Source organism: Rhinolophus hipposideros (genome assembly GCF_964194185.1).
Source record: "Rhinolophus hipposideros genome assembly, chromosome: 18".
NCBI classification, from domain to species: Eukaryota; Metazoa; Chordata; class Mammalia; order Chiroptera; family Rhinolophidae; genus Rhinolophus; species Rhinolophus hipposideros.
Window position 1 is genome coordinate 28,457,352 of NC_138064.1, and position 1,153,433 is coordinate 29,610,784.

At 38.2% G+C, this 1,153,433-nt stretch overlaps 9 protein-coding genes and 3 pseudogenes across 50 annotated transcripts; 5 read left to right on the forward strand and 7 right to left on the reverse strand.

Annotated features, from left to right (window-relative positions):
- Positions 1 to 92,287: 92,287 nt before the first annotated feature.
- On the forward strand, positions 92,288 to 225,867 carry ICA1 (islet cell autoantigen 1). 19 transcript variants are annotated; one of them, XM_081079927.1, is made up of 16 exons: positions 92,481 to 92,735; positions 110,446 to 110,488; positions 113,334 to 113,499; positions 116,959 to 117,031; positions 122,519 to 122,642; positions 126,532 to 126,730; positions 183,804 to 183,929; positions 184,943 to 185,041; positions 198,028 to 198,125; positions 200,063 to 200,115; positions 203,502 to 203,564; positions 203,677 to 203,709; positions 212,763 to 213,032; positions 222,782 to 222,847; positions 223,408 to 223,571; positions 225,019 to 225,359. In XM_081079927.1, exons 2-15 carry the CDS (start codon positions 110,472 to 110,474, stop codon positions 223,539 to 223,541), a joined length of 1,521 nt encoding a protein of 506 aa, XP_080936053.1. In that variant the 5' UTR covers positions 92,481 to 92,735; positions 110,446 to 110,471; the 3' UTR covers positions 223,542 to 223,571; positions 225,019 to 225,359. The 19 variants fall into 19 exon arrangements, with proteins under 19 accessions (XP_080936061.1, XP_080936060.1, XP_080936054.1 ...); XM_081079940.1 differs by having other exon boundaries at positions 203,677 to 203,706; positions 225,019 to 225,286; XM_081079941.1 differs by having other exon boundaries at positions 92,559 to 92,735; positions 113,337 to 113,499.
- LOC308510541 (cleavage and polyadenylation specificity factor subunit 5-like) lies at positions 191,178 to 191,752 on the forward strand (annotated as a pseudogene). Its single transcript has one exon. The product of its transcript is annotated as a cleavage and polyadenylation specificity factor subunit 5-like (transcript).
- Positions 225,868 to 243,634: 17,767 nt separating the features above from the next.
- GLCCI1 (glucocorticoid induced 1) lies at positions 243,635 to 400,997 on the reverse strand. Of its 8 annotated transcripts, none has more exons than XM_081079959.1 (9): positions 400,925 to 400,966; positions 391,586 to 391,654; positions 308,546 to 308,697; positions 288,910 to 288,996; positions 271,248 to 271,364; positions 266,328 to 266,480; positions 261,645 to 261,855; positions 247,763 to 247,883; positions 243,635 to 246,580 (listed from the first exon to the last, which is right to left on the reverse strand). In XM_081079959.1, exons 3-9 carry the CDS (start codon positions 308,564 to 308,566, stop codon positions 246,229 to 246,231), a joined length of 1,062 nt encoding a protein of 353 aa, XP_080936085.1. In that variant the 5' UTR covers positions 308,567 to 308,697; positions 391,586 to 391,654; positions 400,925 to 400,966; the 3' UTR covers positions 243,635 to 246,228. The 8 variants fall into 8 exon arrangements, with proteins under 8 accessions (XP_080936085.1, XP_080936087.1, XP_080936081.1 ...); XM_081079961.1 differs by lacking the exon at positions 400,925 to 400,966 and adding an exon at positions 393,221 to 393,342 and having other exon boundaries at positions 271,248 to 271,361; XM_081079955.1 differs by lacking the exons at positions 391,586 to 391,654; positions 400,925 to 400,966 and adding exons at positions 278,391 to 278,528; positions 338,277 to 338,853 and having other exon boundaries at positions 271,248 to 271,361.
- Positions 400,998 to 416,022: 15,025 nt separating this feature from the next.
- UMAD1 (UBAP1-MVB12-associated (UMA) domain containing 1) lies at positions 416,023 to 608,355 on the reverse strand. 2 transcript variants are annotated; one of them, XM_081079963.1, is made up of 5 exons: positions 608,125 to 608,253; positions 594,149 to 594,206; positions 586,808 to 586,904; positions 477,806 to 477,879; positions 416,023 to 417,986 (listed from the first exon to the last, which is right to left on the reverse strand). In XM_081079963.1, exons 3-5 carry the CDS (start codon positions 586,887 to 586,889, stop codon positions 417,729 to 417,731), a joined length of 414 nt encoding a protein of 137 aa, XP_080936089.1. In that variant the 5' UTR covers positions 586,890 to 586,904; positions 594,149 to 594,206; positions 608,125 to 608,253; the 3' UTR covers positions 416,023 to 417,728. The 2 variants fall into 2 exon arrangements, with proteins under 2 accessions (XP_080936089.1, XP_080936088.1); XM_081079962.1 differs by lacking the exon at positions 594,149 to 594,206 and having other exon boundaries at positions 608,125 to 608,355.
- MIOS (meiosis regulator for oocyte development) lies at positions 598,765 to 664,635 on the reverse strand. 6 transcript variants are annotated; one of them, XM_081079951.1, is made up of 13 exons: positions 664,431 to 664,618; positions 663,355 to 663,506; positions 662,403 to 662,485; positions 657,873 to 659,211; positions 657,464 to 657,562; positions 650,364 to 650,618; positions 648,089 to 648,258; positions 645,627 to 645,692; positions 644,610 to 644,768; positions 639,526 to 639,678; positions 638,058 to 638,262; positions 633,626 to 633,755; positions 630,528 to 632,806 (listed from the first exon to the last, which is right to left on the reverse strand). In XM_081079951.1, the coding sequence occupies exons 4-13, from the start codon at positions 659,161 to 659,163 to the stop codon at positions 632,710 to 632,712; spliced, it is 2,625 nt and encodes an 874-aa protein (XP_080936077.1). In that variant the 5' UTR covers positions 659,164 to 659,211; positions 662,403 to 662,485; positions 663,355 to 663,506; positions 664,431 to 664,618; the 3' UTR covers positions 630,528 to 632,709. The 6 variants fall into 6 exon arrangements, 5 of the variants coding, with proteins under 5 accessions (XP_080936077.1, XP_080936076.1, XP_080936075.1 ...); XM_081079950.1 differs by lacking the exon at positions 662,403 to 662,485 and having other exon boundaries at positions 664,431 to 664,622; XR_013995365.1 differs by lacking the exons at positions 630,528 to 632,806; positions 633,626 to 633,755; positions 662,403 to 662,485; positions 663,355 to 663,506 and adding exons at positions 598,765 to 599,247; positions 622,759 to 622,935 and having other exon boundaries at positions 664,431 to 664,635.
- On the forward strand, positions 607,545 to 628,262 carry RPA3 (replication protein A3). The gene is made up of 7 exons (XM_081079964.1): positions 607,545 to 608,120; positions 608,508 to 608,628; positions 609,772 to 609,846; positions 610,579 to 610,687; positions 611,240 to 612,272; positions 622,062 to 622,130; positions 627,070 to 628,262. Exons 2-5 carry the CDS (start codon positions 608,530 to 608,532, stop codon positions 611,320 to 611,322), a joined length of 366 nt encoding a protein of 121 aa, XP_080936090.1. The 5' UTR covers positions 607,545 to 608,120; positions 608,508 to 608,529; the 3' UTR covers positions 611,323 to 612,272; positions 622,062 to 622,130; positions 627,070 to 628,262.
- A 20,546-nt stretch (positions 664,636 to 685,181) lies between the features above and the next one.
- Positions 685,182 to 823,298, forward strand: COL28A1 (collagen type XXVIII alpha 1 chain; the record flags this gene model as incomplete). Its single annotated transcript, XM_081079633.1, has 34 exons — positions 685,182 to 685,305; positions 686,211 to 686,767; positions 692,725 to 692,745; positions 694,330 to 694,386; positions 696,037 to 696,090; positions 698,071 to 698,112; positions 701,871 to 701,897; positions 706,076 to 706,120; positions 708,873 to 708,917; positions 709,357 to 709,410; positions 722,801 to 722,869; positions 723,997 to 724,065; positions 729,405 to 729,473; positions 732,087 to 732,155; positions 735,935 to 736,003; positions 741,551 to 741,619; positions 742,677 to 742,745; positions 747,432 to 747,503; positions 748,261 to 748,329; positions 750,819 to 750,890; positions 753,352 to 753,420; positions 754,046 to 754,114; positions 757,605 to 757,673; positions 757,861 to 757,929; positions 769,659 to 769,727; positions 771,747 to 771,815; positions 798,982 to 799,050; positions 799,614 to 799,694; positions 799,784 to 799,819; positions 806,932 to 806,968; positions 808,589 to 809,143; positions 810,713 to 810,870; positions 821,331 to 821,532; positions 823,014 to 823,298. The coding sequence occupies 34 exons, from the start codon at positions 685,182 to 685,184 to the stop codon at positions 823,184 to 823,186; spliced, it is 3,447 nt and encodes a 1,148-aa protein (XP_080935759.1). The 3' UTR covers positions 823,187 to 823,298.
- Positions 823,299 to 901,187: 77,889 nt separating this feature from the next.
- Positions 901,188 to 931,738, reverse strand: C1GALT1 (core 1 synthase, glycoprotein-N-acetylgalactosamine 3-beta-galactosyltransferase 1). 4 transcript variants are annotated; one of them, XM_081080012.1, is made up of 5 exons: positions 931,426 to 931,729; positions 929,135 to 929,250; positions 912,075 to 912,314; positions 907,912 to 908,579; positions 901,188 to 906,340 (listed from the first exon to the last, which is right to left on the reverse strand). In XM_081080012.1, the coding sequence occupies exons 3-5, from the start codon at positions 912,295 to 912,297 to the stop codon at positions 906,125 to 906,127; spliced, it is 1,107 nt and encodes a 368-aa protein (XP_080936138.1). In that variant the 5' UTR covers positions 912,298 to 912,314; positions 929,135 to 929,250; positions 931,426 to 931,729; the 3' UTR covers positions 901,188 to 906,124. The 4 variants fall into 4 exon arrangements, with proteins under 4 accessions (XP_080936138.1, XP_080936139.1, XP_080936137.1 ...); XM_081080013.1 differs by having other exon boundaries at positions 929,055 to 929,250; positions 931,426 to 931,650; XM_081080011.1 differs by lacking the exon at positions 929,135 to 929,250 and having other exon boundaries at positions 931,426 to 931,738.
- A 9,446-nt stretch (positions 931,739 to 941,184) lies between these two features.
- LOC308510362 (ubiquitin-conjugating enzyme E2 D2-like) lies at positions 941,185 to 941,622 on the reverse strand (annotated as a pseudogene). Its single transcript has one exon. The product of its transcript is annotated as a ubiquitin-conjugating enzyme E2 D2-like (transcript).
- Positions 941,623 to 1,030,233: 88,611 nt separating this feature from the next.
- Positions 1,030,234 to 1,030,762, reverse strand: LOC308510420 (cyclic AMP-dependent transcription factor ATF-1-like; annotated as a pseudogene). The gene has a single exon. The product of its transcript is annotated as a cyclic AMP-dependent transcription factor ATF-1-like (transcript).
- An 18,911-nt stretch (positions 1,030,763 to 1,049,673) lies between these two features.
- ASNS (asparagine synthetase (glutamine-hydrolyzing)) lies at positions 1,049,674 to 1,068,145 on the forward strand. Of its 2 annotated transcripts, none has more exons than XM_081079628.1 (12): positions 1,049,674 to 1,049,771; positions 1,053,099 to 1,053,370; positions 1,056,628 to 1,056,865; positions 1,061,188 to 1,061,373; positions 1,061,616 to 1,061,717; positions 1,062,492 to 1,062,619; positions 1,063,697 to 1,063,823; positions 1,065,160 to 1,065,266; positions 1,065,752 to 1,065,852; positions 1,066,956 to 1,067,037; positions 1,067,122 to 1,067,277; positions 1,067,788 to 1,068,145. In XM_081079628.1, exons 2-12 carry the CDS (start codon positions 1,053,122 to 1,053,124, stop codon positions 1,067,995 to 1,067,997), a joined length of 1,686 nt encoding a protein of 561 aa, XP_080935754.1. In that variant the 5' UTR covers positions 1,049,674 to 1,049,771; positions 1,053,099 to 1,053,121; the 3' UTR covers positions 1,067,998 to 1,068,145. The 2 variants fall into 2 exon arrangements, with proteins under 2 accessions (XP_080935754.1, XP_080935755.1); XM_081079629.1 differs by lacking the exon at positions 1,049,674 to 1,049,771 and adding an exon at positions 1,049,849 to 1,050,155.
- A 56,917-nt stretch (positions 1,068,146 to 1,125,062) lies between these two features.
- On the reverse strand, positions 1,125,063 to 1,133,487 carry TAC1 (tachykinin precursor 1). 4 transcript variants are annotated; one of them, XM_081079362.1, is made up of 7 exons: positions 1,133,223 to 1,133,487; positions 1,132,664 to 1,132,795; positions 1,131,504 to 1,131,600; positions 1,130,980 to 1,131,024; positions 1,130,463 to 1,130,486; positions 1,128,847 to 1,128,900; positions 1,125,063 to 1,125,674 (listed from the first exon to the last, which is right to left on the reverse strand). In XM_081079362.1, the coding sequence occupies exons 1-7, from the start codon at positions 1,133,349 to 1,133,351 to the stop codon at positions 1,125,625 to 1,125,627; spliced, it is 531 nt and encodes a 176-aa protein (XP_080935488.1). In that variant the 5' UTR covers positions 1,133,352 to 1,133,487; the 3' UTR covers positions 1,125,063 to 1,125,624. The 4 variants fall into 4 exon arrangements, with proteins under 4 accessions (XP_080935488.1, XP_080935490.1, XP_080935489.1 ...); XM_081079364.1 differs by lacking the exon at positions 1,128,847 to 1,128,900; XM_081079363.1 differs by lacking the exon at positions 1,130,980 to 1,131,024 and having other exon boundaries at positions 1,125,486 to 1,125,674.
- Positions 1,133,488 to 1,153,433: the final 19,946 nt, after the last annotated feature.

The following is a 1,153,433-nucleotide window of genomic DNA, read 5'->3' on the forward strand; positions in this document are numbered from 1 at the left end:
AAGTTTAAAGACCACTAAATGCTCAGGCAGCCTGAAAATTTTTGATTTTGTTGTTGTTGTTGTTATTGGAGCTTCTTTCTATTGAACTAACCTGTTTTCCTGACAATATCCACCAGACAAGAGAATGTTACACAGTTATGTAATAAAATATTTATTATCTCCCAATAAAATATTTCATATCTGCTTAGAAGAGAAGCAAAGTATAAGACATGTCATAATGTAATTAACTAGACATCTCGGGAAAGAAAATAAAAGAAGAAGAAAGTGATAACTGAACTCTATTCTGGGATGGATTTTGCCTAATATCAGCAATAGTTATATCAGAACGACTGAAGAATCTGCTTTTCACAATTATTTTTACAGTATATTGACAGTCTAGTTGAGTTGGAGAGAAATTGTGTATGTTGTATGTTTCATATCATAGGCTATTGCTTCAAGGATCACAACTGTATCGCACTTTAGTATCACAAAATGTTTTCACATACATTACTTAATGTATACAACATTTAATGTATTTAATGGAATAAATATTCACTTTTAATAATATCTTTGTCTGCATTAACATTTTAGCTCAGCATCAAAGCGGTAGGATAGTCCTTAGTTAATAACCAGCTTCCCTCCCTACTCCACCCCGCCAAAAAACCCAGATTTGTAGCAATTTCAGACTTCCATATGGGATTACTCCCACCACAGTTGATTCAAAGCCATCACTGCATCACTGAACAGGGAGTTAGGAAGAAATGTGCAGAATATCATTCCAACTTAGCATTCAAGCTTCCTGTTAATGGACTAGGAACCTAGTATACGTCCCTAAAAAGCAGACTTAACAATTCTCTTTAGTTCGGTAGATTTAACTGAACTAGCCTTTGAGGAAACATCAAGGTGGTACTATGAAGCCAAAACCAGCTTTCGCAGGAGTTACAGCATGTGGTTGTATCATGCTCTGCCCAGTTGCCTTAGGATCCTTTTGCTGTTTCTGAGGCCTCTTCTAGCCGCAGTGCACCTTAACCTCCAATGGATAACACTCATTACTTACTCTTCAATGAAAGATGGCCCTCAAGGATCAGCTTGCTTCGCCCCCACGGGGTGCTTATCTAAATGACTCATGGAGTGCGGGATCAAGAAAGCCCAGCTCCCTTGCCTTGTGTCTTTCCCTGTGGGGTAGACTGAAGCCAGTCTTCTCTGGGACTCCACATGAAATCACACCCTTGGTTCCTTCATTCCTTTGTGTTTGTCCAGGGAAGATTTCTTTAGCAAATCACTCACACCTAATCCTCACCTCAGGGTCTGCTTCTGGGCGCCCAACCGAAGACAGGTACCGGGATGACCACATCAGTTCTTTGCCTTTAATTTGCTCTTGGTTCAACCTCACCCCCTGATGCTTTAACAAAACTACTTTCCAGCAATCAGTGCATGTTTATCTAGAATTTCTGATCAATTATGAGAACTCAATGTATTTATAACACAGAATATTTAGTGGACATTTAGGAGATGAGTAGGCTATCAAATTCTGGAAAATGTGCATGTTAAACTGTTTAACTAAAATGACAAAAATGTGAGGCTTTGTTACACATATTTTCTGAAGATTCTGGCTCCAGGCTGCCCCAACATAGTATAGGTCTATAAAGCCGTACCACCACTTCGTTGTTACACCCAGTCATATGGGCAGCATTTTGGAAGATGCCCAGTGAGAAAGCTATGTGATAATATCGAGACCCTGTTAATAACATAAGCTGACTAAACCTCTCCTTGCTGGGGGGAAAAAAAATTCTCTCTGCTCTCAGTGGAAAAGATTTAATTTGTCTTCTGAAACACATCTTGCAACTAAGTGTAAAGGTCTGTCATGCTTGTAAAGATGATGCCAAGTGAACAATCTGTGACAAGAAAACTCTACAATTTACCCAAAACAAAGCAAGGGAAGGCGGGGCTCTTGGTTCCTGGAGACGTTCTTTGGCTCCACACACACACACACAAAATCAGAATCCAGAGGAATGCTTTTGTTTCCTAAAATATAATGAAAGAAAAACCCTAATACCAGGAAATTTTAGAGAGAAGTTCTCTGTAATCAGCAGTAAGAATTCCTCTCGATGTATGAGACACATGCCTGTTGGCATTGGTACCTGACTGAGGTGAAATGGGTAAAATCGTGTCTTTCTCTATGTAAATCTTAAAACTTAAACAAGGTGAAATGCACACTACTTGATTGGAAAATGGGAAGATACAAAAAGACCCCGGTAGAGCCTTATCATGTCATCTGAAAGAGAGAAAATTAAATTCTCATAGAGCTTCCAGAGAATACTTACAAATGCAGTCAGAAAGTAAAGTAGATACTGGCAACAAGCACAAAAATAGGAACAAACTGGAAGTGTTACAGAACTTTATATAATCTGTGTCCACATATGAACTATTACTTCAATTATTTTTAAAAAATGCAGTCCAAATGTACATCCTCAGGCACCTTGCACGTTGTTGTCTAAAGATAGCATATAATGGATTAAATCTTGAAAAATTCATTTTTATTTTACCGATGTTATCACACCACCTAATTATGCAATTTTCCAGTTTAAGGAAGGAAAAATATTTCAAAAGAATACAGATTTTTTTAAAGCACCACAGACTGGAAACAGGTTAGCAGATTAAGGAATAAAAATTGTTCGAAAAATGTTAATATTATGCTAACTCTGTACACAATGGTGACGAGAAAAAGCATTGCAGAAGGCTGCCAAGGTCATAAAAATTAATTACAGACTTGATGTACCTAAGCCATTATCTTTCTCGACACAGACATGACCGAGATTGTTATGGAGTGTTCAAACCCATTGCTCACAGAGAGACAAGTCCAGGGAAAAAATATCTGCATGTCACACAAATATTGTGGTTACATGGCTTTTTTACTGTTGGGGAAACCCAGCTTTAGTGAATTCAGTGCCATTAAGGGAGGACGTATGTTTCTACATCTAGTGAGAAAAAAAGAGCGAGAGAGAGATGAAACATTTGAAGAGAAGAAAGTGTAGTCATATAACAAGACCATTTGGCTTCAGAAGCAGTACCCCTATATCTAAAACAAACTAGATTATTTCTTCTCCAGTGCAAAGCCTTAAAGGAGCCTTATGACTGTTCCTTCCAAGCCCATTGTGTCTTTATCACCTTCCCCACAGAGGTGTACTGGTGGCAATTTAACTGCAATCGCTTTTAGTTCCCATTCATGGGTTAGTATTGCCCCTGACCTTCACCTTTCAAATCCCACTTCATATTTACCGAAGTTCTCTGCTGTGGGTATGTGGATTAGTGATAAGTAGGGAGGGGTGGAAGGAAAAACTGCAAGTAGCAAAGCCTAGTTGAAATGGCCTCATAGAGACATAAGCTGTGACAGACGACTGAGTTCAGAGCTTCTCCCAACCCTGTATTCCTCTGTGCTTCACAATGGCGCCCTCAGTGAGCCTCCATCCAACGCCAGACAGACAGGAGATGAATGCGGAAAACAATGAGCAGCAGCGTTAGTTTTGAACTGTGGGTGACAAGTTGCTGACAAGCTTTGCTTGACACAAGGCTGGCAAAAGACAAACGAGGAAACTGATAATGAGACATTGTTTGCACACATGAATGGGCGCCCAGTGAAGACACATGAAGGAAAGGTCACTAGGCTGAATGCATGACTGACAGAGCCCAAGAAGGTAAAATTCACTCGCCCTGAAAGGCATGCGACCGTGGCCAGCAGCGGCAGAGGGCTGGGAAAGTGGAGATGCCCTCCCTGCACAGCCTGGCTACCCCAACAGCTGCAGCAGAGGCAGAGCTCAGTATGCCCCAGTCAGTGGCCACAGGCCAGCAGCTGCCCAGGGGACATGGGGTCACAGCCCTGACCCTGCAGGCTTCTGGGGTCCTGTCTAAGGACTCAGCTCTGCTCCTTGGTGTTATTTAACTTTACTGAGAGCCCACAGTGGGTGGAGATTAGCGTTCTGATAATCCTCAGTATTGAGAATTACACAGCCGCTGAGGCTTCCTGACAGGAACTGAGGGGCGTGGATGAGCTCCCGACTCCCAGGAAAGCTTGACGGGCCACACAGTTTCAAGGCACTTGGTAAAAGCAAGAGGAAACTCACTGAGGAGGAAAACTGAAATGACTCACCGGTCTGTTTGAGGTTAACTCAGATTATGAAAGGAAGAGCACCTGAGCTCTGAGGCCCTCCTTGAGGGCAGCTAGCTGAGAAACACATCCAAATGGAAGTGTTTCCAGTCCAATGCTCAAACATCAGTGGGCCTTCAGAAGAGAAGACGGTGCATTGTCTACTCCGTGTCATACTGTCTGTCCATGAGCTTCCACTTGGTTAAGTGGGTCACTTTGCATCTAGCAGGGAGTGTCGTGTCAAACAGGTCTCCCAACCTCCTCTTTGATAGACGTCAAAGCCAGCATGATTATCAACAGCCTGACAGCTCTATTATGACAAAGGAAACAATTCTTGACTGGTGCAAAGAACTGGAAACAGCTCAGTTTGTAAAATATGTATTTCAAATGACATTCTAGAAACAAAAACTATTTTTTTAAACACACTATGAGACCATTAGACATGAGTATATGGGAAACGAAGGCTGTGCTTTTAAAAGTCCTTGACAAGTTCTCTTCTTCTAATGCACTCTGAGTCAACTCCATAAAGTTGGCATTAGTTCTTTCAAATACCATTGCTCTAATGAAGGCTTCTATTGAAGACCTGCGTGGCTTGTTAAGAACTGTCACCAAAAAATATCATCTCGTGATCTTTGATATTTTCTACAGTAAAAGAGCAATTAGAATGAAACTCTGCTTTGAGTTGAGCTTGAACCAATCCAATTAGTTCATAAATTAATAGCTCTTTGTGTTTTAACAGTAGGTGATGTTGTTTAATTAGTCTGTTTATTGCTCCCAGTCTTAGTTCAGAATTTCACGTTCTGATGAGTTAGAGTTTTAAATGAGTAGAGGAACATTCATCTAGAAAAGTGTTGGTGCTCAAACCTCTGTTAGAACACTGTGGTGACATTAAGATTCCTGGGTGTAACAAAATTACAATTCTCTATCTCCTGAATTTATATTAACAGTATTTCTGGCAGGAGTCACATATAAGCTCTATGGTACTCCAGGCCTACACAGAGGTTTTTGTGGTTTCTCTCCACTTCTTTATTTTTTTTCTTCTTTTCCTTTCTTTTTTTCTTTCTTCCTTCTTCCTTCCTTTCTTCCTTTCTTCTCCCTTTCTTCCTTCTTTTCTCCCTCTCTTCCTTTGCCAGGACAATATAATTTTTTTTTATTAGTTAGCATCAAACCAAGTAAATTCATGTAGATCTTACATTCCAAAGGACAGAAAGAGTGGAGTGGAGTAGTAGTTGTCCCTTTGAATGAACTAGCAGCCCTCCTGTTCTCCATCATCGTGAGGCCTGTGCTATCTACTTCCTTTAAGTGCCTGGTCCGTGTAAGTGGGCACTCACATTTGCCCCTGCTTATCCACATACAGGGCCATGCAGTGTTTGTCTGACTTTAAGGCTGTAGCTTTCTTAATGTTTCCACATCTTTGCAGTAGAAGTTCTATAACTGGGTTCTGCAATAACCTTTTCCCCTTTTCTCACCAAGCACACTGGGAATATTATCAGTTTGCCAAATCTTAGGATATAAACGGAATTGAGACCGAGTTCACCAAATATTGAGATATAAAAGGAATTAAGACCAACATCAGCCAGTGCTCTAGTGCCAATAAACATAATAATGTCTAAACATTGTCTATGATTTGGCCTAAAGATTGAAGCATAGAAGGTGTTATTGAAAGGAAAAGGAGGAAAAGGTAACATCCAGGAAAGATGGGGATAAAAAGGAGTGAGTGAGAAGGCAAAACAAAGGAGAAGCAAACATGAGGAAAGACACTCTGGTAGAGACACCCACAGTGCCACCCACAACTCCCACAGGGGCTGCTCAGTGATACCAGTTATCTACCCAGGATTAAAGCACCACACTAGAATAAAAGTGGATAGGGAGGAGGAAGAGGAAGTGAGAGTTAGGATTTTACCCACTAGGCAACAATATTATGGAATCACTTGGAAAATGAGCAGAGATATTCCAATTCCAAATCCATTAAGGAAAAATAGTTCTGCTGAAATGTGCGCATTTTTCTCAAGGTTTCGTCGGTTTGGGTGCTTAAGGCCATCTAAAGTCAGTAATGGACTCTAATCACATCATCTTCTACACCAATCACTCTGGTGACAGAAAAAAGCCAGTTTCATTATTTCAGCTTATCCCCAATATTTAATAATAGGAGACATTTTGAGGGCACTAACAGTACTTGTCAGGAACTCCTTTTACATAAGGCTAAAAACATGCCAGGAGTGACACTTGAAATTGATCATCCTTTTAGCCATTCTGTCAGGCTTCGGAAAATTAATGAGTGGGCTGCAGAAGGGAAGTGGCTTACCAGAACAACGCACAGATTTGCTGATCCTGACTTGCTGAAATTCTGCTTAGCTGATGCAGAGCTAAACACTTCACTTCTCCACAGTGTTTACATTCTACCCAAATCTTCCCTTGGGTTTCCTCCATTCAATGTTGCTCCCTCCTCAGGCAAGTACAAAAGAAAGCAGCAAAAGACACTGTTTTCAGCTGACAGAATGACACAACAGGCACTTTTCAGACTTAAACTACAAAATCTCTTTATAAAAACCAAGATTCTGAATGCTGAGTGACATTTATTCAACAATATTAATTAGGTGAATATGATGTCCAGATCACTACTTGAGATGCAATAAGAAACTTACCGTGGTGAAGAAATATCTTGATCAGGAAGGTGATTCTCCCCGGGCAAGTTTAGCTTCTGCGTTCTGTAGGAATGCATTTCTACCATGTCTCCAAACATGAGAAACGTAACTGCCGGAGCTGAGGAACGATACGATATTCTCTGTCCCTAAAATACTATAATATACCGAGTTAAAAGAAAACATAAAAGAATTCAAAAAGTTTAAAGATAACAAGTTCCCATCATTAATAAGGCATTCTCCAAGTTATGACAATTGAATAATAAACATCCTTCCCCTACAAACCTTAGTACCCGGGTAAGCCGCGATAGTCGCAGAGCTGTTTCGGACAACACTGCCGCCTACTGGGCTTTTGAGGAAACTATCAGATCCCATATTTAGCAAGTCTTTTTCTCTTCTTGGGATCTGTTATGAGGGAATTTGAGCATGTGTTACAATTCCACGTTTTTCTATTTCAACGCTCATTGTTTAAGTTTACAAAAATCTATTTTTTCATAAATTCTCTTTAATTCCCTTCCTCTTTTCTGTTTTGAATTCTTACCAAATTCATATAGAGAAAATTTCACTTGCTTTCTCCTGCTTTCTTTACACCCTTTTCTCTCTATTGCTTTCATAAGTCAAAACACTTGATAAGAGAGCAGCAACTGGATAGATGCAATAGAATCACTTTTGCCAACTTCTAGAGTACTTAACAGTGTTTCAAAGTTATCTTCTGAATGAACTTACTAAACTTGTCTTCTAAGATTTCTTTCTTCTCTACCTCAACTACCAAAGTCAAAAAAAGGGATTTAATAAAACTAACATCACAGTTAAAATCATAGGATTTTATGTTAAACTCCTTGGACTTGAATTTCAGCTCTACAACATACTAGCAATGCAAACTTGATAAATTACTGAAACTTCTTTGTGCCTCAGTTTCCTCCTCTGTAAAATCAGCAAAATCATAGTACTTACCTTACAGGAATACTGTGAAAAGTCAATTAACTAATACTTGTCAAAGACTTAACATAGGGCCAGCATACATAAAACTCTAATATTTTATTTTATTAGCAATATTGCAATATTATTTTCTGATACTACTTTGCTTTAAATTTTTTTATTGGGGAATACTGGGGAACAGGGTGTTTTTTCAGGACCCATCAGCTCCGAGTTGTTTTCCTTCAGTCTAGTTGTGGAGGGAAGAGCTCAGCTCCAAGTCCAATCACCGTTTTCAATCTTTAGTTGCAGGGAGCACAGCCCATCATCCCATGTGAGAATTGAACCAGCAACCTTGTTGTTAAGAGCTCGAGCTCTAACCAACTGAGCCATCCGGCCGCTCTCTGATACTACTTTTTAAATTTAAATATTTGTGCCTGACCCATGCTTTGGCTTAAATTTGTGGTTTGGCCTGGAGCCATAAGTACCACATATAACATTGCTCCAATTAGAAAATCTGTCTAGATTTTTTTTTAATACTCAAACATTTAGAAAGCATCTTAGTTATAAATTAATAATTATCTGTTCACATTAACTTCACAGAAACCAAGGAACCATTGAGTAGGGGAGTGAGCAAGATCTGGCTACAGATGAGATTAGAAAAGAATAATTTCCTGAAGTATTTTGTTTGGGTTTTTGTTAGAATTAGAAATATTGAGAAACAGAGAATAGTGATGAAAATAGCATGTGCAAAATCTTAGAGGAACGAGCAAGTTGAAAGCCGCCAATAAATATTTCGATAATAAATATGTCGATAAATATTTGTTAAAAAAAAAAACAACAACCAAAAAAAAAAAAAACGGCAATTGAGTTTATTTTAATGGCTCCTGGTATAAACTCCTTTTCTTACATTGTAAAACAAAAAACTTTTGTCTTCAAACCCAAACTGCAATCTAGATCCACAATGGAAAATGGAATGTATTGTCAACATTTTTTTTCCCAGCACAGTATTTAAAGTGGACAAAACTTGAACACATTAAAAGAGACTTGCCTTCCATTTCCCATAACTCTCTAAACTGAGCAAGAGCTGATGCAGGAGATCTGAGCAGTGGGGGCGGGTAGCAATGGTGTATGCATTCATGGCAGCCATCAGAATTAGATGTCTAATTTATGGGCGCATAGCACAGAAAAGGAAAAAAATGTAAGTACTGTAGCTGCTGCTGATTACTGACTATTCATTAAATACATATTTGGCTTGTGCCAATGCAATCCCAATGTTCTCTGTGAAGAAAAAGTCCATCCTGCAGTTTTCCTACAAATTATGCAGCTCTCTGTTTATTCTTCTTCAAAAACCCATGCCCCACTTCATAATAAAGAGCTGTTTAAAGGTTCTTACAGCCTAGGGATTATAGCTAAAATACTGGAATCACACAATTAAAGGGAAGCAAAAACTAAATTAAGCCTCCAAAAAGGGACACTGCCCAAGTAAGTGCTTCCCTTGTGCCCGAGGGAAACTCATTCTGACAAGCGGGGCTAAAACGTGTTCTGGTAATTGCTGCTTCCGCAGCACTGCTGAGTAATTGCTTTGCAACTTTGCCCTCCTGGCACACGCATAGAGTTATCATGATGTGATCTCAAAATGATACCTAGACCCAAAGAGCAATGTTTTATAAATCCTGTAGTCAAGAAGCATGGGAAAGATTACCAAGAGAACTAATTCAGTTTTCAATCTAGCAGTATCTTAGGCTTTCATCCAGAAAGGAAAGAAATGTATCCAGAATACCGGCATGGCTTACACCTTATCTTTTCTCTCTAGACAGCGGTCCACACAGCCAAGCACATCCAGAAGCTTTGGCTTCTCGGTGTCTATCCCCAGCCCAAGAAACAGAGAACATAAGAAATGTCCAGCTGGATCAGACAAATGGCTAAGATCATCAGGTCACCGGTGGAAGGAGATGTTCATCCTCCTTGACATCAATCTCAAAAGAGGAAAGATTGACTTTGAAACACCTCTATATTTCTTTTATTTAATAAAGCTAGTATGCAGATAAAACTGCTCCTTTGCCCCTAAATCCTTCTTGCCTTTTCAGCTACACCCACCTCTTGAAGTTCCAAAAATGTATAAAGACTGCTATAATGCTAAATGTCTCCTTTGTTTGCCTTAGAACAACCTCTTTACTGATGGCTGGCACAGTGGTAAGCAAACAGAAGATATTTGGGGGAAAATACCTATCAACTGAAACTGGCTGCACTGGAAACATGCAGGGTGTGCCCCTAAGTGTAATTGTGCCACCTGATTGGTTCATCTTGACTGAGTGTTTCACAATGCCAATGTGAATGTTTTGTCTCGAAGGGGAAACAGCACATGAGATCTGGGTCTTTTGCTTTATAAATATTGAATTCCAAAAGAGACAAGACAAGATTTTCAGTGATTCCATTGGCTTAAGGGTATAGTTGGGGCTACTAACTCTCTTCATTGATAAAGCTGACCGGATTCCTTACCACTTGGCATACAGTCATCTGGGGGGAAAAAATAGGCGGATCTTGCTTCAGTCTATTTTAACCTCATTTTCTTAGGAAAAGAAAGTTGGTCATTGTCTTTTCTCTGTTTCCTTGATTATCTGTAGCCATCCAGCCCTCCATATGTCCCACTGCACATTATTTTAATAATTATCTCCCTACTTATCTCTGCACATTATCTCCTTACTTTTAATGACCAATCAAGTAATATTTAAACTCAGAAAAGAGATTTGGGATAGGTCATTTGTAACTGTGAAGCTCTGGGAGATTGCTTTAGAGACAAGTTCTAGGACCAACATGGGAAAATCACCAGGAATCCCAAACTAAATTATTTCTATTCCCAATCCAAGGCAAGTGTCACCAACTGAACTTTGAACTGCATGTATATGAGCCCATGTCTTGCAAATGGAATTGAAACTTCAGTTCGTATGGGATTTGCTCATTGGTTAGATTAATTTTTTTAAGGTTTAAAGAAATCTATGTCACAACAGTTTTCACGCTATGAGAGTGTCTACTAAGCAAACCAACTGCTCTCTAAGTTATACTTCAGTTTAGACAAAAAAAAAAAAACTCATCTTGCTACAATCATGCATTGATGACGCTGATTTTTTTCACCCTTCCTGAAATATCTCATCCCATTCAATAGTTGAACAATATAATATCTGCTCCTCCTGGCTCAGAAATATAGACAACATTTGAGATTAATGTTCATTTTCCCTCTGCTACTGTCACAGCTTATCACTCCTATTTGATGGTAGGTAGAGCCACTACTTTGACTTATTGTGTTACTTATGTGACAAAAGCTAACCCACCAAGGTCAGTGGTTGAGTGTCATCCATCATGTTGCCAATACATCTGCCATGATTGATGGTGATGATGCACTTCAGGGTCCCTGATTTCTGTTACTGTCATCGTTTTGCCTCTCAGCCACGCCAGGCCTGGAGCTTCCAAGTACTTGCCATCTCATCTCATAACGGTCCTCTAACTACAATGCTTTGATAATTGGCTTGCTTTCACGGAGCAGTGGGAGACCAAGTCTAGCATTCTTGCTGATGGAGGAAGTATGCTGAAATGTATATGGCCCAGGACGAGGACCCAAACTGAGTTGTAATCCTTTCCTTGAGTGTAAACATGGATGATTTTTACCCAAATCCATAGCCCTAATATATAAACACACATACCAAACATGAACGCCTGGGTGATATGAATAAGCCCATTAAAGTAACTTGGAATTTTTAGTGAAGTTAGCAAATAGATCATTTGAATTGTATAGCTTAAAAATGAAAAAGGAGTAATCTTGTTTTTGTAGATAACATGCAATCTCAGAGACATGATTAAAATCCTAATCCTAGGTCAATAAACACAACACTCTTGATTTCCAAGCTTTTCCTCCCGGCAAACCTGACAACTCCAACACAGGCAGAAGCACAGAAGTCAATTATTGGGAAAATGCAACTGGACTGTGTGTACACTTTCTCTTCATCGTCCTCTCCTTTTAATCAATAGCACACTGAGTCTTTTGAATTAGGTTTACAAAGCTTTTTTGTTCTCACCTGTCGCTAAGAAAAATCATTCATGGCATCCTGGATCTGAACTAGCGAGACTGCATGAATCAAAAAGGTAAAAAACGTTCCCTCCCCAGGGAGGCTGCCAGCTGTCTCATTGATTCAGTGCTGCTCTCGGCTGATTTGGAAGCTTCTCTGGCACCCGTTCCAGAGAGCGCCATATAATAAGGTACCACGATGCAAACGGTTACCAGGGAGAAACGGAACATCTGGTCTGGAACAAAGGCAAGTCCATCGCTAAGAAGCAGCCTTGCCATCCGCGTCCAAGCGTGAATGTGCTGGGACTTGTCACCTGAAAGAGGGGTCCCTGGAGCGAAGTGAGGATAAAATAGAAACCACAAGGAAAAAGAAGCCCTGTGAGAGAAATAACATTATTTTCTCATCATTTATGTTGACACGTAAAAGGTAGTATCACTCAGATACTCTTCCTCTTTTTAGAAAGGAGTAGGAGCTCTATTTTTAAATGCAATCAACAATGATAAAATTGAAATTTTAAAAAGGAGAAATCAGTCTATTTGTATCTTTATTCTCTCTCTCTCTCTCTCTCTCTCTCTCTCTCTCTCTCTCTCTCTCTCTCGCTCGTCCAAAAGCTTCGCTTGTCATCCTGCTGTTATAAGCAGAGCTAATGATTGGGCTGTGTCCTGTAGAAGTATTTGAATTGCCAAGGACCTATTTCTGTGGACAGTGAACCTGAGCACAGTGAGGGAAAGCAGCATGCATGATGCCCTCCATGTGCCACTTACCAAGCTGTGCATATACACTGGGCACTTTAAAGTCTTAGGCTATCCAGGTCGCTTTAGATGCTATTGTTTTTGCTGCTTTAAGTACTAAACAACGCCTTCAGAAAGAAAAAAAAAAAGAATTTGATTTCCAACTACTTTAAAAATCCAGATTTAAAAAAAGAAAAAGGCTTAGCCTGTTGACAAAACCCCTGTCAGAATGAGAGTCATTATACTCTACATACAGTCTGTGTACTTCATTCCTTTCCAAAGCCATCTGTCTGAATTTAATTCACTGATAATTTTATCAGTCTCCCCATGCTTTGCCTGAAACCTCTCCATTGCATTTTTCATTCTTCACAGATGTTAACTCTTTGAACGACAGGATCAACGCATTTAGAATTTTGATGAAGGGTCCCCTCTCTGAAGGACCTCTCGCACATGCAGTGGCCCTTTCCACTGCCCTGTGGCACGAGCAGAAGTTGCGCTTCTCCTGGGCAAAGCCAGTCTAGATGCAAAATTGCATTCAGGACATTGCTAAAGAAGCTACGTGCAGTGGTGCCATCCGAGGCACACTCAACACCTATCGTTTTAAGATGCCTTTTTGGAAACTGAAAATCAGAATACATTTTTATTAGAGATCATTCCAACCTTCCTTCCTACATAATTGATGCATATAACATTATCTTTAAGAAAATGCAAATTGTCAATGGACACGATAGACACATGGAAAAAGTAACTGTTTGGATGAATTATTTCTTTTTTTTAAAAAAAGACCATTTAAATGCACTTTTAGGTTGTGCATAGGTAGTTTATCTCAAGCATAACAAATCATTTTGAGAATAGTCTGTTATTAGTTTCCAGATTAATTCAGGGAGAAGCTCTTTGTATAGTTGACATCAAATCTTGCTTTTTATGTTTCTCCTTCAGCATTTGTAAGCATCTTCCTGGAACAAGGTATGATGCTGGGCACTATGGGAGATGGACATGAAAGTTCCCAAGACACCCACTTTCCAGGAGCTTGGGACCTAGTCGGGAAGGTGGGACACAAAGCAGACCGTGACTAGTACAAAGTGCTAAACAAACACAAGCAAGAGACGGATTTATTGAACCAGAAATATCAGAGCAGAGTTCACAGAAGAGATCAATTTTTACTTGGGCTCTGGATATTGGGTAGGATTTTGAGGAGCACAGATGAGAAGGAGAAGGTATCCAGGTACAAGGCACTTCATTTGTAGGAGTACAGATGTGGGATACCACGGAACAAGGGAACACAAAGCGCGCCAATCTGGCTGAATTGGAGGGCATGTGAGGGAAGAAACTGGAGACAAGTTAGAGATGGGAGGTAAAGACATAATGTAGAGACAAAAAGGTGCCATTGGTGCTAAAGAGCAAGAATAAGACATGACGTGACCTGCACTATCAAAAGATAATGGCAGTCTCTGTAGGATGAATTAGAAAGGAAGACATTAAAGGGAAAATTTGGATATGTTGTCATAAGGAGGGCAAAGGAAGTCCTGGATGAGGGCAGGTGCAGTTGGAATGAAATTCAGAAAGTTTGTGCAAATAATCCAACCAAACAGATGGGAGAGATGTACTCAGATGAAAAGAAAGACTCTGGTGCGCTAAGGAAAGCAACCTAACTAAAGTGCTTTGCAGATCTACCGCTTTCTAACTTAACAGTTGGTCTCCCAGGTGTCACCGCAATTTTCCAAAGGATTCTACGCCGCCCTTTTTGAAAGTGTCTTCCTCATACTTGTGACTATTTTTTTCTTGTCAAGGGGCTGCATCCTTCCTGGAAGTAGAGCAATTCCAGCTCAATAGGTGAAGTGTACAGAGCAAGCTTTTATTCCATCTCCCTGTTTCAAAAATCCATTTACTACATTATCCTTGGATAGAGGATATATCAGACATTAAACTAATAAGAACAGATACTGCACTTGATCTTAGCCTAAAGGCCAAGAAGCAACTGAGATTATTTTTTGACTATTAATTTAGCACTGATGTTATTTTCAGGGCAGTTAGAAAGTTCCTGACATTCATTTGTGTTTACAGACCCAGAACTTTCACTGGAAGACATCATTCTGAAAACCTAATACATCGATAAAGTAAAGGCCAAGAAAACAAGGTGTTTACTCCACAGTGGCCCAGGTCTACGCACATGACAGGAAGGGATGATGGAAGACAATGTGTACTGCCTTAATGAAAATAATGTAGATACCACCCAAAGATTAAAACGTCAAAAATTAAGAATAAAAATGTATTGCTTACAATTGGGGATGCTGATAATTATTATTGCCCCTATGAGGGGCAATGTGATTTGTCATGAACTAAAGATCCAAATCTTCTCAGGACACGATTTGTGTTAACTTTCACTAGCTTAGAGAACTATCTATTGCACTAAACTAGGTCCCCAGCCTAGAAAAACTGCTTTTAGAGCAAAGTGTATAAATGCTTCCAACAGGCAATTTAGGGGACAATTTGGCTTAATGTGGTGTGGTGGGGAGTAGCTGGCTGGTCATCCAACCCATTCTCTTCTTTCCTGAGTACATAGCCAGACTGAGTTCCCCAGTGTCACTGTAATTAGTGCTGGAGTTCTGTAACTGACTTCTGCCCAACTGGATGTGGTCACAAGGGATATTCTCCACTTACCAGCCTGAGAAGCTTCCAGCTTGATCCTCCACACTCTCATTTTTATCTTCTGATGAAGTAGAGGGACAGAGAACTCCAAGGCCCCAGGGGGAAATGGGGCCACTAAAAGGAAGGATTGTGTGAGGCAGACATTTCTATCAACCCAGCTGGAAAGCAAAGCGCTGTGACTGAGAAGCACACTTTATAAACTGTTATTGTATTCAGCCACTGAGATATGCAAGTTGTTTGTTACAGCAATTAGCCTGCCCTAACTGATACCTTTGAGGCTTTAAAGTCACAGAACTTTGTTTCGGCTCTGTCTCTTCACTAGTAAAAACTTGAGCAAGTTACTTAACCTCTTGGAGCCTCAGTTTCCTTAGAAATTAAACAAGGAAGTTTTTCATTAAAAAAAAAGAAAAGAAAAGAAATTAAACAAGGAAAATAGGGCTGGTGTGGGCATCAAGTAAAATAAAGTGTATGTAAATCTGTTGGCATAGTGCCTGCCAATAGAAAGCATACAACAGAAGGTAGCTATTATTATCATTGGGAAAGAGAAGGTATCATCTGTATGGTCTTATTAGCCAGCACTAAAATTTCCATGGAGAACGGGATAAGAAGGTAATCTAGAAGAAATGTTCCTCTTTAGTATTTTCTAGAAAAGGAAACTGCATTTTTATCTTCACCTATTATCAAATAATTGCTTCTGGCTAAAAGGATATTTTGTTTCTCTCAAAGAATGCTACAGAAACCTAGAGAGTTGAGATTCAAGTTCTAGTACTGGGATATATGCCTCTAGCCATGATAGAATGACTGGTACAGGAATTATATTCCTATGACAAACTATAAAACTGCACAAAATATATGAGGCAATTGTTCTCTGGCATTGTTTAACAAACTGTACGGGACTGTAATCCTTGACAGAAGGAAAACATAGGAGGTGAACTTCATGTTGACCCACATTTCTATCTAGGGCCCTTTCTGAAGTGAAGTACAGAAAGTGGCAGTCTCATTAGACAGAATTTGGAATTTAGGGTTGCTTAGGAGGCTAGAATTTATACAAAAAATTACTTGAGATGGGAGAGATGTAAAAAATGGAGTCCCCAGAACTCTTCATAGAGGTGCCCCTGAGGACCTTGGCCAAGCACTGGACTGAACCTGTTCAGGGTAAGACTCAAAGAGGCCAACCAGAGAATGGTTGCTGGCAATTGATCTCTAAATGAAGATACCAGAGGGTGTAAAGTGCTGGAAGGCTTTGGAGTTCTAGCCAGTCAGAATTAAATAAAGAGAATTCAATTTGTATTTTGGGCATTTAGTTAGGACCCCAGAAAGGATACACATTAAAAATAAAGATTATGCCCTAAAATAAGGGACATGCTCTAGGACTATGTGGGGGGAGCAGGGGGAGGACTGAAATAGACCCTTTCTAACAACATCTAAAACATTTACAGTAGGGTTTCTCAACCTCAGCATTACTGAAATATCAGATTCGATAATTATTTGTTGTGGGTGCCTTTCTTGTAAATTGTGGTATGTTTAGCAGCATTCCTAGCCTGTACTCAGTATATGCCATCATCACCCTCAAGCTGTGACAGCCAAAAATATCTCCATACATTGTCAAATGAAGTGGGGGAGCTAAATTCCGCTTGACTGAGAATCACCACTCTACAAAATCTAAGTGATCAGCATGGATTAACTGGCATCCAGAAAAAAACTCATCATTTTTTAAAGAAAACATCATAATCCATAAATCATTATCTTGTCCACAATAACCAGTATAAATTTTTTTAAATGCTATACATGCAAATAAGCAAAAAAGTATGACCCAAATTCAAAATAAAAATAAAAATAGCCAATAACAGTAGTCCCCCAGATTGATGCAGGTGTTGAAATTATCAGAGAAGTACTCTTTAAAAATTATTATAAACATGTTTGAAGATATAAAGGAAACAATGGATAGAGTGACTGAATAGATGAACATATGCCATATGTTCAAAATATGAATTAGGGACAAGAAATAGGTTTTTAAAGGGAGATTCTCTGAAGCAAGAAATCTGGAGCAATCAAGCTTTAAGATATGAGAACTATCATGACGGGGATAAAAACCACACTGATTAGGAATAACATGAGATTAGATATTTCAAAAGAAAAGAATAGTACACTTAAAGAAGTGACAATAGAAATTATCAAAAATGAAAAACAAAAAGAGAAAAGAATTTACAAAAATGAACAGAGGTCAGTGAACAGTGGACCAACTTCAAGTTGCCTAATCTTTATGTAATTAAAGACGTTAAAGGAGAGGAAAGAAAGGGAGAGACCCAAAAAATGCTAAACTGATGAACACTATAAAGTAGTTCAACAAATCCCCAAACAAGAAATATAATTTGAACTGCCAAGATACATCATAAGCAAATTGGTCAAAACCAGTGATAAAGAGAAAATCTTAAGAGCAGCCAGAGGAGAGGGGATGGGAGTAGGGAAATGGAGGACATTTTACATTAAAATGGAAGGAAGGAAAGAAGGAAGAAGGGAAAAGAGGGAGGAAGGAAGGAAGGAAGGAAAGAAGGGAGGAAGGAAGATGATAACAGATTTCTCATCCAAAGCAAAACAAGCAAGAAGACAATGGAACATCTTTAAAATAATGAAAGAAAAATACAATCTGTCGACCTAAAATTCTCTACCTAGCAAAAATATTTTGCAAAAAATGAAGGCAAAATAGAGGTGAGACATGCAAAAGCTGAAAGAATTTATCACCAAAAGATGCACACTACAAAGTATGTTAAAGGAAATCCCTCGGGCAGAATAAAAATGGAAATATGCATCTATACAAGCGAACATAGAGTAGTAGAAAATGTACCTACATGGATAAATAGATAAGATTTTAGTACTTTTTAGATCATTTTAAAGTAGAATTTACTATTTAAAGAAAACTAATAGCAATATATTATGGAGCTTACAACATATGTATAAATAAAATATGACAAAAATAGTCCAAAGGCTAAAAGGAGAAAAATGGAAGTATGATTATTAGTACATTATGTGGGAAATTATAGAATATTGATTCTGACTATAATACTATAATACTCGTAAGTTAAGAATGTAAGTCAGGTGGTCGCTGAGGACCCTGGTCAACAACAAGTAGAGAAAAGAAAAAAAAGTTAAGAGTCTCCTCCATGTATCAGTCACAGATGGCTGTCTGATAACTGGTACTAAGGTCCTGTAACTACTTGGCTAAGAACCAGTTTAATTTAAATGTTAAGTAGGGCCATGGAGAAAAAGCAAGAGGAACTCATTGCTTCACCTCTGAAAAGATGCATCAAGAAAGTCTTCAGATCTGAAGAGTATTTACCGGCTTAAAAGGATTCCCACTCACTCCACTCATAATTAATAATGACAACCATCATCAATTATTGAGTACAGTTTCTGTCAGGCCCTGAACCAAGCACTCGACATATATTATCTAACTTAATGTTTATAACTCCATAAACAAAATGTCATATACACATCACCATTATATGACTAAGAAAGCTAAAGTCCAGGGATGTCTACTGACTTGTCCAGATTCACACATTCAAGTGAGAGAGACAAATTTGTAACAAGTCAGGTCTGATTACTAAATCCAGGTTCTCTTAAATGTTTGACTCTACAGCCTCCCTTAAGCTTACTGTGGTAATGAGGAAATCTGATATTGATGAACAGCATTCACCCAAAAAGGTATATGATATTAGGCTCTCACATATCTTAATTATTTATAACCCAATTAATTTCAGTCTGAGAATTTGGGAGGCACCAACAGCAATTTACAATGCAAACAGTTCTCCACCCCTTCTCTCTCTCTCTCTCTCTCTCTCTCTCTCTCTCTCTCTCTCCCCGTCCCTCCCTCCCCCCCCACACACACCACAACACATTTTAAAGTCAATGTAGTGAATGGAAAGAACACAGGCTTCAAAGTCAGTTAAATTTGGTTCAGATTTGGCTCCACTACTTACAAGCTGCATGACCTTCAAGAATATTTAACTCTCTGTTTTTTGACCTATGAAATGATAATAACAGCATCTACCGTGTAGAGCTTCTTGAGGTTTAACTTAGAGAGTATCCATGAAATGTCCCAGCACAGAGACCAGTAAATGTTTCCCATCTTCTTTTCTCCTCCCAAATCTCCCAAGCGTTTAAAATGAAAGACTCTCACCTACAAAGAAATGTCCTGCTAATTAGGCATTGCCATTTGATGCATAGACCATTTTGAATAGCACAGGTCCTGCTTTAGTATCCAAATATCTAAGGGTTGTGTCTGCCTGGTCTCTACATGTAGGCTCAGTAACCTACCACCAGATGGCAGAAAATGGGTGATGAATCAGATGCACAAGGGCATCTTGATTGGGAAGAAGATAAGCATTCCAGAGAAAGTAAATGCGTAGTACAGACCCTTTCTACAGATGGATACAAAACATATAGACGATTCCGACTATTTATGAGAAGGTAATGCTGGAGATCTCTTCTAACTCTTAAGATTCATATTCTGGCATTTCCCAGGAGAGCTCTGGTCCAGGTTAGATTCACAATCACACAGATCTGATTCCCAGCAGCAGGACGAAGTTAGTGTGGATCTAAATTAAACTGATTATAATTTAAGTATCATAATGAAGAACGGCAGAAACAATAATCAGCCGATACAGATGTAAATAATATCATATATATGTAAGTGGTAAGTAAATAATATTTTTAAGTCGGGTGGAGAAGAAGAAGCTCTTCTTTACAGAAGAATTCTAAGTAATAAACAAAGAAGGATTGATAGAATTAGAAAATCACCATAGAAACCACATAACAAACCATCATAGTAATAACTGATTCAGGTATGAATCAATAATAGATGTCAAAACATGGGTGAAAAATGGCTGAAGAATGGGATATTCACACAATCTAAAAGTATCACTCTACTGATTAATTTCAGAGGAAAATTTGTGTCTGAGAGTGAGGAAATCTGATGAATCCCACCTTAATTAAATGATCAAACTTAACTGCACCAATTATAGGACAAAATGACCTAGTGTGTGTCTTAATTAGATGTACTGAGAAAGGCACACTACATCTCACTGTATTCCTGAAAAGAAAAAAAAGTTGTTTAACTTGAATCATACAAAAAATCTCAATTAAAGGGCAAGTTATGAAACAACTAACCTCGACTCTTCAAATATGCCCAAAAAGAGGCAGGAAACTGTCCTAAAGACCCTAACTAAGTATGATTAGTGAGTTCAGTTCTTGATCCTTGACTAAATCCTGGATTTTTAAATTTGGGGGGGGGGGGAATAACTTTTAAAGCTATAAAAGACATTATTGTGACAATTGCGAAATTTTTGACTACGAACAGTATATTAGTTTATACTGTTATGTTATGTTAGGTGTCTTGAGTATGATAATAACGTCTGGTTATGTCAAAGAATGTCCATTTCTTAGAAGACACAGGCTGAAGGGGTAAGTCTCATGAAACCTACAACTTTCAAATTGTTCAGGGAAAGAAAACAGTGTATGTGTAAATATACATATATATATACATATATAATTTCAAATAACAGCGTCAAAGTCTACAGTCTAGGCCTTTATTCCTTTGAATTGACTTTGCAGTTGGAGCCAGAGAAGTGGCTATAAGTAGCCCTATAAACTTCGTGGCTCTGAGCTCTGGCAGCACGCTCATTTGTAAGGACACATATGGGCTCCACACAACAGCAGCATGTATCTTTATCTGAATTTATTCTGCATCTGAAATGAAAGTGGGTCATCACATCATATCTGAGAAAGGTCAAGCTTCAGAGCTTCTCTCAGCACCCAAGCTGTTTTTCCATATATCAGTACACTTTACAGGGCTCCACCAAGTCTATTTTGAGATTTTTTTTTTTTAATTGGGAAGTTGGTATGGTGTCTGTGATCCATTGAAATGTATTTGCCAAAGGACAGACTCCAGTCTGATGCCTTCCCACTCCCAACGTCTCCTGTGCCTGACCCTCAACCATGTTAAATCTGGGACATATACAGGAATCTATTAGATGTTGAAAGAAACAACATGGGCCAGGAATTCGTTCCAGCATGGACTTCGCTGAAGGATTTCCTCTGCTGTGTCTGAATGGTCTTTAGGTTCTTCCTTTTTCTTTTTCTTTTCTTTTCCTTGTTTTTAAATTATTTTATTTTTATTTTTTAACTTTATATATTATTGGTATTTCAGTGAGGATTTGTTCAACACTATGCTATTTGTATAAGTGTTACTTATATCTTTTACTACTATGTAAACCTGAATCCAAAAAAAAACAGGAATTTCCAGTGTTTTAGGGTGTCTTAAACAAATTGCCTAATCTCAGCATTTCTGCTGTCTCATCTCTAACAGCAATAATTAAATATCTCAGTGACTTGAGTGAGGAATGCACATGGTAATTTCCTGCTTGAGCAGGAAGGAATTCCTAGAGAGTAAGAACCTTCTTCATTCATCTCGGTGTCTCAGCACCAAGGACTTTAAATACACATTTGATTGAAGGCTATACCTGAATATAAGTAGATGCCTTAACACAGACAGTTCCCTGCTCCTATATAGTCTAGCGGAGAACATTTTGACTAATAGGTTCTAGAGATACATGCTACTACAATTGATGTGTGGAGGTCCATTTTCTTACATCTGTTTGTGTTGCTGGTCTTATACTGAACAGCAACAGTTCTTAGATAAAAGAAAATGCTGATTTGAGTTTAGAATACACTGCATTGCTGTCTCATTAGATTGTTAAGATGAACAGAACGATAAAAATATTATTCAAATATGTTTATATGTTGGGACAGAAGTCCACAAACTTTTTCTGTAAAAGACTGGATAATAAATAGCTAGACTTAGTGGACCATGTGGTCTTTGTCACAACTACTGAATGCTGTAATTGTAATGGGAAAGCAATCATGGACAATACATCAATGAATGAACATGACTGTGCTTTATAGACACTGAAATTTGAATTTCCTATAATTTTCAGGTGTCTCAAAATATTCTTTCTTTGAGTTTTGTTTCAAGCACTTAAAAATATTTCTGTGAGCTAAGATTATGTCAAAAAAGGAATTTTGTGTCTCCTTGTGTGAAGATATTACATGACTTCATCAAACATTCTTACATCAACCTAAAATTTAACTTTTGAAAGCATAAGTTAAATGGATAATTGAATTGAAATTCATATTTTAAAAAGAGTGAAAACAATCATAAGTATTTCTTATAAAGCAATCCTTTTTCAGAAATTTACGAATTTGTTTTTCATTATTTTATAACAATAAAAATTTCTAAAACTACAGGTGAACTATAAAAATTATTTTCACTATAAGTGATTTAAAGTGATTAAATTAGGCATGCCTCAATAGGTCTTAATGGCTTATGGGTACCAATTAGCATATTTACTCATTCATTTTATACAATGATACCGCCATACTAATAATGTTACAGCTTCCATACATTTCTTTTTGAGAAATAAATATGTATTTTTTCTTTGACATGTAGTCATTTCAATTAAGTGTATGCCAACAGCAGAGAGAACTCTACAGACCCAGTAAAGAAACTAACATGTATAAAGAACTATTATAAAGAAAAAGGGGGCATCTTAGATCATTGTTCACCCCCTCTTACAGATTTGCTTAAGTCTTCAAGGCTTTATGCTTGAAAACCTATGTCAATATTTTTTACATGGTACTGCAAGGGGCAGAGAGAATGAGAGTTACCCATTTAACAAATATTGACTGAGTTCCTGTTATAAGCCAAGGACTTCTCTGGCATTAGCAAAGCGATGGTCAACCAGTCAGGCAAGTTTCCTATTCTCATAGAGTTTATATTTGAGTAGGGAAAGACAGACAAATAGAAAAAAAAAAGTTAGATAATGATGAGTGCAATGCAAAGAATTTTAATAGGCTAATGTGACAGATAATAAATACCAGAAGCCTAGTTAAACCAGCTGATCAGAAAAAGGACTCTTAGAGGAGGTAATACTGAAGTGGAGATTTAATCTATAAGAAGAAACTTTTACATTAAGAGCAAAGAGCAGAGGGATGTGAATTCCAAGCTAAGGAAACAACTAGTGCAAAGGCCTAAGGTAAGTATGAATTGGTCTATGTCAGAAACCTAAAGAATACCCATATGGTTAAAGCATATTGAGTGAAAGTGAGGTAAGATGAATTCACATGGGTAGGCACCAGCAGATCAGGTAGGGATTTGTTAAGCCAGGATAAGAAGTTTGGATATTATTGAAAAAGCAAGACTATAAGGAGAGAAACCAATGAAGAAGGTATGAACAGTAGTCCAGGTCAGAGATGATGGTGGTTCTGACCAGGGAGCTGGAGAAAAAAGGAGGTGGACAAGGTCAGTTGGTCCTGTTTGGAAGATAAAGGCAACAAGGTAGGTCTGCTAAAGGGTTAGAGGTGGGAAGCAAGGTGAAGAGGAACCAAGGATGACTCCTCAAATTTTGGTGTTAGCAACTGAATGAATAAGGTTACCACGTGCTGAGAAAGCAAGACTAAGTGGAAGCAGGTTTCAGATGGGGCCAGATCAATAGTTCTCTTTTGGTCGTATTAAGTTTGAGATACTGTATTAGTTTTCCAATCCTACTGTAACAAATTATCACAAACTAGTTGGTTTAAAACAACGGAAATTTATCCTCTCACGGTTCTGGACTCCAGAAGTTCAAAATCAAAGTGTGGACAGGGTAATACATTCTAGATTCATTCCAATCCTACATCTATGGAAAACTGAAAAGACCTCTTTGATTAGGAGAGACAAAGCATGATAATCAAGAGCAGAATTTTTTCTACAGGTAGGTAGCCTGGATTTAATTCCTGATGCTGCTTATTATTAGCTGTCAGACTTTGGACAAATTATTGGACCTCTGCATGCCTCCATTTTTCTATCAGTAAAATGAGGCTACAAGACAATTCTGACACCTTAATGTTAGGTGAACTTCACAGATTAAGGGCTCAGAGCTCCACAAGTCTTCTCTCACTTCAAACACTAGCTATAAGCTCAGGTGTCCCCAAGCCACCTACATTTCTGACCGACTGGTTCCCACGACCATGTGTGATAACTTTCTAATACAACTTACAGAACTCAGGAAGCTGTTATACTATACAGTTTTATTATAGCAAAAGAATACAACTCAGAACCAGTGAAGAGAGACATAGAGGGCATGGTTTGGGAAGGTCCCAGATGCAAAACCTCCATGTCTGCTCCCTGTGGAGTCAGGACGCATTACCCAGCTCACCCAAGCTTCAGTGCCCAGAGTTCTCCATAGTGTTTCCTTATATAGGCTTCATTGGCTGAATCTTTGGCCACACGACTGAACTCAATCTCCAGCCCTGCTCCCTTCCCAGGAGTTTGAGCTGATATTGCATGGCTCAGAGATGCAATCCTCTAATCATCAGACTGGTCTCTCTGGCCTAGTCAGCCCCCTTTCTGAAACTATCTAGGGACCAGGATTTGGAGGCTCCCTCACAAGAACCAGAAAGAAAGGCCAGCCAAACTCTTCGTTGCACAACAAGGCCTAATGACAAAATCTACCTCAAAGGGTTGTTTGAAGGATTAAGACACCAAATAAATGTAAAGTACTTAAAACACTACCTGGCACTATAGAAACACTAGCTACTATTAAGTCACTAAACATTAGATTTTTCTAAATAGATTCAATACGTATGATTAAATCCCATACTCCTGCTACATTTTCTTCCCTAAGAGACATAATCCACCTGGTCGTCTCCAAATATAATAGACCCCACAGGAAATTCTTACAAACGCTTAACTATATGTACTTTTCATTAATCTTTTCAAGATTAGTGACAAGTTTCTAATATCACACCATGTGTACCAAACAGAGTATGGTTCTTATATAAAGCCTAAAAAATGTTGAATGCCACGCAGAATCACTAGCAATCAATGCTCCTAATTAAAACCTCCAGCTACAATGTAACATAACCAATTTATATCGTCCATTTTTTATTTTTCTGTTTTCAGCAAATATTATTTAGTGCCAGGTACTATTCTAGGTGCTGAGTCTACAGCAGTAAACCAAACAAAGTTATTGCCTTCATCGAGCTTATATGAGTAGGAATATTCGTACAATAATCACATTTTTAAATATAGATATATATACCTATAATATACATTTAATCTGTATTTACTATATATAATATGTATTATTATATACATTAATATATAAGAAATATAATGAAAAATAAAGTGAGTGAGGGATGGAGAGTGATCTATACTTAATTGGGTTCTGTATTTAAATGGGTGCTCAGAGAAGTTTTCTCTGAGGAGGTAATATTTAAGAATCTGGAATGATATGGCTCATATGTCTCCTGACCTGCTTTCTGCTCTGTTTATGCACTGGCTGCTCTGCTCCTCTGGTTTCTATACACACAATCTTTCTTCCTCACCTTGTCTCTAGACTAAACAAGTTGGACCTGTTTGTAGCTGCCCATTTTCTTCCAATGTCAAGGTCAGTTTGAAATTCAGTGATGTTCTACACCTAGTCATTTTGAGTCAGCATCAAATTTAATAAAATTATAATACCTATATTGATGTTTCAAGGATTTTAGTCAGAGAGAGTGGTTAAGAGGGTGATTTTGTGGAAAAGACACAGGAGTCAACTTCCAGACAGTAATTGTTCCCTTGAGAAAGCAAAACCAAGTAATTTTTATTTCTTTTTTTATATTCTGCAACTGCAGATTTCAGTTAATATTAAATTACTTATCAGAGAGGGTTTGGAATATGGTTGTCTTTATATTTCATTTGACTTAACGTCATTTCTCTGTGGTAAAGTCTCTTTGCTATAAAAGCTCTTTTTATAGATAATTGAGCCTGAGAGTGGAATCTAGGCATCTGAAGGAAATATAGCTGATTCTCTTTCCAGGGGAAAATAATTCTGGCCTCCGTCCTGAAACCAGCGAAGTATGAGGCAAATGACAGTCCTTGATTTCGATCAAAGATCCAAGACTATTCCGTGACAGTTGGGGGCAGATCACCAAGAGAAAGGCTGCTTCATCTACTCCACTGTCTATTCAAGGCACACAGCACTCAGATAATAAGTGATAGGTCACTGAAGCCATTAACAAGGAGAAAATGCATTGATAACTTAGTTTCTCTGCACAAAAATTCAGCAGAAATATGCATCAAATCCAAACTGTGAAAGAAAAATGCATAGATCAGAAAAAGAAAGGAAGAAATGAAGGGAGGGAGGGAAGGAGGGAAGAAAAGAAAAAGGGAGAGAGGGAAGAAAAGAAAGAACAAAAGAAAGAGAGAAAAAGAATGATCAGCAAAAAAGGATCTCCTCATTGCACTCTCAGAAAATAGCCCTGGAAACAGCTAAACTCCTTAGTTAAAATCACGGAAGGGGTTATGTTCAGCTTTATGACTGGATAGCAGGGTTGTACATTACAGACCATTACAAACACAATCATATGAACAAAGCAGCAGATATATACAATCAAACCGTCTATTGAGGCATGGAGCCACAGAGCAGAAGCAATCACCATGGAAAGCAGTGCAGTGACAACACAATTTTAAACCCATTTGATAGGCAAACTATATCAGTTGAAATTTCTCAGGATGAATGAGTTTAAAACTCGTTATCTGTAGAGCAGCCTATCCACGATACCACTTTATTTATTCAGATGGAGATTGGAGAATAGGGGTAAACATTACAGCTCCAGCCTCAACATGTTTTGTAGATAAATACTGCACAGTATTTGTTCTCTGTGCCTTTGCATAAGGTTCTTTTCCACTGTCGGAGGAAAAAGTGGGGGCGATGGTGGGAACAGTAAAAGGGATATCTGTAAGAGACACTACGCATGCAACTGTGAAATGGCAAGATGTATTTATGATGCAAGCCATAACAACACTGGAAGGCATTCTGTCATTTAATGTTCCCACTTGAGAGTTTTAAATAGCTGGGAAGTGCTCTAACCTCTATCAGATAGTAAAATTCATTATGTCTAAAGGTATCAGTTAGCCAGAACACACAGCCAGCAGGGTAACTTCACAAAATGCAAGTCATAAAATACGTATTTGTTTTATGGTTGAATTTTCACATTTTCCCTTGTATCCACTGGGAACCCTAGTTAGTTTCAGCTGAATGAAGTAAAGTGTCTAAAATGGAACAAAAGGACAAATGTTTCTGTGAAAGTACAATAAAGTAATTCTTGAAGGAATTGTGGTTGGAGAAGGTTAGAAACATCCTCTATGGAGAGGGTGAGAACTGGAAGACAAAATTTAAAACACTCAATGTAAAATTTCATCACAACTCTTATGAGTGGTCTGCAGATATTTGTTTTTCATTTATTGAAAGGCACGGATGGATTCTCACTAGGCTCTGTCTTGATAAATGTCTTAATTCTTCTGCTGAAGGTTGAACCCTCTATCTTATGTCCATTTCTTTGCTTACTAATGAAAAATTTGCTATTTTAGGTGAAAAATATAATACAGTGATCATAAAGATCTCTTTGGTGAGTTCATTGATTTGGGGTAAAATACTATATTTGGGATTTCTTGGCATGAACAGCATATATATTTGTGGAATGTGCTGCATGCACTGAGTGTTATGGTGCTGGAGTCAGGTATGGGATATTGGTGTGGGATTTGGGGCATGTCACTTAACCTAAACTTGGTTTTTGTTTTATTTTATTTCCACCTATAAAATGAGGAATTTAGGTTAGATCATCTGAGTCCCATTCCAATGTTCTATGACTTGAGACTTTATTAAAGACCTTACAATGGTATATCATTTTTTTAGAATAAGAGTTCTCAGCTATTATGAACTACTCTTTATCAAGCACATGCATTATCACTTTTAATCCTCACAACAATCCTACAAGGTAACTATTATTTTAACATTTAAATTATTTTTTAGGTAAGGACATAAGCAAGCCTAACAAGATTAAATGAAATTCTCAGTTATGAAGTGAAGAGGTCTAGCAAATCCAGGTCTATCTGATGGCAAAGACAGGTTCTTAATCCAGCAGGCCATATTACCATCTGTAGGGAATGTGATCAATCCCACGGCCTCATTTTACACTTGCAACTGGTACCTAAACAAGGTCAAGTAACTTTCCCAAGGTCACAGAGCCAAAAGCATCAGAGCCAGAAACTGACCCAGGTTTGTTTTCCCCCAAGTCAGTATATGTTACCTTATACCACTCTGCCTGTTTTCTGAAGCCACAAAACAACATATTAATAATCAGGAGGTTAGTATTCCCTATGATTCTAATTATCAGATTTAATAAACATATACTCAAATAATTAGAGAGATCCTAACTGAAGTCTAGGGTAGATGAAATTTTCCAAAAGAGCAAGAGAAAATAAAACAGACCTGATTAGAACTGAAGATTAAATTAAATTAAAAGACCTTTTATGCCATCGGCTTCTCTTTCTATCAATTTGTAACCAAAATGGTATCTAAATTCCCATTATTCCTTGTTTCTGGGAATGGTCTAGATCCAAAAATATTCCAAGTCTAAGGTCTTTGAAGAACCTTCCTAGTTTGCAGTGATCTTATACTAAAAAGCATGAGCCATAAAAAAGCGATTTAACTGGACCACCTCAATTTCCTGCAGAAATCTCATCATTCGTAGCCAAGATGAGTATCTTTTGTAATGGTGAACAATGTAATGTGTAAAACTTTAGTCAATTTTGAGCTGTCATAAAAAAATCACCAGTTCCTTTGCACAAAAGGAAAATGTACATATATTTTGCCCCATCAAAGATGACTTGAAAAGTTCTCTTCCAATTTGCTTTGAGGAAAAAAATAGCCTTTAAGTTGAGATTAAGCAGGGAAAACTTCCTATAAAAGGGAATATTTTTCAAAAACTTGCAAGTGACTGCAAAGCCAGTTAACACAGAAAACCTTGTCACCTTAAGTATGCCATTTGTTATCACACATGCCGGAATACATCTATTCATCTTCTTTTAATTGCTTAGCTGTGCTAGAAATACAAAGCAACTCACTGATGCAGAGACTGTGAAAGAATATTTTGTCATGGAAACTGAAAACATTTCAAAGCAGGAGCTCTTCTCTGGTAAAATGAAACCTTCTAGCTGTTTGCTGGGCATTGTATTCAGCTGATAAGTGTCTAGTATAAGAGGCCTTCTCTCAGTGGCTTTTGCATATGTCATCTTGTGCTTGCAGACGGCTTAAAAAAATTCCTACAATTTTCCAAGCAGAGTTTAGGAGAAGAGTAGGTTGCTGTTACTTCCTCCTTTTTTGAAAAATAACAAGTGAGACTATCCCTGAGTCAGCAGGGTACTTGAGTAGCACTGTGAGTATTGTTTATTGAACACCTACTATATGTTTTATGATCCAGGTGCTTTAACTACATTATTTCACTGAATCTTTCCACAACTCTGTAAAATCCATTTATAGATTATCCCAATTCACTAATGACAAAAACTGGCAGTTTAATTGTTAATGAGTAACAAAACCAAAAAAAGTCAAAGCCAGCCCCCAAACCCAGGATATTTCCTCTATACCACACTGGCAGAGCTTGCTCCTTGGCAAACACTGCCCCTTCATCTAAAATATGAAGTGGTTTTCTTTTTCAAACTCTTTCCATTTGTCAGTGTTCTACAAAGAATTAAGGAAAAATTATAATCTAGGTCTTCCAAAAGGGATCACTGAACTCTAGGGATTCAAGATTATTCCACAGTGGAATCTGGACACAGAAAGTGTAAGGAATTCAATTTCTTGATCTGACCCTCACCTTCCTCATACAGTAAATATATTCTTTCCTACAATTGATCAGCAGGAGAATACACCCACAGTTCTATCTACGGGGTTTCCCTGTCGCCACGCTTACTCTTTTCCCATTTTTCAAAAGGAAAACACACCTCTCACTCATACCATACCTCCTTATGGTGTATTGTTTCAGGGGATAATTTGAGATACTACTCTCCAAAAAGTATTCTCTCAAGGAGACACCCTAAGTTCTCCATCCTATGAAATACACACAGAGACAGAATTCTTCTCATTAAGCAATGAACGTTCAATAATGTTTTAATGTTTTGCAATAATAACATTCCAAAATTTAATATGCTTACTTTGGTTTTATAAATTATTAGTTAATAAAAATGTTATAACTCAATAAAGAAAAACATTCTAAATCACAGAGCCTTACAAAATTAGAAAAAAATTTTCCAATTTATAAACATATTTTGGTAGCAGGGAAATAAGGTAGAATGATCAATAAAAAAAGTCAAATATATGTATTTCATTGGGATAAATTTCTTTGGGAGAAGTGAGAAAAAAAGAACAATGTAAAATGACTGACTCTTAAAGAAGAATCTGTTCTTGTAATTTTAAATGGACGGTGGATATCAAATTACTTGGGTATTAGCTTCTACTGGATACATTTTTAAAAGACTAGTGTAACAGTTTTATTTTTAAAAGAACATAGTTTTAAGGCCATTTCAGGTCCTCACAAAAATGCCATGTTAATTTGCTATTCTTGACAGAGAATGAGAGCAGGAACTAGGACACATGAAGATGAGCACGAAAGGCCAATATTCAGACTATAATGAATGCAAATAGGTTCTTATAATTTCCTCTTCTCCAATCCCATTCTATTCATTTCATGAAAAATGCCTTCATATTATACTGTTACCTCTGACTGTTAATATCTTTGTCATGTGGGATAATTTAAGCTTTTTAATGATTTAGTTATTTAACTTTCTTGATAATCTCTATACTTTGATCAACCCTTCCACTTCACCTCTTCTCCTCTAGTTACAAGAACTGAGGATGGGAATTGTCAGCAAATCAAGTTACAGAGTGTTGGAAAGGTTATTATGCCAGGAACTGCTATTATCTTTCTGACGAAAATTATTAACAAGCACAGAAAAGGGTGCAACTGAAATTCATTAATAACCTACCACTCAGAAAGAGAAGATACCAAGGTACAGATTTTAGAAACACAGAAATGGTTGATATTCAAAGAAATGCCATAATTCATGTTCAGAATTGGTTTTTCTAGCCATTTTTCTGAGTTGTCAATAAATGAAATGGCTACTTAATTCAGCAATGATTGGGATAATACTCATATGATGCCAATTAACTAAGAAATTAAAAGATGCTTTATCATTCACCACCATTAAAAAATACTTGCCTGAGCTCTCAACATAGACAACCCATTATACCTTGGAATTCAGTTCAATAAAGGTACATCTCAGCCCTGGGAGATTTTTGTGATAACATGTTCTCACCTGTATACTTTTCCCAAAGCATGGGCAGAAACACACATACACACATACACACACACACACACACACACACACACACACATTGCAGTGAGATGACATGATCTCTTATGGTAACACATTTCACATTCTGACATGTGTATATACATTTAGACTTTATGGAATGATATTACTAGTTGAGAAAATGGTTTCAAATATACAAATTAGCATTTATGGTAAAATAAGGGTTCATGTTCTAAACTGAAAAAATCATTTTTGCCAAAATGTATTAAGTGCTATCTACCATGCAGTGTATATCTACATGTCATGTCAACTAGGTACCATGACAACTTTGATACAGATACTTTGATAAGTTTCATTTTAAGCACAAAAAAACTAGGGCTTAAAGGGTTCATTAAATTGCCTAAGGCCATTGGGCAAATAAGGCACAGAGTCCCAACTCAAACCCAGGACTGGAAGTCCTGATTTAAACCTGTTCTGTCCACCATAATGGCCACAGCACTTGAACTGTAGGCAGTAGAAAGGGAATCGTGCTATATATAAGTAAAATATACACCTTGAAAAAGATTTCAAAGACTTAGAATGTAAGAAGTATGTAAGATAGCTCAAGAGTAATTTTTAAATTCATCACATGTTGAAATGACAATAGTCTGTATATATTGGATTAACTAAAAAATATTATTAATTTTCACCTTTTTAAAAATATTTCACGTGGCCACTAAAAAATGTTTAATCATGTACGTGATTTGCAATATATTTCTACTGAACAGTGTTATGTATGGATCTATGTGTGTGTATGTGTTTTTTAGTCTAAATGGATATTGAAGTATAAAAGTCTATAAAATATTAGTCTATATCAGTATGTTTGGGCTATTGCAACAATACCATAGACTGAGTGGCTTAAACAACAGAAATGTATTTCCTAACAGTTCTGGATGCTGGATATCCAAGATGAAGGTACAAACATGATTGCTGGTGAGCTTTCTGCTTGGCTGGCAAATGGCCTCCTTCTTGCTGTGTCCACACACGGCAGACAGAGAGAGAGCTCTAGTGTCTCTCCATCTTCTTAGAAGGGCACCAGCTCTACTGGGTTAGGGCTCTACTACCTTTATTCCCTCCAAAGGTCCCATCTTCAAATACCATCACATTGAGGTTAGGACTTCAACATATGAAGTTGAACATATGAATGTTGGGGAGGAGGTGTCACAAATATTTAGTCTGTAACTAGAGGTTCGCTGGGTAATTGAATTCCAGGTTATTTTTTATTTACTCAGCTATATGTTTCTGATAATTTTATACAGTGTATTTCTTTTTCAGTCAGAAAGCATACACGTTTTTCTATTTTGCAAAACAAAATGTTATAATAGTATTGTAACTGGAAGCAACAGAATGAGTCTCCTAGCACTTCCTCATGTCATAATTTTATGATAAAAATAAAAGTGTTTGTCAACATTAGGCATTTATTTCTTAAATAGTATTCTATTGTGTCAATGAACATGTTCGTGATTTGTCACTTCTGAGTGGTCAGTTGTCACCGATATATAGGAGATTCTGGCAGGAACAGACCACCCAGGGTAGCAGCTAGTGCTCAGAAGTTCTCCCCCTGTCTCCTGGGAGACCCTGGGATTTCTGACCACGATTCTGGTGGCTCTGGAAGCATAAAGACATAGGAAGGATAGCTAAAGGTGTAGCATGCTGAGGATTCCAAGTAGGAAGCTCAATGCCAATGCATGGGCAGACATAGAAACTGACCTTGCTTATCCTTCATTTACTTGAAACATTTATCTCTTTGGATATAAATAAGGGATATTCAAAATATACAAAGAGATACCCATGTGTGTATACTACAATAGTATATTATTATTTATATGAAACCTGATGAAATTTTTAGGCTCATTTAACCAGCTGTCAAACGACCAGAAAAGCAGCCAGGAGCTACAGACCAAGGTATTTTAGGCTAATGAGATGTTAAATGGGAGAGAGGATTAGTTACAAGCATTTGAGTCTCAACAGATTTCACACCTCCCTCTCTACCCCCATTCCATTAGCCGTATCTGCTAGCTATTGAATAATAAAGTTTAAATTCTCTTGGACTATTATTACGGCTGCAGTAGCAATCTTTTAACATAGTGCTTGCTCATTCGACTCTTATTATAACTTCCAGTGAAATAAAATATCACAAAGTCATTCAAATTCACAGATTAAAGATATACCTGTAGTGACAATGTAAAGTATAGGATGAAATTCATTATCCTGATAAACTGATGAATACGGACAGTTGCTGTGAATAATTTGAGATAAAGAAACGTTTTTCTCTCAATGGTGAGATATTTTTGGCCTCGCTTATCCACGTAATTGCCTCAGCTCTCCATTTCATTTTGCCCATGTCAATACAAGGAAGTCTCCGTGCTTGATTTTGAAAGCTTCACTATTTCATGTCACGTTAGCAAGAGAGACGCACATAGCAAATCCTGGATGGGTTCCTGTGACAAATGACTTCTATGGTTTGCACGTGTCTGTTCAATGACAGCTGCTAGGAAGAAACATCACCTCCCAGCTGCACAACTTGATCCTTCTCTCCCTTGTGAATTAGGAGGAATTGAATGTTTGTCTTCAAAGTGGCACTTTGCACTCCTCTCATTGAATATCACAATTGTGCCCGGATGAACGGAAACAACAAACCCCGTCACTGGCAACTGATGGGAGAAAAAATAGTCCTCTCATTACAGAAATAATAAGCAAGATGTTCCCCTGAAGCCTGTCTTCTTAATTCTCCTTATTGTATTTTATTAAACGATGCAGTTTGAAATTAAGGCTCTGGCAACCTTCGCGCATACTCTGCTTAAACAAGCAAAACAGAAACACAGTTCAAAGAGCAAGCATAAGCCCCTCCCCAAAGCCATCTTGGTTTTTATTATGAAACTTCAATTTATCAGCAAAACTCTAAAGAAAATATTTATAGCAGAAGTGTAAGCCTACATTTTGAAGCTGCTTTGAGGCGGGGCTAACGGAACATGAGAAAACTTGGTTAGATTGTGTCACTTACCAACCAATCAAGAACTAGTCATTTAAGCTTCCTCCTTCACTCAGTCCACCTTTGGTTCACTTGTTCGCTCATTCAACAACATTTATTTAAGATCCTCACTGTGCCAAGGAGTGTGGCAGATGCCTCTGTTTTCATATCATTAAATGAATAATACTAATTATACCAGCCATGCCTACCACTCAAGGTTGCTGAAAGCACTACTACAAACCATAAAACAAATAAAAAACATCTGTGTCTGTTTTCTGGCAATAAACCACCAGAAGAAAGTGCAACAGTCATTTAGTTACCTACGCACGAAAATTAAATACGATTACAAATTAGAGGAGATTTTCTTTTATATGTCCATTAGCACCAGCTTTCTGCTAATTTTCATTCTTGTAAATCTGATAAAATACCTTCCTCTCCCTTTTCTTACCCATTGCTCTTCTCGATGGAGAGAAACCAATGACTCAGGCACTATAAACATTCTTAATCACATTGAATAAACATAAAAATAAATATGACTAAACAATAATGCTGACATGTACCCCAAGTTTGCTAAGCAAAATGTCACCTTGAACTTCCTTTTCTGCTTTCCTCATAATTTATACCCCTCTGATCTGATGGTAGCTCATAGCCATGGCCTAAAGTGAAATATGACAGAACCCTGTAGATTTTGCATGAAGAATAAATAAAACTTCATTGTGTTCAACAACTAGGTTGAGATGGGGATACTTGTTTCCACAGCATATTACAGCCTATCCTAACAAACTCAGAAATTGTACCAGTGATAAGAAGCCATAATAAAGAAACCTAAAATGTGTAGCAATGGCTTAGCAATTCAATAGAGGGTCTTGAGGAACTCAACGTTGGAGGCTGGAAAAACGGCAATCCATTGTATGCTGTGGAAAAGCATCTGGTAAAATTATTTCCTGTGGCAATTTGGGAGGAAGACCATATGCTTCTGAGCCCACTGATTTAGGGGAAAAATACTGAAAGCAAATGTTGGCTATGTTTAACAAAATAATACAATAATCAACAAAAGAATGAAATAAGCTCAAAAAATCCTACCGAGTTTGCAAACATAAATGAAAGGGATGGGAATAGTTCGGAAATTTAGAGACTCGAGAAAATGAAAAAGTGACTACTTCTAGAACCCAAACAGTAAAACTTGGGATCTCAAAAGACCTGCAACAAAATCACAGGGACATTTTCCCATTGGATGAAATGATTCAGGACAAGGATCAGATTAAGTGTGTGCTTTTATCACCTATTATTCAGACATCTTCAGGTACTTACTATAATGTTGACAGAGAAATGCATTGATATGCAAAGCAATGACCAAAACAGATTTTAGAACTCTATCTAGCAAAGAACTTTAGGTGTGATTACTAGAACATTGATATTATTGGCAGCAAATACATCAGAAGCCTACTATGTTTGTGAAGGAACTGCACTGACAAAAAAATCATGAGTCTGAACTAAAAAAGAACATTGGCATGTAAGACTTGAAAGTCTTGGGTCCCTAGGGTTCCATGAGAAAGAAGGTCGCTGAGAAAACTGTGCAGCTCCCAAGGAGACCATGTTCCCCAATACACACTTCAGTGATGTCTGAAGAGAATAATGGAAAAGAAAGGATCTCTCAGAGGGCACAGCTTGCAGCCATGGAGTACAATGGATGAAAAAACTCCTCTCAAGGCTCAGAATGAAGTTCTAATCCAGAAATTTCCTTTTCTACTTCTCACCACCCCCAGAGGAGCCTTCACCATGTTTTTCCAGTGGTATTTCATCATTGCTGTTACCCCAATTTTCCCATTTCCAAATGGGAATGTGTACCAAGGTTATCATGCCCCTTTCTACCAACATATATCCAGCGGAGGGGAAGAAGTTCATATAATTGTCCTTTCAGTTCATAGGTCACCCAACCAAGAAGAGCTTCATACAGACCTGGCAGAGAGGCCCATGTATCCTGTAGAGCTTGATTGGATTGGATTGTGGGATGTCTCCCCTGAGGCTCGGTTGATATGACCTGTGTGTGTGAAGAAGGGAGAAATTAGAAATTTAATGAGCAGAAAGGTAGACAGTGGAGAGAGTATAAGTACTTATCTACTATTCATATGTTTTTGTACATTTCCATGCACCTATCTACATGGTATCATGCAACCAGATCTTGTCAGTGGAAGGTGAGCAAAAGAGATATGTAGCTTCCCACCTAAGTCTCTTGTTATTTTCCTTCCCTGGTCTTGTGACCTGGGCAGCTACATGATCCAAATTGCGTAGCCATAAGATGGGGAAGGAGTATAGTGATTATAATTAATAATACTATATTATATATTTGAAAGTTACGAGGAGAGTACATCTTAAGTGTTCTCACTACAAAAATGAAATGGTAATTATATGATATAGTGAAGGTGTTAGCTAACACTGGTAGTAATCATTTTCCAAAATATATGTATGTCAAGTTAACATGTTGTCTACCTTAAATTTACACAATGTCAATTGCATCTCAATAAAGATGGAAGGAAAAAAAAGATGGAGGAGGGCATCAGACTCTACATGAGGCAGAAATACATATTATTTGTATGGAGTCACTAGGATTCAGGGGTTTATTTATTATCATAGCATAGCCTAAATATATTATGAGATATAACCCCATCCTCATTCTCCCCACAAAATTTTTAGCGGGGTTTATGCTGATGACTAAAGTTTTTGGTATAAATGAATGGAGAAAGATGAGTTTGAAGGGATTCCATCAGGTTCTGGGTTAAAGTGAACTGAAAATATTAAGACATTACGTGCAAAGTCAGATGCACTGCAATGAGAAACAGCTAATATATAAGCTATACTTAAGTAACAACCCCTTAATTCCCAAGGCTCCTCTCTCTGGATACAGGAAGCCGATGTCAAAACAATTGCAATGGGATATCCCAACTTCATCCCAAGCCAGGATTTCAACACAACTGAGTATGTTTCATCTAATGGTGTGGCGAACTTACGGAAGTATATGTCCTGAGAGTACCAAGGTGCTTTCTAGGAAAGAATTCCTCCTTAGGAAGGAAGAGCCAGGCATGACAAGGTTCACCCCACCAGCAAAGCCTTAATCATTGGAGGGGAGAAGTGTTCTTGCACAACATGGCATCCTCACTCATTTCTTTCCCTGGCCCTGTCTCTAAGCCCTAGGAATACAAAGCGCTGTAAATAAAATCTACATTTTATTTAACTGAAACTTCTTTGAGACATTTGGTGTCTTCTAGACATTTGATAACCACATAACAGAGAATAACACAAAATGAGTGCAAGGCATTTCTGGAACATTGCCAGTCTCCCCTCAACAAAGCTTTGACACCTTGAGGCACTTGAAGCCAGAGAACCAGGTAGTAATGGGTGCCATGAATGCAGCATCAACATGCCAAGTTTGAATGGCAGAATCCAGCAGAAAGGGTGGTAGGATCCACTGGACGCTATTTGGCTGATCACCAGACTTTTCATGATCACTTATGAAACACTACTTAAGGACCCCCAAAAATAGTGAGAGCCAGAGAGAGAGAGAGAGAACTTTACCAGGAACTTAATTCTTGGGTGAATGAGAGGAGGGTAGAACCAGGGATGTCTCATGTATCAGTTAGCTTTTATTGTATAAAAACACCCCAAAACTTATTGGCATAATACAAAAATCACTTATTTCTCACAAGTCTGGAATAGGTGGAATAGACAGTTCTGGTGACTTGGGCTGGGCTTGGTTTATTTCCCCTGAGCTCACTCATGGGTCTATGATCAGCTAACAGGTCAGCTGGGGATTTGTGGAACTAGGTGGCCTTCGCTGAAATGACTCAGCTTTCTGTCACATGTTTCTCACAGCCCTCCAGTGAATTAACCCAGACTTGTCCGCATAGTGGAGGCAGAGATCCGAGAGAGAGACAGAGAGAGAGAGAGACTTCTTCAGGTTGAGGCTTAGATCTAGAACACCATCAATTCCACCCATTATGTAGGCGAAAGCAAATCACAAAGCCAGGTCAAATATGACCAAGTAGGACCCGAAATTACTACTGATTCAGCTCAGAGTTCTTTCTACCACACGACAGTATCCTCTCTTCCCAGGACATTTAGGATACAACAAAATTTGGTTTTGTTCTCCATTTTTTCACGCACATTTGCTATGAAGCAATCATCTAGAAATTCACCAAGAGTTACCCACAAAGACTGTTGGTCTCCCAGCTGTGGTAACCTCACTGAGGCCCAGTCCTGCTCTGCTGGGATTTGCCTTCTGTGCAGGAGCATACTGCCAAGCCCTCTCCCAGAATGAATTTCCATAATCCTAATTATCTATGCTGTCACATAACTGTTCCTCCCTCCAGAACCACCCTGCCCTAGAGGGTCCTAGCATTTGCCCAACAATGTGCATATTTGTCTCAGTAGTTCATGCTCTTGAGAGAACGGTCCTCACAAACAGTTCCTTCTAACCTTTATTTTGCAATTTTCCATTCCTATTTTGCATAAGTAGCTACCATTCTGCCTTCTTCAACTGTAGTTTTTTCTCTAGAATCTATATTACAAGCCAGAACACTGAAAGTGCAGCACTTATTCCCACCACAAAAGACTATCAACCCAATTTAACTGACAAGTTAAACAAAGCTTTTCCTTCTGTTTTTAACTTGAATGAGAGGGGTAGAGAAAGAAGGTATAGCTTTCTGGCAACATCATCTCGAGCCCTGTTAGAGCTTGAGGATAGGGCGGTGGGTCAAGAACATCAGGTGCCATCACACTCTTTTTTTTTTTTTTTAATTTATTGGGGTGACAATTGTTATTGAAATTACATAATTTCAGGTGTACAATTCTGTATTACATCATCTATAAATCCCATTGTGTGTTCACCACCCAGAGTCAGTTCTCCTTCCATCACCATATATATTTGATCCCCCTTACCCTCACCTCCAACACCCTACGCCTTACCCTCTGGTGACCACTAAACTATTGTCTGTGTCTATGAGTTTTTGTTTCTCATTTGTTTGTCTTCTTCTTTTGTTGTTTTTGGTTTATATACCACATATCAGTGAAATCATAGGGTTCTCTGCTTTTTCTGTCTGACTTATTTCGCTTAGCATTATACTCTCAAGATCCATCCATGCCATCACACTCTTGGTTGGGGGCAGGCACATGCTGAAATGACTGTTACGGAAGAGGCCTGAACACAACAATAGGAAGGAAAGCTTCAGATTATCAGTCATTTTTATGATTCATCTCCGTTTTTATGGGCATCCCAGCATACTTCACCTCATTAGCCATTATAGAGATTTTAATTCTTGAGTTAATCCTGGGCTCATTCATCAGAATGAATATTAATATCTTTCTAATGTAATTTTTAATTAAATCTAGCATCACCATTATAACACCCCAAAGATCCAAATAGAGTTTGAAAGAGAAGACACACTATCACAGTAAGAATCAGAAAATTCTGCTCACATTCTTTTCAAAAGGCTGATCACCTATGAAATAATGAAAATAAATTGTGAGATAATGTAGGACAGATCTAATTAAGATAATGAGCTATGATTATGCACATGATTTTCCAGGGTTAAAGATCTTAACAAAAGGCAATATAGGGATATATTTTAAATACGCTCTTTGGTCCTCAGGGCCCTGGTTAGAGATTGGATCTGGGAAAAGGCTGAATACAGGCGCTGCAACAAGAAGTCGTGGGAGCATCTTTTCCGAGGACCTATGTCCATTAAACACATTTAAATAATGTTACTCATTCTTTCCTTTTAACACTCATATTCATTCTATTAACTTTCCTTCCTCTCTCCTCTCAGGATACAATATGATAGAGTAGAAAAACTATTATGGATTTGTAGGCAGAGAAATCTGGTTCTCCCACTTAGCAAGTTATCCAACTCTCAAAGCCTCAGGTTTTTCATCTGTTAAATGGACTGACAGATATGGTCATACCTACTTTAAATCAAAAGCACTTAGGACATAAGTGTTAGGCTCCTTCAGTTGTACTCCAATTGTTGGAGATTGTTAGCAGTAGAGCAAACAAGACCCTCTAGGGAACAACTTCCAAAGCGTTGTAATTGGGCTTTCCCACCTTCCAGTCTGGACTTGCTCCTCCTGAAAGTTGGCATTTCTTCACCCTAACCTTCTAATTTGGGTGGCATCATGCACCCCCAGCTGCCCAATTGCCACCAGCCAGTAATTGCAGATTCCCCCATATCCCTAAACTAGTTCCTCCCATTTCCTTCCAACCTAAGATCAGCTCAGCTAATTATCAATTACTCTATTTAACATAAGATTGAGAGGGACTGGCAGCCTGTTAAACTTCCAAGGGGCATTTTTTTTCTTTTAAAATTCACATTCATTGCAGTGCTAGTGGAGGTGGTTAGCACTGGCCACTGAGTGGAAAGGGGGCAAGCTGCTCATTCTCCTCAAGTTCAGATAGAGGAGATGAATGCCTTCCACAAAAGTACTTTGCCAGCTGACCTGGACAAATATCCCTCTACTTTTAAGGTCAATATCAAGCCATGCCTCTGTCTACCTGTCCTCTACACCATCGCTTATTAACTGAAATATCACCTAGCAAGTCCAAAACTCAACTAATTACCTCCCTTCCCAAACCTGTATTTCCCGTCCTAGTGAAATAAACTGCCATAACTCCAGTTTATTTCTACCTTCACACCCTTCTGTACCACAACTCTGTCCTGGTTCAAACCCTGTCAATGGCTTCTCAATCAACCTCCTTTCCTCCAATCAGCTCCCAACAGGGCAGAGAGAATGGTCTTACTAAACAGCAGATGGAAGCATCTCATCCATGTGCCCTGCCGGCATATAGGACAAAATCTGACTCCTGAGTCTGTCATCCTCAGTCTGCATTTTCCAGCCCTCCCACCAGTCATCCCCAGTATACTTTGCTCTGATATGTTCATCACTTCCAGGGCTGCACACATGCCTGTCAGAATGCCTTCTCTTCCCTCGCTGCCTGGGAACTCCTGCTTGTCCTTAAGTATTTAGTTCAAGGGCACTTCTTTCTGTGTGTCCCTTATGCTTTCCTTACCTACCCCCACTTACACTACTACCTCCCTATCCCACATGTCTCTATTTTGTACAAATCTCTTTTGTAGTGAGTGCCCAGTATGACGTGTTTACAATTATTTGCTAGCCTATTTGGCTTCCCAACTAGTCCTGGAAACTTTGAAGACAAGGTTCCATGAAGACAACTCTGATTTGGTCATGCCTATATCCCTAATGGCTGTGGCATAGCACTCCCTATAGCCTCTTTCTTCCATCTTCTAGTTGTACGTAGTAAGACATCACTCAAACAAGCTTGTGGGATTTTGCAGTGATGGAAGAAAGCCTGTTTGGGTGTCCAAATTTTACTTTGCTCAAAACTGGCCAATACACAGTTGGAAGATAGTGTGACTAATAAAAATACCAGTTCGTTGTCTAAGTGTCTGAAGTCATGGTTTATAATCCTAAAAGGCACTGGTATTTATGTGTGTTTCCCTGTTTTCCTTACTTAGTGCCTGAGTATAAAATTCTTGTCTTCCTCCCTCAACTCTCTCTCCAAATGGAGCTGTTTTAATTGTTATAGAAGTTATAGATTATATGGGCGGTAAACCTTAAGAACCTAGCTTCATTTAAAAAGCATGCTACGTCAATGTATTGCATCAAGGTATCTCAATATAGCATGACAGTAATGCCCGCCATATTTTGACATTGCAGAGTATTATTCCAAAGAAATTCAAAATTGGAATTTTTTTTTTTACCACCACTTTGTGCCTTCTCCACATCTCTCTAAAGTTTGATTCTCAAGGTGCAGTGTCAATGCTTTTTATTGTTTTCATTGCCATTTAAGGCACTTAAATCTGAAAGTCATGTCTCTCTTCCTTCCACTGACATTAGTTTAGTCTTCCCTGTTGAAAACCGTTATTTGGGAATACTCTGCAAGTAGTAACAGCAAACAAAAAGTACATCCACGATTTTTCAATTTATGTTGAACTATCAGGCCAATAGCATAAAATGTGACTGTTTGCTATTTTTTAAGTCCACAATATTTGTAAACCCTTTTAAACCAACCAGAAATATAAATGTATTCTGTTTTCCTCTGACCTCCCTTATTATTTATGTGTATTTCACCACCATATAAACTAGAGGGGCTTTTCTTAAGCAATAGTGCAGTGTACAAGATCAATTTCATTCAAGATTTTATGCATTTAATTAAATTAATTTTGTGCAGGAAGGGGAGGCAATACTTTCATCAGTACGTTCATCAGTGATTTGTTTGTCTAAGCCTTTTGGGATTGTTGCTGTTGTTCCTTGCTCCGTTTTATGCTTGATTGTTTGATTTTATTAAAATTGCTCTTATAGCCTGAAAGGATTTTTCAGGATGTATTACTTTATATTGCATTGGTAACTATTGATTAAAGATTCATTTCCAATATTTGGGTGTAAATGGTAGGTTCTCATCAAGAATCCTAATAGGATAGACAGTTTTTAGCTTGGCTCTCACTTGAAAAATATTAGCAATGGCAGTTTATCCAGATACTTCTGTTGTGTGAGATTAGTTGTAACCTACGCCAGACTGTTTCTAACTTACAGCAGGTATGTTTTAGTGAAAATATTTATTTTCCTTAAAATGCTGCCTCAAATAACACGGCAAATGTTTCCATAACAGCGAATTAAGAATGTACGAAGTCCCAGACTCTCAGAGAGCAAAGGAAGAGAAAATGCTGACCCCCCAGTGCTCAAGTGTCCCTGAATCAACTAAAGCTGGATGGCTGTTGGAGCTAGAGACTCCCAGAAGCCTTCAATCATTTTCATGTGAAAATTTAAATTGATTGCTGATCCTTCAGCTCTATAAGCAGTGAAGGATGGATTTTATCTTTTGTGTGTGTGTGTAGAAAATTTTTGAAAAGAGGTAATACTTCCAAATGAAATAGTATTTTTCAAATAGGTTAAAAATGGAAGGAACAACATTTTAAGAAGGCTCAGTAATGGTGCACATCCAGATTCAGCCTCTGCTAGGGCAGGCTACTTTGCTCAAGGTTTTGTATCAGTTTTCAGATGGAATTTCATTTGAATGCATATTATACAGGGAAAACCCAACCCAGAATTACTATAGTTAAAATCCATTATAATAAATACCATTTCAAGTAAGGTCTCTATAGAACAGAGCTATTTCTGCATGCCAACTATTTGTAGATCTGACTTAGCAAATGCTCTACAACAAATAAGCCTACTCAACAAATGATACCCCTGGTTCCTGTACGTATAAAAGGCCTTCTCTATCATGACTATACCAACTAGTCTGAACTATCCGATTCAGAACTCAATGTTACTTCTTGGAACTGATTCCCATGTGACATTACAGTCCCAGGAATTAAAAATAAAAATGGACAGTTGAGAAAGCAGCAGCTTTGGGCAAACTCCAATCACTATGTTTAGCACAGAAAAGAAGGAAGTTTCCATGTGCACCCAGGAATATTCTTTACACCTGTCCCCAGTATACAGAGTTACAGAGTTTTGTTTTAGTCCATCATCATTGTAATCCCAGAGCAGAGCTAAAGCCAGCAGGTCATTCTGACATGGCTCTGTCAGCCCCCTTCACCCATGACTCATTCTTCTGCTCCCAAACAGACATCAGAATTTAGTCCTCAGGCTCAGCACCCTTTCTCTCCCAAGAGTGCCTTGGAAAAATATAAAATGAAGCTGTGCCTTTGATAAGAGCAGAGTTGATAATCAATACCAAACTAAAAACAAATTAGGAAATACTAGATGAAATAGTTTTAAAGCACTAAAAACAAATTAGGAAATACTAGATGAGATAGTTTTAAAGCAGTTTGTTAAATGCAGAGTTAACAAGAGAGTGAGAAATAACCGGGCTAAAGGGGCGGGAGCACAGAGGGGTGGGCTGCTTTTTCCTGTTAACGTTCGTCTGCGTGGAAGGGGTACCAGAGATGCTGAGCTGCACAATTACAGCGAACCCCACAATTAGAGTGGCTGGGGAGACAAGAGTTAAAAAGAGTCCAAGGCCCATCAACGTTGGGGAGCTTGTTACACCACCCTCTGCTATAGGGTGGGACCTCAAAAGGCCCCACCCTTGGAAGAAAGGAAATCTCAAAGAAATAAAGCTGCCATTATTCACAGACAATACAATTGAGAATTTAGAGAATTCCAAAGTATGTACAAATAAGTTATTAGAATTAATAAGTGAATTTAGAAAAGTCACTGGACATAAAACCAAAATCATTTCTAATTCTCGATACCAGTGTCAAACCACTAGAAAATGAAGTTTTTGAAATAGCATCATCTACAATAGCATCTACAAGCCAAATACTTAGAGATAAACATAATTTAAAAATATATAAGACTTCTACACAAAAACTGATAAAATATTATCAAAATAAATTAAAGATCTAAATAAATAAAGGGATGTACCATATCAGTTCTCCCCAAATTAAACTATATTTTCTACGTAATCACAATTAAACTTCCAAGTCTATGTATATGTGTGTGTGCACATATGCTGACCACATGACATTCAAGTTTTTATAAAATTCAACAGACCCAGAATAGCCAAGACAAGCATAAAGAAGATAAAGTTGAAGGATTCACTCTACCGATTATCAAGGCTTATTATAAAGCTATAGGAATTAAGTGTGTTACTGATACAATAATAGAAAAACAGATCAAGGGAGGGGTAAAGAGACTAGGAAAAAATTCATGTATATGGTCACTTGATTTATGACAAAAGTGCCACTGTAGGTCAGTGGAAAAGGGTCACATTTTAGTATTGAGTCAATTGCATATACATATGAAAAAACAATGAAACTTCACCCTTAGTTCATAGCAAAACAAAAAAAAATGCATTTCAGGTGTATTGTAGATCTAAATGTAAAAGGTGAAACAATCAAAAATCCCCAAAATAACATAGGAAAACAACTTTGTGAACTCGAGCTGGCAAAGTTATATTTAACATAAAAACCAACCATAAAGGGAAAATTGATACATTGGACTTCAATAAAATTAATCATATCTGTTTATCAAGACACCACTAGAGTAAAAAAGCAAGTAACATAAGAAAATATATCTGTAACACCAATAACAAAGGGCCAGAGTCCAAAATGAATAAGGAATGCCTACAAGTCAATGTTCATGCCAGATGAATGGGCAAAAGACTTGAATGGACACTTCACAAAAGAGAATATCCAAATGGCCAACAGACATGTGCAAAGATACTCAACTTTTTAATGTAAGTTAAAACCACAATAGGGTATCACTACACATTCACCAGAATGAGTAAAATTTAAAAGACTGACAATACCTAGTGTTTGCATAGATTAGAACAACCATAAATCTCACTACCACTGCTTGTAGTCATGTAATTTGGTACAAACACTTCTGAAAGCTCCTTGGCGTTATCTATCAAAGTTACACATATGCATGAGACCCAGAAAAAACACCCCTAAGCGATGAAAATGAAGAACCTGTTGCTACATTCAAAAACACGGATGAATATCAAAAATATATTGTTGAAGCAAAACCAAATAAAAAAGAAAACATATTGCATGCTTGTTTATATAAAATTTAAAAACATGCAAAACTAATCCATAGAGATAGAAGTCAAATTAGGGAATACCTCTGGGAAAGAAGAGAGAGGAGATCATAATGGGAAGGGCACGAGAACGGCTTCTGGGACATGGGTAATGTTCTATTTCTTGATGCAAGTAGTAGTAACCAGGGGATGTTTTTATGATAATTCATTCAGGTGCATACTTGTGTTTTGGTCACTTTTCTGTTTGGATGTCATACTTCACTAAAAATATTTATTTATAACAACTCTTTAAGTATGATTGAAAATAGCAACAAAAATATCAAGTACTTAAGGGATACAACTGATTAAGAGTACATACCATGTGATTCGACTTATATAAAGCTTAAAAGTAGGTTAAATAAAAAAATAATTGAGCCTTATAGTATTTAGAAATGCATTCTTCACAGATAAAACTATAAAGCAAAAGAGGGCAAGGAGGTCCTAACTCCAAAAATCAGGTTAAGGGTCACCTCCGGAGCAGGGAAAAGTTTTTGATAAGAGGCATGCTGTGACACCTGAGGAGCAGACAACGTTCTATTTTTTTTACCTGGGAAGTTTTTACATAAATATTGTTTTATGCTTTAGGCTCTTTCCTGTATGTGCTATTGCACAATTTAAAAGAAAAGGTTACAGAGGCAAAGAAGAAAAACAGAGAGGGGAAAAAAAATCTCAGCATCCTGTATCATCCAGTTTATTTCCCTTTCTTCTTCTCCAATGTTTAGTGTTGTTTCTTGTTATTTACTTTTTATAACACCATGTTTCCACACACACAAAAAAAAATTGAGGATGTTCATACGCATTGTCTTAAGCCCTACCTAGAATAAAACAACTTGAGGACAGGCGCCATATTGTCATCTTCCTCGGTATATTCTAGTTTCTGCACCATAGTCAACACAAAGTAGCCACTCAGCACTGGAACAGCAAAAGATCTGGAGAGACTTGCTTTACAGGTCAACCAGAAAGAATCTCTTCCCCGTTAAAGCTGAAACTCTCTTTTGTCTGTCTTACCCTTCCCATATAAAAAATTATAATACACACCACAAAGAAACCGATAATTTATTAATCATAACCAAAAAAATAAATAAATTCAGGCTCTCCACGGAAAAAAATTCAGAAAAAGTGGAAGAAGATGAGCTTCCCCTTATTGTATTCCATCATTTCCTTTCACTTTCTAGGTTATTCAAGAAAACATAGGCATCAACCCTAATTCCTTTTTACGTTGCAGAGAGTAATAAAAATGTGTAGTTCTGTATTTTTGTGTAGCTTTGGCATTCCCCAAGGTAAAAGACAGCATTGTCTATGAAATGTTTCTGAGATTCTAATAAAAAGTGTTGTGAGCATCTAAGAATTAATCCAACAAAGACTCAGATTATGTTAAAATGAAGATAATGAGGTTTGGGATAAAGAGCTGGATGATCTCTGGTTCAAACTCCAGCTACATTTCTTTGTAGCTTTCTCACATTAGCCAATGTACCCTCTCTAAGCCTTAGTTTCCTCAAATTATAAAACAGGGATGATATTAACCCTCCAGCTAGGTTGCTATGGATAGAAATAAGATCATACATACAAAATGACTTGGTAGGTAGAAGGTTCTAAACAAATGTCATTTTCTTTCCACTGCATTTATTGGAGATTATGGTAGAGTCAACCCCCAGTTTGTACCTTCATTCTTTCTTCATGACACAGGCTGACAGACTTGGTAAATCAACTAATGGTACAAGTGAAAGAAAGAAGCCATCTTGAATTCAGCCAAGATGAAATTAAGGAACTGCCAAGTAAGGGCACTGAAAATTCAGTACAGATACCAGAAGAACACAAAATCACAAAGAGTAGGGAACTTATTTAACATAAATAACAAATGATAGTAATGCATACAATTGTTTGTAAAGATTCATTTGAAAGTCACATCCTTGAAATATATCACAATCGTTTTTATATCCCCAAGTGTGGTGATACTCTGAATTTCTAATTCTGTTTTAGTTGTCAGTTAATTAACTATTCAGTCTCAGGAAGATGTTTGAACCAGTTAAATGCCTGCAACCTTATTAATTTATGTAAATCCAACAACCTCATTATTTCAAGATTTAAGTCAGCATCTTCTTGCAATTCAGCAGTTAGAAAAAGTGACAAAAATTAGTGGATTCACCTGGCTATGTTTAAATATTCTATGTTAATCAAGAAAGTCAACATTAGGAATCGTTCTTGTCTCTTTCATGATGTTCCTTCTAGATTTATCAGGGAAACAAATGACAAAAGAAACCTACCTCATTCCCAGACAATTTACAGTTTTTCCTAAACCAGATTTGACATCCTCTCTCAGTCTGGTTCCACCTTGCCTACTGGGTAATATTTGTTCTGGCCGGTGCCACTAGAACCCAAACATCCCTCCTTTGCTTGTGTGGTTTGGTCACCTAGAATGCTCTGCTTTTTACCTCGCTCACCTTTGAAGGACAGCTCACCTGCACTGTCTGTCCCCTCCAAGAAAGCTTCCCTCTATACCAGGTCCTCAATGATGCCCCTCTTTGGAATTCCTACCATGTGTATAATCACACAGCATCTTGAATTGCTCCCTATCATGCGTTTGTCCTATCTCCCTAACTATATTGTAAATTCCTGCAAGACAAGGATCAAGCTTCCCCTTAGCCTGTTTTTCCCACAGCTTTTAACACAGTTCTCAGCACCTAATAGGCTTGTTGAGTGCAGATGGCACTGCAGGCACAAGAAGAATGTCGGCATTAAACAGCCTCCTGTAAAAACGAAATGCTAAACACATCTTAAATCACCATGTGACTCAGCCACAGAAAATCAAAATGGGAGAAGGAAGAGAAGGAAGCAAACACAAACCCCCCAGCGAAGCCCCTCAAGTGTTCTTTGCACAAGTTCTGCTTTCATTTTCACGAACTGTCTATTGTTGATCTTTTCATCTTTCCTTGTCTGGGAGATAAAAAAGAACATTGTTGTTCACTCTGGTGGCCCCAGAAGACTAACTTACATGGGCCTCATCAGCAGGCTGCCTTACCCACTGGCTTCCAAAAAGTATTTATTCCTCTACCTCTTGCCCTGAGGGCTCCCCACAGGCTGGCTGCACCCTTCTACCGAAGGTCTCAGCAACCCTCTTTTCTTTGTCTCACTGTCTATGTCCTGGTAAGCCCGTGCCCTCACCTTAGACCTAGGGGTGCTAATACCTTCCTACCTGGTCCTCTACCATGTTATACCTATGGTTCCCCTACACCCTGCCACACATCTGCAAAACTCTCTGCAAATTACCCAATTTGAAACCGACTGTTTCCTGTCGGGACCTTGTCTGATACAGATGTTTTACTGTATAATTATTATAAATTTAACCTTTATAACACTTATGGCATGTTTCCTCATTTCTTTAAGTAAATGAGAGCATGTATTATAACATGTCCTTCTCTTAATAAGTCAGGGTCATCAGCAAGACTCTCAGAGATGGTCCAATGGTTTATCAGCTCTTAACCATCCACACTGCTTTATAGACATTACGTCATTTAATCTGCCCATCTCTTCAAGAACAAAAACAAAAGCACCACTATGAGATGAGTCTGATAAGCCCATTTTATAGAGCCAAGGGAGCATAGCTGTTAGGTAATAGAACTAGGAATGTGAACCGGAGTGTCTCCCTACAAAAACCTTAGCTAGTACTTAAAATCAGTCCCCAACCACACTATACTGTCTTAAAGGGCTAATGAGTTGTGTTGATTGATTCTTACACTCAGTAGTTTCTGAGCTGCAATGTTGACTTACATGCCTCCTTTAAATAATTAAAAATGAACCTACAGCACCGATACATACAAATCTGACAGCTCCAGCCCTAGCAGTGCATCTGCCTGTAACCGTCAGCCTTGACTGTTGCAACACTGGTGCAACACGAGATGCACCCCTAATGGAATTGTATGTGAAAATAAGAGCCACAATTTCTTGCACAAGGGCCTAAGAGCTTTTGGAACACAGAATTTGTGTAAGCCACTTTTCATTACTTGGCAGCTCTATTTTAGATAGCATTGTACTATATTGCAATGTGTGATGCAATCATGTTGTTGGAGCCCCAGCCACCTGCAGAAGACACAGGTAGAAATGCCAGTTCACAGTGTCCCGGCTAAGTCCAGCCTTCGAGTAATCCCAATCCAGGTACCGAACATGTGAGGGAAGAAGCCTCATGTGATTCCAGTCCCCAGCCAGTCAACCATCTTAGCCATTCATTTCTTCCCAGCTGGGGTCTCAGGCATTAGGGCGTATAAACCAGTCATCCCTGTTGTGGATGTGCAGGCTCCTAACAGCAGAATTCATGTCTGTAAAAATATGGTTTTAGCCTGATACCACTAAGGTTTTAGATGATTTATTACACATCCATAGACAATGGACACATTCACCGTTAGAAATAAAAGAGGAATTAAGATGCTATGGTTTGAATTATGGGAAACGAGAAATAATCAAATTGCCCCAACCCAGCAACATGCAAGAGAGCACGAGATAACAGAATTCATCACTGCTACAATGTAGGGCAAGAGACAGACAAGAAAAGTGCAGATCTCTGCAGAGAACACAGCTATTAATAACCCATTAAAGGCCTGATGAATCATCTAAATATCCAATCAAAACAGTGTTTCCTCCTCTTCCAAAGTAAGGAGGGGATGAGAGAAGGGAAGCTTTTTCTACCATGTTTCCCCGAAAAATAAGACCTAGCCAGACAATCAGCTCTAATGCATGTTTTGGAGGAAAAATTAATATAAGACCTGGTATTATATTAATATTATATTATATTATATATTATATTATATATTATATATTACCAATCTTATATTATAGTAAAATAAGACCTGGTCTTACAGTAATTTTTGCTCCAAAAGTTGCATTAGAGCTGATTGTCCGGCTAGGTCTTATTTTGGGGGAAACACGGAAGAATGAAGAGCTGAGTAAAGAGCTTCTACTCCACCCTGAGGGCCAGTAACAGTTCTAAGGTAAAATTTTATATGTTGGACCCCATTTTCCTATTTGTTACTAACATTAAAATGAAAGTTTCCTTCTCAAGCTAGTGCTGTCCAAATCCTGCCTCCTATGTATGAGGCATGGGTGAGTTAGGTGACAGCCTTCGGTTAGATATGCTCCCTGGATCTGAGTCAGAAGGAAAGTGCATTCCCAAGGCAGTTCCAATGGACATCACTGGGATGGACAGGCAGGTTCCTAGGGCAAAGCAGTCAAGAACATAGTCCAGGAAGAAAAGATCATTGGTCCAGTGAATAAGGTGAGGGTGAAATGAGAAAATTATAATCAGGTAAATGGATAGGAATGATGAACAGAACAAGACAAAACGTAACATGTGTTGTCACCCTTTTAATGTGGCACATGGTGCTTGATATTTGGCAGGCAAAATCTGTAAAAAGTGATAACTGGGGTCAAATCTCCTGCTTGTTCTGCTTTGTGAAGAAACCATCAACAGAGCTCCATGTAGACATCAGAGGTGATTTCAGAGTTGGTGATATCCGACGCAAAAAAAAACATAGATGAGTTGATTTCTAGGCCGAGGGACAGCAAGAGCAAAGGGCCTAAGGCAGGAGATGCTGCTCGTGTTCAAAGAACAGCAAGCATGCCAGTGGGGTTGGAGCAGAGAGAAGAGTAAGAAGAAATGAACATAAAGAGAAAATAAACACCAGATAATGCAGGGCCTTGACAACTACTATAAACTCGAGCTTTTACTCTGGATGGCCATTGGAGCTTTTAGAGGAGATAAATGAAATGATCTAACTTTTTTTTTTCTTTTTTTTTTTTTTTTAGCAGGATGACTCTGGAAACTGTATTAAGAATAAAACTGACAGGGGTCAAGTTAAAACAGTGTATCCAATCTGGAGGCTACTGCATTATTCTGCCCTAGACATACTGATATCTTGGCCCGAGTAGCGGAAGTAGCAAAAATGGTTGGATTCTACCTATTTTGAAAGTAAAACTATCAGAATTTGCTGACAGAGTAGAAGTAAAATGTTCCCCTTCCTTGCATTATTTTTCTTCATAGCACTTGTCACTTTCTAACATACTACATATTTCATTCTCAATGTTTTTATTGTCCCTCCCACCCAAAGGAGAGGTCCATAAAGGTATGGAAATGTTTTTGTTCATTTTGTTCACAGCTATACTTCCAATGCCTGGTATAGAGTAGGCAGCCAATAGTTAACTGAATTAATTCATCTGAAGAATTTTAATTACTCAGTTAAGATATTTTACTAGTCATGTTCTCTTCCTATTGTAGACTTTATTTATATTTGATCTCATTATTCCACCACGAGTCACTTACCACAGTACATCCACTTTAAATTGATCTACATTGTTTAGAAAGTGCCACCTAAATTACTTCTACAGCTTGGTAGCCGTCCTGATAACTGGTATAAACAAACAGCTGCTGATGTGCTAGACATGGAATTAGGTCATTGCTGAGTTCTAATCGACTTGATTTAATTAGTGTGGATGTCAGTGAGGCATGTTTGCAAGGGCAGATGGTGTAACGACTACTCTTGTGTTGAGGTAATGTGTCTGTTTTCTATTTTGAGCGTATGATCTATTGAGGAAGCTGCTTTGATACCGCCATTTTGATGCCAAGATAGTATGATGAGACCAATCTGAATGTACCACTTCGAAGCAGGAACATTGTAACACTACCTAAAAACAAACCATCAGATTCCCACGTTTCATTTTCTATCAAGTGATGAGCTTCATTCTGTTTCTGAGATTCAAGACTGAGATTGAAGACACGGCTGGCCACGGATGAGTTGAGGGATGGACTGACGTTAAGTTCCACCTTTAAAGACTCAAGTTTGCCACATATGTATACCTCAGAAGGCAACATCAATGATTCTCAATAGAATTTCTCTCATTCTTTGAATATTGACATACTCGTATATCTTGACTGATCTGCAACTGAATAATCATTTGCTTTCATTTAAAGGTATTTAGTTGTTTACCGATCGCAGTTTGTTCTATGTTGCATGTGAGAGGACAATGGACCTCTTTGCTTTTCTGCAATGCTTTTTGTTAGGCCAGCCTTGGGTTAGGTTTCTATCAGACACCCTCCACCCACCCATGAGGGAGGGGAGGAAAGGTATCAGGGCAGAGCCTATTTCTGATTCTGTTTCAGACGTACAGGAAATCCTCAGCTGGATTTCTAGTGGTTTAGGGCTCTCAATTATACCTGGAACTGTGTAAAGGCTCCTTTGTAAAAGACTTGAAGAGCTGGCATTTAACTATCAGGGGTAAAGAGCAGGGCACTTACTGTTTCTCCAACCAGGCCTGGTCTGTGGGTGGCTGCCCTCCAAGGCACAGGTGGACACAATGAGTCACAGCCACAGGCAACCTTTCCGAATCTTTACTGAAGGGGTAATAATTACCAAGCCAGCCACACTGGGATGCCTGTTTATTGGAAGGTGTGGTGGGAGGTTGGAAGGAAGGGAATCAGGGATTCAGGCGTTGTGGACACTGGTCTAGATATCTTACTCCCTCATTTCACACAAGGGGCCATTCCTTTCTTTTGATGTGGAGTGTGGGAAAAGGGTGGACCATGTGTAACAGAAAGAAGGAAGACCTGATTTGTCCTCAGTTCTTGCAAGGACATCACCTTCTTTCACCAATCCAACCTCTTCTGCTTCACTTCTTGCTTCTATCTCCCCTTAACCCTGCCCCCCCCCAGTATTTTTGCCTACCACCCCCACAATTTGTCCTCCTCTTCCAAGTTCCAGGTTTTTAACCACCCCCTACAGAAATAATTAGGTCCCCATCAATCTCTTTGAGCAAGTACCAGCCTGGAGAACAGAACGCAAATGGCTTTTCTCCTCTGCACTTAGTGTTGCTCAAGAAAAGGGAGGAGTGGGATCTCCTCAGGGTCCTGCTGGCTTTGGCCGCCCCTCCTTCCCCTTCTCCTCTCCACTCCCAGGGGGAGCGTGAAATGGTTGGGGCTGGTAGAGAATTCTCCCTTCAGTGTGTAAAAGCGACACAACTAATCCCCAATAGGATTACTTTTCTTCCAAAGTTCTCTACTCTATGAGAGTAATTCGTATCTCCCCAAGTAATTAGTCTTTGACTTTATTTTGCAGATACATTTCCCACATCTGCCCTATATGATATCACAGTGTTTCCTATATGTATTTTAGAATACAGAAAATCCCTTCTTACATAGTAACTCTCACATATAAGGTGGTTAACTTATACTCGACCTCACAAAATTCATTTATAATGCTTCTGTGAGTGCATGTGAACAAAATCAGTACTTTGTATTAGGAGTCTCAGCACAGTCCAGCTGGGTCCTCGCTGCAAAGCTGTAATCAAGGTATTAGCTGAGATATGTTCCTTCTTTTTTTTTTTTTTTTTTTGGTCACGTCCCCTAAAATCCCAGCTGATATATATGTGTAAATAAGAAAAAAAAATTAAGTTAGCATGTTGTATGTTTCCTCTATAATCACATTATAACAAATTGGACTTGTTATAAAATGGATCTTTTAATTTTTATAGCAAATGGATTGTTTAGTAAATGAATACTTGTTATTACATAGCAATTTGTCTCACTAAAAATGTAACTAAAACTAGGAATTCAACAATACCTTCCTGGTACCATAAACAAATGGCAAACATAAGAATTACAAAACTTAGCCAGTATGCAGCAATCTCAATGAGAGTGTTTTTTTAAAGATGTCCACTGATAGCACAGAAGTCAGAAAAACAATGCCTTCTTGAGAAGCATAGGTTATTTTACATATTGTTATACCATCAAGGTCTTTACTATTACCAATTTCATTCCTCATCAGTCAAAACAGAATGAGGTATGTTTCATTAAAACAAGATGTTTCCTTCTGTTTGTTGGATAATTGTCATAACACTGTAATTTCTTTTTGTTGATGTTGATTATTTTGTTCTTTAGATTCCACATATAAGTGAGAGCACATGGTATTTGTCTCTGACTTATTTCATTTAGCACAGTACCCTCTAGGTCCATTCATATTGTTGCAATTGGTAAGATTTCTTTTTTTCATTTTTTTCTTTTATGGCCAAGTAATACTCCATTTTAGTCCACTCCTTCTTTATCCGATCATCTATTGATGGGTACTTAGGTTGCTTCCATATCTTGGCTATTGTAAACAGCACTGCAGTGAACATAGGGGTGCATATATTTTTTCGAATTAGTGTTTTGTATTTCTTCAGATAAATACCCAGAAATAGAATTGCTGCATCATAAGGTAGTTCTATTTTTAATTTTTTGAGGACCCTCCAAACTGTTTTCCATAGTGGCTTCATCAATTTTCAATTCCACCAAGAGTACACGAGGGCTCCCTTTTCTCCACATCCTTATCAACACTTGTTATTGGTTGATTTACTGATTTATTGATGATAGCCATCCTGACAGGTATGAGGTGGTATCTCATTGTGGTTTTAATTTGCATTTCTCTGATGATTAGTGATGCTGAACACCTTTTCATATATCTACTGGCCATCTGTATGTCCTCTTTGAAGAAATGTCTATTCAGGTCCTGCCCATTTTTTAATTGGATTGCTTTTTTTTTTTTTTTTGGTGTTGAGTGGTTCTTTATAATTTTGGATATTAACCCCTTATCAGATATATCATTGGTGAATATCTTCTCCCATTCAGTAGGCTGTCTTTTCATTTTGTTGATGGTTTCCTTTGCTGTGCAAAACCTTTTTAGTTTGATGCAGTTGCACTGGTTTATTTTTTCTTTTGTTTCCCTTGCCTGAGGAGATAAATCAGAAAAACATTACTAAGAGCAATGTCAAAGAGTTCACTGCCTATATTTTCTTCTAAAAGTTTTATGGTTTTGAATCTTACATTTCAGTCTTTAATCCACTTTGAGTTTTTTCTTAGATGTGGTGTAATAAGGTGGTCTAGTTTCATTTTTTTTGCATGTATCTTTCCAGTGTTTCCAACACCTTTTTTTTAATAGACTGTCTTTACCCCACTGTATGTTCTTGCCTCCTCTGTCATAGATTAAACGACCATATAGGCATGGGTTGGCCCATGTTCCTTTCTGAAGCTCAGGGTTCTCTTCCAAGCTCATTACGTTGTTGGCAGAATTTAGTTCCTTGTGATTGTGGAACTTTGTATTCCGTGTCAGGTAGTCCTCTCCAAAACGAAGGTCACATCAGAGACGCTTGCTTCCTCAAGTCCAATAGGAGAGTCTATCACCTCAGAGAGGGCTCAGTCCTCTTTGAAGGTCTTTAATCTGATTAAGTCTGGCCCATGCAGAGTAATCTCTTTTTGCTGCATAATATGATAATGAGAGTGACATTCCACCACCTCTGGTATATTCTACTGGTTAAAAGCAAGTCACGTGTACTACTCACAGTGAAAAGGAAGGTATTACACAAAGGCATGGACACAAAGAAGTTGAAAACCTTTTTGGGTCACCTTAGGCTCTGTCTACCACATTGTTTAAGATTTATTTAAATTAACTACTGTATTGTTGTGAGTATAAATATAATCTGTTTTTATTAAAAAATCCAACCATTACAACAATAAATAAAATAAAACTCAAAGTTTCTAGCAACTGGTTAGAGGTCAGAGATAGAACAGAGATTTTGCATTCTGTCGAGCTTATCAAAATGTTCTATATTCTATTTCAAATTGTATACTGTTCTAGGTAAATGGTTAACAATGACCAGTTCAATGGATTCAGTAGAGGAAATGTTTCTAACTCAGTATGTCACTCTTTAAAAAAAAAAAAAAATGCTGGAAAACATATACAAACCAGGCTTGGAAGAACTAAGGACTCATTTACATGCAACCAGGAGGCATAGTTATTCTGGGTTAGATCAGGGGAAAGGGGAGTATGTTTATATGATCTCCTTACTGTTCTCAATGAGTGAAGCCTTTGCGAATGCTCTAGGCAGCTCCTGGTTCATGTTGCTTTAGGGCCACTTCTGACAGATGCCTCTCCATCGGGACCAACAAAGTGTATCCTTAGAACCAAAGCAAAACCCTAGAAGATTATAGGCACTGAATTTTTTTCCAAAAAGATAGGATTCACAGCCTTCAAGTATGTACATGATGCTCCTATTGCTGTGCCAGCACTGCCCTCTAGATTTTGATGTGGAGAAATTATGGGTATCTCATTTATTTTAATTAATCTCATCACTATTATGGACAAAGCCTTGTCCAGTCAGGATGAATGCCTCCCTCCTTCATATTCCTTTACAATTTTGTCTATAACACTGCAGTGAGTCATCACTACACTCCATTCTTACCGAAATGATCAAATGTTCCAGGAATCAGAATATACATTCCTCAAAGTATGTTAGTCTATAAGTATTAAGGGAACACACCCATCCTTATCTTTCTTTCTTTATCTTCTTCAACTATTCCAAAGAATTCAAATTGCATCTATCAGGGAAGACCAGAGATAGCATTTTAACATAATGTTTTAATAAAAGTTGTATTAACAGAAAAAAAACCCACAAAAAACTACACTGCAGACCTATTCAAATAACTCAGGGCACTGAAAATACAAAAAAAAAGAAAAAAAGAAAAAAAAAGGCCTAAAACATGCAACTATGAGAGGTCAAAACAATCCCTTGTACTATAATCATATAAATTTGGAATTTCCTTAATCCCAAGTAAGTGCTTAAGTGCTTATAGTTAATTTAAGAAAATTACATTACATCATAGATGTTATACATTAGCCAAGAAGAATGAAATGGCAATAATTCCACCATATAGTGAACTGCACTTATAAGACTGTTTACAGTTTATTCAACAAATGTTTACAGAGCATCTACTAGATGCCAGGCACTGTTGTACATTCTAGGGATACAAAGGTAAACCAGACAGACAGAGTGCTTGACATCCTGGAGACATCTTGGGATTGTGGGAGACAGGAGATAAGTAAATCAATCAATCTATACGGTAACTGCAGGTTATGGAAAATCTTGAGGAAAAACAGTAGAGATACAGCGATAGGGTATGACTGGGGGAGAGGTGGAGGAGAAGTAAGGGACAAGGTGGCCAGGGAAGGCTTCTCAAAAGAGATGTTTTAACAGAGACCTGAATTGGTGAGGAGAGAATTAAACAAAGATCTGGAGGGAAAACGTTCTAAGCTTTGGTAAAAGCAGGTTTTAAGACGAGAAGGTTGGAAGACAGGCCAATGTGGCTGAATAGTGAGCAAAGAGAAGAGTCATAAGCAGTCAGTTTGAAGAGAGAGGCAGAAAACAAGATAACGTAGTAGAGCCTTAGAGACTCACAAGAAGGAGCATGGAGTTTAAGTGTAATGAGAAGCAATGGGAATTTTAGTTATATTTGAAAAGTTCAAACATAGTGCTGACTATGTACTTGGACTAAATAATGTCCTCTAAGTGCTTTACAGATATGAACCATTTAATCATTTAACAAACCTATAAGATAGATGGAATTACCATCCCTATTGTACAGATAAGGAATCTGAGGCCCAGAGAGATTTCATAACATCATCACAGATTCTTGGATATAGCAGAGACAGGATAGTAACTAGGATGGACTAATTGATTTATTTTTAAAACTCACTCTGGTTTTGATGTGGAGGACAGAATGTAGGAGGGCAGGAATAGTCCAGATCAGTGATGATGAGGGCTTAGTCTCAGGGATGACAGTGAAAGAGGTGAGAATGGTTGATGTCTTACTCCATTCAGATTGCTATAACAAAGTACCAGTGCTTTTGCTTCTACAAAACGAATCTTCTAATAGCAGAGAGGTTATCTATAAAACAGGAAATCAGAATTATGGAACCCATAGACCAAGAAGAAATTTTCTTAACCCTTTAGAAGATTAGATTTAAAATTTAACCCCAGAAGATTAGAGAAAATCTGAGATCCACAGCAGAGAGAAAAAAAAAATTGTGTTACCCACATATTCTATCCAGATGTTTGAAAAAGACACACAGCAATCTCACTTCATGGTTACTTATTCACTGCCCTATCTCTGCATTGCTATCCCAGTAGTATCTACTACAGGCAGGCCCGGAGCTAGCTGTCTACGTAACAAAGGCAAATAGAAATTTTTAAAAATATCTATAATAAATGATTAAAATTGAGGAAAATGCTACAAAAACAACAAACAAGGTGCTGAAATGGAGAATGGTAGGAGAACCTACTTAAATAGGAAGGTCAGGAAAGGCCTTTTGCAGAACAGGACATTTTAAATGAAGGACAGAGAAAAGAATATTCCAGGCAGAGGGGGAAACGTACACAAAAGTCTTTGGACAGGAGAGAATTTAGAAAGACCAGCATAGATAGATAGATAGATAGATAGATAGATAGATAGATAGATAGATAAAAATACCAGTGCTGATGGGGCTGCATGAGTGAGGTTAGAATGGTAAACAGGGCTTGAAGGTCAGAGTAAAAGATAGGACTTTATTATATGTACAGGAGGAGTCCCTTAGAGGATTTTAAGCAGAAAGATGGCATCATCATATTCACTCAGGCAGTCAAGTTAACAATTATATTTGAACATTTACCATGTGACAGGCACTATTAGGTACTGACACATGCATGCCCTAGAATTTGGGGAAAGATAACAGGACATCTTCTATGTCACTATTGTGTGCTCCAGGATTCATCTTCCCCTTAGACTACCTAGGAAAATATGAATGAGGGAGCAGTTCTTTGAAAATACAACAGTAAATCTATCAAATTTACTTTGACTCATAAATGCTTAAGAAAACAACCCAGTTTGGTTCATCACCCTAGTAGCTGCTGAATTAATGCTTGCTGACTCAATGTACAAATGAATAACTGATAAGGCCAACTGCAGCTCTAAACAATAAAGACTATAAATGATTCCAGCATAAAATGGTTAAGAGTTTCTAGAGTAAATATTTTCCTACAGTCATTTATAAATAATTCAGATTTCTGTTTGAACCATCTGTCAGTGTTTCTGTAGAAACTAAACTAAATATATACCTGCTTATGACTCAACTTCCTTGTCTCATAAGCCACAGCGGATAAGGATACGTTCTCTCTTGTTATATCCACTTTGTCTACAAACATCCCAGAAACTATAGACAGTAATTGAGGAAAGAGGAGCTGACAAGGAGCAATTGCGTGGGGAGAAGGGGGGTCTCTCCCTTTCCAAGGTTTGGGTGTGTTGTAAAGACTCCAGACTAGGAAGCCTGAAGACCCCAGTTAGGTTCCTCATTTTGTCCCTTACTCAAGTTTCAGGGAAATTGTTTTAAATGCCCTGAGACTCACGTTTCTCATCCTAGGGGGAGAAAAAACAGCAATAAACAAATTAATGAAGATGATCATTGTAGATAACGTTAAACTGCGATGAAAAGATCAAATAGAGCAGTATGGCAGAGACTGGGAGAGGTGGAATTCTGAGTCAGCAATGTAATCTGGAGAAGGACTACGCTGGAGGTGCTCGTCCAGTAGACGGAGTATCAAGTGTCTATACATCACGAGTTATTAAATGACTAGTAAATGTGGGGGAAACAGTTAGCATGCCATAAAAGTGTGCCTTCTCATTCATTCCTTCCTTCATGGATAGAAACAGAGAGTTGTCTGAAAGGAGGAGAACTGAGACTCGGCAGGCTGGGGTGAGGACCTCACTGCCAGGAAGGGCAAACCAGGAAATAATGGCAACCAAAATGAAAATTGCGACTCACCCTGCCGCTGTCCATATTCACAGCAGGGAGCCCACATCCAGGCCAGTGTGCTGTCTGTTCCAGGTTCCCAACCAGAGGCTTCGGTCGTTTACGGGTCCCTGCTGATCCTGCACCGAGGTTGACACAAGAGTCGCAGTTAAATGAGATAATAAACAAGGTACTGAGTTTCCAAGGGTAAGCCTTATGAAAACAAAACTAGACAACAGGCCCAAAATGGAGTGGCTCGTGCTAAGCCCCACATCCCCAAACCAAGACTTGACCGTGTTGGCTTTCCCCAAAGGGCACCTGGAAACTCGTCCATCAGGAATGGCCTGATCAGCACTAACGAGGTAATAATCTGCCTGACAAGCCCCTGCTACCTTCCAAACGAGAGAAGTCTTGCAATAACCAGCCCGCTTTGTCCTTGCTCCTTGTCAACTCGTATAACTTCCTTCTTCCTGCTTCTTTCAGCCCAAACGTCTTTCATGTTATACAGCTACTCAGAGCTCCTTTCTCTCCCTGCTAGACTGGATGCTGCCCAATGTAAATCAATGTTCGCTCAAATAAATTCCTAGTCTCGGCCTTTGCAACTTTATGTGAGCGCTTCCTTCCCTGGACTGGGTACGGACACCCGCGGGAGTCTGACGGGTCCGACCTGGAAACCAGACCGGCCAACCTGGAAACTGAACTGGGTCCCCGGTTCAACAGGTTCCGACTGAGAAACCGGCCTGGGTCCAGGGATGCAATGGTTCCGACTGAGAAACCAGACCTGTTCGGGTGCAGCCCGAGTCCAACTTGGAAACTGAACTGGATCTGGAGTTAAGCTGGATCCGACTTCAGCTGGACCAATGGGAGGCCTCCGGTGAAAAAAACATTTGTTTTAAGGCCGAATAAGCAGGTTAGCCTTACGAAAGATAATCTTGAATTACAGCAGCCACAGTAGAGAAGTTTTAACCTAGGTAAGCTTACAAGGTGCCCTAGAGAAAAAAGAGGTCTCGGCTACGCACTAGAAAAAGTAGAGGGAAAAATATTTTTACTCTTCCACAGTTTCTGGTGACTAGGATCAGGGCCACTGGCACACCCCAGTCACTCCAGAGCCTGCAGATGGGATCCTGGGAAAACAGGAAGAAGCCTGCAAAGGGTGAGAATCCTTCTCTACATCAGCTTTCCCAGATCTGTATCTGTGGTGGCTGGTCCAGAAAGGAAGATAACATTTCGCATTGTCTCTTCCTTTCCACATTCAGATTGGCAGGCAAAAATATATACACCTGTAAGACTTAGATCTTTGAATTGTGACCCCTCAATTTGCTTTTGGGTACCCGTTGGTTGTTGATTCTTTCTCTCCCAGGGACCCCTATTGCCTTCTTGTTTGTCTTGTTTTGTGTCCTGGCAGTGTGACTTGGCAACCATCCAGTTAGAGGCCTCCAAATTATGGCCGAACAGAAATGTGGCTTGCACCCCATTTGCAGCTAGATATGGCTGGACAAAAATGTGGGCTGCATGCCATTTGCAGCCAGGGTCCTACTGACTGTTAGCAGCTCTTAGGGGAATTGTTTGTCTTTCCTTTGGTTATCTTTGGGAGTGGCTCTGGATCTTAGCAGAGTAGTATCTTTTGCACCGTCTTTGGGAACACCTTTTGCCCCCAAGAAGTTGTTTAATACTGCCAGGAATATTCACTGTTTGTTCTGGCTGAAACCTGACAATCTATTCAAATTGATTTTTGCTCAAATAAACTCTTAAAAGTTTTAATATGTGTCAGTTTATCTTTTAACAACCTGCAGTAATACAAGCAATTGCATGGCAATAGCAATCTGCTTCAGAGAATTAGTTCCAGAACCAGAGGAAGTTGGAGCTTTTTTTTAAACACTATTGTATTTAAAAGAAAAAAGTTATTAAATCGTCATTCACCGAAAAACATGTTCATTCACCTACTTAACATGGTTTGTTTTTTTTTTAACTCGTAAAAACAGTAAATTACAGAGACCAAATCTGAACAACAAAACTTCCAACTGGCTCTTGGAACATTATCAAATGGAAAAGGCAGCCATTGAAAAAAAAGAAGAAGCCTTACCAAGCCGGAGGAAAACTTGAAGGGATCTAAAGCCGTCATTAGCATATACAGCCACCAGATGTCGCCATTGGTTTAAGCAAATATGCTGTTGGCTAAGTCAAAATTTTAGGTTTTAGACGTATGGCATCTCACCTGGACAGTTGATGAAACCAAGGCTCCAGTTAATTCCTACCTATTTACAGAGATATTAGTATTCAGGCTAGACTCTTCAAACTTCCTTTCTAGTGCTTTCTCTGTTTCATGTATTTTCCTTAAAAAAGTAAAAAAAAGAAAAAAAATGAAACCAGCTCAATGAAGCCTTTTAGGTTAGTAAACTATAACTAAGAATTATAGTTGTCTGTATAACAGGGATCAGATCCGGGTAACAGTGTTTCCTCATTTTTTCGCTTTTTAAAATGCTGCACTCTTCGGTATTGCCAGTTGAAATAGATCTTCACAAAGGGAAAGGAAGTAGTGAAGAACTTGCCAAGCCAAGTCCAATTAAAATGTATTATTTTTAGGCAGATAATATCTGAAATTTACAAATGATTTTTTACTATATGGGTGTACCCAGGATTACTTTATTCCTTACTTTCTCTATTTTTTAATAAGTATAAAGAAGATTAAATGTTGTTATATTTTGTTGTTAGTCATCGAGCTTCTCTCTATAGACTAGCAAGTAGTCTTCCATTTGCACAAATCCAAGGAGACTCCTGGGTCCTCACCCTCATTTCAATATTCCAACAAGCAATGCTTTTACATTCCTTTCTCATACTGCCCGTTCTCACCACTTTTACTGCCTTCTCAGGGTGAAAACATATAATAAATTTATATTTCCTAAAGATATTGCAAAGATATCTTGGAAGTTCCCTCACTACATAGAAACAATTGCTATGCTTTCTCCCACTACAAATGGAAATTTCCAACCAAGAAGCAATACACGACAAAGGCAAGGACTAAAGGGAAAACCAAAATGTGTGCAATCGAGATTTGAAGGAAGAAAATTCCAAGTAGAAATTTACTCCTGCCTTATTCTTATTAAATCACATGATTTTGGCATTATGTTTTTTATAGCTCCACGATTTTGCTTTTCTATTTGGCAAACAGAATTATGCTCACTATTCAAACAAAATGACAGGGAATTGTGTGAGCTGAACAAAAATGCATAGTTGATTTTTTTAAGTCCAAAAAATAATAGTCGATGAATTTGAATAAAGTTTGCTGCTAAAAACAGGACATTAAAAATAATTTAAATATATTCAGTGCAGTCATTCATTCCAGTTTCATGCACGTTAAGTAGCTTTTTATCTCTAAGGTGCCATTAATAGAACTCTCAGACATTCAAAATACTAGCATACTATCATTAACACATTTCTGGTCAATGAGTTGAGTAATGCAGAACTTATGAAAATACGTATGGCCATTCTCTTTCAAATGAGCTGCATATTACATCCATTAACATAACTATATTGATCTAATTTTGTTATTTTCAGTAGAGTGCAGTTTGGAAATATAAAATTGACAAATGGGAGCCAGATGAGAAGAGAGGGCTTACACAATAGGTCATAAATTATAAAAACTCAATAAGTAACATCCTAGATAATTGCCATAATGTGGAACTGTAAGTAGTATGCATTTAGTTTTCTTTTTTAAGGAAAGGAAATCTCACACGTTTTAACCATTTTATTTCAGCCAGACTAAATCTGTTAATATTAAGTAATTTGATCTCCTTTTCAGAAGAAGTTTGAATTCACCTAAGTATCTAGATTATTTATCACATGAATTGTGGGAGGGTCGATCAAAGCCTACATCTAGATACTTGGATCATATCCCCCAGAGTTTCTACTTTAATTAACTTGGGCTTTAGCCTGATCATCAGATATTTCTTTTAAAAAGGTGATTCTAGAGTGCAGGCAAGGTTGAGAATCACTGCACCAAACCTCACATCTTACACAAATGGATATTAATACATTACTACTTTGTTATTTTCACTGTTACTTATAAACGGGTTTAGTTCCAAGTTAGTTTAAAATGTTTTGGGGAAAATCTGTTAAATTACTGCAAAAGATGATTGCAAACTAAACATTCTTTATAGCCAAAAGAAGAAAAATATATAGTAGATGCACTTTCATTTCTGCATTAATCAATGGATCCATTACAAAATTTCGAAAAGCCAATTCTTTGGAACTTCCAAAGAATGTTATTGGTGTTATCAAAAAAGTTAAACAAACAAACAAAAGAAATCCAATATGAAATAATTTGCGGTTAAATACACTTTTCTACAGGATTCCTTAGAATCTATAACACAGTAATAGTTTACAGATCTTCAAGAAGTACAGAATTCCCTGTGTGGCATACAGTAAATGTTGAATGATTGAAGGAACCATGGGCCTACTGTTTCATGGAACACACACTGGGAAATGCAACCCAAGGATGAACTTTTAAGACAATAATAATTAAGACCTAGAACCAAAAAATGTTACTCAAGAGATTTTACTCTTCATGTTTAACATATCACTTGCTACTTAATATTCTCTCTTGGATGTATCATTACATTGCCTTCAGATATTTAGAAATGTATTACCAGAGGCCAAACAATGATTAAGATTACAAACTCAGGGCAAAATTCCTTAGGTTCACAACCAGCATTTTTTACTTAATATCTCTGTGCTTCAGTTTCTTCACCTATAAAATGGAAAAATGTAGCATGCCTACCTCATGGTGTGTTGTTCTTGTAAACTTAGGTCGTTGACATTCTATTACAATGATAATAAAAAGAGTGGCATTTGAAAGTGAGGTATCAAATTTTCATATAAAGAACTTTGGGCATTTCATCATTTCTTATAATGCAGGTCATGTGGTGGTAAAGTCCTTTAGCTTTTTGTCTAAGAAAGCCTTTATTTCTCCTTCATATCTAAAAGATATACGTGGCTGGTGTTTTCTCTCTCTCAGTATATTTTACATGTCATTCCACTCTCTCCTAGTCTGTGAGATTTCTACTAAGACATCTAATCATAATCTAATGGGGTTTTCTTTGTAGGTTGCTATCTTTCTTTTCTCCTCACTGCCTTGAGAATTCTTTCTTTATCATTAACTTTTGATAGCTTTAACATAATGTGTCTTAAAAGAAATGTCACAGGATGTAATATACAGCATAGGGAATGTAGTAAATAATACTGTGATAACTTTGTATGGTGACAGATGGTTACTAGACTTATGGGAATCACTTCTTTTGGTATAGAAATGTTGACTAATTATGTATACCTGAAATTAATACAATATTGTATGTTAACTATACTTTAACAATAAAAAAAAAGAATTTGTTTCTTGCAAAAAAAATTCTTTTCAGAGAAACTTTCTGAAAATCCATCCCATAACTTCTGAACCCTCTGACCCACTTTGCAAATATGAAAGCATTGAGAGAGGAAGAAGTACTTGTGAAAAGAGCACTCTTAAAAGAGCTGTTGCCATGTTTATAGTCTCCACCACCCCCACTCTATTGAGAGGGACTCAGATAGGTCCACCTGGCCATCCTGAATGGTACATTACTAAACTTTGGGTACCGCAGGCCTGCCATCTTCCTTCTGCCCAGGAAATCTAGAAGACCAAGATGGTTGAATAATTGCTACAGGGGCAGATATATCTGCATCCCAGAGTTTTTCATGGTATAGGACACTAGACTGTTTCTTGTGGACCAGAGGTGAGCAGCAGGTAAGAGGGGCCCTCATGGTTCTGGCCCTGTGGGGGTCCTAGAGAGTAGCAGCAAAAAACTGAAGGTGAGGCCAGTTTCCTAGGATCCAAACAGGAAGAGCAAGTGGCCACTTGAAATACAAATGGCTCTGCCAGCCAATAACAAGGGAATAGCCGGAGGGAGGTCCCCAATGCCTGGAATCACAAAGACACCACAAGTGCCCTATGAGGAATAAAATCAGCTTTAAACCAAAAGACCCAAGATAGGTAAATAGAGAAAGGATAATGAGGGTGTCTGTCCAGGGCAAACTTGCAGGGGAAGTAGGCCCACTCTGAGCCAAGGGAGGTTTTCCTGTTAAATCAAGGTCAGAACTTAGTATGTTGCATCCCAAAATCTAATTACTGAATTGAGTTTGGTTTATGATGCTAATTGACGGTAGAATGATATGTTACTTAAGCAAAAACAGAAAAGTCATGGGTTCTGGGGAAATATTTATCCAGGGGCACTCAATGATTACTGAATAAATATTAAAGGGGCAAGAAAGATGAAAATAAAGATGATTTGCTGTTATACCTGAGTCCTGTACCAAATACATATTTATGTCTTTATCCACATATCTACATCTATATCTATTTGACCTTTAACAAATAAGTAGCCAGATATTTTTCCAGAAAAACAGGTTTATTTTGGAAAAACAAAGAATTGGGACAGGCGGGTCTAATGGCAAACCGTGCACAAGTTCAGAGAAACAAAGATGAAGAACACTCTTTTATAGACTTGGGAGAGGCTGTTGTAAGCAAAGAGTCCACTGGAGGAAACTGGAAGTTCATAGCATAGTGACTTTTCATTGGCTGAATTATGTCAATCCCCCATTAGATGAGTTGTTACTGGGCAAAGAGGAATTTTTTTCTTCCTCCTGCTGAGGTAGTAAAGTAGTATCATTTCCTGTCAGAGATACAAGATATGTCTCTACCTGTTTGGGTCAGTAGTGTGTATTGAGTGATCTTGTGTGAGAGTTCTCTCTTCTCGCCTCCCAACTCCATTTTAAATGATGTTTCTGTTTATTAATGTTCATATATGTATTTGGCAAAATGTTTCATAAATTCCCATGAATCGAGGGATGATAATACCCTCAATTTTACATCGATGCTCTTCAAAGTGTGATCCATGAGTTAGCAGCATCAACATCATCCGGGAGTGTTTTAGAAATGCAGAATCTCAAGCCTCACCACAGACACGCTGAATCAGAAACTGCATTTAAACAAGATCCCCAAGGGATTCATGTACATATTAAAGTTAGAGAAGTATTGTCTTATACCACCCAGCCATCCATAAGAAAGTCTTTTGTGAGATTTTAATAACTACTAATCCTGTAGTAACCAGTCCATTGAAGTCCATGATAAAGGACTCATAAGAACAACAAGTATGTTATAGCACTTTGGGATTTTCAAAGCTCATTTTATATCTCTGTTGTGCTCTGAAGTTCATTGGTTAACTTTTAATCTGGTTTAGGTATTTCACTTGTTATCTGATGCACTTAGTGCACAGGAAACTGGTTAGACAAGTGACAAGCAAACCTGTCTCTAACACCTGGTATTCATCGGCCACCTTCCAATACCAGGGGAAGATTAGATAGTTCAGCATCTGTTATTGGGTAATATGTGCTCATTAGCTTATCTTTGCAATATGGCTGCAGAGCTTCTAGATTCTGTGGATAATAAGTGAGAGACAGCCTTCCAGATTATTGTAGCCTCAGGAAAATTTCCTTAGGTGGCCTTATCAGCAGAAATGGATACTTTGGATCTCCACTCTGTTCCAGCAGCCTCTCTTGCTAACTGAGAAGCCCCTGGCTGCAAATCAAGAGGCAAATTACGATACGAGCTTCAGTGGGTGAATTCAAGGATAGAACCTGCAAACAGATTTTACTTTGGAGAGCCAAATAAAGTGCAACATGGTACCAGAGAGCCACGCTAGACCCATGCCAGATGTGAGCAGCATGGGCTCATGTTATTTGAAGGGCACCAAATCGATATGTATTGAATGAAAAAATAAATCATATACAAGTAAGTGAATTGCTCTGTAATTCATATCTTTTAGGCTAGTGTGTATTCCTAAATCCCTATAGTTCCCTGATGAATGAAATCTTTATGCATTTTGTTTCATTGCTTCTCATGCTTACACCCACCTTATAGCTGTGGAGATTTTATTGTGTTTCAGCGGTATATTGAAATCTAGACAAGGCCGTCATCGACAGATCACTAGCTATAGTGCCAAGTTTAAAGTGGGGTTCTACTACTTCTAAGCTGTATAATCTTGGATAGTTACCTAGCTTTTGGAGCCACTGTATACTCCCTTGTAAAACAAGACTAGTGATGCTTCATCTAGAAGGTTATTATGAGATTGAAAGAAGACAATATCTGTGGAAGTTTGTAGCATAGTGTGGGTAAGTCTTCAATAAATCACTGTATGTTTTTCATGACCTCACCCCCCCCACCCGATGTATTGTTGTAACTCTGCTTAAGCCTTATCCCTGTTCTTACTAGATTCAATCTCTAAGAATAGTTTCAATTGTCCATTTCTATCAATTATTTTTAGAGGCAGAACACAGCATTAGTTTTAGTTTTCTACTTTCGTTCCAATTTTTAGTATATGTGCTGCCGAAGCAGGCATTATTTTTCTACTTTCAAGTTCATTTGTCCATTCATTCATACATTCATTCTAGTAATGATTTATTGAGCACTTAGCAAACATCATATTTAATCCCAATATGTCCAACTAGAAATAAGCCTCATAAAGAGCAAATTCTATAGTGGGTCCTACAGTCAAAATGTTTGCTCTTTATTTGCTCTGCATCCAAGCCCACCTGCATGGAAGATCATCCATTCATAATGCCGATGGAAATGGATCAATAGCAAACATCCCGGGACCAGACATGTGAGTAATATTATACATCAGGTCATATGTATGAGGAATGACAAGTTTGCAAACTCAACCTAGAAAAAGTGCTACATACCTCATTGCTGAATATCACTACAGTCACCTTTGAAGTACTCCCCTTGGGAAGCTATGCACTGACGCCAGGGCCTAGTCCACCCTTCAAAGCAATTTTGGAACTCTTTTTCTGGAATGACCATCAGAGCTGTCATCGTATTACCCTTGATGTCCTGAATGTCATCCAAATGTCTTCCTTTCAATATTTTCTTTAACTTCAGGTAAAGAAAAAAGTCATTGGGGACCAGATCAGGTAAGTAGGGAGGGTGTTCCTATACAGTTATTTGCTTAATGGCTAAAAACTTTTTCACAGACAGTGCTATGTGAGCTGCTGTATTGTCGTGATGCAAGAGCCATCACGAAAAGTTCAGGTCGTCTAATTTTTTCATGCAGCCTTTTCAGCACTTCCAAATAGTAAACTGGTGAACGGTTTGTCCAGTTGGTACAAATTCATAACGAATAATCCCTCTGATATCAAAAAAGGTTAGCAGCATCGTTGCAACTAGTTCACGAACTTAATTGTCAGCCTTCATATATCCAATATTTCTCATTTCTTTATTTCCCAGGGGGAAAAAAGTTCAAATATTAGACTACCTGATTCAGAATAGGACACCTATCAAAGTTTTTAAACTTCATTTGGTGAGAAGTGGCTTTTCCTAACTACACTTTGAATTATCCAATATGTTGAGCTATAAATGCCATGATTCTTCCTGAGTAAGTCCACTAAGCATTGCTTTGGTAACCACACACGGGATATTTTATTTAATCCTGTTCAATGATGAGTTGCTTGTATTAGGTACTTTTATGTTCACAAGCATTTCAAATTCTACCAAACCAAAGCCACATGGATCAAACTAAGAAAACTAATCCCAACAGTCTGTAGGGAGCTGGATGGAACATTACTTTAGGTATTGGATTAGAAACAAAAATGATCTAGCCTCGGTTGCAAGTGACTTTATAAGCTGTATCTTCTGGGGAGGCATAAAACTGACTTCAGGGAAAAAAAAAGATTTAACCTATAAATTTTATAGATGCTTTCAACAATAAAGGTAGGAAATGCAAGTGAAAAAAAATCTCCGAAAGAAGGTCCACTTCCAAAGGTGAAATATTAAGTCCTGGGAACATCAGTGACCACAAAGATGTATAAACCTAGTTTAGACAACAGTTGTAGACTGAGGAAAAGATGGAATTTCCTATTAAAAGAGGGATTGGCAAGAGAGCCCACCAAGCAGAAAGATGATGAGACCCTCAGGCTGGTAGAAGCAGAGCCTGGGCTTCTTTTGGATTGTGCCACGTCTCTGGGTTGTGGGAGATAAATGTGCTGAAACACAGAATATCAGAGGTTTAAAAAACGCTCAGAATTGTATTTCATCCTATTGAGCTGGCAATAGGGTTAGTTTCCACAGAGCACTGCAAACCTTCAATCTAGCATAAATAAGGCTATGTCCTTGCTCACGATTCAGATGAGTCATCTTGTGTCCCCAGTATTCTGCTAGCTCAGAGTAGGTGCTCTGTAAGTATTTGTTCAATGAAGGAGATAGAACTGAACTAGAATTTTGTTTAGATGTTCCTGTGTCTCAAGATTTTGGAATTAATTGTGACCTTTTATTATGTGTGTACTCCTCTAATAGAAATTAAACTAACAGAATAGACGTCATAAAAAAGGCCCAATAAAAGTTAATAACAGTTTTTCCCATTATTAAAAACAGAAAATCCAACATATAAATGATTAAAATGATTTTTAAATAGCATTTATATTTAACTTCTCTTTGAAATAATAAAATGAAAGCTAACTGTGAGGCCGAGGTGCCACTCATCTCTCCCTTTATCCATTATTTCGTATTCAGAGTAAACATATCGGTGCAGACAGGAAATAAAGTACAGCTTGATAAATTCCACAAAGTATCTAATACTATACGATGCAATTCTTAAGAAAGCTAAATTGAAGAATATAGCTTAGGCCAGAAGACTTAAATAATTTTCTTGTTTCCTCCACACTAAACTGCTATCTGTTTTATTTCTCACATCAGAGGATGAATTAATACCTTGAGAGAAGAGACCAATACAAACCCTTCTGCAAGTAACAGGGCAAAGGAAGTACCAGGATCTAACAAAGAACACGTTGTCCCCCTGCCTGATGCAAAGCTGTCTTTTCCCTGTCTGGCTTGTGTGCCAGCAGCCTAAGTCAGATGGCCACCTGAGTAAAGAGAATGCAGAGAGAACATGGCTGGGCTACTGCCCACGTGGGAAAAAGGCTCTGGCTCTCTTAACATACCAGAGCATGGGTTATGAAGATAGAAGACAGAGAAGAAACTGACCCTGCCCAGTAGGAAAAATGTGGCTCAATTAACAAGAGAGTCTAACCAATCAGATTAGCCCATTGTCTCTTATGGACTGAAGATTAAGTGTATAGTTAGATGTGAAAAAGCTCTCTCCCCAGTATCTCCCTTCGTGGAAAAAAACAAAAACACTACAACCCCCTTCCCTATTGGTTGAGACTGCCATATGAGAGGGACAGAGATTAACTTTCCCTTCATGTTGTGTCAGAAGTAATTACCAAGGTTCTGTTTAGACGTTCTAGTGAGGGTGTTCTGAATTCATGGAATAAGGTCAGTAAAATTGAAGCAGGGGAAGGGGAGAAAAGCGAAAATAACAAGTCCTTAGGGAAGGGCAAAAACCAAGTTAGCTGTGATAAGCTAAACTCTGTCAACTGGACAAAATAATTCTCCAGGTCGTTCATCAAAAGGTTTATTTGAGAAAAGAAAACGAAAACCACCATAGCAGTGTGAAGACACACACCTCTGGCCAGAGCTCCAGCCGATCGCCCACATGCAAAAAGAAAAGTGACCTCTTCCCAAGATGGCCCCCTATATGAATCTTTCTCCGGGAAGTTGGAAACATAAAGTTTTAACAGGAAGTCAGGACTAGAGAGTAAAAGGGAGCCCAGCTCTATGGTTAGTCATCTTAAGATGCTATTTCACTTTTATCAACTCTCTCTCTCTCTCTCTCTCTCTCTCTCTCTCTCTCTCTCTCTCTCTCTCTCTCTCTCTCACACACACACACACACACACACACACACACACACACCTTTCCTTATTTTCTTGCTTATTATCTCCATTCTTCTTTTACCTACCCTCCACCCCCTAACCCCCACCCCCCCACCCCACCTCAGTTAGCTTCCCCTACTGAGTGACAGATACTTCTATTAACACCAACTTGCAGTAGTCTAAATGGAGACTTTAATTTTCAAGGACATTTGACCTTTCAGGTCCAGCATCCACCATTAATTGACAACTTTGTGACATTTTGTTCATACCTTATCTTCTCAGTTCATCTGCAGGCAATTAGAGAGGTTATCTTGCTCCTGCACATCCTAACCTCGCAGCAGTACCTATAATGAGGCTTTTTCGTATATGAGTATAAAATGGTTCTGAGACCAATTCAGACATATGTGTATAGTGAGGGTGTTCCCACCCAGAGAGTGTTCCCGCCCACACCACCAAGCACTATCTACCCAAAGGTAACACCAAATTCCACAGGTGAACAGCTCAGTTCTACAAGACTCCCCCCACCCCCCCTTCAATTCAGACACCAGTTGCAAGTTCAGGTTGTTACCTGTGCTTCTGACCAGAATGGCTATAAACCAGAAATTCCCACAAACCTCTCTTTGGGTTTGATTAATTTACTAGAATGACTCACAGAGCTCAGAAAAACATTTCACTTACTAGATTACTGGTTTATTATAAAAGAACTCAGGAACTGCCAAATGAAAGAGATACATAGGGGAAGTCGCATGGCGCTTCCATGCCCATTCCAGGAGTGCCACTCTCTCCAAATTTCCACTTGTTCACCAGACAGAAAGCTCTTTGAAATCTGTCATTTTCATGGAGGCTTTGTTAGGTACATGGACACAATTGATCCAACTGCCAGCTCCTTTCCCCTTCCTGGATTATTGGGGTGGGGGTAGGACTGAGAGTCGCCTCATTAACATAACAAAAGACACTCTTAGGGGTCTCTTCACTTAGGAAATTTCAATGGTTTTAGGAGTTCTGCAGAAAAGAAACAAAGACCAAATATATATTTCTTATTCTAAATCACAAGTCATAAATGCTGGCCAAACCTGGATCCAAGCAGGCAAAATGTGAGCACTGAGGACAGCACAGGTCAAAGTCAAGAATTCCTCTCACAGCTAGCTGTTCCAGGATGCTCAGTGGATTTAGTTGCTCTATACTGTACCTTCTGTTCTATCAAAGCTGTCTGAACAGAGCTGGCTGATAACAACGGCTTCCAATTAATTAAATCATATGAGCCAAGTGTCCATTTTAAATTTATTACTTTATCTCATAAAGTAATCTATAAAAATCTAAAAAAACAAAACTTTATTTGGAAAAGGTCAATACTTAGTGAATGGAATGATTTAACATGATTGCCAAGAATTTTTCAAGTGTCTAGTATTTTTTAAGCTAGGTAAAATTATTGATTTGACCAAATTAGTGCATGATATGTGGTATTAAGTTATGGCTCACATACAGTTGTGTTTAACGTGCCATTTTAAATAAAATTATTGTCAATAAAGGTCATCAAGTTTTCTGTAATTTTTTATAGATCTCAATGAAATTTTATACATGCACAAAGACCATATGAATAGATGATTTCACCAGGTAGCTTTAAAATTATCAAAACCACTAGTGTACAAGTATTTAGTAGTCATGTCTCTTAGGTCTATAAACATACTACAGTTCAATTAACTGTGCAAGAAAATATGGTTGCAATCAGCGTAAAAGTGTTAATTTTAAGCATACTTTTTGTGAGCAGCATTAGAAATATAATCCAAGAAAATTGCAATTGGAAAGAAATAATTACAAATAAACATAACTTATTTTAGTGTCTAACCCATGATAGGTACTCAATAAATGTCTGGCTGAATGAACAAACAGAAAACAGATAACACAGATATGGGACATATATTAGTATATATATAAAGAACTACAAAATAACTAACTTTACATAGAAGAGATAGAAGAATGTGTTTTTACATTCAAGGAATCTAAAAAGATGATAAAATAAATAATGTTCAAGTAGCCTCTGGAAAGGTAGGGTAAAACTCATTTATATCAATGTATGAATTTTATATTCTCCATTATTGATTTGACTAATAGGAAATATTAAAACCCAAGAATAATTACAGATTTAATGTATTGAGGAAGGAGGAAATTTTAATTGAATTTTGCAAGCAATAAATCTCATTTAAGTATGAATGCCCCTTCAGAAAGGAATTAATAATAAAAATGCTAGTATAAGTTAAAAAATAAAGAACATTAAGAAATTAAAAATAAAAAGACAAAATTAATTTATAAAGATAAATTATTCCAACACAATAAATACCAATAATGCAATAGCAGAGAAACATAACAGGAAGTCAGGAAGGAATTAGTTTCACAGTAATAGATTTACAGAAAGAGAAATGTCTGAAAGAACCATTAGGAAATTTCCTGGCATAATGTGGGTTAACAGCTGAAAGTGACATTCATTTTATAGAAAATACACACAGCATAGTATGGCCAATGCATACGAAAGGTTTATTTAGAGTTGACATTGGTTTTTGTTGAATTCCTTAAGGAGAACGAAATCTAAATAAAGAATTTCAACTTAAGATTTAAAAATTGTGCTTACAGTAATTAGTAGGTAAAAGATGAAAGTCAAAGAAAAAACATCACTTACTTAAAAAATATGTATCTCTCTATTAAAGTGCTTCATGTTGTTCCAAGTCATTTAAAACAGTCTATCAGATGGCACAGCATCAACAAAGATCAAAGAAGGATATGATCTTCCTCAGTAAATCCCTTTTCTTTTTGATAAGGGAGAGAAAAAGTAAACATCATAAAGCTTTTCCAAGCTAACTAAAACACTTAACTTTAAAAATTGAAGAGGGGATCATTTTCTATGAGGCAAAGTATTCAAAAGGTCAGGAATTTTTAAAGAAATATTAATTTATCCATGTCACCATGAGTGTAATTGCTAATTTACTTCTACAGCCAATACCATTTTTCATTAGTGAAATAGTAAACACCTTCCTCCTCCCTGGCAGGTGCCAACTTTTCTAACACACTTGATCTGTTCTCTACAATGAAAACCCAAAATTGCCTGGAAAGGAACAGAGTGACACCTTATCTTCACCCACAAGAGTGGCTCTAAACATGATGACAATCATGCCAGACAAAAAAAAAAAAAGATGTAATTTCCTATTTACAGTCAAACATCGTTTACAAATACTTTGAAGTAACTAGTCCTTTAAACCTTCAAGGTTAAAGTGTTTCTGGTTAATTGCCAAAGAAGCAGGGAAGTGAAATGCATGGTTTCCTTTTGGTTCTATTTTATTTTTAATAATGTTGGGCTAAATATCTATCCAGAACAGTAGCAAATCACACCAGTTGCAGGAGCTGAGCTATCTCTGCATTTTTTGGATAGTAAGAGGAATGAGAGTCTGTGGTTATATTCTCCCAGCCTCTGACTTTCTCAGTCTTCTGGATTATTCAATATTTAATAAATAAATGGCTGAGGAAGGGAAGGGACAGAAGGATAGGTGGAAGAAGGGAAGGAAGAAGAAAAGAATTTTTGTAATTTACAAGTGCTTGAACTATTTCAAAAATCACCGAGCAAAACAAACCAACCAAAGGTTATGTGAATTTTTTGGGACACAGTAGGCCAGCAGTCTCCCACCTGAAAAATAAGAGGACTTCCATCTATTTTTTCTTGCGGACTAGAATGTCTCATATATAACGAAGACTTTTATAGTACAAGCAGTTAAAATGTGAATTGTCTGAGTCGTTATGACTGAAGTTTAATTTCACTTACCTGTAGCAATGCTTCTCAAATGTGATCAATGACTGGCCGTATCATGCTTTGCCTGGCAGAGAGCTGCTTTGCACCTGTCATTCCAGAGTAATTATTAGTAGCAACTCATTTCGCTCTCAGAAGTGTCCTGGCTTAAAAAATAATTGATATGGTAATGCAACCAATGATTAAATGTCTTTGAAAATCCTGGTTCTTATTAAAAGTAGAGCTACTTGGGACCATGACCCTAATAAATTAGGACCTCAGAAGAGCAGGCCCAGGAATATGCATTTTAACAAGCACTCCCTAGGTCATTGTTAGGATTACTAAAGTTTGAGAACCACTGCATCATATATAATAGAAGAAATAAATTTCAATGAGGAGAAAGGTAGAAAGGCCAGCAAATGAAAATAAACAGGAAGAGGGACTTTATTAAATAATACACCTAAAGCCACTAATTATGTAATTTTGCTTACTTGGTAAGTTTCTTTATGTCCGCTATCCACTACCACCAGAACATCCATCTTTGTCCCTGTGGCAGTGAGATTAGCTCTGTATTGACATTTGCTGTGACCCTCTGCTTGCCGTTATTCCAGGGGGTCTATGTACCTTCACTTCCTGTTCATCTGACCCAGTTCTCTCACTAAACAGGCTACACTAGGCTACCTAGTGAACTGGTCATTACAGATTGCTTGCTGTTTTTCAGCACTTCCCATGCCATCTCCTCTAGAGATCCAAATTTTAACTTCAGAAAAAGAAATATAATTATTCCAATAATTAATGCTGAGTTTTTCCACCAAAGAATTAAGGGAAGAGGGAGCGCAGTATAACCCCATGAAGGAAGAGGTTAGCTTGAAAGTCTTCTTTTCTTTTTTGTATCTTTCTTCTTCATAAATACTTGATGGTTTTTAGTTAAAATTGAGCGACTCCATCCAGGATCACCGTATACAGGTATGTCCTGCTTTTTGAAAGTGTGAGTTATGCGCGTACTTGGCTTTTACGAGAAACCTACATTTGTACCTGTTTTCACTAACTGAAAGAAATCCCAAGAGAATTTCTGCTTTTACCGAAAAAAAAAAAAAAAAGTGAAAAGCAAACATAGCCTTCCGTGTTTTGCAGCGTACTGTTACAGAGGCAGCATGCACCCAGAGCAGGTGAAGCGGCACCACCAAGCTCCTTCCCCAGGAACGACACTCAACATCCCAGCACCAAGGCCTGGTAGCTTTGAACTGTGTGAGCATCTGTGCTTTATCTCGATTTATTCTGTACATCCCTTAGCAAGGTGTGTCCTAAGCTATCAAAAAACCAAAAACTGGATGTCATTAAGCATTTCAATCCTAGTGAACAAAATAAAGACATTGTGTGCATGCCTCGAATTTTGGGTCTTGGAATGCTCACAAATGATTACACATAAATTAATGGTAACTGCTTCTTTACTATATGTCCTTTCAGCTTATGAAAGGTTTCATAGGAACTCTCTATTTCTGGTTAATGGGGAAAACTACAGGTAGGCTTTAATTTCTCTATTTGTTAACGAATGGTCTTTGGTTGCAAGACAAAAATGGAAGATTATGGGAAAGATTCGAGAGCATTTTATGAACTCTAAAGAAGGAGTGAAGAGCAATGAAAAGGACAAGAAGTGTGCGGTCTCCAGGGCTTGAAGGAGTTTACAGATCTCTCTCTAGAATTTGCCACTAATGTGATTTGGATCAAATGGCTTCCCACCTCTCTGTCTAACCATTCCAAATGTTAACCATTGGGATACAGAACATAGATGGGTAGTGACTTCCAGACAAGTATCTGTGGCCAGGTAGAATCAGATAGCACAGATGTGATCTCCTGGGGTCTGTGTGCAAAGGAATAATCTCTCTGAGAAAGGTAAATCACAGTTGACCACACAGCTACCCCAAAGCCATCTGCTACAGTGCACCCTCTGGTGCCCAGAACACACACACACACACACACACACACACACACACTCACACACGCACTCACACACATCTCCCCCACTCCCCGCCATATCCAAAAGAAACACTTATAACACATGATCCAACTGATCCTCACACAACTGCAATGGGAGACAATCAAAGTCATTTCCAGCCACAGAGGTGAGATATTGGCCTTCAAATCCAGGACCTCTGGGTAATAGCCATTCCTCTTCAGTTCCGTCACAATCCCACCTCAGCATTCTACAGCCCATTGACTACATGGTAAATTCAACCTTTACGTAGATAACATTACATACCGCTGGAAGAAAGAAAGAGGAAAGAAAAATTTTAATTATTATAAGTCTCCTTTAAAAAGAAAACATAAGAATAAATAGCATACTTCTCAGGGAAATATCAGTACAAGCAACAGCCCTCTGTTCTTCCGGCATTCACAAGACTGCTGCTGACACATAAGATAGATCCCTTCTCTGTTTGTTCCAAGTTCTCCTGCCTTTCAGCCAACACCACAGCTTGCCAAGGATCTTTGCCCTGATGGCACAAAGAATCCAACAAGTCCAGGAGGCAGTCTCAGCTATCAATTCAATAAAGCCTACTTTAATTTTAACCCTTGGATGAAGCATTCCTCCACTGAATACTGAATTCCTTAGGCTAAAAGAGTTAAATAATTTTAAAGAGGTACAGCAAAAATTCTGAAAGGGAAAGAATAGATGTAATTGTAAGAGGTGCTTCACCCCTAGGTCCTAGGTTGCCTTCCATTCTGGCTGTGAAAACCATTTCAAGTGTATTGGTCACTGGTTCCACTCACAGTCTATGTCCTACAACACAGCACACCAATATCACAAGGTGCTACGTCTTAGATAGTGTTGTGGCTAATTTTTCAATAGGTCATTTCAGTGAAGCCCAGCTGCATCAGGATGATTGGATCTTTTACACAGTAAGGCCAGGCAGTTAGTAGCCTATTGCTTTGCTTGTGTTGCAACACAGTGAGGTCATCAGTCAGATGCTATGTATGGAATCCTGTGATGCTTTAGAGGCATGTAAACAGAGAAAGCAAATCCAAATCCACAAACACTATTCCAGTGATGATAAGTCGATACTCCTCCATGATGAAGGATGATAAGCCGATACTCCTCCGTGATGAACTCAAAATAATTGATCTGCCACAGGGCTGTAGACCAGGTCCCCTGTAAGTACATTACTAGTCACTGTTGCTAACAGTATATGAATCGTCTTGATGAAAGGAAAGTTATGTTGTTGAGTTCAAGCATTCTGTCCATCATAGCTGCTATGGTCATGAACCAACAGACTAGCTGGAGAAGAAGGATGACTGACCCCCATGGAAGGAATCATTTTGTTCTCCTGGTTATTAAGAACCTCTTCCGCAACAATGGCCTTTTAGTGAGCCATTATTGAACAGATATGTGGAGCTAGAATGTGGACATATTCTCACATTCTGGGCCCATTCTGAATGGTCCATCTGCCTTCCCCTAAAACTTCCTTGTCATCAATTCTCCAGTCTTGGTCCTTCCAAGTCCTTGACCTTCTAGTCAGACGAGGACTAAAAATTACCCAGTATATACTTGTTTAGCCTTAACCATGTCTGAAATATTGCCACTATCCCACGCTCCTCGCCCCACGATATACACCATTGCCCAGGTCACTCTGGTCCTTCCTTCAGAGACATCTCTGAGCTCCCCACAATCCAGCAATGAAAGAGTTCAAGTCTAGCACAATAGTTTCAGTGCTATATTCCAATTGCCTTACTTGGTACAGATTAGAATAGCACCTCTGTGCCAAATAATAGTTCAAGAATGGGCACAGATCCTGACCTGAAGTAAAGTCGACAATCAAGTGTTTCCTTCCAGACAAAGTGGACAATAAAATTTAGGCTCCCAATGTAACTAACTCTTGTAAGCATTTTCCTTCTCACCTGTAGTTCAGGGCCACCCCGAAGAGCAGCAGCACTTCCTCTCATCTGCCTCGTGCCAGCATGTCATGAAGAGCCATCTGTACAGCAGGTTGCAGTGATTCTATCCCTGGTCCCCTAGTCATGGAAAACTCCCCATGAGACGTAAGAAACAAAGAGTAATGTAGAAGTACAACAACTGCCTGTTCACACAAGCTACCTGTGTCTTCGGGCTTCTCCTAGGCTCAGCCTCATAGGTTTCTCTTCCTTCTCAATCCACTTGATGTTAACTGAGAATTACTGTTGAGAATGCCTGGCTTCGTGGCTAAGTGTCTGAGACCACACCATTTCATGTGGGGCATCAAGGTAATGTCGCCATCTTATGCCAGATGGTTGAGTGATTCAGTCTCTCCATGAGCCTAGCAACAAGCCAGGAGTCATTTCTCAAAATAAAGGGTCATCTGCCAAAGGGGCCTTTGCATTTTCCTAAACACAAAGGGTCTCCTCTGTGATAGTATTGGGGCTTGTCATGGGCTCCATATAGCTTTCCGATGGGCCACAAACCATTCCAGCAGCACTGGGTCTGCTGGCTCCCAAGGGTTAGGGCAGAGCTGCTCACCCTGCAGCATAGGCCCGCTGGGGAGTCCTCTCTCACTTTGGGCTCCACTCCAAACTGGCAGCTTTTGGGTCGTCAGCCAGAAAAAAAGTCAGCGCATATGATACCCAAAGTGGCAATACTATGTCTAAAATCCAGAGGGCCCCAACTCACTCTGCCTGGTGAATTCTCTTTTAAAACTTTGTGAATGAATGTTTCATTACCTCATATAAATTACAAACTCAATATTTAACTTCAAAGTGCTAAAGTTTCAAAATGCTGCTCTATTATATTAATCAAATTTGGTGATTATTTTTTCCCACTTCATTTCATTTATTCGTTCCTTCTTTATTTAAACTTAATTTGATTACAAAAGAAATTGAAAATGCCCTGTTATGCCACATTATTGCTTTTTCCTAATAAAACAGTAGCAAGAAGTTGCAGAGTAAGATTCTTATAAAATTCAAGTAAGTTAGTCACTTAGCCACATTTGGTTTCTGTTACGAATCTATATGCAGAAATCTGCCCATCTGAAAGAACTATTTAAGGACAATTCAAAAGCTCTTGTGCTAGATAAGCAGAATACATCTTGCTGTGCCTAAGTAGGAAATCCTTCTTTGCTATGCTTTTTCTTTGGAAGCTGTCATAGATAAGACTTTTAAATGTAAATGTCTATGAGAATTTTTTAACAAATCATTCTTTTGTCTACTCCCTTTAATAAAATCAGAAGTAAATTAACACCAACGTTCCTATGAGCCTTTTATAGCAACTTTAACCCAAGTTGAATTTGAGTGTACCCAAAATTAACTTCTACAAATATTTATTGGTCATCTTCAAGGGTCAGGCTCGAAGTGAGGCCATAGAGAAGTGGGACCTAGTCATAGGATATAAATAAGTAGAAAGAAAATTACAATCTAGTTTGACAGGTTCTAAGACAGGACTAACAAGTGGGTGCTGTGGTATTGGGGGTCAGGGAAGACTTTCCAAAGGCCTAAAATGAGATGTAGGAGTCACACAGATCAAGATCCTAGTACATGAAGGAAAGAATATTTGGGGCAGAGCAAAACTTATGTGCAAAGGCCCAGAAACCACAAACAACATAGCAAGTCTGGGTGCTGGGGGTAGCTCAGTAAGGCTGGCTCTTAGAATTAGGGTGGTGCTGGTGATGGGGGTAGCAGAACCATAGGGAGGATAATGGAAATCTATGAGCATATATGGTAGACACAGTTCTGTGCCTACACTACAGCCCCACTTTCCTCTCTCACTAACAGAACCTCAGAAAATTGGCACAGATCCATTGATTTAAGGACAGCTAGGGAATGAATCATGGTAATTTCACTTCATAATCATGAGTCTAGGGTTGGGCATGTGACCCAGTTCTGGCCAATGAGACCTAAGGAGAAGTCAGCTAAAGCTTCCAGGCTGAAAACAGACTCTCCCAAGTCAAAGGTGTTGCCCTCTTCTTCCCTGGCTGGGATGTTCATGTAAGTGTCTGGAGCTGCTGCAGCCATCTTATGATCATGGAAAAGACCCAAAGAATTGCAAAGAGCTAACTAAGGCATTATCACATTATCATCTAGTTGAGGACAGGGGTACAGCCAAGAGTTAGGGAAAACTTGAAGCTGGGCTTCTAATACCACCAGCAGATTGTCCCCTCTCTCTCATCTCTGCTTCTCTCCATGGGTTGGCTACATTCTTTCTCACTGTTGACTGGGTTCCTGCACACGGTAAAAAAAAAACCATGGCCATTGATAGCTCTTGAGCTTCTCTTTTAGCTTCCACTCTCCAGGAAGGAAATGGTCCTTCTAATATTAAATTTAAGAATCTCATTTCCACGAATAAAGTAGTTCTGGGTGACTAGAACAGCAGAGAACCACTGCACAGGGGATCAATGGAAGATTTTAAGCAAAAAGAGAGAAATAATTAAATTTGTGCTTTAGAAAGATCTCCATAGCCTCAGGCTAGAGAATGGACTGGGAGGGTAGTTCCAGGAGGAGGGGTAATTGCCATAATGTATGTAAGAAGGAATAGTGCTTAAACAAAGGTAGAGATGGTGCAGATAATATTATAGCTCTTATTCAATCAGCACTAATCTAGCCATGTGGTTAGTGCTCAAATCACAAGAAAAAGGCCAACTTGTCTGTGGGCGCAGGGGGTGGAGAAGTGGACAGAGCTGTATAATGCATATAATGGCAGTTTTAAGCAAAGGTTTTGGGAAAAGATTAATCAATTTCCCCACTTTTGTCAAAATCAAACTTTTTAAAAAGTCTAGTTTAAGATTCTACTGGTTTCAAGTGCTGCTGAGGCTAATGCTTATTCAATACTAATTTAACACAAAAATTGATTAACAGTTCACAAGTTTCTTTAAGACGTAAAATACTGAATATGATAATGCAATGATCCAGTCTTATCCTGTGTTCTTACCAACCCAACATATTTTAGTATAAAATCATTCACTGCATGTTTTACAGAAACAACACAGTTTATCTGAAATCAAGGGTCTTGATATGTTAAAATGCTAGTAAATGAAAGTAAACAGTTGGAAATAAAAGCATAGTCATGAAACTAAAGATGGACCAAATACAATTATGCATAACAGTAAAAATAATTAACCAAAGTGAATTATCAAATGTGCTATTGATGCAATTTAAAGATTAATTGAGGGATTTAATTATTGATATGATTTCAGATTTCAGATCTTTTTCCTTTGGTGTCTAGATGGATGTTTCTTCAAGAGTGGACCACAAACCAACAAACCAGGGCAAAAAGACAATAAATGGGAAAAGATCTGCTTGAGGCAGGAAAGGAAGACATGGAAAGAAAAGGAAAGGTATGTCCTCAACATAAACCCAGTTAGTACTTCACAGTATCTTCTCTGACCCAGGCTCCATGCTGAGATTGGCAACGAAAGTCCATAGGCCTTACTGCCTCAACTTATTCAGCAATTGGAGGAGGTCACTGAGAAAATGTGACCGCTGGTAGACCCTGGAGCAATTGTAGCCTCCTTACCCCTTCCCCTGTCCCTGGAACATACGTTCCGTCTACCTTTCCCACAGTGGGAGCCATTTCAAGGGAACACAGTTTCTTATAGAGTTTTGTGTCTGGATCATGTAAGCACTCCCTTAGTACTCACTCCCTTACCAAAGCTACACTGTCCTCTTGGATACATAGATGCAATGGTTCTCAAAATTTCGTGTGCTAAATTTCGTGCGCTACATTTTGTGTGCTAAAATTTCGTGTGTTCTCAAAGTTTCGATAACCTAGGGAGATTATCCTAAAAGGCACCATCCTGAGTCCCAACACAAAGCTTAATCTACTAGGTCTGGGAGGAGGTGTACATTGTTAATGAGCCTCTCAGGTGCTACTCACACTGAAGTTTGAGAACTTCCAGAGATTCCAGACCAGCAGAGGAACCTGCAAATTATAAAATACTATATGTATACTGTAAAAAAAAAAAAAGGGCAAGTATTACCAAAGAGTATAAGTGAAAATGCAAATTCCCCCACTTCCACCCTTAGCCAAAAAAGATCACTCCCTAGAGATAAACTCTGTTATCATTTTAGTAAGTATCATTAGAAACGTATACTTTGTTATATATAAAATATTTACTTAAATGGAATAATTTCACACAGTGTTGTGCAAGCTTCTGTTGTCACTTAAAAACATTTTTCTTTTACCTCATTTTTTCACAGTTGTTGGTATTCCCGTATGTAAATATGCCATGCTTGGGTTAACGAATCTTTCCTTTAGATGGACAATTTACTGTTTTCAAAGTTTTAATGTTATAAACAGTGTTGTGATGCTCATCTTCACATATTCACTTTTGTACATTATTTCTGCAGGAAAATATCCTAAAAGTGGAAAGGCAGGGTCATAGTAGGTATGCACCATTAGCATATTGTAGGCATTGCCAAATTGCCCTACATAAATGTGCATAAAATTTTTGTTTCTAACCTAAGTGATCATTGATGGATGAATGGATAAAGAAGTTATGGCACACACACACACACACACACACACGCACACACACACACACACAAATATTACTCAGCTATAAGAAATCCTATCATTTGTGACAACAACAAGGTTGGACCTTGAAGTCATTTTGCTAAGTGAAATAAGTCAGAGAAAGACAAATACAGTATGATCTCATTCATATGTGGAATCTGAAAAAGAAAAAAAAAAAAAGGCAGAAAAACCAAAACACCAAACTCATAGAAAAAGAGATCAAATTACCACAGGTGGAGGTGGGCGGAGGAGAATTGGAAGAAGGTGGTAAAAGGTACAGACTTTCAGTTATAAGAAAAATACGTACTAGAGATGCAATGTACATTATGACTATAGCTAACACTGCTGTAGGAAAGTTTTTAAGAGTGCAGACCCTAGGAGTTCTCATCACAAGAAGAAAATGTTTTTTTCCTTTTTGTTTTATCTATATGACATGAGGGATGTTAATTAAACCTGTTGTGGTAATCATTTCACAGTGTATGTAAATCAAACCACCTTTGTAAACCTTAAATTTATACGGTGATATATGTATTTGTTTCTAAATAAAACTAAAAAACTTTTGTTTCAGTCCTCCGTTTATGAGTGTGTGACAGTATCCATTTCCCATAGCCTCATTAACCCTGAGCATTGTCTTTCTTGTTTGCTAATACAATAAATGAAAATGTTTTAAGTTGAAAATTTTTTTATTGAAATATAGTAATTTAAAATTTTTACTTTCTTTTATGAATTCCCTGTCGCTGACCATTGCCCACACTTCAGCTGCAGTGTTCATGAGGACCCTTCTTCAATATCAAAAAATCCCTAGACTGTCCTGTACAAAATAGTAGTAGTACATAAAACATATACTGATCAAGAAACTACATACTGCAAAGTTACCATCAATTCATTACTGGAGGGACTTCTGATTAAGATGAAATACCAGGAATCAGATGTATGATCCCATCTGAAATAACTAAAACAGACAAAATTCCACTCAAAATATTGGATATTTAGAAAAAATATTTATTCTTGCTTCCTCCCACCCAAGCCCTTGGGAACTGATTTTTTATTTTATTTTACTTCTCTCTCTAGTTTTGCCTTTTCCAGAATGTCATACAGCTGGAATCACACGTTATGTGTGTGGTCTTTTCAGACTGGCTTCTTTCATTTAGCAATATGCTTTTAAGGTTTCCATGTCTTTTCATGGCTTGATAACAAACTTCTTTTTAACACTGATTAATATTTCACCGTGTGGATGTACCTCAATTTGTTTATTTATTCATTTATTGAAGGGCATCTTGTTTGCTCCCAATTTGGGGCACTTGTGGATAAAGCTTCTATAAACATTCGTGTGCAGTTTTTGTGTGGACATGTTTTCAACTCACTTGAGTAAATACCAAGTGCAATTGCAGGACTGCATGGTAAGAACATTTTTAGTTTTTATAAGAAACTGCCAGAATGTCTTCCAAAGTGGCTGTATCATTTTGCATTCCCATCAGCAATAAATGAGAATTTCTTTTGCTCCACATCCTCACTAGTATTTGGTGTTTTCAATGTTTTGGAAGTTAGCCATTCAACTAGATGTGCAATGATAGCTCATTGTTTTAATTTGCAATTCCTTAATGATGTATGATATTGCACATATTTTTAGATGCTTATGTGCCATCTGTATATCATCTCTGATGAGGTGTCTGTTCAGAATTTTTGCCCATTTATTAATTGGATTGTTCATTTTCTGATTGTTGAGTTTTAAGATTTCTTTCTATAGTTTAGGTAACAGTCCTTTATCAGATACATTTTTTGAAAAAATCTTTTCTTTCAGTCTGTGGCTTGTATTATTCTCTTAACAGTGCCGTTTGCAGAACAGAAGTTTTGATTTTTCATAAAGTCCAATGTACCCATTTTTTCTTCTTTCATGGATTTGTGCCTTTGGTGCTGTATCCAAGAAATGATCACCAAACCCAAGGTTATTTAAATTTTCTCTTATATTATCTTTTAAGTTTTATGGTTTTGTGTTTTATATTTAGGTCGATGATCCATTTGGAGTTAATTTTTGTGAAAGGTGTAAGGTCTGTATCTAGATGCATTTTTTGGGCATGTAGATGTCCAGTTGTTCCAGCACCACTTGTTGAAAAGATTACCTTTTCTCCGTTGGACTGCGTTTATGTTTTTGTCAAAGATCAGATGACTATATTTGTGAGTTTCTATTTCTGGGTTCTCTATTCTGTTCCATTGACCTATTTGTCCATTGTTTTGCCAGTGCCCCACTGTCTTGATTACTGTAGCTTTACAATAAGTCTTGAAGTTAGAGAGTGTCAGTTCTTTCATCTGTTCATCTCCTTCAATACTGCATTGGCTATTCTTGTTAAGGATGAAATCTTTCACAGTTTGATTAAAACTATAAACTATAGCTCCAAGAAGCTCAACAAACCCAAAAATATAAGACAAAAACAACACCAAAGACATCATAGTCAAACTTCTTTAAACTAATGATAAGGAAAAAAACCCTTAAAAAGCTACCAAACTGGGGGGTGGAGGGCGAGAAACAGAAGATCAAAGATAAGAATGATGGATGGTTTTGCATCTGAAACAATGTAAGGCAGAAGCAACACTGTAACAACATCTTTAAAGTGATTTAAAAAAAAAGTCAACCTAGAGTTCTTTACCAGAGAAAAAATGTTACAAAAACAACGTAAACCAGACTTACTTTTTCAAATGCACAAAGCTAAAATATTCATCACCAACATATCTGCATTTCAAGAAATTCAGTGATGAATTTTAAATAAATTTTGTTTTATAATCACATCTATGTAGTTCAAAAATTGTAGTCATTATTTGTCAACCAGGTTTTTGTCTGCAGACATTACCTGTTAGGGATTCAAATTCCACGATCCTTTGTATTATTAACATCAAAGACCATCATGGTCTTTGTTTTAAAACATAAACTTCACGAGAAAAGAAGATCTAATTTTATATCAAGGGGCATATGGATTAATTAGGATAAAGTCTGGGCTACGATAATGTCAAAACTACAGCGGCTTAAACAATATTGAACTTTATTCCTTCTCATAAAACCATCCATGCAGGAGGACCAGGGCTGAAAGGCAGATCAAGTGGTCAGGGATCCAGGCTCCCTGGCATCCCCAAAGCATTGCCCTTACCTGCATGGCCAGAGGTAATCCAATCAGTGGAAAGGGAAAAGGCAAAGGTGAGACTGTGTTTCTTTCAAGAGGATGACCCAAATGTTACATGCATGTCTTCTAGTCACATCCTATTGGCCTATCCCACTGGTCACATGGCCACACCTTGCAGCAAAGGAAGCTAGAAAAGATAGTCTTTAGCTGGGCAACAATGTGCTCAGCTGAAATTTATGTTACTATAAAAAATGGCAAATAAATACTGGTAAATGTTTAATAATCTCTGCCAAAGCAAGTTAGTGATGGACTTAAAAGTAGAAAAGGAAAAGTATATCAGATTGGGAAGTTAGAATATATGGGTTATTATAGTTCAAACTTAGCCTCTTATCCCACGATTAAATCAAATGTTTGGCCAATGCTTCACCTGAATTACCTTTACGATGTGCATATGAGTTCTTACTGACTCTTCTAAACTGTACCTCTGCAGAGAGAGACAGAGAGAAAGAGGTATCAAAGACCTAGAGAGTTCCACCCTAATCTTTCAGTTGAGTCCTGTTCTTTACTGGCCAGTGACCTATGTCTGCCAAGACCAGGGCACAACTGTGAACTCTAGGCTAAGGTTTGCCCAAACCCCAGCACAGTTCCTAGTCAGATCAGGATTATACTAGATGGCACACGACAGAGAGAATTCTCCACCTATCTTGCATAGGTGTCCCTTTTTGATGCTATCACCAGGATTTTTCCTGCATAAGCTTCAGTGGGTGACCCTGGGGGTGGAGGGGTGGGGAGCTGCATTATTTATGCAGAAATCTAAGCTGCTGTGGTAATGAAAATAATCACCTTTCTCCTCAGTGTAAAATAAGCCTCCTCTCTTCATTGTAGCCTAAATTTTGAAGGGAAAGGAAGTTAATTTAATTAACACAAGTCAATGCTATTAATTAAACATTTGTTCTATTTTCACATGGGCACACAAACCTTAAAGCTATAACTAATTCTGCTGACAGTGTAACAGGAGTTTGTTTTGCTCTGCATAACTGATCCCAAGAATTAAACCAAAATTGGTCAAGGTACTTAATCCATGTTCTTGAATACATCTCATTCCTCTTTAAGTATTATACAATTAAGGGAATAAATGACTTTATTTTTGCCAGTCAAATTTAACTGAATCTTTCTTTACATTTTTATGATTAATAAAAATCAGACAATACATTTCATAATAATTTTTAAAACATCACTTTTTCAGTTTATTTTTATAGATTATCTAATTTTATTATCCAGGCAACTGAAGGAAAAGTGAATTTTTTTCTTATTAATGAGCTGGGCTTTGATGAGAGCTCTTATTAAACACATTGACCATAATAATAGCTTAAGTTCTATCTTAGCATCCTTACTCCCATGGTGCCATTTACCAGAGGAAGAAGGGCATTCTGCCCACTTGCTCATGTTGGCTGGGAACATAAGGAGCATTCATACCATTAAAAATATATACTAAAAATATATATCAACAGTCCATTAAATGAATTGTATTAATGTAGATGAATAGCATTTACATATAATTTTTTTTCCTCTCCAGCCCTAAACAATCAGTAATCTACTTTCTGTCTCTATAGAATTCCCTATCCTAAACTTTCATATGAATGGAATCATGTATTACATGGATTTTTGTGGCTGGCTTCTTTCACTTAGCACAATGTTTTTGAGGTTTATCAGGTATCAGTATTTCATCCTTTTCATGACTCAATAATATTCTATTATATGGATATCCTACATTTTGTTTATTTATTCAACTACTGAAGGACAGTTGCATGGTTTCCACATTTTGATTATTCTTCATAATGCTGCTATAGACATACACGTGCAAATTTTTGTGTGGACGTAGGTTTTCATTTCTCTTGAGTATATACCTAGGAGTGGAATCCTGGGTCGTATGGTAACTGTATGGTTAATTGTTTGAGGAACTGCCACACTGTTTTCCCAAGTGGCTGAATCATTTTACATTCCCATGAGCAATGTATAAATGTTCCTATTTCTTCACATCCTTGCCTGGATTTACCTTTGAGCAATATTATTTTGCTACGAATGGTGGAATGGAAGGTGAGGAGGGCAGCACCCTGATACCAGTAGAGGCCATACAAGCTCTGGACTGCCTACTTTGCAATTTCTTTAATGTGAGATTAAATAAATTTTTATCTCATTTAATCCTCTGCTATTCTGGGTCTCTGTTAATGGCAGCCTAACAGAATTCCTAATTCATGTGGTCCTATTAGCACATCTTGAATCTGGGTAGCCATCCCCCCCACCCCCCAAAAAAAATCATTGCATTGAATATGTAAGGATTTTTCCTTCTATGGAAAAGTTTCTTTGTCATTCTGTTCCACTCTAGAAACTGCACATTATTTCCTTCTGCATTTCACATTCCATCATTCAATAGCCATTCTCTTCTTAGAAATTGTTTTAGTTCTCACTAACACCTTGTGGGTGCTCTGCAAGATTAAAACAACAACTTGATACCCAGAAACAAATAGAAGTGTTGGAAATGGAGCAAATTTTTAAATGGGAAGGAAAGCACTCATTGTGGCTTATATAAAATGAGCATGAACTTCTTATTTTATTCCTCAAATGTTATCCTAAATTTTAGGACAACATTAATAATGATGAAAAGTCACTTCAAGCTTTATCTTAAACTCTCTGCGAGCCTGGGGAATTTCAATTCCATGTTAACCAGAGAGTGCTTGTGTCAGATATCTGTTCACTTTTAGACATTGTTTTGGAAGCCATTTTTAGCCTCCATGATGGGTTGTTAGACTCATAGCTCAGGTTTTCACCTTGGCCTTTGGAAAAATAAAAGGAAACTTGAGTCATTAGTTACATAAATCAGCTTTTTCACTTACTTCCTCCAGTGCTTGTGTTCCAGTTATCTGCATTTTGAGGGGATACTGTGAACACACAAACCACCTGCCTGTCTACTGGTTCTCGTGTAACAAATGTAAATATCTGCCACAAAGCAAGTCTTTAATAAATAGGGTTTCTAATACATTTTCATTTAACTAGTAAATCACCACTGGTGGAAAGGAGAACATAAAGTCAGGAAATTTTGTGATCTGTTTCTCTCTGTCTGCTTTAATTAACTGATTGATGATACATTGAGCCAACATTTATTGAGCACCTACTATGTTAGTAATAGTACTTCATTCTGTTAAAAATAATCTCTTTTTCTTTCAAATTTCTAATAGGGTTTACACATAAGTTAATGATTCTTGGAATCACATATTTTAAAACAAAATATCTTACTTGTCCTTCTCTTGCAAGGGAGACTTTTTTTCTTATTTTAAGGGTTTCATTTTTCCCCCTGAATTTTCCCCTCTAACAAACAGGAAAATCATTTAGCTTTTGTTGTTAACAGGTCAGTCTGAATGCCTTGTATAAAAGCCAAATGCAGGAGCAATGTTTTTCTCTCTGAAAATCTCCTCTCAGCTTTTCAACAATTTGCTATTTTGTAGACCATATTCATTATCTGTTTACTCATAAGCTTGCATTAAGGACTTGATGTTTGCTCAGCACTGTACTTTGTGCGGTACTGGGACAGGCTCAAACCTATCTATGACAAACAGAATCCCCAAAGACAGTATCCAAAGAATAATGTCAACTTTAAAGGTTATATACATTTCTGGAGCTGTACTATATTATTACCTTTCTATTTAAATGATGACATCTTCTCCTATATATTTTTCTCTATCCATTTTAGCCAGGAACCTTTGTATCTTGAGATTAAGCTAAATGTCTTGGTTAGACAACCCCTGGATTCAAATTCTTGTTCAATATCCTATTAGCTGAATGCCTTAATGGCACTCTGGGCAGTGTTTTCATCTGTAAAATGGGAATAAAAATTTCATCTACAGTACTGGGTTGCTGTAAGGATTAACTGTAGAGTATACAGCATATGCCAGGCACACAGCAAGAAGCCCATTCATGTCAGCTGTGGATTTCAGGTGGGTTTGCCTCTTTAGTCAATAACCGTATTTTATTCCATCCTGTTAAATTTCTATCAGTGACTATTCAATGAACTTTTAAATAACTATGTAACATAACTGGGGATGGAATGACAGCACATAGGGATTGCCTTTTGGCACAGATAATTTTTTGGGAAGCACCTATTCCTACCCTTTTTCTTCCCGTGATCACTGCAGGCCACTCTAAAAAACAGGGTTTGGTTCTTTCCTCATGACAAAGGATAAGAGAAGACGAAACTACTGTGTCAATAACTTAAGTATAAAAAAGACATATAACGATATGGGAATTTAAAAATTATATACACATACCATTTAAGGCCAAACCTCACTTCCAGGTACAGGCCTCTGTAACTTTTCTCGACACTGAAGTCATGAAGCCGTATGGCCCTAAAGCCACAGAAATCCATAGTGAAAACAAGCCGCACGCACTACGCGCGGCACAGAGGGAACCCTGGGGCTCCGCCACGGCTCCCACCTGTCCACCAGGTCATTGTGACGCAAATGCTGCAGACACGTGGAACACCTGCGAGGGAGCAGGGGCGGGGTCATCCCGGGCGGCAGGTCTGGGCGGGAGATACCCCAGGAGATGGGGGTGGACGAGAGACCCCAGAGGGTACGGAGAGGGAGACTCACTCCCCCCATCCTGGGCCCGCCTCGAACAAGGTGAGGCCGTAGCTCCCTCATTCGTCGAGATCCTGGGGTTCTGCGGGGAGCGTTCGCCCTCCCGGGCGTCTCGGAAGGCGAGAGCAAGGGAGGGGGCGGCGGCGCCCCAATCGCTGGCGCCCGCCCCCCCTGGCCGCTGCGCTGCGCTGCGGCGCGCTCGGGCTCCGGGGGCAGCTATTCCGGCTGGCGGCCGCCGCTGCAGGAAGGACCGGGTCCTGCGCTTCCCCCGCCCCCTTCCCTCGCCTTCTGCTGACGCTGACGTCGGATGAAGGAGCCGGAGGGACGCTCCGACCGCGGCCGGGAGGCTCCTGGGGGCCGGGGCTCCGAGGTACCTGCCCTGCGGGGCCGGGGCGGGGGCACGCCGGGCGGGCTGCAGGCTGCAGCGGGAGAAGCCCGGCAGCCGGGGCGGACGGGGGCCCCGGCCCGGGACTGCCAATTCTGCCTTCCGCAGGCGGCGGGTGACAGGCGGGTCGCCTCCTCCCGCCTGCCACTGATCCCCAGGCGGAAACCGCTACAGCCCCTTCCCCTCCCCCGCCGGCTCGCTGGGGCCTGGGAAGGTCTGGAGGATGCGCGCTCCTGAGAGCGTACGTCAGCCCCGGGGGAGCGGGAGGGACGCGTTCCCGGCGCCGGCCCCATCCCTTGCCCCAGCTCCGGCAGCACCCCCCCCCCCACGCCAGCCCACCCCACCCGCTCTGTGCCTCGCCTCCCACCGGCTCTGGATTCGGGACCTTGAGATCTTGGCGTCCAGGGCTGACTTGGTGACAAGTTCACCTGCCGCGGCGCCTGGTGTTTGCATTTTCTTTTAATTGCATTGCCCATCTTTAGCGGAGGTGGGGCAAGGAGCAGATGGGTATACCTCTTTATAATCACTAGTGCCCGGAGACCTGAGCTTGGTCCCCAGTGGGCGAGGTGTTCGCTAGCCTCGGACCCGACTCGAGCAAGAGTCCCTAAGCAGGCCAGGCCCCTGCAAACCCCGGCGCGCCCGTTTCCTATGGGCGCTGCTGACTCCGCCTTTCCTGACCTGGGGCTATTGCAGCTCCTGCTTCCTCTAGAACCGAACGTATCCTGTTATTATGTATGCCTTTGCCCGTCGCGACTTCCCATTAACCTTTCCCACTATCTTTTTACTTGGAGTGCCCCCTAGGCCCCTCAGCTTCTCTTTGGGGGGTCTTAAAAGTACTGTGCTCTTTTCTTTTCCTGGTGGAAAGGCATTAACTGCCTGGTTGGGGAGAGGTATAATTTAAAAAGGGAATCAGGTTCTCTTCTGTTTAGATAGCATTAAAAATCACGAGAAAATCAACTGCCTTAGTAAGTGAGATCTGGTAGCTTTATAAAAATGATCAGGGCCAGGAACATATATCACACACTCTGGTTTGAGAATGATCTTGAATAAAAGAAGAAATGCACATAAGGCATTGGCCATTAAGGTCCCATAAATTATGACTCATTGCAAACATGTTCGTGTTTAAACATTTCAGTAAAGTCTGTCCAGAAAAATCTCAAATTGGTTTCTGTCGACTTTTAGTTTAGATTTTCTAAGATCTGAACTGTTCCTGGGGGTTGGGAAGTGAAATAAGAAATGCTTATTCGTTGAAATTAATGCTCCAGACTCGGTTTCTTACCTTCTATTTAAAACCCACACATTCTAAACATACTTTTAAGTGGATTTTCAGACTAGTTTTGTTTTAGAAACATTTTGTGTAGAGAATACTATAGGGGCAAAAATCAGTTTATAATCCTTAATAGTTCAAATGTCACTGTTTGGTTTTGGATGGCCATGGTATATATTTAATTGCAGGAGACAGGGCTTTCTATCTTTTTGCGTTACATAGGTAAAGAGTTGTACTGTTTATGTTAAAAATAAAAGATCTTTAGAAAACAAGTTAAGCTATTGAGTACAATTTATAATAGCAGAGAGACCTGAGGTTATAAAACTGACTGTGGATTCTTCACCCATAGGTCATCAAATGCTGAATACGCTGGATGGTACCTGCCTGGGCAGTTAATTTTATAGCTGCCTTTCTCCCTTTGGTACACTTGAGTATCTAGCTGACTGTTTTCACTGAGCATCTTTATTGCTATGCCTTTTTCTCCATGTCAACCCTCTGAAAAATACAGAAAATTTTATTACTCAAAAGAAAACCTTAAATATTGCTGCATTTTCAAGGCATTTGATTAAACAATACATTTTTTTCAGGTGCAGACAATTTTATCAGAGGCAGGGAGGTGTGGCAACTGTGAAATGACATGGCAGGGTAAACTTGTGTTGATATGAACTTTAAGGTTACAGAAACCTCATACAGGAAAAGGTGGGGAAGTTAATAGGCCACATGGATCAGGAAGAAGTTTTCCTCTTTATTAGTTGAGCCTGATAGCAGGAAACCTGAGGATAGGTGGCAACATTTAAGATCATTGCACTGGTCACTTGTGTCCTTCTCACTCCATCTACATTGTCAGAGTTATGGGAATCATGCACAAGCTTGTTATCTGCATGTTTTTGTCCATCAGGCAACATAGGTCACTAATTAATTATCTATATTCCCATCCTAATTAATTATCTATATTCCCACCCAGAATCTGCCTCAGCAGAGCCTTAAATTCAAAGACTGATACAGGAGAAACTTTTTCCCTCATTTTTACCCCAAGCTGTCCCATGTTATACCACAATCATATTGAGCACCATGGAAGATATGTGGAGGGCACACAAGCTTTGGATTCCAATGGAGCAGGATTGAAACTCAGAGATACAGCCCGTAACTAGCCACATGACCTTGGGCAGTTGCTTAAGCTCTCTACATTATTTCCATGTCTATAGAGGAGAAATATCCACCTTGTGGGGTTGTGGTAGGATTAGAGATAATACATGTTGACCTTTAACCAGATGTTTTTCCAGGAAAATGAGTTGACTCAGGAAGAACGAAGAATTGCAATTTAGGATATATGGTCTAATGGTGAACCACACACAAGTGCAGAGAAACAAAGGAGGGGAACGCTCTTTTATAGACTTAGGAGCTCTTGTAAACAGAAAGTCCATTAGAGGAAACTGACAGTTTGTATAATGTCCTCATTGGCTGAGTTATGGCAGTGTCCCATTAGCTGAGCTAATCTTTTCTTCCTCCTGCTGAGGTAGTAAAGTGATATCACTTCCTGTCAGAGATGTAGGGTAGGTCTCTTCTATTGGAGTCAGTAGTGTGTGCTGAGTGACATTCTTTCTAGTTGTCGATTCCATTTTAAATTATATTTCTATTCACTAATTTTCACCTATATAGAAAATACTTTGCACAGTAAATAGGACTCAAGTAGTAGCCGTCATTATTCTTTCACATGCTAATGTGCAACCTTTATCTGAAAAGGATGCTACTCTTTTTCCCTGGTGATAGGGAAGGTGTCCCAATTTGGTTTTGAGTAGGTCAAGTGATTTTGTACCAATACTGATAGCTTGGGCTTTTGGGAATACTTCCTGAGGTTGGAGAATGCAGTCTGTGGTCCAGAGACGAAGCAAAGCTAATTTGTTCTAACAGGGATGGATCTTCCAAACCTCTGCCATGCAGATGTGATCCATAGACCAGCAACACTGGCTTCCCCTGGGATCTTGTTCCACTTACAGAATCTCAACCTGCCTTCACCCACCAGGCCCACTGAATCTGAGTCATTCGAATCTACATTTTAACAAGATCTCCAAGTGATCCACGTGTACATTAAAGTTTGAGAAGCATTGTTCTAACCCAGTATTTATCAAACTTTTCTGTCCACTAGAATCATTTGGGGGCTTGTTAAATGTGGATTCCCAGCCTGGTTTCTCCCATCTCCTGTTAACACCTCTGGTGGCTCTGACATCTGCTCTTCGAGAAACACTGCATCAAACTTTTTCCAGCATAGTGCTCTAAGATGGGCCTATGCCCTCTTCCTTAACAAAGCTGCACATTCAACCCCCTTTGAGATCCGAAAAGTAGGTATTATAATCCCTATCTATGTGATCAAATTCAGACTATAGGCTTGTGATGCCCTGGATAATGCATATGGTCGAACGGCCTTGACCGTCTGTAAGTCCAAGATGACCATTCTTTCACTACACTAGATGCTAAATATATGCTGTGTGTGTGTGTGTGTGTGTGTGTGTGTGTGTGTGTGTGTGTAATTTCAAATATTAATGAATCTCTTCAGGGCAGGGATGACTGTACATAATACGGCATTTTATACATGCTTTTAAAACAAAATCTTCCTTCCATATGACTGTCAACCAGTTACTTAAGAGAACTGATTTTGAATTTCATCCATAACATGAGAATGATATCTGCTTGTCAGTGTTGTCAGGATAAGCATAATGTTCATGAAACATGCATCTCAGTGACAGAGAAGTGACCGCTCCTCAACTAATGGTAACTACTTGTCCCAATGTAACCCTAGTGAGAGAGAACGAGTTCATGGAAAGCTGAGAAAGTGGCATTGCTCATGATGAGAAGACTGTCCTGCTAACTCAGGTGACATCATTCACCAGGCCTTTGACCAACTCAGAGAAGTGGGGTCACTACTCAGTACTGAGCAAGCATAGGTTGTGTCTGTGCCATGTGCCACGCCCTGAGCTAGTACTGGGAATCCCAAGACAAGACCCAGACCCTACCTGCTCTGGGGGAGCCTAGAGCCTAGTAAGAGAGACAGAGGAGTCAGCTGACAATTACATTTCAGCAAAAATAGGGAGGCACCCCACCCCACCCAGGTGGGAGAGAGAGCAGAGAAAACCTGAGAAGATTCATGGAGCAGGTGGCCCTTGAGCTTTATCTTAAAGGTTCAGTAGGAATTTGGCAGAGTTGGGAATGGAAAAAGTCCCCCCCCCCAAAGTATCCAGGAGTACAAAGAGAGAGAATACGGGTGGGAGAATACAGGGAAAGAATACTGGTAAATATTCTTATGTCTGGACCCCAATGTCCATGTGTATCCCTTATTAGCTGAGAGACCTTGGGCAAGTTTGATCATCTGTGAATTGGGAAGATTAAATACATGATTTCAGTTATGTGGTGGATAGTCGTGGTGCTGGAAAATAGGGGACTGATATTAAAAGTCATTAAAACTAGAGAAAACTCAAGAGGTCTATTTTATAATACATTTAACAGAAAATACATGAAGTTAAGAGAGGATGACTGAAAAAAAACAACTGAATGCAATATAGTACTGTGTGGAGAGAAACAGAAGGTCTATGTGTTTAGTGATGGGCCACTGATTATATAGATAATGGTGTACCCCGAGAGTCTAGATTTGAAAGTGGAAAGATCCTCTCATTCTAGGTCTGAGAGTTTTTGTACAAGGAGTGACTAGAAAGTATTGCAGCCGCTTTCCCAGAGCAAACATTAAAATCTCTTCCATTACTAACCATCATCATAACTTCTCACACCCTCTTCTCTTTTCCCAGAATAGGGCATGTACAGCGGTGTTTGAAACCTAATGGTACTTAGGGGAAATCTAGCCTTCTCTGTAAGTTTCTGGGGTAGTACATCCTAAGCCAGAGACCAAGGAGCTAGTTGTGATAAATGCTCCCCCTCTCCTTATTTATAGGAACCCTGATAGCCACCAGGAGTCCATCAGCAGGTTTTGCCGTGCACGAGCACCATAGTGGTAATGGATTTGGGACTAATGCCGGGTCTGAGCCTGATTAGGAGACTGGTTTCATAGAAACAGAGCCTATTATCTAATCTCTCATCCAGATGTAGAGAGGAGTGTTTCAAAACGGGAGCTCAAAAGTCGAAAGCCAACCTGAATTTATTAGTTGTTGACTTGCAGCAAACTACTTCACATTTCTAAGCTTTTTTTTCTCACAGGCAAAAGGAGGTGGTGTCCCCTTTATGGTAGTGGTGTGGAGATGAGATAACGGGGTTAAGAGCTTCATACATGTGAAGTGGTCAGTAAATGGCAGCACACAGTTATTGCCCTTTGTCCAGCATATCATTTACTGAAGGCCAACTGTGTTTCAGGTACTGTGCTTGGTATGAGGAGGCAAACATGAAACAGTTAGATCCCTGCCCTCAAGGGACTTGCAGTCTCGTGCAGGAAATGAGATGTAATTAGCTCATTGCAGGAGAGTAATGAGAGTGCAAGGAACTACCAGCATGGGACAGTTAATTCTTCAGTGGGGAGGACAGGAGTGGGAGGCCCCTGAGGGGTGGCCAGGTGCATGTTGGGTTGGGCAGGCTTCACCGAGGAGGTGACATTTGAGGAGACTCTTGAAGTAAGGTGTAAGTTGGCCAGTTGGATAAAGAAGGGGAGGGCATTTCAAGTGGAAGGAAACTGCAAAGCCTTGAAGAGGCATAGTGTATTTGAGGAAAGCTCTAGCATTCTAAAAGGACCAGAAGGAATAGTTCTGTGTGAGGTATAATAAAACATTTGGGAAAGGGGGCCAGAATATGAAAGGGCTTGGGTTTCGTGCTAAGAAGTTTGGAATTTTCTCTGGTAGGAGGGTGGTATGATTAGATTTTCATATTATAGTAATAGTTCAAACTGTGGTGTAAAAGATGGGAGTGGGCAGATACCATAGGAGTGTTGCTTCTGAAGACCTTGACTAAGTCCTGGCTGTGAATATAGAAAGGAAAAGATGTAGTTAAGAGCTAAGTTTAGATGTACTATGTTTAAGTGCCTCTGGGACATCCAAGTGAAGATACAGTAGGGAGATAAAAATTTGAACACCCCTTCAGACCACCAGGTCCACATTTCCATCTCTGTACTGTATGTAATCTCCGGAGAGGTATTTCATTTTGGAAATCATTGACATGCAGGTGTTGTTGAAGCCACAGAAGTGGATTCAATCACTTATTGAGCAAGTAAAGTGTAATAGAAGACAACCAAAGTTGGAACCTTCTCAATCACTCATATTTGAGAGGTGGACACAGGGAAAGGAAGAGGAGCTAACAAAGAACATTGGAAAAATACAAAAGTATAGAGAGTGTCTCTGGAGAAATCAAGGAAGGGGAGGGAACTCAGTCAAAAGTCAAATGAAATGAGGACTTGAGTTGGGCTCATACTGGGAAACTTTATCTGGTGTTGTGGAGAGAGGAAACAGACTGTGTAGGCTTAGAACTCCGTAAGGAGAAGGAAAGAGATGATAACTGGAGTAATGAAGAGGATGAAGAATATGGGTTGAGGACAGAAAGGGAGGTTGATTAACTGGAAAGAGGGGATAATAGATGGACTAAAGTGGGAAGGTGTAAGGGGGTGAGACCTATCCCTTCTGGAGAGAAAGTAAACAGCAGCGGTTATAGTCTTGGTGCTAGCAAGTTCCAAAGAAGTGAGCAGTGGTACAGGAGGAGTGGAAGCCATGAGAGGAGGAGCCCAGGGCCATCCAAGGGCCATGGTTCCCCACAGTGCATGAGGAGGGAGACTGGTCATCGTCACCCTGTGGAGTTTTCTTTCACCTGCTGTTCCTTGAAGGCCAGGAGTTGAGTGTCCTTGTAGCTAATGCTTTTTCCTTGGTGTTGCCATAGGCAGCATGGGTGTCCTTGTGAAACAAATAAAGTGCATTGGTACCAAACCACTCCGCCCTTTCTGCTTCTGGCTTCTCTCCTCTCTCCTGACCTGGAGTTCTGTGCCTTTGGGCTACTTCCTGCTTATTCTACCTGCCCTGCCAGGTATATGTCCAAAGACCCTGTCTTTCCTGATCCCCATCAAAAGAACCAGTCTTGTGGCTTATTCACTCCAAGCATTGCTGCTATTTAATCCCGTAAGGTTCTTAGAAAGTAGAGAGAACCTGGAAAAGGGATGTTATATTAGTTCTCAAGTAGTACCAACTAGATGACCCAGCATAGGCAGGGTGGCTCTGTCGGTTGGTACATGACAACCTTATTTTAAGGTCCTCTTTTTGATTCTCCCTTCCCTTCCTGGATTGCCTTCATCCCATGTTCTTAAACCAGCCCAAACTCAAATATGTTCTAGTGGCCACAACTTTATCAAGACAGTCCTTGAATACGTGCCATTTCCAGAAAAAGGAGCTGTGGTGGTTTGTTTACAGGACCTGTGCACAGTATAGACATTTTATAAACCACATATTGGTGTCTGTGTGTTTCAGTAATTTAAGACTAATAAAAAAGGTTTACTCCGTGCCTTGGGGAATTTTCTCCCATCCTGGGCCTCAGTTCCCTTCTCTATGAAAAGAGATTGATTGGATTAAATGATCTATAAATTCCCCTAGCTCTGAGTGATCCTGTAGAGACATAAGAAATTACTTGATCATCTCTTTAAGATGCTTTATTATGAATTTAACATTAAAGAAAAAGAATCTTGTAAATATTGGTGTCTCCCTAATTATTCTGATTGCTGACATTATGCTAATGTATTATTTCGTAGAGTTGTGGTTGCTATATTCTTTTTCTTCTGTTTTACCTGTAATAATATTAACCATTCATTTATTTCTATATATTTGTATATAAATTATATGTACTGCATTACATTTATAAATATATGTACACATTTTATATTTATAGGTATGTATATATGTGTACATATATACAGAGATTGTTATCTTTTCACTTTTAATGGTCTTATAGTTCATCCGCTTCTCACTCACATGAATCTGATTTGAAACAAATAGTACATTTTGTATGTAGAGTTGCACCTTTCTAAAACAACCTATGAATATATGGAGTGCAACCATTTTCTAAAGGATTATATATGTTTACACACACACATATAGTCTTTGTATACATACATATATGTATACATTTGAGATTTGATTTTTATAACATTTCTGACAATAATTATCAGGGATTCTGGGGAGAATTAACTGTTAAAGGTATTTGCATCTGTACAGAATACTCATGACCTAAGTTATGGAATTAATTTTTAGCTCTTTGCTGATTTGCTTAATGCCATAGGCCAAGGCTGTCCAATTAAAAAAAATGACAGCCACCTGTGTAATTTAAAATGTTCTAGTATGCACATTTAAAAAACTTAAAAGAAACAGGTGAAATTAGATAATACATTTAATCCAATAAATTCAAAATATTATTTCAAAATAAAATACGTATATAATATATAAATAAGTATAAAATATAATTAAATATAAAATACAATATGTAAATAAAATACAAAATACAATGATATAAAATTTAAATATATACAAATGCATCAACAGAAAATACATGTAATGTTTATCAACATAAATAAATATAAATGAGATATTTTACCTTTTTGGGAGGGTACTAAGTTTTCAAAATCTAGTGTATGTATGTTTTACATTTAAAGCATATCTGAATTCAGACTAGCCATATTTTAAGGGCTCAGTATCTGCATGTGGTTAGTAGCTGCTGTATTGCACAACACAATCTTAGATGATCAAGTTAATTTATCTCAGACTATTCTTTCGTAAAAAAAAAAAAAATTAACGTTGGTATCATTCTTTAGCATAATGTTTATAAGAGCCTTCCATATTTTATAATTGGATAATCGGTTCCCAAATATAAAATGCAGTTTTGAGATATAAATTAAGGAAAACATTTGGTCTGTGCTGGTAGTTGAAGGATGTGATATTTCTTTACAGAAGGTGATTGAGACCTTTGTCTGACTAGGGTGTTCATTCGTTAGTCACCTTTTGAGATTATTAAGCTTTTACAGAAAAAGCCACCAAAAGGACTAGAGATTAAACTCCGTATGCTAAAACCTAAATGACATTTGAAATTTACATAAACCAACCTAAATAAAGTCAAAGGTGAATATAATTTATTAAAACAGGTTATTTAAATTAACCTTGTCTTTAGCAAAAACAACCTGTGTGTTCTTTTTCTGTTTCCAGTCTTCTAATCCATTTTCATATCATTTACTCTTATAGTTCTTGGAGGTTTGTTGTTTTCACATGCCAACGTCTTTGTTATTGTTGCCATGATTTTTGTTGTAGCACAAAATTCACTCTTGAGCATCTTGTGTCAGTAAGGCTTTAAGTAAGAGAAAGACTGGCGCGACCTAGATCATGCCCCTTGTGAGCAATTTGAGTTGGATGCTTTATTTTGTTTTTAGTTTGCTTTTTGTGGATGTAATATTTTAACCAATACAAATGTTAAGGATAAAAGTCTTTCTGAGAATATCTTGGAATTTCTTTTTAGTTTCCTAGAATATGATATGCTATATTTGGTATTTGCGAAATACCTCTTAGAATAGAGGAATCAACTGCAGAGAGCACCAGTGCAATTAGTGTTTCAATCCCAGCATTCCTTCTTGTGAATTTGATTTTTAACCTGATTTTGGACAAGTTTTCTCTATTTTTAGAACTCCAATGCCCACATCTTTAAAATAGATGTGTACGTTCTCTCTAAACTTTCTCTTATATATAAATGTCTCTAAAAGTAATTAAAATTAGCTTTATGGTTTTTGTGACTGAGCGCATCCTAGATGTGACCGAGCCTACAGATAAGCAAAGTGAGGCCAAATAAGTGAAGTGACTGGAGGAAGCAGAAGATTGTGGCATGGTAATGGGCTTACAGGTGTTTATTTTATATTGAGCAGCATGTTGGGAGACAAGTTATATTGTCATTAAAAAAATTTACTTTAGGAATCTGATTTTAATAGGTTTAGAGAGTCATTAAGTTTAATTAATGCCCGAGCTCTTTCAAAATGTGAATGAAATGATCATTTAAAACTGTCCTAAGACCCCAATTCATTAACAGAAAATTCAAATTTTAATTGTGACTTACTGTAGGGTTTAAATAAACACTTACCCATTTTCTAGCTGCTTTGAATAAGGTTAGAATTCTGTTTTCCTCTTGTAAGGTGTGCTGACTCACAAAATTAAAGCATGACTCACAAAATTAAAGCATCAACATGTTTCGCTTTTACTTGTGAATTTATGAAATGTCAAAAATCATTTGCAGAAGACACAAAACTCAATTAGAAACAGAATCCATTATGGAATACTCAAATAATCCTAACCTTAACAAAATCTGTGCTGAGAGAGAGTAGTAAAAAGACCCATAAAAGCTAGTCAAATTACATTACTTTAATTAATGTTTAGCTTTTGAAATAATGAAAGATAATTCAACTTCCCACTCTCCATAGGGATCTCTTTTTTTCAGCTGTGTGAACAGGATCTGATGAATCAAGATTTTAAAAATAATAATAAATATAGTTAATTATGCCTGGAGGACTGTTTCAATTTTTTCCCGTTTATGCTGAAACCGTTTTAATACTTAAATACTTACCCTTCATGGGAAATTATAAAAATCATTACTGACATAAGAGAAAGTCACTAGAGATAAACCTCTGGGAAAAAAGATTAAAAATACTTTGAGCAAAAGTGGTGCACAAACATTTTTTAACTCAGTACCTAAAATCTCTGACACATTTGTATTTCTTCCTTTCGGTAGGTGAGCCATCCGGAGCCAGCATCGAAACCATGGCTCTGGAGCTAAATGGCTTTGTTCTCTCAGGCCTGTTAGAGACCTCTCTTGATCACAGGTCCCCATTTTAAAAGGCAAGGGCTTCATTTGATTGTGTCTCAACTTCCTCTGGGCCCTAAATTATATGACTTACATTAGTTCTGAGACTGCACCAGAGAAATAAACACAAAGACAAAACCAAATATTGAAACTGGTAATATTTCTAGATGAAGTGAATCTCTGAAATAGCGGGAATATGGAACTCGCAGAAAATTCTATAAATTAGTATCGTGCAATTGGAAGCTAAATCTAAGAGACAGGCCACAGGCTTCCAACAACATTTGTTATGGATAGTCAAAGACGACCTCTCTAGACAGGGCATAGAAGGTGCTCACTAAATGTGAATAAACACCATTGAGTGTCTGCTGCAGTGGCTGCAGAATATACAGTAGCACCTCGGTTTTCGAACGCCTCTGTTGACGAACATTTCGGTGTACAAATGCCGTAAATGCTTTGGTTTTCGAACATGCCTCGAAGTTGAACATGTCACACGGCTTCTGCTGAGTGCAAGATCCTGAGGCCTAGCTGTCGGCTGTTTTCCAACGTTTCAGAACTTGAACGGTCTTCAGGAATGGATTATGTTCGAAAACCAAGGTTCCACTGTATCTAATGCTGAAAGTGACCAAAGGTGGCCTCAGAGATTGACCCCTGTGTCTCCCCTATCACATCATCTTTAAGTTATAGGAATGCACAGCTGCTTAGAATTGGTTGCGTGCACACACCGTGCAGTTAGTTCTACTGCATGTTCTTTGCTTTCTCTCTGCCTGGAATAATACCACGGCCACCACTGCGCCGCACCCCACAGACATACACACAAACTCTTAACCTTCGCATGGCCAGCTACTACTGATTCTTAGGAGCTCAGCCCAAAGGCCATGCAGAAAGCCAGCCCTGTGCCCTCTCCTCTCTGTTCCTCTAGCCCTGCCTGGGCGCCTTCCTCTGTCATGGCACACGTTCCACATCACAGACAACACTTAGCATTCCTTGACTTCCGATTCTCCTTTTCAATTGTACACAAATAGCCCCCAAAGTCTGGGACATGTAGTGATATGCTTAATTTTAATAAATTATTCTGTGTTTCATCAGTTTAAGAAACCATTGCTCATAAGATCTTTTACCATTTTATGTTCCATGAAGAAAGAAAAATGACTGCCAAACAGTTGACAACGTATCAGTGGTAGGACTCATCCCGGCTTCAGGGATGTTGGAATGTGAACAAATTTGTGTCGCATTCAGTTGACATGTGGTGCCATGAAGTTGGTGTTTGGGAATGAATGATTTTACTATGGGATGATTCAAACTTATCATTTTGCACTCACATCACTGTAAGACTGTTCTGTTCTCTTAAAAAGTGAGCTTCATAGGGAGGAAAAAATGGCCCACTTCCCAAAGAAGGCTAAATGCCGGTGTGCACAACAGAACTGGAGAGCTCTAAAACAGTGACAATTTTAAGTTAGAAAATAGAAATTTTGAATAAATTAGAGAGGAAAATGACAGATTTTGGCAGTGGCTCAGATCTGCAGTTCAAGAGAATTTACCATATGTTCAGTACAGATACAGGAAAAAAGGATTCTGCTCTTGGTTTCAGCTAGTACTCCAACTAACAGAAAAACTGCTCGCTGATGGAAGGGAAAAATCTGCTGCTAAAGTTGGGAAGGTGATAAATTTGAGACATGAAATTGTGCAAGAAATAGGACACACTTAAACGTGATTCAAGAGGAAGCTCATTGAAATATTTTTGTGGGTTGAGAGTGGTGGTATGATGAACTGTAACTACTAATCTCCCCTTTAACTGAGTAAGGGTGGGCTCAAGAATTTTGAACTCTTTGCACGATCTAAATTAATCGGAAGTGCTGTCAGCTAACTCAGTAAGCTCATAGAAAAGGGTTCTGGGCTAGAACAAATGTTCAATGCTGCCGAAGGCAGCCTATACGGAAGGAATATACTTTCTCATGTTCTGCCTCCAAGCAGAAGAATCCAGTATCAGGGTTTAAGGAGCCGAAGACAGAATGACTTCTCTTCCTGGTAGCAATGCATCAAATTTTGTTTAAACCGGGCTTGCTTTAGCATTCTGTGAACCTCACATTGTTGGAAAATATATTTGGGGGTATTTAGAAAAATCTTTTGCTTATGTATCAGCCGTCTGGTGTGTTCAAAATGACTTTTCAATGGCTATAGGAAATAAAAACAAGTGGAACAATTGTAGCCTGTCTACATGGGTGGATAAAATTGCAGACTCAACACAGCAAGCATGTAAGAAAAGCATAGCGGGAAAATGAGCATAATTATTGCACAGAACCCAGGGGGGTACAAAATCTGAACAAAAGTATCCCTGCTCCCTGTTCTCCCAGTTCTCCCCATAGGGCAGGATGGTCTCTCAGCCACATGTGGCTGAGAACAGATGTGGTTTTAATGGCCTTGGAGCAGGAGGTGAGCATATTGCAACCCTATCAAGGTGCAGCCTAGAAAAGGCTAAGAGGATTAGGCTGGTAGTCTTAATGTCACCGAAGCAGAGGTGCTAACCTCTGCAGCAGCCCCACCTATGAGCAGGGAGACATCTTTCCGCCTTATTTCTTGTCTTAGACATGGAGTATGCTCCTCACTAACTCACGCCCACCCACTCTCAGGATTGTTACATCAAAATTAGGAACTTGATTTTTATTGATCTGTTCACTTCTGTACCCCTACTTCTTTGAGTAGGTCTTAATTATTACTGGCGCATCTGTTTTGTCTTCCTTGGGGAGACAGTTTAGTGAAACACAAACATTCATGTGGTCAAGTTTTGTTGAACTTAACAACGTTGGTGCTTTTGTTTTTTTCTTATCATGGCACTCACAGTCTATAAGCAACCCAATACTTGTTCTTCTTGGCTTGTCTCCCAAGGTAAGGCCGCCACAAACAGAACTTTAGGAAGTTGTCTCTGTACCATTAAAATGCTTGAGGTATGATACCATTCATTTGGGGCTTCTTTCATAAGTACCTTATAGCAGAAGTGGAGAAATAATTTCCTTTACAGAATCGTGAATTGAAATATTAGTTAATCATAGACTTGATTGTATTTTACATAGGAAATGATATTCTTACAGCAGAACTTACAAATTTGGGGATGCATGAAGTACTTTTTATATGTCCCTTGCAAAGTCAAGAGTCTCCGGGGTCTGGAAATTATGTTTACATGTCTGTCTTTCTTGCTCAACTCGTACTGTGCAATCCTGTAGCCACGAACCGCACGTGGCCACTGAGCACGTAATGTGCCTCATCTCAGCTGCTATGTGCTGTAAGTGTCAAGTATACACCTGGTTTCAGACTTGGTACAAAAACACAAATGCAAACTATATCGTTAGTAATTTTTTATTGATTACCCGTTGAAATAACATTTTAGATATATTGGGTTAATAAAATATATGATTTAAAACATGTTTAGTTTCTTTTTACTCTTTTAAACATGGCTATTATACCATTGAAAATTACATAGGTAGCTCATAGTATATCCGTTGGACAGCGTTGATCTAGACTGTAAGTTCCTTGTGGCTAAGGATAGTGTGTGGCACATAGTAATTAGATGCTTAATGTGCATTTGCTAAACCACACTGTGTAATTGAAAGGAATGAATGGATGAGGATTGTAACGAGTTTTTAAAGTGTTGATTTTGACACTGTGGGTTTACGAAGTGACAGAGCAAGATGAGATGGATTTGTCAGGAAATCTTAAAATGTTTATTAACTGTCCCTGGTGTGCGGGGCTAGAACATACCTTAAAGGAAATGTAAGCCCTGGCTGCAGCTGCCTTCTCATGAGGCGTTCAGATATGCCTTACAGAGATGACCTGATTTTGCCACCCATGATCCCTTTATCAGATACTATAATTCAGCAGTTTATTCAAGAAAGATGCGTTTCTAGGAAGAGTTTTTCCTGTGTGTTATTTAGCTGCGGTGCTTGGACTTTAATGTGCTTAAGAATCACTTGCAAAGCCTGTTACAAATGCAGATTCCCAGACACACTTCCTGAGATTCTAGTTCATTCAGCAGGTAAGAGATGGGGCCCAAGAATCTGCATGTGAACAGCCCAGAAGACTGCAGTGCACCTGGCCTGTAAACAGTTCCTTGAAAAACACTGCCACATGGCATCATTACTTGGGAGTAGCCTGGAAGTCCAGGGAGAAGGGACAGTTTGCTCGGTGATATTATCTGTTACACTACCAAGAACTTAAATTGTTAAATCTTTCAATAAGCAACAATTAATTTTAAAAGTTGTAGCAAATGAAATAATCAACAGTGAGAAGGCAACTTAATGGGAGACAGTATTTGCAAACCAGCTATCAGATAAAGGGTCGATATCCAGAATATCGAGAACTCCTACAATGCAATAACAAAAAAAATTAACCAATTGAAAAATAGGCAAGGACTTGAATAGATATTTCTCCAAAGAAGACATACATATGGCCAATAAGCATATGAAAAAATGCTCAACTTCACTAATGACCAAGGAAATACAAGTCAAAACCATAATGAGATATCACCTGTACCCATTAGGATGGCTGCTGTCAAAACAAACAAACAAACAAACAAAATTGCAAGTGTTGACAAAGATGTGGAGAAATTGGAACCTTTGAAGGCACTGTTGGTGGGCTTGTAAAATGGTGCAGTTGCTGTGGTAAAAGTATGGTGGTTCCTCAAAAAATTAAGACTAGAACTACCATATGATCTAGCAGTCGCACTTCTGGGTATGCATCCAAAAAAATTTAAAACAGGGTATGGAAGAGATATCTGCACCCCCATGTTCATTGCAGCGGTATTCACAATAGCCAATGTGGAAGCAATCTAAGTGTCAATCAATGGATGAATGGATAAAGAAATTGTGCTCTATCCATACAATGGAATATTATTCAGCCTTAAAAAAGGAAGGAAAACCTGTCGTATGTTACAACATGGATGAGCCTTGAGGACATTGTGCTAAGTAAAATAAGCCAATCATAAAAAGACAAATATTACATGATTCCACTTACATGGAGCCTCTAGGATAGTCAAGCTCATAGAAACAGAAAGTAGAGTGGTGATTGCCAGGGGATGGGGGAGAAGGAAACGAGCAGTTGTTTAGTGGGTGTAAAGTTTCAGTCACACAAGATGAAAAAGTTCTGGAGATCTGTTGTACAACAATATGCATATAGTTAACAATACTGTATACTTAAAAATTGTTAAGAGAATAAATTTGTTATTTTTTTAATGCAATAAAAATTTAATCTGAAAATACTATCCTAATAGTTACTGGTGAAATTGAACTCAAGGCAAGAGTATAAAAACTTCATTTCCTTGAACAATATCTTTTCATGAGAAATAGCGTTGGAAGCTTTGAGATAAATGTGTACTTTCTGTGAAGCTGCGTGGATGCGTCATGGCCTCCACACAGTTTACTGAGTAGAGGGCAAAGCTTACTCATCATGAATGTCATTCCCAAAGCAACTTGTCCAAAAACCTGGATGCCCTCCAGGAGGAAGAGGAATGCTGATCACGGGATGCTGTCATTCCAGCAGCATTAGGACACTCTAAGAAAATGTCCTCCTTCCTCTTACCTGAAGCTGGAATTTCAACACCTCAGTTTAGTTCCCTCGAAACATTTAAAAAAAAATCTTGGAAACTCTAATTATTTTAGGGGTACTAGTTACCAGGACCCTTTCTGAGGCAGAGGGAGAACAATTGCATTGATGTTGGAGTAGTCAGAGCATTCATCCACTGAGCACTCATTCTGGCAGTCAGCAGTCTGTGTCTGGCCAGAGGCCGTCCCTTTAGGTAGTGAGCTCACCGTTCTTTCCTCAACTGGTAGGTAAGTGTGGCTGGCTTGGTTGACCAGCTTCCAGGAGTGGAGCAAATGAAGTGAGGGGCAAAGGTATCAAGTGACTCCCATATTTACTAATGAGATGAAAATACAATGTTAGGCTGGTAAAAACTGAGTCACATTTTCCTCCTTTGTACCCTTCTTGGTATCTCATTCTAGCCTAGCAACACTTTTTTGTGTGCATGTTTTCTTTTTTACGGTGGGCTATATTGTGTTTTAGAAATACTGATTATGAAATGTTTCAAATCGGTAAAGAGACATACAGATGCAATATACTCACCCCATAGCTTAACAAAGAGAACACTAGGGGTACAGTTAAGTCCGCGTATACCCCTCTTAAATAATCCCCTCCCCCCCACCCACTGCAGTGGTAACTGCTCTCTGGAATTTAGTGTTCATCATTGCTAAGGAATTCTTTATACCTTCACTCTATAATGTTTCTGTACTTCAATAGTACATAATATTGCTTTGCATGTTATGGTCTCATATTTTAGGTTGTCTTCCATATACTTCCTTTTTCATTCAATCTGCTTTTTTACTTCTTAAATTTCATTTGAGATATTTCTTCCAGTGCTACTTAAACTATTTTTGACACCAGTGCACAGTGTTATTGTGTAATAGTGTTTGGCCCCTAAAATACACAACTAGAAATGGCTTAGGATGAAATTTTTACATGTCAAGTTAACACATAATTGTAATATAGTGTGTAACTGTTAAACATATTTGTTTTATTTCAGGTTATAATATAACTTATCCTCTCATGCTTTTTCCCTGCCCCTTCTCCCCAAATCATCAACAGTAGAAAAAGAAGAAGACGACGAAAACATGTCAGGACACAAATGGTAAGTAATTTGTACTCTTTTGTGAATTGCAAGAGGCTAATAAAAGAGGAAAACACGTAGTATATGCTCAATAAATGTCTTTATACCTTAGAAAATAGAAAAATCAAGAGTCACTTTAGCAATAAATAGCCTTTTGATCCCTATCCAATGTTGAATATAGTCAAGTTCAATATCTCTATTATGTATAGTCAAGTTCAATATCTCTATTATGTTGAATAATATAGAAACCAAGTAACCAAACATATTGTTAAGTTCTTATCTACTGAGTATTTTATAAGAAATTTATTTGCATACAGCTTTTCTCTTGAGAATCTAATGTTGGCTTTTCATCACCATTTCTTCAAACATAATGAATTGATACATTTTTTTATCACTAGCTTATTTACAACTTCTAATATTAGGGTTATAAAGGAGTTTTCTGTGGAGAAGCTATAAAACAATGAATGAGCACAACTCAGACTCATTAATTTATAGTCATGACTTCAACCTTCATGGACACTCAGGAGCCAATCATTGTTGGAATTAAATGATGATGAATAAAATAGATGTGGTAATCATATGGCAATATTAGTGCTGACATTGATGTGCCCATAACACATCTAAGCAGCGCGGTTAGCGTCTCATAAATTCCAGTGTTTCTGAACCTTTTTGAACCCTTGACCTACCAGGCAAATAGATCTTTGTCATGTTTTACCTCCTTTAATTTGTATCATGAAAAGATGGGGTGCATATTTTCATTTTTCAAATGCACAATTAATTATAACAAACAATATACTTTTTAATCCCTCCTCTCTCAGTAGAGAAGCAATCAGTCCAATTCCTCTGTAATATCGAATGTCAAACTTCAAAAGAACTTTTGCATCTCTTAACATGGAATGAGTTTTAAAAGGTAGTTATTAAAAGGCTAAGGGATGTAGTTTCCCTGAGTATCCCCATTGGACAGCTTTCTAAGAGTGGTCAGACTGTTTTTTTAATTGTTCCATCTTGCCTCATTAAGGCGAGGGGAGGGTTCCATCATATAGTGGCAGCAAACTTGGGGAAATAAATAGTCACGCATGTAAGAGAGACTGGAGAGCCCCAAGAAGTGTGCCCTTCCTCAAAGTCTTTCTCCTCCTTACTCTGCCATTTCATTGCTTGCTGCTGAAATGCAAGGGCTACAGAAACCATTGAAATGAACATTGGACTGGGATCCAGGCCTGAATTTTAATCCTGTATGGTTTTAGACAAGATTGTTAACTTTTTAAAACCTAAGATTCCTCATATGTTAAATGACAGGCTGATTACTGGATCACTAAAGTCCCTTTTGTTTTTTTCAAAATGGAATTTTTGTTCTGTTAATCCATCACGGTTGACCTAAAAAGATACAATACAAAGAAGTAAACCCAATTCCCCATTCTTGAAAATTCCATTCCCCTGAAATAACCACAGTTTTGGTGGACATATCCTTCCAGTCTTTTAATGCACATGCTCTCCAGAGAGATTATCTTTTACATTAAAGTTTTATATATTTTCATCTTATTTTCTCTGATGTAAGCTCATTATAAAACTTTTAACTATTAATAGTACAAAAACCGTGAAAATCCCCCAAATCCTTCTTCTCTCTCTAAAGATAACCATGGCTAAGGAAGTCATCTGAAACCCCTTATAACTTGTGAAAGAATAAATCTGTGAATTGAAAATTGTTATCTGGAAGGAGAGTATAAATCATGAAGTTTTGAGCTACAGGTATTTTCGTATAGTAGTATAAAGCTAGTCATGTTTTAGAACATAGGCCTGGCATATTTTGAGTGGCAATAGCCTGGGGTGAAAGATGATGTACCTGTCTGTATGGGAGAGACAGTGGGGTCCTATGTGGGCCCTATGGGGGCAGAAGAGGGGGTAGGCAACACCGGGAGAGTGGAGTGCCAACAGCAAACTTTCTGTCAATAATTGAGGCACTCTGGTCACTTTTACAGAATTCCACTTAATTCTCAATCTTTTTTCTACTTTCTTTTTGCGCACTTTTTGATCTGCTCTTCGCTATGCTCTTCCTGAAGAATGGCTTCCTACCTGTATTTTAAACATTTATGTTTAAGAATTTAAAGTTTTAATATCAGAAATCTGTAACAGATTTTCGTAATTTTTATTTTTTTTAGTTTTATTTGACTGTGGTAAGACTACTTCACATGAAATCTACCCTCCTAACAAATTTTTAAGTGTACAACACAGTATGTACAACACAATTAACTATAGGCACAATGTTGTACAGCAGGTCTCTAGAATTTATAAATCTTGCATAATTGAAATTTTATGACCATTGATCAACAATTGTCCATTTCCCCCTCACCCCATCCAGCCCCCGGTAACCACCAGTCTACTCTCTGATTCCATGAGTTTGACTATTTTAGGTACCTCTGTGACAGATTTTAAGTATGCTATTTTTTAGCCTCTTATCGCTACTTTTCTGCCACCACTTCAGTATTGGCTGTAACGCTCTAATGACGATAACATGAGGTCCGGCTTTATCTCTGACTCACTGGGGTGCCTGAGCCAGTCACCCTGCCTGGCGTGGCCTCGCTTTCTCTCCTTCTAAAAGGGGTGTGTCCTACCTGTTGACATCTAATTCTCTTCAAGGTTTAGTTTCTCAATTTCCTGAAAAAGTTGTTTTATTTCCTCACTAACTTTTAAGATTTTGGAGTCAGAGTTGATTAGCTTTTTGGCAGAATCACCATGAGAGAAAGTATTTGTATGTTTATTAATGTTGTAAATGTATATAATATAATGTGTAGATCAGTTTGTTCACACTGCAATATCTTAGTCATCATGACAGTCATGCATAAAATAGCTCTTTACATTTTGTTTTCAGCAGTTATCCCTGGGACTTACAGGATCGATATGCTCAGGATAAGTCGGTCGTAAATAAGATGCAGCAGAAGTACTGGGAGACAAAGCAGGCCTTTATTAAGGCCACGGGGAAGAAGGAAGACGAACACGTCGTGGCCTCCGATGCAGATCTGGACGCCAAGCTAGAGGTGAGCCTTCGCGGCGTAGTCACCTCGCTGGGATTGTGGTCCCAGAGTGGACTCACCTGGGCTAGCCTACGTGTGCTTTAGGTTCGAAAACAGATTGCAGATAACTAGTTCCGGAGGAAAATCAAAGATCAGATCAGTTCAATCCCAGCCTGTTTTTGAAAGGCCTACAAATTCTCATGTAACCACCTGTATGCCTCAGCTGATTTGTTTTTCAAGCACTCAGTTGAAATGCATAGCCTGTGGTAAATTCTCAGTAAATGTTTGTTGAAAAATATTAATGTAATTAAAGAACCACCACTAGGGTCAGGCACATGTTTGCATGTAAAAAAAGGAAAAGGAATGATAATAGAAGATCCTGGAAAGTAGAGTCTAGTAAGCTTGGTGTTGAACCCTGGAAAATCTAAAATGAATAAATTAAGCAGATATTTAGTTACACTAGTGAATAGAACAGTAAGTTGACTTCATATCTGGCTGAAGCGCAAACACTAATATAACTGGTAGAATGTCAACTAACTCCCTGTCTTGCTGGACATTCTCCAATAGCTGAGATTATAACTGAGAAAGCACACTGATGACTTCTGTGAATGACAGGGCACTGACAGGAATAATATGTTACATGACCTTATAAGAATTCAAAATGATCCCCCGATTTAATATCTATGCTAAAATTAATGAGCTGAACATTTCATGGGACTGAAACAGAAAGCTCAGGATTTCAAAAAGCTTTCCAAGAAGGATGGCCAGGATGGTGGAAACCGTGGTTATACTGGAACAGAGAGGTTTAATGGGAGATGGGGTAGTTGTCGATCGTATAGGAAGGGCCATCATGAGGAAGAGGGATAATTCATTCTGTGCATCTGAGCGTAGAACGAGACCCAGGGCCACAGTTTATAGTTCTCATCTCTCATGGAATTATCTCAAATGTTCATTTGTTTGCCTGTCCTTTCTCCACTCGGAGATCACATTCCCTGTGAGCCTTTTTCACCATCGTGCCCTCCGCCAGTCACACAGTACACACTCAGGTAGTATTGCTGAACAAGTGTACACGTTCATGTAGTAAATATTAGTTCCCAACCCTTTCCCTTGTCATTGGAATTGTTCAGATAGAAGCTGAGTTTGACAGGGATTTTCTAATGGACTTGGCTGCCCCGGGAAAAGGAGAACCGTGAGGTATCTACTCTGAGTTAGTATTCTAAATACACTCACAATGATTATAAGTCACATATACTTCTCACATCTTATAGTTTTACTTTTTCGGAACACCCTCGTAAATACAAGCGTTGCTCAAAAAGGACTTGAATGTGTTAGTTATTAGTCCATTAAACATAATACAGTAATTTTATATTTATATTTAGATTCTGGCTGCAGCATTTTGACGGAACCAACTATATTTAATCAAAATAGTTGCTATTCTAAGCAGGTCGTGTCGAAAGTACTTAGCGGTGACTAATTTTACACATGATAGAGGTTTCTGTTGCAGAAATGTTAATACTGATGTTGATGTTTATAGAGAGAGTGGGTTCCATCAATAAAATATATGAAAAGGCTGTGCAAGCCCTTTTGATGTGTTCTCACACTGCCCTCCACAGAGGGCAAGACTCTAAAACAAGAACTTGTATTCTGCTGGCACAGAATGTTGCGTGCCAAGCTACAATAATGGCCAGATTCTATTATAATCTGTTGGGATGCTAATGTATAAATATTACACTAAGTTTAAGTATTTGTCAAAATTGCTTGTTAATAAATTCATCTTCTCAAAACTAGTTCTTCCTCCCCCAGAGACACCTCTTCTCTTTTGGATTCCAGCCCTAGGGGTGGTAGCCGCTTCTTTCAGTAATTATCTGATTTACCTCAGCAACCTGGCTTCCAACATCTGTGTAATAAATCTCCTATCTTCAAAAAAATAAAAAAATAAAACAAACAAACAAACAAACAAAAAACAGCTCTTAAGTACAAGAACAGGCAAAAGTAACCTATGATAACAGAAGTCTTTTAGTGGGTGCCATAGCTGAGGAGACTGACTATATGGTGGAAATTTTCTTATTTTGGGTCTGGTTACAAGAGTGTATACAGTTGTCACACTAACACCACTGAACACTCCAGAGGTGTGCATTTTATTGCATTTAATTTATACCGTAATTTTTTAAAAAAGTAAACAGTAACAACAAAACAGCTCCTGAACATACCTTTTGAATTTCCTTGCTTCCACCTTTGAGAATTACTGTGCGCTGGCGGCCTACAACCCAGAATACTGATATGAAGGATTTGTTAAGGAACAGAATCATACTGCTGATTTTGTTTTGTTTTGTGGTAAAGGGTTTTTGTTTTGTTTTCTTTTCTAAGTGGGTAAAGGATGCAGTATAATGACAGGAGATTTAGTAAAATTTATATTCTTCATGTCCACGTTTTATCATATTAAACATTCCTGGGCATAGTTTTTAATCTTTTAAGTATGTATGTATGCATCCATTTTTATTTGATAATTGGGTCATATTTAATATGAAGGAGATCATTGGTTTTGAATCAAACAGTGGACATGCTTTATCATACCAGGACATAATTATTACATCACCGTGGCTGGTAAAGTAGGAGAGGGGTAAGGAAAGGATTGCCTTGCCTCATTGGGTGGATCTTCAGAGGCAGAATTTTGTCTTCCAGGTTTTCTAATTGATACCAGCCCTAGCCTCTGAGTATGTGGAAAAAGTGTCAAGTATCTGTTCTATCTTCCCTTGAATTGTCTCGGTTTCTGAAGCAAAGACAAGGACCACCATGAGTTAAAAGCTAGTTAGATTCTCCTCAGTATATCCCACCTGCTTTTTCCTTAAGTTCCTCTGTTACAGCCATAGGACGCATTAGGCTTTTTCTCTGTATATTTCGTGACATCATTGGGAAGATAAGGGGTGATGGGCTGCTAGGTAAACTCCATTTTACAGATGTCTTCTAAACAGACATAGCATTCACATGATTGATTTTTGTTTGCTGTTCATAGAGTTGTTGAAGTAAGCCATAAAATACATCAGGATCACAAAATAAGCTAATGTCATGTTTTAAATATTATGCTTAATTGACAGATTCTCCATTAAAAAAAAACACAGCAAGTGGTAAAAGAAATAAATTAGATTATGAATGAATATGGAGTCTCTGGTTTACCAAGTCCTCTAAATGGGCCCTTCACTTAGGATTTCTGTTTTTCGGTTATTTCAATTGTCTGGAGAAAATCGTTGTTTGGCAGATCTTAATTTAAATCTCAGAGATGATGAATTTCAATAAATACAGAACAGTAGAAGCATATTTAAAGGCTTTGTCACAGTTTCTGTGCATACCACATAACACCAAGCACACTTAGGCAGGTGATGTTGGTCATGGGCTAATCAAACACTATGGTTATGTTCAATGTCTTTATGTTTTATTTCACCGCTGTCTCTTTCATTTAGCAATTTGTTTGTATTTTTATTACAGCTCTTTCACTCAATCCAGAGAACCTGTTTGGACTTGTCTAAAGCAATTGTGCTCTATCAAAAGAGAATATGTTGTAAGTATGCCATAAGTATAAATATTGATCAGATAGATAGGAAGAAATAGGATATTTTGCCTTATGATATGATTGCATGTGTTTAGGAAGTAAGACAAGGAAACTACTAGTTAAAAGTATCTGTCTTTGCTCTTTACATGGTGGATGGAGAGTCTTTAATAATTTTATCAGAAATCCTTTACAGGAGTTTTCTGTTTATCTTTCAATGCAAGTACCATTGTAGAAGAATTTTGTATTGAGTTTCCCATGGATAAGTACATGCCATTTATTTTCCTAACTATGAAAAATTTTCTGTTTTCTATCTTGGGATTTTTAAATTTGGGTGTTTTTTTTTTATTTGATTGTCCTGGCTCTCTTATATCCAATTTTGTTCCTTTTAAAATGATCATATGGAGACAGAAGGCACACACAGTTAATTCATTGACTATATGTTGTTGACAACACTCCTTCATCAACATTTTTATGTTGGATATTGGGTTATTAGGGAACAAGGTTTTCCTCTGGTCATCCTGTCACAAAGTCATTACTAACAAAGTTATCTCTGAAATGCTGAATATGAAGTTGTATGTTAGTATGTTTTTAAATTTTCATTTGTAGGCGAGCTAGTAGTACAGTTTATATATTTCTGAGACTAAAATACAGCAAGTTTTTCTGTTTCTGGCTGCTGCCAAACATCTTTCCAAAAATCACAAATTAACAGTTGATAATTTTCCTTCATTCCTAATCTTTTATTAAGACTATTTTTGGGGAACTACAAAATCCTAGGACTTAGAGGCAGAATTTTATAAATTATCTATGCTACTATTTTCTAAGTGTTTGAGCTAAGACTTCTCCTGGGCTGTGACTCCGTCGTCTTGAGCTATGAGGAAAGGAACATACATGACACACACACCCCTGTCATTTCTCTGTCCCAAATCCTGTCAGTGTCAAATGCTGGTCCATTTTGTCACCTAAGTAGCTTTCAAATTCTCCTTCCTCTCCCTATCTTCACTGCCACTACATTAGTTCAGGTCACCACCATCACTCCCTTGATTTGCTGTGTCAGTTTCCTCACTGATCTCCCTGCCTCCGCTAATGCCTCCTCCAGTCCGTTGTCTCCACTGAGAGACAGCAATCAGGTCACTTTCCCAGAGCTCCCAGTGGTCAAACTGGGACAGTTTGAGCAGCATAATAAGTTATCATAGTATTGGATTATAACCCATAAAGTTAAACAAATATCCATAAAGTCTACATAGAAATAAACAAACCGAGAAGAAGAGACAACTCTTCCTGAGACAATAACCCCAATGAATAAATACAGAAAGAATAGACAGAACTGCAAAATCACCATGAGGCAAACACCACAGTAGGAACTGTGGCAGGTAAGAGTCACTGAAAGATGTTACAATTTGTGAATGGAAGTTTAAGGAGAAACTGGTTATCTGCATAGTCTCGTGTTTCCCTCCTTCCCAAATGTTTAATAATTACAAAGGAAAAAACAAATCACAGTTTTACGGTAGAGAACCCTGGAAAACAGCATCTGAAAAAGCGATAGAGGTGAACATCACCAGGGTAATGTGTGTTGATATGTAGCCCTGGTGCCAGGCACTAAGAGGGGTGCTTCCCCTCTGTTTCCCTCTCCCAAATATGTAACCCCAGTCAAAGCATGAGAAATCAGACGGAGATACATTGACGGACATTCTAAAAATACCTGGCCAGTACTCTTAAAAGGTGTCAAGTTCACGAACGACAAGAGAGACTGAGGAACTGTCACAGATGGAAGCAAACTCAGGAGACTTGATAACTGAATGCAATATGGGGTCATGGATTGGATCCTGGAACGTAAAAAGGGCATTAATGGGAAAACCGGTAAAATTCAAATAAGGTGGTGGTTTAGTTAAGAGTATTGTACTAATGTTAATTGCCTAGTTGTGATAATTGTGCCATCGTGACGAAAGGTGCTAACGTTAGGGGAAGCTGATGAAGGGTAAGCAGCAATTCTGTAGTCCATTTACAGTGTTTCTATAAGCCTAAAGTTATTTCAAAATTAAAAGTTTTTAAAAATGTACATTGGCTCATACTGCTTCTCTGCTGAATAGCCTCCGATAGCACTTACAACAAGATCTAAACTCCTATTCCTTGGCTTATAAGTTTCCTACGTGTTCAGGCCCAGCTCACCCCTCCAGCCACTTTGCCCTCACCCAGTGGGACCCGAGGCCTTTTGCAACTCACTGTTTCCTCTATCTCTAGTGTCCCTGCTCTAATCATCTCACACGCGTCCTATTTGGGAGACCACCTCAGGGACACTGTGGATGCCTGATCATGGCATTGTACACCAGAAGCTAAACATTAATGAATGCCAACTATAATTTTATATATATAATGTGATGGCTCGGTGCGAGGTCGGAGGGGTAGTGGATGGGGGGCGGGGGGGTTCACAGTGTGAGGGATATAAATGATGAACGTCTAAGTAGTACCTTGTCTTGTACACCTGAAACTAATAAATTAAAAAACAAAACAAACAAACAAAAAACTAGAATGTCCCTTCTTGTCCTTCAGAGGTGACAGATTCACAGTCACCTGTTATAGTCACCTGAGATGCCTTGCCTAACCACCAGCCCAAAACAGCTACTAATCTGTCTTATCCCCCCCTCTCTGGTTTTTTGGCGGGGCGGGGTGAGTTTGTGATGATGTATTTTTTTTAATTTTCGATCTCCTGCAGTTTGAACGTAAGCTTCATTTGAACAGGACCTTGTGTGTCTGATTCATCTCTATATTCCCAGTTGGCAAGGGCAGTGCCTTGTACATATTGCTGAGTGAATTAATGCTGCCAAGCTAAGAGGTTTATAGTTCTTCAGTTGCCTTTTTAGGGCACATCTGAAAATCTAATCAGCCACTAATATGAATAGGTTTTTATTTGTCTCTGAATTTCTAAGCCCCAGGTAAGTGAACACTTCTAAGTGAAAACTTTTGATTTACCTGTTACCTTAGAAGAATGTTAAATGTCTATAAATTAATTTCAGTAGTTGAATTTTAAAATTGCCATTAAGGGATGAGCATCTCTTCTCGGAAAATGATGGTCAGCACTAAGTAATCCAACCTGGAGCCTGATGGGGCTCAAACTGTTTCCATCACCCTCTGAGCAGCACTGCCAATTAATCAGAGTCTATATCTTAAAATGAAACCTGTTTACCACCCCAAGTTTAATCCTTAAGTGCATCATGTAACCAAAAATGATTTTTCAAATGCTTCAACCTACTTAGGTTTATTTAGGAAAGGGCGCAATTTCACTCTTTCCTACCATGTAATCATTCAGGTTCCATGAATTGGTTTCCTCCTAGCCTTAAGCTAACTGTGTTCATTTGTATGTGACTCGAGGCTTCAAGGTAAAAAGAAAAAAAAAGGTGACTGTCACCTCATGCTGTTATGAACCAAAATGTGAAATTGCTCTCCATAGGGAAACATTCATTGTGGAACTGAGTGAATCCCATATGAACGGAGAAGAGAAGGAATGAACGGTATTACAAAACAACAAAACTTCTTATAATTATAGGAATTTTTTTAAAGCTACATAAAACCATGGCATAAATACCAGATAAGCATTTAAAGTGAAATAAAGGCAAAACGATAGTTAATTCAATTTCACAAGCATTTACCTGGGGAATCCATAGTTTGCATGAGGTCCCTGTCCTGAGAAAGATTACAGTCTCATGAGAAATAGACCCAGGCCCACCCATAAACACTGTAATACGAGGTGCTGAGAGGGGGTTGCTGTGGTGGAGAAATGGGGATCATCTACTTCACAGAGGAAGTAGCTTTTGAGCTGAACTTGGACCAATGAACTTAATTTTGAGAGACAGAAGAGGAAGGAAGGTAATCAGTCATTTATCTCTCAGGAAGAATGGATTCTAAAAGCCTTTTCTCCTCTGGAATGTGTAGAATGAACCACAGTCACAAATGAATAAGGAATGAGTGGAGAGTTTAACCTTCACCCTTGGATTAGTGGTTCCTGGCTAACGTTCTACAACTATTATTGGAGAGGTTGTGTCAGGAATCGGGTGCATTCTCAAAGAAGTCTGGACGGTTTGTGAAAACAGAGAGGAATCTTTTTTTTTTTTTAATTAAATTTACTGGGGTGACAATTGTTAGTAAATTTACATGGATTTCAGGTGTACAATTCTGTATTACATCATCTATAAATCCCATTGTGTGTTCACCACCCAGAGTCAATTCTCTTTCCATCACCATATATTTGATCCCCCTTACCCTCATCACCCACCCCCCACCCCCTTACCCTCTGGTAACCACTAAATTATTGTCTGCAGACAGGAATCTTAGTAGCATTTAAAAAGCATTCTTAGAGACAAATGATGTATAAATGCATCAATACAGAAATGTGCAGTAAGAGTGGTATTCGAAGTATGTCCATAGTAAAAAATAGTAAAATAGTAATTCTGTGTTTCGAGAAAAAAACATTCTAGGAAGCTCAGTGTCACTCCTTGCTCAGCTGTTGGTGGATGTATATTTGGGACCAGTGGCTGCATAACAGCTCACTGTTCATTGGGTGGATGCACTGGGGTTGATAAAATCAGTCTCCAATATAGGGAAAGATAGTGTTTTGCCAATATATATAATGATGCATGATTATCTTTGTATATACATCTTTATGCCAATTTTACTTCTTTAGGGTGTAATTATAGAAGTGCAATGTCAAAAGAGACACGATTCTGTGATTTCTTATATTTACTGCCAAATCAATCTTAGAAAGCTTGTACTAGTCGCTCTCCACCAATAGTACCATCTGAGGTGGTCTTTAAAAATAAGGACCAATATATACCAATGCTGAATCATTATGTTGCATACCTGAAACTCATATAATGTATGTCAGTTATACACCAATTTAAAAAAAAAAGCCTAGATTAGGCATAACCAATTCAGATATGGTTACAGCTCTGCATTTTAAAAACCCAAGTCATCAACCTGATTACCCACCCACTCTCATCCCCCCAGCCCCACCTCCAACCAAAAACTTAATATCATGGATAAGGTATTTGATCTGCTTTACAATCAAGTAGAATGTAACTCAGAAAGCAAAGATCAAAAGTCAGCAAGAGAGAATAACAGGAGGAAACTGGCCCTACATTATAGGTAGCCACAAAAGATTCCCACAGTCATACCCGACAAACTCAACGTTTTTATTTCAGTTCGAAGCAGCACATTATCGACTCACTTTTCAGTACAGAGGTCATTTTCTGGTTCTGATTACAGGGCACCAAACACATTGACAGATGTACTGAAGTGAATTTGATCTCTCGTTTTGTAAATGGAAGAACAGCATGAAAGTTAAATGGAGGGGGTGGGGAGCTTACCTTGTAGCCTGTCACTTGGATTTAGTTTCATCTGGTCTTTGACTTTAGAAGAGAGAGGACCTTGTGATTTGTCCCTCTCCTTCTCTCTGTAATAAAAATGCTCATTGTTCATGGCTCTTTTTGGTCTTTTCTTCACCAGTTTTGTCTCAAGAAGAAAACGAACTGGGAAAATTTCTCCGATCCCAAGGCTTCCAAGATAAAACCAGAGCAGGAAAAATGATGCAAGCGACAGGGAAAGCCCTCTGCTTTTCTTCCCAGCAAAGGTGTGTGGCCTTCCTTGCGGCTCTATTTGGGGGATCCACTGAAAATCTGGGACCCACTCACTCATTAATTGCCCAGTGTTCTTTAAAAGTCTCTTGCCTGAGACTAAGGAACTACTCTGTTCTCAATTCTTCGTCTGTTTGTGTTTACTCTCTGATTAAGACAACAGGTATGATTTTCCCCTTCCCTATTAAAAATTAAATTTTTTTTCCATATTTCTTTTGGTCGATAGGGGGCGCTTTACACAGTCACTGAGTGCTGTGTTAGGCATCTCGCTGACCTTCAGCATCGCTCATAGCAATCAGTCTCGTCCCCTTCCAGCAGCTGATTAAAGCAGGAACCTAATGAAACCAGGTGGAAGCGTTCCTTCTCTGCTCTCGGTGGACCAATTAACTTTAGAGAGGTGATGTTCAAGATGCCCTGAACCATTCTGCTCAGACCCTGGATAGCCATGTCAGCAGGCTCACCTGGGAATGTGTTAGAAATGCAAAATCTAGGCCCCAACCCCAAAACTGCTGAATCCCAGCCTGCATTTTAACGAGCCTTCCAGTTGATTGCAATGCACATTCAAGTTTGAGAAGCTCTGGTGCAGAGAAAATTGTGATAGGTCAGTGACTTCTTTTTTTAACACTAGGATGACTCATTTTTATGGTCAATGTAGAATAAGCAGGAGCCCCTGAATATAGTTGCACTTTGTGTCTGAGAAATTGACACTTCTCTCCTCCTCCTTCCCCAGGGACTATCAAGCTTTCAAAAATGTCACTCACTAATACAAGGCAGGATTATACCTAAATAAGGTTTATTGGTGGTTTCCAAAAATATTCATGCTACAAAAATTTTGCTGAGATTGTCCAATATGTTTTTCTGTTAATTTCTTCTTACTGCTTTCTCTTTATGGATCAAGAGCAGGCCATCGGCCTGTGACACAAGTATTCTTATGAAACTCAAGAAAAGTGGAGTAGAAAAGAGACTAACCGTGTCAGTGTTTCAGTGGTCCCACTCTTGGGCATTTTGGTTCTTCCTGATGGCATTTGGACCCTTACCTTGTGAGCAATGCCAACTTTCCTAGTTGAATGAAACCATTTCTAATAGTTTTCTACCCCAGTTTTCCAAGAAAAGTATTTCTTTATAATCTTGAATTGCACCTTTTAATATTATTTATAACTGTTTTTCCTTATAAAAGTAATACACACTCATTCTAGAAAAATTTAAAAACAGATATGCCAAAAGGAGAAAATTAAAAAAAAAAAAAACTAAAATTTTACAAATAGAGATGACCCACTTTTAACCCCTGGGTACTTTCTATGCAAATACACTTTCCCCAGCCTCATAAGGATAATTGAGTCTTGAAAAATTTTTCATAAATTCTCATATGTTAAACATATAATTATCACTTTTTTCAGTGGGAAAAAATATCTTAGACCTGTATGTGAAAATTAACATCCATTTATGGGAAACAAAGCCAAATCCCTGGACACAGTCACTACAAGAGTTATCATTACTGTTTGCATGATTATTTTATACTACTAATATGCCTATCCAAGTGATACCCTTTCACACTTGTTTAACAAATTATCTCACAAAGGATGTATATGATACCTTAAGTTTATAAAAATCTAATCTTTGGATACAGGCAAAAAACAGTAAAATAAATCAACAAATACAATGCAAATGATATTTGAAAGTATCACTGTATAAACTAGCAAACTGCCCTATATCCATAATTTAATGCAACTTGGACAACTTTACAGTTTGAAATGTGGCCTCCTATAAAATGGCTCTGGTTTCATGGCACTCAGCTGCTCACCAAGCACATGAAATCCAGACCAGTCCTTCTAAATCTGAAGAAAGTAGGAAGATTACATAAAACTCTCAGACCTTGAATGGACATATTGGGATATGCCAGAATATATTTTAACATAAACAGCATCATACCATACAATTTTTGTGTAGTATCGCATACTGATTATTTAGCAAATTGTTTTTCCTGATCAAATAGCACTAACACCGTTTTATGTCCACATATGCATTTTTTCTTAAACATCCATAACATAGTATTCCATTATCGGGCGTGCCATGATACATTTAACCTAAGCCCTTCTGTCCACCTCTTGGGTTACTTCCACCTTTTCCTACCAAAGAACAGATGTCTTTGGAGTAGACTTGTAGTCATTTTATTAATTATTCTTATTGGGTAGACTTTCATGAATGAAAACATGAAGCAGTCTTTCACTGAAGCTTGATGGTTCTGGTTATTGAATTTTTCCTTGGTCTAGACTCTGTCCCTGGTACCACAAGTAAAGAGATTGTCACCTGAGTTTGTACGAAGCAAGTTATGGGGGGGAGGGGGGAATAAGGTGATTTTTGTATGCCTTTTTCTTTTCTTCAGTATCTTAATATCATCACGTTATTACATCTTCAAAGGTTTCTGTCCAACTTTACAGCAGTCAAGAAATAGAGAATGTTTTATTAAAAAAAAACTCAGCCAGTTTAGGAAAAGTGGCGAAGTCCAAAAGAAGAGAAAAAGGTGTCCAGAAATGAACAGGTTTCTTAGGGGGACAGCTGAGGACTGTTTCTCCCTTTAAATAGAACTCTTCAGTTTTATAAACCTTCACACCAGCATTAGTTTTACTGACTGATTTGCTAGTCAACTGCTCATTCAATTTGATGAACAGTGAGTATTAAATTTAATCCAGTGGTGATAAAGCACAGGCTTACTTTATGGCACATCAATATGTCTTTGAAAGCAACCTGCAACACCTAGGTAGGATGATGTCAGCAAGCGTTTTTTAGAGAACTGCTGAATAGTTAAAAACAGTGCTTTGTAGACAAAAAAGGAAAACTAAAGAAAATAGTAAAAGGGATATTTTTCTTAAACAATTTATCGCTATATCTATCATCTATCATCAAGGCATTTTGCAGATGTTGATGGAAAGAGCTGCTTTCGCTAACATTATTGTTCCCTTCACCTAGAATAGTTTGCATTTAAATTGAAATGTAAATAGTCTTTTTTTTTCATCTTTTCCCGTAACTTCACGGAAAGGACTGTATTATAAGAGTGTAATTCATCTAACATTGCTCGTTTGGGGTAAGAAGGTGGAAGAAGCAATATTCCACCCTCCTCCCTCACCCATAGATATTGTATCCAAAGTTTGATGTGTTTCAAACATTATATTTTGCTGAATAAATGATGGTATGTCATGGCCAATATTATAATTATTTTATACCCACATTGTTATATATGTTCACTTCTGTTGTAGTATCCTTAAGTTTTGGTGTTTTAAGTAAGGATCAAATCACATAACCTGAGAATACCTAACATAGTAAATCCTCAGTACATGCACATCTCCCCCTTCCTGGACCATTTACAAATGCTTCAGTTTGTGCTTCGTTCTCTGACTATGGGAGCAAGCAGCAGATGCCCAATCCTTTGGAGACGAATCCACAATGGCCTAGCCAGGGAGACCATAGTCTTACACGTGTCCAGCCCTCCTCCAAGGGCCAGGCTTATGAGGAGCAGAAGGCAGGGAGTGGCCAAGAGTAGACCTGGGGAATAGTGATGCTTTGACCTTCCTCCTTTAACACAGCATTGGTTCTAGCTTCAAAGGAGTACTCTTTGCCCAGGCACGAGACCACCTCCAATAATACGGCGGAAATACTTTCCAATAGTACAGTTAAGTAACAGTAACCTAAGGAATTCGTAACTGGGTAATCATCTCTGGTTGACTCATCCGTTCACATACATTTCAGTTATAATCCAGCAGACATTTCTGCAGCATCGTCTGTTCCAGGCACCGCACTACACTCATGAGTTTAAGATTGGTAAACTGTCAAGGCTTCACATTGCTGGCCCTCTTAGTTTCAAGATTGTGGCTTTATCCTCTGATCTAGGTTGGCCTTGCGAAATCCTCTGTGTCGATTTCACCAAGAAGTGGAGACTTTTCGACATCGGGCCATCTCGGACACTTGGCTGACGGTGAACCGCATGGAGCAGTGCCGCACTGAGTACAGAGGGGCTTTATTATGGATGAAGGACGTGTCACAGGAGCTTGATCCAGACCTCTACAAGCAAATGGAGAAGTTCAGGAAGGTAGGAGATTTTATGAGGGTTACCAAAATGGTACCTGCTGGAAGGGAATGAGGTGTGATTTGAATCCCGCTAGTGAAGAAGACATAACTCAGAAGCACCAAGGATGCGATTAATCACGGCTGGTGTCTTTTTATGTGACAGAATACCAATTAATGTGATATATAATTCTCTAAGGATAAGAGCAAAGAGACAGCTGGAAATTGCTGGAACTTAGTAACTGGTTCTAATTGAAGTCAGATTTTCATGCAACGTGCACTTTTTGGGAGGTTGTCATTTTAAATGCTCTTTCATGCATAACTAAAAATCAAGATAAAAATTAGATAAAATGAAACTGGAAGGTGAGAAACTGGAAGGTGAGAAACTGGAAGGTGAGAACTATTTGGGAAATCTTTAAATTACTAATGGATATTAGAATTAATAGAATAATAATGTTCCTTTGTTTTGTGAAGTTGTTCAGAAGCAGTGGGAATTAAATACTGTGGCATTGACTCCATTTTGTAATAGGCCTCTTCAGAAATTTGTCTGAGGCAAATATATAGCTGAGAAGATGGGGATGCTCCTAAATTTCTCTGAAATAACTGGCGAGCAGCAGAAGAACAATGTTCCCTTGGTTTTGAAAATTATCTTGTGTCAGTTTAGCGGTTTAGAGATGTTGTCATACAAGGATACATCTTACCACTAGGTGGCAGTGATACACTGAGTATTTATGAAAATGCAGCGAGATTTTGTATACATACGATCTTGGTAGTTCTTTGTTTGGTCGACTTGGATGTATTTCAGGGTGTGAAAGAAAAAAAATCAAGCAAATGTTAGGCTTGACATAATACTGTATCGACTGTCTTATTACTCATTTAAAGTGATCCATTGATATACTACCTACAATTCCTAGATTTCTTTTTAAGTACATCCTTATGGAGCTGTGCATGGGAAGACCCAATGGTACGCAGGAAGTTAGCTATGTAGGATGTGTTGGATGTGTGGGATGAGGGATGTGGGAAAGGGAGAAAAGGAAGGACCTTTTATTGCTTAAAAATAGGGTCACTGACTCTTGACCTAGATATTACATTGATACAAATTCTTTTAAAAGTCAAGTTGTATTCTGGTTTGTAATTTAGAATTCCTCTCTATGAAAGCAGTCAGAGTCCATTTTATTTCTGATCATGGATGACCTTAATGTGCTAGCAGCATCTAACTTCTCGGTACGGCAGGGTCCTGATCTCATGGAAAATCAGAACTGAAAAGTCCCTGAAAGATGAGCTAGTAAATAGTGGAACTCACTCATTCTATCAAAGAGAAAATCAAGGGCCCAAAATAGTAAATACAACTTTTCAAGGTTTGAAGCTAGATGTTGGCAAGCCCAGGCTTTCCTGACTTTCTTATCAGGCCAGTAATTTGGTTTATCTTTGACACTTTATTTGGGAGTTGGAGGAGGAAAGGAGAGGTTAAAAAAAGAAAAAGGGAGGAAAACAATTATTGGCAGTGTGTAGTGCCAGTTACTTTATATCTGCTACATCCTTTAAGCCTCATAATAACCAACACAGATTTCATTTTATAGGTAAAGAAAATGATACCTATTTTAGGTGACTAACCCAAGCTCAGACAGGGAATCCTAGCATAATTTTTATCCTATGCATAATTTTTTTTCCTAAGAGGAAAAAAAGGAAATTGAAAAGGTCATTTTCACAGTAGTGCCTCTCCTGTGATTTAGTCATTCAACAAACATTATTTATTGAGCACCTTCTATGTGCCAGATAATAAAAGTAAACATATGATGATTCTGGAAGGCAGGAGAATTTCACGTGGAATTGTGTTTATTTGGTTTTGTTTTGGAGAATGGTTACTAGCTGTGTAAGGGTGAAATAAAAACCAAGCCCTTCGTCATTTGGTTTGAATGTTGAAATATTACCCACTCTTTAGTGTCATCAATTTGTTGATTTTGGAAAATATGGTTTAAAAAATTCTTTGCCATGCAGAAGTAGCTGAAGTGATGCCTTACTCCACAGTCCCATGTGTGCTGGATTTAATTTAATTGCAAAATATGGTGTACTTAGAATTTAGGGAAATAATTGTTTTTAAAACGTCAAATGCAAGTATATATTTGATGAGGTTGGATTCTCCATGAAGTCAGGGACTAGACTGGTTCTCTCTACTGCCACAACCCCAGGGCCAACCCAGCACCTGTCCCCAACTTAGCACTCATATTGATGGCCAGATGCCAGTCACCGAGTTTGAAGTGCCAGAAGCATGTTTTCTCAACCTTCTAGAACATTCCCACTACATGCAACTGACCTTATGATGTTTTGGAAATTGACATACGTGATTTTGCAGGTGAGAAGTAGTATTATTAATTTGTGGCTTGCTGCCTTCTTTGGAATGAATTTAAATTGTAGAGTCAGCCGTTGGCTTGGAGTTCATAACTTGAAATTTAACTTTGAGCAAGCTTTAGTGTTTTGTTCCAGTTAGGATTCCATTTTAAACAGTTCTCCATGGACCTCTCAGGAAAGTGTTACTGAAACACATTTCTGAGCCCCTCTGGGTGTGCAGTCCAGCTGCACGGGTCTCCCCAGAGTCACTGTGGGATGGGGAATTTCAGTCTCCTCACAGTCTCCTCCTGCCACCGTGACATTTCAACTGATGAATCCCGAACTAAAGCAGTATCTTGCTGTCAATTCCGTTGTCTGAGTTCACACTTTCTGAGGAGACAAAACTCTAATTCATTCCTTACAAATGTGCTCCCCCGATTGCAGTCTTCAGTATGCATTAATTCACTTATTCCCTCACCCAACCAATTATATTGAAGCCCCCACTGCGTGCCGAGCCATGGGTGGAAGCATGCAGTAGTGAATAAACAGACATAATCACTATCTTCCTGTTGCATGTAGTCACTAGCGGATAGAGCAAGTAAGCACGATGCGGTATGATAAACCATTGTCTGAGGTGGCACGTGCTACCACACCTAGGAGGGGCTGCCCAGAGGAAGTGGCATCTAAACCAGATTCGAAGGATGAGGGGAAGGAGCTGGGTGGAGGAAGTAGGGACAGCAGAGCAGGGTTCCAGATTGAGGAAGCCGCTTAGACACAGGCCTTTGGGTGAAGGCAACAGGGCACTTCTACGGACCTACGAGGTCCTTACAGCCAGAGCACAGAAGGCACAGTGGGTGGGAATGGCGGTGCCCAGACCCTGGGGGCTGGAAAGGGAAGCAGAGCTGAACCAGAAGGGACACCTCCCAGAGAGCTGAGGGGTATGGGAGAGTGTTGAGAATGGGAGGGACATGATTCAATTTGGATTCTCACTAGCTCACTCAGATTTTAATATGGAGAAGGGATTGGAAGGACCCAAGCCCTGAGTCTGGGAGAGCAGCTAGTAGGAGGCTTCTGTGTGAACCCAGACAGGACATGAGTTGGCCGTGGAATGAGGAGGGTGATAAACCAGAGAAATGTACTGTGCTGACCTATCCCAGACTCTGTAATAGTACCACTTAAATCACAGAGCTCTTCCTTCATTTTAGAAATGAACAGAGTAAGTATAAAATAAATAAACACATACATACATACATAAATAGCAAGATCAAGTGTACTTTCACCTCTAGCTAAGATTTTTTTCATAGTGTTTTCCAAATGCTAATAAACTTTTCAAATAACCCTCAGTGAGCATGACCAAAATGATGGATGAAAACCTTAAAATTTAAACAAAGCAAATAATCTGTTTCCATCCTGGCACCCTTTGAAGCATATAGGCCAGATGACAGCTCTCAGCAGTCACATTAATAAGCATTTATTAAGTGCCTATATTTGGGCGTGGAAATATAAAGAGGTGGAAAAGCTTGATCCCAACCCTCAAGAAGGACCCTGCTAGTCATCTGTTCCTTGTCAAAATTACCGTGATAAACAAGACACCTGGAGAGTGTGGCCATATGTAGCTATTCTCCTACAGACCAGATAATAGGGAATGGTGGATGAATTTAAATGGACAGAGCTGGGCAGTTATGTGCAGTGGGAAGCCCCCTCCTGACAGTGTGATTCACCCCCGGAGAGAAGACTACACCATCAAGTATTTTATGAGCAGTTACAACGTGTGATATATGTGCTATTTGATGGCAGAGTGAGAGGGTGTAATTTAAAAATAGAAGTCAGCTTCTTGTAGCAGATTACATCAGCTTAAGTTGTGAGCTCACAGAAGAGCTTTTGCAGCCTGATGCCCTTGAGAGAGTCCTCCTGTGGTCAATTAAGTGTCTTGTTTTTCTTGAAAGTCAGAAATGGAATGGAGGGTAATTATTCTAAATGGAATAAAAGCTGTGTGAGGTGTAAGAAAATAGTTCTGAATCCTCTGAAGAGATAATATGGAAATGTATATGCGAGCATGTGTATGAGCTGGAGTCCTTATAGATGGGAAGTGGCATTTTAATGAGGGCCCTTTATTAAATGGCTTAATGAAATCCTGCAGCATTTGTCTAGTGTTTCATCACTGTAATTCAAAAAGGTCCCTACAAGGTAGGAAATGTGAATGATACACACTGGTATTTTCAGGCTCAGATCTATTTAAATAGTGTCAGATTTTGGAGAGCTGTTAATTCAATTCACTAAAGTCATATTATTAAAGAGTATGTTACTACCAGAAGGTTTATTAACAACTGGTGGTGGCTTAATAGGTGGCGCTTTATTTGAGCCATCAGTCAGTGATGTCCTTGTGTCCTAACTGAAGGTTTGGGTCTGTAGATCTTGGTCAAGGACTAGTAAACAGCAATATTGACATGAGAGGGTTTTTTTTTCCTGTGGACAAAGACTTGGGTTAATTAATTTGACAGCATCATTAATTACTGCTGAAATCATTGGTCTTTGTCAGAGGTCGGGCTCTTTTAGCAATTGAGGGCAGGTCCCATGAGAGCTGGAGACGCCAAGTAATAATGCAGGAGTATCACCACTCAGCCATTTCCCCGTTCTGTGACAAAAGCCTTTCCTTTTTGCCTGGGCCTTCCAGCTTTTTTTGTTTAAACTGGTGTTCTGCTTTGGTTCAATGCCAAGGGCAGGGCTGAGACCCCTCCACGCATTGTGTTGAGTGAATGTGGATAATTTCAGGTTTGGGTCCGTACAGTGGACCAACACTATCTGTTTAAGCAGTACCTTGGCTGTCAGGGCTTAATTTATACATAAAAGGGGATACGGTCTTGACCCGTTTTCTGGCTTGTCTCCTCCAGTTCTAAAATTCTAGACATTGGATTAAGTTCTTTGATGAGGTGAAAGTTCCTTTTGTAAAGCTAACACACTATTGTATGTGTTTCATAACCCTCCATTTTCGTTTGTTGGGTTTTGGTGTGTGCTTGTCGTTTGTTTTGTTTTGGTTGTTTAACTAGGGCGCCTGCGTTTTGTGGTGCCCAAGAAGATTGGATCTAGCTGCTAAACCCCACCCTTGGGTTGCTGTGTCTTTGTAATAGCTAAATGCCATAGGAAAAACAGGCCATTTTCACATGGCACAACTGGAAAGGGAACAAATAATTACACCCTTGCTTTCATTTCTGAATTTCATGAGAGGCTGTTGAGCTTCGTGTGTCTTCATTGATTTCCCCTGCTGAACTAGGTGAATAGCAAAAACTAATTTCAGGATTAAGCCAAAACCATTTGGAATAGCGTGCATGACAGAGGTTAACTCGCAGAACTGACGGCTGGCTGGCTGCTGCTCCTGGTTGGAAAGAGAGAAGAGGAAAGCGCATGACCTGAGTTAGGATGGCTCTGCATTCTGTTCCCAGCTCTGCCTGCAGCAGCCATGACAGCTTGGATGGGTCTACAAGTGTATGGCAATGTTCTCATCCACTAAAGGGACGTAGGTACTAGGTGATCGCCAAGCTGTCTTCCAGCTGTAGCATTGTTATTACTCTTCCTCTAAATCATTAAGCTCTAACAGTATTAAGCTCCGCTCTATAGAGAAGTGGAGACTGGAGCAGGGCTAATATGTCCTTTTGTCAGTGTAGTGTTTTACTCCCACATCAAATAAGTTATGGTCTTGCTGGGTCAGCCTGGTCTTGCGGCTGCTGCACTAATATTAGACTTTGGAAAAGAACGTTTCACTCATAATTCTTGGATAGAGAAGACTTCAGTGTCTACAAACTGATAATATTTATCTCTTATTTAGATATTAATACTTCGGCAGAAGTCAGAAACCTGTCACCCATGTGTGAGCCACCAGTGTTTGTAAATAAAGTTTTTTTTTTATTGGAACACAACCATACCCATTCATTTACTTATGTCTGTGTCTGCTCTCGTGATACCACGGCAGAATTGAGTAGTTATGACAAGAGACTGTTGTGGTCCACAAGCCAAAAAATATTTGCTTTTTGTCCCTTTACAGAAAAGAGTTTGCTAGCCCCTGATTTATAGGCATCTCTAGTACATGTTGAGGTTAAGAAGTTTGGGGAATTTAAACATTTTTAATTATGGGAAAACAAACAAAATAATATTTACCATCTTAACCATTTTTAAGTGTCCAGTTCAGTAGCAAGTATATTCACGTTGTTTGCATCTTGCACTACTGAAACTATAATACACATTAAACAACCACACCCCGTTACCCCTTCTCCTTCCAGCTGCTAGTAACCACCACTCTACTTTCTGTTTTTATGAATTTGACTACTTTAGATACTTCATATCAGTGGAATCATGCAGTATTTGTCTTTTTGTGACTAGATTATTTCACTTTGCATAATTCCTTCAAGTTTCATCCATGTTGTAGCACGTGGCAGGATTTCCTTCCTTTTTAAGGCTAAGTAGTATTCCATCGTGTGTGTACACATACACACACACACAAACACATACACCACATTTTATTTATCCATTTATTCATTAGTAGACACATTTGGGTTGCTTCCACCTCTTGGCGCTTATAAATGGTGTTTCTACGACCATGGTGTGCAAATAACTCTTGAAGACCCTCTGTTGAACCCCAAATACAAAATAATCAAACATAATATGCATCTTATAAATGTTTGTATTACTGAATGAAATTTAATCCTGCCATTGAATAAAAATGAGACTCGGGCTTTGCAAGCAAGGAGTCATTTGATTTTATTATATACTAATTCATAATTTATATTATCCAATTTCTGTAAGAATAGTAAACATTAGTACAGTTTTTAAAAATAAACATATAATATTGTAAAAGCTAATGTGTCAGCTTAAATAGATTTTTTTCTTTCCTGGGGTGGATAGAGAAGACCACTTCTCTCTTGAGAGAAATACCAAATGTTTGCATGTAGCATTTCTCTAATTGTTTGAGGGAAAGCTTGCTTAATTCTCAAGTTTCAGAGTGGATTCTGGACAATAGTGAGTTGTCAAAGTATGAACTGATCCGGCCCAAGATAGTTTTCCTTTTGCCAGATTGTCTTGCTTTTCTTCGGAAGACTTCTGTGTACTGGATGTCATAGGCAAGCCGGGTGTCTAGAATTTCATGGGTGATAATGCACAAAATTTACTGGGTTTACTGAGTAGAACCATCAGGTTCCAGATTAAAGTGCTGCCATTCAGTGAGCCCATCTCATAACAAGGGCTCCTCAGTGCCCCAGCAGCTAGAATCTGGTGGATAGATTCATTATTTCCATGTTTCATAATGTTGAGCTTTTGGCTGCAGGGTCAGAGGGATGGCTGGTGCCCAGGTCACCATCCTCCCCCCCTCCCCAACAGCCACAGACTGTTCCATCTGCCTCTGTCTGCTTTTGGTAGCTGTGGAAGAAGGTGTCATCTTAGATTATGGTTAAATGGAAAATCACTGTGTTCAAGTACTATGATTTACTAGTTACTGTCTTTCTAGTTTTGTCTCCAAGTTGATCATATCCGTATAACCCTCTAGATTACCCTCTTCCTTTTGGTTAACAGCTCAAATACTCCCTTTTCCAGCTAGCCCTCTTATTCTCTCACGACAAATTAGTTGTAATTTTTACTGTCTTCTAGAATATAGTATAAAAGGAGACAGGTGCACCCTGGTGGATTAGCCTAGCACTCTCGTTTTTAAATGTTTATACTTTAGGGATCCATTTCACTATTCTATTATTCTTGTTTTCTTAAAACCGGTTTTACCATTTTAAAAATGGTTTACTTAGATACACAAAATAGAATGTGGATTTTATTTAATTTCAAACAGGAGCAATATATCTACCATTTCCTGATGCCAATAGCTTTATAGGACGGTAAGTTACTTTTATTACAGTCAGAAAGAATTTCCTTCAAATACATTCTTCTTTGTAACCAGACTTTTCAGTGGCAGAAACAAATAATGATTTCATGGTTGTCGAAATCGTCACTTTTACATCAGACTGTATTTATAAATTGGCTATGGAGAGTTAATATTTCAGAAAGAAAACTCTAAATCACAATTGCTTTAGGAAAAAAAACCTGTGTTCTGTGTTCATTTGTCATCAACAGGAATGTTGAAAGGTTTGAATAGCATTTTTAAAAATTGATTGATTTATTTTTGTGAACCCCCAACAAAGCATTCCTAACAAGATTTATCCAAGCAGTACTGGCCCTGTAATGGAGTCAGAGACTAGCATTGGCTTTACAGGTTTCCTGTCTCCCAGTGAAACTCAGAATTGCCTTGTATCTCAAGTCCTAAGTCTATCCGTACTTTAGTGTTTGAACTATCAAAAGAATAACGAGTCGATAGAAAACTGTTATTTTCCATTCACAGTTCTGAGATTAAAAAAAAAAAGACATTTGTTGATTCCTTGGTGTCCAGAGAACTGATATAATCCTAATCTGAGCGGGGAATGAGCCAGTGGAGGCCCTCATGCCACCCAGTTTATGACCTGGTCCTTGGTGGTTTTGTTCACTAAAGCATGCACGATTCTCTGTCAATTTCAAATCACTTCTTTCAAAGAGAGACTTCCCTTTGCCTCCTTTAGGTTTTTGGGAAAACCTTAAAACCTTCAATAGAAAGCAGCTTTAATTATGTGTGCTACCATTCTAGCATAAAGTTTTCAGGACAACTCCAGGTATACTACAATTATCCCAAGTGAAAAAATTATGTTTCGTAATACAGCAATTATCCCACACTAAATCATTATCCCCCCTGAGATAAATGAAACTCATATACAGGAGCCTTAAAATATTAAACTGGACAATTTTACATGAACTTAGGAAACCCTAAAAAGAAGCAGGTCCTTGAAAGGCCATTAGTATAACTTTGAAATGAAATTCCCACATGCATTAATCAGGCTTCTGTTGTTCTCATCAAATGAAATAATGATTTTAGGGCTTGGTAACACTTCACAGTTGATTGGCTCTTTCTATCCAACTACCCATCTATCTGTCCATCCATCTATTTAAATTCACTCCCCAGCTGTGATTCTGAGACAACCATTGTCATTTAGATGCTGATTCCTTACTGTGGTTCTTCTGGTGACTGCTGACACTGGAATAAGTGATACTTCTCAAGATAGATTAATTATATAAACAAATTGAAGGGTTTTTTTTTTCTTGCTTTGTTCTTTAAATAGTTTTTTTTTTCCTCCCCCTGAGCTTTTAGAGGTGAGATTCTAAATTCTTACAAGCAAAAACCATTCATGGGTATTTATTCATGTTCTGAGAGAGGTCCAGGCAAAGAGACTTAGAAAATACCCACATACAGCGAGGAAGAACCATATGAAAAGCCCATAGATTACTGCATGGGATATAAATGAAGATATTTCGGATAGACAGGGAAGTTGAAAAGAAGCAAGTAGAGTAAAATATAATACATTTAGGATCTTGTTCTCTTTCCATTTTTTCATTCTTAATTTAGGGGGGGAAAGATAGAGGAGAACCTGGCAATAGTTAATGGACATGGCAGGGGGGTGCCATGAAAGGAGATAAAATAAGCAGAAATGAGAATGAGGTTGGAGTTTTACTGTATGCTTTCTCGTACCTTTTAAATTGTGTGCCATGTGCATGTATTATCCTTAAAATAATGTGTGTGTGTGTATGAGGATTAATGAGATTAGAATGAGAATAGATAAAATTTGGTAGAAGAAAAGGGATAATGGCAGAAAACTCTTAAGTTGACAAAAATAGGGAAGTTTTTAAATTTTTATTTTATTTTTTAATAAAAAGGGAAGAGAGAACACAGGCTTTAGAGGCAAAGATGGGAAGCTAAGTTCTAAAGGTGATGTCATGGGACAGAGAGGCAGAGGAGGTTGGAGGCTGAAGTCATTTTCAAAAGCAATCAGCAGGGAGAGCCATGTGAGGGGTTGAAGTCATTGAGGGGAAAAAAGGATAAAAAATAATGCCTGAGGAAAACCCACCAAAGAAGGGAAAAGGAGGAAAATTAAAAGCCTTCACTGTTCTGAGAGAACGGGAATCAACAGACTTGTGTTTTCCTGAAGGGGGAAAAAGATGAGAAAGTAAGAGGATAACTTTTCCCATTTTCTTCAATTGTGTCCTAGAAGGAACATGACTATGTTTTGCACCAGTGAGAATGTAGAGAAAGTCCTTTCCCCAAAAAGAATGAAAGAGGCGAGGGCAGTGATTTCAGAGGGAACAGACTCCCCGTTTTCCACCCCACACTAGGGCCTTTGAGTTGGGCTGCAGCACTCTATGGGCCAACATTTGATCTTTTAACTTGGAGGTTTTCTGCTGGTTTTACTGACTAGTTCTGTGTTCATCATCCATCTCTAGTTCTCATCCATGCTATTTGACAGACTCAGTCAAACTCTTTCCCTGCAGTGTCTCTCTCAACCCTTTTCTCTCAATCTAGCAATTTCATCAGTTCCCAAGTTACATCTTTCAGATTTTACAAACTAAACCAAGAATTTTTAATGCTCCTCTGAGCCCTACTTTTGGTCATTAAAATTTGACAAGAAATAATATCAGTTGTCATGAATCAAACTATGTCCCTTTGGCTTCTTAGTATTTAGTTAGTATGACTTTATTTTTACTGCTCTCAAAAGGGCCTCCGCGTGCTCAAGTTTAAAAAGGACATTGAAATGCACGCAGATTCTAAACCGCATATCTTTTTGTGCACACATTATGGATTGGGCTCCCACTAACGAGTACTCATGTCAAAATAAGTCACGACATAGTTGCTCCCAGGGTTTCTAGAGACTGCCCAGAGTACTCAGGTTTCACTGGAATTTTATCATAGTCACCACAAATCAAGCATTTTAGAATAAAAAGGCTAAAGCATCCTTCATTTGAAAGCTTTCCATATCGTCCTCATCCAGGCTGTGTAGGCGATGCTTCCTCACCCTCCCTCCCTCCCCGAGCTCTGCCAGGAAAAGCCAGTGATTTGTAAATTGAAGCTATGTCAGCTAAAGTTTTTATTGGTACTCATTATCCATCCCTCCGTCTGCTTTTAATTTTAATTCTCTGCTGAAAGAACAAGCTTTGCCTTTAAAAAAAAATTTTTTTTGCACGTCTTCCACTTTAAAATAAAATAAAAAAGCAACAGCTAAAAGTAGTGATGTGACAATGGTTAGGTTTCCTAAGTTAAGCTCCCTCTTCCCTATCCTTAGTGTATTTTAGGTTTGCGGCAAAACCTCTTGTATTCTGTATTAACCTACTTGCCCCTCTTCTCTCCTTGGCATGTCCCCACTTTCCCCACCATTCTGCAGTTTTCACTAATAAATTGTATAAGTAAAGTAGACATGAAGAAACTGATGTTAGGAAAGAAGGTTTTGAAAATAAAATGATTTGGTCAACTTTTTCACTTATTCTTCAATCGAGAAAATAAGAACAATATTTTAAGAATAGCATATTTATACAAACATGAGTTCTATAAAAGTCAAAGTACTGCTCTTTGTAAAAATATACATTTTTCTTCATACGAAAACAGCAGATGTTTAAGCTCCACAATGAACTATGTATTATAGGTTCACTTATGCAAGATATTTAACATGTTTGATTTTTTTTCCCCAAGTTAAATACGAGGTCAGACAATTAAGTTTACGAACTCATCTTAGAAAAAGTGCTACATACCGCATTGCTGAATATCACTACGGTCACCTTCGAAGTACTCCCCTTGGGAAGCTATGTACTGATGCCAGCGTCTTCAAAGCAATTTTGGAACTTTTTTTTCTGGTATGGCCATCAGAGCTGTCATCATATTATCCTTCATATCCTGACTGTCATCAAAATGTCTTCCTTGCAATATTTCCTTTATCTTCAGGTAAAGAAAGAAGTTACTGGGAGCCAGATCAGGTGAATAGGGAGGGTGTTCCATATAGTTATTTGTTTCCTGGCTAAAAACTCCCTCACAGACAGTGCCATGTGAGCTGGTGCATTGTCGTGATGCAAGAGCCATGGATTGTCGGCAAAAAGTTCAGGTCGTCTCACTTTTTCACGCAGCCTTTTCAACACTTCCAAATAGTAAACTTGGTTAACTGTTTGTCCAATTGGTACAAATTCATAATGAATAATCCCTCTGATATCAAAAAAAGGTTAGCAACATCGTTGCAACAAGTTTGCGAACTTAATTGTCAGACCTTGTATGTACATAATGCAGACTATTTCTTATTAAATATTTGTAAAATGCTCTTCAGTTTACAACACTGTTTCATATTCGTTCCTTCATTAAGGCCACACAATAGTTCATTGGTGGCATGAATGCTGTGTCCCCTTTCACAGCTGTGACCCCTGAGGTGCCATGAGTCTGACTGACTTGCCCTTAGCCACATATATGAGCCAGGATTCGAACCAGTCTCCTGATGCCAATGTCAATGCTATTCCCACTACCTCTGCCCCTAGTTTCTCCTAATCCAATACATGGATCCCTGTGTAGTGCTACGTCGCTGGGAGAAAATGTTTCTATGGTGAGGAGACCCAGCTACGCATTCAAGTTGAAGCCACATCTTCCAGCACATTCTGTATCCTCTGTACTCATTTTCTCTGACTGCAAGGGCTCATTTGTCTATCCCCCTTAAAGAATATTTGGAATTTGTTTTTTTCCCTTCTCACCAAGCCAGCCCATCACTCTGTGTGTCCTCTGATCATCTAGTCACATTTCTATAGTCAGCATTTAGCATGTCTGAAGTTCCACCTTGTCCTAAGTGCCCTTTTGAGGTGAAATGGCTGGTCTGTGGGCCCACATGGGGTTCTTGGGGTCAGGTGCCTCAATCCTGCAGCAGTATACTTCAAGTTCTGGGCCCCAGGCCTAAATGGATGGTAAAAGGCTCATGAATGGAAAGTAGATGGCACAGAGGCCAGCACCCTGGCCAAGGATCTCGTGCATGTTGACTGGTAGGTTTAAAGCCAGAACATACACTATTGAAGGGTTTTTACCTGTAAGAGAAAAGAGGCTCTACAGTAAGTAGGCATGGAAAGATGGCAGGCTACCTGCAGCATTTCCTTTAATGAAGGACATCTTCCTGTATACCCAGCTAACTCTGAGTTAGGGTCTCTGGCCTCAGTTGAGTAGAAGAATCCTCTGAGAAGCCAATTGGGCATGGAGAATCCTGGGTCCCACCTAAGGATCCTGATTCCTGAGGTATGGGGTGGGGACCAGGAGTCTGATTTGTAATGAGCTGCCAGCTGATTTTCTTGTTGGGGTCCATAGAACACACCTTGAGACTTATTTTCTCAGCATGGAATAGCTGATGCTCGCCATGATAAGTGAGCCATCAGAGAAGGTGATGTTGTTATATTTAACAAGATAGACATGCAAGAAGGCAGGTATCTATTAAATGAAGATTGATTTTTTTAAGTGATGGGTTTTTTTTTTTTAAATAGAATAAACTTGAATTATACAGAAAAGTCACTCAAACGAAACCACTTGATTCTCAGGAATCCTTCTAAATGAAGCATTACTGTGCTTTTGGTACTCACCACAGATGTTTGCTTAAGCCCTAGAGTCCAGGGACTTGTGTACTCAGACATACCTACTGTGCTTTTCCACAATCATTATTAACCCTGCTATTTACATCTTTTCTTTGTTTTAAACTAAACCCTCCTCAGTGTTCTCCCAGTTGACTCAGAAAACTGAAAGAGCTAGTATGGAGCCTCAGGTTGGTTAATATCTCGAATTGATTACTCAAGATCATGCCGCTTTGTGGGCATACCACAAACAATTTTGAGAATTAATTTATGCATGTTAAACACGGAATTTTCCAGGAGGATTCTGGCAGTGTTACTGACCCTGTATGCATGTTAAAAAATGCCTGCAGTATTACAAAGAAATCCTTCCCTCTGCATCGTTCCCTGTTCTTGTGGTTTGTTGACTGCCTGAAGCTGGTCCATCCTCTCAGGACTAGAGCAGCCTAAGACAGAGAAGGTCACCACCAGGTCGTACAACACTGCCGTCGTGTCACTCAGTGGTTTGTTACAGCTAACGTTACTCGTAAGAAATAATGTCCTGGCTTTGAGTTACTTTCTGTAGTGAGTACCAGAATGCTGAGAAAGAGGGAATGGGATGAAACTAGTAATTCTTAAATGGCATTTCTATGCCATAGGAATGTATCAGAGGCTGTGAAATCGTAAATGAAGAATGTCAGGAATATAGTACTTTGTCATTTCTGGACAGTTGTTCGGCCATTCTTAAATGGGACGAAAAAACTTTGAAATTGAATGTATTAGTAGAAATAATAACAAAATAATTATTGAAAGTTTAGCAGGGGCCAGCGACTGTTCTAAGCATTTGACATGCATAGGCTCATTTGAAATTCTCCAGAGGGTAGATACCACCACGATCCAGTCTTCACAGATGAGGATTTGAAGTAACCTTCACAGTGTCACACAGAAAGCGGCAGGACCAGGTGGAAAGGGGTTGTAAATTTGCTTAGGTTACCTCTATATACAAATCTTATTTTCAGGGCCCGAAGTGGTTTTCTTACTAGGGTACACGGTGAGGACTCCTAGACTTGTCAGTTAAATGAGGTGAAATAGCCTCCCTTGTTTCAGTATAAATGTGAGTCTGTTTATAATTCTGCTTCCTATTAGCACTGCTTGAAGTAGTCTTTTTGCAGATTCTCTTTCAGAATTCCACCCCGCTTTTCCTCCCCTGGAGGACATTGGGCTGACTGTGTCCTGCAGGTGGGCAGGGGAGATGGCATCCTTGAAGCCACCCTCTACCCCAGGCTCCTTGCTTATCTTTGCTGCAACATGGCCAGTCTGGGCGGGCAGATCGCATCCTTGAAGCCCGTGACAGGGCGAACAGCTGGTGTCGTTCCTCAGCTCTAGCAATGTTCTAGGAGCCTCAGCACCTTCCCTGGATGAATCACCCTAATGGCAACTCAGACTACCTTGGGCTCCAGTTTGGCTCCCCGACCCAGGACCACTCCCTGGCAAGCTCTTAGCCAGTGCCCTTAGCCACCTTCCCCTTCCTTCTGTAGGTTATTGAGATCCTGTGGATTGCTTCCTCTCCACACCCCAAGAGCCCAGGGAGATACTAGGGAACTAAATCGGGCCCTTTGTCAATGGCACTTCTTTATTTTGATGCAGCGGGTCCTATTTGGAACAGAGACAGGCCTTACAAACTCCCAGGTACGTAGGGGGCACACCACACTCTGCCTTTCGGTGTTCCCTCAATGCTTTCTTGTTCAGGGAACTGAGCACATACAAAATGAGTAGTGTTACCGTGTGAGCAGCCCATTTCTCCTCCTGTGCCCTCGACACTTGGCTTCCTAGGCAGCTAGTTCTCTATTGGGGAGCTGTGTCAGGTAGACACTGAAGGTACAGAGGAGGAATGAGGGGTCCCTGACCTCTATAGACTTCCAGGCAGTCTGGAAGAGAAGCACACACATACATGATAACTCTATGCAGTGAACCACACCCAAAGTCCTGGAAATAGAGAAGAAATTATTCAGCTAGTCACTATTCTGTTTCTGCGAAATTTTCTTTCTCACTCTCTCTATTTCAATAACTGGTGCCAAGCTGACAAATAGGGCGTCTCTTCGAAATCTTCATCAGATCGTCCCTGCATCATCCTCCTCACATTCTTTATGTTACTTAATCAACCCTCACAACTTCAGTTCCACGTTCTCAGTGTTGGCCACTAAATCTCTCTCTTCAAGCCCAATTTCTCGCTTAATATACACAAGATGGGTACTAGACGTATCGGGGTGGTCTCTTTGTAAGTTATATACATGTCTAATCCCTGTGGTGTACACTTAAAACTAATGTAATATTGTATATCAACTGTAATTGAAAACTAAATTTAAAAATATTTACAAAAAAAGGTATTTGAGAACCTCTAGGCAACACTAACGTGTCCTCACAGTCCACATTCCAGTGTCCACACAACGTGGCATAACACTGCCCTCTCTCCATTTCCAGTCTCCTCCCCAGACAAGCAAGCCTCTTTTCTTTACAACTTAGCTGGCTTACTTAATGGCCTTACTAATGTCCTAGGACCGAAACTCAAAACCCAACTCGTTCCTTACCTTCGTCTCCTTTATCCAATCAGCCATACCCTGCTGAGACTTCTTTAAAATACGCCTTGCACTGGTCCCTTCTCCTGCTTCTCATTGCAGCCACTCCAGTCGTGGATTTTCATCACCTGGGTCTTTAATGTCAGACCTCCTTTTAAACAGATGTGACTCCCTCTCTTTCCCTTTCTCACTTGCCCCTTTCATGCCCCTTGCCTTCTCTTCTCTTCTCTTCTCTTCTCTTCTCTTCTCTTCTCTTCTCTTCTCTTCTCCTCTCCTCTCCTCTCCTCTCCTCTCCTCTCCTCTCCTCTCCTCTCCTCTCCTCTCCTCTCTTCTCCTCTCCTCTCCTCTCCTCTGTTCCCCTCCCCTCCCCTCCATCCCCCCTCCCCTCCTCTCCCTCCCCTCCCTACCTCTCTCTCTCTTTCACACACACACACACACACACACACACACACACACACACACACACACAACCTAAGTCCCTAAGTCATACCTTCTCTAAACAGCTTTTTCGTCATGCTGCATCTCTGTTCAAGGACCTTCTGCTTATCTATAAACCTTTTAACTCTCCGTGTTCTCCGTGACTCTGCCCATTTGCACATCCAAGCAGGCCCACACTCCCTTGTGGTAAAACTGAAGTTCTTCAGATTCTGTAATCTGACCAGGCTGCAGCACTACTTGGTGATAAAGACCCTGAAAAAATTAACTGCTCATGTGGGAAGAGTCCTAAAGGGGATGAAAACCAACCACTTTTCTGTAGATTTTAATGCAGGAAGACTTAGACTTGTTTGGATGTTTCAGATATGGGAGCCAGGGGATGACCTCATTGTGTCCCCTTTAGATCTGAGTGTGTCCCTGTCCACATGATAGCTGCATTTCCTAGTGAAGAGGTCTGGAAAGCCTTTGCATTTCGTCCAAGCAGGTAAGCACTCTATCTAGCTGCATGGTTTCTGCTTAGTGATGAAACGTGCCTGCTTCCTCCAGATTGGAGCCTATGCTTTGTGACTATGGTTGGGACCCTGTATTGGTATTTTTCTGCCTCTGCTTCAGTCAGAAATTTTGTTGCTTTTTCGTTCATTCCATCAAGCAGTCCTATTTGCCTGTTTGTGCATTAGTTGAGAATCTCTTGTCATCAAGACAGTAATTCTTGTTTCCCAAAGCACTTTACAAACTTGTTGGTCCTCTTTATCTTTGTGTGAGTCAGGCCCACCTTGTCCTTTTCATATCTTACATTATTCCCTCTCTAAAGGTAGAGATTTTCCTTAAAACACTGATCAGAATTCTGGTTACTACCCCCAGCCCCAAGTCTGCTAGAACGAGGCTCCCAGAGGGACAGACTGACCCTTCTATGAAGAATAGTAGCTAAAATATTAATGGGTATGTTGATCAAGGAAGGAATCAGGTTTTTTTAAAGGAGATGTTTTAAGATTCATCCCAGCATGAGTGCCTAGATGTTTCCCTTCTCTGTGAAAATATTTGTGTTTTTATCCATTTTGCTTTGATTTTGGAGCAAAAAGTTACATTTGCAAAGAGAGCACTCACTTCAAAGATGAATTGACTGACCATTATGTCAGCAGAAACTCAAGGCTTACTTTCCATTTTTTGATCTTCCTTCAGTGGCTAATCATTGAATGTGCCTGTTGTGTTGGATGCTATAGAAAATAGAACAGAGGTGTAAAATAGCCCCCTTCCCAGTTTCATAGTTTAGTTAGGGAGGTAAGCCCTACACTCATAAGAGAGAGAGTATATGGTTGGTTAGTTGGTGTTCAGATGAGTGGTCAGATCCATGTATGGCATTTCGCTGGATTCCTATTCCCCTAGAACCTCATGAGGGGACATGAAGTTCCATCTAAATTAGGAGATCTTGCCACTTTGTTCTAAACTAAATGTATTTCTATTAAAATTTATAAGCCAGATGAGGAAAGGTTGTCTAATAAATAAGTACTCACACTCAGGCTATTCCATTTTGTTCATCTTCCCTTTTATAAGTTGTGGCTCATGTGCTGTGAGAGAGACATTGTAGAGGAAGGCAGAGACTCCCAGAGATTGACTGACATGTGGTCACATTGGAGAGCCTGCTAGAATTGGGCATAGACTCACTTCCCTGGCTGACTCTAGATCTAGTGCCCCTTTTAGCCTGAGCTTGACTTGGTAGAGAGCAAGTTGTGAGACTGGTCATATTTTTTGGCTGAGAGATAGCAGGAAATAAGCTTGAAGGTATTGCTGGAGACTAAGGCTCTGCTTATTTTTAGGTAAGGTTAACAAGAAAAAACAAGCATTATAGTGACTACCTCATATGGGAAACCTAGAGGTACTGCCCTGTTTTGGAGATGTATGGTGACAGAGAGAGAGAGAGAGAGAGAGAGAGAGAGAGAGAGAGAGAGAGAGAGAATGAGAACACACAAGTGTGAGAGCACATACACAACACATGCATACTCAGAACCAGCAGTGTCCCTGCTTCCAGCATTTTTCCTTCCTATCTTACACGATTAAGTTTGGGGCATAGAACAAGAATTCATTGTTTGTATTACATGTAAGAGAAAAGCTTGAGATAGACCCAGGTAGAATTGTTTATTTTTGTTTGGAGCTCTAAGAAAAGATCCAGGGGAGATAGTCACATTTAGGAATTGTTGGTATCTATAATGATATACATGGGAAAATATGGGATCCCTTAAGAGAGGATTTGGAATACAAAGAGAAAAGGAGACTGGAATTTCAGCATTTAAGAGTCAGATAGAGGAGAAGCCAAAGAAGTAAAGAAAAAGCAAGACTATTTGGTCTTATGGCAACCCCACCATGAAAGCATTTCAAAGGAAGAATCTGTCAGCTCTGAATGCCCCTCCCCACTGTTGTGTCAAATATGATGAAGAATGAAAAGTGCTCCTGGATTTAGCATCAGATAAGTGTGTTTTATAGAATTATTGAGTAAGGTGCATGTGTAGAAGAGGAACTATGGAATGAGGAACTATGGGGAAAAGGAGATATGGCTATGGGGACAACTCTTTTTGAGACTCTAGGACAGGAAGTAGAGTGTTGAGGGAGGGCAGAAACCAGAGTGTTTTTTTTGATAGGAGACACTAAAGTGTATTTTTAGATGGGGAAATGGGAAAGAGGTAGAATACAAAGGTAAAGAGAAAAGAATATGTTGGTGCTGGTGGGTCTTCACCTAGAAGACTAGAAGGATTGGAATACAGACTTCACACAAAGGGAGTAGTCTTTGGTAGGAAGAGGAAAAAAGGAAAAGGAAAAGAAAAAGGAAGGAAGGAAGGAAGGAAGGAAGGAAGGAAGGAAGGAAGGAAGGAAAGAAGGAAGGAAAAAGGGAAGGAAGGGAGGACAGGAAGGAGCAAATGGTGGAAAGATTGTGGATCTGATAGTGCAAAAATTAAGGAGTTCCCATATGATGGCTCCAGTTCTCCTTGAAGTATTAGGAATAGACAGCTCCTGAGAATAAACACAAAAAATAAGAGTTAGGTTTAAGAAGACAGGAGAAGGCGTGACATATTTGACTAAAGAAACATCTAGTGGCATGAGTGCCTGGTTGAGGGTAGTCACCAGGGCCACCATTTACAGTTGTGCAGGTTGTGTATTGCATACGGTTGCCATACCTAAGAGGGGCATTGTGTACTTCATAAACATTATAGGTTTGTTTATTTGTTATGACAAGTTTCTGGCAGATGGCAGTCAAGTATCTTGTTCTGGCAAAATCAAGATTATTAGCACAGCTTTCTGACAAAGAAGTAAATATGCTGCGGAAGTAACATCTTGTTGTAATTCACATGCAAGCACCATACGGGCTACTTGTGTTGGTACTCATGCCGTTACAGGGCAATACCACTGTACCCCAGTGGGTGACTTTTCTTCAGTAGCATTCAAGCTGCTGCAGGCGCAGATAGGAGAAGGTGGGGAACTGGGTCCATCCACAGTTGGAGTTTTCCCAGGCAATTGTGACGTGAGTAGAAATAAGAAATCTTGATGAGAGTCGAAATAAGAAATCTTGATTAGAGTCGCCAAACAGTGGTTAAGATGATGCCCACACAATACAAGCGAGATAAGGAGGAATGTGAGGACAGCGGTCAATGGGTCTGACGCATCAGTGAGAATGAAGCCCTGGTTATTAAACTGGGGATGCCTAAGAAAGGGAATCCCAAGGATAGTGAGCCATGATCAAAGAGTACGGTGTTTAATTGGTGATTTGGGAGGTAGGGAGTTTCTGGTGAAGTCAAGGTCGGTGTGGGGGGAGGGGAGAGGGCTGATGTACGTAGCATTTGCTCAGTAGTGTAAAAAAGATACCTTATATTTTTTCCTTTAACTGCCAATGTGCTCAAATTCTGACCTGCAAAAGAAGTCATGTCCCACAAACTAAAAAACCTGATTATCTAAATTTTATGCATTTGAACTCTAAAATATGAAAATAAAAGTTAAATAGAAACCATGATCAACAGTTTTAAAATAGTTTTATGGACATATGCTCTCTTAGATGTTGCTCAGCTATTTCTCAGAAATTTTTAAGAGGATTTAATTATTTTACTCATTAATGATCTGAAAAATAGTTCAGCTCTGTTATTTTGACATATTGGTAAAATGTGTTTCAAAAATAAGTAATTTGTAAAGTGTGTGTGTGTGTGTGTGTGTGTGTGTGTGAGAGAGAGAGAGAGAGAGAGAGATGCTTAAGGATAAAAAAAAGGTAGTGTTGAGAGTCAAACTATTTTTGAAAATAGGATAGCATACAATGGAACTAAATATGATAAAATATTAATTATCATTAACCCAGAAAGATTAAAAAAAAGAAAAGAAACCCTTAGAGTTAGTAAAGTATTTGAATAAAGGCCACTTTAAAAATAAAGTTGTGGCTTAGGCTTAGGTATTTAAGATACTTTTAAGCTGAAGTCGGGGAAATGACTACAAATATTATCTTGTATTCAAGAGGGATCAGAGCAATAACTTCCAATATGTTTTATGACTGTGTCTGGGCTACAGGAATATCTTGTTTCTCCCTAATAGTCATGTTCACTTGAGTGGATATTTGGATGCTGTTCCAGTTACTATGGCTGAGTAAATTACTCCAAAACTTATGTAGAATAAAAACAGCCATTTATCATGCTCACAGATTCTGTGGGTCAGGAATTCAGACAGGGCACAGAAATGACCCTTGTGCCTTCCAAGGCACAGGACAATACAGCTTTGGACTGGCTGTTTTTCTCAGGATGCTTGCCCTTGTCACCCAGCCAGCAACCAGCATAAACCCCTAGACACATGGGCAGTTTGGGCTTCCGCACAGCATGGTAGCGTCCCCAGACTAAGAACAAGTTGGAAGCCTCACTGCCTTTTGCCTTAGGAGTCACACAGCGCCATCCCTGCATGCCATTCATGAAGGCAGTTAGTTATGAAGTCGCTCCCATATGGGACTGGAGCTATTACTGTGGTCATTTTTGCAAAACGCACTCTGCCACATGTACCTATCTGTTCCCTTAAGTGTTACGCAAAGATATCTGAGGTCCAGTGGCGCACTCATTTAAAATATATATCATTTCCTGGATTTGTGATCACAAATACTCTGAAAAATGAAAGAGACCCAGGTCCAAACAGTATTCACCCTCTGAGAACACCTAACAGACAGTTACCGCTCCTGGCTCCCCCAAACCTTCGTAACCCTCCTCAGCTTAGTCCTCCATCCTCACTCTCAACTCATGGCCCTGCCCCTACTTCAGTGAGAAATCTGTAGTCATCAGATAGCTCCCTTCACGGTACCACCTACTCTTTTTCCATGTCCTTCCCATCAAAACTCTCAAAAAACATAGTCTCCCTGTATTCACCTTCTTAAAATTCAGCCCTGCCACTCTCCTGAAATGTCTATGGCTTCCCAAAGTCCAAATCCTATCACATTTTTTTTCAGGCCTTATCTTAAGGAACCTCCTCTCTACCGTCTTTTACAATGTTGACCACTCCCTCCTGCTTCAAACTCTATGACCTTGACTCTGAAATCCTCTACCCCCATCTTTTCATTGATGCCTGCTCATTTGCCCACCGTATTCATGTTGGTGTTTCCCAGGACCCCTGCCTCGGCTAACTATTCCTCTTAACCTTCATGCTTTTCTTGAATGATCTATTCATGCAGCTCATTGAACTACAGTTGACTCCAAAATCTTTATCTCTAGTCCAGCCCTCTCCTTCAAACACATCCTAATATACCCAACTGCTTTCTGAATATCTCTGCTTTTATGAGAGATGGGCCAGAGCCGTAAATCCAGGGCATCTAAAACTGATGTCATGTCCCTGTCTCAGTATATCACCGCATCACCACATTCATAACAGCTCATTTCTTTATTCTCACTGAGGCCCAAAACCTAAGAAATACCTGGATTCCTTACTTTCTCATACCTACTACATCTAACAGATCACCTGATGTATAAATTCTGCATTCTAAATATTTCCCAGACCTGTGTCTCCTGTAAGCCTACCATCTCGGCTCTCCTTCAGGCCTTGTATCTCTTGCCTGGACTATCAGCCAGCCCTACCATGCCCCCCTGCTGCAAGTCTGCCTCTGTACAACCCAGTGTGATCAAAATGAAACCAAAACCCAACCATATCACATCTCTGCTCAGTGGCTGTGGAGGCCACAGGATTGAGTTCAAGTTCCTTAACATCCCACAGAGCCCTCTATGGTTTTGCTCTTGTCCAAATTTAGGGCATTACCTCATACCACTGCCAGCCTCCTGTTTTATGCTGCAAAAACTTCAAGCTGCTTAGTTTCCTCCAAGCAATGAGCTGTTTCTTATACTCATTCATTCCTTTGCTTGTATTGTCTACTCTGCCAAGAGACAGGTTGAGGACAATAGCACTCCAGCAGGTAGGTGGTTGATACTGCCTCAGCGTTGAAAAGAATAGAAGTACGCAAGGGCAGGGCTGTGGGTTACTTAGCACAGTGTGCACAGGGCAGAATGGGTGGGTGTTTGTGACAACGGGTGACATTTATCAAACCGCATTTTCTGCCATAGGCCATGAGCTTGCATTCTGCTTCCCTGTTTTGGTCTTTGGTATACCACAATCAGTATTGTTTGTCACATGCACAACTTACAAAACCTTGACTCTTCAAAAGAAAATTCATAGAAACATGCCATCCCAGAATACATGTAATACTCTTCTTATAAAGTTACCTCTTATAGCAGCCATGTTTGGATTTCCAACATCCATTCTACCCCAAGTGGTTAATGTAAAACAGTAGTTCTCCAAGTGTGGCCCCAAGCAGCTGCACCAGCATTACCTAGGAACTTGTTAGAAGTTCAAGTTCTTGAGCCGCAGACCTATTGAAGCAGAAATTCGGAGGGTGGGGCCCAGCAAGCTGTGTGGATTAAGGTCCTCCAGGTGATTCCGATGTATGTACAAGTTTGAGAACCACTGGTCTAAACCTGTCTTGATAATTCCATTCTCTTTGCCACTAACTGGCTTTGGCATATACAGGTCACCCAATTCTGGCTTGTGAGAGGTGAGAGGAAGTGGGTAGGTCCGTAGGGAGCCTTCTGGGCAATGTATCCTTGCTTCTGAGAAAAATATTCAGAAAAAGATCACTCCTGTACTTATCTGGATATTATCATGTCTGGGTGTGACTCCTGGAACTGCCACAGCCTTCTTGGGACCATGTAGGGTGCCAGCTGATGGCAAAGTCAGCATGTTGTGACTGGTAAAACAGGACATTGAAAAGAGCTTCAGTCCTTTAGCACTTCACAGAGCGATTGAATTAGCCAACTTTGGAGACTGTCCTACTTCTAGAGTGTGATTTACTACGTTTCCTAACTATTTAGTTCTGTTTGAATCAGTTCTCTGATTATTGTTTAAAAAATAATTGATGCATATACTTATTCTGTATATATACATGCATTTCTTGACACCGAAAATCTCTTCCTTTGTTTTTATAGAGGGTACTAGATGGTGATTTCAATTACTGACCGTGTTGGTGAGGTTCTTTGAAACCAAGCGAAACCCAGATGACCCATTCACTTCTAGAATGTGGTTGTCACACTTTAGCAATCAAATAGTGATGCACCAAGCCCTTTCCCTATTTTTCCTGGAGGTTCAGGACTTTCCCAGGAGTCCCTGCCCAAGCGTTCTTATGAATCCCATAGGAATGCCGTGTTCCTCAGTTCTGCAGTGGCTGTCACTTGTATCCTCAGTCAGCTGTCAGCTTGCATCACATATGTGCCAGGTCACTTTCTGTAGGTCATCCCTTGTCATCCTGTAACTGAGGAGAATTATAATGCAGATGTGTGACTCTTCATAGAATTTATCAGCCAAGTACTTTCAGAGTTCAATTCTGGAGGATGCCTCTCTCTTCCACACCCAGCAGGTCCACTTGTCACAAGAGACAGCTTCGCTCTCCCACTTGGGAGTGCCATTGGCCCATTCTTCCCTCCCACTGAGGTTCTCAGAGAAAACTGCAGTCTTACTTGTCTAAAGGGAAACCCTGTGTGAGAAGCAGTCTACCCTCTGGGAAGATTAGCATTTACTTGATAATGCAGAGCTCTCTGGCATCTCCTTCCCTCTCACTTTTGCCCCCTTGACAGAATACGTTCTTGGCTTTGCCTCTGTATAATCAAAGACCGATTAAAGTGCTTTTCCCGAAAACAAAGGAGCAATTTCTCCTCAAAGATGAATTCAGCCCTCACTTTGAAGGTGGTTTCTCTGCTTTTTGTTATCAAAGTTTTCAGAAACATGGCGTTGAGTTTTTCCGAATAGAGTACTTTCTACAAGGATCAAGTGCTCTCTGAGGAGTGATCGTCAGCATGGGGGTAAGGATTGTAAGGAGGACCTTGGAAAGAAAGCAGCTATTACAGCCACCTTTCAGGAAAAACATCACAACTAGACCTCGAAAAACTAGACCCAGAGTGTCCCTCCGGGTTTGCAAACTGGCTTAAGTTAGAGAGAGAACTCACTCACGGGTTCCTACTTGAATGCACAGCCCCTCTCTGGGTCTGGGTCTTATTTAGTTCCCAACTACTAATTGTCTGTTTCTTCCCATATTCCCCTGTTCAAATTTCCAGGAGAGAGAATTTGATTGGGCTAGTTCATCAGTGTCTTTTGTGTTTGAGCAGAGCTTTGTATACTGGATGACCTCACAGGTCATTGACCCAGATGAAATGACTCCCGTGGGTCAGGTGACAACCCCAGGCCTAATCAGCTGTGTTGATGGAATGGAGGTGGGGGTTAGGGACAGGGTCACAGGGTAAATCACAAAGCCACTCCTCCTCAGGGAATAGGCTAAGGTTGCTCCTTTAGCAGAGATTGTGGGTGGGGCAGTTTCCCTTAGAAGGAGCCTGGCCAGGGCAATTATTTCAGTGTCACCAAGTAGTACAATGCAGTCCTTTCTACAGGGAACACAAGGGAAGGCTGACTTTTAATTAATGATTGACATCTACATTTTGACCTCATCAAGTTGTCCTTTCCAGGCCTCAGTTTCTTCGTCTGTAATATCAGACAATTCGTCTTAGTGATTTCTTAGGACCTTCTATTCAGGGCAGACCCAGGGTTTACAACCCAGGCTTGTACAATATTTGGAACTCTCTTTAGGGGAAAAAGGTACAAAATTAGATGCAAGTTCTTAGAAGGGTCCTGAAACTCAAGCTTTCTGAGTTCCATAAAATCCTTTGCTTCTGTCCTTAAATTCTGTGGATGCTTTTTGGTCATTGTTCTGAATTTTGCATACCTCTTGTGGTCACAGGGTGAGGCTTTTTTGATGAACCACAAACACACACGCACAGGCTGGTCTTTCACTTCGTTCCCAAAGAACAGTGTATTCACCAGCTGTCCCTTAAGTAGACCATAGATGATTTCGAAGTTTGAGAAGGTAAAACATTTGGCCAACGGACATTGCACAAATTTGAAATGTATTGTTACAATGTAGAAATTAATTAGCATGATTGTCACAGAAATCCCTTCATTTTCTAACTATGCATTTTTCTGGGTACATCCCTGTGTCAAAGATGGTGACATTTTATTTCAGCTGATGTATCTTCTGGCTCTTGATGTGTTGTTGCTTATATTTGTTTAATTTACATTTACTGTTACCACTATATCTGCCTGTTCACACACCTGCATCTATAGCTCGATTCATGGTCTTATTTTCAGGGAAACACAGTAACAGTGAGCAGTACTCGAAAAGGGGGCTAAAAAAAAAAGAAAAAAGAAAAAAGGATTGTGAATGTATATTTGCTGGGCTTGGGTTTCACACAAGCAACCAAAAAGGAAAAGTCTTAAAAGGAAGTATGACACTATTAAAAAGCTGAGTTTGACTGACCCATTAGTGTATTGTCTGATTTGAAGCTTTGTAAAGTGGCGGCAAGAACAATTGGTTTTCTTTCATTGACATTTCCCACAAACTGTTCAATGACATATCTGTTAAACTAACTAAAGCGTCCCTCCTCCAAATAAGACAAAATGATACTTCCTAGTATAAAGTCAATTGACTTTAGTAGCAAAAAGCCAAGAGGAGAAAAACCAGAGAAGCAGGCTTATGAGTTAAACATTTCATATCAGTTCTTTAAAGAACACAGCATTTTATTTCTGGGCTGATAACGTGGAGACCAGGCTTGCTCAAGAAAGCTGAACAGTGGCACTAATGCCTTTTTTAACTTGAGGTTACTTTTTCCCACCATCTGATGAGAACACAGTTGGTGATCCATTGTTTAGCACAACTTAAACCCATATTTAATACTGCAATAGACTGTAAAGGAATGTTTTTTCAGAACCTCACGTAGCCCAAAACTGGATTGGAATACCCTTGCCACCATCATCCGGGTGGACACAGCTCTCTAGCTTTTCCGTGTGAATTGCCAGTCTGATGAACTGACTGTGGGCTTCAGCTACAAATCTCCACAATGTTGGTTCATTCTCAGTCTGAATAGGAAGACTCCATTGTTTTTGCTCTTCTTCTTTTTCTTTTCTTTCTTTTTTTTTTCTTGTGGTTGGCAAATGGTAGACATATAATTTTTTAAAGAATTTGAAACATAGTTTTTATTATCTTTACCATTTCTATTTTTGTATACTCTTCCCACAGGTATACACATGCCCATATGCAGGTTCACACAAAACTGAATCAAAAGGACAGACAGTTCCCACATACTCCTCCCTCTACCACACGCCTCCCCCACCATCAGTAATCCCATATCAGTGTGGTACATTTGTTATAATTGACACATTAACAACCAAAGTCTATAGTTTACATTAGGGTTTACTCTTTGTGTTAAAATTCTATGGGTTTTAACAAATGTATAATGTCATGTACCCACCTTTACAGTATCACACAGAATAGTGTCACTAAACTTTAAAAAAAAAAAAGAGAGAACTAATAAAATACAATAGAGAAATAAAGCATAATATGTAACATAATTCCCATACTAATTATGACCGAAAGTATGACAGAGTTGAGATCAAATGTATCAGTCTTATCCATAAATGTAAATGGGCCTTACTCACCTATTTTAAAAAAAGATTTCAATTGGACTTACCAAGCAAGAATCAACTATGCGCTGTATCCAAAATAAAATTGTTTCTAAATAAAATATTAGAGAATGGAATCTGATACCACATGAAGAAAATAATACATCATGACCAAGTGGGATTTATCCCAGGAATGCAAAGATGACTCAATGTGAGGAAATTCATATGATTATCATCATAGATTTTGAAAAGCTTTTACAGTATTCAATAGTCATTCCTGATTAAAATCACTCAAGGCAAAGGAATTGTTGGATATTTTCTGAAAACATATAAATATGTGATCAAATATAAACATGCCTTAGTCTTAAAGCCAGCTTCGTGGGGAAACACTACCAATATTTCCAGTAAGATTAGAAGCAACACAAGATTATCGACTGTTTCACTATCATTCACCATTGTACTAGAGGTTTTAGCCAGTGCAAGTAGACAAGATAAACCAATCAGAGACATAAGAATTGGAAAAGAAGTAAAACTGTCTCTATTTACAGATGATATGATTATGAACCTAGAAAGCCCTAGAGTCTCAATGGTAAAACCAAATCAAAATAATGATTTCAGAAAAGTAACAGGCTACAAAAATAATATACAAAGGTAGAGAAAACTCTATTTATAATAGCAATAGAGAAGATAAAATACTTAAGAATAAATTTAACATGAAATGTGTATAATCCTTATAAGGAGAACCGTAAAACATCCGTGAAAAATAAAAGTAGACCTGACCAAACAGAGGATATACCTTTTTCTTTTTGGATAGGAATGCTCCCATAACAAGGATGATGGTTATCCTCGAGTTAATTTATAACTTAAAACAACCCAATACAAATACCCAGGTGATAGTAAATTTCATATGGGAAAAATAAACATGTAAGAATAGCCAGGAAAATGCTAAAAGGGAGAAACTAGCCCACGGGACATGTTTACTAAAGTTTCTTTTAAAACAATGTGGTACCGGCTCATGAATGAGGAGACAGACCAGTGGAGTTCAATAGGAAATGAGAAAACAGAAAAACAAACCCAAGTACTTATGGGACTTCAGCATTATGATAAAGATAGTATCTCAAATCACTGGTGCAAAAACGAATTTCTTAGCAAATGGTACTGGGACCACTGAATAGCCCTTTGGCAAAGATAAAATTAGGTTCTTATCTCACACCATGGCGAAGAATAAACGCTGAGTAAATTAAGGATCTAAATGTAAAAAATGAAACTGTAGCAGTACTGGAAGAAGGTAAATTTGTCTTTAACGTGGGTGTACATAAAGAATTTCTAATTATATGTCAAAACCCAGATGCAATTAAAGAAATTATTGATAAATTTGTTTAAATGAAAATAAAAACTCCTATCCAGTAAAACAACATAAACAAAATCCAATGATAAGTGACAAACTGAGGGAAAATATTTGCAACATCTATTACATATATTGCAGATAAAGGGGTAATATCCCTAATGTATGAAGAGCTTTTTTAAATTGAGAGAGTAAGGTAAAAAAAAAAAATCTCATTTTTTTGATTTGACAGAAAGATATAAACTTTCTGTCAAAAAGTTTCTGTCTTTAATGTATGAAAAAGCATTCAACCTCACTCATGATAAAAGAAATGCAAATTAAAACTATGTTAAAATACCTTTTTTTCTTTTTTACCTATTTCACTAGCAAAATATAAAAGTATAACACGTGTTCCTTAGACAAGGCTGTAAGGAAACTGAAACTCTCATAGATAGCTGGTAAGGGTGCAAATTCGTGCAACCCTAGTGGAAGGGAACTAAGCAGTCTCTAACAGAATTACTTACATGTTTACCATTTGACGCAGCAATCCCACTTCTAGGAATTTACCTTGAAGGTACATTCCCAAATATCCACACGTACATACACATGAGATTTTCTGGTGCAGCATTGCATTGTTTATAATTGCAAAGTATTGGAAACAAGCCGAATGCCCATCCAGAGGAGAGTAGTTGAATAAATTACCCCCATGGTACCCAATGGAGTACTATGCAGCTGGGAAAGAGAATGGGGAGAACTCTGTGATAGGAAGTGGTTTCCAGGACATATAAAATAAAGAAAAGCTAAACGCAAAACGTATGTTACCTTCTGTATAACAAAGGAGAAATGAGAAAATATACATTTACCCGCTCGTTTGAGGAAAAAGCAGAAACAGGAATGAAAAAAAAAAGACTGATAAGATTAGTTACCTACAGGATATGGGTGGCCATGGGGTGAAAGGGAGATGGCATGTGGGCGAAGGATAACAGTTTTCTCAATATACCAGTTTGTACAGACCTGCCTTTTGGAATTATGTTAATATTTCACATATCAAAAATTCTCACAGATTTTCTGAAAGTCTGATTTTATGTTTGACTTCATGGTTTGAACGTTAGTACATTCCTTTATAATACTATTCAAATAAAGAAATTAAGCATTCAGTATATGATGAAATGGCACTGAAACAAGGTGACAGCAGTAGAAGGTTATATTATTTTACATATCACGTTGTATGGATATTGTAACCACTGTGATAATAGTTACAAAAATGTACCAGTGTGAGTCTTGTCAAATCTAGTGAAACCTGGTCTGTGTCTTTCAGATGTAGTATTCTAAGGCTGGATGGTATCAGTTACATTATGTACCAAGTTGGTGATTTTAGTCACTCTGGTATTAATTGGGGGGTAGGGTAGGGCAGATGGGCAGCTTTAATCCTATTAAATTATTGGAGCTTATTATTATTGGAGCTTACTGGAGTCAGACAATGGTCCCTCGCATCTGGCGACTGCTCTGTGGCTCCGGAATAAACAACTCCAGTGTCCATTTAGTCATCATCAAACTGGAGTCATGTCCCTGAGGAATGCCAAGGCAGTAAAATTTTAGAAGCTAAATGTTTAACTTTCCAGCGTGTTTGTGCAAGGTTCACAGAAGCAAACTTCCTTGTTCACTCAACACGGAGCCCAGAAACATGGAGAGATCACACACGTAACTGTGAACTTTGCACTGTTGGATTTATCAAGTTCGCAAACCAAAAATAGATTCTGTCGTTGATCCCCAAACCTACATTCCCATGATAAACTGATGGTGGGTAAAACTTTGTAAATGTTAGATTTAAGTCCTGCTCTGCCCTTCTGGGTATGATTGAGTCTCCTAGGCTCTCCTGAGCCTAGGAGAAGAAACACATTGCCTGTGTAGGATTTTCTAAGACACCTGAAGAAAAGTACTAAATTCCAGTTCTGTTAGGTTTTAGAATCCTCCAGGGGGCACCAGAACATTCCAGTGTAGTTGACCATATTTCATTAAGTCCAGAATGGCTCGCTGTATTGCTTTATTAGAAATGATTTGCCTACTGAAACTTTTTTAGTTCCATTAACACTATTCTTTTTCCGTACCTTTTTTTTTTTTTGTACATTTGCGTTTACAACATTTGGGAGTGTATGGAATGTTTCTGCTCCTGCGGAGGCAGAGGAAGGGAAGAGATCATCTCTTGGATGAGCCCTTAGAAACTGGAGCCATGTCTCCTCAGGGTAAATATGAAAACTTTCAGCCCACTCCGACAGTAAGGATTTCCCAAATGTTCCTAATCTGGCTGGGGCCAAAAAAAAAAATAATCTTGAAGAAACTGAGAATTCATTCACTTTCTTAACTTAATGCTGTGTATAAACCACCCTGTTATTATCATTATTAATAATAAACACAGTGAATTTCAGACAGGCACTTCATGGTGGAGCTTTATATGAATTTTATGCAGAAGTAAGGGGTTGCCAGGCTACTGCATAATATTACTCAGTTCTGGTCCAGGAGCACAGAATTCCAACTGGCCTCCTGAGCCTGTCCCTCCAATTAGTGGCTACTTCATTACGAATAAAGAACCCTCATTACTGTGGGCCTTCAAGTGAAATAGGATCCCCTACCTCTTGAAATCCGCCTTTCTAAGTACAGACAGTTCCCAACTTACAAACAATCCACTTAAGAACCACCAAGGCATTCAGAGGCTGCCTAGCCTCCTGCAGCTGCTGCCTGGGCCCCCTGCCCAGCCCCCCTGCCCAGCCCCCAGTCCACACTCCTGGCCTGCTCAAGGGAGCTCTGCCGTCCCCCCTGCAGAGCCAGCTGCCCACCTGCCCCCCAGACTGCAGGCTCAGAGCTGCGGGTTCAGTGAGACCTCAGAACTACCGCTGGTTTTACAGTCTCGAGCTCAGCTATGGGGTAAATAGGCTTTTGTGGCCTGGCCTGGGAACCGAACCACCATTTAAAAAAAAAAAAAGAAGAAAAAACCTGTCTCCATGGGAAAATGTATTCTGCTTTCCCAATAGCCAGCCAACAAACATTAGGATGACTGTGGGAGCTGTCTCTGTGCTCCTAGCAGGGCAAGCTGGAGAAAGGGTGGCTGGCTTCCCAACCTATGTCTGTTCTGGCTTCCCAGTCCCACTCTAGCACTAACCCCTGCGTGGGGCCTTAGCAAGCCTTTTAACCTCTCTGAGTCTCACAGCATCTGTAAAACAATAGGATTGAACTAAGTGGGTTATATAAGCCTCTTTCTAGTATAATGATTTCAGTTGATCAAAGCTCTACCCTCATTTCCTCCTTTTCTTTCCTTTCTTTCTCCTCCCTCCCTCTTTCCCTTCTCCCTTCTTTCCTTCCTTCCTTCCTTCCTTCCTTCCTTCCTTCCTTCCTTCCTTCCTTCCTTCCTTCCTTCCTTCCTTCCTTCCTTCCCTCCTTCCTTTCTTCTTTCCTTCTTGCTTTCACAGATGTTTTACTCAGGGCACCTGCTTTCTGCCATGCTCTGAGCTAAGTGTTGGGGGTATAATCAAATAATAGCTAGCCCAGCTCTCCAGGGGCTCAGTGTTAGTGGGGAGATAAATATCTAAGCAGATGCTTGTAACGTAAGTGCTGTCATTGAGATGAGCACTGGGTGTTATAAAGTTCAGGAGGGAGGCATCTAAAACAGACGAAGACTTCCTCAAGGAGAGGATGCCTCCCTGGTTCGCTCTTGCCTTGGTTTCTGTTTCAATTCTCTCCTCTCCTTGGTTATCAAGACTGGCTTACTAGGAAGCAGGGCGTCTGCATCTGGTGTTCTGACCGTTGGGCTAGTCCCTTGGCCCCCCTAAGGGAATTTCACCCCCTTCCTTGCATCACTGAGGGATGGAATGCTCCTGATAAAACCATAGACTTGCTTGCCTCCAGTGCTGGCCTGAATGCCACCTTCTTCCCTGCCTCAGTGAGCCACATCCTGAAGCTTTCCCTTCCTTTCCTCCAGGCCTTCCCTGCCTTGGCACCTCTTGGATTGCTCGCACCGGTGATATTCCCAGATTTTAAAAAATTTTTTACCCCCAAAATGATTCTAAAGGCCCAGCTATCTTCTTGTATTTATAATCCCTGAACTTCTTTTACCAAAAATCCCTGCCAGGCTCCTACCCTTATCCCACCCTCACTATTAAAAATAGTAACAATAAAGGTGATATGAAAAGGTCATCTATTTAGAAGGTGATATAGTACCTCAGGTTTGCATCTTGACTCAGTGACTTGGTGTCTGACATTTCATAATTATGTCATTATGTAGGGTCCTGAGCAAGGAAGTGACTATGGTAGGTAGTTTCGGGGGAAGATTACTCTGTTGGCTCTGTGTGAGCTGCTGCAAGCATGGAAAGGAGAGAACAAGTGAGAGATTTCCAGAGTAGAAGTGATGAGACTTAGACACCAAATAAATGTGTCATTATGTGTTGTGAAATTCTGACAGTGTTTTGTTTTTTTGGTTTTTGTTTTTTTTGTTTTTTTTGAGATTCTAATTTCATGTAATTTTTTAGTACATACATTTTTTAATTAAATTTATTGGGGTGACAATTGTTAGTAAATTTACATAGATTTCAGGTGTACAATTCTGTATTACATCATCTATAAATCCCATTGCGAGTTCACCACCCAGAGTCAGTTCTCCTTCCATCACCATATATTTGATCCCCTTTACCCTCATGACCCACCCCCCACCCTCTTACCCTCTGGTAACCACTAAATTATTGTCTGTGTCTATGAGTTTTTCTTTCTCATTTGTTTGTCTTGTTCTTTTGTTGTTTTTGGTTTATATACCACATATCAGTGAAATCATAGGGTTCTCTGCTTTTTCTCTGACAGTGTTTTTTACACTCTTCGATGTGAATACTTATTCCTGAAAAGTATTATAAGAATGAATGATGCTATGTATTTTGCATCTATGAAAACAGTTTTGACAATTATAACTGGAAATAATGCCTCAAAATCTTTTCTTTTCATATAAATAACAAAATACCCCAGGACAAGTTTAGGTTAATAAACCTGTTTTATTTTCCATCCCCAATTCCATCAAGTTCCATTCGATGTCTTTGTAAGAAACCACTTGACACCATGGTGAATTCAGACTCTGCAACCACTCTCCTAGGTTCAGTTGGGGGCTCCACTCTATAGAGCCGTATAATCTTGGGGAGGTCTGTCAACTTCTCTGTGCTTCAGTGTCTTCATCTAAAAAAGGGGCATAATATTAATCACATTAACTTCATAAGAGTCTTAGGAGCATTAAATCCTAAGCATTAAATATTTGTAAAGTACTTAGAACAGAGTCTGGTCCATATAAAGTACAACACAAGCACTTGTTATTGCCCAGTTTTAAGTGTTCATTTAGTAAAATAAATACAAATAAAATAAAGAGCCTATATGGTATATCAAGATATAGAATGGCTTATCTTTTGAGAGATGGAGAGAGCCGTACTGAAATAAGAACGCAAGTCTAACTACTTGTTATATTTCCTCACATCAGTGGCACATTGGGACCCAGTCGTATGTTGTATGTAACAGAGCCCATCACACTGAACAACCTATGTCTGAAAGGGAATTCGTGACATTTTCCCCCTGCCCGGTCTTTTCTCTTGACCTCCTCGTGTTTGTTGACGTAGCTTGAAATATTAGCTTCAGGTTCAACTTCTCCCTCTCCTTGTCTGACACATTTGATTTCAAAATCTCATCAGTTCTGGAAATCTCGCTCTCCTCCATTTCCTCCTCTCCATTCTTGTGGCAGCCGACACATTGCTGCCAACATCCTCTTCCCAAGGGCCCGCTCAGTGTGGTCACATCCCTGCCCAGGACCTTCAGTCGCTCCCCATGGCTTAAAAAACATAGCCCTCTGCCTGTCATTAGCGACCCTTCGATGCACAAATCCCGCTCACTCTCCATCCCTATTTCCAGTACTCATAGTCCCTATAGCCTGTTTTTGGGAGTGACCACATGCATAGCCTCCTCTAACTCTGTCGCCCTGACTAACTATTAATGATGCTCCTTTTCTCTTGCAAAGTGCCCCTGTTTAGACAATCAATTATATGGTCACCCATCTGTTATCCCATTAGCCAAACTATGTGTCCCATAGTTCCCTATCTCCTCCCATGTTCCTTTTATCTGGCATGTGCTTCCCTTAATCTGTGCTCATCCAAAAGATTCCTCTTTTTTAAAGAACTCAACTCATATGTTGCTTCCTCCGTTCTTTTGACCTCCCACGGCATTTTTTACACCACTCTTTTGCCACCTCACTCTTTCTACTTTCTGCCATGATTATTTGTATGCTAGGATCGCTCCTCTTCCAGACTGAGGCCCTTGAAGAGAGAAGCCCTGTCTGATTAACACGATGTTTTCTGCAGCATTGAACACAGGGTCTTCCATGCCTAGAAATCACAGACATCAGTGACTGCGGGCCTACTGTGCACCGAGCATTTGGTGCAAGATGTATGTACGCTATAGAGCTCACCTGGGTGTATTTCCACATTTAATCCTAACAACACTCCTGAAAGGCACACTGTGTCTGCTTCGTCATTTGGAACTTAAGGCTTGGATGAAATGATTTGAACTGGATCACAGTGAAGGTAGGTCTTAAGTGCACATGTTTGAACACAAATTTCTCTGACTTCAAAGAGCATGCAGGAGGCTGGTTCTTAAACTTGAGCTTGCAACGCAGTCATCCAGAGGACTGGTTAAAACATACCACTGAGCCCCATCCTACTTCCGGACTCAGTAGGCCTGGGGTGGGTCCCAAGAATCACATTTCTCATAAGCTCCCAGGAGAGGCTGATGTGGAGATCCACTGCATAAGCATAGTCATTCATCAGTGACTAAATGGATGGATGATGGATTATTTCATTTAAAATTCCATAAGTCTGCTCTGTACTTTATACATTAGGCCATTCATATGTTCAGTTATAATTCGTAAAAGATCAGGGCTAAAACTGAGTTTTACTTTAAATACCTGTTGTAACTGTCTCAGAGAATTGCTTAAATTTGAATTTGAGCTCTTTTTTTTCTATTTTTCTTAATCAAAGAAGGCTAGAACTCTCTTAATTTATCTCTTTTCCTTTTCATTTTCTTTCATATCTTAAAAATATTTAGCTCAAAATAATGTTTACGATGTTTCACAGAGCTCTTGCTTTTCCAAGGTAACTTCATCTACTCTGTTCTCCCGGCTATATAATTAACACACAGTAGGTATTTAATCCACAATATGTTGTTAGATTTTTGTTTCAAGTGTGAATTATTTCTCCAAACCTAACTATATTGGGAAGGGATTGTTTGTCGGCAGCCTGGGAAGAGAGAAAGCTATCTCGTGACTTTCACATTGTGATATATTTATTCCCCAAGGAGCGTGATTAAAGCACATTTCCCTTTTTCTCTATTTCATCCCTTAGCAAAACGAGCCATAATATGAACCCAGCTATCATTTCAAAGTAAAGCATGGAACCCTTTCGCCGTTGAGCATGATGCCTCCTTGTTGATAAAAAGTGCATCTGGTTTATATTCCCTATACTTTCTGTAACTGCCGTGACTATCTTATAACTACCAATTTGTATTTCTTAATCCCTTCACCAGCTGTATTTTAATTTAAAAAATCGTAAAATTTTTTGAACAGAAGGCAGTGTGCTCACCCTTTCTCTAGTCCTCCTGGAGCCTGGAAAGCACCAGGCCTTGAAGTGTGTCTGTAACTTAAGGCCCCACATTACTCTGCAAAAACAGGATGGGATGTGCACAATCCACAGGAAAACGAAGCACTGCCCCATGTTTCTGAACACGGTCCTGTGCGACTGGATGGCACGTTTACCTGCTCAGAATGCCCAGTCATTGTGACCTTGCCGTCGAAGTTAAAAGCCCATGGATTCTGCACGTAAAAGACGCAAATTAACCAGTTCTTTTTATTTTATCAGTGACATAAACATCTTCACAGAAACTAAGAAGTAGCTTTCTGTGATATTTAGTGGTAATATCCCATATATAGGAAACTACATTTATGTCAATCCTATCCTGTTTGGTTCCGTTCTTAGGATACTTTTTAAATATTACTTTGTGTTTTCTGTTATTCGTGTCCATGTCTCATCTTCCCGGCAGTTTAAAATTTCTTTGAGAGTGGGGGCCATGGCTATTCATTGCTTTTAAATGTTTCTATCTCTTTTTACCCTCACAACCACCCTTACCGACAGGCATAATTGACCTGCTTTGTGCTAAACACAGAGCTTTGTACATAACTCCTAATGATAGCATTAAACATTACAGTTTTAAAGAAAGCTTCTGATACACATTCTCTCTTATTTATCTCGTGCTTATTTTCTAGATCTAATGGCAGAAACTCAGAAATGTTAAATAACTTGCTCAGTGTCACTGAGCTAGGGAGGTTCTGATCCATGCACAGGACTCAGGCTTTCTAACCTCAAATTAGATGCCCTTTCCACTCCATCACACTGCCAGGGGTTTTACTAACAACTATTTGTTGACTGAATACATGAAACTGTACCAAAACTACCCTCCTCTGCAACCCCCCCACAACACACACACATCAGTATATGCCTGTCTCTTATGTGTGTTTGTGCTGTTCAAACTGAAGGATAGAACCACAGATGTAGGTGGGGTTTAGAATAGTATTTAAGAGAACACAGATTTGGGGAAGAGAGTGTTCAGAATGATGTTTAACCGTCAAGATATAACCTTCACTTTCTTGGGTAAAATCTTTTATGTAGAAATACAAAGGACTTAGAATAATCAAGGTGATCTTTAAAAAAAAAGGACAAAGCCAGAATAGTATACAAAAATCAAAATTTTAAAAAGACACAGCATTTTCAAAAATAGTATAAATCCTGACTGTTAGATCTGCTGGCTCTTCCAAAAGAATGGTCTTCTTTCTAGGCAATCTTTTAATTCATTTTTATTACTTTATGTTTTGTCAACAATAAAAATTAGGACGAAATATGGCACCCATAAGACAACTGCGAGGATTCCAGGGATAATGGGCCTCCCTTTAATTGATTCCACTTTGGAACAGCCCAATGGCTCGTGTCTAATGACTCAAGGAAAAAAAGAAAAGAATCCCAGTCTTCTACTCTGGCCAAGTTTTCATAGCAAACTTTCAAGTATTTATTGAGCAATTACTATATACCTGGCAGTATGCAAGGCTCTGGAAATAAAATTAGGAAATAGGTCGTCTCTGCCCCTGCCTTCGTAGAATTCATAGTGCAGTAGAGCAGACAGCCATTAATCGAGCAATCAAAATGCAGAGTCTAGTAACAAAATAGAGGATGTAAAGGATCTCATTGGGGGACATAGCGGGGCACCCAGTTCCGTCCAGTGAGTCAGAATAGGCTTCTCTGAGATTCTACTATTTAAGCTGAAGACTGTGAGTGCATAAGTACCAGGTGTGCAATGTGTAAAAGCCCAGAAGGGGGTGAAAGAGGGAATGGCATAAAGAAATGAAAGGAATTTGACTGGAGCATTGAGTTTTTCTAACATAAGTTGTGTAAATAGCTAGTGGTAACTTGAATTAATGTAATAGAGAAGTAGGTTCCAAGAACATTGCTCCAGTAATAATATATGCTCAGGTATGTTCAATTCTTAGAAAGCAAGAAGACTGTAACATTTTAACACTCAGATAATTTTCTAATAGTTTTCACTATATTTTTGTTATATATTTATTTTTCACTTAGGTTGTGTCCTTTTTACCTCTTAAGCAAGGTGATGGGAATGCTAGTAATTCTTATTGCATTTCTTATTTAAGCACTGGCTTATTTTCTTAGCCACATTTAAAACTGAAAATGACAAATACCTAAGTATGCATCTAACCAAAGACATGTAAGACTTGTACACTACAAATTCTAAAACTACAAAACATTGCTTAGAAAAATTCAAGCAGACTTAAGTAAAGGGAGGGACATACCATGTTTATGGATTAGAAGACTGCATTTCCAAACTGATCTATAGATTAAATGCAACACCAATCACAATCCCAATAGGAAATTCACCGGATGATAATAAACTTATGTAGAAATACAATAGAATAGAATAGCCAAGATAATCTTAAAACAACAAGAACAAAGCCGGAATGCTTACATTTCTAGCTATTAAGACTTATTTTAAAGCTGCAGTAATTAAGACAGTGTGGTGTTGACCCACAAATAATCAACAAGTGGAACGGACTAGATAGTTCATTAAAAAAAATACACACATACAAAAGGTCACCTGATTTATGTCCAAAGCATTACTGCAGTTCATTGGAGGAAATAACGATCTTTTTAATAACTGATGCTGGGTCAGTTGGATATCCAAATGGAAAACAATGAACCTGACCCCTACTTTATATCGTACACAAAAATTAATGAGAACTGGATCATAGACTCAAAGTCCAAAGGTAAAAGAATAAATCTTTTAGAACAAAACACAGGAGAATATCTGAATGACCCTGGGATAGGCAAAGAGTTCTTAAACAAGACACAAAAAGCACTGACCATAAAGAAAATAATAAATTGCACCTTATCAAAATTCAGATAGTCTGTTCATTGAAAGACAGCATTGAGAAAAACTAAAGTACAGACTAGAATATATTTACAACACATGTATCCAACAAGTAACTTGTATCCAAAGCATCTAAAGAAGTTCCACAAATCAAAAAGAAAAATATTGACCACCTCGTTAAAAATGGGCAAAACAGCTGAACAGGCACTTGACAAAAGGAGATACCAAAATTGCCAATATTAATATGCCAAAATACTAATATTATTACCTATCAGGAAAATGGTAATTAGCACCCACCAAATGGCTGCAATTAAACAAACTGACAATCAGAAATGTTATTACTGTACATTGCTGGCGGGAGCATAAACTGATAGAGTTACATTGGAAAACTGGCATCATCTACAAAAAACATAATATACCCCTGGGCCTCTACCCAAGGAAAATGAGCGCTCATATGAAATACTTGCTCAAAATGCTCAAAGCAGTGATACTCATAGTGGCCCAAAGTGAAAACAAACCAAATGTCTGTCAACAGTAGTTGGATAAATTCATTGTGGTATTGTTCATTCAACAGGATACTATACAACAATGAAAAGGAAGCAACTCTTACTACGTTGCAATAATATGGCTCAATCTCATGAGCATGATATTTAAAGAAACCCAATATCACAGAGTATGTAGTATATGATTTCAATCACATGAAGTTCAAAATCCGGCAAGTGTAATCCATGGGGATAGAGGTCAGAATACTCAGAATATTGGTTCTGTTTTTGAGGAGCTACTGACTAGAGTGGACCACAAAGTCTATGGGAGGACGGCAAATATTCTATGTATTGATCTGGGTGGTTGTTATGTGGATGAATATATATATATATATATATATATATATATATATATATATATATATATATATATTTAACATTTATGAAGCTAACTTTAATTTAATGAAAGCTGTACCTCAATTAAACAGTAAAAAGAAACTGAAAATAAGTAGTTCAAAGAAAGCAAGGCAGGAATAGAGGCATAGAGCGTATATGGAAGAAAGCACAATCTAAAATGATTTTTAGTGACACAATTATTTAGAAGCACTTCAAAAGAAAAGGACCATTGTAATAAGAGGCATCTTTTGTATAGAAGTCCAACTTTCTAGTTTCTTTAGCATTTCAAGCACATATCTTCCAGCCCTAAATATCAAGAGATCTCTTCTATAGAAAAATATAACAAATGACTTTCTCCTTTTTCAAGGAAAGTGTAATTAGCATTTGGAAGCTAGCTTGGGGAACTTGAGCTAAGAGCATCAGAAGTTCACCAGAGAGTCATCTAGCATTTCTCAATTCTAGTAATAAAAGAAAACACCAAAGAATTTTCCAGCAGTTCCATTGTTTCACTATTTTCAGATTCACCCCACTGCACTTTGCCTACCTCTCATAGTTTCTGTACAACATTTCTTTAAAAATTCAGTGGCATAAAAATGAAATTTTGAAGACTTTAGTAAGCACCTTATTATTGCTAAAGCAATATTACTGATGATGTTCTTGTTGCTCACCAAAGTAGTAATGGAAATAAATCTTTGGATGGGTGACAATTGTCTAGGACTCTGTTAGACATTCACCTACTTCCAACATGATATCTAGTATCTTGTCATTTCATTAGCCTCTTCTTAAAGCCATCCCTGTATTAGGTAGAATAGTCGAAGTGAGGGTATGAAAATTCCATAATTACAGTGCTTAAACCAATAGAAGTTTGTTTTGTTTCTTTGTTTTTGCTGACCACATAGTCCTGCGCAGGCATCCACATTGATGGAATGGCTCTAAAAGAAGTCCTTTAGAAACCCAGGTTGACAACAGCTTTGAAATCCTAAAATATGCCTCCCAGTGTTCCCTAGATGTGTTCCCTAGATGTGGACATCGCATTCATCCCCAAAGGAGACAGAACACGTAGAAGCGTGTGTAGACAGGCTTTATAGGCCATGCCTGGAAATGTTCCATGCTACATGTGCTCACACTCCACGGCAGAAAACTTTGTCTCGTGGCCACACCTATTTTCAGGGGAGTCTGGAAAATACAGAAGGGTCAGTGGGTTTAATGGACAGCTAGCAGCCTCAGTCACAAGAGCACCTGCTTGAAATATTCTCAGGCCTATCGTGACAAAGGGAATCATCACTGACACAGAACTGTAAGGGACCGGGTGTGTACAAAGAACTCAAACCCAAGTTTTCCAAAACAGCTGGTCTAGAGCAGATCGGAATGAGGTGATTCCCAGCAGGAAGGAGCAGAGAGATGCTACAGAAATATATGGAATTTCACTGCAGAAAGTGTCTTAAAATATTTAGACTAATGGGAAATTGAAGGAGCTGGACCAGTTTTCTTCTTCTTGGCATACAATTACTGTGGCAGTAATCATCTGGAAAAAAAAAACAAAACACCACACCAAGTGACAGTATGTCAGTCATCAGACTGTAAGTAGAGGCTGCAGACCCAAAGCACGTGATGGGGGATATTCCTGTGTACCAGGTTAAAAATTAGTTATTTGACTAGCATTTTTAGCTCCTACTTCTAGTACTGGGGTAACAAAATGAAGGTAGGTGTCCTGCTCTAAGCAACCTGGAGAATATACAAGAAGACAAACCGTTAAAATGACCCCAGCCATGCAGTGTGACAAGTGCCTTGTGAGATAATAGAGGTGTGTCCTAAGGTGCTGCCGGGGCCCAAAGGGGGAGCACACAGCAGACGTGGGGATTGAGGTGCTTCTTCAAAGAGATGCCACAAGCTGAACTCTGATGGGCCAATGAAGGAGAAAACGTATGACATGTGAAAAGGAAGAGGATGACCCTTCTTTATGAGTTGCGAGATTGCCCTGGGAGAAGAGAATGAGTTGGAAGATTCGCTGAAGGAAAGCCTGAGAGAGAGGGAAAGAAGCCAAATGTGAAACGTAGAGTGGTGGGCCAGGGCCAGACCATGACGAGTGTGCATGCAGGTTACAGAGCCTGGATTTCACTTCCATGTTCTGGGGAACCAGTGAGGGTGTTGTTCATGCATCCGTCTTTTTGGATACTCCCTGACGCCCAGAACCACCACACCTGGGGGTTCAAGGGCAGCAATGTGGGTCCATAACGGGAAAGGCCTGATCCCTGTTTCCCTTCACTCTATTCAGGACCCACTGCAGAGTGAATAAACCCAACACCCCGGACAAGATCATTTTCAGTACATCAGTTCACCTGTTAATTTATGAGTTGATTTGTTCGTGACTGATGGTGTCTTATGCTGAATGACCATTAATAAGCCTCATAAAAATACACTGTAATATAAAGTACAAGCAGGTTTAGCTTGTACAAGAGACACAAGCAAATTCACCAGCCTTTCACATGGCACACAGACATGAATACATGGTCAAAAACAGTCGTGAAAAAAGGCATAATGACACATTTTAGAAACCACAATAAAGTACAAGAAATACCAAGGGGGTAGAATGACAGTACTGTGGCCTTTCACTGTCTCCTGAAATGTGTGCTTCTCAGATTAGAGAGACATGGGTGAAGCTGGTGCCCTGGGCTCAGTCTTGTGACCCAAGTTAATATTTCCACTAATGACCTAAAAGAGGAAGTGAACCCAGTCTGTTCAATTTTCTGATGACAGAATTGCTTTATGTTAAAAACAGAAAAAATAATTTACCAGCTGAGCAAACATTAAGAATGCTGGGGCAGCATGATAACTAGCTAAAGTAATCTGAAATATATCTACATATGATAAACTACATGGTTGTGAATAATTTTGACTCTATTTATTTCAACTTGCCAACGACTTGAAAATAGACCTTTTACTCTTTGATCCTCCATGAATAGACGTATTATTGCATAGTGAGTAATGGTTTATAGTTTAAAGCAAGAAGCTAGAATCACAAACTTAGCATCTCAGAATATGTTTATGTAATGAGTTGACAAGGTGACAAGGGAAAAAGAGTAGCAGACGAAGTGCTGCCACCTCCATTTTGAGAAATACGCAGTTACTCTTACTCGTTTAAAATTTGCTACAATTGGGAAAACAAAGAGATTTAGTGAAGTGTGGACTTTCCACATCCTGCCCCTCCCCTGTCAGTCAAATTAGCTTGGGCAGGTACCTAATGGTTCTGAAAGGCGGTTTCCTTCTCTGTGAAATAGAAACAAAAGTATGGTGTAGGAGTGTTGTGAGAATCAAATGAGCTTATGTGCCTGGGCGTGTCGTACTTAATCGGTAAATGGAGGTGGTAGTGGTGAGGAGAGGGACCGTGTGTGGGGAAAGTCAGAGAGCACATTGTGTGCTCTCAGAGGGCAGTATTACACAGCCAGAAAGTAAGGCCCAATTGTTCACTCATTCTGGTATCATCTCTTTATTCATTCAGTGTTTTTGAATACCTGCTACCTGGAGGCATGGAGCCTTGACCTCATAAAATTGAGTAGTTAGCTTCCACACTCACGCAGCTTATTATCCTGGGAGTAGCTGGGCATAACACGTGGGAGCAGGTTGCACTGAACCATAGTTTTGTGTCAGAAGGGTGTTTGCAAAGTGCATGGACTGCAGAGAGGACGAAGTTGCTAACTCCGCTGAGGAGCATTATAGGAAAAGGTTCTCAGAGGAGAAAACCTTTGAGTAGAAACTTAAAAGGTGAGAGTTACCATGTGGATAGCAGGGAGAAGGCTTTCCAGGCAGAGGAAATGTGCAAAAGCATGGAGGTGGGTTTGGCATGGTGTGGCTGGAGAATAGCAGCTCAGTACGCCCAGAGCATATGGTGCCTGGGAGGTGATGTAGGAGACATGTGGGAGACAGAGTGGCCTGATAAAGGCAGGCAGGCTTGCAGGCAGGGAGGGTATGGGTGTGGAGTTTGTATTTCATACAAGAGGTGACAATATGCAACCTAGGCCAGGTCCTGGCCTTTCTACTTATTGGCTGTTTGGTTTTAGGCAAATCATTTTGCACCTCAGTTTTCCCTTCTATAAAAATGTAACAGTTGTAAAACATTGCCCCCCCCCCCTTAAATGTTCACTCCTTGTCCCTCTCCTCACCCAACTTGGAAGACATGATTAGGCAGAATAAACAAAGGAGAGTTAAACATCACTTCTCTGGAAACTCATAAAGGGAGGGGACTGGGATATGGGCCCCCTGTCTCCTGAATCATCATTGAGATAACTATGTGGTTAAGGTATTCATCCAGTACAATATTTTATACATTACACAAATCGGTGTGCTCTGGTCTCCTAGACGACGTGTGCAGTCATGATCAGACTGGGCTTTTGTCATACACCTGGGCTTTTGAAGAGCAGATTAGGGAAGACATTTGTATTGTTTTCATTAGTATCTGAAAACGAGCATCTGAATGAAGGTTGCGTGCCATGTTCATATAAATGGGTCGAGATTATGTCAGCTACATGTGTGCCTTGTCCTGAATACACAGTCCAATTGATTCAACACCCTGATCTTGAATGCAGTTTTCATTCATGTAAAAGGAATGCTAGCTGAAAGATTCGATTCCATCTATAAATTCAGCAGTAATAGAGCTGAAAACCCTTAAAATTCTTACTGTTCATTTATTATTGCTGAATTATTAAAGTTCAAAGTGCATTTGGGGAGGAAATGCAGTAAAAGTACAACCATATCTTCCTTGTTTTGGGAAAAATACTAATTATTAACCATCGTAGCTCCAGTATTAAACACGTACATATTTCTTCCCTATTTTTTCTCTCTTTGTGCTACATTTGTTTGTTTCACTTCAAATCCCCTCTTCCTCAGATCAGTCTAGCCCTCTCCCTCCTTCAGTTAATTTGAAAGTCAGCTTGGCCAACCCATTCCATCCCCATCCCAAGTTTGCCTACAACACCCCACACCTTCCTTTTACCCCTGCCCCAGCTGTTTCATTAAGGTGCTGAGCTTGGCAAGCCCAAGAATTAATCCGTTCCATTTGTCTTCCAAACTGTGGAAGTGCTTTCTCCAATTCCACATTTAACCACCTTGTCCCTTCACTTCCTTGTATCAATGGAGCACGCATTTCTCTCTGGCCGTTTTCTAAGCTCTCTAACTCTCATTATTCAGTATCTGTCTCTCAGTATTTAGATGGAATTCTCTGAAGTGTGATGCTAGAATGACGCTGCTGAGAGTGGAAGTGTTTGTTTCCTGCACTATAGAGTGTAAGTTAGCTCTCTCTCTTTTTTTGTCTTGCCATTTTAGGGGAAAATCCCAAATGACAAGTGCAGGAGTGCGGTAGGGATATGCAAACTTTACATGCACACTTAAATATCATTTAATTCCAATGGACTAGATTCATTATAACAAAAGCATGAAGGGAAAAATGTCTATATAAATGAGTTTTCTATACAAATATTACTAAAACTATTCATATTGTCGTATGTTGATTTTCAAAATATAGAGCTTTTTTAGTCACCCATTGAGATAGAGTGAGAACACCATCATGTCCATTTGTTCATAAACTTACATTTTAATAAGGTATGTAAAACAGATTGGAAAAGAAACATAGAGCTAAAGAGAATGACCACAGTTCCTTGAACAAACCAAGAACACTGTAGCCTCAGGGCCTTTGCACTAACCATTCTTTCTGCTCAGAGTGCTCTTCCCCCTGATATCTGCAAGGTTTGCTTCCTTACTTCCTCCAGGTTTCTGCTCCAAGATCACCTTCTCAGGAAGCTTTTACCAGGCTATTCCATTTAAAACACAATCCTCCACCACTCCTTGCTAACCCTGCTCTGCTTTATTTTCACCATCTAACAAACCATATATTTCCTTTTGTTGTGTATTATCCAGTTTCACCCATCAGGAAACCATCATGTAACCATCATGAAGACAGAGACTTGGCTTTATTCCCTGCTATTTACCTAAAGCTGTAGGTATTCAATAATATTTCTTAGGAGGAAAAAAAGGATGTGAGAAGTAAGAATGGTGCCAGGATAGCTAAAAGTTGGAATGACTTGAGGTTTATGAAACCTTCTAACAACAAAACTGTTGTGAGTTTGACGCCAGATGGGAACAGATGGTCTAATATATTATGTATCCCTTCTTCATTAATAAATTTTAGTGGTTCAATAATGAGTAAATTTCCCTCATCAACTACCAGGTTATCCTGAAGTACAGTGCAGTTTGATAGCAAAGACAGGATAAATGTTTGGTTCTTTGTCAAAATATTGAGTTGGCTCACTGACATGTTCTGCAGGTGCCCAGGGAGGTGTTTTGGTGTTCAGTTCATTGTAATTTGTTTCTTGTTTTTAAGTATCAGAGTAAACTCATAGATTCGAATATATTTGATGTGTTTTTGTTATTGCCAGTATTACTTTAGTGATACTCAAATCGTCTCACCTTTGACTAGTGAGAGCTAGTCTGACTGACATCTAAATCCTTTGGATATGAGCCTGGTAGTGGTCTTTCTTGCTTTCTTGTGCAACAAAATATTTCACGATCATCTTATATTATTTCCTGCCCTAGCCCTGGAATCAGCCGTTTTGACAAGAAATCCTGGTTCCTTTAAGAGAGACATGGTAATTAGAGGCCATGATTTGGGTCCTGGGGGTGCTCACTGGTTCTGATTTAGCCATTATTTTAGACCTTTACTGTGGACAGAGCTAGAAAATATATTTTTGGATAATTTAATAATGAAAGCAAAGAAAGCAGAACTACTAAGTTCCCATTGTACTTTCATCTCCATTGAGGGCAATGGTATTAAAACTGGAAGGGATAGAAAGAAACCCTTAAGGAACACTTAAATCTCACTCAATCTTTGAAAGGGGTTAATGCGTATCAGTTATATTTAAATATACTTAGCCACTAAACTTAGATGAATTATGTCCCAGAAAGAACTCATGTATCCAAGCACAGAAATACTGCCAGTAAACTTTGAGAAATCAGAGATGCCAGAAATAACATAAACAAATACTGTCCTATTTTAGAAGAAATGTTTTTAAAACTCAAAAATTTTAAATAGTAAATTACACTTTGATTTGTAATCAAATCTAGAACTGATTATAGGTGGTTTGTAAGGAGTTTAGAAAAAATTGGGATTATTCTGAAACAGAATGGAATCATTTTAACATCAGACTAACCTCATTTCCTCTTATTGATAATATTTCGTAAGTTGCATATTGTTCTTCGTAGAAAAATATGGAGAAAATTGAGTTAGGTATTGGATTTTTAAAAAGGAGCAAGACTGAATTGGGTCTAGTCTTAGGCTCACTTGAAAAGTAAAGACACAGACAGGTTAAGAGTAGAAGGTTTGATTAATATATAGCATGAAAATCATAATCAAAAGATATCCAAAGCAGCTCTAATAGACAAAATAAACTTTAGAACAAGGACTATTGCCAGATGTAAATATCATTTTGACTAAATATGGTTACTTGAGGAATGGAGGTCAACTTAAAATCAGTCATTGTGATTTGCTATGTGAGTAGACCAAAAAGAAACCATATGATCATCTCAGTGGTTCCAGAAAAAACACTTGATAAAATGCAATATCCACTCCTGATAAAAATTCTTAGCAAACTAGGAGTAGAAGAGAACATCTTCAATCCGATAATGAGCATGTATGGAAAAAGTACAGCTAACATCATACTTAATGATGAAAAACTCAACATTTGCCCCCTATGATCAGGAACAAGACAAGTAAGTTTCTTCACGCCAACTTTTAGTCAGCATTATCCTAGCTATTGCAATAAGGTAAGAAAAGTAAATAAAGACCTACAAATTGGAAATAAAGAAGTAAAGCTGCCTGTATTCTCAGAAAACATGATATATATATAGATATCTCTCTACATAGATATATAGAGAAAATCCTAAGGAATCCAAAAGAAGCTTTTAAACCTAATAATTAAATTTATATAAGGTCATGAGATACAAGATCAGGTTATAAAAATTAATCACATTTCTAGTAATGAACGATTAGAACTTGAAATATATAAAATTACAAGTACGATAGCATCAAAAATATGAAAAACTTTGCAATAAATTTAGTAAAATATATGCAGACCTATGCACTAATATCTACAAAACAAAAATGCTAAGAGCATTTTAAAGACCCAATAAATGGAAAAGATATGCCACGTTCACTGGTCTGACGATACTGTTAAGATGTCAATTCCCAGTAAATCTGTGGCTTCAGTGCAATCTTGATCAACATCCTGAGAACTTTTTGAAAACATTGACAATATGGCCCTAAGGTATACGTATAAATCTGAAGAACCTGGAAATAACCAAAACAATTTCAAAAAAGAAAAAAAATACAGGACTTATGCTACTCGACTTAAAGATTTATTATAAAGCTACAGTAATCAAGACAGTGTGGTACTGGTATAAGGATAGACATACAGGTCAAAATAGTAGAACAGAAAGCCCAATAGACCCACACATAAAATGTATTGTTGATTTTTGCCAAAAGTGCCAAAGAAACACAATGGGAATTGGATAGTTTTCAACAAATGTTGCTGGAACAATTGGATAACCTCATGTGAAGAAAACAAAATGAACCTACACCCCTACCTCACACCATATATAAAAATTAACTTGAAATGGATCATTCAATGGATCAGGCCTAAATGCAATAACTAAAAACAAAATTTCTAGAAGAAAAAGCACACGAAAAAAATCTTTGTGACCTTGGGTTGGGGAGAGTTTGGGTAAGGCACGAAACCCAGAAACTATAAAAGAAAAACTTGGTAAATTGGATGTCATCAAAATTAAAAGTTTTTTCTCTTCAAAAGGCACTATTACAAAAATGAAAGGCAAGTTTAATACTTGAAGAAAATGTTTTCAAACTTACATTTGATAATGAATTTATATTCAGAATATACACATGTTCTGAACTGTTATAACACAGTAATAAAAAAGAAAAACCTGATTTTTAAAAATAGGCAAAAGATTTTGATAAGTACATTGCTAAAGGTATATGTGGCAAATAAGACATGAAAAGAATTTCAACATCTTTAGTCATTAGAGAAATGCAAGTTAAAATCGTAATAACTAACTACACATACACTAGAATGGCTAGAATTTAAAAGACTAAAATTACCAAGTGTTAATGAGGATATGGAACAAATGGAACTTGGATTCATTGTTGGTGAGAATGTAAAAATGATATAGTTACTTTGGAAAACAGTTTGGCAATTTCTTACAAAATTAAACACACAGTTACTGTACAATCCAACTATCCTACTCCTAGATATTTGTGCAAGAGAAATGGAAAACATGTCCACACAAAGACTTGTGCTCAAATGTTTATAGCAGCTTTATTTAAAATAGCCCAAATTGGAAACAGCCCAAATGAATACACAAATTGAACTGTATCCATACAATTAAATATTACTCAGAAATAAGAAAGAACATACTGCTAGTACGTGCAACAATATTAGTCTCAAATGGATTATGCTGAATAAAAGGATCCAGTCACAAAACGACTATACTACATTGTATTATTCCATCAATATGAAACTCTAGAAAAGACTAATCTATAGTGACAGAAAGTAGATTAGTGGTTGGCAGGGGCTGGGACTTGAGGAAAGGAATTGACTGCAATGAGAACTTTTCAAAGTGATAGAAATGTGAAAGATCATGATTCTGGTGTAGCTACATGATTGTATACATTTGTCCAAGAACTTACGAATTGTACATCTATAATTGAATTGCACCCCATGAATAAAGCTGATTAAAAGTGGTGGTGATGATGATGGGGGTGGGTTTGGGAGGGGGCCTCAGCTTCCTACACGGAACGAAGCAGATACTATCTCTGCATATATTTCCTCCTGAAAATGGGGACTCCACTGACCACAGTGCACCTGAGGGAATTTCATGGGCTGATTTCTTTCTACTTTGTTGAGGGGCCTCAGCTAACGAGCTTTAGCACGATTTCTGATACTAGAAGCTCTGTTTAGACTACGTGTCTTGGCGTCTCCCTACGTTTACATCTAAAATGGTAAAGCCGACATTGTTGACCAGGGTTCCCCAAGATGGCAGCTGCACTTTCTGTGCATGTCTCAGAACACTGTGAGTTACACGGTTTGTGGTAGATCAGTGGCCCTGCGTCCCATGGTTTAGTGTAGAGAGAACCAAATACACGTGAGTTTGAATCTAATTTTTATGTGTGAACTAAATATCTAGGTCTTGATTTCGTCTTCTGTAGAACAGAGATTTCTCCTCTAAATTGTTTTGGGCATCTAATAGGTAGTATGTGATAAATGGAAAGGGTTCTCTGTTCAAAGAAATTTTAGAAAAACTGGAATCATCAAAGTTTAAAAGGCACCATTATCGTAGAACTTCGTAGAGCCTTTCCTATGAATTTTCAAGAAGGCAGAAGTAAGCAGCCTGTATGAATACTCTCTGGGTGCTATATAACAGAATCTCCTCTTGAATTCATTGAGGCAAAGGAAGGAGTTAATTAGAATTCCCATGTAACCATAGGAAGGGCAACGGGATCCAGGAATTTGAGTGCTACCAGGGCCCTCTCTTTGGCTCTCTTCTATACTTTTCTCTCTGTGTCACACTCTCTCCACCTAATTTTCTTCACACCACAGGAAACTCAAACTCCAGGACTTCCTGCCCCTGGTGCTTTAGCCACTAGTAACGGATTGAGACTTACTGTCTCCTGGTCCAAGTTCAAAATTTCTAAGGAAGGACTCTGATTCGTCCAGCTTGAACCAAGTGCCTTTCCTTAATCCACCAACCATGGTGCCTTAGATGATTGACTCAACTTGGGTTAAGATGCCCATCCCTGGGCCAGTCAGTGGGAGTGGAGGAGTGGACTATAAAAGAACATACCAGCCCTCATTTAAATCACATTATTAGAATAAAGAGAAGGAACATTTTTCAAGATGAGGTAAGGATTTTGTTGAGGGAAGATCAAATGAATAGGTAATTCCTAAGTCTACACTTCACTGCCCACACACGTTCATGATGCACACACTCAAACATACAGTACTTAAACATACAGTACTTCTGTACATAGTACAATGTCAGACTTGCTCCTGCCATCAGTGGATCAGTATATGACAGATCGAGTACAGTAAAGTGACTCAGCAAGGTGTTTGATTGTCTGGCCCTCGAGAGGTCTTGGTTCATTGGCCTCAGAAAAAAATATCTTGTAATGAAGCCAAAGACCTAACCTTCTGTTTCCAAGTGACTTCAGATAGGCTAGACTTTCTCTTGTGGCACCCTAGTAAGCCCAAAGAAGTAATTGGTGTATTCTCTGGTCTTAAAATTATTCCCTGGATGCAGGATGCTGCCTCAGAGGAAAATAGAAACTAGGGGTGAATAAATCACCCCTTGAGAGATGATAGGGAAAGAAAGGAAGAATTCTGATGTGGTCTCAGGTGTCCATGAGAAGTTGATAGGAGTGGAATCATCAGTGGAAAAGGCAAGTTAGACCATGATACTGGGTTTGGGTGGTGAGAGACATAGAAGTCAGAGTACTTTTTTCATATATAGCATCACTACCCAAGTCTACAGCTACCGTCATCTCTCCCCTTGACTCTCGATCTATCCTCCCCTACTACTGTCATCTCCCTCCTCCAATCCATCCCCACACCACAGTGAGTGATCTTTTCAAATTGAAAATAAGATCGTATCTCTTCCATGCCTTAAGGCAGGGGTGTTCAAACTTTTTTCAACGTTTTTCACCAAGGACCATATGCAGTAAAATACACAAACAGCCAGGCCACTCACTCGAGGTGAAATACGTATTGCCTCACCTGGTTTATTTAAGTAAACTAAATATATTTTTGGAATTTGCTGCAGGCCAATTAACAATGGATTGTGGGCCGCAGTTGGCCCACGGGCTGCAGTTTGGACACCTTTGCCTTAAGGCCTCCAATTTTTTCCCACTGCTTCTAGGATTAAAAACAAAAATTCTGAGCATGCCTATAAGGTTTCTGATCCAGAATGTTCCCCAACTCACCTCTCTTATCTCATACCATCCTTCTGCTTTCTCTCAGCAACCGACCTACCCTGACCTGCCTTCTTGCCCTCCACCCCAGGGCCTTTGCACATGCTCCTCTCTCTGCTAGAGTACTCTCTCTCCTTGCCCAGTTAATCATGCTCAGGCCTTCAGAACAGAGGTTATGTACCACTTCTTTGGAGAACATTCTCTCAGTCAGATTCGTTGGCAACTCATTATTTTGGGACTGTGTGGCTTTCCCTCTGAGCACCTCACTCAGTTTGTAGTTTATGCCCTCACTGATGTGAAAATATCCACTGGATTTTCAGCTTCACGAGGACAGAGACCACTTCCATGTTACTCCTACCGGCATGTAGAAGATACTAAGTAAATATTTGCTGGATGAATGGTTGGAGGGAAGGAGACAGAGACATTTCCTGGAAGAAAATGTAAAAGTAAAAGTCGGATTGTAGTTTTGCTTTAATTTGTTTTTAAAGGAAAGAAAACACTGATAAAAAATGCAAAACTACTCTCAAATTATTTGGTTGCAGCGTAATACGAAGACCTTTCCCACTGAATGGGGAAGCCAGATAGCTTTGGCTTCACCATACGTAGTTCAAGTTGGGGCTACGAGGTAGAATTTCAGATTAGGAAGAATTAGTACAGAGAAGTGCCCTATAGTTTTGGCAGTCAAGACATTGCTCCTTTCTTTGGTAAATGGAATTTCTGCAGCTTGAGGAAGGCAGGATCCTAAAGAGGGTGGCGATCATGTCTTAGAGTTTGGAGAATAAGAGGAGAATGGTGGGGCAACAGAAATAAAATTAAGAAATAAACAAAGGGTACATTTATTTGACTGAAGACTTTTTAGAGGACCTTGAAAAACACAGGAGCTCCTCAAGATGTTTATGTAATTGAATCTAATTTATCTAGGATTGAAAGGAATAATAATCAAAAAATATTTTTCACTTAAGTACATCTGGAGGCACGTGAAATTGGACTCCTCATGGTGGCCTGTGCCTGACTGTGTCCTTGGTGTTTTGTCTTCAGGCTGCAGGCTGGAAAGGCATTTCAGAGAGCAGACATGGGGCACAAAATATTAAATTAACTTCACCATATTCGAAAGGACCAACAGTGTAACATCCTCCTTGTTTGGCAGCGAAACGGCTCAACATTTGGGAACTCAGCAGTGCATTAAGTATTTTAATAATCATTGTTGACACACAAAGCATATGGCCTTTCAGAACTCAGTGGATCAAGTGGTAAAGTCTTCTAGGTTTCTAAAATTACTTTACAAAATTTAAATGACATTAAATTAGGGCACAGTTCAAAGTATAGACATTAATGAACTTTGTGCTATAAGCAAGTGAAATAAGTTTTCTCCTAGGATAAAAGAATATCTATGAGTGACTGACAATGTAAAGGCAAAATTCAACATCCATGAAAAAATATTAACTTGCATTTAATGAGAAAATCTAGAGCCTCCCCATAAGCAGGCCAGTCTGTGGATACCTTGTATGTTCTCTGCACTCCTAGTCACGCTTTAAGACCCACCTCAGATATACCTCCTCGGAAGCCTTCATTGTCCACTTACGCCATTTATATCAATTATCTATGGCCACAAATATGCTGTGAAATAAGCAACTGTAACACTCAATGGCTTAAAACAATTCATTACTCACAAGTCTGTGGGTTAACAGGGCAATTCTGGTCTCTGGTGGGCTCACTCATGAGTATGTGGTCAGCTGTGGGGAGGGGCGGCGCTCTGCTGATCAAAGCTAGCCTCCGTTTCATGTCTGGGGGTCAGCTGGCTGAAGGCTGACCTGTTGGGACAGCTGGGCTCTCCTCCTCACGTCTCTTGCACCCACGAGCCTCTCCCGTCCCTCCACCTCGCCAGCCCAGACAAGATCTCAGGTTGGCCTGGCATATTCTCATGGCCATCTCAAAGAAGCAAGAGAGACAGGGGAGGCATGCTAGCCTTCTTTTGTTCCCTAGACTTCCAAGTTCATCATAGTTGTTAGCATCCCATTGGCCAAAGCAAGTCACATGCAAAGCCTAGAGCTGGAGTGAGAAGAGCCTACAAAGTTACAGGGCAAAAGGTGGGGATATTGGGAGGTCAGTAGTTGGGGCTTTAATACCATCCACCTACATCCCTGTGCACCCCCAGTACCAGTAGTAATATTCCCTTGTCTGTGCTACCTCTGTTCTTCATTCTTAGCTCTCTTGTACTTTTCTTTTTCCCATTGTATTATAATATAGTTGTCAATTTGTCTGTCTTCTCTAAAAAATGTAGAGGGTCCTTACGCCTATGTACTTCCATTCAAGTATTTGTTGACTGACAGCTATGTGTCTTATTCCTTTACAGACACCCCAGTGCCTAGCGTGGGTCCTGATACATAAGAGGCGCTCACTAAGTAGGTGTTGAATGAATGTGTACACAAAAGCTCACATCCATGTTAATCTCCTTCCCGTCCAGAAGTAAAAGAGTGAGGACAGATGCCTCTCAGAACGCAGCTGAGGAGGTCTTCCTGGCCCATGTAACCGGTGAACCAGTGGGGGACCTGCAGTGATGATGTCAGCTGCTTAAACATCTTTCCCCCCACACTCTCCCTCTTCTCCCCTCGGGAACTCAACTCGGGTTTTCTTTTCTTTCTTCTTATTCCTCTCAAAGGAAGGCAGGAAATCACTGACGCTTAACTCATTCTAAACTCTTTTTTATAGTCAGTGCTCCCAAGTTCTTAGGAGTGGGAATGAATGGACTCCAGGGTCTATATAAGCTCAGGGGGTGGTCAGTTTAAGAAGAGCTGGGTGGCTTCTATTCTCTGGCGGTCCCTGCTCTAAGAATATAGAGGAAATCTCAGGAAATGTTTTATACTACTATAGACACAAGACCCTATCCACGTAGGGTATTAATTCTGTCAATGCAGTGTCAAATGAATTTACTGTCTCATAATTTTTCAATTCCATAGACTCTATAGGGAAAACTTGTGTTTCCGGGTAGAATCATAATTTTGAGCTTCTTGATTTTCAGCAAATAGTGTAAGTTGCTTGGGAGGCAGAATAGCATGGCTTTGGAGTCAGGCAGGTGAATCTAGAATGCCAGCCCTGCCTGTTAGTTACTTTTTTGGAGGAAGCGTCTTACCGTCAGCAGTCAGAGGGGGTAATTACAGAGGCTAAGAGACAATGTCGCTGTTAGATGGTGAGTGAATTGTATTAATTGTTCAATTGTATCAACTGTATTGATTGTGAATTATATCTGTTAAATTGTTAAACACGATAACAGTTGTGTATCAATTGTTACTATGATTATATTATGCCCTATAATTGTATAAGCTGTGAATAAAAATTAGTATTATTAGTGGTAATAATTAATGTATTTTATATCAAATAATCTTCATGTTTATCTTTATTAGAAAATAAAATCATCACGTCTAAAACTATTTTAAAAGTTGTACTTTATAATGGTACTCAGGTAATTTACCTTTGGAAGTGGCCTGGAAGTTTTCTTCATTCAGTCACAAACTTTGTACCAGGTCATTCAGCACCTGCTTTGTACCAGGTCTCCAGATGCTGATCATATAATGGTAATCAAGGTAGACATTGCCTTTGCCCCCTAGTATCTATCCTGTGAGTCTTATATTAAGGTTTGCTCCAAAAGATGCATTAGGGGTTATGTTCAGGGGATGTCATCCTGAAAAATCTTGCTAGAGCTTATTTTCTGGTTAGGTTTTATTTTCGGGGAAACACGGTATCCCTATTCCTAACTCACAGTTACCTACCTAACAACTGTATGAATTCTCTGAGATAAACTAATATCTGGCTAGCTTTCCCTGGTTAAAATATGATATCTTGATACTTCAGATTGGACGAAGGGGACATTTTTACTTTAGCATTTTTAATGTAGCTGTATTAAATTTTAAAACCTTCTATTTTATTATCAAATAATGTGTAGAGTAAACACTTCTGAAACTTTTCCTGACTTCTCTCTGTCCCTGAATTACTACGTGGCTCAGGGATGGATGGTGGATTGCCTGTGTATATACTCAATAATAAAAAGTTGAGTTGATTAGTGGAGATAGTATTTTAGGCTGCGTCACAGTTCCCTTTTGTGGTATCCTAGATTGGATCTTGGAACAGAAAAGAGGACCAAAGTTGGTAAAATCCAACACCAGTTGTTGAGTTAATAGGATTGTATCAGCGTTAATTTCTTATTTTTAACAAACGTACCATGTTATGTAAGGTGTTAACCTGAGGGAAAGCGCACTTCAAAGAGCCATAGGAAAACAAAGCGACAAAGGTTGTTCCCTTGCCACCTGCGCGTTTCTAGACTTCTCACTGTGGTTAGTTTGTGAAAGCCTTAAGAGGATAGGAATTCTAACATTCGACTGAGAAAAATGTAACCAGGATGGTAAGTCCGCTATAAAATCATGATATGCAGTACTGTCTTCTAGGTCCTTTGGAGGTAAAGAATGGATGTTGTAAGATCTCGCTTACCTGAAATTTCCAAAGGTGTTTTCTTAGATGAAAGAGATAAGCCCACTATTGGTCATTTCTCACTGGCCAATTTTAACTGAAGCGTTTGAGTGGTTCAGAGATTCCTTTTACTTTCATAGGTACAAACACAAGTACGTCTTGCCAAAAAAAGCTTTGACAAATTGAAGATGGACGTGTGTCAAAAAGTGGATCTTCTTGGAGCAAGCAGATGCAATCTCTTGTCTCATATGCTTGCAACATACCAGGTAACAAAGTGATATTAGTTACAATGAACTAAGAGCTTTAGGTAACAGAAAACTGGTGTTTGAGCTAAAAATACAGTTTGAGCATTCTGAAGTTCTGAACGCCATGCTCCTAATTTACTTCCCATGTTTCTCCTGTCTAGCAGACTACATTTTAATAAAACCAAAGATTAACTATTCCCTGTATATACACTGTAATTTCCTACTTCCCTGCATTTGCTTAGGGGTGCTTTCTGCCCGAGTGCCTTGGCCCTCCATCTGTACCTTTCCAAATTCCACTCTGTTTAATGTACCAGACTCTGTCACGTCTTTCAGAAAGACTCTTCTGAACTCACTCAGCATTGTTGTCTGTACTTCTCATGACACAGACACTTTCTCATCAGATTGTCATGATTTAGTGAACTTGGTTTTGTCTCAAATGATCGTGTTTTTGTCTCCTGCTAAACTCTGGTTAGCACTTGTATCCATCAACAGTACCGTTAAGCACCAACCAAGTGTGGGAGGCCAAACTCTACTCTATTGTAGGGAATATAAAAGTTAACACCAGATTCCCTGTCCTCAAAGAACTTAAAGTTTAGGAAGAAAGTCAGAGACAGTAAAGCCTGGCTACATTTTCTATACTTCAAGGAGAGAACAGTGAAATAAATTCTACAAAATCCAATGAGGGTTTGAAGGAGAAATTAAGTCAGTTGAGGGATCGCAAAAGTATATTGTTAATGATTAGCCCTGGGTTTTGGAGGATGGATCTGGAACGAGTACAAAGAGAGTGGAGAGAACGTCCCAGGTGGTGGAGCATGTAAGCCAGGGGAGGCAGTGTCTGGGGAAACAGGAAGGCCTTCAGTTTGGCTGACGTACGGAGTATAAATAGGGGCAATAATGGGAAATGGGAAACGAGCCTGCAGAGATGAGCTGGAATCGTGTTTTGGAGGACCTTGAAAGCCACAGACACTTCTCTGGGGCCCAGGACTATAACTGGACTTTCAAAACATTAATAGCTTTACTGTCTTTCTTTATAGACCACTTTGCTTCATTTTTGGGAGAAAACGTCTCACACGATGGCAGCCATCCATGAGAGCTTCAGAGGTTATCAACCATATGAATTCACTACATTAAAGGTATGAAAGCTAGAAAGGCCATTAGAAAATCTTATGAAAAGTAGTTTTGTTTATATCACAAACAGCATTAAGCATCATTATTGCAGCAAGCATCATTATTCTAATAGGCTCCAAATGTCAAAGAGAAAACTATGCCACCCGGTAGAATCTTTTTTTACTGCATTAATATTCAATATAATGATAAGCCGCAACAATCCAAATACAAAGGTTGAACCTTGGGGTTACTGGGAGATAATTGTGGTGAACTCCAGCCTAATGATGGGTCCTGCTCCTTTATAATACTTGTTTGACATTGCTAAAGAGAAGATTGTACAAGTCTAATGCACTTTGTTACTTTTTTATTAAATTCAAATATGCTCACTTGAGAAGGTATTTTTCTCTCTCTTACTTCTGACAAATACTATTTTATTCTGTGAGTATGATCCAATATATAATTGGACTTTTTTCCATAAGACAACAGAAATATTCTTTAACTGAAAAAGCAACATTAAAGTCAATGATTTCTCAACTGAAAAGGGACACATGAAAAATGCCTGATTCTCAGTATTGCAACAGAATATGGAATTATACTTTTCCTCTAATGGTTGCTAAGGGTGAGTGCATGTCAAGATCAGGAAGTGATTTGGGTTCCAAAAGGATTTTAAGAATGGTGAGAGAGAACGGTGGGTTGCCGGGTCGTATCTTTGAGAGGAAAAGACCAGGAAAGAACTAGTTAAATGTTCATCTGGAAGTTACCTTCTTTCTGATTTTTCAGGCAGTTTATATCTCATCACCTTGCTTGGCAAACATTAAAAGCTTTCTTGTGTGTGTGTTTGCCATTAAACACCTCTTTGATTTTGAGATGTTTGTAATGTCACTACACCTACAAAACTACTAAGACAGAAACCCTTTAAGACCCTGGCCCTTTAAATGAAAGTCCCAAAGAGGAACCCCAACACAGTCCACTCACCTTGTGATACACCTGACCTAACTCCAGACAGGACACCTGGCCCTGGGGTTTGTTCTTCATAATCCCTCCGTCAGCTGGCCACATGCTCACTGACGTGCTGCATGAATGCATTCTGAATGTGCCCTTTTTTGGTCTGTTAAAGGGACTGTATCGGGGAGGGGTGACCTTTCATGCCTTATATATCCTCCTTTGTCCAGCCAACTGTTGTGCACACCCTGAACCAGAGCCTCGCTCAGCGCATCGGCAATGCGACCGTTGTGTGTAAAGACTGCATTCCTTCCCTGTGATTTACTGCTGCTTTCAGCACCTTAGGAAGCACCTCTCCGGACCAAGGCAGACTGATTAAAATTAGTACAACTCACCCTATTCACATTTCTTACACAAGCCTGAGCAGAATCCCATGGATTATTTTTTCATAAGGCAAAGGGTTTGAGGGCATGAATGTGCATCAGATTTTATTTTATAACAAATACGACTTCAAAGGCTGTCTTTGGAAAGACAACTGTACATAACACAAATCAGCCAGGTGGAAGACGAAATGACGTCTACCCCAAGTACAATTTAAAAGAAGCTCAGGTTTGGGTTAATTGCATATAAATAAAGCACAATATGAAGTTGAAGTTGTGCCACAAGAATGGGAGAATGCTTATGTGTGTCCCTGACCTCCTGGGCTGAGGAAAATATGGTTCCTTAATGTTTGCCATGATATTTATCCTGCAGAGAGGATCAAGCTGGTTATGTTAGTGGATTTCTGGGCAGAGAATTTAGTAAAAGTTTGATGGAAGTGGTTCAGGACATAATTACAAACATTTTGGACAGATGATTCTCCATTTTCTTTTATACCCCCAGAGTCTTCCTTAAATGATGGTGTACGTAATATTTATGGTTTAATTGTAATACAAACTCTGTAGGAGTAATACAACTGTTAAGGTGTAATGTGATTATGGTAATGTCAAGAATGATGCATCCAGAAATCAACCATATAAACTATGCTTTTATTACCTCTCTTGAATACTATTCCTCTAGGCTTTCAATTATGACATTATATTTGAATCTCAAGCTAGTAGCTAATTATTTTCCTTATATGGACTCAAACCTATATAAAAGAATCCTGTTACTACACAGCCCATCATTGCATAGATAGAGGCACATTGCCTATCATCTTGTATGCCATGAAACATGAAAATGACAACCATTACTACCTTATGTAATACCATCAAGCATGAGGATGTTACCTGACTTAGCAACCCTCTTGTACTAATATATTTTTTTCAATACATACTTTCTAGTTAGAAGATTTTTGATTTGATCAAGTTATCTTTTAATATATATAATTTTCTTCTGAATGGCACTGTCTATTGATAATGGAGCCTTTGAAATTTAAATAGATATTTTCACGATTTATTTGTTGCCTGGATTTACCTAAGCAAATAGCCCCTTAAATGCCTTTTGGGACTCTGGCTGGAAAGAAAACATTTTTTTTTTGGAGAGGTTTGCCAAGCTCTGTTAATGAAAAGCAACCCATTTGTTTTCTTTGCTGCAGGGTGTATTCTGAGTGTGTTGGTAATTGTGCCATTGCAGCTGTATTTCCTGACTGTTAGTTTTATGCTTGATGAAGGATGATAATTAATGTGTTAAACACTCGGTGCATCCTGTTTGGAGGGAAGAGTCTTTTGCTGCAGAATTACAGGGATGTAACTCATGCCCCAGAAGCTCAAGTTTTATTTCTAATGAATGAACCTTTCTCTAGAAAATATATATAGTTCTTTTTCAAAATAATTTTATTGTAAAAGTGAAGTGAGTCTCCACCTCTTACAACTTAAAAAATATCCAAGTCACTATTTTGACATTTTGTGAATATTTTGTGGTAGTGTTTTATGTGACAACAGCTTTTTACGCAGGCCTGATATGACTCTATTGATTCTACTTTTAGTGATATAGTCCTTCATCATTTCAATTTGTGATAGATTTTTGTAGAACTTCAACTTTATGGAAAATTTGGCATTGAAATTTAATATTACAAAATTTTCTAATCTAATCATTGTAACAGCTCACATTTAAAGTAGACAGGCTGTGTTTTCAGTGGTTTCCAATAAAAGAAGCAATGCCATAATCTCATATTTTCAAGCAATATGTATTGATTCCTTAAAATGCTGCTAAGCATATGTAATTCGCATGAGTTAGCATTAATGTGTTAATTTTATACTGATTCCAAATCATCTGGAAATATCTTTCAAATGGTAGAAATTATCAAGTCCTGGGGAAAGGAATGGAATTTTACTAGCCTGTCTTGAAAGCCCTGTCACTTTTTTAGAGAAAGTAATTTAGACTAAGAGTTTAAAGTACTTTTTAAAAAATTAAATGAATGCTGTCTGTAAGAAAGCAGTACTCGTCTTAAATTACTGACTGTCAGATGTGGTCATGTTTGCTTCATCCTTCCAGGATGTCATTTACTTACATATTTCCCCACAGATCCAGAACAGGCAGCAGGAAAAACATAAAAATAAAAATAAAAGAAGCCCTCAAAAGTCAAGTGGCTTTACCCTGAAAAATCTAAAATTCTGTTTGTATCAATGGCCTTTTCGTCCCTATCTGGCTTGCTATCATGTGGGTCGTTAGATGTCTGTACAGAGAATTGAGCGTTGGGCCTTTTGAAGAAGTGGACACACTCATTCGGAACTGGTAGAGAAGAAGGCATGTTCTTCTGTATTTGTATTTTTAAAGAGATCAGAGTGGCTATACTTCATGACAATAGCTGGTGGCAAAGTGTATTCCTATGACGTGCTCATCCAAGGTTTTTGGAAGGGAAGCCAAAAAACAGGATAAAGCATAAAATGGAAGAGTACAAGCTCGGGAGCCAGCCAGAGCTGGCTTTAAATCCACTTTTGCCCCTCCAGTTGTGTGCTGCTGGTGTGGCAATGGTGGTAGTGGTGGCAGGAAGGGTGGCAGCTTGATGGTGGCACCAGTAGCTCCATGGTGGGGTCCAGAAAATAGCCATTGGCTGTATCCACACAGAAGGCTTTGCTGAGGTTGCCAGGTTGCCCAGCCTAGCTTATTTTCTTTTTTTAAAATTAGTTTCAGGTGTGTACAAAACACCATAATGATTAGACATTTATACCCCTCACAAAGTGATAACCACCCCAAGTCTACTACCCATCTGACACCGTACATAGCTGTTACAATACCATTGACCATATTCCCTACGCTTTACATCCTGTGAATGAATATATACATATATATGTATATATTTAATTATAGTTATTCAGTGTCTATATTTAATTATAAACATTCAATATTACTCTACTTCAGCTTCAGGTGTACAACGCAGGGGTCAGGCATTTACACAATCTATGAAGTACTCCCCCTGATAAGTCCAGCACCCATCTGGCACTCTACATGATTTTACAACATTATTGATTATATTCCCCATACTACGTTTCACATCCCTGTGGCTATTTTGTGACTACCACTTTGTACTTTCTAATCCCTTCACCTTCGCCCCCACCCCCCAACTCCCCTCTGATCTAGCAACCATCAGTTTTTTTTTCCTCCATGAAGTTTCCTACTCACCGTTTTCACCCTGGATGATTTGCTTCGCAGTGAGTTTCACAGGCAAGGCTGTAAATGGCAGTGGGGTAGGAGGTCTCTCAGACCTGAGCCAGGTAACCTAACCCACTCCCTCCTGATTCCCACAGATGCTCTGGCAGCTCCATTGCCAACCCTGTCCTTCCTCAGCCCTGCAGGCCAGTCTGGGCTCATGTAATCCCCGCAGGGACATGAGAGTGCAGAGTAGGCCTGCAAGCAGGAAAGGAAGGAGACCCTCCTACCCTACCCCTGCAGCAGGGCTAATTCTAAAAATGCAGTTTGGCTTTGCAATGGGCGCTTAGTCTGTGCCAGATTTCTAACTCTAAGGAAACCTGAATTTGAAAACCTAACTCTGAGCATGTTCAAAAATAACCATTGAAACAGATGTGCCAATGTTCCCTCCTCTCTCTCCTGGGGTCTGAGGCGTAGCACTGTTATATGGAACATCATTCTGGAGACCAAAATGCTTGTAGCTTTCACAATTCAAAAAACATCTTTTTCTAAATTGTGTTTTTCTCAAATACGTATGCCTAACAGCCTTCTTCCACCCACCTCCACATTTCTCAGTTAATCACTTGAACAGTTACCGACAAGCCACATGGCTCCGTAGTTACTTGCTTTGAAAATAAAGCCATAATAGTTTTTATGAAAATTGGGTAAATATCTCTGCAATGCTATTTTAGTTGCCAGTCCCAACATGGCAATTACTCATGGCGCACATCCAGAAGATCCTTTAAGGCTTTCAAGTTTTTTCTCAGTGTCATTACTTTACATAGCACTTAGCAGAACAATTTTTTTTTTCCCCCGAGCTGCTCCAGGCCAGATCATTGCCAACAGCCAACTGGGACATATCCAAATTGCTGGGAAAGGAGGGGGTGGGTAGAGGGGCTAACCAGAGGTGGACAAGCCAGAGTGTGACTGGTCATCAGTTCATTTCTTGTGATGACTGGTATTTGTGCTTCTGGGCAGCCAGCCGGTAGCTCAGGCCCTTCTCACAACAGTGAGTTTGTCTCCACCCCCAACCTCCTCCTATTCCCTAACGCTTCATTGAGGGGAAAGGAAAACATTATCCTTCTGTGGGTCGTTACTCTATAGCCCGGGTACGCTGCTAAGGGTGAGGTGTGGTAATGTCTAGGAGAGTTTGTCATGTTCTGTGTGACTCTAATGTACGCAGTTTGGGTATTATAATTAATAACACTGTTAGGATCAGCACTGACATTTAGAAAGGGAAGTGCATACATTTCAGTTAATCCTCAAAATGACATTGGGAAGGTGGGCATACTTGTTCTTGTTTCCAGGTTTCAGTGAGGAAACTGAAGCTCAGAAAGTTCTAGTAATGTGCCAGAGGACCCATGCTCAGTATGTGGTAGGTCTGGGAACAGACATGCTCATGCCTTGTCTACTCTGTCATGTGGCATTTCTTCCATGTGGCACTTCTGGCCGTGAGGCAGGAGAGCAGGAGAAAGCAGAAGTGCCACCTTTAAAAGGTACAGCTGTAAACTTTCAATTAAAAATAACACTTGGAGCCTCTTGTGCTCTCATGGTAATGGCAGATGGTGGCGCTGAATGGGACGCAGATAACCGCCACGCAAGCTCGCCAGCATGTCCGTGGTGCCACCCAGTTGCTTGCACACTGGTTGGTCCCGAAGTCGGGATGAGGGAGGCGGTCAACCAGTTCGGCAACAAATACATCCAGCAGACCAAGCCCCTCACCTTGAAGCTCACCATTACCTGTACCCTCTTACCCATTATGCTTTTGGCACAAAAGAGCCCCTCTATGAGGACATCTCTGTTGCAGTCAGATTTCAGTGCATGAAAGAGGAATTGCCTAGTGGTGAACTTAACCCAGATGAAGTTGAAGGACTAAAACACTTAATGACAGAGATACTAGGTCATCAAGATGGAGTCCTGCAAGACGGGTCATTGATGACTGCATTGGTAGCTGGAGAGAACAGGTTTTGAACCTCCTCAGTATCCCTATATTCCTGCACATATTAGAAGGAAAATAAGAAGTTGTTTTTGGTTCAACTTCAAGAGAAAGCCTTGTTTGCAGTCCCTAAAAATTACAAGCTGGTAGCTGCACCACTGTTTAATTGTGTGACAATGCACCAGGATACAGACCCATCATTTCTAGTCTCCCTCAGCTTTTGAGCGGCTTCAATTTAATCTACAACTGAATTCCTGCACAGTGGAGAAGTTAAGAAAAGCCGTCCCTGTGAGCACAGCTCTACACAGTGTAGAATAAACATGGTAGAAAAGGTTTTTTTCATTTTATCTCTTTCCCAATCCCTAAATTACCACCTGCTTTCTGTTGTTTGAATAACAAAGTTAATATGAAGAACTAGATAGGGGTGTAAACACGTGATGATGTTTAGTTTGCTTTTGTTTCTACACATTCGTTTTTGTACTACATTAAAGAAAGTGGACTTCTTTCCACTTGTATTATTATTATTTTTTAAATTTCACGTTAAACTTATAAAATGCTTTAAAAAAATAACACTTTGAAGTCTTTGTTTCTAGATGAAAAGATGCTTTTATATGTCCGTCCCTCAGACACCTGGGAACCTGTGATCCTTCCTTTAGAATTTGGAATGAAGTCCTCACAATTCCCTGGACACCTCATGTGAAGGGGACTTCAGTAAATGTCCGTGGCTTGGCTATACAATACTGTTTCTTAACTAGTTGAAGTATTTTAAAGAATTTGAATACCAATTCAAATATTGCTTCTACTTGTTAGTGGCTGAATGGCCTTAAGCAAGTTACTTCACCTGTCCAGGTCAGGAAATCAGGACTACAGTGTTTACCTGGGTTTTGTGAGACGGGTAAAACATGCCGTGCGGTACCTAACACAAGATGAGCCCTTAAGACATCCATAGATTTTTCAAAGTTGTTGATATGAATGCGTATTTTGAGTGCTTACCATGCAGTCCGTGATGTGCAGAAGCATTATCTCAGCTAATTGTCACAATGCCCCAAGAAAGGTATACTTCTCATTAGCTCCATTGTTCTGACATGTAAACAGAGGCCGCAAGGTGTGAAGAGGGACCGTCGTTTCCCCTGTTACAGCACTATGTGATCAATTTCCAAAGTGATACCTTCCCAATACCTATTTTCTCTTATTTTAAAGAATAAGATTGTATATCTTATTTATGATTGCGTTTAGTGTTTTCTAATTTTACTCTTTTTTGCTCTATCGTACAATTCAAAAGTACCTTCTGGTCCTAGAGTAATAGTGTTCCTTGTATAGTGCCTTTGTAAATTCATAACTGCATGTACTTCATGTCCATGGATTTCATAGCTCATACACATCATCATGTCCTCTGCTTTTTATTCCTCATGTGCTACCAATTATACAAACACACACAAACACACACCCAACTGAATCCAGCATCTTCCAAGCATGCCTCACTATTTGGAGCACTTTCATTTCCTTTTGTAGACTGTATTTGGCTCCTTCATATACATACAGTGTAATTAATGGGGAGTAGCATAAGAAAATTAAATGTCATAAAGATTAGAGAAAATGTTATCCAACTGTCAAAGTTAAACATTAAATTGAGGTCATGTATTAGGGCTGGCTTGTGGCCTTTTGTCTGTGAAATTTGTTTTGTGGAGTAGTTTTACTTTCATTCAGATGAATGTTGCTCTTGCTTTTTATTTTCCTAATATAGGAAGTAGTAACTCCCATTATTGTATTAAGCTGTTTCCTTTCTAAGACACTTCTGCAAGCTCCGTCTGTGTGTTTCCTCTGTCACGCTGATCTTATATATTGTGTGCGCTTCCTGAAACCGTTTAAGCATTGATGGAAACTATTAGCGTGTCACTGCAGCCTTAACAGAGAAAGGTTAACTTAGTCTAAAAACATTCTTTCCTCCACAGAGAACTTTGCAGTTTTATAGGATGCTATATTGCTGTTAATAGTGATTTTCACGACCCATTTTAATGGCAGACCTAGTGGGTTTAGGGTTTAAAAACAGAATGCTTTGACATTTCATTTCTGGACATGCGTTTGAATGTGGCTTTCATCAGACAGTGATTCAAAATAGTTCCAGCTGATGGCTGCCTCTCTGTACAGTCAGCCAAATCTCTTAGATTCATTTTGCCTGAGCAGGTGTTTCTGTCACACAGAAAATGCTGTCACCTCTGACTTACACAATGCTACAGGGTTAAGTGTTTTCAGCTGAGTTGTGGACTTTAATCTAAAGAATTCACCTCCACCCTAAGGCCCCAGTGGGGCCTTTTAATCAAACCTTGGGGAGAGCTGTGGTCCAGTCACATCCAGGAACTAATTTTAAGGGAGGAAAGGGACATGATTTGTCCTCCATGATGTTTCAGAGTTCTTTCTAAGCCTCTGTATCTCTTCAATGTGTACCATCTTTATAAGAAACAAGTTCCATATGTGTTGTGGTATTTTTCCCTGCCGTATAGAGGAGTACTTAGTTAGCTTAGTTTGATCTAAAACACATCCTTACTTTAAGAAATGCCTGGGGAGGGAGATGAGGGTAAAGGGGATCAAATATATGGTGATGGAAGGAGAACTGACTCTGGGTGGTGAACACACAATGGGATTTATAGATGATGTAATACAGAATTGTACACCTGAAATTATATAATTTCAATAACAATTGTCACCCCAATAAATAAATTAAAAAAGAAAAAAAAAAATGCCTCTTGAAAATGTTTTAAAATTGACTGTGGTGATGGTTGCACAGCTCTGTGACTATACGAACAACCATTGAGTGGTGCACTTAAATGGGTGAATTCTATGGTAGGTGAGTTGTATCTCAGTAAAGCTGATACACACACACGAATCCCCTTGGTTCAAAATTCTAATATTTAATAAACAAGCCCATGTGCTCAGTATTATTTTTGCTCGTGGTTTCATAAACCTTTTCTTATTATTTTTTTGAGTCTTTGAATTTTCTAGCTAGAGAGCTGTCACGTTTGCAGTTTAACCTTATGTACAGTAATTTATCAACCAGCAAGTACCTATTTAGCATCTCTTTTGAGTGGCAACAGCCAACTTATTAAAGGGACATCGGTAATAGTAGGAAGAGAGGGGCACATATTAATAATAAATTAAAGTAGCAATTGGAACTGCAGCCACTCTGTTGCTGAAGCACAATAGTGACTGGACTGTGATTGTGGTGACAGGGCGCCAACAATTGAGTCCCTGCTAATGGCCTAACAGGGGTAGGGGGTGAAAAGAAGGAAGGAGTGGTTTACATTACAAAGGGATTGTCTGAGAGCTGTTCAAGTGTGGTTATGAGGGGAGGTCAGGCTGGAGACAGAAGGAATGATAACCAAGGAGCTGTCAAGGCCATCTCAGGGGCTTAAGCAAGCGCTGTGGCCGAGAGACACGGCCGGCTGAGAGCAGACGTGTCCTGGCCCTGCCTAGTGCTGATTGATTAAAAGGAAATGCAAGGAGAAGATAATGGAGCAAACCAGGAGGCCTGGACAAGGGTCACAGAATCGAAAAGTGAGTCTCAGCCATGGAACCTTGGCTGAAAATACTCCTGGCTTCCCTTTGGCCAGCATTGGACCACTCTTTGGGGGAGTAAACCTGCTTGACGGGGTGTGTGTGTGTGTGTGTGTGTGTGTGTGTGTGTGTGTGAATAAAGTGCTGTGATTGGCAGATCTATTGAAAAGAGTCAGTCCCTGACATCTGTTGCACTCCTCCTTATAGTTGCACACTTCCAAAATATACACACGCACACACATGTTCCCAGCTTTCACCAGATGCTTTGGGGGTGTATGATTTAAAAAGAAAAAGAACATGTAGACTACAGTCCATATTCCAATTGCCTCATTTGTTCCATACTGTTGTTTATAGCATTTTCCCCTCCACCAAGGATCATGGATTCCATTGAGTTAGCGTGTATTACAGACAGAAAGAGCAAAAGAATATCATGAAACTAATGAGGCAAAATGTTCAACGTTGATGAATGTGGGTAAAGGAGTGTTCTGCCTGTGTGACCCTTGCTGACTTCTCTATCCCAGTCTCATAAGTCTTGTCCACTTGCCCACTGTCCTACAGCCCCCGTGACATTCTTTGTGTTCCTCAGACAGGCCAAGCTAGTCCTACCTTGAGGCCTTTGCACTCAGGGCCTCCCCTATTCCCTGAGCTACATACACATGGCTAGCTCCTACATTTCATTTAGCTCTCAGTTCAAATGTCAATTCCAAGAGAGGACATTCCTGTTAACTGAAGCAATGACCTAACCACTTTCTATCCCCCTATTTTAATGTTTTCTGCCTAGACCCCTCACTAGCTGATAATTTTGCCAATCATGTTCACCAGTGTATATCCTCAGCACCCACAAACCAGCGCCTAGCACTTGTAGGTGCACAAAAATTAGTTGTTGACTGAATGTACTAGACATATAAATGTCTAGAAATAGGGAGTCATTAGAAAGATGGCAATGTCTTATGATGTGCTTTGTTCAAGAAAAGGCTTCAGATCTCCAATCAGGGGACACGTATTCCATGAGAAAACCTTGGCCCTACGTTAGAATAATGGTGAATAAATACACATGTATGTATTTTAATTTAATATTAAACATTTAAGGTATATAATTGTTTTTTACATTCTCCACCCTAATAAAGAGTGTTTTTGATTATAAAATACCTACACAAATTATATTGGTTAAGAGGACATCTATTGTTTATAAAATATATACGTGTATTTATTTATATATATACATACACAGTGACTCCAAGTATGTAAGTGGTATTAATATGACCAAAAAAAAGGAAACATATGAAAATAATAACCCATTATTTGGGAGAAATGAAATTATGAGTAATTTTTCTTCTAAAAAATTTCCAAGCATTCTACATATGGTTCTACTATTTTTATAATTAAAAAAAATATTTTTAAGAGACAAAACACAATACAGGATAGATATAATCAAATATTAAAACTGTAAATGCAGTTTGAAGATGGAAGGACTTTCTTGAATTTGGCGTGCTTATTGCATATAGCTTTGTGGAAAATGGTGGTAATTGACCTGAGTTTTGCGAAGATCAATAGACTTTTGAGGGTGAGCAGATAGGTAGGGAGAGCTTTTTTCATCAAGAAGCAGAATGAACAAAGATAGGAAAGGAGCAAGTATGGTGGCACATAGGAGACTGAGGATACAGGCCTCACTGAATGAAAAGCTCACATTTGGGGCTTAGTGGGATGTGATCTGGGAGAGTAAGATAGAACCACATTTTAGAAGATCTTTAAAACTGGGCAGAGAGGTTTAGACTAGAAGTGAAAAGAAATAAGGAACTACCTACTATAGGTTCTCGAAAAAAAGGGCAACATGATGGCCTGGGTGTTTTAGGAAAATTATTCTGTGCAAGGAGTGAAACAGAGCTGGCAGCTAGGAGGGGTGATACCAGGGTCTATTCTGTCTGGTATCCATGGCAGACACCAAAGGTGGTCACAGCTGTGCTCTGCTGAGACTCGGCCCGCAGACCATCTTCATCCAGCCCTCCAGTCAGTCACCACTAATCAGTCGGAGCTGGCATATGACTTCATTGCCTTCTTCTGTGTGTGCTGCCATACTAGAGCAGTGGAAAATAGGAAGAATGAAGGCAAGAGAAGAGCTGTGAAGGCCCAAAGGATGGACTTTAATAGTTCTGAGAACAGAAGCGGGATAAATACCTTGAAATATTTCTTTTGTATTTGTAGGTTTGCCTTTTAATTAGAGCCTGAAATAGAGATCTTTTTGTATCACTTCATTATTCAGTTGTGATAGAAATGTTTGTTGCTTTTTCGGGCTTTGTCAGTGGTACACAGTTTCTAGGCACTTGCTTTCTAAAAACTTTTTGCTTAAATATTTAATAAACCTCAAGAACAGTAACCCCAAGTAATTATGTGCCATTAAAAGATCCCCCCCACTTAATCTACAAAGATTTAGATGTACCTGTTCTGTCCACTTGTGGGAGTTTACTTGTTGAAATATGTTAAGCCCCTGTTTGTTTTTGTTTGTTTTTAAGATTTTTGTCTTCTCTTGTTTTTTAAAAGCTGTTTTTAGATTGTGAAATAGTAAGCAGAATGAAAAATAAAATGACATTCTCTCATCTTTGGGGGAGAAAAATCTTCTACTCTGTCAGTGTGTGGGCTGCAAACAGGACAGAATGTTTATCTTAGCTGCATGTTAAAGATGGAAAATAAAGTTAGCAATAGCCAAAAGGCCTTCTTTTGAATAACTTATCGCAAAAGGGAAAACATAAATCTAGTGGCAAAACAACTCTCCTTTCTAGGCTAGTATTTCTTGGATGGGTCTGAGAACATATAAAATTCCATTTCTGTCCATTTGATTGGTTCACATTAACCTTCCCAAACCTCTCATGCAAGGTTTGGTTGTTGGGACCAGTGGCAGTTGCATTTTTTAATTGATGATCTTCCTTTTTCTTTTGTTCTTTTTTTCCTTTTTATTATCTATGGCTCGTGATCAAGAGCTTACAAGACCCTATGAAAAAACTGGTTGAGAAGGAAGAAAAGAAAAAGATCACCCAGCAAGAGAGTGCAGAGGCTGCAGCAGAGGGGCCGAGCCAGTAAGTCACAGGCTTCTTCTCTTGGCAAAATCTTTCTTCCCCCAGGTAAGGGCAGTGCGGTGCTCGCTGGCCACGTCTGCCGAGGCCTCAGACCCACGGTGGTTGCTCTCCTCCCTCACATCTCAGAGTAGATGTATTAAAATTGAGACCAAACACGCCCAGCACATGTCCCTACTAGACTAGGACCCACCCCAGTAAGAGACCCATTTCTGGGGCACTCAAAAGGGACCCACGTGTAGAAGTCAAGTGGGGCAGGAAAGGGCAGTGTCCTCAGTGCCACCGGCGTCTCTGTCTTGTGGCTTCAGCCCCAGCTTTCCGCTGGTTTTCTGGACCCTATCTGGTCTTTTTTGTTACCATCCCTTACAAGATCCTGTCCTAGATAGGAAATCCCCCAGCTTTTCTCTCAAAGAAGGAAATAACCTATGAAATTGCCTCATCACTCATATGATACTTAGGTGTTCTCATACAAAAGTGTTGGGCCTTGACATTTTGTTTCCTACTCTTCAGAGCTTCTGTTTTCTCCTTTGTGAAGCAGAGAGCAGCTGTGAGTACAGGAAGTGACTGCTCCATCTTCGTTTCTTACCTCTTTACAAAGAAGGCACTGCCAGTCGTTTTAAATACTTAGAGAAATTGTCAACCTATATGGTGCATGGCTCCTAATCGGCATACAGCAAGGAGAAAGTTTGAATGTGAATCTATGTGTTTTTCTTCTGAGATGTCATAGCCTGCAGGAATGGCATTAATCTTGAACAGGCTGACCTAGGAAACCAAAATAGATCACCTTACCATTTGCTGTACTTCTTCCACAGAAAAAAATTTAAATGGCAGTCTTATGGCAAAGCAGCCTTATATTTTTACTGTTTCTAAATAAAGTTTCTGTACTTCTTTGTCCCACAGAAATATTTGCTACCAATACCAGCCCTTATTTTGTTTAAAACAAATGCTAGAAAATGTCTTGAGTGCAGAACGAAGACAAGTTTACACTGTAGGAAGACTGTAGAATGTGATCTCAGTGTAGCACAGTTGACTATATTGGGGGAACCAGTTTAGCATATTCATGGTAATGCTAACCATCATTTAGTGAGCACCTACTATGTACTAGGCACAATGCTAAGTGCTTTATTTATGTTATCCAAACTCATTCTAGTGGTAACCTTTCAGGTAATCAGTGTTGCATTTCCCTACTGTGTGAATGATGGAAGTGAGACTCAGGTTATGGGACTGCCCACCGTCCCTGGTGTAGGAAGAGGCAGAGCCTGGAATGATTCCTGGCACCTTCTTTTCATCATATATGTTACTACAATCACAATAAAGCATTAGCCTTTACTCAGAAGACAACCACACAAGATTGTCTTGATTAATTTTAACTAATTTTAGATTTCTCCTTTCTCTTAGTACTTCATTTTTAAAAACTCAAAAAGTGTAACCCAGTAACGATGTAAAAAGGCAATAAAAATGTAACAAGGAGGGAGGCACCCACTGGGTCTCAGGGTATTGATGTATCTCTGCTGTGATCTTACCCATGTATAGTAAGGGTTGAGTAGGTGACAGTTGTCTGGGTTTGAGCGTGATCCTGCTTTCTACCTTTCCTATAACGCCAGGAATCAGAATAAAGACCTGCTTGCCCATTGGTTTTTTAACTATGTTTTTAAAAGTGATAACTGTATCTATCTTAGTTATATCTAACTGCCCACCTAGATATTTACAAAATATGTGCCATACGATGAAACCAAAGTCAAATGTTAAGACACTGCTAACCAGCCTTGGGATAGGAGAAAGCCAGTAAATGTGTTTCTTTTTCAAAAAAGTATATAGCCTGTAAACGACTGTACGTTCACCATGTGTGCGTGTGTGTATGCAGTAATAGATATCGTACAGAAAATCTGACTGTATCATAAATACATTTTTAGAATTAAACTTTTTTTCTTAATTTTAAGGTTGATTTCATTAGAGGAAGAACACCAGCATATGGAATCCTCTAGTTTTAAGAGTAAGTTTTGGTTTTTATTTACAATTGCTTCTGAAATACTACTGCTCAACAGCCAATTCATTGTCTTTTTTGGCAAACTCCTCCTGAGCCTTTCTTCTTTTCCAACTGAGAAAATGCTGTATTAATTTGCTTCCTATAGTGTCGGTTTTAAATTTTCGTAGATCAATAATGTCAAACCTATAGTGTTATTGAGAGAAATTGTGTATTTTGAACTAGGAAGTAGCATTGCTAGTCACCGCAGCAGCAGCCGGTCAGAAGCTCCATAACTGAGACTTGGCAGACAGCTATTAGTTCTTTTATAACAGATGATAACATTTCTGCTATTACCATTACTAGTTCTAAGTGCCATTTGGGCTGTACAGATAGTTTTAATGAGATTACATGGTTACATCGAGGGAGTTTAGTTTTCATTGTGTTGTGGGGTGGGTATTGGTCTTTGTCGGGAACAGATGGGGAGAGCTCAGACACGGCTCTTCCAAGTGATTCCTAGGCCCGTTCTGTCATGAGTGACACCGGGTCCCTCTGGTATACCACCTCTCATGTGGCCAGAAAAGGGAACAGAGCATTAGTAGATGATGCCATGTGCTGTAAATGGCTTGTCAGCTATCCCTGTCTCCTGCCATTCCTGCCAGTTCTTTCATTGTTTCTTCTTCTCATTGAGGAGTAGAGAGAATGGTAAATTGAGGATAGAACTAAGGTGTTCTGTAATGCTGAGCCTTTCACTGGAACTTGAAATCCTTGGAGATGCAGGGGAAAGTTTTACAGGTGATATGAAGAGAACTAAAATCACTCCAACCCTCTGTTCAGCCTGGCCTTTCTAGGGGACGTATCCGCCTCTGCCATTTGCTCCAGCAGGCAGTCTTTACAGGAGATAGGAGGAGGCAGAATAGACCCTGGAACTTCCATCCTTTTCCTCCACCCTCTATCTTTCTTCTGTTTTTGTTCCTATTTTTTCAACCATTTTGCTTCACCTGTTTCATTCTTCTCTTACTTACTGCTTCATTTGTTTTTCCCCCATCCACCTTTCAACAGAAAAAAAAAAAAAACTCACTTTTTTGCCTCTCTAGCAACGTTAACCATTCATGTTTTTACGTCTTCACGTACGTACTTGTTCTTTTGTTCACCAGAAGTTTATTGAGCGCTCTCTCTGTGGTGGGCACAGCACTGGGCTCTGGGCTCTGGGCATACACCATCCCTTGCGGGAGTCGAACTGGCAACCTTGTGGTTGAGAGGATGCGCTCCAACCACCTGAGCCATCTGGGAGCTCATCAGACATACTCAGACCCATTCTAAGATGGGACTTGCAATCAAAAGAGTAATCTAGGAATTACGCAAATCATTGGGCAACTCCATCTTCGGTGAGCGCTGCAAGGTCTATGGGCACACTTGATAAGGATATCTCACCTGTCTGAAGGATCAGGAAACTAGCTAAGTCATGGGCTGTTGCAAGACCTGTCAAAACAAAAGAAACAACCTGGGAAAAGATTACAAGCAAGGAAGGACCAGGAGATGGTCCAAAGAACAGTGTTCTGGAGCATGAGGGAGAGAGCAAATGGCTGAAGAAGGAAGAGGCAGGCTGGGCGGATCTTGTTGGCCCTGTAAGAGCTCTCCAACTGTGCTGATTCACACCTTCCAGCCTCAGTTTCCCTCGGGTACCAACAGCATGAGTCATGTTGTGGGAATCTAGGTAATCCAATAGAAAAGTTTTACTTCCTTAGGAAAATGTAAACTCCAGTTCATTATATTTGCGTCTATATAAATCATATATTCCGGCAATATGTGATGATACAGGGGTAGCACATTTTCTTTGTGCACTATGTCCATTTGCTTTTGATGTTTGCATAATATTTGAGACTGTAAATGTTGATCATCTTGTTTTATATATACACAGAATGGAACCCATTAAAATGAAGTGTCATCTTTTATTCTGTGACCTGCAGAAAGTCTAATGTACATATGAGCAAACCAAGTTTCTTTTTTTTTTTTTATTGGGGAAGGGGAACAGGACTTTATTGGGGAACAGTGTGTACTTCCAGGACTTTTTTCCAAGTCAAGTTGTTGTCCTTTCAATCATAGTTGTGGAGGGTGCCATTCAGCTTCAAGTTGTTGTCCTTTCGGTCTTAGTCGTGGAGGGCACAGCTCAGCTCCAGGTCCAGTTGCCGTTTTCTAGTTGCAGGGGGCACAGCCCACCATCTCTTGCAGGAGTCGAACCGGCAACCTTGTGGTTGAGAGGATGCGCTCCAACTACCTGAGCCATCTGGGAGCTCAGCGGCAGCTCAGCTCAAGGTGCCGTGTTCAATCTTAGTTGCAGGGGGCGGAGCCCACCATCCCTTGTGGGACCCGAGGAATTGAACTGGCAACCTTGTGGTTGAGAGCCTACTGGCCCATGTGGGAATCAAACTGGCAGCTTTTGGAGTTAGGAGCATGGAGCTCTAACTGCCTGAGCCACCGGGCTGGCCCCAGCAAACCAAGTTTTAAGGCTGTACTATTGTGTATGTGTGTGTGTATATTTACACATACACACAGGTGCAAGCTTTATTGTTTAAAGCAGTTTTTGATTCCCAGCAAAATTGGGCAGAAGATACAGATTTCCCATATACCTCCTGCCCACTCTGCACAGCCTCCCCCATTATCTACATCGCCAACCAGAGGGGTGCATTTGTTACAAGTGATGAACCAACATTGACACATCTTATCACCCAAATTCCGTAGTTTACATTAGAGTTCACTCTTGGTGTTGTACAGTCTATGGGTTTTGACAAGTACATAATGACACGTATCCACAATTGCAGGATCATACAGGATAGATTTACTGTTCTAAAAATAATCCCTGTGACTTCACTTATTCATCTCTCTTGCCCACCACACCCCTGGAAACCACCAATCTTTTTATTGTCTCCATAGTTTTGCTTTTTCCAGAAGGTTGTATAGTTGGAATCATGTAGTGTGTAAGCTTTTCAGATTGGCTTCTTTCACTCAGTAGTCTGCCCTTTTATTTTAGCCAGGTCCATATAGCTAAAGTTCATTAGCACTGTCAAGTAATAGTCAATTACTTAAGTCACTCATTTGTCCCTGGAAGGAGAATTGTTAGATCAGTATCATATATAATATATACATATATAATATATTATTTATTTATTTATTTATTTATTTATTTATTCATTTATTTTTAACAAACAAAGCAAAGACTCAGGGCTGGTAACTCAGCACTCATTGAGAGCCAACAGCTGGCGTAAAACGTAGTCTGAGGACTTCTGCTTTTGCATGAATGAGTTTGTGGATGCCATTTCTTCCTGAAGCTTGTGTTTTTCTCACACTGTAATAGTACGTATAAATATGCACACCATTCTGAACTGGTGATAACCTATTGTACATTATATTTACAGCTGAAGAAGGAAAACGTGTTTTATCAGCCTTAGACAAAAGCTCTACACATCATGCATGCTCAGGTAATCTAGATGAAAGAAAACGACTCAATTTTAATAATTTGACTCAAACTCCTTACAAAATACAACTAACTCATAGTTTTGTTTTCTTTTCCCTCCTCTACTGGACTGATAGATGAACTATTAAACATGAAACCTGAGGAAGGTGGTAAGATTTATGCATTTCTTTGAGATTATAATTTGTTTAATTTTTTAATACTTTTTTTTTTTCAGGCAGGAAAATGTAATGATTATCTTTTGAATAGCTTTGTATTCCCAAGCAAATTTTTTTAGGTGACTGTCATTTGTCCTTATAAATGACTTTAAATATGCTCAAGCACAAGTTAGTATGCATTCCTCTGTCATCCTTAGTATATTAATTTCACAGTGTTCAAATTACTAAAGTTACGATGTCAAAAGTTGTGTATTACAGTAGGAAAAACATGGCTTTCAGAATCAGACAGGCCTGGATTTGAATACTGGGTCCACCATAAATGATCTGTATGGCCTTATTTGCTTTATACTTGAACTTTCTCAGCCTCGGTTCTCATTTGTGAAATGGAACCAATAACAACAATCTTGTTGGGCTATTGTCCAGATTGGAGATCATGTATGTAAATGGTCTTTCATGGTCTCTGACATAGGGATACTCTTCAAATGGTAAGCAGTGGAGATAGTACGACCAGAATTGTTGTTCTGGTGGTAGTTAAATGCAGAAGGAGAGTTTGCTGGCTAGGCCCCACACCCAAGTTCACCAGACCTAAAAATAATTTACTGAATAACCCTCCAAATGAGAATTCAGAACAATGGATATGTTTAAGACATGCATCGTCTTAATTAATCCCAAGAAAGTGAGTGTGTTCAACCTGGTCATAACCTTTGCTCTCCATCCTCCCAAGGGCTTACTTCTAATGATTTACCGGGAGTCCAAAATATCCCTGAGATTCTGAGCTGAACTCTAGAGTCCCCTTTTTCCTGGGTGGCAGGCACGTACTCTGCCCTGGAGACCAGGTTTCTTACAGGACTAAAAATGAGCCAAGGTCATCCTATCAGCTCCAGTTAACAAGAGCCAATGACTTTCTTGACTCATTCTGTGCTTGATTTTGCTTTAATTCCCAGAGTATGAGAAAAAGAAAATCTAGAAATCAAAGGGCATTGGTTGAAGTTTTTTTCAAAAACGAAAAGGCAGCAGATCTCTGGCATTAAGTTTCTAGGGCTTAGGAATATAAACTTGAGGGCAGAAACCTGTTTTCCTTATTAATTTCTCGTTCTATGCAGCACACCGTGTACTATTTCATGAATGTCCATGTGTATTTTATCAGGATGACTGCTTATTTATGGATACTAAAATCACACCAGGTTATAAAAAGTAACAAGCAAGTAGTTAATGAAGACTGCCATTTTTATAAAGACTGCCATTTTTCTCTATTTTCATAAAGAACTTGTCCTCCTTGGTGTAAGGATAGAGTGTTTTGATGGAATAAAGCGGGGTTTTTTTTGTTTTTTGTTTTACAAATTATTTTTGGAAAGGGAAATATTTCGGATTTACATAGTTGAGATTAAAGGCTATAATATAATAAGCACTAGCTACCCATAACCCAGTTTTAGCAAATCTTAACATTCAACTAATGTATTTATAATCATACATGCTTCAACTTATTTGATAGGAAGATTGTTATTTGTTCTATGCCCAACCTCCTATGTATGCAGTTTGCTCTTTGATTTTTTTATCTCCTATTTAATTTGATTTTTTTTGAATAGGTGGTATATTCACATTGGTACAAAACAACAAAATGATGAAATGTAAACAGTAAAAAAATCTCACATTCACGTTCCTGCCCCTCACTCTCCTCTCTATTCCAACCCCCACGCCGGATACCCCCGGCAGTGTATTCTTCTAACATTATTTTTACATAGACACAAGCAAATATGAGTCTATATTCTCTTGTTTCCCCCTTCTTACAAGAAAAGCTTTTTGATTTTGGATTTTGACTTTTTTTAACTTAGTAATAATGGTGTGTACAACACTAACCCAGTAACCATGCATTTCTTCGCAGAATTAAATCAGAAACGCTCCTTCTTGAGATACATGCTTACTTTCATAAGCTTCCCCCAAAGCATGTGCTGAGAAACATTGGAATGAGATTGATATCTTCCTACTTATTTTAAACAACTTTTGCCTCATTGGTTTATAGTTACAGTCTCTGTTTCATAGAATAGCAAATCATATCCTTTTTTTGAGCTCTGAATTTAACTCTAAAGAGAGAGATGAATGTGCTGTTTCCCCAAATGTGTATTTTTTTTCTCCAGCAGAAAAATTGATTTAAAAATTTTCTCAGTTAAATGCAATGTCACATAATTTCTCCTTTCTCTTTATCACTGCCAACCCACAAAGCCCTTCTTTAGGCACAGCCATGCTATCCCACTATCTACCTCTCCTCAGTTGGCAATCCCCAGGGTAACATCAGCTTAAAAATTAACATGGCCACGAGTATAAAAAAAGTATTCTCTCAGTGCACAGAGAATTTGGGATGACTGACGAAAAGAATACCAGTTAATTAGTTGACTTCAAAATATATGCCCTTCAGAAAACTGCCAGAAGGCCCAAATCCTGAATTAAAACACGGATTATAATATGCAAGACATTAAACAATCAAAAAATAAAACGAGCTTAATCCAGGGATGGCTGACTTTATGAGCTCTAGCACCCTGCTGCTTGGGGGCGGGTTCACTCCCAGTGGTAATTCTGTCAGACAAGTCACGGCTAAGCTGTGGACTCATGGCAACAGCAAGGAAATAATTTGCAAGGAGCTATTGCCCAGAAAATCACTCTGATTCAGTGTCATAATGAAATGTGTTTTCTCCTATTAAATAGATAATGTAAAGGAAAACCAATATTTGGCCAGGTTATAAAAATGTTTTAAGTGAAAAAGGAACTGAGTGACATTTTGAGATACTTGAAAGCGGCTCTGAAATCACCTTGTGACCACATGTAACAATCCCAACCTCAGTTCACGAGTTACAACATGTAGAAAGAAGTCTTTGTGTTCCTGTACGTTGGACCAAAAAAAATAACCATTAGATAACTGAACAGAGAAGGGTGCGTTAAGCAAGAGAGAGTTAGATGAATTCAGCTCACCTAAATCTCATCACATGGCCTTACCGAAAAGATCCCTGTCTAGGACAAGACTAAATGAACCAATTTTTGAAAAACGTAATTGTCCATATTAACACTTTAAATGTTTGTCTTCTGCTATGTCCTAGGTTACTACTTCCAGACTTGAGATTCTAAATTCTGGCCAAACATCAGAATGACTGAGAAGCTCACTCAGTAGCTCCTAGGGGTCTGGATAGTCCATAACAAGAATACACATTTCTGTCCCTGCACCCAGGTTTCCCCGAGTCACTCAGAACCTTCTCCTGCAGTTCTCCATATATCGCTGACTGGAAATCTGATTGCTTTCTCATGTGCAGTATGACAAATACTAAGCTCCTTAACTTTTCTCATAAACTTTCCCTTCTCCCTGTCTCCCCCAGCGTCCTCAGGTGAACTGCTGTAAAATGATAGTGCACTTTTAAAACCAAATACTGTTCTTATGCTCACCATGTAGTCAGTAATGTTCTATGTAGAGTTACCCGTGCCCCAGGAGTCCCGTGTTTCAGTAAGATTGCTTGCTTGTTAAGCTCTAATGCTAAAATGGAGGAGCGGGCTGGCTGGTCACCCAAAAGTATTAACTGAGTGCCTGTACAGGGTCTAGTACTGTTAGATTTTTGGGGGGAAAAGGGTTGTTTTTTCCTTTTTGTTTGGTGTGTGTGTATGTTTCCAAGAGAGTGGGTAGGAGTGGATTTCCCACCCCCATCTGTTCTTATTATTATCTATGTCTTTTTCACCAGAAGGGAGTTTTTAAAAGCAGTATTCTTGAATTCCAAACAAGTATGTACAAGTTGTTACCAGAGCCTTTTATAATGAAGAATATTTTTCTCGTTAGACATTTTTGTGAGGTGATTTCCTACCCATCTTTTCCCCCCATAGTGTCTTTTGGGTAATGTGAGGATAGTGTTGGTGTTTGGGGTTTTTTGTGTGTGGCAAGTGTGTGGCCTTGACAGTTAGTCATAATGATGAGAGTGGGGACCAGGGAGAAAACCAGAGAAACAGAGTCTTCCTGTTTCGCACATAGATGAAGGTAACTTATGTGACATTTATCTTTTTGTTTTCCTGTGCTCTCGTTTTTGGTCTGTGTAGTTATGTTTCCATCTTCTGTGTTCTTCATTTATGCTGAGGTCACGAAACAGTATGATTTCAAAAAAATATTACCTGAGCAGGCTGCCATCAGTTTCCCACGTTCGTTTTCTCTCACTCACACTCTGTCTAAACTTGAGAGAATTTCCTCTGTATGTCAATTTTCACCCATTGGAAACTCACTGGGTCAGAATCAGTGGGAGCTCATTGGTTCAGGATCAGTTTTCTTAAGGAATGTTTTCCCAGGAGCACAGGGTTTTTATGTTTGAATGCTTGGGCAGTGCAGGGCAAACATGCTGAGTGGTTTGACCATCTCGGCCATTCTGCTGAGCTTTGCCTGGCTACCAGTAGGTCATCTGACCTTCAAAATTACAAAAGCTTCAATATTAGTTTATATATAAGATCCTTAATAGGTTCTGAAGTGAAAGCAGTGTGCTGCACTGAGAAAACATCTTAACCTGTGAGCCAGGGGTTCCCAGACAGATAATTTGTAACTAATAAATTATCTGACCTTGGGCAAGTGTCTTTTTTCTCATCTGTAAAATGAGTTAGAGGAGACAATCTCTAAGATCCCTTTCAGTGGGGTATAATCCTTTTCTTTGGGCATCATAATGGGATAAAACACAGGCTTCCAGACAGGAAGGCAGGAAAGCCTCTTTGAGAAAAGGCAAGCAGAGGAGTGTTGCCGAATATAGGCCTCCCTGAAAGCAGTGTTGGTGAAAGGTTTGCACCAGAGCTTGACCGTGGAGGTCCTATTACCACTATACAGGGTGTTACTTTACTCAGTAGTCAGAGGGAGCCATTCAACGTTCTTGAGTAAGGGAGTAATAATTTCACAGCTGAACTGATCAAAGGTATACAGAGGGAGGAGGCCTTTTATGGCTCACCAGTGGGCAAACCCCGAAGGGACCCTGGGTCAGGAATTTCTTATCAGAATTCAAAAATAACTTGGAATTGGAGATGGAAATTTGAGACTCTCCCCAAGTGAGATTGGAACCATGAGAATTAATAAGATCATCTATAAAGAACTAAGGAAGGGAGCTATGATAGCTTAGGAGGAAACCTTAAGGGCAACCAGAGTAGGAAGAGGCAGCAGAGAAAGGATTGTCAAGAAGCTACGAGGACATCCAAGAGAGCTGCTTTGTGAGGACTCCCAGGAGATCACAGCATTTCCAGAGTGGGCAACAGTTCAAAGTGCTACAGAAGTTGAGGCCTGAGAAAAGGGGACTGGAATTGGCCATCAGGATCTCACGGGTTACCTTCAAAAGGCCACTTCAATGTATGGTGGTGGCAGGAACTTGATTACAGGCAGACAAAAAGAGAGTGGTGGCAAAGGAGAGCTTGTGGCTGTGGAAGGAAGAAGAAACCAGGGCAGTATCATGAAGGGAGGTGCTGGGGGAGACGGCAATATCAAGTGAAGATTGACTGTTGCTGGGATGAGCACACCTCTTCTGAGGTCAGAGAGAAGCAGCCTTGGAGAATGAAAGACTACCGACGCTGGAGCTCAGTAGTGGTGGGAGCAGAGCAGGAAGGAGAGGGAGAGCATAGAGAGGGCTAATCTTAGCAAGGAAGAGAGAACACATAAAGGATCATAGAGTTGGAGGCTGAGAGGTGAGAATTTGAGTACGTCATGTCTGTTTGCCTTTATTTTTGCAGTAACATCTGTGTTTGGGTTATGTGATGTGAAAACAAATGTGGAGAGCTAAGAGCTTTCAAGTGCATGAAGGGGACTTCGAGTAGTATCTGTGGGTTTGGCACCTAAGTGCTCCACAAACTTTATTCATCCTTTAAGACTAAGGCACAATAGGAAGCCATAACTCAGGAGCAATATTTGCTCATCTAATGGGTAGAAGCTCTGAACCCAGTTCTGTAGCTCTTCCTAGGGCTTCTCTCAAAGAGCTTCTCACAGGTCTGTGTGTCCTCATTTTCTCACAGTTGAGTTGAATTATTTCCAATGAAAAGGATAGCATGATTTTTTCAGAGCCAACTGACTAGTGTTATTTTTCAAGTCTCGACTTGTCTGGTTACAGACCTAAACCTGTCCTTCTCTGCTTGTAATTAAGTTTTCTTACAAGTGATGTATAGTAATCTCAAGCATCTTAATTATCAGGGCAATCATTGGGAGGTTTCCCTGTTTTCTGGTTCAAGTCAGTGCCAGTTTCATTCCTTCAGCTAAGTAATAAGTTCTCTTAGAAGAGAAAATGTCCACTGTGCAACCTGCTTTAACTGTTCAATAACCAGGGCACTAAAAGGCCAAATTCGGTGGTGGTAAACCTCAGACTCTCTTTAGAGCTAGCTCTAGACAATATCATCCTCACCATGGGCTCCTTTTCTCATTTCTAACCCTAAGTATGAGCTTCATGGGATACAATATTCATCAGGAATCTTTTGGTTGGACATACTAGAACCCTTCTCTAAGCAGCTTAGCTTAAAAATGAAAAAGAAAAGTCAAGAATGTATTGGATGTTGGGCCATGTAACTGGGGACACTCAGTGGTGTATTGGCTTCAAACAAGGTTAGATCCAGGGCCTTAGATAGTCAGGATTCTCTCTCTAACTTTTGATGCTGTTTCTCTTTATGTTTTCTCCTTCATCCTTGGGGGCCTCACAGCTGCATCTTTAGAACTTGGAACCCCAAAGAAAGAGAGAACCTCTTCCCTCCATCTTCCATACAACATACTCAGGGAAGCCTCTGGCATGTTGCCCCCTGCCCCTCCGGCCCCAGTTGGTCACCATGGCCTGAGAAATGACGGACTCTGGCCAGCTCTGGTCACATGTCTACCTGGGATGAGGGAAGATGAGGCATCTTAAATGGTGTCTCACTAGGATCACATGGAGAAGGTGTTTCCCCAAAGGGAAAACTGAAGAAGAGGAGGGAAGGGATACTAAGATAGCAAACCCCACAGAAGTCCACTCTAAATATCATCCATCACACGAAATTTACACAGTAAAAACATAGAGCTTTTCCAGTCTATGATTATTTTTGGAAGGCTCAAAATGTATTACTTGCTGTCGCTAATGGTAGTCATGGTCTTCCCTGGATTGACATGTAAATGAAAGCAGTGACACGTCCCCCTGAGCAGAGGGCTGTAAAGTGACTTCAGGAGGAGCAGCCCTGGTTGCCAAGGTTTATTTAAAGTCATCCATTCCTGTAGGGTCTACACATGTGATTTGAATGGGTTCCAATAATACAGGTTTGATTCAGCAGTCATCTGGTTTCAGTCAGGCCTGAAAGTAAACGGTGAGAAAGTATTTGGGCACTTCGGTCCCAACTGAAAGTAGGAAGTACAGATATTTGTGAAGTTAATATTTGTGAAAAGGATGATGCCAAGAGAGGCTGAGAGCGGGAGGGCAGATGCCCAGATGCAGATGGATGGACACACCCTGTCACAGCTCGGTTCCTTCCTCTATTCACAGAGAGGGGCTGTCTCCCCTTACCTGCCCTGCCTTGCCCTCCATGCCCCGGTGGAGGTGGTTCTTGCACTACCCTATTGCTCCAGAACTGTCTTGGAAACCTGTTTAATAAAATGCCATTTCCCCCTTCTCCTCACCACCACACCTGCAGGCTACATTCTGTGATAACACAAACAATAAGATTGCTTAAATTAGAAGTTGTCCTGGTAAAGTGATATTTTGCCACTATTTTTAAAACACAGTGATATGAGAGTGACTGGACTCCTCCCCTCTCGATTTGTAGCCACTCTGCTCAGCACATCAAAAATCCCCTCAATCTATAGATCTTTATAGAAACGGGTTGAAAATAGAGCTAACAGAGTAAAGCTAACAGAGATTGCTTTATTTAAAAAGAAAAAAGTCTTCACTTACTATCGCATGTATTGGAGGAAATCCTGTTAATCTCACTAAATATGACAGTATCAGAATTGCACAACAATGCCAGACCATCATCCCTTGGTTTTCAAAATACATAGAAAATTCAATGAAAGGGCTTGTTCCAGGATTTCTGATAGTAATGCCCCAATTCTACTTGTATTCACTATGCAGTATTTTGTCAATGTTTATGTTGTAAGAATGGCTTCTCTTCCTTAAAGTCTTCCTTCTGTGACGGCAGTGAGGTTTAAGGTAGTGTTTTTGTTTGTTTCTTTGTTTTTTTGTTTGTTTTTTGGTCTTCCTGACAATACTTCAAGGCAAGCATTATTAATATTATAATGTTATACATTGAAAACACAGAGGCCCAGAGAGGGTAGGAGTCTTGCTGAAGTCATACAGCAAGAAAAGCATAGTCCAGGGGCTGCCTCTCTGGTGTGGTGCTCATTCCAACCCTAGAACTGTTTCTCTGGTCTATGCAGCTCATCCTCTAGGTGGCTCCATGATTTGCCCTATCTTCTTGTCATGGCCTCCCTCAGGGAAACCAGACCCACCTTTTCCTTGCTTTATGCAGCTGGGTTGCAGCAAAGGAGAAAAGAAGCCAAGTTGCCTTTCTTGGTCATGTTCGGATTTCCCGACATCCTCTGTTCCTCTCTCCTTCCCTGGGCCAGTCAGGACATGGCAAGGGTCCTCTCCCCATCCTCCATGGCAGAGAAGGCTGCCTATGTGTTGGCTACGGATTTAGGGCTTTTGTGCGGGGGAAGTCAGGAAGCTATATCAACAAGGAACTAAGATCTCCAACATGCTTTCAATCCTAGCTTTGTTTCATACCTGAGAAAAGTTTTGGTGATAAATTTGCTCTTATATTAAGGAAAAACCAAAACCCTAGAATTTTTGTGAAAACTATTTCCGTGCAAGTCTAATGATGTTCAGAAACTGGACTTGCTTTGAAGTTAGGGTGATGAAGGAGAATGGGACTAGAAATATAATCCTGAAATTTCTTAAAAGAAGCTATAATGGAATTAATTGAGATGTTGATTAAGTTTTTCTTAAATCTAGCCATTGCCTAGTCTGTCCCACCTCAGTCTCCATTGCATGTATTCCCAAGAGCCCTGGGCCTTGGTGGTAATAAACTTTGTGTTCTATTACTTTGATCAGCTTGCCTGGGTTCAATGGCAGGGACCCCGGAACCCGAAGGTGCTGACAAAGATGACCTGCTCTTATTGAATGAAATCTTCAATGCTTCTTCCCTGGAAGAGAGCGATTTCAGCAAAGAGTGGGCTGCTGTGTTTGGAGACAGTCGACTGAAGGAACCAGCTCCCACTGTGGCCCCAGAAGAGCCAGACCCCAAGCTCCAGACAGGCTCAGGATTCCTTCCTTCGCAGCTTTTAGACCAAAATATGAAAGACTTACAGGCCTCACTATACGGTATGTGCTATGGGAATTGAAACGGGGTTTTATTGTTTGTTCATTCTTTGTGGGAGTTTGTGTGTGTGTGTGCGTGCGTGTGTGTGTTTTAATCAAAAGGCCTATTTCTTCCTCTTTGTCTTTTTTTTAATGTTTTCTGATTTTTATTTTATATCTAGTGTCTTTTTTTGGTGATTTTTTTATTTTGTAATTTTCTTTTATATTCGGTGACTTTTTAGCTGAAATCTTAGAATCACATTCTAGCTTTAAGATATAGTGGTAGGTTAAAATCTATTCCTTCTCCTAATTTTCTTCCTGTGTTAATATTTTCTGTTAAAAGGTGAGAGGAATCGTTCTTGATATTTTCATCATACTTGGATTTTAGACTTTTTCATGGCATTCTTCAATCATAGCCCTGTTGGGTTGGCCATCCCCGCCTGGCCATCGTCCTAGCTGAGTTCTCCTGTATTATCTCCCGAGGCAAAGTTCTCCACATCCCCATAGACATGCCCTCTTTCCGAGTGTCCCCTGACATTGCACTGGGTTCTTAACTCTCGTTACACTAAATTTTATCTTGCTCTCACTCCGTACTAGCCCAGCCCTACCTTGAGTGTGCCCTCAGCTCAGCTGTTCCTCTCTGCCTGAAACACACAGCCAAACAGTTAGTGCCATGCACCCCCCCACCACAGCAGAAATAGAGTTTCCACACTGATTACAAGGGATTGGTAACATTGGGAAGTGTTCAAGGCTCGCCCACACCCCACATGCTGGTTGAGAGTTGCCGGCATGGGGAGCACATTGATTTCGAGTATAAAAACTAAGACTCAGGTTGAAATTTAAATTTTTAAGTTTGAGTTTCTAAACAAACAGACCTTGGGAAGGAAACCATTTTCTAGTATTTCAACACTTCCTTTCCCCTCCTTTCATATTGCTTGAATTGTCAGACAATATTACGAAATTCTCAAATTGTTTTGGTTTTTCCATGAATTTAGGCTATGTACGTAGTAAACAACTTGTTTATCTGGTACTTAAAGTTAAGAACAAACAGTAGAGCTGGAATGATTAAGTAATTATGGGTTATTAAGAAAACCTTAGGTCATTGGAGGTGAGATCATGGACCCAGCAGGACTTGGTGGGCAAGACAAAAAAGTCTTCCCTCTTTTTTATAAAACACATGATTCCTTTTATCTGCCTTTGTGAGTCCTGTTTTATAGCCATCTCGGTTATTTTCAGAAATGGAGTTAGAGATAGGAGGGACAAATGAAGTAATCCAAAAATACTTTTCTGCTCTGAGTTGCACCATCTCTTTACTGGCGCTCCAGATAAGCAATGCTAGCAATGACTTGAATCAGCCTCGCCCACCTGCGGTGGAGGTGCTAACAAGCTATGGGCATCCACAACTCAGGTCTCTCCAGCTGTGCTGTAGAATGAATCCCACTCGGCCCCCAGTTTTGGAGACACCAGGGCCCCTGCTGCCAACAGGAAATGGTGGTGGCAGTGCTCCCACTTAGCTGGGGTGGCTGAGTGTCACTCACTTGTGAGTGTCCCACGCTGACAGCAGAGAAGTCAGAGCCCAATGCACTCTTCCTGAGTACAGGCAGAATGAGAAAATCTCAACTCAAGGCCCATGGCAGGGCCCTTGGCAGGGTCCCCAAAACTATGCCTGAGAGCTATGACAAGAACAGTGGCCCAGGGCTTTGCACTTTGGCCTTGCTCCAAGTCCAAGGGGCACAAAACCACACTTGGGTCTAAGCGGGGAGGTGTTCTGATAATGAGAGAGAAACGCAAGCTCTACTATGGAAAGAGAAAGAGGTCCTCATAAGGGAGGCCATTTATTTCTCAGACAAACAAACTCTGCCTTGCGGTTGCTACCTTCTGGCACTTTGGCAAGTTTCACGTTCATTCAACAAATATTTATTGGGTCTTTCTGAGTGCCACACACTGGTGATTCATCTGAGAACAAAACAGACAAGGCTTCTGCCTTCCTGGAACTCACATTCTAATGGAGAGAAGACAATGAACATAATAAAGAAGACAGTCACAGAGCAGGATCAATGTTATGGAGAAAAGAAAAAGTAGAGCCAGGAGATAGGGAGTGTTGGAGGCCTGCAGGACCGGCTGCAAAACAAAATAGGATTCTTATTGAGAGGATGAGATCTGAGCCAAGACTTGCAGGAGGTGAGAGAATTAGCCGTGCAGAGATCTGGGCAGAGGGAACCACCATGCCAACGCCAAAGGGAAGGACATGCCTGACTTTGGCTGAGGGTCTGAAGAAAGAGCACTGTGGTTGGAGCTAATGAAGCAAGGGGAGTGGCACTCAGAGAGGAGACAGAAGCTGGGCGACACAGGGTCTCCTAACTTGGGAACCATCACAGCATCTTGGGCCAAGGATGGACATGATCTGATTTAACATTTACAAGGATCATCTGGCTGCTTAAAGTTTCCTTTTCCTCTGCTAGGTTCTATCAAATCAATGTTAAAGGAGTTATTTTGTAACCTCTGAGTTACCCTGTTTCCTTTGCATGCCCACAGCTACAAATTGAATGTCTATAAAACTCAAAATGACAGAAAAAAGGTAGAACCTAAGTGTTTGAAAGAGGAAGTCCATTTAGCTTCCACCACACGTAGGAGCGCCCAGCAGAGGCTTCTGCAGTTCCACCTCTGATGTTCCGTCTGATGGGGGAACCTTCAGAATATGTGGTACAAATAAAGAACAGGTTCCCTGTGTCAATGATGGATCCCATAATGCACTTTAACCACACGCTATGCTTTTGTCAGGAGTCCGCTCACCCCCTCCCCAAAGGGAGGAAAAGATGAATATTGGCTCTCAATTCTTTTTCACTGCATCGATGGTCTAAAAAATACCTGTCTATATACATGAATTGCAAAAGCATCTAAATAACTGTTAAAATTCTGATGCCTCGTATTGAAACTGCTTCCCCTGATTATCCAGACCATTTCAAAAACCAAATTAAATAACCCACTAAAATAACTAAGTAGTCAAACTAAACATGGAGTAGAAAGACTTATTGGCATGTTGACTCAGTGAAACAATGAAACGGTAGGGCGTGAAGAGCTGGGTTGTGTTCTGCACACCCCACCTTCTCACTCATTCTGCAACCATTGGTCAGGACTCCCAAATTCTCTGGGCCTTTGCCTTCTCATCTGTAAAATGAGGTATTCATACAACTCAGTAATGTGTGAGGAGAGACCCAAGTTATACAAAAGTGTGCACTCCACCTTTCCACAGCAGGTTTTATCTTTTATCTGTGGGTTAACCCCAACTTCAAAGATGCTGAGGTCTAAAATTGTGTGATTCTGTGACTTTGCCATGAGTAGCTGGTAAATCAATAATTACTAGTACTCTATATGGCACACACTATGAGCCCAGCACTGTCCCATGTGCTTTTTATGTGTGTTAACTTAATCCTCACAACACCCTTTCCAGGCAGGTACTATCATCATCTCCATTTTATAGCCCAGGAAACTGAGTTACAGCACTGCTGAGTAATCTGCCTGAGATCATACATGTATCGGGTAGGAGACAAGCCATGTTTAGAACCAGAGCCTGCGATGCTGGAATCTGTGCCTTTAGCCTCTCAGTACCACGTCTCTGATGGTACTCAGTAACATGATTCCCCAGCATGTTCCTTCAGGCCTCTCTCTGGATGCTCCCAAAGGAGCAGGACTGGTAATAATTAGCCAGATTATTATGGAGGAAGAATATGGCTATGGGGAAACAGGGTCCCTGTCAACCCCAAGAGTTAGGGGATGTTCCAGAGTAGACTATTTGAAGTTGAGATTGTCTACAAAATCTTCGCTGTACTAGAGGTCGTCCACATGTTCGCCCATGTGCACTCACACTCATTCTCGCCAGTGTCCGGTGGTCCAGGTGGTGCTGTGTCCTCAAGGTCAGTGTCAAGAAGACTGAGGTAGAATGTTCCTACCGCCACAGGAACCTCACGACTCTCCCACACGCTTTGCCCCTCTCTCCCCCTCCCTCTGTCTCCTCCACCTCTTCAGTATTCCCCCTCTTCACCTTCCCGTTCTCCTCTGCCTCTCTCTCTCTCTTCTTTGGTGTCTCCCCTCATTCTGCTCCCCAGTGCTCTGGTGGAATAGAAAGGAAAGAGAATTTAGTAAGAGAGACTTTATATCCAACCTCCCCACCCCCCTTCAAGCTCTAGGAGAGCAAAACAAAGCAACTTATATTCAGGATCAAGTTGTGCTGAAAACTTGGAGGAGTTCATTTGAGCTGGGATTTCTAAGTTTCTGAAGGTACTAGCATGATAGGGGCTGGGGTTTCCTGTGTCATACAGTGATGAGAGAACTGTAGCTTCCTGAGGCCTCTGAAAGTGAGTAGGAAGAGAGCCAGCCAGAGAGGCTGCCTGAGGTAGAGACAAGGCCTGGTTGATAGGCCCCCATTCGACATTCCTCTCTATTCTCCACCAACATCCAAAATGTAATTTAGAAATAGACACTGATACTGAAATGTTGCCATCTGTCCACAATAAATGCACTGTGGTAGGAGGGAAGCCAGATTTTGAACCAGAGCCCTTAGAATTCTGCAGACTGAAGTAAGGAGTCTTCTTCCAGACTCACAAACATACAGCCCTGTGTTCCTTCCAGATATTCTTTTATTTTCCCCAATTCTGATGTGCTGTTTCCTTCTGGCTGGGTTTTCATTTAAGACTAATGAAATGTCAACCTTTGGTTTATCTCACGTTCACCTTTCTTCTATCAGAGCTCACCTCTCGCTGTTCCTAGCTTAGCCTGACTGCAGGGAACTGATAATTCTGGGACTCCAATGGAATAATGTGAAGGAAAAAAAGACTGTGGGGTGTACTGAAACATAGTCTGAAGGTCGAGTAAGCACTCTGGCATAAGCCAATGGGATCGTTTATTCCATCCAAGAGCCGTGCTTTCTAGGCCTGCTGAGGAGCAGCTGCAGGTCTTGGCTCTCTGCAGGACATAAGTGACTCCATCAGTCCATGCACGCAGCTGTGATGGCCATCTATCCAACCCTCATTTTATAGATGAGGAAATCCAGAATTCCCACGGTGTTGCAGTTTATCCACTCTTTGCGTAAGGTCTGAACTCCTCGGCTTGGCTCACAAGGTCCTTTAGGACCTAGCCCCTGTCTCATCATTGCCCAAACCTCTCACACCTTTACTTGACGTAAACACATTGTTCTGCTGGAGAACCATGTATTATGTCAGTAAACTGGGCTCCTGCCATATCAAATTTCAGTGAGCCCAGTTCTCCCCACCACTGGACCTTGACACATGCTCTCCCCTCCCCACAAAGCATGCTACCCACCTACACACCCATGATGCTTGCTCAGAAGATGGTTAACTTCTCATCCTTCAGATTCTCAGCTTCAATGTCATTCCATCCAGGGGGCCGCCTTTGATTCCCCTCCCCCTTTTGCCCCAGAAGTCAGTTTTAGGTGTTGTTTCTGCTCTCCAGTCCCTTCATACCCAGTCCTTAATCATTCCTCTTCGCTCACCTCATTTCCAATTTATTTAATTTTCTGTCTCTTGCTTTAGGTTGTCATGGGAAGGGCCCATATTTGTGTTGCTTAAACCATCATATTTTCAGAACATAGCTGAGTACCTAGAATACAGTTGATGTTTAAAAAAAGACTGGGTGGATGGATGGATTTAATCTTTTAATCACTAGATTAAAAGAAAACTATCCTTAAGTGTGAACCTGAGGATGGCCCTGATGACTGCTGAACTGTACAAAACTCCAGATTCAGTGTAGGTCAGTTAAGGACCTGGTCTCTGTTCCCTGGACTCCCTGCTTTCCCCTAGTACAAGATCCCATTTTCTCCATACAAGCTAACGAGGCAGGAATTTTTATCCACCCTTTGCAGGTATGGAAACCAGTGCTCAGAGCATGGAAGTGTGGACAGTAGCCTGGTGCTCATCATGGCTGTGGTGTTACCACTTTCCCCTTCACGGCCAACCCCACCCCAAAGCTCCCCGGGCTGTGATCATCAGCCCAACCTGAGCTTGTTCTCCTAGCTAGTGAAATTACATTCACGGTGAGGTGCTACTCTGCATGGTGTTATTTTGGCTTCACTTGCTGCTCTAGCTGGCCAGTGTTATTCCTGGCTGATTTTCCCTTTCCCTTATATAAGTAAAGGGGGCAGGATTGCTCCAATAAAATTTTATGTGTGTTTCCTACAAATGGGTAGCACAGTTGACATATCAAAGGAACTGAGAGCTAAGATAGTTGCTTTGTTCACAGAGCTCTCAGCGCTCTGTTGCGGCCACTCTTCACCACCTCTCTCCTGACACAATTACTCTAAGATGGGGAGAAGTCTTTCTAGCCACTTCCATGTTAAAAACGCCTCAACCACCTAACACCAAGTAGAGAACAGTTGACGGCAATTACAGGAATATTAGCAACACTAAGTTCTCTTTAAATAGAATGTTTTCCTGACAGAAGCTAAGACGTTTGAAATCTGGCTTGGCATTCCATGCATAATTACCCTCACAGCACCCTTCCCTTCAATAATTCCCAAAATGATGTGAGCGAGGGTGAAATTGCAGCTGAGCTTAAGATTTGCTCTTTTAAAAAAATTTAAATATATAACTGGTGTCACAGCCATACCATTTTCTCCCTTCATGCACGTGTAGACGGATTGTTAGAATGATGCTTACTAGCTGTTTCGAGGAGAAAATGTGACTCGGCAAAGCAGCCGTTGTTTCTGCTTCACACCATGGGACAAGGGACGAGTGACACCCTGTGTCTTTGTGAAAATTCTGAGGTATACTGTCGTCTCATCGTCTTAGTCCCCAAAGAGGGGATGTCTTTAGGCTCATCCTCCTTCATGTCCTCTGCTGCAGAGATGCCCCGAAATTCGTAGTTTCTAGCTGTTGCTTGTACGGTTCGTGAGTGTTTAGGTGAACGATATTCAAAAATCCGTAGTTACAAAGGAATCCAATTAGAAGACATTTATTTTCTTTATGAATAAATCTGCCATTATAATCCTTTAAATGATCGGCTTGAAACTATGATTTGTATTTCTGGTACTCCTAAAATATGACTTAATATGCAGACATTTTATTTATGTGTAACTTTTCAGGAACATGCCCATTACATAAAGCGAGGGGAGCTCCATTTTGACATATAGATTTATTTCTGCCTCCTTTAGGAATGTGTTCCATTTTATACTTTGAAAAATACAGTGCTTTGAACCTACCTCTTTCCATGTTCTCTGTAGCCATTTGAAAAAATGACTCTGGTGCATATTTTTGAAATGGGAAGAATTATCTTGTTGAGTTCCCACTGTATCAAATAGCATACAGAAATCAGGGAGGGGTTGACTTCCATACCTCTCACCTGGCTTTTCTCTGAGTCATTGGAGTTTGTTTCTAGAAGTGTGGGCCTCCCTGAACTCAGTCAGAGAGCTTGACAGGATCGAAGGGCTTAAAGCTGCAGGACCTGGGGAGGTGAGGTCTTGAAGCGGACCCCTCTGTTTTCTAGGAGAACCTCTCTCCGTGTTCTGCTCTGGCCTCGACCAAGATGTCCCTGATTCTGATGGAGATGGTGACTCTGGCAGCCTCCTTAGAGACTATCTATGGCAGTGCTTCCCAAACTCACACTTGTTTAACAATAACTGAGGGTTTGTTAAAACAGTTTCCCAGGTTCCACCCCCAGGGATTCTGACTCAGTAGGTCAGGGTGGGCCCTGTGAACTTGCATTTCTAACCAGCTCATAGCGGAAGCCCCGGCTTTTGGTGTGGGCACCACACTTTGACAACCACCACTCTAAGAGATGGAGGTCAGGCTGCAGGGGTTGGTGGAAAGATTGCATGGACTCTGCCTAGTGCAGGTGGGTCTTTCTACTTGGTGTCAGGGGGACGATTGTAGGGAAAGGGGTAAAATGTACCCAGTGAGACTCTACCTCATTCAGCTTTATTTGGCACACAGTGGAACTGCAGTTTTAACTTTCCACATTTACCACTGTTTTATATGATTTGGGTTTAGAAGGAAAATGTTCTTGGGCCAATTTTCTAGGAACCAGGGAGGTTATGTGACTCCTGGATTACACCAAATAGTGTTCACGGCTTTATTAAACTATAATGTACATACCATAAAGTTCACCCATTGTAAGGTAACAGTTCAAAGATTTCTGGTAAATTAATATTGTGCAACCATCACCAGAGACCACGTGCATCATCCCAGAAAGTTTCCTCCACATCTGGTGCTTTTGATTGTTTATGAGGTATGTTAATTACATGTTCAAGTACCTTTCCCGTGAATAACAATACGTTTTAAAATCCCCTATATGTTCTCATTGTGTTAGAGCCCATAAGTAGGTCACAAGCCACCTGTTTCACTTGTCGTTCGTTAGTCTTCATAGAGAAGTGTGTATGCCTCTTCCTAAAGTGAAATAATTCAGCCAGTGAGTATTATAGCATCTACTGTGCTAAGCATTGCCTTGCCATCCCTTAAAATAATGCTTCGCTAGTGTACGTCTCATGGTTTAAAAGAGTTCTTCAATGGTTTATCTTAATTCAACATCCAGCATGTGCCAGGGACTGCAGTCAAGGATGTAAACATAAATAATCCCTGCCTTCGAGGGGCTCACAACTCTAGGAGACGAGACCGAAATGCAAACTAATCAAAAGAGTATGATTCTATAATTAAGTCCCTTATTGTGAATCTTAGAATGGCAGCATAAGCGACCAGCATTAAATCCTATCAGTTTTGTGACATATACTGAGTGGCTTTCTTGCCCTAGAAATTTGTTTCACTGCCCCAGCTGAACTCAGCCATGCAAACATGATGTCTCCTGAGAGCCGTATCAGAAACAAGACCTTTTCTGTAGAAAACACGGAGACCAGAGCATCCCAGTAAAGGGATACAGTTTTAACCATGATGGATCCAATAGTGACACATGGTTTGATGGCCTACGCTTCACAGTGAGCATGAACAATGGACCTAACCCACAAAAACATAACTGCACTGCCTGAGGAATTCTGGAGGACATTAAAGAAACAATTCCTTGTCTTACTAAGAAGACAGGACTTTCACACAAAGAATTAAAACAGACATGCAAAGAAGCACATGGTAACATTCCAGGAGGCCGAATGCCTCTTAATCATTTCGGGCAGGCAGAGCATAGGGGGCATTACAGACTGTTGGGCTATACAAGCTAAATGCCATTGTGAGGGTGTGGCATCACGTAAGAGGGGCTTTCCTTCTCTTCAGATATTTGGACTGGGCTGCCATTTATTTATCTGTGTGAACTAAGCTTCCCGATTTAAATTAGCCATATAGAAAATAAGTGAATTGGTTCACAGTGGAAGCAGAGAAGACCTGCAGTTTGCTGGTTTTAGTGCTACATTTAACAGTGTTGCCTTTTTTCAGCATTTCCCATTTGTGACAGAAAAACAAGGCATTTCCTTGGAACGTTATTGATACGCTTTGGAGTGATCATACAATGATCTTACTTGAGAAGAAAAAGTGGCATAAAGCTAAAAGCAAAACTGCTTTAACCTCAACAATTTCTCATTTTCTTTTCAAAAGCCAATTTTTTCCCTAGTTTTCCATACTTTTGGGCATGATTATATATACTGACTCTCCTCTAAAGCGTAGTCCAGCTATGAGGAACCTAGAGAAGAAAGGTCTTGTCACACAACCTTTCCCCTTTCTTGGGTGGCCACCATGGTGAAGAAACTTGTCTGTGCCCAGGAGCTGGTGGGGCCATGGGACTGCTTTTTCTTAGATCTAACGATCTCTGGTTTTGAACATTAGGCCCTCCTACTCCATGGCCAGCACCAAAGGCAAACAGTGCAAACGCCAGCAGCCCTACAGTGAAAGGTAATATGGTGTCTCATCCTCCTGAAATGACAGTTGCCTTCCTTTCCACTGGCCTAACACAATTTTCTGCCTTTCCTTACTAATTTCCATTTGAGTGCCTGCTACCAGGGTGGAGAGTTTTACATGATCCTAGGAATTACATTCTGACTTTTTTTTCTGGCTTAATATCCTAATTTGTAATTCCCTTTTTCCAATCTATTTGTCTCCATGTGACTGGGTGCTCCCCAAGACTGGGTGGAAACGACCAGGTAGGAAAGGCCACTGCGGTTTGCTATCTTCAGCTGAAAATACCATTGCCCGCACTAAACGAGATAGTTAATTAGTGCTCCTCGGGAAGAGCCAGATTGCTTAGTTGTCAAAAGAGGGCCTTTCAAACTCCTGAGATCTGTTCTGAGACAAGCCCATGAGGACAACATCTGCTCAACTCGATATCTTGTCTGTATGTGCCGCTCTCTCGCTCTCCTTTGGTCATCACCCACTTTCCCTGGGTTGACCACAGGAAATGAAAGGAAATGTCTATCCTGTTATCATCAAAAAGTATTCCCATTTTGTTCTTTTAGGCGTTCTGCAAATGGTTGCACCTGATTTTCCTTCCAACTGTGGGAGCCTGGGGAATGTGAGGGTTGCCCCAGAGCACAGGCACCTGGTTCCCCCACCCCGGCAGAGTCATCCCCACTCTCAGAGGGCCTTCTAAGACCTTCACAGAGGTTAAGAGGAAGGGGAAGTAAGTGCGTAGTCTGTTTTCCCTGGAGATATCTTGATATTCTCTATCAAGAAATGACCACTCCTCCTGAATCAGCCTTGGCCCTACAATTTCATTGAGTGACCTCCTACATGACTAAAGAAAGTCACTCCCTTTTTGCTCCCATCCCCAGCCCCAACCAAACTGTTTTGAGATCTCTCAAGTCTCGGTTTATCGTCCCTAAATAAACCAATTGCTTTGAGGGCTTATTGCTCTTGGAATTCAATTAGTGTTGCACAAATATAACTTGCATATTAGCAACTAGCCTCGCTTACAGGTGTATTATCTCTATAATAAATGCACTGATTATTTCACTATAAAGTAATAATATTTATGAGAGATTTAGAAACAAAAAACAGAAATCAGAAGTATAACATGATCAGCATGTCTTAACGTTTAGGTGCCATTTTAATGAAAAGATCAAAGGCCCAGCTTAAGTTGGTAGAATCCCATCAATACTCTCCCATCCCTCTAATATAACCACTTTTAGCAACTGGTCCTGACAATGGTTTTTGAGACTCTTTTTAGCCAGATGGCTAGCACATTCCTAGCTGCTCTTAGCTAGAAGGATAACCTGTCAAAGAGACATTTTCTTCATGCTCTTGATACTCCCACCTGTTGGAGAAGGAAAAAAAGCACGGGTCATCCAAGCCAACGAACTTAAGATTCTCATGTGGAATGATTTATATAAAGAAGAGCCCCCAACTTATGTAGAAATCACTTACATCAGGCACTCTTTTGAAAATGTTCTCCTCATCTGGAAAATAATTTGGCTCTATAATTGTGGCATTCAGGAAGTTAGGGCAGGTGGTTCCATAAAAGAGCAGCTGAAGGCCGTACTCCTGGTGAGGCGGAAGGGGTGTGGGGACACCCCTGGTGGGAGAAGGGGAGGCATGTCAAAGGCCTCCTTCCCCTGCCTGACGGAAGAGGGCAGTGACCCTGAGAGGAGAGGAGCAGCCTGGGTGTAGGCGCCGACCCCCTTCGGGCCTGGAGCTTTATAGCCTGAGCAGAGTGGCCACGGTATCTCCCTTGACCCAGTGGATTTAAAAAAGAGTCCTCCAGTGGACACTGGAATACACCCTGCTTCCTCAGCCATGCAGTCTGATTTCTGAAATAGCTACGGTATCTCCTGCTTGTGGTGAAGCAGCAGGGGCTGAGGTGAAAGGCAGCTTTGCTGGCTATGGCCGCCTGCGGGGGTGGGGCTTAACCCAAGATCTCTGTCTCCCCTGAGCTTTAGGCCATGGTTTAGAAATGTTACTCAGCCAACCAACAGGACACGGAATTCCCTGAATTGTTTTAGAGACAGAGCGGGATGGGATTTGTCTGAGCATCCTCCCGTTTCAAGATAAGCCTGGACCCACCTGCAGGCAGCATGGCGGAGGTGGGTGTTGGAAGGTATGTGTCCTGATGTTTCCTCTTTTCTCCCCAGAGCCTACTAAGGCCACCTCGGACCTGACTGCCTGGTTCAGCCTCTTTGCTGACCTCGACCCATTATCAAATCCTGATGCTGTTGGGAAAACCGATAAAGAACACGAATTGCTCAATGCATGAGTCTGCAGCCTCGGGAAGCCCACCTGCCACTCCTCAGTAACACACCTGGGGGCTTGCAGATGTATGACGTGATCAGTATGCTGTTTTAATATTTACGTGCCATTTTAATAAAACACAAGGGTCGAAGGCCCTGTTTATATTGGTATAATTATTTGCTCTTATTTGGTATAAAGGGTTTTAATGTATTCTCTATGTGGACCTAACAATAAAAACTTGTCTAACAGTGGTGTCCAGGCTGGCCACTCTCCTGCCAATATCTGCATCATGGCTGCTGATATGTAACTGGGCTGCTGTGAGATCCAAGTTCAAATCATAAACCTACTTTGTGTTAGGTTTAAGGAATGGGTCCTACAACCTCAGAGGCAGTGGGAGGCTGACAAAACTGAAATGCTTCCTCTGGTAGCCCCTGCCTCTCCCCTTAGAGGGGGCTACAGGGAGACTCCCTCTTCCTGCCAAGCTACCTTCTAGCTCTAGGCAAAGCTCTGACCAGCCAAAGACACTGTCCCCCAGCCCTTGCCCGATGGTCACATGTTCTCTCTCAGGCAGAGGAGCTGGGCTGGTCTCCGCTACATAAACCTTTCTATGGAAAGTAGCCATATCTGCAGATACTGGGTCTCCTTTTGTCCTCTCCATGGCTGGAATTCAAAAGCATGTATTTCTGGAGCCCCCTGTGACATTCACTTTTTTTAAAAAAATTAAACAGAAAAGATATTTGACACGCAAAGTCAAGTTAATGGATGAGTCTGTTGTGGGGACTCAGTGGGGAGTGCTATGGGGGTGCTGAGAGGGACAGAGGAGGAGGAGGAGTCCCACCTACATGACGCTGCTGAAATGACCTCATATATCCTGCAGGTACAGCCGCTGGATGACCTGGACTTGTGTTGGCTCCAGCAGGGGTGGGAGCAGTAGGTTTGCATGTGAGAACATAAGCAGTTCAGACACTCCACAGTGTTAGAGACCCCAGAGCTGGCACCTCTCCCCTCCCTGGTCACCAGTGACATGCTAAGTGACAGGCCACAGAAGCCCTTGTACTGCCCTTTCAGTGAACCTGTGGCCCTGAGTCAGGGTGGAATAGATGATTAGCCAGGAAATGGTTCTATGTCCTTAGCTGGGCCAGGAAGATTGCTGCTGCTCTCTCGTGGCCTCAGTCCCCAGCTCTGAAAGGGTCTCCTGAGGCCACCCCAACAAACCCACAAGAACGTTGGGCTTTCCCAGCTGCCTGTGTTGCGTCCTCATGGAGGGGTCCAGCCCCAGCAGTAACCACTGTCCTCTACAAGACAGCGTGGCGGAAGGCATGCTCCTCATCTGTGTGGGAAGAGGCCTGTGGGTGAAATGGGGTTGGAGACTTGCGTGCTACATGGCTTGTGTAGCTTTGCTTACTTCCTCACCGTGAGAGACCGGCCATGGCATCTCCTTTATTAGAACCTCATTGAGCAGTTCCTCAGCCTGGCATTTGCACAGTCTTTGGGGAGATCAAGATACTGCCTCAGGGCCCCCTGTGTATCCCCCTCACACAGGAGGGTTTGCTGTGCCTGTAAACCCCCCTCTGGTCTCTGGGCCTGTGCATTTGCTGCCCACTTCACCCAGGATGTCCTGTTCCCCCACCACCCCCATTTATTGTCAGCCACCCTCACAGCCCTACCCACTCTCTAAGAGCCTCCTCAGACCCCACAGGGTCTTCTCCAAATGTAGCCCGTGGCTTTCCTCTAATGACTGCATCTCTCCCTGACAATTTCCTTCCTGCCCTTCCCCTGGCTCCTGAGGAGCACATGCACACGCTCTGCCCGGCAGTCCTAAGGCCCGTGCTGTATGCGTCTCCTACCACTAAGTGTTGCAGCCCCAGATAAAAGGGTCTCTATTTCCCCCACTCTTCTCTGACTCCCCAGTCATCAGCACTCTGGAGTCACAGTCATGCAGGGTGTCATGCGGGGTCTCTGCTCCCGCTCCCCACATAAGAACACAGGACATGGTGAGGCTCAAAAGGAACACCCACGGAGCCATAGATAGGGGAGTCACACCACTATAGTCTCACTGCTGGCTGGGTTGGAGACACAGGAGGTAGTAGCCTCACAATTTGCAGCCTGCCGTCCGCTTCTCTGCCAACGAACCTCACTTGCTAGCTATAGTCCACCGTGCTAACTGCAATCCGCTCTTGCTAGCTCAACCACCATCTTCTTGCTAGCCCCCATTTTTTCTGCTAGCATAGCCACGGCAGTTATATTAGTGGCCAATGGCTCACTGGTTACGGCTGACGGCCAACTAGCCACAGCTGATGGCCATCCAATCACAGTTGATGGCCATTTACTACCTGAGCCAGCACCTTTCCACCAGAGGCCGAGAGCCTGGAAACTGCCCTCCTGGCTCTGTCCCCACAGTCACCTTGCAAGCACTGGATTAATGATTGTTGAATGGAGCTGCTCTGTGTGGAATGCAGATTAAGGACTCATAGTTTCATCCTGGATCACAGTTTGTTTGCAGCCTCAGAGAGGAGATGAATCAGGAGGGGCTGACTCCAGGCTGGAGACCCAGGGAGCTCAGTCGGGGGGGGGGGGTGTAAGGGGGTGTAGGGTACTTCCATGTTGAATGGATCACTTAATACTAACAGGCTGCATTTTAAAGTTGGCCTGTGAATGAAGGGGAGAGGAGAATGGTGGTAGTTGGACAGGCTTTGCAACAAGTGAAAGGAAAGAATTGCACATGGAGGCATTTTCTCCCTGAATTTTCTTTACATTTTTGTTAAAAAAAAAAAAAAATTCAAATGCTTTACCCATCTGCAATCCACTTGGCCAGGCTCTTGGTCTCTCTTGATAGGCGTGTTTTGATCCAGGCTCACACAAAGCCTCCTCGGCTCCTCGGCCACCTCTCCACTTTAAGGAGAAGCAGCTGCTGCCTGCTTCTCTTTTAAGCAGCCTGTGTGCCGGCTAGGCCAGGGAGCTACCCTGGGGCACCTCCCCAGACTCTGTGGACGGGCTGTCTCTGGCATGAAGAAGACAAAGATGTCCCACCCTTTTCATGCCAAGTCTCGCTTCTCCCTCATTTTCATCTCATGTCATGAGACCCATCTGAACCACTATTGTACTGGAACCCTCAGGGAAATTCAGAGAGCACCTGCTCCCTGAAAACTTTCCTGCCATTTTAGGTGGTCTCCAAGTCGCCCTCTCTTTCTTCCCCTATCCCAGCAGATATATAAAAAATATTCAAATTTGAGGGAGGGAGCCAGAAACATTTTTATTTCCTCCCTTCTTACTTTCCCCCCCAGCTGGCATGGGCTTTGATGCACGTTATGGATTCATTGCCTTCAAAGTGTAATTTTAGAAATGTCAAGTTGATTTTGAGTTCTGGGAGAGTGCGAAAAGCATCCGTCAGCTTCAGAATTAGAAATATACCAACTTAGAAAGAACCAGCACTTTTTGACAGAGGTTTATGCCCAAGCAAACGTGATTGCTCAGAGTTGGCAGCCCAGGGTACCCTGAGTTGCCAGTCGGTATGTAAGTGGGGCTCACCCATTATGCTATGGCCAGTCTTCCCTTTGGGTGTGGGGGCAGGCCTGAGACCCCTGAGGTGCAAGAGAGGCTGCCTAACCATCTGGGTCAAGGTGGCATCTGCCAGACCTCTCCTGCCTTCTGCCCAGGCTTCAGCTGCAGGAGCCAGCTAACTGAACTCCATGCTTTCGCAGAGACCCCTCCCCAAGGACTGACCCTGGCAGTGGCTTGCGGCTAACTATTAGCACTACTGATTTTGCCAGTGTACCAGAGTTGCAGCTGTCTTTGTGATTAACTAGTGTCCTCCAGACAGGCCACGGCAGTTAATCCTTTGCTTTGATTTAAACCGTCTCCCCAGGCCACTGACTGGCACCACTCACAGTGCAGTAATGTAGGTCTTTTTAGCTTTTCTGAAAAATAGATTTCAGCTTGGAGCCAAGCTGAAATGATTGGCAATGGCGGCCAAGAATTCTGCATTGAGAAGGATTCTGAAAAATGAATGTTCATGATGGGTATGGGGCAGGGAGAGGTGGGAATAGTGCTACGTATTTCCCAACGCTGCATTAGACCTTGTCTTTCATGGGGCTTATAGAGTTTCCCCCCATCTTCTTTCTTTTTATTCTCCTTCTCCTTCCTTTTTCTTCTTGTTCTTCTCTTCCTCTTTGTCATCATCATCATCAAGATTATCTAGGATTGTGGAATCCCGCCAGGGGAGCATGATGTCTGAGAAAAATAGAAAGGTCAAGAACCCATCATTACTGAAGCCTAATTCACATCAAACTCATTTCAACAACAAAAAAGGGGGGCTTGTATTTAGTTGCTCAGATAACAAAAGTGTACACTTCAGGCAGAGCTGGGTCGAGGGGCTCAGGTGATATTCAAATCAATTGTCCCCTCTTCAGCTCCCAGTGCTGAATCCCTCTGCGGTGCTTTATTCTGACATACTTCTCATAAAGAGGCACAAAGGCCACCAGCGTCTCCAGCCGAAGTTTTGGAATTGAGCAGTCAACCCCTGGGATCAGAGTGAGTAGGGATGGAAAATCGGCTGTTTCTCCAGCTTTGCATGTGCCTATCCCTGAAACTTGACCCTCAGGAACAAAGAACGGAGAAACGAGAAAACTGGGGTGCTGTTACTAGAGGAAGAGGGAATGGATTCTGGGCAGGAAAATGCAATAGCGATCCCCTGGAACGACTCTGAGGAGACACTTGTATAGTTTTTCCAGAGGGGTATGGAGTGCAGTGGGTTAGAGACGTGGAGTGTTTTCCAGAAACCCCACTATAGGGGCCCATTTTGAGGCCACCTCCAGACACTGGGGCTGGAAGTTTTGGGTGTCCTCAGTGGGCCATCAAGGACACCTAGATTGCAGCTCTCCTATAACTGACTTCAAGGAATTCAGAAAGGGTCATAGAGCTCTTTGCATCCAATCTGCTCATATCCAGATGAGGAAACCAACGAACCCAAGGAAGGAAAACGAAACAAAACAAAAACAAAAAGATACAGGAGAAAACAAAACCCAAACTATAAGTTAGTGGAAAACCAGGACTAGAATTCCCGTTCTCTGACTCTAAGGCAAGGCTTCTTTTACTTTAAGTTTTGCTAAAAACTGAAAGACGAAGAAAAGAATTCAAAGACATGCAATACTCCTTCAAGAACCAATCCCTCTTTTCTCTCCTCCCAACACCTTTTCTTTTTTTTTTTTAAGCTAATTATTAAATGTACCCTTTGGGGATAGAATTTAGGACAGTAATATAGGGCAGTTGTTAAGAGTTTGGGTTCTGAAGTTGAACAAATCTGTGGTCAGGCCGAGGGCCCACCAGCTTTGAGTCATAAACCCTCCGTGAGCTTCCGTTTTCTCATCCATATAATAGGGATAGCAGCATTCCTTGCCTCATGGAGCTATTACAAGGACTGAGTGACTTAATATTGTGCCTGCACACTGCAGCACACAAGTATGGGGGCTAGTGTCACAGAAAGTCCCTTATTTGATAAGTGCTACTGAGGTAGGAGTGGGAGGCTTCTCCCTCCCCACAACCTTCCATAAAACTCTTCAAGCCCCATCTTCTGCCCCCATCATTTATTAACTCATTCCTAAACATCATGGGAATGGAGGAAGGTAGGAGGATGGAACTAGAAAATCTTATGAATAAGCTGCCCCTGATTTTTCCATAAAGTTGGGCAAAATTCCATGCAGAGATGAGAAATGAAGTGGATTCTCTGCCAGACAAAGGGACACGCTTGAAATGTGCCAATCTTAAAGGTTTTTTTTTTTTTTTTTTTTTTTTTTTAAGACTAACCACTAACTAGAACATGGATCAAAAGAAACAGGGATGCAGAGCAATTGGCACTCTTGCATGTTGCTGATGGGAAAGCAAAGTGGAACAGTCACTTTGGAAAACAATTTGGCAGTTTCACAGGAAGTTAAACAGACACGTACCGTACAGCCCAGCAATCCTACGCCTAAGAATTCACCCTAGAGAAGAAAAAATCACATTCACATAAAAACTTGTATTTGTAGCAATTTTATTCATGTCTCCCCAAACTGGAAACAATCCAAATATCCTTCACCTAGTGAATGGATAAACAAACTGTGGTACAGACATGCAATGGAACCTTATTTCTCAGTGAACATGAACAAACTATTCATGCAACGTGATTAGTCGTGTCGATATCATGTACCCCAACAGGATGCAATACAGGGAACTTCACCTCTGTAGTATTCTTTGCCAAATTCATAACCCAGCCTAGTCATAAGGAAAATAGCAAACCAACTCAAATTGAGGGACATTCTACAAAATACCTGACCAGTACGCGTCAAGAGTGTGAAAGTCAAGAAAAACAAGAAAAGACTAAGAAGTCACCACAGATGGGGAGGAATTAAAGAGCCATGAAAACTTAGTGCTATGTGGGATCTGGAACTGGATCCTGGAACAGAAAAAGAACGGTAGTAAAAAAAATGGATGAAATCCAAATAAAGTTTAATTTATTTAACAGTATTGTGTCACTGTTAATGTCATTTTGACAACTGTCCTATGGTTACATACGACGGTAACATTAGGGAAAGCTGGGTAAGGAACTTTGTACTATCTTTGCAACTTTTCTGTCAATCTAAAAGTATTCCAAAGTAAAAAGGTTTTTTTATTTTAAAGGCTACATGCTGTGTGGTTCCACTTGTGTGCCATTTTGGAAAATGCAAACCTATAAGGACAGGTATCACATGAGCGATTGCCAGGGGCTAAGGTTGCGGGAGGGGTTGACTCCAACGGACACAAGAAAATTTTGGGGGGTGTTGGAACTTTCCTATAAATTGATTGTGTTTGTGGTCATACTACTGTATGCATTTGTCAAAATCCATAGAACCATACACAAAAAAGGATGAATTTTACTGTATGAGGTCTGACAATTGATTTTGCGAATTCATCCTAGAAAAAGTGCTACATACCTCATTGCTGGTATCACTATGGTCACCTCCGAAGTACTCCCCTTGTGAAGCTATGCACTGATGCCAGCACCTAGTCCACCCTTCAAAGCAATTTTGGAACTCTTTTTCTGGAATGACCATCAGAGCTGTCATCGTATTACCTTTGATGTCCTGAATGTCATCAAAATGTCTTCCTTTCAAAATTTCCTTTATCTTCAGGTAAAGAAAGAAGTCACTGGGGGCCAGGTCAGGTGAGTAGGGAGGGTGTTCCAATACCGTTATTTGTCTACTGGCTACAAACTCCCTCACAGACAGTGCCATGTGAGCTGGTGCATTGTCGTGATGCAAGAGCCATGAATTGGTGACAAGTTCGGGTCGTCTTAACTTTTTCACGCAGCCTTTTCAGCACTTCCAAATAGTAAACTTGGGTAACTGTTTGTCCAGTGGGTACAAATTCATAATGAATAATCTGTCTGATATCAAAAAACGTTAGCAAGATGGTTGCAACGAGTTCGCAAACTTAACTGTCAGATCTCATATGTAAATGAGGCCTCAATAAGTATGGCTTTAAAGAAAAGGAAGAAGAAAAATTGGATGCTGGATCCTCCATCAAGGGATTCCATACTACAGGGAAGGAGAGACCCCGAGACATCAGCAGACGCAGAGAGACTCAGGCTGAGTTGCAGATTCATGCGTCTGATCGACTCGAAGCTCCAAAGAAGACAACGGCATTCACAGGGATGTTTTCCCGATGTCGACCAGCACCCACCTGTGGTGAAGTCAGGATAGGCCAGATTATGCTTCAGCAACAACCACCACCAAATCTCAGTGGCTTATAACAAGGAAGATTTCCCCCGTTCTCACCTATGCTCTATTTCCAATGTGGGTCAGAGAGGCTCGAGCCCTCAAGCCCTCGACTCGTGCTAATGCAGCTTATACCGGATCACATGACACACGAGCTCCTCAGTCACTGCAGCAAGGAGAGGTGGAGCTGGGGCATCACACATCGACGGCGCCATACATTATCCAAGGAATGGCACTCAACCCATTGGCCAGAAATGGTCACGTGTCTCACTGCCAGGTACTGGGTGATGGAACCGGGTGGACGGAATCCTTCATGAGAGCTGCTATGTCCATCTTAAGAAGGCTGTTGGTCTTTAAAGTTGACTTTGAAAACCTTATAATAAAATCTAGTTCCTTCAAAGGAAAGAAGAAAATATGTATGCATTATAGGAGGGGGGTTTTGTGGGTTGTTTTCCTTTTAGTAAACAAAGGTCTTATAATACTGCCAGGTCTGTCTTCTTCCTCCTCATGGGAGGAAAAATCCCACATGAATGTGCTGACATAGACCAACACGCAAACTGCCTGTCACACCCATGCCCGCCTTCGACGCAGTCCTGGCTCCCATTCTTCTAGGAGAGACATGGTGTTAGGCTGGGAAGTCATGCTGTGGGCCACATAATCTCCTGTTCTCAGCTGACCAGCTCAGGAAGTTCATGCCCTCCTGGCAAACTAACGTTCTGCCCAGAAAGGAGTCAAGCGTTTATCAGCTTTTCCCTCCTTTGATTCTGAACTGGTGATGATATGAAACAACGTGTCAATGATAAAAGAGCAGACATCAAAATGGAAAGAAACAATGCACAGTTATCATAAAGCTATGCGAGCCTTAAGTAATGACAAAGGCTGAGCAAGCAGAAGCAGAGAGCTGTGGACTGGACGCGGTACAGGACGGAAGATGCTGGTGGTGGCCAGACCATGGGGACAGCCGCGTTGCTCTGTCAGCATGAGTGTCGTTTCTCGCCTGCTGCTCGTTGAAACTTTGATTCCTTGTACCTCTTTGTACTTTCCTCTGAAAATAGTATTTTGGGGCTTTAATACAAAAGAAATACCTATGCCCTCCCTTCTGATCATTAATGGGTAGGAAACTGACCTGTTTCAATGTGCCCACATGCTTGCTCCAGAGTTCTCAAGCATTTGGCCACACTCATCGAACCAGTGTCTTCCTGGAGAGCACGATTAACCTCAATCGATTTCTGGGGCCCTGCAGACTCTCTATCAAATCTCTTCCTGCAGTACCCCCTACTCCCCATCCCGTCCCCCAGCTCCTGTTGCCTGACATGCTTGTAGCACTTCTACTGCTAGGATTCGGCCCCTGAGACCTCACTCATGTGGGACAATTGCTGGCCTTGGCATTAGGGTCGCCAACTTCTTCGTGGCTTGCGCTAGCAGAGAGCTGACTGGAAGTGCTTAGGAAACCTCTGAAACCCAACCGAGGCCTGCACCCGGGTCTCATCTGCCAACCAGGGAGGTGGTAACTGATTTTAGAAAGGCCGCATCAGTAGAGGCTGGGTTAGATGTCAGCTCTGGACTTCCTTCTTTAGCCATTTCCTTCTTCAGCCACTTCCTTTATTGATTTTGGTCCGAGATGTGTCCTCACTAGTATTTCTGGCCCCGAACTTCAGGGCCTCGAGGTCTGTTGCTCTTACAGGTCTGTTGCAAACAGAAGGCATTCTCAGGGCTGACAGATCAACACACTTGCTTCCGTTCTCTGCTAGCCGTTCACTGCTATTTCCAATGGCTCGGTTATCTACTCTTTCTGCTCTGTAATAAACTTGATTCTGGTCTAGGGATTTATGGACCTCTGAGCTTCAAGAGTTCTGTACGTCTGCTGATATGCAGGTATTTGTGTGGAAATGTACCTCGGTGGATTTGTTTTCTTTTTCTTCCTGAGGAAAGGATCTAGAGCTTCCATCAATTCTCAAAAGGTCAATGAGCAATAAAAGTCAGAAATGTTCGTGCGGATCATAGGTTTCATACTGATGCAGAGACACCAATGAGACTAGAACTTCCTATGAGCACTGGAAGCCTGCTTCCTCCATGGGTAAGAAAGCGGGAGCTTCCTCTGGCCACCTTTCCCTGTAGCGAATTCACAGCCATTCAGTATGTACTGTTTCCTCTCTCCTTGCCCTGAATGGCTGAGTTGGCCATGCAAGAGCCTCAGCAGTCAAATTGAGGGGTATTTTTATCCTGCCAATAGGAGCTGCCATCCTGGGTGAGCTGTGACTTTGGCTCCAGCTGGAAAGGAAGAAGCTAGCAGGGAGAGAACAAATCTGATGACACACTACCTGAGCTCTTGCTACCTGCAGTCTGCCACCCATCTGTTACCTGCCCTCAGAACCAGCCCTGGGGGACTCCTTGCTTCTGTGTGTTGGGCTTCAATGGTAAGCCTGTGGTGAGAAAAGCTCAGGGCCAAGTAGGCTGGGTTTTCTGACCTATAAAGCAAGTCCTTGGTTAAAGACAAAGCACCTAGAAAAGACAGGAGTGGGCCCAGGCTGAAGCCTGAAGCGTCCAGGTCTTCTGGCTTTGTTTTCCGGGTGTGGGAGTGTGAGGAGAGCCAGAGAGCAGGGTAGACAGGGAGGTGTGTTGGAGGACAAGTTCGGAGACTCTCACTTGGGCCCCTCACATGGGTACCCCGGCTAGTGGGGGCCTGCCTGGCCCACCTACAGAGAACAAGGAAAGGTGCAAATGACGGGCAGTGGATGTCAGGGGGAGGAGGTAGGACCAGGGACTGACCTTGAGGACCTCAGAAGCAGAGTGTGGGGACAGAGCCCCAGAGAGCAGTTTACAGGCTCTTGGCCTCACATAGAAAGGTGCTGGCTCGGTTATTAGATGGCCATCACCTGTAATCAGATGGCCACCCACTGTGGCTGGATGGCCATCAGCTGTCACCGGTTAATCATTAGCCACTAATATAACTGTTGTGGCTACACTAGGGTGTGGGTTGGTTGGCAGAGAAACGGCCCGTGAATTGCAGATCGTGTTGATCCTACTTCCTGTTTTCCACCCATCGCCAGCGAGATGGGGGTACAGGAAGACCCCTCGTTGGGGTACTGGAGGATGTTTGCTTTTGTGTCTTAACCAGCCCCCAGCAAGAATATAGTGGTGTGACTCCCCTGTCTATGGCTCTGTTATTGTTCCTTTTCAGCCTCACCATATCCTGCGTTACTGTGTGCGGGGAGTGGGACCAGAGACCCTGCATGACACAGATTTTAGGCTCATGTAACCATGTTTGACATGCTTCAAGCTGTACTCCCTTCCTTTTCTCTGACTCTTCACGGACTATGGAAATCAAACCAGCTGTTACCATGGGGTACTCTCTGCCAGGCCCTATCTATGTGCACATTGGCCCCTTTCATCCTCTTAACTACCAAATAGGATTTTGGGGGGATAGGTGTGAGCTTTTTTTAAGTTGAGTTATAATTCACATACCGTAAAACTCACCCCTGTATAGTGTATGAGCCAGTGGTTTTTGGTATATTCACAAGGTTATACAACCATTACCATTATCTAGGGCCAGGACATATATAACCCTCAAAAAAACTCTGTACCCATGAGCAGTGACTCCCCATTCCACCCTACCCCAGACCCTCACAACCCCTAATCTACTTTCTGTCTTTACAAATTTGCCTATAATGGGCAGTTCATTAGGGTGGAATCATATAATATGTGCTCCTTTGTGATGGTCTTCTTTCACTTATAATATTTTTAAGACTTATTCATGTTGTGGCATATATCAGTACATTTTATTGCAGAATAACACTCAGTTGTAAGGATATGACAGGTTTTATTTATCCAGTCTTCAATTGATGGACATTGAATGGTCTCCACTTTTTGGCTCTTCTGAATAATGCTGCTATGTACATTTGTGTACAAGTTTTTGTGTGGGCATATGTTCCTATTGTCTTAGGTTTCTACCTAGGTATGAAATTGCTAGTCATATGGTAACTCTATGCTTAACCTTTTGAGGAACTTCCAGACTGTTTTCCAAAGTGGTTACTCCATTTTACATTGCTACCAGTAGTATATGAGAGTTCAATTTCTTCACGTCCTCACCAATACTTGCAATTATTTGTCTTTTTTGATTAAGGCCCTTCTAGTGGGTGTGAAATTGTATTTCATTGTGGTTTTAATTTGCATTTGCCTAATGGAAGTAGGTATTTGGTATGCACTGAATTGTGTCTCTCCAAAGATTCATACATTGAAGCCCTAACCTCCAATGTGACTGTATTTGGAAATAAGTCCTTGGGAGGTAATTAAGATACAAAGAGGTCCTAAGGGTGGCGCCCTGATTCAATAGAATTAGTGTCATAGAAGAGACACCATGGTGCCGAGGACAAGCATGTGAGGACAAAGCAGCCATCTGCAAGCCAGAAAGAAAGTCTTTACTAGAAATCGAACTCTGCAGGTCCTTGATTTGGGACTTGGGCGCTTCTAGAACCATCAGAAATAAATTTTGGTTAAGTCACCCAGCCTGTGGTATTTTGTTATGGCAGCCCGAGCTAAGACTTATCACTATTTCACACATAAAGATGTCCAGGCGCACAGGCCCTCACTCACTCCTGTCCAGTGCCAAACCTGAAGCATTTCCCTTATGCCACTGTCTCTGGGTTCCAGAATGTGAGAGGGACATGGTTCTACCACGTGTGGCCTGCAAGCTGACCACAATCACCCATGGCAAGGTGCTGAGACTCAGTTTGGTGAGTAAGGGACGGCAACTTGCCAGGAAGGAGAAATAAGCAAACATCTGAGTCCCCAAGCTGCCCCATCAGCTTATGGCAGCTATAGAGTCAAAGACTCATAGGAGGAGCCAAGTTCTCCCACAACCAGTGATGCTCAAGCCAAGGAATCTTCCGTAGCTCGTCTAGTGCCTTGAAGCCCAGTCTTCTCCAATGCAAAGCTGGTCAATGTCCATCTCGCCCGCACTCACTTCAGACAACCTGGATGAAACAGCCCTCCGTGAGGAATGCACTGGGAAATAGGAATCACCTTCCAGAAGAATCTCTTGGCCATTTTTAGGCTTCTACAGTTTGTTTGGGACAGGAGGTTCTTTTCAATTTTCTAGATGAGGCAGTTCAAGAGGCGTAAATGACAGATTTCTTGGCTCTCCGGTGCCCATGTCATAAATCCATCTCAACTGAGTGGAGGGCTGATGGTGTGGGCCACACAAGACAGGGAATGCTCTGTCTTCTGAATAAAACCCCAGCCCGCCCCAAGTGCACCCCCAACTCCATTCCAGGCTTAAATAATTGAATACTGTTTACCTTAGCGTATGAGGGTGTTGGGACCATTTTTTCAGGGAAAGAGGAAAAGGCCTAAAACTGTATGTCATGCTTATGTTCTCTCACTGAGATAAAGTTCTTTCTGTGAAGCCTTCTCTCAAGCCACCTTGATTTTAAGAGATCTGCTGCTCATTTCCACTGAAACTGAATCCTTTACTATCATTTCCTTCCATTCCTCTCTGATCCCCCTCATTGATATATAGAAATTAACATATATTTTCTCCCAAATTATAAGGTTAGCAGGTGCTGCTAGAAAAAACTTAGAAAAACAAATGCAAATGTTAAAGACACATTATCCATACCCTAAATATAACCACTATTAGTTTTTGTACATTTTATATATATATATATATGTGTGTGTGTGTATGTATGTATATATATATTTTTTTTTAAACAAAACCAAGGGATCACTGTTGTGACCTGCTTTTTGCCACTTGGTATAAGAGCTGACACATTCTTGTTCAGAAAGGATGTATCAATTTATTCTTCTAATAGTAAATATGAGAGTGACCATACCTTGGCCACCTCCTTAGCACTGAATATTATCCTTTTTTTTTAATCTTTACCATTTTAAAGGCAACAAATTACTTTCATTTGCATTGTTTTGATGACTAATGATATTAAACATTTATTTTCCTATTGATCAGTTTCTTTGAATTTCACTTTGTCTTTATATTAGAGATCTGTAATGCAGTCAGTTCAGTCATATCCACTTTGTGCTGCAAACTGTATGGATGGATGGGTGGAAGGTTAAGAAGATGGTGCAAACAGAGGGAAGGGGACTGCCAACAACTCTGCAGAATGAAGGTCATAGTGTTTCCTTGTCTTCTTTTAGAAAACATTACAAAAGGAATAGAAGGTTTGACAATTAAGGTCGTGAACTTGCTACAACAATGTTGCTAAGCTTTTTTTGATATCAGAGGGATTATTCATTATGAATTTGTACCAACTGGACAGTTAAGCAGGTTTACTATTTGGAAGTGCTGAAAAAGCTGTGTGAAAACGTTCGATGACCTGAACTTTTTGCCAACAATTCATGGCTCTTGCATCACGACAATGCACCAGCTCACATGGCACTGTCTGTGAGGAAATTTTTAGCCAGTAAACAAATAACTGTATTGGAACACCCTCCCTACTCACCTGATCTGGCCTCCAATGACTTCTTTCTTTACCCAAAGATAAAGGAAATATTGAAAGGAAGACATTTTGATGACATTCAGGACATCAAAGGTAATACGATGACAGCTCTGATGGCCATTCCAGAAAAAAAGAGTTCCAAAATTGCTTTGAAGGGTGGACTAGGTACTGGCATCAGTGCATAACTTTCCAAGGGGAGTACTTCGAAGGTGACCATAGTGATATTCAGCAATGAGGTATGTAGCACTTTTCCTAGGATGAATTTGTGAACTTAATTGTCCGACCTTCATACATGCTCATTGATTTAAAAAAATCAAGTATTTCAAAAAGGCATATAGCTATTGTGAAGGAAGGCTTGCCTCAGCACTTCCCTCTTCTCACCCACAGACCCTGTCCCCCAGTTGTAACCATCTTGAGCCTCCTTCCCCTACCTCTTCCCCCGCACCCCCCGCAGGACCTGCTGCAATGGTCACAGATATAGGGGAGTGATCAGGAGAAGGGGTCAGGGATTCAAAGAGGAATAGGTTCTGCATACAAAGCTCCAGGGGTGGTCATTAGGAAGGGAAGCAGGAGAGACCACACCAAGTGTTTGTCTGTAATCAAACGGGCAGATGAATGAAGAATGAGTTAAGATTACCCTGTTTGCCTTGATTTCAGTCCATATGAAAAATGGCAGGCTGTTTGTTGAAGCACATGAGCAGTGTCCTTTGTTAACTTCTGTCCCTTGAGTATAACCCTTTTCCTTTACAAAGTGGAATAGAAAACCTGAGAAAAGGTTTGACTTTCCAACATGAACCCTTCTCCCCATTTGGCAAGTCCTTGTGGAGCCCTACATCCACCTTTTATCCAGCTAGCTTCCAGACAGTGGTTTGAAATAACATCCATTGCCTGCAGGGTCATACCCAATTCTGGCTAAAGGAATGTCATCAAAGTCACACTTAAAACTGATGCCAAGACTTGAGTAGAATTTGTAGTGTGAAAGGGAACCCATTCCTTGTTATCAGAAAATCTTTTGGAGGAAAAATGACCTTATTGTTCAAATTCTTAGTGTTAAGAAAATGGCTGTTTTGAATGAGGGGGGCATCACCAAACTGATCTGGAACCTTTGAAAAATTTATTTTTCATCTCCTCTTTGAAAGATGCAAAATCCTATGGAATGGAATAGGCCCTTTTAGAACCAATGGGTCACCAGCCTCCTGTCAGCTAAAGGGGAGAAAAACAAAGACATTCAAGGTGGAAACATTTTTCATTTTCCTGAGATTCTGCTTTTCTTTCTTTCCCCATTTAAAAAACTCATCACTTGTTCCATCCCTTCTTGCATCTTTTTCCACAGGGAATCCTTTTCTGCAAGGATTTAATTCCCACCTCCCCCACGGTCACAGTGTCTTGGGTAAGATGGTTTAGTGTCAGTCAACTTTTAGGCACACACAGTAGACTTAATATCATGTGAATTGTTCGAATAAGAAACTTTTGCACGAGAAAGCTTTGTCTTGGATCTAGTCCAAAAGGGCTTTTCTCAAGAAATGTGTCTACTCTAACAAGGCAAGCCTCATTTTATGGTCCCAGAGTACAGAAGGATATAACAAGGCTCTAGGTGATGATGGTGGCAGTAATGGGTACACGTATGTCTGTATGCATGTGTGTGTGGGGTGGGGTTGGCATAGAGGGCAACTTCTGTATCCTATTAGTTCTCTAACCCTATGTAACAAAGTACCCCAAAACTTAGCACCTTAAAATAACAAACACTGATTACCTCACATAGTTTCTGGGGGTCAGAGATCCAGAGGTAGTTTAGCTGGGTTTGGCTGGAGGTCTCTCAAGAGGTTGCAGTCACCTCACCTCTCAATGGGGGCTGGAGGACCTATTTCCAAACTCACTCATATGGTTGCTGGCAGGCGGCGTCAGTTCCTTGCCAGCTGGTGGCCAGAGGACTCCACTATTTGCCACGTGTGTCTATCGTCTTCCTAAGTACCTTCATAATATAGCTTCCCCCATAGCAAGTGACCCAAGAAAGTGCACACCCCAAGACAGAAGACTCTTTTTATGACCTCATCTTGTGACAACCCATCACTTCTGTGATATTCTGTTCATAAAAAAGGTCCAGCCCACACTTCAGGGGAGAATGAATAAGGTCTGCCTCTTGAAAGGAGGAGGATCCAAGAATTTGTAGACATATTTTAAAAACAACCTCATGCAAGATGCAAGTTACTTATATCTAGTTTGCTCTTTGCTCTACAACAGAGGTCAGCAAACGTTTTCTGTCAAGGACCAGTCAGTAAACATTTTAAGCACTGTGGACCAGACTGTTGTAACTAACTCTGCCATCTTACTGCAACTAGCCACAGGCAACACAGCTGATCTTGACCTACAGGGAGGTTAGGAGCGTCAATCCCCTGCAGTCAAGTATTCGCTTGTAACTTCCCCTGAAACTTAACCATTACATAAGTGAATGAGTGTGCCTTTGTTGCAGTAAAATTTTATTTACAAAAATAGGCATGGGGTGGATTTGAGCCATGTGCAGTAGTTGGTTGACACCTGGTCTATAGCTGGAGGGGTACTGAAAGTCTAGCATACTTAGTTTTGTTTCCTTGCCATCAGAATCCTATTTCAAAAGAAATTCATTTACCTGGCGTGGCTGTCTGATCTCCACCAACAGAAAACTTCAGGACACAGAATTCCAGTCTTTGTCTTATGGGGAATAGGAGTGTAAAAAGGAGGGCTGATTTGGTACAACAGGGGACAACGATAGGGTCTTCTTTCCATCTAATCACTGAAGTTGAGATGAGACAACATGTCTGAAAGGAGATGCTCTTTCTTTTATTTATTTTTTATTTTATTTTAATTTTTTTTAATGTATTAGTTTCAGGTGTACAAGACAAGGTAATACTTAGACGTTCATCATTTATATCCCTCACACTGTGAACCCCCTTCCCCCCATCCACTATCCCTCCGACCTCACACTGAGCCATCACATTATATATATAAAATTATAGTTGGCATTCATTAATGTTTAGCTTCTGGTGTACAATGCCATGATCAGGCATCCACAGTATCCCTGAGGTGGTCAAGGAGACGCTCTTTCGATAGCTGGAACTGTGGGGCTAGACTGCAGCATTCAGATTGAGTCCACATGAGTTAAGGGGCCCACCTTCATACAGCTCCTGCAGCTCCAAAGACCCCTGAGTTCACCAAAGGAGTGTGTCCAGTGGAAAAAAGACTGAGCACCAAAGAAGGGGTAGAAGGTAGAAGTTGGTCATAGAGAACAGTAGGGGCATGGGGGCTGGGGGGTAACGGAACTTCAGGGGTCTTGCACGGAGGGGTGGAGCATGGCAATAAGCCCTCATTTTGCAGTATTCATACATAAACTTCAAGTGACTTTCTAGCTAGTGTTAAGGTTAAACATATGTAAGTTCTTAGACTTAACATGCTCCTCCTTGTTCCTTAGGTTTGATATTGCAAATACTGATATACTGACTTGCCTCTCAGGGATGTTAATACATTAAGGTTATTATGTGATTCAGTCAACCAGAGATGGGGCTGAGAATTCCACTTTTCTTTCACAGTCACTTGGAGTGGAACTTGTAACTTGTGTAAGATAGTTTCCTGCCTAAATTATGTAGTATCATCAAGAAGATGGTCAACAGATCTCACCATTGAAAAGTTGTATTTTACTTTTTTTCAGTCCAAAACAGATACTGAATAGTCATTTTTAAGTTCGATTTAAGGTCAAATCTTATCAATCTCTCTGATGAGAAGTGCTTCGGAAGTGAATACTCTGCTGGTAAATTATTTCTCCAAGTGGTTTGTTTTCGCTTTCAGGACACTATGTGGCCTATCATGACCCTGTTTGGATAGCTGGGCATAACATCAACACTGCTTTGTCCTATAAAGCTTTTCTCCCTCTTACCCTGAATATAAACATAAATAAAAAGGGTATAAATTAATTTTTTAATTAATTAATTTTTTTTGCTGTAGCTTTCATTGCAAGAAATATGCATCTTCCTCTGAGGTGATTTCACCACACAAACTTATTTCTACAAATAATTCTTAGGTATAAAAAAATGACGTTTTCTCTTTTTAAGGTGCTCATATTTGGGAGCAGTACAAAGACCTGGGAACTTTAGACATCTAGCTTCTTACCTCGTGATGGAAAGTGTGTAAATTAAATGTCAAGAGGAAACCAAGCTGTGGAAATCTGATCCCATCAGACTCCCTACCGCCCCCGAGATGCAGGTCAGGAGCTCACTGAGCACTGAATACTGCCATTACCTGGAGCTGCATTCATTTCTGTCAGGTAAGAGGCTAACCATCCGGTCTTTCCAAAAACATGTCAACTATTCCAGTTTTACTAATAACTTTATTTAAATAAGACACAGGAACTTCTATACTGAAAAAAATACAAAACGAAAGCCACACATTTCCTTGTGTAAAAGCCATATTGTATGCTGTCTCAAATACTGTTCAGCGCAGTGGCTAGAATGAAACAGTACCACTATATACAAAATTTAAACAATTTCTGACAAATTTCTACAGCTGGATGTAGGATACATTTGAGCTCAACAACTTCTGGGAAATTTACATGGCAAAGCATAAGCTTTTAACACATTTGGTTCAAATTTTAATATATTCTACGAACAAATGTACAACACAATTAATATTCAGCTTCTCATGAGAAAATAAAAGCACATGTCACCATAAATATTGTACATCAGAATTCATCACCAAAAAAGCATATTCGGTCCATCTTTCAGAAATTGATATTGATACTATTGCATCTTATTTGGACAAAAGCAGAGCATAAAGATCAACACATCATGTAATGCTAAATCAGGTATCAGAAGTTAATGGAGCTCATATTTATCTTACAGAATAATTTTCTTCCTTTAACCATAACCTACAAAATATAGTATTTTCATCAAGGCCTGAGATTATTAGGGTTAAAGGTGTCTGCTGCTGAAGAGATTGTTTTAAAAGGATCCCCTGTGAAAATGGCAAAAGTAAACTGAGTCTTTTTCCATGACAGTCTCCTACTATATAACACTGACTAATTAAAAGGAGCCAGAATGCACCTTCAGGAGAGAATATTACTGCACACTTTGGTGGGAAGATAATTGGGATCATGACAAAATAATACATAGAATACACACACACACACACACTCACACAAACATATACACATATATATATGCCATTTCTTAAAAAAAAAAAAAAATCAATGGTGTTGCTTTCATCTTTATCACTTCTTCCTTCTTCAACCTCCTTAGAAAATAAAAAAAAAAAATCCAGGAATTACTGAAGGGAACTGAAACGTTCCTGTAGCTGTCGGCACCTCGTTCCCCTAATTCTTAAGAAAATTGTGCCATATACTTTAGGTGCAGATGGAAACAACTCTTGTTTTATTGAATCTGAAAACAATGGAATAAAATACAAAAAATTCCCTTTGCTTTTGGATACTCTCTTTGTGCTGTAGAAAACAATGTCTGAAAGTCAGGTTCCTCCCCTGACGAATCAGGAGTATTTAGGACTCTCTTCACACGCTGCCGATACATTAGGTCAAGTCCGCAAGTTCAAGGCTATTGACTTGGGTGTATGCTCTACTCTGCACATCCAAAACATTAACAGCACTATTCATAGTATTACGAGAGGCTTCAATGAGACAGCTTCAAACTACTGCTTCTGTAAGTCACCAAATAACCTGCCTACTTATGTTGCATTGATTCTGAGACCCACATATTCTCTCTCTACGTGAATGCAACTCGTGCACCTAAACTGCTTGAGGAAAGCAATAACCAAAAGTGTATCATTTTCCAATCTGCAAGTGAAAGAATTTCCAACAGAGAAACTAAACATTAATATGCCTTTAGAGAAAACAGTAGCATTTCATGACCTTGATGGCCAACAGTAACACAAAAATCTCAATCATCCCCTTTGAAACTTCACTTGTTCTGAATTTAAACCTAAACATTCTTGTCTTTAAATTCCCTCACAAACATCACACACAATGTGGAATGTTTATGTACAGTCTAGTACTGGACACTTTATTTGTGACATGGAACAGTCATTAACTGAGCAACACCAGAACTTGTTAAAAAAAAAAAGCCATGTTGACACATGTTGAAATGGTGAATATAGCAGTTGTTTTACTTGTAACCACATGACAACAGCGATGTCAGACACCACAGATTTGCTGGTTCTTCTCATGTTCCCCCATGTCCAGGATTATCATTCTCCTAGGGTTGAATGCACTTCTTATTCTAAGAATGTGGAATGTGATGAGGAAAGGGAAATGCGTAAAATAAGGAAAGGCAAAAAGAGTGATGTTCCCTCTTTAGCTTTTTAGCTGTGAAATATTTAATATCCCGATATGATATACATTCCAAGTTACCTGAGTTTAGACTTCACCTGAAGTACCTGAAGCGAGGCCATAGGGTGGGCACTGTGCAACTGTTGTGGCCATTCATTCTATTTTATTTTTTTTTTGCATTGTATGTAGTACGGAAGTTAGAAACAAACACCTGGATCAATTGTAAACATAATCCTGAAGTACAGTATTTTCCATAGGACAAAACACAGCAAGACATTTTCTATTGAGACAGGCAATTTTGATAATAGAGCTTATTTTACTGAAGAATTTGGAACAAAACACAGGACACGGGACGACTCTTGTCAAACATACTATGAAATGCATAGTCTCCACTTAAAATGCTGAATGACACACATACATACTTTGCAAGCATTGTTGCCTTTCACAAAACCTGCTGACTAGGAGTTCCGTCCCTGCCAAGATCAGCTAAGAGATACGTTATGATGCTGATAAGGAGTTTGTTGTCGGTGGTGGTGTTTGGAAAGTCTGTCACTCCATGCACATGGATGTCTGAGGGCTAGTCCCTGACCCACGGGACGCAGGGGAGAGGCCAGCTCCCCCTCGGCCTCAGATGATCACATAGTTCTGAGCAGAGATGTGTTCTTCACTCTGCAGTTCCTGCAGGAGTGGCGGCGGCGCCGGTTGGGACGGCTGCTGGACAGAAGCCTCCGTGGCGCCAGCCGTGCTGGTGTCATCAGAAAGCGACGTGAAGGAAACCCGGGACGAGAGCTGCTCAACGGTCAGGGTGGCCAGGGCTGAGCTCTGGCCCGAGTTAGGAGCATTCTTGAGCATCAGGTCGGAGGCAGGTAAGAGAGGGCCTAGGAGTTTTACAGGACAGAAAGCTGATCCGGTTGGGATGAAATTAACCTTGTTTTTGTCAGGACATGAAAAGAGAGGGGCTGAGACAGGCTGACGAGACCTAAAACCATGAAACAAAAGGAGGTTTACAATCACTAAAAAAGGTAAGCACTTTCTGAATTAAGTGGAGTTCTCTAAAAACAGCTAAAATGTGAATGGCAGGGAATGAATTCAGTGTACACAGAGGGATAAACATCTTCCATAGCACAAGTCAGCTGGCAGACTACTGATGTACACAGCACTGAAGTGAGATTTCAGATGAAAGGATTTCTAAAAAGGCTGGGCACGGTTTTTTTGAGGTCGTTAGTTTGCTTTCCATCATTTGGGAATGTGGAAACACCTCTTACATTATAGCTGAAGATTATGCAAGGTTAGAATGACCTTTTGCGTGAAGAAAAAGTATATTGGGAGAGGGATTACCCCATCATATATTTGGTTTTGAGCATTTCCTCCTTTTTCTGCATCTCTATATATACTTCTAACACAGACCAGGAAAAAAAAAAGTTTCAGTTGTTTCTGGAAGAGCCAGTCAGCCCAGCAGAGCAGGGCCCACAAGCTCTTCCTCTCCTCCCGCTCCCAGGTGCTAAGCCATCAGCTTCTGCAGGATGGGCTCTGTCCCCAGCTAGGCTGCAAGAGGACGGCGGCCTCCAAGAGGCACCTGTCCTGCAGCAAACGGATGGGTGAGCCCAGGAGCCACAAGGTCTTTTTTTTTGGTGCTATTCCGCCAAGTATCTACAGCACGATCCTCTTTTTTTAAACTTTCTAATTTATACATACTGAAATTTCAAAAAGAAAAAGAAAAAATCTGTGAACAGAAAGTCTAAATTCAATGAATACACACGCTAGATGTGTCTACAGGGAAGGAGACTGGTTTCCCTCTGGCTGTGGAGTCGCTGTCCTTGGGCCAGCTACACGTGGACATTAACTCTGCTGCTACCTGTCGTGGTGTTAGCCATCTGTACCAATCGGGCCTTGGAAGGGAAATGTCTTCATGACTAAAAATAGATCTTTTAGCTAGTAAGGATGAATTTCCAAGGTTCTTTTGTATTAGCTCACATTTTTCCAGTATACAGACTCCAGTTCTCCTTTCATAAGATCTCTTTTGCCCTATTCAATTCTCTTTTCAGAATTTTGAAACACATTATCAGCTGGATGGAGTAGTTGATTCATCTGTAATCAACTGGTCTCGGTATAAAGCTTTACAGCTTTGCAGATCCCAGCTGATAGAAAAGACATTACTTACGCCATTTCCTCAAAGACCTTCACTCGCTCACATCCCTCTGGGGGCTCCCGTTTGAACATGTAGCTGTTGTTTGGTTTGGGAGATGAAGCATACTTGGGTAACGGTGAGCTACTCCCACTGTCTGTAAATTTAAAGCAGTTATATTAACTAGTGATTGAAAGCTCTTTTAAATTAAATTTGATTTCCAAACAAGCAGCCTTTTGCACAATTTATCCACTATTGCCCCTCTGCTTCCACCACAGAGCTTCCTTTATTGCAAAGTTATTTCTAACACCCTTGTGTAGTACATTTCTTGTAAATAAAAGCTTCTGTGCAACAGTAATCTGCCACACTACAGAACATGAAAGGACAGTATTTTTTGGTCCAGAAAACTGCATTTTGAATGAAGTAGAGCTGTAATGCTGAAAACAAATACATTATTATGTATTTCAAAAATGTAAATGAATGGTGTAATATGTATAAATTATGCAAAAAAATATAAGAAATTTTAACATAGCGTTCTCTATGTGATTCTCACTGTCCAATGTAATTGAAAATTTCACTATGTGGAATAATCTTCAATACAAAATTTCTCAGAAATGTTACTTTTACCAAACATCATGAATAGCGTGTATATAGGGAAAAAGGTTTATAACATATAATGTCTTTTTTTTCAGCCCACTATGAAAAAGGCAATTTGCTCAGAATTTTGCAAATTTTGAAAATGCCTGTATAAAAGGACTTTTTCAACATAATTTGTATTGTTTGCTACTGAAAGCATGAGAAATCTAAAAGCATTTCTACCTAACATGTTTTCTTCATATTTTTGACACACAAAAAAAAGGTCTATTCATGAAAAGCCACAAAACTTATATGCAATTTCTCCCTTTCCTACCTGGCAAATTTGGTGGAAATTTGAATTTGGTAGAAATTCAAATCCACCAAAATGTGTCATTATCTCTGTAAGATGCCAAGCTGTAAAGTCAGTAACATAGCTATATAAATACAATAGTCCTATTTAAACAAATTCTGACTTAATGTAAACCAATCCCCACTGCTAAAATACTAAGCACATGATCTTTTTAAAAATAATTGTTTTATTTTTCAATTATAGTTGACATACAATATTATATTAGTTTCAGGTGTACCACATAGTGATTAGACATTTATATAACTTATGAAGTGCATGATCTATTGAAATGTATCATTTTCATACATATTTTGAAAGATGACATTTGTGCCATAATTATTAAGTTGGTACAGAAGTAACTGGTTTAAAGGGTTAAAAATAATTGCAAACACGACAATTACTTTTGCACCCTCCTAATACATTTGTCACAATTTTGATAAGCTGTTTTAGATTAGGATACAGAACATAGTCTGAGACTCAGAATGTGAGTAATAGGGATTTTTTTTTTTAATCACTATTAACAAAGTATAGTGCATGTTTAGAAAGCAGACCCTTGAGGCACACTTATAGTGTATTTGGTGAATGATTCAAAGAGCTTCTATGTTAGTCTTGGGAACGCAGATGTGTGCTTCTATTTGAATATGGTTATATCTCTGGCTGGGAAATCACAGCCTGCAAAATAACAAGGCTACACTATTGAGAAACCTAGAAAACCACAGTTTCCCCACCGTTACTGTTTATGCGTGTCCCTATAGGTTATACATACTCTCTTGGAAAGAATTAAGTGTTAGAATTAAGTTTGGTTTCTTCACATACCACTCAGATTTGAGGACTCTCTTAGGGTCAACACTTACACTGTATTGCTGAGACAAATTTGAGACATTTTCTCTCTTACGTAGATGTAAAGCTTCATTAACCTGACTGGAGTCTGCATTTGCTGCTCTCTAATTGAGCTACGCTAGACCAAGAACACTGTTCCACAATCAAAAACTGGTGAGAATGAAGCCTGGAACTTGGTGTAATACCAAAAATACGGCTTGACCTTGCTTTGATATCCAAATAGCAACAAGCCATGCAGAGGAAATATATGAGGAAGCAGATACGGCATGTGATGCCTCCATGGAGATTACTGCTGGTCACGCACAGCCGCACGGTGTGCAAAAGAGGCCTAACACCGGGGGCTCGAAGCTTTTCACGAGCTTTTTCTGCCATCAGCTGGGGCGTGACCATGTCAGTAATCAAGGATCCACCCTATTATCATGTGGTCACAGTTACAATCTTCTGTGTTCTATTTCTTACTACATCATGAAGCTTACCCAGGAGTCCTCTCCTAACTTTATTGATGATTTCAAGAGACTTACCCCGAATTGAAAGTTAGATGTGAGATGGATCATACACAAAGCTGATTATTTTCCTATTAACAATCTACAATGAATTAAATGTCTTTCCTTTCTGAAATCTTTCTAATTTCTAAAAATTTTCTACAACACACACACATATAAATATATGCATTTAATGAGTGGTGGTCTGGAAAAACAAAGCTTGAAAGAAAAAAATTGGAACCATCAACAGATTTGTTCAATCTGGAGTTTTTTCCTCAGGTAAGTACGTAAGCTGAGAGTGCAAAGAGAAACAGAATGGAGATACCTCGCCTGTGGTTTCAGCTCTGTTACTAGTTGTAAAAACCTTTCAACTGCCTCTCTGAGTTTCTACATAACTCAAGGAATTACCACTTCTAACTCTAAAATTCTGTGATTTCTTTTAATGGTTCTAACATACAAAAAGGGAACACTGTAGCTTTTCTTTTTTATCCTTTACAAAATGGCACTTAAAAACAACCCACATACCTACATGAACAACCTATTTTACCCCTTACAGACTTGGATTTCTAACATTCATTTAGAACTCTTTGTTGAATTTAACAACCACATTTCAGTAACAGAACATTGTAAATGTGAGGTGAGCACGCCTGCTCAGGAGATTCAAGATGAAAAGTCTCATGGTAATCTTAATTCAATCCCTTCTGTTCACAAGTATGATAAACTTTCTCGTTCATTCTGTTATCCCACAGTAGGAAATAACTAGACATGTAGTTGAGATTAAGTGAAATGTTACTTTATGTTCTTATAAAATCATAGCCAATGTCAATGCCAAAATTAAATGCAACGAAAATGATTATTTATATAGCTGTCTGTATTCATAATGGTCTCATCTATATTTATAAAACAGAATCCCCCAACTCTGAAAATCAAGAGTATGGAAACATTTTATTGGCTATTTTATTATAACAGATCATACTTATGCATGTGTACCATATTTACCATCAAAATACAAGTAGTTTGTAAAATATATTTAAACACATGATAATGAATGAAAGCTTGGAAAAATCAGAGATATTACTAAAGTTTGGAATTCCACGTAGAAAAAATATTCATTAAACTACATGTACTTTTAGAGTTTAAGTTTTCTGAATTTCCCTTTATAAATGGCTTTCATTATTTCTGATATGTTAAGTTGTATGACTCATAATTCCAGTATAAAAATATCATATATATTAAGTTGGTTTATTTACGTGGACAGATATGTAAAACCTTTGCCATGGTTCTATTCTAGTCCTAAGTCTTTAGACGTGCTTTTTCTCCTACTACCAGATAACCAAATCAAGTGAAATTAATTCCAAAACAAGTAATATAATTACAGAGAAGTGGTTCTTAACTCTGGTTTCACATTATAGTCATCAGAAGATGTTTAAAAAATACCAATGTCCAGACCTCATCCCTAAGAGATTCTGATTTTCGTCTGGGGCGCTGCCCAGTCATGTGCTCCCTTTTTCTGGTAAAGCTTTCAAATGTTTCCGAAGTACAGACAAATTTGAGAGCCAAACATGAAAAGGTGAAAGCACTGGTTTGGAGTCAGACCACCTGACTTCTACTTCTACCTAGGCCTGACTGCAGGACATAGGAAAACGACGATCCCTTTGTTTCCTGATCTGTAAAATGGGAATAACTATTGATATCCTAGCTATGAAAAATGTGTGTAAAAGGATTAGTCTGAAACACAGAAAGGTCTCCACACATATCACTATAATAGCAGACACATCATTCCTAATTTGCAAATTAAAAAAGGCAGACCATTCAGAAATTAAATGCCTATTCTACTCTCTCTTGGCAGAAGAGAATAACAGAAATGTAATTTCTAATAGATCTGCACACTCTAACTTTAGTCAAATACATAAAGGGAAGATTTTGTGTCTGGTGGGAAAGCAGAGCAATATTTGGAGTACCAGATTCTCCTGTTCATGACTGCTAGCATGAACTCTGCCAGTTCACGATGGCACCCTTCAGCATATAGAGGTCATACTGAAAGGAAAACCAGTGCCTAAGGCATGCAGATTCTATAGATTCCTCTACAAAGAAAATATTTTTTATAACAAGTGCACCAATCACCAGTAGAATGTAATTCTTATTCTATCTCTCACAGATAGACTAACAGGCTGGGAAACTGAGCACAGGGTTTAACCAACACTCCAACGCTATACTCAGTGACATAGAAGGGCATAATTAATAGTTATCCAATAGAGTTAGACTAGAAATATGATTGACTAAATAGGATCTAAACAGAATTACTAGTCTGCTATTGAAGTTACTTCTTTTACTTCAGGAAATAAAATTATCAGCTGTAGTGTGGTCTGATGGCCTAATGACATCAAGAGACACACAGAATACAACTGTACAGCATTTCTTGGCAACAAACTTTTGGAACAGTTGGCATCACCAATTGATTGAAAAGCCTGCATTTTTAATGAACTCTAAGACCAGATTGTAAACAGGTAAAGAGAACATTAGGCTTTTAAAAACAGTCTCTAAGGTTTCCCTGAAATTTCCAAGTCAATCAAGACATTAGCTATAGCTAAGATCTCCCTTAAACCAGCACTCAACAAAGGGTAAGGAGGATAAAAAAAATAATATCACAACCTTTGCTACTTATATTTTTGAACTTCGTTTCAAGTAATACTGCAATTTGAATAATTGGGACTTAACTTAGATTCCAAATGTTAGGCCCATTAATTAAATATTTGTTGTATGTGGGAGGTGTTTTGTATTTTAATCACTTGTCATTTTATAAGTATTCACACTGAATTTACATCAATTTATAAATTCAGCAAACAAATGACAGTTCTTCCATTGTTTCTGTGTACTCACCGTAAGTACAATGCTTTTCCCACAAACATAATCCTGATATGCAAAAGAACACTGCTTATTCCTGTCTCCACATCTGGTGGACTTGTTGGTGCCTTAAGAACTCAGAGTCTGACTCTCTGACATGGCAGGTGAAAATGAAAGCAAATCAGTTTACTGAAGATTGTCCTCCAACCAATTTATAGACTGAAATCATGACTCTTATAAATATAAATCGCAATGGTAAAAACCAAGCTGAAAACAAATTCCATATTATACAGAATCTTTCACATCTTGAAAGCAATGTAAATAAGGATTGCAGGAAAATCGTCCTGATACAATCTTATTTTTTTTATGTTCTTGAACTTTTTAAATGGAAACATTTCCAGGGACATCCGTTTTCAAAAACCGTTTGAAAAACACTCTTCATATTAAAATGCTCCTAAAGCGTCCTACAGGGGGGAAGAAAAATGAACACTTCTAATAAAAGTTTCACTGTAATTTTAAACGCTCATTTAGATACTTATGGAGTGCCTAACTATATGCAAAATAGAAGGCAAAGCAAAATGTTATAACTGCCTTGTATTAGGTAAAACTTGGTATTTCTTCCCCTCCCCCCCCCAATTCTTGCTAAAAGGAAATGGTATTATAACATCTTCAGGGAGAAAGTAACACGGAACTCTAAGCTTATCATTCCAGTTGCCTAAAAGCCCGTTGCTTCTCTGATATGCACTGCCTTCCTTATTAATGGCGGTTACCTCCCACATCTCCCAAGCTAGAACTTTCTTAGAACTTTGCCTTCATCCTCTTCTCCCTTTTCCTCCCTCACCTTGTACATTTAATCAGCCCTCACGTGCTGCTGCGTCTTCTTCCATTCTCCTCCTCCAGTTCCTCAGCCCTGTGCTACCCTTTCGCATCCTTGCCCCACCCCTGGTGTTTTCCCAACTGAGGTGCACAACACAATCTGCTGACACGCAGGAAGAAAATATTAGAACATTAATACACATGTACTTTCTATCTTTAAAAATAAGGAAGGAAGCTTTACTGGCACATATTTAGTTTGTGGACTGAATTACACACATATATAATTTAGAAATATATGAATTTATATTAAGGGTACAGATTAAAATCTGCTGAAAAAGGTGTGTAATAAAACAAGTTTGGAGACTACAGGACTAGACTCCTGAAACAGCACTTTATCTTGTCCTCCTGCTGTCTTCCTCCATGTCTGCAGTTTCACCTGAGTTATGGTCCTTAAAGATAAAGCTGCTCATGTCCTTTAGCTGACAAAAGACCTTTGCTTGGCTCTTCATTTCTCATAGCAAGGTCTACGAGGCCCTTTATAAAATAGTGGCCTTTCTACCTCTCTACTTTCACTGCTTTCTACTCCCCACCATTCACACCTATGGTCCAGCTACACAATTTCTTACTGTTCGCTACACTCCAGGCCCTTTCACTGCTGAATGCCGGAATAAAGGCTGTTCCTCCTGCAAAGGCAGCAAGTAGTCTGAAGTTCCTCCAGAAGATCCTTGTTGGCGTCTGGACTGCACAAAACTTAGGGAAGTTACTTCATTTCTTTAAGCCTCAGATACCCCATTCTTAAAATAATGACCATGTCCCTAACTCATAGGATTGTGGTAATATTACAGGAGATAACAAAGATAAAATTACCTGAGCGCACTTAGTCGTCATAACAACCCTATGAGGCAGGTACTATCATTATCCCTAATTTACAGGTGAGCAAAATTGAGCTACAAGACGTTGAGTAACGTGCCCAAGGACACATAATTAGTAAGTGGCAGAGCAGGGATTCAACTTGGCTGCACTAGAGTCAGAGTTCATTACCGTTATGCTATGTGCCTAAGTTTTGACCTATTTCAACTCTAGTGTCCTCATTAGCTATCTGAGGAGGTGACTAGATGATCAAGTTATTCCCAGTCTAACATTCCATGCTTCTAACTAAAGTCTTACAGCTCAGGTAACAGCTGCATTGGGTCTGCCTTCTGTTAGACTCACAGAGACACAGTGTAAGGGGGGCATCAGTATTTCTTCTTACAGGAACACAAAAGATAATGGGGGAAAAAATTCAACAGATCTCCTTTTCTTCTAGCCTGATTGATAACGCTATTTTCTCCCTAGTTATGATTAGAGTAGATGGTGAGACGGGTTTTAGCAAAGTTACTTCCTTTCCCCTAATTTCAACAGGAAACTTGAACTCCATGGCTTCTTTGAAAGGCCTATCACTAAGCATAATCTTAGCTTGGCTACTCTTGTATCGTCTCTTTTTTTGGTGGTGATGGGGGAAGAGAGAGAGATTATTACACTCTTCTTGAACATTCAAAAACCTAACATATAATTTAACAACTTAAAGAAAAAGACACTAATATTTTCAACACAGCTATAAAAATATATCTTAAAAAAATATGCATACCATGAAGAAAGGTTTTAAAGGATTACTCAAAAAATCTCCACTAAGCACCACTCCATGCTAGGTACTACTCTATTTGTTAAGGATACAGCAACAAGTAAGACACTGTTACCTACTCTTGCTGAAGCTTCCATTCTGGTAAATAGATACTAAGAGATGAAGTGAAAGTTATATTTACGCATGTTAAAAAATTTTGGTTTGCTTCTATTCTAGTCTCTGGGTTGTTAACTGCTAGGACTGAGTTGTATACTTAATTCGTTTTAAATTATGAATAGTAACTCATCCAGACAGCCTAGCACAGCATCTACTATTAGTACAATTGTGAAAATTTTCCGAAAGAGAGGAAGCAAGGCATTTACTGGGTGTTTCTTCTGAGCTGTCAAAATAGGAATACATGTAATTTTAGATGTGATAAACAGAAAAAATGACCTTAGAGACATAATTCTAGAACAGATTAGTTTTTTTCAAACAGCAGCTAACATTGATTGATTGAGTGGGGTGACATTGGTGAATAAAATTATATAGGTTTCAAGTGTGCATTTCAATAATACATCATCTGTATGTTGCACTGTGTGTTCACCACCCACAGTCGGTTCTTCCACCACCATATATTTGATCCCCTTTACCCTCTTCTACCTCCACTTCTCCCCTCTCCCCTCTGATAACCACCATATTGTTGTCTGTGTCTATGAGTTTGTTTCTTCTTTCATTGCTTTAGAACAGATTAGTTTTAACCTGTGGGATAACTCCTTTGTTGGAACTATGTATGTATCTCAATACTCTGTGTAATTCTACCCCCAAGAGGTTCTTTTAGGATGATAACTAGCCTAGAACCATATAGGGAGAATCATTTCATAGAGAAACAGATTTAGGCTCGAAGGCAGTGATTTGGTATGGTGGTTAAAAGAAGTATATCCGACATACCTATTTTCACAATATAAACCACAAAAAAGTGCTACAACATCTTAGCTGATTAGGCCACCTGGAAGATAGAGGGTTAAAGTATGGTAAGGACAAAGGTCAAAAACTAAGAAATAGAGTTCTACAGATAAATGCTAATAGAGTTAAATTGTAGAAAAGAAATAAGATGTCAAAAAGAGTCTCTTTCAAAAGTCTGCCTAGGGTCAGCTCTAGACCCCGAAAAAGATAATACATTTTTTTCTTTCCTGCAACTAAGGGCTGCTTAGTCCCAACACTCAAAGTTTAGAAATATTAATATTTATGAGCTAAATCACAGTATGAGTTAAATAGACTTTTATGCATTAGCCTTGGGAAACTCCATCCACATAACATACATTGTTCCTGTGAGAAAATATAGTTTAAGTTCCAAGTAACCAACTTATGGATTCTTGGAATACAACTCTCAGTAGTTGGCCTGAGTAGAATGGTTGAGTTGACTTCATGATTAGAATAATCAATGTTTCCACTCTGTCTTGCAAAATTGCAGAATTTTATAACAAGGGCCTATGTGAACCGTGCCAAAGATCAACTGTAAGTAGCAGACTGAAGTCTAGAATCTGTGGCTTGCCCAGCACCAGTTTGGCTACCATCGAGGAACGCTGGCAGAGCTGCTAAAAAGAACTAATATTTTGACGCTGCCATCTGTGTTATATAAGTGACTATTTTTCTCCGTTCCATTTTGGGCATAATAATGTCAAAGAATTTAGGCAAACTCTTAGGGTATATGCTGAGAATGTCAAGATGAGAGCTCTCGTTCTAGGTCCCCGAATTCTCCACAGAGAACATAACGTAGGATCGGTGGCTATTTCCAGGTTAGTTAACCTGGCAACTTTACACGTGACCAGAATGGACGCCATCAGTCTTTTGGTCACTGGAAAAAACGGGCGAAAAACCCCACAAAAAACCAAAACCTGAAAACAGTCTCTTAACGGCTGGACCTTTCTCAATAGAGTGTTTTTGTCCTAGCATTGCAACTGAAATAACCAAAGGAAAAAACCAATAGGCTAATCAACTAAAAGTCTTTGAGAGGCCTCAAATTACACGTGATTCAAGGAGAAGAATGGATGCTAGAAATAGTCAGCAGTAATGTGAGCAATGTCAGGAAAAGAATAAATGTTTAAAAGATGAGTGCTAGAAGAATAATCAGCTCAGTAGCAAGTCTCTCATTGGAGTATCCACTCACAATGGCCCTCTCCCCTCCTGCGCATGTCTATTGTGCACCTAATGTGTCTGAACTAGCTATTCTACCACAGAACAAACTTCTCTACGGCAACTGCAGAATATGGAGGTGCTGCTCCAAATCGATCCCAGTTGACTGCAAAATCACAGCATCAACTCTGTTGTCATAGTTAATGACACAAATCTGTTATAAATCTATAACTTCTATTTTTTTTCAAACCGGTTATAAATCTATGACTTCTACTATTTTCTTTCCTGGAAATTCAAAGAAACAAAAGATCAATTTATGCTTTATTGTGGAAAAATGAAAGTTATAAGATAGGATTAGAATCTTTAAAAACAACAACAAAAAAAACCAACCAGAATTCAGACAGTACATAGAAAAGCAATGAGTCAGAGACTATATTCTATAGCTTGAATGATATAATACATGTAAGTTTCAGAAACTATAAAACTGACAGCTTCCTCTTTTGTACCTTTAGTATTCAGAACATACTTGTGTAATAGTGTATTATTTATTTACATTACTATTACTCCCGATTAGACTAAAAATTCCTTATAAACAGATAGCACATCTTATCCATTTCTATTTCTCGACTTTCGAGTAGAGTACCTGACATAAAGTAACGTTAAACAAATGTTTCCTGAATAAACTGCAAGTATTAATTCAGCAGAAATACATAAACCACAACTCCTAATCCTAAAATACATATATATGTGTGTATATACCTGTATACATATGTAAAAGAGATAGATGTTTCTTTAATTTTCTCTTCACAAAGATGGTAGTTGATTTGTTTGAGAAATTTGAAACTTCAAATTTTAATAGGTCACACATTTTTCCAGGGAACAGTAACATCAACTTGATCTTTAGCACAAAGTAATGTTTCAAAGCTAAATATGGAAGATCTGTTAAAAAATTCAAGTCATGAGGTCTGAAACCTGAAACTGAGGAAGTCTTGTAGAAAACAGAGAAAAATGTCTTAAATGATTCTGAGATTTCCATAATTTATAAAGACATTTTTTAAAAAAAATTACTATTAGTCACACCTAACATCATATGTCGAGTGTTTACTAAATACCAAGGGTTGTGCTAAGCACTTTGCTACCGTATCTCATTTAACCCCAATAATTCTACAAGGTAGATATTATCACCACTTTTATTAAGAAATATATTTTTTAACTATTAGGGAAAGACTGCTGGCCTTATAGATGATCTGAACCAATGTTCTCATTTTATATTAAAAAAACAACAACACAAAAAACTAAGAGGAACAGAAGAAAGAAAAGAAGATGTTCGTGTTAAGCAGCTGGTGTTAACCAGGTGGACGTCTAGTATTGGAAGAATAAAAGAGCGTAGAGGAAAATATACAAAAACATGAAAGAATTCAGATTATTACACTGTCTCAAAAAGATAGCTGCACTGCTATGTTTATTGCAGCATTAGTCACAACAGTCAAGACATGGAAACTACCTAAGTGTCCACTGACAGAGGCATGGATAAAGATCATGTGGTGTACACATACAACAAAATATTATTCAGCCATGAAAAAAGAAGGAAACCATACCACTTGCAGCAACATGGATGAACCTTGAGGGAATTAGGCTAAGTAAAATAAGTCAGACAGAGAAAATATACTCGCTTACATGTGGAATCTTAGTAGGATAGTGGTTGCCAGGGGCTGAGGAAATGGGCAGATGTTGGTCGAAGGGTACAAACGTTCAGTTATAAGATAAGTTCTGGGGAATCTAAGGTACAGCGAGGTGACTATAGTTAACAATACTGTGTTGTATACTTGAAAGTTGCTAGGAGAGGAGAGCTTTTGTGTTCTCACCATGACAACAACAAAATGGTAATTACGAGAGGTGAGGTAATCAACCTTGTGGTAAACATTTCACAATTGATACATGTAGCAAATCACCGCAGTGTACATGTTAAAATTACACAATGTTTTACATCAATTAAATCTCAATAAAACTAGAACAAAATTCAGATCATTAGATAATTGACAGAAATCAGACAAGAGAGGGAAGTTAGGACTAAATTATAGAGAACAAGTAAATAGTTTGCATTTTTCCTGAAGGCACTGGGAAGCTGACACGTAATTAAAATGATGATTATTTTTACAGCAGCAGCTACCATTGACTGAATCCTTAGAAATTAATGCAAGTTTTATGCACAAAACTTCACAGGACTCAAATCCATTCTTGTGTGTCAAAGCCAGCGAAGCTCTTAAATCCATGGTTGAGTGTTTTCTGCAAAAGACCTTGCAGGAGAGTGACATGAATAAACTTTCTCATAATACAATGGATTGTAAATCTTCAGGAAAAGAGATATTGAAGAGCATATATGGTTTTAAACTTAGACTCTAAGTGAGTACCTCTTCTGAACTGCAGAAACCACATGTTCATTTGCCTCGTGGAATACAGGCAGTTAGAAGCCCCGAAGACAACCTCATACCCAGTTAACCAAAAGAGAACTCATCTATCATCTTCTTAATACATTTCCTTCTTGGTTCAGCGTCTTTCAATTATCTACAGCATTAAACTCAGAAAGTAGAAAACAAAACTCCAGAATTAATTGCCTCGTCCTAACTATCACTGTTATTTTTACTTTCCATTTTAACCCAACTACAAGTGCTAATAAAGCAGCAAAAGTGGTCAACCTGAAACGCACTTTTCCTTTCTACTGGTATAACAAAGAAAGGGTTTTGGAGTGAATCAGACAGACCCGTTTTGCCGTCAAGTTACGATTAATACTTCAATTTACCTTCAAAACAAATATTACTACTACCAACAAGATGTTTTCTTGTTTTCTTGTGAAACGTCCACAATAAAACTGTTGTCTGGGAATGATTAAAGGTATTTGCTCCGGGAGGATGCCTCAGTGAAGTGAAGGTTCCCTAGGCTGACCTTCCACAAAATGAAGACTTCTCACTTACGCTGAGAGGCAAAGAGATGCCTAAGGGACTATAGTGCCTTCCATCCAACCTTGATGGAGTAAGGGAGTTCACAAGGCTTTCAATAATGAAAGGGGAGAACTGGCGAGATCCACCCACAGAAATAAGAGCCAAAGACAAAAGGAGCTTCCATTTAACGTGTTGGCAGCGAGTTAGGCACAATGATGAATGGAAGAAGCCAGACACAGAAGAGTCCACACTGTACCATTCCATTTCTACGAAACCCAGTTAACAGCGAAAACCTAGATTATGGTGACAGAAGTCGGAACAGTGGTTACTTGCGGGTAGAGAGGGGACGACGGATGCTGTCTGGGACGGGGGCCAAGGGAGCTTACTGGGTTCTAAAAATGTTTTGTATCTTGATCGAGGCAGTAGTGTCACGAGAGCACATATACGAAAAAATTCATTGGGCTGAGCACTTTACCTGTAAAAATACCTCAAAATAAAATAAATTAAGGGGTGAAAGTAGGACAAGGGGGTGAAAGTAGGACAAGGACCATGAAAATTCTGTAATTTTCTATAAACTTTAATTTGTTTTTATTTATTTATTTGCCTACGATGTATTTCTCTATGGCGTGAAGCAGTTAATGTGTTCTAAGCTCAGCATTTCTTTGAAAGTAGCTAGGAAGGTGGAAGCTGGGCAGTCGTTGCTGCCTTCTGCGTCTAGGTCTGAGGTGGCCAGAAACTGAAAGAAGAGAGTGAGCGCTGGTAGACGAGTACCTGACACCGGGTGAAGAGAACATCGGGAAACAGTTTGGGCTGAGAAGCAACAAAAACTCCCAGAGGTTCTGCCCTCTTATGGGAATTACTTAATAATTCATGTATATACCATAATATAATCCCTCATGTCCTATAGGTACTTATTAAACTGTATCTACTTGGTTAAAAATATACTCATTCTTCTAACAGAATTTTTAGAAATTATTTTCTCCCAAATCAATCTGCGTATGAAATCTAACTTGAGGACGAGAAATATTAACTGTACCATAATCATTATTAGCTTTGGGTAATTCCAAGGAAAAACCTGTGTGTTATACAGTGTGAAGCTGTACATGAGCTCTTAGAACCATGCGCTGTGCTTCTCTGACACATTTTATGGAAGATGTTTGTAAGAGTCACAAAGAAGGGGGTAAGTGAAACCAATGAATAAATAAACCTAGATTAACCAAGCCTTTCCAATCCCACCATTCAACAAAAGAAAAAAAAAAGATGCAATGGTCTAAGACAAAGAAAGCATAATGAGCAAGGCCCTACAAGAAACCCTCTAAGTGGATGGCTTCATTCTTACCTTTATCACGATCATAGAGTAGGTCTTCTGTTGAGCAAGGGCTACCATCCTGGGATTCCGGGGGACAAAAGGGAGACACACAGGGTGAATGGCTGCTGCAGCTACTGCTGCGCTCCTGGACAGAGGGAGTCTGTGTGTCGATGCTGCGAGTGCTGCTGCTCCGGTAGTGAGCGGGGAGGGGGGCTCTCCGGCCGTCCGGTATATCCAAAGGCTGTAAGACCACCAACCATCAGACAGGTGAATGACACTGCATACTCTTGGCTCACATAGAAAACACATGGCATTTCCTTTGATTTCATAGTCTACTACTATCGTCACCATAATGGATTCTTCAGACAATAAAGATATCCATCTTATGTCTGAAAGTAATTTCTGCATGTTACCTTTATGGAAGGAAAGATTTCTTTCAAATCCCAAAGTAGTTAGGTTTCAAAATACTAAGGATAAATTGTCGTAAAAATTCCATAGCTGCCCATATTTGTAGGTTAGCACTTCCCATAATACTCCTCAAGGACAAGGGCATCTTTTAAAGGGTTTCTTGTATTCCTAATTCCAAGCACTGTGTCTGGCACATAACAGATATTCAATAAACATCCACTGAATGAATTCATCGAACTGCTCAAGAAATCACTTTGCCTTACTAATGAGAAAAGTGAAATCTCATATGCACAGGTATGAAACTTTCTGTTTGCTCATTCTTTCTTATTTTAATTTTGGAGGCCAGGAACCCCAAAGAGGCTTATTCTATCAGTACTCAATGAAGGATATTAACATAACTTAGAACAATTCTACTAACTTGAAATCCAACTGAAAAGAACTACTCATACTTTTGCTTACCATGTTTCCCCAAAAATAAGACCTAGCTGAACCATCAGATCTTATGCATCTTTTGGAGCAAAAATTAGTATAAGACCCGGTCTTTACTATAATATAGGACTGGGTATAGTAAATATAATATAATATAATATAATATAATATAATATAATATAATATAATATAATATAATAAAAATAATAGTGGGTCTAATAGAATACAATACAATTTAATACCGGGTCTTATGTAACTAATATAAGACTGGGTCTTATATTCTAGTAAAATACGGCTGGATCTTATATTAATTTTTGCTCTAAAAGATGCATTAGAGCTGATGGTCCAGCTAGGTCTTATTTTTGGGGAAACACAGTAGTTCCAATGCATTGTTCTGAGTGGCAAAAAGAAGAAACAGAAACTATAATCACAGAATCATATATTTTGGACCTGATAAAACATTAGTCAAATGTCTTCACAAATAAGGAACATATAGTTTAGACATGGTGACATGGCTAATTAAATGGCATCAAAGCTTCTGCCTCAGTATAAACTCTTTCTACTCTGCTTCTGCTGTAAAGACAAATCTTACTCCATTTTCCTCATCTATGTGCTAAAAAAGTACAGTGAACAAATAAAATTCTATATATTTAAAATACTTTTGTTATTAAATAGACAAGATTGCAATGCTAGAAAAAAGAACCAATATACTCTTAATTTATTTACAAGTTATTTTCTCTAGTTACTGCTCCTACTCAGCTTTGTCATTTGAAAGCTTTTAGAAACACTCAGAGAAAAATAAAGATAAAATTAGGCAAGATTCAAAGTATATCTTTTTTTTCTATAATGAACAACTTAAATGACTTAACTAAAATAAAAAACTTCATTTAGCTACAAATAAAAAACTTCATTTAGCTATGCAATGCTGCTAAACCAAAACTACACTATCTTTACAACCTGACAATGAATTACTACTCTATTGTAAAGAGAATATATTGTATAAGTATGGTCAAATGCTAAGAAAATGTTCCTTTATTATTTGCATTTTTTCTTTTATTTAACTAAATTTAGATTTTAATTACAACTCTGTACTAAATCTTAGAATGAACAAATAAATAATTCGCATAGTTTTTTATAGACAAGGCTGTATGATGCTTAAGGTAAGATATGTAAGGTTCTGAGGACAACTCATAAAGAAAGATCATTTTGGAAAGTATATTTGACGGCTTCATGACAGTTATTTCTTAAAACTTAGATATTTAAATCAATAAAATGTTACTTTAATAAAAGTGTCGATATTGGTAATCAGGAAAAGAATAATGTATCAATTTGTAGCTGAAAACATTTAAGAATTAGAGTCATCCTTCATTCCTGTCCTGTTTGATAAACACAATCTTTCTGTATTCACATTTCTTAATCTGTAACTGAGAATATATATTAGTTTCCTTAACCAACTTTTGATCTGTTGGTGAGGGGGGTGTTTAGAATGAGAATAACAAAACAGATTTTAGAAATCTACATGTTTAAATAAAACAACAATGGGTTAAATATAAAGGCTTAGAACATTGATATATTTAAAGGACAATTTCCTTTTTTTAGCTACTGGCAGATTCCTTAATGGTGATATTTTGATTTATTAAAACTCTAAGGCATACATAATCATATATCTAAAAATTCTAAACATTATTATTTTAGTTCTAATTGTGTAGGTTACCCCAGGATAATTTTAAAATGGCTACTATGCAATTAGAATATGACTTATTTAAAAGCAAAACTGTTGTTAAGTTTTATATTCTAGTATAGCTTTGCTTTCAAGTCCTAAAGGAATCAGCAAATATGTTACTGATTTTCTCATCCTCAAAAGTTAGACTACTTTCTCTTTCTTACATTACTGTTCTTAAATATTACTTATGTAAATAAGGAAACATTTTAACGGTTAACTGCTAAGAGATGGCATAATTTCCAAAGGGTTCCCTTATGGCATAATAAATATAAAATAAAAATTTAACATGCAATGTCTAAGGAGAGTAAAATTGCACAACCATTGGGAGGGTAATTTTAGTAATATTTATCAAAATTTAAAGTGTACAAATGCTTTGACCCAGCGATTTCACTGCCAGGAAATTGTTTGCAAAAGTACACAATGTTTTCTAAAGTACTTCTTGTGATAACAAAAGTGAAAACAATCTTTTACAATTCAATAATAAAAAGACAAATGCCCACCAACAGAGGATTTCTAAATCATGGTACATTCATATGATGAATCACTATATATTAGCACACACACACACAACCATATACTTAGCGGATAGGATATGCAGGAAACTATAAATAATGCTCATATATACTGAGCAATACTGAGAGTAGAAAAAATTTTTATTTTTTTATTTTATAAATATAAAATTAAACTGTTTGGATTTTGAGATTTTTTTAAACTCTAAATCGGTTATAAAACCTATACATTATTAGATAATGTGTATATTAGATACATTTGACAAATTAAATTTCAGTTCCAAAAAAAAAAAACACAACAGTCAGAGATAATTAAGCCAAAGGGTACTTGATGGTTTCTTTTATTCAGAATACCTTTAAAATATGGTCAAATATAGTTCACATGTAGTAGTGTCCAGATTTCTTTTCTGGGACATAGGTATTTATAAAGTCTTTCTGATTAATTCAAAATGGATTAAAGACCTAAACATAAGAGAAAGCTAAAATTATAAAACTCTTAGAAGAAAACAAAATAATAAATCATTGTGACCTTAGATTAGGCAACGGTTTCTTAGACATGGCACCATGTCTAAAAAGAGCAACAACAAAAAGAAATCAGACTTTATCAAAACTAAACATGTTGTGCTTCAAAGAATATCAAAAAAGTGAAAAGTGAAAAGACAACCGAAAGAATGGGAGATATTTTCAAGTAATATGTCTAATAACAGATTTTATCTAGAAAATAAAGAATTTCACAATTTAATAATAAAAAGACAACCCAATTTTAAATTGGGGCAAAGGATCTAAATACACAAATGGCCAACAGCACGAAAGATGCTTAATATCATTAGCCATCAGGAAATGCCTATCAACACCATGAAGAGATACCACTAGGATGGCTATAATAAGAGACAGATAATTTTCAGTGTTGGTGAAGATGGAGAAATTGGAACGGCTGGTAGGAATATAAAACAGTGCAGTGCAGTCACTTTGGAAAACAGTCAGGCAGTTTCTCAAAAGGTTAAACAGTTACCATTCCAGCAATTCCACTCCTAGGTATGTACCCAAGAGAGATGAAAACATGGTCACACAAAAACTCATATTTAAATTTCATAGCAGCATTATTCACAATAGTCAAAAAGTAGAAACAATACTAAATGTTCATTAATGGATAACTGGATAAATAAGACCCATGCACAACTGAATATTATTTGGCAATAAATAGGAATGAAGTGCTTATACATGTTAAAACATAGGTGAAACTTAAAAAAATATTATGTTAAGTGAATAAAGCCAGTTACAAAAGGCCACATACTGCAAGATTCCATTTATATGAAATGTCTGGAATAGGCAAATCCATAACAGAGAAGGCACATTAGTAGTTGCCCAGGGCTGGGGCCGCTGGAGGGAAACGAGGGATGACGGCTAAAGGGTACACAGTTTCTTTTTGGGGTGATGAAAATGCTGTAAAATCAATGTTGGTGATGGCTACTCAACTCTGTGAATATACTAAAAGCCACTGACTGAATTGTACACTTCCCATGGGTAAACTGTATGGTATGTGAATTATATCTAATAAAGCTGTTACCGAAGAATAAAAAGGACTTTTGAGACAGTTCACAATAGTAAAGGAAAAAAGGATTCAAACATCCCATGTAACCTTACCTTGGACACTTCCTCCTTCCCATTATTTTCTTTAATGAATACCTTTTCTAGCTCAGGACTTATTCCTTCTACATTGCAGGGCACACGTGAAACAGATGATTTTGGCACTGATACAGTTGTCAGTGGCATGGGGACCGATCTGGATCCAGCAGACTACAAAACAGAAGATGAGGGGGTACCAAATTAGTTGTCATCAAAGAAATCAAAGCTAAAGTGCATGGTAAACCTGAAAACAGAAACTCAATGAGCAGAGTTATCTGGACATTTCAAATCCAACATAAATTCAGATACACATACTGAAATTTAGGTTCTACAGTAAGGAAGTAAGGTAAAAATCAGAGTCAAAACAACCCTTTATGGAAGTGTATGGGAATAATTGTATAACGTGTACACTTTTTGCAGTAGAATGGCAGACAGAATCTTCTGTCCTGGGTAACTTTTTTCCCTTTTCTATTTTTACTGAAAAAGCATAGCTGAAATCATACAAGTTAAGTGTGCTTATTAACTTACTGAGGCTTGCTTGACTCTGCTGTACAGCTCTGTGTGTGTGTGTGTTTCCTGCACTGTGAAAATTCCCTTCAAGAATCTTTCACTTCCGTTTTGTCAATCACTTAAGAAAACCTTTTGGATTACTACCGTTTCCCCAAAAATAAGACCTAGACAATCAGCTCTAATGTGCCTTTTGGAGCAAAAATTAATATAAGATCTGGTATTATATTATATTGCATTATATTACTATTATATCATATCATATCATATCACACTATAGTATTATATTACATAAGACCGGGTCTTATATTATAGTAAAAAAATATATGAGGGTCTTACATTAATTTTTGTTCCAAAAGACGCATTAGAGCTGATTGTCCGGCTAGGTCTTATTTTTGGGGAAACACGGTAAGTAATGTGGCAACAATACCAAGTTCAACAACACTCACTTAACTTTTAGGTTGTTTTCAAAAGTTCTTTGAAAGAGTTCGTAAAATTAACCACCCCTTATAGCTGTCGTGAGGGTACCAAAAAGTACAAGACAAAACTTTTGATAGGCAAGGAGCTTATACAACAAAAAGGAAAGAATAAAAATAAAGATGAACAAGGTACAGATAAAAGCAATGTATGATCTCTAATTCTGAATGATTCCCGTTGACCTGTACGGTTCACAATGAGATGGACTGCTAACCACTGATTGACAAGTGAATCACACTCCCACACTTGGCGCTGTGCTCCTGCCATCTGTGGACTGCTGCCCACTAATTGTCTCCTATTGATGCACGAGCTTTATTCCTATTGAAGTTTTAAGTCTGTCACACATTTGCTGTTTATTTTAGTAGTGCCTATCTTTCTTTCAGTACTTTGATGGTTTTTCATGTTTAAATACTTCACCCATCATGATTTGTTTTTATGTATGGTGTTAGGTAGTATTTTTTTTTCCCCATGCAGTAATCAAACTGCCCCAACATTTCTTTACGGATTCTGTATTTGATTTCCTTGAGCTGTTAGCTGATAATCCCTATACAGAGATCCACGTTAGTTGCTATAATTTTATAGTATATTTTAGTATCTTGTAGGGAAAGCCTTTTCAAATGTTTTTTTATTAACTGGCATTACTTTTCCATATGACCCTTGAAAACAATTTTTCAAGTAATAAAACAATTTCTTTAAAATTTCCACTGGAACTCAATTTGTACATTAATTCTGGGAGAATTACTATTTAAAAAATAGCAAGCCTTCCCATGCATGAATGTGTTAAGACTTCCCATTTATTTAAAAAAAAACACAAAATATAAACTTCCCATTTATGTCTGTATTTTACATTTCAAATCCTTAGTAAAGTCTGATAGTTTGCATATTTCTTTTAAGTTTAATTCTAGGCTTTTTATAGTTTTTCCTTATTTATACTAACATGTTATTGCCAGTTATAACATAATAAAGAAATATGTATTTGGCTTCTGCCCTGACACAAAGTTCCTAAAATTCTTGTAATTTTCTGAGTGACAGGGGTGCTAGTAGCATCTTTTGTTCCAATATTTGGTTTTTGACCACGGATCTTGACACAGAGCTCCTAAATCCCTTAGAAGCAAGAGTCTTTTAGTCTAATGAGGAAACTCTTGGTGGGTTCCTCGATAGCTTCAGAATGGGGGTTAGTCACCAGAAAGACCAAGCCATGATTAGAAGCTTGAAACTTTCACCTTTACCCGCCCATCCTTTGGGGAGGGGAGGGAGAGATGCTGGACATTCAGCTATCAGTGGGTCATGCCTATGTGATAAAGCCTCCATAAACATCCCTAAACTGTGGATTCGGAGAGCTTCTGGGTGGTGAACACATATCTATATCCACGGGCCACAAGAGTGGCGAACCCCAACTCCATGGGGACAGAAGCTCCTGTACTCGGGAGCCTTCCAGACCTCACCCTATGTTCCTGTTCACTTGGCTGTTCATCTGTATCTTTTATTATATCCTAACAAATGTGTTTCCTTCAGTTCTGTGAGCCATTACAGCAAATTGCTGAACCTGAGGAAGGGGTTGTGGGAGTCCCTTATTTACTAGCAGTTGGTCAGAAGTACGGATGACAACCTGGGACTTGCAACTGACATCTGCCGGCGGCAGCAGTCTTGTGGGGCTAAGCCCTTAACCCGGGGGGTCTGTGTTAACTCCAGGTAGTTAGTGTTAGAACTGAATTGTAGGACACACTCAGTTGGTGTCTGGAGAGTTGAAGAATTGGCTGGTATGGAAAAAACCCCACCCATTCGGTGTCAGAAGTGTTGTAAGTAGGGGGTGCAGTAGTCCACTAGTATAAGAGAAAATACTGATTTTTATATGTTTATATTTTACGCAATCACCTCATTAAGTTCTCAGTTTTTTCTTTTTATTATGAAAAATTATAATCATAAACATAATTAACCAGAATAACAAAATGAACCCTAAGGTGCACATCATCCAGCTTCAAAAGTTATCATTTGCCAATCTTATTTTATCTAAACATCCTTTTTTCCCCCCTGCTCTTGGAGTATTTTTAAAGCACATTCTAGACCTTACATTTCACCTACAAATAGTTCAGTATGTATAGCAAAAGATAATTATTTTTATACATAACCATAGGCCAAAAAATTCAGTCTAAATTGGAAACTAGTGTATAAGTCTTTTTTGTTGAGTCAACAAATCAATAGAGCTACAACAAATGCATCACAGAAAAGATGCTTGAAATAAACAAAGTAATAATATATTAATTCTATCAGATTAAGAAGAAAAAGGAAGGCATATATGAATTTTCACTTGAAATGTCTGAGGCTTGCTTGCAAACTGCATGTTTGCTCTAGAGCTCTGATGAAGTATAAATGGCGTACAATAAAATCCTCCCATTTTAAGTATGCAGTTCACTGAGCTTTGCAAATATATTAATATATAATCCTCCAATTACGAGTATAATCACATTTTAGAACCTTCTAGCATCCCCCAAATTCCTTAGGGCCTCCCTATCGTCAATTCCTACCTCTAATATTTTCTGCCTCTATAATTTTGCCTCCCCAGAATTTAAAATAACGAATCATACAGTATGTAGCCTTTTGCTTCTTGGTTCTTTCGCTTACCATGATGCTTTTTTGAGATTCAACGAAGTAAGTACCAGCAGCTCCTTCCTTTTTACTGCTAAATAGTATTACATTATATGGATGTATGAAATGTTGTTTATCTAGTCACTAGTTGATGAATATTGTTTCCATTTTTGACTCTTATGAATAATGCCTTCGTGAACATTGATGTACAAGTCTTTGTGTGGACATATGTTTTTATTTCTCACGGACAGATACCAAAGAGTGGAATGGCTAGGCTGTACGGCCAGTGTATGCTTAACTTTTTAAGAAAATGCCCAACTGTTCTCCAAAGTGGCTGCACCACTTTATGTTCCCACCAGCAATATGGGCTGTTCTTGTCCTTCCACATCCTTGCCTACACTTGGTATTGTTGGTATCGTCCACTTTCACTCTCCTATCATTAGTTTTAACAATTTAGTTCATTCACTTTGATTTTCTAAATATACATCATCATATACAAATAGTGATAACAATTACTTCTTTTTCTCACTCTGCTGTCTAGAGCCTCTATACTACTCGCAAATAATATCAATAATTACAGACACCTATGACTTGTTGTCACAACATAAATGCTTCCAGTATTTTATTGGTAGACTCTCACTACATTTGCAGTTAGTCACATTAGAAGGTGTCCTATTTTTAAATAAGCTCTTAATCACATATGAATACTGAGTTTGTATCAAGCATTATTAAGCATCTATTTTGATCTTGTGACGCAATGAACTAACCTAATACATTTCCTAATGTTGAATCATCCTTACATTTGTGAAACAACCAATAATTGGACTTTGATACACTACTTGGGTTTCATCTGCTATACTACTATATTTGATTTGCTAAAATGTACACCAATATTTATAAGTTTATTTGGTCTAGACGAGCCCTTACAAAATTTTGTTCCATGGCATATATTAGTACATGTTCCTGGGGGGGGGGGGAGGAAACAAAACTGTAATCCTCAATTTCTTCACATGTAAAATAGGGGCAAAATATATCAAGAGATACAAAGATAGATGGGTTAAGGTACTATTAGGAAGAGTAAATGAGATAATGCCCATAGTTGCTTAGTAGGTGAATGAGCTAGGATTTCATGCCAGGCCAGTATCAATTATCTTTGAGACCATGATACTCTGTTGTATCTGTTATTAAAAAAGATTATTCATATGGCTAAAAAAAACCCACTTCTTACACAACTTAACAAACAGTAGTAATTTAGTAGAGCTAGGGATTTACATCATTATTTTTTTTAAATCCTAAAATAATGGATTCTCCCTTTATAATGAACCCTTTAAAAGGAATTACTCAAATCTGGACCGGAAGTTAGCCTACCTGAGTGTGACTGATTGCTATGTGGTTGCCGTGGAGAGGTGACTGCCGATCCTTCTCCTTACTGTGCCGACTACTCTGTTTACTACGTTGTAGTTGCTGCCTCAGTTTGGCAATCTGCTTTGGAGAGAGGGGAAGAGAGATGCAAGAAAAGAACAAAAGTGATTACCAATTTTTAAGTCCTTATTTCTTTAATTTTTAGATATTCATGAATTTTTTTCCTCAAAGGTTTCAAGAAGAGATATTTCACAACAGTGATTTATTCTCCCAAGTTCTTACGATTAAGACCACTGAAAACAAAAAATAAATATATGCTACAAATGCTTCACTTGTACAATTTAAATAATGCTGTTGGTAAATACGTACAATAAATTTCCCCAGATTATTTCTGATTTAACCTTTGTAATACCAGAAACATCTGCCGCTTTACTTTTTGTAAGGTGAAAAACTAGTATTTCACACGGCTATCAATTAAAGTCAAACCCAATCTCGTAATATAATTTCTAAGTTCCCATCTTATATACACAAAATCAATCTAGTTTACCAATTACTAAACACTTTAAAATTGTAAATCCCATGGTAGTGAAGAAAATCAAAACATTTCGTCTTATGAGTACTTAATATCTTCCTATATTACTCTTCAGTCATACAACTTTTATTTTCCAGTTTTATCAAGGTATGATTGACAAATATTCTGTAAGTTTAAGGTGTACAATGTGTTTATTTGCTGTAGTTATATATTGCAGAATGATACCACCATAACATCAGCTAACACCTCCACCCTGTCACATAACTACCATTTCTTTTTTGTGGTGAGAACATGTGAGATTTACTCTTAGCAGCTTTCAAGTATGTAACACAGTATTATTAACCATAATCAAAATGCTGTACATTAGACCCCCAGAACTTATACATCTTATAACTGGAAGTGTGTACCCTTTGACCAACCCCCATTTCCTCCACCCTCCAGCCCGTGGCAATCACACTCTACTCTCTATTTCTGTAAGTTCAGCTTTTTTTAGGTCCCACATACAATTGAGATCATACAGTATCTGTCTTTCCCTGTCTGACTTATTTCACTCAGCATAATGCTCTCAAGGTTCATCCATGTTGCCGCAAACGGCATGATTTCCGTTTTTCTCATGGCTGAGTAGTATTCCATTGTGTATATGTACCACATATTCTTTATCCATTTATCCACTGACAGACACATGGCTATAGTCACACAACTTTTAAAAACAAATAAAACTTAGGATTTAATTTCCTAAATGGAACGGTAATACTCCCAGGCCTAAGAGAAAAGTCATTTACTATATTATGGCTTGAAATTCACGAAAGTACTAATATATTTCAGGTGACATATAATCTGCTTCAAGTGCGCTAGACCAGGAGTAAAATATTCCTGAGCATTTTAAAGGGAATCGTTTGCAATTTGGGGGAAGTTATTTAATACTGGTATTATTTTCCTTGTGGAAAAGATGACATCAATGAACAGTTATTCCTCGAACAACTATAGTGAGCCCAGTTTTATGTTAATTATAGGCAAAGTGTAAATACAAAGTAAAGTCTATAAAATCCATTGATTTCCTAAAAGAGATAAAGCAAAATATAACGTAGTTTAATATTAGCTTCTTACGTTGGACATCCACAGCAACAAAAAGCAAAAAATAAATAGTTGTTATTAAAGCCTATCAAGGCTCAAGGAAGAAAGTGGAAAGGTTGCTGGGAAAACTTATTTTTACCTGCGGCAAATAGAAGAGAAACATGGAAGGAAAACAAGCACCTAAACAAAGGAATAACTATATCCTTTCTTTTACATTCCTTTAGTTTTTTAAAGGTCTTTGTAGCTGATGGACCTCTCATACAACATCCTTGCAAAGATATACAAATAAGCTTATTATTATTTCTGTTCCCTGTGCTCTGTTGTAGTGACATAACTTTCTTCTAGAGAACATTAACGTTCATGAGAAAAGGGATCAAAATTAGTAAGGTAATTATTATAAATCAAGATACAGTATTCTCTATGATAAAAATAATAGAATTTCAAGTTGTACAGTCACTTAATTAGGAGGTATAAAATTTACTGTTTTCTGAGTATTAATGATGTTTAGTGGTGTTTCAAAACTGACAAGAGCTTGCAGAGAAGAGCTCATAACACTCAGAGATTCATTAAGGCAATTTATACTTTTTCGTTTTAAAAATATCTTTAAAAATCAAGGTCTTTGAACTATTGAAATAAGCCAGAACATTTTTTATTCTAAACAGCTTCAACGAACCTCTGAAAACAAAAGGCATCCTTCATGGCACACACCTTAATACCAATTTAAACTACGCAGCTTTATGGCTTCCACACAATACTGTTCCTCTTTGGAATATAACATAGTTATGCTCTTGTTTACAATGCAGTAGAGATTAGGGTAAAAGTGAAGCTCATCTTCCTAAATATATATGCTCAGATCATTGTAAGTTTTAGTCAAGAACTATGTAAAACGAAAGCAAGACACCATAAATCCTCCTTTGCTTCAAATACAGGAGGTTCCTGTGTTACTTGTAACACATTCAGAAGAGGGACAGACCCACCTACATAACAACTGCACAGGCTCTTGCCTTCCACAACTTTCACTTAGAGTTTCCCTTCTCTTTTCCCTTCACTGCTCAAGACCCCATAGCCATCCAAGGCCACCTGTTCTCCCTAACGTTGGCACCAGTGGAGAGCAGACACAAAGGGGTCCTCAGGGAGGAAGGCGCAGAAGGAAACTGTAACCTCCCCCCCCCCCCGCCTTCCCCTCCCCCCCACACACTCCCATCTCATCCAGAGCCCTGATTCTCTGCCTAAGATAGCATCTCTACAGCCCACATTCCACTACATCACACAGAAGCTCTTAGTCCTCACCTTGTGGGCCTACCCACCCTGGTTACTATGAAGACATGACTACACAACCTTCCTTTACAAAAGGAACACTGAATTACACTGACTGGATTTTTAAAACTAAACTCTAGATGAATCTTACTTTGTATTTCTAAATATTCATTACCTACTCTGTGACCTTAAGAAAAAAAATTAAGAATGGACCTTAAGCGTATTATGCTAAGTAAAGTAAGTCAGACAAAGACACTGTATGATCTCACTTATGCGTGGAATCTTAAAAAAAAAACAACCTCATAGAAACAGAGAGCTGATTGGTACCATTGCCACAGGTGGAGTGGGGGTCAGGAAATGGATGAAGGTGGTCAAAGGGTTCAAACTTTCTGTTATAAGATAAGTAAGTTCTGGGGATGTAATTGTGTACAGCCTGGTAACTATCGTTAACAATACTGTATTGTATATTTAAAAGTTGCTAAGAGAATAGATCTTAAATGTTCTCACTAGACACAAAAAATGTGTAACTATGTAAGGTGATGGATGTGTTAACTAACCTTTTGGTTGTAATAATATTGCAATATATACCGATGTCAAATCATTAATTACATTGTATACCTTAAACTTACACAATGTTATATATAAATTATATTTTAATAAAGCTTAAAGAAAATTAAGAAAGGAGAGAGAAGCCTTCTTTAAACATAAAGGGGGCCCCAAGCACATGAGTTGCCCAGTTTTAAAAAGTTAAGGAATAGTGATCCTGGGCCACAAAGGAGAAATAATAATTATAGACAGAATTAGTATTAATTCTCACAAATGAATAACTAAGTCATTTGTGAAATTAGATAAACAAAAATCAAGGACTGGATCCACTTACAATCTGAGAACTAGGGACACATTTTATTGTAAGTTTTTCGAAACCTGATAATATATTCTTGTTTGCTATTTTTGTCCTGTTAGTTTCCTCCACTATTGTGAACATTTAAAAAACAAAATAAAACTCTTATCCTCAAAAAACTAGTTGAGTACTTTTGCCTCAGGTATTGAAAGAGGGGGAAATGTTTTTCAAAATTAATTCTATTCTACAGTAGGCCAGGAAAATGAGAAACTTTAACCTAAAAGGACTAAGTGGTAGCGGTGGGCAGGGAAGCAGGATCCCGGGGCTTTTGAAAGAAAAGAAAAAAAATGAAAAGAGAGCTCAAAACCAGGAAAAAGGAACTTTGCCACTTGTTTTTATATGAATTACCTCATTCATTTCTGAGTAAAAACAGAGGAGATAGGTATTATTATTATCCCCATCTTACAGGTAAGGAAACTGAGAGATAGAAAGGCTAAAAAACTGGCTAAAAGTTGCAGAGTGACCTCACAAGCATGGCGGCTGAGTGAATAGCACTTCATTTATTAGGGTCCCTCCAGGGCTCTGCCCTTGCAGTCACACAAGTAGAACAACTATGATTCAACAAAGGATTCCCTGCTCAATGCATAAAAGTCACACAGTGAAATGACAAAACAAATACTGAAACTTAGGAAGTGAGATTCCAGAGTCAGCTATCTTAACCACGACTCCATGTTGCCTGAAGAATCAAGTTAATGACCCACAAGGAGTTCAAGAAACGGGAATGAAAATTTTGACAACCAAGAGAAAAACAACACCCAATTACTACAGGTATTAACCAGACAGATTTTTTTCTGAAAATATAGTTTGAGAAGTCATGCGTCTCCAGCTGTTCTTTACTTTTATATGAAAAAAGGGAATACGTGACAAGCTTTAGTGCTTATAAAGATCAAGTGTCTCAAAAGAAATTTTTTGCAGTCTACAGATGAATTTTAAGTATCAGACCCCTTGACAGTGTTCAAAGGAATTTGAAAGGCAACATTACCTAATCTAATACTAAAAATAAAAATTTAAAACTCCTTTTTGCCTTTCCATAAATACGACTAATCAGTGTTATTTTCCTGTTTGTCTTTAAAGTGCCAACAGGCAAACCCTAATGAACCCCAATTACTTATTCATTTAGCCTCAAGATAATCAAATGAACAAACATAGGTACATGTATGCATGAACGTGCATCTATGAAGAGCACACACATGTGCACGCACATACACACACACAGGGAGAGGTCACCTGCACGCACACCAGCCCTTACACACGCACAGACAGATATGCTTGCCCACACACAGACTCACAGAAACTTGCCACTGCAGGAACAGACAGACAGAAATACTCCTACACACAGGTTCATCCCCACAGATACAGCTAGCTTTGGGACAAGTGCTATATATACAAAACAACTTATAGTATATAGTGTATTTACAACTACCAATAAGGCATGCTAGTCAGTAGAGGCATGTTAATGGTACCAGACTAACATTTAAAAAACAGTTCACGAACCCCTGTGGTAACACAGATGTATTATATCTCTTTTACAGACCAGCAAACACTCTCAAAAATAAAGTACCTTTCCTAATGTAACACCGCTAATAAATGGAAGACCCAGTCCTTTAATCCGTAACCTCTAATTCGTAACCTCTATTACCTACCAACACTGTTGAAATTAATACTAGGTTAATGTTCAACTGCAAGTAACTACCAGTCACTAGTGTGTATTGGCTCATAATCTCAACCACTTTGCAAGTAACTTCCTTACTTAATGCTGGAGATATTGCAAGATGTGAAACTGAAATAAAGATGAACAAAAATTTGATGAAGCAATTAACTGACTACACAGTAACCTGATAAGTTTCCATTTTTTCGATAAGCAATTTGTATGACTTTAAGAATTGTGCCTATTGGATACAATTTAAATGTTGAAAAATTACAAAACATCTCTATGACTCAATTTAATATGGATTGAGACAGAGACTTTATTAGATAAACATAGGTATTTTTAAAAGGTTTATCACATAATTCCTTTTATTTCAAGGGGATAATCAAAATTATCCAGCCTGTTGTCTTTTAGGTCCAGAGAAAATATTGAAATTATTTTCTTCTACTACAACATGATAAAGATTTTTTTTTTAATACCCGAAACTAACAGAATATTTGGGAAAATGATACACTCTTATTGATACACTCTATGGTTTTACTCTTAGTAAAACCATAAGGAAATGTTTATTTTTCTTATATAAAAAAAGTAAGACCACATCAATAATATTTATTAATCATCATTTGATCAGAAGTGAGAAACATCCCTAATCATTTCACTTACTGTTCCCAATGGTTCCCTCTAAGAAAAGCTATCTTACTAATGAGAGGAGGGCATATTCGTGAGATAAAAAGCAACTCATGATTTTTCCTTATTTCCACTGAAGGACTTAAGAAAGTAAACCCACTTTTTTCATTTATCTTTATCTAAATCAGAATAGAAAAAAAATCAAAACAACAATACAATAGTATTATTTATAGTAATAGTAATAGAATGTCACCCTCTGGGATAAAGAGGTTTGCTTACTGCTTACTATAAAAACAGTGGATTCCCCAAGCTCTGGGTTTCTCTCCTGTAATGTGCTCTACTGTGTGTGCAGGCATCCATTTGGGCCCTCCCCATCACTTTCATGGGACCTGGGATTCAGGAGAACCAATGCAAACTTGATTGTTTTGATACTTGCTGTGCTGTGAATAATAAAGTCCACTGTCTCTAAACTAGGAGTCTCATACCTCTGTCAGCATCCATGAAACAGTAAAAGACAAACTTCTTAGGCAGTAACCAGGAAAAAAATCAAATCTGAGAGGGTGTATTTCCTTCTTTAACTCAAATGAAGAAAGAGGAGTTTTAATGGAACAGCTTGGAAAGATCGATGTATGTTCCTCACAGATAAGGGAACATGAGGAACTGATTTCTGACTCTCACTCCAGATACTGAAAATGTTGAGCTAGGCTGAATGTTAATAAGATTTACTCTTACATCAGAATCAGACTTAAGCTCCTAGACGTTAACCAGACCAAAAAATGTGTGAGAGTTTCCCTGGAACCATTTGGGAAATTTGAGTACAAGAGTCATTGTGGAGGGTTGTCTTAGGTCTTATGTAAGAGGACTATCTAGAACAGGAAATGGAGCTCAACAGCTGAAAAATTCTATTTCTAGAATTCTAGAAGCTAACGAGACTGTACGGGACTCACTAACCCAGAAAGATAGAACTGTAGGTCAGAGATGCGCCATAAGGGATTGCCAAAGAACCCATGAAATTACAAAAGACAGTTGTACAAATCTGTCAAGTCCAGGGAATGTAGAAAGCATTATAGAATAGTACCAGTCAAGTAGGAACATTTCTTTTCCCCTTACCTTTCCCTCTCTCCCCCATGCTCCAGCTCCAGAGGGGTCAGAAACGGTAGCTATGGAGTTAGGAAGGAGGTGAGCAAGAAACAGAAAAGGAGCTTCCAGGATCCCTTCACCCATGAAGTCACCCAGCTGTAGCAGGCCCTAGTTGGGAGAAGAAGAGTAGCTATAACCATGAAAGAAGTTAGAGCTTTGACTATTATAAGAGACTGGAAAGCATGCTCACTTGAAAGGACCCAAGAGTGTAAGAGTGATCCGATTCTGGTTTTGTACCACGGGCAGGAAATGAACTCTCACTGAATAGGACAGTGAGAAGTAACAGAAAGTCCTTTAGAGATCATCCCTTAAAGTCTTAGTTGCTTCTCCTAATATGTAATTAAGTTCTTTAAGAAGTAGATTATCTACTATTCCTTTTGAAATTCTAGATGCTTACACAGTATTGAGCATACAGTCTTATTCATTTGATGTTATTCCATTAATAAACGCATGCCACTAAGGGCTAATGATGTATATTAAAACAATGTCTTAAAATTTTACCTTTCTTCTCTTTTACCTCTACTAAATACCATGTTTTCCCAAGAATAAGACCTAGCCTGACAATCAGCTCTAAGGCGTCTTTTGGAGCAAAAAGTAATATAAGACCCGGTCTTATTTTACTATAATTTAAGACTGTGACATAATATAACATAACATAACATAATAAATACCGGGTCTTATATTACTTTTTGCTCCAAAAGACGCATTAGAGCTGATGGTCGGGCTAGGTCTTATTTTTGGGGAAACATAGTGTGTAGAAATCAAGCACCATAAAAAGTAGTAAGTATTAATTAAATCTTTATGATTTACTTAGCAGACATCCTAATCTCTAGTTATGCTGTATAAATTAATTTTAAATTAATTAGATATGTGATATAAACAGTGAATCACATATCTAACCAATGGAAAAGTACACTTGTACATTTGTGTAGTTTGTAAAATCTAAATAAAGGTTGGGTCAACAACTCCTCAGTACACGCAATTCAAAGGAAGAAAATTAATCTTTTCATAAAGGAAAATGATGTCTCACTTGAATTCATTTCCTTAACATGGACACAAACCACAACCTCACTATAAACTGGTATCAATTACAGTGTCTGATAAATGTATCGATAACCTGATTGCCTTTTTTTTGTAGGTAATTTGCTTTTTTTCCTAATTGCAAGGAAGTGTGTGTGTGTGTGTCCTTGATCTACAATTCCATTACACTATACCTAAAGGTCAGAATATTTTTCTTTGTCCTGTTTTTCCTCCTGGGACCTGGAGGAAACATACAGATACACATTGCTCACCAAATCTAGCTAATTTTCAACCTTAAACAAATTTCTCTTCTTTGATGCTTATTATTGTTACATTCTGGAACTCCTAAGTCGATCCATTTTCCATGTTTCTTAACTTCTTCATGTTTAAACTTCTTTATCATTTTGTTCTATATTTTACCTGATTTGTTCATCCATGACCATCATCCTTTCAATTTTCAGTTGTATCTTTTGATTCACTAATGCTCTCTTCTGCTGTGTCAATTTAATCCACTAAAGAGTTTTTCATTTCACAACTTTTGTTATTTACAAGATTTGAAAATAGACCTTTATCATTCCACCTGTTCTTATTTACTCCTATTCTCATTGGAAGTTACTATTTCATTTGGAATTCTTAAACATTTTTATGTTTAAGTTCTTTTTTGGGACTGTGTTCTTATCCTTCTTTCCTCAGATGTGAATGGTCCTATTTAATGTATCAGTTGTCTCTCATGGCAACAGATTCCTTATATTCCCAGAAATACCTGTTTGCAAGCTCACTTTATGTGGAAGTTTTATCTTTTATGAGCTCTTCTCTGGAGTTGCACAGCTTCTGAGCAGGTCTTGAATTAGGAAGACTGAGGCTCTGGTCCCCACCTGGGTAGAGCTCTAGTCCGGGTGACACACGCGCGCGCGCACATACACAAACAACATATGGTTGCTATGTATTTCCATTTTTGCACAGCTGCTCTCTGGCCCACAGGAAAACACCACCAGTGTCACATGGAATTAATCTCCGCCCTAGTTTTACTGCCTAGAAACATGGTCCTAGTTCCTTGCTTTACACAGAGTCCAGTTCCAACTGCAAACGCGCACTTGCAAGATGCGTTTGGTGCTCTTAAAATGTGTAGCAATCTATATACTCTCTTAAATTTGGCTTGAAAATTTTCCCATTAGCCCCAGGGAACATGAGCGAGCCAGGTTTCCATGAGCCAGACAGCACTGCCATCCAGTCACCACAGAGGATTCCCTTTCTTTTGCGGCCCGCAGCGGTTTTCCTTGCCTTAAGGTAGCTAGAACATATTTACATATTTCTTTTAAAACTTTCACATTGCATCCTTATAAACTTGGAGCAAAGTGGAGGCAGATTATACAGGTGCTTTCTCTGACATCTTAATCAGAAATCGTGATGCAAATTATCTCAGGGGGAGAGTCTGTATGTGACTCGGGAAGAATGGATGTGATGCAGTTGAATTTGATCCTATGACAAGAATTCAGGTCAAGTTATTTTTTAAAAACACTGGATTTTAGTAGTATACAACGTTTTAAAATGTTACTGTTTCAATAATAGTTTTCACTTTTCATTATTTTCTCAAATTCCAGTTCTGTTTTCTATTATAAATATTCTCTTTTTACTTTTAGTCTTCACCCATGTACTCTTATAATTTTTCCAGCCACAGTTATATATCATATAGAATTTAATATCTTCATGTCATATCACAGAAATCCCAACAGTCTTTTACATCTATTCCTTTGTTTCATCTTTACTAAGGTATAATTTACATTCCCTTAACTTCATCCATTGTAAGGGTAAAATTCACTAAGTTTTAATCACTTTGTAGAGTTGTATAACAATGCAATGCAGTTTTAGAACTTTTTTCATCACACCCCAAATTTGCTTTGACTCTATTTGTGGCCAGTCACCACTCCCGCAGCCCCACTCCCAGCCACATGCAACCACTGGAAGGGCTTTTTTCACCTCTATAAACTTGCCTTTTCTGGCATTTCAATGTAAATGGAAACATATAATATGTAGTCTTATTCATCTGGCTTCTTTCACTTAGAGATTGGCAAACTACAATCTGCAGGCCAAATCTAGCTTGCCACCTGTTTTTGTAAATAAAATTTATTGGAACATAATCACGCCCTTTCCATATTGTCTGTGTCTGCTTTCACACTACAACAGCAGAGCTGAGTAGCTGCAGCAGAGAGAATATGGTCCACAAAGCCTAAAATATCTCCCATCTGGCCTTTCCCAGAAAAAATTTGCTGACCTTTAACTTAGGGAAATGATTTTGAGATTCATTCACATTGTAGCATGTATCAGTATATTATATTCAGTATATCATGTCTTTTTATTGCTGAATAGTATGCCATTGCATGAATATACCGCATTTTGTTTATCCATTTACCTATTGGTTGGTATTTTCTACTCTTTAGTTGTTCTGGATAACTCTGCTATAGACAATAATGTACGTGTCTCAGTGAAGACATGTATTTTCATTTTTCTTATACAGATTCCTAGGAACGGAATTGCTGGATTACATGCTAAGTTTTTGATTAATTGTTACAGAAACTGAGAAACTTTTCCAAAGTGGCTGTACCATTTTATATGCCCAACGACAATTGAGGGTTCCAGATTCTCTTTATTCTCGCCAACATTTGGCATTACCTGTCTTTTAAATTATAGTTGTAGTTGGTGTGTAGTTGTATCTCATAAATTAAATTTGTATTTCTCTAATGACTAATGCTGAACAACTTTTGCCATCCATACATCTTTGGAGAAATACTTCTATTCAAATGTCTTACCCATTTTTTAAGTGGGTTGTCTTATAGACTTGTATGAATGAGTTCCATATATATTCTGTGTATAAGCTCTATATTTCTATCAGATATATGATTTGCTAACGTTTCTTCCAGTCTGAGGCTTGTCTTTGCATTCTCTTAGTAGTGTCTTTTGAACTGTAAATGTTCATTTTAATAAAGTTCAACTTTTTTTTTCTTTTATGGCCTTGCTCTTGGAGTTGTATCTAAGAATGTATTGCCTAATCCAAGATCTTCCAGAAGTTTTATAATTTTAGAGCTTATATTTAGGACTATGATCCATTTTGAGTTAATTTTTTTCTATGGTGAGAGTCAAGGACTGAAGTTTTTCCTTACATATGGGTATACAATTATCCCAGCACCACTTGTTGGAAACACTGTCCTTTTCAATTGAATTATGTTGGCACCTTTGTTGAAAATCAATTGACCATAAATATAAGGGTTTATTCCTGGCTTTATAATTTGATCCGTTTATCTATATGTCTTCCTTTATGCTAACACTTTGCAAACTTCATTAATGTACATTTATAAGAAGTATTAAAATTATGTAATATAAGTCCTAATTTTTTCCTGGTTTTCGAAATTATTTTGGCCATTTTAGGTCCTTTGTATTTCCTCATAAATTTTAGAATTACCTCGTCAATTTCTACCAAAACCAAAAAATCTGGGATTTTAGTACAGATTACTGTGAATTAATACTGAGTGTTACAGTCCATGTACAAAGTCAGTCTTTCCATTTATTTAAATCTTTAATTTGTCCAGCAATGTTTTGTTGTTTTCAGTGTACAAGTCTTGCACTATTTTGTTCAACTTATCCCTAAATATTGTAATCTTTTTTGATACAACTATAATAAACTGTTTCCTTATTTTTGGGATTGCTCATATCTAGTACCTAGGCAAACACTTGATTTCTGTATATTGATCTTGTATCCTGCAACCTTACTGAACTTATTAGTTCTAGTAATGTATCTGTATATTCCCTAGAAGTTACTACATATAGCACCATGCTACCTGTGAACAAAGGCAGTTTTACCACGTCTTTTACAATCTGGGTATTTCATTTATTTTTCTTGCCCGATTGCACTGACTAGAGAGACCTCTTGGACGATACTGAACAGAAGTAATAACACGGTGACAGGGGACAAGTACTGTCTTGTGTCTGATCTTAGGAGGAAAGCCTTCCAGCTTTCACTATTGAATACGTTATTTGTAGGTTCTTCATAAATGCCCTTTTATCAAGCAGGTAATGTTCTTTTTTTTATTTCTGGTTTGTTGATTTATTTTTTTCCATGAATTGATATTGGAGTTTGGAACACACTTTCTCTGCCTCTATTGAGATGATTATATGATTTTGTTCTTTATTTTATTACTATAGCTTATTACATTAATTGAATTTCAGATCTTAAACCAACTTTGCATTCCTGGGACAAATCCCACTTGCTCATGGTGTTCAATCCTTTTAATATGTTGCTGAGTTTGGTTTGCTAACATTTTGTTAAGAGCTTTGCATCTATATTCAAGAAAGATTATAGATCAATATCTGCAATTTTATTTTCTTGAGATGTCTTTCCTTGACTTTGAAATCAGGTAACTATGACCTAATAAAATAAATTGGAACTATTCCATTCTATTTTCTGAAAGAGTTTGTGAAATATTAACATTATTTCTTCTTTGAATATTTGATTAGAATTCACCAAATATGATATGGGGATTTTCTTTTTGGAAAGATTTTTAATTGCTCATTCAATTTCTTCACTTGTTACAAGTAGATTTCTATTTTCTATTTGTTCTTAAATCAGTCTAGGTAATTTGTTTCTTTCTACTAATTTGTCTTTCTAAAAATATATCATCCATTTCATCTTAGTTTCTAAATTGATGACATAAAGTTGATCAAAATATTTCTATATAATACTTTTAAGTTCTGTAAGGTTGGTATTGATGTCACCCCTTCCACTGCTGATTTTGGTAATCTGTGTCTTCTTTTTAACTTGGTCAGTCTAGCTAAAGGTTTGTCAGCTTTGTTGATCTTTTCATAGTACCAAGTTTTAGTTTAATTGATTTTCCTCTCATAGTTTTGTTTCATTGGTTTCTGCTATATTTTTATTGTCTCTTTCCTCTGCTTCTTTTTGGTCTGGTTTGCTCTTCTTTTTCTCGTTTTTTAAAATGGAAGCTTGGGTACTAATCTGAGAATTTTGTTTTTCTTATATACACATTTAAAGGTATAAATTTTCCTTGAAGTACTGTCTTAGCTGCACACATAAATTCTAAGTTGTCTTTCTGTTTGTATTCATTTAAATATTTTAGAATTTCCCTTGTTATTAGAAAAGCATTGTTTAATTGACAAATACTTACAGTTTTCTAAGATTTCTTTCTGTTCCAGAACTCCAGCCTTTTGTAGTCTACTAAGACTTGTTACATGGTCTATCCTAGAGAATGTTTCACACATGTTTAAATAGAATGTGTATTCTGTAATCACTGGGTAAAGTTTTCTATATATGTCAGTTAGGTGAAGTTGATTGATAACGTTTTTGAAGTCTTCTGTCTCCTTTCTGATTTTCTGTCTAATTAGTTGTTCTATCAAGTATTGAGAATGGAGTTTTAATATTGTAGAAATTATATTTCTCCTTTTACAGTTTTGCTTCATGCATTTTGGAGTTGTTATTAAACGTATACACAATTTATGATAGTTTTACCCTTCAGATGTATCGACCTTTTTATCATGATGAAAAATGCTTCTATTTGTCTTAAGTGGTATTTCTTGTCAAAGTCTAGTTTGTCTGATAAGCTTTCTTATGATAACTGTTTACATTGTGCATCTTTTCCCATCTTTTTATTTGCGTCTTTCAATCTAAGGTGTGTTTCTTAGACAGCGTGTAGCTGATAGTGTTTCTTTTTTAACCAGTTTGACAATCTCTGCCTTTTGAGTAAAACATTCAGTCCATTCACATTTAATATAATTATTTATATGATTGGATTTACTTCTGCTGTTTTGCTCTTCAGTTTCTATTTGTGTCATCTTTTTTTTATTCTTGTTCTTCCTTTACCACTTTCTTTTGTGATATTTTTTAGTGTGCCATTTTAATCCACTCTGATATTTTTACTTTCTATTTTGTTAGTTATTTTCTCAGCAACTGCTATACGGACTATAATATACCTCTTAATTTATCACAATCTACTTCAAAATAATACTTAATTCCACTAACATAAAAACTATGTTCTTCCCTTTGCCCCTCTTTTGTGTTGTCTTATGTATATTTCACATATATATGTTATAAACCTATGATAAATAGTGTTATATTGTTTTATGTGATCTTATGTGTTTTAAATATGTGGAAAAATGAAAAAATATATTAATGGATTCTTTCATATTTACCCGTAGACTTACAATATCTAAAATTCCTCAATTCTTCCTATGGATTTGAAATAGGATCTGGAGATTTCCTTCAATATTTCTTATAAGACAGTCTAGTAGCAGGGAATTCTCTCAATCTTTGTTTACCTGGGAATACTTCATTTCACCTTTATTTTAGAAGACTAGTTTTTCTGGATATAGAATATTTGGTTGACAGTTTTTCTTTCTTTTAGCACTTTGAATATGTCCTGATTTATGGTCTCCACTGTTTCTGATAAAAAGTCAGCCTTTAAAAGTATTATTGGTTCCCTATGTGAAATGAGTGTTTTGTGAGGTTTTTTTTCCAACTTTCTAAATTTTCTCTTTTCCTTTGGCTCTCAGCAGTTTAACTATAATGTGTCCATGTGTGGCTCTTTTTATGTTTTCCTGCTTGGGGTTTGTTGAGCTTCCTGAATCTATAGATTTTTTCCCCCCATCAAATATGGAAAGTTTTCCACCATGATTTCTTCAAATAGTTTTTAACTCCTGTCTTTTCTATCCTGTGTCTCCCACTTCATGTATGTGTATGTACTTAATGTTTTCCCACAGGTCTGTGAGGGTCTTTTGGTTTGTCTTCAATCTTTTTTTCTCTGGCATCAGGGTGTATAAATTCTACTGACATATAATCAAATTCACTGATTCTTCTGCCATTTCAAATCTCCCATTAAGCCATCTAGTGAATTTTTAACTTTAGTTACTACACTTTTTAGAGTTTTTGTTTGTACCTTTTCTTATAATAACTCTCTTTGTGAAAATTCTTTATTCATTGAATCACTGTCATTCTACTTTCCTTTAATGCCTTTGACATGGTTTTCTTTATGTCTCTGAACATATTTATAATAGCTGTTTTGATATTTTTGTCTGCTAAATCCAATATATGGGGACACAGGTAGTTTCTATTCACTGCTTTTTTTTTCTTAAGTATGGGTCATACTTTCTTGTTTCTTTGTATATCTCTAACTTAGTTGAATGTTGGACATTTTAGATAATATATTTTAGCAACTCTACAATCTTATTTTCTCTGAGGGTGGCTGTTGCCTTATCTGTTTGTGTTTTAATAACTCGATGGACTAAAAGCCTGCTTTTGACATAATGTGTGGCCACTGATGTCTCTACTCCATTATTTTACCCCTCATTTTTCTTTTTAAGGCTGATATTTTTAAGGCCTTTTAAAAATTGTCTCCAGTTTTCATCTTAGTGTTCAGCCAGAGACTGATCAGAGATTTTACTCAAACATCTCAATCCAGTAAGGCTTCCACTCCCAGGATGATATTTGTGTATAGAATAAGGAATGCATTCAAAGTCTAAACTTTTTACAAGTTGGCCCCAGCTTTTATTATCTCTACTCTATATATATTCTTAGGCTCAACTGACCAGTGAGACATGGGTGGCCTGGGCCCACTTCATTCTTGCTGGGCATATGCCTCCAGTCAACCTGGGATATACGGTGAATTTATCAAGCCCCCATGACTGTCTTGCCTCCTAGTACTCTATAAAATCTCGCTCCTCCATGAGTCTATTGCTTGCCACAAACTGGACCACAGCCTGACACTAGTGGCACCACTGGCCCTCCTTGTTCTTTTGCAACTTAAGGTCACTATTTTAATCAAAATATCCAAGTGCTCTCTCATCAGCAGGGACAGCAAAGCTCCTGCTTTTCAAGGCCTGCCTCATCCTGGTTGAAATGCCACACCAATAAAGCTGGGGATGAGGAAGAAGGGAAGAAGAATAGCACCAGATAAGAACAATACAAATGTGTGTTATTCTACCCTGGGTACAGCTTTCATGAATGAAGCTTCTCAATTTGGTTGATTTCCAGAGTACTGAATTAGTTGTTTTATCCAGCTTTATGATTGCTTTGGGAGAAAGCAATCAAATCTCTCACTCATTTATGTCAGCCATTCCTTTTTTAATAGTGCATATCAAGTATTGCTATAGTCCAAAGTTCAACTATGCCAAATCTTGGTTACAACTTTGAGACTGTATTTACCTCTGAGATAAAATTACAAGTTTACTTTTTTTTGTTATTCACATTTTATGCATAGATATGTAGCTACTTTAGACTAAGTATTTTCAACTCAGCTTCCTTTCTCTTTTTTTGCTACTGGGAAAAACTGATTTTGTGCCTATGTGTTTATGTGTAGGGTAAAAAGAAGTTGAGGATTGCTCTACATCAACATTATAAAGAAGCTACTAAAAATATAATACAGTCACGGGTAAAATCATGCCAATAGACTAGACCTACTTAGTCTAGATACCACAATATATGCAAGATACTGATAACCCATAGTATATGAAAATGATACTGAAAGGAAACTGTGGCATATGAAAAGTGTTTGAAAGAAATGTCAATGTTTGCGCTGGAGAAAAATACCATATGGTGAGCCTCTCACATATTTAAAGTAAACTTATACAATAACACAGAGGGCAGAGTCAAAATTAAGAGGTATAATTCTGAGTTCAAGATCCAAAGTAAACTATTTAACAACTTAAGCTAACACAACTGAACCGGTTTGGTTCTTGTGCAAAATGATGAGCTTCCCTGACTGAGAATGATAGTAACAGAGCAGATGACCATCTTTTTAAGGCGTGTTTACATAGGAGATGAACTAGATGACCTTTCAACTCTAAGTTTCTATTGAAACAAATAGAAAAGATCATAGATAGATAGATACAGGAAAAATAATCTAAAATATACATAAAGATGATCATAATTTGGACTACTCATAACAAATAAGGGAGTAAGTCATAAAAACTATTTCTAAAAGATACAGGTTCCACTGTCCCATGGGATCTCAAAGAGCACCAACATGCTGGCTTTCACAACAAAGCTATGTATTAGAAGCAGCAAACACTTCCCTACCATTGTACAAAGCCATGATCTACAGTTCTGGTTGCTAAAACTCAAAAACAAAAAAGCTGAAGTGGGAACAAAATATAATGAGAACGAAGAAGATCTAGAGATGATTACATAAAATCGGAACTCATTCTGGAAAGGCTAAAGCTGAGAGGATGCAGAGCAAATATTTATAAAGCTGAGAGGATGCAGAGCAAATATTTATAAAGAACATGAAGGGCACAGATAAGGTAAACTCAGACTTGTTGACTAAAATGTGGAAGGCAACCCTTAAACTCTGAAACAGGTAAAGTCAGTACAAATAAAGGAAGTACTATAATACTCAGGAAGTACTATAATACTGTAAGATAATTTGCTAGGACCAAAATAGGTTGCAGACTGAAAACAGAAATAACTTACCTCTTTCAGTTGATCAGCACTCCCCCATGATGCAGAACGTTGATGTGACCTCTTTTCTGCTCCCTCTTCTGCCCAGCAGCTAGGTGTCTTTAAAAACAAAACAAAACAAAAAAGAAGGAATTTTTTGTCTTTACTCCTTATTCTCACAGCAACTCAAAATCTTAGCGTGTACCAGTGAAAGGGCTGTACTAAATACTAAAATCCTTTAAACACTAAGATTTTCATGACTTTGTGAAATACTTAAAGCATTCTGTCCTATTCTGAATTAGACATGATCAATTTAAGATGTCTCTAAGTAATGTTACTCAAAACATTTTATTTTTCACATCAACATTCATAAAATACTCAAATGTAATAAAAACGCTACATCCCAAACAGTAAGACCATTTAGTAGCTGTATTAAAAAAAAAAAGAAAAAAACCAATATTAAAGTATCATTCTTACTACACGAGAGGACACTCAGTGTAATGTAAATTAGGAAAAGTAAAAACCACAAGTTAAAGACAAATGGTAATGATTATCACAATAAATATATATGGTTTTACAAATTATTTTTATTACATACTGAAAAAAATCATCGCTTAAATTGAGGCTGCACCTGTGACTCTACGTTATATATAACTTCTTATGAAGAAGCCAACAGTTCTACTGTATACAATTCAAAATGCTTGTGGACAACTTTTAAAATAATTACCACCTCTTAAAAGTAATGAAATTCGAAAATGAAACCAATGATTAAATACTAATGGAATAAAATTACACATAAACTGCTTAAACAGTTCAAATACTAAAGTGAAGCTGTTTAGGCATAATTGAGAGAGTAAAATATTTTATTCTACAGGCAAGTGCAAGGATAAGAGGTATCAATATATTAAATAATCTGCTTTCAAAGAACTACTTAGTTATAAAAATTTCCTAAATTGAGTCTTGGATAAGACAAACGACTCTGAAATAATTTAGCCCCCCAAGTAATCATATCTTTAATAATCATTTTTTCTAAAATTATTCAATCATAAGTTTATTTTAGTCAAACTTTTATTTTGAGAATTTATATACCTTAATACTGTCACCTTTCTACCAAGTGGAAACATTACCTTTGTCAACAAATGATTGAGAATCACAATGTTTAAAACTCAAAGTGCATTCACAGAAAATGAGTCAAATTTCTGGCATGTGCCACACTTATAACCCTAATTATTTTTACTTTGTACAGCTCTAACATTTTCAAAGGATATTTACATAAACCGTATCTCCATATAGAGATAAATCAATAGCCACAAAAAGTTTGCAACTGTCTTACTACAGCTTAGCATTGCAATGGCAAATGGAACTAAATCTGAGGTCTTTTATCTTGACAGAATCTCTCTTTGCTTCATATTACCTTTCCTTTCTTAAAACTGAATGTGAAAACCTATTTATTTCAGAATGTAGTATTATACGGAAGAAATAAAAACCAACTACAAAAGAATATTTATGTTCCTGGAAGCTGGCTACTAAAATAAGTTTTTTAAAAGTGTAAAACCACCGGTGGAGTACTCTCAATGATGTGACTGTAGACTTATATGCATATAAATTGTCTAAGTGTATTCATGAAACCCAACTTTTCTAAAAAATACTCCCCAAAGAGTAATGTCTTAATAATCACATCAATTTAAACTACATAGTATGAAAAATGCTCTAGTCTACAAATATGTTCTATAGACTGCACTGTCCAATATAACAACTACTAGCCACAACCAATAATTTAAATTTAAATTAATGAAAATTGAATAAAACTAAAAATTCAGTGCATTAGTTGCACTAGCACATTTCAAATGCTCAATAACCACATGTGCCTCGTGGCTACTGGCTGCCTTATAGGAGAGCACAGACATGGAACATTACTCCCATTGTAGAAAGTTCTATTGAGAGCAGTATTCTACACATTTAAGCACTTGTTTTTAACAAGTTATTTTAGTCAAAGTAAAATGAAAAGATGGCTACTTGGTTTATGAAATCTATTCAAAGTTCATGCTTGTGAGGTCACAGAAATGAAATAATCTGTACCCAATTTGTTAAATCTGACTATTTGAGAACTATTTCATCATTTAAATTAGGAAAACAACACAAAATAGCAAAAATTCTTTCCTTTCATATCAGCAAGCAATTGTTTCCAGCTAGTCTCTTATTCTGTCCATTAATCTAGAGTAGAATTTTTGTGAACTATGCTACTTATAACATTGCTCATAGATGTTAGTAAAAATATATGACAAAAGGGTTCCATGGTAAAATAAATTTGGGAAATAATGTACATTATACCTCCTCGACTCAATTTACAATGCAATTAGCATTTCAGAAGCTAAAACAAACAAACATACAGACACACACACTTTTTTAAAAACCTCCTTCACTTTCTTTCTCTTACTTATATGACCCCAGAACACTTATTTTTAAAGTACGCTTATTAACATCCTCCAGACAGCTTGGAAAGAAATATAATCCTCAATAATTTGTATTGCATATAATAGTTGCTCTCCAGTCACCATACCTTAGGGGATTTTTCTTTTCTAGCTGCCTCCACTTAGACTACCAAGGAAGAGAAAATGAACACTTGGGCAATGCAGAACCAATGCCTATCTCTAAGACTGTTGACAGAATGGTGGTTGGCTAGAAAAATTCTCTCTTTGTGAAAAGGTTACTTATAGGTGGAAGAGACCAGTGTTTATTCTCAGCTCTCAGAATCATCCAAACTGCAGCCCATGAAGCTATCTCTCTCTCGAACCCCCAGGTTCATCCTCCCGCCACTGGTTTCCTTTGTGAGGACTGCTTCTTCTCTGAGTGAAATACACAGAAAATAGTACTATTGCACGGGACTGCACACGGGACTGCACACTTGTTTTTAAGACTATTTGTTAAGAGCAGTTTTAGGTTAACAGTTTTAGGTTCACAGACATTTTCCACGTACCCCTTGTTCTCCAACATACACAACCATCTTCCCCGGAGTGGTACATTTCTTACAAGTGATGAACCTATAGTGACATGTGGTTATCACCCAAAGTCCATAGTTTACATTCTGGTTCACTCCTGGTGTTGTACATTCTATGGGTGTGGGCAAATGTACAATGACACGTATCCATCATTATAATATCGTACAGAGTATTATCACTGCCCTAAAAATCCTCTGTGTTCCACCTATTCATTCCTCACCATCCTCCAACCCCTGGCAACCACTGATCCTTTTTACCATCTCCATAGTTTTCCCTTTTCCAGAATGTCGTAGAGCTGGAATCATACAGTAGGTAGCCTTTTCAGAGTGGTTTCCTTCACTGAGTAATACACGTTAAAGGTTCCTCCATGTCTTTTCATGGCTTGATGGCGCATTATTTTTAGTGCTGAATAAGACTTGTCTGGACGGACCACTTTATTCATCCATTCCACTACTGAAGGACATCTTGGTTGATCCCAAATCTTGGCAATGATGAATAAAGCTGCTATTAACATCCATGAGAGGTTTTCTGTGTTAACATATACTTTCAAATCCTTTGGGTAAATACCGAGGAACATGAACTCTAGATCATATGTTAAGAGTATGTTTAGTTTTGTAGAAAACTGCCAAACTGTCTTCCAAAGCAGCGGTACCATTTCACATTCCCACGAGCAATGAATGAGGGTCCCTGCTGCTCTACATCCTGGTCAGTATTTGGAGTTGACAGTATTCTGAATGTTGGCATTTTAATACGCATGTAGTGGCATCTCATTATTTTTTTTTAATTTGTATTTCCCTAATGACATATAATGTAGAACATCTTTTCATATGCTTGTTTGCCATATTCTTTGGTGAGGTATCTATTAAGATCTTTGGTCCATTTTAAAAATCAGGTTGTTTTGTTTTCTTATTGAGTTTTAACAGTTCTTTGTATATTCTGGGTAACAGTCCTTTATCAGATGTGAATATGGGTACTTATGTTACATATTTATTCATAAACCAGCAAAAATAAATATACTTTCCTGTTTTATCAATTTCAAAACAGATCAAACTAACTCCTAGCAAGAAAATATTTGTTTTCAATATGGAAGAGCCTAACATCACTTCCAAAAACCCCACAAAAACAAAATAATAACTTCACAATATTCTCTTATACTTATTTAAAACGTATTTAAATCTTAAATACAAGTTTAAAATTTATTTTTGTAAGGTTTATCCTTTCCCTTGAAATTTACCTGTAGTTTATGATCTCTTATGAAAATGATTATTGACTGCTAATTATTTTACAGTACTTAGATGATCTCTAGTATTAAAGTATTAATAAACCTGGCAACAAATGAAATGGAATTATTTGAAAATCAATGATACTTAAGCTAATTAATTAATTATAACTATAATTGATTTTAAGTTTTAAAATAATGAGAAAGTCTTCATTACTTATGAATACATATTTTAGAAATTTTGTTGTGTTTTGACTAATGAAAATTTTATAACTTTTTCAAACTTTTAACTTAGACCATTTTGAAAAGTGTATCCCAATGAAGCTTTTAAAAGGAGCACAAAAAGATTATGATTCTAATATTATTATCCTTTGTTTTTCTGGTAACTGTATATAAATATAGTCTTAAAACCAGACATAAATATAAATAGCTGTTTCACTTGTAAACAAAGAGTGTAGAAAAGGAAGAGTTCAGCTGAAAAAAGCCATTAGGAATTCAGTGATAGCAGCATTTGCGTACAAATTTTTTATTCCTATTATAAACCTAGTTATGTGCTCATTGTATTAGACCAGTTTCAATATGTGGTCCCTGGATAGCATCATTGGCCTCATCTGTGAACATGTTACAAATGCAAATTCTCAGGCTCAATCCCAGAATTACTAAATTTGGAATTTTTCAGACTAAAGTCCAGCAACCGGTAATTTAACAAGCTATCCAGATGATTCCGATGCAAACTAAAGTTTGAAAATCACTGTTAGATTAAGGAAATAAAAACGAGGAAGAAATAGATTCTGCACTCAAGATTCCATGCTGACCATATACCCACTCATTTTTCTTGTAGGCTAATATCATTAACAAGTAGAATATCAATTTGCATATATTTACATCTTTAGAAATTAACATAAGCTAATGTAAATATTGTTTGGAGCCATGTAGAAAATTATAGGTATAGAAAGTTTTCTTTACTGAGGAACATTAAACACTAGCCCTTAGCAAGGACTAACATGCCTGGGAATTTAAGTAAAATGTACAAAATCCATGTCTATTGAGCCCTCAGTATGTTCAACACACAACTGAATGGCAGTCTGTGAAGTAACGATTTGTGATTTTCTAGATTATTAACCAGGGAACTTATTCAGAAGCTATATTTCCCAAGGTGAGGGGGAGGGAGGGTCTTGGTGGTAAATCTCTGGACTGCAAATTTTTGAAAACAGGAGTAACACAGAAATCAACTATTGCATCTGTGCTTGACACAGTAAAATGAAATAATCTGCCCTACTGTGAGAAATGCTAATTTGAGAAAAAGTAATCATAAATGTACCAACAACCTTAAGAATATTCATAGTAATTATATTTTCAGGAATTAACCTGAGATGTACACCAAGAGAAGCACTGGAAACAAATTAAAGGTCTATCAATACAGTAATGAAAAATTGTGGCACATTCTTATAACACACACACACAAATATCACAACACATGGACTATAATCCCACTTTAGTAAGTAAATACATTTTAAGAAAAGACTATAAAGAGATATTTCAAAATATAAATAATGGTGGGTATTCTAGATAATTCTATAGTAAATCCATAGTATTCTTTTTCAGCTGAATTTAAAAAAAAATCAGGAAAATAAAAGACTTAATCATGTTTAGGAATATTTAATGGCATGGGAAAATAGTATAACCTACTAAATTAAAAAGGTTATAAAACACTACCTATACTATCATCTGAATTCTATTTTTAAAATATTTTTTAATTTATCTTTTAAATTTAAATAATCAAAATATTAAAGGATATGCATGAAAATGTTAGAAATGGCTATGTCTGGATGTTAGGAATATAAGCAACTAACTTTTTACAGTGACTACTGTTTTCAAAATTAGAAAATGGTTTTAAAAAGAAACAAGACCTCTATGCTATAGAATTGGTAAGTGTGGATGAACATCTATTCTGAAAAAGCCCAACAGAATTACAAACATCCTAACTTCAAATAGAAACGTCAGATCTACTATGTTCATGTAGATCACATGTTAGGATGTTAGTACACAAGACAGAAAATATTCTTCACTAGACAGGGTTTCCCTTTGACTCGAAGGTTGGGGTTTTCTCACAATTATAAGTGCCTATATGTAGATTATCAACTACTGGCTATGGGATAGAGACGTTAGAAAAGCCAAAACACTTAAGTGTTGAAAATAACTGAAAACTGAAGGTCACTGAAATGTCAAACACCCAGAAATATTAGTGGAAAGTTATTGATGAGAATATTGACAGGAAGTTATAATTCGGTTTCGATATGCCTTTCACGGTGCATTTTAATATGGGAAGGAAAAATATCTATAAAAATGTTTTTACGGAAAGGTTAACCATAGAGCTACCATATAATTCAGCAATTCTTAGAGAAATGAAAACACGACCACTCAAAAATTTGAGCACAAATGTTCACAGCAGTCCATCAACTCATGAATGTGTAAATAAATTATAGTATGTTCATATCCTGTAATATTAATTGGCAATAAAATTAATTGGAATAAAGTACTGATACAAGCCACAACATGAATGAACCTTAAAAATACTGTATTAAGTGAAAGAAGCTAAATACAAAAAGTCATATATTCTATGAGCCCATTATGTGAAATGTTCAGAATATGTAAATCTATAGAGACAAAAAGTAGATTAGTGGGTACCTACAGCTGAGGACAAGTGAATTGGGGCAAAACAGTGAGTGACTGCTAATGGACACAGTGGTTTCTTTTTGAAGTTATGAAGTTAGAATTGATTATGGCAATGATGGTACAACTCTGTGAATATATTAAGAACCACTGAATTGTACACTTTAAATAGGTGGAGTGCATGGTATATAAATTAAATCTCAATAAAACTTAAGAAAATTATTTAAGTCAAAGAGGCAATTATAAATCAACCTCATTTTTCAATTTTAAAAAATGCCATATATTCTTGAACCTGGAAGTTCCAGGCATTATTTGTATTTTCTCAAAAATAATTATTTTCTTTTTATATGCTTTTCTTGCCAAGTTTCAAATCAAATAGAAGCACTAGTTGATTAATATGACAGAAAAGGCTAAGTGGCACTGTACATTAATAATCAATCCAATCAGGTTTCTCAAGTCATCATGAGAACGTTTAACAAAGGAACTGAAGATGACACATAAAATAAACTGTACCTTAGAAACATTATTCTCTGAATTCTTACAGAAACAGTTACTAGACTTCTGATAAATAATCAGTTTCTGCTTTAACCAAAAGAAGATGGTTATATGAGGAATTAAAGTATTATATACACAGTATTTCAATTTATTATTTGGTATATGCACTTAACAATATCCATTCTAACAAGTACTATTACTACTATTGAAGATCAATTTAAAATCAAATGAGACCTACTTTTCAGTTTTTAGAGAGTATTAAAATGTATTTATTCTTTGGTGTTACAATTTTTTAAATTACAATTTGCATTGGTTGCTGTTTCAAAAAATGTACTCCACATGTAAAAGAATTAGAGCAATTTTACTGTTTTAGGGGAAGGAGGAGTAGTAGAAGAGGGTGAAATATATGGTGACAAAAGGAGAATTGACTTTGGGTGGTGAAATACACAATGCAATATATAGCTGAAACCTATATAATTTTATTAACCAATGTCACTTTAATAAATTTAATTAAAAAAGTAACATTCCCAAATACGCGAATAATACATTTAACAATCACATTGGAGGGTAGCTGCCTCTAAATTAGTAAGAGATAAATTATTCATTGTTTCTTGATAGCTTTTAATGCTTTTCAAAATCTCTCGTACCTGACAATCAGAAACACAGGTGACTACTAGATAGATAACTGCCAAAACTATTTCCACGCCATTCAGAAATCCTAAAAACTAATAGTGCTCAACCGTTGGTAAGAATATCATCAACAGAACACCTAAGTAATGAGGAAGGAAGTAGGCATTTCCATAACAATGTAAGTCCACTTTCCCATACTTGGACGTATAAATCTGAAGTATCATTTCTTACTTACAAGATTGCACAATAGACCCCGACAGCTACTTCTGACAGTGACCTACCAGGAAGTGTTTTATTGAGTTTCAGAGCCCTATCATGCCCTGGAGTTATTTGTATCACTTTCCTACTAATCCAGAGTTAATGTTCATAATTGTGTAATCAATTGTTGATACTAGTAATAATGCCTTTTTCTGCCTACTTAATACAATATTATACTTAAACCTGACGACAACAAAATATCATAGATTCTAATACAAAGGCAGCTAACATTTCTTACACTTACTACGTCCTAGATACTGTGCGAGAAGATTAGCATGGATTATTTTATGTCATCTTCGTTGCAGTGGGTATTAGTGTTATCTTCCCAAAGCTGTGAGAATTCCAACAGCACAGAGAACTCTTCTTACTTAGTTTTTACTAGTTTCCTACCAATATGATATATTCTATTTCAATTATTCATTTATACAAAATATAATTAACTTGAAAGGCATATGGCTTTCTCAGACTATACCCTTAACTATAATTTAATGCTTAAGTTCTTAAAGCTTATAAAGTCTAACAAATGTCTTTCTAAGTAAATGCTAGCTGTCTATTACTTTCACAGGATTTTTGACAGAAAACAGATGGGTTGTAAGATATAACAGGTTGAGAACCAATGTACCAGACAACAAAAGTCAAGAAAAGAAGACTAAGAGCATTATTTCAATTAAATACAACATCATCTATTTCACAATTTTCCCTAGATCTAGCATAGGGGTAATGGTATGGGAAGAGACAAAGGAAAAACAGGTTAATTTTGTTACCTGTTTAATGCTTCTCAGAATGGAGAAAAACTGAGTATATGGGTAAAAAAGGTACGGGAAAGGCTCTTTGCTCTATACCTTTTGCTTTTGAATCAAATGAATACATATTTCAAAATTAGTAAGTAGAATTTTGAATTTCTGGTAAGTTTAGAGATAGTATTTAAATGTGATAAATAAAATGGTAAACACTTTAATCATGTATTTAAATTTTTCATCAATACAGCTGACTATATTCCTCTGGCAGCCAAAAATACTACTGGCTAAACTAGGAAGGTGACTACTTCGTGTGGACTGTTCAACTCTAGAATTATACAATCCGCTATCTTTTAACTAGCTAGTGGCTGAAAGAAAAAGTAAAGGTGACCCTGTACAGGAAGGAATCTTTTATACATTCACTCAACAACCAGTTAAGAACCAGCTCCATAAAAACAACTTAGATCCCTGCAATGCAATCTAAGAGACCAAGATGGCTAAATCATTAGACTTGCTTCCATTTCAAGAAAAGCCTCCTCCCCCCACCAAATTGTTTAGCTACCACTGCTTCTTAAACTTCAACAGCAAGCTCTTCCACGCGGGTGCAGGAAACCCAAACAGCTGTATCAAGTATGATTTTGGTCAGGAAATGAGTTTCTGATCACAGCGGTAAAACTGAAAGTTCTCCTTTATATCTATCACTATTTAAGGTGCATCATCTACTCCTTTGATTAAAGTCCTCCCCAAACAAGTTCCTTTCATGAAGGGAGGAAAAGGATAGAGTATTTTAAATAGAATTAAAATAGCAAGGAATTTATATACTTTTAGTTCAGAGTTGTTGACTTTGTCTAATGGTGATTAAAGCCAAATGCTAAGGAATGATTCTAGATCTGATTCTTAAAAATAAATAAAAATAGATTTCTAGAGAGCTATATTGGCATAAAGGCAGGATCATAAAACTCCGCCCATTCAAAAGTAAGAAAAATAAATTCAGAGGTGGTTTTATGGACATTTTGGCATGTTTAAATGTTTTATACTTTAAATTTTAAAAATTAATTTAAAACAATAAAATACCAAAGCAAAACACCATGTGGAGAAAGGAAAGAAAAAGCATGCAGAATTTCATTTAAGATCTAACCATCTCATCTATCACCTCTCAAATAAAAGAGGTAAATGAGAAAAGTACTAAAACCTTTCTCTGATACCAACTTTAGAAGGAAGACAAATGGGGAAAGTAGACAGGTAGTCAAAGTGGAAGGAGTCATATACAGCAAAAACAACTCTCACCTCAATTATCCATCAGACATTTAAAAAAAATTTTTCAGGCTCACCATATCATATTTTTCCTAACAGGGAGGAAATATGGCAGATGACTCCCAAAATAAATAAATAAATAAATGGCTCAAAGCAAATTATTTTCAGCAATAAGCAAGAATTACCAGAATGGAATGACAAAAACAAACTAAGAAATAAAAACCACGGGAAAGAGGGGTGGAGGGAAAAATGGAGGAAGAAATTTTCCTTTGGAGCTCCTCTTTCCAGCTGTTAATCAACAATATCGACCAATATCCAAACATTCATCTATCTTTTCCCCTCTCTGCTAGTAAATGTAAATAATAACAGCAATTACTTACTGACAATAAGTGTCAGTCACTACTCTTAGCATTTCAAATGCATTAACTCAATTTAACCCTTACAACAACCCTATGAGGTATAATAATAACTCATTAACAAATCAGGAAACTGAGGCACAGAAGTAAAGTAATTTGCCTAAATTACAAAGCTAGAAAATGCTGGAGCCAAGATTCAAAACCAAGCAGTCAGATTCCAGAACCACAGCTCTGACCAATGAAAAGAAAACAGAGTTTACAATATTATATCATGAAAAGGTTAAATTCAGGGAAAAAACACTAATCAAGATAAGGAATATTCTGTAATAATAAATAATACCAACCATATGGAAGATATAATGGACATACATCTTTAAATATCTATAATATTATCAAGATACATAAGGCAATGACCACTGAAAACAGGTATCAGCAGGAATTTTAACTCAACAACTGCCAGTTCATGACAGAACAAAAAGACATAAAAAAGGGGGTGGGAGGACTTTTTGGAAAGTGAAAGATATAATTAATAAGGTTAAATAAACATATAATGAATTCTATATCAGAAAGAAAAGACTGTACCTCATTTTCAAACACAGAATATTAAGAAAAAAAATGAATTATCTGTTAGGCCACAAAGAAAATATCAAGACGTTTCCAAAGACCTATAATTCCATACTCTAATTATAATGAAAGTAGAAATTAAATTTTTACTAGGAAAAGAAACTTTAACCACTTAGAAATTCAAAACAAAACAAAGACCTCCGATATGCTAAACAGAATATAAAAAATAAGGTTGCATATCTTGAAAATGTAAATAATGGAAACATTATACACTAGCCAAAGCTGAGCTCAGAGGATAAGTCTTGGCATAATAAAGCATTTATATTACTAAACAAGAAGTATCACAAATACAAAAATTGAGCATTCATCCCCAAAACCTAGAAAACAGGAACAGGAAAGTACAGGAAAGTAGAAGAAAAGCAACGGTAGAGCAAAGTCCGAAAGCAATGAACTGGTAAAAAACAAAAACACAGGAAAATAAATTCAACACCTTAAAAAAATTAAAAACTATATAACCTAATAAATTTAATCACTCAAAATGCAAATATGCAATATTAAAAAATGAGAACAAAACTGAAGCTATATAAGAAATTAAGAAAATTACACAAGAGTGCTTTGTGAAACTCTATGCAAATAATACACTTGAAAATCTGGATGAAATGGATTATATTTTAGCAAAACAAATGAAAAAATTGAACTAAATAAACAGAAACGAAGACGCTAAGAGCCATGGAAAAAAATGGGATTTACCAAAGAGCTGCAACCCCCAAACCTAATAGTCAAGTCAGCTTCATAAGCAAAATTCTTTCAGACCCAAGTAACAGATAATTGAGATATTTACACCATGCTGAAGCACAAAGGAAGGAAATCTTGCAAAATCATTTTATGAAGCAAGTCTAACACTAATCTAAGGACTACATTATAGAAAAGGAAAAAAGAACTTCAGATCTCATTTCTGAATATTGAAACATATTTAATACATGTTAAACACTTTATTTTATTAATTCTTTTTTATTTCATATTAAAGAGAACTCCATAAACTAATAGGGTTTATTCCATAAATATAATCATAACCGATTAAGTAATCTATTTAAGCAATTCACCATATTATAGGTTATGAGTCAAAACAACATATTCATTTCAATGATGAAATGGCATTTTGCATATGAAGAATCACTCCTGATTTTAAGAAAAACAATTACTAAAATAAGCATGTGTTTGTCAGAGTGAATGCACCAGCTTTTTTAAAGTTGACGTAAAATTGACATATTTTATATTAATTTCAGGTATACAAAATAATGATTTGATATTACAGATACGGTGCAATGATCACCACAGTAAGTCTAGTTACTATCCATCACCACATACAGTTGCGGGATTTTTTTTCTTGTCATGAAAACTTAAGCTTTATTCAGTAACTTTCAAATATGCAATACAGTATTAACTAGTCACCACGCTGTACATTACATATCCCTTAGACTTAAATATTTTATAACTGGAAGTTTGTACCTTTTGACATCCTTCACTCATTTCACCTGCCACTTACCCCCCATTTGTGGCAACCACCAACATGTTTTCTATTATCTAGGAACTTGGGTTTTTTGTTTTATTTTGCTTTTAGATTACACACATAAGTGAGATCATATGCTATTTCTTTCTCTATCTGAATTATTTCACCTATGCTGTCGCAAATGGCAAGATTTTATTCTTTTTATGGATGAATAACATTCCATTGTGAGATCTATCTTATCTTATCTTATCTACCTATCGGAGGTGCCAAAAAATGTATACAAGTGGACACTCTGGTCAACGTTACTCAAGCAGTAGTTCGCCATAATCAGAAGTGTCCGGATGCTGATGGTAACCACTTTGAGCACCTCTTCTAATTGCAGAAGTCAAACGTGACTTGTATTCATCTTTTGTTATTGGCATATATTGAGTATTACAATTTTAATAGTTTTCCTTTCTTAAAATGTGTACCCATTTTTTTGGCACCTCGTTTGTGTGTGTCTATGACATTTTCTATTTTATTCACCCATTCATCTGTCAATGGACACTTAGGTTATTTTCATATCTTGGCTATTGTAAATAATGCTGCAATGAACATGAGGGTGCATATATCTTTTGAGTTAGTGTTCTCATTTTCTTCAGATAAATACCTAGAAGTGAAATTACTGGATCATATGGTAGTTCTTTTTAAATTTTTTGAGGAAACTCTATACTGTTTTCCATAGTGGCTACAGCAATTTACATACCTACCAGCAATGTATGAGGGTTCCTTTTTCTCCATATCCTCACCAACACTTATTATATGTGCTGCCGAAGTGAGCACGTCACCAACACTTACTGTTTTTCTGATAAGAGCCATTCAAACAGGAATAAGGTACTATCGCACTGATTTTGATTTGAATTTCACTGATGATTAGTTACTTTGCGCACTTTTTCATGTGCCTGTTGGCCGTCTATCTGTACGTCTTTGGAAAATGTCTTTTCAGATCCTCTGCCCATTTTTTAAATTGGATTGTTTCTTTTTTTTGCTATTGAGTTGTATGAGTTGTTTATATATTTTGGATCCCTTATCAGCTATGATTTTTAGATATTTTCTCCCGTTCAGTAAGGTTTCCTTTTCATTTTGTTGATGGTTTCCTGTGTTGTGCAGAAGCTTTTTAGTTTGACATAATTATACTTGTTTATTTTTGCTGCCTTGTTTTTGCTGTTAAATCCAAAAAGTAGCCAAGACTGATGTTAAGGAGCTTATCGCCTATGTTTTCTTCTAGGAGTTTTACAGTTTCAGGTCTTATGTTCAAGTTTTAATCTATTTGGAGTTCATTTTTATGTATAATGTAAGATAGTGATCCAGTTTCATTCTTTTACATGTGGCTGTCCACTTTTCCCAGCACCATTTATTGAAGAGACTGTCCGTTCCCTATTGTATATTCTTGGATCCTTGTCATAAATTAATTGACCACACAGGCATAGGTTTATTTCTGGGCTCTGTTTCATTGATCTATGTGTCGGTTTTTATGCCAATACCCTATTGTTTTGATTACTGTAGCTTCATAACATTGTTTGAAATTAGGGTGCTTTATGCCTCCAGTTTTGCTGTTCTTTGTCAAGACTGTTTTGGCTATTCAAAGTCTTAAGTGGTTCCATAAAATTTTAGAATTGTTTGTTCTATTTCTGTGAAAAATTATGTTGGAATTTTGAAAGGGATTGCATTGAATCTGTGGATTGCTTTGGGTAGTATGGACATTCTGAACAATATTAATTCTTCCAATCCATGAGCATGAAATATCTTTCCACTTATTTGTATCTTCAGTTTCTTTCATCAATGTCTTACCGTTTTTATTGTACATGTCTTTCACTTCCTTGGTTAAATTTATTCCTAGGTATTTTATTCTTTTTGACACATTGTAAATAGGATTGTTTACTTAATTTCTCTTTCTGACAGTTCATTATTAGTGTATAGAAGCACAACAAATTTCTGTATATTGATTTAGTATCCTACAAATTTATTGAATTCATTTACTAGCTGTAACAGTTTTTTGGTGGAGTCTTTAGGGTTTTCTATCAATGTCACCTGTAAATAGTGACAGTTTTACCTCTTCCTTTCCAACCGGGAAGTCTTTTATTTCTTTTTCTTGCTTAACTGCTCTAAGACTTCCAATACTATGTTGAATAAAAGTGGCAAGAGTAGACATCCTTGTCTTGTTCCTGATTAGAGGAAAAGCGTTCAGCTTTTCACCATTGAGTGCGTTAGCTGTAGGCTTGTAATACATGGTGTTTATTAGGTTGAGGTATGTCCTCTCTATACCCACTTTCTTGAGAGTTTTTATCATAGATGTTGAATTTTGTCAAATGCTTTTTCTGCATCTATAAAAATAATCATATGATTTCTATCCTTCATTTTGTTCATGTGTTGTATTATGTTGATGTATTTGCAGATGTGGAACCATCCTTGCATCTCTGGAATAAATCCTATTTGATCATGGTGTACGATCCGTTTAATAATGTACTGCTGAATTTGGTTTGCTAATATTTTATGGAGGATTTTTGCATCTATGTGCATGACAGATATTGGTCTGTAATTTTCTTCTATTGTGATGTTCTTGTCTGGTTTTGGTGCACCAGCTCTTTAAAGCTTCTTCCCATAGCTAATGTCAAGGCCACACTTAACTTCAAATGGGCAGAAGAGTATAATCCTACCATGTACTAAGGAGAGTGTGAATATTTGTTAACAACCCTAATCACTACTATACATGGGAAAGCAGACAAAATGCCTTTGATTATTGCTCTATACTATTAGGTTGGTGCAAAAGTAATTGTGGTTTTTGCATTTTTAACCTTTTAAGCTGCAATTACTTTTGCACCAACCTAATATTTTTATTGTTTGACCACTTTACGAAAAGTATATGTCACTTTCTTATTTAAAAACTGCTTCACACATAGAATTTTAAATTTGTACAGAGATGAAGTTTTAGACTTCAGACTACAGGGAGAAAACTAAGGGAGCACTACTGTCTGATTACAGTAACCTTAACTGCAAGTTGAATTTTAAAAGTTGGTAACAAATTTTTGTTTAAAAAAGGTTGTACCTGCAAGGTTAATATAATAAAGTAACATTAAATTCCACAAATTGGTTTTAGTTTTTCTTTCTATTAAGCTACACAGATTATTCCAATAAGCTGGTAGCAACTCATTTCTTCACTGGCCTTAAAAATGTGAAGATTTTTCTTTTTGTCCTCAGAATAAATGTGTGAATGTGCAAACCAGATATTACTAACTTCAATTTATAGAAAAGGAAACTGAAGTTTGGGCCACACAGCAGTTAATTCAGTGGGCCATGACTTTTCCCCCCATTTTATTTAAAAAAAAATCAAACACATAGAACAGTTGAAAAACATGCTCAGTGAGTATTCATAAAGCCAGCAATTTAGAGTCTATATTTAACATTTTGGTACATTTGCTTTATCATATATTTATCCATCTATCCATCAATTGAGCTTATATTTGATTCATTTCAAAGTTAGTTGCAGATAGCAGGCTTCACCCCTAAACATCCTATTCGAGTTCAATATTTGTTTATGTTCTTATTTTTAAAGTTAAGTTATATACTAAAATGCACAAGTGTATACTTAGGTAAGTTCTGATAAATGCATTCCCCCATGTAACCAAAACCTCTATCAAGATATACAACACTTTCATCATCCCAAAAAGTTCCCTCACACTGGGCCTTGATTTGAACACAAGATCTCTCTCCAAAGTCCACAGTCTTTTTCATAACACTGTGTTTACTTCTTTTCAAAAGGCCCACAGTGTAAGTATACTAAACATTAAGAATTGTATTTCTAACCTTCAATAATTAAGGTAGTTGAAATATGGAAAAATAACAGGAAGAAAATGCTAGAGATGCCCTCCAACAAAACCAGAGAGCCTTAGTATTTAGTACATGAACCGAGCTGAGTGTACCACCTTCCTTCTAATACCACTTGTTTCCCCAAAAATAAGACCTAGCTGGACCATCAGCTCTAATGTGTCTTTTGGAGCAAAATTTAACATAAGACCCAGTCTTATTTAAATATAAGACCAGGTATAATATAATATAATATACCAGTCTTATATTAATTTTTGCTCCAAAAGACACATTAGAGCTGATGGTCTGGCTATGTCTTATTTTGGGGGAAACACAGTTAACTCCCACTAAATAAATAAAAACTTCCACTTCCCTCTCCAAGAGTTCAAGAATTAATCCACGAGGAATGAATGTGATAGTACAAACCATCTCATATGTTCATCTCTTATATCGTTAATTAAACTTATAGTTAAGGGCAAAATCATTTCTTATGCTTGTGAGGCAAGCACTAGGTTAAGTGCTGTACGCGTTAGTGGTTACTATAATAGGAGAGGCAGTAGGGAACTGGAGAAAAAGAAAAAGCTTCGTAATCTATCAAATCTGGGTTCAAATCTCTTCATATGTATTAGCTGCATAACCATGTATAAATTACTCAACTTCTCTAGGCCTCAATTAGTCCCGTTAAATGAGGCTAATGTTTGCCCTGCCTTTCAATGTCAGGTTTCTCGAACGATCTACATGCAGACCCAGACAAGAGAAGCCACTACCCTGGATCTCAAGGTTTGGGGGGGGGAATAGCTCTGGCCCTCCTCTAGCTATGCCCCACCCCACAGGGTGAAGAGATCTTGGGGCCAAAGAGACATCCACACCATGAACCCACGCCTCTGCCGAGACTATGCTCTGGGTAATCCAGACTAAGGAACTCCTTGCGCAAACAGCAGCACATCTGTCCCAAGGTCTGCAAGGACCTCGTCCGGGGGTCTGACTTCCTGAGGGAGAATGAATGGAATGTGAACGAGTGGACTGGGGGTTCAAACATATGTGTAAAACTACCCCTCACAGTACAGAATGGAGTGCGGGGTAAGAAGAGATATGGGTTTAGGCTCAGAGGTGGGGTGGGCTCGGCCCATGCAGACCCATTCTGGCACGTAACTCTGAAGAATTCAGGAATTCTTAGCTCAAACCTGAGTTCCAAGATTCATATAAAAATTTATTTGTCAGATTAAGAGAATAAAAATGTATTTTATGCAATTAGTTTGTTAATTTATACATGTATGGTGAGTCTTCATTCATATTTGCTTCAGATACTGTAAATGTTACAAATGAACCTGTCTATATCTACCACTAATAACCTCACAGGTGTATTGCCATATTCAATTTCAAATGTTACCACATTTAGTCATATAACATTATCATAAGTTAGGTTATATTAACTCCATCTACAGACAAAGCAACAGGCATGTTTAAACCTACCCAGCACCCTATCTCCATCTCACTCTTCTTAACTACGGGATACCTGAGTTTCCTCCTGTGCCATGTGATCGGAACTATACTCTCCAAGGCAACGTGCCCTAATCCCGACAGCCAGTACTGTTCTCCGTGACGGCTCTTTAGCACCTGATACTGTGAACAATTTTTCCTTTCTTACAACAGTGTTTCTGTTGGCGTCTAAGGCTGGACTCTTTCCATTCTCTTAGCTTTTGCTCTTTCTCTGGCACCTCTTCTTTCTCACAGTTGTTGTGAACAATGAATAATGTTCCTGGCTGGTGTCAGCATCAAACATATTCAATAAAACGTAGGTTCTTTTATTTAATCTAAAAAGAATAACTAACATTTTTAATCACCATACCAGTTACTCTACGAGGTGATACATGCACGCATACTACTCCATTTATCCTAACAGCACCATAAAATTGGAGCTCAGATTGGTTGACAAATTAACCTGTGTTAGAAACCTGGCTCCAACACTTTCTAGCTTTATGACACTGAGTAAGTCACTTAACCTCCCTGAGTTTCTGCTTCCCCATCTGTACAATCTTACAATGTTCTCGTGAGACTTAAAGGAAACGCAGGATAGAAAACACACAGCATATGGTACATAGCTGGTATAATGTTAATGCTCTCATCTTATTGCCCGCCCCCAGGTTGAGTCCATTACTTTTCTCTCATTTCCTTGTGAGCATTTCCAAAAACTAAGTCCTCAGTCCCTTAACCTTCTTTCTTTATACTCTACACCTCCACACTTATGACACTTGTGAACCCAACTCCTCCGCAAAGATGGTTTTGAATTATCTGTGTCCATTTCTAAATGTCCAGGCCCACATCTCTAAATTCTGCTAGTTATTTCAACTTGAGAATCCCACTGCCTACCATATCAAACGAGTCCTTTTCCTCACAAATCAAAGAATGGAAAGCAAAAGACGAGGGGTGGAATAAAATATTACAAAGGGGGAATTGAAAGGATGGATGATAAAGAAGCTAATTTCATGGTTTCAAGCTTGTCTGAGAAAATTAGAAATATTGAGAAGATTCTCAGAGATCATGTTTGAAAATTTCCACCCTTTTTCTTTTCCCTCATTCTTCAGACAAGAAACTCTAATCTTTCTGTTTTCCTAAACTACAAAGCCCAAAATGTTCTCATTCTTTTGAACTTCCCCACATTTAAATGCTCCATTCTTTAAACAGGAAAAAACAAACAAACAAAAAAACAAACAAATCCAAAAACACCTTTAACATAAATTTCCTTAGTCAGGTGTTAATACTTTATACATTATTTCCAAGACTGTGAAAACTTTTCTTCAAAAACTATTATAGTTTCTAATACAGTTACTTGTCATTGTACTGATGTCCCTTAAGGGAGCAACTCTTAAAACTATAACGTAAGTCTCCCAAACCGTGTAATATAGATTTATATGCTATTTACTAAATACTAAATAATTTTAACACTTTAAAACCCCAGATGATAAAAAGCAATTAGTTTAACGTTTATTAAAAGAAATCGCTTTCTTCTTTGGTTGAATATGTTATATTTCAAATTGGGGAATATCTGATTAAAAATTACATTGTCTTTACTGCGATCAAAGCAAAAGAATCAGAGGGGAATAAAAAGGATTTTGATTTGCTAATTTTACCTGAGTAGCTTTATCTTTCATGCATGAAGGGTAATGAAGATGAGGATCCCGTGGCCACTGTCCTGTGAGATAAGGTCCTGTTATCGTATCCAAAGAAGAGGTTCGCCTTATTGTACTAGAGGTTCGAACTTGCTGAGATTTTGACCTGTCCACTATAAAAAGGGAAACAAAAAAAATTTAGATTAATCACTAATGAATAAAGTAAAATTCAAAGTTATTTAAACTTCACAGTTTGTGGAATGTCACCCTATCCATTTTCTCTACAATATTTTTACTCTAAGAGTCCTCTTCTAGGATCTGATGAAATTTATATAGACCTCTGCAAAGGAAAACTCATTCACACATTAAATCTCGCATGTACTTCTGGGGCTGTCACAGATCCGATGAAGCCCATCCAGTTAAGAGACCTATTCTGAAATTGACTTATCGTTTCCACTGCCATTACTTTATAAGACTCCATCAAATCTCATCTGGCCTGCCACTTTCCTAACTGCTATTTCTGCATACACCTCAACTAAATCTTACAGTGCCACCTCCTTCCACTGCTAAAACACATTCCCATGGTTATTGTCTTTAACTCAAAGACTGTATTTTTCACAGTTTGGCTCCCAGGTACCTCAACCTCAATGCTTAATGTCTTGCTACTCCTCCATAAACCCACGCTAAGTGCCACACAAACCAATTGCAGTTCACCAAACGTAAAACACTCCCTTCTCTGCCTCCATATATTCTACTGTTTCCTGAGCCTAGAACTCTCTCCTTCCCTGTTGACTTGACAAACTCTTATTTAAGATATATGAACCCTCCTCTGCTTGCACGGCACCCTAACTTTATGTCTCTCCCCCACCAGAGCATAAGTTTAGTTGTTACAAACTGAAAAGGAGTCAATGCTCAGTACTTAATGAATTTATTCACAGCTACATAAAAATAATGTGAATAATGAAACATATTTTATTTCAACTTCCTCATTTATGGAGAAAGAATTTGAAGCCCAGAGGGATAAAACCGAATTATCAATGAAACAGAACTGCTAACAGGTAACAGAGGTAAAAAGAAACAAAGATCTTCAGACATTCTACACAGTTCAGTCAAAACACTATAACGATCTATTTCTCTCCATAGGTACCTCAGTTGAAAATTAAAATGATCATACTGAACTAAACTATAGAGGATTTTTCATATATACATCCCAAATAATTTACTACAAATGTGCATTCAATAATAAAATCCAGTGGATTACAAGCTCATAGTCTTATTCATTTATAGCTCATATCAAACAAAATTGCCTTGCACATTACAGGGTCAAGAAACATTTGTTATTGGATGCCATCCTTTAATAATCTTCCTAAAACCAGAATAGTTTCCTTTAAATCAAAAAACAAAAGTGAATGTAGTATACACTCTTGATGTTATATTTTTTATGTATCTTACAACTGCAGTTTGACTTCTTCATTGACCCAAAAGTGTTAGAAAAGATCTGAAAATCACCAAATTCCCTCCCTACCTTTATTGCATAGCTCTAACTTTATTTCACCATAGGCAGAAAATCTAGAATGACCTATTTCTACTCTTTGGAATTACCTGCTATTTTCCTTGTGACCAAAAATGTGGTAAACTTTTATAAGCATTTCATGAATCATGGAGAAGATATATTTTCTGTTTTCAGAACACATAGTTTTTTGTCTTGTACATTAATTGAAATGAAAATACAGAATATAGGGATAATATAATTATCAGCTTGATCTGTCACAGATTAAAGAAGTACTCTAAAATACCTAAACTACTATTGAGATCTAACAATTTCCTTTTTCTCTTGCAATTTTTCTCATTTATATTTTAGTTCTGTATAATTGAGTACATATTAATCCATGACATCATTATTATGGCTAATGCTTCACCATTATAATCTGTTCCATTTATTACTTTTAAACTCTGTCACACTGAATATTATAATCCCCTTTGTCTTTCTTTCTAGTATAATTTTCCTGGTATGTATGCCTATTCTTTCATTTTCAATTTTTTTGTAATCATTTTGTTTATGTGTGTCTCTTGTACACAGTATATACTTGGGCTTTTTGAAAAAAAACTGTAGTAATCATTCCTATAAAAGGTAAGTTTATTCCACTTATGTTTATAGTTATAACAAATCTGATGTAACTTGTCATATTTTTCTTTCTATTGTAATTCTTCCTTGCTACTTGTTTTCTATGTTTTACTGTTTGTTTCTTCTTACCTCCTCCCTCTAACATAGGTAAACTGGAAAACATGTGGAGTGTTTTTAGTTCTACTATTAGAAACTGTTTCTATTAATTATTTTTTTAAAAATTTTCTGGTTATAAAGGAATATCCACAAGTTTTAGCAACTTTGGGAAACAGACAACACGTCTCTCAAAATCTGATTTATAACAATTTGTGTAAAAAATTTTTAAGTTACCTTACAATCCCTCCACCACGAAAAAATAAGACAAAAAGAGATTATCCCTTGAAAAAGAACCAACACTAAACTTAAAAAGGCCTATACAAAGGTCAGCTATAACCAGAAAACAAAAAGCCATCACATGTGAAAAACTTGTGCCTAAAAACTTAAACTGCTCCAAACTATTTAAAAAGTTGTACGAAGTCTACTTATAGTTATTAAAACTCCTTCTAACTTGGTAAATAAACAACAAAGACCATTTTTATATTTTATAGTGAGTTAAGTCTATGAAGAAGCTATAAATGAGCCCCTTGATCTGTACAATATTCTAATTTATATCTACTAACTTTAATTATATTTTTAATCACTGGACCGTTGCCTATCACTTTCGAAAGATCACATGCTATCCACATAGTGTCCACCTCTGTCATTAGCTACTTTGTCAGAACTGTGGTCTCCAAGTTATTTTGACTAAATATTCCTATTAGTAAATACGCGAGCAGGCAGCAACATGTGTAGTTACTTATTTATAAATGACATATGTATCATATTACTAATATGTTATAAAAATGATAAAACAGACAAAATAGAAATTTAGTATGAAATAAAAAAATTAAAAAATATGTGAGTATGAAAATTATTAGAAGTCATGATGTTTTCTTCCTATATCTCAATGGGTGGTCTTACTTCAATATTAAGACCACTGGAATAAGGGACTTGAAACTGGGTACTAATTCAATCTATAGATTGGCTAGTTAGTTTGGTCTAATTCTATGATATAACCCTACTGCACATTGTTGTTAAGAATGTGTAGCACCACACATTACCAACACACACACACACAAAGTCTGCCTTAAAAATACTTTAAAGGTTACATTTGAAACATATACTTTAAAAGAAAGATTCTCACCATACCAGGTGAGATTCCTCATACCAGGAAAATTTTAAAGATATGGAGTTGTTCATAATCTAATATATACATGGTCACAGGATGTGGAGCGCAGCATAGGGAATAGAGTCAGTGGAACTGTAACAGCCATCTATGATGTCAAAGGGGTAGTAGATTGGGGTAGGAGATTATCACTTCGTGAGGGGTGAAATGTCTATTACATTGTTTTGTACACCTGAAACTAATTTTTTAAAAAAGATACGGAGTTATTAGTAATTTCCATGTAAATTATTTGAAGGGTAAAAATTCAGAGTAAGTTTAAAAATTGTCAAGACTAGCACTCTTCCAAGATATGATTAGCCATAATAATGCCAATATCAAATATCCCGAGGGCCTTAAACTTATCAAGTCATCATAAACAGTGTAATTCTATTTCAACAAGATGACTTGTTCTTATCCAAACTATCATAGCAATGGGTTAGTTTTTAACTGCCTCCACGTCTAAGGCTTGATTCTCCCCAATTTTTATTTATTTAATTTGTGGTATTATCTCCTACCAATTCTGGTTTTACAATTTAGTGCAATGAGGAAAAATCAATTGTATTGCATTATTTATATATTTAACACAATAAATTTTCTAATTTCATGATTATAGTTGTGATTAGAAAATGTATTTAGTTTTCAAAACTCATAGACGCAGACAATAGTTTAGTTGTTACCAGAGGGTAAGGGAGTGGGGGGAGGGCGATGAGGGTAAGGGGGATCAAACATACGGTGATGGAAGGAGAACTGACTCTGGGTGGTGAACACACAATGGGATTTATAGATGATTTCATACAGAATTGTACACCTGAAATTATGTAATTTCATTAACAATTGTCACCCCAATAAATAATTTTTTTAAAAAATTAGAAAAAAAAGAATATGTATTTAGTTTTGAACTGAGTGATCACAGTATTTCTCTACTAATTATTAAGAAATAACCTCAACTCAAGTACACCAAACGAGAAGACACCTTTTCAACTAGAAACATATATTAATATAGTCAAACAATCTTTGAATTAATTTACAACAGCTTGAATAAATAAAATAGCTAAAATAAATATTTAATTCTATATGTAAATATGAAAAAAATCAACACAATACTCTGTCGTTTCTTAAGCTAAATGTGCATCAAGAAGTAGTGAAACCAGGTCAGCATTTATTACTAAATAAAACTTGCTGAATGTCTACTACCTGCAAAGCACTGTTCCATGTACCCAAGGGAATTACAAAATATAGTAAGTTTCAGACTCTCCTCAAGGAGTTACCATTCTGGTTGGGGGAGATGTGATATGTATAATCAAACTATAATACGAAGCAGTGTATGCATGGCACATGGACTCCAATGAAGGATAGGAAGGAGCACAAGGCAAAAATACAAGAGGCAGCAGACAGCAAAAATGATGTTCTCTAACTACACCAAGGGAAATGTTCAAGGAGTAAGAGTCTTGTCATACCACTTTGCAGTCCTATTGCTAACATCTCTTACTTATTTATGTGAGGGTAAAATACAGAATAACTAAATTCAGCAATAAAGTAGAAGTTTAAAAAAAAATCACATGTATTTCCAGTACTATCTTCATTTTAGGACCAGAGAATGACTGTTTATAGCAGCAATACGTAAAAAGTCTTCCTCATTACGTTCATCTATAGGCTGTACTTTCCCTCCCGCCTTCCCCTCCCAGAATAGAAAGCCACATGGCAGCAGCAGTTGTAGTCCTGGGGCTCCTCTGGGTACCTACTGAGGACTGGACCAAATAATTCTTGCTCTCTAACAGCCAACTGGAAATTCAACTTTAGACTAATAATAATAAAACAAGTTAAAAACAAGAAGCTATATTAGGTAACTCTGAATCTGAATATCAAACCAGGCATTGCTCTGAACAGGCAAAAAATGCTTAATACCTAACTGCCAGAGCAATGTAATATGTTAAATTAATTTGTTCCCAACAGCAATTTTACTTGAGTAGCAATGATTAAAGATTGACTAGTTAGTGAGTTCGGAAATCTGATGTCTCAAGCTAATCTGCAGTGGAAAATTAAAGTGAAGTGGAATTTCTGCAATTAATAAAAAACGTTATTGAATATTAGAAACTTGAAGAACTTTAGCTACAGACTAATACAAAACAAGCCACCACACCTTCCCAACTAACCTTACCTACTGGTAAAGAGGATGTAGTACTTTTGAGTGCCATAATGTATTCTTATAGAACGTATACCAAAACACATAATAAAAAAAAAGTGCTCACATTCTTTTTTGGACTGTAACACACTCCAATCTTTTCATCCTACATTAATAAGGATGAAATAGGCTAATTTACTCCACATAAGCTAATGAAAAATGTCAGTTCTCTGTGTTTAGCTTTCAGTGATTATTAGCCAAGGCTTTCCATTAACAGTGATTACATACGGAAGGCACATCTAAACGTAAAGCATTTAAATAATTTATTTAAACCTTTTGAAAAAGAGCTATTATTTCAACTATCTATCGGTAAGGACTATAACTCCATGAAACTTGGCCGTTACAACACCACCACCAAGAATGAACTGCTTCTTACTTTATTAAAAATCCATCACTGATTATGACTGTAAAGAATCCTCAAGCCACACAATTCAGCAAAATGCTCAAGATAACTAGTACTAATACCAATTATTCCAGTTCTTCACTATGCAGAACTCGTAACTAATTTTTATATAAAAATAGCACATTAACAATGTTAGCAAATAGTATCAGAATACACATATATAACGACATTTTGTCTTGAATTTAACCTCCTGAAGTGTGTAAAACCTTTTTATTTTTCAACAGTTAACAGAGCAAAATCATGTCTGCCACATGATTTTGTGCGTCCAAAATGAAAACAGCTATTAAGTCCCATAATGTATACGTGTGTGTATGCCTTAAATTGCTTAGTACTAATTAGAAGAAGGTTAAAGAATGTTTAAAAAAAATTGGCAGTATGTTTTAGCCACTACAATGTCAACATCTGGGCAAGTCTGAGAAATTGCAGAAACAGCTTTCATATTTCACCGAGAAATTAGATCTTGGGAGATCCTAGAACATAAAGGCACAAAGTCCTCAGGCAACTAACTTATAGGTGGACTAAAAATGGATCTCAGGGGATCCTGAGATGTGCTTTTCTGCATACGGGTCACCAGGCAGCTTGTTAAAAACGCAAGTTAATGGGCCAAACTCCCAGAGATTTTAATTAAGCAGATAGAGGGTAGAACCAGGTATCAACCAAGCCAGACTGATTCAGATGTGTCATCAGGTTTGGGAACCACTGACGTCCAAAAGCAACGTTTTTCAAAGTGTGAGATATTTGTTGAATATGCTCTTTTCTGGGCTCAATGTCTCATCAACAATGTGAGACTCCCTGGTAGTGGGACCAAGAAAAGCGAATTTTTAATAAGCATCTCAGGTTACTGTAATGCAACTAAAAGCCTAAGAACCTATGTCTGAAGGACTGGAACTAGATCCTTTAGAATTATAGGTGCTCAAAAATAAAATCCTTTTTGACAAGAACCTACTCCATTTAGCGGCACTGAAAGTTTGACTATACACCCAAGAAAATATCCTGCTGCAAAGTCAACCCATGCTTTGGAATCTGCAACTAGCAGCTCAACTTCTAAAATCTAATAAATTTAAACATTAGTCATCTCTTTCAAAAGGTCACTTTCTAAACTGAGTGCCAGCCAGGACAATAAGAACCCTTATTAGAAATCTAAATACAATAAGAAATCTCAATACAGAGCACTCTAGGCAGAAGGCTTAGGAACAGGACAAAGATGAGATCAAGTTCAACATAGCTTCTTCTGGAAAGAGAGCCTCCCACCCCGGGTATTTTGCATACAAATAAAAGTTCACTACAATAAAATTTACTTCCTGAAAAATCTATTAAGCCGGTTCATTTATAAAATGAAAGTGCCAGAGCAAAGTTAAATCAGACATATAAGCAAAGGGAAATTTAGATTTTAATAATTAATTTGGTTAAAGAATTTAAGCCGGCGTCTGAAAATATTATATTATAGCTAGTTTATTAAACCTTATCAGACAGAAAATCAATGAGTTTTTTATTAAGTCTAACTTAATTCATTAATTATAATTGCAACCTTCATCATCAAAATCAAAATCACAAATTCATTGAGCAGAGACTGAAGACATTAAGTTGCTTTTCTTTAATTTCAAAATATCCTGAAATGACACAATTTATAATCTATTGGAGATCACTAGCCATAAATAGCAGGTAGGAAATTTTCCTGCTATTGGATCACTGAGGTTAAGCATAAATTTGCTAAAAGTTCTACTTTGTTAATAGAAATTTGCTTCAGTATTTCTGTAATGAGAGCTACTTCCTTGAAAGCTATAATTTTAAATATATATCACTGACAAAGACTTTCTCCTTGGCCAAACTTTAGTCAGGCTCCTCTTAAGTCTTCTCAACTAGGCCCTAACTCTTGAGTTTTCGTGTTCATCTCTGCATTGTCCAATTTTAGCAAGAATCTCTCTAAGTCAGTTTAACCAGAATTCCCCTCCCTCAATATCTGATCACCCTTCATGTCTGACCAGGCTCCTCATCCCCGATCCCCCATGTGATTGATGTCCCATCATCCTGGCCTGCCTTCAGCAACAATCCTGTTAGGTCTGTTTAGCTAAAACCCCCACTTACCCCCAAGTTTCTTTCCTCTTGGTAATTTTCCATCCACTTCTCTGCTCCGGGGCTATAAATTCCTACCTTTCCATGTTGTATTTAGAATTTGAGCCCAAGCTCTCTCCCCCACTGCAAAACCCCACTGTAATGGTTCCTACACTTACCACAATAGACCTCCAGAATAAAGTCTGCCTGGCCATCCTTAACAAATTTCATTAATTTTTGCTGTAACATCACTACCAACATTTTGAATAATTTTCTCCTTACCTTACCGTTAGAGAGAATAATTTTCAATAAAAATTACAAACAAAAAAAAAGAAACTTTAAGAACTGTACAACGAAGAATAAAAAATTGTAGAAAGGAGACAGGTATACCTCTCTAGCCAGTCTAATGTACATTAATATTGATCATCTAGAAGTATTACTATATTCAGCTTTCCAAAATTAGTATAGTTCAGGCACTTCACCATTGGCCTTTATGGGTCTTGCTTCCTTGATATATGAGAAGATGAAAAGTTAGCCAAAATACATGGGGCCACATAAAATAAAATCATCAAAATCAAATGAACTTCAGATAAGAGATAGAAAAGACACTAGATATGAATGAATACACTATCTGAAATAAAACTAAATGGCAAAAACTGAAGCCATCTCTGTGTAAGTAGATTGTGAAATACTTATCAACTAAATGTGGAATCCTGCCAAAGAAGCAATCTAGAAAACATGCACAAATGACCATATGGCTGCCCTACAGAAATCTGGAAAGGAACCAATCAAGAAGCTGACAAGAGAAACAAACACACTTCTGACCAAATGAGGCCTGACATAGCTTGTAACCTGAGGTCTGTTAAGAAAAACAATAAAAAAAATGTAGTCAAACAGCCATGTAGGAATGATTCTCTAGGTTACAGCTCTCTCAATTAAATTTGTGTCACATGGCACATACATTGAAATAAGACATTGGGAGGAAGGCCTTCAACCTATTTTCAAATAAAACCCAAGACAGTGTATTTTTGTATCAAGGTTGTAAAGAAAACGTCACTAAGGTGGCCATGAAGCCTGGTGACAAGCACTTTATGAATGCACCACAAATTAAGATGGAGCTCTGGCATTTGGAATGCATCACAAAAGAAATATATATATATATATATATATATATATATATATATATATATATATACAGCAGATGAGATGCTAAAAATTTTTAAGTTCATTTTTTTTCTGGTGGCAAAATGGTAGTCCTTTAAGGAACCCTGGCAAAATCATAACTAGTAGAAGGTTCCATAAGCTTTATAAACTTCCAAAGAATTCAATTAATAGAGATTCTAAACATCTAAAATTCATTAGGACTAATGGGCTCAATGTTACAGAAATAACCACCAAGTATTAACAACTATAAAACCAAAATAAACCAAAATAAGACGACCAAAAACCTAACAGTTCAAAACAAGCTAAAAATCTTTTTTAAATGATAGAAGCAATGAAAAGCATCAGAATTAGAAAACCTCAGAAATGGTATGTTTGAGGGCAAGGAAGGTATGAAAAGTGACCTAACTCAGGAAACACACAGAAATAAAAGAAAAAGTTATTTCAGAAATGAAGACTAAATTACAAGAAACACAATGGGTAATGCCTTAACAAATTTTAGAATTAATAAAAATGAGACAAAAAGATTTCAAAATAAAACAATTGGTATGTAACATAACATAAGCAAGACAGTCCAATATACGTTTAATAGGAGTCAATGAAGATCAAAGCAATAACCGCCCCCCCCCAATTGCTAAAAACTATAATAAAACTCTCCTAAAATAAAACTTGAGACTACATATTCAAAGTACATACATATACTGGGGGAAATGATCCAGAACAGCCTACATCAAACACATTTTAATAAAGCCAAAGTGACCCTCAAGTATAAGAGCCACAGACAAATATTATATCTGAGTTCTTGCTACATAAAGTATGCAGGATTCAAGGAATATTGTTCCTATAAGTCTTTCCTGAAGAATCTGCCAGGGCGTAAAGCTTCATACAACCAACAGTTTGGAAAGGAATTAGCATAAGGACTGCCAGGAGGTGTGAGCCATGCAGGTAGTAACTTGGAAAGGAGAAGGCGGCAGCAGAATGCTCAGCATCTCTAGGGCAAGTCGTCTATCACCACAGGAAAGAAATGACCAGAGGAGAATCAGAAATTCACAATGATCCTCTCAGCACATTTGAATTTAAGACTATGCATTTCCAGAATCTCTGATAACCAAGTGGGTTATTAAATTCCTTCTAGAAACAAATATGTATATTTATTGAAAAATTTTAAATATTTTCAAAATTTTGATTGTGTTGACACTGAAAAAAATTAATACTAACCTTAGAGGGGAATGCTTTCTTCCCAGATAACCAAGTAATGAATCAGCTCCTGCCTGCCTATTCTGGAGCAACTCACTGAAATGCAGCATGCACAATCACTCCATCAACAGTGTTTTTGCCCATCCCCTTCCTCCAAGCAGGCAATCAGAGAGTAAAGTTTCAAAGTGCATCCTATTTGGAAACCTGCAGCAAGAATCAGGAAGGGATCAAGGGAGAGGAACTCCTTTAATGGGGAAAGGTGCAGTTTACCATGGGAAATGGTAGGACCATGGACTGCAGGGCTTGAAGAGAGAGTTATGTCAACAGGAGACATGGGGAAAAAAGCCTTGAAGAGGACCTTCACCTTTCAAGGGGCTAAATCTAAAAGGGCCTCCCTTTTGAAGGGACAAAAATACCATGCTCTTTCCACATCATCTGATCATCTACGAGACATGTCGATAAAGAACAAAGAGTCCTAAAATAAATTTCAAGGCCAAGAAAGAGTTGATTATGACTATTAACATTACGGAATAAAAGTCTTACCGCTACCTCAAAAGGACAATAAAATTATATCATGTAACACGAGATTTCTAATCTGTATGATGGCTATAGTTCCTCTGAACAAGAACCTGAAAAAAATTACCAGCTTTCTTATCTCTATTTGAATAAATAATAACTTAATATGACACAGAAAGCACAACGGTCTCCTGGACAAGTAATTATCTCTTCTCATGATATCTATGCTGAAAATTTGTAGAATTCTAAGTCCAAATATGTTTTAACAACATACAACTGATAAACAAAAGTAAGGTTTCAAACACTTAAGCTGAAGCTATAAACACTCTGCTTAGGTAATAATAACGGTAGATTAGCTCATATAGCATAATAATAGGGTTAATTTCATGGTTAAATGTAGAAGAGATTAAGGGGAAAGGTCTACGAAAAGAGTAACTGCTTAACCTCAACAAGATTTGACTGCCAATCAAGCTAATTTACTGACAGTAGGCAAAGAACAGAAATCTATCTTGAAATGTCTGGATACCCCAGATTGGCTTAATGCAAAAGAATCTAGTAAATTAAATCTAGCCTACAAGCTGTATTTTTCCCCACACTGTGTCCTTAAATACAGAAATGAACATGTTGTTCAATGGGAAATATACAGCTAACTACACATCTCTAGAATAAACCCAGAATCAAAAGGCTCAACAGAGTAAGGCCGCAAAAATAAGGAAGCATAGATGTTTATTCTAGCATTTACTTTCATAAATATTGACACCAAAGAATCAAATATGTAGCTGTGAAGCAGAAGTTTGTCCAAAAATAAATGCTTCATTAAAGTCGGAAATGGCCAAAACCTGCAGGAAATATCCTGAAGGAAACTGTCTTTTATAAAAGACACCTTTGTAGAGGCCACAGAGTAAAACAGAACATGGTAAAAACCAGTTCTGTGTTTGCATACACAGGACACCTTCCACCTCAACAATTCTACAAATATTGTGCATAAGAGGATGCCAGGAAATGTTGCCAAGGACTGAAAGCAATTTAAGAAAAAAACAAAACTACTAGTGGCATGACTAAATACAGGGGCAAACTGTCATAAAATATTTTAGAGTAGCATCACACTTTATTCCTCTAGAACATCCATAGAACTGGCCATTATAATCTTAGTCAAATATAGTCTATTGATATTATTCGTTGAACTGTACTTTAGTCAAAAGGGCACTGCCCAGAAACTACAAATGGACGAAAGTCACAAAGTTCCAGAGTTTACTGTTATTAGCATCCAAGTTATTTTTTTTCTTTATATGATAAAAGTGAACAAATATCGGATACAGCTTGACTCCTTAACAATACCTAGAATAAGCTGGAGCATTTGGAAGAAAAAAACTGAATGGCACTTCCAGATGTATTGGAAAGATTCAATGTAGGAGGAAAACAAAACCAAACTAAGCTATTTTTTCACTCAAAAAAATAGGCAAATTGGATTTTCCTCTCTTTCTCTCTCTCTTCATCTCTGATTAGAATTTTTTGAACCCTTTCTATGTAGTGTTGAGATAGGACAAGTACTGAATAATATAGCTTCAAACATAAAGCAGTAATTTTTCATGGTGATGTCAAATCACTGATCTCTTTCTCTCTCTCTCTCTCTCTGTCTCCCCACCTACGGTAAGACCCCCTTATCTTCAGGGGATACTTTTCAAGACGTTCAAGACCCCCCTGGATGCCTAAAACGGCAGATAGTACTGAACCCTATATGTATTGTTTTCCTATACATGCATACCTATGATAAACTTTAGTTTATAAATTAGACACAGTAAGAGATTGATAACTAATACAACAGATAATATGCTGTAATAGTTACATAAATGTGGTATATTTCAAATTATCTTATTGTACTGTACTCACCTTTCTTCTTATGATGGTATGAGATGATAAAATGCCAAACCTATTCCTGAATCTATGTAACCATCCTTACTTGTAATAAATGGCTTGGTGTTCCTTGTTTCAGGGGATTCGTTGCTGAAGTCCTCGTATAGGCTCAATACTTTCTGGCAAAACACACTGCCTTCAATAAGAACAAGTTTGCTGTTCATGTCTTCCACCCACAAATGAGTGCCTTTCCCGTCTTAACTAAGCACTTACCAACCACGGTGGCTGTGGCTGTGAACTTTTAGTTTGAGGTGCGACTAGTCCAGATTTCTTTCTTTCTTCAGAGTTTTCACAGACAGAAGAGTCATTCTTACCATAGATCTTATCAATCTCGGCATACTATTTTTTTTCTTTCCTTTTTAAGTCAGAACCTTTTCCACCTTTTCTTTTAAATGAAGCACTTTACAGCTAGCTTTACTTTGGCATGTCCGAATTGCCAGCATCACTGTTCTTGCGCTTTGGGGGCTATTATTAAGTAAAATAAGGGTTCCTTGAACACAAGCACTGAGATACTGTGAGGCTATCTGATAACCAAGATGGCTAGGCTACGAAGTGACTAACGGGCAGAGTGCATGTACAGTGTGGATATGCTCAACAAAGGGATGATTCACGTCCCAGGCAGGACGGAATGGGACAGCGCGAGATTTCATCACGCTACTCAGAACGACATCTGACTGAAAACTTATGAATTGTTTATTTCTGGAATTTTCCATTTAACAGTTTCGGACCAGTTGATTGTGGGTAATTGAAACTGTGGAACGTGAAACCACGGATAAGGGGGAACTACTGTGTATTTTAACTATTATACTTTCACTTAAATGCAATAGAAAGGAAAAGCCTAATACTACTATTCACTAACCTGTTTCACGATTAAATGATTAATCTAAGGCTTATCTACCAGAAGGTGGGCTCCTTCCGAAAATTAAGGTGTTTGTCTTTTGGTTCGTTTCTCTAACACCTAGCACAACTACTCAAGAAACATTTGTTGAACTTATGGGTATCATTTATCTATCCTTTCCTTAGTCTTTATGAAATAAACTAGAAATCACCTGGCATGTATTCTGGACCTCCTTTACCAAAGGACACTTTGGAAGAGCCTCAATCAGAATAGCACTATATAGTAGCAGTACTTCAGTTTTTTAACGCCTCCATTGATGAACACTTCGGTTTATGAACGTTGTAAACCCAGAAGTAAATGCTTCAGTTTTCGAACATGCCTTGGAAGTCAAACATGTCACGCAGCTTCCGCTGAGTGCAAGATCCTGAGGCCTAGCTGTTGGCTGTTTTCGAGCGCTTCAGAACCCGAATGGTCTTCCAGAATGGATTACGGTCGAAAACCAAGGTACCACTGTTATTTTCTTTTTATATTCTTTACATGAGGCCCGTCTAAAATCACTGTGAATAAAGTGCAAAACAGTGACAAAAATACAGTGGTACCTCGGTTTTCGAATGTCATCGTTGACGCACATTTCGGTTTACGAACGCTGCAAATTTTATGGATCTCTGGTATCATTAGATGGTAAAATTCATGCTAAATTTGCAATTCTAAGAGTTGATTTTAAAGGTCTGGAATGGATTAATCCATTTTGCATTACTTTCAATGGGGAAACCGTGCCTTGGTTTTTGAACGTTTCAGAACTCGAACGGTCTTCTGGAACGGATTATGTTCAAAAACCATGGTAACACTGTAACTTGAACTCAGGTCCTACTGCCATCCTATTTTCCACATTTATATAAAAAGCCATGCTTTCTATTCTCAGATATTTCATAAACAGGTAATTAGGATAGGTTTATATAACAGAACTCTTCATGTAGTGCATATCCAAGAAACATAACATGTTTATGTAAAATAATAAGACCATTTAACAAATGTACTAAATTTCTTGTCTTGCCAGACATTCTGGGATACCATGGACTATTTTCGCAAGGCCACCATTGCTTAAAACAGCTCTGAACTTTTTTGAAACGATCCTTTAAAAATTTAATCGGAGTAAGTTACATAGCATCTTTAGTTAGAATCGCAAACCATACAAAAATAAATAATCCCACCAAGAACACACAAACTTGACGTTGACAGAATCACTGACAACAGAGAACCCCACTTGCCAGTGTGATGGATCAGATGAAGTCAGAATGGGACTCCCAAGGTAAACTTCAAAGCAGCTCCGGGAGTAGCAACTGGTGGAACTTTTTTTTTTCTCTTAAACTCTGAGCTACAGTCAAGTTGATAATGCTAGCAGCTACGATTTTTAAAAATTAGTGCCTTATCACAGTAAAAGCCCAATGCGCATCTTCATGGTTGACAGATGGCCTTCATGATCATTCAGACAGATTCAGACTTCCTTTACCTGATGACTCCACCTTTCCCCCAGAGCCTTGGGTGTAGTCCTCTGCTAGAATCCCTGCATGTAGCTGGCAGATGAGGGAAGAGAAAGAATACGGAGGATGAAACTAGTGCTTTTTTTATTGAACAAGGGTGGCAGTGTTGTATATCATTTAGCCTTACCTAATTGCACGGAGGGGTAAGAAATGTAGTCTAGATGTGGAATCAAGCGGGAGAGAAAACAGGATTTGGTGAATACATAGAAGTCTCTACTATAGAAGAGCTTAATTTCATTTGTTGTTTGTCTGAATTACCCTTGGAGATAGTTTGACCCAAATTTTAGAGTAAGTCTCACTGAATTATTATCATAAACTGTCACCACAAATAGGAAAATCTAACTTAATCTAATATAAGGCAATTACTTTACCTGACAAGGAACAGTAAAAGTGTGGAGCTATAAAAGGCTAATAGAATTTTCCATAAAAAGTGAGTTTAGTTCGCAAAAAACACAAGGTACACAATGGAGGAGGCTTAGATAAGTCTTTTATATCAAGCTAAGGATTCTGAACTTCAGAAATCATTTTCTTTTCTTTTAGAAAGACTGTGCTTATAGCAGTGCAATAGCTAAATTAAAGATGGGGGACTAATGGCAGTGGAAACCACTTAAGAGGTGGTAGTTCCAAGAGTCCAAGCAACAGTAATAATCATGCCATGAAGGGGATGAAGAGAAGCCACCAGACTCGGGAGTTAATTCTGAAGCTATGGGACAAGATATGGGGATCAGTACGATGAGGAAATGAGGGAGGAGGAAAAGTCACTGATTATACTGACAGGATATAAGAACCTACCCACTGATGCTCCTTAACCAAGGTTGTACTCCATAGTGCCAATAAACAAATAAAATAAACCATTCAGCTCCACTTCTGTACCAACTCTCTGCGTTTAATTTAAACTAGAATCATTCCATACTTTTACCTTGGTAACTATATTTCTAATCTTACCTTGTTACATATGAGTAATTAAAACACATGACCCAAATTTTGATTTATATAGGGTAAAATTTATTAATAAAAATTATTGGTTTTTTTATCTGTAGCTTAGAAAAATATACTAGGCCATTTTTTTCAAAGCCTGTTAATTTAGGGAATATGATATATTCTACTCTGTAAAACATAAGCTGAATACACTTTAAAACTTTTTATACAGATGGTAACCAAATCAGCAAGAAGGTAAAGAGCATAAGCAAAACATCCAAAGACAGTTATAATACTTTAAAATATTTGGATCTGTAAACTTGCAGAATGTAAGGAACATGCCTGTTTTAATCTGCATACAGAGGTACCACCTATAAGAATACCCACTCCAGTCAGTAGAAATGCAGTAACAAAACTTTTCAATGCTTTTTTTTTCAACTTTGAATTTAAATACCAACATAATCTCCTGCTCAAAAATCACAAAGCTAACTCCAGCAGAGAAAATTATCATACATTTGTTAGGAAAATTGAACTGCAGATAACTGGCCTGTCGTTCTAAACTATGTTAGATGATTCAGAAAAGGAAATTTATATTTAAATTGATTAATTTGTTTCTCCAAACCCACCCAACAAACTTTTTTTTACCAAATAACCCTGACGTAAACTGATCAAAGAATTAACGATTTAATACGTGCCTCCAAGAAGGAAACATAATTGTAGTATTATAAATAGTAAATTTCCCCATAATCACAAAGATGTTCAGAATTCTATCTAGTTAGATGTCTATTAGTTTTATCTTACATGAGATAAGCAGAATCTCTAAGTCGATACTATTAGCATATTAAAATTATTTAAAGTACTATGAAAAAGATGACCACGAATCTCTGTATGGAGAAAGCATCGGGAGTCAGCGACTGCTGAGAAAGAAATGTGAACTTTAGGGCCTTGTAAACACATGTATGTACACACACGCATCTCCCCTCTACACACACACTCACGATGTGTAGATCTTAGGAATAAACAGGTTACTTGGTCAATTAATTTCTTGGTCCTTAAGTATATACACAAACTATAATTGGCTCACAGGAATATGCAATTAGAAAGAAAATCATAACCCACAGCCCTAATCGTATTTCTAGTCTAATTGCACTTAATCTTCCTTTGTCCTTCGGATGTTAATAACAGAAGGTTTTATGAAAGTTTTTCATGACGGAAGAAATACTTCCTCATGAAGCTGGTTAGAAATAGTTTGCTAGGAAATTATAACTGAAATAATAACTTTTTTTGTAAGGACATAATATTCCAAAAGAACCTTGGAATATTTATCTAATTTAAAAGCATATCTTTCCACAGATAAATGTAAGATATAAAATCTTAATATATAAGAGTTATTTTCCTTTTAAGGGTTATTTTAACACTAAATTTCTTAGACTCTTTAAACTAAGACTAGAAAGGGAATGTAAATGATCTATTCATGTTCATTTGTAAAAACGTATGGTATTAATTCTGCTAGATGTCAGTAAAACATTTTATGCAGCAATAAGAAATTACACTATTCAGTAATGTATTTTTACAACCTCAAATGAACCTCAACCTTGTGTAACTGACTTCCTAAAAAGTTTGTGTAAATAACACTTTGGTAAATTGAATAATTTTACTTGCACATAAGTTAAACATTCTCTAAAACAAATAACCACACCAAAATCTGCTCTACAGTTTTAATTTTTTACATCATAACAAAGCACAAATTAATATGTAATTTACATTCTCCTTTCTTGGAGCTTAGAATAACCATGATCTTTATAACAGACTATTAAAAACATTTCGATTTTTAATTGAAAAAGCCCACCAAGTTTGAGCATGGTGGTTTAAGTTTCTCTGAATAGTATAAGAGCTCCCAAAGCTCATTCCATGGAGCCTCACTAGATCAAATTAATTTAGCAGAACTCTAAATATAACTTAGAAAGTCACTCTGTAGAAATGTTATCTTCCATCTCAAAATGTGGACCATCCTGACATCACCCATTTTTGTCCCACCTATTTCTACCAGAAAGAGCACCCAACTCCTATTTTATATGAAGGCCTAAATAGGTACTTTTCCAAGCTTACATATCACCAGTGAATGATAAGCCCCAGATGAAGATAAAAGTCATCAATTACCTAAACCATTAGGCATTTTAGAAAACAGGCAATACAAGTATAACCTATTAATTTTCATCTTTGTCAGATGTTTATAGGATTGCATGACATAATAATTACTGTTCAGTGATTTGAACCCAGCTTTTATACACATATACCTAAAATAGAAATCTCTATGTAAATCCTTTATTAGCATTTCACAATTATTTACTGCAGGGTCTTCTAAGCACCAGTCAACATCCTGGATGCTGGAATGCTAAAAATGACAAGATGCTACCTGATGAAGTAGACACGTCCACACAAATTATCTTGAATACAGTTACAGAAACATTAAAATGAGTTTAGATGAAAAATCTTAACTAAACTGTTAAAGGCCCTAGAATTGCTGTATTAACTATGGAAACAATACAGTGACTCTAATCAAAGATTCAACTACTGTACTATATATTTACTTTCTTTTATATTTTGAGGCACTTAATTCAATAATGAAATATTTTTAAATGAAAATATTAACAATTTATGTCATTACATTTCCTATGCCTTCCTGTTTTCCTAAAATTCCTATATGCAATTTTAGTTGGCTTATTATATGGTTATATTCAGCAGCTATAAGCTTTTCATTGTTCCATAGGCAAGCTAAAAAAAAAAAAAAATCAACTCAGAAACTATGCTTTACCTAACATCTGCTATACCCTGAGATTAAGTGTAACATTTAGTCCATTTAAAGGAGTATCTGTATAAAGACATTATTTTTGACCACCTGGCTTAGTACAAAGTAGAATAGGGCAACTATCATAAGGATTAACACAACTGAATAGCAATAACTAAATGCTATAATGCTAATTCAAGGTAAAAACTACAAATAGATAAAAATTGAAAAAAAAAAGTAAGTTCTAAGTATAATAAAAACAAATAAGTCATTGTACATTCAACCAAGATATCAAGTAAAGGGTAATACAACATATGAAGAGTTTATTTTTCCATTCTAGCTCAGTAATAGCAGATACTGAGTCAAAGCCAAGCCCTACTCATTTCTCTAGCCATACAGAGCACCACTGTCCAGGTTATTACTACATAACATTGTTACTACATACTCCATTTCTACACAAGAAACCACATCCAACAATAAAGTTCAGAATTCTGAAAGGATGTGTGTGTGTGTAGGGAGAGCCAATGACATCATCCTAAGCCAAACGATAGCAGCATATTATATCATGTCCAGGCAGCAATACAGCTTAGACTAGATATATAAGCCACAGGATGAAGCTCTCCTAAGCTTCTAATGAAGGAAAAACACATATAAACAGAACATTTGGTATTCAACAAGTATACCAAAAAGCTCAACCTAACTTAGAAGGTAAGCACAGGAAAACAGTAATTCATATATGAAGTCCAAAGCTCAGAGAAAATAGTGGGTCGAATTCTTGGCAGACTTCAAATGAACTGACCTTGTTGAGAAATATGAGTGTGAGCACACCAATTGCTCCTGGAATATGTATGCTGTAAGGGTCAAACAGAGTTCTTCAGACACAGTAGGGTTCCAATAAATGTTTATTGTGTGAATGAAGGAAAAAATCCATTAGTTTTACTCACCAACATATTGCCAACAACCAGTATATTTGAAACATTTCTTTAATGAACAGTTATCACTAAAATTACACTAAAGCTACACTAATCTTTAGCCATATATTAACCAAAAAGACAAAGAGTAAACAAATGCAATTGACTAAACCAGGTATTTTATGATAATGGGTCATTGCGGTATGTAAAGAATGAATAGGATTCTAAATTAAGTTTTGTAAAGCTATCTGATCAAAATACTACAGAATATTGTAGCTTTTTTCAAAAACCTTACTTATTTCTGAGTACTTACAGTAAGCACAAGTGACACTGAAAAAAAATGCCAAAGCACCCTGGGAGAAATTATTAAAATGGAGATCAAAGTATCTTTTCTGTATCACATCAGCAAACCTGGAAAAAGTACAACAGCCCAAGCCGGTATAAACTGAGAAGACAGTGTACCTTGTTGCTTTGCTATAAGAGTTATATATAAAAAGATACTATGTTGAATGTGCTAAAATATCAAAGTAAAGAATCAATTCTAAAAGTAAAGAATCCATGTTAGGGTTGAATGGAGCCTTATGATGCTTTATTACAAGTGTAAAGCTTACATCGTCAAATATGAGAATACAAAAGACCTTAACTCTACCCAGGTTTTGAGAGTTCATGCGAAAGGAAGTTTTGTGAAATTAAATCTAAATTCTGTCTTAACAAAGTGGTAGGTCCTTTAAAGACCAAGGGAAAGGCCTACTAATGGCATAATAAGGTTCTGAAGTGCTGCGACATTCTTATATGCATACCTGAGGCCTGACTCGCTGGGAACACTTGCAGCTATTTTAAGTTCTGTGGACCCTAGAGTCTAGTCTCATTTAGCTTTCTTTTCACTCAACCCCCCCAAAGCTATTTTTGGCCTTTCCATGACTTAACTGTATAAGCAATGGGATAACCCATTGTGCATGCTTCCCTATCCCATAATTAATTGGGTTCCAAAAGCAACTTTCAGCTAACTTGAAGTCAGGGCTTAGAGAGTTAAATGGGCCCTCTGTGCATGCTTCCTGACCTTGGGCAAATTACTTAACTTCTCAAGATGTCATTTCCTCATCTGTGAAGAGAGGTTATGAAAGTATTCTACATTGGGTTCCAGTTAAGACTAGAGGCTGATATATAAGCTCAATAAATGGTAACTAACTTTATTAAAAATCATTTAGTCTATACAATGCTATAGTAATCAGAACAGACACACAGAACAATGGAACAGATGAGAGAGTCCAAAAATAAATCCACATGTGAATGTTCAAATAATTTTTGACAAGGGTGTCAAGAATACATAATGAGAAAAGGACAGTCTCTTCAATAAATGGTGTTGGGAAAACTGGATATTTAGATGCAAAAGAATGAAACTGGACTCATATTTTATGTCATACACATAATTAACTCAGAATGGATTAAAGAATTTAATATAAGATCTGAAAAAGTAAAACTCCTAGAAGAATATATAGGGAAAAAGCTCCTTGACAACCGGTCTTGGCAGTGACATTTTGGATGACACCAAAAGTACAAGCAACAAAAGCAAAAATAAACAAGTGGATTACATCAAGCTGAAAAGCACTGCACAGCAAAGGAAACAATCAACAAAATGAAAAGGCAACCTATGGAATGGGAGAAAATATCGGCAAACCGTACATCTGATAAAGGATTTATGTACAAAAAAAAAAAGAAAGAAAAAAAAACTCACTCATACAACTCAATAGCAAAGTAACTTGATTAACAGTGGGCAAAAGATCTGAATAGACATTTTCCCAAAAAAAGGTATATAAATGGCTAACATGTATATGAAAAGGTGCTCAGAATCACTAATCATTAAATGCAAATTAAAACCACGAGATAGCACTTCACACCTGTTGGATGGCTGTTATCAACAAGATAAGACATAAGTGCTGGTGAGGATGTGGAGAAAAGGTAACCCTGTACACAGCTGTTAGGAATGTAAATTGGTGGGTATGGAAAACAGTATGAAGGTTCCTCAGAAACTTAAAAATGGAACTGCCATACAATCCAGCAATTTCATTTCTGAGTATATACCCAAAGGAAATGAAATCATTATCTTCACGAGACAAATGCATCCCCAAGTTCACTGTAACATTATCCAGAACAGTTAAGATATGGAATTAATCTAAGTGTCCGTTGATGGAAGAATGGATAAAGAAAATGTGGTATAAATATACAATGAAATATTATACAGCCTTTAAAAAGGAAATCCTGCCATTGGCAACAACATAGATGAACTTAGAAGACACTGTGCTAAGTGCAACAAGCCAGACACAGAAAAACAAATGACCTCACGTACATGTAGAATCTAAAAAAGTTAAATTCATAGGAGACAGTAGTATGGTGGTTGCCAGGGGCTGGGAGGTCAGGGAAATGGGGAAATGTTAGTCAAAGAGTACAAACTTTCAGTTAAGAGTAAGTGCTGGGGGTCTAATGTACAGCAAAGTGACTACAGTTAATACTACTATACTGTATAGTAACCATGTGAAGTGACTGATGTGTTTATTAGCTTGCCTGTGGTAATCATTTCACAATTTGTACATATATCAAATTATCATGTTGTACACCTTAAATATATACGATTTTTATTTGTCAATTATACCTCAGTAAAGCTAGGGGAGAAATGTAAAAAAAAAAAGAATTATCTAGTGTAATGAACTTAGTTTTCCTTTCATGCAGAATTTTCTTCATAACCAACCAAAATCTTCAAAAATACCATCTCACTCATTTTAAAGGTAGAGAAAATAAGATGCAAAGGGTTAGTGACTTGATGTAAGTCAATTGTTAAAACTGGAAATAGAACCACGTCTTTTGATTCCAATTCTAATATTTTCCAATGGATTTTTTTTGTTTCTAAGAGTCTTTTATGAAACCATTTGTGAAAGAATCTCTTCAATCTTTAACTTGATAATTCAGAGGAAAGACAGGTTATTTTATCAAGGAATAAAGTAACCACACATTACTTCATTCCACCTTCATCAGAAAAAAAAATCCAAAATCAAATGTATAGAATCAATTATAGGGCAACTCCAGTTGTCAGTCAATGCTCATTCAGTCTTATATTCAACACTATCTACAGTAATCACTTTATTAGGTATTAATTTATTTATTTGGTATTATTTATTAGGTATTAATAAAGCTAACTAAGCCACAAAGAGTTCATTTATGTCTTGTTCTGCTTAAGAAAATGATTGTATAATAATTTCAGAAACTTTCATCAAATAATTGTTTTAATAATGTAAAAGTTAAAATTAGCTATATGGACTATTCAGAAAGGTTCTCCCTATTGGCTAAATAAGGAGCTACTGGCTAAATAAGGGGCTATTACTGTCAATAATTGATAGGTATTTGATCTTTAGAAACACTTGGCAGCAAGTTGTAGCAGTTTTTGCCTTCCTGTTATAAAGTACATTCAGATGTTTAGTGGATTTAACTCTAATAACTAAGACAATTTTGGGCACTAATCTTGCCATGAAATGATGAGTTTCACTCGTTTCATTCATCCCTATTTCTGGAGAGCCATCATTAAGATGTACCATGGTGGCGTGTTATTAAGTTACAAACATACAGAGTTCAAACCCACACATTCAGTGATAACTGTTAGCTCCAGAGAGAGCAGAGTTAACCTAGCACCAGTTGCTGGGACAATCACTTGAGACCAGAGTTTCTGCTTAGTGATTCCTGAATTATTCATCAGTTTACCAAGTGTAACCATCTTTTAATATTTACGGAGAAATGTACTTCTGCTCACTATAGTATGATTCAAGGACAGCACAGATTCTAGAAGTAAGGAGGGCCAGGCACAATCAAGTTTACATTCTTGAGCCCTCAGGAACAAGGATTTCTCTTTCATGTTCTCTCTTGCTCTCTCTCTCTCTCTCACACACTCATTCTTTCACGTAAGAAACAAATGGAGAAATAGGACTAATCCATTCATATTCTATTTCAGTTACATTCAGCATCCTAGGTCTTACATTTTTAGACATTCTGAAAATGTCAAAGCATATCCCAGCATGGTGCAACAGTGCCGTGGAAACAACAGAAAACTTATTCCTTAACAATGTTTGTAGCTCAGAAATCATGGCTGGTCACCAACATCAGTCTTTTCAAATTAGGAGCTACAGGACAGTCTTGTGGAATGAACAATGGATCTTGAAATCAGAAGATTCGCATTTCAAGTCCACTTTCCTGATGAGTGAAAGTATACACTGCCTTGTATATAGTAAGCGCTCAAATGTTTTCTTTCCACCTACAACTAGAGACAACACAGTACAGGGGAAGTTTCTGAGGTATTCCGGAACTTGCCTCCCAGTATTTGACTCAATTACATTCACCTGAAGTAAACAACACTGCTTATAGGTACTTGTCATGTTTATTTCTACTAAAATGAAATGCTAGAAAAGTATTTTCCCAAAATTTGTTTACAGTGTAAGTAAAATCCTTATTTTCTTCAGAATTACTACTAATCCATTATAATTTGTTTTAGAGAAACACAAATCTTATTCTTCTAGAATCAGCGGGATGATGGGTGGAATCATGATCAGTTCCAGGGGTCCAGATAAGGGGTAGAAGGAAAGAAAAGCTTCTGGCTCTCTCCGTTCCTTAGACTTTCTATATCAGTAAATGAGTAGTGTTCTCTCTTTCCTCCACTTTTGGCAAACCCAGTTTGAGACCACCATCAAGTTCAACCTCTTGTTAAAATAAACAGTATGTAGGACAGAAACAGCATGAGTGACTTGGTTTCTGTGACACTTCCTAAGACAACAAAATTATATATTGAAGACAAAAGACAACAGCGCCAGGCACAGACCCAGGACAGGTGCTGTGGGGAAGCCCATCTTGGTGGTGTCTGGGAATTTTAAGCTCTGGAGAAAAGGCTGAACTAAAATTAAGAATAACAAAGTCATTCGCATATACTCCTTAGCAGATTATTAACTACATTTGAAAGTTTTGATAGAACAGGCTTCAAATTTTTTTATTTAAGATTTAAGAAAAACCTTCTCCTATTAGCCATTGGTGGATATTGCCAGTTGGTTCCATTGTTATTCATTGCCATGGAGACCAATTATTCCTTTGTTTTCAAATTCACATTTAATCTGCATTATCACAAATGCACATTTAATCTGCATTATCACGTAAAATAAAAATCACAAGGATGCTATTACCCGTCAACATTTCCCCAATGTATAAATCTTAATTTGCATTAAATCCTTGAAGAAATGCACACTGCAGTAAATGAAAGGTCCTTCAGGACTGTAAAAAATGAAATAATTTTTAGTTCAATATACACACACAAAACTTTACTTACAGTTAGGTGCTTTTATACCTCTGAGATATATAATATTCAATATGTTTAAAGTTATTTGAGAGGAATGTAATCTTTGAACATAAAGCAGTAGTTTAAGAATATCTTCTATAAATTCACTTATCTATTTTGCTATTCACCCTCTGATCTAGAAATTTTATGCGTCATAATTGGTGGGAAAATTAGATACATAAATAATGAATGTTGTTGATACTTAGTGTAGTTCTCAAAAGGGAAAAATCTGAAAACCTTTCCCAAAAATCAGTATTTGAAACCTGTCACTTTATGAGGTAAAAAAGCCAAAACTTGAACTATTTTCACTCTAGTATAGGAAAGCTTTGAAACAAGTTTCTCTAAGTACTCTAAGAAATTTTAAAAGGTAGGGACAAGAGGAGGACCTTAATTTGCAAGAATATCCACCTGAGGAGTAACTTCATAGGAAAAGAATGTCTGAGTTTCTTTTTAAAGGAACAGAAAAAAGTAATTAAAATGTTGGCATTCCACAAACTGAGTACAGCATACAATGACTCAAAAAGGGGAATTTAATGAAGAGATAAAAAACTGAAAGCAAATTAATTGATTAAAACACACAGACACACACACACACACACACTGCATGCAGTCATTCAATATTATATGCTGGCTGGCTTTGTATTTCCTTTTAAAATATAACCATAACTCCTTAACGCATAAAACAATAAGACTCTCAAGATACTCATGAAAAATTCTAATCAAATTTCACTCTACAGTTAGTAATATGTTAAGAGTGTCAGGCCTACATAAATCTGTTATGTTAAATGAGGAATCAGTGCATGCCACAATATTTTTCATAGCAAGAGCTGTATAAATTACAAGCTCTTCCGTGTTTTTAGCCAGATTTGGTACACATAAAAATAAGCAGTACTCTCTAACCAAAGTACTCTAATACAACTGTTTTTACATCTTTAGAATTTATAATTCATTCTAATGTTCAATCTTTATGAAAAACCACGAGAGAATTTGCAATTGCTGCTTACTCTCGTGCACAGTAAAAACTGTATTTATTCTGTTTTTAAATCTATTGGTTTTGCTGTATGAGGTTTCAAAAAGAAGCAACTTTATATTTTCTTTTGGTTGTCACTCGTGATTTTAGCTTAAAGAGATTAATTTTAACACTAACATTCTGCTATATCCTCATTTGAGTTATTCTATTTATCTCAAAGGTAGACTTTATGTATTACCATTACAAAAAAATAACTATTTGCATAATACTTTATGATTTTACATCTATTACAACACATCACAGGGAGCCTGAGGGGGCATTCAGCAGCTTGTCATTCACCACTTCAAGACCCTTCAGAACCAAACAAGGGGGAGGGTGACATTTTGCTAATAGCAGAAGTAAAGAAATGAATATAAATAACAAACCTTGAAGTTTTAGAAATACAAAAGAAATGTTTGAAATACAAACAAAAACATGATCTATATGCTTAAACAAGATACTTTCAATTTGTAAAACTCCACATCCTCTCTATATTCTCTCTCTATAAGCAAGGTGTTTGGAGATTTATGTATCTCTGTGATGATACCCATTTAAATTATCTAAAACTGTGCTACAAAATTAAAGGAAATTACCATTTTCTTGCTGGATTTTATAAATTAATATATTAAGCGTTAATATATTAAATTTGATTGCATGCATTTAAAGAATTCAGCTTTTCCTCAGCCTTCTGAGTAACATTTCTTTATTACTCTCAGCTTTAACCCTACAAATATGCATGTTAATGTTTAAAAGGGAGATAACAATGATTAACATGTTTAGAAATTATGTTGTTTCATAATTTCTTCTTGGCAAAACAATTCCAAAGAAAATTGCTGAAAACTTCTATGTTTTCTTCCACAACCACCAGTCCAGTTAAAAAATACTGAAAGCTCCGTTATGTCACCTCTAGTCTAACTGTTCACAGCACTTAAAGCTTTTTGTAAACAATATGCCTCTATCCTAAATACACATCCCTTCAGCCACCATCTACTTAACATTTTTAAATCTAGTTTCATACGCAGGGTAACACCATCTTAAATACAGACACACACACACACACACACACACACACACAGAGGAGTGTGCAGAAAAGGAAGGAGGTGGAGAGCAAGAAATGGAGCACGTTGTTGTTTTTCATTCATGCAGTATAGTGATGTCAGTGTCTGCAGCAGCAGACGCAGAGGCAGGAGCCTTGACCTGAGGAGACTAAAATCCACTGAAGTCAGAACCTTGCAGAATTCAAAAGAAACCGACGGGATAATCATTTGAAAAACTGTTCAACTGTTTATAGCATGGATTTTAAATGGCTAAATAAACAGAATAGAATAGTTGCACAGTTTTAATTTGGATAGGTCTCTAGCAAGGCGGGATGTGGAGAAGTAACATAAAGGTAATGGAATCAGGGAACTGGGGTCAGAAAAATCTACATTCAAAATCACTTCAATGTAAGGAACTGACAAAACCACCTGGTGTTAAAAACTGCAAAAAGATCTGTTCCATTCCCAGAAGCTCTCTGATGATGCAAATCTGTCCACAGCACAACCAGGCTCAGAAAAGTGTTTTCATCATGATTGCATTAAAATTGCATTAAACTAGAATGTGCCATACTACAACAAAGAGGGTAGTTTAAGCCCAATCACAAATTTCATTAAAACTACTTGATGATGGACCATGTAATTCCTAAGCAATTAAGGCTTTTGAAGGATGTAGAAAAACAAGTTGTACTACGATCTGTTGTAAGATGTTAGTGTTTATCAACAAAAGAGGAGGAGGTACTAGATGGCCATTATATGTAGCAATTGCCAAAACTACTCTTACTCTGCCTACAAAACCCTCTGTACATTATTTGTCAGCAATGCTTATTTTATGGCTCTTCTATTAGTGTCTAAAAGAAAATCCCCAAACTCAATCTATGCACTGCTGACGCCAAACAACTCAAAAATGCGTAACTGCTGCCTTCTTTTCCTTGTTACCTCTCATTTCATATAGCCCTAGAAAATGTGCAAGGGAGTTGCATATGGCATTAATCTGATAGAAAATGGTGGCCTTTTCTATAAAATACAGCCAAAGATGTGTGCTCAGTGGTGGTCATTATTAGGGCGATCACGTTGTTTTCATTCATTCATTCAGGATTTGCTGGAGGATGTCAGTTTCTGCAGCAGCTGGCTTGACCTGGGGGAGGAGTGGGGGAGCAAATTCCTCCTGGCGCATACAGATTACAGGAGGTATTTCTTGGTGCCCATGTACACATTCCGCTGCACTACATCCTACCTTGCCTCACTATCCAGTGGTCTGAACACAAGTGCCTTAGCAACATGCTAATTACCGGTCAGAAATATCAAAACAAAAACACCCAAACTGCAATCTATCGTAATACAACCATTCGACCATTTTCTCCCAGTCTGAGACCTACATCAAGAAAACTCCGTTAAAAAAATTCCACATACCATGTACACATTGTACAGAGCTCCACAGTGTTTCCCTTCCAAGCAGAGATTTTTCCACTCAGTCTGATCTGTTCTCTCCACAACGCAGCAGCGGTGGCGGCGGCAGCAGCAGCATCTGGTAGCTCTAGCCCGGTATCTGACAATATTAGCTACTCCACTCTCCCTTATGAGCTTTAAGTCCCTGTTTTGGCTAATCTTCCTTTTCTCCCCGAGGGACTCAACTACATCACGCATTGTGTCCCTAGACATAAACAAAACCAAACCCAAACAGAAAACATTAAGGGAAGCGGACAGCATCCACCAGCTCACCATTACCTTTGACACCTAACAAAAAAGAAACTCGAGATCCTTTCACAGCTCAACTGAACTGTTAAGTGTACTTAAAAATGGAAGGGAAAAGAGAGCACACTTCACAACTAGGTCTTTCAAATGTACCACGAAAATCTCGAGTTGGGCATAAACTTTCCAGTGCAGCACTGCTCCGATTCATATATAAGTAGAGACAAGGAGGGTAATCGAAAAAAACAAAAAGGCAAAAACACGCCACACTTGAATCGCACATCCAAAACTGTCCCCGCTACACACGCAGCAAATATCCTTACATCATAACTAATGCCACCACCCCTCCAAAAAAAGAAAGAAAGAAAAAAACACAGAAGTATCCCGGTCGTCAGACATTAGGAACTTTGGAGGAAAGCACAAAGAGGCTGTAGAGATTACATCCACCACCTTATGGGTTGCCGGAGAGTTTGTGAGTGTGTGCGTGTGTGTGTGTGTTGTAAAGTGTTTCGCCCGGCTACTCCTTCCCCCGCTAAAAAAAAAAAAAAAAAAAAAAAAAAAGCAAAAAAAAAAAAAAGCAAACGCACGAGTGAGCGAATGAGCTCTTAAACTGGAAAACCTTTCCACGCAGGTGAGTGATGGAAGATAAAAATCTGAGGGATTGGCAGGAGGGTCGAATAAAAGTTGTTTTGCAGTTCGCTTTTCCAAGCCCCGCAGCGACCGCAGGAGGGTGAGATTCCCAAAGCCACTTTCACACCTTCGATAATGCACTAGCAAAGAGAAGCCCGGAGAGGCTGCAGTTTCCGCGGAGGGCACCGTCGGGGAGACGCAGCCCGGGAGGACGGAAGGGTTGGGCTCGCTACCTCTGCACACCGGCGAGCCGGGGCTCCTTCTCTCAGGTGAGTTGCTCCTCCGGTGGCTCTCGGGGGACCGTCTCGGGCGGCCCTTGGCCCGCGGCGTCTGCTCGGTGGGGGCCCCGGCCGGCGGTGGCGTCGGGCTGGGCGGGCTGGGGCCGCGGGCCGCGCCGGGCCCCGGGAGGCTGCCCAGCGAGGCGGCGGCGGCGGCGGCGGGCGGGCGCGTGGGACTGTGCTGGCTGCCCCGCAGGAGCTGGTAGGGCACCGTGGCGCGGATGGGCTGCAGCAGCCGGCCGGCTCCCGCAGCCGGGGCGCAGCCCACGCCGCCCGCACCGCTCCCACTCCCAGCAGCGGGGGCGGCGGGCGGGGAGCCCGCGGCGCTGCGCCGCATCCTCTGCGGCGGGGGATGAGGGGTCTGCGAGGAACTGGAGGAGGCGGCAGTGGACATGGTGGCTCCGCGGGCCCTGGACGACGCCGGCCGACACGGAGGCGCGGAGCGAGAGGCGCGCGAGCGTGTGGGAGCCGGCGCGACTGTGCGTGCGAGTGTGTAAGGGGGAGGGGCGGGGGGACTGGGGAGGGGGAGGAGTCTCCCGGCCCCCCCTTCCAGCGCGCACCCCCGCCGCTTTGGCGAAGGGGGAGGGGAAGGCTGCGAAAACAAACGTCCAACGGCCCCAACAGCCCGGCCGGGCTTGGTGTGGCGGTCACGGCTGGGACCGCGAGGAGCCTGGAGCCGCCGCCGCCCCGGGCATCGCGCTGACAGGGAGAGGGACACCCGTCCGGATCACGGAGCCCCGGGGGCCGCTCGCTGCCAGGCGTGGCTGCACGAGCGGGAGAGCCCGGCAGCTGCAGGGAGGGCCGGGGACTCCAGCTGGACCGGGTAGGGAGTGAGGGCCTTCAAGTAGCCGGTTCTCCGCGGAGCCCGCGCCACTGCGATCGCCGCCGCCGCCGCCTCTGCCCGCTCCTCACTCCAAATGGCAACTAATCCGCCGCCAGCACCCCGCCCTCGGCACCGCCTCCCGGTACTCGGGACCCGGCAGCTGCCGCAATGAACGTTCCCATTGGCTCCGCCGCTCTCCACAAGAATTCTAGTGGTTGGCTCCGGAATAGGAGTGACAGCAGTCCCTACCAATGAAAGTCGTGAGTCCGACTTTGGAGGCGGTGCGTGAGGGGTGGAAGAGTGATGAGGGGGCTGAGCGCGCAGGGAGGAACGTGAGAGTTGACAGCCTTTGAGGTGAGAGCGTGACTTTGATTGGGCTGCCCTAGGAAAGTGGGTCCCTGTGTGTCTGCGCGTGCCCCGACACCCACAGACACGCGCACGACCCGGTAAGCAGGTTGAGAGGGCTCCACCCTCCCGGGTCGACTGTCCAACTTGAGACAGAGGACACTTAAGGCAAACTTTACTTTGCAAGTACACCTGTTCTGGTGGGATATTTTGGAGTTGGAACCAGAAAAATCCATCCCTTCCCCTCTAATTTTAGTAATTGCTTTTTCATGGCAAATAGACTAATTGATCAGAGGGACTTCAGGCCATCAGAAGTAATGACTGGAAGCTGGATTAAACGATGGGCTGATACTTTCACAGCCTATCCTAACATTCATAGTTATGCAATGAAATGAGATAATCAAATCTTATGTTCCAAGACAATAACTCTGAATTGCAGGGGTCAACAAGGGATTGTACATCATTACACCATCAGTTAGATATATTAATGGACGGCACCCTGTTGCCTTTCCCCAAAGCACATGGCCTCTTGGGAGAAATAATACCAGATTTAATAATGCCAATCCACTGTGATAACTGTAGTTTTTATTCTGCAATGAAACTGAAGAGATACAAAGGTTTTGGATGACTTTCAAACACCTAAGCTTATCCTACAGCAAACCAAGGTTTTAAACCTTAAATTGAGCAGGAACAATTAATTTAAGGGTCTACATTCGTACCCTCTATTTATTTCCTGGAGATAAAAAAAAAAGAGAGAAGTGAGAAGTCACATTAGTCTACTCTTGTGTCTGCCCACACTGGCAAGCTTCCTGTGAATTTCAGGCACTATATGTAGGGGTCAGTCTCAGTTGGAGGAGCCATCCCTCTCTGCTTCCTTGAACCCTCAGACCAGAAAGCATACTAGGTTCTGTAAAAAGTGGATGAAACCCAATATAAATATTAGAATTGCACCCAATATTTCACCCTATCAAGACTAGCAATTGTTCATAACTTTATAATATACTAGAATAAGTGGCATCCATTGAACATTCACATGTACCAGTCACTGTTCTAAGAACTTGTATGTGTTAACTCATTCACTTCTATAATCCACAAGTAGATGCTGTTATTAGCTGCTGCACTCTGTTCTCAGCTGAGGCACAAAAAACCTCAATGTCTTGCCTGAGATTACTCAGTAAGTGGGGAGTTAAGAATCTAACCCAGGTGGACTAACTTGAGTTTGTGAGTAAGCCCTCTGCTCTAGCACAGTGCAGCTTAAAGCTGTGGAGTACATGTTTGTAGAGTATTTACAATGGTCCACAAATCTCATCTGTGAGATAAGGTCCCTTTAGTTGAAAAGAAATTTTACAAGTGAAGATAGTCCACTGTGTGTGTGTATTGCTTTCCAGAATAATATATTTTAATTGCAAGTAGAGGAAAGACTTGACTCAAGTTTGGTATAATTGACCCATTGTGTTACTTTTTCTATCTAAAATTAAAGATTCCTCATTAATTAGGAAATTGCATTCTTTCATAAAGGAAAAGAATGATAAATGTCTTGCTTCTTTCCAATGACTTTTCCAGCATATCATTAACCAAAAAAAAAAAAAAATGACACATTAAAATGTGTAAAAGGTAAAAAAATGCTGGTAAATTTCTAAGTTGTTGATTTGATTACAGCATGGTTTCATTATAGAAATGTCATTTCTGGCGACTCCTAAATATAAGTACGGAACAACCTCAACACATTATATTACAATAATTCTAAATTTATACCAAGCCACAGTCATAATGATCAATACTTGATCTGGATTTAAAACAACATACCTGCCCATACTTTAAAGGCTGTTTGTGTTTGTTCAAATCTACCATAACCAGCTTGAATCAGACACCTAAAGCGAATCTAAAGGACCCACACTGAGAACTAGTATGGTCATAAAATACTATTTGTGGTTACTGATATGTCATCCTGACCTATTTGGGTGTTTAATCACCTACTCTTTGCTAAAGAAACCTTGGTGGTCTCTTAAACTTTTGTTCTCATGAAATAAGTACTGATCTTTATGTGTAAGGAATTCAGTCTCCAAACAAATCAAAGGTGAGCTGCTGTAAACTAAACCCAGAGTCTGCTTTCAAATGTCCATTTGTGAAATTCGTAGTATTTTATTCTTATTAAGGATGGGGGTGGGTCCCAAGGGGCTACATAATAAAAGCTTTAGGAAAACGTTCTCCTCAGTAAATTGGAACCTCCTTAGAAGGAGGTATGGATTGCTGGGCTAGAAGAGCATTGTTACACTACTATGCCAGCGATGGGGTAGATAGCCCCAGTGCAGATGATCTCTTTTTGTTGAATACAAGTGTAACAATCTCTGGAAATTCTACATGGGACTTAATGTTGGTAATGCCCTCTTCACTATGGTGTCCTGACTAGAAGACCACATTGAAAGCACAATGTGGTGGCACAGGAAATACCTTTGTTCTCAGGAGCCCTATCTCGTCTGCCTGTGGGACAAGAATCCACCACGAGCTAATCTGAGGTAGAATTATATGGACTGCTTAGTTCACATATGATAATGGACTATATTTTAGATTTAAATGAAAACTTGGAATAATCACTGGCTACATATGATTAATATGCAGCCCCATGTGGAGAGAGGATGAGATAAGGAGCTGTCGGAACTACAGAGCTACTAACACCTCTTTCTAGTTTCATCCAGGTTTGCCAGGCTGTTCTTCCAAAGCCCATCCCCATCTATGAGGCAGTCCAGGCCGTCAGGATTAGCAATGAGGTCATGGCTGCGAGAGAACACTAACCAGATCTGCACTGATGTTCATCTTAAGCTGATTAAGCTCTCATGTAGGTGGATTCTTTATAGCAACAACAAAAAAAGCCTTGCCTGAATTTTTGTCCCTGGCAGATGCTTACAGCGAAACTCCTTACTGCTTGTGACAGCCTACGTGCGCCTTTGCACTAGGTGTTCCCTCTGCCTGAAAAGTTCTTGCCCCAGATATCCACATGGCTTTCTCCCTCGTTTCCATCAGGGCTTTACTCAGATGTCACCACCGTCCCGATGACAGCTTCTCTGCAAACCATTTTTAAAACTGTAAGCACCCCCTAGGAGGTCCCAACTCTCTAGCCTAATTTTTTTCAAGAGCTCCTATCACCATGCAACCTATTATATTTTGTTCTGTCTGTCTAGACTATAAGAACCATGAAAGCAAGACTTTTTATCTGTTTTATAACTGCTCAATTTCCACAACAAAGCACAGGACGTGGTAGACATTATTTGTTCAGTGTTGCTGAAAAAAGTAGCAAATCCTAACCAGTGCTTGTCCCAGGAACTAAACCTGTGCCTTTTGTCGGACAAAAAAATAGTAGGATATTAACAGGCGCATCTCTGGTGCAAAGGCATAGCCACAGAGTAGGAAAATGTTCCATTTTTTTCTGTAAACCATACAGATATCTGACTTGGGAGTTGGCCTTCAAAAAGAAGGCATATTTTATGTTATGGTCCTTATATAGGCAAAGTGAAAAATGTTAGTTCTTGGAGGCTCATCAGAGGTTGAAAATGGAAAATGAAATCGGTAATGGAGAAAAGACAGTTGAAATTTGCAGAAAAAAAAACAACAGACTGAAATTGACAGCGAAAGACAGTTGAGAAGGATCAGTTAGCAAGTCCGTCACATCTGCTGATTTGTAGTTACTAGCTCTATCTTACTGTTAGGAACAGCTATTCTCAAGAGGCCTGTGTAAAGGAACTGAAAAAAAAAGTATATTTAATTAAGTGGAAAAGAACATTTCATGTAAATAATAAAGTGTTTTGCTTTATCTCCCCCCCAGCTTTATTGAGTTCTAATTGACATACAAGATTGTGTAAGTTTAAGGCATACAAGGTAATGGTTTGATATAGGAATATAGCGCGAAACGATTAACACAATAAGGTTAGTTAACACATCTATCACCTCACATAGTTAAAATTTCTTTTTGTGGTGAGAACTTTTAAAACCTATTCTCCTAGCAACTTTCAAATATACAAGGCAGTATTGTTAACTATAGTCACCATGCTGTACACTACCCCCAGAACTTCTTCATCACTGGAAGTTTGTACCTTTTGCTCACCTTCACCCATTTCCCCCACTCCCCATCCTCCTGTCCCTGGCAACCACCAATCTTGTCTCTGTTTCTGTGAGTTTGGGTTTTTTTTAGATCCCCATGTAAGATCATATGGTATTTGTCTTTATCTGATTTATTTCACTTAGCGTAATGTCCTCAAGATCCATGTTATCACAAATGGCAGGATTTCCTTTTTATGACTGAAAAATATTCCATTGTATATATTTAGCACATTTTCTTTATCCATTTATCCATAGATAGACATTTACTAGGTTGTTTCCATGCTTGGCTATTGTAAATAATGCTGCACTGAACATGGGAGTACAGATGACTCTTGAAGACACTGATTTCGTTTCCTTCGGATATATACCAGAAATGGAGTTGTTGGATCATATGGTAGTTATCTTTTTAATTTTTTGAGGAACTTTCATATTGTTTTCCATAGCGGCTGTACCAATTCACATAGCCACCAACAGTATACAAGGGTCACCTTTTCTCCACATTCTCACCAGCTCATTCTATCTTGTCTTTTTGATAACAGCCATTCTAACAAGTGTGACATGCTATCTCATTGTGGTTTTGATTTGCATTTCCCTGATGATTAGTGATGCTCAACACCTTTTCATGTGCCATTTGGATGTCTTTTTTTGGGGGGGGAAATGTCTATTCAGATCTTTTGCCAATTTTTTAATTGGTTTGGTGTTTTTGTTTTGTTTTGCTACTGAGTTGTATGAGTTCTTTATATAGTTTGGGTATTAACCCTTTATCAGATATGTGATTTGCAAATATTTCTCTCATTCTGTGGACTGCCTTTTTGTTGATCATTTCTCTTGCAGAAGGCTTTTTAGTTTGGTATAACGCCACTGGTTTATTTTTGCTTTCATTGCTTGTACACACAAAATCCTTGCTAAGATCAATGTCAAGGAGTTTGTCCCTATACTTTGTTTCTAAAAGAAGTTCAGAGGAATCAATAGAAATAGGATATTTTATTTTTAACTGGTAAATATTAAAAGAGTAAGTATGCAATTGTTTCCACAAGGATAGAAAACAGTGAAGAAGACCGTCAGTTTTTTTCAGCTTTCATCTCTACAGCAATTCCTGTTGCCAATTATGATGCAAGGGGCACGTCCCCTAGGCTGATACATAAGTAGACTTTTGTCATTTAACTAAAAGACTATATTGTACAAAGCCAGCACATTTAGAGGCTAAAGCCTTGAGTACCAAAGTACTGCAATCCACGTTGTGATATTCCATCTGTTTTAGTTTCAAACATAGTGTCAACAATACATGAGAGCAATAGTAGTCCTATGAAAAGAGTATGCTTAATTATCAAAGCATTATTTTTTTTTAAATGAGAGTTTAGAGTGATTAAAATGTGTTGTGGATTAAGTTCCTCCTGTGTGGCTGAATTTTACTTTTTTCCATGAGTGTATTAACGGACTATTGTTAAGATGCAATCAATTCATCAGCAGTACTTGACTAGAAAAGTTCCTTTTTATTATTTTAAACTTTTTGTAGCGCACAATTTTCAGTGTTCTACTCAGCATCTTATTGAAAAGGTCCATATTGATACAGCTAATAAGCCTATATGAAAGTTTATTAGCAACAATACTAACATCAGGCATTAGTAATTAATCCTCATCAAGTTACTTATTAAATGTCTTCAAAGTGTCAGGCACGTTGGTATACTCTGTAGGGAATATCTGTTCTCCATCTTTTGTACATTGTAGTCTATCAGAGGCAAAAAGATATGCCTACCAAAAAAGGTAAAAATCATGTTTAAACATATGTCTTCCATAGGAGAAATGCAAATAAAGTAATATGGAAGTGATGGGAGGGAAAGATAACTTTTGAGGAAAGACTTCAGAAAGAATAGAATGAAGAAGCCTTGTTCTTAGGAATACACACGATATGTTAGGAGATGATTGAACAGTCTGTCATGACTAATGGTTAATGGAACGTAAGTCTTGGTCTGTTGATGACAGGTGGTGGAGGTTGCCACTCCACGACCTGTCATCGTGAGCCTTAATAAAGACTCACACTTTATTACGTATGCAGTGAGAAGCTGTTGAAGATTCTTGAGTGGGTGAGGAGAACATGAGTGGAGCTGTGTTTTATGAAGATTCATGCAAGGATAGTTTGCAACGTGAATTGGAGACTGCAAACTGGAAGACGACTTATCAGACTTTGAGAATCGTCCACGTGAGTTTAGGTAATGAGAGTTAGAGGAATGACAGAGGACATGGAGAGGAGGAATAGATGCAAATGATGCTACTTCTCAGCTGATGGACCTTGAAAGTAGGAGGTCAGGCAACTCGGAAGCTTCAGGTTTGGCCGCATGAGAGGATAGTGGTGGCTTTAGCAGGAATTGGGCAGCCAAGAGAAGGAGTAGGTTTGGGGAGAAAATAATGAGTTCAGCTATGAATAAAACAACCAGAGGATATTTAAGTGGAGGCAGATTTTTTTCCCTTTGTTTTGCTGCGATATAATTGACGTAAGGCATGGTATATGTTTAAAGTATATAGCATAAAGATTTAACTGACATTGCGAAGTGATTACCACAGTAAGTTTAGTTAACATACCTCATCTCATATAGATACAAGAAAAAAAGAGAAAAAACATGTTTTGGAGACAGTTTTAAAATGATAGTGAAGTTGAAAAGACCAGAGATATGGATTTGGGGTTATTCATGTATATATGGTATTTGAAGCCATGGGCAAAAATGAAGTTGACAAAGGAGAAAAGCATAGAAATAAAGGAAAAGAGGATCAAGGACAAAATTTTGAGAAATTATACATTAGTAGATGAGGGAAGAGTTAAAAAATGAACTAGAGACAAAGGCTGAAGGGAAGCACTCCTTAATAGAGTTTGGCATCTCAGAAGATAAGTTTGGTAGATGCCTTGTGGGGTACCTGGCAGCTCATGTTCCCTTCTCTAAGAACTCATCCTCCCCACATACAGAGGGCTTGGGCCTGACAGCTATTTGTACAAAATGACCTTGTTCCTCTGATCATGGTTGGTTTGACCTGAGTTTGACAACTGACCAAAGCTGGACCAATCAAATTTCTCCTCTGGGAATTTGGAATTAAGCAATATTTTTTTTTATTAAGAGCTTGAACTGAGTAAACACAGACACTTGTGCATGGGGTGGCCATCTTCTGTCACAGGCACAGAGAAACACAGGAAACCTGCCTTCTGGGAGAAAAGAATGAAGTGACTTGCAGAAAATAGAAACGAGACCAGGTGATGAGAGAGAGAGAGAGAGGCCAAGAGTAGTTCATTTTCCCATGATGACTATTTTATATCTTATCCTTTTTCTTCAATCCTCTAAGACCATCCCCATGCCTGCCTACATCTGTTACAACTTCAGTATATTCCTGCGATCAATTCTACAAATCTTTTGGCATTTGAACTCATTTCTCCTTTCTTTCTGTTACAATTGATACATTTTCTCCTCTCCTATTAAAAACCATTTCCTCTACTTGTGATTTAAATTTCTTCCTCTCTTACCTTCTCAGGGACTTCATTTCTTCCATTATTCCCTCCCTCTGTTCATCATCCCTCCCTCTGTTCAATTCTTTGATTATTGAATTATTCCCGATATGTATGAACATATTCCATCCCGACACTTAAAAACAAAAAAGCAAAACAAAGGTTCTTATGCTGTCCATTTCTATCTATGCTTCTAATTCTCTGATCCCTTCACAGCCACACTTCTTGATCGAGTGGTCTACAAGTTAACTCCGACTTCCAATTCAATGTACTCTAATCTGGCTTCCACCCACCATGCCACTGAAAACTGCTCATCAATGTTATCAACAGCCTCCACATTGCCAGACCCAAATGGATATTCCTTGGACCTCGTCCTAACCCAACTTTTAGTAGTCTTCATCATAGCTGGTCAGGTTCAACTTCTTGAAAAAAAAAAAATCTCTTCTATTGGCGTCTAGGACACTGCATTGTCTGGTCTGTCTCCTGCTTTTCTAACCACTGCTGTTCAGGGTTCTTCAGGGATTTTTCTCTTCTAGTATATAAAATGCTGGCAAGTACCAAATCAGTCTCTCCAGTCCAGACATTTCCTCCAAATTCTGTATTGAGATATCCAGTTGCCTGTTGGACTTGGCAAATCTTCATGAATATCTGAAATTAAGGTTTCTGAAACAGGTCGAAACTCTTGATTTCTACGTTACTGCTTTTCCCTCCATCAAAAAGAAATTCTATATTTTTTCCCACTTCAGTAAATGATGTCACCATCCACCCAGTTTTTCTAAACAAGACAACCTGAGAAATACCTCGATTTCTCATTCTCCTTCCGTCTTCAACACCAACCCATCAGCTAGTCTTATAATTTGCTCCTCGTAAATAGAAGTCTAATCCATCCACGTCTCTCCCCCTCTGCTGCTGCTTCATTAATCCAAACCACCATCCTCTCTTAACCTGAGCTACTCCTATAGCTGGCAACTGGTCTTCCAGCTTCTTCTCTTGCCTTCCTTAATCTATTTTCTGCCTGTCAGTCAAGGTAAATCTGGAACTATATTGGACCAAGTTATGTCCTGCTTAAATCAGTTCAACATCTTCCAATTTCTTTGCAACGAAATCCAAATTCCTTAAAATAGGTTAACAGGCCTGGCCTGCTCTGGCTTCCGCCTCCTTCTCTACCTAATCTTGCCATGTGCTCCTCCCTCAGCCTTTAAGTTCTGGCCACAGTGGCCTCCCCACTTGCCCCGAGAGGCCTCTGCATAGCCTTTATGCAAGCGTATCCTTCCACATCCCCATTCCTCAGTTTCTCTGAGTGGTTTCGTCACATTCTTCAGGTTTCAGCTTAAATATCATGTCTTCAGAGTATCCTTTCTGAGTCCTCACCCATTACTAATAACCTATAATTATTGTTAAGCCAGTTTGTTTCATCGGTAGTGTTGATTACAAGTTGTAAATATGCGTTTGTTTACATGCTTGTTTAAGCCTTCCCCACTAGATTGTAAAGTCTCCAAGGGCAGGGACCTTGTTTCTTCTGTTCACTGCTTGATCCCTTAACACCTGACCAGTGCCTAGAATATAACAGGTGCTCAATAATTATTTGTTAAAACTTGATTGGTTACTGATAGTCCTAATTCCTGATTCCAGTCCTTCTGCAGCCCTATTACATTTTCTTTTCTTTTTTTTCAATCAAAATTTATTGGGGTGACAATGGATAGTACAATTATGTAAGTTTCAAGTGTACAATTCTGTAATACATCATCTATATATCACATTGTATGTTCACCACCCAGAGTCAGTTTTCCTTTTGTGGGGACAAAACCCCCCAAAAAAACAGTTTCCAGGCTCTCGGCCTCACAATAGAAAGGTGCTGGCTCGGGTAGTAAATGGCCATCAACTGTGATCAGATGCCAGCAGCTGTGGCTAGTTGGCCGTCAGCTGTAACCCGTAGGCCATTGGCCACTAATATAACGGCTGTGGCTACGCTAGCAGGAATGGAATGGGGGCTAGCAAGAAGATGGTGGCTGGCAAGTGCGGACTGCTGTTAGGCAGATTATGTAGATCCTGCTTCCTGTGTCTCCAGCCCAGCCGCCAGCGAGAATATATTGGTTTGACTCCCCTACTTATGGCTCCGTGGGTGTTCCTTTTTGGCCTTACCGTGTCCTGCGTTCTTGGGCGGGGAGCGGGAGCTGAGACCCTGCACGACAAATGGCGCAGCGAGCAGGGTCCCCTGCGCGACACCTTTCATCACCATATATTTGACCGCTTTTACCCTCTTCTACTATCCCTCTTTCCCCCTTACCCTCTGGTAACCACTGAATATATTGCATTTTCTGTGGGAGAGTTCCCTGTAGTTTTATCTGAAATCCCCTGTGTTGTTTCAGTTTCATTTATAGGTTTTTGTTCTTATAATTAAATGATTGATAAAGTTTTGAAAGGATGAGGTGATCAGCAATTTCCGAATGCTGTAAGGGCTAAACAAAACTCATTGGATCTCATCACTGATACTCTTTAAGGCAATGATGTCTGTTAGATGTGGCACAATGGAAGCCAGATTATAGCTCTGTTGATGAGAAGAGTGAGAAGGTAGGTGCAATGAATGTAGAATACTCTTTGTGAAATCTGACAGTGAAAATCAGGCATGAAGTTAAATGAGATCTTGGCTTTGAGCAGAGTCCAAGAAAGTGTATGTTGGTTTGGTTTGAAAAGAATAGGGGAGAAACATCTATTTATAATGCCTTTAAGCCAAAGGAGAAAAAGCTGAAGAAGCAAGGTTTGAATGAGGAGGAGGATTAATAGATTTAGCTATCAGGAGGCAGTAGAGGATTTGATTGACAGCACAAGTTTGAAAAAAAAGGGACAGTGTTTTCCACTCCATTACAGGAAGGAGGGAAGATAAGAGAGTGAAGGTAAAGACAAATTTTATGTACAGCAAAGGGAGGTTAAGTGTAGCCACTTCAGGAGGTAGCAAAATTATCTACAGCCGGTTGCCAAGGGGAGGGACAGAATCTCTTGAAAAACTTTTTCAAACCACAACTGCAGCTCTTTATTCCATCCCCTCCCTGCCCAAGACTACAGCTGCTGGCCACTGCCACTACTATAGAGAGACACTGCTGCTGAAGGCTGCAGTGGTTGATGGGAGTGCACCTTATTTCTTAGGTGGGACGGAACAGAAAAAAACCTTCAGCCACTGAGGAGAGGGTGGGCAGATGGGAATATGGGGGCTTGCAGAGATCTGATATCATGAGGCATCTGACAGAGATACAGAATCTTGTTTTCTAAACATGGAGATCATTGGGCATACTTGGAGCCCTCGCTAAAAAATACAGATTTCAGCCCCCTTCCTGGAGAGCCTAATTCGGCAAGTCTGACCAGGGAAAGGATAGGATTCTATATTTTTTAACAAGGTTCCTCAGTGATCTTTATAATCAGGCAAATTTGGAAAACAATGAATTAAAAAGTGAATAGAAGTTAACCAAATTCAATTGCGCGCCCAAAATAGGTCCTCAGTTTTCAGCCAAACACAAAGAAATATTGATAATTAACATCAATTCATAGAAATTACCTAAAGAGAACAGTTTTTAAAGAATTGGTATCTAATTCTATGGTTCCAAATAATCTACAGTGATATTTAAAATATTAGTTTATAGGTACTTTATTATTGAGGAAAAGGTAAATGGAACCAACTGGCTAACAGATATTATTTATAAGATGAACAGTCAGATATTTTAAAGCCTGTTCTGTTTCTAGTTTGCTTAGCTCCCTGATTAATAAACTAAACATAAAATCTAAGAATGTAACTTGATCTAATCCATTCCTAACATTCTTAAAGAACATCTTTAGCACTCTAGCAATAGAGTCACTGAGAGTAGATTCAGTTTCAAATATTTTCCCCAATTTCTCCGAAAGAGTGATTTGTATTTATATACAATAGTTGGGCTCCAGACCCCTTTCTGGGACCACAGGGCCCCACTAATTTGTACCAGTTTTCCTCTCCTCTAGTTGGCCCTGACCATCAGGTATAAATTAGCGTTAAATCAATATTAGCTGATACTTCCCCAGGTGTGGGAAGTGCAGAAACCTGATCACATGAGCAAACACGGCCCTTCCTGGCTACATTTAAAATAAGATGGTTATTATTATACTGTATGGGGAAAGGTTTTTAACCCAATCTCATGCCACCTTAATTTGCATTAACTTGATATACTGATATCAGCGTCAGAATCCATTTTTAGTTATTACAGTTTCCATACCACCCTTCATATGTTCTCCATTTTTTCAGAGAGACTTCTCCTGCGCTTCCTATTTCTTCTCACCTCCAGCCATGCCATATGCCTCACATCGTTTTTCATTTCTAGGCCTATTTGCTTACAGGTTAAGTGGACGAGCCAAAGGGGACCTGGTTTACATACCTGCTTTCATTGCTCACCTTGGGCGGAGCAGTGTCCTAAATAAACGTCAGTTTTGCCACAGCACCATTACTCAACAAGGTGTTTATACAACTGCCACTTAATAACATAAAAATAATTAAGGCACTTAAACTTATTATTGAGCTAAGAAGCTTTAGTTGCCCACTTTCTTTACTCAAGGGCCAATCTCACTTCACTTGTTTTTTAAAATAAAAACCTCTTAAAGAGTTTTCTTTAAAGAAAATCTGAAAGTTTCAGGCAGGGCCTAAGTACTTTAAGTGAGGTTTAAGCTACATTTACCTTTGAAAGGATTGGTTCCTTTGTTAATTATCAATGACAAGGAATCTTGTCATTTCTCTCAACACTGCCAAGTCATAGCTACTCGAGGTGTAGCTATACATTTAACACACTCATAAATATTGAAAACATATGTTAAGTATTGAGCCATAGATGAAAACAGAAACAAATGTTCAAAATTCCAATGAAATGGTGTGGCTTTACAGGATTTTTTCCCTTCTATATCCTGAGTTTTATAGAAATTGCATAGTATGTTTAAAACACTTTCTGTATGTTATAAGCTTTATGCAGCAATTCTGTGAAGTGGTTAAAACCCATATACCACTTCCATTTTACAGATGGAGCGACTGTGGCCTGCAGCATTGCCTGGGGTCACTGTTATCACATGAGAGATTCAAAACTGGAAATGAGATCTCCTGACTTGAGGCCCAGTGTGTTTCCTTCACTGCAAAAAATGCCTTTGTAGCAAGAGTGTCAGGGATATGATCACTCGGTAGTAGAGAAACATGGATCTTTTCCATCCTTCGTCTCTGAAGGACTTAAGAGCTAACGCTGCATGTGAGAGAGGCCACTTCCTGCCTGAGAGATTGATTACCTATGTTCAGGGCAACCTGATGACGCACCCTGATAGGAGAAGGGCCTGTCTAAAGGTCCTAATTTGCTTTAAACATCCAGAGTTCCTGATAGAAAGACAGGGTGTGGTAATTATATATCTTGCTTTTGGCTTATCTTCTCCATATCCTCACCCTCACAGATGTCTTTCAAACATTGGTAATTACAGCTTTCAGAGCCAAGCCTACAAACCCAAAAGCCACACAGATGACATACTAAAATCTACTCAAACATGTAAGCCTGAAGGAAATTTCAGTGCTACTGGACGCCCATGAAAAGAAAACTGCTTACAAAAGAGGTAGCCTTTATTTCTGTGTCACTGCTATACTCTCCTACATAGGCATGCAACTGTCTTGTTGATCTGTGGGGGCGCATATTAACTCATTTGCCTCTAAATTGAATCAGTGACTTAAAAATAGACGACAGTACGCGTGTGGATGACAAGACCATATGATTAAAACCAAATCCAGCAGTCTGACATTGGAAAACGGATCCAACTTAATGAAACCAACTTCAAACAATGAAGGAACTGCTCCTAAGCAAGAATAAGAATCAGTATCAATAAGTACAAGACAGAAAAGCAGTTGTCTTTATCATGATGGCCTATACATGGAACCCTAGTTAACAACATAATAATTTCTTAAGAATTCAGCAAGTTCTTGCTATAGTGGCAGCAACATAACAACATATCACGTATGATGGAATTTCCCACCACATGTATCACTGGCCAGACCGATGGTAATACAGCCTGTCTAATTTGGGGTCCCATAATTTAGGAGGGTCTGAAATGTTGAAGGAATTATCAAAGTAGACACTAGAAACAGTCAAATGAATTATATCGTTTTATTTGGTTTGGAGAAGCAGTTCGGAGGGCTAAGTAATGGTCTTCAGGTATATTTAGGGCCCTAAATATTGGTGTGTGCATATTTTTTTTCATGGAACGCAAGGGAAAGAATGCAAGGGAATGTTATGGATTTGAGAAAGACGGGATAAATAGAAAGATCTAGCGTATGGTCAGCCCCTGTGCTGTGCTGGGTACTCTATGTACATTATCTCATGGAATCTTCACAGAAACCCTGCAATGAATCCTGAGAATGCGAGAGAGTAATATGTCAAAGGTCAGAGTCCTTTATCTGGTATTTGGTCCTAGGGTCCTTTTGCCTCACGAGTCCTGTGCTCCTGACACCAAGTCTCTGTACTACTATTATACATTGGGTGGGGTTATGAAATCCTCTTCCGGCATTCGATATCTGGGATAGTGATATAGTATTCTTATCTAGAAATAGGAAAAATAGCTAAAGTCCTCTGAGATCACCTTCAGCAGTAATTTTAGATTAAAATTCAGATCAATAGAGATTTACTGCAAGGCTTTTATGGAGCACATTATTATTTTTTAATCATGAAAGATCTGAGATTTATGGCATGGGTAAGACTTTAGGTTTTTATATTTAAATACCTACTTAATTGTCTACCTACTTAAATGTCCAACAATAAGGAATTGGTCCAATAATTAGAGTACAACCACACGATGGAATTCATTGTTATGGTTAAAATTAGCCATAGGTGCAAGGAGACATATCTGAAAACATATTGCTAAGAGTGGTATCAAAGAGTATATGGAAGAATTTCAATTCTGTAAGAAAATGTTTTGATATGTTACCAAATGAATAAAAAAAAATCAGAAAAAACAAACCATGCTATAAGGTATATTTCCAACTGAATTTAAATACACATTTACATATGCATTGATAAAAACAACTGGGAGAATATATATACCAGATATTAATGGTAGTCCCCTGTGGGAACTGGACTAATGGGTGACTTTCATTTTCATCTCTGGGCTTCTCTAAAACAAACAGGTCTTACATATATTACTAGAAAAAATACTTTACACACAACAGGCATGTATACATACACACTATACAATTTCCTGCAAAAGTTTTAAAATTTAGAAATGGAATAACAGTGTATTATGATTATCCTATACAGTTATGTACAGGACAAGGGAAATTTATTAAATAGCATTGAGCCCATTGGTGAGAGCAAACTGTTAGTATACCCATCAATGAAAATAAAATTGGCCCTTCATGTAATTTCTTAGTATGCTAAAATTATTACGTATTACTATCAGAGTTCTTTCAGCCCCCCGCCTAAACCTTCTACTCATAAGGCACACAGAAAACACCCAGCTAAACGTATGGCACCGTCTGTGTAAAACAGAGACAATAATCACAGCTAGTTCATAGAGTTTTCAAAAGATTTAAATAAAATAATACTTCTAAAGCTCCTCGAGCAGTGCCTAGCACAGTTAACATTTTTTTCTTGAGTGCTCACTATCTTGGTAGTTCTGTCCTTACCAATATGCTAAAGAACAGAGTAATTGTACCGAGGAAGATGGTTATTGATCAGAGAAGTTTGTATCAGCCACCTGGCACAGATGTTTCATTTTAAATAGCCGTACAATTAAGTTAGGTGGTGTCCAAAGGAACCTCGGGCACACCGTAATTGTGTAGTACATTTCATGCACCACATTTACCAAGTTTTAATGAGTAATGAAAACAGGAAATGAATCCATGATATAATTCAATTTTTCTTTAATCATTTTGTTTATATTTCCAAAATGATCGAAATCTAAAAAGAATGAGTACTTTACAAGTAAAGTGTTCTTTGCCTGCATCTATTTTTTAAATTGTGATTAACAACAGCTTTCAACTTAGGTATGTCCTTTACTATGTAATACAAACAAAAGCACATCTAAAATTCTTTGAAAATACCATCATCCATGTAGAGACTGTTTAGTTCAGGCTGCTATAACAAAAGATACCCTAGACCGCATGGCTTACACAACGAACATTTATCTCTCCCAGTTCTGGAGGTTGGGAAGTCCAAGATTAAGGTGCTGGCAGATTTCATGTCTGGTGAAAATCTGATCCCTGGTTCATAGATGGCTGTCTTCTCAATGTGTTCTCACATAGCAAAAAGGGTGAAAGAGCTCTCTGAGGTCCCTTTTAAAAGGGCCCTATGCCCATCCATGAGATTTCCAGCTTCATGACTTAATCAGCTTCCAATGACCCCTACTTCCTAATACCATCACATTGGGAGTTAGGATTTCAACAAGTGAGTTTTTTGGGGAACACATTCAGTCTATAACAGAGACATACACTTGTTTAGACGTTATTTTAATCATCTTCGTTAGGTAAAATTGGAATGGTTGAATGTCCCACATTTTTTAAGAGAAATCATTTTAGTAGGGGTCACATTTCTAAATGTGGTATCTAAATGAAGATACCTTAACCTAATGATTTAAAAGAATGTGACTTGGGTCTATCATCCCATTTCAAAATCAATAATAAAAACCTCAGTTACCTCCTAAGTAAAAGATGCTACAATTATAACTGGTAAGAAAATGGTTCAGAAATATGAATGGGATTTTAAAGGTTATACTTAGACTTGTCTCCCACTCCAATTGAGACCTGAAGTATTTATTTCAGGGAATAAAAAAAATCTAGATAACTTAGTGGCAAAGGTTTTTGTTATTTGGAGAATAAGGATGTCTTGCCAAATGCAGCTGTTTCCAAAGTGCAATTAAGGACTATACCTCACATATCAGCCCTGCCCCTTCCTATCTCAGCCCTCATTCTCTGACCATCTTCTCGGAAGTCCTTTGTATGATTCCCGCAGGGACCATTGCTAATTAATACCTTCTGGGGTCCACCTTCCTCACAGCTATTGAGGCTTTTCTTTTTTTTGCTTTTTCAGGAAAAAGTTTGTCCTAGGTGATATATGTCAACCCTTGTCTAGCCTCATAACTTGTTTTCTAGATAACAGGTTTATTTTTGGCCCCAGGAGGCAGGATAGCTGGAGGTAGGGGGAGGATTGTGGAGGGAACTCAAAATACCATCACCCTTCAGTACATAGCTGGGTAAACTAATTCTCCCAAAGACTACAAGTTTCGGTATTTCCTTGTATATGTTCAGTGGGATTTTTAAAACTTCACCATTTCATATTTTAAACATTTTTATGGTTTGTTCTGTTTCTGTCATGTGCTTTGAAGATCATTAATTTTAAAGCAAGAAAATGAGAATACAGGTAAAATTCAAAGGGGGAAGGATGGGAGCCTATGAAAAGTTCCTTACTCTCTCCCACTTAGAGCAAATTTATATTTGACTGAATAATGGTTCTACATGTATATTCCAGGCAGCAAATTACTCTTGTGGATAAACAGGGAATGTCTTTTTCTCTCCCCAAGAGGAAACTCCATGACTCTAGATTTGGATACTAGACAGCAGCTGCCAATATGGAGCAGAATAGTTTAAAAAAATGATGGAAAAGAATTTTTAAAATTTTAAAATAAAAAGAAATTTTAATTTACATTAAAATTTAAATTATTTTTTAAATTAAAAATATTTTAAATTAAAAAAAAGATGATGGACATATTTACTTTCTATCAGTGGATTTAGAAAAGAATAGATACCTCAGGCAAATGAAAGAATGTATTTGGGTTTGTAAAATTAAAAGCAAGCTATACTTTGTGTTGGACAAACTTTCCTAGACAGGAAAGAACCCACCTTAATGCTGAGGGACAAATCAATTAAGTGGCCTAAATTTCACTTTTCTTCAACTGTAAAATGTGGTGATTAAACTGGTCCAGCAGAAGATATAATAAGCATAGATTGGAATAAATCTGCATTTTCCAAGCCTGATGAATTTTAAAAATGAAATTAAGTGACTAACTGGTATCTTGAAAATGGAAGGATAGAATCGAGTCGTGCCTCTTGAAGTAAAGAGTAGTCAAACTAAAAATCCTGTTGTCTCTCTGAGGACAAATTATAAAGAGAGACAGAGATTCGAGATGACCTGGATGGCCACAGCCCCCATTGTGAGACTATGAAGGAAGGAATGAAAAAGGAATATTCTCTATATAAACATAAATGTTAAAATCTGAACATTTTACTTTGATTTCAATCCAAAAATAAGTAAATGAATTAAATGTCAAAGATGTGTATTCTGATTTGAACTTCTCTGTATATATAAACCCAATGTGTACTGGGTGCTAAAAATCTATTCATGGTATGTGACTGAATATTCTCTATGCAATGTGTAGGTGTTAAATCAACACAGTAGTTCATTTATTATAAGATACTTTTTCACATTTTAACATCTGTGAAATGAGGATAAATTTGGAATTAATGGCATGTCATAGTTTAATTGGCAGCATCTTTTTTCTTAGCACCACTTGAAATGACACAACTTACACAGATGATGTCTTAGATTTCTGAAGTGTAGTATTCAATACAGTTTAAAAACCAAAACTCTCTCTAGAATCCTAAGGACCTCAAAGATGTTTTCGTATTTGTGAGTTATTTAACAGTAAGCTGGAAAATGCTAAAGAAATGCTCCTGAGAAGGTCTGGTTTTGGAAGAATAAAATGACATGTATGGTCAGGAGGAGGTTGGTGGGCAAAGAAAATGAGCCTCATGACAACATCAGTGCTTTAGATCTGGCATCAGCTAGATCTCTCCTGCCTCTTTCCCGAATCTTCCAGAGCTAGGTCTAGTGAGTTTCAGTCCTTTCCCATTGTATATGATCACCAATAAAGCTGGGATCCACAGGAAAGATTTTGTACCCTAATACTGAGCAGAATAGTTGGTGTAATGTATTTTCTAGGTATTGTATTTATCCAGGGTTTGACTGTAAAGGGTATTTTATACTTTTAAAAGATTTAGAACCTTGTAAGACTCGTATAAAGTAAATGTCTTTTAAAAAACTTAAAGCACTTTTGTCACCTGTTTAGATCTGCTCCGAAAAGCATCAGTTTTGCATAAGGGCTTCAGAGATCTTAAAGTAATAAAGTAGCAAAGAAGTCAGTATTAGTGAAGATTAAAACCAATAATTCACTATTTTAAAGAAGTGAATATATATATACACATCATATAGAGATCTATAGATAAGGCTGTGGAAGGGTGTGTCAAAAGTGGCTACTTCTGAATGAAAACAGTCAGTTTGTTTTTCTCAATCTGTATTTTTAAACTTTGGCACAGTAAACATGTATTGCATTTTCCGTAATTAAAAAACAAGCAGTAAGGGCTTTTCTTTTTTATAATTAAACAGCAGGGACTAGAAAGTGTTGCTGGAATCTTCAAGGATGCATTTACTTAATGATTTTTTCCCAAAAGTTACAAGCACCATCCAGTCCAGCCCCAAAGTCCAATTTGAAGTCATACAAGAGACAGTGAGGGTCCCACAAGCTGATGTAGAAGGGAAAATTCTTGCCTCCTACTATAACCACATTTGTGCCAAATTAAAAATATTGATAAATACTATTTGAGCATAAGCGATGCAATACTACATGTCCTCTTTTGCTTAGCTATTAGCACAATTTTAGTATGTGCTAAAATTTAGCATGCCTTCTTTACCACATATATCTCTGGTTTTTGTATTACTCAGGAAAAGTAAGTATTATTCAAGTTCTTTGTTTCCTCAAATCATGTTATTAACATTTATTGACATATAGCTCTTTCCTTTTTTAAAAAAAATCTTAGGTGTGTATCATTTTATCAGCTTTGCAGGAAAAATGGATACTCTTAGGATCTGAATTGGTATTTGAGGAGATAAGCTCCCTTTTAGCTCATGCATAATAACATTACATTATTGTCTAGAAAGAGATAGCAGGCTATGTCTGTTCTAAGTTTTAATATATTCTTCCTGTCATCGAATAACAAGTGAATTATCCCACTGATAAACCATAGAACTCATATCAAGCTGTGAATGATGTCTAGTTACTCTATCCTTCCAACTAAGAGCAGAGAAAAACATTATGTGATCGTTAGCATTTTGGTGACTTTTGGAAGTTTTATGCAGTTAGCACTTCACATGTTGCTCAGAGAGCATTCTTTCCAGTGATTTCTGAGGGAGAACAAAAGCGAATGGAAAGGAGAACTGACTGAATATTTGTGAAATTGGGCAATGAACTTCTCTAAGCCTCCGTTTCCTCCCTGGTAAAAGAAAGAAGATAATTTCTTCCTCACATGGTGGTTGTGACTATGAAAAAGGATGATGTAGTAAGATGAAAACTGTGTGTTAAACACTGTGGTGGTTATTATTGTTGCCTAAATATGAGCATTGAGCACATTAGGAAAGACCTCATTAAACTGGGCGCTTTAGCACTCAGGGTAGCCATTAACCGGAGAGGCAGAGAGAGGACAGGCTGAGCCCTGCTGACCTTGGCATTACAAAACCAACCTCAGAATTTCCTGGTTTTCGGTGGCATTCCTCCTCATTCGAAGTGAAGGGTCCATTCTGCCTCTCTCCTAGCAAAGGAACTCTCCCTAGCAAAGGTGTCTGATGTTACCACTTCAGTACCAGTAAGTGTGGGAGTATTAATGGAAAAGAGGAGGTTAGCATTCTCTTGAGAGAGTTCAGGGAAGCTTTTCCACCTGGGAATTGAGATGGGCAGTGAACTATGATTTAAACAGCTAATGGGAGTTAACTAAATACACCACAAGGAGTGCTGGCCCGTGAAACGTGGATCAGCTCTTTCTGTCTCTACATATACACCTAAGTCCTGTCAGCACCGTAATTCCACACCCAAAGTGAGGAAGTTAAAGATAACGGACTAGATGACTCCTATATCCTGGGGACAGAAAGATGCCTGGTGGCTGAAGAGATCCGCTCTGTTCTCTGTAAGCAGAGATTCTAGTACTACCATCATCTTCTTACTTTGCTTCGACAGGGACAAAGGGGATTTTCTTGAGCAGCGTGAGTGACAAAGAAATGAGACAAATTATTGAGAAACTGATGGGCGTTCATTGAAGAGCAACAAATATGATGTATAATCCTGAAGGGACTGCTTTCAGAGGGCAGATGAAAGAGACAAGTCCCTCCAGCAGGACCACTGGCTCTAACAGGGACTGGCTCATTGGCCACAAGTACGTGAACGGTATAAAGAGCAGGGACAGAGAGAAATTATTTAGTGTGGTCCAAGGGGACAGCAGCAGGAGTGATAGAAATGAAAAGTCAAAACAAAGATGATTTAGGTGGCAGAGCCAATGTCAGGCCCTAATGGAGATATCTGCTATAGATGGTGCCGTCCCATCCCCCCAGGACGGGTGGAAGCCTCCATCACTTGTCCCATTTACAATTGGAAAAGGCACGGAAAAGTAGATCAGCATATTGGAGAGGGAAAAAAAAACCACCACATGCCCTCAGAGAATCAGTGGAATGACTTAATAGGTCTTTTCCATCTCAAATTACTGCAATGTGGCTTGTGCGCATGGAGACCTGAGTTGCAAGAATAATTTTCCATCATCTGGGCTTCCTTTCTCTTACTACAGGGCCTCGGTGAAGAAATGATAATAGGTAATGGAGAGCATTTTCTGCATTATAAATGGAAGTCTACATTCATCATGAGTGTAATGATGCTTTAGTGTGAAAGCAGAACTGACTAGGTTGTTTTGTATTGAGATGTCAGTGTAAATAAATACATATACATATGGATTGAGAACCAAAACAACGTACACATACTGACTGAGACCCAAGACAAAGGGAAAGCAGCTTTGCCACATTTGGATGGTGGCTGCATACATGAAAGTTTAAGTAGTTTATTCTCTAATCTAAGAAAATAAATGTCCAAACACTTCTAACTCTTTTTTAAAAAACAAGAAAAAATTATTTGGCCTTCAAAAACTACTCAGAAACATTTGCTGTGTAGGAACTTGAGGACCCACGTCTCAAATGTGTTTATGCTGTATTTCTGTCCACAGCTGCAGTTGTTTTAGCAACTGACATATTCTGAAACTCTTGGTGTCCCAGAAGGGCACATATGGGCATGAGGCAGTGCCAACCTGACGTAGCTAGTGCAACTGTAAGGAGTGGGCACAACCTAGTCAGATGGAAACTGGGGCAGACAGAAAAGGGCCAGTGTTACTGTGAGCGCTAGAAGGAGCACAGCTGTGAGCATAACCACCCCTCTCGGCCAGAGGATGTCACACAAACAGGGACAAAAATGGTCAGAGGGTATGAGGAGCAAAAGACAGTGAGAAAGACGGTACAAGAATCTAGGAGCGGGGAGAAACCCACAGATGTCAGTTCTTCACAGGTGGAGGATATCACAGTTCCTGATAAAAATATTGTATGTGGTTGGGTATAAGCCAGATTTGGCGTTCTGGAACACTGGTGTTCGCTACACTTTCAGGGTTTGACTTACACCCGACAGATATAGGTCAACCCTCATCCTGCTGCTCTCAGCAGCTGTAGCCAATGGGAGACAGAGCTGCCCAGCACGCCAGTTTAAGCTGCTGCTAATAGATGGAAATCAACCTAACCCCATTTCCTGCCTCTCTGCTATCCTCACTTGTCTATTCATGGCCAATTTAGGCACAGGCTGAGCTGCTGGCTGCTCTAACTGCTGGGAGACTGATGGGGTAGAATCTGTTGCTGTCATATTCCCTTCTAATCTAGGTGAGAGATCTGTTTTTAAGCCTTTAAAAGGAGAATTGTGTAAACAACAGTCCACCTTCATTAGCCAAAGGGCTATCCTAAATTCACAGAGAAGTTTTACTGATCCTTCACTTCAGTGAAACTTCAGAGATGTTTTTAGAAAGAGGGAAATCCACATCAGAGGCCTGTTTCAGAAAGGATACAGCAGCAGTTGAATGATTTTGTCCAAGGTTATTCAGAGATGTAATGGTAGAGGCAGAAAGAGAATTCAGGGAGTGGTCTAAGAATCAAATGGGGGAAATTCTCAAATTAAATCTAGAGAAAGAACTTCATCACATAAAACTCATTGAATTAAGATTCACACATTGGACTAAGTCTCTGTTAGAAATTCCAGTTCAGTACCACACATTCTTTTATCCTAGGTGTTCAGACTCTTAACTTAAAAGTGAGTTCAGATGTTTTCCTGGGCTCATATATTTTTTTAAAATGTCCAAGCTATTCTCCTTAGTGACGGTGACATTACAAGCTAACTGTGGTCATGTGGCCTCAACTGTCTACTCACCAGGGCCAACAGGCAAGGGCCGTTGGAGTTGAATTAGAACAAGCTTTATGCTAAATGGTCTGTTGTAACTACATGTGTTATGCAGGATTTTATGCCTTGTCTTTTTCTTCCCCCTGGATTTCAGACCAGCCAGGCTAAACTAAAACTCTAGAAGCAAAGAATTCCATAACTCAGAATCTTTGATTCAAATAGTTGCTATTTTCTTTTTGTCACTTTAAGAGAGCACATGAATCCCTTGAACTACCTTTCTCATTACTTAAATTTCCAGAGAATATTCTGGAAAGTTGTCCATGTTCTGAAGTAACAGGTTACTTCATGTTCTTCATATTGAGACACATGAAATTAGGCTTGTTAAATCATATTTGGAAAATATTTAAAAGAAAATAAAAAGTACCAATAAATTTAGCAGCCAGTGATAACCACATGAACATTTTTGAGTGCTTCCTTCTTATTTCCACACCTACATATACTTTCCAAAATTTGTCATGTTTTGAAGGTTTTTCATATATTGCCAAATTGCCCTTCAAAAAGTTAAATCGATTTATAATCCATTTTTCAATGAACGTAAATATAGTTCTTTTAAAAAGGCAAACTTTAAATTTAAGAGTTGAACAATGAGGCCTTGCTGCTGCCTTTTTTCTTGTATCTTCCTCACTCCTAAGGTTGACCATTTCTCCCCTACAGTGGTGGCCAATGTTAGTGGACGTTGTATTTGACTCCTCAGCAACAGTGTGGTTTCTGGAACTGACCCCAGCGCTAGGAATGGGCCCTGGTTAACATAAACCAAGCATGGTAATCAAATCTCTCCTGCGAGTGCACGGTTCATAATCAGAACATGCATTCCTCTGACAGCAGATTTGATCCAGCTTGCTCCTAAATTGACTCAAGGCTGAAGAGGAGGACTTGTATTTCATTGCTAGGAAAGAGACTCCATTTGTCTTCTGATGGATGTGAACAAGGAACCTTGTTGCCACCAGTAGTTGCCAGGGACCATCTGATGATCCTGAGACAAGTCATCTTATCCTTCTGGTTATAGGGATAATATACTTCCTTATTGTTTAGGGTAGTCTGATTTGGAGTTTTGATTTTTAGTGAAAAGTTGTCATAACCCTGTCTGTCCTGTGGGACTTTTGGTTTTGTTTTGATTTTGTTGATTCTTGTTTACCCATTTAGAGCCACTCTCCACCCTTCTCTATTCTTCCATGTCCAGAGAGACAGAGCTATATGGAATACACCAAGATTCCATGTATTCCCAGCACCTGGCTCCCATGTCCTATTGCTTCTAGTTGGGTTTAGCCAATGGGAGATACAGGCAGAAGACTGAAGGAAGAAAGTAAAGGCTATTTATTTCATATTATCTACATCCTACATTCTCTCTTCTTTCCACCCTACCTCATTCAGGTTCTCCTCCTTTGCCTCCTCCTTCTTCGACCTTTCTTCCTCCTACCTCTTTCTCTTGTCTTTCTTTCATCCAGTAATCATGTCTTCCTCCTTGCTTCTTTAGGCCTCAGGCAGTAATAGCTCCCTTACATACTGTACCAATGCCCACTCTTTCTTTGCCCAAACCCTTTGTAAATGATCTCTTAACTAAAATCTCCTTAATTACCCATTTTGAGTATGCCACCTATTTCTTTCAGGGACCCTGACTAATACTGATAAGACATAGCTGGGCTAAAGTTAAATTGAGTCATCTGAGTAGAGGTGGTAATTGGAGCCATGGGTATGAACATAAATACCTTGGGAGACAGTGTAGAGAAGGAAGGGGCCCTAAGGAACTCAAACATATAACAGGCTCCAGAGAATGAATATTCTGCAAAGGAATTGGAGTAGTGGCCAACACAGCAGGAGAAAAATCAAGGCAGTGTGTGTCTTAGGAAGCCCACGGAAGCAAAGGGAAGGAAAAGAGTTTGTAGTCAAGACTATCACTTGGTCCTGCAAAGTCCTTGGATTTAGTGACTTATACTATCCTGTATCTGTTCCATATTTTGCGTTCCCTTCTTTTTAATTATTTAAATGTTTTACATTCATTTATTTAGAATATTTTAGATACATACAGTTAAATTTATTTTAGAATACAGTTTAAGGTGACAAATTAACTACACTTCCCTGGTCATTATTTTAACATCATGTATTAAACAGTTCATCACTTTCTCTGTTACCATTATTTCCTTCATCACACACTGTTTTTAAAAGTAGAAAGATATGTTTGAGCACTTTCTAGTAGATGTTTAACAGCTCCCTGTTTGGCTGTATCGTAGTGGTTCAATGATGGTTGCTATATCATACATTTCAGTACCCATTAGAACAAGTCTAACCTTTTAATTCATAATTTTCAGAATTCTATCATCAATTGCCCCATTTATTCTTCCAGAGGACCTTTAGAACCATTTATCACTTTAAGAAAAACTTCATCAGGATTTTGTTTGGGATTATTTTAATCCTGTAAATTACATTGGAAAGAATTTAAATCTTTACTATAGTTAATCATTTTAGCCAGAAACTTACGTAATACTTTTCTTTGCTATCTGTGCTTTTCTGTCCAGCGTCAGAAACCCTTCCCTTCCTTTAATTGAAAAGGGCATTATCTTACATCATCTTCAAAAAGTTTTAAAGCTCTACGTAAGACTCTACCTGAATCTTTCATTGACCTAGAATTGATTCTTGGCACGTGGTGTGAGGTAAGGGTTCAGATTAATTTTTTTCTATGTGAATCACCAGTTGTCTTCAGCATCATGTTTTAAAGCCCATACTTTCTCAACTGATTTTCACTGTCATCTCTGATACACTTGAGAATCAACTTGCCAAGTCCGGTATCCATTCCTTAATGTCCTCAAAATAAACACCTTGTTGGGATTTTAAGTGTAATTAAATAAGTCTATGGATCAATTTGAAAAGGAGTGACCACTTTATAATAGTGAATTTTCCTACTCATGAAAATACATAGTATTTTTCCGTTTACTTAAGTATCCTTTCACATCTTTCAATAATTTTACAATTTTCTGTATACAAGTTTTACTCATATTTTGGTAAATTTATTCTTAGGTATTTAATATTTTTGATAGTACTATAAATAATACGTTTTTTATTACATACTTTAATTGTTTGTTGCTGGTATATAGAAATGTATTTTTAAAGTACTGACCTTGTCAAAGTAGCGATTTTACTAAGAAATCTTAATTCTAATTCATATATAGATTCTTTTGTATTTTCTATGTAAAAAAAATTATCTCCTGCAAATAATGATTCCCTAGTTTCTGCCTCTCTGATCATTATAAATTATATGCCCATTTTGTACCACCTGATATTTCCAGTACCTGACTAACGTGGGTGATTGTCAGTTGCTTGTTACTTTTGTTGGGTCTCAATCATGGTGCCTTTCTTTTTTTTCAACTGTGGATTCATATTTATATGGGAATTCTTTGATGCCTAGATTGAAGGACATTCATTTAAAAAGGATTTGCATTTGTTTCTGCCAGGTGTCCATGGGTGCTACTGAAGGAGGGCCACTTTAATTTCTCAGCTTGGAGTTTTTCTGGAGCACCCAGGTAGTGCCACTCAGGCAGAAAACCTCCCACATGAGGCCTGGCTTAGACTTAGAAACTCTCAGGGAAGATTTTTCTTCCCTTTTACCCAGTGCCATATTTTAATATAAGCAAATTTCCTTGTTGTCTGCTATGGAGCAATTTTATTTCTAGTATATACCCTTTTGAGCTTAATGTGACATGCTGTCTTTGGGCTGGCCCTGGGCTTGTCACTTGTCTTCCACATCTCACAAGGCTCTGAACACTGGAACTCAAGAGTCCCTGATTTGTCAAAAATCCTCAGTGCAATAACCAGCAACAGTGTCTGGGGCAACTCACTAGGGAATTCATTTTAGCCAGACGTTATCACCAGTTCATTGAAGCATTTAAAAATATATTTCTCTATTTTATTCATCATTTTTATTTATTGTCAGAGGGAAGGTTGTTAAGGGTATCTAGTTTGCCAGGGTCTTCCGTCCACGCCACTTCAGCTATGAGCTCTTATACCCTACATCTTTTCATTTCCAATATCTGTTTCACCTCCTAAATCTCAATTTCAAATATCTTTTCTGTGGCCATCATCTCCCATCTTTTGAGTGCCTCTAATTTATAGGTCCCACTTTAACAATTCTTCAACCCTATTAGGATTCCCAGTCCAATCACACCCAGATGTTCACTGTCCATTTCCTCAGATTCATCCTCATCTAGATTAGAGTCTATGCGGGGTCCTGTGTTACAAAATACAATGTAAATAGTGCTGTCCGGAGTCATGCCATGCTACGGTACTGATTTTGTGTTTCATCATCATAATCACTTCCTTACACACAGACTCCATGTTGCTTTCCCCTTCTAATATCTGATCTGGCAACCATTTTTGATTAAACCCACATCTATCTGCCTACCAGGTACCTGGTTCTGGAGGAAAACAAGCAACTATGCTGCTTGGTTTCCTTCTAAATTTATGTGGCTTCAGTATGCTGAGCAATCCTATTACTGTATATTTGTCTAGTCACCTCACTCTTCCACCCTTCAAAGGAACTTCTCTCTGCAAACCCTCAGCCTGTCCTGAGCTCACCCAGCCCTTCTCTTCTTATTTCATTGAGACAATGGAATCTAACACCAGAGAGCTTCCTCATCTGCTCACTACCAAATCCACCAAACTCCATCCGTTTGTAATGTATTCTCAGCTTTCCCTCGTTACTACAGATGAGCTATCCATGTTCATATTTATGGCCATCCTGTCTACTTGTTGTAGGATCGGCCCCCTTTTCTCCCTTTTACCCATCACTATCAATGATTCTCTGTCATTCTGTTTCTCCACCTGTTCTAAGAATGGGCACATGCTGTCAGGGTTTTTTTCTTAGCACAAAAAAGGAGACTACTTCTGAGAAGATACAGTTGAGATACTTTTCTATATTCCTCCCACTAAGTAAAACTAAAACCCTTGGACATTGCATCTGAAAGAAAATATAAGAAGACTGAAAGGTGAAGAGAGGAAGGCAGACCAGCTAGGGACTTGGGGACCTAAGGAAAGACAAGTATCTAGGTTCCTTTGTTATTCGTTTCTTTGTTTGCCTTATATATCCTAGACTTGGAGCTGAAGAAGCTAGCAACCCGCAAACACCAACAGGCATAGACAAAAAAGCCCCAACAAAAGCCTGGTCTGTTTAGCCAAAGAACCAAGAAAGGGTCGGCTTAGCAAAACAGAAAACTTTTCAGAATCATATAAACTGCTCTACTCTAGCCAAAAACCACAGAAAAAAATGTGGCCCAATTCCCACCCATGTAGCAAAGTCGTAATGGGAAACCTAGACTTCACTCATCTGCTAGGCTGTACCAAGGCTCCCAACACACCTGCGAAGATGGCCTCAGAGAAGGATAAGTAGGAATCTGGGATTTTCATCCCCACCAGTTAGGAATGACACAGATGGGTGGGACCACAGGAGGAGCCTGGACTTCCGCTGCCACCTGGCAGTAACAAGGCCCCTCTTCCCCTCCCAGATAGGGCTCTGTTGTCAGGGAAGGCCTAGCAGAGCTTCAGGGCTTTCACCATACCCAGCAGTAATGAGGCCACATGTGGAGCAATAATGAGGACGTAGGCCCCTCCCAGCCAGGAAGGTATCTGTGGAGGCCTCGTGGGGAGCCAGAACCCTACTTCCGCCCAGCAGCATGTGCCTGTCTGGTCACTGTTGTAACACCAACACCGGGAATATTGCTTGCTGTATGGTAGGGGCTAATTGCATGATCTTGCTGAAATCACTCATACCTTCTGCATCTCATTTTGTTCCTCTGTAAAATGAGAATGAAAATAATGGAACCTACCACCTATGGGCTGTTGTGAGGATTACAGGAGTTGACACATGTAAAGCTTCCAGAATAGTGCCAGACACAGGAGGTGGCAGCCATTGCTGCCGCAGCTGGTGTTGTCATTATTCATACCTTACCAATGCCTCTTAAACATAGCTTGAGCTGTATCTCATGAGTTTTGGTTGGTAGCGTGCTCGTGATTCTTATTGTCTAAATATTCTGTAATTGCAATCTTATTTCCCCTTTTATACCCAAGAGATATATAGAAGAGCATTTTTAAATTTCCAAGTGGATGGGAAATTTCTGTTTAAATGTTTGTTCCTAATTTGTAGGTTTATTGTGCTGTGGTCAGAGAAGATGTCTGTGCACTTTGTGCTTTCGGAGATTTATTGATGTTTTCTTTGTAGTCTAGTACATGGTCTATTTTTTAAAAATAATTTCTTCAATTAAAATAATTTTCCCCCTTTTACTCATTGTGAAGGCTTTTATGCTAGGGATACATCTTATAAACACACTTTCCAACACCCCAAACTAGACAGTTAAATGAAATAAAAGCTTCAATCATGTTGAGTTAAAACGTTTTATTCCCATTCAATTTGCAGTAAGCACAGATTGCAAAGTTCCCCAGAGGGAAAGAAATGGGAGCGGGTACACTCAGCCTTCAGGTGTGATTTGTTAGTTGTTCTTCTGCGGCCTCTTTTCTCCCTCTAACTTTCTTCTTGTAAAGAATGTCTTTAATTCTAATTAGAGCAGATTGCGATTTCCCGCAGTGGCCACGGCAATATTTCTGACCCCACATGCTGTCCCAAGACCTTGCCACTTCCTATCAAGAGGTGAAGTTTATTCTCTTACCTTTGAACTGAAGTAGAACTTTAAGATTACCTCAACAAAAAAAGAATGGGAGGGAAGTCATGTTGTGTGACTTCCAAGATGGGTCCTAAATGGCAATATGGCCTCTGTCGGGCTCTGTCTTGTGATGCGCACCCTTGAAAGCCAGTCAACATGTTGTGAGGAAGCTTAGTTTACATGGAGAGGCTAGTTGTTGGAGTTGTGGCCCACTGCCCTAGTTGAGGTCCCAGTAATAGCCACCATCAATCAGCAGACATGTGAGTGAGGGAGTAAGTCTTCAGATCCCAGCTCCAAGCCATCCCCACAGTGTCCTGTCTGCACCTGTGACCAAGAGACTCAATGAGCATCACAAATGCTTGTTTTACATCATTGAGTTTTGTGGTAATTTCTTATTCAGCAACCAGATTACTAAGGATGGAGTGACCCCAACTAATCAGAAAATTCCATATACTGTAGAAGGAGGGCGTTATAATGAGAAATAGATTATATTTCTATTATAACCTGGGAGAACATAGGGTGTAGGATGGATTAGCTCATAACTGGCCTTGGGTCCTTGAACAAATCATGCAAGCTTTCTGAGTCTTACTATTTGGACCTTTCTGGCCCTTTCGAGTTCTACGTGAATTAATGTCTCAATATAGAGAATTTAGTATTATAAAAGGTTTCATGTTGGAAATATTCTCTCTTGAGATATTGCATATCTATATTTCATCAAAGATATTCTTGATGTTACAGTTAACTCTCACAGGGCAATCTTATTCCCTCATTTCTAAACTAGTAGAAATAATTTTCCGAAGTACTGACAATAGAGACTAGGATCATTTTTCTTCGATCTAACTTTAGCATGACATACATCAGAAAGCCGGCTAGGCATTTGCTGCAGAACAGAGGGCTCCCCAGTCTCAGTTATTAGTAATACATTAACCACTGCTCTCATTTCCAACTTTTATATTGTTCAGTGATCTCTGCCTACTGTTTGGCAGTGTTTTTTGTGAGTTACCAGGTGACAGGCCGCCAGAATATGCTTACCGAGATTTTACTGTCTCTGTCTAGATTCAACAACTTGAGAATGTTATGTACGCCTTGCAGAGCTAAATTGGAGAGATTATAAGGCTGGTTTCTCATCAGTTGTAATTCTCTGCAAGTTGCATTGTTGAGAGGAGTCATCTAATTCCACATACTACATTCCAAGAGAAGTTCAAGCAAGTGTGTAATATGTGCTTTCCAACAATACTCCACGGTCCCTAGAGTGTGATGGCTTGGGACAGCTGTCCGCAGTCAGTATCAGGGGACCCAGCTACACGGGCAGCTTGTCAGGGACTCAAGGAGTACTGGCTGGGGCCCCGTACGGTGCTTGTGCCACCCTCACAGAGACACACTCTTAGCTTTCCTCCTTGGACTTGCCGCAATCACTGACTATTCCCTTGGTATCCTAACACTCCCACACAGAGAACCAAGTTAGTAGGTTTCTCTCTGATGTGAATTGTATGCTCCCTGAGAGGCAGTTGCTGCCTACATCCGTTTATGATAGTTATATTTTGTTATTGTAATGATGTGATTTTTATTAAACATTACATAAACAGATGAAATTTCAAGACAAAGAGAAGAGCTGTTTCTATGAAAACAAGTTGAAAGCTTCATAAAGTGTGAGTGATATAGCTGCAAAAGAGTGTGGGGAAAAATATCTAGAAAAATTCTGCACTCAGTTCACTTCCCATTTTTCTATGTTTTCACTCTCCTTTAAAGACATCCATACTTTAAATCTCAGTTAATATGTTAAGGTGTGTTTTATTCAAGAGTGATGCCCTGTGTGCAAAGAAAAGAAAAGGCCTTGCTTGTCCTTGTGTCAAAAGATTGATCAATTCTTATATACTTATTTGTTGTCAGTTAAACAAGTTTGTGGAAACTATTTTTTGATTTGTTGCTTTAACCTACTTTTTAACACACCAACTCCTGGTCCTCCTCCTGAGGGATGAGTTGGCTTGGACGGGACATAAATTCAGTTCATCTCTGTTTCATCACAACAAATAAAGAACTGTCGAGACTGCCCTTTCCTACTGCCAAACTACAAACTGCCACTTTGTGACTTTGTTTTCACATCGAGGATATTCTCTAACTTTAGCCAGATCTCCCCAACCCATTCCTCCTCATTTCCTAGGCTAATTCTAGGGGGATATGATTTATTCCAGGCTCCACACACCTCACTGGGATGGTTCCATATAAGTTCATTGACCCAGGGCACCTCTGCTATCTCCCCAAATCTAAAAAAGACCCTCTATCCCTTGCCCCTGTGAATGTCAAGTACAGCACCTAGTTGCTTTTCTTTCTTAGCGAATACTTACTGGGTACCCACCATGTGTCAGGCTCAGTACCATGTACTAGGTATGTAGTAATGAGTAAAATGTATTTATTTATGTGGTCAACAACATAATATATATAGCAGGTATAATATTACAGCAGGTCCTGGAATACCATCGTTTCATTTTGTATTGTTTTGTTATAATGTTGATGAGATAACGTAGGCACTTAACTCTTGTTTATATCAATTAGCTTATGGGTAAAATTGGTTTCGTTATACATAAAGTAGCAGAAATTATCTACGACGTGAAGTGAGGACTTTCTGTATTATCCACAGAAGAGAAATAGCTAAGCCTTTTAGTGTTTTTTGTTGATCAATTGGTCAACTGACTAGGGAGAGTTTTCATAGCCCCTTTGACTTGGGAAATTTTGTTATGTATTCATGTATGCATTTACTTATGTATGTATTTATTTGGGATTAAATTTATTTGGGATTTATGTGGAAATTAAATGGGCTAGGGCATATAATACTTTAGTTTAATGCAGGAACCAGCAAACTTTTTCTGTACGAGGTCAGAGGGAGATATTTTTGGTTTCATGGGCCCTAGGGTTTCTGTTGTAACTACTAAACTGAGGAAGCTGTTGTAGCACAAGAACAGTCATAGATAATACATAAATGAATGGAAGTGGCTGTTTTCTAATACAACGTTATTTACAAAAACTGGTAAGAGCCCTAGTTTGTTGACACCTGGACTCTATCAAAATACCTTACTTCCTATCACCCCGACTAGCCACTAAACTTGCTCAAGTTTCTTCCCTAAAAGAAAATCACAAGTCCCACATCACTGCTAACAGTTGCCTTGTACTCACCACCTCTACTTCTCCATCCCTCATGTATCTTCAGTGCTAGACCGTCTGACCTCTGTGGTCACCACCCACTGAAGTTGCCCTTATCGAGGTCACCAACAATCTCCATGTTGCTAAATGCTTTAGAGACTCCAGTCCTCTTTTTCTTACTCAACCTCTTCAGTTTTCAACACAACCAACCACTCACTCGTTCCTCCTTCATCTGGAAACACTCTCCACTCTTAGCTTCTGAAACCTCACACAGTTGGTTTTCCTCCTTCTCAGTCACTCCTTCTGAGACACTCCTTCTCAGTCACCGAAGACACTCCTTCTCAGTCACCGAAGGCTCCTCTCCTCTTCACCAGCCGTAAATGCTGGAGTTTCTCAGGGTTCCATCCTGAGTCGTTCTGCTTCTCATCCTACTCTCTCCTTAGGGGACCTCAGCATTTACGACGTCAGCTTTCAATGACGTCCTTAGGCTGAAAACTCCCCAGTGTATTTCTTCAGCCCAAATCTTTCTCCCAGTTCCTTCTTCACATACCCTATTGCTCACTTGACATTTCAAGTGTCTCAGGTGTCTTAAACATAACGTGCTGAATAAATATGCTTGAATACATAAATGAGTTTACTGGTTGTCCAAGCAGAGCCTCATCTCTAACTCCTCCCTTTTGCTCACCTCATGTATTACCCAAATCTTCTCTTTCCTAATCGCCTCCTGGATCTTTCCCTGGCTCTCCATACTTAATTCCCAGGCTGGTACAGCTGCATCTGTTGCTAAAATATTGAAATACTTCCACACTGATTGTAAAGAGGCTGCTGGCTAACATCCCCATCATTCTGGCCCCATCTCTGGGATCCAGCTGTCCCATCTGGCCTGGCCCAGCAGAGGCCCACAGACCCTGCTCACTGCTGGGGCTAGCATCCATTTAATATTGCCACTGCCTAATAGCACCATTACTAAGATATCCCAGCACGAGGAAATTGTCTCTCATCCAGGTTACTGGAAAAGCCATCCGACTGATCTCCCTGCCTCCTGCCTCATTGATCTCTATTTCCCATAGCCATCAGAATGATTAGCCCTCAAGAATGCAAGTCAATCACATCTCTTCCCTGCTTAAAACCTTAAAACATGGATAATCGTCAAGATAAAACCCCAGCTCGCTAGTGAGTTCACCAGGCTCTTCACGATCTGACCCTTTCTCATTCTTCAAATCTCACCTCTTCAGAGATGTCACCCCTGATTCCATCTAAAGTAGGTTCTTCCTGTTATCGTCTCCTAGCACCTTTTTTTCTTTATTGATCACGATTTGACATGATTATGTTGATTATGTTTTTATGCTTCCCTTATCATAAGCTCCCTGAGGGCAAATGCCATGTCTGTCTAGTGCACTGAGATCCCTGGCCCCTGAATATCTGATAATTGAAAAAACCTGGGACCCTGTCTAACTTCATCTTTTGCCACTTTCCCTTGCAATCTATAGATGTGTGAAGTCATCATTTATTTGATAATTATCTGATAATGAACTATTCTCAGTTCCTTAAACATTCCACATAAACTACTCTTCTTTGGCTGGAGTACTTTTGTCTATACTCTCATGTCCTTTCACCTGGCGAATTCCTGCTTAGCTTGATACTGTAACTTAGATGTCTAGTTCCTTTTCTGTTTTCCTCACTGGATGGTAAGCCCTGTGAAGGCAGGACTGTGTTTGTCGTTTTTCATAGTTGCATCTAAAGTACCATGCTCAGGGTCTGGTTTGGTACCTCATATTTAGAAACCAATTCAGTACTAAAGCAGACACCCCAAAGTCCAAAGAGGGAGCTGGTGAATTTATATCCATTTGGGTGGCAAGATGCAAAAAGGTGGTTTGTTTTGTTTTGTTTCCCCCTTAATGTTGTGCTTCTGTGATATGCAGTGATTTCACCTGCAGCTCTTGTTTGGCTAGAAACTGGCTCATAGTGGAAAGTACAAAATGTAGATTACTAAAACAAACAAACAAACAAAAAAACTATAGTGAGATTGGGCTTTGTAATGTCCTAAGAGGACATAAGAAGATAACAATTTCCCATCCTTGAGATATGTGTGTATATATGTATATATATACACACACACATATATATATACATATATATACACACATATGTGTGTATACACACACACACACACACACACACACGTATATTCATCCTGAATTCATGTAATTCAGTTAAAAAAAAAAAACCTCCTTCCTCTACTCATTAATGGAGCTTTTATGGTTTCATTCTGCTGGGCACATAAATATGTTATAATATAAACAAGCCAATGGTGTAATGAATCATTGCAGTCTTATTGTGCATATGTTTTTACTGTAAATCTCGGGGGAAAAGCTATTCATGTTCTACATTTTTAAACTATGCTAATGTGATTAGTCATTATGATCCCACTCTTCATGATGGATATAAGATGTTTAAACCTCTGTTAGTACTTGTGGGGGGCCTGATTAGTGCTTGAGACCCAATCAAGAAGCTGTTGATGAAGTTCAAGTAACACATTAAAAAGTTATATATGACAGAGGAGTTGATTGTGGCTTATATAAGATTGTAGAAACTAATAAGTGTATATTATATTAATGTACATTTTTTTTATTCTTCCATGAAAACTTTAGCTTCTACCGTAACATGTGAATGTATTTTGCCAGGATATATCCAGGCTGCTGTTTTTGCATTGAAAGTGTGGGAAAAGACAGAGTATACCGCTATTATTGTTAAATGGAAAAACTCAAACTCACACACGTCCACATCCGTAAACAGGTGTTTTCAAAGCCCAGACTTCAAAATAATTTACCCATTCTTGTATTTTAATGTCATAATCAAGCAAAATGAAAAACAGGGGAGACACATTTTGGTTGATTATTATTATCCTGCCAAATCAGATTGTTGCTGTTACTGCCTGATATAAATACCAAGCTCGGGGAGAAATGGGGAGCAGGGAGAAAAATATGCATGTGTGTGAATAGAGTGAAAGGATGGTTTTATAATTTTAAAGGCATCTAACAAATTGAAGACTTGCTTAACAATCTCAAAGTAAAAGTCAGTGGAAATAGGTGTAGTATAATACAGCTACATTCTGTTTTTCAGAAAACTTTTTTAGAAGTAGAATCCCCTTTTAGAAGGAATCTTATGAAGAATCATAATATATAAAACAGAATATATAAAATAGATAAGAATATTTTTAGTACACATTTCAAATTCATCATATTTATTCAAGGACAAAAACAAGGCTGTTTTGATGGACACCAAAATTAAAATTAAAATTCAGGGCTTAGATGACAATTATCACCTTACGTCAGTCTCAGGAGCCAATTTATCTTTGTGACTTCTTATTGGTTGCATAGTATCCTGATTTCCTTATCTCTTACAAAGATAAGCTGTTGGAAATTGTTAAAAAATAAAAAATACACACACACACACACACACACACACACACACACACACATAGGGTTCCAAAAAAATGTATACACATTTTAAGAAAGGAAAAAACTGTATTAAAATTGTAATACTCAATATATACCGATAAGAAAAGATGAATGAATACGTTACGTTTGACTTCTGCAATTACAAGAGGTGCTCAAAGTGGTTACCATCAGCGTAATTTTAATACAGTTTTTTCCTTTCTTAAAATGTGTATATATTTTTTGGCACCCTCTGTGTGTGTGTGTGTGTGTGTGTGTGTGTGTGTGTGTGTGTGTAGTTTTTAAACAAGTTACCTGGTATTCTCAGGATACCACTCTAAGTAATGAGAGGGAACTTCATTTGTTCTGAGGTCTGCACCAAGACAGTGAACTTAGTGAGACAAGTAAGCATGTCGTTGGTGACTTCTATTGCAATAACAGTTGGTATGTCACACACTTGAATGTGCCTGTCTTTTAAAATATTGTTTTGTGAAAATTCAGTAAAATGCCAATGGAATGCTTTCTGTTTTTTGAGTCTCATCAAGAACATAGTAGGGTAGGGCAGAGGGAGGATATATTTCTGGCTGATTCTCTGTGAATTGCAGTCACCTCCACTATACAAGGATTTTAAGAACAGATTTGAAATCCCACCCTTGACCCTCCACCTCACCCTGCTATAGGCATAAATGGTGCATTCCTTTCACAGTACTCTCTACCTCAATTAATGGCATCACCATCATAAGAATCGAGGTCCCCTTAAACTTTTCCCTTGTCCTCACCCCTAATATCTGCTAGCTCTATTCATACCATCTCTGAAATATCCATGGAATCCATCCTCTTATCTCCATTCTCTGGCCATTACAATGACCTCCTGACTGCCACCTGCAGACTTGACTTTCCTAACCATTATAGCCAAAGTTTCCGTTCTGAGATACGTATTAGATCAAGTCATTTCCCTGTTTTAAAGCTAGCAATGCTCTATTTCACTTACATGGTTAAGGCCAAACCCCTCAGCACAGTACAGAAAGCCCTTCCTCGTCTGACTCCACCAACCTCCAACCTCATCTGCTGGCTTCCTCCAGCTCACCCACCCTGAACTCATCGCACTGTCTGCACCTTATTCTTTGCATCTATTTTCTTTGTGCCTAGAGAACTCTTACTCATCCTTCGAGAGCCAATTCAAACATTACCCCCTTTGCAAAGCATTTCTTGACTACCCCCTTTCCAGGCAAAGCAAGTTGTAACTCTTCAGCGTCCTTTGTACTATGTATCTTTGTTGCATTTGCTCCATTTTGTTGTTTTGTTTTTACTGGGATCATCTGCTTGAATGTCTCTTTTTTTCTCCAAAATACTGTGAACTCTTAATGAGCACAGATTGCATCTCATCCTTCTTTTTATCCCAAGTACCTACCATCATACTTGATATGTGACGAAACATGGGAAACCCTCTGCATATTTTTGAACTTTTTATTACAGTCTTTCATGGGGTGTTATTCTTATAGTGACACACTAGCAGAAACCACAATGGCATCCTATAGACTCCCTGTTACAATGACAGCACACAGCTGAATTGTCATTTTCTTTTCTCCTTCAGGCTCTCTATACCACTGCACGTAAGTCCTCTATCTCCTTCCACATACATTAATATGTTTTTTTTAAAGATTTTTTTATTGGGGAAGGAGAAGAGGACTTTATTGGGGAGCAGTGTGTATTTTTTTCCAAATCAAGTTGTTGTCCTTTCAATCTTAGTTGTGGAGGGTGCTGTTCAGCTTCAAGTTGTCCTTTCAGTCTTAGTTGTGGAGGGCGCAGCTCAGCTCCGGGTCCATTTGCCGTTGCTCGTTGCAGGGGTCACTGCCCATCATCCCTTGTGGGACTCGGAATCGAACTGGCAACCTTGTGGTTGAGAGCCCACTGGCCCATGTGGGAATCGAACCGGCAGCCTTCGGAGTTAGGAGCACAGAGCTCTAACAGCCTGAGCCACCGGGCCGGCCCCTGCATTATGTTTTAGAATTGAATTGCAAAACATCTCTTCTCTGTACAGTGTTTTCTTTCCCAAGTGTATTTATCCCATTCCCTCACAGGTTACATACCTCCCTGGTGTTTGGAATCTCAAACAGCACGGATTTCTCCGCCTGGTTTTAGAAGGTCAGACTTTTAAGAAAGTGCTTGCTTATGCTGCCCCAAGCACCCTTGGTAGAGACTCCCTTTCATTTTGTCTTCCCATTGCATTTTATCCTCCTTCCCAAGAGAGCACATATGCAAGTGATCAGTGATTTGCAAATCTTAGTCCTCTGCCCCCATATTCCTTGAACACCAAAGATGCTGAAGTGAAGCTGGCATCTTAATTGTTTTTGTGTATTCACATATATGTGCTAGACCTATTAGGTCCTTTTCCTTATTCCTTTTTCTAATTCAATAAAACTCCATCCCATGGTATTATTAGTTCTTGCAAACTCAGCCTGATCATTTGGATATTTTCCAGGCTTTATCATCTTTTATTTGCTTCATGATTTTACTTGAGGAGAATTTAATAACATTTACTAGGACGATTATTCTTTCTCATCCACTCAACTGTTCCCACCCCTTTTCAAGGCATAACATTTCCTATTTCCAATCCTCCCCGGGATTGAAAAAAAATAGCTTGGCCATGGTTCACTAAGAATTGTAATTTAATCCTTTGGAATAACAGGCTTTTCATCTGTGCTCCCTGCAATGATCCGATGATCTGCCACACAATCAGTGCCTTAGAAAAGAACAATGCTACTCAAAAGGAAAGAAAGTACTGGCAACATGGTAAAGAATACGAGGCCTTTTATAAAATTTGTAAATATACATTAACCTTGAGAATAAATGGCATCAAAATATGAATTATTGCTACGCTACTTTTCAAAAGAAGAATCAGGACATTTTGGCAGCAAATGCAAATGAACCCTCGTTGAGTGTCTGTGCTTTTGATCCGGACTGTGTAAACACAGGCTCATAACTAGGTAGTTTTGTGTTTATATTGGTGGAGTCTCTAAAGTTATGCTTACAGATCCAGGAACAATGCGACATTCAAAGAAGAGCTAAAACAACCTTAATTCTCACCTCCCGTGACCCTTGACCTCAGAAATGTTTGTCCAATTTGTTTGGTGTCTGTATTTTATGGAGCAAGTTATTGTCAAAACTGTACAGATACAGTCCTGGATGTCTACAATATTCCACAGACGAGTATGTGTGTTTAAATAGGATTGGTCTGTTATGAAATGTCCTCCTTTTGAGACAATCATAGGCCATCAGCAATCTGCATAGTAATTTATCACCTTGTTTTCAGTCATTCTCACTGTTAGCCAACCATGTAGTCCACAGCCTTAACATCACAAGAGAGTTCCCTGGGATTAGGAAGGTGTTTTAAGATTCATTAGCATCACCATTATTATTACAAATCATGCCATTTATTTGCAGCAACAATCTGCTGAAGAAAGCAAGTTGGCACAATCTCAAATGGATAAGAAACCAGTCCCATGAATAAAAGGAACATGGGGCTGAGCTCCAAGCAAAGACTGGTGAGGGAAGATGGCTGGTGGCTCTTAGGAAAGGGTATGAGAGTTATGTATTTTCATATACAGAATGCAGTCTGCTTGAAGGACAATACTTTGCAAAAAATCCTTTTATTTCTCCCAATGGCCTGATCAATAGAAAGTAAAGGGGGTTGACCAGAAGCTATATTTAAGAAGGAAGAATTTGGACAAACGGCCCATGTTTATGGCACAAAATTCTTCTTTTCTACAAAGCCCATTGGGACTAGAGGCTGTCTGAACTTGAAGATGGTGTTTCAGTTCACTTGTCTCTTACAACACAGGTTACTTATCTAACATCCTGAGAAGTGCCCCACCCAGTTAGCTGAGTTTAGCCAACACAATACTGTCTAACATAAAAGGATGTTTTATTTCCTTCTTATCTAATTATTATTGCAAGCAATTTAAGGCTCTACTATGCCTTATTCGGAGTACAAAGGATACCAATTATAATACTTTTTTCTTTCTATAAAATGTAAACATTAAAAGTTCAGTGACCCTAAATGTGATTATAAAATTTGACTTAGAAACTAAGTTAAACGGAAGAGCAGAGAAGGATTTTTCTTTTTTTGTCTTTCATAGTGTTTGCTCAAGCTTTGAACAAAGCTTAAGAATAAAAGGAGTCATGTGAAGAAAATGTGTGTTCCTCTTTGTATTTTTATTTAATGATTTTGCAAATTTTGAATAGAGCAATAATTCATATTGATGAAAGTTTATATTTATTGAGAGACAATAAGTTCAAATTTATCTTATATTTGATGGTGAGTGAAATCTGAATTATTAATGAAATTCTTAGTTTGCATGAAAATCACATATTTTTTTCTTTTATGAGATGTGACATAATTTTTGACACTTTAAAAGAGCGACAGGATAAACTATTATTATTGGGGTCTGGTTTGCACATAGGTCTTTTATATATCCTTAGGACTTCTGGTTACAGCAACACTGGATTAAGGCTAAAGACACTGTATATTTTAATAAGCCCAAATTTTCTATAATGTATAAAGGTTCATAGTCCATTAATTCTACCCTAGTTAGCATCTATGCACATAAATGTAACTGAGGAAGAAAGAAAACTTTTTTCCACCTGAGTATTTCAGTTTGGTGTTCTTGGTGTGAGATGAGTATATTTTATAGAAAATGGCTGCAGAAGAAAAGAATAATGCTTGAGAAGACAGAGAGTCCAAGAATTCTTAAGTATCTAGGAAGATTTTAAAAGTAAATATATATATTTAAAAAAGGAATTTGGTGGGATTTTTTTCAGAAAGCAAAGTGAGCCAATATATTTCATTTCATTACTCGTGGTTTGGGAAAAAAATTTTTTTTCTACAAACCTACCCTAGCTAAAAACTCCTTCCCACAGTGACTGGTGCCATTTGTGAGGTTGCTACAGGCAGGAAGAAGACTTTTTCAGAAGACTGAAAAAAAAAAAAAAGTACAAATACTGTGGTTTTTCACTGTCTTTCTGAAAAACTAATTTTTTCAGACCTTGGACCTTGCGGGTAATTTACATGGACGATTATGAGAGCTCTCATGGAATGACTGTGCACCTGCGTTTGGCGGAACAGAAAGAAAAACTCTCTTGTTGAGTAATGTACCATATGAAAATAGGGGAGGTCAAAGGAGTACAACAGCTGACATGCAAAGAATAGTTTACAGGTTCTTAGGGGGCACTAGTCTGGAGGCATTCAGAACCTCCACCATCCTGGCAAAAGTGCACTGTACCACTTGGGTAAACTTAACTTGAGTATAAATGAAAATGGCTTTTGGAGAAACAGATAAATATTGTGGCCAGTGTCCAAAACTGATTGGCATTGATAACTGGGCATCCAGCAGAGTGGGAAGAGCCACTCATAAATTTGTTAATTAGGATCCTCTCTACATTCTTACCATCAACTGAAAACATATGTTTAATCTATACTCTCTTAACTTATTTAAATCCTTATTGCTAGGAAAAGGTAGCCTACTCGAATTTCATAAAGACATGTCGGTGGCACTCTTCGTATGTGTCCAGGGCAGGATGGGTAAATCTTGAGTCAACATTTATATTAAGTGACAGTCATGCTTAAAGGCTCAGCCCTTACTTGAATGAAGAAGTAATTATTCATCACAGAGGGACTGCTAACAGGACCTTAGAGTTGTCTACGGAAAGAGCCCTGGACCAGTTGCAGCTTCAACTTGCTCATCTGTTAAATGGAGATAATAACACTTGCCCTGTCCACATAAACATCCGAGTCATAATAGGTGAAAGCACTTTGTAACTTGTAAGATGACATATGAATTGCAAGGGATTATTATTCATTAATGAATTCATTAATAATAATAATTCTTAATTTATAGATATTAGAGAAGTCCCAAGTCCCCAAAGAGATTAATGCGATTGTAATTATGTGACCCTTATATTTATTTTGATAAATAATCGCATGCATTTCTTGTTTAGACGAGAAAACTAAATGTCCTTTTCGGTCCACCCTTCTGCCTTTACTCAAGTCTGCTTTTTCTGTGTTTACAAAACTCACTGATCTCAGCCAAGACATCACAGGGAAGTCCTGCTCTTGATTAAAATGGGCTATTTTGGCACTTAGCTCCTAACTCTAATCACCAAAGACAAGACAAAACAAAACCATGCAATATCCCATTCCTGGCAACCCCAGAACCCTAAGCTGCCCTATCATTCTTGGTCCACTGATCAAACAGCTACCATGTTAGGCGAAAATTATACAGGCCACTGCCTTCTATGTGAGCTTTACAATAACACATTCATAATATACTAGAAACATCATAAACATAATATTCAATTGTGCTCACAGAGCACAATTTATTGTTGCAGCTTTTATTTTTCTCCTTCTAGAAATTTCACAATTGGGCATCTGGTCACTAAATTCCTGGAAGCCCATGATCATGCAAGTCAGCTTTGAAATGTAGAGGTGTGTACATAAGTCCTAGAATGGAACTTTCTTGAATCAAATTTTACATACTTATTATTTGATGACTAATTTTTCTTGCATTCTCCCCCCCCCCATGCTTTGTCATTTCCTTGAAAAGGGAGAAGGCCTAGTAACTGAATGTATGTTTTGTAAAGAACTTTTACCTTTTTTTTTTACAATAAACCTGAGTTATAATAATGACCACGCGCAATGCTGTCTTTCTCCATCTCTCTAAAAGTGGCCTCTAGACTTGGTCCATGGCCCCTACTTCTTGTGGCCTTCAAGTAACTGGGCTTTCTCACTTTGTAAGCTTAAAGTCTGGCTCGGTCACTCTGGGGCCATTTTTTTCGTTTGTAAAATAAGTGCCCTTGAGTCAAGGATCTCCCATAGCTCTGAAACAGCCATAGCTTGTCAAGCAACACCTTCAAAGATGATCCAGTTTATTCAGTGCATGAGCCTGATAAACACACTCGTAAAACTTGGGGCCTACTCGCCACTTCTATTATGAAACAACTTCCTATCTCCTTTATTAACTGAGTTTTCATTTCTATTGCGGCAACTGGCCACCATCTAACAACAACAAAATGCCACGACTAAAACGTTTTTGCAAAAGACCGTTCGATTCCATCTTACTGGAACCATTTGTCTACTCCATGAGAAAAAAAAATTGTGGAGTATTTCACGCTGAACAGTTACATTTTGATGACAAACATTTACTGTGATGATCCCTGGGAAGCAGTGCCAATTATTGGCTAACCACTTTAGCTGGCTAATAGCTAAGCTAAGCTCTGTCATTAACTGGCCAAGTGGCTGAGGATAAACTTCAGTTTCCTTATCTGTAAAGTGGGAATTGGGGCACTGATCTAGTGCTTGTAAAGCACTTGTAATCACTCCGAATCTCAGAGGGCAAATGACCACCGGGGACCATCTGAGACTTTGGGCCCATTAGGGGTACCGTTTAGTACTGTAGCAATGATTTACTCCCGTTGCCCCAGTGGCCCCAAAGAGTTAATGCACTTTCTGTATACCTCCTGCCTTCTCTGTGTGAATCAACTAATCTATCAGATGGTGCTTTTGACAAGTCAATTTGCTTGACACGCGTGGGCATTTTACTCCTACAGTACTTCCCTCGTCTTGGCTCATAAAAGAACCAGAGCCAAACCCCAACAGGCATCTACATAGCCATCTACATCACAGAGGACTTTGGGATGAGGTACGAAACACAGAGCTGTTAACTGCTGTAACCTCCCTGTGTCACTCTTGGTTTCTGATCTTTAGAAGAACAATGCCGAATGATGGTATTAGAGTTATTTGAAAGTCTTGAGTGTAACATTTTTATTATTAATAATAGCTATAGGGTGTGAAAATCTATCTGCTCACTTATCCTTCTTTCCTTCCATCTGGACCCAGAGGAAGAGGGACTTTTAAGAAGGCGAGTCCTACTTACGTTCTGGAGCCCTTCTGGTCTGCTCCAGTAGTGTTCTGATCAAAAGATCCTAGTCTCTCCTGCATCATGAACCAACCTTTTTTTTTTCTCTCTCCTATTATTTTTCTTTCCAACTGTGTGAAAAGCTCTAAGCTTAAATAAGTCATACCCTCCTTGGACTTCATTCCCTTCTTTGGCTCTCTCTCCCTTTCTTTCCTAGTTAATAAGAGGCCATATTTATTGTTCTCGCCTTGTCATTCACTCTATAACCCAGTGTAGCCTTCTCTGAATGTGGTCATCATTGATTGAATCCTAGATCCTCTGGGTTTCCAAGAACTGATCAAATGTTTGAGATCTACAGAAAAGTCAACGGTGCTCGCTTCGGCAGCACATATACAGGAAAATCAACTGGTTTAAATACAAAAATTAAAACTAATTTTAATTAGTACTAATTTCAAAGGGGAAAAAAACTGTAATTTCCTAATTTTTTTAAGAGATAAATTTAATGTGGAATTTGGTACATTTTATGTTTGCTATAATATGTGATGGGATCTCCAAAAATCAATGTGTTCAGGGTCTAGGAGAGTTTCAGATAACCCTATTCAGAAATATCCTAATTGCCAAATCCAGTGACCATTTTTAGTTCTGATTAAAAATGAGACAATATTTGATAATGTTGACTATATCCTCTTTTCTCCACCCTTAGTTTCTGTGATATCAGCATCTCCTAGTTTTTGACTGATCTCTTTGATCTCTTCTGTTCAGTTTCCTTCGGGTTCCTCTTCGGATTCATCTTGGTTGTCGTCTCACTTTATATACTTTCTTTGGCAATCTCTCTACACCCAGGTTCCTATGCTCACTTATACACTGAACTCCATCACAATCCATGCTGGCACTTCAATTTTTACTGCTGTCATCTTTTGACCTTGAAAGTCTGCTTCTCACATTCCTATCTGAGTATATGGTACCCTATCCATTCAACAACTCAATCCAGAAATCTAGGAGACATCTTACATTTTCCTTTCTCTCATATCTTATATCCAGTCAATCAGCAATTAACTCAATTCCTATTCTCTTGAGTGTGTCTACTTTTCTCCATCTTTTAAAAACACAATTCAGGTTTTGTTACTCCCTTAATCCCTTCAGTGGTTCCCACTATCTTGAGACAAAGACAAAAATCTCAGCATAGTTTATAACACCCCCCATGAGCTGGCTTCTGCCCACTTCTCCAGCCTCAATTCCAGCCACTCTTCTCTCCTTGCTCCTCTCAGTACATAAGCTATAGCCAGACTGGTGTTCTTCTTACTTCACTCTCACAGCGGACTCTGCCCTTTTCACAGAGTGTCCCTCATCGTAGAACATCTTTCCACCCATTCTTCCCCTAGACAGGCCTTCCTTGACTCTCCAGCTTGTGCTGGCTGCCCCATGCTCACCACCATCCACCACCATCATATTCTCATTGCACTCTGGGCCTCACCTTCCGTAGCTCTCCAACATACTTCACGTTCTTTGTTCAACGTCTCTTTTCCCCAGTAAGTGTGCCTAATATTTATTGAGTACTTCCTATGTGCAAGGCAGTTTTATCTACGTTATCTCATTTGAATCATCCTAACAAGTATGCGGTAGGTTCTAGTATTACTCTAGTGTTACACCTATAAGGAAACTGAAGCACTGAGAAACTGAAGACCACATAGCTATTGAAGGGTAAGTTAAAACTGGCACCCAGGCAGTCTGCACCCAGAGCCCACACATCTCCATGGTTAATTCTGCTTCAGTGAAGCAGTAAACTCCACACGGGCAGGGCCATGGCTTATAGTTCCAGAGCCTAACACAGGGCTGATGCATGGTAGGGGCCCACAAGGAGTTACTGAAATAAGGAATACCATCTGAATTCCTACTGTGATATATGGGGTCCTCCATAATCTTACCCTGACCCACCTCTCCAGCCTTTTCTTCCCCTAGGCCTGCCCCCTCCCCCATGCCCTGTCTTCTAGCCCTGTAAATGGTTCCCTGCATAGGCCGTAGTGGTTCACACCTGTGCCTTCTGTATGTTCACTAACTCACTCACTTATTCATTCACTTGCAGAATACCTACTGAAGGCCAAGCATAGAGAAAAGTTCTATGATAGATGTTGGCGTTAGGAACACAAAGGACAGATCTCTAAATAAGACTAATGAGTCAAGAAAATCTCCCAAGGAGGTAACATTAAAATAGAGTTCATTTCCCTGGGATGTGTGTATCTGCATGGCAAGCCCCTACCGATCTTTCAGGGCTCTGCTCACATGTGTCTTCAGTGCTCTCTCCATGGTAGAGCTGGCAGAGATACTGTACTGTTTGTCTTTAGATGCTGGCCTCCCCCATCAGACAGTGAGGTGCTCTTATTCTCTTTATGAATCAAGCTCAGCACAGTGGGTTCTTGGCCTAGAGGAGATACTGATGAGTGAACAATAAATGATGGTCATTGCTTGTAGCCCTACTATGTGTCAACCCTGTGTTAGGCTCTAGAGCTACAAGTTACGGCCCTGCCCGTGTGGGATTTATGGCTTCACTGAAGCAGAATTAATCATGGAGATATGTGGGCTCTGTATGCAGACTGCCTGGGTGCCAGTTTTATTTCACCTTCCAAATCCTGTTGTATTCATTGTACAGCTCTGTGCACTTATCTGAAACCATACAACGTGGGTTCATTTGCAGAAGAGACACATTTTCCTGAATGTACAAATAAGAGATTGGGGGACCAATGACACCTAACACCATTGTATCATGATGTTTTAGACACAGATATATGAAGGACATAAAAACACTTATGTAAACACACTCTCACACTCACCCACATAGTTTAGTCACGTTGGTGAATCTAATAACTTGAGACAATAAGAACTCACACGGTCAGTCACCAGCTCTGAAAACTCTGGATACTGTGAAGCACATTACATGAAACAACATTAGTGTATTTTCTGTAAGACAAGATGATCCTTATGCTCCTCTCATTAATGAAAAAGGACTTTTTCATGATTAGAACCAGGCCCCCAATGTTAGGCTGCTCTTATGTTTCGTACACGTGTGAAAAAATAACGCCATTTATTCATTTTGGACGAACATCAAAGCACACTTCTGTCACACTGTTCTTTTTGGGTTTGTCATATGGAGGGCTCTTTGAAAATTGTAATGAGATGCAAACTTACTGCAATATCCCCTTCTCTACTTATACATGAAGGATGGCTGTGCCTTTTGGGGACCAAGGCTCTTTTGGGAACCCCTGAGGACAGTGCCTGGTGCTCTCCAGTTCTGTGTCGGCACGTGTAACCCTGAGCTACCTCTTTCTCTCTCGTGGGATTATTTTTCTCAACTGTCAAATGAGCAGGTTGGACTAGAGAGAGAGGTCAGCAGACTTTTTTGGTAAAGGGTGACATGGTAAATATTTCGGCTTTGGATCACATGGCATGTTGCCACCACCTAACTTTGTCATTGTAGTGTGAAAGCTGCCCTAGAAATACGCACTAACAAACAGGCATGCCTGTTTCCCAGTAATATTTTACTTACACAAAAACAGGCAGGAGGCCAGCTTTGGCCAGTGGGTCATTGTTGCAGATGTCTGGACTAGATGAAGTCCAGGATCCCTTTTAGCTCTTTTCTGCCATCATATTCAGTTTATTTTATTTTTTGTTTTTATTTTATTTTATTTTTTGCTCTTTTGGCTCCAGGCTCCCTCCCATCATATTCAGTTTTAATCACACTCTGTGAGAGTTCAGAATCGGGAGACAGCTGGGAGAAAAAGAGGAGCACACTCTAAAGAATCATTGGCTAGATGAGATTACTGTATTTGACTTATCTTTTCACTTGGAATCTTTTTAACTTTGTAGCATAATGCCCCTATTACATTGAGCAATTAGAGCGCCGTCACAAAGTAAAATGTAAAAACCATTATTCCTTGAAAAGAGAAAAGGCTTGTGGTATGAAATGATGCAGGCAAGGAGTGTGGGTGATAATTTACTCATATAATCATTTCTATTTCAGTTCTATGGCAAGTATTTCTGGAGATGCCTCACATGGCAATATCTTTAATATGTGCACACTATAATAAACCTTTTTATCTTCTGATAGAAATATCCATAGTCTTTTCACTGTTGGCAGTTTTAACTTTACTTATTGTCTGTGGAATGATTTGAATTAGAGAATGACGATTATAAAGGAAAAAAACCTTTCTCCTTTTAGGGTTTAAAACAAAACATGCATATTCCTCCTGTTACTTGTATGTCACGGTTAAGTTCTCGTCAGTGAACACTTCTATCTCCTTCTTTTCTCCCTGGCAGAGGGGGTTAGAGAATTACTGGTGAGTAGTACTTCTGTGGTGTACAGATGAGTGATTGTCAAAGTGTGGTCTCTGGACCAGCAGCATCAGAATAGCATCCTCGCCTGGGAACTTGTTAGAAACACGCTACCCCAGACCTACTGTACGAGAAACTGGCAGTCAGGCCCAGAATTCCAGGTTTTAACAAGTCCTCCTGGTGATTCTGATGCCTGATAAAGTTTGAGAAGCACTGGTATACAGCACGTCCGAGAATAACATCATTTCATGCAATGCTATTTCAGTATAACCGTGATAAGATGCCGCAGGAGCTGCATTAGTCTGTGGTAAAATTGGCTTCGTTTTGTCATTTCACTTAAAGTCACAGAACCTATCCCTGACGTTCAGTGAGGACGTACCTGTTGACGATTACTTTTTAGAAACACAGTTAAAGGGAAGAACTGACCCCACTCAAAGAGCATAATGACCCTTGAGTTTGCACATTCAGAAGGTGCAGAAAAAAGGCAATAAGGCTCCAGTTATATATTACAAGAAGAAGGAACTAGAAAACTAAAGGTTCCATTTACAGCTGCAGCTAAGCTTATAGACATCACCAGTTTCCAGTCTCCAAGGCATTCATTCAGCAACCCTCACCATGACTGATGGGTGGGACTGTGCTAGGTGAGGGGGAACGGAAATGAAGATAGTAGTTTCCCTCTTTGCAAAGAGTTCACCATCTTGGAGTAAAGAAAAAGAAAAGAAAGGACTCCCTTGAGCATTTATGAATACCTAATAATCGTTGAAGGGAGGAATTGGACGGCAGGAGAGATAGTAGAGACAGGATAAAGAGAACAAAGATAAAAGAGGAGAAATAAGGTAAAGAGAGTAAGCATTGAATGATGTTATTAGTAGTATAAGGATATCTAGCATTCTGTCCTTTTAATCCCTCCAGTTCCCCAGTGGCAAGTTCTTTGACTTGGAGATTTAGATCCCTGACAGGTCTTTATTCCCTCACGGCTCCACTGAGCAGAATCACAGAACCACAGCCAAGAACCTTTCCTTCCCTTGTGACTGTTACAGTTGACAAAAAGCAAAAGTTAACACAGAGACATAAACCATTAAGCTATGGTATGGGTCGAATCAACAGATTCTTCTACTCACGTGACTTGCTCTTTTTTCTAGTTCTGTGGCATAGTATTAATCTTAGAGCCTAATCTTAAAATCATCTTTGGGTCCACAAGGAAAGTGTTATAGATAAAACCACGTTATTAAAAACTACCACCAAATCAACCATCATAGTGCTTTTCAAGTCTGGGTGATTTCTGGAAGTCACCTTGTCAAACAGACTCAAGTATTTTAAAGAATGATTTTATAGTTTTAGTGAAATAATTATGTATGGTTATTATTGTTTTAAAAAAATTCAAGCAATACAGAACAGTTCAAAGAAAGAAGTAATTCCCCAAAGTACTGATTATTAACATTTGGTGAATGAATGTATAAATACAAATAAAGGAGAGATAATGGATCCTATGGTACATGCTATTTTTTAAAAGAAAGTTTTTGTTTTGGAATAATTTTAGGTTTATGGAGACATTGCAAAGAGTACAGAGTATTCTCGTATAACCCTCACCCAGTTTCCTTTACTGTTAACATCTTACATTATTACCACGCTACATTTAACACAACTACAAAACCAACACTGGTACATGACTATTAACTAAATTCAAGACTTTGTTTGAATTTCACCAGTTTTGCCAATAATGTCCTCTTTGTGTTCCAAGATTCACCTTGCATTTAACTGTCAGGTATTGTATTAGTCAAGATTCTCCAGAGAAGCAGAACCAATGGAGATTATCTGTCTGTCTATCTATCTATCTATCTATCTATCTATCTATCTATCTATCTATCTATCTATCTATCAATTGGCTCACATGATTTGGGAGACTAAGAAGTCCAAGATTTGCAGCCAGCAATCTAGAGACCCAGGTGAGCCGATGTATATAGTTCCACTCTGAAAGCCAACAGGCTGGAGACCCAAGAAGAACTGATGTTTCGGTTCAAGGCCAAAGAATGGAAAAAAAATAATGTCTAGCTCAAAGCAGTCAGGCAATAGGAGTTCCTCCTGATGTAGCCTTTTTGTCTTATTCATGTCTTCAATTGATTGAATGAGGCCCACCCACATTGGGGAGGGTAATCTGCTTTACTCAGTCTACACATTCAAATGTTAATTTCAGACACACACACACACACACACACACACACACAGAGAATGTTTAACCCAAAGTCTGGGTACCCCACAGCCTAGTCAAGTTGACATACAAAATTAACCATCACAGATATACATACTATTTTAAATTTAATATAATATCCAACTTGCCAGATCATTTCATAAGTGACAACTTTCACGTAAAATGTTCACAGTAAGCAGACAGCTCTCTAAATGCCGCTACAGTTCAGTTGGATACTATCCGTGAGTCAATTATGTTTGAACCCAGATCTTTAAAATCACATAGCTTAAATTTTATGAAAACAGATAAAATACCAATGAAAAAAGAATGAATTGTTTCCATAAAGACTAGGCTGAGTGCATTAGGAAGATGGATAGATGTAACGTAATTCAAAATTTGCTTTCAACTTACACATGAGGGTGACAATAAAATACTGGGAGGTGGGGGGTGGGGATCTAGAAGGATTCTGATCTCAGATTCTTTCCCAAATGTCTTTCAGTTCTTGTTTCATTTTAAAGAAATTGAAACCGGAAATCCTAGAGAGCTCATTATTGGTGTAATTAATGCAAAGAAGATAGCCAGGGGGAATTCCAATCAGGGGACCACTCTCAAAGAAAAGTTCTTGGCCTCAAATCAAAAGATTGGCAAATGACTCTTTATATGGTTTATGTTAAAATATGCAGCTGGGGAAGATGAAAAAGTTCTGCAGATGGAAAGTGGTGATAGTTGCATAACAATGTGCATATATTAATGTCACAGAACTGTATACTTTAAAATGGTTAAACTGGTAAACTTTGTTATCTATATTTTATCACAATAAAAAATAAAATTATGTATATTTTTTCAGATTCCTTGTTTTAACAAGTACTTTTTGTTAACAGAAATGTTGCATTAGATAAGCAGGCTTATTCTGTATTAAATTTATTTTTATTTTAATTTGATAGAAGGGACACCAACATGAAATTAAATGTATTTCAAGTAAAATGATGCCTTTGTACTTTTAAATCAAGAGATGTTAATTCTCTAGCATTGCTCTAAATTTAAGAGAAAAAGTACTATGAAAAACCTGAAGTCAGAGCAGTGTTTGTCAGTCCAAGTCAGTGCCAAGTCCTTAGGAAGACGTGTTTAGAAATTCTTGGACGCATTTTTGGTGGTAACAATAACTGAGATATCCTGGCATTTAGTGCCTGGGCTCCAGGGATGCCAAACATCTTATAATGCACAGGACTTTCCAAATATCAAAGACATGCCCACCCCAAATGTCACTAGTTTCCCCAGTGACAAACACTGAGGTAGAGTCAATATCTTTTTAAAATTATGTTTCAGCTTTGCATAGGATCTATTGAATTCCTTAGGAAATTTGAGAAAACAGACACCATTTCACTCTCTTCCACCTCTCTCCTTCTAACCCCATTTTTTGTTAGTTACATTATTCTTTACAATGCTTGGGACTGTAACATTAATAATCTGTTCTGAAACCATAATTAACACCGTTGTTTACTCTTGGTTCTCTTAAATGATTTGGTACTCACCACAAGACCTTTTCGTGCTGCGGCTTCTCCACTTCAACACTCTTAGCTTTAATTCATCTCCTTGGTTGCCTAGATTTCATCATACAATAGTTTTTAATTAGTTTGTTTTTTATTCAAAGAAAAGCCCATGGATTTTTATTTATGTTCTTTCATGTTTGCTATTTATCCTGGGAGATAATGTGACTGGGATTAACATTTTCATGTCATGCATTCTTTTCCTCAGAACTCTGTAGATATTGCTGCACTGTCTTTGGTTTTGAGGGTGATGTGGGGAAGTCTGGAATATCTGTTTTGTCCTTTATAAGGGACTTACTATGTGCTGGTATACCTACATTATTATCATTTTAAAGGCATCTTTAAAATTATCTGTTTAATGTAACATTTGATACATTTAAAAGGTTAAATAGAAAATATGTAAACTATAAATAATAAAATAAAAACTCGTAAGTAATCACTCAACTCAAGAAATAAAAGAATTACCAATAACATGGCATCTAGTTAACACTTTCCTTCCCTCTTCCATTTCCATCTCTCCCCCCTGAGGGAGCAAGTCTCCTGCATGTTAATCCTTCCTTTGCAATATTCCAAATAGTTTTATCATGTATGTATATATCCATAAATACTATATTACTTCTTTTTGCTTGTTTTTTTGTTATGTAAAAATGATATCATACTATATACAGCAGTACACCCTTATCCACGGTTTCTTTTTCTGAGGTTTCAATTACCCACAATCAACTGCAGCCTGAAATATTAAATGGAAAATTCCAGAATTCAACAATTCCTAAGTCTTAAAATGCGTGCTCTTTTGAGTAGCATGATGAAATCCCACACCGTGTTGCTCCATCCCATCAGGACGTGAATCATCACTTTGTTCAGTGTATTTGTGCTGTATACCATTAGATATTTAGTAGCCATATGGGTTCTAGATCAGTTACCAGATACATATAGGTGCTTAGTTCATTTTCACGCTTCTTTCTTTCCTCTCTCTCTTCCCCCCCCTCTATATATATATACACTTGTGTATATATATATATATATATATATATATATATATATATATATAAAACTTTTAGTACATTCATATAACTTTTATTACAGTATTTTGTTGTAATTATTGTATTTTTTATTATTAGTTATTGTTAACTCTTACACTGTCTAATTTATAAATTAAACTTTATCATAGGTATGCATGTATAGAAAAAACACAGTATATATCGGGGTTTGGTATTATTCATGATTTCAAGCATCCACTGTGGGTCTTGGAATGTATCCCTGGCAGATAAGGAGGAGGATACGTGTTTTGTTTTTTTTCATTCAACGTAAGATTTTTAAAGATTCATCCCTGTTGTTTTGTGTTACTATAGAGCACTTATTTTTAATAGCTTTATTGACATATAATTTATATACCATAAGCGTCACCCATTGAAAGTATGTACATAGTTCAATAGCTTTTAGTATATTTACAAAGTTGTGCTATCATCACCATCTTCTAATTTTAGAGTATTCTCACCACCCTGTAAAGAAACCTTGTAGCCATTTGCAGCCACTCCCCAGCTCCTCCTCTGATCTAACTCTCTGCCAAAATTACACTGCCTTAATTATTACAGTTTTATAAAAAAAAAGTCTTCATACCTGGGACAAATTGTCATACTCCATTCTTTAGGAGTCTCAGTTTTTCTTAGCCCTTTGTTCTTCCATACCAATTTTCAACTTAACTTTCCAATTCCATGAAAAATCCTGCTGGGATTTTAAATCTCTAGGTCAACTCAAGAGAACATATATCTTTACAATATTAAATATTGCTATCCATAAACATTGTACATCTTATTTATTTAGTTCTCTAATGACTTTCAATTGTTTCATTATTTTCTCTGTAAAAATCTTGTAAACCTTTTGTTAGATTTATTCCTAGATACCTTATGCTTTTGTTGCAATTATAAACTGTACCTTTTTTATATTACATTTTTAAAATGTTTATGAACATTGTTTAGAAAGGCAATTGATTTTTGTAGATTGGTCTTAGAGCCAGCCACTTTACTAAACTCTCTTATTATTACTTATAAGTTGTTTTTAGATTGTTTGTGGTTTTCTATATATTTAATCATAGTATCTGCAACTAATGAGGGGTTTGTTCCTTTCTAATCTTTATGCCTTTACTTGCTATTCTTAACTTATTGTCTGGCTAGAGCCACCAGCTTTGTTGGGGATCAAAATGTGATAGTGGCAAACTTGTCCTGTTTCTGATTTCAAATGGGATGCTTCTAACTTTTCATCAAGATTGGTATCTAGGGAGGCTTTGGTAGATACTTGCATTCGTGTAAAGAAAATTCTATCTTACTCAAACTTTACTAAGACTGTTTAAATTGAATCAATGGTTAACTTTATCCAATGCTTTTCCTGTTTCTATTGAGATTATATATAGGTTTTCTGTTTTATTCTATTATGGTGGATCACAATTCTAGATTTTCTAATGTTAAACTACTCCAGCATTCTTGGGATAAACCCAATTAGGTCATGGTAAATAACTTTTTTGTTTAACCCCACTGGATTTGGTATTTTGTAATATTTTGTTTAGGTTCTTGAGTGATATTTGGTGATTTTTTTTTGAGGTTCTTGAGTGAGATTGACCTGTAATTCCTATTCTCAAGTTGTACACGTCTCTTTATGGTGTCCAGGTTATGCAGAATGATTTAGGGAGTATTCATTATTTTTCTTCTATTTGCTGCATAATTCCATAAAAAAATATAAAAATTAACTGTTGTGTGTTTAGTAATTTCACCTATAACGTTACATGGGCCTCGTCTTTCCTGGTAGGAAGAAGATTTTAAGCTATTGATTCAATTGCTTTAATAGTTTTAAGACAATTCAAGTTTTGTAATTCTTAAGTCAGTCTTGATAAGTTAAATTTTTCTAAGAATTATTTCATTTTATCTAGGTTTTTAAATTCATTGGCATGAAACTGTTCATCGTATTTTCTTTTTATTCTGAGCTGTATCTCTATTTACATTTCCTTTTTAGTTCTTATATTGTGTGCACTTTCTTTTTGTATTCAATCAGTCTTGCCAAAGGACTGTCTATTTTATTAGTCTTTTCAAAAAGCTTTTATCTTTATTGTCTTTCTGTTGTACTTTTGTTTCCATTTTCATGGAATTCTGCTCTTATTTTCATTGTTTGTTCCCATTTATTTTCTTGTTCTTTTCTAACTACTTAACATGGGCGCTTAGTTCATTTTCAGAGTTCTTTCTTTTCTAATATAAGCATTATGGCTGAGAGGTTTCCCTCAAAAATATTCGGGTTTTTTTTTTTATGTTTTATTTTCATTACAATTTAGATTCAAGTATCTAAAAACTTCACTATAATTTCATAATTGGTAAAGGAATGATTATTTCCAAAGATGTGAAAACTTTAAAAATATCTTTTTGCTATTGACTTGTATATTAATTCAATTGTCAATGAAGAATACTGTTTCCTAAGGAATAAACTTTAGGTTCAAAGTTCCTTTAGTGAGTGTCTATTGATGATAAACTCTGTTTTGTTTAACTATAAACGTCTGTATTTCACTTTAAAGTTTGATAGTTAATACTTATTTCCTTTCAATACTGAATGCATTAATTCATTGCCTTCTGTTTTCTGTTATTACTGTTGAGCAGTCTGTAGTCTATAAACTGATCATTGCTTTGTGATGTCTTTCTGGCTGTCTTAAAAACGTGTCTTTGTTGCTCTACAGAGTCACTACTCTGTGATATTTAGGCATTGATTTTATTTATCCTGCTTAGGAATATTGTGCTTTGTGAAATTGTGGTAGCTTTCAGCATTTCTGGAAATTTCTCGGCTATTATCACTCCTTGATTTTGTTTTTTCTCTCTCCTTCTGTGGCTCTGATTTGACATTATTAGACCTTCTCATTTTATCCTCAATATTTTAAATCATTCTTCTATTTTCCAGTCGTTTTTCTTTCTGGATTGTATTTTCGTTAATTTATTCATTTCTATCTTCAAGTTCATTAATTCTCTTTCAGATGTGACTAATGTGCTTTTTAACACGTTTTTTTTCCTTTCAACATTTACATATTTTATATTTAGATATTCCATTTAGTTATTCTTCAGAACTGCCTGGTCATTCCTAAGAGCTTTCTGTTGCTTGCTCATTCTTTTGATTCTGTATTTTATTTCTTAAATACTTCATAAGCAGCTGCTCTGTATCAGTTCAAATATAGATGGCTTACCTCCTTGTGTGCTTGATGGTCTTTGTGCACTAATATTTGCCTGATGATAAATTGTGGGAATCTGACGGGATATATGGTAGGATACTTTCCTATGGAAATTTGGGGTGTTTTGGCGAGGAGCTGGGGAGACTACCAACCTGGGGCCACATTAGCTCTCCACAAGAGTCCGGGCTTAATGCAGAATCTCAGGTTCAGTTCCCCTTCCTTGCTGTTGACCCTAGGTTCAGTATCCATTGAATTTACATTATTGGCATTTTCCTGATTATAACACCATTTCTCTCCTTTGCTTCTTGCTCATCACATTTATCTGTTCACTGCTCCAAGCTCCAGTGTTGACTCAGCTTGTTCCTTTTTATTTGGGGAGTGGGAGAGAGGAGGCTAGAACTTGGAAATTATTTTGCCCACCTCCAGGGAGTCCAGCAACAACCCCAAATGTTTTATATGGGATCTGATTGGTTTCCAGCAGAGTGTCTTGTCTGGCACTGCTACTGGAAGTGGAAGTTCTATTCTTAATCTGTGAAGTTCAATAAATAAAACACACATGCTGAAATTTCTGTCTCAGTTTTCCTAGCAGAAGATTCCCTATTATGATTTAAAGAGTCAAGTATCTACAATTATTTTTGTATTTTCAATGTACAAATAAGGAAACTGGGGCCTAAAAGTCTAAGCGACTTACCTAATTTGTGATAAAGGGGGGGGACTAGAAAACATGTTTTATGTCTAATTCAGTAGTCTTTTCAATAAATCCTACTACTCTTTGGGCCTGATTTTAAGACATGTGATATTAAATTCTATCTGTAATTATTTGTATTACAACAAGGTTTATAAAGTTACTTTTATATCTGTGCATACCAAAATCTAGATACACATATCCCTGTATAGTCATATATATATATATATATATATATATATATATATATATATATACACACACATACATATATATATACATATATATACACATACATAAATAACTCCAAACCTATACAGAAACTATGATAACTACAATTTAATGCATAGACAGGCATGACTATAAGCAAGATGCTTACGGAGCACTAAAGGAAACTACAAAGTCCTAATCTGCTCTTTCTCTAACAAGCATGGCCTTTAAAATCAAAATAATTGTACACATAGGACATTTGGTTTTACTTATGCACAAAAGCAAATAATTTCTGGTAAAGATTATAATGATTTGAATTAGCTATGTTAATCCATATTATACAACCATGTTTCCCCGAAAATATGACCCAGCCAGACAATCAGCTCTAATGCGTCTTTTGGAGCAAAAATTAATATATGACCTAGTCTTATTTTACTATAATATAAGACTGGGTCTTTATAATATAATACAGTATAGTATAATATAATATAATAATACCAGATCTTATTTTACTATACTATAAGATATAATATAACATAACATAACATAACAATATAATGCCAGGTCTTATATTAATTTTTGCTCCAAAAGACGCATTAGAGCTGATTGTCCGGCTACATCTTATTTTCGGGAAAACAGGGTATGTCTCAGATAGTCTTTTAAATAATCTCTCCTGTGCGTTAACTCATAGCTCAAAATGATAAATTACACGAATCCACCAATGAAGAGAAAAAGTGGGATTCGTTGTGGGCAGTGCTCTTCAACAATCCTCAGGAAGCCTGTCAACATAAACAGTCACTAGCATAGCACAAAATTAATAATACAGTTCAGGGAGAGCAAGGGGAGAAACTAGACGCAATCTGTGAAGGAGTCATTTCAATTTAGGGAAGCCTGCTATCAGGGAACCTGAGAGAAAGGATTAGCAACACACCCTCTGATATACCAGCATTCCAACAAAGTTATGAATAGCGGCTGGAAGTGACCTTGAGATTTCTTAAATCCGGTCTGATAGTTTCTGTTTTATTCATTTTGTTTAGAAGAAGTATTTTTAAAGTTAAAATAATTGAGTTAATGTCCTAAACTTCTTTTTAGATATTTTGAAGGTCAGGGTGGAGAGAGGTTTCTTCAAGTTCTTTATAAATGCCTTGGCCGTATAAATCATTATATATCCCTTTTTAAAAGTTTTCATATATTTTTCCCCCAAGGGCATTTTAGTGTCTTTAATTTTTATTTCCATGTTACCACTGCAAGAGAAGATAATGTACTTATAAGCTTTTTTTTTTTCCCTCCTTTGACTTTCTCTCCCATTCAGGTTTTGATTCTCCTCCCTTCCCCCAAACCTCTGGCATATAGCTCCACTTGTCAGAAGTAGGTGTTGTTTTAGTCAAATGTGACACTAGTTTGAATATGGTTATGCTGAGATGTTTTCTTTTCGGGGGACTGCAAACCTTTAAAAAATCCATATTGCTAAGATTGTTCACAGCATGGTCCACATCTGCTACTATTCTTGAAAAACACTAACAGATGAAGACATTTGTGAATTTCATGGGTGAGCATTGAGGTATGGAGCTTGGAGTGGCAGAGCCTGTATCACCCCTAAAATAGTAAGAGACACTAAGATAAGCCCATTTGGAGGGAAGGGGACACAGAAGAAAAAGATTTCAACAAGCCAAGTCTGTAGCAGGCATCCCCTGAGTTAATTTCTAACTTTTCAGTAAATGATCATTCATTGGATTGCTCAGGACCTTTGTTTCTTCTCTTGAACTTCCACCTTTTATGTAATAACATGGAACATTATCGAAGATGAATTTAAATTATTTCTATTATACCTATTTTCAAATATGCTATAAAGTTGAAGAGTGAAATTCTTGATACGTTTCATTGCCCTGAAATTTCCCTCAGAGCCGTCCCTAGGGGACGGGTCTCTGTGTCGGGGTATAAATGGGTATTCCATCATATCTGCTGTCCCTAGAGGGCTGCACAATGAGATACCGTCAACTCAAACATCCTTTGCACTCGAAGTTGCCTTGTATTACTCTTTTTATTTTTCAATAGCAACGACAGTTTCACTTGTTACGGAAATCGGCCAGTTCTGAGTGACTTAACAATGGGAGAAGTTGGTGTCTAAATAACACAATGGATTGTTTCTAATTGCTTGAAGAGATATCCCTCTTGAGTCTCCTGCCACAAGAGTCAGAAGTTAGGGCAGCGAGAGAGGTGTGTTCCACCTGGAGCCCAGGGCACCCAGCAGGTGACAGGTGGCATTGTCTCAGGAGATCCAGTTTACTCATTATTTTGGTGTTTGTGACAGTGAGCATCTTCCAAGTGAAAATTAATGTCCCTTTTGGATTACTTACGCTATTATTTTTAATGCTGTAGTTTTCCACATCATCCTTGGTCACATTTTTTTTTTTTTCTGGAATGACTGAGAAAAAGAAATTATGTGTTTGTTTCTAGTAATGGCACATAAAAATAGATTTTGAGAGAGGTTGATGTCCCATGATTTCCTTGTAAACATTCTCAATGATGATCTTTCTTTAAAGGGAAAGGAAAATGTGTTTAGTGTCATATATTATTTTATGTCATAAAATAATGAAAGTTGTTTCATTGGGAGGAGGGGTGAAGCTCTCTTCAAAACATCCATAGGCGGATAAATTCTGTCTAATAAATTGCAAACAAAACCTCAAGTTTGCTAATCCAGAATAAGCTTCAGAATATTAAGATCGTTCTGGACCTGCCTGAATCCTGCCTGTCACCCCCACTCTGGTATATTAGTGAATGGCAGGGACAAAAGGCCTTTCTTAATCTATCCAGCTGCTGCCACTCCTGCCAGAACGTCTCTCGGCTGTGCCTACAGTGTAAGAGGCAAGCCAGAGGAGCATTAGATCAACCGCAGTTTCTGCTTTCTCTTCTTCCTGCTCCCCTGTCCCATCAAAACCTGCAATTCTGAGTGGCTGGTGGAGCTTCTGATGCCCATGCAGGTCCCCCTCTGCCAACTGTGCACATGGGCAGCCTCTGGAGAGGAGCACATTCCAAGCTGCCAAACATTCAGTGTCACTTCCTCCGCACGAAACTTTTCGTTGACTTTCCAAGCAGGCAACATTTGGGGGAATTTTTCTGTTACTTCCTTAGGAAGGGCTTACTAAGTAGGTTTTTTTCATGTCCTTGCAAAGTTGAATCAATTGTTAAATAACTTTGGTAGATAAAACGCACTACAAACACAGCAATAAAGGGTGAGAAAATCTTTATTTCTAGTTCAATACTATTAATGTTGTGTATGATTGAGGTTTTTTTTTTGGTTTTTTGTTTGTTTGTTTTTAAAAGGTTCTGAGGAAAGAGATTCATCTTTCAAATGTGGCAGACTGGAACTAGAGTAGATACCGAGAAGTTGTAGGGATTGGAGAAGTGACAGTTAAATTCCTTTTGATTAGGTTTAGTGGTTATCACCGTTTTTTTGGACTTTGTCTGTATGTTTTAGATTAAATGAAATAGTAGCAACTTAGGAAAGCAAATGAATCTATCTACTTGGCAAATAAGCTTCTTCCCTCTTTTAACCTGAGAATTAGCAGGGAAAGATCATTTTTACGAGAGAGAGATTAAGGCTGTCTAGAAATAGCCACAAAGAGCTGCAGATGGACATGCCCTAGAAGGCTCTATATATTGAAGTTTGGGATCTACTGAAGCCCAGGGAAATATGGAGTTTGGAATACAGTGACTGAGAGTAGCTAAATGTTAGTGAGGACTTTAACTGTACCTAGATACATGGATTTCTTTAATCCTAGCTCTACATGTGACTTTTTAAAATGTGTGTTTAAAATGTGGATTATAAGTTTATTTTATTATGTGACTTTTAATGAAATAGAATGTTCCTTTATATTTGTACTTATACGCTACAGTAGAGTTCTGCTTTATAGGAGAAAATAATAATTGCCCTTGGCTCAGTGATACCATGCCTATAGAAAGCCCTAGCCAGACAGATATGACCCACACACTGGCATCCACCAGGCAAAAGTCACACTGCATAGTGTATCAAATGAGATAAGACATGGGAATAAAATAAACACGTTAAGGAGCATTTACTGTTACATTAACTAAGACACATTTCCTGAGCATCTCTATTCATTCTACTGGATCCCAAAGGACAGTAGCAGAGATGTGAGAATTCCTTACCAAATCCAAGAAACCAAAAGGGATGGATAAAGAATGTCACCCCAGGTCTAAAGAAACTTACCTCAATCCCATGGAATTTCAATTTGGGGCTGTATATTTTTCTTCAATGTAAATCATCTGCAATCCTCCCTTGCCTGAGAATGAAGGGGATAAGATAGAAAGAAAAAAGAAAATGAACCAGAAATTCCAAAGTAAAAGAGACACTTGAACACAATCATGCAAAAAGCCAGGAATCCAAAAATTAATGTTTTCCTGTAAAGAATGGAGAATGACTAGTTGGGCTTTTAATGAATACTGGAGTATGCAAAAGGGGCTACAAGAGGACTTATTGTTGTAGGGAGCACGTGGGCCTAACATTTCATGACTTTTGTGCTTCCAACTTTATAGTCAGATGATTCCATTCCTGCAGTTAAAAAATAATAATAATAAAGCTAATACTACAGGGGGTGGGAGAAGAGGTCCATTAGGTCGATTTGAAGGAAAATGGTGTTCCAGAAGAGATGAATATGATATACAGTAACATTTCTGAGATAATGGCTAAAAGTAGTAAGAGTTGCAAGTCAAACAGGACTCGCAACAATTTCAAGCCAGAATGCTGGGAGGATTTGTACCAGCCACATGTAAGCAAGAAGGAATTCTTGAAGAAAGCTGGTACAGTGTCAGAGAAGACAAAATGCGGTGCTTAGCTATGAATATTTTGTAAGGTTATCCTGTGACTCTTCATGTACAGGAATTACTAGCAGTTCTCTAGGCCAAAATTTAGTCTAGAATAGGTGACTTTCTAGCAAATACAGCCATTGTTAGTGGTTATTACAGTGATTTTAAACTACTATGGTCAGTATTAAAGTGCTTTATTCCGTGGCCATTTGCTTTGCAGCCAGATGAATCCATAAATATAAAACACAGCGATGGATTATTTTCTTGTATCTTCTTAGTGCTACTATCTCACAGATATTTTAACAGCTTGGAAAAAGTGTCAAAAATGTAGGATTCAGAAAGAATTACGTATCCCCTCTCTCTCAACCCCCATCTACAGCTTTAGTAGCTCAAAGAAGAAATCCTAGCTAAATCGTACTTTTCAGTAAGAGATATTAAAAATAGAAACAACAGTTACTTTCAGAAGCCCTCTAATTTTCATCTCTACCTGATCCATTATAAAAGCAAGTATTCTCTGAACACTTTATAATCCAGAATCAATAGACAACTGAATTGTGTGCCTAGGGGTACAGCTAATTCTTCATCCAGACCACCTACTCCAGGTACCCAGGCAACAATGGGTACCCACTTTCCTAAGGCCATCAGCCAGCATTACATTGTTAAGCTGCCTTTCAAATGGATATATTTTGGAGAATAACATAACAAATAAGCAGTTGTTACTTTCTGAGTGGTTACTGTGTGTCAAGCACTAAGCAAAGGGTTTTAAAGAAATAAGAAAGATCCTATGGTCAGTGTATCAAATATAAACTCTGTGTGGATAGGAACCATACCTTATTCCGCCTTGCATGGAATAGATATATAATAAATGAATGAATTGATTTGATCTCCACAAACAGTTTCACGAGGAGAGAAAGGCAGATACCATCTTCCTAAAGGAGTACATTGATAAATGGATGTTAAGTGATTTGCCAAAAGTGGTGGGCAGCATCCTCTCTAGGGAGGAATATCAGGGAGACTGGCCAGTGCTGCCTGTCTCCTGGATGGACCTTGGGCGTCTTGGCTTTGTGCTTGGCAAGAACCAGGGCTTGGTTCCTTTTGTGTATAGTCAATCCTGTCCTACTCTCCTGAGCCAACCATAGATTGAAGAGTAACCTTTTTTATCATTTTGAGTTGAATCAGTTCATTCTCATATTACTAGCTATTTTTTTTCTTCAAAAATTAGCCTTACGAAATACTATTTACAAATACTGTTGCCAGTAGTCGCTACATATTGGCAACTTACTTTGCGCTAGGCTCTCTGCTAAGCCTTTGACATGTAATATCTCCTTTCATTGTTATCTCAGTACTATGAAGTAAACATTGTACCCATTTCAAAGAAAAGTAAATGGAGGCTCAGTGAGATTATATAATTTGCCCAAAGTTAAGGAATTAAACCTAGATATATTGAATTGTATGGCTTTTAAACTTGTTTGCTTCCCTCTATTTACTTATTATTCCATGATGTAAGCAATCAGCTGATGATCCAAAGACATTTGAATACTGTGAGTGTATTTCCAGACACTTCTATTTCTTAAAGAAAGCATTAGAGAGATGCCTCTGAATAAGGAAGACATGAACGAATTTCAACAAGTAAATTGAAAGGCATATACCAATGAAACTAATGAGATGGAAAAAAGAGACAAATGTAAAAATATATTCACGAACAGAGAGACAGGAGAGTGTATTACGTGGGATGACTAGTGACGGGAACAATAGCTGATGAAAACACTCAAGAGGACCCCTAAAATCCACTCACCATTCATATTCTAGAGATCTGTCATGTCATTTTAGGTAATAGGATTTCCCACCTTTTCTGAAATATACGCCTTGCTCCACCTGGTTCCTTGGGCTACAACAGTGTTTCTCAACTTTTTTTTATTTTTATTGCTTCCTCAAAGAGAAAAATAAATACTACCTTACAGAGAAATTAAATACCGAGATCAGAACTGTTGGGTAGTGCTGAGTTCTGGAGGGCCACAGACTATTTAATATCTAAGACATTTTTGCTGTCCCAAGAAGCAATTTGCCCTGTTGAGAATGTCTGGGTTCTAGCTATGTGATCCCTGCTCCTCCATCACATTCCAGCTATTACTTTTCAACTGAAAAGGGCAATAGATAAGGAACACGTGCTCAGGAAAGACGTGGGTAGTCAGCATAGCATCTCCTGTGTGTCTCATTGACTCGTTCTATGGCAAGTTAGCTCAGTTGCTCCATAGCCCATGTTAACTACAAGGCCATTCGTTCAACTGCATAAACCAGTCAGAATAAACCAGGCTGAGAGGAAAGGCTCTAAAGTCAGATGTCCTGGGTTCCAAATTCAGCTCCACCCCTTTCAGCAATGACTTTGGCCAATCATCTAACCCAGTGATTCTCAACTGGGGGTGATTTTGCCACTCCCCCCCCCAAACATTTGACAGTGACCAGAGACATTTTTGAGTGTCACAACTAGGAAGTGGGAGACATTTGGCATCTAATGGGTACGAGCCAGGGATGCTCTAAATATCCTCAAGACACAGGACAGCCCCTTGCAAGAAAGGATTATCCAGTCCAAAATATCAACTGCCAGGTGGAGAAACTCTGATTTAACCTTTCTCTTCCTCATTTTTGTCATTGTGCCAGATCGTGTTCATTCTGTTCACAGACACTTCCAGCCCCTCCGCTTGCTGCCTCCGCTCTAGAGGCTGGAAAAGCTAACTACTCATGTCATCTGCCGCCCTTGCCTTGCAGCTAGAGATCCCCGAGGCACTGTTCTGCCCAGCGATCTAGCTGGAAATGTATTAGGGATGTGAGGAAAGCTTTTGTTTTTTCCTAATACAAGAAAAACATCAGGCTGATGTCATCCCCTTCTTCTCTTCTTCCCACCTTGAATGTGGAATATGTAGGGTTGCACCAGCCATCTTGCTATCATTAGGGAAAGGCAAGAGAGTCAAAGAGAAGATGGCTTAGATATTGCCGACGCTATGAACCAATGCCCTACCACTCTCCTAGACTTCTCGTTGTTAGAATGGATAACTCCTACTTGTTTAAACATTCCTCATATACGCACATTTCAAATTAAGTTAATAGGGTTTCCTCCCTGTTTTTTTTTATTGCGGTAAACTATATATAACATAAAATTTGCCATTTTAACCATTTTTAAGCATACAATTCAGTGGCATCAATTATATTCACAATGCTGTGCAACCCTTACCACTATTTCCACAATGTTTCCTCACCCCAAACAAACACTGTAGTCATTAAGCACTAATAGCTATCCCTTCTCCCTCCACCACACCCCTCAAAGACCCTGGTAACTTCTACTCTACTTGCTGTCTCTATAATTGCCTATTATAGGTATTTCACACAAGTGGACTAATAGAATATTTGCTTTTTTGGGTCTGGCTTATTTCACTGATAATGTTTTCGAGGTTCATGGATATATTAGCATGTATCAGAACTGCATTCCGTTTTGTTGTTTCCATTGTATATTCCTCTGTTTGTTGACCTATTCGCCTGTTGATGGACAGTTGAGTTGTTTCCACCTTTTGGCAATAAGAGGGTTTTCAAAGGTAAAATGAAATAATATAATTAAGTCACATAGGACAGTGTTTGGTACGTACGAAGAACTCAGCAAATGTAAAACTATCACTGCTATCGCTAAGTACCATCCCATCACATTCACCCTATCAACTGGCTTTTGTTCCAAGGAGGAATGCAGTCACATGTGGGTACCCCGGCATAACACTATGGTTGGGACCTACTAAACTATTCAAATCCAACAATGCTCGCTTGGGTCCATGAGCATCTGCAAGCGTGATGGACAACACCCCACTTTCATTTGTGCATCCATCCTTCATTGCAGCCACTAGAATTGATTATGTCCCGCCTACGGGAGAAATACTATGCTTCAAACCTAAGCCTCAGTGACACACGATTAAATTGTTGAAAATAACAAAGAAGAAATGGGGGTGCTTACTAAGTGTTTCTGGGGATGATGAAATAGTTGTATAATCAAATGAGAAATTTCTCTAGGACTGGGCTGTGTGATTTCTCCAAAGGGGTAGGAGGACTCAGCTGGATGAGGACTTCATAAGGGAGGTGCTTTCGGAAGGCTGATTCCTAAATAGTGTTGACTTGAATCCTTTGCACCTAACGTTCCATTCACAAAGGTACAAAACCAAAGCTCCCTATCGTGACTCACAGCGGCTGCCAGGAAGAGTGCCGTGTTGTAAGTGAGAAAAATAAACTTCTGCCTCCAAGGAACAGGGTAAGGTAGGCAGAGAGGAGAGGTAAACGGTCTGCCCACAGAGGAGCCCAGCAGGCCAACTTTTTGGCTGGTGGGAGACACGTTTTTGGTAGAGGATCTGGTGCAGGGAGGGTGCATGTACTGAAGAACACATGGAAACGGAGCAGGAGAGAAGGAAGAGGGAAGGCTGACAGTGGTGATAGCAAATCTTACTTTAGCACCGAAGATCTTGTAGCTGAGTGTGGAGGGTGGATCATTTCAGATCGACAGCGGGAATAATGTTTGGAAGTCGGGTATTCAAGGAACATCCACTGTGTGCAGTGTATTTAGGTCATAAAATAATTATCAGCTTGCCCTGATGGATCTTAGAGAGTCACGATTCACTACACAATTTCTTCAGAAAACCAGTGGAAGAAACTATCGGAACATCAGAAGGTTGTCGGGGGTGCTGAGATGGTAGGCGAACTCCTGGCTCAGAGAACGTTGGGGAGGGCACTAGAAACAACTGCACTGGGCAGGGGGTGGAGTGTGTACAGGCAGAACGGAAGACTGAAAGAAAGAGAAATACCATCCATGGAGGAATTACACGGCCCTAGAAAGACGGTGGGGACGAAGTACATAATAAAGAAGTTGGCCTGATCGGGCCCCCCATGGGAAATCAAGTTCAACAGTGAGAGTGCTGCCAGAAAGGGAGTAAGTAGCTTATTATTTCCAGGCTAGTCACAAGAGAATATGGCTTCATTTCTAGATTCTCATTTTGTTCCACTCCTCCCACCCCTGCCCATGCTTTTCATCTCTTGTTGTGTTTCATATCACACACTCTAGGCAAGGTGAATATATGTTCATTTTTCAAAAACCATATATTATCTCCCAACAAATTTCATGGAGTTCCTCGGAATAACCGCCACGTGCCCTCCCACTCACCTGTTACATGATTTCCATTGGAACTGGCTCACTTACCTGGCATTTCATAATGATCAAACCTGTCTTTGGTAGTCAACCTGAGATCGTTACTGCTGCCTGCTATTTTTCATTCTGGAATAAGAAGTGGAAAGGATAGAGCCCTTTTGTGTTTTATATTTTGTCAAAGGCCAGGTACATTCCTGGCACTTTGTATTTGATGCGCCTAACAAAGCAGGCCCAGGTTGAAGGACTTGGCCTCTGCTCTCCTCCAGCACAACGAAGGAGCCAGCCCAGGGGTCTCCCACCTGCAGGGCGGTGATAGATGAGAAAATGACAATGACACTGTGGCACAGTCTACATGAAAAGAGAATCCGTGCCTCCAGTGCATCTCCTCGAATGCTAGAAAAGCCTGAATGAAAATAACCTACACCCAGGAGACCAACTGCTCTGCTTAATGAGGGTGCTATTCCTACAATCACTCTCTGATAGGTGCATATGGCCAAGTGTAGAGACTTAGAGTCACTTACAATTACTAGGGTGGTAAACCTAAGATGAGCAGAGCGAGTTTCAGCAGATAGTCTTTCGATTAGGGAAAAAAACTCAAAAAACGATTGACCCTTGATACTCATTTAACACAGTGTTTTACTCAAGAAGAGGAAGGTAATAAAGCTTAAGAACATCTTTTTGAGTTGAGTTCTGGAGGCTCTTTTTGCTGAACACCTTGTCTAATGAAAGGTTTTATTACTTCTTGATGTTACAAAGCATTTGCAAGTTGTTATTCTGGCAACAGAAATGTAGAATTTTGTTAACCAATAAAAGGATTTTTTTTTCTTTTTTTAAAAATAGACTGAATATTTTAAGAGATTGGGTACTATTGTTTCCTCATTTGTCGAAACTGTAGTATATCTACATTTTTGCATGTGGGGGAAGATAGTACCCATGAAAATGGGGAACTTTAGAGGGGGCACTAATTCATGTGGTGACCATACTGGTTAGAAATCCGATTGACTAATATTGTACACAATCATAATCCGTTACAGAAATTAAAAAGTTGAATTCATGCAGCAAACTGGCAACTACATGAATGGACCAATTAAAGAATATTTTAGGACCTGCTTTGATTGCATGAAAAAAAATCAACGTGATGGTCTTCTTTCCTCAAATAATTATTTTTCCCCTCAAAAGTAAAATGAGCTTATCCTTCAAAAATGTGGCTCACTACCAAAAGAGTTAATATTTCCAAACCTTTCAGTAAGGTTAGGTTACATAAAAACAAAATGCCACATCCCATTAAAACATCAGGCATTCCATTTTTATGGTATATGTTTAAATCTATACAAATCCACGATATAAAAAGAGCCATGTAATTTAATTAGCATTAATCAATGTTGATTTAATAGAAGGCAGAAGACAGTTCCCTCTATGTCCACATTAAGGAAAACAAAAAATAAAACTCAAGTTAATACTAGATAGATTCATAATCACTTATGCCCCAAAACTTAATCTAAAGACTTAACACTGTCTACAAGGTTATAATAAATACAAAATATTGTTTATGAGTACTGGTACAGGTAACCAAACAAAAGGTACACTGCTGCTTTCAAAAATTTTAAGACACTAGATTATTTAGGCTACAAGATGTTTGGGAGCATTTAGGAAAGGTAGCATATTCTAGTATGAACATCTAAAAGGTTCCCTCAAGATTACCAACACAGACTCAAGGGCAAACTCCAAAGTAGAAGGGACAAGAACCCTCATACATTTCCTTGAATCCATGATGACTCAGTCATTTGCCCATTCAACGCACTTTTACTGAGCCCACACCCTGTGTCAAGCATCATGTTAAACATGCCGGTGTGTGTTAGGATCCATTCAGGTAAACAAACAATTATAATACTGTGGGTCCAGAGAAAGAGGAGAGCACAGGATACTCAGAACAGGGAAGGACATCCAGTCAGCCTAAGAGGAATAAGGAAGGCTTCCCAAAGGAGGCAATACCTGAAGGAAGCCTCGAGAAAGAATTCAGCCTCAGATTGGGTCACTTGAGATGGCTGGAATGAACGCAGCTTCTGTAGTGCACTTAATACTTTTAAAAACGATCTCTTCTTCCATTATGTGCGGTTTGCAAGGATAGGTTCATTTTTTAGCCCCTTTTGTGAGCTCCATTCTGCTTTTTTTCTGGTGTTTCATGTAAGCTGACTACTGATGACTCATGAGAATAGTATGAATGCACTGTTGCTGCACACGTAACGTGTGGTTTTGCACCGAAGGTATTCAGATGTGCGAGTGGTAAAGGTTCACGACAAGTCCTGTGTGTACTAGTCAAACTGCCTTTCGTGAATCTCACCGGTGGGTTTACATCTGCAGAGCATTGAAGGCTGGGCTGACTTTAGAGAGAATTGAAATAGCTTCACATTGTAAATGTCAGAGTCACTATATTCCCTAAAACAACCAGAAAAAGCAAACAAACCAAAAAGGGAAGAAAGTAAAAGAAGGGAATGCCAGTGCATTCCAGGCCCAAAGATCAGAATGTAAAAATGCTGCAAGAAGGTGTGGCATGTTCCGTAGTGCCGGGCATGACTCAATAGGGCGAGAACACAGAGGACGTGACTAGAAATATCATGAGGTGAAGCTAGAGAGCAGGTGGGGGCCCCTATCTGTCTTCAGTTCTCTAGAAGATAGCAGAGAGCTATGAAAGGAGTCAGTGTTTTTCTTTAACAAGGTCTTCTGGCTGTAGCGTAGAGGATGGATGGGAGGGTGGCTAACCTGTAGACAGGACGATCAGGAGAAATGATAACGGCCTGGACTGAAGAAGGGGCAGCAGGTATGGAGAAGAGAGTCCACATTTAAGACAAGCCTTTAAATAAAGCATTAACCGAAGTTTATCATCAGTTGAGTATGGAGGTGAGTAAAGGAAGAATGGATAAACTCCTAGATTTCCTGCGTGGGTAATCCAGGGCTTCAAAGGATATGGGCAGGACTTGAAACATGGAGGAGATGGTGGCTGTTGGCAGTACACCAGCAAAAGAGGCACTATTTTCTCCTTATTATCAAGCACCGGCTGACTGAGGGATGCTTAGTGAACCAGGTCAGATTATGTCTTTGTCCCTTGGGGTGCAGGAATGGTAACAAGTATGCTATTTCCCATCAGGACCATATTTCCAGGAGTGAAGGAGGAATTCCCCAAAGAAAAGGGGAACGAAGGAGGGGGGATGAGAAAGAGTGAGAAGCAAATACAAACAACAGCTACCATGATCTATTAGAGAAGCTAAGCATAAGAGTCCGGAGAGATGTCTGACAGTGAATTATGGATATGGCCCTTGAGAGAGTTCTGGGCTAGAGAGAGATTTGGGCATCAACAGTGGCAGATAGGCATGGATGTGATTGTTCAGGGAGAAGACAGAAAGGGAAGAGAGCCAAAGGCTCTCTTCCAACATTTTAGGAGTAGAATAAGGAAAAGAAGTCCCCAATAGTCTGAGATGGAATGAAAACCAGAAAAGCAGTGTCACAGCAATCAAAGATTTCAGGAGGGTGGAAATAATCAACAGTGGTAACTGCCACAAAGAAATCGAGATAAGGCATTTGGCAAGTTGGAGGTGGCTCCCGTGTGAACCAGTTCAGTGTAGGTTCTAACCAGGGATGATTTTCCCTGTAGAGAAATCAGATCACAGAAGGTGGAGGAGTGTATCTCCAATTTAAAAAGTGGAGATACAAATATAGACCACTCTCTCAAGAAGCTTGACTCTTAAAAGAAGGAAAAAGCTTATAGTTGGAGTTGGAGGGGAAAGCTCTAAACATGTTTATATGACCAGGGGAGAGACTTGGTTGAGTAGGAAATGGAAGACAGAGTTACTAGAAGAGTACTAGTAGAAAGGTGGCACTACTGCTCCTAGAAAAACAATGTCTTTTTCTAAAATAAAGTCCTTTAAAATACCCAACTGTGCTTGAAAGAAAGCATAAGAAAAAGGAAAACATTTTTCAAGGACAGGCCAAATAGAATTAATAAATTCGGGGACAGGACTATATGCAAACAGAACCAAGAACACACAAGGGAACCTTGGCAGCTTGATAAAACCTCAAACAAGTTAATCCACAGCACCAAAATATACTGTATTGGCTAGAATCCGTTCTCGCTCATCATGGGGACATACGTAGTCATTATGGGCAAAGGAAAACACAACCTGAAAAACATAGAGAATACCCAAAACAGACCCAAGGCACAATTTGTAGAGGCTTGGTAAGCTAAGCATTATTTTCAGCCGCGTAAACACAGCACAGTAATCTGGGGAACTTACTGGGGCCCGAAAAACTACCAACATTTTGAAATTCTATTCCTTTGCTTTTGGAGTCCCATTTATAATTTAATAATTTATTTCATTGCTCATTCACTCATTCAACAGATCTTGATTGAGGATTTATTATGTGCTAAGCAGAAGTCTGATAGAACACCGAGAGCGTAGACTCTTAAGGGAAACTGGTGGTGGCTGTGAAAAAGCATATTTGATGTACCTTTTGCCTTTGTTATAAAATATACAAAGTAAAACCTGTCAAAAATCTTCTTGGCTGGAGGAATATATAGAGCACACAGTGAAAAAAAGCATTGTCAGGCACACAGGCTTTAAGAGGTGGAGAAATATTGGCCTAATTAGTCAAGCATTTCTCCTTAGGAGAGATTCAGTAAGAAGATGAAATCTGAAGAGTCCTTCCTCTGCCATTAAATTCAATTTCTAATTTCAGGCTATGAGGTAGGTAAAACAAGGAAGAAGTATACATTTAACTATGGAGGTATAGACATATATATTTTTTTAAAATGCTACTGACTTTTGTCTCCTTCTAGTTTGTACCAGTGTTAATCTCATCTCTTAATCATTTTCCTTTCTACAGCCACCCATATCTTCAGGGTTAGGAACGTCAAATACCTATCTGAGGTAGAAACTTCCCGATTTGCCTCACAAACAGGAGCTAAGTCTCCTGCAAGGGGAAGAGGAGAGCTTAGTGTTAACCGGTTCAAGTTGTGTTAGCTGATGGTTAATGCTGGCGTCGTGTGAGACAGAAAACTAGACAGTCTGTTCCATGCTCAGAAATACATATTGCTAAACACAGATTCTCGTGAAGTTCTAAAACAAGGATGAGGGAATGGGGAGAGATCGTATAGGGAGAAGATGAAAATTTACGCTTTATCTCAGACCAACTGCCTGTGTGCTTTGCGGCATCCATTTCTTTCTTTTTGGTCCTGAGAAGGCCTGTTCAAATGACTAAGCTAACAATACCACACGCAGATGTTCGAGTATAGTATACCATACCCTGTAGGTATAAAAACTTGGCTTTGTTTTGCTCTTGGTCATGAACAAAAGCTTCTTTTTGTTGGCCTCCCAAACGCTCCTTGCCATTATGTAGAAATACATTAATTTTGAAACAAAATAAATTATGCACTTTTTCAAAAAACAAAAGAGAAACCATACACATAAACACACATATGCACAATGAAACTGACGTTACCCTGTTCCTTCCTCCATGTGTCTCAGAGTTATAGCCAACACCTGTGGCCACACAGGGGGCAGACTTGGCAGCTGCAGCCCCCAGATGTCAGACACTGGATTGTGCGTCCCTGGCAGCAGTCCTAAGTGGGACGTCGTCTCCTTAACTGACCTCTGAAATGGCCTATTGTCTGACTCCCTCTCTAGCCTGAGTTGTAACTAACAAGCTGTCTGTAGGCTGGTTCAGAGTTAGTGTACTGATGGGTTGTTCTGGATGCAATTATCCTTTGCCTTACCTCTGATTGTAAGGAATTTATTCCCTTCGTAGGGGTGAAAATTGGGACTGGAAAAATTCTTGACAAAAAACGATATTCAGGTTACTTCCAAGGACAAAATAAGATGCTTTTCGCTTCTCCCTCCCCCACACCCCCAGCTGAAATTGGATGCGATCAGCTTCATGTTTTAACACACAGTTGAGTTTCAGTTATTCAAAAGTATGAAGAAGAGTTCCTTGGGCACTTCCCCCCTCTGAAAGAAGACTGAGTTTCCTTATTGCTGCTTCTTAAAACTGTTTCTCAGAGGCTGAAAATGAAACATTTCTTTCTTTAGAAACTTAAGGAGCTACAACTTTGTTTTTGCTATTACTAAAAAAAGTCTTGTCTATTGTAGAGAAGAGCTCTTTGTATCATGAGTTGTCTTGGTTCTTTAAAGAGGGAAATGATCACACTATAACCTTGCCTGTATACCTCTTGCTGATGAATATTACATGTAAGGGGCAATCGTTATGGGAATGAGGTAGGGAAAAGCCAAGCATATAAGAGGGCCCCACGTAGCATGCAACACACACAGCCCTAAAGGAAAGGTCTACTGTGCATACAATTGTCCTCATGGCAAGTTAAGGAGACATATAGCTGCTATTTACAGGAAGATACATTTGGAGGAAATTATAGAATATAGTATCATGTCCAACATCAAATGGTATTCATCCTGTAAAATGTTTTACATTTTCTTCATTAACTTTTATAAAAAATGTAAATATGTCTCTTGTTTGGTCACCATTGATTTTAGATTTGGAGTCCCAGTATAATTTAGTAAATGACAGTAATTAAGTTGGGGAGAAGAGTCATATGACTCCTATAGAAGAATTCCAAATCATTTATATAGCTACTTACCTTTCAAGGAGGTACAGCTTAATTCCCGACTCTTTGAATGTGGGCTTTGTGATTTAATTCCAAAGAAGAGAGTATACAAAAGGGGTGGGGGAGAGTTACTTTACAGTGGACAAACCAGGTGGGCACTTTCTCGACCAGGTGATAAAGGTTAATATCAGCAGTAATGTCAGATTAAGAGCATGTACCCTTGATGTGATGTAATCTCATCGAAGGGCACTTCACCCTTGTATTCTTACTTTCAAAACTCATAACCATAGTTATCCATGTGTAAACATCAGATAAACCCCGGTTGAGGGACATCTACAAAATATCCGACCATCCTCTAGCTCCAAAACTGTTATGGTCACCAAAAACAAAAATAGTCTGAGGAAATGTCACAGCCTGAAGGACCCTAAGGGGACATGATGTCTAAATACAATGTGTTATACTGAAGAGGATGCTGGAAGAGAAAAAAGACATGAGGGGAAGGAAAAGGTGAAATCTGGATGGAGCGTGGACTTTAGTTAATAGTTAGTCCCAACGCTGGTTCCTTAGTTGTAGCACAGAGGGGAAACTGGGTGAGAGGTATACAGGAACTCTGCACTACTTTGTAACTTTTCTATAAATCTAAAACTACTCTAAAATTATTTATTTAAATAATTGTTTATTTATTTAAATTAAAAAAGATGATTCACATATTGCTAGACTGTGGCAGAGTTCCTCTGTATCAATCAATAACATATCTTTCTTTCTCTCTTTCACCCACACCCATCCACCAAACCATATGGCATAGAGTCACTTCCCTGACACATAAGAATACTTTATCTTTCAGGCCACTGTAGTATGAATGGAGTCAGACCTATTCTGAGAGCTTTGGATTTCCCAATAATACTTGGGTCATGGTCTTAGTAACAAAACACAAATGCTCAAAAGACAGTGTCCACAAACCCATAATTCTCAAATTGAAGTACACTTCAATTTCATGTGAATGTTATCAATGACATGATTAATAAGACAATGTCTTAATTTCTGAAGATAACATACTCTTTGCTAGATTACAGAGGGCAGCATACATTTATTGATCAATTGTTATCATGAGAGGTAAGGGGGTAAGGTCTGATGTACCACTGTGTTAGAACAAGGATGAGATTATTTCTTTGAGAATCTATATCTGTCCTTTCCAATGATAAGAAATCAGGTCTCTCAGACTTTTAGAAGATTTTTCTTTCCTACTGTTTTCAATTTATCATTTTACTCTGAGAAAGGGAAAAAAAATGTTAGTGTCAATGAATGTTTACTTTAAAAAAAATGATTGTGGGGTTTTTAGATTTGTTAACAAGAAATGTGCTTTTGTTAACATTTAATAATTATAATTTTAAAAGTTCAGTTAATCAAAATTTAATTAACCAGAATAATAAATTGGTCAGAATTGCCTCTCTAATTCTGTTTTTAGGAAAGGATGCAAATACCATTCTAAAAAGCTGAAGGAAAAAAAAAATACATGCAACTTCCTGCATATATTTTAGGGATAAAAATAAGATTCAGTAAAATCATTTGTACATTCTATACCTATAGTACTTTATAATACTATATTATATATAACATATATTAAGGAAATGTATATATAACTTATATTAAGGAAATATTCACATATTATATTATATGAATATAATATATTAATACATTGTTACATATATAACTTATATTAAGGAAAAAACCATGATGCTCACTAATAGGGATAAAAAATGTTCCCTATGGAATTGTTAACTAAGGAATTGCAGAAGAGTCAAGCAACATGTTTTAGGAATATTTTTCACAGTGAGGCACTTAATATGGAAAAAAATAATGGGGCAGGAGGGATCTACAATAAATGCGGGTAGCTATTTTTTATATTACCCTTTAAGCAATTCAGTTAATATGTATTTTGCATTTCATTAGACTATTGTATGTGTGTGGTTAGTAATGAGAATTACAACGGTTCCCTTTCCCAGAACACCTCTGATGTGTCAAACTTTATACTGCTAGGCATTTGACACACTCCACCTAAAACCTAACATAGGCCTGCAAGGTGCATACAATTACTATTTAACAAGCGAGGAAACTAAGGGCACCAGCAGTTAGGGGACTGACTCAAAGTCCCACAGCTTGTAAGTGAGGTGGCCATGACACACTCGTCTGTCTGCCTCAAATACCTGAACCCTTTCCTCCAAGAGCATTCAGCTTTGTGACAATTTATATCATCATTATTAACACTATTAAACATTTATATATCATTAATTAGGTAACTTAAGTCATTTAACCGTTCTAGGCTTCAAGTTTCCCTTGGGTAAAATGGAGTTAGCTAGTTGATTTCTAATGTTTCTTCCAGTTTTAAAATGGTAACATTGATTTACATAGAGAATAAGAAAATGAAAATGGCCATGTTCACTATACTTTTGTTAAAAATAGGTTATTAACACTGGTGCTTACTAAATTTTGTGATAGGCTCTATAGAGACATGTTCATGTACTTTCTCCCAAATCTCTCCAGTCCTATTAAGCCAGAGCTAGTGAGCAATCTTACCATTGCCAAGGTTATTTCTTAAAACATACATATAAGAAATTTCATACTTTTCTCTGCACTACGCAAACTATTTACTTAAACATTTGCCTCCCAAAGAATCAATAACTTGCATTCAGACATGAATAATGCAAAGAAAACCATTTTTCTGGATCTGAAATTAATCAAAATGTCAGTTTATTTTAATTTACATTTATTTAAATATAACAATTTTTGTAGGCAAATGAAAATACATATAAGCATATTTATCACATGGTAGACATAAATATAAATGAAATGTATAACTATTTAAGACAAAATTTAACATATATTAGATAAATCGATGACATGCTTACCTTTAGGTTTAAGGTACGTTAACATGGATCTTGAAAAGGATGTGCTTTCACAAAAACTGCTATAAAATGTTCACATTTGTGTCAGTAATAAGTCATATTTGCTAGACTGATGTTTTATGAAAACTGTAGAGATCTAATTTAATCATTCACCTCATATGGTAACATTATTTGTAAATGAAGCATGTTTTTGTTAATAGAAATGTTCCTTTATCTTTTAAATAATGTAGCATTTTTTTCAATACCATGTCACATTTATTAAACAAACATGCATAACACATTAAAACTTGAATAATTCATGTACCCTTATGCACAGCGTTTAGTTTTGCTATAGCACTCTTTCTTTGTGAAACATATACTTAAAATTTGGCACAGTTAATAAATCGTATTGCTACTATTCAGAACAAATGTAATTTCAATTTTACATGGCACAGAAAATACTCACAATTTACCTCTTCCCTTTGCAGTTTATTGACCAATGGCAGTTCTTTTCTGTTTTAGTTGGAATAAATACTGGATATTCAAGAACTAAAAGTCATATCTAGGTATTCTGCCTACACTCTGATTAGAAATTAGTTGATTTCAGTTTTTCTAGCAATAGAACATTTCCATCTGTATTGTGGCCCACAAATTTCTAAATAACGGTATTATCAGCAATAATATGTGTCATCATGAGATGCTTTTCTTCAGGAGGCAGAGAGGTTGAAAGGAAATGTGGATCTCTGCATACACTGGGAACATATGTGGGAAGGAGAGCAAACGCCAACTGAGGCAGGAGTGGGGAAGTTCTTTGGAAAGCTCATGAGCAAGCTCACGCTGAAGTAGCAGCAAGGCAGAGAACAAAGGCAGGGACGCAGGATCCCTCCAGGGGGGAAGGACTGCCGTAGGTGTAGGGAAACTGAAATGTGTCACTCAGAGAAACACCATCCAGAGCAGTGGTACAGCAAACTTATGTCAGCAAACTCCCACTACTTCTTAGGAAGAGTTTTCAATTTCCACCTCAATGTCTAAATCAAGAGTGAAGAAATTAAGCTCACCGGCAACAATTTCTTATCTGAATTCATTCATACGCACTTTGGAAGAAGAAAGAGAATTACATTAATTCAAGCTTCCTCCAAACCAGAGAAGAGAATTCCTACTCGGGCTGAGGGCAGACTTCAGACTTGGCAGTAACTAAGAAAAATGCCCCAGTTCTTTTTCACAGTGCTTCGGAGATTAAATTAGAGGTGTTATATTCTGAGAGTCCAGTTGAAGGAATCTCCTCCTTTCCTAAAACCCTGATTGCCTAATTTTTATATTTATTATGTGAGGCAAAGGAAGTATAACTTAAGTTCAATTTTTATACAAACATACTTAATTCTAGAAAAAATAGAGCGATGCACATAATGTTAGTTTCTTTGCTTTATGATCCTTGCTCTCCCAAGGGCCTCCAAACCGTGACATGGCAAAGAACACCAAACAGGTTAAAGAAAACAGGCAAACTTTTGTTTTAAAGCTATGACGGTGCAAACAAACATACAAATTACGAATCACAGAGTACTGAATTTTCAAGACTGAAATCATACCAGAACCGCGATAAGTTTTCGCTGACATCATAGGAGAGTAAATGGTCAGGAAGGTCACTGACGGTACCCTGCACGGCCAGCACATGTGGCGCCAAGGTGAAAGGCACGTCGCTCAGAAGCTCGGCCATTAATGAGCTGTTTTCCAGAGTCTGGCCTGCCTTATTTTCCGCCTCGGAGCCTGCTACAGTCACACTGGATGCGTTTCCTTGGCCAGTCTAAAAATACATATATATTTAAATCATTTAGACCTTATGGACTTGGAGGTTTAGTAATGATAAATGGGACACGGATATATCAAAATGATTGGGAATATTTTATATCCTCCCCCATTTCTCAGATTAGAAGGCAGCTATTTGCTTTACTTAAGAAATACATCGAAAGCTCTACTAGGCTTTCCTATGAGTCCTAAACCCGACCCTCTCTCAGGCCCCCTGAAGTACAGACTGGCATTCTGGCTATTTCCCTAGCCCAGATAGTGTCTACAAAATCTGCCTTGGCTTTTCCCAATCTGATGTGTCTTTTCAGGTTCTACAGAATTACCAGATTCCCTGTGAAATCTTGTATCAACAGTCCGAAGGGACTTTGCCCATGTCAGAATGATTATAGGGCAAATCGCCTAGTGTATAATTTGGCATTTCCTTCGTGTCCTTGCTAGTTGCTGTTTCATATGCACTCATCATGTCCCCAACTAGACTTCAGCATCCTTGAGGACAAGCAGTGTATTTGACCTTTCTTTAGATTCTCCGCCTTGCCTACTTCACTGCCTTACCCCAATAGATATTTAAGAATTTACCTCGACTGTGTACCATGAGTATAGACTGATTGCCTGACTTTCACTGGAACTAACGTGTTACGTAAGTTATTCCAATAAGGATTGATATGTCTTATTCAATTTCTTTAAAGTTGGTATACCATGCATACAGTCGTTTACCAAAAGATGTGTGCTAGGTGTTCATAGCAGCACTCTATGCAAACCCCAAAGTGTCTCCAACCTAACTAAAATCAATTCAGGCAAAAATTTGCTCCCCTATCCCACCTGGTGTCGTACAGAAAAACCTTCAGAGTCTTTACAGAGGCCTAGGGGCCTGTCCGAACTCATCTCCAGCTGGTGTGCCCGGCTCCCTCCTCTCAGCCCCGCCGCCTCCTTGCAGGCGCTCATGCGCAGCAGCCCACTGTCCTTTCCTGCTGCCCAGGACGCTCTCCTCCCACACACACACTGGGCTTTCCCTCATCCCCTTCCAAGTGTTGGCCCAGTTTACTTAAACAGTGTCCTGCCTACCTCCCCGCCTCCACTCCAGCACCCCCTCGCACTCTCCTGCTTTTTCCCTCTTCAGAGTCATCAGCACCTTGTTATACATTATAGAATTTATTCTGATTATCTTCCCTTAGAAGCTTAAGGAGTTTTTGTCTCTCGTGTTCACTGCTGTATCCCAAATGCCCAGATCAGGGCCTGGTGCTCAATAAATATTTGCTGACTAGATGAAAGCAGACAGGATTTTTGCCTGTACAGGGTGTACATTATAATGCTTATAAATCTCTAACTCTACAGGCGAATGATATTTTGTGTAAAAAATAACAATTTTAAAAAACTTTTTATGAAAGTGTAAAATACACAGAGGAAAGGGTACATCGTAAGTTCACAGCTTGCTAAATTTTAACCAACTTAAACCCCTATAAGCAACTGGCACCCAGACCAAGGCACAGAAATGACCCGCTCCCCCAGGAGCCCCGATGGGGCTCTCTTTAAGTCACAACTCCATGTCCCCATCTCCCATCACCATCCAGATTTCTGACTGTATAGGTTGGTTTTACCTATTTTTGTATTTTATGTGAAAGTAATCATCCGGTAGGAACGCTTTTGTTTCTGGCTTCTTCCATGCAACATTGTATGTAGATTTATCCACATTGGTACATGTGGGATAAAAACAACACATCATTGCAAAGGAGATATAATCAGACTGTCTTGAAAGGATCACTTTGCTTGCTGTGTTGGCAGTAGGCATGGGGAGTGCAGTGGCCAGGGAAGGAAGCAGGAAGACCAGCTGGGAACGAGATGATTGTGACGTGGATTAGGGTTGTGATGGTAAATGTGAGAGGAAACAGTTGGATTTTGGATAGATTAGGGTAAGGCCAACAGGATATGCTAACAGAATGGATGTGGGGTACAAGAGCAAGAATGGACTCAGGATGAAGCCCAAGGTTTTGACCTGAGTGAAAAGCATGTCAGGGGAGCAGGGTTAAACAGGACTATTGAGTTTGGGTTTGGACGTTCCAGGTACCTAACAGACACCCAAGTGGGGCTGTTGGTAGGCAGAGGGATATAATTTGAGTTGGAGCTGGTGAGATCTGGTTGGGAAACTCTGACTGGTGTGTGTTTCAAAAGAGGATGAGAGGGAAGACAGTGAAGACAAATTTGAAAACAGGCTATTTTTCTAGACATGATGCCAGAAATGGAAAGAGATGTGGGCCAATAGCTGGAAAGAGATGTGGGGTCAAGTGAAGTGTCTCTTCATTTTATTTTCTGTTTTGTAAGTAGGCTGAAATAACGGCAGCTCATATGCTAACGAGAAGCTCACAAGAAAGGAAACATCTTGGAGAGTGTGGAGAGGAGAAGCTGCTCTCTTCCCAGGTATCACCCAACACGTAAAACAGAGACCTTCAAGAAATATTTCATTAGTGCATGACTTCAAATTAGCAAAGTTCCCAAACACATCCCTATCAAGAATGGTCTGATAACTTTATGTGAAAATAAAACACCAGAGTACTTTCTTAGGACTGCAAATAGAACGAAAGGAATGATACCCTGTTATGACAAAGCTTATTCGAAAGATCCAACATGCAGAGGACAGAACCTGCCTCCTGAAACCTAACTGGGACTTCAATGCTAGTGTCTGTGGGTCAGCCGAGAGCTCACGTAGCAATGATGCCACAACTTCAGCCTCTGTAAAGAGCTTCACCACGTGCTGGTTTCTTCAAGATTAAGTATGCGCCAAGGGTTTTGGTCGTGCTGGAGCAGTGGGGCCGGCCGGGCGTTTAAGAGCATAGATTCTAGAGCCACACAGCTTGGATGCAAATCCAAGGTCTCCTGCTTATTAATAAGAAAATGGCCTCGGACAAGTTACTTAGTTTCCTGTGCCTCAGTTTCCTTAGCTGTATAATGAGATCAATGATAGTACCTATTTCATAGGATTATATGCGGATCCAATAATGTTCGTAAGTTAAAGTGAATAAATAAAATTTTTAGAAACATCAGCTCCCATTTGACTTTAGATAAAGCCTAGGCTCCATCCATCTCTTTTGCTTTTGACATTCACTGGTGGTTCGAGTAATCTTCCCTTCCCCTCTCTGGTTCCATCTTGCCTTCTCTTTTAATCTCAGGTGCAAATGTTCCCTAGATCTGTTAGTCGCGTCGTATACTTGAACTTTCTTCTTTTTCTTCCTTGTGTACAGAATGTTCTCCAGGTTAATTAGCCAAATCAATTCCCTTCTTAAAGAACAGCATTCTTGAAATCTCACCTCCACTAAAGCACTTTGCTGTCTAAACACAAAACTTCCAGGGTTTCCCTCTCCAGCAGCAATATTTATTTCTTTGTTCATGGTTTTATGAATCCTTATCCCTTTTCCAAGTCATTCTATCTGCCAGAATGTAATTCCTTGAGGACAAGGCTATGTCAATCTATATTTAAAACAATAAATGAATCGAGATGTGGTTTCTTTTTCAAGTTCTGATAAAACTGCCACATGACCAGAAGGGGGTTACTTCACCCACCTGGGCTTCATTCTCTCTTCTGTAAAATGACTGGTGAGGGACAAAAAATGACGATGATGATGATGACAGTAACGGGCATATGTTGAACACTTATTTTGTGCTCGAGTCCATCTAGGTATCTGAAATGTATTCGCTCACTGAAGTCTTAAAACAGCTCTGTGGGCTGTGTACTAGTATTAGTCCCATGTTAAAAACAAGAGGGGACTAAGGCACAGAAAGGTGAAGGAAGTTGTTCCAGGTGACACAGTGTGTCTGTGGTAAAACTGAGAATCAAACCTAGTGACGTCTGATGCTCTAATACATGCTAAAATCCTGCACACGTCAGACGTGCTTTGGCTAGACTGGCTGACTGAATGAACAAAGCTGTGAAAATGTAGGGGACAGTGTTAGATAACATGGCAGTTACTAACACAGCATATCTGGGCTTACCTGAGAAGGAAACGAGGACTCTACTACCTTTTACTGTTAGGAAGAAAAGACTAAGAACTCATTCAGGTACCAAACCTCAGACTGGAATAAGGTAGAAAAGCAATTGTAATTTAAAGGGATATGTATCCCTGGCAATGAGTCTACCAGAAGTCTGGGAGGGGAAACCCCATGGACAGGGAAACTCATCTCATCATGTGAGATGACCACTATTGCAACAGAGAGAATAGGAAGGTACCTGGGAACACACGACAGTATTCTTTCTACCTCTGTATATGTTTGACAACGTTCCGTAATAAAAAGTTTCCCCAAATTATATGAACCTGAAAAATACCATGGACCAAGTGTTCCACCAAATGCCTCCTAAAAGGATCTGAGTTTCAGTGGTGCTCTGTGTGCTACTCCAGCATGTACCTCCTAACAGTTGGCTAGAGTGCAGTGTTACAGTCTCCAAGGAGGCGGCCTGCCCCTCTGGCAGCAGGGTGAGCGCCATGATGCAGCTGCTGTTGGCAAGCTGGAAGCCGGGAGAGGAGAAATTATACGGCAAACAAGAATACGTCCCACAAAAAATGTGAGTCAAAATTCAAGGACCCCACACCTACTAAACCGGATCACTAAGTCTCCAGTTTGGCAGCCAGGGGAAGGAGAGGTGGGGGCTGAGGGCTGAAACAGGTGCATGGGTTGCCCTGCAAAAAGCAACCGCCGCTCTTAGACACAGTCTTCCAGTTTTTTTCATCTGCATAATAATATGGGTCTTTAAAGGGAAGAATAACTATGTTAACCACAATAGAGCAAGGAGAAAAGAATCAATTAACCTTATGGTTAATAGCCAAATTTTAAAAAATTACTTCAAATATTACATTTGTAGAACATTTGTTTTTTAAAACTATTTTTTTTTTCAATTACAGTGGATGTACAAAATTACATGTTTCAAGTGCACAACACAGTGATTAGACATTCATATAACTTACAAAGCGATCACCCGGATAAATCTAGTACCCACCTGACACCACACATAGTTATTGCCATATTATTGACTATATTCCTTATGCTGTACTTTCTCTCTCCATGACTATTTTGAGTTTTTGTTTTGTTTTGCTATTTATAACCATACATTTTCAGTTTTTTTGTTTTCCCTCCTATGTACATTTTTACGAAAACATAGCTAACACACAATATTATATTCGTTTCAGGACTACACCATAGTTATTCAACATTTACACACCTAAAGAAGTGATCACCATGATAAGTCCAGCAACCTTCTGACACTGTCCCACGCTGTCACAATATTGTTGACTGTATTCTCTATGCTGTAAATTACAGCCCCGTGACTTGTTTTATACCTGGAAATTTGAACCTCTTATTTCCCTCCACTTTAAAAGTTTTTCAATTACAGCTGTCATTCAATATTATTTTATATTAATTTCACGTGTACAGCATAGTGGTTGGACATTTGTATAATTTAAGAAGTGATCCCCCTGCCCAGTCTAGCACCCACCTGGCACTACACATAGTTATTACTGTATTACTGACTATATTATTTATGCTTTACTTTACATCCCCATGACTATTTTGTAACTACCGATTTGTACTTCTTAATGCCTTCACCTTTTTCACCCTGCCCACCAACCCACTTCTATCACCCGGATAAATCTAGTACCCATCTGACACCATATATAGATGTTACAATATTATTGACTATATTCCTTATGCTATATCCTACATCCCCATGGCTACTGTATAACAACCAATTTGTACTTCTTAAACCCTTCCCCTTTTTCACCCACTTCTAAACCCCCTCCCATCTGGCAACCATCAAAATGTTCCCTGTATCTATGAATTTGTTTCTATTTTGTTTGTTCGTTTATTTTGTTCTTTAGATCCCACATATAAGTGAAATACTATGACATTTATCTTTCTCTGCCTGACACATTCCACTTAGCACCATACCCTCCAGGTCCATCTATACCGCCGCCAATGTCAATAACCCATTCCCTTCCCTGACAGAGGAATATTTCATTGTATATATGGACCTCCTATTCTTTATCCATTCATCCACTGATGGACACCCGGACTGCTTCCACTTCTTGGCTACTGTAAACAAGGCTGCAATGAACATATGGACGCACACATATCCTGGACATAGCATTTGCGTTTCTTCGGATAAATACCAGGAAGTGGGATTACTGGGTCCTTCTTGTCTCTTGTTATAGCCTTTGTTTTAAAGTCTATTTTGTCTGGTATAAGTATTGCTACCCCAGCTTTTTTGTTTGTTTGTTTCCATTTTCATGAAATATCTGTTTGCCTTACTTTCAGTCTGTGTGTGTGTCTTTTGATCTGAAGTGAGTCTCTTGCAGGCGGCATATGTAAGGGTCTTGTTTTCCTATCCATTCAGCCACCCTCTCTTGATTGGAGCATTTAATCCATTTACATGGAAAGTAACTGCTGATAAATATGTAGTTACTGCCATTTTGTTATTCATATTTTTGATCTTTCTTCTTTTCTTTTTTTTGGTCTTAAAGATTCCTTGTAATTCTGGTTCAGTGTTGGTGAAATCCTTTAGCTTTTTCTTATTTGGGAAGTTCTTTATTTGTGCTTCGATTCTAAATGATAGCTTTCCTGGGGAGAATAATCTTGGTTGTACGTCCTTGCTTTTCATCACTTTGAACATTCCCTGCCAATCCCTTCTGGCCTGCAAAGTTTCTGTTAAGAAATCAGCTGACAGTCTTATGGGAGCTCTCTTGTAGGTAACTAATCACTTTTTTCTTGCTGTTTTTAAGATTCTTTGTCTTTAAGCTTTGGCATTTTTATTATGATGTGTCTTGGTGTAGGCCAATTTGGGTTCACCTTGTTTAAGACACTTGTGCTTCGTGGGCTTGTTTGCCTATTTCCTTCATCAGGTTAGGGAAGTTTTCAGTCATTATTTCATCAAATAGGTTTCCAGTTCCTTGCTCCTTCTGGTACCCCTGTGATGCGAATGTTAGTATGCTTATTTTGTCCCAGAGGCCCCTTAAACTATCCTCATTTTTTTGGATTCTTTTTTCTTTTTGATGTTCTGTTTTGGTGTTTTCTGCCTTATCTTCTAAACCGCTGATTTGATCTTCTGCTTCATCTAATATACTGTTGGTTCCCTTTCACCTATTCATTTCAGTTACTGTATTATTTATTTATGACTGGTTCTTTTTTTATGTTTTCTATCACCATTTTTATGTTTCCTATCTCGTTGTTCTCTATGAGATCACTGGGCATCCTTATAACCAGTGTTTTGAACTCTGTGTCTGGTAGATTGTTTGTCTCCATTTTGTTTAATTCTTTTTCTGGAGCTTTGTTTTATTTTTTTGTTTGGACATGTTTCTTTGTGTCCCTATTTTGGCTGCCTCCCTGTGTTTGTTTGTATGTATTAGATATGGCTCCTATGTCTCCTGCTCTTAGTAGAGTAGCCTTATGTAGTGGGTGTTCTATGGGGCTTAGGGGCACAGTCTCCCTGGTCACCTAAGCTAGGTTCTCCAAGTGTGTCCCTTGTGTGGGTTGTGTGTACCCTCCTGTTGTAGTTGAGCCTTGGTTGCTATTTGAACGTCCTTAGGCTGATTGGTTGTGAGGACTGGCCATGACTACAGTGGAGGAGCTGTTGTGTAGGGGCTGACCATACAGAGCAAAATTCACTTTAGCAGGACCCAGTATGCCCTTTGGGTGTGTCATCCCCAGAGGCGGCTGGGTGATGCTCTGGCTGGGTTGGAAACTGGACACCAGGTGTGCCAGCCGTGGGGCCTTCTGGGATGGGCCCCATTGCAGGCCAAATTCAGCCGCAGCCTGTTTCCTGCCTGGAGCCACCTGGCATGAGCTATAAAGCAATGCACAGATGGCTACCACTCATGCTGGGCTTGGAGGTGTCTCGAGAGGCCAAGCTGTGAACCAAGGCTGGCTGTCACTAGTGCTGGGCTTATGGGACACACTGAAGCCAGATGCTGCTTGTTTGGGTTTTGTGAACCTTTGAGAGATTTTTAGGAAAGTCTGCAGTGTGAGCCAAGCAAGCCATTTATATGGAAAAGTGACTGGAAATGATTTGGGTGGGCCCACAAGTTGGGTGGGGCGGGATCTCAGGGAATCACAGCGAATGAACAGTGTTAGCCAGGTTGATGGAGACTCAGATATGGTGGCCTCCTGCATCTACATGCAGGGAGTGGGGAGGACTCAGAGACAATGGCTTCCTCCAGGTCTTCTGTCCAGGAGAAAGCTGCACTCTCTAGTCCTCGCCTTGAAGCCAGACCATTCAGATCCTCCCCATATGTCCCTGGTGCCTTTTGAGCTGCTGCTCCAGCACTGGAGCTCACAGCCAGTGAGTCTGTATATAAGCCCACGTACAGCCATTTAAGAGGGTTATCTGGGACTCTAGCTGCCCTTGTTGCAATCAGCCACGATCACTGCTGGTTTTCACAGCCAGAAGTTATGGCGACTTCTCTTCCTGGCACTGGAACCCTGGGCTGGGAAGACTGGTGTGAGGCTGGGACCCCTTGTTCCTCTGGGGGAGGAAGGCACCTCTGCAGCTGAGATATCCCTCCTGGTTACATGTGAGTGTAGGACCAGCCTGTTCTGTGTCTCTGCTTCTCCTACCAGTCTTGAGGTGGCTTCTTCTGTGTGTCCGTATTTGTAGGGCTTTAGTTCAGCAAGACTTTAAGCGATTCTCATTAATGCTTTTTCTGTAGTTTAGTTTCAATTTTGATATGGTTGTGAGAGGAGGTGAGCACAGCATTTACCTACTCCACCATCTTGACCAGTTCTCCAAAACATATTCTTTATTTTTGTGATTAATCCTGTTCACAGAAGTTCTGCTATGATAATATTCCTGAGTATAAATTCCCTGATATAATCTAGCTTTAATACTTCTTTTTCAAATGAGCGTTTTCCCTTATGTGGTTTAAGTATGAGTATACCATGTCATAGTGTCTAATTTTTTTTTTTTTAATCTTAGGGAGAAAACAAATTTCCCTATCAAGATCATTACAACAAAGTTTACAGTTAATTAGCTGTTTCCATGTTTGTATAAAAAGTATTTCTTGTTCATCAGTTAACCTGTTAAAAGTGGAATGAGCAAGTTTATCTTGTGTTCCTCACATTGTGTTATCTGTGTTTCAAATAATTCCAAAAGGTTTCTAAGCATTATTCCTCCCTTTCTTGCAGAGGGGCTGTAAAGACTCATGAGGCTCAATCTGTAAAATCTTTTCAGAACTTAGGGAAAAACATACTCCAAGAATACCAGGTAGAGCATACTTTTTAGTAAAGCCTCCGAAAAACCAAGTCACTCCCCTGGAGCAGAAGGCTAGTGGCACCCTCGTGAACCTCACTCCTAGGTGTTTGAAAGCAGGAAATGCAGGTTTAAGGACAACTACTTTTTTTTTTTCTGGCAAAAAAGCCCCAATAACCACCCTGAAATCTAGGAAGGGGTGCCAACTTTGACAACCCACTAACAATTTGGAGATTTCATCTACTTGGCCATACCCGCCTAACGGATGCATATTTTATTAATATGAACATCACCCATATTTGGCATCTTTTATAACATCCTGCTTTTTTTCTGCAACCCGTGCCTCAGAAAAGGAGAGATAAAATAGTATCCTATAAAAGCAAAATATTGAAGCATTCACATTTAGAAACCAACCTTAAGCAAAACAGTTACAGAACCTATTAAAAGAACATGAAACCAGGTATAAAACACCCACCTAACATATTCCATTTACATGCAAAGAAGGGAGCTATAGCAAGCATATTTCTAGAAAACGAGTTATAGTAAGAAGAAGTAATAGCAAGCTCTGGCTGTCTATGCTGTTAAATTCTAATGTCTATAAATAAAAGACATGTTTCTTTGAACAATAGCCTGAATAGGCAACACTGTCACTTTATCTCCCCAGATAACTATCCATTCTATTCTGGCTTCAGCTGGTATCTGCTTGCATTACATCAGCTTCTTGATGGGAGTGGGGTGGGGGGTAAATCTGAATCCGAAGCATCAGGGCACAAGAGAAGGTGATACAAGCAATGGCATAATTAAGGCAGTACTCAAGCTTCTTATTTTTTCTAAAAAGCTGGTTGCTAATAAATGTTTGGCTAGCTGCTAAAAGCCAGAGGATTGGTCTCTTACACCTATGTAAGTTCTGAGCAATAGTCTCTTCTTTCACTTGGGAGAAATTATGTTGAAAAGATAGAGACTGTTTCTGATTTTTCTGCAAATCCCTACTACCCAGAACAGGAGTACCTGCATGTGACAAGTGGCACTGAATCTGGTCCACTCGTTTCTCAGATACTTTAGGCACCCAGACCTGATTTGTAAATTGCGGGATTAGACCAAAGACACAAAGAGCCCAGAACACTTTACCATTGAGGGGGAGAAAGTTGAATTGACTGAAAACCTGTGTGTACCATGTGACCTGGGCTTCTAATTCCAGAATGCTATATATTTGAGTAGCAAACTAAGAGGCTAGATTAGAAAGAGATTTTCTTTATTCTCATTCCTTTCTGATTTCTGACATCATTTCAGGTTCAATTTTGGCTCATAATTTTTTCCCAGCAGTTTGTTCTCTTTCCTCTTCTTTCTTTTTTCCTCAGTAGTTCCACCTCCTTGTGCTGCCTGCTTCTCCCATCTTTCTTAAAAAAGAAAGAGTGAGAGAGAGGGAGAGGGAGAGAGGGAGAGAGGGAGAGAGGGAGAGAGGGAGAAAGGGAGAGAGAGACAGAGGGAGAGAGGGAGAGAGGGAGAGAGGGGGAGAGAAAGAGAGAGAGAGAGAGAGAGAGAGAGAGAGAGAGAGAGAGAGAGAGAGAGAGAGAGAGAGAAAGAAAGAAAAAACTCTCCTGACTTCCTCTTTTCAGAACTCCAGCTGAATATATACAAGTGAAGAAGGGGAAGGAAGCCGGCTGTCACTTGCTTCTGTAATCTGTTCCATGAATTCTTGGAAAAGTGGCTTGACTGCAGCCGGAAAATCTGTGCAAGCCAACTCAAGTGGGGGAGCAGTGGAAAGAGGAAAGAAGCATTTAAGGAAAGGAACCAGCAAGAAACAGTGTGTTCAATGCAGGATCCTGTTTATACTGGTTTTGAAAATATAAAAGGCTGTTCCAGTGATTTAAAAAAGATTTTTTTTAAAACTTAGTTTATAGGAATTCGTATCTTTAACCTTAAACTGACCAGAAATCTCCTGTTTTCCCAGTAGGCCTCCCCACCTCATTCTCCACAGGACGCATTTCACCCTTTCTCTTCTCTAGCCCTACAGGACACCTTCCTCCTCACTGTCAGCAGGTGGGCCAGACTCCTACTTAACAGAGAAAACAGGAACCACTGCGTGAGGTTCTCCTCTACCTTCTCCACCCCCAAACATGTATCTGCATTTGTACCCATGTGTGCTTTGGGCAAGCTGCCCTCCTCCTACCCACAGCTCACCCTCTCCCCTGGAGCTCCACACCCATCCGGTCCCCATTCTTCAAGGACATCGCTGCATCAGTTAGAAGGCTTCTCCTAATTGCTGATCTTTCATATAATCAATTCACCATTCACAGAAAATTCTCCTTAAGTCTGTATCACTCATGCAACTTGGAGCTCCCACATTATCTTTGCACTTTTCTTCACAACCAGGCTGACACCACTGTTGACAGTTGCTTTCTGCTCCACTCTTCACCCCTGCAATGTGCCTTCTGTCTCTGTCCCTCTGACACTGTCCTTCTCCAAGGTTACTAACAATCACTCTTTTGCTAAACTCAGAAGAGGCTTTGAAGTGCTCATCTTACATGACCTCTTCGTGGCACTGAAGACTGGTGACTCTGGGTTTTTATTTCTTGGCTTCTGTGCCACCTCTTCGTTTTGCTTTCTGTCTGTCTATTCATTTGCCTATTTCTGACTTGATGGTCTTCTCCAGGGCCTCGTTTCTGTTCCTTTATTCTTCTTAGTCTCAACGCACTTCCCTGGATGAGCTTATCCATATCCATGCTGCCTAGTGGCTTACTCCTCCACTCCCCAAATGTAAGTAAGTATACAGATACATGCACGTGCACACGTGCGCGCGCACACACACACACACACACACACACACACACACAATCTCTTACCCAGGTTTCTATCTAGAGCTCCTAACCCATATGTTCAACTCCCATTATAGACTTTTTTTTTTTTTTTTGGATATTCCAGGGAATCTTAAACTCAACATGTTCTAAACCTGGCTCTCATCTCCTTCCCAACTGTACCCTCAAGTTAATGTTCTTTTAATATTTTCTGTGTCAGTGAAAGGTATCAACATGGTTGCCCAACACACAGACCTGAATTATCCTTGATTTCTCTCTCCCTGTCTCTTCCTCCATCCACTCCATCCAGTAAATAACCAAGTCCTACTGTGCTGTTTTTAATGTCTCCCCGAATTTCATGTTTCTTTGCAGGTCCGCCATCACTCTCTTCTTGCAGGCCATTGTGGTCTCCTGCCTTGGATGTCGCAAGAGTTTCCCACATGTGGCCTTCCTCCCTACACTATGTGTCCCTATCACAGTGTCCCGATCACCAGGGGTACCTGAAACACAGGCTTTTCCTTTCTTAAAACTCCTCAATGCCTTCAGAGAAAAGAATAATCTCCTTATAAGAAAAGAATAATCTCCTACATAAGGTGTGTGTGATCTGGCCTTGCTTACCCTTCCAGTTTCTTTTATTAAACTCTTTACACCATCTTTATCAAGGTATTGGCTATTATCTAAACATGCCAGGCTCTGTCTTCAGCTCTGAGCCTTGGCTTATTCAATTACCTTGGCCTAAATTAAGACACCGTTCTCTCTTCTTCTACTCCTTTCATCTTGCCTATTTCAACTTGCCCTTCAAGGTGCACGTCAACCTTCTTTTAGAAATATTTACCCAAGTAACTCCTCAAACCTGGGCCCAGTGCCTGTCTCTGTGTTCCCATACAGCCTATATCATATATCGCCTCTCTTACAGTATGTCATATAGCACCTCTCTAACAGTTCATGTCGTATATTAGCTCTCTAACAGTACATGTCATATATCACCTCTCGTAACAGTACATGTCATATATCACGTCTCTAGCAGTACATGTCATATATCACCTCTCTAGCAGTATATGTCATATATCACCTCTCTAACAGTACATGTCATATATCACCTCTCTAACAGTACATGTCATATATCACCTCTCTAACAGTATGTGTTATGTATCACCTCTCTAATAGTATACATCATACTGGAATAGAATTCTTTGTCACTCTCATGAAACTGTGGGCAGCTGAAAGTCAGGAACAATAGCTTTTCTCTCCATTTCCCTAGCAATCAGAGCACTGCCAGACTCATAATAGGTGATCAATACATGTTTATTGAATGACTAAAAAAATTAAATTTCTTCATAAACTTTGTATTCACATTTATTCAGAGTAAGCTAAATTATTATGTTGATTCTGGATTTCTGGATTTGTTTGTTTTTCCCCTGATGAGATTTTACCAACTGTTGTTTTACATTATCACCAACATGGTGAACCATGGATGGTATTAAATACAGACAGAACTGAAACTAGTTTGAGACCCCAGCTATACCCATTTCCTGAAGAATGAGATGGTTTGTTCTTGACTTGCCAAATGAATAGCCTCACAAACATGTCTCCCAAAGGAAGTTCAGTGAGGTCCTGCTACAAGGTAGATGAAATTGTTTGGGAAATACTTTTACCACAGACCCAATTTCACTGAGAGAGGGAAAGAACTTTATGTACTCCAAATTCCCCTTGAAAACTGTCTTGGTCCATTCCAGCTGTTATTTTTAAAAACCGTAGACTGGGTTGCTTATAAACAACAGAAATTTATTTCTCACAGTTCTGGAGACTGGGAAGTTCAAGATCAAGGAATCAGCAGATTCAGTGTCTGGTGAGGGGCCACTTCTTGGTTCCTAGACTGCTTCTGGCTATGACATCACCTGGGAGAAGGGGCCAGGCATCTTTTATACGGGTACTAATCCCATCTATGAAGGCTCTACCCTCATGACCTAATCACCTCCGAAAGACCCCTCCTCCAAATACCCCCATACTGGAGATTAATTTCAACATAAGAATGGGGGGAGGGCACGTTCAGTCTGTAGCATCAGCCTGCCATACACAGCTCTTCTCTCCCAGGAACCAGTGTTTCTCCACAACTCTGCAGTACAGTCTGAAGGAGCTGCAGGGGAGCCTGCATTTGGGGGCAGGGAGATGGGGGTAGGGCCAGCAACAGGATGGTGAACTAGGTAAGCCTTGTAAGGCTCAGAGATGAGAGCTGTGAAAAGGAGAGTAGGAGAGGGGATGGGTAAGTAAATCCCATTGATTTTCTGTTCACCTCTCTTAAAGAGGGAAAAAAAAAAAAAAAGCCTTCCTTTCTTCTCCGGTTTCCATAAAGAGGGATTTTTCTCTAAGCATGTTGGCCTCCGGCTCCAGCCCCTATTCCTCCCAAGAGCTCCCAAGAGTGAGTTGCCTGGTTGGTGGATGACAGCCATAGGTCCGTGTTTCTAGATGAGGGAAGCTAAGCCATCCAAGATCCTGAGGCCCGGGCAGTCTCTTTCTCCTCTTCTCTCTACGTGGACTATGGGAGACAAGTAAACACAACGTCTGCTGTGCTGACTGAAACTTTCCACACAGGTCTAGACATGGGTTACCGAGAGCATGGAAGTCCATTTTAGCTGCGTCCTCCAACCTAGGTTGCCTCAGTCCAAAGGGGGCCATCCTGTTTATCTGTTTGCTGCCTTTTTCTTCTTATTTCTCTATAGGCTCAGGTTGCAGGTGAGGAAGGAGTGCTCTTTATTAGGACATTAAGACCACCACCAATTGCTACTTCCCAAAGCAACTCCATTTATACCTGAACAGAGAGGCATATTAACCACACCAAACAACAAAGTCACACAGACGTCAGAAGATCTGAAAGTTAAACACACAACAAAACTAACAGTTTTCAAAAGTTATAATGCTGTATCATGCTCTATAAAACTGATGAGTATGATTTTTATTACTTTCATCATTCAGTTAAATCTGTGGGAGCAGCAAGGTTCTAATCTGAATCTTGGGGAAATGACAACTAACATTTGTTTAGTGCTTTACACAGTTTTCGAAGTAGTTTCACATACGTTATTTCATTTGAGCCTCACAACCCACAAAATTTGATAGGGAAGCTATTGTTTCTCCTCTTATCTTCTGAGGCTCAAAGCTTCGTGATTATCTAAGGTCACACCACTACTAACTGGCAGAAACTTATATCCTGGGTCTTATTTACAATCCAGTGCTCCCTTTCTGATGTAAAGGCCATCATCGAGGGAAATCATTTTAAAGCTTGCTTCCCCCCCACCCCCAAGGGCTCATAGTTAGCAATTTCTCTATGGACAAGGGTTATCCAGGGTAGAGGATGAAGGTCCAAAAATAAAGACTGCTCCGCTATAGAAACTGAGTTTAAAGTAACGGTTCAACTAAGCATGTTATTACTAGGTTAAATCTACCACGCAGGATACAATATGTAATAGCTTAGAAAACTGTAGCATCTGATCACAGTCAAGGTTACACAATTGCTTAAGCTTTTGTGTGTGAATTCTTCAAGCTTATTATGTACACCACAGGTTTGATGAATTTGATATCCCTTATCAGTCACACTAGATTCTACTTCCCATTTATTTAGCTTTATTTATGTAGCTTTATTTAAAATATTCAACTTCTTCAAAATGCAATGCAACAAGATCGTATTTTTTTCCAGATAATTTCAAAGGAAAACAATGAAAAATGATCTTGCACATCTCCTCAGTACACTGAATATTAATTTCACTCAAATGATTAATTTTGATTTTGTAAAACAATAAATTACTTCAACTGTCTGCATGTGTAATAAGAAAGAAAATGAAATACTTTCTATTTTTAAAGCTGGAAAGAAAATATAAATATTTATATTATACTCATTTATTTTTATATAATTTGATAGACATCACTTCTGTGATATTGATTGAATGCAAATAAAGAGCATAGGATACTAGTAGGAAATACAGAAATAAAGTAAATCTAAAAATATTAAGTGGTAGCTACATGTTGGGTTTTTTTTTGGTGTGTGCTTTGATGGAATGAACATTTGACAAATTCATAACCTAAGTATAACACGTAATTTTAATGATATTTAATATATCATAAAAATAAAAATAATTATTTCATGTTAAGGTTGTTATTGAAGACAGAAAGCTAAAATGTTTTTGTTGCTCTTACTCTATATTGAAAAGTTTATTTTTTCACTGTTTCCACCATTATTCAAAAACATAAATATATAATTTTTAGTATGTACTTAGAATTGTCATGTCCATATCCAGAATTGAAAGATTATTCAGTAGGATCTCATATTCACCCTGCATATAAATATCTTTCTAATCTGAGGAAACAAATAATTCTTTAAGAAACAGGAAAAGACTGAATTTAAAAAAGCCTTATTTTCTTTGCAATTTGAATTTAATGTATGGAATAGTCCACACACTTGGAAATACTAATGATGGTGAATACACAACTGTATATTTTCATATACAAAGTGAAAGAAAATGCATCATAGTAAATTAAGAAGGGAAGCTAGTTAAATTCCACTCAGAGAGCATATGAGTAATAGTATTATCCACTTGCAGCACCTAACCTGGAACTCCACTAGAAAAGCAGCGTTTGGTAAACTGAAGAGATGAGCAGAAAGCTGTGTCCCTTGCCACTGGCTTTCATTTGCAAAAAAGTTGTATTTCAAAATAGAAGATGGGGTTGGAAAAGTAAATACAGCTGTGTTTTCTCCACCCCGGAGTGAGAATGAATGGCAGAAGGCTGCGTCCCTTCTGGGTGCACACTCAGAGCTCAAAGGACAGTGCTATTAATTCACTTAATGGCTAACTCGGGATAATTTTATTTTTATTGTGGTAAAATATATACAACATGAAATTTCAGAGGCATTAAGAACATTCACAATGTGTAACTATCACCACTATCCATCACTAGAACTTTTGCATCATCCAAAACAGAAACTCTGTACCCAATGAACAACTCTCCATTCCTTCTTCACCCCAGCCCCTGGTTATCTCTATCGATTACACTTTCTATCAATTTGCGTATTCTAGGTACCTCATATGAATGGAATTATACAATGTTTATGCTTTTAGTGTCTGGCTTATTTCAATAGTATAATGTTTGCAAGGATCATATATGTTGTATCATGTATCAGAACTTCATTCCTTTTTAAGACTGAATATTCTATTGTATGTATATACCATATTTTGTTTATCCATTCATCTGATGATAGACATTTGGGTTGTTTCTACCTTTTGGCTATTGTAGGATCATATTTTTAAGCTAGAGTAAAATCAACCAAGTGGAAAATCTAGGAAATAATTCTAAAAGAGCTGTCAAGATTCAATGAGTACAGGAATAAAGAATATTTAAGTATGTGGAGGAAAGTTAGCAAGAGCCTGAAGTGAGGGAAAGAAACCATGGTTCCTGCTTATTTTGAATTGTAATTTTTTTAGGTGTAATAAATTTGTACACTTTCGTACAAATTTTCGTACAAATTTTTGCTTGGCTTTAAAAAATCATAATTAAAATAGGCCTTGCCAACTTAATATTTTATGAATTAAAATCTGAGTATAACTGATGCTATTTCAATCCTATTTGAAATGGCTCCATAATCTATAAGACCTTCCACAAACACTATAATTATTTTATTTGTAATTATAAGTGTACAAGAGGTCGTTATTTGCTCTTGTGGAAAGTCTACCCAACAAAATGGAGAGTGAATAATGCTAAGAAATGACTAAAAATGAAAAGCCACAATCATGTCCAAAAAAAATAATGAGAGGAAAAATTTAAATTCACATACCTTAATACATTTTAAAAATTTAATAAAACAATTTTAAATCTCTCAACAGATTATGTAAGTGACCTTGGAATTTCTCAACAAAACAAAACACAACATAGTGTGTTTGAAAAATGTTTTTAGATCAATAACAGAAAAGTTGATTAATGTATAATCGATTCTTAGGGTCATCCTTTTTCAAAATTTCTAAGTTTTTAGGGAGAAAGAAGGTAATTATCAGAATATATATTGTTAGTTGCACATCAAGATGAAAATTAATCTGTAAGATTAATTAGTAGAAAGAATACTAGATCCAAGTCCCAATGATCCCTGCCTCTACCTAAACCATATAACCTTAAACAAATCATTTAACTTTTCTGTTTCAATTAACTCCTCTGAAATATGAGATAAATTGGACCAGATGAATCATTTCTAAAGTGCCATGATCCCACGTAGATTTAGACCCCATATCTTCTGCACTAGTAAACATTCTTAAGGGAATACCACTGAAATCAATATAAATGATAGCAATTAAAAGAAAGTAGCAACTGATGGGTATACATCTTGAGAAGAAACTCATAACTCAAAAGGATAGTCCCAAGGTTTGAAAAGGATTCCTATCATGGAAGAATACCTAACTTCTCACTACTCTTGAGTCCACAATAGAGATGAAATCCTATATATTTGCAATAACTAAATGTAGGAAAATTATAATAGTAGTATTACAATCAGAATAACAAATTAAATTAAACATATTAAAATTATCTTGAATGTCAGTGCTTGAAAAATGCAAATTTAGTTGTAGGAGCTGAACATTGGTAGAAAATATCAAAGATATTCAGAGCACTTTTAAAACTGCTGGTCTAGCTTTGTTGTGTGATTATTTTCATTAGAAATATCTCTAGGAAATTTGGAGAGTTGTGTTCTTAGACATTTTTTTGTTTCATCCCATAAACAGTAAAGTGACAGAGGAAAATTTTCCTGAGGTTAGTGGCAAAATCTGGTAAAGAGGAGGGGATTAAGAAAAATGTTTATGTGTACGAAAGAAAGCTGTTGTTCACTGGCGGGGTTGTGACTGATTATCGGAAGTGAAAGTCTCAGCATAATCCATCTCCTAACTGACAGAAAGGGAAGATGGGATGTGATGGGGAAAAGCCTCACATAGTTCCTTTTTGGCCACCAGGTGACTTCACACTGGGTCCCCTTGGGTTTCATGATGGACAAACCAGGGAACAGGGAGGCCTCATGAAAGTTGGGAGGAAGCAGGTAGCTCTCTAGGACCAACTGTTTGCATGGTGGTTCTTGATAGTCTGAGCTCTAGTTTTCAAAGGTCTGGTATTTCAACAGTTTCTAGGCAATGGATTTTCAGAGCCTAGTACAAATTTTCCTTTGGTCTTCTGGAAATAAGTGCTATGGCTTCAACAGCCAAAGTGGCTTAAAAACGAACACCTATAATTTCCAAAAGTGTTCTTAAATGTATAGCAGCTACACTCAAGAGTCCCACGGAGCTTGTTTTTCCTCCCATGCCTTCTTTGCAGGCTAGTTAATATCAGGAAGTCTCTCTGAATAAACTAGGTAATTTATGGTCCACTCCTGAGGGTGGAAATAAGGGTTTACATTTTGAGCCCTGATGTATACTAATAAGTAAATTACATTAGTTATTACTGATTCTAATTTCATTAACTTCATTTTGAGTCAGTCTTAAGGTTCTAATAGAGTGGACTTATTTCTACTACCACAGATATCAGTTCACATTTAATGATCATTTATTTGCCAGTCACTGTTCTAAGCTCTTTACCTATGTTATCTCATTTAATTTTTCCTTTATAATGTAGGTACTATTTTCATCTCCATTTAACAGGTGGGAAATGCTGAGATACAGAGAATTCAGTCTAACTCTGAAATTGCTTTCTTAGTCACTATTCTATGCTGCCTCCCAAATCCAACACAGTCCAGGGGAACTTAACTCCAAGCCTTTTTAAATGCAGGGCAGTTGTTTCAAAGACTGACAAGCATCTTCTCCTTCAGAAAGGATTGTAGAATACTTTCCTAATGATCATACTTTTTCTCTCAAAACAAATCAAGTAAACAAAAACACATGGAATGTGGAGGATACCAAGTTTTTTGAAAAAATAGAAAAAAAAACATTGGGTGTTGTATTATGTGTCATTTTTATATCCAGCTGGATATGCTAATTCTATGTGGATCTTAGAAACCCTGAAATTACAGACTGTTTAGACTATTTTAATCCCTAAAACACTGCTGTGATGCCTGAATAATGTAGTATTTTTAAAGTAACCTTTTTACCTTAACCAAATATATTCTAGTTAAATTTAACTAGAATTTATTCAATGAAGATGACTCTAAGACAAGCCCTCTGTGGCCAATTGTCCAGTGACACAGGGACTGGATGCATTCAACAGCCCATATTCTGCAGTCCATGGCACTTGGTAAGCAAGGACAAAAAGGTGTTAGGTGGCTGGGACCTGGGCTGCAATCTGTTCTTAGGAAAAAGAGAAGATACCTTGCCTTTTACAGGCTCAAGCACATGATCTCGGCCCATTTAACATGATTCTTGAACCAACTATGCTAAGAGATTATATCACAGGCAAGAAAAGAGTATGAGAACATTTCCGGGACTCAATATAGTTGCAAACTTCTGGGTGGACCCTTAAAATGTGAAAGAAAAGGGGAAGTACATCATCACTATTTATGCCCAAAGTAGCACAAATAAAAATAGTGCTTTCATGCTCAAAGGGTACAGTTGCTTTAAAAAAGACCCATGAGTGTATTTTACTTCCTATTTGTTTAATTGCTTTGAACTAAAACCTAAACAAAAATTGATTAAAGTGAGGTAGTTCAAAATGGAACTTTCATGGTGAATGCTTAAAAAGATAAAAATATCTGTATCCTCAACTAGAAAAAGTAAAGCAAATCACAAGTTTGAAAACAATTTTAAAATTCTGAGTATATAATCACTGAGAGGAAAACACAAAAATATTTTCACTTGCACAAAAATTTACCCAGTTGATGCTATTCCTTCAGTGTCTTTCTTATAACCCCAAAAGTTAGTTTGTTTTTGAAAAAGAGACCTGTATGGACAATATATGTAAACTATATAATTTTTCATAGCATGAGGTTTATACTGTCCCCTAGTATGGTTTATGCGAGTGTAAGAAAAGTCAACTTTTATAATCACGCGATGGAATAAAAACTATGACATCAATAGAATAAAACCACATGATCATCTCAATGGACTCAGAAAAAAAAAGAAAAAGTCTAATACCCTTTCATGATAAAAAGACTGAACAAATCAGGAATTGAGCGAAATTTCCTCAACTTGATAAAGAAGATATACAGGAAACCTAAGCTAACATCATACTTAATGGTGAAAGACTAGATGCTTCCCCCCTAAGATTAGGAACAAGAAAAGAATGCCTGCTCTTGCCACTTCTGTTTAACATGTTTTTAGAGGCTTTAGCCAGGGCAATTATGCAATCAATCAATCAACAATAAATAACAGATAGATAGACAGAGATAGGTAGTAGTATCCAGATTGGAAAGGAAGAAGTAAAACTTTCTCTATGCATAGATGACATGGTACTGTATACAGAAAAATCTAAGAAATCCACTAAAATAAGAACTAACAAATTCAGGAAGGTTGCAGGATACAAGATTAATATACAAGTTGTATATCTATACTCTTGTAATAAACAATTCAAAAATGAAATTAAAACAATTCCACTTACAATAGCATCAAAAAGAATAAAATATTTAGGAATAAATTTAATACAAGAAGTATAAAACTTACACTCTGAAAACTACAAAACATTGTTGAAATTAAAGAAAATCTAAATAAATGGAAAAACATCCCACGTTCATGAGTCACAAGACAATAGTGTGGCAATACTCTTATCTATAAAAAAAATTAATGCAATGCATATCAAAATCCCCAACTATGTGATCTTGGAAAAGTTACCTTATGTTTCTGCACCTTGGTTACTTAATTCTCATATGCTTCAGTTTCCTTATCTGTAATTGGGAATAACTGAACCTATTTAGTAGGATGTTGTGATGAATGAATGAATGAGAACACTGGTAAAGCTCCTTAATGCAGCTTCTGGAATGCAGTAAGTACTCAGTAAATGTTATTATTTCCTTGATGACTATAATGAAGTTTGAAAATGTCAGTTAAGCCTGCCACATTCAGTACTATCCTACATTTCTGCATAAGGAACATGCTTCATTCTAAGAAATGCAAGTAATATAAAATGTAATCATAACTTAAATAATAGGTAGACTTAGTATCATTATTAAGAATTTAAGCATACAGAGTTTTTTAAAGAATAAGGAAGTTATTTTATTTCCTTAGAAATTCAGAAAGTAGTTTAAATAAAGCTGGCAGTAAAATATGACTGGATTGCCACAGTATATATATAGCTGCTTTAAAAAATTTTCCAAATACTGATAATTGACCTAATAATTCTAAAAGAAGACTTGACTTTCTAGTTGTCTTTTCCATTAAGTTTTTTTTTTTATTAGTTTCAGGTGCACAAGACAAAGTAATACTTAGACGTTTATCATTTATATCCCTCACACTGTGTGAACCCCCCTCCCCCATCCACTATTCCTCTGACATCGCACAGAGCCATTACATTTCCACTGTCTCTATTCCTAATGCTGTACTCCGCTTCTTGTAAGTATATACATACATACATATATATATATATATATATATATATATATATATATATATATACACATATATATGTAAAATTATAGTTGGCATTCATTATTGTTCAGCTTCAGGTGGACAGTGCAGTGATCAGGCATCTACATCATCCCTGAGGTGGTCTCCCAAATGGGACAAGTGTCCATTGGATACCCTACAAAATCTTTACAACATTATTGATTACATTCCCCAAATTAATTTTCAAAACCCCGTGACCATCTTGTGGTTACCGACTTTTCTAATCCCCTCACCTTCCCTCTTATCCCCCCCCCGCCCATCTAGCAACCCTCAGTTTTTCCTCTATATCTCCAAAACTGTTTCTGATTAGTTCATTCACTTATTCTTTTCTTTTCCATTAAGTTTGATGACTAAATAATAAAAGAGCCAATTATAATTGGCTTCCAAACCCAAGTGATATGGATCAAGGCAGCATTCCAGTCACGATTTCACAAATTTCTCTTTCCCTTTCTTTAACAATACTCAGAGAAATAACTTCTTCTAACAAGCATTTCAGTAACAGTGAGTTTTATTGAACATATCCTCTATTGTCTTTTTTGAGACTACCAGAAGTGTCATCTGACTCTACCTTTCTTAGTAGAAGTACAATATTTGTTACTGAATATAATTTTAACCAAACTGTGAACATTTTGGACACCAGACCAACTGTTGATGTAGGAACTAGAGACTTCCTGCAGTGAAACCACACATTTGTGTAACTTCAACTCAATTACAAAATTCACTGGAATGCATTAAAAACTGCTAAAATGAGGTGTGTTTTTTTTCAAATACAGTTGACATTCAATATTTTATATTAGTTTCAGGTGTACACCATAAGGATTCAATGTTTGTATATATTGCAAAATGATCACCACAATAGGTCTAGTTAACATCCATTATCACACATAGTTATAAAATTTCTTTTTCTTGCAAAGGGAACTTTTAAGATCTACTCTCTTAGCAACTTTTGAATGTATAATACAGTGTTATTAATTATAGTGCCCACAGTCACCAATATGCCCATCACATCCCCGGAACTTATTTACTTTATAATGGGAAGTTTGTACCTTTTGACCACCTTCACCCATTTCTCTTACCCCTTCTCCCCTCACCTCTTGCACCACTGGACAGTTCTCTGTATCCACAACTTTGGTATTTTTGTTTTTTCTTTTTAGATTCCACGTATAAGTGAGTTCATATGGTATTTTTCTTTCTCTGTTTGACTTATTTCACTTGGCATAATGTCTTCAAGATCCATCCATGTTGCCACCAATGACATGATGTCATTCATTTTAACTCCATATATACATGCATATATATATATATATATATATATATATATATATATATATATATATATGCTTTCATGTCTTGGCTATTGTAAATAATGCTGCAATGAACACAGGGCTGCATGTATCTTTTTGAATTTTGAATTAGTGTTTTGGGTTTCTTTAAATACCCAGAAATGGAATTGCTGGATCATATGGTAGTTCTATTTTTACATTTTCGGGGAAACACCATACTGTTTTCCATAGTGGCTATACCAATTGACATTCCCACCAACAGTGCACAAGGGTTCCCTTTTCTCCTCACCTACACTTGTCCTCTCTTGTCTTTTTGATAATAGCTATTCTATTAATAACAGATGTCAGGTAATGTCTGATTGTGGTTTTGATTTGCATTTCACTGATGATTAGTGATGTTGAACACCTTTTCATGTACCTGTTGCCCATCCATCTGTATGTCTTCTTTGGAAAAATGTCAATTCAGGTCTTCTGCCTGTTTTTTAATTGGATTGTTTGATTTTTTGCTGTTGAGTTTTGAGTTCTTTATACATTTTGGATATTAACCCCTATCAGACATATGGTTTGCAAATATTTTCTCCCACTCCACAGAAAATTTTTAGTTTGATGTAGTCCCATATGTTTATTTTTGCTTTTGTTACCTTTACTTTTGGTGTCAAATCAAAAAATTGCCAAGACCGATATCGTGGAGCTTACCGCCTATGTTTTCTTACAGGAGTTTTATGGTTTCAGGTCTTATGTCCAAATCTTTAATCCATTTGGAGTTAATTTTTGTGTATGGTATAAGATAGTGGTCCAGTTTCATTCTTGAACATATGACTGTCCAGTTTTCCCAACACCATTTATTAAACAGACTGTCCTTTCACCATTGCTTATTCTTGACTCCTTTGTCATAAATAAATTGGTCATATACGTATGGGTTTATTTCTGGGCTCTCTATGCTGTTCCATTGATCTATGTGTCTGTTTTTATGTCAATACCATACTGTTTTGATTGCCACAGCTTTGTAGTATACTTTGAAATCAGGGAGCATGATGCTTCCAGCTTTGTTGTTCTTTGTCAAGATTGTTTTGGCTATTCCAGGTCTTTTGTAGTTCCATACATACTTTAGGATTGTTGTCTATTTCTGTGAAAAATATTATTGGAATTTTGATAGGGGTTGCATTGAATCTATAGATTTCTTTGGGTATAATGGACATTTTAACAATGTCAACTCTTCCAATCAATGAGCATGGTATATCTTTCCATTTATTTGTGTCTTCTTCAATTTTTTTCATCAATCAATGTCTTATAGTTTTCAGTGTATAAATCTTTCACTTCTTTGGTTTAATTTATTCCTAGGTATTTTATTCTTTCTGATATACTTGGGAAAAAAAATACTACTATTTGGATGAGCTTTTTAACATAGTCTGATCTCATTACCTTTATTACATAAATGTGGTATTTTATGGATATTGTATTTATAATGAGACAATCTCCAGCTATATGTGTTGTAAAGATTGTGCTATCTCTCAGATAATAATTAAGAATTTTTATGTCTATGTGGAAAATAAAATGTCCTAATAACCAGGTTTGACCAAGAAGATTTCTGGGAAAGAGAGAGGAGACTGAAAATATCTTAAAGATAATAACAAATACTCGCTCTTGTTATCTTTCCTTTGTACTAAGATAAAATTGATACCGTGATATACTATGGAATATTATGCCATCCAAATATGCTTTACATATGTGTCATTCAAATCCATACAACCACCCTACAGATGAGAAGCAATATCATCCCTAATTCACAGATGGAAAAGTGAGGCCCAGAGACATTAAATAACTGGTGCAAGGTCATCATGGTTAGTACAACATAGTGCATCACTCAGGCTTTACTACTATACTAAGATGTTATGTGACTTACAGCCAGGCACTTCATATTTCTGAATTCTATTTGGTTTTCTTATCTCTGAAATGAAAGGCTGTATGAAAGGATCAGTCCTGTTAAATAGACATTAATGAGAACCACGTATATAATTTAAAATTTTCCATTAGCCACCATAAGAAAAAGGAAACAGCTGGAATTAAATTTTAGCAATATATTTTATTTAATCCAATATACTTAAAATGTTAGTTCAAAAAATAAAAAATTATTGAGATATTTTAGGTTCCTTTTTTTCCATACTAAGTCTATGAAATCTATTGCATATTTTACACTTACAGCACAATTCCAACCAGCCATATCAAGTGCTCAGTTGCCTGACTACCATATTGAATAATGAATCTCCAGAAGTCTCTTCTCCAATAATTTATATAAAATGTTTTAGGAGTATTCCTTATTAAATGGAAGACACACCAGCAGAAATTAGGCTTAATAAAAGGAGATGTCCGCACAGTGAGGTTTAATAGCAGCACTAAGAAGGCCCTTGACTACAGAAGCCTGAAAAATCTATCTCTGACATGACATTCCTTTGTAGAAAACAGAAACAACCAATGTTTTTCAATGACTTCAAATGTAAATTGTAGAAATATAACAAATTGGCAAGTTAAGCTCTTAGTGCACACTGAAAATCTTTTTTGGAAGCATATGGGCTATTAATAGTAAATTAAAGGGTCCTTAACTCTTGATATGAATGAGTTTGAATTTATCCTATTATATTACTTGGATCACTAGCATGTTACATGACTTTGGGGAGTAAGAATGAGAAATCTGTGGAAGGTAAATACCTAAGAAAATATTTACCTACTTATGATTCAGCCTTGTATTCGTATAGTCTAACTTTAAAGGGAACTTATAGTCTGAACTGAAAAATGGAAAAAGGATTAAAAATCCAGATAATCACATGCTAGATGAAGTCACTCCAACAGAAGGGCTGTCATTTTTGACCTGAACATAAATTAATGACAGCTGTGACAGAATGAGGTCAGGAAAGGAATTAACACTGGGAGGTCACTAAGGTATAATGCACCTGGGTTCCTCTAAGAAGAGGTATTAACAAAACACATTAAAAGTTATTAACAGAAGCATTGTTAAGCAAGTCACTTTACAATAACCACGTCCTAAATAACAGACGAAATTCAAATCTTGAGCTGTACCATGAGCGGAGAAATACTAAGATTTTGGCATGGAGTTTATTGAAGGCAAACATCTGGACTATGTGTAATTTGTGCCCTCTTAGCAACCAGTTCCCACTTTGAGATTCAGATGAAGGTTTTGCATAATCCTTCCTGCAGGTGGGAAGGCCATGCCAGCCTCTCATAAAGAGGAAAAAAAGAGAGAGAACCAGAGTGGTCACCAAAGCAACCTCAGCCATGCATTTTTATTCAGTCAGGTGGATATGAATTTAGGATAAGTATTTCATGAATTACATGAAAGCGTTCATTTCTTCCCACGGCAACCAGGAAAGGACCAATTTGTCATAAACCAAGAATTATTATCTCACTCAGTTTACTCTTATGAGCAAACCTCAATTTTAAACTTACAAATTTTTATGTGTTTGTGTGAGGGAGAGACACCCTGCTAGTTTTTGAGGTTGGGCGCAGGAAAGGTTTTGGAGGGTTATGGAATTGCCATTCCTGGGCCTGTGGGCATGTTAGCTGTTCAAGTAATGTCAATTAAGGAAACTGTGGAAGTGGGATTGTTAACCTAGGTCAGTCTGTCTCCAAAGCCAGACCTTTTTTCCTAGATGGAAAGAATTTTATCTGAGAATCATGAGGTGGTAAGGAATCCCCATTGCAGAAAATACAGAAACTGTTTTTATTCAATCTTCTTTTATTTAGGCTCTTAAGGCTCTCCAGATTACTAGTCCCATATTTACGAACAGGTTTGAACTCAATTTAAGTACACAGCACAGGAAAATGTTTGATAATATTAAATCCCACAACTACAGGTAGTTTACTTGATCTTTCGTTTATTTTCTTTCTTTTTTTTTTTTAATTTATTGGGGTGACAACTGTTAGTGAAATTACATAGATTTTGGTTGTACAATTCTGTATTACATCATCTATAAATCCCATTGTGGGTTCACCACCCAGAGTCAGTTCTCCTTCCATCACCATATAACCTTTCATTTATTTTCTATGTGTAAAAACAAGAATAGTATTCCTCAGTGACAATCCATACAGAGACTAGTTAAAAGAAATAGGGGTGTACAGAAAGCTCTAGACGCAATCAGCAGTTCTGAGGATCTTTCATTTTAAAATAAGGTTTACCACTCCTCACAGAAGAACCTGCCAGTTTTTAGCAATCATTTTAGTTCTAAGAGCACCCAATGAACAATTGATTGAGCCAAGAAAAAGGTTCATCTTGGCAGTGAATCTCAAGAACAGACAAGTGTGGGCCCTGACCGGACACACCTGCATGCCAAAGCAATTGACCTTTTACAAACTTTGCAATCCAGTGCCCAACTTTAAAAGCAGGGAGGCCTCAAAATGGCATCTTGTGTTTTTCCTTCTTAAAGTGACAAGACTTAATTTAGTTTCTGCAAAATAGATTCACTATATAGATTTTTTAATTTGTGCATCCAGACTGCTGTTTGAAGGGCTGGCTGTATGAGACGGGCCATCTTAAACAGAATCATATTTAAGAAATGGCGACATTCTCCATTTTGCAGATGACAAACCCTGGCGTCCCCCTTCACTATCACAGGACAGAATGTCCTGGATATTTTTAACTACCTTTATGCCCCACAGACTGAGAGCTCTGGAGGGCATGGCCATGTCTGTCTTGTTTATAGCTGTATTCTCTCTCCATCCCTGAGAACCATGCCTGGCTTAGAAAATATTTGTTGAATGGGAAAAAAAAGTATTTTCTCCAGAGACACTAAAAGAAATAACAATGGACCGCCAGCGACCCAGATTTTTGAAGAGTATGAATCGAGTAGGAGATACACTCTTTATTTTTTCCCTAGGGTAATAATAGCTTTCTTCAGATACGGAACTCTCTTCTCAGTGCAACAGTCATACAACAGCAGTCCACAAAATAAAAAGACAGCTTGAATTGCTTTCCTATAATTTACTCAACACCATCGGGGAAATGCCCACAGGTTATCAGAAAATATAATGCCATTTTTCTTTTAGACTTTTGTAAGTCATTCTCAATTTCTGATGGAGCACAATAAAAAGTTGGAAATGTCCTGCATTCTTATGCTCATATTAGTAATGCCAGATCAGGTTTGAAACTTATCTAGGTCAGGTTATCTTATTAAGATCCACCTTTTAAATGAGAAATATAGCAATGACAAAAAAATGAGTAACAATAAGTACAAAAACCATTACATGTAGCAATTTCTAACTTATGAAGTATTTCCACATCTATGACCTCATTTGTTTTTAACACTCCCCCCGCCCCGTGAAGAATGCAGAGAGAGAGAGTCACCCTCACGTTACAGAGGCAGAACTAGCGCTCGTAGAGCTAAGTCACTCAGTGTCATGTCCTTAATGAATGAACACTTGGGAATTTCAAGTGTGAAAAGAAGACAGAAACACAGTTGAAAGTATTTGAAAGATGACTGGTTTATAAAACATAAACCTTAGTTTATTGTTTTTGCTTACCTAACATACCAAACAGAGACACTATACAGAAATTACATTCTTTACTGTCAAGTATCATTATCAAGCCTTGTCATCATTATTTTCGTTTTATACAGGGTCATGGAGGAAAGAGCATGCCTTCTGTATCAGACGATAGGTTTTTAAATTAGCTCTTTTATTCATTTCTAATACAAGGGGGCAAGAACTATCATGGAAGACAGAAAGGATTGGGACAAAACATAAGGGATGTTGTATCTCTTTACAGCAAACTGAAATCTGGTTGGATATAAAGAGAGATGTATGTATCTCCTTCTTCTTCAAATTAGAAGAGAACTAATTTGGAATGTTTCAGATGGGAATATTTTCCAATTCTTTCTTTATTTTTTCTAAGATATTTGCCTGCTAGCTTTCCCAGTGATCCAGTGAATCTATATGAAACATACTTTTGTATGCAATAACACAAAAAAAGATTATTTATGTTATGTTGATAGTTTGTACCCAGTGGAATTCCTTGAATTGTTTAGTGAGACTACCTCTGGGGGAGTCACTAAAGTACGTACAAGTACACATTAGCTTTAAACAGTACTGTTTACCCTGACTAGTAACACTCTTTCTTTGGGGGGAAAGGAAGTAAGAGTGTAAAAGGTGAGCACAAAAATCTCCAGAGATCACTTTCAACTTCCCATCAACAAGTCTACCAACCTACTTGCAACTGTGCCACCTACTTCCTCCCACTGCCATTAAACTGGATGAAAGGCCACGCCGTTCATTTGTACACTGCATCACTTCTCCACAACTTTGTTCTTGAAACTGTCCCTTCTTTCTCCTCATTATGACTTTTCACTTCTCTAGTAGATCACTCCTGTTAACATCCAACATGGTATAATATCTCTTATTTTTCTAAAAGAAATCTTTTTATTTGTATCTGCCTCCTCCTATTGCTGTGTTGCTCTGCTCTGTATAGTAAAAGGCCTCAAAAAAGTGTTCATCCGGGCTGTTTCCCTACCCCATCCCCACTGTGTATTGTATTTCATTGCTGAAACGAAGAGAATAGATTAAAACATGTACAAGTCATAAAGAACAAAATACGAGCACGTGCATTTCACCACTCAGTTTAAGGAATAGAGCATTGCTGGGAACTCTGAAGATGATTCTGTGTCCCGTTTATCTAGTCCTTTCCCTTGCTCACTGTGAAGTAAATGCTATTCTCTTTTCCCCAGTTTTATTGAATTATTATTCACATATAATATTATATAAGTTCAAGGTGTGCAACACGATGATTTGGTATACATATATTTTGTGAAATGATTACAATACAGTTAGTTACACCTTAATTACCTCACGTAGTGTGTGCGTGTGTGAATGAGAGAGCAAGAGAGAGAGAGAGAAAGAGAGAGAGCATTTAAGATCTACTCTCTTAGCAACCATCAAGTATATAATACAGCATTGCTAACTTTAGTCCCCGTTCTATAAGTTAGATCCTCAGAACTTACTCATCTTCTAATGGGAGTTTATACCTTTGGCAAACATCTCCTCCTTTCCGCCACTCCCTGGCAACCACCAATCTAGTCTTTGTTTCCATAAGTTTGTTTTTTTTCACATTTCACATATAAATGAGGTCATAAAGGATTTGTCTTTCTCTGTCTGACGTATTTCACTTAATATAATGCCTTCAAGATTCATCCATGTTGTCGCCAATGGCAGGATTTCCTCCTTTTTTATGGCTGAGTAAAATTTATACACACACACACACACACACACACACACACACGTTTCATGTGTAAAGACAACAGCAAAGCAGCTTTACATCTGCAAGAACGTGAAACTATATCCATGCCATTTTTAAAGTAATTATTCAAAGATATTTAACATGAAAATTAAGAAATTTGGTAAGATAAAATTATTGTATTGATGGTAAGAATTAAAAGCAGTTAAATATAGAGATAAATCAGTATAATTGTTGTGGATCTGAAAGCAGATTAAGAACAGTTATTTAATACAATTAATTAAATTCTTAAGATTTAGTTAATATAGACTTAAGATTATATTAATAAAGATTATATTAATCCCTTAAGACTATATTAATAAAGACTATAGGTAAGGAGTATGGAAGATTATGTTACAAAGAGGAAAACAAAAGATATAATTCTTGGATTTGACAGTTAAGCAAAATTTGGATTAGACAATGTTTTCAGAGAATGTAAAAATAACCACACATAAATAAAAACAATAACATCTTCCATATCATTGTTTCTCCAAACAATACGAGGTGTTAACCATAAGAATGAAAAGAATAAAAATTACTATAAGGTAACAAAACCCCCCAGAAAACCTAAAATAACTAACATAATAAGATCACACAGATCAGCTATATCAATAAATGTGTTTTAAATCCCTTTATTGAAGGACAAATAATCTCCTTCATTACCTAAAAGATAAGAATTTTACTTTAGCATGCTGCCTGTCGTACTAGCACACAATTCTAATTTATTGCCTTCATAGCACTTAACACTAGTAGAATTATTTTGTTTATTGCTCCATTCTCTCCACTAGAATATAAGCTCCGTAGGAAAGGACCATGGTGTCTTGATCACACCCGCATTGCAAGGAGCTCAATAAATACGCGTGTCGGTCCTATCAATCAGTGAATCAGTGAATGAATGAATTCTAAAAATCACAGACAGATTAAATATAAAAGCCAAACAAAAAGAAAGCTGACGTTACAATTAAAATGTCATTTAAAAGTAACAGCAAAATACTGACAAAATATATAGAAGATATTTCTGTTGTTACCAAAGACAAAATCCATAATGAAATTTAAAAGTCACAAAACTTGTTAAATCAAATAACAGGATCAACATATACAACACAAAACAGAAATACAGACAGAAAATGATAGAATTACAATGATTATGAAAAACTAATATACTTCTAATAGTCTTTGATAGATTGGGTGGATAAAACATAAATAAGAACATAAAGTATTTAAATAATTTACCCCCTTGAATGTATATGTGTGTGTATTTTATATGCATATAAATTATTTTGTACCCACCAACTATTTTCTAAGTAGACATATATTGTTCAGTCAGAAAACAATCAATACTAAAAAGTACTTACTCAATTCCATAGGGCAAAAAGCTTTTGACAAGCTTTCTTCCCCAATAACTGTTAGAAAAACAATTTGTGGAACTGAAATAAAAATTTGGAATAGATATAAATTTATCTAGGTGGAAAAAATTTTTTAAGTCTAAGTGTCTGGAAACCATTTACGAAGACCGGACTAACATTTTTATAAATGTCAGATTTATCTAATACCTTCTAAGTCATACACTCAAACAGACAAACAAATTGCAGGAAGATCTCATAAGCCTGAATGAGTGGCCAGGAAGATGGAAGAATACTTTCTGAAGGCACTAGTGTAGTACAGTACTATAGCCACACGTAAAATAATAACTTTTTCTGCACAAAAACTATGTTAAATTTAAGAATACTGTGTGCAACTCTACATGCTATGCTTTAAGAAACGAAAGAGGAAGAATGAAGGTGACATTTATTGAGCAACTTGTGTTGTTCTGATATGTAATTGCATTTAATAATCAGTGCTTAAAAGTATGGCTGTTTTCATTCATTCAGCAAATATTTCCCGAGCACCCCCACTATGCCAGGCATTGTTATAAACACTGGGAAGGACATATAGTAAAATTAGGTGAAACATATCGTATAAAAGTAGATGGTGATAGGTACTATGAGGAAAAATAAAGCAAAAAAGGAGGGATGAAGAGTTGTTGGTGTGGGGAGTTACAATTTTAAATAAAGTTAGTATGGAAAGGCTTTCCTGAGAAGATGATACCTGAACAAACACTTGGAGGAGATGAGGGAAGAGTGTTCCAGGCCAGCACAGCCAGCGCAAAGGCTCTGAGGCAGGAGTACAAACAGCCAGAAGGCAAGTGAGGGTGGAGCAGCATGAACAATAGAAATGAGAGCAGGAGAAAGGGCTACTGGCAGACCAGACTGTGTAGGGCCTTGAGTTTCGACTTGAACTTGAAAGTGATCTGGCTTATGTTTGAAAAGAAATCAATCACTATGTCCTTTGTGTAGCTGAGAATAGACATGGACGGAAAAGTAGTTCTATGGAAAGTAATCTCACAGAGTGATCTGATCATAAATTCCTAGCTTGGCAGGTCATGGTGGGTAGACACGCCCCAGGCATATAGTTTTTTAGTAAAAGGTTTATCTTTCCCTTAAGCAAGCCCTGTCCATTGTTTCTGTGCACCTAGGTTAACAGACCTTTGAAAAGCCTCTTTTCAGACCCCTCAGAAGCAAAACACCTAAACCAATACACCTTTGAAATGCCTCTTTTCAGATCTCTCAAGCAAAACCACCCTTGAGAGAGCACATAATCTTGTTAACTATCCTGTAATCCAATCTCTGCCTTGCTTTCTCCCACCTCCAAGTATTCTTCCTTATGATTCCTGCAAACTGCTATTTTAGGAAGCGTTTTTCGCAATCTGCTGAGATCTTGCTTCGAGGCATCTCTTCTGTTTGGCTGAAATGAATTTTTAAAAAAAATTATCTGCAGGTTTAGAAGTTCTTATGTTGACACCGCTGAGCAGCAATGATGGAAGAAGGGAGTTAGGAAGCTACCACAGTAATCCAGGAGGAGATAGATAATGGGTGCTTGGACCGTGAAAGGGTTAAGAAGAAATGGATTCTTGATGTATCTGAAGGTATAGCCAACAGAATTTGCTGGTAGACTGGTATAAATGAGAGTAAGAGGTCAGCATAACTCCAAAGATTCAGCTTCAGTAACTGGATAAATTGTCATTATTTTCATTTTACAGAAAACTTAACTAGATATTATTCCAAAGCTATTGTCTTCCCACAATGCCTCATTACTTGAAAAAGAAAGGCAACCAAAATTATGTGCACAGAGCATCTACCATATGGATTACAGACTTTAAATTTTACAAATGAAGGTTGAAAAGACATTTTCTTTTAATAATTGGTAATGTCTCTCTGAATTATGAGATTTATTGTTCAATGACATGGTGAAGCCTGAAAATGTTAAAAGGCTGGAAAGAGGATAGGAAATTTATGGATGACAGAATCGTATCGGGTTATTTAGGGATGGTAGGGATACTTGGGTAGATCTCCACATTCTTGAGGCTGATGGCATCATAAATTATCCATAGAACCTCCTTGGAAACCAGTGTTTGACAGAATGAGATGGAGAACAGACTTTCCTAAGATTAGATATGAGAATACTGTTTTGCTCTGGCTTCTTCATTTGAAGTATTTCAAACACAAACTTGAAAAAGTAACCACCAAAGATATTTTTTAAGCCTATGCACAGAGCTGTGTTTGGACATTGAGCATGTATGTATATATAGCTTTCCAATTAGTTTTTCATACTATAAAGGTTAATAGGCTTCAAGAAATATATTTAATTCCTTCAAGCTTTCTGTTTATATTCTTTCATTTGCCATATTAATAAGATGCCCTGGCAATATAAGTTGATTTTGTTGTTGAGAGAAAATATAATTCTTTTCCACTATTCTTATTGAAAACATTACACATTGGATATCTAGAATTCATCTTCTTCTATCCTGCTTTTTCTATTTGTAGAAACATGCCAGAGTGTGGTAATTCACAAGAGTTAGTTCTCTTATATCTGCCTCCCTGTCCCACCTCCAATATCCCTGTTTCGATGAAAGGTACTTCTCTCTTTTTTCCCAGTCATCCTGACCCAGCTCCTGTCCTTTACCTCTATGCCAGGACACTTGCCAATATCGAGAAATACTAATTCCTTAGTAGGCCTCATGTGTGTAATTCTTTTTCACCCCAGTGCTAACAGTCCAGAGATGGCTGTGGTCTTCATTTAGGCAACATCTCTGCATTTATCTCTGCTCCTCTAGTCTGTCCCCACTGCACTTCATCTGGCATGCGAGGGCCTGCTTAATTTTAAAGCCCAGCTCTGATCATATCACTCTATCAAAACCATATACTAGCTTCATGTTGGCAGCTGAATGAAGTATAAATTTTCCTACCTACCTTTCAGGGCCCTCCACAATGTGGCCTCAAGCTGCCTTTACAGCCTGATCACTTACCACTTCCTTTTCAAGGTCACTACGACTCTAGGAAAACCAATCACTCTTCCCTGAACCTGCCTCCATTTTCGCAGCTTCAGGGCCTTTGCTCACACAAAAAAACGTTCCCTCTTGTCTATCAAAAGTTGACCTATCCTTCAGGTCCTATCTTAAAGGCAGCTTAGGAGAAGCTTCTGTTGATGCCCCTGATCAGTGATTACCACCTCCACTGAACCCCCACCCCCACCCCAGCACTCAGTTTGTACAGCGTTTACTGCAGTCTGCAGACCTGAGCGTCTTTCTTATCTCCAACACTTCATTCTAAGCTCCTAGAAGATGACAAGTATGCTTTGCTCCTCTCTCAATCTCCCATGGCAGGCTGGTGCCGTACACAACATCGAGTTCAAGGATTATCAGTGCCGCGTAGTATTAAGGGGCAGACATCTTCAAAAAGGCTGTGTTTCAACTTACTATTAAAAGCCGTGAACATTCCCCTTTCACATAATAACAGGATATCAGTGGAGACAAACGGATATAACAGTATCTTCCTGGTCTCTTCAGTGTTCTCTCTAGTCTTCTGTATAGATAAGTAGAATTTACATTATAGTGATTAAAAGTCCCCTGTAAAATGGTGTCACGAGGCCATATCTGAGAAGAGAGGATCAGTACTAATCCGTTCCTTACTCACTATTTAGTAAGGGGAACACGAGATGATATGTTTGGATCGGAGACAGAAAGGAAATGGAGTTTTCAAGGGAGAAAAAAAATTACAAAAGAAAAACCTGTTTCACAAAATGCAGTCTGTGGAAAATCTTTCAGCTGAATGTCAAGATTAAGAAAAATCAATAAAACCTTTGAAACCAGAACTATGTGAAAAGGCTTTTTAGGCTTGATGGCAAAATACAAGGCGATGGCTTCAAGAAAGTAAAATCTTTCCACAGTAACCGCAAAAGCAATTCTTCAATATTCAGGAGTCTCCATGGCCCCCAAATATGCTTAGCACAAACTACTTATTACACAGAGAGGGACAGTCCAGATTCAAAGGGCCAGCATTTTCAAAAGGACTTTTATTAAGGCTGTAATTAGTTGTTCTCACAAAAACTGCATACACATCTAATTGCGTACACAATTGGCTAATTGTAGCTTCAAAATAAAGGCTAAAGGGTTAATTGTATCCACATCGGCCACAAAGAAAGAGATTGTCCTTTGAAAATATGACACTACACTTAGATGAAAATTTGCATTAAACAACCATCCCTATTACTACTAATAATTATAATAATACCACATGCTTACAAATGAATACCTTTCATCGTCCTGAAAACACTTCACAAACATTAATTAATCTCACAATACTCCTATGAGTATGAAAGGCGATTATCCCAACGGTGTCAATGAGGAAATACAGGAAAGTTAGGTAATTGTCAAAAGCCACAGAGGGAAGTGAAGTTCCCAGCCCCCACTGGCTCCAAACACTGGCCCAAGTTACCAGGGAGGTTCAAGGGGGAATCTGGTTCACATAATCAGCAAAAATGAGCCTAAAATCAATCCAAAAATAAATAATCAAATTTCAGAATAGTAAAAACTGGCCTGGGATTTAGAAACTAGTTTGACTACTTTTATTCAAAGGAACATAGAGAACATCAAGAATGGCGCTAACAAGTAGAACTTTTTTTGTTGCTTGGTTTCATTTTATGATCAAATATTTCAGAAAAATAAAAAAAAAAGTACAGAGAATCATACAATGCATCCCCAATGAATAGTACTTTCAAAAATATGTAAGAGGAATAAGTTTCTCTAAGAGACGGAATATTCTGGTTATAGCAGCTATGAGACGAGCACATGCAGATATGAGGTAAGGGACTAAAACAAATTAAAATTAATATTACCTTAATTTTGACTGTTGTGAATTGATGTCAAATTGCTAGTCAGGAGCATCCAATGTACACTAGCCCAGAATATCCAATTTAACACAAATAAATTTCCTAGGAAATGCTTAAGTGCTACAGCATTTGTATTTGTCTAACCTTAACATCATCTTTCAGAATGAGAGAGATTTGAGGGTTCCCTTTCAACCACAAAATATACATTTTTAAGGACTGATCTTTTTATAATTCAGAAATTTTCTAGTAGCCTCGTCGTAAAATTGTTTGAGTGATTTGCTTATTCATCAAAACTGCTGATAGCTCCTCCATGCAGATACTTATAAAGGTGTGGAGCTACAAATATGCTTCAATTCAATTCACTTAACCGGTGAAAACACACACTACAAAGTACAAAGCTGAGCAGGAGTGTTCCTGCTTTCACAAACATATGGTCCACGCATTTCTTTATATTCACTCAAGCCCTACTATAACTTCTTCGTACAAAAGGTTTGAGGTAATACCCAATAAAAGAATAAATAAAACACTGAAATAGAAAGTCAGGGACAAGGAAAACAGAAACAAAACATGCTGACATCTCAGCAGGACTGTGGTTCTACACGTCAACGTCGGCTCAAAGTTACTGGGCACCCAGAGCAAAAAAGAAAGGCACACGTTACAAAAAATAAAATTTTAAAAAACAAGGAAACTGGAAAAAGAGAGGGACTAGACCATAGAACTAAATTTTTTTAAATGCTGAACAGAGGTAAAAATCAATGTAGGGTGGGAGTGCCTAAAACGGAGAACTGACTTCCCAGGAGGGAATCCGGGGAAACAGTCAATCACTGAATTCTGTACTGGGATTGAAGGTCAGAGCTGAACTCCAGTGGCTGCTGCAGAAAGGACATTCCATACCCAATACACAGCCAGCAAGGAAGAGAGCTGTGTAAGCACACAGCGTATTTGGGAAATGCAAGTAGATTCTAACACAGAGTGTGAGGTGCAATGCAGTCCTAGACGGACCAGGCAAGAGCTGCAGGCCCTCTGGCAAATGCCATGCTAAGCTTCGTATGTTTCTATCAGGTAATAGGTAACATTAGGTTGGAGTGGGAATAGAACTTTTTCTTTTTTTTTTTTTAAGTATAAAACTCTGACACCATGTAAAGAATAGACCAGAAAGGCAAAAGTCAGGAGGAAGAAAGATCTATCAAGATGCTCTATAATAAATCAGATGAGGGACGATAAGGGTCTGATCACTGGTCCTGGCATAGGAAGAGGTAAAGGAGAGGACAAACAAGAGACTCTCTGACAGGACTTAGTGAATAATTAAATGTGAGGAAAAGGATGAGCCACACATGACTCGGGCCCCTAAATCCTTCCTGACCAAGGATATCTAGAAGGCTGATACGGCCGGCCTGTTTTCTCTAGCGTTTTATTAGGGCTAGTGCCAATAAAATTAACATAAATAGATCATAAATGTTAGATATTTTTAGATTACCTTTATAATATTTTTAGAATACTTTTAGATATTTTTCAACAATGAAAAGAATGCAAATTTTTAAAAAAAATATCATAATATGAAATGTATCTTTCTTTAAAGTAAAAATGAAATGTGCTATGTCAGCCAGACCCAAGGTATGAGACTGTGGTTATATTTCTAGCTCAGGTTTCAGCATTTTCCTTTTTCCGTTCATTTACATTTATAAAAAAGAAAATGAGTTTTAATTTTTTCCCCCCGAGATTCATATGACTTGCATTCACCAAGTGTCTTTGCATGCCCCTTCCACATGGCCAGGAAGAATGCAAAACTATGATCAAAGTAGATGCTTGAGAATTACTTGCTGAATGAATAAATTTAAAAATTGAAGTCAAATAGAAATCAGCTGTTCCCCAAACCCGTAGACAGTTATTGCTGTTAGTGTTACACTACTTGTTAAATGCAGGTGGGTAAGGGATTTCTGCTGTTCATTAAATGACAATTTTAAAATTTCATCAGAAATAATCTATTTCCTAAATAATTTACCCTGATCACCAAATTTGTTGTTATGAAAAATTGCTAGCTGCTGTACCAAAGCGAAGTCCTCATTAGTGCTGATGCTAAGAATTGCTACACAAGCAGATAGAACACGGAAACGTGTGGGAGATATTGTAATGCACTTGTAACGTTTCCTTAGAAAGTGACACGACAGTGAGGTCAATATTATAGAATTAGAAATTTTACCCCTGATAATAGTGTTCCACCTTTGTGTTTTGAAGGAAAATCAGTGATTTTTATCTACCCTAAAGATAACATTATTGTCAGTGACCTCCTAATCAGATACAGAATGAAGGTCAAACTTTTGGATTTGACGTTCAAAGCCCCAGATGATCTGGGCCAGTCAACTTCTAGTCATAATTCCCTATAATCCCTGGTAAGTGATGGCTGCGGAGGGAGGATTTGTACCACTGGTTATGCAAGTGCTGGGGAAGAAGAGTACTAGGAGGCTGGGGTTCGTGCGGGAGGGCTTCATGGGCAAGAAGGCAGCACAGTGGAGGGCAAGACAGGTCTGGCGCAATCTCCTTTCTCTTCTGTCAGAGCCTGTAGTGGCAATCCCTGAACCCCTGCACATGCGAGCATGTGTGTGTACACACAGAGGTCAGCAGGGATGGGGGTGTGGGTCCCTGGGGATTGACCTAGTGAACTCAGAACTAGGGGCTCTGGGAAGCCTGAGGCAGAAGTGTAGCCCCTGATTCTGACTCAGTGACTTGGCCGTCAGGTGTCTGGACTGAGTCCAATACATCTAAGTTCAAGTTTGAGCCACATGTTTGCCAAGTGACCTGCGCAAGTCATTTCATGTTTCTGAATGTCAGTTTTCACATTTCTAAAAAAATGGGAAGAACTAAATGACATATGTGCATACACGGCACTCGGCAGAGTACCTAAGCATAGTATAACAGCAATAAAGAATAGTTTTTATTATTATTACTGAATGCCGATCCAGAACACTGGAGCTCTGGGACTCAGGCTTCCAACCTCATTCATCCATTTAACTAACCAGCAACTATCAAAAACCCCTTCGGTTCCTAAAACACTGGGTTGTAAACTCAAATAAAGGATTCAATGACAATATTTTGAATTTAATAAAAGGTTTTTGTAAGTATTTTCCCAAACAAGATGGCAGTGGTGAATGGCAAAAGAACACTTTTGTTCCACTACTTTTGAAACATTATCCAATAATCTGACACATTCAAAAGAAGAGAGTCTGAAAGTGGCTTCCTGAAAGAAATATGTATCCCAAAAAAGTCATCTACACTATTCTGGTTAAAAACTAATTCTACAAACAACCTATGGAAGACAGTGTTAAATATACTTACATAGTTCCAACTTTATATACATGTGAATTGGAATTTTTGCTGCTGGTTAATATTAACACTAAGAACTAGAATTGTCTTAGAGGATATAGAATCTCATGTTTGTCTTAAACAACATGCCATTGAGCTAAACGTCCCTTTACCACAAATATTTTTAAAACAGACCCATTTTGACTTAATACATATATTCAAACAGAAAATTTCACACCAGTATCATAAATGTAAAGTCAATTTTACTTGCCAACTAAAAGGTAACTTAAGAAAATGGTGATACTAAAATTTTAAAATACGTAATATAGTAGAATAGTAAACCCAAATCAAATTAATTTTTTAGAGGGGAAAGTGGAACATTCTGTGATCATTCAGTGGTAAAGGGACATTTGGCTCAATGACACGTTGTTTAAGACAACCGAAGTGTCCTTTGATAGGTGATTGGATAGAGAAGATGTGTGTGTGTGTGTGTGTGTGTGTATATATGTGTGTACATATGTGTATATGTGTATACAATATATATGTATACACAATGGAATATTACTCTGCCATAAGAAAAGGTGGCATATTGCCACTTGCGACAACACGGATGGATCTGGAGATTATCATGCTAAGTGAAATAAATCAGACAGAAAAAGTCGAGAACCATATGACTTCACTCCTATGTGGGATATAAAACTGAAAGCAACAAAGGAACAAGACAAAGAAAGAAAAACTCATAGACACAGACAACAGTTTAGTGGTTACCAGAGGGTAAGGGGGGTAGAAGAGGGTAAACAGGATCAAATATATGGTGATGAAAGGAGAACTGACTCTGGGTGGTGAGCACGGAAATGTGCCTTGCTAATAGCATTTCCCAGACATCATTGTTGGTAAACTGAAAGCTATTGGACAGGGCATTTGACAAAGTTATTTAAATGGGGCTTGCTTTTGCCTCAATCTTCTTCTTCTATGGTTGGAGATGCAGCAGCCATCTTGTAATCAAGAGGCAAACTGATATATGGAAGCTACACATTAAAGATGTGGAGCAGAAAGACAGCCGTCTAGGACATTGATGGTATCATGGAGCCATTACACTGGTCCTCAATTGCCTAACTCCGGATGTTTTAGAATAGATGAAGACAAATAACCCCCGTGATTTGTTTAAGATTGCCCATTGTTGGCAATCAAATGTAATTCGTGATTCACCCATATACGTCCACATTAAAGGAAGCACTTAGGTAATACTAATTGGGGGGTGATTAAAAGTTCCCCAGATTTTTCAAAAACACTTTTCCTTGGTATTATAAATTTTATATCTGCTATGAAATTTATCCTACCAATATTATTCATTCTTTGGAGATTGGGATTGAAAGCATCTGTGAAAATGCAAATGTCTGAAGAGTTACACTTTAAGCTATCAATATAATTGTAAATTAATTTATTAATAAATTTCCATAATTGGGTAGGCCCTACGGGGATGGAACACAAGACAGGTAAGTTTTCCTGTAGGAATACTATTCAGGAAAGGAGCAATGTGAGGCTACTATAGTAAGAATCTCTCCCTCCCTTCTCCGGCCCCCCCTCCACATTCCACTCCCAAACCAGACTCCATCCCACCCCAAAGAGACTGATGGGCAGCCTTAGATGTAGAAGGTACAAAAAAGAAAGGTGAGATATAGAGCCTGAAGTGAAAAGGCGCCAAAGGCAAACTAATGTCTCTTTGTTACTTAAGGCTGCCCATGACCACCCTTTTATATGGGAGTACTTTATTTACAAAAATATTCCTTAGTTAACTAATAAACAGCACTGGTAGACTAGCTGTCCAGTTCACCACTGAGTCACTTTTCTGTTCAATAACTGATGTGAAAGAAAAGACAAAATTGTGGTAGTGAGCAGCTACAGCACACGATCCGTTCCACAGGATTGGATTTACCTAAAGTTTTCCCTAGTGGACAGTTAGTCGATCCATTCAGGCACTCAAATACTTCTCAAGGGTTTGTTATTTCGTAGGCTCTGTGCTAGAAACTAGAGATTTGGAAATGATGATGATGATGATAACGTCTTGTCCTCAAAAAAACACGTACCCTTCTACAGGAGACAGACATGCAAATAAACTCATTACAATACGCTGTGACGTATGTGATGCCACACGTGTATATAGGAGCTGACATAGGAGAAAGAATTCCCTCTAAGGAGCATGAAAGGAGGTCAGGGACAGCCTCACAGAGCAAATGATGCTTATACAGGATTTTCAAGGATGAATAGGATTTTGCTAGGGAGATAAAAGGGGGTACGCTGTCCCGTCAGAGGGAACAATGCACAAAAAACTGAAGATATGAAGAAGCGTATGTTTGAGGCACTACAAATATTAGCTCGTGCTGGAGCATCAAGGAAAAGAAAGGGAATTAAGTAGAGCCGATCAAAAGGAGCACTGAATGTCATGCTAAGCAGTGTGGGCTTTATCTGATAAGTTAGTCACTGAAGATGAGCTAGTGGCATAGCAGCTTCACTGCTGGCTGTCTACTTGGAAGAGAGTGAGGCTGGAATACCTGGGAGACCTTAGCAATAATGCAAATCACAAGGGCTGAGGCTGTGCATGCTGAATGATTCTTCTCAGGAGCTGTTATCTGGAGAGTGGGGGGGGGGCGGGAGGCGAGTGGGGGGGAAGAAGGGAGAGGGAAGAGAAATTAAAATCTTTCACTTGAATGGCAGTGTTCATTTGAAGGCACTTTTCACCCACCTGCCTTCCACATTTACAAAACACAGGAAATACATGTTCTCTCTGAATTCTCTTTTAAAGATTGTTTATCTGTACTTGTACTGCTAGATAACAGACTAATAGCCAGAAGAAACACAATAGTTTCTTCTAGAATAATCTAGAATAATAAATTTTATTACTGGGAGTCTCCCTAGAGATCAACAAATCCCATTAACAGAAGAGGAAACTAAGAACCAGAGAGGCTGGCATCTCCACTCTACAAATTTTTAGGGCAGAAATGTGTGATACTTATGTTATACTGAAAACAATCTGTATTACTCACAGTTTTATTTCAATAAACAAATTTAATGTTTTTAAAAAAGAAAGAATAATGTTCATTGACATGTTATTATGTACTACAACCTCAAAGACAGGTATTTCTAAAAAGCAAACGGCACACAAGAATATAGAGACAAAATAAACTTTTCTAAAGAGATAAAATTTAGAAAAAAAGTTTTAACAAAGCATAACTATTGTGATAAATGACAGAAAAAGATAACCTGTCCGCCTTCACCCCAAAAAAGGTTTTCATGTTCACAGAGATCTTACAACTAATATGTCCTCAGTTGACTGCCAGAAAGAGAGGGCCATCTTTGGAATTGAGAGCAAGGTGAAAAGCCCAACTGTCCAAATCTGAGAATTGTGCAGCATTTACACTACAGCATTGTGGGTATTTTTTATACACTCTAAGCTCACTTTTATTACTTCCAGACCTCTTTCCCCATTAAGGCACAGATATAAACTGGGAACTACTTATTGGGTAGATACCAAATACCCTGTCTGCTGGTGAGATACAGACCTCCACCTTGCATGCATATCAGCTGGAGAAAAAAGAGCCCTTATTCATCAAATTTAAAAAGTGCTCTCTCATTTCATGCTAATTGTATGGTCCTTTGCATGATATACAAAAGATTGCCTAAGACAAAAGGCGTTAAAAAGAAAACTACCAATCTCAGAGGCCTTTTTTGGAACAAGATGAACCTATTAACTTTTTCAGACAAAGTAAATGACTAATTCAAGTATTACGTTTATCTTCACAGAAGAACCTTTACATGTATTATCAATGTGTATTCAACTGCCTCTCTGCCTAACATAATGTGACTTCGTTCTCCTAATCTTAGTGCTCCAAAACCCTTTAAGTTGGAGTCAGACAGTTCATAAATGAAATAATTTAAAATAAAGTACACACAGAATTTATGATTTTTTTCCACAAGGAAATAGTTAAACCTCACTGGAAAAGAGGGGCTGAGTATTAATAAATGATTGCTTCCTAGCTCCAACAACATTTAGGTTCTGCTTTGGCTGGTTTCTTATAAAAGCACAATATCAAAAACTCATTTTTGGTTATGAATATTATCTGTAATAATATAATAAGTGACAGAATATTATTCAACGGTTGTACATAAAATGATAAGCCATGATCATTTATGACATACTGTAATTTATGGTAAATTACTTACATACTGTAATTTATGAATTGGGTCTTTGAAAACCTGCGTCATTTAGATTTATGTTACTATAAATATCAGCCAATTATTGACAACCAGGTAAAAGCCATCAGGGGACGAGGTGGAAAGTAGAGAAGCAGTAGGTACAGCTCATTCATTTGGGCTGCACGACAACAAAGAGGCACTTTTTCCTTCCAAAACTTATCTATCGATTGCTATCAGTTAACCGAGTCGGGGTTGGCAGTTCCAAAGATCAGCGGCTTTAACCTGCAGCCCTTGAAGAGAACAGAATAACTGGGCTTCCCAGCTTTCAAAAAGATCAACTATTCAAGAGGTTAAAAAAGCTGAATCAAATATGTTATTAATAACTAATATTTACCTCTTAGACTGGCATTGTCCAATAAAACTATAAGGCGAACCACATGTGTAATTTGACATTTTCTGTAAGCCATAGTAAGAAAGATAAAAGAAATAGGTGAGATTAATTTCAATACTCATTTTTTAAACCCAACATATCCAGAATATTATCATGGCAACATGTAATCAACTCTACCAAAAGTATACAATCTTTTTCTATACCAAGTCTTTGAAACCCAGTGTGTACACGTACAGCACATCTGAATTCAAACTAGTCACATTTCAAGTGGCCAATAGCTACATGTGGCAAGTAGCGACCAGGTCAGGCAGAACAGTTAAAATTTCACAAATGAAAAAACACACACAAAAAAATAACTTTGTTCTTAATTACTACCTAATGTTTTCCTGTGAGTCAAATCTCAAGCCACTAATGAATGAGGGTGGGTTACCTGTTCTTTGTGTTAATGAACACAGGAAAAACACAAAAAGCTATACCACTAAAAATAGGGATTGAATCCTAAGAAGGTCATGCTTAATTTGCATTAATAACAAGTATTTACGTATTAAACTACTTTCTTCCCTGGCCACATTTCTCATCCTGCCACAAACTTAAGGAGTTTTAGTTTTTCTCTGAGGATCTAATTATCAGCCACAGTCACCTAAGATTCAGTGAGATATTTACATTTTTACCATTTGTTATCTGAATAACATAGTATTGTTCCAAAGTAGGAAATTATGTAATTCCTAAATCCAAACTGGTTTATGACTAATTGGTAAGAATCATAGTTTCCTCATGAAAAGAGATCCAAAACATCAAGAAAAGAATAACTAAAAACAAATTAGTACCAAAATACACTAAATTCCAGGCTAATAAGCTCTTTGGCCCTTATGAAACTACAAAAGACAGCTTAAGGGTGTGCATGCTAAAATGAAACCCAACAAACCATTTCAAAGAGTTGAAGCAGGGATGATCATTAGCAGAAAAATAAAGGAGAGAGAGGTGCCAGTATAAATCCTCAAATCTGAATATTCAAAATTTAAAAGATACAATATTGTTAAAACATAAATGTCAGTTTATTTCTTTTCTTCTAATTTATTGTTAGAAAATTTTAATTTCAAGTATGGATTTTGACTTGACTGACAATTGTGATACCCTAAAATTTGCTTGAGTGGCGACGACCTCTGAAAGACATAGTTATAGCATCCAATCCTGGAGTTCAGTTATGGTCAACTGTCTTGTATAATCTAGCAATGATGAGGTTTTAGAAGCACAAGAATTTTTTTTTTTTTTACCACAAATTTTCAACAAAGTAATAACCCTGAAATTTTCAGATGTGGAGAACAATGTTTAACAGAACATTGCCCAAAGTAAGTGACTGAGATATATTTATTGAAATAAATGAAATGGTCAGATAGTTCAAAATGCACTTGGATAAGAAGCTAAAGAATTATAATCTATTAACCAGGCTAATCAGCTTTTAGTTAGGCAACAATAAAAATGCAAATGCAAGTTACTCATTGGATCTTTTGGTGACTAAATAACCTTATACCATAATATGAATCTGTTTTTGTTTTTTTCCTTCTCCAGAGCAAAACTACAACTATTTAAGTTGAAAGCCCAGAACATTTGAAACGCCCAGTCAACCAGGATCCCCACTTCATGATTCTCCCGGTCAGGATACAAGCAGCTAGAACACAGGTATGCAAAGGTGATGAGGGAGAAGAGAGGACGCTGACCGAGGGACACAGAGATGGCATCCAAGGTGAAAGGTATTCAAAGCAGACGTCTGAAGGATGAATAGGAATTTTCCAAGTGAATGTGAGGGGTAAGGAATAAAGAAAGCTCTCCAGAAAACGAGAACTGCACGTATAAACTCCAGGAGAAAGAAAAGTGCTCACAGCATAGTAAGGAACTCTGTGTGGAACAGACCTGCATATCTATACGAGGGCAGGGTAAGATCATGGCTTGACAGGCACATCAGACAAAAGTCACTGGATTTTATCCTATAGGCAGGTGAAGAGCCCCTGTGGTCATCAAGTAAGGCAACCTGATGGTCGGATCTGTGGGTGAATGGAGTGAATGAAAGTCAGACTAGGGGTCGGGAGGCCATTTCAGAAACTCTTTGCAATAGTCCATGTGAGAGATAATAAGGCAGGCCTCAACTACTGCAACTGAAAGAGGAGGGACAGGAAAGGACAGGTAAGTGAGGTGGGAACAGAGTGACTTGGTGATCAACTGGGTTAGAGCAGAAGAAGAGGAAGGAGTCGAGATCAATTCCCTGGCTTCTGACTTTAGAAGATACCTGTCTCCATGCCAAGGCATTCTATCAGCTTTCAATTTGGGATTCTGGCTCCCTGAGATTGGTCACTGCTGCTTTGTCACATTCCCTTCGTCCTAAAGAAAGTTCCTAGGGGCTAATGACTCTAGAGGCAGAAATATGGGATGGCCACCAGCTCTGAGTGGTGGTGACCGGAGGGAAGCACCACGTGTGCCTGTCCCAGCTCCATCTCTACAACCTGCAGCAGCATCCGTCCTTTAGATGATGCCCGGTTTCCTTCTGTGTGGAAATCAAGTCAACATGTAGTTACTGTGGACCCCAGTAGTACAAGGGACGATAGAAAATAAAAGCCAAGTGCAATAGCAGCTTTCTGGCTGAGTTATGCAGAAAAGCAATCCAGGGCAAAGCAAAGTTTTGGGGATCAGTCAAGTGCGAGTCTGAATTCCGTTACTGGTTGCGTAGCCTTGGGAAACTGTTATTCTTGAGCCTCAGTTGCCGCCTTTATAAACTAAACAGATTGTGTAGCCAACCTCATCTGTAAAAATTAATGAGATAATATATGTAAAGTTCCTACCAGCACCATACCTAACTTACCATAGATTCAAAATACGATAATAAACTAAATATCCTTATTTCCCATTCCCCTTTGACAACTCAAAGACTTCCTGCCGCCAGAGAGAATGAAGTTATCACTAATGGGTGTTTCTCTCTACTCCCCCTGCCCACCCCACTGATGTCTATATTAGAAAAATGAAGCTTCTAAAAACAAAACAGGATGATACCTATATCACAGACTGCTTTCAGTCTATCCGATATTCATCTTCCCTTTCGTCCATATTATTGGACCCTCATTCTGCTGGTAGCAGTAAAATACAAAGCTGAAAACATTTCCCAGGCTCCCTTGCCTCTATGGGCGGCCATGTGACCCAATGGGGCCAGTAGAACTCTGTTAGAGAAGTTTTTGGAAAGTTTCTGGTCATAGGCAGGTACTTTTATTTTCCCTTTGCTCTCTTCCTCCTTCCAACTTCCTACAAAGTGGATACGATGGATGGAGCTGCAATAGCATCTGGTAACTATGGGGCAAAGATCAAGACTCATAGGACATCGGCCTTGACATATTTGAGCTCCTGAAACAATCCTTCCACCACCTTCTACCAGACTTCTCATCACCCGGGAAAGATAAAACCCTCATCTGAGCATAATTTTTAACTAACTTAATTCCTCCAACTGTACTTTAACATGATTTTCGAGGCACCAACCATAATTTCCTTCCAAGTTAAAAAGAAATGAACATTGGGGCCGGCCCGGTGGCTCAGGTGGTTAGAGCTCGTGCTCCTAACTCCGAAGGCTGCCGGTTCAATTCCCACATGGGCCAGTGGGCTCTCAGCCACAAGGTTGCTGGTTGATTCCTCGAGTCCGGCAAGGGATGGTGGGCAGCGCCCCCTGCAACTAGCAATGGCAACTGGACCTGGAGCTGAGCTGCGCCCTCCACAATTAAGACTGAAAGGACAACAACTTGAAGCTGAATGGCACCCTCCACAACTAAGATTGAAAGGACAACAACTTGACTTGGAAAAAAGTCCTGGAAGTACACACTGTTCCCCAATAAAGTCCTGTTAAAAAATAAAAAAGAAATGAACATTTATTGAGTGTCCAGTATATGTCAGACACTGTGTATATAGACATATGAATATTAATTCTCATTTAATTCTTACAATCACCCTACAATGTAAGTAGTGCCATTGCCATTTTATAGCAAAAAGTCACGAACATTTATGAGGCTAAGTATTTTATCAAAGGTGCCATACTACTACAGCGCACAGCCAAGATCTCAGCTTCAAGTCTGTATGATGATAAAGTTCATGTTCTGGCAGGGGTCCTGTGAACTCACCACTGTGAGGAACCATTACTCGCAAGACAATGTAGCTCTAAATTAGGAAGTCACTTTTCCTGGGTCCTCCACACTGATAGCTAAAATTCAGCTGGTAAACCATCTAAAAGGTAGATCTAGAGTGTGAAAAAAAAAGTGTGCAGAGAAGGCCACATGGTGGTTGATGTGGCAAGTGGTGTGAGTTTCAGGTGCCTGAGGTACATTTCTGCCTGAGAGCAGTTAGACAAAGGTGATCTGGAAAGGAGGCTCCTTTCACCTGTGTCCTCCAGTCAACAAAGACCCTGAAGAAATCACATTAGACTGGAGATCAGTGTGTGAGCCTGAGGCATGGGAGACAGGGGTTAGATAAGGTGTCCAATGTAATACATTCTCATAGTAAATAAAAAAACCTCACGTACACTTTTGTCAAATAGGATTGTTTTTCAAAGAAAGAGGACTGAAAGAAAATAAAAAGTGGGAGTTACGTATATCTCTTATAACCAATTAAAATTAAAATGCACACTTTAAATATAGACTTATTTTATATAAGTATTACAGAAATATATGTGTACACATTTTAACTCTTTACACAGTGAATCGGAAGCAGCTAACGACAATTCACAATAAATCTGAAAATCATGTCCAGGAAAAATACAGAACAGGAGCACAAGATAAGAGGAAATTTAAGTATGTAGATACATATCCTATAGGGTTGTAAATAATTACTAGAATTGAACTGTAAATTTAGGTCTGAGCTTCTTCTTGCCAAAGAAAAATGGAAGAAATGATTTGGTACAAAATTCACAATGGCCATGAAAAAAAGTATATTACCATCTCAGGAGAAATAAAATATTTTCTGTTACTGTAAAAGCAATTAAGAAATCAGAAGACCTAACAGGGACTTCACACAGGAGAAACTATGTAACGTAGTAGACGACGTCTTGGTGAAAATTCCCTCATAATGAATGTCACAGAGCATGCCACACAACAGTTTCTCAGAGTTATTCTATCAAAGCTAAAATAGCAGTTCAGGGAAGGCAACGTGTGTAGAGCTAAAGCCATGAGAGAAAATTATACAGCTCTCTGCTGGGCTGGCTTGATCTAGTAATAAATCCCAGGATATCGAGATGAACAAATAGCATGTTCATCAAATTATTCTCCAATTGAAATCAACTTAAGAAGTAGGGTTATGTAACACTTTACTGACTCTTTTCAGTTCAGAAGTTCTGAGAAAGTTTTCATGGGCTTCTGATTACTATGTACCTGGTACCTTAGTCCACTATCACCATGCTCTTAGGTATAGTATACGCCAGTCTTTCTCCTTCTCCAAGAGGCATAAAAAGGCAGAGAAAATGTGGGTTGCTATTACTTAAATTATGGCTTTCAGCTTTTACATTAGGAGGTCCACACATTTTCCATTATATAATTGGTGTTAGAGAAAATTTATGAATTCACACCCATAATGATTTCTTAATTCATTTAAAAGGCAATGTGTGAAAGGCATGTCCCTAAGAATACGACATCCCAAAGTGGACATTAAACAGTCCTTGAATGGGTAGAAATTAATGTTAGTTATTGAACAGGATAGGAAGAACACACAAGTTCATGGGGAAAAAACCAAAATAACTGACACACAGTAAGGAATGGGGCCTGCTAGGTCTGGAAAGAAATGTAAAATCTATGTAAATTTAGCTGAGCTGAACTAAAATAATTTTTTTCTGTTTATTCATATTGGTGCACTCTCATGGGCATATTCGCAAAAAGAACCCTCAATAAGGTACAAAGTGGAATATCAAAAAAATGCCAGTTATACCAAGTACATACCTGTGTGCTACCTTTCCACTGCATAAAGAGTCAGATGGAGTTTATCCATCAAAAAAATAAAAAGAATCTCTAGTTGTGTGAAGAAAGAATAAATATGGTTGCACTTTAATTTTAACTCTATAGAGTTCCAAGAAGTTACGACTGTAACATGATCCAAAGAAGGAAAAAATAAGGACCATTTGCTACTAATTAAAAAACAGGGGATTAGAAAAAGATGGTGCAGGGAATAGGGAACAGCTGTTCTCCCAACATGGCCCTCTCACCCTGCTGGTTTTGTGGTTTTTAAAACTACAAGAGTGAAAGCTGGAAACATGACAACAAAATGACAACCAAAATATAAACAGAATATCCTGTATGATTTTTAAAATAATAATTTAAATTGGAGATAGTAAACTACATTTGTTAAGCAAAAAACTACGATTTGCACATTATGGTCTCTCCTTTCCACACATACATAATAAGCACTCATACTGGACCTAACGTACCCCATGCAATATAGTAACAAGGTTCCAGTTCTGATTCTAATTGCAGTCATTGCAATGAATCAACAGATGTGGTAGGAGGTTAAAGTTAGAGAAGAACTTCAACAAACTAAGATTGCTAAAGTTAAGTAAATATCGCCGTGGTCCCTTTAAGCTACCTGGCTTCATCAAGCAGAACTACAAAGCAGCAGGTTAGCGGGTTTCTGGCAAGGAATAATTGGTGCTGAGCAACAGACTGTGTACAGCAGCAAGAAACATTGCGTAAAACTCACATTACTGGCTTACCCACACCATATGTGCATTTTGGATGGAAACAGGGGCAGCTCTCATACACCTCATAGTTTGGCCTTACTGGCTGGGATGAATGAACATTATGTTTCAGTGTGCTAGTTAACCCCAGTGAAAGCCAGAAAATACCAGAATTATGACCGTTCAATTATAATTTTTTTCCAGCAAAAAAATGAGGACCAAACATGTAGTGGTAACAAACATATACAAATTGGAAGTTACAGCAAATATCTTTACACACTCTGGTAAGCTTGCCTCAAGTTAATTCATTTTGCCGATGTTTTGAGCAATCAACAACCTATGCTAATTTGATTGTCAAATGTAAAAGTTAAGAATTTATAGATTTAAAGTGGCCAAATTTATCATTTCCCATGACAGACTTTGTAAGCAAGAGCAAAGATTTCAGACGTGGTTTTTGCAGTCTGAAACTTTACCTGCAAGGACTGTTGGACTATTCCTTCCTAAAAAGCATGAGTGTGATTAATCAATGCCTAAAATCTTCATTATGAGCAGATCCCACTTTCCCCCACCCCAATCAAAGTAGTAATATAAAGGTGGGCATTTGGTGGCAAAATCCCAACTCACTGTTCAAAGAGGTAAAGAAAGAGCCAGAACTTCTGAGGAGGAAAAGATCTCAGACACCACATCTAATCATACTACTTCAACTGACTAAGAATTGAAAGGGAAGCTTGGCAACTTGTCCGAGATCAGATACTTCATAAGGAGAGGAATCCAGGAAAACTATACTTTCTACTATATTATATGGCCCAGTAATTCAAATGAAAATAAAGTTTGGTGAAATGCACTCTACAAAATCTTCTTCCCAAAAATATCTTGCATAGGAGGATAAACACACCAAAAAATTAAATGTACTATTTAATTGATATAAACAGCCCAATTATCTAACTGTGCTTTACTTCCCAGTAAATCAGAAATTTGAAAGAGTTTTACATTAAGAGAAACAAAAAAACAAAGAACCTCATACTCATCTGACAAAATTATATTCTCATAAACTAATCATTATAGAGGGAGAAATTAGTATCTTTAAAGTAAAAGTCTCGGCATCTTAAATATGTACAAAGGAACAAGCAAGATTTTATGACAAATACATGTTCAAACTAGTAGCTACAACCTTTTTGGGGGGAAATCTGACTTTATAATGGATACAATGACATTGATAGTCAGGTTGATCAATGAGAAAAGTTGGGGTCCTGTGACATCCAATGAGCTATGAAGAATAACCCCCGAGTCACCTTACTCTTCTCACTGCTGAAAAGGCCCCTGGATGAGAGGACAGATGTCTGGACAAGCTGTGATCAGATGTGGTGCTCTGTGATCAACTAATTAAGGGATCTTAAATCTAAATGCACCAAGGCAGGAAGTTCCAACACATCTCCTAAAGATCAACCTCAATAGATGGCTCCATGGTTATCGCCATACAAAATAGTTCTTCTATTAAGTTAAAACCTGCCCTGGAGTGAATACACTGTTTCCTTACCACCAACCTTATTACCATTTAAAATATAAGATATACTCATTATAGACAAGTTGGAAAATCAGAACAGTGGAAAGAATGATTTAACCCACGTATCTATCATCCCAAAGGCAACTACACCTTATGTTTTCATGCATTACATCATCTTTTCCAGCAGTTTTTACATAGCAGCAATCATACTGTACATACAATTTTGTATCTCTTATTTTTAACTGAGATTATGAAACCAAGAGTCTTTATATTTTATTGAAAACTAATCATAAATTTCATTTATAAAAAGTGAAAAATATTCCATTGAATAGAATGCCATCTTTTTGCACATATAACTTCATGTGAATTTAAAAGGTTATTTTCTTAGAATCCTAAAAACGGAATTACTGTCAAAGTATATTAACATCTTTATGGTTCTTGATACTTATTGCCAAAATGCTTTCCAAAAATAGTTGTACCAATTTAAACTGCCTTCAATATCAATACCCACTATACCTGTATTTGGACTATGAATATATTGTGAGAACAAACAGTTTCATTATCATCTTTATAAGCCCCAAACTTTAAATTTATAAACTTATATACCACGTTATACTAAAAAATTCTTAAAACCAAAATCCTGACATCTAGTAGATGAATGTTTGCTATTCTTGAAACTACGTGTTCTTAAAAATTGTTCCCTCCAGTCTCTTTTTTTCCCACACCAGGCAACACCAATTCTTTTCTACACAGAACTCAGTTTTTAATGGAATAATCTTACTCCCCTTTTCAAGGAGTAGTAACCAAAGTCTATATCACATGGTACTCACAAAGCTCAAGGACATTTTCATTCATTTGAATGACCATCTGAAATACTAGCAGTAAGGAAATTAGTCCCTACAGAGTCTAAAGCCTCCATAGCTCTGTTAAAAGGCCTAAGGGAAGCATGAAACACTTTAGAAGAAAAAAATGAATGTTTCATTAATATGTGCATTCTATACCTTTTCAAAAAAATCAACTTTTATTCCCTAAATTACTGGACTGTGAATTCCCCACATAACTCAACTATTTACAAATACACAAATACAAAATTACAAATACTGTGTACTAGATTGAAGAGTGTGCTTGAAATGACCTGAATAAACACACTCCCCCAAATCCTGACTTTACTTTCCAGGGATTCTAATATTATGCACTTAATTTTAGCAAACATTTTGTTGTTGGTTCTAGTACCTTAATTACTGTTTTTGCAATTGCTGTCTATTAAATTTCCTGCTACAAATTGGCCGTAAGATTGTTTTAGGTCTTCATTAAGAAATTTATATTAAATATGCAATAAGCTACTTCGGTTAACAGAAGTTGGGGGGATATTAGTGTCATAGTTTATTATTATAAATAATTTTTCTGTCTTCTGTCAGTATAACCACAAGAGCATCTCAATACCACCAGCTGATAATAATCTTTATAAATCCTACTTTGCAGCTATACCATCTGTTAGTTATTATTTTATATGTGGCTCCATATGCATATATGAATTAGTTGTCACTCAAGACAAATATACAAATAGAACTGTGGTTTTGTGGGGAGTTTTTTATTGGCTTGTTTTTGTATTTTGCTATCTTAGGCCAGTGAACTAAATAAATAAACATATTCTCAGTCTTGGAGACTAAAAATAAATGCAAATTTAAAAATAATTTTTATAATGCAAATATAAAAGAAATTTAAGTTCAACAAACACTTCATCTAAAAGTGTCTGTTAAAATTAGGAAATAATTAGTAGTCACCAAAATTGGAAATAGTTATATGAAAAAACCCTGAAATGTACATATTCATAGCTCTGAAAATATACCTACAAAATCAAACATGAATAGGTCCACTAGTAAATTAGTAACTAATATGGTTCCAAGTTTTCACAATATGAAACACTTTCCACAACTTAAGATTAGAAAACAATGTCTAGTTTCTGGTTTACTTGTAATGTTTATTTCCTGAAGAGAAGTTATAAAGGCAAAGACTCAAAACCGGGCCCCCCTTGAATCTAGTGGCTTATCCCCCTTGAGCTGTACTAACAGGCTCCTGGCCTAGCAGAAGGGACTAAGTAGCTGCACTGTCATGACCATTCACCGCCAAAATTTACTCAGAAAGACAACAGGAAAAAAGGAACAGAATGAGGTGGCTAGTCCTCCAATTGGATTGTCCAACAATTCCTTAAAAGTAGTAGGCATCTATATGTTTATCTGAATTCACCAAAAAACCTATTTTGCTATATTAAAAGCCACCTCCAAAGGGTCCTTAGAAAAGTAAGTTATATTTTGGCAACTAAGAGTATTACTTTTAATCCTTACGGAACCCCATACTTATTTACCAAATGTGTTCTCATTATAAAGAATATTTCAACATTTCTTGTAGAGCCATTAAAAATTAAAATAATAAAAGTCTTTCCTGCTGGGTACAATAATTACAACTTTGTAATCAGATGTATGTCTGTTTTTTAAAACTAACTGAAATCATTACACATTTCCTTGCTAATGTTGTAAGAGTGCCAAAAATAATGTAAATTAACAGATTTTTAAATGGGTAACTCCTAAAAAATATATCTTTTTAACAGAGAGGAAAAAAAATAACTGCTTATAAGAAGGAAAACAGAATTTAATGAAGAGATTTACTCATAAATCAGCATTTGCAGAGGACCACTTATCTATTCATTTATCCATCCAGAAATCATTGACATGGCCTCTCTGTCACACTACATGTGTGACAGTATTTCACACATACTGTCTGATTAAGGTGTCCTCTCCGCCTTACAGACAACACAAGTAGTAGTAAGAGGACTTTGCAGTTATCTCTGGATGAGGAAGAAGGGAAAAGAGTTCACGAAGGAGGTGACATTTGAACAGGGTTTGGAGTTCAAGCTTTATTCTGCAGATTTCAAGATTGTGGCCTGAAGTAACAAATCTTGCTCTTCTTTTAGAAAGACATTTGGGAAAGAAACTCCTCGTTTAATAGCAGTCTAGTGAACAGATGAGGACCTAGTTGGAGTATAAGGAACTGGATATGGAAGATATTTGACAGGTAGAATCAATAGGACTTGATAGATTTGATTAAGAGGGTGAGAAGAATGAATCAAAATGGGAATTTTGGGCCTTTAACTTGGCAGACAGAGATGACATTAAATGAAATCTAAATTACCAGTTAACATGTATTTATTGAGCACCTTCTATGTACCAGGCAAACAGGCAAACTATTCTAGGCAAACAAGGTATGTTTTCATTCTAGTCAGGGGAGGCAAACAGTAAACAAATGAATAATCTGAGATAGTGGTAAACATGATGGAGAAAATAAAACAGGGTTATGTAACAGTGGCCGAGGGAAAGATACTTTAGCTGAGGTAGTCATGAAAAGTGACACTTGAACTAAGACCTGAATAATAAGGAGGCAGCCAAGTGAAGCTCTGGTAAAGAAGAAAGAGCAAATGTAAAGGCTGAGATGGAACAGAGCTTCACATGATCAAGGGGCAGAAAGGCAGCTGCGGATGGGATGGGGTTTGACGGATGTGGAGAAAAACTGGAAAGCACACAGAGCTCCTAGCAGCCCCTTGTAGCTCCTAGGCTCCTCCACTGTCAGGAGCCTAGTGTTTATTTGAATTACAGTGGGTAGCCAGCAGATTTCAAGCCAAAGAGTGATGTGGTCTGATTTATATTTTTGTCTTTGTGTGGAGAGTGGACTTAAGGGGGTCTTTAAAGGAGGAAGAGAGACCTGGTGAAAGTGGTGACTTATATTTGGGTTCCAACAGTGCTGATGTTGAGAAAGATCAAATTCTGGGCAGAGAGGGAGAGGTGACAGGACTTACTCATGGGCTGGATGTGGAAAGTGAGGAAAAGAATGGAGCCAGGGACACCTCAGAGGTTTTGATTCGAAATGACTATATGATGGTGACATTCAACAGAGAAAATGGAAAGTTAAGCAGAGAGAAACTGCAGGGTGGTGGGGCTGGGAATCAATAGTTCTTCTTTGTTAAGTAAAGGCTGAACCGTCTAGAAACTTGTAAGTGAAATGGTACATAGCAGTTGGATATAGGCTAGAGCTCAGGGGATGAGTCTAGGGGGAGACATACTTTGGGAGTCATCAACCTTTACATATTTTTTTTTAATTTTCATTAAATTAATTTATTGGGATGACATTGGTTAGTAAAATTATACAGGTTTCAGCTGTATAATTCTGTAATACATCATCTATATATTGCATTGTGTTTTCGTCATCAAGAGTCAGTTCTCTTTCCATCACCATACATTTGACTCCCTTTTCCCTTTTCTGTCATTCCCCCTCCTCCCTTTCTCTCTGGTAACCACTAAACTGTTGTATGTGTTTATGACTTTTTGTTTGTCTTATTTGTTTGCTTCTTTCAAGATTTATATTCCACATATGAGTAAAATCATATGGTTCTTGACTTTGTCTCACTTATTTCTCTCAGCATGATAATCTCAAGATCCATCTATGTTGTCGCAAATGGCAGTATTTCATCTTTTCTTATGGCTGAGTAATATTCCATTGTATATATGTGCCACATCTTCTTTATCCAATTATCTATCAATGGATATTTTCATAAGACTGGATCACACTCACCTTGACTAATTGAGGTAAGGTGGGGAACAAGCAGCAATGTTTAAGTTTTTGATCTTGAAAGAAGAACAATGAATTCCATTTTAGACATTTAAGATTGTCGTAAATGATTATTGGGCTTTTCTGTGGCAAATCATACATAGCCTCTAAAAGTATTTTATTATTATCCTCTTGTACTGTGATTTAAACCTGTGGTCTCATTTGCAGTCTCCTTATTTCTTTTTTGCCACATAAGTAAGCTCTTTCATAGCAAACACTGCCCTCTGAGTGCCCAGCACCTATTCAAATAGAAGTCATCTTTCAAATGTCTGTTGTAGCAGGAGTTCATATGAGTAAATCTACTCTTTATGATTAAGAATGGATTGTATAATGGAGAGAATAAAAAGTAGCACAATAATGAGCTAGTTTGAAATATGGGAGAATCATAAGCTCAGAAGCTTCTTTCCTTAAGAATTAATCTTGGAAGTGTTTCTATCAATGAATCAACTTTGAAAAATAACAGAGTACCACAGGCATTTCCAGTGAATCACATAACTAAGCAATTAACTTCAGTAATCCTGGATGGTTTCTAAACCATCCTGCTGGTTCTTTCCCAAACTTCAAATACATCAACCTTTATTCCTTATCCAAGATGCTACAAGTGTCAGCACTCACTAAATGTTGGAATAAATGAAAAAGGTCAAGTTGCTTCAATGTGTAGACTGGATATATTTCTTTGTCCTTGTATCTCTTTTTGTCCCCACTATATACACAGCACCTCGAATACAGTCAGTGCTTAATAAATGTGTTGCATGCACACATGAAAAATGAACACACAGTTTTATGGGAAAGATGACTCTTTTTTTCCTCTACACCAATTTACTTCCTACGTCACCTCTTTAAATAAGTTTTTTTCTTGGTTATAAAGTATTTGCTCATTGTGGAAAATCTGAATATAAAAAAATAAAAATCTCTCTTCTTAAAATACAAATTACTTTCTATTTACAGTTCATGATCATATTCATTCATTCATTTAACCAAATATTTTGACTGTTTACTTGTGCTAGGCTTTGGCGATGTGGTGATGAACAAACGGGCCAGCTCCCGGACCCCACTCCAGCTGTAAACACTAATACCCTCAGTGCTGCAAGTAGAATACAAATAGAGGGGTGGAAAGTCTCAAAAATTCATGGTTATCCCTTCTACTCTAACAATTAACACTTTCTTAATGATTATATTATATTATATATTATACTTAATAAATCTTAAATGATTATTTTAGCGATTACAGAATGTTAGTATTTCTCTTCCCGGTATATGAAAGTACCTTAACGACATTTTCAAGTACCCTCAAAGACCAAATAGTTGTCCCATGTTGTCCCATGTGGAAAAGAACCCTAATCTTTCTTCTAAACAATGTCAAGGACTGCACTTTGATGTTGGAAATGGTAATGTAATATAGTTCTGAATAGATTATTTTTAAACCTTTCTTTATATGCTCATATCTTATCTATTTAGTCAAATGTATTAGAAAATAATCACTTAAAAATAGTTCAAATGTTTTAACTTGAGTGTTTTACTCCTTTTTTTCCCCCCAACATAAAGTTTCCATTTCTAGCACAAGGAAAAGCTTAGCACTTGGGAAGTCACTTCCTCTACTGTCATCCCCTGACTTTGAGTAGGTCACCTGTTCCTTGGTATCGAGACACCTGTCTGCATGGCAAGAGTGGAAGTTACTATTTATCCTCAGAGAAATATATAATCGTCGTGACTTGTTCAGCTTCAGCCCAAAGTGGACTCATTGAGTTTCACTTACCTCCAAAGGTTGACTGCCTTCTACATCTGAAGTTTCACCTCTTGCTTCCATTCTTCGCTCATTTGCTGTCTCTCCTAAGAAGCAAAAGAAAAAACAAAACAATTTGTTTTTTAACCATACCATTAAGGCCCAATGATCTATTTATTTGAAATATCTTTTTTTATTATATGTTTCACATTATGGAGTCAACTACTATTTCCTTTGTTACAAAGAAAATAAGTTAGTTTTTAACAGCAGTAATTTTATAGAGGTCCCATAAATCATCCATAAATATATATACATACAACCTAAACCAGAAATGTATCCTGCTTTATACAGGTTTACTGGGCAAAAATCAAGTGAATTCACATTTTGTAAATCAAGTCATATGTGAAGTAAACTAGGAAGGCTTACAACTTAAAAATAAGGCAAATTATTTTCAAATAAAAGTATTTATAATATAAATGAATTTCCTCCAAATTAGTTTTATAATAAGGATTACTCCATAAGTTTTTGTGTCTCTGCAGATTTGCTTTAGAGTAGGTAGATATGTTGAATGTAATAATTAACCAATGTCAAACAAACTTTACAGCAGGAAAGAACTATAAACAAATTCATAAATTAGCCTTCGGTTAATACTTTGATTCCTAAGGCTGGGTGGATTATATTACTCAGCGAAGTTGGTGACTAGACTGGCTCCAGAGACATAGGATAACCATAAACATAGTCAGGTAAGTATAAGCATAATTTAATTTATTAATGACCTATATTATTATCACAAATGATCTGTGATTAACACATGGTAAGTAAAGAAACGATTACCCTCCTTCTTTAAAGCACAATGACAGGTTAACTTAGTAAATTGTAAACTGCACCCTTCCCATAAATTTAAGCGAGCTCAGGAATTTCTACAACGGGTGAGGTTACAAAATTCACAGATGATGACTTCGCGGACAATAAATGTTAGGAATTTGTTAATATAAGGAAGGTCCCAAGTCTTGACTGAAGGTCAAGTAGGAAAGTCTTGGCTGAGCTTAACTTTTCCATATGAAACACAAAAGTTTAGTTTACCAATGGCTATAATCAAGGAAGAGCCGCATGAAAATTATAAAGGAAAATTCTGCTCAATTCTAAAATCATGAAGAATTAAATTGGTAGTTGACTTACTTAAGATAGGTATTTTACTTAAAGTTAACTCCCCAAAATGTTTATTCCAGCCTATAAACTTTGTTCTCAGCTATGTGTAACATAATTGCTAGGCAGGACCCAGCACATAATAGGTGTTCAACAAATACTAGCAGAATAAATTAGTGAACTTCACTTTATAGCTTCCAATCTATAAAACTGTGATGAATATAAATGGTACATAATAAAAACTGTATTTGAGCATATGCTTAGTCTCTTCTAAAACATATTTGTAAAACTTAAATGGCAAATTCATTAAATACCACTATAATGTATTGTTACTAGTGATCCATAATTGTGGTATTACTAAATTTTAAAAACAGTTAATGATTTAAAAAATCATATTGAAACAAAAGCAGTAGGAACTTTTGTGTTATAGATATAGGATTATAAAGTTAATAATCATTAAGTGAAAAAAAACAACCAACAACCTATTCTTGTGACCTAGACTCTCACAAAACCATTTTGAGTGATTTTTTACGCGATTGTTTAAACTGACCGTTTATTTGCATATCAAAAAGAGGCTGATTTTTAGAAATCCAGCTTCTCTCTGAAAGTTAGGGATCAGATAACCAACCCCAATTTAGAGGTGGCAAAATCAAGGCACAAGGAGTTTATAGGTGGAGACCATGGCAGCATGAACAACCAAGGATTCAAGTCTGTAAAATGAGGTCGAGGTGTGTTTCATAATTCCCACTCATGATGTTTGTAAGAAAATTATGTATCACTCAATATGAAAGATTTTTTATTTTTTTTTTACCTTTTAAAATGTTATTGCTCCATCCCAAAGCCACACACTGTATTGGGCTAAAAGCATTTAATGGGTTTCTTTTGCCATTTTCTGATTTTGAGGTATTTATACAAAACTTTATTTCTCCCTACTGCCTGAATAACCAGAAAGGTTATTAGCCAGTGTTCCTGATATCACACAACACATCTGCCTGGAAGCAACTGTAGAATCACTATTTACTGAAATGCCATGTCTGTCGATGACTCAGATAGGAATGATTACAAGGAAAAATGCCATCTGCAAGATTATTCTCTATAAACAAAGGCACAAAATGAAAACTACACAAATGACAAACAGAAAAAAACACAAAAACAGGTCACAGAGAAATATGATTTTTGGGTTTTTTTTCTCCCATTGAAGAATTATTCTATCATGGTAAAAATTCAGTTACTTTACCCATTTTTTATAACCCACATGAAAATTAGATACTTGAATAATAAATAAAGATGCATGCGACCAATGTGAAATAAAGTACTTCAGTTTTCAAACATCAGTTAATTCTAATTTATATCTGGATAGAGTCGAAAATTTCACTTGCAAGTCAGCTATTTAAAAAGAATAGAAACAACCAACATTTTCACAGTACTTTACATTTCATAAAGCCTTTTTTATACAATATTTGATTCTCACTATGGCTCAGTAAGACATCCTTCACTTCCAACCCCCCAGTTTACAGGTGAGTGAACTCTAAGGGGCGGAGCATTCAGTGACATGTCCAAGGTCTCCCAGATAGAAGGCAGTCTCAGTGGGAGCAGCACCCAGTCTCCTGACATCTCCTGGGATTCTGTGGAAGGTTCTGAGGGGTGGGATCTAAGGTGGGAGGAATCCAATCTCTGAGTTAGAGAACAGGGCATGAAGAGAAGAGTCCAGGGCTCCCGCTCTCTAAAAACAGTATCCCACTCTCTGAAGACAGGATCTTGTGCTGGTCCAACTCCCTTGGCCCCTACGCACTTCTCTCTACTCCCTTTTCCTTCCATAGTCCCCATCCATTTCTGCTGATGATACCAAATACGTCTGGCCAGGGCAAGCCTCTGTCCTTCCTCTGGCCCTTCAAAGCAAACACACAAGCCCTTTGATATTTTTCCAGAAGATTGTAAGGTTAGACACAATTTTATAAGAGGAAAAAAATCTCTCTTATACTACAACCATGTGATTTTCTTGGTTTAAAATGTAGTTTTTATTTAGAGTGAGTAAATGATAAAAGCTACATATACATATTAATGAAGCTCTTTCGGAATTTAGACTGAAGGGAAATTCATCTATATTTTAGATTAGGGATTGGCAACTTTTTTCTGTAAAGGGCTAGGTAGATAGTAAATATTTTAGGCCTTGTGCGCCATGTGGTCTCGGTCACAGGTTTTGGACCACAGACAAATATAAAAATTGTCGTTGAGAGCAGCCATAGACAATATAAAAATCAATGAGTGTTCCTGGGTTCCCATAAAATGTATTTACCAAAACAGGTGTCAGGCTGTAGTTTCCGGAGCCCTGTTTTAGAGAATGTATGTACTCCACCTTTCTGGGATAAAAAGCTGAATTATGTTTGAATTCTACAAAGAGATGAGAAAGGGACAGTGATTAGAACATCATCATGATCCCATTCTATTGTGTGAACTGGGCTGAGGGAGAGGAGAAATGGTAGTGAAGAAGTGAGCACTAGGAATAAGGAAAGATAGAAAGGAGAGAACTCCCCAGTGACTGGAGGGAACCTAGATGCCTATTTGGGTCACCCATAGGAGACTTGTTTCGGTGGAGAGGTTGGTAGTGGGTGAGGGAGGAAGCGACCTCAGTCATTAGGTCTCCTTCAGGATGGAGGAAGCTCTGGTAACATCCACACCAGGCCTCCCTCCACTCTCCCGTCCACGGGCTGGTGATTTGGGAGGACTTGGCTACATGGTTCTGCCTCCTCCTCTTCCCCCTGAGAATGGGAGGGTCACATAGAACACGTGACTGTCTGAAATGACCTCCCACAGGGACCTGGGGGGGTGTGCCCCAGCCTCGCATATACTATAACTGGATGGAGCTCAATGTGATTCTGGGATTGGTATTGGGAAATCTATTTGCTCCTTGATAGAAGTCACATTCTTCAACATTAGCTTTATAGGCAATAAAGATGAGAATTGGGTCTCCATCTTTTTTTCTTTGTTTTTGCTTGTAAATTGCTCAGATCTTATCTGGGGAAAAGAGGTGTTACTCTTGGAATGCCCTAGAGTCCAACAAGACTGGAAATGGGCTGGTGTGGACAGTGTTGCATACTGCCTGCAATGAAAAGTTGTGAATACAGAAAACTATTTTCTTTGACTAGAGAGGAATTATCTAGAAATCCCAACCTGAGACTGCAGTCTACAAAACACTAGTTTCAAGGGGTTCACCTGGAAAAAATATTTCTAAATATTTTTTTAGTCAAAAGTATGTGAAGAACCTGCAGAATGTGTTCCCTTTCAGTTGATTTCCAATGCATTTTATTTTTGTTGTCAAATGATTTTTAATGGAAATATTTTCTCTGTAGTTCTTAACTAGCTGGGCATTCCATAGCAGGCACCACAGTTGATGTCATCTGCGATATCATGAGGGTGGCGGCCATCAACATTGCAGCCCACACTGGGCAGGCCCCAACATCTCTTTAGTGGTTCCTGAGAGTTCTCTAGCTAAACATCGGTGTCACATCTGTTGAGCAATGTTGAAAATCTCATCAAAAGTGATATTTCCACTGTGCTTATTGTTGTTGTTTTTTGCTTCTTTCTGTCTCAATCTGGGCAGATCTGTTCTGCATGGTCAGCTTCACTGTAATTCTCAGAGTCACTGATTGCTTTGGCGATGTCATCACTTTTTTGGAGACAGACCCAGAGGGCCGATCTTGGGGTCTAGGGCAGACGTGGCACCTTCCCCACTGGTGCACCTCAGGTATAGGACTTTGAGGTCCTTGGAACTTTGGCGGTGTGGTGGAGGCTGCTGGTGTCAGATGAACAGGGTTCGAGATGACCAAAGAAAGCTGCACCGTGGTCTCCTCCCAGGCCAAAAGCTGAAAGCCCAGTGCACTTTAACATATTACAGGCACTGAGAAATTCTTTAGCAAAGCAATTTAAAAAAAAATTTTGTTATAACATATTTGACTAAGGAGCCATTTTATTCATCTAATGAACACCTAGGAACATACTATGGAAAATGCTGATATAACACTTCCAAAGTTAAATTTGATTATGAAATGTATTATTTTTACCTGACTCTTTAGAAGACCCTCAACATCACCAAATTTGTTGCTTAACTCTTGAACATTCATTTTACACAATACTACCCCACAGTTTCTTTCCTTTAGATGATTCTTTTCACAACTCCCTGTTCATCCATGCAGTTGCATTTGGCCCAGATCAGCATTATGTGACTATTCTACTACACAATTCTTGACGCCAGAATAGTTGATAATCTACAGAGGAGAAAAGGATAGCTGAGCACCTTGAAGACAGGAGAAAACCCCAGTGCTCAGAAATATCTCCCCCACAAATTTCACCAATTAGAGAGATTCATTAGAGTTAATGAGCTCCTCTTTTAAAATTCAAATACCCTCTGGGAGTGTTTGCTTATTAGTCATTCACCAAGTGAAGTAGTGGAAAGAATGGTGGAATGGTCACCCCATTAACTCCTTTTCATCCTTCAGTCACACACTCATTACACTATGTAGCCTGGCACTTTGGCCAGAGAATGGCTTTGGAATCTGACAGATCTCGACCCAAACCCTTTACCAAGTCCATGACCTTGTGCAAGTTACTTAACTTCTCAGAGTCTCAATTTCCTCATCTGAAAAATGGGAATAACAATAAACAATTAAGTTTGTTATAAAGGCTAAATGAGAAAACATGTTAAACCCTAATCGCAGAGAAGAAGGGAGAGGAGTTGGGGAAACACAGAGGTTTTGTCTTGGTGTCAATTGCTGTTGTACCTTTTGTCATGCTGTTGTTGTCACTATCTCACAGGTGCTAGGAGGGGCCCTCGTAATTTCATTTAGTGCTCATGGCTGTGTTGTGAAGTTGTCTTTATTGTATTGACTTAAGAATGGCACAGCTGGTTGGAGCTTGTCCTCTCAACCACAAGGTTGCCGGTTCGACTCCCGCAAGGGATGGTGGGCTGTGCCCCCTGCAACTAACAACGGCAACTGGACCTGGAGCTGAGCTGCGCCCTCCACAACTAAGATTGAAAGGACAACAACTTGACTTGGAAAAAAGTCCTGGAAGCACACACTGTTCCCCAATAAAGTCCTGTTCCCCTTCCCCAATAAAATCTTTAAAAAAAAAAAAAAAGAACAACAGACTTGGTGTTAAAATTCAAGTCTACTGACAATACCAAATCATTACTAATATGGGGCTTCCCATTATTTATTTAAACTTGAGTTAATTTATCCAACTCAGCTTAATACACTTTATATTTAAGTCTTCCAAAGCTCCCTTTGTTTGCTCTTCCACTTTTCCTAATACTGTCCACTTACTCCCACTATAATAAAGAAAGGAGGAATAGAGAAAAAGTGCTGCTTGCTGAAGATGTGTCCTGCCCAAGAGCTTCTGCTGTCAGGACAGGATTCTGATGACAACTGTTATAACCCCACAAAAAAAAAAAAAAAAAAAAAAAAAAAAACCAACTGAGCCAGAATAGGAACAGCTAAACCATAGAGGGAGGAATGCAGTTAGCAAACAAATATAGGAAAAGGTTCAAGCTGACTAGGAATCAAAGAAAAGCAAATTAAAATGGCACCAAGAGCCTATTAATTTAGCATACCATAATTTCTACACACAAAATTTCCCAAGGATAGAATACAACTAATACACTGGCATCATTCTGATAATGAAGTAAACACTCCTGATAAACATCTGTTGATTTGACAGTATGGGAGGAAGGGGCAATAAGAAATATAATTCTACACACACACATTCTCTCTCTCTCTCTCTCTCTCTCTCTCTCTCTCTCTCTCTCTCTCTCCCTCACCCCCCCCCCCGACTAAGGGCTTCTAAAAAAATGATAAATGTTTGTTAAAATATGAAGAAAAATTTAAGAGTTCAATAGAATAGGCAATCTATTTTACAAGATATTAGTGGGAATCTTAATTTTAATACATAGTTATACACAACTTTTAGGCATCATGTTAGATTTTAACCTTATAACTGCTATTAAAATCACAGAGGTAAAAACCGTGCTTGCTTCTTTAAAACGTCAGGGTCACACTGAATACCTAAAAGCATTTTACTCAGGGAAGTAAGAATACCAGCGAATCTAACTGAGGTCAGACACACTTATAGTTCTACCGGCCTGCTCTTAATTAACTTGTCCTGGAATGCCACAGATGTCTTTAGGTTTGAGTCTTGTTACTTTGTAGCTATGGGTAATAATTTTCCTGGAAGATCTTAAAGCAATCCAAAAACATCATTTAAGCATTTAACACTATATTAAGCAGTTAAGCCTAGGCATTCTAGGCTTGTAGGCTGGAGACTAGAAACACAAAAGGCCGAGTTCATTTTGTCCCTGTACATTTGTACAATCCTGTATGGTGCTGTACAAATCTGCCGTCAAAGGTTTTTTTGTTAATCTTTCCTAAATCAGAGTAAATTTATATACTGCGAGAGTGAGTTGGGCTGACCATTCCAGACCCTAGATCCCAAAATGCTGCTGAAAGAACTCTCTACAAGGAATGTTCTGAGCGGTCCCCTGACGACAGGTTCTACAGGCTCTGCTGAAAACAAACAGAACTGACACAGGAAGGATTTTCAGTGTGCACAGCTTGAAGCCTCAATTTGTAAAGAGGAATAAAAATAAGGCTCACTCTACCAGGTCATCTGGCATCTTGAAACAAAGACTCAAATGTGCTGTCTGTTGTGGGTGAAGATGATGGCACTGATCCATCACCGATAATGCAAAGCGAGGTTGGAAATCTATTGGCATTAAGTCACTCACACTACGCGGGTTCAGTCTCCTTTCCAAGCAATAGAATAAATTTGTGAAATTAATGGTTGGCATTAGGAGTTCTGCTCAGTCAGTTTTCAACATAGAGAAAGAAGTGACCCCAGGAGATCAAATGTGTTTCCACCTGCAGCATCAATTGGTCCAACCAGAGATATTAGGTAGGTAAGCTTCTTATTCTCTTGAAATTTAGTTCATTACACACAGTGTGCTAGCTAGAGGATGTAATACAGAATTGTACACCTGAAACTTATTCAACTTTACTAACCATTGTCACCCCAATAAACTTTAATTAAGAAAAAAGGAAATTTAGTCCATCGATTGATGAAAGAGTTGTAGCACAACAGAAAACTGCAAAGAAAATTTTTAGCAGTATATGAAATATATTGCCATCAGCTTCAAGTTAAATTTCACTCATTCCACAAACATTTGTGAAGCACCTACTATGTGCCATATAATGGGCACCATGTGAACCAGAGCAATACCATCTCTGCCCTCACAGCATTTACAAACCGGATTTCAAACAAGCAAATGGAAATCATGAAATTTGGATGTAAAAATGAGCTAAAAAACTAAAAATTATGAGAGTACCAAATCAGTTAAGGAATAGAAAGTTGTATGGAGCACACTATGGAAACAAGTGGCCAACTGTAACAAAATAAGTTTCCGTATGAGGGCTTTTTTTTTTCTTTTTGCCCCTAGCTCCCTTCATTAAAAAAATAAAAAGTATATTAGCCAATGTTATTACTTTTAATGGAAGTCAAATATGAAACCTGCTCTTGTGTCACACACAAGTCTGAAGAGAACACTTCTGAAAAGGCACCAACGTTATTTGAAGAAAAGTTGATATTAGACAAATGAATCACTCGCAAATTACAGATGACAATTAGAAACAAAGCCGCACGTGGCAGACATGATGAGGTGGCAGGATGTAATGATAACTAGGTGAAGTCAGAGAGCTTGATTTCAAAACGCAAAAGAAGCTGGTTGGTTTCACTGACGCTATAGATAGCGCACTTGGCATTCGGTCATAAGATGTAAATATGTCCCCTTCGTCCTGAGGGTCACAGGCTACTATGCCATACGTAAAGCGTTCGTGTAAGAAAAGAGATTTGGTCCCTTTAAGAACTCAGGAACAGCGAGGCCTGAGGGAGGAAGTCCAAACCTCTTCACTGGTCCACTGACTAGAAGCAGGCAGATAGCAACAGTGAATCACCAATAACCATCCCGAGGAAGGACCCTGAAAGGGCCTGGATCAAAGTTTAGGGTTGCAAACTCAGGCCTGGCCATTCTTTGCTAAATTTAGGGAACTTTTAATTGGGCTACAATATACAGACAGAGTGGGAAAGAAAGGGAATCATGGGCTAGCCTGGGATGAATGTGCCCCAAAGGAAAGCAGGGGCTGAAAGTTAACAGAGAGCAGGGCCTTCATATGCATAAACAGAGGAAATTTCTGGGACATCTGCTTGCAGTGGGGCAGTGCATCTCACATTTCAGTGTGTGTAAGAATCACCTGGGGTGCAAATTCCTGCGTCTCACAAGAGATTCAAACTTGCAAAGTTTGGTGAAGGGCCTAAGAATCTAAAATTCTAGCAAGCATTCCAAAAGGTTCTAACGCAGGGGGTTCATGGACAACACTGAGAAACACTGAAGCCGACGTGAGATAACCTTACATGGCTGACACATTATCATACGCCTAATTTTTGAAATAACTATCCCCTTCTTCCTTCTCTCCTTCCCTCCCACATTGTTTAAATATTTAGAGAGGATGTATCTCAGTGCTTAGGTGGGGGCTCAGTAAGTTCCCAAAGAACTGAAAGCAGGGTCTTGAAGAAATATTTGTATCTCCATGTTCATAGCAGCATTATTCACAAGAGCCAAAAGCAACCCAGTGGATAAACAAAAGGTGGATAAACAAAAGGTGCTATATACATACAATGGAAAGTTATTAGCCTTAAAAGGATATGGTACAATACGGATGAGCCTTGAAGACATTATGCCCAGTAAAACAAGTCAGTGACAAAAAGACAAATACTGCATGATGCCATTTACATGGGGTGCCTAGAACGGTCAAGTTCATAGAGGAAGTAGAATGGAACCAGGAAGTAAAATGGAACCAGGAAGTACAATGCTGGTTACCAGGGGCTGGAGGGAGGGGCAGATAAAGAGTTGTTTAACAAGTACAGTTTGAGTTTTCAAGATGAAGAGAGTTCTGGAGACTGGTTTACAACACGGTGCATATACGTTAACAATACTGAACTATACACTTAAAAATGGTTAAGATGATAAAACTTATGTGTACTTTACAACAATTAAATATAAACATGTTGAAAAATAAGATGTGTTATCCTCTATTTAGAGCAATAAAATGGTAGAAGTTCAAGATAAGTCTACTACTGGTTAATAGTGTGTTTTCCATTTTAGTTTTGTTCTAATAAGTGTTTATATACAGATGTTATATTTAGTTTTTATCCCATATTCATGTTATCATTTTAATAAATCTATATACAAAGAAAAAAAGGAAAAAATCAAGGGAAAGAAATTGTGTTTTCTTTCTCTCTGCTCCAGGGTAGGCGAGGGCTTACTAAAGTGCCCAGCTGTAAGAAAAGGTTTGACCAGCTATCCCGTTACAATGCACTTTAAAATGCTACAATGCACACAAAAAATGATAACCAATATACCAGGAGCGCACACGTGATCACTCTGTACTAGTACATAGGCTGTTTCTGCGGACCTGTATCTGCAACCTGATTTACATTTACATTCTCAGGTAACGACAATAGTAATACTGAATAGCAATATGCTATGCTTTATAAAAATCTCAACTACTGGCTATAAAAATTGACATTTTTGAATAACTTGAAACAAGAAATCTAAAATATAAAGTACTGGAAAAACTGATAAAGCACAATTGCAGATTATGCAGAACTTCACAGCTACTATGTGTATCCTCTAATGATGGAAAGCAAAATACCTAAACTTCCACTGAGGAAGAGACATTTTTCAATCCCCTTATGCCCTGATGTCACTAGGATACAGAGGGAAGCTGACAATGAAATCCAGGTGTTTGGGGGAAGGGGTTCAAAAATCAACAAATAAACTGACATCCCCACTGCTGGCTGGGCTTCTTTTTCCCATAGAAATCCCACCAAATTAGAAGAGTTAAGGGGAAAAAAAAACAAAACAGAGTAACAGGGTAGGAGGCAATGCACAAATCAGACTCTGAGAGCCAGCTACTGGTAGATCCTAATCTAACAGCTGGGGGATACTGACCTCTGGAGCTCCAAAATAGGTCGATGGCACAAAATCTGAAAGGTGTTACATGGCAAAAGCCCATTGAAGGAAGAAGCATCCTGGTGAGAGGGAGCCGGTGGCATGGCTAAAAAGTATGAGAATTTGCTTGATCACAGGGTGGAAGTGATGATAGAAAGAGCAAGAACCACTCTTTGAAATGTTCCTCAACCGGCTATTATGTACTCAATGTTCACATCTCAGCTCCAACCTCACTGTCTCAAAACTCCCCCAAGAGAACCCATGCCCCTCTACAATCTTCTCCAAAGTACCTGACACGTTTGCAATCATTTAATTATATGCACGCACTTGTTTAATAGCTGTTGTTTCACTAGACTGCCAGTTCCCTCAGGACGTGCTTATTTTATTTGCCACAATGTTCTCAGCATCTAGTACAGAGATTGGCACCAAGTATGCACACGCTAGGTCCCATGAAATGGCTATTTTCTAACTGAGGCATTACAGCAAACGTGGCATTGTTGAGAGGAGGGTGAGAGACAGGCTCAGAAAAATAAAAGTTTCTGATGAAACTACGGGATATATAAAGGAAGTTGAAGAGGATGCCCTATGATTGGTAAAAAATAAGTTTATTAATAGCGCTTGGAAGTGGGTGAACGGTAGAGGCTGAACAAAAGGCTTAAGGAGAGATCAATAATCACAGCTCTCATGTGACGTTTGGACAGGATTTCTGCAATAACGAAGGACAAGGTAGACCAGCTCTAAGAGACTTGGAAACACTTCCCAGCAGTTTGTAAGGATAGAAGAACAAGGACAAAGGGTCAACAGTGACTTTGAAACCAGAGAAGAGATTTCACCAGATTCTGTGTAGTTACAGTGAGTTTGAGGTAATTGCATGAAATATAAGCGGTGCTGAGATTCCAAAGCAATTCTGATAAAGTATTTTTATTTTATTGTATTTAATGCTGTAGTTTTAAGTTTATTATTGATATGTATTTGACAAATTTTAAAATACCTTCTTTAAAATCATAGAACTACCTTAGAAATATAGACTAACATATTTGTGATATTTTTTAAATTCCTCTAAAAATAGTGGTAATGTTCAGAAAAATTTGCAGTTCTTTTCGTTTGTTAAGAAGGAATCACTAACTTCAAGACTGGTTAAATAGTAAAAGCACTTGTCATTTTAGAGTTGTGAAAATTGTATATGGTTTATCAACTTTAAACTTGTATCTCTCATTTATTACCACCAAATTCCACAGAATTGCTCAGATTCATAAATTCGATATTCTAAAATTAGGATTCATTTATTAAATATCCACTATATATTTATATCTTCATGACTAAATGATTTCAAATAAATTCAGTAGTCTTCCAGGGACTGGTTAAGTGAAATTAGAATTCATTTGGACACGTGCCTAATTGCAACACATAAAAAAAAAAAAAAGTTCCAATCTCCAGTAACATTTTTGTAAGGCTTAAAGGACTAGGATGGAAAAGATAAACATCTAACCAATCAGCTCTGTTATACAAAGTTGTCTGAGAGTTGTTGCGTCCTTCAAATCAACCTGTCTCAATCAAATTCCTTTTCTTCTCCCAGTTGCCCACTTTAACCACCTCCAGACTTAATACAGCAGGCCTCTCTCCTATAGCTGTTAAATGCTCCCTCTTCACCCCAGGAGAATGCACCTCACCCTAGTGAAGCCCCTGGAAACAGAGCACAGTGGCAACGGGCAGAGCCTCACAATCTTAAGAAAGAGCAAGAAGTAGCTCTCCCAACAAGGCTTCCTGAAGAGGAAAATACTGAATGCTTACTTCTCCATACAGTGCCAACTGCTCTGTAGACCATACATCTACCTACCCATCTCATAGCAAAACGAGTCAGGAAGAAAAGCATCAAGTACAGTGTTCTTTGTGAAGCCTGATTCTAAGATTAAAGCAAACAGTGTGCTTGATAAGAAGTTTCTCAGGTTGTGAGACAGTATATACATGTGATGAGATAAAGAGCTGGAGAACTTTGGTTGGTTTAGGCTGAGTTCTCAAAAACAGTAAATGGACCTATATTCAAATGTCAGTAGAAAAAAACTTTCTACTATGGTTTGAAAACATCCCTTCAAAATCTTTATGTTGAACTGCTAACCCCCTAAGATGATGGTATTAGAAGGGGGAGGGGCGCTTTGGGCGGTGATCAGGTCATGAGGGTGGAGCCCTCCTAAATGGGATTAGTGCCCTTATAGAGAGACTCCACACAGATTCCTTAGCCCCTTCCATCATGTGAGGGCTTGGCAAGAGATCACCAGCTCTGAACCAGGAAGAGGACTCTCACAGGAAGGCGACCATGCTGGGGTCCTGATCGTAGACTTCCAGCTTCCAGAATTGTGAGAAATAAATTTCTGTTGTTTATAAGCTACCCATTCTCTGGCATTTTATTATAGAGGCCCGAACGGACTAAGACACCTTCCAAAAGTAAAATAAATAAATTAGTTGGGGCTTATCCATCATTTCTAATTATCCACATATCTGTTCCTCTACAAGACTGGTGAGCTAGTATTTTTATTTCTCAATTTTTCCTCCTCTCTCTCTTCCTGAATAACTGAGTCCCCAGCAATAGGAAGTGTCAGTATGTTGCAGCCCAAGTGAGGAGAGGAGGATGTGAGCAGGCTGTGACAGCTCTGGACTGGTTCGGACCACTCAAGTAGAGGCAGGTAAAGATGGGCCTGGGTCATCTCCCTGTGCCAGAAAGCGCTTAAAGAATGAGGAGGACAATTGGAAGGTGCTCCCAGTGGCCAAACTGGAATATTTTAAGACTCAAAATAAATAATTACAATAACATATTAAAATATCCATTAACAATATCCACAAATAATAATTTTCAAAATCCATGTACCGTTACTGATATAAATAAAAAAATTAATAAATAAATAAGGAGAGGAAGAAGCTTTTCCTGGTAGTGGAACAGCAACTGATGAATGGAGAAGGAATGAAGGAATTAGAAAATTACCATTTGGCAACTATCATAGTAATAGTTAATTCAGCCAAGAAACAAAGATAGATGCTAGAACCAGTGGGTGGGAGGTTCATAAGGAACAGGATGTTACACAGTCTCAAAGCCCCCTCCCCCCAAATACTGATTTACAAAGAGAGAATGAGTAATTTTACAGTAGCAAAATCTGATCGATATGACCTTAAGTGATCACGGTTAATATCTCTATAATATAACAAATAGGAATCGTGCAGTACCCTAGAGGATGCAATGAGAAGAACACATCACTTCTGTGATATTCCTCACAAAAATGCATAATCTAAATGTAATTTCAAGGACAGATCAGACAAGTCCAAATTAAGGGATATTTTATAAAATAACTGGTCTGTAATCCTCAAATGTGTCTACATGTTGAAAGGAAAGACTGAGGAACTATTCCAGATTGAAGGAGATTAAAGAGACATGATCACTAAATGCAACATGTGATCTGAACTGGATCTTTTTGCTATAAAGTACATCAATTGGACAAAATGTAAATGCGAGTCTATGGCTTTGATGGTGAATTTCCTGATTTTGATGAGTGATATAGGGGGTATATACAGCTTTTAGGAAATATACACTAAAATATTTGTAAGTAATGACACATCATATTGCTGATTTACTCTCAAATGGTAAAACAAAAAGCTCTTTGTACTATTTTTGCAACTTTTCTGTAAGTTTGAATTATTTCAAAATAAACGGAAAATAAGTAAGTTAAGGTGGTGAGAAGACAGACATAATATAAAGAGACAGAGACAGAGGTAGAGGTAGCGATAGAGATCTCAATGAATCTTTTCACCACCAACCAAATAGAACTCATCCTTTACTTTCACCTTTTCATTTTCACTTGTAAATGACTCTACAGGAAAGGAGTATGTGCAGTTATCCAGGGGTGTTTCACATGCAACGAAAACTCTAATGCAGTTTACATAATTAGGGAAACTTTCAAGAAGGAGAGGCAGAAAATAATTTTAAAATGCATTCAGAGGATACAGCAATGTGTAACCAGGCTGGTCCTGTTTATTTTCTTTATATAGCACTTCTTCTCAAAAGATTTTAAGCAAATATTTTTTTCTACTTTTCAAGGAAATTGTGACAACCTCAGAAAGGAATCTCTGTACAATAACTTTATGAAGAAGGAATAATTTTGGTTATTCAACAGGTGGAGAAAATAACAAAAAAGAGAAGATTTTAAAGTTCCCAACCTCACAAAATGTCTAAGTGATACAGCCAGTATTCAAACTAAACTTTGTCTAGTCCAAGATCTACATTCTTTCTAATATAATTATAAAAGGAAACAGTTCACTCTGAATTCTCTCCATAAACAATATCCACCTTCAGAATGGCTTACCATCATAAGCAAATGGATTCATTGATCGTCTTCAGTTTCTTCAGTATTTTGCCTCTTTTTGTGAGTGTATTGAATTAGAGTAGAGAGAGTACACTGCCTAATTCTGGTTTTGTTTTGCTTTCCCAGAAGTACATGAACCATTTTATAACACTGGGCAAAACAAACTGAATACCACATGTAACAGTGTGCCTCTTGAAGCAGTTTTGTTATTGATTAAGTATTCCACTGGTGTAATTATTTCTGGCTCTGATGTTTCATTTCTATCTTCTCTTAAGGAATTGGGACTCATTTTACATCTTTCTAATGAAAGCACATCAATTTACCTTTTCAATTTCCAACAGTTCATTTTTTAAACGAAAACTCTTGGTAGTTAAACAGGGAAGCAAATGTTGAGCTTATCTTGACTACTGTTCTCCATCCCTGCTCCCAACCCCATTTTATAACTGAGATCTGGAACACGGTGTCCTTACTATTCATTCTCATTCTCACCTCCCTGCCCCAAAGCTTAACAAACACCCACAGACACACACCCTATAGTATCTACCTTTCTAAAACTATAATTTCTATTCTACAGAAGATAGGATTCTTAAGTTCTCAGACTCTAATTCTACTGCCATTATAGAGACAGTGAATTCTTATTATTTTGACAGAGGAACCATGTATTGTAATAACACCAGCCTTGGCTTACAGACCACTTAGAGGGAGTTACAACTATCTGTAATTGATCTGACCTAGTTTCATTTTACAAATTAGATGAGAGACAGTGCAACCAGACTGCTCTTATAAGGATCAAGCAAGACCCTAGACAGTCTCTTCAGCAAAACCACCATCTCAAAAGAGTACAGTTCATTTCTAGATCAGACTTGGCCAGTGAGTATGTGTATCCACACAAGAGACTTTGTACCAGACATTCTGCTATTGTTGCTGATGTAGGCACAGAAAGTCAATAATGTGGATTAACTAGGATTAAAGTATTATTCTGATTACATTCGTGGCTCAAGTATCTAGGTATTAAAACTATTCTTAAGATTAAACAAAACCAAAAATCCCTACAATTTAAAATGAATAAAAAATAATGAAACCACAAATTTAAAATTTTTTAAATTAAAAGTAAACTAAGAAAAAATTTACTTTTATTTTATATCCAATAACATGTATGTACATGACCTAGACATATTTTCTTATCCCTGGTGATACATAAGACATTATGTGACAGAAACACAAATGTGTATCTCACATGCCTAAGTGTAAAGGTTTCAGATAAATAAATGGCATGAGGAGGCAAAGAATCATAAGAAATATCCAGAAGAACAGAAAGGTATATGAGAATACAGGGGGGAAGGTGAGGGGGGGACAGAAAACAAAACTGATTTTCATTTTCCCTATTTACTCTGAAGTTTATTTTCTATTATTATTAAAAAATATCTTCCCAAATTATTGTATACCTAAAAAGAAATAGAGAAGCAAAATAGAGAACAGATAAGAAAAGGGAAGTTTGAAAGATGAGAGAATGGAAAATAAATTTAAAGTAACACAAATGGTAACTAATGTGGTTTTCCATTGTATGAGTAATTTGCTTAATGTAACGATAGGTTATTTTCGCATTTTGAAATTATTAATTTTATGTTTAATTCTGTGACTTACTTCTTCATTCAAAATATAAGGCTAGAGAAAATGGTTTGGATTTGACACAGATAGTACCTCAATGCATAAAAACAATGGAGTTTTGCAAATGATCAGAATTCTATATTTTTAAAATAGTTTTCCAGGTTACTGTTTTCCTATTTCTTTAGTCCAGGTATCAGTTACTCCCTTTCTCAATTTAGAAAGTAAATGGTCCCAAGCCCCAAATCATTAATGGTTCCAAACCCAAACAAAAAACTGTTAGCATTAATAAGAGCTCAATATGAAGGATTTAACATATAAAATTCAATAGCTTTCAAATAACTAGTTATAAAATATAATGGAAAGAAATTATCCAATTTCCAATAGCCACAAAATATAAAATATTTGGAAACAATTTTTTCTATTATTTATTTATTTTTAAGAAACCAGGTCCTATATGAATAAACCTATAAAACTTTACTGAGGGTCATTTAATAAAAATACTTGAATAAATGTAGAATCATTCCTGGATAGAATTATGTACATATAAATATGTCAATTCTCCCCACATAAATTTATAGAAATACCAGTAAGGTAATTCCATTAAAATCCCCCCTTTTTCCCCCTGAATTTGGCAACCTATTTTAAAGTTCTACTAGTAAAAATTTAAAAGGAACAATCACATAATTTTGAAAAAGAATAAAGGGGGTAAATTTGTGCTATATACATTATTAAATTTTCAAAAATCCAAGTTAATTAAAACAATAATGAACTAGAAAGAAGACAGATCAATGACTCGAAAAACTCAGAAATGGATTCTAGTATATAAAAAAAACTTGTACATTCAGTGCAAGTCAACAAAATTATTGAATAACTTTGTGTCAGGTATTGGTTAATAGGAAAGTAAACTGGTATAATCTTTCTAGAAAGCAATTAGACAATATGTATCAAGAGGTTCTAAAGAGTTCATATATCATTTTTGTCAGCAAATGCACTTCTAGAATTTACTCTGAGGTCAGAAATTATTTTAAGTATTTATACAAAGATGTTCATTATAATGTTATTTATAAATAGTGAAAACTTGACAAAGGTAATAGAGCTAATAATGGCAAATCCATACAATGGAATAATATGCAGCCATTAACATTATGTTTAAAACTTATTAATATACATTCACACAATAGAGTATTCTATAACAAGGAGAATAATGAACTGTAACTGCACACAATAGTATGGGTGAAATCTCACAAACAGTATTTTTAGTGCAGAGCAAGACACAAAATGTACATGCTTTATGTTTCCATTTACATACACGTCATACACATAAAACAATCTATGCCGTCAGAAGTCAGAATACCTTTGGGGAGTTGGGTGAAGTGACTGAAAGGGGAGTGTTAGGGGGAGATTCTATGATTCTATCATTTCTATTTCTCGATCAGGATGCCAATAACATTTTAGGAAAATTCACTGACTTATCAGTTATACATGTTTCTATATGTATGCTATTCATCAGGAAAAAGTTTTTCCAAATTAATGACAAGAGAAAAACCTCCATAATATTAAAGTGGAAAAAAAAATCAAGCTACAAAACTGTACATAAAATATAGTTTGTTTTGTGAATACAAGAATAGCATAGAAAAATAGCTAGAAGGAAAACAGGTAGTTGGGGATGTGGGTTTGGGAGTTGGGGAGAATTAAAGTGAGCTAGCAGGAGACAGGAAAAGAACACCCAATATCTTATAAGAGTAATTTGTTAGTAAAGCTTGGTTTAAAGAGGAGATGGTGGTGGCTTGAGGGTGTGGGGTAAAGGGGCATGGTTTTAGGACAGGAAGAGCTTGAACCTATTTATGTTCTGATGGAAAGGAGTCGGTAGAGAGGGAAAAGTACAGGAAATATACAGAAAAAGAACAATAATGCCCCTTAGCAGGCTCGTAAGTGTATACAAAAATAAGCAACTCAAAAAGGGACAGGAAGGTTTTGAACACAATATGTATACAAAGCAGTTCTTTTTCATAGAGCTTTGCAAATTAATGTGACAAGGAACTTGTCCACTTTCCTCTCTGTGTATACTCATTTGTACTCTTTCATGAGGCCTTCAGATTATCACATTATCTGGATCAGGTAATTGATGTAAGAGTTTTAGCCAAACGATAACCTCTCCCTTTAAAATGTAATACTTCAGGACAAAATAAAGACCGGTCAAGTATAATGACAGCAGGTCTGGTGGAAAGTAGCATTTCTACACATGCTAGCTGTGTGACTTGAAGGCAAGTAATTTAGCCGTGCTGTGCCTGAGTGGCCGCATCTGAAAAATAATGAAGATCATAAAAGGTTGATAAGAGGCCTAAATGAGATCATCCACATAAAATGCTTAGCCCAACATATGGCACAGAAGAAACCCTCAAAAATTATAAACTGCTATCTTCACTTTGTTTTTAATCTGGGGGCAGAGTTTCTAAGGTGTCTTGATCCACAAATAGCAAAACAAAAACCAAGAATATAATAGGCCACAAAATAATAGACCCTAATTCAAAGTAATCTCGGCAACTCGGCAAAGAATATGCTTTCTCTCTACTTTTTATTTTGAAAACTGTTAAGAGAACACCTTAGATTATTCACCTTCACCTACATTCACCAATTGCTAAATTTTGCCATATTTACTCTCCCTCCTCGCCCTCCTCCTACATTTCTTTCTCTCTCTCTCTTTCTCTGTCTCTCTCTTTCTCTGTCTCTCTCTGCCTCTCTCTCTGTCTCTCTCTCTCTCTCTCTCTCTCTCACACACACACACACACACACACACACACACACACACACGGCCAGTACTGGAGAAGCCCAAGACTCATTAGTTAGTTCACTGTTTAGAAGAATATATTCCATCTATTTGCCATGTGTACAAAAAGTCAGCCTTTTTCAGAGAACCTAGTAGATTGCACAAGACATGTTATGTAGTAATATTAAAGCTGCAGTAATTGCGAGGACCAGTGGAGGATACAACTGATAGTAGATAAAAATATTTTTTCAATGCTCTCCTGGGAAAGATAAAGGGTCTCAGAGCTCTATTCTTACATCTGTTAATAAGGAGAAAGCAAAGGCTTTCACTAACAGGCAAGGAAGCCTGGCAGACTTGGATGACGGCTGGAGTTAGACCTGTTACTGAATGGCGAAACATCCCTGTGTGTGCACAGGTCTTTTCCCCACAGCTACACCAGAGAGAACATTTAAATGAAGGTCCTCCACTCCCTTTTTAAAGCACCCAAGTTACTGTGCATATCTGGTGGTGGGTTAGAAAATCCAAAGGACACAAAGCACTTTGTCTCAAGAAATTACACATTTGAAAATACGTCCTCCAGATTTTAGATAGAACCACATAAAATAGTGTCTAGACTAAAAAGAAGTCAATATTGGCAATTTCATATATTCACATATATTTGTTCAAGTGGAAAAATCACATATGTATAAGGAAATTCACTGCAGTGTTGTTTACAAAAGTGGAAGTGTGGAAATAACCTAAATGTAAATAGATAGAGGATGAGTAAATAAACTATAGCATTACCATATAATGGAATATTATGCAACTGTCAAAAGAAAAAGAATTAAGAAGCTCTCTATGTACCACCTGGGAAATTTCTGAAGATATACTGTTAAAACGCCTGCTACAAAATATTAGGTATAGCAAACTACCTTTTGTGTAAAAGCAGGAAGAAGGGTAAAATTACATATTTGCTTTTGTTTATATACACATAAAGAAACTCTGGAACAATATGCAAGAAATTAATATTAGTTGTTTAATTTGGGGAGAGTATGAACTGTGCGGAAGACAGATGTTAGAAGAAGACTTTTCAGTGTATCCATTTTTATGTATGTGTGAACCAATTGTATGTATTATCTGGTCAGAAAATTTTAAGTAAAAACCTGTGGGAAAAAAAATTAAGAGACTAAATGTTTAGATGGGGAACCAGAAATTGGAAAACGATTCTTGCTTTTTCTTTTATCTGCAACACTGAATGTTAAGTTGTAATCATCTCCATGACAGCATACTTTCTAGCGTTTGCATGGTAACCATTATTATTGATTTAAGATATTAAAAAATGATGATTTTTTTTGCCATGCTATCTTTGTTTCACATTAGAGAACACAATAATATCTAAAAGGCATTTTTAAAAGAAACTTTGGATTATGAGATAATTATAGATTAATTATATATCATTGCAAAAATAGTAGTGTATCCCTCCCCTAGTTTTCCCCATGATTACAATCCCCAACCCCAGCAACCACTAATCTGCTCTCCATCTCTGTAACTTTGTCATTTGAGGTTATATAATGGGATATTATACAAATGAAATCAGACTGTACATAATCTTTTGAGATTGGCTTTTAATAATTTTTTGCAACCTCTATCCCCATATTTAATCTTCCCATATGTTATTATTATTATTATTATTATTATTATTATTATTATTATTATCATTGGGGAACAGTGTGTTTCTCCAGGGCCCATCAGCTCCAAGGCATCCTTCAATCTATTTGTGGAGGGCACAGCTCAGCTCCAAGTCTAGTTGCCATTTTCAGTCTTAAGTTACAGGGGGCACAGACCACCATCCCATGTGGGAATTGAACCAGCCACCCCACCACTCAGAGCTCGCGCTCTAACCAACTGAGCCATCTGGCCACCCCCAATATGCTCTTTTTAAGTCAGGGTGGTTGAGGGATAATTTACATGTTGTAATATCTATCCTTTACAGTGTGCAGTTATATAAGTTTTTATAGTTTTACTGCAGTATAATTAATGTATAACAAACTGCACATTTTCAAGTGCCAGATTTGATCGGTTTTGACATATATATACATTTGTGAAAGAATCATCACAATCAACATAAGGAATACATCCATCACCCTGAAAAGTTTTCCTCATGCTCCTTTGTAATCCATTCCTCCTACATCACACTCCCATCTCCAAGCAACCGCTTTGCTTTCCATCCCCACACTTTTGCATTTTCTAGATTCTTACATAAAGGGAATCATACAACACGTTCTTTCATTTCTCGAGTAAACATATAGGAGTAGAATGTCTGGGTCATATAGTAGCTATAAATTGTATTTAAAAAATTGCAAAACTTTCAAAATGGCTGTTGTATTTTACATTCCCACCAGCAATACATGCAGGTTCCAATTCATCCACACCCTAATCAACACCTGGTATGATCAGTTGTGATTTTAGCTATTCTGGTGGGTGTAGTAGTATCTCACTGTGGTGTTAATTTACATTTCCCTAGTAACTAATGATGTTGACCATCTTTCTGTGTCCTTATTTGCTATCCATATATCTTCTTTGATGAAGTGTCTATTCAAATCTTTTGCCCATTTTTAAAAATGAGGTTGTTTGTTTCTTATTATTGAGTTTTGAGAGTTCTTTATACTCCAGATAAAAGTCATTTATCAGATACGGGTTTTGAAAATATTTTCTACTAGTCTGAGGCTTTCTTCATATTCTTTCCAAAAGCAGAAAATTTAATTTTGATAGTCAATTTTTTTATGGATCATGTTTTATGTTATATCTAAGAAATCTTTGTCCAAGGTCACAAAGATTTTCCCCTATATTTTCTTTTATCAGTTTTGTAAATTCAGATTTTATATTTAGGTCTATTATTCAATTTGAATTAATTTTTGTATATTGTGTGAGCCTTGTGCAGAATCCTAGGGAACATCTGCTCTTAGGGGCTGAAGCAAAGAGAACAGCAGTTGGAAGAGAACAAGCAATGTACTGACACACAAAAGACGAAGAGGGAAATGGCTGCAAACAAAGGAGAGTTAAAGCTGACAGTCTCCATAGAACGTTCCATGGAGACCAATAGAAACAAACATAGAGTAATGGTCACTAGATTTAAGGAGACACAATGGTCTTTGAGACAGCAGTTTCAATACAATGACAGACCAAAGATAGACTGGGTCAAAAGAAAGCTTGAATGGTGAAGAGGAGCTTCAAATCACTCTTTTGAAAATTTCAGCAATGAAAATGAAAGCAACACATATGATATTGAACTCAGAATTTATTGACTATGGAGAAGGACCAGGTAGAGAAAGATTAAAAGAACAGGATATGAGATAACTGACGAAGCAAAGTATGAGATTGAGGTGGGATGAAAATGTGTCAAGACCACAGTTTACCTTTTTCAAGACAGAGATAGAAAGTGATAAGGAAACTGGGTAAAAACAGACATTGAGAGATGGTGGCCAGGGAAGCTCAAGAACCTTATTCAACCTTCCTGGAAAAGTATGAGAGGAGTTGATCTACTGAGATTAAGAAAGGTGGGGCTGGGGGTGGGGTGGAGCTTGAGAAGGGTGAAAGAGTTTGGAATTGGTATTGTGGGGAGAGTGGGGGGTTGGGGATCAAACAGAGGTAAACAACGGGATTATCAAGGATCTCTGAGCACTCACAGAGGAAGAATCTGTAAAATTTAATATTTGCTGTGTTCCCTTTCCTTGGCTACCAAGAGTTCCAAAAAAGAAAGACAAATGGGTTGAGTGGTTCCATAACTACACTATTGGACTTCACTACCTCACAACATTTTTCTTCTCTTTCTCTCTTTCTCTTCTAGGACTTACAACCTGTTTGGTACGTAGAACAGGTATTGCAGTTCCACTTTATACATGAAGAAAAAGAAGCTGAGAGAATGGCTTTCCCAAAATGCTTGGCTAGCTAGGACTTGAATCCAGATCTTTTGATTCTAATTCCAGTAATCAGAATTTCCAGTAATTTCCACTGCATCATGTTGCACTCTACCTTTAATGCTCTCATGTCCATTCTTACCTTAAAACCTGGCCTTGGACAGTTTCTTAATTGCTATTCTACCTTGCCAATCCACCCTACATGCTCCTCTATTCACCTTCCCAAACCCAACTGTGCTCATGCTCTGTAGAGGAAGGAGTCTGAAGAAGAGTCTCGTGCACTTGAGGGCTCAGTTCGCAAACAGAAACACCAACGCTCAAGCTGTAGCCGTGTTTGCCATTTAGTGAACTCAGGCCCGCTTCTGTTTTCCTAGGGCCTCTAGTGAGGAAAGACACAAGGAATGAGGAGAGAGCAGCCACCAGAAAAGGAGGGAAATGACAGTTGGGGTTTCTGGAAAACACCTAATATAGAGCTGCAAGGCTGGAAACAGCTAGAGCTTTGGCATTACTATTCCCTGCATAACCCCTCCCTCCATCCAGCTTTCCAAATTCCCCTAACTGAAATAAAGCCCAAGAGTCTTCCCTAGAAAATCATCAGTATATGATAAACTCTTAGAGCAAACCTAAACCTGGCACCTTTATTTTGTCTAGGGTGAAATCTTTGCTTTTTAATGTGTTGGACAATCAGTATAAAATCTTACCATGGGTGAGTGTCTGGTACAAATATTCGTTACTTGTGAACATAATAGTTATTTTAAAAATTCAGCTCCCTCTGACCTTAAGTTATTTTGCTACTGTAGACTGTGATGCAAATTAAGGCATGTCTATTCTTATTTCAAAGTCTGCTGCATAAAATAAGTGTATGCTTTTCAAAGCAATTGACAGCCTAATGTTCCACATTTAGCTACAACAAATCAACACTTCGCTGGTTTATTTCATTATTATTTAGCTAATTCATTTAAAAATTTGTCAAGAAAAAAATGTAAATTTCATAGTTTCTGGTCTTAAAAAAACAGATAATTTTAATGTGGCAAATTATATGCAAAGCAGCTTCAATTTTGTTTTTCTACAAAAGATCACGAAATATTTTAAATGCATTAGTTAACATAAATATAACTGTGCAGTTCCTTAGTTTGAAAGCAGCTCTCTCACAAGCTAAATCATCCTGAAACTTGTACTTTTTTGCATTGGTTACAAAAATAATTATTCTGTAGTAGAGCATCTTATATTTCCTAGAGCTGAACAATATTGTGAAACAGCAAAATCTTGCAGACCAGAATTACAGTGGTGTTTCTGCCTTTAAGTATTAAAGAAAAAAGTCTAAATTTAAGGCGGCCCCTCCTCCTCGTCCCCCTTTCTAAGGGCTTCTTCTGTTATATTTAATCCACTTTCACACAGTTTTTCTTAATTACACTACAGCTGTCTGGTAGGGCACAACTGACCACTTCCGTCATGAAAACAAACTGTACCCCACCATCCAAAGTTCTTGATTAAAAAGCAAATGTTTTTGTGAGCCCAGAGAAAACGGTGCAGCTGCTCCATTTCACGAGGCAGGCACCTCCACTCCATTCAGCTGTGAAGAATGGCAATGACTGTAAATTGTTCTTCCTGATCGGTTCCACAATAAAAACAAACCACACTACTTTCAATTTTTCAAAGCCAATTTTTTAAAGCCTCCAGTACACTAGAAACAAGAGTTGTGTCTTTCTGATTCATGGCCTTTGGTTTCTACATAAACGTCCCTGTATGCATGTAAAAACAGGTCCCTGCAGGATACTCACGGAGACTGTATATATTAACTTACCAGATGTACCAGAAGATAGAAACGCCATCAGCCTACCTTTTAAAGCAAGATACTATTTAAGAGCTTAAACTGCCTGTGACTAAAGGATGGCTGTAAAGAATGTACTGTATGTGGGGGGGGGGGCAGGCTTTAGGTAGTTCATGAGAAAGATGCAATGTTCACAGGAACGGCAACAAATGATTTTGAACTTGAGTTTTAATGGTCTCAGTTAAAATCCATACTGTGGAAACAAGGTCAAGGCACACATCTGCATTTTCAACTAAAACACTTGGAATCTGATAATAGCTAAAGTTATTGACAGAATTTTGTTAAGAAACTTCTAAATGTTCCTAGTTTACTGACTTGCTCAATCAACGTCTATGGTTTATACTTGAGGTCTCCGAAATATATTCTCAAACACATCAATTAAAAAAATGTATGCTCACACCTCCCCTATATTTATGTAAAGGTATAATTTACTTATTTACCAACACGGAGCACGCACTGCCCATCTCCTCCCCACCCTCCACGGAGACCCTAAGTGGGCCATGGTGAATGTGAGGCGGCACTAAGTTGTTAGTGGCTTTGGATGAATTCTTTGATTGCTGTAAATTTCACCCCTGCACCCCAAGATGATTTTTTTGTGGAAACATAGGATATAATCTAGTTACCAACAGTTTTTAATTCTGACTCATGACTAAAGTGTTGCAGTGCAACCGAAATGTGATAAAATATGGAGAAAACAAAGAAAATACTCAGACTTGTGAACCTCTACATTGGTGGCAAAACTGTTGGGAGGAAGCTTCCAACGATCCTTCTCTAACACAAGACAGCAGTCAATATCGCCTACAGCGATGAACAGGTTTCCATTGCAAACAACATCCTGTGGCTGCCGCAGTGACTGCAGCCCTAACCATGCTGGTCACCCGCCTTTCCATGTCTCCTAGTGATACTACTTGTACACCTTTCCAAACGATCTGATTTACAAGCCCATTCTTTCCAGAAACCCTACAATATGTGATTTTAGGTTCTCACCAAGTGATGACTTTTTGTTTTCACTGAGCGCCATCAATAATGGCACATATTAGATATTGAGTCTACACCACTTTGCCACGTTTTGCTAGAAGGTGGCCATACAATTATCCTTGTCCTCAAGGAGCTAGAAAAAAAAAATCTAATGAAAATTACATACGCACACAGACGTACCTCTTACTTGCCTGCCTTCTTTCTCTCTGGCCATTTGTGCCCAGTCTCCTTCACAGGTTCTTCTTATTCTACCTTCCCCGTGATTCACCTACTGTGTTTCCCCAAAAATAAGACCGAGTTTTATATTAATTCCTGCTCTAAAAGACTTATTAGGGCTTATGTTTAGGGGATGTCATCCTGAAAAATCATGCTAGGGTTTATTTTCAGGTTAGGTCTTATTTTGGGGGAATCACGGTAGGTTACAAGGCATACCTCATTTTATAACGCTCCACTTTATTACATTCCATAGGTATTGCCTTTTTTACAAACTGAAGACAAGACCTTCCAGCAACAAAAAAATGACAACTCTCTTTATCATAGAGGTCTGGAACCGAACCCGCCATGTATCTGAAGTGTGCCTGTATTCTCTACTCACTGCACCTCTAGGGGACCTCGTCCAACACTCTAACTCAAGATGGACCAACATGTCTTTGACTACCAGTTATTTCTAAAGAACAAATATTTTCTTGAGCTGCAGACCACACTTCCCATACTTCCAAATGCTTATTTGGCTTTTTCAATTGGATGAGCAGTTCACCTCAACAATTCCAAAAAGGAACTCAACATCTTACCCTTAAAACTTGCTCCTCTGTCTGTATTTACTCTTTCAACTCACAGGAATCATCATGGATACCTCCCTCTCTCTCTCAAATCTCATTTCCATTCAATTTCAAAGTCTGGCCAGTTCTTCCTCCTTCATGCCTCTCAAAGCTGTGCATGGCCACCATCACTTGAATTCAACACCCCCAATAGAGCTTTTCCCTCAAATGTCTGCCCTCCTGGACTTCCTTCTCTACATCACAGCCAGAGTCATCTTTCTAAATACTCAGACCATTTCCCTTGCTTAAATAAAGAGAAATAGAGGACATCTCGAGGAAAAAGAAAAGTCAAAGAACAGATTTTTAAGGCCGGGAGAGATTTGAGAATTTTATAAGCTGAAAGGAAAAAGCCTGTAATAAGGAAGGAATAGGAAAGATGAAACATACAGCAAGGTCCGAGAGCATCAGGAAAGCTCAAGAGCCCTGAAAGAGAGTCAGCTGTGAAAAAGATGAAGACACACTTCTCTCTGAGGCAGAAAGGTTGTAATGGTGGCTGGAAGTGGAAGAGCCACCTCTGGCTGTGGAGAGAGGCAAGCGGAGGGAACATATGCCGGGTATTAGCTATTTCCTTAGAAAACTAATGAGGGGTATAGATGATTACTTTTAAAGGAGGGGGTCATGAGAACTGAGATGTATCCAGTTCACTGGATAATTTAAAAAGTAGAGGATTAGGAATAAGTTGGAAAAAATTGAAGAGAGGCAAGTCATCATGAGCATTGAGCTAAGGCTGGAAATCATAAATCTGTATCCAAGTCAATCAACACAGTAAGAAGAAAGCTGGTGGCAACAGTGGTGGGCAGGAGATGGGAGAAGAATGTCATTATTGTGCTAGCTGGTTTTAACTCACCTACAGCTCTCAACACCCACCTTCATCCCCTGAGCTCAGTTTCCCCCAGGCCAGTGCCATTTTACTCCTGTTCCTCTCCTGGAAACTGTGTTCCAACCATAATGAACATGCTGTACCATTTCTAGAACGTGCCATGCTGTCAGAACTCTGTTTTAGGACATGCTGCTTCCTCTATATTAATGTGCTTCCCTCTATCCTGCTCTCAGTCCCTCCACTATTTATGTAAACAAACAAACAAACAAATGAACAAAAACATTGCAAAATAAATTTGACTGGCCAAGGACAGCAGGCCACCAAGACAATTAGTTGGGTAGACAGTGAGCATTCTACAAGCATTTGATTTGTGAAGGGATCATATGACACGTATGGAAAACCCATTGTATGAGGGAAGCAGGTCCTCTCAGGCATGTGAAGAAAAGGGAATAGCTGGTATCTTTAAGTATCTCCCTTCCCACCCTGTGTAATGAACTTGTATAACGTTTCTGAGGTTCTTCTGCCATAACTGATTCATTCTAAAACTTAAAATTCAATAAAGTGCTCTACATCCTAAAAAAACAAATAAGCAAAGAAACAAAAAACAAAAACAAAAAAAAATACAGACATTGGAAGCCACTTGTTTTTTGAGATTTTTGTAGAAGTTAATGCCACTTAAGTCTCCCTAATTGACAGAAGCAAATTGATGGAGTTTTCACTGAGGCTTTCTATCTCTAGAACTATTTTCTTTAGCATGTAACTTGGAAGGACAAATGAGTATCTGGGACTCATTTTTACTGGTATGCCCAAATGTGCAAATTACAAGCACGCAAAAGCGACACTTCTGGACAGATGAATGAAAAGGGACATCTGGTCTTGGTGTTTCTGCTCCCCCTTTCTTGATTCAGAGTTCAGAAATTCACAATTCACTGGTCCTTTTAGTCACTACCCATTCGTGCCCCCTCCTTTTAATCATCTCCAGGCAATACCAGAGAGATGTAAATGTACTAATTAGTCACTCATTCGTTAATTCAGTAAACATTTACTGACTACCTAATACATTACGGGCATTGGAGAAAATATAAAGATGAATAAAATGAGAAGCTTACAATCTGGGGGAGGAGAAAAAGATGTATAAAATTATTAAATATAGTAAGTGCTAGCTTGTAGGTATGTCTTTATTCAACAAACATCAAACACAGAAAGAAAGACACAAGAAAACACAGACAAAGAAAAAAAAGTTGTCCTAAAGGAGTTTAATGAACAAATGAGCCAAGGAAATAAAGCTGACAAAGAAGGCAGTAAGTCCTCCTGACGGAGCTGAGAGCACAGGCCTTGTTCCAGAAGCTGCCATCCGCTGACCTTGGAGAATGAACAGAAAACGTAAGGGCAGCAGAGGAGGTGGTCCATCCAGGAAGCAAAGAGTGCAGGCATGTGAGAGAACGGGGTGTGGAGACAGAAGAACAGAAAGACTCACTCCAGCAAGAAATCCAAAGGGGGAAAAGCAACCAGAAATACTGCAGTGAGAAATGAGGAAACCCCGCTCCAAACGCAAGGCTGACAAAATTAGGCTTTCTCTTTATGGGAAAATGAAAGCTGCTTTTCTGTTTCCACTGTTTTCCAGAGGTACAGAAAAATAAAATTTTGTATGCAACGAGCTTGACTTCATTTTCACTTCATTTTGATATATCTGCCAGGGTAAGAGGTATAAAGAAACAAAGAAAAATAGCAATCAACCAATAAGCAAGCAAATACAATTAAGAACCAAAACAACAAATGAAGTTCCAGGTTAATATCTGCTGGACTTCCAATGGAAAAAAAAATCATAATAAAAAAGCCAGTAGTTCATGTTCACATTCAGAGTACAACGTGTGTGCTACACAAATGAATATTTACGTGTCTAAGAGAAAGCAAATTACTACATCACGAAACACCAAGAAGGGAAATAAGAAAGCATATATTTAAGTGAGTAGAGCATAAAAGCTGGGAGGCAGCTGCCTGGGATCTCACGTCGGCCTGGCCTCTTGCTAGCTTTGAAACCTTGGATGAGTTACTTAGTCTGAGCTTCTGCCTATGTACTATGGAAGTGGGATAATAGATCTATCTCAAAGAATTATTCTGAGGATCAGACTAGTAAACACATGTAAACCTCTTAAAATGGTACTTGGCATCTAAGGATAAACTATTTTTGTGGGTGGGGAGTGGGGGGGTTTATTGCTTTTATGATCTGGAGATGAGTACTTTACTGTAGAGTCCATATTAGCTGCTGGTGATTCCTGGAAAATTGTTAATCATCTTATTAAACTATGCAAAAATGCTGCTATATTAATGAAGTAATTCCAGCTACTAATACTCTAGAGTTGAAACCTAAAATAAACATGCTTAGCAATGCAAACTGTTTAATCTTACATTTGGTTAAGAGCTTAATTTCTTGGAATGTTCTCTATTGACAATTAGTAGTAACAGCCATCTCTGAATCAACATACTCATGCCATGATTTTAAGGCGAAAGGATTGAAAAAGTTGCCTCGATTTCACCAGACCAGAGGTTCTGTAAAAGCAGAACAGGCAAGAATGCTTGTGGAGTCTAGAATATAAATTCCACTAGACTATAGGTTTCCATGAGGGCAGGGACTTTTGCTGTATTCACCAATGTATCTAAACCTATGCTGGAACATGGCAGAAGCATAATAGTTTCGAGTAAATGAATAATATGGTTTAAAATGAACTGTCCCAATCTTAAATAAATGATCAATTACACATCTGTAGGAAATTACATCTATATTTAAATGACGAAAAAAGGGAATATTAGGTAAGTTTTCAAACAATCACACCTTTGAGCTTTAAATGAAGTGCTAAGTTTACCCTCAACACCAACCAGCTCACAATACACTAAGAAGGAAAAAAAGTAAGCACCTTGGAGTTCTTGTAGATTGCCTAAAGTGGGTTGTATGTTTTAAACCAAAGCAACACCTGTGCCATTTAGAAGAATAAATTCAACAAGAAGCAGTTATGAATCTATAAATTATAAGGCTTTGGGGTTCTTTTATTGTGAGTAAAAGTGTTTTCTGGGCGTGCAGCTGGTGCACTGTTTTTAAACTGCATGAGGACTTATTTTATTCATGACTAAGTTTGAAATCTGAGGCAGTAATCAATTTATTAATCAGATGAACTTGAATGTTAAACAGTAAAAGTTTTACTTCCTAATATAAATTGTTGGCCTGCAGATATAAGTAACAAATACTATGTCGCTGGGCTTGTCTGCGATAAGCAATAACTTACAGTGAAAAATATTTTTAAAAATTGATTCAATTTAACTACATATGTACTCTGGGAGTAAAAACAGACAAGTAAGTTTTGCCGTTTATTGCAAGGTTGATCTATTATAATCTGATGTCCTGGCACAGTCACAATTTTATTAAAATCAGAAAATTCCTACTTTGGGATGCTACCTGCCATATTTAGATTCTTAACATGAGTCTATCCCCAAAAATGACCAGAAGACATTTTGATTAAAATTATTATTCCATTATTAAATAACTTGTAACTGACAAGGGTTCTATCACTAATTTTATATGTGTATTACATATATATAATGTATTTTATATGTAATATATGTAATACATATAAAGTACATATATATTATACACACACTACTTTCTTAGTTAAGACAGTAATTAAGTATTCAGAAAAATACCCAAAGTTACTAAATGCGAGGAAGGTAATTATTTCTAAAACTTTGGGTAAGACATTTTAGTACTAAAACTTCAGACAGATACACGTGTGTTTATTAAATGAGCCTGTAAGGATCCCAGGTCTCCCTTTAGCAACCAGCACTCTTCTCTCTTTAACAGTCGAACTCACCCTTCCGCAACTGAATCTGCAGTAAATTCCCATCAACCTTCTTTTGGCTCTACAAGTACCTTGTGTTCTGCAGTGTTCTTCCCCAATGTCACTTCCAACTTCCATCCTCCTACAGTTCCTGCTCTATTAGGTTAAATGCCCGAGTATATAGCCCCTCTCGACGTTATTAAACTGTTGAACGATCTGTCTCCCCAGCTGATTGAAAGCCATGTGAGCAGTGATCTTATGTGTCTTGCTCCCCACACTGCATCCCTAGGCTCCTAGCACACTGCCTAGCACAGCGTCAGAGCTCAATAAATATTTACGGCACATATGAACGATTCCTCATTCCCTCAACCAAAATTATTGTCCATAACACGAATGTGAGCTTTTTAAGGCCAAAACCCATGCCTCACTCATAATCCTCAGTACAGGCCTACCGCCATCTCTGACACAAAGACGGAACTCAAGAAAAGATAACAATTCAATAAGCTAAATGATTTTCAATTTTAAAAGGCAACTTTTAGGGCTTTAACATTAAGCTACAAATAAGTTTGCTTAATATGACTGATTTCTTTATCAGATGATTTTAATCAAGAAAGTATCAAAAATAGAAATTTAATCTAAGTTAGATATTTTTGTGAGTCACCAGTAGTTTCTGAGACAATGATATGATTTTATTAAATAGTACTATTATTATTCAGCACTGGGGTATTGTGCAAGAAACAAAAGGGATATTTTGAGAGAAAGCTCTCAAGACCAGAGTAAGAGTTTGGCTACTGGAAGAACAGAGACAGATATATAAAGAGAAGATTGGTGAGAGACAGGATACGAGTGAGAGGTAGGAGTTCAGGCTTTTTGATCAGTGAGATCTGTCCTCACTGGCGTTAAGTGGAAAGCTGTGTATTGGTTGGATGGTGAACGGAAGACTAGGAAGAGCACATCAATAATTTAAGTGTGAGAAGCCAAGACAACATCTGATTTGATGAGCCCTTTAAAAACATTACTGATAGTGAGAATCAGAGCAAAGAGGTGTCATCAGTAGTAGGCAGTGACAGCTCAAATACGATCAGGGCTAAGACAGGAGAGCCAGTACATCCAGGGAAGGAAGTGTTTTCAAAGGAGACAGAAGGCCAGCTGCAGAGATAAGATGTAAACCAGGCAAAGAAATTCTAGAAGTCAAGATCAAAAAGGGTGCTAAGAGAAAGGTCCGGGTACTCGGACAAAGACATCCAAATGGTCCTAGGGTATAAACTCTGAGCCATAGATGGTAAACAATGAGGCCGAGTAGTCTGATCAGTACAGACAACATTAGAAATACGACCTCATTGTTAAAACAAGCTGTTTCCAATCAATTCAGCAATGGGGTATTGTGCAAGAAACAAAAGGAATATTTTTTAAATATAATTTATTAGTTAAAGGTGTACAAGATATTTTGAGAGAAAGATCTCAAGACCAGAGTAAGAGTTTGGCTACTGGAAGAAAAGGGACAGATACATAAAGAGAAAAGTGGTGAGAGACAAGATATGAGTGAGATAGGAGTTCGGGCTTTTTGATCGGTGACATGCTGTCCTCACTGGCGTAAGTGGAAAGCTGTGTATTGGTTGGATTTGGGAAGACCACTAACGGGTTCTTCATGAACTCTAAACTTGCCTCAAAACCAAAATGTCCTTCGATAGATGAATGGATAAAGAAGCTGTGGTACATATACACAATGGAATACTATTCGGCGTTAAGGAAAGATGATATAGGAGCATTTGTGACAACATGGATGGATCTTGAGAGTATAATGCTAAGTGAAATAAGTCAGACAGAAAAAGCAGAGAACCCTATGATTTCACTGATATGTGGTATATAAACCAAAAAGAACAAGACAAACAAATGAGAAACAAAAACTCATAGACACAGACAATAATTTAGTGGTTACCAGAGGGTAAGGGGGTGGGGGGTGGGTGATGAGGGTAAAGGGGATCAAATATATGGTGATGGAAGGAGAACTGACTCTGGGTGGTGAACACACAATGGGATTTATAGATGATGTAATACAGAATTGTACACCTGAAATCTATGTAAATTTACTAACAATTGTCACCCCAATAAATTTAATTAAAAAAAAAAAAAAACTTGCCTTAAGTGACCCAACTCCCATCCATCACTTCTTTTCGCAGATGCTCTTGTGCAATCTGCACAGTTGGCCTATATGTTGAGAACTGCCTATGAAAGTGTTCGCATTACTCCAAGCTTCCACGGTTTCAGTTTAATCTAAACAAAATTGTCCTCCAACGAGTTGCTTATATCCATCATATAACTTCATATTGTTTTATTACTTAACCAAAGAGAAGACATTTTATTTTTAAAATACTTTTTTTAATTAGGTCAGTTCTTCCCTATTCTAAGCAACATAATATCTATTTTCCAAATTACTCAAAATATTGATGGCTACTGGTTTGGAAGTTCTTGGGTTGATATAAAGCAAATGTGCTCTTAATACTATCTATTTTGTAAGAGGTTTCTGCTTCCTTTCTTTATTGTAATGACTTTGCAAGATGACTCCCCAAATGGCAATGGCGCTTTGTGTCTGCCATATCCCATTGCAACCTCATACCTACTTTGCTGTCTGATATCACCTTGGCTCCCTTTCAGCATTACTAAGCATTTTCTCCCATTGAATATCTATTTCAGATTAGTTGCTCTTAGATGTATTAGCTTGCATTTTCTGCGGCTGAAGCTCACTTACTATTTCCTGTGATACTTCTAAACCTTTTTAGGTATCTTGGTGATACTTCTCTTATTTCGCTATTTGAGATGCTTCCCAATTTCCTATCATTTGTAGAATTGGTTGACACACTATACATTTCCGATTTTAGATTTTTAATGAAAATGTGAAGGAAAACTAGGTACTATGCCTTCGGGACAAAGTTATATTTCATCTTACTAAGAAAAATAAATTTCTTTAGTAAGAGTTGCAGATCATCATGTTATTAAGTAAATAAACCAGAATTGTGTACTTATTACACAAACTACACACTCTAAATTATGTGACTAGCTTTAAACAAAAGTTAAAATAATTTTCAGTAGCATTTATTTTTGTATTATGTGTGTACTTGGCTCAATTTCACTCACTTTTTTTTGAGATTGAGTTAATGAATGTCAAGGTAATGACTATTTTAAAAGAAGCAAAAGTAACATTTTTGTTAAAACTTCAAATGTACAATATATTTAAAATTTTGAAATCCAAATGTCTTTGGGTTTCCAATAACTGTAAGAATGTCATTAGTTTTAATTAAATAAAAGGCACTTAATTAAACAGCAGTGATCCATTCAATATTTTAAATAATACTTCATTGTATTTATGAGTTATATTTATTTTTTCCTACTATGCTGTTTATAACTTTTTTCCTGTGCTCAAAACATATTTTAAAATATAATTTGGCTAGGGAATTCCAGGATACTGGGCTTACATAAACATAAAACTCTTGTTTTATATCCCTTATTTAATATCACTCTAGTTTTCCCTAGCTTCTTTTGATAGTGCATTTTAAAAGCATTTTAAAAATCAAATCTGCTAAAATTAATGTTATTCAATGCATTTTTAGTTAAATTCCATTAAATCTTCATTATCATAGTATGTTTTTGACTCAAGAATCTTTAAGAAAACACATTCTAATCCAACTCAGGCAAATTAAGAGTTAAACATGTGAGTTTAGAAAAGAAATATGGCAGGTCCGTGTATGTGGCTCAGTCTTAGAGTGATGTTTACACAGGGAATCCTGACTCTGCCTGCATTATATCATGACCCTTGTCATCACCTGCCCTGGAGCAGTTACATGTGTGTCTACTTCTCCCATTAAGCCAATCTTTCCTGAAGGGCAGAAGCAATCTGAAACCTTTGTATCTTTCATGAGGCCTCCCATAGCACTTTGCATGAAGCAGCCACACAATAAATGTTTGAGAAGTTTTATGTCAGAAGAGCAGTGTTCTTGGGTTTGCCCTGATACACAAGCCCCATGAAAAATGAAAGCAAAAGTACCTAAGTGAATGGGGGACGGGAGGTGGTGCTCAGAATGTTAGCAAGTAATCTCCAATGAAAATATTTAAATGTGATCTTAGTTAACCCCTCACTAATGTACTTGAACACAGTTGAGACTTAAAAAAAAAAAAAAAAGGAACTTTTCATTCCTCCCAAGTGAGAAGCTTGGGAAGCTTGATTATTTTGTTTGAAAGTATTTTCTGAATTAGACACACCCGTATGACACAGCCAATGTAAACAATTTGTTCTCCTGGTGTTGCCACTACTGAACAATGATGAACAGATCAACAGTACAAGAATTCCCCCAATAAAGAGTGACCCATTGTGGAGAACATAGATTCTAAAACAAGGAACTGTATTTAGGATAGGTTTCTACTTTCTGAATTCTGGCATGCCCTTAGTGCCTAACGCCTATGAGTCAGTCTCCTGGGTAAACCTGAAACTGATCTTTCAAAGGCAACGTGGTTCAATTCAACAAATATTTATTGTGCACCCACTATATGCAAAGGCACAAGAATGAAAACCTGGGGGGATAAAGGGGCCTGCAAAGGAGACTGAGAAGAAGCAATGATTAGGGAAGAAGGGAAAGATACAGAAGAGAGGTATATGGAACCCAAAAGAGAAGAGGGATTGGTCAACATTCTCCGATGTCACAAAGGGTGGAAAAGTGAAACTCTAAAGATAACAAATTCTTAGTGGGTAAATGAAACTACTGGGATCAATGAACAAAAATGATGAACTCCTTGAATTTGCCATATTTAGAATAATTCTGTTTTGTGAACCTATTCCCTAAGAACAGATTCCAGTTCTTTTAATGTTGTTACCAACTTTCCTACCACCTTGTGAGGACAGAGCCAGGAGTGCAGTTTCTAGGCTCTCAGCCTCACGTGGAAAGTGCTGACTCAGGTAGTAGATGGCCATCAGCTGTGACTAGTTGGCCATCGTCTGTTACCTGTTAGCCATTAGCCACTGATATAACTGCCGCGGCTAAGCTAGCAAAAGGTGGTGTAGTGGTGGTGTAATTGTGGCATGGTGGAGTGTGGATTACGGATTGCAGAGAGGCGGATTGCAGCTAGCAAGTGAGGCTGGTTGGCAGAGACAAGTGGATGGCGGGTTGCGGATTGTGTGGCTCATGCCTCCTGTGTCTCCAACCCAGCTGCCAGTGAGACTATAGTGGTATGACTCCCCTACCTATGGCTCCGTGGGTTTTCCTTTTTGGCCTCACCTTATCCTGCGTTCTTATGTGGGGAGCGGGACTAGAGACCCTGACAGATGCCCTGCGTCACACACCTAGACTTGAAAGTTCTTCTTTTTCCCCCTGATAACTAATGCAATCAGTTACCAAGTCGTATCACTCACCCCCACATGATTACAGTCACAGGCATGGTAGTTCAGGTTGTGTACTACACAAGAGGGCCACCTCTCTGGGGAGAAGCATTCATATCATAAATTGTATGTTTATTTTAACAATTTTCCAGTAGATGGCGGTCAAGTGTCTTATTCTAATTATATAAATATATTACAATTTTTTAACAAATAGAAGTACAAGGTGTGATCATAAAATATGGTGAATGCTGCTGGAGTGCCATCCAACAGAAAGGCAGGGATCTTCAATATGGGAAGCAGCACGTGGAACCTTAGTAACAATGTGTGACAAGTTTCAACTTGGTCGGTGCAGTCAGTCGGGTGTGAGCTACGGTTGAGAGAAGATGTGTTTTAAAGTGTGTCATAAATCATCCCCATCAAGACAATGTTCCACGTCATACATCACTTCTGGTATATGGCAATTTCTGTCAAACAAAAATGTTACGGTGTCCTCAACCAACTTATTCACCGGATCTGGCAACATGTGACTTCTGGGTCTTCCCCAAAGTCAAAATGACCATGAAAGGTAAACGTTTTGAATCGATTCAGGACATCAAGGCAGCCACAACAGTGCAACTAAAGACACTCATGAAAGAGGACTTCCAGAACTGCTTCAGAAAGTGGCAAGAATGATGGGATAAGTGTGTTCGAAGTGAGGGGAAGTACTTTGAGGGGAATTAAGCGAGGGGGCATTGTGTCTTTTACTGTAATACAATTTTTAAAAAATTTAAACACTCACTGTATTTTTTGATCACACCGCGTACAATGTCTTGAAGAAGGGGCACCATTTTAATGCCCAGAATGCACTGAGTGGGTTAGTGGTGGTCCTGCCCAAAATGTTTCCCATCTGTTTTCTAGTCTTTGTTCTGGCTGCAGCCACAACAAATCAGAGTCACATCACATCTTGAAATAGCTTCCAAACTGATCCCCTACTTCCTCCACATCTGAATCCATCCCACAAATATCTGAAAAGTGTCCTAAGGAGGAGTTCCACTAGTATAACTTCTCCTTCCAAAATCTCTCCTGTGGTCCGGTCACAAGTTTCTTCAAATGCACATTCAAGGCCCATTATACCAAGTTCTTAACCTTCTTTTCTAGTCATCTTTCACTAATCCCCAAAAATGCCCTACTCTGAGTCACATCTAATTACTGTCTGCCTGACATATATATCCTGTCCTTCCCTACCTTGCTATCTTTATTCATGTCACTTCCTCTGCCCAGAATTCTCTCCAAACAGTCTTCCTGCTAGAAGTTCTAAATTACATTCAGTACTATATTTTGAGGAGAGGTTTTAGACTAAATATTGTCTTCAGCAAGCATCTAAAAAAAAAAAAAATTCTCCTCCTTGACTTTGGTTGGCATTCCTGTTATCAATTGGTATATAACAAGCTACTCCAAATTTATGATTTAAAACAATGACTATTTTTATTATACCTCACAAATGTGTGGACCAGAAATTTGGACAGAATAGAGCATTTCTTCTGTGCTGTGCAATCACATTCGAGGTCATTCTGGTACTGGTATTCCACTCATAGATGGGCTAGTCTGGAGATTCCACTCATTCCTCCCTCTGGTCACAGACCTTTACGCTCTTCATTCTTTAAGGCCCAGCTTTAATTCCCCTTCTTCCAAGAGTCCTTTTTAGGTCCTTCAGCCAGGTTTAATCTCTCATTGCTTCAGATTCTCCAGTACTTTTTTCTTCATTATAGTATTTTTGCTACTCATAAGCTTACATTAGGTTTTCATTCACGTAAGAAGTGAAAGAGAAAGGCAAAGGGAGAAGTAGAATGCTGTGACCCTTTTCATTCAAGTTGAAAGAGGACAAATACTCAATGGGACTGGAGTCAAGTAGAGGGACTGAGTTCTATATCTGGGCTGATGCTGGATGAGGCTGATCCAACACATGCAGACAACATACTTTACCTATGTATATGATTATGTTTATTCTATACTATTAGCATGTGTAATTACTACAGATTCCAGAAAAGGTAAATAAAATGGGGGTGGCGGGCGTGTTCAGTATCTTATGTCATTATGCGTAATGATCATTTCTAATATTGCAAATATTTTTGTTCTCCAAAATGTTCAAACTGGAAGTTTCCCTAGAAAAAGTAAAATCCATATCGTACAGAATATACTGAAGAGATACACTAATAAGACTGTGAAATTATACTAGTAACAAAATCCAATAATTCAAACTATCCAGTTGACATAAGCTATAAAAAGTGCAATTTGGAGCTAGAAAAGATATAAAAGACGTAGTTCAATCTCATTATTTTGATAAAAAGACTGAAACCCATGAAATGTGACTGGACTAAAAGTAATTCATTTCCTGTATTAAAAACAAACAAAATAAAACCAAAGCCACAAAGACTCCACGAGTAGAAATACTGGTGGCAGCACTGTCTACGAGAGATGGACTGCAAATGCTCACTACCAGGAGAAGGGATAAGTAAATTATGGTATCTTCATCAAAAGAAATACTATACAACTGTTCAAATGAATGAACTACAGTTACAAATAACAACATGGATGACTCCAACAAACACAACATTGAATAAAGAAATCAAATTGTAGCAGAAAACAAGGGAAATGACAGCACTTATATAAATTTTAGAACAAGCAAAACAATACTATATATAGTTTGGAATTATACACGGTATGTGGTAGAAGTATAAAAAAAAATGGCGTGGGAATGAGTGGCTACTTTTATGGGGGCAATACACAGGAAGCTTCCATGGTAGCCATGTTTTATTTCTAAAGCTACTGGTAGCCATGTGGGTGCTTGTTCTATTTTATAACTTTTTTAAAGCTTAATTGCTCTATAATACAATTTCAAGACAAAGAAAGATTCGTAAAATCATCTGTTATATTTTTGTCTTTTGAGGTATCATAAAAATTCAGCGCAGAGAGAAGTAAAGATGAGGCAGTCTACATGTTGAAGGGCTCAAGACCACTGAGAGAGGCTATGTGATAGAAAGAAAGCAAAGAAGTCTCTGCTTCTCAAAATATGATAATAAAAACAGACCAAAAACACCAACTAAGCAAACACAGATTTTAAATTTTTAAACAAATCACACTTCAGATCCTTCCCTCAACTTTTGTATCTTGATTTTAAGAGGACCCCACCCCTTCCAGCCCCCACTGGGGGTAGACCATAAGGAGATAGGATCAAACACAACACACACACACTGCTGCAGCTTCTGGTGTGGTGGCCGAAGCAGAACCACAGCATAACTGAAATTTAGCGAGCACATAGTAGGTACTAGGCATTGATAGATTCGAGCTTTATCTGCGTTCTCTGCATTCTCTGTCTAATCCACACAATACCCCTACGAGGTGGGAATTACTGTCATGTTTCAGAGAGGCTAAAGGATTTGCCAAGGCCACACAGCTAGCAAGTGGTGGAATCAGGATCCTAGCCAGAGCCTGACACATAATCAGCGTCATGCTGCCTTGCTGTCTATCCACAATTATAGTTACCAAATATCTGTAAATCAGCTCACCTTCAAAAAAAAGTTACCTCATTAACATCTGGTTCCAAAACTTGGTTAATTACTTTCAAGCAGCTTTGCTTTGGTAATTTAAGTATTTCTCCTTCTGCAGCACAGCACAAAGAACTTTATAGATCACTCTCTCACAACACTACCTGTCCTTATGTCCGCATGGTTGTCAAGGTTTAAAAACGAATACAAATAATAACGGAAGCAATTCCAAGGGGAATTTTGCTTTAGTGGGAGACAATTAGATGAAAACATTCTTAAAAATGCAAAAGGAACACCATCTGGAATAATTTTCTTTTCTCACATCTTGGACACCTCATATGTGTAACAATGTCAAAAATAAAGGATCAAGGGGTCCTGAAGTTGCAGAGTCTCAAGATCTCAGAATCTAAGATGATACCTTGGTTATACGTATAATATAATTGGTCACTGCTTATGAATAGATACCCTCTCCAGATTTTTTTCCTTGTACTAACCACGAACGCATTCACATTATTCATCTCTTAATAAAATCAGTAACTCATCTCTCAAAGAAAGGCCAAAGCCTACGAATTCGAAACAAAAAATGTTAATGCATATTAGTTTGCCACAAAGCAGGCCAACATGCAGGTGTTCTATCAAACTGGTCATTTCTTCTGGGGTGAGTCAGTACCCTGGGCTGTGGCAGTCAGTATCCACGAGTCTTGGGGACACCCTTGGGAAGATCTCAGGATCAGTGGTCCCCGATCCTGGCTGCACAGCAGAATCACCCCGAAATTCTAAGAATGCTGAGCAGACGGTAACTCTCAATGGGACTGGTAAAACAGGTGTCCAGAAGAAAACATACGGGAATATTTTCTTCATTTTGGGCTAGGCAAAGATTATTTGCACAGGACCCAGGAAGAGCTAACTGAAAGAGAAAAAGACCAATACAGTCAGCATTAAAATTAAAAACTTGTTTATTAAAAGACACCCTACAGAGTGGGAAGGGAACCCACACAGTGTGAAAGATGATAGTGGTCATCATATACATTGAAGAACAGTCTGACCGTTTTGGGGCTGCTGTAACCATCCTGCCTCCAGAGGGGGGCCACTGCTCTGAAGACCAGGCCTCCACAGGAAGGGAAAAGTGCAAAGCCAAAGATCTCAGGCCATCTTTAGAACCTTCAATCCGGGCCTGCCCACGGGCAGCCCGACCCATGTGAGCTCATAGATGCCCGTTGTCATTTAGGCCAGGATAAGATGGACTTTTCTGCCACTTTCTTCATAAATAGTCTCCAATGACAGTTCAGACAGACCCACTTACATTTTTTAATTCTCAACTCTGAACACACTGACAAGCTCGCTTTTGGTCGATTCGCCAGGTGTAAATCCACCACATGTCCTTATTCTTGATTTCATTAAAATGTTAGTCTCTTCAAGTCCTGATAATTCCAAACTGGAGTTGTCACTTGCCTAATCTTACACATAACAGGCTATCATGTCATTTCTCAATCATCATTCACCATTTGGAGTCCTACTTCACACTATCCCCAGTTTTAGAGTTGACTGCTTCTCTCCCTTCATTTCACATTCCTTTCTTTCTGCTTAATTCCTCCCTGGTTTTAATCCCCAGCTCCCAGGGCACGATGCTCTTATAAACACTACTCATTAAAAGCAACATGGTCCCTGTTTATTCATTTGTTCATCCAACACATTCATTCAATGATAAATGGATGCCCGTCCACATACTTATAATTATCACCATAATTTGCATCATAATCCCTATAGCTATCAATAAGCATAAATCCTCCAAAATTCTGCATTCTTAAATTTAATGAAGTGTAAACAGACCGCAGGAATCTGCCTTACACTGGTAGCACTGGGACACTAACATTACAGACACCCTGAGGCAATACGTTTTTACTTTTCATTGTTTAATACTTTTAATTGTTTCTTATTTTCCACCACCCCAATTAAAAAAAAGAATTCTTAAATGTTTCTGCAAAACTCTTCCTTTGCTTTTAATATGCTTGGAAACCATTTTGGAGTTTCCTTGCCAACACAAAAGGGTGTTCCTTCAGCCTGGCATAGGCCAGACTATCGTGAGAGGCATGGAGAGGGAGGAGACAGATTTTTCTCCTTTTTGCACAACTGATTACAAAAAAGTACCACCAGATGTGAAAGGGGAAATTTATACTCTGAATTCTGAAATTTAATCTCGCAATAAAGAAGCACCAAATTCTTAAGACACAGTGTACTTCAGCTATCTGCCATAACACCATTTCCTCCTTGAAATGCACTCTTGATTAGAAAGAGCCCTGCAACATTTTTTACTTTGGTTAGTAAAGTTTATTTTACTTCGGTGAGCACCACTGGTGTGGAAAAATAGGATATCTTTGCTTTAAAAGGAGCCGGTGGTGGTCAGATAAATGAGAAACTAAGTAAGACTTTAAATTTTGTAAAAAGAGACTTTGCTTTCCTGATAATATTTCTGACAGAGTTCTTAAAAAAAGAACGCAATACCTGTGTTCAAGCCCCACATTGCGGATTAACAGATACATCCACTGTGAATGGGCAGAACAGCAGTAAGGGAACAGACCTCGTCAGGCCTTAGAGAAATACTAAAGACTTGGGAGTTTATTTCGAGACAGATTGGAAGCCACGAGAGGGTTTTGAACACCAGAGTGATCTCACTTATACTTCAAAAAATAACTCCAGCATCTATGTGGAAAAATAAAGGCTATACAAATAGAATAGAATATTATGCAGCTAATAAATGAATGAGATAAATCTGGAAGTTTCTATGGAAAGATGTGCAAAACACGTAGTTAAGTTAAAAAGCTAACATGCAGAACAGTATCTGCAGAGTATGATACTGTTTGTGGAAAAAAGTGTATACACACACGCACGCACGCACCAGTGCCATACTTTAGATTTCACAAAATTTACAGCTGAAGTGGATTCACATACCCAAGGTGTTCTAAACATACTTAAAAGTTTTCCAATGAATGAATCGAGTATTGGTTTTAAACTTAAATTCATTAACACTAGATTTTAATGAAATTAAACAATTTAAATGAAGTTAAAAATGCAGGACCTTAGTCACATTTCAAGTGCTCTATTACTACATGTGACTAGCGTCTACTTTATTGGACAAAGCAGATGGAAACAACTGTAGAAAATACATAGGAAATGTTAAACCTGTTTTCCTCTGAGCCTTAGAAACAGGGTGGGGGAGGGAATCTTCTTCTCACATTATACCTTCTGGAATTTGTATGCCATGTAGTAAACACACTTTTGCACATTGAAAACTATTAACTACATGCAGGTTGTATGGGGTCTGAAGCTTATACAACTTATAGATCCTTTTACAGAAGAAGAATACAAAATTATACTAGAAAGTGAAAATACATTTAAAAGAAAAGTGACCAAAATTTACAAATTTGAAACACTTAAAAATACTACAAACATCACAAAATCCAGAAAAATACCACCCTATTTTTATTAATTATTAATCATGTGCAAACCTCTATACTGTTTTTCAGAACAATTTTGACTTAACATTTTGACAATGACAACTTTGTAAATTCCCATATTTAAAATTGAGAACTAATTTGATGTTTCTTCTAATTATGATATAGAAACACAATTGCTTAGAAATCCACGTTTATGAAAGCTGCTTTTAGCTTCTTTTAACAAATCATGTCATGTTAAGATCACCATCAAATTTGGGGAAACTTCCATAAAGTTTCTTTCATACGTGAGCTGCAAGATTTCAGGGCATTTCAGTTTCTTATGTGCTGGCTAATCCCAAATATTCTTCGAATTGAAGATACTCATTAACTATAAAGCTCATTGTAATCACATTTATGAAGTTTTACGTTATCTTCCTCCATATTAGTATTTTGTGCTCAAATCAACAAGAAACATAACTCTTTTCTCAATGAATGAGCATTCATATGATTCACTCCTCTTCATTAACTAGATTTTCAAACAATCCATCAAACATATTTATTACTTCTATTTGAAATGTATCCCTTTTTCTCACATGAATTACTGCTTTGGAGATAATCTTCATTTTATTTTATTCTTTCACAATAATTTCTATTTATTTCATCATTTATCTTTATTGCTTTAGTTTTATGTTCCATTATCTGAAATTTCTTAGTTCTTTAATAAATAAAGGTAAACATAAAAAAAATGAACTCTTCATATATGTCTAAAGTAGGAATCTGTAATTTCTTAGTCATCTTACTGAAATGTTCCCCAAATTCCCAGTTCAACTTCCCTCTAGCCAGACCTGAAAAATGCCTGTGATCACTCCAATGCAATCCAACTTGTGAGGAAATGTGATGGAAGGAAGGTCAGGGTAGAAAAGAGACAGCAGTCTTAACCAATTGTGATTGAAATATCTTAATTTTTTTTCAAATTTTGCAAAACCATATGGCCATGTGAACACACAGCTCAGAGATCCTCTCAGGGCATTGGAGGCCCATGTAAGGAAGAGGCCCTGAAACCTAAATCCCGGTAAATTAGCTCCCAGTAAACTTGCCTCTGATTACAGGTAAACAGAGTAGTTAGAAGATGTAGTTTAAGCCAAAGGACCTTAGCTCTGCCCCCAAGGGAGCTGGGTGTTTCTCCTCACCTGTCCCTCCACCCCCACACTGAATATTCAATTTCAGGCTGAAGTATACTTCTAGGAAGTCTTACTGCAAACTCTAACTTAATTCCCCACATTACACAGCTAGAATTGCTTAATCTAAGTTTTTGCCAAAACTGAGATTCACACAAGTTGAAATCTTAATTAACCAAAAATGTCTAACTCTTTTTCAGAAACTTCTTCAGCTTCAGTTTCACCAATCCCTTGTTTTGAGTGACGAGTCCAGCCTTTCCGTCTCTCTAAAGCTCTGGAAACAGCAGCCCTGTTTTAACATAACAACTCTTAAAGTCTCATTTGCCCCACAAATCCATAAAAAATATCTCTCCTTTACAACATATGAGCTAAAGCCATGATACATGTAACCGGGCGGCAAATAGTCATCCCAGACCTCAATACTTCATTAATAGAAGTCATATAACTAGTGGTACAACACAGGAAACAATAACGATGACATTATATTCACACTGCTCAGCTATGTACACAAAGAGAAGCCTGCACAACATCAAACAGATCTATAAAGTAGGAGTCCCAACTGGCTTTTAACACAATTAAAGCTGTTTTCAGTTTCTCTTTGTAATTAATTCATCTTTTATTTTTAACATAGAGAATTCCAAGGTCTTTTTAGGGGTCATTACTTCTTATTAAATATTTTATTGATATTATTTACTTTTACTATTACCCTCTCTCACTTGTAAATCCAGCAATAGGTTTCAAACAATTATCATCTTCACCAAATTCTGTAAAACCTTAAAAGTACAGTTAAGAGCACAAACTCTGGAGCCAAACAAACTGGATCAAAGCCCATCTCAGCCACTGTGATTTTGAGCAAGTCACTTAAGCTCTCTGTGCCTCAGTTATCTTATCTGTAAAATGGGGATGAAATAATACCTACCTCACAAGGATGCTGTGAAAATTAAAAGAATTCATATTCATAAATACTGAGAGCAGCAGCTGACACACACTAGGCTATATATGTTTGTCAAATATGAGAAAAATATGTATCCATACGTAATATCACTCTGGGAATGATCAGAGAAGCTCAAGTCAAAATAGTCATACTAATGAGTTGTGTTACGATTTCCTATAATGTTGTAAATTCCAAACTGCTAAAACAGTTAATTCAAACTTAAAAGCATAAACACATTTCTAAGCCAAATAAGCAATTTGTCCTTTATCAATACCTTATCTATCTCTGTTCATGAGGTAGACAAACAATGACTAGCAGCTTGGTCTAGTGGAATCTGATGTATGCAAAATGGGCAGCTTAGGCAGCTCATTTAATTTCTTGGAACCTCAGTTTCCCCATTTGGGTATAATACTACCTGAACTTCTTAAGCGACGTGCTAAAATTACAGTATATGAAACATACATAAAGAGGTATTATGTGGCCTGGCATCAAGCAGATGCTCAAGAAATAGTCGTTATTATAGTTGCAATTAACCATGATCATTCAAGTCTGTTCATATTCCTCTCTACATATTACACTGTATAATAAAGATTGTTTCCCCTCACCATTCTAGCAGTATAATTAAGAAAATCTATCTTCCCTATTCACTTTTGTTAAGACTGTCAAACATAATCAATGTCTGACCTTGTCCTGGACTAAGATTGAATAACATTGGTGAAAGAGATCCTTCATGGATATTTGTGAATGCAAATGTGACACACAAGGTCCTTTCATTAGCATTTAACGTTATGAAAGTTTTTATAGAATTCAGATAAACTATCACAGAAAAGAATAATTATAGCTTAGATGTTTTCTGCATAATACTTTCAGTTAGACCACCTTTTGTGAGGACTTTCAAAAATCATACTACTTTATGAATCTTTTCATCATATCTGCATATTAGATCACAGCAAAATCAATGCCCAGTTTTATTTTAGAAAACTATGAGACTAAAGATTCATGACTTGCCTTCCTAAACATACCAAGAAGGGAATTCACAAAATTTCTCACATTTCTAGAGGAAGCCCTTGCCATCAGTACTGGGAATGCTATAAAATTAAATATTAGAGGCTCAAATTGCTAAATATTCTATAAGCTATGAAAAAAAAAATGCTTACCCACTCCCATTCCTGGAAAATGCATTAAATAGTGCCCCTCAAATATTTTTCCTTGGATTAGGTGGAAACAGTTCAAACCCCAAGAAGACACATAGCTTTAACTTGGAATGCTGGCTGTTAGTGTGCTGTGCACTGCTGGAAAGTAATTAAATCATCTTGTATCCTCACTTAAGTGAGATTCTAAAAACCCAGAAAACAGTCCTTCAAGGAAAGAATGTCAGAACCCTTTACATTAATTAGCACATTAAATTTCACCGTCTTTATTGTGGAACTGTTAGCTATTCATTTTAACTTCAAAAAGAGAGTAACTGATAAATTGAGTCTGCCGACGCATGCCACTCAATTTTTCTTCAAATTTCTTGTAAAACACCAGTATGGAAAGAAAAATACCAAGTATGGAAAGGTTACAGGCTAGAACTTTTAAAAGCACTAGCAAGGGAGATTTGGGGACTAATGAAAAAAAAAAACACAACAAATCGCAAATGTAGAAATCAATGCAATTACATTGATCTAGGTGAGGGGGAACCCAGGGTAGAGGTAAATCTTGTGTGATGGGATGTCTCTAGCACAGTGGTAAATGGGGATGAAAAAGGGATATTAGGAATGTGGTAAGTTTGGTGGTTCCTAGACTTACTGATTATCAGACCTGGTTTTAGGCTGATAGAGGTAAATCCCAAAGTATTATTGTGACAAATATTATATTCCTTTCCCAAAGTTTTTGCTTCTAAAACTAACAGAAAAAAAATCAGTTTATAAATTAAAATGTACTACTGGTCTCAAAAGAGCAATATGATATGTAGTATTTAAACAGGTATGAAAAGGTAATAGAGAGTTCACCAAATCTGGTAACTGGATACATCAGCATTATTAGTACACATTAATGGATCAGCACCATTTCGGTGCTGCTGATGACAGCACCGTGTTGGTTACTTGGCTCTGCATGGAAATCCAAGGCAAAGATAAGTCCTATCTCATCGGCCGACCTCAAAAATACAGCAGTGCTAACCATCAGAATGATGAATTCATATTTCAATTCTAGGATTGGTCATCTGGTTCTGTAGCAGCAACTGTTTCAACATGTCATTGTCAGTTTCGTATTATTTCCACACATTTTGGCTTTATGAATAAGTCCTGGATTTATAATAGGTTCTAATCCACAGAATAAAAGTTGGTTTAAGGAATTTTCGCATCATTTAACTTTATGATCTAAATACACATAATAAAACAAATAAAAAGTTTAATTTGATATATAAAATAAAACATAATGCACACAAGAAAACATACGATGCTTTATGAAATGATTGTACTTCGTTTTCCTAATTTTTTGGGCCCAGAAGCAGCATATTCACTAATAACTCAATGGTTTAGATTTAATTTCTATATTTTCTTCAAAAAACCACAGGCAAACCTTCCTTTTCCTTTAAGAAAAACTATTTGTTTAACTGAAAATAATGAAGGCCAAGTTTTCCATTATACAGAGAAACAGGGCTACTCAGCAAGTAACAATGACAATTTCCCATTTCCCGAAACCTTGACCTAGTGGGCTCAGCGCTTGAGATGAAAGGACCCCAAACCTCCATCTCTGCTCTGTTTTGAGTCACTCACTATCTTGGCAGCCTTTCTGGCAGTTTCAATTGGTTAAAAGGTTTATTATTTCTTGGCAAAAATATATTTCATAATTGCTGAGAATCACAATCACCTAAGGTCTGAAGCTGAGTGGCACTGGAGAGAAGTGGAAAGAAAACCATCCTCTACGTACCATCCTGTGAACTTGAACAAGTCACTGGCGATGTCTGAGCCTCAGTTTTCCTTCTCCACAAACCAGGATAAAAGCATTTGCCCTGCCTTGTTCTAGGAATTTCTAAAAGGATCAAATAAAGCAGCATGCATGAAATATTCTACAAGACAGGAAGTGTTCAATAAAGCGGTATTAATGATAGTAGCGAAACAATAGATTATTAATGAAAAAAATATATTCAACTATAATTGGGCCTTCTAGGATGCTCTGGTTTCAAGAATTTTGAGAATTATAAAGGAAAAGGGCTGAGTGACCTTTCCAGAAGGTAACTCAAAAAAAATACCACTATTTCTGAACAAAACAAGGCTAAAGTTGTCCCCTGTCCTAGGACAGACATCAACCCATTACTACATAATATGGTCTCCTCTCCCATGGCAACTCCTCAACAATAGTAGGATTAATCAACCCCTTCCATCTCTATGATTTAGAAAAAAAAGTCCTCATGGCCTGCTGGCTAATGAAAGTATCTCGTTACTATTTCTCACTGTGCCCTTGAAGCCCAATTTGCCTACTTAACAATCAACATCATTTCGAATTAGATATATGAAATAAACATGGCAATAACTTTCAGTAACAATTCACACACACATACTACTTTTTAAAAGGAATATAAACAATTTTAAAACTACTTTTAAATCTATAGGACCTTAATACCTCAAGATAGCAATAGAAAAGGGGATTCTTTGTGTAAATTGTAACAAAATGAGACATTTCCAAGTTCATGTTTGAAGTTCTTTAAACAAGGTGGCCTTTTAGTGAGTTGAGATAAAGGTTTAAAACATTTTAGGGACAGAGCGTTTGGTTGGCATTCTGCCACTTTCCACACCAGGTAATTTCGGTTGCTGCTGTTTGTCTCATATGTTTTTTATTCTCCCTCTAGGGAAGTCAAAGCCTTTTCACTTGCAGGCAAATTTTACTGCAGCTCTGGTAACTACTTTACAAGGTGATAAGCATTCACAAGAGGCTTTCATTAGGTCAGTAGCTAAAGCAAAAACTACGTGCACATATTTAGACAACATGTGTGAAATAGAAAACTTTAAACATATGCGAGTTCCAAGTTAGCCTACTAAAACTGCATATCCCATGAAAAATCTGGAAGGAACATGCAAATAGCCTAAATTATAACTGAATTTGTATATTTTCTTTGCCTTCAACTCTACCTAACAGCTTGTTTCATTAACTATGTCAACTTCTGCATCTGCTAACCCATTGCTATCTGATTTTGCCCAGAGTATGGTTTCCCTCTATCACTTTTCCAAATGATTTTGCAAAGTTAGAACAGAATCCCTTGCTTTTTCTTTCATGTTTCTTTCATTCTATGAGTTCCATGAGTAGTGTCCCAAAGAAGTAAGTAAATGGTCTGAACTCCATGGTTCATGCAAGCTATGAGGGCAACTAAACATTTAAATATGAAACTATTAGTTAAGACATAATTAAGGTGTCTTAGAGAAATAAAAGATTATCAGTTATCAGAAAGACACCAGTCATAAGGTGCCCGAAGATAGGCCTTGGCCAGGTAAGATACAAGATAAGACTTGGTTAAATGGGGAGAAGAAACAACCTGGGAAAATAAAATGACAAAAATAAATGAACCATCATGATAAGCTTCCAGAGTCCAGAAAGACAGGGCAAAGAGCTCTGATGAAGAACAGTGGAAAATATGGGGAAACAGACCATTTGTTGAAAATCACTGAACTATACTAGATTTTACACACCATGAAGTAAAATATACCTAGTGATATTCAAGTCTCCTTCAACTACTTGCAAGTTTAGGTCACAAATCTAATAAAATAATATCTCTTTGGTTTTTAAAGATACAGTGCTTTTGCTAATAATATAGCTTTTTCGGACCTGTCCACTAGACTATAAGCTGACAATGGGTTCTATCTTATACCCCTAGAAGTTGGTCCCAGTGTCTTCAACATTAGTAGGTACCAAAATGTTTCTTGAATGCTACAGCACAGAGTGCATGTTTAGGAAATGGACTTTGTTGTTACAGAGAAATGGAAGCATAGCCTTTCTCAGTTTGTCACTGATATGCATACCCTATAAGGAGTTCAGAGTTTCCCAAAATAAAGTCACAATGTAATTACAAACTGGAGAGAAATAATAATAGAGTCTTAGAAAGAAAGTTTTATGAAAGACAACCTGCAGAATGAGAAATAATATTTGCAAATCATATATTTGATAAAAGACTTGTATCTCGAATATATAAAGAAAACTCTTACAACTCAATAATAAAAAGACAAACACCCTATTTAAGAATGAGCAATGGATTGGAATAGATATTTGTCCACTGAAAATATATAATACAAATAGTCAATAAACAACATAAAAGATGCTCAACATCATTAGCCATCAGGTAAATGCAAATCAAAACCACGATAGATATCACTTCATACCAACTAGGATGATTATAAGGAGAATAAAAGTAACAATTAGTATTGGCCAGGATGTGGAGAAACTGGAACCTTCATACACTGCTAATAGGATTATAAAATTGGCCAGCCTCTTTGCAAACCAGTCTGACAATTCCTCAAATGATTAATCACATAGTTATCATATGAGCCAGGAATTCTACTCCTAGGTATATACCCAAGGAAAATTAAAACATGTCTAAATAAAAACCAGTACACAAATACACATAGCAGCATTATTCAATAGCCAAAAATGTAGAAACAACCCAAATGTCTATCAACTGATGAAGAGATTAAATAAAACGTGATGTAGCCGTATAATGGCATACTATTCAGCAATGAAAAGAAATGCAGTAACACTACATGTTCAAACATGAATGAACCTCAAAAACATAAAAGTAAAAGAAGCCAGTCACAATTGGATATTTTATTATTTCATTTACATAAAATATCCATAATAGGCAAACCTATAGAGACAGAAATTTGGGGGAAAATGGAAAGTGACTGCTAAAGGGTACAGGGTTTCTTTTTGGAGTGAATATGCTTTCGAATTGACTGAGATAAGTAGTTGCCACAACTCTGTGGTTATGACAAAAAGGCACTGAATTGTGCACTTCAAGTAAGTTACTGCTATGGTATGTGAATTATATCTCAATAAAAATTTTATTTTAAAAATATAGTGTCTGGGGGTTCTGATCAAGATGGTGCAGTAGGTAAACACTGTACTTACCTTCTCTCATGACCACATCAAAGTTACAACTAAACTACAGAACAATCGTGTGGGGACAGAGTCCCAGAGAGCAGTTTCCAGGCTCTCGGCCTCACGTGGAAACGTGCGGGCTCGGGTAGTAGATGATCATCAGCTGTGACTAGTTGGCCATCAGCTGTTACCAGGTAGCCATGGGCCACTAATATAACTGCTGTGGTTACGCTAGGGGGTGGTTGGTTGGCAGAGAAGCAGACAGTGAATTGCAGCTAGCAAGTGCGGTTAGCGAGCAGATTACATTGTGGATCGTGTTGATCCTGCTTCCTCTGTCTCTTCCGGCTGCCAGCGAGATGGGGGTACAGGAAGACGCCTTGTTGGGGTACTGGCAGATGTCTGCTTTTGTGTCTCGGTCAGCCGCCATTGAGACCACAGTGGTATGAACCCCCATCCATGGCTCCATGGGTGTTCTTTTTGGCCTCGCCATACTTGCATTCTTGTATGGGAAGCGGGAGCTGAGACCCTGCATTACAAGTCGTCCTTAAGAAATCATCTGATGTCTAGCTGAACAGAATCCCTATAACTAAGGATATACAGAAGCTACCTCCAGACTGGTAGGAGGGGAGGAAACACAGAACAGGCTGGACCCACACCACACGTGGTAGTTAAAAATTGGGAAGGATATCTTGGCTGTACTGGTCACCCCTGAGGAACAAGGCGTCCCTGCCACATACCAGGGTTCCAGGGTGAGGAAGAGAAGTCCCCACAACTTCTGACTGTGAAAACTAAAAGAAATTGTGGCTGAGTGAGACAGAGGGCAGCTGGAGTCCCAGACATTCCTCTTAGAGGGCAACCCCACCCAACTTGTGGGCACACCCAAGCCACTCCTAGTGGCTTTTCCATACAAATGGCCTGTCTTGGCTCATGTTGTGTAGTTTCCTAAAATCTGTCAAATGTTCACAAACCCCAAACAAGCAACATCTAGCCTCAGTGTGTCTCATATATCTTGCTGAGTAGCCCCAAGCCTTCCACTAGTGGCAACCAGCCTCAGTTTACAACTTAGCCTCTCCCAAGCACCTCCAAGCCCAGAACAAGTGGCAACCATCTACAGATCACTTTGTAGCTCATACCAAGTGGCTCCGGACAGGGCACAGGCATCAGCTGACCTTGGCCTGCACCAGGGTCAATCCCTCTCATTGATGTGCAAATAGCAACCAAGTCTTAACTACAACAGTAAGGCACATACAACCCACACAAGGGACACACCTGGAGCACCTGACTTAGAAGACCAGGGACACTGTGCCATTAGGCCCCACAGGACACTTACTACATAAGTCCACTCTACTAAGACTGGGAGACATAGCAGCCCTACCTCATATATAGAAGCAAATGAAGGGAGGCAGCCAGAATAAGGAGACAAAGAAAAATATCGGAAATGAAAGAACAGAACAAAGCCCCTGTAAAAGAACTAAACAAAATGGATACAAACAATCTACCAAATGCAGAGTTCGAAACACTGGTTACAAGGCTAATCAGTAATCTCAGGGAGAACTTCAACAAAGAGATAGGAAACATAAAAATGGAGATAGAAAACATAAGTAGAACCAGTCAGAAATAAAGAATAACTGAAATGAAGAATACATTAGAGGGAATGAACAGTAGATTGAAGCAGATAAAGCAGAAGATTGATTCAGAGATTTGGAAGATAAAGTATCAGAAAACACTCAATCAGAACAGCAAAAAGAAAAAAGAATCTAAAAAAGCGAGGATAGTTTAAGGTACCTTTGGGACAACATCAAGCATATCAACATTTGAATCATAGAGTTGCCAAAAGGAGAAAAGAGAAAGCAAGGAATTTAAAACCTATCTGAAAAAATAATGACTGAAAACTTCCCTAACCTGGTGAAAGAAATAGACATACAAACCCAGGAAGCACAGAGAGTCCCAAACAAGAAGAACCCAAAAAAGCCCAAATCCAGACACATCATAATTAAAATGCCAAAGGTTAAAGACAAAGAGAAAAATCTTAAAAGCAGCAAGAGAAAACACTTAGTGACCTACAAGCTCCCATAAGACTGTCAAACTGATTTCTCAACAGAAACTTTACAGGCCAAAAGGGATTGGCATGAAATATTCAAAGCGATGTAAAGTAAGGACCTATGCCCAAGATTACTCTACCCAGCAAAACTATTGTTTAGAATCAAAGGACAGATAAAGAATTTCCCAGACAAGAAAAAGCTAAAGGAATTCATCAACACCAAATCAATAGCACAAGAAATGTTAAAAGGGCTTCTTCAAGAAGAAAAAAAAGATTAAAAATATGAATAATAAAATGGCAATAACTAAATATCTATCAACAATTACTTTAAATGTAAATGGATTAAGTGCTCCAATCAAAAGACTTCAGATTGAAAGACACACACAAACTAAAAGTAAAGGGATGGAAAAAAATATTTCATGAAAATGGAAATGGAAAACAAAAGTCTGGCATAGCAATTCTTACACCAGACAAAATGGACTTGAAAACAAAGGCTGTAATAAGGGACAAAGAAAGATCCAATAGTCCCACTTCTTGGTATTTATCCAAAGAAACCCAAAACACTAATTAGAAAAGATATATGCATCTCTATGTTCACTTAAGTATTATTTACAATAGCCAAGATATAGATGCAACCTAACTGCCCGTCAATAGATGAATGGATAAAGAAGTGGTACATATATATAATGGAATATTACTCAGCCATGAAAAAGAATGGAATCTTGCCATCTGTAACAACATGGATGGACCTAGAGGGTATTGCCCTGAGCAGAGTAACTCAGACGGAGAAAGACAAATACCACATGATTTCACTTATGTGTGGAATCTAAAAAAACAAAATAAATGACCAAACCAAACAGAAACAAACTCATAGATACAGAGAACTTTTTGATGGTTGCCAGATGCGTAGGCTGTTGGAGGGACGGGCAAAAAGGGGGAAGAGATTAACATGTATAAATTGGTAGTTACAAAATAGTCATGGGGATATAAACAATAATATTGTCATAACTATGAACAGTGTTGGAAGGGTACTAGATTTATCAGGGTGATCACTTCATAGGTAATATAAATGTCTAATCACTATGTTGTACACCTGAAACTAATATAATAATATGTCAACTGTAATTGAAAAATTAAAAAATATATTAAAAAAATAAAAATATATGGGTGTTGCTGTTTGGAGTAATGCAAAATTTTGGAAATAAACAGTGGTGATGATTTCATATTCATTGTCAATGTAATTAGTACCACTAAATTATACACTTACAATGCTTAAAATGGAAATTTTTATGTTATATATATTTTACCATAATAAAATAATTTTAAAACCAATGCAAAATGGAAAAAAATTAACTTATTTTCCTCAGCTTTAATTTATTAGTAACATCTTTCTCCAATAGACTTGCTTTGTCCAAAGTAGGAAAATCCCACATCTAAAAGACTTTAAAAGCCCATATATATGAAAAGTATTACCATGATTTTGGAAAGTTTATTGAAATAAATCAATCAGTAGAGCATAAAAAAATCTGTAAAGGATATCAAAATCAAATGCTATTGAACATTCTGTTTTCAATTTTATAAATTATAAATGTCGTATTTGTGGTTCTTTAACCTGCCTTCACACTGCTTTTGACAGATGATGTTTGTTAACTGCTTTGCTATTTCCTGTTGTGAGGAAATTAATTGACTGTTACAATTCAGGTTTTAACAAATAGCATTTCTATTCCCCTTTGCTAATTATGCTGTGCCTGGATTCTGCGTAACATTTCACACTACATTTATTCTCCTACTTTGATTTTAGAGCAACTTATTTGTAAGAATGTCAATTTGTACACATTTCATTTTGACTCACTAGACCAAATCTGATTGTGTTGCTTCTAAACCAGTTCTAGACAAATACTTACCCAGAAATGCACACTGATGTGGATAAACTAAAAATAAGATATTTAAATATATAGCATCTCTTTCAGGTTTCAACTTAAATGTAAACACACACACATATACCGTGTTTCCCCGAAATAAGATTTTAGGTCTTATGTTAATTTTTGCTCCGAAAGACGCATTAGGGCTTATATTCAGGGGATGTCCTCCTGAAAAATCATGCTAGGACTTATTTTCCGGTTAAGTCTCATTTTCGGGGTAACACGGTATGTATAGATCAATGAATATCACCCTAGTGCACGTAGCATAAAATCCATGTACTTTACAATAAATATTTTTCTACAAGTCTTTTCTTCTACACCGAGAGTTCTTACTTTAACATGATTATATTTGAATGTATAGCACTTTGATGGGTTTAGCTTAAAGCAAGTCTACTATGGCAGAAAGATGAGTAAATATTCCACCACGGTGCTATTTTATACAAAATAAAGTATTAACATCAGAAGCCAGAAACACTTAAATGTCAAACAACAGTACCTTTCTCATCAATCAAGCTTCTTTTAGATAAATCAATACAGAATTTCAAATCTGTGATGATTCACATTTAATTTCTTTTCATCTGACAATCCTGGAAATCACTTTACCTGAAAATATGGGTTCTAAGTGTTAGTCTCATTAATTAGCAGAATTGAGCGTTCTAAGAAGTTGTGACTTGGAAAAGGCACCTTGCGAAACTGAGCAACAGTGGCATAAATTGTGCCTTAATAAAATATAAACACATACACGTAAAAATATCAAGTATGATGAAATCTCAGTGTCTTTGATAAAAAAAGGAATGTAATCTTTTTAGATAAGAAAAATAATACTGCTCAACATTAGATGCAGGGGCTAGGAGGCATCAGAAACTATATTGTTATAAAATTTTCAAAACCACTACATTCATTAAGTGCATACTTTGTACAAGATATTTTCTTTAGCATTTTACATACTTAATTGCATTTAATCTTCACTAGAATTTTGTGAGGTAGGTTTCATTATGTATAAGCATTTCACACATGAGAAAACTTGAGGGTGAAGAGATTCTGTAGCCTGTGCCCATTTGCAAAAGTATTAGAGTTGGGATTGAGTCTAAGTCCATGCTCTTTCCATTAAACCATTCTTCCTTCCAGTAGCAAACAGTCTATCATTTAGCAAGATAATTCAGCAGCCTCAGTTACTGCAACTGTAAAAGGACCCGGGAATACCAGACGTATTCCTGGAGTCTGACTGGTTCAATTATTAATATATTTCCCAGCTTGGAAAGAAAAAGAAAACACTTATGCATAACAATCCCGAATTTCCCAAGTTTTGAGATACCAGAACAAACAAATATACAATCAAAACTAAAGTAAATGCAACCTTGACCTTTATATTTCTTAAAGTTCTAATCCAAGCAGAAAGGCAATTTAATGGTAATACATAGAAAACAGGATGTTGGTTTTAGAAAAACCATTTCTACCTGGATTCTGCATGTTGTATATTTTCCACTCTGCATCTTGTATGTGACTTTGAACATGACTTTTATAGTTGTATGTTAAGAAAATTAGTCTAAAAGAGAGATCACCCGAGGTCATCTGACTGGCTAATTTCATTTTTAGTTACAGTGTACTTTGTTCTTTGGATACCAATACATAAAAAGGCATTTTAGAGGAAAAAAATATATGTATGTATATACACATATAATTATAAAACTAATACAAGTTTACACTACACAAGGATAGGTCTACTTCTTACTGAAACACTTCTTTGAGCTCTCTTACATAGCACCCACTCTCCTCATTATTTTCCCTTCCACTCTCTAGTGTTTCTTCTCAGTCTCTTTCATGAGCTTCCCCTACTCTATTCAAGCTCTAAATTTTAGAGTTCCCCAGGGTTAGGTCCTGTGTTCTCTTTCTCAACATTCCCTCCCTAGGTGATTGTATCCATTCACAAAGATGTAAATACCATCTGTATTCTGAATCCTCAAATTTATACTATAAGCCCAAACCTCTGCTAAAAATGTCCACTACTACATAAAAGTTACTTTGTCCAAAAACTGAACTCTTGATCTTCCCCTCAAACCTGCTCCTTTGCTAGACTTTTCTTTCCTCCGCCCTGTGGCTCAGGCCACCAGACACTGAGATTAATTCTAGAGTACCTGCTCGTCCTCATATTTATTCCATCACCGAAGTATATGCCAACTGTGTCCACTTCTCTCCATTTCTATTGTCATTACCCTCGTCCAAGTCACCCCCATCTCTCCCCTGGACAAGTTATTATTGCTTTAGGCCACTTCCTATCTATTCTCCTCTTCAACAACCAGTGAGGCCACTAAATTCAAACTAAGAAAACAAAAACCAAAAAGCTGACACTATCATTCCTCTGCTTAAAACGACTTCCATAATTTCCCCTTGCACTTGAGAGCAAAATTCAAACATACAAATCTTGTATGTTCTGACCTGCCCATTATTCTCCATCTTCATCCCCTGGTCTTTGCTCCCCTCTCTGCACTTCAGCAATGCTGGTTTTCTTTCACTTCTTCCACTAAGCCAAAACTCTTACTGCCTCAGGACTTTTGCACACACTCGTTCCTCTACCTGGAAGACGTTCCTCCACTTCTTGCCTAGCTAACTCTGATTCGTTCTTCAAGTTTAAGTTCAACTACCACTTCCTTTGAGGGGTTTCCCTAAACTGCCCCCCAAAATTAAATTCGTTCCCTCTTGTCAAGTCTCTCTCATGGCATCCATTTCTTTCTTTCATATCACTCACTACAATTTGTAAGTAAATAAAAGTGTGTGTGTGCACGTGCGTGGTTCTTCCTGGTTCTTCCACTAGCTTGTAAAATTTATAAAGACAAGGACCATGTCTGTCTTGATCACCCCTGAATAACCAACACTTTGCATAGCATCTGGCACATAATAGGTGCTTTATGAACACTGACCGAATTATTTAGTGAAAAGCCCTCTTCTCCACCAACATTCCCAGGCCCTGAAAGCAAGCACTGTTAACAGTTTCTCTTTGATCTTTCCAGATATCAAAACATACATTTAAAAGATATAACAACTCAAAGATTAACTTATTTTAGTATGTTTCCTCGTACAAATGTTTACCTTTGAATTAAATCTAATAAAAATAATTTTAGAAAGAAAACTAAATAGAAGTAGGGCCTAGATAATTAAAGGAAAGTGAAAACTACTATGAATTTGACTATAAAAAGTATGTTACACAGAAAGAGGCCACAACTATGTAAATCTTCAACATATCAATAAACATTTGTTGAGAATCTATTATGTACCAGTTCCTGTGCTATACAGTGGAGGTGGCTCCCATCAGTAATGGTTTAATGGTAGCATTTGATCACTAGGGTAAGTTTTAAGAGGAAGTTGGTAGGAAAGGTTTCTTTAATAAAACTGTAAATACAAAATGGTTAATTTTATTACATCAAAAAATTTAAACATTTGATGTAGGAGTAGAAAAATGACTTTATTTTGTTTATTTAAAAAGGGTGTTACATTTTTAATAAGTTGACTTAAAGCCTTATACTTACTAGTCCCATTTTCAGAGGACAAAGAAATGCAGGTTTTGTTCAGTCTTTTATCATATGAATTGTAGTTAACTGAAAAGTCCCAAGTTGTTTTTCAGCAAGCCAGTGGGTTCATGTCTATTCAAGTTAATGTTGGCTCAATCAGCATAGAGGACTCTCATTCTTATTGTATTTTAATTCATTACATTAAATCTGTTTGGTTGTATTTTTTTTTTTAACCTACTTCTTTATTTTTTCCTTGCACTTAAAAGGAATTCAAAGTTCTAGTAAGTTCAACACCGGGGAAACTTCATTAAGTGGAATTCCCTGAAATTACTGCTTCATCGTGCAAAATAGGGGCTTTAAAACCTGAAAGTAGTTAATGTAATGTGCGCTACTGCTCAGGGACTCACAGTGGCACTGGGAGACGCAGCCATGCTATTAGCTTAATTAATGTTTCCATCAAATGAATGCAGTGCAAAAAAAAAAAAAATTTAGGCTTAAAAGTTAGGGTTTAATGAGGATTCAGAGAAACAATGAATTCCTGATTTCAATATTAGGTCAGGAAGACTTTAAGCATATTTCTGCTCTCAAATTGTCTTTAATTCTGGTAGTTACATGTCAAGACATAAATGGACGCTGGATAAGGTCCAAAGAAACTAAAATAATTATGGAAACTATTGACTGCTATAGGTGGTAAACTATAAAAAGGGTTATGATTCTTCAGAGCAGAAAGGATAATGCAAAAAGCCGATTTTAAGAGTACATAGTGTGATGAACTGTTATGAAATGTCCTACTTGAACTTGTTCATTAAATTCCAAAAACCTACAATTTCAGATTTCTACAACAAAGACAATACCAACTTAAAACGTGAAATAATTTAGGACAAATATTATTTTAAGCTATGGATCGAAAGCAATTTTATAAGAAGAGGTGTAAAACTAAACTTATAATAGTTTGAAGAATTGAGGTGATTTTTATGGATTTTATAGACTTAAACATAATCTTGCAAATACATTTGGGTGGGGATAGAGAATAATTAACTTTATAAGGTTGTTATTACAAAGCATAGTCATGAATTCTCCCAAAACCTTTGTGTTGGATGCAAAAAATATGTACGTCTGGAGCAAATAATAAATTTTTTTGCTTCATATTAATATTTGCTACTGACCAGTTTCAAATAAAGTTTTAACATGCTGCTCAGAATTTCAAATTTGCTTCATGCCTTGAAAGTAGTAGTAATTCCAGGGTTTCAAGAACTTTTAACAATTATGCTTCTATTTAAGGAAAAAGATGGATTCACCATATAGTAATGAGATGCTTTCTATTGTCCCCATTGACTCAGAAACTGTGAAGCTTACTTATTTCTCTTCTGGCCAGTCCTGGCTAACTGTCTCATGCTCCTCGTCATAGAGACAAATATTAATACATAGAATGTGAACATCTTTATAAGCCTCTCTAACTAACCAATGGCAAGCTGGGTCATTTCTTCTCTCTGCATGAATTCATCATTCTAAATATTTTAAAAATCCTACAATTTCTCTGAAGATCATGAAATACCTTGATTAGTATAAACTCACAGTTTCTAGTTTTACATATATATTTCAAGAAATTCTAAGTGCTTTTGACTGTAATATAAATATCCAGGATTTTCTAAAGTTATTGCTTGGTTTGCTATGTCGTTAAGAACACCAATCAGCTCTCTTGAGAAAAACAGATCTTGAAGAATTTAAATTTTGAAAATATTTCTGATCATTTTTAGCCAGTGAAGGTGCTGAGGTTAAAACCATACTACACAAGAGTAAATAATCAGTTACTCCAAAGAAACTCTCCTTGAGCTACTGATGCTTCTTACAAAGAACTGTTTTACAATTGACCCCTGAATAAGGCCAGGGGTAAGTTAGGGGCGCTGACCCCCACGCAGTCAAAAATTTGTGTATAACTTTTGACTACTCAAAAGCTTAATTACAGTTGTCCCTCGGATTCCCCCAGGACTGGTTCCAGGACCCCCACGCAAACCGAAATCCATGGACGCTCAAGTCCCTTATAGAAAATGGTGTAGAATAAGGCATACAGTCGGCCCTCCACATCCGTGGATTCCCAACACAAATCAAAAAAACTGTTTTCGATCAGACGTTGGTTGAATCCACAAATGCAAAACCTGGGAATGTGGAGGGCCGACTGTATATTTATTGAGAAATATCGGAGTATCACTGGACCTGTGCACTTCAAACCCATGTTGTTCCAGGGTCAACTGTATTTTGCTGAGCACTACATGAAAAGTGTGGATTTTAGAAATGGAAAAAAATGCCAAATTTCACCTGAGGTTACAGCAAGTTACTGACAATATGGTGACTTTCCCAGGGACCAAGCAAGGTAAAGATAGTGAGATACAAATTGACTGTCTGACTAAACTTTAAATGGATTCTGATGCCACAGAACATTACTAAGTATTTATACGGTCCCATCTGTGATCTGCCAAATGAAAAACTTGATATTTTAACAAACTATAATTGCTTACTTTAAAAATACAGTAATCTAAGCTACTTAAGGCATACTTGTGTAACAATTAAGCAACATCTGAAACACTTTATTTTATAAGTTTATAACGATTCAGATATTGTGCCTGAGTAATAGTGCCAAGAAGTAAAAATAATTTCTTACCCTTTTCCCTAAAATTTCTGCCTGTTCTTTCAGGAAATCCAAACATCAGGATTTCATTCCCTATGCCCTATCTCCTTTTATTTCCTTTTCCCATTATCTATCTCACTTGGGAACACTGATCCTGGAAGCCAGTGGCTCGACCTTCTCCAGCTACCTTTTAATTCCAAATGCAGCCATGTCAAGGTAACTGCACACGGCAGATATAAAAGAAACGCTGGCACTTTCCTGTCGAGGGTAAAGACTGCCATTATTGAGTATCAGCATCATCCTGAGAGGATAAAGGCTGGGGATTCTGGCTGGCAGAAAATACGAAAACAGGAGAAATACATAAAGAAATGGCTACATGTGTGATCATTAGGTAGCCACAGCCCTTAGTTCAGAAAAAGGGCACATTATTAGTAAACCTAAAGCAAGAAAATTTTCTGATGTATAGTATTTGGTTACATAACTAGAAGCCATAGCATATTTTGTCACAAAGACAAATAAAGTTCACTTATATTCACTGTTTCATGGAGGATTTTACACATCCATATTATTGTGCACTGTTTTAATATTGATGCAACAACCTAGTGTCAATTGACCTTGAACAATAGTCCATTAAAAATCACCAGGGCCTCCTTGAACCAGTGGTTTAGTGTCAACTACCCTGAGGTGTCCAACTCAAATAGAGATGATTTAAATTTTATGATTTGATGAATACAGCAATTATTTACTTTTGGGCACTATGGGCAAGCTTCTGTTTTGTTTGTTTCATTTTCAAGTTCAGTGAGTCAGATACCATACTGGAAAAATTTCATAAAGCATAGTAATTCTTCCAATGCCTACACTAGGCCTTGGTGATATGTTAAATATCTTTAAGAAACTGGACTCTTTCAATAGTTAGCTACTGTTTAATATTCTATAGACCTTTTTATCAATTTAAAATAATTATAATCCTATATGTATCAAAATGATTTTTCGATTAGCTTGTCTTTAGAATCCATTTTCTCAATTGATAACGTGAAAAACTTGATTATACTGTTGCTTTGTTTTAAGGTGACTAATCAGACAGCTTTATTAACACTGAATTTTCCATTACATAATAATGGCAAATGTTTATCCAAGACAGTGTAGGGAAGTGCCAGGCTGAACCTCTGACAAGTATTACCTCACTGAATCTTTAGAACTATCTAATAAATTAGGCATTATTATTACACTTTACAGATGGGGAAACTGAGGCATAAAGCTAGGAAGGGATGTCCAGAGCCCAACAGCTAATCAGTGTTATGCAAACCACATTTGACTCAGGTCTAATGAGCTCCTGAAGCCAAGCCCCTGGCCACTAGGGTAGACCGTCTCGCACTGGGATCTCCCACCACAGGCTACTTGCCGTAGATGATTTGGTTCAATTCACCAAAGGGATTACTCGGACTAGTCCCCTACCCAGCATGAAGCACACTTCAGCAAGGATAGTCTAGATTAAACCCCAAGGTGAGTTCTGTAAGCCGAATCTATAGATGCTTATTGAGAGCATGCAAAAGAGATGAGAGGCAAAGCCAAGGAAACAGATTTCATTTCAAGAAGAAAAAAATATTCAGCATTAGTTAAAAAGAAGCAAATGTGCCAATCTTGTATAATGGTATTTCTACATTTTATCTTAAAATTTGGCTAATAGGAAAGTATACTACCTCATCAACAAGAAAAATAGTAACAAGTGTTGGAGAGGCTGTAAAGAAAAAGGAACACCGTTGGTGGGAATGCAGACTGGTGCAGCCGTTATGGAAGGCAGTGTGGAGGTTCCTCAAAAAATTACAAATAGAATTACCATATGACCCAGCAATCCCTCTCTGGGGTATCTACCCCCAAAATCTGAAAACATTTATCCATAAAGACAAGTGTGCTCCAATGTTCATTGCAGCTTTGTTTACAGTGGCCAAGACATAAAAACAACCGAAGTATCCTTCGATAGATGATTGGATAAAGAAGTTGTGATATATATACACACAATGGAATACTATTCTGCCATGAGACAAAATGAAATAGTACCGTCTGTGACAACAAATGGTACTTGAGAGTATAATGCTAAGCGAAATAAGTCCGGCAGAAAAAGCAGAGAACCATATGATTTCACTGATATGTGGTATATAAAACTGAAAACAACAAAGAACAAGACAAACAAATGAAGAAACAAAAACTCACAGACACAGACAATAAGTTTAGTGGTTACCAGAGAGTCGGGGGAGGATGGTGGTAGACGAAGGTAAAGGGGATCAAATATATGGTGACGGGAGAACTGACTCTGGGTGATGAACACACAATGGGATTTATAGATGATGTAATACAGAATTGCACACCTGAAATCTATGTAAATTGACTAACAATTGTCACCCCAATAAACTTTAATTTAAAAAAAATTAAAAAATAAAATAAAAAGTATACTACCTGTTCATATGCCATACTCTTTCTTAAGTTACTATATATAAAAAAGATAATATGCCAAGTTTCAAGGAGACCAATTTAGCTAGCAAAACCTTACAGGTAAATAAAGCAAAAACAATCATCTGATAGATGAAAACACAGGTGCAATTAAAATTTTATACATCTCAATGCATACGTTAAAAGAATAGTACAGCCACTGGTGTGTCACCAAAATAAATAAATAAAACTGTTATAGGTGCAATAAACAATACTGAGTATTTCTTATTGATTTTGTGTTTCACCTATATTGTGGTGGTAGTTGGTTTTCTCTAGGCTTTTGATCCCGCAACATGACTACACATTATTTGCTCTGGAAATTAAATCAATAATGAACAAAACAAATTTAAGAACTGGTAGTGGGCTTAGGTAGAAACCTCAGCTTTGTGCTGGGGAGAAGGAGAAACTGCTGTTGAGTGAGCACTCATTCTGGGCCAAGCACTGGGCTCGTACTTTACGTAAGTTATCCGATCTAAACATCACAGCAGCCCTACTGAGACCATGTCATCATCCTCCCTTCACAGCGAGGAAACTGAAGCCCAGAGAGGTTAATTAGTCACCAACGTCCCAGCTGGCAAGTAACAGAGCTGAGACTCAGATCCAAATGTCTGACATGCTTAGAAAATAGGGTTTCCCCCTAAATTAACATACAACAATAAATCATATATTTTTTGTAAGCTTAACTCATTCTCTCCAAAAAAACTTGATTTTTAAAATGTAACTTTAGAGAAGATGGTAGGAAGTTGCATGGCCTAACACAAGGAAAGGAAGGCCCTCATGGAGTCAGGCAGCTACTGTGGCTCGAGTAACAGCAGGGTCTGTGGGGAATCCAGAGGCTGGGTGACCTCTGGCCACCTCGGTTGTTTTCGGTGTGTTTCCAACCATGAGGGAGTGGAAAGTGGTCAGCTGTCCTGGACACACTGGCAGAGAATGACATCTGCCTTCTGAACTGTGGAAAAACTGTAGACACAGCGACTCCCATCTAAACACATTGAGAAATGAGTCTATTGCTTCATATTTTGCCCTGTTGCTCTACATGAAGAGAGAAAACTCTTTTTTATAGAAAATAATACAATTTTTGGAAGAAACATTTATAGGAATGCCATTAGAAGAAGAAAAACATGTTCTGTGAAATGAAAATAAGTAAAGAAGGGCTACCATGCACATCAGAAGGCCTGTATCAACAGATAATTTGAAGAGCACACTGGAATAAAATGAATAAAGACACCTGAATATGTGAAAGGGTTGCAAGAACAGATGTAATCTAAATAAGCAGAACTCCTCCATCTAAGGGCAGAGATAGAAATGTGGTACATAAAGAAGCATTTACATCCACTTTCATCACACTAGGAGGTGGAAAAATGGAGCTGGGTCCTAAGGATCCATGCTTTAGCCCAAGAACTGGAACTTAAGAGGAAGTAATGTAGCGATCTCAAGACTGAGAGGCAAAAATCCAAAGGGTTTATTCTCAGGAAGATTACCTCACCAGCAGATATCTCCAAAGAACCAAGCTTTTCAAGTAACAGTCATACTGGGAACTGAGGAGAGAAATGACTCATTTATATCTAGGACTTAAATGTAGCCTGAACTAAGTACTAAGAACACTGAAAACCCCAATAGCAATCAGGAAGTCTTCGTCCCAAGAGAATGTGCTGAAGTCATTGGGAAGGACAGCACAAAAAAACCATGTGACACATTTTACTGCCAAAAGACAACCCTCTCTCTCAACAATGGCAAAGCTCTTTGTAATAAATGCCACAGCTTAGCTTCCTCTTTAACAGGACATACAAAGATTTTATCAGAGAAAGTAATTCTCCCATCATGGACAAATGAGAGACCCATCTTTAATGATAATTTCCAGGAACACAACCACTATTACAAAAATTCTATGGGAGATAATCGATGGGTGTTCCCAAGTCCTCCTAAAATGAATGAGGCAGACTTTGGGGAAACAAAGAGTAAAACTTTTAGATCAACATAATTAAAACTTCCTTTATAGGAATTAACATCTGGAGATGAGACAAGTCTGGGGGACCCCCAGTGGTTCTCCAAGAAATAAATGTGTATAACAAACTAAAAGTGGACTTGGACTAAACATTTGCAGAAGTCTGCAGTACACACACACACACACACACACACACTATGGGTTATTTCTAGCTATAATATATGTGCCCTCAAGAGCGGTACGCTATAAATCACCCAATGCCAACTTTTCTCTTTGACTTATTTTGCAACAATATTCACTTAAGGCATAATCACCGTTCATGGGCTAATCATTGTCTATTAAATAGCAATTTATTTGATGTGTTCCTGGAAATTGTTTTACACCATTGGTTTTTATGAAACCCAAGTGTTCCATAATAGAAACTACCAAAATAACACCACCCTATTCACAATATATTCATTAAGCACACTTTTAGAAGCATAAGCAAAACATTTTATATTATATTCACTACACAATACAATTAAAATCAAATGAAAATGCTTTTGGGTATCAGCCTTAGGTCTTAGATGTTTTCAGAACATTGTGGGAGATTACAAAGGATTTTTAGTTGATACATTTGGGATTAAAAACACTGCTTTATAAATGAAAAAAATTTAGTTGGTATTTCATTTGGTCTCAAAGACTAAAAGATGTATCATAAGGTGGTGACGTTGTAGCAGAATCCAAGACCGGAAAGAACCCAAGTGGCACTCAGCGAGTTAGGAGAGTCAGCTTTATTACGCCGGCGGGCTCAGCAGGATCCTTCCCCAAAGACTGAGCCCCTAGCAAGGTTTTGAGCAGGTTTTTATGGGTTGGGGACTTTCTTGAGTCGGGGAAGGGGTAGGTGTCCTCTGAAGATTGGCTCAGGGTGTAGCTTGGAGGGGGTTATGTGGAAGTGGCTGGGGCTTAGGCTGGAGACCTCTCTTTCCACTCGGGCCACCATTTTAGGTCAGTTCCACGTGGCAGGGAACCATTTTAAGGTCAGTTTCCCCATCAATGCAAACTAATGAAAATAATAACTATTTCATGTTAAGACAAAGAATGAGAAAAAGTGAGATCATAAAAGCCTTTTAGGATAGGCATTTGGTTTCAACATGGTGTGATGAAGAGCTCCATTTTATCCATATTCTTCATGATCTTGAGTATTTATGATGAAACTTCAAATGTACAGGAACATGTATATACTTTTCCATAAAGTGGAGAATAACAAATCTTTCTAATTTACTTAGGTGAAAGCTGAATAAGGAGAGATACTTTATTCTAGAAAGTAAAAGTACCAAAATATAGCTTAAGTAGAGCAGACAATTTCAAAAGCATAAGCTTCCTACATTCATGAACTTCTTAAGGGTTGTTTAGCTAAAATTAAAAATCTTAACAATAATAAATAAAGGTTAGCTATAACCCCAACGTATGGGAACCAGAGAATTTCTGGGAACTGAGAGAAGATTCACATCCACGCCAGGGTAAATCTAACAGTTTAATTTGGCCTAGCATTCCTGAAATCACACTAACAGACTCAGCTCTGAGTCTTTATGAGCTAACGCATTACAAAACTGGGGCAATGACAGAACTAGGGATGATATCTCAGAAGGAATGCTCTAATGTGAGCTTATAGCCCTACAAGTAACTTTAAACTTTGATAATAATAACATGGATCAAAAGATTTTTTAAAAGGCGGGCGGAATAACCCTGTACTTTGGAATTAAAGTCCACACTAATTCTTAACTATTAATAAAACAAGAAAAAGAAAGAAAGGAAGGAGGAAGGAAGGAAGGAAGGAAGGAAGGAAGGAAGGAAGGAAGGAAGGAAGGAAGGAAGGAAGGAAAGAAAGAAAGAAAGAAAATGGTAATTGCAATCCTTTGAAAACGCAAGCAAATTAAAAGTCCAAGATTATCTAAAACATATATATATATATATATATATATATATATATATATATATATATATATATATATATATGCTCATTTTCTTCTCTAAAGAAAGATATTCATATTATGTATGATAGAAGTATATAATTTTATCAACAAATGGGAAATCTATTTTGGCATGTGGTATCTAGAATCAAGATAGTTCCAAGCTACTAATACAAATGGATTATACTAATACTAATACAAATGTTAAGCATATAAAATACATAAGCATAAACAACTCATGTGTTACTAAACATTTAAAGAAAGGTTCGGTGACAGAGTTGAAAACTAGTGAGGCATTTTAGAGTTGAAAACTAGTGAGCCAGAGTTGAAAACTAACTTCAAGTGACATGACTGACGAGTAGTAAAAATGCCTGGGATTAATTCTGCACAATGCCTGGCAACATAACAGCCTGTGTAGGCACAATTACCACATATTGCTAATATTTTCTGCGTTATCATCCATTTCACGTGATCATATTCATTTCGAAACACGAGCAATGTCTAGTGTAACAAGGGGACCACCATTTCGATTTAGGAATATGAACTTTATAATTGTTTGCTTTGTTTTCTAGGATGACAATTGTGCAAGACATTCCCACTAAACCAATAAATAAAATCGGCAAAGGAAATGCATCAGTGAAGAACCAAAATGTCAGTCTTCAGTGCACATGTGTAGCCCAGTGTTATCTTCGAATCTATACACCAAGACCAGGGGTGTCTTTCTGAGGTTTAACTTGGCATTAGACTGACTACCCAGAGATTCTGAGCATCGTGCCAGATAAAGGACCAACATACCAACTGGGTGTGATGTGCTACTTGCTGCTGTTTTAAAAAACAATGCCATATTACAACACTCTTTGTCCACAAAAATCCCTGACATTTCTGGCCTAAGACCTTGTGGGTCTAATAAATAACTCCATTTCTTATGACAGAAGTTTCTTTCATTGATGGATTTATTAAATAAATAAGCAGTTCATCAGTTTACAGAATGTGTTATTTCACGCAATTTAATATGAAAGAACTAGCAGGTGGCACTATTAAGAACCATCAGTAGTAGGAATTGTTTCATAGATGACCAACTTAATCTAGGTTTGGAACACTGCCATCCTTTATAAGGATTTTCCATATAACACATTCAAAGTTTTAGTGCCCATCTACTCGGGGTGTTTATGAAATCCTTGTGCAACTTTAAACTTGACCTATCCCACTGAACTATATTTTATGGGACTCTGTTAAAACTGCTGTGTATTCATCCAGACCACATTCTTTAAAGGAACTTCAAGCCAGGATCATGAATGCAATTTATGAAATCACTCGGCAGCAGCTGGAGAATGTTTTCAATGAGGTGGAAAATCAGACTGAAAGTTGGATCACCAAAAAATGGTGATTATGTTGAAGTCTATAAATTTAAACGGCAATGTTAAAGTCTTATTCACACTGATTTAAGTCATTTTAATTTTTTCTTTCACAAATACAACAAAGATTAAAGTTTAAAGTTAACATGGAAATTTTAAAAGCACCCAAAATGGCTGTGCTGTTTATATTTCTATTAGAAATTTTATTATTTTTCCCATATTAGGAGACTAACAGCAACTCATTAGAAAATAGTTTATAGTGTCTTAAAAAGTTTAACATATATTTTAGAGATCACTGATTCTCCAATTGATTTAAACATATATTTTTAAATATTACTATTTATAAAGATACATTGTCATAAGTAAACCATTTCCTAATGGGTTGTGAAAGGAGAAAAATCTGTATGAGACAGAGATTGGTTAATAAAACAGAAAGTGGCTAGATACAGTGTAGTATCCTGAATTCGATCCTGGAATAGAAAAAGGACCTTAGTGGAAAAACTGGTAAAATACTGATAAAGTCTGGAGTTTAGTCAATGGTATTATACCAATGCTAATTTCTTAACTCTGACAAATCTACCATGACTGTGTAAGATGTGAAGGAAGGATATAAACAAACAAGCAAACAAACAAAAAAATTCTGTGATATCTTCGCAACTCTTCTGTAAATCTAAAATTATTCCAAAATAAAAGTTTATTATTTTTAATGTGATGAGACTACCGGTAGCTTCTGTACTTACTTTCTTCTCTACCTTCCCTCTACTCACTGATGGTGACAAATTTTATTTTCCAAAGTTGGCCACAACATCTCCCATCATATGTGTTCTTTAGTAGCATTTCTCCATCAAGAGCTGGTATTTAATTCTCTATACCTTAAATCTGGGAACACCCTGCCAATGAAACGCCTTGACCAATGAAACGTGGTAGAAGTGATGCTATACCACTGCTGGGTGTAGCTTTTAACTGGCCTAGCAGCTTTTACTTCCTGCCTCTTTGGTTGCTGAGTTTCAAAACCCAGCCACCATTTTACGAGAAACCCAAGCAATATGGAGGGGCTGTAGAGGTATTCTTCTTCACAGACTTAGCATGAGCTAGTATATCAACAGGCAGTCCTGTGAGTAAGCTACTCTGGACATCAAGCCCAGTCAAGTTTTGTAATGACACCAACCCCAGTCAACACCTGATTACAACCACAGGAAAAAGCTCAACCAAGAACTGCCCAGTTAAGCCCAGTTAACCCACAGAAATATGAGAGACAATAACAAATCACTGTTTTATGCCACTAAGTTTGTGTAGTTTGTTATACAGCAAAAAATAACTAGGACACCACTAATCAACAAAAAGGGAGCTACTGCCCAGATATATTCATGGAAGTATTGGAAATAGAAGGCCTGGAAAATGGAAGATCCAAAAAAATGATAATAATTGTTCCCCTTTTCACTTTACTATTCTGCCTACCTGTTTTCTCTTCACAGAATTTATGGACTAAAGCAGTTAAGGACAATAAGCAAATTTCAGGAAAAAATGCTCAATTGGAACTTCATGGGAGAATTAACTTTTTTACACTTACCCAGAGTCAAACGTATCGGTTCACAAATGCTCAGGCAATATTTTCTTAAAAGGGATATGAATTATTCATTGCATTTGCTTACTAAATAATATTTATAATTAAATAATATTTTAGTGAATACTAATGGCTAGAGCAGTTAGTCCAAGCAGAAACCGTAAGAATATTTATCTAGAATTGACTATATAATACAAAACAATAATAGCTAACGTCTATCTCAGATATCCCTCTCAATCTTCTGAGGTGGATCCTCTTACTTTCTCCACTTTACAGATAAGAAAAATGAAGCGTAGCAATGTTAAGCAACTCTCCCAAGGTCACCAGGTCAGTTAGGGCAGGAGCCAAGCTTCAAATCCAGTTTGTGTACACTGTCCAAACCCTTGCACTACACTTCTCCTAATTATGATGCTTTTGTACTTAAGGCTTCTTTCATACATTTTAATAGACCATAAAAAGACATTCTGTAACAATAATCAAATTAGCAAATCTCAAATTTGGTCTAACATTATATTCCAGAGATGAGATTTACATTCTTTTCAAAAAATGTTTTATGAAAAGTCTCTTTTATTGGGGCAATTCTATAGACTAAATGTTTGTGTCCTCCCAAAATTCATGTTGAAACCCTAACCCCCAAGGTGACTGGATCATAAGGGGTCATTGGGCCTTCATGACCGGGATTAATGCCTTTGTAAAAGAGATCCCTCACCCCTTCCGCCATGTAAGGACACAGCTAGAGTACCATCTGTGAACCAGGAAGTAAGCTGTCGCCAGACACCAATCTGAAAGCACCTTGATCATGGACTTCGTAGCTTCCAGAACAGTGAGAAATATATTTGCTGTTTATAAGCCACCTAGCTCAGGTAATTTTGATATAGCACCCAAATAGACTAAGAAAGGTAGTTTAAAAATAAATAGGCAAGTTAGCAAAGAATCTTTTGGGTTAATGACTAGGAGCATCTTAATATACCTGTAAGTCTTGGACATAATTAATATTCTAAAATATAAAATACCCAATCCTCTTGATTCTACCTCTAAAAATATCTCTAGAAGATTTTTCCCCTTTCTTCTTCTTCCACTTTAGTCCAGAACACCATCATTTCTTGCCTCCACCATGACAGTTGGCTCCCAAATGTCTTTCGTGTCTCAAACCCGTTTCCTCTACAGACCATGCCCCACACTGCTACCATAGTTCTATCCTTAAAACATATATTTGATCATTTTCTTCCACTCAGAAGAAAAACTTTCAAAGTATTTGAAAATCAAAGTTCAACAATTTTAGTATAATATGCACAGCCCCACTCCCAGTCCTACTGCTACCCCTTTGCAGTCCCAACCATTTTTCAGGTATCACTTCTTATTATATCTCATCAAATATTATTCACTTTGGAAATTCTCATCTTTCGATATTCTGCTTAATACTGCTTAAACTTGGCTTTGATTGCTTTATTTCCCCAAGTTTTATTTTCGAGAGAAAATGCATGCTTATCAGCACATGCCTGCTTTTGAAGCCTAACCATTCAGAACACCCCGCTTAGATCAGGAGTAGAGGAGGAGAAAGAGACTGACACCTAGTGTACTTTTAAAGGGGTTAAATATTAGGATGTAAACGATTTATTTTTTCTCTGAAAAAAGGAATGAACTAAGCAAGTACGGATGCAATTAAAAGTAAGTATGTCTAAAGGTAGAAAAGGAAGAGAAGTTGGAGAAGACAAGATCATCTGCTTAAAGTGAGGGCTAGAAGAAAGCTCCAAAAGAAGGGGACACATCATCAGCCTCTGTGGGCATCCTAACACAGTGGTTCTCAACGTTGGGTGCACAATTAGCATCACCAGGGGAGTATCTAACAGTCCCTGGAGTTATGATGTAATTCCAGGCCAATTACCTCATAATCTCTAGGGGTGGAACCAAGGCATAGGTATTTTTTAGAACACCCCCAGATGATTCCAATGTGCAGTCAGAGTTGACAGCCACTGTGTTAAGAGAGAGCTGATGAGAGAGGTCTGAAGAAGAGAGTTGACAGCTCAGATAACCAGAAAGCAACAGGTCATTACAATGCCCATACACATAATTATGATTTTCTCCAGGAATGCTAAGTGGCCTGGGAACAGGGGCATAAAAGGGATAGGGTGGGTTTATCCACAGTTGAAAACTGGCAGGGATCAAAATAATTGAGAGACCTGATCTCACAATACTGCAATGATTGACCACAGGCTCCAGAATGGATAAGAAAAGAAGTCGGGAAGTGGTGAGAGACGGAACAAACAGTTGTCAATGAGTTAGTTGAACGAGCAGGAGTAGTGGCATGAAAGAGAGAACTTGACATCTGAGAATAGGATTTCTGAGTTAAAGATTAAAGATTTCTGAGAAGGCATCATTCTGAGTGATTATACAATCTAGAGCAAGGCCACAGCAGAGAACTGCTGGAGTAGAAAAGGTAAAAGTCAGTGCAAAGCAGTCTTTGGAGAACAAGAGATTGAGGTTAGAGTGGTAGCTAGGGCATCCCAGGCGATCGCAGCTGGGCAGGGGAAAAAGCCAAGTCCAACGGTCTGTGAAGTCTGAGGCACATTCTAGAGTGAGTAGAGGATGGCAGGTGGTGTGAAGCTCAGAAGGGGGTGTCCTTATTATTAATAAGTAGAAAAGAAATGAACTGATGTGGCAGGGTGGCAGCAGGAGAATGACAACCCTGATCACAGAAGTTCCAAGTGTATGAAAAAATGTGCAGCATCTGTCTGAGAGGGCTGAATCCTCCCTACTAAAGGAAGACAATGGAGAAGGATCTTTTCAAAGCCATATTTGTTCTTGTCAGCCTCACCCACAACGTAATCTTTGTGGATGGCTTCCAATTCTCTTAAGATAAAGACATTATCAGGCCCCAAAAGTCTACATGACCTGGGGCTGCCTAACTCCCCAGCCTCATCAAGCTCCACTCTCCCTCCCAGCTCTCTACCCAAGAGCCTAAGGGCCTTTTTCCAATTCACCGAAAGTGACATTATGATTTGCAGTTCCCTCAGTCTGGAGCCCTCTCATCTCCCCCGACTCTCCATTCAGTTAACTCTTATACATGTTTGCACTCTTAGTTCAAATATTACTTTGGGAAGATTCCTTCAACTTCCACTCTTGGTCATCTGCTCTCATTACACATATCAATGCTGTAGTTTTACACTTACTTGGGTGATCATATAATTAATGTCTGTCGCTCCAACTGGACTGTCACTTCAGTAAAGGCACAGACTGTATCTATCACAATCACCACTTATTCCCAATGCCTACCAAAGTGACTGGCGAGGCCCACTATAAATACTGTGAATGAATGAATGAATGAATAAATGAATGGATACATTTATGTGAACACAGTGAAAAGGCTGATGGAATCTTTGTATTATTTTTATAGTAGCCAGAGATACCATTTCTCAAGCAGTTCTTATAGACCACTTATTTAATCTCTGCATGAACCTCTAAGGTAGGTTTTATCATCCCAATTTTATAAATAAGGAAATTGACACTCAGAGAGATTCAATGACTTACCTATTGTCCTCCACCAGATAAGTAGCAGAGCCAAGGTTTTCCCAAGTAGAGGTACTCTATCTCTTGGTAGAGGTGGCCATAGGGATACTTACCGTTAAAGTCAAATATTCCTCAGAAAACCAACCCCAGATGTGCACACATATTGGAACATGCATCAGTGTGACTGGCATCAAGCCACTGCTCTTCACCATGACATTTTATAATAGAATGGTGGTCCCAAAAGTTGGAAACTGGGTCAATGCAGGAGAACAGGCTTGGAGCTCAATAAAATCATGAAGAGAACAGTGGCCCAAATCTTCCTGGGCTGTCACAAGAGATCAGAGAGAGGAGGAAGCCGCAGGCCAAAGGGTTGATTCATGGACTCTGCGGAGATCTTTCCTGAGGTGGAAGGGAATTTTCATTGCAATGGGAGACCGTGAAGGTGAGCAGTTCCTACTAATGACAAAAGTCTCTTCCATATCCTGTAAGTCAAAACTCAGACATCACCGTTTAGTATTCATTCAAATGCATGAGCTTCTTTTTAAGAAACAACTGGGTGCCAAAAGCGGGAACCCCTACGGCTTGTAAGCATGCAGAATTAGAGAGATTTCATTTGGTAACCATTCTAGACTAGCTGGTCACTGCAAACAGAATTCTAACTTGCCCACAGGGCAGGTCCAAAGCAGCTAAACCTCTATACACATATAGAATATTGTGAGAAAAGAAATGTTAACATCTTTCTTCTATCTAGTTTTGGTCAAAAATCCAAATAAGAGAAGAGACACTTACAACTGTATTAGTTTCCTAGGATTACCATAAAAATGTACCACCAATTTATTGGATTAAAATAACAGAATTTATTCTCTCACAAATCTGAAGGCTAGAAGTCTTAAATCAGGTGTCAGCAGGACCATGCTCTCTCGGAAATCTCTAGGGAAGGATCCTCCCTTGCTTCCTCCTAGCTTCTGGTAGTTGCTGCCAATACTTAGTGTTCTTTGGCCTATAGAGGCATTGCTCCAATCTCTTCCTCTGTCATGACATGGCCTTCGCTTCTATGTGTGTATATTTGTGTCCAAATTTCCCTCTTCTCATAAGGACACGTCACTGGATGAAGACTCACTCAAATGAGAATGACCTCATCTTAACTTGATCACATTTGTGAAAACTATACTTCCTAGTAAGGTCACCTTCACAGGTCTTAAACACATCTTTTTGGGGCACACAAGTCAACCCACAACACATGCTAATCACTCATTCCTCCAGGTAATCTAAATACTACTTTTCTATAAATTCAGATTACTGGAAGACTGGTAACTATATTTCAGGTCCAGTCAACTTTTCCCCCCCAAAAAAATGACATACATTCTTAAACAGATGGCTTTATTCATCCTCACTATATCCTTCTGTGCTACACTGGAAGAAGAAACTATTATTCCCTTCAAAGATGGAAAACAAAGGCTCAAGGCCAAGTCAAACTGAGTATTTATTAAACACCTTTAATGTTCAGTACACTGTTAAATGTCACCTCATCAGGACAGGTTATATATCTGGGGAGGTACATCTCTGAATATGGAAAAGGTTAGTGTACTACGGAAACACTTCCCAGCCCACTGATTTCACCATCTCTTGTCTGTACAGAATTAAACAATCTGAGAAGTTTAATTATTTTAATTGATCAGTACAAGCAGTCATGGACAATGCTGAATAAGAACTCAAGTTCAAGTACTTTCTTCTTTCCACATAATTTTTCTCGTCTTCATTGCACATGCAAAAATTAATTAAAACCTCCCAAAGTTAAGATCACAAGGTGCTATAAAGTCCTCCAGTCACTAAGGTGAAAAATATATTATTAGTTGTCACAGGCTTCTATAGTTGAAACTATCTGAAAGAACACATAGTCGGTTTGGAGTCTTTTGTGAAATCCCTTGTGAGACTCAACTGTTGACTGTGGTTAGAATTCAAAAGTATAATCAGATGGCATCAGCACCATCACCTGCTCAGAGGCGAGCTGAAGAAACATGTGCTCATGAGGCTGAAGCTGGCTCATTGTGCTCCACTCTCATGTGGGTTTGCCAGAGAGATTAGTCACCATTTTGCAGCTGGTTTCAAATTCAGTTGCCGTGATACAAGTGCAGAGGCAATGGCTTACCCTAATTATACTGCTCTAGTTTAGGCTTTCCATCTGCAGCGTACTGTATACTGGATCCAATTCAAGACTCTGAAAATGGGTTTCAACTAGGAGAGAATTCAAAATCACACATTTGTGACCCTCCCCTGGAGCTTGCTAATCACATTTCATCACTGTATCTTTTGGATCTCCGGAATCCATCCCAAAGGTGTTTTTAGCTCTCTAAGCCACCACCGAATCTTACCAACAAAAAAGGCAGAAGAAAAACTGTTCTTAAAAAAAAAATTTTTTTTTTAATAAAAGTTAGGTCCTCTAGAAAAAGTAATTTATATATTTAAAAAAAATTTTTTTTTTTCCATTTTCTCCCTTCCTGGAATTAAACATACTAGGAAATTCTAAGGAAAGTAATCATATTCAGTGCTTTCTAAACTTGACTGATGATCAGAGGCCTTGGAAAAAAATCATAGACTTCCCCAGCTTCACATTACATTTAATGAATCATAATTCAAAGAGGTTTCTTTTAAAATTAATCTATAAATTAAAATAAAGTTTATGCTGGTATTGCTTCTAAGAGTCAGAAAAAAAGGAAACAGGTTTCTGCCTATCTCAGGTAGTCTTTATACTGCCCATTACTGTCCATATTTAATAAATACCTTATGTCAAGAATGATATATATGCAAACAGATGAGGCAAATTATAAGAATTTTTAAAACAAAGGAAGAAATAAAATCCTAGCATCATCAGTGCCACAGAGGCTAATCAGAAAACAGGTTCCAAGAGGATGTTTTTGGATGTACACAATAATGAAGAGAAGTAAAACACACATTTCTATATAGCCCTACTTTTATAAGCCTCTATTTCAATTTCTTGGAGGCATATAGTTTTGTCTTCAAAATAACTTTCTCCACAATAAATTTAAAGTATGAATTTGAAGGTATACATTTTAAAATTTAGATTATGTATTTCTACTCTCCTGTTTCTTAATAATTCATTCATTTTACACAAGTGCTGGGAATACAGTGATAAACAGCAGATAACCCACGCCCTCACCACACATCTAGCATCATGTATAACATCATTAAAAAATTTTAAATATTAAAATAGTTCTATGGTTAAAGTAAAATGTAGTATAAGAAATTCACATTAGTATATTTCAAAATGCCTTTGGGGATAAAGATAACACATTCAAGTTATAGTCAACACATTGTTTGGAAAAATCATTCTGCAATTATTTCTCCTTCCTAAATGAATGATGACAGTTTTACTTCATTATCTGATCCAAAACGTATATTGTTTTTTATACAAAAATACAAAATTAGCAAACATTCTGCTACAACAGGTTCTTCAACACTCTGCTCAAGTAATGAATCACTGTCAATTCCAAAAACTGGATTTTCCTAACATCGAAAAGCTATACAACTATGATAAATAGAATCTACGGAAATTTCAGATACTCTACTTAATATTCTAAAATAACCATTAAACATCAAGTCTAATTAATAGGCAACTCTCCAAAAAGGCTTTCATACGACAGAAATGTTAATCTGACAGTTATTTATGGCTAGCTATAAACTTAAGCATAGATAGCAGTGGTGAGATTTAAGCAAAATCTTGAGGTCAAAATTTCAATCTCAATCTCACATCCAGACCACAGTTCCTGATCGCTACAATTACAAATTAATTTCTTTGTTATTTAACATTTATTTTATTTGTTTAAAATACAAGTGGTTCTACAAACACTCCATTTTGTTCACATCCTAAAGTGGAAAAAAATAGATGAATCAAATACAGTAGAGGCTATCTTATCCAATGTGATTGAAACCATTTCTTCATTTAATAAAAATCCAGTGTAACAGGAAATCACTTAAAAAATGCATACCTTAAACATTTTAATTCGAAACAAATAAATTGTATCAACTTAATAAAGTGCATAAATTGAACTTAATTAGAAGAAATACAATTTTTCCCAGCACTGTTCCATCCCATATTATAATATTACTGAATGTGGATTCAGGCCATTATTCAACACAACATAAAACTACTTCTAGGGCATTTCTAACTATGACATGAGTAAGTTTTGGCTCTGGATTGCTCTACTCCTCTTCACATAGATCCATCCTTTTCTGTCACAGCCAGTATAGTTTCTATATCATCCATAATTTCATTTAAAAAAACAAAACCGTGACTATTAGTTTATCATACATTACTCTTACTAATTGATAAAAGTCTTCAGTTTGTCTGAGATAATGAAAAACACAAACACAACAACAAACTACATTCTTCAGCATCTCCTTGTAATTCAGAATATTCTTAAATCATAGTTTTCAGCAAAGTTTACTAAATGCTTATTGTGGAAATTTTGTTCGATGCTATTACTATCCTATTTTTTTCAATGTTTGATGTTATCTATTTTATATGACAGCTAGTTCTATCTTATACTTTTTCCCCGAATTAAAACTCCAAAATCTTCTGATTCAAAGGTTAGAGCAAGGACATTACATTCAATGGCAAAACTATGCCTTTTCGAACACTTTCTCTAAGGTTCTCAGAACAGGGAGCATAGTCGTTTCAGGTAAGTTTATTTTCAAGTGTTCCTATCCTGAAGGTATATATTAATGGGCGAAAAGGCTATAAATAATTTAGAGTCCATCTGGTAAAAAAACTAAAACGTGTACAATGTGTATTTTTCTAAACTTCTAAGATTTGCAGATTTGCCTATAACAAAAATCTGTAATTTGTTAGTTCTAGTTGCACGGCTGCCTAAGGCAACTGTAATTCCATCTTTTTAAAAAAAAAACTTTTTTTTAACTTTTTTTTTTTTTTTACTCTATTGCCTCTATGTCAACATTTTGCAGAACTGTTTCAACTACACAGCATAACTGACTGCAATAAAATTGTTATTATCAATGAAAAGACAACATAAGCAAGAGCTCAAAATAATTTCTGGTAAGATCTATCACTTGAACTACCTTAGCCCAACTGGTGACTAAACATTTTGGGCCGAGGCCTTTCTGAGCAGTAGAGCCACTTGATTAGAGAGTTCTGAGGCTTTCTTACGTAAGCTCAAAATTTAATTAATTGTACACAATCTCCAATCTTTTTAAGCAGATGACAAAGACGTTTACAAATCAGTCTGATGCAGATTCCTAGATTTCTTTTTTTCTTTTTTGTAGAAATAATTACGCCTTATTTATACTCATATATTTTTAAATTGTGCAATTACAGTTAACCAGTACACATGTTTAGGAGCAAAGAGTATGTCACTTGGACAGAACACGACTCTTTTAGAGGAGCAGAAGCATGCCTATTCACCAGAGAACATGCTGCAAACATTCAGGGCTTCAAAGAAAAGTGGGGAATATCTGTCAATCTGCAAAGTCACTTAAACTGAAGGTCAGTTAAGATTTCCATTGTACACTTTTGAGAAAAAAATGGGACCCCTCTTTTTCAAAGTAATGGATAAAAGAGGCAGCAAAAAGTAAGCAATGGTATTTGGGGGATATTAAGGAAAAATAAATATTTACTCTCCAAATCTTTGTCAAGGACCAGCCTAATTCTTATTTTGATAATATACTATTATCATTGTATTTTTTAATAACGTTTTCCAAAGATTTGATTGGTGTATACATAATTAAATAAATGTCAATCAATCAGAGAAGTTTTAAATCTAAATTTTCTCTTAGTGAAACAGAACTCATTTTTCAAATAGAACAAACAATGAATGTATTTTTTCCCACCTTGATACAGATAATATTGTGTTTTCATTAATAGTGAAGTCAGACAATCAGAATTCTACTAGTCAAGCTAAAATTGCTAAGGTTGACCATCCACAAAGTTATAACTTACATAGAACCAGAAAATGCTAACATAAACAGATATAAATTTTAATTAATTGGATTACTGTTTTTTCTTTAACCAAAAGAAAAAAAAAAGCTTCCGCTAATGTATTACTTCAATGAATCAATAATGAAGATGGAAAGAATTTTAGCAACAAAGTTCAGAATTCCTGAATGGAATTTCTAGCAATATTTACAGGACGTGTTTAACTTGAGGCTTTAAAAATGAATCCAGATGGACACACGCAGCCTGCCCACAACAGTGGGCTGTTTCAAAGACAAAATGAAATCAGATATGTCACTGTGCTCTGAAATCTTTCAAGCACTGGACAAAGATTAGGCACTGTTATTAATTAATACAAGTTAATTAATTTTAATGACTTTTTTAATTAAAGATCTCCAAATCTGTAATTCAAGGATTTTCTGAAATTTTAAACAATTAATGATAACTTTCTGAAAGTTGTCCTAACTAGTATTTTAATACATGAGGTGAAGTAAAATACTCAGTTTTGCAAGATCCTCCATGAAAAAAGAAATCTTTAGGCAGTTTGGGAAATGTTGAACACTATACACCCAAATTAGATATTTTCAAGGCACAGTAATGTATTAAAGACTAAAGAGTTTTTGGGATATATTTTTAATCATTTTAAGCCAACCATTTCCCAAGCTTAACTTAAAAACGATTCTCCTTTTTTACCAACTGTTTACATCCCCCATACAACTAGTAAATGTTAATGCCTCCAATTTAACTGAATTATTACAAGGTCTTCTCTTATTCTCTCCTAATATGAAAGATTTTAGATCAATTTTAGGTTTTTATGACCTATGACATTTTGTCCTCTATGTCCCAGCTAGTCACAAGACAATATTACAAAACGTAATAAAGGGACACGTCAAACAGACCCTTGTTTGGGACCGATGACTTCTGAAAAGACCCTACTCATCCCTCAAGCCTCACTTAGTCCTTGTAGGCTCAGAGCCTGACTTTCCTTTCAACTCCTCAGTTTCTCAACGAACAATTCACCTCTGTTGAGTCTCTTCTACTTTGTTTTAGAGCATTCGGCGCTCTTCAGTTGGTGCTGCTTGAAAAGAGCACCAACATCTGACCTCTGAGATTCTCCTCAGGACTCACCTTCACAAAAGATGATGAGATGACAAAGAATAAGTCTTCCTGACGCTCAGTGGTGAGGACCCACACAATTGAACATGTTTCTAATGTTCAAATGTATAAAAATTAGCCTAAAATCTCATTTAAATCTACACTGGAAGTAACTGCGTTATATAATTGTTCATACATACCTAATTCTGATACATTTGAGAATATGGATATAAAAAGAAAAAAAATGGAAGTTCATCTCAAACAAAGAATACTATTCTTTAACCATGATAAGAAATTTGTACAATATGTGTGAAATTATTATGCATGGCATCAAAAGACTGGGTATTGAATAGGTAATTAGCATTTCAGTTCTTTAGGATCCTCTTCTCTCCTCTTTTCTCCCTTGCATTCCTCTTTCCTCTCCCTCCCTCCCTGCTACACACAAACACACACACTGTTACTGGTTAAAACATTCTCAAAAGAAATCCATACAATATAATTGTCTACATTTTACATACACAATATACACATGTGTTTGGAATCTTGTACTGACATATTCCTTTAAATAACATATAAGTGTAAAAAAAAAAGTACTACTATTTATGACTACTGTATCTGTTGAAACGCTTTGTCTTCAGTAACCATAGCTGTTTATTACCATCAAATCAGCTTAGTATTTACTGTCTATAAAATATAATTTTAAGATGCCCAAAACAAAGTAGTTTGAAAAGTATATTATCTTAATAGTAGAATTTGCTTCTATTTTTTAAGGTTTATACTACAAAGGGCAAATATATTGAATCATTTTAAAAGGTTTCCTTTATATGTTTCAAGTTATAAAGCACTGCTACTTTTATAAAAGATACTATTAATTTCTTAATAGAGCATTAAAACGGGTCCCATTATATCCAAAATGGTAAATGCTGTCTAATAAATAAACGGGTGATTAAATCAGAGTCACTGTCACTTGGGTAACTGTTAAATACAATATGTACTATATATACCTCTACAAAACTAAAGCTGAGCAGTCAATAATTTTGTCTTCCTTCGTCTGCAAGTAGCTTATTCAACGTCTACTAGAAAATCAAGGGTGAAAGGGAGGGTTGTAAATCACAAAGATTCATTTTCTTCTTAATTCCTACTTGAATCTATGTAAAATGTTAAGTTACAGACAGTTAAGGAGAAGCTGTTGTTTTTGAATATGTAATTGCTATTTAGATGATAATGACATGGATGTCGCAGTAGAACCATGATCCAAATTTGAATAAGGTCTTAATGAAGGAGGCTACAGAAGAATGACGAATGAAATACAACACTGTCAGCAACAGACCTTAATGAAGCAAATTACTTCAATACCTTTGTAATTTAGGAGGAGCTGCATAAAAAAAGTGACAACTAAAGGATCAAAAGCAGGACCTTTGCAAACTAAACATGCTTAAAACATGACATCACTGTCTGGGCAACAAGGCATTGTGGAAAGTAGCCTCAATGTTTGGGTTTTACAGCTCACATCACAAAATAAGTACATTAAAAGATCTAGCTGGGCAAACCAGTTTCCTTAGAAAGCATCTTTATATTTCAAGTTAATGACATTTCTGAACAAAAAGGAATTTAAATATCAAGACTATCTTGGCTGATTTTTTTTAAAAGCACTAGATGTTAACACTAAGGATAGTTTTAAGGCAAAATTGAGCTGAATTTTGAGGCATACAAACCTAAAGCGTTTTTTTTTTAAAAAACACATCAGCTATTCTTTTATTATTGGTTAGATTCATGAAGCATACAATGCATACTACTTAATAAGTGATGGAATCACTTTACATATCCATATTTTAAAATCATGTCACTTTTGCAAAATTGCACTAAGGCATATGGCATCCCACTGCCAAATCAAACATACGTTTAACATGTTTAAATGATTTACCAAAGGCAACTTTCATGATGGTGTTAGAAATGGAACACAAGGCTTCTGGTTTCTAAGAAAGCCATTCAAGCAAGTGAAATGCTGTAGTCACAAATTTGATACTCATAAGGCTATTTTCGCAAGTCTTCTAAGTTACAGTTGTTTGATAAAATTCATTCCATATTAACATTACAGGCACGTCAGCGAGATTACTCCTATGACAGATACAGTTTTTGCTGCAGAGACCAGTATTCACACAGGGCTGACAAAACTGATTTTAGCCTATTTGTCTCAACTATTCAAATACAAGCACAAATAGTAATCTTACTATCCAAAGAATGCTAGTTACGTATTTATAATGAGAGAACAACTCCTCACTACTAACTTAACGAGTGCCCTAACACAGTCATGTTACTGTTTCTAGGGACTGACTGAAAATGTTTTGATTTCAAAGGTAAGAAGGGGAGAAGAATATAAGAACGATTTGCCATCATTTTCCTAGGCCATTGTTAGGATCTGATTTGGCACCATTGCAAACGTTTGTACTGTCCTGAATTATTTTTAAAATCTAAGTCAAGACAGTCTATCCAAAAATAACAGACACAACAGATAGGACGTAGAACACACTGGTTAAGAGCATAGACTCAGATAGTCTAGTTTAAAATCCCAGCTCCGACACTTAGTAACTGTGCAATCTTGGGCAAGTTATTCAAGTTCCCTCACAACTGGCTTCCCCATCCGTTATTTGGGATAATGGTACTAAATTCTTAGAGCTGCTATGAGGATTAAATGAGTTAATATTTATTAGTTATCATCACTGCTATTTTTATTACCTGCTGGTGTGTATCTTTGGATGGGTTACTTAAGCTTTGTGTACTTATTTTTCCCCAACTCTAAGAAATAACAATACCTAATTGTTTTAGGCACAATTTAATTGAGGCTTTGGAAAGTGCTTAAGATGACCAAATATGTTGTTTATATTGTTAGCATTGCTAGCTTATCCGTTTTGATTTTTATTAGAATCTCTGGAGGCAGTTCCTGTGTTCTGCTGTTATTTCCTGAGCTTGTCCCTCTCTTCTCCAATCATACATACTCTAACCAGCAAAGCTAGCGCAGTGTGATAACATTGTTAGCCTCACTGTCCCACCTCTTCTAGATTTTCCTCAACCCTACACCAATAATTATTTCTTTAGATTTTTTTTGACGATTTTCTTTTCAAAACACGTTTATCCATTTTGTTCTGATTCAATATGGATTTCACATATTTTAATTAATCTCTACTCCTTCTCTTTCCCAAATCACTCAACACATTCAAACACCACAGAGCATCATCTACTTTCTTTTCAATACCCAGACGCCCTGATAACTTTGGTTGGTGACTCTCATAGCTTATTCTAGGGAAGAGTGATTTCATTTGTTTTTCTCTACGCAAAAATAGCAACAAAGATTTCTAACAATAGATTATGGATCAGGTATACATTTCTGTTTTTAAATACGATCAACAGTTTCAGCCAGAATTGTAATTCATCACCTTCTAATGGAAATAATCAAATGATTATCAAAATAATGGATTAGGTAAGTATAGTACTTAGAGTCAGATGATTATATAAAATATAGATTAAGCATTTTATGATATCACACTGAATACAAACAGTGGGTGTAGGCTACACAGAGCATTTATATCCAATCCTCTTATACGTACCTACATAGTTAATCCTACATAGTTATTTTATTATGCTGACATTATGAGCTGAGTACCTTCTTAGAACACGTAAAGTTACTTTTCTTTCATTGGAGTACTTCAAAACACTCTAATAATGTAAGTGGTTATTATAATTAAAAACTGTGAAGATTCTGTTTTTATAAACCAGTTATTTTTTCAAACACAATCTCAATAATGACAAAAACTAAACTGTAGTGCATCAGTGATACAAACTTCATTACAATCATCTTGTAAGTTCGTTCCTATAGTCATTTCTTATGCTATGCAGTTCAATAAAAGCTGAGCGGATGTAAGGTGAATTCTCTTTTCACCATTGCATAAAAAGTTTTAGAAAATAAAGGCTGGTTCACAACATGTGAGAATTTAGAAGAATGACCATATCAGCAAGGGCTTCAGCAGCCGTGTCACTCACAGATGCCAAGGAGCATCATGGGCCCTGTGTGTCCCTCGTCTTCTGTACATGCTGAGTTACTCCAGAATCCTTTTCCAGATAATGAATAGTATTTACGATCTGTCCCATCTTCTCTGCCTTTTTACTTCCACCCAAGTAAAACACATCATAATCTTTTCCTGTTGATAAGCCTTTTGTGATTCAAAACTGTAAGTCAAACTGACATTTTGGTACAGAAGCGATTCTCTAAAGCAGCAGTTCTTTGTGAGCTAACTTCTACTCTCAAAAATGATTGAGGACCTCACAGGGCTTTTATTTATGTCAGTTATATCTATTCATACTTTATCATAGTAGATATGAGTAGAAATCAAAACTGAGAAGTTTTAAATCTACTTATTAATTCATTTAAAATTCTTTTAACATGTTAATATAAATATCATGTTTTATGAAAAATAGCTATATTTAAAAACACAAAAATGTAGTGAATAGAGAGGCATTGTCTCGTTTGCATTATTTTCAATATACTTCTTTGAAGTATATCAAAGAAAACCCCGGGTCACAGAGATATGTAGTTGGAAAGGGAAGACTTCATGGACCCCATGAAAGTATCTCTTTAAGAACTGCCGCTCTAAGGTATTTCACAATTAAAACATCTTACTGGCCAAAGAAGAAAGAAGTGAAAAAACTCAGGGACTCAACCTTAGCCTCTGAGCTGATTAGGACAAATTGTTGGTATCCCCTGCATTGTAGGCACCTGTATTCAGAGGTGGTTTAAAACCTGAGTCAGGGCCTCTGGGATTCAATATACGTTAGAAAAAATGTTTTCTAAATTAATAAGATTCCCCTGCCTTTTGTGCTGTTACATGTACACAATGGACAGAGTTTCTTTTTCTTTTTATTTAATAAATGAAAAAAAAATCAGAGTAATATCAAAATGGTACTCCATATTAAAAAGGTTAAAATTCTATAGGTAAAATAAATGGGAATGATAATTTATTCTTCACTGTAAATTTTGATAAAAGATAAATTTAAACAGCAGCTGTAAACAAAAACATACAAATTCAATAACTCAAGAAACTGACATGATTGTTATTGTAGAAGTCACATTTTAAGCACATTTTCAAAATCTTAGCAAAAAGAGTTACAAACATCTAGAGGATTTTATCGCCATTTTAGTGGGCAACAGTAATTATTTTTGACAAAAAAAAGAAAAAACACAAAACAAAACTGAACTATAGCTGTACTCAATTACATGAAGAGCCATTCAGTGAAAGTTTGGCAAGCAGGAATTTTAAAAGGAAGAAGTAAATTCAATGAGCCTACTGCTTCCAGAAGACTGGCTGATGGCTTTCTCTATGAAATTCTGTTGTGGCTGGTCTTATGGCTTCAAAGAACACATAATAAATTCATATTATAATGGGACTGAAGAATGATAGAAGTGAAAGTTAGGACAATGAAGTTGTACAGGTGGGCATAGCATCTGTTTCTCAACACACAAACTAGTTGGCTTATTTCACAGCAGTTTTTACAAAAATGAAAACGGGGTACCGAGCAGCTTGACTTATGATCATATTTTACTCCTGGGAACACATTTCAGAGCTTATAATAGAGGTCAGTGGAAAAAAATAAGGCTCAATTTACGGAAAAACACTTAAAATAATTTACTTAAAAGTATTTGTTTAATATATTAAGAAATAGTTGCTTTTATTTTCATCCTTGAGGGCTGTTCATTTGGAAATGAAACAAAAGTTTAAAAGCATCAGGAAAAAGACAGGGAATAAGAATTTAAATGAGAATACAGTATTACAGAAAAGAACACCCAAGTTTTATCCAGAAGCCACTTGAGTGTGACTGAAAGCCAGGCTTCCTGTTTCCCAGACCAGAATTCTCTCTATCTTACTTCATAAATAAAATACGTTTTCAAAATAAAATCTAATAAAATATATAACATTAAAACTGTGCTGAACTACTTCTTCCTTTGAAAGTCAGTCTGGAAAGCATGGGAACTCCAGGCCCTGAAGGAAAATATCAAATATATTTCCAACTTGTGAAAGAGCTAGTTAATAGAGATTCAGAATTTTAAAATGTGAAATAGCCTGCTATTACTGTACTGATATTATCAAATGTCTTATCTTTAAAGCCAAGATATGAATAATTCTATAAAATCTACATTTCAATCACAAAAATAATGGAAAAAGGGAGTGATTAGACATCTATATAGTTATCACTTCTCTACCTTGAGATCCTTTCCACAGAATTCAACTGCATGTAATTATACCAAGGGTGCCCCAAAAATGTATACACATGACTTGTATTCATTTTTTGTTATTAGTACATATTGAGTATTACAATTTTAATGTTTTTTTTCCTTTCTTAAAATGTGTAGACATTTTTTTTGGCACCCTCTGTATTTCCATATATCTTTTCTGCCTAAATTTCAATAAGAATTTCAGTTCTACCTTTTATAAATCATGACCCCCTCTTGTTGGGAAAATTCATAAAAGAAGATAAGAGAGGTCAGAAATAGAAAAGTATAGCTGACGGCCAAAATAGCAGAACTGGTTACAGTGAAATCATAGAAAAGCTACAGGGAGATAGCAGGAAGTAACACACTCAGGTATCCTCTGAGAGCAAAGGATCAGAGAAGTGGTAAAAGGGTTTATCATTAAATAAACATGGGGAAAAGCCTACAACTGCAAAACCGAGATATAATGAAGGGAGCAGATGAACAGATAGGGAGGTAACCACAGGTAAACACCCACACTTGTTCCATTACTCATCCTAATAATCAGCATCTTATCACACATACTTCTCTAAGACCAGGACTAGGCAGGACCTGTACGGCAGGGGACGAAGGTCAACTCTGAATCAGAAAAGCAGAAAGATGCAGCACATTTATTTGAAAGGGGAGGCTCAGAAAAATGCTTCTTTATACGTATTTTTTTCTCAACACAAATTTACAAGTGTGGGAGAGAGTTCTGGGAAAGCCTCTAGCAAACAAAGGAATGGTAAGTGGAATCGCTCAATCAGGACAGTTTCCAGTATCACTAATTTAACATGTGAAAAATGTCATGTAGATTGTTTTTAGTTTAGTGTGCTTTACTGTTTTCCTTTAGCAAACACAAAAACTGTCACAGAAACACCTCCAAATAAGGCCCCCAACCTTAGTTTCCCCTTAAGGTTTTCAGTTGTCAGCTACAATTTCATCTTTACAAGAGTTTTCAGGGCCCTAACTCCAACAGTTAGGGAGGAAACTTTATGGTTCATCCTTTTAAAGGTATATGTATACGAGTATATTAAAAGGGTACCAATAGGTTCCATTCTACCTCACACATTTTTCTCTCTGAGGATACAGAACATGCTTGTTGAATGCGTGATACACAACTGAAATACTAACCAATCTCTGTAGAGATCCAAATGTGAATTATACTTAAATGATTTTTTTTTACCATAAATATTTGAATTTGGGCCCTTCCCCCCCAAAAAAAATTAGTTACTTGCATGAGTATCTCTAAATATTTAAATGGGTTATAAGTGGGTAAAATATCACCACCCTTCATGAGAAGAAAATACTTTACTACTTTTTAGTTTCACTGTTCTTCAGAACTTTCCCTATTTTTAAATATTGTTTTCTGAGTATAATCTGACTACAAATAAACAAAAGACTTATTTCCACTCACGTAAACAGTATTATTTATAACCCAGAGCTCAGTTTAGAGGTCTTACCATGCAAATTCATCCACTCTCTCCCACTCAACAAATATTTACTGACCACCTAATAATGTTTGTAAGGCATTATATGAGCACTGAGATTACAAAGCTTCACAAACTTTGTAATCCCCAGCAGTTGTGGAATTAAAAATGTATCTGCCCTCACTGAATATAGCTTTGGGGCTAAATGTGAAAAGCCTGGAGGAAGGAAGCAGTTTTTCTGGTCCTAAACTTAGAACTAAATCTATTTCCAAGATGACCTTACAGATTGGAACATCACATCTTGGACCACCCTAGGGATTTGCTTCTCTTAACAGAGTTTCTAAAGGGAAACTTTCCAGTGCTCCTGTTTAGTTTTCAGCCTGGTGCCACTATTTTTAAACAGTTTAATGATTTCTATTTTAATGTAAGAAAAATAAAATAAATCCGCACTTACTTCTAAATCATAAATTCTTATAAAATTCTAAGGGACTAAGGAAATTAAAATTTTAACCTGAGACCCAAGTTTATGAATGGTGAAAGAATAAACATACTTAACTTTCAAATCATCAATTGGAAAAAGGGACCTAAGAGACCTAAAATCTCATTCTATTGCCTTAAAAAAAAAAAAAATCTCATTCTATTGTCTTTAAAAAATTACCTAAGATGGAAAAACACAAAACCATTCCAAGAAAGATCTGCTGTTCCCATAATCTGTGAAGTCAGTGCTGGTATGTTGGGGAAACCGATATCCACAGAACTCATTATTTGTATGCTGCAAGAAAAATCAGGATCTTGGGCTCCAAATTACCTTCAGATGAGTTTGTTTTAAGACAAGATTCTCATTCCCTTTACTGTTCAATAATTATTAAGGAAGAGGGGTTGGCAATACTAAAGAGGGCCGGAGAAGGAAAGGTGAAACAGAACTTGAGAAGTTAAAGCTGCACCACCCATAGTAAATCTTGGTTACTTGATAGTCAAAAGCTTGGACTGAATAGCCCTAACAGGATCTCCAGGCATACGATATACCCCAAAATAGGAAAAATATTCAGACAGAATCAAGTCTGCAATGACTCAAACTCAAACAGTTTTTGTTAAGTCAGGTGGGTCTGGTTCAAGAAGTGATTTCTAAGGAAAAGGCAAAGTTCTAAAAACACTGAAAGTCAGTCACCTTACGGTCATTTCTCACTTAATCAAAACTTCTGCCAATTCGGTTGAAATTGATGGCAGAGGTGAGGGGGGAAATGCACTCACATAATACAAAAAAAAAAAACCACTAAAGAAAATGCTCCACGGTTAGTTTAAAAATGACAATTGTTATATTTTGCAACATTCTCACAGAAATTTGACCCATCTATATCCTACTTCATTAATTTCACACACACACAAAAAAAATTGATGAAGCTCCCAGCAATTCCTAGTAAGTAAAATCCCTTCAGAAACAGAGATGTTTATTCTTAGTACTTACCAGCACAGTGTCTAACCCTAGAGCACTCAATAAATACTTACTGAATAAATGATTAACTTCCTGGAAGTCCATGAATGGTTCATAAGGATTCTATACGTCTCCTAAACTTAGAGGTAAAATACTTGGCCCATGGGTACATAGCATTTTTCATCAGATTCTCAGACAGTCCATATTCAAAAAAGGACAAGACATATTTTGAGTAATGGATGCATTAGTTATCTTTCAGGCAGTCTACTATTAATATTGCTTGTTACTGAGATTTTGATAAGACTTTGACAATAAAAAGATCCAGATAACACATTTTCTGGCTAGACCCTGACTTGCAGAAATTCTCTACTCCTGATTAAAAGTGGAATTGTACACTCTGACAGTCGAATGAGCAGAGGGTCAGCATGAAAAGGAATCTACTCCAAGCAATTCCCCCAAAGAAAAGGTCACTTAACAGCCCTTATGAAGTGGGCTGAAGGGATACCAAAATTGCCCCCCAAAACACTTCAGGTCCCATTAAACAGAGTCATTTAAGCAACTGAGGAATTCTGATGTATACTCTCCCATTGGAAGACGAGTACCCCAGGAGTATATGCAGCACGTGAGAAGATACATGATGACAAAGGGAAAACACAGTGATCTACTAGTATCTAGTTTACTGTTTGATGCTACATAATTTAAAGCGTTTTATGTTAAAATAATCACAGCTACATCATGCACTGAGTGAAAAATTCAGATGAGTTTAAGATAATACCAGCTCCGGGCGGAAAAACTTTTTTCTTGAAGCCAAGTGCCTGACCCAAAGGCTTTTAGGGGGTATATGTTTATGCTCCTTCATCACTGGGGTACTTTGAAAGAAAAATTTGAGTAGAACTGCTATAGAGAGGCCACAATACTTTTTAAAATTGTATTTTATGTTAGCCATTTTTTAAAGTCTCTAAAAGGTACCCATAAGATATGTGTTAAGCAGATAACTTCAAGGAATACTTAAAGGGCGTCAAATATATGGTGACAGAAGAACACTAGACTTTGGGTGGTGAGTGCCCAAAGTAGTATATTGAGTTGTATTATACAGCTTTACACGTGAAATTTATATAATGTTATTAACCAATGTTAACCCGATAAATTTAATTTTAAAAAGATGAAATGGATAAGTTATCTGTTTCATAAGTCTTTTAGAGATAAGCAAATTAAATATTGCAACTTGTCTGGCAAACCTGATGATTCTTATGTGAAAGCAATAACTATTAGGCACTTCTTTTAGAGAAAAATCAGACAGAAGTACTAGACAGTGAAGGACCTGTCAAAAAAATTATGCAATCAACATTGTTGTAGATGTCAATCTCTCTCTTCAGTCAGGTACCCAGTTCACTGAGAAGAGGTCTGTTCATCAAGATTTTAATGGGTGAAAAAATAAGAATTTTTAAAAATAAAAGGAAGAGCAAAACAATTCGATTTACTCTTACTGAAAATGATCTGATCTACCACAAGACCATTCCTACTGACTCTGCTTGGAACACTTAGTAAAACTGAACTTCTATAGAACTTGGAGCAAGTAGTGGGTGTTTACTGAGCTCACTAAGCTTAGGTCATAGCTGGTTCCACTTCACATAGTCAAATGACCAGGAAAAATCAATAAATCTGTGACCAGTCTTATGTTGTTCTTAACAGATTTCAGATGGAATGTCTGAAAAAGGCAGTTTAAAAAAAAAAAAAAAATGGGAGCGTCTACATCTGAGTCTGGTCTGACAGGGCCCTACCCATGGAATTATTAAGGGTAAACCAGTTGGCAAGGATCAGTGCCCACAACTCAATGCCCACTTTGAGCAGTTTGAGAGGCAGAAAATCTTTACAGAGTGTTTTATTTAGCTTGAATTTGTGAGTCATCTGTTCTGTATGAGGGAGAGTTACTGGCAACAAATGAGGAAGAGCCTTGAGATCGATAAATTTCAGGCAGTTGACATCAGTTAATAGCTGGAGAAAAATACGCTTCCCCATGATCAAATGGGATGTGAATTTCCACAATTATACTTACCAAATTCATACCACAAGTTTTGCAATTCCTCAGTAGGACTCATGGCCTGAAAATTTCAGTGGCTAAACTCGGGTCTTCTAAAAAGTATTTTTTCTAGAAAATAAAATTTTATACTAAGACACATCTAATATGATTCCATGTAGTTTTCCAAATTATGACGATACTTCACCAATCAGACCATATATTTTTTTAACCTACCAAATTATTCCTACCCATTTCGGCTCTAAAAGAATGAGTCTCGCATACGCTCACGCAGAAAAGAAATTTTACTGCTAATAGTTTTATCAGAAACACATGGAGATACAGTAGAGTTTAAAAGAGCCTCATGTAGATTTAAAGGTTGATGATCCATCTCTTTCACGCCCATGCCTTACTAAATCCAACTATGAGTGCATAAAATATAATGTGAAGAATGCTGCTTAATTTGTAGTCAACATTTATAATCATGTGAGAAGACAGATATGGAAAAATAAAGAACCTAAAAGCGATACTTGACTAATAATTCCCAACATACATAGAGATAAAAGATGCTGGGTCTACTAAGAATGAGAGTTGAAGGTCCTTGCTGAGGTACACATACATGCTCAGAAGCAAAGTTTCTTTATTCAGGGCCATAGTGCAAGGGGTCAGATTCTGTCAGGAGAAATTCCACTGCCAAAAATTCAATGTGTTACAGCCGCTAATGCCAAAGAACATGAAAAGCCTGAGTGTTCTTGCGCTGAGACTAAATATTTAGGAAGTTCTATGCCTCAAAGTAGCAAGGAAAGTGCATGGTTGAGAAGCACATGTAACAAAAATTAAAGAATCAGAGTAAAAATCAACTTACTAGATCTAGAAAAAGATGGAGGGACAAAGTTAGCAGATTTTTCTCTCTCCATATCCTTTCTTATCTAATAGAATATAACCATTATTATAAATCAAATCCTAAAGTTGGCTGGGCTTGAAAATTTTGTCTGAGATAAACTAGGGTGGGGAAAATGTTGATGGCAAGTAAACAAACTTTTGTATGCTTACCTGGTGGGGAGCAACGGTGCTTTCCTCTACTTGGAAAATAGCTTAATTCCTTCTTCCAAATGTTCAAATAGAACTTAAGAGATAAACTTCCAACTACTTAATAGTGCCCCTCTATAGGTATAGAGAAAAACCAAAGGTTTGGTGCTTTGTTTGGTTTTTTTTAAATTAAAGTTTCTGATATATTTTCTTTAAGTGCGTAACTCAATCGAAATAAAAACTCAGTTGCCTTCAGCCACAGACATTCCAGATCAACTGACAACAATGGTAACAAAAAGAGATCTCATTCCTCAGAAAGAAAGACCTTTTTTTAAATAATCGCCATTTAAAAATAACATATGATTTTTAACTTTATTAACTAAACAATCAATGCAAAAACCCACTGTAGAGGAAAAATTTTGATATATGAGTATATTCACAGTATGATTAGAGTTTAAAATTTTAAACTTAAAATTTCAAAAGAAACATCATGCAAAGTAATTTAAGAGGAATATAAAACAACATATTACTAAAATTGCTAAGAAGTAGATAGACTATAGTAAAATAAACAGGATATACACTTGTGTAATCCAAAAATGATAGTTTACATAAACAGTTTCTTAAATACAGTGAAATTTCCTCTTAAAATTGACCTTAATATTTACAAGATGCCTCCGGGTATACTGGAAGTTCTAGGTATTTATGGAATAAAAAGATTGTCAACATCCAGGAAAAAAACGACAGAGAAACTTAAGGAAGAGTTGCTTAATTTCTTTCCCCAAGCTATTTTTTCCTCTAAAAATACTATAAATTATTAAGTTATTGCAAAATGAATGAAAAGTTTAAGATGAGATTTTCCTATGTTATATACTCGGGCCTGCAATCTATCAATATTTATAATTATGAATATAAATACAGAGGGTGCCAAACAAATGTATACACATTTTAAGAAAGGAAAACTGTATTAAAATTTAATACTAAATATACACTAACAACAAAAGATGAATACAAATCACGTTTGACTTCTATAATTACAAAAGGTGCTCAAAATGGTTACCATCAGCATCCAGACGCTTCTGATTAGGGTGAACTACTGCTTGAGCAACGTTGACCAAAGTGTCCACTTGTATACATTCTTTGGGCACCCCCAGTATTTAAGAGAAACTAACAGTATTTATATTTACTCAATAAATGTTTGGTAAACTGAAAATACATGTGGAAAACAGAAAGTACAATGCAAATTCAGTAGTAAGAGTAAAATGCACTTCTGCTTTTGGAAGAACTACAGTGTTCATGAGAGAATCAAGGGTTTGGGGACATATCTCTTTGGGGCTCCTTTTGGCCTTGGGGTTACACATGTACTACAGGTTCATTATAGTAAGTATATCTAATCAAATTAGGTAAATATTTCTCCCTCTCCAAAGGGAAAAAAAATTAAATCATCTAAACTGAGGCTACAAGCCAGATAAAATTTTAACTAAAAAAATCTTCAAAATGACTTGTTTGGCAGCCAGTGGACAGATTTCTTGTTCTCCTGAAAAAGAACTCAGTGTAACAGAAAACACATTAGTACCATCAATTTATTCCAATAGAGATTAGAATAAATTGAGTGATATGTCCATATTTTTAAATATGTAGAACAAAAATAGTACTACTAAAATGTTCAGCTATAAAAACAAGCCAAATCTTAGAAATAAAAATCTAATTTAATCTCTCATTCACCAAATGAGGACTCTGTGCCCCAGTAAAGTGATTTGATCTGTAGAAAATGAGAAAAAAAATAAGCAACGGAGACTCCATCTTCCTCAAAATGTAATCTCATCATGCAGTGAATGTCATCAAGTGCCTGGAAGTCAAAATGCTCGTTGCAGAACATTATGAAATACTGGTATTTTAAATTCTGTCATACAAACTAATTTTAGATAAAATTGTATGTTTTGTTATTCTAAGTTTAAATTGCTTTTAATGTTCAATTTATTTTATTTTACAGGTTACAAAATAGAATATAAAACCAGGACTATGACTACAAATGTTCAAAGAACAAAACAGCCATACAAGTCAATGTGATTGTCTGTCTGCAAGCTATTCCTTGACTAACCATTTGCTCCTTATTCATACATGTTACCTACCTTTTAACTGCTTGTAAAATTAATGTTGGCTTTCTCTAGAATTTAAGGGAAATTTCAGAAGGAAAAGCCTGAAATTCCATAAGCTTATTTTTTCCTACAAAGTGTGAAAACACCACTATTACTCAATTTTGGCAGTGTAACACTTCTGCCCAGTTCCAGGAAAGTACACATAGAACATAACTTGAGAAACACAGGTCTGTATCTCACTGAGCTCTACATGCTCCAAGTTCCTATAACCTTAGAGACCTACAGATACCTGAAAGAAATTGCATTCCTTTAGGGAATGGAAACGTTTATGTATATCTGACCTGAGAATATCAAAATATATGTGGATGTATTAGCGTATTTTCATAACAGGTAGAAATCATAATTGAATTTTTGTGGTGGTAAATTTAACCCAACTTTAGCAATAAAAAGATGCCCACAGGCTAGAAAGGCATCTATATCTCACTGAGAAGGGAATGCTTTTACTATAATTGGCTCATACCGCAATTTGGTATTTTACATAACGTAGCTTCTATACTATATATACCTTCCATTCTCTCCTTAGCAAACAAAAGAATTTACATACTGTATTCTGAATATATACAACTCTCAATCAGAAATAGTCACATATGAAGCTGTTTAGAATTATCCCTAAGATGTCCTTCCAGCCCTAAAAACTGTATACTGTATTACTCCCACCCTTTAATGGCAGAATGTTATGAATCATAGCTCAATTTATAATAAAAAATGTAAACATTTAACAATGAGATTAATGCAATTTTTATCATGGCCTTTAAAAACTCTTCTTTAAAATCTGATATATTGAGCATGATTAACATGCAATTAAAATAAAAACATAACATATAATTGGTTTTGAACTTTAAAAAGGGATTTTAGAGCTATACATTGGGGATGATAAAGGTAAACATATACATTTCAATTTTTCCTCTCCAATTTCCATGTTTAAAAAAAGGATTATAATTTGCCTTCAGCATTTTTGGAAATGGTACATTTCTAAATATGTAACTCATAAAGATATATGAATCAAATTGGTGAGTTGCTTTAAGACTATATTATCTTAAAACTGTATTAAGTGTAATACTATTTTAGTGGTAGCAGGATTGTTAACTTAATAAAATAGCTGGTCGAGATTAGTAGAGGAATCTCTTGCTTAACGTCAGTAATCCATGCACGAAAATTGGCCATTTAGAAAAATGCAGTAGGAGCCTATTTCCCATTACTTAAGATGGGAAAAATTACAATGTGTTGTACATCAATCTAAACCTACCCACCAATTTCTTAAAACACAGTAAAATGCCTGTGTACAAGTAGCAAACTATTCTGTTAGTATGTTGATCACCCAACAACTAATATGGTTGTTTACCAGCGATTGCTTTGCAGCACTGACATGGCCTCCCTCGGTGCCAGCAAGAGCCAAGATGCACATCCTTTTCTTTTCTTTTTTTAATTAAAGTTTATTGGGGTGACATTACATCATCTATAAATACCATTGTGTGTTCACCACCCAGAGTCAGTTCTCCTTCCATCACCATATATTTGATCCCCTTTCACATCCTTTTCCAGGCACACCTTTCAAAATGTTTCCATGTGATTCTGACAATCTATTAATTTCATTTGAAGTGTAACTATCTCTACACATTGTTTTGTTAAAAATTGAGTTAAAGGACATAAAATAAACTTTCCCTATACAGACATCAACTGAAGAACTTTATGGAGACAGACAGATGATAGATAGATAGATAGATAGATAGATAGATAGATAGATAGATAGATAGATAGATAGATATTCCATGAAGTCTGGATATTAAAAACAAAAAACGTCTTTACCAAGAAAAGATTATCCAGGAAGATGCAACATTATAAGCATACCTATCAAACATCAGTCTAGGTATTTTCCTGCAAGTAACAGAAACCTATCTAGAAGTGGCTTAAACTTTAACCAGGGAACTTACTTTCTCACCTAATAAGAAGTCCAGAGGCCGACAGTTCCCAGGCTACTAAATGTATCAATTCAACAATGTCACCGTGGACCAGGCTGCTTCCTCATTTTATTCTGCCATCTTCAACATGTTACCTCTGTCGCAGGCTACCTTCCCTGAGCAAAGATGGCAGCGATGAATGCAACCTCCTCAGGCATTTCATCCAGATAAAAGAGCTGCCAAGAAAAGAGGAAGCTGTCTCTTCAGTATCTGCCTACGAGGCCATCAGGTGACCTTTCTTCAAGTCCAGTTAGTCAGAATTGTCACAGTTACCCATTCTGAAACTAATCGCTGGCAAGGTGGATTGGGCCACCCTGACTGGCTTAGAACCAACCTCCCAGGTATGGAAATAAAGGCAGTCTCTCCTGAAATGCATAGTCATGCAGAAGAAGGTGAATGCTTTGAAGTGTGGAAGAAGAGGGAATGAATTTGGGTAGACAAACCTGCTCCGAACGCTTAATTCAGTTTGCATTGATAACTAAAATTAGTATAATTTAAGTCCAGATGATGGGTGACATAAGTTAAATAAAGATATATTTTCACTGGAAAAAACACCATAATTACCAAGTGTTCTAAAATACAAATGATTTAGAAGTAACTCCCAAACCTGTTAACAACACGTGGATTGAGTATCTATTTTATGGAACTCATTTGTGCTAGTATGTAAAACACAAGCAGACAAGATGGTTGTAAGGAAGTTACAATCCAAGCGGCAAGACATACAAAAATGAAAGTTTAAAAACATCACTAAACAATAATACAGGAGCTGCTATAAAATACTATATGATTAAGAAGCAAATAAATGATAAGATAAATGTATACTATGGCATCAAAGAGACAGCTAATCTAGAGACTATGGAGTCCTAGAGACAGAATTTCATCTGAGGTCTGAAGACTGCATGGGATATAGACAAAGTAAAACACACTGGGCATTCTGCACAAGGAAACTCTGGGCTGCGCACCTGCGAGCAGAAAACGCCCCTGGTTACGACAGAGAGGTCCTGACAGAGAGGTCCTTACAGAGGCAAACCAAGACCAAAGTGTCATTACTAATTCCTAACTACATGTGTAATATAACAAGTAACATATAATAGCTTGGGATCTGTGTATCTCCATTATCATTTGCCTATTTTTTTTAATAAAAAAAGTCATTGTAGCATCACGCTCTGAATGCATTTCGGAAAAAGTGTGCCAATATACTCGTACCAGGTTGACATGAGGAGACCGAAAAACAACAGCAAATTAATGAACCTGCTGAGACCACCATGATACAAGTCATTCCATCAGACCCCCTAAATGTTTGATATGGTTGTTTTATAATATTTTTTATTAATAACTTTTATTTTGTATGTATTGCCACTTAGATTGTAACCTCCTTACGGACATCCCATCTGTGGTGTACCTTATATAATAGTAATTATTCGCTAATTTTTACTTAGCTGCTCAAAGGTCATTATATTTTCTGAGGCCAAACTAGTAAAAGTGGTCAATGAGTGGGTCAATAACCCACCTCTGATGGCGAGTATGCTACCTCTGACATTAAAATAAAAATACCCTAAGATAACACAGCCCAAGTGGTAAACCTGGGTATACATAGCAACATCTAGAAATAGAGTTCTTTAACCTTTTTAGGGTCACAGACCTTTGAGAATCTGATTAAATACAGAGACCCTTCCCACCCACAACAAAATGCAAATACAAAATTTTGCCTATAATTTCAGGTTTATAGACCACTTCACTCAGCACCCCAAATTCATCTTGACTAACAACCCCAAACATAGTGACAGAAAAAGGGACAATGGCTGGTTATCACAGTTACCAATTCCTTCAAGCAATCCATCAATGAACTGTTTTAAGGGTTATAGTGTTCCTTTGGTGCTGCCAAACGTATTTTCAGCTTATCCATCACCTGACAATAAATATGTCGAACTATTTGACTTAGAACACTGAAAGTTTCAGAACGATGGCTCCTTGAAGGCATTAATACTATAATGTAAGGCTCCATATGGCATACTTAATACTTATCATTAAAAATATGATGCACACACACATATATAAAAGTATATGCCATTTTTGATGGAAATACCAGTTGTAGGAAATGAATCAGTTTCTAATTAACTGATAACCAGAGTGGGCAATTATTCTCAATTCTTAAAAAACGTTCCACTATTTAACGCACACTTTAAACACTAGCTTTCAGTGGATATGAATGGGCTTTCTTGGGGACTCACTGCACAAACACGTGGTGGCCCCCAGTCTGAACCGGGGAAAGACCTACGTGTCTTTCCTACATGTGGCACTGGCAGGATGCTCACCATTCCTTTGCGTACAGCATATACCATGAATGATAGCAACGCTCTCTCCGGGGGAGCCCAGGACAGCTCAGAATCACTCTCCCCAGCACTTATTGAACTGATCAGAATTAGTAACTGAATTAAAACTTCTTTGTACTCACTTCTGTCAATGAAGAAGTCTGTGTATGTTCCTTCTCTCTTATTCTCTCTTCTAACAATGTAACGAGGCAGAGATGATGCTACTAACACTTTACATGTAAGGCAAACAAGGCTCAAATGATAAGTAGCTTGCTTCATCACTGAGCAAGGAAAAGGATGGAACGTAGAATCCAAATATTGTGCTTTTCAGTTCAGCACCTATATTCGTTAGGGTTCGGTTAATCTGCAAATGACAATAAAATCGTGGCTCACAAAGAACAGAAGTTTATTCCTGTCTCATATAACGGAAGTTCACAGGAAAGCATTACAGGGCTGATGTAGCAACTCCATAGGCTTCAAGGACCCAGGCTCTTCCCAGCTTAGTCTTTAATTCTCCTCACCACGTCCTGTACTCCTCCTGGTCCAAGATGGCAGCTGGGACTCTACCAAATGCTCATATCCACAGTCCAGGGGAGAGAAGTTGGGGGAGGAAGTGGGGATAAGGGTCGGGAAGGTACCCACCACCTGTGTTTTAAAGAGGTTTCCTAGAACCTGCAATACAATATTTCTTCTTATATACCATTGGCCAGAAACTTCAACTGCAAGATGGCCACATGGCAAGATTAAAATGCTATTAATCAAGAAATATAGGGAAACAGATACTGAAGGAGAACTAGCAGTTTCTGCCCCTACGTCACGTTGAAGCTAAAGAGTATGGGGCAAGTTAGACTTAGGGGTTTGAAAGGCTGACTTGCAGCATGATGGCCCCGTATCTTGTCTTTTCTTGTCAATGTGGTATGAGTGTACTTACACACTTTTTCACTGATGCATTCAGGAGATAGCGCTGCAATCAGTTTTCTCATTAAAAATAATTCTCAACCTTGATGAAACTAACAATTATCTCTGTTTTAAAATGTGTTATTAATTTATGATTAAAAAGAAGCAAGCAAAACACTACTTCACTGCTTTAAAATGGTAAGATATCCAATAGTTGATTACTGTCAGTGGGATAAAATTCTACCTTCTCAAAATGGCACACATGGCCCAATAACGAACCACCTTTTTAGACTCATTTCTCATTAGTGGCCCTGACATACCTCTTTAGTTAGCCAAGAAAAACTTTTGCTGCCCTGGAAACGTCCCCAATTCTTCTGAATCTACATATTTTATCGAGTCTGTCACCACCTGGAAGCTTTCCTTCTACCACATTATAAAATAATTATTCCAACAATTCCCAAATACCAGCACACATAAACATCACCTGCATTGCTGTGGTTTTTTTTTTCAAAAATGCTAATTCTCAAGCTATAGCTCCAAAACTTCTGCTAGTTCACTAGGTATGGGCCAGGCCCAGGAACCTGTAGCTTCTTTAACAAGGAGCAGAGCACCTGGGACAGAGAAGGTAAACATCTAGAATGTTCACTTGGTGATGAATTTCTACAATAAGAAAAGGCTGCATCACACTAATTCAAGATGTTTTCCTTCTGGCTTAGTTTATTAGATAATGCTATTCTGGCCTAACATCACAACTGTATCATGATATAATAAAGAAGATGCTCAGATTTTCATAAGTTCACATTTATAAAGATTAGTATGTGATTAGATTAGTACATAAAGATTAGAACCCCAATAAGGATTCTTCCCTTCATAAAATGCTTTGGTTGCACTCAAAGGGAAACAAACAAAAACAGAAGGTTAATAACATAACCACTTAAACATAAAATAATACTGTAGTATTATTAAGATTACCAGAAAGACAATATTTAGGTCTCCCTACGCTATCTGAATTACTAGTACAAAGTACAGTGCTCACACTGTGTACACTTTACTTAGATTCTCATCCTTATCATTTATTTCCTCAACAGAAAGAAATAAGAATAAACTGTTAAACTATAAAAGCTATGCATCACAAGTTTTCAGTAAAATAGTCTCAGATGTAGAAGATATAGCATTATGAAAGCCTCTAAGGAAATACTAAAGGAAACTCCATTTAGGTAAGATTGTGTGCACACTTACATTTTTTCTCTACTGAGGGAAACAGCACCATAGGAAACCAGTCAATTACCCCCAACTAGCTATATTAAAAATATGACTTCCTGAAGGTTTTAGTTCAAAGAAAAAGTATGTCAGAGTTCCTCTGAAAAGTTTATGGGTGTTCATCTGTCAAATAATTTTACCTAAAGTCAATCTATGAGGTTGGTGCAAAAGTAACTGCGGTTTTCACAATTATTTTGAACCTTTTAAACCGCAATTACTTTTGCACCCACTTAACAGATGTACTATTGCTAAGACAAAAAGCCATAGGCTACTTGGAATTCACAATCGTATAATTAATTTAACAAAACACTTCCCAATTGCTCTCACTGATTTAAACACACACAAACACACACTTAAGGTTCTGAATATATTACTCTGACAAACGGATTTCATTTCTTAGAATTTTGAAGCTTTCTATTCTTTTGTCTATTTAATGTCCGAGAGGAAGTATGTTTAACCTAGAATTCTGTGGTTTTATTTGCTTTTTGTTTGCTTATGGCTCAACTACAGTGGAAGAAAAACTATCACTTTGTATTTTTACGAGGTCTTTTTCAAAGTAACACATTATTGGATGGTGTTCAATTACAAAATTATAGAGAGTGAACTACAGAGTTTCTCAGCCCTCCATGCACAATAGAACCAAAACTCTGAGGAAAAAAAAGAAAATCCAAGCCAACCCCCAGGCCCATCTAATCAGAATTTAGGGATGAGGCCCCAGTACCAGTATACATTCAAAGCGCCCCCTACTGCACAAGAAGGTTAGAGTCCTGGAGTTAGGGAGACACAGCTCTAATTTACATTTAAGTCAGCTAAGTCCACTGAGCCCCAGTAAGAATGAATGACTTTCTCATAATTAATTGCATGAAACAGAGGGCTCAGTTCTGCCTCTCCGTACAGTTGGCACCTGTCTCTGCCCCATGAAGTTCCCTTCTCTCTGCACATTCAAGGAGATGAGGCAGGTACGCCCCTCATGGGACAGCGTGGCCTGAACATTTTCACCTCTGAAGTGCCACGAGGTCAACAGGTGAACCAGAATTACGAACCAACGAGTATGACAGTTCCGTTAATTCTATCCATTAGACGTACAACTCCGCATTTCCTAATGGGAAAACAAGCAACTGAATAATGAAGTTGGTTGAAAAATCCTGGCTCACTTTACTTTAGAATTGAAAGATCAAGAGTAAACACACAAAGATTGCCAAGTAAATTAATTATTCTTGGATTCTTTCTGGATATCACCACACATGAGTAAAGAGATATTAATAGGGTAAGTCGCTTCTGAAATCCATAAACACTATTTTTCTTTTTAAGATTTGGTATACTTCTGTTACAAGAACGGAGTAAAAATAGGAAGCACATGCTGAAAATCTGTTTGGTTTTCGTCATTGTTCTAATTAAAGCCTTCAATCCTAGACATCATCAAAATGACTTACTGTCCCTTATTCCTTGGAATATAAATTTTTATTGTATACAGCAAATTTCCACTTTTAAATAAAGGAAAGAATACAGAGATGAAGAAATGACCTAAAATGCTCCATATAAAAAGGTGGTAGTTTACCTTTAGTGTGTGTACATGGTTTGAATAATTCCCAGTATGAGGAATTCTGTAGGAAACAGTCTTAAAAATAACCCACCACTTTTCAAAATCTGATTTATCATTTAAACTGGAAAACAGGGAAGACTAAATTACACATTTCAATAGCAATACTTAAAAGAGGACATCCAAGCTGCTGTGAATTATTAAGCTCTGATTCTAAATTCAATGAGTTTTACAAAATAATTAGCTTAATGGAAACTAGAAGTTCTTATGCCCTACTTTAAGAAACACCTGCATATTCTGAAAAACATGATGTAACCCAATTCCTTTAATCTCTGAAATAGTGCTTGCCCAATTCATTCTGCCTGCTCCAGAGTTATGTTTAATATCTGGTCTACACAATAAACTAAATTATTCCTTTTCATTTTATGTTCTGCGGGGGGTTTTTTGTTGTTGTTATTTTTCCTTCTTTTTGCTATAGTATAATAAACTAATCCATGCCTTTGTCTTAGTTTTGGAAGGAATTATATGCTAACATGCAAGCAACAGATACCCTTTTTCCTAATTTAAAATAACTATGAGGTTGCACACTACAGGAGCAAATTTGTAACCAATTTAAAGATAATGTCTTAAAAGTACAATTAAATATGTCATAACAGAAGGAAACCTTGGTAAGTACAAATAGTACCATGCTTGCTGGGGTTTTTCAAACAGCAGTAAAAGACTAAGAAAACTCGCCACCCAGTGATGCAAATGAAAACTGCAATTTGTTTTTGTGTAAAATGAGTACCCTGGAGGATTACTTCAACTTCATTACTGAATGAATGAATAGCTATTACCTTCTTATGTGAATAGGAACTGGATACAAGAGAAAGGATGTTTTTCTACTCGGCCTTCATCCCCTCCTTACTCCTATTCAACACACTCAACATTTTACAAAAGCTAAATGTTTTGCAAACCTTAACAGTGAAAAAGCTGTCCGATCAAAAGTGAGCTAATTGTATATGAACAGCCCAGATATTCCTATCAACAAAAGTGCTTAGGCTCTGCCTGGACCCTGAATTTCAAGTCACGAGGAGCTCACTTTAGCAACTCAGCAATGCCATCTAATAAATGTGACCTAAAGCCTATTTGTGTTAAGCGGGAAAGCTTGCCTCGGGGAAAAGGTATTCTCAAGTGGGGAAAAAATTGATAATTTATACCTTTAATTAGAAACAAGTTACAAAGGCATAAGATGGTCATCTAAAAAATTCTGTGAAATATATAAGAATAAGAAGTTGTTGCCATAAATATAATCATGTTTCTAAGTTTTTTAGTTATTTGTATCATGTAGAGGTTAATAAACACACAAAACACACAATCATATACATTTATTTTCCTGCAATGTATCTATTGCGCATGAGTACAAAGAAAGTTATGTGTATACATGATAACCAAAGTACATGTGTGCAAGTATGGGGCCATGTTAATAATGGCATTTCATATCTACCATTTGACCTATTTGACATTTTCCAAAATATTTTACACAGTATGCTCTGAGACTAAAGTAGATATTATATACGTCACTATAGAACCATATGATAGAAAGAGCAACTCAGCAGAACAAATCAGTTTTTTAAAAAAGAGGTTACCATCTTATTTTTAAATGAGATTAACTATATTCCTAATAATCTGTCCCGACTTTTACCAGTCAATTCAGTTAAGTACTTAACTGTTGAAGGATTTTTTTTTACCAACTAAATAATGTATACCATCTTCCTATCTCAACTTCATTAAGGAGATTATAGTTTTCTGCAATATTTTTAAATATTTAATACATTAAATAGTGAAAAGTTTGGGGTAGCCAAAATTAAAGCCAAACTTTATGAACAGTCATATAAAAACCAACCCTCTTTTCTTAAAAACAAACTCAAAACTTTCTCGTTTAAACAAACAGGGACCATAATTTAAATTTTTTAAAAAGAGATTAAAATATCACTAATGTCTTAAAATTAAAAATGACAATGACATTTAAAAATGGACGGCACAGTGGTTAAAGGGACAGCTCTGAAGTCAGACTGCCGGGGCTGATTCCAGATGTGCTCTGTGTTGTTAGCTGGAGAAACTTGGACAAGTTAAGTCCTCACCTGTATATGGAGATGTAATAGCACCACTTCACTCACAGCGTTGTTCTAAGCATTTTACACACATTAACTCATTTAATCCCCTCAGTAACCCTGAGGTTGGTACTGTGATCATGTTTATTTTCTAGATAAGCTAAATGACACCCGGGAGATTATATAATTTGCCCAAAATGGTGAAGGGTGGCACATATACCACCCTTAAAATATGCCACTTTGGCATAAGATTATTTTGAGCTGAAAGTGGGAGATAAAAACCCCCATATGAAAGATATCAGGAGGAAAGAAACATGCTTATCACCCGAGATGGGGAGTGGAGGCCAAGAAACTATACAAGCAGACCTTGTTAAAATAACTCTTATCTTCCATTAGTCTCGCCACATGTTTTAGTTACTTTTCCACAATTGCCTCTTTATTCAACCTGGTCCTATAAGCACTTAGGCTTTGCCACTTGTTTTGGTCTTTATTTTCTATGAGGATTCCCATGTACATTTAAAAATCTGTATGCTTTTTCCCTGTTAATCTGTCTTATGTCTATTTAATTCTCCGTACACTAAACTCACATCCTTTAAATGGCTATTTGCTAATAGAAAGAATAATGTTGAGAGGGAAGCAACACTGGCAGCTTTCAAGGAACAGAAGTTGGGGTTGACAGCCAATTCTGACTTAGAAACCAAGGTACAAATTCCTCACAGGGTAAGAAAGACCAGACACGGTAAGAAAGACCAGATAAGCAGTCATGTCCACAGCACCCCACTTTATCCCAGACAGACAGCTCCCGAAAAAAATCACCAGCCCTCGCCAGACTATGCCCCACCATTTTGCCTCAGTTGTAGGAGATCTGGTCAGAGAGAAGACAACTCTGACTACCATAGCCATTGCCCTTGTCCAAGGCCACATGAAGCAGATTCAGAAAAACACACAGGCCTGCCAGAACTTGACTGTGGAAAAGATGGCATATTCTACAGTCATGTTTAGCTATGAGAAAAACTCTACTCTGATCTCCCAGAGATTAAGGCCAAGAAGTGGAAGAGGACCAGAGAGGTAAAAGCCCTGTGTCCTTTCTGCAAGAGACCAGATTTAAAGAGAAAGGCTGAAGGAGGCAGACCCACCCACCATACTTCTGAATGTGTGGGGTCAGAGGCATGGAGTGAGCCCTGGCTCGGAGAGGGTCGAAGCTGAAAATTCAGGATTATCATTAAAGCCTACCCATGCCAGTCTGACTGGGCCAAGGTAAAGGAAGAGGTATGAAACCAGACTCTGGAAGGGATGACATCTGAGAAACATCCCAGGGAGGAACCATCCTATGAGTTCATACAAATCCCTTTGGAGAAGGAGTCCAGATTTGGCGGGGGAAGTCCAGAGTGGAAGATGATTTGTACCACAAGGAGACTGGGTTTTGGCTCCTCCTCACCAGACTGTAAATCTCTTCCTTGGGTAAAGACATAGTGACGAAGAAAATGCTATTTTTCAGAACTCCCCTTGGGGAAAAGCACAGTATTTGGCTGAAAGCAATATTTTTTAAAACCACTAAGATCTTAATAATTGGCAGTATTAATTTTATAATAGGAAATAAACTGGGCTTAAACTTTTAGGAGACACTATTTAACATTGTTTAGATTTAAAAGTGTACTTCCTTCAGCAAATATGTATTGGATGCCTCATTTAATTTCAGATGCTAATTTAAGAAACAAGGCTTGGTGCTATTTATAAAACAGAACGTGAAATTATCAAGGATTCTTCAAGACTTTTGGTTTTTCACAATTAAAAAAACTGACTAGCATAGCAGAGATTTCAAAAAATGGGATGATTTTACAAATTTAATTTGAAAAACATAGCCACACCACTATATAAGAGTCCAACTTGATGACAATATTCTAAGTGATCGATGAAGTTTATTTTTATAGATTTCATATACATAAATTGTGGCATTGGTAGGAAATAATTTAAAAGTCAATCAGATTTCAAGTAATTTTTTAAAAGAAAAATAATTCATCTAATTATGATTTTCTTGCTTAAAAAGACTCACCTAAAAGGACAAATCCATCTGCTTCTATCTCTGGTACCGAGGGCTTTTTTGATTCCGGGGGTTTTCTGAAGAAGTGAAACATTGCTGCTGCTGTGATCTGAAATAGAAACACCACATAATGTCAAATTCTAATGAAACTGTAAAACTCTTACCCTTTCTAGTAAAAAGCCAAATATAAAGATATCACAAGAATTACTTTTTATTATAATAAGAATTCTATAACCAGACTTAAAAACGTGAGCTTTCCTCTCTAAGTGTCAGAAGACAAAGCCAGAAGATAGTGGACATGGACTTCCAGCTGAAAATCATGTGTGCCTTGAATCATGCAACCTCTTGATTTCTGAACATGCAGGAGTAACCCAAGAAATCACTGCATGTAACACTGAAATCAACATATAATCTGAGACCCTGGAAGGATCTCGCTAACTGTAAATCAGACACTCAATGGAGGAAACGAAAATAAAACCAAAAAACAGAAAGACCTGTCGTGCCATAACTAGCTTAAGCCTCAGAAAATGAGACCATCTGTGGGGACAGAGCCAGGGGTGCGGTTTCCAGGCTCTCGGCCTCACTGGGGAGCTGCTGGCTTGGGTAGTGAATGACCATCAACTGTGACTGGTTGGCCATCAGCTGTAACCGGTTAGCCAATTGGCTACTGATGTAACTGCGGGGCTGCGTTGATTGGTTGGTTGGCAGGCAGAGAAGTGAATGGCGGACTGCGGATCATGTGGCTACTCCTGCGTGTGTCTCAACCGGCCACCAGAGAGAATATATTGGTATGACTCCCCTATCTATGGCTGGGTGGGGGTTCCTTTTTGGCCTAGCCATATCCTGCGTTCTTATGTGGGGAACGGGACCAGAGGCCCCGCAGGCCGCCCTGCATGACACCATCTGAAAAAAGAAGGTTCTTCAACATTCTCTGCAGTTGGTTATCTGATTCAGACTCTTAAGAACTGTATCCATTGTAAAATTGCAGCCAACTTTAAATTCCCCTCAGTGCAGATCTTTGTGTTGGTGAGGTTATTATATACTTCCCCCAACCCCCCCCCCCCACACACACACACACATGTACACCCTCTCGCCTCTTTCTCCTCCCATCTTTGTACATTCACGCAGGGCAACAACTCCTAGAAAATAGCTGGGAAGGAAGTTGGAGTGAACTTGCAAGAGCACATTACATTCTGGGGTCAGTCCGTATAAGCAAAGCAATGTAAGAGACAGCAGAAAAAGGAAAACTCCTGGTGGCAGCTAGAGCTCCACATTTTTTAATATATTCCACCCATACCAGAAAATCAAGCGGGGAGGGTAAGTAAAAATTCTACCTGAGTAAAAAGCCTTCTAGAAACTGAGAACTGACCTGGGATTTGTGTAGGTCAACCTGCCCTGATCTGTAGATCCCAGTGGATGGTAAAAGAGCCAATTTATTGATAGAAAACAATCTGTCAGATTTCACTTTTTAAAGGAATGAAAAATGAAGAAGAAAAACACAAGCCATGTAAAAAAAGAAAATATTCCAATAAAGGAAAGGAATAGCCTCTGAAATTCTCAAAGAAAGAATTTACAGGACATAGTGATGGATCCAAAAGAAAAGTGTGGAAATAGTTTGGCACACTGGATAGAGTACAGAAGACACAGTCTCTGTGAAACTGGTGAAAAACAAGTTTAGGTAAAAAAGCAAAATGAAAATACAAAAGGACAAAGAATGAGACAAAATAATAATAATAATCATTATCATTATTATTATTATTATTACTGAATAAGATAAACAGAAACCCATGCAAGAAAGAAATATCAAAAGAGAATTGGTTGGTGTATAAGAAGCAATGTAAGAAAATAAAGTTCAAGTTCAAAGACTTAAAAGATTGAAAGAGGCAACTAACTTCTCAAGCCCAATCGGTTAAAAATAAAATGGAGAAGGCCTTTGAAAGAACAAAAGCTGATTAAAACTCAGCCTCAGGTAAGGCTCAAACCAGGGGAATAGCCATCACACCTGATAGAAAACCTCAGCATGCATTAATGTGGCACTCTGTAAATTCTTTCACTTCGGATAAAATGGTTCAGGGGAAAAAAGACAAAGGACGTAGGCCTCCAACTGAATGAAGCCAGATAGAAAAAAGAAGGCACTTCAACATTCTCTGCAGTTGGTTATCTGAATGAAGCCAGATAGAGAAAAGATACTCTCAAATCAATAAAGAGGGAGGGGGCACACGTAGGGGTGAAAAAGATGAGAAATATAGCAAATCTAAGAGTTACACCTAGCCAAAATTGTAGATCTAACTATTGATACATGAAGCTGACTACAATCAGATAAGAAGTCAACAAAATTTTTGAAGAGTTGTACTACCAAAAAAACTACCAGCCTACATTAAGAGGATTATGAGTGTTAGATATTAAAAACCACCCTACAGACAGGTAGCTGCCAGAGAAAACTGTTCAGAAGGCCTGTTCTCCAACGCCCACGTCAGTGGTAGCCAAGAAAGTTACTGGAAAAGGAAGGAACTCCAAGAGGGTAGAGCCAATGGACATGGAGAACAACAGATTGGGGGGCTTCTTCCAGAAAGCAGGCTCTGGGAATAAACATTTTCCAACCCAAGGTGATGGTCCCCCAAAATGCCTGCTCAGTGGGATTTCAGAATTGCTACCACTCAGTGACTGCTAGCTAGCTCCCATTCCTCCCCTTTCTGAATGGGAGTGGTTTTGTCAGTTATCTTTCCCAACTCCACTAGGGTTAGAGTGGACAGAAGGGAAAGACTACTGGTCTTTTTAGTTCATGAAGTCTCCAGACTAAGAGATAAAACATCTGAACCTGATGAAGAGATACTGAACTTGGAACGTAATGCTATAGCTGAATGGGGCAATTTGGGTCATTGTTCTTGAGGAGGCACGAGTCATTTTGCCTACAGCAGGAAGAGAGCTGAGTCTGGTGACCATGAACGAAAACCACGGAATCATGAGAGCTGTTCACTGGCTCTCTGCCTTATGGAGACATATCAGGACTGTAACTGTTTCCCCTCCATGAGGTAGGTATGGCCATGTGGCTTACTTAGTTCACTGTGTCACATGCCATTAGAATGCTATAACAAGGAACCTTGTGGACACAGAGAAAAAGAGGCCCTTTAAAAAGTGGTTCCTGGGCTGGCCCAGTGGCTCAGGCGGTTGGAGATCTGTGCTCCTAACTCCGAAGGCTGCTGGTTCGATTCCCACATGGGCCAGTGGGCTCTCAAACACAAGGTTGCCGGTTCAACTCCTCGAGTCCTGCAAGGGATGGTGGGCAGTGCCTCCTGCAACTAGCAACAGCAACTGGACCTGGAGCTGAGCTGTGCCCTCCACAACTAAGACTGAAAGGACAACAACTTGACTTGGAAAAAATCTTGGAAGTACACACTGTTCCCCAATAAAGACCTGTTCCCCTTCCCCAATAAAATTTTTTAAAGTGGTTCCTGTTCTAACATATAAAGAAAAGTCTTTTAATAGAAGGACTCGAATTTCCAATATCTTTTCATGTCTGGCCACAAAACAGAAATGGAACAAACATGGAAACCATAAAGTGGTTCTGATACATCATTGTCAAGGTCCAATATTTTAGATATGTTGTTACAAAAGCCAGACCAAACGTAGTTGTCGCTGTCGTGCAGGGATCTCTTCTTAATGTGTTTTGTACAGAATTTATAACTTAAGTAACTAAGCAATGCATGTAAGTTTTTCATGACCTAAAACATAAAACTTAATCTACAGGCTGCAGCAGTTTGTTGGTAGTATGACTTACTGGCAATGCCAGCAAGAACATCATAAAATTCCAGACGTATTTAGAGAAGGAGGGATAATTTAGGCTCTAAGAGTCAAGAAACTTGCAGGCATGGAAGATACAGGTCAGGAATAAGAGAAAAGTAGCAGAGACAGTATAAAAGAATTCAGAATGGCAGCAAGGACAAGTTTACTACCCATATCCATTGGAAACAGCTCTAAAATTGGTACAATTTGGGTACCGATTGGTACAATTGGTCCCAGTCACCCTCACTCGAGCCTTCTGCCAATCTGCCCATCACCTTAACTCCTTCCTCCACAGTGGTCCACCTCAAGACGTTTTCCCATGGGAACATGGTTCCAATTTTACAAGTCTCAGGATTTCCTTGCTTGTACGATCAGTCCTGCTGCCAACATCAGAGACTCATTCCACCAGGTACCTCAAGTCAGTCTCGCCATATACCTTTATAGTAATTACGCCACGCATGAAAAGACTATGTCCTGAAGCAATAAAACCTATAATCAAAGTACCTTTATCCCATGATATATTTTGTTTTTCATATCACGGAAAAACACACTGTGGTAGAAAAATTTATCCTGGCAGGGCTGGTAAACACCATTCTAACATCTCCCCTCCAGGAGCTACATCTCACAGTGGGAAAGCTGCATGGTTAGGTCACCGTCGCAGCAGGCAGATTTGGTTACCCTAAGACTAGAAACAGGGAAGGACAAGCAGAGTAACTGCAAACCCCACTACAATGTGTCAGGCACTGTATCAAAATGCTTTATGTACTCTGTCTCCTATGATCTTACAATCACCCCTGCCAGGCACACATTAGTCCCAATGTGTAAGCGAAAGAATTGAAGTAGGTGAAGTATTGGTCCAAATTCATGAGGCCAGTGAACAGCAGAGCTAGAATCTTAAACCTAGTCCTTTCGGCACCAGAACTGGATGCTTTTCATCAACAAAGCACCAGAGAAAAGGAGCCCTTAACACTTAAGACATTTGTATTGGACTTTAATATACTATTTTCCAATATTGGTCAAATACAATTAATTTCATGTTTCTCTTTATCAATCCCTACTTTCCCAAGCTTTGCTCAGCTCTAGGTTCTGAAGACATCTGTGAATTCTATAACAAGACCTTCCCTTATTTGATACTTGTATTTTATAAACATTTATGAAGTACTTAGGCCAGCTAGTGACTGAGCACTGCAAATGCAGCACTTGACTTATATTTCGAGGGAACAAACTGCAAACTGAGCCTCCCATAATGTTGAGGCATTCCTTAGAAAAACTAAGAATAACTGAGGAGCCCCAAACCCAGAGTGGAGGAGCCCTGTTAAAATAATAGTCCTGCTGCCCCAATGCTAGTGTATGCTAAGCCCCAAACACTCATGCTTCTGATGTGCATGGCCTTGATAGTTGGTCTTCTTCTGCTTGAAGTTCTCAAGCATATTCCAGTCTTCTTTCCTTATTCACAATTTTAAGTATTTTTAACATTGCCTACAAAGAGCAAAATTTACATTTATAAATAGAAAAAAATACCAAAATTTATTCTTAAACATACAGTATCAGCTAGCAGGAATGCTCTTGCCTGTTTGAGCTGGGATCCAACCTGGAATATTTCCTAATTCTCAAACGTGAGAATCCTGGAGCTGCCCTGATAATAGATGGAAGATGAAGAATTCACCTGCCAAACCCACAGGCAGGAAGAAAACACTTGCAATTCACATATCCAATAAAGGACATGTATATAAAATATACTGAAAAACTCTTAAAACTCAATAACAAAAAAACGAATAAATAAAAACTGGGCAAAAGATATAAACAGACATTTCGCCAAAAAGACATGTGAATGGAAAAAAATAACATGTAAAAGATGCTCAACATCATTAGCCAATAGGTAAACGCAAATTAAAATCTCAGATTCCACGCGTACCTATTAAAATATTTAAAATTAAAAAGGCTTTGCCATGCAAAGTGCTGGCAAAAATGTGGAGCAACTGGAACTCTTGTACATTGTGGCACAAACACTCTGGATAACCAGTTTGGCAATTTCTTAAAAACGTAAAACATACACCTACTATATGACCCAGACCTTCTCCTTCTAGGTATTTACCTAAGAAAACTGAAAGCATATGTCCACGCTTCTACAAAAATGTTATGCAGCCTTTTTTTGTAATAGCCCCAAACTGGAAACAAGCCAAATGTCCAACAACAGAAAAATGGATAAACAAACTGTGGCATATCCATAATACTATTCAGCAAGAAAAAGGAATGAAGTCCTAATATATGTTACAACATGCATGAATGTCAACAAAATTAAGCCGAGTGAAAGAAGCCAGACTGAAAAGAGTTTACACTGTATGATTCCATTTATATGAACTTCTAGATAATGCAAACTAATGTACAGTGACAGAAAGCAGATCAGTGTTTGCTTGGGGAATGGGGAGGTGCAAAAGCGAGGAGAGGACGGAGGGATGACAAAGGAGCACGAGGAAACTTGTGGGGGTGATGGATACGTTCATTATCTTGATTGTGGTGATGGTTTCAGGAGTATATACACACGTCAAAACTCATCAAACTGAACACTTTCAATATGTGTAATTTATCGTATGTTGATAATACCTCAGTAAAGCTATTTTTAAAATTCATTAGCACGATATTCTAGATGCCGTGTTGTACAAATGTTTTAGTTTACAATCATTAATTGTCTCAAATCTTAAACCATTTTTAGTGTGTGTTACAGATAGAGTCTTTGTATGTAAAACAAAATGCTTCTTTTCTGTAAGCATTCACACAAAATTGAAAAATAAAATGACAGCGTCTTCACGTTTAATGGTATACACGAGCAGCATATAAAAGGGGTAGCCTGATTGCTAAGCAGAGCAGATCCCATTGCTCTAAAGGAGAGGAGTGTAGGGCAAGTAATATATCTTGCCCTGTTATATCTTTTCCTGTTATTCTAAGGCTTACCTTTTAAGTAATATTACCCATTACAGAAGGATTAAATGATTAAGGCAACCTACTTTTCTCAACTTGATTATCTTCTTTCAATTTCAACAAACTACTACATAATGTAAATATATCAAATAAACTAAAATTTCCATGTGTGATTGATACACAAACAGCAGCCACTTAATTACAGAAAATATAATATATATACAAGTCTTTTCTTCACATTTGTGCCCAAATCCAATATATATGTAAATTTCATACTGCTGAAAAATCCTGAACAATGTTTTAATCTTCCTCCTCTTCTTCTGTAGGGTGGATTATGAATTACACAGTTAAGCAAGAATAATACCAATTTAGATACCAAGTTTGCTAACTTATTCTGAGAGATACCAAAACAGACAATGGTCCATGCTTTTGGTAGTTCTAATCTTCAGAGACAAGATTTTATTACCCAAAACAGCATTAAACAGTATAAAACATTCCAGAAAAATCAATGAGAATTAGAAGAGCCCTGGAAGACTTCACAAATAGGTATCTTGAGTTTGACTTCATCTGATGGGTAGGGTATAGACCTAAACAACAAAGAGAAGGCCTTTTCTGTAAAAAGGATCACTATGAACGAAGAGCAGTGCTTACAGGACAGCCAAGGGGCTGAGCTCACTAGAGGCATGCAGATAAGCAGGAGAAAGCAAGTCTGCAAAAGAAAGGTAGACACAGAAATTATTGAAAGGGCTGAAAAGTTAAGAAACTTAGAATATCCTGAGTGGCATATCAGAATTTGTTTGACATTATTGTATAGTCTGGCATCTTGAAGAGAGAAGTGTTTCAGAAAGATTAAAATTTAAAATAATATGCTGGAGAAGTTGATTGAAAGCATGAAGAAGTCAGAAGGTGGCAAAAGGGATTGGATTAAGATGGGAGAAGTTTGAATGAAAAAGAAGGGATGTACAGAAATATGGAGTAGGATCTAGTGACTCTCAACTCTACAAAATACTGACGAAAGGAATAAAAAAATGGCTGAAGTTTCAAGCCCAAGGGGCCGAAGAAAGTGATATTATGAATTAGAAAAGGGAAGGAGGGTAGTTTATTTCAAGAGAAGAAAAAAATGAATTCCATTTCAGACAAGATAGATGTAGAGAAACAGCGACTGGTCCAAATGGAAATATGTAAAACACAGTTGGAAAAAAAGAAGCTAGTGCTCCACTGAAAGGAGTAAGTTGCAATTTGGGAGTTGTTAGCATATAAGCGATAGATGAGATCATGAACATCAGTGGTATTTCACAGAAAACATAAATACATCCCCTTAAATATCACCAAAGTGATACGTATACTCCCATTTCTTCAAAATTTTCAAAAACATTATACTTGGTTGTCTTACCAAGACTAAACTATTTACTCCATTATAGTTTCATATTTTAAAACTGCAGAAACAAGTGACCTTTGCAGCCTAATTCAGGGGTGGTAGATTCAAATGCCAGGCAGGTAAATCTGAGTGACACCAGCAGAATATGAAACAGAAAGAGTGAGGGAGAGTGCAGGCCTGGTTTAAAGGCATCTTTAGGGAAAGACAGAGACACCCACGGAGCCGACAGAGGGAGCCCTTACCCCAAACAAGTCCATTCAGCAGCCAGTGAGTTTTTGAAGATGTTGATCTGGGAAGGCCTGGAGTCATATTTGCACTTATGGCTGTGGCCAAGATAAAACAACAACAAAACAGGCCCAGGCTGAAGCTAAGGTTAAGGCATCGAAGAGCCTTTGTGACATGGAGCTTGGAGGTCTGAAGTTGCCTGTGTGGGAAGGTCTCTCCCCTTTCATGCCTGTGTGAGGGACTATGAAGCTTGGGCTCAGAACTGCTGCTGTTATTGTCACCCAGTTCTCTTGGAGAGGTGACCTTTAGTTGGCGTATTTCTTTTATACTATTTTATCCTTTGAAGTAGTTTTTCTAATTCATGTTTTTTTCAAATGAAACTAGTAAGGCTTTCTAATCGTAAAAGTAACTTTGATTTTGTGTGTGAAAGAGAATAAGTTTGTATAGCCTTAGAAAAAAAAAATATTGAAACATACACCCCAAACCTATTACTTGTGAGCAGGATGCACGACGGGTTTATAGTCATTCACTTTATGGGTCTTTTGCGTGTTTGCTTTTTCTAAGCCAAATACCATATATTATTTTACAATAAAAAATAAAGATTTTTTTTTAAAATTGGAAAGAAAAACAAAAAAAAGAAGGCACCTTTGACATCTCCAACCACTGTTCCATGAAGTAATATGGGCCCAGTGTTACCAAGTCTGATATTTTGAGACAATCTGGAAATCCAACTATTATGCAAAAATCTAATTTTTAGATGATAGCAACACATTCAAAATGTTTAAAAATATTCTGCAGATTGGCTAAATCCTCTAAAAACTGAATTTGGTCTTCCGGTGGCAAAATTTTACTTAGGATAGGAATGTGTTTAATAGCCTAAATCTAATCAGCATAAAGAAAAATTGTGAAAGACTTTGGAATTTAGTGGATATTCTGGCTAGCTCATTCGTCTGGGTTATCTCCATCTTTTATCTTTGACTAGGTTATATTACAACCCTGTAGGAGCTAATACATAGAAAATTGACAGTCCTGAAGATAACCCCTGGTCCATAAAAATGTATCTGGTAGAAGGTATTAATTACTGTCCTAGGAGAAGGAACGATTTTGCATCTATTTATAAAATCATCATTGCCTCATTTGACTATAAATAATACTTTAAATGATTCTTTGAGTAATCTTTTGAACCATTTGTAATATCTTACTAGTTTCTTCCTTAATTAACAAGTAAAGTCTTTGACAGACTATATATTGATATAACTTTAGACGACCAGTAAGGATTACCTATAGATTCTCCCATTTTTCCACCCAACCTAGGTTTTTTCATTTTTGAAGGCTTGTGATATTGATGTAATTCCAGATACCTGGAAGGATAAGCAAGAGGGGAGCAGGAAAAGACCTTTAAACTGCTGTCCCAAGTGAGCTCCACAGAACATAAATTTTATTTCCACCTCTCTGACTTATGCTCAGCCACCCCCACCAAAAAAAAAAAAAAAAAAAAAAAAGAAAGAAAGAAAGGAAGAAATAAAAAAACACCCATGAAACACAATAAAGAACTGAATCTTGGAATCTATAGCCGGTTTTCAAACTGTAGGTTCCAATACTTTATTGGAAATAAACTCATTGCAATAGGTCATGACCACAGTTTTTAACAAAACGAAATAGGAAAGATAAAGAAGAAAGAGAAGGGGAAGCAAAAACATTCTCAGAGAGCATCATATATGGTAATGTATTATGAACTTTTGCTTTTGGGTGCATATGCTAGGTCATGATATGAAATGTATTTCTTAGTTTGGGTTGCAAGCAAAAAATTTTCAAAGCCACTAATCATACTTTGGGGCTCACACACTTCCTAAGAAAATTTTGAAAAATTATGCACCTCATTGCACTTTTTAAGTTGACATCTAAAATTTGCCATTGAAGATTATAAAGGATTTAGTTTCTAGCATACTATAAATATTTGTATGTTGAAAGAAAACCATTACATTATTCTTCCACATTTCCTCAATGGAATCTAAGCACCATAACATTTTCATATCCATCATTAACCATTTTTTTAAAAAGATGAACAAGTTCTTTTCTAACAGCAGGAAATTGCACATTGTTCTTTTTCCTCCTTGAATTGTTACTTCCATTCCATTTCCACTGGTCTGGAGTATGGAGCAGCTTGGAGATACCCTGGGAACACAATAGTGGAGCTTTTCCCACATATCCAGATGAATATAAAGTGGTGGTGACAACCTCATTTTTAAGAGAGCCTCTTCTCTAATTTAACACTCCTAACCTTGCACTTGTCACCTACTCGGAAAGCAACAAAATGCACATACGTAACAGCCACTAAAAATTGAACCTCCATCATTTAATAAGACCCACTTCCCTAATATGACCGTATAGTTGCTTTTAGCAAATTGAGAAATTAAGCACGTATTATTTTTAGCCCCCAAAAATATCTAAAATACTTAGAAAGTCAGAGGCCTTGAGCTCATTTATGATAGTAAGTCATCAGGCGATGGAAGATTCTGGAAGACTGCAAAGGAGCTCTCAAGAACTTCACAGTGTAGATTTCAACAGGGCCCAGCCCTGCCTTTTTTCCTTGATTTTATAGTTCTTTTATTTTCATCCTTATAATTTAAATCCTTTCCTGTTTTACTTCATATTAATTAATGGTAGGAAAAGCTTTTCAGAAACAGGACACATAGGATTCAAACATGAAATCCTTAAACACAACATAGGAAATCCTAGGTTAAAAGAATACTGGGTGGGGGGATCCTAGGTTATCACTACAACTTGATGAATTTTAAAAGTTGGCTTTATCTGCCATGGAGAGCAGCTCAGAGATTTCATTTGATAATCTCAACTGCCAGCTACCCATCACCAGCATGTAAGATACCTACCACCAGGAAGTGTTTGCAAGCATGAGCTATCATATCACTATAATAATAAAATCCTGCTATCATGGAAGCATTGCGTTTTCTGGAATTATTAATTTTCTGGAATTTTCTCCAGCAGAATTCCTTTTCAAGCGTATGATAGTCACCTTGAAAAGTCACAAGTTAGCCTAAGAAAATATTAGAACAAAGGCTTCCTTCTTCTCAGATCCTATTTCCATCACTGAATACAGAAAGTCTCACTAAGGTCAAACAGACCTCATAGAACTTTAATCTCTTTCATTACTTTGTAAATAAATGTGACCTCCAAAGTCTCTATTAGAATCAGGGAAGTTGTGTGTAGTTTTGTTGTTGGATTTGGGGAATTTATTTATTTGTTTTCCTTTTAATTAACTACCCTATTATTTTCAGAATCAAGATGATAGCCTGGCAGTGAGAGGAACTGACTACTTTTTCCCCTCTACTGTTCCTTACTCATAAAGAGAAAAATACAGCAGTATAATAAAGTCTCCTCTGATTCTACTAATCTGGGGCAGGGGAAATGTCCCGTTACAGTAGACCCAAGTTTCTCAACCTCTTCATTCTTAGCATTTTGGTCCACATAATTCTTGGTTGTAATCTACTCCTCTGTAGTTGGGTGTCATAATGTAGTATACGATGCACTGTAGTCAGAAGACATCTTAATTTCAAGAAGTTTTATTTAAAAAAACAAAAACAACAATTTACCTCTTTTTAATGCAGTACATGTGAAAACCATACATGTTTTTTGTTTTTTTTTTCTAAATAATGTGGGGAGATATAGAAATTTAAAAGATAAAGTTGCTGCCACTTGGGGGCTCATAAACAGACTGTACTTATAATTTATATCATGTAAGTCTCATTCACTGACCAAGTAGGTAATTGAGAGACTTTAGTGTTATCCTGATTCTTCTAAACTAATGATGCAATGATACATGTATTTTTATGTTTTAAAAAAGTTACAAACATAATTCTACATAAATGTCACCAAAAAAATTTTGGCTTAATTAACACTGAACCTACCAATACAATACTAATTTTTACTCACTGCATTCATTCAATGTTGCAACTCTGAACTGAAAAAAACATCCCCAAAAAGGCTCCAGACATCTTTCATAAAAAGCATCCCTTCACATAAAACAAATATCGTAGGTGAGTAAACACATTTAAATAATGTCTTAAGGGAGAAGAAGTCATCGATGTGAGGTCACACCTCTTTACAATTCTCTATAGCACAGGGAAACCTAGAATGAATAAGAAAAAAACAAAACATTATTTAGTGTGGTTCTTTCAGTTGCTCTATTTGCTCACTTTTACATGCATTTAACACATCAGGAACCATCACATTCAACTTGCAAGAGGACTCACTCCCGAAACTGCCCGCCAAAAATCTGTATCACTGACTTTTAATGCAACCTAACTGCAACATCAAAAGTTTTTACTTCCTCCTCGAAAAAAAACAAAACAAAGATCAGTCATTTGTTCACTTTTAATTCATTCAACCATATGTTTTGAAAGCCAGGCACAGTACTAGGCCCTAGAGAAACAAAACCAGACAAGGCACTTTCTCCAAATTCAAGGAACGACCCAATCTATCTGCTGCCTCCTGGCCTGCTTCTGTACCACCACTCACACGCCAGTGGGCACAAAGCACCCGTGCTGAGTAAACCCAGCCCAGCCATGCAAGTAGCTAACAAGTGGCTAACAATGTAGTCAAGAAGTATTGCTCTCTGTCAGAAAACTTGTTTTAGACTCCAGAGTAAACATGAAAGCTGGCTGTTTTACCTCCTCCCAATATTTCATCAAAATGCACATAAGATACACAAGACAAAAAGTGGCAATAACTCTGTCAACCACATGCCAAAGCTGAATCAAATTTCCATGGAGACAGACCAAGAGTTCATTACTGTACTTTCTGCCACATGCTACATCTTCCATCCAAGGAATGAATAAATAAGTAAGCGGACAAACAAGCAAACTAAAACAGGAGAGTGAAACATAAAGATGGGGAAAGCATTTCATCCATTCCCATTGCCTAAACGTAATTCTAAAATTCAGGACCTATACCTACCAGAAGAAATAGGCTGCTGGATATCCACTGCATGGAAACTTGTTCTAAAATCTGGCAGAACTAGATTCTCCCCCTATCCCTACCCCTCTCACTCCCAGGAGACCTTCCACCTCCATTCAGAGAGGACAGCTTTTGGCCTGGGTGAGCAACAGGGAGGGGTGAGAAGGTCAATGGTTTGTAACTGCCCAAGAAGACGTTGCAAAACAGGGTCCCAGACAGAAAAAGCTTCATGAGCAGGGCAGAGGAAGGAGGTCTTCATGTTTGAAGAACTACAAACTGCTCCTCCTCTCTAACTCAGTCAGGCTGAGCCACTCCACCTCAGGCCAGCAGACCTGCACACGCGAGCTGGTCAGCCAGTGGGGACTGCACAAGCTGGGGAGTATGTGCACCATCTTGTGTTCCAGAACTAGACACAGAAGGAAACAAGAAGTTGCCTGCAATCAAGTCGGAGACTAAGGAAATCTCACCCCTCCAGTCTCTCCTTTAATAAGAGATCAACAAACTAAGAGCAACATAAAGAAGGGAAAACATGGACCTTTAGACCAGGGGTGTCCAAACTGCGGCCCGCAGCAAATTCCAAAAATATATTTCGTTTACTTAAATAAACCAGGTGAGGCAATACGTACTTCACCTCAAGTGAGTGGCCCGGATGTTTGTGTATTTTACCGCATATGGCCTTTGGTGAAAAACGTTGAAAAAAGTTTGGACACTCCTGCTTTAGACTAACAGGAAGAAGAGCTCTCTGATGATAATTTTCCACAAGTAACTGTTGAAAAGTAAAGATCTTGGTTACATCCAGGCTCTTATTTACTTACATCCAGGCTCCTGAGCAGAGCTGGGTAAAACCAGGTGGATCCGGGATCTCCAGTCTCAGACAAGTCCACACCCTCCCTTCCTTCTGGGGAGCACCCTGGGGTTTTCTTCCCTCTTCACTCTATCTTACTATTCATCATCACTAAGATGTCCAACAGATAGTTAAGGAAAATGTGGTCACGCCAGTAAGTCTGCCAGTAACAGCTGTAATTTGCAAATTATTGGTTAAGTGCATAGCATAACAAGGCATTGTACTCAGTGCTGTCCAAACACAGTCTTATTTAATGCTTACCGCTAACCTTTATTATCTCCCATGTTAGTACAGAAATTGCACTTGTGAAAGGATAACATGTCCAAAAGTCAGTGAAGGGAAAGTATCAGGATTTAGCTGGTTTAAAGTGGTCATGTCACTTGGACCAAAAGCACCTGGATTAGGATGTCTCAAGCCATGCTTCATCCTGAACCCCAAATCCTCTACCCGAAATGTCGTCATCATTTCCCTCCCCATCCAACGCTCTCCCCCAGCATCACTATTAAACTAAACCCCGTGGGATGGCATCTAGGAAGATATTCCAAGTTCTGGTCTCTGCTAAGTTTTACCCTTCACTCTTGCCACTACCCTAGGATACCTTCGCCAGACCGTGTTATCCTCAACAACTAACAAAATCCCCACACCGGCACGCTAAAAGAGCATTCGTGCCAATGTCTTAAATATAAATGTCTTTTATTTTACTTTTTATGTATGGCTAAGCCAGTAATAAAGAAATTGTATAGAACACAGAAAGGACAAAAGTTTACAAAACCACAAGGGTATATGCAAGTACTAGAGCTCACATTGTCCCTGTGGCCACTGCTGATTTCTAATGGCTAAAAGCCTGGGTTTTAATGATCCATATTTCACAGGGAACAAGGACAAAGTCTGGAGCCCTAACACCTTGGTGAGAAGAAAACACAATCTTCTCCGGCAAAGTACTCCCAGACTAAACCTCAGAGAAATCAACAACAACAAGAAAATGAATTGATAATCAAAACTTACTACATAAATGAAGCAATGAGCCACAACAGGGAAGAGTAAGCAAAATCAAAAAACAGTACAGAATCAGACCCATAAAGACTGTGGGTATCAAAACTAGACTATAAATATACTTTATATTCTATACCATGACAAAGGGAGACCTGAAACTATGAGTATATATATATATATATATATATATATATATATATATATATTTAACAACTACTAAGATTTGTAAAAAAGAACCAAACAGAACTTCTAGAAACAGAGTGACAACTGCATAAAGAATTAGTAAACTGAAAGATATAAATAATCTAGAATTCAGAACAAAAAATGAAAACCACTGAATTATAAAACAGAGGTCAAGAGCACATGAGAAGGTTCTTCTAATTAGAATTCCGGAAAGAGTTAGAGAATAGGAGAGAGATGTTTAAAAAAAAAGGGGGGGGGGCGGCGGCAGGTTAGCTCAGTTGGTTACAAGGCGGTGCTCTTAACAAGATTGCCAGTTCATTCCCTGCGTGGGCCACTGTGATCTGCGCCCTCCACAACTACAGTGTTTCCCTGGAAATAAGACCTAGCTGGACAATCAGCTCCAACGCGTCTTTTGGAGCAAAAATTAATATAAGACCGGATCTTATTTTAAGATCGGGTCTTATATAATATAACATATAATATAATACAGGGTTTAATATAACATAATATATAATATAATACCAGGTCTTATATAAGACTCGGTCTTTATAATATAATATAATATGATATGATATGATATGATATGATATGATATGATATGATATGATGTAATATGATGTAATATGATATAATATGATATAATATAGTACAATATAATACAATACAATACTGGGTCTTATATAATATAGTATAATATAAGACTGGGTCTTATATTAATTTTTGCTCCAAAAGACACATTAGAGCTGATTGTCCATCTAGGTCTTATTTTCGGGGAAACAAGGTAGATTGAAACCACTGCGTGATTTGGAGCTGATGGGTCCTGGAAAAACACACTTAAATAAATAAAAGTTAAAAAAAAAAAAAAACCTCCAAGGCTGAAAGCTTTATTGAGCCATATGCCAGCCAGAAAAGGACCTCTAAATCACCAGCAGCAGCTAGATGGAGAATCCAAACCTGGGTTGAAAGGGCTACTGTATACTACGGATTTGGAGAGGAAAGAATTACACTGGTGGTAGATAAAGGGGGAGGGGAAAAAGGTGAGGCAGGGACAGTTCTGGGATAGGTGAATAGTCTGTAAGGAAGAAGTATTTGATGCTTCTGGATTGTTTGTGGGCAACAATCCAAGAACTTGATAGCTAAGCAATATTCTGTGGTGTGCAGTGGTTGGCTATCCTTTCTAGGTAAGACTGAAATGGGCCTGGAAGTTCATTCAAAATTTCAACATACATTCAGGAATGTGAGCAGTCTTCTGTTGGTTTTGGTCCTAGGCTGTAAACTGATTAACTGCTCCTGTCTCTTCCTCCTGCCCTGCAGCCTGTTGTAATTTAATTTAGGACATCTCAGAATTTTTGTCTTATCAAAGGCAATATTTGAAGGGATAATGGTTGAAAATGTCTCAATACTGAAAAAATGGGAATTACCAGATTCACAAAGCACAACATATTCATCAGCAAACTAACTACGAGAAATCCAGTAGAATTATAGAACACCAAAGACAAATTGAGGATCAAGCAGATAAAGAGACCTGAAACCTTACAATAGAATCACAATTTAAAAGAAAAGTAAATATAACAAGAGTTGAAAACCAGTAACTTATAGGCATACCTCGGAGATATTGTGGGTTCATTTCCAGACCCCTGGAATAAATCAAGTATCGCAATAAAGCAAGTCATAATCTTTTTGCTTGAGGGTCTTGCCTTCCGTTTGTAAAAAATGCAAATCCTATGAAGTGCTATTAAGCCAAGTACACTAAAACACAGTATGCCTATACACCAGGCCAAGAGGTTTTAAAGGTGAGTACTACCCAACAGTAAACAAACAGATCATTTCCGTTTTACACAGAATCCTAGAGAATAGAGGAAACACTCCACAACTCATTTCATGAAACTAGTATAACCCTAATAATACCAGACTCTAACAAGAAAGAAAAATTACAGGTCAGCCTTACTCATGAACATGGATGCAAAAATCCTAAGCAAAACAATCGCAAATCAAATCCAGGAATATATAATACAAGATAACATATCATAACCAAGTTGGGTTTCCTCCAGGAATACGAGTGTGGTTCAATACTGGGAAATATATTCACGTCAATCATCTCAATTAAGGTTAAAGAAAAATAATAACAACCACTCAGAAAACTCTAAGGCCCTTAACCGAGCAAGTAGAACTTCAAGTTGTGAGGACTTCCAGGAAGACTCCTTAACGGGAGCTGAGTCCCGCGAAGCCCACCCTTTTGCCTGCCCACATCTCTGCTGCTTGGAATGGGGACTAGATTCTAAGCTGATGCTCCTATCCTGGCCTATGAGGTGATCGTAAGGATGGAAACAGATAGTGAGCATAGAGGAAGAGCCAGAAAGAGGAAGCTGGGTACCTGATGTCTGGGGGGGGACACTACCACACAGTTGCATGCTGAGTTGCACCCCTGGATGTCTTTGAAATGTGAAACTAAGCCTTTGTGTATTTAAGACACTTTTATTTATGCTGTAAAACACCAATCTTAACTGAAACACCATTTCTATTCAAAACGGTACTGGAAGCTCTAACCTGTGCAAAGGCAAGAAAAATAAAACATGTAAGAATTGTTAAGAAACAAAACTATAATTATTCACATATGAACGGAAAACCCAAATTAATCTTACGGAAAATTAATATAAATAAGAGTTTAGCAGGATGGCCAAAAAAAAAGTCAATGCATTTCTATATACCAGCAAAAATTGGTTAAAAATCTTTAATTAAAAAACATACCATTTATAGTAGCAACAAAAACAAGACACCTGTGAATAAATCTAATCTAAAAGTCAAAACTTTTATGTAAAAAATTAAGAAACTTTTTGAAAAGATTTTAAGAGGACCAAAATAGTTCTAGTAAGAGTTGTCATTAAGATGTTACTTTTCCTGAAATCAATCCAAGGATTCAAATGCAATTGTGATCAAATCCCAATACATTTTATCATGAAACTTGACAAACTAAATTTTATATGGAACAGCAAAGAGCCAACATTCCTGAAGAAGATAGCAAGGTCTAAGGACTTGTCTCCCAAACACCAAAAATTTTCATAAGGCCACGGTATTAAAGACAGTGGGTACTAGTGCAGGAACAGAAAAATAGACCAATGGAACAGAATTGAGAGGCCAGGAACAGACTCACACATATATGTAAATTTAAGGTCAGTGGCAAATGATGATATAGTCAATAAATGATGCTGGGACAATTAAAATGAAAACAAAACAAAGAATTGGATACCTATCTGACAACATACGTAAAAACTCAATTCTAAATGATGGAATATTTTTTAAATATGAAAGACAAAACAATTCAAAACACTTTAAAAGTTTATTTTAAGACAGGATTCTTAATTTTTTTTAATTGACCTTTCAATTATATTAAACTTAAGGAAAAAACATTTTAACTATATTAAAAGTAGGAGCTCTTTCCAATGAAAGAAAGAAAGATTAAAAGGAAAGAAAGGAAGATGAAAAGAAAGGAAAAATAGATAGGCCAAAAACTAAGAAATGCGACATTACTATCCATACTAATACAAATTGCTCTCAAAAATCAGTAAGAAAAATCAGCAAAAAACAAAAAATAGTAAACACAACTAACCAATAAATATTTTAAAAGTTGTTTAACCTTATTAGTAATCAGAGAAAGCAAATTAAGACCACAATAAGAAATCATCTCATATCCATCCCATTTGGGGGAAAAAACATTAAAGAGTTGCCAAAAATGTGGAACTCTCCCACATTCCTAATAAAAGAATAAACTGGTACCACTAATTGGGGAAAAATTTGGTTTTACTAGTAAAGCTGAAGATGCACACCATGTTTCAGCAATTCTACTGATAAATCTTTGCACACATGCACCAACTAATAGGGACAAAAATATTTACAGAAGCCCTGTATACAATAGAAAACTGCAAAGAATCAAAATGTCAATAACAGCAAAATAACAGTGAAAAGAATGAACACCGCCTACATGCGTCAACATGGATTAATCTCAAAAACAAGCAAACAAACAAGTTAGAACATATACCGGGTGTGCCAATAAAATGTATACACATTTTAAGAGATGTTATCTATGCTCAAGCAGTAGTTTGCTACAATCAGAAGTGTCTGAACGCTGATGGTAACCACTTTGAGCATCTATTATAATTGCAGAAGTCAAACATGACTGGTATTCACTTTTTGTTATCGGTATATATTGAGTATTACAATTAATAGTTTTTCCTTTCTTAAAATGTGTATACATTTTTTGGCATCCTCTATATATAGTATGATTCCATTTATATAAAGGTCAAAATTCGCAAAATTAAACAACATATCACTTAGCAATGCCTACATGTGTGGTAAAACTAGAAAAGCTTAGGGGGCTTAATACAAATTTCAAGACGTTTATTTCTGGCTGGTAGGGAGAAAGTACAACTAATAGGTAAAGTTCCATTTCTTAAGCTGAATGAGAGGCCCACATGGGTTCACTTAATCTCTCTGGAAAGTACTGTGTAAATATCAGTTATATATACTCCTCTCTGTGTGTTGTATTAATATATTACATAATAAATTTTAGGTGACTCAAAAGATAGCCAAAAAGCTGTTTTAAATTATCTTATTACTCATCTCCCTGTTTAAAAAAAATATCATGGGTACATAAAAGTGGTCTTTTAAGTGCAATAAAACAATGATAGTAGCATCTGTTACTTTAAGGGCTGCTTTTTAAAAAAAAATTGCTATTGAAGATATTCATGCATACACTACCCTATATAATGCACATCAACTTGTTTTCCAAAGCAACACTCAAGTGCTAAAGAATGTATTTGCACAGAAATACAACATGGATTTTATTTATTGACTTGCACCGATACAACCATTTTTTTACACACCAACTGACATGCACCCTGCATCTGTTAATGAAATCCTTTACATCTGTTTCAGTGACAGCAACATTCAGACAAATATGTTAAGTGCCACGTAAACACTGAGGGAAGCTATCATTTAATTATGGTACATCAGACTTCCACCTTAAGTTGCTACGTGAAGTCTCAAAAGTATCTTACTGGCTTAAGGCACGGGTACTTGAATTTGAACGGTGACAACTAGGTGGTTTTAGGCAAATTCATTTCAATATAATAATATCTCAATAAAAGGTGTTTTCCAAATTCCGCAGCTCCGCTGGCAGTTATTTTTATGAGCACTCATTCTGGGGGGTAAAATTCCGAAAATGAACAGCCAGGTGAGCCAGGGACAGATTTGAGAATCCCCCCAAATTTCCTTGACACAGGTTACCTTCCACACCTCCGGGTTTCCCCTCCAGAGTCCTGGAGTGCGGGGAGCAATGGGGGACAGGGGTCGCTGGGGAGTTAAAAAGAGTCCGTGAATCATACGCACAAAAGTTAGTCAGCTGGGACCTTGCTAAACATTAACTTATCTAACCTCTTAATTTTGCCGAGGGGGAACCTGTGTCTCTAGGGAGGAGCCCAGCTGCTCAGGCTCTAACGTCTATTTAAGTCCGTCCCCTCCCCTGGCTGTGCGGTACTTCCTCCCACCCACGCCCGAACGCCTCGACTCGATGCTAACGGCGGAGGTGGGAACACCCGCACCTCCGCAGTGTGGCCAGACGGTCGGGGTGAGAAAGCGTCGTAGAAGTTGGTTAACTCCCCTTACTGGAGGTGGGGAAACTGACACGGGAAAGTGACGCGTCTTGGGCGCTCCGTCACCAACCCTCTGCCACCAGCATCAGGAAGCTGACAAAGGCGGTGGAGATCACTGGCGACCCCACTTTCCGTCTCCGGGAGAGTGGGGGTCAAAAAAAAAAAAGAACCCCACAAGAAACCGATCCCTAGATTTCATTCAACAAGAATCACGCACTTCCCACGGAGAAACTGGAAGAGGGGGAAACAGAAATGTGAACAGCTGGTACGCGGCACCGAGAATGCCAGGGCGGGACAGGCACCGACTTCCGCCTCTCCAGCCTCCGTCGGTGGGAAGAAGGGGGAAAAGTAAGGCTGCGGCGCCTCCCGCGAGAAGAGGTACCTGAGGCTCTGGCCGCAGTCCCCCGCCGCATCTGCACGGGATCCAACACCCAGCTTCCGGGGGTCAAATCGCCGCGGGGAGGCCCAAGATCTAGGGAGGAAGCCTCAGGCCCCGCCCCATCCAAGCCCCGCCTCCACTGGGCCCTTAGCGGTGGACCCGGGCAACTTCCGGGACGCCGCGCGTCACTAAGTAGGAAATCTCCACTTCCGGACGCATCCCTTCTTTCGCGGTGCCTTTCACCGACAGCACGATGTCCATCAAAATTTCCGCGCGTTTGATTGGTGGAGCGAGAGTGCTAGTCTCCGCCGATTGGTGCCGGGGAAATCCGTCCCATAGACTCTCGCGGGGCGCTCATTTTCACTCTTCTGCTTGTTTTCCGCCAGCCTCAGAATTAACCCCGCAGTCATGGTGGAGGTGGTGGACTTGCCTAAGTCCCGCATCAACGCCAGCATGCTAGCTCAGTACATCGACCGGCCCGTCTGCTTCGTAGGGAGGCTGGAAAAGGTGCGCGGGCTCGCCTCACGGGGCTCCCCGGTCCGGGTGGAGGGACCCCGTGACCTCCTGGGTTGAGGCCTCCGGGTGGGTAACTGAGGGCTGAAGGACAGAAAGCTTTCATGGCATCACTGCACGCCCGAGAGCTTTATTTTGTACTAGGGGACTAATTGCACACGTTAGTTATTGCAGCCCCGTTTTGGCGCCTCTTTTATGGCGCGAAATAATGTTTTCGAATGCTCTCCGTTCTAAATTCTAGTCCCCCCCTTCGTTGTTCGTGTTTACGTAAAAGATTGTAGACGTGACTCCCACATTCATCTTCCGACGTTTTAGGTTAGCCACACTTGACAACTAGTCTCCTTTCCTTCTCTTCTGCAATGCTTCTCAAAACTCGTTTTCTCGTTGAAGTCACTTCTCCATAAAACATTCAATTGTCCCTTCCAGATCCCACTGCAGTCACTTATCTTGCTCCAATGTTAAGAGTGCAGCCCCTTCGTGCTACTGGTGGGAAACAGGCCCCAAACCTCGTAATCACCGAACTGAGCAAGCTGATAGAAAAACTAGTATTACATAAAGGCTTGTTTAGTAGTTCATTTCAGCCACACATCCTCTTTGTGAAACAGGTTTTTTATTCCGACTTCACGGGTGAGAAAACCGGTAGGAGCGGCGCAGGGTTAAAATGCTCAAGGCGCAGCAAGTCACAAAGCTGGCGTGCACACCGGCTTTGCCCGTGCTCTTGGCAGTGGCCTCGCGGGAGCAGACCCAGGCCTCCGACAACCAGATCTCTCTTTACTGCACCATGCCTAGCTGTTACTCTTAAAACATACCCTCGGGGATATGTACTATTTAAGTCATAGGTGCCAGTAGGTCTCACTTTTAGATAGGCTCCTTTGATTTGTTCTTAGCGTAGCGTTGCAGATTTAGCAAACAGAAATATATATCTGTACTAGTGTTCTGAAATTGAAATTTAACTGGGCGTTCTTCATAGAGGAACACAACATCGTAATTTGAACCAAATACACTTCAAAGACAGTTATTTTGTGTGCATCTACTAAGTAAGTTTGGGTCAATCTGCCCATCTTTTATCAAACTTTTAATATTTTAATGAGATTTTAAGGTTTTGTTTATGTGGTATTTTTTAATTTTTTTTTTTAGGTTCATCCCAGTGGAAAAATGTTTATTCTTTCAGATGGAGAAGGAAAAAGTGGAACCATTGAGTTGATGGAGCCCGTATGTTTAAGTATTAATTCAAGTGTAATATAGTTAATTCTAGATATTGTTTTGGTTTGTTGCTGGTATTTCTGATTCTTGAAGTAGATGTATAAAGGACCAGCTTATAAAACTTCCCTGGCTCTAAAATTAAATTTTGTTCTCTTCTTAACATTGTATTTCCCTTTATGTGTCTAACCAATGATTCTTTGGGCTGTGATTTTTTTTTTATTACATCCCTTTGATACTGGGTGACAATTCTTATTTCTAAGAAAGATTATAAAATCATGTAAGAAAATTCTCCCATTTAAATCCCTTTCCTTCAAGAGTTTTACATTTTTAAATTCTGTTTTCTATTTTTGTTTATATACATTTTCAATTTTCAATTTGTTTTTACATTTTATGTTTACTTTTTCTTGGTCTTTTAAGACAAATCCATAACAGAAGTTTCCTTTCAATGGGTCTTTTAAACTAATTACTCCTGTAGAAATGCTGGACATTCTCAGTATCTTTAAGTGATTTTATCTTCATCTTAAACTTTAATTTTATCTTTGGACCTAAAGCTAGTGTTACAGATACAGGACTTGTGACATGCTGACAGTAAGTATGCAAACATTTTTTAAAAAATTACAGTTCAATTTTTGCATTGGTAAATTTTAAAATTATATGAAATGATAGTAGGTAGTATAACAATTTACAATTATCAATTGAAAACGTGGTAACATGAAGTTGACATTGCATTCTTTGTTTTAGCTTGATGAAGAACTCTCTGGAATCGTGGAAGTAGTTGGAAGAGTAACAGCCAAGGCAACCATTATGTGTGCATCTTATGTTCAGTTTAAAGAAGATATCCATCCTTTCGGTAAATAAAGCATTCTAGTTTCATATATTAGGAGGGAAACAATTTTATTCTTAACATGTCTTGGTCATGAATCTCAGTCCTGCTACATTTTCAATTTCTATAGAATTTTCTGATCCCAAGTGAAAATGGGAGGACATTTTGGCCTGCTTCTAAGTAGTGTGTGGATGTATATACTCGTATGTAGGAAACTCAGTAGACATTAATTAATATTTGTGGAAAGAAATTTTAAAATAGGGCAAACAAAAATAGTGTTAATCTTTTTTTGGTTTTGTTTTACTATATGGATTAAAGGCATCAAATAATACATAACACCTAAAACACAACCAGGCAAGAACTGCCCATACAATGAATAGTCTCCTATATCTCCATGTCTTTTATTTGTTGGAGCCACAAAATAAATAAATATGATGATCCATATCTCAGTTTTAGAAGATAGGTTGTGAAAATAAGTTGACCTCTAAAAGGGAAAGAGAAAGAGGTAGAAATCTTTTAGATAATTAATGTTACAACTTTCCACTGTAAATTAAATGTTTGCTAAAATGTTTCTTTCAGATCTTGGACTTTACAATGAAGCTGTGAAAATTATCCATGAGTTTCCTCAGTTTTTTCCTTGGGGAGTTGCGCATTATGATTGATCTTGATTACAAATGAGCTACATCGAAGACTATTAAGGCCCCGGATATTTGAGGAAGAGGTTCTGTTATTTTTTAATATTTAATTTGTTCTCTTTTTAATTTCATTTACCTAACTTTATTAGATTTTTTTGATAGAACATTTTTGATAGAACTGGTATATTGACAGTTCTCACCTGTATGCTCATATAGAATCACTTCTCTGGCATATGGTCAGATCAGATGAAAGAACAGAGCAGTTGTCTGAGTTTAGTTTTCTGTTTTATTAATAAAAGTTTAAATGCTACATACTATTTGTTGTTTCATTCTTTTAGTCAGGTATTTAAGCACAAACTTGGAATTTCATAGCTGTAAAGTCAGACAGAAATTAGACCTACCAAATTGAAATCCTGGGCCAACTGTGTTAAGAATTTTTTTGCTACCTCATGAACTACACCATGTTAATTCTTTCCTTGACAGACTGAAAAAAATGATTTAGATTTATTAAAAGAGCAAACAGAATCCTACATCTTCTATAATTTATGAGAATCTATATAAGCTTTCTCCAGAGAATCAGAACCCATAGAAGATGGATGGATGGATGGCAGGAAGGAAGGAAGGATTAGATAGATAGAGATTTGTTACAGGAATGGCTTACATAGTTATGGAGCCCGAGAAGTCCCACGATGCATCATGTGCAAGCTGGAGAACTAGGAAAGCCAGTGGAGTAATGTGCTTCAAGTCTGAAGGCCTGAGAATCGGAGTTGATGGTGTAACTCAGTCCAAGGTTGAAGACCTGAGAACTGGAGGCCACTGGTGTAAGTCCCAGAGTCCAAAGGCCCAAGAACCAGAAGCTCTGATGTCTGAGGGCAGGAGAAGATGGACATCCCAGCTCAAAAGAGCAAATTCGCGCTTCCTCTGCCTTTCTGTTCTATTTGGGCTCCCAAATGAATGGATGATGCCCACCTACTTTGGTAAGTAAGGGCCATCTTCTTTACTTAGTCTACTGATGCAGATGCTAATCTGGTCCATAAATTCCCTCACAGACACCCAGAAATGTTTTACCAGTTATCTGGGCGTTCCTTAACCCAGTCAACACTAAATTCACCACCACAGTACCTCTTAGGATTTTAAAACTGAGCATTTTTAAGTGCAAAATAAGGGATACCAGATCATTAAAACAGTTGGTGGGATCATAATTTTTTTCTTCCTTTCAACTGTCATTATCTTTAGTATGAAATTCCTGTTTACTTGTATTTTGTATCGCCAAGTAACTGGGGTAGAGAGGTAGGGGTGTGGCAAGTGTAGGATAGAGAGTAATGCAGAATAACTGGTGACTTACATGACCAGTCAGGTTTTATGGCTTGAACCATTCTCTTCACTAAGGAAATAATCTAAATCTATTTAGATTATAAAATATACCAAAAATACTTTAACTTGATATCATCTTCAATTTCAACTTTTATCCCCAAATATTCTACTTTTATCCCATACTAGTTAAGAGACATTGACATAGCCACTTCTGGTAAAGGATTATAGGAAGTAAAAGAATTTTAGTTGACATTGAGGGACATCAATCAGACTCAGTAACAGTGTTGTCTTGAGTGCTAGAGATGGGGTTAGTCCTTAATTGTGTTAATCTCTGAAAACTCAGTGCTATTAAATGTTAAAGGCTTGAAACCTGTCTTGAAACCATCTCTTGAGCTAGTATGTTCAGTAAATTGTATTAAGTGAATATGGTATCTCGCTTTCCGTCAAATGACTCCTTTATACTAATGATTTATGGTGCCATATCTCTAGCTCCAATCTCCCTTCTGAGGTGCCCCACCTGGATCTGCACCATCTGCATGTGGATGGACCACCAGCACTTTAGCTGGAACAAGTGTAAGTTGAATGAGTATAGCTTCCCTCAAATATGTTCCCTGATTTGGGGGTAATTTTATGCAGATATAATTTACATATTCAATTCACCTATTTTAAGTGTAAAATTCAGTGAATTTTAGTATATTCCTGGAGTTGTACAACCACCACCACAACCAATTTTAGTAACATCTACCCCAGAAGAAACCCTGTACTGTTTATGCATCATGGCCCAATCCCTCCACCACCACCACCCTGCCAGCTCTAAGAAACCACAGATGTACCTTCTGTCTATAGATTTGCCTATTCTGGACATTTCATATAAATAGAATCATAATGTAGTCTTGTGACTGACTTCTTGCTCTTAGCCTAATGTTTTCAAGGTTTATCTATGTTGTAGCATATATCAGGGCTTCTTCCCTTTTAATGGGAAATAATATTCCATTGTATGGATGTGCCACATCTCTAACCATCAGTTGTTGGATATTTAAGTAGTTTCCATCATTTGGCTATAATGAATAATGTTGTTATGAGCATTAACGTGTAAGTTTTTGTGTGTACATATGTTTATCTATCTTGGGTATATGCCTAGGAGTAGAACTGCTGCATCAAATGGTAAATATGTTTAACTTTTTGAGGAACTGCTAAACTGTTTTCCAAAATGTTTGTACCATTTTACATTCCCAGCTGCAGTGTTTGAGAATTCTAATTTCTCCACGTCCTCACCAACATGTATTTGACTTTTTGATTACAGCCATCATAATCAGCATGAAGTGGTATCATGGTCTTTTAAAACTATCATAAGCCATCTTCACTGCCCAGAAAGCTTGAGTATCACCAATCCTTCTCACTGCCATTGCCGCTATAAGTTCAGGCAGCTGTCATCTGCCACAGCCCTAACTATGTCACTGGCCTACCTGTTTCCAGCTTGTGCCTGTCACCCAGCCAGCAAAGCTGCCTCAAATATCAGCTGTAATCATTATACTATAAAGTTTAAAAACCAGAGAAGTGTGGCAAGGGGAAAACTTCCTAGGAAGCTTACAGTGGAGAAACCTGGTCAATGTTACCTTAACAAAGGGAAACACTACCATGTTTCCCCGAAAATAGACCTAGCCGGACAATCAGCTCTAATGCGTCCTTTGGAGCAAAAATTAATATAAGACCCAGTCTTATATTGTATAAGCCCCAGTCTTATTGTATAAGACCCAGTCTTATTGTATAAGACCCAGTCTTATATAAGACCCAGTCTTATATTGTATAAGACCGGGTCTTATGTTGATTTTTGCTCCAAAAGACGCATTAGAGCTGATTGTCTGGCTAGGTCTTATTTTCGCAGTAACACGGTAGTGACAACATGTGTTGCTGTGATAAGAAAGGCATTTTACCTCTGTGATATTTTTTTCAAAACCCTTAACACCAGTCTAATCATGAGAAAACATCAGACAAACTCAAATTCCTGGACATATTACAAACTGATCACTACCCCTTTAGAATTGTCAAGGTCATGAAAAACAAACTCAGAGAAGACTAAGGAGACAAGACAAAATAAGGACATTGATGGAAAAACTGGTGAAATCAGAATAAAGACCGGAGTTTAGTTAATGAAAGTAGTGTTGTTTTCTTAGTCTTGACAAATGTACCACAATAATGCAAGGTCACATAAAAGGAGAAACAGTGAGGGGTTATATAAGAACTCCGTTATCTTTGTAATTTTTGGAGTAATCTAAAATTACTCCAAAATGAAAAATATATTTAAAAGAAATTAACAACCCCCAGAGACTCCCCACTGACTAGATCAGGTCTTTCTAATTAGTAGTTGAAGCCTTTCACAATCTGACCACATTCACCTTAGTCCCACATTCTACTCTCCTTTTGAAGCTACCCTCCAGCACTGAGCTGTCTTATCCCAGGACACACCAGACCCTTTAAGATCTGGGTGTCACTGAATCTGGTGTTTGCTATGATTGAAATGCCTGTTTCTGCACTCCATTCTCTAAGCTTTCCCAAACTTAAGCAAGCAGTTACTTTGTTATGTTCCTTTCTTTATAACTCTCATCACACTTAACTTGCTGATAACCTTTCGTTTCAGATTTTTTTTTTTTTTAATTTAAACACTACAAAAGTCAGAAAGTAAAGTTCCTGGTGTCTCCCCAGAGACAGTGCTATGGACTGCAGGATTGCTTTCCAGAACCTTCTCTACATAAATAAATTGTCTATAGGACCTCAATCTCATCCTTTTTAATGGTTGCAGAATATCCATTGTGCCACGTTCCCTGATCTGGTTAACCAGTCCTCTAATTAGTCTTCCACACTAAGGAGAGGTGCTTATCGATAAAGAGTTTAAAAATCTGTTGTGTTGGAATTTCCCAATGGCTAACAAACTGTATGAGTAAATTAGTCCATCAAGCCTGGTTTGAGAAGCCATAAGGCCGAGCGGAGAGGTGAAGGCCTGAACCATAACAGGTGCAGTGACAAGGATAGGAGGCAAGGATTTCAGAATATATCATACTGGATTCCATAGGACACACATAATGTTGCCAGGAGCTAAAGAAAATAAGAACCAAGGATGAGGACAAAATGTGAGGCACAATAAATTTGCTTTAATACAAATTTAAGTAGCTGATAGGCCCTTCAGTGAAGATATCAAGAAGGTATTGGAAATGTAGGGCAAGATGGAGATTTGACAGACAACCTGCCTAAAATATTTAAAGTAGAGTTTAAGAGATGTACCAATCCTTTATCTGCAATTCAAAACTCATTTGGCAACAAAACCCGGTAAGAATTACAATGCAGCTACTTACAGTCTTCATCCCACTTAGTGTCAATACTGATATGCTTAACTGCAGAAATATTAATATATTTGATTAGAGGATGCTGCCCCTCTGGGGAAGGCATTACAGAATATAAAGGAGATATACCTATGACTTATAAAATCCAAGAATTCTGAAGCACATCTGGCCCCATGAGCTTCAAGTAAGGGATTGTTTTCCTAAATCAAGGGACAAACACAGGGTAATAAAACCACAGAACCAATGTTAAAACCTGGGGAACTGCACTTAGGGAGCAGTGAGAGAGTGACTGAGTCAGAAGAACCCCAACAGCGCCTGACACTTGGTAAGCAATCCATAAGTATTTATTTACTGAAAGAAATAAATGATTATGAAAGGTAAGGAAGCAGAGTTTCAAAAAGTAGTCAATAATGTTGACAGCTCAAAGACAAATTGAAGATAAGGATGAGGATAAAACAGACATTCCTACCTTATATGTCACACTTCTAAAAAGGATTGGGCTACAAAAATGAAAAGGGAAATGTGTGGAAAACAGGAGATGACAACTATAAAAGCACTCAATAGGAAATATAATTAGGCATTAAATTTAGCTCCACATGTCCCTGGGAAGCTAGGAAAAAGAACAATAGGCTATAGAATTATAATAGCCTTAAATTCATTAGGACAATCAAACTTTCCCTAATATTAAGTTCTAAAAGCTGTATCATACAGAATCTAACGTGAAGGTTGAACTACCAAATGGTTGTCTTCAGTAGTAATTTTACAGATGTTTTTCAAATGATTGTTTTTATTTTCATCTGACAAAACTAAAATAACTGAAAACATCTTTTCATAGGGTGGGTTAAATGCTTTAAATGATAAATTGGTATTACTGACTCTACTGAATTTTGAGGTCTTTAACAGTATTAATTTGATATGTATTAAGTCACTCAACAAACATTTTGTATCAAGTTCTGAGCTAATTATTTTTATTTAAGTATATCAATAAATAAACATAATTATGTATATGCTCATACATATAAACAAAGTCCCTGCTCTCTGAAATCTCAATCTATGACAGTTTCACATAATCTCTAAAGAGATTTAGATGTCTCAATTTAGATTTATTTAATATTTAATTTGCCTAAAGTTTCAAAGAAATCCACCATGATTAAGAACAATCAAATTCTGTAGGTTCTACTTAGTGAAAAACTCCAATTTGATTCCCTCACTTACTTAATCCACATGGAATTTGATTCTGATCTGTTGCTGAAAGAAAATTAATAATCCTGGTACCACAGGTTATTTTTCCTAAAAGGCTGATGCTAAATCTAGAATACTAATAAAGCATATGTTTTATGTTACTTTCTAATTGTGATGTTGATTTGAGGTAAGCCACTTATGTTCTTTATGACCTCATCTGACCTACAGCATAGGGTTTTGAGATGGCTAATTAAGACCAGAGATATAGACTGTGAACAAATTATAGTGTAATATATTCATCTTGACTGCAAGGATTAAATCTGTCATTAGCATTCCATTATTTCTTCTTTACATATTATAGAATGTCAGAAGCAGTGCACTATGTTCTGTACTATTTCCTCCTATTTTTTAAAGATTTAGACTTAAATATAGTGGCTTTCAACATACGAAAAGATATTTTTCAACATGATTATTTCTGTAGGTGGGCCCCTAAAGAACAACAATCTCTGTGGATTCTATATAATGCAGTATTTATGATGAAAAATTGACAAAACTTTGAAACACTTCTCAAAAAACTGAATGTCATTAAGTTGGAAGAAAGAAAAATATATGATCAGCGTAATAATTTTGGGTAATGCCATAGATGACACTGTGATTTAATTAGTCCCCCTTTTTAAAACACTACTTTTCACAGGAGTTTGAAATATTACCCAGGAAAGTAAGCCAATTATTTTGGCGGTTAAGAATCTCTCACCATAAAATGTCATGTTAAGGTAATAAAGTTTATTTAATAATAATAGGATTAGGTGGTTTCATTGAAAGACCATGGTATCTATCACGTCACCCTGAATCTTGAAAGATAATGAGCAAGGAGAAATTCTACTGAATAATTAATTAAAAAGCTAGATAATTTAATATTATTTTTACCATCGATATTCATTTGGGAAATAAGTATTATTTACATCCTAACATTAATTTTCATTAATTCCGATCCACTTACTAAACATGCAAGGCCAAATCGCATCAAATAAATTTAGCATAACCCTACAGAAAATCAGAAATAGTGTAATGTTTCTCTTAAACATTAAATTGTTCTTTAGTTTTTGAGAAGCTTTAAGTATTAGAAAACATCAGGCTTAATGAGAAAGTGCATTTATTTCTTTTTAAGAGATGCATCTCTTCTAAGTGATCAGGATTCCATTGAGTCAATTATTTCTTCCATATGGCTCAGAAATGTCATGCCTTAGTTAGCCATGTATTTGACCTCTTATGAAAGGCAGACAGTAGACCAGGGACTGCGTCATTTTGGAATCTCTTCAAAAATAACTAAATGCTTTCCAGATGAACACACTGTGACCAAGGGAGGAACTAGGGATTAGAAATCACTGCTTCCAAACCAGCACTATTTGTAGACTTCTTTTTCTTTTGGAACCTGTTGACCTAGAGGAATTGACCCATTTGACAATTTCCTCTACTCTCAGCAGTATGATTAAGTCATGAAAACAATTCAGGATGAGATATGATATTTATTTCTACCTCACTTGTTCCGCCTCCCCCCAAAAAAAAAATTTAAGACAGCTGCAAAGCCTTCTTTTCTTTCCTTTCTCTTGTTTTCTCATCATAAATTCATACAATGTGACTTTTCCAAATGTAAACTTGAGTTACCAGTGGAGGTAGTAGAATGGGACAATTGATTACAATTGATTACATTTGTCACAGGAACATTCATGGGCTAAAACTAGCCCTAGTATCCTGCTTTATTCCTTCTTAAGGGAAACTTTCAAATAACATTTCAACATTAATAAAATATGTTCTATGTTGCTTTTCTTCCTTTATCTTCTAATTTACAACTTAAACCTATTCAAAGTACAAATTTAAGAACGTATTTTAAGCAATACAGGGAAAATACATTATCAGTACGTAAGAATTCAAAAACTACACCTAAGATAACACACAAAAGTAATGCTTCCCTGTTAGTCTGTGATTCAAGGTTTGTTCTGTCACTACTTATTTAAAGGAAAAATAGCCTTCCCCCCCACAAAAAAGAGGCCACAGAAACATTTGTCAATTTCATCTACAATAACTGGTAAAAGATACAAGTAACATTACATCTATGATTCCTTAATCAAAGCTGGAAAGGATTATAAGCCACCATATGCCTCCAGGTATGACTCCCTGAACAGTCTGGAATACATGACATTTGACTTCTATAATTTAAAAAATGGGATCTAGAGATAAGTCATTTGATAAATTATCTCATAAATGAGGTTAGGAAACTGCAGGGATTTAGGGAAGTATGACGCATAAAGACAGCCATTTGCAACAACAGAACACTAAGGGTTTTATCTAATGTACATTTCAGAAATGAATTATTTGGATTGATGTATTTGAACTTTAAAAATTTTTATGAGTTAAAATCATTGTCAATGACATTTAGAAACTCATATGCCTTCTGCATTCTCAACAGATTCTAAATTCAGCTACATGTGTCTTGTGATCACAAGATCTGGTTACAAACAGCAATAATTCTTGCAAAGCAAATTACATGGTGGTACATTCCCCCTTCTAGCAGCGGGAGAGAGTAGATTACCTCACTCATATAGCCTCACTCATACATATAGTCTGTCTGAAGATTACAGACTTTAAAATGAAAAAAGTATGTATCCTAAAATAGAAAAACAATTTCATGAAAAATAAAAAGACAGATTACTTTGTTTAGAGGAAAACTTATAAAGCACTGATGAGAAAATTTAGATACAAATACTTAAGTTTATGAGCTATGAAACTTGTTACTAAGAAATGAATTTATTCATTTCCACAATATTCATAATAATGTAGGCATGCAAATAAGTTTTATTTATGTAGGCCGTGGATATATTACAACATTATAATATATATTGCACAATAATATTGTATAACAAACATTGTGCCTTTATAGAATATTATATACAATGTATTACATTTATCTTGTCCATGTAAGAAACATGCAAACCTATAGAGAATTTTAATGATTTCATTTGAGCCAAACTGATGACAACTGCTGGGAAGCAAAATCTCAATGGATTAAGAAAATGCTCCAAAAATTGGCAGTTTTGCAACTTATTTTATATACTAGAATCAAAGGAGGAGACATAAGAAGGGTTATGTGAAATCCACTGGTGTTAGATTAAGGGGGTGGGAAAAGTAAAGAGGGGGGAATCTCTGGGATTGGATAAAAAGTAAATCAGAAAGACACTTCTTTTACACTGGTGGGCACAAGATAGTTAATAATTAACATTTACAGCACATAGAGATGGTATTTAGAGAATAAGATAATAATGAGGGATTCTATGGTCTCCTAGTGGGTTGTGCGCTGACATTCCAAGGGTATATTATCTTAGATGCAAAAAGACAACAGAGAGGCTCACTTAAGGTAAAGATTAACCATGTGGTTAATTTCTGTGAGTCTGAGTTTACAGGGCTCCCCCATGCTGGCCTCCCCTGGGCATATCGGGTTTAGTATACGGACTCTTTTTAGTCCACAATATATTACACATATAATTTTAACAATATACAATATATTACAACCTGAAAATGGATAATTTCTATTTAGCTGGAGTCAGTACACAGATAAAAGTAATACTGTCAGTTTTAACCCACACATTTTACTAAGAAGTGGCCAGAGCATACCAAATTTGAACTATTTCACAATACATTTTCATATAAGTAACTCTTAGGAAGTTGCCACACATGAGTGATTATTGCAATACAGATTCCAAGAAGTAGACCAAAGAACTATTTTGTCTATAGCATTTTATTCCCTTAACTGAGTGTTTCTCAATCTTTTAAAACCTCCCTTTGATAAATACTGAAATTTCATAGCTGAAGCTTCCCAGAGAGTATTCTGAAATGCCTTCCTCCCAGAACCCTGAAACCTCACCAAGAATCATTGATAATGAGAAGACCTTGCATGGACTTTATGAGAATTTCTTGCTTGTCTGCCTATCCAATATACTGCTAACTCCATGAGACTAAGGATAGGGTGGGGGATCTCAAAGATAGTCGATGAGGGAGAAATAAACCAAATGAATCATGGGAATAAAAGTTCCTATTCAAAAGTTAATGCAAAAGTCTTCACAATAGAGACTTGTTCCTAAATAGTTAGCCCTTAGGTCAGCGGGTTATTTTTCAACAGGATTCACTCTGACTAAATCAGCCAAGTTCAATCAGTTTGGCCTGTCAGTATATGACGGTATCCTCAAAACAGGGAACTAGACATTTTGCAATCCCTGAATGCGTGACTTACCTATGGTGGAAACCACTGAGATACAAGATGAACACCAAGGACCCACGCTAGGTGGCAACAAGTCCAATGTGCTAAGGAGCAACATTCTGACAAAAAGGATCTCTGAACCATCAGAGACTTTTGGCAGTATGTTGGTCCTCTTCACCCTAACTGCAATCAATGTCTCGTGAACCCAGGAGAAGTGTGGAGGATCTGGTTCAACTTTGAAAGAGAAATGATTATCTTAAAAGCAACAGATACTTAAACTTGAAAACACTCTGAGAATATTGTGTTTCTTATTTTGAACTGAATAAATTATATGAAATACATCCTCCAAATTACTTAACGATAATGACTATAGGTATCATTTTTGAAGGCTTCTTAGAGCTATGTTTGCCCTTTATTTAACATATCAAACCCGTCTCCTTTCCCAGGTGAGAAAAATCAAAGCTGTACAGTATTACCTAATTTAGCTAAGGTTGCATAGCTAGTAAATCATAGTCAAACCACTTCTATTTGATTTCGAAATGTGATGTCTATTGTTACATACTTTTCATCCCTTGACAAAGGTTTAGTTTATACAGCTACTTTAGTGTGACCAATGCTAGAATCTTCCCAATTGAAGCAAAATAAAAGGTAAAGAGTTTTTGTTTTTCTCTTTGGGGTAGGAGACATAGAGGACTGATCAATACAGAGGAAGAACATTAAAATGCTGACAATGGAGAAATGCATCAAAGGTAATTTTGAAATTTTATCAGAAAAGATGAATAATGAGACAATTATATCTAATTCAGGGCTTTCCAACACTGGTTTTCTTTTTTCTTCTTCTCAAAGGTAAATACTATGATTGAGCATGGAAATGAATAGGCAAAAATAAATACAAACAGTGGCTAGCCCAACAAAATCTATGCTTAACCTCACCCAGAATTGAATAAACCGAAATTAAAATAAGGTATTTTAATAACTTTCACCTCCCAAAGGGCCATCATAGAATTTTTATAATGCCTGGTGTTGAAGATGTTGAGGCTCATATAGTTTACAGGGAAATAGTTGGTTCACCCTTTGGTGGGAGGTCTATTTGGCAATGGGTATCAAAACGTAAAACACATGCACAGTAGTCCTCCCCTTATCCATGGGGAATATGTTTCAAGACCCCCAGTGGATGTCTGAAATATGGATAGTACCAAACCCTACATATACTGTTGTTTCCTATACATACATACCTATGATAAAGTTTAACTTATAAATTAGGCACAGTAAGAGGTTATCAACAATCACTAATAATAGAACAATTATAACAATATACTGTAACAAATTTATGTGAATGTGGTCTATCCCACTCTCAAAATATCTTACTGTACTCACCCTTCCTCTTGTGATGAAGTGAGATAAAATGCCTATGTGATGAGATGACATGAGGTGAATGACGCAGGCACTGTGACGTAACATTAGGCTACTATTCACCTTCTGATGAAACGTCAGAAGGACGATCATCTGCTTCAGGTGACCCTGGATGGAGCCATTAGGGCTGACTGTAGGTAACTGAAACCGCAGAAAGCAAAACCACAGGTAAGGAGAGGACTACTGTAATTTTTGACTCCACAATTCCAGCTCTATAACTTACCTGACAGATAAGCTTTCTCACAAGTACCCAAAGATGTATATGCAAGAATGGTCACTGCAGCATTGTTGGCAAAAACAATTAAAATACCCTAAATTTCTATCACTAGGAAGCTATAGCCATATAGTCACATACCAGTTTTTTTTTTTTAAAGCAGGTGTATGTGGGCTAATGAGGAAAATTTTATAAGATATATTTTAGGTGAAAAAAAAATTTGAAGGGGAATTTATATGATCGTATCCATACAAAGGTAGAAAGGCGAAGACTGACAGACACACAGAGAGATGTAGTCTACATACAGAACGTTTCCATATGTGTACACAAACTTTAAAGCAGTTTCCCCTGGGAAGTGAGAGTTGGAATTTGGGGAAGTGGAGCATAGAGCATGAGGATATTGAAGCAAAGGGCTGAGACATTTACTTCCACTTCATACTTTTTGTATTTTTTTTTACCATGACCCTGGATTATTTTTATAATAAACCACCAGCTTTAAAAAAAAGATCACTGAATGTTCATATAATATACATTGTACTAACAACCAAAAATCCATCTGGTCCAGTTCATCTATGAAACAGAAAAGCACTAGACTTCCATCAAGAGACCTGAGATCTAATTCCAGTTTTACTACACAGAGTAACTTCCTGAATGGTCCTTTCGCTTTCTTCCAGTTCTAACAAGTCATAATTTTAAATATTTCATGAGTCATTTTCCAAATCAGTCGTTAGCTAAAAATGGCTAACAGGCGAATGTGGACCAGTTGGTAGTTGCTGCCTGGAATGCTACACTGAAAAGGGTTCTGAGGAAAACCACGGGATGGATATGCAGCCTGTGTCAGGGGAAGGAAGGGTGTGGTTGTTCACTCCCACCAGATCAAGCCCGCCTTGGCCTAACCTGTTCCTCTCAAGGTGACTAGTTATTTGTCAATGGAGAGTGTCAACATATGAAGGACGTTTGTTATTGGTCCACTTGTAGAACTCGTGTTCCCATGTGTTTTTTTATATCACCGCAGTGTTTCCTCTTACTCTAACCTTTATCAGCCTACTTTACAAAATACAGGTCTCATTTACTACATCAATCATTGTTGGGTAAAAATGTCCTCTACTTAGCAGTCCTCTAAGCAGTCTTTACTAGCTTCTTAAAATACACACACACCAGGAAAAGATGAAAATTCATAATGCCATCACTAACAAACTAACTACTAGAATCTGGAAAGAATATTAATCAAATATAGGGCAGAAGCAGCTGGATTGAGAAACACCTACGACGGCTCCATTTCATTGTACACATAACAAGTCTCGGCTCTGGGTGACCAATATCATGTAGTTCAGGTAGCTGTCTTAATTCCGAGGTGGATTAAACAGTTGGTCTCACAGATTCAGAGGAGAGCAGAGACAGGAAACAATGAGAAAATGTAAGAGGAATGTACAAAAAAGTGTCATCTGCTGGAAGACAAAAGTAGATGAGGAATGACGCTAGTGCAGTAACACTGCGAACTAGCAGAGGCAAACCCCAGGAGCAGAGCAAGATGCTCAAATACAAGTTCCAAGTTAACCAGTTCTTGGGTGAATCACTACCAAAACCACAATTTGTCACTTTTTGTAGACCTATGCAGACCCTCATTCTCTGCCATCTGTTTTAGAAATGCAGCCCCCATCACCAGCACATCTAAGTGATGATGTTCTTATCTCATTGACACATCTTGCTGACAAATAAGAGAAGTTTCATCTCAGTGTATCTGAGTATCATTTGTCAGCCTAGATCCTCTAACTTCTCTGCTTTCTGGATTAATTCTGGCCTTTGGCGAATGTCTAACTCTACTCTTTCTTTTTTTCTCTAAAGGCAATAATTCGGCAACTTCATTTTCACCATTGCATGCAAGTTGCAGTTTCATAAATTTCTATTTCATACAACACAACAGTGATTAATGAAGAGAATGGGGAGTAGGTTATACTCAAAACAAGAACTTCACTTCCATGCCTTCCATTCATCTTTCCTCGATTTAAGGCTTTATGATGCTGGCTGATAAACAAAACAACCTTAGCAGGTGTGACAGAGCAACTCAAAAGAGATTATTTTGTGTTATTTTTAATGCCATAACTTTTTTATTTAAATGCTAATCAATTTCTTACCACGACCTTCTGGTGGCAGAATCAATTTCAGTAATGATGCTAATGGCTGCAATATGATCAACTGAAGCCTTCACCATTTGCTAGAAAAGGACTGAAAGTGATAGGCAGCTCAGTAATCATTTATCCCAGAGATGAATGAGTTCAGTTGCTGATAGGGGACTGTAGGTGAATGCTGCCAAAATGAGAAATGTCAATTGTCAGGCCTCATGCATAATGGTGGAGCTATTTTTAAGCATCTTTGAAGATTAAAGTTATGCTCTTTTTCCCTATAGTTCTGTCACATATGCTTGGCAATTTGTTCTATGAGAATTCGTTCTTACTCTGCTCAGATGTCTCTGCTTGAGCAAACATATACGACTCAAAGGCTAGCATAAGATATTTGAAAAGTTATTTAGAAATCTGTAGAATTCCATATATTGGGAGTGAATCCTGAAAGAATAAAGAGGCAAGCCAGGAAAGTTACTGAATAATGAATAACTTTTAGGCTAATTTTTCCCCACAAGATACGTTTTACCAGCACGGATGATACATGTTTTTAATTTCTCAGGTCCCCAGAAGGAACAGTCTATAATTCATGTAACATTTTCTGTAGAGATAACAGAAATCAATAAAATAGGCTTAAAAATTATTTGTTCATCAAATTAGGTGAACAATGTAACCAAAAGAGTAGTTACCTCCAATTTGTGTCTCATCCTTCCAGTGGAAAATAATGTTTCCTGCCGGGAGGAATATTCTCTTTTGGAAGCCAGCAATAACTGAGTTATGTTCACTTTTCCAAAAAGAATTTAATGTATTTCAGAAATCTATCTCAAAAAATGGTAATTTGTTTTTATAGTCACAACTCAGGCTACATTCTATTTTTGAGGAATGGAAGGAAAAGGTCAGAAGATTCAAGATGAGAAAATGTAGTATTTTTGCAAGAGAAATCCCTCCCACATTTACCAAATTGCTGAATATCTTGCTCCACAAATTATGTATCTTCATTTATTTGGGGAATATTTATGTACCATAAAGATGCACACCCATAGTTGTAAAAATATTAAGTATACCTGCTTAATGTATAACACAAATTTCCAAATGGATGGGGAACATTTTTTCCTTTGACATAAGTAATACATGTAGCACAGGAACTTTGTACTGTTCAATTGTTTACTCTGAAATAATCAGTTGTCAAATCACTTGCTGCTAAAAAGAATACTTAAGTTTTACCACATGTTGGACAGTGACAACTTCTTAAACAGTCATCAGGAAAATATGTGACTGCAATATGACAGAAATCTGGATATGCATAAATTTTGACATTTGCTACTTCAAACTCCAGACTTTCTTGCACCCACCCCCAAGTATGGATCTATAAGGGAGCTAGTATTTGCCAAATAAAAAGACATAAAACCAAAACTTTGCCTGAATTCTTAAAAAATGCCTGTTTCAAGTTTGAGACATTAATCCCTTCCAATGTTCTTCCAGACTACCCTGTCTTTATGACTTTATAGTTTAAGAACCCAAATAATTAGATTCCTATATCTGTATTTACAGTTATGAAATTATGTTAAGACAACATGCTTTTCATAAATTGAATGATGAAAGACTGCAGGAATTACTATTATTGCTGCTATTTCTGACATTACATAAATTACCCTTCAATCCTAGTTACCTTTTTAGCACAGCATCTCTAACACCGTACTATTAACAGTAGATCAGTAAGAAAATTACATTTTTGAAAAATGTATGGACCTCTACTGCCTCAAATTATTTCTAATTAGAACATAATGCTTAGAAGTATAAAATTAGAAAATGAAATAAAATAAACTGACTTTTTTTTTTTGGCTTGCAGAGACAAGATGCTAAAATGATACTTGCAGTAATTATAGATATTAATCTGAATGGATTTGAGTCTGCTGAAAACTATGTTTATGTCTTCCACAGACACATGACTCCTCCAGGGCAACTCTGGTGCCATCCATTCTTTGAGATCATAACCTTGAACTGTGCCTGGCCCACCTAGGCATGCCAAGTGTTGGTGATTTGTTGGAAGCATAGACATGCCTGCATGTTTAGAATTCAGTGCTTCAACAGAAGTAACTTGTTAAATTATTGGAAATGAGTTAAGTAAAATGTACTCTAGATTGGATTGGACAATAATCAACTAAATTCTAAACACCGAGCACAGGTTTCCCTCCACTGGCCCAAAGACAAAAGAGGAGTCAGGAAATCTCATGAAGAAGATCTAAAACAGAGAAGATAGAAATAAAGTCACTAATTATGACTCGTATATGCCACTAACTTCAGGGAAATCACAAGTCTTTTGTGGATCCATATCCCAATGTGCTTAATGGAGAACAAAATGCACTCTTTTCAAATATGATTGAGTGCGATGATTGAGGACATCCTTTTCTTATTCCTGTACATTACTACAGAATATGAAATGTAGAAAAATGCTTTCCAATTTGCTCTCAATACTAATTTCCATACCTTAATCAAGTTTCTTCGCCTCACAGAATAATTTCCAATATCTGACTGTTTTTTATGGTAATAACAAGATACTACTTCATGGGTAACTTTTATAAAAGCCAGTCGTGTGTGTGTGTGTGTGTGTGTGTGTGTGTGTTATGCACATTCATCATTACTGTAGAAAAACTAAAAGATATAGATAAGCAAGAAAAATGTCATTTAAAATCCCAATATTTTTGTAAATATACTTCATGTGTTCCATGCAAATCTATTTATGTGCTGTACATTTAATCCTATAACTTGCCTTTCTCTCCATTTATCAACATATGAATCTTCTTTTGTCAATAAAAATATTCTATCTGATTAGTTTGTTAGTATTCCACTGTATGGCTACAATTTCTTTCCTTCTATTACTGGACATTTCAGTTTCCAGGTTATTATAAATACTGTGAATAATCACTTCAAATAAACATGTATTTTTGTGCACATATCCAGTCAATCCCTCAGAAAATATTCCCAATATGTCAAAGGGTACAAATCTGTTTAAGGCCTTTGATACATATTGCTCTCCTGTCCTCAAGAACACTTGTACTAATATAAACTCTCACAAGCTGTTACCTAAGTATGTTCCTTTCCTACGTCCATGAAAATAAATATTCTTTTTCAGGTGAATGGTATCCTATTGTTTTAATCAGCATTACTTTGTTACTGATATAATATTTCCATTTATTGGCCATTTTAATTTATTTTGCCTGTACAAGTCCTTGATCACTATCAACTGGTTGGGTCTTTATGGATTTAAGAATGCATTTGGATTTGTGAATGTAGGGTATTAAATTTGTCTTGCATGTTGTACTCTACCAGTTTACTTGCCTTTTAACTGTTCATGGCATTTTTGCCATACCAACACTAAGAAGTTGAAAAAGAAGCAAGTGTGTGCCTCCTTTCACCTTCCTCTTCTGCACCGCTCTATGCAGAACTGGAGGTAACAAGTGGATTCTTGTTTTACTCCTGTCTATAATGGGAAGGATTCTAAAATTGGGCTACTAGGCATGATGCCAGCTGTTTTAGATAGTAAAATAGGTGTGTGTGTGGGGGGGGAAATGAAGAAAAAACATTTCCCTTTTGAAAAAGCTCAATTTCAAAAATAAATTAGGAGTCAATTTTTAATTTTATCAAGTGCCTTTTACATCTCAAGGACTATTGACATGATTTTTCTTTTGACATATTAATACTAAATATAATAATACCTTCTTTGTCAGCATTCTCTTATACACAGCCCATAAAGTACTACATTGGAATGTAAAATAGGAATTAAAACTACAGATTGGGGAAGTCAGACTACTGGTGTCTAAATCTTGGTTCTGCAACTTACTAGCTGTGTAACCTAGGACAAGTGACCTACTGTCCCTACACCTTACTTGCCTCATGTACACAATGGAAACAGTAACAGTATACCCACCTCACCGGACCACAGTGAGGATCAAACAGCATAATGTGCATAGAACCTGCATATTACAAGCACCAATAACTATTATTCTCATTAAATGCTGTTAGATTTGATATTCTTTGACATGAATTTATCATGTATATCTCTAAGTGAAATTGGTTCCTTGTTTTGATAATCTATGATAATTTGACATCTGGGTTATGTTAACTTTAAAAATCATTTGGGAAGCTTTCCTTTTGTCTCTATATTCTGGAATAGTTAACATTTTATAAAAAATAATATTTTGTAAACTGCTGCCTTTTATAATCAGCAAGGTAACTAAAATTCAGAGGCATGAGGGAACATAAGCAGATGATGTAATGGAAGGAGCTAGAGTACTAGATAGGAGAGCACTATCCAGCTGGCCCCACTACTGCCATGGCCACGTGCATCACAAGCACTCAATATGAGAATGCTGAACTAACATGTAACGTCTCTCCCACCTCTCTGATGCCTCGACCTGAGCAGTGTTAGTCATGTACAACTATTCTTAAATTAAAGCAAGTGCCTACTTGCTTTAATTATGGGTATTCCAAGGGAGAGCAAGTCTAACAGGGTACTTCCTTTTTATTACCACTGCCACCCCAACATTTAATTTAAATGAACGTCACGGGTAGTAGAATGGCAGGAAAGGAATGATTATACAGAGATAATACTGGATACTTTCTCCCACAAAGACCAGGATTTAAGAGTTGAATACAGATATGAAAACCTCAAGTTTTCAACAGTTACTGGTCAACTGTCCAGAATTGCCAAAATTTTCATCCCTGGGTTCACTCACATATAACATTAAACTCCTAGGTGGTTGTTTAGAGCATTTCTTCATGCAGCAAAAAGTAACATAATAAATACCGGATAAACAAAAATAGCTTAAGTCCTACCTCCAAAGAAAATGCCATACTTGATTCAGATTTGGGAAAAAAAGTGGGAAATTTCCAGACAAATGTAGATCCTTCACTTAAATGATACTGACACATGAGTAACCCATAAAGATTAAGGTAACAATGACTGTTAATCACTACCTTTTATAGAGCATTTACTATGTGACAGGGATACAGTAGTACTTCATGCTTCTTTTATCACCTAACACTCCCATCACCCTATGAGGTACGTATTTCTGTACCTTGCTTTTAACATGAGGAATCTGAAGCTCAAAATGATAGTCAGTTGGCCACAGTTCAAAGGCTAGGATTCTCATTTAAATCTCAAAGCCCATACTTTAAATATTTGCAGTCAAATGAGTGAAATTAAATTTAGCCATGCAATTAAACGCAAAACTATATTATAACTCTAATATTTATCATGTGTAGCCCTGACAATGGAAAGCTATTTTTTGAATAAACAATTTTAAAGAATATAACCACTCTGGAAAGTATATTAAACTGAAAAACAAAGCCTAAAAAAGTTGCTTCTAAGATTAAGTACTGAATTTGCCATCAAATTAAGTACTAATGTTACTTTATTGAATTATTTGTAGAGGATTCATAATTTGTAGATTAGACATGTTGACTTCAACCCAGATTTATTTTTCTAAAAAAGTAATAAAAACATTTTTATTAAACACTTTGATTGAACATGTTTAGGTAAAATATATTGTTGAGTTTATAAACCCAAACATCAATGACCTAGTAATAAAAACAGAAAAATAATTGGAATCTATTTTCATGTCATGGTCCACATACACTAAAATGAGAAACATTATAGACATCTCATATGAATATTTAGGCTTCACAGAAAATATTAGGAAGTTGACACATAGGCGTAAATAATCTTAAAAATGTTACCCTATGATTATAGACAAACAGATTATATAAGACTTTATGTGTGCCTAATTAAATATTTCCAAAAATGGTATTTTAGATATACCCCTATTCTAAATATATATTCAATAATTTTGCCTTACTTTAGCTAAAAAAAATTGAAAATGTATCAGATAGTTTGATATTACTTAAAGCTGACTTTTCATAATTAGGACATAGTAAATTCGAAAGAAACACTTCAACTGAAGCACTTTTAAAGGTAAAGGTTATGTTTTAGCAAAATGAAATCAGACTTACTTAAGATTGGAAAATACCCTCTTAATAGCAATCTCTATAAAAAGAAAAAATCTAGCTAAATAGTTAGCTAGCTATCTACAAGTATTTAGATAGATTTCCATCTACCTATTTATATCTATTCCCAATTCTTTCATTTTGAAAGAAGACTGTCATCTAAGAGAGATGTTTAGAGTAGATATGCGATGTTTGCCTAGAAAAGGATCTTTTGTATCATATCTCAAAGTAAAAAAATATTTTAATCCACTATTGTTCAATATTTAGGTCACACCTCAAACTAATCTATCTTAGTTTCACCAGGTAAAAGTGCTAACATGAAAGCTCTTAAAATTCTTTAGTTTAAGATATTTCTTTCTTTAAAACTCTATAAAATTAATTTTAAGCTTACGCTTTATCTATGAATACAACTTCAACTATGAAATTCAGTTCAGTCCTCTGCATGTCAGATGACAGAGAAGCATGCTACAATTCCTTTGTATTTCTCTTCCAACTATCTACCTGTGAAAAGGGAAAAAAATAAATATTTAAAGTAAAGGCCTTGAACTGGCCCAAATATACTTACTTTCAGAAATTTACATTTAAAGTGAAATTGTCTCCAAAGTGATTGTTTTCCCCTTCATCCCTAGTTTTAGGGGAAAAAAGGTATTTCAAAACAGGAGGGAACTGGACAGTAGGACACACTGACATGGAGTATGTTGAATGGCTGGTCTCAAATAATCTTGCATAGATTCTGTGTTCAGTGAAATCCTCCCAGAAAATGAGCATCAGATGATGAATTAACAGGGAGAGAAATCTTTGAAGACAAATGAGGACATTGAAACTGAAATTTCTGTAACACATTCCCCTGAAATGATCCATATTTTTCTCTCCAGAAGAGAAAATTTGTAAGATATCTTAATTTTGGTTTTTCTAGGAAGACAGTAAAGTTCTGTGCCAAAAGATTTCTTACCTTAAAATGAAAGTGTACGAGGCAAAAAGAGTCCTGAAAAATAAAATGTATATATGGTATATATCTATATCTATATATTTATATATAGATCAACCATACGTTGATCAAATTTATTCTGTGGGGTAGGGGCTCTCCAATTCAAAAAGTAAAACTCCATAGTTTTAATTTCATCTGAAAGGAATGTAAGCATGGATGAGCTTAAACTATCATCTGAAACACCGAACTGCTCATTTTATTCTATTTTAAAAGTGTACAGATTTTACTGAAAGATATTCACTTTCAGCTTGGAAGATACAGATTTAAGGTCTGTTCTTGGCTATTCCAGAAACTCTGCTTGCACAGTGTTTATAGTATCAATAAAACCCTACAAAATTCTTCCAAAATGAACTTTACAAACCAACTGAACAGAATCCATGCCCATAGTCTCATGTTCATTTCAGCAGCATTTGTCTCTGTGAAGCACATCAAAATCACTCAAACATCAAATTGCTGATTTGATAGAATGATTTATTTTCCCATTACAGGAAAGTCATGAGTGACTTGTTCTGAGGTATGTTTTTGAGCTATGAAGGACATCTATTAGAAAGCTCCACACTTGAAGGTTTCTCTTTAGGTGATAACGTTTATGGCTGGACAGTCTCTGCAGGTACCAGATTCCCTGTGGTATCCAACTGCATACATTTACACGTGCATGCAGACACGGGACACTCTGCATGGTCCCTAAAATGATAGGTCAAGAAACAGTTAAAAATCTAAATTATACATACATATACATACTATATTTATTTATCTATATACCTATCTATATCTATAATACAATTTTTCAAAATGGCTTTTGGAAAAATATAGGAATGAAAACCCAAAGACAAAAAGCATTAAAAGCATTAAATTAGAAATGACTGCCAAGCTGAACTTGGGGAGAAAAGTTACTGAAAAATGAATGGCTTTACTTTCTAAATATACAATAAGATCACCCATTTACAGTTATGAAGGTGTCAGGGACGTGCTTAGAGTTCAAATGAAAGCTAGTGTGACAAACTGGGTGTAAAAGCAATAGCAATTAGGAGGACAGGGCCACCGGCACTATTCAAAGGAAAAGTTACATATGGTCTTGAGAGTCTCCCATTACATTAGGTGCTTGCTACATAACAAGCTTATTTAGAAGACAGCGGATGCAATAGTTTGATGTGTATTCTATCATTTTTACTTTATAATTCAATTACATATTACATATGACAGGATAGTCTGTCAGTTGTAAAAAACTATAAACATATCCTGTCCCCAAATAAAGTTAAATGATGCTATTCAAACACTTAAACCATACATCATATTTAAACTATTTCTTATAGGAGTTTTAATTTTGTAATTTAAGATTACATAGGATATCTAATGACAGAAATGCTGACACCATCTTTGTTAACTCAGGTGACAGTAAAGAAGAAATTCATCCTTTGGCTGTATAAACCTGAACTATTTAAAAGGCCATTTGTTGTATCTCCTCTAACTCCAAGCCTATTAAAGAAGAAATGTGCTGATTACCTGAACCAACTAAGCATATGTCCAGCATGACCACCGTGCCTGCAATTATGACACCACGTAAACCAGTTGTTAAATTGAGCTAATTTTTTGTCCTTGCTCAAATCTACTTTTTCATCTGATTTGGATCCTCCTATGGGTTAAAGAAAATGATCTTCATTAACTACATTATTTTATTCCAAGTTTCTTAAAAGATATTTCTAAAATGATGCCAAAACATAAATCATACATCATATTGAAGTAGTAATTTTAAAGCTAGGATCTAGTTTAGATTGAAAAACACCAAATAACAGAAGTTTCCTTACATCTTTAATAGCCAATAAAGAATTGAAAAATATAAATATCAAACCCACTAAGAAGCAGTCTGAATTAACAACCTTAGAGAAATAATCAGTAGTTTAAAATCTTCCCACAAAGAATATACCAAGCCCAGTTTACAGGTGAGTTCTACCAAACAGTAAAGGAGCAGGTTATTTTCATCTACACAAAGTCTTTCAAAGAACAGGAAAAAAAGGGCAATTTCCCAAAGCACTTCATGAAGCTGGCAAAACTTTGCTAATACAACCAGACAAACATAGTACAAGAAAGGAAGATTACAGGCCAGTCTCCTTCCTGAACAGACACATAAAAATCCTAAGTAACACATTAGTAAACAGTATGATTTAGCAATTCTACTCCTACGCAAATACACTAGAGGAATTTTTGTACACGCTAAAAGGAGACATTGCAGGAATATTCATAGCAGCATTGTTCATAATAGTAAAAATCTGGAAACAACCAAAGTATCCATCAATAATACAGTGGAAAAACTGCTACAATCATGAATGGAATACTAAATAGTAATGCAAAATGAATAAACTAATGCTACATTCATTAGCATAATTAACACTAAAAAAAATAAAATAAAACAAGCCCCAATTTTGAGCAAAAAAGGCAAGGCAAAGAATATATACTGTATAAGATTCATTTGCATAGAATTTAAAGCACAAACAAAATTAAGCATGTGATAAAACTACACAGACAAGCTAAAGACTGGATAACACACAACTAAGGACAGTGGCTACCTCTGGGGAGAAGGAAAGAGGTGAGAGCAGGCAAGGAGAAGTGAGCAAAGGCATCAGCAAGACAATGTTATCTTAAGCAGGGTGGGGGACTCGATATATACATTCCTATGTGTCACAGTTCATAAGAAAGTGAAGAAAAATGTGTCATTACATATACATGGTTATCCATGTACAGCTTCATACACATATTTACAAAACATTGAGTGCTCAAAAACATGCTCATTCTATTAATTTTGACTACCTTAATATGTTTTCTTTTGTTCTAAAACAACAAAAATTAAAATGTTTTAAGATCTTATATAATTAGAGATAAGAAGAGAAAATGAGTAAGTAGAAGTATTAAACTTAATTAAGCAATCGTGTGTGTACACCTTTTAAGACATGATACAAGTTCAAAATTTCCCCTGGACCAATACTGGTCGCACTTTAATGACCAGAGGGATAGTCTTGCAAGTAGTTTTGAAAAATACCCATCTGCTTTTGCTAATGATATGAAGGTGGTATACAAGTGGTTCAAGGATTTAAGATGTAAAACACTGAAATTCTTCCTAAAAATTTCATGAATACAATTAACAATGAAGGGGGTGGAGAGGACTGAGGGAAGAGAAAAAGAAAAAATACAGACCTTTAAAGATAAATTATTTTACACCTTTGTGTATAGCTCTCATTAGGGATTTTCACTTTGTTTCTGTAAATTCTAACATATCCAGAACACAAACTGAATCCAGAACAGATTAATCCTTATGTTTGTCTGATGAGAGCTAAAAATATTAAGGTCTGCCTCCCTGCTGTATGAAAAGGCTTTTTATTTTTTTTATTTTTTTTGAGAGAAGTAAGCCTTTACCTCCTTGTTTCATGAATAAAGCTAGCTGTGCTGTGAAAAGGCTTTTTAAAATCAAATTACTTTAAATTTTAAGAGATTTGTAGTGAATGATGAAGATAAATGCTACAGAATAGTTGAGGGAACTATAGCTTCATTTAGGGACTAAATAACAACAACAATAATAACAGAACAGTAAGAAGAAAACCAGTATAGAATCTAACTCAAAGAAATGTATCATACCTAGAAGTTAAGCTCTATAAGGACAGATTTTGTCTATTTTGTTTACTGTAATATTAATGGCAATTAGAACATAGGTACTAAATAAACAACTGAATAAATAACATTTATAATTCATCATGCTTATAATTTATAACCATTATAATTATAAATATTTATAAATACAGTTGACTCTTGAACAATATGGGGGTTAGAAGCGCTGACCCCGTGCAGTAAAAAATCCAAGCATAACTTTTGACTGACCAAATCTTAACTACAACTATCTCCCAGTATCCATGGGAGATTGGTTCCAGAAAATTTGTGGATGCTCAAGTCGCTTACATAAAACGGTATAGAACAATGCAGTCGGCCCTCCACATCCGCAGATTCCCAAATGCAGATTGAAAATGCTGTTTTTAATACTGTTTCGATCCGCAGTTGGTATAGTTTGTAGTTGCGATATCTGGGGATACAGGGAGGACCAAATGCCTATTTACTAAAAAAAAAAATCTGAGAATAAGTGGACCTGTGCAGTTCAAACCATGTTGTTCCAGGGTCAACTATAATTATAGACACATAATTATAAACATTTATAATTATAAATTCTATTGAAACAGTTTCAACAGTTCCAATCTTCAAAGCACAACTGAGTGCAATGTAAAATTATGCAACCCTCAGGTAAACTAAGCTTATGGAAATCCTGGCCATTAGGATCACGAAGCATGAGAAATGGATGCTAATTGTAGGGGGGGTGTTGTACACTTGAATCTTTAAACTCCCATGGACCGATTTCAATTAGGTCTGTTTTATTTTGGAACTCAGATTCTTCTCATTTTACGTACCGAAAAAGAATAGACTTACTAGTATTTTGTAATCAGCTCAGTAGTGCCTTTAAAGATCATATTCAGGCTCCCCTAATTTTCTTACACTATTTCCTATCAGTCCACTTCCTAGGTCCTTTCACAATGACGCACATGCTAGTTCCCATACACTCTCTGTACTTAACCATACTCACCAATCTCCTTACCCTTGTTCATGCTGTTTACTCTTTGTCTACAACCTCTAAAATCTTCACTATTTAAATCTATCAAACTCTAAAGGACTAGCTTAAATGGCATTTTCCTTCTGAAGTTTTCCACATATCCTTTAGATAGAAGTAATGTTTCCCACTTTCAAAATTCCTAACACTTTCTTCATATAATATCCCTTATTCACCTCAGGGAGCTAGATATGGTTCAGAATTCAAAATGTGTTGGGATTTTAGAAAAATAATGAGCAAATATAACACCTCCAGTCTGAAGCATCATCCTGTCATCTCACATAAGTATTTCTGCAGTGAAACATGAATATTCACAAACAAATAAGAGAAATAAAGACCTTAATAGCCTCATATCAATTCTGAACAGGTTTTTGTCTGTTTGTGTTGCCAAATAAAATTGTAAATTTATTTTTAAAACTTTGGATTTTCAGATCTTTTCAGGGATTTTGGAATGACAAATAAGGGAACCTGGACTAGTATTTATTTTCTAGAACATATCATTTCTCATTTTTATGTAAGTTATCCATGCTCACTGCATACCCTAAGCTCCACCAAGATTTTGATTCATTTCAGCACACAAACCTTATCTTAGTGTATTAAACAAGTGCTCAAGTATGTATTATATAAAGAAATTAGTTCTGAAGCAAATTTAGAAAAATATTTCTGAAGCAAATATGAAACAAATGTTAATATTTGATAAACTTGAGTGAACTTTCATTAAATTAATAGTTTCCATAATAGAGAGCTTGAAATGCTTTAAGATTTAATTTTCTTCGAATTCTAGAAAATTGTTTTTATCTTTTCTTACCTATTTCAAAAATAGAAAAGACTGAAAACCTATTATCTAGCAAAAAGGAACAGCATTTGGGCCATTAGAGCTTCCTGAGGCTTATGGTTCAAAAGACGTATTAAATGTAACTATTTCAACATATCTCAGTTCACAGAGAACTTATTTACGCTATAAGTTGCCTCCTTGTTCAAGCAATGTATAAAATGAAAAATCTCTGAAATGTATATAATGAAAACTGGTAAAATTTTAAGATTACTTAATATTTAAGCTCTCCTCACTAACTTCAAATTGGCCTGAATTTGGGAGATTACCTGAGATATCATGGATATAAATTTACTTTTAATGTGTAAATTTTATAAACTATAGGGAATACAAGCCAGCAAAGTAGCTCACTCTTAGAAATAATATAAAATCAAGCTAGTATGCCTTTTATTTACAACATTAAATCAATTATGTAGGAACAATCTCAGCTTAGAAAAGTGTATTATAAAATTATGTCATACCAGGACAGCTAGAGACAGGTGTTCCCATATTAATGAGACAGAGTGCACACCGAGGAAGGGGTTTTCGACAGCCAGGGCAACTTGTGACTTTCGACTTTGTTGGTGAGCCACTGACACCATACTGACTAAAACCTCTGCCCTGATGAGGCACAGTTGAACAGCTGTAGGAGATAGACTTGCCACAGAAATTGCAACTCACAAACACCTATAAAACAAATGAAAGGAGTTAAAATATAATGCAAACTTTATAAATAAAATTAATAAATAATTCAAAGTTTGATCCAAACAAATTACTTTAAAATCATTTTTAAACTTATTTTACATTGTAGAATAGTTTGTTAACTGCTAAATTTAACTAGTTCTCATTTTATTTCCACTTAGCAGTTACATTATTCGAGTACTTTTTTGTCACCTTTGTTTAGTTGTATTCCTCCTAGTATCACTGACATACAACAGATAAATCTGGTTAACACCAGATTCCCAACATTTTAGAAATAGTAAGGACTTTACACTTTACTGTGAGACATTAAAAAATATCTTAATATGACTTCTGATCCAAATTTCCATGGTATAATCGCCTGAACAAAATTTTCTTGTAAAGAAAACACTCATTTCCTAAGATAAAAAGGAGTTAAGTATCCTGCAATGGTTATTAATTTTGAATGGTAATAGACACTGTTCATTTTACTTTGAAAACTCCTATGCTCTTAAACACTTACATAGATCAGTAACAAATATTAATGTAATGTTATTTTACTAATATTCAGGTTGTTTTAATGGAAGTACTAATATCTCCACTTTCTAAAATAAGAAAATAGCACCATCCAGTGCTCACACTGAGGATATACCTGGTATTTAATGTCTAAACTTAGATATACAATGATAACCACATCATGTGCTTTATGAGATGGATGAGCATTAAATTAATGCTGAAAGAAAAAATTTAAAATTTCCATGTGTAATCAGACATATATGTGTGTTTATATATACTACACACACACACACACACACACACACAGTTAAAAAATCCTGCCTTATTACATACAAACAGTGCAGAAAAATGATACATAAGTGGAACGTGTTAAGACCATATAATAGTTTAGATTCTGAAAGGACTTGGAATATATTAGAAAAGCTCACACAGCCCTAGGATTCATTTAGATTTGCCTAAGATCCTCTAGGCCTGCTGTGTTGTGCTATATCTGAGTAAAGCTCAAGTCACTGAGATAATTGTTAGTAAGTGGAGGACCAAAAAAAAAAACACAGGAAGATCAAGGACAAAGTGCAGTCTGGGATGGATAAAGACATCAATGGGAGCTAAATGTAAGCAAAAGAATCAACTAATATCAATTTATTAAATTGAACTCTAAATTTATTCTACATAACATACAGTAAACATTTCTTTCTACTTTTGCTGGGCTACTAGGTACATGTTACAATTTATTTCTCTCCAAAACAATGCACTTACCTGTGCTAAAGGCTTAGAACTGGGATCCAATTTACTCCTGTGGATATCAAATTCAGCTCGTTTGTGCCAAAACCTCCAGGCATCTAATAAATTTCTGTAATTCTCAATCCAGTACTGAACTCTTTCATCTTTAAGAATATCTAAAGGAGAACCCTAAGAAGAAAACATGGGTTATTTCAGTTGTTTTAAAATTTCCTGGATAAACCACATAATTCTAGGTAATGTGACTATGAGTCACACAGAAAAAATAGGCCTCCTTTTTGCCAAAAGCTGGCTCCTAGTGAGGATACAGATAAAATAACTGATGGTAGCTCTATTAAATTACTTTAAGCTGGCCTCTACTAATGACAGAAATATTACTTGTATGTATCATTATATATATCTGGCCAGGAACGTGTTGTGCTCTATCTCTTATTGAAGTTTAAAAATCCAAGAGCACATAATTCACTTTCCTGGTTGAATGCAGTGAAAAGTAATGTGAGTACTCTGCCCCAACAATTACAATTTTGGGTTCACAAAAGTTTACTATCTAATCCAAATGCACACTAAAACTGCTTAATCACATTTAAAATAATACCAAGTATGGTCCTTCATATCTAGCAATGAACTGTGAACTGAGATGCTGTTTTTATATATCTACTGATCTGAAAGCTAAACCTGTCGCTTGCACTCAGTCAAAACATACTATTATCACCTTAAAAATTAAACAGGAAAAAACAAAAACCAAGCCAAACATGTTCTTCATTTGTATGACCTTAGGCCATAGTGAAAAGCAACAATTTCTGTTCCTTAAATTTACTTTAGATTTCTTCTCAATAAGAACTTTAATTTCTTCTCAGTAAGACTTTTCCTAAAGCTCTATTTTCCCTGGCAGCTGTGACATTCCACATTTCACCAATGCTTGTTTTGGATTTTCTTTCTTTTTTTTTTATATTAAATTTATTGGGGTGACAATTGTTAGTAAATTTACGTAGATTTCAGGTGTACAATTCTGTATTACATCATCTATAAATCCCATTGTGTGTTCACCACCCAGAGTCAGTTCTCCTTCCATCACCATATATTTGATCCCCCTTACCCTCATCACCCACCTCCCACCCCCTTACCCTCTGGTAACCACTAAATTATTGTCTGTGTCTATGAGTTTTTCTTTCTCATTTGTTTGTCTTTTTCTTTTGTTGTTTTTGGTTTATATACCACATATCAGTGAAATCATAGGGTTCTCTGCTTTTTCTGTCTGACTTACTTCACTTAGCATTATACTCTCAAGATCCATCCATGTTGTCACAAATGGTCCTATATCATCTTTCCTTAACGCCGAATAGTATTCCATTGTGTATATATACTACAACTTCTCTATCCATTCATCTATCGAAGGACATTTTGGTTGTTTCCATGTCCTGGCCACCGTAAAAAAAGCTGAAAGGAACATTGGAGTACACGTGTCTTTATAGAGAAATGTTTTCAGATTTTTTTGGTAGATACCCAAGAGAGCGATTGCTGGGTCATATGGTAATTCTATTTGTAATTTCTTGAGGAACCTCCACACTGCCTTCCATAGCGGATTTTCACAGAATACTTTTCGTCATGTCCAGCCTATCTTCCTTAACTTTACAAGATGAAGAAAGTAGAGAAAGTCTCTACCCCCAATGATGCCATAGGCATCAATCTGAAGTCCAGTTTTCCCAATTCTATTTGGTGGCCAGATAGCAAAGGAAAATGTTAGAACTTAGCATTGCATCTTACTTATGGAAAAACAGAAGAAACCAATAACAGCTAATAAAGACTATCTATCTTTAGACATTCCATCAAAATAGAAGCATATACTTCACCTATTAATTAGTTAGTAATTTCAATTACAAGAGTCAAATTTAGCAAAAAGAACATGTAAAAAACTTAGTTGTCAATTTCATTTCTTAAACTAGTAAACATCTACTCTAGTCCTAATTATGACCAACTTAACTAGAACTAAGTATTAAGATAGACTACAACCTCTGGTTTAAAAAGAAAATTCACAGAAAAGTAAGAAATCTTCATACCCCCACTCTTGCCCCTTCTATGGCAGTCGGGATAAACTAAGAAAGAATATGGTTAATTTATATTTAGTAAGTCTTCTCTAGATCTGCCCCAATAAACCTGAAAATCAAGTTCTGACAAGAATCTACAGAGGAAACAGTTTAGTGCTTAAGTCTGATCAAATAAGAAGGGCTTAAGAAACACCTAGGGCTTTCCACAGATCTGCAGTAGCAAAATGTAAGACCAAAGTGAGCAACAAACAAATAAATGAACTTCCGAAAACATTAACCAAAATTCTTCAGATAGGTAAAAGAACCTAGATCTCTATAATGTACTGTACACAACATGTAGTACTAAATGAAAAAAATCATTAGACATATAAAGAAACAGGTAAATATAGTTTAAAGTCAAGGAAAAAGGCAGTCAATAAAAACTAAACCTAAATAGCCCATATGTTAGAATTAGCCAACAAACAGTTCAATGCAACTATTAGACATATGTTCAAAGACAGTGTTTTAATTAGTGAATAGACAGGGATCTGAGCTAAAAAATATAAAGTATAAAGAAAAGAGACTCTAGAATTAAAAAGTATTAACAACTAAAACAAAGTATTCCTTGGAAAAATTAACATCAGAAAGTAGGTGACAGAAGAGTCAATGAATAAATCAATAGAATTTATCCAATTTGAAGAACAGAGATTAAGAAAAAAGATGGAAGAAACATGAACTGAGCCTCAAGATATTATGGGATAATATAAAATAGTTTTTTATATATGTGCAGAGGGTGCCAAAAAAATGTATACACATTTTAAGAAAGGAAAAAACTATTAAAAATGTAATACTCAATATATACCAATAACAAAAGTCACGTTTGACTTCCATAATTACAAGAATGGCTCAAAGTGGTTACCATCAGTGTCCAGACACTTCTGCTTACGGCAAACTACTGCTTGAGCAATGTTGACCAAAGTGTCCACCTGTATACATTTTTTTTGACACCCCAGTATATATACACATACACATATATATATATATATACACACGTGGGTGTGTATATGTGTGTGTGCGATATATATGTATATACATATATACATATTCCAAGAAGAAGAGAATGAGATTGAAGCAAAAAAAAATACGTAAAGAAATAATGCCTCAAAACTTCCCAAATCTGATGCAAAGCACTGACTTGCAGATCCAAGAAGGCCAATGAACCACAAGCAGGATAAAAAGAACTACAATAGGCATCAAGGATAAACTGCTGAAAATTAAAAATAAAATGCGGAAAGAAGCCCAAGGAAAAAATAAAATACTACATGTGAGAAACAAGGATAGTAGTAGCTGACTTCTCATCAGAAACAATGGAGGCCAAAAGACTATAAAACCACATCTTTCAAGTGGGGAAAGAAAAACAAGAACAAACTGGACATTGTCTGTTAAAATTAAGCTGAGAGAATCTGTCACCAGGAAATCTGTACTACAAGAAGTGCTAAAGAGAGAGACCAAAGGGAAATGATATTACATAAAACTTGGGTTTACTGGTCTAAACAGTACGAGGAATGGTAAATAGATATATAAATATAAAAGTCCATGTTTTCATTCTTCATATAATTTACATAAAAAATAACTGACCATTCAAAGCAAAAATAATAAAACTCTAAGTTGGAGTTTAAAATATATGATAATAGGAACGGCGTGACTAAATGGAATTATACTGTTGTAACATTTGTGAAACACGAAATATTAAGCAAAAAGCAGAAAGTGTTAAGTGTGAGGTATGAAAGAGAAAGGGTGGAGTAGAAAGCCTGATGTATCAGCTGTGAAATATGAAATATGAGGAGGTAAAGTGTTCACTAATGAATTAAAGATACGTATTGTCAGACCTGGAGCAACTACTTTAAGAAAAAGATAATGAAAGGGGGTATAGCCAAAATGCTAATAGATGAAATAAAGTGAAACACTGAAATATTCAATTAGCCCAAAAGGCAGGAAAGAAACAAAACAAAAGGAAGAACAACAACAAAAAACACCAAATGGAAAACAAACAGCAATATGGTAGACTTAACCTTGACCATATAAACATAAATGGAGGAAACATCCCAATTAAAAGGCAGCTGAATATCAGACTTCAGTTTTTAAGATCCAAATATACAAATATACACTTGCCTGCATTTTAAATATATTTATAAATTTTGTTAAGAGGTTACAAACCCATTTGCACTCTGTAGCCATATATGTACAGTTTAGTAGATGTGATATCATTTCAGTAAGAAAAAAATGATTCATTATGTTATGGAAGGACACCTTTTCTCTAGTGGCAGTGGCCTGGTACCTTAGAGTAAATTTGCATTGTGGTTTGTGGGCCAGTATCTTTACTTGTTCCTAAGAAGGTAGGGTGGGGGAGAGGGCATTTTACCCCATTTACCCAGCACATGGCATGCTATCATATTGTATAAAGGGATGAGGACAGGAAAGAGGACACCAGGAAAGGATACTATTAGCTGGAGGGCTATAGGAAATCTCAGTGAAATGCGCCAAATTTTTATTACACTTCCAACAAAAGTAAACTAGAAGGGAACCTTTGCCAGGAATTTGTTTGTAACCACTGGACAGTAAAAACAGAGAAAATAGATGAACTGGTTACAACAAATCATGTCCATTGATAATAAAAAGGGACAATGAGAGTGAAGAGAGCTGTGGTGTAACTTGCCTTCTGCACTTCAAGTGAGGCTGTAGTTCAGATCAGAGAAAGGCAATCTCTTTTATAGAAGGTGTAGTTCTGTCAACAATTGGAGAAATTGAAGAGAGATTTCTCTGCTCCATTTGAGCTTTACATAAAAGCAAGACTGATACTTCCCAAAGTGAAAGGAAAAACTGGATAACCCAATGTAGGAGACTAAGGAACACTAAAGTAAGGCAGAAGTCCTCTGGAAGTCAAATGATTAGGTTAAAGCTAAATACCTTCTAAAGGCTCTGAGCAACCAAAAGGGCATACCTACTCAATGAGGGAAGACAATACAGAAGGTGGTTAGACGTTCTTGTTTCATTACGCTGCCACCACACTGCACTCACCTGTAACATGCAGTAACTTGCTGTTTGGACATCTCCAGTCCTATCAACATAACTCTCCATTAAGTCCACTCCATCTTTAGTAAGGCCTGTAAGTAATATCCCTTCCAAATTTCCAGCCTCTTTCATTTCATTGGTCAGTTTTTCGATGTATCTATTTAACTGGAAAATTCAAAGTGATTTCTCTGAAGCAATCCATTTCCTATATCTTTAAAACTTCTAAATTTGGAACAATGTTATTCTTAATGGATAACATTTTAAAACAAAAGCCCTTGCAAGATCTAGATATTTGAACTCTAGAAATCTGCATCTATTATAAATTATAATGCAGCATCCATGATCATTTAAAATATATATTTTTTAAAAGATAACACATGTACTATGTTTTCATAATTATTCTATAAAAGAACCATAGAGGTTTTACTATTTTAAATGTAAAGAGAACTGTTCTCATTATTTTGCAAAGTTCTCGCTACTATAGTAGGATATAATACAATCAAAGAATTAAAAGGAATTCAAGATTATCAAAAATAACCATTTCTTGTAAGGTCTTCCCTGACTTCATTTCACCCCAAACTCTAGCCAAGATTTTTCTGTATTCCCCTAGCACTTTCTCATTACTATAGTATTTAGCACATTTTATTACTATATATAATGATATATATATATATATAGATCTATACATATATAAAATCATATGTATTCAGTACCTGTATATTGTATTAGAAAACAAGGGAATCCTTTTATAGCATCCCTAAGAGGTGAGTTTAACATATTTATCTATTGACCAATCTCACTGCCAAAAGCAGAAATAAATTTAAATATCAAGTCAGCATTCTTAAAAAAGTAAATTTAATTATGATACACATTTACAATATCTTGACCTAACAGAGATTATTTACTTTTTAGAAGAATTTTATATGCATCTCACATATACATATTTATATGTAAAGATACGTTTCTTAAATCACTAACAGCAAATATAAATCACTTCAAACATGAAATTAAATCAGTTCTTACCTGACTGTCACTAAGGAATTTACAAGCAAATGCCACTCTGTCACGTACAGCAACTTTGTTTTCATACTGAAGAGAAGAGAAAAAGCAAGGAGTTACTTGTACGTGCTATGAGTTTTAAATTTCTGAAGACTAAATATTTTATATATACAGTATGTAATTTTATTTTCAAAGGTATTAATAAGTTATTGTGTATAATACTGGCAGAACCATTAATCCCCTAAAATGCCTTTCTTAATGTAACTCTCAGAAAACTCGCTGCTACGGTTATTGTTCTTACAAAGTAAAAATTTACCTCTTATATACTGACCAAATCAGTTATGAAAAATTCCAGTTCCATCTTATATATAACTCCAAAATAAAATATATGTAATGAATGTACAGTTTACCAAATTTAAGATGCCATGTAACCCTTCCATTATAGAAACTAATTTTGGGGAAACAGAAAATCTTTCTTTTGCTAAGTTAATCAAGTCAGGAAATCGGTGAATTACTACTTGAATTACTACTTGAATACCAGTTTTAATATACCAGCACTGAATTTAGAAAGAAAATCAATACATGTTGCTAAAACAAAGTAATAAATTTAAAAATACACCTTTATAAATGAATAAGTATAATTCTGTGGCTACAGTAAAATACTATTCAATAGGTGGTTTGTGGCAAAATTTTCAGAGGCATTATGATAAATACTTAAATTTCTGTATACTTGTCAATGTTATAAAAACACTATTTTGAAAAATGTTTATGAATGTACAAAGGTACAATTAATTTTGTGATAAGTAAAACATAGTTTAAAGGTGGAAAAAATCCTATTTCCATAGAAGTCATTCTATAAAATATAGTTTTCCTCTTTTAAACATATGACTACTTCAGCTGATACCTATCTTAGTGTGTTTTCACAAATATAAAATATAGTTCTGCCATAAAGAAGGAACATGTTTGATACAAACTATACTTAACTTTTAGAGTCAGTTGCAGGTGTTAAAATTTTTGATCTGGGCTGAGTTATGAATAATTATCTGTCCTATTTTATAGCTGAGAAAACTAAAATCCCCAAAAGTTAACTGACTAGCTAAGATAACTGTGACAGAGCAACAACTCAGGCCTTTATGTTTTGATTTTCACTAGATTATTGCAACTCAACAACTTTTTAAAAGAATATTAATAATTATTTACACATAAAGTACAATTAAGTACACTCTTAAAATAGTTTGGAAATATGAACTTCATACTCAAGATTAGCTACCCCTTATCTAATAACCAAAATTTAGGTATAGGAAGAGGATTTATAATAGATCATCTAATTTAAAATACAGAAATTGACATTTAGAGAATATACTTTTCTACCAATTTAAAATGTGAACAACCCACTTCTTTTTCTAGTCTTCATTCTCTAGCACGTCCTGAAAATATCGATTTCTTCAAGATGCAACATTTAAAGTCTTCTGTTTAACAAAAAGTACTAATAGTAAAAACAAAAAGAACCCCAACATACTCTTGGATGTTAATTTTGAAGTTGTTAGAAAAGTTCAATAGTAATTTATTAATATTAATGGACAAAATATATAAACTAAGAAATTTCAAAATAAACACTATCATTTATTAAAATTTTCATTAAAATACCTCAACAAAATACATGTTTTAAAAAATTCTTAGGGACTGACATTTAAATCAATTATTAGATTATTATTAAAACAATTATAAGAAATGCTATAATGACAAACATAAAAATAACTTTCATGTTAGAAAGCTCTTCTCGGTGCTAGAAAGAAGCCCAACAGTGCAAAGAAAGTTGCAGTACTAAAATGAAGCTTAAAACAGTAACAAAAACTGATAAGCAAATCTCACTTTATTCTTTCTTTTCCAACTTCATGACAAGGAACTTACTTGGTAATTGTGGTCATAGGTGATTAAAGCACGTAAGGAAAAAGTAGCAATAAAAAGACCAAATAACGACAAAAATGAAATAGTCCACCATAAGTAGTGTGATCATACAATTTATCTTCCAAACTAGAAGATATCTGAGAATGACAAATACTCAGACAAGATATATATGGTCATCCTGACCATAACTGATCATGTGTTGGTTTACTTAACAAAAACAAGAAACATATTTTTAAAATTTTACTTCAATATAAAATTTATATTTATATAGTTGTTGAATTCTAGAGCTCAGTTCTTAAGTGAACAGGTAAAATCATTCCTTCTGTGTCTGTAAATTACACTACTAAAACTATTTTAAAAATCAAGTTCAGTTTGCTGTCAGCTAACTAGTTCTAGTTTGAGAATCACATTCAAAAAGAGTTGGTCAAAAAATGTTTTGGATACTTTATTTTAAATAACAGAAAATGCATCCGAACTGTAACAATATTTTATGCAAAGAGACATTTGAAAATTTTAACAAAGTTAGATAAAAACACCTATCTTAAAAGGAGAGCCTTACGAAACAGAAATTAGCTTACCAATACTCCATCATAAGATCCTGTTTCACTTGTCAGAAATGCAAACATGACACAGAGATACGGGTTGTTTAACTGTAATCGTAGAGTGCTGCACATTTCTCTCCAAAGGGAGTTCTTCTCGTCTGTATAACCTGATAAAGCCATTGCTACCACATTGAGATTCAGATCACCTGCATATTAAAAACAGCCAGCTAATCAAAGTGATCAAAAGCTTAGTATCTCTTTCAGTTCTTAAACCATAAGCAAATAAAGATCAGACAGGGTGGCTTTTACCCAGAGAAAAATTAAGACCTCCAGAATAGGTTTCGATTCAGAATGGAATTTTGGAAAGGACCATAAGCAAAAATTTCCATTCTTACAAAACTTTTGCCCATATTACAAACCCTGTGCAGGGCAAGTACATTTTAATTTTCAAGTCCTCATTCCAAGCAGGTTCCTACACAGCATGCTATTGCTCAGGGCCTAAGTGAAGCGAAGCCATCCTACCAGAATCATTGCCAACTTTATTAGCAAGATCATTTATGTTAGCTGAGGTATTTCAAAGCGTTGATAACAAATGTAATTGTGTCTTAGAACTGCAATTTTCAAAATCATTTTGTCTTCCTATTCCTAAATATGTAATGCACATATTTACGTATACGTTTTAACTATAAGGTGCTGAAAGCCAGTATTTCAGCATTCTTATACTTTTAATTTCTAGGATAAAACTAACAGAATTACCACAGAATTGTATTTGGACACATTCGCAACAAAGCATTTGTTACCAATAGTCTTTTAATCATTTGTTCTCAGAAGTTCATATTGCTGCTGCTAAGCTGTTAACCTGGTGTCAGCCCCATGGCTTTCTAGCCTTACAAGTTTAGCTTCAAAAGAAAACTAAATTCACCTTTAACTTTTACTTTTAAGTAGTTTCCGCATTTATTTAGCAGCTTTCTTATTGCTTCCTGATCCTAATCATTTTCTTTCTTTTCCAAATAAAACAGCATTTCCCACCTTATGTTTTAATAGCCTTGTTCTTCATTTCTATAAACACTTTCCCCAAGTTACTTTGTGCTTGCTTTCTCTGACTACTCTGTTAAATTAAAGTCTTTAATGATTGAAACAAAAATAAAGAACTATCTTCTTTGAATCCTGCTTAGAACAATTTATTTCCACGTGGAAAGGAATATTCGACTCAGGGAAACCTTTTCTTCAGTCCTTAACCGAATTATTAAAATCAGTGGAAAGATACTTTTCCCCTACTGTTAGTAGCGATGTTCAAATCTAACACAAATATTCCAGGTACACATGACAGGGAAGTATCATGCTCTCAGGTTGTAGCAAAATTATAACTAAGAAATGGCTTCAAATAGCAATTCTTTTTTCCATCACCATATGTCTTCTCTTGCAATCTCAAATGCGGAAGCCTTACTTACATTTAAATTATAGCAAAGTGAAGGAAAAGAGGCCAATCTGGGCAAGACATTAGCTTTAGCAACTTTTAGACCGCAACGTAATATATTACAGTTAATTTCATGTTTTTCTCTATAACAGAACTGTAATGGTTTCAAAATGGACCAGCAAATAAGAATTAAGTATTTTGAATACTCAGAAATACTTTGCTAGGTGTATTGAAAATCGATAGCTATATACATCTTAAGTATTTGCAAGTGAAATATTCCAAGTAAGAAAAAACTGAATTTCTAGAAAAAGACTTATTTCTGAGAATATTCTTCTGAAAAATGTTAAAGTAAAAACTTTATCTCATCTGTTTCTTCCTTCTTAGAAAATATTAAATGGAAGCTATGTTTAAATCACCAGACTCACATAGAAGCATTCTGCAGATCAAAATATCATTTTTATAAGAATCTCTATCAATCTAACTAAAAATGTTATTCAGTTTCCTAAACGTCAATCAAAAATCAGCCAAAAGATAAAGTATAAAATGTGCTCAAATGTTCGCCATAAAAATGCTTGCAAACTAAAGTAGTTCTAATCTCCAAGACAATACATTTTTAAAATGTATGTGAGGTATCTTTAAAAGAAAAAACTTTGAAAATGGACACAAGTACTCCTTACATTATTAAAATGACAATTATAACACACTTTTATTTTTATAGACTTAAACCGAGGTATAAACTAAAAGGATGGGCTAAAATTTACTTTTATACAGTTCCATGCTAATTTTTTTCAAAAAATATACACAAATGTATTGATTAGATTTTTGAAAATTATCAGTATCTTTTCTTTAAAGGGTTCTATGAACTGCCAAGTATCTTAGAATATAACCTAATACCTTTTTCTGAAGATGCCCCCTCATTCAAGATTTGGATTGCTCGTCGAATATCCAAGTTGAACAATGCCACAGCAGCGGCTCTCTCCCATTCCCCTTCTTGGACAAGGGAGTTCAAAAATGGCCCCACATCTACATCTGTTCCTTTCTTTATCCACCCGCAAAGCTGTAAAGCTAAGATTCTCTCTTCATTTAAATTCTGCATATCAGTTTGCTTATCCAACCCACTCCAGTTATGTCTGGTGCTTTCCACCATTCCTAAAACGAGAAACATTTTTATGTTAATTGCTTTATTATTTATTATTTTTGAAATATATTTAGAAAATGTTAGTTTTACAGAAATATTTCAACAACAGATTTTGAATATTCGACTTCTCAGTTATAATGTTATGACAGCATAAATATGAACTACGCTACAAGCAAAACATATTTTACACATTGCTAAATAGGACAGTGTCTTGAATTATCAGAAAGAGCTACTGGAAGAAGTCAAAGCTCAATGGGCTAAGCTAAGTCTCTGCATCAGAGATGCCTCCCTGACCAACTAATCTAAAATAGGGTGCCACCTCCTATTATCTAACTTACCATTGTTTCCTCTATTTCCTTTAGCACTAATACAAGCTCCCACATTTTATTAAGCCATTTTTCAGTCTCACCTCTCCTAGTAGAACATGAGCTCCAAAAGGGCAGGCATCTTGTCTGTTTTATTTGAAAGGTATATCCACAGTGCTTGAGATCCATCTGGTAGATGCTCTCTTTCTCCCTCCCCTACTTTCTGTCTGTCTTTCTTTCTATGTATGTATGTACATACATACATACATACATACATATATATATATATATATATATATATATATATATAAATTAGATCGTAAACATAAAAGTACTTTGAAAGTTTAAGGTAAGTAGTGAAACTAAAATACAACAGGAGTGATTTAAAGTCCCCCCCTTACTAAATCAGGAGACTTTACAGTCTTTCTCGTTTCATAAGAAATCTAATTCTTCTAGGATTATTTAGATTGCAATCAAGGCAGTTGTTTTTAGAGGCAGTATAATCTCACTTAGGATGACACTTGGGGCCAAATAAAAGTTAAGCAAATAAAGATAAAACTTAAGGACTCTATTAAATTGCAACTCAAATTCTTAAATGTTCTAGAAAGTTTTATTATTGAAATGGTCATTAATGTAATTGTTGTTATTTTAACAAAAAAGAGTTTTCAGAATAAACTGAATTAGATAATTGGCAGCAAGGATGTCCAACATTACAAATGTCTTTTATTAATTGACATTCGTAATTTACAGTAATTCTACATTTATATAATTACATGATACAGTAATTTCATATTTGTAAATAACTAGATCAGTAACAAAAAACAGGTTTTAAGAAATAACTCGACTTGTCTGTGGTAGAGAATTGTAAGACAGGCTCCATGACTCCTGGCCCGGTAACCATGCACTTGTATAAACCCCCTCCACTTGAGCACGAGTGGAATCTGTGACTTGCTTATAAATAACAGAATATAGCACAAGTGAAAGCATTTTGCAGGTGTACTTAAGGTTGTTACTCAGTTGATTCTGAGTTAATAAGAGAGAGATTATCCTGGGTGGACTTGACTTAACCAGATGAATCCTTTAAAAAAGAGAGACTAGAGATAATGAGAAATTCTCCTGCTGGACTGGAAGTAAACACTGCCACATTGCAAGAGGGTCTGTGAGAAGGCCATGTGGCAGGGAAGTGTGAGCAGCCTCTAGGAGCTGAGGGCAGGCCCTGGTGTGAGCCAGCAAGGAAGCCTCAGTTCTACAACCTTAAGGAACCAATTCTGCCAACCATATGAGCTTGGAAGAGTGCTCCAAACTCCAGGAAGGAACAAAGCCTGACCAACACCTTCATTTTAGCCTTGTGAGACCCTAACCAGAGGACCCAATTAAGCTGGACCCATGGAAATAATGTAATATATGCAAATTGTAGAAAACAAATATACTGTCCAAAATTGACTTCCAGATCATATACTCAGTCTGATCAAGGCATTAAAGAGATGAACACAATCAAAAATAAGAAAATATTAAAAACTAAATCCGCTGTCTTTGCAACTATATCATATATATATATATATATATATATATATATATAATATATAGAATACAAAGCATTATTTATTGAAATTCGTTTAATACTTGGAAAGAATAAAATTAGTACACAGCAAAAGCCCCAATTCTCCATCATATCTAATTCAACTTTTAAAATAACTTGTTTCATTACACGATATTTGATTGTGGTAAAAGTCTACATTATTCATATTAGGACATATTTTAAACTATATACCATTGCTTTATGAAAAAGTTTCAAGGTGAGTTATTTGTAAAATTTTGGAAATTAAAAATAAATAATTACACTTGAAATTATTTATTTTTAACCTTACTATTGGAAACTGCTGCCAATGCAGGTTAAGGAGTTGGGCGGAGACTTCTGAAAAGAAGTTTTTTTTTAAAAGAACACCCCCACACACATCCGGCAGAGCAAAACAAAGACAAATGCTACTCTATTTGCAACCAAGAGGAAAGTCAGTCGGGACAAAAATCACTTTTAGCTTCTGAAGGTGAAATTTCAAGAAATATGAGAAAACTTTGAATAATTAAATGACAAAGTTAATGAAACACATTAAAATTTAAACAAAACATTACTTTTCTGAATAATGAATTTAATTTGTTTAGATAGAATGCAGTCATTAAATTTCAGGTAGAACAAGCTGCAGATGTACTGTAAGGTATTTATTTTCGTATCTCCTCCATAAATTTTGGATTCAATGCTGACATTTAATTAATGGTAATAATAACAACTTTAAACAGGTGGACAAAAAGCAGCAATTTATTTTTCACATAATTCCTCACATTTTAATAATATTTCAGCTTAAGAGTTTTTACTTTATAGAAATTGTATCATGAAATACAACAGAGATCAATACATATAAATCCAAAGAGTTCATTGCTATGAGATGGAAAATTTGGGCTACTCAGAGACCTTCTTACTGCTTTATAACTAGGCAGGTAATTAGGATTATCAAATAAGCAATGTGATATTATTGTGGGTCTTTAAGTACATAGTCATATTACAATTTTTAACATGTATGAATTTTTTTAATATTCAGTAATCAAATATGAACCTTATTTTATTATTGAAGGAAATAAATTTGTATTTGAACTTTTAAAAATAAATTATTAAATTATTTTAATAAATCTCTGAAAAAAATTAAAATCTAACTATGCATTAACGCAATACTAAAATGACAAAATGGTATCCCCTACATTTGACACTGCCCTATAAATAAATAATGGGATCAACATCTTATTGATGGTTGCAAAAGAAACAAGTTCACTTAAACATTTAAAATTTTTTTTTAATTTGTTTTATACTACATCAAGCAATAAGACACTATACTATTTGTAGATATTAATATTTTTGCATTTTTACATCTATGTAATAACAAAGCAGTAAAATTATCCAGCGTTTATAAGAACATTTTGTTGTTAAAAACACTAAATCCTAACTATTTTGCTCCTTAAAGTAATTATGAACAGCCAAGTTCTCTAGATCAGTTTACCATTTAAGCATGAAAAATATTTTCCTCATACTGGATAGAAATCTTACCAAGATCTATTACACAAATTTCTGCCATTTTAAAGGAAGAGATAATACCTGTTGACAGCTGTGTGAAAACTGTTCTACAAGACGATACAAGACATACCCTAAGAGTATGCATTCTCCTTATCCTGGTGATTTCAACACTTAGTCCCCTCAATAAACTAGCCAATAAACTAGCCTCCTCGTGAACAGGATAAATAAACAAACAAAACAAAAATAAGCTCATAGAAACAGAGAGCATTTTGATGGTTGCCGGACTGGGGAGTGGACGGGGGGAGGGGATTAAAAGATACAAATTTGTAGTTAAAAATAATCATGGGAATGTAGTTTAGCATGGGGAATATAGTCAGTAGTATTGTAATAACTATGTACGACATCAGATGGGTACTGGATTTACCGTGATGATCACTTCATAAGTTACATAAATTTCTAATATAAATGTCTTATATAAATCACTGTGTTGTACACCTGAAACTAATATATTAGTTTGCCAACTGTAATTGAAAAATTAAAAAATATTTAAAAACAAAATAAAATAAACTAGCCTCTTCATTCTTTTGCTTCTTTATCTCCAGTGGTCAACGCCTCCAAGACTTTACCCACTCAGCTTTCATAAACACATGCGAAATTGTTCCTCCTCCAAAAAAGCCACTTTCTAACATGACCTCTAAAGCCTTCCAGAAATCTCACTTCTATATTCTTCAAGCTCACAATCTCTTGACCACTTATATTTTTACTTACCAGTCTTCTCCTGTCATTTTCCTCCTTATCCAAGTTAGATCCCAAGGACCAACAAATGAATCATTCTCTTGCCCCATTGTCCTTTATTCTTTCGTCTGGTAAAACAACATTGCCCCACAATCTTCCCAAGTTTTTCAAGACAATTTTCTCTCTTCTTCTCCGTATCTTCTCTCCACAACCTCCCTGCTCTTTCTCAACAAGCAAACCTACTACATTGAGAAAATAGAAGTCATCAGGTGGAAAACACCTCAGCCTCTGGTCATTAAACCTTAAACAACCCCTCTGTCTAATAGAGAAGGTGTATTTCCTCCTATTTAAAGCTCTGGATTCCATTCCCCCCGATTCCAGGAATTTTGCTCTTCATTCCTTTTTCTCTGCATCTTCAACCTTTCTATGGGGTTCCTCATATCAGTATTTAAACATGCTTCAATCAATCCCATGTTAAAAACAAAACAAAGCAACACTAAAGCCCTCCCTTGATCCCAGATTCATCTGCTGCTATTACTAGTATCTTTTTATCTCCCTACATGTAGCCAAATTTCTTTGAAAGAATTATTTAAAATGGATGACTTCACTGCTTTAACCTACTCGAAATTTCTTTCCCACTAGACATCTCCATCTAGCTGTCTCAAATTCAACTTACTCCAAAATAAACTCTTTTTCTCTTCTCAAATGTACTCTTCCTACTTGTATGTTATTCCTACCTAATTAACTGATGCCAGTATTAATCCAGTTTCCTAGGCTAAATATATGTACACTTTCACTTTTCCTTCTCCTCAATCCCCGTTACCCGATTAATCATTAAATTCTGTCTCAATCTCTAATTTATCCACCTGTCTCTAGTACCTCTGTCAGTAAGTTTGGTAAGAACACCACCATTTTTTGCCTGATTACTGTGGCTTCTATCTGACCTCCCTGCTATCAATCTAGGTCTTTTTCAATTCATTCCTCACAAAGAGTGACAGTTCTAAAACACAAATCAAATTGTCACTACTCTTCAACATCTTTCCGTGGTTTTATCTTTACAGGATAAAAAGTTTAAAACATAAAAATGTCATTTTGACAGTCTTTGCTCTACTTATTGCTTTCAGGTTGTAGAAACAAAAATACTGGTGTGCCAAAAAAATGCATACAAGTGGACAGTTTGGTCAAAGGTGCTCAAGCAGTAGTTCGCCATAAGCAGAACTGTCTGGACACTGATGGTAACCACTTTGAGCACTGCTTGTAATTGCAGAAGTCACACGTGACTTGTATTCATCTTTTGTTATCGGTATATATTATTAGAATTTTAAAAGTTTTCCTTTCTTAAAATGTATATACATATTTTTGGCACCCTCTGTATATAAACCAAACCAAACAAAAGCTGAAAGTCTAGCAATGAGGAAATCTTTCCAACAGTAGTCTTTTTCAGTCTGGGTGAAGACTACTTTTGACTCAGTTTGTCTCTACTGCACCAGAAACACATAGATATTCCATTTTCCCCTTGCTCTTCCTCAAGGCAGTTTGTTGGCTTTTCCTTAAAATACATCAAAATACAACAAAACAATAATTAACCTCAGAATAATTGAGAATGCAATGTGGCCTGACCTACTATATAGCTAAAATACCAAAAATTCTATAAACTTGCTGTTTAATTCTTTTTTTTTTTTTTGCAGCAGTGGTTCTAAAATCATGAACTATGGCATTCAGGTTTATTTACAGGGGTAATACAGTCTATCTGCCCTTTTACTTATATTAACAAAAAATCAGTTTCTAATTGAACCCATTCATTTTATTACTTATAATAAAAGTTACTTTTTTGGTGGAGAGCTAATGAGAGAACACCAAAATGAAATAGTCTACTGCATCTTCAGCCATGTGAACGAAAGTAATTTGAAAGTCCTTAAAATTATTTGTATAGTATTTATGAAAGTTGTATTAAAAACCAAGTTGAATTCACTACTTCTATCACCACTCTTTGACTAAGTAATGTGAAGTACTTTTCCAGTAGCTTGATATAGGCCCAAATTTGATTGCTATCAAAAACTAGATACCATATCCTAGGTTGGGAAGATGATTATAATATAATCCACAGTCTCATTACAATAAGAATAACTTTTAAAAAGTCAGTGAAAAAATAGTAAGTTTAGCTCTTTTGTCACCTTTATTTTATTCTTGAATAGTTTATCAATTTCAGTCCTACATTAATTCACACATTCATTCCACCATCAAGGACTATTCAGGTAATAAGGCTCCTTTAAGTAAGATCAAACTTCATGTCATAGCTATGTAGACCTTGCCATTAGACAGCTAAGTGAAATGAAAACAGGCAGCAAAATAACAAGGGATCTCCTTCAATTAGAAATCTTTTTATTTAGTTTTTATAGACACAAAATACTTTGATACAGTTCAAACCACCAGGATTCTATAAATAATCTAATGTAATACCTCTCAAAGTCCTCATACGTCTTTAAAAAAAATAACATTGAATAAATGAATGGATTTAGAAAGTTAATATCACTTCAAAGGACCAAAATTCACTCCAAAAAGGATTTTGAATATAAAATGTAAAACAATTACGCATTTAACTCAATTTAACTCAATTCATTAAAGTATCTAATCAGAAAGCAAAAAAAAAAAGAGAGAGAGAGAATATGTACACTATCCTGAAATAACTAAGTTATGGGGAAAAAATAAGAGTACAAAAATTATAAACATATTTCAGAAAATGAAATTTTCTTACCCAAAGATGATTTTACAATCGATTTAATTCCTGCATAAACCAATGATCCTTTGTTTCCTGGAGATTTCTGATCCATATCTTCTGTATACTGCTTCATAAGTATTTAAATGCATAGGAAATACTAGTGGTGATGCATAATAAAATTATTTCAAAGCTAAACTTATTTTTTATTTGGAGCCAATTCATAATAGGCGTCAGTGTAAATAAGGTGGTTCTATTCTATAATATTGTAGAGATACTCTCTTCCTCCTACACAATCTGCAAAGCAGTATTTCAAGTTGAGCAGTTTTAAACAATTCTGTTTTATAATTTTAGTATTACGTAACTTGTATTTGCATATAAAACATTCAGCATAAACTGACCTTTCAGCAAACATCAAGAACATTTCTACCCACAACACAAAGGATATAGTGCAGAGTATACCAGAGTGACTTGAGCTGTGGATCTTCATTTCCAGCTAAAATATGGTTTCTCCACACCTGTTCTGTATCAAGTCCGTACCTTGATAAAGCCCGAAGGCGCATCTTGGTTGCTATATCTTTTTCTAAAGAATTATCATTTTCTTCTTCTGCGCATTCATACAAATGACGACCACAAGCCCACATTAAAGATGTAATTGGGCTCCAGGCAAGAGATATCCTTTCAAAAACAGTGAAGTCAGACATTGTTCGGTTGGGAGTTACAACTATCATTCGATTTTGACTTGTTGGATGCCAAGCAAAGGAAGCAATGTAATTGTCACAAGGTTGCACGCTTCTTTCAATTATTGTGGGTTCAGTTTCATCCCCAATGGGAGTGGGTGTGTGCTGCATATCATATAATCTAATAATATTACTATCTCTTGTTAAAGTGGCAAGTAGACCAGTCCTAGTTGGACACCATGCTACTTTTGTTAACGGCTTTGGTTGCTCAGTCAAAGTCAAAACCGGCTTCTCAAATTTCCTAAGATCCCAGATTGCCACCTGACCTTCATAGAAGGAAGCAACACGATCATGGAAGTATGGGTCTACTGTCACCCCCTGAACAGCTTTTGTATTTACAAACATCTTTTGGCTTGTATTCCGAAGATCAAATATGGCTAGGTTACGATGCATACCAGCAAGGAGAAGCTTCTGGTCCCGTGGAAGCCAACAAAGAGAGAGACAAGCATCATTCTGTCCTAATTCATAAAGTGGTTTTGTTACTAATGTTGTTTCAGTTTCACCAGCTGAAAGTCTCACTTTCTCCATGGGGACTATATCAGGAGTATATTTGCTGCAGATGTCCCAAATCAGCACTGAAAAATCAGCTCTATGTTTATCTAGACCAGCAGCAAGCCAGTTACTATCCAATGGATTCCATGCAAGAGTATTGCATTGTCGTGCATGTTTTGGAACAAATTCTTTTCCAATCAAATCTTTGAACTTTGAGTTATGATCTTGACCAAGACTGGTAAGTACAACTCGACCGTTTGCTTGTCCAACTGCTAGGAGACATTCAGGATCGTAATTGAGATACCAGGCAACACATTTCATATAGGGTGTATCTGAATTTATTGATAGTAATGTAGCGGCAGAGTCTTCAGATAAACGTAAAGATCCAGCTTTGAGTTCTGAATTCACAGTAGATTCCACATGATAGAGGCTGAGTTCTGAGTCACATACAACAAATCTGTCAACTTGGTGTGGTGCCCACAATATATCAGGTTTGGTACCACTCATGTTTATTGATGTGTTTAAAGTGTCCACGCAGGTCCATTCATTGAATATCTGTTCAAAAATAAAAAGTTTACGATGTTAACAAAATATAATTCTCAGTTGAATAAACAATTCAGAAAGTCAGGAAATTGTCTATACAGGTCCTCTGTTTTGCATTTTATCAATATACCAGCGGTACAATTTATACACATTTTAAGAGATGTTATCTTAAAATGTGTATACACTCTGTATTTATATCGCTTCTCTTTGTACTGTGAATTCAATATATTTATTGATAAAAAGAGGAAAATAAGGATCTCCTCCAATAAGATGAGCTGGTGGGAATCTGAGAACTCCATTCTGGCTTTACTTCCCATGATCAATTATTTTCATTGCACTGTTACTAGTGCCTTCAATTTAACCTTAGGGTGAAAATAATTTCCGTATGGTGAGCAAATTAACGCGTATCATCCCTTCAAAGAGGGGAAAATTTTAAAGACTTACGAATCATGTTCCTAAGCAATTGTTTAGATCAGTACTATCCACTAGAACTTTCTGAAATGACAGAAATGTTCTACATATGTACTGTCGAATATGGTAGCTACTAGTCACATGTGAGTCAGTGAGCAATGAAAATATGGCTAAGACAAATTTTAAATTTAATTTTAATATAAATAGCCACATATGGCCACCATAATGGACAATGCAGATTTAAAGTACAATGCCACTAGTAAGACAGAAGTCTCTTCCTCAACTTTCAACATATGAAGCAGTCCTATGGCATAATATATTATACACTAAAATGTGTTGAGCTCTATTCCTAGCTCTGACATATATTAGCTATATGACTTGGAAAGGCATTTGTGTTTGGGATTCCTTTTGTTTTCTCACCTATACAATATAAGAGCTGGTTTAGATAGTGTTCTCAAGCTTAGTCATTCGTGTACCACCTATGCAGTTATTTAATATTTTTCTTTAAATTGGCTCATTCTTAAAATCTGAAAATCACTTTTAACCTCCTCATAAAGTCCATGAATCATAGGTATGACATGCTAAGTATATATTTTTCTAATATACATTAAAATAAGTATATAACTATTAAAAACGCGACTGTTTCATCTAAAATCATCCTTTTTATGACCAGTGGTACACCCACCACACTTTGTGAAACTGAATTAAGTGATCATTAGAGGTTCTTTCAGTTGTCAATTCCATAAACTTTAAATAAGTATTAAAATGGAATTTTTGAAAAGATATTCTAGTAGTTTCAGTATAAACTAAAAATAGCTATGTTAAAAATGGTATTTTAGTAATAAAAGCCACTTATAAAAATGTAAGTTTCTAACCAAATCTGTCTAGAGGTTACAGTGTAGATTAAAAGTGAACAAAAATATTTACAATCTTCATAGCAATTGGTATCTGTACAACTGTGTTGTCAGTCCTTAAAGGGTGAAACTATGGTTCATTCATCTCTGTAGCACGGACTCTTAATAAAGATATACTAAATAAATTCAACTCAAACATAGTTGCTTTCCTTTTTGATCTTGTATTAAAAGTTTCAGTCAGGAATTATCAGTCTAGCATTTCAATAGACTCATAAAAGTTAGATGACTGGGAAAAACCTCTAAGAATTCTTATGCTGGCTTATTTTCTTCCTTAACAGTTCTAGGGTCCAAGATCAATCATTTCAATTATGTCCTTACTAGCACACTTGATTTCTTCACTTCCTTGCCACGTTGGGTTTCCCTTTCTTAAACCTAGATCAACACAATTATTTACTGTGTTTTTTCCTCCACTCAGGCTGTGAGTCTCATGCCTCTGCAGACTAACTCCATAAGAAATTAAAGCATAGAACATGTTTGGCCTGTGTTGCTGGTTCAGCAATTGTTTCATTCATCTTCCCACTGTGCGCTTTATGAAATTCATCTTTATATTACAGTAATCTTTTTAAAATACAAACTTAAGCAGGTTATCTAACCCCTGCTTAAACCCCTGTAACGGTTTCTAACTACTCTTAGGACAGAGTTCCAAATCTTCAATATAACCTATAAAACTCTAAATGTTGTGGCCTCAATCTATTGCTCCGGTCTCAAGGCATATCATTCTCCTCCTTGCGAACTGTGTTCTAGCTACACTGTCCTTCTTTTCAATTCCTCGAACGTAAAACACCCCCATCACATCGTTGCAAATGTTGTTCCCTTTGGTTGGATCATTCTTCCCTCCCTACTTGGCCAAGTTAACACCTGTTCAAGCTTGACATCAACCATCCTTTATCCCTCCTCAGTCTGCTTCAGGGTACTTAGATATATAATCTCATTGATCAGTATTCCTTTCCTTGAATCATTCTCTCTGTCTCTCCTACAAGATTATAAACTCCATAAGTGCAAGTAAAATATCTTTCGCTCTCCATTTGTACCTCTAATACCTAGCAGTGTTAGACCCTTAGTAGATATTTAATAATTTGTTAAATGCTCCCTCTGATACTTCTCACACCGCTATCTCCAAGTTTTATCAATCTCCTCATGCTTTTTCTACCCATTACCCTTCTTAGTAGAGGCTAGCTCCAGCCGAGAGCAAACGTGTCCACTGTCATAACCGGTTCCAATGATGAGCAAGAGCCCACAGTGAGTCACCCCAAGAGAAGATCACTCTAATGAATTGTCTTTGATATACTCTGTGAATATTTAATGGGCATCTTCTATGTTTTAGACACTGTTCTAAATGCTGTGAACACAGTAGTGACCAGGGACAAATAAGGTCCCTGGTTGCTATGGACTGATTTTCAAAATTCATACGTTAAAGCCCTACTCCCCCCATGTGACTGTACTGGATATAGAGTGTTCAAAGAGGCAATAAGGTTAAATGAGATCATAAGAATGGAGCCCTGATATGATAAAACTGGTTCCCTTACGGGAAGAGGAGGGGATACCAAAATTCTCTCTCCCCATGGGAGGACACAGTGAGAAGACAGCTGTTTGCAAGCCAGGAAGAGAACTCTTTACCAGAACTGGACCATGCTGATACCCTGATTTCAGACTGCCAGCCTCCAGAACTGTGAGAAAATAACTTGTGTTGTTTAAGCCACCTGGTCTATGGTATTTTGTTATGGCAGCCTAAGCAGACCAATATACTGGTCTAACAAAGTCTGCATTCCACTGTTGAAGTTATGTCCAATCTTAAAGAGCACTTAAAAATTTAAGAATAAGAAGACAGGCATCTCATGTAATAGGAAGTAGCTAAGACAACAAAAAGAAGTAACATACTGTCAAGGATTCATACTCATGTCCTCATAGAAGAAACCTATAAAGTGGAGGTATCCTGAGATCTGGCCCGTCTTCCTATCTCACTGAAAGATAAATGCTTAAGTGAGCACACTTTTTATTGAAGTTTCCATCCCATAATCATACATTTCACATGAATGATACACGGTTTTAAAAACTATTCTATTTATATGACTCTCAATGGAGAATCATCAGCATTTCTTATAGTCTGCACATAAAATACTGATATTACCATCAGCAAAATCTGGTTATAGTAACTCATACAGAATCACAGAACCTGAGTTAGAAAGAGACTAGCAAATCCTTCTCATTTCACATAGGAGTAAAGTGAAGACCAGATGTTTTGGTTCTTGTCCAACACTTTCCAACTCCTATCCTAGATTAATACATAGAGAAAAGATTTGTGATATCATTTGCAAGGCCTGGCCCAAAATGAAAATACACGGCCGCCCTTTTTCAAAAAGTAAACCATCAGAGCATTAAACCAAGTGCCAGTCCTTCTAAATGATGGGCCTTGCCTGACTGCACAGGTTATAGACCATGAAGCTGGCCCTGAATAGAGGTACATCCATAAGCATCCTCTGAAGAGATGACACACACTATTGATAGATCCTGGCTCATGAACATCAACCACTAGGAATATGGTGGAGGGCAAAGAAAACTGAACTTGGAGTCAAAGACTTCCAGCCACTCATTAGTTAGACCCTAACAAGTCCCTTAATACTCCAAAACTGTAATACAGAGATAGAAGCTGGCTATCTCCATCTCACTAAGTCGTGACAATCAAATGAGTTCTTCACCTCACACAGACATAACACTATGAGTCCCTTAAACATACCTGAATTTTAATGTTTTAAAATGTTGGAGGCATTGAAAAATTGGGGAAGGAAGGAGTAGGAGCTGCAACAATTATAGCTTATATTTAGATCCTCACCTTCAGTTCAACAATTGTTCATCAATGGTTTCTGAGCAAAAAAAAAAAAGCCGTGTTGATCGTATTCCTCACCAGAGATCTATAATAGTATTGTCCAACTGATATACTGTACGTCAGTGAGTCACATGATGTAAAACTTTCTGGTACCTACACTGAAAAATTAAACATGGATGGAATTAAATTTAACAATGTTTTATTTAACCTGCCACATCCAAAATGTTACCCTTTTCAACGTTCAATCAATGTAAAAATTATTGAGAAGTTTTATTTTTCACTTTGTTTTTGGTACCAGGTCTTGCAAATCAAATGTGTATTTTACACTAACAGCATGTGGACTGTGAAGATCTATAATGCTAAGTATACAAGGTCCAATGACTCTTTCACATCTCTTGTGTGTGTGTGTGTGTCGTTGTCTTCTACTTTTCTTATCATGGCAAATAACAGTAGCAGTTTCAAAACATTTCACCATCCCCATCTTCAAGGAGATGCACTGATAGTCCGAATTTCCCTTAAAGCTATACGAAAAGACCTGCACAGGCAACTTAGCAATCAGTGCCCGTGGCGTACGTGAGAGGCTTTATTCATCCTCTTGTGGAATTTTCGTCACTCCTACATGCAGAGAACACAGCTAACCGGGTGACAGGCCCTTTAAGACGTACTTGACCGAGTACAACCAGAAGAGGGCATGTTGCTATTCCGGGTAAACTAGGGCTCGGAGGGCGACTCCCACGCTCCAGACACCTGGCCGAGCCTCTAGTCCACGGCGAGCACGCAGTGCCGCACAGATCCGCCGCGAGAGGCCCCGGCGCGGCCCCAGAGCCGCCGAGTCGGTCCTCGCGGGCCCCCCCGCCGCCTGCAGCTCCGAGCCTCCCTTCGAGGTCCGCCGCGGTCATCCCGCAGCGTGGGACGCGCCTCCCCGCGCGTGGCTCCGACGAGGCCCCCGGGGCCGCCCCCGCCCGGGCCTTTCAGCTGGGCTTTCCCGTGCCCCTCAAGGCGGCCTCAGCGCTCCTGAGCCCTCGACTCGGGCCCCTTCCTTTCGGGAGAGCGGAGACTCGGCCCGGGCCGCACTCACCGACCTGAGGAGGCAGCGTGGCCGCCGCACAGCCGCTTCCGGCCCGGTCGCCGCGGGAGTCCCGACGCACGCAAGATGGCGGCCGCGGCGGCGCGGCCCGGAACTCGGGGCCACCTTGCGGGGGTCCACGACCCCACCGCCGCGCCTCGGGGAGGTGCGGCAGCGCCTCCGGCTCGAAAGGGGAAATTCCTCGCCCGCGAGCCCCGCCCCTTCGCGAGCCTGGGAGTCGCCCCGCCCCGGGGCGGAGCCACTGCCCAGTAAGCCCCGCCTCCCGCCCGAACGCCCAGGTCCATTCCCGCAGGCCCCGCCCCGGGTCCCACGGACAGGATCCTGGGCCCGCGGACCTGGGCGGTTTCTCGGAGCCGAGTTACCGTGTTCAAGCACGTCGCACGCTTTAGCTCATTTGATCAGTTTAAATTTTCATTAAAAATGTATTGCGGGCCATCAGTGTAGTAGAAAGTCCAGGGTATTTAGTGCACGATCTATTCATTCACTCGTTCCACAAAGAAGTCTTAAGCGGCACGTTGCGTTCTTGGCACCGTTCTGGAATGCTGGGGACACTGGAGGGCACAAAAAAGACATGGTTCCGGCAGGAAGCAGGCAATTAGAGGGATGCTAGTATCGTGCTCCACAGAAGGGCCCCCCTTAGGGTTTCGAGGTCAGGAACACCGCCTTGAGGACCTCTAGGTTGAGACAAAGAAGGATGAGTGTGGAGTTATCTGGTAAAGGGAACAGGACAGAGGGCGTGGGGACAGAGCCTTCGAGGGTGGAGGAAGAGAGCAAGTGCAGGGTCAATAGGGAGGGCACAGCAGTGGGGAAGCAGTGGAGTATGGATGAGTGAGCAGAGAAAGTGGGGAAACTTTAAGATGCTGTATCAGAAAGGCATGTAGAAACCAGGTCAGTGAATTTAAATGGACTTTTCCCTAAAGGTATAGGTGGAGGAGTCGTTGAAGGTTTTTAACTGGATGAGTGATGTGATCAGTTTTTCAGGAGAAAACAGGGAGGGATAGAATAAGTATTTGAATGAGAGATGATGGTAACCCAAACTACCAGTAATGTGGAGAGTGGGGATGGAGAGAAGTGTGTGGCTCTGGGAATATTTAGAAGGTGGGATAAACAGAGCTTGATGATTGACTGAGGGAGGGAAAAAGACGATTCTAGATTTCTGTCTCCCATAATTGAGTGAGTAGTCCTGCCACAGATGTTACAAATTTCACACAGGCTTTCTTCAGATGTCTGGCAATCTTTGCTTGTCTGTTCATGCTTAAAAGTGGATGATGTTGAGCTTCGTCCTGATGGTCTTCAAGGCAGATCGTTTTGGTAAGAGGATAAGTTTGGGGAGAGTTTGGCCTGTGGAGGTCTGAGGCTCCTTTTCACTCCTGCCATTGGAAAAGTGGAGGCTGAAGAAAATGCTTGTACTGCTGAAGAGATACCACAGAATTCATCACTTGAAACACTATCTTGCCAATTTTCTCAATAATTTTGGCCCCAGCGCCAAATCACCACGTGCAACATCAGATCAATACAAGTCTCTTCCTTTTCTGCTCCTACACAGCTGAGGAAAACACCTCCCATCACGTTCAGGAGATGACTTTGCTTCTTACTTCAAAAAAAAAAATTAAAACTATTAGGTTGGAATTCCCACAACCCTCTACTATTTTCTCTTTCTTCCCCCAACATCTTCTTTCGCACTCATTCTTACCTTCTAGCTGACATAGTGGAAGAGGACCCTATGTGTTCCTCCTCTTCTGGGCCCTTGCACCATCAATTTTCTCCTTGTCCATGTGTTGCCCACCTCTCCATTTCTACTGGTTTTTTACCTTCAACATATGCTTAAGTCATTCTCACTTTTCTCTTAGAGGGAGAACTGTGCTTATTCTCTGTAATCCCCCATCCTCAGAGCTTCCACTGATTTCACTTCACGTAGGCCTTCATGCTCACCACTCCACCGAAACTGCACCTTTACTTACCTACAGTTGTCTTCCTTTTCTAGAATATATGCTCCACATTGCCAGTTTTCATTCTGTTATACCTCCACCCCCAAGTATTAGAGTATTCAAGTAGGTGTGACTATATAAAAAAGTTGAGACCAGTGAGCTGTGAATAGAACTGGACCATGTCTCTTAAAAGAGAAGCTGCTTGCCATCCACTTCCTCTTCTCCACTCAGCTGTCTGGAAAATGGCAAAAAGAAACATGGACTAGAAATGAAAGTATGTATTAAAGGAAGGCAAAACTGTCCCATTAGTCTAAGTCCCAACCTGATTCAGCAAGCTGCAGTACCTCCTTGGATCAACCTCAGACTTCTGGACCATTGCACAAGAGAAAATAAACTATATCCTCTTAAAAATTACTATTTGTTTGGACCTGTTTGTCATAGTGGCTTAGCTTATTCCCTGATGAATACACGGGAGCTCTGTATGCTTTATTCTCTGATTAATCTCCACAACCTAAAAAACAGTACAGAATATGTGCTTAATAAAAACTTGTAAACTGAATCCTAAGATAATATCTTTATACTTCCCTCCAGCTAATGTCTTTTTCTCTCTTTCCTATTCTATCTAAGCTTTTGTGACAGCGTATTCTTCTCCTGTTGCTGCCACTCCCTTGCATTCTAAAGTCCCTATAGCAATAAGTGACACTTTTCTCATTCTACTTGGAAATTGATTCCCTGTCTCCACTAAACTGTGTCCCTTGTGAGTAGAACTGGATCATGTCCCTTAAAAGAGAAACTGTTTGCCATCCTTTTCTGCTGTCTGGAAAATGGCAGACAGACAGCATTTTCCTTAAGGAAAATTCCTTAAGGGTAGAGAACTTTTAGTAGAGAACTTTGGATTCCCTGTAGTGCCTGCTGCATAACATGTATTCAGGAATATTTACTGCGAGGGAGAATGCATTGCATTTGTTGGAAGATTAAACTGCATCAGAGAGTTTAACAGGCTGGTCTGAGGTTATACTAGTTGTCTTTATCAAACAAGCATTTTGTAATGGATGCCATAGTTGCTAAAGTTCAGTCTCAGTGTGTTTTTGTTTACTTGTTTTTAATTTAAACTTTTGGGTCACTAAAAGAATGTTGTGTTCTTTAGGCTCCTTCATTTATGTTGTGGTGATCCAGGACAGGATTTTTTGTTGTGATTTTAAACCAGTAAAGGGTAGCAGTTGAAGAATTGCTCATTTCCTTCCTAATACTGCTGCCCTCAGCAGTAATTCTGTTACTACTGGAATGTTCTGTGGAGTCTGTGACTGGCTAATCCGAACTCCCTTTACTTCCACATGCACAAAATCAGTCTGTACCTGAGAGCAAGTTTTATCCTTAGGCATCAAGAGGAAATTTTGGTACTGTAAACATGTGACATGGATTAGGTAATCTTTTCTACAAAGTTTGAGGATGAGAAGATCTGAGATATCTTAAAATGGTGGTTTTCAAAAGGATTCTAGCATATTCCCAAATAAATTTTGTAAATCAATGAATTTATTCAAACATTTTTGGGGTTTCATCTAACATTGTCATAATAAGCTTACATAGCTGCCAAGGATATGATTTTTAATACGTTTTTAATATTTAAATTGTAAATAAACTGTTGCATCACACTAACTACAGCCAACAAAATTTAAATACCTTAATGAGAATGTCTCACTATCATTCATTTAAAAACTCTGAATGAGCTATTCTTTTAATATAGGAAAATTCTATATTATTCTATTTTTTCTTTTATTTCCATTCTACTTTCTCCCACTGTATTATTTGTTTGTTTGATGACAAACAATTACATAGCATAAACTATGTGCCAGATATTTTACAAGATAGGCTCATTTAACACTGTCTCAGGTTGGGTGCCCTGAGAACCACGTTCTACGATGGAGGTGAAGATACAGTATACTTACTAGGGAATGTTCTTGGCCTCAACGGAGGAGAATGATGCAGCACTGGGCAGAGGGAAAAGCTGAGTTGTGATTCAGTACAAACAAAGAACTCAGCCAACCCACAGGAAACTTTAGAACTGGACTGGCCCCTCAGAGATGTCTTGAGTTTCGACGAGGGAACAGGCCTAATACTACCCCACTGATATGGATGTGTCATTGAGCTATCCCTTGAAGGAAGCCTGACTTTGAATGAGGCAGTTTTCTCAGTCATGACAGTCCCCTGAAGCTAAGGGCCATCTGCTGGCAACACTCCCAACAGCTGAAAGGATAAATCATTCATTACCGAAGGGGGACACCCAGGAGATGCATTATGGAAACCACCACAGCTTCATCACAATTTGATGAGGCTGATTCAGTTATTTTTTCCCATTTTACAGATGAGAAAACTGAGGCACAGCAAGGTTAAATACATCTTAGGTGGTGAATCTAGTATGTGAACCCAGATAATCTGTCTCCAGAATTGTGCATCTAACTACTGGCCCATGCACTATCAAATGAAACAGCTAGTTGATCCAATTCTAAGTGCCATTAAAATGATCTTTTAAAACAGAGATTGGCAAACTTTATTTGTAAAGGACCCGATAGTAAGTATTTTCAGCTTTGCAGGCTATGCCATCTCTTCCACAACTACTCAATCCTTATGTTGTACAAAAGCAGCCAGGCAGTGCATGAGCCAAGGGTGTGGCTCTTTTCCAGGAAAACATAATTTACAGAAACAGGTGGCAGGCTGGATTAGTATGCTGACCCTTGTTTTAGAAAAATATGTAAAGATAGAGAAAACACTCATGGTTTATTGTTATAGGAATAAAATAATACCGAATAAAATAAACATGATTCTAATCTTACTTTTTAAAGATGGGAGGGAATTTTGCCAACACCAGATTTCTCTGTGTGGTAGGTTTAAATGTGATCATTATTTTCTTTATTATACATTTTTTTTTTGTTTTCTGAAAATGTAGAACTTTTTTAATGAGGAAAAAACCCAATGAATATTATTTTAAGGAGTACAGTTGGAGGGATTCAGATGCTAAATTCCATAATGATAGACACATCATAATCCTATACACACAGAGTTAAGGTAGAAATAATAAGGTTCAACCCACATGCTAAGTGCTTTATTAATTGGGGCAGTTTCAGGATGATAATTGTAATACAGGTGATGCTAACAATTCTTTATTGTGTCTGCTCATGTCTTCTTCACAGGGTTTGTTTCATTTGTGGGTAATTTGGTGTTATAGACCAAACGTTTGTACACCACCCCCATATGTTGAAATCTCAACACCTAGTGTGATAATATTAGGAGGTCGGGTTTTTGTGAAGTTATTAGGTCACGAGGGTGGAGCCCTCCCGAATGGGAGTAGTGCCCTCATCAAAGGGACCCCAGAGAGCTCTCTCAACCTTTTTCTGCCATATGAGGACATGATGAGAAGTCAGCGCTATGAATCATAGAAGAGGGCCCTCACCAGAACCCAACCATGCTGGCACCCTGATCTCAGACTTCCAGCCTCCAAAACTATGAGAAATAAATTTCTGTTGTTTCTAAGCCCCCCAGTCTATGGTAATTTGTTACAGCAGCACGAACTGACTAAGCATTAAAGCAGCAGCCATCAAAATTACTGTCAAATTGGTACACTTAAGCCTAATGAAACCATAGCCATCTCACTGCTTGGTCTCTTCCCCTCATTGGACAGGATTTGAGTAAATCACATTTGGGCTTTTGAAATAGATAATGAAACTACATTCTGCTAATCTCTGTCTGTACCCATAGCCATTACCTTCGTTTAGGTCTTAATTACTGCTCACCGAGATGGTAGTCTCCCAACTAGCCTCTGGTTCCCCTGTTCCTACCCTTTTACTCTAAACCATCTCCTCTGTGTGGCCAGCTTGGTCTTCCTGAAGCACATCTCAAGTGACCCTTTTAGAATCCTTCATCGGCTCATGTTCCCTACATACCAACATCCAAACAACTCAGCCTGTTGTTAAGATGTCAATATTGTAAGTTTTAACAGTTGATGAGAAAGAAAATTTGTATTTTCAATAGATCGAATTAATTTGAGAATTATCTAAATCAGACCAAGCCTGAAGCTGTTGTAAAAGCAGGCTTCTCTTAATAGTAAAATGAGAAAAATATTCCCTAAGCCAACACTGAAAGTTAGACGTATAACTATAAAGATAATACATTCAGACCAGTGTCATTTTGAGGAAAAGACCAGGTCACAGAAAAATCAAAGCATATCTGATTGGCCTGAATCAATGATTTGTACAATGTGTGACTATAAAACCTTCAAATGAATAATGGACTTGATCCTAATATTCAAAATCTTGGACCATCAGTAGCTTACTTGAGAAACTAAGCCTGACTTTCTTAGGTGAGTATAACTGTAACTTAGGAAGAAATGAAAAGGTAAGAAAGCAAAAGCATAAAAAGAATCAGAATTAGAATCAGGACATAAATGATGAGGAAACAAATTTACTTCCTAAGTTTTAGTTCTTTTGTAACTTATGTATCAGTCAGTTTTATAATCATTGCACAGTTGAGAAACATACCTCAACATATTAAAGGCCATATATGACAAACTCAATGTTGACATTATACTTTCAACAGTGAAAATCTAAAAGTACTTTCCTTAAGATCAGGAACAAGACAAGCATGCCCACTTTCACCACTTTTATTCAACACAGTATTGGAAGTCCTAGGCACAGCAATCAGACAAGAAAAAGAAATAAAAGGCATCCAAATTGGAAAGAAAGAAGTAAAACTGTCATTATTTGCAGATGACGTGATACTATACAGAGGGTGTCAAAAAATATATGTACACATTTTAAGAAAGGAAAAAACTGTATTAAAATTATGCTGATGGTAATCACTTTGAGCATCTCTTGTAATTTCAGAAGTCAAACATGACTTGTATTAATCTTTTGTTATCAGTATATATTGAATATTATAATTTTAATAGTATTTTCCTTTCTTAAAATGTGTATACATTTGATGGCACACTCTGTATATGGGGAACTCCAAATATTCCACTGATAAATAAATTCAGTAAAGTAGCAGGATACAAAATTAATGTTCAGAAATTGGTTGTGTTTCTATACACCATTAACAAATTATCAGAAAGAGAATTTAAGAATACAATCCCATTTACAATTATGTCAAAAATAAATACCTAAGAATAAATTTAACCAAAGAGGTAAAATACTTGTACTTGGAAAATTATAAGACGTTAAAGAAAGAAATTGAAGAAGATACAAATAAATAGAATCATATACTGTGTTCATGGATAGGAAGAATAACATCATTAAAATGTCCATACTACACAAAGCAATCTATAGATTCAGTGCAATATCTATCAAAATACCAATGGCATTTTTCACAGAACTAGAACAAATAATCACAAAATTTCCCTATTAAACACAGCAATCTTGAGAAAAAGAAGAACAAAGTTGGAGGTATCACAATACCTGATATCAAAGAAGAATACAAGGTTATAGTAATCAAAACATCATGGTACTGGCATAAAAATAGACACATTGATCTATGGAACAGAATAGAGAACTCAGAAATAAACCCATGATTATATGGTCAATTAATCTGTGACAAAGGAGACAAGAATACATAATGGAGTAAATACAGTCTATTCAATAAATGGTGTTGGGAAAACTGGACAGAGACATGCAAAAGATGCAACTAGCTCGCCTTCTTACACCATATACAAGAATAAACTAAAAATGAAGACCTAATCTATTCTCTATTTACGTAAAAATAATTCCCTATGTTAACCAATGGAATTACATCAACATAAAAAGATTTTGTACAGCAAAGGAAATCATCAACAAAATGGAAAGACAATCTACTGAATGGGAGAAGATATTTGCCAATGATATATCTGCTAAGGGGTTAAGTCCAAAACGTATAAAGAACTCACACAACTTAACACCAAAAAACCCCTACCAATCCAATTTAAAAAATGGGCAGAGGACTTGAATAGACATTTCTCCAAAGAGGACATACAGATGGCCAATAGACATATGAAACGATGTTCAATGTCACTAATCGTTAGAGAAATGCAAATTAAAACCACAATGAGATATCACCTAACACCTGTCAGAGTGGCCATCATTGATAAATCAACAAACAAGTGTTGGTGAGGATTCAGAGAAAAGGGTACTCTTCTGCACTCTTGGTGGGATTGCAAATTGGTGCACCCATTATGGAAAACAGTGTGGAGGTTCCTCAAAAAATTAAAAATACAACTACCTTATAACCCAGCAATTCCATTTCTGGGTATTTAATCCAAAGAAATCCAAAACACTAATTTGAAAAGATACGTGCACCCCTATGTTCACTGCAGTGCTATTTACAGTAGCCAAGATATGGAAAAAACTTTAGTACCCATCAGTAGGTGATTGGATAAGGAAGTGGTACATATATACAATGGAATATTACTCAGCCACAAAAAATAATGAAATCTTATCATTTACAATAACATGGATAAACCTGGAAGGTATTAATGCTAAGTGAAATACGTCAGACAGAGAAGGACAAATACCATATGATCTCACTTATATATGGAATCTAAAGAACAAAATAAATGAACAGACAAAACAGAACAGACTTACAGATGCAGGGAACAAGCTGATGGCTGCCAGAGGGAAGGAGGGTTGAGGGGCTGGATGAAAAAGGTGAAGAGGTTAAGAAACACAAATTGATAGTTACAAAATAGTCACGAGTATGTAAAGTAAATCATGGGGAATATAGTCAATAATATGGTAATAAGTATGTATAGTGTCAGATGGGTACTGGATTAGTCAGGGGGATCACTTTGTAAATTATATAAATGTCTAACCCTATGCTGTACACCTGAAATTAATGTAAAATAACATTGAATGTCAACTGTAACTAAAAATTTTTAAAAGGGGAGACAAGGTGAAGGGGAATAAGAGGTCCAAATTTCCAGGTATAAAACAAATAAGTCATGGGGATGTAACGTACAGCATGGGGATTATTGTCAATAATATTGTGATAGCATAGTACGGTGTCAGATGGCTGCTGGACCTATTGTGGTGGTTACTTCTTTAGGTATATAAATGTTGAATAACTGTGGCGTACACCTGAAACTAATATAATATTGTAAGTTAGCTATATTTTAATAAAAATCTTTAAAAAAATAAAAAGAACTGGATAAGATTACTCGTTCTAATAAATGCATTAACTCCATTAGTTTTTCTTGTGGTTGAAATGAACATTGGTGTTCATAGCACCTCTATGAAATTTTAGGTTTCTGAAAAATCATTCCTTTTAACCTGAATTTTTCTTTCCTTCACATTTACAAAGTAGAGGTTGGGGAATGGAGATTATATAAACAATTAAATAAAATATAGTCACTTTTAACCATGCCCACCTATATACACAGAGAGATGGGGGTTAAAGGTGATAATTATTCACGCATCCTTCCTCTGGGTTTGGAGTTGATTGAGAAATATATACAGCAGACAGAGACATGGAGATAAAAAAAAAATCATTATTACCAATAAAGCTGACTGTGACCTGGACCTGGAACCCCAAACAAGCTTCCTGGTACTTGCACCCATGTCTATACTTTGGGCTTTCTCAGCAAACAGTATTCCAGCTGCAAAGGGCATTACTCACTACCTCCTATCCCTGAATCCCAAATAGTAGGTGTGGAGACAATGAAGTCACACATGCATAGGACTCTTAACACATTGAATCTACCTGTTCAGGAAAAATGGACCAATGGATATTAGACTATCAACCCCATCATTCAGGAGAAATCTAACTCCTTCTCCTGTGGGGAGGAGTGAATAAGAGAAGGAAGAGATACCAAAAGTAAGACATTAACTGAAGTATCACCTTAATATGTATGAAAGTATGGGCATCATACTTGTTAAAGAAAATGGACATGTCAATCAACACCCCTGTTGGAACTATGGTCATTCATCAGTTGGAACCAGAGGTTTGCTAAGGGTAGAATTTGGTGAAAATCAATGAAAGCATTCCATGAGACTCAATTTTCTATATGAAATTTACAATAGAAAATATCATATATTTTGTTTATTTGTAAATTGTGTACTCCACACCCTTTATGTTAGCGACATTTACAATAAACATATATGTATGTATATATGTTTATGTATATGTATATGCATGCATATATACCAGGGGTGTCAAAAAATGAATACACATTTTAAGAGACGTTAGCTATGCTCAAGCACTAGTGCGCCATATCAGAAGTGTCTGGATGCTGATGGTAACCATTTTGAGCAACTCTTGTAATTGCAGAAGTCAAAAGGGACTTATATTTGTCTTTTGCTATTGGTACATATTGAGTATTACAATTAATACAGCTTTTTCCTTTCTTAAAATGTATATACATTCTCTCTCTTTCTCTCCATACACACACACACACACACACACACACACACACACACACACACACACACACTTTCTGTTTTCAGAAAGCCAATTGTTAAATACTTTTCAGCAAAACACTGGGTATCATCCTTTTCCTTCGTTTCCCTCCCAACGAGCTAGGTACTAAGCTTGTTGATTTTGCTTCCTAAATATTGCTCGGAATTGTTTTCTTCTTTCCATTTCCACTGCTGGGACTTGAGAGTCTTCTGATTCATTGGCAATTTAGTAAGGTTCCCAATAGATGCCTCAGTCTCCAGGATCGCTTCCCTACAGTTAATTCTTCACACAGTCACCAGAGTGATTTTCCTAAAATGAAAATGTGATTATGTCACTCCTCTGCTTAAAATCGTTTAGTGGCTCCTCATTGCTTTTGAGATAAATTCTAAACCCTTTAACATGACATAAAAGAAACCCCTACTTATCCTCTGCTGCCTTTACTTCCAACCTCTGTGTCATAGTCTGGGCTGGGTACCCTCTTTGCAGGTCTCTTTTATAGATATTATCACACTGTATTGCCATTGCCTTTTTTGCCTAATATTTTGTTATGAAAAATTTCAAACATATGGAAAAGTTGATAGAATGACACAGCAAACCCACTACCCACCATCTAGATTTTACAATTAACATTTATTTGATATGTATTTGACATATTTGTTTTATCATATATCTGTCCATATGCCCATCCTTCTATACATTTTTATATATTTATTTTTTATATGATGCACTGCATTGCAAGGTAAGTTGCAGACACCAGTACAATTTGCTTCCAAACACTTCCTCATGGTATCAGTAACTAGAGTTTCATATTTGATTACTTAAAATTTTGGGGGGGTAAAATTTGCCATTGTTTTTTACTTTCCTATCTCCTCCACTGGGCTGAAGTGCCTGGGTCTTATTTGTTTTCTGTCCAATGTCTCTATGTATTTAGTAGGACATAAGTTAAGTTTGTTAAATGAATGCATTACAGATTTTATCAGATATTACTTAGTTTTTTGATTCATATATAAAATTTTGTCACCCCTTTGATTCATCCCATTCTTCCCCTACCCTGAAAATTTGCAGAAAGCAATTTACATTCTACCTGTTCAGCACCATAGGCAATTAAGGATTTTAATCTGTTAATGACTGAGAAACAAATGATTCTCACACTGTGTCTTTCTACAAAGCCCCACAAGGTGGTGCCCAAATATCTTTTTTCAAGCAATAGTCCCTCAATAATCACCTTCAGTCCTCACTAATTTGTGTTAACTTGTGGTATTTCTGAGTTTGGTCAATTAGCATAATATAAAATATACACTTAAATAAATGTTGTTTACATAAAATAAAATTATAGTGTGTAATTTCAGCATCCATAGTTCTGGATATAAGTAATGAATAATAATTATAATAGGTAGCTTATATTTGTGTAGAGTTTTATATTCTTTTTTCATATCCCCAAATAGTAAAAATATTAATGCACCTCAAATCTTTTCCACTGTAAATTTTGTCCATGAGTAATTTATTCTTAGCACAGAATTTTAAAGGATAGAAGAAAAAACAAACTATTATATAGGAGAAACTATATAATTTAGATGTAACTTGAAAAACAAATAACTCTATGACGTTAATTAGGGACAATGTTGTATAAACCAGAGTTGTGACTCTAAAACTCAAAACTCAGAGTTGTTGACATAATGTAGGGTAATACATTATTTAATGTTCTTAGAACACTTTTGTTCCAGAAATTTGATTGAGTTATTTTTAAAAACTTTCTTTGTTGGATATTCTTATTAAATCCCAAATGGACCAGAAATCTCAAATGGGTATTGGGGTTCTAAAACTTGTTCATTATGATAGCTACCTATATTATTGGCTGTGTTTTGATCAGGTACCAATAACATGCACCACAGGTCACTGAAATCAGTGTAACAATACCCAGCTACTCAGGCCAACTTTTCCAAACCTGGAGGAGAAAGGTCTTCAACTCAGGGTTCTATGAAGTGGTGCTTATTGCCTTTAATGGCCCAGGCATTAAGATTTACATAGTGAGATGTGAGACTCACAGTGCATGCTGGAATTTGGCCAAAGACAATTGGTCCTGAGCCATTTGCCACTAAAGTAAAATCCATGCTTTTCAAACATAAATTATTGGCCATAGACTAGCTTCCTTTTCCTCCTGTTCTGGGGCTAGTTTCGATGATACAAAGGCTTAGAAACTTCCCAAGGTAGTTAGGGATAATGAAAGACGGTCGACAGAAGCCCAAAGATCTGAACTTTATTCCCTCACTGATCCATGGTATGACCTTTGGGTGGATCACAACATCAGCCCTCTATAAACGGAAGAATCAAATAACAGTGGTCTCTAAGTTTCCATCTAGTTCTGAGATCTGATGCTATTATTTGTCCTCAATACAAAAAAAGTTTAAATGCCATCTAGTGGAGAATCAAAGAATTAACTAAGATATAGTACAACACTTTCTAATACCTGAAAGTAAAATCAACTAAATGAAAATATTTCTCCCATTAAAAGCAGAATTTGTTGGGCCGGCCTGGTGGCTCAGTTGGTTGGAGCGCATCCTTCCAACCACAAGGTTGCCGGTTGGACTTCTGCAAGGGATGGTGGGCTGCGGCCCCTGCAACTAGCAACGGCAACTGGACGTGGAACAGAGCTGCGCCCTCCACAACTAAGATTGAAAGGACAACAACTTGACTCGGAAAAATGTCCTGGAAGTACACACTGTTCCCCAATAAAGTCCTATTCCCCTTCCCCAATAAAAATCTTTTTTAAAAAAGTAGAATTTGTCAAAACTTAAATAGATCTAATCTTTCTCTTTTGTTAGACTGTGCATGAAAAAGTTAAGACTGCTCTATCCACTGACTGAAAAGAATAACTTTTAAAAAATCAAACATTTAAACCTATGATAGGGCAAGACCTATCCACTTTCAGATATTTCTTAGAAACGAAAATTGTAAATTTTTCCAGAAAGCACTTTGTTATTAGGCATGAAATAATTTGCTCTTAGTAAAGAGTAAATAACACAGAAATAGAAAAACATCAAAATTGAAGAAAAATTTTAAAGACATATTTTAATAGTCCTAAGATTGGTACAGTGGGAATTTTCACTGTCACTGTGGTCTAAGGCAATATGTGTTTCACATGTGACACAATTATTCAAGCTGGAGACCAAATGACAAATAATGAAGCAAGATATATCAGGGAGTAAACAATACAAAAAAACAATTGAGTAAAGGGAATGCAGAAGAGTCAACTCAATCAGAATTTGGGGAGGAAAGGGGCACTAACATCACACTGCTCGGATTTAAGCGATGCCACACTTCCTACATTTTATTACCAATGATAATTCCCACTTCCATGTTGTCTTTGAATACTTTTAATCCTTCCCTAAGTTGATAAATAAAATCAATACCATTTTAGTGTGCCTTTAATTTACTGATAAATGACATGAGAGAATGCCCAAGTTATGAACTCTTGAAGCCAAGGGTGATAATGAATCCCAGAAACTTCAGAGCTTAGGGGCAAATGTTAGAAACTCTACATTAAGATTTTATACTAAAAGAAGAAGAAGAAGGAGAAGGAGAAGGAGAAAAAGGAGAAAAAATAAAATGAAAAAAGAAGGGGAACTCTAACAACAAATTTCTCCAAACTGGGTAAGAAGGTCATTGATTTCTCCCTTCTCTGTTGACATTGTTCTTTTCTACTATGTGGGAAGTAGGTGAAATTGGAAGATTGTGAAACATTTCATTACACCTTGATCTTGGTCCAGATGTCTAGCTGTGATACAGGTTTGAGATTATATGTTACTAGCCTTTTTTTGTGCTCCTATAACATCATACAGATAAATCCTTCTGACATATACAAGTCATCCCAGAATTTGATCCCTTTTAAATAATCCTAGAGCCCCCAGAATACCATCACTTCCGAGAGGGACATCTTGGCACTGGTACAAAAACAAATAAAAACAACATAGATTCTGGTATGGTAGAGTATTAAAAATGTTTGAAAAAGTTGAAAAAAAATTGCTGTCTAGCAGTGCCCTGGAGAGCAATCTATTTTTATCATGTTTCTCCAGTGATTGATGGACACTAAAAATTATTTATAAAAATCATTCATTGAACAAATATTTGAGTGCTTACTCTAGTCCAACTACAGAAATAATAGTAAATATAGTGTATTATCTTTCTTCCATAAAGCCTTGGCTACAGATCAACTGTTAGAAGAACATGGATTCCAAATTGACTTTTTCTAGTCACTATCATCATCCATGATCTCTTATTTGGCCTTTGTACTCTCAAATGCAAGATCTTAATTCAAGATCATCAGTTAAGATTAAGACTGTGATCTTCGGCCATAGCACATTGTTTCTCTGGGTGTGAAGATAATTGACTGATATAAATGGACAGAACACAAGATTTTCTTTTGAGTCATCTACCCAATAATCTTAGTGCTGATTGCTACACGTAGGACTGAGGTGTGGCAAACGTTGGGTTAAGGCTATCTTATTTGACTTGGAGAATTCCAGGGGAAATGATGAGCAGGCAGAACTCCAACCTCCCACAAACTTCAGTCAGAACAGTTAAACAGCAAGAGGGCTGTAGTCCATTTCTCCCCTCTGGGAGTCACCTGTTTATTTCTTAAGAGGTATTATTATTCTGCAAGTTGTTCATCTACCTCAGGGAAAAAAAGAGTTGATTTTCTGAAAAATGCCACTTCCTTATCTCATACTACTCATCTCACAAAAGTGAAGAGTGTCGCTAGCATCCACAGACTATTTAAAATACACATGTGGAGGCAGACGGGTGGCTCAGTTGGTTAGAGCAGGAGCTCTGGACAATGGGACTGCCAGTTCGATTCCTACATGGGCCAACGAGCTGCGCCCTTTGCAACTAGAATGAAGTCAATGAGCTGCCACTCAGCTCCCGGGTCACCAGATGGCTCAGTTGGTTGGAGCATTGGCCCTCAACCACAAGGTTGCTGGTTCGACTCCTTGACTCCCCCAAGGGAAGGGATGGTGGGCTCTGCTCCCTGCAACTAACAACGGCAACTGGACCTGGAGCTGAGCTGCGCCCTCCACAACTAAGGTTGAAAGGACAACAACTTGACTTGGAAAAGTCCCGGATGTACACACTGCTCCCCAATAAAGTCCTGTTCCCCTTCCCCAATAAAAAATCTTAAAAAAAAATTAAAACAAAATATACATGTGGTTGCTTCCTGGGAAATTCCATTGCTACTTCTGTAATACACCCTCTATTTCTTCTTTCTATTACCAAAGCTCCACAAAGCTTCCTTGGTTCCTCAGGAAGTGCTTTGTGGTGAGGCGACAATGAAAACGGACATTCGCATGGCTGCTTAATTTAATGATGCAATAGTGTCCTAAGTGAGGCTCAGGGGTCAAGAAGACCTGAGTGAAGACCCCATTCTGGCACTTTTGCATTAATATGATAGTGGGCAAGTGATCGGACTCCTCTCTGCCTCCACATCCTCATCTGCAAAACATGAATTCTTACAGTACTTATAGATTGGTGGTTGTGCTTTCAGAGGGATAATGCCATTAACGTGTGTGAAGCACTTAGCAGCACAGGGCCTAGCCTGGTTAAGACTTCATAAAATGGAAACTATTCTTGTTATAATAAACAGATGCATAAATGCTAAGTCGTTCTAAGAAAGCTGATTTTAAAACAGTTACAACACGAACATTTCTATTGCTTTCTCTGGTCATCTTGCCATTCTCTATCTCTGAGGCAGTAACAGAGAACACTCCCTGTTGGTTGTCTAGGGGCCATGTGGCCTCTTGGCATCATGTTTTATACTGATAAACACTGACTTGATATGGGCTGTGACCACCAAGTAAAAAATAGGAAAAAAGAGAATGGAACCACTCTAGTGACCACCTTTCCTGGACAGAGACCTCAGAATATTGATCGTTATAAACCTATGTCACACGGGGCGGCCTGCGGAGTCGCTAGTCCCGCTCCCCACATAAGAACGCAGGACATGGTGAGGCCAAAAAGGAACACCCATGGAGCCATAGGTAGGGGAGTCACACCACTATATTCTCACTGGCGGCTGGGTTGGAGACACAGGAGGCAGGAGCCACACGATCCGCAACCCGTCGTCCACTTGTCTTTGCCAACCAGCCTCACTTGCTAGCTGCAATCCGCCTCTGCAATCTGTAATCCACACTCCACCATGCCACAACTACACCACCACTACACCACCCTTTGCTAACTTAGCCGCAGCAATTATATCAGTGGCTAATGGCTAACAGGTAACAGACGATGGCCAACTAGTCACAGCTGATGGCCATCTACTACGAGCCAGGACCTTTCCACGTGAGGCCGAGAGTCTGGAAATTGCTCTCTGGAGCTCTGTCCTCACAACCTCCCTCCATGTTACAGTTTGAAAGGATTTTGATAAATAATTAAATCCATTGTCTCATTTCATAAGTGGGAAACTGAGGTTCCCATGTTAGGGACAGTACTAAGGACTAAATTTAGATCATTCTTTCTCTAGATATTACCGTGTTTCCCCAAAAATAAGACCTAGGCAGACATTCACCTTTAATGCGTCTTTTGGAGCAAAAATTAATATAAGACCTGGTCTTATATTACGTTAGATAAGACCCAGTCTTATATTATAGTAAAATAAGACCGAGTCTTACATTATTCTTTGCTCCAAAAGATGCTTTAGAGCTGATTGTCCTGTTAGGTCTTATTTTCAGGGAAATAGGGTATGAAAACTTTAAAAAATCACTGAGGTAGAAAGACTAGAATAATAAGCTTCTAAATACTCATCATCTAGCTTTAATAATTGTCAACCCACTGTCTTTCTTGAAAAGATAGTTTTGCATCTCAGTTTGGTGTCATTTATACGCCTTCACAGAGCTGTTTAAAACCAGTATCCAACAGAATGCATACTCCAAGCAAAGAAATGTAGGAATAGAAAGAGAAGGACATAGCATGAGAAACAAAGGCAGAATGTCAATAAGTGCCTAAAACGTAGAAAATTTGCTCAAGCTGCTTTTACAACAGTCTGGAAAACACAGATTGCTCCAGAAGGACACTGTTCCTTTAAATTACTTACTCATCCCACCCAGATCTTGCACCCTGGCCAAATGCCTGACCACTCTTGCTTTAACTTAGTCTAATAAACATGAATAAAAGATTGCAAAAGATCCAAAGCAAAGACAATTTTTATTTCACACAGGGCAGAGCAATATCAAATGGTCAGCTCCTTCCCCAACAATGGTCCTTGCTGTTGGCATTTCCTTCACCTGTCTTTAATTCCTGTCTGACAGACTTTATAAGGTAAGACATGACTGCTTTGTTTTAATCACTTGGAGTCGGATAGGACCATTGAGGAAGTGTGGAAGACTAAATGGTTTACATACTATGTGAAGAAAGATGATCAAAATGTTTAATCCTCTGCTATTACTTTAAATTAATTAGTAAACTATGAGTAATTGTTAAAATGTAGACATTTAAAATTTATTTTTAAGTTATTTTAAAATTTATTTTTAACTTACAGTCTACGGCATAGCATTATAGTAATGTTTATATCTTTGGGGTCGTCTTTTTCTTAATTTAGTACAAGTTTTTGTAATTCAGTATTAATTGCAGGGTACTTTAAAACTGGGCTAGTTTGGCAATTTGAATAAAGTATTTATTCACCATTTTATCTTCAGCTAGAAACAAATGAGATACACACACTATGACTAAAATTGGTAAACGCTGGTGATAATTTTATTTATGAGAACGAGAACTCATAAAATGTAGTCTCTTGGAGTTATTGATCCTGATATTTGCCCAAAATAAAATTTAAGCCAAAAAAAGGGCAAAAATATGACATTTTGTTAAAGATAACAATTGTTTCTGGATTTATAAAATTTAACCAATAATAAACATAGAGATTTATATTTCTTTATTTAACTAATGGAATTTTCCCCCTGAAACCTATTTTACTTATAGGTGACATCCAAATGAGAGAAAGGTGGGAATTATTAAAATGGAGGCAAAATAAAACATGGCAAAAGTGATTAGAAATGGGTGGGCTCTTAAGATGCCAAGCTAATAAAGAAGAGATTTCAGGAAGGCAGTAAAACTAAAAAACTAGAGAAAGAAAAGTAGAAAGGTGTAAGGTTGTCCTCTGACTAATATCAGAAAACAGAAAGGAATACCAAACTGGTTGGGAGAGCTAGATAAAACATGTCAGAGCAAATAGTAATAAAATATGAGCTAGTGTGAGTAATGCTAATGAATAAGTTATGGTGGTGAACATTGTAGATACAGGGGTTCAGGTAGGAATTCATGATTACATGCTAATAAAACTGTATGAGCAGGTGCTTAGTTTTGGAGAAAGATAAGTCTTTATTTAAAGCAGCATTTCCAAAGACCAAATGAGGCCTACAAATGAGAAGAAAGTGGTTTTCTTCTCATGATCCTAGTTATCACTGTCTTTAGGTTTCTGAAGAGTCATCTTGATCAGGTAGCTTGTAAAATCTCTCTTGTTCTCAATGAAATTAAATTCTCAGTCTCTTTTTTTTTTAATTTATTGGGGTGACAATTGTTATTTACAGAACTTCTAAGAAGTTCCTTATTGTATAGATTGAACAAAAGAGAAAAGACATGTAATACCAGGGACATGGTATTATCTCTTTTCTCTTCTCTGAAAATGCAATAGCAGCTGTGTTTTGCTATATAGCCTTATCTTTACACTAATCTTCAGAATTAAACTTGAACGTCCTTTTGTATTCATCTCACTGCTTAGCAAGGGGATTACATCCAGAGGAACCTGGATGTTTTCTGTGTAGTCCATTTCCTTAGCACAACTCTTGTTCTTCCTTCCTTCTTTCCTTTCCTTCTTTCCTTCTTTCCTTCTTTCCTTCTTTCCTTCCTTCCTTCCTTCCTTCCTTCCTTCCTTCCTTCCTTCCTTCCTTCCTTCCTTCCTTCCTTCCTTCTTTCCTTCCATCCTTTCTTTCTTTCAACGCTTAGCTGTCTTCACATCTTAGCATACCTAGTCTGAAGAGCAGTTGACATTTGGTCAATTGCACTTGGTGCAGAGATGCTTGGTCACACAAAGTCAGCTTAATAGATTTCCTGCTAGATGACGCTATTTGAGGAGCAGACCATGGCATGGAGCCATCCATTGGTTCATCCCTAGCCCAACAGCTTTGCTTCTCTTTGGGGTTTCTCCATCTGGCATGTATGAAAGAAGTCAGTCACCCATCCCGTTCTTCACTTTTTTTGCTTATATTTCCATCTTCTACTCACAGCCTGGAAAAATCATGCTCATGATTTCCCAGTTCCCATTCCCTGAAGGCAAGGTGCCAAAGAAGGAAAATGTGATTCCTTTTCCAGAACTTCTGAATTTAATATACTTTAAGCATGCAAGCATTTCCCAACCATGCAGAACATTGGCTCAAAATAAGCTTCCTTCTTCCCATTCTCTGGTATGCTGAGGTAGCCACATATGAGTCTTTTCTTACCAGAGAAAGGTGGGAAATTAAAAGATATTTGTTGTATAGCTGGGCATATTGAGTAATAAATACAGCTGAAGATTTTAATACAGGATTAGATTTTTCATTGTTAATCTATCCAGAAAAACAGTTTCACAGAGCTGTGCAGAAGGGGTGCTTCCTGATTTCAAGTCCTATTTCTGTCCATTAGTTTTTTCCAGCAAACACTAGAAGAACAGTGTTGCTTGCAACTCTGTGATTTTTGCTCTCAGATTCTTTTGATTTATTGCATATGCAGCTGTGGTCTAGCTTGGAACTCTGGTGGAGATACACTTTCCAAAATAGGAGTAGAAAAGAGAAATGAGGTTCTATGGAAACAGAAGGGAAACTTAAGTTTTGAGTTGACCTCTGAACTCACTGAAGTTATACCTATAAATAGTAAGACTGAAATGGTGGTGGTTCCCTACAACCCTGTAAAAATATTGGGATCGTCAGGAGTTAGTTATAATGAAAATGAATGAAACAATCATGTAATAATTAGAATTCACCCTGAAGAATGTGGAAATGTCAAAGCAGACCCTGTAATTGAACCATAATCACAATATAGAGTGGGACTGAAATGTTTTAAATGGCTCTCCCAACTCCCTGCTTCCCATAAGAAAATGGGAAATTCAGACTACTTAGATGTAATTCTTTGATTTATAGAAACATTCACTAATAAATGTTTGGTTGTAGTGTCATGATTTATTTGGGTTAGAAACTTTTAAAATTTCAATGTGGATATTTATCTATAAAATAAATGAAAACTCTTTTCTCCAGTCACATGCCAGTTTTAAATTCTGCTGGCTTAAAATTAAAAATAGCAAACATTATATTTTATTAAAATACTTATAACTGATTTTTCTGTTAAAGGTGCTCCAGGCAGATGATTTTTCACCATCTACCATAATGTGGAACAGATATTTGATCTTTCATCTGCTGCTTTTGCCAGCTTTTATGAGTCAAACAATATATGGACAAAGAAAGAAAGGATCAAAGCTCAATTTACTTGCAAGGAAAAATGATCTCCAGGGTAAAAAAAAAAAAAAATGTTTTTCTTTTGTTTTTAATGATTAGTTTTAGCCTGTTAAAACACTAGTAATACGAGCTTTTCCAAATAAGCCTTTGATGTAAATAGCAAACCACATATATATGTATGTATGTGACATTCTACTTTAATATGATTATATAATAATAACACTATACCTTAGATACTTATAGAGCACACTTATAAAAACATCAGTTTTTAGAGCATGTGTACATTTATTTCACTTAAGCTTCACAGTAACCTTATAAAATAAGCATGACAGAGTGTCACTTGCATATTATAGATAAAGAAATTGAGACCCAGAGAGGTTGGGAGCACATTCAAGGCCACAGGCAATTAACCAGTAAAATATAGACCTAAGATTCAATCTTAAGTTCTCTGCTTTTACGTTTCTTTCTCCCTTACTGTTTCTACAAGATGATGTGTATAGTTATTTTCTCCCTTAATTTCACAAAGTTAAAAAGAACACACAACACCAAAACAAGATGGGGCCTCACCAATAGGCCACAAACCTGAGAAATAGGTAGAGTATTATTTACTTCTAGACAACCTTGCCCAATATTTGTTTAATTTTAAAACTATGATGTACTCACTTCCTCCCACGTTAAGCAGGTTTTACTTTGGGAAGATGCTCAGGATATATGGTATTTTTGTTTGTTATTGCTTTTGATTTGCATGATTTTACAAGGGGAAGAGAATTTACAGACTTTGAAAGAGATTTAGTTCTTTCCCCCTTAACCCTTATCTACAAGGTGCCTCTCTTTTTCACTTCACTGTCCTCTCAAAAACAAATAGTACACAGCAAGTCATCTCAGGGCTTTTCTTATGCAAAATTGTTTCACTACATAGTAGAGACAAGTATTTTGCCTAACCAATTTATTCTATTTCAGACTCCACTTGCTTCATAGATATTGTCTTCATCGTGGACAGCTCTGAAAGTTCTAAAATTATTCTCTTTGATAAACAGAAAGATTTTGTGGATAGCTTGAGTGACAAGCTTTTCCAATTGACCCCAGTTCGCTCCTTGAAGTATGACATCAAACTGGCAGCCCTTCAGTTTAGTAGCTCTGTCCAAATCGATCCACCTTTTTCTTCTTGGAAGGATCTACAGACTTTTAAACGGAGGGTCAAGGCTATGAATTTCATTGGGCAAGGTACTTTCTCCTATTATGCCATCTCCAATGCCACAAGGCTACTTAAGAGAGAAGGGCGTAAAGATGGTGTGAAAGTGGCTTTGCTCATGACTGATGGCATTGACCATCCAAAGAATCCAGACGTTCAAAGTATTTCTGAAGATGCAAGAACTGCAGGAATATTGTTTATTACCATTGGACTTTCTACTGTAGTCAATGAAGCCAAACTTCATTTGATATCTGGGGATTCATCCAGTGAACCCATTCCACTGTTGAGTGATCCAGCCCTTGTAGATAAGATTCGGGATCGCCTGGTAGGTATCTAATGGGTTGTTTTTATATGCATATTTGTCATTATAATATTGATATCTTGGTTACAAATTTTGTAAGGGTAGACACCGGGTCCAAACGATGAAAGAGTAAAAAATCTACCTTGGAAATAGAAAGAAGCTTTCCGAATGAAATCTATTCACTTCTTTGATAGTTTACACTTGATAAAAAATTGGGGAAATACCCGGTTCATTCTCTGGAATTGCATTCCTAACTTTATTGCTAATCAATGCTAAAGATTTGGGAAGGATTAATTTCCAATAATACACCTCAGACTCCTGTTTATATATCCTAGGATCATTGAACACTACTGACTGACATTTAATTTGTGGTCAACTTGTGGTGTGCTATATTTGTGCTAAGTTGGTCTTTTTCCATTCCCCATGTGCAGAAATATTTTTTGACTTTGTCTCACCTATTGCCATATTATGCAGAGTTCATAGACTTCAAATTTTTAAAAAAAATATCTCATTTTTTAGGCATTAACAAGGCCACCCAATGTAAAATAACCTATAACATGCAGTCACCGAACCGTTTCTCCCATCAGATCAATGAGCCCCACTTGATTGGTCCAATTAACTGTGTCAATGCTTTTCTTTATTGGTTGCTTAGCTGTGTGTAAGAGCCTTTCCTTGCTGCTTGGGAAAACACAAGGCTAAGCAATCAAAATGAAATCCCTCTTCACAATATTTCTCAAGGAGAAAACTCCTGGGAGAAAAGGTGGTTGATGTATTAAGTGTTAAAAAATTGATTTTCTTAAAAATATTGATTTTCTTTGGTTTCTCAAGAAGAGGGCAAGACAAATGTGTCCCTTCGGAACTGAACATTTCATATGGCTGTTTTCTCTATGCTGAAAAAAAAAAAACCTCATGCTCCATTTCAGAGATTGTTTTGCCCCTTTTGCCCTTTCCTCAATCCTTTTCCCTAACATTACTGTTATTTTTATTTTTTTTTTTTGCTCAGTTGTTTTCAGCATGAGATGCTGAGTTTTTCTGATCTAAATAATAACTATGCCTTGAATGCTTTCTGTATTAGGCATTGTTCTGAGCACTTTATATATTTTATCTTATTTAATGTTCACAACAACCTTGTGATGTAGGTACTGCTATCATCATCATTTTACAGTTGAAAATTCAAGGCCAGGCAGAGACCCTGCGTGCCTAACCCTGTAAAGTCACATTGAGAGGGGAAATGGTAGCTTGTGGCGAGTGCTCTCTTTGAGCATCTCTTCTGCGTGGAAGGGAACCACGCAGGTGCCTGGCTAACTGCCTAGTCCTGCCTGTGCCATAATTTGAGTCCTCACCACTGAACTGAAAACAGAAGGTTCCAGCATGTGTGGGACAGTACCCTGGGGGTGTGATAAAGAGTTGCCTGTTGCTGAGTGTAGAAGATGCAGGACAGGAAGCACTCTTGTTTGGCCAGATGTGGAGGCTCAGGAGGTTCATTCTCTCTCTAGACACACCCTCACCCAGAGCTCCTGCCCAACGGAGAACACAGGCGCTGGACAGCAGACTCCAAGCAAGACTGTTTGTTTGTTTCTGGGGAAACCAAAAACTGACCAGGCATTCTAATGACTCTGCTCCTCCTCATCATCCTGTGGTTTCAGCTTGTTTGTTCAGATGGAAGCTCTGTGAATAGCCACTTCTTAGAAGGAGTTGCTGCTTTCCAAACACTTCCTGAATCCAAAGGGCTTATTAGGTTCTCCAAAGAAACATACACCAAGGTTTAATGTTTCAGGTTGCCAACATCTAGAAGGCAGAACTTGACTTTTCATCAGACCATTGGAAAAATTCCTCATCTAATCTATGTCTATTACATCATCAGTAAAAATTTTTTAACTTTTTACTTTGAAAGAATTATGTAGTTGACTTTTAAAAAATAAGGTAAATAGGTATAATTCTAGTACAAAACTGCATCTACTTAAAGTACACAATCCCATGAGTTTTGATAGGTGTGTTTGCCCATGAAACCGCCAACACTAGTTACATACAGAATGTCTCTACTACTCCCAAAAGTGTCCTCATGCCTCTTTGCAATACATCTTCCCCTCATCCTTGAGCTTCCACTGATCTGACTCCTCACTCTAGTGTACACACTCCAGAAATTTACATAAATAATCTTATACAGTGTGGACCCTTTTCGTGTCAGGCTTCTTATTTCCAGAATAACGATTTTAAAATTCATCTGGGTTGTTGTTTTGTATCAGCACTTTATTCCCTTTGATTGCAGAATAGACTTTAGTTGAATTTATGGGCATGAGAGTCCACCATGACCAGGTCTTGCAGGAGCCAAGACAAATCAAGGAATCACTGCACGTTCCTTGGCACCTCTAGGAAGAAGTACCAGGGAAGAACCCCATGAAAACATTCCAGGTCTGAATCACCCAAGAGAGACCTGATGATTCTTAATTGGAAAATATAATATTCTGTTATTATTTACATAACGGTATTGAAACCTAAGGAACAAATTCAACCCAATCTCCTGGATCTATTACTTGGTCCTTTAGAAGAGAAAAAAAGAGTATGTGAAGATTAAAAAAAAGAAAAATTCTTTATCACCTTTGATGTTAAATATTCTAAAAAGCCTTTATGGGAATAAAGCCTGTGACAAATTGGTCTCTTTCTCTGAAAATTAGTAAGAAAAACATCAGTTTAGTGTTTTCCTTTACATACCAAAAGGAATCAATTGATAATTTCAATATACGTTAGAATCCTATGCTTTGTTAATTTATTAAGTATAGTCCACTACCCAGTTATTCAAGATTTCCTCTGTTTAGGAACTCATTTCTGTTTCTTGTTTAAGATTTTTTAAAATTAAAGTTTATTGGGGTTACTATGGTTAGTAAAGTTACATAGGTTTCAGGTGTACAATTCTGTAAACATCATCCGTATATCACATTGTGTGTTCAGATGGAATAATGATGGATTTTATAAAGGGTATTTTGTTACTATATTAAGCTGCAAACATTTTTTTTTGTCATAGAGTTTGTAATCCTTGCCTAGAAAGTTCTTTATTCTCGTTCCGTTTTCTGTCATGTTATAACTTTGGTAACTTCTTCACATTTCCTCTGTCCCCTCCTCATAGCAGTGACTTAATCATAGTCATTTACAAAATTAGCAATTCCATGCTAGCCTTCTCCTTTCCCATATATGCCATCATAAAACTCTGACTCCATTAATAAAATGCACTTTCTTTCACTCTAGTGAAGGCCTTTCTCTATTTATCCTTTTCATTTAAAACACATTGTCCACCTAGACCTTCACTGAACATGTCCTTCCCTCTGGCTTCGACCATGTTCTCCCAGTTCTTCTCCACACAGCTTGCCTCTAAGCCTAAGCGAAAGCTCTCTCTACTTCTGAAGACTCTCTCTACTTCTCTCTACTTCCAGTTCTGTCTACACAGGCCTTTCCATCCACTCTTTGAAAATGTCCCTCCTCACTGTTTCCTTTGTCTCATTGCCCACACAAGCCTTTATGCCATTTTTCCTCATAAACTTTGACATATAGAACAGCATTCCATCAATGAGTTGGTCCTTTGCATTCCTCTCTTCAAAATTATCCCAGAAAACCCACCTATTCCAAGAAATGATCTTGTTGTGCCCCCCGCCCCCAATCTAGGATCTCCTTCCCACGCTGCTTACTGTGAGCTGTCTGTTTTCTGTCACTGGGGCTTAAAGACTATAAAAGCCCTTAGGGATGAAGCTTTGTTCATTGTTTAAAACAGTCTTATCTATTGTGCAGTTTGGGGTCCGCTTTTATTTCCATGGAAATATAAATTCCAACAAACACAAAATCAAATTAGCTCCAAAAATAATTAGTTAGTTGTGTTGTTACAGTTTTAATCCTCGTGGCATATATTTTAAAGGAGTAATATGGCAAAGCAGAAATTGAATTTTCAAAAAGCAAAAAAAGTGTAAAATTACGTCAGGCACTGTAGCAGCTGAATTCATGAGTTTAAAATTGATAAGGATATTATGTATTATAAAAAAGATTATAAAGTGACAAAACTTTGAATTTTTCTTTATTTCAGTAGTTGTTCTCAAATTTACAATTTGACTTGTATTACTAGTCATGTTATTGTCTCTCTTGCACTCCTTTCAAATTCCTTTTCCTTCTCTCCTTCCCAGAAGAAACCAAGCTTCTGACATGTATTTTAAATATTTTTATAATTCGGATCACATTGCTTTTTCCCTCAATGTTTTTGGAAAATTTTCTATGTTGAAATATGCATATCCAATGTACTCACTTTAGCTGCTAAATAGTATTTCCATTCCACTGTTGATGGATATTGTAATTATTTCCAATTTTTTACTATTAAAAACAACGAATGCTGAAATGTACAAGAATTTCTCTAGGGTGTGTCCGGAAGGGTTGCCAGGATAACAGGTAGAAACAAGAACATATCCTGCACAGTCTAGAGACAAAGCATGCACATCTTCAGCTTTCTAAGCACAGCCAAATGTTCTGGAGAAGGGTAGTGCCATTTTACACTGAGACTGTCAGTGTACGCATATCTGAGTTCCTATTTCTCCACTTGACCTACTAATTCTTAAAGAAACAAGTATCTCACCTTCTTTCAGCCTGGATTTACACTGGCTAGTAATTAAAAATCATTGGGGTGGGAAGGGGTGGAGGAAGAGGGAAAGAGGACCACAGGTGAAACCCTGAATTTTGTAGAAAGGGTCTGTGAACAGAGTTTTACACCTCCCAAGACTCTGTAATCAAACTTTCTCATTTTATATACATGGAGAATGACCTGGAAGGATTATATGACTTGCCCAAGGCAACACGAGTCATTAATAGTGGAAACAGAATGAAAACCCTGGATGACAATTCCCAGCCTCATTTTCCCTCCCATTAAATTGAGCCACTTAAAACATTTTGCCGTTCCTTCCCTCTATATTGTTAGCTTGTATAGATGTAAAACTAAAGTAAAAACAAAACTAAAAGAATGCAGAATCCTCCATAAAGGTACAACTCTGACTTTAACTTCCTCATTACATCCTTCATTTTTAATATCTTGCAACAAATATTCCAGTGCTTTTTACGTCAGTTTCCCATTTTATCCTGTGTAAATTACCCCTTCAGATTCAGTCGTAGGCATTCCGTTGACACATAATGTCTACCCGAAGAAAGCAATAGTTCTATCCGTAAACATAGGTTACCTTTCCCCCCACTGTTTGACTTTAGGCAGGGGCTTCAGCGCACTTATCAAATAACACCCACTGCACTGCAGTGGGGCAGCGAGGCCTAAATATTGGACAAAAACCAGATCGTGGATTTCTCTAAAATTAGGAATTTAAAGTAGTTTTGACAAATATTCTTGCTGATTCATTTCTGTGTGGATAAGTAGGAAGTAGCACTGAACTTGGTCAGGTAACTCAGCGCAAGTGTGTGACCTGGGACAAGTCACAGCTCTTTGAACCTAAGTTTCCTTAGTACAAAATATCGACCTGATTGACTTCTAAGGCTCATTCCCATTGATGAAGTTATGACCACAAAATTAATGTTTTAATGCCCCCCCAATACATATATGTATAAAGACGGAAAAATAAAAGATGAGAAAATACACAATTATATATTCTGCCTAAGTCTTTGCAAGTAAAAGTAAGACATTTCTCATTATGACTGATTGAAGCTTATAGCCAAATCATGGAGATTATAGAGCTGATAAAACAAATAAAATATAAGCATAGGATGCAATAAGATAAAGTTTCTCGACAACAGAATAATTTTAATGTTAGTGTCCTTCGGGTCTCCTATTGTTATGTGGCTCAGAGTACGTCTTGGCTGGTTGGCTTTATTGCTTTCACAAGGTAAAAAAGGCTGACTTGCTATTCTTCTTGGAAACTGCATATCCCATGGGGAATAATTAAGATTAATAAAAAGTTGGGAGGAGAACCATGAATTCAGTTAATGTTTCATTCTTTTTTCCCTCCTAGGATATCTTATTTGAAAAAAAGGTAAGTGCCACATGCCTTGATTACTATGAATTACTCTAAAAGTTTGCATTATCAAATCAGCATTAGAAGATAAGGTGTGACTAAATAAAAAGGCTTAGCTATTTTTCAAAAGATCCACTTTATTTCTAGGCAGCCATCTGATTTCTTCTTTTAGGCCACCATATCCACTGCAGGTTGGAAAAATTAGAAAAATGTCATGTGATTTTAGACACTGATTTTAGAAATTATTAATAACCAAATGGCATAGTTTTTGCTTGCTTTGATGTGACTTCCTTTATTCTAAGGATGTGTCTGACACTAGCTACTGGTGGTGGGCAGGCGTGGGCGTGGGAGTCCTCCACTTTGGGACGTGTGCCTGGTGTTGGCCAGTTAGGCAGCGTCACCGCTAACAGGCAGAATTCAGAGTCGCCCCCTGCTGCCTGCCGATTGACTTTAAGTTCATTCTTTCCGATGGTTGGTGGAAAGCGGACGAAGTGGCCAAGGAGCTGGCCAACCTGGTGGGATTGAATACTACTTAGCACAATAGATGACCACCAGCTTACTGAGGATTCTTATACTGAATATGTATTTCTTAGCACAAGGAGTTTGGAACATCTGAACTTAGTTGGATAAACTGCTTATTTAACATCAGAAAATTTACAAGTATTATAGCATTATATAAAATAATAGAAGCCAACCCAAACTTGTACAGCACAACATTTCATTGACTTATACAAAGCCAGATATATTATTTTATGTGCCATTAAAGCAGGAAAAAACTCTGCCGATTAAACTATGATGCTGTGCCTTCTTATCAATTACAAATTTTCATTTTATACTTACGTAAAGAGCCATTTTAGATTTATTTAGAAATCGAATTTTAGATCCTGTATCGCTTTTGAGCATACATATAAGAGAAAATACAAGCAAACTGAATTGGTTATTTCTCAAACTTCTTCACATTCAGAGTCTAAATCTTCTGAAGCACTTTTTGTCTCAGTCCTTGAGTACTTGTTTTTCCATAAAATACCGGCCTCTGCGTCATCAAAAGTATTGGTGATACAGCATTTCTTAAGAGTGCTCCAGGAGTGTCTCTGGGGATTTCTTCCATTTCATTCTGTAAATTTTAAAGTGCATGTGCAGAACATAGCAGCTTCACCCTGACTGGGCTCACTCTGATGTTAGAGGTGTTAAAATAAGGAAAAAATGTGTGTGTTAGAATGGATGAAATATGTTGTAAGTCAAATGTTTACCTTGGTTGAGAAAAGGAATGTTTGATATCTGTGTATTATTGAGCTTTGATATATTGTATAAAAGAGAAACAGCAGAAATTCTGAGTCCACTGAAAATGTTTATTTTCCCCTTAGAAATTAGATGATATATATAGTCTGTTTTATTTAACCATGGCAACATTTAATAACACTTTATTAGCTGGCTCTTACTAGATCTGAGTTTTCCTATAAGAATTTCGTAGGGAGAGCAAATCTCTATAAACTTGCAAGGTAAAATATCTTCAAGGGAATGTTCCATTCAGTACTGTACTGCATAAGATTTAAAATGTTGTCTTTCACTATGTGTTAAACTTGTATTTCATTATTGATTCAGTGTGAACGCAAGATTTGTGAATGCGAGAAGGGGGATCCCGGCAATCCAGGGCTTCCTGTGAGTATATTTCTCTTCTGAATTTATGGTCAAGTTCAGGAAGTCCTATCAATGATTACACCACTCACACTTAAAAACTGTAGGGCTATTTCGTGCTGTGAGAAAGCAGTTGTATGTCAATAGCCCCCAAAAGAAGGAAATGTTCTTTCTCCCTTTTATTCCTAAAGGGATACATTCTGTCTTTAGAAATAAGCCTGGGATTTTACTGACCTGAACTATGGTCAGACTTGATTTAAAACGATGTTATTCCCCAAAGGATATTTTAGCATCACTTCTTATGTGACAAACTGAGGCAAGAATTTCTCAGTACTGAAGTGAAAATACAGAAAGAGGTCATCCAAATTCTTAGTGCTTTAGGCAAAGCTTTATTCGCTTTCACCTACAAGTATGTAACACAGATCTTTCTGGAAGGTAATTGTGTCTTTACATGTATCCAAGGGCAACACTGTGTGGTCTTGTGTGGAGAAAGTTCTGGTCAGAAAGCTTTGGGGATTAGAGGGAATTCTGTGACACGGAAGTAACCACTTGGCAACCAAAGGGAAATGGCAGGATTTACTCTGATAATTCAATGCTTAATAAAATAATCCCAATAAGAGTGCTTTCTTTACATTCTAGCCTAATATCTGGTACGTGCCATGTCTGTCTTGGGAGGGCATTTGAAGGGACATCATAATTTCTAGAGAAGCTGAATATTTCTCTAACACCAGATCATCAGAAAGCATCCATGGGCTCATTCAATATTTCATTTATTTATGTGATTCCAAATCTTAAAGTTCAGAAGCCCAGTGGAGATATTTCACAAAAATTCATGGATAAATTTTAAGAACTAATGCTTGTATTTGGGGGGTATGGAGGAAAATGGGTTTTCTGAACTTCTTAGACTGTGACACATTTTACCTTGAGACTGGAGTCCGCAGCATGTACTTATTCAAACCTATCTACCTATCAAGGCAGTAGAAAGTGAGGAAGTGTGTTTGTCTCTTTTCTTCAATATACAAAGTTAGATACATTACATGATAGTGTGGCAACCAGTAGAAGCTGACTTTAGCCTAAGCAAAGCTTTCCCCTCTTATAAAGGCTTAGTTTATAATTATTATACCAATGGATTATCAGTGGAAGGTTTACTCGTGATATTCAATTATGTTTTCGAATGAAAGTAAGAAAACTTGCAATTGCTGAGCTAATCTAACAAGTTTAGTCAATCAATACTGTTAGAGGAGATTGTACCATGTTTTAATAAGGATAGACATAGAACTATGTTATTTAACATTTATTGGGTGCCCCCAAAAGCAGTTCTCAGAAAAGTGAGCTTTTTGGTGGTTTGAAAATAGGAAAATAGAGCACCTTTCGGGAATAGGATTTGGAGAATTCTCTTCTTCTATTCTTTGAGATTGTCCCTTGGATATCAGGGAGAGAGGACATTATTCTCTTTTGAGCAAATCTAGAGAAACTGCCTATTCAATACAGTGCACCCTTCCTGGTGTGTAGTGAGGGAGAGAATAGACTCGACTCTCTGCCTGATAGGTACATTTTTTTTTTTTTTACAATCTTACTTCATTTTATGGGATGAAGCTGAACAGAAATTATTGTAAGGAGTAGTAAACTAATAGAATGGCTGCTCAATATAATCTTTTTTCCCTTTGTCTTCAGGGTACCCATGGAAACCCAGGTATCAAAGGTGAGCGAGGACCAAAAGGAAATCCGGTAAATGAATAAAACAGCTTTTGTTTAAACCAGTGTATTGTCTTCTAGATTTATTTAAAGAACAAAAATTAAGAAAAAAAAGAGCTTTGTAGTATATGTGAATGCCAAAAATCTGATGATTTCTGCAAAGAATACAGGATGTTCCTACATTATCTATCTGGTTTGTGTTAGCTTGCATTTACAAATTCTGAGTAACATATGACCATTTTAGTCTATACCTTTTGGAAACTTTGGGACCCAATAACTAGAAACTTGTAATTAAATAATGGTGTCCCAAGTTAATTAGCACAATGTTCCATGAATTATTAGGACATGTTTCATATTAAATTGACAAAGGCAATTTATGGATCTAGTGTATGAATAACTGACCTACAATAATAATATTAGGTTGGTGCAAAAGTAATTGCAGTTTAAAAGGTTAAAAATAATTGCAAAAACCAAAATTACTTTTGCACCAACCTAATAGAAAAAAATAACCCAAACAGGTTGTCTTTCACTCCCAGACCATCTTCAGGCATTTCCCCACTTCTTTTCTGTGTGTAGCTGTCAAAATAATTCTAGGCTAATTTTTTAAATTATGTGTTCAGATCGATGTTAGGAGGATGGTGTGTGTCAAATTCAAGAGCGACTGCAGGAATCACAGGACACAGATTAGCAGATATAACTATGTGGAAATTTAAGGCAAAATTCCGTATAATGAAAGATCATTACAAGAGGAAAATATACAGGAAAATGTTCACGTCAAATACAATCGGCATTGGGTTAATTTCTATAGTTTGTAAAAACTTAATAAAATGGATGAGAAAATATCAAGCCTCTAATAATTAAATTGTCAAAGGACACAAACAGTTTTCAAGAGAGGAAGTAAAACCAGTAAATAAAAAAATAAAAAAATATTTAATTTCACTAGATAATGAATGAAATTTAAATAGAGATAATGACTGTACCTTTTAATACTAATTATTCACACTGTAGAAACTTTGGATCTACCGTTGTTAGGTTGTTTTTTTTTGGGGGGGGGCAAGAGCAACTTTATAGTTCACATAGTCTTTTTTTTCTGTAATTCAAATTTAAAAAAAACATTTCTTTTTTTATATTAGTTAACACAGTAATATTAAAATAATAATAACTAATGACAACAATATGGTGAAACTGCTCTTCATTACAAAGGTAACTTGGCATAAATATTTTGAAAAGCAATTAGATACTATATAAGAGACTTCAAAAATTCAAAATTTGAACCCAATAGTTCATTCCTGAGAATATATTTAGGGAAATAATTAAAAATATAATAAGTTAGATTCATGGAGGTGTTTTTGCCAGTAGCCTGCTTGTCAAAGAAAGTGAATGTAAAGTATCTTTGGGTGGCTTTACACCACACACACACACACACACACACACACACAACACACACACACACACACACACACAAACACACACACACCTCTATCCTCACTCACTTTATGTTAGGCCAAATTCACGCCATCATGTCTTCTTTTTGTTTTGTTGAATACCTGTTATAAGTCGATGTTCACATTTCATTTATTTGGCTTGCAATTTTGTGCCACATAATATATTTTCCTAAGTCTTGCTGAAATCAAGCAATCACTCTTTAGGACATTTTGGAAAACATTCCAAAACCCCCTGGAGGAAAGCCAGAGTGGCTGGCTCCCTGTGGGTACAACGCTATATCTGAGAACAACGACTGCGTTGTTAATCTGCCATGCAAGACCAGCCCAAGCTGTGCAATGTACCTGGGTCCTGCACCCTCTATGTCTGGCTTCACTCCAAATGGCCAAGTTTATCTGAGCTGCTGTTTTTCTCCCTTGACTGCGTGGTGAAAATGCCAGTGAGAAAGGCCAAAGAGCCTTCCCCATTGGGTTAATTTATTAATCTGGGAATTCTGAAGAATGCGTTTGATGGAGCAATCAGTCCCTTGTCAGGGCTGTGGAATCTGACTGAGTTTTTTGTTTGTCACAGGGCGATGCTCAAAAAGGGGAACCTGGAGAAAAAGGCCCAGAGGTATGTATACAACTGGAATGCCTTCCTAAGAAAGTAATCTAAGATGCGAACGTTCTGTAATGTATCATTTTGATTCCTGTAGTGCAAGAGCAAAATGATTTCTATCTGCATGTGCTTGTGATGGCTTAGACAATCAAACAGATATGATCTTATTAGTAGAAATGCAAGGAGAAAATACTCTGCTCAACAGGACAAGTGGTCAACCACATGACATTCCGACACTGAATTTGAAACTTGTGAAAGGCTCAAAGAAGAAAAATATTTTATTTCAGTTCTTGTGTTTTTTTTTCCCCCAGTAAAGAGTAAATTAAAATTCTGGGAGCATAAAATTACATAATCTAAACGATACTTTTGTAAATCCAATTCTACAGACCAAAAGAAAGAGATCATTCTTGTTGATTTATTATCTCTAAAATTAGAATATATCTGAGATTTCCTAAGAAATAATTACAGAAATTTTTTTCTTTTGCATTTTTCTGGGGAATTGCAGTAGTGTAGTACATAGCAGAGAAGTGGGCAGGAAATAAAAAGGAGGCCATGTTACAGTTCTCCTCTGTTGGTCCCCTTAGATGAAAGCCCAGGATTCAGACCCAGAGGTTTTTAAAACTGTCCTTTTGGTGTTTGTAGTCAATTTCATGAAAAAGTCTGATACAAAGTTTGATCATTTCGATGGAAATTCATTCAGAAATCTGTATTATTCATTCAGGAAACATTTCTTAGATATCTTCCACATATAAAGCATCCTGTTCGGTGCAAAGGAAACTAAGACAAAGCACTTACCTTTCTGAAAAGTTTATCTCATAGGAGAGAGAAGATATTTAAAATAGCTACGATATGAAGCAGAGTGTCAGAACATTGTAAAAACTGTATGCACAAAATATTCTGGGTGTTCAGAGATTAGAGTTGCCAGGGTAGGTTGTACGGGATGGCTCCTGGAGAGTGTAGGATTGTGACAGGAAAGGACAGCACAGGAAGACGGAAGGGACCAGGCACTCCAGGTTCAGGGTGCTGTGAGCAGCAACAGCAGTTCAGGGGAAAGGTGAGACAGGGCACTGGAGAAGAGAGGACGGTCAGACACAGCCCGAAGGTCGTAATGGGTACTTGATGTGGGCTGTGAGGTCTGGGCTTTGCTAGGTGATGGGCAGTGCCCCCACCCCACAGATATTAGATGGTGCCTATGACCCAAGGGATGGGTATTGGGAGATTAATCTGATGTGGCTCTAAAAGAGGATCTGAAGTGGGAGCAAGCAAAAGGAAAGAGCATTTAGAAGGTTTGCTGCTACAGCCTATGTGAGAGATAACGGACATGGGCTAGAGCCACTCTGGCCAATATGAATGAAAGCGGTGAGCCGTTATGTGCTTACCGAGCCCCTGCAACACGGCTAGGCTGAATTGAGGGGTGCTGTAGCAATGAAATTTCGCACTAAAGTTTGATGGCTTAGTGTCCGAAAAAAAAAAAAATAGATGCAACCTATCTCACTGATAATGTTTTATATTGATTACATGTCGAAATGATAGTATTTTGGACCTATTCAGATGAATACAATATATTATTAAAACTTAATTTCACGTGTGCATCGTTGGTTTCTAATATGGATGTTAGGGAATTTAAAATGACACACGTGGCTTGCATTTGAGGCTGACGTTATACTGAACAGAATTGGGCTGTACTGATGACGTGATAGAAGGGAGGAGAACACTGTGAGAACCACGAAAGGGTAGGAATGATAGTATGTGATGACTAACTCTAACTCATATTCAACAAATATTTATTGAGCACTTTCTCTGTTGGACCCTGGGATCCAGGGGTGAGCAAGGCAGATGGTCCCTCTTTTATAAAGTGTTCTTGCAGGGGGAGGCTATAAATAGGCAAACCAATGAATACGATTCGCAGTAAATGAGAAGTGTTGTGAAAATATAAATCAAGGTCATGAGGGTGTTCTAGGCAGAAAGAGCAGCAGGGACAAATGCTTTGAGGTGGAAACAAGCGTGGCAGGCTCAGGAAGTGGAAAGAAAGTCAGAACTGGAGGAAGAGCCGTGGGAGACGAGACGACAGAGGTAGGCAGGGGCTGGATCCCATAGGGCTTTGTTGGTTAGGGTAAGGAGAATAAATTTAAAACTAAGTGCAGTGGAAGTTGTTGGAGAATTTTAATCGGTTGAGTTAAAGGAATATAAGGGGCAAGTGGAAAGAAGAGGTGATTATAAACTTTTGATCCTGAGTGATTTGAAATACCATTGGTACCGTTAATGAAAGTAGGAAAAACAGAAATAAATTTGGCAGAGACCAACAAGTGCAGTTTTGGGTATTTTAAATTTGAATATTTAAAAATTAATAATTAAGATGACATGAAAGGAAGGAAAGAAGGAAGGGAGCATGGGAGGGAGGGAGGGAGGAATAAAGGAAGGGAGCTGATAGCAACCAAATAAATTTACCAGAGATTTCAGAAAAGAAAACAGGAAAAAAAGAGAACAGAATACTATAAAAAGTAATAATCTTGTAAACTGTATTGGTTCCTTCCTAAATACAATGTTAACTCTTAACATAAAGTAATGACAGAATTTTAAATATTGTTGTGTGTTGTAAGCGGTGGATCGTACCCGAAGTTTCCTGAGATTGGAAGTCTAGCTTCCTTAGCACGGCTCACATGACTTGTTTTAATAGAAAACCCTAATTTTACTATTTACAATGTTGTCCTTAATTTTAAGCACGATACTAAAATTTAAACCATTTATTTGAATAAATATTTCAAAAAAATGGATTAAGCTGTAGCAACATTGCTTTGGACTCGTTCTATTTTTATCTTCTATCTCTCAGCGACCATCCATTTGGAAAAAAGTGTTATTTCCTCCCTGAAGTTTTCCTTTTTACCTTTTGTAAAAAAGTCACAAACAGAACAAACTTTTGTAGTCTGACTCACGTCACTGCAAGAATAGCTTGTTTATTCCACTGCTTTCTCCAGCCCATTTAAAACATGTCTTACAATTCTATTTTCATATTTGAAAACTACAGTTGTATGAAATCCTATTTGAAAAAGATTGCTGTTGCTTAAAGTTGGTAAATTCCCAGTCTATTTAATATTCAGTATTGTATTATTTAAAGGGCTTATGAGCAGCGACACAATGATGAGGGCTGTGCAGCATTCCCAAGAGTGACACAGAAGAGGAACAGAAGGAACAGAAGCGCGGCCCCTTATTTAGCATGAGATAAAATATAGTAACTTAAAGGTCACGGGCTCATTAGGGTTGATAAAGGAGCCATTCATATCCTTGATGTTTATATTCTAGACCAAATTTGAAAGGAGGATCCTAATGGTTATAAATATTTGCGTACATGTTAAAGGCCATTATCTTAGCTCATTTTCAAAGCCAGTTTCTCTACCAGTCTCTGTGAAACATTCTCAGCTATGATAGTGCATCATTTAAAAGTCCATATAACAAATTTGAAAGGAGCATGATAGATCTTCACTTCTATGATGAGTTTCAGTGTATCATCTCTCCTTCAGCTTCAGGCCCAAGGGCAAGAAAGTGGGTTTGAAAAAAATACCCGGAAATGAGAATAGAATGTAATAAAGTGAAAAACAGGTTCTAGTAAATACACATTCCCTAAGCTCAAAGCCCAGTGAAATAGACCACATATATGGTCTTATTTTCCAACACTATACAGATATGTTTTTGTTAGATGTTATAAGTGAAAAACATCAAATACTTCCCCCAACTATGCCTTCTAATACCATATTTTACTTTTCTTTTTTAATTAGGGAATTCCTGGGTACAAGGGTGAGAAGGTAAGTTTGTAACAACAAATAGACCAGCATTCCAGAAAGAAAAATAGAAACATGACTGCATTTATATACTTAATAAAAGTTATTTTCCTTTATTTCTGTGAGTTTAGATTCCCTAAATTCTAAATATACTGTTACCTCTAACATATGGGTGTGTGTTTTAAGGAGTGGAAGGTGCTCTGAGATTATTGAGATTAAGTACGCAGCCTCAGCTCGGCAAACGTGAATAGAGAACCCCAGTTTCACAGCTGTACAGCACAGGTACCCAGACTAAAAGTTTCTGTATACAAACTGATGCAGAAATACTGCAATTAGTTTGCTGCTTTGGTTTTCACTTCCTATACAACTGGAACACTGAGCCCTCTCCTGCGGGAAGAGGATTATCCTGGTTACTCAGTGTAGAACAACTGACTTCATTCAGTTGTGCATCTATCTGGGTGGAGATTGCAGGGGGATGTAAATTTGACAAACGAACAAAAGGAAGAGGTTGGTAGGCTATTTGCAAATTATAAATTAGGTAACTGATCAAACTAATTCAAAAGAAATTAACAGACTGATTCAAAAAAAGTAAACAAGTAGGCCCGGGGCTCAGGAACCTTTGAGAGTGTTCACTGGTTTATAAATACAACTATGCCACAGTTCTAGTATCAGATTTTCTGTCTGAAATCAGCACATGTGCCTGTCGTCCATTCTGTCCTACAGGTGGTACCACCCTCAGACCTGGGCAAGAGGGTCCTCTGAGTCTCTTCTGCCCCTGCCCTCCCCCACTCCATGGATCCAGGATTTGCAGGGCAAAGGCCTGTGCCCCTCTGGTCTAGCTCATGCTTTGGGTAACCAAGACCCCGGAAGTCCCTGTAAAATGATCTGAGCCTGCTTTGAAGCCATACACAAACCTCTTTCCCATGTCCATCTTCTTTCCAGGCCTGAAGGGAAGCCAAACTTTAGCAGTGAGGGTGGGAGTGGGCCTTGGAGGGAGCTCTGTTGTGCTACCTGAGGCACCTTCATGTAAACACACTCAGAGCGCCTCTTGTGGAAGGAGCTGGAGTTGGGAAGTGAAGTGAGGGCTGGGCTGTAGGTTGTGGGCACTGGGCCGTACTTCCACGTGGACCTCTCAGGAATCCCAAAACTCTTTGATTTTTTCCAAATTCCTTTTGAAGGTATATTCATCAAGAAAGGAAGCTAGAACATGACTAGTTCATTAACTTGATTCATAACTTTCAACTATTTGGATACATGGTATCCAGGCTTCCCTGGCCCTGCAAATATTAGGGGTGAACTTTCATACAGGCAAGTACATATATCCCCAATCACTGCAAATGTTAGGCCTAGAAGAGGATGAGTGTGAGAAATGCCGTGATTCTGCCCTCCGCCATAAGAACCTGGTCAACTCAACATCTTGGAGTGTCTACTTCACCACGCATATAAAACTGGATTAATACAGGCCTCCCTAACTTACAGCGTGGAGGGAGAATCAAATGGAATAATGGATGTGACAATATATTGTAAACTGTTTGCTGGTCTGTAAAGGTAAGGTGCTATGAGGAAGAGACGGGGAATAAATGACAATTATGGGAAAGTAAAAAAGTATATGGGAAAGTATAAAAATTATGGGAAAGTATAAAAAGTTCCATAACTGTAAAATTGTCCTATATGTAATCAAGAGAAGTTATGGATGCCTCCCTACACTATCTTGATTTATACAATGAGCTAATTATGAACACCAGGAAGCTTCATATATACTACTATATATTTTGGAAAAGATTCATTTAACCTTCTGGGGAATCAGAGGTTCACTGGAAGAGTTCTCATTTGGAAAATACAAGGTTGACAGAGCAAAGTGACCCTGAACCACTGACATTCAAACCAGAGTTTTGCTAGGAGTAGCAGTATCAGAAGTCAGAATCTGGGAACAGAGCTAATCTGTTCATAGCTTTCTGAAGCACTTGCTCTCTAGAAATGTGTAATTGTGACCATGCCACAGGGATTAATGAGCCCACCAAAAAAGAAAACGCCTTTGCAGAAGCAAATAACATGCGTACAATACTTTCTTTGATGGAAATCTGTCCTCTCACCCCCCCCAACCCCCAAACAAGTGCTGTTCCTCAGGACCCTATAGCTAACAAATCTGTCTGGACAAATGGAATGTGAATTCTAGCCAAATAATTTTGAGTGCATTTATGGTACTTTTCTGTTGTATATTTTAGTGGCTGACTCATTTTATTCCTACCCAACATTTTTAAATTAATTGCTTTCTAATTGATTCTTCAAGAGTCATTTTCCGTTTGCATTCAGAAATAAATGTTCAATTTGTTCTAAGCGAAAACTCAGTTTTTCCTGAGTCATTTTGACTCACAATATAATGTGGAGAGAGAACAGATTGCTTTTGAACAGAGGCATAGCTGCATCTAAGAATTACGCGTCCCTCTTTCCTGCTCCGAAGCCAGCCATACACCATGCAGCACCCTAGGCAGAAGTGTCAAGTTAGTGGAAAGTGACCTGCAAACCATGACCATAGGCCTTGTTCAGCTTTGGGTGGCTAATGAAGGACATGGACATGAGGGTCTAACCATGAGGGTCTAACAGACTCAAGCTTGTGGTCATGGGCAAGTTACTTAATCTCTCTGAGACTCATTTTCCTTATGTCTAAATATATATATATATATATATATATATATATATATATATACACACACACACACACACACACACACACACACACACACAACTTTCAAGGCTGAGGCAGAAATTAGCAATAATGTAAAGACTTTGGCATATACCTTGCATCCATAGTTGGTGGTTTCAATTGTGATTTCCCTTCTTAGAGCAGTGCTATTCAAAGTGTGGTCTGTAGTCTGGCTGTCAATCTGTGAACTGTTTGTTGCTATTTTGTTAGGGGATAAAACTTGCACCAGAATATAAATCCACTATATCACTAAGTACACTGTTTAGTTCAGCTGACATTTATTTTCATAGTGAGACTTCCTTGATGAAGGAAGCAGGGCACTGATGTATTTTAATGTAAGTTCCTTATGTCTTTGGGGTGTGGCACTTCAAGTAGCATGTGTTAGAGCAGCACAGAGAAAATAAAACAGCAGCAGACGCAGAAACTAGTAGTGAGGGCATTGGACTAGGAGTTACTGGCTAGCATATAATTTAAGTGAATCATTTAACCTCTCCAGTTGAGTTGCCTTATCTTAAAAATATGAACTGCTTTGAGGCTCAGAATAAATATATGTATGAAAGCACTTTGAAATGCTAACTTTAGCTGTTATTCTAGTTGACTTTGTTACATTTTAGTTCAATGATTAGAAGTCTTAGCAGTCTGATATAATGGATTAGTATTTAGAAGTCCCAATTCTCACTCTTCTTAAGCAAGTTACTTAAACTTTTTGAATCACAAATTTGCAGTCTGTAAACTTGAGCTAATAATATCTACCTAGATAGCTAACGTCAGATTAACTGAGATAATGTCTGTAAAATAACATTAATAATAAATTGTGAAACACAATTTGAGTGTTAGTTTTTTTATTAATATTCCAGGAAAGGCAGGACAATGGAGAATGATGACGGAAAATACCACTCTCTCTCTGACAGTAGACCAGGCTCATGCATCACGGGTCCTTTTCCTACCAAGTCATGACATGGCCTCAGGACCTCTCTCTTACACTTTTCTAGGCACACACTACTACTTGATCCAAGTTGGTACTCGAACTGGAGCATGGTGTTATGGAAACAACAGGGACTCTGAGTCTGAGTTGATCTGGGTTCAGACCTTAATGGAGGGAAGTTATCTTGCTGAGCTTAAGGTTTCTCATCTATAAAATGAGAATTGTAACACTGATCTCACTGAGCTGTAACGTGGATTCAATTAAATCACATATGCAAAGGGCATATAATATGTGGTAGCTGCTCAGTAAACCTTAGCTTGTTGCCTTTTCATTTTCATCCATCTCTCAAAAATGTTAAGCCTTATTAGGTGGCATCGTGACTCTGTCAAGTTAAGGATGACTCATTGATAACATTTTTCAGAGTTCAATGCGCAAACAACCCACAGAATTGAGGATAAAACTGGATGTAATCCATCATCGTGCTTATATGTCATAAAATTCTACTGGGAATCTTTAAAAGAAAATCATAACACGGAATGACTGCAAATGTTGTCTTATTTACTTATTTTTTAGGGTGAACTCGGAGAATGTGGTAAACCAGGAATAAAAGGTGACAAAGTAAGGAACATGTTTTTAAAATGCTATAAAGTTGTAATACTTTGGGGCTGAGTTTCCTTAAGAGAAAATTCCTGGGATGCATTATATTGATCTCACTACTGGACTTGGAGAGTCATTGGCTCAATTTTCACATCACTTAAACATAAAGCAGAAAAGAAAGCCACACATACCTAACTTTAGTTCATAGCATCCTCAAATGCCTTTCTTATGGACCATTAAAACTTTGCTTTGTGGCACCCTAAACTTTGAGTCTAGACCTATTGAATATTACGGTGAAAAGAATAATTTAACCAGCAAAGTCAATTCAAGTTCTAATTGGGTCAAAGTAGAATTGTTTTCCAGATGTAAACACTGAGAACAAGCACTTTGCAAAGTAGAGTGAAGACCTCTATGATATAAGTTAATGAATTAGTTATAAATAATGTGGCAGAACTAGACATAGAAAGTGATTCGAAATTTTGAAACTGCAGCAAGCCACAGACGGTTGGGTAGGTATTTACCTTTCATTAAAAAATAAATATGAGTAAAGCATTTAAACGGGAGATAATATTAAGTAGGTTGAGGAGTTCCTAAATGGGCGAGAAATACATAGAGAGCACATTTGAAGCATAACAATAAAGGTCAAAAAGGTACACTGTAAAAGTGAATAGTTTTCTTTGTAGTTAAGAACTATTAACAGCATGCCACTAAGATACCAAACTCTTTCAATACCTCCATTTTAATTATAGGAGAGAGTCAAGGGGAGAAAATTAGGCAGAAGGTGAAAAGAAGAGGATAAGATAATGACGGTGACTCATGTAACTAAACACTTTAAATAGCTTGAGATTTTCTGAAAGATTTTAAACTACTGTACAGTTAAAAGTCAGGTGGATCTGAAAAAACGTAGGCTTGGTAATTATCTCTGGGAAAATGAAAAGTGTGACAATGAATGAATTCTTCCTGGAGGATAATTGAAAATGGGAGATGGACTTGGACTTGAAAATACAGAAGAAGGGACAAAGTAGAATAGAACAAAAATGAAAGTCAAACAATAACTGGGGAAACTATTTGAAATAAAAATGGCTGACAAAAAGTTAACATCATATTTCAATGACTTAGATGCCAAGGATTGTTAAATGCCCTATTATATTCTGTGCCAAAAAGAAAGAAAAAATTCTGCCAGTTATAAAGATACAATTGATTGTCAGAGATGTATCTCAATGTCAGAGAGTTTAAATCTGAAAAATGCATGTCTAGAGTCAGTGAAATTTAGCGTCCTTGACATGAAGAGTTCATGCAAGTTCATAAGTAAAACATACCAAGAACATAAAGACACAAAAAAGGAAATATAAATGGCTAATGAATGAAAAAAGTATCCAAATACATTAGCAATCAGATAAGTGAAATTAAAAATTAAAATATTATTTCACCTATCAAATTAGAAAACACTGAAATAATATATAATATTACCGTGTTTCCCCAAAAATAAGACCTACCCAGACAATATAAGACCCGGTCTTATTTTACTGTAATATAAGACTGGGTATAATATGATATGATATGATATGAAATGATATGATATAATATCGGGTCTTATGTTAATTTTTGCTCCAAAAGACGCATTAGAGCTGTTTGTCTGACAAGGTCTTATTTTCGGGGAAACACGGTACGTGTTGAGGGGGATTCTATAAGGTGAAGATGTGTTCTCTCTACTCAGGTAGTGAGAATGGAAATCTGAACAAACTTCATGGAAGACAGTTTCGTGTTTTCTTTCCATACGTTGTGTGAGAGACAAAAGAGAATGAAAGAGAATCTTAAATGTGCTTTTTGCTTGTCTGTTAATCAGTCATTCTCTTCTAGGAAATTATCTTTTGGAATGAATCAGAAGTTGGACAAACATTTATACACAAAGATATTCATTATAATATTATTTAAAATAGTAATCATCAGAAACAATCTAAATGTCCAAACTAGGCAAATGAGTAAGTAAATCATGATAGATTTATATTCTTGAATATTATTCAGTTTACTGAGAGTCATTGATGACATAAAAAAATATTTTTGATACAATGGAAGACCAAATAGGTAGGACACAAAATTGTGTATAAACTTTGATCAAATTATTTGAAGAAAAATTTATTGGAAATAAAATTGGATGAAAATATACTAACAGGAGTTGCCTCTGTGTGAAGGGACACATATAGAATAGAACAAAAGCAGGAAAAAAAAGTGGAAATCTGAGAAAAGAGAGAGTAGACTATATTATACTATCATAAAAGTAAACTTTAAGCATTTCCTAGTCGTGGAACATACTGAAATATTGTCTACTAGAAGAGTGTTGAGTACAAATAGCATTTTGCCAAGTCCTGTGCCTTGAAGATGGGTGAAAGAGTGATTTAGACATTGGGGAAACTCACTAAATTGTTAATTTAACTGACATTACCTTGTTGGAAGAAAGCAGTATTCCATCAAGTTTATTGCTTTCAAAGGAATCTTAAGAAATCCTTTACTCTAATAAAAAATGCCAGTATATAGGCCAAGAACATACTTGTAAAATTGTGTTTTCATGGAGTTTATTTGTTAAAGGAAAGTTTGACCCCCATGTGGCGTATTAATTAGAATTATTTCATTAACCATGAATCTACTGGCATTGGTATTTGGATAACTTGGGAAGACATCATTACTGAGAACATATTACCTCCTCTTTCACCTATAATCATTGCACCTTGACGATGGATATTTCTAGTGACTTACCATTAATTTTATTCCACAGGGATCCCCAGGACCATATGGACCAAAGGGACCCAGAGGCCTTCAGGTAAGGAGGCCAAATCTAAGTCTGGACTAGAATCACCTAGGGAGCTTTAAAGAAATCCCTTTGCCCACTTGCTGTGTCCCTAAAAGCTCCAACTTTCAGTTATATATGCTTTAGATATATGTATTTTTAAAAGCTGTTTATTAGAAATCGTTCAAAACAGGAGTCCAGTACAGGAATACAGTAGGAAACACAGGTTTAGAAAACAAACATCTCATTAATAAATATTTGCTCTCAGCTTAAGTACTATTTTAGATGCTATGTATTTGATACGAGGAATATTATCTCATTCCATTTCTCAATCCCATGTTACCACTACTAAACTGAGTTATATACGTAGTCTGACTTCTAACTCCAGGATCTCTAGGGACCCTAATGAAGGATTCATTCCTGGTGGGCCTTTTGTACACAGAACTAATTCTTGGTTTTCATCTTGGAGCAGGGAATAAATGGACCTCCAGGGGATCCAGGCCCGAAGGGATTTCAAGGCAATAAGGTAATCATATCTTTGGATTAAAGACAGGCAAAGTGCCTTTCCCCTAGTGAGCTTTGGTAATGTGTATTTTTATAAGGTAGAAGTCAATGGACTCTTTGAGGAAGTATCTTTGTAAACACATAGTTACCTGCAGGTGTATACATAGAATCATGTTCTAGTACATGCAGGAAGTCAGTGGTATAGCTTTATCTTTTATTATTCTATTATTCAAAGAAGTATTATTAAATATAAGCATCATGAGAACCTTTGCAGTGTTTCCTTCTTACTTCTGCCCTTTAGTTATTATATGGTTCACTAGAAAATGATAAGTAGTAACAAGTAACTCAATTCAAATGACTCTATTTCCTACATGTAATGCCAACTCAATATACAGTTTATGAGGGAAGAGAATTTATAACTGTCATACCAATGGACATCAAGCTTTAAAAAAACCCGAAAAACCAAAACCAAAACAGGGGTATAATCTCAATAATCAGTAACATGCTCGTAATGTCATTCCACAGATAACCAAGTAAGACAGAGAAGGGCTGAATAAGAGCCAAGCAGAACCGAATGATGCTGCAAGAGGAATCTTTAGAAGATCCTTTGTAAGGCTTTGTTTTCCAATGAGAGTGACCATTAATTTGCTGAAAACAAGCCTTTCAGTTCCTTTTTAATTCTTCTCAATGCTTAATACATTTCACAGATATAGTAAATACCAAGTAAATGGAGCTGAGTTAGTGACTAGAGATCTGTGGAATTTATGGCAGTAATAACAGCAAAAGGTGCTGTCCCCAGTGGACCCTAAATAAAGCCAATATTTTTTAAGTGTGATTCAATTTAAGTTGTGGGGCGTAGTTGGGCTACTTGAGTGTTCTTTTACCAGAGAAAAGGGAGTGATAAGTATAGTATTTTTAATGAGATACTGACAATGTGTGATTTCCCAGGCCACTTTTAATTGGCAAATTAAAACAGAATGAGGTTCTCAGCAGGAGTGTGCTTAAGCTTCATCTGGGGAAACTGTCTTTTCCAGTCCTTACCTATGATTAATTCTCTCTGGGGAAGAAATGGGCCTTTTGCATACTGAGTAGAATGTTTCATAGAATTGCTTTGGCTGTAGGTAAAATCCTGCAGCAAGGGGAAAAAAAATAATATGTTGACCGTCCATTTTTATTTCTAGGAGTCTCTGTTTATCTAAGATGATAATTTTCACATGTTTGTGAAAAAGAGGCTTAAAATCAGGGATCCGGGTTGGAGTTGTTGGAGACACAAAGGATATTAGAAATCATACTGGCCCAAAGTTTTCATTTTGGAAAATGAGAAATGAAATCTGGATGCAATGGCTTGCGTGAGGCAGAGGCAGAGCCAGCATCCTCAGCTCGAAGGGCGTGTGAGGAAGTGCTGGGCTGGGAGCAGGGCTGCTGTGCTTGGGAGATGGTGGGTGGCGGTCCATAAAAAGAAGCCATCATTTGATCATTTCTCTTTCTGTCTTAGACAATTACTACTTAGGTTTTCCTTTTTAAATAAGTTTATTTCAACAAAATTTGGCTTTTAATTCCAACAATGCATTGGTTCTTAGAAAGAATAAATAACCAATCAAGCGCGTTGGGGAGGTTGTAGTTTTCTGACGTATGTAAGAGCACTTCACGCTTGACTTTTATGTCATAAAAGGAGTCATTGTTCCAAAACTATTTGATGGGTTCATCAATTTTCCAAGAGCCTTTCTTAATTTTTTTTTTAATTGTGGTAAAATATACATAACATAAAATTACCACTTGTATGTGAATCACAAAATTCACTGCCAGGTAAACACATTAAGTTCCTGCTGTTGAAAACCTGTCAATCAATGTCTAGAGCATGTTTGAAATTGTTGGGAGGGAGGGAGGTGGGAGTGAGCCTCTCTTTTTCCTTCTAGTTATAGTTCTGGTTTAAGGTCACCAATTTCGTGGTCTCTTGACTTCTACTTCGAGGCTATTATTAATTTCTACTTCTCTTTGGATCTGTCAGTCACAGGTGCATGTCACATGGGTCATTATTATTTTTTTAATTTTATACATTAATTAGTGTATCATCTTAAAAGTCAGGTTTCAGGGAACGATTTCATTTTGCATCCCACAATGTACTTCTAAATCTTAAAGACTTAATAAACAGTATTTTCCTCAATCTGGGAAAAAATGTTATGTTGTATAGTGATGTTCACTTTCATCACTATCATTTTATTATAAAATGTTTTTTTAAAATGCCATTGAAATTTGTATGAAAACAATCTAAAATCTAGTAATTCTGTATTTTATAATGGGCACAGGGAGGATTATTTATTTTACAATTTCTATAATAATAAATAACACCTACTTCTTATATATTTACTATGTACAGATACAGTTCTAAATACTCCTTTAACACAATACCACCTTTTGAGGTACAGATTAGGCTAGTAAGGCACAGAGAGTCTAAGCAATGGGTCCAGGTCTACACAGCTAGCTAGTAAGGGACAGAGCCAGGATTCATACCCAGCCAGTCTGCTTTTAACCACCATATTATATTCATCTCCTGAGGAAAATTTCTCCATTTTCTGGTTAGTCAACCAGAGATAAATGCACTTATTTTGGACATTTGTCTCCATTTGTAGTGTCCTCTGGCTGGAATCAACAGCCTGTTGAGAGGTGCATTTCTACTTGGTTATAATGTTCATCTGGAAATGCAGGAAAAGAAGGAAGGGACTCTCATGGGGAAAAAGAAATCAGTAATGGGCAAATGTTTTACAAGACTTTAAAATACAAACCTTTAGACTTGTAATATTTGTGAAGATTCCCTGAATTTCTAGATGGGGCCTGCCTCTGTCTTTAAATTTATGAATGTTCTATCTCTCTCGGGAACTACAATCTGGTTTTATTGCTCTAGTGGTTGGATTTTCTTCATCAAAGGGTGTGCAGTAAAGGTGGCCAAAGAACAAAAGGGAAAAAATAGCATGTGATAAATGAAGGAAAAATGTGATTCTGGCCCTGTTTCACAAATCATTCTGTCATTAATATTTTCCACATGTAATGTAGCTCCTGTTTTGCTCTGAACGTCCTGTTGCCTTAGAAACAAAATATAGATGTTCCTCACCATGGAGCCTTGGCTGCCAGGGCCCCTCAGCCTCTCCCACGTACGAGAGTCATGCAGCGCCTTCATGAGAACGTCCCACCAGTCTTTCACTCCATTAGAATTACAATCACGAAAGTGCCCAAGAAGCCTTATCTCTAGGACTGAACTGAAAGTGTAACTCAGGCGAGAGCACTGTGCCCCTTCTCAGGAAAACTGAGTCTAAGAACCCTGCTCCAACCTCCAAGGGCTGCAGTGGTGGTTCAGGTTGCAATAACATCTGGCCGTAGACCGGCCCTCTAATCACTAGGAAGAATGGCTCAAGATTGGCAGGCCTTTCAAATCACAGAGAACAAATGACCAAAATTAGCTTTGAACAAATAAACACCGAATGCTGGGTGTGCAAGCCCCCATTAGGTAATTTTTTCCATTTCTTGATGTTTTCGGGAGGTTATTTCTGAAGGGTATTTCCTTCTCAAGTCTCATGTAAGTCTGCTCTTTGCAAGACCGTCTTTGTGCTCCTGGAAGAAGGGGGACCGTTCATTGTGGCCTGACCAGGAAACAACCTGTGACACGCTAAAGTATCCTAGGGCTAAAGCTAAAGAGCTAGGGCCACTGGAAACAGCCCTGATGTGTTTTCCCAACGCAGAGTACCACATGTTAATCACCAAACAATGAAAAATACCATGATATTATATTATATATTAATTTATGTTAATAGGTGAATTGCTTCCCTTCTTCAAACGTCCTCTATTATTTTACTCTGGCATGTTCATACATTTCCTGTAGGTTTCCTGCCCCCACCCCAAGGGTTTTCTTCTTGTGCTACACTCAAGTGTAAGAAACGCAACATCCTTTTACATATGAGACTTGGTCTTACCTTACATGCAGTTTAGTTTCTGAGATGTTAAGATAATCCACAGAGAAATGGCATCGGTCTGGTCCAGTTTAATAAATTGGATATGGCCAGGGTAAATAATCTCCAGGGAATCAAACATCCATCATCCCTTGAAAATGAACAAAGGACTTAGTTTTAATGATAAAACAGAACCCATGTTTCAAGAGGAGTAGTGAGGGCAAATTAGGTACTGAGACCAGGCCAGAGTTCTATCCCCTGCCATCATTCTTAGACACCCTACTGCTCTTATCCAACTCTGTCTACCTTCCATTTTTTTCCATCTATATTTTGAGGTTCCCAAGCACAGTAGATATTTTTCATATTCTTATAAAAATGTTAAGTAAGAACTAAATACACAGATCTTAAATTAAGACCGTAAGCCTAGTAAACATCCCTATAAAACATCCTGTTTCCTTCAAAATGCTCTATGAAAAGAGTTCAGTTTTGAAAACAGGGCTGGCTGTCAACCTTTGAGATAGCCACTACGAATGCATATGCAGCTAATTTTGGTAGCTGGCAGTGTGCTAATAAACCTTCCTTGTAGCTTCTGTATGTTATGCCTTTAAACACTACTAGCCTTCTTTCAGATATGAGCCGTTGGCTGGAGAATTGGACAGATATGGGCCGGTCCATCACTGTTTAAAAAAAAAAAATCTAAAGCAGGAGATCCAGTGACAATGGCTCAAAAACACCACATTCACATTTGAGAGATTAAAAAAAATTATCATATGTACATTCACACACATTCAGATGAGCAAAAAATAAGTGTTTGTTGACTGGCTGGATGAGTGACTGGATGACTGAATGAGTGGAACGCATTCACTGGGACGAGTTGTCCACAGTCACACACTGCAGACATGTCAAACATGCAGGAATCTAAGGAGTCAGTTTGTCAGTTTTGAGGTTATTGCAAACCGTTGAGACAGCTGTTTCAATAGAGAGATTGGGGAGATGACAATGGATTATGGAAGGAAGCAGACAGAAGGGTGCAGTAGCCAGGAATTTTGACCATTTTTCTGAGATATTTGGATAATAAAGAGAAACAGGACAGTGTAGACATAACCCATGAAAAGCTTCTTGTGCATTAAATAATCTAATATATTATTTATATTTTCATTTTCTTCTCAGAATGGCATGGAGACTTGGGATCTATTTTTTTTTTTCATTTCTATATACAACTTAGAGTCTCATGTTTTTTATAATGTCAGTATTTTCACTAGAACAGAAAAATCATTAATGAAGAGTTAGTAGTCGAAAAAATACATTCTTGTTTTATTCAGTATTTAAATACTGGATTTTACTCAAAGTTAGCTTAGTCACTTTAGTAGGCCAATCTATTAAACATATTTAATATTTCAATTGTGGTTTGGAAGTTCCATGCCACAAATATGAACAACCGTGATGAATTTTAAACTTTTCTCCTTATTTCAGTTCTCACACAACTCAAAAACCTAACAGTCTCTTAATACCACGATGTTGCTTTCAACCACTAAGAAAATCCTAATTTGTAATAGGATACAATTCCTTACAACTCGATGGGAAGTAAATCTAGTGAAACATACATGGACATCAGCAATTCCTAGCACAGAATAATTAATCAGACAGCCTTTTTTAAGTTCACAGCTCTCTTAACAGAACGACTATATTTTCGGCTTCATAAACAGTATTTTAAGTACAGAGTACTGGAACACATCAGCTTTTCCAGTTGTCCAGAAACAGCAATGGACCTTGTGGTTCTGGCAGGCTAACAGCTTCGGACAAGGTGGTGACGGCTCAGTGATAGCAGTGCGACAGCAAGAGTCCCTTTACAATTGTAATTATAAATATCCATTTAATAAGGAATCAGAGACAAGCTGTCAAGCTATGTGAATGTTTCTCCTTCAGAGATGTCAAAGTCTAAATGCTAATTCCGTTCTGGGCCTAATTAAAGGGAAAGAATCATTAGTAATCCAGCGATTCTGATTGTGGAAAGGGCTCTGACCTACATGCACATCTGCCCACCAGGACTCTAAATGAGCTTATTAACTCACTTCACATGAAACAACTGACAGTGACAACTTGAAGTGGCTTCCAGAACATATGGGATGTCAGCCAATGGCTTCAAGGTGATTTTCAAGATGATTTTCATTCCCACATCTCTGGTGCATGTGGTTCTTAGCAGTTGGCATATACTGTGTGTGAGTGTGTGTACAGGTGTGTGTGCAGAGACTGCTACAGTCAAAACTTTAATGGATCAAGAAACCCAAAATATTGCCAACATTTCCCACAAAGGTGATGAGTCTAACCCATGGGCCCAGTCAATTTTCAACATGGAAAATCAAGCTTATTCCAAGGGTAAAGTGTAAAATATAGTGTTGTTCATTTTAACCATTTCTCAGTGCACAGTTCAGTTACATTGAATACACTAACAATGTTGCGTTACCATCACCACTATCTATTCCCCAAAATTTTTCATCACCCCAAGATAAACATTGTAACTTTTATACACTAACTCTCCTCATTTCCTCCTGCTCCCCGTCTCTGAGATAAGTTTTTAAGAAATGTATCACACTGTCATATGAACCCATCTTCTCTCATAAGTCAATGTTTTTGTTCTTAGATTTATGGAGACAGTTCACCCTGAATGTTTACCAGCAACTTATTTTGTGCTGGAGGAGTCCAAACAGTGTCCACCAGACTGTGATTCTTAAAACCTCTCTTGATGGGCTGTTGACCAATCCTTTCTTTTAGAGAAAATGACACACAATTCCTTAGATTTTATTATATATGATGAAGTATGACTTTCCAATTAGATCGAACCATGTGAGCTGCAATTTTTGTAGGTCAAACATGGTTAAATATTGTCAATTTCATGTGGTTTAACCTAATAGCATTAAAGAAATTGAGTTAATAGTAACTAAAATCTGGTACAATACTTTCTGGTGCAATAAAATCTGGTGCAATAACTTTCATTACATTCTTCAGCAATTCTTTATTATTATAGAGTTTTTTATTCTTTGGAAAGAATAAGTAGGTGGAATATGTATATTCAAAAAATGTTGTAATTGGAGATTAAAAATAATGGTGGTTCTGAACTCAGTGTAGTTGATTAATAACTGGTTTATATGTAGAATTACATTGTGTGATGTAGTTCACATTGCCAATTATAATTTACATTACCTTTACCACTAATTCAGCAACAACACTGATCCAGGCAAACTTTATGTTCCTGAAATGGCATGTGAGTCAGCTTGTATAAAATATATTTCCTCTTGGGTATGTTTTATTTTAGAGAGTCTTGGTCTTCATATGATGAATCTTTAACTACAGGTAGATTGTAATTATCTGGCTTTTGTGTTTTTCATCCTATAACAAATATATGAATTTAGTTTGCAAGCAGGTGATTTTTGAAATATTGTAAGAATTAAAAAAAAAGAAGAAGCAAAAAGAATGGAAAAGTCCCAAGAGGAAGTTTGCATGGTGATTAGAGCCCTGGTTCTAAAACCAGACTGCTGGGGTTTACACCAGTCTCCCTGTTATATTAGCTCTGTGGCTTGGGCAAGTTACTTTTCTTCCCCATGCCTCAGTTTTCTCATCCGTGTAGTGGGTTAATAACAGCAATTGCTTCTTAAAATTCTTTTGAGGACTATGTGTATTAATATGTAAAGCATTAATAAAGCATTTAGAATAGCACCTGTTACACAGTAACCGCCATATGTATTGGCAATAATTATTAAGCAGTTAAGGATTTTGACAGCCCTCTTTTTATTAATGTAGACCAAGTCTAGTCTGATATGTTTTCTAAAAATAAGCCTCTTATTATATAACTCTTTCTCTGGAACAAGAGAAACTAGGGACTGAAAATATAGCTTGATTTAGCAAATATCTGATAAATATTAGTATCCTCCCTTTTCCTTCTTTCCAAAAGAAAGGGGCTTTTCTTGACTTTTCTCCCAAGACTGCATACAGTCATCACTTCCCTGAGTGATACATTACTCCAACTAGGAATCTGGGTATCTGGGCCATCCTTGAACCATTTTGCACCTGCAAAATGCTCATCCATCATTTTCTTCTATGTGGAAACTCTGAGAATATTTGTCACACGACATAAAATATTAAAGTTGGTGCTCCACATATCTGGGAAATAAAAAAAAGAAGTTGCTGAAACATTCTTATAATGTTAAGAAGAGCCCAAGGTAAGATTAAATTGCTCAAATTTTATTATTCAAGAAATGGTAAAGTTCTGTCCTCAAAAGTTTCCAAGTCTTGGACAGCCATTCATTATTTAGTATCTTAGCGAAAGGAAAGACGCTGACTTGGGTTAGGGCCGTGCCAGGAAATGGGAGTGTTGGTTTTCTCTAGCTGAACTTTTTATCCAGTGTAATCTTAGGCCATTGATGAGAATTTCGTTACTCCTTTAACTGAAAGGGAAAAAAAAGAAAAAAGAAAAAAAATAGATGATTAATTGTACCCAGATAAGTTTGTAAGAGAAACTGTGTAATAAGCACTTGATATCACTGTGTAATTTACATACTGTTGCTATTGGTTGAAAAACCTAAGTAAACAAGGCTGAACTCCAGAGAAGCCTTTCCAGACTCCCCACTCCCACAGCCCAGACCAGGTTTCCTGTTTTCTTCACCTCCAGCAACTGGCATAGCACCTGCTCCCTAGTTACTCAGTAAATGGTTGAGTGAATGATATCAACTAGCCAAACACTGAGAATGCAAAGCTGAGCAAAATCACATGACGTCCTCCCCACGGTCTAGGGAGAAACGTATTAACAAAATGCAAAGTTGTAATTGTAATGAATGCTCAGAAAAAGAAGAAAATGGTGCTCTCGGTGCCTCTAGAATAGGGATTTCACCTGACCAGAGAAGCCCTCCATGAAACCATACTGCTTAAAACAAGATCTCAAGGATGAATGAGTATTGACTAAGAAAATAGGGAGGTAAGAACATCCCAGATGGATAGAATAGCACGTGTAAAGATCCTGTTGCAGAGGGAACATGGCAAATACAAAGAACTGAACAAAGACCAGTGCTGCTAGGGTGGCATGTGAGGAGGCAACTGATGGCAGATGGGCCTGGAAAGGGACTCATAAGCCCTGTGCAAGGGCTCACAGCCTTGTAAGAAGCTCTGTCTTTACCCTAAGAGCAGAAGGAAAGGCTTTGAAGAGTTTTCCTCAGATTAAAATTAAAATTTAAAAATTGCTCTAGCAGCGATGGGGGGAATCAATTGGAGTGTGCTAGAATGGATGCATGTAGAATGGATGCAGTAAGGACTTTGTTTAGTCTGAGCAAGAGATGACATTAGTTTGGCATAGACTGTGGAGGCAGAGCAGAGGATCAGAGAAGTGGATGGATTGAAGAACTATTTCGGAGGCATATTGATAGGTGATGGTGATGCATTGCATATGGTGGATAAGGGAGTGAGACATGTGAGAATAACTCCTAGGTTCTGGCTTGACACATGGAGGAATTGTGCCCTTCCCTGAGACACAGAATGCTGGAAGATGATCAGGTCTGCAAGTGGAAGACGATGAGTTTGTCTTTGGAAATGATGAGCTCCTTTTAAAATTCTTTTCTTCCCAACTTCCTTTACATTATTTTTGTCAGCTGCCGTTTCTTTTTCTCAGTTACTGTCTTCCCCCATTTCCCACAAGACATCTGTGTTCTTCCACACCCCTTGCATTTGAATGTTGGTACTCTCCATGGTTCTGACCTGGAGCCTCCCATCTCCGTAACCACCCTAAACATGGGCTGTCCAATATGGTTACTGAGCACTTGAAATGTGGTTCCTCCAAATTAAGATGTGCTGTGTTAAATACACGTAGGATTTCAAAACATAGCATTAAAATTAATGAGAAACAAAATCATGAATAAGATTTTCTATTGATTATATGTTGAAATGGTAATACTTTGGATAGATTGGGCTCAGTAAAATACATTATTGCTTTCTTAACGTGGCTGCCAAAATTTAAAATTGCGTAGCTGACTCACTGTATGTTTTCAGCGGATCGCATTGCTTCAGACAGTGACCCTATTATCACCTCATTCCCCTCTGCTTGAGCCCACAGAACTGCTTACTGTCCCCAGAACAGTTCAAGTCATTTTATGCCTCATACTCATCTTTTCCCTGAACTGTATTCCTCATTTTTCCTACCAGATTAGATGTGATTCCTACTTCTTTGTGCAGAGCAAACATCTCCTCGACCATATGAAACTTTCTCAAATCTTTAAGATAGAATCAAATGTTTCTTATTTGGAGTGTTGCATGCTCTATTAGTATCTTTATTATAGCTAATTCACATGATTGTATTTTGTTTTATGTTCATTTTTCTCTCCAGCCAGATTGTCAGTGTCTGAAAAGTGCAGGTGCAATCTGATTTATGTCTGTGATTAAGTAACTGGGTACGTGGTATCAGGTCGGTGCTCAATGAAAGTCTGGTGAATAACAATTGAATTAAAGAGCTACTCTGTGATTGGGTATGACTTAGATGTTTCACAGACAATATCCTGAATCCCCTCAACAACCTGTGAGCTAGATAGAATGATCTTCATTTTGCATGGGAGGATCTTGTAGAAGCTCAAACCATTAGTAACTTATAGAGTTAGGATTTAACTAGAGTGAGTGACTCCAAAGCTGTGTGTTTTTTCTGTGATTTCATACATGCTAAAAAAATGGATTAAAATGTGGAGATTATAGTCCTACATCATGAAATGAAAAAAAAAACAACACACCGTATTTCCTAAGATTGTTAGCAGATTTAATGAGATACTGAATGTAATGTGTCAGGGTAGCGGTTGGGAATAGTGGGTTTAATTAAACAAGGGCTCCCTTCAGTCTTGACACCTGTAGCATAGAGGTCCTTCATTTCTGCAGAGGACCAAGGTGGGCTACATAACATCGGCGAGGCCCTATACATGCTCACACACATTCACACTCATACAGAGGTCCATGGAAACGGCCCTTCGGGAGCCATTTACCTTAACCCCGTCTTCTTTGCATATGCCTCTGATGATGAAAGAAAGTGAAGTAGACAAATAATAAGTAGTAACTGGGGGGCATTCAGTCTGCCTGTGTGTGTATGTTTGCGTTTGTCGGTGAGAGTTGGAGCAGGAATAACGGTAGAAAAAGGAATCAAGTCTGGAGTCTTAACAGGGCTATGTTGCTTTGGCGAATTCCCAGAAAATCATTTTGAGTAGAGTGCTGAGTCTTCTGTTTCTGTTCTGTCATACCCAGTGATGCTATTTTACAATCAGGACCACTTTTTTTTTTTTTTTTAACCACTGCAGGAATCTTGATAGGAAAGGGAAGGGAAGGGGGACGAAAGAAAGAGTAAACATGAATTGTAGGCCAATACTAGTCTGTAGTTCCTATGTTGAGGTACTGGGCTCCTAAGAAATAAATTTAAGCAAGTGAAATGTGAAGATACGTTGCTACAGGGCTGCGTTCAGGTAAGGGAAAATGATCCTTCTGAAAAGGGATTTTTCCCCTGAAAAAGCAATATTAAGAAAGCTCTCAGTTGCTAGTGGTAATTGACAAAGGCTAAAGGGAGCTTATGGGCTCAGGAAGAAGACAGTGGCTTCTCCGCTTGATCCTCCTGGTTTATCCATTTCAAGGTAACAACCAAACCAATGCCTTGTACATAATCAGAGAAAACTTTCTCACCAACCCTTTGTTTTAGATCAAACACACAGGTTAAGTACTAAGTAAGGCAGAGATTACACCACTTCAAAGAACTCAAATGTATATATATATAACATTTAAAAGCCTTCTGACCCATTACAGAACCAAACTACATATAAGAGGGACAGGGACTGAATATAAGGGAATTTAGGGCCTATTATTATTATTGCATGTTTACCTCTCAGACTAGCCCTTTGAACTTAGGAACCAATCCTTAAACTTCTCTGTATTTATTTCACTATCCTCCATATAGCAAGTATTTGATGTTCATTTGCTGAGTAATGGAAACTGTCATCCTTATGCAGTATAATTGACGAGATTCGAACTTGAGTGGAGAGCACAAAAAGTTGTAAGGAAAAGGTTCTTTGAAGGGAAAACTCAGACTCTTTAGGAAACTGAATATTCTCTAGCATATTCTCTTACATCAAACTTTGAGGTTAAGAAAACTGCTTCAAATGTAGGGAGAACTTTCATGTCTGTAATTATATAGACAGAAATTCCATGGCTAAGAACATGTAAAAAGTAATAGAAAAATAAGTACAACCTTGCATTTTAAAGGGAAAAAATTCAAGTTGCTTTACCTGTCAGACTGACTTGTACTCAAAAGGATGAACAGAAGGTACTTTTAAATTCAGTCCACACAAACGTCCAAGCCTTATAAACTCTCACACTCAACTGATTTTGAGGCAACCTCTCTGGAACTCGGGTTCCACACCTGTGAAATGTAGGAGTTTGAGTGCAATGCTTCCGTTCAGTTCTCTAATGCCTGAATTCTCTGATGGGCCTGCCACATAACAGACAGCATTAACTGAAAAGGTGTCTGGCTTCTAGTGCAGATATCCTGACCAATAGTAACTTCAGTAATAAACTATTTTTGTTGAGTAAACAAAAATGTCTGAAGGTAGGTAGTCTTGGATGGGATCAGAAGCTCAGTGAGGTTGTCCAGGAACTAGGCTCTTTTAAATTTGTTCTGCATTGTCCTCTTCAACTATTGGCATTCATCTGAGAGATTGTTGCCTCGTGGCTACAAGAAAGCTATCACAGCTCCAAGTAGGAAAGAAGAGGCAGAGGCAAAAGTCTCTCTTTGCATCCAGTGAAGTCCCCACATCTCATTTGTCAGAACATAGCCAAAGGACCAACCTACACTAATCAGTGGCAAAGGGAGAGGAGATTCTAGACTTGAATTAGACCAATTGGCATTCATCCTATACCTCTGAGGGCAAAGAATAGCTGCCATTGACCTGAACAGATCAGAGTTCTACAGCAGGGAAGGAAACGGGAGAGGATAGTCATTGGGTGGGAAACAAAATCTGTTTGCTTAAAGCACTTAATCAAAGATTTATTGAATGAACAAGCAGGGGCTGCATTATGACTTTCATAGATCTTAAAAATTTTCCCTCTGCAGGTCCTTAACTATATATATGTGTTAAAAATAGTATTTTACAACTCAGTTGATATAAAGACAACCAAGATCCAGACTGGAGTCATTGTTATGTATTCATTATTATTGTTTATTTTTTAGTTCTGATTTTGAAAGTTAAAATTGAAATATTTTCATTGGCCCTGAATACTGTTGCTATGATGCGCAGCGGATAATGCCGCCCTGAGTCTATGTTGTGTTTCCGGCGGGTGTGTCAACACTTGAGGGCAGTGACTGTGTACTAGGTTTCATTGTTGCCCTCACAGCCCCAGCTGTGTACCTAATTGCTGCTCAATAAGTATTACTGAGCTGATCTAACATGTCACTGTTTCTTCCTCTAGGGTGAGCCAGGTCCTCCTGGTCCTTATGGCCCTCCGGGAGTCCCCGGTATTGGACAGCAGGGTATTAAGGTAAAGATACTTGTCTCTTTGCCCACTGATGGTTATTGAACTTATTGTAGGGGTTAGGGGAGCTGGGATGTGAACTCCGTTCAGCCGTACCCTCCTACTCACAAGGGGGCTGCCTGCAGAAGTTACTTATATTCTGGATGCTTGGACACTGAAGTGCCCCAGTCAGGGGCGGTTACCACAAGAATAATTAATACACTTTTTTTATTTGGTTGGAATGAAAAATTTGCTTGTCTCCAAATACCCTCCCTCTTGCCAAGGTGCATGTGGTTCTGTTGCGTTTTCAAGGACTTTAAATGTTAACATGCAAAATGTTGTTGGGACATGAAACACGTGAACACATCAGCTATCACCTGTTCCCATTAATTAAGCCTGCAGAGGCGGAAACCAGAAGAACCATGACACTGAAAAGTAAATGTTGACAGAAAGTTGGTGGGGAATGAGAAAGGACAGGAACACCCAACAGTCTTGGGTGCTGTGCATCCTGCAGGATGTGAGAGAGCAGAAGTGCTTCTTTGAAATGACTTTCCTATGTCGTTGGGACAATGAGGCTTTGATACCGGACTGACACAGAGAGCAGTACAAAACAGTGCACTTCAAATGTAAGCAAGTGTCACCACGGACGGCATTTAGACAATAAGCACGTTGAAACTTCCGGGGAAGGGGAGTTTGTATAGGAAGAGTTATTGGAGAAGGTCCTGAAGGGGATCAAGTATGAAACAGAACTGAAAGGAGAGGTGAAATGGAGCTGAGTGGGCCTGGGAAAAGTGCGGCGTTCCAGGATAGTGGTGGAAGGGCAGGGAGCAGCACGAGCAGTGTCAGCTTGGTCAACTCAGGAACCAGAATGAATCACACTCAGTCCATCCTGCCAATTACTACAAAAGGGGCTTGGAAAGCTGAAAGTGCCATATTGCCTTGAGACAAGAGGGATGATAAACACTTAGGGTGATTTGTTCACTTAAGTGCAAGCCATTTCTACTCCTCCAGAATTTTTTATTATTTTTAGTTTTGAATGTATAAAGGTTGGCTGTCTTGCTATTTATCTTTGTTGAAACCTCCAGAATATTTTGTGGTATGTTTCTTCTTTGTTTGAAAGCTCAACCTTTCATTCGATTATTTCTTTCTCTTAGGGGGAAAGAGGCCAGGAAGGAAGAATTGGGGCTCCGGGCCCAATTGGCATTGGGGAGCCAGGCCAGCCAGTAAGTAGCAAGAAATTCCAGATGGAATAAAAAGGACAAATATAGTTCGTATGTGTTCAGTTTTGTTAGAATAAATGGTTAAATTAATCTTCTATCTTTTTGGACAACAAAAGATAATAAATATACAAGGACCAGAACCAAGTGTAATTTTTCGTAATACTTGAAATAAGGACACACACACACACACACACACACACACACACACACACACACGGTATGTACAACTGGCTGTCTCTTACCATAACTTCTTACAATATTAATCAGCTTGTCTAAGAAGAAAAGAGTTCTCATGTGTCAAAGTTTCTTAGGAGATAGGAGACCTGAATTCAGGCCTAATGTCTGTACTTTGTAATTTACTTTCCTATAGCCACAAGAAATTCACTTATAATGAGGACTTTGCTCATTACCTAATCCATGAATATCCTCTAAAGCTAGTATCGATGATAGTAGATAATAATACCTGTGTTATTTGCAGTTTCTACCTTACATAGATTTGAAATTTCCTATTGGAGAATATAAATTAAAAAAAAAATCTACCAAAGAGATACGGGGAGGAAATGAGTAAAACATGTCTCTTGTAGTATAAGAAGCCTCTTAACTTTTCCAGTAATCATTCTCCTAGGAAAGAATAGTAGCTGACTCACTGGGGTACAGATAAAAATATAGGTGGTCTCCCAATTTGGTTTTGCATTTACATAGTTCCTCATATTTAAATAATAACAGAAACACGTGCATGCTTGCTGTGCTCTGTGAGTGAAATGGGAGCATGTTGTTTGAGGATGAGACTTTTCACTAATGTCTGGATACACTCATTCAAAAGAAAGCACCATATGGAGAAAAGATGCACTAAACTAGTTTTCTAGAGGTCAGTGATAGAGCCCCAGTTTCCACTAACTATTATAGATAGTGCCCTTAAAGGTAAACCACTGAGAGAGAAGAAAACATGCTCCCTTGCAGACACTGGGAAGGCTGGAAACCTAGAAAACGGAAGGGACATCAGCTAGAAAGACACAGGCCCAGATAGATGACCATGTACTGGGAGTTGAGCAGAGAATTTGGGAAGTTTTTAACAGGAATAAACAAGAATCTTTTCACAATGCTCTGAATAAGTGGGAATACAACTGAGATAAATAGATAGATAACTAACTAACTAACTGACTAACTAACTAACTAACTAAATAAATAAATAGCTAAAAAAACACAGAGAAGGATTTAATAAACTTCCCCCAGTTAGACAAATCTTAACATTTTTCTACACTTGCTTTTAGGTGTTCTTGAAAAGACATGAAACATTATGGATACAATAAAGTACACAAAATCTCTTCCAGAAAACAGAAGAGGAGAAAGCACTTCCCAACTTATTTTATGAGGCTAGTTTTTCCCTGAAACCAAAAACAAGACAGCGACCATACCTAAGAAGAAAACTATAGAACAATATCCCTCATGAATATAGACACAAAAATTCTTAACAAAACATTGGCAAACAGAATTTAGCAATATATAAAAAGAATTATATAGCATGACCAAACGGAATTCATTCCATAAGTGCAAGTTGAATTTAATAAACAAAAATCAGTCAATGTAATGCATCATATTAATATGTTAAAAGAGAAGGTCACGTGATCATCTAAAAAGAAGCAGAAAAGCATTCAACAAAATTAAAACCCTCATAAGCCCTGATTTAAAAAAACCTCTCAGCAATGAAGGAGAACTTCTTCAACTTTTATGAAAAAACAAACAAAAGTACCAAAATGACAGCTAACATTATATTTAATGATAAAAGATTGGATACTTTTCTCTAAGATCAAAAACAAGATTCTACTCTCATCAATTTTGTTTAATGTAGTATTAGAAGTCCTAGCCAGCACAGTAAGGCAAGAAAAGGAAATAAAAGACAAGAGATCAAAAGTAATAAAGCTGTCCCTATTTGCAGATTTCATAACGGCCTTCATAGAAAATCCCAAGAAATCTATAAAAAGCCTCCTAGAACTAATAACTGAGTTCTATAAGGTCATAGGAAACAAGCTCAACATGCAAAATCAATTTTATTTCTACATTCTAGTAACAAATACAGAAACTATTATATTTAATTCTATGATTGCTACTAGTATTGTGCTGGTCTGATAGATGACTGATTCATGAAAAATAAATTGGTTCAGACTCTCAGGGTAATCTTTTTGTTTTTTGTGCAAGGTTATTCAGACAGCTACCATGTTTCCCCGAAAATAAGACCTAACTGCTCTAATGTGTCTTTTGAAGCAAAAATTAATGTAAGACCTGGTCTTATTTTACTATAAGACTGGGTCTTTAGTATAATATGATAGGATAGGATAGGATAGGATAGGATAGGATAGGATAGGATAGGATAGGATAGGATAGGATACAATATAATACCGGGTCTTACATTAATTTTTGCTCCAAAAGACACATTACAGCTACTTCTTATTTTCAGGGAAACAGGGTATCAGTCAAAATCACTCCCTACAGTAGAACTGTAATTACTTTGAGGTTAAAAATAAAGTACATGGCACTGTTTGAATATTATGGACAATTTTTACTATTACTCAGTATATTTATCTCTAATGCTTGCAATGTATATTAAAACCACTTTACTGATTACCCACACTATTTAGATCATTAAGGAAAGTAAGATACTGGATAACCATATTTTATCTTGTTAATGTCTCAGATAAAGTATTTCACTGTGTTAACTGATCATTAGATTCCTTCATTATATATTTTTTTGTTAGAGGTGTTCATTAGACACCAAATGAGTATGTCATAATTGTAATTGGTTCTCATGGCCTTTGAAAAGGACACTGAGATTTTTACAGAAGCATTTCTGTCTTTAAAAAAAATGATCCACTGGTAAAATGATCCTCAGTGTCTTAATAAATTAACAATACAGTTCATCTAACCCACGTAACTGCTCTTTCGCTTCTCTGGTTAATAATCATCTTCTATCCTGATGGCCCAGCCAGAAAACTTGAGAATATACTGATGGGGTGGAATATTACTCTGACAGTTGACAGTAACTAAACCTTTTTTCTCTATTTTATTAAATGCCCCTAAGTGATTGCTCATGAGCATTAACTGTTCTCAGCATCTTGGAACGCATGGCGCCTGAAAGCCTCGATTGTTTTCACTTTCACCTGAGCTGATGTATTCTAGAAATGCAGAGGCAGAAGGAAGTTTCAGTGCTTATGCTGTGTGGCATGCCTCTCTCCACATTGCTTCATATACGCCACTCACTCTGAGACTACATTCTTTTAACAACTTCCATAAAAGGATATTCTTAGCAACTGCAGGACTCAAGTTGAATAATTTTGATAGAGATAGCAGATATTTATTGAGTGCTTACTACGTAAGAGCTTTGGCTCTATCTGACTTAATTCTTACATTCGTACTTGAGGGTGAGGTAGGTACTATTGTTATCCCCCTTCTGATGAGGATGCTGAGCTTTAGAGAGATGACATTATTTGTTTAAGGTCACACTGCTAATACTATGTAGCAGAGCTGGGACTTGAACTTCAGTCCAAATGGCACCCAAATCTGCTTTTAATTGTCATGCAAAAGTATGAACTCCATGAGACAGGTATGTCTGCTCTCCTTAGAACCTAGCACAGAGCCTTACATCTATTAGGCATTTGGTAAATATTTGTTAAATGAATGAAAGAAAAATTGAATATGCTGGAAAATGGAATTCTTTGCATTTAAGGTAAATTGTGTACTATTTATTTCATTGGGGAAGAAGATAATTTGTCAATATTTTATTTTGTTAAAGTGTGTGATGTTAGCTAGGCACTGTGTGCATAGTTTGCAATCTAGTTTTCATGTTCATGTTTATTTTTCCCCTAGTTAATTGCTTTAACATTAGAGTAAGCTGTCATGGATATTAATATTGATTAAGGTCTTGGATTATTAAATGCTAGGTTTCCCATAAACATAGTAAATTAAATTGAAGTAAATGTCAGCTTTTTCTTTTAATTAACATCTTTACTAAACTGGCTATGCATAAACACTAAAGAAAATTGCCTTTTCAAATACATAATATTAAGGGAGAAGCCAAAAAAATTGAACACTGAGATACAGTTCTTATAAGGTTTCTTGTCAGCTTTTTTCCTACAAATCTATAACTGTGTCAGTCACTGATTAGCATAATGCTCCGTCCTAGCTCTGCTACCAGGCTTGAGTAGAAAGCATGTCTGCAGTTACCCTAGATTACTGCCTACAGCGCCCCACCATCACTCAGCGTGTCTGCAGTGTGTTGGCTTTGGAGCTTCTGGGCAACTTGGTCAATCCTGTTCTGTTACAGGTTTTACTTACCTGGCAAGTGAGCCCTAATAGATCTTTTTAGGTCCTTTTGAGAAAAAGCTCCAGTCTGTGCTTCTAAGATTCTTGTTGTCCATCCCTTTTCCACTTTTTGGCCTTTTGGCCAAGAAGCACAAAAAGGACAATTTGTGGCCTTTTAAAATTCCGGGTGTTTACGTGAAAACATGGCTGCTGTCTTTTACTTTTCAGTTAGTACATTGCCTGCCACTCCACTTCAAAGCCTGAGACTGTGTAGTTTTTCTTTCCTTATGTGAGAAGCTCTCACCTTTCCTAGCACCTTTCTGAGCAATAGTTACATGGACTTCTTATTTTTAATCACTGAGAATGAAGATCGTGTTTTTCATCGATGATTTGCTCAAGATTTCTAGTTATGCTTAAACTTCCAGTGAATTCAACTAGTTCTTTTTTTAAATTACATTTCCAGTTTTCATTTTTAAAATTTATTTCTTTATCATCTTTCAATTAAAGATGACATACAATATTATATTTCAACTAGTTCTTGAAAGATTTCAAGTTTCAATCCAATTTTATCAGGAGAGAAATTAAAACATGTGGAAATAGAATTTAATGTTTTAAAATCACTGTCCAGTGATTTCTTCACAGGGCTCCCCTCCTAATTAAATCATTAAATCACTCTGTATCCTTCTCCAGGTCACACAGTCCTAGATTTTAAGTCTTTCTTCATAGGTTTTATTTCCTAATCCTAATTTAGAAGCATCACTTCATTTCCATGTTTCTCTAATTTGAGGACGCCAGAATATTACATCGTATGCCAATCAAGTGGAGTGAGTATTTACTAAAATGGGAATAGCATTCTTCAAGCTTGGTGATTCTACTGATCAGTAGGCAGCTTACTAGAAGTATTCTCACAAATAAATTAAATAGGACTATATCATTGCCATGCTTACGTGAACTGAACTATAACTGTTTTCTTTCTTCTCCTCCCCTCTCCAACCTTCCCTCTACCCTCCTCTGTTCTGCTCCTCATTTCCTCCTACCCTAACCAGGGTCTCCGTGGTCCTGAAGGAACACCAGGCGAGAGGGGCTTACCCGGAGAAGGATTTCCAGGGCCAAAGGTAACAATACATTCTGTACTAGGAAAAAATGCTTCATCTCACAGGGTCATGAATTACAAATTTTAAAAAATGTGTCCTAGCCAATTATCAAAAGTCAACTATCTTCACCCTATTAAATGAAGGGATATGTAAATTTCCCCTTAACATGGGACTATAGTGAAATTTGCAATTATAAATAAGCCTTCTTGAAATACTTCTACTTTATATAATTAATGCATATGAAGTTAGAAAAATCTCTTAAATTAGTTTGTAGTCATTAAAGCCATGGTGATAGATAGCATTTTTATGCCTAGAAGTTAAATTACTAGTATTGAGCGTAGCTATGACAAAGCGTAACTCAGATGTGTTTTGTGAAACATTGATAAGAAACAGTCTAATACACCGATTTGCAAGAGTATTGCCATTAGTATGATACAAAAGGAAATATAGGTGGGAGGAAGGAACTGGAATTACCTTATTACCATAGGGAGTGAAATGTTATGAAAGGCCTACAGTTTACCTGGCAATTGAAAATTTCAAGGTTTCTTACTGCTTCCCGCATATAATTCTTGGAGCTCGAGTTCCTCTAGACCAGGGATTGGCAAACTTCCTGTAAATGGACAGACAGTAAATATTTTAGGCTCTGTGAACCATATGGCATCTGTCGCAAGTACTTAACTCGGCTGTTGTAGCATGAAAGCAGCCATAAACAATGAGGGTGGCTGTGTTCCAATGATTCTGTATTTACCAAAAAACAGGCAGTGGCCTTGATTTGGCCAGTGGGCTGTAGTTTGCTGATCCCTAGTCTAGGCTGTTTCCCCACAATATATGGCACATTTGCAAAGGCCACATAGGAAATGATTTTCCAGGATACTTTGGGCAGCATCAACAAAATTTCAAAGTAAGGATACACTTTGGAGTCCCTTGTCCTTCTTTTCTAAAGTGTCCCCTCAGACACACATACATACACATACGCACTGCCCAGAGAAGTGCATGCTCTTTTCTAAGTGTCTAAGAACTTCCACTTCAGTCATTCAGTCAGGTCACTAAGGTCTGACCTTTTCAGTACGGCCTCATGCTCTAAAATTGCCTCTCATTCTCAGCCTCTTCCATCGTGAGCAATATTCAATGACCTATGAGAAACCTGAATCTCAACTAGAGGGAAATTAATTAGCTAAAACCAATCATTTATACTAAGTTGTGAGTGACTGCTGGGCTGAATTTTAACAGAAGCCATTTTTAACTAACAAATTTTAATTTGACATAATAAATGAGAATAATATGTTGAATAAAGGGGACATTACTAATGCTTTGACTTGCCAAAGTGTCACTGTCAGAAGACAGAGGCCAGCAACTTGATATCACATTCCAAAAAATTTTATAGTACATAGTTTCCTGAATGTTTTTGGCAGGAAGCATATGGTAAATTCCTATTTATATGTAACCCAAACAACCTGGAACATTCAAATAGCCAGAATAATTTCTCTGTATAATCTGTGGTGGTTTTTTTTTGTTTGTTTGTTTTAAGATAAGTAAATGAGAAAAGAATAAGTGAAACACTATGAAGCATATTGCAGGGCATGTCTTAGTGATACACTCTACTGTATGATAATGATACATTCTGATTCATGATAAACCAAGGCACTGCTTTGTCCTCTATCTCATCAAGGAAAGACACAGTGTAGTCAGTGTTGTTTCAGGGTTGACTGTATACAATTACACACTGCAGGAATGATCAGAAGAAGCCATTAGTCAGAACACTCCCCAACCAGTGGGACCAATGGGAGTTTTCTATATGTGCTACTTGGGACTATTTTGCAATGATGTCGGGCTTAAGTGAATATGCCGTGAACATAGAGAGACACACAAATATATTTTCCTGTTTCCTAGATATATTACAAATGTCCTTTGATTTTATTCTTGATTTAAATAAATTCATGAAATGAAGGCTATCTCTGATTGCTTATAGGTTTATTTTCATACAAAAGCACAAAGTGGTATAACTTCATCAAAATTACATTATGACCAGAGCTATTCACATGGGTCATGTGACTATATCGAAGATTTTACATTAATTCTTTTAAAACTAAATTTTCACTGAATGTTTATAAATTCTAATATAAAACATTTAATAACTAGTTCAATCCTAGCAAATATTCGTTCACACACTAATATGAAAGACGAATTTCCATTGCGTGATGGATCCAGTTGCAGCAATGTTGAGGAAATGGAGGACAAATTCAGTTGTACTATGTGATTGATTAGCCCCCCAACGCCCCACACCCCATTTTCAGATATTTCTGATTATATTGGGAATGGAGATCTTTTCCAACTTTAGTGATGCTGCATATGTATTCTGCGTGGACAGAGTTCTTGCTATTAGGTTGGTGCAAAGGTAATTGAGGTTTAAAAGGTTAAAAATAATTGCAAAAACCACAATTACGTTTCCACCAACTTAATATTTAAGAATTTTAAAACTAATTTCTTTTTTCTTTTTTTGGCAAGTTACAAATCTTGGAGTCAGTTAGAATTACCCATTTGCATTGAACAGTAAATTTGGTTGCTTTGAATGCTTTGAATGTTTTAAAATCCTGATTTTTATAGTGCACTGATATCTCTCCGATATACTTTCAGGGTGAAAAAGGGTCAGAAGGACCAATTGGCCCACAAGGATTACAAGGCCTGTCAATCAAAGGGGACAAGGTACCTCATATAGGATAAATATAGGTATTATTATGTATAGATATATATAGAGAGAGACAGATAGGTATTTATTATGTATAGATCTTTTCTACATATAATAGAAAAGATGCCAATAAAATTATTTAAAAAATTTTTTTGTATGTACATTTATGAACTGTATACAATCTGACAACCATACCCTACAGGTTAATTATAATTCAATTATATGCAAGGTATATTATTATGTAGGATGAATTATGATCTGGAAAATCCCATTATGTGTATTTACAATAATGTCTCATTTATTTGGGTTCTGACTTCCAATAACGAAGTAGCTTTGAAGCCAAACATAAGCAAAAGAGACCTCTTCTTAGTAATGAAAATAGCTGTTAGAAATATATAGAAACATGCACCTAGCCTTAGGCTCTCACTCAACAATATTACCTTATTCAACTAATATTCAACTAATATTACCTTAGTTGAAAATGGGACTAACGTAAGAAAACTCATTTAAGAAAACTAGCACTGATGCCCTTCAGTATGGATCAACAGGCATCTACCCATAGTTGAACAAATTTAGGGTTATTGACTCATTATAGCAAGGGAAACCACATACTATGCAGAACTGCTCACAACTCAGCAAGAAGATGAAAGATTTTCTGTAGGATTTGGGCTTGTATTAGGTTGGTGCAAAAATAATTGAGGTTTAAAATGTTAAAAATAATTGCAAAAACCGCAATTACTTTTGCACCAACCTAATATTAGGTGATTTTAGGGAGTGTCTAAGAAAGTACAACTTGGCTCTGGATTGGATGCTATCAAGAAGTGGTGGTAATTTTAAGATTGGCTATTTTAATGAATCTTATCCAGGAAGTGGAGAAAAGGAGCTAGGCTTATTTGTAATTGCATAAAGAAGTAGCACTTACTAATTTTAGCCAGTGTACGGGGATGTATGATCAGTTGAGGGGGTGGAGGAGGTTGAACATTGTGTTTTGGTTTTATCTGTGCTCAGACTTGACTGTGTGAGGCCTTTCTTTTGTCTTGGTTCATCATACAAAATGGCCATGTCCGACACTGGTGTTCTGTAAAATTGTTTATGTTCAATGCCACAGCCTACCTGCCACTGTTTTCTTCTTTCACTAGTTACTTGCTTTCTTTAAAATAACTACAGATTATACCCATATTAGAAGTGAGGGTGAGGCTGGTGATAGAAACTATTGGAGGCTGATAAGGCCCTAAAGATCAGTGGGAAGGGAAAGCTGCCCAAGGGGGAGGGGATATAAGAAATGTGCAAAAAAATCAGAGACTTTGTATCAAGTTGGAGTCATTTACATGTTAACGTCTAAGCATATCATTATATTTATATATATTAGAATAATAATTGATATTCCTGATTAACTTATGTGTTGTGTTACAATCTTGAATGACTTATTCTTTTATTTACTGATAGCTGTCTCTTTTGGGAATCTGTATTTAAACAACAGAGATAGTGGTAAACAGTGATTTATACAAATTTTACATGTAATACAATTCTTGGTTCAAATAGCTCAGCTGTGGTTGTAACTCCAGCTCGAAAATACTCTAAAAATATGTAATATACTGAACAGTGAAAACTGGGTACAACAGAACCACTGTTTTATGAGTTTAGTAAATTGACTATTTTAGGTATTATTGACATGGCACTTGTGTTTTTACACTGGGAGCTCATGTTAACAAAACACATTGAAATATCAGGACATTGTCACATAGTAATTGCAAAGCTTTCATCTGCTATTCACTTACCAAATCAATACTGTCTTCCTTTTCCCTTCATCGTTTCTTACTTTTCTATTCTTTTATATATTATATATTATTAGACTCAGAGACTTTGGTTTCTGTATTTCAATTGATAAAACAAAACCTTTATGATGAGGGCTCTCAAATATACGAGGTTGGACAATTAAGTTCGCGAATGCATCCTAGAAAAAGAGCTACATACCTCATTGCTGAATATCACTACAGTCACCTTCAAAGTACATCCCCTTGGGAAGCTATGCACCGATGTCAGTTCCTAGTCCACCCTTCAAAGAAATTTTGGAACTCTTTTTCTGGAATGGCCATAAGAGGTGTTGTCATATTATACTTGAAGTCCTGAATGTCATCAAAATGTCTTCCTTTCAATATTTCCTTTATATTCGGGTAAAGAAAGAAGTCACTGGGGGCCAGTTCAGCTGAGTAGGGAGGGTATTCCAATACAGTTATTTGTTTACTGGAGAAAAACTCCCTCACAGACAGTGCCGTGTGAGCTGGTGCATTGTCGTGATGCAAGAGCCATGAATTGTTGGCAAAAAGTCCATGTCGTCTAACTTTTTCACACAGCCTTTTCAGCACTTCCAAATAGTAACTTGGTCAACTTTTGTCCAGTTGGTGGAAATTCATAATGAATAATCCGTCTGATATCAAAAAAGTTTAGCAACATCATTGCAACAAATTTGCGAGCTTAATTGTCAGACCTTGTATATCACTGGTACAAAACAAGGAAGTAATTTTGATGTCGATATTTAAATGTCAGTAATAATGCATAAAAGAGGATCTTGCTGGTGTGTTTATTGAATATTTGCAGAATAGTGAGTGGTTATGAGTTGGGTTCTGGACTCAGAGATAATGGGCTTGAATTTTGCCTCCGCCATCTAACAGTTGTGTGACTGGGGTGTTATTTAACCTCATCTAGAAAATGCCTACTTTCAGGAGGTTGTTGTGAGGATTAAATGAGTTAAAATATAAAAAGCATGTAGCACAGTGACTGCGACATGATAAGCAATCAAGTTCGGAATCACGCCATAATACAAACAATCAAGTTCTGAATTAGAATAAGCTAGCTCTGAATTAGAACTGGACTCCGTTACATTTTCCTTCCATGATGTTTATTTAGACTAAAAATTGATACAAAGTGAAACCCTAAGAAGCATATTCTAGGGCATGCCTTAGTGACAGGTTCAACATACCTTTTAGTATTATATAAAGTATGATCTAATGATACACTTTGGTTCATAAAAACATATTTATTTAACCCAGGCATTGGCAAACTATGGGACTGGCTGACTGTTTCTGTAAATAAAGTGTTGTTAGAACACATGTACACGTGTAAATTTAAGTGTTGTCTATGGCTGCTTTCACACTGCCAAAGTAGCACTCATTAGTTATGAAAGAGACCTTATTATGCCCTTGAGCATAAAATATTTCTTGAAAGACGCAAAGATGGACGAAGGATATTGTTCTTCATACTAATAGCACTCACTTTGATTCCTGCATTTATTTCATGGAAAGGAAAGGTAATGTTCTTTCATTTTGTTGCATTTACCTTAGACACTTTCTTATTTTTCAAAATATTTTAAACAAGATTTGGAGGGGAAAGGTATTTAAAAATTTAAGGAAGTTTTCTTTCATTTCTTTCTCATATCCAGGTTTTATTGTACCCTATGAATTTTACACTTTTAAATATATCTGTTATGATCCTATCAGGAAGTGTTTGTGTCATAATAGTAACCATTCAGGAGTTTTTGGTTCTTGTGAGAAAATGGTGGATAAATATAAGATGATGCAAATTCTACTAATTTAAATTAAATAGAAAAACATCATTCACTATTTTGGCAAATTTGAACTACATGTTGTTTAAAAAGGAATTGAGTTTGTTAGCTTTCCACGTTGAACCTTTTTATGATATAAAGATAGATTTTAATCCAGCATAATTCCTGATTAGCAAAGTATGAAAGAATGAGGTTTTGTTTTATTGTTATATTTCTGGCTTATTTTCTCTACAGGGGGATTTGGGACCTGTGGGACCCCAAGGACCAATGGGCATCCCTGGAGTTGGGAGTCAAGGGGAACAGGTAATCAATGCTTCCTCCCTTACCTTTTGGTAAAGAATATCTGGCCCAATCCTGGTGGCCATTGAAGGCCAGTTCTGCAAACACCTATGAGTGTATTTGATAGTCAAATTGCCATGGAATTCACATCCAAAGTGAATGTAGGCAAAGATAAGATGGTCTCATAAGATCTTATTTTTAGAACTTCCAAGACTTAAAAAATAAATTGTGTGTTTCTTGGTAACTTTTAACATTAAAGCCTAATTAATAGGACAAGAGTTAGGGGGAGATATTTTATATTTTTAGTATCCCTTGGGAGCAATAATTTATTGACCTGTGTGTGTGTGTGTGTGTGTGTGTGTGTGTGTGTGTGTGTCTTCCCCTCTTGCATTTTTGTGAAAGATTAAATCCCACTCCCTCCCAATGCCAGTGTAGTAGTACTTTCTACCCCCTAGCTATGTACCAATCTAAAATAGTATTAAACTTAAAACAAGGTCCAAAATCAGAGGTAACTACTTAATTTAAGGGGCATTGTTCCTGAATAGATGCAAGCCACAAATAGAGTTTATCAATAACATTTGGCCCCCCTTAATCAGAAGAAAGAAAAAATCTCTGAGCTTGTCTGGACACTCATGGTTGAAACAGCTTCCAAAATATTCTGACCAGAACTACTAGAAAAACAGGGCAAAATATGAAGATAATATAACAGCACTATCTACAGTTGTTGACCATATGCTTTTACCTACATAATCTCTTTTAATCAAGTGACCAATAAGTCTAATTTTATATTGACCATTCTCCTGTGTAGAAAACGGCAAATCAGCTTGATTAAAATTTATGATTAAAGTTTGAATTATTCTAGATAATGAGTTGCCTAGATAATGAACAGCACTTTCTTTATCTGGGATAGTGGGAGAAGGAAAGGATGAAAAAATGAAATAATTCCAAACCTTGTTGTTGACATTAACTCTGAGCTTATTTCTAACCATCTTCCAATTAATCAGTATAGTATTTTTATTGTTGTTAATCCAAGCCACAGCAAACTTGGAGTTACTCCTCTTTCCATTTCCTTTTTCTTGGTAGATGTCTTAGTGTAACAGATTAGGAAGATTTAGGTGCAAGAGAAATCAAGACAAATTTGTAAATAAATATTTCGATAATAATTAAGAGCTGGCTATTTTGACTTCATAGGAATCATGGTTTGACTGTGTGACCAGGCATGCTCAAGCTTCGTGGTTTCTTTGCTGATTCCAGCAGGGTTTACATTCTGCTCCTGGCAGTGGCTGGACAGGACTGTCACATCATGGGTCTTGTGTGTTACTGGTACTGAGTCACCACTGGAAGGCTGACAATGAAGTTCAAAGAAAGCCAGTCTTTCCAGATGGCCTGGGAATGCTGGCCCTCCCACCTGCATCTTCCTGTTGTCGTTAATGATGGTTCTTGGGGGAGGTTGTTTATAGCTTAAAAAAACAACAACAGCAAACCTCCTTGACTTGTTTTGTTTTCTCATCCCCTTCTCTTCTTTTCCAAGAGAACAAAACTTTTAAGGTAGATGTGTCCATATGTTGCTGAGCCCTACTGGACTGGAGATTGTATGGAATGTACTATATGTAAACTGCTCTGAACAAGAAAATAATTTATCATTTTAAGGCAAATTATTTAAATTCTACTTAAAGTTAACTTTAATTCATGCAGTGATCCATTTTTCTTTTCATTCTTAGTTAACATGTTTATCCATTGAATTCCTGTGTTATTAGACCTTCCTATTTCTCTTATAGAAATGAATTTTTCCACTCATCTGTTTGAGACAACTTCTGTTTCCATTTTCAACAACAAGCTTGTAATATCCATCAAGTGGCCTGTAGATTTTAATTAAATATTTGGAGACTTGACCACCTCAAATCTTTCGTAAAATAAAATAGAATATAAATAACCACATACACATGTGTATGAACATCCCTTTGAATTTTCTTTTTTTAAATTTACTTATTGGGGAACAGTGTGCCTCTCCAGGGCCCATCAACTCCAAGTCGTTGTCCTTCAATCTAGTTGTGGAGGGTGCAGTTCAGCTCCAAGTCTAGTTGCCATTTTCAAACTTTGGTTGCAGGGGGTGCAGCCCACCATCCCAGTGGAGTGCGCAGCTCACTGGCCCATGTGGGAATCCAACTGGCAACTCTGTCATTCAGAGCTCTAACCAACTGAGCCATCCGGCTGCCCCCCACCCCCTCTTTGAATTTTTTGTTTCCTTGTTCTATTGCATGCAACTTATGGACTACTGTAAAAGTTAGGAAGTACTCCTTCTTACAACCATTCAATACTCTGGACCTTGGCTTCCTTAAATTGTTTATACTGTTTCATCTTTGTCAACCAGAAAAAGGGCAATACTATTTGTAAATTACAAATGAACAAGCAATTGTATCATCTAGCTAGAGAAAGGGCATAACATTTGTAATAAAATTATCATGTCTCTGTAACCATTATTTGCACAGTCAGGACTTGTGGGGTGTAAGCAAAACAAAATCCTGGTTTTTCTCTCTCATCATCCCCTTAAATTTTTTTAATTGGGGGAAGGTTTGTTATTTTTCCTACCAAAGAAAGAAATGACGAGCAAGCTATAGAATTTTCTTATCACTTTTAGTCAATAGAAAGTTATAAGGTCACTCTAAGTTGCAAATCACAGTTTTAGTTGTACAATAAAAACTATCTGGTCAACTCTTTTTGACCTTTATTTAGCTGGTACGAGCTGCATGGAGAGCCTGTGTTCCAGGGGAAGGAATGTGCTTTTCATCCCTCCCAGGCTGAGTCAAGGGTGGGAGAAGAGGGCACTGAAGTTCTTTCTTGGCCGGTCTTTTGTCAGATGGCTTCGTGTGCTCCCTCTGGCCTTGGCAGATGTTTGATGATGACAGTCTTCCTTGTGGGGTTCCTGCAGTGGCCCCTGTATTCCCCTCCTAGGATATGGATAAAGGACTCTTTTCCTCCAGCTGTTTCTCCTCATCAGCTTCTGTTTTTCTGGGGGTTTACTGTATACTGACTCTCTTTGTTGGACTTTCATTACTCATCCAGGTCCTTTTGGGCAGGATTCAAAATAGTTCCAGGCCTGCTCTGTCTCACACTTAGAATACATCTGGTCCCCAGAAAAAACTCGTGTGACCTTTGCACAGACAAACTCTGGATGCACAAGCCAGCCCTCTCCTGGCTGTTACAGCCCATTTTAGCATTCTCAGGCCTGAGTTAGAAATGGGTTCCTGTGTCTCCAAACCAAAAATCAAAGTCTCCAAGTGATTTCACTGGAGTTGCCTTTTTAGAATGGAGTAAAGAGAGAAACAAGTTAAACTGCTCTCGTTGTATCTAAAGAAAAATTTTCATAAGACTGCTTTCTTCAAAGACTTCATAAATGCTGTCTTCTCCCCCTTTTTATACCCACAGTATGAGTGACAGTCAAGTGTTTAAACATTTGTCAGTTTGGTGTTTGCTGGCTATCACTTTTTACAGCTGAGGTCAAACCTTCATTTTAACAACTCTTGATATATGGGGTGTGATCAAACAGTATGATGAATGTTTAAATTTAAAAAAATTCATTACGGGGCTGGCCCTATGGCCCAGGCGGTAGAGTTCCATGCGCCTAACCCCGAAGGCTGGTTCGATTCCCACATGGGGCAGTGGGCTCTCAACCACAAGGTTGCCGGTTCAACTCCTTGAGTCCTGCAAGGGATGGTGGGCAGCGCCCCCTGCAACTAAGATTGAACACAGCACCTTGAGCTGAGCTGCTGCTGAGCTCCCGGATGGTTCAGCTGGTCGGAGTGCATCCTCTCAACCACAAGATTGCCAGATCTACTCCCACAAGGGATGGTGGGCTATGCCCCCTGCAACTAGCAACGGCAACTGGACCTGGAGCTAAGCTGCGCCCTCCACAACTAAGACTGAAAGGACAACAACTTGAAGCTGAACGGCACCCTCCACAACTAAGATTGAAAGGACAACAACTTGACTTGGCCTGGAAGTACACACTGTTTCCAATAAAGTCCTGTTCCCCTTCCCCAATAAAATCTTTTTTTAAAAAAAAGTAGTGAAAATAACAGTTTAAAAAAATTTTATTACAGTAACAGACACATTGCCATTAATCCCCCTCAAAATAGTCCCCCTTGCTTCAAACACACTCATCCCATCATTCTTGACACTTTCTGAAGCAGTTCTGGAAGTCCTTTTCCGTGAGTGTCTTTAGTTGTGCTGTCATGGCTGCTTTGATGTCCTGAATCGATTCAAAACGCTTACCTTTCATGGTCATTTTGACTTTGGGGAAGAGTCAGAAGTCACACGGTGCCAGATCCGGTGAATAAGGTGGATAAGGACACACTGTAATGTTTTTATTTGACAGAAATTGTTGTACCAGAAGTTGTGTGTGACTCAGAGCCTTTCTGTTATGATCACAAAATACAGTGAATGCTATTGCCGAGTGCCATCCAATGGAAAGGCAGGGATCTTCAATATGGGAAGTGGTGCCTCGAACCTTAGTAACAGAGTGTGACAAGTTTCAACTTGTTTGGTGCAGTCAGTCGGGTGTGAGCTACGGTTGAGAGAAGGTGTGTTTTAAAGTGTGCTATAAATCATCCTCCATCAAGACAATGTTCCGTGTCACACATCACTTCTGGTACGGCAATTTCTGTCAAACAAAAACATTATGGGGTGTCCTCATCCACCTTATTCACCGGATATGGCACAATTTAACTTCTGGCTCTTCCCCAAAGTCAAAATGATTCAGGACATAGAAGCAGCCATGACAGCGCAACGAAAGACACTCACAAAAGAGAACGCCCAGAACTGCTTCAGAAAGTGGCAAGAACAATGGGAGAAGTGTGTTCAAAGCGAGGGGGAGTATTTTGAGGGGGATTGACGACAACATGTCTTTTACTGTAATATATTTATTTTTATATTTAAACATTCATCGTATTTTTCGATCACACTTCATATGTCAATTGGTATAGCTACGATAGAGGTGTGCTTGAATGTGACTGAGATGTGAAATAGGTTAACAAGATGAAATTTTATTTCTCTTATTTAAAACTCCAACCTGGTATGGTGGCTTTGCTCATTGGGGTCATCAAGGGATCAGGCTTTTTCACTATTGTTAGTCTGCCGTTCTGAGGGTGCTTTCTCCATCCACACGATCCAGCATAACCACCATGTCTTCATTTCATTTACTGGGGAAGGGGTGTAGGGAAGGAGGAGGCACACATCTTCCTTTAGCATGAACCAGCAATTACACACATCACTTCCATTCACGTTCCGTTGGCCAGAATCCAGTCCACATGGCAACACTTGGCTGCAAGGGACTGGGAAACATGGTCTTCATTACAGGCAGCCATGTGGGCCAGCTGAAATTTCACTTACCAGGGGAGAAGGGGAAAATGCATTTTATGGTTCAACTAGCAACCTCTGCCATCTCATTCAACAAATACTGAGTATGAATAATCCATTATGGGAAATGAACTCACTCTAGAGGATTTGAAACCACTCTTATTCCTATTTCTTCTTCATCTCACTAATACTGTTTTTAAAATTTTTATTTTAAAGGGAATTCAAGGTCCTCTTGGTCCACCTGGTCCTCAAGGACCCCCAGGACTAGGCTCACCTGGTTCTAAGGTAACTTTCTCAATGAGAGAGGAGTTTAATATATTTATAGTCTAATTGCTATTTTCTGGTCAGTGGCCAGTGCATTTGGAAGGCAGCAGATGAAATGAACTGAAAAATCAGAGGTCTATACTTAATGTAAAATGTTACTGATGTTCCTAATGGTTTAGAAAATGTTATACATATTCTTTATGCTCTTAGAAGCTTTCATTTACACAATATCCATTTATTGTTTTCTTGATTGCTTTTACTTAGGAAACCCTGTTCTAGCAACTCAAGCAGTAATATCAGTAGAGACTACCTGTGGTTACATGCCTCTCTGGATGGGCTTATTTTCATTCTCACCAGCATTCCCACAGGAGGTCCAACTACTAAAACAGTTAGCTAAAGATATGGAGTCAGAAATGACCCAATAAAGAAACCTTTCCTATGAACTTAGGAATCAAATTATTGCCTAAATTAGAACAATTATTTATCCCTTGGGGAGAGGCATGGCACCTCTTCTTTAATTAGCTGTCCTTAATGTCGCTTCAAAGAATCACTAATCATTGTTAAATAAATAAAATAATTCTCTGAGAGGTCTCACATTCAAACACACTCCTTAGTGATGCCCATGTGAGAAGCAGCTCAATAAATACTGCTACCGCCCTTGAGATTTTCCTTTGGGGCACATCATCAAAAGCTCAAGTTGTTCTCTCTGGTTATGATTCTGTTGTACATCCCCAGTCATCTTGACTTCTAATGTGCCAATTTTAGTTGTTCTGGAATATAACTGCCTGTTATTTCCTGGTACCCTTTATGGGAAGGGCTCCTTAAAATCAATTCTGATTATGTTCCATAGCCTGTACTTTAAGCCAGACCATATTCCAAATTTGTTGAAAATATACACATATACTCATATATACATGTGCGCACGTGTGTGTATGTGTGAACTGAGCACATGTAGCTCAGTTTTCTCTTATTTTTTTTTTTTAATATAAAACAGAGCTTAGGAGATCCAAGACAGGAATACATTATTTTTATTTTGCTGCCTTAGTCAAATACTCTTCAAATACTCTTTCCTTACTAGGGAGAAGTAGGTCAGATAGGACCTACAGGCCCTAGAGGACCAGTGGGGATTGGAGTACAAGGTCCAAAGGTGAGTAGACTATGCTGCTATGTAATATTAGGCAACATTTCATTTATATTCAAATGAAACACAGACCACACATGTATCAACGAACTGTTACTTTACTCAAAGTAGTAGAGTATTTATTCAGAAAATGGTCTCATGCTCAGTATAACTCTTATTGTCTAAGAAGAACCAAAATCTTGGTTTGTTTTAATGACTGCTATTTGTTTTTTCAGTTCATTTATTTATTAGCATCAGACGTCCTCTTTTAGCACAGAGTGATTCTTTAAGAACGTTATTGCTTGGCATATTATAAAACAAAGGCCCTACTATAGCAGGATTTAAATAAAACTCACTTCCCTTCTTTTGTTTTGTGGCTTTCCAAGAAATTCCTTTCCTAAATATAAAGTAGGTCCACACTACTTCTGTTACACGGTTATTTGTTTTTATTTTTAGATTTAAAAAAAATTTTTCAATTACTCTTGATATTCAATACTATTTTATATTAGTTTCAGGTGTATAGCATAGTGGTTAGACATTTATATAATTTATGCAGTGATTCCCCCAATTAGTCTAGTACCCACCTGGCTCTATACATAGTTATTACAGTATTATTGACTATACTCCCTATGCTGTACTTTACATTTCCTTGGCTATTTCATGACTACAAATTTGTACTTTTTAATCCCTTCACCTTTTTCAACTATCCCCGCAATCCCTTTCCATTCCAACAACCACTAGTTTGTTCTCTATATCTATGAGTCTATTCATTTACTTTGTCCTTTAGATTGTACATATAAGTGAGATCATATGGTATTTGTCTTTCTGTGCTTGATTTATTTCACTTTAAATCATACCTTCTATGTCCATCCATGTTGTCACAAATATATTACATAGTAATTTTATATCTCAGCATGCCGTTTGTTTCCCTCGCTTATACCACGTCTCTCAACTTGCATTTAATTTGTATGTATTTTTTTAAATTACAGTTGACCCTTGAACACCATGATATGTAGGGGTGCTGACCCTGCCCCAGTCGAAAAATCCACATATAACTTTTGAATCCACCCAAACCAGTCGTCATGTGGTATCCGCAGGGCTATTGGTTTCAGGAACCCGGTAGATACCAAATTCTTGGATGCTCAAGTCGCAGAATGGTGTATACAGTCAGCTCTCCACATGCACGGATTCCCTACTGTAGATCAAATACGGTTTCAATCTGTGGTGGTTGAGCCAGGGATACAGAGAGGTGACTTTATTGAAAAACATCTGCATGTAAGTGGACCTGTGTATTTCAAACCTGTGTTGTTCAAGGATTAACTGTACTTTTCATCTTACTGTACTCTCTGGAACTGCACTGTCTCATATTGCAGCCACCAGGCACATGTGGTTATTGAATGTTTGAAATGTGGCTAGTATGAACTGGGATGGGCAACAAGTGTCATACACACACTGGATTACAAGGCTTGGTTCAAAAAGAATGTAAAACATATCACTAATACATCTGTACATTGATAACATATTGAAATAATAGCATTTCAGAAATACTAGAGGAAATGAAATATATTCCTAGAATTATTTTCACTTGTTTCTCTTAACTTTATAAATATGGCTGCTAGAGAAGTTATAATTACATATGTGGCTTGCTTTATATTTCTATGGACAGTGCTGTTCCATGGGGGCATGGATCTGTTTCCTTCTTTTTCTTCTTTACTATTGAATCCCCAAGTTGGGCAACATGATAGGTACTAAATAAATCCTGATCAATAAATGAATGAATCCTTACTTTACCTTTCACAATTTCTATACCTCATCTGGAAGGCATGTAGGGTCTGGTGAGCCACGCTAAGCATTAAACTTCACTATTATTCTGCTGTCATTGTCACCATTAGTACACATATTTGGTTATGAGAAAAAATGTAACATGTGGGCCTAAGAAGAGCATACATATTACATATACATATTACATATGTAATAAACATGTAATTACAGGGGGTAAAAAGTGTACTAATGTAGTAATAATTGCTGCCATGTGTTAAGTGGTTTTGATGTACCACACAATGTGCTAAATATGAAATATGTCTATATATATGTGAAGTGTGTATATTTATCTATCTACATGTATTATGTCACATATATTCCAATTTCAGAGAGGTGATAGAGAGTAGGAAGGCTCAGCAGTTAGACAACCCTAGTTCAAATCCCAGTTTTGCCACCAACAAGATGTGTCATCTTAAACATCTCTCACTTGAAAAACTAAAATATTTCAAACATACTATTATGAATACAAGGAACACCCATGTATACTACAACTCATATGGAAGGCAGTCATAATAATTGTTTTAATGTCCTTAGCTACTAATTCTATCACCTGTGTCATGTCAGTTTCAGTTGACTGATTTTTCTCTGCACAAAGGGCTATATTTTCCAGCTTTTTTGAATGCCTGATAATTTTTGATTAGATGCCAACCATTGTGAATTTTATCTTTTGGGGATACTGGATATTTTTGGATTCCTATAAATATTTCTTAGCTTTGTTTTTGGAGTTTGAAATTGCTTGAAAACAGTTTGAGCCTTTTGGTCTTGCTTTTCAGCTTTACGAGGTAGGAAAAGAGGAGCATTTAGTCGAGGGTTAGTTTTCCCCCACGACTGAGGCAAGACCCTTTTTAGAACTCTAACCTCAGCATTGTGAGGTTGTCTTATTGCCTTTAGAAGCAGGCACTATTTCTGGTCTCTCCTCAGTTCTCTCTAATCCTTTAAGGTTGTTTTTCTGGCCTTGGGTAGTTTTTTCACACTCAGGAGTCACCTGAACACCAGGGGGTGCTAATCACATCTTCGTAGCTCTCTCCAGGTAACTCCTTCCTCTGGTATGCTATTCTGTACATTTTTGATACCTTGGCTCCTATGTTTGTGAACACCTTTGACACCAGGCTCCTACCTTTGTCTCCTAAAATTAGAGAGATTTCTGAACTTTCCCTGGGCACTCTCCCCCTGCACCACGGCCTGGTAACTCTCCAGGCAGTAAACTAGCGAAATTAATCTAACTTGCTACCCCTCTCTTAGGGATTATTTTCCTTCATTATTGGGTGTCTAATATCTTGAGGTGCATTGTTTCATATATTTTGTCTGTTTTTTTAGTTGTGTCAGGCAGGAAATTAAATCTAGTCCCTATACTTCCATTTTGACTGGAACCTTAAGTTGTATCTTTTTTCATAGATAGACTGGTCTATAATTTCGTTTTCTTGTCTTATTGTATTGATGTTTTTAAATCAAGATTTTATTAGCCTCATACAATAAATTGTGTGGACTTCTTTTTTTTTTTTTTTTCAGAACTATTTGTATAAGATAGGAAATATCTGTCCCTCAAAGGTTTAGCAATTTGGGAAGGCTGACTATAAAACCAACAATGCCTGTGATCTTGGAAGGAGAGGAAGTGAGAGACCTTCAATTACTGATTCAATTTATTCAATGCTATTTGTTTATATAGCTTGTCCATTCCTTCTTATGCCACTTATATTTTTCTTGAAGATTATTTATTAATAATCTTGTGTTCCAACATATTGTTTTGAAATTGTCACAGAATTTTCTATGATTTAAACAAAATATTTACTGTGTATATCTCTCTTTAATTCCTAATACTGCTTATTTGTGCCTTTTTAACTATTAATCATTCCTGCTACAGGCTTATTTATTAGTTTTGTTAAGTATCACCTTTTAATTTTGTTACTCTTCTTACTTTTTGTTTTCAAGTTGATTATTTTTTGCTCTCATCTTTATCATATCCTTCTACTTACTTTTAGGTTCACTGTGCTTTTTTTCAGTAGCTTTTCAAAGTTTGCTTTAGTTGAAATGACTTTCAATTATCTTCAATATGTTTTACTCTTAGTAAGTGCAATAAGGATACTTTTTTACTGTTTGGTGATAGCATGTGTTTTCTCTGAACATAGTGAAGAATGTATTCTTAACCATAAATTAACTTGAACGCAAGTAGAATTGAGTATTAAAACTGGAAGTGATGCTAGTTTGCAAGTTTTTATCATGTCACTTTTATGTTAGTTTCTTAGGAATGCTGCAACAAAGTACCATAAACTGTGTGGCTTAATATAATAGGAACTTATTGTCTCACAGTTCTGGAAGCTAGAAATAGAAAATCAAGGTATGTGCAGGGCCATGCTTCCTCTAAAACCTGTAGGGGGAAAAATCCTTCCTTCCCTTTTCTTAGCTTCTCATGGTGGCTAATCCTTGGCATTCCTTGGCTTGCAGCTACATCACTCTAATCTTCACCTCTGTTGTCACGTGGTGTTCTCTCTATGTGTGGGTCTTCATATAATGGTTTCCTCATTTTATAAGGACACCAGTCATATTGGATTAGGGCTCACTCTTGTGACTTCATCTTAATTTGATTATATCTACAAAGACCCTATTTCCAAAAATGGTCACATTCATGGGTACCAAGGGTTAGGACTTCAAAGTATCTTTTTTGGAGTCACAACTCAACTCGTAACAAACAACATAATGCAAAACTAAGACCCAGAGAGGTTAAGTAACTTGGCCAAGGTCAAATAGTTTAGATACCATTAGTTACTATTCAGATTTCTCTGCTCAGAGGCTTATCTCAGACACTGTAAGATATATCTACTTGTAAGTACCTCAAAACGGAGGGTGTATGATAAACATGAACTTTGGGAAGTAAAATTTTTGCTCATCCACCAGGGGGCGCCAGGCTCAATAGGGCTCCCAGGACAGCCAGGAGTACCAGGAGAAGATGGTGCTGCAGGGAAGAAGGTAACTACGTTTTCCATATTACTGGAGTAAAACTATTGAACCACACTGATTTCTTGGTCCTTCAGGAGCTCAAATTAAACTACCCTGGGCAAATTTAGTCTTTGAAGAAAAAAAATCCCACAGCTCTAAATTTCCTTTTTCACTTACTTCAGAGACAAAGAGCATCAATTGAAAGGCTGAGTAGTGTTTCACCCCCTCTGCCTTCTCTCTGGTGTTTTGGCCATGGCATTCTCCAATGACCTAGTCTCTTTGGGATTCCTAGAAAGCACTTTAATTTGAACTCGGAGAAAAACACTTTCCTCCTCGCCTCCCTCCAAAAGGAGAGTCTGTAAGTGCATTTAGAAAGTAAGGCATTATAAAGATTTCCTGAAGCATTTTGAGCCAACATTTGAAATACTCATTTTTCAATGTAAGTAGTGAAAAACAGCAGATGGAAAGGCTGAAGGTCTTTCTTGTTTTTTAAAAAAACAAACCATCAAATGTGAAGGACGAGCCAAAGGAAAGTGAGCTTATTGCTTTGGAAGTTGGCTGAGAAATGGAGTTTTTCATGATATTTCAGCTGCTTTGAGCTAAACTGGAGTTTAACATTAATGTATTCAAGTTGGTAAACTTCCAAATTAATTTTGAGAGTAGAGTGAAGGCCTGGTCTGATTTGGAGGGTCTCAGCAGAGAGTCCACTGGCCATAAGAAGAGACAGGTAGGATTAGACATACTGCCTATGAAGGGTCCACTAAGACTTCAGTGTCATTTCTTCTAGGGAGAAGCAGGGCTTCCTGGAACAAGAGGCCCGGAAGGACCTCCTGGAAGAGGGCAACCTGGCTCCAAGGTATGGAACTGACAGAATGGTGGGGGAAGAGGCTGCCTGTGTTCTGGTCCTGATACTAAGGAGCCACCTTAGGAGAAATTTGATTGTGATTCTTGCTATGTCAAATATGTTTACTTCCGGATTAAAAGTATGGATTCTAGTTTGGGAGCTGTTGGAAGACAGCAAGTATGTATTATTCATTTTTATTTCCTAAGATCTATTATAAGACCCAGCTTATAGGAAGAGTTCAACACATGCTTTTCTCAATAAATAGCCAGACTGACATTTAAAAAAACACATAGGAAAGGAAAAGAAGCCTTGAGATACATCCTTGAGACTTGAAAGTGCATAAATTTTCTTCCAATACTTAGTAATTTCATATAGTAATAAGAAGCATCACCTTATTAAGTGGCAATTTCTCTTTCACAACTTGGCATAAATTTATTTTATAGATTGTAGAAATGCTAGTTGAATAACATTTTTATATGTCAAGATGAGAATGTCCAAATTCATCAATAAAGACCACTAGTGACATAACCTACAGCCTATACAGTGCCAGATGTTCCTGTACGTTTTATGTACAGTTGTCAAAGCCCATATAAAGATTCTGAAGACTTCTATATGAGTAAAGTAAAAATAAAAATGGTATGCTTATTAGTATTATATTTATAATTGCATTAAAATATTATTTGATAGCTTAATAGTATTTGATGTCTTAAAAAACATTGGCTAAAATTGAGTCCCTAACCTTAAACATAAAAATTTGAAATTTAGGTATATTAGTAGAATTTAAATTTTGTTTATTGACTTACCACACTCTGAGATCCTTTTTTTGTGGGGGAGGGGGTAATGTAGACAGAGAATTCCTTTTTAACACCATGCAAAAATACTTACTGAAATGCTCGCCTATTAACATTCAGGAGAACTAATGTATTCTAGAATATACTTTTGGAAAATAGATGCTTGAGTTAATAACTGAAGCTGTAAGAATGAATGATATCTCTGAGAAAGAGAGCTGAGGTTTGAATTTCTTGTGGTACAGTACCTGGAGAAAGAACATTTAGGAGAGCACAAAGATAAGCAGAATAGTTACCATGTTAGGGAAACCAAGGAGAAAGGGTTTCAAGAGGAAAGCAATGGGTGGTGTCACATGCCAGCAACAGAGCAAGGAGAATGTGCATTGAAAAGCGAGGGCACTGGACTTGCGGCTGTGAGGTGATTTGTGGGTTATGGAAGGCTCTAGGAGAAGAGTGATAGGAATATGTTATGTAGCCCAGCGTCCTTCTATGTTTCAATGTTGGCTGTTGATTACATTTAGTTGGGTTCCTGCTGTTGTCTTCTGGGGTGATTTAGTCAATAAGTTAAATTTGGTACTTAATGGAAAAAAATAGTTTTGGTTAGATGTCTCTATTGGCAAATTATAACGATACAGTAAGTGATATTTTGACATTCATCTGTTACTTTTTTATTACCTGTGCCAATGCTCTCCATTAGTATGGACTTTGAGGAGTCATTTACATCTCTGTCAGTCCTACGTGAGGTTGCCTTTTCTTCTTAGTGGAGTGTCCGCATTGCTAATGACCTTGGTATAGTCCAGTGGTTCTCAAGGTGTGGTCCCTGGACCAGCACCATCCACATCACCTGGGACTGTGTCAGCAAGATGAATTCTTGGGTCCTAATGCAGACCTATGAAATCAGAAACACTGGGTGTAGGGCCCAGCAATCTATGGCTAACAAGCCCGCTAGGTGATTTCTGATACATGCTCAGGTTTGAAAACCATGGTATAGTCATTTATGTCATAAATGTTTCAATGGCCTCAGCTGCAAATCCCAAGGAGTTATTCCTTTGTTGATCTGGGCACCCACTTGGATATGATGCCTTGAAGTTGAGTCCTAGTTTAAGGATAGTTTTGTAATGCTCAGAGGCTTCTGATGGAAGGTGACACAATTCTGTGGGGGGAGAACTTGTGTACCCAACCAGAGAACAGCCCGTAGGCAGTTTCTAGCTCTGTCCTAGGTTAATTCATGCTCCAATTCAACCAACAGAATATCAGTCTCCTTTGGGAGAAAGAACTGGACACCCCATTAAGGAAGAAATAGGGCTGGATTTGAAAAATATGTCATTTCATGTTTTAAAACTCAAACAGCATTGAAAGCTAAGAAACAGCATGGAAAAACATAGATAGGTCTCTTTTCTGAAACTGCGATCACCTCAGAACCATCTGTTAATAAACCAATGGTGCAAAAGAACTATAAATTCAAATAAAAGTCCCCAAAGAAAGATACTGAACTTAGATTAAAAAAAAAATTAAACAACATTGAAGAAATGGTGAAGACCAAGCAATTCTCAAGTATCCAGTCTGCTCGAGAACATGGACAAACGCAAGATGGGCTTGGGGCACATCCCTCTAAAATTGGTATTAGTTAAGAATCTGGCCCCGATATAATTGCTATAAGATTGAGGAGGGTTTATTAATACTACAACTATATTTTTATAATTATTTTGTCAGGGTGATGAAGGAAAGAAAGGGAGCAAAGGAAATCAAGGACAGAGGGGATTTCCGGGGCCTGAAGGGCCAAAGGTATGTTTCTGACATTTTCATGAAAGCTTTGGGGAGACTGTAATTGTGTCTGGAAATTGGATTTCTACTGCAAATTTGATTTCCCATTTCCTTCTCAATACATACAAAACAAAAACCACCACAGGAAAAAGGCTTCAGAAAACATACTATTCCAGACCATAACAGACTGGAATAAAGAGATTGCATAAAACATGTAATCTTCCTTGGAATATTTACGCTTCTAAGAGAGAACGTGTATGTCAGTCTTCTCTACTAACAATCAAAGATACAGAAGGTGGGATAAAGTTAGGACCAGGGGAGATACCAGTTTTCCATCATCTTGTTTTGCTCCACCACAAAATGCCTCAGGCTGAGAGGCGGTGCAGTGGTGACCAGGAGCAGAGCTGGGGAAGGCAGGAGAGTGGTTAGTGTCCTCATCCTGCTCCATCCACCCTGGAACCTTTTGGGGCCAGTCACTTCAATCACAGAAAGAAAGTCATAACCGTATCTATTTCACAGGGTTGTTGTGAAGGCTGACACAGTTAATGAAACACTTAGCACAGTTCCTGGCACATAGTAAGTGTTCAATACATGGAGTTTTTCAGGGAGCAAAACAAGATCAATACTATCGTGTTTCCCCAAAAATAAGACCTAGCCAGACAATCAGCTCTAATGCGTCTCCTAGAGCAAAAATTAATGTAAGACCTGGTCTTATTTTACTATAAGACCGGGTCTTAATATAATATAATATAATATAATATAATATAATATAATATAATATAATATAATATAATATAATATAAACAATACAATATACCAGGTCTTATATAATATAAGACTGGGTCTAATATAATTAATATAAGACCCGGTCTTATATAATATAAGACCGGGTCTTATATTAATTTTTGCTCCAAAAGACGCATTAGAGCTGATTGTCCGGCTAGGTCTTATTTTCAGGGAAACATGGTATGAAATGGAAAGTAGGGGATATGTGTCCTAATTGACAGAGAATTGAGGAAGAAGGTGAGGAAATTGTGAGGCAAGGAATTAAGCACATAACTTGACTTAGCAGGAGAGAATATTGAGGTAATTTGGGTGTGTCAGGAAACGGAAATTGCAAACCTAAGAGAGTTCAGACGTCTAGGAAGAGGCTAAACAAGGAGTTTCTTCTTACTGAGTCCCTCCCTGAGGCAGGATATGCAGTGGGCAACTCGCACTTTTGAGAACAGTTCATTCTCTAAGGCAAGGAGAGGCGAGGTTTTGGGGAGAGGTACAAGTAGTAACTATCTTAGGCTTTGCAGGCCAAATTGAGGATATTATGTAGGCTCTTACATGACAATCATTTAAAAATGTGAAAATCATTTTTGGGCCTTGGCTCTACAAACCCAGATGGTAGGTGAGATTTGGCCCACAGTTCACACTTGTTCTAAATCAGGAGTTTCCAAACTTTTTGATTACAAACCTCTACTAATAAACAAGTTTTGACCACATTCCAGTATAGGTTTGTCTATTTATTTTTAATTGTTATTTTTATTCATAAGCTACCATACTAATATGTTATGAGATTTATGTGAATAATTGAAATTTTAAAAGATAAAATGTATATAATATAGTGGGGTATGTGCATACTCTTCTAATGGCAATTACTTTGCATAGAGTTTTTACGTGTGGTAATAGAGCCTATAATATTGGAATCACCAGAGGTGCCTCATAAAATTCATATTCCTGGGCCCAACCCCTAGATGTATTGAATTAAAACATCTGGGGCTGAAACCCTGGAGTCTGTATTTTACCAAATTCGTCTGATTATTACTCCCTAAAATTTGAGAATGATTTGTCTAGAACTAGACAGGACAGAGATATTACTTGCTATTCCAGACTGAGTCTTTACTGAGACTCACTATTAAGACACCAAGAAAAAACAAATTGAGCAATGTTTCAATTTGTCTATTCAAAAATTTATTTATTTTTACTACAAATTCTTTACTTCTAAAAAGGGATATGAGAAAGCTTACAATGGAAGACTGATATACCATGGGCCACAAAATACAATAACAAAGGAAAAAGATAAACTAACTAAAAGAAACATTATTTCTCTACCAAGTATGCCCAAAAGTGTATGCTGATGATAATTGTTATAATTAAACAAATATTTCCCTCTAAGCTTCCTGTCATACAACAAAAGGGAAGTACCATGAACTGCATAATGTTATTAGCTAATAAAAGGATGCCCAAGAGATAAAATTTTCCTAATACTCAGGAATTAATTGAATGCATTTATTAAACGAATGAAATTTTAATCATCAATACTTTACTAGTGGTTTAACAAACATGTTAAAATATTTATACATTGGTCTGTAAAACAGACAGGGTACAATATTTTAAAATGCTGGAAACACATTTCTATGTTTTTCCTAGTATAATGCCTGTATATAGGTTTTGTTTTGCTTGAAATGCAATGAGTATTTTGCTCTTTTTTTAGGGTGATCCAGGGGTTATGGGCCCTTTTGGGATGCCTGGAGCATCAGTTCCTGGACCACCTGGGCCAAAGGTATGCATGCATTCTTGGGAATATTTTTTCCTTGTACTTGGACCTTTGGTGTTGGAGGTGGCAGGGGGAGGGGAATTCATGATACCAGTGAATGAGAATTTTAGTTTTGGAAGAATCATAAAATGTTTAGTTCAACCATGATTACAACAATTAAGCAAACCAAAGGCCAGCAGCAAATGTAAGATTAGAAACCTGATTTCTTGGTTCTGCTCTTAAACTTGTCTTTTTACCTTGAATGATATTTTTCAAATCCTAGACCTTAATACAGGTAAAAATTTCCTGCAAAGAATCTGCTAGGAATTTTATTCAGAAAATCTGACAGAAAAGAAATCCACTCAAATTTGAGAACATTCACAGATATTTTTATTGTCTAAATATTTGAGTCTAGATAGCCACCTATTATTTCTGTGGCCTTTCTCTAAACAGTTTAATAGTCTTTGCTGACAGGTTTTATTTGCTTAGGATTTGAAATTTCCCTCAAACACATTAGAAGAATGTACTCTCAAGATTTGAGCCTGATAGATTAATCCCTTTACAAATTGGCTGATGGCGTTTTCCGCCCTGTGTCATTACGTTTTCTCATGCAACCTAGTCTGAAACAGTGAACATTATTTGAAATGTACAGGGAGACAGAGGAGGACCTGGGGTACCTGGATTTAAAGGAGAACCTGGAATTGCTATTCGAGGACCAAAGGTATGCTTCACTCGGGCTCTTTTTATTTTTATTTTTTTTCTGTATGTGAGAGAGTGAAAGTAAATTTAATTGATGATTGAGATGGGTGTACTTGCTGTGTCTACATTGATGAACTATGTTGAATGTAAGAATATGCTTTTCCCCTTTTGAAAAATCAAGCCATCAGATCGTTTATTTTTGTATAAATGTAGGGGATGACAACTCCTATGGTTAAATTTTTGCTGACTAAACAGTTGTTTGAAAATGCTCTTTTTGTAATGTCTGTGATATAAGAGATTATATGGCCTCTAGCCTTTTTTATTTATATATAAATGGTCATTGTCTCTCTTCTGCAAAACACTGTTCCAAAAGTTCATGTTTGGAAGCTTTATCGAATCAAATTTCTCTGTTCTGTTATCCATCTTTCAGAGTTTTTTTTTTTAAATGGAAATGCAAATAATTATAGGAGAAAACAGCTTTAAGTAGTCATTTCTATTTTTCCATGGCAACAAAGCACTATTTCCCTCCTCACACAACACCCAGAATCCCAGCAATATTTAACATTCTAAATGTCAACAAGCACATCTCTGTGAATAAAAACAGGCTTCGGGGCTCCATAATCTGTACTTATTACATTAGTAGCATGTTGTTATGTAGTTTTGACGCTGGCTTTAGTTCTATCAAATGGTCTCTTCTAGATAAAAGGGTTCAAGTACTAAAATCAGTAATTTTCAAACTTCGAGGGAAAAAAACACACCTTAGAACCATCTTTGAAATACAATCCTGACATATACTAATATAAGTCGGAGGGGTTCTTTTGGAAGGTTGAGAAAGGATTCTGATTTTCACTGTACTTAATCACTTGAATGGTCGTTCTTGCTACAGTGACAATCTTCTGGTTTATTGGGGACAGAGGAGGTTCCCAGGATGTGCGACTTTCAAGCTGAAATAGAGAAAGTCCTAGGAAAACCAAAACAGGATGGCCACTTTACTCCCCAGACTCGGAGGCTCATGGGAACCCAAGTTGTGTATGACTCAACGAGAAAATTCCAAATTTCCTAATGCTAAAACTACAGCTATGGCCTTGCTCATGAACATTTAGCAGACAGTTTTCACACTGTTTGATAACTTCCTGAATCTCTGTATTCCTAGTTCCATGATTTAAGTTCCACTTCTCTCTACTTACACTATTCTTCACAATAGAAAGAAAATACAATTCAACATGCAGCTAGGGTTTATAAGTCCTGTCTGTTTTCTACTCATCTTTCTTGGGCATGGTTGGTAGGCTATTCAAAGTCATTTGCCTCTTCACTCCAAGCATTCTTCCAATTTCTTGGCTTCTAAAGATGCTCTTTCTGTAATTCTTCCCTACTGCATTGGTATTAAAACATTTTAGGGGTTGAATGTTGATGGTAGCTTTGGCACATTAATTCAGTTTTGTGTATTACTTCAGGGAGCCCCCAGGACCCCCTAAAGCCCATTTCACAATAGCAGATTAAGATTTCTGCCCTAATTTCTTTTGAGAGAGAGGCGCACTTCCAAGTGAATCACTCTGTTGGACATTTTTTTGAATCCAGTGCAAAAAGGCCAAGTGGCAAAATTTTATCTGAAAACATATTGTGAGGAGTCTGAAATAAAAATCTTTATCCCCATCCCCTGATATTTCCTATTAACATTAGAAGTAATAAGCTAACTGACATTTTTGCAGGAGATAGGACAAAGTTCTCTAGGAAAAAAATGTTTGTAAACTATTAATGCTTTAATGCCCCCCTCCCCACTCCATCCCCGCCAGTGTGGGTACCAGAGGATAAACAATAACAGCTGCTGATAATTTGTTAGAGGCTTGGAGCTTATAAATAAAAACTGAAAGTGAATTTTTATTTCAATTTTCTTTTCCTTTTGCTTTAACCAGGGAGTAGTTACTGCTTTGTTTTGTGGTTGGTCTGCTCCTTGTGTAAGCATGGAGAGGAATGGCCATCTTACGTTGGGACATATCCCATATGGAATGTTTAGCCTTAAACATAGTTGGAATAGCATGATAAATTGCTTCTGAGGAGGGACTGGTTTTCTGTAGTTGGAGATATACCAAAATTGACCTCTCCAGAAGACCTTGTGTTTGCTCTCTGTCATAAAACTATGAGATCATCTGGGATTTTTGGTGATGATAAATAGTACATTAAGTTTTTATAGGCAGCCACATGTGTTCTGAAGATGATCATTCTTAAGAAGGTTAACTATATAAAACCAATCTCTTAGATTTAATAGGAAAAAAACAGTTGTGGCAGTCATGGTTTTCAAAACAAGTTAAACTTTCTTATTGCTTAAAGGGTTTGCAGATTCCACCAACAACCTTCCCCCCACCCAATCAATCATTCTTTCATAGGAGTGCAATTAGGAACAATTTTGGGAAGTTGGATTTGGGGCAACATTTTGGCTTGGATTCATAGCAGTTTGATTTATGTGTTTGCTTGCATGTATGAAAAGCAGTGACGAGTCCTGCTACTTTTTCCAATCTAGGAAAACAAAGGTCTATTAGTAGAGTTTTCTCCTGATGTAAAAAGCCATAACTATTTTAAAACATGAACAGCTCTTTACCAAAATAATCGATGTGTATTAACAAGGACCATTGTAGGAATTATCATAGTAACATAATGGAATGTGGTATAAGAAGAAATATTACACATTTTAAGTATAGGTGTAATAGATATATTTAACAAATCTTCTAAAGGAGTCTTCCTCATTTTTTTCTTTCTCTGTCCATTTTACTTTAGCCAAAATTTTCTTTGATTTCCATTTTTGGAGATTATACATCTCAGAAAATTCTGTTGTTGGAAAGGCAATAATCAATCACCCTTCCTTTAGTAGTTTCTACTAAAAGTTTTTGACACCTAAGATTGTCACTGTAAAGCAATATTTATAATTTTTTCCCTAGGTCTCAAGCTTTGAACCACAAACTCTGTGTCCTATCGCTTTATAACTTGTTTTTTTAAAAAATTAATCTGTTTTTAATTTTTATTTTTATTCCCCATATAACTTGGGCCCCATTGAGGAAGATGATAGATATAATAATAGGTAATATACAGTTATCTTACTTTACACTTAAAATTTTGCTATGTATTCTTTTCTACTCTTTTTCTCACACGATACTTACTAAAATTTTCTCATTTTTATGCTTATCCTTGATTTATAATGCACTGAAAATTTGTAATTTTAAAAATTAAAATATCAGCAACAGCCATATTATAATTCCTATGAGGTTTCCTATAGAGTACTTTGTAATGGTTCATATATATTCCCTACATGCATTCCCTGCTCCCCACCTAACACAAATGGATGAGACTTATGAAGAGATAACAAGGTGCCATATGTGGTAGGATTTCCTTCTAAATTTTTTCAAATCATTCCTTTGTACTTCTCAAATCCACCTTTGGCATATTGAGTTGGTATTGTGCTTATTTTGCCAGGTGTTTCATAGTTTAGTCTTATATCACCTGCTGTTGAATTTACCCAGGGTGCCCAAGGCCCTCGGGGGCCAGTGGGCGTTCCAGGACTCAAAGGCGATGGCTATCCTGGTGTGGCTGTAAGTGTGGACATCCCTTTCTCCTTCCTTTCCTTATTCCCTCCCTCCCTTCATTTGTCTCTTCTTTCTTCCCTTCCTCCCTTCTCTCTCTCCCTCTCTCCTCTCTCTCTCTCTCTTTCTCTCTCTTCATTCTTGAACACTGCAAACAACAAGGTTGCTCACTCTCTCTCTTATTACATCATCTCAGGGACCTCGAGGATTACCAGGACCCCCTGGACCAATGGGTTTACGTGGACTGGGGGACACTGGAGCAAAGGTAAGATTTTAAAGTAGGTTAACAGTATCTTCTAAAAATGTACCTATAGGTAAGGGAATTTGGAAAAGGTAAAAGTTTTTATCAGGCATGATAGAACAGTAGAGGCATCTAGGGTGGCCGGAAGGCTCAGTTGATTAGAGCACAAGCTCTGAACACCAGGGTTGCTGGTTCGATTCCCACATGGGCCAGTGAGCTGTGCCCTCCATGACTAGACTGAAGGCAACGAGCTACCGCTGAGCTTCTGGAGGGGCGGCCGGATGGCTCAGTTGGTTAGAGCGAGAGCTCTCAACAACAAGGTTGCTGGTTCAATTCCCACATGGGATGGTGGGCTGTGCCCCCTGCAACTAAAGATTGAAAACGACAACTGGACTTGGAGCTGAGCTGCGCCCTCCACAACTAGATTGAAGGACAACGACTTGGAGCTGGTGGGCCCTGGAGGAACACATTGTACCCCCATATTCCTCAATAAAATTTATATAAAAAAAAGAAAAAAGAAGAACAGTAGAGGTATCTAAAGAATTGATAAAATTATTTACCCTCATCTATGGACTTCCTGGGGACTTTGCACTAATTTGATCATGTAGATTCACTTTATGGCTTTACTCCTACTTCCCTGTGGCAACTCTCACATTCCCTGCGGCTTTGTCTTCCTGTACAAAGATCAGAGTTTGGAATAGAGCCCTCCTCTCTGTAGCCGTGCTGTTTCCTAGGTCCTCTAGTTCAGTCCCATACCTTTAACCACTATCCACATGCTGATGGCTTCCAAATTTCTACTCATGTATTCTCTCTGCTAAGCTCTGGTCTCACCCATTTCGTTTCATAACACATAGCTCCTCTTAGATTCCTCACAGACATCTCTAACCTAACATCCAAAACAGAACCTTTGATTTTCACCCCATATGCCTGTAAGTGGCACTACCATGGATACCCCATGCTAGTGCCATGCCCTGAGTCATTCGTAGTCCCTTCCTTTCCCTTGCCTCCCTCCATATCTAGCCCAATGGTAAATCCTGTCAGTTCTACCTTCAAAATACGCATATATATCGACTCTCACTGCTTTCTCCTGCTGCTTCCACCAGGGCAGACCACCATCATCTCTTGCCTGGGGTGTTAAAGTAACCTCTTCACCGGTCTTTCCCCTTCCACCTCTGACTTTCTATTACCTCGTAGGCAGAGGAGTCTTTTAAAACCATAAATCAGATCATATATCTTTTTCTCAAAATACAAAACAAAACAAAACAGAAAACAAGAAAAATGGAAAAAAAAATCCACTCTGGCAGCTTCTTTTGTGCCGAGACAAGCTGCAACCACATTACATGGTCTGTGAGGCCCCTTCTGGAACTGACTGCAGTTCCTGCCCCTTCCTCCCTTGCTGCCGACCTCCAGCCACACTGGCCTACACCACACACTCCTACAGCTCACTCCTGCTTCCAGGCCGTGGCTCTGTCGGGATGGCCCATTTTTAAGGCCTTGTCTCAAATATCGCCTCCCTGACCACCCTACAAAAGCAGTCCTCTCCCTTCTCTTTCCCTCCCCCATCACTGTGGCATGCCCCTTGTGTATTTCCTACATAGCTTGTATTACTTCTGGAATAATCTCACAAGTTTACTGCCTGGCATGTTCCACAGGGGTGTACGTTTTCCTGAAGGTAGGCTCTCGGTCTTGTTCCCCGCTAAATTCCTGGCACCAGAACTAGGTGTACCACCCAGTAGGGGCTCTATAACATGCTGAATGCAAGGAAAATAAATGAGTGATTAACATTATCCCAAAGGGAGAATTTTTCCTTAGAAATATATCTAAGCTTTTCAAATGTTTCCAGGTCATAGAAAGAGATGTCATAAGTGCTCAATGTCAACTTTTTGTCTTGATTTTTTGGTCTCTGCTCCATCACTTAGGAGTGATGACACTATGATAACGGCTTCTGTACAAGGGGGCAGGTGCCCTTTTGTCCTCTCCCAGGTAGAATGAAAGATCTGAGACCCAGGACACTACATATCATCTCTGAAGGAGATCTTGATTCCTGCCTGATCTCTGTTAGGGCAATCATGAGAGTTCAGCGAGAGGCTGTGTCTGAATCGCTGAGGAAACTATATAGAAGAGACGTAGCTGAAGTGCTTTTATCAAGGTTCTGGCGTGGTCTGACTCAGGACCAAATGCACTCCTCTAATATACCTCCATAGTGTCAGTAGCCATGCTGAACTTGGGTGCTGCAGTGTTCTTTTATTCTTTAAGGCAAAGTATTTCTCAAAATATTAAAATTTAAAAATAGAAAAAGCAATTTCAATATGTGTAAACCTCGTTTTCTGCTCTGAGCGAAACATTGGTAAAAAAAAAAATACCTTTGTCATACTAAATATTCCTTTAGTTGGGGAAGTAGAAGCGTATTCCTCTTTAAAATAAAGCAGGAAATAAAATGTGTTAAATATATACTGGAATGCATCTGTATTCCAATGGCAACAGATGATCATTTACATTTCAACAGAGTAGATCAATATATTTTATATAAGTAAACACTGTATTATATTAATTATACGTTTATGTGACTGCCTTACAGTGAACAACAATAAAGAGAGATACTTAGGCACAGAAGGAGAACATTTAAAAAATTTTTTCTTTTGAATATTCACTGTCAGATTATTTAACATGCAGACTGAAATATTTATGAAATGACTTCTATACCATTTCTCTCTAAAAGTCATTTGTGTTTGTTTTCATATACAATTTAAGAGGAAAAATCAAGGGAAAAAGGTGTTCTTTCAAAATTTTGTCCTGCCTTTTTTTGAGGGGCTGGGGGCAGTGGTAACAGTCAACATGTTGCTAGAAGATGTATCTTAAATGAAACATACTATCTCTGTTAGCTTCCGCAGGAGGCTGAGTGGAAGCCATAGCCCCCAGCTCGCTTCTGAGGGAAGAGAACATTAGCTAATAATGCCTCTCTCTGCCAACCTTCCTCTCAGCTGCCTTTTCCGTCTCTTTGTTGCCTCTTGCTGTGGATGTTGGGAAAGTGTGTTATCCTGGCTGTCTCTAGCCCTGGATGGAGATGTTAGGAGTGTGAGCCAGTAGTAGAATCAAAGAACTTGGATCATAAACTTGAAAATAAAGGAAATTCTAAAAGCAAATACCAGATTTTTAAAAACTTTCAAAATTATCTCTCTTTTATAGACGCCTTAAAGTCTCTATTGTAGCTTTTTTATTTCCCTAAAGAAAACTTAGACACACACACACACACTGACACACACACACACACACACACACACACACACACACAAATAAAAGCTGGTAAAGAAAGGAAAATATTTGGAAAAGTCTAATTCCCACTTAACTTTGTCCTTCTGGTTTGGTAAAGTGGAGGTGAAACTCTCAAAATACCTAACGTTCTCAATGGTAGCAAAAGCACAAGAGTTAAACGTGTGCAAAATCCCTCTCCTCCCATTTTGACTTAAAATGGCAGAGAAATGATAGAATGTGCAAATGTGTGTGTGTGTGTGTGTGTGTAATATAATATATCTGATATGTTTTTCATTTAAACTCTATGTAGTCACCTTAAAATATTGGCCTTAGGGCATTAACTTACAAAACAAATGTGTTTTGAAATAAGGAAACCATTAAGGTTGAGGATTAATTTACGGTGGGTTTTGGTGATATTTAGTTAAGGTCACATGTGTTTAGCATATGACACAGACATTTGAATCAAAGCTTCTATGTTTCAAACCATATAAAAAGCAGTCCCTGACATCTTGCACCCTTGTGGTGCCCCCTGGCTTTTTTCCAAATGGAAGAATTCCATATGACATCGGTGGTTATAGTACGTCCATATACATTACCTTGAATTTAATCCAAATTTTGACAAAGGCTTTTGAGAGATTTTTAAATTCTTGTAAAAACTACAACGCTCAAGGAAATAGTAGATATGGTTCTAAAATCCACTTTGGAAACATGCCAGGAAGAAGAAAGGACAGCTTGATTTCTTGCTAAGTGGGAAGTATTTACCCAGTGCCCTGACCTCTAGCCCCAAACTCCCAGCCCCTTGATAGGGAAGGGAAGCTCAAAGATCCTATCTAACACTGCCTGCATTTATTATTATCATTATTATTATTATTGTCATTATTATTTTCAGGCGTACAAAACAATGTTATAGACAGTTACACCCCTCACAAAATGATAACCCCCTCCCCCAATCTACTACCCCTCTGACATCGTATACAGCTGTTACAGTTCCACTGACTCTATTCCCTGTGCTGTACTCCACATCCCGTGACTATACAAGTATGTACAGAGGGTGCCAAAAAAATTATACACATTTTAAGAAAGAAAAAAAAACTATTAAAATTACACTGATGGTAGTAACCACTTTGAGCACCTCTTGTAATTGCAGAAGTCAAACGTGACTTGTAGTCATCTTTTGTTGTCGGTATATATTGAGTATCACAATTTTAATACAGTTTTTTCCTTTTTAAAAATGTGTATACATTTTTTGGCACCCTCTGTATATATATTTGATTATAGTTGACACTTGATATTATTCAGCTTCAGCTTCAGGTGTACAGTGCAGTGGTCAGGCATCTATACCGTCCCTGAAGTGGTCTCCTTCTTACCATCTGCCTGCATGTTTTACTGGACGCTTAGAGACGAGAAGGATGCTTTGTGATTTAGGGACAATCATTATATAAATTTTATGTCTTTTCGAGAAGCCCAGAGAACTCTTTGTTCCTGTATTTTCACCCCAAAGTCTCAGGAGGTACATGTTGCTCTGGGGCTGATTCACTGACATCTCTGAAGGTGGGAGTTTGTCCTTCACCTGTCATGAGAGGAATACAAGGAATGGCTCTCCTGAGCTCTGGAAGGGTTGGTACGTCCTGCCATGCACCTCTCTGAGCTCTTTCAGCCTCCTTCATTGTGCTAGTTCATCAAGGAGAAAGCCATGGCCTTCCCCAAAGCTTTGGGGCAGTTGAGTTTAGGCTGATCCTTGCACAGAGGAGATCAAACCTGGCTTTTGGGGCCGTTCAGGGACCTCTTAACCATCAAGTTGTTAGAATAAGGTCTGGGCAAAAAAGACTAACAACAACCCAACTGAATTCCAAGTTGGGTTGTTGATATTACTATTGTATATTATCTAAATATTTTATGTTATTATCTAAGTATTTCCAGAGTATTGTGACTTTCTTTTTGTTTAAAACAACTCCCTTATTTTATAGATAAGGGAATCAAGAACCAGAAAGGTTGAACAGCTTGGCCCTTCATAATATAAACAGTTTTGATACTATATTGTGTTTTTGTGTGAGAGGCAGACTATGAATATGGATGAATGAATGAAAGAGTACGTGCGTGAATAAAATGGAGAAAGAATGACTTGGTCTGATCTACAGATGCCCAGTCTCCAGGGCTGTCCCTCTTCTAACTGTCTCGGCACCATTTCGTATACAGTTGGGTTGTTTCTCTTGCCATTCTAGCTTTTCCATTGTCAAGGCTTAAATTATGTAAACATTCACGAGAGGCACACACTTAAACCCCACCGAGTTAAACATTTTTCAAAAGCTTTAAATGTTTGAATATTGTAAATACATGCTTTATTTGACAAAAGTGATCCCTAGTCATAAATTGAAATGCAAGCCTATGTGAAATTCCACTGAGTATCATTATTCTAAAAAATGTTCCCAGCATCTGAATTGCCCCTCTGTTCTCTGCAACGGCTCACATGTGTGCATACCACCGACAGGCAGCAGCCGAACAGAGGAGCGATTCACACAGAGACGCATGAGGAATTTGTAGATTCCATCGGCAGACGCGGACTGGACAAGGGACTCCATTTTGAACAGAGTCTGACATGGAGGGCTGACCTAGGACGCAGACTTAATGATAGAGAAGTTAAGCGTCCCGGATTCCAAATTGGAGTTGAAGAAACCCACCTCCCATAATATGACTGCAAAATTGCTATGGGCAGGATAATCAACTCAAAAAGAGGACTAATTAAAGCCAGAACCATATCAAATTTAAATGCCAGACAATGTGACCTTTCGATTTCAGTAAAGGTCGCATTCAAACCAGGAAAACTTGACTAGGTGACTTTTCAAGGTTACTCCCCAATTCAGTTCTATGCATGATGTCTCAAACTGTATTCCAAGTTTATCTTAATGATTTTCGGTATTGCTTTCATCAATCCTTGCTGTTTTCTTAGCTCTGCATTTCTCTCCCCAGGAGTATATACATATCTTCCCTTCAGCCCTGGAGACACACACTAAATCCTCTTAACATTCACCACCCACACCACCATCAACACATTTTTATTTTTAATCATGCAGACTGGAGGAACTTTCCCCCAGTGGAAAATTATATTGAATATCAGTACAAGAGAGCCTTCTCTTCTCCCTGTCATTGGGGGCGGTGTCAATGTTTCTATTTTCAAGGTTTCTAATTCAGCTAAATAAGACTCTCCAGTGAGATTCTTGGCACAGGGCAATTCTTTGCTCATCTTTGATGAGTTGTCTTTGAGAAAAGGAAAAAACAACAAATCCACCCAAATCCTAAAGCAAATTTTTAAAATTATCACCAACATTGAGATACTGCTGCTTTGGGGTGAGTATTAAAGTTCTAGAAGAGAAATGGATTTGAAGACTTGAACTTATTTTAAATATTTTGAAATTTAAATCTGGGAAAATACACTAAAGGAAATGTCATAGTGATTTCAGTGCTTGTTTTCTAACTTCTTCATTATTTCCTCATACCCCTGACAATTGTGCTGATAATTGGTACTGTCTCTCTTTTTATATTAAAGGAGATCAGTGAGAAGTAACTGAGTGATACAACAATGGCCAGTCAATAATCAATACACATTATCAATATTAGAAGGACTCTAAAATTTTCAGTGACATCCTAGCAACACAATTGAGGTATTCAAGAGTTACTAAACCATTACATATACTCATTACATAATTCATTCCAGAGTGCCGCTTATGTTTGTGGTAGCCGGAGCCTCCGTAGTTATACCTTAATTTTATTTAAAGCCAGAAAGAAAGAAACATTAAGCAGCTGCTAATCATCACTTTGACTTCTACCTTATTTTAAAATTCAATCATTCTTTAGTTTCATCATTTATTAGAATCTTCAGCATACCTTTCCTTGGAAAATTCTTAAGAGGCTATTGTTTTCACAGTTTGCTTTTTATTTTCCCAAAGTAAAAAAGTAGGCAATCACTTTCAGAACAACTGAAACTTATTTCCACAGTCATCTCACAGAGTGATTGACACAAAGGAAGACATAGCCATTAAAGCCTCATTAATATGTGTGGGGGAGGGGAGGGAGAGATAGTCTAATGGGCTGTTTTGTCTCTAAGAACACTATCTTCTCAAATATTGTATTTAAATCTTATAAAACATAGAAGGTATAACAGATTGTTTCCTTATCACTACTCTGCGTGAAACCTCTGTCACTTATTAGCTGTGTGATCTCAGCAAATCATTTAATCTCCCTGAGACTTAGTCTCCTCATCTGAGATTTGGGATAGATAACAATGCTTACTTCACAGGGTTATTCGGAGAAATTGATGGAATAATGCCTATAAAACATTTTTTGAATTCTAACAATAATAAAGAATTCGTAGTAGCAGTGATAATGTCCATTGCTCTGCCAAATCAAGTCTATCGCAGTAGGGATAGAAAGAAAGAATAAGAATCTGTGTAGGCAGGACATCTGGAATGAGACCAATTAAAACATTGGGGTAAACCACAAAACTGAGGAATGGCAACAGAGGGAAAATGGAAAGGGAAGCCTTAGACAGTTGGGTACTTGTGCAGATTGTGTGGGCTTCTTAGGAATCTTATAATCAGGATATTTTCTTTCTTCTCCTTGAGAGAGTGTAATTGACTCCATATAGGGAAATAACTTTCACAGCCACATAGCCATGTCTTTGCATTAGGTGGCAGCTAGAAGAAAGCCATTGGAGAAGTTAGCATCTTTCATCTAGCCCCAACCAACTCCAAGGTAAGAGACGAACTCAGGAGTCACACGTTGGTTGGAACTGCTTCTGGCTACACGGTTTTTGGCAAATCGTGTTGCCTCTCTAGTCTCAATTTCCTTATCAGTAAAATTGAGTAAGTTGATGTTAATAGGATCAGATAAGATAACGAATGAAAAGTACTTGCCATGTAATATACTTAATACATTTTAATTATTATTTATTTTATTATTAATTTTAATAGTTCTGATCTGCACCAAAGCAAAGATTTACCAAGGAGAAAATGAATAAACGTGATAGTGTTTTTGCTTTTTTTCCTTCCTTTTAAAAAGTGAAAGGCTCAATGAATGATTGCTAGGACCATTGTAAGATTATGTATAATTGTAAAGGGGATGAATTAACCACTCTGAAAGGTCATAGTCTAGGTAAAATCTTCACCAAATCATTTGGTAAATTCACATGTACAAGTAACTGCAGATAGTCCTAAACTTGGCCACTTCCTGTGAAAATGAGACAAGTATCTCCCATTTAGAATCCCTTTTGAGGGCCAAGAGGAAGCTGTAGGCAATCTAAATAGTTACTCTTTTTTGAGAGAATGGAGGGGCTTAGGCTATGGTCTTATGTAATTGATGGATATATAGTTACAAATGGCCAATTCTACAATTTGCTTTGTGGTTTGTTCATTGTCTCCTGATGCAAGAGCTCCCTCTGCAGGCTCCAAGACCTCAGCTTATGCACCGGAAGCTAAATCCAGCTTTGCGAGTGCCTGCTGTAATACTTTTTATTTGTGAATGTCACTCTATCCACTGACAATAAAACCGAAAATATCGTGGTAAACCCACTTCTTAGGTACAACTGCTACTGCCCTGTGGCACAATCGGAGCTATCAAATGGCGAAGTGTGTCCTGACCACAGCCCTCTTACGCACATTCACCTGATGGCTCCCGGAACAAAAGGCAATACATTTTTAAGGCTCCACCATAGTAAAAAGACACTATCTCTGTGGACTCACACAGCTCATTAAATGCCTGATTTTCCCATCTATTGAAAAGTATGGTACATATACACAAAGAAACAACCCTAATACCATTTTACCAACCAACTCTAACCTCTGCAGAATATGTTAAAACTTGATTTAAAATCTATCAGATTCATAAAAGCATGTATCAGATTATATTCGCAGAGCTCAAAAGATATAAAAGAATATTTTGATTCACAACATAGCTATATGTCAACAAGTATATAAATAAAAATGGACAACTTGTTTGAGGTAAACATTGCAGTACCACATACTTATAATTTATAACATGGGTTCATGCATGCCCTTATAAAGCTCAGTAGCCAAACTTCAAATAGACAAAGGTCAATATAAGGTGTCCACAGGGCCAGCTATCATATTGCACTTAGCCTTCGACATTTTTAAATGGGGAAGGTTATGAGGACTTGGATGAGAGAGAAAATAAATAGCAATAATAAACATTGATGAGGGTGGTCTACAGTAAACTCACAACTTATTTCAACTATTTTTCCCACTTGCTTTCCCATCTAGGGGGCGTGTGTGTGTCTGTATGATTAATACTAATTGAGGAGGTTTTAACTAAAATTGTCTCAAGAAAATTATCATGAATTAGTGTCAAATTAAAAGAAATACTAGTTTATGAAAAAAATCTCCATCTGCCTTCTCACCATGTCCCTAACTAAAAAAAGAAAATTATATAACATGTTGTACATACCAAGAATCCATGAAACACATGTAAATTCTACTAATGCTATTAAATCGCTCCTCCTCTTATCTCAAATTTCTAGTTTTAAAATCTCGTATTCTTCTCCTTAAATTAAAGGTGAATGTCACAGCAACCTTTTCTCACCCTCACTGGTGAGATTTTTATTGGGTATTGTTCATGGATTTTTAAAAAATACGTTATTAAAAACATTATGAAAATGATTCAGCATATACAAAAATAAAAAGACTAGTAAACTCCTGTTTACCCACAACACCTCTCCAAGAATTTGCAACATGTGATCAGTCTTTATCTGTATACCCCATTCCTCAATTCCCCTCCTCCAACTGCATTATTCTGAAGCAAATCCCAGACATCACTCCTATAAAGCTTTAGCAGTTGTCTCTCTAATATGAGAGCTATTTATAAAAATATAACTGCAGATTCGTTAGCAAATCTAAAAAATATTAACAATTCCTAGTGTCATCAAGTTTCCAACATTAACATTTCCCAGTTTGTCCTATAAATGTGTTCCAGTTGGTTTGTTTGAATTGGGATCCAAATGATATCCACACATGGCATTTTGCTGATGGTATCCTTATGATGGTGTTCAATATATTTCTCCATCCTCTGTTTTTTCTTTTTTTAATTGGTAGTTAGATCTAGACATATGTTCAAATACAGGTTCAGTTTTTCTTGGCTAGAATACTTCATAGGCGAGGCCATTTAGTCCCCTCATATCATATCAGGTGTCTAACCTCATCATGGAAGGGCAGAGGTGAACAAACACAAGAGAGGAATCTGTTGTATCTGGGTGGGTTTGAGGGTGACCAGGCTAAGGAGACAACTATTTTTGACAAAATAGGTAATGGTTCTGGATAAAACCTATTTAACTCTGTTTACCTATGTTCTGTTTTGTTGGAGGGACTCAAAATGTGGCAAGTGTGTAAATCAGTCAGGTGTTGTTGGAGACCCTTACTCGGTGAACTTACAGATAGTCCCTTTAAAGGCACTTCAGAGGTACTCCAGAAAAGAGAGAGAATAGCAATGTATATATTACAGGACAAGTTTGTGTTCTGTGCTGGTGAACATGAGATCATTTAAGCTCAGAGAAGCTTGGAGTCACTCAAAGTTGGGAGTCAGAAGGAGAGAGGTGTTAAAGAGATAATTAATACCTGTGGTCTCAAAAACAGTTAAGTAGTAAGAGGAAGAAATGGAGACTGGAGACAAGAATCATAAAAGTCGCCTGTAAGCAAAAGGGGAATTTGTAATTCTGAAAATAGAGATGAAAAGAATTGTCAGGAATAAAATATAGTTTAAAAGTTTTCCTCATTCTTTTAAGGCTTTGTTTTCTCTAGAAGCATTTTAGGATTTGTAAATAGAAAGCAAAGTATTTTTTTTAAAAAATGGGATGGGCTGTTTTTCTAGATAAACAATTTCATCATTTGTTATAATTCATGATTTTGCACTGTTGAAAGCTGTAAACTATTTATCTCGTAATGGGACATCTATGACAAAGGGAGTGGGAAATCTGGGTTCAAAACCTGGCTTTCGTTCTTTGTTTTCTTTCTTCTTTTAACTATAAGACCGGTATAATGTAATATAATATCATATCATATCATATCATATAATATAATAAACATAATATAATATTAATACCGGGTCTTATATTAAGTTTTGCTCAAAAAGACACATTAGAGCTGATGGTCTGGCTACGTCTTATTTTTGGGGAAACACGGTATATAGGGTTGCCAAAAGTTAATTGACTTGATTGCTTTGAAATGGACCCTATCAGTTGACTTGCAGAGTACATAACTGGAAACAAGAAATGAAAACAAAGGGATCTAGCACTCCCTTCGTCAAGTTTAGGAAAGTGATCTAGGAGAAAAAGGCTCAATTCATAGTTTAGTCAAATTCAAGGATTTGGGGTTTAACTTTGTTTTAATATGAAAATGTATATATTTTTAACATGAAATTGTCTATGAAATATACAATGCAAAGTTTTGTTTTGTTTTTGGTTTTGACTCACTCACTTGTTATTCATTGTGTCTTTTCAGGGAGAGCCTGGTGTCAGAGGCCCTCCAGGCCCCTCTGGGCCTCGGGGAATAGGAACCCAGGGGCCAAAGGTGAGTCCGCAGGTCTGCACTGTGTTTGAAGATCAGGGACCATCAGTGACAACACAGAGAACAGGAACTTCATGCTGTTCTTTTTGGTGTTGCCTTATTCGGTCTTGATTACTGCTGAAAAGCCTTCTTTTCTCACATCATATCAATGTTGAGTAAATAGAACATTTAAGTTTATAAAGCCATTTTCTTCCTCAAAAGAAATTAGAAAGCTAGTGTCGCTGAAGGAAGTGGTTGCACAGTGCTCAAAATATTTCTAGGTTCCTTAGAGGCATCATTAAGAAGTGCATCTTAACTTTGGCCAGAGGGGCTTCAGATGGCATTTTAACAGTTTAACCAGCTAATGTACTTCTTGTGTCAGATGTGTGTAGTACACTGTCAGGGGCCTCAGGGCGAGGGTCCAGATTTATTGTCTCCATGGAAGGTAACAGAAACTCCCTTTGGCTCCCTTTGCTCTATTTCTATTTCTCTTCCTTTTTGCCACCTCTAATTCAGTGATTATTCATCCTTTTATTCTTTTAATCTATTGTTTCTCAGTGAGGGAGATTTTGTCCTCCACTCTCCATCCACCCCAGGGGGACATTTGGCAATGTCTGGAATCATTTCTGAGTGTCACAGCTGGGGAAGGAGTGCCACTGGCCACGCATACCGCTAAACATCCTACGATGTGCAGGGCAGGCTCCCATAATAAAGAATTATCCAGCTCAAAATGTCAATAGTGCTGAGGCTGAGAAGCCCTGATTTAACTGTTCATTCATTTGCTCAACAAATATTTCTTTGATTTGTTCAAAAAGTAAGGTACAGGAGTATCAGGTACGTTCATAGAGAAAACAGGCATCGATGAGCCACCCATCACAAATTCAAATTTCACGTAGGTGTATTCATGCCCAAAATGCACAGAAGTGAATTAAACCCTTGTTGTCAGAGAGGAAAGGAAAAAGTCTTTATGAGTCAAAGATTTTACTAAGGAGCTCAGAATTACTAAGATTGTGTGTGTGTGTGTGTGTGTGTGTGTGTGTGTGTGTGTGTGTGTCCATCAGCTCCATTGAAGCAATGGACTAATTTTTAATCTTATAGATCACTTTATGTGGATGAAGATTTCCCCAAGAAGTTAGTAGTTGTTATCACTGGATGATGGGAAGATGCGTCTATTTTTTTCTTCTTCAGTGTTATTTTCATTTCTGGTTTTGTTTTTGTTTTTGTTTTCCCAATGAGCAGGTATTCCTCTTTCAATTAGAAAAAAAAGCTTTTTATTTCATACAGGAAAGAAAAGGTCTGACTTATAAAGTAACTTATATTAACCTAGCATTTCTTCAAAGCTTGTTCTATCAAATGTTAATTTGGGAACTTCTGGGATAGTTAAACTAATCGATTGTGGGACTTCTTAGAGGATTTACTATTTTAATATGAGCTAGGATCTCTGAGGAGAGGCACATACCGTGATGTAGAACATTTTGCAATCTCATTTGACCACAGAAGTTTTTCCTCAAGAAATATGGGGTCCACTTATGGTGTAAGGAACACACACTGGGAAAGGATGTCCTTTGTGCTTCATTTACATATTTCCTTCAAAATTCAACAGTGAACCACACCAATATCCCCTGAATCTTGAACTGCAGCCCTGGAGAGTTAGCACGCCACAGTGAAATGGAGGAAGGTAGTAAAGGTGACTGAGCATTGTGTGTGAGGGGGCTGCACACGCCCCTGGGGTTAGAGGGGTTGGTGGTAGGGCAGCCAGAGGAGCCCAAGCAGACAAGGCTATAAGGCCACCCTTTTGCTTATGCCAACAAGCTCGGCCTCACTCTTATTGATAGTTGGATTAAGTGCAAGATTTTTTGCCAAGGATTCTGAGGCTTCAACATTTTGGAACACCACTGCTTTCTGTAAAATGTGATATAGCTTATGGGCGATGTGGATGAAGGTCTTGAATAGACTGAAGTAGCAAGAACAAAGCCAAGAGCTATAATATATGGTTTCTCCCTAAATCTTCTTACATTTGTCTGATTTCTCTTCTTCCCCCAGGGTGATATTGGGCAGAAAGGCTTGCCTGGCCCTCCCGGCACCCCCGGCTATGGATTACAAGGAATTAAAGTAAGTGAACATGACTGTGGTAGAGTTACCTCTCAGTTCACTAGAGTAATGGAGGAAAGAGGTTGTAGATAATGTATGACTACTAGGAAATGACTTTAGTATACGCTTAGCTGTTAGAATTATATCCAAAAGGTATAAGTGCATTAGTTTCATGAACGCTAAATATCACATAAATTGCTGAATGAAAAATGTAACTTTTGCAGTGATTCGTTGTGCTGTTGCCGTGGCAGCCCTGGTCCCGGGAAACCCTGAAACCATGATGGGCTCACCACCTTGGGCACCACAGAGCTTCCTGTCATTCCTGTGCTGTCCCTGCGCTGGCCCAGCTGGCCCTGCAGGAATCCCAGCTCCTTCAGGGCCCTCTGTGCCTTTTCTCACCATAAATATCTATTGGTCATATGGATGACTATGGGACTGTGGCTCTTTGGTCCCAAAGTGGCCTTGGTCCTTCAGGCTCATGGCACAAGCCAGGAGGTTATATGCGGCCACCATCTTGTCCCACTGTGAGCCTCCAACATGGAGCATTCTCCTAGACTCTAAATATGCCAGTGATTCCCCAGGCCAAGGCAGGAGGGAGAAGGGGTGAGGCTGGGTCTTGAGGGATTCCTTGATGTCAACTAGACCTTGAGGGGCCAGCTTCTACAGGGGCCGGGAGGGTTGTAATGAGAGGGTAGGCCACTCAGATTAAAAAGCCAAGTGTGGGGACAGACACAAATGGCTTTTGTGCATTCGTCATTTCCACACAGGAGTCCTGCCAGTTTCCCTCTTTCTGTCTTTGCTCAAATCCGTTACAGTATCCTGAGCAGCCCTGACATTCCTGTAGTATTTCTTCTCAGAGGATTAGGAGGTCCTCATAAAAATAAGATTCCCGGTGGCCCTGCATGACTTTTGGATTCTGAGGTAGATTTGTGGACTGGGACTACAACTCCTGCTAGGCAGAAACCCTTTAATCATAAAAAAGAAGGAGTTTCCACGCCACTGGCTCTCAGTCTTTGTTTAGGCCTGAACATGGCGGATCCAGTGCTGACTGAGGGAACTCTCCCTGTGGGCTGTGGCAAAGGATGGATTCCCTAGTATTTCAGGCCTAGCCAGTTTATTATCAGTGTGAAAGAATAGTCTCAGTGACATGCTGGGGGAATAAAGTAAACACGATCTGACAGAAATTCCAATGTCTCCAAAGCTGACGAATAACGATGATTGCAGTAGTCCCATGGTCACGGGACTCACCTCTCCCTTCTATCTATGTTCTGACCTCGATGCTCTGATGGAACGAGAATGAGCTTCAGTGCCACTCAGACCTTTGCTTGAATCTTTCTAAGCTTGGACAAATCATTTATCATTGTTGAACCTCAGCTTACTCATCTTTAAAATGTAAAGCTTATTTTATAAGGTGTTGTGAAGATGAAATTGTACAAAGTGCCTAGAACACAGTACTGGGTACTCAACTAGAACTTGGGCTGTGAAGTCAAAAGATTTGAAACATGGCTTCCTGAGCCCTACATCTCTGCCTCAGTTTCCACTTCTGAGTAATGGGGATAATAATAGTACTATTTCCTAAAGTTGTTCAGAGGAATACATGTAACTAAATGAGACAGTATGCATAATAATTTAACATAAGGCTCGGTACATGGTTACGAATGAAGTAAATGTTTGTAGTTACTCACATTATTATTCCTTCCTGCTTCTCTTCCCTTTCTGCTAGTCCTTCTTCTTTTTTCCAGGATGAAGGTGCATAATCTGACATTCAGTGCTGTAAAACATAAAATATTGGTTGCATTAATTAGTATGGCATGGCTTCAGTACCCAAAAGACCCCAAAATGTATAATGGCTCAAACACAATAGAGGTTTCTGTCCATATAAGAGGCCAGTGTGGGTGTACCTGGTAGGTGGGTAATTTTCTTTCACCTAGAATTTCAGAGAACCTCATCTTTCATTTATGGTTCCTCCACTTGCTGGACCTCTTTTATACCCAGCAAGCAGAAAGGGAGAGTGTGGAAGAGGCACACCTGCTTCTTAAAAGTCATGGCCAAGAGGTGACACACATCACCTCTGACCACATATTATTGGTGAGAACTAATCTCACGGGAAGCTAGTCTAGCTGTGTGGCCAGGAAGAAGGGAACCAGAGGTTTGGTGAAGAGCTGACATTTACGACCACATATAATTTAACCTATTTCTAGGAAAGATGAAAATTTTAAAGTTATTTGTTGTTCTGAGGTGTGTTGGTGGTTCTGGAAGAGAACAGGAAACAAGAGTGGTCTCCATGGCAACTGCCAGAATGACTAGTCCCTCTGCTGATACTGTGGGGCAGACACCTGGGCCCACAAACAGTGGGTTCAGCGCTGTCATTTGTTTTCTCCTATCTTGAAAAGAAAACCTTAGAGCCTTGATATCTTAATATCTTGATATCTTCTTACTTATTGAGCAGCAACAGTGAATAATTTAGAAATTGTTTTAAGCAGATAAGCTAAGTACCAGATAAAGGGCTAGACATGACTTGAGATTCAGTGGGACCAGGGAAGGAACAGGAAAGGTTCATTTCTGTCTATGACAAAATCAGGGCGAGTGAATAAAGGACACCTGCAACCTGGTGGGAGAGCTGTGGGTTCAAAAGCTGGGGAGAGATGGGCATGGCATCCAAGAGGGAGGCAGGGCTAGCATGAAGAGCCCAGTGTCAGGAGATAAACAAGACCCCTGTGGGAATAAGGGAGGGCTGGAATCCTAGGCGATTACTTGGGATGCCATTAGCATTTGAGACCAGCAAGGGTGTGGTGGTCAGTGGGTCAGCCCAGCTTGCAAGGCCTGGGATAGGACAGACAGAAAGAAAATGGATTCTCCCACCAAAGTGCTATGCTTAGAAATTCAGGGGAGAACCTTGAAGATTCTTGGCTCAATGTTAAAGGTTAAGGTCATTTCTTAGGTAAATTTTTTGTTTGTTTCAGCTGGTTGCAGTAACTGTGGTTCTGTAAACTTCAAGCACTCTTTTAACTGCTTCGTGTAGTGTCTCTGCCACCTTCTGGTGTCCCTTCACTAGAAAGGCTAACACTTGAAAGAATGTCAGCATACTGTAGGGGCAATCTCACACGAAGCCTGCCATCCTTCCGTTTGGCTCCTACCTGTGATGTGAGTCATTAGAAAGTGTTTTCAGGATCTGTTTGACTAGAGTTTGGGTTGGAGTAGACCTATTACAGCATGGAAAACTGGCCCCCTTAAGGGCCAAGTCGAAATGATTAACTCGTAGAAACGAAATTGAGCTAAGGGAAAAAAGAGTCCCAATTATAAAAAGTCAGGGGTAGGTTCGGTGTATACGAAGTGGCAAACACTTACAGAAAGATTAAGAGGTACTGACAATGGGAAGTTTTTCTAGTTTTCTGAACTTATAACCATGACTGTGATGTTGTTAGTATTACAAAGGGAGCAATACACACACGTTTTAGTGACTTTCTGTTCTTTCAATTTAAAGTTCTCTTTCCCCCTCCTGACAACAAACAAACTAATAGCATCAAAAATAGAAAACAAAACCAACCATGTTAACAGTACCATCACTGTATTCAACGCTGAACACACCTTAGAAATTAAATTGAAACGATAAGGAATATAGTGAACAGCACGACATAGGTTGTATATGTGCTTACACCAGAGACCATCTTTGCATTAACTTCTAATACTTTTCCTGTATTGTAGTTTTCTAATTCCCACAATGATTTCTCTACATAGAAAGGAGTTGTCAGACCCACGTGGGCAGTTTACACTTTAAAATAGTTCGGTGTTTTGAGATTACATTTGCCAAAATACCTGTGGCAGGGGTGGGCTGTGGCTAAAAGTTAATTCTTGTCATTAAAATCCACAATCCTAGTTTCAGACATTGAAGGCATCCCCATACCTTTATACTCTATTATTTTTAAAACCAAATTAAAAACAACGATATGGGTTACAAACCAAAGTCAAAGCACTGAGTCCGCAGTATTTTATATATCGATTGTATAGGTTAGGGAGAGTGTGCATTAATTAACTGGGGCCATTTGTATTTTTCTCTTACTGGTTCACACTTTTCATTTTCCTCCTGGGACAAATCACTTTCATTCCTTCCAGCCAATTAGGAAAAAGGGTGGTGTTTTGTTTTTTTGCTGGTTGGTTTTTTAAATTTCTGAAGCTGAATCTGAGGATATGGTAGGGTATTTTCCTTTTTCTATCTCTTTATTAAATTTCCCCTTTTTAATAGCCACGTCTCCAACTCAGAATTGGAATGGCAATTTTAGGCTCTCAGTTTCGTGGGGCTTGACTCATCATTACCAGCTGATGTTTATTGTCTGTTCACCATGAACAAGGTCTGTGCAACGGCTAGTGATAATCACAGAAGTCGGCCTGACTTCTAGCATGCTCCACACACTGCCAGGAATGTAAAAGGAAAAACGAATTCCTAAATCGTTTTTATCCAAAGTAAATAATGGATCATGCCCCCATGGTTTACTATTATTTCCTCAATTTCAAAAGAAATGTCAAAAGGACTAAAGACTAGGTAACAAAGACAGTATCCCGTGCCACGTGCTGATGCTGAATATTTAAAAAAAAAGATTTCAATTATCACCAAAAGATAGAAAATTATATGAAACATTTCATCTGAGCAGTTATATACTAAAAGTACTCATCATGCTATAATAGTACGTAATTTATAATGATGGTAAGCAGGCTGACATTTTAAATTGTTCTGACTTTTTCTCTCCCCTTCCTTCCTTCATGGCTTCCTCCTTCCCTCACTCCCTTCCTGCCTACTACTCACCCCCTCATCTACCTAATATGTAAAGACATAAATACTGTCTATTTATTCCTGTTCATTCTTGTAACAGATATTGTCCATATGAAATCAAGTTGAGTGAAGGACATAGATAAATTCCTCTTATGGAATGCTGCTGCCATCTTTATGGTATTTCCCATGAATTTACTAGTATATATTTTTCCCCTTCTCATTTCATCAAGAGGTACTTTTACTACTCAGAGGACTGAGCTTGAGGAGAGAAGCAGGGCTGTAATGCATTCTCTAAATTCTACGTACTATCTTATTCAAGCCTCACCAGCCTAGGCGGGAGGCTGTAGAAAGGAGGGCACAGAGATGTTAGATATCCACGGTCACTCAGCTGCTTCTGTACTCAGCCTCCCTGAGGGTAGTAATCAATTGGGGTAGATGTCAGAGAGAGGAAAGTGATCAGTTTGAGACTTTCAAAAGGAAATGCCGCTTAAATTTTTTTTTTTTTTTTTGCATGTTGAAATGAAAAGTTGGCCTTTCGAGATGTGCGATATATACAGTGAGGTCTTTTTTCCTGATAATCTAAATGTTTTAAAAGAAAGTAGTAGGAAAGATCACCTCCTTTTCCCTGAGTGCAGTTCTGTCAGAAGGCAGGGGTTGGACTTAGTGACCTTTTGAAAACAATTGGTAAGTGTTAAGACTCGAAATTGCAGCTGGATCTGGGCTGGCATGTGTAGCTCCCCTGGGAGCTCCCCTGGGAGGCTGTAATCACCACTATGCTCGTCACACATTCAAAGGCTTATCGAGTCCTTTGTAGTTTGGCTAGTTGAAGGACATACGTACTCCTCTGTACTACGAACCTCAGTAGCCAACTGCCCTGTCATCTAGGCTGTTTTTATTGCTCTTACAAGTTGGTACCTTAGGAACTTTACAAATATTGGTTTTTTATTATCAGTACCCTTGCTTACAGAGATTTCTCATTTTAAATATAAGAAGTGAAGGGAAATGAGGTCAGTTGCCTGTTCAAGGTCACTCAGACAATCCCTAACAACACAAAGAATATGGAGTTTTCTGGGTATGGGTGGCTCAAACCGACACACTACGATAAAGATAGACCCAGATAATCTTTCTAGCATCCTGTGAAAAATTCTTCAATCATTAGTTCTTCAGAGATACTTCTCACGTTATCAGGGTGGGAATCACGGGCCCAGTTGGTGTGCACTCTGCCCTAGGAGAGCCAAAGGGAATGAGAAGAGCATAGAATATTGAAATGGAGAGAAGCAGTGTGGGGACAGAGCCAGGAGTGCAGTTTCCAGGCTCTTGGCCTCACATGGAAAAGTGCTGGCTCAGGTAGTAAATGGCCATCAACTGTGATTGGATGGCCATCAGCTGTGGCTAGTTGGCCGTCAGCTGTAACCAGTGAGCCATTGGCCACTAATATAATTGCCATGGCTTTGCTAGCAGAAAAAAATGGGCTCTAGCAAGAAGATGGTGGCTCAGTTAGCAAGAGCGGATTGCCCAGCGAGACTATAGCGGTATGACTCCCTCATCTATGGCTCCGTGGCTGTTCCTTTTTGGCCTCACCGTATCCTGTGTTCTTATGTGGGGAGCAGGACCAGAGGCCCCACAGGCCGCCCTGCATGACCAGCAGGCAGAAAAATTATCCACTTGTGAGACAGAGAGGAGGACTTAGGAGGAAAGAGGAAAAAGGGAAATAAAAGAAAGAGAACAGGAAGCTGGTTCTGATGACATTTTTAGGACACTGGTCAGTAGTGCTTTTGACATTAAAGTCTTCTATTACCTAAAATTAATGTAGTTACTGTCTTTTGGTTAAATGTTATTGGTGATCTACTTTATCCTTTCACTTCTGCCTTTTTGTATCCTTTTATTTTACACTTTTCCCTTAGACAACATATATTTGGATTTTTAAAACTCTAGTCTGATAATTTTGTCCTCTGCCAAGAGCATTTGGAAATTTACAGTTACTGTAATTAGTAGATTTTGTAAATGTATTTACCATCTAATTTTGGGCAATTTGTCCCATTTATTCTGTTTCTTTTAAAAAATCTTTCCTTACCCTTTTAAAAATTTATTAATTTTTTAACCATTGCATTTTTACTTTTACTAGTTTGGAATTTACATATTATTTTACCTCTTTTTTCAACATTTACTGTTAAGAATATTCACATTTACCTTATAAAATACCAATATCAACTTTCTGGTTACTACAATAACTCAGTTTAATTCGATTTACCCCCACCCTAATGTTATTATATTTTAATTAAATTTCATATTGTTGTTTTATATTTCATGTTGTTTTATATTTTAATTAAATTTCAATCTCTCAAGACTTTTTTTTTTATACATTCACTGTCTATTTAGACTTATCCACACTCTTATTTACCACTCTCTTCCTCTCTAATCTGTCTTTCATCTCAGACTGTAACTACTTAACTCTCCTTTTGCCTAAGTTGGATTCTTCAGAATTTCCTTTGGTACAGATTTACTAACGTAACCTCTCTCCATTTTTGTTTGCCTGAAGCTGTATTTATGCTTCCTTAATGCCTTCTTAAAAGATATATTTTTTTGAGTATAGAATTCTAGGTACACAGTTTTTCTTCTCCGTGCATGGAAGATTTTCCTGTCATTTGGCCTCCATTATTGCTTTGGAGAAGTTACCTGTCAGTCTAACTTTTCCGTTGGTGATGATTTGTTCTTTTCTCTGTGGCTTTTAAGACTCTCTTTTTATTTAGTGTTATGCAGTTTCACTATGATGTATTTAGATGTAGATTTCATTTTATTTATCCTGCTTAAGATTGTTGGAATTCCTGAATCTGTGGACTAGTTTTTTGTTTGTTTGTTTGTTTGTTTGGTTGGTTTGGTTTTTAAATCATTCCTGTGCAATTCTGTGCCTTACCTTTTCAGTAAGTAAGCTGAAGTAACTTGATCCAGTCTTCCCCACCCCATACCCTCTCTGTCTTTCTGGCACTGTAATTAGTTAAACCTTTTTATTCTTTCCTCCTATTCATATTTTCAATATTGTCTTTCTGAGCTACATTATGGCAGATATTTTTCTAGTCTGTTTCCCAGTTTGCTAAATCTTTCTTTAGCTGTGTTGAATTTGTTGCTTAACCAGTCAATTGAATTTTTAACTTCAGTTATATATATTTTTATTTCTAGATGTTCTGAGTTTTCAAAATTGATATAGTCACTATATAAAGTATTCTTTTAGAGAAAAATTTCAGACCATATGCTTCCATGTTTCAAAAGCCTCTAAAGTCTTCCTATAATATTTTAAAAGTTAAAGAAAGAAAGGGAAAAAAAGAAAAGGAGAGAAAAGGAAAGAAAGAGAAAGGAAAGGAAAGGAAAGGGAAAGAAAGGAATGGAAAGGAAAGAAAAGAAAAAAGAAAAACCTCTACAAGGCTGTATATGATCTGAATGCTGCCCCCCTCTCTGACTTTATCTTGCATCTTTATTTCAGTACAATCAAGGCATACTGGTTTTCTTTCTGTTTTTCAAAAAGAAAGTTCATTTCCTTCTGTAGGACCTTTGCACTATTGCTTCTCCTACTTTAGCATTTGACATGGCTGGCTCCTTATCTTCATATAAATCTTAGCTCAGATGTTATCTCCTTAGAGAGACCACACCTAACCACACCATTCCATCTCTACCCCATCCTTAATGATTCTATGAGATTGTCTTGTTTCATTACTTTCATAGAACTATCATCATATGAGAATATTGCTTTGGTTACTTGTTTATTATCTATCTTCTTCTGGTCAAAAGAAGCTCTTTCTAATTTCCTAGCATCTAGGAGAGTGTTTGATATATAGCTGGCACTTAATAAATATTTGTTTAATGAATGAACAAAGTAATGAGTAATTAAATGAATGTCTGGAGGCTATATGGTGGATGATGGTAAAGTTGTTTGTATATGATTTAATTTAATAAAGAATTAATTGAATTCCATCCTTAAGAGAACTCTAAACATGAAATTTTATATATATACTTTATATATATACATTAAATATATACATACTCCCCCCCAAATCCTAATGTTTAATAGTGGAAGGACCTTACCCTTACACGTTGGTACACTTGGTTGACCTAACAGGTAGAAGTATACCTGGAAGTGCTGCATTTGGCTTTCTTGAAAGTATATCTTTGTGATCAAATTATCTATCGCCACAATACCACAGCATCACAGTGAATCCTACAAAAGGAAATATACTTGTTTGATACCAATAAGCCAAAGGGTATTGTGTCTCATGGTTCTTTTATATGTTCAGTAGATAATCAGAATATGAAAACGATAAATCCTTGATTTGTATAATCTGGGTCTTACTTTTAAAGACCTATATTAATAGATCAAAGAACTAAGGGGAAGGAAACGTAACCTACCATTGCTTGTCACCAGACCAGGCAATCATTATGCAATGTTGTTACTTGTTCCATGGTCCCTTTAAGTTAATAACTAAATTAGAAATAAATGAGACCAAGTGCTGTCCAGTTATTAGATTTTCACAACTTTGTAGTGTTTACCGGGAAGTTTAAACCTTGGAAATGGACAGATTTTTCTGTAAGTTCATATTGGTAGAGATGATATTTAAAGAGTAGTACTAACACATTCATTATCAATTCCTACTCATTGGTATAAAGACGGTGAGCTTTTATAAGTTTTTTTGGCATATGCAGTTATGCCTTTAAATAGTGTCTTTTAAATTTCAAAGGAGAAAATACATTTTTAATCCATTAGAATACTAGTCTTCTGAAAGTTCTCCAACTGGCTTCTGTTGGTTTTAAAATAATATCTGATGAGTCAACAGTTCCCATTGTGATTATTATGCTAGTTTTAGAAAGAAATAAATCTTCCCCAGACCTCAATCTGTCCTTCCTTTTTTAATTACCTTACTGTGGTGATTTCATAAAGTAAACATTTGCTGTATTTTCTTGCTATGTATATACTTAAAAAATAGTGCACACAGACTCTTCGCCAGGACTGAGATGAGTAATGCTAATGTGCCCTTCAAAATAGAATCTGTTTTTGTTCTGCCTATAAGAAAAATAAGTGTATGTACAATTTTGTTTTTAATCAGATCTTCTTTCTGCTCAAAATTAAGGGTACTGACACCAATATTCCATCCTGGTTAGCTGTATAAAATTTTATTTTGGCAGTTCATTCCATAAGTATTTATTGAGCATATGTAAATAATGCCAGGCTGTGTTCTAGGTGCATGGGGTGTATCGTGAGCAAGAGACAAAGGTTCCTGCCTCTATGGAAATTGCATCCTGTTGGCAATAAATATAATAAGTTATAGTGTATGTTTGCAGATGAAAACTGCTATGGCACAAAAAAGGAAAGTAAGATAAGGAGGAGGTGTCGTGTCCAGCATGACATGGGCAGTGAGAGAACAATAAAGGGTGGCAAAGAGTTAAGAAAGAAACTGAAGTCAAAAGATTTATGCACTAGGGGCCACGGGTCTCACAGCCTCAAAGGACTGAGAGCCCCAAATCGGGCCACTGTGTGGCTTTTATTGATGTACACACAAGGAAGTAGCATTCTTTTTCCACGGTCTGTGAGTCTCATACATCATACCAGAAAACTGATTCAAACCAATGACCCTTGCCTGCAAGCAAGGCCGGTACCGAAAGTACCATGATGTATTAGTAATTGTTGTATGCACCTCCCCAAGGGACAAAACATTTATGCTGAAACTTACTGATAAGAATAGATGGAGAACTGATGTTATCACATCATTGAATCACTTCCCAAGCAGGTTGTGGGAAGGGATATAGCCACAGAGGCAGAAGCTCTCCTTAGATGGGGAAAGGTGGGGATCTATGCCCACCTCTGTCAACCCCGTGAGTTTTCCTGATGGCCCCTATGCGACTGTGCCTGTCTTAGGTTGTTCCTCCCTTGAGGAATCTTACCCATCATTGACTACCCAGCCATCCTCTGGGGCCAAACAGGGAGACATAAGGTGTAAGCACAAAGGTAAGCACAAAGGTGAAACAAAGTTCCTGAAAGGATCAGTCTCACAGACTCTTTTTTCTTTAGGGGTGGGCATGAAGGGACAAACAGTAGAACAGTAGGCTGCTGTGTGACAACAGGGAGGGAGGGTTCTGATGAAGTTTTAAGTGGAATGGCTTCATGAGACAATGACATTTGAGCAGCGACCTGAAGGAGGTAAGGGAGGGAACCTTGTGGGTTTCTGAGGGAAGAGCAGCAGCCAGGTAGAGAGAGAAGCTTGTGCAAAGGCCGTGTAATGGTGGAAGGTTCCTGGTACTTTCAAAGAAGAGCAAAAAGACCTGTGTGGCTGCAGAAGAGGTCAGGGAGGTAACACCAGTGAGGTCGGATAAGAACGAGCTCCCATATGGCCATATAGGCCCTCATCACGACTGGCTTCTCTTCAGAGTGAAGTGGGGAACTCTTTTCTGGGTTTTGACCAATAGCATGGTATGGTCTGACTTACTTTTTAAAAGAATCACTGTCACTGCTGGACTGAAGATAGACTGTAGCAGAACCAGGGTTGAATTAAGGAGGCGATTCAGGAATCCAGGAAATTACAAATGGCATTTAAAAATCTAAGTTCTATAATCTAGTTCACATCAATTTAACTGCCTAGAAAGGATTTCTATCTAATGGCCTGTGTCCGAAAGCAGAAACATCAAGTAGAAAACATTCTGACAAAATTGATGCCAGATATATAAATCTGATTGCAAATCTGCCAACTGAATCTTAAGCTCTTGAACCATACTGAACGGTTCTTTATCTTTATATCTGGACTGTGGCACAAAAGTAAAAAATCTTAACCCTAGATACAGTTTCCATCATGCATTTAGAGAGAACAAAGGTAGAATTTTCCTCTTTTTTTTTGCTTTCTCCCTTTCCTCCCTATTTCTCCTCAATCTATGATCATTATATATGGAGACATTATAGGTGAAATTATGTGGTTCAGAACATATATATATATATGACAGAAGTACCACTTGTTGTTACCTGACTTCCCTGCCAAAGTCCAGTAAAAGAGGTGTCTGCCTTCTATTGGCCATTAGAAAACTTTCTGGAGCATACTTCTTAATAAACTAAACCCTCATCCAGAGTATGATGTAAATGTGAATAAATTTCCCAAAATCTATTTTATAATTTAAAAAACCTTTATATATTTTTATATCAAGAAAATACATCTAAAGAGTCTTTAACATGTACCCAGAGAGATCAGCTTCAAAAATTAGCATGACTCCATATGATCTGGGCACCCAATTCAAATCTTCTTCAACCTCTCAGCTCTCAAAGATTTAGTCATCCTGAAGGCCTTTCAATTTCTGGTGAAAGCCATGTTCCCTGACCCCAGTGTTTTAGCATGTACTGTTCCCTCTTCTTGGAGAAATCCCTTTCACCCCCCACTTCAACAGGCTCACTCTTACTCTCATATGTCAGGGCTCATATGAAGTAGTACTTTCTCCAGAAGCCTTCCCTGTATTAAACCTGCATTCCTTTGTGTTTCCATGACACACTGCCTAATAATCCCCATCATAGAACTTCTCACTTTATATTGTACTTGTTTTCCTATCTAAACAGCAGATATGTGAACTATGTGAGATTAGCAGATAGTCTGTGTTTATTTTTTATGGTTTTGTTTTTTATTTTTTGTATCCTATGGACCTAACATATACCTGGCCCACATTAGGTAGCTAATAAAAAAATGAATGACTCCTGTCTGTATCATTCTCAATATTTATTATCTTGCTGATCTTCCAGAGCATTCATTTAACAAATATTAACAACTACCATGTGCTAGGCACTGGGGATAGAAGTGACTGTAATGGCTAAAGGACCTATACCTGGAGATTGGATTCTATAGCGTTTTTATCTGCATTCCCTTATATCCATTTAGAAAAAAAAAATCACAACATACGGTGGAGAAGAAAATAGGAACCTATGGATTGATTGACTCTATTAGCTCTTTACCTTGTAAAGAATAAGATGGCTTTTAAAAATATTTTGACTTGATATTTATTTCACTAACAGTAAAAACTACAAGTCTACATAGTCTGAGTCGATAAGCATCTTTATAAAGCAATTTTCTTTCAATCTGAGATATCTGCTCCATACACTCTCTCATATGCCATCTGTGTGGTGCAATGTGTTTGTGTTGAAAGTATTAGAAAAAGGGTGGTATATGTGATGGCACTGGGAAGTAATAAGACTAAATCCATATATCAGACACCAAAATGAGCCCATTTCTTCTGAGCCACAGAATATGTGTATTTATAATGTACCAGTTCTCATTGCATAAGATATTAATGTTACTGCAACGAGCCTTGATAAGAAGAAGCAAAAAATGTCCTTAAGTTTAACCTTGGTTACTTCGCTGATGAAACCATGGAGTGGAACTAAATTCTAATAACATCAGCCCACGTGGAAAACAAATAGTTTCCTAGAGTAACCAGCTATATTGATGGTAGACTCTAAAGTATGAATTAAGGAGCGAAAGACGCAGGGCAACACTTCTCCCATTGAGAGAATCCCTTCACCACCTGCTCTTGCTTATTCTGTCAAAGACAATCCCTTATTCGCCGTGTTCTTTGTCCTCCTTCACTCTGCATTCCTAGCCCTTGACATTCCATCCTTGATGTGTATCTTCCACACGTTCAACTATAATACATATGTAAACATACACCTGTTTAGTACAACAGCCTGTAAAATTATTCTATACATAATTTCCCCAACTTCCCCCCTTACCCAGTTAATAGAGCATGAATGGTCTTCCCAATGAATAAAGATTTACTATATTTTTAACAGCTATATAGTAATCCATTACATGGATGTAACATAATTTTATGTTAAAAAGTTGAGTAGAAGCTTAGGCAGTGAGTAGGAGGAATTGGGGGGAGTGGTTAATTAGGGATTTGGGCTCTGAACCCTTGGGCTGGCATACTGGAGGAACATCAATGACAGGATGACTGGAATGCAGTGAATCATGAGGTGAGATGAGAAGCCATTAAAGGGCTTTGCACAGAGAGGTAACCCGACATAAATCATGTTTAAAAGGATGGTTCTGGCAGCATGTAGCAAATAGACTATGAGGATACAAAGACAAAAAGTTGCGATAGAAAGATATTGCCAAAGTACAGGTGAGAGATGGTGGTGGTTTAGCACAGGGTGGTAATGGTGGTTGGATTCTGGATTGGATGTGAGGTGTAAAATAAAGGAGGTAAGGATGGCTAAGACTTTTGGCCTGAACAACTGGAAGGATACCATTTTCTGAGGTGGAAGAGAGATAGGAAAATGGGAATGGGTAGGTGTAAGAAATCAGTTCACATAATCTGAACTTCAGATATGGACATGTAAAGCTAAACCTCCAGTGAAGCTATTAAGTAGGTATTTGGGGATAGAAATCTAGACTTTGGAGGGGAGATCAATACAAGAAATATAAATTTGATTTAATAATATAGAGATAGTATTTAAAGTCTTGAGCGTGGAAGAGAACAGGTGGGGAGTGAGTGTAGAGAAGATGAGAGATCCAAGGACTGCCCTATGGGCCCTCCTGCACATTATATGATGAAGAGGACATAGCAATGGAGACTGAGAAGTAGTCACTAGTGGGGTAGAAAACCAAGAGGAAGTTGTTCTTAGAAGCAAGAGAGGAAGCATTTCAATGAGGAGGGCGTGGTCAGCTCTTTCATTGCTCATTGGGTGAGAACTGAAAATAGATCATTGGATTTGACAACATGGAAGTCCTTGGTGACCTTGACAAGAGCAGTGTGTACACACACACACGCACACACATTCATGTATACAGACACACATGCAGAGAGAGAGAGAGAGAGAGAGAGAGAGAGAGAGAGAGAGAGGGAGAAAAGCATATGGAAAAGTCTCAACAATTGATGAATTTGGGTGAAACAAATATGGGAAATATTTGTATTATTATTGTAATTTTCTGTGTTTGAAATTATTTTAAAATGAAAAGTTTTAAAAAGAGATAATGATGAGACAAAAAGTGAAGACAGAGCATATAGGCAACATGTTTGAAAAGGGGAACACAGAAATGGAGTAAAGGAGTAATACATATGAGATTAAGGACGTTTTTATTTAACATGGTATCTTGTATGCTGATGGGAAGGACCTAGTGAACAAGGGAATATTCATGATGCCAAAGAAAAAGTTGTGGTTAGAGGCTGTCTTTGGGCTTTTGAATTAGAAGGGGCTTCTACTAATCCCCCTCCCATTCAACATAAGGATCTGTTCTATGACGTTCTAATGGGCATCTGGCCATCCAGGCTCTGCTTGGACAGGGAATGGAAGTTTTTTCCCTTTCTTGTTTGTTTTCCAATGACTTATTACAAATTAAAGAAGCCTTGTTACTTTTTAAAATGAAAATAATGTATACTTGCATCAAATCCAGATACTTTATAATCATGCAAAGTTGTGAAAATCTCCTCTTTCTCCTTCAGTCCTACACTATAGAGGTTGTCACTGCAGTTTGGTGTGTAGCTTCCATATTTTCAACTACATGTGTAACCATACACAAATATAGCAAAACAGCCTTTAAAATCATTCTGTACATAATTTCCCCAACCTCAACCCCTCCCCAGTTAATAGTCCACGAATGGCCTTCCAAATCAATACATAAAGATTTACTGTATTTTTTAACAGCTACGTACTAATCCATTACATGGATGTAACATAATTTATATATTTCTCTTCATTAGATCATGCTGCAGAGAACATTCTTATATTTTCCCATACTTGTCTTAGTATTTCCATTTCATTGTGTTTTGAAAGGCTTATCCCATTACTATAATTGGTAGGCTTTACTTTCCTTCTTTACACTGAACTGAAATCTGCCTACCTGTGAATTTTTCTGCTGTTGCTAATCTTTTGATGTGGTTCTCTACTTCACTTTGAGCATGAGTCTAGGCTTATAAAAATTTGTGAATATAATTTCATTATACATATATTTGTCTCTTTTACTGCTAAACTTCAACTCGGGTGTTTCCTTGTTTGACACAGCATAATGCAATTAAACCTGAGTTAACATTGTTAATAACTGGATTTCTTGAAAGGTGTGTTTTTATAGGAGACTGCAACTTTGTGGATCTTTTCACATTATTGAATTCTGCTTCTTGGCCTCAGATATGCCAACCACATTTGGGTGTTCTGAGGTCTGTGAAGGCGAACTTTTATCTTTGAACAGCTTATGACGACAGTCTAGTAGAGTTCTGCAGGGAAAATCAAGAGAAAAGTTTCCATAGATTAGGAAGTTCTGCGCCTCTGAAAGTGGCATTTGAATTGTCAGGAATAGTTCCTATCGTGTTAAGCTGGAATGGCCACACAGGTCACCAGCTCCCACTGTCCTCACACCGTTGACGATGGCTGAAGTGGCCTGTGTAGCCTTCAGTGAATCACAGCAGTTTTCTAACATGAGGTAAACCCCTTAACTGCTTTGTTCAGCTATACCCGAGGCCAGTGCCACAGTAGCTACTACTAAAGTGGACCTGGATTCAGCTCCAGACTCCAGGTCAGAGGACCTTCTTATAAACACCACCTTTCATTGACCCACATCATGAAATCTCAGCTGGCGCTTTTCCCTGCATCTCTATGTTGTTATTTCTTTTCCACATCAATCCCTAAGTAGGTATCATGAAATTTGCCTCATATTCACCAGAGAAGCACCCAGGTACCTGTGGGGGTTTGTGAGGCTAAATAAGACAGTGTTTAGGGAGCAAGGTCTCTAGGCAACTTCTACCAAATAAGATAGCCCACCTCTATATCCACTCTCTCTAGCTCAGTACAATATGCAGGAACCTGAAATAGGTACCTCGGAAGATAGAAAGATAAATAAGATGAAGTGCCTCTACTTTGGGAGTTTAAGATGCATAGGAGAGAAAGACCGTGAGCATCCAAACCTGTTAGGAGACACGTGCTACAAGAGAGGCGTGGGTTGGTATGGGGTATTGCTTTTGGCTGGGGGAGGGCGGGTCAGGGGAGACTCCTTGGATGTGTTTGGTGGCTCAGACTTGCCCACGAATGCAATGAGGGTATTCAGGGAGCACAGACAAGATCAGAACACAAAAAAAAATCCTACACCTGGAAGACTGAGTGGTGAGAGAAAGAGGGAAAGCCAGGAAGAGAAATGTGGTTGAGTAGAATTTCTGTATTTGACAGATTTGGTTCTGAAATGGCTAGCAAGTGAAAGGTCTAGCAAGCAGATATCAGTGAGGCCTGGAGCTTAAATACCGGTGTAAGACTGGGGATTAGAAGATTGGACATACACCTATAGGGTGCCACGGATACGAGAGATGTGAACAAGATTGCTAAGGACAATATAAAAGTAAAAGTAAGGGACCAAGACAGACATCTACCTTGAGGGCACAGACAGCACCGAGAGAGACGAGAGAGAGACGTCAGAGTTCTGAAAAACAAACTGACAATGAAACAAACAAACCACTCAACACGCAGGAGGAAAACCAGGAGACTGCTCTGTGCAGAGGGCAGCAAAAGGAGCATTCCAGAGTTCCCTGTCTCTTGCAGAGGCAACTGCCATAAAGCCAACCTTGTCATTTTGTTTTTGTCATTTGCAGTGCAAGTATATTCCAGTTCCATGCAAGGTATTCGTGAAATTTGGCAGGTTTTACAGAAGGCTATTTAGGCAGAGTGGCGGCACAAGTCAATTTATGTGACTGAATCCAGCTGGTAAAACCCCTGGAAGCCATGATGCACTTTGTACTATGACCTGTCAATGTATTTAATTCGAGCATTTGTACTAAGAACCATTTTATGATCTGAAAATGGGGCTAAATTCTGTGAGTTGTTTAGAAAATCGTAACAGTGAGCACGTGTCCAAAGAGCATTCCAAAAGTCCAGATAAGTGGCGTGACTGTTGCTGAGGTTATTTGCAAACAGGCATGCTACTTGTTCAATCAGTTTATCATCTGCCAGTAGATATAAACAGAAAAATGGAGGGGACTTAAAGGACTTAAAGCTTAGGACGAATGACTGAGGGCAAATATGCCCAAACTGAGCACATTTGGCTTTGACTGTTGTGAGCTGAGCTAGGCCAATTTGGACACTTAAATTTGTCAGATTCCAAACGATGACTCTCAGTAGCCTCTGAAGGGTAAATTTGGTGGGAGTTACCTGCCTCCTCCTAGGCAACCTTGCTATTAGGTGACATGTTTTAATTAAAGCAAGTGTCAGACAGAATTCTAGCCTACGTTCAGCTACTTATTAACAAGTATGCACAAAAACATACACTGAATCCTTGTCCAAGTCCCAATTCTCTCTTTTTAAGCGCTTGAATAAGCGCTTCACATAAAATGGTCACTCTGAGGCAAATATAACAATATTCTCATGATGGGACCAGTTAACTTTTTAGTAATTCTTCATTACATAGGAAGCAGCTATTCTGAATAAGTTGTAGAATTAGGGTGCTCTCCCAAAAGTATTCGACTGGGGAGCTCATCTGGCTCTTACACCCCTGCAAGGGGTGTACAACATTTTTAGCCATACACCTTATTTCCCTGAGGGTATATATTTTCTATCATGTCTCTGGAGCAAATTCACATAGTAATAGTTGAAACACATGTCTTTGAAGTGTGGACCACTAATCATGGCATTTCAAATGTTAACTCAGCACCCCTAAAGTGTCAATTAAAGTAATGTGCACGTGCACGTACCCATGCTACTGTCTAAACGGGAAGTATATTAAGGTAAATGACAGAAAATCTAACAATTATGTCACTGTTCGCATGAATAGATAAAAAGCTACTGGGGTAGGCTGAACAATGTCCCCCAAAGATGCCCATGTCCCAATCCCCAGATTAAACTGCTTTATCAAACACATGTTAGGCTAACTGAGTCTCCATTAGAGAATGTTAACATATCAAAATGGGACATCAAATTAGAAGAATTCAATTCCACAAAGGAAAGGGTTTGAAGAAACTGGAAGCTCTTGAGTGATTTTCAGGTTAGAGATGAGGAAAATTCCCTGGGTTCTACTTTATGACGAGATGAGGAAAATTCCCTGGGTTCTACTTTATGCTGAGATAGAACCAAGAAATGAAAATCAGCGAAGCTTTTGGAGACAGAATTACTGTTCAAAGCATTACTGTTCAAAGCATTGCTGTGAAATCAGATACAATCTAAGGTGACGTGGAAGAAATGCAAAAGCTTTGGTTTTGTCATTTATATGCTTGCTCCCAAGGTTATAGAGATTAAATAAGAATATATCTTGCTCTATGATTAGCTGGCTCAGTCCTTCCCTTATAGGCACACAATACGTGGTAGTTGCTAGTTACAACAGGCAGATTGTTACAATCAGAACTTCAGGAGGAGATAAATGCCAAAATGCCAGAACATTCAGTTGTTCCAGGAATCCCTGGATAAGTGCCTTCTGTGTGTACAATTATACATACTCTATAGGCCATTTGGAAAATACCATTTTCCTTCTAAAGTATACGAGTTGTGCCCATGAAGCATAAGAAAAACTCCGTTTCAGTACAGGGTGTTTCCTGCATTCCAGCCAAATCCTGATGAATATTCAAGGCAGGTCACTGTGACTTGCTAACTCTACCATTTATCCACTAAACCAACATCTTCCTACAATATTGGCTTCTTTCTCCAAGTTGGCAGAAGGCCACCTGAATAAGCTTTTACTCTCTGCTTTGAAAAATGTATAATTCTCCTGGTTCCTAATTAGCAATACTCGAATCACCATCAGGAAGGAAGAAAGGCAAACAAGGAGAGAGGCAGAGGAAAAAAGGGTAACTTAATTTATTCTAAGATGTTTTGGGGGCCACTATAAAATGATTGGATTGGGTTTAGACTTTTACTGTGGTGGCAGGATTGCATCCTGCAAAAGAAATTTGGTACAAAAGTAAAATGCTTCCTATTCTGATAGCTTCTATAGCAAGGGCTCTCAACCTATAATGTTCCCGTTAAACTACCACTGAAGGTTAGCAAGAAGTTCCCTTTGTTTTCAGTATGTAACCAGGCCTCTGCAATTTCTCAAATGGGACAGCAAATCTTAATGGAGGAGAAGCCCAAGCTTCTGGTTGAGCTGGAAATACTGGGGATATCTTTTATAATTTTGACTTTAGCCCTTTTTCTTTTAGCAAGAAAAGGAAAGTGATAAGGAAGAAAGCAGCTCAACAGTAAAAGGAAAACAGGTGTAAAGATAAAAAGGGTTTAAAGATAAAATATAAGTGTTTCAATAAAGTGAACCTGGGGTGGGGCCAAAAATCCCCTTTCGGTGTCATAGTTGGGTTTTTTCTCTTACCTTCCACATTTCATTCTGAGGCAATGGGCAAGTACTGCAATTCTAGAATAATTAAAAAATAATAATAATTCCCCCAATAGTGGACTTCCTAGTATTCTTTTGTAAATGTGAAGTAAGTATATCTATGTTCTAAATAATTTTCTGTATTATTACCTGTGAAATAATAGTGGAAACTTCAGAGGCATTAACTTGAACAGGAAGGGGAAAGGGTAGCTGAGGGCTCCCTTGCTTGCTGTGCATTTATATCACCTGTTAGCATTTATGTCACCCCTGCACAGATAAAGTCACAGCATGGTGGGAGATAACCAATATCAGGCTTATAAACTGGCTATGTCCAAGTGGGACAATGCTACTGCTGGTTTAAAAGGTTGAGCTGAAGTTGGTATGAGTATAAATCCTGGGGTATAAATCCTGGAGTATAAATTGTAGCCTTGTAGGCCTCCTGAATTCAAAGAGCAGAAGTTATCTCTGGGAAGATAGAAACACACAGCTGTGGCTTTGCGTTAGGTCTCTTGGCGTTCCTTTAGCCTATGGGTTTTCAATCTTTAGGTAGGTAAAGTACCTGTATGCTCATATGCTTTAGCTTCTCTAGCACTGACAGATTATATCTTTTGGCAACCATTCAGTGCATTCATTCATTCATTCATTCATTCATTCATTTTATATATTATTTTAATTTTAACGTTTATTTTGAAATAATTGCAGCCTTACAAAAATGTTGCAAAGATAGTACAAAGAATTAATTACCATATATCCTTGAACCAGATTTCCGAAATGTTAACATTACATTTGCTTTATCAAACTCTGTGTGTGTGTCTGTGTATACACACCATTATTATTTTTCTGAAACACCCGAGAATAAGTTGCAGCTACAATATCCCTTTGCCCCCAAAGTAAAAATACTTTAGTATTTTTCATACAAACAAGCACATTCTCTTACATAACACAGTAAAATTATAAAGAGCAGAAAATTATTACAGGCACGTGTTGTTTACCGATGGAGCTGTGTTCTGAGAAATGCCTCTTTAGGCGATTTCAGCACTGTACAATCACCACAGAGCGCATTTACACAGATCGTAAAGCCTAATACTTACCTAAGCGTTATGGTCTAGCCTATTGCTCCTGGGCTCCAAGCCTGTACAGCATGTTACTGCTGAGCGCTGCAGGCAACTGTAATGCAACGGTAAGTATTTGTGTTGCTAAACATATCTTACACATAGAAAAGGTACAGTCAAAATATGGTAGAAAAGATTAAAAATGGTGCACCTGTATAGGGCCCTTACCAGGCATGGAGCTTGCATGCTTTGAGTGAATCAGTGAGTGAGTGTAAGTGCTCTGAGTGAGTCAGTGAGTGAGTGTGAGTGAGTGTAAAGACCTAGGACATGACTGTACACTACTGTAGATTTTATAAACACTGTCCCAGCTCACCCTGCCTCCTTCTGAGACGGTCAGAAATAGAACACTGAAGGTGCCAATGCTGCTCCTTGAACAGGGATGTGGGCTGGACTGATGGGAAATATCGAGGGGAAACTGGGTAAGACACAGATCACCATAATAGTGACCGTCAGGAGGGCGTGAAAGGCGTCCCAAGGATCAGTAGGTATAAGAAATCAAGATGAGATAAAGGGACATAGGGGATTGTCATGGCAATGTGGTTTTGGCTATGGGATGTTAGAGCAGTGGAGTAAGTAAATTTGTGGTGTTCATAATAAGGAGAGTGTTTAACTTAAAGAGGGTGTAGAACCGAGGATGTAATATTTTGACTTTGGAAGTTTGTTTTTGGTTCCATTGACCCTATCAGGCACAGAGTACTCTTTCTGGCATTGAATAGATGGAAGAAATAAAACATATCTGTGCTTTATATCATGACAACCCCAAAATATTTCCAAAGTACAGGGACAGGCTGGCTCCACACGACCACAGAAAGCTTTTGCTAAAGCGACAGTGGCTCTTTTTACTTGCTAAAAGACCGCTCCTGTGGGTCTGTGTCCTGGTATGAGAGTTTAGGCTCTCAAGAAAGACTTACAGCAATGTACTCTGAAGGCCATGCTAGACCTGGGAGGGCTGTAGCGCCCTCTGAATAAGTAGTGCTGGAGGGACAGGCTCCTCTGTACTGAAACAGGTGAGTGCCTGACTGATGGAGATGGAATCCTTGCCCTCAAAAGGAAGGTGCTGTGAGTGAGAAAGAATCTGTTGCCAAGCCCCACAGGTATTGCTCCCATCAGAGAAGGAAAACATTCCTCCTGAACCACATATCCTTCCATTTCTTACAGAAAATTCAGCTCCACTATAATCTTATGGGCCCACCATGTGGTCCGCCCTTGACTGAAATATTATATGGCATATGACTGCTGATATATTACTGCTTAACCTATAGACCTTATTCAGTTTGCCAAGTGTTCCATTCATTCTTTTTCATTTTTAAAAGAAAAATTTTCATTTTTTTAGTAAAGGATTACATACAGAAAAATTCACCTTTCTAAGTATATACAGTTCTACGAGATCCAGCAAACACCTAGGAGGCCTCTAGTGGTTTGGGCTGACTGCTTTCCTGACCTTCCCCAAGCTGGAGGGCGTCTCTCAAGTTCTGGGCCCAGGATACGGTCCTGCAGGTTTTATTCTCTTTCCTTCTCCCAGCTGCCATGGGTTGTCATCTGTGTCCTAAAAGTGACACTGTTTGCTGCACGTCCCCCAGCACCTAAAGGTTTTTGTCCCATAGAGGGCTCTGTGCCTTTCCCTGGGGAACTGCTGTTGCACCCTCCAAGACCTGTATTACTCGGGAGCTTTGGGACTTGCTCCATCTCCATTCTCTTGAGCTCTGGTGAGGTCCCCAGAGAAAAGCCTGTGAGTAGGTATGAATTTCCCCTGTGCCTGAAGCTCCCAGGGGTTCTATCCCCTCACACTAGTGACATTTAGCTTTTAGCAATTTGTTAAAAATGTTAGCTGAATTCTTCTCACCAGCTTGGATGACATCTGGCGTCTCCAGCAGGGAAGTGCTTGCCAGTGTCCTATCTCTCCTTGGAGGAGCCTGTGTTTCCTTATATTTTGAGTTAGCTGGTTGCCCTGCACCCACAGCTCTGTGATGCGTTCGAAGAAAGTTGTGATTTCATAGATTAGTTAGCATTTTGTTGTTGTTTTAAGAATGAAAGCAGCCTTTACTAGTTTTCTACATCTTAAGCAGAAGCGAGACATCCATTTTATATTTTTTGATCATCTATACTTTGACTTTACTGAGAAAACAGTTGGAAAGAAAAACTGTTGTTTCCTGACATATCAGTAAGGAAAAAAAAAATCTATTAAAATATTCAAGTAGTTGTGCATTTTTCTTAGAAATTTCTCTCCCAGAGAATAAGCAATCATCTGAAAAACTAAAACAATCACATCTTTAACAGAACAGATCCAAGAATGGGATATAGTGGTTAAGAATCTGCGTTTGACATTTGGATTTAATTATACCTTCAGATAGACAGGTTCTTTCCTGCAGGTTCTTTTGACCCATGCTGAAATCATTGTCTATTATTTTTCTGACACTTTTAAGGGGGGGCAAAACAACCTGATTGGATAGCATTCACCTCTGCCAAGCTACGGCATGGACTTACTTGCTAAAGGCTTTTAGCCAGAGAGTCTGCTCTGAAAGTTATAGAAAGCCTTCAAGTATTTCTAGGGAAACTGGTGGTTTGAAAGAAAAAAAAAGAAAGCCTTTATTGTAGGGACACCCAGCTGCCTGGAATAGCTACAGTGTTAACAATTATATATAAAATATCTATATTATAATGAAAAATAAATTCCTGCACATGGAGGTGATCTTAACATAATAATTGGCTACTCTGAGGTGTTGCCTTCGGGCATACAGTGGCAGTAAATCTACAGTAGCTTTTACCCTTGTTAGGAAATTATGTCATTTCTTAAAGGCACTTAGTCAAAAACATCTATTGAACATTTTTTGTATTAGCTGCTATAGGAATCTGAAAAGAAGTAATTATTCTGAATAATTGTCAGGAAGATATTGAGTCCTCTCTAGACCCACTTCGTCTAAATGTATAATCCCCAGTGATAATTCACCATCACACCACCATCCCAGCTCCTCTGTCCTTTGGGCTTGGGACTGAAAAAGAAACCCCAGATTTCTTTGTAGTATTCTACCATGAACCTTTCATCTCCCTTACACCTGGCTAGGAACCCTCCTGACACCTCAACCAGTAGCCTCATTCATCTCCTTGACAACCCAGAACTACCTTGAACAATGTGCATAGTTGAATGAAGATGTCCTTATTCACCTCCACACAAAAAAACAAAAACAAAAACTTGAGAAATCTAGTTTATACCAAGTGTCTAGTTTATGCCAACGTGTCATTAATCGATACATTTTTCTTAAAAGGATACCTTTCTTATACTTTTTGTGTTTTTTTTTTTTAATTTCTTTAATTAGAATAGAGAATAGGAGACATCAGGCAGGTTATCTTCCCACTGTCCTTCACATCACTTTGGGGACTAGCCACCTAGTCCGTATGTAGGCAGTCCCTTCTATCCCTCAAACTCAAGACGAGGCTGCAGATCTACGCCGAGTTAAGTATGTTTTTCAGTAAGTGTCATGAGATTTGTCTGTTATCCACACATCTCGCCTATTCCTTTTCATTACACCTGTGTTAGCAGTGCAATCTTTGGAAACAACAGATTTTTCTCCTCTCATTTCTCCTGCTTGGATCTCCAGCTTGGAATCTGAGTGTGGGTTTACTGTTTTGGGCTTATTTAACTGGCACCAATTCCTATCCAGGTTTCTGGGGCTGCTAACACCACCAAAAGACTTTTCCTGGTGGGAAAAGACTCTTCTCTCTTGACTCTAAACTGAATAAAGAAGACCAAGTACCCCTGCTTGTCTCCTCTAACCAACTATGAGAGGGGGCACTCCTTCTTGAGTGGTGAGTCTCCTGGGATAGGCCTGGGACATCCGTGCACAACACCCCCTAAACACTCGCTGTGGGTCCTCTATGCTATGGCATTGCGCTTGGCGCAAGGCTTGTCAGGGTGAACAAGACACTCAGTGAATGAGTTCTCTGCAATCTGAGCCTGGTAAGGAACCTGTTTTAAGTCCTGTAGAATTGAATTGAGGAGGCAAAACTGTAACCCTATCCTTGACGTTCATTTAGAAATACAACATGGCAGAGATGAAAAGGGCCTAAGACTTCAGCCAAGCCAACTTGCTGTGGGGGGGGCTACGGATGGGTGCAAGATTCACTTCAACAAGAGAATCTCCACTTGTATTCATTTTATTTTGCACTCTTCTGTATATGTTTAATGAAAGAATTTCCTCCTAGGGATGTGTGCAAGTGTGCAAAGATGTGTAAAACAGTATTCATTGAAAAATTATTTATAATAGGGAAATATTGGAAACAACCTAAGTGTCTATCACCAGGATAACAGACAAATTGTAATCTAGTTATTTAATGGAATACTGTATAGCAGAGAAAACACTAGAACGACACGTATGTTCACAGATTTCAAATAGACAATGCTGAGATTTGAAATACAAATTGGATGCATAAATAGCACTTATTTGACATTTAAAATATGAAAAATAATATTGTACATTGTTTTAGAATATATGCATGTGTAGCTAAAGCATGAAAACATGGATATGAGTGATGCCTATCAACTTCAGAGAGGTTTCCTCTCTCCTTTGGGGGATGGGATTGGCTATACTGGGGTTTCAGTGGTATCTGTAGTATTTCATTTTTTTTAAATGGTGGGATATAGGTGAATGTTTGTCTTTTTCCATATAAATTTTTTGTGTCTGAAATATTTCATGATAACACTTTTAAAAAGAAAGGGTTCTGTTAATTTGAAAAAGCTTGAAAGCTCACAGGCTAGGACAGGGGCTGAGGAGTACGATACTCAAAGTTACAGTGGTCTCCAAGCACCCCTCTGTGGTCCCTCCCAGGAGTAACCATCTAAAGCCCACACCACTTTCTGGGGTGGTAGCTTTCAAACCTTAGCGAGCCTGTGGCAAAGTGCGTATTTTATTCCCACCCCCATCTTTGATTCTCATTTAGTTGGTCTTCTTATTAAGCATACCAATGATTCTAGTGGGCATGGTCAGGATACCTTTGAGAAAGATGCTGAAGGTAAGCAAATCAGATCCCAGGAGCCCATGGTCCTTCCAACCTTTGCCACAGACACATTGCCAACAATGATCTAGAGTTAAGTAGGGGTTGTGTATGGGATCCAAGCGGCATCAGTACTATGACTTTGTGTACTCATGAGTGATTATTCCTGTTTCATGCTCAACATCATGAAAACACTTGAAACCTGTGTGGTTTGGGGGGCAGGGGTAGGGGGTCAGGAGATAATATTAAAATATGGTGGGGACAGTTAAAAGCAAGTCCTGAAATGAAACCATTTTCATTTTTTGAATTAAGGAGGTACTCGATTTAGATAAATAGATTCACGTTGCTACAAATTATCAAGGATGGAACTCACAGTGTGTGGTGAATTATATAAACAATTCTTTGGCATTAATTGGGGAGAGGTGCTATTATATCCTCTTTCTTTCCATTATTAAGATAATACATACTTCTAACATATCAAAACACTTAGAAAAATGTAAAGAAGATTATAAAAATCACTATTAATATCACAACTATTAATTAACAGCTGTTTGTTATTTGTGACCTGATTGATATTTACCTTCATAGTTTGAAATCAGCCATGTGGGAGAATTTGCACCACAAAAATAGGCAAATTCTATAAACCACTGCCTTACTTCTACTCCACACTCGGAGGTTCAACTTTTACTAGAAAAGCATTGAGCCCATCTAATATTATATATATTATAATATAATATATAATATATAATGTATTATATATATATATAATACATATATACATATATATAATTTGTAATTATATATATAATTTAGTTTAAAATTTTTAATTTAATTTAATTTAAAATTATATATATAATATTTATGTATTTATTTTGTATATGTGTGTGCATATATATATATATATATATATTTTTCCCAAATTTAGATAATGTTATAATGCAGTTTTAAAACTGTAAGTACATATCTGATTCAAAGAATATTCTGAGTTATCTTGGAAAACTAACAGGAACATCCCTTTCTTATACTGTGTGTAGGGGGAGCAAGGACCTCAAGGCTTTCCAGGGCCAAAGGGCACAACAGGCCGTGGCTTCCCCGGCCAGAAGGTAAGTATTTCAGGACCTTAAAGAAATGCTTGGGTTTAGAATCTCAATAGCTTAATTTGAACTTTGGAAGAGCTCTCATATACTTGTCACTCCTTATAACTCTCAGAGGAAAAAACATCCATTGGAAAGGGAATCCTTTTGTATTTCCTTTCCTAACTCCCCACGTGCTTACTTTATAAATTCTCATTTTCATCATTCTCAAACACCAGCTGATAAAGGAATAAATCCTTACAACATTACATGTTGAAGATACCAGGTAACTCAGGTATAAAACTATGTAATATTTGAATTTCATGAAGGCAGTGAGCTGATCCAATAGAACTTGAAAGTCTCTTCACTTTGAGATCTCTGGTTCATCAAGAATTGGATTATGGTACGTGGGGGGGATGTAAATAAAATGCTCCCAGTTTTGTTTTGCTTTTGTTTTTTCCTATCATATATTTGCATCAACAAGAACCACAGGTCTTCAAGAAATACCAGTTAAAAATAAACCACATTTTAGAGTTTTTCTTATATGGCTTTAAAATTCACATTCTAAATTTACTTTTCACTATATTATAAAGGGAGAGCATGGAGAACGGGGCGATGTGGGAAAGAAAGGCAATAAAGGGGAAATTGGAGAACCCGGATCTCCAGGAATACAGGCAAGAAGTGATTTTTAAAGTCTTCCTGTAATTTTACACATTAACTAGCTCCAATCGATATTGACTGTTACTCTTCTTCCACTAAGCAGGGGTTACAAGGATCAAAAGGAGACCAAGGACTTACAGTGAGTATCAACCTTAGAGGCTAACTGAGGGTTTGTGCTTGCAAAATTATTACATTCATGTTTTCGCTTTAGAAGTGTGCTATTTAAATGACAGCACTGCTGCAAGCCCAGGGTACACTGAAATGCATGAGGTAATTGAACCGGAATGTGAGGGAGAAATAATATCCGGCAGCCTCATGGTGGAGACATATGACTACTCCCCTCTGATCCCTGGTAGAAATGGTAACAAGGAGGGGAGCTGTTACACAAAGCCACATTGACCAAATGACTTTTTATTTTACATGAGCCTTCACATCTCAGAATGGGGGCTCTTTCTTCCTCAACCAGTTCTTTTAGGAACTGCTCTGAGGAGAACAGCAATCACAAAATCGGGGTTATGTTTATGTACTGATTCCCTTATTCAAAGATTTATGAAATATCTACAAACTTTCCCCTATTCGCCTCCCTACACCATTGCAAACAAAAGCCAACTCTTTAAAGTTCCACAGGGCTCAAAAGTTATAGAATTTCTATAGCAAAGTCTAATTCTTCCTTTCTGACTTGAGGGCACTATATTTCTTTGAGAGCAGAAGAAAGAGAGACTTTCTCTTTTTTCCCGTCTGATTGTTCTGTGGGTCATGGTCTGGGGATGCTGATACTAGGTTCTGTGCTGGGCAAATCCGGGTGTTAGGGTGGTGTGAGTCCACGTAATGGAGGTGAGAGATGAGAGCTGGGCATGTTTCAAACAAAACCTAATGTTATTTTTGTGTGTGGCCCTTCTGTCTTTTCCTCTTTGTTCATTTGCACCACAAGTCAGACACCCCTGCCCCGATGTCTACGGTGGATGAAGCAGCTACATATATAACAATTCCTCCCCAAAAGTATCAGGGGAGAGTGCATGTAAAATGCCCAGAGGAACATTCCCCATAGGTTTATATCCTCCCTCATATTCCAACATGAGGAAAGGAACCGATTTTCTTTATCCATTCATGTGTTCATTCATTTCACCAACATTTATTGGGCGCATACTCTGGGTCAGGCTGTGAAGATAGATACCAGGGAGTGCAAATAATAACCAATAAGAGACTGTGTCTCTGGACTCAAGGAGCTTGCAGCTCTGCAGAGAGAAAGGCAAGCAAAGGATATTCACCTATAGTTTGACAAATGCTATGATAGAAGTAGATACGTGGGTCCAGAGAAGACAAAGTGATGTATGATGATGTTTGGGGCAGATAGGCTTTTATGTCTTAAGCTGAAGGTTTTTAACCAAGAGGCAGAGAGCTTAGAAATAGGGATGTCATCGTTGGCTTTCTAGATTGTAAAAAAAAGGGACTATCAGGAAGGCAAGAATTAAGGAAAAGAGAATTTGCATTCAATGAGACTCCAGTATGTGACGCCCTGTGTTAGAAGACTTCACGTCAGTACCACCGTTATCTGAAATGCAGGGTGCCTGGGGGCCCACGCTTGGGGGAACCCACTCTAGACCTCTAGTCCTTCTCCAGCTGCACCCCTTCCTCCAGGTGAAGAGTCCTCATGGGTGACTAGGGGACGGCCATCCTGAGCACATGCCTCCTCTGGGCCACACTCTGGATACACAGGATCCCAGAGTTGCTGGCCTAAATGCTTTTAGAGAGCTGAGTGTACTGGCCTGTATGTATGGGCCCCCCCCCCCCAGGAAGTGGCCTGGGCAGCTGTTTCCGGGGGCCTTGGACAGAGCTTGGAAGTGAGGACTGTGCTCACCCCTGAATGCTGGCCAAGGCCCCGTGCAGTGCAGGACTAGTGGGGATGGGGTGCTATGAGCAGGGGACAGGCGGTGTCCACAGGCCTGTCTTACTCAAGACCCCACAGTAATCCACATGACAGCTCCATGAGGTAGGTAGGATTATCTGCACTTCAGTGAAGACATGCAAAGTCAGACGGAAAGTTTGAGCAATATGCGCAAAGTCCCTTGCTAGCAAGTAGCAGAGCCCTCACAGCCAGAGTTGGCTTCTCTGAGGCTGCTGCCCTACGAATGCTCTTCATGGCAGGCTCTTTCCTCTTCCCACCCCCATTCTATCCTCATCAAATACATTCGCAAACAGCTATCAGTTGCTGATTCGTTGCAGACTAACAAATTCCTCTTTTACGAGGCAAATACCATTGATGGAGTTCAATATTTTAATAATTCACACCAAATTGCTTTTTAAAAAGATGGTTTCTCCACCTGTCCCTTAAACGTTAGCATTCCCCAGTGTCTGCCCTCCGTCTTCTTTTTCCTGTCTCTAAACTGTCAAGGAGGGACAGCCATTAAAGACAGGGGGATGTAGAGTTTGAAAAGGCTAATTTAACATCATAGTAAAATTGTATGGAGAATTTTTAAAATATTGTTTTTATATTATAAACATAGGAAAGAATATGTGTAACAAATGGGGGGAGGGAGGCACACTGGTGAAAAAAAGGGTTGAGAAGCCCTGCTCCATACAATCATGTTTCCCCAAAAATAAGACCTAGCCGGACCATTAGCTCTAATGTGTCTTTTGGAGCAAAAATTAATATAAGACCGGTATTATATGATATATGATATGATATTAATTATATTACAGTGTATTATATTATATAAGACCTGGTATTATATATTGTGTTATATTATACCTGGTATTATATTATATTATATTATATTATATTATATTATATTATAATTATATTATGTTATACCTGGTCTTATAGTAAAATAAGGCCGGGTCTTATATTAATTATTGCTCCAAAAGATGCATTTGAGCTGATGTTCTGGCTAGGTCTTATTTTCAGAGAAACACGGAATCTCATCTGCCATCCCAGTTTCAACAGCCAACTGTGCACTGGCATTTCTTACATCTGCCTTCAGCTTGAACTGCTCTCCTGAGCACCACACCTTACATCCTCTGCCTCCTGGGCTTCTGCAGCTGGAGGTCCCATCCATGCATCACACTAGGCTGGGCCTAAGCCAAGACCAGTGATCTTCATTCACTCCGCCCCTGCCCTTATTGCATTCTCCCCTGTCTCAGACAGCACACCGTAATCGTTTGGCTCCTCCTAGGTTCCTTCTTCCTCTTCATCCTTTCTTCCAATTACTCACCTATCCCCTTCATTCTCACTCTGAAATGTCCCTGTAGGCCAGTCCTTCCCATCCATTGATACCACCACTGCTTTCTGGTGTCATTTTCTTTGCCTGAGTTATTTAGGAACCTCAAACCCGTCTACTGGTCTATGATCACCTTTCTTAAAAGAAAGTGTGATCACATCTCTTCTTTGTTTAAGGCCACGTGTCTTCTCACTACCCAGGAAAAGTCCACACTCTTCAACAGGACACAAAGAGTTCATCTGTCTTCCACATTTCCTGTCATTCTTTCTGCCATATACCTTGAGTCATAAGTTTACTCAAGTACAGTGTGTAATGCCTTGTGCTTTGTGTGCTTTGTCTGCCTAGAATGCTCCGCCCTCTTCCCCCACCTCATCCTGTGCAGCATCTACATCCCTGAAGCACAGCCCCACCCCACTCTCCAACCCTTGGAATTCCACGTAGACCAACATGGTTCCTTGGCTCCAATCCAACAGCACAGCACTTACAAAAGCATTTTTTCATTTGTCTTTTTCTTACTAGACTATGAATCTTGTGCGAGGTATAAATTTGATGCCTTCACCATTGGCAACACATAACCTAAGTAGTCATTCAGCAATTTTAGTGGAAAGAATGAAACTATTTCAGGCACTTAAAAGTAAAGAATACGAGAAAAAGATTCATATACACATATGACTACATAAAGCATGTTAGACCTGGTTTTCCCATAAAAGCACATTGAAAAGAATTAAAGTGCAACGTTGATACATAAATTATTCTTACAAGTCAATAAAAGACAAACATCTTAATAGTAAAATGGACAAAGGACATACAAAAACTATATACAAGTGAATACAACTTGGAAACGTGTATATGAAATAAAATTTAGCCTCCTTAATAATCAAATAAGTACAATTTAAAACAATGACATGTTTTGCTCTATCAAATGGCAAAGATTATATAATAATACTAACCAGTATGGTGTGTCTAAAATAAAACAGGGTTACTTGTATACTGCTGGTAGAGGAGTCACTACTACAACTTTTCTGCAGGGCAGTTTGGCAGTATGCATCAAGAGTCTTAAAATAAGGTGTCAGAGGGGTACTGGACTTATTGGGGCAATCACTTCATAGATTATATAAATGCCTAAACACTGCACTATACACCTGAAACTAATATACAGTAATATTGAATGTCAACTATAATTAAATATATATCGTCATGGGATGTAGAGTACAGCATGGGGAACATAGTCAATCGTACTGTAATAGCTATGTACGACATCAGATGGGTAGTAGACTTGGGGGGGATTATCACTTTGTAAGGAGTGTAAATGGCTAATCATTATGTTGTTCTGTACACCTGAAACTAATAAAGTAAACAAAAGAGGGTCTTAAAATAGCCATGCATTTGACGTCAGTAATCAAGTTTTTCAGAATACTAAATAATGTGGGGAATTAACTGATATGACATTAAGTGAAAAACTATAACCATAAAACTTGATATATAGTATTCACCTGTAAAAAAAACTAAACATAAATATATAAATATATGCATTTCCCCTTTCTAAATATACAATATAAATATATAAATATATGCATTTTCCTTTTCTTGAAACATTCTAGTTCCAGGTTTATTAAATGCCTCTCTGTGAAAAAACATGATGAAGCCTGAAAAAAAAACAAACACACACACAAAAAAACCTGTTGACTCTCTCTTTTTATATAATTTTATTAATTTCATACTGGGAATTCTTTTTAAAAGTTCTTGGAATCATTGACTTGTACTTAATTTACAGTAAAAAAATAAATTAAAATGCCCTGAAGAGTCCCTATATATCACCTTCACCCTAATTCTGTCATTATAGATTTTTTTCTTTAAAACTTTACTTATGCAACTGTTAAATTTTATCTTCTTAAATTAGGTCTACTGCTTCTTCCTGTTAAGATTTTTTGGGCTTCTGTTGCTTTCATCTTATTCAGTTAATTATCCCTGTTACCTTCCTGTCTTCTGCAAATGTAGAATCCTGCCTTCTATAGTCTCATCCCAGTTACTTGGAAGCATACTACTCAAGACAAAGCATTGGCAGACTTACTTCTGGTACCCAGCTCCTCTTGGGCCCTCCTGATGGAGCTGATGGGCACTAGGACCAGGAAGGAGCATTCAGAACATGGGCACACTTAATGAAAGAGCCAAAGTGAGAGTATTAGGAAACTCAAGAAATTGGGGAGTGGTACAGAAAATGAGGGGATACAGTATAGAATGTCTCTTTTTGCCCTGGTGCTTGTCTTGGTTGCTGAGCACATCATGTTCGAGGTGTGATCATACAATATGGTGAATGTTTAAATAAAAAAAAATGTATTACACTGAAAGACACATTGCCATCAATCTCCCTCAAAATATTCCCCTTTGAACACACTTATCCCATCATTCTTGACACTTTCTGATGCTGTTCTGAAAGTCCTCTTTCTTTCATCTTCCATCATGGCAATGCTCCATGTCACACATCATTTCTGGTATGGCAATTTCTGTCAAATAAAACCATTATGGTGTGTCCTTATCCACTTGATTCACCAAATCTGGCAACGTAGGTTCTGGCTTTCCCCCAAAGTCAAAAGACCATGAAAGGTAAATGTTTTGAATCGATTCAGGACATCAAGGCAGCCATGACAGCACAAGTAAAGATACTAACAAAAGAGGACTTCCAGAACTGCTTCAGAAAGTGGCAAGAACGATGGGATAAGTGTGTTCAAAGTGAGGGGGAGTTATTTTGATGGGAATTAATAGCAATGTGTCTTTTATTGTAATACATTTTTTATTTAAACACTCACTGTATTTTGTGATCATACCTCATAAGTGAATTCATGCATGCATTGCCCACGCCATTGTACCTAGTACAGTAGTCCCCCCTTATCTGCAGGGAATATGTTCCAAGACCCCCAAGGGATGACTGAAACCACAAATAGTACCAAACCCTACATATACTATGTTTTTTCTTACACATACATACCTATGATACAGTTGAATTTATAAATTAGGCAGAGATAAAGTAAGAGATTAAGAACAATAAGTATTATAATAATAAAATACAACAATTATAATATACTATAATAAAAGTTATGTAAATGTAGTCTCTCTCTCTCTCTCTCTCTCTCTCTCTCTCTCTCTCTCTCTCAAAATATTGTTTCACAGATAGAAAATTCACTCTTACTGTGGATCTTAGCAATGTCAGCATACGATTTTTTCTTTCTTTAAAAAGTCAAGACCCTGCACTTTTCACTTAAAGGAAGCACTTTATGGCTTCTCTTTGGCATGTCTGAACTGACAGCATCACTACTCTTGCGCGTTGGGCCATTATTAAGTAAAATAAGGGCTCCTTGAACACAAACACTGGGATATCATGACAGTCAACCTGATAACCGAGACTAAGTAACCAAGGCTACTAAGTGACTAACAGTTGGGGAGCATACACAGCGTGGATAACCCGGGCAAAGGGATGATTCACAGGCTGGGCAGGATGGAATGGGATGTCAAGAGATTTCATCTCAATACTCAGAATGGCACACAATGTAAAACTTATGACTTGTTTATTTCTGGACTTTTCCATTTGGTATTTTCAAATTGCGGTTGACCACAGGTTACTGAAACCATGGAAGGCAAAACCACAGACTGGGGAGCAGGGGACTACTATGCTTTTTTCTGTGCATAGTAGATTCTGTGCTAAGAGCTCTGTGTGCATTAGCTCGTTTAATCCACACCACAGCCCTGAGATACAGATACTGTTAGGTCACTTAATGCTCAAGGTCACACAGCTGATAAATGCTGGAGCCACAATTTGAACTCAAAAGTCTGAGCTATTACATTTCGCAACTCAAACACATTTCAGTTGTGATATATTATAGCCAACTTTTAAGCTCTGTGCTATTTATTTTATTTTCTGTAGTGGAAGAATTAAATCAAATGATGCAATGCTGACTGTAATAAGACAGATCTTTTATGACTATAAGAAAAAAATATTGTGGTCATATGACTAATACATTTTCCTTTTTTCTTTCAGAAAGAAGAAATTATCAAACTTATTGTTGAAATATGTGGTAAGATTTGACTATCAAGAAAAAACACACACATCACTTTAAAGTACCAACCCCGTTATGTTCTGTGTTGGTCAAGATAATGTGTTCACACAGAAGATGTATATTATATAACTCATAAAAAAGTTTGAAGCTCATTTGAAAAGTCAATGGGAAAATGAAAGAAAGCAATGAGAGGGGCTGTGAGAATTCTGATTTAAGAAGAGAAAATCTTCTTTCTGGGGTGGGTAAGAAGGGTGAAGATACATGCTTAGAGTCTGTGGGCAGCCAGACTTTCTCTAAGCACAGAGCTCATTCATACTCAGTGCCACTTACCTGAGCTTGGGAAGAAAAAACAACAAAGGAAATAAGACTACAGGAGCCAACGGGCATTTGAATATAGCCTAGCTGGTGACTAACATGTTTGTTTTTCCTGAAGCAAGAAGTCTTTCTGAATTTAGTTTTGAGCACTGTTTCTAGAGTGCATTCCACTTGAAACGCAGGAAGACAGAGTCGGGAAGTCATTTTACTTCACAACTACACCTAAATGTTTCTAGGGATAAATACATTAGACTTAATTTGGAGTTACCAGAAAGAGGAAGTAAAGAAAAGAGATTAGCCAAAAGGCAAGAGATGAAGGGAATAATGAAGAGAACCTTCTTTGTTGAAATTGGACAGAGGCAGGAATATCATTGTTCTTCGATACAGAGAACCCCAGAACTGGCTTGTCACCCAGAAGACTTAAGAACCAACCAGGGACTGTGTGTGGTGACGGGCCAATTTAGACATGGTTTCTGAGTTCTAGAAGCCCTGTAAAAATGGCACCAATTTCCACATGATTTTCTGTGGTAGGGTTGTGGGGCAACATGAGGATATGCATAAACCAATGGAACCCTGATAATTCTTTTGGCCTGGTGACTCTGGCAACTGCTTTGAACGATAAACCCTAAATAAAAGTTGTTTGTTAACCAGCATTCTCATTACAAATGGTTTTATAGTATAAATGGATTGCTGGCCTCTTTGATAAGATAAGAGCCACCATGGTTGATATTGTGGGTGATTGGGGACATAAACTAGAGTAGCTAGGGGCAGCTGTTTGTGTGCAGGGAAAAGTCCTAATCTTTACACCACAATTAAAATTTTTCATTCCATTACTTTACCCATTGGCTATGTCAATGAACAAATCTCCCTTTTCATATAAGGATATGGTTGAAGACTGAAACATGAGCTTCCAGATTCAGATTAAAAACAAAAGATGAAATGACAAATTTAGGATAGTGCTTATTTCTTAGGGAGAGAGAGGGGAACGTAATCAGGAAGGCATACACGGGGATGTTGACTCTTAAAAATATTTTAGTCTTTAAGAAATTGGCACATAGTGTTTTTATTTTGTTACTACACAGTGTTTTGATTTTTTGTAGGGTTTTCTTTAATATAATAAATTATTTTTGAAAAAGAGTCAGGTATAGAAACCAGAAGGGAGACAGTTTTCAGCTTTGTTCACAGTTGCAGAAAAGGAAGGTAACATCTAGGTCTTCCATTTATCCTTGCCTGTCTCTCTCCTCCCCGCACCCATCTGACACCCATCAATGATGTTTTGATTTTCATTCCTGCAATGTTTCCATCTCAACTTTCATCTTTTAGGTTGTGGGCCCAAATGCAAAGAGACTCCACTAGAGCTGCTGTTTGTGATTGACAGCTCAGAAAGTGTGGGGCCAGAGAACTTCCAGATCATCAAGAATTTTGTGAAGACTCTAACTGACCAGGTTGCTCTGGACCTTGCCACAGCCCACGTAGGCATAATCAACTACAGCCATAAGGTGGAGAAGGTGGCAGATTTGGCGCAGTTCTCCAGCAAGGACAGCTTCAAACTGGCTGTGGACAACATGCAGTACCTGGGGGAAGGCACCTACACGGCCACAGCTCTCCATGCAGCCAACCACATGTTTAAAGCTGCAAGGCCAGGTGTAAAGAAAGTGGCCTTGGTCATCACTGATGGGCAGACAGATAGCCGAGATGAGAAGAACCTGACAGAGGTGGTGAAGAACGCCAGGGACACCAATGTGGAAATATTTGTGATTGGGGTGGTGAAGAAAAATGACCCCAACTTCGAAATGTTTCACAAAGAAATGAATCTAATTGCTAGCGACCCAGATAGTGAGCACGTTTATCAATTTGACGACTTCATTACACTGCAAGGTAAGACTGAGCTCCAGGGGAAAGGAATTTATGTTGTTCTTCCAAGTACCACATCACTGGGTTATCCTGAGCAAAAATGGAAATCAGGAGGCTAATGAGGCTTATGCTCACATTAAATCGTAGCACATAAACTGCAGGAGGTAAAAAGCTTTAGTATCATCCAGTTTAAAGAGAACAACTCTTGTTTTTATTCATTCGTAGTAAGTGCTGAGCTGGTGTTGGAATTGTTTAACTGGGGGTATCTATGGTCGAAGGATATGAATGAAAAGAAAGAAGAGAATTTGGGGGTATTGCTAAGATTAGTTAATGTTCAGAAAGTTACCTAATTGGAATAAGATGTGGAGCAAGCCAGCAGCAAGGCAGAAAATAACCATAGAATCAAAATGAATTGAGAAGTGTGTGATACCTGAAGAAAAGTTACGGCAATCTAAAGAGAGGAGAGACATAAGTAACTGGGATTCTATTCTATTCTCTGTTCTATTTCTCAATTCTTATAAAAACAGATAGTGTTTTATTCTCTGTTTTTATGAAAACAAATAATGAGTCAATAGGTTGATGTCAGGAGTTTATCTTGGTATTTTGAATATTGATCATACAGTCAGTGTTAATCGGATGGGTTTCCCTATGCTGCTTTACCCTTTCACATGAACTGATATTTCCTAATGAGGCATTCTAAGATACCCACTCACCTATGACTGGAGTATGGCCAGGACTGCTTTACAATGAAACATGTTCCAATTCTTTGAAAACCAATAACTCATTCTGGCAGGGCCCACACAGGGCAAGCTTGTGAAATAAGTAAAATGTATGCTTAATGTGTTTGTAGGCTTCCATTTGGCTCTATCCTTCTTTCTTCACCCAACTGGGTGTGGGACCTGACATGGCCTGGCACAGACCCCCCCACCCTTACCCCATGCTGCTCCTGACCTACTCTGGGTACCAGCACAGCTGGTCCTGACCATAGCATACCATACTCAGAATCTTGCCGCTTTCTAGTTTCCCCTTTCTCCAGATCTTTCTAACCTGGCGTCCCATTTCCTGCTGGGTGACTAATGGGTTTATGTTAGATATTCAATCTCACTGGGCTGTTAACCTGTTAGAATGACCAGAAGTATACATTTCAAAGACAAATTATATTTTAATAATTAAAGAGCTTTATTATCTTAACCAAAGGAGTTAGTAATTTGTTCCAGCCAGTGAGGGATACATTTTTGGACTGGGTGGCCTTTTGCTGTCCCTAAAACCAGAGGTAACTATTAAACTTCTTATGGGTGAGTCTTGCCCTTTCTACAGAGTAGTTCACAGTTAACTGATGCTTTAGATAAACAAGCATTTAAGTCATTGGTTTGCCTACTTGGGTCCTTGTACATTATTAAATAAAATAAAATTATTTTAGGTGGCCTCTTACAGATGACATAAAAATGCTTTAAAACTTCGTTCACCTAGCAGTTGACTTCCATTGATGGGAAAGTGTCTGTTTAAGGAGAGCGTAGATGATCTCTTTAAAACAGGTTTTGAGTAATGTCTCGTTGTTCCTACTATCTCCCTTTTTTGTTTTTCTTTTAAAAGACACCCTGAAGCAAAGATTGTTTAAAAAACATTGTGAGGATTTTGATTCCTACCTCATTCAAGTCTTGGGTTCATCACCACTTCAGCCTGGCTTTGGGATGTCAGGGGAAGAGCTCAGCCAGTCCACTCCACAGCCTCAGGAAGAAATGTCTGAGTCAGTAAGTAACTGCCTTGCTTAATTTGTGAGCTTAATATTGTGCTTTTGTCTGTTTTATATCAAAGACCATCTTGCCTTGCACTGCCAAGAACCAGATCAGGTATATGTCCTTTCAGGTCCTTGGCTCCAAATATATTAGTACTTTGTCCCCAGATTTCTAGTTCAGAAATAGTTCTGGGGCTTGTGAGCATGAATATGAGATTTTAAAGTACTCTACATTTTATAACTAATTATTTATGAAATGTTGCAAGTAATACTTTTATGGTATACCGCTGCTACCACCAAAGTCATCGTGTACACTAGAACAGATAAACACTATACTATTTAAATTGCCCACTTACCATGCTTTGTAGATCCTTTCATACCAGGTTACAACTCTCCTTCATCCCGCTGGGTATCCACCTCCCACTTTGTAATGAACCTCTCAAGTTCATTCCTTCAAAGTATACACATGCTTAAGCTGCCGCTCTCCCGCACTCCAAGGCACATTCTTGCTCATTTAGCTTCCACCTCCTGTGCCCAGAGTGCGAACTGGGAGGGAGCTATTCATGCATATGGTGCAAGGTGGATGCTCTGTTTCAAAGCTCCCCAATCACATGTGCATGAAAGAACTACCTCCTGAATGTGCTGAGACAAATGTGACTGTCCTCCTGGAAAGCTCTGCGACTGATCTCAGCCAGTCAGGTCATGACTTTTTAGGTGACAACTGGAGAGCCTCCCATGATTACCAGTGAGTACTCCGGTCTCTTCCCCACCAAGTTACAACTAAAGTAGGTCCAGACTCCTGTCTACTACACAGGGGACATCCTCTAGGAAGCAGGCACACACCAGTCATAACCCTGTTCTGTAAGCTCAATGAAGACCCTGTCCTGTCCTTTTACGAAGGCTTCATGGATATAAAATATTCATTATGAGTGAGTGCAACAATTTTCTAGCCTCAGGATTCAGCTGTGTAGTTGGACTAAAGCCCCAAGAAACCTCCAGATCAATTGTTGGACCCAGGGTCATTCAGGAATCAGGCCCAGGATATGATTACTATGGGGACAGACAATAGATAGGACTCACTACGTTTTTATGCTATATGTTCAAAACAGGGCACAAAGGCCTCTAACATATTTCTATTTGATTAAACACTAACCAATTCTGAGACAGGTAATTTAGATTAAGGCAATAGAATGTTTCTGGATTGTAGGGTGAAATTAACACGCACATTTATACCACATGGTTTACATCGGGTCAGCGAACTCTTCCTGTAAAGGACAGTGTAGCCAATTGTTTGTTGTGCCGGGCATTTGATCTCTGCTGCAATTACTCAGCTCTGCCTTTGAAATGCAAAGGCAGCCACAGCCAATACTTAAATGAATGGACCTGGCTGTATTTGGATAAAAAATCTTATTTCCAAAAACAGATGAAGACTCAGATTTGACCTAAAGGGTTTGCTGACCCTGGTCTTTACTGAGCATTTTGAAGTGAATTATAGACAATAATGTACAGTCTCTCTCCTCCTGAGCATGGAATGCTCCTGGGACCTTCCCTGCTTGTGTCATATCTCACTCTGTCCCTCCCCTGGTCAATCCATGTTCCATCCTAAAGGCTTCCTAAACAAGAGGAAACTCGGGTTTCACTCGGCAAGTGGTCCTTAAACTGAGCTCTCCTCATAATCAGTGAATTCCAGTGGAATGTATTGATCATTTACTGATGTACTAGGTGGTAGGTCTTAAGACACAGTTCCTGGCCCGGAGAAGTCCACAGTCTATCAGGGAATAAATAAGCATAAGAAGTATTAAGAACTTTAGCAGAGCTGTAGATGACGCACAAGAGATGGTGCAATTAAATTCAGGGCAGAGTAACGGAAGGCTTTGCAGAGGAGGTGGCACTGAGCTGAGTTTAAAGAATAAATAGGAGTGTTTTAAGTCAAGAGTAGAGGGAAGGGTATTTCCAGCAGAAGGAACATGTGGGCAAAGAGGGATTCCCAAGGGCATCACATTTCAATAAATTAGGACAAGTTCAGTCTATCTGGAGCCTAAAGGGTGTGGGGCAGAATGGTGAGAGTTAAAACTGGGTAAATAATTTGAGGACCAGTTGTAAGTGGCTTCACGTGTCAAGCTAAGGAGCTTGAATTTCATCGATAGGTCAGGCAGCCAGGAGAAAGCAGAGATGTTTTTAAAGCAAGGGTTTTATGGTCCTATTTGGTTCACAGGAAGAATAACCCCGGTTGCAGTGGAGAAGGAGGACAGGAGGCTGGGATATGAGGAGTGACAGAGAGTCCAGGTGAGAGAGAACGAGACCTCAACTAAGGCAGGAGCATTGGAATAAAAGAAGGCCTGGATTGGAAAGCCATGTCTGGGGTAGAATGAACAGGATTTAGTGATTGGATGCATTGGAGGTTAGGAACAGGGAGGGTTTGGGGGATGACAGCTGTATTTCTAGCTTGGAGATGAGGTGACATGAAACACCATCTACTAAGATGGAGAATATAGGAAACTGGGTGGGGTTTTTTTTTTTTGAAGAAAAATAATAAGCTTAGTTTGCACCAGGCAAAATGGAGGTGCCTGAGGGACATCCAAGACAATTATGACAGAGAATGAGGAAGAGCAAGACCCTATGCCTCGTATCATGACCCAGGAAGATGGCCCTCAGAGACACATGATGTTAATTGCTTATGACAGATGAAGAATTCTAGTAGCTGGAAAGGGAGGACAACGAAAAGCACATCTAAAATAGCCAGGATTTATAACACCAAGAGCTGCATAGAGGGAAGCTGAGCCTCAGCTAGGTCTCCCTAGGGTACCTCTGACCATGATAGTGGGAACTTGCAATGAACTTGAGCTTCTTCAATAGTCCCTTTTTTCTTTAGACCTTCTCACCCTTGCTCTTTGCAGAAGCACCAGGGCAAGACTGAATTTTTAAATCACAAATGTTCCTAATAGATATTTAGTCTGAGCAAACATATATGCATTCATCTCTCTGTCATATATATAAATATATGATATATATATCATATATACATCACAGATGTAAGTACAAAAAATGTAAGTACAGAAACATGTATATATCTGTACATGCACAACCACCTTTATCTAAAAGTATAATTACAGTACCCAAACATCTATAACAAAGTGAATCTGTCAAAACCTTTTGATTCTCAGACTGTTCCCAATCCTGTCTTAGGCAATACTGCAAGACAAATAAACGGTCTCAGAAGTCCCTTTTGTTTCTCTATTCCCTTACTCTACTGTCTCTTCTAACACTTAAGACACCTATCGTTGTCCTTCTTTCCTCTTCTTCTATCAAAATCTGTTCTCAGAGAAAAATCTGATATCAGGTATTTACACTTTTGTGTGAAACCTAATGGGTTTCCACCTCCAAGTAGGACTTACATATTAAGCATTTTATCTAATTGTGGAGTTTACTTGATATACACTAAACATCTGGGAACAGGTATATTGAGAAGTAAAGAAAGCAGAAGGCTTTCCCATGTTCCACTAAATTCATAGCCCTTCAGCAGCGCCCTGCTCTATCGCTCTTTCAAGCCAGTCCTGGGAAGTTAAACATGTACATCCATTCTACTCTGTTCCTCTCCTGAAATCTCAGGATAATTTATACTTTCTTCTGGAATTTATCACATATTGTTAATAATTATTTGTATGTGTACCTTAACTCTCCTGATGGATTTACATCCCTTGAGGACATGGTCTGTGTCTAATTAAACTTGTGTCCCACTCACAACCTAAAATTATGCCTCATCTTGCATACAGTAGATGCTCAATAAACCCTTATGGACCAAATGAATGCTATACCAACTGTTGGACTAAAAAAGAAGTCTGAAGATTTTCTTCAATGAAAGGCACAATGAAAGGGTTATAAAAAAGATAGTATACATAAAAATCCATATTTTTTATGGGACTAATAATGTTGGCACTTCATGTTTCTTTATCCTTTCTGGGTTTGGACAGTGGGTTAAGATTGCCAGCATATAAATGAGAGTGGGGCAATAAAATTAAGTAAACATCATTTAATCAGACCAACTGGTTATAACCAGTAATGGACCATGAAGCAAATAAGTATCCTGCACGAAGTCATGAAGTCCTGCATGAAGTCACTTTTCATCATTCTAAATGCATTAGTAGATAATGTCAATATTAGTGAAAGAAATTGAAAATGACACAAATAAATGGAAAGATATATACCTTGCTTGTGGATTGGAAGAATATCATTAAAACGTCCATACTACCCAAAGCAATCTATAGATTCCATGCAATGCCCATCAAAATACCAATGACATTTTTCGCAGAACTAGAATAAAGAAATTTGTCCAGAACCACAAGAGATTCAGAAGAGCCAAAGCAATCTTAAGAAAGAAAAATAAAGCTGGAAGTCTCAAACTCCCGGATTTTAAGCTATACTGCAAAGTTATAGTAACTTTGGTTACTATAACTAATGGTATGGTACTGGCATGAAAGAAGATACATACACCAATGGAATAGAACTGAGAGCCCACAAATAAATCAATGCATATATATGATCAATTAATCTATGACAAAGGAGACAAGAATATGCAATTGGAAAAAGTCGGTCTCTTCAGTAAGTGAAGTGAATTGGTCAGAACCTTTTGATTCCCAGGTTGGAGGGAAAACTGGACAGCTATATGCAAAAGAATGAAACCAGATCACTATCTTATATCATACACAAAAGTAAAGTCAGGCTACTGCCTCCAATATGACACTGAAACTGCGAAAAAAGCCACTAGCAACCTCCTAATTGCAAAATCCTTATATTGCCACATTCTTTTCTCTTTCACATGTAAGAGAATGCCATTCTTTTCTTTGATTTTGAAAGTTCTGTCTCTTGTTCTCCTCTCACCCTTCTGAGCATTCTTTCTCCATTGCTTTTGGGGTTTTTCTTTCTCTCTTTACCCCTTAGATTTTGAACTCTTAATTTTTCTGAGATCTGTCTTTAGCCTGCTTCTCTTATGCCATGTTCTCTGAGTTCCAAGCTAACAACTCTCAAATCTGCTTCCCCAACCAGTCCTTTCTCCTGAGCCCCAGATCTACATTTTTGATGGTCTCTGCATATTTTATTCTGGTGTCCCCCAGGCATTCAATCTGGAATACGTTCACAATTCTGTTCTTCCGGATTTCCTTCCTAGGGATTTATTCCCACCAACCAGCCAGGCACCTGACAAGAAACCTGGAACACATCTGTAGCTCTATTGTTGCTTTATCTTCCATACTTGTTGGTACTGTCTTCTTTGGTCTGATCATCTCTCTATCCATCCTATCAAATCCTCATCCATACCTTTCCTGTCTTAGATCAGGGCCTCATTACTTATCCATATTAATAATATGGCCTCAAAACTCTGGTCCTGTCTCTCTTTTCTGTATCCTCTCCAGTTTATCCATTACTCATTGATAGTATAATTTTATTTATTTTTTTTCACTCATAAAAATAACATCACTGAATTATTTCTCTTATATATAATTCTATTTTGGCTGAATTTTCTTAAAAACCTATCTATAATAACATGGAATATATTTTAATTTGGTACTAAGCCTCCATAACAATAGAGTAGGAAAAATAATATTTCAGTACACCTATATTTCCTCGTAATGTCCTATTCAAGTAAAATGTTGTAGGCGTTCAATCATATTATACTCACTATTAAATGATAGTAGCCTATTCAAGGACCATAATCAATACTTTTAAAAGACATGGACTTTTCAAACTTTCAGAAGACTTGGGGCTGAGCCTAGTGTACATTCAGTTCCTCTACTGACAGGAAAATTAAGGTGATTTCTTCAAATTTGACCTAATTATTTGTAAAAAGCCTTGACTAAGCCACATATACAGACATGGTAATATTGGTCAATATTATAATTTATTTGTTTATAAAACATAATTAATACTCTCTCACTGTAGCCAAAATAACAAATTCTTCTTGATAAAATCCTGCATAACAACTAATTCTTAGCATTGCTATGTGGAGCTGCTGTGTAAACCTCGTATATTGCTAATAACAGATTTATTACATGTAGACTACAAGATGCTCCTATCCTATTGAGTAGAGAAAAAAACAAACATATTGCAAACCGATCTAGAAGAAATATCCCAGACCTGGAAGCCAAGAAACTTGGTAGTCTCAATGCTAAAGCTAAATACTTTATTTCCTTAGCTCTAAAGTTTATATATTTCCTAATTTACTATTTTAGAGATTGGGATGATTCTAGTTAGTGTGTTGTGGTCTCTTTTTAGAGGCTTTCAAAATATATAGTGTGTCTCACAATGAATGACATCTTAGAAATGAAATCTGATAGCTGCCTGACATTGGGTGAATCATCTGTTTCTCAAGGTTTTGGTTTCCTCAATTCTAAAATAAGGGATTCTTACCAGAATATTCTTCCTTTTGTATAAGTACATGGTTAGAACAGTCAGAAGCATTCACCAGGCAATGCCAGAATGGAGGGCATTATATTAATGTATGAGAGAGAGGGTGTACGCAGAATAAAATCCTGCAGTTCATCCTCTAGGAAAGCCGCAGGTAACCAAGGGAAGTCCCAGCACAAACTCAAGGTGTTCCTGACAGTCCTCAAGAACCTTAAATGCAAATAAAGAGCATCCAATATACGCACTTAAGTGCTGAAAGATCTGCCAAAAAAAGTATTGTCATCTGGGAAGAGTCAACCAAGGTCAGAAGCCTGAGAAGCAAGCACCTTGACAGCATTAGCTGCTGAGCCAGCTGGCAAGGGCAGATTCCCCACAGCCAACTGGGAGAAACCTGGACCTGCACTGCTGGGAACAGCTAAGTCTGAACACAAGGGCTAAGGCAGGTGATCGTTCGCATTCATCCAGAGGAGACAGGAGCTCAGAGCTGAAGAGTTTGTCCGTAGTAGACGAAGATTATGGCTAATGAAGTACATGGGAAATGTCTGGAAATCAGAAACCAAACGACTTTTGGGAATTGTGTGGCTCCTGGTTAGTAATCCTCCTTTAGCTCATGCATTCATGTTCCTAGGAACCTGCTCCAAGGCAAGGCAGTGTGGTGGGAGTAGAAATGTGCAGAGCTGGTAGTTAGGCTTTTGTTTTTAGGGTTAGGATTTATAAAAAGAACAGAGAATACACAGAACAAACATCTGAGCGCCTACCATGCGGACATAACCAGTGTTTCCGTTTGTTCCTTTTTTCTTGCTTCAGTTGAAGACCTTGCTTGTTTTCCTTCAGAGTCTCTTTCGCTTCCTCCCCTCTCCAGGGGGAACCACCATCATGAATTTGGAGTATATTTTTCCAGTAAAGTTTGGGGCTGCTTACATCCTACTTTTAGAACTAGAAGGTATGCTAGGGTCTAATTTTTTATTATTTAAGAATGATCATACTAAAGCTTAGAGGATTGAATAATCCAAAGTCCCCTTTCTCTCCTTCTCCCTCTCTCTCTGTCCCTCTCTCTCTCTCATCCATTCTGAATTTATTGAATAGCTACTATTTGCTGTTCTATGCTATAAAGATATAAAAGACGACGAAGAAGAAGGAAGGAAGAAAAAAAGAAAGTAACAATTGTGGCATGGTTTAATCTCTCTTATCAGGAAAGTGATTTCACACATGTGAGAAAGGCAACGATGCAAATGACAGTTACACATGTACGAGCATAGGATTAAAGATTAACTTCTATATGATAAGGGCCAAGTACAGAAGCATTAGAAGGTACTATGCTCCATCTGGAAGACGAGCATTAGTACTGACTGGCTTATTGGGAAGGGTTTTGCAGATGGGGATCTTGGTGAGAAATTCACTTTCAGCCTGAGGCAGAATGAAGAAGAAGGAATGAAAGGTCATAGCAAGATGTGCTGGCAGTAGTGGAAGGCAAACTTGGAAAAGTGTGGAGGAGACAGACGGTGGCAGGGCCATGTAGATCAGTTGAAGAATTTTTTCACCTATCAAACTGGTAATTATCTCTTTTTTCAATCCTAATACCTAGTAAATGGTGATAGCTTAAGAAAAGACACTCAGTATTGAGAGTGCAAGTTCACAAAACTTTTTGGAAGAGGACTTTGTCTCAGAAGCTCAAATATGTGTGTTTTTTGACCCAGCAATCAGCCATGTGGCTTCTAACAGAAAAAACCACAAAACAAGTAAATGTTTAAAAAAGGCCATTGTAGTTATGTATATTCTATATTTAGAATGGTGTTATAGAGTCACAGTAAAATATATGGAACCATGATATATTAAATTAAAAACAACAGAAAACCAAACATACACTATTTTTTTGTGTGAAAATAATATATGCACATAGGAAAAAATATACCTGAATATCAACAATGATTGTTTCTGGGAAATAGAATCAATCCCTTGTGATTTCTATTTTCTTCTTTGGCTTGACAGACTTTCTAAATTCTCTCCAATAAACATGTTTGCTTTTGTAATAAGGAAGAAAATTATAAAAATGGCAAACCATAACAATTACACATTTGATTAATCTGAAATCTCATGGAGCCAAAAGATAAATTATTCTCATCCATGAAAAAAATTTCACTCGTTCTGAGAACCTAAGTTGTAAGGCTCTCAGAGTCAAAATTCCAAAATGATGTGACTGAGAAAGAAAATGCACCCTCCTGAACATAAAAGCGGTAAAGAATAACTTATGAGGCCTTTAGAGTTGAACAAGGTAATGATTTAAAGACTGAGTTAATTCCTTTGAGAAAACCACGTTGTCCAGTACAGTTCTTCAAAGGAATGTTCTTTCCTAACAGACAGTATATCTGAAGTGTAGCTTAATATTCATTGGCTTTTTTATGTTTGATAAACTACGCCACAGGCAGTCTTCTCCTTTATTTTTTGCTTAAAATGAAATATGCGCAAGTCAAAAAAAAATAGTATTTCTTTCCTGAAACTGGCATTTCTCAGATTTTGCCATGAGCTTCATCATTTGGGGAAAGTTCCGTGGTCATTTGGAGCTTTAGATACCACAACAGAAGATGAAGTACTGAGAAAGCTTTCCTCTAGCCTTCAGATTCCCTAGTTCTATGATTGTAACAAAAGCTCACATTCAAATTGTCATATGTAGACACAAGATCTTTCTGAGAGAAAGAGGAATGCCAACTGACCCACTGTTTTACCTCCATGTGTACCAAAATTTGGGGCAAGTAAAAACGCATTGTTTTCATTGAGTGTCCTTTATATAGGGCTCATGAGCAGACCAGCCCCAGTGGAAGTATTTGCTCTGATTTATCTGGTGGTACTTTAATCATTGTAAAAATATATATACACAAGTAATAGAATTGATTAGCCCTTCTACCGTGTGTGTGTGTGTGTGTGTGTGTGTGTGTATGTGTATGTGTGTGTGTGTGTATGTGTATAGACTCAAAAGGAGAGAACAACTTAGATGGCAGAGAGCAGCTGGTAATGATGACAGCTGGCTCTGGTCATAGGATGACAGGAACCACAGGTAAGAAAGCATAAAAGATGAGTTTTACCAGTTCACAGATTTGCCTATTTAAATAAATAAATAAATAAATAAATAAATAAATAAATAAATAAAGCGAACAAAAAAATAAACAACAGAGGGCCTTGTGAGGATAAGGGAGCATACTGTGCCAGGACTGAGGTGAATGATCCACTCCATGTAGCTGGGGTCCAAGGGAAACAAAAGAAATAAAGAACTTCATTAAAGCCTCTTAAAAGATTGACCTGGCTCCTGGCAACTGTAGTCAAGAATAACTAACATGACTCTTATTTTTTTAAAAAGCAAAACACCTTTTCTTCCTGGTTTCATAACATCATAAATTTGGATGAAATTTTAGTCCACAATACTTGCTTTTGAAATTTGAATTCTTTGTTCCTTAGCTAGCAAACATTTCTCAGAACTTATTAGAAGCTAAAGGTCCTGGAGCATTTGACATTTCCTGGGGGCTGACTAAGAGGATGAGATGAAAAGTGATGGCTATTGTTTTTATTCTAGTGTATTCTTGTCCTCTGGCACCCCACTTTCCAATCTCAAAATTGGGTGAGTTTGTGGTAGTTATTTTGGAATACATTGTTAAATTTTCTAGTGTTAGGGAATGGAGAAGACAGGGCCGTGAAAAAAATGCTTCAAGAAATGAGTGGTTACTTTCTCTCCTCACACTAGTGACTAAGAAAAGAATGAAGATAAATTCCTCTCCACCTCACAACTTTCATGCCGGCACGTGGATCTGTCTGGAAGGCCCAGTACAAAAGTATCTATGGGAAGTGCACACACCCACACAAAGTGGTGGGAAAACCCAAAAGTTGTGTATTCAGATATGCCTGACATAGAGGAGGGGCATCATTTCCTGAGCTTTTATTGAAATAATTAATTTTAGAGAGTTGGGGAAAAGCAGCCATGCTGAACTGTTCCTTAAATGTTCCCAAAAGCAAACTAGGTTTTTTGACTTGACATCACTCAAAACAAAAATGTAAATTAAAAAAAAATATTGTAAATGTTTTGTGTAGGTCAATGTCCCCGGAGCCCGGGACAAAGAGAATGAGCCTCCAGAGCCTACCTGGGCTGGCAGCTTGGCCCCCACACTTTCATCTGAGGCTGAAACCACTCAGGAGCCATTGCGCAGCCCCCCTAAGGAGGGGACAGACGGTCTGGGAATCAGAACTCCAAGGCCCATATTGAACGTAAGGCCGGAAAAGTGGGTGCACAAAGGTAAGAGATACCTGCCAATCATCTACTGCATTTACAATGTGAAGAAGGTCCGGGAAAGATGGCCTCTAAAATCTCATGCAGAGAGAACAGGCTTTGACCCTAAACAGGGAGGACAAAAGACACTTTTCATTTTGTTACATACAGAATTAGAAAACTGGCTGAAACAGAATTGGTCAATAAAAAATGTTCAAGTTCCTATAGTGTTTAGTAGTAGTATTTTAAATGAGAATGTCTCTCGAGTGCATTGCGCTCCCATGTTTGCCACAGTCCTTACTATGCCCTATTGCTTACATGTGGCCTTCACACATATAGACATGGGAGGTTTTGATCCTTAGATTATAGAAGAGAAAAAAGTAGAATCTAGATTCACCAGAATATTTTCTCTGGAGTTAATATCTATAGAAATTAATAAGTAGACACATAGTTTCTGAAGAACTTGCCGGAGAGACACCCTTTCCTAAAGAAGAAGCATAGATTGGCTTGAAAACAAGTTACACAATAAGACATTATTTAGTTATTGTTTTTAAGAGCAAAGGTAGTGAAAATCTGCACTGTTCCTTTCCATTTGGTTTAAGGAGTGTTCATTTAGTTTTAGAAAGTATATGAATTGAGACACACTCCAAAATCTGAGGAAATGATTATGGGAGATGGCGAAAGAAATGAACTTTATAACGTATAAACCACCTCGCAGAACACAGAAAACAGATAGCCAAGTACCTATTTGGTCTTTTTTGTGATTTCTCTAGCCTTGGGATCACTTCCACAAGTAGGAAATATAAATCAAGACACTAAAGAGTACCGTGAAATAAAAAGGGCTTTAACAAAGGGCTTTACTGTTGTAGCTTTTCTTTGCTTTTTTACAGTGGATGTGTTTCTGAAATTTATTTGTAAACTGACATAGAAGGTCATATTTTTATTACTCTGCAAGAGCTGCTCTTTTTAAAAGAAAATTATAATGTAAAGAGAGCCCCCCCTTTTTTAACCTTTTTTTTGTAGTTTAAAGGGATCTTCCTTTTTGAATAGCACAATGACATGTGATTTTAGAGATGCTTTCTATGAACAAACAGGAAGGGAATGTGTACAGAAGGCTGGAATCATCTTCATTCTAAATATTAATTTGATTTTAAATCAAATCCAAAGTAAACTAAGAAATCCTATTTTTCTCTTGTCAACTAATCCCCACAAGAATGTAGCCAATGAAGGCTCACACTGTTACACTTTCACAGAAATAGGCATTTTTAATGAGGTTTCATAAAGACTGAAACTTTCACATTTTCAAAGGAATGAATATCTAATGGTGGGATTTCAGGTGGTGGAGGAAATGTTTCCGGTGTTAGGAAACCCTTCTTTAACTTATAACAATAATTTTTTTAGTTGGTGTGTTAGTGTGCATGGAGAGTAAACTTTACAAAGCTTTTTATTTCCATCTTTTCAGTAAAAGAAAAGCCTATAATAACACGTTATCTTTTTTTTCAACCTAGATCCTAGATGCTTAGAAGACCTCAAACCTGGAAACTGTAGTGAATATGTGGTTCGATGGTATTATGACAAACAGGTCAATTCTTGTGCCCGTTTTTGGTTCAGTGGCTGTAATGGCTCAGGAAATAGATTCAACAGCGAAAAGGAATGTCAAGAAATCTGCATTCATGGATAAGTAAGCAAATCAACCTGTAATGAGTCAAATCTGTATCACTATTAACAAGCCAAGAAAGAAACTATAATTTCAATATATTCACCCAAAACAAATAAAGCACCATGTTGGATTGTATCCTGAGTATTTACAACTTATAAACATAATCAAATCCTTACAGCCACACTAGGATGTAGGTATTATTAACTATTTTCACAGATGAAGAAGCTGAGGCTCTGAGAAGTTTAGCAATTTGTCACTTGTCACCCAACTAAAAATTGGCAGAGCTGGGATTTGACTCAGTTCCATGCAACCTCTATACATAGGCTTAGTATCGACTTAGAACCTGCATTGTGGTTCTGATTCCTGTTAATTCCTATTCTGTGTATTATGTAAAATTCAACTTCTTCTCAGCCAGCCCCCCATTCATCCCTTGTCCCTTGTCCTTTGTCCCCACTTCCTCTCACAGCCCTGCCAGTAGCAAAAGGTAGGTGGTAGGGAAGGATTTGGATTTGGGAATTAGAAATGATGGGAGTATGTGCATAGGAGGTGGTGAGATAAGAAAAAAATCCTGCTTGGGGGAAACACAGACAGATGGAATGGTTGAGAGGAGAGGCACTGGAATAGGAGTTGGGGTGGTGAAGTGAGCTTGGATTTTTGCCTCACTTGCCCTGAAAGTAAGAAACCAATCTGAATTTAAATGACTTAAATTGATAACCAACTGTCATTCCACAGTCCTCCAACACGTTTGCTAACAAACATTTATTGTGTGTTTAAACTATATATTGAAAACAAAACCTGTAATTTAAATGAAGGAACTTTTCCCACCCTTCCTTTAAAATATGTAAATGTGACTTTCAGTTTTCGGGGGGATAGAATGAGGAAGCACTTGACAGCCAAGAACTACTTAAAGCCCACATCCACTCTTGAACAAGGCGTTTTAAAGATGGGTCTTACACTGAAAGATGAGCCACCAAATTGAAATATGACCAAACAGAGTAATAGAGAATTGGCTCTGTCATTTTATAATAGTTTTGCGACACCCTGTCTGGAAAGATCATCAGTTCTGAGCTGAGCTCAGATAGCTTTTGTATATATCATTTCACAGCACACTTTCTTCTTCTTTCAGGCCTGTGATCCTCATTCAAGGTCAGAGGTATAAAAAAAAAAGCATTCAGTGATGGAGGTGCTAGAAGAACAGCCATCTTAGCAAAAATAATTTTGTATAGTTTGATTAAATTTTTATCATGTAACATTTGATATTACAAAAGAATATATGTAATATACTTGTAAGTTAGAAAATACGATAATGAGATGAACACAAGTGAACACAGCACACAGAGAATGAGCTAAACATAACCAATCCTGTTGAAGCTGCCTACGTGCCCCTCTACCATCCCAGCCCTGTTTCCTGTCAGGGATATCCCATCTTGAATTTTGTTTACCATTTCACATTGCTCTCGGTTTTTATATGTAATTTTACATGTAAAAAAACCACATATATTTTGATGTATCTCTAAACAGTACATAGTCTTGCTTATTTTAGAGCTTTATAAAAATGGTGTCATACTCCAGTCTTTTGCAACCTGCTAGTTTCATTTAATATTATAATTAATCCATATGTCTTACCATATGTAGTCCTAAAAACATCTAAATGTATTCCTAAGTAATTTATTATTTAGGTTTTTTTTGAGCTTTAGAAAATTTGTTTCATGATATGTAATTCTTTGCAATTTGGTACATTATTACATTATAATTCATACACATCCATTTACTTTCACAGTTGTATAATATTTGTGTGAATATATCATAACGTATTTAACCATTGTCTTGTCTATGATCAATTAACTGATTGTTGCTGTTTATTTTTCTTACTATTCCATCAGCTTTGCTATGAATGCTTTGATGCATGGCTTTGGGTGCACATGCACCACTGTTTTTCTAGGATACATGCCCAAAAATGGAATTGCTGGGTTGCAGGATATATAAGCATTCAAAACTAGTATATCATATCCAAGCAAATTTTTCCCAAAGAGTTTGAACTAATTCATTAAAACTTTCACCAGTTGTACGCAAGAGTTTCCACTGCTTGATATTCTTATCAACACAGAATTATCAGACTTCTTCAGTTTGCTAATACTGGGTATAAAATGATATCTTGTTTTAATTTGCCTTTCTCTGGTGACATTTTACCATATTTATTCACCATCTGTGCTGCTGCTGCTTTGTAAAATGTCTGTTTATAATTGGGGAATTTTTTTCAATTGGATTGTTTGTTTTTTCCTTGAATTTCTGGAGTTCTTTATATATCCTTAAATCAAATTATTTGTTCATTATTTGTGTTACTAATATATTTGTGTCTTGTCTTTTTACTTTACTCTTTCCTTTTTTTTTTTTATGAACCGAAGTTCTCAATTTTAATGCAGTCCAATTTACCCATTTTTTCTTGTGTGGCTAGCACGTTTTGTTCCTTGTTTATGTTGATTAGCCTCTCGGCCACCTTTCTTGGGTGGGATACTCCCCCATGAAAAAAAAAAAACTACTCTGGGTGCTGGGTGTACCTCTCTGGGTTCTCACCTTCGTGGCTGGTAATTCCTTATGATCCTGTTAGAGTCTTGCTAATTTCTAGGTGACCATTTTCGTTTCATCTTTTTTAGTTGTCCTCAGCATGAAAGTGGGTCTGAGCTGCATCGATGGCCATTACTATATTTTGTTGTTGTTGTTGTGGGAAGGAAGACTTTGGATATTTTCTCATTCTTTGAAGCCCAGCAATGCATTAAAAAGCATGTATTAGTCACCATATGTCATTGGAAAGTACCAAGACCCTTCAAAGAATCTAGCCGGCTACTTTGCCAGCAGAAGCAGTACTTATATTTCTTTTTCAAGCTTTTCACAACTTTGCCCACATAGAATTGACATGCAAACATGTTGTAATGTTGACTAGGGTGTCCATCCCTTTGTCTGAAACATCCTTCTCCTCCTTCTGGGATGACCAAATCCTAATGTTTTACGGACAACTTACAGGCCTCCCCTCTTCCTTTGTGGTGTTTTCTTATCAGCTGGGCCACGCTCAACCCTGAGAGCCCAAAGCCCGCAGCTGAGGCCTCCATTCTACCTGAGTCTGAACTGCCTTTCACTTATTGGAGATTCTCTGCATTGGTTTCCTTTTGCTGCTCTAACAAATTACCACAATTTGGCCACTTAAGCAACACAAATGTATTATTATCTTACAGTTCTGTAGGTTAGAAGTCTGATGCTGCTCTCGTTGGGCTAAAATCCAGGTGTCAGTGGGGGTTGTGTTGCTTCTGGAGGATCTAGGGAAGAATTTGTTTCCTTACTTTTCCAATTCCTAGACTCTGCCCACGTTCCTTGGCTTGTGGCCTCTTCCTCTACCTTCAAAACCAGCAACAGCAGGCTGAATTTTTCTCATGCTGCCATTGCTCTGATTCTCTGACTACAGCTGGGGAAGGTTCTCTGCTTTTAAGGACTTGTGTGATTAGATCCAGCCCACCTGGATAATCGAGGCTAACCTCCCCATTTCCAGGTCCTTAACCTTAATCACATCTATTAAGTCCCTTTTGCCATGTGTGAGGAACTATTGACAGGTTCTGGGAATTAGGAAATGGACATTGTTGGGACACCATGCCCTCAACCATAGCATTTGTGTCCTGTGCCTGCTCCCCGAGCTTAAGAGCAAAGACAGGCCTGTTTATCTCTGTGTCCCTATTACCTGGCATGTTGTTAAGAACTCAGTACATTAAAAAATACATCAGAACTCACTTTTTTATTACAGAAAAATTAACAGCTTGGAAGAGGGGAACAGAAAAAGAGCAGAAAAAAAATCATACTCCTTTAAAAGGAGAATCAGAGAAAAGTGATGTCAGTGAGTAAAAACTAGTACTCTCTCATCCTGTTTGAGATTCAGAATGACCTCCTCTTCTCTTCCCCCACCATGATTAGCAAAACAAAGTTAAAAGTCAGAGGGAGTATTGTCTAGATCAGAGGTGTCCAAACTGTGGCCAGTGGTCCAACTGCTGACCGCGATCCATTTTTAAATGGCCCGCAGCAAATTCCAAAAATATATTTAGTTTACTTAAATAAACCAGGTGAGGCAATATGTACTTCACCTCGAGTGAATGGCCTGGCAGTTTGTGTATTTTACCGCATATGGCCCTTGGTAAAAAACGTTGAAAAAAGTTTGGACACCCTTGGTCTAGATAAAGGATTAAAGACACTGAATTGAACAATCTGAGAATTAATTATGGAAAAGAGAATGATGATTTATGTTTTCATCTTAAGCTGGTTAAAAAGCCAACAGAGATGGGGGAAACATATGACATTTTGTTCTCCGTTCTCAAATTTAAAAAAAGAACAAACTACGTATGAAATGTGCTAGAAACAAGAATGCGTGTCTACACCTCAGGGATACTGTGAATACCTGATCATGGCATTGTACACCAGAAGCTAAACATTAATGAATGCCAAATATAATTTTATATATATAATGTGATGGTTCAGTGTGAGGTCGGAGGGATAGTGGATGGGGGGAGGGGGGTTCACAGTGTGAGGGATATAAATGATGAACGTCTAAGTATTACCTTGTCTTGTACACCTGAAACTAATAAATAAATAAATAAATAAATAAATAAATAAATAAATAAAATAAAATAAAATAAAAAAAAGAATGCGTGTCTAAATAAGTTTCCATTTTCAATTAAGACACGAAGACATTTTTAGTATTTTAGCAAGTACTAATGATGTTCAAGAATTTAACAATGAAAAAACTCCATTGAAACTTGGAAATATCTTACGTGATCAATTCTGTCGTTTTCATTTAGTTGAAACCTCAGCTTTGCTGACTGCAAGAAATGCTCTAGTCAGGTGTTGGAAAAGCACACTAAAGTTATAAAATGATAATTAAGCTTGGTGATTTTAATCTTGATGTTTATCCAAACGTGACAAAAGGTAAACGAGAGAATGAGAGAAAAATATTTGCATGTGACATGTAACAGAATGGCTTCATATCTCTAATAAACAAAGAGATCTTATAAATCCAAAGGAGTAAAAAGGAAAAGATAGAAAAATGATAGAGTTGGCAATTCAAAGAAGATGGCCAATAAACCTATGAAGAGATGCTCAGCCTCACTGCCTGAGAAATACATGCTGAGCGGATCAGGGATGAGTCTGGAACACCCACGGGAGAGTCTGCGGAGCACCCTGGCTGAGAACCAGCAAGGAGACCTCTGAATTGTGCTAACCTGAGGAGAGGGTCTACTATTTGACTTTGGAATTTTAGGTGTTCAACCACTTATGCCCTTTTTCTCTACAAATCTATCATTCAGTGTCTTTCATGAATAACAGTGCAAAGATGGATTAATGCTGTTGAAGTATCCAAGATTTCCCCCCTTCTAATAATAACTTTTACTATAATTTCACTAAAATAAAACATGTTTTAGAGTGTGTGTGTGTGTGTGTGTGTGTGTGATCATCAAAACAAGAATGATTCCAAATCATATTTCACAGATATATTTATGGCATTTTAGGTTTTTTAAAAAAAGCTGAACTGGTTTGATTTTTTTAAAGCATTAATTATTTATTATTTTACATAGATTAATATCTTTGAAAAAGGATTTATTTAAATAAACTCATTTAAAGTCACACCAGGCTCTAAAAGTTAGGAATTTTTGAACCCTGCTTTAATTGGGTTAAGGAAATAAGAGCTCTTAGAATCTCTAAGATTCCTTAGAATCTTCTAGTCCTTTGTCTCCTCTATTGCTTATATCTCTTAGACAAATACCCTAAGTGACTGGGCATTCTTGGAGTGAACATTTCTGGTAGGACAATTATCTCCTGGCAGCCCATTCTTTAGACAATACCAATTCCCACGGCTGTACTTTAAACTGATGTCTCCCTTGCTTCCCACCCTGACAAACTCCTAGTCTAAACTGCCACGTGGCGCCTTGCAGAATGATGGTGTTGTGATTTTAGGAATGTCGCTATGTCACCTTTCATTCGTGCTGCTTCAGCAGTGTCTCCGATCTCCATGGTCATTTCCCATTCTATCCTCTAATTCAGAGCATGCCCTCCAGGACATGAGTCACTGGAGTAGGGGAGAGAAGCAAACGCGCATGTCCTTTGTTCTAAATATTTTATTCTATGGAATATGGAAAACCTCAGATGACTGCCACATTGAGAGAAGACCTGGGAAAATTGTCCTCTATCTTGGAAGTAAAAAGAAACAGAAGAATTACATAGTAGGAATTCTAAATAGGAAATTAGGCTTGTGGATTGTAAAGACAGCAAAGATTTCTCTCTAAAATTGACTGGAGACTTCAATTTTATTTTTGCCATCCTTCAAATTTGCCCTGAAATGCCACACTCATACTTTCTTAACATTATTTTTCAGTACTAACAGAATTCTCCAGTTATTGCTTCCGTCGCATATTCGTGTTATCTTAAATTTATTATTTGGCTCCTTTCCTCCCCTGCATCTTAATGAGTGCTACGGTGCTGTCAGTATCTGCAAATTGGGATTTTTCTCAAATTGATTTTATTATGAATAAATCACTGCTCAGACTTGCTTTCAGCTGTTTAAAACAAAACAAAACAGAACATGTCCCTGATGGGAAAAAACAACCCCACAAAAACCCAACAACCCTCCCCTTTATGTAATTGTCTCATCTCCAGTCTTCCAAGAAATAAATATTACAATTTGTAGACTTTCCCTGTGGTGCACTACATAACTTTGTTATTAGAAAAATATCGACAAACACAGTCAAATGGACTAAAATTGTGCCTCTTTAAAGGTTAGAATGTTACTTGAGCTTTCCCCATACTAAAAGTCCAAGGCCAAGTCTACTAAATGTGCTTTGTACCACTCTCTACCTTCGCCACACACCAGCAGTCCCTCTGCTTTCCACTTCTCCATGAATGATGCAGTCACTCAGCCAGTGACCTCATCTGGCCTCTGAGAAACAGCCCAGACTCTTTCCTTTCTCACACTCCTCATGTCAGATTGCTCAGGGCAACTGGCCCATCTTATTGCTTCCTGTTCCTCTCCACCCTCAGTCTGTCATTGTTTCCAAACTGGTCTCAACTCCATCTTATCCCTCACCCCTAATCTTTAGCCACCTAGTGCTGTGGAGTTATAGTAGATCTGACCCAATCATTTTCCTCTTTAAAATGCTTTAGGGGCTCTCCATCTTCTCCAAGATACACAGCGAACTTTGTAACACAGGATTCTAGGTCCTTCGGGACTTCACTGCTGCTTCATTTCTAGTTTATCTCCCTTCAGGTCCTTATACACGTTTTTCAATTCAGCTATGCTCAATCATTTGCTACTTGTTGAGAGCACCATTCATTTCCTTTTGGAATTTACCCTCCCCTTCCTCCTTCTCTGTCTTCCTTATTTCTTCACTTAGCATTATGGAATACATTTTTTTAGCAGTAAATAAAGAGCTACCTAAGTCTTTTTAAGAGTTTCACTTCAAAAAGTGGACACAAGAGGTGTTTCACTTTAAAAAGTGAACACAAGAGGTGTTCAATTTAATCCATTCATCTTTGTTGGGCCCTTAAATGTTTCTAATCATTCCCTTCCCACTTTATGCGACAGCCATTCTGCTTACTAATCCCAAATGTACTAAATTGGGTTTGTTTGGGGTATTTTCTTTTCTTTTTTTTTTGCCTTCGTGTCTTCCTGCCTGCTGTATATCTATTTTCTGCATGGCAGACTCCTACATATTCTATAAGACTTAGTTTAAATATTACATTTCTTGAGGAAGCCTTCTCCACCGTTCCAGAAAAATGGTCCCTTTTTGTTTGACCCCCAAATAGTATTGCCTTCCTGGTATTTACTAACGGCACAAATAAGATGATAACTAATTGTAACCTAGGTCAGTAAACTTGGACATCTACAATGGTTTGGGCTGGTAGAAGTCTCAGAAATGCTAATTTACAAAGGAAGTGGCAGGAAGAGAGAGGGACTGCTTAGGTCAGACACTGCACTACCACTTTTCTTGGAGCCACTTACAGACTAAGGACATTTTTAGAAATATAGCAGTAAAATATGAAGAATATCCATTTTTATTGGAATAGACATTAGAAAAAGAAGGAGCTGTGTTCTGGGTATTGAGAAGCTTGCTATTATTAAATCCACCTACCTAGGAAAGAAAGAATTTGCTTACTGACAGAGGGACTTGGGTCATTCCAATGGAGACTATCACCGGGCATTTTATTAGGGGGAATCATACACCAGGGACAAGAAAGAGACTGGTCATTTTCTTCCACTGGCTAGTGTGGCAAAATGCTAATTACAAGCCCATGTACATTCTTTTTTGTTAGTGTGGACATTACAATTCATTTTAATAAATATCCATCACTGTGAGAAAACAAACCTGGTATAAGAAATAGAAATCATTTCACCGATATGTGGTATATAAACCAAAAACAACAAAAGAACAAGACAAACAAATGAGAAAGAAAAACTCATAGACACAGACAATAATTTAGTGGTTACCAGAGGGTAAGGGGGTGGGGGGTGGGTGATGAGGGTAAGGGGGATCAAATATATGGTGATGGAAGGAGAACTGACTCTGGGTGGTGAACACACAATGGGATTTATAGATGATGTAATACAGAATTGTACACCTGAAATCTATGTAAATTTACTAACAATTGTCACCCCAATAAATTTAATTTAAAAAAAAAGAAATAGAAATCAGGAGACAAGTTTCTTAATTCCGTTCTGCCAAAAATATTTGCAACTCATTTATCTGATGTGTTTGATAACAACAACAACAAAAAACAATTTTAAATATCCTAAGATAACAAAGCTTTTAAACTTAACTCTATAGATAATATTTATATTTCCAGTATCCAAGGGCTCTGGCAAATAATTTTTAAGTGAAGTTTTGGCACAAAGAGGTGAAAACTTTTCACCATGATATATTTGTTATCTGCACTTTCCTAGAACTCTTAGTTTCAAATTAATGGATCTCTTTCTTAAACCACTTTTCCCAGTACAAATCCTGCCCTTCTTCAGGTCATTTTGCTTTATATAAAGCTTAAATGTGCTTCTAAAATGAATGAATGTTCCCATGATTTTATTTTGAGAAAAAGCTTCTCAAATTAATTACTGTAAGATACTGGATGGTATCATTTAATTTTCTGAACAATCAAATATAAAATAGTCATGAACATGTTAAAAGGCTTGAGTAGGTTTCTGGTACTTGGCTGTATGTTTTCTTTAGTATCCACTTCCACAATGGAAAAATCTTTGTTTTCTCTCCAATTCAAACATCACTGTATGGCCTTTCACAGGAAGAGCTTTTCTAGTCTTTAGATTTTTATTTTAGAAAAAAAAAAAGTGCATTTTTCTGGAAAAGTTGTTTAGTAAATGTATGTATTTATTTAAAATTTTTAAAAAATAACCTATTTAAAGACTTTTGTTCCTGGTAATAGGCCGGACTACTTTGGTTGGGAAAATTCTCCTGCTAGAAACAATGAAATTCTTGAAAAAAATTAGAAGGAAATTTATTAAAGCATCAAACTACTAATGAGATATTGAAGAATAACAAGGCTAAAATCTACGGGGAAACGGGAAATTAAAGACATTTGTAGAACACTGCAGCTGCTTTCGCCACACAGTACTTGTCATTTCAGAATGTCTTAAACGTTAGCTTTGGTGGTTTCTGAGGATGAAAGGGACAAAATTTAAAACTCTGGACCACAGAGTTGGGGAGTTTAATAGAAAAGAGAGAATGATCGCAAAGGGATATGAAGGAGCTTTATGGGTAATAAAAATATTCTATATTTGAAGACATAGTGCTAATCTCAAATTCGGTGAAAAAAATTTAACTTACAGATCCAAGAAGCTAATGAACCCAAAGCCGATAAATACAAAGAGAAACACACCTAGCCACAACACAGTCAAACTGCTGAAAGCCAAAAATGAAAGGAAAATCTTGAAAGCAACAAAGGAAAAATATCACATTACATACAGGGGAAAAGCAATATGATTAATAATGGACTTTTAAGCAAAAACAATGGAGGTTAGAAGACATTGTCACAACATGTTCAAAGAGCTGAAAGAAAATATCAATACAGCTACAATAGAAACAATATACAACATTACAAATGTACCTAATTTCAGCAAGCCAAGAAAATTTTAATTTGTTTATATTTTTGTATTTAATATGTATTACTTCTTAACTGCCCATAGAGTGGTTAAATTTGGTAAACCAAATAGCATGGTAATTTGTATGTGGCCATTAAATAATGTACCTTTTTTCCTTTTTTTAAATAGAAATCAAATCATAAAACAAACAGCAGTTTTATGAAAGAAAATGAGTATAAGAGCTCTCCCAGGAAGGATTATGAAGTGGGAAGGGTGGAGTCCTACGACATGTTTTCCAAGTGACGATAATGTTAGAGAGTTGGAAATCAGAGAAATCTGCCAAGGATCCCTAGAGGGAGAGGCCGAAGAGTCCTAAGTGTGAGAGCAAAGCACAAAAACCAAAGCAGGAGAGTCAATGATGCTATTAATAGATGCTACCAAAAAATTTGGTAAGATTTACATCAAAAGTGTCCACTGAATTTAACAGCAGGATGGTTGTGGATATTTTGGCAAAAACACTCCCAGAAGAGTGAATGTTAGGGCTAGAGCTGAGGTAAAGGAAAAAACGGGAAGGTAAAGGAGAGAATGGTAAGTGAAGACAGCAAACATAGATAGTGTGGTCTTTCAAATAGGTAGGAATTAAGAGGAAAAAGATGAGATGGTAGCTGACAGGGGATATAGGTGTTATCAGTATGAACAACCTTAAAACGCAGTGTCTTGGGCCGGCCTGGTGGCTCAGGCAGTTAGAGCTCCATGCTCCTAACTCCGAAGGCTGGTGGTTTGATTCCCACATGGGCCAGTGGGCTCTCAACCACAAGGTTGCCAGTTCAATTCCTCAACTCCCCCAAGGGATGGTGGGCAGCGCCCCCTGCAACTAAAATTGAACATGGCACCTTGAGCTGAGCTGCTGCTGAGCTCCCAGATGGCTCAGTTGGTTGGAGCGCGTCCTCTCAACCACAAGGTTGCCGGTTCGACTCCCGCAAGGGATGGTGGGCTGCGCCCCCTGCAACTAGCAATGGCAACTGGACCTGGAGCTGAGCTGTGCCCTCCACAACTAAGATTGAAAGGACAACTTGACTTGGAAAAAAGTCCTGGAAGTACACACTGTTCCCTAATAAAGTCCTGTTTCCCTTCCCCAATAAAATCTTAAAAAAAAAAAAAAAAAAACAAGAAACAAAGGAAAAACACAGCAGTGTCTTAAAACAACAAGCATTTATTATCACTCATGTAACTATGGGGGAATTGAGTGGTTCTTCTGATCTGGGTCTGGCTGTGCTCACTCATTTATCTGGGGTCAGCTGAGGGCTGGCTGATCTAGGATGGTCTTACAGTTTTGAAAGTTGGTTTTATGTTAGATGGGATAATGGAGGTGAGTGGACCATGTTTCTCTTCATCATCCAGCATGCTAGTTCACATGGAGACAGCAGAAGTCTGTAATATTTCTTGAGGCCTAGTTACGAATTGGTACACCATGATGCCACATCCTACTACCCAAAGTTCATCACAGAGTCAGCCAAGATTCAAGGTATAAGAAAAGAAATTTACCTCTTGATAAGAAGAATTGCAAAATCTCTTCACAAAGCACACTGGTAAGGGTGAAGAATAGGGGCCGTTTTTTTTCTGCAATCAATCCACCACATGACATAAAGACTGGTTTTTATATTTGTTTATTTTTAATGGAACAGACTTGATTATATTTCAATAATGTTGGAAAGGAGTTATATAGAAGGAGAAGGTAAAGATGTGAGAAAGAAGAGATAATTGAAAGAAGTTCTGGAAGTGGAGGGAGAGCATATGGTGTACAGCAGAAGTAGGATTAGCCAGAGATACCAGTTCCATTGCACCATGTGCGAAGGAGGAAAAGATGGGTGCAGACAGCAATGTGTTGATTTGGTGGTAGGAAGTTGAGTGAATTGTTGTCTGATGGTTCCTTTTCACTGAGAAGGAGGCAAAATAATTTGTCAAGAGTGAGAAGAGAGGTGGACACCTTGCATCTGTGGATATGGACAACAAACAAACAAAGAAACAAACAAACCAACTAGCGGAATAGTAAGCCTGGTTGAGATTTGAGACCATGACTTTAAAGTTTCACCAGTTAGCAAGGTGTTGTGATTTTTCCAACTACATTAAGGAGCTGTCAGCACTCAGGGCAGGCCACCCCAAAATATCCCACAATAGCATATTCATTCCTTTGAATTAAAGTTATTTCAAAAGCAGCCAGTACAAGAAGGGCGCATTGACCCTCTCTTGTCTCCTTGAGTGTAGGAAATAAATCTCCCAAGCAAAAGGTGCTCACCCTGCCCCTCCCCATTCCAGGAGGGCTGAGTCAAAATCCTATCACTAGAACTATAGGGCTGAAGTGCCTATATAAACAAACCTTGTTGCCTCTTTATTATTAATTCACTACCCAAACCCAAACTTTGTTTAAATTCCTTGCTAATGCATACCCAAATATTGCTTAGATTCCTTTCTAGTGAAAACCTTTTTTTTTTTTGTCCTGTCAATTCTTCACAAATTTATTGTTTGTCTAAAAAAGTATAAAACACTGGCTGGTTCATCATTTCTCTGAGCATCAATTATAATTCTCCCATGCACACATATCAGGTTGGTTTTTAACCTGTTAATCTAATCTTCTGTCAATTGTATTATTAGTCCAGCTGTAAGAATTTAAGAACGCAGCTGGTAGGGGGTGGGGTGGATTTTCCCCTCTCCCCAACAGTGCCTCAGTACAGGAATGGATGAGACAGACTGTTAAATTCATTAATTCATGAACTAGAAGGACAATGAAACAGGATGTTGAAAGAGAAGTGGTGGATGGCTCATGAAATACAAATCAGACTGAGAAAAAGGCAAATATGGAAAGTGATTGTATTAGCTAGCTGTCATAACAATACTACGATCTAAGTGACTTAAACAATAGAAATTATTTTCTCTGGGGCCGGCCCGGTGGCGCAGGCGGTTAGAGCTCCGTGCTCCTAACTCCGAAGGCTGCCGGTTCGATTCCCACATGGGCCAGTGGGCTCTCAACAAAAAAAAAAAAAAAAAGAAAGAAAAAGAAATTATTTTCTCATCATTCTGAAAGCTAGAAGTTCAAGATCAAGTTACCAGATTTGGTTTCTTCTGAGATGTCTGTCTTTGGCTTGTACATGGCCACCTTCTCACTGTGTTTTCACATGGTCTTTCCTCTGTGCACACACATCTATGTCCCAATTTCCTCTTCTAAGGAAATCAGTCATATGGGATTAGGGTCCACCCAAATAACCTCATGTTACCTTAATTTGCCTTATCTCCAAATACAGCCACATTCTGGGGCAGTGGGGATTAGGACTTAAAAATACGAATTTTGGAGGAACATAATTTAGCTGAAAACAGTGGTGATACTTGGGAAGAGAAGGGATTCAGTGACTAGTGGCTTTGTTGAAATCAAAGAACCAATATCGTTGGGGATGGATAAAAAAAAGAATGGAAAGAAGACAATTTTGTTGTTAAAGAGATGAATGACTAAATTTATTACTTTAGAGGAGCTCCTCAAGATATGACAATGTTTAAGACAAGGCCATGAAAGTGGGTAGCCAAAGAGGAAAGAATGGTCATGAACTCAAGAGGCCCAGGGTTCTGAAGGGGTTTCCTGTATAAAAATGGAAATCACTTGGGTTGAGGCAGGACTTGGGTGGAGGGGACTGATAACAGGGGTGTGGGTTATGGAGACTGCAAGACTGTGAGCAAATTTAGTGGATGTGGGACACAGAGGCTTTCCTTTCAGAGCACCTTAGGAAAGGTCAAATACAAAGCAGACAGGGAACTCTGGTGTTTCTGGAACTTCCGACTGGATTGAGTATGAGGATTCAGGGGAGAGGCCCTGAGCTCAGGAGTCCTGGGTGAGAAGCTCTCTGGGGCTTGGAGGTGCTCCAGGAATGAGAGGTCTGTGAGATGGTTCTTGCTTGTGGAAGGGATGGTGGAGTAGGCTCGAAGCCCTCTTTATGCTGAGTTTAGATTGTAACATTTCTCCTTACTTTACACCTTTCCTATCAGCATATAGCCGTGGGGGGTGGGAGGAGTGAATAAATACTGAAATATTAGGAAAATAGATGCTATTTCCATGTTGTTGAATCATATATTTTGAACTCTATTACACGGATTTAACTTTCTAGTGCCTTAGTACCATGGTTACCATAGTAACCAGAGTAAAGCTATATGTAATCATATACATAGTTAGGTATATGAGATATGTAGGCTGGCTACAGGACAGAAATTCAAAACAGGAGAGCTCTGGACCTTTATTCAATTAGTAATGATAATTAGCATATACGAGTATGAAGTGGATGCATATTTTGTGCCAAATTCTGTTCTAAACCTATATTTATTTACTTAATCTTCATAACAATCTGCCTTTTAAATCGACTTGCAGGTGCTCTATATTTTGAATTTGAGTCAGTCCCATATTGCAAAACATTCTCTTCATCTATTCTCTGGATCAGCTGTTCCCTCTCTTGATAGTGTGCCTTTCATGTTCTTAATCTTATATTATAGTCCTATTTATCAGTTCTTTTCTTGTTTGGAACACTTCCTGTTCTATTTAAGAGATCTTTGCTTATTTTTAAGTAATGAAGATGTTCTCCTATTATTATTCTAGAAATGTCATTGCTTGACATTTGATATTGAATTCTTCAATCCATTTGGAATTGACATCCGGGTCTGATGTAAAGGGGAGATCAAGGTTTTTTCCCCCGTATTTCTATCTAATTACCTGAGTCCCATTTACTGCAGTGGCCATCCTTTCCCTACTGCACTGCAGTGTCCCTTTTGTCATAAATTAGATGAGCAAACATGGGTGATATGTTTCTGGATTCCCTATTCTGTTCTATTCCTTTATTTGTTGTTGTGAGGGTATCATTATTAACCTAATTTTACAAAGGAGGAGACGTAAGCACAGGAAGGTTAAGTAAGGAAGGCCCTAAGTCACATCACTAGTCAGTCTACACTGTTAATCATGTAATACATGTATCATAAGAGCAAATTTATCAGAAGTTACTATGTATGAGGAAATCCCTGAATTGATTCTTCAAAGAATACTCCGCACATTGGGAACTGGTATTAAGAATTAATGGAAGGAGCTTCAAGTCAAACATACATGGATTTGAATCACCATTCTATGCACTAGCAGTAAAAACATAGACAATTAAGCTCTCCGAAATGTTTGTTTATAAAAGGAGAAAAATAATATCTGGCTAGCAAGTTTAGACCAAACCAGACCATGTATACCTAGCCTAACACACAGTGCTGAATAATGTTATTTGTTTCTTAATCCCTTGACAAAAGTGCTTAAACCTGAAGAAATGTATGGATAAATTTTCTAGCATATTACGTTCTGAGCAACTTTGGTATGTTTAGTTGGTTATTGTTTGGTTTGGTTTGGGAGTTGCCTCGAATTTGGATCTCACTAAGAAAAGTAAATAGATGGAATTCGATACCTAATGGCAAAGAGAAAAGGAGAAGGAAGGACAGAGATGAGAAAACAAACAAACAAACAACTAGTAGTTTGGGCTGGATACCCTGGCTAATCATGTCTCTACTTTCATTCTACTTTGCAAATATTAGTTATCTCGTGACTATGGATGAAAAATACACAGAAAGGTCGCCACTCACAAAAGGCATAATTGTGAGATCAATCTAGGATTAGGAAGCATGGCTTCCTCCTCAGCTCAAACACTCATGCAGCCTAAATTGCTCTGACGAAACTATGGTCACTGAAGTAGTTTTCAGAGGCAATGTATACCTCCAACAAAACAGGTCGTCTTAAAAAACAAACAAAAACAAAACAAAAAATGCTTGTCTTCTTTTTTCTGCTTCTCACCTTCTTACTTCTAATTCTATTTCTTCCCATCTCAATTTTTCGCACTTCATCTTGTCTTCTTCCTGTGGTTTAGACTTATCTGCATGTGATGCCTTGTGGCATTTCCTTCCTTAGTGTTTCCAGCCTAAGGAAACACTAGGACATCCACGTCAAGCAGCATCATGGAAATGAACCAGTAGGAAGTACTTGTACAACAGTGATGATTCCTACTCACTGTGTCTTTGCAAAATGATCTCGATTCAAGAGACGGTTCACAATTCTCAAGGTGCTTGCAAAACAAAATTATTTTAAATTTATCTTAAAACTGCATGTGGTGGCATCTATCCTGTCCTGGCAGAGGAGGTAGGGGGGACACCCCAGCTCGTAGCCCCTTCTAAGGCCCAGATTCAGCCCTGCTGTAGACAGACGCATCAGGCTGTCACAGTGGAATGCTGGCAGACATTTGCACCATCCCCCCCAGTCCCCTGGCTCTGATTCAAGGCTCCTGAGCAGCCTTCAAATTATGATTCCCATGAGATGTGCCTATGGAGAGAGATAGAATTGATCATGCATTTCTCATTTGCCTAGTATAGAATAAGAGGGACTAAAATTTGTTTATTTCAGTAATTTTTTTTAAAGACTCCAGCTAATGTAATTCCTCTGAGGAATTGGGAGCACAAAATGTAAAAAAAGAAGCACAAAGCGTTTGCCCTAGAGTCACATTTCAAACTGATGGTTGATGTGCAGAAGTCATCTAAATGCAATAAAACATTTAACTTCAGAATATATAAAGAGTGTGTGAAGACCATTTTAAAAAGCCAGAACATAAGTCTTATGCTACTATTTCCTTTCCTACTTGCAGAAGCTGAGGCTGTTTTGTAGCTTTATTAAATCGTATATGCCTCAGGCTCTGTTTTTTAATAATTCCATTTCCCCTGGAGTTTTCACTCCAAACCATTCTAGGATCTAGTGGTATACTGGAATTTTAAGCAGATGAGGAGGAGAACTGAACATTTAGGTTCTGTTTGCCTCCCCCAGTATTTAAGAAAGCAATTACAGACATGTCTGGCACCACCTAAAACCCAGAGCCCTCCACACTTTTAGTAGAACGCAGGATTTCTCAACTTCTGTGTCCTGGCCAAGGACAATGAATGGGGCTTAGGCCTCGAAGCAAATAAAAATATGAAAAGAAGTGGTGGGAGGCTTTTGATGTGGAATAGGGCAGGACTCTCAGATCTAGAAGGTGTGAAGCTAATGATTCCTTTCTTTACTCCCTTGGCAGGGCTTAGAGAACAAAAGGTGCTTGCTGTCTGTTGTCTAGAACTGGACATTTCTGAAAGTTCCAGGTCTCTGTCCATCAGCCCATCTGTCTGTCCCCCCACCCTCTGTCCCTTCCCTACCACTGGTGTCAATTAACGCAGGGAAGGAACACCTGCCAGAACCACTGTCAACCGCTCATACTTCCAGGAGGTATGTTTGCTGGCATGCCAGTTCCTAGAATTCACTCCGTGTTGGCAGTGGCTTCTCAGCAGTATCTGGAGAAGAACGGCTCAGCTAACAGTCTGGCTTTGAGAAGCCCGTGCCAGAACTGCATGGTCAAACCCCAATGCCACTGTGGGGAAGGAGGTGTGGTCTTGGCCTCAGTGACACAGGCCCACACCATCTTCACTCCATCACTACACACAGCTCCATCAACTACAGATGTAGCTATAAAGTCTGCTTAAAAGTCTGGAGCTTAATTCCAGACACAAAAAGACAAATACTGCATGATTCCACAGATATGATGTACTTAAAAGTGGTCAAAAATAATAAAGACAGGAAGCATAATGGTGCTTGCCAGTGTCTGGGGAAAGGGGAGACTGGGGAGTTATTGTTTCATAGCAGTAGAGTTTCAGATTTACACGATGAGAAGAGCTATGGGGATGGAGGGTGGTGATGGCTGCACAACCATTTGAATGGATTTAAGACCACTGAATTGTACACTGAAAAAATGGTTAAGATGGTAAATTTTATGTTTTGTGTGTTTTAACACAATGAATAAGAAAAAAATCTGGAGCTTAATTCACATAAAGTTGTAAGTGAAATGTAAAGTTGCAAGCAAAAGTGAAAAGAAATCACTGTCAAGGGAATTTTGTCTCCCTGAGCAACAAGTTTTACTGGAAGGCTAAATCTATTTAGCTGAGCGTATGCTGGGGAAATGGGGATGGATGATGAAGTCCATCTTTTTAGGTCATGTGACCTCGGCCTCAGCTCCAGGGGAAAACAAATTTCTAACTGCTATACAAAAAGGACCTGTGTAACAGACAGGAAACAAATGGGACCCGCGTATGCAAGCACCACCAATATGCTAATTTACTTATTAATCGTTTCCTTTCTCTAGGTCTTTGTACAACTTAGAAAAGGAAGCACACAGCCTGGCCACAATGTGTGCACTATTCTCTTCTCAGACTGGAGCTTCTTGAGAGTTGGAAACCATGCTTGTTTCTCTGTGTATCCTGAGCACCGATGAACTTATGAATGGAATGGACACAATTTGAAGTAGGAGTCAGTGGGAGGAGGCAATGAAAGACCAGAAAAAATGTTTTCTTTCTAAAATTAGGGAAACCATCAACATAAGAAGTATTTGTTAGTGTAGAATATTTTAAATAATGAAAGAAATTAGACAACTTTCAGGAGATAAATGCAATGGGTCAAAATACTTTTTTTCTTCTTTGCTATGTGTGATGGTTAATTTTATGTGTCAACTTAGCTTGGCTTTGATGCCCAGATGTTTTGTCAGACACTAGTTTAGATGTTGTTGTGAAGATTTTTTTTTTAGGTGTGATTAATATTTAAATCAATAGACTTTGAGTAAAGCAGATTACTCTACATAATATGGGTGGGCCTCACCCAATCAGTTGAAGACCTTAAGCTAAAAGACTGAGGTCCCCGAGAAAGAAAGGATTTGCCTCCGGACTGCCTTTAGACTTGAGCTGCAACATCAACTCTTCCCTGGGTTGGTCAGACTACCTGCCCTGCCAATTTTGGATTTACCAGTCCCCACAATCAGTGAGCCAATTCCTTAAAATAAATCCTTCTCTCTATGTATATACGTGTTATTGGTTCTGTTTCTCTGAAGGAGCCTAACTAATACAATGTGTAACAATGACTTTTGAGAACATAATTGGGAATTAACAATGAATGTATTGGTGCTGTTCTTGAAATGTTGGGACTGTAAGAACAAGTTCTAAGGGGAAAGGTGAGAAGCACCTAGATATTTAATCTCACATAAAAATCCTTCTAATATGATCACATTGGATCTCGTTTTCAGCCACTGACCATCTTTTAAGGGGGAGATCAAATGTGCACTGTGCTTACTTTACCGACTGATTAACTAGGAAGGCAAAAGTGGAATTTAATCAGAGGAGCATGTCCAAACAAGTAGCAAAGTCCATCCACTCCCCCACCACACACACACAGCCTAGATTCAGTCAATAATTAAATTGTCATTGAATGCTGACTATGTTAGAGTATTGAATTTGGTGTTGTTGGGACTGAGAAAGAAGTAAAAGACATTGTATCCCCACTGAGCCTATGTACTAAAGGAGTAAGTTTAAGTCTACATGTAGACAGGAAATCAATTATAATAATATTCCATAAAATTGATCATTGTTAGGGAATGTCAGGTATTAACCAAATGAACCTTTCTTACAATGTAAACATTTTCATCCTATATCGAAATTTTATTTTAACTTAAAAAAAGGGGAGGTTTTTATGAAGTGTGTATATTACCCATTATTTAGAAAATCCCAGAACATTGCTATACCAGTTAAGTGTCTTTATTTATAACTCCCAATTTGACTTAATTGACTCATTTGGGAAATACCTGAGGGAGTTCTAGATGAGTCAGACCTAGGCTTTTCTTCTTGAGACGTATATCCTAACTTACATAAAGTTCATGTTTCTTATTAATCTTAATAGAAGTTTATCATTTACTAGTCATTACTGAGTCTAAGGCCTTTGTTTTACAAGTACCAGGACTCAGTTGCTGGATGTGGAATGATTTGCTCACAGTCACTTAACTAGTTCCTTCAGCTAGTTAATTTGGCCAGTCCCACAGCTAGTTATATAGTAAAGTTACTACTCAAAACCAGTTCTTCTGACTTTAATGTGTTGTTATCGCTTTACCTGCCCTAGGTTGTTGCTCAGGGTCCATAGAAATGGGGAACCTGACTTGCGAGGAGTCTTTCACACACAGTCCACTCCCCAAACTGGTCCAATTCTGGTCCAGCCTCAGGGTGCTGTCCATTCTGTGGTTTATTACGACCTCAGAATCTGATAGTGAAGAAACAGTAATTCCAGCCTTTCTGGCTTTGGGTCATTCCTGGGTTACAGGTATCCAGAAAGGTGGATCAGCTCTGAGTCAGGCCTGTGGGTTTGGTTGACTCTGGGAAGCCCTATTACTATAACAAACCCAACTTCTTTTCTGCACAGGACATATAGAAAATACATTAGAAATATGAGTCGGGCAGTAGTAGCTACCTGCAAAGCTGTGGGCTATTAACAGAGTGTCTCCTAAAGTTTAGTTGAAACTGAAGAGCTGTTCAAGGAGTTCTCCACCCAAATGTCTTCAAATTTTAAACTTACACTTAACCAAACGTCTACCTCCCTTCCCCACAATCTCAAGATTCAAACAGGCCCTCCCCAGTCCTCTGTGCTCTGGAGGCAGATTGTAATTTACGAGGGAGCCAGGGCAAGTTTCATTAGGATTTATACCCATTTCCATGCATGATGCTTTAAGTACTGTTTTACAATTACCCTGCCTGTTATTTGTTAAATACCAATTCCTCTTTACAGCAAAACTGAATGTCATCTGCAATTTTCACAATACAATTTCTCCTAATTAATCAGTAGCTCCAGAATCCATAAGAATTAGCCTAGGGGTCCGCACTCCTTGCTAGTGAGGGAAATCAATACATCTCAGAAGGGAACCCATAGACCTTAGTAGGTATTAACATAGTTGGTGAGAGCGGGCAAGCGTGGCTCATGTTATCCTAAAATTGAAAAGTCAAAGTGAGAGGCAATAAGCATTTATTTGAGACCGAAAGGAATAGCTGTATGGGAAACAATGATTCAGACAGAAACCTAAAGAGTATTCTTATTAGGGGGTGAAGGTAAGGGACGTTTATGAGAAAGGAAAGGGGAATAATTACATGCATAAAAGGAAAGAATTTCTGTTAGTGTTACTAAGTCAAGGAAGGAATTTCCACAGGTGCAGATAAACTAAGGTATCCTTTAAACTTAATACAAGGTGGTGCTAATTGTAAAGAAAGTCTTTACTTTGCAGCCTAGGTAGGTAGTCAGCATGTCCGCTTTCCTGTTAGCTCTGCAAACAGTTCTTTGAAATACAATGCATCTCAGGCCCAGTCCAAAGGTCTGGCCGAGTTCAAACAGTCCAAAGTTTTGAGGAGTAAGATCGGCAAGGCAGTACCTCAGGAACAGCTGCCATGGCTCTATTTTAAAATGGCTCCACTTAGGTCAACTAGCATCTCCACCACGCCTTTCACATCTTCCACCAGGCTAGAGTGAGGGGCCAAACGCTTGCTGTGTGTGAGGGTAGGTTGTGTGTTCCCTAAGAGGGCATATCCTGTAAGAGACATGGGGTTACCACGGAACAGCCCAGGTGTACCCCCTGAGTATCACACACTCATTCCCAGTGCTTGTCTCTGGGTTGGGGCTGGGCTTAAGTGCCTCCAGCACTAACTGGGTTCATTCATTCACTGCTCAGGGCATTGCCCAGACCCCGGGACTACCACCAGGGAGGCCCCTCGCTCAGAGGTTGCACAGGACTTTTGCTCTCACAGGACATAGAATCTAGGTCTCCTCACTTCCACCCAGTGCCCTTCCCACACGGCCTGGAAGCACCATGCTGCCATTCATGGACAGTTACCTCAGGGACCGAAATGAGAAGAGAATAAAATGAGTCATAACACATTCAAACATTTGTTCAACAACATCATACATAGGCAGGACACCAAAACACTTATGATACCCACTCTCTCATAGCAAAAGAACATGCATGCTTTTTTGATGGATTTTGGATTTTTAAAAATGTTATCCACATGCCTTTCTATTCCCAATTCCCTCACATCTCCTCCTATTATAAGAGCATAAACTTACATCTTCTTCAAACTTTCTCAGATAAACAAAAAAACAAAATCAAGAAGTATAAGCTTGGAATCCCCACTTCCTCTTGAATCCTATAGGAAAGAACTAATCTTTGAGTCATAATTTCTCTTCTGTCCCTATACACAGGGAAATGATCTATCAACCATTTGGTGGCTTGCTTCCTAGCTTTGTAAAGAGCAAGACAGTTATGCTTGCTTCTGCTGAATCTGTTTCTTCCTTCCTTCCTTCTTTCCTTCCTTCTTTTCTTCCTTCCTTCCTTCTTTCCTTCCTTCCTTCCTTCCTTCCTTCCTTCCTTTCTTTTAATTTTCATTGGGGAATATTGGGGAACAGTGTGTTCTTCCAGGACCCATCAGCTCCAAGCCAAGTCGTTGTTCCCAATATAGCTGTGGAGGGCGCAGCTCACTGTCCCATGAAGGAATCGAACTGGCAACCCTGGTGCCATGAGCACCGTTCTCCAACCAACAGAGCCAACAGTCTGCCCCTGAATCTGTTTCTTTTTAGTCCTATTATTAGACACTTTCAGGAAGAAGCTCATAGGCGTAATTCAGACAATGGTATCCACAAAGAGGACAGATACTGAGGAAGCTGTCTCTCAGCCCAGGGTCTATTCCAGCACTTCTGAGACCAGGACATCCAGAGAACCAGTGGGAGAACAGAAACCTTGTCATTCAAGATACAGATGTTGTGCTGGTGAGGCAGATGTGGTACCATCTACTCATCTATTTCAATAGCTGTTTGAGTTATGCTTGGTGTTCAAGTTGAAAGCATAAAGCTATTAGTGGTATTTGCAAAGTGATTGTGATGAAATGGGCCTGCTTTTGCAAGTCTTGGGTCATCACACATTCTTTTTACATGCGTGAAATGAATGTCAAAGCTTAGATCTAATGTTCATGCCTGCCTTGGGAATTCTAGGATATCAGGGCCAGTTGTCAGAGGACATACTCAGATTCCTGGGAGAAAAGGCAAAAGCGACTTCAGATCTGATGGTCAGACTCCTGGGGGTGGGGTGACTCAGCTGGGCAGGGGATTCATCCAAGGCAGTCCCCAAGTCTTTCTCACAGGGAATCAGGGGTCAGTTAAACAGTTGGATGGAGCTACGTGTCAGTACCACAGTAGCAGAGATGGGGAAGGACAAAACAGGTCAGAGGTCTCTAGAAAAAGCTGAAGGTCAAAAGACAGAAACACCATCCACAAATGGTCATTCGCAAGGATAACAGGTCCACAGAGTCTAGGGTTAGAATCACACTGGATCAGATTAGGAGCAGGATGGAAATAAGTGAGGGGAACATGATAGTTGCTGAGGTAACTCCAGAGTGTTGGTTATTAGCAGGAAAGTAGAAGATGGCTTGGTTGGGGCAACTCAAAAAACAGAGGCAGGAGAGTCCAACAACAGAACACTGAAAGATATGTTCTATGTGGCTTCTGGTAATGACCTTCAAATGCCCTCTGGCCTGGATTCTAGGATATTCTTGCCAAGTGAAGTTTCTCTAATCATGAGGCAAAATCCCCTGTACCCCCTTTCCCCAGGTAGACTGCAGCGGCTGGACAGCAAGTGGCAGCAGCGTGAGGAGAAATAGGAGTGTAGAGATGGCAGCTGGTGTTGCGAGGTGGACAAGAATATGGCCACACACCCACAGCAGAAAAGACACTATGGCCATTAAGGATAATCAAGCACCTTTAGGAACTGGGATACGAGTTCTGGGTGGGGATGAAAATGATGCATGCTTCCCCACGCACCAATGTGCCCCTCAGCCCCGCAGAAGAAGCTGGGAGAAGAATTCTGCAGGAATTCTCCCCACAATCATTCTCCACTCTCTCCCCTCCAGGTCCAACCTACCATACATTCTTCCATGGCGGCCACTGTGGTTTTTGTTCATATCCGTAAATTATATCAAGAATTCTCCTACCAGGCCTCACTCAGTGGGTTCTCAGCCTACCCAGCAGGGCCCATCAGGTTCATGTTCCTACCTGCCTACCTCAGACTTTCGTACCTCTTCCTCGTTGCTTCCCATGTGCTCCAGCCATCCTTTCTGTCCCTCCACAGACAAGGTTCTTTCCCACCACAGAGCATCTGTTCTTGCTGTTCCCTCAACCTTAAGGTCCTTCCTGCAGCTAGCTCTCTGCCTGGCTGGTTCAGCCTTCATGTCCCAGGTTTCAGCTCCAGTGGTCTTCCCTGACTTCCCTATCTAGTCACCTTCCCCCAGTGACTCTGTCACACTCACCAACCTCCTCACATGTTTGTTTACTTTCTATTCTTCTGAGGGCAAGTGGCTTCCTGGCATGCCTTGCTTACTGCAGATCTAGCACAGTGTTTTGTGCGCCACAGGCACTCCAGTAAACCTGTAGAAGTCGAATGGAAGAAAGAAAGAATTCTTAGGAGGTGAAGGCTAGGATGGGAGGAGGAACCGGGTCTGTGCTTTGTGGAAGAGATGCTGAACCCTTGCCACTTTATTCGTCATCCCCGGGGCCATCCCCACGCTTCCCTCCTGTTGGCTCTAGGCCCTTTTCCTATGATCTAGGCCCATTGAGGTACCAGAAAAGGCAGCAGCAGCCAGCGCAGGCTTCGTGCATAGACGGAGCAGGTTATAAGGTGCCGTGATAGGAAGGAATTGGCAAGTGTTCTCTAAACCTAAAACATCTATCTAGTCCATCTAAATGCCATGTTGTGTGTGCGTTTTAATTGAAATGTAACTGATACCACTTGGTCTGAAATCCTTCCATTAGCATAGTCATGACTTTCAGCTAAGACTTTGGCTCTTGGGTCCTCCTTTTTCCAAATGTAAACAGCTCTGGTCAGGGTAACACAAAAAGTTGTCATCAGCTCCCTGCCATAACTGCACAGAGCACTCTCTAGAGCTGCCCTGTCCCAGGGCACATAATCCTGCCTGACTCTGCAGCAGAACGAGGTGGCTTCCCATCGCCAGACACAGAAAGTCCAAGAGGCTACCGTACCCAGCAACAAGAACAAAACTGAGGGTGACGATGACGTATCAAATCATTGTTTACAAACAAAAACGTTTGAATGGAATCCAACTGACGCCCAGCACCAGCTCAACAGCAGATCAGACTGACTGGGTCCCCAATAAGTACCCACCCCCCAAGCTGTCAGCCAGATTTAAGAGTTTAGCTTCATCTCCCTTCTCCCAAGGCCGCCTCTTCCACCGTGTAGGAACGGCAGGATCAGATCAGATAGTAGCCCCTGATCCTGCCCAGCCTGCCTCCAGGTAATTGTGAAGATAAAGGCTGTCTGTTTGTCATGTGTTCTGAGTTATGCAGATAAAAGCATTGACATTCACTTAAGCAGTTCGGTCCCCTTCCTCTGCCTCTCAAATTACTTTGAAAAGTTTCCAACAGGAAGACAAACAGGATGGACGGATGGGCACCACTCTTGGAACCAGCACACGGTACGCTGGCATTTTTGTCATCAATGTTTGTAAAGGACACTTTGAAAATCATTGTTTTTGGGACGTAGCCCTTTCCCCCTCCTGCTCTCAGGCTTCTCATTTCTCCTTTGCCACCCCCTCTCCTCATCTCTTGCACTGGTTCCTAAACCAGCCCCACTGACCTGAAGAAGCACCCATAGTTTCAAATCACTGAAACACGTTACGCTTTCTATTTCTGTAGCAAACTCTCTGTACGAGTTTAATTGTTATTATTGCCCGTGGATTCTTTACCATGGCCTTGATCTAATCCAGGCCCCAGAGATTCACATGTACTTCAAGCAGGATAACCAGAAAAGCTCTGTGCTATGTAAGAAAAAATTCTGAAGAAAAAAAAGTTCAAAATAGAAGAGCGGGGATTGGCTCTTCTAACACACCCATTTTATAGATAAGGAAAGGGAAGTTTGAAAAGCATCCAAATGACTTGACCAAAGGCACACAACTACATATGACTAGCAGAGATGGTCCTAGAACCATGGCCTGTGCCCCTGGCCCCACATTATTTCCACTGTGTAGGATGACAGGGGCTGCTTTGGCAGGGAGACCCAAGGTGAAGGCTGCACAATATAACACTTAGGATTAGGTTCAGTTGTCAAGTAACGGAAAATACATGCAAGACAGTTAAACAAATAAGAGATGTATATTTTTTCCCACAAAAATGAAATCAAAAGGTAAATAGCCCAAGATATCATGGAGGTTCCATGATGTCATTCAGCGATCTGGGCTTCCTCCAGCTTCCCTCCCCACCTTCTTTATGGGGTGTCCGCAGCCCTTCTGCTGCCAGGATGGCTACCAGATTTCCAGCCTTCATGTGCAGGCTTCAGACAGGAAAAAGGGATGTACTAAGGAACACAGACATTCAAGACAACTGAGTTAGTCCATTTTAAAGATCTTTCCAAAAATCCTCACTCTGTGGCTTCTGTTTGTCCTTCATGGACTAGACCTGTGCCCTATGACTATTTCTAGCTTCAGAAGAGGTGGACACATTACCATTCTGGATAAATTGGGGTTCTGTGAGTATGAAAGAGAAAAACGTCTTCCATAGGCAACTAGCAGTGTTCCTTAACTGGGAGGGTGGGTTCTAGATGCCTCCAGGGATCCATCCTATCCCATCGGATGGCAGAAATAGGAAGAAAGGAGCCAAACCTGGAGGAAAATCTTCAGGCTTCATTTCACCTAATTTCTTGGCTGCCTTTCAAACACTGAATCACTCCCTCCTTGTTAAGCCCCTGTTTTTCCTTCGGCTTCCAATAAATCATATCCTGGTTTCCTCCTCCGACACTGACACTGGCCTTGACCTCTACCACTGGAGAGACCCCAGGCTCAGGCCTCAGATGACTTCACAGTCTAGTCCTCTCCCTGGAGATCTTGCCCGGCCCCTGACTCTACCCCCTCTTTCTATGCCGAGGACTCCCCAGTGTTTATCACTAGCCGTGTCCTCTCCTTCTAGTCTCATCCGTCTGCTTGAAATCTCCACTTCGGTGTTTAATAGGCTTCTCAGGATGAACAGGCCCAAAGCCAAACTTTGTATTCAGCCCCCAAAACTGATTTCTCCCCTCCTGTTCTCCCTCTCCATAATAACACCACCATTCACATATTCATGCCAAAAGCCGCAGTGTTGCACTGGACTCCTCTCCTCCCAACGCCAGACCTTCAATCTGACCCCCTCTCACCAAGTCCAGTGTTACACCCCTGGTCCGAGACATTATCAGAACATTTCTCGCCAGGTCTATGCAATCGCCTCTTTACTGGGTTCCTGGCGTGATGGTTAATTTTATGTATCCACTTGACCAGGCCACGGGGTGCCAGATATGTGGTTAAACATTTTCTGGGGGTGTCTGTGAGGGTGTTTCTAAATGAGATTAACATTTGACCTGTTAGACTGAATATAGCAGATTTCCCTCCCCAATATGGGTGGGTCTCATCCAATCCCCTGGAGGCCTGAATCGTACAAAAAAGACTGCGCAAGGGAGAATTCACTCTGTTGGCCTGTCTTCGAGCTGGGGTATTGGTCTGCTCCCGGCTTTGGACTCAGACTTAAGGTCTCCAGCTTGCAACTTCAGACCGTGGGACTTCGCAGCTTCTATAACTGTGTGAGCCAATTCCTTACCATTAACAAATAAATAAATGCATACATTCTATTGGTTCTGTTTCTCTGAGGTACCCAGACTAATACACCTTGCTCTCCTTCCTTCTCTTCCATAGTCAGTTCTTCAAAATACAGCTACAGTGAGCCTTTTAAAATATAAATCAGGTTATGCCCTTTTATTCAAAACTAGTCAGTGGCTTATAGTGTATTCATTAAGCTCTCTCCCCATATCTCTATTCTTTCCCTCACTCATAGGTCTCCAACTGAAGTAAGTAAACGGCAGGACTGGTTGCGGAAGATGAAAGGCAGGGCTGGCTGCAGAACAAGAAATCTCAACCCTTTTTGAACCTTGTCCTTGAAACTTGTCATTAGATCCCAAGACAGAAAGGACGGTTAATAATCTGGGAGCTTCTAAGACTAGCTGCGACCAGCTAGAACCAATATGGTGAGGATTTCACCTGGCAGTGACCCTAAGCCTCATTAGAAGCTCATTACACTACCTTAGCATGCTAAAAGACATCACTGTCAGAAACAAAAATGGAAAGAGCATAAAAGAACACAAAATGGCCAACAGAGCCCTTCTGGGAAATCTCCACCCTTTCCCAGAAAAATCCTGAATATTCCTCCTAGAAATTTGAATATACAGCCCCTAATTAAAGGGACAGCCATCATAGGCTCAAACCCTGGCAGGAGCAAGACTGCTCTGTCTATGGAGTCGCCCACTTTTCGTTTTCCTTTGCTTGAACAAACGGATCCTTGCTTTGCTGTTGTTTAGGCTCCTGCTCGAATTATTTCCTGTGCACTGCCAAGAACCCACCGCTTGAGGCCCCTCTTCCAGGCCTCCTGGGGTGGAGGCATCTGCCTAGCCTCCTGGCCAGCTTGCTGGTTCTTACACACGCCAAGCATACTCCTGCTGCAAAGCCTTTGCACCTGCTGTTCCCTATTCCTGAAATGCTTTGTCCTCAGATGTCCACATCGCTCATTCCCCCAGTTGATTCAGGTCTCTGCTCCAATGTTGTCTCTTCAGTGAGGTCTTTCCTGTTGGCCCGATCCTTATCATTCTCCATCCTCTTACTCTGCCTGACTCTGCCTTTCCATAGCACCTATCACTACCTAATATTATGGTATATATTGATTTACTTTTTTTTCTTTGTCTGCTCCATGAGAATGTATACTCCACCAAAACAGGTATTTAGTTTTGCAACACTGTTTTATCCCCAGTGCCTGGTTGTGTAGTAGGTTGCAATGAACTGAATCTCTGTGTCCTCCTCACCCCCCACATTCATATGAGGAAACCCTGATGCCCAATGCACTGGTATTAGAAAGAGAGGCCTTTGGGAGATAATTAGGTCATAAGGGTAAAGTTTTCATGAATAAGATTAGTGTCCATATAAAAGGGACATCAGAGAGCTGTCTCACCCTCTTTCTACCATGCGAGGATACAGGAAGATGGCTGGCTGCGAACCTGTACGCAGGTCCTCACAGAAGCCAACCACGCTGGCACCCTGATCTTACCTACTAGCCGCCAGAACTATGAGAAATAAACACTTATTGTTTAAGCCACCCAATCTGTGGTAATTTGTTACAGCAGCCCAAACTAAGATATAGGTGCTCAGCAAAGATTTGTTGAGTGAATTAGTGAATGAAAATTAGGGAAAAACAAACAAACCTCTTTATGAGACACTAATCATAATATGGCTTTTGAGTCTTTCTTAGGGAGGCTTATGTGAGACTTTAGAACATTATTCTTTAGCCTGCACACAGACAGGTGGATCAAATTGGCAACCACCTAATAAGAATCCTCTGATGAAAGACATAATGTGTCCTATTTATGTTAATGCTAATTCCTTCCATCTTGAAATAAGTGCTGCTGACTTTTAACAGTATAATCCCTAGGCAGCAGGTGATGGAAACTCTGGAAAGTGGAATGTAAAGGTGTTGCTTTATCTTCCAAATGGCATTGGAAATGTAACCCAAGAATAAGCCCAAGAAACATGAGAAAAGGTTATATTCTAATCCTTTGAGGCCGCTGCTGATCTCCAATTTTAGGAACTGACTGAGTTCCTAACATCAAATCCTCTCTAGCAGAAGGGGTAAGGATACCGTGGGCTTTCTGACCAGGCTGCTCCTGGAACAGAGATCAGGGTGATGGTAAGAAGGGTACATACGATATGTAGAGTGGGAATCAGTGTGTGCGGATGGCAGAGTGAGAAATAACAGCCATTAGCCTAATGGGCAAGGCTCCAGAAAGGTCAGTGATCCATAGCAAGTCAGAACCTAAGCATGAGTGGAAAAGTGCTGGAAGAAAACGTTACAAAAGATTCATCATTGGTAAAGCAACAGGGGGTGCTCTCTCTTAAAGGCTAGTTCATATGTCTCAAGATGGCATTTATAAACATGAAAAGAAAGTACTAGAAGCAATCACGAATGATTTTTTAAAACTATTTATTATTTGAGGGTGAGGAATGCTCTCCTTAGCAAGATACAAACATCAGAATCCAGAAAGGAAAATAAAACCAAATTAATTATGTAAAAAAAATACTACAGGAAAAAAATTCATTAAAAAGTAGAGCACACTGGGGCCGGCCTGGTGACTCAGGCGGTTAGAGCTCTGTGCTCCTAACTCTGAAGGTTGCCAGTTCAATTCCCACATGGGCCAGTGCTCAGCTCTCAACCACAAGGTTGCTGGTTCAACTCCTCCAGTCTCGCAAGGGATGGTGGGCAGCGCCCCCTGCAACCTTGAGCTGAGCTGCCTCCCGGATGGCTCAGTTGGTTGGAGCACTGGCTCTCAACCACAAGTTTGCCAATTCGATTTCTTGAGTCCTGCAAGGGATGGTGGGCTGCGCCCCTTGCAACTAGCAACTGGCAACTGGACCTGGAGCTGAGCTGCGCACTCCACAACTAAGACTGAAAGTTCAACAACTTGAAGCTGAACGGCACCCTCCACAATTAAGATTGAAAGGACAACAACTTGACTTGGAAAAAAAGTCCTGGAAGTACACACTGTTCCCCAATAAAGTCCTGTTCCTCTTCCCCAATAAAATCTTTACAAAAAAAAAAAAGTATAGCACAAATAACAAACTGGGAAAAAATTATTTTTCCACCCTATGACCAAGTGTGAATTTCCTTAGTATATAAAAGCCCTTAATTAATCAATGAATAAAGGGAACAGCTCAATGGGAAAATAGACTAAAGACAAAAAAGTAATTAAACTGCTTATAAACATTATTATTTTGAATGAGCAAGCTCAATTCACTGGTATGTAAACAAAATATAACTTCTATTTTTCCCAAATCTACCATGAACTGTACTGTGTTGAATCAGCTTCTCTTTTCCTTGTCCCCCATCCGTACCTGTTAAGAAGTCAGGATAACTTAGCAATATCTCAACCTAACTTCCACATATTCTTTATCATTCTAATTCTTATGTTTTGGTCATGTCCGTTTATAAAATCTCAATCTCCTATGCAATGAAAATCCTAATTTATAAAATGTAATATCATAGTCAATCTACTCCCTCCTTCTCCAGGATGGGCTGAGTGGTGGCTGGGAATGGAGGAGGGCAGGACCTGCTCCCACACACCCTGCTCGGTGACTGGTGAGGAGATGCAGAAAGGAATGCTTCTACCCAGGGCAAGGTCGTCCCTTTCTCTTGGTTGCTGCCATGTCTTTCTCTAACACTGACTGGCCTTAGTTTCTATAGATGAGGCCAGCACTCGCGGGGGTGGACCAGTTGGCATTTTTAAGGAGACTCCTGTCAGACAATTCCTCTACAGAGTCCCAGCTCTGGAAGGTGGGGGTAAGGCCTGACCTCTTCCCACCCCCACATGCTCACATCAGCCTCAGGGATAGCAGGTCCCACCTCAGTGGCCCTTCCTAATGGGGATTCCTACTTCTGCGTCCTCCTCCTCCCATTCCCAGGGAACTTGCTCTCAGTGAGACGGGAGGTTAGAAAATCCTGCCCACTATGGTGAAGATCTTTTAAATGATTGGTAGTTTTGAAACTTAGGTCTTGACAACTTAAAATCAAGAACAAAATGTACTAACCATTTATTAGCAGTCGAAAGGTGATAGACGTATATTCTGGAGAAAAGGCTCTCTCCCGTACATCCTTCTAGCCACAGCAGCTGAGTCACTACCTACTCCGAAGGTAGGAAAACCTTAACATGACAACTGCACTTTTAGTTGGCTGGTCAGTAGCCTTAAAAGGAATCCTCTGATTGCCTCTGTCAAAATTATTTTTAGTGACAAACCTACTACCCGCCCCAAGCCGTAAGCTGTCAGGGTGTATTCAGAGAAGCCTATACCCATACTTTGAAATAAACCTCAGTTCACAACATTAAGTATGTGAGAAAGCTCATCTCTGCTTTTCTAAATACACAAATTTAGTTTTTATTCTGAGTCCCCATGAAGCTAACCTGGCAGTAAATTCAGGCCTGGTCCTTCTCAGATTCATTTCCATTCTACTCTTAGACCACAGAAATCTTCCTGGTGATACGGCTTGGATCCCAGAGACCAGACTTCTTCCACAGCCATGTTCCAGTGGCCTTATAACCTCCTTACTACACCTCCCTGCAGCAGAACCATGACTCGGATCATCCAAGATCATCCACCTCAGTTCTCCTCGAGACAAAGCACATCACTTGTCACTCTCTCTCCCTACCACAGCCTTGCCCCGTCCCCTCAAGACCTAATCTCCTCAGCTGATAAAAGCTTCCAGGAAAAGAAATCCAAGAAGTCTCCAAGCTTCCACAGACTTCTGCTTTCCACCCCTCTACACGTCCCCTTGGAGACAATGGAACACAGAACCTGTTACGAGCAGGGATGAGGGTAGAGAAAGAAGGTAAGAAAAAAGAAAATTATGGAGAGAATAAGAATTAGACAATTGATTCACCAAAATATTTCCAACCAAGTCTTGTTCTGTTCTGATTTCTCAGTGTTTCAATCACCCTCACCTGTAGAATGTCCCCTTACAATGTGACAGCAAGACACATTTCCAGGAAGCATGATATGCTGGCATGAGATTTCATACAAGGTGGCCTTAGAAGTCAGTCTCAGACGGAGTAAGGCTCCAAGCAGGATGGTAAGAAGTAAGAAAGCCCCATTTCCAATAATCTCTCTTTACTCCTGACGTCGGGTGAATTAAACTACTAATCTATTGACTTTGAAGCTTTCTGTTTAGTTGGATACATAGGCATTTAATAACAAAATAATTGGACATGAGTCGATTGTCTAAGTGGGGTTTAAATGCTCCTTTTACATTCTCTTTTAGGCTTGCCTGACTGGCTCCTGTTCTTAGTTGGGACTTTTTTATGAATAGGCAAGTGATAGCATCATCTTTGTGTGATCTAAGGAGTTCAAAAGTTTCACCCCAAAGAACAAACATTTTTCTCTGTCTACCTGTCATTGCTATCTGAAATTCTACTAGTTAACCATTTATTCTTTGTAATAAACAATGTCTCTGGGATAGCCACTGAGTCCTTTTTTTGTTTTGTTTTGTTTTAAATGCAAATACTAACCTTGCAAAAGAGCACACTTTATTTTTTATGTGTTGTGATTTTATCTGACTGCTTTTAATTTGAAAAGAGCTGCTAGTAACTCTGACTCCACTGATGGCCCTGGGTAACATAGACAATGATTACTGAGAAAATGGTATGCAACTAATATTTCTCCAGTCTTGACATGACTGAGGGCATTTTTTAAGTACCCATAATTCAAAGACATAGAATCTTCATCCCTTATATTCCAGAAATTTTATTTATTTATTTATTTATTTATTTATTTATTTATTTATTTATTTATTTATTTATTTATTTTACTGAGTTCACCTTCCCAAAATAATCTCTGGAAATCATTGGGGAATGTTTACATGTATGATCAATATTAATAACCAATTATATCGGTGAAAAAAGGAGCAAAAGAAGAAAAGAGACTATAAGTGAAAACACTGGCTAAAACATAATTGCTGAGGAAATGAGTATTAAACCAAATATTAGCAACTTTTCAGAGGTGGTGGATTTAGGAACTCAGGAATAGGAAGGAGAAAAACATATCCAAAACAACCATTAAAACAAGAAAGTGAATAGTAGCATTTTTTGGTGAAAATGGAAAGATGCAAGTAGTAAGGTATGGATGGGGCTTAATGGTCGATATGGTTTTCAGTTTGTTATTTCAGCTTCAATAACCATAAGTACCTCAGGGAAGAAATGACTTGGGCAGGTAGAAACACATACCTAAAGCTCATAACAGGGGTCACTGCTGACTTACTTATGAATAACTAAAACAAAAACACACATGAAGAGAGCCTAAAGAGGGAAAGGGGGAAAAGGGACAAAATAGGTATAGAACCTAGATTGCAAGAAATTAATGCAGGTGGGGGAAGAGGTTGTGAATTGTCCTTTCAAAAAGTATCATGCTGAAAAGAAATTGCACTGGTGAGGTGGGTCACTGGGATAGAAATGTCAAAGAGGGGATATGCTCGGAAAAGAAGAACTGGACTGTGTATTGAGTAGAGAAAAAGAAGTGATAGAGAGGGAGAGACGAAGCATACAAAAATGACGAAGAATGACTAAAGGGATAATATGAGATTTAGGTCATAGACCAAAGAATTATTCTTGCAAAGTAGCTGTTTGACCTCTTTCTCCCAAGAAAGATGAGTGTAGCTAGGGTAAAGATAGGGTGTGTGAGGTCCTGGGCAAACATTTTCTGCAGGATCCCTGTCAATATAAACAATTTGATTTAAAAATGTATTACAAAAAAAAAGTATTACAAAATTCATAGACCCATGTAAGATATCATTATTCATCTATCAATGAATATTTAGAGTAATGGTAGAGAAGAAGTATTTATGTATTTGTTTGATTCAATCAGCATACATGAAGACCCTTTGTAATATCTCTCTCTGTTCAGATCCAGCAATCATCTCTTTGTGCTCTCTACTGTCAAATGTACCATTTCTGGCCAATGTCTTACAATGCTATGGCTCTTCAGAACCTGTTAGTCTTGAAACAATATAGATATTCTTGCCTTGGTAGTTCCCTGTAACCACTGATTTAATGATATTTGTTGCGTCATGACTCATGATATGGTATCATCCACCACGCTGCCCATGAATACTGTCTTCCAATAGCTCTCTCAAAGTTTGTTACCATTTGCTGATGATAACTACAAAAGCAAGTCTCACCCAGAGTACATAAGAAAATGTGAATGATAACTCATTTTCTGGTTACGTTAAATTTATCACTTGGAATTTTATAGCATAAATGTAGAATAAACAATATGTCTTCCAACCATGCCTTCTCTTGAACTCTTTAGGCTGTAATCAGTGCTTTTCTAGAATATGATCTCTTTCAATGTTAACTGCACCATTTCCTTCCACATCCCATCACTAACAAGGAGGGCAGGAGAAGGACGTGTGGACAAAGCTAGACAGGAAATCCCATTCACTCCAGGAATATTTTTCAATCCATGAGAGTATGGTGTCACCACACCAATGGAAAGCAAGGAAAGATCTTGAGCAGAAAAACCCATCTGCATTGTGGGAAAAATGGACTCTGAAGTCCTTGGAAAGGACCATTGCAGCCATCCCTAGAGCTGAATGACAAAGGGTGCCAAGCCTGTGGAGGGTACAAGGTGACTATCCTGGGTGCAGTGTGGAAGGTTCACAGGAAAAGAACACCTGCCACCACCTCCCACCCTCAGGTGCTGTAGACTAAAGGCAGAAGCACAGTCAGAACACTGATGGGTGGGAACCTAGATGTGGGCTCACACAAGTGGCTGAAGGCCAAGGACTGGCAATGAACTTTCATAACCCCAAGCGCCACACGTGCTCTTCAGCCATAGCGATGTGCCTGTGGGTGTACATTACATGGGAGGTATACGTTTGAGTAAAAATGATCAATCCTTCTTATCACCTTCCTCAGGGCCATAATACTACAAATCTCTCACCTCATATGAGAAATTGTATAGACAATTTTTTTTTCCTATTTTTAAATGAAAACATTAAAAAGAAGCAAGGACTATTTCTGAACAAAGAGGGACTTCTGACAGGAAATTTGCAGACATGACATCTCCTGTCTTTTGTAGAAATGTAGTTACCTCTAAGAGGCAGTACACTGATTTTGTACCTTGCTTAAGAACAATAGACAATAAATCAAAGTCAGCTAATGCCATCCACTTCCCAGAGAGAAGGAACAATGCTGACAGTGGGGGTCAAGGAACCCCCAATTTCATATGGGGATCTTTCTGAACGTTTTTCATAAGATGAATGCACAGGCATTCCTGTTAAGTTGACAGATTTTGCAAAGAGTTATCTTAATAGAGGAAACAGGGTGAGTGAACAGTTTCCTTGGAGCGGGTGACAGTGCCAAGGTTTGAGCAAAACTCAAGTTTCAGGTAGTGGAATGAAAAAACAATGCACTAACAGGGACAGATCTTAAGCAGAGATCCGACTCAAAGAATCATTTCTGGGACACTATTGGCATAAAAATGTTTTAAGACAAGTTTCTATCCTAACTCTCTACAGTAAATAGGTATGTTTACATTCATGAAAACAAGTTATTTAAAACACACAAGCAAGCAGATTATGTCAAGATAAGCAGCAAACGTAAATCCTAGCCAACCCTATCAGAAATTTACAGTCTCTAATTTTGTTCCTAAATTAAGAATCAGTGTTTAGAACAAATATTCAGGGCTACCATCATAAATATATAGTTCTAATATATCAAAATGGTTTGTTCATTAAGATAAAACTTAATTCCACAAAATTATTTTCCCCCCCGAGAGTTTTCGGCTGTCTACTGTGTTAAAACACCATCACCACCCTGGAAGCACACACTGTTTGGGCAGCAAAGAGAAAATCCTGCACACACTCATCATTCATGGTCTTGGTTTTAAACTGCTTTCTTCCTCATTCTTCTTACCACGGTCCATCAAGTTTTCAATCCCGTAGGTCCTGGACACTGGTGACTTCTTTTTATTTTTCTTTATTTCACTTGACATGACTGTGGATTTATTCAATTTTTCTGGGTAAGATCATCAGTTTTCCTTAACAATGGTAATTGCCTCTGGCTGCACCAGGTAAACACGTATTCAAGGTTGGCCCAGGACCCTTCTGCCTCCGTGCCAGCCAGCGTGGGTGCATTGCCACCAGGCTCCTCTGTGAAAAGGGGAATTGTGGACAGAAACCAACATACCTGTTGCTGGAAGAAACCCTCCCTCAGGCATTGAAGATGGGAAACTAATTTATACTAAGAATACTGTCTTGGCAAAAAAAATAAATAAATAAAAATAAAAATAACAAAAATATTCCTTGGACTAAAATACAGCCAGGGATGGCATGCAATCCTGGGCAGCGTGCACCTTGGGAAAAGAAAATCAATTTAAAAGTCACCTACGTGGTAATGGAGAGGTCACAGCAGCAAACACCTAGCTACACTCATGCCTCCTTCTACAGGAAATTGCTGTGGCTACATCTTTGCTGTCTACGTGGCCACGATTGGATGGCATTGCCCTCTTAGGCATGGCTGACTAGGCAAAGAGTGAATGAATAGTCCACCTGCGGTGGCCACATTCATAGGTTGGCCTGGCCCCCAAAGATAAGCTGAGTGTATTAGTCTTCTAGGACTGCCATGGCAAATTACCACAAACTTAGTGGCTAAAAAAAAACCAAACCCAGAAATTTATTCTGTACAATACTGAGGCTAGAGGTCTGAAACCAAGCTCCGACAGTTCTAGAGAAGAGATTCCTTGCTCTTGCAGTTTCTGGTGGTCGCCAATAATCCTGTTTGTTCCTTGACTGCTGGGTGCATCACTCCAATCTCTGCCTCTGTTGTCACGTGGCTTTCTCCCTGGGCATCATTTTTTCTGCGGCCAAATTTGACCTCTTCATTTAAGGACACCAGTCATATTGGATTTAGAGCCACTCTAATCCAGTATGACCTCATCTTATCTTGATTACATCTGCAAAGACTGTTTCCAAATAAGGTCACATCCAGAGGTACTGGGAGTGAAGGCTTGAATATATCCTTTTGGGGGTACACAATTCAACCCCCAAACAGTGGGTCAATTGGTTTTTCTAAGAGACATATAGAACTAACCAGTTGGTAATGGACTTCAAAGTAAAACGACTGAGCTTGAATCAGGGCCATGGCAGCCGAAAGCTATGTGCAAACAGGAGGAGTTATTTGGAGCAGAACAGATGCAGGGTGGGAGCCAAGGCAGCTGGGAGGAGAGGGAGGGGACTGGAGCAAACACGGACAGGGAAGTGGGGCTCCCAGGACAAACAGGATGGATCCCTGCATGCCCTTGACTTTTACCTCCAGTGCCCCCCAGTGTTACATTAACCCTTGCCTTCTTAAAACAGCTACTTTAACAATTTGTTCCTTGAAACAACATGAGCTAAGACAAAAGAGTCCAAGGAGAGTCATTTTATAGGTGAGGGATCAGAGGCCCTAAGCGGAGTGGTGACTCCAAGACAGGGTTCTGCCCTTCGCTGTGGCCTTCTGCCAGGGTTGGTTCCTCTCGATGCTCTAGATTCCCAGGGCACCTCTCAGAAAGAGTAATAATTATCCACAGGCCAATGGGAACATGTCATTAATCTTTAAGGGGACCTGGGAAGCACAATACTAGCACAACAGCTGCCTTTTTATTTTTATCCTGGATTTTATATTCCAAGCCAGTTCCTGCGCAGATATGCAGCTAGGCTGATGGCTATCTAACTTCTCCATCAACCTCATAAACGTGTTAAAGGGAAGCTGGCACAGGACCTGGAATAACCCAGAATAACTTGGTCAACAGTGACCCTTTGCACTTTCAACCTGGGATATCACTGACCCAGTCTTTCCCCCAGCTGGCACAGAACAGATCACTCCATAATTTCCTAACAGTAGCAGAAATCCAATTATCACAGCCCTTGAAAGGAAGAGGGAGAAGAGAGATAGGAGGAGAGGAGAGGAGAGGAAAAGAGGGGAGGGGAGGAGAGGGAAGGAGAAAGGAAGGGAGGGGAGGGGAGGAGAGAAGAGGGGAGGGGAAAAGAAGGGAGGAAGGATTTAGTCTGGGATTATATCACACACCACCTCCACTTGTTCCCCACTTTCTGCCACCCCCAATAAGAAAGTTTTGTATAAGTGCAAAATAATTTGTCACTCTGGGGACAAGACAATAAATGCTTACTAAGAACTTCCTTATAAAGCTTTCACCTGGGAATGTCTGAATGAATGGTAAATCCCTTTTATTTTAGATTTAAATACCAGCTAAGAGGAAAAATCCACTTTGGAAGTCAGAGAAGTGGCTTGTGGTTCTGTCACTCTGCTAAACCTTGGAGCTCTGAGCAAGGTTTTGCTCTGACAAATGAGAATGTGGACATAGGAGGTCCCTTGTTGAGTTACTGACCTATGGCTCCCCTTGGACTGACCTGGCTACCCTCTTAAACGCAGAGCTTAAAGAGAAGGGAAGAAAATTTACCCAATTTGAGTGCTGACCATCTGTAGGAATGTGTAGGAATTTACTGAGGATTAGCTCATTTAATCCTCAGAACCACATTAAAAATAGGTTTAACAAATGAGGAACTAGAGAATCGGAGAGATTTAGATTTCCAGTACTTGAATTTCTGGTTGAGCAGGAAATACTGGGAGATCAATATCACTCTGAACTTTTTATTTTCATCATCCTTTTTCCTTTAGAAGGAACCAGGAAGTTAAGGAAAAAAAAAAAGTAGTGCAGATTTAAGATACAAAAAGTTAAATAACAGCCACTAAATGTTTACCAAGAGTTTATAATAATGTAGGAAAATGTTTAGGTTATGACATTATACGAAAAAAGTTTATGTTAAGACATTACCAAAAAAAAAAAAAAAAAAAAAAAAAGCGGATGCAAAATTACAAGTATAGTGTCATCTTTGTTTTACAGTCCTCCCTAAAGCAGCAAATAGAAATAGAATTACCTTTCCAAATCTGGAAATAAATACACCAAAATGTTAAGCAGTGATGGGGATATGAGTAGACTTTCCGGCTTTTCTGTTTTCCTAATTTCTGTAATAAACAATTAGCATCTCCCTAATGAAAAACAATGCATTAGAATTATCTTAAAGGAAGTGATCACTCAGAGTTGTGGGTTTAGACAACAGTGTCTTGGGCTGACGAAGTCCTCGGAATGTCAATATGCTGACTCACACTGTACTGGTGGGGTCCATAGGGCATAGGAATCACCTCCAGCTCACCTTAGTGTGGCCCCACAGGGAACACAGGTGCCGCTGCTGCTTGGTGGAGAACAAGGGAGCGGCTGAGAGGCCACCTCTCCCTTTCCCCACATCCAACCATAAGAAACACTGGCTGTCCCAGGCACTGAGAACACAATGACAAATAAGTCTGAATCACTGTCCTCAAGAATCCACCATCTAGTGAAGTAGACGGTTCATTTCAAAACAGTGTGAAGAGAGCAGAGCCCTGTGCACAGGATGTCATGCCCATATATGCACACGGCAACTGCAGTACCAGCCTGGGGGGTGGGGAGGACGTCCCGGAATAGGTGCGATCTGGTCTGACGGTCAACACATCATGACACTGAAACGTTGGGCCAACTTGCAGGACAACGTGCAGTCCAGGCACGCTCTGCTGCTCACCCACTTTGCCCACCTCTCTCGACTCCTACCAGGCAAAGCTGCGCAAGATGGATAGATAGATAAGGGCTGGAGAAAAAGGTAGCCAACCCCAGGCTGAGGGAGCAGCTGTGCAGGGGCGTGGTGGCAGAAGGAATCTATTTGGGGAAATGCCAGTAATCTGCGTGGTTAGAACTTGAGACGATTCCATTCTGAAGGTCTTACAAAGGCACTGAAGGGTTTAAACCAGAGGGACATTAAGGTCAAGTTTAGATTTTAGGAAGATCACTGCAGGACAATGTACTGAAAGAACAGGAGACCAGGAAACGAGGGAGGAGGTGGCTTTGTGGCAGTTCTCAAAGCTCACAGGATACATGCTTCCCCTTGGTCACGGAGGCCAGCTTTCTCTTCATGTCACCATCACATCGTGTGACCAAGAGCCTTACCTCCAACCCAGTATCACTGTATAGAAGTTTGTGGGGGATGTGTATGAGCATGTGAAGGGTATGTGTAGTGTGTGTATAGTGTGTGTGTGGTGTGTGCCATGTGATGTATAATGTGCGTAGTGTGTAATGTGTGTGTGGTATGTGAAGTGTGTGCTGTGTAATGTGTGTAGTGTGTAATGTGTGTGGTGTACGGTATGTGCACATGTCTGTAGGGTGTAATGTGTGTGTGGAGGGAGTGGTGTGTGTGTGTGCTGTGTAATGTGTGTAGTGTGTACGTGGAGTACTGTGTGCTGGGTGGGGGTACCGGGCATGGATTAGCACTAACCCACATAGGCTGCTTCCGGAGGCCGCTGCCTGCTGATGGCTGTCGCTCGCCCTGGGACGGCCTCTGCACAGCTCCCTCCTCCCGCCATGCTCTCCAATCCCCATTCTGATTTACTTAGTCTATGAAAGAAGAAACAGCTTATGTCAGTGCGTATCTGAGTCCTTCAGAAGCATGCTCATCCTTTCTGTTTGCAGGCCAGATGGTGAGTGCTGAGTAGAAGAGAAGGAGGCTGTGTGGGAGAAGCCCTTTGTGATGGTAGTGACTGAATGGTATCCCCACAGAAAGAGATGTTCAAGTCCCAACCACGTACGTGCGGATGTGACCGTATATGGAAATAGGGTCTTTGGAGATGTAATTAAGTTAAGGATCTTAAGATGAGATTGTTTGGGTGGGTCTAAGGCCAATGACGGGTGCCCTTATAAGAGAAAGGGGATGGGAGACACGGACATAGAGGAGAAAACCATTGGAAGATGGAGACAGAAGTTAGGATGATGTCTATAAGCCAAGGAATGTCAAAGATGGCCAGAGCAAGCCAAGGCGAAGAGAGAGGTGTAGGATGGTTTCTTCCTCAGAGCCTCTGGAAGGAACCAACTCTCTGACACTCTGATTTTGGACTTCTGGCCTCCAGAACCGTGAGACAATGAGATTCTGTTGTTTTAAGCCACCAAGTTTGCAGTCATTTGTTGCAGTGGCCCTAGGAAGTGAATACAGTGATACATTAGAGACAATTTGATGAGAGCAGAGGAAGGGATAAATTTCCAATCTCTCAGATTAGTAATTAGAGAGATTACCCCCAACCTGGGGAAGATACAATGAGGTTTAAAGCCAAGTCAGATCAGGGCAGTCCGGATGGAGAGAAGTACAGAGATGGAAGAAATCTGTGTCCTGCATTTAAGGGCTGACTCTTCCCCTTAGACTCTCATATCCTGAGCTCTCATATCCTTGTCAAACATACACTGCTGCTTCTCTCTATCACTTACAAACTCTTCACACATAGATGGTGTTATAAGCAATGGCACCAAAGAACTGAGAACATAAAGTGTAACAAGTGTCTTGAAACTTCAGCAGAGGCCCCCTAATTTCGAGGACAGAACAGTAACGGCCAAGTCCTCCTTTATTCCAAAGCAAGGTAGTGGATTGCCTATGCAGAGCACATGAAGAGAATGTGAAATGGTTTTGCCAGCATTGGCCCATCACTCACTTCCAGACTATAAAAGAGAAGGTGAAGAATCGTTGGGAGGTTGAAGAGCTTCCTGTGTGGGTTTCTTTGCAGAGAGGTATTGGTGTGTTCCTCAAAACAGGGCTGCAGAGCAGGGTATTTCCTACTTACTTTAAGCTAATGAGAAGAGCTTAGAGAAAACCACATTTGTAGAGCTTGAACGTGTTCTCTTGAAGTTTGATCGTCATTGGAACCGTCGCTTGCCTCCTGCCTGGGAAGCGAAAGCCAGGAGGCTGTGGTGGGAGCTGGCCCTGCCTGGAGCAGCAGGTGGAGAGATGATTGCCTAGGAACAGCCTGTGTTTTCCCAGTATGGCAGGAGAGGAATGACTCAGGGTGTCCTGTGGGCTGGGGACCACTGAATCGCAGCTGGATTGGGTCATTTTAAGAGGAACCCCCATCCAAATAGGCAACCTGGTGGGACCCTGGGGGTTGGAGAGTGATTCCAACCATTGAATGAACCTGGAGCTGAGTGGGAACTCACAAGCAGACACCTGGAAAAGGTATCACGTGCTTCCAGAAATTGTCAGGTGAGAGACTCCTCAGCGACTGGGGATCTCCAAAGAACCCACAGGAGTGCCAGCTGGCTCTGGCTTTTATCATATGAGTCCCAGGGACACGGTTAATGATTACAGAAGCACTGTTCAAGTTAAACATTTTGTGCCTTCCCTCTAATCTCCAATCTTCTGGTGCCCTATCCAGAGAGGGGCCCGAAACAGTATCTAAATGGTGGGAAGAAGATAGAACAAACACTAAAGAATAGTCTAAAACCAAATTATCCTCTCTGTTGCACATTTCTCAGCATGAACAAGGCCAGACCCAGGAAAGGGGAAGTTATAAATTAAAAGGGACTTTTGAGTTTCACGATTACTCTGGATTGGACTTTTTTTTTTCTTGCACAGTGGTTAGTTGTGTCTTTATTCAACTTAGTGTATTACAAATGTACTTGTTTTAAAAATCCTATAAATAAAATGACCACCACCTTATGTAGGATATAGGTCACCCTTCTCTGAATGGGTATTTTTTGTCTTAAAGAGTAATTCTTTAAAAGATAGGAATCTTACTGATTACACAGTATTTATAAGAATGTCAGATATAATGATATGTGCAATCTAAATAAAACAGGCTGAGTAAGAATTTCTACGATGTCATCACTTCTCGGCCTTTTGGCTAAGATCAAGTGAAGAATTTCTATGATGGAAAAAATATACATACTAAACGTTAGCCATGTGGACAGATGCATAGATTAGGGGACAGGAAGCTGGGGGTCCCTTTTTGATCAGGCGAGAGCCCACACACAGTGAAATGGCAGTTTTCCCTCCATGACAGTGAATAACTTTCATTAACATATACAGGCATTCTATACACACCTAAATACACAAGGATGAGTTCTGACCTGCTACATATACAATCTCACGTGACGGGACTGTGAATTTTCTATGAGACTCCCATGAAAATAATTGAGTAAACAAACCCCATGTGAGTAGCAGGAAGCATGCAGTCATTTATTCTATGTTGAATTTAGAAGCCACTTAACTCTTGACGTTAATATTTCTAAAGAGCATATGTCTCCTTTGCTACAGCTACTTCACAACTGATGGGTACTTAGAATGGGGGAATTTGATGGTTGTTTCATCTACCGTGATAACTGAAGTACCCTTAAGAATGTGAGGACATTTTAGTAACATTATTCATCACTCATAACGTACAACGTGAAATTGCAAGGGAGAACGGAGTGTCTCTGAGTTGCAATGCTGTTAGTTTTTGTAATCTACAGTTTCTACCCATAACGAAACAGATACAACGGCGTGTCTATTTACCAAATCACACACTAGTCTGAGTTCTTAGAGAAAATCCCCCAACAGAAGAAATGCTACTCCTTTTTTCTCTGGGGCCTTTTTAGAAGCTAGACAAAAATTGTAAATGTATCCAGGTTCCTATTAAGCAGTGTTTTTTTTTGTTGTTGTTTTTGTGTTGTTTTTCTGTGTGTAATCGTAAGAGAGCGAACCAAATTAGAACATGTTAACACTGCAAGAAAGTGAACTTTAGGAAGAATTCCCATCAGGAATCAGAAACCTTGATCAACCAGAGTCAGGATTTTTTTTTTTTAAAAAAGTACATCCCTATGTATCCTGCTTCATGCCAACTACTCTGGCAAATGAGTTTGGGGGGTTATGCTTGACAACTTGTTTAAACAGCCTCTTATGGAGATTTCTCTAGTTGAATAGAAACCTTTCTATAAAGAGCCAGCAGTGTCTCTCTCTGAATGCTTTTAATTTACTGCTTGGATTCAAAGTTCCTGTTGGGGGAAAAAAAAGCATTAAAGTAACTCCAAGGTCTATTTTATTGGCAACTTAAGAGGCATAAAGTATTTTAGGTTAAATAATGTAATTTTTCCAAAGTTGAACGTGCTCATGTGAAGCTCAGATTTTCTGCTTGAAATACCACAGCAAATTCCTAAAACTCCTAGGTGGCAACACCACCACTTCCATGACCTGTGACGAGGTGAACTGATTTGATTGTAGTTGGTAACGTCCCTGTTATCCTTGGTAAATGTTTAAAACATTGTAGAGTGAATGGATTGTGCTAGTCTTACGTGGGCACTTTCATTCTGAATGTGTCCCAAGGGGCATATACCCCACATAGGAATCCATCTTCCTCCTCCTTACTTTCTACACTTCAAAAATTGCCATGGAAGCGCTCACCATTCATTGTCCTTTCACCAACAAGAAGAAGGCTTTATGAGCATTCAGCTGTCTGCCCTTCGAAGTATTCTTATTAATTACTCATGTTCACATGATCTGATCTGAGGAGCTTGGTTTTATCCAGGACAGGGCACAGCTTCTCACTCTTGTATCTTTCAATTATCCCTGGGATTTCGGGAGGACACTGCTCTGGATCAGTCAGGCACTTGCTACTCTTTGTCGAAAGGTGTGGGGCTATGTGAGTCTTTTCCCACCGTGGGGAGACCGAGAGTAGGGTGATGGGAGGGTGGGTGGAGGCAGCTGCTGTGACTCAGGCAACAGCGACTTCCATTGTGTCCCTCCAGCCCCACAGCTGGCTCGGCTGGGCTGGACTGGACTTTTCATTATGTGACAGTGACCAGAAAGGTGACAGACAGACTTGCCTGAGATTTCTTCCAGGGCTGGCCTAGAATGAATCTACGGGGCAGGTTTGAGGGGGAGAGGTGAGAAGGAAAAATGTTGTACTCTGCTTGCATCTACCAAGCCAAGCTTATTCAATAAAATAGCTACTATAGGATCAGGAGGGTTTGGGGACTGATTGGTCACTTGTCACACAAGATGGTCTCTTGGTGGTCACCATTTATCTCACCTGGTCAGGTTTCAGGACAAATTCTACGATGGCAGACAGCATGGGTCAAGGGAGAGGCTTTATCGGGAGAGGGAAGAATTACCGAGCTTGGTTCTCAAGGGAAGAGAGAGCAGGAGGCTTCCATTCTCCCAGCATCACATAGAGAGGAGCTTGGGGCAGAGCTGCTGCTGGACATGCAATGTGGGCCTACCTTCCGTTGGAGGAAACTGTGCCCCTGATACTGCAGGGGAGGAAAAAGATTTTCCTCAACCCTTTTCGGGTCCTTGGCTAGGTCTGAAAATTCAACTGACAAGGGCAGATTAACAGGAGAACAGCACAGAAATTTATTCAATATAAGTTTTATGTGACATGGGAGCCTTCATAAGGAAATGAAGACCCAAAGAAATAGTTAGACCTGAGTATTTGTTTTGTAGGTTTGATGACCAGCTGTGGGGAACTACGATAGGTTAAGGAGTACGAGGTAAGTGTAGTAAACTGGTGGAACTTAGCAAGGCCCATGTATTAGGATTCATCTTGATCTCACTTGGTCTTTGGAAGCAAGGATGATCCTTTCCTCCAGGTTTCGAGAGGGCACTGCTCCGTGAGGTTTTTATGATCTGTTTCAGGGGAGAAGGGGGTGGGGAGGTCAGAATGATCTCCCTTCTGCTGTTTTCCCAAATTCCTTTAGCTTTTTAAAAAATATTCAATATGCCAAGGTGCCATATTTTGGGGTAGCATGTCTTGAACCCCATCAATATCCTTCCTATTTATAGGGCAGATGTGAGAAAGCAGCCTGATGTAGAGTGAGGGGGAGATACTGTGGGAAGCTGCTGTTTACAAAACTTGCCTGGGACACCAGTTGTCCAGCACAGAAACCTCAGACCCATGGGAAGTTACATGTTGGGAGGAAGGCGTGGGAGGAGGGCACTGTCCCCTTGAGCAGTTGGTGGAAGCACAGCCTTTTCTGCTGAGGAGCCTCCCATCCCCGTGGGCCCACCGTCCTGGCAATCAAGAATGGGCATGTAGGGTTGCTGCCAGCTCCTCTGACCATTGCACCACAACTCAGGGGCGAGAGAGAGGGAGGAAGCAGGGATGATCCCCAGCTTTCAAGTCAGGACAATTGGTCAGCTAAAGGAGGAGGAGAAAGGGAGCAGGTAGAAAGAGAATGGAGAGGAAGGAGGAAGTTTGAGGAAAAAGATATATACCAGGGATGCCAAAAAAATGTATACAAGTGGACACTTTGGTCAACGTTGCTCAAGCAGTAGTTCACTGTAATCAGAAGTGTCTGGGTACTGATGGTAACCACTTTGAGCATCTCTTGTCATTGCAGAAGTCACACGTGACTTGTATTCATCTTTTGTTATCGGTATATATTGAGTATTACAATGTTAATACAGTTTTTTCCTTTCTTAAAATATGTATACATTTTTGGCACCCTTTGTATATATATCTCCACTATTTCCTTGGTGCACAGACAAATGAGAATGTGTTGAATACCTGCCAAGCTTAAATGATTTCATCAGCTATTTTTTGATAAAGTAGGTTAGAAGATAGATACCTATGAATTTATTTAATAGAATAAAAAATGTTTGCTCTTTTGCCCTCATCTCATTCCCAAAATTACAGAAAAGAAAACCACTAGTTTCTGTATCCACTGAAGTTTTAACTTTGAGCCAGCCAACAGTTAGGCCATAATGCCCTCAGACTGACCCTTCAGCAAGTCAGGGAAGTGAGGGGTGGGAGGGCTACGGTGCTAAAAACTTGCATCTGGAAATGACATGTGAACATGGTTATTCATTACAGCAATTTTTAAAAATAACAAAGGATTGAAAAATAACTGAAACGATTATGAAAAGAGTAGTCATTAAATAGATTACATCACACAACTTACTGGAATATAATGTAGCTATAAAAATATTACTTTTTTATGTACTGATACCTAATGACATCCACAGTTCATTGCTAGGGTAAAAAAAAAAAAAACTAAGTGCCAAATAGCGTCTATTCTATGTTGTCATTTGTGTAAGAAAAAATGATCGTGGTGAGAATACATGTATATATGGTCTTGTACAAGCATAGAATATTTCTAGAAAGATATGCAAGAAACTAGTAATGTTAGTTGCCTTCAGGGAGAGTCACTGGATGGCTGGGGATAAAGGTGAGAGAGAGAGATTTCACTGAAATATATTTCATGTCTTTTGAACCATTCTAAAAAAACAAAATGGTTTAAAAACAGCATATAAAACCTTAGGTTTACTATCTCTTTCAAAGTCTTTCTGCGTTTGTTCATGGCCTTTTGTCAAAATTTCTGTTATATCATTTTTTAAAAATTATTTTCAAGGCAGTAAAGTGTACTTTTGTTCTTTTAAGTGTGTGGGTTTGGAGTCAGACAGACAGAGTTGAGAGCTGGCTCCTCCACCACCTGACTGTAGGAATTTAGGCAAGCTGCTCTACTCGAGTATCAGATTCCTTGTTCCCCAAGTGCTCAGAGTGTGGCAGCTAGCTTCCCCCAGAGTGAGTGATCCAAAAGATAGCAAGGAGTCAGTGACCTCCACCAAAGTCACACAGAATCACGTCCACCTTACTCTATTCCTTAGAAGCCAGTCACTTATCCAGCTTAAAGTCAAGGGGCAGGGAATTCGGTTTTACCTCTTGAAGGAAGAAAGATCAAACAATTTGTAGACATATTTTAAAACCACCACACACACACACAAAAAGTAACCATATAATTTACCATTTAAACACAGACACTTTAAGAGTGAAAGGTGGTGTTATTAATAATTAAGTCTGGACATATGGGTAAACTGAGACTTTCCTGGGCAAACCAGGATGTATGGTCACTGAGCTATAGGTCTTTTCATAACTTCTCATGAAGATAAATCTCAGACCGAGACACGTGTGCAACTATCTATTACAAATTGACTCCCGAACACTCATACTTCCTGCTCTGCAAATTCAGTGAAATTCTAGCTCCTCCAGCTCATCTAAGAACTCCAACAAGCACTTTTCCTGAGAGGCTATTTCCCAGGCAAAATGAGAAAATGTCCTGACTGGAGATCAGCTAAGTTTCTAATTGGATCAGACAAAAGAGAATTCTCCACTAAGAGAGTAAATGCAAGACAGAAATATAAATCTAGGAGTCTTTCCCATGGTGTTAGGCTGTCAGGCTCCTCAGATGACAAATCATTTTCTCATCACTATAAAGGTCTTATACTATCCCTTAAAATCCCCTTCAGTGCAGATTCAGATAGCAATTTTTGAAGCACCTGCAGAGTCATTTTTCACGTGCTACCTACCTCTCAAGTGTAGACTTATGATAGAATACTTCAGGTGTATACAAACATCTCCTTGGGTACACATTAAAACTAATTTAAACAGACCCCTACCTATCACACTATCTGTACAGAAGTACGCAGGGTAACTTTCAAACGGTAGGCAGAACTCAATAACTGGGTTCTGAAGCGACCTTCAGATTTCAATAATTCCGTTAAAGACTATCATTTCAGAGATAAAATGGAAGTTACAGGCCGGAGAGACTCAGAGGAGTAGCAACCAATGTTTTTCCCACAGAAATTTCAACAAGAGAGGTATTTTCTTTAACAGGGTATCGCTGCAAAATCCAAACAAAGCAAATCCAGAGCTGGATTACCTCTAGTTTTTCTTGAGAGTTACTGCCTCTCCTTTTACTTTCCACAGGCGGCAGCACCATCCTTAGTGCCTTTATCACTGATTTACATTAGGCACAAGACCTCGACCACCTACTCACACAGAGCAACTGTTTTCTAGCTCTTTTCCAACCATCAGTCCTCGTTCCCAATTACAACATCAGCACAAGGGCAGCATGTCCCCTACCTGGCCGACGGTGTCATATCCACTTCACACGGCCCAAATCCAATGCCTTTCCAATGCTTTGTCTGATAGGTAAGGTGTGCCGTAATTGGGCCCAGCACAATCCTGTAGAAGAAGAAGATTAGTCACATAAGTAACTTAACATTTCTAGTAGTCACGTAAAAAAGGTAAAAAGAAATAGGTGGTGTGGGGACAAAACCCCAAAAAATCAGTTTCCAGGCTCTCGACCTCACATAGAAAGGTGCTGGCTCGGGTAGTAAATGGCCATCAACTGTGATCAGATGGCCAGCAGCTGTGGCTAGTTGGCCGTCAGCTGTAACCCGTAGGCCATTGGCCACTAATATAACGGCTGTGACTACGCTAGCAGGAAAGGAATGGGGGCTAGCAAGAAGATGGTGGCTGGCAAGCGCGGACTGCTGTTAGGCAGATTTTGTAGATCCTGCTTCCTGTGTCTCCAGCCCAGCCGCCAGCGAGAATATATTGGTTTTACTCCCCTACTTATGGCTCCATGGGTGTTCCTTTTTGGCCTTCACCATGTCCTGCATTCTTGGGCGGGGAGTGGGAGCTGAGACCCTGCACGACAAATGGCGCAGAGAGCAGGGTCCCCTGCACAACAGGTGGAGTTAATTTTAATAATATTGTGGGGACAGAGCCAGGAGTGCAGTTTCCAGGCTCTCAGCTTCACATGGAAAGGTGCTGGCTCAGGTAGTAAATGGCCATCAACTGTGATTGGATGGCCATCAGCTGTGGCTAGTTGGCCGTCAGCTGTAACCAGTGAGCCATTGGCCACTAATATAACTGCTATGGCTATGCTAGCAGAAAACGGGGGCTAGCAAGAAGAAGGTGGCTGAGCTGGCAAGTGCGGGTTGCAGTTAGCCAGTGGGGTTGGATGCCAGAGAGAAGTGGACCGCAGGTTGCAGAAAGTGCGGCTCCTGCGTCCTGTGTCTCCAGCCCAGCCGCCAGAGAGAACATAGTGGCGTGACTCCCCTACCTATGGCTCCGTGGGTGTTCCTTTTTGGCCTCACCATGTCCTGTGTTCTTACGTGGGGAGCGGGACCAGAGACCCCGCATGAGTCCCTGCATGACAAATATACTTTATTTAACCCAATGTATTGTGAAGAGGGTCAGAGTCTGCCACCCCAAAATATGCCAGGCTGGCATAAGGAGTATTTTAGCTGAAGGCAGTTAAAAAAAATGCAGACACAAGGAAAACTCTCTGCCTTCCCCCATTCTCTTAGGAAGGGCTCAACGAGTCTTAATCACTGGAGACAACTCTAGACTCTTTATCAGCCCAGAGATGGTACCAGAGGAATCTATACAAGCAAACCTTATTAAATCAACACTTACCTTCCATTAGTTTTCCCATATATTTGCCTTTCCACAATTGGTTGCCCCCAGGAGTTCCAAGTTCGTGGGGACAGAGCCAGGAGTGCAGTTTCCAGGCTCTTGGCCTCTCGTGGAAAGGTGCCTGCTCAGGTAGTAAATGGCCATCAACTGTGATTGGATGGCCATCAGCTGTGGCTAGTTGGCCGTCAGCTGTAACACGTGAGCCATTGGCTACTAATATAACTGCTGTGGCTACGCATAGCATGAAAAATGGGGGCTAGCAAGAAGATGGTGGCTGAGCTAGCAAGAGCGGATTGCAGTTAGCACAGTGGAGTGTGGCTCCTGCTTCCTGTTTCTCCAATCCAGCCATCAGTGAGAATATATGGTATGACTCCCCTATCCATGGCTCCGTGGGTGTTCCTTTCTGGCCTCACCATGTCCTGTGTTCTTATGTGGGGAGCGGGACCAGTGACCTCGCATGACACCCTGCATGACAGTCCCTTTCCTTTGCTTGTTACTTCTCCACAAATTTGTTGTGTTTTTTTATTAAGATGCGCTACAAGCCAGAGTTCTAACTACCTCTTTGAGTTACTCATCACTGAGTACTCTTATGTTCAGGAGAGAGGCATGCATTAATAAAAAAATGTTTGTTTTTCTCTTGTGAATCTGCCTTTTGTCAGTCTACCTTGCAGGGCCCAGCTAAGGAACCTAAGTTATGTAGAGAAAAAAGATTTCTTTTTCTTCCCTACAATCTGAATATTATTGCAACATGTAAGCAATATAAAACTATTAATAATATATTTTATTTTTTAATTAAGTGTTCAAACTCTGGTGTGTATTTTATATTTACAGCAAATTTCTATTTGGACTAGACACCTTTCAAATGATCAGTAGCACCAGGTGGCTAGTGGCTACAGTACTGGAGAACACAGACTGTTTCCACCAGACCTGGACCCCATCAATTCCTGTCAACCACAATATTTGTTCTTTCCTAAAAATACTCCAAGATTATTTGCCTGGTAACTTGATGGGTATTTGTCGTGCAGGGGACCCTGCTCGCTGCGCCATTTGTCGTGCAGGGTCTCAGCTCCCACTCCCCACATAAGAACGCAGGACACGGTAAGGTCAAAAAGGAACACCCATGGAGCCATAGATAGGGAAGTCAAACCAATATATTCTCGCTGGCGGCTGGGCTGGAGACACAGGAAGCAGGATCTACATAATCTGCCTAACAGCAATCCGCACTTGCCAGCCACCATCTTCTTGCTAGCCCCCATTCTTTTTTGCTAGCGTAGCCACGGCAGTTATATTAGTGGCCAATGGCTTACGGGTTACAGCTGACGGCCAACTAGCCACATCTGGTGGCCATCTGATCACAGTTGATGGCCATTTACTACCCGAGCCAGCACCTTTCTATGTGAGGCCGAGAGCCTGGAAACTGTTTTTTGGGGGCTTTGTCCCCACAGTATTGTTCCCTTTTCTTGGAAATTCCTTCGTCTAGTTCAGTCTTTTGAATCTCGCCTTGTCATCTCATATGCAAGACAAAGCTGTTCCACCTGGACCAGATGTGCTCACTCACTTATCTTAGTCTGTCATAGAGGATTGTACTGTATGCACACATATCAGTTGGTCTTTACCGTCTTCTTGAGAGAAAGTATTGAGACGTCCTTTTGTTTCCGCTTCTCAGGTCTACCAGATTGCCTTGCATACGAGGTTGGACAAATAAGTTTGCAAACTCATCCTAGAAAAAGTGCTACACACCTCATTGCTGGATATCACTAGTCACCTTCAAAGTACTCCCCTTGGGAAGCTATGCACTGACTCCAGTGCTAGTCCACCCTTCAAAGCAGGGTGGGAACTCTTTTTCTGGAATAGCCATCAGAGCTGTCATATTACCCTTGATGTCCTGAATGTCGTCAAAATGTCTTTCTTTCAGTTTTTGCTTTATCTACAGGTAAAGAAAGAAGTCACTGGGAGCCAGACCAGGAGAGTAGGGAGGGTGTTCCAATACAGTTATTTATTTACTGGCTAAAAACTCCTTCACAGACAGTGCCATGTGAGCTGGTGCATTGTCGTGATGCAAGAGCCATGAATGGTTGGCGAAAAGTTCAGGTCGTCTAACTTTTTCACGCAGCCTTTTCAGCACTTGTAAATAGTTAACTTGCTTAACTATTTGTCTAGTTGGTACGAATTCATAATGAATAATCCCTCTGATATCAAAAAAGGTTAGCAACATCATTGCAACAAGTTTGTGAACTTAATTGCCAGACCTTGTATACTAGGTACTCAATAAGCATCTGTTGTTTTAAAAGGGATTGCACTGAATTCACTGCAAAGGAAAGGAACTCATCTATTGAAAATCAAGCCACTGATGGCTCATGAAACATCCACATGGCAATATGTTTTCTACCTACAAGGAAACCAGAAGCCTGCTGACTCAGTCACTCTATATCCAAAGCAGCCATTAATCCTATGGAAATTGCTCACATAGCGTGGTAATTAAAAAACGTCTTCATCATTAAGTTGATGACTCCATTTAATTTAACTATTATCACTTTACATCTGTGCAGGGCTCCCCATCCGCTTTTGGCATATTATCTATTAACTTAGCTAGCATATTCTTTGCCATTTCTTAGAAAACTGCCAGTTAATCTGCACAAGGCACTGAGCATTACTGAAAGGAACTGGAAAGAAATAGTAACTGCTTTGACCAAATATTTATGAAGTGCTCACTCACATCTCCCTGGTCCCATGGCATCCCAAACAAGAACTCTGTCCATGCTAGGAAACAGCACTAGCGCACTTGCTTTCCTCTGAGTTCTGTCTTTCCCCCTCTGCTGTTACCCTCTGTGTGAGGCTACAAAAAGCACCAAACTGTCTTATAGAGGTCTCAGGGGTGAGGTTACTTGAGTTTCTTCCCCAAAGAATATGAAAGATTACCTCTGTGGGGACAGAGCCAGGAGTGCAGTTTCCAGGTTCTCGGCCTCACATGGAAAGGTGCTGGCTCAGGTAGTAAATGGCCATCAGCTGTGGCTAGTTGGCCGTCAGCTGTAACCAGTGAGCCGTTGGCCACTAATATAACTGCTGTGGCTACGCTAGCAGAAAAAATGGAAGCTAGCAAGAGCGGATTGCAGACAGGCGGATGCCGCCAGCGAGAATATAGTGGTATGACTCCCCCATCTATGGCTCCATGGGTGTTCCTTTTTGGCCTCACCATATCCTACGTTCTTATGTGGGGAGCGGGGCTAAAGACCCCACAGGCCACCCCGCGTGACAACCTCATACTACCATGGTATCTGAAGTGTTCGTTCTTACAGGTATTCGCGCTTTTCATAGGTATTTATTTGACAATAGAAATGAAGCTCTTATGGTCTCTAACCTACCCTGAGCCACACCCTTCAGACTCTCCAATCTGTATAAAGACTGGCTTCTCATTCACCCATAATACTAGATTTTGCCTCAGTAAAATGAGATTATTCCATGTTAAGAATTTGGGCTTTGGCATGAAAACCCCTGAGTTAAGCAACCAGACTATGAGATATTGGGCAAGTTAATAAACTTCTCTGAGCTTTCTTTGTGGATAATACTATTTAGCTCAAAAAATCATTGTGAGGCTTAGATGAGATAAGGCACAGTACCTAAATGCCCAATAAATATGAGATGATGCTACTTACAAAAGAGTAAGTAACATGCTTTTTAATGCCTCCTGCAGTCCAGACTCTACACTGGCTGTTCACATATGACCTTTTTTAGGTCATAACCCACATACAAAATTGTAATTGTTGCTGTACACTGGGGTAGACAGGTGAGGCTGCCCAAAGGTGAGCAGCCCAGGGGCTCAAGCCAATATCTTGACATCCTCAGAACGTATTTGTAAAGGGGAGCAGACTGTGCCACCCCAAACCGTGCCTCTTTGACATAAGGATTATTTTGAGAAACTGTAAACACAGGAGAAGCTCTGAAAACAGAAGTTACCCTTTTGTCAGAAAAGTTTACATTAGAAAGTGGGTCTGCAACGGGAAGAGATCTTTCACCAGAGATAATTTTTCACCTGGGAGATGTATCTGCAGGGCAGCCTTTGTTTACCAGACATTTCCTCTTCTCACCTTCTAGTAAATTCCGTTCCCCCTCGGAAACCCCAGACCCCTCTCCCTTTCCTTAGGTCAGGGTGATATATAAGCCTCAATCCTCTGGGTGCCTTTTGAGTCTGGTATCTTTGCAGGGCTCCAATAATTAATTCATTACATCAATTTTAATACAAAATTTGAAATGTAAATGTAATTGATGGAATTAACTTAAGCATAATTAATTTTTTTTCTTCTGTTAACCTATCTTTTATTACTCGGGGGTCTCAGCCACACACCTGGAAGAGTAAAGGGAGAATCATTTTTCCTACCCTACAGTTGGCCTACCACGGTGCCTCAGAGTATCAGATGGAAGTTTTGCTATAAAACAGAAGTGGCCTACTATACATAGGAGGGAAACTGAAGCTTGGAAAAGTTAAGGCTACGTAGCTCTTAAGTACCTAATAAATAGAGCTGCTAATGCTAATCAAGAGTGCTGCTGGTATCTCATCGCTTTTATTTGCATTTCTCTAAGGATTAGTGACATTGAGCATTTTTTTCATGTGTGTTGGCCATCTGTATGTCCTCTGGGGAGAAATGTCTCTTCGTGTCCTGCCCATTTTTGAATCGGGTTGCTTGTGTTTTGGTATTGAGTTGTATGAGTTTTTTTGTTTGTTTGTTTTTTAATAAATTTTGGATATTAACCCTTTATCAGATGTTTCATTGGCAAATGTCTTCTCCCACTCGGTAGGATGCCTTTTTTGTTTTATTGATGGTTTTCTTTGCTGTGAAACAACGTTTTCGTTTGATGTAGTCCCACATGGTTATTTTTTCTTTTGCTTCCCTTGCCCAAGGGGATTTAGCTGAGATTTAGTCTTCAATAGTCCTGGAAATATTTCGTCAAACATACATATGTTTATTATATTTGTGTCAGTTATATTTTCATTAAACCTTTTATTTTGAGGTAATCGTAGATTTGTATGCAGTTGTAAGAAATAATACAGAAAGCAAGAGAGAGATCCCATGTACCCTTTACCCATTTCCCCTGTAATGGTAACATCTTCCAAACTGGAACAGTATCACAGCCAGGATATTTATGATGAAGCAGCCAAGACACATTTCTGTCACCAGCATGGCCCTTCCTGTTGCCATTTTATAGCCACACCCACTTTCCTCCTGCCTCCACTCTTTCCTTAGCCCCCTAACATACTCTCCATTTCTGTAATTTTGTCACTTCAGGAATATTATTGAAACGGAATCATATGGGTTTCTTGTTGCTTCAGACTGTAGTAGATGGCAGCCAAGGCATACATGCTCTTTCAGTGAAACATAAATATGAGTGTAGGGTATATTAGAGCCATGAATTCTAAAGCTAAAGAGGTGGACAAGGGCCAGATCATATAGGCCACATGAAATAATTTGGATATTATTCTGTAGTCCATGGAAGGCTGTATAAGGATTTTAATTAGGAGATTAATGATTTGAGATGTGTGATTTAAAGAGCACAGTCTGGCAGCCATGTACTGGATTAGTCTGGGCTGAAAGCAGGAAGAACAATCAGAACATAATGTCAGTAGTCCATGGAAGAGATTATAAAGAGGTGAACTAAGCCATGGCAGGAAGAGCAAGGGAAAACACAGAGAGATGGTATGAAAGAGAAAGCATGGAGGCGGAGGGCTACAGGCCAGGACTCTGGCTTGGGTGACTGGTTGGGGGACCAGGGCCATTTACCAGGACAAAAGATCGGTGGTAAGAGGATGAGTTCACTTTTCAAATACTCATTTCAAGGTACTTGTGGGACATTGATGGACAATGTTCAGGAGGATATGTGGGGCGAGAGCTCCAGAGAGGGCTCATCTGAAGATAATGATTTGTCAGTTTTCCACCCACATGTCAGAGTTAAGGGAATCCACATGCAAGGAGAGGTCCCGCAGAGACTGTGGACACAAAGAGAATACAGAGAGGAAGGTTAGTGACTTCCCTTCTATGTTCTTATCTTCACATTGGGTGTAATGATAACCAGCAAGCACACATCATATTTCCGGGGTGGGGAGAGGGAGTATGTATGACAAGACTTAAAACATTATAGAATTTTATAAATTCAAGGTATTACTACTACAATAAAGATAACCTTAAAGCATAGAACTACAGTGAAATACTAGCAAGTTTTTAGCTCTTCCTTTATTTCTTTTAACACTAAACACTTTTTTAACCTTTTCCAAACATGTAAGTCGTGTTCCTATTTTTTAAGAACTCAGAAAGGAAGGCATGCAATTACAGCAATATTCTGAGTAGTTGTTTAGGCATAAACAGCAGCTTCAATGTCCAGAATCTTATAATTAGGGTAAGTCCTCAGCCAAGCTTCAGAGAAAGTGGGATGGGACCAAGCAAAGATCAGATCCCCACTGAAAAAGTTTAAAAAAGCAACATCCAAATGTATCTTTTCTTCCTCTGGTACATTTATCTCTGAATTTTCCATTCCCATATTGCTCTGAATACCTTCTGTCAACACAAAGTTGATACAAGTGAAGGAGAGACAGTCACATGGGAGAGAGCCCACTTGCAAATCAAAACACACCTAGTCATACTTAATAATCCCTCCTCCCCTCCATTTCTAGCCCCATGAGGGTCTTCTTTCCTTCACTTTCTTTATATCTTTTAAAATTTATTATTAATAGGGTTCGTGGATATGATAGTGAAAGCACAGAGAGAACTCCACATTGGTTAACAAAGAAAATGCAGAGAAGTACCTAATTGCAAAAAATTTGATGCTAAACCAGAGTATACTCTATGTATTGGAGAAATGAAATCACAGATTTCCAAATATTCAAGAGAATTCACAAATTCTATCAGAATGACACCTGAATTTGTGAAGCTGTTTGCCTCTAATTAGACTAGAGGAAACAGGAATCATTTATTCAAATTCTTCCTGTCACACTGATTAGTGAATGCTTTCATTCCTCTAGCCACGATCAATCTGGTGAGGACTGTGACCAAGTCACTATGTCAGACTCTGGATGAGACCTGGGGCTTGGGTAGAGAGGAATAGCTCAAAAAATTCACAGGCTAGTGGATACTAGTGATTTAACAGAATCTTGATTGCGATGTGTTCAAAATCTCTCCACATTTTTAAAGAAGTCCATCATATCTAAGGGACCGAAGGAAACCACGGGCACACATAACTGTGGACTCTCCGTATGTGCTAATTCTTTTTTGTTTTGTTTTTTGGATAAAGCCATCTATAGTGAGTTATCTTATTTATCACTGCCTAATTTCAAAGAACGTATGAGGCAGCAGCTAAGGGTTGCAGTTATGAGCTGAATAAAGGAGACATGCCCAAGTACAGTAAAGAATCCTACATAGCCAGATAACGTGCCAACACTACATCTGTGCGGAGAAGAAAGCTGAGTATTCCTGCAGGAAGTCACTCTGTGTCATTCTGAATGTTTGCTGAATATACTTCAAGTTGGACTCCAAGCCAAGGCTTAAATCAGTAAGGCTGCTTCATGGTTTAATTATGGATGAAATTCAAGACAATATAAAGGGTGCTCCAGGAAAGCCCCGTCCACCCCTGGCTCATGTCTATGCTTTCCATCTAGGCATCATCTGTGTTGGGAAGAATTACTCCCAGTTACCAGCAAACTTAGTGGTGCGGAGAAAAGCTCCCTGCATGGAGGAGCAGGGTGACACCCCACCATGTGGTACAACAGGGTTGGGGTGGGTTGGGAGTGGGAAATCATGTTGAGGGCTGGTGCTAGAAATCAGCAGGGACAGAAGAGACCTTTTGCAGGTCAGGGGGAAAAAGTAGTGTTGAGGCCAGAGACAGGTAGAGAAGGGACGAAACTTAAGAGTGGTTCTCTGTTTTTACTGTAATGCATGGCTTCTTAGTGCTTCTAAATCCAGAATGGGTTTCGTAGGCTGGCTGGCTCTTCATCCCTCCAATAATGAGAGGGAGGTATACCAGACAGTTTAAATAATCATGCATCCAACACATATTTGTTGTGCACCTGCTATGTGCCAGGTTGTTCCAGAGCTAGAGAGATAGCAGTGAACAAGGAGCTCATATTCTGGGGTGATTAGGGGTGGGGGATAAACATTCCAAAAGGTAAAATGCCAGTAAAAAGGTAGCACAGATCATCACAGGGCCCTTGACCCGAGTATTCAGCATTTTACATGTCTGCATGTCCTTAGCCTCCCATCCACATGCTCTGCCTACTTGGGACCGGTGGCATAACAACCAGCCATTCCTTGATTCCCCATACACTCAGTCTCACCCATGCCATTCTCCCTTTTCTCATTCATGCTTCTGATCTCACTTTCTGCCCCACTCACTCCTATGCATTGTCTGCAACAGAAGCACAAGGAGCAGTTTTTAGGATTTAACCACGACGGAAGGCCTGAGGCTCCACTCCCCACTTGCCATTTTGATGGACTTCCTGGCACAGCCACACCACCTGCTTAGCCCTTGGTTTGCTACATGCCCTCAGCTTTTGTATGTGCCCCTCCCAGGGTTCACTTGTGTATATACTCTTCTCTGCACCGGCTGTCACAACCGACCAATCGATGACAGCCAGTACACTCACCACAGGAGCGCACCACATGCGCCTGTGCTGAGAGTCAGCGTATCAGTCCTCCTTCCCATGCACAGCAGGCTGTATTACGCATACGGCCCCCGCAGGGGTGAAGCCCACCCACCATGCCCAAGACACCTCTCAGCCCCACCGGAACTATTCTTGTGGACAACTGCCCTCTTTCAAAACCAGAATAACCAGCTCTTTGAGCCTTGGGCCTGAACACCCCAAGGAGCGTGGAGGAGTGGAAGTGAAAGCCCCCCGCTTCTGAACTTGACCATGAACTTCCTGGTACAAGCTTGACGTTGCATCCTGAGCTGGGACGTCTGTGAAGCACTTCCCCGTCGCACTTCTAACTTGGGATTACCACCTGAGGGTATTGTTTAGGTGTCATGTATCATCATAAGCATCATTACTGTTTGCATACAAAATAATTGTGTCCCAAGGTAAAAGACAGTGGTTGATGTTGGTTGGGGACCAGCTCTGTGCAGTGCTCTCTTCTCTAACACAGGTAACACCTGAGAGACAAAGGTTTCCTGTCTAACACCCCCCCAACCACCTTTGGAGACCGGTATTGTGACTTGTCTTGGGTCTCACTTCTTTCCACTCCCTTCCTTCTCTTCTCCACTAGGTAATGCAGGGCATTTGCTAGTCTGCAGGAGAGCTTGGGACAGAAACACTGTCCCAAAGAACCACACACTGAGTTCAGAGGCATGGCCTCTGGTGAGCTTCTCTGTGTCAAAGAGAATCAGACCCTCCAGGCTTGTTGATGTCCTGGGGAGATCATATATAGAGGCATGAAGTAGACAAAGGAGACGTGCACAGCAAAATAGCTTTAAAATGTAAATTTAAATCACAGGGCTACAAATTCTGGAGGGACTTGGAATGGAGGTGCAACATAGAGATGATAGTAAAAGAAGGCTCGCTGGAAATGGAGCCTCCCAGGTAGGAAGTACGGCAGTCAACACCACATCAGCCGCCAGATAGAAGGAAAATCAGCCAGGGATTTCAGGAAAAAAATCCAGCGTCTGTGACAAGCTGTCCGACAGTCGTTAGCACCCCCTGACCACAAAGGAGCTCAGATTTGAAGGTCTCGTGTGATCAAAAAACACTTTCTGCATAATGAAGTGTTGAGTCAACCCTTGGAATAAAAAACCTAAAGGTCTCCTTGGAACTACACTGCCATTTAGAACATGTCGTGTTCCTAATGTGGTCTATTTTCTTTCTTAAATTTCAACTATTAAAATGGGAGGAAAGGACTTATTTTATTTAAGGTATAACTGACATCTGATCCACGTTCTTTTTTCCAAACTGAGTAACGAAGGTGTTGCTCCTTCGGATGTAATAAATAGTACTTAAGTTGACCTAATACATTTCTGAAAAAGAAACTAATATAATCCTCAAATAGTTTAAACAGAATTGATAGTTTTTCCTTACGATAAATTTATTTTACCCACTTGTACATTGTATATATATTGTAAATGCATTTGCTTTTTTTTCCTCAAGGTACAGAAACATCAGTTTTCAATTTGTTGTCCAAATTTGAGAAGTATATTCTTTTTATAAATATTAGTGTTAACAAATATATATACATTTTCTAAAGGAAGTCACTTGGAAATGTGTTTGTTAATGTCCTCACTCGTTGCATTATCAAAAATAAATGCTAAGATACCACCTCACCCCAGTCAAAATGGCTATCATCAATAAATCAACAAACAACAAATGCTGGCGGGGATGTGGAGAAAAGGGAAGGCTAGTGCACTGTTGGTGGGATTGCAGATTAGTGCAGCCACTATGGAAAACAGTATGGAGGTATCTCAGGAATCTGAAGATAGAACTACCCTATGATCCAGTAATTCCACTCCTAGGCATCTACCCGGAGAAATCCAAAACTCCAATTCAAAAATCTGTATGCACTCCTATGTTTATTGCAGCACTTTACACAATAGCCAAGATATGGAAACAACCGAAATGCCCATCGGTCGATGACTGGATTAAGAAGCTGTGGTACATTTATACAATGGAGTACTACGCAGCCATAAAGAAAAAAGAAATCTTATCATTTGCAACAACATGGATGGATCTAGAGAACATTATGTTAAGTGAAATAAGTCAGAAAGAGAAAGACAAGTACCATATGATCTCACTTATATGCGGAATCTAAAGAAAAGAATATGTGTATGAACTAATCAGAAACAGTTTTGGGGACACAAAAAACCGAGAGTTGTTAGATGGGCGAGGGGGAGGGGGTTGGGGATGGGGGGAAGGGTGAAGGGATTGGGGGGCGGCTGGTGACCACAGGATGGCCTCAGGGTTTTTTGAGAATTACTTTGGGGAACTTATTCAATAGTGTTTGGGGATTTTGTTGGGTGTCCGATGGACATGTGTCCTGTTTGGGAGACCACCTCAGGGATGCTGTGGATGCCTGGTCATGGCATTGTACACCAGAGGCTGGACATTAATGAATGCCAACTATAATTTTATGTGTATAATGTGATGGCTCGGTGTGAGGTCGGGGTGGTGGTGGATGGGGGGAGGGGGGTTCACGGTGTGAGGGATGTAAAAATAAAATAAAATAAAATAAAACTAAAAAAAAATAAAAAAAATGCTAAGTAAGGAATATAGTCGATAATATTGTAATAACTATGTACGGTGTCAGATGGGTACTAGATTTATTGGGGTGACAGATGGAGCATGGGTTTGGGGGCAGGGTGAAAAGGTGAAAGGATTAGGGAATACAAATTGGCAGTTACAAAATAATCATGGGCATGTAAAGCATAGGGAATATAGTCAATAATATGGTAATAACTATGTACAGTGCCAGGTGGCTGCTAGACTAGTTAGGGGATCACTTCTTAAATTATACTAATGTCTAACCACTATGCTGTACACCTGAAACTAATATAAAATAATACTGAGTCAACTATAATTGAAAAATTAAAAAGGGAGGGAAATAAAGGGGAATAAGAGGTTCAAAATTCCAGGTATAAAATAAGTCTTAGGGGGGAAAAAACAATTGATGGTTACTAGATGGGAGGGGGGTGGGATGGGGGAGAAGGTAAAGGGATTAGAAAGTGCAAATTAGTAATCACAATATAGCCACAGGAATATGAAATACAATTTGGCGAATATAATCAGTAAAGTTGTAAAGATTATGTAGGGTGCAGATGGGCACTGGACTTATTAGGCAGACCACTTCCTAGACTGAGTAGATGCCTGACCACTGCTCTATACACCTGAAGCTGAAGTTGAATAACATGGAATGTCAACTATAACTAGATGTGGAGTATAGCACAGGGAATATAGTCAAAGGAATTTTAACATATATAGGATGTCAGAGGCCTAGTAGATTGGGGGGGGGCAGTCATCACTTTGTGAGGGGTCCAAATGTATAACTATTACATTGTTTTGTACACCTGAAACCAATAAAAAATAAGTAAAAAAATGAAATGAAAATTGCACTTGGAAAATAAAAAACAAAAACAAATTAAGTCTTGAGGATGTAACATACAGCATAGAGCATACATCAATAATATTGTGACAGCATGGGTCAGTGTCAGATAGTCACCGGATGTATCACAGTGATCACTTCTTTAGCATAGGGAACATAATTAATAATATGGTAATAACTATGCACAGTACCAGATGAGTACTGCTGAATACTATGATGTACACCTGAAACTAATATAATATTCTATATTAGCTATATTTTAATAAAAAGATTTTAAAAATAAATGCTAAGTTTATCTAAAGTAAGTTGATTCTATGAAATAGCATGATTCAGAACAACTGGGCTGCCATCCCATTCTTACCTTCTCAGGAGTCTGTAATTAATTCTCCATAACTCACCTTGGGTGTATGTCATTAGGATCTGTCTGGACAACAAAGAGTTTGAGGAACCCTCAGGGTGAAGAGCATTGTTGGAGGTGTTTGTTTCATATCCAGCTAATACTGAACGGTTACACCCAAACTCCAACAGCTGCAAAGCAAATGTAATCAGTGCCTCTAAGATTATGATTGCTGGCCTGTGTATATCCCTGGGCTCAAAGTCCTGAAGGATTATAACACAATAAGTCTTCCCCACGCAGACTTAGGTTCCTCAAAAACACCCAAGGAAGTACTCTTCGAGGTGGAAGAACTTAAACTCTTATACAGAAAAAAACAGGAAAACTTGGCAGACTCAGTTTGTACGTACACTGAGGAAAGCCCCTATAATTCTTAGGTTTACTAAAATACACCAATAAAGACTGAACTTGAAATAGAAATGACATTCATATTATTTTGCTGATTTTACCTGAATAAATATGAGTAATGCACAGTTAATTTTATCACTCCTTGTTCATTGGAAATTTTACTGGCTATCCTTCTCTCACCGTTTCAGCAGTAGAGATGTCCAATTAATTTTATTTTGTTATAGATAATATTAATTTCTTCTAAATGAGTATGTTTTTCATCTGGGTGGCTCTTTTCCCAAATGTACCTTACTCTATTTGTTACAAATGCACTCTGATTCAAAAAACAAAACAAAAATTCAGCAGCTCAAGGCTTCCATCAGGGATCATAGACCTTCCACCTCTCAGCTCTTTCTGTCCTTAGTCACCTGATGTCCTTCCTCGTGGTTGCAAGGTGACTGCTGCATCTATACTGTCAAGACCACTCACAAGGTAGGAAGGAGAAAGGGCTAAGGGGAACAGCAACATTCTTTTCTCCTGGAGGCTTTATCGTTTATTGGCGAAAAAAAGGGATATTCAGAACGTGGGAATATTCGCCTACATCTCACGGATGTCATATCACACTCTTAACTGAAAGGGAATCTAGGAAGGCAATAGTTTTTTAAAAATTAATTTAAAAAATTTTCAATTACAGTTGACATACAGTATATTAGTTTCAGGTATACAACATAGTGACTAGACATTTATACAACTTAACGAACTGATCGCCCTGATAAATCTAGCACCTACCTGAGACCATACATAGTTATTATTGACTGTATTCCTTATGCTGTACACTGCAGCCCCATGACTGTTTTGTAACTACCAATTTTTATTTCTTCATCTGGAAGGAAAAAATTTTTAACTGATATTCCTGCCCTAAACGAATAAACATTTTGTTAGTTTGGAAGGAGAAAATGGAATCCAGTTGACAGCTGCCTACATTTGCTGCAAAAATCGTTCTGGATTTGTAACTCTGGGGCTGTTAACTTCTATCTTCTACTTCCCATTTTCCCAGCATTTCAGTATCTCTCTCTTTACTCCACATTCCCTCAGACTTTGGTTCTTAGGCCCTAGGCTACTTTCAATTATCTTCTTTTATCTTACTAGTATTTCAATGCAAAAATTTCTCTTCCTTCCCTGCCACCTTTCTCTGCCTTTTTTGTTTATGCCTATTACCTTGTTCCTTCCCCTTTTTTTCTGAGTACCCCTACCAAAAGCTACTCCTGATCCACAATTCTTTTGTTACCCAAATCATACCCAGAAATAATTTCATGTATGTCTTCTTCTAAGTCTCTCACTAAATATCAGACATTAATCGTATATTTTTAGATCTGTAAAATTTTACATCTATAAAATTAGCGTGAGCTTGCTGATAAGGAGGGGCAGCACTCAAATAAGTCTTTGGTTATTGATTGAGGGGGCTGAGCTCAGGTAACTCCAGAATACATTACCTGGCCAAGGACTCAGAGTCTTAGTCAAACCCAGGAAGGTCTAAGTAGAGAGTCTCAGACTCTGGCAGGAGCAAAGCAGTAATTGAAAAATGTTTGCCTTCACACCCTTTGCAAACATGTTGCAATAACTTGCTAATTTATTGATGAAATTGTAAAAAGAGAGTACACATATCCAGTACTGAATGTACTGTGAGCATTTGCTAGGAGGCTGAGATGCTGATGTGGGCAGCCAGACTCACCCAGAGACATACAGGAATGAAAACGTAAAGTCAGCAGATAACCTATAGCCACCTATGGCAGCTGGGGAAGTCTCAGAACCCTCCAAACAACTTTGATGCCAAGAAGGTAGCTCATACACCCCAGTTGGACAGCTTGGGACCTGAGAAGGTGACTGTTTGAGACTACCTTCCTTCTTGGGAGACACAGACTGCTTTGGGGCATCAAATGTTTTCTATCTTTTCTATAGCAAGCATGTCTTACTTTTGAAGTGTCATGTGCATGCCTACTCTGTAAAAGGTTGTTGCCAAAAACCCTGGAACACTTGTACAACCAGCATAGTGGAGTATCTGCTCAGGGATTGCAGTGTTTATAAATTAAAATTAATTTTTATAGAAAAAAAACCTGACTCTGAATCCAGTTAGCCACCCATGGAGATAATATTAGGACAATCTTTCTAACTGCACAACTCTAACCAATGCACACTAATAAAATGCTCTACATGTAAGAAGTTTCCACACTACCTGCGACCTCTCATGGTGGAGACCTTGAAAATGGATATGGTACCCTGCTGGAATGTAAGAAGTTGTAGTGACTGGACAAGAGGAATAGTAAGGAGAGAGAGAGATGTTGGGTGTGGGCTCCATCATTCTCAAATAGACAAAGTGCCACTGAAGAAGAGGCAAAAACTGTTCTTGGAAAATGGATGTACAAGGAGTGCCAACTGGAAAAATACTGGAGCGATGGTGAAATGACAATGAGCTAACATACTGGACATAGACATTTGAACCTTTGAGATCTAATAGCTTGTGATAAGAATGCCTACTTATGATTTTATATTCAACATGTACTCTTACAATTTTGACAGTTATTACATTCATCTTATCACCATATACCTGTCAGTATAGCTATCATCAATAAATCAAAAAACAAGTGTAGGTGAGGATGTGGAGAAAAGAGAACCCTTGTACACCATGGGTAGGATTGACAATTGGTGCAGCCACTATGGAAAACAGTTTGGACGTTCCTCAAAAAATTAAAAACAGAACGACCTTATGACCCAGCAATTCCACTTCTGGGTATTTATCCAAAGAAATCCAAACACTAATTAGAAAAGCTGTATGTACCCCTAGGTTCACTAAAGCGCTATTTACAATAGACAAGATATGGAAACAACGTAAGTGTCCATCAATAGATGACTGAATAAAGAGGTGGTACATATATACAACGGAATATTACTTGGCCATAAAAAAAAAACAAAATCTTACCATTTGTGACAACATGGATGGACCTAGAGGGTATTATGCTAAATGAAATAAGTCAGAGACAGACAAATGCTATATGATCTCACTTATATATGGAATCTAAAGAACAAAAAATGAATAAACAGAACAGAAACAGAATCATAGATACAGAGAACTGATGGTTGCCAGATGGAACGGGCCTTGGGGGTCTGGGTGAAAAAGGTGGAGGGATTGAGAAGTACAAATCGGTAGTTACAAAATAGTTACAGGGATGTAAAGCATAGGAAATATAGTCAATAATATTGTAAAACTATGTATAGTGCCAGGTAGGTACTAGACTAGTCCGGGAATCACTTCGTAAATTATATAAATGTCTAACAACTATGCTGTACACCTGAAAGTAATTTAAAATAATATTTGATGTCAACTGCAATTGGAAAAAAAAAAGAGTATTTGGAAAATCTCAAGGCAATTACCTGACTTCGTAGTCTTTTTCCCCCCTGTGTAATCTTATTTCTAATGCCAGAAGCTGAACAACATGTTTTTTGCATTCCTTCTTACTATAAATTCCAATTTCTACCACAGCAGTGGGGGGAATGCCCGCCCCCCCCCAAGTTCCATTACATGGGCAACAGGCCAACTGGGTGAAGGTTAATCTCTTAGAGAGGCAAAAGAAAGAAGTACTTTACTAATTTTCACAATTTTACCATTACAAAATAAACATGCTGCCGTGGGAAGTCACCTCATTTCTATATGGAAATGAATGATGTTCCAGCTACCAATTCCTTAACAAAAATTATGACAGAAGCAAAGATTTTGTTTTTATTTCTTGATGGAATATAGATACATATGTGTGTGTATATATATATATATATATATACATGTATATATATACATGTATATACATATGTATATATATACATATAAATGTATATATATTATAAAGAGCACCCTTCATTTTTGCAGACAACTTTCCTACCAAGTGCATGACAGTATAATACAAATAGCTACTCCTTTCTGTATATAGGCAGCAAAGCTTGAAGTTTTACCAAGTACAGCGGGAGGTACATCAATACAAACTGATCCACACACATGAAGTGTTAACTTATAGTTCAAACAGAAATCGTGGAGGAGACTGAAGACATTGACTCTTTTCAGTTAACTGAACGTACGCAAAAGAAGTCATCTCCACTCTTTCCCTTACTGTGTAACTGCCAACAGCTGATGACAGCCACTTCTATCATGGGATTTGTCCAACTACTATCTACTTTATGAGGGGTAGGTTTTGCACCCTCTGTTACTTGCTTCCAGGTATCCTGGCTTTGCACATACATTTTAAAGCAAATCTCATTAGACAAAGGAACATGCTGAAGCTTCTTTAGTACATCTCCCTTCAATACACATTTTAAAAAACATTTCCATGCGCAGAAACTTACCCATTACCGTTGCTTCTTCTTCTTGGCATATGAATTTCCCACTGAATAGGATGTTTGTAGCCAAAGCATCTCGAGTCACACAAAGTGCCATGCCCTCAAGGTTTTGCCGTGATCAAATCACTCCCCTGTACATGCCTCATAACAAGGTGCATATTCTCACGTTAAGAAAAGTGTGTTCAGTTTCAAAGTTTGAAATTAACAAAGTGCACAGAGTACACTGCAGTTACTGCTGCTAAATCCAGTTAGCCACCCATAAAGATAATATTAGGACAATAACAGCATTTGCCACATAGGATAGCTGTTAGAAATGGGTGCACATAAAGGAGACACTCAAGTCAGGACATACTAGGTGCACATAAGTTTGGTTCACAGTCCATTCTCCTCTTTTGCCAGATTGGTTTTAAAGGCAGATTCTAGTTTTTTCCCATTGTTTTTTTAAATATTATTTTTAACTTATTGAGGAGTGATTCGCAAACATAACTGTATACATTTAAAGTGTATAATGTGATTGGATAAACATCAGATTGTAGAATGATTTCCAAGATCAAGATAATTAACATATCTATTACCTCACATATTTAACAGAGTTCTTTTTTGTGTGTGGTGAGAAGGCTTAAGATCTGTTCTCAGTCACTTTTAAGTATACAACACCGTATTATTAACTACAGACACCATGTTCTACTTTAGATCCTCAGAACTTATTCTTAGAACTGGAAATTTGTACCCTTTCCCCTAAGCCTTGGCAATGACCATTCTATTCTGTTTTTATGAAATAGGCTTTTACAGCTCAATAGAAAATAAAGCAAAGAATCTAATTTAAAAATGGGCAAAGGACCTGAATAGACATTCACATGAGCAACAGGTACATGAAAAGGTGCTCAACATCACTAATCATCAGGAAAATGCAAATCATAACCACAATGAGATACACAGGTGTTAGGATGGCTATTCTCAAAAGAGATAACAAATGTTGCAGAGGATGTAAAGGAAACTCTTATACATTGTCGGTGGGAATGTAAAATGGTACAGCCATTATGGAAAGCAGTAGGGCAGTTCCTCAAAAACTTGAAAATTGAACTACCATATGATCTATCAATTCATTCCTGGGTATCTACCTGGAGGAATTAAAATCACTCTCTTGAAGACATATCTGCACCCCAAATTGGTTCCGAAAATTCTTCTTTTGCAGCCAGAGTATTTTTTAGGAGTTCCCGGGCAAGTATTGTTTTAGCCTGATTTTTAATCTTTAAATTGGGAAAATTTTAAAGTAGTGAATATCTAAGTACAGAGTGGAGAGTGGGGGAATAATCTTGATAATCTGGATAATCTTGAAAAGCCAAAACAAAACAAAACAATAAAGGCCTAAAGACAGAATCCACAGCTGAGCTTTTATGGCCATACTTTTACTGTAATTCCACAGTGGACACCGTGGAGTGTGGTCCAGACCCCCTTCAAGTTTGAGGTACCCATTCCCCAGCTCCTGAGAGTGTTGGCAGCCGATGGGGAATGACACTCACCTGAAGAGAGCTGCCTTGTCCAAGACCATGCCCTCTCCCTGGGCAGTCCTCCTCCAGTGACAAGGAAACATTGGTGCAAAGGCCAGGCAGCCTTGTTCCAAGTAGGTCAAGACTGAAGGGTCATCCCAATTCGAGTTTTCAATGGACTGGCTCAGGCCTTTGTTATGACAGCCTTACAATTCATTCTGCACAAACCCGTGTCCTCCACTTTCCCATAGGTGTGAGTCCCAACCAGCTTCCTGTGTGATCGTCTCCAGCTGGCAAGATTCTAACAAGTCCCATCAGCACAGAGGACACACTGTCCACTACAGGCCTCCAAAGTGGATGCTGTATCTCCATGCGTGTGGACAGGCACACGTGTGCGATCTTGTGTTTGAGAAAAAAAGAATGGGCAAGTGATTGAGCAGGTTAAAGTGACAGGAAAATAAATTTATTGGACTTTAAATTCCATCATGAGCTCCAATTTTTCTTTTTAAAAGTCTCAATTTCATCTGCCAAAAAGAGTTCCACAAGCTAACAAAGGAAAGGTGAAAATTTCAGTGGCAATAAAGGCTTCAAATTCATTTCCTTCAATGATGCGCTAGACATATCATGATTCGGGCACCGTGATACGAAAGGTAGACTGTCAACCATTGATAGATATTCCAGATAGGGAATTTACAAAACAATGAAGACATTTTAAAGTTCAAATCAACATTTAAGAATGCTCTATCATCTTTTGAAAAATGACTCAAAGAAATTACTCCCCCCAAATTCATCTCAGTTCTTCTGCAGAGTGGTCAGCAGGGACAGGTGGGTACATGGCCTGAAGTGGCATCCCTGGTGGAAGTTCTATTCCTCGGGGTCCGGCTGAGCCCTTCTACAGAGAAGCAAGAGCCCTCACTCATGACCTCCAGATCTGACCTTAAAGGGTTAATTTAACTGAAACTGACATTCTGATGCCAAGCTAGTATCTGAAAACTTCCAGGGAGAAAAACGGATAGTATCTAAAGACATCAAGGGTAATAGGACGACAGCTCTGATGGCCATTCCAGAAAAAACGTTCCCAAATTGCTTTGAAGGGTGGACTAGGCGCTGGTGTCAGTGCCTAGCTTCCCAAAGGGAGTACTTCAAAGGTGACAGTAGTGATATTCAGCAATGAGGTTTATGTAGCACCTTTTCTAGGATGAGTTTGTGAACTTGTCTGACCTCGTATGATCTTCCTCTCATCACTGAAAAATATCCATGTTTATTCTCTGTGAGAATATTTTTAAAAAAAGGGAGATTTCACCAAGTCCTGCCTGGTGATGATGGAGCAGGGGTCTGGTCTGTTTTCACTTCTCTACTAATAATAACATTTCTCCCATCTCACATGTTTAGCAGAGGGCTCACAGGTACAGCTACCTTTTATCCAATGGGAGAGAAATTGTTTGGATCACAATACACAATTGAAGTAAAGTAACTCTTTAGTTATCTTGAGTCAAGACTAGAATACTAAAGTAGTAAAAAAAGTGGTGAGCCAAAATACTGACCTTTCCCTGTGTGCAGCGTATAAGGTAGAAAATGGGATCACTACTTGTGCTGCCTCAAGATGTTATACATCTCCCTTCTCCATCCAATCTGTTGGATTAAATAAAGAGTGAGGTCCTTGGGGAATGAGTTTTGTTCCCTGCTTTGTTAATGGAGGGCCAGTATGCCTAAAAGACAGTTTAGAAATGTCAGGAACAGTCAAGATTTAATTTAACCACAATCGTCCTTGGCTCAAGAAGCCAGATTGTTACTTGTCAAATTGTTTCTATCATTGTTTCTCATATGAAAGAAGGTGTGAACTGACTGGTTTAGAATTAGGGTATTAGAAGATTTGATGTCTGTTACCACACCCCCGCCTCCTGGGTGTGATTTTGACTTACATAAAAGCTAACAAAATATTTGCTGACTTCATGTGTACAGAATAGCCTGGGTTAAATCTTGGGTGGAATTAACCTTGGGGAGAGGTCAAAGAGGAAGTAACAGTGACAACTCCTAAATTTAGGAGTTGGGTGAGGTTAATTTTTAATACTTAGGTGCGAGAAGTATAATTACTATTTTAGAGAGGAAACTACTACCATTCTGTCATATAAGGTGGAGTCTGGAGAAAAATGGTACCAGTTCAAAGGAAACCAATTATTTTCTTTAAGGTTATTTAAAAAAATAATCTCACTGATACTAATAACTGTGCTTTTGAGTAAAGTCACTGCTTCACATTTCATAGCATCTATTTCCCTTGCTCCACTTATTTCAGTTTCAGTAACAACAGGAAGTATGGATAATTAAACATCAAAAGTTTTAAACGCAAAGAGGATAAAACTCTTTAAAGGACATCCTGACAAGTGAGTTTCAAATAATTTTACTAAAGTTATCAAAGAGCAAATTTAGAAAATAAGCCATAAGTTTAGGATTTGTAAGGACTATTGAATTGGTAAGAGGCCAAATAAATTTCTACTGTTTAATATATAGCAAAAACTCTATGTTAAAGCACTAATTTACATTATTATGAAGGAATCGATTGCCCTAAATGAAGTCATTGTCATCTTAAATTAAAATGTATGAGCACGCAGCTGTTTTTCATCTCTTTCCACCCTCTAAGTCAGTATACTACAAAGAAGACTGGATCCTGACGTGTTTTAAACTCCAGACTCAGGTTAAGTTTCACTGCTCAGTTCTGCTTCACTTATTCTGAGTCACTTGACCACTGAGCACAAGTTTTCCATTTGGTAAATTAGTTTGAGGATTTAGTAGTCTAAGAGGGTCTAAGAAAAATAAAACATGGAATGAAGGTCTAACCTGATCAAAATCATGAGGCTTTCAGATGGAAAAACACCCAATACCATGATTACTGAAGGATTTCAGAAATAGCTGGTCACATGTCTAATTTAGGATCGCTAAGAAAAGAGGTGATTATTTCCCGACCCTTCTTTCTGCTTCTACTTTCAAAATTTTGATATTTTAGAAGATGAAGGCGGCCGGTGGGCTCAGTTGGTTAGAGCTCAGAGCTCAGTGCAACGTCGCTGGTTCGATTCCATGGGTTTGTGAGCTGCGCCCTCCACAACTAGAGTGAAGAAAGAAAGATGACTTGACTTGGAGCTGATGGGTCCTGGAAAAACACAGTTCCCCAAGATTCCCCAATAAAAAAATAAATAAATAAATAAAAAGAGGATGAAGACTGATTTGAAAGTACCATGTTTCCCTGAAAATAAGACCTAGCTGGACCATCAGCTCTAATGTGTCTTTTGCAGCAAAAATTAATATAAGACCAGGTCTTATGTAAGACCTGGACTTATATTACATTATGTAAGACCCTATATTATATATTATACCTGGTCTTATATTAAAATAAGACCGGGTCTTATATTTAATTTTTGCTCCTAAAGACGCATTAGAGCTGATGGTCCAGCTAGGTCTTATTTTCGGGGAAACACAGTAGCTAATTTTTAAGTGGAACATAATATAAATGAAATCATAAAGTCATTTAACATTGTTAAGTTTCATGGCTGATTAATGTTATAGTGAGGTGACCATGACTCAAATTGGATCCTGAGAGATGTTTGAAACCCTTGATGCAAAATGGGAACAGGACTGTGCCTGGGGCAGCCTCACTGGGTTTAGCTGTTGCTGCTCCAAGAGTGATTTTCTTAAGAACAAACAATTCAGACTTCATGAAATATATTCATGTCAGATTATTGGGCGATTTTCTTATTGGGGCCACAAATCCAGACCACACTTCCCTGGAGAAAGATAGGATATCCTCTGTTGAGTCAATGTTTTCACTGTCAGTTTCCCAGGGGAAGGGTCAGTGCTCCGGCAGGAAGTGAGGAGTGAGAGCTTCAGACTGGGGTGAAGGAAAATCTTCCTCATTTTTCTTAGGGTAGATGTCAATTTGGTTCACACTTTAAAGATGTGTTGGTATCTAGAATGCTTCTAGTGGGGGTGGGTGGTTCAGCTACTTCTGGATCTTTGGAAACAGGTGGCAAAGAAAAAACAGCTTGGTGGGTGACAATCCCACTGGGTCTGGCAACTCTTACACATTCTCCTATGGAATGTTCCTTCTGTTATTTGGAAACATTCACGAAGTCTGGTCTCTGTTGTGCTGTGGTAATAAGAGAGAAGACAATACCCCTTCCCCCTCCGCAGGGCCAAACATGATGGTGGGAGGAAGTCAGAGCAGAAGGTGGCAGTGCCCAGTGGGACACCCATGTCCCAGGAAGCAACAGTTTCAAATAAAGTAGAAAAATACTTGTAATTCTGTTCCTAAGAATCTCTGCTGCATCAGTGCCATTGAAAACCTCATGCACCACTTTCACCAAACAAGATGACATCAATTGGGGGGCGGGGGTTAAAAATAATAAGGCAGATACTTACTGGTTTTCAAGTATTTAAAAATGCACCATATTTTAGCTGGGTAGGCTCTAAAAGGAAACATTTCCAAAGGGAAGAGAAAATTCTAGGATTATGTTGGCATATATTCTCCAAGTCCTGTCTCTTCCTTGCCCTTTCAGTTTATTCTAGGAAAGTTCCTTCAGCTGGTGAGAGGGAATTGAAATTCACAAGATTTGTGTTTGTTTTTTTAAGTCTTCAAAAACATGTGCTGATCGAAAATGGGGAGCAATAAAAAGTCTTAAGAAAGTAAAGAATTGCTGCCCATGAGAAGAAAGGTAAAAAGAAAATACATAGAATGAGAAAATAAAGAATAGGGCGAGATTCAAAGAGCCAGAAATTCAAAGGCAAAAAGTAAGGGGAAATTCAAGTAAGTTTATAAAAATCACTTTTTATAAACAAATAATTTCTATGCCCAATTGTTCTAAGCACATAGTAACTGTCACTTTATTAAATAAAATTATTATATAAAACCTTATTAGTATGAAAAAAGTTTTAATAATTTAAAGAAAAACCCAAGTATTAAAATAACCATGCCCTTAGTACACCGGAGGAGTGTGAGGAGACAAGTGAAAGACCCAAATAGAAGAAAAAACAAAAGCTCCAGGAGGCTCCTCAGGAAAATGGAATGGAGGATCCACCTGTCTCTTTACCCAAACACAAAGAAAAAAAAGCTTTTTCCAAGGAGGAGTTGGTTAGTAGTGATCTTGAGGAAACAGGTAGCAGTGGAAGTCTTCCCAAGAGAAAGAAATCTTTCCCCAAAGGGGAATCAGTCATTGACCCTGAAGAGGCAGGAAATAGGAGTGTCCCCAGAAAAAATAGGAAATTCTCTTCCAAAGAGGACCCACTCAGCAGTGGACCTGAAGAGTCTGCTGGCACCAAGAGCAGCAGCTCCAAGAAAAAGAAACAGCTCCAAAAGCTATCCCAGGAAGATTAGAATGGACAATAGTACCCTGGTGGAGTACAACCACCCACAGTGACATTTCCCGACCCATTCCCTACAATAAAAACAAATTCACAAGAACAACAACAATAAAATAAAATTAAAAAAACACATGCCTTTTTAGTCCTGTCGAGCGCGCGCGCTTTCTCTCACTCACACACACACCACTGAACAATACAAATACATGAAGACAGCCTCATATAGAACAAAAGGAAAAGATGAATCATTACTTCTCTTTCTAACAACTTTTTTGATTTTATCACCATCCCTTCATAATTGAAAAACAAAATTAATGAAATTTGAAATGCAACCTAAGTGCTACCAGGAATGCAATTCTGCTGTTATAGGTATAGGAGGAGGAAAGACAAAGCAGTTTAGAGTAAGTTCTATGAAAAAAGATTTGAAGCTGACAAAAGGCAGAACTTGATTAAGACTAAGACACTATACTCAAATTAGTTACACGATGGCACATCATCAAGCAGTTCTACAAATGAGGAAGTACTGTCAATCTTCCATTAGATATTCAATAAAAAACCCAAATAGCTTAAGTCCTGGGATTGCATCTCATAAAAAAAGACAGTGAGTGTTTCATTACTGCAAAGCAAGCAGCTATATTTACCTGCACTATACAGAAACAATATATAAAAGAGAGAGTATAAATGCTCTGGACAACTTCAGTCCTGGAAAAAAAAGAAACATCAATAACAGAATATGAGAAACACTAGCACAACTGGTGGTTCTTTTGGCAGAAAAAAATTATGTAACACATACTTTTAAAAACTTGTAACCTAAAAATAAAAAGCCAAAGTGAGAGGAAATGAGTGTTAATTTGAGATAAAAAAGCATAGCTATTTGGGAAGCACCAATTCAGGCAGACACCCAAAGAGTGTTTGGATTAAGGGGTGAAGGCAAGGCAAGGGTTTTGTTTTGTTTTCTGGAAAGGAAAGGGAAAATAATTACATGAGTAGAAGAATTTCTATAGGTACAAATAAGCTAAGTTATTCTTCAGCTATACATGGTGGTGCTAATCTAAAGTATGCCTTTAATTTTCAGTCCTTAATCAGGATATCTGCTTTCCTGTTAGCTTTGCAAACAGTTGTTTGAATTACAATGTTGGTTTGGCACAGTCCCAAGGTTATTTTTCCCAATTCAAACATTTCAATGGTTTGAATAATAAAAAATGCATGGCAGTGCCTCTGGAATGGCTGCTCTAGCTCTATTTTAAAATGGCTCCACTTATGTCAACTTTTCACAAACTACAGTAAAGTTCCAGGCAGTAATACTAAATTCATTTATTAGTAACAAATCAAACTCATGGCAAAACAAAGTTTACTTCCATGTTTTACTGATACTGACAGATTTATCTGGAGAATGTCAATGTTGCTGAATTTAATCAACTTTAGTTGCTAAATGTTCATTCAGTCTTAATTAAACACTAAAGGAATTTCTATTTGGACAATCTGTATTTTCAGCGTGTTTAGATCTGATATAAAATATGTTTGAGGTAGAGCCCTGAAGAAGATAAATTCAGCAATAATCTTGTATGTGCCCAGGAAAATACCTTTGAAAACAAAAATAGGTAGTAAATCTGTATGTATTTAAGGAAATAAATCTCTTCTTTAATGACTTAACAATTAGCAGTATAACTATATACAACTAATTAGAAAACATGGGGCTATCTGAATAAATCTTAAAACTCTAGTACTAAAGCAATATGGAATGGCATTTCTCTCTTTAGCTTTTCTAAAGCTGTTTAATCCAAATGACAGCATGTGTGTATATATGTGTATACGTACATACCTACATGTGCATACGCACTAATAAGGAACATACTGGGTAGCAGGTTACTGAAAATTGAGGTAGACAGGCTAGACTCAAGGGCCTTATGAACATCTGTAATTATTTGCTTAGGCACAGGTGAGTTAATTTTTATTCATATTTTAAAACTCCCAGACTGATCTAATATTAATAGACCTGAGCTCTGGATGAAAGATGCCTGAAAACAGTTTGTGGCTTATAGATCACATTTCAGTGAGCCTTCACCTATAACAAAAGCTTGATTAAGCAATGGTGGAAACATTAATTTTTTTTAACACAGCCAGAGAAAAGAACTTCATAGATATAAATAACCTTTGAAGTATGTAAAATGTCTGTCATTCAGGTCTCAGATCAAATATTACCTCCTTAGAGGTCTGCCTTGACACCCCATCCAGAAAATTGCTCTATATCGGCTGTTTACCCCCATGACCGTGTGTCTGACGGGGAGCTGCGGCTCCCCATCGCTGCCCAGAAGCATGAGACAGAATGTAATTGCACGTCAGAAACCCTGGAGAAGATCAACACGTAAATTTCGAAGTACAGTTTCTCGTGAATGCATATGGATTTCTTACCATCGCAGTCAATGTAAAAATCATAAGCTGGGGACCATCTGTAAAAGCTTGCCTAAACCCACACAAGAAAATATGTGAGGCCAGAACAAGAAGCCACATCTTCTGACTCAAATTCTACTCTATCAGTGTGATAAAGGAATACAATTTGAACAGCTGAATATAAACACATCATTTAAACTGTGTAAATGAATGCTTTATCATTTCTTACTGATGCTGAGATGGCCAGGGTCCTGACGTGTACTGACAAAGGTAGAGAAGATGATTAAAGACTCCCTTTAGACTTAAAAAAAAAGAAAAGAAAAGAAAAAAGAAGAAAATTGCTCTATCATAGCATTCCATAGCATTCCATTGTATCCATTTTTCTAACGCCATTCTCTGAAATACCTTGTAAATTCACCTCTTTAACTTGTTTATCGTCTAGCTATAGAATTAAGGCTCTCTAAGAACAGGAATCCTGTATGCTTTGCTCATCACTATATTTCTAGTAGATGCCGGGCACAATTATTTGAATAAATAATTAGTTGAAGAAACGAATTTCTCAGTGTATATGAGAGATCAAACTATTCTGAGAAATAGAAAAGCACTCTTTTGCTATATATTACACACACACACACACACACACACACACCCCTAGACTACACAGTAAGTGTTTTTAATTTAAGATACAGTATTCAAAATCAGAGGTGGAATATTTTGTTGCTTTAAAGAGAAATTATACTGTATTACAGTAAAAATTACATAAGCTATTGAAAGTAAAGACCTTTGATAGGAAAACAATTTAAATTAGTATTTTTGGTAAAATGACCCAAAGATTCCCCATAAAAGACAATATTTCTCCCACAACTTTTACATTAGTTAAAAATAATCAGATAAAACAGCTTTAAACATGGTAATTTATTTTATGCAGTTGTTTAAATCCATTGTTCAAAAACATTCAAAAGGCACTTTAAAAAACATATTTAAAAATACATTTTTCTGACTTATCAGTGATCACTTAAAATAAGCAAGTCACCAGACATTTTCAAACCATTCATGATACTATTACTTTACAAACTTTAAATTCCAAAACACAAACATTCACCGTGTAATATAGCACACTGCTTAGCAGTAAGATTAGTTTCCCTCTAATACTATACTTTATATGAATCATTAATTTGCAGGGCCCTGCAAAGTTATTTAAACTTAATATAAACTGAAAACCAGAGAGGTAAAGGAATTGAAATAGAACACTAATTTTAGAATTGGCTCTCTATAGAGAATTTGTAAAATTTCTTGTTCTAATCTGTATTAAAATTTCTATATCAATACAGTATATAAACATGGCATTTTTTTAATCAACAGAGGCTACATTTAGCATAAAATAAACCACAGGTTGTCCCGCAGACTTCTTCAGTATGATACTATCAGGCCTACTATAAAGAAGTAGAGAAATGAGGCAAATGAGTTAATAATTTGTTTTTGAGAAAAGTAAGAGGAGGGGTGGTAGTGGTGGAATCCAAATAAGTTTATTTAATTTAATAATTGGGTACCTATAATTAATTTAAAATTAAAGACTTTTAAGTAGTGCAAGTATCCTGAGAGCCAGCAGGCATTATTCTTGGACAGTTTTTATTTCTAATCTCATAGAGAAACCTAAAGTTAATAGGTATTATCAATGATACAAATTCTAATCACTAATAACAGCCAAATTAACTTTGTGAAGGCAGCACTAAGAATAGTTAGAAAGTGGAAAATATAAAGGAAATAAAGAAGGCATTAAGTATAAAAAAAGCAGAAATTGTCAAAGACAGAATACTATAAACGAACTGAAAACTTAAATGGAGAATAAAAGATAAACTTGATCTTATCAATAGAGGGATTTTTTTTCAAGCCTCAATCTGGTAATAATACAGTTTGATAGGCTCAAGGAAGTAAAACATTAATACTCAAGAAACAATTACGAAAACAACCAGTTGGCAAATTTAATGCTCAAATCCAATTACCATATTTCAAAAAATATTAAAAACTGGTCAGTGATTTATTTTTGAATCTTCTTACACCAGTAACAAAAATTCCTCTGAAGTTTAAGATATTTGAAAACAAATACTAAACTCTGGCATGACAATCTGCTTTGTATCATCTATGAACTTCCCAACTGAAAATATAAGCATGCTGTTATTGGAGAACATAGGTAGCAAAAGCCTTATGTTTTGAGACCACAAAATCATCTGTCCAATGACAGAGATCTTAATTTAAAAGGTAAGTCATTATCATCATGAAATCTGATTTCATGTACGCTACCAAACACTTGAAGAATTTTTTACTTTATTAGGTCATATAGGACAGTCAACTGATTCTTGAAAGTGATGAAATTTTGATAGTATGACTAGCAAAAAAATTCGCATATTATAGTGTTTTGCTACCTCTATCTAAAATTATTTACTAATAATTGTGGACATTGTTTCTGACACTCATTTAGGTATGCTTTCAATGAATTAGTATGTACTTACTAGTACTTAATGACCCTTTCCTAGTCCAATTGGAAATGACTAACTAAACTTGGAGAATTACAGATTTTACTGTGGGCCCTGGTATTAGTCACTCTGTAGAAGCTAAAGAATTTTACCAAAATGAATGAGCCACTGACCCTTTAAACCATCTTTAAAGTCTTTTACATTCACTATAGTTAATCTTGGACTACACTTATTTAAAATATGCTTTCTGTAAATCTTTGAAACATACCTTACTTATGGGGCAGTAATCCTCAGCATGTCCCAAGGCTCATCTGTATCAAAATCACCTAGATCTGAGGGCAAAGGTTTTCAATCTGGCATGAAGAAGACTCACTTGGAGGGCTAGTTTAAACACAAGTGCTAGCCTCCACCCCTGGAGTTTCTGATTCAGTAGGACTGGATGAGGCCCAGGAGAGATTGCATTTCCAACAAGTTCCCAAAAGATACTGATAATGCAGGTTGGGGCCACACTTTGACAACCACTGCCCAAAGGTGTCTGGTCAGAATGCATACTCCTGCGCCCCATGCTACATCAGAATTTTTGGGATTGGGGTCTTGAAATCTGCATTTGTAGAAGCTCCCAGGCAAGAGTATAAGAACCACAATTTGAGAAGCACTATGAAACTTTGGTTGATTTTACTATTACTGATCAATGTATCAGATGTTACATGTCAATAAGCAAAAATGGAAATAATGCTAAATGACTAACCTCAAGGCTGACAGAGTACAAAGAACATACAGTCTTTGAGTATAAATCCTAGCTGGTACTGATTAGCTTCGTGACAGTGGAAAAGTTACGTTAATTCTCTGAGCCCCAGTTTTCTCATTTATCATATGGGAATAACACCCAATTTGTGAGGATTAACGCTAATGTACACAGAGTATCCAAGCACAGTCTTGGCATACAGTAGGCATCAAATAAAAACTAGTTATTACTTGTAAGAAATGTACAAAATATTTCCTTCAATATCTGATTTGATTAAAGCAGATTTTTAATTTATTTAAAACAAATATTTATACTCCAACTTAATAGAATAATAAAATCTTATACTTACTGCTCCATACTCTGGCCAGACAGTGTTCTAAAAACCGTACATATATTCAGTCATTTAATCCTCATAAGAATCCTGTGAGGTAGGCAGTATTATTGTCCCTAATTTACAAATGAGGAAATTGAGGCACAGAGAGATTAAGTAAATTGCTCAAGTTTACAAAACTAGTAAGTGATTGAGCAAGAATTTAAATCCAGGCAGCCTGACTCCAGACCCCAGGATTTATCATTATGTTAATTTCCTAAGAATAAATTTTAAGGTTTTTGGATGTTTATGACAAACCCTTTATTCTTCTAATACAGAAAAACAGCAAATATGGACTCAAATTCACATCCATATCAAGGTGAAGAACTGTTCAAAGACTAGAATAAATGTCTTGAAATTTGGGAAGATGACACAACCATGAAAACAATAAAAAACAATTTAATAGGTAAAAATTGGTGGGAGTCTTCACTATGTGGAAAGAGTATGCATAATTAGCCACTAAAATGAACATCCTCTCAAATATACCATCCAAAGAGGTCATAGTTTTGACATGTTTTGGCACAATAAATATAAACTATTTAGCTAAGCTGCAGTCAATGGTGTGACAGCCTTGTAAAATTAACATAACAATAAAAATAAGAGAAATGTAAATCATTTGTAACATTTAAGATAATCTTATAGAAAGTCTGTAAAATATTCTGTTATGATACACTCAGATAATATTACTCAAGAAAACAAAAATTTATACGTTTTTCTTTCCAGAAACTCTTTAAATAGAGGGCTATTAAATTTGGAACAAAACATTTATGAATGTGTTTCTGATGAATGGTTATTCTGCTCAATGGGAATGATCTACCCACTGGCAACACAATCATCCCAAAACATAAGTCAGCATCAAAATTCAGGCTGTTATTCACAAATTAAGTATTGGGTCTTTTAATATCTGACATATTTCAGCTTGTTTAAGCTTTCTGCATTTTCTGATGTTTTTAATTAACTCTGGTCAAAATTCTGCATTCAAATTACTTTGCCAGTGTAACTAATAGCCACTTCAGATCCTAAAAATGAATTTCAAAACTCTGTTTTAAACAAGTTATGAAAGGCACAAACAAGTTCTCATCTCTCAACAGGATGAGAATAAAAGGAACTGTAATTATGTAGTTAGAAAGAGTTTTAAATAATCACTTAAAAATGTTGCTTAGTAATTCCTGAGAGTGGCACTGATACTAAGAAAAGCATTCTCAACTAGCATTAAATTTACTATTTATTAGTTACCCATAATTAACAATCGGTAAATATGGGAACAAAGTATTTTAAAATCCATGTTTATCGAATGCTATTAATACTTTGAGTAAATAAATATTAACAGTTGAGAATGATATCCAAGAAGGTTAAACACATGTAGAAGAGACAACAGGACTCAGTATATGCAGACCTTAGAGGTATTGTGGGTTTGGTTCCAGATCACCGCAATAAAGCGAGTCTCGTAATAAAGCAAGTCCTAATCTCTTTGCTTGTGGAAGGTCTTGAGTTCAATTTGTGTAAAAAAAAAAAAAAATAAATAAATTCCGTGAAGCGCAATAAAACGAGGTATGCCCGTAAAAGATTAACTATTTATTAGAACCAAATATATATAAAATACAGTCAAGGCCCGTAATTTCAAAATGCAGTTTTATTAATGCACTTTAGGACAAGTGCCGTTCTTATTCTACCTCCTTCTGGAAGAAATACTGCCAATTATAAGTAGTCACAGCAAAATGTTGATTAGCCAAAAACTGCACACGGGTGTGTGTATGGGGGGAGTTCATTTATATCATACTACGTGTATGGGAGAGTTCATTTATATTGTACTACAAATATAAACGTATGTCTTGAGTTTATAACCAACACTGAGCAACAATATTTCCTTCTAAAATTTTCTTTAAGGCAGATCTGTTTAGTATCATGTGTGTATTACTAACATGGTACAGTGTAGTTTTAGCAAATTTAACTGTTTTAGTTTCCCAGTGAAAATAATACATATGGTCAGGAATGGACAACAAAATCTCTTTCCTAGTTCCTTTACCTGGCCACCATTATTATGAAAACCAAGTTTTCGTATATCTATATCAAAACACATTTTAACAGACTTCACAGCTCATTAAAGCTTCAGTTTACAGTCATTTATATGAAAGATTTCTAATATGGAATGGTCACTTAGAATTCCTCACTGGTATTCCAGTGTCCTACATCAGAAACGCAGAAGTTCTTCAGTGCAATGCTAGACATTTTACCTCTGTTCATTTATGGTTTTCTTTTAAAGTTTCCCAATTTTACTTTTGGATCTTCATTTTTGTATGCTTGACTTATTTCCTTTAGCATATTCTCAGGTAAGGCTGGTTGATATCTGTATAAATATCCATATGGACGAAGATGATAAACGAGGTATTCTAACTCATACATAGTTGTAGGATCAACATAGTGAAAAGAAACTGCAAGATCAGAACAGCAACCAGGACCCTAAAAAAGAAGCGGGGACAGGCATTGTTAATAAATAGCACATTGTCAACATACAATATTCACATACTGATAAAGGAAACACTAATTTTAACAGACTCCAATAATGAAAGCTAGCAAAGTTTAAAGAGGCACCTAATTTATTAGGCCTGTGAAAGAATTAAGAGTTCCTAATGATTTAAAACTAAACATGACTTTGCTAAAGTATTTCTAACTGAAATAATATTCTCTCATACTGTACAGTGTTTTAGCAAAAAAAGTCTTGAGACTTCTTTCAATGAAAGGAGCAACTAGCTTTACAAAGGCTAAAGCTCTATTTCTTTAAGTTTTGCTTTCTCTTCGTAATTTTCTCACTATAAATTTTTACTTGGCTCAGTCTCAGAAAGACACTTTTGGCACATTCAATGACTACAGAGTCTTGCCCATTATGTGTCTGCAACCTAATACTTGATCTATACATCAATCCAAACAGTATAGTATTTAAGAAAGAAAGCTCTCAGTCAAACCTAGATTTGAATCCAAATTTTGCCTACCAGTGCATGACATTGGGAAAGTTACTGGATCTCTGTAAGCTTCAATTTCCCCATCTGCAAGATGGTTACTTAAAGGAGATAACGTGTGTAACGTGCTTGGGACTATGCTTTGCCTATAGTAAATATTCAATAAACATTAGCTATTATTGACAGAATAATCACATTTAGGTGGCCCTCAGTAAGTCAGTCAGAGTTAAACCTTTGCTCAGTTTTATAATTCTCATACATTACTAATATAGTTGGTATGAGAACAGATTTAAAATAACAAAAATACAACAGGAATGAAAAAGTATGAAAATAAAGAAAACGGGAAAAAAACTGGTCACAGAATTAAAGTCACAAGCTTATTTTGGGATCAGAACTGGTATCTGGATAATGTTTCACCCAAGTGACTACCACAAAATTTAAGACTAATAATGTCTTTCCAAGGGCCCAAGGAGAAAGATAAGTCTGGCAAGTTCAAAGAGAGATTCATGGTGACTACTAAATCGAACATTTAATAATTCATGTTTGGAAGTATGTAGTTTACAATGCAGTAAGAATTGTCAAGAAATTGTCCATTATATTTTCTGTGGCCTCATTTAATCACCCAAACTAGATACGCTACCCACTCTGAGTCACTCTTCTTATTCTTACCTGGCTTTATTTTTCTTCAGGGCACTTACACCTACCTAAAATCACATTATATCTTAACTAGTATACCTGTTTATTTTATGTGTCCTCATCCAGAATGCAAGGTTCCTGAGAACTGGAACTTGGCAGTACTTACCTGCTACCTTCTCGGTGTCTGGCATATAGTAGTACCAGTGTTTGTTGAATGACTATTGTTGACACTCTTATTCTCATTTACTTTGTTCTACTGCCTCTGTACATAAAAAGACTAAGGGTGGCTAATAATAAAGTGAAATTGGTATACTTTCCATTGGGAAAAAAAGACTAAGGGTATTCTTAGTGGTACTAAAGAAACCTATACATATTAGCTATGTTTTTAAATAAACAAAAGTCAAAGTATTTATACTGTAATAAAATTTCTAAACTTACCTCTACAGGAGGATAAAAGTTATAATTCCAGTACCAAAAGGTTCTAGGTAGGTAACCCTTGATTAAGTGGTGTTCTGGTACAAAGGGATGAAAAGTTTCTTTCCCAGTGGAATCTCTGGAATCTCCTGCTTCTACATTTAAAATTTCCATGCATTTCCCCAGTGCTAAATCTTCGATAGAAGAACTATGTGTACATTTTTCTGTTTTAAATGCATCAACAAATCTCTTCAAGGCTTCTTTGCTCAGTACATAGCCTGCTCCTCCACTCATGTAGCCCTGCTTTACAAAGGGCTTAAATCTTCTCCCGAAGTAAATGGGTTCTTCAGGGTTGTGTTTTGAGAGAAGCCATCTCAAATTGTCTAGTATGACATATGTATCGTCATCTGCTTTCATAAACCAATCAGCATCTTCTAGATAATGATCATGAACATACTGAAAAGCTTTAATTGTTTTCCAGTATAGCTGGTCTCTGCCTTCTCTGGTTTTTAATCCCACAGCAGGGAAGTCTTTATTTTCTTCTGAACTCATAAACAACACTTTATTACAACGCTGGGCCCATGTAGCTTTGACATGTTTGGCCTTTTTCTCTAGGTTTTGAGGCCCTGTCATAACCCAGCAAAGAATTCTAACCTTCTGAAAGAGGTTTTCAGCGACGTCTGTGTTCTCATCTATAAACAAAAATTTTAAAGTTATATTTACAAATACATAAAATACAAATAAATTATGCTGAAGACATTTTCTTAAAGACTTCCTCCCCCCACTTCTATTAACCTATCTACCATTAACGATTTAGCTGAAAGAAAGCAAAATTCAACCTAATGTGAATTGACATTCTGATTGACTGTTTTCATGTCAATCTCATCCAGGAGATCACAGGAGCTAACAACAGTTATCACCATGACTTAAATTCTTATATTTTAACCGTGGTTCATTGACCAAACAGCATCAGCGTCACCTGGGAGTTTGTAAGAAACACAGCATCTCAGGTCCCACCCCAGACCAATTGAATCAGTATCTGCATTTTAACAAGTTCTTTTGGTGATTCATAGGCATGCAAAGCACTGCCTTAGGTAGTCTTGGCTTTTCACTCCATTCTTCAATGAAAGCTTCAGCAGGCTCTTAACAGAACTTTGAGAGGAATTTTTCTCTGTTCTGAAGGGCAGGAAAGACATGCTGCATTTTGAAGCTCACTGGAGTCCAATGTTATTAATTTCTACAAGTACCCTGAGGTGGATTTAAAAAGGCTTTCACAACTACCCCAGTTTGATGAAGAGGAATCAATGCAGAGTTGAAATTACTTCTGATAGTAACCTACCTCATTACAAAATGTAAATCCACCAGTCCAAATAATAACAGATGAACAGGTAGAGGTAGTATTTCCAAGACTGTCTAAAGTATGTTTTTCAAGGTATCAGTTTGCAAAGAAAGAAATACGTAAGGAGTTTATACCAGAATATAAAGCGACATATTAAGCTTTTCATTGAGGATGTCTTGCTCCATGCACCACCCCTGCACCCGCACCCCAAAAGTCCTAAGCAGTGAGCTTAACTGTTTTATATCCTGGTGCAAGCTCCTTATCTGGGTGTGGATAGGTAACAAACAATTCACAGGCTGTGAGGACAGGACCACATTTGAGTAACACTGGTGTAGAAGAAGAGTCCAACTGTAAGATTCTAGACCAGTGCTTGGTGAAGACCAATTTTTATTTCCAATAGTTAGAGATCTATACTTTTATAAATATGCTAAAAATGAAATACCAAAAAATAAAAATTTAAAAACAGATATAAAATACAAGCCCCAATAAGTTTTTATATTTAGATTTAAACAAAATTACTGTCAAATTACCATAAAAGTTTGTTTAATCACAATTTTAATACTTATTTAGTTGTAGACCAGCATAGGTCTGCAAAACCACACTTTGTGTTGCAGTGCTGTAGGCAGAATCCTGACAAAACATACCCTGAAAGTTAAGGTCAACCAGTGAGTTACAAAAGCTCAGTCCAATAAAAACTTAACAACCGGAGGCATAAATTTCTAGTTAACTGAGAGAAAACAGAAGGCAAGGTTGGGCAGGACATGAAAATATACTCATGCCCCTCTGAATATCAAGAATTCACAATTTAAAACAAAAATCACAATAAAAAAACCACAGATAAAATCATCCTATGTTCAGTAAGAGAGCATTCAAGGTTCTTATACTTGAGGAGCCCAATCTCCTAGCTATACAGATACACCACCAAATCCTGACTAGATAGGGAAATTGGTGTAGACAGGAATCCCCAATACGTTTCACCTAGAGAAAGACAAATTTTTCCCCTGGGATCTGGTAGATATCCTGTCTCATTCTTTCAATTATTCACTCATTAATTCCTTTGTAGTAAGCATGTGCTAGCACAGGAGATGCAAAAATGAGTAAGACACATGTGCAAACCAATACTTGCCACGTACTAAGAGATGCTATAACAGAGGTATGTACAAAGGGTTCGACTGCGCCGAAGGAAAAGAAAGCCGTGGCTGCTAAATTCTACAGAGCAGTGCAGTGGGAATTGGCTAGAACGGAGAAGAAGGGGAGATAAAGCAGTATCAGCAAAAACAAGCAATGATGCAGAAAATAGGTCTTTAAACAAGTAGATGCTTACCAAAAGAAAGAACAAAGAGCACGGTGAAGTTTGGCTGAGTGCATGAGAATAACTGAAGGCCTGAACTAAGGGAAATGCACTATGAATTGAGAGAAGAAATCTGAAAAGCGGTAAAGAAGGCAAATTCTTAGAATTAAGTGAGAAATGGGATTAGTAAGCGAAGGAAAGCACCTACCATTACTTCACAGTTTCTGGCTTAGACAGAAAATAAAGAATATAGGAGATAGAGCGAGTTTTAGGTGCAGGAAGGAAAAGAAAAGGAGTATCATTTGCACATGTTAAGTTTGAGAGGAACAGACTTTTAGCATACCCTGTTTTGTGGGCTAAGAAGGAGAACAAATAGGTACCTAATACATGTGCCTGCAGTAAGGCCAATCTAGTACAGCCTACTGGTAGTAGAGGAACCTCAATCCAACTGATCATTTCAAGACCACAGAGCAAGTGCACAGCGATGAAACTGTTTTACGGTAAGAATACAGAGCACCTGCTCAGAGCGGAATCACTGTTATATGAACCTGCACAGAACCAAGATCGTTTGCTGTAGTATATACGTACGTGCTAGTTCATAAAACTCAACCAAGATTTGATACTTTGCCCTTCAACCTCTGTTTTACGGGGTGGGAAAGAAGTAATTTACAGCCAGAAAGATAAGAGAAAAAAGGGACCCTCTGCACCCTAGAATTCCAACTGTTTTCAAGCTGCTTGTATTCTTTTCTGTCAAATAAACCACAAGAACTGCAGAGATCTTTGAACTGTGTTAATGTCTTCTTATAGTGTTTAGAGCTGGGTTGAAGACAAAGACAGCATGGAATAGATGGACATTAAAATGGAGGGGTTGATGACATTACACAGGTAAAGAAAGAGCCGAAGTACAGAAACTTGGAGAAAACCAACATTTAATGGGCACACAGAGGACTTGAGAAAATCTGGTCAGAGATACGAGGCCAAGAGAAAGTGAAGTCATTATAACACATCTTTAGTTTCCTACTTTCCTAGTTCTTTAGGGAGAAAAGACTAGTGATATTAACTACTTATAAAAATATGATCTGATATATAAATAAATATAGATAGACATATGGATATATCTATCGATAGACCGATTGAGCTATTGATAGATGTATCTTGAGTTTCTCTAGGAAAACACGACTGAGCAAAAACTGGACCAAAACAAGACAATGGCAGAAACCAAAGACACAGATGTAAACCATAACAAAGTTAGACAAAATTTTCAGAAAATCTAGTCTGAAAAGTTTTGCCTTTCCCCAAATTAGTTTCTGAACTGTTTCTACTGAAAAATACATTCAAAATTAATACTTTACTACCTAAATAAATCTGGATTTTAGCAATTTCTTTCTCCTAAGGCAAACTGAGAACTGTCATTTAATATGTGGAATTAAGCTCATTTTCATCAAAAGATACAGTGATATAACAAAATTCATATAAATAACTTTTCCCAATTCTCTCAACATTTACATACACTGAAGAATACTGTTTCTGTTTACTCCTTAATAAAGTAAACCATACCTTTATGTTGGATAACATCTGCATTGAAATCTATTTGTCCTCTTAGATGATTCGGTCCGTTATCATCTGAATGTCTAGCATGAGGATCATTATGAAGAATATTATTAGGCTGGGTGTCATCCTGTTCTCCCAATAATACACTAAATAGCTGAGAACACAAAACAAATCCGATTGCTGATCCACAGAGGAAGGATAAAAAATTCAGCCAAGATTTAGAGGCCATTTCCCGAAAATGTATTTCTGAAAGAAAAAATTAGCAGGATGTTATAAATTATAAAGCAATATACATATGAAGAGCAAAGAGTGTGGCAACTTTTTGCTATATTGGAAAGTTAATTTCTTCCATGTAAGAGACATTTCTAAGGGTACTTAACTTTAATTTATGAGTTTATCCCTCTATTTGCTGCTAAAATGCACATTATAGATAAGTCAATAAAATAAGTAGAATAATCACTGTTGGGGTGGGGCATCAGTAAATATGGGCGTGGATAAATATGATTCAGTTAAGAATAATTTGAAGAGCACTTTAAAAATATAGATTTCTAGGCTCACCAACTAAGATTTCAGATGTAGAAAAGTGCTGGGATAAGTAAAATTTATATATTATTTAAGGGATACCTTTGTGATACTGATTGTTAAAAACAAACAAACAAAAACCAGCAATAAAGCACTGAACGAAGAAGAAAGAAATCACCCCAAACCTCATCAACCAGAAACAATTTTTGGTGAATATCATTACAAACATGAGTAACATCTTTATGAATAATAGAGATAGGAGAGAGAAATATACCTAACATTTGAGTCTTGTATTAAGAGCTTTACGTGGGTGTACCCTAAACCATAAACTAGGGACTATTAATCCCATTTCACAAAATCAGACAGAGAGGTTAGTGACCTTCCCAGGGTCACACTAGCAATCTGAATCAAGAATTCAGACCCTTAATCATTTTGCTACAGTCTTACAGAATTCAGATTATGTTAGTCATGCTATTTTAAAAATTTAACATATTAAGTTAGATTTACCTAAATTTATAGAAAAAAAGGGAAATTAAATGAATCTTTGAATAGCAGCTAAACGTTTATAATATGACCTCCCTCTTCTAAATGATCCCTTTGAAGAAAGATTATTACAACACAAAATAACTGGAAGCACGTACAAAACTTGTATAAAAAAACCTATATAATGTTGATGGAAAAAAATCAAATAACACTTAACTAAATAGGAAGACAGACTGTGTTCATGGATTAGAAGACTCACACAGTAGAGATGTTAATTCTCCCTAATTTGATACATAGGTTTAATGCAATTTCTATCAAAATCCCATCTAGATATTTTGTAAATACAGACAAGTTTATTCTAAAATTTTATGTGACGGCAAAGGAAATAGAATAGTTTTTTTAAAAAAAATAACAAAATGGGAGGAATCAGTCTGCCTGAGTTTAAAAACATCATATTACAACTGAAATGAAGGCTGTATAGTACTGGAGGAGGAACAGACTCATAAATCAATGGAACAGAATAGAGAATGCAGAAATAGACCTATATAAATACGCTCAACTGATTTTTGACAAAGACACAAAAGCATTTGAGTGGAGGAAAGACAAGCTTTTTCAATAAATGTTGTTGAACATCCCTAAAAGAAAAAAACATAAACAAATAAACCGTGACCTAAGTCTCATACTTTATACAAAAATTAACTCAAAATGGATCCTGGAATTAAATGTAAAACATGCAACTAAAAAGCTTTTAGGAAAACAAATTAAAAAAAAAATCTTTGGGATCTAGAGCTAGGCAAAGATTTCTCATACCTGACACCAAAAGTGCAATTCATAAAATGGAAAAATTGATATACTGTACTTCATCAAAATTAAAAACTTTTGCTCTGTTAAAAGCCATCTGAAAAGACAAGCTACAAACTGGAAAAAAATATTTGCAAACCACACACCTAACAAAACAACCAGTACTTAGAATGCATAAAGAATTTTCAAAAGGAAAAGACAAAAAAAAAAAAAAGCAATCAAATTAGAAAATGAGCAAGACATCAACAGATAATTCACTAAAGAGGATGTACAGATGATAAACCAGCAAATGAGGAAATGTTCAATTTCATTTGCCATTAGGAAAATGCAAGTTAAAATTAAAATGAGATATCTCTACACACCCATAAGTATACCTAAAATAAAAAATACTGATACCAGTAAATGCTGGTAAGGCTGTGGAGAAACTGGATCACTATATATAGCCTGGTGAGAATGTAAAATGGTGTCCAACCGCTATGGATCAAAAATAACTACATGGACAAAAATATGTTCTGATTCATGAAACAAACCCAACTTCTTATCAAAGTAAACTACTCACCCTGACAAAATGGGAAAAATGACCAAGCAAATTTGAACAATATGCCCCCAACCTAGTGAAGGACCTCTTAACTTCTAGAGGTTAAAAAAAAAAAAAAAAATTCAATCACAGGAAAAAGATCAGAGACAAATACCTACTTGCACCTGTGCAAGATCCAAGCTCCCCAATTTACCTTCCTCAAGTAGCTAAATGGCTACACAGAAACTACTAGCAGCAGCAGCAGCAGCAGCAGTGGTGGCAGTACAAATCCCTAACTCAAAATTTCAAAGAAAAGATCCAAATAGTTCATAAAACAATTGTCTACATGTGGAAGGTAACAAAAAAGATTTCCATTTACACAATTTTAAAGCAAGACTAGCTAGAATTGATTCTATTTTAAAAATGAATAAAAAGAAACACATGAAACATATGTAAAAATCTTGCAGTGGGAAACACAGGGAGCAAAAAGGAGGGGAAAGCACAGTTCTGAATACTTCATAACAAAGAAACACCTAAGCTTTACAGGACAACTTTGTAGTCTCTGAAGTTGAAGAGATTAAGCGATTATTGAGAAAATGACAGATATGAAAGACAGGCAATAGAGAGTCAACAGACAGATAACTTATTTCCCCAAAGAGAACAGAACAAACAAAATGAGGAAAAAGTAAGGTATAGTAAAAGAAAATGCACTGAAATGGATACCCTGCATTTAAATATTTGAAGATCACATACAACCCTAATAGAGATAGGCCAGTATTGAGAGAGATACTGAACTTCTCACTTAAAAAAAACCCTCTAATAATCCAGGGGGAAACAAGCCTGTCACAGGCAAAACATAAGGCAGAACTACAAAAGAAAAATTATTAAGTAACATTTCTTCTTTATCATTATATGCAAAAAAAAAAAAAAAAAAACCACTTCAAAAAAACAAATATTTGAGGGTAAAAACATATGCCAAAAGACTTAAGTAATCCGTAAGTTGTCATTCAAATTAAACATAACAGGAAAACATTTTCAAATATGCAACAATTCAATACCCACATACCCTTTGTATACTGTATACTAAAAAATATAATTCATCTGAGAGGTAAATTCAGTTTTAGAAAAAATCACAAATGAAGAAATCATTCAATGAAAAGGTTAGCATACAACATAAAAGGTTGTAAGTCTTTCCAATATGAAACTGATGAAACTGTGGAGTAACTGTGTGTGGTAATGATGAAGCAAAACAAAAACATTATCATCCTGGAAAGAAAAGCTACATAGAATAAAATGATAGTAGTAACTTAACCATAAGATACTGAGACACAAAAGGCATATCAAAGGTGAATAAAAATGGAGGGAGGGAGAGAATGTGCTATGCACTCTAATTTCATCAAAGGGATAACTCGGAGTTTTTCTTTTTTCTAAGTTTAATTATAAAAGAGAGAATGTGCTATGTACTCTAATTTCATTACAGAGGGGTAACTGAGAGTTTTTTTTCTAAGTTTAATTATAAAAATCTTCAAATGCATGCAAAAAATATAACTGTGAAACCCCATGTACCCATCACACAGATTGAATTATAATAAAAAATGTGCTATATTTACTTTAGTTATTATTTTGGTCAATTGACTATAAAATTTTAATGCTTATCCCAGACATTAAGTCATTTCATCTCTACATACATCCATATACTTAACTGAAAATATAGACATTTTCTTACAAGCCACAATGCCATTATGAAATGCCTAACAAAAATTAACAATAATTCTTTGGACTCATCCAATCCACAGCCTAATCAAATTTCCCCAACTATCTTCTATAATCAAATTATATCAATTAGTTCACAAATGTCTTTTTTACATTTAGGTTTATTCAAATCAGAATTCAAACTATATCCACATTCACAGATAAAATTATAAAAACAAGAGAACATATTATGTGACAAATAGCTATTAAACATGAAAACCTAAATGAAACATGAATTTCTCTAAAAACAAAACAAAACAAAACAAAAATTACCAAAGTTGACTCAAGATATAAAACCTAAATGGACAAATAACCACAGAGGAAATAAAGAACAGTGACAAAGAGGCAGACTTCAAAAACATCCAGGCTTTTCCTGGATACTTCAATCTTCAAAAAAAACCAAAACACAATTTTTAGGCTACATAAGTCATTCCAGAAAATTAAGAACTTAACCAATTCTTCTTTTATGTAAAAGCTTGATAACTTGCTTTTATCTTGACATCTGACAAAGAGAGCTCAAAAAATATAATATTATAGAAAATCTCAGTGCTATCTCACTCCAAAATAAATTATCAAAGAAAATACAGCCCAAACATTAGTGGTCCTTTTAAATTGGGTTCTGTGGAAGCAAATTCTGAAAGGAGACATTTGTGTGAAAATGATTACAAAGTGTTCACTGGAAAAACTTGCAGGGAAGTAAGACAGGGAAGGGAAGGAAGCCAAGCAAGGTAAGACACCAAGCAAAGTCCCATCAAGGATAATTTTAGCTCAATCCTTCAAGAGAGAATGTAGGCTACACCTCGGAGTTGTACTCATACAATCGACTGTCCCCAGGAAACAAATTTCCCAGATACTTCCATTGGCAGAAAATGCTCTGGCAGTGTGAGGGCAGCCCTGCAACAGAGAACCTTACCAGATAAGATACTGGGAATGAAAACACATCAGGAACCTGTGAACAGGAAGGAGATACAGGCCTATGAACAGAGCCTTAGCATAATCTGCCACAGTGACTTATGGATAAAGTTAAAATCCTATTGATTTGGATTTGCACTATGCAATTCCAAAAAGGTTCAGCAATGAGTCATTCCTGTTGAATCATCCAACAGTGAAGACCACTAGTGATAAGCCCCAGGAATGTGTACAGAGATTTCAATTAGTTTTTTAGCATTTACTGTAAAATATGAATAGCCGATTAAGAACCTTCAGATATTTTAAGAAAATCCTCTAACATGAAGAGGAAAAAAAGAAAAAAAACACAAGACAGTCAAATTTAAAGCAACGTGGAAGAGATTATGCAATGAGAGGAAAACTTAAAAGAACTCATACAAATTAAAACTTAAGAAAATCAAAACCTCAATAAAACAGCTATAGGATACGTTAAAGAAATTGCCCCCAAAGTGAGCAGAGACAAGGTAATGAAAAATAGAGAAAATTAATGATAACTAAAGATCAGCTTAGAGGTTCAGAGAAAAGAGAAAGGAAGGCATCAACAACCAAGTATTTCAAAGAAATTTCCAGATTGAAAAAATCCAATGAGACCCAGCACAGTGACTAGAAAGACCCATAAAAAAAATTACAAAATTTCAGAACACTTGGGTTAAAGAAACCATTCTGTAAGCTTTCAGAGAAATAGACAAAAGGTTACATACAAGAGATCAGGAATTAAATGGTTTTGGATTTTCACACAGCAACACTGAAAGCTGGAAAGTAATGGAGAAATAAATGCCTTCAAAATTCTGTGGAAAAGTGACTTCCAATCTAGAATTTTATACCCAGCCAGACTATCCAACAATGAGGGACGAGTGAAAATATTTTAAAGACATGACAGACTTTGGTCAGATCAATATTTACTATATTCTACTGTGTCTATTTTAAAGCACCAGTAGGGCACTAACACAGAAATGTTGGAGATGGAGGTCTGGCGCCTAGGAAAATATTCAGTTGGTCATCTATATATTTGAATTACAAAATTAAAAATAACAGTCAAATCTAAAATATGACCAATCAAATAAAAATAGGTAACACTGAAAAATTAGTCAATGTAAAGAATATTCTTTGAAGTGCTTTGAATTAATTCACTTAATTGTTCCACAACACAATACAGGATAAAAGAGTTGGGTAAATTCCTAGTACTTTTCATAGTTTGTCATTTTTTGTCATATTACAAAAAAACTCAAAAGACAAGATTTTCTTTAGCAAATTCCCTTCACCTTAAAAATATATTTCAGTGACTCAACTCTTAATCTAAGGAAATCATCTTAATAAAAATAAAAAAGCATTTATGAACAGTGCCTGCACTTAAGTCCTCAAATATCTGCTAAACGAAAGAATAATTCATAGTCAAAAACTAGAAAAGGAGAATTATATAAGCTAAGGTATACTCATTAAATAGACTATTATACAATCACTAAAATTTTTTGAAAATTACATAACATGAAAACATGGTTAAAACACAAATTGAAAGAAAAGATGCAAAATTCTATCCACAATGTCATTCCAACTATGTACTTAAAAAAAAAAAAGAGCTATCCTGAAAAAGACATTAGAAAAAATATACCAAAATGTTAACGATTTCTAATTTCAACTCTGATTTCTAATTTCAGTGATGGGATCAGGGGTAACTAAGATGATTTTTCTTTCCATATTTTTCCAAATTGAGTTTAATGACTATACATTACTTGGGCAGCTCTCAAAAAGTTTAGTCTCAGGATCCCTTTATACTCTTAATTAGCGAGGGCCTCAAATAACATGTTTATATCAATTAATTATTAGAAATTAAAACAAAAAAGTTTTAAATATTTGTTTATTCATAAATACTAAGAACAAATCCACCATCTGTTAACATAAATAACATTTTCTGGAAATTAACTATAGGTATTTTCTTAAAATATTAGTGAGAAAAGTGGCATTGATTTAAATTTTTGTAAATCTCAGTATCTGGTTTAATAGAAGATAGCTGCTGGATCTGGAATTCCGTATCTCCTTCTGCATTCAATTTATTTTAATGTATTGTGCATCTTCTAAAAACATCTGACTGTACACTTGTGAGAGAATGAATGAAAAAAGTAAGACATGTCTCAATATTAATATAAATAGTTTTGCCTTTTAAGAACCTCCTGAAGGGGTCTAGGAGATCTCACTTTCCCTGGACCACCCTTTGAGAACTGCTGCATTGTTTTGACTGAAAATTTTTTTCTCCAAAAGTATTGAATGGTGGCTGGTAGGTTGCTGGATCATGAAATAAATAGAACAGAGGTTTGAGAGTTCTGATTTCTGGGTGAATAGAACTCAAAGTGGAACATTCTATAGTCAGTCTCCCTTCTAGACACAGAGTAATGTTTAAAGTAGGGAAACAGTTTTTCGTTAGTTCAGTATTCTTTCCATTTGATTTAGATTCAATTCTCTTTTAAATTACTGGTAGATACACCCAGGCTTGGAAATCCCAGTGTGTTAGCCAGTAAGGAGAACCTGTGAAAGAAAATCTGTACGATCCTCTTTTCCCTCTCTTTCTTCATTTTGACATAAAGCAGTGTAACATAGCACTAACGTTGGGTATTACAGAAACCATAAGGGACGCAAAAAGTACTTGAAGACCATAGAACAGTAACAAAAAGGCATTATCATCTTTGATCTCTGAACCCAATACTGATGGGAGCCAAGAAAATAGAATTACAATTTGAGATTTATACAATTTGATTTTAACTTAATTATGAGGTTTTATGTAATCTTTGGAAGGTGCTACTGATTGAGTCTCTTTCAGTGTGTCAAATACTGTCTTAGGAGCTAAGAGCTAAGGATATAGTCATTGGTATATTTTCTCCTGTTTAGACTGTAAACTCCCATAAGGCAAAAGACAGTATCTTGCCTCTCAGAGTTGCTATGATGCTTTTCACAAAAGAGTAGTGCAATAAACATTAACTGGCTTGAAATAAGAGGGCAAACTCTCTCACTTTACTCATCTTCCAAATTGCCAATCTGATTATATCTCCACATTTATTTTACCACTCTGTGATGACACTTTTCTTCCTTCATTCCTTGATCATTCTTCCCTGGGCTCAGCTCTTGTATTTCTCTTCACTAACTCCACAGACGCTTCACATAGCAGTCTTGTTTTAAAAAACATATTTTCTAATGCCACAAAATCAAGTCCATACTGTTTAGCTGGTACACAAGATCTGGCTTTAGTTTACCTTTCTGATCTCTTATTTCTGATACTTCCTATCTGTAAAGCCTATGTGCACCCATCCTCCAAGTTTGCCATGGACTTTTATGCGGATGACTTTAGCCATTCTATTCTCTCTGCCAGAAGTGCCTTCCTCAGTTTTCTCTACTGGATAGATGTGTTATTATCTTTCAAGGTTACTTTAGTTTCAATGCTTTCCATGACCCTGCTTCCCCAATACCCAGGGTCAAATTAACTGCTCTCCTATCATGTTTCCTTGTTCCTTCATTCACACCTTCTACTATGTACTTACCGTACTGCATTGCAATAAATGTGTACGTATCTCTTTCCCATTAGATGACAGCTATGACTCTTATATTTCTATATCATCTCTATATCTCTAGCAAACACATTGCCTGGCTTGTAAAATGAATTCACGCATTCAAATGTATGTTTGTTTGTTTTACAGGGGCTGGCGAGAGGGGTAATACAGTTGAAATGATTTTTCCAAATAGGTATCTATATCTATACTGCTTAATTTACTAAATAAAACTGCTTCTATTGTGTTTCAATCATACCTAAATTTCTAAAGTCAAGTTTTTTTCAAAGCTTTCTAACAAGTTTCTATCATATTAAACAAAAAGGAATAAAAACAAAATGCATTATAATTGCATAAAGGTACGCCCACATAATCAAGTATTTATCTACCACGAAATCATGATTCCATCAATTGAAACTTTTACATTTCTGTAACCCAAAGCCATAAACTAGTATATAATATGAACTACTACGTATGTTATTTCCTTTGATGTGTGTTCAACTCACATGAATTATAATAGTACATTATTAATTCAGAGAGAGACTAAAAATATTCCTACTAATTTAAGAACACAGACATAGAAAATATTAACACAGCCCTCACCTAATAAGCCAGAAGTACAGTATTTTGCCATGTGCAATGTGCACTTTTTTGCCCAAATTTGTAAGGATGTGCATTATACATGGGTAGTACTAATTCCATATCAATATAAATGTTTTCAATTCCTTTATTTATGCTTATGAGTTAAAAGTGTAATTCTAGAAATCAATAACAATATCCATATGCAAAATAATACTGTGGAATGTGATAATCGGTTTTGTTGAACTTGCAATGATGAAGAGTTCTTGGCCTTCTATGATGTGTAAATATCGTAAATTTGTTATCGATACATAGAATTTCTTGTACCTTGTATCTGTTCTTGTGTTTTGCAATTATTTGTTACATAAAATTTCTTGTGCCATATTAAAAAACGCTAAAATTCCTTTGTAATATAAAAAAAAAACAAGTACTTAAACATAAACGAAAATTTGAATTAAAAAATCAGAATGAAAGACTTTTTCCCCTAAAAATTTGGGCCAAAACATGGATGCGCATTATACATGGGAATGCATTATACACAGCAAAATATGGCATTTTATGGGCACTGCAATTTCATAATCTTGGCACTAGAACGGACCTTAGGATTTTATGAATCCAGACAAAATATATAAGGTTAAGAAAACAAATTAATAAACCTTCCAAAAATTACATAACACTTCACAATCAAATTAAAATCAAGTTGTAGTGCGTCTCAAACTATAATTTTATTTTAAAAAACAGTTCCATGATCTCACTTATATGCGGAATCTAAAGAAAAGAATATGTGAATGAACTAATCAGAGACAGTTTTGAGGGCACAAAGAAAAAATCGAGAGTTGTTAGATGGATGGGGGGGGGAGGGTTGGGGATAAGGGGAAAGGTGAAGGGATTAGGAAGCAGCTGGTAACCACAAGATGGCCTCAGGGTTTTCTGAAAATTAATTTGGGGAACTTATTCAATAATGTCGTAAAGATTTTGTTCGGTATCTGATGGACATGCATCCTATTTGGGAGACCACCTCAGAGATAATGTGGATGCCTGATCATGGCAGTGTACACCAGAAGCTAAACATTAATGAATGCCAACTATAATTTTATATATATAATGTGATGGCTGGGTGTGAGGTCGGAGGGATAATGGATGGGGGGAGGGGGGTTCACAGTGTGAGGGATATAAATGATGAACGTCTAAGTATTACCTTGTCTTGTACACCTGAAACTAATAATAATAAAAAAACAAAAAAACAAAAAAAACCACAGTTCCAAAACTTCAGATTCGGAAATCCAAAGTGAGAATACCTTTTTGTTACTGTTCCATCAAAACACAAACATTTTTTTATAACCTCAATAGAAATTAAAGACATAAATAAATGAAAGTTCATCCCATGTTCGTGGATTGGAAGAATATTGTTAATTAAAGATGTCAATACTACCTAAAGTGATCTAAGATACATTTCAATCTCTATCAAAATCCGACAGTGCTTTTTACAGAAATAGAAACATCTACCATGAAATTCACATGGAATTTCAATGTACTGCAAAGAGCCAAAACAATCTTGAAAAAGAAGACTAAAGCTAGAGAACTGACATTTCCTGATTATTTCAAAACTTACAACAAAAGCTACATTAATCAGTGTGGCACTGGCATAAAGATAAACATATAGATCAGTAGAAAAGAATAGAGCACCCAAAAATAAGCCCTTAGATTCATGGTCAAAAGATTTTCAACAAGTCCAAAGAATGGGCAAAGGACACTCTTTTTAACAAAAGGTGCAGGGAAAACTGGGTATCCACATGCAAAAGAATGAAGCTGGACCCTTATTACCATACACAAAAATTAACTCAAAATGGATTAAAGACCTAACTATAACTCTTAGAAGAAAACATAGGACAAACATTTCACGACATTGGAGGTGGCAATAATTTTTTGGATATAACTTCAAAGGCATATGCAACAAGAACATAAAAGTCAAATTGGACTTCACGAAAAATTTGTGCATCAAAAGACACTAACTATATCAAGAGAGTAAAATGACGACCCACAGCATGGGAGAAAATACTTGCAAATTATATATCTGATAAAAGATTAATATCCAGCATATATAGAGAACTCCTAAAATTCAACAACAAAAACACCCAAAACAAAAATGAGCAAAGGACTTGTACAGATACCTCTCCAAAGAAGACATACAAATGGCCAATAAGCATAAGCATATCGAGAATAAAAAGATGCTCAACATAACTGATCATTAGGTAAATGCTAATCAAAACTACAATGAGACAGCACCTCACATCCATTAGCATAGTTACCATCAAAAAATAAAAAAATAACTAGTGTAGGTGAGGGTGTGGAAAGATGGAAACTTTTGTGTACTGCTGGTGGGAATTTAAAATGGTACAGCCACTGTGGAATAGTACGGCAGTTCCACAAATTTTTTTTAAAAAAATTACTGTATGACCCAGAAATTCCACTTCTGAGTATATACCAAAAGAACAGAAAGCAGGGTCTAAAAGAGTGTTTATACACCCATGTTTATAGCAGCATTGTTCACAACAGCTAAAATATGGAAGCAACCCAAGTTCCATCAATGGATGAATTGATAAGCAAAATGTGATTGTATAGCACATACAATGGAATATTATTCAGCCTTTAAAAGGAAATTTAGACATATACTACAACACAGATGAACCTTTATTATGCTAAGTGAAATAAGGCAATCACAAAATGACAAACATTATATGATTCTACTCACATGAGACACTTAAAATCACAGAGATAGAAAATAGAATGGTGACTGCCAGGGCCTGGGGGCAAGGGGGAATGGGGAGTTACTGTTTAATGGGTAACAATGGGTATAGTTATTAGTTTGCTAGATGAAAAAGAGTTCTGGCAACAGACAGTGGTGATGACTGCACAACAATATAAATGTATTTATTGCCACTGAACCGTACAATTAAAAATAGTTAAGATGGCAAATCTTATGTGTATTTTACCAAGACAAAAAAAGTAATGATAGAGATGTTGATTTTCTTGAAATGTGTGTGTGTGTGTGTGTGTGTGTGTGTGTGTGTGTAATGCCATCCCAACTAAAACACAAGATTTTTTAGAAGTTAAATAACTTAAAGTATGGAAAAATAAACATGCGAACAAGGGAAATTCTGGAAACGATTGTGAACGATGCGTGGACTAAGACCCACTTAAAATACAAGATATTGGGCCTACCAGATATTAAAATGTACTACCTACAATAAACAACGGTATAGTAATAAAAATAATTTGATATTCAGGTTGAACAGGCATATCAATGTATCTGTGAATCTGTAAAAAATAATTTTTTTTAATGCCTGTGTTTACTAAAGACATAATGCTAAGAAACTTTTTTCTCTACAACCAGACTGTCAGAAAGTCTATCAATGAGATTAGAACATTCCACTCTTGCATGGATGATGGATCATTAATGAAATAGAAACAGCCTCAATTTCTAACATAGAGTCAGACAAGGATTTCTCAGATACAACATGCCACATTTATCTTAACTTTATAGTCTCCAAGTAAACAGGACTCTACATCAGTTTCTTAGCCCAGGTCTGATGTTAATTAACCCCTCGACAAATAGTTCTGCTGTGCTTTAAACTTATCAAATATTACTTCATTTAACTTTTGTCTAAAATCCACCCTTCAAAATCCTATAATAACCCTGTTCATTCTTTATTTAGGGAAATGCTGGCAGCTCCGCTAGTGTTTGGTCTCCTTCACAGCAGCAAGTTTAATTAACCTAATTTTGTAAGCCGAAAGATATCCCTGGTGGTCTTTATCAGATCAAAATAAAGAACCTATTAAAAAACAAATACATACGGAAATTTAATACATAATACACATAGCACTTCAAATCAAGAAAAACATGGCTTATTCAAGAAATGATACTGAAAAAAAAAGAAATGATACTGAATAATCTTTTGGGAAAAAATAAAAAGCATTTGCTAGATCTCTACCTTTCTCTTTTAAATTTTAAATGTTTTTAAGATTTCAATATTTAAAATATAAAATTAAAACAAAACTAGAAGAAAACATTCTTTACATTTTTATATCACGAATTGAGATCTTCCCCAAACTCAAAAGCTATGACTACTGTATGAGGTTATTTACTGGATAAATTTCTGGATATGAAATTGTTGGTTCAAAGGTATCTTTCTGTATAAAATGTTCAAAACAATGTGTAAGCAAAAAGTACTGACAAGTACCACAAAGAAAAATACAAAAGATAAATCTAATATAAAAACAGGTAAATAAAGGATTCACAAAAAGAAAATACAATGGTCAAGGATTTTCAAATTTCACTCATGTTGAAGAAAGATAAATTAAATGAAAAGATACTGATTTTAACCTATCATACTGGAAAAAAACTCTAAATTTAGTAACATCCAGTATTGACATAAATATGAGAGAAAACTGACATTCACACATTCTTTCTCACAATATACATATTTACTATCTTTTGCAAGGGCAATTTGGCAATGTCTTTTTAAATAAATATACCCAAGACCCATCACTTCATGACCAGAAATTTCTCTTACGGACACGACACACAACATAGAAGTCTGAAAGATGATCATGGCAGCCATAGCTATAAATGTTTGTTGACAAGGATCTAGTTGACAATTCTGTGGTATGGACATTCTCTGCAGCTATTAAAAATAATGATATATGTGCCAGTCAGAAAAATCTTTGCACTTCTGGCAAAGATTATGTTAGACAAACCCGAACTGAAACCATAGATAAATGTATATATTTATATTTATATTTATATATACAAAAATGTTTTCTTTCCCATCCCTAGCCCTATTTCTCCCCAAAAGTAACTACTATTTTTTCTTGTATATTCTTGGAAAAAAAGTAAGGCTTATATCAGCATATATGTATGCGCATTCTTTAATTTACATCAAAGAAGTGATGTTCTAGATCCATTAGTCTCCACTTTATCCTTTTCACCTATTTTCTCTTGTAACACAACCTCACTCATTTTAACAACTGTGTAAGATAAAAGATTTACTTTTTAAGAGAAAACACTAGTCTACATAGTATGATTACTTTTGGCTTTTTTAACATTTCTGCGTATATACAAAATTCTGGAAAGATATATACAGTAGTCCTCAGTTTCACTTTCCATGGTTTCAGTTACTTGTGATCCAAAAATACTAAATGGAAAATTCCAGAATAAACAATTCACAAGTTTTAAAAGGTGCACCATTCTGAATAGTATGATGAAATATCTTGCAATCCAGGTCTGTCCCACCCTGGACCTGAATCATCTCTTTGCCCAGCATCTAGGCTGTACATGCTCCCCCCTCCCATTACTTATTTAGTAATCAGGTTATCAGATCCACTGGTATTGGTATGAAAGTGCTTGTGTTCAAGTAATCCTTATTTTATCTTATAATGGCCCCAAATGCATAAAAGTAGATATGCTGGCAATTCAGATATGCCAAAAAGAAGCCATGGAAGTGCTTCCTTTAAGTGAAAAGGTGTCATGCGGGGAGTCACGCAGGGTCTCTGGTCCCGCTCCCCACATAAGAACACAGGACATGGTGAGGCCAAAAAGCAACACCCACGCAGCCACAGGTAGGGCAGTCACACCACTATAGTCTCACTGGAGGCTGGATTCACACGACCTGCGACCTGCTGTCTGCTTTTCTGCCAACTGACTGACTTCCCTCACTAGCTGCAATCCACCCTGCTAACTGCAATCCGCTCTTGCTGGCTCAGCCACCATCTTCTTGCGCGATAGCCCCCATTTTCTGCTAGCGTGGCCACGGCAGTTATATTAGTGGCCAATGGCTCACTGATTACAGCTGACGGCCAACTAGCCACAGCTGATGGCCATCCAATCACAGTTGATGGCCATTTACTACCTGAGCCAGCACTTTTCTGTGAGGCTGAGAGCCTGGAAACTGCTTTCTGGGGCTCTGTCTCCACAGAAGGTATGTATAGGAAAAAACAGTATATGAGGTGTGAATGCTGCTGTCTAGTGCCATCCAATGGAAAGGCAGGAATCTTTAATAAGTGAAGCAGTGCATTGAACCTTAGTGACAGTATGTGACAAGTTTCAACTTGTTCAGTGCAGTCAGTCAGGTGTGGACTATGGTTGAGAGAAGGTGTGTTTTAAAGTGTGCAGTAAATCATGGATCACGAACAAGGCATTAACGTGAAACAGGCAAATGGTTTCATCCTCCATCATGGTAACGCTCTGTGTCACACATCGCTTCTGGTATGGCAATTTCCGCCAAATAAAAACATTACAGTTTGTCCTCATCCACCTTATTCACCAGACCTGGCACCATGCAACTTCTGGCTCTTCCTTAAAGGCAAAACGACCATGAAAGGTAAACGTTTTGAATCGATTCAGGACTTGGAGGAACCACTACGGTGTTCTAAGTGTATAAAGACACTTAGAAAAGAGGACTTCCAGAACTGCTTCAGAAGGCGACAACGAGGGGGGAAGCGTGTTTGAAGCGAGGGGGGGGAGGGATTAATGGCAATGGGTCTTTTACTGTAATAACTTTTTTTTTAACGTTCACCGTTTTCATCACACCTCGTATAGAGGCATACCTCATTTTATTGCTCTTTGCTTTATTATGCTTCACAGGTGTTATGTTTTTTTTCACAAATTGAAGGCAAAACCCTCCACCACCAAAAAAATTACAACTGTTTTTATTACAGCGGTCTGGAACCAAACTTGCAGTATCTCTGCCATATTGCTGTATAACAGGGTTTGGTACTATCCACAGTTTCAAGCATTCACTGGTGGTCTTGGAACATACTCCCCGTGGATAAGGGGAAACTACTGTCTATAAGATATTTTAACAAGGGCTAACTCTGGGAACCAAGATTGGGAGGCATGGGCAGGAAGCACAACATTTATTTTCATTTTATAACCTTTTTATGTTTTAATTATTTTTATCAAGTACACATCTATTACTTTTCTGACAAAAGTTAAATAATGGTAGACAATTTTCTCTCGAGAGTGAAATAATATAAGAGAAATCAAAGTGCACTAATTTCCCCACACTTGTTACACAAAAAGAGCTCTTGATCCTTTTCAGGCTTCTCCAAGTTTCAGACTCATATACACACTAAACATTTCTACCTGGGCCACAGGCATCTCAAATTCACTATGTCCAAAAGTGACTTATTACATTCCTCCCTTAAACCTGCTCATCTTACTCATCTTACCTAAATTACTGACCAATGCATTCCAGTTTCACTAGGAGCCATCTGATTATCTAAACTAGAAATTAGGGAGACATTCTTAACACTCTCTTTACCCTTTCCCCACATCCAATCACCAAATCTTGCCAACTTTATTTCCGAAATATTTTTCTAACCCAATCCTCTCCTCTCCATTTCTACTACTTGTCCTATTTCAGACCCACCCCTCTCCCCTAGGCTACTGTAATATCTAACCCATTTCCCTGACTCAAGTGCTTCTCTCTCAACTCATCCCATTCTGTCACCAGAATGACCTACCCAAAAGTTGACCATGTGTCACTCCACGAATCCTTCACGGAACCCCACTGCCCAAAAGACAAAAACTAATAAGCACATGACATATAAAGGCCCTCCTTGATCTAAACTCTATCCAGGTTTCCAGCCTCATACTTCAATACTCCATGCCTTATAATTTATGCTTCAGCAATTCTGAACTATGTACAGTTTGCTAAACATCCCAAGCAACCAGTTCCTCTATCCCTACTGTCTTCTCTGTCTATACAAACACCCTCTTCCCTCCACCATCTATGCTCCAACTTTTGTAAGTCCCATTAAGCCAGGGTTTTTCAACTTGGCACAACTGACCTCGAGCTGAGTAATTCTCTGTTGTGGGGGACGTCCTGTTTACTGTAAGATGTTTAGCAGCATCCAAGGCCTATACTCACTAGATGCGTGTAGCGCTCCCCCAGTTGTGACGAGTTGTTTCCCTCCAAAGGACTCTTCTTACTGTCACACGTTTACAGATTTTGACATGTATTTTCCCCTTGGACATCTGAATTAGCTGCAAAGTTAAAATTTAACTACGCATTAGCTACAGATTTGTATTTTAAGATATTATGTTAACTTCCTTTTTTATGGAACAAATTTACCATTTTTTTCTTCCTTTTTTTAAAAAAAAAATGACCTTAATCCCACTGAATTTGGGGCAAAAAAATTTTGCCATACTTTTCTTTCTACCTTGCTACAGCTTGTACACTAGCCTTTTTATGCAAATCTCAACAACTCCTCTAAAAGTAACATGGTTATACTGGAAAGCTTAAAATTTTAAATGAATTGAACTTCAGCCTGGTTATACATTTTCCATTTAATGTTTGTTTATACCTGCACTGTCACAAGAATTGCAATCAGTGATTTTACCACACAAAGGCTATTTTAAATTACCATTGTTTATAAAGTTCATAAGCTGAATATAATGCAATTTTTACCTTAGTGAGTATAAATCAATATACATAAAAGGCATATGTCTAGTGACAAACATTTGTATTTCTATAACTAGGGAAACATTAACTCATTATATGCATTCCTAAATAAGTTTGTGATTAAATTCAAGAATTTCTGGATATTCATTTTACTCAGAAATATAATCTATTCCAAGAAATGTACATTTAAGAAAAACCATACCTTTAAATGGGTAGCAACCACAAAACACTTTTTAAATGCTGAACTCTTAAAAAGATTCAGTAAAACATGAATTCCACGCAAATTTAAGAGATAGTTAATAGTTCCGCAGTAGTACTGAAACACCATATTCTTTTCCCATGAAAAACTTTAAATGAGTCATACTTTCCTTACTAAATCCTTTTTACTTCACATATGCTAAAAAGAGTTAACTGTTTAGGCACTCGAAACTTTATATTCATAAAAAGTGCACATCAGCATAGACTAAGGCTGACAGAACGTAAGTATACTTCGCTACATACAATGCTTAGAACACACAGCATCATATGCATCAAGTTCATTAGACATTTGTCCAGGAAAGGGCGTGAAAAGTTGTTTCAAGACCTCCTCAAAACTCAAGATTCCCACTGTCTAAACTTCTACCAAAATTAAACAACTTGAATTTAAGCAACACACTTCTCCCTGGCACCCGGGCAGATCTATCTACGGTTCCATGCCCAGCTTTGCGTAAGGGAACACACTTCTGTCCCTTACACATCGGCCTAATTATTCACTCTGGGGCGTTCAAGTTGTAACTTCATAATACTCAACTTTTCATTCATAAAGAAATCGGTTCACGGTGAGCATCACCCTTCCCAATCTGAGAAGCGCCAAAAGGATACATACCAGCACACCTATAACGAATTTAGAGAACTCTAAACTCGAAAAGTTGATTATAGTCAACTTTTCCAGAACGGTGTGGTGTTTTTCTGTCTGTTATTTTTTTAAAAAAATAATAATAAGGGGAGAGGGAAAGAGCTGGGGAAAACCAAATACCCTCCCCTCAATCATGTGCATCGTTTAGGAGTATATAATTTATTCCGATTTAAAGCTGCATGGCCCAGTCCTCAGCACCTACTCATCAAATCACACGGGGGGGTGTGTGTGTCTGGGGGGCTCCTTCCCCTTCTCCACACACGTGCCCAAAGCACACCTGGCTGGCTCCTTCTGCCAGAAACGGGGAAATTGGAAAAAGTAAATTAATCATAGACGAACCTGACGGGATCCAAGACAGCCCGGAGGAAGTGCCCCGGCGCTCGTGGGGAGGCGCCCACTCCGAGCGCTCAGGGGGCGCGGCAGCCCCACGGCAGTCGCCGCAGGGGCCCTCGCCGGGGCGCCGCGTCCCGCGCGACCCACTGACCGGACGGGGGCGGGCAGCGCGCGGGGCGGCAGGACCGCTACGTGCCCGACGGCAGGCAGCGCGCGGCAAGGTGAGAGGCTCCACAGGGCACAAGGGAAGGATCCGCGACCAAGTGAAGGCAGGACAGCGACGAAATAGCGGCCCGGTGGGGGGGAGGACCCCAGGGCAGCTGGCAGGGACTCGGGGAGCAGGAAGTGCCCCTCGCCGCCCGCCGCAGCCCGCACGCCGCTGCCCCGGCGGCAACTCCGGGACACCTGTTTGGCCGCGCCCGGGGTTTGGTTCCACCCGGCGCGCTCCCCCGCACACACTCCGGGCGGGGAGGGCGAAGGGAACCCACACCTAGAACCCACAGCCTGAGGGCGCCTCCGCCGGCCGTACCTGACATCAGCCGCGGCGCCCTCTCGCCCCTCCCGGGGGGCGGAGAGGGGGACGACGCGAGACCAGCGACCTTCGCTCCTCTCGGCAGCCGCAGAAGTGGCTTCTTGCCGCTAGCCGGGGCCGCCGGCTGCCGCCCAGATTATTCCCGGCAACCGCGGCGGCGGCGGCAGCGGCGGCAGAGGCGGGCCCGGCGCGCGCTCCCGCCCGCTCGCTCCGCCCCTCCCTGCAGCGCGTTCAGGCCGCGGCCCGCCGACGGCGCAGCCGCCACCCCGGGGTCTCCGAGCGCTGACGTCGCCGCCGCCGCACCAGCCTCGGGGAAGGGCGGAGCGAGAGGGGGCAGGGTGGGGCGGGGCTACGGCGACGTGCGGACGTGGGGATTGGCCGCCGAGTGCACGCCCCGCCCTTCTGCGAAGGGGTCGGGGAAGTAGGGTCTTCTGTGAGCCGTAGCCTCCTCTCTGCCCGTTTGCAGCTTTTTTGTCCTGCTGTAGGATCTTGCACTAGCTTCCGGACCTGAGAGGGACTAAAGCGGTCAAACAGCTGGGTATGAGGCTGAGGATGTCTTGTGGACCTTTGTCTGACGGACTGGGTCTAGCCCTGCAGGAGTCTTTTGACCTCTAGCCTGCTCTTAGCCTGTTTTTTCCCCTTTCTCCCACCCCCACCTCCCTTTAGTCAGAATCTCTCTGGCCTTAATGAAAGGAAATACGGCCAGATGAGGTATGCAAATGGGTGCTGGCTAACCAGATGTGTGAACCAGGAAGTGCTGAAAATTCAGATAGTGGTAATACCACAAAGCCTTCTGTAGGCACGCGGGGTCTTTGGTTCTGCCATTACTTAAGTGCTGCCAGCAATGGCAGGAGTGGCTTCCTCTGGGCTTTGGAAAACGTCTCTCTCTTTTAGTTGACAAAAGGGCTTTGGATCAGAACACTAGATTAAAGGGAGGAGCCTACTAATCATTGAGGCAACCCCAAAGCAGTCTGGAGGTGGAGGTAAGGTCTTGGCTTTATTGGTGTTAACCATCGTCTACAAGGCCTAACTAGAGGGCGAGGAAGCTGTTTTGCTTCCTTTTAAGACTCTCATTAGGAAGTTCTTTAGTGACTTTTCTGCATAGATGTTAGGAGAGTGTAGATTCTGGGCTGGAATCGTGGTCTCTCCACCTGTTAGCTGTGTAACCTTGGCGACTTACTTAGCAACATGCCTGGAAAAAATAACGTTTGTAAGTTATTGTTGTTATTTTTCCTCTGATTTATTTAGATTCAGCTCTAGTGTAGTTTGCCAGGATATGCCACTAATAGATCCAAAAGAATCTAACGAAAGAATTTTAAAACACCTAATGATTCTTATCCAGACCTCTCATTTTTCTGATGAGAAAACTGAGGTCAGAAAGATAAACTGATAGGCCCGTGCTAGAAGAGAAGTGCAAATATCCTGGCGTCAAGGTTAGTGCTCTTTCCTTGGCCCATGCCTCCAGACTTCTCTCGCATACATTCCTACCTCCATCCTCTTCTCTTCCCCAACCTGTGCATAGCTACTGCCAGCCTCATCCCCTTCCCTCCCACAGCCACTGTAAAACCAGGAAAGGAGAACATTCAGAGGTCACAGTGTTCCAAATAGAAAGGAAAGCCAAGCAAAAAACCTTAGGATTCCATATCTCATTGTAATTTTATTAAAATTTATATTAAATAAGGGATAATACTTTTCCAGTGAGCAAGAAACACTTCCAAGGATAAGTTTGGCCACAGCATGTCTAAGAAAATTACTGGCAAGAAGGAATGTTGATATGAACAATACCGGATAAAATGAGCCCCTCCGACTCTCCTAGGTATTTTTGAAAATAGCTAGTACTTTGATTAAAACAATACATACTATTCAAACAAATACAATTTTTTTCCAAATCCCATAACCCAGAGAAAACCATTTTTAAAAGTTCATGTTACATTCTTCTAGGCGTCTCTAAGACTAAACACACATAAAGACATATACATACAATGTTTCATACATGGAATCTTATGTACACAGTTCTTTTCTCTCTGAACAATATGTCATGAATAACATCATTTTGAAAAGTTGCATAGTGTCCATCAAGTGGATATACCATCATTTAACCAATATTCTATTGATTGACATTTAGGTTTTTCCCAAACTTTTACTATTATAAGCAACTCTGATGAACTTTCTTATGCATGTCCCTTTGCACAACTGTACAGTTATCTTCTCAGACAAATTCCTAGAAGTGACATTTTTGTCACCTAATTCTCATCATTATCAACTAGAAATGTTGATAATGTTAGCCAATATTATCAACCAGAAAAAAGAAAGTTGTGGCCTCTTTGAAAAATATATTTTATATGTGGGACTCCAAATGACTAGATTTTCCCATTTGAAACACAGATAAACCTCAGACAGTATTGTCTGTCTGGTGTGATATTTCAATAATGTGTGTCAGAGCTCCTTGAAGCAGGGTGCTAGACACTGCTAGTTGTTTAAAACAATATGCTTTCTTCTTTACTAGCAGAACTCTGATTGTCGCGTCCAGCATGACATGAGCTGTGGGAAGCGAGAAGGACTGCGCAGGGCTAAGAAAAGATAGTAGCCAAGATTAGAGTGTGAGCGGGGCGAAGGGTCTCAAGCCTCAAGGACTGAGACCCGAATCGGGCCAACACACAGTTTTTATTGGTAAACTTCTAAAGAGGTAAAAGATTGTTAATCTCAGATCTGTGTGTTAGTAGCCTGCTGGCTGTCTTTCTGAAAGTTCCCATTGTGTTCCAGCCTGAACTTTGCCTTCACACACACGCACATCTCCAAGGAATCCATTGAAGGGAAGGGACCAGTATAATTCCATCGGGTCTCAGTTTGCTGAGACTTCCCCTCAAAGGAGCGTTTGCAATATCTCTCCATCGGGCCTCAGTTTGCTGAGGCACTCCCTTGTGAAATCCTGGGAAGAGCGTGGGGGAACAAATGGTTTGGCAGCTGTAAGGCAACATCTGATTTTTTTCAGGGTGACAATGTGTCAGTTAAAAATCTTTACTTCCCCAGACTTTTGTAGACCATATTTAGCCATGTGACCAGTCAACAAAATTAAAGTGGTTTTTGCTTGCAGGGACTCAAAGCTTTATGGAAGAAATGTGTAGTTTGTCATTGGGACCTGTACCCATTCTTTTTGTTACCAGTGGCATGATACTGGAGGTGGAACAGCCATATTTCAACCATAATAACAAAACCCACACACACTATTAATAGTGTAGGAAGTCAGAGGTGCCTGGTTCATGACTGCTTTGGAGGCCCAGCCTGCCCACTCTGGACTGCCCATTTCTGGATGTTTTGTTATGTGACAGAAAATAAATACCTCCTAGTTAAGGTTTTGTTGTTTGGGTTTTCTGTTATAAGCACTGAATACAATTCTTAATTGATGCCTTAAGACAGAAGAAGTCATCATTTATTTAGCACTATATATAGAATTTTTAATAGGGTGAGATGAAAATGGGGACACAAAATGGAAACAAATAAGCAATAACAACAAAAAAAAACCACTTTCTAATATACTTAGTTTCCGTTTAAATACCCAAATATTACAATTAGATTAACAAATATTTTGTAATTAGATTAAATTCTGTAAAGTAAATTATATTCACTGGTATAGTAGTTTTAAATTATGTCCACAAGTTCTTTGATACTAATTCCTTCAAAAGGTGGAGTTGCATTCCCCTCACCTTGAGTCTGGACTGTACTTAGTGACTTGTTCTCATGAATAGAACGTTGTAGAAATGACGTAGTGTAATTTTTTAGGGGAGGCCCACATTATGCATAATTAAGCCTTCCTGCCAACTGCTAATGAGGAACTTAGGACTCCTGACAATAGCAATGTGAGTGACCTTGGAAGCAGATCCTCCAGCCCTAATCAAGCTTTCAGATAACTGCATCCCCAGTCATCTTCACTGAACCTCAAGAAAGAACCTGAGCCAGACCACTCCACTAAGCTACTCCTGAATTCCTGGCGTACAGAAACTGTGAGTTAATAAATGTTTGTTGTTTTAAGCCATTAAATTTTGGGATAATTTGTTATATGCAATAAAGATAAGTAACACAACTGGGTATAATAGAGTCCAGCACAATGCCTGGCACATATAGCAGTGTTTATTTATTGTTTGAATGAATCAACAATTGAATGAAGTAGAATATATCTTTTTTACTTTAAAGGGTAACATCCAATGCTGGTATTATCTTTGGTCCCTGACACCTGTATTATATAAGCGTTTTTGGACATGATCATAGAGAAATCAGTTGTGAATATTACCAAGATATAAACATGTACAATCCTGGAAGAAACATATTGAATTGGGCAATAGAACTCTTGAGACTTGAATAATGCTTCCAGTTTTATCACTGATTAGCTGAATTGCTGATGGCAAGCCACCTAAGCCCTCTATATCTCAAGATCACTATCCATAAATTGGAGAAAATAGCCTCAACCTGCCTCAAAAGGTGGTCAATGAGATTATATGTGACAATATAATTGTAAAACATTACTATTTGTTTAATTACATTAAGCAATTAAGCGTTAAATATTCTAGCTGTGTACACCATGAAGACTTTTCTTTCAAAAGGTGATAACTTACTGATTTTGCTGTGTATCTTTGCAAAATATTAGCATCATTCATAATAAGCAGTTAGGATTTAAGAATATGGCAGGATGGTAGGTTATTATATGTCAGATCTCATTTTATTAGCCTGCTGAGAATTTATTGCACTTTAAAAAGAACACATAATTATGACTGGCTTCTTTTTCTTTTCATGAATTAATTTGTAATTGTGGTTGGGTGTGTGTCCCTCTTTATGGTAAGAGTGGTAGTTAAATATACTTAGTAATAAACATACATTTAACCAATAATTTGGTCTGAGTCGAAGAGTTTATCCTAGAGCAAAATTGCACCCAGCAGCAAGAAAATAAATGGTAAAATACATGTCTTTGTCTTTCAGAGAGGAGGACTTGGGCACACAGGGGAGGACTTAATATAATGAAACATCAGAGGTAGAAATTATGCAATTATTGACAACACACAATTTGATGGCATGGCTAACTCCAGAGGTCAATATGTGAGGAAGAGTAAGACAGAGCCTTAGTGTAAGATTCAAGTCCTGATTATGTAGTGGATGAACTATTCAAATTCTCTGGTTTTGTTTTATATATTGTTGTTCGTTCTTGCTTTCTGCAATTCAGCTGTGACTCCAAATCGGTTGAAATTACTGGCTAACCTAGACATCAGATTATTTGTGGTTGTAGACGACCCCTGCTAACTCCCATCTTTATTAACTTGAGTAGGAAGAACAACCCTGGAAAGAAAAGAACAGAGCTTCCTTCTTTGGCAATAATGTGCTTTTCAACAGAGCTTCTCATCTCAGATTGAAAAATACCTGCCAGGATAAAGTATTTTCACCCTATGGAACCTAAGAGAGCATTTTCCAAACAGTTTTTATTCCTTGCAGCTACTGCTTCACAAAATCTACCAAGATTTTGAGATAGTTGCAAAGGTTAGTGTTATTTTCTAAATTGATTGACATATGAAAGGGGTAAAAGTGAAAAACAGAGCAGAGGAGGAGATAAAGAAAAAAAGAAAGTCTAGGAAATACTTTTAACCTCAAGGGAAGAGGATTCTGCATGACTCACAACTTATTAGCTTACAAGTGAGACTGCCACGTGTGTACTGAGGACTTGTGTCATCTAGAGAAATATTCTCAACTTACGAGGTTTGGCTCCCTGGGATTACTTGTTTTTCTAGTTCCCTGGAAGAAGAATCAGGATATTCCTTAATTGTTTTCCCTAGTGGCGCAACAAAAGCACAGAACATTTGTTGTAAGTGAAGCCGGATTTAGTTTAAAAGTCCTAGGCAGTAACATGTGTATTTAAACATGTGTATGCTACCTCTATTATAAATAAGTGACTTACAAATTTTAGCTGCATAACATGGCACTTTTTTCTTCTTTCTTTTAAGTTGTATTTAAATATGTTTAAATCTGAAAATGGATGGTGATAGATACTTTTTTGGGTTTCTGTCCATCCTCCATAGAGCAGCACCCCCCTCTTCCTCATCCCTTTCTCCCGAAATTTCTTCATCAGGTTGGGTCCCCATAGCCATGTTTATATGAAAGGACCTTTCTCCCTTCCTGGCCACAACTGATTCAATAGGTTTTGATCCTTTAAGGAATCTGAATCAACCAGATTCTTCTGGGAATTTGGAATTGAGAAAGAGAAGCCTTACTCTCTGTTGAACACTGAAACTGTAACCCAAACATGGGCTTCTAACCCACACTCGTAAACCTAAGATAAGGGGAACCCACTCTACAGGGAGAGATAAAAATGAAACAGACTATCTGAGAATAGTAACAACCCTAAGCTGTGTGTTCCCTGAGAGAGAAAGGGGAGTCACGTCCCAGTTTCCCACAGCCCCATCCCATAAAAGGCCTGACTGCTCTTGAGTTCCCTGAATCTCTACACTGTATTCTTATATGAAATTACACTTTTTGAAGTTAATTTGAATGGATAATTTCCCCATTAATTAAAATATGTTTCGTCACTTCATTTAAGAGAGATCTAAATAGTTTTCATTTATAAGAGGTAAAAAGCATTTTGAAAGATTTTTGTCCAGTTTTATCCCCCAAAAATTACAAGGTATACAAAGAAACAAGAAAGTATGGCTCATTCAAAAGGGACAAAATAAATTGGTCAAAACCATCTCTGAGGAAGTTCAGACATGAGAATTACGAGACAAAGATTTTAAAACAACTGTTTCAAATATGCTCAAAGAACTAATAGAAAACATGAAGAATGAACTAAAGAACATAAGGAAAATAATGTATGAACAAAATGAGAGTATCAAAGAGATAGAAATAAAAAGGAACTAAACAGAAATTCTGGAGCTGAAGAATACAATAGTCACAACTTGGGAACTGTTGGCTCTAAGACAGCTTTTTTGTAGGAGACTCTGGGCCTGGTTCCCCAACAGGGGATGGTGTGCCTTAACTCAAATCATAAAATTTGTCAGTTTAGTGGTAAGATCTTGGGCTTTTGAGTAAGATTGATGTGTTTCAATTACAGCTGTAGATAAAAATAACAGTGACTAACATTACTAATTAAAGTAGAGAAAGCTCTAAGAGGGAAGAACTCAGAGTCTAAGACTTCTTACTGACTTCTGTGGCTTACTTACTATATATTAGGCACTATGTTATATTTAAGTCACTCTACTAATCACCTTATTTTAATCTTCACACCAACTCTCTGAAGTAGGTGTTATCAACCCTATTCACTGATAAAGAAATTAGTTTCAGAGATTAAGCACTAGGAAGTAGTATAATAGGGATTCAACCCAATTTTTTAAAAATTGCTTCATTGAGATGTAATTAACATGCAATAACTATACGTACGTAAGGTGTATAATATGATGTTTTGGCATCATATTATGCCAAATGAAACCCATGAAACCATGAAACCCATGAAACCATCACCACAATCAAGATAATGAACATGTAACTATTGCCCCCCAAATTTTCTCCAGCCACTCCCCACCCCAATCCCATCTCCAAGCAACCACTGACCTGCTTTCTGTAACTACAGATTAGTTTGCATTTTTTAAAGTTATGTAAATGAATCATACAATGTGTGCCCTTTTTAATTTGGCTTTTTCACTCAGCATAATTACTTTGAAATTAAACCATGTTGTTGAGTTTATCAAGAGTTCATTTTTATTGCTGAGTAATATTCCATTACAAGGATATACATCATTTGTGTATCTATTCGTCTGCTGATGAACATTTAACCCGTTTTTGACCCTAAATCTGTGCTACACTCTCTCCAGCTCCATAATTTACTGTGTGGTCATAGAAAACGGAATTATTCTCTTTGAGCTTTAGTTTCTCTCACTGTAAAATGACAATAATATTTCTTTCCACAAGATGGTTATTAGTAAATGAGAGATAATATGTGAAATCACCTCGTACTGTGCTTGATACTCAATAGTTGTTCATAAATATTCATTTATTTTTCCCCAAGAAAGAAATATCTGCAGGGAGGAACTGAGAAAAAATATAGCAATACATGCCTTTCTGGACTTTTTCTTTCTGCATTTTCACCTCCTACTTGAAGATTTCTCACTTTAATTTTCCCTGCTTACCGCTCATCTGTCACCTGTTTTCTTTCTAATACAAATATATACACAAACTCTTTTTTCTTATTCTTGTAGCATGGCTGAAGTAGAGTGCTATTTTCATAAAAATTAAGGGATAAATTAAAAGGTTTTGTAAAGGTTCTATGATTCCATAAAACCAAGCAGCATAAAAATAGTCAAGACACCTAGATGCATGCTTCTATCCCAAATAATTCCAGCAAAGTTAGTCTAAGATCTGCATTTTTTTCTTTTCAATTTTATTTTGACATAATTTCAGACTTTATGGGAAAGTTGCAAGAATAGTACAAAGAATCTCTGTGCAGCTTTTTCTTTGATTATTTTAAAATTTTAATGATTCACTTGAGCTATTCTTTTGCCTCCAAAATTTAAGCTAATAGTGGCTTTGACAGAAAATACTCAGTTAACTTAATGTGATAATAAATTAAACAACAATAACATTTCCAAAAATTGCTTACTGAATACTTGATAAGTGACAGACAACCTGGTCAATATTTAACTTAAACTATCACCTACTCTTAACAACTTTATAAGATTAAGTACTATTAATATTATTATACCCATTTAATAGATGAGGATATGGAGACCGAGAGAGCTTTAGGATCTTGCCCAAGGCCACACGGAAATCTTGTGGTGCTGAATGCAAATGAAACCAACTAGATTCCTGGATCCTTGGTGGTTTTTTTTTTTTTTTTTTTTTTTTTTTTATGTAATGACTGTAGTAATCAGTTTATTACACAGATTAATCATTCTTGAACGTACAAGCTCCAGAGGAGCAATTGGGTGTTTAAATATACACAAGTATTTCCATCAAATGAATTTTCATCCTTACATCCAGATAGACCTAAGCAGTTAAAAACATAAGAAAAATAAGAGCTATTAGCTATGTATTAACTGAGAAACCACATACAAACCAAAGAATATGGAAGAGAGAAAGGGGCTGAAAGGATGAGAGTTAAAGGGTGGGGAGATGTTAAGAGTTGGGAACAAAGCCCATTACACTTTATGTACTAATAGCTCCAATCCATTTAAATGTTGACCAGTTTAAACTTAGACCTTAAAATATAGGATGTGGGTAGAATTTAATCTGGTTGGTCAAACTTTCACCTAAGACATCGGTCCTTCGGAATAAAATGAATACAGAAACAGCTTCGCATTCTTCGCCTTGCTTTTCCTATCTGTTTTGAATTTAAAACGATTCCACTTAAACACAATCTCCTACAGGTCAGTGGAGCTTTTCTTCCCCATCCACGCACACACCATACCCACCACCTCTCACCTTGCCGTTATCCAAATTTAAGTCAAAAAGGAAAGCTTTTAGTCTCACACCTAGGTTACGCCTGGAGAACTGGCTTGTCACACACACACTTCTCTGCTAGGAGGCAATGTTGGTACAGAAGTACAGTATTTCTAGTTTGTTGTTCCAAGTATGTACAACACGCAGTACTGCTGTATCAGGTAAACATGTGCACAGGGGAAGATGATGCGGGAGCTCATAGAAAGCAGTCACATGGAAATCAAAAGGACTTTCTCTTTCAGAGTTCCACTATCTTTATTTGTAGAGGTTATCCAATGATTTCCTTAATTACATCGCATACTTCTGAGTCCGTTCCCGAGCTATTCTGTTGGACTTTGTCTGTTTTGTAGATCCGAGCAGTCTCGGGCACTAAAGGGTCATCTGGATTGGGATCACACAGCAGAGAACGGATGGACAAGAGAATTTGTGAAATAGTTAGTGCTGGAGACCACTGTGACCGTAGAATATCAAGACAAATGCTGCCATTACTGTTAATATTTGGATGATAAATTCTTGTTGTAAATGCAACCTTAGGTGGTTTGAAGGGGTAATCTGTTGGGAAACGAATTGTCAAGAAAAATACTCCACCCTGATAAGGACTGTCATTTGGCCCCATTATTGTAGCGTGCCAGTGGAACATATCATCTCCAACAGGACCTGCTGAACACTGTGCTGGGGGGGCCGTGCCAGGTCGTTCAATTCCTTGAGGATTCTCTTCAGAGCCATCGTGGGAGGCGGTGGCGGCAGCCCCCGGGGCGGGGACAGGGACAGGGACGGGGAGGGATGGGGAAGGGGCAAGGGGGCGCGAGACCACCTCGGTCCTCACGGGTCGACCAGAGAAGATGGAGAGTCCCCGGAGCACGGGTCCTCAGGGACCAACTGAGGGCCGAGGCCCACTCGGCTCCTGAGCCAGCTGCAGCGGTCTGGATCCTTGTTTTTAATGCTAATCTTTTAAATCAAGTGTCAGCAAACTACAGCCTTTGGCTAAATACAACCTATAAAGGAGCTTTATTTAGTCCCAGATCTGCTTTTCAAAGGATCACCATTCTCTGACATAGGTGGCTGGGCACAACCTGGTCTGAGCTCCTTCCTAACCTGGCTTCTGTCTTTCAGTTATCTGGCCATTTCCTCTCACTGGCTGCTGTGATTTCTTGTTCTGCTCACAGAAAAACACCAGCCTGACCCTGTAAGTTCTAACTTCCCGACACTGGTCTTTACACAGAGGGTCTGGGGTCCAAAGGAAACGCCTAAGTGCCCGGTAAAGTTGACATGCAGCATTAATCTTCACCAGGCTGGGGCGTTTCTGGGGCATTTTATGATGACTCACCCCATACATGTTAAATAATACAAAACGATACTATATATACGATCAAAGGTGGCAAACCTGGGGTGGACACTGTGGTGCATTGTTCTGATCTCCTTTTAGGACTGAAAGATTCATACCCCCAGCTACTGGAAGTGCTGCCAGCAGACAAACCTCAGCAGCCAGCCCTCTTAGGGAATTGCCTCAGGTGCAGATAGCTGCCTCAGCTCAAGATGAGCCCTGAATAAGGCCATCCACGTCCAATGACTGATCAGCACAAGCCTGTGAAGACCCAGCCTCCCAACATCAACCTGTGACACTCTAGGACCGGTCCGACATCAGACTTCCCCATCCAGTTGAGTAGAAGAACCTTTTTCAGACAACTTTATAGCCCAGTTTTCCCCTCTGTCCAGTCCTGCTTTCTTCTCTTCCGTTTCACAGATATTCATCTCACTAATACATTGTATGCGTGTTGATCTGTGTTTCAGAATCTGTTTTCTGGGAAACATAGCCTATGACAAAACCTAAAACAAGGGGAGGGCTATATCTCAACCCCCTTAAAATTCAACCTGCTTTTTAAGTTTCTATAATCAGTGAGTCATATCGTTTTGATTGACTTCTCCCTACCTAGAGTTAGGTCTTCATACATTAAGATCAATGCTCCACATGAGAAATGAAGAGAAATAGACCCAGTGCAACCTATGAGTCTTGTTTTCTGCCCACAAATGAGCCCATAATCATACCACCAACTAGATTCACAATCATCAAACCAATTCAATGGTGGTTTGGACAATTACTGAAGCTTTTGGATTTTTCACATTTAATCAGAGGTAGAATTTTGAAATACTTTCAGTATGCCATCCCTCTTTATGACCTCTTTATGACCATCTTTGCTTTAGGGTAAACTTCAATAGACTGTACTTGCACACGTGTTTTAAGGATACTTGAAAGATCACATACTAGAGAAAGGATGGAAAATGTTCATGTTTTCCTATCTTTCTGATATCTTTTTTTAAAAAATGTTTCCATGGTGATACAACCTAATAAAGTACTAGGTATTAGATAACATGTGTTCTCATCCCGATTCTGTTACTTATTAGCTGCTTTCTGAGTCTCACTGTCCTCAACCGTTAAAGGGAGATAATGATGCCCGTATTTTAGAGTGATTGTGTTGGTTAAATGAGAGGATAGTTACAAAGGCTTACCATAGTACAAGTACTCAGGAAATGGTAACTATTTTTATAAACAAGCATAATATTGATAATAAGAGCATTGACCAAAACTTTTAAAAGGAAACATCTTTTCAACAAATACTTCAATTTGTTGCCACATTTTTAGTCCCCTAGTAGCAAATACTAATTAGCAAACAAAGATATCCACTATATAGATTTCTATACTGAAATGTGCATAAATGATTTTCATCCAGGGGGCAATTACCTTTAAAGTAAAGGAGTTGGATTAAGTGATTTCTATTTTTTCCCCCAGTGTTTAAAGCCTCATGACTCTATGGATTAGGATGACCCTCCAAAAACAGAAGCAACTATTATTTCTGGGAATTGAGTCTTTCTCTGTTGAGGGTGGCTGCATGTCAACAGAACTCTAGTTCTAAGTCCTGTTGACTAATAGTCTACTTAAAAATAATTCAGACTCTCTATTATACCATTTTTTATACAACATACCTGTCATACAGAAGTGGTAATGATTAAATTATAAAAATGGAAGTTACTGTCCATTTTTTTGTCCTTGTCTTATAGTTGCTTAAACTCTATTTATTTTGAAAGCATGTTATGGCTCATTATTTTTCTCCCGATACTAATTACTTCTGCTGATTAGTGCTGTGTTTGTGTATGGAGGCAGTTCTGCCCAAACACAAGTGAAGAGTTCAACTTTCCCTCTGTCATCTGTTAACGTTGTTCTCAGGGACTGGTTTCTCTGATACAATTTCTACAGTTACGTCACCTCTTTGGATATGTCCTTCCTAGGACGTGTGCCCTCTATTTCATCTTTGTCTCTAGAATGAGTTGCGTGTGTATGTTTATGCTCTCCAACTAATTTAGAGTCAAACCTTACCTCTACTTTGAGCTGGGCTTGCCTCCTTTTTTACTGAGTGGATCCATCCTAGCAGACACCCAGGACCATCCTTATTTTCCTCCCCTTCTAAATATCTGTCTCTACATCCATTTTTCTACTTCCTGCCTAAGGAGTCTGACCTCTTTTCTCAGAGGAAGCAGAGTAGTATTTTGTTTCTCTCAGTGCTCTACCTGGACCATTTGATACACATATTAGAGCATTGTCAATCCAGATAACATTACCTATCCCTCTATATATTAGACTTTTATCAAGGATGTAAATGATGGGGGAAATGTCCAGGGCTAGTGGTTGAAGATAGAAAGTGGAGGCTGATGAGCAGGGAGGTAACACTTTATAGTTAAAGCCTGAAAGCTCTGGATGGAAGGTGACGATGGTATACAGAAACAGAACAGAAAGAAACGTTCAGAGTTCAGAAGAACCAGCACCATTTCAATGAGGAGACTGGAATTTGTACCCAATATAAAATGTAGAGGCAAGAGGGGCAAGAAGGACACGCATGGGGGGCAGGAAAGAGTTGCAGGCAGAAATAAGGATCAGGAAATTAAATTTAGCTTTGCTTCTCATGTGCAAATGGCTACTTATGGTTTGGCTGCCTTTTATCTTTGAGGTACAGCCACATCTCCCAACTTTTCAACACTGGTAAATACAAAGCTCTCAAGGAAGTGAGAAAGGGAATGAAAAGATACGCTGCACTCCAGTTTACCAAGCTCCCAGCTGATAACTCAAAGACCAGTTCACTTTTCTTCCATTATACGTTAAATATGCTTTTAGGGACTGTTGTGATACTGTTTGAAACATTATTTCTATAGGAAAATGCATTCTTTCTTCAAATTGGATCACCTTTAAATGTATTTTTGGAATACAGCTCATATGGAGACGGGACTTTTTCTAGTGTACTAACATTAACCATCTACATGTTTCAGATAAAGACAATTCAGTGGTAAAACAGTGACTTGGCAAGGGCATTATGATGAAATTAAGCTAAAATTGGAATTTCATGCACCTTCATTCAGTCTGTAAAACTTCTTTTTCTATTGGACCTCTAAGGAGCCTTCTTTGCCATGAAAAGATTACTGTGTTTTCCCCCAAAATAAGCCCTAGCCGGACCATCAGCTCTAATGCGTCTTTTGGAGCAAAAATTAATATATGACCCAGTGTTATGTTATTATATTATATTATATTATATTATATTATATTATATTATATTATATTATATTATATTATATTTATTATATTATACCGGGTCTTATAGTAAAATAAGACCGGGTCTTATAAATTTTTGTTCCGAAAGACACATTAGAGCTGATGGTCTGGCTAGATCTTATTTTCAGGGAAACACGGTATTGGGGAGGGGAACAGGAGGAAGAAAAGAAATCTCTCTCTCACCCTCTCTCCCTCTCTCCCTCTCCCCCTCTCCCTTTCTCCTTTTTTCCCCCTCTCAACTCTCCCCTTTTCCTTCCACCTCTTCCCTTTCTCACTCTCCCTCCCTCCCCCGCCCCCATCCTTCCTGCTTTGTATTTCTATTTCTCTTCCAATCAATTTCTTTCCTTCTCCCCCTCCTCTTCCAATCCGTGTGTGTCTGTGCGTGTGTTTGTCTGTCTCTGTGGGAAATGGGTGTGTGTTTGGGGGGGAGGGGAGGTGGTTTGTTTGCTTTTCTCTTCTCTTTCTTTGCTTCCTTGTCTTTCACTGCTCTCAGTATTTGGCCTGCCTCCTTTCAGTTTCTTCCTTTCTATTTTTCAGTTCTTGTTTTTATACCTGCCCCTCCTAGTAGAGAAAAGAATGTCATTATTACTTTAATTTTTTTTAAAAAAAGTTTAAGTCCTTAACTCTTTCTGGCTCTGTGCTATTATAAAAAGGAAGTTACATCGACAGTGTCTGACTTCCAAAAGTACACAGCTATTGTGAAACTCAGCTGTGATTGTATAACACCCTTATGATTCCTGACTTTTTTGGTTTGTTTCTCAGTCCCATTAAAAATCTAGTGATAGCAGTGAGTTGCTTCCTTCCCAAAAGGCCTGTCACAGACACGCCTGATTCCACATACAATTTCAGAAGGTTCAAAAACTGCCTGAACTCCAAAGGAGGTTCTGATCTCAGATTAAGAATCCTGCCTGTTGTCTCAATACATTTTACAAATGTCACACAATTTGAGATAGGAAGACTTTCTTGAAACATGATCAATTTTAATTCATTTCAGTAAGAAAAGCAGTAGGCCATTTTGTGTGGTTGGAGAGGTATCAGGGAAAGAAGTGTCATCACATTACAAGTAGATTGTAACATTATCCAAAAGGAACAAACATTTATTGAGCACCATCTACTACATACAGACCCATATATAAAATTCCTACATGATATAGCTGTTGTAAAAATTACATATATGTATATGTGTATTTAATATATATATATGTATATATACAGATATATACATTTGTATACATATATTTGTATAGGTATACAAATATGTGTATATATAATATATTAAGTATATAAAATATAAAAAGTATGTATAAAAATATAATTTTCACAATAGCTGTATCACGTAGGAATTATTCTCAGATATGAAAATTGAGGTTCAAATAGCTAACTCAGTTCACCTACTAGTGAACAATAAATCTAAGCAATGATCCTAACCAACATCTAACTCTAATGCCCCCTCAGAGGATGATTTCTCATTTATCTTTTCTACTCAATGCAAAACGTAGCATATAGAAGATACTCATAGCAGGTTCGAATTTTGATTAAACTAAATCTAATGGTGGGGGGGGGCGGCAAGTACAGAGCCCTGCTATAGATCACTGGAGACTAGAAACCCCACTTTCTCCACTCCCACCCCCCATTTAGTTTCTTAGTTTTAGAGAAAGGAAGGGGGCATTAACAGTTCTGAAGAGTAGAGGGGACTCTATAAAATTGCATAGAAATACAATAATTTTACTTCACTCATCAGAGAACCCTGTCAGGTCTATCATTGTGAAGATAACAGGCTGGAGTATGCCAGTTTTCTTTAGGAAGGGATATATTGCAAAGTTAATGCAATATTAACTTGAGGAAACCATGTTTGATTTAGGGAGCCCTCTGAACATTAAAGGAAGCATTTTGACTGAGGCTCCTGAAATATAAGGAACAATTTGAAACATGCCTTGGAGGAAAAAACAGCAATTTTAACATAAGGAGTTTCTCAAATAAAGTCTGATTTTAAAGGAGAAAGAATCTCATTGATTGAAGAAATTGTTCCAAATGTGGAGGCACATATTCTAACTGAGGCAAGCTAATGAAGGAAGCTGTAATGTGAAGAGAGTTGGTGAGGAAAATGAAAGCAATATCAGAATGTGGGCAGCTCTCGGGTAGAGGCTGGTTATACTTCAAAAGAATAACTTTAGGGAAGCTAAGAAACACTTAACTAAGTTTAACAGAAACTGTATGGGAAGTAATTATCATCTTAGAAGCCAGTTAAGGCAATGGAGTGATGCAGAATCTCACTTGTGTTGCCCTGATCACTAAGTTCATGATTTAAAAATCACCCCATCTTGACTTCAGGTCAGGGGGAGATCACAACGCATAGTTTTTAAATTTCTCCAATCCCTTCTTAAAAACATACTAAATCACTAGAACAGCAATAGAAAAATTCTACTCACTACATCCTGGAGAAAACCAACTGACAGAACATCCCCATGAACCTCAGAACGCCAGTGGGTTTTGCCCCCACCTGAACCACGGACAAGGCAGGACCCATACAGGACACGTGTAGGTTTAGCGGCTATGCAGAGGTAGTGGAGGGGAGAGAAAGAGAATTCTAATGGTTCTATAAGTACAGCACTACAGCAGTTGCCAACAAAAATTCAAGAAGAGAGGGTCCCTCCTTGAATGGAATTCTCAGCAAGTGACTATCACAAGAATAACAGTGAAAAGGAGAGGGTTCCAGGCTCCAATTGTGGATGAGTGGAATAAAAAGAGCATAGCTACACACTAAGGGACCATAGATCAAAGGTGCTGCACTGGCTTAAGTCCTCAAAGAACTGAAATAGCTAATAAAACTGTCCTGAGGAAAATGCTACGGTGAAGAGAATTCAAATTGAGCAGGACGGGAACTCTGAGGGCAAAGAGGAGAAAAGGATCCAACACTGGGGGGGAATGCGGACTCCAGAGAATGCAGATCTCAGAAAGCAGGTGTGACTGCAGAGAGGCTATTTTCATTTCTGTCTGTCTGTCTGTCTGTCTGTCTGTCTGTCTGTCTATCTATCTATCTATCTATCTATCTATCTATCTATCTGTCTATCTATCATATATCTATCATATATCTGTCTAATTTTTAATAACAATAGAGGAGAAAGCTCTAAGCAGTGAAGCTAAAAAAGCTATCACAGTGCATCCAAGCCCCTCCAAGGGAGCCACTTCCTCAAAGCACAGGACACTCAAATTTGTTTATACATGAACAACAGAAAAGAATATTGTTGAAAGTTAAATACACTGTTATAAAAAAAGAAAATGGACTGAATAATGCAGCAATGGATAATTACTGCGTATCAGAAAATATATAATCAAAAAGCCAGTGAAAACTAAATAATATAACAGAATTATCTAAAAGAATTTAAGAAAATAATAGAAACTACAAGAGAACAACGTATATTAGAACTAGGAAACTCAGAAACGAGATGGCTAAACATCAGCTGGGGATTGCTATGATTCGTACTGGACTTAAGTCACTGTGAGGGCTAGTCTATTTGCACTTTATCCTTACTCATAAAGAGTGTCCCTTTTTGGTCCTAATTGAAATGTATAGATCCCATCTTCCAGGCATGGCTCTGAACTCCAGTTTTCCCCCAACCCCCTGTATCTATCAAAAGTTTTGCTCAAATTCTCATCTTTTCAGCTGCTATTTTTCTAATAAGCAAATACCTCAAATCTAAAAGCAATGCCACGTGCCAGGCTCAGATACCTTCACATTGTTCTGAAACAGCCTCCATTGTCATAAATAGAACTTGGAAAATACAGTTTACAAAGGAGGGAAGATAGATGATAGATAGATAGATAGATAGATAGATAGATAGATAGATAGATAGATGGATGGGATTCAAGAGAAAAATGAGAGATGTAGGCAGGAAAGAAAGGTCCAACATAAGTGTAATTTATATTGGCAGAAGAAAATGAAACCAGTAGAACAAAGCAAATACAGAAATCCATAATGCAAGAAGATTTTCTTGAAATTAAAATAAATTGAACATTTATATTGAAAGACCTCACCATTAACCTTGGAAAATGAACCTAGCATTTTCAACACCAAGACATATTCTATTAAAACTGGCCAATAAAGAAAAAACGCTATGGACATCCAGGTAAAAAGACCAAGTCACTTAGAAAGGAAATAAAGTCCTATTTTCATCAGATGGATCCACAGTTAAGACAATAGAGCAACATATTTAAGATACTCAAGGAAAGAAAACATGACACAGTGATTTTTATATACACCCAAACTTGCTTTTAAGTATAAAAGCTACAGAAAAATAAAGCAGCTGTGAACATGCAATAACTCCTGGCATATTTTTCCCTGAGAAATCTACCTAGGAAACAAACTTCAGACAAACAAGAAATCATAGGAGATGCTTTAGCTAAGTTCCAGGCACATAATAGCATGCCAATAAATGTTAGTTGAACAAATGGATAGACGTAAGGATACATGGATTAAAGAATAAATTTATGAATTTCAGGGTATGTCTGGTAGGGAAAAGGAAAGGGCCATTCACATTACTAGTTACCACAGAGCTAGGAATGTGAAGTCAAAGAATGTTCTGGGAAAATTTTTTTTAGATTAAAATGAATAAACTGTGTTTCAGAGTGATTTGCCTATGATATACAGATGGCCCATGGGTGAGCCAGGAAACTGATCCAGAGTTTTCTGATGCTTAGTGAAGTTCTCTTTAAAAACTCATTCAATGACAAAATATCACCTTTAAATAGCATTATTTATTTTTCCCCCCAAATAAACTAATCCCATAGTAAAATATTTCTTGAACACTGGGGCATAACTTTTTTTTCATTAACTTTTAAAAGTTACAACAGCAATATATGTTTATTAGAGAAAGATTAGAAAAAAATATTTACTTATAATCCCGTCATCCAGACAAAACTATTGTTACAAACATTTTTTTCACCTTTTTAGACATTTTCATTCTTTAAACGAATGTACACTAGTGTTTAAAACAAAACTAGAATCGTGTCATATTGTTTTGTAGTCTTTTTCACTAAATATATCATGATCATCTTTCATTATCAATAAATATTGAACTAAATCGCATGAAAAAACTTTAAATAGTCTTATTTTAATGGAAATGTAAATTTGAATATTTACCTTATATTCTGTTTTCCTGAGCATTTCATGATTTCAATTCACTCAATGATATCTGTATGTAGTATCTCTTGTCTGCCCTAACTTATATTCTCCCTTTATATATGATTTATTGTTCTGAATCTTAAACTTGCCAAGCTGATTAGTTACAGTTCCTTGGTACCTACACAACCTGGAAGCAGTGTCATCTAATGGGATTTTTCCTTGGATGGGCAAAAAGTGAGAGACAATGAGAGGGGGAAAGAACTGCTGTGTGCTGAGGGGAAAGGAGCTTGGAGTGAGTAAACTAATGAACTGGGGGTAAATATGTATGGCCTTGTAGATCAAGCCTCTTACGGAGATGCCATAATCCTATGTGGTTCTGGAGAAGAGAGAGGCTTCCTGTTTATAGTAGGGGACTAGAGAAGTCTGGAGAAGCTACGAGAGCACCACAGGCCTGGCCACTAGTTGGCTGGGTGAGAGGAACAGCATTCAGACCCTCTTCCTGTACTGGCTCCACCTCACATCATGTGAAACATACTAACACTTCTCACGGAAGGTCTTTCCATCTAACCAATGGAGTCTTTAGATGCAGATGACTATTTGACTTGATATTACCTTTATAGATATTTAATATTTATTAATTTCAGTTTTTTCAATATATTTTTTTGGATTGTGGGTCCAATAAGTTTTATGTTGCTTTTTTTCTTTTTCAGGCATCTGGCCATTTTGCAGGCTCTTGAAATACTTGTGGGCCTGGGCACTGTGCCTGTACTGCCCAATGCAATGCACAGGAAGGTCCTGCAACCAACTCTGGGTCCGCCCCACTACTGCATACTGCTTCCTGTCCCCAAATCTCTAAGGCATTGCTATGGACGGGGCCCCAAGCTCTGTTGGACAATGGCAATGCCATGTGTGTGCTGCAAACACAAAAATCACAACAAGAAAGTCTAATGCTGCCAGAGCAGATTTTCTGGTTTTCTTAGTTCAAGTATATACCCAATCGTGAGTAAACCTCTTGGGGAGGAAACAAAAACGTTTTTGTTTTTGTGATAGATAGGGACCAGAGTTACTTAGTTTGAATACTAATGTATATCATGTACCTAGTTATTAGAGTGGTGCAAATGTATTAGTCTCAGAGAGTTTATAGAATTAACTCAAAAAATTTTACCCAACAGCAGTAGGTTCTTGAGGTAAACTGTTTGGATTCTGTTCTCAGCTCTGCTACTAGAAACTGAGTCATTTAAGAAAATTAGTTCACCTCTCTAAGCCTCAGTTTTCTCACCTGAAACATGAAAATAGTAATATTACCTACCTCATATAGAATTGTTGTGAGGACACCATGAGATAATGCATAAAAATCACTTTAGTATAGAGCATGGCATGTATTAATCCCTGTGTAAACGTTGGCTGTATTACTATTGATATCATATATATTCAGATGGAGACTGCAGCCAAGAAATCAACAGAAGGCTGAAACTCAAAAGGGCAGCAATGGAGGAAGTACATCACCAAGAGCAAAGATGTATAATCAGAGACGTTAGGCTAAGGCTAAGATCATCCACACCCTCGTATTCCCAATTCCTATATACACATGGAAAAGTTGGACAGTGAAGAAGACTGATAGGCTCACAGGTTAAGAATGGTTCCTGCATTTTTAAATAGTTGGGGGTAAAAATAAAAAAGATATTTAGACATAATAAATCTTAGCATGATAAGACTAGGGTATTACTTATCAAGAAGTAGAGTAAAATTTATGTTAAAAGTTGAAATTTCCTGAGTGAGAACAGGGTACTTCTATAGGAAATTATAATCTATGATGTAGTGGTTAAGAGCCCTGGGGCCAAATTGCCCCACAAGCCTCAGTATTCTTATATGTAAAATGAGAATATTAAGAGCACCCACCTTGGAGGGATGTTGTGATCAAATTACATAATGTATGTAAATTGCTTCACATATTTTTTGACAGGTCTCAACAAATATTTGCTGCTGGTGCTGCAACTGTTGTTGGCATTACTATTAGTAGTAGTACTACTACTATTATCTCATATGAGAGATATTATGGCCTTGTTTTCCCCACCCTGGCTTTCTGTGGTTATTTGTATAATGGGTTTCACCACTGTCTAACCTTGCAGGTGATGATGGCTTTTCTTTCTTTACCGTCCTACCCTCTGGGTGTTAAAGACCCCTTTTTTCAGGTTTTTTTTGAAAGGAAGAGTTTTCAACAAGAGCCCAGTACATGTTGGAATGTCGGTTGGCATTCTTTTGATAGATTTTGAACTGCTTTCTTGGCTCTTTATTCTGACTCATTGTCTGATGTATTGTTATCATTATTCGTGTTATTTAATATACTTGGCTCTTGGCCCTGCAGCCCAAAGTTCAGTCCTCTTCTGCTCCAAACCTAGGTTTCCAGAAAGCTTACCTGAATCTCACTTATTAGGGCCCATTTAATTGGGATCATAAAAAAGCCTGGGTCTTAGAGTAGAATAAACAAGGCTTTGGGAATTCAGCAGACCTGGGTTCAAATTCCAGTACCACTACTTGCTGGTTTTACAACTTGGATCTGTCACAAGACCTCTCTGTGAGACAATTTTAGTATATGTAAAATGGATAACTTAATGCCCATCTCAGTGTGTTTTCATGAGGATAAAATAGGATAATAGACATACCTGGTATAAAGTAGATACCCTCCAAGTTAGTTTCCACCTATATTTTGTATTACTATATTTAAATTTGTATGAGTTTAGATTTACACCTGCTTCCTTCTTTCACGTTTGCTAATACAATTCAAAGTTTGCAACAAATATGCATAACAGTGATTTCAAATTTGTTTTACTGCCATATTTGAATAGCAGAGATGATCGTTTTTTAGCTAATCAATACGCATATATAGCTATCATGTAGGTGAAGCCCTGTTATCTCTTTTTTATTCCTCCTGAGACAATGTTTTTCTTGGAACCATTTCTTTCTATGTAGTTGACCTTGACTCACTTTCTGAAATACATATTACTTATAACCATTATCTTGTTTGATTACCTTTAATTCAGTTGTATTGGTGCCTGAACTATGAAATGCCCTTGTTTTTTTCAGGTTTTTTTTCAGCCAAGTTCTCTTTGCTGATTGTAACAATTCAGTCAACTCATTTTGCCCTTTATAATAAATGTGGTACTTCTGTCTCCAAATTTCTCTTAAAAGAAACATCTATTAAAAGCATGTTTTAATACAATGCACATTTTAATAATAGTATCATTTTTAAAGTAGAAATGATTGATTCTTCAATTAGTAAAAAGCCCATTTATGTTGTAGCCTTCAGTTAAAGTGAAAGTTCAAGTAACCAACATACTAGATTTGTCACTACAAACCTCTATCTAGATATGTACATGCCTATGATGTAACTGTATAATTTATAATTGATTAAACATGGTCTCTCTGATCAGCCCTTATACCCTTGGTCAAAAAATCAAATCTTTTCCTATTATTGTTTGTATTAAAAAACATGATTCAATGATACCACTTTGACTTTCAATATCATTTCAATTTCCCCCAGTGTTCATATAACAGGATCAGCAAGGTGGTGGCCCATTGATGAAGGGAGGGGGAGGTGACTCTAGGAGAGGAATGGTAGGTATACAAGGCACACACACCCACACACACACACACACACACCACCGTCAGTGTTGGGAGAGGATAAAAGGTCTTTGTCCTTCTACATTTCTAAATTCTAGGCCCTTTTACTCTCCCCCATCACCCCTCACCCCCGCCCAAAAAGGATAAATTAGCTTCCCTAAGTTCTGGGCCCTTTCTCAAAAGTAGTATAATTCTGTTTTCAGAGAAATAGAGAATCCTTTGTGCCTAATAGCCTAAAGGAAAGGGGTGAAATGTCCTGGGGATTAGTTAAAGCCCAGGAAGTGTCCCGATTTATGCACAATGAAAGGAACTGCTATGAGAACTGCTCCGTGCTGGCCGGATGAGGAGGCCTGCCCAGTGTTGTGTTCCTGGGCTCACTTATGGCAGTAGAGGGATAGCTTCATCAGGCAGGACCTCAGAAATTTTGTGTTTTCTTTGTAGTTTCTTTGATGCCACTGGTCCCTGTGACCTGTCCCACTCCAGCATGCTCACCAGCAAATGCCCTGGAGACTCATGCTCACCAGGGACCTGGCAGTCATGACAGCTCTGGTAGTCATTCAGCAAAGATTTATTGAGTGCTTACTGTATGCCAGATTCTTGGTCTGCAGTTAGACCTTTGATAGGCGGAGGACAAAACATTAAGAGATTCATAACCTCTCCCTTCCATTCTGTACCCTGACTTATCTCTCTCTTCACAGACCTCAATCACTATTTATATGTCTCTTTGTTTATTGTCTGTTTCGCTCCATTGAATCCAAGGCCTAAGAGAGCAAGAACTCTGTCTTGTTTACTACTGTCTCCCCAGTGTCTAGAACAGTGTCTGGCATGGATTGTATGTTTCACAAATATTTGCTGAATGAATGATTGAACTGATCCCATTGTTTTAGTCAATGGAAGCCAAGTAGCCTTGTGTATTACTTGATCTTCTCTTTCTAAAGTTCTCTTAGGTTTTTATACCTAAAATAAATATTGCCTTTTCTGCCTCTTTTCCTAGAAGTGTTTATGATGCTGCATCATTTATAGTCTACAGAGCTACATAATGGATGGTGAGGTAACAAGCAAACACAGTGATCTTGTAGAGTCTCTAGTCTTTCAGACCCTTATAGCGCCAATTATTTTATAAGTCCTCTTCTGAAAGATTTATGCAGTTTTATAATCTATTTCAATTTGCATTTATAATTTGAAGCAAAAAAAATTGTCTAGTTTCTACATGAAAAACAAACCCTTTTGGGGTAGCTATTATATATGATAGAAACAAGGAAGCAAGCCTCCAAAGCTTTTACCCACCACCTCCCGGGCCACCACTGTTGTCCCTCAGATTCTTCTCCTTCCCACCGCCCTCCCTCACCTGAGGGGGAGGGGGGAAGTAAGGGTGGGAAAAGAAGAAGGGCAAGCAAGCCACAGTAGGTTGAGGAAAAGATTACTGCAGGATTCCCTCGACTGTCATTTTTGCCAATGAAATTTAATAAGATGCATCATTTTCTATTTCTGCAGCAGTTTGCCAATTTTCTAATAAAGACTTCATTGATGTGTCAAAAAAACAATACTTAGACAACCTCAAGTGACCACGCCTGTGATTTTTCTTCCATCGGATATCCATCACAGGTTTATTCAACTTTACTGACATGATCTTCTTTTAATAAAACCTGTGTCAATAAGTTTCAAACCTTTCATCACTTGGTGTTTACATATTGATTTTCTTTATAGTGTTCTTGAACCTTAATTTGAGAACTGATATTAGCTTTTTAGCATGCTGGAGTTTTCTTTCTTTTCCTTTCTTATAGAGATCAATCATTTTCTTTGTTTTGTTCTTTAGGTGGTTGTCTTGACTCTTGAGATTTATAATGCTTTACTGTTTTACCTAGCCTTTTTTTTTTCTTCTGCGTGTAGTAGCCCTTCAAAACCTTTTGGATATAATCTACCTCTTTCGAAAGGTCAACACAGCATTCTTGACAAAATGACATTTTTAATGCTCAAACTTCTCTTGACTTTTTAATGAAAGTTTTAATTGTTTTTCCTTTTTCAACTTCTTAGGCTTCTTTGTATTGTGGGGAAGGAGCAACCTATTCTTAAGGTTCTTCTGGTTTAATAATCACATAGACATGAGAGAGATTATAGTAGCAAGAGAAAATAACCAAATTTTATACATACATATATATGGGAACCCCACATTCATGAGAGGTTCAGAGATAGAAAAGGGGCTCTAGGTAAGTCTTTCTGAGCTAGCAGTGAGATAATGCACTTCAGGGGCTTCAAAGGGTCTTTTCAGAATTATAAGAAGAACAGATGTTTAATAAGTTTAATATTGCTTTGCCATATAGGTGGGTTGAAAAGAGATCATTGCTGATAATCTCTTATTATGGGCAAGGCCCCTAATTTGAATTCTAGGTAGTTAAAGGGAGGGGAAGAAGTTTCTCTTGAACCTGAAACTAAAATTGCCCTTAGCTCAAAATAATCCACATACTAAAGAAGCACATCATGGGGTGACTTGTTCTGAACTCCCAGTTTAAAACTAGAAAAACAAGTAAAAAAACAAGTTTAGAAACAAGTAAAAGATTTAAGAGAGGGATTTTATAGTGTAGAGTGTACATGTACTTGCATCTGACTGTTGATTTTTTCTTTTAAGCATTGCCTTACCATTTCATTTCCCTACTCCTTACCTGTGTGATTAATAGTGAATATTCACTGAGCCTTCATTATATATGAACACTGAGAAAAGGACTATCTCTTTTGAGCCTCCACATAAAGAAGCTGAGGCTAGATTAATGAATGATGAGAGAGGGAGTGGAGAGAGAGAAATCCAGCCAGTCTCCCGCATTTCAGTCACTCTAGCTGGGGGGTCTGTCATGTGCATAAGCCTGGTACCCTCGGATCAGTAGCTTTTGTTGAGCTGCCTCAGCCAATTCCTGTTAAATTGCCAATTCCTGCCCAAATTGCAGAACCATGAGCAAATAAATCAAATAAATGGTTGAGTTGTTTGGGGATGGTGTGTTTCATAGCAATAAATCCCTGGAACATAAGACGGCTTGTAGATTCCCTTTTCACTCTCTGGGAAGTCAGCCACCATATGTAAAGCTTAGATTAGATAATGGAATAATGAGAGATAACGTGGGTAAAGTTAAGCCCTGGCCTTCCACTCATCTCTGCCAAGGCTTCGGATATGTGGGTGAAGCCACCACCTTGGACTTCCTAGCACAGCCTTTCCACCAGCTGAATGCAGTCGTATGAAGGAGCCCCAGTTAAGTCCCGCAGAAGAGCCACCCGGACAACCCACACAATCATGACTGTTGGCCTACCAGTACATCTTGGGGTAATTTATTATAATATAACACCCACAATGTACCATGGCTTCCCAGAAGTGAAGTCCTTGGCTTACATTGTGTCTGGGAAACAGTAGTTTGTACCATTAAGCAAGTACTTTCTATGTGCCTGGTACTTTACATACTCTGTTTTGTTTAATCCTCATGGTAACTCTGGAAAACAGGTAGTTTGGCATATGAAAAAGCTGAACTTCCGAGATGTTAAGAAACTTGCGCAAAGCCTGGCAGGTAGCATGGTCACAGCAGAACGGTATAAGGTATAATGTAAATGCCTCATTTTAGCTTGTCTCCCACTTTCTTCTCTCTTTAGCAATGGTCTTCTAACTCGTCTCACCAACTTCAAGTCTCACATCCCTCCAGCAGTTCTCACTACTTAAGTCCATGTGGTCAAATATCTATAGGATCTTTGACTCACCCTTATTCATACCCCACTGTTTGTAAGATAAAGTCATTAGCATACAAAGCCTCTCTTCCTGTTTCCCCAGCTGCATATCTCAGCACCTCCTTTATTTATCTCTTTACCATGTGGAGTCACTTGCACAGCACAGATTCGAAACCCCATTTTGTGTCATCCCTCTGAGCTTATACACAGATTGCTTTGCCAGGAAGGCCCTCCTCCCTCCCCTACCTCCTGGTTTATCCATTTATCCTCCAGGACTTAGCTTAAGCTTTACCTTGACTATGAAGCTTTATCACCTGGTCTCCTCCAGGCGCAGTGGACCGCTCCTGCCTCGTGCCCCCACTGAAACTGTACACTTTCCTAGTAGAGTATTAGTAACACCTTGTTGTTTATAAGTCAGTTTTTATCAACTCGACTGTAAGCTTCTTAATTCTTTATTTATCCAGTGTCTCCCACACTTAGCCTAGATTGGTCCTTAATGAGAGATGGGCTCCAGTAAAGGAGAGAAGTGAGATCCAAAAAGGATCAGGTCAAATTGTCAAAGTGTCTGTCACTTGAAGTCCTCCCATTCTTCTAGGGCCATCCTTTCTTCTTATAGCTACATTTTCAAAGTGTCCAGCTCCCATTTCACATTGTATGGAAAGCCCAGCATCACTGTTCTCTTCCTCGGGTCCTCCACCCAGATATCTCTGGAGCTTCAAGGAATGAAGAGTGAAGTCAGTTCCCTTCATCACCTCTTGCTCCCGTTTCCTTCTTGTGCTGACCGTGTCGTTTTCCTGTGGCTACTGTTCACGTCCTACGCTGCTGCACTTTTGATAAGAGTTTGCTTCAATTTTTTGTTCTCCCAAAGCAGCTTTAACACAAGCCTATGGCAGTTGGAAGACTTCCGTCCCCACCCACTCACCCTCCCCCCCCCCCCCGCTAATTGCTTTTACAGTTTGGAGTAGATAACATAGTCATATGGTTTGAAAATCAAATAATATGAAAGGATACATAGTGAAAATTCTCACTTTTACCCTTGCCATCCTGTCTGCCCTATTTCCCCCGCTTTCCCCACCCAAAATAGCTCTTTTTTTCAGCTGCTTTAGTATCTCTCTAGGATTTATTTATGCAAAAAAATACAATGAAAATACAGAAAGTTTTTTTTTTTTTCCTGTTGAACATTTCTGGCAAAAGCTATGAAAATATGCTGCCTGGGCCCACTTTCAAATCTGTGCGGTTGCCTGCTATCTATGGGGCTTTCCCCCCTGCCCAGAAAAAGTATTTCTTTTCCATTTTCCTCCAGGGATGACTTCCATAAAGACAATATTTTTTTTGAAAAAAATATTGGGATACATGGTGTGAGAAGTGAATTTTTGTAAAATACGGGACCAGATAGTGGGTTTGCCCTAGAAAATATGGGACTGAGTTCCCTCCAGCTATTCCAATCCTCCTTAATCCTGAAGGCCAGGCCTTTTCTCTGGGGTAGCAGACTTTCAGTATCATTTAGGTAGACGGGACTACAGCTCAGTAAAGAATTGAAGATGATTTAAATGTAAGTATTAGATATCATTGTCCTGACATGGGGCATGCATCATTAACCACCCTTCTCTCCAAGGCTCCTGCCAACTGCCATCTGGCTGGACTTCCCTCCCTCTGTTGAGACTCTTGCCTCAATCTTTTTACTTTTCTTCCAAGTCCTGGCACTCTACTGCAGTCTCCCCTTCCCAGGCTGCCCCTGAAAACTCCTACTTCCTTTTTATTTCATACGTGAAGCAATTTAGTTTAGTGGAAGGGGTCACATGTGGGGAACTCCTCTGGGAAATACCAGAAGTAATGGGGGGCTCTTGAGCAGCACTAAATTTTAGCAATCAGCCATGCTGTAATAATTTGCATATAGATGGGAAGGCATCAGAGTGCCTCCCCATTAACGTTAATGAGATCAGATTCTCATTGGATTTATCATCTAACAAACATCTCACTTTTGCAGTTAGTGCATTTTATACACTTATTTCCTGTATAGTTTTATGGCAGAGATAATTAGCATCCCTCATATGTTCCAGGTGCTCTCCTACATTACCCAGCCTCACTTGCAGCTAGGTTGGGCCATTTAAGTTGCTCTGGCCGATGATCTGTGAGCGCAAATGGTGTGTGTCTCTTCTGGACTGAGGCAATGCAGAGCCAGTGTGCCTTCTCTACCTTTCCCTTCCCCTCAGTGGAAGCCAGTCATTCCAGATGGCATAACTGCAACCTGCACAAGGGCCATCTGATCCATGCTGGACTTATGTGAGTGAAAAATAAACGTTTATTGTGATAAGCCACTGAGATTTTGAGAGATTTTTATCAATAGTTAATTGCATATCTGTCAAGTCCCGCACGAGGAGGGGTGTGGGGAGCGAGGAGGGCGGCACAGGGTTAAGAAAAGACAGTAGCCATGAATAGAGTTTAAGCAGGGCCAAGGGACCTACAGCTTCAAGGACTGAGCTGGGCACCTAATCGGACCAAGCATTAGCTTTTATTAGTTAGGTGGGGAAACAAAGATCTTGTCAATCTCAAGATCTGTGAATCCTACACATCATAATAGGAAACTGATTCAAGCCAATCACCCTTGCCTGCAGGCAGCTGAACCATAAGTCTCCGATGATGTCTGTACTTCCCCAAGGGACAAAAGCTTTGTGCATATGAATAGATGGAGAGCACACCTCTGAGTCTCTTCCCTTGCAGGTTGTGGGAAGGAATGCAGCCACAAAGGCATTAGTAAGCCTCTATTGTTAGAGAAGTAAAATTAACTTAGACGCTTTCTATTTAGCAGCCTGTCCAGAGGTTCCTAATGACTAACTCAATATTCTGTCCTAGAATCTGGACAAATACCAGGCCCCACTCTGGTGGCTGCAACGCTTTTTCTTCTCTTAGCAGCTCAGGTGTTCTCTCACACAGTGCTTATTTGATCTGGAATGTCAGTTATACTTCCATAGCTGTCACAGAGTTGTTGTATTCGTTTTCTAGGACTGCCAGAACCAAGTACCACAAACTGAATGGCTTAGAAAACAGGAATTTATTATCTCACAGCCTCGAGACTCAGTCCAAGATTAAGATGCCTGCAGGGCCATGCTCCCCTTGAAGGCACTAGAGAGAAGGATCAGTTCCAGGCCTCTCTCCCAGCGTTTGGTAGTTCCTTGGCCTGCAGCAGCTTAGCTCCAGTCCTCACATGGCTTTCTCCCTGTATACATGTCTGTGTCAGATTCCCCTTTTCATAAGGACTCCTATCATATTGGAGTAGAGGCCGACCCTACTCACTAGGACTTCTTCTTGACTAAGTGCATCTGCAGCAACCCTATTTCCAAGGAAGGCCACTTTCTGAGGTACTGGGGCTTAGGACTCCAGTGTGTGACTTTTGCGGGAATCAGTGACTCCATGGCATCAGTGTTTGTAGTGTCAAACATCATAATGGTGGACAGCGAAGGCTTTAGAGTCATACGCATGTGTCGGAATCTTGTTCTCTGCCACTTGAATTTCAGTTTGTCTCTAAAATGGGAGCATTACTCATTACCTTATAGCGTTGTGATAATTAAATACCATTCTGTCTCAATCTTCGCCACGAAGACCAAAATATCACGGCTTCAAGGACCAACAACAAAATAAGTATCTGCAAAGTACCTCCACATTCTAAAGAGAGTTGCTAAACCACATATGTAAGACGTACTTATAGAGTATGAGTCCATTCGAGGTAGCATAAGCAATTACCCGTCTTCTACTGATAAAGGAGTCAGGGCTGATGAGGCCAAAAAGAGAGGAAATTTTTTTTTAGAGTTTTTCTCCTGCTCCTCAACATGCTACAGGGGAGAAGAGTGCTTCCCTTTCACCTCAAATCAGGTGACAGGGACCCATCAGAGAGTTTGAGGGGAAGTAGGAATTGATGTTTGACTCACTCGTTGGAAGAGTAAATGTGGAAGGTTCTGGCTAAAGTTGGCTGTCTGATGGCTGGAGGGGCCCAAATACTTTCCCTTGGACAGCAGCACAACGAAGTGGGGAATTTTCCCATGTGGGCTGGCAGGATGGACCTAACTGGGAATCATTTTGAAAAGACTGTCCAAAAGGCTTCCTGCCAAGCTGGACCTCAGCAAAAAGAAATTGGAATATATACCATCGGATATGGAAACTGAGGAGGATTCATTACTGGGCAGCCTCTATAGGAGCTGGTTGGAAGCTGGAAGGATGCAGCGGAGGTTCCTCTGAGGAAACTATGTCAGCACCCAGAAGAGAAAGAATTGGTGATGGGAATCTGCCATACCCAGAGGGCTCCAGGGCCAGATTATATCCAGACCAGTTTAGAGACTTTTTCAGAGATTAGTTTTACCTCTTCCCAACCGCATTCCAAACCCAGAGGATCGCCATCTGGTGAGGGAAGGGACACGGGAAGGAGAAGGGAAATGGAGAAACGAACATCTTACAGAGAAATGGAGCAGAAGCCAACCATGTCCTCTTCTCAAAAGGACAGGCTTTCCAGCCCAAAGAAAGCTCAAGCTAGGGGTGTAAATAGGTTTTACAGTGGATGAGAGCATTGGGTTATGTGCTAATGAGCCCGGACTGGACATTTTAATGACTGAAATGAGACCATCTGGGGGACTGAAATGAATTGGAGGACTTTTTATGATCTGAGAGTGACAGAAAAAGTGAGGCGATGTGCCTCATCTCACTTATGGAGCAGTGGACAAATGTACTCATAGAGTTTGAGCATGGTGAAGAAAAGAATAAAGCGATCCCCTACATGGACCTCCTTGAGTCAATCCTGGCAGAAAGTCAGTCCTCAGTAAAAGTTGTTAATCTGACGGTGCTGGTAATTATTTTAGTTACTATTGTGACTGAAAACCCACACCATCTTTCATGGTGAGGTCAGTGTGTATATAGTTCCAGGGAAACAAATTATTCCAGCACTTATAAGTAGAAAGGGATTTAATACAAGTAATTATTAATAGATGCCTGCAGAATCATTGGGGAGTTGGAGGAGCAGTCTCTAAACGGAGCCTCCAGAAATAATCCCCAGAAGATAACTATCAAACTGATTTGGCTGGGAAGCCATTGCCACTGCCACAGTCAGAAATGTGTCAAGTCAAGAGTCTGCTGGGGAAGCCTTTGAATTCTTGCACGCTCTGCCATACTTGCGATGTGAGCGTCACAAAGCCACGGTCATCCTTGCCGCCACTCACTCATAACACTCATGAAGCTGGACACTGGACAATGAAATGCTACTGCAGAAAAACCCAGTGCCTACCTGACCCTACCTACCAGCAGCAACAAACCTCAGAGCAGGCAGGTGGCCCCGACGTCCCTCCTGCCTTTCAAGTCTCTTGCTTGTATTTAACTCACAATCTGCACACATTAGCTGTCCAGGAGTCAGAGAAATGTAATTTCTACCTTTTCAGCCTTTGCAATACAAGAAGGTAGAATAAAAGGTGGTGGGAATGGATGCTAAGAGCTGGTGTTTCCTGAGCATTATGGTGGCCCGTGCATATGAGAAGACACATTACGCCAGTGGCCCAGCTTCTGTCTAGAGGACCCAACACTGGATTCAGTTGCGTTTTCAAACAATCCACTTTATTGAAGCATAATTTGCATATAATAAATGCACTGATTTGAAGTGGACAGTTCAATGAGTTTTGACAAATATAATCAATGCTGGAATCAAAATATAAAATCTTTCCATTGTTCCAAAAGTGTCCTTTGTGTCCCTTTGCAGTCAGTGCCCTCATTTCCCCCGCCCCAAGCAACCCTGCTCTGCTTTCTGTCCCGATGGACTAGTTTTCCCTATTCTAGAATTTAATATAAATGAAAGCATACAGTAGGATACAGCTGTTTTTAATATTTGCAAATAGTTTTTTTCTGGCCAAGAAGCCAGCATGGCATAGTAGAAGAAGTAGGATTTTTGAAGTTAGACAAACTCAGGGTTGGATTCCAAGCCTCCCACCTGACAGCTCTCTAGCTATTGCAAGTTGTACTTGCTGAGCCCAAATTTCTTCACTGTAAAATGGTATTTAAAACAAAGAAACACCTGTGAAGGTTTTAGCTAATAGATAAAAAGCACACAAGTAGAACTCCATGAAGGTAACTATCATTCTTCTCGATCGTGGCCTGTTCTTTTCTGTTTATGCTGGTTTCTAGTCAATTGCATCTAAACTCTAGCATCTGTGGAGAGTTTTATTGCTGACTTTCACATGAGACTGCCAACAATTAGAAGCTATTCTCTGTGAATTGCTTAGGTTCACATTGGGCTCTACCTTGTGCTATGTGACCTCGTACAACGTCTGAATCTTTCTGTGCCTCAGTTGTCTCTTCTGTAAAACAGGAATAATAACCATACCTAGGATTTTGGGGGAATTAAAGGAGAGAATATATATTACCATCATAAGTAAATACTCAGTTGTTTAGCTATTATTATCATTGTTATATTGAAATTTCCCTAACACCTTCTAGCATGGATCCTTTCTCTATCCCTTCACCCACTTAGGGTGCCTTTCTCTTTCTTTTCTGGCGAATGAAATGGTCCCATGTTAGCCTTCAGGAACCTCTCCTTCCTACAAAATACGTTTGTACTCTCTCATTGGGCACTTAGCCCATGCTTTATATTATCATCGAACCATAGAATGTTTGAGATGAAAAATGGTTCACTTGAACACTCTCATTTTAGAGCTGGTGTGATAGAGGTCCAATAAAGGAACATTATTTATCAAGGTCATGTCATTAGAGCACAGACTAGGTTAGCACTTGGCCTCATAACTCTCAGTCTGTGTCCACAACATGATTTAAAGTGCTTAGCACATAATATTTAGAGTGCTTAGCACACACTCTTCAGTCGTTTACCAGCTTATTGTGTGAATTCTTAAACTATATTGTGTTCAGTCGATTTCTAGAGCCAAATCCAAGGACGACGTTGCTTGTCACAGTGTGTAAGCTCTTGTCATTCTTTGAGATTAAAGAAATGATGTGCAGCCCTGTTAAAATATAATCACAAAGTTTATCAGGAAAACCATTTGAAAATAGGTCGTGCTTGTGAGCCAGTGGGGCTGGACATGCTGCATACCAGGATATGCTGTGTACGTTTCACGTGGAGGATGTACGTTTCTGCTGATGGTGTGGTGCCAGTTCTTCAGTGACTAGCCCTAAATTTATGAAGCCTTGCTATATAATTGCAAAGACAATTTCTTCACCAGTTTAGTGGCTGAGTAAATACTTTAGAAAGAAATTTCAATGATATCTTCAGCCCAATGAGATAAAAGCTCTTACACTACACCCACACAAGGTAAACAGAATTGGATAAAAAAATAAGATGCAGGCAACCACTGTTCTTTATATACGAGATAACAGTTACACAGCTTCTCTCGGGCTAAAGAATTTAAAGGGTCATCTCCAGTAGTGTGTTCATGTCCATGTGCCACCTTGGACTTAGGTGGGGAGGAGGTTCAATACGCATATCCTGGGAAGAAGGGAGGAGAGAGAACTAGTATGAGAAAGTTATGAAAAGGACGTTGAAGCGCTCTCCAATACATCGCTCACCATTTTTCAAATGCTGTGTGTTTGGGGTCCCCAAGATCACCCCTCTCCCCCGCCCAGGTCCAGTGATTTGATAGAAGGTCTCAGAACTCAGCCTCTATTTGTACTCTTGGCTAAGATTTATTACGTGCAAAGATACAAAGCAAAATGAGAAAAAGGAGAAGGCCATGGAGTGAAGGTGGGAGGAAACCAATGGACAGCTTCCGAGAGTCCTCTCACAGTGGAGTGGTTTCTTTCAGTAATAAGTTGTGACAACACATGTAAAGTGTTGTCTACTGGGACAGCTCATTAGTGACTTGGTGCCCAAGGTTTTTTATCGAGGGCTAGTCAAATAAACACCCTCTGCCTAGCACATACCCAAATTGCAGACTCCCAGAAGGAAAGCAAGTGTTCAGCATAAACCGTACTGTTTGCCCAAACAGTCTAACCATAGTGAGCAACCCTTGTCATTTAGAGGAAGGTTTATATCAATGTAGGGAACTGTTCAGTAGCCGCATTCTTAGATAGCAGCCAGGGGTCAATCTTGCACGTAGACCTTTCTCAGGATAGCAGTGACGGTCTTGCTATGCTAACTCTGTTCTGCATGCACGGTTTTCTTCATTTCAGCATGCTTAGCGACTTATGAAAGCCAACTGTCATAACCACATTCGAAATAAGTGACCTGTAGCAAGGATAGACAGCAAGTTTAAATGGCTTGTCTAAAGGTGTATCTAGTTAATTGGCTGGGATGACTTGACTGAGGCCATAGGTGTCCTGGATGTTAGCTGGGTTCTCAACTCTTCTCCACATTACATTTCCTGGGCTGTCAAGACGCTGCCAGGACAGTTTCTTTACTCATGTTTTATTCCTGGGCTGGGATGGCGGGAACAGCCAGGCCTGATGCTTTGCCTATGCAGGTTCACCAGACAGGTATCTTGGGCGTCCTCATAGCAGGTGGTCCCAGATACAGCAGGTGGATTCTTACACAGTGGATGACTGGCGTGCCTCAGAGCAAGTGTTCGAAGAGATCTGGGCAGAAGTCCTAGAATATCACTGTTCTCACAGTGTTAGGTAAGCAAATTACTAAAGCCAACCCGGATTCAAGGCAAAGGGAATTAGACTCAAGAGCAGGAATAACAGAGATTTTTTTTTTTTAGATATTGCAATAAACAACTTACCTAAATATCTTACCATAGTTCCATTTTTATTATAGTTATCTTTGTATGTTTTATCTTGGACTACAAATTCCTTTGGACTACAATATTCCTTTGGACTATTTTATTTGGACTACAAATTCCTTTGAAGGGCAAGAACCTAGTCTGCATCAGTTTTCAATTCGCTGCAATGTTAAACAGTACTGTGCTTATAGCACTCATTGAGTAATTGTTTGTTGGGTAAATGAATGCTATTAACTGCTTACTACATGCCAATCACTATACTAAGCTCTTTAAACTTATCGTCTTGTTTAATCCTTACAACAACCTTATGTGGTAGGCATTGTTATTATTCCCATTTTTTAGATGAGGATACTGAGGCACAGATTGGTGAAGTTATTTGCCTAGGGGCACATAGTCAGTATTTGAACTCAGACTGACTCTAGAACATATGCTAAATTATCCTCTTCTACTGCTTTCATCATGGACTGGACTTTGCATGAAGAGGAAATCTCCAGAGAATCCAAATTATGGTAGTGTTCTGTGCAAAAAGATAGAGAGGTCTTAGATGTGTGAAACCCTTTATTTGGTTCTTTTTCCTGTTTTGTTGAAGTGGAAAGGGAAACAGGAAGAAAAGGACAAAGAATGGTGGTAGAATTGAAAGGCATTCTAACTGGCAAAGCCATGTTATGTAATCTTGATTATTAGGTAGTCTTGAGGCATTTGTAATCTTGAAACAATGATTTTTTAAAAACTGGAAAATGAATGCAAAGTGTAAGAGAAAGAAAATAACTGAAAAATGGAAAGAAATCTCATACCATGTTATATGGGATTTGGGTTATATTTGATCCTGCATAATTGATGATTTTTAGTTAAGTATGTTAGATGTAGAGTCTAAGGGTAAAATACTTGACTTCTGATGTATCTGTCGTTGGAAACTAGTTAAGATTAAAAATTCTTTTCCTTGAAAAGTAAAGGTAAGTGATTCAGTCCCCACCGATGTGGCAGTGTCATAGAAGAACCTTCTCTGGAAGAGTCTGTATTTTGGATTACTCTCAGAAAGGACTGAAGGAGAGTGCAAAGTAGAAGGAGAAGGGTGGTGGTGAAGAGAATCCTAAATACAGAAGAGAGCACACATGAGGAGGGTGAGGTGAAATCATGGAAGCTGTGCATGGAACAGTTTTTCCTGGGAAGGTGACTGGGACACACAGGACAGTCAAGATAGGTTCTGCTGTGACAGCAGCTGACACAGCTTGGAAATCTTTCTCTCTGACATAAAAATGCATCTGGGGAAGAGAGGTTCAGCGCTGTGTGGGGGCTCTGTGGGCTTCAGGAAATCCAGCTCTTTCTACGTCTCTTGCTTTTTACTTTGAAAGGACATAGGATAACTGTGTCCCACACCATTTGAAGGGTTTTTCTGGTAGAGAACCTTAGAACTGAGTTGCTTCCCCAACTTTGCGACCAGGTCATATGAAAAGCAGGTCTCAGAACAAATTCTGCCATAAAACCAGACACTTATTAACAAAACATTTATTTATCAGCAAGCTTGACAGTAGTTTCTGTTTCCTATCCTTTCCATTCAATGAAGTCTCAATTCCAATGTCCTCCAATCTCCAGTTTCACCTGGAGTGAAAAGTTCAATCTAGGCAGGTATGACCGCATTCCAGGAGCAGGAATCTGTTGCCTGCATTGTTGACATCAGTCAGCCTAAAACCAAAGGCTCCACAGAGGATCTTTGGTTAGAGATGAAGCCTCCGGCCCTATTCCTAAAGTAGAGGCTGCAGACATTACTGGATTCTTTTACTCTCTTCATGCCAGGGAGGGGAGTGTCGAAAAGATTTTAGTCAACCTTATGTCTTAAATATCTTTAAGTTAACCAATGAGAGTCCCTTTCTAGTATGCATTGTACTAGTTAGTAAACTGCTAATTTCACCCTGAAAACCCCATTTCTGAAATTCACTGAGAACATTAGCAAAAAGTCTGGTGTTGATCCAGATATTGGTGACCGAAACACTTAGAGTAGTCACTTCTGGGATATGGGTGTTTCTTTTTATTGGAACTTTAGCAACAGTCTCTGAAGTATGCCCTTTCAACTAAAATTTCACCTGACTGCACCTGGGTTGTAGCTTATCCGAACTTGGACAAATAAAATATCTTAATTTAATTGCCATCCTCAAAACATGGCTTGCGCATACTTCTGCCTAGAGTCCATTGACTGAAAATTGGAAACATGGCCACATTCGGCTACAAGGGAGGCTGGGAAATGTAGCCTTTATTCAAGGAAACTTTGTGCCCAGATATCATAGACATTACTACCAAAGGGAAGAGGTGAACTGATACTATGTGAATTATTTGCAAGACTTCCTGTACAGAGGAGAGGCTCACTGCAGTTGCTCAATATTTTCACTTTTGCTTTGCAATAATAGGTCCTCACTCCACCCTCAGCCTGTGGGAAACTTTCTAGGTTTGAGAAATAGTTCCTTGTTTTCCAGAAATGAGTCAGGAATGTGGCAATGGTTTAATGGTAGATAGATACCTGAAATCAAAAATTTCTTCCATTACTTCTCTTATGTTCCAACAACGTCTTGCTACTAAGTATGTCCATGGACTAGCAACTTATCACCTGGGGGCTTGTTAAAAATGCATACTCGGGCTGCTGGTTGGCTCAGTCATTGGAGCGCAGTGCTCATAACACCAAGGTTCCCAGTTCAATTCGCACATGGACCAAGAGACAATGGCTTGAGCTTGGAGCTGAGCCGCCTGTGGGTGGCCAGTTGGCTCAGCGGTTGGAGCACAGTGCTCATAACACCAGGGTGGCCAGTTCGATTCCCACATGGGCCGGTGAGCTGCGCCTTCTACAACTAGATTGAAAACAACGAATTGACTTGGAGCTGATGGGTCCTGGAAAAACACACTGTTCCCCAATATTCCCCAATAAAAAACAAAAAAATTAAAAAAAAAATGTATACCCTACATTGTTAGCCAGATGGACAGATGATTCTGATGCACAATCAAGTTTGAGAAGCACTGTTTTGAATGTCTCCCCCACCTTCCTCAACACACAAGAGTACCCGATAGATCGTGATTGGGGCCAAAGTGTTTCCTCCAGCATGGCAACTTTGACCTAGTGTGGGAGAGTTCACGAACAAGTGGTACATTACAGTTTAGAACATACTCAGCATTTCATGCAGATTAGTTTATTATCCTACGCAAAAAGCAATTAGTATATATATGTATGTATTTGGTTTTTGAGATGAAAGTAGCTAGAAGACTATATTAAGAATGGATCTGTTTGGATGATGAAACTCTGGATAATTTATTTTTCCAACTTTGTCATATTTGTGAGAAGTTTCTTTCATGAACATAAACTGATTTAAGTGGGAAAAATTGTTTGAAGATGAAATGAAATGTTTGTTTTAGCTTTAGAGATCAATTATCTCGCTGAGTAAGAAATAAATCTCTCACTGGTCTGGAAGAGAACAGTAATGGCCTGGAATCATTGCGAGTCCACCCACACAAACTTCTGCAGTTGCCAAAATAAACTGCTTATTCATGGGAGATGGGCAGTGCCTAGTTTGAAACATTTGTCTTAATTGCTGACTTTTGCAACACAAAAATTTTAATGTCATTTTCTCACTTTGCTTTAAACATATTTTTTATTTTGAAACTTGGCGCAAAAGTTAATAAAATTTTCTCCTGGTAATTGAAATAGTTCCATTCAACTACATTTATTGGACAGCTGAAGGTTACATGGTCTGAATCTATTTTTTTTTTTTCCTTTTTGGTGGAACTATGAAAGGGGATTCAAAGACATGGTTCCTACATTTGGGATCATGGGATGTAAGTACATTTAAATAATTTTATTTTTCCAAAACCAATGATATAGCTGATCCATTTGGTGTAAAAACAAGAAGAAACTCTAGCTTAATAGGTCAAGAGGCATGTGGAAGATAAACCTGAAGTAAGATGTAATTTCACAAGAGCAAATATAGAAACACGTTGAAAGCATCGGGTCTTTCTCCTACTGCCATCTGGAGAAAGATAAAGAAGGGCAAATGAAGGGAGCAGAAAAGCTGTGGGTTTCCTTAACCAGTTGTTTGCAAGAACTCCTATAGAAGAATTTACATTGGAAAATTCATACCTAATTCTTGGCATGAATTTCCCCAGAAGAAATTTTTATTCTGTGTTGAGATTAGATTAAACTGACTCAAAACAGCCAAGGATTAGTCATGTGGACTCCGTATTCTATCAGGATTTTTTTTAAAAAAAGAACAATGACTTTTAATTCTCTGACGTTTTAATTTGAGTACTGATTGATATAGATGTTAATTTTTATTTTGTTAAAATAAAGAACTCTTTCTGTTTTAAGAAAAAACAAAAACCAGGAAATTAAAATAATAAAGCTAATGATTTTTATTTTTTGGTTGCAAGAAATAGATACCCACTCAAACTAGCTTTGTTATTAGGAAGGAATTGTTTCAATGTTAGAGATATTTCCCAGAATTCTGTATAATTGGGCCTCACACAAACTAGAAAACGGTTCAGAACCAAGATAAATTCTTTCCTTCTCACTTAATTTCAGCTTCCTTTCCACATATATATCATTTCCATCTCTCTGAAGATCCGTTTCATTTGCTCGTTCATCATCTTGCAAATGGCTGCCTCAACCACAGAGCCGACATGACTTTGCCATTCCACTTTCTGCCCCTGACTAGTAACAATCTCTGTATTTTATAGTTTGAATTCACAAAGGAGGGAATCTAATTCAGGTCAACTGTTTTAAGTCAAGCCACACCAGTGAAAGGTCCCTGCTCAACCCATGGATTGGCTGCCCATGTGGGGCAGACACCTGGTCCAGTCAGTCATGGCTGAGAGAAGGAGAGGAGTGTGTGATGCGCTGGGCTGCCCTGTTTTTCTGGGCATAGTCTTACTTCAGATAAAGTACAAAAAAGGAATAAATTGGGTTTGGCCTTAGCAAGCCCAACTCTATAAAGTGAAGCTATAATAGAAGACAATGCATATGAAATAATTAAGAAATGAAACTTGACTAAGTGACCAAATACACAGTATGACAAAAATTACCAAAGGCTGAGACTGTAGTGACCTGAGAGAGCTTATGACAACATGAAATGTTGAAAAGCTGAAGGATTGACGTAGTGAAACAAAAAAAAAGTAGAAAAAGGATGTATTGCTCAATAAGTTACAGATTAAAATTAACATTAAATTGTTTAAAGAATTCTGCTTCAAGGTGGCTCCGGAATAAAAACACATAAAGAATGAAAAACAACAACAACAAAAGGAACTGAAGGGGTCTTTGGTAGATAAGAGAGTTCAACCAATTTCTGGAAGATGCGAAACAGATTAATGTGTGTTGACGGAGGAAGCAGAGTGGAGGAAACCATAGCTGAGACCACACCATGGAATTGACTGGCACAGCCCCAGACTTTGAGAGCAGATGCAATAGGTGATGGGATTGAGGTATTGGACTGAAAGGATTTGCACACAGCCATGTACTCCAGGCCCAAAATGGAAGGGTTTAAATAATCTCAAGAGACTGTCTAGGAACAACCAGGACAGATGGCTAGAAAAAACACTCCCAGGGTAAATGCTACCTTATTTGGCATTTAAGGTTCCCAGAGTTATAGCTGGTTTCATGTCTGCATGAAGTCTACTGGAGCCTGCCATTAGCCAGCCCATTTCCTTTGCAGCTCCCAGACAGCCTTTCTGTTGCCATATTCTTTTTTCTATTAACTTTTTATTTTGGCTTAATTTTAGATTTACAGAAAAGTTGGGGGAATAGTATAAAATATTCCACATGCACTATACCCAGTTTCCTTCAATATTAACATTTTAACATTTATTTTATTCCTTTCTCTCTCTCTTGGCAAATAGGTAAGTGGATAGATATACATAACGTACATTTTATTTTTTTCTGAACCATTTGAGAGTCAATTGTAGACATGATGCCCCATTATACTTAAATACTTCAGTGTGTCTTTCTTGAAAACATTCTCTTACACAAGAACAGGAAATTAACACTGATATTAATATTAGTATTCAATTGTAGATCTTACTCAGATTTTGCCAATTATTTTTAATGTTTTTTGTTGGTAACAAAAGAAACTTCCAGCTCATATTGCATTGAGTTGCCATGTCTCTTTTTATCTCTTAATGGGGACCAATCTCTTAGTCTTTGTGTATCATGGTATGGACATCTAAGTTATCCTGTAGACTGTCATTCAGTTTAGGTTTGGGTAATGTTTCCTCATAATTAAATTCAGGCTATGCACTTTAGGCAGAATACCACAGCAGTAGGTGTTTTTCTCAGTGCTTGTTATCAGGAGGCATATTATATTAATTTGTCCCATTATTGCCTCATTCTTTTTTTTTTTATTGCCTCATTCTTAATGTGAACAGCAACCAAGAATCAATAGATATCACATGAAAGTCTTCCAACATGAAAAGGAAAACCCAAGATAAACCAACAGAAAAAAAGGGAGGGGGATAATTCAGGGAACAAAAGTATGCTTCAAAATAAGAGAGACATTCTAATTGATATATGAATATATATTGATACACGAGTATATCTTTTCTGAGATCTAAAAAGCTATGACCTATATAAGACAAGAAACTGTGCTATGAAAAAGAAAGAACTCTTGGACAATAAAATTGTGATTCAAAAAATTTTTAAATAGGAAGTTTTAAAGACAAAGTCAAGAAATTCACCTAGAAAATAGAACCAAGAGAGAGATGGGAAAGATAAGAAATAAAGGACAGAGTGCTTATCTCAGTGCTGGGATTTTATATTGGAATCCAATTTGGCTGCATCAGACAACAGAAAATCATAAAAGAATCAGTGATTGAGGAGATACAAGTTTCTCACTCACATAAAAGAAGTAGACCATTCTGAGGTGGTTTGGTAACTTGACTGAGTCACCAGAACACCAGGCTGTTACCGTCCCACTCTACCATTTAGTACATGGCTTCCATTCTCAAGGCTGCCTCGTGGTCTCATACGGCTGCTGGAACTGCAGCCATCGTGTCTGCATCCAGGCCAAAAAAAGAGGTAAAGCCAGAAGGACCAAAAGAGAGACACAGAGAAAGAGAGAGGGAGAGAGAGAGAAAGAGAGAAGAGAAAGAAAAAAGCCTTTCAAGCTTTTTTCTTGAAAAAAGTTCGTGGCAATGATCATTAAGCAGCTTTCCCATAATTCTGCTTGCATCTCTTTTGCCAGGGAATATAGGAAATGTCCTTTACTCTGGGCAGCAGTATGACCAGGTAAAGAACAGGATACTCTTACTAAGGAGGAGGATATTAAGATTGAGATATTGAGTGAGGCAGCTAGTAGATTCAGCCACATGGTTTAATATGCAACATAGTTTCCAGAGCAGAAAGGCAGTAAAAATCATTAAATTAACCAGATACCACGTTTCCCTGAAAATAAGACCTAGCCAGACTATCAGCTCTAATGAATCTTTTGGAGCAAAAATTAATATATTACCCGGTCTTATTTTAATACATGACCCTGTCTTATATACTATAATATAAAAGAATAGAATAGAATACTGGGTCTTATATAATAATATAATACCAGGTATATAATATAATATAATATAATATAATATAATATAATATAATATAATATAATATAATATAATACCGGGTATTATATAATATTGGGTATTGCATTATTTAATACATTTTTATAGGCTCAAATTGCAAAATGCTTGATGAGAATGTATAAGGGCAAAAGAGAGTCATCTGGACATTTTCCGAAGTTTAAAAGGAAACAGGAAAACTTAAGGAATTCATATCTTGTACACCTAAGCCATTAAGCATTAAATGCAGTCCTCTATAAATGCAAATATTGGCCAAGGTGACACATGCCAGGCAGTGGCAAATAAGAGGCACAAATATGTGTGGAGGAGAAAAATGCCAGGCACCAACCCTGGTGAAGAGGAAGAATGGAAGCCAACTGCTGCTTCTTGGAGCAGCAATGAGCTGATCGAGAAGCCCAGGGTTTCCAAATGAAGGGGCAGGGAGGGAACTGCTCATCCGGAACCCCTAAAACTAAGGTCTTTGCTGAAGATCAGTGTATTAAAAGTTCAAAAATACTGATGCTCAGCCCCTATCCTTGGATTCAATTGGTCGAGGGAGGCTCCCAGGTATGGCGATTTTCCTGGTGATTCTAAGGTGTAGTGAAGTCTAAGAACTACTGAAAGCAGGGAGGTAGGAGAATTACACTTGTGGGGTAAGTTCAGGTTGCAATACTTCCCTGCTGGGAATTCATTCTCTCTTACCTCACCCACTCCACCCCTACCCACCTCACCCCACCTCACCTCACGCACACTCACCCTACAACTGCTAAATGAGTTTTAATGTCTCCCAAGTCAGACCCTTGGAAGACTGCCTTTCCCCTCCCCAATTCCCAACCCTCACCCCAGCACAACTCTCTCAATCAATCAATTATATAATATTATATAATTATATAATATAATATTATATAAGACCCTGTCTTATATTAGTTTTTGCTCCAAGAGATGCATTAGAGCTGATTGTCCGAGTAGGTCTTATTTTGGGGAAAACACGGTACCTTTAAGCCTGGTTACAACCTGTACATGTATGTATTTAGTAGCTTTGCATAGGAAAATGTCTGGAAGAATGTGTGCCACGATGTTAACAGTGATTGGGGTTAGAGATGGGATTTGAGTGGCTTTTTTGTGTGTTTATCTTTATTTTTCAAAATTTTCTAACATGATCATATATTTGTTCATTATGCAATTTAGATAGTCAATTGACTAAAAACAGTGTAGTGTGGAAAAATAACATGGCCTTTAGTACTTAAGAGCCACCAGGGACAGTCACCACCCTATATTCCTTTAAAATCAAGCAGGGCCAGCTAAGAGGCCAAAAGCATTCTAAGGACCTTCCAATTTGCTGTGCCTTAATGTGCCAAGTGCTGTGCCAGGCACGGGAAATGGAGGAACAAGATACTGTCCCTGTCTTGAAGACGCTTCAAGTCAGAGGAGCAGACTGGCAAAATCTCAGTCATATTACAGGGCTTCCTGTAAGCATGGAGTGCCCTGTGGCCCCATGAAAGTGACAACCCCTCTCGAACTAGAGAGGGTCCAACGAGGCTTATCATAGAAGGTGACATGTGTTGTGAAATATAAATGGAAATAAGCCAGATGGAAGACATGGAAAGGGCATTCTAGGCAGGGCAATTGTGTGTACAGTTGGAGGGTCATGGTGATCCTGCAGCCCAGAGGCCGGATGTGGTTAGAGCCCCAGAGGGTGTGATTCTGGTTTGGTGCGTGGGAGCTGGGTCAGAAAGAGTCTGTGAGCTCTCCTAAGGTGTCTGGGCTTCTCAGAAATCACAGCGCTGCTTGCACAGGGGATGGCGTGGAGGGGGATGGGACCAAGATTATTAATGAAGCGGAGAGTTTTGAAAGAAAGAACGTGACCCTCCTGCCCTCCGTATGTAATCAGATTCCCTCTACCTCCCTTTACTCTTTCCCCTCATTCTGCTGTTTCCTTCTCAGTACTTACATTTATAACCCTAAACTTATTTGTTCACTGAGTTGTTTATGGTCTTTCTCCCCCATTAGACTGTAAGCCTCTTAGGGTGGGGACTTTGTTTGATTAACCAATATAGTGTGTATATCCTCTACCTAAAGAGTGATAGCACTCAATAAATATTTGTTGAACAAACAAGTGCACAGAATGAGGTAGCAACTATGGAGATGGGAAGGAGAAGGCAGATTTGAGAGTTAAGATGAGGAATAGACAGAACTTTGTGATTGATGGAGAGAGTTGTGCTGGGATGAGGGTTGGGGATTGGGGAGGGGAAAGACAGAGTCTTCCAGGGGTTTGACTTGGGAAACATCAAAACTCATCTAGTAGTTGTAGGGTGAGTGTGGGTGAGGTGAGGTGAGGTGAGGTGAAGGGTGGGGAGGAGAGGGGAGGTGAGGGGAGGTGAGGTGGGTAGGGGTGGGGTGGGTGAGGTAAGAGAGAATAAATTCCCAGCAGGGAAGTATTGCAACCTGGACTTACCCCACAAGTGTAATTCTCCTACCTCCCTGCTTTCAGTAGTTCTTAGACTTCACTACACCTTAGAGTCACCAGGAAAATCGCCATACCTGGGAGCCTCCCTCGACCAATTGAATCCAAGGATAGGGGCTGAGCATCAGTATTTTTGAACTTTTAATACACTGATCTTCAGCAAAGACCTTAGTTTTAGGGGTTCCGGATGAGCAATTCCCTCCCTGCCCCTTTGTTTGGAAACCCTGGGCTTCTTGATCAGCTCATTGCTGCTCCAAGAAGCAGCAGTTGGCTTCCATTCTTCCTCTTCACCAGGGTTGGTGCCTGGCATTTTTCTCCTCCACACATATTTGTGCCTCTTATTTGCCACTGCCTGGCATGTGTCACCTTGGCCAATATTTGCATTTATAGAGGACTGCATTTAATGCTTAATGGCTTAGGTGTACAAGATATGAATTCCTTGAGTTTTCCTGTTTCCTTTTAAACTTCGGAAAATGTCCAGATGACTTTCTTTTGCCTTTATACATTCTCATCAAGCATTTTGCAATTTGAGCCTATAAAAATGTATTAAATAATGCAATACCCAATTTTCATCTTCTTCCCAATAACCAGGGAACATCTTCCTAGTTGGTAGTGTGGCAAAGGGGAGGCACAGCACACTGTGAACCAAAACAGAATTGGGGATGGTTATCTTCTGGGGTGATCGCTGATGGGTTTTCATTGTAGACACTGCTACAAGTTTCTGTGGTTATCAAGACCTCAGTTAAACTACTGAAAATGGCTCAGGAATGCTACTGAATGAAGCATTATTGTTTGTAAATTAATGTTAAAAATTACTCAGAAACTAATGAATGAAGCATTGTTATTTGTAAATTAATGTTAAAGAATAGTAGATTTTATCCCCCTTCAGTTTGCAGGTAACTTGTCCATAGAAACTGTTTACAGCTAATGTTTCTTATTCAGTTTATATACAACACTCTTTGGTCCTGAACACAAGTTTTGGACTTGCAGACTTTGATTTATTTTATGAAAACCTCCTCAGAGTGCTTCTGGGAGGGGACGTGGCTCTTTTCCAGCGTAAGCCTTGTGAGGGAGCAGAGAAATGGTCTTTCAAGGCCATGAAGACCCAGGTGCCCACCTGGGAGGGCTTGGTTTGGTTGAAAAACAGCAAATAATTGGATGACTGGTTTGTAGCGGGGTGGGATTAGGTGAAGGACTAGGTTGAAGAAGAGGGTATGCAGGGGCCACTTCACAGAGGGTCTTACACACTTATATGCTACCCCCTCCCAAACTGTAGTCTCTCCTTTCTCCACTGCATCCTACACATGGATTGTCCCAAAGTGTAGATATAATCATTTTGCTTCTCACTTAAAAACACAAATGAATAAAGAACAAATGCTTTAGACTCCCTCACTCTAGTTTTGAGAACTTTCTTCTGTTTCTTTCTTATACCAATTTTATTCTTTGGCCTATTTTACTATTTTTCAATGCTCCTTCCTCTCCAACCTCCATGATTTGCTTATAGCATTCCTTTTTTTATAGCATGCCCATTCTCCTAGGAAGGCTTGCCCATCTTGGAGGGCCTAATTGTAATGTGATTTTCTTCATCCAGTTCCATTGTCATTCCAGGGAAGTGACTTTTATCTATACTTGACTAGAGTTTAATTTTTTACAAAACTTTAATTGAAGAATAATTTGCATATACTTCCTTGCATACTTTCCTAAATGTAAGGGTGTAAGTTGATGAAGTTTCACAAACTGAGCACACTTTTTAACCAAGAAATCACTGCTCCTATCCAAGGATAACTAAGATCCAGACCAGAGCACAGATTTATTTTGAACTTTATAAAAGTGGAATTATAATGTATGCATTCTTTTTTATCTATCTTCTTTTCCTTCATATTATGTTTGTGAGATTCATACATATTGTTATACTTGTATGTTTCTGTGGATAATTCATGCTTGTGGCTGCCTAGTATTCCATTGTGTGAGCATACCACAATCTACTTTTGCATTCTATTGTTGACAGGCCATTTGCTACTTTGACCATTTTAGTATATGCTTTTTTTTTGGTGAAAGTATGTGTGTATTTTTGTTGCATATGTGTGTCATAGGGCACACATATGTAGGTACTGCCACATAGTTTCCCCAAGTGATTGTGTCTATTTTTACATCCACCACTGTCTCACAAGAGTTTCAGTTGCTCCACACCCTCCCTGTGACTTGTATCTTCCATCCCATCCATGGGTTGAGATACCTTCCCCAAAACTTCTACCACAGAGCTCTCACTCAAGGCTATGCAAAGACCTCGATCAAAGTACAAAGTAGGGCAAGCCCTCTCCTCCACTTTTCTGCCTCATGAGTTCTTGTTTTTGTTTCAAACATACAATACTATTTGAGAAATAAAATATTTTCTTGATTTTCAAAGTTAAGAGACCATAGAGAACCTTCTGAGATGCTAGAAATGTTCTATATGTTAATCAGTGAGATGGTTACATGGATGCGTATACATGCATACATTTAAAAACATTTATTTCACAATGTACACAAATATCAAATCATCATGTTGTATGTCTAAAACGAATATAACATTATATGTCTATTATATACCTCCATAAAAGAACAACAACAAAAATTAAGAGAGCATCAACAAATCAGTATTCATGACTCCAGTCCTATCCCAGAAGTCAGCATGAAAAATAGACTTATATGAATACATATATATTCAAAGTAGATTCTTGCTGTGCTGAGGAGTAGATTAGTGAAAAGGATTCCTGGACACAGTTCCAAAGTAGGAGGTGGGGTGGGGGGGATAGAGAGGGGGGAGTTGTTTCCCCCACACCAACAAACAATTCTCCAGCAGGGTGTCTAAAAATTCAACTCACTTCTGACACTATCTACCTGGAGATGGCATCACATTCCACAGGCGAAGTGTTCAATCCTATAAGACCACCTGACTACCCTCGCCTTCAGACTCCAGAAGCAAGTCCAGGCTCTTACCTGTGTTTTCTGACCAACGGGCTATAGGTTGAAGGTTCCAACGACCCCCTCTAACTCAGAATGCCAATTGAGAGTCCAGGTTGTTATCTATACTTCTGACCAACTGGCTATAATCCAGAGATTCCCACAAATCCTTTGGGTTTGATTAATTTGCTAAAATTGCTCACAGAACTCAAAGAAACATGTTACTAGATTACTGATTTATTACAAAGGATATTAAGCAGCCAGATTTTAGATACAAAGGGCAAGGTCTCAAACAAAGGAGCTCTGTCCTCATGGAACTTGTGGCCCGGCACCTTGGCATGTGGAAAAGTTCTGGTTCCCCAGTTTGGAAGGTCTCCAAAAAACAAAGGGCCAATGGGTTGTCCTCCTGGGTTTTTATGGAGGCTTCATTACATAGACACAATTGACTAAGTCATTGGCCATTGGCAATTGAACTCAATCTTCAGCCCCTCTCCCCTCCAGGGAGGTGGGGGGTGGACTGGGCCAGAAAATTCCCAACCTCTAATCACTAAGTTGGTTCTCCAGAAAACCAGACCCCACCCTTGGGTGGGGTCCAAAAGTGACCTTATTGACATAACAAAAGATACCTTTATCATTCTCAATACTTGGGAAATTCCCTGGGCTTTGGGAGCTGGAAGCCAGGAATTGTAGATGAAAACCAAATATCTTATTAATCACAATATTGCAAATAGTGACTTGAATGTAACCCAATCTGGAAGTTCTCAGAGATGCAGATTTACCCTTTGCAACATGGGGTTTATTTTTCTGCCTTAATTATCATTCTAGGATTACCTGATGGGAAAACAGTCTTCTGGGGGAGACATCAGTGTGCGTTCCTTCCAAAGGCAAGGCTCTGAATGAAGTGGTATTATTGGTGAGCCCTCTTCACTTTTCTTCAAATACCATCATCTTCTCTTGTTTATTCCACTGTTGTTTGTACTGGACACTCTGAGGCCTAGAACTTAAGTATGAAATGAAGAAGAAAATAGATCTGGATGTCTAAAAGCATGACGTACTGTGAGATGCCGTTGTTATTATTTGTTCCGAAGCAATACTGACACCTATTGGTAGAAAAAGAAAACTTGCTCTCAATGTTTTATCTGCCAGTTGCGATGATGGGATGTCCCAGGTACCATGGGTGAAAATAAAACTGTTAATTCAACGTTTTCACTCTGTCCCTCCCCTTCAACCTCCCCCTGGGGAATATAGCTCAGAGGACTCTTAAAACTATGCCACAAATGGAAATGCATGATAGGGCAAACAAGAACCCTGCAGAAAGCTGGAATCACTGCTTTCTACATTTGCTCGAAAGAAACTTTTCATTGTTTCATTATTCAGTATCATTCTACATAACAAGATTTTAAGATAAGGAAACTAATTATTGTGTCCTGTATGGTACTAAATTATCCCAGTAAATCTCACACTTATTAAAAGATGTGTTCTCACTATGTTTTGCTTCATGGTATATTTATTTGGCAAATCCTCCTCTGTTCATTGGCTTCCAATTATTACATTTCACTATTCTTTTTATTGCTAGACATAATAAAGTTTTACTTTAGCATGACAAAAATCCTTTTTAAAATCACAATTAAGGGAAAATTACATTTTTTTTCTGATAAAATACTGAAATGTTATGTTAACAATAATACTAGTTACATGCCAAAGATACCATAAAATAAAAATGACACTAATAAAAGTGCTGGGTCGACATAGAAAATTTGGCAATGTAATTTTTTAGTGCATCTTTCTCTTACTCATTTTCTTGTTTATGTATTGATTTGCCAAGCATTTATTAGCAACCTGCTACATGCCAGCACTCAGCTAGAATTTGGGAATCCAGAGATTAATGAGACAGTCCCACTGAGGGACCACACTTTAGGGAAGTAAGACAGATAATCATAATACTTTGTACTGTCGATGATAAAACATCCAGCCTAAGAGAAAGTTTATGAGTTTATTTGAACCAAACTGATGACAGCTGCCGGCAAGCAAAGTCTCAATGGATTGAGAAAATGCTCCAGAAAATGGTTTTGCAACATATTTTAAATGTTAGAAGCAAAGAAGGAGGGTTGCATGAAATCTACTGGTTGTAGATTAAGGGGGTGGGAGAAAGCAAAGCGGGGGAGATCTCTGGGATTGGATACAAAGTAAAATGGAGAGATACACACTTGTTTTACATTGGTGGATACAGGATAGTTAATAGCATTTTATAGCACAGAGGTGGTATTCAAAGAACAAGGTAACAATGAGGGATTGTGTAGTTTCCTGCTCTGGTGTGGTGAGTTGTGCCCCTGGGGGATCCGGAAAGGAGGGATTATTCTGACTTTCCAAGGGCATGTTATCTTAGATGCCAAAACAAGACAATGGGCAGGCTCACCTAAGGTCAAGATTGACCTTTACGAAGAGCTGCAGGCTAAAGAGGTGACTACAGGCCAAGACCTGCTTTTAGATAGGAATTTTCATGTTGAGACCATCGTATGTGGTTATTTTCAGTCTCCTGAGCTTGTCAGGTTTAACCTGTAGCCCTTTTTCCATCCTCAGTACAAAGTATAGTTACCAAAGTATTATGAAGACACAGAGGGAAGCACTTCAGTTTTGATGGAAAAATGGAGAGTAGGGCACCATGGGTGGAAGGAAATAAATTCTTAAGTTATGAGTAGGTACTGGCTTGGCAAAGAGTAGCAGTAGAGAATGGTGAAGGGCAGATGTGAATTTTGAAGTGTCTGTGCGATTTCCACGTGGGGCACTGCAGCAGGTATTGGAAACGGGAGTCAGAAGCAGGAGCATAGGTTAGAGAGCGAAAGACAGATTTAGTGTTTCACCGAGAGACTATTTAGTAAGAAAAAGCTAAGGATGAGCCATGGGTTGAGAATGAATACCTGAGAAGGCACAGGCAGGTTGGCTCACAGAGAACCTCCAGCAGCGAAAATCAGAGATCTCCTAAAAGAACCAGAAAAGTTCAGTCATGGAACCCAGGACACTTATCCAAAACCTGTAGGCCAGATTGACGACACATTTCATTTTGTTTGGCTTATCAGGGTTTGTAATAATTTTAAAATAATTGCCAGCATTTAAGAGTTGAGAGAAGTCATATAAAATCTGTATTCCTACCTTCCTTTGAAACATTGGGAAATCTGGCTAGGGAGAGCTGGAGCCGTCACAGTGCAGGGGCTGCCCTTTTGCAGTGGGGACAGGCTCTCCAAGTCCCCACATGCTCATATCTTAATGTGGCCTTCTTCATTCATCGACATGGTTTGCCTGGCTCCTCTGTGCATTTGAATTTGGGATCTTTCCCTAGAATTTCAAGAAGGGTATATTTGACAAATGTCTACTGTGGCAGAGAAAGGAACAAGGAATGAGAAAATCTCCCCTGCCTCTGAATTAGGAAATTATGAGTCACCTGAGTGGCCTGTAAGGGAAGGTTAAAAAGGTGATAAGGCACAGAAGTAAGACAGCCATTGAAGAGTGGCCAGGAGGGGAGGAAGAGGGTGGTGATTGGGGAGGAAGAGGGTGGTTATTAGGGAGGGGCAGGCATTTTTTTTCTACAAAGGGCCATAGAGCAGATGGTTTTGGCTCTGCAGGCCACATGATCTCTATTAGAACGACTCTGCTGTTGCAGTGTGAAAGCAGCCATATATACGAATATAAAGAAATGAGCGTGGCTGTATTCCTATGAAATTTGATTGACAAAGATGGGCTGTGGATGAGCCATAATTTGCCAAACCCCAGGTGGGGCATGCTGGGTCAAGGGACAGAATATTAGGTTAGGAGAAATGTGAGCAGGTCTGTAAACATGAGGGGAGGAGCCAGTCGAGAGGGAGATGTGGAAGGTAAAGAAAACCAGGAGGAAGATTAAGGGAATCACTTCCAGCGTATTGTGGCTGCTCGCTAGCGGGTTGTGAAAGGATTCACGAGGCTGGTGGAAATACAAAAGGAAGATTTATTAAAGAGGAGGGTCGGCTGGGCAGAGTCTGCTGGAAACTACTGTGTCGAGTCTTTGTTTCGTCCACAGTTTTCTATTTTCTAACCAGGATGTCAATTGCTTCAGCCTGTATTGGAATTTTCTATTGAGTTCGGCTTTGTCCGTTGGGGTGGGGGAAGGTGCAGTTAAACTGGTTATCACAACCTTCGCATAAGTTATGTAGATTTAAGTTGGAGCCAGAAATGGATCCCTTAGGATGCAAAACCTCTCCCAAGTCACAGGGCCAGCACTGGGCCAACATCAGCAGAAGTACTTAAACTGCAGGGTAAACGTATAGTAAACAGTCATTAAGGTTTGGTGGAAAGGAAGCCAAGAAAAGAAAGCTTTCAAAAAGTCCCAAGCTAAATTACACTTGTTAAATACCAGAGGTCCAAATCTCAAAAAAGAAGATTTAGTGCCACCATTACAATCCCCCGTCTCATCACAGAGGGAATGGGAGGGAGGTTGGACAAGGCCCTCGGTGGTGGTGAGGGGAGGAGAAAGACTGAAGACCTTGCCCACGGACACTGGGGTGGGAGAACAGGTTTGTAGTGTGTAGAGTAAAATGAAGTAAGGTATTGATTGGGCTGCTGATGATGCCAATTTTGTGGCTAAAATAGGACGTGAAACCATCAACTGAGAATCATTGAGAAGATGGGATGAAGAAGCTGGTCAAAACCAAACAGAAATGTTGATCAACAGTGCTGAGGGCTCAGCTGAAGTTGGAAACCACAAAATGATTGGGTATCACTTTGTGCCGTCATGCAATTGCACAAGTGACATCAGAGTTTTCAGAATCAGAGAAGGTAGATTATAGCATGGATCGTGGGTTTTGATTTTTTTCTGGTGAGATAGTAATTTAAAAAAAGGGGGCCTGGGCTGAGTAGTGGAAGAAGAGAGGCCAAGAGGGTTCTGTTCGACCGTAATAAAAGAACAGCTCGAGGAATTAAGACACTTTTCGTGAACAGATGCGGTGGGTATGAAGGTAGAGAGAGCAGAAAGAATAGGAGATGATCTGAGAATAGACCGTTGGCGTTTAGAATTTCTGAGGACATTTCCAGGATATTAGGATCCAGGGTAGATTCCTTCAATCAGGGGACTGAAATGCAATGCAACAAAGGAAATTCAGGAATTGTGAAGTAAAATTGCTCAATGGCTATCTTCATAGAGGCTGAAATCTCTCAGGATTTGGAGTGGAGAGGATTTTACTTAATGATGGAGAATGACCTAAAGGCAGTAGATGACAACAGTGAAGAGTGGAGGGTGAGATCTGGATGGCTAGCATGAAGGCAGCGGGACCAATCACCCTCCTTCCTGCCTTGCAGATAGGAGGCCTGCCTGGTAGCAAGCTGAGCTAGCCCGCCCCGGTTGCTAAGGAGACCAGTTCGTTGCTATCTCCCGGAACAAGGCGGGCTGGGGCCTGTCGTTCATTCTAGATAAGCGGAGTCGGCTGTTTATGCTAACCCTCTCCTTAATGCCCGGAAGCCCTGCTGTGAGCTTTCTCTTGCTCTTCCATGACTTAGTCCTGTTAATAGAAAATATGTCAGCCTTCTCTAACTGCCTGCTCCTTTTTGCTTGTCTCTGATTCTATTTAAGTGGTAGCTGCAGCCAATAATGGATGTCCTATCCCCTCTCTCTTCCACCAGCAAGTACACAAGCGATCGCAACACCTGTCCAAATGTGTCCAGACAAGAGCCAGCAGTCTTCTTAAAGGACAGTGTCACACCCTGGAGGGGCTGTAAGCACTCGACTATGGCAGGATGCGTTTGGAAGCTCATGTTAGGGATGGTGGATGTTGTGGACAGTTATAGTGACCAGCTCTATAGAAATATAGATAGTAGGATATCTACATCTATAGAAATAGGCCTCGGGCCAGGACTGTCCAGGTAGAGGATTCTGAGACGTGTCCGAAAGAAGACAAACATACAATGAGCAGCTCATGTAAACTGCACATAGTGTAGTTCTCACCGCTTTGTTAACCATTCTGTTCAACTTGATATATCGCCCTTTTCTCCAAAAAATTGAAGCTTTGCTTTTGGCACCAAGTATGAGCTGGCCCTTATGATCTAAAGAGAGGAACAGACAGGAGTGAAGAGTGAAGATGCCTGCACCTGGCTGGGCCATGCATGCCCTAATCTCTGGAGCCTTAGAAACAGAAGCTGCGTCAGCACTAGTCCTAGGCTGTCACTTTGGGAGGGGCCTTGCCTGTCAGCTATTTAAAGAACAGCTGAGGAAGGAGGCCTGCTCGCCCCTGGGCTCCCTCTGCATGTCTTACCCATGAGTCAGACCCAAAGGCTGGCATTTGTTCCCTCAAGAGCTAAGACCCACATCTTTCCAGACAACCATCTCCAGAAACAGCCAATGCCTGGGCAGATGACCCGCAAGTGGGAGGGGCCAGTGGGAGAATGCCAACCCGGCTTAATGCTGTGGGTTGGGGACCCACATCCTGAGAGGGTAGATCAGCTAAGATGGGAAGTGGGGAGAACATTACCCCTGCTTCTCCCTTTAGACAGAAGAATCAATCCTTGTTGCACTAACATTTAGGAATCTCTTGGTTGTTTTAACAAGTCTGAAACCTATCCACCCAACATACCTCATTTTACTTGGCAGGATAATTTTTAACATGCTGGCTAAGCCCACCTACGTTCATTCACTAATACTCGTATAGACATTTTGGTATACTCAGACAAGAACGCAAAGCTAAGAAATGGTTTCATTTTCCTGTAGTAATGTCTGTTCCTAAGTGGCAATATGGCAAAAGTAAATGGCACCAGTTTGGTTTTCAGTGAAAGCAGTGATTTGAAAACTTCGCATAAGAATCATCTAGAGCTTTTACAAAGTTCTACTGCCCAGACCTCACTCCACACCAATCACATCAGAATCCATGGGGATGCGAACCTGGAGGCAATATTTCTAGATTTCCCCAGACGATTCCCATGAACAGCCAATACAGACCCCTGAAGAGTGTCCTTTACCCAAGTGATGACAGTTGCCTCTCTTAATTCAAATTACAGTGTTTTCATTGCCGTTTTCACTTAGCGCTCTCAGGATTGATTTTATTATCCTGAGGATATTTCTGGAGAGTAATAAAATCATAACCATTGGGGAGCAAGCAGGGACAAGAGCCAGATGGGAAGCAGAGTAGTTTGTGAACCAGAGGGGATGATAGAAATTTTGTCCATCATCAAACCAGAAGGAGCCCAAAGCATCTACCTAATTCAGAGATACCGAGCCCTGAGTCTGGAGAGCCGCCGGGACACGGCACAGAAGTAGTTAGGTATGGTGTGCGTGGGAAGTACACCAGGAAAACTTTCTGCAATAATTTTTCCCTGTAACTAGATCCTACAAGCCAAACGTAGTAGGATCCTTGGGTGGGCGTGCTCTGCTTAAAGGGACCTGAACACAGTGAAAGACCCCCAAATTTTTTAAATCTCTAAGGTGATGATTTTTAGAATGAATTTTTTTCTAGCTGAGAGGTTTCTCAATTATCATTTTGTAAAGATAATCTTTATCAAATATGTGTCGAGTGTCTTTTCTATGCTAAGTATACCATCAGTTGCTAGGGATACAAAGATTAAATAGAACACAGCACATACCTGTGAGAAGCAATAACCTAGATGGAGAAAGGGATGCCTAAATAAAAACCTTTTAAATAAAATATGGCAAAAAAGCTGTGCTACATTTAGACAAAGTTCTGGGAGTCTGGTGTCAATCCTAGTGACATCAACCCTCATTGATTTCATTTTCTTTCTCTAATTGCTATACTCCAGACTTTGTATTTTTGCATATAATGTAAATTAATACTCTGTTGCTTTGTCCTGTTATTGTCATTTTGGAAATGTAGAAAGTGAGCTATAGGGAAACTAGGAAGGGGCCTGAAACTCACACCATTATGATTAGTGCATTTTCCAAAAGCCTTGTCCTGGATTTCCTAGTTGGCTCGTCCGTTTACCTCTTATGTGATTGTTAAGCTACTTAAATTCCTTTAAGGGACTCAGGTTTTCCTGTCAACCTGTAATAATGACAAAATGTGTGACTACATCCCTAAAAGATTCAGATCCTTTGTGGTATTTGAAAGTTATTTTTCCTACATTTTTAAATCAAGGTCACCTGCTCTAAATTCTGTAGACTTAGTACTCTAACACGGCTCTTAGGCAATTTTTGCTAAATAAAGCACTCAGACTCCATGACTCTTCAAAGCCCTCTCTGATAGTGGGTGTCTACCTTTGCCAAATATTAACCCCCAGATATGGCCCCAGCTTATTGACCCAGAGAGGAGAACAACCCATCTCCCTAAGATGTGACTATTAGATAAGAAAAGTTCTGTAATGTACTTGGTGCTGTGCTCAGCACATGGTAAACCCTCAAAAATGAGTTAGCATGATACAGTATTCTGAAAAGCTTATCTGAGAGAAGTTCGGTTATGAACAAGTTTGAAGGTATGCCTGGAAGGTAGGTCGTGTTTGGAAACCATAAAGGGTGCAAGGAAGAAACGAGGAGGTTGATATCTTAGCAGGGGAAGCCCGGCAGTTAGACCAGGGAGCACTTTATCTGGAGCCTTAACTCAACGGGAGGAAATGCTTTACAAAAGCTAACACAGGTTGAATTACTTCTGTACTGTAAGACCAGGGAGCACTTTATCTGGAGCCTTAACTCAACGGGATGAAATGCTTTACAAAAGCTAACACAGGTTGAATTACTTCTGTACTGTAAGAAGTTGTTTATTTTTAAGTCATTTCAAGGTTTCAGAGATGTTGCCTATTTCTACCATTCTAGAATTGGGTGGAAATGTCTGTTTTACCCACATCTCTGCTCCCAGTGGCGATTTTTAAATCTTTTGTTTTGTCACCTCTTCTTTGCTGAATAGTGACCCCTAATCTTTCAGATACCTTTGGCCTCGCCCCTCAGTAAATTCATTTGCACTCTCCATGTGAACCAGTTGGGCTCGTCCTTTTTTCTCATTTCCCGACATCCTCTTTTCCACGTGCTCGTCATCTCTTTGCTGGTTTATTGCACAGCTTCTCAGAGGGCCGTTCTCAGCCGCTGCTACAGAGGACTCAGCTGAACTATAGCATGCTTATCAGAACAGTACCCTCTACAAGAAATTATCACTGTTGCTTTTATAATCATCCAGCACGTCTGAAGCAGAGAGAGAAAGAGTCTAACAAGGTGGATGAGTAGGGAATGATCTAAGTTGAAGGGAAAAGGTACTAAAACATAAAGAAATAACAGATGCTCGAAACCAGAATGACAAAGAACACATTCCGGTAGGTCAGTGATATTTACCAGGCCGATTTAAGGCTTAAAGTGCTGGCAGATTTGCTAAGCAATTACACTGAGACCAGAGAAACCCAGGGAGCCAGAAAGCTAAATTAGATGATCAAACTTGAGACACCAAGTAAGCTGAGCTGCTCGCGTGTAGCATTCGTATGTGGAAAAAATACGCTGCAAGAGTTATTCCTCCCAGGCTCCCAGCCTAGGGGGAGAGTCAGGATACAATGAACACAATGGTTAAAACATAAACATTCTGGTTTACGAGACGCAAAAAGGGAGGACATTGATTCATTTCTCGGATGGCTCCGCTGCCCTGTTCCTCCTGATCTGATCTATGGACAGTTCGTCAATGAAGCAGGGGACTTGATGTTCCTGGGCCACCTTCTGAAACATCATAATCACCTTGTAGCTCGCTCCTCCGTTAGGCAGACAGTCCCTGCTGCTGCCTTCCCTCTCCCATTTCTCCTTAGCACATGCTGCAGTCCCGCTGCCCGGCAGTGCATTCTGTGTGGCTGCCAGTTATGTTTCCAGCCATCGCATCGCATCATGGCGCCTCCTGCTTAACATCCTGCGCTGGCCCTGTCATCTCCAGAGTGAGGCGTAGTGCCCTCAGCCCTGCTTCCTACGACCTCTGGAGTCAGACCCATTGCAGCTGCTTCCACCACCCATTTCCTCCAACGTGAGCCCTAGTACATGACTTTTTCCAGAACCCACCCGGACTTTCCATGCTGCATCGTCATTGTCCAAGCCTGAAATGTCCCTCCCTGGTTCCATGTCTGACTAGAAAATGGGTACTCATTGAGTGGCAGTGCAGTGATTCCCTTGCATGAAAATTACCTGGGGGTTGCTTGAAAAACACACACACACACACACACACACACACACACACACACACACACACACTTCAGATCCCAGGGCCATGCGGCAGAACTGTGGGTTTCTAACATACAGAAGTATCCTGGAGATCATTTCCAAAGCTGAGAACCACTGAAGTACACAGTAGTTTTGTTTGTAGGGTTTTGGTTTGAAGGTCCATTATTTTGCCTCACCTAAAGTAGATAGGCATTCATACTTTAAGTGACAAATGCTAGTAATAGTAAATATTTTAAAAAATATGGATAAGCAGTTCTGTACAAATTTAAATCTTCCCCATCCCGCCCCAAGCACTGTGAGGTTAGAATGCTGGCAGACATCTGAGGGAGAAGGAAACGTCTGTCCCTGGTCCTCACATCTGGAGAGCTGAGCTGGGCAGTCCCAGGTTGACCTGCCCTCAGCTGCAGAGTGCTGAATTACATTTCTCAGTTCATGGCACATTAGCCCTAGGTGTCCATGCAAAGCTCTTGTCTTGTTTTATTGATCTATTTCCTGTTTATGCCTACTTTCCCCATATGTAATCATTCTAAAGTATTTTATGCCTGTCTTTTTGTATTCATTCTTGTATAATGTGTATTATGTGTGTGCAAAAGTTTTGTTATGTAAATTTATGCAAATGTTTTCTATTCATCTTGTTTCTTATGCCTGGTTTGCCATTTTGGAGGGAATGGGAAGTTCTGGAGCCCTCCAGTGGACATTTTTCACATTTTTAATGAAGTGCCTACTATGTGTGACTCTAATAAGGAGGGAGGCAGTATGGAGATGTGGCTAACAGCTCTGGCTCTGGGTTCTGAATGCTGGGGTTCAGATTCTAGCTCCTCCACTTATTAGCTTCATGGCCTCCGGGAGGTCACTTGACCTCTCTGCCTTTTGATTTAATTACCTGTCAAGTGGGGATACTTCAGCACACACCTCAGAGGTTGTTACAAGAGTTAAATGTCATAAACAGATCTGGGCTGCTCCTCTTCTTGGAGAAACATCACACTGCAGCTTGTACCACAAACCATTTATGACTTCCACTCCCTCTGGGTCCTCAGGGATGCTCAGTGGGCCCCGTAGTTGTAGCTAGTTAAAGCCTTTTCGGCAGTTCTTTGTGAGATTTTGTTTACTCTCAAATCACTTTATGCCCAGCAAGCTCACATTTGGCAGTCAACCTTGCCTCTTTTTCTTTTTTTTTTTTTTTTAAATAGAGATCATGAGGTATAATCTTTCATGCATCTTTCCTCCTTCCAAGAAAAGCACCTGTGCTCACTTCCTGCTCTCTTATTCAGAGAAATAGAAAGTCTGCCTCTCCAAGCTAAGTCCTCCACCTACTCTAGAGAGTCATGGTCCCTCCCCTTGGGGAAATAACATACCAAAGTGGGGATACAGGCAATAAACAAATAAGCAATCCATAAAGAAAATATTTTTATGTAGCCAGAAATGTTCTGAAGATAACACAACAGGGAGACTTTCATTTGGGTGGAAGGGGAAGGCCTTTCTGAGGAGGTGACATTGAAATGGACACAAGGTTGTCACGTGAAGATCAGTGGGCCTCTACGTCCAGAGAGAACAATCTGTACAGAAGCCCTCAGGGGAGAAGGAGCTTGATGTGGGTAAGGAGCAGGTCAGCCAGCGTTGCTGAAGCCCAGAAAGCCAGGGGAACATAGCCACAGGTCAGGCCCGGGCAGGACTGTCCAGTGGAACCTTCTGTGAAGACAGACGTGTGCTACATCCGTGCTGTATACTACGGTAACCACCAGCCACATGTGGCTGTTTACATTTAAGTTAATATAAATAAAGTAAAGTCTAAAATTCAGGTTTTCAATCACACTAGCCACATGTGGCTCCATGAATATTAATATAAATATTTACACTGGTTATACAGCTTTTCAAATGCTTAATAGCCAATGTGGCTAGTGATTCCCATATTGGACAGTACGGGGTCAGAGAGGAAGCAAGAATAGCTCAGTGGGGCTTTGTTCACCAAGGTAGTAGTTTGGATTATTTGCTAAATGTTTTGAGAAGTCACTGGAGGGTTTGCAGGAGGAGACTATGATTGATTTACATGGTAGGAGATCTGGGGCTGCTGGGAAGAGGGCAGGGGTGGGGGGCGATCTGGAGAAGCAAGAGCGGAAACGAGGAGACCAGTTACAGCCCTGGCAGTTGCCTGGGACACAGATGAGGGTAACTTGGGCTAGGGTGGCAGCAGAGAAGCAGAGAGGTGGATAGAGTTGGGAATTCTTTTGGTGATAGGTCCAACAGAGGTCATTGATGATTGAGATGTGAGATATAAAGGAAAGAAAGAAACTCATGATGATGCCTAGGTTTTTGATTTGAGCAAAATTATTTCATTGTATGTATTACTGCTGTTAATTAGACTCTTCCCATTTTTAAGACCTTCCCTTTCTCTCTTTCAAATATGGATCCATTTTAATGTCTAAATTTACAGCAACAGGTATTACAGTAGTTTGTGGCCCTACAAAGGGCCAGAGACATGTGTGTGTGTGTATGTGCATATATATACATATATACATATATATGTAAAATTATTAACATTTCTTGGCGAAGAGGGTGCAAATAGGGAAAATGTTGTCTGAGAATGCTCCTCAGTGAGAGGATAATAATTAAAAGGTTGAGAAACAGTGGTTTAGATGCAGATCAGAGACAGGATGGTACTGTGATTGGGTTTTCACCTGTTCCCCTGGTTCCCCTGAAGACCCCGTCCCCAGTGGGACATGGCAGGGCTCAATTTTGCTGAATTTTACCTGTAAGAAAGCCTTAGTGTACACAGGGAATAAATACTCTTTCTCATTCACACACTGTGGGCCTAGTCATACTGGGCATCATCATTAGGTCATTCCTTTGTCCTGAAGGTCCTATCCGGTAGTCATGAGCTGACTGGCTGCAGAGTTATTAGTGGGTCTAGGAGGGTGGGAAACTGGAGGACTGGTTGAGCATGAAAATATGTTTGCCAAGTATTATGAGCAAACATGGTTTGGGTAGAGGGAATTAATGACACCCTCCTAGGCTCTGGCTACTCAGAATGTGGTCCTCAGAAAGCAGCATCAGCACTACCTGGGAGCTTGTTAGCCCTGTGGCATCTCAGGCCCCACCCAGCCCTACTGGGTCAAAAAGTGAAGTTTCCCAAGACTCCCAGGTGATTTGCATGCACATTAGATTTTGAGAAGCACCGCTGTAGGCCAGTGGTTCTCAGGCTTGGCTACACATTAGAATCATCTGGAGAGGTTAAAAACTCTTTAAGACCCTCAGGCCCTACCCAAGACTGCTTCTATGAGGAGCTGGCTCCAGCAGGCCCTCGTAGGTGAGTGTTTTATGCTGAGTGATCTGATTTGTATAGATCAACTCTGCTGCTGTGAAGGGTGCTCTCTGAGTTAGTGCGTGGCAGTGGAGCAGGACCAGAAATGGAAGCAAGGAAACAGAGAACTTCCATCAAGCAGAGCAAAACTGGATCAGTGTTTTCATCCTCATACCTCTCAGCTTTTCTTCAAGGTAGGAAAACGATTCTAATTTCATCTCAGACACTATGACCCCCGACTCATCGGGACTCTGACGCTCCGGGGTGTTGTGAGTAATCTATTTTAAGAAGACCACTGGGCAGCCCCATGTCAAGGAACAAGGAGGAAGTAAAGAGGCTTCTGAAGTGGCTTTCCAGGAGAGACAAGACGGTGGCTTCAAGGTGGTGGTGGGGGGATGGCTTAGCAGAAGAGAGAGATGAGAAAAGTTGGATTTGGCATTGGTTTTTGGATTGCCGTTGTTGATGGGTTGGATTTGCTAAGTGAAAGCAAGAGGCTCACTTGACATTTAAACAAAATTTTCTTTTAGTTTTTTAATATGTTCAAATATACATATATATATATAATTGAACATATATAATATTATATATATGTATATATATATATTTTTTTTTCCAGATAAGTGTCTTTCTCTTGCACCTATGTAATGTTTTAGACAATTAAACTTTCAGAGCCCTAGGAGTGCCCGAACACTGTCCTCATATCAGCCTTCAATTTGTGTTGTGACTCTGATTTATAATAGACGTGAAATTCAAGCTTCATGTTTAGTCCTGGTCCTCCCAAATCATGCTGCCTTAAGTCTGGCAATTGTTTGAGGGTTCCCCTTTCTTTATTGCCAGACCTGGTAGACTTCTTTTCACCACACTACTTACACAAATCAAGTAGGACACTAATGAATAGGGTGGTGGTCTATTTCCACTCGTAGAACACCATGCTCACCTGTCGAAGGTCAAAGGTCTTAATGGGTCAGACTCTTCTGATGTCTTTGAATTCTGCTGCCCATTATGGTAACCACATGTTCCTTGTCTTTTGTGATTAAAATACCACCAGTTGACTCCCCAGGATCTCATCATCCCCGTTGAATTCAAAGACCCCTGTTTGATGGCAGCATATCCCCTTCTCATTTCTAGTCTTTAGACAGTCACCATGGAGCACTTTATGGATGTGGGGCTTTGGAGTAAAGCAGGCTCTCTACTCTTTCCAAGGTTATTTCTGAGCTGTAAAAATGATCTCTTCCTCTCCCACATGTTTTTGTAATTCCTGTATTCCAGCAGTCAAGCTTGGCTGTCGCAATCAGACAGAGAGAAAGCACACAGACATGCTTTCTTGCATCTGGAGTGGAAACTTGAACAGCAGACATTAATTATTATATGTGTGTCAAATAGATGCATCAATTTTTGTGTTTGTTTGTTTGTTTGTTTGTTTGTTTTTAGCAATGTCAGTACTGATGGTTGTGCTCTTAGTTTTAATGCATATGACATTCTTTCTCTTGCAATTGTATAATGATTTTGGTAAGTAACCTTTCATAGCACTAGAAATGCCCAAATCCTGCCCCCGTAGGTTGCCATTATCCTCACGGGCCATTGTTCTCAGGGCATTGTCTCTCCCTCAGGAATTCAAGATTAATGTTTTGTCCCATCTTCAGGAATCGGACCTACCTCCTGCTCATTGAAACTTTCCTCCGAGTGACTGCCAGGTTACCCTTGTTTCCTGATTTCCTTCTTTCCTTTGCAGCCATTTTGCCTATCCTTCCTTCACTTGTTTCTCTAGCATTTCATCCCCAGAGCCCTGCCTTTCGTTTATCTCTCTTTTGCTTTCCAAAAATGATAAATTTCACTATCTCAGGATGGTGGCTTGCAATCTACATAATAGCACCTGCTATTTCTTCTTCTTCTTTTTTTTTAAAAAAAAAAGTTTTTGTTTTTTTTAAAGATGTTTTTTTATTGGGGAAAGGGAATAGGACTTTTATTGGGGAACAGTGTGTACTTCTGAGACTTTTTCCAAGTCAAGTTGTTGTCCTTTCACAATCTTAGTTGTGGAGGGCATAGATCAGCCCCAGGTCCAGTTGCTGTTGTTAGTTGCAGGGGGCACACGCAACCCACCATCCATTGCGGGAGTCAAGGAGTTGAATCAGCAACCTTGGTTGAGAGCCCACGCTCCAACAAACTAAGCCATCTGGCCACACTCAGCTCACTGACTTCATTCTTCATTCAGTTGCGGAGGGTGCAGCTCGCTGGCCCATGTGGGAATTGAACCGGCAGCCCTGTTGCCCAGAGCTCGCGTTCTAACCAACTGAGCCACCCGTCCGCCCCAGCACCTGCTATTTCTAAAGCAACAACCATATGCCATATACTTTACTAATACACACACACACACACACACACACACACAGAGGTTATATATGTATCATCTTTAATTAAAAGACTATAATCTTTGTAAAAAACCCATTGATGTGGGTATGAATTATCCCAGTTTTCAAATGAGGAAACTAAGGCTTGGTAAAGTTCAAGATTTTGCTTGAGCCAGTTAATAAATGGATTTGCACCAAGGCCTGTCTGACTTGTAAGTATTGTCATAACAACTATGGTTTACTGCTGACCAAAATATCCAGCTTCGAGCTCCTTGTTCTTTTAAAATATCCAATGGCATGCTGAATGTACCCCATCATTTCAAACTTAATGCATATAAATCCATATCAATATTATCAGTCTTACCAATCATTCCACCGCTCCAACCACAACCCACCCACAACATACATACCTCCATTGCTATTCCTTATTCTTTTGAAGGTAACAATCTCCAAATTTTCTGACTCCAGGAACACCTTTTGGACTCTCCATCCCCTGCGCTGTCCATAGCTGGTTGCTTACCAAGTCATCTGATGTTGGGGTCAGAGGCCTCTCTGAGCTACTGTGGTTCCTGCTATCATCTCCCTCCCTCCTGAACTCCTGCCACTGTTCTCTCCATTTCACAATTGACTCGCTACACTGCTACCAAAATTATCTTCGGGAGAAAAAAAAATCAATCTTGTCCTGTCAGTTTGCTTTAAAACCTCTCTTGCCTTCATTTTGCCTACAGCATAAATTTCAGTCTCCTTGGTATGCCACCCAAGGCCCTTGACAGTTGGCCCAGCCTTTCTTGTAGTCAGTGATTTTTCACACATATAAAAGATATAGATGCAGTAGAGATGCAAAAAATACAACATTTCAAAACTTGGCTGAGTTCATGTAGACTCTTTATCACATATTTTCTCAATCGATGGGTACTGAAAAAAAGCACAACTGTTGTCATGTGGAGTTGCAATTATATGTATGGTTGGAGAGGGATTCTTATAGTGTAAATATTGAGAACCAACTAGATTTTCATGAAATATTTTCACGAAATACTTATTTCAGATTTTAGAGTGTAATTGTTTCAAATAACTTTCTTAGCCAAAGCTGTTAGAAAGGCATGTACCGGGACTTAATAAATTTGGTTTTATGTGTAAATTTGGGGGAAGATTGTATGGTAGGTTGGTGGAAAAATATGGACTTTAAGGCCCATAAAAAGCAGGGAAAGATTTTTGTCTTTTTCAATAATTCAAATAAAATAATTTTTAAATGCTTTCGGATCTTTTAATAGACTCCAATAAGGGAATAAAGGCGGAGTTAGGAAAAAGACAGCATTTAGTCTTACTATAATGTCATGCTGTAAAACTCTGTCTTCTATTATGACCTGTGATAGAGGGGAGAATGAAAACTATTTTCTATTCTAAAGAAGCCACTGGTTCTTGAGCAGGGTCCCCCTGGTCACCATCTTGTATGGTCAGTCTCCCACTAGAGAAGCAGCATGTGGGGGTTGGAGACTCTGGCTGTGGGTTCAAACACATTGGGTTCCAATCCTAAACATACTATCTGACTTTGAGCAATTCAAAGCTCAGAGACTATTTTTTGTTCTTCAAATGGGAATAAAATACACATTTCAAAGTTATAGTGAGGTTTATATGCAGTAAGGTTGATCTGCAGGTAATTTATACAGGTTCATTTGTTACGCTTCCAGATACCATCTATGTCTTTCGTGCTTCAAACTCTGGCTGGAGGCATCCTTACAGCTGAGTTAGTCTATTCCTTTACCTATACGGAAACTCAAAGCGGTCTTATAGGTTACCTGCAATTATTTCAGAAAGGAGTTGTATCACCCGGACCCTGTGTTTTTCCCTTTCTAGCAATGATGTCATTCCTGGTAATGAAGAAATCAGGCACCAATCAAGTAATACGGAGATAGAAAATTGGCTTGCGTGTAGCAGCAAACATTCAAGAGCCTGCTCGATGCCAGTGCTGTGCCGGGAGCAGGTAGACAAACAGTCCCATTGCCCGAGGTGCTCACAGCCTGGTGGAAATGCAGACTGAGCCCTGTAGGACGGGCTAGGATGGAATGACTGCAAGCCAGGGGCCAAGTGCTGCAGACCCAGAGGAAGGCGGGATGTGTTTGCCTGCGGACAAAACAGAATGGCGCCCAAAGCCCACAGCACTGTGTGTGGGGACAACAGCCTACCCACTCACCATGCATTAATTCAATACAAGTCTGTGGGGCCACAAATCTGTGTCAGGTAAATATTGTCATGCTACCACATCTGAGGATAGGAGAGGAAATAACCAAATAATGTATGGGCACGGAGTGGGGACAGGAATAAGATGCAGAGGAAAATACCAATGCCAGGCAATAATTTTCTCTAAAAGAGATGTGAACAAAAACAGAAGCAACATTATTTATAGTGCAGCAAACCAGGCCATCTCTGAAGAGCTGGGATGACCTCTGTCCTCTGTGGCAACCCCTCTGTGATTCGGTCACGTTTCTTTTCTGACAGCCAAGGGCATGGATACAGCTTTACTCATCGCCCGCTCCCTGCTCCGCTGTTTTTTCTTTCATTCCACACACAGCTGTCTCCTACCCATCCCTCTTTGCCTCTTAGGTTCTAGTCTGAGGTAGCATCTGCCTTGCAGAGGCTCCACAGGACTTTGAAGTCTTGCTGGGACCCCACAGGTCTGAGGTAATGCTCAGTCTGCACTAATGTGTTCAGACAAGCAAACCTGGAGGAGGGGCACAGAGAGCAGGCTGAGAGCAGCTGAGGGTTGCCTGCTGAGCCTGCGTCATAGAGATGGCACTTTTGGTTGGTGCTCAAGTCTGAGAATGTTTTATAAAACTGCACAAGTGTTTCTTATGATGTACAGTTAAAGCCGAGAATCACAGAAATTAATTCCATTTTTTAGAGAGTTTTCATCAAAGTTATTTTTATGAACTACCAGGAGGGAAAGCTGACAAGCCAGCTCCTTTCACATATGGGAAAGTTAAGCTTAAAGATTGTAAATGGCCAAGAAAATTGCAATTTCAAAATATAAATTTCTTTTTTTTTTCACTTCTTGATATTTCCCTTAAGTCAGTGGAAACTTATGGGAGTAGTTGGGAAGTCTACTCAGGTGCCCTGGTCTTGAGGGGTGGGCAGGGTATCATGGCCCAGGTGTAAGATAATCTTTATAATTGTGGTGGTGTCTAGATGTCAAATATTAACTTTTGTCAAATAATGATAATAATGGCTGACATTTTGCAACTCCTACTGTGTGCCAAATGTTCTGCTAGATCTCACTAGTTCTCTGGTTACCTCTAAACCCCACAACAGTTCTGGAAGATTGTTATATGGCTTCTACTTGATGGGTGAAGGAACCAAGGCCTAATGTCACCCAGCTTATAAGTGACAAAGCCAAGATTCCAAAATGGGTATCTCTGATTCTAGAGTCTCAATATGAGAGCTTTTGAGAGCATGAAGCTGGGTGGAGAGGGCTGGGCAAATATCAGGTAAAAGCCAGGATGCGTGAATATGTAGACCAAAGATATGGCTGGCAATAAGGAAGGTAGAACAAGGGGATGGGAGGTGGACTGGTTGATTGGCATGGTTGTGTTTGATCATTTACCTCCTTCCAGTTAAGACCTCCTTCCCTTGGTGGAGATGGTTTGCCTGGAGGTAAACCTTGGCCTGTGCTCCGATGAGTACACTCAGGTGGGGAGGAGTTAGCTCTGACACTGTAGCATGCCTCTGAGATGCCAGTGGGCTACCACTTGGTAGATGGATTTTCTGCTTTCCTTAGCCCACCGGAAGATTTCTCAAAAGTGCTCTCAGAGTTCCTGACCTTGCTAAGCATGCACCTTTTCTTCATTGTATTTTTCTTGAGCATCACCCTAAGCCAGAAAGTTTGCTATGCATTGGATGGATTGTGTGAGTGGGCCCAGGAGGAATGGGGTCCTGGGAGGGGAAAGAGTAGTTTGGTGGTCGAGGGTGTTCTGTATGAAGGAAGGTGGCAGTTGGCTCTAGGAATGCACCATGGCCCCTGGAGAGGTATCCAAGCCATGTAGTCAGCTACCTGTCTAAAAAGTCTGTGCAAAAGAGCACCTGGCTACAGGCGGGCACCAGGCAGATAGATAAACATGGGGAAATACTTGGCAGCTGGAGGTAGAAAGCTAGGAGACTGGTTATGTCAAATTCAGTTAGGTTGAATGTGGCTGAGGAATTGACTAAAATGAAGGCCGTACTCATGTTTTCCAGGGTCTTGTGAGACTGGGAATGGTGGATCACACCTGTGTCAGTCAGGGTTCTCCAGAAAAACAGAACCAATACAATAGGAGTTGTGTGTGTGCGTGTGTGTGTGTGCATATGTGTGCACATATACTATATACACATACATACATATATACATACATATATGTATGTGTCTATATATATATATATATATATATATACACACACTTGTATATATGTGTATACACACACATATACACATATATATAAAGATTTATTTTAAGGAATTGGCTCATGTGATTATGTGGAGGCTGACAAGCCTGAAATTTGTAGGGCAGGTTAGCAGACTGGAAACTCAGGCAGGATTTCTATGTTACAGTCTTGATGCAGAATTCTTTCTTCTTTAGGAAACCTCAGTGTCTGCTTTGAAGGCCTCAGCTAATTGGATGAGGCCCATCCACATTGTCAGGGATAATTTGTATACTTAAAGTCAGGTGATTGTAGAAATTAATCACATCTACAAAATTCCTTCACAACAATGTCTAAACTGGTGCTTAACCAAACATCTGGGCCCAGTGGCTTAGCCATGTTGACACATAAAATTTAACCATCACAACACCCTTAGCCTGCCTGATCCACGGTAGGGGTCAAGAAGTGCTCTTGAGACCAGACTCATGATGGATGTGGTGTCCCCAGCTATTCATGTAGACTGAGTTTGAAGACATACGTGAACAGCAGTGGTCTTTTCAGGGCGGTGGGAAAGACTAGTGGCCTGGGTTTGCTTGCCAGCTATATACAACTTTATAAATTTCATAATATTGTACAATGTTATCTGTCATGCATGTTATAGATAAAGAAATTAAGGTTCAGAGAAGTGACTTGTTCAAGGTCACAGAGTTACCAAGAGTGTTCCCAGGATTTGAACCCAAATCCATTTGAATCCGGAGTCCATTTCCTCCAGTTATCACATTCTGATTCTATATTGGGAGACTGTCCAATACAAGAGGGTCTCATGGTAATGCTGCCTGAAGAACTAGTGTCTTCAGTAGGGTGGAAAACTGTATCCTCCCTTTTTATGACAGGACATTTTAGAAGCTTAAATTTTACTGTAAATTGTACTGTATTGGATTGAGATGCCTTTACTACAATTCCCTTACTGAAGGCTCCCAAAGGAGCCAGAGATGTTTTAATTGAATTATTGAACATAAAGTATAACACCGTTATATAAGCCCTGGGCTAATCTCCTTTCCACCACTCACTGTCTTACACACTAATACAAAACCAAACTTACTTTTCAGCCCAGATATTCCATTGTTTTCAAAGTCTATATCCTTGGACTGACACTGTGTTAAAAAGTTACTTAGCATGAATAAGTTGGAAAAGGACTTAAAAAAATATGTATAAATCTAGTTAGCTCCCAACTTTGAAAGTATGAAAATCTCTTTTTTAACAAGAAGTTGCAACTCCACAAGATATCTGAACTTTTTTGTATTTCATTGATTGAAACATACATGAATAAAACCACTATGAATTCAATACAGCTTTGAGATGAGTTTGTATTTTCTTCATCTCAACAGCATCTATATCCATCTGAAAAATAATCACTCATGTATGTGTGAGAAATGGCTAACTTCTGGGGAGTCTGGGTCAATTGTTAAGGGCCTTGGGCGGCATATCGAGAAGACTGAAATTTATTCTGTAGGCAAACTGGACTGAGAGGTATTTTAACGCAAATTGGCAGAATTTGATTGATTGTCTTTCCTGGAAAGGTAATGTTGGCAGAGCCAAATGGCATATGCAAAGATCAGAAGCAGAAGGTCATTTAGGAGACAGAAGCTGATATCAGGAGCCACACCAACACAGTGACACCTGAGGACCTGGTGACCAGCTGGGTGTGGGTCATACCAGAAAGGGCATGGCCAAGAATGTTTCTACACACATACTCGTACACACACAAGATTGAAGTATGTGCTGTAACCAGATCATGTCCATGAGGGAGCTCTACTCATGGGTCTAAACTGAGGCAATCCGAGCTAGAGCTTCAGAGAGCAGGAAGCCATCTCCCTGATGACACAAATAAAGATCTAGGGAAAGCTTGGTTTTGTTCTCAGTGCAAGGGTTTATTCTGGACCCATCTGGTGGGGGGTGGGAGGACAGCAAACTTACTTCTCGTCTGTACCCATCCTTTCTTCTTTCATTTATCTTTTCATGTTATTGTTCTTCTTTTAATGTCTATTTTTTTATGTTTCAGGTATACAAAACTACATAGTGATTAGACATTTATATACCTCACAAAGTGATATAACCCCATAAGTGTTGTACCCATCTGACACTGTGCATAGTTGTTATAATATTGACTATATTCCCTATGCTATACTTGATATCCCCATAACTGTTTTTTTTTATTATAGTTGACATTCAATATTATTTTATATCAGTTTTAGGGGTACAGCATATGACTATACCCATCTTGACCCTTGTAGAAAGAGTTGAAATTTCTGGGGATTTTTGTATGTTGTTCCAAGTACAACTGCCCCCCCCGCCCCCGCCACCAAGTGATGAGAGCTAAAGGGCTACGGAAGGGATGATTTAGTTCGGATTCTCTTAGAAGCAGAGACTGAGACAGGATTCCAGCACACACAGTTATTCGGGAATTTCAGGAAACACTGATATAAACTAGAGAAGTGAAAAAGAGAAGGAAGAGCAACTAATACAAGGTGATATTAAGTGAGCTACCACAGTGGGAGACTAGAGTTTAATCCCACAAGGACCTTCTTGGAAATGATACCAAGTACATGTCCAAGGGGTGAGGCAGCTAGGAGATTTATATGCCAACTCCCAAGAGTTATTGATGGGTGGTTACTCCTAGGGGTGTCCATTCCTTTGCATTTTCCACCTGTTAGAAGCTTAGGTAGAAAGGTCTGCTGTGTTTCCAAAAAAGTTCCCCGGGCAACAGGAGGCAGATACTGGCAGTTGGAAGTCATCTGAAGCCCACCAACAGGTCTGAAGGACATGGGAGGGTGTTGAGTGTGTCTGCTACCCCCAGTCCTGAGGGAAAAGATCATATCCACAGATAGCGAGAAGGCACCTGTAGACCTCTAAGAGCTTAATTGTTAAAATCAGCAAGAAACGGACAATGCAATCTTAATTGAACAGGAAGGGAAAATGTCACTATTGCCCATCTTATTGGGCCAATGTGTTTAAAGGAAGCTGGAATAGTCATCAGGGAAATACCAACCTGGAAAATATGCAAGATGTGCTAGAGCTTCATTGCTCTGGACCCTGAGTGCTCTTATTAGCAAACTCGGATATTCGGTGCCTTCTGTAATGTCAATAGTTTCAATCAGAGGAGGGCAAACTTTCTGTAAAAAGCCATCTAATATTTTAGACTTTGTGAGCTATATGCTCTCTGCCACAACTAGTGAACTCTGCCGTTATTGTACAACATGCTATGGCTGTGTTCCAATAACACTTTGTTTATGGACACAAACTTGAATTTCATATAATTTTGATTTACAATGAAATATTAATCTTCTTTTTTTGTTTTTCAATGATTTAAAGATGTAAAAACCATTTTCAACTTGTAGGCCATAGAAAAACATGAGATGGGTCAGATTTGGCTCATGGCTCATAGTTTGCTGACTCCCATTGTAGCAATGAAGGCAGATGAATGTTTCTATCTGTGATAACTTAAGGCCCTTGGTCATGTAAATATTCATCTCATTCAGTTGTCTGCTAGTGCTTGGCAAACAGTGTTCCTCACACACTGTGTGTCATCGAATCTCAGAAACATTGATGATGGCATTTTATTCATCTTAACAGAAAGAGTTTTCGTTTTTTGTTTCCTATTTTTGACATAGGTTTTGTGACTTTTTTGTTGTTAACCTCTTTTTTATTATGATATAATTCACATATGATTCACATATGTATATATCACATGTGATATATACAATATAGTGGTTTTTCATGTATTTGCAACATTGTGCCACTGTCACCATCTAATTCCAGAATATTTTCGTCACCCAAGAAGAAATCCCAATACCATTAGCAGTTACTTCCCATTTCCCCTTTTCCCCAACCTCTGGCAACACTAATGTATGCTTTCCATGTCGCTATGGATTTGCCTAATCTGGATGTTTCATATAAATGAGATCACAGAATATGTGGTCTTTTGTGTCTGGCTTCTTTCATCTAGCGTAATGTTTTCAGTTTATATTGTAGCATGAATCTGTAGTCCTTTTTGTTGCTGAATAATATCTATTATATGGATATATACCACAATTTGTTTATCCATGTATTAGTTGATGGATATTTGATTGTTTTCACTTTTTTTAGTAGTATGGATAATGCTGCTGTGAACATTCATGTATGAGTTATTATGTAGACATGTGTTTTCAATTATTTTGTGTATACACCTAGAAGTAGAATTGCTGGACCCAATGGCAACTCTATATTTACCTTTTTGAGGAACTGCCAAATCAACCAAACGTTTTAAATCTATGATATCATGACTTACACCTGGCTGATAGTGACTTATAATCAATTGTAAGAAGCATTCTGACTTTGGAGAGGTTAAATTTTGGGGAAAAGAGAGTGGGATTGATGTAAAAGGATATAAAACTTGACTTCTGCTGTCAAGTGAGGAAAAAAGCAATAGTAAATCTTGCATTTTGGTGCACAATGCAAGTATGATTCCTTATTATAAATTAAGATATGGGAATTCCAGTTTACATATCAGAATTAATTTGATCACCATGAATCTACTTACGGATCATTTCAGCTTTAGTTATAGAAAGATATGACTTTGGGGTGCATAAGTGAAGGTCCAAATTTCAGATTGCAATGTCTTCAAGAAATGAAACTTTCCCTAAGGCCATGTTTGAGGGGCTAGTCAGCCTAACCTAGACCTCATCTCTCTTCCTAGCTGTGCCCTTTGAACTGTCTTTTACCTTGAGAGTAAAGAGGGAATCAATGAAGTGAAGACATGTATAGATTGTTCTTTCTAAAATTTTGGAGGTGAAGGCAAGTAGAGGCATAAATGATTTTGTCCCAAATTGGCTGAATGACAGTGAGTCCAGGAGGAATGGGGACCTGGGGGATTGGTAGAATATGGATCAGATAGTCACCAGCATTGATGGAGGAGAGAGGTCTGGGTGGGAGAGAGCAATGTTTTCCTCTGAAGAGTCAATGGAGCCGCAATAGCTGAACCAGTGGTGTTTGATTTTGGAGCTATAGCAGTAGAGAATCGGTCTGGACTGTTGTGTGCTTTGAGAAGAGCATATTTGAACCATCTTCCAAAACTGGAATAAACATGGAGGTTGAATAGTGGAGATTAAGTGGTTGGTTAGACTTAAGGATAGAAAATATCCTTCATGCACAGCGTGGTGGTAATTAGTTCTGAAGGGAAAAAAGTGGGAAAAATTCCGGAGTGAGTGTAGTTGGGTGATTGCTGAAATGAGGATCGCTGGGTCCCAGTGGCATTCTGGAGTCAAGATTGCAGCAGCAGAAATTTGGATGTCTGGGAATATCTTTGTCTGCAATTTGGTTGCCTCAGATAATTATTTTAGAAAAACAATTCTTAGAGGCGGTGCAACAGGCTCTGCCTGGAGATAGGAATATTGTTCCAATTATCATGGCTATACAAGTATAATAAACCACCCCGACATTTACTGGTTTCACATCTATTTTGCTCACAGTATGCAATATTTGCAGTGCCATGTCTGCTCTATGTGGTGTCAGTGACGGATGCTTGAAGGTTGAAAGCTGAGATCATGTGAAGTGTCTCTTACTCACATGTCTGACAGATGATGCTAGGAAGACTCAAATAGCGAGGGTGACTACCGTGTTTCCCCAAAAATAAGACCTAGCTGGACTATCAGCTCTAATGTGTCTTTTGGAGCAAAAATTAATATAAGAGCCAGTCTTATTTTACAATAATATAAGACCGGGTCTTATACAATACAATACAATACAATACAATACAATACAATACAATACAATACAACACAACACAATACAATACCAGGCCTTACATTAATTTTTGCTCCAAAAGACACATTACAGCTGATTGTCCAGCTAGGTCTTATTTTCGGGGAAACACATTATAGATGGGGCTCCTGGGGCAGCTCTTTCTTTATATGTCCTCTATATGAAATCTCTCCAACATTGGCAGTTTCAGAGTAGCCAGACTTCTTATATGTCAGCTGCCAAGTTATGTGTCCAAGAAAAGAGAGAGCCAAGTGGGAGCCAATCATCTTTTTGGACTTAGCCTTAAAATACATGCTGTGTTACTTTGCCACATGCTCTTTGTTGAGTAGTTACAAAAATTTGGAGGAGTTTCAGTGTTGCGTTGTAAGAAGAGCATGTAGGATAGATAGGACCATCTCAGGAAAATATGTCCACCCTCTGGCCATAATAATCATACCCCTCCCACATGAAAAATATTCTTCCCCTCCCACAGGACCCTCAACTCTCAGCTCTGATGGCATCAGATCCAAGTCCAGGATCCTGTCATATGAATCTGGTGTAGGTGAAGGTGAGGCTCCTTGGGTACAGTTACTTGTGTACAGTTCTTTGAAAACACAATTCTTCTTTATCTAAAAGATCTGTGAACTAAAACACAAGTTCTCTCCTCCCTATACACCCAAAATGCAATAGGCTTAGGACAACTGCTGTAACCTCCCTTTTTCCAAAAGGGAAAAAGGAGAAGCACACGAGAGTTGCCATTCCAAAGCAACTTGGTAGTCCAGCTAGGCACATGCTATTCACTTCTTGATTAGGATTCTATCCTACTGCCTGGGACTGATTTACTATGGACCTTAGCTCTGCCCTCTGCGTTCCTGGTTTTTCCGTCGGAGTCATTATTTCCTTGTTGCAATAAATTGCTCATATCTGCAACAGAGTAATTTTTTTAGCCGACTTCCAACACATAATTATTTGGGGGTCCAAAGGCCTTTTAAATTTTGTATGTCTTTTTTCTCTTTTAGTTTAAGCTTGGATCTACCACTACAGTTCTCTTAAAAACTTCGTAGTTCTCCTCTGAATATTATTGTTTTCCTCCATTATATAAAAGCCACAACAGCAAATTTCACTGAGCTAAGTTCTTCTCTACCTTGGGCTTTTTGTAAGACTGCTTTGGGACAATGCTCTTAAAATTCTTAGAGTCACAATATTGTTTAAAAGAGAGGACTGGTGAGACACACCCTTAGTAAGATCCTTAGGGGAACTTTGGTCTGTTTTAGATACCACCTTAAATCTTTGTTAGGCCTTAAGAAAGGTTTTTACAGTCACTCCCTTGGTTTCATTTTTAGACTATATATTTTTGATATGGCCCTAAATTTGACCTCTGCTAGGAAGCCATTTCATAATTTTAGAATCATCTCCCATTTAGAGACCTGAGAATGATAAACATCTGCCACTATATAATAAGCATCCTTTTCTCTAGCTTCCAATAATGTTTGCCTTACTTTTCTTCTTTTCTTTAAACCCTTACCAACAGCTTCCTCTCTCCCACCCCCTTTCTCTCTCTCGCTTCCTCTGTCCCTCTTTCCCTTTTCCCTTCCCTCCCTTCCTCACTCCCCCTTCCCTCCTTCCTCCATCACATGCTACCTGAGGTTAAATATCCCAGTGCCTCTTTTCTAGCTGTATGGGCTTAGTTATAATCCCTTAACCTCATCGTGACTCATTTTCCTAATATATACAGTCAGGACCATCATGTTGTTAATCTCATGGAGTTGTGGTGAAGATTAAATGAAAAAGTAAGTGTTAAATTCTTAGAACAGTGCTTGGCACACATAAGGAACACAATTAAAGAACAAACTGATGTGATGGTGACAGGAAGCTGAGCAGACGTAGATCTAGGTTTAATGAGTCCTGAGCTTATGGTTTTCGGAGGAACATTTAAAAAAAATACAAAATTTTTGTCAAGTATAAGAAACAAAAAAATGATTGTGGCTGAAATATAGAAAACAAGGGACATGTGGGATGAGGGGCAGTCAGGGAGGTGGTCTGGGGTGGGGCCACATTGGAACCTACTAACCCCTCGCAAATTCCTTGGTTTGGATTTTTGTCTAAGTACAATGGTGAGTCTCTGGAAAGTTTAAAAGAATGGATTGATATGATCCCATTTTTTATTTAAAAGTATCAAAAATCGACAGCTGTAAAGAGAATGGATTCTACAGGAGGAAGAGATAAAGAGGAGGATTGTTGAGGCACAGAGGAGAAATGGGTGTCTTCAGTTAGTGTGGGAGCCAGAGAGACATAGGAGAGAAGTGGGTGAATTGGGGCTTGTTTTTGAAACAGAATCATAAGGACTTTTTAATGGATTTAATTTTAAGGTAAGGGGAAAAAAAATCAAGAAGTTTTTTAGTTTGAGCCAAATTATGCGTTTGAATGTGCTAATACTTTAATTAGGCTCTTCCTAGTTTAATCCAGCTGGCATTCTTTCTTAGGATTATGCATCTATTTTTATGATTAAGCTTTCAGTCTTGAGTGCTAATTGCTATCCCTATGTACTTCCTCCATCCTCACAGAGCTCTTCAAACTGCCATTTTCCAGGTCACTTCCTCTTGCTAAATCCAAGGGTTACCTTTTATCCCCGTCTTCCTCAGTGACCGAAAAGCGGAATGCAGCTGACCAGTCTCGTGCTTGTTGAAACACTTTCCCTTTCAGCGTCCAGCTCACTACCCACCTGAGTCTCCCCGGCTGCATCTCTTTGCCTGCCTCTCTGACCACTTCTGTGGCGTTAGAGTCCCTGGGCTCTTGTCTTTGACTCTCTTTAGCCTTCCAGCGCCATTCTCTTGGCAATACCCACCATCTATCTGTATTAGGATGACTTCCACATCTATATGATAATACTAGCACCCATCATTATTGCTGCCTGGCCCTTTACTCATTGCTGTAACCCATTCCTCAAATCCTGGGAGGAATATGTTTTTATCACTATTTTCAAATGAGGAAACTGACTCAGTAAGGTTAAAACTCTTTTCCGAGCTCTGCAGCTAATAAATGTTAAAACTGGGGCTTGAACCCAGTCCTGCCTCTTAGCTCCAGCTCAAATGGCCACATTTCTACATGTGTACATACAGCTGCCTGAATGGATGTTTTTGTGCAGGCACTTCAGATTGATCTCCCCAACCTAGTCCTACAACAAAAAGTGATATATAGGCCTTTGGGTTTTGCCTTATACCCAATCTCCAAAGTTACACATATTCTTGTCTCTTCCTCTCTTTCACTCCACTCCTCACATTCACTGAAAACCTGGACTACCTGGAGTGTTTACCTCCGCTCAGTCTTTGTATCTCCACTGTTAGTGAGTCATTTCTTAACTCCTAACTCATGCCCCACCACTGGTCTCTCTTCAAACCACTCTCTAGTTTCAGAGTTATTTTTTGAAACAATGAATTCTGTGATTACGCTTAAAAACCTTGCTGGAGTAAATCACTCAAGCTTCGTTGTAACTGTTCCAGCTGGTCCTTAGGCAAGATGTTTTGTCCATATGCATGTTATTTTTCAAGTACATGTAGATGCTATTATGACGCAGGAAATTCAAGTTTATATAAAGAGTTACTTAAATCCTAGTGGCTTTTCATTACCTATTTTCTCAATCAGTGGCTTACTGAAAGTATAATTTATGTTGCTTGCAATCTTTTGATGTTAAAAAAAGGAAGTCATAATTGAAATCTATATATCAACCAAATCAAAAATTTTAATAAAAACCCTCTTTTGGCTTCAGAGCTTAGAGAATTTCCTCAGCCACCATTATTTCTTGGCTATGGATCCTGAGGCCAAAGGCATTTTCTTTTATATAATAATTTGGATTTGTATGGGAGAATATGGGGCCACTATGTGGGGAAGGAAGTAATGCTAGCTTATTAGGAACTGAGATCATTCTTTTTTTAAAATTTAATTTAATTGTATTATTTGTTTCAGGTGTACAAAACAACATAATGATTAGACATTTTCACCCCTCACACAAAGTGATAACCCCACCAAATCTTCAATCCATCTGACATTGTACATCATACATAGTTATTATAATACCATTGACTATATTTCCTATGCTGTACTTTACATCCTGTGACATATATATATATATATATATATATATATACATATATATGTATATATATATATTTAATTATAGTTGGCAGTCAATATTATGTTATATTAGTTTATATTTTATATTAGGTGTTCAGTGCAGTGGTTAGGCACTTATATAATCTATGAAATGATTCCCCCCGTATGTCCGGTGCCCATCTGACACCCTACAGTCTTTACAACATTGTTGATTATATTCTTCATACTGTATTTCACACCCTTGTGACTATTTTGTGACTACCAATTTGTACTTCTGAGTTCATTCTAATAGCACAATTCAAAGAATTTTTAATATCTCTAGTACTTCATCAGTTTCAATAAGTGAATGGGGAGGAGTTAGGAAAAAATATTTAGTAATAATAGCATAGTGATAATTCTGTACTGTGAATATATTACAATTTGTTCTTCTATGCCCTGTAATAAAAAGGGGGATGATGAAACTGGTTTCTATCTTAGTGAAGCCACCTATATTTCAGCCCCCTTCTACGTGGACAATACATTGGACTTGTAATCAAATAGATTTGGGTTCAAATGCTGGATAAACACTGACCAACCCTTTGATCTTGGATGGGTTGTATCTTCGAACCTCAAGTTTCTCACTAAAAATCATTTTTAAAAAGGAATAAAACACTTTAAAAATAGTATGAGGTTTTAAATGAAACAGGCTTGACCTTTTGAAGATTTACAAATAGTATTTTCCCTACTCAAAGGTGCCCTATTTTACTAACTCACATCTATTTAGTGCTTAGAATTCTAGGACTAAGGGAAATCTTAGAGGGTATTAATTACCACTTATAGTTTGACAGGTGTGGAAACCTCAGCGGGGAATTGCTTATGGTCACATCCTAAATCAACTATGTGCCTGGGGCTTGAGCCCAAGGTCTTACCTCAGATCCTCGTTGTAGTTTTTACTCTGTGGATGGAGAGATTATCTGGTAATTAAATAAAATGAAAAATCAACATTGACTTGAACTGAATAAATATTTGAGAGTCTCCTTAGTCCTAGTGATGGCAGCTGTAGTTCAATAGATTTCATTATCAGAAGAGACTCCCAGTCTGGTGGAGAGAAAGACATCAGCTCAACTGAACCTTGCTGCAGTTGGGCTAGGGTAACAGCTGTAATGAAAGCTTCAGACTGTAGGAGGGAGGTATTAATTTTGCCTATTGATGCAAGGGAAAGCTTCACTAAATCCGTTTCATGCATAATGAAAGCAGTCTACTATCTAGCCAGTCCTTTGAAGTCACCAATCATCAGTTCTACAAATATTTAAGGAACAAGTCTTTACCAGATATTGTGTTTAATGTAATCAGAGGAAAAGAAGGTAAATCATGTACCATACAGTTTACAACAAAGGGGAAGGGGTGAGATAAGGAGAATAATTACTACAATAAACGTTGATTTCCTCATTAGCATATCAGCCTGAGTGGGCAAAGGTTTTTATCTGTGTTGTCCACTGTGTCCTCAGGGCCCACAACAGTTCTTGACACATGGTGAGGTCAGAGTAAATATTTATCGAATGAATGAATTTCTCTACAAGAGATATAAAGGAATATAAAAGATCCTGGCATTTGCAGATGAGGCCAGGCAATCACCAAATAGTAGAAAAAGACAGCCCCTCCTTATTCTCTGTGGAAAGGAGAAGCTACCATGTTTCTCTGAAAATAAGACCTAGCCGGACAATCAGCTCTAATGCATCTTTTTGAGCAAAAATTAATATAAGACCTGGTATTATATTATATTATATTATATTATATGATATGATATGATATTATATTATATTAGACCCAGTCTTATATTATAGTAAAATAAAACCAGATTTTATATTAATTTTTGCTCCAAAAGATGCATTAGAGATGATTGTCCAGATAGGTCTTATTTTCGGGGAAACACGGTAGCAGCAAAAATCTTCTCCATGATTCAGAGTTGCGTGTCTTTTCTGACAGCCTGACTCACAAATCTAACTTCCTGTGCCTGTTTCCATCCTTCCTTTCTTCAAATCTCTAGTTTAAGGTGAATTTTTTTGTCAGCAATAGATTTTCCAACTCCTTTAAAGCCCTGGTAGGGCCTTGCAGAAATAATGTAATTTCCAATCTGAATGAAAAACCCAGACACGGGAGGTTGCGAATAGCCGAGGGCAGACTGCAGCCACTGCTGCCTACCAGAGGGTGTGTGTCCTGAAAAGGATGCTTGCCTATGGTTTGCAGTTGGGATGAGACATAAATGAATATAAAAGATCCTGGTGGTGGTCTAGAGAGTACCACGTGGATAGTATTTGTTTTCTTACCTTATAGCCACCCCCTCATGTCTTTCTTCACAGGCTTCCAAGTGGATGTTTCTAGAAGCAAATGATTCAGACCCCACAAACACATGTAATGGATAATCGTTTTGCTATTTTACAAATAATATTACAACAGTAATGAAACCCACCATCTTAACAAGTTAACAACTGCCATTTTTCTATGTGCTATCCTCCCTCTTGTGACATTTGCACGATTTTGAAATAAACCTCTTTGGAGAGGTCAATGGTTTTCTCCCCTAGCTGGCCATCAGAATCATCAGGGGTTTTAGAAAGATCTAGCTATACATCAGACCCACAGATCCATCGTTTCTGGGTGAGGCCCAGGCATCTGTATAGAACTTTTCAAAAGCTCCGCAGGGAACTCTAATATGCAGGCAGGGTTGAGAACCCTTAGAGTAGATTCAGTTTGTGTAGAATTTAGATGTGGAAATTCATTTCCTGTGGTCATATTGCCCACAACATCATTCATTGTCTTTAAGATTTTTTATGAGATAATGCTTAAATAATGGGAATGACTAAGAAAAATATCTTTTCCCCCCAAAAACAGTAGGTGTTTTGTCTTAGTTTTACACACAGCATTGTGAGGTAGAATTACAGGAAACCCTAGGTGGTAGGTGAGAATTGTGTTGATTCCTCTCCACAGATCCACTGAGATCCTAGGTCCTGCCAGGAGCTAGGCCTCTGATCTATAACTGATGTGAAGCCGAAGGGTAAGGACCACATCAGATCTCACATTAGTAATCAGAGATGCCTTTTTTTCCCCCAGCACCCTTTTGTACAAGGCACTATGGTAAGTTTCTCTAATCTTCTAGTGAGCTCTCATTTTTGTAACTGGTGCTATAAAGTCATTTTTCTACTTCCAGTTGGCAGGAGAAAGAACCAAAGCTCAATGAAGTAAAACAACTTGCTAATATCACACAACTTGTGTGTGATTTACCCAGGATTCTAGCACTCATCTATTATCTGATTATAAAGCCAAATTCTCCCGCAGATTCATAACATAAACATACATCCTGGGCTGCCCAAGACAGTCCTGACTTATTCCTCTTGCTTTGTGATTTTTAATAGCAGTCCCTTTCATTCTCAAAAGTCCTGGGCTAGACAAGAAATTGTGTGATCATCCTACCAATATTTCAACAAGAGGGCTGTACAAGCTGACTTTTAAGCCACATGCAGCCAGGATCAGTGGGTCTAGGATGGAGGGCAGGGGCAAGGGATAGATTAGAATGTCCTCTTAGGTGCTCCAGAGGTGAAGTTGACAAAGCAACAATGAATTTAAGATTAATGGATATCTGTGAGCTGTCTGAAGGGCAAACAGTACATTGGAGAGAGGAAAGTGTTTTGTGTGGGGAGGTAGTGTGTGCAATAGACAATTCTGTGGGAGCAGGGTGGGCAGAGGAGCATGGTATTTGCGGCAAGTGAAGTAAATTAACACCTGGCTGGGTCTCCCACTTTGGCTACTGTTATGTTGAAAGGTAATTTTTAAAAAGGGTAAACTCATGATTCTTATTATAGGAACGAAATAAACATTTCCCCTTACACTCCCAGTTTTTCCAGCTGGGCCCTGCAAATTAGACTGACAAAAGATAGATTAGCAAGAGAAAAACAAACATTGGTTTATTAATACATGCAGTGTACAAACATGTGAGACAAAACTCAGTGAAAAGTGATTCGAAGGGGTGGTTAGAACTTTGGCTTATGTAAGCATCTTAGTAAAGAACAGTAAATTGGTAGAGAAGTGACAAGGTGAAAGATGAGAGTTGTAGGCTTCCAGGGATAGCAAACTATGTAAATATATGGGGAAACTAATGGAAGATAAGGGTTGTTTCAGTAAGGTTTGTTACTTAAATTTCTCTGGGTGCCATCTTGTCTCTGGTGATAAGGTTGTTATTACCTCCCTGGTAGGAGAAGTGAAGGGTGGGGAGGACAATTTCCCAGGGGAATTTATGTTCTGCTTTCAGGCAGATAGAGAGAGGGTGGAGAGCTCATCCTCTGTCTGCTTTTTTCTGTCACCTTCAGCTCAAAATAATCCTTATGACAGAGTGGCATATTTTAGGGTGGCAGACTCTGAACCTCTTCATTATACAGGTATGGAAATGTAGATGGTTGTTTAACTCATGAGGGAATCAGGCAGATGTTATAAGCTGTGCAAAGGAAAAGTCAGAAAATGCTGAGATGTAAACAGAGCAAAGGAATGTTGAATTGAACTTGCAAATGGTGCGATTGTTTTTTTGCATAGGTTGGCAGGGAAGACAATTAAACCTCTATAAGACAGGACATGGGTTGCCTACAATTTACAGAGTTCAAGGACAATGGACAGGGCTAGACCCTGATAACTTGCAGGAATGTCCTCTACACAATGCATGGTTTTTCACTGAAACACAAATTCTTTCCTATACCAGACACCTGGTGGGAGGGAAGTTCTCCAAAGCAGGGATCGGCCGGTGGGTTGAAGCCGGAGAAAACTGGTTATAATAAGGACAGGATAGTTTAGGATTAGTGTAGCAGAGGTTGTGGACAGCACCTGAAATGGAGGCCAAAGTCAGGGGTCCAGTGTTGGGGGTAGGGTAGCAGACGCTTGTCCTGCCAAGCGTGTCCTATTCCTGGTGGTCCTGTCAGGTCACCTGCTAAATAAGTCTCTTGCCGGTCTCACAACTACCGGAGAGCCATCTCTTTGAAATCAAGGAAGATAATGCTCTATCTCCCAATTTCTTGAGGGGAGATGGGCCTAACTCCATTTCACTAATGCTGTTTTCACTGATTCGAACTTGAAACCCTACCTCTAATCACAAAGATGTGATAAATTTCGGAATTTTATCTTGAAAACATGAATGCAATGGATTGTATCCACTTAGCTACATAAAAGAGTAAGACTTCTTTCCATCTTTGCAATCCCTGAAAGTGAGTTGCCTGTGATGTGCATCACGTTCTTGTTTAATGGTTATTCAATAATAACACTATTTTCTTTCTCTTCTGCCTTTGTGGAGAGGGGTTCTGGGTTGGCAGGAGATTCTGTTTTTAATTGTATTTCTGCAACAGTAGACACAAGGGTAAGATCAAAATGAAGAGGCTTTTTGAGTACGTCATATCCCTGAAAGCCTTGCAGGCCATGTTCAGAGCAGCAGATGGAGAGCTCTGTTGGGGGTGGGGGGTGCTGGGGGTCTACCCTAGGCTGTGGGAGTAATAAACAGGCCCTGCTCAAGTCCTCAGCCCCATCCACCCTGAGGCCCACTGCCTCCAGCCGCCCACCTTAGGTATCACCCAGCATCTCCTGAGGAGAGATGGACCAGTGCTACCTAGACTGTTGGCCGGCCTTATGGCTGCACTTCCTCAGACTGAAAGCTTTTCTGGAGGTGCGGCCTCTGTTCCAGCTTTGCAGTCAGGGGGCTAACTGGCAATTCTGACCGTTGGGCACTTAGCACATGGTGACATTAAACCACATGAAGAAGGCTGGATTCAATAAATCGCGTCTGTTACTGTATTGTGATACCTGGATCTTAGTTGCCTGAGTTGGCCGTAGGCCAATGTGGTGAGAACAGAAGCCATTTTACTTTCACTTTCACACTCAGCTTGGATGCTGAGAACCACACCTTCCTGTCTACACTAACATGACTTTTCTGGAGTCTCCTGCCTAGGCACAGAGTTTGTTTGTTTATTATTGGAGATTCTCAGAAGGTAGAATAATCTCTCCCCAAAGATGTTTATGTCCTAATCTCTGAAACCTGTATCCTTATTAATACCAGTTAACTTACATTTTTTTCAAGATAAAAATATGTTACCGTACATGGCAAAAGGGACTTTGCAGATGGGGTTATATTAAGGATCTTGAGATGGGGAGATTATCTGGGATTACTGGGTGGGCCCAATGTAACCACAAGGATCCTTATAAGACTAGAGTCAGAAATCAGAGAGTGAGATGTGATGATGGAAACAGAGGTCAGAGTGATGTTAGGAAGAGGCCATAAGCCCAGAAACACAGGCCCTCTCTAGAAGCTGGAAAATGCAATAAAGTGGTATGTAAAGATTCTTCAGAAGAAATGTAGCTCTGTTGACACTGATTTTGGAACTTCTGACCCTCAGGACTATAAGATAATAACTTTGTATTGTTTTAAGACACTAAGTTTGTAGTAATTTGTTATAGCAGCAACAGGAAACTAATACAGACCCACCAACTCTTTAATGAAAAGTATCAACAAAGAGTTTGCACCTCAAATTTTTGTAACCCCTTGCTTCAAAATCATTGCCTTGCTGTTTTCACTAATCCTGGACTTATAACTGTGATCCTTTCCTAATCCTAATCAACCCCTCAAGTCAAACTTCTAATTCTGAATAATTTCTGACCTTGCCATCCATTCCTTGCAGCCCCCTCTCTGAGACACTGCCAAAGCTCTGTGAAGCTGGTGGTCTCTCACTGCAGTAAACAATAAACTCAGCTCGGTCTTATCCACAGGTTATTTTGCTGATATTTGGGTAGCCAGCATTTGACGGGTGATTGAACAAAACCATCACTACTGGCTAGTCTTCTTAAGGAACTGCTTCTGGGGCTTAACGGCAGCTTTAGCTAATAATAATTCTTGTTTCCAGCTTCCAGGTGCAGCAGTGGAGGTCACAGAGAAATATGCCAGCCTCTGTTGGGTTTGAAGTGTATACCTCTGTCCCTTTCTTGGATTATCAGAATTTGGGCAAGGTGAATAGAGGCTTGGGCTCCCAGGGGGCTGCACTTGAGTCTGGGATCCAACTCCAGTGGAGATCCTTTTCGGGGTAGTTAGGACAGAGAATTCAGGCTTGGATGGGTATCATTTAACAGGCCATAGAAATCACTGGATGTTTGCATCACAGCACAGGGATAATGACCAGAATTCAGGAATTTGTAAATATCCTGGCCCAGAATTTCCTGGGGAGAGTGGTTGGAAATACTCCCACCACATAGCAGACTGATTTGGGGAAGTTTTTGATTGACTCACCGACAGAGACCCTAGCATTAGTTCCGTCGATCCCCTTATGGGTATAATCCCTGTTTCCAGCATCATCTTCCACTCTCATACCCTTTCATTGCCTTATCACTCCCAATACCCAGTTTATGTCTATGTCTTCTGTGCTTCCATATTTTCCTACTCTGCAACGCTGTGGTTTCACATCCCTAACTTCCCAACCCCAAACCTAAATTCCATCATATCAATGACTCTTTCACCAAACGTCTTACTTTCCTTGGCCTTTCACCCTTTTATCCTTGCTCCAATTTGGAGTAGACTAATCTGTATTAATCAACCATTAGCTTCCTTCACTTCTGACTGTGGCTGCCATGTAATTACACCACCAGAAATGAATGGTTTCCAGCCTCATATGACCTCTGTGATGTTTATTCTCCCTCTCGTTTGTTCCTAGTCATCTCCTTTCTCATTTGCTTTCTTAGGTATTCCAAACTTTCACCAATCTCTATAAGCCCTTCCTCCAACCCTGTCACTCTTAAGCAAATTTCTCTGAGAAAACGGAGTCCTTGAAGTGCAAACTCTTCCAACTCCTCTTCTACTTTTCTCTAGGCTTATTTATAACTGCACCCATTTCTACCCCTTCTCTCCAATTGGGAAAGAACAGAGGGTCCTCCTCTCAGAGATCAGCTCCTTCTCCTGGATATTGAATTATAGCTGCCACCTTCTTTTTCTGTTTTTGTTTTTGACTGCCCTGTTTCCTCGAAAATAAGACCTAGCTGGACAATCAGCTCTAATGTGTCTTTTGGAGCAAAAATTGACATAAGACCTGGTCTTATTTTACTATACTATAAGACCTGGTCTTATATAATATAATATAAAACTGGGTCTTATATAATTTAAGACCCAGGTCTTACATTAATTTTTGCTCCAAAAGACGCATTAGAGCTCATGGTCCAGCTAAGTCTTATTTTCGGGGAATCAGAGTCGTCTCGCTGCAGTTACTTCTCACATCATCCCCTCTCCTCATGAGAACCTCTTGCTTTTTCTATGGTCCATCCTCTAAGCCTACTTTTGACCATAATCTCACAGTAAGCTGCCATCCCGTGTTTTCCTGTCCTTGTCCAATGAACTTTCAGAAAGAAAAGTCTTTGAATGCTGTTTTCTTTCTCAGCCTGTATCATTGCTATAACATACATGATCATTTTCGCCTATTTAAATGGCACAGCAAAACAGAAGGGAGGTGACTTGGTAGGCAGACAGGCTGTCCATCAAATGATCTCATGGGATTGTGTCATTTCCTAACGTCATCACAGTCTGGGTTTTGACCCTCAGCTTTTCCATACACAAGTGAAATTTTCCAAGTGTCCCAGAAGGGGTCAGATCTAGGTAGATAGACTCATGGTGACCAAACTCCTAGTGGCCTGACATTAAACCAGAATGCAACATACTACTTTTAAAAGCAAGAATTATTTCTACTCTTTGAACAAGAATTCATTCCCAGTAGTAAAAGTATACCAGAAGTCAAATTACATAGAGAATGTTGTTTGTGAGCCAGCATTTCAAGCAATGGGCTTGATGACTTAGGAGTTTGATACTTTAACGGTTCGTGGTTTCAACTGATCACACATGGAAGTAACTGTTTCTGGACCAATGATATTTGGAGGGCTTGGATACCTCAGTTTGTAGCTCACAGTCTTTAGAGTCCCAGACTTGTGCTGTACAAATAAATTTTGGTTATTCGAGCAGATTTGTGATTTCCCATGTGGACCATTTCATATTCCTATAAATACATTAGGACTATCCGTGAGCTAGAGTGAAGTCTTCTCTTAGTTTTGACTATGCGGTGCTTGTTACAATTACGTATTGATTTTACTAATGAGGCTTTCAGAGCTCCAGAGATGTCCAGCCTCTATTCTAGCTTCAGCAGGTCAGGTCAGCAGTGACTTCCTCACTGCCAAATCTAGGGGCCAATCGTCACTCCAGATCCTCCTTACAGATAGATGTTAACCAGCTCCTTGGTTGTTCTGACACGTTATTCCATTGGCTTTTCACTCTCCCCTCTTCTGATTTCTCTTCTTGCCTCTCTGACTTGTCCTCCTTAATGTTGAAGGGAATCAGACTATGCCACTTTGGCTTAAGGATTATTTTAGTTGAAGGCAATTGGGAAACAGCAGAAGCAAGAAAGCTCTCCACCTTCCCTCTGCCTAAAACAGGGCATAAATTTCCCTTTGAGACGGTGGCTCCCTCTCTCCTACCAGGAAGGGAAGAACAACCTTTATCACTGGAGGTGGAGATAGTGCCAAGATGAGTCTAAATAAACACAACTTCTATAAGTAACCCTTATTTTCCATTAGTTTCTCCCACGTATGTATCTTCCTATACTTTATGGCCCTTAGAAGCCCAAACCTCTTCCCTTTATCTAGTTTGGTCTCCACCATTTATCACCCTTGTTAAAATGCTATATAAGCCCCTGGGGCTGAACACCTCTTTGGGTAGTCACTCATTTTCTATGAAGGCCTCAGTATACATGTAAAAATTAACATCAAATAAAATGTATATGCCTTTTCTCTTGTTAACCTATCCTTTGTCAGTTTAATTCATAGTTCCCATAAAAACAACCTACGAGGGTAGAGGAAAAGTCTTTGCTTATCTTCTTCCTACTTTTCAAATATTGGCTCTGTTTTAAATTAAACTCTCTCTTGCTCTTTCAGGGCAACTGATTTTGCTCTTGAAATATTATGCTGCTGCTCAGACCTATATCATTTATTCTCTCTCCTAGTACTTGTTGAGTACCTACATTGGTCCTGAGCCCTCGGGACCAACTGTAATTAGAACAAATTCCCTACATTCTTGGTGTTTACTTTCTAGAGAATTGAGTTATAAAATAAGGACATAAATGTATAATATATCAGGTGGGGGTAAGTAGAATATAGAAACATAAAGCAGATTCAAAACTTATGAGAACAATAAGCACTCCTACTGTTCACTAAAATATGATGTGTGCCAAGAACTATCTAATTACATGTCTTCACCTAATTTAATCCTTAGAATTTAAACAGCTAAATATTACTGGCCACATTTTGCAAAAGAGGCTCATCATTGTTCAAAGTCACCACTAATAAAAGGCAAAACGAGATTTAAACCCAGATTAATCTAACTTCAAAACTATTTTCTTTTTTTTTAATTATTAAAGTTTATTGGGGTGGCAATGGTTAGTAAAGTTACATAGATTTCAAGTGTACAATTCTGTAATATGTCATCTATATATATCATGTTGTATGTTGAACACCCAGAATCAGTTCTCCTTTCATCACCATATATTTCATCCCATTTACCCTCATCTACCACCCTCTTCCCCTGAAAAATTTGTTTTCTTAATCAGCACTCTGTATTGCCAAATATTGTAATTGCATATTTTGAACCATTTGAAAGATTTATTTTAAAAAAGTACAGGTGTCTGTGTTTTGATATAATAATACATTTCAATAGACATCTCAGTGGGTGGAGTTAGAACTGTGTAGGTTGGAAAAGCACCAGATAATGTAAACCCCTGTTCTTGACTATCTCCTAATGTCTGTCCAGAACCTCAGTTTAACATGTACAAAACAGAACAAATTATTTTCCTTCCAAACTTCTTCCTCTCCTTCTTTTTCATAGCTATGAATAGCATCACCATGCTTATGAATTTAGTCCGGCCCAAGTGTACTAGTTTGGACCCAATCAGGAAAGAGAAACCACACAGTAATGGGTAAATTTAATATAAACAATTATTAACTGTAAAAAGGGATAGAAATAACAGGAGATGGGCTAGGAAGAGGGGAAAGCACTGAAATGAATCCAGAAATAGTAGATACAAGGAGCAGCCACTGCCTCCCAGGCTGGGATGGAGTGCACCAGGAGGGGTCCCCACCCACTTCTAGGCTGAGACCCAGACCTTGCTGGAGGTGGCACAGCTAGCTCACTGGGTGGCAGAGAAGTCGCTGTGCAAGGCTGGCAGAACTTGCCAGAAATCAGCTCTCTAGGGTACCAAGGAAAGCTATCCACAGGAGGTGTCTCTGTGGCTGCATTCTGCTATGAAACCTTCCGAGGCAGGTGACTGGGGAAGCTGCTGGCCACTGCAGAAACTGCGTGTGACACAGGAGCAGGTGCTGGAGGACGAAGACTTGCATTTCAGCAGAACCAGGGAGCAAAAACCTTTCCTCCTGTGCCCTCTACTGACAAAGCTTAATATTGTGCCAGCTGGCAAAGGAAAAATGTTGACAGGGCCCCAGTTTACTTCACCAAGTAGGCTTTGGGTGACTTTGGAGCTGAGCAGCTATAAACAGCTAACTGGTTCACGGGGGAACCATCCCAGGCTGCTCCCCAGCCCACCTCCCTGATCCAGTTCATACCAGGTCCTCCAGAACTTGTCCTGGAAGCTCTGGGAACGCCACAGCTGCATCGTCATCTTTTTCATCCTTACCGGTCTCCTGCCTCTCAACAGCTCACATTCCAGCTCTCCTTCCCACTGCTTCCAGAGACGTTTTTCTCAACGTCGAAAACGCATCTATTGATGGACTAGGTTGATAATTCTTCTATGAATTTAAAGAGGATGCACGTGAGACCAAGGGGTATAGTACCAACTGGTCTAAAATAACAGGAAATGAGCCTGGCAGTGTACCACTATATCTGGAAATTAGGAATTCTCTTCTTGGATTTTCCATCCTGCTTTTAAACTTGAATTATGGCTTAGGGGCAGTCAGTACACTTCAGGAATTGTGAGAGATGACCGATGAGGTAGGAAATTAAAGATCAGAAATTTGCTTTCTCAAACCTGCATTTCACACACTGAAAATGAAGTCATTTTAGACCCCGGATTGGAGAGATGCAAAAAATATGACTATTATTTCGGTTATTGACTAATAACCAACCTAAACAGGAGTGAGTATTTGCTATATATACACTGCCCTGAATGTGCTTCCACCTGATCCCGGCTGGCTTCTCCATTAGGCCCAGTGTTGGGAACCCACAATGAAAATTTTTCATTTCTTTTAAAATAAGAAGAAAAAAAACACTTTTAGGTCACAGAAAATATTTTAACATAATAGTAATAAAAGTTTGGACAATTAAGTTTGTGAACTCATCCTAGAAAAAGTGCTACATACCTCATTGCTGAATATCACTACGGTCACCTTTGAAGTACTCCCCTTGGGAAGCTATGCAATGACGCCAGTGCCCAGTCCACCCTTCAAAGCAATTTTGGAACTCTTTTTCTGGAATGGCCATCAGAGCTGTCGTCGTATTACCCTTGATGTCCTGAACGACATCAAAATGTCTTCCTTTCAATATTTCCTTTATCTTTGGGTAAAGAAAGAAGTCATTGGGGGCCAGAACAGGTGAGTAGGGAGGGTGTTCCAATACAGTTATTTGTTTACTGGCTAAAAACTCACTCACAGACAGTGCCCTGTGAGCTGGTGCATTGTCATGATGCAAGAGCCATGAATTGGTGGTGAAAAGTTCAGGTCGTCTAACTGTTTCACGCAGCCTGTTCAGCACTTCCAAATGGTAAACCTGGTTAACTGTCCAGTTGGTACAAATTCATAATGAATAATCCCTCTGATATCAAAAAAGGTTATCAACATCCTTACAACAAATTCGCGAACTCAATTGCCAGACCTCGTATATTTGTATACCGACACAATTATAAAATAAAATTTTTAGTATTTTTTTATAGAGGAAAGGATCCACAAAGGCAAAACTGCTTAGGATCCATGAAAGTCATAATGTGGCCCCGTGACTAGGGATGTAAACCTGAGTTAAGTATGTAGTTCAGTGTTTTCTAATCAGTGAACCATGGACTCACAGAGTTACTGCTTTTGTAGTATTGTTTGTGGACTGAATAATCATCTTGAAAAACAATTAGGTATGCTTTTGTGAATAAGATAGAAAGTTATTTTAAAGTATTTCTAAAGTCATTCTTTCACACACACACACACACACACACACACACACACACACACACACAGAGGATGCCAAAAACATATGCACATTTTGAGAAAAGAAAACTATTAAAATTCTAATACTCAATATATACCAATAACAAAAGATGAATACAAGTCACGTGTGACTTCTGCAATTACAAGAGGTGCTCAAAGTGGTTACCGTTAGCGTCCAGACAGTTCTGATTACGACGAACTACTGCTTGAGCAATGTTGACCAAAGTGTCCACTTGTATACAGTTTTTGGCACCCCTAGTATGCATATATATATGTATATATGTGTATATATGTATATATAGATACACACACACACACACACACACACACACACACACACACACATATATATATATATATATATATATATATATATATATTCAGCAATGATTACCAAGAGAATATATATCTACTATGTCGTATATTGGGAAAGGGTCCATAGAATTTTGTGATGTTAGAAAAGTGATCCATAAATTGGAATGGCTGAGAAGCATTGATTTAATAGATCTATATAGCAACCATATCAAGATTTTAACCCTAATTATTATAACCAACACTCTGAGCTGAGATAGGATGTGTTCATTCAGGCCAAGGGTAAGCACATGCTACACAGTACATCTGAGAGAAGATGACTCTCCCTGGTCTTTACTGGGAAAGCGGGCAATTTTATTCTGACTCTTCTATGGTTCAGTTAAAAGACTGAAAAGTTCTTCCAGTTAACTGCAGCTCCCAGTGCACAAGTGACACTCTATAACGTACTGCGTCGGCAGCCTTTTTGGATATGGTGTTCTGAGCACGTTTGAGGTAGGCTAGGCTCAGCTGTGATGTTCAGTAGACTAGGTGCATTGAATGAATTTTTGACTTAGCAATATTTTTGGCTTATGATGGATTTATCAGGATGTGACCCCATCCTAGAACAAAGAGCATCTGTACATGTACTTCTTTGAGTACCTGTTTTCAATTCTTTTGGGTATATAGCTGGGTCATACGATAACTACATGTAACTTTTCGAGGAACTTCCAAAATGTTTTCCACAGTGGCTAAACCATTTTACATCCCCACCAATGTGTGAGGGTTTGGGATTTTTCCACATCCTCGCCTTGATAAAAATAATGATTTTGAACAATGGCGAGCCTCTTCTGCAGAATGTGGCTAATAACATTTAGCTGTTTAAATTGTAAGGATTAAATTGGATGCAGCTTTCACAGGTGGTTGTATCCTAGCCAGTAGGCCCTACACAGGTACCACCAAAAGCCCCTGAGAGTGTTTAGTGTCTCACATTGAAGTTGTGAGGGTGGAGGAGGGGATGCTGGGGTTGGGACTTAGGACACCTACTATGGGTCCAAGCCTGATCATTTGTATTTCCTGATAAAGCCCTCTTAGCTCTCTGTCCTGCTCAGGCTTCCATGAAGTCCTCCTGGATATCACCCAGATTCAGCCAAATAGGTAACCCTTTGCTGCCCTCTCTGGGGCCAGCTGGCTGTTTCTGGTGTAGAGAGCTTCATGGAGTGGGTTCCCTCTCTACTTTTCCCGAAGGTTAGTTTCCTAGTCAGAGTGTCTGCTGGGTCATTTTGGCTACTGAGAAGTTAGCCGATGATAAAAGTGTATCTCTCTGTTGGATTTCTTATTTCTTTGATACTTCTATAATTAATCAATCTAGGCTATGTGCTGAAGTGTACTGGGAGGGTTCAGAACATTAACTCTGGAGTCAGACTGCCCAGGGTTTGAATCACAACTTCCCTATATTTCACTAATGTGGCTTTGAAAACTTTATTTAATCTCTTTAGGCCTCAATTTATTCTTCTATAACAGGAGTAAGATTTAAAAAAAAAAAAAAAGAAGAGGAAGCTTCCCTCTCACTGGGTTGTTGCTGGGATTCAATAAATGAATTAGCACGTGTTCCATGCTGAGATCAGTGCCTGGAAAAGAGTACGTCTTCAATAAGCACTGAGTGAAAATAAACAGGTTGAAGTGATATGACTTGATTGGGGTGAGGAGGTAGTTGATCACTTCCGAGTAGGTGGCCTTTGCTAAGGTGGTGACATTAGAGCTTTGAGCTCATGAGGCAAAGGAACTAGTCATGCTGATACCTGAGGGTGAGCGGTCCAGGTGGAGGAAAGAGCATGAGCAAATTCCTGAGATGTGAATAACCTTGAGAGGTAGAGAGTAGTCCAATGTGTCTAGAGCATGGTTAGCAAGAAACTGATAAGAGATGATATTGGAGAGGAACATAGGCAGGGACCAACTCACATAAAGCTTGAGGAGTTTGGGTTTAGTTCTGAGCTTGAGTGAAGTGCCGTCAGGGGTTCTGAATGGGGAAGCATCAAGATCTGCTTTGTAACCTTATAAAACCACACTGGCTGCTGTGTGGAACTCAAGGGGAATCAGGGTGATCAGTTGACCCCTGCTTCATGAGCTCTACATACTCATGGGATCAACCCAGGTTCACTGTTCTATCCTGCTTTCTGGAGACAATGCCACCCCTGAGTGTCCCACTGAAGGTATATGGCCTCCACTCTTGACTGGAGCCTCAGTCATGCATGGCAGTCCCTTTTATGGTCATTATTCTTCTCCCTAAGTCATCTGCAGCCCCTTCACTCTCAGCCAACAATGCTGCCGTGGAGGAAATAGAGGCCTTAGGAGCAAACCTTGTGAACCAAGTATCCCTCCTTTTTATGTTTCTCCATCACCTCTGCTTGCCCTAACCTGTACAGAGGCCGTGTGTGGTGAGGGAGGAGATTGGATTCTGGAGTTTGACATATTTGGGTTAAAATTTGAATATAATGTCACCAAATATTACACCTCAGTTTCTGTGTCTTCAATATGGGAACAAAGCCTATTTTGTAAGGTTCTGGGAGTTTAAACAAGATACAGTAGAGCTTGAAAAGATTAATAAATATGATTTCTCTTTCTATGGTACCATGTATCTAAATAACTCACTTCCATTTAGTGCTTAAAACTCTAAGGCTGGAAGAGCCATAATTCTTATTTAGTCTAGCCCCTTATTTCGCAAATATGAAAATATCAACAGGCCATGCAAGATCTATTGGTCACGTCATAAATTGTAATGTAATTGGGAAGAGACTGAGGAGTCTGCTTCTAGCCTAGTATTATTCATCCCTACTGATGGAAAATTGATCTTTAATCAAATGCTAATGAGCTATTAAGTGGATTGAATGGAACAAATAAATGAGAGTCTTCTGCATTCTGGACACTGGACTGGTGCTGCTGAGTATAATGATGAATGAAAATGTTTCCTTGATCTGAAGTGGCTCCTAGAAATTCATAACACTGGCTGAACACTATAATCACATAGAGGAGGTTTTCAGAATTATCCATGTCTGGACCTCACCCAGAATTTTTAATTCAGAATTTTTTAATGCTCAGTTGGTCTGGGGTGCGAGCCAAGTATTAGACACCAACACAACTAAATAAATATCCTTGAGGAGGGAATGATAACTGTGATGGAAATGAGAAGTACTGGGGAGCACAAACGGAAAATGGGGTTTGCCTGGAAAGTGAAAGGAAGGCTTTGGGAAACCTGAAGAAGAGCAATGCCAGCTTGTTTCCCCATCATTGATTCAACAAATATACTTGTATCTGGAGCAAAACGTCTCTTTTAGATATTGTGTGTGACACATCTGAGAAAAGAGAAACGAGTCAAACAATTTACAATTAAGGGATGGGGGGAATAAGACTGAAGGTCAAATAGCAACAAGAATTTATAATTCCTCCTAAAAGAGACGTAAACAAATGCAGAAGCTTCCTGTGTTACAGAGCAATAAACCAGGCAAACTCTAAGTAGCAGACAAGACCAGTCTTTGGAAATAAGATTCAGATCAGCCCTGGGTTTTTATTATTCTGATTAGCATTTGTGTTCTGACATTTTGACTCAAAGATACATCTACAGGCTTTTCTGCCCTTCCCTTATCCTTCCTCCCAACTCTTGCTTCCTTCCCCAGACCTCTTTTCTTCTCATCCTATAGTTGAGGAAAGAGTTGGCCTGACAGTTGCGACAGAGGCCCCACCCCATTTGGAGACCTAGTTTGTCCTTGCAACAATGAGATAATGTCCCCAACAGTAATGAAATCTCAAAACATATGGGAGTGGGAGGAGCAGAGGAAAGGCTGAGAGCAGCTGAGGGTAGACGGAGCCCCCATTTTCCTCCCTTATTTCTATACTTTACAGTAACCTAGTGAGTTGCCATATGCCAGATATTTGTTATAATTTTACATATATAAATCTATACAAATTTGTATAAATCTCTATAAGTTTATGATGATTATGACGTGACAAGAACCTTTTAACATACTACCTCAACTCAGCCAGCTAATCAAGACTACTTTGATTTCCACCCTTCCATTGTCTTTCTATCTACCAACGCGCTTACATTTCATTTTCTTTCCTTTCCAGTTTAAGTCCACAGTCTATTACAGCATGTACAGTTGTAAGTGGAAGTCCTGGTCTTTGTGTGCAACTGGATTTTGTGATATGGGGGGTGGGGTAAAGGAGGATTGATAGAGGGCAGAGCTTGGGGTCCAAAGTGGACAAATTTGAAGAAGGCCATTTAAAAGGAATTACCTACAATTCACAGAAGTTATGCTATTTATCCAATAAAATATTCAAGATTTCAAAATAATTCACAGTATTTATCCAGGGGAGTAAAACATAAACACTTCATGAAGGAGTCAGAGTGTTTGTTCCGGAGAGCAGAAACCTTGATATTTTATCTTTTAGAATATATGACAGGAAGTTCTGTTTATCATGGAAGTTGCTTTTCTTCTTCATCAACTTCCCATCTTTGTCAATTGTAAGCCACACATGTATACCTATATACATATTTATGACTCTGTAGCTGTGACGACTGACTAACTTCCAGAGACACTTGACAGAGACACTAGAAGTGGGGAAGGAAGATCCTTTCGCAGGGGCATTGGCTTGGTGGTTTACTGGTAGGTACCAAGTCCTGATGGTATTTGTTCTGAATCTCCGTGAGGAGCTTAGAGATTTCCTTAAGGTCTTCAGTCAGTCTGATGGGGCTGCCACCTGGTAGATTCTCTCTGCCCTCTAAGCTAAAGATGCCACGTGTTTTGTTTACGAGGGGGCGGGGTGGAGGGATTGTTATGGTTACAGGAGCCAGAAAAGGAAAATATTTTCCTGTATTTTCATATATACCCAGTATTACAACTGTCTGTTTTTGATTATTTAAATATAATTATTAAAATATTATTCATATGCCATAAAATTCACCCATTTAAAGTATACAATTCAATACTTTTTAATATATTCATAGAGTTGTGAAACCATCACCATAGTCTATTTTAGACTATTTTCATCATCTCAAAAAGAAATGCCATACCCTTTAGGCACCAGCTCCTACCCATCACTTCTGCCTCATCCCCCACCCCTAGTACCACCTGCCCTATGTAATCATTAATCCCTCTACTGTCTCTTTTTGCCTATTGTGGATATTATAGCTCCATTTAAAAGAAATTCTATAGACCAACAATACTTGAACTTCTTCTACTTATTTTTTTTTTTTAAAGCTTAGGACTCCTTTTTTAAAAAAAAAATACTTTGAGGACCCCAGAGAGCTTTTGTTTATGTGGGTTATATCTATCATTATTTACAATATAAGAGATTAGAACTGAGAAATTTATTTAATGTTTATTGATTAATTCATTTTCAAATAACAATAAATCCTTTACATGTTAACATAAGTAATAATTTTATGAGAAATAATTACAATTTTCCCCAAAAAGTTAATGATAAGATTGATATTGTTTACATTTTTTGAAGACCTCTTTCGCTTCTGGCTTAGAAGGTAACTGGATTCTCATATCTGCTTCTCTTTTCAATCTGTTGTGATATGTTGTTTTGAATAAGTATATGAAGAGAATCTGGCCTCGTGCATTTGGAAAGGAAGGAGTATTTTACTAGCCCTTTCAGATAATTGTGGATTTTCTTTTTTGAAACTACACCAAACTTGGCAAGAGGTAGTTCCTTTTTTATTTTTTTAATCAAATGTCCTTTAATTTTGTAGACAATATGATACATATTGTATAAGAAGTGCACAATAGCTTTGCAATACAATTTTAAAGTGTATACTAATTAGAATACAGAGGTTAAACACTGGTGTACTGACATTTTTGAACTTTGGATAAACTGCATACAAAACAGAATTCAAATATTAGCCAATCTGGAAACTTTACTTTTCATAATAAAAAATGATACTTTTAGCAAAATATTTTTTTCACTAAACAAACTATATAAACATTTAAAATAATCATTAAAAACTCAACTTTAGAATTTATAAAGATTAACTATAAAAATAAATTGGCAATCACCTTTATAAATGTACCATTCACTGCATTACAAAATAGTCTAACATAAAATGGCTTTAATAACTGTAATAGTTTAGAATCTGATAAACCTTACATTAAGTCGATTACAAAATCTTCTTGGAAAACTTTGGTATACATCTTCAGAAGGTTGTAAAAAAATATTCTAATATCACCTCAAGGGCCTGTAAACATTCCATTCTATTAAAGCACAACAGAATAAGTAATGTATATTCAACTGCATACAGGATATAGAATCAAAAAATAATTATATCTTTGTAGAGAATCACCATTCCCAGAATAACCGAAAAACAAACTATTTAAAAGTATCAAACTTTTAAACAGTTCTCTCTCCATTCTGATTTAAAAATGTTATAAAATCACCACACTCCATTCATGTACCTTAGATGCCTTTTAGGACAAGGCCTCAAAAATAGTTTAAACCCAGTCTCAAAAAACTCTCTTGGGTCCAATAAACAAACTTAAAAACTCATTTAAAAAACTTTGCAACAGAACAAGTATATGTGATCAGACACATAATTTATATATTTGGTTATATATTAGCTCTTCTTTTATATTTGTAATTTAGAATTTATTGGCAGAAATAAAATACACACACACAACTGAAAACAGTAAGTTTTAGGAAATAGTAAGAAATGCAAACCTATAGGGTAAATTGATTTATTTTTAAAAATTCAATTTACCAAATTGTATCCACCAGTTTTGGATTATTGACAACGATTGTTATTTAGAAAATTCAAATTGATGAAAGTTCATTTCCTGCTTCTTGAGTATGTTTAATTTTTAGAGCTTCAAGTTGTGCCAATAACTTCCTTGAGGTCATTTTCCACTTTACCCTGTCACCAGATCTCTTGCATCAGATATTTATCTTTGAGTTGCAAAAGCCTAAAGAAAAGATTCATTTTTTGACCTTTTAATTTATAAACCACTAAAAAGAAAAAATTCCATCTAATTTTTAGACAAGTCCATACAATATCTTCTGTAAGAATCCAACACTTTTATGGGAATATAGATCCTTCAAAGTTTTTAAATCTTCTATTAGAGTTTTATTTTGATTTCCAAGACTACAACTTGCTTTTTGAGGCATTTCACATATTCTTTCTTCTTTCTCCAACATTCTCAAGCAGCTTCCCTGTTTTTCATCAGCCTTATTTCTCTTTTGAATTGGGGGTCATCTGTCTTAGTTGTCTGAGATGTAAGAGTCATAGGAGAGGTCATCGCCACAGTTTGTGGCAGCAAAGTAGCTGAAGGTGTGACAGGTTTGATATGTCTGCATATGTCCTGATGCAGTTATAAGATGGGCGCCATGCTAAGGTCCCATGGGCTTTCTACAAGGAGCCTATACTATCGTATGAGTCCCGAGACTCCTTATTTTCTGATAAAGGTGATACCTGTTGAGCAATATGAGAAATACGAGCTCCCTGAACTGTTGAACCAAGTTGACGTGCTGTCTCTGAAGTATTATTCTTGTGGGAATCTTCCATAATCAACTGTGGCTCCCGCCTTCAACAAGTGGTAGTTTCTTAAAGGCTGGTTGTAATGTGGAATCTGAAATGACATCAATGAAATGTTTTATACTCTGTACATTCATGAAAGAATGAGAGTGAGTTGGATGACTTCTTAGTATTATTATGAAAATAATTTTGACCTCACAGAACCACTGATAGACTCTCTTAAGAGATGATAGTTTGAGAATTGCTGCTATAAACCAAGGATAATTGGTTTAACACGATGATTTAACACGAACCTTGCGGGGGTTGGATACCCTTCTTAACCCTTGGACTGAGGAAGACTGATAGAAAATTGAGCTAGAGAAAGCATCAATAAACAAACCATCCATTTTTAAGGGACTATATAAGGAAGTTGTAAGAAGCAGGAAGAGTAACTAGACAGATTCAGTTTGTAATCCTCCTCAGTAAACAAAGTCTTTTGGAACAAAAACAACTCGAGGATAGAGCTTATCCATGACACTGCTGAGGGGCATACAGAGGGGACTTAAGGACGAAGGTAAAATAAGGCATCTAGGCTCACACAGTCTGCCCTGTACGTCATCTCTGCCCTTCTCCACGTCTTTGTTGTTTCATATGCAAACACAATTACAAATTGTTGGGGAAAATGAGACTCAGACTCAGGATTTGTAAGAGGATTTTGTTGCTTATCAAAACTGCACCACAGAAAAGGAGGGAGTTCACATCAAAGTCTGAAGATCACCTTGGTCAATTCTTGATAGAAAATTGTAGTTGCTGTAAAAGCTTGAGCTGGATTATAATGAAAGCTATCCTTAGGTCACGCTGTACAAAAGGGCATAAAACAGTATATTCAGCCTTTTCTATTAGTTTGATGAAGTCATGCTCTCTGTCCCTTTAGGTTCTCTGACCACCATTTTGCATGAAAGGTCCACTTGACACAAAAGCAACAATATTTCAAAGGCAAGATATAGTAGCCCTTGGAACAGACATCAATCAACCAGAAACTAAAACCAATGGCTGGTGATAAGACTGTTTAAAGGTCAACCATAGGTGCCATCCTTAAGGGTACAGGCAAGAAGGCTCATTAAATTTACAGTTCTATTGAAATTGTCATTCCCCAATGAATTCCTAATTTTCCAGTCTAATAATGCTAGTTCTGGTTTTAGTCTTCCTTATTCCCTATATTGATGCTATCGGACATATCTCATGACTATTGAAACAATTTCCTCCATTATTTCATTGTTTCAGGCCGCATGAATCTTCTCTGTCCTCTTGCCTATACTTTCATAGTGTATTTGCTTCATCATTCTCTCCTTATTCCTAAAAAGTTGGCATTTCCAAGGCCTGGCCTTCAATTCCCACCTCTTTTGCTCTTTTAGTATGATTGTTTCCATTCTCCAAATACTCCTATGACTTCTAAATCTACCATTTTTCAACAATTATTATGTGCTGGAAGCTGTGTTTATCTCTTTATATATTTTGTCTCATTTAATTCTTACAACAACCTTGAAAGACTTTTATTAGTATTCTTATGCTGCATGAGAGGTATGCAAAAAGTTGCATACCTTGTTGGAATCACACTTTGAGAGATCTAACTCAAAATTATTGTTTTAAACTTACCTTATGCTACCCAATATATTGCCAACCCCAATTTCTACCTTGAAACTGAGACCAGGGCTTCATACCTTTGGGGCACTTCAGAGACATCAGTAAAAATAATTTTAAAAGGAGATGCCTTCATCCCTTCTCATTCTTACTGAATAAAAATATTGGTGGATGGTTTTGATGCAGTCAATTGATGCATAACAGGTAATGGGAAGTTGATCCTAAATCGACTTTCTACTGGATTACCACCTAGATGCCTCCCAGAAACTTTGACTTTGACGTGAACAAAACTGCTCCTGTGCTTTCTCAAATCTCCCCTTCTTGTACTTCTTATATTATTTATATATCACCATCCACACAAAGAAACACTTTTGGGAGTTATTGTACAATCTTTCTGCTCCCTCACTCTCCGTATCGTTTTGGCTCCAAATCCTGCAGAGTTTACCCCAAAGATGTCTGGACATCCCTACTATTATTTCTATCATCTGCCACCTCCTAACTAGCTTCCTCACTTTTAGTCTCTCCATATTCCAATTCCATCCTACATCTCACTGACCTCAATTTTTCTAAGTGTTTTTTGGAGACCACGTTAATAGTACTTTTATTGTTTTGCACAAAGGGAAATGAGGTTTAATATCTGGTCATGTAAGAGTAGGTTAGCATAAGAAAGGAAGCCATTTTCTGAATGACCTTAACAGGGTGTGGACCAGATGTCCTGTTTGAAAAGAGCTTATCTTGTTAACTGCCGACTGGGTGGGGTACAAGCCAGCTTATCTTGTCAAATCCCCAGAATGTGGAACAAGCCCATGATATGTATACTCTTTGAAGCTATGGAAAATTACTGGATGCTTTAAAGATGCTATATAAACCCTTGGCTTTGAGTGCTCGGGGTCCTTGTTGAAACCCGCTGCGTCGGGCAGATACTTGGACCCCAGCTAGCTGGAAATAAACCTCGCTGTGTGACTTGCATTATCGCGTGGCGGTCGATTCTAGACCTTAACAGTCAAAATATCACAAAGCAAAACATCATGGCCGTTTAGTGATGTATTGGGTATTCTCAAATTTTACCTTTGCTATTTAACCTTTTGAACTGTATTTAGGATGTGAGCAGATGCAGGTGGTACCTCTAGGACATCATGAGAGAAGATGGGTAGGGGCCTGGAGTGCTAAACATGAAAATTTCTGTTTTTCCCATTCTGAACTTCAGTGCTTGAAGAAAGAATTCCTATAAGTAATGTATTAAATGAAGAGAAACGAGGAATCAGTCATCTAGGCTGTGTGTCAACCTATATAAAGTTAAATAAAGGACTCTGCCTTGAAGGCATAAATATTTGAATGTGCATATAAATTAATTGGTAAGCTAGTGTGGATCCTGAATAGTTTGGGAATTATATAGCAAGGAATTGGTGAATCTGGATGCTGCTGTCTCACGGTCTCTAGGTTGAAAATAATATAACTGATACATCTATAAAAATGATTTTCAAGTGAATGTAATGATGAATGAAGTATCGACTTAAAGTGTGACTAAATTTATAGTAGATGGTTTCGCTATAAATTTTGCTATCAATGGATACCCAGTTACTACTACTCTCATGTGAATGGTTTGTTTAGTTTTTTGATGTTAGGAAAGGGCTCCACATACTTGAAAAGATTACCAAGCATTGATTTAGTTGATATGCATTTCAAAATTTTACAGTTTTTAAAAGAATTTCAAGTGGAAATGTTGAATAAAGATGGATATGTTATGAGTAAGGGTCCACCGCTCAAGGCATGTTGGAGCCAATACTATGGCCCCAGCTTTCGAGAAAAGAAAAACCTTTTATTTCTAAGTCTACCTGCAAGGAGACAGGAGGCAAGGTTCCAATCTGTCTCCCCATTCCGGGGTCTAGGCAGGTTGTAAGGGTTAGGGAGGCCAGGTTGGTATGTGGTAGTGCTGGTAGGGCAGGTTTTGTTGGAGGGTTTTGGAACCTGGCCACTTATAGTATAGGGTTGAGGGACAAGAGAAAGCACAAAGGAATTCCAATCTGACAGAGCTCAGTCAGTTCTCTGTCCAAATTTGTCCATATTTGGTCTAGGCACCGAATCTTCCTCATTGAAGGACATCTCACTCTGGAAAGAGCTCTGGTGGCCACGTTTCTGTTACTTGAGTTCTGTACACTGAAGATTATTGGCCTGGGATCATCCTGAGGACAGGGATGACAAATGCACAGTGCTATCTCTGTAAAATAACTCAAAAATGGCTTTAATCACTAGTCTTCTTTAAGGGAGCAGAACCAGTTTTAAGTTGGTCGATGTGATTTGTGTGCTGTTTCAGGGATAGTATTCTGGAATTTCTGAAAAGATCAGGCTTAAGATGTAAAGCTGGGAGTTACCAGCATTGACACTTTTTTTTTTAAGTCATGATATTCGATTAGATTGCTGAGTGAGTGATGAGGCTAGATTTTAAAATAATAATAAAAGTGAGGAACTCCAGGGACTGAGCTGTAGGACTTACAAATATTAAGAGATCAAGATGATGATAAGGAACCAGCAAAGTAGAATAGCTAGTGAAAAAGAAGAAAAATCAAGAGAATACATGTCCTGAAATCCAAAGGTTTAAAGGGAAGACAGTGATTAATTGTAAAATGTGGCTGATACGGCAACCAAGGTGAGGACTTGGAAATGACCTTTGGATTTTGCAGTGTGAGGGTTACTGATAATGTTTGTGGAATGTGGGAGGGAAATCCTTTTGGAATTAGTTTAGAAGAAAATAGAAGAAATTTGGAAGTGGGAGTTTAGATCTACAGCTAGAAGAGTTTTACTGTTGAAGGTAAAGAGAGAAATGGAGTAGTAGATGAAGGAAGAAGTAGAATCACAGAGTCAAGAATTTGTTGTTGTTTTGTTCAGATAGGAGAAATAGTAGCAAGATCACACACTTAAGGGAAAGTTCCTAGAGAGATCTGCTTCAGCTGTGTTAATGCTATTAATTAGCCCCTTACTCTTTTTAAGCTAGATTATATTCTCTCTCTTAGAATTATATATCCACTTCTAGGAATGCTGAATGCTGTCGTATGTGATGCTTCTACCCTTTCCTCTAACCACCCTTTGTTCAGGTCAAAGGAGACATGCTCATTAACACATCTAGTGGTGAACTCTCTGCTCCATGACTGCTTAATACGTTGATTCTGATCCATTCTCCTACTTGTTGCCAACTTTTCCATTGGCGTCCAGGCCACCACCCTCTCCTGATCCTTCTGTTTCCTTTTTCTACTCCTTCTCAGTCTGTTTTGCCTGTTCCTGCTATGCCTGCCCCTCTAGAGCTGGCATCCCCAAGGCCCTGCCATTAGTTATCCTCTCTCACGTACTTCTAGGGTTATCAGATCCAATCCTCTGGCTGAAATTTCTACCTGTATTCCTGGTTCAATTACCTACATAATAATAATGGCACATAACATTTACTGAGCAATGACTGTTGTGTGCCGGGCACTTTGCTAACTGATGTATCTGTCTTGTCTCATGCCATCCACACCAAAGACTCATCTAAATATTACTGTCTTCATTTTTAAATAAGGAAGTTCATGCTCAGGAAAGCTCCGAATCTTATCTACTCCCATGGAGTTAGTAAATGGCAGAACTTTGATTTAACCTATTGCCGTCTTGACTCTAAAGCTATTATTAAAACTACTGTGTTTTATTGTCCTCTGAAATTCTCAAATCTCTTTAGTGTTGATTGGTACACCCATCCAACTGCCTAATGAATGCAGCTTAGACATTTCATCTTAGGAGATACTAAACTAAACTCAGTATTACTTAGCTCTCATTCCAATCCTTCTCCTACTGTGCAAATGTCCCTTTTTCAATATCTCCCTCCTCTGATAGTCCTTATTTCTTATCATGGTTTTTCCTTTATCCTGTTCCCTAAGTCTAGAACTTTCTGGATTTTTCCCTTTCCATCACCCTCATGTCCATGTGTCTCCAAGTCACTGCAGAGGTCCTTCTACATCCCAGTGCTGCTGACATTCTCCTCTGGTTTTTGATGGTTTCCCTGTTGCAGTTGGTTCTCACCACAGCCGTCCAGGTTAGCTTTAGGAAAAGTCAATCTGATCATTCCACTCCAGTTAAAAACTACTTATGCTCATGTCACCTCCGCTGTCATTTCCATTCTCCTTATAATATCACTCTGTCACTGGCCTTGCCCATCTTACCTATCAGAGACATCCTGAACATTCATGAAGAATTATATTTCAAGATGTATTGTTAAGGTCTAGAATCGACCGCCCCTCAATTGGACAGAGGACACACGCGATAATGCAAGTCACACAGCGAGGTTTATTTCCAGCTAGCTGGGGTCCAAGTATCTGCCTGACGCAGCGGGTTTCAACAAGGACCCCGAGCACTCAAAAGCCAAGGGTTTATATAGCATCTTTAAAGCATCCAGTAATTTTCCATAGCTTCAAAGAGTATACATATCATGGGCTTGTTCCACATTCTGGGGATTTGACAAGATAAGCTGGCTTGTACCCCACCCAGTCAGCAGTTAACAAGATAAGCTCTTTTCAAACAGGGCATCTGGTCCACACCCTGTTGTCATTCAGAAAATGGCTTCCTTTCTTATGCTAACCTACTCTTACAGTATGTGGATGATGTTACGCTGAAGAAAACAAAATTAGACTCAAACTCTTTGCAACATTTTAAGTGGCGTATCACGTATTTGTCTCAATCAATGGAAAACTAAATATACAGCTATTGTTATGTGAGCCACTCATCTTTTTGACATTAAAAAAGACATACTTATTCATAAGTACATACCTACTGGGTTATTTTCGTGTAGAAGCTCTTGTTTTAATTAATATTCTTAGCCAGTGCTGTTCTCTGGCTGTGGACCCAGCAGCTGGGGCATATTAATTTTACATAACAAACTTTGGTAACATGAGTGACAGTAGGGATGGGTAAGTGAAGATGGGGGATCGTGGGGGTGTTGACACCAGGGTCTATTCAAAACAGGAATGGGATTCTACGTTCCTAACACATCAATTAAAATAATTTAAAAATGCCTCTGGTTCTTTTTTAATTTCCAATTCAATATTACAAATGAAACCTGGAAAAAGATTCTACTTAGTAACATACTATATTTTAAGATAGCACCACCTGGACCTCAGTTGTGTCCTTTAATAAAAAAGACGGTCGTCTTATATAAGTCAGTCTCCCAGACTGTGCAGTGATAGAGAATAGATTCTGGGTTCAGATCCATTTGGATTCAAACCCTGGATACATTCCTGGATACCTGTGTGACCATGAGCAAGTTTTGTCCTATCTCTGATACTGAATTATCTTTAAATGGGAGAATGTAAATGTGAGGGTTCCTGGGAGTAAAGATCAATAAGTGTCAAATTTCTCATCCTTCCTTGGAATGTCCTCAATAGCTCAATAGCTTAGTTTTAACAGTTAGACCTCTTAGAAGGGACTAGAAAGTTTATTTATTTCTGCCCCATTATTTTACAGATGTGGAAACAAAGATCATGTGAGTTGCCAAGAGATACATCATAAACTATTTGTATATCTGGGAGTAGACCCCAATATTCTAATCTCCTCACCTAATGGAGGGGAGCAGAGTCTGCCACCCCAAAATATGCATCTATGGGATATTGGTTATTTTAGGCTGCTTGATTTTAAGAGAAAGCAGACTTGGGAGACGCTCTGAAAACCAAGTAGAAGTTACCCTTTGTAACAGGGCATTTATGTAAGGGAAATCTCCATTTGTAAGGATGTCTCCAGCATTATACCAGGTCTGCCTTCTCTATCAATGGAGGATAAATTTTTCTCCCCAACACTAGCATCGTTAACATGTTTTGGTTGGGCTATTTGGAGCACAGCTTGGTAGGTGACTTATATCTCAACTCAGTTACCAATATTATGAGTCCAGGACATCAGCTATAAGAGAAGTGGCATGAAACCCCAAGATACAGGTGAGGTAGCACTCAAAAAGACCTATCTCCTCTGGAGGATAGATTATATAGGAAAATCATCATTAGTCATGGTAGCTAAGGGAGTTGGGGTCATGGACCCTTCTGATTGGTCAGGGCTGGAGTAGGAGAGAGTTGATCATTGCGTCAGGTCCTGATGTCAGCCATGCTATCATCCTGTCTGGTTTTGTGAGGATGTGGTCTGTGGGGTCATGGGATTGGGGCTGAAACATACCTGAGGTCAAGATCTTATCATCGTTTGACTAAAACATTGTTCTAGTTTGGGGTCTGGTTATTCCATTCTTGTCATGGCCGATAGACATGAGGCTTTATTCTTAAGAGTTTGATGCTGACAAGAATCTAATGTCCTAAGGTCTTAATGATTAAGGAACTGGACCTGCAGTCCAGTAAGGTGCAAGGATTTGGTTGAAAGAAAGCAAGTAAGTCATAGTTCTATTAGACTGAATTAAGGAAAAAGTCATACTAAAGAAATAAAGCTTTTTGTGTGGTTATATTTCCACCCTCAGTTTAGTGAGGTAGAATTGTAGAAACATCTGGGGATAGTTGGAAGTGACCTGTTCACCTTTCCAGCTCTGAAATGTTAACCAGAATGTAAGGGCTGGGCTTGAATTTTTACCTGTTTACCTCATAGACTCCTCTCTCTTTGGCAGGAAGGATTTGGGAGAGCTGCCCAGTTCTGTAAGGTTTCCTTTCTGCAACAAGGGGTATGAATATCAAGGTAAGTCCAATAATAACCATCACTGTCACATTTTGAACTTTTACTGTGTTGCAGCTACTCTGCTAGTTCTCTAATCCTGTCATCATTTCCTGACTTCCCAACAAAACTGCCAAGTTCATGTCTTTTTTTCCATTTGGCAAGTGAAGGAACTGATGATTGGAAGGGACTTGCTCAAGGTCACACAGATTGATGGTGATTGTATGTGGGATTCTATATTTGACCTGTCTGAGTCCATTGCCCAGATTCTCTTCCAAAGCACAGCAGGAGAGCTTGTGAAAGTAACATTAGGTGGAGGAGCTGGTTGAATCATTATATAAGAGCTAGGTGTTCTGAGTATCTGAACCGAAGGTATGGAACCAGAGAGGCCAAAATGGGAGAATAACAGAACAGAGGGTCGGAATGCTAGCCGGAAGGTAGGGGCTTGTGCATTAATTTTTGCTTGTTCACCTCATAGGCTCCTGTCTCCTTGGCAGGAAGGATTTGCTGGAAGCAAGCTTTAATGCGTGCCTGTGTACCCACTGGGAGGAGGCCTTGAGAGGTTCTGTCTTCAATAGGAGACAGGCATCAAGGGTACGGTCAAGATAAAGAGAGTTGTCAAATGTGTTAGGACAGTGTCAGCAATGCTGGTGGGAAAGTCTTTAAAGCATTTCTGGATGCACTGGTGGGTTTCTAGAACATCTTTTTTGCTGTTCCAAAGCTGGCTAGACCCCCTTGTTCAATCAGCAAGTATTTATTGAATGCCTTCCTATACCAGGCATTGTGCTTGGCTCTACATGTGTTAAGGGACTAGAGACCTGAGAAAAGGTAGAGGGAAAAATGATAATTTTTAGAAAAATGGCCATTCTGTTGGAGGAAGACAGCAGTTTGCTGTAGGACATTTCATGGAGACTGAGCAGGTAGAAGAACCGTGGTGTCTTTCGGGGGTGCCTCAGAATGGCATCTGCAGATTCATCTTGTCTGAGTGGGTTTGGGTACTGGACAGTAGGATATGTCATGGACAGTTTTTAATGGTGCCATAACAAGTAGGGGCATGTGTTGGAGTGGAAGGTTGGAGGCTAATTGGCTGATCATCCACGAAGATAAAGAATCTCTTTCATAATCAGCTATTTACTCCAACTTGGGCAGTTGTGAGTTGGGTAGAGGTTCACGTGGACACCTTAGTTTGAATGTGGTGGGAACATATCTAAAGTGAAGGCCATGATAATTGCAAGGAATTTCGGACTCTGCTGCTGCCAGGGCCACTCCTTGCCTTGGAGGTGGACCTCAAGAGCAGGTTCAAGCTAAAGAGAGTCAAGTATATTTGTTTCCTAGGGCTGATGTGATAAATTACTACAATCTGTGTACCTTAAAACAACAGAAATTTATTCTCTCACTGTGCTGGAGGTCAGAAGCCTTACATCAAGGTGTCAGCAGTATTGAACTCCCTCTGAAGTTTCCAGGGAAGACTCCTTCCTTGCCTCATCCTCTTTCTGGTGGCTCCAAGTGTTCCTTGGCTTTTGGCTGAATGATTGCAATCTCTGACTCTGTCTTCACATGGCCTTCTCCTCTGTTTCTCTGTCTCCCCTCTAAGTGTCTTTTATAAAAACATGTCATTGGATTTAAGCACATCCTGGATAATCCAGGATCATCTTGTCTCAAGATTCTTACCCTCCTTATATCTGCAAAGACCCTTGTCCCAAATAAGGTCACATTCACAGGTTATGGGATTTGGGCAGGTATTTTGGGGGCCGCCAGGCAACCCACTACACCAAATCCTTTGCATACTATGTTCAGAGACACAAATGGACAGAGCTGACCTCATTGGTGAGCCTGTATTTTGGGCTGTTATTGGCTTGCCCTGATAATTCCCTCTCAGCCTTCCTCACCTTCTACCAGATCTCCTGGATCACCATCTGATGCCTGGGAAGGTTCATTTTTCTGCCTGTGCTGGAGCCTAATGGCCGAGATATGCTCAGTCTAAAGGATTTCCTGAGGGTGGAGCTGCCCTGGGAGTCCAGCTTCCAAGCCACGATATCTGTCTTGATACTTAGCAATAGGTGAAAATAAATCACCTGCAGAAGGTGACCCCAAATGCCGTCGTAAACAGTAGCTACTATTATTATTTCTAGATCTTCCACAGTTGGTCTGGGTAGTATAGCCTTTACCAGTTGCTAATTTCTTAAAGGTCCTACTTCCGGGCCACAGTGGCAGCCTCGATAGCTAATAATTTTTGCTCTAGGATTTCCGATGCAGAAATTACTGCAGATGCCGTAGTGAATGCCATTTGTACTTGTATCCTTCTAGAAAACACGGGTCTCCACTATGGTGTTAATAACCTTGCTTTGAGGTATTGGGCTGCGTCCTGTCCTGGAGGCCAAAAGTGGAGTAAGGGTGAAACGAGTCTTCAACTGCTGCATAGCTCTGCTGATGGCTGGAATCCAGCAAACTCTTTCTCGTTTGGTGGGCATCATTTAGTTATGGCCCCGGTGTGTGGAAAGAACTGATCGTATCTGATAAGCCTCGGGCACAACTGGATGACTCTCTTCTGAGGACCTTTCACTAAGAGATGTGGACTCTGATGTAGTTTTATCTTGGAGCAATGCTCATCATATTTTACTAAATGTGAAAACCCAGTAGCAGACTAATGTTACAGGATGGTATTATATATGCAATGACAGAGCTGCATCATGATGCTCTCCATCCTCTACTCTGTTTTTCTCCAGAGCACTTACTTATCCATATCTATGTTCTTAACTTTTATGTATCTTGTTGATTTTCCCTGTTCCTCTGCATCATGAATGTAAGCTCCATGTCCCAGAACACAGTAGATTCTCAATATATATTGTTAGTTTAATGAAGAAATCAAACCATGATTTTCTGCCCTGACCACCTTATCATGCGTAACTTCCACAAGAAGGAAAAGGGATGAACCTTGTTTAGAGCCAGAAGTCCGACTTTCGGCAGCTAAAATCCCTATTAGCTCTGCCTGTTGTGTTGGAGAACAAGGAGACCAGTGTGTCTGAGGAAGAAAGCAGTAAGAGAGGTGGGTGAACAAGAATGAAAGTGGATGTTAAGCTTCAGAACTTGCTATATGACTCGATTTTCTGGGGGCCTTTTATTCCAGGGCTGCTGATTCTTAGTCAAACATCTTATAAACATCTTGACTGGACTGGGCTTAGCCTGGAAATGACTAGGGGAATTCTGTCTGGGGAGGAACTTTGTTTACTTAATGCCTGCATTCAGAGACCTGGGATAGGTAACCTTACATTCAATGTTTTCCTTAACACTTTAAAAGTATACATTCCTCTCCCATGAATAGCCAGTTCATTTACTTCTTCTATTCCCGTATTTCTCTAACCTACAACCACACCTCCTTCAGCTTCTGTTAGTCTTTCAACAAACTAACTCACTCTGTGGCTTTACTTCTTCCCATTCCAACTTAAAATACTCATGGTCTACTCGTCAGGTTCTTACGCTGCAGTAATAAGTGACTCCCAAATCTCAAACACCAGCCACCAGACAGCTATATGTTGATCACGGGTAGGCTGTGACCCCTCTCCACATGCATTTCTTTCTGGGTCCTAGGCTGATTGCCCCTCTCTGGAACACTGCCAGAATCATGGCAGAAGGAAAGGGTGGTGTGGCAAACTGTACAATGGCTCTTAAAGTTTCTGCTCACCAGGGACACCTGCTACTTGCACTCACATTTCATTGGCAATAGTAAGTCATATGTCTAAACCCGATGTCAGCGAGCGAGGAATAGTATAATCCTCCCCAGGGAGGGACACTTACTGCACGCTATCTTTGTTCTGCACCTGCTCTGCCAAACCCAGAGCCTGAATCCATTCCCCTCCATGCTTGACGCCAGCTCTTGGATTGCCCCATGTGGTTGAAAAATATGAGGGTAAAAGGGATCAAATATATGGTGATGGAAGGAGAACTGACTCTGGGAGGTGAACACATAACATGATATATAGATGATGTATTGCAGAATTGTACACTTGAAACTTATGTAACTTTACTAACCATTGTCACCCCAATAAACTTTAATTTTTTTAAAAGAAAAGAGAGAGGAAAAAAAGAAAAAAGAAAAATATGCCCTCCCCAATTGCCCCAGTCACATTCATGCTTATGTTTTCCTCCTTTCCTGAACCTGTACATTGCCCAACAATCTTTTTTTTCTCCCCCATCAACTCCCTTTGACATTTGTCTGTTATTTCAGGGTTAATCCTCACTACATCCCAGAACTTTCAGTACCTGATGATGATGTGCTTTCTATTTCTTAAAGAACAGAGAGGCCTATAGGTACAAATTCTTCTAAAAATTGTAACCCCCTCCAATACATATTTTCCCCTCTCTGTTCTCTTTATAGTGTTTATTTATCATCATTGATATACTTAATTTATGTGTTTTATTTTCTCTCTGCTTTCTTTTTCTTCTAAGCTTACCTATACCATATCACCATTCCTTGCCCCCTCTCCTGTCCTAAAGTAAAAGTAATATTTTCTCTCCAAATGCATTGTGTTCTGTCCATTTGGCTGTCCTTCCAACCCTATTCCATTTATTCTTGCTCTCTTAAAAGGGAATGTCTTCCTTTCTATGGCTGTTTCTTCTTGGTCTGTGTACTTTCTCCAGCTATCCTCAGGGACACACTGGGACCTTCATGTCTCACTGCCATTTCTTAGTAGGGCTACCGCTACCTGATCTGTTTGCTGAGCAACTTCTAGGGTTGAGACCTGGGAGCTCTCAAGTCACCATGCTTGGCTCTATCAATTAATAGCTATCTGGTATTCAGTATATTAACTTATATTCTTGAACCACTTCTTTAACTGTCAAAAGGGAAGAATAATTATTGTTTTCCATGGTTGGTATACAGAGTAGAAAAATCTTATACAAAATGCATTGCAGGTAGGAGGTATTCAATAAGTGGCGGCTAATATTATTATTCTAAATATCAGTCTCTATTTAGATATTCTCTTCTCTGTAGGGTCTACTCTGAATCATAGTTAGTTGTTTTCTATGTTCCTTACATTCTATTATTACCTTCTTTAAAGCAATTGTTATTCTAACTCTAGTTAATCGTCCTTCCCAGGAAGTTTTTAATCTTTTAGAGAAGAGACTCTGCTTTTTCAGCTTTACCTGTGTTTTCTTATTTCTTTTTTATCCACTAGACTTTTCGTATTTAGGACTACCTAATCATTTTGTTGGAAGGGTAGATGGTTCCCAGTTTTATGAAATCTATGGTTCTACAAAATACATATGTATACAACCCAAGTTAATATTCCCCTTTTTGTTTTACTGAGGCTAAGTAGCAGATCCTAGAGTGTCAAATCAAATAGTGTCATGATAGGCTAATTCTTCTGGAAATTTCAACTTTTGGAATTTTTCATATTATTGCGTATTGTATTTATTTTTTTATTTTATTTTTTAACAATGATAAATAATACTTATTCGGTATTTATTATATGGCAGGCACCAACTATTCCACGTAGATTACATCATGTAATCCTCACACCAATCCTACAAAGTAAGTACTATTTTTTCTATTGTGGTAAGGACACTTAACGTGTGATCTATCCTCAACATATTTTTAAGTGTACAGTACTATTAACTGTAGGCTTAATGTTGAACAGCAAATCTGTAGAACAATAACCAAAAAAACAAATAATTGGATCAAAAAATGGGGAAAGGACTCTAACAAAGACTTCTCCAAAAAAGGCATGCCAAATGATCAAGACATACAAGAAATGACGTTCAACATCACCAAGAATCAGGAAACTACAAACCAAAACCACAATGAGACATTACCTCATCCTGCCAAGATGACCATCCCGAAAAACAAAAGATAACAAACGATGGTGGGGATGTAGAAAAATTGGAACCCTCACACACTGCTGGTAGGATGCAAAATGATACAACCACCATGGAAAACAGTATGGAGCCCCCCCTCCCCCCAAAATTAAATATTGAACCACCACATGATCCAGCCATTCCACTCCTAGGAATCCATTCAAAATAATTGAAATCGGGATCTTAAAGAGATATTTGCACCCCCCATGCTCACCGAAGCACCATCCACAATGGCCAAGACAAGGAAACAGCCCAAATGTCCATCAGCGGAGAAGTACACAAAGAAAATGTGGCACAATGGAACACTTTTCAGCACCAAAAAGAAAAGAAAATCCCGCCATCTGAGACAAGATGGATGAACCCCAAGTTCATACCATACTAAGTGAAATAAGCCAGTCACAGAAAGAAAAAGCACTGCATGATTCCACCCACGTGAGGTATACAAAATATTCAAACTCATAGAAGCAAAGAACAGAACTGTGGCTGCTGAGCAAGGGGAAAATGGAGAGTTGCTGTTCAAGGAGTATAAACTTTCAGTTATGTTATTTTTTATCTCATTTTACAAATGTGAAAACTGAGGGACAGAGTGACTAAGTGAATTGCCCAAGGTTACAAAGCTAGTCAAGAGGAGCTTCAGGGGTGGAAACCAGGCAGTCCCACTTTAGACCCTTATTCTTGAAGCCACTTAAAACTTTGGGCTGATGAACTATACAGGGTTGCAGATTGAAAGAGGCCAGACACAATTAATACTGAGAACAGAATATCTAAATACATACTAGCGAAAACATTTTATATTAACAATAGAGAATTTTACAAAAAAGGCAGAAAGAAAAAAATACCTAAAATTAAGAAAAGTAATATAGCTTCATACTTTTACAATGTTAAATACCAGAAAATCGTGGAAAAGCATATGTATAGTTTTAAAGGGCAAAAGTTTGAACCCGAGAGTCTAATAATCTGTCAAGCTGTATGTTATATGTATAAACAAAAGAAAATTTCATGGGTTCATACAAGAACTCACAAGGTATATATCTTTCTAAAAATATGAAAGACATACATAAATAAACCAAGAGATGCAGCACAATGAAGAACTTAAAAATGTATGGGTCAGAAATTAAAAGGAATGACATAAATTATATATAGGCTTAAATGCAGAAATAAGTATAAGCAGTTGTAAATATGTCCAGGAAATAAAATTAAAATGTTACCGTGTTTCCCAAAAAATATGACCTGCTGGACCATCAGCTGTAATGCATCTTTTGGAGCAAAAATTAATATATGACGAGGTCTTATTTTACTATAATATAAAACCAGGTATAATATAATATAATATAATATAATATAATATAATATAATATAATATAATATAATATAATACCCAGTCTTATTTTACTATAAAACCGGGTATAGTATAGTATAATATAACATAATACCCGGTCTTATCTTAATTTTTGCTCCAAAAGAGGCATTAAAGTTGATTTTTCAGCTAGGTCTTATTTTCGGGAAAACACGGTGTAATTTTTATAGAAAGTGTGCATAAGTCGTTTTTCAAAGAAAATGTAATAAAAGTAAACTGATAGGATCAAAAACAAAAATTGACCTACATATAAAAATCGCACCCCAAAATAACTCAGACATGTGAAAAAATAAAAGGGCAAGCAAGCTTCAGGGGAACAGAGGCCAATTTAACATGAAAGGTACCCATGAGTTTTTAATCAACAGAACCATGGTCTTTTACTTAGCTTGATTTCATTCTTCTTGCTATGTCTGTAAAAAATTTAAAAAGAAAATCTTTTACCATTTAATTTCCTTTTCTTCATTGAAAAATTTTTTTTCCATCTGAACCACATTACTAGCAAACTTCTCTTCTATCTTCTCTGTCTTTCTCTGGCTCTTTCCACTCTCTAGCTCCTGGCCCATCCTTGAAAGGGCATGACTGAAAGGTTTATTTCCAAGTTTCTTTTTTATCAAATGTATTTTCTCTCTTGAAAAAAATGTATTTACGCTCATAGCTTCACCTTCTATTCAGGTGGCTCCCATTCCACAATTTTTTCCTGTGCTTTTACTCCCATCTTTTCTGCTTGATCCATCCCTGACCATCTCAATGCAGCTCGAACAGTGGGGCATCAGATCAAAGCAGCTGTGGCCACCCAATACCGGCCTCAGGTCTTCCCCATGGTATTGCTGACCTGTGCAAGGGAATCTTGGCCCCATCCTTCCATCTGCCTCTAGAGGCCTTTCAGCATCAAGTGTTATATTCCTTAGTTTGATGAACCTATAACTTTGGGCAAGAGATAAGTTTCTGGCCTTAACCTGCTGATTTAAACGTAGGCATCACAGGGAATTTCTATGAAATTAGAAGAGAAATAGGGGACATAGAACTATTTCAAGAAGTCCTATTTCAGAAGTCCTATTTCAAATCACATTTCAACACCTGATTAAAAAAAAAGCATCATTAAAAATTAAACAGCTGGGAAACAGCATCATAGGCTGCTGAGAAGTCCTGCCGCTAACATTTGTGGGACAGGGCTAGAGTTCAAATGGAGGCTCCAGCTCCATTTTGTCCTACTCTGACTCTATCCTGTACCTTGAGAGCTCACCCATACGGATGATATCCTGAATTCTACCCTAATTAGGCAAGTTCATGGTCAGTGGAAAGCTCAAGTGTGGGCCCAGGTCAAGAGCTCTGGCTATTGTGATCCAAAGGTGGTTCTACTGCTGAAAACCCATTTCGTGCTTAGAACGTGGTAACCACGTTGCCTGCTCTAGAAGCATTTTTTATTTTGGGGGGTGAGATGAGGAACGCTTATAAACTAGTTGGAGCTCTAATTCAGTATTATCTAACGTGCGGGTCATAGGCTCCTGGTAGATTTGGAGTTATTGACAAGCGTTGGCAAATCTGAATCGTTTTTATAGCATTTTCTATAAACTTAATAAATATGTCTTACTCGTCAACAAATTTTAAGTTTACCAAAGTATATTGGGTTGAATAAAATGCAACTTTAAGTTGTTATTAACACCTGTGAAGCTTTTTATTATGTACATCTTTTTCATCAGTGAATACCAAAGGATAGCTACCATCATATAGTCTAATTACTATATATTTTTTAATTCTAGAAAATGGATCTACCTAACCAAAAAAGAAATGCATTGAGAAAAACCAATTTAGTTGATATTTAAAAGAACTTTAAAGTTATTTTATTTGACTTTATTTTAATTAATGCTCTCAGGGCTGAACAAGTGCAATCTTGTGTTGTCAGTTACAAGATGGCCTAAAGGTTTTACTTGGCAGAGGATTTTATGCTGAGTCCTCAGTGACTCAGGTCAAAGAATTTTAAGTGTTCCAAGGCTGCTTTTAGAGTGAGGTTTTAATGTGGGGTTGGGATAAGATGTGGGAAAATAGGCCAACATAATTTAGTTTTCATGTGTGTCTAATAATTATGAGAGGCCGTGAATAATCTACCACTGTAGTTACATCTACCGCATCCTCAATTGTATCTTAGATCAATGTATTGGCGGGTAGGATTCTGATGGGATGCAGATGGCATATTCCTGGAGGGACTAATTACAGAAGCATGGGCAGGATTTATGTAAAGCAAAGAGTTGAGTACCCAAGGGCTAGGACGGCAGGGGCAGAGGAGAGAGCAGCTTCTAGAATCTGAAGGGAAGGAGAGGGCCAGGTGACAGGAGCTGTGGACTTGGGAATTTTGTGGTAAGAGAATCAGGGGAAGAAATACCCTGAAATGTCTCCCTCCCACCCTCTGCGTCTCCTCGAAATGACTCCCTTTGGACATTTCCACTGGAAGAGGAGGGCAAGAGCATCAGGGAACGAAGTGGGTGGAGAAGGATGGGGAATGACTCCAGAAAGACAAGTGGAAGATATCCAGCACAACGAACCACATTAGGTAACATCTCAAGTGTCTGTCTTCCAGTACAAAGACAGGGTGATAAAGGAAATGAATCATACAGATTATGATTCAGTTCTTTATGATGTGAATCAAACGGTGTATGTTTGGCTAAATGCCTTGACTTCTCTGAGTTTTATCTTTACATTTGTAAAATGTGGATAGAAGACCTACTTTTTCAGGTTCTCAGGTTTAAAAGATAGTACGCAGATGAGCATGTAGTAAAGTCTGCTTGATGCTGAAAACTTTAGGTCAATAAAGAACCTCAGAACATAGTCATCTATCATCTTTGTTCTTGCCTGCCAACTACTAAGTGCTCACTGCATACTCTGGGGAATTTATATTCTTGGCAATTTTTGAACTGGTTAGGAATGTATTGTACAGGGATATCAAACCTGTATTCTACAAGCATTGACTGTAGTCTGATCTTAGTATGTCTTGCACGTGTAATTTTACTATTTCTCAATTTATTTTGGTGCTGAGGTATAACAAAATACAAATCTATATAAGTGTTATAAAGTCACAGTACATTTTTTTAAATGGTGGTGGTATACTTTCTCTATCTGCAGAGGGGATACTGCAATCAATTTGGTGATGATTTCCCTAAGAACAAAGTACAGAAGACTCTCTAATTGTCAGAACTGCAGGTAAGCTAACCATAGGTGTCAATGCAGCAGTTGGCCTGACTTCTGAGGCTATTCAGCAAGAGCCCTAACGCTTTAACAAGCTGGAAGCAGAGCAGATCCTCCTCGCTCCACCTTCTCCCTTGCTTCACCCCCCACCCCCTCCAGTCCCGCCCCGTCCCGCTGGGCCACTCCACGCCCCGGCGCCCGCTGGTTGGTCCTCGTCTGCATGATGAAACTTCCCGCACGCATTACAGGAGCTAGGCGGGTATAAAGTGAGAGGAGGCGCTCCGCGCGCCCCGCCCTCCTGCAGTCCAGCCCGGCTCCGGCTCCGGCTCCGCGCCACCGGCTCACCGGCTCACCCGATCCGCTCGTTCCCAGGTAAACTGGGCCGCTGCGCCTAGCCGAGCGCCCTCTCCGCGAGCTTCGGGGCTGCCCCGGGAGGGGGAGGAGGGTGCGGGGGAGGAGGGTGCGCTGCAGACTGTAGGGCAGATGCGGATCCCCGCTCTTGCAGATGCTGTGGCTCCTGCTGGGGTAAGGGGGCGGGGCCAAGTGTCGAGCACCCGGGAGCCAGCGGGAGAAGACCTCAGTGCTGGTCTCGGGAGGAAGGGATCCAGGGAACCGGAGAAAAGGCGGCGGCGGCCTACGTTGGCCCCTGTAAATTTTACTATGTTTTTTTTATGTTGTGTCGAAGCCTGTGGAAATTTTCGCTATCCCGAGGCCTGGTGTTGGACGGGCTGGAGGGTGCACGTGGCCAGGGTGCAGGTGGGAATCCTGGGGCGACTCAGTAGCTTGGTCTTGGTCCAGGAGGGAGGGTCTGCCGGGTTGTGGGTCTCAGCATCAGGGTCGGTACTTACCCCCTCACCTCTGGTTCCCCCTTTCCCCACCTTTAGCTAGACACCCCTCCACCCCCCTTTGTAGACTGCAGGACTAGTGACTTACTGAGCAAACTGTCAAAAGAGATATGGTGAGGGCGGCAGGTGGTGTGGTACAGAAAAAGTCAAAAGAACTGGGACACCATTTCTCAGTAGGATCTGTTCTACAGGACTCGCTTCAGATTAATGTTACTGTTTTGAATAAAGTTCCAGTTTTCGGCCCTGGGGGTCTACATTATTTCTTTACTGTCTGTTGCCTTGGGTGCTTGATTAATATTTTTAAAGCACCAAGAACTTTTTTTTTCATTGATTGATCACATTGCTGTAAGGTTAATTAGAAGTAACTTGAGTCTTCAACCAGACCAGGAGTTGGTTGCTGAGATATTAATGTAAAAATAAAGTGATAAGAAGTTTAACTAGTTGGTAAGTAGAATAGAAATTAAATGCACTGAAACAACGCTGTCCCATTCTGTAGTGGCCAGCTGCATGTGACTATTGAGAACTTGAAATGCTGGCTAGTATGATGTGAGATGTGCTGTAAGTGTAAAACATACCACATGTTGATGATTTAATGGAGAAAAGCAATGTAAAATATCTTGTCAATGATTTTTCAGACTGATCACATGTTGAAATGATACTGTTTTTGGTACATTGTGCTAAAATATATTTTAAATTAATTTCACCTTTTTTCTCTTTTTTAATGGGGCTAGTATATTAAAATTAAAAATGTAGCTCCCATGTCTGTTGGACAGCCCTGCTCTAGACATTTATGAGGAACTAGGGGAAATTACTGGGAACAAGTAGCAGCAGTAGGAAAAAAATCATTGCAAGTGGGACCTTTGCCCTCCAATAAGACTAACTCCAATAAAAATCCTAGGTGATGGTTTTAATTTGCTATTTTGTGCCAGAGAAATTAAGTGTGCTTCACAAACTATTTTTACCCTCCTCCCCCTCCGCTGGAGTGGTTAGTGTTATCTTTAGTGTGCTTAATGGGATTCACTAAGTAACACCAGGAAGACTTAGGCAAATGGTTCCCTAATGGCCTCAGGAGGTTTTCAAAGCACTTACCCAGCCCGGTTTTATTTAGTATGTAAGTTTCAGGTATACATTGGAATTTGACATCGATATACACTACAAACTGATCATCCCCAAAGTCTAGTTACTGTCCATCCCCATATAATTGACCCCCTTCATCTCTTCCTCTCTGGTAACCACTGAGCTGTTCTCTATATCTGTGAGTTTGTTTTTGTTTTATTTCATTTGTTCATTTTTTTAAAATTCTTGTTTTGTTTTTTTAGATTCCGCATGTAAGTGAAATCATATAGTATTTGTCTTTCTCCTTCTGACTTACTTTACTTAGCATTATACCCTCAAGGTCCACCTATGTTGTTGCAAATGGCAAGATTTCATTCTTTCCTATGGCTGAGTAGTATTCCATTATACTGTATAGAGTCAAAGGTAGATAGATGGTTTATCAATAGTTATCTCACTTAAATCTTAGTGAACTTTCCCACTAAAACTTAAAGTAAATATCTCATAAATTATTTGGCCAAGTGTATGGAAGGGACTGCATAGGACATGTGATAATTTATTCCCAAGTTGCTTGAGTTAATAACTTTCTTTTTAAATACAATTTTCTATTAATTTGATCTGGTCTCATTGAAAGGCCAAACAAGACTTTGGTTCATTTAGATACAAATGAAATGCCCTCAGAGGATTGCTCAAAGTAATTGATACAATTTTTATATATATTTTTTCTTTATAGTTTTTGTCCCAAATTATCTAGGCTGCAAATTTTCATTTTTAAGAAAACCAAAATCATTTCCAAATTAACAGATATTTTGGTGAAATAACTGTTTTGAGCTGGCAGCATCCAAATAAAATAACCCTTTAGTTCACATTAAAATTGCGAAGTAGTTAACATTTGTAGGAATTATTTGTTTGCTTCTTGGCCTGCAAGGTTGAACCCAGTAGTTTTTCAGAGATGTTGTCACTGTCTCTGTCCCACTTACTTTGCTTTCTTCTTGACCAAGGAAGCTTTGAAACAAAAATATCTGAGAACATTTTTTTCTGCGGATGTTTTTGATGATAGTCATTTTGTATCTCTGTCAATGTAATTGTTGTTGTTGTTGTTGTTGTTGTTGTTGTTATAAAGCCAGGATATCTGCTTTCTTTTTCTCTTCAGGATTTCTTTTATCACATTTGAATAAATCACTTGGGTAAGCTAGAAGTTGTGAAATGCTTAGAAGAGCTGTATATCTTAATATTATACTTCAGCAGTATGTATGATCTTTTATTCTACCCACTATATTCTATGTGCAGTTTGTACAGGTAAACAGAGGACATTAATTGTCAGGGACACTTAAGAGGAAACTAGTAATCTGGAAAGTATCTTGGATTTTTGAGGGCTTTTGAGATTCTGGGTGGGAGAAGGTGGGGCTGCAGTCTCACATGGTTGGAGCCAGCCTACATGTGTATGTGTATCTTGGAAGGAAACCTAGGATGCACAACAGAGTGTGGCCTGAACACTGTCAGCTCTAGCTGACCAAATCCTAAAGTGACCTAGGTGAGAGAGATGCAGATGCAGGCTTTGGATGCTGAGCTCCTATAGCTGGCTGCATGTAAAGGTCATCCATCTTTTCTGAATACTTGGGAGTAAATGGAACTATTCTCTTAACTCCCCTGTGCCTGCCAACCTAGTGGGAAATTGCTGTAGATAAGATAGTTTGTATTTCAGTCTTTGAAGTGGTTTATGCAAGTTTTTGGAACCAAGATTTAATACAGACTTGGATCGGATGCTGAATATTTATTTGGTCTGCTTTTTTCTCTCTAGAAAGGCCGTAGTTCCGTTGAACCATGTGTGGCATTTGGGCCCTCTTTGGCAGTGACGACTGTCTTTCTGTTCAGTGTCTGAGTGCTATGAAGATTGCACACAGGGGTCCAGATGCATTCCGTTTTGAGAATGTCAATGGATACACCAACTGCTGCTTTGGATTCCACCGGTTGGCGGTGGTGGACCCACTTTTTGGAATGCAGCCAATTCGAGTGAAGAAATATCCTTATTTGTGGCTCTGTTACAATGGTGAAATCTACAACCACCAAAAGGTAAAGAAAATGAAATCAGAAGATATCTGATGTGATTAAACCTCACAGCTCATTGATTATGATAATTTTATATAATTTGTATAATGCTTTTTACTTTTCAAAAAGCACTTTCCATGTTCATTATCTCCTTTGTTTCAGTTGTATAGATAAGGCACTGATGCACAAGGAGGTGAAGTGACTTGGTCACAAAAAAAAACACAACACAAGTAAATGAGGATTTCAATTCAGGTTCTGTAATGCTTAAGAATCTTTTTTTTTCCTTATGAACTTGTGTTAGGCTCCGTGTTAGGTCCTGGGGATATAATAGTAAATATGAAGGTAGGTCTGCACTCTAAAGGAGCTCATTGTATTAGGGAGCAGACCAAAACGAAAACATTGTACGTGTAATAGGCATTCTGAAAACATAACTATGGAGCTGATGGATATGGGCGATCCAGTTTTAGGAAAGGTGGTTCAGAGAAGGCCGCTTGAGAAATTGACACTTGAGCTAAGAAGCAGTGGACAAGGATCAGCTAGCAAGGCTGGGAAGAGCATTTCATGTAGAGGGAATAGGAAGTGGTACACGTGACTCATTAACCAATAAATTACCTGCAAGGTTTAGGCCAGAGTGACAATGACGTGGTGGTGGAAGGTTGATTTGGGAAGCTGTTGCTTGCTTTGAATGCTTTAGGGTCATTTATCCTTCAGGTACTTAAATGCCCAGAAGGGACAGCAGAAGACTGTTTCCAAATTCTACCTGCTACTGACAGATCATCCCTGATAGTCTCTCAGACAGAGTAGGGAGAAGCAACCAGGAGGCAGGTGGCTTTATAGTCATGGGAGGCGGCCACAGCCCATTTTTGGACAGTTCTGTGAGTCCATTTGTAGACAGAACGTTTACAAATTTATAAAGTGAGTGAGATTGTAGAGCATGTTTCATAGGTCATACATGTACAAACACATAGACTTTTTGAAATTTAAAAACATGTTTTAAAATGTTTAAACTTATCTAGGACGTCCACCTGATTTTGTTTATGTGAACCTCTAATCTATCTGTTGTCAGCCAAAAATCATAAGTACAAACAAAGAGAAACACAGCAAGGACTTTTCATCTCACAGTTTGCCAATGGTGATGGAGAGCCTGAGTTCAGGCATAACTTAATCAAACCCTTTCATTATGCAAGCGATGATAGTGATGGACTCTTTGCTGTTTCTTTTTTTTATTTTATTTTTATTTATTTATCTACTTTAATTAAAAATTTTTTGGGTGACAATAGTTAGTAAAATTACATAGGTTTCAGGTGTACAATTCTGTAATAACATCATCTATAGCTCATATTGTGTGTTCACCACCCAGAGTCAGTTCTCCTTCCATCACCATATATTTGACCCCCTTTACCTTCTTCTGTGGTTACCTCTGGTAACCACTAAACTATTGTCTGTGTCTATGAGTTTTTGTTTCTTCATTTGTTTGTCTTGTTCCTTTGTTATTTTCAGTTTTATATCCTACAAATCAGTAAAATCTTATGGTTCTCGACTTTTTCTGTTTATTTCTCTTAGCATAATAATCTCAAGATCCATCTATGTTGTTGCAAATGGCACTATTTCATCTTTTCTTATGGCAGAGTAGTATTCCTTTGTGTATATGTACCACATCTTCTTTATCCAATCATCTATCGGAGGACACTTTGGTTGTTTCCATGTCTTGGCCACCGTAAATAAAGCTGCAGTGAACATTGGAGCACATATATCTTTATGGATAAACATTTTCAGTTTTTTGGGGTTACATACCCAGGAGACATATTGCTGGGTCATATGGTAATTGTAGTTTTAGTTTTTTGAGGAACCTCCACACTGCCTTCCGTAACAGTTGTACCAATCTACATTCCCACCAACAGTGTATGAGGGTTCCTTTTTCTCCACAGCCTCTCCAAAACTTACTATTACCGTATCTCCCTGAAAATAAGTCATAGCTGGACCATCAGCTCTAATGCTTCTTTGGAGCAAAACTTAATGTGAGGCTTGGTCTGATATTATATTATATATGACCCGGTCTTGAATTAAAATAAGACCGGGTCTTATATTAATTTTTGCTTCTAAAGACGCATTAGAGCTGATGGTCCAGTTACGTCTTATTTTGGGGGAAACATGGTATTATTTGTCTTGTTAATAGTAGCTATTCTAACCAGGTGAGGTGGTGTCTCATTGTGGGTTTTTTTTTTTTTTTTTACATTTCTCTGATGATTAGTGATGTTGAGCATCTTTTCATGTGTCTATTGGCCATCTGTATGCCTTCTTTGGAGAAATGTCTGTTCAGGTCCTCTGCCCATTTTTTAATTGGGTTTATTTTTTTGTAGTTGAGTTGTATGAGTTCCTTATATATTTTTGATATTAGCTCTTTATTGGAGGCGTGGTTTGCAAAAATCTTCTCCTGTTTGGTTGGTTGCCTCTTTATTTTGCCAATGGTTTCTTTTGCTGTGCAGAAGCTTTTTAGTTTGTTTGCTCTTTGCTGTTTCTTTGGGGTATGTGGACTAACCTCCACTGTCATTTTGTCTATCAGTGAGAAGTAGCTTTAATTCCACTGCAGTGGTGGAAGGACTGGATGTTGTAGTCCTCCCTAGGACCAGCAGCTTTGTTTTGGACCAGGTGTTTCTGTTATTGTGATGGAGTTATTTATTTGTCAGGGAATAATGCCAAAGATGTTTGTCATTTTGCTTTCTATTTTCTTAAGTAGATCTTTGAGGCTGAACTGGAAGAACTTCAGCTGATACTACTATTTTCCCAAACCAAAATTTCACAGCAGAAAACACATTTTTAGTATCATGGCAACTAGGCAACCTATTTGTTTAACTTACATATACCTGGGGCGGGGGGGGGAAATGTATACACATTTTTTAAGAGCTGTTATCTCTTAAATGTGTATACATTTTTTTGGTACCCTCTGGATATGTAAATATATTTGTATTACATACACAGTATGTATATATAACATGCATTCACATCCCTCCACACGTTGCTGCTCTGGTACATTGTCTCTGCATTCTGTTTATCAGAATGCAAGTAAAATTTTCACAGGTTTAGCCTTTTTGTTTTAAAGAATTTGTAGGATTGTGAGTTCAAACAAGCTATATTTTTATAATGCCATCATTCGTCTAAATCACTAAAATGCATGAAACGATAATTTAGGACAGAAATATTGAAGTCACTTTGCAATAAAAAATTATTGGCGAATGCACAAGGGCCCTAAAATGTTTGTTTTTTGTTATTGCTTCCTTAAGCTGCAACGCCATTTTGAATTTGAATATCAGACCAAAGTGGATGGTGAGATAATCCTTCATCTCTATGACAAAGGAGGAATTGAGCAAACAGTTTGTATGTTGGATGGGGTATTTGCATTTATTTTACTGGATACAGCCAATAAGAAAGTATTCCTGGGCAGAGATACCTATGGAGTCAGACCTTTGTTTAAAGCTATGACAGAAGATGGATTTTTGGCCGTGTGTTCAGAAGCTAAAGGTAATGTTAGAATTTTTTTATAGATTTCCATTATTATCCTGCTTTCTTTTATTATTATTGTCCTGATTTTGTGTTTTCTTCTAGGTCAAATCCCATAGGGGGCAATCCAAAATTTTACAATTGACTATGTAAGTCATGGACCCTCTGAGCTTTGTGTTTTTTTAAACCAAGGAGTTAGACTCTCCTTTTTATCACTTAAATTCGGTAATCCTTGAAGGATAAATCTATAGTAAAGTCATTTAATTTTTGTTGTGTTGATATGTTTTGCATTTGGTTTCATGTCGTATGTATTGGCAAGTTTTCCCATGTCATATTGTAATGGTCTTGCAGTTATTGCACTGTGATACCGTGCCATAGCTATAGCAAATATTTATTTAGCATTTTGAAAACAGCTTTATTGATATATAATTCACATACTGTAATTCATCCATTTGAAGTATACAATTCGGTGGTTTTTAGTATGTTCACATATCTGCAACCAAAGCTTTTGCCAATTTTAGAAAGTTTTTTATCACCTCAAAAAGAAACCCTGTACCCTTTAGCTATCACTCCTAATCCCTCTATATCCATCAACCATTAAACCTTTCTGTGGATTTTCCTATTCAGGACATTTCCTATGAATAGAATCCTATATGTGATCTTTTGTGACAGGCTTCTTTCATTTGGCATGCTTTCAAGGTTTATCTATCTTGTAGCATGTATCATGACTTACTTTGTTTTTACTTTTTATGGCCAAAAGATACTCCATTATATGGATATACCCCATTTTGTTTATCCATTTGTCAGTTGATGGACATTTGGGTTGTTTCTTCCTTTTGGCTATTGTGAATAGTGCTGTTATAAACATTTACGCACAAGTTTTTGTGTGGGCATATGTTTTCATTTCTCTTGGGTGTATACCTCAGGGTGGACTTGCTGGGTCATATGGTAACTGTTTAATTGTTTGAGAAACTGACAGGCTGTTTTCCTGCACTATTTTATATGTGCAGCAATATATGAGAGTTTTGGTTTCTCCACATCCTCTACCAGCAATATATGAGTTTTGGTTTTTCCACATCCTCACAAATATTATTTGTCTGATGTTTTTATTCTAGCCTTCCTAGTATTATACATGTGAAGCAGTATTTCATTGTAGTTCTGATTTGCATTTCCCTGTCGATAATGCTGTCAAACATATTTTCTTATGTGTGTGCCATTAGTACATTTTCCTGGGAGAAATGTCTATTTAGTTCCTTTGCCCTTTTTTTTTTTCCCTGCTGAGGATCATTTAATTCTTTAATATTTTAAAAAAATTAACGGACTACATTTAGAGCAAGTTTAGGTTTCAGAAAAACTGAACAGAAAGTACAGAGTTCCCATATATTCCTTTCATTATATTCAACAAGGTTGTAGAATACATGATCAATATGCAAAAATCAATTGTGTTTGATTAATACACTTGCAGCGAACACTGTACATCTAAAAATGAAATTAAGAAAGCAATTTCATTTACAATAGCATCCGAAAGAATAAAATACTTAGAACTAAGTTTAGCAAAAGAAGTGCAGAACTTGTACTGTGATACTATAAAACATTGTTGAAAGAAATGAGAGATTTAAATAAATAGAAAAACATCTCATGATCATGAATCGAAAACTTAACATGATTAAGATGACAGTATTCCCCAAATTGATCTTCACATTAATGTGACCCCTATCAGAATCCCAAATGACCTCATTATAGAAATTGACAAACTGACAAAATTCTTGTGGAAGTACAGGGACCCAGAATAGCCAAAACAATCTTGGGAAAAAAAGAACAAAGAAGGAAGACTCACGCTTCCTGACTTCAAGATTTACTACAAAACAAGGGTGAGCAGGACTGTGTAGTACTGGCACAAGGATAGACATACAGACCAGTAGAATAGAATTGAGGGTTCAGAAAGGAACCCATACATCTGGAATGAGCTGATTTTCAGCAAGTACCAAGACCATTCAATGGGGAAAGAATAACCTATTCAACAAAGTGATGCTGGAACAACTGGATATATACATTCAAATAAATGAAGTTGGACCTTTCCTCACAAAAATTAAAATTGATCGAAGACCCAAATGGAAGGGCTAAAACTGTAAAATTCTTAAATGAAAACATAGAGGTAAATCTTCATGACATTGGATTTCACAAAGATTTCTTAAGTATTACACCAAAACCACATGCAACAACAACAAAAACCAGATAAATTGGACTTCATCCAAATTAAACTTTTTTGTACTTCAAAGGACACCATCAACAAAATGCAAACACAGTCCACAGAATGGAAAAAAATACTTAAACTAATCATATTCGGCACTTTTTCACAGTAAACTTGAGGAAGACATTCATCTTTTATCTTTCCTAGACAGCAATAACATTCTAAAATCTGGTCTAACTGCCTACTTCATTTTGCTTTAGTCCTTAAATCCTTTCTCACTTAGTTTTTAAGGTGTAACATTGGCTGAAGCAAGGATAATGAAATCAATAAAAGGGTCCTTAGGACACTAGTCACATTGTGGGGACTAAGATGTCTGAATTGGTCTATTTTCAGGCATTTCTAGTGTGGTCAAATGGCACAGAACAGGTATGTATGTTTAGTATGATTAGGGAAGCCCAGCAAAGAGAACACAGGGAAAAGCAGACTCCTTTAGGCCTGATAACTTGATACGATATTCTAATGTTACATTCCATTTACCCTTTGAAATGTCTTATTTTTTACATCCTTCATATCACTGTCCTTTTCCGGACTGAATGATCTCATCTAGAGAATTCTAACAGGTTTTTGGTTTTTTTACGAAAAAAATGTGAGCTATAACTCACATACCACACAGTTACCTTTTTCAAGTATACAGGTCAGTGGTTTTAGTATATTCACAAATTTGTGTCACCATCACCACTTTTATTTTCAGAACATTTCCATCACCCCCAAAAGAAATCTCACACCTATCATTCCCCTTGCCACCTACCACCTCAGCCCCTCGCAACTGCTAATTTCCTTTTTGTCTCTGGATTTTTATATTCTGGACATTTCAAGTTCATGTTCAAGTTTATCCATGTTGTAGCACGTATCAGTACTTCTTAATTTCTTGTAACAGGATAATATTCCATTGTATGGATGTATCCCATTTTGTTTATCATTCATCAGTTGGTCATTTGGGTTGTTTCCATTTTTTGGCTGTGAGCTGCTGTGAATATTCATGTACAAGCTTTGTATGAAACACATGCTTTCAGTTTTCTTGCATATGTGAGTATACCCCAGAAGCAGAACTGGATCATATGGAAACTATGTGACTTTTGGGGAATTGTCAAACTGTTTTTACAGTGCCTGCACTATTTGACATTTCTACCAGCAATTTACGAAGGTTCCAATTTCTGTCAACACTTGTGATTTTCTGTCTTTTATTATTACTATTATGTTGGCCATTCTGGTGGTTGAGAAGTGGTATCCCATTGTGGTTGTGATTTGTATTTCCTGCTTTTAGAATAACCTATCAAAAACTCATCTGATCATATTACTCTCTGCTTAAAACCTTTTAATTACTCCTTATCCCCTACAGGGGTTGTGTGGCTCTCTGCTAGCTAGTGATGGGATTTGGGTCTTATCTAGTCTTTGAAGTCAGTGCTACACCGTAGACTCCTGGGTTAACAAACTCAAATTATAAATCAAGTATTCTGTGTAGAGTGGCTGTTCCTATTTATTTCAAAGATCTTGGTGATGTCAGGTTGGCTACTCCCTGTGAGATCTTGCTGAAGAAATTTACGTTATACTGTTTAACTCACACACCATGTATAATAATTAGGTAAGGGATAAATGTGTAACTTCTTAATATCTGACTTTAAAGTACCAAATAGTAAATCATTTTGCTTGTTAAAGGGCTGGGAGCCACAACTGTTTCTTAAAATACCTTAGTGATGAAGCAATGACTGCCAGGAGATCATAAAATTAACAGTTCAAGTCCATCTCTTTGGTTAATAAATATATCTTGTTTTTCTTTTTGTAGCTGGTTCTATTATAGAAAATAGATTTTCTTGATCAGAAATTCCAACTAGAAAGAAGAAATTGAATACTGGAGCTTTTCCTATCACTTTGAATTACTAGAAATCTATAATTTTGCTGTATATTATTACCTCTAGTAAATAGATAGTAGAGTTTGAGTGATTAATTTTTTCCTCCATTTTGCTGACATAATGCACATGTATTAAAAAGAGACAATAAATAGGAATTTAAAGAATGTTAACTAATCAAGAAGGTTACTGTGAAGTGCTATCCTAATTTGTATACTCATAAAGTTATTTTTTTGGATTTGTAGGTCTTATTAACTTGAAGCACTCCACAGCTCCTTTTTTAAAAGTGGAGCCTTTTCTCCCTGGACACTATGAAGTTTTGGATTTAAAGCCAAACGGCAAAGTTGCCTCGGTGGAAATGGTTAAATATCATCACTGCAGAGATGAGCCTCTGCATGCCGCCTATGACAGTGTGGAGAAACTGTTTCCAGGTAAGAAAGCAAATGCCCACCCACCTACTCCCCACCTGTTTCTCCCAAAGGAACATTATACTCTCTCATCACTGGAAGAAGTCTAGTACCTATTTAATTTGGACGTCACACATTGGGATCTGGCAAGCTCCACTGTTGAACAAATGCCATTATGACAGACATGGGTGATTGTGGACCTCATTTCAATAAATAACTCAGTCAAGCTTTTCTGGAGTTGTTTCATTTACTTTATATGTTAATAGGTTTTGAGCTAGAAACTGTGAAGAGCAACCTCCGGATTCTTTTTGACAATGCCATTAAGAAACGTTTGATGACAGACAGAAGGATTGGCTGCCTTTTATCAGGTGAAGTCTGTTACAAAGCCTAATTCTATTTACTTCGTATTTGTTTAAGTTCAATGATGTGTAGCTATCCCTGAGGTAGCTATAAAGTATGTACTATAAAGGTCGACTATAAAGTATGTACTCTGTGATTTAATTTTTCTTCGGTTACTGGATGAAAAAGTTTTCTGTAAGCTGCATTTAGTATTTATGGTAATGTAGCAATGTAAAGTTACACTATAATTATATTATTGGTTTGAGTGAGTTAGGAAACATTCTTTAGACTTATGTTTAAGAGATTTTTTTTTTTTAATTTATTTATTGGGGTGACAATTGTTAATGAAATTACATAATTTCAGGTGTACAATTCCGTATTACATCATCAATAAATCCCATTGTGTGTTCACCACCCAGAGTCAGTTCTCCTTCCATCACCATATATTTGATCCCCCTTACCCTCATCTCCCTCCCCCCACCCCCCTTACCCTCTGGTAACCACTAAACTATTGTCTGTGTCTATGAGTTCTTGTTTCTCATTTGTTTGTCTTGTTTTTGGTTTATATACCACATATCAGTGAAATCATTGTTTAAGAGATTTTTAACCAATTCAAATACTGTTACCATTATCACAGGTTATATGTTAGATTTTTCTCTTATTGAAGTTCATTTTCAGTTTATAAAACTTGGGGATTTTAAATGGTAAAATTCTAAACTTGGTGCTATGTAATAGGAATGTGAATCATCTGTCCCCCTCTTACGCAAGGCACGTGACCAGTGTACTTCATGTCTTGCTCGCAGGGGGCTTGGATTCCAGTTTGGTTGCTGCCACCCTGTTGAAGCAGCTCAAAGAGGCCCAAGTCCAGTACCCTTTCCAGACATTTGCGATTGGCATGGAAGACAGTCCTGATTTACTGGCTGCTAGAAAGGTAAGATACTGTCTCTGCCCGTAGTTAAGACAGACTTACTATTAGAATGAAAATCAAGTCAATAATTGAAGATTCTGCCCTTCTGCTGCTGTATTGATTCAAGTAATTATTTTAAATTAAAGATATTAAAATAGAATAAAATGCCTGCTGAATATCAACTATGTTGTACCCTGTATTCTGAGTGCTTTTATCCACTATGGCCCATGCAATTCTCACAAAACCCCTACGATAATAATTCTATCCTTTTGAAAGTCAGAGCCTGGTATAGTGATTAAGACGGCAAGCTTTGGAGCCTGATTACTGCTTTCAAATCCTAGTTCTACAACGCAATTCCTCACTTATGTAATGGGAGGAATAGTATTTACCATGGAATAGTTTTGCGGTAAAAAATGTATAATACATGTACAATGCATAGTCTAGAACCCAGCATATAGTAAGTATTTAGTGACTGTTACTGCTTTTTTAAAATAAAGCACTTTGTCTAGGACTGGGCATAGGGGACCTGGTACATACTCAGTATGCAGGATACTTTGTTCTTACTCTGGAAAAACTCACATAGAATGCATGAGAAAGAGCTAGAGAGCAGTCCCAAAGTAAGTTGATTAATGCTGAAAGAATCCAAAATAACCAAAGAAAATGGTGGAGAGCACTTCATTTAGGAAAAGAATCCTGGATATAGAATTAGGCATTGCAAAAGAAAACCAGGGTTAGAGCAGGACCAGGTTGGACTAGAGAGATGAGGCAGGCGTATTAGGTAAAAGAGGTGTGTGTTTAGGGGGGGAGGGAGTGGCATGCTAATTGGAAGCCTCGTGATTGTTAGGTTGAAGTGTGGGAGTGGACGGGGCTGATGGGAGACCTACCCTTTGGTGGCTGAGTAGAGAGTAGAGGCGGGGAGGCAAGGGAACCTGACTAGGGGGGCTTGTATGTGGTGTCCTGGAGAACCATTTCCCCTTATTTTGCCTTTTGTTTTCCACTGTTGTTAATTCATAATGCATTGGAACTGCTGTCATGTTTCGTTTTCAAGGGCAGTACTTTTCTTTAAATAACAAGTGTGTGAGTATTTCTTTCTATAATCAGGTGGCAAATCATATTGGGAGTGAACACCATGAAGTTCTCTTCAACTCTGAGGAGGGGATTCAGGTCCTGGATGAAGTCATATGTTCCTTGGAAACTTATGACATTACAACAGTGCGTGCATCTGTAGGTAAGGTATTTTATGATATCAAAAAATATTTTTCATACTCAAAAAGTGTAAGGTTTAAAAAAACATTATTTCAAGCAAGAGTTTAAAAAACAATACTCAAGAGTGAGTTCAAATGAAATTCCTGTGTCAGCAATTGTTTAAGACAAGACCATTTAAGAATTCCCCGAATCTCTTTTGTAGTGAGAGGAACGATAAATACATAATTAAACTTCCATTTTTTGGTATCACAATTTGTATTTCTCCAGAAAGTGTGTGTGTGTGTGTGTGTGTGTGTGTGTGTGTGTTTTTCTGTATCCATTCCCCTAATTTCTCTATATAAAGTTTCTTGGGCTATATAGGAAAATAGTTGTAACTGATGTTCTGTAAAGAATTTCTTGTAACTAATTTTCTGTAAAGAATACTCAGTTTAGATACACATTGATGAATATTTCATGGTATAAAATCAGTAATGTTTCTCAATCGGTAATGTTTATTGCTCAGCAAGCAATACTAGTTTTTACCCCATGGATACATACCGAGATCAGAAGCATACTCTAAATCAGACTGATCCAATCTGTTGTTGAGCCTCTACTATACTACTGGCTTAGACGCGCCTCTCTTAAAAGACTCAGAATCTGATAGGACTCCATTGCAGGGGAGATAATCACCACCAAGGGATCAAAAATTGGGGGCAAAAAATTTTTAGGTGTTACAATAGTTTATAGCCCTCCAAAGAGCCACAATACATAAAGAGATATATAGTATATCTGATATTAATATTTCATTAGGGGAGCAATTAGGAAAAATGTCTAGGAAGTCTCCCTAGGGAGGCAATAATAAAAAAATGGCTAAGAGCCAATACTGGCTCACAGGAATATAGAGCAGGAATCAATGGTCATCTTCTAATAACTTATATTGTATCTTAACTTTATGTGAAATTTGGTGGATAAGGGGGTACTAGGAAAAATGATGAACACAAAACTACCAAAACCCCAGCTCTTATTATTTATATATAGTGATACTGGTATGAAAGGTATGAAATTTTTTTAGATATTGAGTTATTGTTCAGTTTAGGAAAATTTTAAGGTGGATGTTCTGGTCTAAAAGCATTAAAATTTTCAAACCTATATATGAAATTGTGGAATGGTTTTAGTCTATTTCATTACAAAAGTGTGACTTTTAGATTATGTGTATGTATACATGGCATGTAGAAAAAAAATGTCATTATTTTGGAAACTATATTAATACAGAGTATAGTCTAAGAATAAAAGTTATAATTGTTTCCAAAAGCCAAATAAAAGCATTTCTGGTAGAGAGTTATGTTGACCTTAACAATAATTTCTGTCTCTTTTTTAAGGTATGTACTTAATTTCCAAGTACATTCGGAAGAACACAGATAGCGTGGTGATTTTCTCTGGAGAAGGTTCAGATGAACTAACTCAGGGATACATATATTTTCATAAGGTAAGTATTCTCAAATGGAGGGATATTGGTGCTAGGTTAAGAAAAGTATGAATTATTAAACTGTTTTCTGCGATCTGTCTTTTCAGTATAGCAGTTAACATTTTTGAGTCTCTTGTGAGGTATATGAAGAAATCTGATATTGTCTGCTTTGTGTTTCTTTTGAGGAGAAAGAAGTCTTAGTAGTGTCAGGTAATCTGTCTTCTTTAAAACTAGTTAAGCAAGAGACTTGTGTTCCTGATATTTCTTAATCCCTTGTGATATTATGGTTATTGCACCGTGTGTCCATTTTTTTTTTGTTCTTTATTGTGAGGGAAGACATGTTTTATACAGCATTTACTCCATTCCCTAAACTTTGCTTAGCTTTTTTGTCTTACCCACCTGTAGCGTTGGAGTATGTGTAAAAGTAAGAAGTAAAAACTGTTTGATGTATCCAAAGCAAATCTGTTGGTGTATTTGTAACTTTCAGCTATTTATTTATAAAATAGGCTCCTTCTCCTGAAAAAGCCGGGGAAGAGAGTGAGAGGCTTCTGAAGGAACTCTATTTGTTTGATGTTCTCCGAGCAGATCGAACTACTGCTGCCCATGGGTAACTCAGTGTTTTAAAAAGCTACCATGAAAACAACCTCAAAAAACAAAAAGTTTGAGAGCCAATTTTCTTTTTTTCTTTCTTTCCCGTTGGCTATATGTTGCAAGATATGACTTTTATAGAGAAAACGAAGCTTGTCTCTTAACTTAGCCCCAAAGGAATCAGGCTAAATTCAAAGTGCTATTGAGGGAATGGTGAGAGGACTTCTACAGGTTGTTTTAGACCAAGTTTCCATCTTTAAAGCATAATGACATCCTGCTCACATCTGAACAACCGAGAGGAAACCAGTTACAGCTCTTTTTAACAAGTCTTTTTAAGAGAAGTAAAGATTACACACCTCCGTGTAACAAATGTTGACAGCCTGCCATGCCTGTTTGATGCGATTATAAAAACCAGGTTTCTTTGGTATCATTTCTGGTTGGCTGAAGATTTTACGTTTCAGCTGGTTGTATTGGAGAATTGAAGACTCTTCCTGTATAAGATAGACAATCAACATTATATGTTTCAGTTGCTTCCACCAACTCACACTTAAATTGGAAAATAATAAAATACAGGTTGGGGAATGAACTGAATCTGTGATTATGCTCCTTTCTGCTTGTCCTAATCAGACTCACCAGGATTTAGGAAATATGATGTGTCCTGTGATGAAACACTGTGGAACGTTGGTTTATACTGAATCATGAATGTAAATTAGTAATCAGTTGAGTAAAACTTTTTGAATTATTAGTACAGCTTTTAATAGGATGAAATGTTCTTGCCTGGAAAAAACTTTGAGTCGTAAAGGTCAAGGGAAAGGAGAGGATATTCTTAGTGACCAGGTAACTCATGATTCTCTCTCTGCTTTTTGATAGGCATTTAGTTGTTCACAGAAGGGAAAGTAAAAATAATTATCCTCAGATGGTTTGTTTCACTCCCTAGATAATGCATATATTTAAGGAAGGTTTTTGTATTCATGCATTAGTATAGGGCAATCAGTTAGGAGGACTGTAAAAATGATAAAATTTTAACATTAGTTAGAGGCTGGCTGAATTGCTAGGAAATGACGTCAGAATCTAAACTGACAGGTACTAAATACCCATTTTGATTTTCTTTTCCCCTTTAAGCCTGGAATTGAGGGTCCCATTTCTAGATCATCGTTTTTGTTCCTATTACTTGTCTCTGCCACCAGACCTGAGAATTCCCAAGGTAGGTAAATCAAATGAAGATAAAAAACTTGTCCATTGGTTATATTTGGAACTTTTACTGATGCTCCTTTTGTTTCCCTGTCAGAATGGGATAGAAAAACATCTCCTGAGAGAGACATTTGAAGACTCCAATCTGTTACCTAAAGAGATTCTCTGGAGACCCAAAGAAGCCTTCAGTGATGGCATAACCTCAGTTAAGAATTCCTGGTTTAGGATATTACAGGACTATATTGAACATCAGGTATAATGTCTTTAAAAACATTTTCTAGAGTAGGACAATTTGGATGCAGAGTTATAAATAATCACTGTTCATTTTGTACTCAGTTTAAATGTTTTGTGTCTGTAGGAGAGCTTTCCTTTTTTATAAGAACTTTATAAGAATTAAGTAGCTCACAGGATAACAAAGTAGCATCTAGTGTTAAAAGAGAGAGGACACTTAAGCAATCAGCACTGACCTTCATTTAACGCACTTTTGGCACATGCTGGGTGCCAGACATTGTTAGGCGTAAATGAATAAAACACTCAGAGCCTCCACGGATTAGAAATGTGCCTATGAATGTTCTTTAAAAGTCACTGCAGCTATGCATAGTATGGCATTTTAATATAGTCTAAGTGATGGGTGACTCAGAGGGTCTCTGGCACAATTCATAGTCAACTTTTCATATCGTTTTGTTTTGTGAAGCCAGAGTAAATACAAGTATTTCCACGCCTTTCAAAAAACCATTTTGCTTTTATACTCTTATTTTTACAGGTTAGTGATACCATGATGGCGACGGCTGCCGAAAAATTTCCCTTCAATACACCTAAAACTAAAGAAGGCTATTACTACCGTCAAATCTTTGAACGCCATTACCCAGGCCGAGCGGACTGGCTGACCCATTACTGGATGCCCAGGTGGATCAATGCCACCGACCCTTCTGCCCGCACTCTGACTCATTACAAGTCAGCCGCCAAAGCATAGGCAGCCTGTAAGCTGTAGAGTGAAAGTAAATGTTTCTTCTTCTTGTAAGTGGTAAGGGCCTTGGGGGCAGGAAGGGGAGCAACGAACCTCAACCATGCAGGCTTGCTTGGATGTGAAAAGAAATAAAAGTCTTAAATCTGAAACATTGATATCATTGTTTATATTCATACAGCCCCTTCATTAGAGGGGACTAGAAAACTGAGCAGCTTTTACTATGTCACAGTAAGGTAGAAAGCGAGCTAGGAAAGTGGGAAATAGTCTGATTGTGAGAACTCACAGCACTCTCCTGGCAGAGCAGCTTTAGAGGACTTAGGTCTCAAGCCAGCGTGGGCTCCTCCCATTCTTTTCCTCATCAGACTGGTCCTTTCATGCCTTCCCTCTCTCAGTTCGTTCTGTATTCCTAACACCTGGCTAGGCACACTCTGGAGAAGTTAGTCCTTCGTAAGATTTCATGACAGCTCTATTTTGTAAGAGAGTAATTGGTATTTCTTTTTCTGTTGAGCCTCTGTATCTTCGGGAACTATTTTTCTAGGTCAGGGGTCAGCAAACTGTTTCTGCAAAGGGCCAGACAGTAAATATGTTCAGCTTTGCAGACTCTGTCGGAACTGTTCAACTCTGCCATTGGAGTGCAGAAGCAGCCAGAGATGATATGCAAACAAATGGGCAGGGCCGTGTTCTGTAAACACTGTATAAAAATCAGTGTTTACAATGATCCAGTGGGCTGGATCTGGCCCAGGGGCCATAGTTGGTTGCTTAGTTCTGTTCCAGAGGAACCACCCAAGCCAAGCATTGCTGATAAAAGGAAAAAGCATGCTGAACCTAGTTGGAGAAACAGAAAGTGTTGCCAGAAAATGGGTTATTGGTATCACCGCAAGAAAGAATTCGAGGATGCACTGAATAAGCCAAACGAGGTGAATTTATTGAAAGAAAGAGGATAGTACACTGCCAAGGTGGTGGGAGCAGGCAGACTCGGAATAGAGAAACTACCTTGAAGAACAAAGAGGCTTAGGGATTTATTATTTCTAAAATGAGGATGTGAAATATTCAAGACTTAAGGGTGGTGCTAGTTATAAGCATTCCCAGGTGGCTCCTCACTGACCACTCCTTCCCATCCGAAGGAGGGATTTTTGTCATTTGGTTCTTGTAACTGTCATGAGGGCACAGGAGGTGGAGATTGTCCCTGCTCGAAATGCTAATAATATACTAATCTATAATAATTCGCTACAGTTCACCTTGAAGGGAAGATGGCATCCTGGATCTGCTCTTGGCCATCGGAAATCTGGTTCTTACTTGTCTGGTGGCTGCTGTTTCTTAGGATGATCTCATCTCTCTCCTTTGTCTCCTGAACTTCCTCCTTCCCTCTGCCCTATTCTTTCTGCCTAAGTTAACAAAAGTATCACAAGGAAACATATGTTGGGGAAGAAAAATTATCCTCTACCCTCATGTTTTTCTGGCTGAACTAATAATTAGATTAACAAGACAGAAAAACAAAGTTTAATAGCATGTATCCCTCCTATAAAGAAAAACTGAGTAACTTTGCCATAATGGCAGAAGTCATTATTTTACATAGCATCCTCAACTAAAGATATTGGGGGCTGAGAGTCAGTCTTGGGTGGCTACCAGGAAAAGCATAGCAAACGAGGAAAATTGTAATGCAGATTTAAATCCTATCTCATTTCATTGATAGTGAAGGCAGTGGTACAGTGAGGGAGACACCCTTACAAATAGAGATTTCCCTTACAAATGTAAATGCCCTGTTACAAAGGGTAACTTCTTGGTTTTCAGAGCTCCTCCCTTGTCTGCTGTTGCTTAAAATTAACCAGCCTAAAATAATGTCTCCAAAGAGACATATTTTAGAGTAGCAAACTTTGTTCCCCTTCACATTCAAAGGAGAGGTAGAAGATTTTCATTTGAATGCTCATTGGTTATTTAGGGACAATATTTTGAAATATAAACATGAATTTAGTCACTAGAAACTTTTGAGGAGATAACTGCTTGTGCACAGGTCAATATAAGAGTGCTTAATGGCCATGAAAAAAAAAATGCTTAATGGGAAGAGTGAGTAAGCCAGGAATTTTAGCTGGTAAATTAGAAGGTGAGGACTGTTTGAGGATAGCTATAGGCCTTCACCTATACTTTTAAAATGTCTCTTAGAAAGCTATAGAAATATCATTAATTGATATTAGGTGACTCTTAATGATAATCTTGTATTTGCAGATGCTTAAATTGCTTAAACTTAGCATGATTCGGTTTCAGGCATATCTATTCATGCTGCAACCTTACCCAGCCAAGCTAAGTGACACCAAGAATTCTTGGGAAACTTGGCTGATAGTGATTCGACAGTGTACAGTTGACCCTTGAACAATGCAGTCAAAAATCTGCCTATTGATGGGGAAACTGACCTTAAAATGGTTCCTTGCCACGTGGAACTGACCTAAAATGGTGGCCCGAGTGGAGAGAGAGATCTCCAGCGTAAGCCCCGCCACTTCAGCATAACCCCCTCCAAGCCACACCTTGAGCCAATCACCAGATGACACCTACCCTTTCCCCTACTCAAGGAAGTCCCCAACCCATAAAAACCTGCTCAAAACCTTGCTGGGGGCTCAGTCTTTTGGGAAGGATCCCGCTGGGCCCGCCGGCGTAATAAAGGTGATTTCTCCCTGATCTCTGAGTTCCCTTGAGTTTCTCGGTTCTTGCCAATTTTTCTGCAACATCCTAACTCTCGGAGTGCAGATTGGGTTCTTTCCAGTCTTGGATTCTGCAACACTATAACTTTCAACTCCCCAAAACTTAACTACTAATACCCTACTGTTGACTGGAAACCTTACTGATAACATAAACAATTGGTTAACACATATTTTGTATTTTATATGTATTATATACTGTATTCTTACAATATACAATACACAATATACAAATTAGAGAAAAGAAAATGTTAGAAAAATCATAAGAGAAAAATATATTTACAGTCTTTATTATTGCGGACCCGCACAGTTCAAACCCGTGTTCAAGAGTCAACTGTACTGTGCAAGGTAAGGTATGCCATAAACCACAAGCTGCCAGTTTTTTGAGGGTGTGTTTGGCTCCAGATTTTTAACTTTAATGACTATGAGATCTGGCACCTTTAGATACCACCCAAAAGTTTGACAGTAGAGATACTCAGTTCAGCCAATTTCCTACCAGTGAACTCAGTCCTACCATTCTGGGTCAACCATCACTGCAGCAGCTCTGTGGACTTCAAACTGCATGTGAGATCTACATTCAGTTTTTGGCACATGGGGTGAAGCTAGTCTTGTCTTCTGCAACTGAAATAGGAGAAGACTTGAAGAAATGAACCACTGGGGCATGTACAGAGGACTCAGCTTCGCTCTGGCCACGCCTGTTTCCTGGACCATTCTGATATTGGTGACTCAGTGCTGAAGATGTATGTGATTTCTAATCCATGCAGTGCTATTAACATAATCCAGTGCCCTCAGCATAAACTAAAAGATTATTAGTTGATATCATTCCACTGTTTTATCCTCATCCCAGCACTCTTGTGAATGAAGTGCCCTTAAGAGGTTTATTTCACTTTGCCTTAATACTGACTCTTTAAAAAGGTGCTTTATAGTTTTTGACAGTGATATACTTCCAACAGTATGGGGATTCCTCAAAAAATAAAAACAGAGCTGCCATGTGATCCAGTAATTCTACTTTTGGGTATGTATTCAAAGAAAACAGAAATACTAATTTGAAAAGATATATGCACCCCTATGTTCATTGCAGCATTACTAGCAATAGTCAAGATACGGAAGCAACCTAGATGTCCATTTACAGATAAATGGATAAAGAAGATGTGGCATATATAAATATACATACATACATACAATGGAATATTGTTCAGCAATAAAAAAGAATGAAATCTTGCCATTTGTGGCAACAAGGATTGACCTAGAGGGCATTATGCAAAGTGAAATCAGAGCAAGACAAATATCATATGGTCTGACTTCTGTGTGGAATCTTAAACAAAAACAAAATGAATAAAAACAAATAGACCAATAAAGAGAACAAGCTGAACAAGTTGTCAAAGGGGAGGTGGGTGGGGGATGGGAATCTTTAAAAATGCTCAAGGAGTTAGTTGGAAAAAAAAAAAAATCCATCTCCACCCTACCACTGCTTTAAACAGTCTTGACATTTTCTTGCAGATTTCTTACTATAAAGGCACAGTGGTACATATGCAAGTGTATAACCTGGGTTAAATAAGGCCTCAAAGCTATTACTACTTAAACTCTTTCCAAGTAAAATATAAAAAGAAGTGATCCTAAGCCTGCTGTCAGACTGTTGTGGTAATATCCTGTTGAAGCTGCCTTCAGAGCATGCGCCTTAATGCCTCCTGTCTTGGGGTTGCCAGAGTTTGGAGTCGGAAATAACAGATCCTTGGTGTGGGTCCTCAGGGAGGCAGAGTGGCAGCTGGGTAGAGAGGCAGTTCCGTGTGGTTCTAAACCAGATACATCAGTAATGCCAAGCACATACCTATCCATTGTTCTAAGTACTTTCTTGTGTTTACTTATTTAGTGAGTTAACCCGTACTCTGAGGAAGTATGGGCAGATTTTATTTTCTAAAAGTGGCCACAGCAGTATTTCTGGTCCCACAGACTCTTCCAGAACCTTGCTACTCTTCTGAAGAGGCAGTCAATTTCCGCTCTCCTTGAGTCTGGGCAGGATTTTATGGTTGTCTTGATTAGTAGAACCCAGTAGAAGTGACACTGTGACTTCTGAGGCTAGGCCACAGAAGGTGATTTGGCCTCTGCTTTCTCCCTCTTGATACATGTTGTAAGGAAGCCCCGGCCACACGGAGAGGCCATGTATAAGAAGAGTCAGGGCTGACAGCCCCAGCCAAGGTCTTGATCAACAGCCAACATCAATCCCCAGGCACATGAGTGATGACCCTCCAGATGATTCCAGCTCCTACTTTGACTCTTCTAACTGAAGTCCCAGTCATGAGGAACAGAGATAAGCCATCCCTGCTGTGCTCTGTCCAAATTCCTGACTCATAAATCCCTGAGCGTAATAAATGATTGATACCATTAGGCTTTGGGATGTTTTCTTACAGACATTGTAACTGGAACCGGTAAGCATTATTACCCCTATTTTATACAAGTCACTTGCCCAGAGTTATTCAGCTAATTACTGAGGAGTGGAGCCCCATATTACCTAGAGAGAGTGGCTTTGTGTTTTGTTCTCTCCTGACTGCCCTCCCATGGTCAGCATGAAACTACAGCCTAGAACTCTGCTTTGAGTTAGGAGACTAAGGGAAAGGGCCCCTCCTGGGCATGAGATGTGGGTGGAGATGTGGGTGGGGATGGGGAGAGCAGGGTTACCTTCCAGGGAATCACAGTGGCCTTAATAATTTTCTACAACAGGATAGGTTAGATAATAATGAGAAAATCAATTCAAATCTGTAGTGCATTACACAACAAGTGTTATTTCTTGCTCAAAGTGTATGTGTATTTCGATCTCTGTGGAGTTTTGCTCACTGTTGAGTAATTATAGTCACCCTGGGACCCAGGACGATGGAGGCACAAACTTGACACATACTTCTGATACAGGAGAGTTAGCATGTCCCTGGGTAGACAGGGAGGTCTCTGGTGGAATAACCAAAAGACAGTTATATCCTAAAATTTCAGGTTTTGAAATACCTCCTTCACTCCAGGACATAATGTAACAAGGCCTTGAGGTTAATCATAAAATTCATTTTTGCCTGACAAACGGAGCTGATCTGATAGATAAAGAGTGGGTTAGTTTGCTAATTCCTTCAGGATGGGCAAGCAGAACAAACCTGGTAGACGAATTTCATTAGAAGGTGCCAGTTCCCTTCTTCAAACAAGTTCCCTTCTTCAAACAGCTCCCCTTCCCCAAGCAGGAAAGGGAAGGTATAAAACAGCTTTTGCCTCAGTCACGGGAACTGCAACCTCTTCTGCTCTAATAAACCACCCTCTTTTTAAACTTTTTGCCTCTCCCTGGTCCTTGTGTCCATTCTTCGGCTTCACGAGACACGATCCCGCCCCACACTCAGAAACTGCCTGCAGATCCAACATCACTTCCATGACCTGCAAGGCAGGGGATGGAGAGAGGTGAATCATGTACCAAAACTTAGAGCTTCCACCCTGAATTGACGCATCATTTTTTCTCATATTTTATGGGCCAAAGCAAGTCACATGACCACTCCTAACTTCAAGGGTGCATCTACCAGGAAGGAAAATGAAATATTTGGAGAACAGTACTAACAACTCCCCAAATCCATCCTTCACCTAATATTCAGTTCACTGTCTTTCCTATACAAAATATATTCATCCCCTTTTCAAGAGTGACAACCCAAGAATTCTAGTTTGCCATGCTCATAAACCCAGAGTTTAGGATGTCTGGGTGATATACTGATATGAAGTCTGTGTTTCAGGGCTGAAGGTGACACTTCTTCATGAACTGAGAAGGCAAGTTTTCTTCTCCCCACCTGTTCAGTATATAATAGAATAATTGCAACAACAACAAAATCATATGTACTCCTATTCAAAAAGGATAGAGTAGGGAGACATACAGCAAACCCTAGCAGGTAGCAATTCAGACACTTTGCTCACCAGTCACTTTGAAGGCCCTCACCTTGGGTTTCCAGCAGAAAACTGCCTCTCAAATGGTTACCAGTAGCCAAGACTTCAGAATAAGGCAGGAGTGAAAGAGCTGGGGGGAATAGCTTCCTATGCATGTGTGAGAAATGGGAATACTTCGAACAGGGAAGTCTGATTTCTGACAATAAAGTTAATTTGATGCATGCCATCATAATTTTGGTTACTCAGAAGAAGAGTTATCATTTATTGATCACCCTTCTTCCCAAGTGCCAGAGATTGCTCTAAAAACTATAATGAATTTTCACAACAGCCCTGTGAGATATGTACTGTTGAGCTCATCCACATTTAATGAGGAAAGTGGCACCGAGGTATTAGGTTGCACGCCCAAATTCATATAACTAATAAATAAGCAGAGTAGGATATTTGATCCAAGACTACAGGGTTTTAGAGACTTTGTACTTAATCCTTACTCTGTATTAACCTTCGAAGGATTAGAATATAGAATACAATTATATACATGGAAAAAACATAATCCTATAATTTTTCTCTAATTCTACATTTTTAAAAGTTTTTTTAATTAAAAATATAGTTAGCATACAATATTATATTAGTTTCAGGTATACAAAATAGTTATTCCACACTTATATACCTAAAGAAGTGATCACCAGGATAAGTCCAGCCACCATCTCACACTGTACCATGCTATCATAATATTATTGATTATATTCTCTATGCTGTATATTACTATCCCACGACTTATTTGTTTCATACCTGAAACTTTGGACCACTTATTGCCCTTCACCTTTCCTCCCTTTTAATTTTTAAATTACAATTGACATTCAATATTATTTTATATTAATTTCAGGAGCACAGCATATGGTTAGACATTCATATAATTGAAGATGTGATCCCCCTGACTAGTTTACTACCCACCTGGCACTATATATAGTTATTACAATATTATTGACTATATTTCCTTTACTTTATATGCTCAAATTATTTGTAACTACCAGTTTGTACTTCTTAATCCCTTCACCTTTTTCACTCTGCTCCGCAACCCGCCTCCCATCTGTCAGCCACTGATAAAGCCTCTGGAAGTCTGCAAGTTGGGTGAGGCAGGGTCTCAATGAGTCAGCAGGGTGGAGCAACACAGCTCAGCAGGCCAATCAGATTCAGGTTTGGCCGTGGTAGGCGTGGGCTCAACACAGGAAAGATGGCGCCCGCCTGCCAGCTGCTTGGGAGGAGGGCCCTACACAGAGAAAATGGGGACCTTTACTCCAATCCTTGCCCTGAAGTTATACAACTCAGTCTTTCCCTATGTGTCTCTGATGCCTCCAGAGTCACCATCCCTCCACCGGATACCAGGGTGAGTGCCTGCGCGGGCCCTTTTAAAGGAAGTCTGGGTTTCCCACAGCCTTGTGAACCACAGGAGGGTCAGAATCTCCACTGTTTTTCACAGTCAGAAGTTATGTTGGCTCCTCTTCCTGGCACTAGTACTCCAGGCTGAGGAGCTTGGTGTGGTGGACTAGGGTTCCTTGCTCCTTCATGGGGAACCACTGTGGCCGAGATATCTCTCTTTATTTTCAATGACCACACGTGTGTGACCAGCCCATTTCGCATCTCTGCCCTCCTACTAGTCTCAAATTGGCTTCTTCTTTATATTCTTAATTATAAAACTTACGTTCAGCCAGACTTCCAATAGTTCTTCAGGTGGATTGTTCTATAATTTAGTTGTAATTTTGATGTGTTCACAGGATGAGGTAAGCACAGTGTTTATCTACTTTGCCATCTTGGATGTCATCTCTAATTCTATATTGTTAGTGGGAATATATTTGTATATATGGATAGTTCATAAATTATTTAGCACATCTACTAATTAGGCATGAGGATTCTTTTTTTGATTTTTAAAATTTGTTGCAAACACACATAAGCACACATTACTTCTACAATTTAGACCTTATGTGACTTAGAGCTTATGTGATTTAGATCCTATGTGAATATTTACCTGATTTCAGGCCCTAGCTAATCCGTAAATGGATGGCAAGGAATTAATTCATAGTCTTCTTTGCAACTTGGAGAAATTTTAATAATGCTAAAGGGGAAAAATGCCATATTCAAGCTGTTGGTGTATTTTAGTAATTAATTGTTGCAGTATAAACTATTTAGTATCTGAGGGCTAATATAATACATAAAACCACAAGGTGGCAGCCATGATACATGAGTTTGTCCACAGGCAATTTTATGCATTTCTCAAGTATAGTGGTGTGGACAAACTATTTTATGCCAAATCTGAGAGATGACTTATTCATTTCATAGAATAAATCTCAGCATGCAATCTCTGTAGTTTGCTAGAGGTAATTAGTAAGCAATTTTTACTTGTTAACAGCATATGACTGATGTACGGGCCAGTATATATATATATATTTTACCCCTGAACTTTTTATTGACCCACCATCCTAAACATACCTATATAAAGTATGCCCTTAAAAGACAAGATTGCTCATACTCTGAAAGGTAAGAAGGAAGGTGGACAACCCCAAATTTGTATTATTTGCCTTTTGGATACAATAAAATCTTTGCATAAAGTGTCATTTTCATAATCACCCACTGTAGGTAGCCTTGACTCATCTTAGTTTATTCTAATCGAGCTAAGAGATAAAACTTTGTACTGAGCACTCTGTTTACACATAAAACCAGGTGACATGTACTAATGACTTACTGTGTGTCTAACACTGATCTAGGACCATAGTAGTTCTTCATAACAATCCTGAGAGGTACCCACTATTGTTGACATCCTCCTTTGAGGGGTGAAGAAACAGAATGTATAAGCAGCCTAGATACTGAACGAGATGTTTAACTGGTGGCCAATGGAATTGTCTGTTGATTATATTGGATGCTACAGAAAAAATTTCTATATTAGTAAGGCAATTTTTATTTGCAGATAGATGACCCATAGAAACGTGATGAGCCCCCATTACAATGTACAAGAAATGCCTTCTTTTCTTCTTGCTAACAATGTGGTAATTTCTTTTTTTATTATTTTTTAATTTTTTAATTTTTTAAAATTTATTGGGGTGACAATTGTTAGTAAAATTACATAGATTTCAAGTGTACAATTCTGTATTATATCATCTATAAATCCCATTGTGTGTTCACCACCCAGAGTCAGTTCTCCTTCCATCACCATATATTTGATCCTCCTTACCCTCATCTCCCACCCCCCACCCCTCTATCCATTAACTTTATGCTTCACGGGTTGAGCTCACTAGTCAAGATTTTAGTGGGAATGCTAGAAGTTCTAGAGCAGAAGGTTTGAAAGTGGGTATATGTTGGTCTGTTTCAGGGAGTGAAAAGAAAAGAGTTGAAATGAATGATTCATTATTGGGTAAAATGGTAAGGTTTCTGGGGCTGCACACAAGTTTTGATCAGATCAAATTTTAATGAAGTACTGTCTTAGGCTCTTTACTAAAATGCACTGAACACATTATTTCGATCCTATTACATTATCCCCTGATCAAGCCACGTTCTGTTGTATTTGGTATCCTGATAGTCTGTGTGGTTCTCAAATGACCACAAGGTGGGGCAAGATGATAGTCGAATATGTTCCACAATCTCTTGAGGAATTTCTCTGTCAGTTTTAACATCTAAATTGTGTGTGTGTGTGTGTGTGTGAGTGTGTATGTGTGTGTGTGTTGTGTGTGTGTGTGAGTGTGTATGTGTGTGTGTTGTGTGTGTGTGTGTGTGTGTGTATGTGTGTTTCTCCAGCACTTTTCTGTGGACATAGATTAAAACCACAAAACTAGGTGATCGCCTTATGCACATCTGTTTATAAACGCAACCAAAAATTACACACTCAGTAGTTGCCAGACAGGTGTTAATGGTGAAGCGAGCCTGGGCAGCGAGTGGTCAATGACAAAGAAAGACCAGACGTTTGTATGGGGTACAGCTGCTCCTTAGATCCAGTCCTTCAATGCCATGAGCAACATTGGTGTTTTCTTTTGTAAGAGAATGCAGATATGTTAATTTTTTAAAAATCTCTTTGTTTTGGTGGTTCTGGTCCAAGACGGTGACAAAGAAGGCTCCTGAAGTCACCTTTTCCCACAGACACATGAAATCTACAGCTATATATGGAACAATTCCCTCTGAAAGAAATCCTGACACCAGCTGAGCAATTCCTACTTGTTAGACAATATTTGATTAGACATCAACACAAACAGAAGAGGCTGAGACACAATTGTTACTGAAAAAAACCCAGTTCACCTGCTCACCTCTTGAAAGCCAATACCCAAGAGAAAATGTTGGGTGGAAAGGAAAGGTTGCTTTATTCAGGAAACTGGCAGCCTGGGAAGATGCAGGACTAATGTCCAAAGACCATCTCCAAAGTTCTAGACCAAGCAGAGGAGTTTTAAAGGGGAGGAAGAAGGGGAGGAATTCCAGGGCACTGAGAGAGGAGTCTGTGTTTCTTAGTCACAGATGGTGCTTTTTCACATCAGACTCACGGGTGCCAGCAGCTGGTCACAACTACCTTGGAGACATTCTTTCCTTCTGCAAAACAAACTCATAAATTCTCAAGATCCTGAAGTTATCTCCTCCCGTTTGACAAAGAAACAGCACATCAGCGACACAAAATTATACCGTGAGAACAAAAGGAATTGAGCAAGAAAAACAATTAACATGTGAACAAAGGCCTAATTAAGAATTAAATTATTCCGTTCTAGCTGTCAAAAATACTAGGAGCATTAAAATTACAAGGGGGCTCAGCTGCACAATCTCGCCATAAACCCCAACCCCAACATGCCAAAATATAATTTGAAAGGAACTCCCAGCTTCTCCCTCAAGAGTAAAAGGTTTGGGCCCAACATCTAGCACCTCAACTTTTAGGACTTTCCCTTGAGGGATAGGTGCCCCAAAAACCTAGCTCTGAAAGTCAGTGGGACCTGTATCTGGCAGACCCACAAGCCTAGAGTAAATAATGAAAAGATTCTTTTTAATTAATTAATTAATTAATTTAGTTCTTAATGGTCTCATAAGGACTATCACCCCAGGGTTAAGCACAGAGGGAGCAGGCAAAAACAAAAAACAAAACAAAAAACAAACAAAAAAAACCACCCATCTACCAGTCTACCCATGAAAGAGGCCTATTTTCATATTTTATAAAAGCTGAAGCCTGAGGGTCCCGCTTCTTATTTAGCACACACTTAGGGGCTAGTGATGGGTTGTGGGGGTGGCCATCTCCAAATCCTCTTGCCCTGCTCCAGGTCGTTGGTGTCTCCATGAAAGGAACTTATCCACAAGTCTGGCAGCTTTTGTGGCTGCCACCCAGGGAACGTAACCCTTGATGCCTAGCTCTGGTGGCCAGTTGGGCATTCACAGATCCCACAGGACTGTAGAGCATTATTGTCCTACGGACAACTTGGAAATATATGGGAACATTTTTGATTGTCACAGGACTGGGAGATTCTACTGACACTTAGTGTGTGAGGTCCAGGAATGCTAAACATCCTGTAATGCACAGAGTAGTGAGGACTTGTCCCTCCTGGATGCCAAGAGTAGCTGCCATTGAGAAACAACTGAGTTAGACTGTCATCCAATGACATCTTTTTAAAAATACTATTTCTTTAAAAATTTTTTTATTAAAGTATAGTTGGCATGCAATATTACATTAGTTTTGTGTGTACAACATAGTCATTGGACATTTATTTACCTATGATGTGCTCACCATGATAAGTCTAGTACCCACATGTCACCATGCAGATTTTACGGCATTATTGACTATATTCCCTGTGCTGTGTATTACATCCCCATGACTTACTTATTTTAAAACTGGAAGTTTGTATCTCTTATTCCCCTTTCACCTTTTCACTCATCTCCCTAACCCCTTCCTCTCTGGAAACCATCAGTTCTCTGTATCTATGAGTCTGTTTCTGTTTTGTTTTGTTTGTACATTTGTTTTGCTTTTTTAGATTCCACATATAAGTGAAATTGAAATCATTATATAAAAACACATTTCCCATTGATATATGGTAATGTTTTCTCCACACTGTATTTACATTTGCAAACTTAATGAATTAGAGCACATCAATATCTTGCTCTAATAATAGATAACATACATTTGGGTTGAGTATGGATACCAGACAGATATTCAGCATGTGACTGATTATCAATTTGGTTAAATAAATTGGATTTGTCAACTGAGAGTAGTGATGCTCCAAAAGAATTCTATTTGGGGGACACATCTATTCCCCATCTCATCTTGCCTTTCATTCTATATTCTCCAGTAAAGATTGTGACCTCAGTGTTGCCAATACAACTGCTTTTGCTCAATGTTATTCTTCTGTTTGCTCTGGGTGCTGTTTGTTCTAATGCAAATGTGGAGGGCAGGAAATAGCCAAGTCTGTTTTTATCTGTGAGTGTATTGTTCCCTGGAAATATAATTATTTTTTCATTTGACATTGCCTTTGATCAAACAAGTTGGTATAAACCAGAGATTGTTTGTTGTTGCCTGCAGATGGCAGTGATTATTAACTTGTCATTCTAAATACAAGGTGTTGGTTTTACCCAAGAGTTCTAAAGTGTTATATCAATGGAAGGGTTTATAGTGTTCTAACAAAAATTAGTAAGATTCATATGCTCCCTTTGAAGAAGAGAGCTAAATTTATATGCTTAACATTATGTCGTGTAAAATATTAGGTAACTAGACATGGAACACAAGAGGCTTTCTATATTAACACACTTCACCTGATAATGCAAAACATTGAATAGTGACAAAAGAGTTTGAGAGCAGTGTTTAATTATTGTGGCCAAACTCAAGTAATGTACCTTGGAACATTAGATTCCAAAATATACTTTAACTGTGATAAACGTTGTATTCTAAGTTTTAGCTCTGGAAGAGGATGTAACAGTAATGGTTGATTGTTTCTCAAAAACATTGGCAAGATGCATTCTGGAATGCAGACAACAATGCCGTCCAAATGGAAGGAATCACTAGAAAGGCAATGGAAATAAAACTGCAAACACCATCCTCCTCTTATATAAGCTGTTGGTTAATATATGCAATTGTAAAGTCATGAGGAAGATATAATGGAGCTGCAGAAGTCTGAGGAGAGGCCGCTAAAATGATAAAGGGAAATGAGTAGGAATCGTGTGGAGGTCAACTCAAGAGGCAGGTTTTCATCAAAACCATAAAGAAGGAGTGGGAATCAGAATTATTGTGCATAGTCGTTGGGCATTGTTTTACTTTTAAAGGGGTTAATGTAGGCATATAACGAGAAGGACTGCTTTCACTTGTGTCCATCCCTGGAGTCTGCCTGTTAAGAGTGTGTAGAAGGATAGAAACACAAACAGATTCAAGGTGATGTAACCAAATGTGTTGTTCTCTAATAAGTTGCAAAGGGAAGAAAATAGAAGTTTGGGGGATACACCCCTGTTCTTCTGCGGTTGAAGTAACTGAGTGAAGATAGCTCTGCCTTTCTACAAACTACTTTTGGTTATGAAGACAGACCACTTGAGATGGAAGGACTTCAGTGCCCATGCTCAAAGTCCTAATTTCATCAGATTTACAAATCAGTTTAGAAAGGTAAATGCAAAGCATTGCACTATCATGAATCTAGAAAATTCACAGATACATTGGATCATCTTATTGAAGGTATTCAGAGGAGGTTGGACAAGATCTTGCTGGAAATGCCAGATATTTGTGTGTCAGATGTGACCAGGTTAGATTTGTAATTCTATGACTTGATCTTTTTAGACAGAGGAAAATTAGGATCAAGATTATGAGGGAATGAACCTGAACATGAAATGTTCTGATTTAACATAGCTATCTGGAAAATGGAGTAGCCAACTCTACTCAAATCCTTAGTTTCACTCTCTCCAAGCCGAAATTTTCTCATTATTTATTCAGAAGATATTTATCAAGCTGTTACTTTGAGCTGGTGTTACAGGCCAACAGTTATCTCTTGATACGTGTTTGTTTAGTGGGTAAATTGTGACAAATAGTAATAAGATAAAGAAGATCAAATCATAGTTTCCATCCTTAGATGGGCAGAAAGAAAATTATACGAGAGGAACACAATTGAAGAGATGGAATATAGATCTACCAAAAAAAAAAATAATAATATAATGTGCTATAAATTTCCCTAAGTTCAGCCTCAATATCATCCCACAAATTTTGAAATGTGTTTTCATTCTGTTCAAAGTACTTCCTAATTTCCCTTTTGATTTCTTCTTTGGCCTATGGGTTTATTAGACAATATGCTAAGTGATTATCCAAATTCAGAGCCCCATTCTATATAGTCATTCACAAAAAGAAAAAAAAAACCCTCAGTAAATTTAAAAGGATAGTTTTTCTCTTCTTTCTGAGGGGGGTATTAAAACATAGAAAAGAAAGATACTTGATGTTGCTGTTTCAATGCTCCAGTAACCAAACCCTACAATAGAGGCCTCTCATTGGTCATTTCTCTTTAGATCTTAGGATCTGGCCTATTTACATGTATGTGGAGGTCATTCTAAAGCCATCTTCCAATTTCTTCTCTCTCCTCCCAAAGCCAACCAAGGAACCTTCCAACCAACCAACCAACCAAACAACCATTTTTTTCAGCTGCCAGAAGAATCAGCAAAATGCTCATTTTAAGAAAACTAAACCCATTGGCCAACCAATAAACAACAAAACCAATAGAAAACAGCTTCTCTGCCAAAGGACAACATGCTTTTCCCATATTATGCTGAATAAGTCCAACCTCTTCTAGACTCAACAAAGTAGGGTTTCCCCACACAAAGTAGACATTTGTTCCACTTCATCCATCTAAAAGCCTTTAAATAATTTCCCTAAATAACAATTTTCTCCCTAAAGTTCTCCTTACTTTCTAGAAAAACTACTTTTTTTTGTCCTTGCTTTATTTGTTTGTTTTTATTCACTCTCGCATTTTTTTCTCCTTACATCAGAGGTATAGTCTAATAAGGTTTTCATGACTTTATGAAATTGTTAAAAAGTGAAAAGAAATCTAAGTTTTAAAAAAATCATTAAGAAAACAGCAGACAACTGTCTGCACATTCGAATTGCTTGGGGAGCATCTAAGACTCTTGCTTCTCAGACCACACTCCAGAACAATTAGATTGGGAGGGGGGATGGGACTGGAGCCAGATATCAGTTTTGTTTGTTTTGTTTTTAAGTTCTTCATGTGATTCCAATATGCAGCAGGATTGAAAGCTACAGGGTTACACAGAGATCCATTCTAAATTTCAAGGAGTTAACTTTTAGATGATGGTCAAATTGCAACAAGATATATGTGTTTACAAAATTAGAGAGCTGTGTGTACCTTTAGAGTCATTTCTCTTGGGAAATAGCCTACAATTCACTTGGATTATCACTGTTTGAAGATACTGACACTGGGATATGATGCATTGGCTTCTAGATGAAATTAGATTGTTGTTTTCTCTGAAAGCAATAACATCAACCATGGTCATCACTCAACTGTCAAATTTGTTCATTTCAAACCTGGGAATGACTCTCATTGCCAGTTGAATTTTATCCATGGGTAATTAAAACATTTTACGATAAATATAATTTAAATAAATTTTATTAAATTTTCCATGGCTAAGATTATTAAACGCTGGTAAAGCTTTTAGAATCAGTGATGTGAAGGAAACAGAAGAATGATTAAATAACTTGACAGATATCTTAAACTCTCAGCCCACCAGTGTATAAACTCTCTGCAGTATTAATAAATTAATTTCAATATTAATATTCTGGGCCCAGAATTATCTTCTCAAAGAGTGAAATGGTTTAAATGTCCTGAACTCCACCCTTTCCACAATTCAATAAATGTTTATAAAGGAATTGGGGAATTTTGTACATGTATTTGTACAGAGTTTTGCCTTCAAGATGTCTTTCTTACCCTACTTATTTCGAGCTCTTCCTAATCAGACTGAATGGCCGCCTTCCTCATAAGGGGTTCTCTTCCATATTCCATCTCCGTCTGGAGTATCGTTACATTATAGTCATCAAAATAAATGATTTCTCACTTTGGAATAGCTTTCAGATATTTTGCATAATCTACATTTCCACGGTTGGTTTTTGTAGATCAGAACCTTATAACTGAACTTCCTAGCTGGTGTCCCACCTTTCATCAGTCTTTGTCTTGGTAATTCATCCTGCTCTTTTTGAACTTGACCTTTTCGGTCACCACTTTTAGCAAAGCCATGGATCCTAAACTCCTTAGCCTGCTTCTCAAGGCCCTTTATAAACAGGATATTCTCTGACTTTCCAACCTACATTTTACTATTTCAACACCCCCATCTCTGCTGGTACTTAGATTTTGGTAGGCAAGTCTTAAAAGAAATTTTTGAAAGGGTGGTGGTGCTTAAAGATAATTACTAGTTATCTTAAAAACTGCTTTCAATGCAACACAATTCCCCAAAGATATAGTCTAGTTGATTTACCAAAATACAATTCATTTATTTCTCTGAATTGAATTGGGGCTTACAGACAAGTTTCTGAGTCAAAAAGATGTGATTGATATTTTAAAAATTGGATTGGAACATGCCAATTTGATCCAGTTCAAAGATCAGCTCCTCCTACCTTCAGGAAGCAGCACTGGAGATGCACCATAATAGTCTGCTTCTTCTATTATAGCTGCCTCTATTCTATGGAAGTGCCTTAGTCCTCAACCCTTCCCAGCCCTCCAAGGCGCAGGCCCAAGTCGTCAGGCTTGCTACCTTTTAACTCACTCCTCCCAGCTCTCTGGACGCAGGGTGAGTAGAGAGTAAGCCCAAGGACAGGTAGACTGTCGTGTGGGGCGGCCTGCGGGGTCTCTGGTCCCGCTCCCCACATAAGAACGCAGGACATGATGAGGCCAAAAAGGAACACCCACGGAGCCATAGGTAGGGGAGTCACACCACTATATTCAGCATCTGCCTCTCTGCAATCCGCTCTTGCTAGCCCCCATTTTCTTGCTAGCCCCCATTTCCTTCTCTTTTGCTAGCGTAGCCACGGCAGTTATATTAGTGGCCAATGGCTCACTGGTTACAGCTGACGGCCAACTAGCCACAGCTGATGGCCATCCAATCACAGTTGATGGCCATTTACTACCTGAGTCAGCACCTTTTAGCGTGAGGCTGAGAGCCTGGAAACTGCTTTCTGGGGTTCTGTCCCCACATAGACCTTAGACCCAAGCAGGTGGGCTACCGCTTAGCTGAGTCAATTGTATTAACTCTTCAGGGAGCCTCCACCCAGTAACAAACACCAAGAGACATCCAGTTAATGTAAATAAAGACCATTAAAAAACAACAAAAAAAGGAAATATTTGTGTGATTTCATCAACATTTTGCACATTTTATTTCATTCATCTCTCACTTCCCTCTCTTACGTTTTTAAGGCAAATCCCAGACATCATATTATTTCAGCTTGTTAAACTAATTAAACACAGAGGTCATGAGACTTATGCGGCTCTAATGCCCTGGCGGACTAATATGTAAGCAAGCCAAAAGCTAAGCATGCAAATTCTTCAAGATTAAAAAATTGGGACCTAAGGACAGCTAATCACAAAGAGCTAACCAGGCTTTAAGCTATAGTCAGTCACTAATGTCCTTATTTAGCTTCTGCCTTTTCTTTATAAAAAATTTCTCCCCTAGTTTGTGTTGGTAGAGCGCTACTAACCCCTGCTGGTTTGATGTTGCCAAATTCCAATCAATTTTTGCTCAAATAAACTCTTAAAACTTAATATGCCTCAGTTACTCTTTTAAGCATCTCTAAATATTTATTTGTGCATCTTTAACAGGTTTTCTATTTATTTACTTATTTATTTATTTATTTATTTATTTATTTATTTATTTATTTATTTATGTTTTACATTTTAACAGAATTAATAGTGTAGGAAAAATGATTTTTCCTCTACCATTCCAAGTTCTTGGCTGAGACCCCTGTAATAAAACAAAAAAAACCCAGAAGTTCATTAACGTGTTAACAAAATTTCCAAAAGAAATTAAAGGAGAGTTTTATTCATATGTGATTTGCAAATCAGAGAACATAGCCCTCCATATGAACCAAAACCATGTTCTGAGGTGGGGGGAGGGCAGAGAACAGGGTTTTAAAAAGGAGAAGTGTTGCTAGAGAAACTAGGTTATAAACTGACATCATTCATTTTCTGATTGATGGGGGCAACTGAACTTTCAATGGTAAGAACAATGAGTAACATGTGATTAAGCATTTATCAATGTCCTAGTTTTGGTTCAGGCTCACAGAACAAAGGCTTGTGATTGAGTGTTTCCAGTACAGGGGGTGCTGCTTATCAACTGCACAAGGGGGTACAATTTATCAAACAGCACAATCAGCATGGGGGGAGCTGCTCACTCTACAGGTGGTTTTGGAGCCCAAAAGAGCAAAGTTTTGCCTTTAAGCCCCTACAGAGCTCAAGCTGCAAAAATCCAAATGTTGGGTCACAAGTTATGATATTAAAGTTCTTATAAATCCTCACATGTGTATCTCATGTATACATGGGAGATCTCCAGGGAAAAGGGAGCAACTTTGGAGGTGGCTTAGAATTCTGACTTAAACACCAGCTTACTTGGGAAAGGGGAAGTGGGATGTAGGCCTCTTAGGGAAGAGCAAACGGTTTTTAGGAAAGTATGTGGGAATCGAACCGGCATCCCTGCTGTTCAGAGCTCATGCTCTAATCAACTGAGCCATCCAGCCACCCTCTGGCTGCTTTTTGAGTCTATCTTTGTGGGGTTCCCATATGTAGGTATATACATATGTAATTAAAATAGATTTTTTTCCCTGTTAATCTATCTTTTATTGCGGGGGGGGGGTGTCTCAGCCGAGAACCTAGGAAGGTAGAGGGAAAATTGTATTTCTCCCTCTATAGAGTCTACATTCAAATTTCTCCAACTGTCTCAAAGACTGGGTCTTATAATAATTTTTGCTCCAAAACACGCATTAGAGCTGATGGTCTGGCTAGGTCTTATTTTCGGGGAAACACAGTACATATGTACATTTGTATATTTTTATGTTTATATATAATTTTACCACTAAAGGTAAAATATCATAATTAGTATACTGTACATTGCTTTTTTCACATTGCAATATAACCTGGAGATCATTTCATATAGTATGTAGAGACTATTCTCCTTGTTTTTATGGCTACACAGACCATTGTGTAGATTATGACAGTCTGTTCAATCAGTCCTACTTTGAAGGAAGTTGGGAATTGCTTATTTTCAGCTTTGTGCCCATACAGTGATGCTACAATAATAAGCCTTGTGTAAATATCATTTTGTATTTTTGCCAGCATGCCTTTGAGATAGATTTCTAGGAGTAAGGTTGATAAGTGAAAGGGTAATGCATAAACGTGGTAAGCAGAAATTGAGAGTAACAAAGGAAGTCTGTTGGTAGAGAGTTGAGAAGGCAGTAGAAGCCCCGAGGAAAGTGGAGACCCAAAGAGTATTACTAGGTGGACCTTCAGAGGGCCACAGTGAGAGTAGGCAGTTCTTAGCACCCATGAGTGTTGAGCACCCATGAGTGTTGGACTCCAATTTTAGGTCCAGTCCAAATGTATCCTTAACATATATTTTCTTGAGGTAACTTGAGTGAGTCTCTTATCCTTGTGACTACTGAACTAAAAGTGTCTACCAAAAACAATAGGAGAGTGAAAGTATATTGACAAGGTACTGTTGTTACTAGTTTTATAAATTTCATCCAATCGCCAACATTTTATTACACTTTTTTTCAAACAGAGAGAAAAATTGAAAGAATAGAATGTCTCTATAGCCACCATCCAAATTCAACAATTGTTAGTGTTTTCCACATATATATGTTTTTTTGTAGTATAATTTGGAATTATCATGATATTCAGACATCATGATAGTTCAGCCCCTAAATAATTCAGTATGTATCTCCTAAGAATAAAGACAGTCTAGCCTGGTGGCTCAGGCGCTTAGAACTCCACGCTCCTAACTCCGAAGGCTGCTGGTTCGATTCCCACATGGTCCACTGGGCTCTCAACCACAAGGTTGCCAGTTCGATTCCTCGACTTCCACAAGGGATGGTGGACAGCGCCCCCTGCAACTAAGATTCAACATGGCACCTTGAGATGAACTGCCGCTGAGCTCCCAGATGGCTCAGTTGGTTGGAGCACATCCTCTCATCCACAAGGTTGCCGGTTCGACTCCCACAAGGGATGGTGGGCTGCGCCCCCTGCAACTAGCAACGGGACCTGGAGCTGAACAGCACCCTCCACAACTAAGATTGAAATGACAACAATTTGACTTGGAAGAAAAAAAAAAGTCCTGGAAGTACACACTGTTCCTCAATAAAAAAAAGTCCTGTTCCCCTCCCTGAATAAAAAAAAAGAAGGCTTCCAAAAAAAACCCCCCAAAACAATAAAGGCATTCTCTTAAGTAACCACAGCACTATTATCAGAATTAAGATAATTAACAGGAGGAGGTTCAAGATGGTGGATTAGGTAAATGCTGTGCCTGCTGCGTCCCAGGATTATACCAAAATTGTAAATAAATTATAGAACAATCAACCTCAAGAATCATCTGAAAACTGGCTGAACAGAACCCCTATAGCTAAGGATCTAAAGAAGAGGTCACATTAAGATTGAAAAAAAAAAAAACAAAAACAAAACTACAGACATATCTCAGAGATATTGTGGGTCAGTTCCAGACCACTGCAATAAAGATTGGGGCTGCTACGCAAGAGATACTGGATACACCAAAGCCAGCTGCTGCTTGTTTAGGTTTTGTGAACCTGGGAGACATTTTAGGAAAGTCTGCAACATGAGCCAAGAGAGACTGTTTATATGGAATAGCCACTGGAAGTGGCTTGGGTGTGCCCAAAATTGGGATGAGGTTGGGGTCTCAAGGAATCACCAGGGCAAGGATAATGGTGTTGGCTAGATTGATGGAGACTCAGATTTGGTGGCTGCCTGTATCTGCACACTGGGATAGGGGAGTGCTCAACAAAGGAACAATTGTTCCTGCCAGCTCTTCAATCTTGCAGCCCTCAGCCTGTAGACAGACAACTCAGTTCATCCTTGTATGTCCCTGGTGACTTTCCAGCTGCTGCCCCAGTGCTGGAGCTCAGAGCAAATGAGTCCATCAGGAGTAGTTTTGTGTGTGGGCCCTTTAGGAGAATCATCTGGAACTCTAGCTACCTTTGTCTCACTCAGCCACAATCTCTGCTGGTTTTCACAGCCAGAAGTTATAGGGACTTCTCTTCCTGGCACTGGAATTCTGGGCTGAGGAGCCTGGTCTGGGATTGGGGCACCTTGCTCCTTGGGGGGAGGGGTCTCTGCAGCTGAGATATCTCCCCACCCCGCAATTTTTAACAGTCAATTATGGGTTTTGGAGCAGCCTATTCCACATCTCTGCCCCTCCTACTAGTGTCAAGGTGGCTTCTTCTGTATGTCCTTAGAGGTAGGACTTCAGTTCAGCTAGACTTCAGTCTATTCTCAATGATGGTTGTTTTGTAGTTTAGTTGTAATTTTGATGTGGTCATGAGAGGAGGCAAGCATAGCATTTACTTACTCCACTATCTTGACTGGAAATCCCCTAATTAATTTTTATTATTTTATTTTATTGGTATTTAATGTTACCAATTTTCCTCTGACTACTGCTTTAAATGAACCCCATAGATTCTGATATGTACTATTTTCATCAATATTTTTCAGAAGTTCTGCAGTTTCAATTTGTAGTCTACTTTGACCTAACAATTGTATAATATTGAGTTTTTACAGTTTGAAGTAGGAGGATCTTTAAAATTTTATTATGAACTTATGGTTTATTGCATTTGATTAGATAATGCTTTTTTATTACCTTTACTTGTTGAGGTTTGTTAAGGTTTTCTTTGTGAGTTAAAATCTGGTCAATATTTATGAGTGTTCCATGTTCTCTTGGAAAACAATATGATATTATCATTTTTTTATTTTTATTTTTGCCTCTCCTTCTCAGAAACTTCTCATAGTTTCTGAGTTTTGAAGGTTGCTGTTATATTATTTGGGCACATATGTATATATATTATGGCTTTTTGTAAATTGTGGCTTTTAGCATTAAACTTGTCCTTCTTTGTCTTGTTTCATGCTTTTTCCCATGAATTCTACATTGTCAGATATATAGATCTCAAGTTTTGGATGGTACTTTCCTAGTACACCTTTGTTTATCCCTTCACTTTCATCCTTTTGAAATAACTTTAATATGTTTTGTACTCTGCAGTTGTGTTTTGCTTTTTTGTGAGTCACTGAACAAAAAAGGCTTTTTCTGACTATAAAAGTAATATGTTTTTACTGTAAAACAACTGGAAACTATAGAAAGTATACAGAGCAAAAAAGCAAGCCCTTCTATCCTCTACTCCATGGACAACTGCTATTAACATTGTGTTATATTCCATTTCACTGTGTTTCTGTTCTTCATAAAATATTTGTTACAAAATGTTTCTATTTTACATATTGCCTATTTTAAAAAGAGCATTATTCTTCAGGACATGAACTGCATTTCCCACTTGTTTGTAGAATCATCAAGCGCAATGTATTTACCTTTCCTGTGCTCCCACATTCAAGTAATCAGAATGCCCACTAATGTAGTTATAATGAAGTATATGTATTATTTTTTTAAACTGCCCGTAGGATTTCTCATTACAAATTTGAGTCCTACAAATTTTGTGATTATGTGTATACACTCTCTGCTCTCTGGTCTGGTTAGCCTCTTCAATGGTGGGTCAAGATGAATAGTGACCATGTAAATTATCCTCCAATCTGGGACTCTTTTGAAGGAAGAGTGGTACTATTAATATTTAGCTCAGGATAACAGGTGTACACCAAGAGTGTCCAGGGAAAACTGGAATTTATAATCATCGCATAGATGAGAAACCCCAGCCTGAGAATACTTCTAGACGTTCCTCCTGGTAGGTTGCCTCCATTCTGGTACTGTGGGAATGATGAGACTTCAGACCTTCATTATTTTGCTTGATGCACATATTCTTTCTTCTCAGCTATCTGATTCTTTTCTAGCTAATTGACATTTTTATTACACTAGTCAAGAATTGTCTGTCATCATTATCAACCTTGCCTTGAAGTTCTTCAACTGCCATGTTGGCCTTCATTGTGAATTCAAGGGTTTGAAGAAGTTCTTGGGGGAACAACTTGTCTCTTTGCTTCTTATCTTCAGCTTTATATTTTTCCACTTTCTGGACTGCTCAATATCTTTACTCAAAGGACCTTTCTTATAATCTTGTCCTCCTTTTATGTATTCTTGTGTAAGGAAGACTTATTGAGGATGCTAGAGACATCTATATCAAATGTTTCTTCAATCTGAGAAGTATTTGTGAGTTCAAACTTGGCTAGCATATTGTTATTCTTGGTTATTGCACACTCAGCTTCACAGACCTGAATGAGTGCACCAGGCTGATCATTAAAGTAGGTAATGACAGTTTGTGCCTATTTGGCAGAATAATGGTATCAGTAGTTACAATACTAAGGAACTGGAGAAATCACATGAGCAGCAAATCCTAGACGTGGTCAGATTTTTCCAACTAAGATGGTTGTCTGGACATCTATACCATAAGGAATGGCCTCATCAGTGTTTATAGACCAATTGAAATTCTTACCACTGAGGAAGTCTTGAAGGAGCTTCCGAATCTTGGCGATATAGGCAGAGCCATCAACCAAATGGTTATAGACCTGTTATTTGTCTTCAATGACTTCATGAAAGACTTTTACCACATGGTCCAGCATGCCACAATACATGCCACCATTCAGATATCAAAGTGAACATGGATAAGGTAGATGTAGATGTTAATCTAAATATTGTCCAGAGTGCTGAAAGAGTTTAAAATATTCACAGCATCAGAGAAGTATCAGATAGCTTTCTTGTTGTCACTAATGTCCTTATGTTTCCCTTGACCTTGATATTGAAATGGTTGACCTTTGGGTAAAGGAAGTTTTCTCCACCCAAGCAAATGTCCCTAGTCCTGAGTTGAAGACTAGACATCAAGGATTCCGTCTTCAAAAGGGAGAATTAATACATCAAAAACACTACTTCCTGTGTCAGAGATCAACACATTTCATTTGACAGCAACTTATCTTGACCAAGCCATAAGCCATGACAGTGGCAGTTGGCTCATTGACAATACTGAGACCAATAATGTTTCTAGAAGTGTTTGTGCCATGGCACTGGGGTACATTAAAGCTCTACTATGATGATGTGACAGCTTTCCAAAGTAAGCCCCTACAATTTTGTTCATGTTTTTTAAACCAAACTTAGATAGAAGTTTTTAATCTCCTTATACTCCACCTAGATTTTTGGCCTGCTTTTCTTACTGGAGACTTGAATAATCAAATCTACATTCAATTGTACATTTGGCACCAAAAATCATGTTGTGGAACTTGTTATAACTTGATTATTTGCAGTACCTGTGATCAATCATTTTTGGTCTGTAAAAGTGACATAGCTTGGATGATATATCAAGCTTCTCATCCAAGAAGACACTATTTTATGAATCTATGGTGTAGAATAGTGCCAATTGCATGTTTCTTCAACACGGCTTCTGGGGAGGATTTATGTGGTTCATTAGAGAATGGCATAGACTCCAGAGCTGCTTCTGCATTCAACAAATTTATTTCAAAGTGTAACAATATGAAAACATACAAAGAAATATATTATAAGCCTGACTTGGGAATTTGTCTTTTCATATATTTCTTTATGCTTTATGCCAAATGATTTTAAAGGTTTTTAAAGTTTATGTATATTGATATTGCTTTTTGTCTTCTTCAACTTGTATTTCTCAATCAGTGTTTTATCTGTAAGATCAGTTCATGCTGGTATGTGAAGCTCCAATTCCTTCACTGTTGCATAGCATTGCATTGTTTGAATATGTCTCCATTTATTTATTGATTTTTCCATTTTTCTGGTGATGTATTGTTAGGATGTTTCCATTTTTTCCATTATTACAAACAATGTTGCTGTGATTATGAAAGAAAGGATCAATGGATTCAATTATATTAAAAAAAACCCACTGCATCAACAACATTTTAAGGAAGTAGGAAAGACAATGCATTGACTATATTTTCAGTGCATATCATCAACAGAAGGTTGATACTCAGGATGCATAACAACTCCTACAAATCAATAGGAAGAAGGTAAAAATATTCAATTGAAAAATGGGAAAAATTATGAGACAATTTACAGAAGAGCAGAAGAATAAACTTGAGTTCAATAAAACATTAAAAGATGCTCCATCTCACTACAAATCAAGACAAATGCAAACAAAACCCACAATAACTGCACCCACCACACTGTAAAATTTAAAAAATACAAAATAAAACATGATGAACCCAAGTGCTAGCAGAGATGTGGATTGATGAACACCCTTTCTACCTTGCTTGAGCAAGTTTGAATTGGTATAACCATTTGGAGAGCAATTTAGTAATACCTAGTAAAGTTTAAAATAAGAACTGCCCCTGACCAAGCTACTCCAATGCTGAGAATGTATCCTAGAGAAATTGTTACTCAGGTATCCAGGGAGATGTATGCAAATGTTCTTTACAGTCATTTTCAATAAACATTGTTCTGTTAGCATAATTTAAATCATGTAGGTAATACTACTTTTAAAATTAGAATGACTTAGCTATCTCAATATTTAATCATCAGTGTATGTTAATATAAAATAAACTTTGATGGTCAACAAAAATACCTAATGGTTCTAATGTACTCGTTCATTTTCTGTTACATTTATTATGTGCATAGTATGTGCAAAAGGTATATTAGTGCTGGAGTGAATGAGACATAGTAGCTACTGGTTATTAATGTAAGTTTTAAAAAATTACTCAAATACTCTTATCTCTGACCTTATAAACATTTCTGTCCCAGAAAGCAAGTTCCAGCTTTGCAGAGAGTATAACATTTTCTGGGTTAACCCACCCCCGTTTCTTGTTATCTATCTCTTGTCATGACCGTAGACAATGCTTGTTCAGTAATCACTGGCTGATGGTGATCAGTGGTACAGTTTTGATTACCTATCTCCTGGGCTCTCATCTGAAAAGAGACATTAAAAATATCCATTTAGTCACTAGCAGGAAATGAATAACAGATACAGAATGGCTTGTGAAATTACAAAGCACAGACAGGAATAATTCCCTTAAGCTCTGTCTTTCAGAGCTCTTCTATTCTCAATTTCTAAGATACAGAGGAAGTAAGAATAATAAAAACCTGGTAAAGAAAGAAGAGAAGGGAAAATATTTCTTCAGTGCTCTTAGTCCACTACCTAATGCCTTGCTCTGAAAGCGTTTCAGAGTGAAAATGAAATGTGGTTTTTTTTTCCCAGAGAAGGATGTTGACAAGATTTATGTGTTTCTTATACATCAAATGCAGTATCCTATATATTTTGGGATGACAAACTGATTTTCCTGTTCTGCATACGTACCAAATTGGTGAACTCTCCTCTCTCAGTTGGCAAATTGGGTTTTATTCTGATAGCCTTGATTTCAGGGCCTGCAGTGTGCATGTGATTAAACCTGCCAATAGGACGGGAATATTGCAGGCAAGCAATGTCCTACTTCTGTTTAGAAACAAAAAATGTCAGTGTTTGGGAAAAATAACTTCAGACTATAGGCAACATGAAAGAAGTTTCTGCTTTGACAAAATAATCCCTGCCTGGAGCATGTATTCCCACTATGCACTTCCGGCTGGATTTCTCCTGTTTTGTGTAGCAACAGTGAGGAGCAGAGGTATATGTTGCTTCTCTTAGATTTTCCTCCAAGCAAACTGGCCAGACTCAAGGGGTGGCCATCAGCATCCAGAGCAAAAATGTGTTAATTTTATAGTAACAGTGCATGTCAGAGAGCGCAGACAAACTCGAGCAAGTCACATCTTCTCTCGTCTTACTGGCACACTTGGGGAGAATATCTGCGCCCCACAGTGGTTTCCCTCTGCCCTACTGCTGCTCCTTGACACTGTGTCTCTTTTACTCCAATATACTAAGTGTGTTGTTGTTACTCTGCAGAAGCAGAATACACTTGCACATAAAATTTAGTTCTGACGTCAAGATGGATGGTGCTAGGCTCACACAGGGTAGGAGAGGTTTATTCCCTATATGATGCGGCTCTCAGGACAACAGGGCTTGAGAGAGCAAAGACAGGAGACTAGCTTGGAGTTTTTATTGTGGTTACAGGGTGGAGCCAGGGTGAGCGTTTCCACATGCAGGCCGGAGGTTGTGGAATTTAATTTTTCAGTTGAAACAAAGGGCCTGCCCAGATGTTGGACACAGGGGAAGAGGCTTAGAAGTCATCAGCGAGCATCACAAAATGGAGCCAGGCTCTCTGTTATACTATGTGTGTCCTCTGCTTCCATCAGAGCAACACCTCTCCTGCCCCCACCTTGCACTCCTTAGATAAGGGGAAATCAGGAACAAGTCACCGGTTTTACAGACAGTGACACTCAGAAATTCCATGAACCAGGTGAACCAGGTGGCCAGAGCACATCAAAGCATTGCTTCTATAACGTGAATTCATTTTCTCTACTTATAGTTTACATCATGCACTGTATTAAACTTTCTCTAATTTCAACATTTACTTACATGTTTTTTTTTATCATTTGAATTCCTTAGCACTTAGCGTGTTCAAGTAGGGTAGTGCAAAAGCAATTGCGGTTCAAAAGGTTACAAATAATTGCAAAAACCACAGTTACTTTTGCACCAGCCTAATAAAATAAAATACATGTTTATTAACCCAATCTGATTAATTTTTGAAATGAGCCCACAATTTTAGGCGAAGCAATAAATCTTGTTCCAAATAATACTATTCATAGAATATTTGAGGAGATAGAGGGTGGCGTCAACAGGAAGAAAGCAGAGAGGGCATAGGGAATTATATATCTTCTGTAGGTTTGTAAGAGAACCCAAAACGGGAAAAATTGCATGTGCAGAGAACACCTTTCTCTCCTTCTCTTGTCAAGGAGGAGGAAGGGTTTCTGGAGAGGATGGAGGAAATCATCCAAGAAGAAAACCAGAGAGACAAAGATCCTGGGATTTGTGGGGAGGTCAGGCCCAGTTACAAATATGGATGGAAAGTCAGCGTGCAGCCAGCAGGGCCAGGAAGGCAAGTCTGGAGTCTACAGGCAAAGGCTCTGCCTGGGGCAGGAGCAGGCTCTGGGAGAGGCTCTTCTTCCTGGGATGGTGCAGCCCACATTGTGGGGTGAGAACAAGGCTTCAGCACAAAGACGATGGAAAGCTGGCAAGGGCGTCTATGAATTTCATGAGGTTCAGGAAGATTCTGATGGATAAGGGATTCACAGACAAATGCGTTAAATAAAAATATGAGGAGGTAGGTGAAAATGTTCTAGGAAAAAATATGAAATTGATACTGTGGAGTCACGTTTGAGATCAGGTAGCAGTAGACGTATAAAAATGATGAAGATACTTAGTAATTCTTAAGAGAAAAACAGCAAAATAAATTGGGAACAAAATTCCAGATTATATTCATTTATATGTTCACCCATTCAATCATCAATGAATCTTGATTGATTGCTTATTATGTTTCAGGTCCTTTTTTAGGTGAGGGGAATAACAAGGGGGGGAAGATGAAGACTCTCCTTTCAAGGAGCTTGTGGTTTATTTAGTCCAGTACTAAGAAGAGCAGAGGGATGAGATCTTGGCTAGGGGCAAGTGCCAGGAAAGTCAGGAGACAGAGAATGAAACCAGACATATCCCAAGATTATGTCTCCTCGGGCATTAGGAAAAGGAAATATTAATTTTTGAGTTTTTTAATTGATAAGGAGTTATTTATAGTTGTTCTTCTAGAAATAAAATATACTCTTAGAAATGTAAATTAAATGTCAGCAGGGATTTCCCTACTCCTCAAACAGTAGAAATGGTGGAGAACTTCAGTTTTATGTGAATTTCTAAAGGCAGGAGTGGGGATGGGGCAAATGGATAATCTCAAGGTCACCTTATCTGTGGAGTTGTAGATCCTCACCATGTCAACTCTCATACAAAACTCGACCCTTTCTTCACTTCCCACCTTTGTGCACCAAGCATTCTTCACATAAAAAGGTCTGAGCCCCAGAAAGACTGCCACGATTGACTTAGTCCAGAGCTTCTCAAGCCTGGCCCCATAGACATTTGGGGCTGGATAAATATCTTTGATGTGGTGGTGTCCTCTTCATTGTTGGATGTTTAGCAACATCACTGACCTTCACTGGCGAGATGCCAGTGGCAACCCCTTCTTTTGCTCTGTTGTGGCAACTAAATGTCCTCTGGGTGTCACAATCACTCCAGGGAGAGCTACTGACTTAGACCAATCATTCTTCACCTTGGAGCAGGATTCTGCACAATGGGCGGGCGGGAGAGGAGTGGAGCGGTGTGGAATGCATGTGGAGGGGTGTGGCAAACATTGTCAGTTCAGGGCCACCCTGTCACACAACTACACAGGTCACTCTTCACATTTCGTTTTATATATTGGCACTCCGAGCACATCTCCCTTGGGCATGGCACTCCTTGAGTTGTTCAATACACAAGTACCATCATGGTTACCTATTCAATAGACAATCTCCCCTGTAGCCCCAGTCACGCACCCATGCCTCAGCCAGTCAGGAGAGTCAGCCTGGACACACCTGTGAATTAGGTGAAGTTCATCTTTAGTGCTTCTTTCTTTATGGCTCTTGCTTTCTTCAACTTTTCCCACCCGCTTCCACCCTCAGGTTTCTTTGAGTTCATTGCCCTCCTGTCAAGAACGAAGTTCTCTGGCTGTCATTAAAGTCCACTGTGCATTAATGTAGTGGGTCTGAGGAGGGGCTGATAAATAACTAAATCTCTGATAGTGGAAGTGATACTATAACACCTGGTCAGAGCAATGATTAGGTATTAGCTAATGCATTGACTACTCACTACATGTCAGTTATTATGCTTGGCAAGGTATTTGTATGTCCTTTAATTTCAACTATCATTTTATGAGGTAAGTATCATGATCAGTCCCACACAGCAAGGCTTGGAGAAGTTAAGGAAGTTTCCCACTGTTCAACAGCTAATGGATAATTGATGTGGTATTTGAACCCAAGTGGTCCAGCTCCAGGGTTTGGGCTCCTAACTACTTTTAGGTAAAGTGGCCTCTCAAGAACTTATCAATTTTGGCAACTTCAACTATTTGTGTAATGAATTCGGAACATAAAGGTTTGTGATTTGTAGCAATGGTTTTCAATAAGGCATTGTAACATAATCGTTTTATATTTTGAGTTGCTACATACCTCATTCAATCTGCATTTATTTTAGTTGAAAAAATACTACCCACCACACACACACACAAATGGCCCCTCAAATTATACAACATAGGTAATCACTGCAGGTTACCATTTCCTGTGCCTGCCTCAAAGGCTGCCTTTGCTCATCCTGACCGCTAAATCTGAGACAGAAGAACTGAAGTGGGAGCTGAGATTTACCTTCAGGCTTGGGAAGGCCAGTGGGAAGCACCAGCCAGACAATTGACACTGGCGTCGTCTAAGGATCAGGCTTGAATCAGGTGTGTTGCACACCTGGAGCAGTTATATATGCTGTAAGCGGGTCAGGCTGGTCCGAGTTTGGGATGGAGAGCAGGGCACCAGACTGAAAGTGCTAAGGTCTCAAACAGCAAGCCAAGCAAGAAGTGGAGAGCTGATAGATTGCAGGGGTGGACCTGGAAGTGAGATGCAGTGTGGCCAGCAATCAGAGCTCAGAGTCCAGGACACCTGAATGCCTGCAGCCATTTGTCTTGGGCCTCTCTGGGTGAAAGGCAGTATTGAGACCAACTCCATCTGCTTGTCCCATCTGTCCTATAGAAGCATGGCCCAATCAAGGTGCCATAGAATTTCTTGGGGTGACAACCACACACAAAAAAGAAAAAAGACAAAGAAGCGGAGCTCTGTCTACTCCTGTAAGGCCAAATCACTACATAGTTTCAGGGGCAGATGGAGTTACCAGTTACTCAGGGGTTGTAATTTAGGGAAGCCGAAAAAGCCCCCTTGCCTTCCCCTACCCCCATGTCTGTTCTAGTTGCCTTTTATGGCATGTCAAAAGATTAATTTATTTGGATTAGAGCACGTATAAATATGTGTGGAAGGTACAAAGGAGAGCCATGCCTCCAGTAATGCCTTAAGAGAAGACGAGTTTTCACTGTGAAAATTGAATGAGACCTGTGGGTGAGACACAGAACAGGTGGGTTTTGATGGTGGCGTGGACAGCACAGATTCTGGGTATTAAGAACTGCTCAGTAAGAGCTAGGCCAGATGGGCACAGCTGTGGTAATTCATTTCATCAGGAGTCAGAATGAGGACACAGGGACACAGGGAGATACTGGTATGAGAAGAGGAACAGAAAAGGGAAGTGAGTGTGTGGGTAGAGTGAGAGCGTTGGTGACATACTAACACCTGGCTTGTTAGTTACCTTAAATCCCAACACTTTGACTGGTTCTGTTTGGTTGTTGAGCTTCATTCTGAATTATTTTTCTCCACTAACTTTTTTTTTTTAAGTATTTAAATTTCTTTCTTTCTTTCTTTCTTTTTTTTGTTTGTAGTTTTGGGTTACTCCAACTTTCTCTGTGCACATTGAATGTGACAACATCACGTAGTTTGAGTAACTAAGACCAAAAATTTTCCTATAAAAGTCCTTGCCAATTTTCAGGGAATTCGTACTCTTTCAAAAGCCTAAACATCCTTTGGACGTAATGGAGGAGTGTTTGCAGCAAAACACTTCTCAGCGACGATATATTGTGTCACCATGTCACCAAACGCTAGTTCAGCTTGGGTATGGTGCACAGAGAGTGTGGGGAAACAGTTCCAATGGTGGCAATAAAACTTGGAGCATTTTTGCACTTAGCTATTAAACATAGAGATTTAGATAGTTAAGCAGAATATCAAATGGGAAAGCCAGCTGTGTACATGAACAAGGGCTATTTCAAGAAAACCAGTCACTCTGCAGACACCATCTGAAGTTTAGTAATGAGAACATTCAGTAAACGCCTGTGCTGGGAGGAATGTTTTATTAAAGCTAAATTACTGGTCGTTTCAAAAATACCTTTAAAAAATGGCTCCTTAAAGCATTCCATGAAATTGAGATGTACCAGAGAACAGTGGGAATAGCTAGAAGAGGTTGTCTGGGGCCTCTTATGGCAGAGGCCAGGCAGGATGAGAAGGCACTGTAGGGTGGCAGTGACTGAGTAGGGGCCAGGGGCATGGCACACTGGGAGGGATGGTATCTGGAGGCAAATTCAGGGAAGGATGAGCAGGGTTCTAGGTCAAAGGGTCAAGGCTGCAGTGGAAGGCAGAGCATGGTCCCATCTGAAGGGTTCGATAGTTGGTGTCATGTATGCACTGGTAGGAGGGTGGGGAACTTATCTAGGTCTTTAAAGAAGACTCTTCTCATCAAAAGGCCTGCTCTGCTCATAGCACTCTATTTTAGATACTCTTTCAAAAACAAACAAAACAAAACAAACAAAAAACAGATTGTTAACTTTTAGTTAAATTAATTATGAAATATTTCAGGCATACAAAAAGGGATTAAGAGGCTAATGACCACCTATATACGCATCACTCAGCTAAAGAAATAATATAATACGTTGACTCTTGAATAAGTCCGGGGTTAGGGCACTGACACCTTGTGTAGTGGAAAATCCACATATATTTTCTGATTCTACAGTCAGCCCTTTGAATCCCGGGATGGAAATTCCACTGTTGAGAATCTGCAATTGACAATGTGAAAATACTGGTTTTGATCCAGGGTTGGTTGAATCCCCAAACAGGAAACCTGCAGCTAGGAGGACAGACTGTATTTATTGAAAAAAAAAATCTGCATATAATGTCAAACTCGTGTTGTTCAAGGGTCAACTGAACGCATACATACTGTGGAGGCCCATCACCAGACATAAGCACTATCCTGAATTTCGTGTTTGTCATTTTTACTAAGGTTGTCCTTTTCTATGATATAGGCAGGAATTTATGCACAATACATAGCATTGTTTTGTATATTTTAAATTTTTTCATGTGTCTATTGGCCATTTGTATGTCCTCTTTGGAGAAATGTCTCCTCAGGTCGTCTGCCCATTTTTCAATTGGATTGTTTGTTTTTCTTTGTTGTTGAGTTGTATAAGTTCCTTATATATTTTGGATATTAGCCCCTTATCAGAAGCTAAATTGTTTGCAAAAATCTCCTATTGGGTTGGTTGCCTCTTTATTTTGTCGATGGTTTCTTTTGCTGTGCAGAAGCTTTTAAGTTGATATAGTCCCATTCATTTATTTTAGCTTTTACTTCCTTTGCCTTTGAAGTCAAATTCATAAAATCCTCTTTGAAACCAAGGTCCATAAGTTTAGTACCTGGGTTTTCTTCCATGCAGTTTATTGTTTCAGGTCTTATGTTTAGGTCTTTGATCCATTTTGAGTTAATTTTGGTACACAGTGACAGATAGCAGTCTAGTTAGACTCTTTTGCATGTGGCTTTCCAATTCTCCCAGCACCATTCCTTTATTGAAGAGGCTGTCTTCTCTTCATTGTATGTTTTTGGTTTCTTTGTCGAAAAGTATCTGTCCATATTTATGTGGGTTTATTTCTGGGTTCTCAATTCTGTTCCTTTGGTCTGTGTGTCTGTTTTTCTTCCAGTACCATACTGTTTTGATTACTGTTGCCCTGTAGTACCAGCTGAAGTCAGGGAGTGGTGTACGTCCAGCATTGGGTGGTGAAAACACAATGTGATATATAGGTGATGTATTACAAAATTCTACACCTGAAACCTGTGTAACTTTACTAGCAATTGTCACCCCAATAAACTTTAATACAATTTTTTTTTAATAAAAGGGTATATACTTTCTCAACATTTTTTTTCATTTTCAGTATTTTCTCAACATTGTATTTTTGAGATTCAACCATTTTAACTGTATAGTATTATGTTGAATAAAATATTCCACAATTCTTTATTCATCCTCCTGCTGATGAGTATGCATGAGTTTTTCTAGAGAAAATGCTTAAGAGTGGAAATTCTAGACCATAAAATGTGTGCATCTAAAACTTTCCCAGATAATTGCTGGGGATGAGTGATCATTCTTGTTAACTTATAGGAGTTATTTATTTTTCCTAGATGACATTAACCTTTTCTAAGATATATGCATAGCAATCAGTGATTTGTCTTTTATTTTATGATGTCTGTCAATAAACAGACATTTTTAATGTAGTTGAATTTACCTATCCTTTTTGAATTGTGTGGTTATTTTATTTTATTTTTTTTACCTTTATCCGTCTCCTCAGGATCATAAATATATTATTTTAAATCATCTTTTGATTTTCAAAGTTATATTTGGTCCTTAATCCAGTTGGAATTTGTTGCTGTGTATAATGTTAAGTACCAAGTCAACATTTTTATATGGATGACCAATTGTACCAACACAATTGTTAAAGAATCCATTCTTTCCCCACCAATCTACAAAGGTAGCCTCTTTCTATATATGAGAAGTATATCCCCAGAATGCAAATTCTTTACTATTTGTACACTAGTCTATCCAATGCCAATGTTACAATGCCTTAATTACCGTAGCTTTATAATAAAATCTTGATATCAGGGATATTTTTCACATCATATTAGACTAAGCTGGGTTGGATTACATTTAAACATGAGTGAAGAAGGCACCACCTGATACGTTTTCCTCCAAAACTTTGTGGGATTGTTAGATAAACTTATTTTGATTATTATTATTACCTTTTGTTTTTTTCATACAAATTTTATAAGAGAGTTTTAAAATTATTTCAAAAATCCTGTGGTGAAGGGTTTGGCAAAGCTTGTAGTCAGATGCAATTACTTCTTCTGAAACAAAAATGCTATTGGGTTTTAAACAACAAGATACCACTACAGACCTATTAGAATGGTAGAAATCCAAAACACTGACATCACCAAATGTTGGTGAGGATAAAGAGCAACAGGAACTTTCATTCACTGCTGGTGAGAAAACAAACTGATACAACTACTATGGAAGACAGTTGGCAGTTTCTTACAAAACTAAGTTTACTCTTATAATATGATCCAGTAATCATGCTTGTTGGCATTTTCCCAAAGAAGTTGAATATTTATGTCCAAGCAAAAACTTGCACACAAAAGTTTATAGCAACTTTATTCATAATTGCCAAAACTTGGAAGCAACCAAGATGTCCTACAATGGGTGAATGGATAAACAAACTGTGGTACATACAGATAATGAAATATTATTCAGCAATAAATATAAATAAACTATTAAACCACAAAAATTAAAAAAAAACATGGAGGAACCCTAAATGCATATTGCTAAGTGAAAGAAGCCAATCTGAGAAGGCTACATACTGTGTGATTCTAACTATATGCTGTTCTGTAAAAGACAATACTATGGGGACAGAAAAAAGATCATGGTTGCCAGAGGTTCTGGGGGATGAATGAATGAAGCAGAAAAAATAGTGTTATTGGAGAACTTTCAGAATAAGGCAATGAGATTGGACTAGATTGAGTTGGATGTCCCTGTTATTTGCTTTCATAGTACATTGTTCTCACCTAGAATATGAGATTTATTTTATTGTGTTGCAATTGTCTGCTACTTTTCATTAGGGTATAAGCTGTGTGTGTGTGTGTGTGTGTGTGTGTGTGTGTGTAAGCTTTTTGAGAGGAGTGCCAAGTTTTACTTATTATTTTATTGTAAGCGGAAGCAGAGGACTTGACACTTGGTTCATGCTCAAAACATTTTGAATTAAGTGTGACTATAATGACACAATGTAATAAAAATTTTAAAAGGAGATGGGGAAGATTAAGAAATTACAAATACAAAACTAATGCTCATTTGCCATGAAAAATGAAATAATAGAACCCAAACTTTAAATCACAGCGTATTTGCCACTATCACATTTTATGTTTAGACATGAGAATTTTGCTTTCATGGGGTTCACCTGCTCCCACAAAAATAAATTTGCAATCTGATTATGTGGGTATGAATTTTTGAAAGTACCTTCCAGAAAGTGTGTAAGGTAGAGGCAAACATGCTTTTCTTCCTTTAAAAAAACACAACCTAAAATAGCTAACTTGAAAAATGTTAGTAAGCATTGCATTTAAAGGAAAATAATGCAGATCAGACTTTTCTAGGAAAACACTTAGGTATTTTGTTCCTTCTTCACTTATATTTAAATGCTGTGTGCTTCAGCTTATTCTAATCTTATGTCAGAAATTGACTGTATTCTCTACAATGACCTCTTGCTCTAGCCTCTCTTAATTTCATTTTTTTTGGTATTCCCCAGTGAACCACTACCCACCCCCCACCCCTAAGCAACCAAGATTGTCTCTCACTTAGAAATATCAAAAGATACTATCAAGAGAAGGACAAGACAACCCACGAGGCAAAAATATTTTCAGAACGGTGGTTAATTAACAAGGGATTAATATCCAGAGTATATAAAGAAGTCCTATGAATAAACAAGAAAAAGGCAGCAAATCTAATAGAGGAATGGGCACAAGATAGAATGGAAATATTATTTAATACTGCAGAGAGATTCCATCAAATGGGCAGAAGCTAGGAAGACCTATAATACCAGATTTAGCCAAAGATATGTGAGTAGAGTTGTGGGAACTCTCAGCTGCTGCTGATGAGAATGCATTGGTACAACCACTTTTGAAAAACAATTTGCATGACCTAGTAAAGTTGATTGTGACCATACCATATGACCCAGCATTCTGCTGCCAAGTATATGCTCTTGGAAAACTTTGGCACATGTATATGAGGAGACAGGTACCCAAATATTTACTGCAACGTTGTGTATAATAGGACAAAAAATTGAAAAATCCAAGTCTTCATAAACAGTAAGATGGATAAATAAGTTTGGAATAGTTATATAGTAAAACAGTACACTGCGGTGAAAATGAATCAACTCCAGTACTTATATCAACAGATGATCTCAAAGACATGAACTTGAACAAAAGAAGCAACTTATAGAAAAAGAGGCATGGGATTATTCCGTTACAAATGCTTAAAAATAGGGACATAGATTGCAGAGGCTTAAAGAGAAACTAGAGTATGATTATAATTTCCGAATAGTGGTTATCACTGAGAAGGGGAAATGGGATTCAATTAGGAGGGCACAGAGTGATTTTGGGGCATAGTATTCTATTTCTTGGCCTGGGTAGTGGGCATATGAGTGTTTATTATTGCTCTTTAAACCGTACAAATACTTTCTATACACACTGGCATGTAAATTATACTTTATATATATTTTTAAAAGGCACCTATAGGTGGGGCAGTAACTTCTCTCAGAATTAAGGTCAGCTTAACTTAATCTTGATGCCATTAATTTGGTTCTTTAATTTCAGACATCCTCTTCCCACTCTGCAGCCTCCTGCTTTTTTATGTCTTTTCAGTTTTCTGTATTCTGCTGTCTTCTTTACTTTTTAATACTCTGCTCACATGCCACCAACCTGTGGACCTATCTGAATAGTGTCCATCCTGGGTCCTAAAGAGCAGTAAAATGCAGAAAAGAAATGGTTCATACCTAGACAAGAGCAGAGTTATGTAACTTAATGAATTAATTAATTACCTAACTTCATTTTTATTAGATACCTTTTGTGTGCTGAGCTGTTTGTTAAGTATTGGGGAAATAGCCTTTATCCCAGGCAGAGAACGCACAGCCTATTTCAGTCTGGCAGGCAGATGTCCCCTGGCTTGCCAATGCTGATCGATTGGTGGTGGCTGTTGCTGGCCGGGCTATTTGGGGAAGGATTTCTATGTCAGATGTAGGAGAAGAAGTTGTATCTGTGCAATAGATTTGCTATCCTTGGTCCTAAAGCCCAAGCACATGACAGAAAAGATGACAAGTATCACTTCTATAGATGCTGTCTGAATGCATCTACACACACGTATGTTAAAAATAAACAGACAGTTCAACACCACATAGAAGAAGAGAAAGTTTGCTCAACAAACCATTACAATGAGATCTTTCTCCTGTGAGCTTCTGTGGTGCTGCTTTGTCTCCTATTTACTGGGCATTAGTCATGAACTGCCCCTGTTTTGTTTTCTTTGATATGTCTTTGCTTTGTGTGTTCAACCCAAGCATGAACTCTGCAAGGGACAGAGAACTTAGATGTATATCCCACATGAAAATTAACAGATAATCTTGCATTTTTTATGGCTAAATAAGTATTTATTGACTGATTTATCTAACACAGTTTGAGCACCAGGATTGAACAAGCATCTAGTAGTATTTAAATATAACTGCCCATAGTGAATCAAATTCACATTGCTGGTTCATTTTACTAAGAGGGGTGGCTTATGTTTCTTATAAAGAAAACAACCTCAGATGTCAAGATTCTTTGTAAACTAATGATAAACTTAATAGCATACGGGGAAAATGACAAATACTTAATACTTTGATTGTTTCTTCTTTTAAAAACCTTTTTAAAAAATTCAAAATAATGTAACATTGTACATTGTGCAAAAAGAAAAACATTCTTTTAAATCATCCCTCCTACATCGTGTAATTTAAAAGAAGTGCTTTATAGCATATTTCAACTACAGGCTGTCATCTTAAATATATATCCTTTATTTTGTTGCTAGAAGTTGCTAGGTGTTTGTGTACTGCAGAACAAACACCGTAACATCTCTCTTCTGTTTCAATAACATGTTCTTTTGAACAGAAATATATAAACAGGTGATAATAATGTAAACAGCTTTAGGGAAAACATTCGAGCCTAATGCAGTTTGGAAGATTAAGATGTTGAGAAAGTCATGTATTTTAGAATCAAAGAGGAAGTGAGAACCCATAAATGAAATAATGGGTTTGGAAACTTGAGCCACTGAAAATTTTAACCAAAGAAAAACAGGAGGTTTTTGTTTGTTTGTTTTTCTGTATTTTAAGACTAAGTTTGAGTTTAAAAGGCCAAGTTTATGAGGGCTAATCTTCTATGTTGCACATATTTTATTGTTCTCATGGTTTACAAAACCTTTCCCTATCTGTGGGTTGATATTATTGATGTCCATGACAGTGGACAATCCATTCATTCTACCTTTGGATTTGAGGTTTAAAGTGAAGTTGATTTAAATTCAAACTAAGTCCTCCATTACTGATAACACACCCTTAATTAAAACATTTTTTGATAGATGAACAAGGGAGGAGTGTGAAAGAAAGATCATAGTAAGCATAAAATCCAAAATGAACATGTATTTACCCGTGTATAATGTGATTTCTTACCAAGTTTCCCTGAAAATAAGACCTAGCCGGACCATCAGCTCTAATGCATCTTTTGGAGCAAAAATTAGTATAAGACCCAGTATTATATTATATATTATATTGTATTTTATTGACCCAGTCTTATATTATATTAAAATAAGACCTGGTATTATATTATATTATATTATACCCAGTCTTATATTATATTAAAATAAGACTTAATATAAAATAAGACCGAGTCTTATTTTAATATAAGACTGGGTCTTATGTAATATGATATAAGACTGGGTCTTATATTTATTTTTGCTACTAAAGATGCATTAGAGCTGATGGTCCGGCTAGGTCTTATTTTCGGGGAAATACAGTAACAAAATTCAAATGGCAGCTACTTCTCTACTAAAATGTCAATGTCATAAGTAAAAATTTTAGTGTGTGCACACGTGTGTGTGTGTAATTTATCATGCCTAAAGTATGTAGAAAAGGCAATTTTGTATAATTAGTATATGATATAGTTAGTATATGATACATGACGAATGGTTGTTGTCACTTGTTAAATGGGCAGAGTTGGTATAAGAATATTCCTTTAACACTGGTTAAATATTAAGAAATTTGAAAATAAAACTTGAATTTTCTGTGGCAGACAGAAAAACAACCTAACCTTTATCAAGCTTGTGGGAAGCCAGCCCTAGAATACATGTTCCAGACAAAATTCATTTGGTGGGTCAAGTGCAGTTTAACTGCATGTTGTGAACAGACGTTTTTCTTGGTTACGTACTGTAGGTTTCAAGAAAAATTTCTCAATATCATGTAAGCAGCCATTTGGCCACAGGAATAAAAGGAAATAGTATTCAATTTTCTGCAGAGAGGAATTAAAGTTGGACATTAATGACATCCTGAGTATTAGGATTTGGAAAAGTGCATGAGTTAAAAACATCCTGACTACTGGGTTTGCCTGGAACTTGCTACTCCTCTTAGTAAAAAGCTAAACAGGCTGCAAAATCAACTCTAAGAGTATAAACCTCGAAATGACTCCTTCGGAAAGATCAGCAGTCATTTGGTGGATGGACCACAGCTCAACAAATTTTCCCTGCTTTCTTGGGACTACATTTGCTGTTACATTCATGGGTGATTTCTCAAGACGTTGTGACAAGGCAGAGGGAGGTTTGGGATTATGCTGAGGCACCTGTGCTCAGCTGGAAAAGAACAGAATTAGAGTGACCAATATAAGACTCAGAAGCATGACCTTAGTTCTTGAAACCTGCCTTTTTTATCTTCCCATTACCAGATCCTGCCATCATCGAAGCCTGGATTACATGCCACCTCTTCTTTTCTTTATTTACTCATTCATTCTTTTCCCCCACTCATTCAGCAAGTATGAGCATCTGCTGTGAGCCAACACTATTCCAGGTGCAAGGAATTACCAGAGAGCCAGAGGGAAATGGTCTCTACCATCACATGGCTAATATTTTATCTGTATTTCTCTTATGGCAATCACTACGGTTTAGTTATTTGGGCAAAGATAGTGAGTGTTTGATGTCACGGTCATTGCCTAATTCACTTATCACAATGTTTTACAACTAAAGACAACTGACATGTGATGAATAAATGACTGGACAAGTGATTGAATAGATAAACAAGTGAGCGAATGAATCAGTCTTTCGGATCTATTGTCCTGGAGTAATATAGCATAATTTTTACCTTTCTGAAATTGTACAAAACAAACACAACCTTCATCATTATGGGTTGGAGTCACATAAAATACTTGGGCACCAGGGAAGCCATTGTAATGGAATTAAAAAGAAAAAACATTCAAAAGTATTTCTGTAGAATTATAGAATACATTTTTATGGCCTACCATAATTGAATCAGGATTGAAAAAAAGACTGCAAATGCAGCATGATGTAGTTACCTCATAGACTTAATACCTATTTAGAAGAGACCATTAATGGGTATTAGTGAAGAATACCATTTTATGAAATAGCAGTAGGGGAAGATTTTTAACTTCCCTAAATATTTCTTTATGCAAAATGATGTCTCAATTATCAAATATTAGAAAGCAAATATTAAAAATCAAATATTAGAAATTAGCTCTATACTTTGGTTTATTTTAGAAAATAATTTTCTTACATGTGTGTAAACTAGCTTTGAGGAAAGAGATTACACAGGTAGGTATTTTAACGAATTGAGATTATTACACACGAAGTTCAGGAAACGGAGGAAAGGTAATATCTGCTGGAAATGTCTTCCATTGAGGTAAATCCCTCTTATCTGAGCTGTCGATTTGATGTGGGTTGATTTCTCTGTTGCTTTAGCTTTTAATTTCATCCTATACTTTTTGCTCCAATAACTGTCTTATCTTTTCTTTCTTACAAACCTGAATTATTTTGGTATATATTATTTTGGTTCATGAGTAGATTCAGTTAAAAGGTTTCTACTATAAAGTATTTAATTTAATTCTCAACTTTGCAACATGTTTTTCAATTTCGAGGGCATGGGGCAAAGGAAGATTTTATTTCAATTCTATGAGTTTGTCTAGGAATTTGGACAGTCAGCCAACAGTGTTACTGAACCAAAAGAGGTTTGTTTGCCTGCATACATCAAAGCCAAAAGAGACATGAACAGGGGTTTGCAGCAAAGAAAGTGAAGGTTTATTTAAGGAAATGGCACCAAGACCAGAGACATGTGAGTTAGCACTCAAAACCTGGCTCCCTAATGGCGTGTAGGTTACAGCTTATACAGGGCAAAATCACAAGACACTGTGGGTTAGGGGTTCAGGATGTGTTGGGAGCTGATTGGTCAGAGGTGAGGTAAGGGAAATGAATCATTTCTTCAGGTCTGGAGAATAGATCTGAGGTCTTTTCAGAGTCCCTCTGTCCGGTCTCATGGGAAAGTGGCCAGAGGGTCATTCCACCTTAGGGCTCAGGAGCTGAAACATAACTGAGGTCAAGATGTTCTCTTGAGCCTCACAGAAGTCCAGACTGTGTGATCATTAGCCAGGTCTGGGCTACTGTCTTCTCTTGCCTTGGGGATTTCTGATTATCCAGGGTAAAGGCTACGTCTCTGAGGGGTACAAGAGACAGGGATATGATTTCTAGAGCTAGGATTTAGAACTGAATTTAATCAAAGTCATAAAGACCCTGGGTTCCAATAGTACAATGGACCTACATCTCCCCACATACTCACACACATTTGCCTCATTCTTCGTTTCAAGAAGCAGGTAGATTGAAAGTTGCCAAAGGGGAAGGCATAGAGGGATGGGAATAAACACAACAAAAAAGAAAAGAAAGGGTCAGGACATCCAAGTTTCCATTCAGCAAATATGATTTGAGCACTTACTGTTCACTAAAAAAAGAAAAAAAAATTCTAGAAAAAAAAGAGCAGACAAATATTGGTCACGCTGCTGTCTGTTTGCAAGACTGATGTCTGGAGGAAATGTTTCAGGTGATATAGCTATGAGAAGTTTTATTTGTTTGTTTGTTTTATTTTATTAGTTTCTGGTGTACAAAACAATGCAACAGTTTTTGCCTTGAATCCAGCAACTTTAAAATTGTGTGTGTGTGTGTGTGTGTGTGTGTAATGATCATATGGTTTAAAGAATGATTATTTAAATATTCCCCAATGTATCCCTGACCTATATTAGGAAATAGAATATACCCAGGACTTTAGAAATGCCCCATGTAACCCTCTATTCTCTCCCCCAACAAAGGGAACTACTGTCCTGTCTATGTGTTAATCATTTCCTGGTTTTTCATTATAGTTTTGCCACTTACCTGTGTATCTCTAAACAATGTGTTGTTTAGTTTTAGTTTTTAGTTGTTCTTTTTTTAAAAAGATTTTTATTAAAATATAGCTAATATAGAATAGTATATTAGTTTCAGGGGTACACAATAGTTATTCAACATTTATATACCTAAGGAAGTGATCACCATTTGAAGTCCAGCAACTATCTGACAGAATACCACGCTATCACAATATTATTGACTATATTCCCTGTGCTGTACATTGCATCCCCATGACTTATTTGTTTTATACCTGGAAATTTAAACCTCTTATTCCCTTTCACTGTTTTTTTAATTTTTTCAAATTAAAAAAACCCTTTTTAAAATTTTTCAATTATAGTTCACATTCAATATTATTTTATATTAATTTCAGGTGTACAGCATAGTGGTCAGACATTTATATAATTTAAGAAGTGATCCCCCTGACTAGTCTAGTACCCACCTGACACAATACATTTTTATTACCATATTATTGACTATGTTCCCTATGCTTTACTTTATATCCCTGTGACATTTTGTAATTACCAATTTGTATTCTTAATGCTTTCACCTTTTTCATCCTGTTCCCCAACCCCCCTCCAATAGATCACCCCAAATCTAGTACCATCTGACATCTTACATAATTACTACAATATTATTGACTATATTCCTTATGCTATACCCTATATCTCCATGACTACTGTGTAACAACCAATTTGTACTTTTAAATTTCTTGCCTTTTTTCATTCATTCCCTACCCTCCTCCCATCTGACAACCATCAAAGTGTTCTTTTTATCTATGAGTTTCTTTCTGTTTTGTTTGTTTTATTTTGTTCTTTAGATTCCACATATAAGTGAAATCCCATTGCATCTGTCTTTCTCTGTCTGACACTCCACTCAGCACAATATCCTCCAGGTCCATCCATGCCTCTACAGATGGTGAGAACCCATTCCCTTCCATGGCCGAGCAATATTCCATTGTATATATGTACCACCTCCTCTCTATCCGTTCATCCATTCAGGACACCTAAGCTGCCTCCACATCTTGGCCACTGTACACAAGGCTGCAATGAACATATGGATGCACACGTCTCTGGAAGTGGCACTTTGGGTTTCTTCAGATAATTACTCAGAAGTAGGATTACTGGGTCCTTCTTTGTCACTTATAGCCTTTGTTTTAAAGTCTATTTTGTCTTACATAAGTATTGTTACCACAGCTATTTTTGTTTTTAATTTTCTTTTCCATTTTCATTAAATATCTTTTTCCATCCCTTTACTTTCAGTCTGTGTGTCTTTTGATCTGAAGTGAGTCTTTTGTAGGCAGCATATGTAAGGGTCTTTTTTTCTCATCCATTCAGCCACCCTATTTTTGTATTGACACATTTAGTCCATTTATGTTGAAAGTAATTGTTGATAGATATGTAGTTATTGCCGTTTTATTATTCATATTTTTTTGTCTTAAAGAAGTCCCTCTAACATTCCTTGTAATACGGTTTGGTACTGATGAACTCCTTTAGCTTTTCCCTGTCTGGGACTCTCCCTATATGACCTTCGATTCTAAATGACAGCCTTGCTCCGTAGAGTAATCTTGGTTGTAGGTCCTGCCAATCCCTTCTGACCTGCAAATTGTCTGTTGAGAAATCAGCTGACAATCTTATGGGAGCTCTCTTGTAGGTAAATAATTGCTTTGCTCTTGCTGTTTTTAGGATTCTCTCTTTGTCTTTAACCTTTGGCATTTTAATTTTGATGTGTCTTGGTGTAGGCCTGTTTGGGTTCATCTTGTTTTGCATTCTCTGTACTTCCTATGCTTGTATGTCTATTTACTTCCCCAGGTTATGGAAATTTTTAGTCATTATTTTTTCAAATAGATTTTAAATTTCTTGCTTTCTCTCTCCTCCTTCTGGTACCCCTATGATGTGAATGTTGTTATGATTGATGTTGTCCCAGAGGCCCCTTAAACTCTCCTCATTTTTTTTTTTGATGCTTTTTACTGTTCTGATTGGGTGTTTTCTGCTACCATATCTTCTAAATTGCTGATTCGATCCTCTGCTTCATCTAATCTACTGTTGATTCCTCTAATCTATTCTTCATTTCCGTTATTGTAGTCTATATTTCTGACTGATTTTATTTTTTTATGTTTTCTATCTCTATTTTTATGTTTCCTATCTGTTTGTTGAGTTCTCCCTGAGATCACTGAGCATCTTTATAACCAGTGTTTCGAGCTCTGCATCTGGTAGATTGCTTGTCTCCATTTTGTTTAGTTCTTTTTCTGGAGCTTTGTCTATTCTTTTATCTGGGAAATGTTTCTTTGTCTCCACATTTGGCTGCCTCCCTGTTTTTGTTTCTGGTATGGCTACTATGTCTCCTAGTCTTAGTAGAGTGGCTTTATGTAGTAGGTGTCCTGTGGGATCCAGTGGTGCAGTCTCCCTGGTCACCTGAGCCGGGTGCTCCAGCTGTTTCCCTTGTTGGGTTGTGTGTGCCCTCCTGTTTTAGTTGAGACTTCACTTCTCTTTGCACATCAGTGGTGGGGATTGACCCTCAGGCTGATTGGCTGTGACTATAGTGGAGGAGCTGTTGTGCAGGGGCTGACCTTATAGAGCAGGGTTCCCTTTAGCAGGCTCTGATGCCTGCCCAGTCTGCCCTTTGGGTGTGTCAGTTTTGGATTTGGCTGGATGATGCTCCAACCCAGTCTGAAGCTGGCCTAGGCCTGCCAGTCCTGTAACTTCCTAAGAGGGGTCCTGCTGCAGGCCAAGTTCAGCAGCAGGCTGTGCCCTGCCTGGGTCCACCTGGTATGGGGCACAAAGCAATCCAGAGATTGCCAGCACCTGTGCTGTGCGTGGAAGTTCCTTGAGAGGCTAAGCCATGAACCAAGGCCAGCTGTTGCTATTGCCAGGCATAGGGCTGCTCAGCCAGAGGTATGGGACACACCAAAGCCAGATGCTGCTTGTTTGGGTTTTGTGAACCTTTGAGATTTTAGGACAGTCTGCAGCATGAATCAAGGCAGGCAGTTTTTACAGAAAAGCCACTAAAAGCAACTTGGGTGTGTCTGAAAGTTGGGTGGGGCATGGTCTCAGGGAATCACTCGGGCAGGGCAATCGAAAGGTGATAGCTGGCTGGATGGAGACTCAGATATAGCATCAACGTGTGCTTGCATGCAGGGAGGGGGCACTCAACAAAGGAACAATGGCTTCCGCCAGCTCCTTCATCTGGGAGAAAGCTGCTCCACCAGCCCTCACCCTGAAGCCAGGAAACTCAGTTCCTCCCTATATGTTCCTGGCACCTTTCAAGCTGCTGGCCCAGCACTAGAGCTCAGAGCGAATGAATCCATCAGCGAGTAAGTCTGTGCACAATCCCATTAAGAGAAACACCTGGGAGTGCAGCTACCCTCCATCTCACTCAGCCACAATCTGCTGGTTTTCACAGCCAGAAGTAATGGGGACTTCTCTGCCTGGCACTGAAACCCTGGGCTGGGGAGGGGCTGGGACTCCTCACTCCTCAGAGGAGACCTCCACAACTGAGATTCCCTCCCTATTTTTAATGGTCACATGTGGGTGTGGGACCAGCCTGCTCCTTGTCTCTGCCCCGCCTACCAGTCTCAAGGTGGCTTCTTCTGTATGTCTGTAGTTGTAGGGCTGTTCAGCAAGACTTCAGGTGATTCTCAATGATGGTTGCTCTGCAGTTGTAATTGATGTGGTCCTGAGAGGCGGTGAGCACAGTATTTACCAGCTTAACTGCTCCTTTTTTTTTTTTCAGATCAGTAGCAAGCACAAACCCAACTGTGTAAGAAAAGAGAGAATATTACCACTATTCAATGAAAACTGTAAGAGAAGGTAAGCCAAACAATTTCTGGGCCACGAGATGATCTCAGCTTCCTTTGCAGTATACATGTGCCATTTCTAAGAAACCGTAGGTAAAGCTATAAATTAGTCCAGGAAAAAGAAATTTGACAGAAAGGTGGTATAGACCTGGAGTTGCCTACTAGGAAGAAGTATGGTCAGACGGAGTGGGCTCATCTTTATTTTCTGCTTTCTAGCTCACTGAGGCCCAACTCCAGGTCTCAGGAGTATGTGAAAATAACCTTGTCCTCAGCTGATCTAGACATCCTGACTTTGAAGGGAAAGCAGGATCCTTATCCGCACGTAGGCAAGTTCTCCTGAATGTTCTGTCCTCAGGTTAAAAAGACGGTACAAGAGTAGCCATGTCTTAGTGATGACAGCTTGTATGATATTCTGTATGTTGATTAACACTGCTCCAACCTAGACAGGAAGTTCTCTTTCTAGTGCATAGCTGTCATCCTGAGCCCATCTTTATAATTCTGTGGGGAATTCCTTTTTTTGTTGTTAATTCTTCCTGATGAGCATAGCCACTCAAAAATATTTGAGAGAGGGTCTGTGCAAGGTAATAAGGTTTTTCTTTTCAAATGCATGAAAATATCTTTAATCTACCACTATATGTGAATGACGGTGTGGCTAGTGTTTTAGTCTGGGTTCCCTTGAAAATGGAAAACACAGAATCCTGCCACCACAGCTTTGCTCCAAGGTTAACCTCTGGCTAACCTCCCTCATGTGAGCCTGTTTCTCCAGCCTCATCTCTCACCACTTGTTTTGGTCTGTAATCATGTTCAAATATTTGCGCTCCTTGGAACACATCCTGTTCTTTTATACCTCTTTATTTCTGTTCATATTTTCCCCTTACTTCCGAGCACCCTTCTTTCCTGACTCCTGTGGCAAACTTCCCATCCTTCTAGACTTACCTTTTTCTCATACAGAAATCATTTCCTCAGTCTCCCATATGGTGTGCTGTCTGCACTCCCAAAATAACTTTTCACTTACCACTGGTATAGCCTTGTTGCATTTTAATCATTTTTCACCTGTGTTTCTCCCCCACTAACTATGAGCTTCTTGAGGTCCAGGGCTGTGATTTGTATGTTGTTTAACCATAAATGAATACAGTGATCACATCTAAATATTAACAATAATTTCTTACTGTTATGAAATATCCATTGTCTATACTTCTCTAATTGTTTCATATGTGTTTTTTAAAATATTATTTGTTTATATAGGAGTCAAAGGATGTCCATATACTAGAATTGGTTGAGGTGTCTCTTAAATCTCTTTTCATCTATAAATACCTCTCTATTTTTTCCTTTAATATTTAAATGTATCTGTTGAAGAGCTTAGAATTTTTTTTTAGAAACTCCAACAGTCTGGATATTTGTGATTGTATCCCCATTGTCTTAATCTATTCAGGCTGCTATAATATAACACCATAGACTGGGTGGCTTACACAACAAAATTTTATTTCTCACAGTTCTGGAGACTGGGTTGTCCAAAATTCCATATATATCTCACATCTCCTTTATCCCTTCATCTGTAAATGAGTGTTCAGGTTGTTTCTGTATCTTGGCTATTGTGAATACTGCTGCAATGAATCTGTGTAGATATCTCTTTGTCACCAGGGGCTCAAAGGGGTGTCAAAGAAAGGACTCAAGCTGGAGCAGCTGTGACTGGGTTCTTTCCTGAGAGACTGAATAGCACCGAGGACATCCTGACCAGGGTATTTATACCTCCTGGGAGCAGGATTTGGTGACATTCCATTGACTTGCCTCATCAGTTTTCTCCCAGTAGGTGGGATCCTCCATTTCCTGCTCTTTCTTTCTTATTTGGCTCTTCCGGAACTGTCATGGTGTCAGATGCATGCTGGGACTTGTAGTAACAGCAGTGTAAATGAGATTAAAATGACATTATAAGTAGCTAAAGGGCAGGTCCCAGTCAAAGGAATTAGCCTTGCTGGATAAAACTCTTTCTTGTTCTTCTCTAGGTGAGGTGCCAGATCAGTCACTTGTTATGTGCGTAAACAGTGAGGCACCTCACATTGTACCCGGGAGGGATGGTCATCCCAGCACCATTTATTGAAGAGATTTTCCTTTCCCCATTGAATATTCTTGGCTTCCTTGTCAAATATTAGTTGTTCATATGAGAATATATGTGACTTTATTTCTGGGCTCTCAATTTCATTCCGTTGGTCTATGTGTCTATTTTCGTGCCCATACCATACTGTTTTGATTATTATAACTTGGTAATGTAGTTTGAAATCAGGAAGTGTGATGCCTCCAGCTTTGTTCTTTTGCTATTCAGGGTATTTTATGGCGCCACACAAATTTTAGGATTGTTTTTCTAGTTCTGCGAAAAATGCATTGGGATTTTGTTAGGGATTTCATTGAATTTGTAGATCACTTTGGGTGGTATGGATATTTTAACAATATTAATTCTAATCAATGAGCAGAGAACATCTTTCCATTTACTTGTGTCTTCTTTAATTTTTTTCATCAATGTCTTATAGATTTCTGTGTGTATAACTACCACCTACTTGGTTAAATTTATTCCTAAGTATTTTATTGTTTTTAGTGCTATTGTAAATGGGATTGCTTCCTTTATTCCTTTTTCAGATAGTTTGCTGTTAGTGTACAGAAACACAACTGATTTTTGTATATTGATTTTGTATCTTGCAACTTTACTGAATTCTTTAAATTAGTTTTAAAAGTGTTTTGGGTGGAGTTTTTAGGGTTAAATTGGTTTTACAAATGAGTTGGGTAACTTCTTTGAGGGTTAGACCAAACTCGTTAATTGTGTTGAGTAGTTAAGCTGTCCTTTTTTTCCTAATTTTGGAACAGTTTGTAAACAATAAAAAGTTTTATTTCTTTATCCCTGGAGTTTTAGTTGGTATTCTCTATGAAATGGCCTGGGCTACTATCTTTTGTGTGTCAGTGTAAAGAGGGGGAGTAGTTAATGAGTTCATTAATGAACTCATTCGTTAATGAATTCATACAGCTATAAATTCTTTCATAGTTATTGGTTTATTTTAACTAATTTCAGTGTTTATAATTTCCAATATCCAAAAACTATCTTTTCACTGATATTTTCACATTCATTGGTGTAGCATTTTATATAGTACTGTTTTTAAAAATTTCAAACTCCTCTGTATCTGGAGATATTTTCCTGTCAATATCAAGTTTTATCTTCTGTCTCTTTTTTCTTAATTATAGATTTTCAAAGTTTTATCTTTTAAAAAATTATTTCTTTTGAAGAACTAGTGTTTATGTTATTGACCAAGTCTATTTGCATGTGATTGTTCTTACAGTTTTTGTTGTACTAATAACTGAGTTGTATCTTAATTCCTTTTTTCTGCTTTCATTGATTTATTTTATTGTTCTTTTCAGTGTCCTTTGGTGAAATCTTGTTCATTAAATTTCAAGCCTTTTTATTTTATGAGCAATTCATTTATGGCTGTAAATTTCCACCTGAGCACTGCTCTGGTTCCAAACCTAGGTTTTGATATACAGGCCTTACATTTTGTGCAGAAACCAGTTCACATTGCAGGACTGAGACTGCTATCCTTAAAGACCTGCTTGCAAGCCTGGCCCTTGGCTGGTATCTGAAAACATGACTAGAAAACTCATTCATTCACCGATATAAAAACTTTCCCTTACAATAACAGTAGCTCACTTAACCTAAAGGGTCTGTCTAAACAAGATGCTTTTTGCTAAACACCTGCTTTCCTTTTGGGAGTCTAGAATTTTGGAACGTGCTAAGCAGAGGGTACCTATGTGACCAGCCCCCAGTGAAAACGTTGGGTGCTGAGTCTCTAATGGGCTTCCCTGAACAGAAACATCCCACATGTATTGTTACATTTTTGTTGCTGGGAAATCATGTGCTCTGTGTTACTGTCACAGGAGAGACAGGGCACAAGGAAGCTTGCAAAGTGCGTTCCTCCAGACTCTATTTGTGTCTTTTTCCCATATGACCTGGCTGTGTATCTTTACTACATTACTGTACTAAATCTTAGCTATCGGCACAATTATGTGCTAAGTTCCATGAGTCCTTCTAGCAAATCTCCAAATGTGGATGCATGGCCTTGGGGATCTCCAACTGACATGGTTATTCACTTCAGAGTTTTTTGTTTGTTTTATTTTTACTGTCTCTTTATCCCAAGAATTATTTGGGAGTCTGTCCCAAAATTTCTTGACATATGGATTTTCTGGCAACATGTTGATTTTTTATTCTGTTGGAATGTCATACGTGATTACGGCTTACATGAGATAAATTTTTCGAAATTTTCTAAAGAGTTCTGCTGTGTCCAAGTGCTCAATTCTCTAAGCATTCTACATACATATTTTAAAAGTATGTCTGTTTGATGAAGATTCTTAATTATGTATGTCTGCTTGTCTAAATTCTGTGTATGTCTATTCGAGGAGGATTCTTAAGTATGTTATTCAATTCCTTTTATTCTTGCTTGTTTTTTTTACTAATCTGTTGTTTACCAAAAAGGTGTGATATCTCTCAAAATCATTAAAGATGGGTACATTTTAATACCTTTTAGTATTTCTATTGGCTTGTACTTTATATAATTTGAATATACTTCATGTTCATAAAGGATGCTACTATTATATCTTTTTTTGTGGATTACTCCTTTTATCAATATTAAGTATTCTTTTTGATCTCTGGAATTGTCTGATAGTCATTTTGCTATAAAATCATATGTTAGTAGTTTGGCAGGCATATTTTTAAAAATATTTCTTTGTTTTCAACAACTCTATATTACTTTTTTTCAGATTTGTCTCTGATAAATAGTAATAGCTGGATTTTCTTTTTTACCTGCCTATTTCTGTCTTTTACCAGGTCTGATAAAACTGCTCACATTTATCACAAATATTGATAGGTTTTGACTTATTCTTACCATAGTCTTTTCTGGTTTTTTTTTTCCAACAATTTTTTAAGGCTTGCTTGCCTTTTGTTGGTTAGATTGTGTTTTGCAACATTTTCACTCTTCAGCTTTGATAGTTATACATTCATTTATTCCATTCGCGTTCAGCTTGGTTAGCAGGCATTTATACTCATCCTCCTTTTCTCCCTACCATCTCCCATGTTGACATCTTATGGAATTTTATTTCCAGATTGTTTATTTAACACCCGCATACAAGTAAACACACACAATTGATTTCTATTTTGTGATATTTTTTTAAATGACTACTTTGTTACCATGTTTCTTGCTCATTACTTCCTCCCAGATTTATTTTTTTTCTTGCTGAAATATATCCCCTCGTAATTCTTTCAAACTAAATTGATGGTAAACTTCCTGAGGTCTTATATGTTTGAAAATACCCTTAATTTGTCAAAGAAGCTGAATGGCTGAATTTATTCCACTGATGGCAAAACCTGGGCTCCACCACTTCCTCCTCACCACTCCTACTAAATCCAAACTGACTGACTAACAGCTGCTAAAACCTTAGCTCCAGTCCTACAGTCCCCAAATCCTGCCCCATGGCTAATGCCACCTAAATTCCCCATACCTTCCGAGAATTTGAACGGTGAACATTTCAGGTCAAGTGGAACTTTGACCTTCATCAATTTAACATATAAATTCTTTAGGTTATCTGCCCCCTCACAGAACAACTATCTTGAGCTGTTCTCCTGTTGCGATGGTTTTAGTAAAGGCTTAAGCTAACAGCTTTTAGTTATTTTTCTTTCACAAATTCATTCTCATTGTTAAAAGCTAGTTTGGCTAAATATTATTTTCTTTAGTAATTTTTAGGTTTTGTTTTCTTATCTCCTGGCACCCAGTGTTGCTATGAGAAGTCTGTGTTCTGTAGCCGTCATTTTCTTACTCTGGGGTTCGCACCTTCTTCTGAGACCCTCCTCCCCCAATGTTTCCTGCCAGGTCCATGGCTTACTGCTGTGGATTCTGGTGTGCTTTCTTATTTAGGGATCCACATAATTTCTGGCCCACCCAAAGTGCTTACTCTGCTTTTTATAAATCCCAATGTACGTATTCATTTCTCTTAAACTATAACTTTAAAAAAATATACAATGACTTGGCATTAAAGAGGAGATTTCAGCATGTTCTCAAATTATTCTTTTTGTTTGTTGAATGGATTCATATAAAGCTATATCCCTGGGGAATAGCTTTGGATATCCAGAGGATGGCTCTTATTTTTACTTTATACCTTTTTTTAACTGTAATTTTTGCTCATTCATTTCCTTTTGATTCAAAATAATGGAGTACATAGTGTATTGAGCATCTTTTGTTTCCACCTCCAAATGCACCCACCAGCTTTCCCCACCTGCTCTGCGGCCCTTCTGTGCTGCTTACCAATATGGGCAGCACCCACATTGCTTACCAAGGGCTCCGAGCCCTCTGTTTTCCCAGTGGGTTTGCCCAATGGGAGGTACTTACAGGAGATCAGACAGTGGGAGGAGAGCGAGGTGGGATATTTATTCCTTGTCAACCCCACTTTGTCCCCCCACACATACCTGATTACCTTGTGTTAGTTCTGTCACCTGACAGCTGCCAGGTGGCCCTTATTTCTTCATCTTCAAAAATGTTTTAAAAAATTTTTTTAAGTATATTTTTCAATTACATTTGACGTACAATACTGTATTAATTTACAGTGTACATCACAGTGATTACACATTTCTATGCCTCACATCTGACTTCCTCATCTTGATCCTTCAGGCAGGGGTAGGTGTGGCTCCTGTGGGTGGTAGCTCAGAAAAGCACATTCCACAGCTAGCTTCTCTACCCTTACATACACCTTTGTAATTCATCTCTTTATTAAATCCTCTGCAAACTACTCAGTCTGAGTGTCATTTGCTTTTGCCCTGGATCCTGACCAAAACTAAAACTCCAAAGCAATAAAGTATTCAGGTACCTTAATGATATAGATTGATCTGTTTGCTGTTTCATAACAGAATAAAATGTTGAGGATAGAATATAAGTGAAGAAAATTTATTTTAGGTGAAGGAAATATGCCACGGAGCGAAAAGAAGAGTAAAGATTTCGTGAGTACAAACTTAACGCTGAAGTCTCTCTCCCTTTCCTTCCTCATGCTGTTGCTGGGTTTCCCCCTGGAGGGAAGCAGGCACCGAAGAGGTTTCACTGATGCAGGTCTTTATAGCACTGTGGGTGCCATAAAAAAACCTGCTGCAGAGATGTAGCGAGTGGTTACAGATGTGTCGAGTGGAAGGGGTTGTGGGGACTACCGAGTGCACAGATGAACAGCACAAAGTGCTGCCCAATTTGTAATGAAGCCCTAGATTTAATCTGTGTGGCAACAATTTGAAAACCACCCCCAGGCTGCTGCTTCGTCAATGGGCCAATTAGAAAACATTTTAGTGGCTAACACATAGTGCTGATTTTCTCACCGGCATTTTGGAGTGTAGCTAACAATAGCAACAAGTAACGTTCACTAAACACTTGCTGTACTCAAAGCTTTGTAGGCGTCATGTGCCACAACCCACAGCTGGGTTCCACACTGGATACTCCCCATTGTGTTCAGTAGTATGTGATAGTGGTGGGTACGATCATTGTCCAAGCTTACTGATGCGGAAAACACGGCAGAAGGAAGTTAGGGACTCACCCACCATCACACCATTAAGTGACAGAACCGGGATTTAAACCTGAGCAGTCTGACTCTGAACCCCACACTCTCATCCATTACATTGTTCTTTCTTGTTACAACATCTGTGCAGAAATATCTATGCATGTATAATGCAGAAAAGTTGCTTTGTGTCCAGCATACCACATGTGCTGTTCCCATGCACTAAATGCACCAGGTCATTTTAAATGTCGGCATGATAATCCCTTGTTATCAATATGCCAGTTTGCTTAATCGCAGTGTTAGATATTAATTCGCTCTGCTATTTCCCTCTCACGTGTTTTTCTCATCTTGAGTCCTCTCATATTATAATCTATGACCGCAACATTGCCTTGAGCTTCATAAGCTCATCTGTAAAATGATAGTGATGATGATAATACTTCTTCCCTCACTGAGTGATTAAATATGACACAGTCATGTGCCGCTTAACGATGGGGATACATTCTGAGAAATGTTTCATTAGGCCGCTTTGTGGTTGTGCGAACACTGTAGAACCGTAGAGTGCACTTACACAAACCTAGATGGTCTAGCCTACTACCGACCTAAGCCATATGGTAGAACTTATTGCCCCCAGGCTACAAGCCTGTACAGCATTTACTGTACAGGACAGCATGAGATTAAATCAAGCACAAGAGAAAATGATGCCATCGAGATGTGGTGGGCATGAGCTGTATGAGGCTACTGTGGGACAACCGGGCAGACTGTTTTACAGCAAACTTATTTTTTTACAAGTAGAAAAAAGACTAAAATAAGGATAAAAAGTATAGTGTAGTAAATAAACCAGTCGTGTACTTGTTTATTATTATCAAGTATTATGCACTGTCCATAATGGTATGTGCTATAATTTTATACGATGAGCAGCACAGGTTTGTTTACACCAGTATCCCCACAAACACGGGCGTAATGCAGTGCAGTACGAGGTTAGGATGGCTATGATGTCACTAGGAGATAGGAATTTTTAGCTTCATTATAATTTTATGGGACCACCACGGTTTATGCAGCCTGTCATTGCCCTAAGTGTTGTTATGTGGTGCATGCCTGTATAATGATAACTATTATTATGAGGAGTATTATATATTACAATTATTGTTATTGTTAAATAGAACGTTTAATAATACTGTTGGGGAGTGGGGCTCTGGATGAATCTTATTTCCTCCATTTTACTTATCACAATATAATTTGTAGTATTTAAATTTATTGTGTAATAATAAAAATGAGCTTGTTGGAGTTTTTGAAAAACAGATTATTCATTTAAAGATAGAAAGGTTAAAATATGCCTTCGGTCTCCTGTCCCTCAAATGGTTTTAATATTCATCAAGTCCAGTCCAGGCTAAACTCATTTATTTTACCGAGCAATGCTTGTCCTGAGTTGTTTCACTACTTGTCAATATTTCATACTGTCTATGCAATCAGAAAACGGCTCCAATGACATTTATCAATCTTTTCCCTTAAATAAATATATTTAAGAGCCTCTTCTGATTGCTCTGTATTTCTTTACGATGCACACGTGTCTGCTGGACAGTGTTATGGGTGTTATCAGTTCACAGGCACTCCTTAGAAATGCTGGAAAGGGGCTCTTGTCTTTGTTATGGGGGTGATGTCATATTATCAGCCCCCCCCCCCATTTTTCTCTTTCATCTTCTGATGAACTTTGTGAGAGTTTGGCTTGCTGTCTTAATTCTAGTGAGACTCACAGACTGTGCATTTATACCTGAGCTCCTAGCAGGGCTGAAATGTTAGTGTGCTGGTGTTTTGCCCAACAAGGAAATAACGACTGAAATGCATCTTTAAGGTAGATTATTATCCTATTTGTAAAAGGGAATCATAGGCATGTATAAACAGAACTTAGGCACTCTTTGGATTCTAAAATATGATTGTTTTGTCCATGAATGATCTCATGCCAAATGACTGAGACCAAAAAAAAACCAAAAGTGTGTTTGTGAAATTACATTTTAGTCATTTCACTTGAGGAAGAGAAATTTAATACCTTTATGTTTCATTACTTAGCAGCCAAAACAGCTTTCAAAACAGCTTTTAGTATTTCATCTACTAAAAGAAATGTTGTTGATTTGACATAAATGTTAATGAAAGAATAAGACCCAATTCTCAAGATATTTTTTCTTTTATTTAAAATGTCAACTATCACAACACATTATACATTGAAATGAAGACCTTAAAATCACATTAAAACTTTTTAAAACATCTCTATATAGTCACAGAACATAAAACATGCTGCAGGGATACAAATACAGTTTGATACCAAATCTCAGTATATTTTCACCATGAAAACAAATGGAGATGCAAACTCCTGTCTGTGAGCTTCCTTTCCTTCAGCAGGAGCTGACGTGACTACTTCCAAGAAACAAAAATGATTTCTTTCTTCAGAGACTATATTATTGACAGGTTTTTACAATTTCATTGAACACTGTGCTTTGTTGAGAAATTATCACTGAGTTCTACTTCTGAGGGCGTCATCATATTAGAATTATAACACACTTTTACAACACATATTGGCACGATATGAAAAATAAACACTTTTTGAGTTTTCAACTCAAAACAACAATTATTATTAAATAAATAATTATTTCTCAGAGTGCATTTCTCATTTTTACCTTTCATTGGCCATTGACACAAATGAAGGTCAGTAAATAACACACTAGGGAGTTTATTTACGTCTTCTTTCATAATTCTGCATTGCATTCCTTTCATAAGCCACTGAGAACAAAGAGAAGAGAAAGGATTTTTAAAGAGGATTCACTGAGGGAATTAAACAAATACAGTTCAAAGCATACAGTAATTCATTTTAAACTCATCATGACCTTTATCCCTGCATTGAAATATTTCTAAGAGTTTTATTTTCCCAGATAATAATAATAGGTCATTGGGAGTGACCTAACCACAGAATTCTTGGTAACTTCGGTCATCTGTCATATACTTGGTGTTTCCACAATATATTGCAATGTAGATTCTCAGCAGCTTTCTCAAGCAGTGGCAGACTATGGCTACTTTATTTGCCTAAGGCTACGTTAGCATTAAAATGGCAGATTTGAGTAGTTGTTACAGAGACTGCATGGCTCACAAACCTGGAATATTTACTATGTGGCTCTTTACAGAGAAAGTTTGCTGATTCATATTACAGGAGTACCTAATTATGTAAGAGTCTCTTCCTGTCTTGTGGATGCCTCCCAATGATGGATTGTGCCTGAGACTAAGAAAAACCTGATTGTCTGTAGGTTGGGCAGTTGTGCCATCGAAATACAACACAGTTTAACTTACCTCCTAGCACCCTAATGTCCTATGAAAGATTAATTACTGCTTCCAAAGATACTTAACATATAGCTAACAAATAATTTAAGTACTTTGACTATCTGGACCAAAAAAAAAAAAACAGAGCCAAAATTATATTATATTATATTGTATTATATTATATTATATTATATTATATTATATTATATTATATTATATTATATTATATTATTTACATATAATTTCAAAGGGGTCTCTAACCACAAAAGGGTTAGGATCAGACTGATGTGATCAATATACTAAGTATGCTTTTCATCATTTTAATTAATACTTTATACACTTAGATATACGTTATGGTGAAATTACTGTGCTTTCAAAAATCCAGTATGCCCGTGTTAAATATTAAATTTAAATAGAAACAGTGGAAAGACAGTGAAAAACATGTCGGAACCACAGGTGCTCTTCTAAACACTTTTCTCAGTGAGAAGGATTTGTTGAGAAAGAAGATCAAGTTTTCATTGCCATCACTTCCCTTTCAATACGGAGCAGATGATCTTTAACATCCAACTATCCCTTAAGTGAAGTTAACAATAAGCTGAATGTTTTATGTCAATTATGTGTGCACTTCTGAGGTAGAGCAGTCTGACCCCCAAACTGGGCAGTTCTGACGGAAGGAAACAGTTCCTTTCTAACCCTGGTTTGTTTATATTAGGAGGAGATGACTAGCGTATGAGCAGTTTCTGACCAGTGCTAGGTAACATGATTCTATTCTTCAGAGAAGTGAGGTGAAGGCTAATGTAAACCACCCAAAGATGGATTAGTGATTTATCTGGTACTTAATATCCTCTTAACTGGAAGCAGAGTTTCTTACTGTGTCCTTGAACCCTCTGAAACCTTCTGTAAACTTTCGTGTGTATGAGCTGTGGAGGGTTTCTCTGGGAAGAAGGTCTCTAGATTTTTCAGATTGTCTAAGAGGTCTATGAGCACCAAAAGGTAAGGATCAGATGGCTGTAAAAGAAGACAGTGATAACTTTGCCTCAACTGAATATATAAAAAAGACCTCTGACTGAGTATGGATTCCATTTTTGCCCATTTTTTTTCTTTTACATTTTCTTAACCAAAATGGAGGAGCAAAGATTTAGTCATGAATTGATTCTGATTCATTATAGTGATTCTATTTATTATTTATAATTTATTACTTTAAGGACATTTAAGAGCATTTAATCTGTTCTAAATTGCACAGTATTACAAAGTATTTGTAAAGTTAAGCATGATTTGAAACTCGTATCAATTCTGGAAATGGAGAATTGATGACTAATAGGATTATCAAGAAAACCCCAGCTATTATTTAAGGGCTTGTGCATACTTTTGATACAAATAAAGCCAGTATCATTTTCTAAATTTCTATTCCATTTCCAAAAACTATGAGATAATATATATTAATAAAACAATTTAAAGCTTTTTATTAGGCAGACTGGTAATGTCTTTATGATTTAATCTTAAGCAGCCCCAAAATTACTGATGAAGAAATACAAATGTAGTGTCTAAATTTGGAAGGTAGAGAACCAATATAAATACTAAGATACATCATTTTGCAGGACTTTTCCATATAATTAAGGATTAAGAGAGCACATCTAGTTACAGATTTTCTAGAAATTTGCATTATTCTAAATGGATAAGACTGCTGCTAATTACTCTCTAATGAATTATATGATTAGTATTTTCATTCCATTTTCACTGAATGTAAAATAAAGAGAATTTGAATAGCTTTCGTAAAGAACCTAAACTAATGACTGTAAATCCTGAATGTACTTAAAAAATCAGTCTTGATGAAAATGATATAGGGGTTATATAATCTTGAAAATAGTGTGATGAATGAGTTTTCATATATAGATATGTGGCATTTACATAGGAAATAGAAACAAAAAAGAAGAAAGGAAACATTCAGCCTTTATATCAAGTGAAAGAGTTGTTCAGTATCAAAATGGGTTCTGAGAATTGTCTCCTTCTCAGGGTTTGTAGCCAGGATTCATTATATATAATCCTCTAGGATAATTTCATTGTGTTCCTTTTTGAAGGCACTGGAACAGACTATATCACTCTCATATTCTCAAACATCCATCGGGTTTTAGAATTTGAGCTTTTATAACTTCATGAAGAGCAAGCAATTTGTATAAATGAATTTATTTTGTTTTTATTATTTCTTTATTTTTGTGTTGGAAGACAGCCAGATGTAAGATCTTGTAAAACTTTCAAATGATTTTGGTATCAAGTGAAATTCGGTCTTATTTCCCACATCGCCCTACCTCCTCAGTTCAGTAAGGTTACATGTGGCTTAGTTAGCAGCTATAAGGGAAAGAGTATTAAGCTAGCCCAAAGGTTCAGGTTAGTTAATGATTAAATGGGGCAGACACTGGTAAGGCTGGCAGTTTGAAAAAGAGAAATTGATGCTTGATGATATTAGCTTAATCAGGTATAAATCTATTCTTTGATTTACTTATAGCAATTAGATTTTTTCACCATAAATATTCATTTTACATTTATTATTCCTTTTTTAATACTTTGATAACTATGCCTTATAAAGAAAATATACATGTATATTTAAGATACTGTTTATTTTGAGTCATGATTTTATACATACCAGAATTTAAAGCTCTTTTGCCCATTAGTCCAACAAAGGAATCTGTTTTATGCCCTGGAAAAATACATTTAGGGGTATTTTAATATGTATATCTTTGAGGAAATAAACTGTTATAAGTAGTACAAAAAAAAAGCAAGCTTACAAATATGTGCCCATATAATAAATTGATGTCTATTTCAAGTTTTGGTGAGCCCAAAGAAATGAAGATTCATTCCTAATAAGTCTTGCAAATGACACTAAAACAATACAAGGAAAGCACTTCCCTCAATTCTATATCTAAATATTAGCAAGTACCCTTTATTCATATTATATTTTATCTGTTTATATATAAAGTTTTCAATATTGTTGCTATTTAAGCCAGCTTTGATTTTTTTAGGGAGTCAATTTCACATTTGTGTGACAGAGAAATATCCAAGCCTATTTCCTCATGTTACTGAGAATGTTGTATTTCTCAGGAATGAAACCTTAGTTAAGTCAGATCCCCACATCTGATAGTTATAAACTTCTGAAAGGTCATGATTTCTATTTTATTGGACTTTAAATACTACTCCTTTTGGAAAAGTATGTTAATTTTGACATTAATAGAGTGCATTTATTTTTCATTACATAGGATTTTGCTATATATAATTCCCTTGAAAGTCAAATCCTTAGAAAGCAAATATGATTGATTTATTTTCAAGATTGAAGCCTTTGGAAAAGGTTATATTTTAACTCCAGTGGGAGAATGTGTCTTGATTTACACTGTATTAGTTGACAATAGGGCTGCTATCTTACTGTGGCCTACTCTGCCACCCAGTGAACCAAAATCTAAGTCAGGGTAAGTAAGTCGACAATACAATTAGGATGGAGCTCTGAGACTTTCTGTTAACTTGGTTCCATTAACTGGGAAACTGGGATCTAACAACCATCAAATGTCACAATTTTGCCATCTTCACTACCCTAAGAAACGCTTTACTGTGCTTTGATAGATTGAGGTTTCCCATTCAGTTATGGAATCGAAAAACTGCATTTCTATCTATCTTTACTTTTAATAAGGATTCTCTACTGAGACATTCACTGGAGCCTCTTAATTGGCTGCTGAATTACCCTAATAAGTCAAGTCATCATGGCATCCAGCATACTCAAATGAGTTAGAAGATTCATATAAATATATATATATGTGTATATATATATATTTTTTTTTTCAGTGGAACTGGTGGTTGTCACAGGTGGGGGAGAATGTGTGGTGGATTTATACTCCCTAGGATTGAAATTCTTCTCTAAACTAGCAATTTATAGGGGTAAAAGGATTATTTTTTTATAGCAGCTTAAAACAATAACAAATATTTATTATCTCTTAGTTTCCGTGAGTCAGAAATTCAGCAGCAATTTACCTGGGAGTTAAAAGATTTTTAACATAATGTATTATTTTGTTAAGTACGATATGTCTAAATAACAGAGCTTTAAACAATCATGTTCTGGATGTAAATATAATATGAGTTCCTCCATTCTTATATTGTCTTAATTAAAAATATTAATTCCCAAGTTAAAGCAGGAAATAAGATCAGGTGTTATGTAAAGTGGAATTCAATCTTTACATTTGTGTTTGATAAATGTCCATATAATTTTGAACTTACTTTTATGAGAGATCTGGCCATGTCCTAGAAGAAAGAAAGATAAAATGAGCAAATGCAATAGATTTGTTTTAAAGAGGCTACATTATATCTTTTAAAGAGAAATATAACATAAGTTGATTTTTAAAATATGGAACATTGCCCATGCTTGTACTATCCTGAGAAATATAACAGAGGCATAAATGTTCACCAAATTATTGATAATAAAGCAAAATATTTTAACAAACAACACAATGTTTTTAAGTGCTTTCTATAGGTCACAGATTCAAATCCAGGACTATCAGTCTCCTGAAGCCCGCTAACAACTGTTAGGCCATCCCTCCTCTGTTTTCCTGTAAGAAACACATCTTCAAGGATGGCTGCGAATTAGACATTCAGGAGAGAGATAAAGAGACACCCAAATCCATCTCTTTATTAAACAAACATAGTCAAGAATCTGTATTTCAGCCTATAAAATACTTTTTCACTTTCCTACATATGTATGCACAATAGTAAAATAAAGATTTATAGAAATGTTTACCATAAAGAGCCTTTAACAGGGCCACTTGTTTTTCAATTGAGGAATCTGACAAGAGACAATTGACATTAACTCTTCACAGGTCCCACCGATGGTAGGTGAATTCAAAGAAAGTGAATATTTCTATCACTAGACAAGGGGCAGCTACGTCTCTTCTAACCCCAATCGTCTATAATCAGCTTCCACATGCACTTAGACTAATCAGGATACTACTTCCTGGAGGCTCCTGCTTGGTCAGTTTGGACCTTTAGTCCAGGGAGCTGAGGTTGGTTCCTGTTCTTGGTGGTTTGGTTACAACCCTGTGAGGCACATGAAACAGATGTCTCCCTCCCTCCGCGGGCATGTGCGTGTGACAGTGAGGTGAGGGCAAGAGTCGCCCCAGGGGTGGGTGGGGAGGGGGGGTTTCACCCCTTTTAGGCTAGAAATCTCTAGTCAAAGAGCAAGAGAGACTGCGTGCCCTGAGAATGAGTGGGCAGACCCGGCGGATTGCCGGGAGAGACAAAGAGAGGGATGGCTGCCCATCTCACCAGCATCCCGTTTGCCCATTAATCCGAAGAACTGCTGAGGCTTGGGTCTCCGGGCGATTCTCTGCAGAAGATGCTCAAAGGGCTCGGGCAGCTCCTCCTGGGGGACAGACGTGGGAACAAACGGGCGTGTAGGCAACCAGGAAACCTGAGTTTCCCGAAACCTGAGTCTTTACCGTGGTGCGCTCCAGCCCTGGGCGAACCTCGGCGGCCCGCAGTGGGGTCCCGTGGGGCCAGGACAGGGAAGCTGGCTCCACAGAGAGGCGACAGGAGACCTGGCTTACCCACGCCCGGCCGAGTGGGGTCCATGACAGGGCGCCCCCTGCCTCCATCCCTCCCAGCCGAACTCCTGTCCAGCTCGCTGCCTCCCCCAAGCCCTTGCGAGTTTGCCGGAGCCCTGTACACTTTCCACTCTTTCTTCCCAGCCCGGGTCCCCTCACTCATCTGCAGCGCAGCCACCTGACTTTGTCTTGCTCTGGCGCGGGCTTTGGAGACGGCTCACCACCCTAAATGCACACAGGTGTGGTGTGTCTGTCGGGGATGAGTGGGAAAGGGGGACAACGCTTTACAAGCCACCCGCACCGAGCGACGTTCCAGCGAGGCGCGCTCCCTGGTACCAAGAGCCTGCGAGCCATGTAAAGAAAAACTTGCAGCTACGTCTTCAGGTCCGTCAAGTAAATGCCACGGCAGCATGTTAGCGTCCCACCCACCTCCGTTCATTTAAGTCCCCAGCAGCTCGCCCCTGGTCCCCGCTTCTGCCTATGTCCGGGGTGCGTTCCTTTACCCCGGCTCAGCGTTTCCAAACGCCAGATCCTTGCAGCTGGACTGGAGTTCCCCGAAATCCCTGTTACCTGGGGATGAAACCCTTTGAGGTTTCCAGCCTTGGGAGGACCCCGGGCTCATCAGGAAGGGCATGATTGCTTCAGTGAGGTCCGGAGACCCGACCCGCAGCCCTCGGGAAGAAACTTGGAAGGTGGGCACAAAATCTCGTGCGGGTCCCAGGGGGTGGCTTCCTTTACACCCCCCCCCCGTGTGCCCCCACCGCCTGTGGTCGCGGTCGTAGAGCCCACCAGGCTAACTAGGGTGCTATCGCGGGGTGGGCGGAAGTGACAGCTCCCAAGCCCAGGAAAAAGGACATGGGCCAGCTGGGGACCACGGCTCACCTTGATCTGGTCGCTGTCAGACCAGTCTGACCAATAATTAAGATCATCATTGGCTCCGATTTCTTCTGCAAACAGTTGCGTGGACACAAGAAAAACGACTGCCAAAGCCACAAGGGTTTTCATGTTGGATCTCTGGTCAGAGTGGGGAGAAGAGATTGAGGAGAGGAAAATACATGCATTGGGGGTGGCTATCCAAGAGTTGGAGCAGCAAAATTGTCGGCCCCACAACAGAACTAAGGGCAATTGAACCAAGATAAAAAGTCTAAGGGCTAAAGTCCCGCCTGTGTCTTTAGGAAAGATAACCATGCCCCCAAGCTTCTCGAATCCCCTTCTCCCTAGATCCCAACTCCCCCTGCCCGCGACCCACCACCAATCCACACCTTCAAGCCAGGAGGCTCCGCAGATGGAAGACAAAGAGGGACATTGGCCTTTGGAATACCTGTCTCCCTGCTGTACCCCCACCGTTTCTCGCCCCAGCTGGCCCACCCAGCTGTGTCAGCCGCCACTTCGGAGCGAGGCGCGGCGCGGCGCGCCCCCCCGGGAGGGCTCAGGCACTTACTGCTGCGGACGAGCCCGCGGGGGTGCTCTGGCTGGTCCGAGCGCACGCGGGGCGCTCCACACTGGGTCGCTGTGGCGATGGAGCAGGAGGTCGCAGCGCGCTTTCTGCCGGCTTGGGGAGGTGCTGCATTTATCTGAGACTCCACGAGCCTCTAGACCCACGTGACTCGCTCCCCACGAGATTTTCTGCTCAATATTTAATTACCCGCCTCCTTTCGCTTGCGTCTGATTGAGAGTTTCCGAGACGGTAACCGGTCGGTGCCCACAATATCTGGACCCAATTGGGTTCGAAATGACGCAATTTTAGGAAAATCGAGATCTCGCCATCCAATCCCCAGGGGCCAGTCGTCTTCCGTCTGCAGATCTGACGCCCCCTCCCCTCTCCTTCTTCCAAACAGTGTTCCTTGACACTTGAGATTACTCATCAAAATTGAGCAAAGTGACTCATTCCTCGGACTTCGGCAACTTTTCCGTCCCTTGAGACGTCAGGATAAGTTGCACTTCTAAGGATGGGCAAATAACTTCAGGTATTAAGATCTTGTCGTCGGAAATGGTGCTAAGAAAGTAGGAGCACTTCAAATGGGGGAGGAAGGGTGGAAGGCATTTTTTCCACCTTCTGTTTCCATCTGCAGACTGTCTTAATTGTTTCTGAGATACAGCCTCCTTCCACGGGCAGAACATCCTTCTCCCATATCAGCTGGAATACCTGAATATCTTCAGCATTACAAAAGGATTTTTAGTCACCAAAGTATTTCAGAGGATGGATGCAGGTTTTGGAGAAAGGGGAATTTAAACGTGATACTGCAGGTAGAACTTTTATTTCAGTGCCATTCTAGGATATCTTTTGTTCCAAAATAGCTGAGTCCTATTCCTTGCCACATCCAGAAGCAGGGGGAAAGAGGACGTTTAACTTCTTCTCTCCAATCCTTTCTTGCTGAAGATTAAGAATCCGGCAAGATGGTACAAGATGCTTACCGAGTGTTGCTAAACGACTCTAAAGATCATTCATAGATTTCTCCTGTATCTGAAAACAAGTGTAGTGAAGATGCTAATTGCGTGGTCATTAACAATACGAAGCTAGTAGCCTAATCATATCTGTACAGAAATCACAGCTTTCCATGAGCCCATGGTTTGCCTTGCAGACACATTTCTTTCATTTCTAAATGAATTAAATGATGTTTCTTGGTGGAGATGTTTTCTCTTTACTCAGTAAGTACTATATTTTTCAGCTAACTCCGATGTGTTTAGTATAATGCATAAAATAAATACTTTTTGCAACTCATATAAACCAGTAATTTTTTTCCTCTGACATATGTTCTTTCTTACATAACCCTGCATTTTGAAATTCCCATGTGTCTCTCATTTCTTTAGGCCTAGCCTCGCAACCAGAGGCATTCTATTTTTTGTTTTTATAAGTTTTTATATGGAAAATTATTATATTCAATATACAAAAGTAGAGAGAATCATCCACTTGAAACACTTTGCAAATTTTATCTAGAAATCCTTCCTATTTCACTTCCACTCAGATTATTTTGAAGCAAATCTCAGACATTTCAACTGTACATATTTCAGCATGCCTGTATATTTATATAATGGTAGAGATTTTAAAAATAAAAACAGAACCATGCCATTATTCCACCTAAAACAACATAAAATAATTCCTTACAATATTATATGTCCAGTCAATGTTCAAATATTCCTAGTGTTTCAGAAACCCCTACCCCATACAGTTTACTAGTTGAAATCATACCCTGCATTTGGTTCGTATATCTCTAAAACCTTCCAGAAGCCATAGTTTATGGATAAAACTAATCAATAAAGCGTACTACATTCTGGAGTTTACTACTTGCCTCCTAATGGTTTCTTTTAACTTGTTCCTCTGTCCTGTTTCCTGTTAATTGGTAGTTGTATCTAGAAGCTTGATCCCCTGTAGGTTTGGTTTTCCTGACAAAGCTGCTTTACACGTGTTGTTAGGAAACACGTGATAACTGGTTGTTTCTTCTTTTGAGATGTTAGCAGCCTTTAATGATCATTTTCTAGATCTATCAGTTCATTAGTACTTTCAAAATAGTGTTATTCTGATTTTATCATTCATTCTTTGTTAGCTGGACTATTTCTTCCATATAAAGAGAAACATTTTCTCTCAACAACTATTTAATTACTCAAAGACACTATAAATATAAGAAAGATGGGATAAGTGCTTGATTACTTCCTTTGACCAATTTTAAAAATGAGTTGGTAAATTAAAACATTCAAGCATGGACGTTTTTTCCAAAACTTTTAGGATGATTATGACCTCATGGATTTAAACATGTGAAGAATTTCAATCTTTTAAAGGAGGATAGAAGCTTTCTTCTAACTGATGCTCAAATTATCCAATTTCTTGGACAGTGGGTGATATTTCACATTGGTTTCTGAGACTTCTGATATGTCTTGAATAGGCTTTAATGGCTTTCTTGTTTTTTGGTGAGACAAGATATGCCAGGTTTAAGTTGTGTATTTTCTTTCTCAGACCTGCAATTTGCATTTAAGGCACTCTCATTTCCTTTGTAGAAATGATAATTAGAGATTATAATCTGGGCATTGTGGATGCATATTACTACTGAGTGCTTCATTGTTTCAAGACCTTTTCAATGAATAGAACTGGAAATGTTTGTGTGTAAAATCATAACTGTACATTGACACTTCCTATGCAAATCAGGATACCATAGTCTCTTTCCTTAACCTCTTCTGTTTTGCATCTATTCTATCACGCCAAAAAAATTCCAGCTCCCAGTGACATCAACATAATTACTCATTAGCTTTATCCCAATGCATAATGCCAACATGATCAACAATATGATTATTAGAAACAGATTAATAGTTTTTATTTGCATTTCTTTATCTTTAGGATATATCACACTAGGTAATTTCAGTCCATTTACTATATTTTAAAGTCACTTTAAAAGTTCTTCTCTGTATGGTTATGCTACCAACTCTTAAACACATAGGTTCATTTGATCATTTTGATCTTGAGTTTTAGAGACTGCTTTTTAAATTGAGTTTAACTTGAACATTATGTAAAAATACATAGTTCCAAACTCAAATATTCAAAACATAATGCATTCAGAGAAGTGTAGCTTTAATTCCTGTCCCTCTAACCTCTTCCTTCTACAGCATTTCTTTTTAGTTTTTTTAGTTTATTCTTCTACTATTATTGTTATTGCTATTGTTGTTATTCTTATTTTGACATAAGCAAATATATGTTCATATCCCTCTCCACACTCTAAAATTCCACACATAAAGTGGGGTATTTTAGATTAATTTTTTTTTCTCAGTTGCTGATGTGGTTTATAAGGTAACAATAAAGATGGCTATTTCACAATTTCTTCCCTGTTAGCTCAATGTAACCAGGTGTATAATTTTATTCAGGTGCCATACGTTGTAAATATGCCACAGTACACAAAACAAAGGGTGTTTCATAGACTTGAGTAATAAACAATAATGAGATAAAATTAGTTAAAGAATACTTTTCTCACTTTTTCCATGTCATTCGTTAATTGCTTAGTGCTCCTAGTATGATCATGCCTTTACTGACATGCTTTGTCTTTGAACATTGCAGGTTTGGGACGTTTATATTCTTTAGTTTTCTTTGGGATATTTATACTCTTTATTTGTTTTATTTCCCAGAATGTCAAATTTATGAAAAAAAATATATTAATAAAATACATATGCATGAGAAGTAAAATGGTGAAAAAGTATAGTTAATAAATCATTTTTTAATGTTTGTAAATAAAAAAAACTGCAGAAAATTACAAAGAAAAAGTTAATATCATCCATTTTCTCATTAGCCAGAATAAACCACTGTTAACATCTTGATATACTGCTTATAATTTTTAATGGGAAAATAGTCATCTGATGGTTTTTGTAAAATAAAATACAATTCTTATAGAAAAACAAAGCAATACAGAAAAGTACAATAATGTATTTCTTTTTAATTACTGCAAATTCAGAAATTGCTGTCCTTAACATTAAGAGAACATCACTGTGAATATATTTCCATGCATATTATATGGTTAGAAGAATAGACTAGTAGACAGATAAGTAAAAGTTATGAAAATAGGATGAGACCCTCAAAAATGTTTTTAATGAAAGATATTTATATTTTGTTTGACGTTAGCAGTAGAAAAACAAAAAAAAGTGAAAAATGTTTCTTCACCACGTGATATTTTTTCTTCAAAAGAACCCGTTAATGCTAAAAAACAAGATTTAGAAATAAACGTTAAGAGGCTAACATGTAATATTAAAAAATAGATATTTAGACAATATCTTTTTATTCCCTGTTTTGAAAGATGAGGACATTAGCACTCTTAAACTTTATCCCATTTTCCCTTCTCCTGTCTCCTCATTTTGATAGTTATATGATTATTTTACAATTATTCGGGTTTATAATACTTACGTTTAGTTTTGCTACCATACTTTTATTAGTATTTGAAATGTCTACTCTTCAGCCTGTATTTAAACAGTTTCACTCTTCACTACCAGTTTTTTGTTTGTTTGTTTGTTTGATTTTTAGTTTCAGGTGTACAAAACAATGTAATAGGTAGCCACACTACCGAGCTTTGCCATTCTCAAGTTTATTTTTAATCATCTCTTATTTGGTTGGATGTCACTGTCAAGCAAATTTTTTTCCTCAGGAAGAAAGGACACAGATTGTGTTCCCTGAGTTCTTTCATGCTAGTGAATATCTGTCTGTGTCTTCTAAGCTCAAGGGACATCTAGATTAGTTGTAATATTTTAAAGTTAAATTTTATTTTTCACAGGACTTTATGGACATTTCTCCATTGTCCTGTGGAACTGAATATTATGGAGAATTCTGAGATGGGACAATTTTTCCCCAAGCTTGTATGTAATTTGCTTTTTTGCCTGACTATCTGGGGAATTCTTTATTCTTGACATTTAATAGTTTAATTAGGATATGTCTCAGTGTTAGTCATCCTAAATCTGATTTTATTGGAGTTTCATGAACTGTTTTTGTTTTGTAAATTATTCTCTTTCTTCATTTAGGAAAATTCTATTGTATTAGGTATTTAAATATATTTTTGAAGTGGAAATTTCATTTAAAGAATGCTATGGTCTTTTTCTTTGGATCATAATATATTTTATAACATATATAAATATTGTAATATGTTGATATCTCATGTCTATAATATTCTTCCAAATTGCTTTAATTCTTTGCCCCTTTCATCTGTATTCACTTAGATTACCTTAAGTCTTTCCTCTTTGGGTCAGTAATTCACCTTTGTTTATTCTGTACCTTGCTCTTTCTAATTTACTTATTATTTCCATAATCATGTTGCATATTCCCCTATTTGCTCTCATAGACTAGTATTTTCCTTTTTTGTCTCATTTAATTACTTTATTATTTTATTGGCATGCTCTTATTTTATTGCATTTATGTTCTTGTTAAGATGTTCTTAGTGTGAAATAATCGAGGGAATTTCTTTCTGTTTCCTGAGTTATATTTTCTTCTGGTTTAGTGGTAAAATGCATGAGTTTTGAGCAAGTGCTACCAATTTTAATACTGGCGTAGCCACTTTCTAGTCATGTGGGTTTGGGCAAGCTACTTAAGTGCTCTGCCTCAATTTTCTAATCTGCCAAATAGTATAATAAATAGTACTTACCTTATAACATTGCTGTGGCAATTAATTGAGTAAATACATGTGAAGTATAAAGAACAGTGCCTAGCACATGCAATGAATGTTTATTATTATTATTCTAGGTGGCTGTGTGTGTATGTGTGTGTGTGTGTGTGTGTGTGCGCTAATGGTTAATTTTATCTGGCAATCCAACTAGGCTTATGTTGCCCAGTTGTTTGGTCAAACACCACTGTAAATATAGCTGTGAAGGTATTTTTTAAGATGCGATTAATATTTAAATCAGTAGACTCTGAATAAAACCACTGCTTTCCGGTTATGTGGGTGGGCTTTATCTAATCAGTTGAAGGTTTTAAATGAAAAAGACTGAAGTCTCCCAAGGAAGAAGGAATTCTGCCTCCAGACTGCCTTTAGACTCAAGACATCAACTTTTTTGCTGAATTTCCAGACTTCTAGGCCGCCCAGCAAATTTCAGATTTGCCAGACCCCACAATTGTAAGACCTAATTCCTTAAACCCTTAATTGATTCCTTGAAATGAATCTCTCTCTCTTTGTACACACACAAGCACACACCACACACACATCTTATTGATTCTGCTTCTCCAGAGAATCCTAATACAGTGTGTAATATATTTGCATTATTTCTGGGCTACTCTTTCCATCTTGAGATTGCTTGGGTGTCTCTGGGCAGACAGAATAGGAGTGACTATTTGACTCTGTTCCTACAATTTTGGAGATTTTATTTTCCCTCTGAGGGTTAGGTATTTTGTTCCATTCACTTTTCTTAGACTGAGGGAATGAAAGAGGAAGGGAAACTTGGTTGAGGTGCAGTGCAGTCTGGATACCTAGACTCTGCTCTTTCTTCAGAGATTTTATGTAGTGTCTTGTATCTCGTCAGTTGCCTAGTTGGAGGGTCTGTTCCTTTCTTGTGAGGGACTTTCTTGGAATTTGATTTCTGTGTGGGCAGAGAGCCTCCCTCCATTCCCTTAAAGAGTCAACTCAGTCATTCTTTCTTGGTATCACCAGTTTCTCTCAGCTATTTGTTTTCCTTGCATTTTGGAAGAAAATGATAACGCCCACTAAGTTTTCTTTTCTCCATGTGCAGCATCATTGAGAATTTTCAGAATTTTGTCAACTTACCACTAAAACATTTGGAAGGTAATGGCATAAACCGGGAAGTAATGGGCCCTTCTGCTTTGCTGCACAATTTTCTGTTTCTTTCATTGGCTACGGGTTGTTGAAGATTTTTAATTAGATTGTAACTCTTGATCTGTTTGGTTGCTGATTGTAGATTTGAATTTTTTCTGGAATTAACAATTTTTACTTTTTTTGGTAGGTGTTTGAGAAGGCCTAGAATAGTACCATGTTCATGTTATCTGATTACTAAATGTTTATAGAATTATTGGATAACATCTATACCAAGTGCATGTATCAGTTTTTTACTGTTTTGTGGCCTCAGAATCCAGAACTTTAGAAAATCCTCTGGAACACAGCTGTTGCTGTAAATATTACCTTGGAAAACTATGATGTCTGCAAAGCAAAGTCTCTTCTTGACAAATTGGCTTACTTTTTACATGTTATTTACCTGGGAAATCTTACTGCTATGATCACTTCTTTTTTCTTGTTGCCTCATGGGAATTCTAACTTGCTTTATTAATTGTAATCATATACTTTTATTTGAGCACACTCATATTAATCACTCTTTAAAATGTTTTCAATCTACATTGTTACCAGGTCCTGGGTTATTAAGCATTTGGCACTGCATGAGACACCATTATGGAGGCAAAGGCAGGATTATAAGGTTCTGCACCATCTGAGGTAGGTTAGAGAGGATGTTAAGCAAGTTTCAAAACCAGGTAATATAATCATGGTTTCATTAGAGAATACTAATCCCCTGTATCTGAATCTAATTACTGTCCTCTATGTTTCATGATGTTGCATCTTTAAGAGTTCAGTCTTTGTGTTTCTATTTCTTTATCCAGAAGGCTACTTCTTATGGGAAACTCACTAATTCAAAAAGATATCTGCACCCCTATGTTCACTGCAGCATTATTTACAATAGCTAAGAAATGGAAACAACCTAAGTGTCCATCCATGGATGAATGGATAAAGATGTGGTATACATACACAAGGGAATCCTACTCAACCATAAAAAGAATGAAATCTTATGGGAAACTAATTTTAGTTCTTTGTATAGTCAGTCAGAAGTGGACACATTACTGGAAAAAGGATACAATATTGCAACCCTCCAATCTTCTACACATGCCATAAGGAGAATTAATTCAATAAACATTTACTTAATGTTTGCTATTTGCCAAGCAAATATGATGCTGGGAATACAAAGTTGAATGAGTCACAGTTTTTGCACCACCAGAAATCAAGAAGTCAGGGAAGCAGGACATATAACAGATGCTATAACAGAGTGAACATTGTATTATGGGAGCATGAAATGAAATTTCCCTAAATGGGAGAGGGTAGGATAGGAGGCATTCCAGGGAGAGGGAACAGCTTAAGCAAAGGCAGAGAGGTAAGGACATGCAATGGATATCAACTGGAGAAGCTAGAACCAACGTGGCTAATGTTGGAAGGGGCAGGAATTGGGAGGGGTAAAACAAGATGAAGTCAACTGACATCAACTCTTGCTTGAGTCTTGCTTGAGGCTAAACATCAGCAAATTCTATTAACAAGCAAAGATAACTTGTTCTGGAAGGGAAGCAAAGCTCACAGCTGTTGTTTTTCACCTAGTGGTTCTTGAATGAAAAGATTAGGAATTTGGTGGGTTTTTCGAAACTACTTACATATAGTCAAGATAACAGCCTTTAAAAATATTTAATAAATGTGTTTTCCTTCCATTCCTTCTGGGTGTAATTAGAAATTCACATTGTATGTACTTGCCAAAAGACTGAAGGTAATCTTATTCAACATGACTCTGCAATCTTAAAATAATAAACCAGACTAATAAGTCCACCGAAAAATACTCCTAATCAGATATCAGTTCAGCTAAACTGGATCCTTAAAGGTCAAAAATTCAATTAAAATTAGGTGCAGCCAGCCCAATATCCTTAGCAAAATAGCAAGTTGGTAACACGTCATAGAAGCACTAGTTAAAAATCGAGAAGTAAATCATTTTAGACTAGATTAATGATGAGAATGTTCACATTTAAATTCATCTGGTACTCTAAAATAGGGAAGTATATTTTTCAAAATCAAACTGAGAAACCCAGTTATGGAGCCATGTCTTATTCATTTCTTTCTCTAGGCAGTAGTTTAATAGTTAATGTATCAGGCAATTGACTTTGAACTCTTTGCCAGCTGAAAATAGAGTCTACACTGGAGACTTTCCTTCCTGATTACAGGAGTCCCATGAACAGTTTGCCATTTTGCATCAACAGCCCTTCTGCTGACACTGCTTCCATTAATGTCTCTAGCAAATGGGTTTTGAACTCAGACTGTCTGGTTCCAAAGTTCAATCCCTAGCTTTTACCCATCATATTGTCTCTAGTGCTGTAGACTTGATGTTATTAATGTGCTGAGAGTTTGGTGGGGGATGTCTAAGGGAACCACTAACCATTTATTCCTATTTTCTAAGCTTTATTTCTGAATCAAATCAAGTCACTGCAAAATTTATTATTTGGATTTCATTACTTCTACTTTCTGTAAAAATACCATCACAGTGGTATGGTATAATGTCTTCAACTTTGAGTTTTTGATGTGAGAAACTGCTTATGAGGATTATATGTATTTATTTTTATCAAATAGCTATTATGGTATAGTTTACTGTGGTCTTAATGTTCCTTATATAAAAGACGGTGAAACTTATTTCATTTATAATTCAATGTATCTCCCCTGGAAAACTGACATATCTCCTTATATCAGATGGGAGCTATATAATTCAACATTTTCACCTCATTCCCCTAGTTTTTATTTTATTTATCTTGGCTGTCAGAGAATCGTAGCTAATTTCTACACTCAGTTGTACTAACTTTCTATTCTAGTCTAGTCTAGTCTAATTATTCAATATTTCCTTTTAAAATTTGGCTCTTATGTTTTGTTGTTTAAAATTATTTTATATTATTTGTTGTAAACAGCCTCAAATTACATATACGCATGTCTCTCTCCAACCAAAAGACATATTGAGTTTACTTTCCTTAACCATTTCTAATACCAATAACCCTGGACCAGCTCCTCATTATCTCTTTCTATATGATTTTAATAATTTATTAACAATGTTCTCTGACTCCTGACATATCTCTAACTTACCCAATGCAACACAGTTTACAGCAGAACTCTGGTCACAGTGTGCTCTTCTACAGAACCTGCCAGTAATTTCCTAATTTTCACTAAAACAAATACACTTTCCTTAGCTCATTACTTAAGATATTCCCTAACATGGACTCAACCCAACTCTTTAGGCTTTTCTCCCTCTAGTCTTCATGTTTTAAATGTATAATTTAGCCCAATTTGATCACCTATGGTCAATCTAATTGCTCTAGCCAGAAACCTGGGCATCAGTTACCTTTCCCCTCTCTTCCTTGTCATGACTCCACCTCTTCCATCCAATGCATCAAGTAGGATCCTCACTTTTAAATGTATCTCAAATACATCCACTTCTTTCCACTTTTATTGCCAACATGTGAATGTAGGCCATGATGATATCTCCAGAACTATTCAATATTCTTCCAATCCATTTTCCACATAGGAATTATAATGAGTTTTTATAACACAAAAAACACCATGTTACTACCCTGCTTACAACTAGAAGTGGCTTAAATAAAATCCAAAGTCCTTATCCTGGCCTTCAAAGTCATGAATGATCTGAGCCCTGTTTATCTCTTAGCTCATTTTATGCCCCTCTCCTCCTCCTTACTTTACTTTAGCCATACCGTGTTTGGTATGGTAATTGGCAAACCACAAATCATAGGCCAAATCTGGCCCACTGCCTGTTTTTGTTAATAAAGTTTTATTGAAGCACAACCATGCCCATTTGCTTAGGCATTGTCAATATCTGCTTTCATGCTCCAATGGAAGTATTGCGTAGTTGCAAAAGAAGACAGATGGCTCACAAAACATGAAATATTTGTTCGTTGTCCCTTTATAGAATCTTTGCTGACCTCTGCACTAGAGTATTTATTCCCCTGCTCTTTGCATAACTGGGCTTTTCTCATTGTACGGTTCTCAAGTTAGATGTCTCTGCATCAGAAAGGCTTTCCTGATCACCATAACTAAGCAGGTTATTTCCTAAATTTTCTATCATTGTACCAAGTTTGTGATTCCATTACATTCACCACAAAGCTGTGTTTAAATATTGTTTGCTTACCTGTGACTGTATCTTTCATTGGAATATAAATTTCTTAAGGGCAGGGAACATATTAGTTTTGTTCTTTACCTTATACTCATTTCTTAAAATAAAACCTGATTATATAGTAGGTAATAAATGTTAATTGAATGAATGAGCATTTCCTATTTTACACCTCCAATTTTTATCATTTCCTCTTTGATTGGTGAATATATTGAGATCTTTTAAGCAGCCTCTTTCCCAATTTATCTTTCACTGAGAATATCCTTCTTTTATACTTCCCTTGTGGTTTTAGTCTCATGGGTGGGATCAAACAATACCTCTTAAGTCTTTATTTTGCTTTGAGTTGTTATGATATTGCATTTACCTGAGGAGAACGAAGTGGAGGTACAGAGAAACACTTCCCTTATTGAATAGTTACATCAAAATTAAAATAGAGTAACTGACAGAAAAAGGAATACTATGGTGAATCTTTAGTCAAAGCCATTCGATAAGATCAAACCATATTTGCTTAGAGATAAGTTTCTTATTAAAAAATACAAAAACATCTGATCTTTAAAAGAATAAGAAATACATGTATAGATAAGTTTCCTAGCATATTTATAAACTCCCTAATATAGTATGTCCTTAGTAATGAAATTTCTAAGCTTGAGCTTGAGCTTCTACTCTAACCATAGCTTAAAGATAGAAGATGAAAGATAAAAATAGAGATAAAGATAGAAGAGGAAACAAAATTTACCATGAAGGATTATAAATTTGATCAGAGCAATTTCATCAGAAGACTCCAGAGATGTTTAATTGCTCTATAATCATATATCCATATTTATACCAATAGTTTTGATATGTTAAGAACTATGTATACAGCTAATTAATTGGTGAGTTGTGAAATCTTACAGTCAAGTTCCATGAGGTTTTCAGTATATTTGTCTGAAAGGAACAATAAGCAAGGAATGCATAAAGAAAAGTATTTCAAGATATTCTGGTAAAATAACTGGTGAAAACTTCAGTAGAAAGGGGAATCAAGGGAGAGAGGGGGGCGTGGTTAAAGTTATTAATGAGAAGGAGTTTTGCCCAGGACCTTAGCTAGAGGGGATCTGGTTCACAAGCCAGAAGAAAGCCTGGGAGATTACACTAAACTTTGAAATGACTTTCATATCCTGTAACAGAATTTAAAAGAAATCAGAAGCTCTTGTCTTGGGAAATAGCTAGCACTATATATCTAGCACTATCTAGCACTATTGGTGATTATCACTGAAGTTTAAGGGAAATCTGAAGCCACTAAGGCATAAACCATGGAAAAGTCTGATATTTCAGTCTAGATTCTTATTCTCTAAACAGAAAGTAAAAAGGCCTGCAGCCTTCCACCCTGCTTGTTTTATATAGGCCATAAATTATTGTTAGTAATATATAAAAATCAACCATAAAGCTATCCCAGTCAGGATTATCCTGAATGCAATTACCTGGAGTAACAATTATATATAAAATAATAAATATTATTTTACAGCTAGGTTAGCCACAAGAAGAATCAATAGAATGATGGGTAAATGAATTTTTAATTATAAGGAAGTAATTTGAGTAGCAGTTCAATGATTTCCTCTCTTCTAGCTGACTAAATTTAGGAGATCAGGAATTGATTGTTCCCAAATTAGCAAATAGCATTACCAATAACTAGGAATTCAGAAAACATTTAGAAGTTCATTACCAGTCTCTTTTCCATTTACTTCATGTTGGATTCTTCTATAATCCTTCTCAGTTATCAATAAAAAGAAGACTTCTGGAGGGAAAGGAAGTCCAGTTATTTCTGGTTTTCAAAATTTGTTCCAGTGGCAGATTTACTTCAACTTTGTTCTACCAACATTTGTTAAGTACGTGCTAAGCATACAAAAGAAAAAAGCATTTCAATTACTCCATCCATACTAGTTTAATGGGATTTGGCTCCTTTAAGCCATACAATGCATAGGCATTTTAAAACTTTGAGATTCTTAAGTGGCTAACACACATACTTAGAATCAATTAGAGGTTGTAAGAATGTAGATAATGAAATGAAACGCAGGTGTTGCAGTAAACATGGACTTGGTTTACAGTCTGATTTTTATCATATACTAGTTGTTTGATGTTGGGCATATAACTTAACATCTGATTCTCTCTCTTTTTCTCTCTATCTCTGTGCTTGATATGCCTACACTGTAAGATTTTTGTGATGATAACATGATGACAACATGATGATAACATATTGTAAAACACCTACTATGTTAGTATAGTAAAATAAGACCGGGTCTTACATTAATTTTTGCTCCAAAAGACGCATTAGAGCTGATTGTCCGGCTAGGTCTTATTTTCGGGGAAACACTGTAGTATATAGTGCCTGGAAAACAGTAGACAGTAAATTGCAGTCGTGATTATATCATTAGTATTGACTCTAATATAGCATTCAAGTGTTTTAAAGGAAATGTAATACTTCGCTGAGAGACTTGCCTTGGTACGTAGAATATTTCCAGGGAGTGGTTAGCTCTGTATATGTAAATGAAATTAGTTTATTCAACACTCAATTTCTGTGAACCATATCTAATGTATCTTTACTTTTCTTATTACATGTGTAAGCTTGCAGCACATGCCTATAGTTTATGAATACAGGCTTCATGAGTTTAGATAACATAATTAAAGATAGCTTACTTTAAACAAACTGGGATTTAAAGGACTACAGTAGCAACTGCCTGAAGAAGTCAGGCCGTATAAGAATATAAAGAATAGTGACAGTGATGATAGTTATTCTTTTTATTGCGAGCTTACCAAGTGCCAGGTTTGTGCTAAGTGCCTTATTTCATTTAATTATTGCAGTACCCCTACAATGTGAATATGATTATTATCTGTGTCTTATTGATAAGGCAACTGAGGTTTCGAGAGATTAATTTGACCTGTGCTCACAAAGAGACTAGATGAGGGAGATGGAATCCACTGAGGGTCATTTGATGCTCTACGAGTCACCACTTTCCCAGACACTAAAACTACAGCAAAACCTATAGTGTTATATTGTCAGCTATGACTTTGTGTCCACATCAATTCTTGTCCCTAAGAAATGCTGAAGCATGAAGTAGTGAGGCATGGATGAGAAGCCCGTTTGTTTGACTCTTTTTCCCCTTCATGTTTTAAAACTTTTTATTTGGATATTTTTTAAAAAATGTACATGCCCGTAATGAAAATCATTTGAACAACAACAGCAATAAAATAGAATTCTGATTAAAATTGCATTTTACAGTCTGCAGGACACCATGGAGCAGCTTGGTTTTTACTTGAAAATCACTATGATCCCACCAGCTGCTTTTTCGCCAACGTGAAAGTACTCTTCCTTCCCTACCAGTCAGACCTGCCTGGAGAAGTAGGTCTTCCCCTCAGTAGTTCTCCATTCTTTGATGTGAAAAGGAATAGCACAGCCATTTAAATTGAATCCAACCTCCTTGCATCTTAACAAAGTTAAATGGCTAAAAGAGGTCATAAGAAGCCGATGCTTGTGGAGTATACAGTGCCTATTGGCTGTACTCCTTACGATTCGCCTATTTGCTTCTCCATTTCAGCCATTTTTTTGGAAGGCAGTGGATTTTCCCCTTGCATTTCAGCCTTCTTCAATTCAGATTTATCAAATTGCTCAATCTCAGCCAGATTGGGTTTGTCAGATGTAGTTGCAGAGAAAGTATGTGAGCAGAGTCCAGTTCACGAGTCTCGTTTGACTTTTAAGCACCTGCTGGTCAGCTGAAAAATTGGGGAGAACAGAAATTAACAATCTTTGGCAGTTTGAGATAATGAGCTGTATTTACTTCCTTCCTTACAAGTGAGTACTGACTCTATACGTGGTAAAGCATGTATGTGTAGTTGTATAATCACCATAGTTTGTTGTTGTTTTTTCATTTTCTAAACAATTGTGCATCTCTTCATCTTCAAATTTATAGTTGGGGTTTTAGCCCAACTGACACTTCACAGCCACAAAATCAAGTGCATGTACTCTTGTTCTCATCATGGAACATGAGTAATGGAAACACAGACAACAGGTCTTGCTCATACCAAGCCTCAGCAACCCACTTGATTTGCTCCCACTTGGGCAGGCAGGAGAAATAGAGGGAAGGTTACCATGACGGCATTAAATTCTAACCTCCTGGGGCCTGGTGATTAAAAAGCAACACTCTAAAAAAGCAACATTCATAAAAAGGAAGCCATTGTGCTGTACACTTTAAACTTAGCGCTGTATATCTGTTGTACTCACAAAAAAACTGAAAGAGAAAAAAGCAACACTCTTTGCCAAAACTTTACAAAGTTAGTAACTTTTAAAACCAAAATAAACCTGTTAATGAATATTTCTTTCTGTGAAAGAAAAAGAAATTCCCAAGGTCATTGAAAACCTCACATACAAATATTTTTCATAAGAAGAGAGTAAGCGATAAGGCAATTATAGAATAAACCAAAAAAAGAACAAGAAAAGAAATGTTATCTTACTGATGCTTCTGCATTGGAAAAATATGTATATAGTCGTAATAATGTAAACTTTTTTTGATTTTTAACTTCTAGAACATGTATTGACAGAACACAGGAGACCACATGATGGTTACAAAATGGCATCCATGATTTATCATAAGAGTAAGTATGATAAAAGTTAAGGGGTAAAGGTGGAATAGAGAAGTGAGAAGACTGGGATAGCCAATAGCTTAACATACCAAGTGGCGAATTAAAAAATGCTATCTGTAGTGGGTAGACCAAGGAATCCAAGTAGTTAGTATCTAGTAGCCAACAAAGAAAAGAGAAAGCCATACAAATTGGCACCATAAGAGAAGGGGAGGTGGGTGATTGTAAAGTGACATAAATTTTCATGTCATATCAGGAAGTTAATGGAAAATATCGAGAATTGATAAAACAAAGAGCTCATGAAGCATATTGTTTACAGAAATACCAGGAGCGCCGGAACAAACTCTACGGGCTAAGTGTGATGTCAGAAAATAGTGGGGCTGGAGACTGCTGCCTGCAACTAGCACGAGTACATTTATGACTTTGACAAACAGATATTAACAGTTGGTATTGAAAAAGAAATGTTACAGAAAATATTCCTTTAAGTCCCCTCATACTTTGTGTGTGTGTGTGTGTGTGTGTGTGTGTAGAGGTGCATTGAGTTATTCAGCTTTTTTTTTATACGTTTATATGGGTTTGGAAAGATGGTGTATGTCTAAGTGTTCATAAGAAGAGCAGGTTGTACTTTTTTTTTTTATTATGATACAAAAATGACCAGGAAGGGCAAGCAACAACCCTGAGGGTCTCTGTACCTAGAGGTGTCGTGATGAGGAACAACAGCGGATGAGAGTGCAGACAGGTTGGCCAGGCCAGGGTGAATGGGCGTCAGCAGCTGGATATACATGAGGGAAGTTATTCCTCAGACAATGTCAGTGAGGCCTGGTAACAACTGCGGGCAACCCTCCCAACCTCCCCGGCATAGATGCAATACCAGGAAGCAGTTTTTCCCTGATGGAGATGGGAGAGAGCACTGAATGGATGGAGAAAACCTGGAATCAATTAAATAGCCGTTTCTGTCATTGGGTGGAATGAGGAGTTGAAATAGAGATTAAGTTGAGTTAAAGAAAATGGAATTTCTGATACATTCACGTGAGGCCAGATAGGGAGGTAGGAGTTGGGGCCAGCGTGGCTTCAGAGTACTGCTCTTAACCAAGCAGACACTCCTGCACTGGGGAAGACAGAAACGGACTAAAGATCATTAACATGGATGGCAGAAAGAGGTAAGTACCAGAAAGCAGATAGGAAGGATTTGGGAGTCTTACAAAAGGTATTGTGGATGATTTAGGATTGTGGGGATGGGAAGACTTAATCTAGAAGAGGTACCAGCTGAGCTTGATCTTGAGAAAAGGGTGGAATTTAAATCTATTCTAGGCTTGTAATATACAGAAGTTGCCAAAAAAAATGTATACATATTTTAAGAAAGGAAAAACCTATTAAAATTGTAATTCTCAATATATACCGATAACAAAAGATGAATACAAGTCACGTTTGACTTCTGCAATTACAAGAGGGGCTGAAAGTGGTTACCATCAGCGTCCAGACACTTCTGATTAAAGCGAACTACTGCTTGAGCAGCATTGATCAAAGTGTCCACTTGCATACATTGTTTTGGCATCCCGGATATATGTAATATAAGGACAGAAGCCCAGTTGATGTGTGCTTATGTATCCCGTATTATTGGGATTAAATAGAGAAAACTGTACATTTATGTACAAGTAAGAATTCTTTTACAGGCATACCTCAGAGGTATTGCAGGTTCGCTTTCAGATCACCACAATACAGTGAGTCATAATCTTTTTATTGGTGAGGGTGTTGTCTTCAGTTTGTCAAAAAAGCAACACCTGTGAGCCACAATAAAGCAAAGCATAATTAAGTGAGGTATGCCTGTACTAAGATACTTCTTACCAGAAATGCTTAAAATTCATAAGTCAGAAATGTTCACAACATACATTGGGAGCTTTTGTTGTTGGCAGCAAATCAAACAACACATTAATAAGTCTTTGAAACTTCGACAGTCAAAACAACAAACTGAAAGTTTCTTTCAACTTCAGAGAATTCTTAAAATCGAATTCATGTTTGACGGTTCAGTTTGTATCTGTTGAAAAATTCATATTTGTTGAAACAGTCTATTTTTTAAAGAGAGAAGAAATGATTCTTTGTTTTTATTTTGGGGAGTAGTGTTGCTTTTATTCTACTGTTAAGAAAAATAAACATGATACTTCTACAGTCCATTTGGTGCACTATCTTCCAATTCGCAAAACAGAGAAACGGGAAAGTTAACAGACGCTGCAGAGTACAGGGTTTTCTATACTTCCTTTTGTCCTGGCTCTGCATAAAGTCCCTGGGTAATTTTAACTAAGTTAGCAAAATTATGGGCTAATGAAGCCTTTCTTTTGTTAGTTCTCAGTCTTAGCCTATAGTCTTCCTTAGAGTATCTAAAGTGATATTTTCTCCGAGAGTGGAGAGAGGCAGGGTTCATCTGATACTAAAATTACCAGGTAAAAAGTTGCAACTGACCAAACTAGTGTGTTCTTCATCTTTCCAACCTCATTAGTTATTTGGATAAATTTAACTTTTTGAAGATGTACGCAAACATATTTTGGCAGCAGATGCAGCTGTGATTTTGCATGGTTAGCGATTTCATTCAAGAGATATTTTGAGCCCCTATAATGTACTAGGCACTAAGGATATTGCAAACGGACAGATACTGCCTTAATCTTGATGGGGTTTATATGTTAGTGGGGAAACAAAACAAATAAGAAATAAGTAGATAAACTAATGAAACAAAATGATTACAGATTGTGGTAAGTACTTATTAGGAAATAAAAAATGGGATAGTTCAGTGCTTAAGGAAGGATTCTTTGAGGATATTTTGGCTGGCCTGTGAAAGAGCAAAAGCAGACTGTCATGTAAAGGGAGATGAGGAATGTTCTAGAAGGAAAGGACAGCAGGTGCAAAGTCTCTGTGGTCAGTGATCCATGGAGTAGTGGAACAAGGTGTGGCTTGAATGGTTGACAGGGGCTAGACGATGTGGGTTGTTAGGCCATTGTGGGGACAAAGCCAGGAATCTAGCTTCCAGGCTCTCGGCCTCATGTGGAAAGGTGCTGGCTCAGGTAGTAAATGGCCATCAACTGTGATTGGATGGCCATCAGCTGTGGCTAGTTGGCCATCAGCTGTAACCAGTGAGCAATTGGCCACTAATATAACTGTAGTGGCTACGCTAGCAGCAAATGGGGGGCTAGCAAGAAGATGGTGGATGGCAAGCGCGGATTGCAATTATCACGGCAGAGTTGGTCGGTTGGCAGAAAAGCGGACAGCAGGTCTCATGTCGTGTGAATCCAGCCTCCAATGAGACTATAGTGGTACGACTCCCCTATCTATGGCTCCGTGGGTGTTCCTTTTTGGAGCCACATCCTGCGTTCTTATGTGGGGAGCAGGACCAGAGATCCTGCATGACACCCTGCATAACAGCCATGATATGGAGCTGGGCATGATTTTAGGCATTATGAAAGACATTGAGGGACCACTGTAGCAGACACATTAGTGTTGTGTCCCCTTCACACACACCCCAGCCTCCATCTCTTTCCTGCAGTTGCTTTCCCTTTTAATACCCACCTTCTAACACTTAACTGCTGGCAGGCTAATGGAGTAACTTTGCCCCAGTGCACAGAGAGCCAGGAGGAAGTGCCTGGAAATGTATGCCTTGTCTATCCCCCAGCTCTAGACCAATGACTGCCAAGGCAGGGATTGGGGGTACACTAAAGCCCAGCTCCCTTGCTTTGGGTCTGACTAGGACTCCTCTGAGTTTAGGTATGGCTTATACTCCAGAGATCTCTTGTGGGATCAGACAGAAGCTACAAGCTTTAGGACTTTGCCTAAGAACTGACCATTCTTGACTCCTTCCCCTTCTCCACTGTTTCCCCCATAATCTTTTTATAGGTTCCTCTTGAGAATATTTATAAATGTCCTGTACATTAATCCTGGCATTAGGGTCTGCTTCTGAGGAATTCATCCTTAGACAGTCTACTGTTTTTTAGAGGGTTTAAATCCCACTTCAGCCTCTTATCAGCTGTGTCCTTGGACAAATTTCTTTTCTTTTTTATTAAATTAATCTATTTTTCTATTAGTTTCAGGTGTACAAAACAATGTAATAGTTAGCTGTGTCCTTGGACTAAGTCCAATTAACATCCCTGAGGGGTTCAGCAAGTGTCTGTTATCTTTTGCCATTTAATGAGAAGACCAAAATATATTATTTCTCCATAATATCTCTTGGAGCAAAAGCAAAAGTCTATTATCTAATGAAAAATGTATACTACGTGACTGTGTTTGCTTTATTCAGTACAGCATTTCCAAGACCAGGCATGTAAAGGGCTTTCAACAAGTACTTGTCGGATGAGTGAATAGGATACATGGATTCATGGATATGTGAATAAAAGGATGAATGAATGAATTCCCTGACAATTGGCTCTCCCCCACTGCCAGATAGATGGTTTATTTAGAATGTCGAGTTGTATTCATTGCCTTTCAACCACAGAGCTTTCCCAACATCCACAGATGTTTTCCCAACATCTTTTCTTTTTTCACACTTCCTATTTCTCGGTTTTCTGGAATGCTAGATTTCTGTGGATAGAGTGGTATCTTTTCAGTGTTTTTCTTGATGCACTTAGGAGCCAGGTGGGAAAGCTGACCACTTTTTCAGCATTTTCAAAGAAGGAGGTTTGCCTTCACC

What these genes read in the sequence shown, in the direction of transcription:
- ICA1 (XM_081079927.1), top strand. An exon ending in CTATCAAAAGAGAATATGTT is followed by an intron (nt 117,032 to 122,518) that starts GTAAGTATGCCA and finishes TTTCTTCACCAG; the next exon opens with TTTTGTCTCAAGAAGAAAAC. An exon ending in TACACATCATGCATGCTCAG is followed by an intron (nt 203,565 to 203,676) that starts GTAATCTAGATG and finishes CTGGACTGATAG; the next exon opens with ATGAACTATTAAACATGAAA.
- GLCCI1 (XM_081079954.1), bottom strand. Translation starts at nt 338,715, where the DNA reads ATGTCCACTGCCGCCTCCTCCAGTTCCTCGCAGACCCCTCATCCCCCG. An exon ending in CGGCTCGCCGGTGTGCAGAG is followed by an intron (nt 308,698 to 338,276) that starts GTAGCGAGCCCA and finishes CCCTTTTTATAG; the next exon opens with TGGACAGGTCAAAATCTCAG. An exon ending in GTGCTGATCAACTGAAAGAG is followed by an intron (nt 278,529 to 288,909) that starts GTAAGTTATTTC and finishes TCTCCCAACTAG; the next exon opens with GGCCTGCTACAGCTGGGTGA.
- UMAD1 (XM_081079962.1), bottom strand. Translation starts at nt 586,889, where the DNA reads ATGTTTCACTTCTTCAGAAAACCCCCGGAATCAAAAAAGCCCTCGGTA. An exon ending in AGATGGATTTGTCCTTTTAG is followed by an intron (nt 477,880 to 586,807) that starts GTGAGTCTTTTT and finishes TTTGCTTCTTAG; the next exon opens with GAGAGACAGCAAATGAGCGA. An exon ending in AAGGCAGTCAACCTTTGGAG is followed by an intron (nt 417,987 to 477,805) that starts GTAAGTGAAACT and finishes ATGTATTTTTAG; the next exon opens with ACTGGCCAAGGAAACGCATC.
- RPA3 (XM_081079964.1), top strand. Translation starts at nt 608,530, where the DNA reads ATGGTGGAGGTGGTGGACTTGCCTAAGTCCCGCATCAACGCCAGCATG. An exon ending in CCATTGAGTTGATGGAGCCC is followed by an intron (nt 609,847 to 610,578) that starts GTATGTTTAAGT and finishes TCTTTGTTTTAG; the next exon opens with CTTGATGAAGAACTCTCTGG. An exon ending in AGAAGATATCCATCCTTTCG is followed by an intron (nt 610,688 to 611,239) that starts GTAAATAAAGCA and finishes TGTTTCTTTCAG; the next exon opens with ATCTTGGACTTTACAATGAA.
- MIOS (XM_081079949.1), bottom strand. Translation starts at nt 659,163, where the DNA reads ATGAGTGGTACCAAACCTGATATATTGTGGGCACCACACCAAGTTGAC. An exon ending in CAAGTTACTGCATGTTACAG is followed by an intron (nt 639,679 to 644,609) that starts GTGAGTGCAGTG and finishes TTTTCTTCTTAG; the next exon opens with GGTTCTCCTTTAGATATTCT. An exon ending in GTTCTAAGCCTTTAGCACAG is followed by an intron (nt 638,263 to 639,525) that starts GTAAGTGCATTG and finishes TTTGTTTTATAG; the next exon opens with GTGTTTGTGAGTTGCAATTT.
- C1GALT1 (XM_081080011.1), bottom strand. An exon ending in AGATGTTATCCAACATAAAG is followed by an intron (nt 908,580 to 912,074) that starts GTATGGTTTACT and finishes TTTTGTTTATAG; the next exon opens with ATGAGAACACAGACGTCGCT. An exon ending in ACTTTTATCCTCCTGTAGAG is followed by an intron (nt 906,341 to 907,911) that starts GTAAGTTTAGAA and finishes CTTCTTTTTTAG; the next exon opens with GGTCCTGGTTGCTGTTCTGA.
- ASNS (XM_081079628.1), top strand. Translation starts at nt 1,053,122, where the DNA reads ATGTGTGGCATTTGGGCCCTCTTTGGCAGTGACGACTGTCTTTCTGTT. An exon ending in AAATCTACAACCACCAAAAG is followed by an intron (nt 1,053,371 to 1,056,627) that starts GTAAAGAAAATG and finishes TGCTTCCTTAAG; the next exon opens with CTGCAACGCCATTTTGAATT. An exon ending in GATACATATATTTTCATAAG is followed by an intron (nt 1,065,267 to 1,065,751) that starts GTAAGTATTCTC and finishes TTTATAAAATAG; the next exon opens with GCTCCTTCTCCTGAAAAAGC.
- TAC1 (XM_081079362.1), bottom strand. Translation starts at nt 1,133,351, where the DNA reads ATGCAGCACCTCCCCAAGCCGGCAGAAAGCGCGCTGCGACCTCCTGCT. An exon ending in CCGCGGGCTCGTCCGCAGCA is followed by an intron (nt 1,132,796 to 1,133,222) that starts GTAAGTGCCTGA and finishes CACTCTGACCAG; the next exon opens with AGATCCAACATGAAAACCCT. An exon ending in AATGGGCAAACGGGATGCTG is followed by an intron (nt 1,131,025 to 1,131,503) that starts GTGAGATGGGCA and finishes GTCTCTTGTCAG; the next exon opens with ATTCCTCAATTGAAAAACAA.